The following is a 1,153,433-nucleotide window of genomic DNA, read 5'->3' as shown; positions in this document are numbered from 1 at the left end:
TTTGCCATAGCTGGGAAACCTCCCTGGTATAATGTAGTCACACTGGGGAAGGAGTATTCTGTTGCCCAACGAGTACAATCCACACACCTAGTCCTTACCTAATTCTCAGTAGACAGCAGGAGGGGAAGCAGCAGACTGGGTACAGGATGATGAGAAAAGTTACAGTTGTCTCCTATGACTCGAGAGGATCAGAATTTCTGTAGTGTCATAGTTCACATAGTGACTCCTGGGAAAGGGACAAAATATCAACATGACCCATTTACAGGGTAGTGTCCTGGGACACTAGGTGGTACAGTGGATAGAAGACCCAGCTTAGAGGCAGGAAGATCTGAGCTCAGATATGGCCACAGACACTCCCTAGCTATGTGAGCCTTGGCAAGTCACTGAACTCCTATTTGCCTCAGTTCCTCATCTGTAAAATGGGGATACGATGGAGAAGGAAATGGCAAACCACTGCAGTATCTTTGCCAAGGAAACCCCAAAGACAAAAGTCCATGGGGTCACATAGAGTCAGACATGACTAAACAGCAATACTCTGGAGTCAGGCAAGGGAGCAAAGATGGTCATGGTGCCATACTGGTAAAGGACCTGAAGTGTGGAAGGACTCTAGGGGAGGCAACACAGTTCCCCAGATTTGGAGTACCCTAGTTGTCCCACCCTTGTTATAGCTTTGTGTAATATCTGATATTTATCCTTCCAGGAATTCCTGAATGTCCAACTTTTCCATAAAACCCTCCCTGCCCAGCCCTTTTCTTAAATCTAAAAGCATTTTCATTTTGTACCATTATTCCAGTGCTTGGTTGTTTGCTCAAGTCCTGACTGTCATTGCTTATGAATGTCAATTTCTTCATCTGTAAAATGAGGAGCTTGGACCTTACGGTCTCTAAGGTCCCCTACATCTATGTTTCTATGATCTTGCATGTTTTTTAGTTGTATCATATGTATTCCCTGTTCTTTCCAGCTAAATTACAAATTTCTTTATTTCTTTAGGGAAAAGAAAACATTTTTAAATATCTGCATTCCAGGTGCTTAGCAGAGTGCCCTGGTCACTCTGTATTGGCTTCTCTCATGTGACAAGCTTGTGTGGAAGCAAGAATTTAGATTATAAAAGAATAATATCTACTTGCTCAAAATTGCTGGTGAAGGAAGAGTGCAGGAGACATAGAGTGTGTGTGCAAAGGAGAGAATGCAACTGACAGACACTGGAAAAAGTGGGCTAGTCTGCTCACTCAAACCCAGGAGTTCTGACTCTGCCTCTGGAGTTCTTTCAGTCAAAATGATACCAGAACCACAGAACCCAGGGGTCTGAAAGGGCTTACTAACATTTGCAGTTTCAATTAAGAACCACTAGGTGGTGCCCAAGTCCCACAGGGCACATCTTTTTCTTATTCTGAGAATTCTCACATTTTACTCTTTCCACAGTAATTAACATTTTAAGAGGAATCTTAAGCAAGAATTGTGAAGGGTGCTTTCTCCAGACCCTCAGGGGCTCTCCTCCCTAAATCCCTCGAGTTCACCCAGTATAAATCAACTTGAGCTTAATGCAGTTCAGTGGAAAGGACCTGGCTTTGATTCTTGACCTCTAGGACTCAGTTTCCTCATATGTAAAATGGAGAGAATTGGTCTCTAAGGTCCTTTCCAGTTTTAACTTTGATTCCCCATCCATTCATGCTCCCATCTCCATAAGAACATGCTCAGGAAACACCATGAAATATGTTCACTTGGATTAATAAAATTGCCATCATCATTTATAGAGAATCTTAAGGCTTGCAAAGTACCTTGCAAACATTTTCTCACTTTATTCTCACTGCAACCATGGGAAGTAGGTGCTATTATTATTCCCATTTGACAAATGGGGAAACTGAGGCAGGTATGGGTTAAAATGAGTTGCCCCCACAGAGCTAGTATCTGAGGTTAAATTTTAACCCAGCTCTTCCTGACTCGAGTCACTGTGCCACCCAGCCACCTCTCAATCAAACAGGTTGCTACTCTAGGTTTGAGGTACTTTGTGGATGAGGGTCAGTATCCATGGAAGCTCGAAAGCTCCCATCAATGTCTTTATTTTACCAGAGAATGCATCAGGAAGCAGCCCCGTGAGCTGGATCTAAGGTCAGAGGATCTGTGTTCAAATCTTGGCTCTGTCACTTATCAACTGTGTGACCTTGGGGCAAGTTACCTCCTCTCAAGCTTCAGTTTCCTCTTGTAAAAAATGAGGGAGTTGGAGAAGAGAGTTCCTAAGACTCTTTCCAACTCTCGACCTAAGGTCCTGTGATCCTATGGTTTCTCAAAGCAAAAGGTATTTCATCAAGCAAGCTGCTAGGTAATATAGTAGATAGAGCACCAGGCCTGGAGTTGGAAACACGAGTTCAAAATCAGCCTTAGACACTTACTAGCTATATGACCCTGGGCAAGTCACCTAACCCTGTTTGCCTCAGTTTCTCCATCTGTAAAATAAAGAGTTGAAAGAGATGATTCTAAGGTCCCTCCTAGTTCTGTGATTCCACAAGTTACCACACTATAGGCAAGGAAGGGAATCCTTATTTAAGTGAAAATACAGGAGGAGAGACACATGTAGCTGGGGCAGCCTGTACCTCGGACGCTGCAGCATCAATACTTGATGGGCATCATCAGGCAAGCAGCTTTCTCGGTTGAATTTGAGGGGGCAGGGTACTCTGTGCCCCTAAGCTCTATGCCACAGTTCTCTTTGCTAGACACCTCCACAGCTACTGGGCATCTCTACTGGGTCACTCCCTGTTACCATTTGCCCCAGCCTCTCCTTTCTCCTTCCTTCTTCCAGGAATAGCCCTTGACCATCTTCTCAAGAGAAATCTCCAAGAAGCCCAGGCAAGGGGACATAGACTAAGATCAAGTTGCCTTTTAAAATGATTTCTTTCCCTTTGTGGCTGCTCAGTCATGTCAGACTCCATGACCCCATCTGGAGTTTTCCTGGCAGATCCTGGAATGGTTTGCCATTTCCTTCTCCAGATCATTTCATAGATGAGGAAACAGAGGCATACAGAGTTAGGCAGCTTGCCCAGGATCACACAGCTTAGTAAGAATTGAGGCCAGATTTGAAATCAGGAAAATGAGTCTTCTTGATTTCAGACCCAGTGCTCTATCTAATGTGCCACCTTGCTTCCCCTTTTCTTTTTTTTTCCATTATTTTATTTGTTTTTAATTTTCTACAATCATTTCCATATATCTTAGATTCCCCTCCCACTTCTCTCCTCCCTCCCCACTCCCTCCCCAAGATGGCATGCAATCTTATATAGGTTCTACACATACATTCTTATTAAATACATTTTCACCTTAGTCATGTTGCATAGAATTAACATGAATGGGCTTGCTGCCCTTTTGCTTACTAGGTTGGAATCCCTGATCTCAGTCTCCTATTGGACTTGGGGTTAAAAATAATAATAATAGTGATGATGATGTTTAGTGTTAAGGTTTGCAAAGTGTTTTACATATATTATCTCATTTGATCTTGTCATCCCCTGCTACACCCCTGGTCATTAGCTTGAATCCTTTCAAATCTGTCTGAGCTCTACACTTAGCAAAATGGCAAAGGAGGTGGGGTAGAGCTAGCAAGCTAAGTTTCTTTTCAGCCCCCATAATGCACCCGGAGGACATGTAAATCAACTTGGGGCAAGATTCTCCAGGGCCAGATGGAGATGGCACCCTCTGCCTCAGTTTCTTTCTTCAACATTTCTGTGCTTATTAGGCAAACCAGTGAGTCTCAAAACTCATAAAAATGTTGCTGAATTTAGAAGCAAGACAGTTTGTTTCTAATTGTAGTAATGAGACCCTAAACAAATCCATTAGGAAAATAGGCTCTAGAGCTAGGAGGAATAAACCTTAGAATATCCAGTCAAACTCTCATTTTACAGAAGAGAGGTTTAGTGATTTTCCAAAGGTCACACAGATGGGAAATAGCAGATAGGAACCCAGTATTATGAACTCAGATCTTTTTGTTTCTAAATTCAGTGCTCTTCCCTCCTTTGAGAAATGAGAATTTTGAACTAAATGGACCCCAAGGTCCCTTCACCCCTAACATTCTATGGATCTCACAATATTTTCCAAACACGATGTGCATGTACTCTAATGTGACTGCACCTTCAAAATCTTCATCCACTTAGTTCATATTGACAGTGATATATTTCTGAGACTGGGAGAATGACATTTTTTTTGTACTTAATAGTATTTTGTTTTTTTCCAATTACATATTAAGATAGTTCTCAACATTCATTTTTATAAGATTTTGAGTTCCAAATTTTTCTCTCTCCTTCCCTTCCCTCCCCCTTCTCCAAGACAGCAAGCAATCTGGTATAGGCCATACCTATACAATCACGTTAAATATATTACCACAATCATCATGTTGTGAAAGAAGAATCGGAACACAAAGAAAATACACAAAACAACAAAAAACTTGAAAATAGTATCCCTTGATCTGCATTCAGGTGCCATAGTTCTTTCTCTGGATGTGGATAGCACTTTCCATCACAAGTCCTTTGGAATTGAGAATGACTGATTCTTAAAATGGTGAACCTCCAAGTTGCAAAAAAAGAGAAATTATGTTTCAAATCAGGGTTAGATTAGACAACCTCTAAGCTCCCTTTCAACTCTAGGCTTCCCTGATTTTATTAACTATCAAAGAGAAAGAAAGTTGGCCCTGTGGATGCCAGGTAAATACAAATATTTAACCAAAGATACCTTCTCCTAATTTCAGTCATTTTCTTTGACTGTTCCCCATGTCTAGAATATTGTCCCTCCTTATTTCTGCCTCCTGGCATGCCTGGCTTCCTTCTATACTCAGTTTAAATCCTACCTCCTCAAGAAGCCCTTTCCTGTCCCATCTCTCCCCAGTGCCTTCCCTCTGAAATTACTTTCCATTATCACTGTATATAACTTGTTAGTACATTTTTTGGCATGTTCTTTTGTCATTAGAATAAAAGCTTCTTGAGGACAGGAATGTATTTTTGCCTTTCTTTGTATCTCCAGGACTTAGTACAATTCCTGGCTGACCATTTATTAAATGCTTTATAAATGCTGACTATCTAACACAGTAGATAGAGCCCTCTTTTTGTGGGACACAGGTGCAGTGTATGGGTTTTCAAGTAGCACACATGGAGCAGATCCTACCAAATTGGAAATGCTTAACATGTAGACAGACCACAACTTCCCTATGCCTTCTGTACATGGTGTCTGAGAACCACTTTGGCAGAAGGATTCGTCACCCTCTGGCCAGCCCGGTGACATGAACACTTAACTAGGTTGGTCTTTGGACAGCAGAAATTAATATGTACCAGTGATGATCATATACACTGCTGTTGTCCAAGGACCAAAGTAGCTGAGTGTTCATGTCACCAGGCTGGCCAGAGAGTGATGAAGCCTTCTGCCAAAGCAGTTCTTAGACACCATCCACAGAAGGTTTGGGGCAGTTGTGATCTGTCATGGTGAAGGGAATATCCACACAGATTAAATTTTAAAACTTTGAAGTATTAAAGAAGATATAGGCTGAAAGTGGTAGCCTAGTCTGGATGCTGACTTGTTATTAAACAGTTCATAATGGGTATGTTGTACATTACTGTAAACTATAATATAGAGACTATCTATGTTAGTGTTTCTGTTCTCATCCCAAGAATTATATATAATTAACCAATAATTACATGTTTCATTAGGGAAAGTTAGCATATCAGGGAGGTGGTTGCTAAACCTGGGGCATCATGATAAAGCACATTTGTTTATTTATCTTTTCTGGAGAGCTAATTGTTGGGCTTGCTTTAAAACCATGGTTGTAGGTCTAGCCATCTGTCCTCAGGTTTTTGGAATGTAGTAAGGGAGTTAACCATGGGAACTTCAACAAAGTGATTCATTAAACAAAGCAAAAAGATAAGTGGTAGAAATATGTGCCTTATCGAGTCCATAATCATCCTAGGTCCCAGGATTTTTCCCTAAGGTCCCTTCTAATTCTGAATCTATGGTTTTTTTAAATGCAAAGGCCAGCTAGCTCTTGTGACTTCCAAAATGTTAACGAAGTTCTTAAAGTGTTCCTGCTTCCAGTCCACTCCTACCTTCAATCTACCTTCCCATAGTTGCCAAATGGATTTTCCTAAAACACACATTGACCATGTTATTCCTCTACTCAAAAATCTTCAGTCAATCTCTATATTATGACTAGGACAAAATACAAAATCCTCAGTCTTCACAATATGACTCACACTTACCTTTCTACTAGAGTCTTAACTTCCTATTGCTCTCCCTCAAGTTGGCTTCATTTCAGCTGAGCTGATCCACTGACAGTTCCCAATACACAACATTCCATCTTTTCACATCTTCCCTTGACCCCAATGTATTTCTTTGTTATTCTCTGAATCCCTAGTTTCCTATTGCAGCATCTCTGTCTGAGATGAGTTCTCTAGCTCCTATTTGAATGAGTAGATTGGGCCAACTATTAGGCCTCCTCTCAGGATATTAGGGGTAACTGAGGAGTCAGGGGAGGTTTTGTAATATTATCACTATTGTGCTCCTCACTGATTATCATTTAAGTTAATTAGCTTTTAGAAATAGGTAGTATAGAAAGGACAGTTGGTGCAAAACCATTCCCCCAGAAGTCTAGGGCACATTCTCTCATAAGTATATAGAGTCCAGAGGAAAGTGGATCAGAGCTTAGCTCATTTGGCAAAGGAGCTGGATACAAGGGCTTCTCTCTCTTCGCGACATCCTCCTGAAGTGGCCAAATCTCCCTGCCCACTGGTGCCCTTGCAGAATCCTGAGGCTGCCTATATTTAGAAGATTTAGTTTGTCCTTAAATGCCAGTGTAGTTCTAGGGACGTTGCTGCCATGAGAAGTCTAAATATTCTGACCTTTTGAAGGTTACAGGGTTTTCCTCTGGTCAAAGGAGAGGTGAGGGAAATAAAGATTTTCCTCCTTACCTCTACCCCAAGCATTTCCCTCCCCATGATGTGGACTTGCTATTGAAATTCCATCTTCCCAAATGGCCTGCTGTTTTATCCAAAGTCCCACAGGCTGTAACTGATTTTCTATAACCAATAATTAGATATTTCCCAGGTAGTTTTATCTGCTTTCATTAATTTATATCTAGTTTATACCTTCGACTAAATCAATAGAGGTGTCTGGTGATTGTTTACCTCTTTTTGGATGATGGAATGATTCAATAAAGAAGCATTTTCACCTGAGAAGGGTATCAGGCGTAGAACATCTGAGCAGCTTTGAGCTTGCTTTATCTGTACATACCATACAGGCCAAAAATGCAGATCAGGTTGGTAGCAGACACAGCGGATCTTGCCCTTGGCCTAGTTTGTTCTTTTGTCCATTTACCCATTCACCTACATGTGAGAATGGAAGAGACTTAAGAATTTTAAAACTGGAAGATCTGAATACCAGAAATGTTTGGAAATTGTTTGGCAAATAACCAATTGCATGGATGGCAGCTTAGCCTGCAGAGGTTTTTGTTTCTTCCCTACGTTGTATTGAAAACTGGGAAATGTATTAAATGCTCATCATAAACTAGTCTGAGGTTTTGGGCATAGGGATCCAGGCCCTAGAGTAGGGAGGGCACAAAGAAAAAACTAAGCCTAAGGTTATTAGCTGGTTGGGAACTGGGAGCACTCTGTTTCTTGTTCCAAAGAACTTGGCACCTGGGACTGAGAATCTACTGCTGGGGAGGTGTGAGAGGTCTGTCTCTGGAGCCAAGAATCTAGGGCCCTAGGGCAAAGGTTTTCTTTACTTTCTAAAAGAACTTGACAAAGCCTGAAAACTTTATGTAATCTGAAAGAACACCACAGCACTTGCCTTTCCTTTAAAGCAAGATCCAAAAATTTCCACTGAGCCAGAAACTCAAGTATTCATTGAGCTGAGCAGCACCCGGTGGAGACTACATATCCAGCTGAAGAGTGTTTGCCAAAGCAGCAACCAGTGGAGTGGCCTCTGGCAGAGGTGATGCATATGACTGAGCCCTATCAAGTGGAGACTGTGAATCTTGAAGACCCAGTGGAAGCAGTATGATGACATTACTAGCAGACATTAGCAGCCCTGTGGAGGAGTGAATTGCCTTCCAGGGATGTGCCCTTTCAACATTTTTTACTCAGGACCAACACCCTTCCACACATTTGTCCTGGCTCAAAGTGTTTCTTATGTCTGTGCCTCTATACATGTGCTCTATACATGCGTCCTCTCTTCCCATTAATATTGTGCATCCTGGGAGGGTGTATTGCCTCTGGTTTATGGGAGAAATGGTTTGTTCCTATTGATGAGGTTTAGGGGTGCTGGGGGCCCCAAAATGCCCACACGCCAGATCCTGCTCGAATGAATTCTACTCAAACCTTCTTAAAGCCAAAGAAAACAAAGTTTATTAAAGATTTGCCTTACTGGGTTGACTCTTAAGGAGCCTAAGCATTTGTAATGCTTATATTCACATGCAGGCCAGATAGAATCTCAGCTAGACAGAGTCTGAGCTGGATTGAATCTGAGTGCCTTCATAGAGGCAAGATGGAACTTAAATACAGAAAAGGACTATAGGAGGGATCTAGGAGTGGTCTGGTAGTCCAGGGTGATGGGAGGAGGGGTTTAGGGAGAGCCTTGAGTAGAAGTCCAAGGTCAAGTGTTGGAAACAGCTGGAGGCAATCAGGAGATATCAGACAATGGAGGGTCTGGGCCAGAAGCAGGTGTTGCCAGGGTCCCAGAGATGGTCTCCATAGATGAAATCCAGGAAAGATTCTGATAGGAGTGATTGGTAATAGGATCAAAGGGAGGAATATCAAAAGAATGCTAAATAGAAGATAGGGAGTATCTGGCCTGGGATCAATAGAAGGGGAATCCAAGGAGCCCCCTAAAGGCCAGACTTTCCGGGGGTCCTTGAGACTAATGGGACAAAAGCCTTCCCGATCCAAAGGGAAAAGATCTTTGCTTGGGCTTGTATCCCATCACTATGAAATATTTTATTGCTGCTTTTTTCACTGTACCTGAGTTCAAATCCTACCTCAGAAATTTATCAGCTGTGTGACCCTGGGCAAGTCCCTCAGATTCTGTTTCTTCACCTGTAAAATAGGGATAATAACAAGATTCCCCTCCCAGAGTTGTAAGGATAACATGAGATAGCATATATATAGGATTTTGCAAACCTTAAAGCAGGAAACAAATGCCAACTACTCTCAGACCATGTCTTTTAGCTGCTTCCTCAGTTTGATCCTGGCACTTACCCTTGCTCTGGTCCCCAGACCAGCAGCCAATGTCTTCTTTAGCCCACTTTGGCTTTGTGTGACCAACAACCACCTTCTGGCCCTTCACAATATTGTAACTTTCCAGTCAATCATTCACTACCTTTTCTCTACATCCACTGTGGGATCTTTCAGTTCACACTGTTCAAGGACCTCCCCACACCTTTTTGTTGCCTGAAAAAGCTACTGCCCAAGCAATCTCTGCAGTGTTTGGAATCCATTAAATGCACAATGGCTCCTCCCTTTACTATGCTTGTTGTTCAGTCATTTCAGTCATGTCCGACTTTGTGATCCATTTGGGGGGTTTTTTTGGCAAAGACACTGGAGTGGTTTGCCATTTCCTTTTTACAGACGAGGAAACCAAAGCAAACAGGGCTAAGTGACTTGCCCAAGGTCACACAGCTAGTGTGTGAGGCCAGATTTCAATCCTGGAAGATGAGTCTTCTAGATTCCAGGCTGGACAATCTATCCACTGTGCCACCCAGCTACCCTTACCATATTTTAGAGAGGTCATTGTTGGGAGGTAAAAGAGGAGGTTAGGGGATTGAACTGGAGTGAGAGATAGCCTTGGCAAATTTTACAGCCCAAGATAGGTCCTCTATCCAGCCCTAACTTTGAGCATGGCCAGTCAGTACACCTTAGGGACCCATCTGTTCATTCAACATTCATTCCAGGAGTGCTAGCAGCGTTTCCTGCATTACAGTATGTGAGAATTGGAAATATATGAAGCAAACTGACCTCACTATCACTCTCCCCTTCTCAAAAGCATGTAAATATCACCCACTTCCCTTTTGGGAAAAGAGGAATGCAATGGATCCTAGAGGGATCACTTCAGGGAGGGGCGATAGGAACAATTCTTGAGAACCACAGAACTGTGAAACAGTATTAAGCATATTCTCATACGCCTAGTAGTTATTTTTAAAATCCAAGATCAAATAGAAAAGCTAATATAAGAACACAACAACCTAGAACGTTTCTTCCAGGCCTCCTGGAAGGACGTGCACAATGCTTTTCCTCTTCTTAGACATCTGAAACCAAAAGAAGAAATACCACGGCTCTAGATGGTTTGTCACTCCCTTACCAGATCTCACAATGCAGCTGATTTCCTAACTTCACGAGGTCTCTACTGCCCAGTGGAGCCTTGTGAGGGAGTAAATAAATAAGTCAGGAGTTAGGACCCAGGGATACTTAGAGGACGTGACAGCTGCCTGGAAATCAATGAAATGTGCTTTAAGATGTACCAGACTGATGGGAGATAGGGTTTGAATTCCTTTTACCCATCTGCTCAGGTACAAGTGTTCCTCTTTTAACTGGGAATGATTATGTTTTCTATTCAAAATCCTTTCTAGAAAGGGAATTTATGGTTTGGGAAAAGGGAAAAAACTGTCCTCCAAAAACTGACAGGCATCATGGTGCTCCCAGATTTTTTTACAGTCCTTCTCGTCCTGGCTGTGAACGCCTCAGGTAAGGAAACTTGTTCACTTAAAAGCCGAGGGTGGAATGGTAGAATGGTTAAGAAGGAAGCAGGCAGCAACCTGCCGTGTATACTGGTAGAGACTTGGAATGTAGTTGGAATGACAGCTGTTAAGTGGGGATCCTCTTGCCAATGTCATGGAACTGAAATGTTCCTAAGATGTCATCAGCTGTTCCAGAATTCTGTGAACTTCTGTGGTACCCTGGGAAGTCTGGGATCATGATATTCTTTTAAATTGAGCTGGTAATTTGATGGGATAGTTTGTACTGGTAAAAAGTTGCTAAAAAGTAATTTTAAAATATTTTAAAAGAATGTTAAAAATAAATAATACATTTTCTAAAAAGCAGTTTTTAAAAGTTGCTAAAAGGGTTGATGACATTCAAAACCTGACTTGATATATTTGGTGCAGAAACCTATCTACTGACTATAACGGTTTCCATCTATGTAAGGAATGGAAGTAGATGTCTTATATCTATTTTTAGACCTGTGTAAACATCTGAAGTAGGTTTGGGTGCCATGTTACATGTGTACACATACATGCATGTGTCTGTAGATAAAGATGAAGTGATAGACCTGCAGTAAGGAACAGCTAGGTTTAAATACCCTCTCCTATTATTGTTATTACATATATGTGCACACATTTTTATTGAAAGCAGAGGAGCACTGGTGCAAAGGGTAAGGAATAAACAATAACAGAAAAGCAAGAAAGAAGGAAAAGGAGAAGAGAGAAAGAGAAGAGGCTAGCATTAACATTCTAACATTGTGAGTTTTAAAATTAATTCACTTTTTCTATTGCTTCAAACATCATCAAGTTTGGCAAACTTCTATATAATAGCCCTTCAAAATAAAAAAGTTGGTGGATTTTAAGGTAAATTTGCTATTTGCATTTCTGATAATTTTTCATCTAAACTCCTAAGTGTTTAACTTTTTTTATGTAACAACCAGATTCTTTTTTTTAAAGGAAAAATCATTTCCTGGCTAGCATTAGCAGAAAATACAAACCTTTGTACATCGATGCCTCTGTACAATAGGTATTACGTAAGAACATTAGAAATGGTTCATAGGCACATCTGAAGGCTGGGGAGTCATTGCTACTGACCTTAGCAAGCTAGGGAAATACCTTGATTATCCCTTTCCAGCATGAATTTTGTAAACCCTAAGGCACTATATGAATGTAATCCATTATGATTGGAGAAAGGACTGCCTTCTGAAATTAGTCCTCGAATTCATTCAAATCAACAAACCATTGATGTTTGAGGGGGCCATGTTGGGTATACAAAGATGAAAAATGGCACAGACCTTGCCCTCAGGTGCAATTTAGTAGGGGGTAACATTATCTATTATATGAACTAGAATGAAAAAATGAAAAAAAGCCAGAGGTAAGATCAGAGAGGCAGCAGACAGCTGGAGAAGAAATGATCTCCTTCAGAAAGGGGGACAAGGGAAGACCTTCCAGAAGGGATGGCATCTGAGGTAGTGTCTGACATCATTATGTACATGTAGTAATAAAAGTTTCAGAACCATATAGAATTGTGGGCATGGTGACACAGACCTGCAGAACCAGCTGTTAGGGAAACTGAGTCTGGTGGATCAACTGATCTCAGGAGTTCAAAGCCCAGTAGGGCTAGAGTCAATTGGGTGATCTCACTTAAGTCTTTCATCAAAATAGTGAGCCCCCAAGAGTGGGAGGTCCCTCTCACTAATTAATCCAAGTCAGAAAAATGAAATAGATCAAAGCTTCCACGCTGATCAGTAATAGGATAGACCACATGAGGGGCTGATGCCCTTTCAGCCTGGGTGAGATAAGGACACCCAAGTTTACAGACATACACACACACGCGCACTTGCACACGCACACACATACATACACACACACACACACACACACACACACACACACTGTAGGAACCTAGAACTGATCTAGCCCAATCAACCCTCTCCCATTTTACAGGTAAAGAAACTGAGGAGGGGAGATAGCTAAAGATAGACAAAGCATTTCTTAAGCACTTACTATGTATCAGTCCCTGTCTTAAGCTCCAGAGACACAAATATGAGCATGTAAATCAGTCAAGCTATTCAAATTGCTTATATTCTAATAGGAGAAGACTACACATAAAGAGGTCTTAGAAGGGGTGGAGGAAGGGCAGGTACAGTCAGGAAGTGACTGTCAGCAAAATAAGGTAAAAACTCACCAGTTGGGGGAGGGGGGGATGATTCCGGATAGAGTCCAAGGTGAAAGAAGAGTAGGTGAGGAGGTCAGGAGAAGGTGGAGGAGGTGGTCCAGTAGAGAAAGCATAGATTTAAAGTCAGAAGAGACCTTGGAATTCATCAAGAATAGGTCTTTCACTTTACTAGATAAGGAACTGAGTCACACTGAACTATTGTGATTTACCCAGTGTCAGTAGCTAGTAAGTCTCTGACGCAGATTTCAAATCCAGGTCTTCTTGACGCCACAAGGCTTGAGCTCTATCTACTATCACACCCTGTTGCTTAAAGCAGCTAGGATTACCAAAATCAAAACCAAAAGAAAAACCAGCCATAACCATCATGTCAGTCAGAAGCAGCTGGCTGCTTGGAGAAAACAGCAGCCAAGCTGGTTGAATCCCTGCTGGATAACAATCGTAGAGGCCCTGTTGCCCAGCATTGGCACACCCCTCAGGACCCACACTGCCCCACGGCATTCTGCCTCTTGATTCTACGTACTCAATAATTCCCTGATTCTGACTGTGCTGAGAGAAGAGCCCTGGTGTGCCCTGCTGAAAGGAGCAGGTATCTCAGTCCTAGGGCCTTCTCAGCCTGTGACCTCCCTAGAGGGACAAGAGAGCTGTTTCCTGGGGAAGGAGAGCTGCCTTCCTGGGAGTTTGCCAGGCTGGGCCTTGAGGGAATCAGCCAGTAGGTAAAAATGAGGCCCAGATATGGGGCAGGTGAGGAGAAGGAAGGGAGTGGTATATGGGGAGTGGAGACACAAAGGGATATCCCCAGTTCATCAAGAGATGCTTCATGGCTTTAATTCATAGCTAAATGTTCTATTTTCTGAATTTGTGTTGGACTGTCCAAAGCAAAGGCAGACTTTCTTGGTGGTGACTGCTTTACTCTAATTGTACTCTTAGGTCCCTCACTGTCCAATGCCTCTGGGTACCATAACTATTCCTTGACTGCTATCCATAGGATACCATCACCATGGTGTCCTCTCCCAGGGCCCATCTTCCCTCCAGGGCTTGTAGGGGCAACATCCAAGCTCCCTAAGGGATATGATCAGTCCCCTCTCCCATTTACTGAACCTGAATTGTCACTGCTGCCCTGCCTGGTTTCCCATTTCATTCAACTGATTTTGCTCCAGGTATAAGAATTCCTAGTTTCTAGCATGGGGGACCATGGCAGGGAGATGATAGGGAGACATTTAGGCAAAAAGATTCCCATGTTCATGGTGGTCATATTCTCTGAATCAAAAATGAAGGAAAATGGTTTGACAACTTTGACTAAAGTTTCCTCCAGTCAATCAAGCATTTTATTAAGCATCTATTTTGTGCCAGGCTATGGGAATCTCTAATGCCTCTTCATGGTTTAGAGCAGACCCTGTTCTCAAAGGCTATACCAGAAGGGCACAAGTTCTGGTAGATTCCATCAAGATGGAAAAGCTCCAAGTACATTCCCAGATACAGATTACCTGTCTGTCCCCTGAAGAATACTCTACTTAAGTTTAGAGAGATTCATTCCCAGAAGGTTGGCTACCAGTTAATGTCTTTTATCATGAGTCTCTCAAATCATACAATCCTCAATTAAGAGAATGGTTTCCAAACTATAGAGCAATACCTCCTTTTTTAACAAAAAAATTACTAGTCCCCCCAAAAACTTTTAGAAAAATAAAAATTTATAATTAAATTTAATCATTAAAAATGTTAAATGATTACCATAATCATTCTTTAGTTATTTTCATTTTTCAAAAAGTAATAGGATTAAAGAAACAAACGCCTTGTTGTAGCATTCTTACCAGCGTCCTTCAGGACACTGAGAAATACAGTACAAATTATGGTACTTTTAACTTGCACACAAAGACTGGTCGACTTCAAGTTTACACACTTCATATTCAAATGCAGTAATCACTATGACACAGCTCACTTGTGTCATGAGCCTGCACCTACTGACAAGTGGTGTGGCTGATCAAGTCTGAGTTAAGATTCAACATGTGCCAATTCATACTTGACCATGTTTTCACATACTTTAACTAAATGTATGATAGACATGTCTGATTGCTGTCTAAATAAAAATGCAAATTAGTTCGTGTGTGGGATAGATAGATATCTGATCTAGGATCGCACCCACTCCTCTCCCAGGGAAGCTATGATCGCCATATCTGTGGGAAGCAGGAGGCTAGACTATGCACTAGCTTCTTTTCTCACTTACCTCCAAAAAGGTATGTTGGATTAGAATTATACTTATCTACCATACTTTAAGTATTGAGAGTCTAGGGGTACAATACTTTGGGGCACAGAATAAACTCCACTTTCCCTGATCATCCTCAAAGCTTACTCTCACCACCAATACTTTCATGGGGTTACATAAAGGACCATCACAAATGGCTAGTAAATGTCTTTATTAAACCTGTTTCTTAAAGTAAACAGTATATAGAAAAATTGGTAAGGCTGTATGGATTCAAATAACCCAGAGTAAATGGGTTCCTTGACTGGGAGCAAGATAAGATGTCAGCTCAAACCAGGAAAGGGAACAATCTTAGATTTCACCATTAGGGAGCATAATTTTTATCAGTTTCAGAGGTTTAAGAACTAGAAGTCAAAGAACAATTGGGGAACTAGCTTCCTATATGTCTATAACTCTGTTAGCAGAGAATTAGCTCTATTCAGAGAATAGCAGCTCTATTTGAAAGTTAGCACAACTTCTCTCACAGCTACCTCCCTCAAAGTCCTCCAACAATATGAAAAAGTCCCCTCTCCTTCACTCAAGTACATGCTGTGGTTCAGTATCCTCTCACCCATTCAAGAGTCATTCCCTTACACATACACAGTGCACTACCCAACCTGAGTGGGCAGAAGTCTTGCATAATCACTGCCTTGCACCCACGGTCAATTGTAGATAATTCTCCATATTAGATTTGCTTTTCCTGACTTGATTAGACTTTTCTTAATTGAAAAGGGTAGATGGACTTACATAGGACATCTTTCCTAGTGGTAGAAAAGATACTCTCACCTGCAAGCTTACAGTTGGTCTCTGAGGAACAAAAAGTATTTGTAATTTAGGGGCAGCTAGGTGGTACAGTGAATAGGGTGTCAAGCCTGGAGTCAGGAAGATCTGAGTTCAAATCTGGCCTCAGACATTTAGCAGCTGTGTGACCCTGGGCAAGTCAGTTTGCCTCCATGAGAATAATGATAATAGCACCTAACTCCCAGGGTTGCTGTGAGGATCAGATGAAATAATCCTTGTAAAGCATTTAGCAGAGAACCTGCACATAGTCAGCTCCATATGAATATTAGCTATTATTATATGGCCTTGAAATACCTGGCCTTCTGATTAAGGTAGCATTGTATAGCAGAATGAACTTAGGGCTTGGGAGTAAGTCAAAGAGGATTGGTCACTGAGTCACTCACTCAGCGAACCTCAAAGGGAAAGATCAGTTCTGCTCTTGGTTTCTGTTTTCTCTTTTCTGAGCGTATGGAAACTCTGAAAACATTCTTAGACTCCCACAGTGGGGAGAGGATTTTGTTCTCCTTTGCCATCCATGACAGCTATGGTAGATTCTCAAACATAGCAATAAGCACATGTGCTACCTAGCTAACCATGAACCTGAGGGACTTTGGACCCCTGGTTGCCTCTTCTGTTTTATATTTCTTTCCCTGAACATAGGTGACCAAACAGTCATCCCGAGATGGACATTTTCAATTTTAACGGTGACCTCATAAATAAGAGAAGCCAGGCACTCTTGAGTCCTTCGGCTCCTGGATCCTAATTGGTAGAGGTAGTTTTTCAGCACCATATCCTTCTAGGGGAAAATGACCACTCCTAGGAGTATGGGCTTAAGCTATGGCTTGGCCTGCCAGAAGGCATAGACCTTGAGGGAGATGTTCAAACCATACAGAGCTGAGGTGAAGGGCAAATGACTTCAGCAGTCCCATAAAGTGTTTCCTATTTTAATGTTTTAAATATTGATCTTTTGAGAGAATGCAACGAGACTTGGGGATTATTACATGATGTCTTAAGTCTTTGTCAGTGTGTGCTTTTTAGTCTTTTGTGTTTGAAATATTTCTTTTTGGGGGAGACCATAGATATGAGGCAAACCTAAGTTTTAAGTGATTTTTCCTTTGGGCTCCAAAGTAGGGAAGGAAAGAGACAGAGGGTAAGAGAAAAGAACCTGGCCCCTCCGTTTCAGAGGTCAGGCTACCTCAGAACTGAACCCAGTCTGCGTGAGCTAGAGATCGAGGCGGGTGTTCCTTAGTGGAACAAGCTGGGTACCCTGTAGCTTCCTGAGCCCAGCACTGGTCTCCAGTGTAACAGAGTATAGTTAAGATTTAATCCCTGACCTCCTGTAATCCTCATGGAGCTGATAGTCTGGTAGCCTTTGTATGCTAGCTTTTGAGTGAGAGGATCTGGATTAAAATTCCATTTTGGTATTTACTCCCTGTGTGAACTTGGGTAAATTTCTTAACCTTCTTGGATCTATATCCTCTCCTCAGCCACAGAGACAATATACTATGCCTTCGAAGTCAGCATCACCTAAAGCTGAACTCTCTTCCAGGATCCTAAACTATGAAATTTTCCTCTTCATTATAGCATCTTGTCCTTGCTTCTCTGTCTCTGCTTTATTTCTCCCAAATCTGTTTTTCACCTTCACTTCAGTCTCTAGGTAAACTAGGCCATCTTTTGTTTAGTCCTTACTTAGCCCTCAGTCACTAAATGGATGTTGCCTCAGATAAACTGAGACTGAGAATGACCTTCATTTAGAAAGGCCAAGATCACCCACTGTAACCTTGGCCATTAATGGCAGTCCTTGTTTTGTCTTATCACTGGACTCTGCTGACCCTGGAGGACAGAGCAAGGCTGGTGACTTTGCATGGCTCTGCCTCACTTAAATATAAATTATGCTCAAGTCAAGACATCACCCTTATGATGTCATTGGTCCTCCCTGAGAATGAAGGAGGATCTATCTCCAGCCCTTCCACTCCTCTTTATCATTTCAGTCCATCACCCTGTACTGGTCTCCCTTTCCTCTCTTCACAGTTTAGACACCACAGTTGACCAGCTCAAGTACACCCTTTCCTCCTTATTGTTCATGTCTTTCCAAACCCGAATTCTGACTTGACACTATTTTACCCTCTTTAATGCTATTTGGTACTGCAGAATCCTACAGAGGAAATGTACTTACCCAAATGTTCTGGGTCCACCACAAATTTACATTATTTTAATTGGGCCCCCGACTGATACACAATGATTCTTTCATTCTTCCACAATAACTATCATATTCCCCACAGCAACTGTTTCAAATCTTCTCTCCCTCCTAGCAGAAGTCCTTACCTTTGGCTTTACTAGGAAAACAGGAAATTTGGCATGGGCTGCCTTTTCTCCACCCCTCAAAACCCCTTTGTACCTTCTCCCACTGTCTCCTCCTTTACTAGAGTCTCTTACAAAATGGTGTCCCAAGAGGCACTGGAAAGAATACTAACTGGGGAGTTAACCGAGCTAAATTCAAATGCTACCTCATGCTTACTATCTCTATCAGTTTGGACACTTCACTTAAGGTCCTTTAAGGTCACTTAAGACATCAGTTTCTTAACCTATAAAATGAAGAGTTGGACCAGATGACCTCCAAGCCCCCTTTCAGATCACCGATCCTTCTCTTTGTTGCTTATGTCCTCAATATCGTCCCCTATGCCTCTTCCAAGACCTCACCCATTTAACCATTCTTTTCTCTCTCTATTCTTTTATTCTCCTTCTGCACTGGCTTCTTCCTGGCTGCCTACACACATGCCCACTTCTCCCTAGACCTTAAGAAACCTTTGCACACACGACTAACTTTGATAGATTGGCTTTTCTTCACAATGCAAGGATCCAAGACAACTCCAAAGGACTCATGATGGAAGATGCCGTCCATATCCAGAAAGAGGACAATGGAGTCTGAATGCAGATCGAAGCGTACCATCTCACTCTTTTTTATTTGTTTCTTCTTTCTCGAATTTTCTCCCATTGGTTCTAATTCTTCTTTATAACACGACTAATGTGAAAATAGGTTCAATACGAATGTATATGTATAGCCTATAGTAAATTACACGCTGTCTTGGGGTGCCAGGGAGGGGAGAGATGGGGAGAAAATTTGGAACTCAAAATCTTCTGGAAGTGAATGTTGAAAACTAAAAATAAATAAATAAACAAACAAATAAATAAATAAACCCTTTGCTTAAAGCTGCCATCCCCCAGTGCTGTTGTCCTAGATCTCTTTTCCTTTTTATAGTCAAACTCCTAGGAGAAGAAAAAAACTCACACCATTGCTTCTGCTTCTTTCCTCCCACTGATTTCTCAGCTCTTACAGACTGAATTCTGGTCTCACCACTCAAATGGAACTCCTTTCATCAAGATTAACAGACATCCAAGCTGCCAGATCCAATGGCCTTTTTCTCGGTCCTCATCCTTCTGGATCTCGAAGCAGTGTTTGATACTGTTGAATATACTATTGTTATCTTTGTACTTTTCTGGGCCTCTGTGACACTGTTCTATCCTAGCTCCTGTTCTAGAGTCTGACTGCTCCTCCATGTTCCTTTTTCTCCCTCCCATTAACCATGGGAGTCCCTCAAGGCTCTCCTAGGCCTGCTTCTCTTTTTCTCTTGGTGAGATCATCAGCTTCCATAGGTTAATGATCATTTCTAAGCAAATAATGAAAAATAATAATAGCTAACATTTATATAGCACTTACTATGTGCCAGTCACTGTTCTACATGCTTTATAATTGTTATCTCATTGGATCTGCACCATAACCCTGGGAGGCAGGTGTTATTGTTATTCCCATTTTATGGATGAGGAAGCTGGGGCAGACTGAGGTTAAGTGACTTGCCCAAGATCATACCCCTAGTAAGTGTTTGAGGCCAGATTTGAACTCAGGTTTTCCTAGCACCAGGCTCACCTATATATCCAGCCCTAATCTCTTTCTGGAACTCTAGTCCTATATCACCTTCTTGATATCTCTACTTGGCTGTTTCCTAGACATCTCAGACTTAACATGGCCAAAATGGAATTATTCTCTCATGAACCCACTTGTCTTCAAACTTCTTTGCTTCTGTTGATGGCACTGTCAGTTTTGTAACTTTGAAGTCATCCTTGACTCTTCTTCTTACCTTATGGAATCAGTGGTTAAGTCTTTATAAATTCTACCTCCATAGCATCATCTTAGAGTACAATCTAGATCTAGCTATTATTATGAATAATAATTACATTTATAACAATAATATAATAAGTTATCCTCTCTTACATCTATCTCTTTATTCACATGGTCTTTCTCTTTGCTCAGGCCGCCTCATTGGGACCATCACAATGGCCTCCTACTTCTAGCCTCTTTCCTCTCCATTCCAGCCTTCACGTAGCTACCAAAAAATTCACTAGGATCAGGCCTAAACATGTTATTCCTCTATACAAACATCTTCAGTGGTTTCCTACTGTTACTAGAATAAACTATACGTTGGCATTTTAAAACCTTCACAACCTGGCTCCCACTTACCTTTCCAGACATTTCCTATTATCCCCCTTTACATGCTTTCCATTCCAGTCAAACTGTCCCGCCAGCTGTTGCCCATACACATCTCAGGGATCCCTGGCACTGCAATGGGCCTTCTAGAGTACCTTGAGCAGGAGTTTGGCACTGCCGATCTGTACCAAGCAAGCATTGGTCTTGCAGTCTGCCCAGTCTATACCTGGGGCAGTTCTAAGTCTTAGGGAAAGTCTATTCTGTCCTGAGTGACAGAGAGATGAGCTGTGTATCACTCTAGAAGGAACTGTGGATGAAGAGTCCAATGTGCTCCACCAGGATGAGGACTGCTTGTCCTATTGGAGGATGCTCTTTAAAAAGGTCATCTTAGAAGGGACATATGTAGATTTTAAAGAAAAGTTGACTATATTAAACACATTTAGATGGATTTCAAGAGAGATATATATCAAATCAAAGAGTCTGCTTTGTATGTGGAATAAATGGCTGATGCCAGAATAATGGACATGATCCAACAGGCCATCAATTCTGGGGAAGTTCTATCCTACAAAGAAGAGGTTCTTAACATTTTGTGTGTGCATCATGTACCCCTTTGGCAATCTGATGAAACCTGTGGACCCCTTCGCTGAGGCTTGTTTTTAAATGCATAAAATAAAACACACAGGACCACAAAGGAAATCAAATATATATTGAAATATGATTATTAAATGTTTTTAAAGTTCATGGACCCCCTGTTAAAAATCTCTACTCTAAAGCTTCTCTCAAAGAGTCAAAGCAAATGACAGTGATGAATGAAAGAGTTCAAGAAGTCAAACAAATAGAAAGGGTGAGAAAAGAGTTAAGCTTTGGTGGAGGCCCAGATGACCCAAAACCACTAATTCAAAGTGCACAAAAGGATCCAGGAAAAAGAAATGGGTGATTCTGGGGGGGCTTAAATGGAAGCAAAGTACTGTAATTCTTCAAAAATATAGAGAAAAAATCCAGCTATCAAGAAAAGAAAGAATAAATAGAATATGGTAGATGGAGGTCCTTTCATTTAATTGATACTGACCTGGTACATATCTGAATCAGAGGTAAAACCTTTTTAGGAAGAGGAAAGTGGTCTCTTCTGCCCCAGAAGAGACTAGATCAATGACTGATTAGTGAATAAATTATTTAGAACTTTCTCCAGACCATCTTTTGAATAAATTATTCAGAAATAACTCCAGAGAGTTATTTATTGTTCCTATGAAGTCTCCCTACTAGAAGGAAGGGTTTGGTTTTCAGAGAAAATATATTTCCATGAGTCTTACTCAAAGGGAACTCTACTGGAATTATTTAAATTTCTTGGTCCAGTTACCTTCAGGGGCCATTTCAGCATTCAGGGAAGACCAGAAACTTCCAAGAGAACTCACCTGACAGGTAATAATGCTGTTAATTAGGAAACTATCCACACTAGTGAAAGGGAATGAAATTCTCAAAGCAATTAGTGAATAACTTTGTTCTAAGAACTTCACTTGGTTTGTTTTCATTTATTTATAGCAAATGATATTTCTTTCTTTTTTTGCTTTTTAATTGGTTTTATATTTTGCACTATTTGGTGTCTGCAAGGATTTCAAGGATTTTTATGGAAAGTTAAATCTGTATGTAATCAACTAGTAAAATATTCCACTGCAAAAAAAAAAAGAAACAAAAACAAGAAACAAAATAAATCAAAAGAAACAAGACACCTTAAGGAATACTGAGCAATATATTATTTACATTTGATCAGTCCCTACAACATTGCCCTGATACACAGCATTTATTAGAATCTGCAACATGCCAGGCATTGTGTTAAGTGCTGGAGATACAAAGAAAGGCAAAAGACAATCCCTGCTCTCAGGGAGTTCAGTCCTGTGTCCTCAGCTCAGAGATAAGAGAGATGGCATGTGCTCCTAATTCCTGGGAGAACTTTTGTGGGAGACCTGAAATTGACAGAAAATAAAATGCAAGTGGAATACACATTGGAGTAACCCTAATATCCTCTTTTCCTGAGCTCCAAGACAAGATATTTCTAGAAGTTGAACAAAATAACCCAGTTTCCCCTAATTGTCTCTCTGAGTCCAGCAGGATGAAACTATTCAAATTATCCAGGACTATTTCCCACAGCATTCAGATTAGAAGGAGGAAAGGATGCCCAAAAACTACTCCAGTATTATTGCATGACAGGAAGAAAAAAATTGAAGCCTTCACTACATGCATATAATTAGAAAAGAAAGAGATTTGAACAAATCGATCAATGTGGAATTACAGTTTTTAAAGATTTCATTAATCAGGAATCTGTTTATTAAGAAGCTTCATCAGGACTGGCATACACATGCAGAGACATTTGCGCACACACACATACATTCATCCTTGTACAATTAGGTTACCATACTTATACAAAGAGTCAAACTTTGATGAGTCACAGAGAGGGCTGCCACTCGGAAGTTTATGTTTTGTATATGTGGAAATTCTCAAAAAATAAATAAAATAAAACAAAAAACACTGGATCTCTTTATAGTAAAAAATAATAATAAAAAAAATCTAATAGCCCCTTTACATCATTAAGCCCTCATAGTTTAAAATCCTCCAGCACGGGGTGGTCTTTGAATATTCTTATTGTCTTTGAGAAGGCAGCTAGAAGGCATTATGGATAGAGAGCCTGACTTGGAGTCAGGTAAGGCCAGAGTTTGAATCCTGCCTTAGACACATATAAGACTCAGAACAAATCATTTAATCTTTCTGACTAATAATATCAAGGATATTTATATAGCACTTTAAGGTTCACAGAGTACTTTAAAAATATTGTCTCCTGTGATCCTCACAGCAACTGTAGGAGGTAGGTACTACCTACCCCATTTTATAGATGAAGAAACTGAAGCAAACAGGGGTTAAATAACTTGCTCACAGTCACATAGCTAATAAATATCTGAAGCTAGATTTGAACCCACCAGGAAAGGGTCTTTACTTGAAACCCTTTTAACTGAGGAAGAGCTACCAAAGCTTGAGCTCAGCCTTTGAGCGGCCAGTCACCTCCACAGGTAGCATCAGAGGAAGTTTGGTTCACTACATAATTATTAATATGTCATTCATTTCACTCTCATCCACCATACTCCTTTTGCTTATAAAAGCTTTGAAAGCTAAACTCAGTACCATGCTTTATTAATTTTTCATTTTTCTTTGTTCTTATAGCCTCTCTAGGGTTCGGTTCCATAGCAGAAACTCAAGATGCCCTCCTGAGGAACTTATTCCAAGGGTACCAGAAATGGGTTCGCCCTGTATTGAATGCAAATGACACCATCAAAGTGCATTTTGGATTAAAAATATCTCAGCTAGTGGATGTGGTAAGTAACCAGGGATCCTCACAATCGATTCATTAACCTAGCTGTCTAATGAAGATCTAAAAAAATAATTGTAAGAGAAAAGCTCACTGGAATTCTTGAAGGAAAAAAATGAAAAGTCTTGTGGAAGTAAGATTGAGATGGGAGAACGCAGTTAAGAACTGTTGTTTGGGCATGGGAAATGTCATTGGAAATTACCTAATGAGGGTGTAATGAAAAGAGTCCTCAGGTTCAAACCTTGGCCAGTCTTGGACAGTCCCTTACTACTTGTGTAACGGTGGCCAAGTCACGTAAGTTCTCTGACCTACTCAGCTATAAAATGTGATGTTCACTCATCCGTAACATGATCTATAAGGTCCCTTCCAGCTCTAAATATAACTTAGCGCTAACTTGCACCAAATTCCTTGAAAGAATTGAAGAAGGAGGCAGAAAATAGAAGAGAGTAACTGAACAGTGGAATTGCCCAGATAACTGTTATTCTTTCTAGTGTGTCATTAATTCTGCTGTGTGAAGAACAGCTAGGTGATGCAGTGGATAGAGCACCAGTGCAGGAGTCAGGAAGACCTGAGTTCAAATCTCATCTCAGACACTTGACCATCACTAGCTGTGTGACCTTGGGCAAGTCACTTAACCCCAGTTGCCTCATTCTGGGTCATCTCCAGTCTTCCTGATGAATATCTTGTCACTGGATTCAGATGGCTCTGGAGGAGAAGTGAGGCTGGTGACCTGCACAGTCCTCCTCACTCAAAACAAAGTCAAGTGCAAGTCATGTCATTATTTCTCTGATGGCATGGTCTTCTTCGGCAATGAAGGATGAACACCCACATTTCAATTCTGCCGTGTTCAGTTAAAATCCCATCACAACACAGTTGCCTTATTTCCCCTGGTTTTGCTAAGGATGAGTTTAAAATGAAGGGCAGAGCAAGATAGGGAAAGAGACATTTTTATTTTTCCTGTTTTAAGGCAAATGATAAACAGAACACTAGCTATCATGAGGGCCCCAACTTAGCTAGAGTTATTGTTTTAGAGAGTAAGAGTTACTAATAGACCCCCATCTCATTCAATGAACGCACTAACCTATATCTTTCCCTTTCTCTATAAATATGAGGATCATATTTTCTGAACTCCAAATTGGGAAACAAGGTCTAACAAAGGATATTCCTTTTGCCAAACCTTGTTAAAAGCATACTTCCTTTCCTTGCAATTGGTGTTAACTCTGGGATGTATACTCATTGGGAATTTCTATAACAAATGCTTTTAAAATTTGGCAATCTGTCCAAATACTAAATCTTCACCTCTGTTATAAAGATATCTAGGAAAACTGATGATTCTTAATTTCCCAAATGCTTAAAATCCCCTCGCTTAGTTTTCCAAAATCCCATGTTCATCCTTTTACCATCTTGCTTGAGTATCTTCTGACTGCCTACTAGCTTACAGCCACTATACTGCTTTACCTCAAAGTTCTAAATCGCTGAATCTCAGAACTGGAAGAAACCTTAAATATCATCAAGTATAATCTTTATGTGAACAGAAATGTGCTCTATAACTTCCCTGACAAGAGGTCATCCATCTTTGGCTTGAAGATCTCTATCAAGGAAGAACTAAGAGCTATTCTACTTTTGGACAGATCTCATTGCCAGAATTTTTCCTTTTTGTTGTTCAGTCATTTCAATCATGTCCAATTCTTCATGACCCTATTTCTTGAAAAACATACTAGAATGGTCTGCCAGTTCATTCTCCAGCTCATTTTACAAAAGAGGAAACTGAGGCAAACAGGGTTATGTGACTTGCCTAGGGTCACATAGGCCAGATTTGAACTTGTCTTTCTGGCTGGGTGATCTATCCACTATACCATCTAGCTGCCCCTTATATTGAGCCTAAATTTACCTCTTTAACTGAATCTTCCTTATGTTGTCCCCAGTTCTACCTTCTGGAGCAAAGCAGAATAAGTCTAATACATGTGAAAACTCTTCAATTACTTGAGGACAGTTATCATATCTTCTTCCTCTTTAGATATTTTGCTCTCTAGACTAAACAGCCCTGATTCCTTCAGCTAATCCATGTGTAAGAAGGTGAAAAAGTCCCTTCAAATTCTGGTTGCCCTGATCTGGAATGCTCTGTTTAGCTCATTCCTGTTCTTCCTAACGCTTGCAAAAACAGACTTCCTCTTTCCTCCATCCATCCTGCTTCTTGAATCAACCAAGTGGCTACCTCTTAACTGGTACCAGTAAAGTACCTTCCTGGACATCAGCTTCAGGGGAACACTGACAGAGACAACTTTCCTATGTAAGAGTTGTTTGGTCTAGTAAACACTGGTCCATTTCAGTGAGTAATGGCTTTCCTGCACCATCTCAAACTCAAGCACCTTAGCAGTTGACAAATTGCTGAGAACGAATGAAATGCTTATTTCTGTGGAGTTCTCTAGATCCTTCCAAAGAGACCATTTAAATAGAGGGTGATCTTAGACAAATAGTGACCTCATGGAATGTTCTTTGTTTCAATTGACATGTTCTTTTCCTTGTCATTTCCTTAGGATGAAAAGAATCAGCTGATGACAACAAATGTATGGCTTAAACAGGTAATCTAAAAGTGAAAAGGTAACAATTCCATAGAAGAATTTATAAATACTGATATTTTTTAAGAGAAAAGAAGGAAGAAATGTTAATAAGGAGCCTTGAGGCCATCTGCCTTAAGTACTTGCCCCAGTCTTCAAATCTAAACGCTCAATTAATTTCAGTACAACTCTATAAGCATTTATTAAGTGCCTACTATGTGTAGAACACTGTGCTAGATACTGGGGGAAGGGAGGAGATATTCACCATTTAGACAGGACTCAGTCCTATCCTTATGGAACTTATAGATACAAACACAACACAGATGACAATAGTATAAACATTACCTGATAAAGGCATTATGCAGATGCAAAACAAAGGTTATTCCTGGAGACAGAAGGGATCAGGAAAGCTTCCTATAGCAGGTAGCCTTGGAATTAGGTTTAACAGGATAGGTAGGACTTAAACCAGAGAAGAGATCGCATCTCACAGTTAGGACAGAGAATAGTCAGAATTAAAATACAATTGAGGCTCTCAGAAAAGCATAGGATAATGATCTTATACTTGAAGTTCAATTCAATTTCATGCTTTACCCAATAATGAATGCATAGCTAAGGATAAGGTCTAGACCTGTGGTTTCACTGATTTAGGGAACTGGAAAGTGAGGAAACTCCATCTTCCAATGCACCGTGGCAGCTTCTCTACAAATTATAAATCATCTTAGATTTCCTATGTCTAATAGATAGAATATTTCTTGCTTTCTCAATGGGTGGGGAAGTGAGTGTAGGGAAGGAGAGAATTTGGAACTGAAAATAAAAAAATTTTAAAAGAGAAAAAATTAGTTATATGTAGTCTTAGGGAGTGGCTCAGATCATTGTGAAGTTAAGAGGCTTGACCAGCATCACACAAATATGAGTCAAACGCAGAATTTCCTGGCTTCCAGGTTGGTTTTCTATCCATGACATCATGCAGTCTCTCTATCCTCCCACGGCTCTTCTCTGAATAACTATCAAACCATAAAATATTTTTAAAATTAAAAATAAAATTTAAATATTTGAAATTAACATAAATTACTTCAAAAATTTAAAAAAGACCTGCTGATTCTCACTCCCTACAATCCCTGCTGCCAGTTTCTCTCTCTCTCTCTTTCTCTCTCTCTCTCTCTCTCTAATTAGAACACCTCCAAACTTATTTTTAGGGAAAAAATACATAAGCACAAAATAAATTTTATTCCACATACAAAATATCTATCACTTAAGTCTAATGAAATAAATCAGTCATTCTGGTCTTTTAATGCTCAACTATTTCTACTGACAGGCTACAGAGTGGCATGTACACTGTGGTATGCAGGATTTATAGTCAGAAGATGCAGGTTTGGATCTTAGTTCTACCACTCACTAGCTGTGTGATATTGGACAAACCCTTTCATTTCTCTGAACAGCATTGTTCTCATATGAAAAATAAGGAGGTTAACTAACTGATCTACAAGATCCCTTCTAACTCTGAATCCTATAATCAATCATTTGGTTAACCTGTTATAGACTTATAACTCCATTAGTTAGTGACGTAGCTGGAGAGACTGTTGTTCCCCCTTTCCATTTTTTAATGTTATTTTTCTAGGATTCTTGACTCAGATGAAATATATCCTATGATATATTTTTTTTAATCTGCCATATATAATTTATGGTATTATAATTATACATATATATAATCTATGTTATTATCAATGATTTTCAAAAGGTTGTGGAGAACTGGAGATATACCACAGGGTAGGAAAAAGGAAAATTTACAACCAATTTCCCAAAATGGAAGAGAACAGAGTCTGCAGTTCTAGGCCAAGTGAGCTTGACTTTGACTCATGGGAAAATTCTAGGACATACTATTGAAGGGAGAGTTAGTGAATCTCTAGAAAAGGAAACTGTGATTATGAAGAGCCAGCATGACTTTACTGAGAACAGGTTATTCTCAACTAACCTTATTTCCTATTTTGACAATTTATGTACAGATTAGTACCTCCCATTTCTGAGTTTGACATCACTGATTTAAATAAGATCTTTCACAGATGTTATCCCAATCTTCGACTATCATATGTTAGGTCCCAGGGTAGTATATTTGAGATTCAGTAGAAAAAAATAATTAAACGAAAGATGATTATTGTGTCTGCCATACAATTGATGTACAATTCAAAGAGCTATCTATCACATACACTAATCTGGTACAGACACTGGAAACGGAAAGTGAACTGGGATCAGCATTAAACAGGAGAAAGCTAGCAGGCTGGATTGTTGGGGAAATTGCCCAGAAACAGAGACTCATCTTTTTAGCATTGGCATGCATCCAATGATGATATTGACTATAAATATGAAATACCACATTCTCTGAAGAATTAAAATGGCAGGTCACCCAAAGGGCACCGGGAAAACCGATGATGAGCATAAGTAGGCTACAGCATATCCAACCAGTCAATCAACAAGCATTTATTAAGTACCAGTTTTGTTCCGGGCTTATTTACAGGTGCCATGGATAAATAAATGGAATAAAAATAAAATACATACAAAGTAAACATAACGATGACCAAGCTGCAGGAGGTATATGCCTCCATTACTCCTCTAGGGTCAAGCAGTACAAATCTAATCCTTCTCACAATCATTTAAACATCTAGAGCTAATAATCATGTCCTACCTTCACCTTCCTGCACTGCCTAAGTACAGTCCTAATTATCTTGTTTCACCTACACCCAATCAAGCACCAGTGATGATATTTCTATGGGGAAAGCTCATTCTAAATTTATTTTCCTATGGCAGCAGCAGTGGAGAAGAATTCAGAAAATACTGGACATGAGAGTTATTATATAGACTTGACTGATGGGAGAGATAGATGGTGGTGCAGTGGATAGAATATTGAGCCTGGAGTCAGGAGGATCTGAGTTCAAATCCAGCCTCAGACACTTACTAGTTGTGTGACCCTTGGCAAATCACTTAACTTCTCTTTGCCTCAGTTTCCTTCTATGTAAAATGGGGATAATATCACCCACCTCCCTGGTTGTTAGGAGGACCAAATGAGACAATAATTGTAAGGTTCAGTCCTTCTCTGTTTCAAGTCCCAGTGAAGACACTTACTATGTGATGTTGGCTGAGTTCCTTGATTCCTCTGGCTTTCAGTCTCTTGAGGTACTTAGAGTTTCTGGGTCTCCATTCTTTCATATCCAAAATGAAAGATTTTCAATAAACTATTTCTAAGGTCTCTTCCAAGTACTAACATTCTGTGAATGGGAATTCCCCCCAGGGACCTAAGACCCAGAATACAGACTCCAGGTAAGATTCTGTGATTCTGTGACTTTTGAGGTTGTTCAGTTATTTCAGTCGTGTCCAACACTTCATGATCCCATTTAGGGTTTTCTTGGCGGAAATGCTGGAATGATTTGCCATTTCCTTCTCCAGCTCATTTTACATATGAGGAAAATGAGGCAAGCAGGGTTAAATAACTTGCCCAGAGTCACACAACTAGTAAGTATCTGAGGCCAGATTTGAACTCAGGAAGATGAGTCTTTCTGATTCCAGCCCAGTGCTCTGTCTGCTGCTGTACCTAGTTATCCCTGATTCTGTGACTACATCACTATTAAAATGAAAAACAAAATACTACTACACCAAGACCCAGAATACAGCCTCCAGGTGAGATTCTGTGAATCTGTGACAACATCACTATTAAAAATTAAAATGAAATGCTATACCAAAGCTGATTTTCATACTGAAACTTATGACTTCCTTCATCCCGCTCTACTCTCACATGAAACAGAAATTCTACCCATCAGAAGTAGAGATGAGTTGCATGGCAGGTTCCACAATTCCAAAGCTTTGCTCTTTTCACCAAGTCTTCCACTATCTTTTTGTCTTTCCCTCCTATTGTCCTGAAGTATATTTAGACATTCTTCCGTCATCCCACCCACCAAAGATCTTCACTGATGCCTAGCAATTGTTAAAGCAGACTTCTATGGGGAGCTATTTTTATTTGTATTGATTTACTTTGCATATACTTTTTCCTCTTTCCTTTGCACTCTACAAAGTAATCAAAACCCATAAACCATAAATATATTATTAATAGTGACTCACTGAGTCAGCACTAGAAACTGCTTAATGCCCTGGGCCCCTGATTTCCCTACCCTCCACTCCAAGGTTAAAAGGAACTTAGTACAGGCAAACTCTTAGAAGCAAACAAGCAATTGAGCCCACTTTTCCTTCAGTGACAGAGAGCTGGCCCCTTTGCTGGGAACTATAGAACATATCAAAGAACTATAAATTATATCAAAGAGCCTTAGAGATCATTGAGGTCAAGCTTTTTTTTTTTTTATAAATGGAGGAAGTACGTAGACTAACATTTGTCATAGATAGAGAGCTGGAAATCACCCCAAAAGTCATTTAATCCAAGTCCTCCTCATTTTACTTTTACAACGATTAGCACACAGTAGGTACTTAATAAAGGGTTATTGATTGATTTGCAAATTAGGAAACTGGGACCCAATGGATTTAAGTACTGGCTGAGTTAACCCAGACCTGAAATATTTTTTGTTTAGTCCTTTTCAACTGTGCCTGACTTTTTGTAAAATAATTTTAAAAGATGTTTATTAAGTCATCCATCAAATGACAGACCCGAAAAGGGGTGGCTCATTCCCCTTGAGAGTCAAAAAAAGGAACAAGGAAACAGTAGCTAATTGGCCAGCAGAGAGGCTGTTTTCAGATAAGACATATGGCTTGCTTGAGATTTATAATGGATGGAAACTCCTTAACTTAATCTTCAGATCTGACCAGGTTTTTGCTCAGCACAACCTAGGTCCTGACTTAAGTGTTAAATCAGATCTGGATGCTCAGCTGTGCAGAGTTTGGTTCAAACAATAAAATAAAGTTTCCCCATATAATTCACCCAATGTCATACAGGTTTTGTTGTTGTTTAGTTATTTCAGTGGTGTCCAACTCTTCTGGACCCTCTTTGGGATTTTCTTGGACAAGATACTAGAGTGGTTTGCCATTTCCTTCTCCAGACCATTTTACAGACAAGAAAACCGAGGCAAATTGGGTTAAGTGACTTGCTTAGGGTCATATAGCTAGTAAGTGTTGAGGTTGAATTTGAACTCAGGATGGTGAGTCTTCCTGACTCCAGGCCCAGTGCTCTATCTGTAATAATCACTCACAAGTTTGAGTCATTATAGTCAATAAATGATAGTCATTATTGCTTTTATTTTGAGTTGGATGCCCTTCCCATTACTCCATGCTACCACTCAAGAAACTACCCTACGAACAACCTCTTGCCTTACAAAGTTTTTCTTTCAAGGGGACGAGGGTGAGTGAGAATAAAAAATTCATCTTCTGAGTCATCAAGCTTTACAGTTCAGTAGGTAATAGTAATTGTAGATGGTACCGAATGCATGACTCCTCTGTCCCTGTGAAAGTCTTCACAGATGTATCAGCAGTCTCAGGAGCTAAAAATGCCGAGTGGAGAAGAGTCCTCCAAGGTAAACAGATGTGTTCTAAGTATTATGCCAGTAATTCCTCCGATGCCTACAGCTTCCCAAACGTTCCCACCACAAGCTGCGACCACAGTGATGATGATGCATGATGATAGCCTAAGGCTGTAGACTATGTCACTTCTACATGTAACAGCTCATGTTAGTCTTACAGCAATTGAGTTAAGTGGGGTGGGTATTATTACTCTTATTACTTAAAGAGCAAGACTGGGGGAGGCAGGAAAGCAGTAGTTGTTGATAAGAGGACCAAGTGACTTGTGGTTTTAAAGATAGCTCGTGTGTGTGTGTGTGTGTGTGTGTGTGTGTGTGTGTGTGTGTGTGTGTGTGTGAGGGTGAGGGTGAGGGTGCTCGCCAGCGCCTTTATTCATTGTCAACACCTGGCCTTAACAAGGGGGCAGCTAGGTGATGCAGTGGATAGAGTTGTGGGCCTGGAGCTGGGAAGATCTGACTCAGACGCTTACTAACTTTGTGTCCCTGGGCAAGTCATTTAACCCCCTGCTTGCCTCAATTTCCTCTTCTGTAAAATAGTGATAATTATAGCACCCACCTCCCAGAGGATCAAATGAGATAATGATTGTTAAGTGCAAGTTTTATAGAACAAATCCTTTTATTAAGGGGATTTGTTCTTTGAAGTTTGGATTCAGTCAAAGGGCCACACTTGAGGGCCTAGAGGGTCATATGTGACCTTGAGGCCGCAGGTTCCCCATCCCAGGCCCTAGCATACAGGAAGCACTACATAAATGTTAGCTCTCAGGATGATGATTATTATCCACCTTCTAAAAAGAGAACCAGACATTCTTGTTCTGAGGCTAGCTGTTGGCAGCAAACAACAGCGGGGAGATTCTAGGATCCTAAAGTAGCCCTGATGACTTAGCAGTAGACTTGAGTGTGTTAATGGGAGGGCTTAGCACAGTGCCTGACACTTAGGTGCTTAATGTTAATTGCTTGATTGAAGGGAAGCAAGAAAGAGCTGAAACCTTATCGTGGCATATAAACACAACTCTGTGGAATCTGATTACCTGTGCCCTTCCCTGTGTTTGTGTGACTTTGTGATGTCTGTGTGTCTCAATGTACCCGATGATAAGGTAAACTGCTTAGGGGTCTTTGGCACATAATACACCATGGGTTTGGCAATTAAGACCGTGTCACAAAGTCCCAGACAGTTGCATCCTTGACTATACCTTAGGAGCCCTTCCTTTAGTCTTTCAGAATGTCTGTGTCAGAAGTCACAGAATGCTTGCATTCTGCGATCACAGGACCCTGGAAATTCTTTACAGAGGAGGGAACTGAAGTCAAGGAAGTTTTATGGACCTAGTCTAGGATCCCACAACTAATAAGTGAGGTCTACGCCAAGCCAGAAAGTAAAGTAAGTTCTAAAGTTGAGAAAAACAAAGATGATGAAGGGACAGACATATCCAGGACTAGAAGCCATTGGGTGTCTGGTGGGTTTCGTTGTTCTCATCTCCTTGGGCCAGGGCTGGGGAACCTGCTAGGGCTGTTACTTTTTTCATAAAATCAATTTAACTATCAATGCTGGGAATCCCATCCTTTGTCCTTGCCTCATGAGCATTTCTCCCCAATAGCATGCCCCTCTGTAACTGAGGTACCAACAGCTATGGTGTATCTGGGACTTTTGATACTGCTCTGGGCAGTAACAAGTCTCAGAGCCAATAAGCCAAAGTAATAAGAAAGAACTAGGGAAAACACCTGAACTCGGAAATAATTTTCCTTCCCCAGACCTAATCCCATTAAAGCTGGGAAACTGGGCCACTCATCATTATGGGTACTTGGCTATAGCACCCATCCTCCTGGTCTCAGTCAAGGACCTTGTACATTGTAGCAAAGCCTTCATAGGATTTAGTCAAAGGCTGCACTTGGGTCTCTACTGGAATTTTTGAGCTATCCCTGGGGAATCTGTGCAACCTCAGTACCATTGTAGCCAAGACTCTCTTTGGCCCCTTATCACCTTGTCCCATCTAAAGAAAATAAAGTTGGTTAGTTGTTTGTCAAGCTCAATATTTCAGGTCAGGGTTGTTTCTCCAATACCTGGGTTTTTTTGAAAATCAACTAAGTGTACAAAGAACATTTAATTCAACAAACATTTATTAGGGCTTATAGCTGGAGGTGGCTCTAAGACCTGTATTCTCTTAGTTCAGATCTGACATCAGGATGAAATGAGGTTCTCATGCATCACTAAACAGTTAATAAAAGGATAGATTTCTTTGCTCAGGCACAAGTATATGCAGTAAGGATACTGTGGTATTTTGTTTGTCTGGGTGCAATTGAATACAGAAACCCTTTCTACATATGGAAATGCATTTGCTTATTAGGGTAGGTGTCAGGTTGGTGAAGGACATGGTGACTCATGTAGTCTTCAGAAATCCACCAAATCAGAGATGCCTTGAGTGGGACTTTTTAATGCACTTAGGTGACCTAAAAGCTGTGTCAAGGGAGACAGGGACCAATGAAATCCCAGAGTTGCCTTTTAGAGAAAACTATTACAGGAAGCAGGAAACCTGAAACCCTGATCCTACCATACTTATTATACGCCCAAGGACCAGACAGGGCTGGTGCAAGTTTATCAGGCACAGTCTCTGCTCTCATGGATGATGGGAATCTGATGGGAAAATAAAGCACATATATTGTCTCTACAACTGGAAGGGACCTTTCAGAAGGCCATCTGTCTTTTTAAAGATGAAGAATTTGTGGCCCAGGGAGGCTCTATGAATTGTCCAGTGTAGGAGTTATACCCAAGGCCTCTGACTTTTAGGACCAAACCATAAAGGTCAGAAGATATCCCCAAAGTTTCCTGCTTTTGTTCAATGTGTTGGATTGGATTCATTTCTATTTTCAGTTGCTACCACCTTAATATGTCTCCTGATTCCTTCCTTTGGCTCCACCCCTTCTCCTTAACAATGAACAAGGGCCATTTGTGATTCTTATCCACACCAAAACTGATAGCTGAACTAACCCATCGGAGGATGGAATCATGGGATGAGGCCCAAAGGCTGTTTGGCTGATACTTACCTTAAAATTAAAGTGAAGCAAAATTAATTTTATTTTGAGGATTTTACAATGCAACTTCCCTCAGATAACCCTGGGTTACCCTATTAGATAACAAGACTTGGGAATCAATGAGAGAGGGGAGGGGGAAGACAGAGTCATTAATTCTGGCATCAGGAGATGGAGTTGAATCCCAGCTCCATCACTTAATATCTGTATGATCTTAGGTAAATAATTTCTAGTCTCTGGGCTCATCTTCGGTCCTCAGTTTCCTCATTTGAAAAATAAGAGTGTTGGACCAGGTGATATGTAAAGTCTCATCCATCTCTAAAGTGTTGATCTTGTGACTCTGATTTGATTCTCATCCACATTCGATTTGACTTTTAAACTGAATCATTTTAAAGGTTGCCTTATTTACAGTGAGAAAAATCCAATTTAGTAGGGTTTAAATGGAATATTGTTTCAAGTCATCATAACCTAACCAGGCAAAGGTTATTTTATGTAAATGTGCAAGGAAGGCAAATGAAGGAGGAGATGCTATAATGCATATTTGGAATCAAAGATTCTTTTTTTTCCTGTGGATTAGCTTTAATATTTGGTTCGACTGTCTGTACACCTCTTTCCCATGCTGTTTCCTATCACAGATGGTGTTAAACGACTCTAAGTTCATATTTGGAAAGGGCTTTGAGAATCTTGACTGGAACAGCCTGCACAAACATGGGAAGTTATTTCTAAGCTGCTGCTGGAAAGAGAGAAGGACAGGGAGGGGAGCCTGAGGTTCCAGGGCCACAGGAGATCAAGGGTCAGGGGAAGGAGGATATAGCCAACCATTTCCTGGGGCTTTGGAGAAAACAGGACCCTGGTGGGGGGTATGACTTTGAAGGCTCTTTACCACCATGGTGAGCAGGTTGTAGGGGCACAGCAGGGCTGCCACTATCAGTCCTTTGCACAGCATTACCAGGTGGGTTACTATAATGGCATCATAGCTTTAGAGCTAGGAGGGAACCTTAGAGGCCATCCAGGCTAAGCCCCATGTTTTGCAGAAGAGAAACTGAGGCAAGCAGCGGTTAAATGACTTGCCCAGAGTCACACCGTCTGAGGCAGGATTTGAAACCAAGGCTTGCTGACTCCAAATCCAGTACTCTGTGCTGGCCCAAACCCATCTTACCACGTTTTCTTCAAGGGTTTAAATGGGTGAAGACCTGGGCAGTTTCACTGATGCTTTTGCCTCTTCTCATAGATGTAAGCCCCCTCCTAAGTAAATGTTTGGCATTTTGAAGTGAGGATGGGGGTGGCAAACAAGTTCACAAAAGGAATCTTTCTGAATTCCTTTCATGTACAGATTGGACTAGATGACCTCAAATTCTCAAATGATTAAGAGATCAACTGATTCTGAATTCAAGATGGCAGACTGTGAAACTACCTCCTCATAAACAGCAGCACCAGCTTCTCCAGGATAATTTTCTGAAATCCAGATACTACACAGACCAATCCCTAAGATTTTTTCAGCAAAATATGAACTCATGGAAATCTACATATATTCCTTGGTACTCAGTTAAGCTTTACAAGGTTCACAAGCCAAGGGGCTTAGTGGTTGGGTCTATGCAATAAATTTAAAAAACAAAACAACAATGACAAAAACTCTGGATCAAAAAGGAGTCAGTGTAGAGTTTTCAGCTACCCTAATTACTGAATTAAATCAACTGCAAGGCTGATCTGATCAATTGTACAGGAACTGGTCATTAACACAATTTAAAATAAGACAAACAAAATGCTCATATGGCTGGCTGTAAACAAACATAGTTCTTTGCTCCTTCAGTGGCTAGTGCTATCTACTACATTCTGATCCCATGTGGACCCCAACAGAAAAACCCCATAAGGTGCCTAGAGCTGTGCTAATTTTATAACCTTGGTCATTCTGTATTGACTTCTTTAATCTTCCCCATAGGCTTTTGGCTCCCAGGAGTCAAGTGTTAAATTTTCATTGTGAGTATTTACACTTTGGAAATCAGCAAACATTTCAAATCAGGACTTGTTTTATTGTTCTGTTGATTGCCTAGATCTAAGAAAGTTGTGGAGAAAATGTTAATGCAAATTAAACTTAAATACGTATTGGGCATTTACCAACACACTCTTGTGTTGGCTATATTTGCCCAGGATTCAACTTAGATATTTAGAGTGTGGGACACAGAATCTTAAAGCAAGAAAATCCATTATGGAACATGGCCCAGAGATGTTATTTCCTGCCAAAAATCATGGGCTAAAGTATTTTTTGAGTCAAGGTCCCCTAAATCACTGAATCTTGGAAAGGAACTAGGAAGCCACCTGGTCAAACTCATACTTGTTTGAGGAAACCCATCCTCCATATCCTCAACAGTCCTCTGCTTGAAAACATCTAGTGAAATGGAGCCAACCCCATCCCAAGACAAAAATTTCCACTCTTGGATAATTCTAATGGCTTGGAATATTTCCTTATATTAAGTGTAAATCCACTATTCTGCAACTTCTACCCATTGTTATTAGTTTTACCTTCCGAAGACAAGCAAAAAAAAGTTGAAGTGCCCATCTCACTAGAGTCTATGTGACATTTCTTAGAAATACTTGGAAATCACTTTTATGCACCACACCCAACTATTTTCTTCTTCTCTTTTCTCTTGAACTCTGATTCAGATATGCCCCCAAAGGAGCGATAAGTAAGTAGTTGTGGTCAGTTGTCTTTACAGGGTTTCTACTGGGGCAGTTACCTTTAGTAGTCAACCAAAAGACATAATTAACTCAAAGCAAAGGCATTTACAAAGGGCCTTAGCCATCCAGTGTTCCTCCATAAACTTTTGACACATTTTCCCTCAAAAACATACATTACCAATGGGAAAAGTAGGCACAAACTTAGAGTACACTGGTTGTGAAGCACACAGGAAAGGAATACATATGGTCAAGGCAACATAAGCCTCTGTTACTACAGGACTTCCATGTCTCTTCCCTTCATTTGGCATCTTCACTCTATTTCCCTCTGGATGCAGCATAAAGGATGCATAGGTTGTTCAGTGGCTACCTGGTTCTCCTGCTCTCTTCAGCATGACTGGTTGGGCTAATTCTCTCTGGCTCTTTTGTCTGCTACTAAGGGTCTCATCCCTTGGAGCCAACCTCACAGATTTAATGACTTGTGTCTTCCCCCCCCCCCCACTCCCTCCCCTCCCTGCCTCTGGGATATAGTGCCTCCTACCGGATGTATACCTTTGCTCCTTGATGCCATGGTCAATAGGGGAAGACAAGTAAATGCCCTCTTCCCCTCCACTGTCTTCTGATAAAAGTGCAGGAGTTACACTACACAAACCTACTTCCTTCTTTGGCTGTTGCTCAACTATCTTTCAGAACTGGCAAACCATCAACAGTATGGCCAATCTTTGGCCAAATAATGGCAAGTTGTCCCTCTGATTCTATTAGGGAGAACTCTTTCACACTTTGTAAAGGAATGGCAAAGAATAGATATATCTTTCTATTTTGTTGAACACATTAATAATCCATCTTTCTCTTATCTCTTCTATAACTTCATCAACAGGGCTGAAGAGAACTTCTTTCTCTCATTCTACACACTTACTTATGAACGTGTCTTGTGTCTTTCTCTAGGTCACAAACTCCTTGAAGTTAGGGATGTTTCATTCTTCTTTGAGCAATGTGACTGAACATCATTGCTAGGTCATGTTCTACATCTAGTTGATGCTCAAAAAATATTTGTTGAATTGAATCCAACTATCCTATAAACCATCCTTGTACATTCTACCAAATGTTTTCTGAAATGTCACTTCCTTTAAGGAACTACTCAAGTAGAAATTAAATGAAAACTCTCATCATTCCAACTAGTCTACATTCCAACCATCTGTCCTTCAATTGTATAGCATACAACTTGAAATTATATGTCATGCTTACCTCCTCATTTTGGACTGGGATAGATATTTTACTGATTAAATCAGAAACAAAAGGGAGGGAGATATTATTCTGACCATAGTAAACACTGAAAATCAATGGGCTATGTAATAAGTGATTAAAGAGGTGTGAGTAAATGTTATATTTAAAATTTTTCTTCTGAGTTTCATTCCTCTAATATATATTATCTCCCTGAGGACTCAACTACAAAGACAAAACAAACAAAAACACTAAAATTTTTACCTAGGTAAAAATTGTTGGGTCAATGTTCCTGATTATGAATTAGATTTAGATATTTAGCAACTAAGTGCCAAAAGGGTCCATAGTAACTAGCAGAGTGAGAATTTCAAAGGGTCCTAAAAATCACCCACTGATCCCCAAATGGAAGATGCTTAACCATAGGTTTGGTTGTTGTTAGTCATTTTGCAGTCATGTTTTTGTGACCCCATGTGGAGTTTTCTTGGCAAAGATACTAGAACGTTTGTCATTTCCTTCTCCAGATGAGATCATCTTACAGATGAGAAAATTCAGGTAAACAGGGTTAAGTGACTTGCCCAGGGTCAAACAGTTAGTAAATGTCTGAGGGCAGATTTGAATTCAGGAGATGAATCTTTCTGACTCTAGACCTAGCCCTCTATCCACTGCAACACCTAGCTGCCCACTTGAAATAGTAATATGAGAGAAATATTTGAGATTTTTGCCCCCAGTAGGAACTAGCCCAGATCTAGATCAGAAAGATTGGATTTCCAGAGAGGATTTTCTTTCGTCTGACCATCAGAAAGGATGGGCTGGTCACATGGAAAGAGTGAAGAATAATTTATGGACAGTCTTTTTCCCACCTTGACATGGAAGAGTGAGATGTCAAGTGTATGCAAGGAAGACCTCCAGCATATCTAGGGGATTACTTGCAGTCGGTTAATGGAAGGATGTAGAAAAGTGAGGGCTATAGGACAGATAGGCATAGATAACTTTCAATCTGCATCATTAGAGAAAACATCCACATCAGTGAGATATTTGTACTAGAGTATTTTCACTGCTACAGAAAAGGGAGAGAAAATCCTTTCAGCAAAAGATCACAAAGAAGTATCCCACAGGCCTCGTCACTCCAAAGAAGCACAGAAAAATCTGCCATCTTAGCTGGTGCTAAAGAACTGTCAGTACACTGGGAAGCCTTTTCCCATAGTCATGCAAATTTTATGTCTACAATTACAAGCTCCTTAAGGGACTCCATCTACATAACTTTCTTTTTCCAAGATGGAGCACAGTGCCATGTAAATTTCAGAGCATAATATATATTAATCATGATGATGACTTGGCTGTATTGCCCTACTCAGTTAGTCTTCAGGTTTCATGAATATTTCACTATTTTGGCACGCAGCTGTATCATCCATTTGTTTACTCCTGACTCAATTATAAAGGCACATGTCACAATGATCCTGAAAGAATCACATGGAGCAGCTCTCTTTAACTCGGTATAATATCATTCTGCAAGAGACTAACATAATTGCTCACAGTCCAGACAATAGGCATAAATGCAGAGGAATTTAATTTTCAGGTCAGATTCCATGAGATTTTTTTTTTTTATCTAAAGCATTATTAAAATCCACATGCACTACAATTGTGATATCCATCAATCATCTACTCATGTTTTGCAATCTGGTCAAGCAAGCCATTGGGACTAGGGTTTTTGTCATGTTCTTCTTATAAATTTGCTGAACTCTAAGATCATAATTAATGAACTTATTTTATTATAATGAAATATATATGAATATATGGAAGATAACCAGATCTCAAGTATTACCTTGAAATCTAAATGGGAGTTTATGAGAAGACAGTCAGATGATGCCATAGGAGGAGAATCTTGATATATATTTATTTCTCTGTTACAGACTATGACATCATGGAAAATATTCATGACTGATGACTATCAAATGCTTTTCAGATTTGATGTTAAATGTCTCGGATACATGTTTGTCATTGGACTAACTAGAATTAATTTGGTTTGTTCTCCCCATCTTTATAATTAATTTTTAATGAGAAAACTGGCAAGAAGACTCATCTTGCTGGGATCAAATCCAGTCTCAGATACTTATTAGCTATGTGACCCTGGGCAAGTCACATTACCCTTTTTGCCTCAGTTTCCTCATTTGTAAAATGAACTGGAGAAGGAAATGGCAAACCATTCCAGTATCTCTGCCAAGAAAGCCCCAAATGGGGAAACAATGAGTCAAACACAAGTGAAAATGACTGAACAAAGAAAAACTCAGTTGCAGAAAGCTAACCATATGAAAATCGCTTGAAGCTACAACTAATTTTTTTAAAATCTGGACTTATGTTTTCACCAGCGTTTGGAAATCTTGATGTGGAAAATCTTTCCTCTGATACAGATCAGTTAGTTAGTATATCAACAAGCATTTATCATGTGCTTACTATGTTCTGGGCGCGGGGTTAAGCTCTACAGAGAACAAAAACGGTAAAAACAGTTCCAGACCTCAAGGGGTTTACATTCTCAGGAAGCTATTTGTAACTTACGGTCTTGTAACTGAGAGGTCCACAGTCCTTAACACATAAGTAAGTGCATAGGAGATTATGTGATATATACAACTTGTCACTGATCATAGTATGTATCAGAGGCAAGACTTTAATTCCATGCTGGTACCTTATTCCCTTTGCCTTATTACTTAGTTAAATATGACAAATACATTAGAAGTTATTATTAATAGTTAAATATAATAGTTTAAAGTAGTTACATAATTAACAGTTAAATATGACCATTTTAAAAGCATTGGAGGTTCAGGACAAGGATAGAGGCTTCTCAGTTTCCCTGGAGTTCAGACATGCTTCTCATCATGAAATAGCCCTCCTCCGTACCATGGGAGAGGAAAATAGGGTCTCTAGGGGAGAGATGGGCAATCAATAAGGACAAAATCCTAATTATTTTTTCACTGTCTCTCTGTAGGAATGGATAGACCACAAATTACGCTGGAACCCTGATGAATACGGTGGAATCAGCTCCATTAAAGTTCCATCCGAATCTCTTTGGCTTCCTGATATAGTTCTTTTTGAAAAGTAAGTATCCTAGAGGGAAATGAGCTAAGGAAATTAATTCTAATACTCTAGGGGAAAATTTGCTTTACTAAGAACTTAAAATGTAAAACACACAAACATATTTTTCAAGAGAAATGCAAATATAAGTATGCCCATATCCATTTTTCATAGTTTTCATAAGATTTAATAGTTTAAAAGTATACTCAGACTTTTTGGAATACCTTGCATAAGTATATACAGAATAAATAGAAACATATACAAATTAGTTAAATACAAGGTAGTTTGAGGGGGAGGGCACTAGCATTTGGAGGGATCAGGGCTTCCTGTAGAAGATGATGCTTGAGCTGTATTGTGGCAAATGAAAAACCCTGAGAGATAGAATTTGGGGGTAATTAATAGTCAATTTATTAATTAAGCTAGCCAGCAATCAATAAATTGATGGTCAGTGGTTTCTCTCTGTAACCAAAGATAAAAGACATGAAGAGACTGAAAGCTTTAAATAATTTTTGAAAGGGAATTCCCTTGACAACTGAAAATCAACCCATCAGGGTTGGTCATTTAATGAAGAAGTGGACCAGAAGTCTTTAGCTCCTCCTGCTGAGATTATGTATGTTTTAATCATGAGATGCAGTAGCTTCCAACAATCTGGAGAGGGGAATCCATTTCCATTCAGACACTTTGCTTGGTTTTCTCCTTCATGAGCTGGGTCACCCTAAACTTTAATGGACAGGATCTCTTCTCCTCAGGGTAAGAACTCAGCCAGACTGGATTCTGTTTACACTCTAAACAGAAGCAAGGTCCTCCTCTCAAGATTCAAGAGCATGTCCCTTGAGGACTAGAACAATTGCATCAATCAGTCATGTCCTTCAGAGATTGACTTTTTACAGGGTCTGGCCTGAAATGAGGAAATAAAAGAGAAAAGTCTAGATCCTAATTTAATAATTGGTTGTTAATATAACAGTAAAATCATAATTTCACTATCTTAAAAAAGAAGTGAGAGTTTCTATAAGGAAGATGGGAGGATTTAGAAATGGAGGGGACCCTAGAGATCTTATTATCCTTTGACTGACTCTAACCCCTTTATTTTATATGTAAGAGAAATGAAACCCAAAGAAATAAAATGACTTGCATAAGGTCACAAAGCATGTAATAGAGTCACATTCTCAATTATCCACATAAAGGAAAAAGAATAATTACACAGCTCTGATGATGTTGAAAGAAACAACCAATCATTCCACACATGACCAGTCTTCAGAGTGAAAGTAGCTGTCTCTCTTTCAGTGCTGATGGACGCTTCGAAGGCTCTCTAATGACCAAGGTCATAGTAAGACACAATGGAACCATTGTTTGGACACCTCCATCCAGTTACAAAAGTTCATGCACAATGGACGTGACATTTTTTCCATTTGACCGACAGAACTGTTCAATGAAGTTTGGTTCCTGGACCTATGATGGCACCATGGTTGACCTTGTTTTAATTGATGAAAATGTTGACAGGAACGACTTCTTTGATAACGGAGAATGGGAAATACTCTATGCCAAAGGCATGAAAGGAAACAGAAGGGAGGGTTTGTATTCTTACCCGTATATTACATATTCTTTCGTTCTGAGGCGCCTGCCTCTGTTCTATACCCTTTTCCTCATCATCCCCTGTCTTGGATTGTCTTTCCTGACGGTCCTTGTTTTTTATTTGCCTTCTGATGAAGGAGAAAAACTCTCACTCTCCACGTCGGTTCTGGTTTCCCTGACCGTTTTTCTCCTAGTGATTGAAGAAATCATCCCATCGTCTTCCAAGGTCATCCCTCTGATTGGGGAATATCTACTATTCATCATGATTTTTGTCACCCTGTCCATCATTGTCACGGTCTTTGTTATCAATGTTCACCATCGCTCTTCTTCCACTTACCACCCCATGGCCCCTTGGGTAAAAAGATTATTTCTCCAAAAGCTCCCAAAACTTCTCTGCATGAAAGGCCCCATTGATCGCTACCCCTTCCCAGATGTGGTGGAAAGCCAGCCAGGGGTTAAAGCAAAAATGCCAGCAAAGCAGAAGCAGAAGCAAATGAAAGATGGAGAAAAAGTACTGGTTGCCTTTTTGGAAAAGGCTGCTGAGTCCATTAGATACATCTCCAGGCATGTGAAAAAAGAGCATTTCATCAACGAGGTGAGTGAACTCAGAAAACGCAGAAGTCAGAGCCAGTCAGGAATATGATATTGATAATAAATAGCAATAATAATTAGTAATAATAATAGCTAGCATTTACATAATACTTACCATGTGCCAGACACTGTGCCAAGTGCTTTATAATTATTTTCTCATTTGAGCCTCAAAACAAGGAGGCAGATGCTATTATTATCTCCATTTTACAGTTAAAGAAACCAAGGCAGACAAAGATGAAGTGACTTGCCCAAAGTCACACAACTAGGAAGTGTCTGAGGCCAGGTTCAAACTGAGATCTTCTTGACTCCAGGCCTGGCACTGGTTTATCCACTGAACCATCTCTGTCTCTCTGTCTCTGTCTCTCTGTCTCTGTCTCTGTCTCTGCCTCTCTCTCTTCTCTCTCTCTCTCTCTCTCTCTCTCTCTCTCTCTCTCTCTCTCTCTCTCTCTCTCTCTCTCTCTCTCTCCTAATGGACAAGAAACAGCACGATAAGGTGGATAGAGCATGGGTCTTAAAGTCAGAGAGATGTAAAATTCTGACCTGAATGCTAGCTCAAACACTTTGCAACCGTGACCCTGGGCAGATCATTTATCTAGGCCTCAGTTTCCTCATTTGTAAAATGAAGATGTTGGACTTCATGGTCTCTAAGGTCCTTTCTAGCTCTAGAGCTAAGATCCTCTGAAGACCCTGAGATACAGAGAGAAATTCAGTGATTTACCCTATGTCACACAACCAGTAGCAGCTAATTAGAGCAGAGGTTAGAGCCCCAGGCCTGGAGTTAGGAGCACCTAAATTCATATTCGGCCTCAGACACTTACTAGTTGTGTGACCCTGGGCAAGTCACATCACCTTGTTTGCCTCAGTTTCCTTCTCTGTAAAATGAGCTGAAGAAGGAAATATGGCAAACATCTTTGCCAAGAAAACCTCAAAAGGGGTCACAGAGAGTTGAACATGACTGAAAAAAGACTGAACAGCAATGTCGCACAAGTACTGTAGGAAATGTTGGAACTGGAATTTAAACCCAGGTCACCCGATTCTGCATCCAGTCTTCACTATTTATATTACTCTACCTCATTTAATCAAAACGAAATTTTTATGGAATGACTAATACTGGTTATATTGGATCAGTGCCTCTGATTTTGCCAGTGTACACAACTCTCAGCATGGAAATTCCTTCCAGATGCACCCAAGCAGCTCCTCGGTAACTTAGAGTCTTAGAGAGCTGCCTAGGAGTAAGAGGCATGAAGTGATTTGCCTGAAGCTGCACTTGAACACAGATCTTCCTGGCTCCCAAGTCAGTCATTGAGTTTTATGCCATTTGTTGTTGTTCCATCATGTCTGACTCTTTGTGACCCCATTTTTTGGTTTTCTTGGCAAAGACATTGGAGTGGTTTTCCATTTCCTTCTCCAGCTCATTTTACAGATGAGAAAACTAAAGCAAACAGGGTTAAATGACTTTCCTAGGGTCACACAGCTAGTAAGTGTCTGAGACTGGATTTGAACTCAGGAGGAAGAATCAGGCCTGGATCTCTAACCACTGCAGTATTTCACAAGGGTTGTTGTTCAGAGGCTCAAATGAGGTCATATATGTAAAGCACTCTGCAAACCTTAAAGGGCCATAGCAGTGTCAATGAATTACTATTATTCTAGTTTTCTCTCTGTCTAAAATGGAATTTTTTTCTTAATTAAGTAAACCCTGGAAAAAATATAGGATCAAGGCAAGAATTTTCAGGCTAAAACTTCATAAAAACACTATGAGGAAAAGTGGAAAGGTCAAGGTACAAAGTACAAAGTACTGTTCGTTCTGATTAACCTCCATTCTGTTTTTAAGTAATCTAATTTTATATGTTAAGTTGGTTATCCAAAGCCCTGGTGGTTTCTCATTTTTCACAGGATGATGGGTTATTTCCTCAACAGGATTTAGAAATAAAAACTCAAAAAGAATCCAGGTTTTGAATTTTTTTCATTCTATTGACATTATTTTGTTAACATATTTGGAAGAGCTCTTCACTAAGGCAGGAGAGAAGTTCCAGCCGAAATTGACTGAGTTCCATAGGTCATAGCTGTTTAATGCAGAGTATTTTCAAAGACAAATCTAAAACCATAAAATCTGAATATTCAGTCAGAATATAAAGGCTTAAGTCAGCACAATACAGTATGTTGTTGTTCGATTGATCATTCAGTTGTGTCCAGTTCTATGTGACTCCCATGGACATTGGCAATGGCAAAGATATTGGAATAATTTGCCATTTCCTTTTCCAACAAGTCCCAATTTTACAGATGAGGAACCAGGAAAAATAGGAGTTAAGTGACTTGCCCAGGGTCATACACCTAGTAAGTGTCTGAGGCCAAATTTGAATTTGAATCTTCCTGACTCTAGGCCAAGGGCTGTATTCACTGCACCACTTAGCTGCCTCACAATATGGTATACTGAATATGAGGATATAAACTTACAAACCATGATGGGAAATCCCTCTACCAACACAGACCCATCTATAACTCACTTATAATCCATCTATAACTTAAGGTTTTAGAGTTACCCAAAACTCATAGAGGTTCTTCCTCACTCACTTCCTTCAAATCCCAGATAAAATCTCAATCTTCTACAAGAAACTTTTCCCAATCCTCCTTAATGCTAATGTCCTCCCTCTATGATTATCTCCAATTTATCTTGCACACAACTTGTTAGGATGTAGTTGTTTGCCTGTAATGCTTATTGACCGACTCCAAGTCCAAGACCCACTCCATGTTACTCTGCAGGTCATTGCAAAAAGAAACACTATAAATCTGAAACTTGCAATCACATATCCTTCAAATGAAGTCAGGGAAGCTATTCACTGTCTTCACTCTATTAAAATGTCATTTGTCTCTTTTGCAGGTTGTCCAGGACTGGAAGTTTGTGGCTCAAGTCCTTGACCGTATCTTCCTTTGGCTATTTTTGCTAGTATCGATAACAGGTTCCGTCCTGATATTCACTCCTGCTTTGCAGATGTGGCTAAACAGTTATCACTAAAAATCGCCTTCTGTGATGGTTTCTATAATGCCATAAGGATGAAGCTATCTCTTAGAATCCATATTTAATTAGCGTATATTCAGAAGCAAAATGAGCATGCTTATGGAAATGGCCCTGATCCTAAAAATGGTCCTGGCTCAGAATACATTCCTGCCCCAGGAGAGAAGCTTCCTGAATATGGGTTTACCAATAAATGATTTTATATCCCCATTGGAGGGAAGGATGCACAAAAAGGAGGAAGCTTCCTCAGGCTTCCAGTCAAAGCTGCAACGAAGGCCCAGTGGCCAGAGCTTTGGCCAAGAGTGGCAAGATTTAGAAGAAGTACTAATAGAGCTCTTAGTTTATCAGTAGCATAGAAACAACAGAGCTGAACATCTAGCTTGTAAGAAGAACTAATTAAAATAAGAAGCTACCAAATCACCAAACTTCTCCCCACAGTGGCTGCAACCTGGGTGAACTCTTTTCCAGGTCAGCCCTACCTTGTCTGCTTGCTCCTCCTCCAGCAGCAGTTGTCTTGTGGTCTTCTCTTATCGGTCACCTCCTACAGACTGAATTGAAGGATTTTCAGAGTAGATTTGATTCTGCTTGCCCCAGACACAAAAACATCTTTCTGCTTCCATTTTTAAGTTATTTATCTTATCCAGAGACAGTTTGGTCTTGGAGACAGGTTAGGAATACAGATGCCCAAAGAGTAGGCACCTGATGAAGCACCAGGGAGGATGAGGAGGCCTCAGGATCTAGGAGCAGGGCCATCTGCGTCCATTGGCTTTTCCTAGAGTAGTTTTGAGCAGGAAACAGTAACACAGTTGGGGGTTTGGGCTACGCTTCTCATTTCTCCAGCATCTGGTAGGGAAAATGATGTTCCTCTTTAGCAGGCAAAAAAGATGAATTGTGATTATACCACAATAAAATCATTTTTTAAACTACTCTGACTCAGAGGCAGCTTGGAGTAGCAAATAGAAAGCCAGGCTGGCAACCAGGAAGGCCTGGGTTCAAGTCCTGCCTCTGATACATACCAGTTATGTAATCCTGGATAAGTCACCTCTCCTTCTTCCACCTAACTCTCTAAGACTATATATTGCAGAGAAGGTGATAGATGATTTGCCTTGATAAAGAAAAGGTCCTTACCCTGATGATATATCATAGGTAAGATGAAAAAGAATCTCTCTGTCTCTCTCCATGTATATGTATATATACACAAATTACATATACATATGTATATACACACACACACATTTATATCTGTAGATCAACTTAGAGTTTGCAAAGCTCTTTTCTTACACCAAAGTAGTTTAGCAATGAGGAATTCTACAAACTTTTATTAGGTGCCAGGCACTGTGCTAAGCGCTGGAGATAGAAATAAGAAACAGAAGTCAGTGTCTGCCCTCAAGAAGCTTACAATTTAATGGTGGAAAACAACATACCAAGAAAAGCTGGAAAGGGAGGGGGATGCCCAGGAGTCCCAGGGAGAGACATCCTGTTCAGTGGAGTTGAAACCAGATAGAGCTGCAGATGGAGAGGGGAAGGGGCTGGAAGTCCCATTTCTGTCCTCTATAAAGGAAAGCTGTGGGAGGAGTTTAGTGCTCTACCCTCCAGCCCTCCAGTCAGGAAAATGCAACTCAAGGAAGTTAAGAGATTTTCTAGAAGTCCTACAAAGTTCTAAGTGATGGAGCTAGAACTTGACCCCAGGTCTCCCCACTCTAAATACAAACATACTAAAATATATACATCCAGATGAGTGGTGCCCTTCAAAGTAAATCCTTTAGTAAATCTATTCCAACAATACCATCATTCCCCAAAGTGTTCTTGGAGCTCATCTTTGGGAATTAGAAGAAATTCACCCTCATGATTTTGTAAAGCCACCTTGTATTTGACCCAACATGGTAGTCTCTAGGGTGATGCCTTCCTCCACTCCTCAACCTCTGCTCCCACTCACATTCATGAAACTTGGCCTTAAATGAGTTTTGATTGTTTTTCAAAATCAAATCCACCCTCCAATAATGATGATCTTCTATCACTGAGAAGATGCCAGAAAAACCTGAATTTGCTAAAGGAGCACAGATCTAGACCTAGAAAAGTCCACAGAGATCATCTGGTCTGACTCTTACATTTTATGGATGAGGAAATTAAGGCTTAAAGTCTCACTGCTGGGGAATTCCTCAATTCAGAGGTCCCAAGATCCAACTTGATCCATTTGGATTTGACACAGCCTTAGGGCAACATTACAGACTGCAAAAGAAGCCAGCCAGGTGAGACTACTCAGTCACTTTCCTTATTTGGGAGGCTGAGTAACAGGGACAAGATATTAGGTGATTGTGTTTAGGGGAGAGAATGTATTAACCTTGAGTTTGTAACTTGTTAAACCTCTCTTGGGAGTTGCCAGTGATCAGGTATATTCTGACAGGGATGATTCTTTATAATTAATCCCATCTGACCACCACAGTGAGGTCTGGAGGTCTGTTGTTAAATCCCATCAGAATGTCTGGGACAGCTCAGTGGTGCAGTGGATAGAGCACCAGTGCAGGAGTCAGGAGGACCTGAGTTCAAATCTCACCTCAAACACCTGACACTCACTAGCTGTGTGACCTTGGGCAAGTCACTTAAGCCCAATTTGCCTCATCTGGGTCATCTCCAGTCATCCTGATGACTATCTGGTCACTGGATTGAGATGACTCTGGAGGAAAAGTGAGACTAGTGACCTGCACAGCCCTCCCTCACTCAAAACAAAGTCAAGTGCAAGTCTCGTCATCATTTCTCTGATGGCATGGTCTTCTTCAGCAACGGAGGAACACACAAAAAAATCAGAATATCTAGTTCTCCAACATAGTGGGGACCCCCTTCAAGATATCATCTCTCATCCCAACTTATTCTGTTGTTGAAAAAAATACAGAATGAGGATCCGTCTATTTATATTACCCTCTAGCTCCCTTTCTTTAACCTCTAGTTACTTTTACTAGAGAGATATTTCTTCTAAACTCACAGCACATGAATTTTCTCCATTTTCTCTACAACACACAGGTAGAAAATGATAGAGGTGAGATTTGAACCCAGGCCTCTAAATCCAGTGCTCTTTCCATTGCACTATGAAAAGCTCTCAAAAGGAATTCCCACAGAAGTTTTAAAAATATTTGAGGGGGACTGGCACCTGCTAGAACATGCATCCAAAGGGAAGGTGATGTTATTTACTCAAATGTGTCTACATTCCAGTATCCCTAAAAAAGAATTAACTTCACTTATTAGTTATATAATAGATGTTAATATGATCTGTGAGTCTGTGGTTCTGGATAATTTTTCTCTTTTAATTTGCTTGTAAAAACAATTTAATTCAAGTTAATATTGATGCTCTCAAAGAGGCTTGGTTACCCATTACCTATGATATTAGCTTGAAAGCCCTGATCAGACAAAAGGATGGTGAAGATGATGCTGACTTAATCACACACAAAAAAAGATAGGCTCAGTACGGAGATTTAGATCTATGAAAAAAAGTTCGATGAAAGGTAACAAAAATCTTTCAAATACTAATAGAGACTCAAAACTTATATATAAAACTCACACATACACAAACTTTATCCTGGGTACCTGAGGAATCTAAGGAGGAATATCTATTTGTAGAGTTTTCTTCAGTTACTTTCATTTTTCTCGAAGATTTTTTATAAAACCTTGAATAAGCAAAATTACAATCCCTACATGATTTAGTAAATAGTCTTGGAGAGTTGCTGGGACTAAAAAAAATCATCATCCATAGCCAGTCTAGTGATAAGCCTCTCTGAATTGAGCTAGGCTGGTCCTTGGCAAGACAGACCTACACTCCTCTAGGCCTCTCTTGGAAGCCTTTCCAGCTGGGTAGGGCTGACAAAACTGGTATTCTCCTTTGAGAGCCTAAGGTCATCGACAAACCCTTTGGAAGACTTGAGTGAAGGAACTGATAAATACGTGGTATAGTAGACGATGCCAAGAGGACAGCTGCCCTACATGCAACCCTAAATGACTGCCAAGGTAATTTTTTCACATGCATTAATAGAGCTGAGGCTTTAGAAAACTTGATTTTGGTGTCTGTAAGACAGAGCTAATAGATCTGTCATCATTGAACACAAATATTAAAATTCAACTGTACCTAATGATTTGTGTTAGCTCCCATGTACATGTTTAAGTACATGTACCTGTACATGTGTTAGCTCCCATGCATGCATGTTAGCTTCCATGTTTGACTATGTGTACATTTGACCATATGTGTACTGTAAATTTAACATATTTAAAAACATGTAAGCTTGGATTCATTTATAAAAACAAAATTAAGGTGTGTTTATTACTCTGCATTAAAATAAAATGGGCTGTCTTAAATTTTTTTCTGAATTTTGTTATTTTGTCAAAAGGAGTTTTTTTACTTGATTTGTTCAAAGATAACATGGATGAGGGGCAGCTAGGTAATACATCGGATAAAGAACCCACCCTAAAGTCAAGCATGCGAACTCAGACACTTACTAGCTATGTGTGATCCTAGGCAAGTTATTTGACCTTGATTATCGGAATGTTAATAAGAATTAAAGATCTTCCCCACCCGTTAATAAGCCTCAGGTGGAGCCCATTAAGGGAAGCTTGATTAGGGGAGGCTTGTTTTATAGGAAGATCCACACCTTTTGTTAATTTCTAATGAGGCACTGGGTCAGGAGGGTCATGATGCCCTCCAGCTCTGAAAATATATATATATACTCTGAGAGGAGGTTTTGCTTTAGGTTTTACTCCTTGGATGAATGTTTGTGTGCCAGATGAGACTCTGGCTTGTTGTTAAGGAGTCCTCCCGCCCCAACCCCTTACCCCTGTTTGGAAAATCCAGGTGTTGGTGGTTCTCTCTGGTAACTATGTATGTATGTAATGGTCAGACAGCTGGATCTGTCTGTTGATCTGTGATGTATGTATTGTTTATGGTCAGACAGAAGTCCTGTCTGTTGGTCTTTATTTCTCTGCTTGTATTTTCTCTGTTGATATATGTGATTAAAGAAGATTGTTGACCCCTCAAAAGTTACTTTCCTTTTAAAAAAGCAGATCTAAGAATGTGTCGGGGTGCTTGCTGCCATAATTATACATACACACACGCACAAAGTACACACACACAAAAAAAAGATAATGTAGACCTTTCACCCCTGGGCTACCTAATTAACATCCATTCTTCATTTCCTGGGTTCCCATAGGGCAAAGATATAGAGGAGGCAGGAGGAAGTTATCCATGAACCAAACATCAGAACAAAGAAGTACAGCTTCCCCAGACCCTCTAGCATTTATATACACCCCAAGCTGTCCCATTAAGGTTTCTTTTTTTAATTCTAAACTGCCATTAATGTCCAGAACAGGAAAGAAGGCTGTAGAGAAGAATCAGGAAAGAAAAAATCAAAAGGAGAAACTGATCCCAGTGGTTTCCCTTCTCTAAATCCTCACAACTAAATTCCTCACTAAGGCCTTTAAATAGATAAATTTCCCAATGGCTACTTTTGAAAAGAATAATGAATCAAATTATCCTGAATATCTTTTGTTATCATGAGAAAAAAGAGTATTCAAACTTTCCTGGACAGACTTCATAAGACTAGAGTCATACAAACCATCACACCCTCAAACCCCTCATAAATTCTTATTAAAAAAAAAAAAAACCTCATAAAACTATTGTTAATTAAATGTTTTCGTGTTTTCTGTTAATAATTTTAGGCAAACTGCACATAGTCTGCAAAAGAGTTGTATTTACATTAAATAATGTGTTGGGATCCCTTACAGAATCAATTTGATAGCTTTCTTTATATGGTTAAGAGTGTAGAAACCTAGGATCTAGTCTTGGTTTGGCCACTAATTATTTGTGTGACCTTACATAAATGCATTAATACAGACTTAGGAAAATTCCAAGTAACAGTAGTTTAGTATAGGGGGAAAAAATACAGGGTACATGATGAGGCAGTAAAACAAGCCAGTTTTATTGAGTAGACATACTTTACAATGTGAAGAATAATCAGGTAGGATGTTGGAACCAGGTCAGACCTTCTGAGACCTAGGTGGAATTGGGCACCCCATTTAAGGTTCAAGAGGAAATAGGATACCCTTTCCCTTCAAACAAAGTGTGTTGGATTTTTATAGGATTTTTAGGTGTGCAGTAGATAGAGTGCCAGGTCTAAGGTCAGGAAGATTTCTCTTCCTGAGTTCAAATCTGGCCTCAGATACTTACTAGCTGTGTGACCCTGGGCAAGTCACTTAACCCTGTTTGCCTCAGTTTTCTCAACTGTAAAATGAGCCAGAGAAGACAATGACAAACCACTGTGGTGTCTATGCCAAGAAAACCCCAAAAGGGGTCATGAAGAGTCTGACATAACTAAAACGGGGAAGTGGGAGAAGTGCATGAGGAGCCTAGACCTAGAGACTGATGCTGATTTTTTATGTAGGTGGGTGAGGAGAGGGAACCTGATGGGTATTTAAAGACCAGTTGATATTCAACCTCTGCCACCCTCACCTCATACTCCTTACATACTTTCTACCCATACTACAGATCTTACAGTGACAGGGTAACCCAAGGGTCTTGAGTTTCCTTGGTGGCTTCTTCATTTAGAGGGTGGAGAGGCTCCTGGGGTCTTTACAGGAAGTCACCAAACCTCACTGGACCTCAGCCTCCCTTCTGTAAAATGCAGGAGTTGTACTAACTGATTGTTAATGTCTCTTCTGCCAGTAATGCCATACTTTTCTCATTTTAGAAGCATAGAGTTGTTACATCTTTGCTAGAAATCTAAGTTATTTGAGAATAAGGATTTTTTTGTTCATTGTATTTGTATCCCCAGTTCCTAGAACTGTTCCTGGCACGCAGTAAGTGTTTAATAAATGCTTTTTCCTTGAGTATTTTGACTCTCAACTGCCAGGACTGGTTCTTTTAAGAATTTCTTTTTAGTAAGTTCTCTTCTCCATTGACAAAGATCTCGCTCATTAAAGCTATTTCCTGCCCTGAATGCTGCCTTTCTTCTGTGTCCTTTAAAAAGTGTGTCTTTTCTTTTTTCCTTAAACTATTTCTCCTCCTAGATAGACATGGTGTCTCCTACTGAGCTACGTACAAAGAAGAATAACCCTCCCTTCCACTTCAGTCTCCCATCTCCTGCTGCATCTGACCTCTGAGGGAAGAGGAGTGGCACCCTGGTCTTGTCCTTCCCTTCCCAGTGACCCTCAATTCCTGTAGATCATCATCCAACTCCCATCCCCCACACCACCTGATTTCTCATTCGTATCCCCCCTAACTCTCCTACCCCTAAGTTTTACCCTAATTCTACCCAGCCCTTCCCCTGTGCCCTCTGGAATGCCTGTTCCATAAGCAACAAACTTTACTTCATCTTAAATCTCTTCCTCTCCCACTCCTAGTTTTACTGTAACCTTGTTCCCCTCTGATGACAAAGCCTCCCTGGCCACCCTTTCTAGTCCTGGTTGCACCTTTACTCATTCTCCTCAGCTCACTGCTCCAGGCAGGGGAGATGGAGCAGTCCTTGTTCCCTAGGGATACTTCCAGGTTTCCCCTCTTCATTCATTACTCAGTAACCTTTCTGCCTTTGAAGTACATGCTATTCTCACTCAATCAAAACCCTGCTACCACAGTTGTCTACAAAGTTCCCTTAGATCAATCCCCATCCTTCCTCAATGAATTCAGTATCTGGCCCATATGTTTTTCTCTCCATCCTGAGAAGATTAAAATCCATCCTTGTTTTCTTAGTGATGCTACTCACAAGGAATCGATTTTGTCCTGTAACTGCTTAAGTCATGACCCTTTGTCTCAGGACTTGGGTCAGAGATTCAGCTGGCCTTGAAAGAAGTAGATATTTGGTATTATATATTCAGTTCTGTATTTTATATTTTTTCTACTCTCTAAGTGATTTTACTCTGTAATAATTCTATTCCATGTAACAGACCTAATCCTTTTCTTTATCTCTAAGCAAAGCAGCTTAAAAGTTCCAGTAAATTTGTAGTTGCCAAATCCAATGTCCTTTTCTCAATCTTCTTTCTCCTTGATTTCTCTCCAGCCTTTGACACTGTTGATCACTTTCTCCTCTTTAACTCTCTCTTCCCTCCAGGTTTTTGGAACACCACTCTCTCCTGGTTCTCCTCCTACCTATCTGACCACTACTGCTCCGTCTCCTTTGCTTGATCCTCCTCCAGATCACATCTCTAACCATAGGTGTCCCTTAGAGATCCATCCTGGCTCTTCTCCCACTACTCCCACTAGCTCCATTGGATTTAATTATTATCTCTATGCTGATGACTCTCAAATCTACCTACCTTTCCTGCCCTCATTTCTCTGCTGAACTCCATTCTCACATTTCCAGCAGCCTTTTGAACATCTCAAACCGTATGTCTAGTAGCATCTTAAACTCAATGTATTCAAAATAGAATTCATCATTTTTACACTTAAATAGTCTCTTCCCCCACCTCCCCTGGGATCCTCCCAGTTCTTCAAATTCATAACCTAGGAGACATCCTGGATTTCTCACTATCTCTCCCCTCCCATATCTAAGCTGTTGCCAAGGCCATATGATTTCACTTTTGCAATATCTCTCGAATATACCCCCTTCTTTCCTCTGATAATGCCCCCATTCTAGTACGGGCCCTCATCACTTCATGCTTGGACTAGGGTAACAAACTGTTGGTGGGTCTGCCTGCCTCAAGACTCTCCCCACTCCAATCCATCCTCCATTCAGTCACTAAAGTGATTTTCCTAAAGCACAGATCTATCCATTCACACAAACACCGGCCCCCCTTTTCAATGAACTCCTGTCATTCCTTATTGCCTGAATGATCAAATACAAAATCCTCTGTCTGTGTTCAAATCCGCCTCCTACCTCTCCAATCTCCTCACACCTTACTGTCCAATAGGCACTCTTTGATCCAATGACACTAGTCTTCTGGCTGTTCTATGAACAAGATACTCCATCTCTTGGCTCTGGGCATTTTCTCTGGCTGTCCCCCATGCCTGGAATGCTCTTCTTCTTCAACTCCAAATACTTATCTCCCTGACTTCCTTTAGGTACTGAATAAAATCTTACCCTCTACAGGATGCCTTCCTCAACCTCTCTTAATTTCAGTGCCTTCCCTCTTTCAATTATTTCCTATTTATCCTGTACATAGCTTGTTTTGTACATATTTGTTTGCATGTTGTTCTCCTGCCTTAGACTGCAAACTCCTTGAGGGTACGAAATATCTTTTGCCTCTTTTTGTATTCCCAGTGTTTAGCACAGTGCCTGGTACATAGTAGGTATTTAATAAATGTTTATTGATTGACTGATTATTGCTGGGTAAGTAGCTTTTCTGCAAAGTGCTATGGTCCCCCAAGCAGTGAAAAGTGATTCTCTCTCAGGGACTGGTTCTTCCTTGACTCCTGGCTCCTGCCCTGACTGACTGTGGAGCTGGCAAGCTAACTTTTTCAGGATGACTCCAGCATGGTGAGTCTCCCGCCACACAACGGTCATTGCCTTTTTCAATTCAGTCAAGAAACTTCTATTTCACATCTTCATCTGGGGATGTATATACATACCTTTGCACTTAGTTTAGTACCTCATTATCGACCTCTGGCTTTCTGTAACTACATCCTGGGCTGGGAATGTTAGGACAAATTCAGGGATATGTTGGAACCAGCACAAGTTGGTTCCAGAATATGACTGTTAAATTTTTAGTGTGACAATTATACCTTGGAAATTGGAAACTATTACAAATCAGGGCTTGGTATAGTGTTTTGTTGATTGTCTAGATGAGAAGCAGATGGAGAAAATGTAAATAATGTAGATAAAACTTAAAAGTATGTCCTGCAAACATTTTCATACCCACCCACCTCCTCCACCCCTCATAGAACTGGTTATTAAACATTTACTATTAGACCAATTGCTCCTTGCTGCATTCTATGGACCAATTTCTAGGTTTTATCCTAGATTCAGTACATAATTTATCCCAATCTCTTTTACCTACCACACTCACATTTGGTGATTAGATTCAGAAAAAGCAGAAAAAGATAACCCTCTAAGATATTTAGCTTTTTAAAAATGTCTTCTAACAGATATGCTTATAGGAGAGCTGGAAAGAAATAAAGGTAGCCTAGAGCTCCTCTCACAGAAGGCAGCTAGGTGGCACAGTGGATAGAGCACCAGGCCTGGAATCAGACCTAAGAACAAATCTAGTCTCAGACACTCACTAGCTGTGTGACCCTGGGCAAGTCACTTAACCCTGTTTGCCTCAGTTTCCTCATCTGAAAAAGAGCTGGAGAAGGAAATGGCAAACCATGCTGGTATCTTTGCCAAGAAAACCCCAAAGTGGGGTCACAAAAAGTAGAAGACAACTGACAACAGCATGACCTCTCCCAGGAATGTAATTTATGACAGACTAAACTGAATTCCAAGGCAATATAAGTTGTGTTATTATAGGACTCTGGGCTCTAAGAGAAATAGATCACAGAACCACAGGATCAGCAGCTGGTAGGATCCTAGCTTCCTCTTTTGTAAAATAGGGATAATGTTACTTGCCCTCCATACCTCACAGAGTTATTGTGAGGAAAATACCTTATAAATCTTAAAGCACTGTGGAAATAAGATTTATCTATCTATGTACTGATTAAAAACACAGATGCGGACATAGATATAGACACAGATTGCATGCATGTTTACATTATCTCATATTGTATGTATGTGCCTTAGCGTCTGCATGTATCAGAGGCAAGGTGGGAATATTTCTCCAGATGTGGCTGAAAAAATCTCTGTTGTTCCAGAATACCAGGCAGAAAATCCAGGGTTTGAGGTCCCTGTAGCTTCCTTCTACTCCAGAAAAATATTTTAAAAGGTTATTGTTAGATTGAATTGAGATAGTCTGACATGGCTCCAGGAGGAGAAACTCTTCCTCCAGTTCCCTCCACATTTTTCTTGCTCCCAATACCTTGTCTCTGACCTCTTTCCTCACTGGTCTTCCTTCCAGTGTTATGGTACACACCTTTTCCGGTTTCTTACCTACTTTCCATCCATTTTTCTTTTAAGCTGTATTTCTCTTCTGAATCATCCTGGATTTTTCAGAATTATGCCTTGATCCCTGGGGAATCCACAGAATTATCTTCTTCATGAGAATGAAAGATATAATACAAATATGGAAGATGAATCATAATACACATAAATGCTTCCCACTACATTGGATCATTCAATAGCTTCTTTTAACCCAGGGGTAGCTAGGTGGTGCAGTGAATAGAGGGGTAGGCTTGGAATCAGGAAGACCTGAGTTCAAATCCAGCCTCAGATATTTACTGACTGAGTTACCCTGGGCAAGTCTCTTAACCTCAGTTAAATGGTTTGCCTCAGTTTCCTCATCTGTAAAATGAATTCTACCTCCCAGGGTTGTTGTGAAGGAAAAAGGAGATAATAATTGTGTAAGCTGCTTAGTATAGTGCCTGATATATAGTAAACATTATGTAAAAGTTAGCTATTATTATTTTATTAGGACAATATTATTATTATTAACCCAAAGTAGAAACTTTGGGGAACATGGTTCACTTTCTTTCAAAGAATAATACCTATGCAGTATGTCATGTCCTTTTTAAAATGTTTTATTCAATTTTTCTTCCGTCTTTATGAATTTCTAGTGGCTTATCTTCTTAGTAGTTAAGCATACGGACAGTCTTTCTCTTTTGGACTTTTTATCTTTCAGACTTTATCTTTCTTTCTTATTGAGGCAGTTAGGGTTAAGTGACTTACCCAAGGTCATACAACTAGTAAGTGTCAAGTGCCTGAGGCTGGACTTGAACTCAGATCCTCCTGACTCCAGGTTTGGTGCTCTATGTACTGTGACACTTAGCTTCCCCTTTCAGGCATTTTCTTATTTCCTTTCCTCTGCACTGTTTGGTCCTTGTTCCTTCCAGTGGTGGGGCATACATCTGTCCTCCAGGGGGAGTCCTCAACCTCATTGAGGTGAGGTGATATAGAGAGCCACCCAGAGTCAGTGACTCCAGCTAAGTTTCTAGTCTCCCTTCCCATGGGCCCAGAAAGAAGCCTTTTTTTAGCCAGTGTCATCTCTGCTGACTAATCTTCTGCACTCTCTTTCCTTCATACAGTTGGGTAGGATCCATATTTTCCCCATCTTCTGGGGTTTAGAGGATTCAGGCTGAGTCACTGCCATGAAGGGCAGATGATGGAGGAAGGCTCAGGTAAAGGCACTGCAAACCACCCCAAAACACAAAGGGAGGCTGCTTGCACTGGCTATACGTGTGAACTGGTTAATAGGAGTTTTATTTCTGATATCATTCCATAAGTGGGGGAGCCCTTAGGGTTGAATGCACAAACTAGAATGCTGTGTGTGCCTTGATCAGCCCCCATCAAGGCTTGGGGAGAATCTTTGTTTGCCTCAACTGTCCCTTATTGAGGCTTTACTTCCCTGAGCTCCTCATCTCCAAGAAAGGGATCCTCACAAGAAGTCAAGTAAATGACTCCATGTTCTCCCTCCTCTCTTCTGGGGGAGCTGCATTCACATGGTCAAATGGTGAGAAGTGAGGCACCCCCAAATGTTAGAGCTACAAGGGACCTTGGAGCCAACCTACTCCAACTCCTTTATATTTAAAAAGAAACTGAGACTCAAGGAAGCAGAGTATATCACCAGGAAAAGAATCCAGTTCCCCCAAGCCAAAATACAGAGGGTTGAGAAGTGAGACGAATGGAATTAGAGGCAATAAGTATAGCCAGCTTTTTCCAGGAATATGAGGAAGGAAGGAAGGAAGGAAGGAAGGAAGGAAGGAAGGAAGGAAGGAAGGAAGGAAGGAAGGAAGGAAGGAAGAGGGAAAGAGGGAGGGAGGGAGGAAGACAAATGTGATCTCATTTGATTCTTAAAACAATTCTGGAAGATAAGTGCTGTTATTATCTCCAATTTACATATGAGGAAACCAAGGCAGGCAGTGGGTTAAGTGACTTGCCCAGGATGACATAGCTAAGAGTCTGGGGCTGGATTTGAACTCAGGACTTCTTGAGTCCAGGCTCAGTATTCTTTCCATTGCACTGCCTTCCTGCCTAGACATAGATGTTTTATGCCTCCATTTCTACATCTGTAAAAGGAAAGGGTTGACTCAAATGATCTCTAAGGTGCCTCCCAGCACTAGAATAGATTGCATCGCATACATACATGGATAGACTCAGACATCTGCAAGCTAGTTATACCACAGTTCAGTCCCTTTCATTCAGTTTTACGGTAAAAGCATCTTCATCAAAGATCATTATGAAGCACAAAGTTGTGTAAGTGAAATGAATTATAGTGCAAGGTAGATTTTAGTGTGTGTGTGAAGTGGATTTTTATTATTATTTCTTAGAGTTCAATTTCCCAGGATCCACAGCCCTAACAATCTCTTCTTACCAGGTATTAGATAAGAGTTCCCACAATTATGGTTCAAAACATCTCCCCCATGCTTGCGCAGTTATATAATGATAAATAATATAAGCATCTACTGCAGCTGTGCAATGAGATACAGGGATGAGGTGATGTAAACTTGGGAGGCTATTGCTGGCAATATTCCTTCTTTGTCTATTACCCTATAAAGCAGGTAGGCACTGATCAGTGAGTGGGGGAGCCCTTAGGGTTGAATGCACAAACTAGAATGCTCTGTGTGCCTTGATCAGCTCCCATCAAGGCTTGGGGGGAATCTTTGTTTGCCTCAACTGGCCCTCATTGAGGATTGAGGGGATTTAGGAGATATGCACAAGAGTATCTGTCTCTACTGATCCCTTCTAGACGTAGGGGGTAGTTGCCCCCCCCCTCCCCTTCTTGCCCACGTCTGTGAGAAGGGTGACTAGGGATTTCTATAGGAGTTGTGCTCCCATTATTAGCAATTCTCTTCTGAGAAAACTAGACTAGAATAAAGTAAGATTATTAACCCCTTCTTAGTGTCTTTCCTGTCTGACAAGATCAAGAGTGAACCTGTGCTAGCAGCCCTCCTGTGTGCTGGGTTTATCTGTCTTATATACAGTCAGCACCATTACAGCAAGAGGGAAAATTTTATTAATATATACATACACATACATATATGTGTATGTGTGTATATATTTATATATAAACCAGTGGTTCACATCATAAGCTCCAGGACTTGTTCATCAGAGTGAGGACACCCAGAAGTGGCCCCAGGAATCTACTTTCCCAAAAAGGCACCAAGCCATAACTTCTTACAGAAGTGCTTTTATTCTAAAGACCAAATACACCAAGTAATTAGAAACTTCTAGGTGGAAATGCTACAAAACTCCTTTCTCTTGACTTATTCAAATGTTACTTCAGGGATATGCAGCACAACAGAATTGTTTCCCTGCACTTCCAGGATCAGGAGAACGTTCTAGCCACTCTACAAGCACAGTATCATACCTGGACTTGTCCCAGTGGGGCTTGCCTACCCACCTTTCTAACTCCAGAATCATAATTTTATATTGACTCTGGAAATTTCTGTACAGTGATGCTGACCAAACAACATCCCCTGTCTATAGAGACAAAGCCTGCCTAAAATGGATGGCATCGTTGGGATGGTCAATCATTAAGTATTTATTAGGCACCTACTATATGCCAAGGATGGAAATAACACAGGACTTGAGAGTTAGAAGTCCTGGGATTGAGTTCCGTCTCTGCCAACTACTATCACCTTTACTTTTCCATCTGCAAATAGGAGGTGCCTGTATCTCCTGCCTCACAAAGTGATTGTCAAGTGAAATAATGTACATGCAAAGGCTTTCTAATGGTAGGATGCCATATAGGAACTACTCCTCAAGCTGTTAGTGCTCCCTGCAAATTACCCTGTATGTATATATATACTGTATACATACACAATACTATATATGCTATACACACACAATACACATACATGTATGTAGGCATATATATGTGTGTGTATCTATCTACGTGTATTTGTATATATGTCTCCCTTAACAGAATATAAGCTCCTTGAGGGCGAGGACTATTTAATTTTTGTCTTTGTGTCCCCAGCACCTAGCAAAGTGCCTAGCATGTAATAGGTTAATTATTCCTCTTGCTGTCCCTCTTAGGGCCTAACACAGTGTTTCACCTAGACAGGTGTTCACTACAGATTCGTTAAAGGGGCAGCTAGGTGGCACAGTGAGTAGAGCAATAGCCCTGGGTTCGGATCTGACTTCAAAACCAGCCTTAGACACTTACTAGCTATATGACCTTGGGCAAGTCACTTAACCCCAACTGTCCTGCCCTCCCTTCTCCAAAAAATAATAATTATTATATATGCATATTTGTTGAATGAATGAATAATAAACTCAGAGAAGTCTATCCACCCCTAGGTTTTGTCTGTTAGTTTTACTATATACTACTAAGTTATCTGAACTATATTGTAAGGACATGCACAGAATGGACAATATTTCACAAATCTTATAATCTTCAGGAAGGGCAAGCAGGTAACTTCAACACCGGGTGGTATTACAACATTGACAGGCAGCAGTAGCCTGTTGGAGAACCCCGAAAGAACACAGCTTGATGGGACATGGTTCAGACACACCACTGGTCAAATCCAGTCCCTGAAGGAGAACAATGAGAAGTAGCAAGAGCCAATAGAGTGCAGACCGCAGCAGGTCAGAGTCCTGTACTTTGGCACCACAGCCACAAGGGAGTTTTGCTATGTCACAAAAGGACAGTCCCTTTCTTCAAGGTAATCCCTAATTAATGCAGGCGGGGGAGGAGGATGTGGAAGATGATATGTGCAATTTCAGGGCTTGGGGGATGGCCTCCTCTACTTTTCCTTGTGTGGAGTAATACTGACTGAATCTAGACTCTAAATTTCAGAAGGCAAAAGTAAAAGGAAAATAAAGCTAGAATTTTACTGTGTTCCCGGCAAGTGGTTGTAAAAATAACCCCGCTGTTCCAAATACACAGACGATTATAAACACCCAAAGAAACACTCGGTCTACTACCATGGCCACATATTTCCAGTCATCTTCCACCTGAAATTCAAACAAAGAAAAATGAGTTTTCTTTAAGAAAGACAACTTGGAGAATGTGATCTGTTTTATTGCCTTTCCTCAGTGGTCTTGTATGCGCAGGGGCTCCAGAATGACAGACTCTACTCCTGTTGAATATCTCATACTTAAACACTTCTTCTGACTAATAAAAAAATAAATAGTGATTATCAGAGTCCCTGATCTCTGAAACCAACATGGTCTAAGGGAAAAATGACATTTCCATAGCTGGCTTTTGATGCTGCTGGACTTGGAGAATCTATGTCAGCAGATTCATAACAGCCAATAGTTTTGAGTTTCTCTGTGCCCTAGCTCTTGGGTGATTTGACTATACTATCAGGTATGCACAACTTCCCCTGGAACAATACTTCTAGCAATCCCACAGACATAAAGGGAATGACATCTAGGCTTACCTACCTCCCGAAAATCTCGCTGTTTCATTGTAGAGAACTCCCTTCTCATTCCCTCCTCCAAGCACTATGCTGTTCTGCACATGGATACATACATGCACATATACACATATATGCCTGCACATATATACAGGCATATTTATAAATACATATGTGCATCTACATATATGCATAGGTACATACACACACATGTGCACATATACACATGTATAAATGTATGCATATATACATGTGCACAATATACATATGCATGTATATGTCTGTGTATATATATGTATATAAATATATGTACATGTATGGTGTATACACACATGTATACATGCATACACACATGTGTGTATGTATGTATATGCTGGTTGTAGGAAACCCCAGTGTAGGAGAGATTAGTACATTTCTGGAGGCTATTGATCCTAATTGCTGCCTTCTTGTTCTCATAGCTCAGTTGTACTGACTTTCTTGCTGTGTTAACAGTGATGCTTTAAGTAAGGAGTTCTATCAGCTATGAAAGTCTTGTATTTGCTACCCAACTCCAAAGAAATGATGATAGACAGAGTGAAAACTGAGGTATTGGGGATAAGGGACAGGGGGAAACAAATGACCGGTTCATGGATTTGTTTTGCTTGACTATGTTTATAATGAGTTGATTTTCTTTCTTCCTCAAAGGGCAGCTGGGGAGATTGCAGACCTGAAAATAAAATAAAATAGAATTTTTTTTAAAAAAGGAAGTCATGCATTTACCTCCTTTGTTTCATTTTGGTTCTTCATGTTTTCTGCTATAAATTGGACACTATCAATCACATCTTTGACTTCAGATGCATATTCCAAATGTTCTGTCATCCATTTTAAAGACTGATAACTTAATCTCTCCTTGCCAGTAGCTAACTCATTGGATTTGTTACAATGACAACATTCCTGTTCTTCAAATAACTTAGGATCTTCACATTCAGGAAATTTGATCTTCGCAGACTTCCTGGCAAATTCTTTAGACTTTTTATCAGAATGTTTCTCCTTTTGCTTTTCCAGAGGCCTCCTCATCATTAGGATTTTGGGTAACATCTGGAGGAAAACCGTTTTGACCCACTTGGGCATGGTGTGTGTTGTGGGAGTCCGATAGTGAATGTTTAGCACAAATACTGTCACTACAATGGACAGCGTCACAAAAATCATTGTGAACAACAGATATTCACCCACCAGAGGAATTACAAGGGAGGTAGAAGGTATAGTTTCTGTGATTACAAGCAAAAACACAGTCAGAGAGAGCAGAACTGAAATGCAAAGTGTCACCTTTTCTCCACAGTCAGACGGCAGGTAAAAGACTAAAACTGTCAGAAACGAAATGAAGAGACAAGGGATTATCAAGTTAATTGTGTAAAACATTGGTAGTCTCCTAATGTAAAAGGAATAGGTTATATCTGTGTAGATCTCTTCACAACAGTTATATTTTATATCATGCTTATAGCCAGAAGCATCAACTATCTCCCATTCGCTATTTTCCCAAAAATCATTCATGTCCACTTTTGAGCCAATGATTAAAAGGTCAATTTTTGCCTTGTCATATGTCCAGGAGCCAAACTTCAAGGAACAATTCTGATGATCAAAAGGGAAAAAGGTGATATCCATAGGACAAGAACTCTTGAAAATAGCTGGGGGGGACCAGCTTATCATGCCATCATATTTAAGAAGGGCTTTTGTCTTGCCTTCGACTTGAAAATCCCCAACAGCACTGAAAATGAAACCAGGCAACATTAACAATGAGGCTTTGTGGGACTAGATTGAAGACAGTATACAGAAGAACCTTTTGAAAGGGAAAGAGAACCGTAACTGTGCCTTACTTGTTATAGAGAACAATATCAGGCTTCCAAATTTTATCGGCAGGGACTCGAAGCAATTCAATTCCATCATATTCTGCTGGATTCCAACGCAATTTGTAATCATTCCAGACCTAAAATAGAAAATGGCCATTTTCATATCAGGTATTCCAGAACTTCTTTTCCAGCATTAAATTCACTTTTACTTCTTCCATGTCTAGGAGCATTAATACAAATAGGATTTATTTGGCTCTGGATGCTAATAGGTTTAGGAGATTTCTTGGAAGGAAAGTTCATCTCTATTACGCTGCCATGATCTGAATTGCCTGGGGGTATGATGAACAGGAATTTCCCTCAACATCCCTGACAGGTGATCATTCAACCTTTGGGCAACTAGGTGGTACAATGGATAGACTGCCGAGCCTGGAGTCAAGAAGACTCATCTCCATGAGTGCAAATTCAGCCTCGAAACACTTACTAGCTGTGTGACCCTGGACAAGTGACTTAAATCCTGCCTGCCTCACTTTCCTCATCTGTAATATATATATATATATGCACACATATATGCATCTCTCTCTCTCTCTCTCTCTCTCTCTCTCTCTCTCTCTCTCTCTCTCTATATATATATATATATATATATATATATATATATGTATATATGTCCTTTTCCAAGAAATCTAGGTAGAGTCTATATTTGAGAGTGACCTGTATTTAGGCCAAAGAAAAAGGTCAACCACATATGCTGTAGGTGTCTTGGACTATTCTCTTGAGGAGTAGGAGAGTAATAACAGATAAATAAATATGAAACATTTGTTGTTGTTCAGTCATTTCAGTCACTTCTGGCTCTTTATGATCCCATTTGGGATTTTCTTGGCAAAGATACTGCAGTGGTTTGTCATTTCCTTCTCCAGCTCATTTTTACAGATGAGGAAACTGAGGCAAACAGGGTTAAGTGACTTGCCCAGGGTCACACAGCTAGTAAGTGTCTGGGGTCAAATTTGAACTCAAGTCTTCCTGACTCCAGGCCTAGTCCTCTATCCACGGTACCACCTAGCAGCTCAAATATAAAATATACACAAAGTAATTTGGAGTGGGGAGAGAGGTCAGGGAAAGTGCTAACAACTGGAGGGATCAAGAAAAGACTCCTATAGGATGGGGTCCTAGAACTAGAGCTCACAGGGACTTTTAATACTTCACTTCTACAAGCATGGGACTTATTCATATTAAGCCAAAAATGGCCATATCTGTCATTTAGGATTTTGTTAAGGTGAAATTTTGGGTGGCAGAGTAATTTGTTGGTGTAGAAAGATGGGAACAGAGAGTGTTCATGGATTTCAAATAGTAGACATTACTAATACAGAGAGAGAAACAGAGAGATGAGCAACCCAGATACCTACATGGCGTAGCCACAGATTGGTTTCCATGATCTGATTAACTTCATCCTAGGGGAAAAAAAATTATAACCTCCATGTTATCACAAATGCCATTGAGCACAGATGCATGTTAGTATAAGAATTAGTACCCATACACAGTCAACCCTGGATTATCCATAATAAATAAAGGGAAGAGTCATGAACAAAATAGAAATAGTACAAAAACTATTCATATTGAGGTTTGGTATGCAGTCAGAGAAAAGACACATCCATGGTCAATCCTTCTTGGACTCCTTCCCATTAGCTTCCCTCTAAGTGTGGCCCTAGCCCCACTGGCTTTGAAAGGGAATATAATGGTACACTGGGCTCACACCCCAGACCTGTGGTGTTTTCCTTGATCAGCCCAACCCTGTCCAGAGGGTTCTCTTCCTTCTATGAATTTCTCTAATATTCATTGTCTCTCTATTGTACAGTAATTGGCACAGAGTAAGCATTTAACAAATGCTTTACCTACCTAATTACTTATTCGAGTTATGGAGAGGAGAGTGTTGGACAAGGTTGAAAATGGGCTCTAATTCCAGTTCTGCCATTTGGTAATCAGGTGATCTTGGAGCCAGATATTTAACTTAAAGCTGTCGTCAACCTTTCTGTATGTCAGTTTCATCATCTGTCACCTGCCCTGCCTACCTCACAAAGTTGTGGCAAGGATAAAAGGAGATATACTTTGGAAAATGTCAAGTATTATTTTAAAATCCATTATTATTATTATTATTTGTCATATACTGCCTTACATTAGCAACTGCTTCTTTATGTTCTATGTCTCAATTCCAAGGAGACAGTAAATTTCTTGAAGATAGGGACCCTGTCATATGTTACTTGGTATCCCCCATAGCACCTAGCACAATGGGTTGCAACAGTCAACATAGAATAAATGTTTGCTGAGTATTTGATTCAAGCCGTCAAGGTAGAAAAGGTTCTTCTTTCCATTGATGGCTTAGACTCAGAGTAGGAGTAAGCATCCTCCCCCACCCTCACAAAGAAAGGAACAAGTTGCTCCTGAAGGGGCCCAGATTTTTAAAAATTATTTAGAAAAAGTAACTAACTTTACTGGCAAAAGCTGGAAACTCCATACGCAAAATATGACGACTACTACTACTACTACTACTACTACTACTACTACTACTAACTGGGGGGCAGCTTGGTGGTACAACTAGACCTGGAGTCAGAAAGATTCATCTTCCTAAATTCAAATCTGGCCTCAGACACTTACTAACTGTGTGACCCTGGGCAAGTCACTTCACCTTGTTTGTCTCAGTTTCTTTATCTGTAAAATGAGCTTGAGAAAGAAATGGTAAACCACTCCAGTATCTTTGCCAAGAAAAGCTCAAATGGGGTCACAAAGAGTCAGACATGACTGGAAGTCAGAAACAACTATAATAACTAGCCTGTATATAGCGCTTGAAGGTTTTCATTTTATCTTCACTACAACCCTGGGAAGTATTTTTATTCCCATTTTTACACAAGAACACTAAAGCAGAAAACATTTAAACAAATGCCTTGCCCAGGGTCACAAAGCTCGTAAATGTCAGAGGCTGGATTTGAAGTCAGGTCTTCCTGACTCCACATCTCTCTCTCTACTGTACCTTCCAGTTTAAAAACCAATTCCTCTGAGGAATATATAATACTACCTGATATGAAAATTTGGTACTGAAACATCACAGATCATAGATTTAGAGCTGGAAGGAACCTTAGAGAAACTCTGGTCCAACTTGTTTGCCCTCTGTTTTAGAAGAGGATCAAGGATGTCATAGGGTGATGTCTTAATTCCTTCATGAATTGGGTTTAAGTGAGGTAGAGCTGCACAAAGGCATTAGCCTCACTCTCCCAGAGTCATCTAAGTCCAGTGGTATGACAACAGTCAAGATGATTGGCAGTGGCCCAGGATGGTGGATGAGCTTGGCATCTTCAACGCCTGAACCAGCTCTAAGTGCTCCACTGGGTCTTCTTCAGCCGCCTTCATGACCATTGAAACAAACTGTTCTCATCCACTCATTCCCCTAGGGCAAGACTCCACATGCTTGGGGTAGACATCCCCAACTTACTTAGTCCAGTTTACTCATTTATAGAGGAGAAGACCAAGACCCAGAGAAAAGTAAGTTAGCCATAGTCATGGCTGAGCCTGGGTCTGAATGCTATGTTTTATCTCTCAATCCAGCACTCTTTCCCCCATGCTACCCTGCCTGCAGCTAAAAAACCTCTGCCTTGTCTGTTGGGTCAAAGGTAATTGGTTCATGTCTATAGACATTGAGTTTGTTTTATTGCTTAATTTTTCTCTCTTGTAGGACACTGATTCTTTCCTGCCTTGTGTCATAGTTATTTGTGTAGAAAGAAGTCTTAAGCTCCCCCATAAAACTATCAGCTTTTAAAAGCGAAAACAAAAACCAAACACCACGACTGACTTACAGTGCTTTACACACTTAAAAAACGAATTTTGTTTTAATGGATGAGTCTGATTTGCTTTGTTAGGCTGGATGAGATCTCTGAAGCTAAATGATCTTTTATTCACTACCCTATCTATCTATCTATCTATCTATCTATCTATCTATCTATCTATCTATCTAAAATAACTAATACTTCCATAGGGTATCCCAAAAGGCTTAGTGTGGCTTGCCACACTTAGTGCACCTGCACTAAGACTTTTGGAACATCCTGTATCATGCTTTAAAGTTTACAAAGAACTTTGTATCTGAGTCTCACTACAACCCTATGAGGGAGACACTACAGGTGTGTGCTTGCTGAGTGACTGACCAAAACATTCTCAGAAGGGTTCCATAGGCTTCAACAGACTATCAAAGGACTCCAGGACACAAAAAGTTAACTCCTGCTAAGAATGTAATGATCCAAGACAATTCCAAAGGACTCATGAAGAAAAATAGTATCTTTCTCCAGAGAAAGAACTGATGGAATCTGAATGTAGATCTAAGAAACTATTTTTCAATTTATTTTTTGTGGATTATTCTTGATTTTGGGGTTTGGGGGTTGTTTGTTTTTTTGGTCTGTTTTCTTTCACAACATGACTAATATGGAAAAAAAGAACTGCTGAAGTAACATGATTGACTTTTAAACTAACATCATAAAACTTACATCTAAACAACTATTACCTTGTTCTAAGTAGTCACCTTGGAGAGCCTGCACATTTATTCCAGGGATTCTCTTATTGCTCAAAACAGGTTTGGAACATCTTTTTTGAAATTTTTCTCTGATCTTACAGGATTTTTCATTTTAATTTTTTCCATTGGAGCATTTTATTAAAAAAAAATATCTTAGGACTTTTCCACCTGTATTTTTGACTTGCTTCCTTATGGTCCATGATGCCAACTGAAGTTGTAAGCACAATGAACCCAAATTGAAAGGGTGATAGAAGATGATTCTGCCACTTTCACAGACCTTTCCATTGAATATCAATTCTGGGGCTGATTATACCACATTTGTTTAATCTGTCCATAAGTTGACAGAAATTTTTCCTGCTCTGTGATCAATGACCTCGGATTGATTCATCATCACAGTTAAGAACCAGGCACCTACTTTAGAACATAGCTTAGTGAGAACTGGTTATTTCCTTGCCTCTCTGAAAATGTGATGCTTTTTAAAGCCTCTGTCAAGACATTCATGTGCACCATAGCCGTGCTGCATCAAGATGCTGAAAAGAGCCTTGCAGATTTCTTTTTCTGTTTGTTTGTTTTTTTAATACACCCACATTTGACAGATTAATTCTTTAAAAGTGTATTTGCTCTTTGAAAATAGCCAACACTTATTCATAGTTAATCTGTTGAATAAAGTGGGTGATCACTTGGCATAAGACCATTTTAAATAAAAAAATCAGGTTTGGCTAAACATAAAAAATGAGACTGAGCCTATATTCTTGTGTGGCATACAGAATGGTTCTGAAGCCAATACCAAAAGAAGAAGTAATACTAGACATTTTTTGAAGCATGGTCGCATAAGATTATATACAGTTAGAGCTGGAAGGGACCTCCGTGGCCATCATTCCTGAGTGTTGTGAAATGCATTAAAATGTAATTGAGAAATAATTAACAAAATAAATAAAAATACAATAGAACACAAATGATGTTAACATGTAGTTTTCTACGTCAACACGACTTGGGGACCCTTATGTACAGTTTAGGGGCCCTGTTTCTGTTTGAGCGTGATACCACTGATCTAGTCCATCTCCCTTATCTTACAGATGAGGGACCTGAGGTCTTGAGAGGTACAGACAGTAGCCCACACTATGTCACAATTGACAGAAGTGGGGTTCAGACCCAGGTTTGTTGTTGTCCAGTTGGGTCCAACTCTTCATGACCCTATTTGGAGTTTTCTTGACAAACATACTAGAGTGGTTTGTCATTTCCTTCTCCAGATCATTTTACAGATAAGGAAACTAAGGCAAACAGGGTGAGGTGACTTACCCAGGGACACACAGCTAATAAGTATCTGAGGCTAGATTTGAACCCAGGTTACCTGACTCCAAATCTAGTACTCTCTCCACTGCACAATGCTGCCTTGTTAGAACAGTTGTACAAAGTCCCAAGGATAGTAATTCATATGCTCATCTAGTAGAAAATTAGTCTCATTACTGTTTGGCATAGTGCAATGAGCACTAGTCTTGGAATCTGGGTTTGAATCCGAATTCCACTATTTATAAGCTGTGTGATTGTAAGTCACTTTATTTCTTAAAAGCTCCATTTCTTCATCTGTAAAACAGGAATAATAATATTTGTAGTTCCCACCTCAAGGAAGGTTGTGAGGAAGGTGCTACCGTAAAGTTTTAACTACTGAAGAAAGGAGAGCAACTGTGGATAGTCACACCTCTTAAATAAATTGTGAATAAATTAATAATTAATTAAAAATTAAATAAATAAACAGTACTTTGAGCTTTTTAGTGATAAGAGGCTAGAATAAATTCAAATTCTAAACAAATGTTTCTTTTATTCAATGTCACTTACCACATTGGCCAACTGGGTAATTGCCACTTCAAAATACACTGTGACGGGATCAGACACATTTTCTACAGGTCTGATGAACTGGTTGTAACGAGAAAACAGCTTATGAAACAATCGTTCTTCTGACTCACATGTGGTACAACCTGCAGTGGCCCAAACAAAAGGAAATTTGGTATTTTACAGGCTTTCAAAGCAAAATGACCCCATGAGTAAACAGAAGACTCAGAGGTTCTTAGGAAATGGTGGCTAACTTAAGTGAGACATTGCATAAAATTTTTGTGGTTAAAATGCAAAGTTTTCCCAAGAGGCTTCTGAAACAACCTGCTTTTGCCTGAAGACTTCAGAGGTGGGAAGGGTGCATCTGCAGCAGCAGGATCTTTATGATCCCATCTTAAGAATGGTCACCATCTTGACATTGATTGACTGGAGTTTAAGTATGTTGAGTTCGGTTTTTCAATGTCTATATATCAGAATTTGTTAATTCAAAGGAAGCAGTATACAAATTTATCTCAAAATGTCTCTAATCTACAGAGATTTTTTTTAAATGATGGGCATTTTTTTCATAGTTAAAGTTTCTTGGCCACACCTTCTGCCCCTGTATGGGCTACTGTGCCAGGGCTAAAGTTTTACTATGGCAAGTTTTTCAATTGAATGGAAAATATCTTATAGAACCTTAGCGTTAGAAGGAACTTTTGGTTTTGTTAATTCACTTTCCCACTCAATGCAGAAATCCCCTCTTTGATAGCTCCTAAATGCTCAGCTACTGCTTAATGCTCAAGAACTCACAGAAAAATTCCCTTTTGTAAAATGCTACCAGGTTAGATCAATCAACGACAAGCCACAATTCCAGCAGACCAAAGACGAAATACATTACCCACCATCAGTCAGAGAGGTGATGGACCTATACTCTAAAGAAAAGAAACATTGCTAAACTATGATGTTATGTTAGGAAGATGTCAGTGAACCATTATTTAGGCTGCAGGAAAAAATTCTGTACTGGAAAAAATACACTGGACCTCAAAGTCAAAAGATATGGGTTAAGTTTCAGATCTGACATTTATTGACAGTGTTATCAGGGAAAAGTCATTTAATCCTTCTGAGTAATTTTTTTCATCTATAAAATAGGAATAATGATACCCATGCCACCTACCTTGTAGAATTCCTGTGAGGATCAAACATTTTTATCAGTGCAATAGGTATGTCTACATTCCTCCTCAGGCAAGGGACTTGTGGAGTTTGCTGATCAGGATCACAGTTGCTGTAGCCCTTAGTGGGATAACTGAGAAGTCTAGGGTCCAATATGTGTTATTTGTAAGTAACTGAGTTTTTTCTTCTTACATTCATGGAATATGGAAAGGTTTACCTTCAGCCTCAAAAGGGTTTCTTAGGGAAGGGCTGGGTCTACGGTCTATTTTACCTGTAAGTGATGTTTTCACTTTTGCCTAATCTGATTAAGTCCTTTACATATTTGTGATCTTGAGAAAGGTGACTCAATGAAGTATATAGTCAGGGACATAATGACTAGGAAGAGCCAATAGGATGAGGATCATAAGAGTTATGATATTTGATTAGAGGATCCAGACACAACCCCTAGGCTAATGACGTGCCTCCATTCCTCAATAAGTTTCTTTATTGTTGTTGCGGAGTTGTTTCAGTCGTCTAATGACCCCATTTGGGGTTTTCTTAGCAAAAATCCTAGAGTGGTTTTCCATTTCATTCTCCAGCTCATCTTACAGATGAAGAAACTGAAGAACATAGGGTGCAGTAACTTACCCAGGGTCACACAGCTATTAAGTATCTGAGTCCAGATTTAAACTCAGGTCCTCCTGACTCCTGCACTGGTGCTCTATCCATTGCACCACCTAGTTGCCCTTTCCTTTAGGTACTTAGATGCTATATGCCATCTGATGCACACATTTCATTATGTATGGTGCCTTTATGTAGAATGCAGTTTCCCTGCTTACCTCTTTTATGGCTATTATTACTAATACCTTTTCTTTTTTCTTTTTTTCCATTAGTAGCATGTCAAATGTTTAATAACCAGATTCAGTCAGGCATAGTCACATGGATAGTTTAGAGACATGAACTGAGTTCCAGTTGACCATAGCATTACATTTCATACCAATGAAACATTTTGATCAGAAGCTGGAAAATTCCAAGTTAGGTTCAAATAGTACATTTGACTGAAATGCCATTTTTAGGTAGTCCAGTTTCTAGCAAAATGTCAAATGAATGCCCTTAACCTTCACCAAAATGGAAAGTTGTTCTCCTGGCCACAGACTTAATGGAAATATTTCAGATTCTTATGATGTTCATTTTGAAAGTTCTTCATATCTGCTGTGTAGAAGGACTGGGTGTGCATTTGAAAAAAGTCACTTAAATGCAGAAAGTATCACTTAAACTTAGCAGAATGGAATTACTTTTTTCAGATCTTTTAGAATGCAATCCCTGTAGACATTCTATCCTTGTAAGAACTCATCTTCACCTTCTGTAAGAAAAACTCTCATCTAGTTATTTTAAATTGGTTGCAAAATACAATTATACATAAAGAACCCAAGCAAAGGGCTTCATCAAATGCATTAGAGCAGTAAATACTGTTTTCAATTAAATGTTAATCTATGGGATATTATCTCACTGTCCAAGACCTAAACACATTAATTTTAAAGAAATTTGCATTCATTTCTAATTTCACAAACTGATTCCAAAAATGTCTCCTTGGTGAAGATTTGTTTTTCCTTTACTATTTATAATGAATTAACTGAAGTTAGACTGTATGCCCTAACCTTTCTCTTTACTCTGACCCATAAAAATATGTTGGTGGTAAAAATTAAATGAATTAGCCCTATTTGAAATTTTCCCAACATAAATACAGATACTTAATAATGATTAATGGAATAGGATACTTTAAAATATAGCAGTATTAATATGATGTTTAAATTAAGATCAGCAATGTCTGTCTAAATATTGATACAGTCTCTTACCTATCTATCTACTAATACGTTTTCTGAGATCTTGATTGCTCTACCGCTGCTTTTTCTTTATTCATCTGAAGCATAATAAGTTGTACTAGAGCCCCTAATTTTAAATTGCATAAATCTTTATATTTTCAATGCATTTTTGTAAGTAAATATTTCTTATTGTGCTTTCTAGTCCACCCTATGCTTCTCTCCATTTCATGAACTGAGTTCATCCCATTCATTCACACTAATCATTAATAGCATATTTCCCACAATCTTATAGTACTTTTCCTCTCTGTGGCCCAATCCAGAAAAGACAAGAACAAGCTCAACACCACAAATCGATTCCTATGCCCCTCCTTTTTTTCCTCTAGTCAAGAGACTGATCTGTTTCTTAGACCTTATTTTTCTTTTGATCCGTGGATGGTGGAGATGGAGGTAAAACTAGCTTCTCAAAGGCTGTACCTGTGAAACAGAAGCTCCCTAAGGTTCTACAGTTCTAAGCCAGAAAGGCTTTGAGTTTGGACCGAATGATGCCATATGACTTTCATATCAGGATCAGCCTACCTGACCATGTTTGGAGAAGCTCCTCATCATCCTGGTCCCATCACAAGGTGACAAATATTTTGTCCAGAGTAATAATGAAGACCAACTACTACTAACTCACAGAGAAGTCACAATCTTTATTTGGTGGAATGAAGACCTTCAGTCACTAGATCATGGAACGCAGAAGAACTGAAACATGCTGGGCACATAGCAAGGAGAAAATAAAGATTTGTGGACTGACTGAATGACTGATGTGTAACATGGACAAGAGATATATATATATATATATATATATATATATATACACACATGTATATATGTAGATAGATATACATATATATGTTGATAGATAGATAGATACAATGTAATAAAGTCTTTTAATGATACTCTACTGTTTAGATTTTAAAATTCCAACACCCACTTTAGTGCCTTACCCAGAGTAGATGCTCATTAAATGTTTGCTGATGATTATGGTTTTAATGAAAGACTTGTGGCCTAAAAGGCTGAGGAGGTGAATGGAGGATTTTCTGTGAAATTCTTGTAAAGCATCCAAATGGACTAAAACCCCAGTGGGCTTGTGGGGCCAGGGACAAAGTTTAGCTTGGAATTTCACCTTGGTTTCCCATGTTTCTAACTGGAGCCTTCTCATCACTCAGGCCTCCCACTTCATCCATTTCTCTTACCCAGTCTGACTATCTGTGGCTTGAATTTTGGGATTGGGGGAAGGAATTAGGAGAGGGGAGGAGAAGATGGGGAAGAAAGGGAAGGGACAGGACTCAGATTTTCTAGTTGAGACACTATACACAGCTCACAAAAGTTCTAATGGCAAAGACTTCTATTATTTATGGAAAAGTCCTGCCCTTGGTTGTCTTCAGGCTGACTTCCTTTTAAAAAAACAAGCAGTTTAGCAAAGTCGTCCAATATTGTCATAAAGCAAAGAGAATGTCACAGTGATTTCACCCAAACCTTAAAATGTCATTTCTTGTTACAGTCAGCTTTGAATACAATTAATTTGGAGTTTTGCAAGGTTGATAAAAGATAGGAAATACAAGGAGTTTTATTACTTTTAAAAAACCCAAACCTCCATTTTTCTAAAAAGGGTTTTAAAAAGAACTTACATCAGTACTTATTTTGTGCAATTCTTTCAATAACTCATTTCTTGAGTCACTTTTTCAAAATGTATCATGCTTCTCAGTTACTTTCTTCATGATGAGGGTAGGGTATGTGGAATGGACCTACCATTTCATTGGTATGAGAAATTTCCAGTGAGGAAACTCCCTCTACCAATGCAGATCTGGTACTTGCTCTAAAATTTACTGAGTACTGGTACTGAGAGGTATAATTACTTGTGAATAGGTTAAGTACAGGTACTGAGAAGTTAAGTACCTCTTTTCCTCTTCCCCTCCCCTCCTTTACCTTCCTTTTCCCTCCTCTCTCCTCCCCTCCCTTCCTCTCCTCTTCCCTTCCCTTCTCTTCCCCTCATTTCCCCTCCCTTCTCTTCCTCTCACATTCCCCTCCTTTCTCCTTTCTTTTTTCCCTCTCTCCCCCTCCTTTCATTCTCTCCCTTCCTCTTCTCTCCCATCCCCTCCTTTCTCTCCTTCTCACCTCTTTTCCTTTCCTCTCCTCTCCTCTCCCTTCCTGACCTCTCCCCTCTTCCTCTCTCCCCTTTTCTCTCCTTCCCTCCCCTGTTTTCACCTCCTTTTCCCTCCCTCTCCTCTATGAAGAGGTTATGGGTTCCATAGTCACTCTATGGCAGAGGCATCAAACCCATTGAACCCAGAACTGACTCTGAGACTGGCTAATGGATGGAGTTCCATTACTCCACATGAAAGATTATATACAAAAGAATCAGTCAAATGGTCTTCTTAGCTCTTCTCTTGGCTTGGGATAATTAATTTTCAGTAATCTCCTTTAAGATATCCCTATGGAATGTAGTTTTTACACATAAGTTGTTATTCTATGAATTTACCATGTGATTTTGTATGTGTGTATGTGCAAATTAAGCAGCTCAAAAGGGACCTTTCCTTTAAGCAAGTAAAGTTTGTTGATAAAATGAGCAATAACCATTATCTAACCAACTGATAAACTGCTGGCTGTGAAGTGTCAGAAGTTTCCAAACAGAGAACGGATCTATTAACGCAGTTTCTCATTACTGTTATCACAAGTAATAATGAGGATGAAGTTTCCTAACTGGAAACTAGGAGAAAAGGGAAACTAGTAATTCCTTAGAGCAAGCACATCTTTTTCTCTACAACTCGCAAGAGGAAATCTCCATTGGTATAAAACAGACATTCTCCAACAAATCCAGCAGAATACGAAATGACAGCTGGACTCATTGTATCCTACTAATTTTCTTTCCTGATTTTTAACTTTAAAAAAGAACGTTTCACCTTCTAGGGGAGATATGAGCATAATGAAGGACCTCGGACACAGATGATTATCCACAAAACTGATTGAGAGACAACTGGATAATGGTTTTTAACAAGAACTCAAATTAAACCAGCAGCAAATACATCCCATGAGAAGCACAAATAGGAAACATCATTCCTAGCCTGTGGTTTCTAACTCCTGGAATTCACCATCCTCTTGGTGCTATACCCCCAGGAGATGAAGCTTTTTAAAGAAAGAAATAAAACTTAAAAAGTGATAGGCATACATTATGCATTACAATTTTCTCCAATTCTGTTCCCTACCGCTGACATTTGACTAATTAATAGAAACTTATACATATTAGGTAATAGATCCAACAATAGTAACTCTTTTTGCTTCAACTGTAACATATTACATCTTTAAATGCTTCACTCATCTATGTTTAAATAAAACAGCTAGAGATAGGAGAGATTAAATGCACTTGGTTGAAACCAGGGTCATGAAACAAAGCAGGTTAATTAGAACCTACCTTTAAAGAAAGATATGAATAAGTACAACCAGAGATACAGACCAGAGAGCAGGCACACCTGCCACGTATCCATCAGCATTATCAAAACACCCTCTGAATTATTTCTCTAGGTAAAGATCTATGTCCAAGGAATGTCAGACAGCTGCTTGTACCAAATCAGCCAACAGCCCTACTCCGTGCAGCCTCTAAATCTGCCTTCTGTGCAATAATAACATTTACAAAACATACACAGTTGTCTCTGATTTCAGAGAGCGAAGCTCTCAGTGAGGGTGGCATGAAAAAAAAGTGCATCAAACTGATGTCAGATGACTCATCATGTTTCCATTCACCCTGGCTCTCCTTCTAGTGCTTAGATGGGGAAGAAAGGAAATTAGAGCTACCAGAACAAAGCAGGCAAGGTTAGAGGAGGAAGCTGGCTATTAGCTCTGCTTGACAGAACTTTACATGGCCAAACTTTCATTTTCTGCATCATCTGGGGAGCTGATCAATCAATAAATATTTACTGACCACATACTGTATGTACAAGTCTGAAATCAGAAGTCCTAATTGGGTTTTTTTTTTTCACTTAAAACTTTCACAAGTAAGGAAGGTTTAACTAAAACTTAACAGGAAAGCTTCTGTTTTTCAACCTGCATTTTTGAAAGCCTTTCTCAAATGCTTTGGCAAATATAAATTCACCATTCCATTGGCGTGGGTAATCAGGCAACTACAACTTGGTTGATGGTCTCAAAGAATTCCACGATCAAATCATTCATCACTCCGTGACCAACCTGGTCATGAGCCTTTGCACATTAAGTTGTCTTTATAGGACAAACACAACCCAGTCCATTGCTGGGACCATGTTTGAAGCATTTCTATTCTTTCTACCTGTTAGAGTTTAGTCACCAAATAAAGTTGGGCATGGCATAACAGAGGCTGAAATGGCCCTTCCAATTCTAGAAGTCTATGATTCTGTGATTCAAGAACCCAGGGTCATCACACCATCATGAATGCTAGGAGAGGCCCAAAATTTAGAGCTGGAAGAGACATTAAAGTCTGGTTCAAAATCCTTATTTTATAGATCAGGACATGAGACCCAAAGACAGCAAAGTGTCTTGTCCTGTCCCTCATTGAAGAAGTACAACAAATATTGTTTAATTTTTCTTTGATGTTTCAAGGTCTTACTGTACCTCAAGGTCACCATTCTGAGGACAGAATATTAGAGCTCCTTATTCTAGGGATAATCTAGTCCAAATTACATATTGGGAAACTGAGATCCATGGAAGTGAAATGTCTTGTTCCATAATGCTTTACCCATTTATTAAAAGTTAATCAGCTCCCTTTCTCTTATCCTCAGCCCCACTAAATAGGCAGTTTTTTCATCTCTTGACCTGTTCAAAGTAGTGAGGCTAGTAAATAAATCTAGAACACTTAGAAATGGAGGTTGCTTATCTAAAGGTATCATTTTGTATAATATTGTTAACAATTATCCCTAAATTTAGGGAAATGGATGCAAATTTTATAAATTAATTTTACAACTACACTTTTTTGTACCTCAGAGTAAAAAAGTATATACCAAAGACAACCACATCTTAGCAGCATTTTCTGATTCCATCAGTTTCCTGTATTCCTAAATTTTTTTCTGATCCACAGTCTTGGTTTTTGTCTCAGGTAGTTACTTTGTTTACCATTTATTTGTTTATTGTTCATTCTTCCCGGGTAAGATCTGATGCCTTTCCATAATGAAAAATACCTCCCCCACTGGCATGCCTGGATGCCTGAAATTATCAGCATTCTCTCATTCCTTAAAGATTAAGGCAATGTGTTAGCAATCACATCTGCATGCTGCAAAGATTAGTTTTGCCTATTGATTACTTATTATCAAGTAGCATTGTCCTGAAAGAAAGGAATAGGAGATTTTCAAAATGAAATAGGCTGCCTTTGGAGAATGTGATACCCTGTAGCCTGAGGTCTTGAAAATGAAACAAATGACCATTAGACAGGGCTCTTGGATATTACTGGAGGGATCCTTGAATGGAATAGGAAACTGGACTTGCCTCTAAGGTTCTTTAAGGCTGAGTTCTGTGATCTCAAGTTTTACTTTGGAAGTCGAACTCCGTCTAGACCAGGGAGGGAGGGAGGAAATGCTTTTGGGGGAGGGCAGAGATAAACAGGGCATAAGGGGGCGGGGTAGGTATTTAGCCTGGAAGGTATGTGACCCTCTAACGAAGGGATAGAGGAAGGGAAGGAGTGCAGAGGGGCACTTCTTGCCTGCTGCCCATCCTCGTTAGGGCCAGCATTGGTCACTCATCTGCTCTCAACCTTTTAAAATATTCCATTCTAAAAAGATGATGAAGGCATGTGACACCTTGTGGATGGCACCAGGAAACGTTGTTTTGTTTAAACATTTTTAAGAGAGCAGGTTAGTGCCTTGACAATCATGCAGAGTCTGGATTTTCCTAAATTCAGAGATAATAACAAAAATAACTCACATTTCTCTAAGATGTGGTGATGGTTTATCATCTAGTTTTCACTGTTGAAACCATTTCTTAAATTAAGTTCAATCACATATCTGGTTCCCAGGAGAATATTTAGTTAGATTTTTCTTATTAGAAGAATGCTGAGTTATATTTAATTAGAAACTCCACCTGTTACATTCAGTTAATTTCTTTTCTGGAGGAAAAGTTAATTTTGAGTTAATATTCTTTTCCAGAGGAAAAGAATAAGACACATCAGAGCTATTATTGGCCAATTTGACACCTGGGACAAGCTGTCAGAAAGATAACCTCCAATTGCCTTTTTAAGAAAGAGTCCCTGGGACATCACAAGGCTGCTCCAGAGGAGGTTGCCAGCAGCTCAGGGTAGAAGGAGGGAACTGGGAGTGGCTTGGGAATCACCTCCTTTTATTAATTACTCTTGCTAACTAGGTGCCAAGCTATGTCTCAGAATGAGTATAAATGTTGCCAGCACCTTCTCAGCTTCAGGACCTTGGGACAGAGCCCTGGTCACGCCTACTCTATTTGCAGCTCCAGCTTCCATAAAACTGAGCTGTATCTTGTTATATAAGAATTGCTTTGGGTCATAATTACTTTTTTTTTTTAACAGGAACTCTTTTTCCTACATGAATGAACATTTTGGTGACCTTTCCGTAACTGTCAGTTCCCTTCAGCCTCAAAAGCAGAAGACTTTTTAGTTGTCCCTAAAGAAATGTAATGGAAATAACCTTGAAAACATGTATTATTTATAAATCAACTATGGAAAAAAAAAATCCCAACATCAATAATTTAATGACCCCATATGCTTAATTTTTTTAAAATAACTGCTTCCTTTAACCCTCACATGTTCAATGTCTCCCATCACTCATATTTCACACCTACCACATTTGACATTTCCCACACAGGAAAAACAAAACAGCAGTAGGTTAAATATGCAAATAAAATGCAAGGTGACATTTAATGAATAGCTAGCTAACCATGGCAGAAGCTCAGGTTGATTTTAAAGTGTAAACATAGAGAACAAGATGTTGCTGTTATATGTTGTTGTTACATGTTGTTACATGATGAAATATAAAGTCCACATCGTAGTGATATTATAGGAGATAGCAGAACTTATTGCTATAAAGGATTTTACAGATAAGAAAACTGAGGCCCAGAGAGAGAGGAGGAAACTTGCTCAAGGTTGTACAGTAAGTAGTAGGGTGATAATTGGAATCCAGGTCTCCAACTCCAATACTAATTCTCATTTCACCTTACCATGGCACCCAGTTCCATGGATATCATATACAACCAAGGTATAATCATTTACTAATTATTATGAGAGATAGTTAGGTGGTATAATGACTAGAATGTTGGACCTGAAGTTAGCAAGACATGAGTTGAAATCCAGCTTCAGGAATTTATTGGACATGTTGAGCCTGGGCAAGTCACTTAACTTTTGTCTGCCTTAGCTTCCCCACCCATAAAATAGGGATAATAATAGCAGCTACTTTGCAGGGTTGTTAGGAAGATAAAGATAAAGATATTTTAAAGCACTTTGCAGTGCTGTGTAACTGCTCCTGACCTGCTGAAAGGAAGCTCCTTGTCAGTGACCCTGTACAAGACATGGTAAGCTTCCTTGTACTGGGGGAAGAGCACAGATGTTGGCCAAATATTGTCGGTGATCCTGGGCTGCCGAGATGGGCAGGCATCAGGCCAGCTGGAAAGGGGCACTGGAAAAATGAGGTCTTGCCTAGAGGATCATATGATTTAAAGCTATAAAGAAATTTAGGGATCACATAATCCAAGAAAGATCTTACAAATAAGGAAATTTGTATGGGCTTAAGAAAATCAAGTATACGAGAGAATATGGCTAGAGAACAGGTCACCTGAAAAGTGAATTGGGGGTAAGTAGGTTGTGAAGTGAACACAACATCGGTCCTGGAGTCAGGAAAAGTTCAAGTCCAGCCTCAGACAATGACTGCTGTGTGATCCTGGGCAAGTCACTGAAACCCTGATTACCTGCGAGAGACAGAGAGAGACAGAGACAAAGACACAGAGAGAGACAGAGACAGAGACAAAGACACAGAGACACAGAGAAAGTGACAGAGACACACAGAGAGAGACAGAGACAGAGACAGAGAGAGAAAGAGACAGAGAGACACAGAGAGAGAGAGAGACAGAGACAGAGAGAGACACAGAGAGAGACAGAGACACAGAGAGACACAGAGACACACACACACAGAGACAGAGACAAAGAGAGAGAGATACAGAGAGAGACAGAGACACAGAGAGATAGAGACAGAGAAAGACACGGAGACACACAGAGAGAGACAAAGAGAGAGACAGAGACACAGAGAGAGAGACAGAGACACAGAGAGAGACAGAGACAGAGACAAAGAAACAGAGAGAGTGACAGAGACATACAGAGAGAGACAGAGAGAGACACACACAGAGAGACAAAGACACAGAGACACAGAGAGACAGAGACACAGAGAGAGACAGAGACAAAGACACAGAGACACAGAGAGAAAGACACAGAGACACAGAGAGACAGAGACACAGAGAGAGACAGAGACAGAGACAAAGAAACAGAGACACAGAGAGAGTGACGGAGACACACAGAGAGAGACAGACAGAAAGACAGAGAGACAGAGAGAGAGAGAAAGAGAGGGAGAGAGAAAGAAGAAGAAAAGGAAGAAAAGTGATCTGGGAGTTTTAGTTGATTTATAAGGTCAATATGAGTCAATAGTGTTACATGGCATTCCAGAAAGGTAAATCAAACTTGGGTCATATTATTAGAAATAGAAATAGAAGAATTAAAAGAAACAGAATTAGGAAGATATTCATCTAACTAAATTCTGCCCATAACTACAGTATCACCTCCAGAGAAGGTACTATATTTTAGAAGAAATATTGACAAACTAGAACATATGTAGAAGAGAAAAACCAAGATGGTGAAAGGATTGGAGACTATATCACATGAGACCATACCACATTTGTTGAAAAAATTAGGATGTTTAGCCAAAAGAAAATATTTAAGGGGACATGATGGCTGTCTTCAAATATTTTTAGGGTTATGGTTATGGTTTGGAAGAGGAATTCAATTTGTTTTTCTTGGTCTAGGAGGGCAGAAATAGGAGCAAGGGGTAGAAGCTACCTAAAAGAAGATTTTGGCTCAACGTAAGGAAAAACTTCCTAGTAAAGAAGTGACCAAGAAATGAAATCTACCTTGGAAAATATTAAGTCCTCTGTCACTTGAAGTCTGTAACAGAGACCAAATGGCTTTCTATTGAGGATGGTCTAGAGGGGTCATAGAATTATAGCTCTAAGTTGAAAGGACCTCAGAAATCATCTAAGCCTCTCATTTTAATAGATAAGGAACCTGCAGCTAAAGGAGATCATGACTTGTCTAAGGTGATCCTGGCAGTAGACATCAGAGATAGGGTTGCAAACCCATGAACTCTGATTCCATGGTCCTTTTCAATGGCACCAAGGGACAGCCAGGTGGCACCATAGTACATAGAGTATTGGGACCTGGAGTCAGGAAGATTCACCTTCCTGAATTCAAATATTCCTCAGACACTTACTAGCTGTGGCAAGTCACCTGGGCAAGTCACTCAACCTTGTTTGCCTCAGTTTCCTCATCTGTAAAATAAGATGGAGAAGAAAATGGCAAATCATTCCAGCATCTTTGCCAAGAAAACCCCCAATGGTGTCATGTAGAGGCAGACACAAATGAAACGACCAAAGAACAACATGCTGCCAAAACAGATGATCCCAGAGATCTCTTGCAACTTTTAATGTTCTATGATTCAATGACCAGAATGTAAATATATGTATATATGCATATACATACATATATATGTGTATATATATATATATATATATATATATATATATATATATATACACATATATATATGAACAGTCTATAAGCTTCAAGTTTCATTGTTCAATAAAGTGTCTCCTTTACGCAGGATTGTGGCATACATGACAGTATAGCCTACAGGGGAAGAGGAGATGGATGATTATATGTGAAGTAAAAATTTATTACTATCATGAGCTAAAACGGTGATAATCTCTGAAAAGAGATGCAAGAACAAATAAGGCCATAATCTCTGCCTGTCCTCATGAACTTTTAATCTAGTAGGGGAAATAAGATATGTACACAAGTAAATATTCTAGAAAATAGAGTATATGTTCATAAAAGAAAGAAAAAATGGACCATCCGTTAATGTGAAATTATCCATTCATTCTCTCTCCTTCTCCCTCTCTCCATCTCTCTCTCCCTCTCCATCTCTCTCTCCATCTCTGTCTCTCTGTCTCTCTGTCTCTCTCTCCCTTTCACTCTCTCTCTCCATCTCTCTCCTCTTTCTTCCCCTTTTCATCTCTCTCTCCCCTCTCCTTTTTCTCTCCATCTCTTTCCCTCTCTTTCTTCATCTCTCTTTTCCTCTCCCTCTCTTTCTCTCCCCATCTCTCCATTTCTTTCTCTATGTCTCTCTCTGTATCTCTCTTGCTTCTCTCCCCCTCTCTCTCCATCTCTCCATCTCTGTCTCATCTCTCTCTCTCTGTCTCCCTCTCTTTCCCTATCTCTCCATCTCTCTTTTTCTGAAATACTAGAACTTGAAGTTTGTTTATATAATGGCTCCCAAGAGCTTTAGAAAGAAAGTTCTAAGATCAGGTAGTGCATGATTTTGTGAACATCATGAAGTTAGACATTTCTGGGGCAGAGATGGCCCACAAAATTCTTGTGCCCCTGGCCAAAAGTGTTAGTTTAGATCTAGAATTCATTTTTGGCAGAAGACAACTTCTGCTCTTATTTAATCTTAGAAGTAAAATTTAAACCAAATAATCCATCTGAAGTCAGAGGGGAGTAAAAAAACAAATGACAGAAACAAAGGAGCTAGAAAGTATATAGTACCCATAGGGTACTGGCCTGGAGGTAAAGGTCAGAAGTCTAAGGTTTGCACCTATCCTCTCATTATATAAACCTGGCCAAGTTACTCCCCTTCTCTGGCCTCAGTTTCTTCATATGTAAGATAAAGGGATTGGTTCAAATGCAACCTCTGATGTTTATTTCCTGTGTGACCTTAGACAAGTCACCGCTTCCCGGTGCCTCAGTTTCCTCATTTGTAAAATGAAGACTCAGACTAGATATTTCTGAGGTTCCTTACAGTTCTAGATATATAATCCTATGATCCTGTGACCAGATGACCGCTGAAGACCTTTTCAAATCTGACATTTCAATAATAACAGCTGACATTTATATAGCACTTAAACTCTTGTAAAGCGGTTACATACATTGTCTCATTTCAATCTTATAACAACCCTGGTAGGTATGGACAATGGGTATTATTATCCCCATTTTCACAGATGATAATACTGAGACTTGGAAAGGGTCAAGTAACTTGTTGATGATCCCATAGTTAGCATTAGACCAGGAATTTTTAGCCCTGGGCTCTCTTGACTGCAAAACATTCAAATATACCACACTGCTATGAATACCAGAGAAACAGAAAATTTTTCAAAAAAATTTCTCAGAGCTAAAAGCAAGTGACAATCACCTCTAACTTGGATTGTTACAATAGCTAGCTAGCATTTATATAATTTATATATATATATATATATATATCTTTAAAATATGCAAAGTACTTTATAAATATCTCATTAAATTCTATTATTCTCCTCATTTTACAGATAAAGAAAACTGAGGCAAAGATGACTTGCCCAGGGTCACACAGTGAGTAAGCTGTGTGCTGCTGGATTTGAACTCAAGTCTTCCTGATACCAGGTTCAATAATCTATCTATTGCTCTACCTAACTAATCCAGCATTCATTCACATAGCTGTCAAATTAATCTTCCTAAAGCACATCAGGTAGGACCATGTGGGATACGACCACTAACTATCAGGGTCTTCTCCTTCTCTCACAACAAGGATGCAGCAGTGATAAGTATTCCCTAAAAGTAAACAAAGATATCTTCTAAACCATGATTGGCTCCTCTCTCCCGGATGATGCTTCCTGTTTATGTAAGGGGAGAAAAAGTTACACTTACTTGGAGTCAGGGCCTCTTCAACTTGGGGGATATTTAAAAACCTTGAGGTCACCTTATCCTGGACTGTTGACCTGACAAGTTTCCATATGTAAGAAGAGGAACAGAGGAAGGAGTGTGCTGGTAAATGATAAAAAAACAGGTGTTCCATGCATATTAAACACACTTTTAAGTTTAATCTGCACTATTTATATTTTCTCCATTCCTCTTTTTTAGGACTAGACCAGAGGTGTCAAATCTAGGGCCACTGGTATTGGCCTACAACTCTCTTGAGTGAAGCCTGCAATTGGAAAATGTTTAATAAAATAAATTAAAATCCAATAGAGCATAGATAATATGAATATGTTAGGTTTAAGTCAATATGTAGCTCATGAAAATTATATAGTTTAGTGGCCCCATTTCTATTTGAGTTTGACACCACTGATCTAGACAATCAACAAAATAATAAATTAAGTCCTAATTTGTAGTTTACCAGTTTCCAAGGTATACATGCTCATGCTGAAAATTTAACAATCAGCTCTCCAGAATTGGTTTAAGCTGTCTCCTTTACACTCTTGGAGGACCATGTCTATAGAAACTAAGTGCCTGGAGCAGCTAGGTAGTACAGTGGACAAAGTACCAGCCCTGGAGTCAGGAGGACCTGGGTTCATATTTGGCCTCAAAAACTTGACACTTAGTAGTGACCCTGGGCACTTAACCTTGACTACCTCAAAAAACAAAAAACAAAAAACCCCAGCACCACTGTATCCTTGCTATATATCCTGCTATGTTAGGTCAAAGTAAACCTTTATTTGTTAACGGTCCAATGCTTATGGTATCTCTACAACTGAACTTGATTAGATACTGGCATCTTAACATTATCAGTCCCTGTTTTACTCCTCATACCATCACTAGCTCTATCACCTATAAAATATATTAGGACCTTTCAGCTGCTTTTTATTCCATACAAGTTGTGTTACTAACTGTTCCCTGCTCTTGTCCTACATTCCCCCTCCTGTTCCATCTGCATATCCCCCCACTCCTGGAATGTACCCAGTCCTCATCTCAACTTGTTGAAATCTTGGGACACTAAATTAATTTTGTGTCTCGGGGAAAATGAAGTAGAACAGAAAGGGGAAGCAAGCAAGCAAGCAAACTGAACCCTCAAAAGGGAAGAGAACTGATCAACACAGGCAGGGGTGGAAATACAGCAGTCAATGGCTCTGAATACAAGAAGCAGGAGAGAGCTTCCTGCTTAGGTGAGAAGGCTGGAAGCCGGTCAGTTATTGAGGGCCCTTGCCTCTCAGCTCAGAGACCAGAGGAAGGAAGAAAGTCTCTAGCAGAGAAGCTGTCTCACTCTAACTGGATTCAGCCTGCCCCACAGTGGTTACATCCTCCATGACCAAGCCTTCAATAGTTCTGGAGAGGAAACAAGTCAGAAGCTGTCAAGGCTGAGAATAAGCTTATTCCTCTTAAGTTAACTCAACAAGCATTTATTAAGCTCCTACTATGTGCCAAACACTGTGCGAAGCGCTGGCGATACAAAGAAAGGCAAAAATTAATTCCTTTCCTAAAGGAGCTCACAGCCTTGCAAACAACTATGTACAAACAAGATACACATAGAATAAATTAAAGATTACAATAATATTAATAATTATATCAAGAATTTATATAGCACCTTAAAAACTGTCTCATTTTATGCTCATAACAACCATCAAATATAGGTGGTATTATTATCCCCATCTGACAGAGAAGGAAACTGAGACACACAAAGGTTAAGTAACTTGCCCCGAGTTAGATTAGCCAGGTAAGTCTGAAGTCACTTTTGAACTCAGGTCTCTCTAACTCTATGCCCAGTCACTGAGTCACCTAGGAGGAAGGCATTAAATTAAAGAAGATGGAGAAAAATGGTCTCTCTCATCAACCACCTCACCTTCCCCCAGATCTCTGCAAACTAATCTTAGTAGCCTACACATGTCATCTCCTAGAGTTTCTCTCCAAAACATCTGGTGCTGTGCTTTCTGGGAATTCCTGAGCCAGCTTACAAAAATAGCAAGAAAGTAGTTGAGCAGCTTGTGTGTCAACATCTGTTGCAGATGAAGAAATGGTATTTTTCTTTTTGAAAAAATATCTTTTTTATTTTTTCAGTTAACAAGGAGTAAAAGAAAAGGTCACTTCCCCACACTGAGCAAACTGAAAAGGAAAAGAAAGCCCTAAATACATTGTTTCAACAAAACAAATTTACATGCTAGTCACTACCCAAAAATGTATCATTGCTTTCTACATTTTAAGTTTTTCACCTCTCCATCAGAAGGTGAAAGGGGTATTTCGTCTCCACTCTTTTGGACTCATGGCTTACCACTGGATCTTTCAAAACTGTTTTTCTCTACAATGCTATTATTGTATAAATTGTTCTACTTCTGTTCACTTTGCTTTGCATTAGTTCACAGACGTCTTCTCAGTTTCCTCTGAAATTTTCCGTTTCATCATTTCTTGTGGTAAAATAGTTTTCCATTATATTCATATGCCACAATATAGTTTAGTCATTCCTATTTGATGTTAGTTTCCTATGAATATTTTTGTACCTATAGATCCTTTGGCTCTTTCTTTGATTTCTTTCATTTCTTTGAGTTATAAACCTAGTAGTGATATGGCTATGTCAAAGGGCATATACATAATTCAGCAATTTTCTGGGCATGGATCCAAATTGCTTTCCAGAACTACTAGACCCATTCATAGCTCCCCCAACAGTGCATTAATGTACTTATTTGCAGAATGGGGTAATTTTTAGAAACATCTTCATAAGACTGTCCAACACAAATCAATAAACACTTGAAGACAAAAGACAACACAGGGGAGAACAGTCCATGATGCCACAATAGAAAATGTGTCTCAAAATCATGAAAAGAAATAGAACAAAGGTTTGTAGACTACTCAAAATCATACCTGTACATCACAAACATTTTTGAGAAGAAAAGCAGAAGGTAAAAGTTGAGGCAAGTACCAAATCATATGGAAACAGCTGCTGTGTGATATAGTATCATTCAAATTATGAACTATAAAATATTGCTTTCAAAAGCCTTAAGAAGAGGGATTTTTGACCTTTTTTGTGTCATGGCCACCTTTGTCAGTCTGATAAAAAGCCTGTGGATAACTTCTCAGAATAATGTTTGTCGCCTATATTTACAACTGGAAGCAATATTAAATTTCAGTTAGTAAAAATAAAGATGTATTTTTCCCATTAAAGTTCACAGACCCCCGAAATGTGCACGTGGACTTTTGGGGGATCAAGGGCCCCTGGTTAAGAATATCCTGCTTTAGAATAGTCACACTGGCACCAGAGGAAAGAAAGGACCAGAGTGGGGAGAAACAGAAGGCAGAAGGAAATTGATTAGAAGGCTATTACAGTAGTCTAGGCAAGAGAGGCTTGAACTAGGTTTGGGCTTGTCATTTCTTAAATCATTTGATTTTGCCTTCTTAAAGGCAACAACAGGTTTTGTAAACTATTTAATTGTTTTTGTTGATAAGATGTTATTAAACTTATAATCTGAGTATCTAGCAGGCTATTAATTAGGAATGATGACTATCAAGATGCAACTGTATTCGAACTAAGACCATTGGATTGTTTTAGCTCATTCACCTCGAATTTGACTTAAACATGAAAACGAGGTCATCCTAGAAGATTTTACTCCAGACATGACTCTGATGCTGTTTTATTTTTGTTGCTCACCTTAGGTACTGCTCACTCACAAGCTTTCACTGCCATCTACATGCTGGATATTGTAATTTCACAGACCCACTTTATTCTCTCCTAGAATTGGGGATCGTCCAAGGATGGCTCAGTAGGGGGAGCTTTTTCAGCAAACAGCTAACTGTCCCAAGAAAAACCACACTGTTGAATCCTATCCTTATCCCAAGTATGAGGAGGCTTTAGAGGATTCCATTTTAAGAAACAAAAACTAAAATGGCCATTGTCATAAAACCATGAAGCCCTGGCCAAGTAGGTAGAGAGTTGGTCTTTGAGTCAGGAAGATCTGAATTCAAGAATTTTTCTGCCAAACTGCCAATGTGATCCCAGGCAAATAAGACGTACACTGTGGAAGTGTTGATCTGCCTGGAAAGAGTGAATATCTTCATAAATATCTGCCATGAATTACCAACTCTACCCTCTTCCTCCTTCCTCCCTCTCCCCCTGATGGTTCTCAATTAGTCTCAACTGCTTGGGACACTTCTGTCTTTTTCTTTGTAATGGTAAGTTAATAAACCTTAATTAACTGCCTTCTATGTGCAAGGCACTGTGCTAAACACTTGGAAATACAAAAAAAGGTAAAAGATAGTCCTTACCCAAAGGGAGCTCACAATCTAATGGGGAGATAAGAAGTAAACGAATATACACAAACAAGTCATATTCAAGATAAAATGGAAATAATTACTAATTAATGCACTAGAATTAAGAGAGTTTGGGAAAGGTTTCCTGCAGAAGGTGAGATTTTAGTTGGGACTTAAAGGAAGCAGTGGAGGTCATTAGTTGGAGAGGAGGAAGGAAAGCATTCCAAGCAGGGGGTATTAGAGAAAGTGCTCAGAGCCAAGAGATGGAGTTCATGGAGCAGCCGTGAGGCCAAAGTAACTAGGTTGAAGAGTACATTGAAGGAATAAAGGGTAAGGAGACTGGAATGATAGGAGGCTGCTAGGTTTTGAAGGGCTTTGAATGCCAAACAGAGCATTTTGCATTTGCTCCTGGAGGCAAAAAGAAGTCACTGGGGTTTGTTACATAGAGGGGTGACATGCTGAGACTTGTATTTTAGGAAAATCACTGTAATGGCTGAATGGAGTGAAGCAGGGAGACACTTGAGGCAGGCAGACCTGGCAACAACTTGGATATAGAGGGTGAGGTGGGGGGGCAGGGGGGTGTGAGAGATAGTGAGAAATCCTGGGTTATTCCTAGATTGTGAGTTTGGGGGACTGGGAGAATAGTGTTCTCTAAAATCATAGAGAAGTTTGGGGTGGGAGGATTTATGGAGAAATATAATGAATTCTATTTTGTACTGGTTGAGTTTAAGATGTCTACTGGATATCCAGTTCAATCTTTCAGAAAGGAATTGGAGATTCAAATTTGGAAGTCAGTAAAGAGAACAAGATAGGTAGCTTTGAGAGACATTAGCATAGAGAAGTCATGGGAGCTGACGAGATCATCAAGCGAAGTAATATAGAAGGAGAAGAGAAGAGGACCCAGGACAGAACCCTGTGGGATGCTTATGGTTAGAGAGCATGGTCAGGAGACTGAGAAGGAGCAGTCTGATAAGTAGGAGGAGAACCAGAAGAGATTGGCCTTCCAAAAACCTAGAGAAAAGAGACTATCAAAGAGGAGAGAGTGATCAATAGTGTCAAAGGATGCAGAGAGGTCGAGGAGAGTGAGGTTTGAAAAAAAGCCATAGGATTTGACAATTAAGAGATCACTGATAACTCTGGAGAGAGCAGTTCCAGTGGAATGATGAGGTTTGGTAGCTGGATTGCAAGGGGTTAAGAAGACAAGGGGAGGAGAGAAAATGGAGGCATCTACTGTAGATGGCCTTTTTGAAAAGTTTAGCCATAAAGGGCAGGAGAGATATAAGAAGATGGGGTAGGAACCAGTAGAGAAGGAGAGATTGAAATTAAGTGAGTGGGAATGACAGAGGGGGAAACCTGTTAGAGGAGACAGGATATATTGGGATTGCTTGTGCAGGTAGAGAAGTTAGCCTTAGGAGTATGGCTACTTCTTTATGTGAGAGGGAAGTGAAGGAGGAGATAGTGGGAAGGTATATGAGTGATGTGAGATGAGGAAGAGGGGAGATGAGAGAGCTCATGGAGAATGCATCAATTTTTCCTGTAAAATATGAGCCAAGGTTCTCAGCTGAGAGGGTAGGGAGAGAGGAAGGAGCCTTGGGAGGCTTAAAGAGGGATGAAAGGCTTGAAGAACTGCTGTGGAAAGTAGAGTTGATAAGTGTAGGATTGCTTAGCAGCAGTGAGGACCCAATTGAATTTATGTAACATAAATCTGCAGTGGTCCCAGTTAGAATCATTGTATGATTTTTCTCTGCTTTGATAAGTGAATTTCTTGTTTAACTTTCTTGACATCACTTACTTAAATTGAGTAGGTCATGATCAAACTGCAGAAATGATCAGTTTGCAAACTCTGGTTACACCTAGGGTGTTTACCGAATAGTATACTGTTTTCTCTCATATAGATATTCCCCTTCTGCTATTTATTCTTGGAAATATAAATCATTACCTTGCCTTTCTGCTTTCTATAAAATTCCCTTGTGCAACCTGTGTGTAACTGAAACCTATGCAACCCAAATCTCAAAGCTCATTGGTATGGGACTCAGTCCCTTGCACCTCCATGAAGGATGGGGCAGAGCTGTCAAGAATAGGAAAGTGGAAAGCACCAGGCTCTTTGAATCTCTTAGAAAAGTCTCTGGTTTCTTTGGCCACTTCTGGCTTCTAACTTTGAAAGAGAAGATGGACAATGTCAACCACACTCAAGGTCACTGAGGGGAAAATAAGACTTGGGAAGAAGCCAACCAGTCTCCATTATGTCCCTATCTCCAGCTTGTTACACTAATAAATTTAGGAACTTATCTTCTTTCGCTCTCTCTCCCTCTCTCTCTCTCCCAGTCCCCTCCCCCCTCGTCTCTCTCTCTTTCTGACTTTCTCTCTCTGTCTCTCTCTCTCACCCTATCTCTCTTTCTCCATACACACAAAATATTTATCTTCTCCCTGTTAGTGGAATTTTTTTAAAAAAATGTTTATTTTACTCGAAACTTAAAAAAATAAAACATTTTCATAACAGCAGAATAGAAAAAAGATGACTGTACACAAAACTGCAAATCTTATATATACAACTTGATATTCCTTTTAAATATATACTAAAGTTATCATGTAACTTTCTTATTTTTTCTTTCTTTTTCCTAAGGCCTACGTAGTTTTCATTTACTTCAGAAGGGAAAAAAATACAATTAGGATTTACATTTGCAAAAAAAAAAAAGAGATAAAATTTTACATTTCAAAGAAAAACTTGTAATATTTATAACAAACTTATGGAGAAGGAGGCTTACATGTCAAAAAGATAATTGAAAGAAAAAATTATGTCAGATAAACTGATCAATAAATACGGAGGGGAACAGTCTAGAATTTACAATTATCAAACGGTTATTATAAAGCTAAAACAGAAAATTTTTTATCCCTGACCAGTTTCCTAACTGGGTTAAAAGAACTGGAAGTCTCAGCTAAATTATACCATAGGGAAAATCTCAACTACCTATGTGATTTTCCTTATAACTAACATGGTCATGTTGGAGCCAAATAGAAAAGAGATTAAAAACTCTTGTGATTCTTTCTCCCTGTATGTGTGTGTATCATGCATGCATGTACGTATATATGTATGTATACATGTGTGTACATTTATATGCATACATATATATACATATATATCCTATATGTTTATCTGTGAATTTATTTATCTTTGAACATGGGTCTAGCTTTCCCCTAATAGAAAATAAACTCCTTGAGGGCAGAGATTGTCTAATTTCTGTTTTTTTATCTTTGGTGTCAAGCAAACTCCTTGATACATAGAAGGTGCTTAGTAGCATCCATTTTTGAAGGGGACTAATGGGTGATATGTTGACTCATGAGTGAATTGGATTTAAGTGAGGCAGAGCTGCACAAAGTCATCAGCCTCACTCTCTTCCTGAGTCATCGAAGTCTGATGGCAAGACAAAAGTCAGGATGGCTGATGATGGCCCAGGATGCAGTGGATGACCTTGGCATCTTTGATGTCTGACTAAGCTCTAAGCATGCCACAGTACCTGCTTGAGGTGCCTTCATGGCCTTTGGAACAAATTGTTCTCATTCACCCGTTCTGCCAGGGAAAGTCTTCATATGGTTGGGGTAGACATCTCCCCAACTCACCAATGGATTTGAGGCCTCTAGGTTACCCTCAACCTGGTTTAGCCCATCTGCCAAAATGAAAGGTGTGACCACTGCACATTGTACGGCTTTCTTGGAACCACAGGTGAGAGCCAAGGAGACACTAAAGGTGAATGAGCTTAATAAATATCTATGGATTGTTTCCTAGCATTATTAGTCCCAGCAGAAAACACCAGGCATTAAGCATCCTGATGTGTTTCCCTCCAACTCAGCCCCTTCTAGGGTATCACTCTATGTGTCAATTTCTGTAAGCTACTCCACAGTATTAAACTTTCTCTGTTTTTGAACACAATGTTTTGCCACCACAATAGAGAATTTAATTCAATAAGCATTTTTTCAGTACCTGCTATGCACAAGGCACTAGAGAAAAACAAGGCAAAAAATGTATGCAGCAAGTAGAAAGGTTAATGTTCTAAAGGAGTTTATGTTTTATTGAATTGCCTTTACTTTAATCAGTCAAAAACATATTTATTAAGCACTTACAACTACCAGGCATTTTAAGAATAAAAATGATCCCTCTCCTCAAGGAGCTCATAATTGAATGGGGGTGGTGGTGGTGGAGGACAACCAAGATACATACACAACAGAGAAAAGGATAGCTCAGATTTGCCTGAGGTGCTGAGAGGTTAAATGATCTGCCCAGAGTCACACAGCCTGTGTGGATCCAAGGGAAGACTTGACCTTGACTCTAAGGCCAGCTCTCTATCCACTCCACTAGGCTTCCGGAGTCATTTGAGCTTTTTGAGCAGGATTATAGTTCTACAGTCGGGAGGGACCTCTTTGAGGCCATCTCATACAACCTCCTCATTTTATATATCAGGAAGTGAGGCTTAGACAAATTAGTGACAAGGTCACACAGGTATTCAAAATCAGATTCTAGTGAGCTGCCCCTGAAGCAGCTCCATGGCTCAGTGGATGAAGCACTGGGCCAGGAGTGAAGAAGAATGGGTACAAATCTGGTCTCAGGTACTCACTAACTGTGCGACCCTGAACAAGTGATTTGGCCTCTATGTGCCTTAGTTTCCTTCAACTGTAAAATGGGGATAATTGCACTTACCTCCCATAGCTGTTGTAAGAACCAGATGAGATAATATTTGTAAAGTGCTTAACATAGTAGACACTTAATGCTTGTTTCCTACCTTCCTTCTGTTTGTCATGATGATGAACTCCCAAATCTGAAATATTTAGAAAGAAATTTATTAGGTCATTTGGTAGAGGAGAATGAGCTGGTACATTTTATAGACAAGAAAAACCAAAACCAAACTAAACATACACAGTTAAGTAATTTTATCAAGAGGGCATCTTGAAAAAAAGATAGATTGAGATGGATAGCAGCAAATATAAACATGTAACAAAAGCTTTTAGCCAAAGCCAAAACACAAGGGAACCTAAAACACAAACTTGGGTGGACCTCGGTGAGTGGGCCCAAACCAAAGGTGCTTTGAATGGATCCAGGACCCGAGGCAACCCCAAACTCCCTGTATCCCTCTCTGACATTCCTGAAGAGTTCCTGAGGATAGGATAGCATTCTAGATTCAAAAAAAAGTTACATAAAATTAGATTTTAAAAGTGTGAAAATAAATTTTCTGAATATCACAGGGCATTTTCCACACTTCCTCCCCTGACTCCCATGTATACTGTTACTAGATGAACTCCATGCATTCTGGATATCTGGTGCTATATACACAGTCAGCATCAGGACAAGCTTAAAAAAAAAGTCTACCTTCTAGCATTTGAACACAGTGTTAGGCATTTTCATTGCCTTCCCTGGTATAATAGCATCCTTGAAACAAGCTTTTTCTGTAGCTGGAGCTGAACTCAAGCCTGGGCATATCACCTTGCTTCTCTAACACATGGAGTAGAAGGACCTCAGGCAGGCTTCCTGGACCATTTCTTGATCCCCCTCCGCCTCCCAATAGCAACCCTAAATCATGGTCTCCTCTCTTTGCCCTACTGATGAGTTCCTTCCAGGGCTCTCCACTGGCGGTGGCATACACCTGCGTCATCTTCCCTAACTAGAAGGTAAGCTTTTTGAAGGCAGACACTATTTTTTTGCTTGTTTTTGTATCTCTAGTGCTTGGCACAACACCTAGAACACAGTAAGCACTTAAATACTCGTCTTCTAGTAAAGAAGTTTAGACAATGGAATAGGAGGGGGGGTGTAACACTGTGAATGAAGATGGCTTGCCAAACACTATTCAACAGTAAGATGGAGAGAAGAGGAGTTTTTAACCTGAGTCCCTCTTAGAAAGCACAGAAAGAATCTCACTCACCAGGAGTCTCCGAGGCTGGTGGCCAAACAAAGCAACTGCCAGTCTGACAAGAAAAGACATTGACTGGTCCTATTATGAGAGAAATCTCTCCTCTCTGAGTTCATGTGGTACATCTGTCTATAACTGCTCAACGGCTAAAGAAATATATTTACCACAAGGCAGAAATTATAGTGGTAAAAACCTTGTTTTTAATATTACGTTCAAGCATAGATTTTGACCTCAGAGAAAACAAGAAACCTGAACAACCCAGGATAGGATTCTATCAAGGCCTCTTATTGGCAAAATTGTGTCAGAGCGACAGAGAAATAATTATTTTACATATTGCAGCCTTATATATTTCTCTTAGGCCATAAAAGTTCAAGAAAAGACAGATTCGTAATCCCACGCTTCCTCCAATGTTATAAACGTTGAACAAATTTAGAGTCATAATCTCATAACTAACGGACGTAGTTAAATAGACTCTATAGAGGTAAACTAAATCAGGTTATAGGTTAAACTACATTTAGAGGGTTCACAAAGAGGCTGATTGAGGGAGATTTGCAAGTCACCATAGTTTTTCTATGGGATAGTTGAGATTTTCTCTGGCTTCTCATCCCATCTACAGCAGATAGCTTCACTTTCTGTCCTCCCATTATCTTCTTAATTTGACACAACTGATCTAGGTTTTCATCATGCCTAGATTTTCTGTGTGGAAGGAGAACAGCAGCATTTTAGAAATCTTGTGTGTGAATAAATGTCAACCTGGAAATTTGGTTAAAGGAGGCAAACAGGCTCGGTGATATGCTAATGCATATTGTTTATTCCCTTTGAGCTAGTCTAAGCTAGCAAACTTGTACAAGAAGCCAAAACCCAAGTTCTGACTGACTGATACAAGAATGACCAGAATTAAATCTGTTTTACGACTACCCCAGGATGTCTGTCTGTGTCCTTCAGACTTATGGTCCCCATATGTTTAACTGTACCGTGAGAAAGGGATTTTCTTAGTTGAATAAGTTATGAGTGAGATGAGGAGATTGTGAAGACTTTTCATAATAAAAATATGGGGAATATTGAACTTTCTAAATAAAATTTCCCTTCCAGAAGGCCTCTGTCCTTGGATACCTGAATTTCAGGTATCCAGGGCTTGTGGACGGTCAGTTGGTCCCCCCTCTTACCAGCTACTAGCTTTCTTTGTGAAAGTGCTGTGAACTGTAGCCAAAATTTGGAAGTCACTCAAATCTCCCCTTTATTTGTTGTACTGTTGCCACATCAACGCTACCAGTTCCTGCTTCTCCCCCTGCCCTCTTTTCTAAAGCCACATCAGCAGTTAAGTTAGATATTAGATGAAGCAATTGTGTTGGGATAGGTGAAGATTTCCCAGGGTTTGCCTAGTTTTTCCACGCTAAGATTTGTTGACCTGAAAACTTTATTAAGAAAAGGCAACAGGCTAATGCATACATTTTATGATTTAATTAATTAATTGATCAATTCCCTATTAAAGACAACGGTAACATAATGCATTATGGAGCCAGAAATGTTCTGGCTATCCAGTGCAGAAATCTTCTGACTTATATACATTTTGCCGTGAGAAAGGAACTCTCCTAGTTGAACAAATCATAAATTTAGAAAGACAAGACAATTAACAAAGTAATGTTGGTCAGGCCTTGGGATTCTAGCTGGGTAAACATATGTCTCGGTGATAAAGAAGGAAATCCCACCACTAGTAAGTGGCAGGCTTCCTGCCCTAAACAGATAACTGACATAGAAAAGGGTAAACAAAGTTCAATAGAAATTACGACCTAAGATATCTGTGTTTTCTTTACCATTAACATGCCATAACATAGTATATGTCTACAAATATTAAGATATGGAAAATGTCCCATTATTCAAGATAGTGTCTTAGGTTAAAGGTCTCTTAAGGAATGTTAAGTCAGCCTTGGCTGGCTTTGTTGACATAGGAAGAGGCACCCTCTGAGTTTGCTTCAGAGAGAACAAAGAGATTATTCTAAAATTTTATATTAAACATTATCATTCCCTCCTTTTGGTCAAAGGCAAGCCGAAGGCTTCGCCTGTAGACCAACAAAGATATGAAAAAAACCTCTAAATAACCAGTAGTGTGAGAGTTTACTCTTCATGCAAGTCTGGTCCAGGCTCTTGGGAAAGTTGTCTATGTCTTATGGCATCTTCTTCAGGCCTCTTCAAAATTGGAGGGCATGATCCACTCAGGAGCAGGAGCAATGGAGGTGACAGATGGATCCAAGAGTCTATACAGAAAACTTGACAGGATCTCCCAGAAAACATGGTTTGATAATTGAGATGAAACAATACAACATAGTTAACATGGCTAAAGACACTTAGCAATAGTTCAGTTTCCCAGCCATGCAGGGCTAGGTTCAAACAGCACAATGAAGTTTGTTTTTTTTTTTACAGTTCACAAATTGCATTTTTACATTGTCAGGTACAGATTAAAACTTAGATGGCTCACAATAGACTAGTTTTGAAAGGGAGATTTACATGTCACCAATATAAACAAGAAAATTAAACATGAACCACACAAATCAATACAATTATTATTTCATTAGTTCCTTGTATCCCAGTAATCCATTCTTAATTTTCATTTAAACAAAACTTTGAATCCCAGATTTCTCATGTAGTTATCTGATACCTAGATATCTTTTCCTTGACAATAGCTTTTATTCTTGGGACAGTTCAAAAAGAGAATTCTGCTTTTCTGGTTAATATCTAGAAGTTCCCAGATACTTCAGACAATATAAATTAGTACAATCACTTAAAATTTGTTCTCCACTTTTGAAATTTCAGAAAATTTCAGTTTATCTTATTTGCTGTTTCTGTTTTTACCTAAATCTTCTACCTGCAATAAGAATCTTTTAAAATGTGAGAGTTCAACCATAAAATGAACTCATCTGCCCTTTAAATTATTGGACAGGTACTTTAACAGAGAAGAAATAATTTACCACTATTTTATACAATCTTGTGCAAAAATCCAGATTTGAGATCTTATTATCAAAAGCATGATAAATTTTAGAAGCCAATCATATACTCCTGTATATAATTCTTAGAGGAATCAGTCTGATCCTGTTTCTTTTCCTCAAAATTTGCTCTTATTACTTGGTCTAATTATTTCCTCGATATTATCTCTATATTATATTTATTTTTATTTGGCCAGGAATGTAGGATAAAATTGTAAGCTATTCATGCCTGCATCCCATGTTAGTAACTCAGAGATTCTCCGATTTCCATTTATTATTTGATAGACTTAGTTGTACTTACAGAACTTCTTAATTACAAAGATTTGCTATAAAAGAAAAAGAGGGACAATATTAACAGAAGGAAAGGATCTCCTTAGTTCTGGTTGATTCCAGGAATAAGCCATTATCTGACATGTAATCATGAGGTTACAAGGTGCTGAAAGCAGGGCTTAGAGGTAATCAGGTGGGAGATTTCCTTTCTCAGAAAGGAAATAGCACATTTGGGAAATAAAGTTAGGAAGATCCTACCTAGGCTGTGTCCAAGGTCATCTTCAAAACCTTTCCAAGCATCCACCATTAGCCTGCAGCACATGTCAATTGGCTTTATGATAACTTAAACAAGTATTCCTGTAATCAGAGCTTCAAACAATAATAAATTGCAGTCCCAGTCTTATATAGCAAATATTGGCTGGTATCCCTCAGGTAAAATACTTCCTCACTCTTTAAATCACCTGAAACTGACACAAAAGTATCCAGAACAACTATCTAGGAGCAAGAGGGGTTTGCATAACCCATATTTATTCCCAAATCTTATCTACCTTTCATAGTTTCAATCAGAACTTAATTTATCTTTCCAAATCTCTCAATCCTATTCTTCCACTTGCTTTTACATTTTAACCATAAGACAAGATAGCTCATAAGTTATTACTTTTTACTAGCATAACTGTACTGGAATCTAACTGCAGCTTAAACAAAGCAAAGAGGTTAATAGCTAAATTTATAGTTTGATGGAATTATGTCTTTGTTTCTCAAGTTGTTATTCTTTCCTAATTATACTCACTCTGGAAGAATGAGATACTTCAGGAATTAAATCTTTTACATAATAAATTCAAACGCAAACCTTAACTCTGACTTAGGCCATAGAATGGCTACAAATTCAGATCAAAACAGCTTAATTTAACAGTATATTATTTTGAAGCTTTAGTAGGCCTTCTAAGAATCACACATGATTTTTCAAAACATTTTCTTCTAAAAGTATTTCCCTTTAAAAACAGTTTAAAATTTACTCTAATGTTCACTAAACTCTTATGAAGAAAACTAGTTGGAAACTCTTAAAATGCTTGATATCTCTTTTTTTTTTTCTTAAGCAAAAATAAACCTTTAAAACTGGAATTCATTAAAGCTGAGTTGTTACAAAAATGTTCTTAAGTAATATGAATTTCCAAAGTATTATAATAACTGAATCCTTAATTATTACAGTATTCTTAGATATGAGACTGACTCACAGAAAAACACTGTTGCTTTTAAAATCCTTTTAAACAATGGGAACATCTTAAGGTGAGTCTTAAGTAGTTTACATAAACTTCTGCATATGTTCTAATTTCAGATAAAAATAATATTAGATTTCCCAGCAAGATTACACAAAAGGCTCACATGTTTTGCTGGACACTTGTTATTGACCACAGAAATTTGCTATAGAAGGACAAAGCAGGGACATGTGACATACCAAATATGACAGGATAAAATATCCTTTACTCTGTTTGAATTCAGATAAGAGTGAAATTCTCCAATCATGCAGTATCTGTTTCACAGACAGATTCAGGAATAGGGAAACTGAGCCAGGGGGATCCCATCCTAGATTGAGTCTAGAATTGTCCCCTCGGTGTTTAGTCAGATGAGAAATATTCCTTGTGGCATGAGTCTCAGATACTGATTTAATGCAGACAACTACACCCAAATTCAAACTCAAAACCAAAAATAGTTATGGTCCCAAATGCCTTTTACCTTAAACAGCAAGTCTCACTAATTACAGCTTAGAGTCAGATAACAGTTATTTCCACTCTCGTGGAGTTACAATAAACAATAAAGATTTACCAGGACACACACACATAAGGGATTCCATTTAACATCTTTCCTTCTCAAATTTAAAACTTTACTGATGTAAAAGCCAATTATTAAAAATTCTCTCTATCTATTACAACTTCTGAGCAAGTAATATTCATTGTTTAGAATTTGCATTAACCAACAAAATTCCTTTACTAAGACTGATGATCTTACCCACAGGAATGGGAGGACTGTTCTCAATGAACAGAAGGAATTTAAATAAAGTTTTCACTCCATTGTGGGACTGTTCTGAATGGGCAGAGGGAATCTAAATAAAATTTTCACTCCATTCCCTCCTTTCCATACACAGGAATCACTTAACAATTTTAGGTTTCAGCATTCAAACAGTAATCCCAAATAACTTAGTTAACAATCCTAAAACTTCATAGAAGATAGCCAAATTGTTAAGCTTTAACTTTTTTTTTTTAACAGATAAAAGTGAAAATACCTGATTTTCTAAATGGCAATTACAAAACATTATAAGACAAAGTTAGCAGGACTGATAGAGTAACATAACTGGTGTTGCACAATTTTCCCAACATCTTTTAGTTTCAACAAAATTCAAATTAAAAGTTGCTTTGTCTAACACTATTTCTAGATTACAGTGGTCATTCAATTTTCACAATCTAAGAGAAATTCAGAAATACACTCCTAGAAATACAGTTTTAACACAACAATAACTGCAGATGGTATAACTTGCATTTCCAGAAATTATTGGTCTTATTACTTTTAGCAATTAAAACCACTTCAAAGTTAACAATTACATTAGAAAGATAATAATGTTGTATGTAACATATACCAGTCATTACGTTAAGCATTTTACAATCATTTTATCATTTTGATCCCATAACAAGCACAATTATTTTTACAAATCAGAAAAATGGGTCAAACAGAGATAAAATACTTTTTTGCAACTAGAACAAAGAAGTGAAGCTTACCAAGAGCAGAGAAACTGATATCCCAGTGGTGATTTTCACAGGCAGAGTGTAGAGAATGCTCGCTACAGGCCTGATTCATCCATCTCCCCCAACCCCCCACAGCAGCAGAATTTACTGAGCCCCTAAGGCAATATGCGGCTGCTGGGACAGGGTGGGCAGAATGCCTTACCTAGAAAGGTGGGCTACTCACAATCTTAGGAGTTTTTTCAAATGATCAGTTCCTCAAATGTTTCTGATTAATTTCACAACATACAAATCTGCTAAACTGATTTTACCTAAGATGATCTAACTTTCCATTGTAATTCCAGGTTGGCCAGACCAGAATGACAAGGAAAAGTCTGAAAGTTTTGTTTGTTAATTTATTTCCCTTGCTGCAGCCGCTGAAGTCCGGCTGCCTGCATTTAAATCTTACAAGATAACACACTCATTCACAGCACACATGATACAGACAGGGACATACACCAACAGACAAACTGACAACAGGACAAATACAAACGTAGCTCACAAAAAAAACAACCCAGAGAGAGAAGGCAATTAGAAGCTTGCTAAAAATCCCCATCATCAATTGGCTATTATCATTCTGAGGAAAGGATGTTGCAAGAATCCAAGGTCTGATAATAAAGGGGAATCCTGCAGCCTTTGCTCAGAGCACCCCTGTGGTCTTTGGAGGGGTGGGGAGCCTTGATGCCCCAAAGTTTCTGAGTATCTTAAAGAAACAGGCCCTATGGGAATAAGTTCAAGGCCTCTAGTTTTTAGGTGGATTGTAACTGTCCTCTTCAAGACCAGAGTCCTTAAAGGAAAGTGGGGAGGGGGAATGGGAAGGAGGGAGGCAACAGAGGCTTGAACAGAGGCTGCCTTTCTCAGGTCTAAGGTAGGGGAAGTCGAGGGGGAAAGATTGCATCTAGGTGCCATCGGTTTCCCCAGATCAGAGGCCTTCAAGGGGAGGGGGAGGGAAGAAAGGGGTGAAGAACAGGACGGAGGGAGTGAAGGGAAGGACAGACTGGAGCCCTTGAAGAAGAAAGGATTTTTGCCAGGACACGGCTAGGTGCTGAAGCAGCTCCCAGCCCTACAGGGAAGACGCTTCCTGTCTTTTGTTCTCACTCAGCCAAATCAGCAAGCCCAGGATGAAACGTTCTCACTGCTGGCTAGTTGTTTTGTTGGCCTTTCTTAATTTGGTTGTAAGATAAAGTAACTTTGACTGGTCCAAAAGAGCCCTGTGGTGGCCAATATCATTTAGGGCTATCTTTAGTTGATTGACACTAGTGCTAGTAATACCTGTGATCATCAGGTTGGTAACGGCTTGACACACAAGAAGCAGGGGTCTTGTCAGCCGGATTTCTACTTCTAGTTTTTGACTGACCCATAGCTAGCTTATTTCCGTACATCGATCTTCAGAGGAGACCTAATTAATACAGAGGCGTTTTCACGCAGAGTGGTCTCTGTCCTGCGGTTATCTTTAAAGGGAATTTTTGAGTCCTTTGGAAGCTGGGAATGGAAGGACTTACCCCGACCCCGTCAAGGCCCAGGACTCTAGGAAAAACAGTTCCTACTGGCACTGGAGTCCTGGCATTGGCGAGATGAGGCAACGTCCATCCGGTTCCTCAGTTCCAATCCACGTTTGGGCGCCATAACTGTTGACCTGAAAACTTTATTAAGAAAAGGCAACAGGCTAATGCATACATTTTATGATTTAATTAATTAATTGATCAATTCCCTATTAAAGACAACGGTAACATAATGCATTATGGAGCCAGAAATGTTCTGGCTATCCAGTGCAGAAATCTTCTGACTTATATACATTTTGCCGTGAGAAAGGAACTCTCCTAGTTGAACAAATCATAAATTTAGTAAGACAAGACAATTAACAAAGTAATGTTGGTCAGGCCTTGGGATTCTAGCTGGGTAAACATATGTCTCGGTGATAAAGAAGGAAATCCCACCACTAGTAAGTGGCAGGCTTCCTGCCCTAAACAGATAACTGACATAGGAAAGGGTAAACAAAGTTCAATAGAAATTACGACCTAAGATGTCTGTGTTTTCTTTACCATTAACATGCCATAACATAGTATATGTCTACAAATATTAAGATATGGAAAATGTCCCATTATTCAAGATAGTGTCTTAGGTTAAAGGTCTCTTAAGGAATGTTAAGTCAGCCTTGGCTGGCTTTGCTGACATAGGAAGAGGCACCCTCTGAGTTTGCTTCAGAGAGAACAAAGAAATTATTCTAAAATTTTATATTAAACATTATCAGATTGTAAGCCCATCTTCCAGCCAATGGAGAAGTGGGATAGTGGGGAGGTGGGATTCTCTGCGTTAGGGTATGTTGACCTGAAAACTTTGTTAAGAAAAGGCAACAGGCTAATGCATACATTTTATGATTTAATTAATTAATCAATCAATTCCCTATTAAAGAAAACGGTAACATAATGCATTATGGAGCCAGAAATGTTCTGGCTGGCCAGTGCAGAAATCTTCTGGCTTATATACATTATGCCGTGATGAGGAGACTCTCTTAACTAAGCAAATCATAAATTCAGTAAGACAAGACAATTAACAAAGCAATGTCAATCAAATGTTGGGATTCCAAGCTGGGTAAACATATGTCTCGGTGACAAGGAAGGAAGGAAATCCCACCACTAGCGAGTGGCAGGCTTCCTGCCCTAAACAGATAACTGACACAGGAAGGGGCAAACAATGTTCAATAGAAATTATGACCCAAGACGTCTATATTCTCTTTACCATTAATATGCCATAACATAGTATGTGTCTATAGATAATAAGATACAAAGGAAAGTCCCATTATTCAAGATATGTCATAGGTTAAAGGTCTCCAAGGAATGCAGAGTCAGCTTTGGCTGGCTTTTGCTGACATAGGAAGAGGCATTCTCTGAGTTTACTTCAGAGAGAACAAAGAGATTATTCCAAAATTTTATATTAAACATTATCAGGTATAAAAATTGTGCTTCAATTTCTGTAAGTTGCCTCCTTTCACCAGATTCCCAGACCTGGTGGAAGGATGTCCCTTTCTTGAGAATTGTAATAAATCTTTTTCTTTCTGTTCTTATTGAGAAGCCTCTTCATTTATTTAAGATTTTGAGTAAGGGTCTTTTTATCCCACACAGTTAGATAAGACAATTGACAAGGCAGAGTCAGTTGGAAATTATGATCCCAGGATATCTGGGTTTCCCATATATATATATATATATATATATATATATATATGTAAGAGATATATGTATGTATATCCTCTTAGCATATTTCCCCTATGTGATAAGAAGAATCCTTACCACTCTGGTTGCAGGTGTCCTGTCATAAACGGTCTTTGACCTTGCTGACACAGGAAAGGGCATTTTTAGAGCAAACCAAAGCAGTCAGATTGATTAGTTCAGGTTTGGGCCCTTATTCAAGTCAAAAATGATATTAAATGATCATCAGTAAGAATCATCATTCTTACCATAATGGGTTTATAAGGACCATCCACCACTTCACATAATTCTGATGAAGCAAGCTGAAAGTTTTCAACTTTTTTGCAATAAACTTGTGAGCATTGGGTCTGTTGAGGTTTGGGGTGCTAAGGATCCCAAAACACACACTGCGTACTGCTCGAATGAATTTGACACAAGCCTTCTTAAAGTCAAAGAAAAACAAAATTTATTAAAGATTCACCATGTTGGGTTTACTCTTAAGGAGCCTAAGCATTTCTAATGCTTGTTGCAAGAAGGCCAGATACCATCTCAACTACACAGAGTCAGAGCTGGATTGAATCTGAGCGCCCTCATGGAGGTAAGATGGAACTTATATACAGAAAGACTGAGAAAGATCTAGAGGTGGTCTTGATGAGACTGGGATAACTAGTGATGCGATCAATGGTGGGAGACAGCTGGAGGCAATTGGGAGATATTAGACAATGGAGGGCTTGGGTAGGAAGCAGGTAGGCAATACAGAGATAACAGACAATGGAGGGTCAGGCTAAGTTAAGGGCAACAGATTTGAGTATGAAAGGCCAGGTTAAGTGGGAAAATTCAAGGGGAGTTCAAGGAGGTTCCGAGAGACTGTACCCCTAATGTTTTCCTGCCTTTTCTCAATAACCTTCATATCGCACCTGGTTGTACTCCTCTGGACTCCATCAAGATCGTCCATCCCAAGTCAACTATGCTAAGCACACGGGGAGGGGGGGGTGAGAGGATTTGGGGTGTGGAGGGTGAAGGGTGGTGTTTTACAAAGAAAGACAAGAGAGTTCTTGTTTTCAAGGACCTCACTCACAGCCTAATTGAGACAATATGCAAACAACCATGCACAAAAAAATACATACAGGATAAATTGGAAAAAAAATCAACAGAGGAAACAGACTTCAGTTGGGGTATCATCCACCTCTTTTAGTCAGTTAATTTACTAAAAGCTCAATAGAAGTCTCCCTGGCTCTTTACTTTCAGAGCAGGTTTTCAACCCCAGGAGCCAACCTTCCTAGAACAAAGAACAGGATGCAGAAAGTCAATGCCCTTTTCTTCCCATCTTTTTTCTTGGTACAGGTTGAGCCCCCAGGGTAAGAGGCCTCACAAGGGCAAATCAATACTTAAATTTGCATCTCCGTAGGTTAAACAATAAACAGGGCCACCGTCTTAAAGCCCAATAACAACAAAATAACTTCTATGTTCAGGTGTTCAGGATTCCCCAGGTATTTAAGTTTCTCAGCTAAATAAATAAGTGGGTGAACACAAGGTAAAAAGGCAACTAGTTTCCAGGAAATAGTTCTTTTTCTCTGATAATGGTTCAGTCAATTCCTGGCCTTTTCATGTGCAGACAAGGCCACTCCTAAATCCAATTCAGATTTTTTCCCCCCAGATTCTTCTCAATTTTACATTACTCTTCAGAACACCTACGTAGCTCCCCAGGCTCATCCTTGAATCCTCACTCATCCTACATGTAAAATCTATTGTCAAATCTTGCTCTTCCTACCTCCTCAATCTACAGCATTTTCACTGGCTGTTCTCCATAACTGGAATCAACTCTACTTCTTGACTCTTGGCTTGTTCAAGCTGAAGTCCTACTTTCAGCAAGAAACCATTACTAGTTCTCCTTAATCTTGGTTCTAATGGGGTGCTCGGTACATGTGCTTGGACACCAATTCTAAAATCACATTTCTCTAGCCTCAAAACACTATCTCAGACAGTCTACCTCCAACTCAAGGACAGCCTGACCCAGCAGGAACCATTATCTCCTTTCCTACCACAGTAGCCACCTGCACCTATACATTTTATCACTTAGAGCCAGCTGCATAGCGGCTGAACTGGCTGTGTACTGGGTCATAACAACATTTACTACTCACTGACCAATCATAGGTATCCTATTCTTAGATGTATGTGTACTCTCCTTCCATTAATCTTGTCTAACAAGACATTGATGAGAGATGCCTGATTTTTCCTGGTCACCCCTGACTGTTGGTTGACTTAGTGACATTTCAGGCCTAAAATCACACCTCCACGGGCGGGGGTGGGGGGGGTGGGGGGGTGGGGGGGTGGGCAGGGCAGGGCTATTTCCTGATGAATTTTGGGTAAAATACCTGCGCAATAGATACTAAAAGTGCTTGTTCCTTTCAGAACTCACTCAAATCAAAGTCAACTGCAAGTCATGTCTTCATCTTGATGTCATGATCCTCTTTGAGAACTAAGGACAAACACAACCTGTGAGTGAGTAGCAGCTCTCATCCTCCTCCTCCTCCACATTCCACCCCCAAAAGCTACCGTTTTTCCTCTGGGTTTACTGGCTACATCTCTTGCTCAAAGAGCCAGCCTCAAACACAATTCACTCTGAAGCTCACAGACTGGACTACTCATCCCACCCGCCTAGCACAGAGTGAATGTAATTACTAAATGGTAATTGTTTCTCTTTTACCCAGGAACCCTGAGGGTCTTCTCCTCCAAGTTTGATTTTTTTTTTTTAAATGGGCCATCCCTTCAGCAACTACTTAAACTTGGAGGGAAAGTTGGGCCAATACACAGTTGGCAACAGTGAAGCAGAAAAGGAGTGGGCAGCTTTTAGAGATTTGATGTACAGCACTGCATTTGCTCATCTGGGTCAGAACACTCACAAACACCAAGACTGGTTTGATGAAAATGATGGGGAAAGTTAGAAGCTGCTAAATGAAAAACAACAACTCCACAGGATTTACCAACAGGATAGCTCTTCTTTCTCTAAGAAGGCAGCATTTAATTCCATCAAAAGCAAAGTACAAGCAAAGCTTAGAGAGAAGCAGGATTCCTGGCTCAATAAGAAGGCAGATGAGATTCAGTTTTATGCTGATAGTAACAATCCAAAGCATTTTTATGATTCCCTGAAAGCTATTTATGGACCAAAAACCTATTGGTGCATCACAACTACTCAGTGCTGATGGAGCCACATTGATTAGTGATAAGGACATGATCCTGGAGAGGTGGGCTGAACACTTCCATAGTGTTCTCAATAGAACATTATCAGTCAATGCTGAGGCCATTGATCATTTACCTCAGGTTGAAGTCAGTCCCTCCTTAGCTGAACTTCCAACTGAAGAAGAGGTTTTGAGGGCCATTAGGCTCCTTTCACGTGGCAAAGAACCTGGTGCTGATTCTATTCCAGCTGAGATTCACAAGGTAAGGGGACCATTGCTCATACAAAAACTGACTGAAATTTTCCAGGTTATATGGCAAGAGGAGGCTATCCCCTAGGAGTTCAAGGATGCTTCCATTGTCCATCTCTATAAAGGTAAAGGGAATAGATTGTTCTGTGACAATCACAGAGGGATCTCTCTCTTAGTCATTGCTTCGTCCTTAATAGGCTGATACTGCACTTGGAAGATGGTCATATACTTGAGAGCCAGTGTGGCTTCAGAAAGGGCTGAGGAACAGTTGATATGATGTTTGTTGCCTCACAACTCCAGGAGAAATGCCAGGAGCAGAACAGAGGTCTGTACACAATGCTTGCGGATCTGACCAAGGCCTTTGACACTGTTAGTCATGAGGGCTTATGGAAAATTATGTCAAAATTTGGTTGCCTGGAGAAGGTCATCAATATTGTCCATCAGTTTCATGAGGGCATATTTGCCCAGGTTCTAGATAATGGACAATGCTCTCATGCCTTCCTAGTCACCAGTGGAGTGAAACAGGGCTGTGTGCTTACTCCCATGCTTTTTTTCATGATGTTTTCAGCCATGTAATCAAATGTTTTCAATGAGGATGAACATAGCCTCAAGGTCAACTACTCTACTGATGGTAAGTTCTTCAATTTGAAAAGGTTACAAGCCAAGACCAAAGTGGAGGGAGTGTTGGTGCATGATTTTCTGTTTGCTGATGATTGTGCACTCAATGCAGCCTCTGAAGCTGAGATGCAACAAAGTATGGATCAATTCTCTGCTGCCTGTACTAATTTTGGTCTAATAATTAACACCAAGAAAACACAAGTGCTCCATCAACCACCACCACACCATCCATACATGGAACCACTGGTTACAACAAATGGAATAATTTTGAATGCTGTGGATAAGTTTGTTTACCTTGGTAGTGTACTTTCCAGGGATGTACACATTGACAGTGAGGTTGATGCACACATTGCCAGAGCTAGCTCAGTGTTTGGGAGACTCTGAAGAAAAGCTTGGGAGAGAAGAGGTATTAGACTCACTGCCAAACTGAAGGTGTACAGAGCTGTTGTGCTGACCTCATTGTTGTATGCTTGTGAAACATGGACAGTCTACCAGTGTCATGCCAGGAAACTGAATTGCTTCCATTTGAACTGTCTTAGGAAGATTCTGAGGATCACTTGGCAGGATAAGGTACCAGACACTGAAGTCCTTGCTTGAGCTGAACTGCCAAGTATTCAAACTATGCTTAAGAGAACACAACTCCAATAAGCTGGCCACATTGTTTGAATGCAAAATGTACACTTGCCAAAAAAACTATTTTATGGAGAACTCACATGGGGCAGGTGATCACATGGTGGTCAGAAGAAGTGATACAAGGACATTCTCAAGGTCTCTCTCAAGAACTTTGGATTTGATTGTGCAACATGGGAGACACTGGCACAGGACCACTCAGCATGGTGTGCCCACATCAGAAAGGGTGCTGTGCTGTTTGAGCAAAGGAGAATTGAGACAGCACAAAGTAAACGTAGGATGCACAAATTTGGAATATCCATTCCAAATATTCACACGGACTGTGCCCAACCTGTGGTAGAGCATTCTGAACTTGTATTGGTCTGATCAGCCATGGTCAGACACACTGAAATTTCACTTGATCATAGTGATGTCACTTTGGTCCTCTTTGAAGACAAAGGACAACGACCAACCAACTTAAAGAAACTTATTCATTGAATGGGTGTATCTCACTCAAAGTGAGAACGTTATAAGACCTTAGCCTGAAAGGGCCAGGGTCTCACATTGCATCCTGGGCCATCTCCAGTCGTCCTGATGAATATCAGGCCACTGGACCCAGACTGCTCAGGAGAAGAAAGTAAGGTTGGTGACCTTGCACAGCATCCCCTCAAATCAAAGTCAACTGCAAGTCATGTCATCATCTTGATGTCATGGTCCTTTTCAAGAACGAAAGACAAACACAACAACAACACAACAACTCCTTAACTCCCTAATCCCACCCCAGGACACCTAGTAAGCATACTTGGCACACATCTTACTATAGAATAATCTATATAAATTTTATAACTCCTTATACTTGTTGCAAGACCCTCCCTAAACCCCTTCTCCCATCACCCCAAACTACTAGACCACCCCCAGATCCCTCCCATAGTCTTTCTGTGTATAAGATCCTTCTTGTCTCCATGAAGGTACTCAGTTTCAATCTAGCTCAGACTCTATCTGGCCTGCTTCAAGCACCACAAGTGGTGAGATTTCTTAAACAGTCAACCCAATATGGCAAATCTTAAATAAACTTTGTTTTCCTTTGGCTGAAAGGTTTGGGTCAAATTCATTCAGGCAGGACCCAGGGTGTTGGTATTTTGTGGTCCCAAGCACCTCAGACCTCAACATTGTGGTTCCCTGACTTCAACAGTAGTGACATGAGTGGAGGTTGTGGTGAGAATATAGAAGTTTAGGAAGGAAGGTTGAAGCACTAACAGAGATGAAAGGATGGGGGTAACAAAATTGTTAATATGACAAAAATTGTTAATATCAAATGTACCATGGACTGCCACACCATTAAATGTTCCTTGTAATGTCAATTTCAATAATGTTCTTGCATTCCTACTCAAGATATTTACTCTTGATTAGGTTGAGCTAACCCATATCCTAGGTCCCCCAATCTAGAGATCTTACCCTGTGGAGGAACCTGGTTTAAGCTGCATCTAGGCCTTTGATGTCCCTGCCCCTTCTATTGAGATTTATGGCATGAAGGGCAAAACAGCCAGAATGATTTTCCTTGCCTAGACTACCAAGGGTCACTGGGGTCTCAGGATCATGCCTTGCTATCTCATATTGTCTCCTCTCCCTCTCCTAAAATTATAAAAATTTTTTCAGGGGTCTCTTTGGGTGGAAAAATCCACTGGACATCCCTGAGTGGCAGGTTTGCTGCCCTCTTATCTCAATTTAAGATGCTTTATTCCTCAACTCATGACTTTGATTTATTTTAGGAATTTCAAATGTGTGGATTATGGAAGTGAAACATTTGTAGGGCAGAATGAAAGTATGGATGCGAAGTTCATACAAGGGTATTGCTGCCTGCAACACTCCCCAGAAAACACTGAGCCAGATTAAAATATAATTGGAAAATATTTAACAGAACGTATAAAATGCAATTTTTATCCTCCTGGAAAAAACAAAGAGTATAGAGAAATTAATGTGAAATGTATAAAAAGTAATTTGGAGTATTGGAGCACTAACATGAGGAAATCTGGAAAGGCCTTTTGTAGGCTGCTAGGTTTGAGTTGAGCCTAGAAGAGACATAGGGATTTCAAGAGATGAAGGTGAAAAGGGGGGTGCATTCAGCAATAAGGGCATAGCTGTGAGACAGAATATCTTGCATGGAGAAAAGAGAACAGGCCAGGTTGACTAGAAAAGAACACATGAGGAGGGAGGGAGAACAGTCTGGCTGAAGCCAGCCAGCAAATGAATGTCAATAATTTGGAAAGCATTTCTATTTTATCCTACAGGATAAGCTACAGAAGTTTCTTAAGCGGGGAAATATCTTATCTGGGCTTTAGGAAGAACTATCAATTTGATATAAAGAGGTAACAAAGAACTAAGTAGTAAGTTCTAGTTACCAGATCAAGACAGACTGTTCTAGGGTTTTAAAAAAATTGGCAGAAGTGATTCCTGAGCTATGATACGGTCAGTGATCTTAGAAAGACTATCAACAGGAGAGGTGTTCCAGAACTGGAAAAAATGTCTCTCTAAAAAGGGAAGAGGGAGTAGTTTGTTAATCACATAGGCCAGTAAGCTCAGCAAAATTCTGCGGCACATGAGAGGGATGGTTAGTGAACAAAGCTATTAAGAAGGTCTTTTTCCCAGGCCAGTGCTTTTTCCCCTATGTAGTGTGAGCTGTTGTCTGCCTAGCCCTACAACATCCTCCCTCTTTGTGGCTGGGAAAGGTACTCTTGCTAGTCACTTCCTTGCCGGATGCAGCAGGCCCATCCTTCCACCACGAATGTATGTTCCACTCCCTTATGGAAAGTACAATTTCTCTTTTAGAGTTGGGGTAATTAGGCAAAAACAAAATAAACATCTCTCTTCTCCCCCCTCCCCATCCACACACAGTTCTAATTTTTCCTTTCCTCTTACAGTTGCAAATTCTAGTTGCCACAGGGAAATTGTTGGTATCAGTATGTATCAAACCTTGTTTTAGAGTTTAAAGGAAACTTGCAAGTCAGTAACCTCTTCTTGGACCCATTTCCTCATCTGTAACAGATTTAGAGGTTTAATGACAGGCTTAAGCTTATATAGCTAGCAGGTGACAGAGCTGCCAAATAAATTCAGATTTCCTGATGCATTTATAATACTTTTCCTATAATTAAGTTTCTTTAGGGCCTGGTACAAAGGCATTTCATAATGTTTTCTGTTCTAAAAATAAAGCACTATCAGAGGGTAATGGTGCTGCAATTCATCATATGTAGGAAATGACTAGTTGAATACTTGTAGTCAAATACTTTAAAACTTTTTTATTAAAATATTTAATTTGCTATTAAAGTAGTTTTGAGTATAAGCAAGTATTTCATTTGGTGAAATTTTTTCTTTTAAACAATGTTAAATATCAAGTCTGAAATTTGTCAGCAACAATTTGTTTTACCAACTAAAATACATTTATTCATCGAGTATCACTGATCCTGGCACAACTCTAATAGTGTTTGTTAATTACGAAATCTTGGCTTAAGAACTAAGACAGGAAGTATAAAATTTCAAGATGGTAGATTAATAAAATTAAGATTATCAGCAGGTTGTCATAGCTTTAAAAATATTCATGAGTCCTTCACATGAATAAAACCTTTCATGGTCAAATCCCATAGTCCTAGAAAAGGATATTTATTACTTAAGTGCAATTATTTTTGCTTTCTGTATAATCCATCTTCATTTCTTAAACCACTATGCAAGTTCTTTGGCATTTTTGTTTTCGCATGAACATTTAAAAATATTTAAACACAGCACTGTACACAATACTGACCTGAAATAATACAGTTAAACTAAAGGCAGGAACCTTCAAAGGTTGTTTACTTTCACAAGGCCCCTAGAAAAAGCTGAATGGGCAGTTGGCTTGGGTTTTGCCTTACAGATTCTGATACTACCATTTGGTGACATCTTTCCTTTAAAAATTCTGGAATGCCTTACAGATTTTTAAGTAAATCACTTTTCATGTGATTTATGTCAAAATGAGAATGGGGGCAAGGTGGATTTGGGAGGCTGAGGAATTCTTGTTATTAAAATATAAATATTCCCAGAAATGTAAACTATCAAACCAAATGAAGTCTCAACCTGGCTTCACCATCCTTGCATGACACCATAGAGAAAGGAATCACACATATACCTTGTTAAAAATTTTTTTTTACCACAATTTCCTTCTTCCATTAAATAAAAAGAACTGGCCAATCAGCTGACAATTTGTAAACATTATGCTTCCCTACTGTCAGGAGACAGGAAGTTAATTTTTAGTACATATAACATGAATTCAGTAAACAGCTAACATACTTCTCTAAATTGCATTACAGTAAAACCTCCTTAATTTAGACTTATCTGGAAGATGTTCACATAAAGCTTTGTATTGTAATATGAAAGGATCTACTAATGTAAGTGATATAAGATTATAGAGGGCAAGTGTAACTCAAATGAATCAAGAAATTTTATTATATTGCTTACCTGCAAATGATATCAATATAAATCAACTATATATATACATATATGTATATACACACACACATATATGTATATATATTCAAGGAGACACATCCAGTAGGCCATTTCTAGGATATAGGGCCCATGCAACAAAACAGAAATAGTATGTACTTGAAATTTTTAAGACTACATGTTTTGAGGCTGAGTCCTCCTGTCTCATCCAGATGAAAGGATAGTGTCCACTGACAAGCTGATCCACTTATTGATCGATAAGAGAACGTTACTTGTTCCTGACCTGAACCTGCCCACTCAAAGCAGACTGGTGGATCCCTCTTCTCCCAAAACTGGTACTGGACTTAGTGTGAACACCTGATTGGCTTTAGCCCTATTGCAGCGTATAACTCCCAGACTCAAGTGATCCACCTGAATCAGTGCCCTCTGGTAGCAGGGATCACAGGCATGTTCTACCACCATGGGTAATTGCATCTATTTTTAAAATATTCTGCAATTCATATTGGTCTCCTCAAATCACCTAAATTAATGAAATTTTGCTGTATGGTACTTTTACAGACTTTTTCAAACTAAAAGTCCTACTCTTTGACATAATACAACAAAGTTTACATCAACAATCTGCATTTTAAAAGTTAGGTATCTCAAATCAGAAACAATCAGCTGACTCCAAATTCATCCTATTTCAGAGGTTAACCTGGGATCCATGAACTCGTTTGGCTAGAAAATGTTTTTATAACTGTATGTCAATATAATTGGTTTCCTCTGTGATCCTATGTATTTTATTTCATGCATTTAAAAACATTCTGAGAAGGGGTATATAGGTTTCACCAGAGTGCCAAAGGAGTCCATTACACATTTAAAAAAAAAAAAGGTTCAGAATCCGTGCCATAAAGCATTAACAGATTTTAAAGGTAAGTAGGTGTTAATGGTTCAGTTCTCCCTAGATCAGTATTTATTTCTGATAAGGCAAGAGAGTTAAAAATAAAATGCTACATCACTATGCTTTTTATCTCTATAGTAAGTTGAATATTTAGTCCAATTAAAAGTGAAGTTTGAGAGAAAATACTGATTGAAAACAGTGACAGATTTTTGCATAGAAACAACCTCAGGTTGATGATGTAAAGATAGAGTAAATCATTTACCCATACATATTCCTTAACAAATGCTGAGGGAAAACATGAAAACAAAATAATGCTTAGCAATAGTTTTCACTTGATTGGCAGCACAGGGTCCAGGCATGGCTAGAGATAGCTTCCTAATTTCAATTCAAAACGAATGCTGGGCTGATAGCCATTAGTGAAGAATAAATGTAGTTCAAATAATTAATTTTTAATACTTCTATTTTTTTCAGTGATTCCTTAGAAAAATTAAGCCATCAAGAATCCAAGTCCAAAAGGCTAGGCCTGGGTAAATCACTCAGAACCTGCAATTCCCGTATTTTAACTGGGTAGTGTGGTAGAGTGCATAGATTTGACCTGCCTGTGTGATCCTGGATAAGTCATTTAACTTCTCAGTACTCTGGGCAACTAAGACTTTAAGTTATAGAGGCACCAAGGTGCATGGAGAGTTCCCTCAACTTCCAAGTTTCCTATACTAATGAATTCACAGCTCTAACCCCTATCTGATCCAACTCTACCGATAATAAGGTCATTATCCAATGTATTTGAAAATATTTTTATGTTAAACATGGAAGTCTAATGCTTAAACTTCTCCACGTGGGCGGTTGGTTTGGAACACATTTAGGTTTCAATACTGGCATATCTGGCATAAGGTAATCCTCTAGCTAGATAAAATGCAAGAGATTATTACTATAATTGACCTGTCAGAGAAGTGGGTAGCCCTGGGAAGGGATGATAAAGTTGAGGAGGGACTCTCAGATTTTTTACTTCATTGTGTCTCTTCTACACTTAGACAAGTGTAAGTCCTTCCCAAATAAAATGTAAGCTCTTTGAGGGGACTGCATTTTTGTTTTTAAATTGCCAGCACAGTGCTAGGTACATAGTAGGTACTTAATAAATACTTGCTGATTGATCTAGCTGCCCAGGAATGTATCTCCCACTCTTCTTATGGAATGGCCCCCTGTCTTGTTTCACCAGTCTTCTTTATGGGCAAATCTAAGCCAGAATCCAATTCTTAAAAGTTCTACTAAGAATCTTTGTGGTTAAACCATTAATAGAAAAGTCCATGAACTGTTAATGAGATTATTTTTAAAATCTATTTCCCATCACTTTTAGAAAATTTGATATAAAGAATTAAGCACTTATACTGAGAAAAACGTATGCTTTGTAAACCTTAAAGTGCTAGAAAAGAAAGTGAGTTGTTATTATTACTATTGTTATGATAAAGTAGGGAATTTAAAAAACTAATTTTTTTCTATCTGAAAGGAACCTAAGGGAATTTTACGTTATAGTCCATGAAGGTGGAATACTTACTGAAGTATGACATTACTTATCAGCTCTATTAATACATTATAAAATGTGCTCTGAGTTTTATACTCAGACCAAAAGGGATATGGAGAAATGAACCAAGAGTATGCCATGTATCTATCTTGTTATCATCCTTATCCATCCCTTCCTTGCCAAAAAATTTAAGTTTACTGTAAGTTTTTTTTTCCCATTGTAGAAATGTGTCATAATAGGAATAGGGTTGAGGGATGGAGAAGATAAGTAGAATCCTAAAAGAAATTCATTTTATGGTCGACAGAGCTAGAATGTATCTACTCTGTAAAGCAAAGGTTACCAACATTCAAAAATTCTTGAGTCATTACAATGAAAACATTTTAGGCAAAAGGATGCAGAGAAAGAACAGAATTAACTGTCAAATCTGAAAGCATTTTAATATTTTCCTTCCCAAAGATGAGTAAACCTTTGACACAAAAAAAACCCAGCCTGGCCAAGTGATGCAAAGAGATGAATAAACTGTCTAATTTTAAAATATGGTCAATTTATGCTGACAAGGTATGTTCCAAGATCTGACCCATACTTTCATCAGCAGTTCTTGCAATCAACAGATTACAATAATTTTTCATTTTAGACTTACATCATTTTTACCGCATGAAATTTTTTTCACTTCAGATTTTATACTATTTTTATAAATATCGAAAATAGAAAAAAACAAATACTCTATCTTAAAACAGTTTTTATAAACTTATGTCACTCTGAGGTTAGTCTGTAACTTTTAAAATTTGTCAAATTGTAAAAAAACTAAAATTACTATGGACAAAAAAAATTTACATTTTAACATTACACATCAATTTTATTGTTTTAAAGTCCTGAAGTGCCTTTACATAAGAAATTAAGAATGTTTACTTTTTCAAATGAACCTCCTGTTCATCTGATAACGCCCTGTAATCCTGCCCCATCAATGTGTGTGGATGTTTTCATGCTGGAACTTCTACTATTTCATAGTAGTCATTGGGCAGAATCACATAGCCCCTTCCAGATAATGCATCCTTTTCTTTCTGAAACTGGACGACCTCCTTGAGCTTTTCAAGCTGCCGTTCTTGTCTCCGGCACCGCTGCTGTGCAGTTTTGAGCTTCTTTCTAAGTTTTTCCACTTGCTCTTCAAGCTGCTGAATCCTTTTCCTTTGATGCACTGTATCTTCAACAGTATAGTTGTGGTCACAGAAAACTGCAAGATTATTAGGGGTGTGAAGAGGTGGCATCAATAATCCAAGGGCAGCATCAACTTGGGAAACAGGAGGCGTTAGAGGAGGAGGTGGGAGCTGTTCTTGTTGCTCCAGAAGGTCCTCATTCTAAAACAATAAGGCAAAATAATTCAGTCAATCCCAATAAAAGTGATCTCCATAACCAGCATGAATAACCAAAATGCCATTATGTGAAGCATAGTTAAAAGACTTTCAAAGAAAGTGAAGTTCTAAAAATTCTGACCTTGTTTTTATGTAAAGGGGAATATAAAGATTCTGGACAATCGTTTAAAAAGAAAAATATATTGAGACTGAGTTTTCAGATGATTAGCAGAAAACCAAAGTGTAGCATCATATTTGTTTAGGAGTACAGTAACCTTGGGGTAGGATACAAAACTAAGTATGAAACCATTTAAACCATTTAAAATTAATAAGACCTTTTTTAACTTAAAAAATCATTATCACCTTGTCTTGTGGTTCAGTAAAACAAAATATTGTGGGCACAGCATTCTCCTTCAGTAGCTTATTGTTGCACTCTCTCTTAAAGCAGTCTGGAGTAAAGTGTTCTGAACAAATACTGCTGTATTTGCTGGGTTTAAAGTTTTTTCTTCTAACGGCAGCCTCCCATTTTTTACAAAGATCAGGTCGTGTAAGAGGAAACCTACAAAAGAATAATTCAATTCTGTCATCTTGTTATGCCTGTGAAATTTTAAAAGGAATTCATAAAATTATTTTCCTTTAAATTTTGAAAGCTCCAAGATTTCGTCATTGAGGATACTTCCTGTCCACTAACAGAGATCACCAACATTTCATGCAGTTGAAAATGAGATGATCTAGTATGCATTTATGTAGGCCAGTCCTGGAACACATACATAATCCATTAATGAATGCCATAACTACCCCAGTTTATGCTCCACTGGCACAGTCTTCAAGTACTAGGAGTCAGTCACCAGTAAGCAAGAGAAAGCCAACAGGAGTAGGGTTTCAGGGAGGAAAAAAATAACTAGCTTTAATCACAAAGCCAAGAGTTATTACCTTAAAAAGTACATAGTCTAAATGCAGAATGTAACTTTGTATAGAGAATAGCTCCATTTATCTACGTTGGCTTTTAAAGGCTAGATTTTATTCTTTAATAGCATTTTAGAAGATTCACAAAGGAAAAACATCCAAAACACATTTGGCATAAGAACTGAATTAATTGCATTTGAATAAGTCATAGTTAAATTTCATTTCTGAAGGAATGTAATTGTCTTCTAGATGGTGAAAAGGTAAAAATTTGAAGTAAAGCACCTTTCAGAGAAAAAGAATTATTATTCAACAATCTCCTTTTTCTTTCTTTTTTTTTTTTTTAACAATCTCCTTTTTCTAAGGATTAAAAAAGTTCCCAACTCAGAAGCTAAACTTTCTCCAAAGAACTAAACATGTGGAATTTATATAGTGATAGAGCCTAACCAGTAAAACAACAATAACAAAAAAAAACCCCAATGAAGCAGGAAATCATCAGCAGTTTCATTTACCAAAATTGTAGTAAAAAATTAGTTTTTATAAAATTATTTTAAAATAACCCTTAGACATAATGTAAAACATTTAGTTTAATAAAAACTATAAACTCAGAAAAAGAACTGAAAACTTACATAAAAGGCAAGCATTTTAGGATATCACTGATTGTACTTAACTTCATAAGTAGATGCATAATGGCCAGCTACTACTCGCCATGCAGCAAATGATTTTCTGGTTCAGTCACATTCCACCCAGGACAATGAGCCATAGGAGCCAAAAAAAAAAAAAAAATGCAACAATATTCCCAAATTATGTTTTTTTAACACTCATTCCATATTACTCTCTAAATACTTATAGAACATATACTCGAGTGAAGAGAACTAGAAATAATTTCTATTTGGATTCCCGAGGCAGGGAAGAGACCTACAAATAAGAGTAAACGAGTTTCTTAGTAACTTTTTGGACAAGATTTACTCTAGTTAACTTTCAACATCCCTAATTAGCATCTAACCAGGACAACATTAGGACAAAACTGGGAGACATCTTATGGGAAAAAAAATTATGGCACTGAACATAAAATGACTGCCTGTGTATTACAGGTGCCTCTGACTATTCCAACGTCAGATAAAACAAATACTCTTTGGAGTAGAGAGGGATCTTAAAGGCTACCTCCTCATTTCCGACATGATGAAACTGCATCGAGGTAGTGATCTGCTGGAGATCATTACATTGTAAGGCATGACAAGAACCAATATAATGCTAAGTGACTATAAATTTTAAAATGGGGAAAAAACATCACGTGTTTTGCCTCCTAATTAATTCATTACCCACAAGAAGAGAATGAAGGCCTTTCAGAATTATTGTGACCATTTACTATGCTTCCAACAGGAGAGGAGTAGGAGAACTAGACCAAGCCAACATAACTCCTTCTCTCCTCCCTTCTTCTCTCCCTCTTCTCTCCTCCCTTCCTGGCCCAGCTGCCAGCAGGGCTCCTAAGAAGGTAGCTTTAAGTTTTCCTGTTTTTCTGAGGCCAGTCCAGTTTAGCTTCTATTTCCCCAACCAGAAAATCATTCTGAGAAAGTAGAAAGAAATTTAAACAGTCCTTTGAAGATGTATATGAATGGGTTGAAAAATATTTATTTACTCTTAGTTTATTTGCTTTGATTTTCAAATTTAAAAGTCTGGTTTTTTAAAACAGATTTTCCCACAAAAATCTAAAAGTTTATGTCTATGTGGAGGAAGATCTTGCTTTAGAAATTTATGTTGGTATTTAAAGGGTATCAGAGTTTTTTTGGACATTGATGTTATCACCGAAGCCTGAGATTAGACTTTATTCAGCTGGCAATTTGTTGACAATTTAATATTTGTCTAGATCAAAAATAAAATATGTAATGACAAATTAATTTCCTCATGGGTAAAATGAGGGGAGCTGAACTTGAGAGGCATTTTTGGTATAGTAGATAACTGCTGGACCTAGAGTTCAACCCAAAAATTAGGTTCAAAACCTGCCTCTGACACTAGCTATGTCATCATGGGTAAGTTACTGCGAATCTCAGTTTCCAGCAGTAAAATACAAAATACCTGTAGCCTCTCCTTCACAGGACTGTGTGAAGCTTAAATGAGATAATGCCCATGAGGACTTTAAAAAAATTTAATTGCTATGTAAATATATGCTATTATACAAGAAGATCTTAGATTATGAGCTGAAGTTCTTAGAGTTCATCTAGTCCAATCCTTCCATCTTAGAGAAAGGGACTGAAGGCCAGAGAGGTAAGTGATGTGCCCAGGATCACATCTCTGTGATGTATGGTATGTGATGAGGTACAGCCAAGCCAAGATTCACATCCAGGTCGTCTGCCAAATCCAACATTATTTCTATCACACCATGACCTTTAAAGTCTTTTCAATTCATCAAGTTTCATAATTTTATGATCTTTCCTAAGAAGAGAATGAAATCAATCTTGGAGATCATCTCTATTTTAATGATGAGGTCACTGAGGCCCAGAGAAATGACTGGTCCAAGACTGCATGCTAAAATATCAACATTGCCTGAATTTCTGGACTTCTATGCTTTGTTCATGGATGAGCCTCATTAGAACTTCCTTTTAGTATATTAGTAGTATGACATGTGAATTTGCACATAATTAGCATATCTCTACAACGATTGGCACTTGCCAGAATGGTAGAAATAGAGCTGAATGTGGAGTCAGAGGAAGCCCAGTCATTCTATCTACCACCTATGGGACTTCGGGTAAATCCCTTCCCCTTCTGGAGCCTCAGATGTCTTGTGTGCAAAATGAGGAGGTTGAACAGACTGAAAACTCTTGGTTAACAAGGTAACAGCTGACCTCTGTTTAATGCTTTCAATTCTCATGAGTGCTGCTGGACACCTGAACTCCTCCAACCCTTCAGAAAAGCAATATAGGTAATAAATAGCATCTCTATTTTACAGATGACAGAATAAAAAAAGGATTTGCTCACAGTCACACAGCCAGCAAGCATAAGTCTTCCTGCCTCCATCAGGCTGCCTCTCCTCAACCTGTTCTTTCAAACAGGATGCTGAAGTAACTCGGGACCCAATTCAAATCCAGCTTGGGACATGTCATGTCATGTCATGTTGGGACATGAGCCTAAATTTTAATATTTATCTCAACAGAATTAGTCAGGAAGATCTTGAGTATAAGTACTGCCTCACTTGTTGCCCTTTCAGTTTCCTCATCTGTAAAATAGAGATAATAGCCTGGTACGGTGATATATACTTGTAATTCTGGTTACCAAGGAGGTTCAGGATTTGGTGGTGAAGAGATGGAGTCCTGAACTGCGGAGATCTGAGCTCCACCAGGCTAAGATATCTGTATTGTTTGGCATTAATGTGGAGGGAAAGGGTAAAGGAGGAGATGGATGGAGGGTCCAAATTGTCTAAGAAGGAGAAATCATTTGGCTGGAAACAGAGGTCAAAGCTCCTGTGCTGATCAGTGTGGGACTTGCACTTCCAGCTTGGTTGAGAGTGAGAGACCCAGTCTTTAAAAATAAATAGATGGATAATTAAAATTGAAATAATAATAGGACCTACTTCCTAGGACTGTGATGAGGATCAAATGTGATAATATATGTAAAATGCTTTGCAAAACTTTTGGTGTCAGCTCCATATTACTCAGCTCCATACTAAACCAGTTATATGGTTTACTATAAAAATGTTTTGACTTCTGGTTTAATTACACTTAAAAATTTTAGTCAACTTTAAGAAATCACATAATCAAAAGGAAAAATCCATTTTATTAAACTATCAATAATGCTACTCAAAATATCAGTAATATTACATTGTACTCCTATCACAAAAGAAAAATCCTGAAAATGAAAAGTTTGTAAGAGTCCCCTGAAATTCTGCTAATGCTTATTTTCGTCTTTAAAGCGGTAACTATCAGTAAAAGCTTTAGCAAATCTGCTCTACTTTAATACCTGCCTCAAATTTCCAAGGAAAAACCATATTCTTTTCCCCACATGAAGCCCCAATGACTCCAATACCTCATTAAACCTTGCCTCTAAGCTTCTACAGAAGTGTTGGTACACATAAGTTTATGGTCTTAAAGTGTTTTACTGTTGTTTCACAAGTGTCAGTCATCTTTCTAAACAGATCTGAAAATCCTTGGAAGCTTATACTTCTGTCTCCTTCATAGTACTGAACACAGAGTAGGAACTCAACCAATGCATGTTGGATGGTTGATGTCATCACTTGAACTTTCTTACTAATGAAGTATCTAGTGTTTAATTGGCACATGTACTTGTACCCAGTCCATGTCAAACAGCAATTTTGCAAATTGGTGAATTTGGACAGTTAAAAGTCTATTTGGGCTGTCCTCACATGACAATGAAAACACTGGTTTTTTAGACACTAGCTAAAATACACATTTGGAAGGAAGGTATAGAGGATAGGACCCCCCTCTGAAATTCTTAAGTGTATATGGTGTTCTTTTAAAGTGAATTATAAAATGAGGAAGCTATTAGATTCTCAGATTTCTTCCAGTTTTAAATCTTCTAATTCTTTAATTTAGAATTCTCAGTTGATTTTTAATAGCAAAATGAAATACTTTTAACTTTTAAAAAATTATTTAACAATTTTATTTAAAATTTTGAGTTCCAAATTCTATCCTTCCCTCTCTGTCCCTGTCCCCTTCCCCCTCCCTGAGACAGTAAACAATCAGATATAGGCAATACATGTACAATTAATTATGGAAAACATTTCCCTATTAGTCATTTTGTACAAGAAGACTAGAGTATTAAAAAAAATGAAAGAAAGATAGTGAAAAACAGCATGCTTCATTCAGTCTATATTAAACAATATCTGTTCTTTCTCTGGTGGTGGATTGTATCCCTTAGTCTTTTGAGACTGTCTTGGATTACTGCATTGCTGAGAATAGCTAAGTCATTTACAATTCTTCCCTGAATAATATTGCTATTACTGTGTACACATCGTTCTCCTGGTTCTGTTCACTTCACTATGCATTGGTTCATTTGAATCTTTCTAAGGTTTTCTGAAATCACCCTGCTTTGCCATTTCTTATAGCACAAAAATATTCCATTGCAATCACATACTATAAGCTTGTTTAACCATTCCAGAATTGATGGCTATCCCCATTTGATTTCCAATTCTAAGCCACCACAAAAAGGGCTGCTATATTTTTATACAAATAGGTACTTTTCCCTTTTTGAGGGGATGTCTTTGAGATACAGACCTAGCAGTGATATTGCTGGATCAAAGGGTATGCACAGTTTTATAGCCCTTTGGACATAATTCCAAATTGCTCTCCAGAATGGCTGGATCAGTTCAAAACTCCACCAACAGTACATTAATGAGTGTCCCAGTTTTCCCATATCCCCTCCAATATCTAACATTTTCCTTTTATGTCATATTAGCCAATCTGACAGGTGTGAGGTAGTACCTCACAGTTGTTTTAATTTGCATTTCTCTAATCAATAATGATTTAGAACATTTTTTCATGTGACTACAGATAGCTTTTCAGTCCATTTTTTTTAAATGAAGGCTACCTAAAATGGTTTCAATCTATTTTTCAAGTTAAAATTTTATTAATGATTCTCAGAAAGTAGGCACACTTGGAAGGGACTTGAGGGGTCACTTAGTAAACTAGAATCCCTGCTAAAATGACTCCAACAAATGATTATTTAACCATTTAACCTTTTCTTGAAGGCCTCCAGCGATAAACTGAGATGATACATGTAAAGTTCAATATAAATGCTGATATTATCATTCTTAGGAACTCATTACTTCCCAAGATATCTAATGTATTTTTGGACAACTACTGTGCTAAGTGCCATGCAATTATCTCATTTGATCTTTACAGCAACCCAGGGAAGCAGGTGCTATTATTATCCCCAATTAATAGACAAGACAGAGGTTAAATAATTTGCCCAGAATCAAACAGCTAGTGTCTGAGGCCAAATTTGAACTAGGTCCTATTGGATTTCCAGGCCTGGAACTCTTCTCAACTTTGTCATCTAGAAATCTCTCTGGATTTACCCCTCCCCCTTTGCCCAACAACTGCTTCCAGTTCCGTCCAGCTGGGCCAATCAATAACAGCCCTAATTATCATTTCACAGGGTAGTCTTTTGAATTTTTTGAAGTCACCTGTGACAACACTTCTCTTCTCTAGAACTTACTGGTCAAATCAAATTTAATTTTCTGATATAGTGAGGATAAAATCTAAAAAAAAAATCTTAACCATTAGGGAAATGCCTTTCAAGGAAGCAAACTTTCCCAGGTATAAAGAGGGTAACAGTATTTCATTATCATTGGTTTCCTTTGTAATCCTCTGTATTTTATATATTTAAAAACATTCTAAAAAGGGGTCTTTAGGTTTCACCAGACTGTCATAGAGGTCTACTACACAAAAATGGTTCAGAATTAAGAAGATTTGATTTACAGGAAAGCACTCAGCATTACTGAGCAAAACACTGTCAGCCTCTGTACCTCTGGCTGCTGCTGAGTGATATTTTGTTATTTAGGGATCCCTGGTGGCTGCTCACTTTCCCTCTGTGTGGCCCCCCTCTCCCACCCCCCTCCTCTAATAACAACAGTTGAAATTTAGATAGTACTTAAGGTTTGCAAAGAAAATACATGATCTCATTTTAACCTCTCACAAAAGATTTTCTCTGCTTTAGTGGAGGGCACCACCATCCTCCCACTCAGGTCCACAAACCAAGCCATCCTCTATGCAAATCAGTCGCCAAGTCTCATCCTTTCTACCTCTACAACATCCTTCCCGTCAATCTCCTATCTATTCACAATACTACCACCCTAGTCTGGGGTCATCTCACCTACAAATTAGCCTCCTGGCCTCAAGTCTCGAACCATTCCCGCCCATTTACCTACCACGTCCCTAACTTCATGTCACCACCTTGTCAACTCATGTTTCTGCCAGGACCAAATATAAACTCCTCTGGCTTTTAAAACCTTTTACAACCTGCCCATAACCTATCTACCATTTCCAGCCTTACAAAACATCACTCCTCTTCCCACACTCTCTGATTCAAATAAACTGCTTTGTTACCGTTCCTTACACATGACAATCCCGTTTTCTTACTCAGAAGCCGTGCACTGGCAAATTCCTGGAATGCCCTTCATCTCCACCCCCTGGAATCCCTTGTTTCCTTCAACCTCGATCAGACCACAAGAAGCCTTTCTAGATCCCGGAAGCTGCAGATGTACATGCTGACTCCCCAATAGGATGGTGCCTCCTTCAGGGCAAGGGCTGTTTCATCTTGTGTATCTCCAAGACTTATCAAAGCACTAGAGTAGAGGTTTTAAAATGCCACACACATACGTATACGTGTATATATATATGTATATGAACATAAGGCGCACACACACACACAGAGAGACAGACAGCACAGACAGACATAGATACTGGGGGCAGGGGAGGTGAGAGGCACGGACAGCTAAACAAGCCCTTTTACAGAGGGGCATGCTGAGCCTCCGGCTTTACAGGGGTGTGGAGGCAGGAAGGAAACCAAGCTTTTCCACTCAAATTATAAGCCACGGGCTGAACACACGCGGGTCTTTCCAAGAAGCGCGCTGGGTCGCCGAGGTCACACACAGCTAACGATAAACATCTGTCACTGTATCCCCAGCGCTTTGCACGCAGTAGGCGCTCCATAAATGCTTGCCTCACCAACCACCCGCTGAGTCTAATAACAATAGTGAAATTACAACTGCTTTAGGTTCGCAAGGCCCTTGGCAAACCTCACATCGGATGCTCACGACACCCCCAATTCACAGATCAGGGGACCGAGGCAGACCGCGGCTCCCGGTGACTTGCCCACGGTCACACAGCTAGGAAGGGTCCTGCAGACTCCAGGCCCGGCGCTCTCCCAGCCTCATCTCTGCCGTCGCTTTCCGGTCCAGGGTCCAGCCTGGGCTCGTTCGGAATAGGCGGGGGGCCCCGGCCATTTCCCCGACTGCGGGCTCCGAGTCGTCGGGAAGCCCGAGGAGGAGGCCTCAGAGGCGCAGAGGCCTGGGTCGAGGCCCAAGGGGGCTCGTGGCCCCTAGGCCGACCTTCTCCGTGTCCTCGGAAGCTGCCACACGGGATCACGTCGGAGCTGTGGCCTCGAACGCGGGAGGCGGTCACCAAGGGCCGGAGGGTGCCGCCGCGGGCCGGAAGGGACACTGGCTGGGAACCCTTCTTCAAGGTTCGCGCGTCGCGCCTCCGGGAACCACGCCGGCCCCGCCCCGCCCCCTCGGTGGGCCCGCCCCCTCATAAGCGCACGCGCTCGTCCTGCTGCTGCCACCGCCGCCGCCGCGCTCCCGCCAGGACACGCGCCCGGCTCCGCCCCCTTGCCTGACCCTCCGCGCGCCCCCTCGCCCCCGGTGAGGCTAAGGTTCATCCCGTTCCCGTGCCGCTCTCCGGAAACTCACTTGTGAAAGGAAACGGGTTTATCCTTGTCGTAGCGGTTCCTGCAGCCATAGGCGGAGCAGGACTGCACCATCCTTCCGGCTTGGGGCCGTAGGGGCGGGCAGGAGCAGCTGCTGCCGCCGCCACCGCGCACCTGACTTAGACACTTCGCTGCCCTCTTTAGAGCCAGCCGACCGAAGCGGAGAAAGTTCGGCTCACTCCAGGACGCTTTTAATACGCCTGTATTGTTGTTTGCATTAGCAGGATCGCAGCCATCGCCCGTCTGCTCCCATCTCCAAGATGGCGGAGGCAGCTTCAACCTCACCTCTCGCGAGGAGCTGCGGGCGTCGGCTCTGATTGGCTTGTCGACCCGAGGTAACGTTCAGTTGGATGCGGGCAACAGGCGGAGTCCCGACACCTTCGCGCAGAGCTGATTCGACCGGCCCTTCCCTCCCCCTGGGAGGCCATGGGGGAATGGGGCGGAGCCTACGGAGTTGGCGGAATGGGGCGGAGCCTGCGAAGTTCGCGGCGGCGAAGCCCGAGTTTATTTCTGGAAGGCCGGGTTGAGGCTTGGCTTGAGGGGAGGGGCCCGTCGTGGGAGCGGGCGGGGGATTGAAAGTCACGAGGGGCGGAGCGAGGCGGGCGCAGGGGGCGGAGAAATCACAAGCCCCGCCTACAAGCCCTGTTTTCTTGGGAGAGGCAGCGCTTGGAGTCCTTGAAATCGATAGAGGTGTAGCAAGCGCTCGGCCCTCACCTTATGAAGGATAGGGAATGCCTTGATCGGCCTTTGGGCAAGGTTTTCCTAGAAGAATTCTGTAAAGACAGGGCTGGAAGGTGCTTAGAGGTCTCGCCCCGAGTCCTGCCTCTCGAGGAGGGGCGGGCCGAAACTGCTGCTCACAATATCGCGGATCGATTCATCGGCGATAGCTCCGCTTCTGGGGGGCGGGGAAGAGGGAGGCGACTAATAATTTGAACCAAGCTCTGTAGGTGCCTTTTTTAGAACAGTGGTTCCTAATTATTTTTTATGTCATGGGCCCTTTTAGTACTCTGGTGAAATAATAATAATTAAGAATTTGCAAAGTACTTGGCCAACATCTAACTTCATCCTCACAGCAACCCCGAGGGGTCGGTGGGTGCTATTAAATCTAACTAGATTTAAAACAGAAACCAAGCAGGTGTATGTCCCACACAGACACCCCTCCAGCTCTTCATCATCTCCAGGATTAGATACAAAATCCTCAACTTGGAATTGAAAGCTCTTTATGACATTCCTCTCCCTGGCCCCTACCCCATTTTTTCAGTCTTCTTACTTGACCTCCTCCTTGTTGCTTTTTTTTAAAAATAGAATGTTGGATTTTTTTCTCTGTTGCACGTAAAAACGTTAGCATTCTTTTTTATAATTTTTGAGTTCCAAATTCCATCCCTCCCTTCCTCACCCCCCCCTTCCTTCAGAAGGCAAGCAGTGTATGTATGTATAGATTAAACGTGTTCAGTCACGCAGAGTATTTTCATATTGCTGCTGTCCGTTGGAGAAGATAACTGCATATTTTCGTTGGCTGTCCTCCGTGCCTGGAATGCTCTCTCTCCTGGCTTCCTCCAAGTCCCACCAAAGATCCTTCTGTAGGAAGCTTTCTCCCATCCTCTTTAATTCTAGTGCCCTCCTCTCTATTATTTACAATTTATTCTGTATGTAACTTGTTTGAACATAGGTTGTTTTAATATTTCACAGTCTTTTACTTTTCTTTGTATTCTCAATAAATTACTAAAGTCTTAGGTAATTAGTAATTCGATAATTCACAAAGAGTAGGTTTTAATAAATGTTTATGAACTCTTTGTGTTCCCCATTTTGCAAATAAGGGAACTGAGGCAGACATTAAGTGACTTGTTCAGGGTCACACAGCTGGTGTCCAAGGTCTGACTTGAACTCACATCTTCCTGGCTCCACATCCAGTTTTCACTGTGCTACCTAGTTGCCTAACTGGACTTCTCAAAAAAGTGTTTTTAAATTAATAAAATGCATAGTATTACCAAAAAAACCAATTATTTTGAAATACTTATCCAAACATGTTTTTAAAAAGTTTATACACCTCCTTAAAAACTCTTACTTGAAATTTGCTAATCCTCAGACTTTACAGAGGGCATATGACTTTATCCCACTTCTTAATGATGTACTGCCTCATATATATTTCAAAATATTTATTAAACACTTTTTGTGTGCAGGGCTTCGTACCAGTCACAGGAGGAAAAGCTGAGATTACAATTTAAGGAGCAGCTAGGTGGCTCAGTGGATAGAGCACTGGCCTTGGTGTCAGGAGGACCTGAGTTCAAATCCAGAGCCTCAGACACTTACCAGCAGTGTGACCCTGGGCAAGTCACTTGACCCCAATTGCTTGCCTCCCTTCCCCCCCCCCCAAAAAGAGAATGCTAATATTAGAGAACATTAGCCTTAGAGAATGTTAACATTTCTCTTGGAAATTTTACTCTAAAGCCTCATCATTCATTATGTGGAAGTAACCCTAGGGTTTTTAATAGCATACCAATGGAGCACAGTTTTTGGCTGGGCCTGCTAAATTGGAAAGATTTAGAATAAACTCCAATACCTAGCATGTGATTGGAAGGGGATTGGTGCTATTGCAGCCCAAGACAGTGCTAAGTTTTGGAAGGGCTGTTATATGCATTGGTAGACTGAAGTACCCAGAGGGAGGAAATGATGGCCCTTCTGAAGTATTAAAAAATTAACATAAGGGAAAGGAAGTAATATTTAGGAAGGGGAGATAAACCATTTCTCTGAATGTAGAGTAAATGGAAGGATCTTTCAAAAGTGGTTCTAAGCAGCATTCTAACCCTTAACCAAACGAATTCACCAAGTATCTATGAAGCTTCTTCTCTGTGAAAGGTACTGGGCTAATTTTTGGAGAGTCAAAAATGACTTTCCCTTAAAAGACTTACCTGTTATACTGATGGATGTGTCAGCGTTCACAGAGAAGTCAGTCACAAAGGTAATTTGAGGAGAACATTAACAAATACAATTATGGAAGTGCAAGGCTTCACTCAAGGGGCACATTTAGTTAAGCCTTGGAAGAAGGGATTCTTAGATGTGGAGATATGATGGGAGTGAACTCAGGCATGGGTTTATGTCTTTGAATGCCCAGATTGGAGGAGAGGTTCCAGGAACTGCAGCCCTGTTTAATACGAATGTGGAGCTCAGGAAAGGAGTAACAAAATAAGGCTGGAAAGATAAGGCGGAAGAGTTTATATTTTATCTTAGAGGCAGGAGGGATTCTGGCAGCTGTGTCAATAGTCACTAAACATTTATTAAGGCCAACAATGTGCTCGACACTGCTTAGCAATGGGAATTCAAAGAAAGGCATGGAACAGTTTGCTTCCCTCAAGAAACTCAGTCTAATGGGGGAGGGGGGGGTGGGGAATGGGAAATGATCTCAGGAGATGTGAGTTGCAGAGTGGAATTCATTTTGCAGAATGATGAGTTTCTGGAGGTCAGGAAGTACTGGAGAGCACCGTTGGGAAACAATGAGGTGAATTCCCTGGATGCCCTTCTTCAAAGATGAAGGAGCTCTCCAGGGTCTGTCCTCCATCCTCTCCATGGGGAGGCATACCGGAGCCACAGGGTTATGGGGAAGTGTGAGTTTCAGAGTTGAATTCTTCTTGCAGAACGATGAGTTTCTGGAGATCATTCAGGACAGCAGCCAAGTGGGAAATGAAGGAGAGATGGCAGATAGGAATGGCTGGAAATAGGGAGTTACAAAGGGCTGAATTAGGGTGGTGACTGTGTGGAAAGAGGGGCATAGATTTTATGGAGGGTTAAAGGAGAAGACGTGGCAAACCAATGAATATGAATGACAAAACCTAAGATTAGGACATAGTTATCACCCACCTGTACTATTATAATACATAGGGACCCTTAACTTGGGGTCTATGAATTTATTTTTAAATATCATTGGATTTCCTTTGTGATCTTATATGGTTTACGTATTTAAAAACATTATTCTGCTAAGGGGTCCATAGACTTCACCAGATTGCCAAAAGGGGTTCATGATACCAAAAAGATTAAAAACCTCTGACCTATACCCTAGTGTCTTCCCATTTCAAATACAATGACTTACACTCACTTCTGAGTATTCTATGCTGGGGGAAGGTGATTTGTCTGGCAGCCTGGTGTGATAATTTGGTTACTGGCCTTGAAGCTGAAAGATCTGGATCTGAGTTCTGCCACTGCCACTTTTCTGTCCCAGTGATTCTGAGCAAGTTATGCTCCTTACATCTCTGTTGTATCCTCTGTAAAATGGGGGTGGGGCTAGTAATTCACAACAAGATTGTTATAAAGAAAGTGCTTTGTTAAATAAAGCACTCTAAAAATGTGAGCTATCATCATCATTGGCCTCTTGCTTAAAACCTGACTTGCCTCTTTCTGTTAATGGTCTCCATTTCTTGGTGTTTTAGGCTGTAAACCACAGTATTATTTTTTACTTCTCCCTTCCCTCTAACCCCCACATTCTCATTTTTCTCTTCTGTAAAATTAGATAAAAATAGCTTCTATCTCACAGAATTTTGAAGATAAATGAAATAATGTTATGTAAACAACTTTAAAAACCTTGAAATGCTATGTAGCTGATTTAGAATTTATGCTACCTGCTGTTTGTCCTTGTTCTCCAAGAGGACCATGACATCAAGGAGGAGACGCCATGATGTGCAAGTGAAATGGATTTAAGTGAGGGAGGGCTGTGCAAAGTCACCAGCCTCAATTCCTCCTCCAGAGGCATCAGGGTCCAGTGGCCAGATATGGATCAGCACAACTGGAGATGGCCCAGGATGCAGTGGGGGTCTTTGGCCTTTTCAAGCTAAGTTTAATAGGTCTCAATTTGACTTGAGCATCGTGCATTCAGTGATTAAAACTTAATAAAAAATGAGGCAAAGAATGGCCTCTTTAAAAAAAAAAAAAAAAAGGATCTGAGACGGGAAGACCCTCAAGGTTTTTCACCAAAACAGAAACGATTGTTATTTTCATTCATTTTGAGCCAATCAGGGCCCAAACTGAGACCAAGTAAGGTTTGGTCTAGGACTACAGTGATTTGGAGTTAAGGATGCTCTTTTATTAAGAGAAAAAAAAACAAAGCTTCAGAGAGTAAAACTTACATTCCCTTTGGGCAGAGCACTGGCAGGTAAGTGTATGATACCCTATGTGGAGGGAGAATAAAGAAAAGGAAGGAAGGAAAGGAGAGGAAGAGGAAAGCAAATAACCTGTGTTGCCCACCTGTCAGGGAGGTAATACCATGACATGCAAGTGAGTTTTTATGATATATGATAAGGATTTATGAAGGGGGTAGGGAATGGTAATACTAGTTTTACAGGCCTTACAAAATAGTTTCTTAAAAAGAACTAGTTGAGGGTAAGGGAGGGGGAGAATTTAGGACTCAAAATCTTATAAAAGTGAATGTTTTAAACTAAAAACAAATAAAAAGAACTAGTTGACATGGCATATTCCCAAATCAGATCAGAAGCATTAGCTCTTTCTGACATTTTTAAGAGTTCTATTTTTATAGAAAGTGCAACATTGGGTGGAAATGCTAATTTGGTTTATTAACTATAATGATATAAAACTGAGCTGTTCTTATTGATCAGAGCCAGCTAATTAATCAGTCATATAGAAAATTAGTGCTTGGACAAAGAATTCTTATTTTAGTATGGATATAAAAGGGCATTTTTAAATACTTGTTTTTAAAAGTAAAAATAATTTAAGATATCAGATGTCATGTTGCTTTCAAGTAATTACTGGTTCTCTTTTTTTCAATTTCATTTTTAAAAGATTCAATCTTATCTGTAGAACAGTTTGTAAGCTAAAACATCATCACTAGAGTGGGAGGGTGGTGCTTATTAATTAATATTGAGTATTCCCCAGAGAGACATATTATTCTGTCCTGGCTCTGCCTTTGTGGTAGACCAAGGTATAAGGATGGTGTTAGTCGAAGAATATATGCTTTGTTGACCTGTTTGGGAAAAAGGCTCAATTCTGATCACAAAAAAGGAACCAAAGGCAAGAAATGTAATAATTAGACTTTTCTTGAAAAGGCAATCTGATTATGACTAAATATCATAAAGGACTTAAAGTACCTACTTACGTAGTATTCTAGGGAGCAAAAAGATACATGCAAATAAGAACAGCGAACATTCAGAGCAGATAGTTTTCAGAAAATTCTGAGAAAATTTAAAAGTTAAACATGAATAAACAGAGTCAAAAGGGAAATTCATTTTCCTAGACAAGGAAGAAAAAGCACAAGTTAAATGGGCAAAGGCAAAAAGTCCTGTGTAAGAAAATCATGGTGTTATATGCTAATTGTCCAGTCTGCTAGTTTTATTAGTTGTGACAAATATGACAAATACAAATAAGAAATGAAAAAGCACTTAAGCTTTCACACATTTGAGTTTGGAGCCATGGCTAAGCATGAAAGTTGGCTTATTTTTCTTCAAAACTTACACATGACTTAGAGTCAGGAGGCCTGTAGTTTTCAAAGGGGGAGCAAATAAAATATAAAAGCCTATGAATGTAGAACCAATTAGTAAGAGATACCACACTCATTTTTCAATTTTTTTTGGCACATGGCAAAAATTAATATAGTAAATTATAGGTACAATGGGATGCTTAATACACATTAGTAATAAATGAAGCAGGAACAACAGTTACATCGAATACCATTTCATGGTACCATTCCACGCCTGTCTTAAAAATTTCTGAGCACATCCATTACAGAAGTAATAGCAGAACAAACATTTGAGATAGGCTGCTTTTATTTGAAAGAGCAAATTACTTGCACATAAATTCAAAGCTTAAACTCAAGTATTATTTCTCCATAACAACAACTGTGAGGTAGATTCCACATAGTAATAAGGGATTCAGGTTACTTTTGTGTTCTTGTTGCAGTGACGAAGATTCACCACTGAAAAGCCAGAAACTGTGGTGCTTGTGACATCTGACCAACGGACGGAGTCTGGGCAACCGTCTAGACTCCCCAGATAATTGATCAATTTACTATATACTCCTGGGGGCACTCTGTATAAATCACTTTGATTTGTGTGATTTTTTACCTTGGATCATGGGAGTTATAGCTGAATTCAAACACTGATTAAAAAGTGAAGTACTTTACTTGGTTTAAATACATTAAATTTAAAATCTCTTTATATCCATTGCCAGAATTGAATGCAATGAACTTAAGACGGTCCATAAATTTTAAAATGTCCTTTTTTAACTTGATGTGGTTTCAAATATTACAATTCTTAAAATGCTACAAATTGTGATAAAAAAATACCTTTATCCAGCATATTAAAATAAAATCAATGTTTATCAGAATTGTAATAGTGGGTAGTGTAGGTAGAACATACATACTGAAAATTTCCTTTTTCCACAGGATAATTCAATTTTGTACCCTAAGTAAGGTTTATCCTTGACTTGAAGGATTCCAGAATCCCTCAGTTGAGTAAATGTAGGTATAGCAAAAATTCTCATAGCTGCTATTCTTCCCTTTTATGATGAGTCACTGTAGGGATTAAGGTTTTATAAACAATAGTGAGAAAGTATCTAGTCCATTTTCTGCTTGAGATTCACACCTAAATTATCCCACAGAAATGAAGAAATATATCCAGAGATATATTCTGGTCTTTTGCTCCAAATGATAAATCCCCAAATCCTTCTTACCTAAATACAATATGGTATGTCACCTTTCATATCATTTTTGTATCTACTGTAGACATCAATAGCCAGTTATTGTCCTCCAGCACAGAAAAAGCTGAAATAAAGTCATCATTATTGACATTTTAGAGTCAGTACCAAGTTGATGTCTGTATCTGAATGAATTACAGATAAGATTTTCTGATTATTTCCCTCTTGATGCCAAGGACAGTATTACACACAGTAGGGGCTCAATAAATGTTTACCAGTAAGGTTAATAGTTTTCATTATCTATCATCACTGATAAATTAGGAACTAGCTGTCCCTTCATACTGTTACTGTGACAAAGCTCATTAAAAAACTATTCCAGGTTAAGTCAATTGAGGAATTTTAAGAGCACATGTCAACTTCCAGGAAAAGAAATATTTTTCTTACTCATTTTGCCATCCCACCAATGTGAAACACACCCCAGGCTTGAACTGAATTAGGCAGCAGGTTCTCTTCTGGTAATATTAATGTGTTGTTTATGACTCAGCTACAAGTTGTGTAGTCAATTCATGAGAGTTGGCTTTATTCCTGTTAGATTCACCCAACTACCATGATTTAGCCATTTTATTCAGCTTCCTTGATTCAGTTTTCCCCTTTTCAGATTTGTTATATGATTTTCCTTTGAAAAGATCAAGCTATTGATTTAAGTATTACAATTAAGTATTTTGGTTAAGAAGAAATGTATATCTTGTTCAGTCAACAAACATTTATTGAGTGCTTACTATCTGTAAGGCATTGCACTAGGCTATGAAATTTGGAATTTATTAAAAATTGTTTTATGTAAGCCAATGTGTGAACTAAATGAATTCTGTACAAAGTTAAAGTTCTTTTAGCTTCAGCTGATACACAGTTATGCTGGAATGGAAAAGCAAAATTGTGTTGCAAATGCACAAAATATAGTAAATGCTAAAAGATACTGACTTTTAAAGTTTTATGTAACATTTTACTATAACAAGAAAATTATCCATTATAATATTTATATTTCATATAGGAAGGTAGTAGATAAATTGAATATTTAATAATTACTTTCTATATAGCCAATTGGTTTAGTTTTGAGGGACAGGTAAAGTCAAGATATAAAAACATTCCTTTTCACTTAATCCCCCCCGTATAGTGACTTTTTCAGAAGATATTATTTTATATAGCTAGTTACTGAACAAATAAACATCGCTTACTTAGAAATCTAGCTTCAGTATTACAACCTCCAATGCACTGAAAGATACAGTTCCAGTTAGCAAAATTTCCTAGGATGTTTCTGAACCTGCAAAATGATAATTCAAGTGTTTTTTTATGGTTTCCTTGAATGGTTTTCCACTTAAGCTCAAGCAACATTCATTTATTTCATCTGTTTAGCCTTTGTGTTAGCACTTCTCGATACATGATGGAGATGTATATAAGCAATAAAAAGATGACAAAGAAATCATCTAGAAATCCTAGAATTCCAAACAAGGCTTCAGGAACAAAATCCAAGGGGGATATCAGATAGAAAAAAGCTCCCAGTAAACAAAGTAATATCCTGATGCGGAACATCCAGAAAAGACCCCCAACTGAAAACATTTCCCTGAATGCATGTCTCAGTAAAGTGGGCAGATCCATAATTCTTTCCACAATCTGGCAAGAGGGAAAAACAAACACATATTACATATGTGGTTTTCAATACATTATATTTCACAATATGAACTTCTCAGTCCCAGAATACTAATTCTACTACATCTATGAACTATTTCTTATAATTAACTAATCCTTATTTAATTACTGACTTCTTTTAAAGTAAATGCACTGTTAATACCACAAACATATGTTGCATATGTACATATCACACACATACATAAAAACTGCACATTAATACATCAAGGAGCTATAGTCTCATTGACATGGAACTCCTTCCCATCAATGCAGAATGCATTTAGTCTATTATATAATTTAGTGGATACAGAAAGTTGCCTAAGGTTCAGAAAGGTTAAACAGCCACCAAAAAGCAAGAGCAAAATCTGAACCTGGGTCTTCCTGATTCAAAGCCTAGGTCTCCACCACTCAGCCACAATGCCTCTCTGTCTCTCACTAATACAGCATTTGAAACAAAGGTCAACACACTTTGAAGATCAGTCAGAGTCAAGCTGCCTCTGAGTGGAGATAAGCCAAGTAAAACAATGTATTCATTACATGGCACTTTTGAGATGTAAACCTGTGAGAACCACTCTAAAAAGCAAAGAAAGCAGTACTTGTTTGAATTAGAGTTTAGATATTTTGCTTGCCCAGGTATTAGCTGTAAACTAATGACTAGTGGATTATCTGAATTTGAGCAGGACCTGTCTAATCACTTGACCATTGTCTGAAACGAAAGATTTTTAAGAACAGCTGGAAACATGAGTTAACAGGTTATTATGATCATCATCAAAAAAGCTGAAAAGCAACTTTGTCTTGTAAAAATAATTTGAAGTAGATGTATAAATTTTATAATTTTTATAAGTAAAATGCAAATCTTAAAATGACATTTAAAAACTGATAGGTTCCCAATTTTGAAAGATATTTTATATTTAATATAGCTTCCTGTATGTTTGAGTAATTTGGTGGTTAAGTAAACTCAGGATATTACCAAAGTATCTATTTTTACTTAATATTACTATAGATAATAACTTTTAATTTTCTAGCTAGACAATAAACAAATATTCCTAGCTATAGAGAATTATAGATTCCCCCCATTAGTGCTTACAATGTGCTAATTATAAGTTTTGTTATATATTGCTGTCAATAAATTTTCCTAAGATTTTTGCCAATCCATGAAATATATTAAAGTATCTACTTTCCTTCATCTATACTGCTTACTGTTCTCCCCTAATTGATGTGGCCCTTCTGGACGTGGCTAACTTGGACTCCCATCACCAACCCCTTCTCTTGCTCCCAGTTCTTCCCATCTTCTTGACCTTGCTTTATCAGTTATCCTCTTCCATGCATCTTTAATCTTTCTCCTTTCTTTCAGCTTACTTAGTTACTCCCTATTTAAAAAAAAAAAATTCTTCCTTTGACCTGGCTAGTCCCTCAAGCTATTATATACTATGTCTTCTGCCAAAATCCTCGAGCAGTCAATACTCACTGCCACACATGCTTCCTCCTAAATTCCTGACAAGATGGCTTCTGTTCCCCCTATTCTACTGGAATCGTTCACTCTAATATTATTTAATTTAATGATCAGTTAACCATTTTTATCCTCTGACTTTTCTGCTATAGGACACTACTGACCATCCTCATCCTCTTAATACCCTCTCCACCCTTGTCTTTTGTGATACAGAATTTTTGGTGTATATCCCTCTCATACTTTTCTCACCATTCCTATTTCTTTCCTACCCCTTAAACATGAGGGGCCTCTAAGGTGGTCCTTCTCCCTCTCCATACATACATACATCCTTTGTGATCCCATCAACTCGCAGAACTTCAGTCACTACCCCCATGGACATAACCTCCCCAAATCTCTGTCTTTACCCCCCTAAACTTTCCTTAAAACTATAGTACTCAATTTCTAACTGCCTTTTAGATACTGCCATCTACATGATACCCCATTGGCAACTCAAACTCAATATTTCTTACACTTAATTCATCATTCCCTTTTTCCCCAAACTTTGTTTCTCCCCTTAACTTCTCAATTAATGTTAATAATAATACCGTATGACCACTATCTGTCGGGCTTATAATCGTAGAGCTATTTGATCCTTTTCAGAGCTGCCCCATGTTTTTTACACTCCGGTTATCTAGTGGACTAACGTAGTAAACTTCTATTGGTTTTTCTGCCTCTGCTATATCCCCTCTACAATTCACACTTCATATGTCCTCTTCCTAACTCATTGCTTGGATGACGTAACTCTATTCTAAAGCTTCTTTAGCTCCCCACTGCATACTCAATAAGCCCATTCCCAGCATTCAGAGCTCTCCCTCCAGAATCTTGTTTCAACCTGATCATATACTACTCCCCTTCATGTATTTTATATTCCAGGTAAACCAGGCCACTCTCTGTTCTTGACTTAATTTTTCTTCCTTCCTTCAAGTCTTCCTGTATTCCTGGAATGAATTCTCTAGATCTTTAGCTACATTGCTAAAATTCCTTCCTTCAGGGTTCAACTTAATTGTTAATTCTTTTATGAAGCCTTCCTTTGCCCTCTTCCTCCTCAGTTGAAAATAATCTCTTTCCTTTCTCATATTTTTCACTGCACATTACTTCAACCTCTCAAAGGAGAGCAATGATTAGAATGCTGGACTTTGAGACAGCAAGACCTCTTTTGCCTCAGTTTCTTCATTTGTAAAATAGGCAAAATAATAGCTTCACAGGAGTTGTTTCAATTGATATAATATAGATAAAAGTACTTTGTAAGCTCTAAAGTATTATATGTAAGTCACTATTATCACAGCCTCCCTGGTATGATAATTATTTTTCAATATATCATCCTTTTCCTCAAATTGTATTGAAGTTTATAAACTTCTTGAGAACAGGATCTCTGTCACATCCACACATTTTGTATCCCTATCATGTAGCCTATCACTTTCTGCATAGTATATATACCACTTTGGACTTTATCTATGATAATTCTTCTGTTTTAAACATGTTAGCTTTTCAAGGGCTGTCCTGTTTGTTTTTAAAGACTAATAAAACACAGTGGTGGACAGTATTCAGTTCCTATCTTAGACACATTTTTATCCCTGTGACCCTGGACAAGTCATTGAAGCTATCTTCCTCAGTTTCCTCATCAGTAAAATGGAGATAATAACACCTTACCTCCCAGGTTTGTAGTGAGGATTAAATAAGATAATACTTGTAAAGTGCTCTGAAAATCTTAAAGCATTATATAAATGCCAGCTATTTTTAATGAGATATGGAATATTTTTGGATTAAAAATGGCTTAGAAAGTTCCAAAATCCCTTATACCAAGGAGAACATACCTAGTATCGCTAGACAAGGAGGCTCACACGTTGCCTTAACATGTAAAGGTCTGTGCCTCTCTCAATCCTACCTACATGCTTTCATTTGCATGACACCACTGAACAAAGTATGATCATGTATGATTTGTAAGAATGGATCTTGGTATATTCTGGATGCTTGCTTATTGGTAATAACACATTTTATGGTAAATTGTAAAAACTCTTTTAAGTCATTTATAAAACTTTTGAAGATACCAGACTAGCTGCAAAAATGAGAATATATTTTAATTCACCACAACATTTTCTCTGGGCAACTAAAATAAAATCATGAAAAAGTTTTGGAATAATTACAACAATGTATAAAAAATATAGCCTAAGAATGAGACTTCACCAAAGGACACTGTTGGGAGCATTATAGTTAAGTAGATTTAAGAGCAAAATTATTAAGTTCTAACTTATTCTCATTTTTTAGTACATCTGTGTGTTCATAATTCTCTATTTCCCTCAAGTCTGACTATTATAATTATGGTTCCTAGTCTCTATTTCCTTTACCATTACTCTCCAAACAAAACTTAAAAATTATATAGACTTTTAAAAAAAGTTTTAATATTATATTTGGGGGTTTGCTATTTTCTTTCAATTTTAATCCCTTCCACCCAACTTAAAAATTATTTTAATCAATTTTTTTATAAGAGAAACTTATTCCTTGGGAAAGCTCCTGGGTAAGGCTACTGAGTCAGTGACTGACAAGAGTAAAGGAAGAAGCAAAAGTCCAAGAGCTTGGTCAATACATACTGGTGGTGAGGCTTCCATGGTCAACGAACACTTGTTAAAATATTTTGTTTTGCAAAAATAAAGGATCAAAATGACCACTATTTTGCCACCTTGATGTTACATACCGATCTGGGTTGTCCTGAGAATCTTCGATTATAGTCATTAATATCTTGATGCAATTCTGAGACATCCTGAGCCTCATTATCTTCACCAAATATTGGTAAGAGTAAAGTAACCTGCATAAAACAAAGTCATTTTTATTACTCCTGGAACTCTTCAGGGAGATAAATGGTCAGTAACACTGTTAGTGTTCATGTGTACATGATGCCATTATTCATCAGAATAAGAAATGCTTAGTTTGAGTCCTGTTTATTTCTTTTAATGAAAGCAAAATTGGAAAAAAAAACCCTGTATAATAAAATAACAGTGCTCAATTATTTGTAACTATTTATATACCTACAATATAAATACTGAATATACCCACTCTCTAGTTCTAAATTTTTTTATGAGGAACTAATATAACAACTCTTTTTTGGCCTGGCGATATTGAGTGATGTAGGTATAACAGGAAAACATAAGATACAAAATGGCACAAAAGTGATTATTTTGAGGACTAAATAAATGAAGGTAATATCTGTATTATCTGGGATTTTGGTTTCCATTAAGACCTGCAAGTCACTAATACTTAAGTCATAGATCAGAACGTATTTGTAGTACAAAGTTGCCGTGTCTATTGTCATTTAAATCTATTAACATAATACCATTAACTCTGGATCATCCATGAGGGGACAGAGAGAGGCCTGCTAAAGACAATCTACCCCAATAAGTATTAACCAATATATTGTAGTTTCAAAGAAATTGTGATGGTTCCAGGACAACCTGCAAAAACTTGGAGTTGAAATCTCCAGGCAAGCCTTGGAGGGGAGAAGGGAGTCTTTTGCAGGCCTTTCAAGGTGAGCTGTTGACTATCTCATGTCAACTTGCAAGTGGGCCAAAAGGCAGCACAATATCCTGTTATCATTTTCCACCATGTCTGAAAGTCAGGTAAAGCAGGAGATAATAAAGGACAAAAGAAATGAAGAAAAAAGGAGTGGCAGACAGGATAAAGATAGAAGCAGAAATTTTGTTTCAAATAAAAAATAACAAACATGCTATTTAATAAATCAAGTGCCTTTTTGATGAGTATTTGTTAGGAAATTACTGACTAGAGGAAGCAAGTTTTCAGCCAACTGTACAGCATTTTGTTTTTGTCTGTTCCATGATAACCTTCAAAGAAGTGACAAAATATGGCACTTAACTGACATCAAGAGATGCTATAAATTAAATGTATAGTTCAGTCCACCACCCTGATAGAAAATGGCAGCCAACACTGCCATGTGGGGTTCTTACGTACAATTCAATAAAATTTGTCCTTGTTGGAAATTAATGATAACGCTGAGTGATGTCTATGGTTTACACTTAGTTTTTAAGCCCTTAAGAGATAAAAGCTTTAGCCAATAATATATAAACATTTTAACCTAATTTTATATAATTTTGATGAAGAGCCTTTGTTTCAACTTTAGCTTTTTGTTATTTCATGTCTTTCTTAGGAACTGAATGATTTTAATAAAATTTTGCAACTATCTGGCATGTATGGGGTGTTCCAGGAGGACCAGCACCTTTGGTGTGAGGCCTTGCCAAGATCTTTTCAGGGCTACCTTTGGTGTCCACCTGATTCACCCAACTCTCACCTGTGGCTCCAAGAAGCTGTAGCATGCACAGTGGCCACACCATACTGTCTTAGCAGATGGGCTAAACCAAGATGAAGGTAACTGACAGGCCTCAAACCTGTCGGTGAATTAGGGGATGTCTACCCCAAACGTATGAAGACTTTCTCCAGCAGAAAGGGTGGATGAGAACAATTTGTTTGAACAGTCATGAAGGTGAGTTAAGCAGGTGTTGTGGGGCACTAAGAGCTTGGTCAGATATCAAAAATGCCAAGGTCATCCACTGCATCCCAGGTCATCACCAGCCATCTTGATTTTTGCCCTACCACTGGACTTCAATGACTCAGGAAAGGATAAGAGAATGAGGCTGATGACTGTGTGCAGCTCGGCCTCACTTATCCAATTCACTCACAAGTCAAGACATCACCTGTGATGTCAACAGTCATCTTCAAAAACAAAGGACAAACAACAACTATATTAAGTCTAGTCTATGAAAAATCAGCTCAGCAAGTATGAGATGAGTGAAACATGGCTAGACAACAGTTCATATGAAAATCTCAGTAAGACATGGCAACTAAAACAGCGAACATGAACTTGAACTAGACATAAATAGAAGCACAGACAGTGTCTGCAACATCAAAGTGAAACATACCTCTTCTCTGCCAGGGACAGAATATATTTGCAGTCCTCAGTTCCAGAACCCAGAATTTAAGAAACACACTGACTGACAAGGTGGAAAATAACCACAGGGAGGTAACTAGGATAATAAAGGCCTTTTAGACTATGCCAACTAAGGATGAGCTGAAGGAAATGAGGAATTTTTATCTTGAAGAAGAGAAGACTTATGGGGAACATGAAGGATGTCTTCTATAATACTGAAAAGGATGTCATGTAAGAGTGAGATTAAATTTTTTTTGCTGGGTTCCAAAGAGTACAATGTTAGGATTAATGTATATAAACTACAGAAAACTTAGATGTAATGTAAGGAAAAACTTTCTTGCAATTAGATCTGTTTGAAAATTTAATGTGCTACCTTTGGAAGCAGTGAACTTCCTATATCTGGATTTCAACAGGGCCTAGATGACTACTTGTTAAGAGATATGGTACAAGAGATTTTTCCCCCCATCTCAGTAGTATTTTTTTCCCAATTACATGTAAAGATAGTTTTCAACATTCATTTTTGTAAAATTTTGAGTTCCAAATTTTTCTTCTTCTTCCTTCTCCCTCCCCAAGACCACAGACAGTCTGTTATAGGTTATACATGTAAAATCATGTTACACCTACTTCCACATTAGTCATGTTATGAAAGAACAATCAGAACTAAAGGGATAAACCACAAAAACAAACAAAAAAAGAGACAAAATAGTATGTTTTAATCTGCATTCAGACCCCATAGTTCTTTCTCTGGATGTGGTTAGCATTTTCCATCACGGGTCTTTTGGAATTGTCTTGGATCGTTGTATTGATAAGAAGAGCCAAGTCTATAACAGTTGAACATCAAACTATGTTGCTGTTACTGGGTACAATGTTTTTCTTGTTCTGCTCCCTTCACTCACCATCAGTTCGTGTAAATCTTTCCAGATTTTTCTGAAAGCATCCTGCTTGTCATTTCTTACAGCACAATAGTATTCCATTATATTCGTATATCACAACTTGTTCAGCCATTCCCCAACTGACAGGTATCCTCAATTTCCAATTCTTTGCCACCACAAAATGAGCTGCTATTAATACTGTTGTGCATGTAGGTCCTTTACCCTTTTTTAATGATCTCTGGGATACAGACATAGTAGTGCTATTGCTAGATCAAAGGGTATGCACAGTTTTATAGTCCTTTGGACACAGTTCCAAATTGCTCTCCAGAATGGTTGGATTAGTTCATAACTACCAACAATGAATTAGTGTTCCAATTTTCCCATATCTTCTCCAACATTTATCATTGTCCTTTTCTGTCACATTAGCCAAACTGATAGGTGTGAGGTGGTACCTCAGAGTTGTTTTAATTTGCATTTCTTTGTTCAATAGTGATTTAGAGCATTTTTTCATATGACTATATATAGCTTTAATTTCTTTATCTGAAAACTGCATGTTCATATCCTTTGACCATTTATCAATTGGGGAATGACTTGTACTCTTATAAATTTGACTTAGTTTCTCTATATATTTTAGAAATGAGGCCTTTATCAGAAACACTGGCTATAAAAATGTTTCCTAACTTTTTGCTTTCTTTCTAATCTTAGTTGCATTGGTGTGTTAGCACAAAACCTTTTTAATTTAATGTATTCAAAAATTATCCATTTTGCATTTCATAATGTTCTCTATCTGTTGTTTGGTCATAAATTCTTCCCTTCTCCATAGATCTGACATCTATGCTCTCCTAATTTGCTTATGGTATCACTCTTTATGTCTATATCACATACCCATTCCAACCTATGCCTATTTTCTGCCATACTGTTTTCCAGTTTTCCCAGCAGTTTTTTGTCAAATGACTTATCCCAGAAGCTGGAGTCTTTGGGGTTTATCAAACAGTAGATTACTATAGTCATTTACTACTGTGTTGTCTATACCTAACCTATTCCACTGATCCCCTACTTTATTTCTTAGCCAGCTACGAGAGATTCTTGCTCCAATACAGATAGCAGAGATTTCTCCATCAGAATCCATCTCCAATGAAGCTTCACTTTGGGTGAAGCTTCTCCTTCATTGCCTCTGCAATGTTTTCGGTAATCTCACCCCAAATCTGATGTTATTCAAATAGGCATATCTCCCTCAAGGGAATACTTGGCTTGGAAATGAAAAGATAAAAATATTACCTCTAGTTTCTACTGTATTAATTCTACAGTATAATTGATTTTATACTGTATTGGTTTTTATAACTGAGTATGCATCTGCCTAACATCATTTTTCCATGCCCTTGTGTTGAGCTCAGGAAATCTGCTTTCCCTCTGAGTTGGTTTAAAGTCTTATTATTATTATTACTATTTTTTTACTCATCCTTGCCCTGGGTGGGAAGAGCTTTATTTACAAAACAGGTCTGAAATAAGAACATAGAAATGAAGAAGAATCTTTGGAACTGTGAGGGCCCCAGGAACCAAATGCAGGGTCCTAAGTTAGGTAGAAAGATGAGCTAGATATCTACAAGGTTAAAACTTGAATTCTTTGTATTTCTTACTTCTGCCACAGCTGTCATGGGACTGAGCCTTCTGTTTCTTTTGCTTTTCTTGGCAACTACTTGTTCAACTACTGTGTCACTGAAGTCCTCCTCCACCTGAGTCTATAGCTCCCATATGTGTTCCAAGTATTTCTGGGTCACAGCCATGGGATCCAGCTCCAACTCCTCTGGGGCCAAGGCAACTTCCACCCCTTGAAGTTCAGGAATTGAACCCTTTTGTCTCATCACTGTAGACATGTCATAAATATGGGTGGAACTCATCATGGCACCTTCCACAGTGGCCATTCTCAGGCAGCGCAATAAACAGCTGGGGTATCTCACTACCATCCATAAGCCTCTTCAATATTTTTTCTTAGTTCAATCAGTTCAGGTGTCTCCATCCCTGCTGGGAGTGTCGAAAAGGCCTCTACAGCAATACTGAAGCCCATTTCATCACATTTAATCTTCATCACTCTCTTCCTCTTCCTTCTACTCCTCTTCCTCTGAGCATGGTAACCAATGGAACAGTTTTCAGGAATGGGAGCAGTCCAGAGATCTTCAGGTTGGGTAGGAAGGAGGATGTTCAATCGCTACATAGCAATCAGCTACAGGGAAGGAACTTTGTGGGAGTTTGGTACACTTGGCATCCCCAGTGAAATCCTCACTTCATCATACAAATCTCCTGGCTATTTCTCCTTCAAATGAGTCTCAAACTCTTTCCCTTCATAGTAAAGGTCCTTGTGAATTGTCAGCTTCAGCTTGGTCTGCCACTTGAAGAAGGCATCATGTACTTTCTGGTAGTCAATGTCAATCTTCCCCATCTTGAACTGAACCTTCTCTCACAATTCTGACTTCATGGTCTTCTGTTCTTCTTTCTCCTGAAGAGCATCTCCTAAATTCCTATTCATCTGATAAAAGCCCAGCAATTTAAAAAGTACCTTCTTGATCCCCTGCTGGCCCTGCAGGTATTTGTGCTTAAAGGACCAGTGGCATGACACTGGCATTGAGTTCCTCATGGCCTTCAGATGCACCAAAAGCTTGAAATCCTGGGCTGTCACATCATACATCTCTACCACATCTGGCCAAGCTGCCACTTGTTCAGCCACAGTAAAACAGTTCATCCTCTGCAATTTTTTCTTGCAGAATTTGGGAGCATTGAGTTTCTTCAGCTGCCCATCATCATTGTTGTCCTTGTCACTGTCTTTGCACTCTTTTTCAAAGTCTTTCTTTCTTGGGAGCTGCAGTTTTCTGCCTTGTCTGATGTCTAATTAATTGCCTAATGTGGCCAAACATGCTGCCAAAAATTATGCTAGCTTTTAAAATATTATATCACATCCTTGGCTCATTAATATGAATACTTTACTATTTATAAAGCATTTTCACTACATTACCTCATTAGGTATATATAAAAAGTAATCCTTGGTGTTATGGAACTCAAATGCTAGAATTTCTCTCTTACTTGCAGTTGTGGTAGCCCCCAGCACATGTTTATAGTGCTTTTCCTTTGTATCAATTTGTTTTGCATCCCATTCTTAAATATTTCATCACCACTCTGTCACATTTCTAAATTTTATTTCTAAAAATAAAAATTTTTCTTTGTTTATCTATTGTTTTCAGCTATTCAGACCCTCTGTCTCCTACTCACATTATAATCTTTTCATATCAGGTAGTCTGTGGCAAGTGTACATAAAAAGGAAATTTGCTTAAGCTTGATTAGAAACTTCTTTTTTGATAATGCAACAATGACTATGAATTTCTTTGTTGACTCCAAGGATAATTCAGTTATATTAAGATTATGTATTTGGTTTTGATTCTTGAATAAGAAGGCAAAATAAAAGCATTAGATACATTTTGTTCTGTTAATGATACAAAAAAATAACTGGTTAATTCAGCTACCAAAAATAAATGAATCTGAAAATTAAACTAACATTAAAAATATTTAATGGATTCAATACATTACCGTTTGTCTGCAGATTGGACAACTAATGGCCCCAAGCCATGAACCATATCGCCAATATGCAATAATGCAGGTACCTAGTAAAAGAAAACATGAATGACAGGTAGTTGGAAGTTCATTATTTGATGAGACAATTTCAACTTTGATACATCATTATATAATCAAGAGAGTTGTAGCAAGAAATTCTTGTGCCCTGGGCAAATTCAGGTGAAGCAGTAAAGCATGGGGGAAGGATCTATCCCATGTGGGTGGTCATACTAAGAGGAAGAAGCTTGGCCCATAAGTCATCCAGGGAGGATGTGGCAGTAAAAGAGAGTGACAACAAGGTAATGGGCATATGAGGTCATGTTCTGGTGATGGGCAAGGCAATGTAAGTAATCATTCACTGTATGGGATAGTCCAACTGTCTACTACTTGGAAGAAGAACACCTCTTAGATTTCAATATCTTTGAGAAAAGAACACTGTGGTACCATCCTGGTTCTAGATCTGATAACCAGTTTACTATATAAACACATAAATTATTACAGCCGAAAAATTTAGCAATTAATTAAAAGTTATTCTAGACATGGCTAATCAAATGAACATGCAAATTCATCAATAATTAACATTAAAACTTTTTAATTTAAATTACAGATTATGTTACATACTGGCTACAGATACCTCAACATTCATACTAGTTCCAGAAAAACACTACGATCAAGTAAAATGACATTACTAAGTGTATCAGTAAGGACCCTAGCATACACAGGAGGGCATACTGCGCAGGTTCTTAGGTCTGCTTTTCTAAAAGGAAACCAACTTTTGAGGGGTCAACAATCTTCTTTAATTACTTCACCAATAGAGAAAATACGAGTAGGCTTCCAACTCTCTGACCATAAACAATACATAGTTATCAGAGACAGAGGCACCAACATCTGGGTTTTCAAAGCTGGAGGGGTCCTTTGTGGGTGCTTGAAGTCTTATCTGGCACACAAACCTTCTAAAAAACAAGCCCCAAAGTAAAATCTCTCCTCAGAGTATATATACACTTTTCAGAGTTGGAGGGCACAATCCTGACCCAGTGCCTCAAAAGAAATTAACAAAAGGTACTGAGGCCTATTAATGGTTGAGGAAGATCTTTAACTCTTCTTTCCATCCACCATTAACTTTACACTAACATTACACCAGGGGAGAAATTAATTCTCTAAGCAATCAGCCAAATGATATTACAGGAGGTCACTGCAAAATTATTTTGGCTTCATTTAACCTTTATTAACAATATTATTGCAAAATGACAGTTGTTGGGGTAGTTTTATAAGGTTGAATATTTTGTGTAAATTAATTCAAATGTTTTATACCTAAGTAGAAAATATTATAATGAGAGAAATATAATTATAGATGTAATTACCATCTCTACACTGATGATTCTCAAATCTACCTATCCTGTCTCTGCTGACCTTCAGTTTCCTATCTCTAACTACTGGATATCTCAAACTGCACATCTAGTAGATAATCTTAAACCCAACATGTCTAAAATGGAACTAATTATCTTTTCCCCAAAACCCAACCTTCACCCCCATCCTTCCCTATTTCTGTAGAGGGCAGTACCATCCTGGTCTCCTTCAGGGTCACAACCTAGAAGTCATTTTGGACTCCTCATTGTCTGTCAACTCCCCTATCCAATCTATTCCCAAGGCCTGTCGATTTCACCTTTGTAGCATCTCTTGAATACTCCCTCTTACCTCCTCTGACACTGTCACCGTTGTAGTACATGTCTTCATCATCTCATGTCTGAACTACTGCAGTAGCCTATTAGTGGGTCTGCCTGCCTCAAAGTCTCTCCCCACTCCAATCCATTCTGCATTCTGGCACTAAAGTGATTTTTCTAAAGTGCAGGTCCCATCATGTCATCCCCCTACAATAAACTCCACTGGCTTCCTACTGCCTCCAGGATCAAATATAAAATGTTCTATTTGGTATTCAAAGCATTTCTTAACCTGGCTCCCTCCTACCTTTCCAGTCTTCTTACACCCCAACTAACATACTCTTTGATCTAGTGACACTGGTCTCTTGGCTGCACTTGAAAACAAAGCCAATCTTTTGCCTTTTCTTATAACATTAGCACTTAGCACAGAGCCAGGCAGACACTTAATAAATACTTGTTTTTTAAAAATATTTTTATTATATATCTTATTTTTTCCTAGTTACATGTAAAAAATTTTTTGCCATCCATTTAAAAAAATTTTGAGCTCCAAATACTCTCCCTTCCCATTTCTTGAGAAGGTAAGCAATCTGATATACATTATACATGTGCAGTCAACCGAAACATACATCCATATTAGCCATGTTGTAAAAGAAAACACAAACTAAAAAAAAAAAAACCAACTAAACAAGAAAATAATTCAAGTTTAAAAAAGTATTCTTCATTTTGCAATCAGTCTCCATCAGTTGTTTCTCTGGAGATGGATAGCATTTTTCATCCAAAGCCTTTCAGAATCGTCTTGGATCATCATATTGCTAAGATTAGCTAAATTATTCCGCTAATCACTGGGCAATATTGCTGCTGCTGTGTGCAATGTTCTCCTGCTTGTGTCACTTCAGTTTGCATCAGTTCATACAAGTGTTTCCTGAAAGCATCCCGCTCATCACTTCTTACAGCAGAACAGTATTCCATCACAATCATATACCACAACTTGTTCAACCATTCCCCAGTTGATGGAAATCCCCTCAATTTCCAATTCTTTGCTACCACAAAAAGCTGCTATCAGTATTTTTGTACTTTTTCCTTTGATTTCTTTAGGATACAGACCTAGTAATGGTATTGTTGGATGAAAGGATATGTACAATTATAGCCCTTTGGGCATAGTTCCAAATTGCTCTCCAGAACAGGTGGATCAGGTCACACTCTCCCAATAGAGCATTAATGTCCTAATTTTTTCGTATCCCCTTCAACATTATTATTTTCCTTTTCTGTCATATTAGCTAATCTGATAGGTGTAATAAATACTTGTTGAATTAACTAGAGCTCCTAATCTATAGGATGGTATATATTCTTCTCCCAAACTTTGTTCTCCCCAAATCCAGGATATATGTCAAACTATTTTCAGCTTCCCTCTCCTATATTACAGACTTCGAGAGGGTGGTACTATCTTCCCATGGTTCACATTCCAGCAAACAATTCCTTCATCAAAGTTAGAATTTCCCCATGATGTTTCCTTCCATCTCTTCCTGGATGAAACTATCACTGAGGTAAGTCAAGAATTTATTAATCATTTTGCTTTAGGCCAAGACAAAGTTCTTGGACATGTATGAGCAACTGAAATTCCTCAAGCCAAACTTCTGATCTCTTTTCCAAACTCCTCATCTAGTTCCTTCTGTATATATGGTCTATAGTGTACACAAATCAATTAATTAACAATCATTTATGAAGCAGTTACTATGTGTTGGAAATACAAAGACAAAATAATAAGACTGTCCTCAAGCAGATTTCATTTTACAGGGGTCGAGAATAAACAATTTTAAGTACATGCAAGCATTATAGTCAATTGCAGTCTAAAAAAAGGGAGAAAGAAATATTGATTTTTCTCTAGTGTGTGCCAAAAACCAGGATAGGAGAGGGAGGAGAACTTCTCCAGTCCTAGGAAATGAGGTTACACATGACTTAACTCATCTGTCCCAAGTCACACAACTACTAAGTGTAAAAGGCAGAATCTGACAACTCAAATCTTTCTATCTCCACAGATACTAAGGGCTTAATGTTAATCTCAGAGGATAAGCCGTATGTAGCACAGATGTTAGAGATACTCTTTAAGCCTAACCCCCTGACACTTGAATTGACAGAATGGGTCTCCAAAGGGGGACTGCTACATCTTCCCTCAGGGTGTGTGTATATGTAAGGAATATTTCTTTTCCATTTTTTAATGTTAATTTTTTTTAATCAGCAAAAATTTGACTTTTCTTTTTCCCATGCCACTCCCCCCAACAACAGAATGAAACATACAATCTCTATTAAAAATGTGTGTATATTTGTGTTTCTTTTTTTTTTTTTTAAATTGCGTCTCCCTCACCCACTCAGGCTGGAAGTATAGTGGCTATTTACAGGCCATGATCCTGATTCTGATGGACATAGAAGTTTTGACTTGTTCCACTTCTGACCTGGGCCAATTTGTCTCTCCTTAGGCAGTGTGGTGAGTCCTTGCTCCAGGAGCTAACTATATTGGTGCCAGACTTAATGTAAATCCCTGACTGGCTTTAGGCCTTACTGAAACTCTGAACTCTTGAGTTCAAGTCAAGCCTCAGTTTCCCCAGTAGCAGGGATTACAGGCATGTACCACTCACACTCAGCTAGAGAAAAGTTTCATTTGAGCAATGGGGTTCACCGCCAGATTTAAACCAGGGTTCAAGAAGTCCTGAAATCTGAGTGTCTGATCCCACTGAATTGGGTAACGTGATCTTGACTCTTAATTGCATTCTGTGCTTGATGATGTGGTTTGGTATTCTTGACCCTGTACTGCCTTGTAACACATTAACTTGTTATTTTTTAATCCAATGTGTAATTTCATATAATTATAAGAAGTTCTCTATAAGAAGTGAGAGGAAAGCAATGACTGCCCCTGGTTTTGGATTCATTAAGGCATTCTGACTCATTATTATTCTCAGATACTTTGGCAAGATTCATTTATAAAATTCCGATCATGTATTTTATTCTTTTTTTCCTTCAAAGAATATTTTAATCTAATAAAGCTATCTTTTAGGGTTTTTTTTTACCCTCAGTATCTTACCCAATGTTCCCTTTGCTCAGTTTCATTGCATTATATTTAAAATATATATATATATGCATGTGTGTGTGTGTGAGTGTGTGCGTGTGTGTGTGTGCGTGTGTGTGTGTGTGTGTGTGTGTGTGTGTGTGTGTGTGTGTGTGTGTGTAGTTCTTATCCACCTAGGAAATTCCTACTGTGGGAATTTGTTCCACCAACACAGATCCCCGTCAGCCTTGGTAGATAAGCCCTAGGAAATAGGCTAAGGATACATATGGCTTAACTCATCCATCCCAAGCCACACAACTACTAAGTGTAAAAGGCAGAATCTGAACTCAAGTCTTTCTGTCTCTAAACCCTAGTGTCCTTTGCTGCCATTATATAACTGAATAATAATCTAAGAATTTATCTTCTTCTTTGATACCACATAAATATTCAGAGAGATATTGTAGACACCATCTAAAAAAGAATCTATATGACTTCTCACTTCAAATACCTAACTACTAATATAGCAACATAGTGGCAATATTTTGTATAAATGGAAATATGCCACTTTTATTCTTCTCATCTGCTTAATCTTAATTTTGAGTATGATCTTAAAAAAAAGATCATATAATTTAAAGGCATTTTGAAATATTTATTTGCAAGGCTAGTGTAGATGAATCACAATCAATTAACCAATAAGTATATATTTTGTTCAAAGAAGATGAGATGAGACAAGCTGATAATCTAAATTATAAGTAAAGAAGAGAGAGAAGTGAAAGATGTTAGGAAGGCAGATCTGTCAAGACCTGACAACTGCCTGGATGTGGGGTCAGGAAAAATGAAAAGTGAAGGATGACACAGAGGTTGTGAATCTGTGATAGAAGGATGGGGGTGTTCTCAAAAAAAAAAAATAGGGAGTTATATAAAAAAAGGTGGTTTAAAGGGTAAGGATAATGAGTTTTGTTTTGGACAAACTGATTTTAACCTGCTTATGGGCCAGTCAGCTTGAAATATCCAACAGACAATTAGCAGTGTAGTGCAGAACTCAGGAAATAGATTAGGGCTGGAAATAAAAATCTAACGTTCAGTTCTGGATACTACAGTTTAGGAAGGAAAGGGATAAGCTGGAGAACAACCAGAGGAAGGCAATGAGAGTGTTAAGAATCACAAAGGATCATTTGAAGGAACTGGGGCTATATAGCCTACACAATGTAAGCTTCTTGAGGGCAGGGACTATTCTATTTTTGTCTTTTTATTCTCACCACCTAGCACAGTGCCTTGTATCTCTTAAGTGCTTAATAAATGCTTGTTGAATTGAAGTGAAAAGAGAAGATTCTTGAGAGACAAAATAATTGTCTTCAAATATTTGAAAGGCATATGTGAAAAATGAATTATTTATGTGGCCCCAGAGGACAGAACCAGCAAGTAGAACCTGCAAAAAAAAAATACTGGTTTAGGCTTGACTTCAGGAAAAAATTTCTTAACAATTAGAGCTATCCAAAAGTGAAATGAGAAGTAGTGGATTCCCTTTCAGTGGAGGTCTTCAAGCAAACACTGGATGGCCACTTATCTGATAAGTAGAGATAGGGACTCTATTCCAGTATGGGTTGGAGGAAATGACCACCGAGACTCCTCCCAATTTTGATAATCTGGGGCTTTTGACTTTAAAAAGCAAATACACAAGAACTGATCTGAGCAAAGGAAAATGCTATAGGGATAATGTAGAATGCTGGACTTGGAGGGTAGGGATGGGGATGATGATCCTATGATTATAGATTTAGAGCTAAAATGGACTGTGGAGGTCACACTCCTTCATCTTACGTGTTAGCTACCCAGTATTATGGCTGGGTATCAAATCGAAGTCCTCTGACTCCACAATCCATCAAGACACAATGGCTTCACCACAGTTAACTGACTGAAAGGCAATGAAAAGCTAAACCCTCCCTACCACACAAAAATGCTGTATAAGTGAGATATTTCTACAGTGCTCTGAGGGTAACCAAAAGTTAAGAATTATATGCAAACAAGCTTTTATTATCATCATTAATCTACGACTGTAGGTAAGTGTATATATTATATATGTATATAAATAGTATAATTATCTGAAATAATACTTTAGCTTTAATTAATAATTTTCTAAAGGGTTTAATATACTTTGACACATTTATCCTCACATCTCTGTGCTCTAAGCTGGAAGCAAGATAACCTCATATTACAGACAAGGTAGTGGAAATGATTTCATAGAAAACATATTGGGTTGGTAATCAAACATTAATAAATTGTAGGTGTCTACCAGATCTATTGTGACAGAAGATGTGTTTCTGTGTTTCAACTTTTCTTGTCCGTAAAGCAGAAAGGCCTTTCATTATTATATTAAGTATAAAATACATTAATGAAAAGTGCTTAAGTGCTGAGGGGTAGGTATTATTTAAATTCATAATTAGAGAAATAGTTATTTTCTACAGTCTGGTAAAAATGATTAATTCAGGTCATGTGAGCATCAAGTACTGTATTTCCTTACCTATTTTACATATTTTATTTTCTATATTTGGTCTTCTAGCTTTTACATTTGGTAGTAATACTCTAGGAGCAACCATTTTTCAGAAACACCTTTCTTACTAAAAGATGCCAAGTCAATAAGCATTTATTATGTGGTGCCTGTGTGCCACGAACTGTGTTAAGTGGCTGAGGATACAAAGAAAGGTGAAAAACAGTCCCTGCTTGCAAGGAGCTCACAGCAAACAGCTATGTATAACACACACACATACACACACACAAATGAAATGGGGGTAATCAATAGAGAGATGGTTCTACTAAGGAGGGGTATTGGCAAAAGCTTCTTGCAGAAAGTGAGATGTTAGATGAAATTTAAAAGAAGACAGGAAAGCCAAGAAAACTAGAAGGAAAAAGTGATGGGGAGACAATTCTAGGCAGGGGGATGGCCAGTGAAAATGCACAATTAAGAGACTAGGAGTGTCTTGTAGAAGGAACAAAAAGGAGGACAAGTGTCACTGAAGTGCAAAGTACCTGGAGGGGTGTAAGGTATAAGGTGAAACATAGGAAGGCTTTATGAAGGTTATAGAGGGCTTTAAAAGACAAAAAGAAGATTCTGGTTTTGATCCCATAAGAGATAGGAAGCCCTGGCGTTAACTGAATAGGGGAGAGGTAACCCATACTTTTGGAAGATCAATCTGATAGTTGATTGGAAGCTGGCTGGAGTGGGGAGAGACTGAGGCAGGGGAAGACCAATTAGCTGTCTACCTCAGTAGACTAGCAGTGAGATGAGGAGGGCCTGTACAAGGGTTGCAGTAGTGTCAGAGAAGAAGTGGGATACTTATCCTTTTACTTAGAGACCAAATAAAAGAAACCTAGTAGCAGGATAACATGGTCTTATACTATGACCAAAAAGAAGAGATATTTCTCATAGAACCTATTAGAATGTCTGGCTAAGTGACCCAACTGGGCTACATAAGAAGAGAAAAACTGAAGCCACCTTACAACTGAGTATAACGTCATTTCTCTGTCCCAAGGCTAATTTCAGGAGGAACAATGCATTTGCTGATCAAAACTAGCCACAGAAGCCTACTATTCTCAAACATTTATGTAGTAAAAAGACCCAACTAAAACTTGGAAATACATCAAAGAATCATAGCATAATGCCTCAAAACAAATTTGTGAACAGCAGAACCCACAAAAGAATGGGGTGAAAAATTTTTCAGCCCAAGACAACTCAGAAGGTCAGAAAGAAAAGTTTGTCATATCAGTGTGAGAGTGGAGCTCAGTTCAGCACAAGCTATGCCTGCACAGACTGCAGCCTAGCCAACAAGCAGCAGATCTGGGGGTTGGGGGGAACTGAATCAGCTACAGAAGCACTTTCCAGAATTTGCAGTCCATAGAGAGTAAGGAGTCTGACAACCAGTTAGAAGAAGATTACAGGTGTTCCTTTGCTGGCATTGAGTGCAGTACTCTGTTGCACTGCCCATACCTGGATCCAGTTTGGGTCACAGTATCAGGTCAAAGAGGAGCCTTGCATACAAGAGCTTGCAGCTGAAGAGGAGTGGGGGACCCTGGTCACAGGTCCACAATGGAAAAGAGTGCTTGTGGTTGCTCACAGATTGGAGTACAGGTCAGAAAGTGGTAAACACACCTCTCCTTAGATCATACTACCTTAAAAGAACTAAAAACTTACAGACCCCCCCAGAATTAGCTCTGAAAACAGCTGCACAAGGGGTGGAGTCAAGATGACAAAGTGAGAGGACGTACTCACCTAAGCTCTAAGACAAATTCCTTCAGACACCTCTAAAAAGAGAATCTGAACAAATTTTAGAATGGCAAAATCCACTAGGAGACAGAGTGTGGCAGATTTCCAGCTCAGGACAGATTGGAAGGTTGACAGAAAGGATCTGTTGCATGGGGCTGGAGGAGCACAAAGTACACAGGCTATATCAGTATGAACCCACCATAGCAAAGCCGAGCAGAAGGCGCCAGGCAGTCTGAAGCAGAAGCAGCAGAGTGGATTCTCAAACATATCAGCCGAGGACAGGAGTGCAGTGGAACTGAGTGAAAGAGAAGAGCAGGACCCCTGGTAACAGCAACATCTGCTCCTGAGACTATCAGCACACAGAGTAAATGTCTATAAATAATCACCTACTTGAACTTCCTGGAGCCAAGATGGTGAAGTGATTGGTAAGTGCTATCCCCTTGCCCTTGTTGACCTTGAAAAACCCAGAGAATATTTCCCCAGGAAAAATCCTGGAATAATAGGATCAGCCAAAAGGGTAAACAGTCTCTTAGCTTGAGAGGCCAGGAAAATCACAAAGTGGAGTCCTTCTTGCTGTGGCTAAAGGGGACCAGTGCAGGACCAGAGTTGTCCCAGACAGTCCCACCTCAACGAACCGGGAGAAGATCATGAGCCCTGGGGGGTGGGGGTGGGGTAGAGCCCGTAAGTGCCAACACCAGGGCACCACACGTGCCTTATCTCAGCCAGGAGAATCAGGAAGACATTAGCAGAGATGAGAGTTCTCCAACTGCTGAGCCTGCCTTACAGACAAGGAGAGGAGAACTTCTGTGGACAGAACACGCCTCCCCCACACTTTGTGCAGTGAGGTCCAGGGTAACTCCTGAGAAACTCAAACACTTCACCTGGCCTCTGCTTTAACACACCAGCCAGCTCAGCACCAGGTAAGCTGCAGCATTCTAGCTTCTAGCAGAAAAAACCAGAGGCCACAATACACAAAGCCTCAAGTTCTAAGCACAAGAACCATGGGACAGGGCCACTTGTGCCCCAGAAACAGAGATCCACTCTAAAAGCCAGGAAAAAGGCAATCATCATGAGCAGGAAGCAAACTAGGAAAGAAAAGGCCATAGAATCTTACTACAGGGACAGGAACCAAAAAACAAATACCAAAGAGGTCAGCATTGAGACTGTATTCCCATCTGAAACCTCAGAAGGGAATATGAACTGGTTTTAAACCCAAAGAGCATTCTTGGAAGAGCTCAAGAAGGATTTTAAAAGCCAAATTAGAGAGGTAGAATAAAAACTGGTCAATGACTTTAAAAATATGAAAAAAAAAATTCAAAGAGCATTTTAAAAAGAAATTTGGACAAATGGATAAAGAGATACAAAACCTAACTGGAACAACTGGACACATGGAAAAGGAGATGCAAAAGTTAGCTGAAGAAAACAATCTATTTAAAAATTAGAATTCGTCAAGTAGAAGCTAATGATTCTATGAGACATCAAGAATCAAACAGAATCTAAAGAATGAAAAAATAGAAGAAAATGTAAAATGTCTGATTGGGAAAACAACTGACCTAGAAAATAGATCCAGGAGAGGAAATCTAAGAATTATCGATCTACCGGAAAACCATGTTGAAAAAAGAGCCTGGGCAATATCTTCTGAGAAATCATCAAGGAAAACTGCCCTGAAGTCCTAGATCAAGAGGGCAAAATCGTCATCAAAAGAATCAACTGATCAACTCGTAAAAGAGATCCCAAGCTGAAAACACCAAGGAATATTGTTGCCAAATTCCAGAACTATCAAGTTAAAGAGAAAATACTGCAAGAAGCCAGAAAGAAACAATTCAAATATCAAGGAACTATAGTCAGGATCGCACAGAACCTTACAGCTTCTACATTAAAAGATCAGAGGGATTAGAATATGATATTCTATAAGGCAAACAAGCTTGGACTACAACCAAGGATCAATTACCCAGCAAAATTGAGCATAATATTTCAGACAAGGAGATGGACATTCAGTGAAATAAGGGCTTTCCAGACCTTCCTGATGAAGAGGCCAGAGCTCAATAGAAAATTTGATCTTCAAATACAAGTCTCAAGAGAGGCATAAAAAGGTAAACGCAGAAAAAAAACCAACTTGTTATTCAATATAGGCAAACTGTTTACATCTCTATAAGGGAAGATAATACTTGTTTATCTTGAGAATTATATATTTATTATGATATTTAAAAGGGACATACATAGATAGAGGGAATGGGTATAAATTAAATGATGTGATGATAAAAAATATGATTTAAGGGTGTGAAGGGATTGTAACAGGAGATGTGAAAAGGAGGAGGTAGAATAAGGTAAATCACATCACAGGAAGAGGCACAAAAACATATTACAGTAGTGGGAAAGAGGGAAGGGAGATGAGCACTGTTTGAGATTTACTCTCATCTGATTTGGTTCAAGGAGGGAACAACCACCTCAGTTAAGTATAAAAATCTAACTTGCCCTAGAGGAAGTAGGAGGGGAAAGGGGAAAGAAAAGGAGGGGAAGATAAAAGGGAGGGAAGAAGTAGTAAGGGAAAAGGGGAAATAAAGAGAAGGAGGCTAAAAGAAGGGAGGGAAGACTGAGGGAGGCAGTTGTCAAAAATTAAAACTCTATTGTGGAGGGGAAGGGAGAAGGAAGAACTAAAAGCATAAATGGGGAAAAACAGGATGGAGGGAAAAACACAGATAGTAATCATAACTGTGAATGTGAATGGGATGAACTCTCCCATAAAATGGAGGCAGATAGCAAAATGGATTAAAAACCATAATCCAACCATATGTTGTTTACAAGAAATACATTTGAAACAAGAGGATACACACAGGGTAAAGGTAAAGGGTTAGAGCAGAATATATTTTGATTCAACTGATGTAAAAAAGCAGAGGTAGCAATCCTAATCTCAGACAATGCAAAAGCATAAATAGATCTAAACAAAAGAGATAAGGAAGGAAACTATATCCTGCTAAAAGGCACTATAGACAATGAAGCAATATCATTACTAAACATATATGCTCCAAGTGGTAAAGCATCTAAATTCTTAAAGGAGAAGTTAAGAGAGTTACAGGAAGAAATAAGACAGCAAAATTATACCAGTGGGGGAAATCAAACTCCCTCTCTCTGAACTTAATAAATCTAACCTCAAAATAAACAAGAAAGAAGTTAAGGAGGTGAACAGAACTCTGGATAAGGTAGATATCATAGAACTCTGGAGAAAACTGGGGATGGAATGGTTTTTCCCCTTCACTTTAATTCTTCTATGCAACATGACTAATGTGAAAATGTGTTTAATAAGACTATATGTGTAGAACCTATGTAAGATTACATGCTATCTTGGGGAAGGAGGGGGAGAAAAATCTAAGACTTATGGAAGTGATTGTAGAAAACCGAAAACAAATAAATTTATAAAAAAAAAGAAAACAGCTGCACAAAAACCTGAAGTTTGGCACAGTGCCCCCTCCACCACAGAAGCAAAGCCCAACTTTAACGTATAAAGGTAAAAGTCAAGAAAGGCTAGAAAAATGAGCAAAAAAAGAACTTGACCATACAAAGTTACTATGGTGACAGGGAAGATCAAAATACAACCTTAAAAGAAGATAACAAAGTCAAAAGTGGTATATTCAAAGCCTCAAAGAAAAGTGTGAATTGATCTCAGGCCCAAAAAGAATTCCTGGGAGATCTCTGAAAGGATTTTAAAAATCAAGTAAGAGAGGTTGAAGAAAAATTGGGAAAAGAAATAGGAGTGATGCAAGAAAATTATGAAAAAAAAGTGTCAACAGCTTGGTAAGGGAGGCACAAAAAAATAGTAAAGAAAATAATATCTTTAAAAAACCAGAATAGAACAAATGGCAAAGAGGCACAAAAATCCACTAAAGAGAAGAACACCTAAAGAAGTAGAACTGACCAAATGGAAATGGAGGTACAAAAGCTCACTGAAGAAAATAATTCCTTAAAAATTAGGTGGAAGCTAATGACTTCATCAGATATCAAGAAACAATCAAACAAAATCAAAAGAATGAAAAAAAATGGAAGAAAATGTGAATCTCATTGGAAAAACAGGAGAGATAATTTAAGAATTACTGGAATACCTGCAAGTCATGATCAAAAAGGAGCCTAGATATCATCTTTTAAGAAATTATCAGGAAAACTGCCCAGATATTCTAGAACCAGAGGATAAAACAGAAATTGAAAGAATTCACTGATCACTTCCTAAAAGAGATCTCAAAATGAAAACTCCCAGGAATAGTATAGCCAAATTCCAGAGCTTCCAGGTCAAGCAGAAAATACTGCAAGTCAGAAAGAAATAATTCAAATATCATGGACCCACAGTGAGAATAATACAAAATCTACATTAAGGGTATATAGGGCTTGGAATATAATTTTATGGAGGATTAAAACCAAGAATCACCTACCCAGAAAAATTGAGTATAATTCTTCAGGGCAAAAAAAGGATATTTAATGAAACAGATGATGATAGATAGGGTGAAAGGAGAAAGGAAAAAAACAAGAGGAAAAAATAGGACGGAAGGAAATACACAGTAATCATAACTGTGAAAATATTTTTACAGCAAGTTTCTCTGATAAAGGGCTAATTTCTCAAATGTACAGAGAACTGAGTCAAATCAATAAAAATAAAGAGCCATTCCATAACTGATAAATGGTCACAGGACATGAACAGGCAGTTTTCAAGCAAAGTAATCAAAGCTATCTATAGTCACATGAAAAAATGCTCTAATTCACTACTGATTAGAGAAATGCAAATTTAAAAAGCCTCAGAGGCATCACCCCACACCTATAAGATTGGCTAATATGACAGAAAAAGAAAATGACAAATATTGGAGGAGATGTGGGAACATTAAGACATCTAAGTACTGATAACAGAGTTATGAATTGATTCAACCATTCTGGAGAACAGTTTGGAATTATGCCCAAAGGGCTATAAAACCATGCATACTCTTTGACCCAGCAACACCATTACTAGGTCTGTATTCCAAGAAGATAAAAAAACAAGAAGGAAAAGGACCTCTAAGTACAAAAATATTTATAGCAGCTCTGTTGGTGGTGGCAAAGAATTGGAAACTGAGAGGATGTGCAGCCCCTCCTTGGTGAATGGCTAAAAAGTTGTGGTATATGACTGTGATGTATCAGAAATGATGAGCAAGATGCTCTCAGAAAAACCTGGAAAGATTTACATGAACTGATGCAAAGTGAAATGAGAAGAACCAGGTGACCACTGGACGCAGTAACAGCAACATTCTACAATGATCAACTGTGAATGACTTAGCTATTCCTTTCCCTCTCCAGACTGATCCTTCCCTTGTAAAAAAAAACAAAAACAGTTAACTGAAAGCAGAAACAATAACTATTTCTGAAAACATACAACACTGTTCTGTTTCCTGACCCTCTACTATGAGGAAGCACTTTTCATTATCTCTCCTCCAAGTCCATCACTGGTTTTCCATTTACGCAGAGTTCAACTTCTTTTTAGTGATCTTTTCTCTTGTTGTAGTCATTGTGTATCTACGCCATATAATATTATTCTATTCCATTCATATGCCGTAGGTTTTTCAGCCCAATCAATGAGCACACAATTTTGTTTCCAGTTCTTTGCTATCACAGAATGTTGCTATGAGGGGGAGAGGAGCCAAGATGGCAGAGTAGAAAGATTCATATACGCTAGCTCCACACCCACAGCCCATAAAATATCTGTAAAAAAGAACTCCCAACAAATGCTGGAGCAGCAGAAGCCACAGAACAACAGAGTGGACAAGATTTCTGTTCCAGAGAGACGGGAAAACCTAACGCAAAAGGTCCATCGCACCCCGGACCCGGAGCAGAGCCCAGCCCTGCCTTGGCTGCATGGCACCGAGAGGAGCAGATCTGAGCACGCTTCAGGGACGGAAACTCCAGCGGCCATGCAGGTCCCTCCACCCATGGGCACCGGGGGTGAGTGAGACAGTCTTTTTGGCTGGCCTAGAGGGGAGCGGGGTGTCTCCATAACTCAGGCCCCCTTGGGAGGCAGCAGCAGAGGCAGCAGACTGGGGCTCCCAGAGCAAGCAAGAGCTCGGATCCATTGTTGAAGGTCTCCACATAAACCCCCTGAGGGAACTGAGCCCTGTGGCAGTCCTGCCCCTACCTGAGCAAATGAACTTAATCTCACACTGAATAGCAGCCCTGACCCCGCCAAAAGCCCTGAGGCTGGGAAGCAGCATTTGAATCTCATACCCCAAGTGCTGGCTGGGCGGATCTGGAGGCGAAGTGAGTGTGAAGAGAATACTCAGAAGTCAAGTCACCGGCTGGGAAAATGCCCAGAAAAGGGAAAAAAAATAAGACTATAGAAGGTTACTTTCTTGGTGAACAGTTATTTCCTCCCTTCCTTTCTGATGAGGAAGAACAATGCTTACCATCAGGGAAAGACGTAGAAATCAAGGCTTCTGTATCCCAGCCCACCCAATGGGCTCAGGCCATGGAAGAGCTCAAAAAGGATTTTGAAAATCAAGTTACAGAGGTGGAGGAAAAACTGGGAAGAGAAATGAGAGAGATGAAAGTAAAGCATGAAAAACAGGTCAACACCTTGCTAAAGGAGACCCAAAAAAATGCTGAAGAAAATAACACCCTGAAAAATAGGCTAACTCAATTGGCAAAAGAGGTTTAAAAAGCCAATGAGGAGAAGACTGCTTTAAAAAGCAGAATTAGCCAAATGGAAAAGGAGGTTCAAAAGCTCACTGAAGAAAATAGTTCTTTCAAAATTAGAATGGAACAGATCGAGGCTAATGACTTTATGAGAAGCCAAGAAATCACAAAACAAAACCAAAAGAATGAAAAAATGGAAGATAATGTGAAATATCTCATTGGAAAAACAACTGACCTGGAAAATAGATCCAGGAGAGACAATTTAAAAATTATGGGCCTACCTGAAAGCCATGATCAAAAAAAGAGCCTAGACATCATCTTTCATGAAATTATCAAGGAAAACTGCCCTGAGATTCTAGAACCAGAGGGCAAAATAAATATTGAAAGAATCCACTGATCACCTCCTGAAAGAGATCCAAAAAGAGAAACTCCTAGGAACATTGTGGCAAAATTCCAGAGTTCCCTGGTCAAGGAGAAAATATTACAAGCAGCTAGAAAGAAACCATTCAAGTATTGTGGAAATACAATCAGGATAACACAATATCTAGCAGCTTCTATATTAAGGGATCAAAGGGTGTGGAATATGATATTCTAGAAGTCAAAGGAACTAGGACTAAAACCAAGAACCACCCACCCAGCAAAACTGAGTATAATACTTCAGGGGAAAAAATGGTCTTTCAATGAAATAGAGGACTTTCAAGCATTCTTGATGAAAAGACCAGAGCTGAAAAGAAAATTTGACTTTCAAACACAAGAATGAAGAGAAGCATGAAAAGGTAAACAGCAAAGAGAAGTCACAAGGGACTTACTAAAGTTGAATTGTTTACATTCCTACATGGAAAGACAATATTTGTAACTCTTGAAACTTTTCAGTATCTGGGTAGTGGATGGGATTACACACACACGTACACGCACATGCACACGCACACACACACGCACACGCACACACACACAGAGACAGAGTGCACAGAATGAATTGAAGAGGATGGGATCATGTCTTAAAAAAATGAAATTAAGCAGTGAAAGAGAAATATATTGGGAGGAGAAAGGGAGAAATGGAATGGGGCAAATTATCTCTCATAAAAGAGGCAAGCAAAAGACTTTTTAGTGGGGGGAAAAGAGGGGAGGTGAGAAAAAACATGAAGTTTAATCTCATCACATTCCACTAAAGGAAGGAATAAAATACACACTCATTTTGGTATGAAAACCTATCTTACAATACAGGAAAGTGGGGGAGAAGGGGATAAGCAAGGTTGGGGGGATGATGGAAGGGAGGGCATTGGGAGGAGGGAGCAATTTGAGGTCAACAATCATGGGAGAGACAGGATCAAAAGAGAGAATAGAAGCAATGGGGGACAGGATAGGATGGAGGGAAATACAGTTAGTCTTATACAACACGACTATTATGGAAGTCATTTGCAAAACTACACAGATATGGCCTATATTGAATTGCTTGCTTTCCAAAGGAAAGGGGTGGGGAGGGAGGGATGAAGAGAAGTTGGAACTCAAAGTTTTAGAAACAACTGTCGAGTACTGTTCTTGCTACTAGGAAATAAGAAATACAGGTAAAGGGGTACAGAAAGTTATTTGGCCCTACAGGACAAAAAAGAAGATGGGGACAAGGGCAGAGAGGCATGACAGAAGAGAGAGCAGATTGGTGATAGGGGCAATTAGAATGCTTGATGTTTTGGGGGTGGGGGAGGGGACAAATGGGGAGAAAATTTGGAACCCAAAATTTTGTGAAAATGAATGTTAAAAGTTAAATAAATAAATTAAAATAAAAAGAAAATAAAAGAAAATAAAACAACAAAAAAAAGAATGTTGCTATGAATATTTAATATGTAGTAGACATTTGTTTTTGCCTATGATTTCCTTAGGATATATGCCCTGTAATGGAGTTATAAGTTAAAGGATATGGACAGTTTTGACTTTCCTTGAGTATTCTAAACTGAAATCAAGGATGACTGTCTCGATAAAATTTCACCAAGAATGTGCTTGTATAGGTGTGCTTGTGTTCCTATAGCATCTCCAACACTGACTACTTTTGTTTTTTGTCATCTTTGCCAATTTTCAGGGAATGAAGAAAAATTTGAGCCATTTCCATTTTCATCTCTTCTATTATTATTATAATTATAATATGGAACATATTTTCAAATAAATTAATCATTTGCAATTCTTTTGAAAACTGCTCATATCTTTTGACCACTTACCTGTTAGGAAAAGGCTGGGAAAGGTTATATATTTGTGTCAATTCCCTACATTTTTTGGATATCTGACTTTTATTCATGACATTTGATTTAAATATTTTCCTCTGTCTATAGTCTCTCTTCTTATTGTATCTTTATTCATTTTTACTCATGTAAAAAAAATTTTGGAAAGAGAAAAAATGGTGATGCTATAAATCAAGAATGCTGCAGAAACCACAATAAATCCAACAAATAAACAAATTTGAGAAGGACATTTTTCTATGGTGTTTAGCATTATGTAAGCTATCATTTCAATGAATCACTGAATATCCAAAGTGGAAGGGACCTGGAAGGCTATCAAGCCCCATTCAAATTTCTATAAGAATCTATAGAATCTCATGTGGAACAACAGGAAGTCATTTAGTTTTTGCTTACAGACCTTTTGTTAAGACTTGGAAAATCTTTAGCTTACTGAACAATGTCTTCTACTTTCAAAATAGCTCTAGAACATCTTTAGATCAAACAAAAATCTTGACAACTTCCACCCATTGTTTCTAGTTCTGTCCTCTGGTCCCAAGCAGAACAAATTTCAGAGCCCATTAAAATATGACTGTAATAAGCACCATTATTAAATAGGAAAAAGAAAAAAATGTTGAGATTACAAGCAGCTCTCCAGAAAAATATGTACACAGAACATACTTTTAAGTTTAATCTGCATTACTAACATTTTCTCATCACTTTCTTAAGTCTAGACTGAGGGTCTGCAAACAGTGAACCAAATCTAGCCAGCTGCCAGTTTTTGTACAACCTATGACTACAAATGATTTTTGCATTTTTAAATACAATAAAATTTTATTTAAATTCAAAATACATAGGTCAGATTTGACTAGGTGGCTATAGTTTGATGACTCCTCCTGTAGACAATCAACTAAACAATCAGTTAACGATAAAACAATCAACCGACAAAACAAGTAATTGGATTTTAGCTGATTTCCATGTGTAAAGTGGTCACACTGAAAATTTAATAATCAGCTTCCTTTACCCACTCAAACTAGCTCTAGCATACCCTTGAATGAAAAATAAGATAGAAAGGTTGTTCCTTCCAAGTGGCCTCATCCAAGACTTGTCAATTGTGAAAGCTATACTTGCTCATTAGGATCTTTTAGCCTTTCCTTCTTCTGTAATTCTAACAGCTTGCAGGTTTGTAGGAAGCTCTGACTTGTTCTCTTGGAAAGGTCCCAGGGATGCAAAGAACAAGAATATACTTAGAATAAGTGGTAGTATGTAGCCGAGGTTAAGTATGGGTTTCATTACAAATTTTTGGAATAGTTTTCCTTCTCTTGGCAAGATGCAAATTAGCAAAACAACAGTACATATGCAGTGAAAATTTAAGGTGTCAAGCACTAGAGCCTACAGTAATATCTGGTCTTTCCCTGGTTTATCAATGCACATACAAAAGATACTTAGAACAAAAATTTAGGAATCAGTGTAATTACGTGCATGCCTAAGTATCTAACAATAGTAATGTTTGTTGCTTACCACAAAAAAGATGCCCACAGTTTGTTTCAATAGGAAGAGAAGCCTGATGTAAACAGATTGGACAGGACATATCAGTGTAGAACTGCTGCCGAACAACAGCAGGTGCATCCTGCTGGGGAAAAAACACACCATTAAAGTTCTCCCCAAAGATTTTTATTCACTGCTATTTGTTTATTCAGAAACACTTAATCATAACTTCTTGGGTACAATAACTTTTGTCTATGTAGCTTTGGAAATATGGATCTGATGAAACTCCTAAACTATATCCTCCAGAGAATCATGTGATTTTAGAATAGAAGAATGTCTAACCCATATTGTACAAGAATCCCCGTTACAACATACCCAACATTCTCTGCTTAAAGATCTCTAATGAAAGGAAACCTACTCCTCTGGGGGCAGCTCATTTAACTTTTGGCCAGTTCTAACTATTAAGACATTTTTCTTAATATCAAGTCTAGATTTGTCTCTTTTTAACTTCAACTTGTTGCTCCTGGTTATTCACCAAGTCTAATCCCTCTTGCAGAGGAGGGCCTTTCAAATACTTGAAGACAGCTACAATGTTCCACCTGAGTTCCCTTCTCCAGAACATCCCCAAACCTCCAACCAGCCCTCTTATGTCAGAAACTCAAACTCCTTTGCCATTTTTAGTTACTTTCCTCTAGATGGCAACCTCTTCCACCCTTCCCTCCTAAAGAAGCTTGAAATAGTAAAATGAATGAATTCAGGATTATTTTTTTACTCACTCAAAATAAATCTTTAATCTCCTTGGTTATGTAACTATTTGGAGGCTATTCTAGCACTAACAGGAGGATGTTATAAATTTCTTTTCAGTTAGATCTTTAAATGTAAAAGTTTTATCACATTCTTTTCACAAGTGCTGAATGTCTAGTATATTATATTACATAGCAAGTCAAAGTTAAAATTTCCAATATTGAGTCATTTTTAGAATTAGAATAGCAGAGATCAAAAAAAACTCTTTAGCTTTAGGAACGTAAATATAATTCTTCCTTCACATAGTAAAAAGAGCTATAAATCACATGAAAATTTCTTATTTTTACTATTCTACTGTATATAGTATGTGTAGGATCTATAAGAACAAATGCAAGAATATCAGTACCAAAGACATCTACAATTAACAATCCACTTTGATGGTCAAAATGAATTTTGTACAACATCTAGAATAAAGCCAACAATTAAAATATTTGCTATTAAGGACTAGGTATCTGGACCAATGCATAATTTAATTGTAAACTGAACCAAATTTTAAACATATATACTAGTCAATCAGATTAATTCAGAATTGAATTTATACATACAGTTAATTATTAAAGTAAAATACCAAAACACTCTAGCCCAAACCAATGGGAGCCAGATGTTCTGGATTCTGTTCCTCACTCTATGGCTTATTTATTATTTGAATGACTTTGGGGAAATCACTAAACCTCTCTGGGACTTTCTCCTTATCTGCAAAAGGAGTAGGTTGGACTTGTCCTCTGAAGTCTCTCGTAGATGTGAACTAAGGATCCAATGATGAAGTATTTCATTTGACTCAAATTCCTATAGCCCCTTTGCCATCAGGATTATCTGGAATAAGATACTATCAGAGCTTTAATCTAGAGGGGGAGGGAGAATAGGGAAGAAGAAGGGATAGACTACAGATACAACATACCTCACATGGACATGTTTATTGCTTTCTTTCCTTGTTTCTTTTCCAAAACAGAATCATATGACCAAGAGTAGCTAGCCAAAACCTTTAACTCCACCTTCTAAACCTATGCTGAGGCAAAGTCTAGTGGCTATGGAAAGGCAAGGGGATGTGGATGTCTAGCATTTAACAATACCAGGAAGTCCTACTGGACTTGGAAGCTTTTGGGATGGCTAAATCACTTAAAATCTATTTCAGAAGCCTGAGCCCACAGTGATCCTCTCTAAACTAACTCCAGGGATTCTCAGACCAAATCAGATTCCAAGGGATACTCTAGACAAAGTACAACAACTGTAATTGGTCCAGACACCCTGATGTTATTCCTGACTAAACTAGACCCTTTTCTGCCCTTAAATTTCAGTATTCTCTTTTTAAAAATGTTTCTAGCAGGAAAGCACATTATATTCTTCTTTCAATTCTCTACAAAAAGCACCATAATTGTAGTTCTGTGAGATTCTGACTGATTTTATACCCTCTGGTTAGAATAAAAGAACACAACAACAAAAAGCTACTTTTTTCATGGAATTATTTTCTCTAGCTTTGCTTGGGTAAAGGAGGAAAATGTCCTAGCTCTATACCCTAATAAAACAAAAACCCTCCCACCATACGTCCCTTCTTATCATTCAAATGCTAAACATGTAGTGACAAGAAGAGCTGAATACTTAAGATGAAATTCTACCACACTTAAAGACTCATTAGAAAGTCATTATTTTACTTCACTTAACTAAATATCATGAAAGGTAAAAGTCTTATTTAAGCCAAAGCTAAAAAAAAAAAAAGCCAATGAAATACAAATGAATGAAAAAGCAATTTGCCCACTCTTGAAACCTATACCCTACAGAAAAGTTACAAGTTATGTGTATGCTTCCTTCAAGGTCCAAAAGAGTCTAACTTTTAAGGGATAAATTACTAGTTTAGTCATAGACTCTTTTGAGTCTGCAGCAGCCGTGATAACAGATCAGTCATTTCTGTACATTTGGACATTCATTCATTATCTCTTTACCCTCACTGGTATACTTGGACATTCATTACCTGATCTGTCTGAAGTTGTTCCCGAAGCACCCGCACTAGCTCTTGGTTATCAGGATGAATGTTTTGTTCTGCATTTCTATTGATAAGAATATAAACTTCCATTAGTACAAATTATGGCTAGAAGAATTAGTTTTTCTGTACTTAAATTTAATTGAGAACTGTGATGAAGCTGCAAAAATATAGAGAACTGTATTTGATTTCAGTCCAATTCTAAATTTAAGCAGGAAAGGATAGTTCAGCCTATTATTGTGATAAATCCTTGTATTTTCACATTCACTTCACTGACATATTTTTGGTGCAATTGGCCAACAACAAAACTTAGAATAGTGGGGATCTTCGTGCATAGTCAGAGAAAGCTTGATACAGCAATAGTCCTGAATAATATATATTAGAATTACTTCCTACTGTGAAATTTTCTCAGGATATAGGAATCATAATAAACATTTACATATTGTTATATATTTAAACACTTTTTCATATCCAATTTAACTGTTCTTCAGGTTCTCACCTATAGATAAAAGAGAAAAATTTAAATTATCTATTGCAGAAGAAGGAAAATAATCATGGACTATAACTATAATCACATTAACAAAAATGAAAGAAACTAAAGCTAAGAAATTACTAGTTTGAAGCCAGGAAAACAGAACCTGGGAGACTTCATTTAGTTTTTGGGTTAATTTTATAAGACCAGGGTCAGTTTTCTAAAATTAAATGTCTTTAGTGAAAAATCCACCAGATTTCATCATTACTTCATGTAAAAGGTACCTCTCCCTATAATATGTCCATACATAATAGTGGTCAAAACACAAAATCAGAATTCTGTCTGGAACAGGGACATCAGGCAATTATTCAGTTGCAGAAAAGGGAACCAAGGCAAAATGTTGGCATTCATTTGAAAAATAAACAAAAGACAGGCATAAAGTCAGAAATTCTAGAGGCTATTAAAAACACTTTATTATAAACTCAAGACAAATATGAGTTGAAAACACTTTGGTTCTCTTTTAAACCTTTGATTTTCTATTTAAATCTTTTTAGAGGCTGTCTATGATTGCTGCTTCCATTTACTTTCCTCACACTACCTTCTTAACTCAGCAGTCTCACTTCACAACTCATAATTCAATTGAAAGAGCTCTCTCCCAAGTTACCTTTTAATTGCTGAATCGAATGGTCTTTTCTTAATCCGCCTCCTTCTTGACCCCTGTAGTCTTTGACACTGTCAGTCTTACTCTCTCTAAATTTTCATGACACTGCTTTCTCCTAGTTCTCCTTCCTGATTGTTCCTTCTCTGTCTCCTTTGCTGGTTCTTCATCCAGATCCTTACCCTTAACTATGAGTGTCTTTCCTGGGCCTTCTTCTCTTCTTCCTCTTTGCTAATTCTCTTGGTAATCTCATCAGCTATCATGGCTTTAACTATCATCTCTAGACAGACAATTCTCAGATTTTTCCAGCCCTAACCCCTCTCCTAATTCTAGTCTCTCAACAATAGCCTATTGGACGTCTCAATCTGGATGTCCTGCCGGTGTCTTAAACTCAACATGGTCAAAACTGAACTCCTTGTCTTTCCCTCCTCACTCTCCACCCCTCTACCCCCCCGCCATGTCCCTCTTCCTAGCCTCTATTACTGAGGAGGGTACCATCATCTTCCCAGACACCCAAACTGGCATCCTACCTAGCTCGCATTCTCAATCCCTCATTCTCTCTCATCCATCATATGCAACAGTTGATGCTTTATTGATTCTATGTTTTTAAAACCTTTTGTATACATCCCTGCTTCTCACCTCTGACATTGTCACCACCCTGGTATAGTATTCATGACCTCAACACTGGAGTATTCCAAAAGCTAACTCTCTAACCCTCTCACCCTACCCCCAACTCAGCTGTCAAAGTGATATTCTAAAGCACAAATTTGACCATGTTACAGTGCCATGCCCTCTGAACTCCAGTGGCTTTTTATTGCCTCCAGGGTCCAGAAAGTCCTCAAATCTAGCCTCTTCCTGCCTTTCTAGTCTTCCTCTACCTTATCCCTTTCTCCCCTACTATGTGCTCTACACTGTGGCCTCCATGTTCCTCATACTAGACACTTCATTTCTAGACTCTGATGACTTTCTATCTCATCTCCTCTTTAAGTTTTAATCCCACCTTCTGCAAGAAGCCTTTTCTGATTTCTTAATTCTAGTGCCTTCCCTCTATAGATTGTCTCCAGTTTATCCTGTATGTATCATTTGTACACAATTGTTTGCATGCAGTCTCCCCTATTAGACTGTGATCTCCTTGAGATCAGGGGCTATTTTTTTGCCTTTTTTTGTGTATCCAGAACTTAGCACAGTGTCTGGCACACAGTAGATACTTAATAAGTCCTTGCTGACTTGACTAAAATAATTAAGTCTAGGAATGAGACAAATGTTGGATTAAGCTATGAATGTTATAAATTAGTGATACAGATACAAAATTGTACCTAGGTACCTGTTTTCTTAAAACCCTTATTCTATATCTTTTTAACAATGTTTGGTAAAACTGCTTAAGGTTTATCTGTTTTAATAAATAATTCTTTTTTAAGCACATATTTATTCTTAATTCATATAAAATGACATCTGTAGCAAAAGTTTTTATGTGGACCAAGAGGCATTGCTAAGTTACTGCAACTACCTAATATGCAGCTAGTTTATCAATATTGCGGGCAAAATACCAATTAGGAAAATAAGACTTGGGAACTTGAACATATAAAGTGACAACAAATGTTTTGATGGGCCATAGATCATAAACACTTGCAGGACTTTTATGCCTCCTATATTTTGCTTTATTTTTCAGTCTGTTGTTTCAGACTGTTGAGATAGTTTTGAATCTTGATTCTGCATTCTAAAATGTAGCTATCCATTATAGCTTTTACCATCTTCACATTTGAAAATGATGCCTCTTCTGTCAAGTAATAGATAAAAATGTTGATAACAAAGCTAACAGAGAGAGCTCATGAAGATGGATCTGCTACCCTTCATGGATACTTTCAAGGTGTAGATTGTTTAAGCAGTTATGAATTCCCCCAATGTTACTATCATCCAGCTCACGTTATATCCTTGTGGGTAAGAGAGACTAGTAGGTCAGGGAAATGCTGCAGTCTAGATGCCATATAAAAAAGAAAAAAATATTCATTTCCTTGTTGTTATTTATTTCTATATTTATTGTTCTCAATAAAAAAAATCTTTTTATTCATTCAGTCATTAAACAATTTTAAATGGCTCCTGTCTGTAGGCACTAAAAAAGATATAGAGTTGTAAAGTTTGAATAAGATTCTATTTTTCAAAACTACTTAATTTTTCTAATTATTTTTACTAAATTTTTCTTATTTGATTAAAGTTTAAATTTACCTTTACTCTTAACAAGAACTACCAAACAATGTAAGAAATAAAACCATACATTAGACCAAACTAAAGACATAGACATGTGTATGTGTGTGTATCTTTTAATAAAATAGTTTATCTGCTCCTGTACTGCTCTTCTGATCTTTTTCTGATATTACTTTTTCTATTATTATTTTTAAATACATTCTGTGTGCACATACTGTTGTGATTTTGCTTTCTTTGCTCATCACTTCATGTTTTCTCATACTTTGTGTTTAGTTCTGATCCCAGTTCACTGCCCACTTAACAGTGTCTGTCCAAGGTATGCATACTAGTGTGCCAAATCCACAGGTTGTCTATCCAACATATGTCATCGTAATTTCAACAGGTATTCTTCATCTACTTGGAGAGTTAAACTGAATTCTCAAGCGATTATGGACCACATTGAGGAGGTTTAGCAATGTCTTAGGTTTGATACAATCATCCACAAACACAGAATCTGAAAGATCTCACCAGTTACAGTAAATTCCTCTTCCATTTGGTTGGTGTTAGACTCTTCCACAAAGGTGGCAAAAGACTTTTTCCAAGAACACATCTCCCTCTTTTAGGCACTGATTATTAACAGTCAGAAAATTTAACTTTACTATTGTTTATATTTCAAAGAACTCTAGTAGGATTTTTGACATATGCATAGGAAATGTCTTGTCTAACAACTTGTAGCAACCCGTAGTGAATGGACATTATTCTTCCTATAAATTTCTATCAGATCTTTATGGATCATGGATGTCACATTTTTAAGCAGCTATATTTACCATAAAGATTTCCCCCCAGTTTGTTTTTCTTTCAGTTTTACGTATAAATTATTTTTGCTACACAAAACTCTTTATTCTTCAGCTGTAATTTTTTTTTTCATTTTTTCAAAAAAAATGGAAATCTTCCTCTTCTCCCCAACTGCAATAAAGATCATTCTTTTCCACAACGGTGGAGTATTCCACCACAGTGTGGCATATTGGAAAAATCATTAACAGGAGAGTCAGGAAACACCTGCATTCAAGTCCTAGCTCCAACGTTTACTAGCTATATGACCAAGGGCAAGTCATTTACTATCTCTGACACTCATTGTTCCTATTTGCACAATTAGGACAATGATGCTTACATTAACTGTGTTGGAAAATTGAGAAAAGCACTCTGTAAAACTTAAAAGTGTTACACAAATGTTATTTTTTAAAGTATTTCAATATCTTGGGTTTATTTAATGCTAATTTTGATTAATTTTGTACCACTGATCTAGTTTTCTTCTTATGAAGTAACTTTGATAATTAACATTTTATAGTATAATTTGAGATTTGAAAGGGGGCTTCATAAGTTTTACTTTTTTCTTGGATTCCCTTTTCAATTTTTTTTTGTTTACTCTTCCATATACTTTTTATTATTATTTTGTCTAACTTTAAGAAAGGGTCAATTGGCCTTTTGATTTTATAGGACCAAATCTACAAAATAATTTGAGAACTGGTATTTTTAGTATAGTGTCTCAGATGAGCAATATATATGGGATATCCCTCTATTAACTAAATAAATTTTTGTCAAAATTTTAAATTGTTTTCATAAAAGTTTGACTTTTATTTTAGTGGGTTAATGTCTTTGGGGAGATGAGATAGATCTAAGATTTTTTGTACATAGGGAACTCTCAGAGCAGTAATTCCCTCAAAATTCATTGCCTGAGGCAATAGGAGTCTAAGTGACTTGCTTATGTCCAACATAATTTATGCCAAATAGTGGATATATTGGGACATTATTACAAATGATACTTCTCTTTTTATCAGTTGTCTTAGTCTCCGTATGCAGTTAAAGCCACAAAAATAATCTTATCTTCCTCTATCTTGCTAATATTATTACCCTCAATTTTTTTATTGACAATTGTGTCATCTATCAATGAGATATCTTGCTGTCTTTATCATTATCTGTTTTATTTTTTTTAACCTAGCTACTATAAACAGGTTAAATATAGTACTAATGACAGAGAATAGTCCTGCTTCAGGCCAGTTTAGTGAGAATGGTTCCAATGTTTCCGTAATACACAAAATACCAAGAGGGAGGGAAGTACTTGAGGAGGGAAAGTATTTCTGTTCCTGATCTTTTTAAGTGCTGATACCAAAAATGTATATTGTACAACTCTTTTTTTTTGGTGGTAAAGAATTGGAAACTGAGAAGATGCATGATAATTGGGCAATGGCTGAAGAAGTTATGGTGTATGAACATAATGGAATATTATTGTGCTCTAAGAAATGATGGTGGATATGGTTTCAGAAAAATCCAGAAAGACTTGTATGAATTGATGTAAAGTGAAGTGAGCAGAACCAGCAGAACAATTTATACATACGGTAGCTCATTAATGGTCTGTAACTTCTTCTGACACTGGTTTGTTTTCTATTGTGTCAATCTGGTTATACTTTATTTTTATAGACAGTCACCCATTTCTACTATTCTTAAGTTATTTACATTCTCTGTGCGCTCTTCTTTCTCATTTTTGATTTTAGTAATTTGAGTCCTCTCTTTTCTTGAATAAACTTATCTGTTAATCAATAGTTGTTATGGTATATAGTAAGAATTTATGTGTTCTTATTACCTACGTTACCTCTAAGCATTATGTAATTTCCTTGTTGTTTAGTGCTATTATTGTTTTCTGGTTTAAATTCAATTTTGTCAGACATTACTGGAATTCCAGATTTTTTAGAATTACATATTTGTTAGAAACTACTACAATTCTGGATTCCCTGGAGAATATATAGCATTTATTCTTTTTTTGCCATTTGTCTCATCTTTAAAAATATACATTTATGAGTAAGAAAGATAAATTTTAGTTATCTCTTCAATGTAGATGTGTTTTCTATAAGCAACATATTAGTGGATTCTATTTTTTAATCCATACTCTTTTTTCTTTCTAAAGGTAAGTCCAATCCATTTAAAGATGTAATTGTCAAGTTTATTTATCTTCTGCTATTCTTAGAATTATTTTTTTGTCAGAAGACAATACAAACTTTCTTATTTCTATTTTTCCTTTAATTGCACCTAAAAAAATATTAAGTGATTTTCATGACTACATACACATAAGATTTCTGAAATTCTGCCCTTTTCAACAGCAGCTTTTTCTTTAAACTGTATCAGTCTCTCCCCTCGCTCACTAGTGTTCTCTTTTGCTCTGGGATCTTTTTAGTTATATTCCTTTTAATTCTTTTTATTATCCTGCTCTCTCCTTTTTTCAAAAGTGGGCCATGAGCCAATAAAATGTCTAAATTCACTCCAATTCGCTGGCTCTTAGCAGCTCAGGTAAGTGGTGGCAGGAGCCAGAGATGGGAAGAACAGAACCCTGGGAGAAAGGACACAATGAGTCCATTTAAGTTTAGAAGTTTTTTAAGAAGGAGGAAGGAATAAGCATTTGTATAGCAACTACCACTTGCAGGGTACTTTAAACTATTAAACACTTTACAAATATTAGTTCATTTGATCTTCCCAATAACTATGCAAGGTAGGTGCTATTATGATCCTCACTTTACAGTTGAGGAAAATGAGGCAAATTTAAGTTCAGTGACTTTTCCAAGGTCACATACCGACTAAGCATCTGAGGATGGATTTCAACTCAGATCTTCCTGACTCCAAGCCCAGCATTCTATCCACCGGCACCTGTTTATGAAAGACTTTATATCTGTAAAAGTTTTGTGGGTTAGCCAAAATTTGCCTTGAACTAGTTTTGGAAAACACAGGTCCAAGATAAATGTCTGAGTAAATGTTTCCTTTCTTGGCTATTATTAACTAGGTCACATTTTCCTAAAGTTACTGTTATGTCCATGTAACCAATCAGTGTTTCCTTATTAAAAAGATTTAGTAGTTCCCACTATTGTTTCCTCAACCTCCTAACAGAGTAAGAAAGGCAAATTAAGAATTTATCAGATAAGTCTACTTTTAGCAGAACGTGACTTCCAGAAGACATCTGGATAGCTAAAATCCCCCCATCACTATTTTGTCTTATACCCTGATAACCAATTTTATAATATCTTTAAGAAACCATCGTACAGATCCATCATCTAAGCAGTTTGCTGTGTATTCTTAGAATAGTGCTGTTTCTTTTCTTCCTTTTGCATTCTTTTCGAAATTCTCTGTCCTCCAGTCTGTGGATCATCATATACATATTCTTGAAATGCAGTAGTACCTTTAAACAATTCTATTAGCTTTGTTTGGTCCTATCATCTGAGATTCCCAAAGAGAGATTTCTATGACCTGAGTCTGTGCTTGTTCCTCTTCCCCAGTTCACTGGGCAGCAGAAAGGTGAAAGGGAAAGTTTGTGTTTGTGGGTGTGTCTCTCTCTTTTCCCATAGAATCCCATGTCCTAGACAGGGTAACCTTTTTTTTAATGTAGGAAAAATCTGAGAGGACATAGCCTTATAGAAACAGCCACAATTATCTTCTGGTATGACACATTTTCTAAGCTTCAACTCTATTCTGTGTTTGAGAACTCAGGAATCACAGTAAGTATTGTTCCTGAGTAAATTACAATCCTTAATCTCAATTTTCAATATGTTAGGATCATTTCTGTCTCCCTTAGTTTGTTCTCCTATGAAGTTATTTCAATAATATTTATACATTAGATGATGTGGCATGGAGGACAAAATGTTGGGTTAAGAGAAAGGAGGTCAGGGTTCAAATTCTGTCTCTGATAATTACGAGTTGTCTGATCCTAGGCAAGTCATTTAATCTCTATGTAAACTCCATAAGACCTATACTTAGATACTGCCCAGATTTACTCATTATTTTTGTAAGTTTTGAAAAAATTTTGTTAAGAAATAACCATAGCTTTAAAATTGACATTTCATTTAAAATAAGGTTGAATGTTTCAAATTATATATTAAGTAGCCCATAAGAAAAATATGCAGCAATATCAAGAATGTGAGTAAAGATGTGCCACCATTTTTTGACTGTGATTACTTGAATTTTACATTTGATATTAAGCATTACCAGAAGTTACAAACTTAAATGGCCCTTGAAAATGTGTATCAGTCAATCCTCCATAGTCTCACCTTAAAAGTATACATATATATATGTATATGTATATATTAGTGTAGCAATGTCTCACCTTAAAAGTATATATACCACTGTAGTAATGAAAGTGAAACTGATCACAACGGCCACAAGGACTTGGTCACTTACTCCTTCTATAACTGAATCATCCAGTTTCAAACTCTGAATTCCAGACTGATGTTTGTCCATTCCAGTTCTATATATTAAAAAAAGAAAAGCCACAGATTAAGGAATGCTCTAAAACTGAAATGAGTTAATTTTTAAAAAAATACATAAGCAGGATAACTGAGTTTTACTATTTTTTTTAATATAGCAATAGACTTGTAATTTATAACAAAAGCAGCAGTTAGTGTTTCAGTATGAACTTCTTCATGAATTCCTTAGAATTGACCAAAATTATCTTGTTAACAATCACACTCACTTCCGTGGAATTTAAGTGATTTATATTTTGGTTACTGCTCCTAACTATCATAAGGGAGGTTTGTTTTACTTGTCATCTTCTGATAAATGAGGAAAAAATATTGGCAAGTTGGTTCTAAATCACAATCACTCCTCCTTTATATGTGAAATGCTAGCTCTCAGTAGACAGGGTTTGTTCAACCACCCAGAGTACTTCAATAGAATCTGCCATTATTACTCTTTGAAGTAGAGGGCAATCTCTCTCTCTCATCTCCTCTCCCTCTCCCTCTCCTTCTCTTCGTGTGTGCGTGTGTGTGTGTGTGTATGTGTGTCCCTCCTACCGATATCCAAAATTCAAATATCTGACTCCCACTTAGTATTTCATTCTTTCACAATCTTGGGGGAGATGGGGAACACAGGAAAAGAGCACACTGCTTTGGAGCCAGAGCACCTGGGTTTAAATTTCAACTCTGATAATTACTGTCTATGTGACCATGGATAAATTACTGAGGTCCCTTCCAGATTCAGAGCTATAATTCCACAATTCAGAACTTCCTGCTCATACTAAAGTCACATGATCATTTAGTGCCCCAACACAGAAATTAGATGAACATAAAATACTGGCCTAGATAACAGACCAAAAGTGAAAAAAATGAGAATGAACATGCAAATCTTTGGTGGCTCTTCAAGATTCTACTTAGCCTTTTGATTACAATAGTATATCTATCCGCAGCAAATCAACTGGTGTCCATCAACAATCAGTGAATCAAGAATTCATTATACTACCACTTTTGTTCTCACTCTAATGACTTATTCAACAAATGGCAGCAGTCAAAAGTGGGGACTTGTAAAGCAAATCAAATAACGTTTTGTTATGCTGATTAACACTGTAAATATTCTTGTATTTTCTTATTGTTTCCCAGATTAGCACTAGTCCCTTAGGATAGGACCTTCTATACAGGAGGCTTTAAAATTTAATGAACTAATTAATGTGAAGATTTCTTGAGTTCTTAAAACATCTCAGACCTATATACTTACTTATCTTAATGAGGAAAGTTAAATGATGACAGACATTAACTGGTGGAAAGATTATATATTAAGTAGAAAGTCTTCAAGTGGCAGTCAAAGCATATGCTAGGCATGAACAGATTAAGTTGTCTTGGTGGGGCCCATTAGCACAGATAAATCAAATCCTGTTTGCTACCACAGTACTAAGTTCCAGGCACAGTCTGTCTCTGGTTTAGTCATAGAAGCAATGAAATCAGCTATTACCTTTTTTAGTCATTTAATTCATAGGAAGACAGTCTTATTTTCTGGAAAAATGATGATGAAACTGTTAACTTTTCCATTCTTTCACCTCATTGTTATCCTTAAGAATTTTCCACATGACAAATCTTAAAATACTTAAAAAGTTATCTTTCAACAACTATCATCCCTTACATTTTTATTTCAAATTACATCCTTCTGAATTCCTTTTTTTGGGGGGAGGGGCACACCTGCTTGTAAATCACCTCGCATAAAGAAGCCTGTTATTTTGAATATCTGTGATCAATCTCAGACTTTGTCTCTTCCTGCCATAACCAGTCTACTAAAAGCAGAATGTTAAAGAGAGGCTTAGAGAAATACAGCAGGAAGTAACCAACTGGCTGGAATATTCCTGTGTGGTAATCACTAAGGAAGCTAAGCTTGGTAAGTATTGGGAGAGAGCTCAAAAGAAAAATGAGACACTCTCAGGAAGAAAAGCAATGTGAGTACACTGGTGTGAGAAGGTGGCCATGAATCCAGAAAGATGGCTCCAATAGTGCTCCCCCTAGGCTATTAATAAGTCTTTATTTATGGATGTAAAAGAATAGGAAAAAACAGCTGGGCAAGAGGAAAGGATTATTTTACTCTATAATTATGACCTTTATTTGTTATACAAATTTTAAGAACGTACATATAGCTTGATGATGATCAGGAAAAAGAAATATATCCTTTGGGACACCTATGAGTAGGAAAACTCATTGGAAAGCTGCTAGTTCCACCTCAAAGCCAAGCCCATATAGTTTAGAACTCTTTGCAGGCCCTAGAGTAGGGAACCTTTCAACATATTATATTTATTTCTTTTCAAGAGAAAATATGGAGGACAGGAGAAGGCAAACATTATACACCCCTACCTCAGGAAAAGCTGTAATATTGAAATTCTGAGGTGCCTGGAGATCACTTAGATTAACAACATCAGAAAATGAACACTATAGGTAACCTATATGTAATTTCAAGTGGAAAAAAGAGAAAATTGTTAAAGTAGATTCCTAAGACAAGAGAACAGTTCTAGGAATAATAAAAGAAGAAAGTACAAGATGAACTAGAGGAAATGGAGTTTACAAAGTTAAACAACCAAAATAATGTTTCACATTCATAAGTGATCTTTTATTGAAAAAAAAAATTCTTCAATAATATCTTTACCAGGAAAATATGTCTGTTGAGGAACATGGGAACATAGATTTTCAGCTAAAGGAGACCTTAGAGATGACACGGCTGGATAGCCTTTCCATTTTACAAATGAGGAAACTGAAACTCAGAAAGGTTAATTGACTTACCCAAGGTTAGTTAGCAAATGGATCATGATTCTAAGTTCACTGCTCTTTCTACTAGTCAAGACAATAAACATTTATTAAGCACCTGCATATATGCTAAGCACTGTGCAAAGTGCTTCACATAAAAAGGCTAAATAAAGAAAGTCTCTGCTTTCAAGGAACTCATAGTCTAAGGTGGGGGGGACATAAGGTAAGCAACTATGTAAAGTCAAGATATATACAAGTATAAAGTAGAAAAATAAGGCAACAGCATTAAAGGGGGCAAAGAAAGTCAGAAGGTGAGACTTTAGCTGAGACCTGAAGGAAGCCCAGAAGTGGAGATGAGGAGAGAGAATTCCAGGTATGGAGGCAGCAAGCAAAAATACAACAACCTTGGAGATCGAGTGTTTAATGTGAGCAACAGCAGAGAGGGTAGTGTAGTTGGATTGCAGAGTACCTGGGGAGAATAAAGGGCAAGAAGACTGGAGGAGGAAGGGACTGGGTTACGAAGAGCTTTAAATGCCAGAGGATTTTATATTTGATCTTGAAAGTAATGGGTAGCTACTAGAGTTTATTGAATAAGGGGATCACATAGACTTTGGGAAGACCAATTTGACAGCTGAATGGAGGATGAAATGTTTGGAGAGAGATTTGAGGCAGGGAGTCCAACTAGTAGGCTGCTATAGTCCAAGTTTAAGCTGATGAGGGTCTGCATCAGGGTGGTAACAGTGTCAGAGGAGAGGAGGGGACATGCACAAGACAGGTATAAACTAGAACTGATAGAATTTGGCAAGTGATTAGATATGATGGGTAAGAGAGAGGAATCAAGAATGACACCCAGGATCATGTGCTTGGGTGCCTGAGAAAATAGCAGTGCTCTCCAATGGTAAAAGAAAAGTTAGGAAAATGCAAGGGTTTTTGAGAAAAGGTAACAAGTTCTGTTTTGGCCATACTGAGCTTAAGACATCTATGGGACAACAAGTTCAAGATGTTCAATACACAGCTAGAGATGTAAGAATGAAGGTTAGGAAAGAGAATAGCGTTGGATAAGTAAATCTGAGAATCATTACCATGCTTGACTATATAGAAGTTAGGCACCTTTACAAAAAGAAGTCCAAGACATTGCCAACAACAGGAAAATTACTCCCTGGTTTAAAAAAAAAAAAAAGACAGATGAATACTAAATAGATCAAAGGAAGTTTTCATTAGTTTTATACATAGCAATATTCTGATTCACTGGGAGCTAATGAAAGGTTTCAAATACTTATTATGAAACTACTGAAGAGGATACTTAAGAGAAATTGATCTAATCTCAACATATCAATTCAAAAGAAGAGTCAAATGAATTCAGAAGAAAACAACAGTAACAAAAGAGACCTTACAAAAGTTGTGGGTGGAGTGCAAAGCTAACTTCAACTTTATAGGAGCTGATGAAAATGCTATGTTTCCATCAAAATTCCTAAGGTCAGAGAGTACTAAACGTATCTGCTCCAAATGCGAAAATCCACATCCTCTACACTTTGGAGTCCCCAGTTTTGTTGGGAGGGAGGGTCTATTTATCATTTCTCAGTACTACAGGGGTAAAGGGAGAAGTGCGTCTTTGAGTGTGCTGATAGTGAACTCATATGATTAAAGAATTTAGAACGTGAGGAGACCTTGTAGACTACCTAGTCCAATTTCCTTATTAAGCAGTGAAGAAACTCCCAGATAGCCAGAAATTCTCTGATGTCTACAGAAAGGAAGAAATTTCCTCAGTCTTTGAGTAAGATTATTTATGGTTCTGCTGCCAAAGTTCCCTCTTCACAGGCATATAGAAAACTATAGATGGCATGGTAATGCCAATTGAAACATGCCAAGTGCCCAGTAGATAAGGGGTCAAAGGATATGAATAGGCAGTTTTGAAAAGAAAAAAAATAAAGGTATCAACAAACATAAAAAAGAATATTGGAAATCACTGATAAAAAATTAATACAAATTAAAAGAACTCAGGTTTCTTTTCACATCCAAATTGGCAAAAAGATGAAAATGGTCAATGCTAGATATACTGTGAGAACACAGATATAGTCATGCACTATTGGTGGGGCTATAAACTGGTCAAATTATTCTTATGGGAAACTATTTGGAAATATATTTTTTAAATCTCTTACCTATATTAGAAAAATATAAAATAAAAAAATATTTAAAAAACCCTCTTGATCAAGAGATACTACTAATAGACTTTTACCCCAAGGAGGTCAAAGACAGAAGCAGGGTCCTACATAGACAAACAATGTGTGTGTGTGTGTGTGTGTGTGTGTGTGTGTGTGTGTGTGTGTGTGTGTGTGTACACACATTTACAGCAGCAAAGAACTAGAAGGGGTGTAGGCATCCATCAAACATGAAATGACTGAATAACTTGAACATATTGAATGTAAGAGACAATTATTATGTCATGTGGAACAACTTATGTGAAGAATTCAGAGAACCCTGGAACCATTTGTATAAACTGATGAAGAACAAAATAAGGAGAACCAGGAGAATAATTTATACAATGATCACAAGAATATAAAGGAAAAACAATACTGGAAGTCTTTAGAACTTTGATCAATATAATGACTAATTATCACTTCAGGGAACTTCTAGCAAAGGATATCCCTTGCTTTTCATCAAGTAGGACTGGAATATAGGAGTGGGATGAAGGATATAATATTGGATTTGGGCAATATGTTGATTTTTGTGGGGGAGGGTTTTGGGGTGGGTTTAAATGTGTTTTATTCGAGACAACCTATAAGACTTTTTTTTTTCTTAAAAATGCCTCCACTCAAAATAAACTTAAAAAAATGAATAAACAATATTAGTCCAAGTTTTTCCAAGTCCTGGTGTTATATGAGAAGACAAAAAACAGCAGCCAGTTATGATGTCAAGGTAATCCAAAGTAATTAGCTGAATTTGTTAATATTTCTTCATGTGTAAAAGTCATCCTTAAAGAAGATCACGAATGGGGTGACCCCATCATTACATATATCCAACAAAGCCACCATGCCATATAGGTTCATGTTTTTACCTATGAAGAACAGATAGTTTTTAAAATTAGCAAGAATATGTTTGATTTGTTCTACAGCTCCTTTCGTAAAAGGTTTTACTGTATCTGGCTTCTGTTCTTCAAGTCTGCCTCTGATTGATTTCATGCAGTTTTCAATGTAATTTTTGTAGGACTCTTTTAGGAAGCTGGTTTCTTGCAGATGATGGTTCATTACTACGTCAATCCAGTGATTATAATGGCAACTGTTCCTTCACTCTCAAGACCTTTAGCAGAGGCATTTCCACTGATGACTGAATCATCAATGGTACCCTCTGTCCTACCAACCATCTTCCCTGACACCTGTTCACAGTTTCCCAGATCTTGTAAATGGTGTAGAACATCTCATAATGGCTAATGATGTCTTGGTAGCTGATCATGGCAGCAGAACGAGTAAGGAAGATTGGGGCCTACAGCTGGCTTAGTATGAGCATGATGAAGCCAAAGCAGTGCAGGTAGAAAGGTTATGTTGGTTTGTTGCTTAACTTTGTTTGCCCATGACAAGTCAGTTCATTTGGGTAGAGAGGGAACAGTCAAGAAATAACAGTCATGTTTTTTAAAAGACCAATAATAAAACATTTTTAAGTTACCTGAAGCCAATTCTGGAAAGGACTAAATATTTCAGATCAAGATGAAATGTATCAAACTATCTATGGCTGCCTATTGCCTCCAAAATTAAATATGAAATTCATTTGGCTTATAAGCTTTCCAAAATCTGGCCCCTTCCTACCTTTTTTACTCTTTTCACACCCATCCCTTGCCCCACCCCTAACACTAACCCTCTTTCCTCCCCCTCCCCCCAACCTGCTTAGTCTGGCCTCCTTACTATTCCTCAACTAAACACTACATCTCCAGACTGTGAGCACTCTTTTTTAAAACTCTGAGTTCCAAATTCTCTCCCTTCCTCCCTTTCCCACTCTCCCTCATTGAGAAGGCAAGCAATTTGATATAGATTATACATGCGGAGTCATGCAATATATATCCATAATAGCCATGCTGCAAAAGAAAACAGACAAAAAACTCAAGAAAAATAAAGTTTAAAAAAGTATGCTTCATTCTGTATTCAAACACCTTCAGTTCTTTCGCTGGGGATGGACAGCATTCTTCATCATAAGTCCTTCAGAGTTGTCTTACATAATTGTATTGCTGAGAACAGCTGAGTCAATCATCTTATAATATTGTTACTTTGTACACAGTACATTTCACATTGCATCAGTCCATGCAAGTCTTTCCAAGTTTTTCTGAGAGCATCCTGCTTGTCATTTCTTACAGTACAACAGTATTCCATCATAATCACATGCTATAACTTGTCCAGCCATTCCCCAATTGCTGGGCATCCCCTCAATTTCTAATTCTTTGCCCCTAGAAAAGAGCTGTTATAAGTATTTTTGTACATATAGATCCTTTTCCTTTCTGTTTTTTTTAATCTCTTTTGGGATTCAGATCTAGTAATGGTATTGCTAGGTCAAAGGGTATGCATGGTTTTATGCCCCTTTGGGCACAGTTCCAAATTGCTCTACACCACTAACAATGCATTAATGTCTCATTTTTCCCACATCACCTCCAGCATTTGTTTGTTATTTACTTTTTCTGTCCTATTAGCCAGTCTAAGAGGTATAATGTAGTACTTCAAAATTTTTAAATTTGCATTTCTCCAATCAATAGTGAGTTAGAGCATTTTTTCATATAGATAGATAGCTTTGATTTCTTCATCTGCAAGCTGATCCTATCTTTTGATCATTTATGAATTGGGGAATGGCTATTATTTTTAAAAATTTAACTCACTTCTCTATATTTGAGAAATTAGGCCTTTAACAGAGAAACTTAATTCAAAATTTTTTTCACAGTTACTATTGCTAACTACATTTCCCTCAATTCCAATCCCCCCACCCCGTTTACTCTTATTCTCTCTCTCCTTTTGCCCTTTTCCTCCTCCTTTTGCTCCACTAATCTGCCCTTCTTTCTATTACCCTACCCCTTCCTGTAGGGTAAGATGGATTTCTATACCCAATTGAGTGTGTATGTTATTCCCTCTTTGAGCCAATTCTGATGAAAGTAAGGTTCACTCACTCCTCCTCACCTCCCACCTCTTCCCCTCTTTTTTCTTGTCTCTTTTATGTGAGATAATTTACCCCATTCTCTCTCTCCCTTTCTCTTTCCCCTAGTACAATCCTTGCTCATCCCTTAATTTAATTTTTTAGATATCATACCTTCATATTCAACTCACACCTGTGCCTTGCAACTACTCTAATAATGGGAAAAGTCTTATGAGTTACAAAGATCATCTTCACAGGTAGGAATGTAAATAGTTTAAATTTATTAAGCCCCTTAAGATTTCCCTTTCCCATTTATCTTTTTATGCTTCTCAAGAGTCTTGTATTTGAACGTCAAATTTCCTGTTCAGCTCTGGTCTTTTCATTAAGAATGCTTGAAAGTCCTCTATCTCACTGAATGTCCATGTTTTCCCCTGAAGGATTAAAATAAGTTTTGCTGGGTAAGTGATTCTTGGTTATAATCTTAGCTCCTTTGCCCTCTGGAATATCACATTTCAAGCCCTCTGAGTCTTTAATGTAGAAGCTGTTAAATCTTATGTTATCCTGACTGTGGCTCCACCATACTTGAATTGTTTCTTTCTGGCTGCTTGCAATATTTTCTCCTTGACCTGAGAACCTGGAATTTGGCTATAATATTCCCAGCAATTTTCATTTTGGGATCTCTTTCAGGTGATGATTGGTGGATTTTTTCAGTTTCTATTTTACCCACAGGTTCTGGAATATCAGGGCAGTTTTCCTTGATAATTTCTTGACAGATGATATCTAGGCTCTTTTTTTGATCATGGCTTCCAGATAGTCCAATAGTTTTTAAACTATCTCTCCTGGATCCATTTTCCAGGTCAGTTTTTCTTTTTTTTTTTTTTACCAATGAGATATTTTACACTGTCTTCTATTGTTTCATTCTTTTGGTTTTATTTTATTGTTTCTTGATTTCTTATAAAGTCATTAGCTTCCATTTGCTGTATTCTAATTCTTAAGGAATTATTTTCTTGTGAGCTTTTAGACCTCCTTTTCCATTTGGCCAATTCTGCTTTTTAAGGCATTCTCCTCATTGGCTTTTTAGACCTCTTTTATCATTTGGCCTAGTCTATTTTTTAAGGTGTTACTTTCTTCAGTTATTTTTTGTGTCTTCTTTACCAAGCTCTTGACTCGTTTTTCATGATTTTCCTACATCATTCTCATTTCTCTTCCCAATTTTTCCTCTACCTCTCTCACTTGACTTTCAAAATTCTTTTTGAGCTCTTCTATGGTCTAGATCAATTCATATTTTGCTTGGAGACTTTGGATGTAGTAGCTTTGACTTTCCTGTTTTCTAAGTGTTTGGTTTGATCTTTGTTGTCACCATAATAACTTTCTATAGTCAGAGGTTTTTTCTATTGTTTGCTCATTTTCCCAGCCTATTACCTGACTTTTAACTCTTTGTGAAAATAGGTCTCTGTTTCGAGGGTGGAGGGCACACTGTCCCAAGCTTTAGGTGTTTTATGCAGCTGTTTTCAGAGATACTTCCAGAGACCAGTAAGCTTTTGCTTCTTCCAAGGTGGTATGATCTAAGGAGAGGTGTTTGCTGCTCTCTTGGCCTGTGCTCTGGTCTGTGAGGGACCACAGCACTCTTTTCTGCCTGGAATTGTGAGGAGGGTCCCACCTGCCCCCTCCACTGTGGCCACAAGTTCTGCTGTGCTAGTGCTTCTCCTCATCCTGGAACTGCCACCCAGGACTGCAACTTGGATCCGAGTGTGGGCAAAGCAACAGAGACCTGCCTCAATGCTAGCAAAAATACCCCTCATCTCCTTCTCACTGGTTGTTTGATGTCCTTACCACCTATGGACTGAGATCTCCAAACGCAGCCATTGCTGCTGTCACTGCTGATTCAATCACTCCCAAGGCCTGTGCTAAACTGTGCTCCGCTCTCACCCAGGTGCAATAGACCTTTCCTGCTGACTTTCTAAGTTGTCTTTGGCATCTGTGAGCTGAGAAGCCTGGAACCTGATACTGCTGCCAGTGATTTAGTCACCCCAAGGCTTGCTCTTAATTTGCTGGGGCCCGATCTGCACTGGTGCAACCTGTGCAGGACTGCACTCCTGTCTCATCCTAGTGCAAGAGACCTTTCCTGACAAACTTCCAAGTTGTCTTGGGCTGTAAATTTTTTTCACTCCATCTTTTTGTGGATTCTGCTGTTCTAGAATTTGTTTTGTCATTTTTAAAAGGTATTTGGAAGGGTTTGGGGTAGAGGTTTGGGGCAACACCCTACTTTTACTCCACCATCTTGGCTCTGCCACCCCAGACTTTGGATATTTTCACTGGCTGTCCTCTATACCTAGGACACTCTCCCTTCTCATCTCCACCTCTTGGCTTCCTTCAAGTCTCAGCTAAAGTTACGCTTCAAGAAGCCTTTTTTGATTCCCTTAATAATAGTGCATTAACTGATATATTTGTAAAGTATTTAGAGAAGTGCCTGGCACAGAGTACTTTGTTTAATGAATGCTTCTTCCCTTCCTCTTATCCCCTAATGCTTTCCCTCTTTTGATCACTTTCAGTTTATCTTGCTTATATCTCATTTGTACATAGTTGTTTATAAGCTGTTTCCCAGATTAGACTGTGAGCTCCCTGTGGGCAGGGATTGGTTTGTGCCTTTCTCAGTTTCTCTAGCTCTTAGCACAGTGCCTGGCAGAAGATGGAGCTTAATAAATGCTAAGTGACTGACCAAACTGATTACCCATAGTTGTTTCTACAATGACAGGAAGTCAATTTTATTTCTGGAAATGTAGCAATATTATGGGCACCTCAATTAATAAACAACCATTTCTCACACACTTACCATCCTAGTTACTGAGGATACGAAGACAAAAACAAAACTGTCCCTGTCCCCAAGGTGCTTATTGGGAAAAACAACATGTTTGTGTGTGTGTATATATATATATATATATATATATATATGAATAAACTACACACTTATGTGGGCAGGTAGGTGGCACAGTGGATAGAGTGCTAGCCCTGGAGTTGGGAGGATCTGAGTTCAAATATGACCTCAGACACTACTAGCTGTGTTACCCTGGGCAAATTACTTCACCCAGTTTGCCTCAATTTCCTCATCTATAATGAATTGGAGAGGGAAACAGCAAACCACTCTACTATCTTTGTCAAGAAGATCCCAAATGGGATCATAAAGAGTTGGACACAACTAAGTAACTAGACTACAACAAAAATACACTTATGTCCCAAAAGGCTTTACTAGCTTAAAATTGAGATAAGACTTTTGGGATACACGTATGTATAAAATGTATAAAAGTAAATACATTTGGCAGTGGTAAGACTAATATGGGAGAGGGATTGGATTTTTGTATAGCAGCTGGCATGAGGGGTAAGCTCTGAGGGAAGCCAGGGATTCTTAGGTGGAGGTGAGAAGGGAGAGAGGGTTCCAGGAATGGGGGACAGGCTGTCAGACAGAGAGGACAGGGAATGTTATGTTAGGAATAGTAAATAAGCCACTTTTACTTGAATGTAGAGGCCATGAAGGAGAGTAACATAAGAAATCTAAAAAGGAAAAGTCACAGAGTTCAAAATATCCAAATGGAAGTTGATAATGTAGGATTGGAATTTAGGAGAAAGATATGGGTTGGATATATAGGTCTGGAAATCATCTGAGACGATCATTCAAAGATGACTGCAGAGAGTAGACAAAGAAAAGCAGATGACCTAGGTAAGAGCCTTGGAATACTCCCCCATGGTTAGAGGCCAGGATTTGGAGGTTATTCCAGCAAAGAAAACTAAGAAGGTGTGGTCAGACAGGTAGAAAACCAAAAGAAAGTGGTCTGACAAAATCCAGAGAGGAGGGAATATCTAGGACAAAGAGGTGAACAACATCTAATGCTATTCTGACTTCAATAAAGGCTATTAGATCTGACAAGTGATCACTGTTAACTTTGGAGAAACTTACTATGGAGGGCTTACTATGTTCCTGGCACGAAGGTCAGAAGTTAGATTATAAGGGGTGGAGTAATGAATTTTTCTTTATTCTGTCTTTTTCCAATGACAAGGACAGAATGAAGACATTAGAGGAAAAAGGATTCAACTCCAGAAGCAAGACTACTTACCTGACAGCACAGTTAGGAATATGGATCAAATAGTGTAACTTTGCAAAGTTAAAAAATACCATTATTACTACTTATAAACATTTTCTGTAAAGAGGAAAATCTCATATTCACTAATGAATGTGATAGGGTGTGACTATATTTCTCTCTCCTCAGAAGCACAGTACTTGTTAAGTGGAACTGAATGGGTCATTGTATATAGCAAATCACATAAATACTTAAGTGATCTCCACATATTTACAACTTTAAGTCCTGGTTTCATACACATGCACAAGAAGACACAGAGAATTAGGACTATCTTAAGAGTTAAATACATAAAATCATTTACATTATAACAGGACAGGAATTCCCAATCTTTCTATGAAGGGTTAGGCTTCATTTCCTAAAACTTTGAAAATTTAGGACAGAAGAGGTGTTGACAGCTAAATACAAGAGTCACTGAAGATGCCGACTAAAAAAGAGAGTGGAGAATTACTCCGACAGTATATATTGCCTAGGAATAAGCAGAAGTGGATGGCTGCCAGAATTGTTCTTAACTCTGGGAATGCCAATGAACTGAGATTTATTGGGCAAGGGTTGGAGATCTACCAGTAGATCTTGATCAGCTAGTTGTGGGCTCCTGTATTACAAGTACTGCAAGTATTTTATGCAAGAGAAAGAGAAGAGGGAATTATTTGAGCTAACAGGTCAAACAATGTTGGGGGGAGGGAAAAAAAGAAGGATGCCATGAATCACTGTCTACCTTACTTTGGAAAAGCTTTATGGAGGACATATGGTCAAATTTAGATATATTCTATAAGAAACTCGGTGCAATTAATTAAATGACTGAGGTAACAGAGAAAAGTAAAAATTTACTCCAAAGATTTAGTGCATTGGAAGCTGAAGATATGGTATTAATATCAATTCTGAAATAGTTTACAAGAACCTAAGAAGGTTTTAATTCTCTACCTTTTTTTCCAGTAAGGTCTTATTTAGAAAGGAAGTTCTTTTTGCTTGGCTTATATACGCAACTAGATATGTAGTGCAGTGGACAGGGCACTGGGCCTGGAGTCAAGAAGACCAGAGTTCAAATCTAAGCTCAGAGGCTTATTGACTGTGTGACCCTGGGACAAAGTCATTTAACCCAGGTTTGTCTCAGTTCCTCTTCTGTAAAATGAGCTGGAAAAAGACATGGAAACCTCCAAATGGAGTGGGAAAGAATCATATGAGACTGAAAAAAAGATAAAACAACAAAGGCATACCTGAAATAAGAACAGTGCCTTTACTACCTAGTTGTAAGGAATTAATGAATGAATGAAAAGCATTTATTGAGCACTTACTAGGTGCACAGCACTTATGCTAACTGCCAGGGATACAGAGGCATTCTGTTCTCTCAAGACTTTGTATATATCTATGTCATGCTATGGTTTCCCAAAATGTAAACTAGGGATAACATCCCCTACCCTATCTACCTTACACAATTTCTGGAAGGATCATGATAAGAGATGTTAAGTACTTTGAGGGGAGCAAATGGTTCTAAAAATGCTCGACATTATTCCATATGTGGAGTCTTGTTAGAAAAATCTATCAAAAAAGATAAGTGAAAGTATGACCAAATCCAACACGATCTCATCCCTGCTTCACTGTCATTTCTTTTTAATAGAGGACTCCTCTAAGTACCAATAATGCTACAGCACCAAAGGGTTATGCTTCTGTTCTAGTGTTGCTAGGACAAAAGAGAAGCATTGAACTTTACCTCAGAATACAGTAGTGTTTACTTATCAGATAAACACAGTAAGGACCCACCTAACTGGTGAGGAGACAGTCCTGAAAACTACTGCCCAGATCTCCAGTTTTCTCTAAAGCCTTCTCATTTCACATAAGTTCCACATAGGTACCTCACGTAAGTTCAAAGGAAAAACTGGTGACTCATCCTCAAGTACAAGGAATTTTGTGAGCTACATGTCTTTACCAGGTATCAGTAATCATCCAGTGGGCCTTTAAATAAACTTCATTTCACTATTTGTAGGCAGATCCACAAAGAAACACTGAGAAGACAAGGAGATAGTAGTACTACATACTGTGGGTAAGAAATAAAGCTTTATAAAGGGGGACAGAAGATCAAGGCTATCTAAACCTGGCAAACTGAGTAAATGTATCGGTAGTACTTGATAAACAGGCCTGTAAAGTTTGCATAAGGCAAAGCACAAAGGAATTGTGTTGAGTCAAATTCAATCCCATTTATAAGCATTTATTCACTTGAACAACCTTGAAGAAGCAGCAGAAGGCCAAAGACTTATAGGAATGAATTAAGCAAAACTGGGAGAAATTTGTTTTGAACTAAGTTGAGAGACAGTGGAATTTACCACTATTGGCATTTTCTTCACTCCCAATAAGTAAATTCTCTCTTCCAAGGCACAAGAGCAATTATTCAATTTACAAATGCCTAAGGCACTAAGAGGTGAAATGCTTTGTCCAATTTCATACAGCCAGGAGGACCAGAAAAGGGGACTGAACCTACGTCTTCCCCAGTTCAGTCTACTAAAACCTCTTGTATGGTACATTACTAGAAGATAAATCGGTCAGCCAAGCATTTAGTAAGTACTTATCACGTGATAGACAATGTGCTAGTAAATGGGGATACAAAACCATAGGTCCCTACCCTCAAAAATCGCACATTTTAATGGGGAATACAACATGCAGATAATTACATATATACAAAATACCTACAGTGTAAACGGAAGATAATTTCAGAGGGAAGGCATTTGAGAGGTGGTAGAAGAGGGAAGGGACACGAAAAGCCGCCTGCAGAAACTGGCATTTAAAGGTGAATCTGGAAGGAAGTAGGAAAGCTAGAGGGCTGAGGGGAGGAGGAGGAGGACCATTTCAGACATTGGTGAGGGGCAGCCAGTGAAGAGGCCACTCTTTCAAGCTGACATGATACAATGGCCATAAAAAAAGTGATAGCAATTTTGTGACCTTCTAACAAGACCTTGGTAACATACCATAAAAAATACGCAACAATGTTTCTCTCCTTATTCCTCCTAGCTGCTGAGGATGATTAATAAAACGCAGCCAGGATGACCCTACTGGTCAATGGTCCAACTCATTCCTCCTCATCTAACGTTTTTTTATAAACTTCCATGTTCCGGGCCACCCTCTTGCAAGAAAGCTTCCCTTTCCCCAAGTAGGTTGTAGCCTTCCTTCTCTGCCTCCCCACACTTCACAACACACCTCGCCAGTCCTTCTCCTAAAACATCTGAATAAATGATACCGATTATTTGCAATCTCCCCTGAGGGCTCCACGAGCGCACGTCTCAAACCTGCAGAGTCCTTGTATGCTAAACTGATCTAAGATCTTGTCCAGCTTTACCACCCCCCCAAAAAAATGGGGGTGGGGAGGACAGAAAGGGAAGCCCTGAACTGACAGCAAAGCTACCTCGATGGGCCCAAAGGAATTCGTGCAGAGGTTTGGCTGGGGTGGGGGGGAGCGTTTACCGCCTAAGTAACAGTAACCATTTGTGACAACCACATCTTGCCTCTTCCTCCAGGAAGCCAAGGGGACTGGGAGAACTGACTGGCAGTAACACTGACGGTGGGAAGGACTGGGGAGCCCAATTCTCCAGACTGCGCGCCCGGAAAGGCGCTCCAGGCCTAAATACTCACCCACCACCGGAAGCGGCAGCCACCTGCCCACACCGCCTCCCAGTCCTGGAGGCCCCAGAGAATCAATGAAAAGGCCCAGGGAAGGGGCCGCCCGGACTACACACCCGGGAAGGCGCGCAGGGGCGCGGGGTCGGGGGCCCCATCACACACCTCGGGCGGCCAGTCCGTTGCAGGCCCAGCCCCGGGACGCGCAGCTGGTCCAGCCTCCAGTTATCTCTGCACGGCGCAGGCCCGGGGAAACCCCGCACCGTGTCCCGGGCCCGGAAGAGGTTCCGGGGCTACTACCACGCAGGCGGGCGTCCAGGCCCCTAAGGATATTGCGGAAGCCGAAGCCGGCGGACTAGCTCCCGATCGCCTCCGGGCTGCCCAGCAACGGGCGACTCCCTCCCACCAGCCCGGCTCCCCTCCCTCTCTCCAGCTCCCCCTGGAGGAGGAGGAGCAGAGAGCAAGAGAGAGCGGATCTGGGGCGGGGGCAGGACCCGGGAGGGAGTGGGACCAGGCGGGGGTGTGGCGGAGCCGGCTAAGGGGTACGTGGGAGGAGCCACAGATCCGTCGCCAGGGACGGAGGGGGAGCGTGGCCGACGCCGCGCGCTCCCTGCCGGCCGCCGGCGGGGCGGGAGCGCGCGCACCTTTCTCAACAGCTGACAAAGCAGAACGTCAATTTTAGTTGACTAAGAGAGGGATTATTTCCGGCGACTCGCCCCGCTACCCCTCCCCCAGAGATAGTCCCTGGTTCAAATTTTATTTATTTATATACTGAGGTTTCCCCATCACCGCTGGCGCAAGCGCAAATCCCGTGCGTCGGGGAAGGGAGAAGAAGGGGTGGGGTAGGGGTGAGTAGACAACCCCCCGTTCGCGCGTGCGCCGCGAGCACGCAGGAGGCGCCGGGTGTCAGGTCGCGCGCTTACGTCGTTGACGGCTCGGACGGACTGGCCGGCGAGGAATGTGATTGTGCGCAGTGGGGGCGGCAGCGGCCGCAGCCACAAGCTGGCTGGGGAGGAGGGATAGTCCGCCGGACTGCGGGCGTGGTCGGGAACGCCGAGAGCCGGCGCGCAGGCGGAGCGGGACGTGGGGAAAGAGCGGTGACGGGCCTGAGGCAGCTTCACAGGCCGGGGGGCAGTGTAGGTGGTGGGAGTGGGAAGGGGAGGCCGGCGTAGCGGCCCGGACTCTCCGGACACAGGCCGCGGCGGCGGCAGCGGTTTCCGGCTCGGCGGGGAGGGTGGTGCCGCCGCCTGAACCCCGGAGTGGAAGATGTTTAACGTGGAGTCCCTGGAGCGGGTGGAGCTGTGCGAGAGCCTCCTTACCTGGGTACGTGACCCCGGTAGCCGGACGTCCATCCCTTCTCCAGTGCTTTTCACATTCGGGTGGGGGTAAGGGGGGACTGAAGAAGGGGGAGCACCACGGGCGGTGACACCGTCACATCCGGGCGGGCGGGGGCCGCGTCGACACACGGGCCGGCCCCCCCATTTCTACCCCCACCGCACTCCCCCTCCCCGGGATGACTGGGAGATGGGGTGGGAGCCTTGGGACTACGTCCTGGCCAGCCTGAAGTTCAATCTAGCCCCATCTCCGACGTGGAAACAGGTTCCGTGGAGGCTAAAGATGGGGCGTGAACGATCCTTTAATTAAGGAGGTTGTTTGCTGCTTGTGAAAGGCTCTAGGGCTTCACCCTCTTGCTTACGCTGGCCCTGTATCCCCGTGAAGCCAAGAGAACTCTGTTCAAGGACGGCTTCCTGGTAGTAAGCGTAGTCTTTGTTTCAGCTGAAACCTTGCGATGCCAAGAAGGTGCTAGGGTGCTTTAAAAAGGCGCTGCGGTGGACAGGGTCCCCGGCCAGAAAGACTGGAGTTCAAACCTGGCCTGAGACCCTTACTAGCAGTGTAACTCTGGGCAAGTCACTTAATTCTGTTTTGTCTCGGTTTCCTCATATGTACAATGAGCTGGAGAAGGAAACGGCAAACCTTTTCGGTATCTTTGCCAAGAAAACCCCAAATGGGATCATGAAGAGTTGGACACCACTGAAACAAACGAACAACAAGGAATTTGCCCCTGTCTCTGGAATATCCACCTTGGGAGAAGAAGGGGACTTAACACTAAAAGGACCATGAGCAAAATCACACAGGAATAGATAGGTATAGGTATGTTTACGTTTACATATCTCATCCTAAACAAACTCAGGATCCCTGGACACAGTAGAGTCCTGAATTTGTTTAGGCTGGGATGAATACTTGAAGGCAGTTGAAACAGCATGCATTTTGAGCAGAAAGGAAGAGTTAAAGGCAAACGTGGATTAGTCAGAATATTTGGGAGTCTAAAGGAATCATAGAGCGTTTGGGAGCCAGGTAACTTTTAAATTGTTTTATGCTTGTTTGTGCTCAAGTTCTTAAGAACATAGACTGGTATGGTGTGCCTAGTGGAAATTTAAACTTCTTGCTGCTGTAAAGACAGTACATTGCTCCATTGTACTGTAATAAATAGGGAAACTGTAGTAGCGTGAAGATTTTCCTAAAAAATAACCTCATGACTCATGTATTTCAATATCTTATGAACTAAATCTTGGGGGGATGGAGGGGGAGGGAGACAGTTACCAACAGTAAAATCTTGATGTAATGCGATAGGTTGAAGTTACACCTATAGCTTCAACTAAACTCACTGTATTCGCATCGTATCCCTGCTGCTCACAGTACTGCTGGAAGAAAAGTTGAGACTGGTTTCACTACACATTTGTTACCATTCTCAACTGGCCCTTCATTGCTGTGCACCAGTATTGCGAAAAGCATTCTAATTGCACTTTCTTCAGCTATTGTTTTTCCATACCTGCTCTTCTCAAGCAGTCTACACCATCATGCTTTGCTTCCCCCTTGGCCCCAATCTTTCCCAGCAAAGAGCCTTGATTTGTCATCTATTAGGATTCCTCTCTCCTCTCTGGTTTTACGCAGAATTCATGTCAGCAGCTTGCCCCTTCAATTATCTCTTCTCCTCAATTTGTAGCCCATTCTTATCCACTGACTATGTCTTTGTTGCTTTCAAATATGGTTAGATCTCTCCCATCCTTAAATCTTGACTTGACCCCACCTTTCCTCTAAGCTGACATCTTATTGCTCTCTTTCTTTTCATAGCCATACTTCTAGGAAAAGCTGTCTATACTCATTATCTCCTCTTTCTCACTTTTCACTTGCTCCTTTGGGTCTCATCTCCATCAATGAACTGAAACTGCATCCTCTACAGTCATGAATGATTTTTTAAAAAGATTTTTGTTGGTACTTTTTGTGTTGACATACTGTATTCCTTTCCCTTCCTCCTTTAAAAGAGCTCTTCCTTATAACAACAAATACCAGTGGTCTCTTAATTGTTAAATTCCATAGCCTTTTCTCCCTCCTTATTCTTCTTGACTTCTCTGAAGTATCTGCCACTATTAACTTCCTTCATCTGAGTATTCTCCCTGAATGTTTGTGACCCTGATCCATCATAGTTCTTTTTCTACCTGTTAGTTAGAGTGATCCTTTGTGGGATCATCCTCTGTGTCTTGCATGCTAACCATAGCATGAACACCAGGCTTTTCCATGGGACCTCTTTATGTCTTTCTCTGCAGTGTTTTTTTTATCTCATCAGTTTCTATAACTCTTTGCTGATGACTCCCAAATCTACATACCCAGAGCTTTTGTCTTTCTTAAGCTCCATCAACAACTAACTGACTATGGGATGTCTTCACTTGGGCTGCCCACAAGCACCTCAAACTAAATATGCCTGAAACAGAACTCAGTATCTTGCCCTTGGACCTTATTCTTCTTTCCCTATTTATTTTTTTTCTCCTTCCCTATTTCTGCTGAAAATACTACCATTCCAGTCACCCTAATTTGCAGCTGAGGAGTCATCCTCTACTCTTCCTTCTCCTATTATTTACCATGGGTGGTGCAGTGGATAGAGCACCAGTGCAGGAGTCAGAAGGACCTGAGTTCAAATCTTACCTCAGACACTTGACACTTACTAGCAGTGTGACCTTGGGCAAATCACTTAACCCCAGTTGCCTCATCCTGGGTCATCTCCAGTCATCCTGATGAATATCTGGTCACTGGATTCAGATGGCTCTGGAGGAGAAGTGAGGCTGGTGACTTGCACAGCCCTCCCTCACTCAGAAACAAAGTCAAGTGCAAGTCATGTCATTATTTCTCTGATGGCATGGTCTTCTTTGGCAGCAAAGGACAAATACACACCATGATTCTCAATTCTTCATTATCTCTTGCTTTTCTGTACTCACATTACAGTCACTTTGTTTTTTTAAATTTATTTATTTTTAATTTTCAGAATTCACTTCCATAAATTTTTGAGTTCCATATTTTCCTCTCCAATCTCTCCCTCTCTCCCCCACATGACATGTAATTTGCTATAGGTTCTACATATACATTCTTATTGGACTTATTTTCACATTAGTCATGTTGTAAAGAAGAATTAGAACCAATGGGACAAACCATGAGAAAGAAGAAACAAACAAAAGAGACAGCAAATAATATGCTTCAATCTGCATTCAGACTTAATAGTTCTTTTTCTGCATGTGGATAGCATTTTCCATCATGAGTCTTTGGGAGTTGTCTTAGATCTTTGCATTGCTGAGAAGAGCTAAGTGTATCAAAGTTAGTCATTACACAGTGTGACTGTTATTATGTACAGTGTTCTTCTCGTTGTACTCACTTCACTCAGAATCAACTCATTCAAGTCCTTCCAGGTTTTTCTGAAGTATGCCTGCTCATCATTTCTTACAGAAGAGTACTGTTCCATTACGTTCATATACCACAACTTATTTGGCCCTTACCCAGCTGATGGGTATCCCCTCAATTTCTAATTCTTTGCCATCACAAAAAGAGCTGCAATAAATATTTTTGTACATGTAGGTCTTTTTCCCATTTGTATGATCTCTTTGGGATACAGACCTAGAAGTGGTATTGCTGGGTCAAAGGGTATGCACATTTTATAGCCCTTTGGGCATAGTTCCAAATTGTTTTCCGAAAGAGTTGGATCAGTTCACAACTCCAACGATTCATTTTTATGTTCCAATTTTTCCACATCTCCAGCATTTATTGTTTTCCTGTTTTGTCATGTTAGCCCATCTGATAGGTGCAGTGTGGTATCTCAGAGTTGTTTTGATTTGCATTTCTCTGTCAGTAGTGAGTTAGAGCATTTTTTATATGACTATAGATAGCTTTAATTTCTTCATCTGAAAACTGCCTGTTCATATTCTTTGACTGTCAATCAGGAAATTACTTGTATTCTTATAAATTTGACTCAGTTCTCTCTATATTTTAGAAATAATGCCTTTGTCAGAGACACTGATTGTAAAAATTCTTTCCTAGTTTTCTGCTTCCTTCCTAATCATGGTTGTTTCATTGACTGTGTACAAACTTTTCAATTGAATGTAATCAAAATCATCCATTTTGCATTTCATAATGTTTTCCACCTCTTGTCTGATAATAAGTTTCTTCCCTTCTTCATAGATCTGACAGGCAAACTGTTCCCTGCTCTTCTAGTTTGCTTATATATCAGCCTTTATATCTAAATTGTATATTTTGACTTTATTTTGGAATATGGTATAAGATGTTGGTCCATGCCTAGTTTCTGCCATACTATTTTACAGTTTTCGTGAGTTCTTTTCCCAGAAGCTGGAGTCTTTGGGTTTTTCAAACTGTAAATTGCTATAGTGATTGTCCGCTGTACCTTATGGACCCCAACCTATTCCACTGATCCACCATTCTATTTCTTAGCCAGTACCAAGTAGTTTTTGAGGATTGCTGTTTTATAAATGTTTAAGATCTGGTACAGTGAGGCCACCTTCTCTTGCATTTCTTTTGATATTCTGGATCTTTAGTTCTTCCAGATAAATTTTATTTTTCCTAACTCTGTAAAGCAATTTTTTGATTGTTTGCTTGATATGGCACTGAATAAATAATTTAATTTAGGTAGAATTGTTATTTTTATTATATTAGCTCAGCCTGCCTATGAGTAGCTGATGTTTTTCCAGCTATTTAGATCTGACTATATTTGTGTGAAAAGTGTTACAGTCATTTTGTATAAGCCTGCATTGTCTCTTTTCTGGACAATTGGCTTCCTTTTATCTGGTTTTTCTGCTATCAAATCCATTCTGACAAAATGATCTTAAAGCAGAGGTTTTACTGCTATTTCTTTGCTCAAGAAGCATAAGTGTTTCTTTATTGCCTTTATATCATTACCTCTTTAGAGTAGACGTCTTTAGCATTTAAAATCCTTATTAATCTGACTCTGGCCTAACTTTTCAGACTTAATAATCCCCTTCAGGCCCCACATGTTCTAGCTAAACTGTACTACTTGTTCTTCATGTCATTTTCCATTTCTCACTTTGATGCTAGTTGTTCATTGGATAGAGCGCTGGACCTAGAATCAGGAAGACCTGAGTTCAAATCCTGATTCAGACACTTGTGTCTGGACAGATCACTTAATCTGTCTTAACCTCAGTTTCCTCATTTGTGAAATGGAGCCAGTATTAGCACTTACCTCACAGAGTTGTTTTGAGGACTAGTTAACATAATATTTGCAAAGCACTTAGGAAAGTCCCTGACCTATAATAGCATTTAATAAATACTTGTTTCCTTCCTTCCTTGCACAGGATGCACACATCCCCTTCCCCCAATCCATGAATCCCATTCTCACTTCTGCCTCTTGGAAACCCTAGTTCCTACCAATGTTCAGCCCAAGTAACACCACCTCCAGGAGGACTTTTCTGTTTATCCTAATTGTTAGTGCTCCACTCCCTCCTATCACCAGGTATTTATTTTGTACTTATCTTCAAAATAATTATTTGTGAACATGTATCACACAAATGCAGTAACCTTTTTTGTGTCCTGTACTCCTTTGGCAGTCTGGTGAGGCTTATGAGCTACTTATCAGAATAATCTTTTTAAATGCACAAAACATATAAAATTACAAAAGAGACCAATTATATTGGACTACAGTTATCAAAATATTTTAAAAGCAAATTCATGGACTCTAGGTTAGAATGTAAGCTGCTTAAAAAGAGGAGTTGTCTCACTATTATATTTGTTTCCTAAGGAGCCTAGCACAGTGCCTAGCATATAGGTGCTTAATAAGTGCTTGTTGATTGAACACTAGAAGTATATGGTGATTCCACTGCACTATGTACAATTGGCAATTCTAAAAAGTATGATATTAAGAACAAGTGAAACATCTTGGTTTAAAAGGCCTATTTTGAGGGTAGTTGCAGAAGGCTAGTAAAAGAACGAATAAGATTTAAAGTTTGATAAGGTATATGAAAGCTAAAGGATACATTTGTATGGTATGTGGAAGTAGATTTGTCAGTGGTTTGGATACAAAGAGGGAAGGGAAAGGATTTGAGATTATTTGCTTCAGAAACTGAACAAATTGTACCTTTGTTGTGGTAGAAAAATGAGGAAGCAGATACAAAAGTCAGATGAGAATAGTGATCGTCTAATAGAAACAAATCCGCTTGATTTAGGTCATGTTCCTAGATAGGATTTAATGCAAGTGAGAAAACAGTAGTAAATAAGTGTAGAGGAGGAAATGCAAAGCACCAAGAAAAGTACTCCTAGGAGATACCAATTTGGAATAGAAAAATGAATAACTGCCATTTTCTGACAATGAAGGAACAGACTGAAAGGTAAAAGCAAATAGAATGGTCTAGAACAGGATTTCTCAAATTGATATAGCTAAAGAAAATGATAAGGCTTCAAGGATGTAGTGTGAAACCTGTAAATACTGATTCAGGGGCCCCTAGGGTTTGGGATATCCTTAAGATAAAGAAATTGTCAGCCAAGTTTTTGGTACAAAATAGAGGAATTTAAATCTTGTACTATACTTCTCTACTCACACAAGCATCACTTCTTGCCTGAATTGTTGTAATAGCCTCCTAATTGTTTTCCTTGCTTCAAGACACCTTCTTTTATCTCTTCTCTACATAGCCACTAAGGTGATTTTTCTAAATGGCAACCATTTTTTCCTTTCCCATCTTCCTCATAAACTCCCTATTGCCTCATATGTCAAACAGAATCCTTTGATCATCATTTAAAACTCTTCAGAACCTTGTCATTTCCTGTCTTCTCAGTCTTATGCCCCTCCATACATTCTACTGCCCAGTCATTCCGTCCTGCTTTCAGTTCCTTACGTATAGCATACAATCTGTATGCCTTTGTCCATCATTTTGGTGCCCACACCTAGATGCATTCCTTCTTCATTGCCTCCTTTTGAAGATTTAGCACAAGCATCACCTTCTACATACACACTTTCCTGATGCCTCTCATCAAAAGCTCTTTGCATTTATTTTGTACATACTTATACGTGTTTATTCTGGCTCCCCAGTAGAGTGTGAGTTTTCTAAAGGAAGGGACTGTTAACTTTGGTCTTTGTGTCTATACTCCTTAGCATAATTCCTGTCACATTATAGGCCCATTATTAATGCTCATTTGATTTTTAAAAAGTTTTTGTGTCATAAGCATTTTGATACATAATTTTCTATTTAATATTTTAGAGGAGAAAATCTTGTGAGTATTTGAAATATCAAAAATTCTTCAAATGACTTGGCATTTCACTAAGTAAATGTCCTGAAGTATGAGTAAAAGAATTAAAGAAGGTCAGAATAATCCATTTTCAGAGGTTCAGAGGATGTCGATTGAAAATATAGAGTATTTTTTGATGGTAATTGCAGAACTAAGCAAAAATTTCTATAGTAAGGAATATAAAAGATAAATATAGGCATATATCAGTGTAAAATTTTAGAGGAAGTGTTAGCACAGGCCTAGTCTGTCTAAGATTTGTTGTTCACTCATTTCAGTTGTGTCCAACTCTTCATGATTCTGTTTGGGATTTTCTTGGCAGAGATTCTGAAGTGATTTTCCATTTCCTTCTCCAGCTTATTTTACAGTTGAGGAAACTGAGGCAAACAGGGTTAAGTGACTTGTCCAGGGTCACACAACTAGAAAGTGTCTGAGTCCAGATTCATTCTCAGGGAGATGAGTTTTCGTAAGCCCAAGGTTCCATCCACTTTGCCACCTAGATGTCCTTGGGTAATACTTTAAAATGATCTTTCATGAAAGGTTTGACACTTCTTTTGAAATTGCCTTATATTCTCCTTCAGGAAAAATTACATTTTAAATATCTGGTGGTATAGATATTTTATGCTTGTATTTTTGTCAGGTTCTAGTTATTTACACTTTATAAAAGATGTACCTAGTTTTTCTAGTTAACTCTTAACTTTACTAAAAATTCATTCTACTAGTTAATCAACAGTTTTTGTATTGATTTGTGAGAAATAGAATCACAAAGTGTTAGAACTACCTCATATTGTAATCCAGGAAGCCCCAGATTAGGGAGGATAAGTAACTTGCTCAAAGCAAAGACTGGAAGGAACTAAGGTTTTCTTAAAAATTCAGTGTTTTTCTCACTAAACTTATAGGTCCTCAGTTACTAATGTTTAGTACCTGTTAAAAATATTCTCACTTATTACTCCCCTAACTTTATTTTTGCATTAATACTTTCTAGTGAGTTCAATATTGTGGGAATGAATAGTTTGGCTTATTTGGGTTACTATTTACCATCACTAAACCTCCCTGATCCCATACTCAGTGGCAGGTAATTTTTGAGTCTTTTGCAGTGCCTAAAAAATACAACTTTCTTGTGGTTTCTAATGAATTAGGAGAAATTAAGTAATTCTGTAATTTTTTCTTTACAGAACATAAATGATATAAAAGCACAGTGTTCACAAATAATAAAAGGGAATAGGTTCTTTCACAAAAATAATATCTTCACAATCCTGTGATCAAGACTTCGATAAAATTTGTTTTTGAGTATGAGAGTTTTTTGAGTTTCTTGGGGAGTTCTTGGGTATAGAAACTTAGTCTGACAATGCGGATTGGCACCTTTTCAGTAATTTATATCCTGCAAGATTTTCCTGGAGGTAGAGAAAGAGTAAGTGATGGTTTACCCATGTTCTCAGTGCTACTATGTCTCAGACATAGGACTTGAATTCTGATTCTAAGGCTGACTATTCCCTAAGCCTCATGAAAGACTAAAATAGTTAAATGGACACTGAATTTCAGAGAAGAAAGTCACCATAGTCCGTATAATCTCTCTTTCAACTTTTTTTGCCATGGTCCTTTGATAGTTCAAACCAGGGGTGGGGAACCTGCAGCCTCGAGGCCACATGTGGCCCTCTGGGTCCTCAAATGCAGCCAAGTTTTATGGAACAAATCCTTTTTATTAAGGGGATTTGTTCTGTAAAGTTTGGATTCAAAGGGTTGCCCGTTGACCTAGAGGGCCACATGTGGCCTCAAGACAGCAGGTTCCCCACTCCTGTCCAAACCGTTATTGCCATTAATGTTTCTTTAAAGTATTTCTAAATCCTGAGAATGTATCATTTGAATATTAAAATTCATGAGTAACTCAAGCAAACTAATCTGGATAGTCAAAGTAAATTGTAAAATAAGTCTGGGTTGTTGATTCAGAGGGTGGGGAGGAAGACTATAGAGTTGACATTTTCAAGCATAGACTGCTGAGCTTGTCCCATTTATTTGGATATTGCTTTTAAGCTCAAGAAGGCAAGGCAATAAGTGAGTGAAACTAATGGAATAAGAATCAAGTGTCATTATGAATGTTTCTTCTATTGGTCAAGATTAGAACATTTGTATTTTGTACCTGGTGATTGGTAGATTTGTAGTAAATAATAGTAAGACCTCATTTATCCAACATCCTTGTTTAGAACAAATTAGTTGTTCTAGTTCCGGCTTGTCAGATGTCATATCCTTTATCATTGAAATATCTCTCCCATCCATTTCTTGACTCAACCATTTGTCCCCAGTGCAAGGGCTGGTCTAGTGTTCGTTACTGTTCAAAAATATGATCTAAAAAGCAATAACAGTTCAAAAGATCTTCAGATTCTGGTCTTCTCTCTCCTTCCAGCTCATCCTTCACATCTCGGATACAGCATAGTTCTGATACTGTTGCTCCACTGAATAAATGTAAACTCCTTAGCCTGACATGCAAGAAAAAGTGGATTTGGAGTAGAGACCAGGACTCTGATCTGAGTTCTACTGTTTGTTATCTCTGAAACCTTAAGCAATTCGTGTACTCTCTTGGCTTCAGTATTTTCTGATATGTAAGAGGAGAGGATTAGATTCTCTAAATCTTCCAGCTTTTACATCTATGACCCTGTCTATGATCCTGCATAATTTGCCTTCATTCTCTTTGCCAGCCACATCTCACTTGCCTGTAATTTGTTGTAGTACAGTTATACTATTCAGTGGCCTCTGAACTCACTCTGTGCTTTAACTTCCATCACTTCCATTCCTGCATTCTGCTTATTGAAATCTTATAGAACCTTCTAGGTCCAGCTCAAATACTATCTCCTCCATGATGAGGATGATAGCTAACACGTAGCACTATATGCTAAGTGCTTTACAAATATTAACTCATTTGATCCTCAACATGGGAGGTTGATGCTATTATTATCCCCATTTTACAGTTGAGGAAATTGGGGCAGACAGAGGTTAAGTGACTTGCCTAAGGTCATACAGCTAGTAAGTGTCTTAGATGGGATTTAAACTCAGCTTTTCCTGACTCCAGACCCAGCACTCTATCCACTGCACCTTCTAGCTACCCCGATCTCGTGGCCAGAATAGATCTTCTTCTGAATTCTTAATACCATCTATATTTGACCCTCCAATGAAATCTCAGAATACCTATTTCTGTAATGCTGCCTCTTGCATGCTTATTTACCCTGTGTAAGGTCAGGAGCACTGTCTTATTTGTAGTTGGAGTTGGAATTAGATCTCTGTTCAAATGCTGCCCTAGACGCTAGCTTTGTGAAGAGTTATTTTAGTGAATCTCAGTTTCCTCATATGTAAAGTAAAAATGTAGCTTTACAAATAATACTTCACTTTAATTTACTTTCTAAATAATTTACTCTAACCCCCTCCTTTTGCAGGAAAGGAAAATGAAGCCCAGAAAGTTGAAATGATATGGTCAGAGTTATACAGCCAGTAGTGACAGAACCGGGATTGCAGCTGGTAGCTTCTCTCTCCAAGTCTGTGCTCTCAGCGTTATCACAGGCTCCATCCCAAAGCCACCATTACTATAAGTGCCTCTAAATTATTATGACAAGAGAAATTTCAGCTCTGCTGCTCAGAATCTTCATGTACAAGTTACTTAAATGCTTCTCTCAGAACTAATAACTTTCAGGTCCTTTCTGTCTGCGCATGATTTTCTCCTGCTTTGACATAGCAAGGTCCAAAGTCTCTCTGCCTTAGCTGATGGGGAGATAGAAGGAAGATGGGCCTATTAATGTTAGTTCTGCTTTGCATTTTATTTTTCTCCCAAAATTTTTGTTATGAACTTTGCAAACATATAAAGAGTACAAAAAGAGGATTGCCCATAAAACTGTGACTGTTTTGCATGTTACGTGTGTAAATATAGTTTATTTCTAAGTATATCTTAAAATTATTTTTCAAAATTTATTTCTCTAATAAAAATTTATTGTATCACATTGGAAAAAAAAAAAGAGAAACAAAACTCTTGTAACAAATATGCATAGTCAACCAGAGGTGATTACCTCTGATGAGGCCGATAGCATGCTTCCTTATCAGTCCACTGTAGTCATGGTTGTTCATTGCATTGATTAAAGTTCTGGAAGCCTTTTGGAGTTGTTTATCATTACTATGTTGTTGTTACTTCATAAATTATATTTGAACTTCTCACTTCACTCTGATTTTTTATGAGGTTTGTAAAAGTCTCTTAAAGTTTCTCTGAATCTCCAATTTTAACCTACGTGTTTGGTTGGTGTTTTTGGTTTTTGACTGGTGCTAACAAGGGAATCATATGAAAACTTAAGGTAATAGGTCTGTGATACAGTTTTGCTTTAATGTAATTTTCTGTGTTTTATAGATGAATTATATGAAATTCTGAGTCTTTCTTATCTAGTACATGGTATATAAGGATCATTTCTTATGACACGATATTTCATTATTTTCATATTCCATAATTTGTTCTGCCATTTTTCCATTTGATAAACATACATTATTTCCAGTTCTTTGCTGTAACAATTGGGGCTGCTATGAGTATTTTTGTACATATAGTTCCTTCTGCTCCATCTTTCATGTCTTGGGGATGTATGTTGGGTCAAAGGATATGCACAGTTTAGTAACTTTTGGAGTAACGTTCCAAATTGCATTTCATAATGGCTAAATCAGTTCAGAGCTCTACCAACAATTTTACCTGTTTTCCTACATCCTCAGTAACAATTCTTGTTTTCCTTTTTTGTCATCTTTGCCTTTCTGATGGGTGTCATTGTTTTAATTTGCATTCCTCTTATTATTAGTCATCAGGAACATTTTTCTACGTAATTGTTGATAGATTGAGAACTGTCTCTTTGACAATTTATCAGTGAAGAAAAGACTCTTGTTCTTATACATTTGAACCAATTTCCCTGTGTGTCTTAGAAATAGTAATAATAATAATTATATGGGACTTTAAAGCTTGCAGAGTGCTTTGCAAATATTCTCATTTGATTCCCACAGCTAAGTAAATACTTGAGGATGGATATCAGTCCTTTATCAGAGAAATCTGATGGAGAGATTTTTTTGCCTGGCTAACTGTTGCTGTTATAATTCCAACGGAATTGATTTTGTGTAACAACTTTCAATTTTATGCAACAATTTTCCATTTAAAATTTTTATTAAAGTTAAAATTCTAACTTTTATTAGGTCAAGAACTCATCTTGTATCCATACTTGTGAGAGATATATGATTTCTTTTAGTTTATGAAATGATCTTTAAAGGTGTGTCAGATATTTATTTAGAATTTATTGCAGCATTTACTGTTAAGATGTTTTTCTGCCAGACCTTGTTTAACAGTTTTAATTGAATAGAGTCTTTATGCCAGCAGTTGGTGCACTTGTGATTATTCAGCTACTATGTTCAGTTGCCTCTAAATCTTCAGTACCTAATTTGTTCTACCCATGACATTTTTTTAACCAAATGGTTTTGATTACTTCTTTGTAATGTAGCTTGAGATCTGGACCACTAGAGGCCCTTTTGCCTCTACCTTGAATTTAAAACTAATGAAATTTTTATCCTTGTTTTTGTCTTTGTTATTTAGACAAGAAATAATGTGTGTATCTCAATTGAAATCCAAGCTTTGACTGATAGCATTAGCCAACTAATTTTAACATTGGGTAAAAGTCTGACTCTGAAACTGACCTGAGGGGCTGTCACTCACTTACTTGCATTTCTGAAATAAATTTTATTTTTTATGGTGCTAATTTTATGTTGTTTTGAAATTTTTTATTTATTTTTTTAAGTTCAACAAACATTATTGGTTAGTTATTATCATTGATATGACCTACAATTAGGTCTTTATCTATAAAGCATAGAGTGTGTACCTTCAAAGCTAATTTTAATTTTAAACTAAAAATTTACTTTTTTATTAAAAAAAATTTTATTGATGTATTTTGTTTTTACATTACATTTACATATTACTTCCACTTTCTGAAAGTTCTTGTAACAAAATAAAACAATGAAGTAAAGCTAATAATACAGTGATCTCATCTGATGTGCAGACAACTCTCCACATCTGGAGCTCCCTCCCATGTCTCTATTTTTTTAAATTGTTAATTAATTTTTAATTTTCAACATTCACATCCTCAAGATATTGAGTTCCAAATTTTCTCCCCATCTCTCCCCTTTGCCCACCCCAAGACATTGTGCATTCTGATTACTCCTTCCCTTAATCTGCCCTCCCTTCTATCACATCCCTGCCTTCTCTTAACCCCATCCCTTCTATTTTCTTGTAGGGCAGGATAGATTTCTGTACTCCATTGCCTGTATGTCCTATTTCCCAGTTGCATGTAAAAACAATTTTTAACATTTGTTTTTAAAATTTTGAGTTCCAACTTCTCTCTCTTCTTTCCTCCCTATCCATCCCCATTGAGAAGGCAAGCAATTCCATATAGGTTATACATGTGTAGTCATGCAAAACACTTCCGTAACAGTCGTGTTATGAAAGACTAACTATATTTCCCTCCTTTCTATCCTGCTCCCCATTTATTCTATTCTCTCATTTGACCCTGTCCCTCCTCAAAAATGTTTACTTCTAATTGCCCCCTCCTCCCATTTGCCTCCCCTCTATCATCCTCACCCCTCTGCTTAACTCCTTCCCCCCTTCTTTTCTGTAGTGTAAGATAGATTTTTATACCAAATTGAGTGTTCACATTATTTCCTTCTTAAGCCATATCCGATGAGGGTAGAATTCACTCTTCTCACTTCTCCCCTCTTCCCCTCCATTGAAAAAGCTTTTTCTTGCCTTTTTTATGGGAGAAATAATTTACCCCATTCTATTTCTCCCTTTCTCCTCCCAGTATATTACTCTTACCCCTCAATTTTATTTTTTAAAAATATCATCCCTTCATATTCAACTCACTCTGTGCCCTCTATCATATATATATGTGTATATATATATATATATATATATATATATATATATATATATATATATATATATATATACATATATATATATATATAATCCCTCCAATTACCCTAATACTTAGAAAAGTCTCAAGAGTTATAAATATTATCTTTTCATGTAGGAATGTAAACAGTTCAACTTCAGCAAGTCCACTATGATTTCTTTTTCCTGTTTACCTTTTCATGCTTGTTTTGATTCTTGTGTTTAAAAGTCAGATTTTCTGTTCAGCTATGGTCTTTTCATCAAGAATGCTTGAAAGTCCTCTATTTCACTGAATGTTCAGTTTTTTCACTGAAGTATGATACTCACTTTTGCTGGGTAGATGATTCTTGGTTTTAATCCTAGCTCCTTTGACCTCTGGAAAATAATATTCCAAGCCCTCTGATCCCTTAATGTAAAAGCTGCTAGATCTTGTGTTATCCTGATTGTGTTTCCCCAATACTCGAATTGTTTCTTTCTGGCTGCTTGCAATATTTTCTCCTTGACCTGGGAGCTCTGGAATTTGGCTACCATATTGCTAAGAGTCTTTCTTTTGGGATCTCTTTTAGGAAGCAATTGGTGGATTCTTTCAGTATCTATCTTACTCTCTGGTTCTAGAATATCAGGGCAGTTTTCCTTGATAATTTCTTGAAAGATGATGTGTAGGCTGTCTTTTTAATCATGGCTTTCAGGTAGTCCAAAAACTTTTAAATTGTCTTTCTTAGATCTCTTTTCCAGGTCAGTTGTTTTTTCAGTGAGATATTTCACATTGTCTGCTATTTTTTCATTCCTTTGATTTTGTTTTATAATTTCTTAATTTCTCATAAAGTCATTAGTTTCCATCTGCTCTGTTCTAATCTTGAAGTGATTACTTTCTTCAGTGAGCTTTTGGACCTCCTTTTCCATCTGACCAGTTATGCATTTTAAGGCATTCTTCTCCTCATTGGCTTTTTGTGGGTTTCTTTTGCCATTTGAGTTAGTTTATTTATTAAGGTGTTATTTTCTTCAGTATTTTTGAGGTCCCCTTTAGCAAGCAGTTGACTCATCTTTCATGATTTTCTTGCATCACTTTCATTTCTCTTCCCAATTTTTCCTGTACTTCTCTTAATTTTCAAAATCCTTTTTGAGTTCTTCTGTGGCCTGAGACCAATTCATATTTTTCTTGGAGGCTTTGGATGTAGGAACTTTACCTTTGTTGCCTTCTGTGTGTATATTTTGGTCTTTCTTGTCACCAAAGTAAGACTCTATAGTCTGATTCTTTTTCCAGTTTTTGCTCCTTTTCCCAGCCACTTACTTGACTTTTGAGCTCTTTGTCAAGAAAGAGCTTTGCTTCCAGTGGGGGTGGGGGGGTGTACTGTCAGCCACTCAATCTCCCCCATAATCCTTGGGCCTAGAGCTCCAGAAATGGCAGCTGCCACTGCTCCTGCTGCTGTTGTGACTACCTCAGTCTGAACCCCCCCGCCTCCCCCCCCTCATTCTTGGGCTGGCGTAGGACCACTCTACTGTCTCACACAGGTCTGACAGGTTTTTTTCCACTGATCTTCCAATTTGTCCTTGATGTTGTGTGGGGTCGTGAAGTCTGGAAACTGCCACAGATGCCAGTGATTCAGTTCCCCCTAAGCCTGCTCAGGTCCCATCTGTGCTGGATTGTGCTTTGCTCCCAGCATGGTGCAATAGACACTTCCAGGCTGTCTTGGGCTGGAGATTTGCTTTACTTCATCATTCTCTGGGTTCTGCAGCTCCAGAATTTGTTTAGAGTCATTTTTTACAGGTATTTGGCTGGGTTTGAGGGGAGATCTGTAGCAAGTCCCTGCTTTTACTCTGCTACCTTGGCTCTGCCCCTAAAGAATTACTTCTTTTTTAAAACAATTATGTTGAATATAATTACAAAAATATTTAAGAATAAGTTCATGATGACAGTTTAAAAAAAGTGTTCTAGAATAACTGAGAATTATCCAGACTCTGTATTTAAATATATATTTAAGACATTTGAAAGGTTTCCCTCTTATGTTTTTTTCTTAATTTATTTGTTTTCAGTTTTCAACAATCACTTCCATAAGTTTTTAATTTTTCTTCCCCTCTCTCTCTCCCCTCCTTCACACAGCAGCATGCAATCTTATATGGGTTCTACACATACAGTCTTACTAAACACATTTTCACATTAGTCATGTTACATAGAAGAATTAAAATGAATGGGAGAAACCATAAGAAAAACCAAACCAAAACATAACAAAATAGAACCAAAGAGTTACTTTTAAGCAGTATTATTGTTTGATTGGTAAACAGTAAAATTATTTCTTTTCTTATTTGCAGATCCAGACATTTAATGTGGAGGCACCATGCCAGACTGTGGAAGATTTAACGAATGGGGTTGTGATGGCCCAGGTGCTTCAAAAGATGTAAGACCAAATTGTTTTTATGCATGTATAATAGAAGCTATTAAATATACATAATTATTCTAATAGTGAGCTTCTTAAAGATTCAAAAGGACTGACCTGATAATTTGCCTTGAATGTAGAATTAAACTGTAAGTAGCTATGGAGAAATTTGGTTTTACCTATGCTTACCAGATGGATAGAGTGGATAACTCCAAATTGCATTTCAGAAAGGCATGATTAAATTAATTTAGCTTCATTGCAGCTAAATTGTAGCATATTGTAGAGAAACAAAGCTATCTCTTGGTGTCTAGTAAACTGGACAGATTAACTTCATTGTTTTGAATAAGTGAATGACTAAATTTTAACTTGGTAATGATGAAAAATGCTTATACAAGAAATACTAAATATGTATCAACAAATGCATCTAACAATAAAGACTGTGATCTGTGCCTATCTTTTTTAAACTTTTAACCTAGTAATGTTTTTGTGTTTTGTTTTCTGATTTTTGATTTTTTTGGTTTTTTAATAAGAGAATTATGAAAACTTAGGTAATAAGTCTATGATATATTTTTAGTTTGATGATGTGTGTATGTTGGTGTTGTATTAAATTCTAAGGTCTTTTCCTTAAATTCATGAATAGTTTTGATTTATAAGCCCTTATACATAATTGGCACATCAGAGAGAAGTTTCTGCGTGTGTTAAATTCTGTTGTAAAATAAGGTTCTATGTTGAGTATTTAATAACCTTGGCTATAATTGATGGGATTGTTTGGATTTTATTTCCCTTTTAAAGCTTCAAAGTATAGCACCTTCACTCCTCCCAGGAAGCCATTCATGTGTTTTCTATCTCCTCAGCATTTCCCATGCACTTCTTCTTTGCGCTTACATTACCTCTAGTCACCTCTTACCTGCACAATTGTACTAGTCTCTTAAACAGTCTCTGTGCCTCAAGTTTCTGTCCTTTCCAAGTTATTCTCTACATAGCCCAACAGTGATTTTTCCAAAATACGGTTCTGACTTTGTCACCCCCTACTTAGTAAACTCCAGAAGGCTCCCTATTACTTCTAGGATCAAAACATTTCCCAGTGTAGTCTCTTCCTAAATGTTACTCCCCTCCATAAATGCTACATTTGAGCCATACTAGCCTGCCTGCTGTTCTTCACAGTCAACACTTTGTCTCTCATTATTGTGCCTTTGTATTGGCTATCTCCCATAAGTAGAATGCTGTTCTCACTTTTGTCTTTTAGAATTCTTGGTTTTCTTATAATTCAAGTACTACCTTACATGTGAAGCCTTTCTTGTTCTCTCCTGTCTTATAGCTTCTAGTATTCTCTGTCGCCCAAAACTGTCTTGTATTCATTTTACACAGAAGGGATTATTTGTATGGCACCTACTATGTGCCAGATACAGTGATAATTGCTGTTTACAAATATTTAATCTATACAAAAACTCTGTGAGACAGGTGCTTTTATTAATCCCATTTTACTGTTGAGGAAACAGTCAGTGTAGGTTATGTGTTTTACCCACGTTCATACAGCTAGTAGTCCCAGGTCAGATTTGAATTCAGGATTTCCTAATTCAAGACCCAATGGTCTATCTACTACACTACAGGTTTGTATGAGAGGGTGGGTCTGAATGTACTTATACATCTATGTATACATATAAACAAATTATAAGCACTTCATAAAGTGCTTGTTGACTAATTGAAACACTTGAAACTTTTGATGATTTTATTACTCAGGGTTAAACTTATTTAAAATTTTTTAATTATATATTTTTTATGAACAAAATTCTATTTTATCCTCTTTCTCCTTTCCCACTTCCAGCCCTGTAGGAGAATAAAAGAAAAACAAAATCCTTGTAGCAGATAAACATAATCAAATAGCAAATTCTCAAATTGACCACATCCAAAATATGTCTCATTCTTCACTGTGTCCATTATTTCCTGTCAGGAGGTAGATGAGATGTTTCCTTAGAGAACTTGTGAAATTTTGGTTGGGCATTTAAGCCTTTTAAAATTGTTTATCTTTATAATGTTGTCATTGAATACATTGTTCTTCAAGTTCTGCTCACTTCCCTCTGAATCAGTTCGTGTGTGTGTGTGTGTTACATATTATATAAGCTGTTTCAAGCTTCTTTGAAATTGTTTTTCTTGTCATTTCTTACAGTGGAATGATAATTCCATTACATTCATATACCATAGTTTATTCAGCCATTTCCCAGTTGATTAAAAAAAACCCTTCACTTTCTAGTTTTTTGCTATAATAACAAAGGGGACTGCTTTAAACAAAGTTTTATGCATAGTGATGCTTTTCCTCTTTGATTTCTTTGAGGTATAGGAATGGTATCACTGAGTCATAGGCTACGTATAATTTGGTAACTTTTGAAGTATAATTCCAAATTGCTTTCTAGAATCCTGATAAATCCTCAACTCCCTTGGTAATTCATTAATGTGCTTGTTTTTTCCCATCCCCAGAAACAATTGTTTTCCCTTTTTGTCATCTTTGCCAGACTGATGATTATGAGGTAGAACCTGAGATGAATGAAAAGCCTGAGAGACAGACTTTGTGGGTAATTTGTAATCAATTTATCAATTAGGCTAGCTAATAATAAACTAATAGCAATTTGTCTCAGTAATCAAAGATATGAAGAGACTGGAAGCCTTAATGTACTTCTAGAAAAGGGGGTGCCCTGGCAGATGAAAATCAACCCTGATTGGTGAACAGCTAATGAGGGGATGGTCTAAAAGTTTTCTGCTCTTTCTGCTGAGAATGTGTGATAAAACTCAGACCTCTCCAGCAATCTGAACAAAGGAATCCACTCTGCCCAGACGCTCTCTCGCTGGTTTTCTCCTTCGTGAGTTGCATCACCTTATACTCCGGTAGTTGAGTACAAGGGCATGAATTCATTACTTAGGGCAGAAATTCACATATATTAGATTCTGTTTACACTCCTAGTTGTGTGGGATTCTGCTCTAGATCTGAGTAGCATGTACCACTAGGATTAGAGCAGTCTCGTCTATCAGTAATGCCCTTCGGAGACTGTCTATAGGGGATGAGGAAATAAAAAGCCTGTATCTTAATAAATAATGGGTTATTAATATAAGAGAAAATAAACATTTCTCTCAAAACTCAGTTTTAATTTGTGTTTCTCTATTAACAATTTGGTGCATTTTTATTTGAATCTATTTCAATTTGATTTTTTAATTCAACAAGCACTTATTTAGTCCTTACCCTGAAATACACACTAAACTATAAAATTAGGGATATAGGGGTAAAACAAAAATTAATCTGTTCTCTCAAAGACTTTATTAGGGGGCAGTGGCTAGGTAAATGACATTTACAAAAACACAAAAATTTATAGAGGGAGAAAGTGCCTTTGTGGAGAGTGGGGAGTGATGGTCAAGAAAGGCCTCCTGGTGGAGATTAAGAGAAGGCAATGGCAGAAGTGAAGTGGGAGTGCTTTCTAGGTAGGTGGACAGCCTCTCCAAAGCTGCTATGGGTAAGAGAGAAAATGCTCCTTTGGGGTTTAGCAAATCAGCTAGTTTGAATAGAATGTAGAGTATAGGAAGAAGAACAAGCATGAAGTATGGAGAGGAAGGTTGAAATCAAACTGAACAATTTTAAATGCTAAACTGAGGAATAAACAGTAAAGAGGAATCCTTAAATTTCTTCACTTCACTGGTGATATGACCAAACCTGTGCTTCAGGAAAATTATTTTGACATGTTTAGAGGACAAATTGGAGAGAGAAGACATTGGAAGCAGGGAGAACAGTTGAAGGGCTTTCATAATAATCCAAGCAGGAAGTGACAGTGGCTTATATAAGAGTGTTGATAGTGTAAGTAGAGAGAAGGGAACAGATACAAAAAACAACATGGAGATAGAGTGGATGAGGTTGGGAAAACTGGTTATGGGGGCAATGAGGAAAAGTAAAGAATCAAAGATATTCAGGATTAAGAATGCAAGGGACTGGAAATACAGGGAGCGAGGTGGTTCACTGGATAAGCGCACTGGGCCATAAGTCAGGAAGACTAGAGTTCAAATGTGACCACAGACACTTAATGGTGGGTGAACCTTTGCAGGTTGGGGTAATAATAGCACCTACCTCTTGGGGTTGTTGTGAGGATCAGATAAGATTATTGTAAAGTGTTTACAGTGTCTGGTACGCTTAGTAAGCACTACATAAATGTTGGCTATTATTATTAACAGAAAAAAGACAAGTTTGAAATGAAGGACAAGTTTTGTGGGGAAGAAAAGAATTCTGTTTTTGGACACAAGTTTGAGGTGCTTATGGGCAATTCAGATAAAGATTCCCAGGGCATAGCTGGTGATTTGGTACTTGAGTTCCAGAAAGAGATTAGGATCCTAAATCTGGAACTGGAAGTGATCTTATAGGGTCATTTTGTTTAACTCCCTTATTTTACTGATGAGGGCATTGAAGCCCAGAGAGGTCAAGTGACTTTCTCAGTAAGGCAGTAAGTGGCGGGACCAGGGTTCAAACCCAGGCTGCACAGAGATAATGGAAAACAGTAGAAACTAAGGAGATCCCCAAGAGTGTAGATATAGAAAAGAACCCAGGATACAGTTTTGGTGGATACACAAGGCTAGGGATAGATAGGCATGAGTGGTGATGGTAGGTCAGGTGGTCTGTATTGAATAGGGCTTTTGTTAGCAGTCAGATTTGAGTGTGACATTTTAAAATATGAAGTTGAAAACGAAAACAGCAAAATAATAAGAATTATCCCACCTGTCTGACTCAATTTGTGTTTTGTCTGAGTTGTAAGTTTTAGTGGTTACTACTGGCTGATTGATGCATTTCCTGTAGTAAATATCTGACCTTGTTCTCCAACTCCATCAACTTTACAGGCTTCCTATTGCTTCTAGGGTCAGTTGTTGTTAACTCCTCTCTTTGTCTTTTCACACTCTATTCCCACCTTGACTTTCCAGCCTTCTTATATGTGACTCCCATCCCCACATTGTACATTATGACCAAATTGACTTTCTGCTCTTCAGACGTAACACCCCATTTTCAAGCCTTTGCTCCGACTTTTCCTCTTGTTTCGTGTACTGCAATCCTCACCTCTACCTTTTAGTATCCCGCATTCCTTTGAGATACACCTCAAACATTACCCTTTTACATGAAGCCTTTGCTAATTCCTTTCTTTTTCTTCCCAGCTCCTCCTTCTTCTCCCTTTCAAAATTACCCTGTGTTTATTTTGTGTATCTCCTGGATATATATATGTATATGTGTGTGTGTATACACACACACATGCACATAGACTTGTGAGTGTATTTTTTAAAATTCTGAATTTATATATACATATTTTGTGTGTATTGGTATGTATATGTATATACTTAGGACTCAAAATTCACCCTATGTCATTGAATGTGTCACTGAACTTATTTTGGAGGTGATTTTTATTCTAAGACTTATTCACAAATTATCTTTGAAATGTACTGCAGTATTTTGAGAGAAGAAACACGATTTTATAGACCATGTGATGGGTATACTTCTTTCTGAGACACCGCTTAACTTTTTTATGTCTGTAACTTCAAAAGAAGTAGTGGTGTACCCGGATTTTCCTGTGATTTAGTTGCTATGAGTTTAATGACTACTCAGCTTGCTTCACTTATATTGACTTAGTGCTTTTTAGATCCTGTGAGTTCCCTCTCACTGGAACTGCTCAAGACTAAGCCCCACAAATTCAGAAATTTGGGGGACAAGTTTTAAGGTCCTTCTAGAATTAGGCTTCCCTCCATTCTTTTCTCCCTTCTTTCCTCCCTCCTCTCCCTCACTTTTTCTCTCCCTCCTTCCCTCCCTTTCTTTCTTTGTCCCTTCCTCTCTCCTTTCCTCCCTCCTTTGGTTCCTCTTTCCCTCCGTTTTCTCTATCTTTTTCCCCCACTTCCTCTTTTTCTTTCCCAAAAACATTGCTGTAGTAATATTGAGTGTTTAGAAGCTTGAAATAAAAATAGAGGCACCAAACTGGTTATAAATTGAGTTTCCTTGAAGTATGGCCAGTTAGTTTAATCTGCTTGTCTTATTGTAAGTATAGGGCATGGAGTAATAATTATATATCATATAAAGATCTATGCATATGTTTAGACGTTTTTTAAAGGTTGTACTTCTCCAGTTAATGACAGACTCTAATGTGATCTCCCTCTCTAGCTGAATTGTGACTTTTCTACTTATATTTGAACCTCAACTGTAGATGAGTCTAATTCATTATTACCCAGAATATTCTAGCAGGTACACATGGTGTAGGGTTCTCTCTTTCCGATTCCTTCTCCCTTTCCCACACCCCCAACCAGTCTTGTAGCCCAGAAAGAGGAGGCACTACAAGAAACCTTTCTTCCCCCAGCCTTCTCTTGCTGTTTTGGCTAAATGTTACTATCTTTCTCACCCATATAGAAGGGAATCCAAAGTGCCTACTCAAATTTCAAAACTCATACCTACTTATCTTCTTCCTCCTTCTAAGTGGTGGTGGGGTAGGTTCCTTTATAGAATGGCATACCACTCAAACCATTTGTTTGAGTAGTCATCAGCTAGGATGCCACTATGCCCTTAGAGCTCTCAGACATTGCCATTTCACCTGCCAATATACCCTAAGGACCTCTTGAGCTTTGCTAATGACATTGATTTGCCCCTTAGAACTACCAGATCTTCCAGCTCTCCTGCAGCAAAATCATCCCATATGTGTTGCCTCCCTGAATTAGAATTCTGTTGAGCTTGTTATGGAACATTGGCTGGTGTTGCAGAAAGGTTGTTTCATTTGATCGTATGTAAATTTGCCAGCTTGAGCAGAAGTTAGAATGGTTTATGTTTAATCATGCTAAGGTCTCCACATGCTTGAATAAAGAATAAAACATCTGATTTGCCTTTATAACTAAAATGAGTTGACTATTCATAAAGCAGTGAAGAATAATTGTATTACTCTTAGGGTAAAGAATACTGGCCAAGTTTGGCATTATACTGGGGAAAAACAGAATTTCATACTTTGAAAAAAAATTCATCCTTTAATATTTTAAATACCAGAGTTGGACTAAGCTGTGTGAGCAGTTTCTGTTTAGAGCATTTTACCTATGAATAGGGGTATTTTTCTTTTCTCATTTATTTAGTGCTTCCTTTTTTCTGCCTTTAAAGCTTCTGGATACTATTTATTAGTTGACATTCTCCAGGCAAGTGTGTCTCTGTTTTAAAGAATAAATAGCATTATTTTTGACCAAACACCTTTCACTTTATATATTTCACACAAATTTCTGTTTAACAGGATAAAGTATTCAGGTACAGAACTGAATGAAAAGTTGATGAGTTGTATGGAGTAGTCATATGTAATATTCCATCTGTAATCTGTAATTCCATCTAACATAACTATTTAAGGTATGGGAAAAATGGCAAAGCTGTGTGGTCTTAGACCCAGGTCTGCACTCATGGGTCACAAATTAGCCTTAAATATGAACCCTCTCTCTCTTTTTTCATGGACATTGCCATGTGGCTTTGGTTGCATTAATCTGATTATTATAGCAGTCACAAGTTTATTTAAGTAATTTGAATTAAATGGTTGCTGCCTAATTGTTTAGACATCTGTTGTGTGCGTGTTAGAAATAGGAAAGATCACTTAGAAACCTCCTGTAACTCTAAAGCCAAAACCACGCTGTTTCTTGTTTGGTCCAAGTTTGTGACTTAAACAGAAATTAGATAATTTTAGTATTAATGTGGTTTAAACTTTACAAGAGTACTTAAGATTTGGTTTTTTTACATCTTTGCAAGATCATTTGTAAGCTTTGAATAATCCTAAACTTTTTATAAACATTAAAGTTCTAGTCAAACTTCCAAGGGAAAGATAAAACCTATACCCGTTGTTGGTCTAATTAAAAAAAGAGAGAATATGAGCTCTTTAAAAGAACAAGGACTACCTTTTCTATCTATATCTCCATTATTTTACATAGTATATGGCATATAGTAAATGCTTAATAAAATCCTTTCCTTAAAACTGCATTCATTTATGTACAGCTTACATGATATTTAGCCATGATAATGTTGACTAAATAGTCATTAGCCAAGGATACTCAGTTGGATTTTTGTTCTTCTTTACTTGAAATGTTTTCCATTAACTCATTTGCCAGAGCTGTCTCATCTTGCTTGCATGCCTTGAACTATAGCCATTGGCTCAAGGCCTTTTGAGCTAGTTTCATAGTTTATGAATATCTGTTAAATAGCCTTTTTTATGCAAAGGGCAATAGTTTGCCCTAGTGTTGCTCCTTTTGCTCTTGATAATGTGAAATTCAGAAAGATGGACTAGAAAAGGTCAGGTACAGATACTTTAAATAATGTATTCATGGCAGATATTGTCTTTGGTTTTGACTGAGTTTTGTTGTAGGTGCTTTATCTTCTACCCACAAAAAAAGTTGACTGTTTCCTTCTTTTTAATCAATGTTAGATTAGAGGTTAATGTCCTTTCCAGCCTTTAATGTAAGAAATTTCATTGGCCAAAAGGTTTCTCAGGAACAATATATATAGATAGAAGATGAAGAAATAGAGCAGGAAGACCACCAGAATTAAAAAAAAAGGAGACAAGAGGAAGAAAAGGGCAGGGAATAGGAAAGGCTGCTGCTACCAGCATTTTCCTCTTGATTATATTATCTCTTTCAGTTTTGTTCTTTTTCCACCTTATGTATCTATGCCGGTGGTTTTAATTATTGTTCACCTTTTTGTGAGGTAACTGAGTTAGTAAAGCACTTAGGGCACAAAGAAAGGCAAAATAAGGATCATTCACAGGCTAACAAGGGAGCATTGTGCAAAGAAGGTCCATGCATATACCAGATAAATTGGAAATAATCAGTAGAGTGAAAACATTAGAATTAAGAGTGATTAGCTAAGGCGTCCTGTAGAAGGTGGGATTTTAGCTGGAACTTGAAGGAAGCTAGGAGGCAGAGATGAAGAAGGGAACATTCTGTTAGTGAGTAACAGCCCAAGGAAATGGAGATGCAATGTCTTACTGAGAAACAGTAAGATCAGTGTGACTGGGTCAAAAAGTGTAAGAAAACTGGAAAAGTAGAAAGAGACCAGTCTATGAAGGATTTTAAAAGCCAAACATGGGATTTTATATTTGATCTTGGAGGTAATAGGGACCCACTGCAGTTTGCTGGGTGAGGGGTGGGGTGACGTGGTGAGACCTGTGCTTTAGATATAATCACTTTGACAGCTGAGTAAGGTGATGGACATGACTGGGGAGAGACTTGTGACAGGAAGACCAACCAGGAGGGGTATTGCAGTAGTCCAGGCTCAAGGTAATGAGAGCACTAAGATGCTATCAGTGTAAGAAGAGAATGGGATTGTTTTGAAATCTGTTGTGAAGGTAAAATTGCTAAGCCTTGGGAACAGATTGAATATGGAAATTGAGAGAGTCAGATGGTGTTGCTCTGGGCAGTACAGTGGAAAGAACGCTTATAGAATCAGAATATCAATCTCAGTTCAAATCTGAGCTCTAACACTTAAAGTGTGATTTTGGACAAATTACTTAATTTTTCTGAGATTTTGTTTCTGTAAAATGGGAGAAAATACTTGAAGCAAGTTGGCATAGTGAATAAAGAGCAGGTCTCTTAGCCAAAAAGACTTGGGTTTAAGCCCCTCCTCAGATATCATCCCCCACTGTCTTCTCTTTCATGCTGGCCTTGAATTGACCAACATGCTTCAAAGGCCAACACTTCTACATACTCCCTTGATCCCATTTATAGATGCTTATTTCCTTCCCCCTCTCCGTCTCCATTCTCTCCCATCTTCTCCAGCAAATTGCCTCTGGTATCCATACCACTGTCTCTCTTATCTTCCATTTCTCCGTCTTCTTCTTCCCAGCAATCTACAAACATGTTCATATCTCCTTCATCCTCTTAAAAAAACACCAAAACCCTCATTACCTCCTACCTTGCCTGCGAGCTATCATTTTCTGTTCCTCCTTTCCTTTGTGACTAATCTCCTTAAGAACATTATTCTACACTCATCATGTCTTCTTCCTCTCCTCTTACTGTCTTCTAAATTCTTTGGCATCTGTCTTCTGACCTCCTCATTTAACTGAAATTGCCCTATCCAAAGTTACCAGTGATCTCTTAATTGCCTCTTCTCAATCCCCAACCTTCTCAACCTCTCTTCAGATATTTGACACAGCTGATCACCTTCCCTGGGCTACTCTCTCTTGTCTATGGTTTCGTGAGTACTCACTCTGAGTTCTCCTATATGTTCCAGAACTCCTCCTCCTCTCCTTTGCTGATTTTTTCATCCGTATCACAGCCATTAACCATGGGCATTCATTCCATGCTGTGTCCTGGAGCCTCTTCTCTTTTTTTTCTGTATTGTCTCACTTGGTGAATTTGTTAGCTCCCACGGGTTCAATTATCTCTGCAGATGATTGCCATATCTACAAATCTTAGACCTAGCCTCTGCTGAGCTACAGTCATGTGTCTCCAGATGTCTACTGGACATCTCATCTGTTCGATGTTGAGTAGGCTTGTTGAGTCATTGCAGTCATTTTTGACTCTCTGTGACCCCATTTGGTGTTTTCCTGGCAGAAATACTGGAGTGGTTTGCTATTTCCTTCTCCAGCTGATTTTAAGATGAGAAACTGAGGCAAACAGGGTTAAATGACTTTCCCAGGGTCATACAGCTAGTAAGTGTCTGAGGTAAAATTTGAACTCAGGTCTTCTTCACTCCAGGCCCAGCACTCTATGCACTGTGCCACCAACTGCCCCTTGAGTAGGTGTAGGCATCTCAAATTCAGTGTGTCCAAAGTAGAACTCATTATCTTCTCCAAAGCCCTCTCCACTTCTGAATTCCCCTCTTACCCTGGAGGCCTCAACCATTCTCCCAGTCACCCAGGCTCTCAACCTTATCCTGCACTCCTCACTCATATTCAGTGCTTAGTATAATGCCTGGCACACAGTAGGTATTTAATACATGCTTTGACCAACCAACTTTTACTTAATTGTACTCAGTGTTGCCACTGAAATAGAAATTTTATCTCTACCTTCACACCATCTTTTATATATATCCCCTTCTTTCCATTCACACAGCTGCCACACTGGTATAGGCTGCCATCACTTAACACCTGAACTATTGACATAATCTCCTGGTTGGTCTTCCTGTCTCAAGTCCCTTCTCACACAGGTCTATCCCCTACTCAGTTACCCATGTTTTTCCTAAATCATAGGTTTAAAGCACTGTAGTAAATAAAGACTGGTTTTTAATTAAGTTTTAAGGTCACAAAGTTCTTTACATGAGAGTTCTCATTTTAATAGTAATAGCTAGTATTTATGTAGCTCTTTAAAGGTTTACCAAGAGCCTTACAAATATCTACTTTTGTCCTTACAACAACCCTGGGAGGTAGATGCTATTATTATTCCCATTTGCAGTTGAAGATACTGCAACCAACCGAGGTGAAGAGCTCACAGCTAGTATCTGAGGTCCAGAATGAACTCAGGGCTTCCTGACTCCACATCCTGGGCTCCATTCGTTGTACTACCTAACTGCTTATTTTAGTCTTATGACAACCCAGAGAAGTAGGCAAGATAGATATTATCCTCTTTTACAGCTGAGTAATTTGAGGCTTACATTGGAGAGGTGTAAGTGATCTCCCTAAGGACACACAGCTGGCAAGCAGGCAGAGTCTAACCTTGAACCTAAGTTTTTTCCAAATCCAGTTGTCCCTCCATTGTACCTACCACAGTTGTCACTATACTCAAAAGAATTATCATCTTGAGCTCTAGCTTCTTGGCATCTTAATGTGGTATAATTAAGGGTATATGTGACTTCCTGAAAATCATGAGTGTCATTTTAAAAAAAATAATAAAATTTTGGTTGAATGAATACTTCCATGTCCAGAATATAGAAATTGCACCTAACTTTCTGTTCTGTTTGTGGTCCCCTTAAATAAGTTAGGAATTAACTGCAAGGTGATCCAAAGTAGCCATCAGAAATTCACATGGTATATGTAAAATGCTTTGCAAATATTAATGCACTATATCAGTGCTAGGGATTTTTTTGTTGTTGGTTTTTATTCTGCACAAATTATATAGGTTTTTTTTTTCAGAACATAGGGAAATGTATGCTCAGCTATGTTTTTAAATAAAGTGTTAAAATTTCTCTATCTTGAATTTATAATTACATTGCTTTCTTAATTAAACAGGAGGAGAGACCATAGCTTTAAAAGTACTTCTGAATAAGTATGGTTAACAGTTCCTGGTAGGCAGGAAGCCATTTTAGTTAAGTATCAGCAGATGTGTCTTGGCCAGAGTCACAAAACTAGTTGATGTCTAAGGCTCCTCCTTGCTCCTTCAGCAGACATGTCCTAATTCTGTCCTCTATCCTGATGGACGTTATTTCTTCTGAGAGAAGCATGGTACAGTGGAGGGAGTGCTGAATTTGGAGGAAGTAGACATGGTCTCAAATCTAAACTCTTCATGACTTTGGGAAAATCACTTATCATCTCTGGACCCCATCCCCTCTTTTCTAAAATGAGGGGATTGATCCAGAATTGAATCTCTTAACAGCTCTAAATCTATAATCCTATGATAAATGAAAAATCTAGTCATGAGGATATTGTGGTTAGATAACTTGAAACAGATTTTACAAAAACAACTGATTTTTATGGAGCATATCAACTGGAAATCTTGTCAACTGGGAGTTCTGTGTCATACATTGGCAACCCAAGTGTTATCATCACATTTCCAAAATGGTTCATTCTTAAAAGGAAGATTAAAGTTATATTTAACACCTGATTTGTTTAGGATTTTTCAAATTACTCTCATACATAGGTTTTTTATTCATCTTTACAAAATCTTTTATCATAGGCAAACCATACATTATTGTGCTCATTTTATTCATGAAGCAGTTGATGTAAAGAGAATGGATAATTTGTCAAAAGCTGCTTAGCTGGATTTAAGGATTCTCTTGATTTCCAGTTATTTCCATTACTTTATTTTGTCTAACTACATGATATTTTATATCACTTTCTTTGAAAAGAAATAGTAATCTGAAAGTTAAATCATACATGTGTTTTGGCCAGAATATTTAAGTCAGAATAGATTTTTCTTTTTCTTTTTTTGAATTTAAAAACCATTTTATTCAGAATCCTTCTACCTGGAAAAGCACTATATAGAACATAGAATCTGCATATGCTCTAATAAACTTATCACTGTACATTATGTATCCTATACATACAATACAGCATTTCAACAATCCAGCTTAAATTAAGAATCAAGGCTTTGAGTGAGCTATGGGATACTGTAGTTAGTAGTGTCTGTTAATTATTCAGAACTCTGAGCATAGTGCATTATGCATTTAAATCAGCGTTCTGCTTAAAAATTAAAATTTTGATAGCAGTTATTTGTGTTGAGAAAAAGCTGCTAAATTTTAAATGTATCTTTGTGGGTAACATTTTCTTGGAAAGGAAAGTCTACACAAACATTCTTCTGTTTCTCTTCTAAATATTAATTTTGCTATTTCTAGTACAATTTAAAATGAAAATGTTTTTTGGGCACTAGTACAGTGTTCACACCAAGAATATTCTCAACATCGAAATGTTAATCAGTTATTTGTGCAGCTAACAATAGGGTCCAAAATATGAAGGAAATCAAACAATATCCAAGTTCTGTCAAAGTATTACCTATTTTTCGGGATGAAGATGTTCTGAACATGTAGAATGTGGAGAGCATTTTCCGTTAGGTATGATGACCTTCTCTGTGGGATATGCCATTGCTTAATAGCAGTCAGAGGAGTTTCTGGATCTGCTTTGTGTAGTATAAGGGAGAGATAAAATGAGCTAGTCAAGGTAGGCTAATTAGTTGGAGGGGTTTTTTGTACTTAGAGAAAAAAACAATGTTAAATTCTTCTCAAATATTTTATTATTGTCACACAGGCATTTTACTCCTGAAAATACCAATAATTGAAGCTTAAAGGGGAGAGGAAAAGTTTAAAGTAAACCAGTAATTTACCTAGTACTATGCTTTTTGCTAGGTGAGCTCTGGCTACGAATAGCACTTTGGAGTCACAGTTTAGGTGTCTGTTGCAGATAGATTTAAAAGAATCCATGTTTATCTATTTAGCTTCCATTTTAAAAAGATAGGTTTTATAGAAAAAAATTTGTCCCCCAGATCTAATACTCAGTATAAACACATCAAAGGGAAATCTCATGTATAATAATTTTGGATATTTTAATAATGATACTGTTACTGAAAATAAATTACCAAAAAATAAAAGTGGACATTTTTATTTGAGTATTAGAGATTCTGAAGTACTATTTGCTAGTTCTCTTACCATTTGTTGTTCTTAGTTTAATAATGAGGCCTTTTCAGAGTGTTCTATAGAATGCATGGTCACTGTCTGATAACTCATTACAGTTCTTTAGTAAATAAGTTGCTAAAATATTTTTATCTTTTTGTTTCCAAAATAATGGTTTGCTTACATTTTGTTCAAATTCAGTAAGCATTTATTAAGCACCTAATACATTCAAGGCATTGTGTTAAACTGGGCATACAAAAGCAAAACGAAGAAGTTTCTATCCTCAAAGGAGTTTATGTTTATGGCTCACTTAGCTAGGTCCTGATTGTTGCCAAATAGTAAATGGTTGTCAGAAAGTTCAGCTGAGACAGACAACATGGGAAGCTAGGTATTCCAACTAATTGACCACATGTAATAGGAATCAGTGAAAACACAAGACTCTCAATTTCTTTAAAGATTAATTTTCCTTAAAATTAATGTATGACTCTATGTATTTCTGAAGTATGAAATTCTAGTAAGTGATTTCTGTTGAGTGGTTAATCAGTCACTCATGCTTGAATGTTTCCCTGGTAATAACTCAAATTCATACAGTGCTTTAAGCTTACAAAGGGCATTGCCTATTTCAATTTACAGGCCATTTGGACCCCTAGCTGCTGTATATGCCATAAGCAGTGCTGGGAGCTGAAAGGCAATAAGTACAACTTAAATTTGGGTGACCTATTTCAAACCTGAAAAAATTAATCTGTATGTATTTCATTAATATTATCTATATTTAAACTTTTGTGTTTTCTACCTGAAATAATATATTTAAATTACACAGTTGTTAATTTCACACGCACACATGCCTTAATTTAGTGGCTATTTTATCAACACAAGTTGAAAAAGACTTATTTTCTTACAAAATTTTATCCCATCTTTATTGCAAACAAAGTACCTTAAATCCTGTGATCTTTACTCCTTTTCTATATAATGGGTCTAATAGCATACAAATTTTGTATACTTAAATATAGCAGTCTCTAAGGAAGGAACCTTAAGAGACCTCATTTTACAGAAAAGGAAACTGAGCCCCAGAGAGGCTGAATGATTTGCCCAAGGTCATAAAGGTAAGTGACTGATCTGACTCCAAACCCATTGTTCTTTTCCACTGTACCATAATGTTTTCCATTCCTACCTTAGTACAGTGCCTGCCCCGTAGTAGAATGCTTAATAAATACTTGTTGACTGACAACTTCACAAAATTGTCATAGGGATTAAATGAGATAATGTAGCTAAAGTGCTTTGCAAGTTTCAGCGTGCTATGTAAATGTCAGCTATTATTACCATTCACATAGTTTTCTAAGGAGAAAGAGTTTCTTTTTAGTTATATAATGATATAATTTAGTTATAAAAAGGTAGCATTTCTTTTTTAATGCTTGTTTCCTTTTCTGTATCTACAATATTCATATTTTATCTATTTATATACTGAATAATAATTTGTATTTATATAGCAGTTTACCATTATAAAGCACTTGACATATAATGCTGTCTTATTGGTCATCATAATACTTTAACCTCAGCTAAGTCACTGTACTTGTACGTGGGCATCAGCTCCCTCATAAATAAAATGGAAGATGTGGACTAATTGATTTCCTTGGTTTCACTGAACTCCAGTGTATTATGATTTTATAATTTTAAGTAAGTCCTACAGATGGCATGATCTCCATTTTACAGATGCAAGCATTGGCTTAGAAAAGTTAATTGACATACCTTCATACAGCTAGTAAGGCCTAGAGCTAGGACTAGAATCAGATCTTCTAACTTAAAGTCTTAGCTTATTCCATTTATATGCATCTAGATGATCTTAATTATGATAGTGAGAAACCTAAAGCTTGTAATATGGATATTATTTGTTGTTGAGGGAAACCAAGTTGTACATTACTCTGTACAGAAAAAAATATGGATTGACTGAAGTGCAATTGAAACTATAGGATATCTGGGTTTTGGTATATATATTTAAGGTTTAAAATTTGGCTTTGTGTTCTCTTAGATTTTAAGTCCCCAGAGAACAGGAGCTATATCTGTCTAGTTTGATTTATAAATTATTACTAACTACAGTGTTAATAAGTGATAGGTATTCATTAAAATGATATTTGAAAAGTATAAAATAATAGCATTATTGATCTTTTAGTTATTACAGGATGGCATTGTTTGAGGTATTAGCAGAGATTAATTTAACCTCAGTTTGCTTCACTTGTTTTTTCTTGATTGGTAATGTTTTCTTATAAAGAGAATATTTTAGTGGCCTTTAAACTTACTTAGAAGTTAGCATGATCTGGTGTTTGTACCCTATCCCTTTCCGGTTTAGTATATTTCCTTTTATAAGGACTGATTTGTTTATTTAAAAACATTACTCTGCCATTGTTTACCATCTGTTTTCGTTGTTTTGATAGAATTCATAATGTTTAAACTCCTAGCACTCAGGTTGGTCTTCTGAAGTATGTAGTTTCATGCATATGTTTACTTATGGACTTCTTTAATATAGCAGATTTTTTATGCTAAGTTGCTGCAATGCAGTGGGAGGATATTCAGTTTTCGTATTTACTTTGATCTTTAAATCTACTATTAGTAAACCAGCTTTTTCTTATTTGCAGAGATCCTGCATATTTTGATGAAAATTGGCTAAATAGAATCAAAACAGAAGTAGGAGACAATTGGAGATTAAAGGTATTTTCCTATTTTTCCATCTACAAATGTATCCTTTATTATTTGTCTGTCTCTGATACTTGGGTTTTTTAGTCTATTGCTGTTCTGTGAGCTCTTTGCATTTGGATATGGTAGAAAGGGCACTTACTAGATTTGGAAATCTGAGTTCTAATTCCAGCGCAGCCATTTACCACATACTGTATAAATTTGGGCAAATCACTCTCTGTTGATCTGCAAAATGAAGGGGTTAGACTAGGTAGTCTTTAAGACCCTTTTCAACTTTAAATCCTTTTCCTTTCTTTTCCCAAATTTTTTTCTTTTTTTCCCCCAATTACATGCACAAACAATTTTTATATTTGTTTCTTAAAATTTTGAGTTCCAAATTCTCTCCCTTTGTCCCCTTCCCCTTCACTGAGAAGGCAAGAAATCTTATATAGGTTATACATGTGCAGTCTTGCTAAAAATATTTTCATATTAATCATGTTGTGGAAGAAAACACAGGAAAAAAACATGAAACATAGAGAAAGTTTAATAAAAAAGAATGCTTTCATCTGCATTCAGACTTCCATCAGTTCTTTTCCTGGAGGTAGATAGCATTTTTTCTCATGAATCCTTTGGAATTATCTTAGATCAATGTATTGCTGACAATAAGTCAGTCACAGTTAATTATGGTACAGTATTGCTGTTAACGTGTACGGTGTTCTCCTGGTTCTGCTCGCTTCACTTTTCATCAGTTCATGTAAGTCTCCTCTCATTTTTCTGAAAGCATTCTTCTCATCATTACTTATAGCAGAGCTGTATCACTCCTTGAGAAATAAGTTTTAAGTTGTTATTTGTGGTAGAATTGCATAGTCATCTAAAACAGTGGTGTCAAACTCAAATAGAAATAGATCCCTGTGTAGCATGTTCACTTATAAAACCACAAATTAGCATTATGTGTGTTGTATTTTATTTTTATTTATATTTCCCAATTATATTTTAATCTGAATTTGCCACTCCCACTGCAGTTTGATATTTCTGATCTAAAAGACAGTCCATTTAGTATTAAACACAATTCATCTTTTCTTTTAAATATGAAGTGAGGAATTAACCTTGAACTTTGGTTAAAAATGTTGACATGAAAAGTCATAGAAGGGCACAAGATTCCCACAGAAATTTCCCCCAAAATCTAAAAAAGGGACCTCATAGAATAATGATAATTTGAAAAATGTAGAAAGAAATTAGAAGTAAATTTCATCAAGTCCAGAACTGCACAAAAAGATGACCAAAAGAATACAGAAACTGATGGTGGGATTGAAACAGAAAAAGTAGTTCAAGCAAACATCGGTGGTAAAGCCTAGGTGACAGGTTTTTACCAAGTAAAGCAGCTTAAACTCTAGTACCTGAGCCAGAAGCAAGCAGAGTTGGAGAGAAGAAGGAAGCTAGGGAGAACTCCTGGAAGTAGACCTGAGGCCAGTTGGCATTCTGAACAGGGGTATAATAAGCCAGACCCAAATCCAGTGCTGGCGTATTGAAATAGAAGTGAAGGATGGAACCTGCCCCAATAGAGAGTTGAGCCAAGGAAGTAGCCCAGCTATACAGTCTTCAGAGCACTGAAACCATAGCAGGAGGATAGGGGCAACTTAGCACCTGTGTGCCAGCAGAGATTTGTAAGAGGCCTCAAACTCATGTGATTTCCAGCATCTCATTGCACCTATTAATGACACAAGAGGATGGAACCAACTCCTGATTGAGGATCATGCAAAGAGGAAGAGAGAAGTCTGGACCCAAACCTGCATTGGTCTGTCAGGAAACTTCAGACAGAAACCAGCAGGTGAAGAAGATGGTGGGTACTAGCCACCATCCATCCAGATAGGCAGTAACGTAGACTACAGGGGCAAGTACACCAGTTAAGAACTACCTAGCCCATCCAGGAATGCCAAAGGTGATGAGTCCAAACACAAAATTCCAATCCAAGACCTGAGGCTGAAAATATGAGTAAGCAGAAGACACCAAATAATGACAAGACACAGGCATACCCCATTTTATTGTGCATTGCAGACATTGCTTTTTTTTTTTTTTTTAAACAAATTGAAGATTTGGGCCAACCCTATGTCAAGCAAGACTTTCTGCTCTATTTTTCCAACAGCTTGTGCTCACAACATATCGCTGTGTCACATTTTGGTAATTTTCGCAGTACTTCAAACTTTTTTGTTATTATATCTGTTACTGTGATCAGTGATCTTTTGTGTTACTATTATAATTGTTTTGGGGCCCCATGAACCATGCCCATGCCCATATGACAGTGAACTTAATAACTGTGTGTGTTCTGACTGCTCCACCAACCACCTGGTCCCATTTCTCTCCCTCTCCTTGAACCTCCCTCTACCCTGAGACATAACAATATTGAAATTAGACCAGTTACAATCTGCAGTAGCCTCTAAGTGTCTCTGTGAAAGTAAGAGTCAGTTCACGTGGCAAGATTCATTGTTGTCTTATGCTATGAATTGTCACAGCCTCCTCAACCTTCAGCAGCCACCACCCTGATCAGTCGTCAGCTGTCGTTACCCTTCACCAGCAAAAAAATTATGATTTCTTGAAGATTCAAGATGATAGTTAGCATTTTTTAGCAGTAGAGTATTTTTAAATTGTTGTAAGTTAAATTAAATATTTAAATTAAATACATTGACTTTTTTAGACATACTACTACTGCATATTTAATAGACGATAGTATAGTGTAAGCATAATTTTTATATGCACTGGGAAACCAAAAAAAAAAAGTCATGTAATTTGCTTTATTGTGGTGATCTGGAACTAAACCTTCAGTATGTCCAAGGTATACCTGTACTGTGGCATAAGGGAAATCTGAATGATAAATCCGGAAGAAAGGAGGAACCGTATAACATCCACAAAGTGAATAACTATTTGAGAAAAAATAATGGCTTGGTTACAGGGACTACCAGAGTGACTGGAAGGAATAAAGTCAAGAGATAAAAAGTGGAGTAAGATTGAGGGTGAAAAAATTGGAAGAAGAAATAGCTTAGAAAAGAAAGAAGACATTACCCTGGGAGTCCTTGAAAAATAGTATAGAGAAAACTCATGGACAGAGTGATCTTTCTACTCTGTAGCTGCATGGAGCTGGAAGTTTTGTTTGTTCTTTTAGTTTCATGAAAGGAAAGAAAAATGAGGGGCACAGGAATACTCTAGAAAATAAATTAGGAGAGAGAAGTTTATTTTGCCTAAGTGTTATGCTCAAGAAAAAAGCATATAAACATGGGGGAAAGGTTTCAGAAAGTATATAATATCCCTCTTAATTGAACTGGATGAAAGTTAAACACACACAGAGTTCACTATAGACATGCATTAAACCTAGCAAGGAAGTACTCATAGATAGGGAAAGGAGAGAATAGGGGGCATGAGAAGGGGAGTAGAATTGGAGTGAATAGTCTCAAACTAAACAAATGTAAACCTGGAAATTGATTATAGAGGAGAGGATTGAATTGAAAGTATGAGATGGTGGTCTGGGCCTGGTGAAGAAAGGTGGAACAGAGGAATTAGGAACATAACATTTCAGTTATAGATTACTAGTATTGATCAGATTCAATACTCGTCTTTATAGAAAGAAAAACAGAAGGAAAAGAGGAAAAAATCTGAGGGGCTGTGTTAGACAGAAGTGCATACAGTTATCAGTCATAGTAGTGAGCATGAACTCAAAGATGCTGAATGAATTAGGAAACAGAATCTAACCACATGTTGTTTACAAGAAACACTTGAAATGCAAGATTCACAAAATGAGTGACTGAAGCAGAATTTATTATACTTCAAAATAATTCAAGAAAGCAGGCATAGTTATATTGTCAGATAATGCAATTGTAAAATTATACATTATTAAAATTGATAAGCAGGAAAGCTATAATATGCTTACAGATAGAATACTACAAATATGTGTATACATACATATTTGTGTAATGAATGGCATAGCAGTTAGGTTTTTGATAGAAAAATTATTCAAATTGCAGAGAGAAATCACAAAACTCATAGTAGTTGGGGATCTCGATATACCCTATTCAGGCCTAGATAAATTAACAAAAAAATAAAGAAATTCAGGATCTACATAGAAATTTAGAAAGTTAGATATGATAGCCCTCTGCTGATTACTAAATAGAAATAAAAAACTATAGTTAATAATACATGATATGTGTATATATACACGTATGTATAGTATATCAGCCATGTACGGCTTTACAAAAATTTACTATGTGCTACACCATAAAATCCTCATACACAAATTCAGAGAAACAGAAATGTTTCAAATGTCTTTTTCTGACCACAATACAGTAAACGTTTAATGAAATAAAAAGCATGTGGAGACAGGATTGAAATTTAAATGGGACAATAAATCCAAAATATTGATGGTCAAAGAAAAATTGGAGAAACAATGCCTGATTTCACCAAAGAAAATGACAGCATTGAGCCATCATCCTAAACATTTTGGAATACAGCTAAAACATACTATGGAACTAACTTTATATCTGTAAATACTTTCATTAACTGAGCACAAATCCAGAAGACTTGTGATGACTCATGCTTCTCCAAAACCTCTTAGAGAAGTGATAGGAGTATTGATATAGATGCGTACATTTTCACATAAGACCAAAAGACCATGACATTGTTATAATAGACTATACTAATTTATTACAAAGGAGGTGTTTTATTTCAAGGGAGTATATGGGGAGGGGGGTAAATAAGAGGGATAATTATGTAAAAAAGAAAAGAATGTCAGTGAAACATTTCAAAAATAGAAGAGAGTAGATGGAAGATATACTTAAGCAGGTTAATGTTCATACTACCATGGTTAAATGTAATTTATGTTAAAATTACAATCTGTGTAATAAATTCAGAGTTTCATATATAATCCTCTTTCTGGACTTCGGATATAGAAATGATTTTGAACAACAGTTAATATTACATATTCATCTTTATGCCCTTTTTCTATTATTTTCTACTACTTAGTCTGTGCTAAAGCTTAGCCTTCAATTGATAGCTTTTGAGATTTGTTCTTTTCCTATATAACAGTGTCAACACATAAAGAAAATATATTTTTTGACACCATGAAGGTAAGAACCCAAAACATGATAGCTAGATTCCTAAAAATACCACTTTATCTCACTAAAATCATTGGTCATCCACAATGTCTTGAAATATAATTGGACTTAACAATTAAGTTGTACTTCTATTCAGCTATCTTCTCTCTTTCTTTGAACAGATAAGCAATTTGAAGAAAATTTTGAAAGGAATTCTGGATTACAACCATGAGGTAAGGGGGTTGGGGAATTTATTTTATTTGCCAACATAACTGCTAGACATGTTAAATTCCAAAGAGAGAAAAAAACAAGTAATAAGGAATCCTTAAAACAGTCTGAATGGTACAGGGCACTGTAACTAGGTATAAGGGAAAATAGGTGTGGGAAGGAAGGGGGTCAAAAAAATTGAGTTGAATTCTAGAACAACCTACCCCTTACAGCCAAGTCCAGATTCCGGTGTTGACATCTCATTTGAAGATTTAGTTTTGGTCTCTTCATTTTAATATAGATATATAAATGGGATTTTCTTTCCCCCTCTATTCAGATTTTAGGACAACAGATTAACGATTTTACACTTCCTGATGTTAATCTTATTGGGGAACACTCAGATGCTGCCGAGCTTGGAAGGATGCTTCAGCTCATTTTGGGATGTGCTGTGAACTGTGAGCAGAAACAAGGTAAACATTTTGGAAGTTACTATGTGTGATCATAAACATTTAAGAAAAACAGTAGTAGGAACACTCCGCCTTCTTCTGAAAAGTAGAGTGGAATGGCCAGTGTCTGAACAATTTCAGCTCCTCAGAGATCCAATAAACACAGCTAGTTTCCTTGTGTCTCATATAAAGGATTACTGTGGGCGAACAATGAAATGATGTGCCACCAACAAAACAAATAAAAAAAATGATGGCAAATTGTTGAACATACCACTGTTGTCAGTTTTCTGTAGTACTTATGTCAGGATGATAGATCTCAAATACTGATTACATATTTCCTATTTAAGATAATCAGCATGGTTCATTTTCCTAAAGTTATTCCTTGGCATATTTTATTTCTGCGATCAAGAGAGTTTGCTGAAATTAGGAGCAGTACAGGGAAGTTGCAGAAAAGCAAGTTTAATCATGATGCAGAAAGGAAAATTCCTACCAAGAGCTCTGTTCAAAATGCAGTGAGGTTTCCTTGGGATATAACAAGTTCCCTCATGTTAAAGGGCTTCCAGTCAAGGCAACATAAACACTTGAGCATATTGTTGAGGAAATTCTTTCTCAGGTATGGATTGTATATGTGGCTACTTCAGACTTTCCCAACTTAGAAGTGTTGTGATTCTTTAAAAAGCTTTATGAATCTTTTTAGGATTTGATCAAATTTTGTTAGTATTAATTTGCTTTTGGTACGTAAGGAAGTACAGATCTGAATGTTTAGTGCATTTCACTTCAGTGAATAGAGGAAAGTCAGTATTTGTTCATCCAGTCCATCTGAAAATGTGGAACAAATTGCTGTAACATAAGCTGCTATGATAGGTGTTCATCTGTCCCTACAAAAGCTGCTCCTACGTCCTGTGCCAGGAATAGAAACAAAGACTTTATCAGTAAGAATTGGCATGCCTTTAATTGCATACGCTAAAAACTTGCATACACATACATATTATGAGATGGAGAAAGTATTTCAACTGTTTCGTTCTGTTAACTGTGAAGGAGAAAGGCCTTAAAATTGTTGGACCTATCTTCCTTTTGTTGAATGGAAGCTTGAAGGGTGAGGGTGGTTACATAATACACCTTTATTGTTTGTTGATAAATCTAAATTATATTTAATAGGCAAAAAGTTCATTAAAATAAAAATGATAATTTATTTTTAAGGATAACAACTTTGTTTTAGTTAAAATTTTTACTTTTTTATAAGTAATAATTTATATCCTCTCTCCTATTTCCCTCTCATATACCCCCTTCTCTCCACTGGAAAAAAAAAAACCCAAAACCCTAGTAACAAATGTGCTTAGGTAGGCAAAACAAGTTTTCATATTTGCCATAGCTGAAAAAAAAATGTCTCTTTCAAATTCTGTCACCTATGCTCGGATGTGGGTGGCATGTTTCATTATTGATCCTCCATAATTGTGGTTGGTTCTATTGATCAAATTTTTTACAGATGCTGTATAAATAGTTCTTTCCAGAAGGTCTACTGAAGTATGCTGATATGTGATAGAACACACGTTAGCATCTACTGTGTGCATAGTACTTTGCTAGGCAGTGAGCAAGAGGTACAGAGCTTTTAGGGACTTTATAACCTGATAAAAGAAGATAAGAGCAGCACATGCAGGGTTTCGCATCAGCAGCTAAAGCTTAAAAGTGCCCTAAGACTTTTGAGGCACCCTGTATAAATATAATGCAATGAAAAGTGCATTAAAAGGTTACAAAATAAAGTTCTGTGAGGTCTAGGGGTGCCAAGTTGTTAAATGACCCCAAGGGGATCAGAGAAAGTTACTAGAAAATGACTTGGACTTCTAAGTGATGAATAGAGGAATTCATTCAACAGGAAAAGAATAGGGAAGAGAAGGTATATTATATGTGGGTATCAACCTAAGAAAAACATAGAAATAAGAACATAATGTATGAAACTGGGGTCTAGCTATTTGTCTAGTTTGGATAGAACATAAAGTAAATGGAAAGAAGTGATGTGAGCTAGGGTTGAAAAAGTAAGGTGTTGCCAGATTGTAGAGAGCCTTGAGTACCACACATGGTGACTTGTACTTTAATCAATAACCACTGTGGATTTTTGAGTAGAGTGATATGATCAGATCTGTGCATAAGATTAGTCTAACAGTGTGAGTAAAGGATGGATTCAAGGGCATAGTTAGGCCTTGAATGGGAGGAGTAGGGGTGGATTATTTCAGGAGTTGGAGGCATTGTTGACAAAAATACATATACAAAGTGTTTGGTGACTAATAATATTGGACAAAGCTGAAAAAGTAAGTTAAAACCAAATTGTGGGGGGCTTTGAATGCCCTTATTAAGTTCTTTGGCAGTCACTGGGAAAGTCAGCAGGTTGAATAGAATATAACCTTGAGACAGAAGCATTTTTGTTTTTTCATATATCCATAGTTCCTTCTGATTAGATGCTTAAATGTTTTCAGGTTTTGTTTTTTGTAATTAAGTGTAACAGTGGTAAGAATGGGGTGGAGAATGGATGGGCTAGATGCCAGGAGACAAGATTCTGTTAAAAATGATTTAAGCAGGCAAATATTAAATAGACTTGAAGCAAGGAAGTTGGTATGAAAGTAGAAGGGAAGAGTTAGAGAAATAGATCATGGAAATAGAAATGCCAAACATTGGCAACTTACTGAAGGTGAGGAGTAAGAAGGAAGAAAGAATAAATGATGTGTCTGACTTTAAAAGCCTAGAAAACACAAGAACAGTGAAGCCATCAACGGACATAGAAAAATTAGTGGGAAGGGGTAATTGTGGTATGCATGGGATCATTTCAGTTTCCACCACATGAAATTTTTGAGGTACTGATGCATATCTAGGTAAAAGTTTCCATCTCTCCCAGAACTGGAGCTCTGGGGCAGTTGTTAGAGGTAAAGATATAGATATGAGAGTTATGTGCTTAGAGGTGATCATTGAGTTCATGGGAATGGGTGAAAAAAGAGGGCCAACCAAATACAGAGTCTTGGGGAATCTCACATTTAAGAACTAGAGAAAAATAAGAAGGTAGGAAAACAGAGTTCTGGTGTCATGAAGGCTAAGGAAGGGAAGTAATAAAGAAGACAAAAGTTTGTCCCCATGTCAACTAGGCCAAAGAGGTCTAGGAGGTTAAATGAGGGCAAAAAATACTGGATTTAGAAACTATACAGTGGTCATTAGCAGATAGTGAAATCTTAGTGTCATTAAAATGATGGGAACAGAGTTAGTTATATTTGCAGGGTTAAGTAAGTAAGTACAGTCTCACTATGATTTACTTTGCTTCTGAAACTAGGTTAAAACAGATAAGCCTACTAACTTTTTTCTTCTGACTCAATATACTTTTTTAGTATTGCCTATGTTTTCTAGAATTCTAGTGACAAGAGAATTGGAATGATGAGAGACAAAGTGGCATAGTAAATCAAGGCCCAGCTTATTTCAGAGATCCTAATCTGCACTGGTAGAAAAAATATCCAAAATGGGAGTTCCTTCTGCAAATAAATTCACAAAGTCTTCACCTCCCTCTCGCTCTGCAAGAGTGGTGATGAATTTGATAGCCGTCAGCACTGGGGAACTGAAGGCATTTTGTTGCCATTGCTTTTAGGTCTTTTGTATTCAGTTTTGTCTTTACATATTTAAAAAATTTCTTGTTTGCTGCATCCTGATTTCTTTCATATTTGGTATTCTTCATCTGTGTTAATATTCTGTTCTAGTTTTGTTTAGCTGAATCATATTAGAAAATCAACACAAATTCTCTTTCTTCAAAGAAAATGCTCTTCTCTCACTGTATCTGTGCAACTAACATGTGTGGCTAAGTTCCTACTGCTTCTCAGAGGAATGATATTATGGATAAGTTTCTTAAGACTGAGGAAGTGGTTTTCTACTTCTCCCACTCACTAGATTCTGTCACCACAAAGAATTGATTACAATAATGAGAATATTTAACTCTAAAGGTTCTCTGAAAGATCTTCAAGCTCAGAAGGGTTATGCGGTGTTTGTCACTACAAGATTGAGATAGCCTTGATGAGTTCTTCCTTAATTCTTTTGATGGTTTGCAGAATTATAGATAGAATTATATAAGTATATTCTCATAGTGGGAGGAGCATCTTATATGCCTTTTTCCATGAAATAGAAGTTAAGTGATATATAAGTTTGGTGATGCTTACAATTAAAAAAAGCTACCAGACATCCTAAAAAGCTAAAGGAATGTTGAAAGTTTTATTGAATGCAGTATAGAAAACCTTATTTACTCGGAAGATATATGTGTGGAATTTAGCAAGAAAAAGAGTTCCCAAGACAAGCAAAATTTTAAGACTCTGCATTTTTTCAAAAGGTTCTGCATTTTCTTCTTCAGGAGAGATCTATTTAGGCTTCCATTCTGAGTTTATTAACTCTTAATTTAAACATTTAATAACCTTGGTTATCTGGTGCCTCATATCACAACAAATTAGAAGGAAGAGTGATAGGAATGATAATGACAGAAGTAACTGAATGGAGAACAGAAAAGCTGCTGTATTAAAGTTCAGTGATTGGTGATAGCAGTCGACTCAGGTTACCAAGTAAAGGTTAAGTCATGTTCCGTACAATTACTTTAAGCAGGCAAGTAAGTGTATATTTTATAATTTAGATTCACAATGTCAAGACTGGATGAGAATTTACAGGTTAAAAAACATCTAGTCTAGTCCGCACTTTTATAGATGAGGGAAGTGAGGTCCAAAAATATAATGTGATGTACCCCAAAATGACAAGCTAATCAGTAAGTAGCCAATTCAGGACCAGAACCCCAATACAAGGTATTTTCTCTTTTTCTATGCTACAAGTTTTGGCACTCATAAGATTCTACTTTAATTTTCTACTAAACAACTAGTAAATGTAGATTTTGACAGTAAAGTTTAAATACTTAGAAAAGTTTTCTGGAATAAAACATTTCCAGTACTTTAGTAAACTTATGATTGCATCAATATAGGTGTTTCCTACAGTGATGCAGATCACATTGAAACTCTCTCTGCCTATCTTGTTCTCAGTTTCTTAGCAGGGGTTCCACCTAGCATGCTACAGGCTTCCATTTAGGTTCCTTGACATTGGATTCCACGCAATGGATTTCCAGATGAGTATATCCAAACTTTGACTCTCTTTTGAATTGACCAGTTACCTCTTGGATGTCTTGAACTGGATGATGTGGGCATCTGAAACTTAACATGTCCAAAAGAAATAGAAACAGTCTTTATCATCAAGGAGCATACATTCTAATAGAAGAGACAACATGTAAATAATAAGGCACGTGCTAGGTACATATTTTGTAAATGGGAGGTTATCTCAAAAGAAAGGCACTAGCAGTTGGGGAACCAGGAGAGGCCTCTTATAGAAGGTGAGATTTGAACCAAGTCTTGAAGGAAGCCAAAAGGCTAAAGTGAGTAGGAAGGCATTCCGGGCATGTAGGATAACCAGCAAAAGTGTAGAGAATTAGGACACAGTGTCAGTTTTGAGAAATGCCCAGAAAGCCAGTGAATCATGAAATATGTGAATAGAAGTAAAATATTAAAAGACCCCCAAGCTAGGAAAGGGCTGGATCTTGAAGGACTTTAAAAGCCAAACAAAGTTTGATCCTAAAGGTAATCAGGAGCCACTGGAGTTTATTGAATTAAGGGTGACATAGACAAACTTGAACTTAAGGGAATCACTTTAGCAGCTAAAGAGAAGAGTAGAGAGAAATGCATGACAGGGAGAACAACCAGAAATCTATTGTACTGGTCCAGGATTAGAGCAGTGAAACTCTCTACTAGGTTAGTAACTATATGGCTAAGGGGAAGGGAATGCATGCAAAAAATATGAAGGTAGAAACAAGACTTGACAACATATTAGATATGCAGGTTGAGTTTGAATGAGAAATCACTGGTACCAAAATTGTGAGTTTAGGTTACTGGGAGGATGGTGGTGCCTTTGCTAGTAATACAAATGTCCAGAGGAGAGAAGAATTTGTGGGGAAGGAAGAGTTCTGCTTCTTTGGGTATCTTGAGTTTAAGATGTCTTTAGGACATGAAGCAGATGACATGTTGGCAGTTGGTGATATGTGATTGGATCTAGCTCAACCTTTTCTTCCTGTTTAATTCTAGATCCCACTCATTGTCTTTAAATAGTATTTGTCCCAGATACATGTACTGATGAATCAGTCACCTGTATGAGTTGTCTATCCATTGGCATAATTTTGACTCAAGACATTTTTCATTGACTTAGTTTAGATAGGCCAAAACTTAGACTGATTTAGAGAAGGCTTGGCCATGTATCCAACCAAGCAAATTGTCCTGAGGGGATTGTGAGGGATGTGGATGTAGGCTTCCCAATACATGGCACAGTCACCTTCTCTGAGTGATGGTCTGCTGATCAGCTTTCTCTTAACTTGTTGTTCTTGCAACTCTTTCTTATTGTTATATGAGATGACACTGCCTGTAATCCTTTGTCATCTTTTTCTGCAAGATTTTACAAAGCAGATTGTATTCTAAGCTGATTTTGTCTTTGATTGCCACATTTTTCTACTTGGCTGAGGGAAATGTTAGTTTCTTTTGTCTCTTTGGAATGATTAATTGGGTCAGTTAAACTTAGACAGAAAATTGTAACCTGTGTTTCAGTCTGGTTTTTTTTCTCATTTCTCATTTTTTTCTGCATTAGGTTATGTTGGTGTTTTCCTCAGTTGCACATGATCTCTTCATCTCAGTTTTGTTTCACAATGAGTTTTATACTGATTTTCATCTTTGTTCCAACGAGACAGTGGTCTGACTTTATTTACAGACAGATGATTCAGAAGTGACCCTTTCTCCCATGGGTGATCAATCATTTCCCATCTATTAGAATGTAACCACTTTAATTTTAAAATTAATGTTAATTGGTGCTTATTGTATCCAGCACTTTCTAACCGTTCTCAAGGAATTATTCTTGTTATATTCTTAAAGCCATTGTCCTCTCCTTAAAAGAACAAACTTTTTGAATATATATGTACGTATATATATCTACACACACATACACACATGTATTTACTGCTCTTTCTGCCCATCTTTGCCTTGAAGTCATTGGATGTTAAAGTTGGTGTTAATTAAATTTGGAGAGTCTTATAGAATTCTTCATACAATTTCTCTGCCTCCTTGTCTACTTTAATAGCTCTTGGTACACAGCCCATTTTTCATAGTGCTCTTTTTTACAAATACTTACCATTAGCGTTGCAATTCATGATGACCAAATGTTCCATGAAATGTTTTTCTTTTGAACATAGAATAAAATCTGTTCTGCCAACTCCCTTATTTGCCTCTCCAAGAAGAACCTGTGAACCATCTATCCATTAAGTTGCAACTTCTTTTGTTTTTTTGTTTTCATAAGTAGTGAGGATTTCAAGTTGGCTGAAATTCAGTTCTTCAGTAATATGCATACTTGATCACTGGACAAGGATCTCACATTTAGAGTATAAAAATTAAGTTAATATTTATAAACAGTCTAAAAAACTGAGTTCTTAGGCTCTGTACCTTTTCTGCTACTGCCACCATCACTTTAAGAAGGGGGTCTGAATAGGACTTTTTCTTTTTTCTTTCATGGCTTTCCTTGTCCAAAGGAATTCATCGCCAAGTAGCCAAGCCTAATGGCAAGGAGCCTGTCCATATTTAGCTAGGCTGGTCCTTGGAAATAATTTTTTTTGCCGGGCATGTCATCAAACCCACCCCAGTGGTAGAACGTGTCATAGTTTATTTTTGTAGGGAAAACCTTTAAGAACATGGGATCACTCTCATACCACAATGTGACATCTCACAATGAAGCCCTGGATTTACAAGTTTGTAAAATAAAATATGTTATATTAATGTAGTACTCATGGTCATTTTTTCATTTAGCATTTTACGGTGTTCGCGGGGAAGGGCCTTGACGTGGCAACACCGCTTATTAACTAACGCTTCCCCCTCTCACACCTTACTAACTTTCTACCCTCTCCACTCAAATGTCACTTTCTCCTCTCCTCTTATCCAGTACAGTATCATTACGTCCCCTAGTACATTGTCACCGTCATTGCTGCTTCTGTTTTTAGGGCTCTAGAGCATTATTCTTAATATGTCTACTGCATTTAGACTTGACATTTAATACTTTTGAATGTTGCTGTGTTTCAACAGTGATGAGGAACAGCTTCTTAGAAGTATTGAACTCTCAAAACCTAAGGACATTGTAGAATCTGGTCAACTCATGAAAAACAGGACTGTGTGTCTGTTGTCTGTATTCCTTTGTAAATTGTTTATGTTCGTTGGATTGGACCTTCATGTTTTTTATTAGAATGCTTTCATTATAAAGCATTTTATTAAACTAGAAGCTTTAACTCTAACCTGAAAGGCTACCACATCACATTGGATTAAAAGAATGACAGCTGGATTTTTTGTGGTTGTTTATCATTTAAGTTTTTGCAAAGGGCTACAATTAATGATGGCCCGCAGTGATTAGAATTTCACCCATTTGAAGATTATTTGAGTTGATTTTGCAGCTTGCATTAGTTATCTATCCCACTGTTTAACAGGCCTCATAATAGGAGGTTGTTTTATCTAGTTACCAACCTGTTTTCCACAATTTAAACTCATTTCTTTCACAGTTAAAGCCTCTAAGGCAGTAAACTATTATCTACTGTAATATCCATTCACATTATCTAAATGACCTTAAAACAGGCCTTGAGCTTAAATTTTCTTATTTCTTAAGAGAATTATGGGGAAACAACTTTGAAAACTAGGTTCTGTTTTCATTTCAGTTTTGCCACCAATACAGTCTTATTAAGCTCAAAATGTATGAAACTAGTCCCACAGCTTTTTCAGTAAATAGTCTTAAGGCTGCCATTATTGATAGTCAAGAAGTGATTCTTTATTGGTAATAGTAATCTTAGAATTGACAAATCTGTTTTCACTTGGAAACACTGAGCATACCAGTTTTAATTACATTTCTATGAAAATCCCACCCCCTAGAGGCCACTGTCTAAATAATATCAACCTTTTTGCTTTTGTCACTTAAATGACAGTTTTAAAATCTATAATAAGTTTCTTAGTTCTTTAACATTTTTTTTTAGGCTAAAGGAAATGAAAAATAATTGTGTGAAACCAAATACCTTTCATCTGCATACATTATTGTAGACCTAATTTTTAATAACATAACAGACACATATAAAACAGCATTTTCCATATTTAGGGAAATTGATATAGAGTCTGATCAATCCTGTTGTGAGTATTTTTTCCACATTGCCACATAAACCATTTCTCACTAAAAGCTGTCGATACGCTATGGCAGGAGCAGGGAACCTCCAGCCTTGAGGCCACATGTAACCCTCTAGGTCCTCAAGTGAGACCTTTTGACTGAGTCCAAGTTTTACAGAACACATGCTTTTATTAAAGGGCTTTGTTCTGTGAAGTTTGGAATCAGTCAAAGGGCTGCACTTGAGGACCTAGAAGGCCACATGTGGCCTCGAGCTTGCAGGTTTCTCACCCCTGCCATACACTGACTTTAGGTGGTGAGAAGAAGAAAATTATTTTGTAGTTTGAAAGAAATATGTGAAGTTTGGGGCTTACTTCATACTCATCCCAAGTGGGTATACATGAGAATTCCCCAAGAAGAACCTAAAGCAAAAAAAATGCTTGTCAACAGATCCATGAGGTAATAAATAGCCTTCAGTCTCTTGAGAGTTCTTAATTTGAACAGTGACATTTCAGAGCATTCTTCTTTTCAGAGTACATCCAGGCCATTATGGTGATGGAAGAGTCTGTTCAGCATGTTGTCATGACAGCCATTCAAGAGGTATGTATTGAACTTTTCACTTTTCATGTTTTTTGGACTTCAGCATGTATCATTTTAACTAGAATTGGATATAGAAATGTTCTAAAAGATGTGCTTTATTCTGAGTAATAGAAATGGAAATGAAATAATTAGGTTTGGTTACCCTGTTACTGTTAGAGAACATTTTTAATTATTCAAATTCAGTAAACATTTATCATGTACTTATAGGAGAGGTATTAGGCTAAGCTTTCAGGATACAAAGACAAAAATGACTGCCCCTACCTACCTTCAGGAAACTTAAATGTTATTGAATGCAGTATGCAAACAAGGAAATATAAGGTAATTTGAAGTATCTGAAAAGGTACTTTTGCTTCTTAGATGATTCTTAAAAATTGTTTTTCCTAGCTTGTTTTTGTTTCGGAAATTAAGGCCATCTTTTAAAAAAAAATAAAAATCTATGTCATTTAATTTGGCTGTTATATTGTACTTCCTTTCCTCTGTTTTGGACATAATAACTGAATTTAGTAGTTTTTAGCTTAATGAATTTCTTGTTTCATTGTAAGAATAAATTATGTTGATTAAAATTGTTTTTACAATTGGGGAAAATAAAATACTAAATAATTTTAAAAAAATAATAAATATATTGGATTGCTATAGTTAAAGCTTATACTAGAATATCCAGTTCTGGTATTTTAGACTGCCTCTGGATTTAAGTTACGTACCTGGACCTATCATGAAACGCATATATCATTAGACAAACAATAGTAAGTAGTAAAAGGTTTCTGTTTCTGTTTTTTTGTGTTCTAATCTTAATTATTATAGTGTTCAGTCACTTATGCTTGTAACAGAGCACCTAGAATGGTATATAGAATATACTTTTTACTTTTTGTTCTCTTTCTTAATGTTATTCCTCAAGTGAAATCTTTGTTATCTTTATTTCAGCTGATGAGCAAGGAGTCTCCAGTTTCTCTTGGAAATGATGCCTATGTTGACCTTGACCGCCAGGTACCTAACATTGGGTGTTGTTTTTTCAGTAATAATAGTTGCTAACGTAGACATTTTGTAAACTGTGAGACATGAAAGTCTTCCCTTTGATCTTTAAAAAACTTGTGAATTATTCTTCTAATTTTATAGATGAGAGATCTGTGTTTCAGAAAAGTGACATTTCAGGCTTCCTGAGTCCACATCAGCTAGTGACAAAGCCATGACCAGGTCCTCTGACCTCAGGTTCAGTCTCCTTTTATTGTGCTGTACTTGAGTGTTCAATCTTTTTCTTCTCTGACAAAAAGTTTACTTTGGGGGAGGGTAAGGATGTCTTTATATAATGGATCTGTAAAGTTCTTTAAATCTAGACAGTGTAGCTTCAAAATTAAGACTGAAGTATCTTTATTACAGTAAAGAAAAGCAATTCTTTACTGGATATTGTTTATCTAAATTTGAATATAGCCATCTGCTTCCCTGGTATAACCTACTTTAAAAATAGGTTAACTCTTCTTAACTTAGTCTAGAGTTAAAAGTTTTCACTTTGTATAATTTTGGTTCAAGTAATTCATCCCTTTATAATTTTCAGTACGTATCTACTTCACTTAGACAATTAGTATATACCTAAAAAGTTCTTTGAAAGCTTAAATCACATTTACCCATCAACTTTTACAGTTTCAATTGTGTTCAGGTTCATTTTACCTTGATTCTGAGTAACATTTTTGCCAACAGTTTAGTGGGGTTTTTTCCTCCTCATACTTCCCTCTTCACAGAGTAGTTAATCATCTCTCAAGACATATAGGCTGAACAACAGTAGCTATAATTTGAAAAAATACTATAATGATTCTCAGAGGGTTATAAAGAAATTTTTTTGGTAATTTTAATAATTATCTCATTTAACTGTTTTTACTTGGGTATTTTCAGAATATTTCACTTTATAGGTACTGCTTACCCTTTCCCATTCCACTTCCACATTTTATACCACCCCCAAGAAAAAAACTCGCAGTCATCTACAGAAAACCATGTGGTGCTATATTTGTGTAGGTTTTATCAGAAATTTCAGCAAGTTTATGTTTCTTTAGGGATCTGTTAAATGAAAACATTTTATTTTGGCTTTTATAATGTATGTAAAATGAAAATTAAAAGTAACATAGCATATTTTATTTGAAATATTTCATTTCACTAAATATGAAGTATTACTTCACACTCCTGAGTCTTTCCTTTCTAGCAAAGTATATGAGTCTTCTCTTTTTTGAAACCATCTGTAGCAGGCAATGAGGCCAGCCTAACCACTGGGATGTAAGTCCTTTATGTTGACATTTGGGGCTTTCTTGGTCTACCCATATCTTTCTATTATAAATGTCTCACGAAAAAGTCATTTTCCCATACTCTGAACTCGTTATTTTCTAACTTTTTCACTACATCAGAATGATATGGCAGTTCTTATTTCGTATTTAAGGTGTGACAAGTATGAATTCTAGGAATTTCATGAATGCCAGGCTTCATAATATGCATGCTGCAGCTTGTCTCCATTTGTAAATAAATCCAGAGTAATTAGTTTTCCAAGTTCTTTTGATAGTTTCCTTTTGCTATTCTGGAATGATTGGATTTGGGGCAAATAACAATGAAACTGTATGTAAAGAGAGAAATTAATAAATAGAAAAAAGGCAGAGTTCTAAGCAGCTAATTTTTGATTCTACTTAATCACTTTAACCTATTTTCCTTTATAATCTAAGTTAATTTTTCATTAATAAATGTGAAAAATATTTGAGGATCAACCTGGCTTTTAAAAGAGTAGGATAGATTTCCAAATGATTTAATTCAGATCTAGCAGTTTCAATATCATTCTAACTCCATCCCACCCCCAAACCTCAAAGAAACATGTGATAAGGGTTTGTTTGTAGAACATAAGCCTTGCCAAGAAAATATTGATACATCATTCTGTTATGCAGATACCAAGAACAAAACAACTTTAAAGTGAAGCTAATTCCAAATCACTTGATTTCCAAATGGCGACTATAATTTCTCTGGGGTATAAATAGGAGGGAAATACAAGGATTAAAGGAAGGAATTCATGTTTCTGAAATGATTTTGCAATATTCTAAATGAACAAAAAACTTTTTATCAGCTTCCAAAGAGCATGGTGATCACATCTCACTGAAGTTAATTTTTAAAGATGCTATGACTACAAGTGTATATATTTGAATATTTTCAGAATCTTATTTGGAAGATGTGTCAGATGCCATCCAGTCCAGTCTGTATCTGAACAAGAACTCTCACTATAAATGATTTGACAGTAGTCATGGTCATCTTAGCCTAGTCATCTCCTCTGCCCCCAGGAGCTCTTTTCTTTGGTCTTAAGGATTGTTGCTCTTTAGTGTGGTAAGAATATTTATAGGTGCTCATTAACATTCCTAATGAATTCTTATTTATTATTTCATTGTTTCCCCTTTTAGTTTTTTTAACTTTCTTTCATGTTTTTCCTTGTTTTGTGCAACATGTATTTTCGGGATTGCCTTATTTGATATTCATTGATGTTTTGAAGTTATTTTACCCATCTTTAAGACATTTTTGACAATCCTCTTTGGCATTGGCTTTTTGGTCCTGTAGGTAGATAGGTAGATTTTTTTTTTTTTTTAGTGTTGTTTTTGGATTGGGTTTTTTTGTTTTTAGCATTAGTTTTTGGCATCAACCTGCACAGTTGGGTTTTTGGTTTTTGTCTTCCCTGTCTTTTGTAGACTATAGGAGCAGATGCATCTCAGTGGCTTGAAGACATACACCTGTACAAAAGATATCTATAGCCAGTGACACCATCAAGAACATCGGATGTTCTTGAAACATCATCATGATTAGTTTGGATGTGAAATGTACAAAAGATACTCTTCAAACTATTGGGTTTGGTGGTGAGTTTGTGAAGCACAACTCTCTTGTCTCCCAAGTTCCTCAAAAAGTGAATCAAAAGTGCCTTCAGAGAATATCAAATAATATACTCAAGTATGATTACCGAAAGTCCTTTTCTGACATCAACTACTTAATTTCTGGTTATTCAGAATGAGTGTTGAAAAGTTTCTGGTTATTCAGAATGACAGTGTTGAAAACTACACTAAACACTGAGAAGACATTCATCATTTCCTATCAACTACCAAACCTGAAAACCTTGATTAACTGGCATAAGTAAGGTAGCTGTGAGCAGCTTATATGTTCAAGGATAGTCTCCCTAAGTATCCAAGAAGGTGCGCATCAATAGCCTACTGAAGTTCTCCCTGGAGTCAAGCTTTTGGGATTCCAGCTGAAAGAAGTTTGCAAAATCATGAAATATGTGTAATACTGTACCTTAGTAATTCAGATAACTTTGAAACGTCAGTTTTCTAATGACATCTCTCAGTAGCTCTAACAAAGTTTTATAATTCTTATTTTTAAAATGGAGGATATGAGAAGATAAAGAAGGGTGACATAGCGTAAGTCAGCAAAATGTCTGCTGAAAGAGAAATACCCTTGTAGAAGACCTGAGGAAAAGAAAAGTATGAACCCTACTGTAACAGATACCTTCTTTTTCAGTGGTTAAGAAGATTATTAAAGTCTTACATTTTAAAATGACAAAGAACTATTGAGTGATATAAACAATGCCATACCTAAGAATTAACTCAAAATAATTTCTTTAGTTAGAAATCTCACTTGAATGAGTCTGTTTAAGAATACATGATTACCCCTTTAGAGTATCTCTAAAGTGCTAAAATATTAACATTATTGCAAAGAACATTTTCCATGTTCCTTTCTACTCAGTTGAGATATAGAAACAAGGTTCTTACCAGGATTTTTGTTCATTGTGTATCATGATTACATGGCAAACCAATATTTATGGACATTCAAGAAAATTTGTTATTATTAGTTCATGAGAACCAGGCTTGTTACTCTTAAACTGAAATTAAAACTTGACAATTTATTGGGAAAATACTTTATCAGGGTTCACTGACTGCCATATAAATCAGGAGTTCACTAAATCGGACCACAAAAAGAGATTGCTGGACTATTTCTTTCACCTAAGAGAAAAGATGTTGAATCTGAAATGCATTTGGAAATGGTCTGTTAGCTGTTTGTGGGATAAGAAGAGTCTTATATGTGGGCATAAATCTAATTTTTGAAACTACCTAAATAAAGCTTCTGATTTACATATGATAGGAATAGTAACCTGATTTAAAGAAAAAAATTTTTTTCTATAATCTGCTTTCCACTATCATTGTTTACAAAAATAAAAGGAAATCTTTTTTTGGAAATTATCTTGATTATATTTTGTGCAAATTGCTTTAATGTGGTCACTTAAGCACCTCATTTTAGGGTAGTGATCCCCATACCTGGTTTACTAAGATTGTGTTCCCTGGTCATTTCAAGATGATTAGTAGAATTCCTCCCCTAAATCATCAAATTTTTTAAAAAATTTACTTAAATTACATATAATAAACTATTTAAAGGGAATTTTAAAATGTTATTTCTCTATGTAGACTATAATTCATTTTAACTGAAGGCTTGTGTTGTCACTCCTAAGAAAACTAGAGGATAACTGAACCAAAAGAGATTAGAAATCTTAAAAAAAACCCTAAAATGATGTTAAAAATCTAAGCTTTTGAAAAGTTACAGGGATAAGACTACTACTTCAGTTAACTACTTAGTATGTCCTTATAAAAAAGGGGGCTTGTTTAAGTCAGAGGGACAAATTGAGACTCTCACTATTACAGTTGTACTGTTTTGTATTTTTTTTCTTACATCTCATTTAAGTTTTCCTTTAAGGATTTAAATACTGTACCATTTGGTACATATATATTTAATATTAATGTTATTTATGTTAATTTAGAATATTGGTATCAATATATAATGTGTATTGATTATAATTCTAGTATTTGTAGTAATACTGGTATTAACTTAATATCATTATTCATTTTTATGGTGCCTTTTAGCAAAATAAAGTTTTCTTGTTTATCTCTTTTGATTAGGTCAGTTTTTGCTTTTGCTTTGTCTGAAATCATTATTGCTGCCCCTTGCCTTTTTTACTTCACCTGAAGTATAACAGATTCTACTCTAGCCCCTTAATTTCATTATGTATGTCCTTCAAGTGTATTTCTTACATACAGCATATTGTTGAATTCTGTTTTCTGACCCATTTGGCTGTTCTCTTCTGTGAGTGAGTTCATCTCATTTCCATCATTGCTCCATCCTGTTCTCTTCTATTTTTCCTTCTCTTTTTTTCCTGTTCTCTAAGAGTCTATTTTGCTTCTGTTCTCTCTTTTACACCTTCTTCCTCTTTCTCTTTCCTTTAATCTCTTTCCTTTCAGTTTGCCCAGCTCTTCCCTCCTTTAACCAGTTCCCATGAGAGTGAGGTTCAGGTGTTGCCTCTGCTCTCCCTACCATCTCTTGCACAAATTCTTCTTTACACACCTTATTTATGTGAGATTATTTCTTTCATTCTTCCTTTCCCTTCCCCTTTCTCACATGTTCCTCTTCCCTACTCTTTACATTCTTCTTTTGAGTTCATGAAAATATACCAGTCACTCCAAAGCCAGTCCAATTGAATTCCCTTTGTGACCCCTGATTATGATAGAGTTCTGTGGAGCTACATGCATCATCTACTCATGTAAGAATGTAAACAGTTTAACCTTGTTTGGTAACTTCTTATTTCTCATCATGTTGACCTTTTTATTTTTCTTGACTGCTATTTGTATATTAAATTTTCTAATCAGTTCTTGCCTTTTCATCAGGAATGCTTGCAAGTTCTCCATTTTGTTAAGGGTTAAGGCTCCATTTTTTCCTCTAGTAGTATTAAATTCTGTTTTGCTGTGTAGGTTATTCTTGGTTCTAAGCCTAAATCTTTTGCCTTTTGAAATACTGTGTTCCAGTCTCTCTACTCCTATATAGTAGTAGCTGCTAAATCTTGTGCTAGCATATCTCTCGCTACTTGGTACTTTGTTGGGGTCCCCTAGACCCCTAGACAGGAACCCCTGACCCCGACCCAAGGCTCTTGTCCGGCAAGAGGCCTTGATCTCGTGAGTAATGAAATGGGGCGGGAGACAAAGGTGGTGAAGACTCCGTTTTATTCATCTAAATCACATGCATAAATAGTCTAACCTACGTACATTCCTAAGCCTTACGTAGGACCTATCACCTATCACCTATCACCTTTCACATTGAACCTATCACCTATCACCTTTCCTTATATGGGTGTCTTCTCCACTGGACATCCAGAGCCAGGACAAAGAACTGCCACGTTGCAAACAAGGACGAGACCCTTCCTCCTGAATCCATCTAGTTCCACCCCTACTGACAAGCCCCTAGGTTATCTAGGCAGGCTCTCAGTGTGGCATCCTGAAATGGATAGGGGTTGGCTCTAACTCGTCCCGTTCCAGTACTTGAATTGTTCTGGCTCCTTGCTGAAGTTTTTCTTTAACCTGATGAGAGCTCTGAATTTTGGCAGTTATTTTTCTTGAAGTTTCAGGAGGTGACTGGTATATTCTTTCAATTTCTACTTTGCTTAAAATCTAGGCAGTTTCATTTAATGATTTTTTAAAAATTGTATCTTAAGTTCTTTTTTTGTTTATGGTTTTTAAGTAGTTCAGTAATTCTTAAATTATCTCTCCTTGATCTGTTTTCTAGGTCAGTTATTTTTCCTATGAAATACTTAACATTTTCATAAGTTTTTCTATTTTTCTCGACTTTATTATTCCAATTCTCTTTTCACATCATTCTTCCCTAGCTCATACTTCTTTTCCTATTTTTTCCCCATCTCATTTTTTAAATCATTTTTAGCCCTCAAAAAAAACCCAAAAAACTTGGTTTAACTTTTCTAGGCATTCTTGTCCAAGCTGCATTTTGTTCATAGATGTTCTTGTGTTTGTATCTTGTACCCTTTCAGCATAATAGCTCTTTATGATGGCATTCTCTTTTTGTTTACTAATTCTTCCGGCTTCCTTCTGGATTTTGGACTTCATGTTTGTGTTGGGCTCTGTGTCCTTTGGAGGGGGATGTTTGTCCTAATCTGCTTTCACTGCTCAGGTTGGGGGCCTACAAGCCTTTCATGCTCTCAAAGTGAGATGATCTGATGTGAGGTCTGTACTCTGTTCTGGCAAGTTCCTGACTCAGATTAGGGTCTTCCCACTTGTCCTTGTTTGGGAATTTGAGAAGATTGCTTTTGTACTTAGCCAGTATGAGCCTTCGAGGCAGCTCCACAGTTCAGTGACTAAACTACTGGCTGTCCTGCCGTGGCTATTTAACTAAAGGCTTCCAAGCTAGGCTAAATGATAGAACTGAGGGTTACCAGTCCTGAGAAACTCGTTCCTTTGTTACACCACTAGGACCTACACTTGTGACTCCTCCTCTCTGCCCTAGGTCTGTGACCAGGACTGGGTAGTGGTCAATAGAGCACCCATTCCTGTACCCATTATTTAAGGGACCTCTTTCTACCCTATTGCTTCTTGCCCTGGTGCCCTGCCTGTGCAGGCCCTCTGTCAGTTCCTGGGTGCTAGAAGTCTTGCTGCTTTTGCTGTTTGTACTCCTGGCCAGACCCCATACCCAGTGTCTGCAAACCTTGCTATCCTTCCCTGAGTCACCTTGGACTGGAAATTTTTCTTGGCTTTCCTTATGGGAATTTGGTCTAGTGCATTTTCTAGATCTTTGTCTAGGAGTTGTGCTGGGCAGAATAGGCTGAACTGCTTCCTCCCATTCTGCCTTTTCTTTTAGCAAAGGGTTTTGCAGTCTGTTGATAGCAATCTCTTTCAGTTGGTTGGCCCAGAGGACCTTCATTACAGAGTTCCATTACTATTTCAAGGTCACTGTCGGGAACTAAATCCATCTTTCTTGAGTGCTTTAGTTTATAAATGTAATATGTTAGCCATTTAGTTTTTGATACTATCATCTGGCTCATTTTATACTTGTTAGCCTTGTGCAAAGTATGGTATGTATGCCTTTGTGTACATGAGCTTTTGTGTTAATGTTTAATTCTTTTGGTTAGACAGTCTTTTTTAATTGGCAGCTAGTTGGCACAGTATATAAAGTGCTGGACTTGGAGTGATGAGGACCTCATTCTAAATATACCCTCAGACACTTAACTAGCTGTGTGACTTAGGTAAATCCCTTAATCTCTGTTTGTTTGATTTGCCTTGTTTGGGGGTGAGAATAGTACCTACTTCCCAGGGTTGCTGTGAATATAAAATATGATAATATTCCCAAACCTTAAAGCACTATATTAATAGTAGTTATTATTAATTAATTGAGCATTACATTGAATTACAAATGTGAGGTTCAGCCTTTTCTTTGAAAAATATTTATTTTAGGTTCTTGTCTAACCTTTTTTTTTTTCCACTTGTGAATTTTGCTTGTTACATTAGAGCTTACCTGATCATAAAGAAAAGTGATCCAGATAGCTCCATCAAAAGTGCAAGGAAACATCCCCAAGTCACCATCTAAAAGTGAGCTCCAGTTAATTGGCTTCTTTGAGTACTCTCCCAAATCAAAAAGCAATATAATATTCCCTTATGGTACTGAAACTCAGTCACATCTAATTTGGGCTCTTCTTCCCCAAATAGCCTTTTATGGGGGCTGAATTTTGTATTATACTATCTGTCTTCCTAAGACCCATCTTCCCCAAGCATTCAGCATTCTATCTCAGTTTAATGTTAGGAATTATGGAAACAGACAATTTTTATTCTTATATTGTATTACAAATTTGCCAGCATGACCACAAAAGAAAAAAACTGGAAAGCACTGGCACATATAGCTGATGAAAAATATAGGAACAAGAAACTTAGAGGCTTTGTTCTTATTTCTTAGCGCACAGCTGTTTCATGTCTTTTTCTTAGTTGTTGTTAAAGTTGTTTTCAGTGTTGTTTGATTCTTTGTGACCTCTTTTGGGGTTTTCTTGGCAAAGATACTGGGGGTTTGCCATTTCCTTTTCCAACTCATTTTATAAAGAAACTGAGCCAACAGGGTTCCATGACTTGCCCATGGTCACGTGGCTAGTAAGTTTCTAAGACTGGATTTTTTAACTCAGAAAGAGGAGTCTTTCTAACTTCAGGTCTGGCACTCTCTCCCCTGTACCATCAGTGGATATATCTTTATCTAGGGGAAAACAAATTCTTTCCCTATTTCATCAGAGATGTTGTTCTTGGGTTGGTTTTGCTAAATTACAAACACTTTTACTGATCCCAAGCTTCCCATGAAAGCAAAGACCCATCCTTTAATATTATTAACATTTTATTGGTGTAACTATAGGGAAGCAAGACATAAAATGCAACAGACTCCAAAGAATGAAAACTGTCTCACAGAAAGCAATGTTGAGTCCCATTGGGATTTGAAGGGGGTGACAATATATAACAAATGAGAATCTTCTAAGAGAAAAAGATTAAAGATTTATGTATTATAGACTTTTATGAAAGAAGTTTATGTAGAAAAAGTATGTAGCCAAGTTTTTCCTTCAGTTTCCTCAAAATGTCTGAAGAATCAAGAAGTGCCTCTAGCACCTTTGGTGAATTCCCTTTGGTAACCTCATGGGAGGGCAGGGACAGAGATGGAATGGATGAGCAGGCATAGGTGGGTGACCTACAAAGTTGGAGGAAACTCCTAGATCAGTATGATAACAGACCCGTTTAAATGAAAACCTTTTAAAAAGTTTCCTGATTGAAGGGACCTTAAGGATCCTCATTGCAATCCTCTCTTTTTATAGATGAGGAAACAGACCTCTAAAGGTGAGGAGACGTCAGCTATATGCAGACCAGTGTACTAGGTACTGGGTGAAACGGATGGTTTACAGAAGACAGAATCAGATTCTGTCTTTGTAGAATTTTCCATCTAGTGGGGGAATACAACACAGCTACCTGTGTTCTACAAGATATTGTGTGATAAGTATATTAAAGAGGCATAGAAGAAAGTTCTGTATTGTGAGATCTGAGGGTGAAAGACATTTAAGTGGAAAATAGAGTAATTTATTTAATTTATTCCCAACTTGGATAAAGATCCAGAGAAGAGTTGAAAGCATTATTAAATATTTTTTATGTACCAAGCACTCTGCTAAGCCCTGGGGATACAAAGAAAGGCAGAAGAGGTCCTTGTTCTTAAGGAGTTCACCTTCTGATTAGGGAAAGAAAATATAAAGAGGTATACAGAAGATCTAGTCAGTAGTCAGTGTTTTATTAAGTACTTTCTATGTGCCAAGCTCTGTGCTGAGGACACAGGTACAAATAAAGAATGACAGCTCCTGACCTCAAGGAACTTAACAGACTAATGGCAGGAAGACATTACACAAAAGGAGGCTGAGAAGTAGAGAGGAAATGCCTGGTGTACTGGCTCATTTATTAAGTATGTACTATGTTCCTGGCATTGTACTAATCATTTGGAGACATAATTGAAACATCCAGCAATCCCTATTCACAGGGTACTTCTAAGTATGTACTGAACAAATTCAAGAAAATAAATACAATGTGGCTAAATAAAAGACAGTCTGAGAAGGTGGGCACTAACAGTGAAGGGGATCAAAAATGACTTAACATCAAAGGCAATATTTGGACTGTGTCTTGAAGGGTGAAAGGAATTCTGTGAGACCTGAGGTAAGGAGCAAATAAGTTCTAGGTAATAGGGAACAGAGAAGACCATTGAGGCTAAAATTTACTTGGGGAGTGGGCAAAGAGGCAACTCAAAGGGGAAGGCACTCCCAGCCAGAGAAAGAGTAGGGCCACAGAGATTAAAACCAAGAAAATTAAGCAGAAGGGAGAGCATTTTGGCGTGAGAGATTTTATATGTCACAGGACTTTATATTTGATCTTTTAGGTTATAGAAGGCCCCTGAAGTTGATTAAATAGAGTGACATGATAAGACTTACACTTTAGGAGAATAATAGCTAAGTGAAGCATGAATGAAGGTGGGGAGAGACTTGAGACAAGGAAACCAGTTAGAAGACTAATGAAATAATCCGGGAGAGATGTCATTAGGTACTGAAGTAAGGAGTGTGTGAGTAGAGAGATGGGAGCCCACATCTAAGAGATGTTGTCAAGATAGAAATTTTTAAGATTAGACAATAAATTAATAAAAATAGAATTAGACAATTTCCAGAAGTCAACAATTTCTTCTGTTGAAAAAACAAAGCATGGGGCAGCTAGATGGTAAAGTAGATAGAGTACCAGCCCTGGATTCAGGAGGACTGAGTTAAAATTCAGCCTCAGACACTTACTGGCTACGAGACCCTGGGCAAGTTACTTGACCCCAATTGCCTGCCACACGTACAAAGAGAGAAACGCACAGAGAGGTTCTACTTTTGAGCTCTAAGAAATAATAACCACATTTTAAAAACAATTCTAGCAGCATTTAGCCAAGTTCTTAATCTTAAAGGATAATTATAGTAGCTAGCATTTTTAAAGCACTTTATATTATCTCATTTGATCCTCACTACATCTTTGTCAGACAAGTATTATCATTATCACCATTTTGTATATTAAAAACTACAGAACAAGATAAGTGACTTGTCCAGCTTCACAGAGTTAGTTAGTGACTGAGATAGAATTTAAAGTTCAGGTCTTACTGACTTGTTTTGAAAGGGCAGCATTAGTGATTTCAAGAAACTTGAGTGTTGTAGTCCTAATGCTTCCATTAGTTTGTTTATGATAGGTACCTAGTTTCATAAGATTAGGCCTTCTTCCTCATCTGTAAAATGGAGGGGTTGGAATTGGTGATCTCTAAGGGTGCATCTAGTTCTAATGTTCTTGGTTCTAAAGTCATTCACTCTTTGGATTGAGGGGGTAGGAGAGAGGAGTTTTATTTTTAACGTATAGAAGCTCATGGAATTCTGTTTTCACTTGACTGTGCCATTAATGATCCTGAAGATAAGTGATACTCATTGGAAATATTTTCTTTCTTTTTTATTTTGATTCCATGAGCTTACATTGGAGCAAGAAGTGTAAACATAATGATGATAGGACCCAGATTTTCCCAGTTGCAAGAATTATTTCAGTTCAGTAAACATTTAATAAGCACTTCTCTTTTTCAAAGTACTAGGGTACAACGATAAAAAGAAAACAAATGGTCCCAAGACTTCAGACAGTGTCTTGTTATCCCCTGTATCCTGATTTCGGGCTTAAAAATTAGGTTTAGAATCAAGTGATTTTTTTCATAACTTACTAATCACTTACTTTGGTTCCTAGGAAGAAAGTTTCTCATCCATGAAGTGTGAGTTCCAAGCTTTTAGCTACTTAGAACTTTCTTGAGTAGTTCATAAAGGTAGTCCTATAGTACACATTCATATGGTGCTTCATGGGAATAAAGTAAGTACCTTCTCATTTAATATTACAGCAACCCTTTGAGAAGGGTATTGAAAGTACTGTATCCATTTTACACATAAGACAGTAAGCTTAGAGAAGAGTGACTTGTTTAGAATCAGACTTGATTTCTGAATTGAAATTCTATGTTTTCAGTTATTCTAGATAAAAGCAATCTTTATGTGGTCAAGATTATCCTCACAAAGGAAATTTTTGGTGTTTGACTTAAAAGCAACTGTTTCTGAGGAATTCTGAGAACTGACTGGTTGTTACAAATCAAATCTATTTGAGGTGGTTTGTAAATAACTTTTGCCTGTAGAAATCTCTAGGTATTAGGCCAAAATTTATTTTTCTGACGGTTGTTTTTTTCCAGTTTTCCTTTAAAAAAAATCAGCATAGCAAAGACTCATGAGTTTGTTACCGTGGGAACTCCATGGCAGCCTTTTTCCTGCACAGGAATCTTAACAGTTTGCCTGAAGCTCATAGAGGTTAAGTGATTTGATATTTTTATTTAGCAAGATAAGTGTCAGAGCCAGGATCGAATTCACAACTTCCAACCCTTTATCCAGTATACCATATTGTCTCTCAATATCTTTGTAAAATGAGTTTAAAAATACCCAACGTTAACAAAGTATACCCAGCATTAGATTTTTAGGCAAAACATGGGCCGATTATTGAAGAGGGAGGGAAAACCTGTGCCTTTAGTGTTTTTCTAGTTATATTATAAAGGTCCCATTCTCACTCATATGTGTACAAATACCTTCAGTGTTTTATTGCTTTATCAGAAAAGGAAGGTGATTCTTTTGCTAATCACAGTCTCACCTCAAGATGTTCCAAGTTGGAGCTAGGGTCTGAAGTCTTTAATAAAGTTTAAACTTAATTCTTTGTTTAACATCCTTTGAAAACACTTAGCTCCTTTAGAATGGACAAGAAAAGTCAGAGGGCAGAGTAGTTGACTTAGGGAGAAGTAAAAAATAGCTAAGCTTTGCTTTTCTGTCTTCTCTTTGCCTTCTCCTTCCTACCCCCAGGTTTTCCTGTCTCCAATGTCATTTTCTTCGTCATTCTCAATGTTTCTTTAAGGAAAATATATGCACTGTAGACTTGATTTTATCGTGTGAATTTGAGCTATTTTTGATATTCCTACATTTTAGACAGTTTCTCATGTTTCGTTTGAAAGTTGGGTACATGGCCATGATTCCACAGATACTTGATTGGTTAGAATAAAATGCCTTTAGTATAATTTTATTTTTCTAGTTTTGACTTAGCTACAGTGTAAGTAAATATGAAGCATAATTCAGAAATGTCCTATTATGTTTTTACAGTCAGAATAAAAGCAAATTAAGATCTAAATGATTTTGATACAAAAAAAAGATTCATTTAGAAAGCTGCACTAAAATTAAGAGGGTCGAAAAAGTGAAAATTAATCCAAAATAAAACAATTAAACTTATAAACTCTTACTTTTGATTATTGCAAAAAATTGGCTTAATTTTAGAAATGGAAAGGAAAACATTTCTGATAGAGGGCCGTTTTGAATCCCACAGTTTACTGCATTTGATTCTGTCTCATAAATTTTTTTTTCACCTTTGTGTTTAACTAGTTGAAGAAAACTACAGAGGAACTGAATGAAGCTTTGGCAGCAAAAGAAGAGATTGCACAGAGGTGCCATGAATTAGACATGCAGGTAAGGAGTGCACTGGGTGCACCATCAACTTTTGTGAGAAGATCTTGGCAACACTTTAAATTAACCCTAATGAACATTGGGTAGAAGTTGCCGAAAGTTTGCTTTAGGTTGAGTGTTAGGAAAATCTTCCTAACAAGTAGAACTGTCTAGAAATAGATTGTGCTGTCTTAGAGGGTCATGAATTTTCCCTCTGTAGTGTTCACGCTGGAAGTCTTTAATCAAAACCTTAGGAACCACTTGTATATATTTGTAGAAGAGTTTCTCATTCAGGATTAGATTTGACCACATGACTTCTGAAGTCTTTTCTAACTTTGAGATTCTGTGATTGGCAGTCTTAGTCCTATATAATATGGTTTTTTCCTTTCCTTCCCTGGGATAAGACATTTCTGCTTCAGTGGAGTGAAATCCTCCCCACCTCTACTCTGCTTATTCAGTTATCCAATAAAAAGTTCTATGTTTAAGTATGCGGACTTGCTCATGATCATATATCAGATGTTCATATGGATAGAGTGCAGTCTCTTGCCTTCTCGCTGCGTGTGACTTATGTCCAAATCTTCCACAGGGTATTCACCCAGTACGTATACTAACTACTTGCACCTTTTTACATAGCTGTAAGGAGAGAGAAGGAGTGAGGGTGTGGGTGTGTGGTGTCCCACATTCTGCTTTTTCACTGAGGTTTAAAATAATAATAGCTACCATTTATGTAGTGCTTTAGATATATTATCTCACTAAGATGTTTGTGTTTGTAAATGAGGAAACTGAAACCTAGGAAGGCTAAATTGCCTGTGTTCACATGGCTAATACATTTTCTCAGACATGACTTGAACTCAGGTCTTCCTGGTTTCAAGTCTAGCACGCTGTCTACCAAGCCACATGCCTGCCAGTACATTAACTGAACTTCTCCATTAACATTGATCTTCAAAATTAACCTCAGCATTACTGGTAATTAATGCTACTGCAGTGATGAAATAGCTTCATAGGTGGCCTTCAGATAACCACATGGTACATATATATGTACATGCACGTATGTATATATGTATGTGTGTATATGTATATAGCCATATAGTTTATATAGCCATATAGAATGATATAATAGAAGATGTTTAATGGAAGACTTAGTGAAGATCCAGGTTGGACCTCATTAACAATAACTAGGTGTGAAACCATGGACAAATTATTTAACCTCTTGATTTCATTTTCCTTACCAAGGCAGCTAGCATATCTCCTCTTCTCTTAAATGTGTTCTTTTGGGTCAATGTTACTCGTTCATTCAGTCTATCTTTCTATGGCCTGTTCTTCAGTCTTCTTACCATACATGATAAGGATGCTGCATTTGAAACTTACATTTATCTTCTTTTTCACTTTCAATAGGTTGCAGCATTACAGGAAGAAAAAAGTAGTTTGCTTGCAGAAAATCAGATTTTAATGGAAAGATTAAACCAGTCTGATTCAATAGAAGATCCAAACAGTCCAGCTGGCCGAAGACATCTTCAGCTACAGACTCAATTAGAACAGCTCCAAGAGGAAACATTCAGGTAAAAAAAGGGAAGAGGCAGGGCTATTTATTTGACCAGACTCAGAGTTCTTGATAAGTTGTGTATGATAAATGGTATATATAGTACAGGACATGTTAATAGGGATTCAGAGGAGGAAGAGAACACATATGATAAGAAAAGGTACTGGACACAATTGTGGGCACTTCAGATTCAAATAAGGTCTCCCTAGTTTCCAATTCCTTCATTTGGTGTGAAATATCTTTCCATATGAGTTACTGTGTTGTAATTTAAATGTTAGCTCTAATGAGTGGTAAATGAAACTTTTATACAAGACTTACATGTCCAAAGGAGATTTATTTAAAACTATTATTCACAGGTATTTGGGGTTGGAGGTGGAATGCTATAGGTCTCCAAATATGAATGTGAACTGGGGTGCTAGTATAGCAGTTCACCAGACTGGGGTGATGTGGCAGTTCAAAAGATGACTTCCCAGCTTTCCCATTTTGTATAGCAGAAGGCTCATCTCTGATGGGTATTAGAGATGCTCCTTTCTTTTGGGTCATTCTAGAATGTAAATTAGTAGGGAAAAGGATTTAACCTGCAGGCTTCTCTTTCAGATCCACACTTGGGAATTGTTGAGTACGTTGATTTGTTAAGGGTGAATGAGTGTGAGAGGGGCATGTCCTTTGAGTCACTCAAGTTTAACTAATCACAGACACATTGGAGGGTCCTGTCTATGAAGCAAAGTGCCGGGAGGTTTTTTGGGTCCCTAAGAATACATTATCTTTGAGGTTATTATTGAGAAAAGAAAAGAGACCTTGTCTCTTGGTTTTAGAGGTAAAAGCAAAAAGTGAGGGAGGAGAACCAGCAGAATGATAGAGAATTATTCTCTCAAGTGAGGAATTATTAAGGCTTTATAGAGAGTTTTCCATGGGATTTTTAATATGAAATGCTAATTCATCTTAATGAGAAACTTCCAAAATACAAATACTTTAAGGAGATAAATACAACATTTATTAATACAGCTATCTATAAATGTATGTATTCAATAGCAAGCAGTATTTGTTCATTTATATTTCTCAGAGGAAGGAAGCATTTGCAGCCACATAATTCTAGAAAGCAAAATCATATCCTTATGCAATAATTAGAACAATGTAGAACTATAAGACCAAATGTTAATGAGCATTGTAGTAAAGTTATAATGGCCCTGACACAAGGATATCAGTATATAAAGTCTGTCATATGTGATATGTGTTCCAGTTGCCCTGGTTCACAATAGCGACATCCATCATAGTCCCATTAAAGAATGGGCTCTCTCCTTTCTTCCTTATACTTTAGGGAACTGTGTTAACATTTCACTTCAATTCCTAAAAGAACTTCTTATTCTTAGCAATCAGTACAACAATAAGCTCTTTTCCAGCCTTTTCTTCTTGCAGATTCTCTACCTTACTGTACACCCCAACCAAACTGAATTCATTTCAGTTCCAGAAATATTTATTAAACATGTATTTTATGTAAGACACTGTGTTGAACAATGAAGATTCAAAAATGATATTTCCTGGACTTATTTTACAATCTACAAAATTTGCAGTTTTTTAGTAGAGGTTGAAAGATAGGGTAAAATGGTATGTACACAAAAAAAATATGATTGAGAGGCAGCATAGTACATTGGGGAGAGCCCTGGCTTTTTAATCAAAGCACTCCTGTTTAAACATCAGTTCTGCTACTTACTGTGTGACTTTAGGTAAGACATTTAACCTCTCTGGGCCTCAATTTCCTCATCTTTGAAATGATAAGGTTGGACTAATTACCTAAGGTCTCATCTAAATCTCTTCAAATCAGTAAACATTTATTAAGCACAATATGTGTCAGGCACTGTGCTAAGCACTGGGGATACAAATCATAAGAAAAAAGACAACTCCTGCCTTCAAGAAAACTTAAAATCTAATGGCAGAAGAGGCACAAAAGGAATATGATGTTCTTGAGAGTTCAGACCAAGCACAGCTGCTAATAGAGATTGGAGAGTAATCTGGAAAAGGCTAGTTTGCAGTCATCATTAAAGGAGAGCTTTGGGAATTCAGTGCTCCACACTCTAGCCCTCTAGGCAGAGGAGAGGGACTAAGAGAATTGGGAAGGTGTTGAATATCTGAAGTTGAGTCTCTCAGCTAAATTTGTGAACCTCTAACTGTGATGGGGAAAGGAGTATTGTGGTAAAATAAGGATGTTGCTCATAAGCAAGCCAGTAGAATTTTTAAGTGAATACTAAAAACACAGATGTGTGTTTCTTTTAAGACATGCGCATGCACACACACACACACACACACACACACACACACACACACACACACACACACTCTTACACACTTACTGTCCCTTAAAAGAGTTTAATACCTTTTCTCTCCTTCCAGGAATAGTAATAGCTAGCCTCCTTTAATCTTAACCTTGTCAAATGAGCTAATCTACATTTTCAGAAATAAGATTTAGAGCTGTTTTATCAGCCTTGGAATCAACAGGACAGGAGTGACAAGGATTCAAAGGAATTGAGACAAAGGAAAATGTGACTTCCTGTTTTAACTGAAATAGAGGTCTGTTTCCATGGTGGTCTTATTCATTCCAAAACCCTCTTTCTCTGCACAGGAATGATACGGACTACATTTCACTCCTGACTTTATGATAATCTATAGATAGGTTGATGAAGTACTCATCCTCCTTAATGCATGGCTTATCCCTTCCTACCTTTATTCATACTCTTCCCTATACCTAGAATTTTCTACCTCTTCCCTCCAAGTCACTACCTCACCTACCCACTAGTATATTTCTGTGCCAGTCATTTCTGGACATCTTGTCAAATCCAAGTCAGATACTCCCTTCTTCACGAAGTTTTCCCAGAGAAACTTAGATTGTAGTGGCCTTTTCTAATTTACTTTCTTGGGGTTTTTTTTCAGCTCTCATTGCATTTTTACACTCTAGCTAACGATACTTTGTTTTAGTTTTAAAATTAATTGTATCTCCATACCCATGCTCTTTGAAGTCATAAACTAATTTTCGCGTGTTCCTCCCCACCCCCACTTCAGCACCTTTTTGCACAATTAAATGTTTAATATTTGTTGAGTTGAACTGAGGGAATAATAATGAAAAGACCTCAAACCTCATTTGAAGTATGGACCAGATTTGCTTATTACTTCTTTCTGTACTTTTTATAGATATATCTGTGCTCATTATAGATCCATACCCTGTCTCTATCCTTTATAGATTTTTACCTGTCTATGCCTTCTATCTGTACCTATCTCTGCCAAGACTTCTTGGCTATCTGTGTTGTAGCCAAATTGAGATTTCTGCATCTCCATGCCATAGTATTGTTAGGCCTCATCATGACAGGGGATGTGAGATAGTCTGTGAGACCTGTGTAAAACACCTAAGATTACCTTCCTCAGCCCTGGTTCCAGGGAGGCTCTCATTCTAAACCTACGATCTTTATCATATGTCCAGAACCCATCTTCCAAACCTAAGCTCAAATCCCAGCTCTTAATATTTATTAACTTCATGATCGTGGTCAAGCCACTTCTCTTCCCCACCCCCACCTCAGTTCCCCATTTGTAAGGTAGAAATAATGATTGTGTAATAATAATCTGTAAGGCTTCAGTGAGAAAAATTGTATGATATAAATAATAGTTGACAGCGCTTTAAAGTTTGCATAGGAACTTACATACATCATCTCAGAGGAAGTTTTCAGGGAGTTTCCTATCACTGTCTCATATCTTAAAATAGAATTAATAGTAAATTCTAGTATTATTTCAACTTTATTGCTTCTGTGGTATCTCAATAAAAATGTAAAATAATTTTTAAGTTAAAAATGATTTAAATAAAAAATAAAGATTTTTCTGTCTTGGATTTTTGTTGTAAAACAAATAAAGGTTTTATGCAGCCAAACACATAATAAATGGTAATTGCTGGTGATACAAATACAAGCAAAAAGAAGAAACAGCCCTTGCCCTCAAGGAGCTTACATTCTAAAAGGGGAAGACTGCACATAAAAAGGCACTGAAAAGCTGGAGGAGAAGACCTCAGTATGGGCTATGAGGGTCCTAGAGAATCACAGGCACACCCTGAAGGGAAATGGAACTGTTTGGGGCCCATCTACAAAATGGAAGTTCTGGGAAAAGACCAATGGGAGAAGCGCACTGTCATGACAGAGAGAGGTTATCAATACTAGAAGGCAGCTGAGCCATGGTGGCAAAGTCCAGAGAGTTAGAAGCATAGTCAGAAGGGGAAATGCCTTTTTTGGTACCTGAGAGACATCTGAAAGAACATATTTTTAAATACATTAAGAAAGCAAATACTTTCTTTTCACTTAATATTCACATTTTTTAACATTTTTTGTTAAAATGTTCTGTGCTTTATAAATATATGTTCTATTGAATCACCGGCGGGCACATGAATCCCACTCCCAGATTTCTCTTAAAGATGCATGTTACAGTAGTAATCTGATTTCAAAGTTCTGATTATATCACAGTTGTACCAAGACTAGACTCAGTAGTTAAAATATTCCTTTAACATCATGTAGCCTAAAGGCTACATCTTTGAAGGTAAAGCATTTTCTATACATTCTTCTCAAGGAAAATTTCTGTTTAAAATTAAATTCAAAGTTTTGAGGAAAATACTATTAAACATCTAATTTTTAAACATATGTATTCTGCCATTCAAGAGCAATAGTTTAGCTGATCTAAACCCCTTTTTTGCTCCATTAGCAACTCTTTTCAGATTTGCTGTTGAAGGTGTAAGAATTCCATATTTGACCATAGAGTAGGGAGAGATTTTTGAGGGAGAATTTTTTTCCCCTTCCTTCCTTTCCCCATGTAGGTGCTTGTAAATGTTAAATTGAATTGAGTTATAGTTTCATACTGTGGTCAAAGGAAATTTTGGGAAATTAATAGTGTTTATTTTATTTTATCTTGATTTCCAGACTAGAAGCAGCCAAAGATGATTATCGAATACGCTGTGAAGAATTGGACAAAGAAATCTCTGAACTCCGGCAACAGAATGAAGAACTAACCACTTTGGCGGATGAAGCTCAGTCTTTGAAAGATGAAATAGATGTTCTTAGGTAAGCAGCTTTTTTCAGTTCCATAAAAATTTAGAACCTTTTAGTCAGTTGGGATCTTAACCAACTACCAAGTCTTATCCATTGAGTTTGTAAGTGCCTACTTTGTGCTCATTACTGGGCAGCATTCTAGACTTGAACCTGGGCTAGGGAAATACAAAAGAAGTATTTGACACAATTAATTCCTTAGATCTGGTACAGGAGTGAAGAGACACACCTGAAATTGTTAGAGACTTATCCAGCGCAGTTTGGAATTAAACTTTGGTATGACAGCCAAGAAAAAGAAAGCTCATAAAACCTATACTGCAATGAAATGCATAACATCCAGGAATAAAGAGAAAATCAAATTGATTTTTATTCCATTTTGTAATTGGTTCTATTCTATATCACCCCCAGTATGTTGTAAAAGTATCTGGACTGTCATCACTGTGACTCTAAACGTGCAGATGGATACCACCAGTGAGTTTTCCATAGCAACAAGAGGGAAGGAGGGTTTGTTGCCAGTTCTGCATTCCTGACTTAGTTTTTTTAACTTAGTCCTTTAGTTTTTCCTCATCTGTGACACACTTCAGAGTTTGTAACCAATCATTGTTTTATGTTTCCTATTCTTTGTTTTCTTGTACTTCCTAAAACTATATGAAGGCTAATGAGCCCTACCTTGTGGCTTTTTGGCTGAATGAAGAGTCAAAAGACCTCTTTTATTGGGAATTGTTACCCTTACAAATAAATCAATGTGCCTGGAACTTTGTGCCTCAGTTTAATTTCAGAAACTAAAGGTGATAGTCCCCCTGCCCTCTACTCTGGTGTTATTAGTTCTGGAAATGTATCTTCCATTATCCATATTCTAGGAAGGCCATTGATAAGACATAGAGCAATCAGGAGAGGGCAGCCAGGATGATTGAAAGACTTGAGTCCATTCCATATGAGGACTGGTTGTAGTTGCTGAAGATGTTTAGCCTGGAGTAAAAAATACTTTGGGAGACTTGATAATTAGTTGTCTTAAGGTGTGTAGTCACATAAAAGAGTATGTTAGTAAGAGGGCAAAACTAGGAACAATACATGCAAGTTGTGAAAGGCACTTATTTATCCTCCATGTAGGCAGAACTTTCCTGACAGCTAGTGTGGTGTAAAACCTGGGTGGGCTACCTCAGGAGCTAACATGTTTCCCCTCTCTGAAGGGGAGGATTCCATGCAAAGGCTAGATAACCACTTATAGACTTGTTTTAGAGGGCATTCTTTTTCAGGTACAGATTGCCATTAGGTATATAGGGTGGTCACCGCAGCCTTTTCCAACACTGAAATTATGTAAACCGGGTTCTGGGTAGTTCAGATAAGGGAAAGAGTAATGTGAATCTGATTTTTAATTCCCAATTTCACCCAGGCATTCTTCTGATAAAGTGGCTAAACTTGAAGGCCAAATAGAATCATATAAGAAGAAATTAGAAGATCTTGGTGATTTGAGGCGACAGGTGAAACTCTTAGAGGAGAAGAACACAATGTACATGCAGAACACTGTAAGTCTAGAGGAGGAGTTAAGAAAAGCCAATGCAGCTCGCAGTCAGCTTGAAACGTACAAAAGACAGGTAAGAGATTTTTTTTAAATTGGTTTATTCATGTAGACAAATTTTGGTTTTTTTATCACACTGCCCATTTTTAAGACAATTCCTACTAAATTTAATTTTTTAAAGTGTACTGTATCCGAATTAATTTTGAAAGTCATCTCTAGAGCTGATTGGCAGACTCTATAGTAGATAGCTTTTTAAAAAAAATCTAGGGGGGGGCGGAGCCAAGATGGCAGAGTAGAAAGACGCATGTACACATAGCTCCGAACCCACAACCCATAGAACGGCTACAGGGAAGTAACTCACGGCAAATTCTGCACCCAGAGGCCACGGAACATTGGAGCGAGGGAGATTTCTGTTCCGGAGAGACCTGCAAACCTCTCACGGGGGGGAGTCCTTCGCGCTGCGGGTTGGGCGCTGGGACTGGGAGCTGAGTGCAGCCCTGCCGCGGCTGCGGCACTGAGAGGAAAAGATCCGAGCGGGCTTCAGGGACGGGATCTCCAGCAGCCACGCAGGTCCCTCCACCCACAGAGGGACCTGCAAACCTCTCGCAAAAGGTCCGTCGCGCTGCAGACGCGGAGCCCAGCCCAGACCTGCTGCGGCCGCGACCGAGAGAAACAGATCCGAGCAGGCTTCAGGGACAGGATCTCCAGCGGCCGCACAAGTCCCTCCACCCACAGGTGATGGGGTCGGTGAGAGAGTCTCTTTGGCGGTCGAGAGGGGAGTGGGGTGCCGCCATAATTCAGGCCCCCCCGGGAGGTAGAAGCTGAAAGGCGGCTGCAGACCTGGGCTCCCCAAGCTGGCCGGAGCCTGAATCCATTGTGGAAGGTCTGTGCATAAACCCCCTGAGGGAACTGAGCCTGAGAGGCAGCCCTGCCCCGACTGAAACTTAATCTCATACTGAATAGCAGCCCTGCCCCCGCCAAAAGCCCTAAGGCTGGAAGCAGCATTTGAATCTCAGACCCCAAATGCTGGCTGGGAGGATCAAGAGGCGAGGTGGGTGTGAGGAGAATATTCAGAGGTCAAGTCACTGGCTGGGAAAATGCCCAGAAAAGGGAAAAGAAATAAGACTATAGAAGGTTACTTTCTTGGTGAACAGGCATTTCCTCCCTTCCTTTCTGATGAGGAAGAACAATGCTTACCATCAGGCAAAGACACAGAAATCAAGGCTTCTGTGTCCTAGCCCACCCAATGGGCTCAGGCCATGGAAGAGCTCAAAAAGAATTTTGAAAATCAAGTTAGAGAGGTAGAGGAAAAGCTGGGAAGAGAAATGAGAGACATGAAGTCAAAGCATGAACAGCAGATCAGCTCCCTGCTAAAGGAGACCCAAAAAAGAAAATAACACCTTGAAGAAAATAACACCTTGAAAACTAGCCTAACTCAATTGGCAAAAGAGGTTCAAAAAGCCAATTAGGAGAAGAATGCTTTCAAAAGCAGAATTAGCCAAATGGAAAAGGAGATTCAAAAACTCACTGAAGAAAATAGTTCTTTCAAAATTAGAATGGCACAGATGGAGGCTAAGGACTTTGTGAGAAAGCAAGATATCACAATACAAAACCAAAAGAATGGAAAAATGGAAGATAATGTGAAATATCTCATTGGAGAAACAACTGACCTGGAAAATAGATCCAGGAGAGACGATTTAAAAATTTTGGGACTACCTGAAAGCCATGATCAAAAAAAGAGCCTAGACATCATCTTTCATGAAATTATCAAGGAAAACTGCCCTGAGATTCTAGAACCAGAGGGCAAAATAAATATTCAAGGAATCCACAGAACACCGCCTGAAAGAGATCCAAAAAGAGAAACTCCTAGGAACATTGTGGCCAAATTCCAGAGTTCCCAGGTCAAGGAGAAAATGTTGCAAGCAGCTAGAAAGAAACAATTCAAGTATTGTGGAAATACAATCAGGATAACACAAGATCTAGCAGCCTCTACATTAAGGGATCAAAGGGCGTGGAATAGGATATTCCAGAAGTCAAAGGAACTAGGACTAAAACCAAGAATCACCTACCCAGCAAAACTGAGTATAATACTTCAGGGGAAAAATTGGTCTTTCAATGAAATAGAGGATTTTCAAGCATTCTTGATGAAAAGACCAGAGCTGAAAAGAAAATTTGACTTTCAAACACAAGAATGAAGAGAAGCATGAAAAGGTAAACAGCAAAGAGAAGTCATAAGGGACTTACTAAAGTTGAACTGTTTACATTCCTACATGGAAAGACAATATTTGTAACTCTTGAAACATTTCACTATCTGGGTACTGGGTGGGATTACACACACACACATGCACACACGCACACATACATAGAGACAGAGTGAATTGAAGAGGATGAGATCATATCTTAAAAAAAAAAATGAAATCAAGCAATGAGAGAGAAATATATTGGGAGGAGAAAGGGAGAAATGGAATGGGGCAAATTATCTCTCATAAAAGAGGCAAGCAAAAGACTTATTAGTGGAGGGATAAAGAGGGGAGGTGAGAGAAAAACATGAAGTCTACTCTCATCACATTCCACTAAAGGAAAGAATAAAATGCACACTCATTTTGGTATGAAAACCTATCTCACAATACAGGAAAGTGGGGGATAAGGGGACAAGCAGGGTGGGGGGGATGATAGAAGGGAGGGCATGGGGAGGAGAATGCAATTCGAGGTCGACACTCATGGGGAGGGATAGGATCAAAAGAGAATAGAAGTAATGGGGGACAGGATAGGATGGAGGGAAATATAGTTAGTCCTATACAACACAACTATTATGGAAGTCATTTGCAAAACTACACAGATTTGGCCTATATTGAATTGCTTGCCTTCTAGGGTGTTGTTTAGGATAGAATTGAATCTGCCCAGTTAATTCTTAAACCCTGACCTCTTCTGTTACTTTGTTCTGTTTGGCTCTACATAGATTAAATCCATAAACTTCTTAAATTTTTCAGTTTCTTTATATATTCAAGTTTGAGACAACATGGTATGCTAATAGTGACAATTCTGTATATTATATTCTCTATAAGTTTGTATATGTCCTTGTTGTCTCACCCACTAGACTGTAGCTCCTTTTGAGCAGAACTTCTTTACTATATTCCATTTCTATCCCCAGCACCTAGCACAATTAGCAAGTACTCAGTGAACTATTGATTAATAGACATCTTTATAATGATTCAGTGTTCACAAAGCATTTACATACAATTCTCATTTGAGCCTCAATGTTATCCCCATTTTAGGAGATAGATTAGGAAATTGAGGCTCAGAGAATTTGAGCCTTTGGTCATCTTGCCATCTACCCCTGACTTCTTGCTGTCCACCCTGCTGTGGAGGCATGTATCACTGCAGCCTTTTCCCCTGCTTTCTCTATGTAAGCTAATCAAATGTTTAATACCATTGTTTCTGGAAAGGGAATATCAATTGATTTTCTGCCTTGTGGATCAGCATATCATGTTAATTTGCCCACGTGATTTGCCTGTGGTCACATAGCTGGTAAGTGTTGAAGGTGGATTTGATCTTCCTAACTCCGTGTGCAACACAACAGCAAGTTACTTAGTCTGTCTCAGCCTCATTTTCATCATCTTTAAAATAGTAATAATACTACCTAAATCACAGGGTATTTGTGAGGAAAGAGCTTTGTAAACCTCAAAAGCACTAAAAGATGTGAATCATTATTAAAAATATAATTAGACCTCCTAAAGGGTCTTTTAGAGAAAATAAATATGTTAAACCACATGCATTTGGTTTAAATTAAACTTTCTTTCTGTATGCATATATCACATATATAAAAAATATGTATATATATTTCTCTTTAGGGATTTCTAAAATAGAGAAAAACTAGTGATTTTTATTACTTGTTATTGTTAATAATTTCCTCTTTCTGTAACAGGTAGTAGAACTACAAAATAGATTATCTGAAGAATCCAAAAAAGCAGATAAATTAGATTTTGAATATAAACGGCTGAAAGAAAAAGTGGACAGTCTTCAAAAAGAAAAGGATGTAAGTATATATTCTTTTTTGTTTTTATTGCACTTATTGACTGTATGACCCTAGGCATGGCACTTCTCTAGGACTAACCTACCAAGTCATTGGTTGTGATCTTAATCTAAAGCAGCCATTCTCAAAGCATAGTCCAAGGACCTTTTAGAGTCCCAGAGACCAAGTAAGTAAGCTGTTTCCATGATAATACTAAGAAGTTAATTGCTTATTAAAATACTTCTCCCTTTTCCAACTACCTATCCATGTGAGTCTTGATTTTCTAAATATACTTAAGGCAAAACAATATTGTAAGAAATCGAATGCAGAAGAACATGCAAGAAACCAGCTATCTGTTAAACCCAGCAGTAAAGAAATTTGGAAAAAATATGTAAAACAGTACAACCCTCACTAATTTTTGTTTTGTTTTGGAAAATATCATTATTTTCCATAAAAATACGTTGTTTATGTTAATATTTAATAGATTTATTATTGATATTTTTAATGAATTCGTAAATATTTTAGAGTTTTACCGGTTTTAGTTTTTAATGAAGTATATATGAATAGGTATCACCCACCTGAACAAAAGATCTTTCAAGGTCCTCAGTAATTTTGTTTTATTTGGAAACAATCAGGGTTAAGTGACATTGCTAGTGAAAGTTTAAGAACTGTTCCAGAGAGTTCCCACTCTAGGAGTTCACCATTCATGTAATGAATGCAAAGTATTAAGCACTTAGGATGTGCAGTCACTGTGCTGAACCTTGGGACACAAATACAAAGTATGAAAAAGGTCCTGTCCTCAAGAAGCTCTCATTCTAATGGGGGAAGACAACAAGATACAGGCTCATGGTGGGATTTTTTTCAGGGACTCATGGGGATGACATATTCCATGGGAGAGTTAATTAACGATAGTCCCTTTCCAGAAGCATTGGCACTAGTTATTTGGTTACTGTGTGTAGGGAAAGAAATGGCAGGGCTATAGTTATTCACAGCTATGGGGTAGATGCCAAGATGGCCTGAGTGGAAGGCTTGAGAGGGTATGAACTAAAGCATATCTGGGGGCTGGCCTCGATATAGAAGGTAAGTAAGTTTGTACTCACATATTCCCCAGTCAGAAGTTTCAAATCAGAAACTGGAGCATGAATTCTGTATAACAGACAGGTCCAGGTCAGGGGAAATGGGGCAGTTGTAGCAGGACAGGTGACAAAAAAACCTAGGTGAATGGGTGGGTGGGATGTGAAATGAAGCATGATCTAGATATGGCTGGATGTGGAAGCCTGAGTGAATTTGTGCTCATTCAGTTCAGAACCACAACTATACCTACAATTCATTACTTATAAAAACCAAAATTAATAAAACATTGTATATAAACATTACTTAAATAAATAGTTTAAATGCCTTGATATTAGCAATACCAAAAGACCTATTATTGTGTCAACTTTGGAACTCCTACCCTGGGGCTGAGCAGTTGTAATTCCTATTTTCATCACAGGATGAAAATAGCCTAAGAATAAATGAAAAAACATTTCTTATACCATAGTAAGCTATGTGCTAAGCACTATCTATAGAAATACAAAAGCCAGAGAGTCCCTTCTCTCATAAAGCTTAACATAATAACAGGGAAAGAGAGCATATGTGGGTGTTTAGTGAGAGATGGATATTTTTACTTGAGAAGTGACAGGGGTGGAAGTGTAGTTTCTTGTGTTGGTAGAGGTACAACATGAATAAAGAAAATGATGAGTATTGATATATTTCAACATAGCATGATGCTTTGTGAAATTTACATTATAAAATTTATATTTCCTTAACTGAAATCTAGACAAACTATACTCTTTAATAAAGATGAACAAATCAAAGTAATTGAAAATTCCAGGTGAAGCTTTAACATTTTCCAAAAAATGTAATAAATCACACATCAAAAAAGTTTTTTTCTCATAATTACTAAATACTAGATTTACATCATGTAATAGAGCCTTCCTTGCTACTGAGTTATCATAAATTGCTAATGAAAACCATTTGAATTTTAGAGTTTGAAAGGACACTACAGATCATTCTATTTCAACCCCTAAATCCTAAATGGTCTTTTCAGTATTATGTTCTTTTCTTTTATTCCCTTTTCCCACCACATTATATGTTTCATACTCCTATTGAATATATAATACAAAATTGCTTATACTTCCCTACTCATCCCTTGCAATCTAACTTCGGTCTGTCCTAGCATTCTGTTGAAATTTCTGTCTCAGAAATTACCATTGACTCTCTGATTGCCAAATCCTGTGGTCCTTTGTCGTGTTGTGTCAGCCCCTTCATATCTTTGGTGCTGTAAGGTACTGATTCCTCATTCTTCCCTCTCCAGCCCCTTCTCTCTGCTTTAGATTCAGAACTACCACACACTCTTGAATTCTTAGTACACTATATTTTTACGCTTCTTTATCGTCTCTTTTTCTAATTCCTCATTTTCCCAAGTTCCTTGATAGAACCCATTCGGTCATGAGAAGTCCTCTTTCTCTCTCCTTACTTTTCCATTCTACACAGTGTCTTCTTCTTGGCTTCATCTACTGTTTTCATACAAATACAAATTTTCAAACCAGTCTGTTTCTCTATCCCTGACTTCTGAGTTCCATACCCATGTCTCTAGTTTCCAGAAATGTTTCCAGGACATTTCTACCTCAATGAATCCTTGCTATCTCAAGAGCAACATTCCCCAAACTAACCTTTCCCTTAAACCTGTTTCTGCTTTTGACTTTACTATATCTTGCCATTGGCACCAGTATTTATTCATTCCCCTAATCCAGTGCCCTCTATGGGTTTACCATGTCAGTTACACTTATACAGTGTATCTTGCCTATGTTTCCTTCTTTCTACTCTTGATGCCACTGCCCTGGAGGTCCCATTTAGGAACAATGGATAGAAATTGCAGAAAGGCAGATCTCGGTTAGATATAAGTAAAAGCTTTTTAACAGAATTGCCCAAAAGTATAATAAGCTGCCTCAGGAGGCTTTCAGGCACAGGATAGATAATTATTTGTCGATAATATTCAGGCAGAGGTTACACCAGATAACGTCAGAAATTCCTTCCAACACTAGAGGTAATGTGATTCTCTGTAAAACAAATTTTCATTCTCTTCCTATATTCTTGCAATGGGCATCTAGCATGTCTTCTTCCTTTGCTCTTGTCTTCCTCACGACCATGCTTTATCCTACTACTAATCTTTCGTATGCACAAATCTAATTATGTTGACTTTCACCCAAAAATCTTTAGTCAGTCCCTTTTGTTTAAGTAAAGTTCCATCTCATCTGCTCATTCAGATTCATTTTTAATATGGCATCACCCCATCTTCCCATTCGTATCTTAGTTCTTTAATCCAAGCAGACTGGACAACACTGCTACTAAACAGGTATCTGCAATATCACCTCTGTGCCTTTGCCTTCACTGTTCTGTTCACTTGGGCTATCATCCCCTCCCTCTTTACCTACTGAATTATTCTCCATCTTTTAAAGCCCAGCCTGAAGGCTACTAGCTCCTAAAAGCCTTCCCTTCATCCCTCTCACCACCTTTTCTCAATGACCTCCCTGTTCTGGCCCCATAGAGTAAATTGTTTTTCTGCTTCTCTACAGTAGTAATTTAATATTGTATGTTATAGTCATCTGTGTTTGTATCTTATCCACCTACTAAAGTTTAAGCTTTGTAAAAGCAGAAACCATGGTACAATAGGAAGAACATTGGCTCAGTTCTCTGAGCACCTCATTTCAAATTCTGTCTCAGTCATAGCAGTGAAATAAGGGCCTTGGCTAGATGATTTTTAAAGTTCCTCTTAGTTCTGAATCTGTGATCCTATAGGAATAAATGTTTGCTAATTTGTGGTTGTCCATTTAGAAGTTTGTTTCATTTTAAAAAGTGTTAGGAATCAGCTTTTAAATGGACTATGAAAAAGTGTTCATATTTAATAAAACGTACCCAAGTTCTCAGTAACTATTTTCCTGAATGTAATTTGGTAACGTAAATATTACATCAAACGTTAAAGTATGATATCTGTGAAAGCACATATAGTGGACCAGTAGAGCCAACTCTGATACCTGGGTTTAATTTTTCTTGTGCTTTGTTCTTGCAGAGATTAAGAACCGAACGGGATTCACTTAAAGAAACCATTGAAGAACTTAGATGTGTACAGGCCCAAGAAGGGCAGCTCACTACTCAAGGTAACAAAAAATGCCCTGAGTTCAAAGCAATGTAATTTATGTTCTATTCTTCCTATAACATACGTAATACAAGTATAAGCAAAGGTGTTTTCAGGAAGTTCTTTTTGAGCTAAAAATTTTATTGAAACATTTTTATTATAGAAAAATCTAAAGCAGTTCTTAGGTCTCCTTAGAAGTCTATAGATAAATTTCAGGAACCTCTGTGAAAGAAAATTTTACATAGAAAAAGAAAAATTACATATTTATTTTCAATAATATTGTATTACCTTTATAATCCTATGTATTTTATGCATATTAAAACATTTTTCTCAGAAGGATCTGTTCACCAGACTAGCAAAAGACTAGACATCCATGACTCAAAAAAGTCAAGAGGTCTTAATTTTTATTATTTAAGGAAGGTTTTTCCTCTAATAGGGGAAAAAATGGTAGTCCAGTCGAGAAAATACTAAGAGTTGTTGCACTATTTTACGCAAAACAAAGACTGGAAGGCTTAAGGTTAGAGCTCCTGAGCTATGAATATAGTTCCTGACTCTGGTTTTTAAAAATGTAGCCTAATACTCTTCTTATAGGAAACAAAAAATAGAATTATGAGGCCACATTTGTTAAGTGACTTCCTAAAAATTCTTTTCACCAATTGTTGACTGCTTATTGGGTCAGTGAAGTCAGTCTATTAGATCCTGAAACAACCTCTGAGGATGGACTTTCATCTCATTATATAAACACTTTATATAAACATTATATAAATTTCTTTATTAATAGATGTTTTTAACTTCATTTTACTAGGATGAGTTTTCTGCAAAGCATAAAAATATTATTTGATATATATTAATATACATAATATATATGATAAATAATAAAAAATAGAATTTTATTTTCATCATAATGGTAGAAAGAAATTAGGAAATATGATCAATAATTCATCAAGAGGAATATTCAAGTATTTGGTGTCTGTGGATTGTAAGCTTGTGGTGGTATATCTTTCCCTTCCATTCCCTCCTACGTACAACTTCCCTTCCTATAGTGTTTCACTTGACTGCTCTGCATCTCTAATTTTTCTTCTATTCCTGTTTCATTTTAGTCTACCGCAACCTTCTTGATTTTTACTATGTAGTTTTTTTTGTCTCTTCCCTTGACATCCCAAAGAGAGCTTATGCATGTGGGACAAATGCATACTATCTAGTTTTGAGGAAAAGGTTGAGAAATGCTTAGAATGTTTGCTTCGGTGCTCCTTTCAAAACCATTCTCCTCTCTGAAGAACTATAATTCCATCTATATCAAAACCTGGAACAATATCCTAATAGTTGATCTGTTTGGAAATATAAAAAGTAAATAAGTAAATGTTTTCCCACACTTTGATCTTCATATTTCATATTCAAAAGAGTTTTAACATCTTAAATACTACTAACTTTTATGAACAATAGGAGGCCGCAACTATTGCTTCCCAAATAACCTTTCTCATTCCTTCCACCAAAAAAAAATTTTTCTGATGAAAAAAACAGGCTTTTAGCTATGTACATGGAGAAGGCTTTTTTATCCAGGGAGAAGGATAGAAAACTTAAATATAGAGGAAAAAAAGATGACAATTTTATCCTAACTTCTCTGTTCCATCATGTGTGTTGTAAATAGGATTAATGCCTCTGGGAAGTCAAGAGTCTTCAGACAGTCTGGCAGCAGAGATTGTTACACCTGAAATAAAGTAAGTATACTATAATGCTTTGTAGCTACCCTATACAAACACATTCCATCTCCCATAACTGGAAAGGAACTTCCCTCACTATCCCTGATCCTTCCTAATTGTCAGCTTTCTCTCCCCTTGAGGTTGAACTTGAATACCAGCTCCTTCCCTGATACTCTCAATTAGAAGTTATTCCTTCTTCCTTGAATTTGATCCTTCAATTTGATTTCTCCTGAAAATTGATACTTTTTATAATCACCTTTATTTCCCAAAATATTGATCCACCCTTTAGAAAAAGAAAACAGCTCAGCAAAACTAGCTAGCACTTTTATGTTCCCATACCCATAGGTATTGCCTGACTTGTGGTCAGCACTTATTAAAAATTTATTGACCAACTTTATTGGACACATAAAATGTAGCAGTATTTTTCTTATTTCCAGTAATTCTGAAGTACAAAATTTTGCATTCATAGTTTCTGTTTCTTTAAAGTGAGGGAGATACATTTTCATATCTAATTGTTGAACATCTACTTTGTTTCCAGTTTTTCAGTACTACAAAAAGTACTGCCTCAAATACTTCAAGTATATACGATGCCTTCTGTTACTACTCGTAACCATAAGAAGTGGTGTAACTGAAAGGACTTTAGATTTGGAGTCAGAAGACCTCAGCCCAATTCCTCACTCTACTTCAAATACACTGTATAACTCTAGAAAATTCAGTTGAACTCTGTGGGCCTCAATTTCCCATCTTTAAAATAATGAGATTGCATTCATTGATATTGTTAGGAATCCTCTTAATTGAAAGGAATGGGGACTCTTGGGAGAGGTTTACTACCAGCAGAAATCCAGTGAATATGGGTCAGAGATAAAAGGCCAAATTGAAAACAAAGACATTTGTTAGCATGTGAAGGCAGACTGCTTTCTAATAGCAGCTTTAGCTTCCTAGGGTACACATTTGTTTTTTTATAATTTTTCAGGCTCACTTACAGTACCCAGCCAATCAGCAGTATTCTGTGGTAGTTCAGAATTGATAAAGTATTTCATTGACAAGGGAGGAGCAGAGAAAGGGGGAATCATTCAGAGGAGAAAAGGGGAGCTATTTGGAATCCGTCTGTAAGGAGTTTTATTATCAGAGTAAGAGAATAGCTTAACTCTGTTCAAGGGCAAAAGACAAGGGGAGAGGACCAAACACTTTTACAGTTGTTAAAGAAGTCCATTAGACAGAACTTCAGCATCTCTTATCCAAGGGCAGCAGATAGTTGTTCCAGCAGTGTCTTTGCATAGTCTGTTATTCCTCATTTAGCAAACAGTGGAAGACCTTCTGCTGTGAGGCAGGAGAGTGGGGGATCTTTACATTATTAGTCCATCAAGATGTTTTGAATTGATTGTGGTTCCTGCTTTCCCCCTGTACTATCGAAGGTCCCTTCCAGATCCATGTCTTTTGATCCAGTGACTTTATATCATAAGTTTGGGTACATATCTCTTCTTCCTATGAGCCCCTAAGCTCCTTGAAGGCAAAAACTGCCCTTCTTTATCCTTGGAGAGGCACTCTGTGGTGTATTAAATTGAAGAAAAAATCTTTTTTTCCCTCCTCCTCATTGCAAACATCTGTTTTACATCTTTCAGGTAATTGTTCTGCTTCCTAGGATAACAATAATAATAATAGTCGACATTTATATAGCACCCACTGTGTACCAGACACCATTCTAAGCACTTTACTAATATTCTCTCATTTGATCCTCACAGCAGCCCTTGGAGCTAGATGCTATGTGTCTTCTTGCCCAAGGTCATGCAGTCTATGAGTGTCTGAGGCTGAATTAGAATTCAGATCCTCCTGATTCTAGGGCTGGTGCTCCATCCATTCTCCCACTTAGCTTCTGCATAGCTCTATGATCATGGACAAATCATCTAAGTTTGCAGAATATATGTTCCCTCATATGTGAAGTAAGAGTGAATTATTTGAGGATGAATTGGTAGACAAATTTCCTTCTAGCTTTCTGTAAGTCTATCCTCTGAAAAATATTAAAACCTCTGTTTTCTGAGAGCTAATAATTTAGATTATTAATATTTGTTGTCTTTCCCACAAGTTTTGGAGAAGGGAGTAGGGAGCCTGTTACAAAGTGGTAAGCTCATTAAGAGGAAGGACCATGCCTTACATATCTTTGCATCCTTTGTACCATCTAGCGCAGTGCTTCTTTTCCCAGTCTTTCATACAGTAAAACAAAGTTTAATAAAAATTTGTTGAATGAGTAAATTATGTTAATATACCTAAGACCTTGGAGTCTAAATCTGAAAAGAAATAGGATACTTAAAGTTCATTACTTAGAAAAACTCAATCGATGGCATTGACCATGTTCAGATTATCTATTCTTAAAAATAAAAAGTTTTTAACACCTTGCTGTCTTAGCCAGTGACTTCAGTAATTATAATACAGAGACAGTTCAGTCCTTTTCTATTTACTTGAAGTGTAGTCTGTGCCTTGCATGTATGATTACATATTGATGTTTTTTTAACAGTCATATCATAAATACTTAACAATGCATTTCAATTTTTATTTTACCTATCCAGGGAGAAACTTATTCGTCTTCAGCATGAAAATAAGATGTTAAAACTTAATCAGGAGGGCTCTGACAATGAACAGATTGCATTGTTGCAGAGCTTGCTCGATGATGCAAACCTACGTAAGAATGAACTAGAGACAGAGAACAGGTAGGAGAAGAGTAATAGCATCAGCTGCCAGACTGATCTGTTATGCGAACTTAATTATTCTGAAATGGAGCAGTTAAGTTTGCAGTGGAGATGAAGCAAGATACTGTATTTCTTTTTTCCAGCCTGCCTTAAACTTTCCTACTAACGTTTTATAGACTCATCTTACTTTCATTCCTTTTCCAATCACATGTAAAACAGATTTTTTAATATTCCTTTTTCAAATTCTGAGTTCTAGATTCTCTATCTTACTCTCTCCCCTCACTCCTTAAAGAGAAGGTAAGCAGCTTTAATTTGATGTAGCTTCTCTACATGCACAGTACAGACTCATCTTAAGAAAGTACCTACTCACAGTTTTGTGGATTTATTCTGTATGCTTCCTTGTTAGTCATATCGAAACAGTGTCTAAATCATCTTCTTTCTCTGATTTTTATTCTTACTGATCAAATATCAGGGATGAAATCTTCTATGGCCATTGTCACTCTGACAGTTGTCAGATTGTTAGATCATGTTCCATTTTTTGCAGGCTAATTTGTCTTTATTCCTAATGATAGAAATGTCAGAATCTTCAATTTGCTATTTTCTTTTTTTTATTTCTTTAGTACTTTATTTTTCCCCAGTTACATATAAAAACAATTTTTAGCCTTCTTTTTTAAAGCTTTTGAGTTTCACCTAAATTAAATTACTTATTCAGTGCCATAACAGTCAAACTACCAAAAAAAATTTTATAGATATAGAAAAAATAAGAACAAAATTCATCTGGAAGAACAGAAAGTCTAAACATCCAGGGAATTAATGAAAAGAAATGGTAGGGAAGGTGGCCTAACTGTACCAGACCTTAAATTGTATTATAAAGCAGCAGTCATCAAAACTACTTGGTACTGGCTAAGAAATAAAATGGTGGATCAGTGGAATAGATTAGGTACACAAGACACAAGAGTCAGGGACTATAGTATCTACTATTTGATAAATCCAAAGACCCCAGCTTCTGGGATAAGAACTCTCTCTTTAAGAAAAACTGCTGGGAAAACTAGAAAATAGCAGAAACTAGGCATGGACCCATATGTTACACTCTATACCAAGATAAAGTCAAAATGGGTACGTGATTTATATATTAAGAATGATACTATAAACAAACTATGAGAGCAAGGAATAGTTTGCCTGGCAGATCTGTGGAGAAGGGAAGAACTTAAGACCAGACAAGAGGTAGAAAACATTATGAAATGCAGAATGGATGATTTTGATTACATTAAATTGAAAAGTTTTTGCACAGACAGAGCCAGTGCAACCAAGATCAGAAGGGAAGCAGAAAGCTGGGAAACAGTTTTTATAAACAGTGTCTTTGATAAAGGTCTCATTTCTAAAATATAGAGAGAACTGAGTTAAATTTATTAGAATACAAGTCATTCCCCAGTTGATAAATGGTCAAAGGATATGAACAGAGAGTTTTCAAAGAAAGAAATTAAAGCTATGTATAGTCATATGGAAAAATGCTATAAATCACTATTGATTAGAGAAATACAAATCAAAACAACTCTGGGGTACCACATTTACACCTGTTAGATTGGCTAACATGACAAAGCAGGAAAATGATAAATGTTGGAAAAGATGTGGGAAAATTGGTACACTAATGCATTGTTGGTGGAGTTGTGAACTAATCCAGCTATTCTGGAGAGCAGTTTGGAACTATGCGCAAAGGACTATAAAATTGTGCATATCCTTTGACCGAGCAATACCACTTCTTGGTCTGTATCCCAAAAAGGTCATAAAAATGGGAAAAGGATCTACATGTGCAAAAATATAATAGCAGCTTTTTGTGATGCCCAAGAATTAGAAATTGAGGGGATGCCCATCAATGAATGAACAAGTTGTGGTATATGGATATAATGAAATACTATTGTCCTATAAGGAATTATGAGCAGGCAGACTTGAAAATCCTCGCAAGACTTATATGAACTGATACTGAGTGAAGTGAACAGAACCAGGAGAACATTGTACATAGTAGCAGCCACCTTGTATAATAACTGACTTTGATAAACTTAGCTCTTCTCAGCAATGCAGGGATCTAAGACAACTCCAAAACACTCATGATGGAAAATGCTATCCACTTCCAGAGACAGAACTTTGGAGTCTGAGTGGAGATGGAAGCATACTCTTTGCTCTCCTTTTCTTTTGTTGTTTTGTTTCTTTCTTGTGGTTCTTCCCATTAGTTCTAATTCTTCTTTAAATCATGACTAATGTGAAAATATGTTTAATATGAATATATAAATACAGTCTATATTAGATTGCATACCATCTTGGGGAGAGAGGAGGAGAAGGAGGGGAGAACATTTAAAACTCAAAATCTTATGAAAGTGAATGTTGAAAACTAATAATTATTTTTAAAAACTTTTGAGTTCCACAATTTGCCATTTTCTCTTTTGGGCAGGGAAATGGTTGCAGAGGGATCAAATAGATTGCATTTGTGCTGTATAATATTTGTGACTAAATATTTCATATTTTCTAAGTTGTAACCCAGTATGCTTGAAAAATACAATTCCTTTTTACAGTAATTAGTTGACAAAGAGGTTATTTCGCTTAAAAATTTTTTAATTAAATTTAATTTCTTTCATATAACAGAAATCCATTTTCTCCTGTTACCAGCTCTTTCCTTCCCTCACTCCCCACTGAGAGAGAAAGGTTAATGAAAACCTTTGTAACAAATGTGCATAGTCACCAAACAAATTCCCACATTGACCATGTCCGAAAAATATATCTCAATCTGTACTCTGAGGATATCATTCTCTGTCAGGAAGCGTATTTCATCATGGGTCCTCAGGAGTCATGGTTAGTCATTGACTTGATCTGAGTTCTTTCAACATTTTTTTCAACATTGTTGTTATTTTATAAGTTCTGATTCTACTCACTTCATTCTATATTAGTTCATACAGGTCTTTACTATTTTCTCTGAAACTACTCCCTTCACATGAATCCTTTTCCTCTTTCTTTTGTTTCTTTGGGGTATAGATGTAGTCATGATGTCACTATATTAAAGTTAAGTAACTTTTGGGGTGTAGTGCTTTCCAGAATGGCTCCACATGTATATTCATATACCACAAACAGTATATTCATGCACCTAGTTTCCTACAGCACTTCCACATTTGTCATTTTCTTTTTTGTCAGTTTTGTCACTTATGTGGGTGTGAGGTGGAACCTCAGTTATTTTAATTTGTGTTTCTTTAATTATTAGTCACCTGAAGCTTCTTTTCATATTATTGATGAACTTCTTCCCTTAAGAATTGTCTGTTCATATCTTTTGACCATTTATCAGTTGGAAAATAGCTTATTCTTATAATTTTGAATAACTTTTCTATGTATCTTGGAAATGAGACCGTAGATAAATTTTGCTACAAGGTTTTTTTTCCCTCCATTTACCTGCCACCCTTCTATTTTTAGCAGCATTGATTTTATTTTTTGGTTCATATAATTAAAATTGTCTATTTTATTTTCTTTGATGCACTTTATCCTTTATCTTAAGCCTACTTTCAAAGAATGTTCAAATTCAGCTACTCATTGGACAATGGCTTTGTAAGTTTCAAACCTACATTTTTGAATTATTGTACTTTAAAGAAGCCTTGAATTGGAGGCAGTGAGGGGACGAGTTTGAACTGCTTTGTGACATATTTTATATGTGACCTGGGGCAGGTTGTTTCATCTCCACCTTTCTGGGCCTCCTATTTCCTCATATGCTAAATCAGAATAATTACATTTGCATTTTACTTGATAAGAGTTCTTGTGAGAAAAGCATTTTGTGAATCCTCTGTTGCTATCATTTGTGAACCATTTTTATGAGCTACAGTTTATCCCCACTAATAACATGAGGTTATTTTTGTATGCCTTCCTATTTTCTATACACAATATTGAGTCATAAAGGAAAAAGAAAGTATAAATTATCCTAAACCCGCAAAATAAAGTGTTTGTTTATTTCTAGACTGGTGAATCAAAGACTTCTAGAAGTACAGTCACAAGTTGAAGAATTGCAGAAATCTTTACAGGAACAAGGCTCAAAAGCAGAAGATGTAAGTATTCATAATACACACTTAGAATTTTTAGCAGTTGCACATTAATGAGAAAACTAAAAGTTTCATTTTGTTCATTTTGATATTATTTCCCATGACTCTCAAAAGAAATTAGAAATATTTCCTATTTTTAAAATTTCCTTGACAGTATCATAGGGACTCTTTCCTAGATTTACTCTGCCACAGTTTGGATTCTTAACATGAAAATGCAGTCCTTTCCCCAATCTCACCTTTCACAGTGTTTGCCTACAAGGAATGTGCTACATATTGATGGTATTTATCTATGCAAAATAATTTTTCTCTTTAATGGAAAAACTGCTATGAGTAACTTTGTGATTATGATTAAGATTTGTAACTTATCAGTAAGACTTAACAAATTCATTAACTTCTTCAGGCAAATATGCAAAGGGGGACTTGCTTGTTAGTTCACATTTCTGCAAAAAACTGGAAAAACGTAACTAGATTTTAATAATCTACTATTTTAACCTGCTGATCCTTTTCTTTGGTGGATCAGTTTGTTTTACTTTGAATTCTAGCTGTAGAGATAGAAAGGGTTTTTATCAGTCTTTTTACTTGCTTACAAAGACTGATCTTTTTGGATCACCTTTTGTAATAAATAGGACCATTTCTTAAATCCAGTTTTATCTGCTACTCAAGGACTTTGGAGATCCAGACTTAACTCAAGTCTCTCGGGCTTCAGGGTCCATTTTGATGCTAAGATGGCCATTCAAATCTACTTTGCTATAATACAAATAATTTATTTCACATAACCTCTGCCTTGTAAAGCCCTCTCATATTCCTGCAACAGTATCTTCTGAGATTTCTCAAAGCAAGGGATACACTGAGAAGACATTGACAACAAAATTCTTGTAATTGTTGTGTCTCTGAAAGCATAGAAATACCAACAAATTTTTCTTTTTTCTAAGTCCATTCATTCACTAAAAGCTCATTGGACCGCTGCCTTATTTAAAGTAATATAGAAGGTTTTGTCTCATTTGAATAATCCAATTCTCGATGCAGTATGTAACCCCAGTGTTCAACCTCATTGATTATAGCTATTAGAGGTAATTGAATGGAAGCAGAATCTGCTTTATACCTCCGGCTTAGTTTTCGTTATGACTCCTATCCACTTAGGGCATATATTTTAATCTTCATAGATGTGCCCTTTTCAATTACCAATCAGTGTTTCTCAGATATAGAGGACATTATTTAAAAGAAAAATTTTCTATAGTTTTCTAGTCAAATTTTATCATGCAGTTTCTAAAATTTTCATGTGTTCTTCTAATTTTGTCCGGGCCTATCTCCAGTCATCCTGATTTGTATCTTGCCGCTAGACCCAGATGGCTTGTGAGGAGAAAGTGAGGCTGGTGACCTTGCATAGCCTGCCTCACTTAAATCCAACTCACTTGCATGTCATGGCATCACTTCCTCTTCGAGAACAAAGGACAAACCACAACAGCAGTTTTGTACATCCGCCCTTTTCTCTTTATGTTATGAAAGAATATAGGCACATTGACTAGATTTTTTTTTTTAGTTTGCAAAGAAAAAGAAGTTACAAAAACACTTTGTGGGATTGTGGATCCCCTAACATGAAGAAGAAATGTTGTACATTTCAAACAAGTTATTGATAATTCAAGGAAATTTTAAAATCTCTTTGTAGATATTCTGGACAGTTATAGTCCTTCATCCACAGCTAGCTTCAGCTCTCTTAAACACAAAGCCATAGAAAGGAAAAATAAGTGCAGCTGTCTCCCTCCACCTTGTAGTTACTGTCTCACTGTCCTAAAAATTGCCAGAAGGTTTCCTGAACAGTTTTCCTTACAGTAATTTAGTTAGTGTTTGTTTTGCCATTTTTTGGTCTTAGTACTCTCTCAGTATTGATGTTGAGTAATTGCTCAGTAACACGGGGAGAAGAGTATCCTCTTTGATATTATCTTGATAAATAAGAAGAGTAATACTCTCATATAAAAAAAGTGTATGAAGGGGGTCCAAATTTTTAAAAAGAAGAAAAGTTTTTAGGGAAATAAATAATCTAAAACCCTACAATATCAAGCATAGAACAGGCTCATTCTGATCATATTACATGTATCTTTAACACTGTGAATACATCATTGGTTTTAGTCATGCTAAGAGTTCCAAAACTCGGAGAGATTTTGGGATTAATTATCTATTTTTAATCCTCCTTGGAATCCTAACCTGAAGAGATAATGCTAGAGATTGCTGTGACCAACAATTAAACTGACTACTTTGTTTCACTTTTAAAGCAGGAAACCAATGTGAAATGCTAAGTGCTATTTTATACCTTCTTTTGTGAATGATACTAAAGCATATCTGTACTAAAATCCTTCACTGAGGCCTCATCATAGTACAGAAGTGACCTCAGTTACCCAGTGGGTACATGAGCAAAATACAGTCTCTGACAGATTGTAAAAATTTCGACAACAGGCATTCTGCAGATTATGTATCTGTCATCAGAGGATCCATTCTGAGTTCTAAAAGGCTCATCACCACAGCATTAGATTCAGGTTAATGGCTTTTCATAGTCAAAAGGAATGGAAAGGTTGCTCTCTGAATTGATAAAAAATATAGACAAAAGAGAGAGAACTGGTGTACTACCAAATCATAGATCATAAAATGATACCTTCCTATGATGCCTAAAGAACATTATAAAGCCTAGAGAATAGTACTCTAAAAGATGAATTTTTGAAAATGAATTTTAAGAACTTAGTGAAAGTGAAAAGAAAATGAAATTAACCTAAGACTCTTTTCTGTTTCCTAATTTTGGATTCTTAGTGCCAAATGAAAGAAAATTTTGAATCACCTGAGCTGTTAAAATTGATCTTTTTGCTTATCAGTTGAAAAATACAGTTGTATTTATTTGAACATTTTTATTTTTTGTCATTGACCATATTGGACAATATCATCTGAATCACATTTATGTTTTGTCCACTGCTAGTTAAATCCACAGCCTTACACACATACACACCCCTTGCTACTTCCATTGCTGTCCTCGTCTTACCCAAAAACTAGAGGCTAGATAGACAAAGTGCTGTTCTTGCAAATTAGGGAACTTAATTGTAGATGTTGAGGTGTTTGGGGAAGGTAATGTACCTTTTAGAATTTCTACCTTTAATTATTTTTTCATACTGCATTCATATTGTCTTAAAACTTTTCATGCAGAAAAAGCCTATCAGATAGAATGTTTACTTTATTCTTAAATTTATTCTTAAACTATACTTTCAAGGAACTAAGGAAAGTAGTGCTAAATGAAATACAAGACACACAGTCTTTCCTTCTCAAGACTTGAATGTCTTTTTCTTCTTTTTCCTCACTAACATATAGTTGTTCCTCAGGAATATATAACACACATTGCTGCCTCCCAAATCGAAGTGATCCTCTGAGAAAGAGGAGCTGCTATTCTCTTATCAAAAACAGACTGTCCTTTCATGTGACCAGAAGTTTTAGAGTGGGCTGGTTTACATATTTTTTATTATTATTTTTATGTCATTTGTTTTTAGCATGGAAGCAGAAAAGCATTGTTATATCCAGTCACATGGATAATTTGAGCTAGCCACAGTGTATAAAACTACAGAGAACAAGACAGGATGAGGAGAACATAGAAGAAAGAAAAATGTACATTTCTGAAAAAAAAATTGCATATCTTTTCCTTCTATTCATGAGTTACTAAATCGTTCCTTCTCTTGGCTGCTGTGTTTGCTTCATACTAATATGTCCTCTCTGTCTCTTGGCATGGGTTTCTGCTCAAGGCTATTGTAAGTATGGCTTTCTATTTATTCCTATTTATTAGATACTATTCCCTACTTTTTGAGTTAGAAACATATGGATTAGAATGTAGATGGTTGAAAATGCATAATGATTATTCAGATATGACATAACCTTTTAGTTTATAATCTTTGCATTAGACACTATTATTTTCAAGTGTCAGTAAACATATGATCAAACCAGAGAAAGTCTGCTTTTGGTTCATGGTTTCTTAGTTCACTGACTATCTTAATTTTTTCCTTTCCTCCATTCTTAATTGATATGTCCAATTACAATAGATTTCAAAATGTTGGAGCTGTTTGTCTCCATCTTCACTTAGTATGTGTTTATAGAATACAGATTTTGTTAATAGGTTAGGCAGTATTAGGAAGGTATGTCTTTTGAAAAATACAAAGTTTTGAACTGATCAGTGTTGTCATACCACCAGTCTGCTGCTTTAGAAAGAGACCAGCTTTGTAGTTTCCTTTATTTTTGTTACAAGGTAGTGATATAGGATATTTTGCTCTACTGAAAATTTAATATTTTGGTTTTAGTACTTAAAGCAGATGTGAAAACTATCAAGTGAAAAGAATAAATGCCTTATTTGAAATACCCTGACTATATAGATTTTAACTTTGGACTGGCATTTCAGATAATTGTTATTAAGAAGAAAAAGTAAGAGTCAGAAGATCCTAATTTTCATTCTCTTCTTTGCCACAAATTAATGTAGTGTTGCATAAGCCCTTAAGACATTTTGCCTTAATACCTTTTCTTTTATACTAATTGAAATAAATTTTGAATATTAAACAACATATTTGAAGAGTATGATGAAGGTCTTTGGCTTTAAATAAAAGGATCTGTGCTAATTAAATGTAGTTGTTAATCTAGCCTTTCATTCTTATGTTTATCCCAAGTCTTGATATTTTGCTGTCATGGAAAACTTCCTCCAGACTTATTCTCAAAGATGCTTAAGGCAGCACTTGGAAATCTGAGTAATAACTTGCCTCCTTTAGATTCATATTTAACAGGAAAAAAGTTTGAAAAACATTGTTTTACTATAAAACCAAATAATTTTTGAAGTTGTTTTATTAGTTTGAATGAGTTTAATTATACAGTATGAAGTAACATACTATTTTCTATTTTTAGTCAGTTCTCCTGAAAAAGAAGCTTGAAGAACATTTGTAAGTATGGGATTGTTCCCTCTTCTTAATTGAAGTCTTTATAAGTGCCTTTGCATAACCACATTAGAGAACAGTAGCTGGGAGGGAGCAACGGGGGAATGGCAGGGAAACTTAGATTAGGAAAATGTAAAGCATACACCAAGAAAATGTGCTTTTTAAAATCTAAAAATTAAGAGTCTGTTTTATTTGATGTTTATTTTTTTGTTTGAAACAGGTCATTTTCATCAGGTTCATAGTTCAAGTTCTTGTGTTTCCAAAGAAAATTGATTAAGAGTTTGCTAGCTTTGCAATTATGTTTTATCATCCTATCTGTAGCTATATAATAGTGCAAGTTTTTTAGAAGTCCATTCTCAAACTGAATAAGAATGCAAGGAAGATTTGCAGCAATTTCCTTCATCTCTATTAGGGGTTCATAGTGTAAATCATAGACCCCTCTGGCAATCTGGGGAAACCTATGGCGTCCTTCTTAGACTCTTGTTTTTAAATGAATGCTTTTATGCATTTAACTACACAGGATCAAGCTATGAGATTACAAAGAAAAATAACTATGTTGAAGTGTAATTATCATGGGGGTTTTTTTAAGTTCACAGACCTTAGTTTATGAACTTCTACTTTAAAACATGTTTTAAAATGTTAGACATGAAAGGGATCTGGGAGATCACAACTCCATTTACAGATATGGAAACTGCATGTAAACTGAATTCCCAGTTTAGATCACTTTCATTAACACCAAACTATCACTGTAAATGGGGGGTTTTTTTTGCTACCTAAAGAAGAGAGTGAGAAAATGTTGCAACTATGTATTGTATTTCATTCGGAAAAAATTCTTAGGAATCTTTAAAATTAGCAAAAATAGCGTAAGGAGAATTTTGTTGTGTTTGAAAAGTATATATAATTCACCAGGAAAATATGCTTATGATGGTCAGTAGTGGAACATAGAGAAAAAAAAAAGTTGTGCTACTTTTATACTGAATTGAGAAGTATAGTGTCCAGTTCTAGGGTGCTGAGAGTCCAAGTGTACTCTTCCTTAGTCAAACCGAATATCTCAGACGTTATAATAAGTTCTGGGCTCCACATATTGGTTAGAACGTGAATACACTGAAGAATGTCTAAAGAAGAGTCCTCAGAATGTTAAAAGGGGTCCGAGGATCATTTAGTGTGAAAATTGTTCAAAACCATTTAGCTTAAAGAAAAGACTAAGGGGAAACATGGTTGCTGACTTCAGTTACTTATTTGAAGATCTACCATGTGGAAAGCTACATAGATGACTTGCTGTGTTTATTCATTTTGCTTTTCCTAGTTATATTTATTTCTATCAGTATTTTATATCAATGTTGACTTTGAAGATTTTGAAGTTTGATTTTTAAAAGGTTCTCATTCCTGGGCAATGAGCGGGGAATAGGAAAGATCACAGAATTTTCTTTTAGAAGCAGCTAGATGGTACAGTGGTACTGGACTTGTCTGGACTTGGGATCAGGAAGACCTGAGCTCAAACATAACCTCAGATACATACTAGCTGTGTGACCCTGAGCAAGTTACTTAACTTCATCGGCCTCAGTTTCCTTATGTATAAAATGAGGATAATAAAAATACTTGCCTCCCTAAAGTGTCATGAGTTTAAAATGAGATAATGTTCATAAAGTGCTTTCCAAACCTTAGAGTGCCATGTTGTTATTGTTGTTGGAATATTATAAAATAACTAGTAAATGGGCCTAGAAGAAGAAATTCTATCTTTCGTTTTTATTCATTTCCATTTTTTAGAAATGCTTCTTGCTCAAAGCATGCCTTCTGTAAGTTAGCTTCTATTCTAGGAAGATGTTCATTTGAGGTAGAAAAAGATAAAAAACAGTAACATTTGACACATGGTTTTACAATGTCTTATAATAACAGAGAGAAGCTACACGAAGCTAATAATGAGTTACAGAAGAAACGGGCCATTATTGAAGACCTTGAACCAAGATATAACAACAGCTGTGAGTTTTTCATAATGAACAGGGCTTTTTAAAAAGTACGTATTGTTAAACTCAGAGATCCCTGACAGTTTTACCTTCAGATTGAATTGACTGTTAAAAAAAAGATGGATTATAAACAGCATAGGTATGATGAAACCTAATTTAGACAGCAATCAACTGGAAATTTCAGATATTAATTATATAGGTTTCTATGTTTGATATGTTAGTGAAGAGCTTGTATTAATGTGTTCCCTTTCCCACATGTACTCGGATCAGGGATTTTTGAAAACTATCAACAAGGAAAATTTTTTGTATATTCAACATGTCTGTAGTTTAGCCTTAGAATCCAGACATATAACAATAAACCAGGCAATTCCCCAAACGTTTCCAAAGTTTTGAACATTTTCTATTGCTATGTAAAAGGCGGTGGTAAAGCTGAAAGTGATTTTCTCATTATTTTGTTTTATTTTGTGCAGCAATAAAAATTGAAGAATTACAAGAAGCTTTAAGGAAAAAAGAAGAAGAAATGAAGCAAATGGAAGAACGATATAAGAAGTACTTGGAAAAGGCCAAAAGCGTAGGTGTTTTCGTTTCCATTTTGTGCTCCACTCACCCATGTTAATGATGAGTCACTGAGAGTAACCAAAGGATTTAGAGACTTATCAGTCTTCCAATAACTGTAAACTTCAAGAATGATGCAAACCCGCTGTTCCGTATAGTGTTTGCAGCAGCCAGAGAAGCCACTAAGCAGTGAACCAAAAAATGAAAAGAATTGAGAAGACTCAGAGGCACTTTGAGAAGACCCTTTTCAGAAGCACAGTCCCCCTTTTCACTCTCCAGAAGGAGAGCATTCCATTCAGCCAGTGCCTGGTCAGCCTCGTAGGGCTGTAGGGGAAGGAGATGAGTGAAGAAGGGCAGGCAGCAAGAGGGATGTGGAGATCAGAAGCAGATACTGAAAGCTATGAGAAGCAGCAGTGGCAAACAGCCAGTTAGTTAGGAGAAAACTTGAGTGCTTGGTCAGATATATATCTCTGAAGCTTCTGAGGACCTCTTGAGATTCCTCTAACACATCAGCTCTAGGGTGGCTCTGCACACCAGATAAAAACCCCTATATCCCTCACCAGCTTCCCAGAGTACCACTGCTCCAGCTTTAGTGTCTTGTGGCATTTAATGAAAAACCAGATTCACTTATAGCCACATAGAAGGATGACACTGTTCATGAGTGCTGCCTTCAAGGTAGCAATGAGTTTGGCCCAGTAGTCTGAAAATTGTTCTCTGGTTCCTCTCTCTGCCTTTCGCCCACTAGAATGTTAGTTCTTCAAAATCCTGTTGGTTTTTTTTGGTCTTCATCCCTTTAATATTGATCAGAGTACCAATCTAATCCACAGTATTGTACAGCACTATAGCTTGTGTGTACCAGTTCTTGAAATGTGTTTCACATGCCATCAGCAAACTTGATGCAAGGTCATTTGAAACTCATAAGATGGAAGGAGCTGGTGTGCTATTGATGAAGAAACTAGAAATGTTTTTAATGCTGTGGAACGTAAAAAGACTCTCTGAAGAGTATTGGCAGCACAGGAGTGGGAGCAGAAAAGTGTGTAGTGGGAATCAACCACAAATTGAATTGAAGCCAGGGTATCAAGGAGGAAAAAGATAGAAATGCCTTAACATGGAGTAGTGAGAGGCAAGTGGAACAAGGGCACTCGACTAGGAGCATGATTAGGGATGGGGGGGTGTTGAAGGAAATGATGGCAAAGGTTAAAAAACTGTTCAGGAAAAATGATTATATGGGAAAGGTCAGACGAGATTGTATTCAGTGGGGAGTTTCAGTGTATGTGTATGTATAATAATACACAATTACTCTGTTCTGCTTAACTTGAGGGGGTTTTTTAATGGTTTTTTTGGTGAGCTTTTTTGTTCTTGTTTTTGGTTTTGCTTGCGTTGGCTGATAGTCTTGTTCCCACTTGGATGTTTCATACATGTCACTGGAAGTTAAAATTTGTCATTTAAAACGCATAATAGAAATGGGACATTTATGAATGATAATTAATCTTATGGCCCTCTCAGTAAGTAATGGAAGTAGGTTGATGATGAAATTAATAGAAGCTGAGTTGTTCTCGTAGCATTTTATACTGCCTTTATGCACTTGTAATTTGAGTCATTTGTCTGTATACATCTATTATTTCACCCTACTGAATTACTTAAAGATAGAGTCTGTGTCTTTATATCTCCCCTAGAAACCTAGCACCATGCATTGAGTATGTTGTAAGCCTTTAATAAATGCTTGTTGAGTAAATGTATTAGATATTTTGTTCAGGAGGTTGAGAAGCTATGAAGCTTGAATTACTGTGAATTGTTACATTTATGTGCTATTCAAATGTCAACTACTACATTCAGATTTTAATGAATAATTGTTAGGTTTATTAAAACTGCCTTTTCATAGTATACATAATTGTTTCTCATAATATTAGCTACCTATGTTTTATAATTCCTCACCTAGATATTTTCTACAACACTGTATTATAAACCTCGGCTTCTGTTATCATTTTTATAGGTTATCCGTACTTTAGATCCTAAGCAGAATCAAGGAGCAGCTCCAGAAATACAGGCTTTGAAAAACCAACTACAAGAACGGGATCGGATGTTCCATTCATTAGAGGTAGTTTCTATACTCTTCAGTTATTGTGTGTGTTTGGGGGCACTTTTTATTTAGGTATTACAGAAACATGGGCTTTAAGACCTAGAAGGAACCTTAGAGACCATGTAGTCCAGACCCCTAATTTTATAGATGAGAAACAGGCTACGTGGAGATGAAGCAGTTTACCTAAAGGGACACAGTAAGTGGGAGGGGCTAGTCTCTTACTCCTGTGTTTTCCAATCCACTGTACTCTCTGTCACACTGCAGTGTCCTCCCTATACAATTGCATCCTATGAATTTTGCACTGGTGTCAAACTCTTTAATACCTTTATTTTTTTTATTATTATTATTAGAAAGAATATGAGAAAACGAAGAGTCAAAGAGAGATGGAAGAAAAATTTATTGTTAGTGCCTGGTACAATATGGTAAGAAAAATAACGTTTCAAAAATAGATTTCCAGGTTCCAGTAATTTATATAACATCTACTACATTTACACTAGAAGTAACACTACCAATGGAATCTGAATGCAGTTGCTTTTTAGTAAGAAAACTCTGTCCTAACCCACACTAACAAAAGCTTGATGCTGACCTGGGGCTAAGAAGCAAATCTGTGAATAAATGATAGTTTTTTAATCCCATAAATAAATTTTTAAAAGAATAGCTTATTTATGATACTGTAGTGGAGACCAAGGTAGGATTTGAGAGGAAGTAAATACCATCAGTCTTGTGCCCTTTTTATTGAGCCATTTTGTAGTTAGGCTAGTTTTCTGTGTAAGATGGGAAGAAGAGGACTCTGTAATATGTTCTGATTTCTGCTTCACTGGTTCACTTTGTAGCAGTGATGCTCACATTTAGGGTTAGACTGGTAGTAGCAGGGCTATAAGATCAGCCCCTGATCCAACTTGTTCCATTGTCTGGGAAGTTTTTCAGTATCAGACCATTGGACAGAGATTTTTTCTGGGAGAGGTACTTTAAATTGGCCTCCATTGATATAGACAGTTTAAATCCACTTTGGAACAAAGTGCTGATCTGTAATTCTGGATACCTGATAACATTCCCTTTGTGAATGGATAGAGAATTTGGAGGGTGCTGGGCCTCCCTTCCTTGATTCTACCATTTCTTCCTAGCTTCTTTTCCTTTCTGCTTTCCCTTACACCTGACAACCATGTCCCCACTAAAGCCATTTATTCTTCCCTTTTCCTATCAGTGATCCAGTTAATGGCTATTGTACCAATACTCCCCTATCCTCTGATAAGGAGTAATGAATTCAGCCCATCAGAAAATAGCTACCTAAGGGAATTTCTTCTCCAAAAGAGAAAAGGAACAGGTCTTGCAAGAGAAGAGGGAAACAGTTTTCTCCTTGGTGTCTTTATGAACTCTTTCCATTCTTCTCCTTGTGCTTGTCAATTATTTCTTCTGTATTAGTTCTCTCTCCCTTTCCTTTCTTCCTGTTTTTAGTTTTTGGTAGTCTGAATGTAGCCAGTGGGCTCCATTTGTCGGAATATGCTTGTCTGTGATATAGGTGTGGTATTTATTGAAGCAAGAGATTTAATCAAATGTCCTTTCAGGTACTAACCTGTGATTCTAGAGTTAGCATCTTTAGAACCCACTACCTCCATTTTTGTAGTTATCATTGATACCCCTTTCCTTCTGGGAGGTTCAAGTAGACAACCCTTGTGGAATTATAATTGGGTCTTTGCCACACATTCCCAAAAGAAATCTCATTCCATTTATTGTTGCTGTTTGTTTCTGTCCTGCTTTTAACATTTCTTCTCTAAGGAATAGTATCAGAAATCAGCTCAAGCTTTTAATCACATCATTCTTATTTAGCCTCTCAGTGCATTTTTGTTGACCTGAATTTAGAATGAGAATGTCCTATTTTTCATCATCTGTGATTTCAGTGTTGGACTGTTGTAAGAATGATTTGATACTATCTCTCTGAATGGTGTTTTTTTATGTGGTGTTATACTTTGAGGTCTGATTTGTTATATTCTGGAGCAGTCATTTTTAACTCTCCATGGTGTGTAAAGACATGAATAAAAGTAGATTTACTCCATCTGTGTCTACACAAGGTCTCCATAAAAATCATCACTGAAGGAATGCATCTTAAAAAACTCAGTAGAAACATTCTTAAGACACTGGTTGAGTTAAAGTTAGTTGCAGGTGATAATGAAGAATTAGGGAGTAGGGGGAAAGAGAGACAATGAGCCTGGATCTTCCTTGCTCTCCAAGGCTTGGGAAGTATGGCTCTTCATGGGCCCAGTCCCACTAATGATTGGCACAAGAGTTTTGACATGTTCTACTTTTGACCTAAGCTACTTCACCCTTCCTTATGTAGTCTGATGGCCTCTGGCTCCTGGGGGTTCACTATTTAGGATCAGACTTGTGTACATCCCATTGGCTTATTAGCCTGTTGCAGCTTAGGATTCCAGGGCTCAAAAGATACATTGGCCATGGTCTCCCCAATATCAATGATTATGTACCACTATGCCTGGTCAAAATTCTTCAATGAACAGAAATGCTTAGTAAAAAAAAGATAAAAATGTAGTCCTTCCTCCTACTTAACCACCCAACTACCATGTCTTGTACAAATTGAGATATCCTACTAAGATATCTTCTGTATTGGATTATTTATCCAAAGAAAACAGAATCTGTTTTCAAATAAGTTGGTCTTTTCTGTGGCTGTTTTCATATTGTTGAAGTTGCCATTTGTCTTTCTTTCTACTTCTCATTTGTTTATTTTTTTACTTTTCCTAACTTCTTTTTCCTTACCTCCTACTTAGTTGTATCCAACTTGGTAGGATAAAGGAACATCAGCTGTTATCACTCCCATTCACTTTCTTTCCTGATCTGCTCATAGGCTTCTGCCATTGGTATTTTTTGCCTCTGAACTCAGAAGTTTCCTTTGAGATTGCTTCCCTTTGGTTATGTTATGGGTTCAGCAGTTTGACTCCCCATGAACTGAATATGGTCAAGATGATATGAACCCTTCTTCCTTCCAGGCTAGTTTAGCCCTCTTCTCACTTCTTAAAGAAATACCTTTTAACTTCTCAGTTGGACCCTCTGATATTGGGCTGTCAGGAACTTTCTTAATTTGTTTCAAAACACAAGCGTGCCAGAAGTGAGCAACAACAACATGGTGGTATGTATGGCCCTGTATGTGTTCTCCCAACTTCTAAAATATAAGCAGTTGTGTTTTCTTTTCTCATGATTTATAGACAGCTGGAGCAAATCAACTGTTACTAATTAATTACTCTTTCTTTTTCTTACAAGATCAATATGTCTAATTCTGAGGTGATTACATGATTGAATGTGGATAAAATATATTCTAATATATTCTGCCTTCATAATCTGTTGCTTGTTCCTTGCAGACTATAAAATTAAGCACTTTTTTCCAAAAGGAAGGTTTGCACCTAATTGTTGAGCTAAAATATCTGTTTATGCATTTTGAAATTTTAACTTTTAATATCAAATATTTACTATTTGTGATTCTGATAATAAGGCAAAGAAGCAGATTTGCATGAGGGACTTTAATGCTATGGTGCTCCATTAATTTTCATTAACATCTTTCCATTTTCTAGGGCATGACACTGCATAAAAAGGCAGCTGAAGATAGACTTGCTAGTACAAGTTCAGGGCAGTCGTTCCTGGCCAGGCAAAGGCAGGCAACAAGCGCAAGAAGGTCTTACCCTGGCCACGTCCAGCCAGCCACAGCAAGGTAGAGAAGCCTAGTCATTGTGGCCATTGGAAAAGTAACCGACCTCCCTTCAAAGCAAACTTCTGTTGCGCGTGACAACATTTCAGGAAATTCAGCCAGCTTATTTTCTGTCTCTGTATTGTGTTGATTCTCAGTTATTCTACATTTTAGGCATTTTTTCTATATCTGTAATGAATTAGTTTCTTCTGTTATTTCTTTCAGAGTCTTTTTTTTCTTCCTTTTAATGTGCCAAAATTTTTGAGATATCCAATAAAGAGTGTTGTATAACATTCTCTTTATTTGTATAAAAATGTCACCACTTGCCCAATGATGTAAGCTTTGTAACTACACTAAATTTCCTGTCAGTAATTTACGTAAAATTTATATTTTTCATTGTTCCTGTATGTTACCATGCTTTATAAAACTGTCTTTGTTTAAAGGGAAATAATCTTTTTATGATATATTAATCAGTTTTAAATTGTTTTCTGAAAGCTCCTCAAATAACAGGTATACTTTACTGCATAAAATGATTAAGAAATGTACTTTTTGCAAAGACTTGAATATATAAGCAGAGGTGCTAAAAATTCAAATCTTATCTGAAGCACCTGACTGAACTCTTCTTCAGAGGAAAATGAATTTTTCCTTTGATTTCCAGAATTTCTTGTTCTCTTACATTAAGCATTAATAGAAAAACAAAATAACTTTGACAACTGTCAGGTTTTTTTATTTTTAACTCATTTATTTCCTGGTATATTGTTTACTGGCAGAAGTGAATGCTTTGTTAGAAACTAAATCAAGAAATATGTTTTTATGGTTATTACATTTTGAGTTTAAATGAAGGCTTTTATTTAACTCTTAATCATAGAATATCTCAGTAACAGGTAACAGGTTCAAGCTCTAGGTATTTGGCTGTTGTTAATGTTGATGGTTTCACCTATCCTCACCAACTAAAAGGTTATTTTAATACATTTACAAGTAATCTTCTTTTTAAGCATTGTCATTGTTGAAGTTTCCCACATTTGTTTTATTGTTTTCCTTATCATTTCTTACTTAAACCTTTAATTTAGCACCTTAAGACAGGTGACTTCCTGTGTTTATATTCCGCTTTAGTTTCATCATTGTAAAGTTTTGTATAATTTGTGCATATAAAGTGACAACTCAATTTTTTCAGGCTAAGAATTTTTCTTAATACCATGTGAGTCTACTAAGTCTGGGGGTTTGGTTATTACATATCTTCCTTTTATGATTTGCCTCAAAGTGCTTACATTCATGACAAATAGATTGTAAGTAATAATTACCTACTTAAGGAATGATTGTAAATTAAGTGTTGACTGGAAAGCACTTTGAATAAGTGTATGAGGTGCTATATAAATGCTAAATGTCATTCATTTGGAAATTGTATGCCTTCGATCTGGTCTTCCTTGTTGAATTGTTCAATATCTTAATTGTGTAATTTCCTTATCATCCCCATTTTTTTCTTGTAGGATGGTCCACTTTTAAAGAGCACAATGTATGTAAAATTGGGGGTGGTTTTTAAATGAGTCTCCTAATATAATAACTTCTTTTAAAAGAGGCTATTCATGAATTGGCCATGTTTGGTGCCTGAATTTGGTTCAACATATCAAATATGAATAAGTATCTTTATGCCCATTTTACAGAGATAGAAACATTACTTCAGTGAACATTTATTAAGCACTTATGTGCAACAATTTACGCTTATTTTGAACTTAACTTAAAATACTAAATTTGGCTTCCAAACAAAAGACACTACGTTAATTAAGTTTGAAAAATACTTCTATAATTTTATTATCAAGATTTAAATTTAATTTGGATTTTCAAAAACGATATTCAGAATTTTGATTTCACTAGTTTTTGATATACAGCACACATGCAAATATTAAACAGTAAAAAAAAAAAAAAACCTTTAAACTCCAAAGGAAAGGAACAATTAGGTATTAGAATGTATAGAAAAATGACTCAGAAGTCCTGATTTTGTTATTAGTCTTGTACATTTTCCTTGTAAGTTTAAAAGTAAAGAAAGTTGCATTCTATAGTATGAAAATTATTGACGCTAATCACGCCTTTTCTGCCAGCTGTCACCTGAGCATCTATATTTGCAGTTAGATCATACATCAGCATGAAAATAGGAGGTGATGAGTACCACCGTAATATGCCCTGAGGAATTCCTGGAAGTCCATAGATTCAGGCTACTTAAAATGCATAACAAATGCATAATATGCATAATTATGCTTAAAAATGCATAATATTTTTATAGGAGTAGGATTTGGCAGGAGGTTTTTTGGGTTATAACTTACTCCCGTATCTTAACACAGAATTGGAAACTAAAGCTACTTTTGAAGACAAGGCCTTAGCAAGTCTAGTTAAGTGAAAGGAAAGGGAGGAACCTGTGAGTTATTTAATGAAATGATTAATAGTTTTGAATAGTAGAGTTAGGTTTTAATTGTAGTCTGCTATTATCTTTATGCAACCACTGTCAGCCCCAGGGACACACTTATAAATTGGGTTAAGAAGATGCCAATCTTATAGTGGAGGACTTAATTCATGCGTTTCCTTGGAGTCTTTTTCAAGCTGTTGTCTTTTATGGTCACATTTATAAAGCTGGCCTTCTTTTGAATTCTTGTTTCCATTTAGAGTGTTGTGTCTTGATACGTAGAAGAAATTGTAAAAAATTCTATTTTTTCATGACCTTTATAAGAAACAGGATCTAAATATGCTATATAGTATGTGTGACTGAGGGCCAAGAATAACATTTTTAGCTTTTCACTCTCTCAGCTTTCTTGTTCCTAACCACAAGTGTGGTGAGAGTCTTTGTCTATCTCCTCCTCTATAAAATAATGGCTAATAATAATGTCTCAGGATTGTGAAGTTTAGTTAGTTAAGTACAAGGAATTTTGAAGAAGTTAATAACTGTATACACTTAAATACTATTACAGGCAACTTTTTTCCTTGTTTCAGACTTTTTTATGTGTATTGTCTACCTGAACTTATAATTTGTTTCTGTGGAACTAATTATGGTATGAATAAAAATACAGTATTATTTTCTTTGGTTGGGGTGAGCTCTTAGTATAAGTGTATGGAATTTATTAGAACAGGTATCCACTTTTATGCAAAGGGCTGTTTTCATTCTGAGGAGAGGAGTAAGATGAAAAATAACAAAAGGTGTAAGAGTAGCATTTGAATGGCATTAAAGTATCATAGTGCAGACTGTCCTCCAGAGGATTTTATCCTTGCTCTCCAGGTTATTCAAGGTTCCAGATTTTTTTAAATGGATTATTTGTTATTTCCCTAGGGCCTAAGATATTAATTGATACCCTTTTAAAATTATTTTTTATTTCATTTAAGGGTAGGACATGTTCTACTGATGAATCACTGCACTGATTTTTAAAATAGCTTTTTGGCTAAATTCCAATAATAGTAAGATTAGGTGTCATCTTGAAAATCTGTTTAATGTACAGAAAGTACTTACACATTTAATCTTTCCAAGACAACAACAGTTCATTAGTCAAAAGTCAGTGGAAAGAAAAACTGAATTCTGGAGTCAGGGATCCTGGATTCAGATCCTGCCTCTGTTGCTATATAGCAATATGGTCTTACACCTATATAGATCTCAGTTTTCTCATCAGTTCTTAAGACCTCTTCTAGTTCTAAATTTATGACCCTGTTCTCAGGATAATAATGCCATTCTTACCATCTATTATTGTCTAGAATGTGAAACCTACTCTGGAACAGAAATCTTATTTTACAGATGTATAAATCTTACTCTAAAGTCTTTTTCTCCCTCTTACATACAATTGCTTTGTTTGAAATTTATTTGAAACTGAGTCAAAAACCAGTTACTAGAAATGAATAAACTAGTTTTACAGCTGTGTAGATAAAATATTTGTTATAAAATTGTGAGAAAGATACCAGATTTTACAGGCTTTGGGACACCTGCACTATAAGAGCATCTGTCTTTAGAGACTGTCATTGTAAAGATGGAGCAGTATGCATGTTAAAAGTAAATACATCTTGACATAAATTTAAGAGACTTATTAAACTAAAGGAAATAATGAAAAAGCAAAACCTTTACCATACTTTTTGTGTACTTTATGCGTTTTTCTTCATGAAAACATTAGCAGGCCAATTTAAAGTTTAGAGGAGAAACAGAATTTACCTTAAGAAAATACAAAGTTTCTGGGCTTTCTGTCCAATCAAAAGAATCTGATTTCTTGTTCATTCTCTTTAGCTTGCCAAAATGGCAGCTTATTTCATATTAGTTTCTTTTCCTTTTATTATATATAAAATTGGGTTTTATGAGTCATTCTTTGTAATGATAGTGATGACACTATTTTTACATCATGCAATTGGAGAACAATATTCTAAATGTGACTCCAATTTTTTATTTTCTATAAAGCATCTAAATAATAGTGTGTACATTCCTTTTATTGGGAATTTTCAAACAATATTAAGGGTAACATTCTGTTGAGGAAAAAAAATCCTTAGCCTCTTCTGTTTTGTAACAAATTGGTTTTTTGAACTTACCTAATACCACAGAAAGATAAAATTAAATACTGTGGTAAGGCAACATAAAAGTGACGTGTGTGTGTGTGTGAGAATTTTTAGTATGGTACCAGTATGGTGGCTTCAGTTTTGTTTTTTTTTTAATGACTGCATATGTCCTTAGAAATTATGTAATCGTTATTGATACCTCTTTACCCCTCCTAAAACCATTTGTTCATCCAGTGTTCATGCAGTGTTACCTTTGTGGAAATGAATAATTGTAAAATTGTTGCATGACACTGTCTTGAAATAGAAAACTACTTGGTTTTCTTGTGTTACAAGAAGATAAATTAAAAGTATCATTAGCTTCTCCAAGAAGCAAAGGCCAAGCAGGACTTGGCAATTGTATGAATTTTTGAAATGTTGAGAGCCAGAAATCCTACCTAACACCACTAGTCAGGTATAATTTGAGGCCACTTTTCTATATCTTTACCTGGGAGAATATGATATCAGGGACAAAATGTAGGAGAGAGGAACTTATTTGGATAATAAATAGGTAATGTCCAATAACAAGGAAGAATAAGATTTACACAAATTATGCTACTCAGATACATTCCCAAAGGTAAATAGTTCAATAAACACTTGTGCTTCTCTTGCACGTGGGAATTAGCTCTGTTAACATTTTCATGTGCTGTTCCTATCATTTCTTTTACTTAGAGATACAAACATTTAACCTTGTTAATAATAATAAACAGAAGCACTGTCTATGAATTTTTGAATTGTTCATTTCTTATTGTGGATGCTAACCAAAGATATTATGTCTACATTAATCATATGTCTTTTGGTGAGCAATTTGAAGGTGTGTTCTCTATAATTATTTGGATTGATAATACTCTTTCTAAAGTAATTTCTAAGTCTCTCCTTAGCTTATTACAGTCTGTAGTATGGTGAGAATGATTTGATTATTGAAAATTATGGCCAGATTGGTTCTCAGTTTCCTTAAAGCAACTACTCTCTGTTCCTGCCACTTCCTTCTTCCAGTTTTCAAAAGGACTTCCAGAGAACTATAGGTTTCTACAGGGTAATAACTTTAGGAGCACCTTAAAAGTAAATATGGTCATTTAGTTTTTCTGTTCTGTTATTTCCACACCCTACCCCAACACTGCTGTAGGTGTTAAGAGTTCTGAGGATTAAAATGAGTGAACTTAATAATATCAGAAGACCTCTAGCCTGTCTGCCTATTTGGGAGAAGATTAAAACTAGTCGGGTAATAGATAATAGTGAGAAGAAGGTTGTCTAACACATCAGTGGAAGCAGAGAAGAAACAGACAAAAGGTCAGGCAGATAGAGTGATTTTTTAAAATATATGAACACATACAAACATCCTATTTCTTTAGATCAGTCTTGGTCTTTCTGAGCTCTAAAAATTGGTGATGGTCATTGATGACTTCAGATTAGGAAGAGGTGCTAATTTAGAAATGCAAAGGGGGCGTTGGGGGAAATAGTCTTTAGTATATTTGTCATGTGCTGTGACACACTGTACATATGCTTTCAACATGTAATCTGCATGAGCATCCATAATAACAGAGGTGAGTGTGTCTTTAATGTCTTACCTACTGCTACTAATAATGATTTATGTGTTATTTATACTTTTCTTGAACACTCAGTGCACTTTACAAATACATCATTCATTCTCCCTGTATGTCTCCCCATGTATCCTTTCTGTCTCTTCCATGAGAATGATTTAGAGGTGTGGCCCAAATAGATGGCATTTTACCTTTTCCTAAATTGGTCAAATTCTAAGCCTACAGCAGAAAACATCTCTCTTTTCAGCCCAGTTAGACCTAATGGCACTTAGTTGGCTTTTTCATAGAGCACATTAATTTAGCAAAAGTGTTAAATTAAGTCCTTCTTAAACTTTGGGCTTAGTAGCCTTGTTTTTCTGACGTTATAGTCATATTGCTCAGTCATTCACTTGTTTCTCAGCTTTGAATGGTTGGATCATCAAGCTTTTGCATTTGCAGATCTACATAAGTTGACTTTGAGAGGAATCCTTCTTGAGAGAAGAATCTTGCAGAATAAAGTAAATCAATCATTGGCTGAACTCTAGAATTATCTTTTATATGCTCCCTGAAATTTAAGGTAAGTTCCTTTGAACTTCCACCACCACCACCACTCCCCGAAAAAAGTAAACAACAATGATTTGTAAAAGTCTCTTTTCTTCCTGAATTAATAGTTTTTTCTCCACCAAGGAAAAATGTTTGCCAAGAGCCAAACTCAGTCTATACTGAGTTGATTTTAGAACTTTCTTCATAGACTTTTAACACCAGGAGGTTTTGGATAGACTTCTTTGTCATCACAAATACCCAAATATAAAAAGGGAAGCAAAAGTTGAGGAGCTATGGGTTTTTAGGGTATTCTCATCCTGGAAGCCTCAAAATATATGCTGTTGATGGTGACCTTGGCTGTTGTGTTACTGTTTTCCTTGCCAAAGTTTTCAGCTCAGTCTGTTAAGGGAGTTTTATGTCGCCAGTCCCATCCTAGCCCACCCTCCCCCAATCACATTTCCAGTTTTATATTAGGAATCACTGAGAAGGTCAAAGTCATGTTATAATTAAATCAATGGAATATATATGCTCCATAGGGCATTACTACTGTTTCTAGTAACTGCCAAAGAAGAAGTCAGTTTACCAGTAAGAGTAACAGACAACACTTTCTTGGGCTTAATGTTTTCTTACTGTCTATTCTAGTTTGTCTACAGTATTGTTTCTTCTTCTTAAATGAGTGATCAGATAGAAGAGAGGCAGATAGTGGGGGAAAAGAAGTCTATATTTCTTTTCCTTCAACAGCTGTGCTATTTTATAATTCTGAATTGGACAATCTATTATTAGCCTCTTCAGAAAAGGAATTAAGACTTTTGGTATCAGCATCACTGAGTACAAACCTAGGAATTGCTCAGATGTTTCAGTGAATGAACAAAAATTTATATTTAAAAAAAAAATAAAAACCTTAATTGGGGCCAGATAGTGTTTTTGGTTCAAAGTCCCTTCTCTGTAGTTTTTAAACGTAGCATATTGTTGAACCTAGGTGGCATACAATTGTACTCCATTTTTGGTGTTCAGAGAAGTTCTAGAGAAATGTCATCCCAGAAGGAATGAGAGGCAGTCAACTTACTTTAGGCCATTTAGGACATTTTGTACCATAGTTTAAAAGAGCTGTTTCATTTTTTATTCCTGAAATTCCTATCCAGCCCTTTAAATCACAAAAAGAAACTCGCACCTTTTAAACTCATTTTTAATATGGTTGGGGTTTTTTAATTGTGTGACCTGTACCGAAATAATGTTTTCTTAGCACTTTATTTCTCAGTGAAGTAGAGCTTTATCCATTACATAAATATTGTGAGGTATTTTCATTTTTAATAGTGGTTAAATGTTATTTTTTATTTCCAGGATACAGTTATATAACTATAATACGATTTACTCACCAAGGACTATTGAATACAAAATCTGTTTTGAAGTTTGTCTTTAAAACATCACATACTGCTTTGTTTCTTAATGCATTACAGCATGATGAAACTTGCCACCTTTTCTCATTTATTCTTCAGCTGAGTTAGTGCCCCATCAGTTGTCTCCAGTCTCCAAACTGTCTAATGCCCCTCACCCCTAATGTAGTGAGATCCAAGCAAACTCTTCTTGTTTTTATTGGTAGTTTTTGTCTTTGTGATCTAACTTGAATTATTAACATCAAGCATACCATTGACTTTTATGTATGAATCAAGTAGTAACTCAGTCACTGGGATAATACATCTTTTACTGTTTTTGAAAAAATATGAATCCTGTTACTGAAGCATTTGTATACCCATAAGGATCTATGCTGATCTATTGTTAAGGATGTTTGGTGAAATTATGTATTACCAAATGCTTTTTTCCATTAATTTAGTTGCTGTTACTGCAGACCGTCCTGTTTAGTTGTCTTCATGTTTGTCTGTTCCTTTTTAAAGAAAACAAATTAGATAAACAACAGCTTTCCCATATAACTAAAATCCATGTAAGTCAAATCGGAACAGATTATCATGAAAATCTTAAAACGGAGTATTGGTGAATAGAGTACTTAGTAATTTTTTTTTCTTTGGTAATCCAATTCAACATCATGTTTTACTGCAAAAACTCATTTTTGGTTAAGGAAAATTTTCAGTTTGCTTAAAAAAAAGTAATTCAGCATAAATACAAAAAATTACTTCATATGCACAATCATTTGGGTTCTTTGTGTTTGGATTATTATAGTGGTATGTTTTCCTTAACAAGTCTTTTATTTAATGTTCAAATGCACTAAAATATTCCATTTTCTGTTAAGATGTCACATTTGCCAGTACAAAAGTACCACAATTCTTTGTACTATCAGGGGAGATTAATTTTCAAAACTATCTTTTAGTATTTTTAATATTTCAGCATCTACCAGATGTTTGTGCCACTTAAGATTTTGATTTTGGACATGTAATATTAAAATTCAAACATGAACTGATAATTTGCCTTAATCTACTTTTGCCTTTGGGTTGGGGGGAGATAATGAATAGTAAAAAAACAAAACAAAATTGAGTTAGAAAAGGCCTTTTTTTTTTTTTTTTTTTTTTTTTTTTTGCCATTTAGTGCTTAAAGCTTTTCAGATGATCTGAAAAATGACAGTACATTAGATTTGGGATTGTATTTTACTTACAATTCCAGTTCTGGTATAGCCTTATATTTATGTCTTAAATATTGTAGAATCTTCTGTGGATTGTTGTTTTTTGTAAAATGACAGTTTATACCCACCCTGCATTTTGCCACTTTCTCAGTGGACGTTGCTGGATATGTTGTTCTCATTTTCTGCTGGAAATAAAACTTGTGATGCTAGGATTTCATTCATGATGGAAAGTGATGGGTGTCATGATGTAGGGCTCTTCTTGATTATGGAGTAGTTATCTATATGTAGCTGAGTCTAAGCATTTTTCCAACATGCTAATTCTGGAACATTGCTGAGTATAGTCGAATTTGCCACTTTTATTTTCTGAGCAGGAACTTGTTTGAAAGTCTTCAGTAAAAATTTGACTAACGTACCACCACTCACTCCCCTTGCCCCAAAACTGTCCAGAAATCTATCAGAAAATGGATTTGTAATTTGTTGAAATACTGTATTGCTTTTTGTTTTCATTTTAGTCTTATAACTGCCAAATTGTTACGGTATTAAGGATATGTGTGTTTATATGTATGCATATAAAATATATGTATATGTATATGAAAATTAAAACAAGATTTGGTCAAACTATATTTTCCCATTGAATAATTAATGTTTTCAAGGCTGCAAAAAGTGTACAGTTGTGAAACAAGTTGTAAATAAAGACTTGTATAAAAATTCAATGTGGATTTTTTGTGTGTATGTGGTTAAACTATTAAGATGCAAGATGATTTTTTAAAGATGTTTTTCATTTAGTAAGCATCCATTTCATATAGTTTATATTTTTTATATGGTGCTTTATGGTTTACAAAACACCTCACAAAGCCCTTTTTATTAAGCAAGGGAGTGTAGTTCAAGTACTCTCATTTTATAGTAGGAAAAGCACTAAGAGGGAAAGTCACATAGTAACTATTCTAAACTGGGACTTAAACCAATGTCTTCTCCAAGTCCAGTGTTATTTTCATTACATCATATTGCCTTTACATATGGCATTATCAAAAGCATCATATAAATGAGCTGGGTTATGCTAATTAATGAAGCAACAAATATTTATCAAGGGCTTCCTATGCTCCAAGCATTGTGGGTACAAATAAAATAATCGGACAGTTTTCTGTCCTGGATTTTGGTGTGCTAGTAAATGATTAACAACCAGTTTCTGTGGGAGAGAGGGGGATGTAAGTATGACATGCTTTTAAATTTAATCTGCAGTATTAACATTTTCTTAATCACTTCCTTAAATCTAGACCAGGGAATCAATATCCAGCCACTACCCATTTTTGTTCAGCCAGTGAGTCAGTTTATATTTGTTGAATTTGAAAAGGTGAACACCATTCTTGTGAATGTAGTTTGCATAGTTTCCTGACCCCTGGTTTAGACAACTCTAACAACCTTATCCAGGTAAATACTAGAGATAGTATTCCAGTTTTATGGATGAGGAAAAAGGTTCAGAGACAAAGTAATTTGCCCATTGTTACACTAACTGTCAGGGGCAGAATTCTCACTCTGGTTTTCCTACCTCCCAAATCGGCATTCTATCCTCTAATTTATTCTCCCTCTATTTGTGAAGTGCTTAGCAAAAAGTTTGCCACAGAGTAGGCACTATATAAATGCTACTTCTTTGCCTTCCACTCTCATATCAAGTCCAAATTTTGCTGCTTGATCCAGTATACCACCTATAATCTGTCATCCCTAGCACAAACTCTTGCTTCCATAAAGCCAGCTGCTTAATATTCCATCAGCATACTAATGCTTGCTACATGCTTATTTTTACCTGGGTTCTTTACCTTGAGCCTTACTTTGCTCAATATCTGTATTTTGCCTACTTTTCCAAATCCCACCTTTTGGTTCCCATTTATCTCATACAAACTGATCTGACAAGCATTTATTACAGCATCTATTAGTATGCAAATCACTGGGAATGCAAAGACAAATTGAAAAACACCCTGTCTTCAGAGCTGTTGTCTACATCACACAGTTTAACATGAATTATATACTAGATTATATTGTTCTCAAGAAAGAACTATAATACAGTTAATATTAGGATTTTTTAAAATTAGTATTTGAAGGAAAATTAAATCAATGTCCCCTAGAAACCAACTCATCTTTGAAGATACATACATTAAAAGAAATTAAGGAAAATCTAAATATAAAAGAAATTAAGGAAAAACATAAGTAGCATAAATTGGAAAAGGAACAAGATGAAACAATAGGTGAAATAAATTGGAATCATCTATGGGTAATAAAATTATGGATTGACTAAGAAGCAGAAGGCAAAATGACTCATGCCTGTGGTGTCACAAGGCCTTCTTATGCTGTCCTCACCGCACACAGGGAGTGCCCTATCAACGTTAGGCATGTCAGATTGCGTTAGGGGAGTGGCATGCAAAAGTATGATAGGGAACACTGTGCCTAGAACACGTTTTAAAAGGCAATTCAAAAGTCCAGTGCTTCAACGCTGCAGGACAACTAGCGTCACTGCACCATTTCACTGTGTAAGGGGTCTGGAACTCTTGGATTATCAAGGTCATGATGCCCTCAGGAGAAATCTTTGAGAGGCCATACCCTTGCATGATTCACGAGATGGACCACCCTTATGCAATTACTGATCCTCACAGTTATCTTGAGCAAGAATAACAATAGCCAAGCACATAAGCATAAACAGACAGTATTTACAAAATTTCTTGCTTGAATAGAAGTAGAACATCTACATATACTCTGATCTAGCTGAGAATAAACGAGTGCATATCATCCTTGCTCCTGCCTCATTCATTCACGCCTGGAAGAAAGACCTCATGCAGGCATGAGATCTTTGGGAACTTAACATCACTGGGCCTGATTTCCCCCTGAAATCTCCACTGGAAGTGTTCCCCAAGTCCTCCCTAATCTGTTGAATGCAACTGACTGCTGGGCCTGCATTCTGGGCATTGCATTACTGGTCTCATAATGTTGGAGAGAACCTTAGAGGCCACTAAATCTAACTCTTTAGTTTTTTCAAATGAGGAAACTGAGGCTGATAAAGGTTAAATGACTTGCCCAAAGTCACAGAGCTAGTCATTCAAGCAGGATTTTGAACTCAGGCCTTCCCAACTCCAAGCCTAGTTCTCTTTCATTGTGACATCTAGATGTCTTTTTTGGACTTCTGTATCTTCAGAGCTGCCTGCAGACTCCATCTCAGCTCCAGATTGCTAGGATAAAGTACTGGAACCTCTCTCTGGAATAGCTCTTTAATCATAGCTGCTACAATGAGCTAACAAAAGCTAGGTAGGTTATGCTTCAGGCTAAGATTTAAGTCTTCATCATTATGTCTAAAAATCAAAGGGGCAGCTAGCTGGTGCAGTGGATAGAGCACCAGTGCAGGAGTCAAGAGGACCTGAGTTCAAATGTCACCTCAGACACTTGACACTCACTAGCTATGTGACCTTGGGCAAGTCACTTAACCCCAACTGCCTCACCCTGGGTCATCTCCAGTCATCCTCATGAATATCTGGTCACTGGATTCAGATGGCTTGGGAGGAGAAGTGAGGCTGGTGACCTGCACAGCCCTCCCTCACTCAAAACAAAGTCAAGTGCAAGTCATGTCATTATTTCTCTGATGGCATGATCTTCTTCGACAATGAAGGACGAACACACACAAAAATCAGAAATGGCAAAGACAAAAATAAAATAGTCCCTGCCCTGTCCCCCAGCCAACTTTTGTTCTATTTGGGGCAACAAGTGGATGTATAAGTTAATATAAAATACGTACAAAAAAAAGAATTTCCAAGGGATGGGAGAAAGATCCCAGTAACTAAGAAAAACAAGAAAGGGTTCCTAAAGAAAGTACGACCTAAGTAAGACTGGAAGGAAGCAGGGGTGGTGCATCCCAGGTATGAGGATCAAGCTATATAAAGACACAAAGCTGAGAGAAGGCATACCAAACAGGCCAGTTAGGCTGTCCGATAGTCATACCTATCTCCCTGAGGGTTAGACATTCCCAAGATCCTTTCTGGCCTAACATGCAAATGAATCTGAGCCAGAACAAAAGGTAAACTACACAGGTTCACCACTTAGCCCACATTTTTTACTTCATTATGCATATCTGTCAGCATCAAAACGGGTTGATTTGGTGCTCTATTTTGGTAGTGGAAAAACCTGAGCTGTCTTCCTATATATTCCCTGAATGATATAATTTCAGGTCACTTTGTGCATGTTAAGTCTTCACTGGAAACGTATTATGCAGCTTATGCTGATCTGGATTCCCAAAGGCCATGCCAAAGGAATGTAAGTTTGAGCAGGTTCTGCCCCATTGGAAAATCTTTGAATACAGCTACAGGCATAGAATGAATATTCTATCTGGGAACCAACCCTGCTAAGTATGGAGGAGTTTATTACCAATAGGCTGCCTACTAGATGATGACTTCAAGTATTCCATTCATGACAATCCCTTACAGCCCATGTACAGCTGGGCTATAATAAAATAGCCCATATTAAAATAATAAAATCATTACTCTAATGATTAAAGGCCTATATAGAGAATAAAAAATGAATTGCTCAATAATAATTAGGTCAAGGACTAAATTTCTTCTGTTTTCTTTTCCAGACAGTATGACCTTTGCACTAGAAGTGGCAGAACAAAAAATAGCTATCAGGGGGTTGATACCCAAGGTAAGTGTACTTTATTGAGAACATACATGAAGAACTGAGTCAAATCTATAAGAATACCAATCACTCCTAATCACAACCAATCACAACTAATAAATGGCCAAGGGATATGAATAGGCAGTTTTCAGAAGAAATCAGAACTATTATAGTCATATGAAAAATACTCTAAATCACTATTGATTAGAGAAATGCAAAGTAAAACAGCTCTGAGATATCACCTCACACCTATCAGATTGGCAAATATGACAGAAAAGGGAAATGACAAATGTTGGAGGGGATGTGTGGCACAGTGGATAGAGCACTGACCCTGGAATAAGGAAGGCCTGAGTTAAATCTGGCCTCAGACACTTGCTGTATGACGCTGGACAAGTCACTTAACGCTGTGTCATTTGTAAAATGATCTGGAAAAGGAAATGGCAAATCACTCCAGTATCTTTATCAAGAAAATCCCAAACAGAGTCATGAAAACTTAACTGAAATGACTAGGCATGATGGCTGGTAGGTCTGTGAATTGATTCAACCCTTCTGGAGAGCAATTTGGAACTATGCCCAGAGGGCTACAAAACTTTGCATACCATTTGACCCAGCAATACCACTACTAGGTCTGTATCCCAAAAAAGATTTTGAAAAAAAAGGACTTATATGTACAAAAATATTTATAGCAGCTGTTTTTGTGGTAGCAAAGAATTGGAAATTGAGGGGATGCCCATCAATTGGGGAATGGCTGAACAAGTTGTGGTATATGAATTTAATGGAATCCTATTGTTCTATAAGAAATGATGAGCAGGTGGACTACAGAAAAACCTGGAAAGACTTACATGAATTCATGCTGAGTAAAGTGAGCAGAACCAGGAGAACATTGTACACAGTAACAGCAACACTGTTGCAATGATCAACGTTGATAGACTTAGCTCTTTGCTGCAATGCAGTGACCTAAGACAATTCCAAAGGACTCGTGATAGAAAATGCTATCCTCATCCAGAAAAAGAACTATGGAGTCTGAATGCAAATGGAAGCATACTATTTTCTTTTTTTTCTTTCTTGTGCTTTTTCCCTTTTGTTCTGATTCTTCTTTCACAAAATGATAAATGTGGAAATATGTTTTATATGACTGTACATATATAACCTATCAGATTGCATGCTGTCTTGGGGAAAGTGAGAGAGAGAGGGAGAAAAAATTTTGCAACTCAAATTCTTGTAAAAGTAAACTATCTTTGCATGTAAGTGGGGAAAAAAATAAAATACTGTTAAGTATTAAGTGGGGGGAAATAAAATCTTTACTCTTAAAAAAATAAAATAAAATAACTGCAAACAATATAACAGAAAAAAAAAAAGAAATGATAAGCAAGATGGTTCATAAAAACCAGGGAAGACTTATATGAATTGATGCAAAGTGAAGGGTTGTTGTTGTTGTGTTTGTCCTTCATTCTTGAAAAGGACCATGACATCAAAATGATAACATGACTTGCAGTTGACTTTGATTTGAGGGAGGGCTGTGCAAGGTCACCACCCTCACTTTCTTCTCCTGAGCCATCTGGGTCCAGTGGCCTGCTATTCATCAGGAAGACTGGAGATGGTCCAGGATGCAATGTGAGACCCTGGCCCTTTCAGGCTAAGTCTTATTACCTTCTCACTTTGAGTGAGAAACACCCATTCAATAAATAGGATTCTTTAGGTTACTCAAGGGATGGCCCCTTTAATCAAAAAAGAAAAAAAATCAAATTGGAAAGGGAAGACCCTCAGGGTTCCTGGGTAAAAGAGGAACAATTGCTATTTACTTATTACATTCACTCCGTGCTAGGTGGGTGGGGACTTGTTGTCCAGTCTATAAGCTCCAGAGCGAATTGGGTTTAAGGCTTGATCTTTGAGCAAGAAATGTAGCCAGTAAACCCAAAGAAAAAAAAAGCAGCTTTTGGCCATGGAGTTGCCTGGGCAGAACATCAGAGGAGAGGAGGAGAGGAGAGAAACTGCTACTCAGTCACAGGTTGTGTTTGTCCTTCAGACCATGACATCAAGATGATGACATGACTTGCAGCTGACTTTGATTTGAGTAGGGGAGGGCTGTGCAAGGTTACCAATCTCGCTTTTTTCTTCTCACAAAGTGAAGGGAGCAGAATCAGAAAAACATTGTACCCAGTAACAGAAATACTGCACAATGATCAACTGTGAATAACATAGCTAATCACAGCACTACAAAAAATACAAGACAATTCCAAAGAACTTAAGATGAAAAGTGCTATCCAACTCCAGAGAAAGAAACAATGGAATCTGAAAGCAGACAGAATCATACTTTTTTTACTTTATTTTTCTTGATTTTTTTTGGGGGGGTCTGTGTTTTCTTTCACAGCATGGCTAGTATGGAAATATATTTCGCGTGACTGCATATATATAGCCTGTATCAAGTCACTTGCATTCTTGGGGAGGGGGAAAAAAGGGAAAGAGTTTGAACTCAAAATTTTAAAAGACATGTTAATTGCTTTTGTAGGTCATTGGGAAAAAAAATATAAGTATAAGGAACTGATTCAAATTTATAAGATTAAGAGCCATTCCTCAACTGATAAAAGGTCTAAGAATATAAACAAACAGTTCTTGAGGAAAGAAACCCAGATTGTCTATAACCATATGAAAAAATGCTCCAAATCACTGCTGAAAAATGCCAATTAAAGTAATTATGACAGTCTACCTTATACCCATTAGACTGACAAAGATGATAAAAAAAGAAAAATGAGAAATATTGAAGGTGCTGTGAGAAAACCATCATTTTAATAAACTATATGTTGACTTGAGAATGACTATAATCATTCTGAAAACAATTTAGAATTATACCCAAAAAGTTACTTAACAGTGCATCCCATTTGACCCAGCCATACCACTGTTAGATAGACCCCTACCCAAAAGAGATGAAAGAAATGGAAAAAGGCCCTATAAGTACAAAAATATTTATAGCAGCTCTTTTACTGGTAACAAAAAAACTAAAAATTAAAGGGAAGTTCATCAATTGGGGAATGGCTATATGTGTTGTGGTACATGAATATGATGTAATTACTCCTGTGTTATAAGAAATGGGGAAATAGATTATTTTAAAGATAAATGGAAATACTTATGAACTGATGCAGAATGAAATAAGCAGAACCAGTAGAGCAATTTGTGTAATAACAACACTATAAAAATAACAAAAAACCTTTAAAAGCTATAACTATGATTAATTTAATGACCACTGATGAAACATATTATTCACTTCCTCAAAGAGAGGTGACATATTTAGAATACAAAATATTCTACTTGAACTTCCAGGAGTCAAGATGGTGAAGTGATCAGTAAATGCTCCCCCCCTTCCCTGGTTGACCTTGAAAGACCCATAAAATATTTCCCCAGGAAAATTCCTGGAACAGTGGGATCAGCTGAAGGGGCAAACAGTCTCTTAGCCCACGAGGCTAGGAAAATCGCAAAGGGGGATCCCTCTTGCTGTAGCTGAAGGGGACCAGTGCAGGACCAGAGCTGTCCCAGGACAACCCACCTCAGCAAAGCAGGAAGAGATCCTGAGCTCCAGGGGTGTGGAACCCACAACCTCGAACACCAGGACCCCAGGTGTGCCTCAGCAACCCAGGGGAATCAGGGAGACACTAGTGCAGACAGGTTCACCAACCACTGAGCTTGCCCAGGCTCCAGCTCAGCAGAGGAGACTTCTTGTGGCCAGACGACCCCCTCCCCCACACTTAACACAGGTAGCTCCAGCATAACTCTGGGAAACCCAGAAAGACTTCACCTGGCCTCTGCTTTCTCACACCAACCAGCTGTGCACCAGGTAAGCTGTAGCATTTTAGCTTCTAGCTGAAAGAACCAGAGGCCACAATACACAAAGCCGCAAGTTCAAGGCACAAGAACTGTGGAACAGAGCCCCTTGTGCCCCATAAGCAGAGATCTACTTTAAAAGCCAGGAAAAGGGTGATCATCATGAGTAAGAAGCAAAGCAGAAAAGAAAAGACCATAGAATCTTTCTATGGGGACAAGGACCAAAACACGAATACCAAAGAGGACAGCATTGAGACTGTTCTCCCATCTGAAACTTCAGAAAGGAATATGAACTGGTCTGAAGTCCAAAGAGCATTTCTGGAAGAGCTGAAGAAGGATTTTAAAAGTCAAATTAGAGAAATAGAAGAAAAACTGGCCAGTGATTTTAAAAATACGAAAAAAGAAATCACAGAAGAATTTAAAAGGAAAATTGGACAAATGGAAAAGGAAGCACAAAACCTAACTGGAGAAAATAACTCCTTAAAAGGAATAATTCGACAGATGAGAAAGGAGATGCAAAAGCTAACTGAAGAAAACAATTTGATAAAAATTAGAATCAGGTAAGTAGAAGCTAATGACTCTATGAGATATCAAGAATCAGTCAAACAGAATCTAAAGAATGAAAAAATAGAAGAAAATGTAAAATATCTAATTGGAAAAACAACTGACCTGGAAAATAGATCCAGGAGAGAAAATCTAAGAATTATTGGTCTACCAGAAAGTCATGATGAAGAAAAGAGCCTGGACAATGTCTTCCAAGAAATCATCAAGGAAAACTGCCCAGAAGTCCTAGATCCAGAGGGTAAAAGTCATTGAATGAATCCACTGATCAACTCCTGAAAGGAATCCCAAACTAAAAATACCAAGGAATATCCTTGTCAAATTCCAAAACTATCAAATGAAGGAGAAAATACTGGAGGCAGTCAGAAAGAAACCATTCAAATGTCAAGGAGCTCCAGTCAGGACCACATAGGACGTTGCAGCTTCTACATCACATGATCAAAGGAATTGGAATATGGTAATCTGTAAGGAAAAGGAGTGGGATTACAACCAAGGATCAATTACCCAGCAAAGCTGAGCATAATATTTCAGGCAAGGAGATGGACATTCAATGAAAGAAGGGATTTCCAGACCTTCCTGATGAAAAGGCCAGAGCTCAATAGAAAATTCAATCTTCAAACACAAGTCTCAAGAGAGGCATGAAAAGGTAAACAGGGGGAAAAATGTTGTTATTCACTATGGGCAAACTGTTTACATCTCCATAATGGAAGATGATACTTGTTAATCTTGAGAATTGTATATTTATCATGATATATAAAAGGGATATACACAGATAGAAGGAGCGGGTATAAAATACATGATGTGATGATAAAAATGTGATTTAAGGGTACAAAGGGATAACCCCATCTCAGAAAAAGAAACTGAACTCCCTATATCAATGAACTCCCTAGGAAAAAAATCTCCAGGGCCAGATGGATTTACAAGTGAATTCTATCAAATATTTAAAGAATAGTTAATTCTAATACTTTTTGGGAAAACTGGGTAAGAAGGAATCCTACCAAATTCTTTTTATGATACAAATATGGTTCTGACACCTAAACCAGGAAGAGCCAAAACAGAGAAAAAAAATTATAGACCAATTTGTCTAATGAATATAGATGCAAAAATTTTAAATAGGATATTAGCAAAAAGAATATAACAACATCATGAGAATAACACATTATGATCGGGTAGGATTTATACCAGGGATGCAGGGCTGGTTCAATATTAGGAAAACTATCAGCATTATTGATCATATCAACAACAAACCTAACAGAAACCACATGATTATCTCAATAGATGCAGAAAAAGTGTTTGACAAAATACCACACCCATTCCTATTGAAAACATTGGAGAGCACAGGAATAAGTGTAACTTTCTATAAAATAATATGCAATATCTACCTAAAATCTTCAGCAAGTATTATATGAAATGGGGATAAGCTAGAAGCATTTCCAGTAAGATTGCTGGTGAAACCAGAATGTCCATTATCACCACCATTATTCAATATGATACTAGAAATGTTAGCTTTAGCAGTAAGAGAAGAAAAAGAAATTGAGAGAATCAGAATAGGCAAAGAAGAAATTAAGTTATCACTCTTTGCAGATGATATGATGATATACTTAGAGAATCCCAGAGAATCAAGTAAAAAACTATTTGAAATAATAAACAGCTTTGCAGGGTACAAACAGTTGCAGGTTACAAAATAAAACCCACACAAATCATCTACATTTCTATATATTACTAACAAAGTCCAACAGCAAGAGATAGAGAGATAAATCCCATTTAAAGCTATGATAGACACTATAAAATATCTGGGAGTCTACCTGCCAAAACAAACCCAGGTGACTATATGAACACAATTACAAAACACTTTTTGCACAAATAACGTCAGATCTAAGTAAGTGGAAAAACATCAATTGCTCCCGAGTAGGCCAAGCCAATATAACAAAAATGACAATTCTACCTAAATTAATTTACTTATTCAGTGCCATACCAATCAAACTACCAGATAATTATTTTCTAGAGCTAGAAAAAATAATATAAAAATTCATCTGGAAGAACAACAGGTCCAGAATATCAAGGGCACTAATGAAAAGAAATGCTAGAGAAGGTGGCCTAGCCCTACCAGATCTCAAATTGTATTATAAAGCAATTATCAAAACCACTTGGTACTAGCTAAGAAACAGAGGGGTAGACCAGTAGTATAGGTTAGGTACTCAAGACACAGTAGTCAATGAATACAGCAATCTACTGTTTGATAAACCCAAGGACCCCAGCTTCTGGAATAAGAATGTATTGTCTGACAAAAATTGCTGGGAAAACTGGATAACAGTGTGGTGGAAACTGGGCATAGAACAATCCCTGACACTGTATACGAGAATAAAGTTCAAATGCTTACACGATCGAGGTATAAAGATTGATACTATGAACAAAGTAGTGGAACAAGAAATAGTATATTTGTGAGATTTATGGAGAATGGAGAAATTTTTGACTAAACAAGAGATAGAAAACATTATAAAGTGCAACATGGATAATTTTGATTACATTAAATTGAAAAATTTTTGCACAAACAAACCCAATGCAACCAAGATTAGGAGGGAAGCAGAAAACTGGGAAAGAATTTTTTCAACTAGTGTCTGTGATAAAGGCCTCATTTCTAAAATACAGAGAGAACTGAGTCAAATGTACAATAATACAAATCATTCCCCAATAGTAAATGATCAAAGAATATGAACAGGCAGTTTTCAGAGGAAGAAATTAAAGCTATCTATAGTCATATGAAAAAAAGCTCTAAATCACTATTGATTAGAGAGATGCAAATCAAAACAACTCTGAGGTACCATATCACACCTATCAGATTGACTAACATGACAAAACAGGAAGATGATAAATGTTGGAGAAGATATGGGAGAGTTGGAACACTAATTCATTGTAGGTGGAGCTGTGAGCTGATCCAACTATTCTGGAGAGCAATTTGGAATTATGCCCAAAGGGCTACAAAAATGTGCATACACTTTGACCCAGCAATATCACTGCTAGGGATGTATCCTAAAGGGATCATAAAAATGGGAAAGGGTCCCACATGTACAAAAATATTTATAGCAGCTCTCTTTGTGGTGGCCAAGAACTGGAAATCGAGGGAATGCCTTTCAGTTGGGGAATGGCTGAACAAGATGTGGCATATGAATGAATTGGAATACTATTATGCTATAAGAAATGATGAACAGAAGACTTCAGAGAGGCCTGCAAAGACTTATATGATCTGATGCTGAGTGAAAGGGGCAGAACCAGGAGAACTTGGTACATAGCAACAACCACAGTGTGCAAGGAATTTTTCTGGTAGACTTAGTCCTTTACAGCAAGGCAACGACCTAAAAAATTCCCAATGGCCTTTTGAGGTAAAATGCCTTCCACATCCAAAGAAAGAATTATGGAATTTGATTGCAGAATGAAGCAGACCATTTTCTTTTGTGTTATGTTTTGTTTTGTTTTATGATTTCTCCCATTCATTTTAATTCTTCTATTCAACATGACCACGGTGAAATTGTGTTTAATAGGAATGTATGTGTAGAACCTATATAAGATTGCAAGCTGTCTCAGGGAGGGAGGGGGGAAGAAAGGGGAGGAAGGAAGAAAAAAATTAAGATATATGGAAGTGATTTTAGAACACTGAAAACAAATAAAATAATTGTTAAAAAAGAATGCAAAAAATTATATACTTTTGAATACAGCCAAACAAAGAATTTGCTTTGCTCAACTCTGCATCTTTGTCATAAGGAATTTTTAAAAATTGGTAGAAAACTATTTCTTTAAATAGAAACAAGATACTGTAGATATGGACTGTTAGGTCCACTTCTCAAAAAATATTAAGTTTTTATTGATGCCTTTTGTTTTTCATGTCACCACAGTTTCCACCATTTTCCTTTCCCTCCTTCTAGAGAGCCAACCCATATAGCAAATAATATTTTTTCAAGACAAGAAAGAAAAGAAAAAGAGGAAAAAATCACCATGACTCATCACTATATTGAAATTATATTCAGTATACAATACTTGTGACTTCCCACTTCTGCAAAGGTGTACTGTGAGAGTTTTTTCTCTTGTTCATTCTTTGTTTTCAAAGAAGATCAATGGGTGATGACTTTCTAGAGAATTGTATTTAAATGAGGCTGAGCTGCACAAAGGCATCAGTCTAACTCTCTCTTCCTGAGACACTGAAGTTCAATGACACGACAAAAGTCAGCACAACTAGAAGTGTTCCAGGATGCAGTGGATGACCTTGTCATCTTCAACGTCTGACCAAGCCCTAAGCAACCCACAATGCCTGCTTTGTTGTACATAGGAGCTTTCTTCTCTTCATTGATCACCTTAGGATATTAGCCTAGTAAAGAAATCTCTGGGTCAAAGTGTATGGACATTTTAATCACTTTATTCATATAATTCTAAATTTGCATTATTTTAAGATGAGGTGGATGTACTGTTAGTTTTGCTTAATTGTTTGTCAAAGGAGACCTCTTTTAAATTGAGGATAAAATGCAAATGTAAAATAAAAACAAAACATATAAATAAAACTTTTTTAAAAAAGAGGATAGAAGAAAGGGGCTAGGCTATGAAGAGCTTTAAATGCCAAACATAGGAATCTGTATTTGATCAAGAAGGTAACTAATCCACTGCAGCTCACTGAGTAGAGAGGTGAGGATAGCATCAAACCTACATTTTAGAAAAATCACTTGAGAATCTGAGTGGAAGATGAATTGAAATGGGGAAAAACTTGAGGCAAAGAGACCAAGAAGAAGTCTATTTTTGTATTCTAGGGGACAGGTGAAAAAGGCCAGAAAATAAGTAATGACATATGGGTGGAGATTGGGATTTAGAGATATTATGAAGGTAGAACAGGTACTCATATAAATATACACAAATCAAAAATGTTGAAACATATTGAAAAATATCACCTTAACCCTTATACGCTGATGATGAACTGGATTTAAGTGAGGCATCCTCTCTTCCTGAGTCATTGAAGTCCAGTGGATGATGGCGATGGCCCCAAGTGCAGTGGATGACCTTGGCATCCTTGATGTCTGACCAAACTCTAGGTGCCAAAGAACCTGCTCCAATTGTCTTCCACGCCACTGAACAACAATTCTCATCCACCCATTCCACTGGGGGAAGTCTTCACTGCTTGGGGCAGACATCCCCCTAACTCCTCAATGAGTCTGAGGCCTGCCCATTCCCCTCAAACTGGTCTGGCCCATCTTCAAAGAGGATTTACCAGGATTTACAGCTTCTTGGAGCCACAGATGAGATTTTGGTGGCGCAGCCCTGAAATACAGAGTGGGTTAAACCAACCCTCTTCCATTCAGAGAGGATTGAGATGTTCGCTGGGGCGGGAGAAGAAGGGAGGAGGCAAAGTCTTTTCTATTTTTGTGAAGAGTCTGGGAAAGCACTGAATTATTGTAGTTGAAGACTAAGACATTCTGGAATGTTAAGTCAAAACTGCATTTTGATTTTTGATATTCTCCTTATTCAAAGTTCTTTAAATGTTACCTCAAATTGTTTTGGGAGAGATGCCAGAAGTCATGGGGGTAGGTGGAGGTGGAGAAACTGTCAGGGGTTTGGGGTAGTTAGGGCTTGAAAACAAGAGGACTCATCCTCCTGAGACACTGTGTGACCCTGGCCAAGTCACTTGCCCCTGCTTGCCTCAGTCTCCCCATCTGTAAAATGTGCTGGAGAAGGAAGTGACAAGCCATGCCAAGAAAGCATTAAATGGGGTCGTGGAGACAGAGGCGACTCAACAACTCTCTAGGTTTAGGCTAGAAATACTTAGATTTAGAATGTTAATTAAATAAATTGTTCCCGGCAGATTTGTGCCTTCAATGCAAAGTATCTTTCTTAAAAAATTTTAAATGACTTATTATTTATTAATTATTTTTTCTTGGACAAAAGTAATCTTTTTGGGGGGAGGCCTCGTAGGTTTGGGGGTCAACGTTTGGAACGACACGAAGGATTCCAGGCGTTTTCCATTTAGTAGGAAGACACAGAGAGGGGAGAACGCAGCGCCTATGGTGCGGGCGGGGGGCAGGAGAGGGATGCCGGCGGCGTACATTAGAGTCTGAAGAAGGGCAGGCTGAGCCAGGGGCACCCACAGCACCGGCGGAGGAAGGGCTGCGGCCCCAAGGTCGGGAACCTCAAAGTGCATCTGCGCTTGCGCACTTGCAACTGCTCCCCTTCCGCGCCTTCCTTCCGCCTCCGCCCCGCCCCCCTGCCCCTCGGGCGGCTTGCCCCGGAGGTGGGTGGGAATTTGGCCCGACGAACGCGGCTGTGCTCCCCCGCGTCTCTATGGTTGGCGAGGCGACCGGAAGGGGAAGAAGGGAAGGAGGCGGATAGAGTAAGGAGCAGGGCTGCTACCGCCCCCCGGACCAGGCAAGATGGCGGCCGCCCCTGTGGCGGCGGAGGCCGATGTGGTCGCAGAGGGTTTGGCGGCCGGGGAGTCGGAGCAGCCCAGAGCAAAGCCCAAGACCCAGGCGGCTGCGGAGGCCGCTGCTGTGGAGGCCGCGGAGGCCGAGGAAGTGGAAGGCGACTCCTTCCCGGAGGACTACGGGCTGATGCGCCTCGACTCGCCCACCTACGTCCTGTACAGGTAGTAGTCCCCCTCCCGCGGCGGGACGAGCCCGCCTCCCCCCCTCCCCCCCGGCGTCTCGGGCTCGCTTCCCTCCGGGACGGCGGGGCTAGGCCGGGGCTCGCGGCCCCCTCGGGACCTCCCCTCGGTTCGGACCCCGCGCGTGTCTTCTCCGCTGCTCTCCGGCGCCTTTGGGCCGAGTCCCGCTGCCGGATCTCCCACCCCAGCCGCTCCCCTGCCTTGCTGCCTCCCAGCCCCGGGGATGGGCGCGCCTCCTCCGCCCTCTGTGGCCCCCCCCCCCGACTCCAGCCGCGCCATGCCGCAGGCCCCCATCCCTCCGGCACGCCACCGCCCCGCGGCCCCCAAGCCGGCTGCCCGCCGGGCCCTGCGGCTCGCTCGCTCTCTCGGGTTCTGGGGGAGTTAAAGGACTCTCCTGTTGACTCCTAACTCGGACCTTACTGGAACCCACCCATCCCTGGCGCGGGCACCACCTGGAGGTGTAAGGCGCGTCAGAGCCCGTCCAGCCTTGTTCTCTGGTCTTACAGAGTAGGAACCTGGCCCCGAGAGGGGAAGGAGTTACTCAGGCACGCGGGTAATTAAGGCCGAAGTGGGAGGGTAACTCGGAGCCTAAGAACCCGCGGGTCTCCAGCTCCACCACGACCTCTACTCCTTAGGTTGTAGTTAAAACTGTAAATTTTAGCATCCGTTGTGCCCCCGCTCAGGAAGGCTCGGTGCCACTTTTGGTGTTCTCATCGGCGTAGGGAGCTTGTGGCAGGAGCGCTTCATCCACCCAGTGCAGCAGTCAGACACAAGACGGGGCTGGGGTTGTGTTTGGGTCCTGGGTCTTCCTTAGGGAAAGGCCAGCTGTTCATTCTGGAAGCTTACAAGGCCTCTCCTGCCACTTAGATGTCATTTCTGTTTTCTTTAGAAACAGGTTCCAGGAGGTGAAATGAAACTCGGCCCTGACTCTTAAGGGGCAGTGGAGAGTCTGTCTCTCCCAAGTTTGATGCTTCCTGCACGCCCAGCTACTTTCTAGTTGAAAAGAACTCTGATTCTTCTGGTATGTTTATGGGTCTAAGTGGTGGAGAGAACTTGGGAACACCATTTATGTCCTCCGCTATTTTGGATAGGCCTCCTTTTTCCAGATGCTTGGACATTCTTTTCTACCTGCCTTCAATCTCTTTCCAGATCATAGAATAAGGCCTGCTTATATAAAGGAAACTTGTGTGTTTGAGTGGAAGGGTGGTAGAATAGAATTGCAAATTCTTTGAGAGCAGAAACAGTATATTGGACTAGTAGACATCCTGTGATTAAGAATTCACTACCTGCTGAGACAGTATATTCCACTTTTAAAAACTTTTCATTGTTAGCAAGTTAAGTTTTTCATTTTGACATCTATCTCCTTTTTGGATCTTATATTGACTAAGCCCATTTCTGGCCCACGGGTCCAAGCGGCACAAATTTAGTCCTCCCATTTTAAAAAAACAAAACAAGGCTACAGCACTGGGCCTGGAGTCACTCGGGTCTTGAGTTCAAGTCCAACCTCAGAGTCTTACTAGATAAGTCACTCTACCCTGTTTGCCTCAGTTTCCTCATCTGTAAAATGAGCTGAAGAAGGAAGTGGCAGACCACTGCAGTATCCTTGCCAAGAAAACCCCAAATGGTGTGAAGCACAACGGAAAAGAGTAAACAGCAACAACACTTTAAAAAATGTTTCTGTTGCCTTTTGTTTTAACACCACAGTGAATTTCTTCCCCCAGTGAATGTTGCCTTGTACAAAGACAAACAACTCACAGTGGTCTGTCTTTAGTGGCTGAGCATTTATTACTCTTTATTTCTCCACCTCCTGTCCAAAATAAAGGGAACATAGGTTGCTGAATTCAGTTTCACCTGGCAAAGAGAAGGAGAGTAGATTGCCTCATCTTCTTTGGGTAATTGTATTTAAATGATCTGAAAAGCAGATTGGGGGCAGGTAGGAAAGGGATCCCTACAGTGTCCTAGAGTGTGGGAAAAGGAGGCCTATCCAGAATAGCAGAGGACATAAATGATATTCACAACTTTCCTCCAACAGTTAGATCCCTAAATATACCAGAAAGATCAGACTAGTTTTCAACTAGAAAGTAGCTCCAAACTTGGGAGTCAGGAGAGGAGATATAGAATCCCTGTTCTGCTCTGGCATTTTTGCATGCATGTTATAAATAATTTAAAAATCTGTGGAAATGTTATTAAATAGGCACAAATTAAATGTTTTGTAACTGCCATAAAACTTTTATAATCTATGCCCCAGGAAGACTAAACTATGCTTTTTCTGGAAGTATTTCCGTTTTTTTGTTATTGTTCTTCCAGGCCCTAGATCTCACGTATTATACTAACTTAAGTTCTACTAATGTCTGTCTCCCCATTCAAATGAGATAATATTTATAAAGCGCTTGGCACAGTGCCTGGTGCATTCCCTCCCATTCCATTCCTGTCACTAATCCTTTTACATAATGGGCAAAATTTCAGGATTGACTGGGTGTCAGAAAGTTATAGTGTCATCACCATTGTGGATCAACATAAAAAGTTTGTGGTTACAGTTTAGCTGTATGTAAAGGTAAATTCGTGCTTATGGGATAGACAGTTCCCCCAAAGATAGTAGTAACCTTCTGTGGATAACATTAGCTAATATACAATAAGCTGTGTGGTATTGTGACTTTAAAATGTCACATTCCCAGTAAATTGTTATTCCAAAGAAGAAATGCTGACTCTGAAGTAGAACAGAATCTGAAGACAAGAGTCTTTTGAATTAGGGAAATCTGGTGACTTCTGATCTCAGACTGGTACATTTAGATTCATTTCTAAATTAGAAGCTTTGTGTACTTGTTGCAAAGACTTACTGTTCTATTCAAAGACCTTTCTGTGTAAAAAAGTTTTTATTTTGCGAAAGAAGATAATTATGAATCCTAATTGTATTTGTTAATACTGTAAAGATATAAGAATGAATAGTAGCAAAATGACTTGTTTTTTTGTTTTGTGGGATTTCATAGTTTTTATATTAAAGTGTCTATAAGATTTTTATTTGATAATACTATAAAGGCATAAGATGAATAGTAGCAAAATGACTTTTTTTGTTTTGTGGGATTTTATAGTTTTTATATTAAGGTATCTATAAGAGTTAATGTTTTATGAGAATAATATTTATAATTTTTTAATCTAATAAACACTGTAGTCCTTTTTCTTTCTCTTATCTGTCTGTCTTCAAGCACTGAAAAGAAAAATGTATATTTACAGGGACAGACCAGAATGGGCTGATATAGAGCCGGTGCCCCAGAATGATGGGCCAAATCCAGTGGTCCAGATAATTTATAGTGAAAAATGTAAGTTTATTTTTGTCTAGTGCATAAGGGAGAAAAGTTTATTGGGCAAGTTGCAGTTTCACAGTTTTTGTGGGCCAATTAGGTAGTCAAATGTTTTATAATAGCAAGATGTATGGATTGTTTTGCCATGTAAAAAAAGCTACATTGTCAAACAACATAATCATATCTATAGTTCATGTTATTCTTTACTATATGGACTGTGCAATTAAATATGTGAATCACTTTATCTTGCATTTGATCTAAATTTTTGTTTTGCACTCTTTAGTATTTCATTACTCCATTGTAACGTATGCTCACATACTTTTAATTAAATACAGGCTAGTATCATTTGAGGTATATACAAATGAGGGTGAATTTAAACCTACCATATTGATACTTAGATCATTTTCTTAATAACTGTTCCTATACTTTTTAAAGATTCAGAAGCCATCAACCTTTCTGATCTACCTTGGACAAATAATGATGAAATAATACTCTGAGCTAACCCTTATTTCACTATCCAAAGACAGATTTGAGTCCTTTATGAAATTTGAATCTGTGGTAACCACAGTAGAACCTTGTTAACCACTAGAAAGAGTATTATTTGTATTTGTCAGGTTTTTATTTGTCCATAAAACAAATATATGTGTGAGTATTTAAATAAGAGCTATTATATAAACTTAAAAGTAGGGAATGTGTACTATGAGATACAGCACAGGGTTTAGAAAAACAATGTGGATGGTATGATACTGACTTTAAATGGAAGGATGTTTATTTGTAATACTTTTGTATTAATTATTCTATTTCCAGTTAGAGATGTTTATGATTATTTCCGAGCTGTTCTGCAACGTGATGAAAGAAGTGAACGGGCTTTTAAATTAACTGGAGATGCTATTGAGCTAAATGCAGCTAATTATACTGTGTGGTAAGCAATCAATTATATTATTTTTATTTGTTTAAATGACTCATGCTCACTACATATGCCATAGTGGTGTAGTGGTAATTCTTTAACCCATAATCTCTGTACTTGGACAAGTCATTTAACTTCTTTAGTCCATGATTTCCTCATCTGTAAGATGAGACCATGGAATTAAGGCTTCTAAGGCCTCAGCTCTGAATGTCTGATCCTATGTGCATTCTCATAATTTGAAAAAACTACAAAACCCTATTACAACATTTAAAGATAGGAAGGGGTGTGTGGGTGTGTACACACACAAAATAAGAGCAATTTAAATAGAGGAAAGAGGACACCGGCAACTAGAGAGTCAGGAAAAGCTTCATGCAACTGAGCAGAGTTTTGAAGAAAGTAAGATATTCTAAGATACAGAAATGAAATGGTAGTTTCCAAACATGGGATATTCATTTCAGAGGCATGGAGATGGGAGATGGGTGTGAGGTCCTGTGCTATTTTGGCTATACCTTATAAAAGGTGCAAAGGAGAGGAATATGTAATATGGTGTCATATCTGCAGAAACAGTTTAACATTAATCTAATATCTAAGCATTTCTAGCTTAGACAGATAGCTCCCCCATAACCTTGGACATATCTCCCTAATTGTCTCCCAGGACAATTTAAGGTAACATATGAAAGAATCTTGAACAAGCAGAAAATCACAATATGTTGAGATACAGTTTCTCCTTGACCATTCCCCCCAGGATTGTGTAAGAGATGTCTTGCCTGTAAGCAGTATTTTAAACTTTTTTGAATGGAGAAGTAGACACTGTCCTTAAGTGTGCACAGTACTTCTGGAGATAGGAATGGCAAGGATGTAAACAAACTAGGCAAGAGATACTCTTGGTTAGAAGTTTAATTTCTTTCTTTAACCATTTTCTTAAGAAAAGCCTTTTGTTCTTGACCTAACCCATATGAAAAAGACAAGTATGGAAAGGTTTTTTTAAGCTAGAAAAATATTTGTTTGCGTTTCTAGAAGTTTTTCTTTTTTCTTTTTTTGTGTGTGTTTTTTTTTTAATTTAACTTTTAACATTCATTTTCACAAAGTTTTGGGTTACAAATTTTCTCCCCTTTTATCCCCTCCCCCCCCCCCAAACCCAAGCATTCTAATTGCCCCTGTGACCAATCTGCTCTCTCTTCTATCCTCCCTCTCTGCCCTTGTCTCCGTCTTCTCTTTTGTCCTGTAGGGCCAGATAGCTTTCTTTACCCCTTAACCTGTATTTCTTATTTCCTAGTGGTAAGAACATTACAGTTGATCCTAACACTTTGAGTTCCAACTTCTTTAGCTCTCTAGAAGTTTTTAATATACTTATACACTAGGAAGAGCATAAGCAAAATTATTTAAATCTTACTATCTAAACTTTTGCTTTATGTTGTTCTTAGAACTGCTAATAAGTAACACCTGGTCAAACTGAATGAATTTAGCGTTTCAGTCCAAAATTTTTTAAAACTGTTAACCTACCACTTTATATTGTTTATACAAAACATTTTGAGTAGTGAAGTTTTCGGTGATTTTTATTTCGGTTGCAGGCATTTTCGGAGAGTTCTCTTAAAGTCTCTACAAAAGAATTTAAGTGAGGAAATGAACTATATTACTGCAATAATTGAGGAACAGCCCAAAAACTACCAAGTCTGGTAAGATAAACAAACCTTTTGCTTTTTCCTTTGTATTGTAAAATTATTTTTCCATGCTTGTTTTAAGAGGTGGTCAACTTGAAATCAAAATACTTGTTTTCAAATTCTGGACCTGCTACTTATTAGCCATGGTCATCTCTCTTAGATTGGTCTTTTGTAAAATGAGGAAAATACTATGTATACTACATACCTCATAGTTTTTTATAAAAGAAAATGCTTTATAAACTGTGAAGTATTTTATGAGCCTAAACTATTCCTGTCATTTAATACTTTGAATAGATCTTAGATTTTCTTACTACAGTTAATTTCCTGTGCAGTTCAGCTTTGTAAGTAACTCTGTACATACAAGGTATATACTATGTAAATGGAAAGTAATCTCTGAGTGAAGGCGCTATTAACAGGGATACAAATATGATTCTTACCCATGTTCCTCCCACAGAGTACTCTATAAGGGGTATTCCACTAGGTAGACATTACATGGGTAATGTTACAAAGGATAATAGTCCATCTGTTACCTTTGTTCTCATTATATGACTGGTTCCCACCACCTAAATAAAACATTTCCTGTATGATGTATTTTATGCCACTACTTAAATACAGTAATAATAATAGTAGCTGATATTATGTAGCACTTTTAAGTTTGGAAAGCACTTTAACTACATTATTTCATTTATACATACATCTTCATTCTAAAGAAGAGGAATCTGAGGCTGAGGGGTGTAAGTGAATGCCTGTGGTCACATAATCTACTAAATATTAGAGGCAGGATTTAGATGTAGGTTCATTTTGATTCCAAATACAGGATTATTTCTAGCACACATCATTGTTGGTAATGTACTATACCCTACTTATAACCACTTTAAGTCTCCACTGCTTTTAAAGTCACCTGTAATTTTAATTCTTTGGAAGTTTTGGTGGACCATGATTCACAGCTGTGTAGCCTCCCCAGAAAATATTGTCATTAAAAACCTGCTTTTTTTTTTTTATATTGGGGAATCCCTTGGGATCGTTAAAAGTCCTGGGAACTTTCCTAATTCAGTCCAAATTTGAGTGTGTTTTTCCTGCTCAATTCTAGACACAACTCATCATTCATTTAATGTCACTCCAAGATAGATATTGACAGATTAACTCAGTGGACTGTCTGTCCATCCATCTACCTGCCTTATTCTGCGCAACAGCCATTCTTTATCTACTTGTTTCTTCCTAAATGAATTGCTAAAACAGTCTCTTTTTAGCATTCATGAATTTCATTGAGGAGGTCCAGTAATATTCTGGGGTTTGATGCAATTAACACAATATCATCCATAAACAGCAACATCTGGAGGACCTCAGTAACTATAAGGAATCCTTCTTCCATTTGGATTCTATGCAAGACATAACCCATGACAGGTGAACTAATTTGGTCGGCATATATCTCCCTGTATTATGTCTCCTTTGGTGTTGATAGAAGATCAACTGAACAAATTCAGTGGTTCTATCTGTCAAGGAATCTTATATTATTTTAACAATATGCATAGGAGACGCATTATTGGAGGAGAACTTTTAAGGCTACATTTTATTATACTGAGTCAAATGCTTTATTATAAATAAAGTATAAACACAATTTAGAGGCATTATGTCATAGTGAATAAAGAGGTAGACTGGGAGTATGGAAGACCTTAGTTCGGATGTTGCCTCTAACTGATACTAGATACGTGACCCTGGGCAAGGGAGTGGCCTCTCAGTGTACACCAGGTAACTAAGACTAGGTATTGAAGACCAGTCACTGATATGTATTGGTAGAAGGAGTTTCTTCACAGAGAGTTCCCTTTATCAATGAAATCACTGGTTTGAACCAGACAAGATCCTCACATTTTTATGAATAGATTGCTAGGATAATCTCTTTTGAGTAGATCCTGAAATTTCATTCAAGAATTCCTGTTTATGGTCTGGGGCTGGATATAGTCCTCAGAAACTGAGCTGTTTTTTGAATGACAGAAGTTGTGAACTGCTTTAGAAAATTGTACAGACCTTCCTGCTTCTTGTTTTGTATTTTCAGCAGTGATTCTTTTGATGTGTGTTTGTAGGTTATTCTCATTGTGGATTTATAGAGATAAAAAGGTAGGTGTATGAATTGGTATTTATTGATATTCCCTTGAATATATTTTTGGGTATTAATACCATCTATGACTTTTTTCAGTCATTCAGGATCTTATTTTCAGATACCTTGAAAATTAATCCTTCATTGTTTTCAAAACAATCACTTGCAGCACAGATTTTTTTTTTTCTTATGTGCCTTGGTCTTCCTGGCTTCACTTACAGTGCTGTTCATACTTCCTTATTAACATATTAGGCACTAAGATATTAAGAAACCACATGTGGTAGGTGAGTATGAAATGTCAGGAAGGTAAAAATAAGGAATCATGGAAGCACTAGCAGATTTGTTCCATTTTTGTTGTCTCATTTCCTCTGTAAATTCTCTTAGGATAATTCTGCTTAAGTAGGTCATACTCCAAATTTTCTGAAGATTTGTTTTCCTTATCATTGTATAGTGTAGTATAGTATAATATGTGTTCTGTATATATATATATATATATATATATATATAAGCTTGTATGTTTCCTGTTAGTTTTGTCTATGTGTATATACACAATGAACTTATATAGTATGATTATCAGATTACGTATTCTGTTGTACTAATTTTTAATCATTTAGCATATAAACATACTCTTCCTAGTATCATTAATTGATTCTGTGAAAATATAATTCATTTCCCTATTATGTTATGAGAGTGGTTCCATTGAACTATTATAACGGTGCAGCTGTTGCCAAGGAATTGGTTGCAGGTATAGGCATTGTTATGAAAACAACTCTGGTCAAGGTAGTCTTATGGAAAGGGTGCCTGTGTAATAATACACAATGTACATCATTTAATCTTTCTTTGATAACATCATTAGGCACTTTATAATCTTAGTGTTCTAAAGTCCGTAATCATGGCATCATTTGACAGAGAGAAGGACTGTAGGTTGATAAATGTTGCTATTGTATAAAATGCAAATAACTACCTTTACTACATATATACTTTCTATTTACTTGTATTTAAAAACATTTTTCATAAAGAAAAGTTTTTGTATTTTTGGCATAAATTTGCCTGGTGATTTCTTTTACCTTCAATTGAGTGACAGCTCACATTACAAAATATAATAACAAGCTAAAGTTTTCCTGCAACTAGCCGCTGTCACCATTTCTCATTTGAATTGCTGGCAGATACTGCAGTTTCCAGACTTCTCAACCCACAAACTCCAAAGACAGTTTTAAAGGTCAGTGGGAAAGGTCTCTCACCAGGCTGAGAGGAGAGCGTGGTCCATCCCCAGGGTGGCAGCAGAGACTGCTGAAGCAGAGGCTGCTTCTGGAGCCCTCCACTTAACAAAGAGCTCAGAAGTCAAGTAATTGGCTGGAAAAATGAGTAAATGGGGGAGAAAAGAAAGAGACTATAGATTTTTAGTTTCTGGGTGAAGTGGTATTTTCTTCCGTCATTGGTGTACAACCAAAAGAAGACACAAAGCCAAAGCTCCTGCATCCATAACCTCTCAGAAAAATATGAATTGGTCTCAGGCCATGGAAAATCTCAAAAAAGGTTTTAGAGAAGTAGAGGAAAAATTGGGAAGAGAAATGAGAAAGAAGCAAGAAAATTGTGCAAAAGGAGTCAACTGCTTGCTAAAGGAAATCCAAAAAAAATGCTGAAGAGAATAACACCTTTAAAATTAGATTAACCCAAATGACAAAAGAAGTCCAAAAAGCCAATGAGGAGAAGAATGCCTTAAAAAGCAGAATGGGCCAAATGAAAAAAGAGGTCCAGAAGATCACTGATGAAAATAATTCCTTGAAAATCAGAATGGAACAAATTGAAGCTAATGCCTTTATGAGGAATCAAGAAATTATAAAACAAAACTAAAAGAATGAAGAAGCAGAAGACAATGTGAAGTATCTCATTGGAAAAACAACTGACCTGGAAAATGGATCCAGGTGAGATAATTTTAAAATTATTGGACTACCTGAAAGCCATGAACAAAAAAAGAGCCTAGACATCATTTTTCAAGAAATTATCAAGGAAAACTGCCCTGATATTCTAAAACCAGAGGATAAAATAGAAATGGAAAGAATCTACTGATCACCTCCTGAAAAGAGATCCCAAAAGGAAAACTCCTAGAAGTATTGTAGCCAGGTTCCAAAGTTCCCAGGTCAAGGATAAAATAAGCAGCCAGAAAGAAACAATAGAAGTATTGTAGAAACACAAATCAAGATAACACAAGATTTAGCAGCTTTTACACTAAGGGATTGGAGGGCTTGGAATACGATATTCCAGAGGTCAAAGGAGATAGAATTAAAACCAAGAATCATCTATGCAGCAAAACAGTGTAATACTTCAGGGGGAATAAATAAAACTTAAATAGAGAAACTTCCAAGCATTCTTGTTTTAAAGACCAGAACTGAATAGAAAATTTGACTTTCAAGTACAAGAATCAAGAGAAGCATAAAAAGGTAAACAGGAAAGAGAAACCATAAGGGACTTGTTTACATTCCTACGTGGAAAGATGATATTTCTAACTCATGAGACCTTTCTCAATATTAGGATAGTTGGAAGGAATGTGTGCGTATGTGTGTATGTATGTATATGGGGGGGGCACAGAATGAGCTGAATATGAAGGGATGATATCTAAAAAAGAAAATTAAGTGTTGAGGGGAATGTACTAGGAGAAAGAGAAAGGAAGAGGTAGAATGTAGTAAAACATCTCACATAAAAGAGGCAAGAAAGAGCTTTCCCAATGGAGGGGAAGAAGGGAATAAGTGAGCCTTTCTTTCGTCAGATTTGGCTTCAGGAGGAAATAACATACATACTCAATTGGGTATGAAAGTTTATCTTACCCTATAGGAAAGCAGGGGGGAAGGGGATAAGAAAGAGGAGATAATAGAAGGGATGACAGACTGGGGAACAGGACATTCAGAAGCTTTGGAAGAGGGTATGTGTTCATCCTTCATTGCCGAAGAAGACCATGCCATCAGAGAAATAATGACATGACTTGCACTTGACTTTGTTTTGAATGAGGGAGGGCTGTGTAGGTCACCAACCTCACTTCTCCTCCAGAGCCATCTCAATCCAGTGACCAGATATTCATCAGGATAACTGGAGATAACCCAGGATGAGGCAGTTGGGGTTAAGTGACTTGTCCAAAGTCACACAACTAGTGAGTGTCAAGTGTCTGAGGTGAGATTTGAACTCAGGTCCTCTTGACTCCTGCACTGGTGCTCTATCCATTACACCACCTAGCTGCCCTGGTAGAGGGACAGGCCAAAGGAGAGAATAGAATAAATGGAGGGCAAGACAGGATAGAGGGAAGTACAGTTCATCTTTTACAATATGACTTATGAAGGTGTTTTGTGTGACTACACATATATGACCTTTATCGAATTGCTTGCCTTTTCAATGAGGTTAGATGGGTAGGGGGAAGGGAGAGAATGTGGAAATCAAAGCTTTAAAAATGAATGTTAAAAATTGTGTTTACATTCAGCTAGGAAATAAGATATATAGGCAATGGAGTATAGAAATCTAGCTTTCCCTGCAGGAAAATAAAAGGGAACAGGATAGGGGGAGGGCAGATTGGAAGAAAGAGTAATCAGAATACTCACTGACTTGGGGTGGAGGGTTGGGGTGGAGATGGGGAGAAAATAATGTTTGATCAGCCTAAAGCCAGCTATATTAATTGCAGTATGCTCTAGTCATTTGGCCCTGAAAGTTGGAATTAGTTTTTAATCAAATTTTCTTCAAGAGATAGCTCTCTGATACCATTATTGGGTTATAAATTCTGGAAAGGCAAGCAATTTGCCAAATTCTTAAGTTAATGATTCCTAACCAGACCAAGAGGCTTGTTGTCTTTGTTGAGAGTAGTGATGACTGCGGGAAATTGTTGGGATTTTTTTTTTTTTTACTTTAAGAAATCCATCATTACAGTTTCACCTTCTGTCATGAAGACTGGAACACTTGTCTAGGCCATTTCATGAGTTAAAGCAGAAAAAAGTTACCTACTGTCCATCTTTCTGAATGTGTATTATTATTATCATAAAGTACCTCATCAAAATCCATGTCAGTTTCTCATGGCAGCCTTTCTGCTTCATACTAGCTTATTAACTTTACTGAACACAAGAGAAAGTACAGAAATACGTCACAGTAGTCATAACAGTACTTTTTGTAGTAGCATGGAACTGGACTCATCAATTAGAGTGGTTGAACACACTGGTAGAGGAATATAATGGAATATTATTGTAGAGTAAAAAATGACAAATATAAAGAATTCAGAGAAACATGAAGAGCTTTGTAAGAACTCTTGTAAAATGAGGGGAGCAAAACCAGGAAAACAATGTACACAAAAATTTAAGTAAAATGGGCAATATGGTGGGGACAGTAAAATGCTTGCTAAATTCTGAATAATTATAATGACCAGTCTTGCTCTGGGGCAATAGGTGATGAAATGTACCTCTCCTTTCAACAGTGGTGGGAGCTTACAATTAAAAAATGCTAAATACTATTGGATGAGGTCATTGTGTATTGATTTTGCTTGACTTTTTCTTTATTACAAGGGAAAGTTTGCTGGGGAGGGAACATTTCGGGAAGTGACTATCTAGAAGTAATTCATAAGACACAGAAGGCATCTGTTCTAACTCTGAAAGAAAATGTTCTTTACTGAACTTCCCGCTACTCTACATGCTTACTTTGTCTAGTTACCATGAAACACTTCTGAAGAGGTTGATGATCTCTGTGGCTAAAGTGTTGCCAATAGTCATAAATTCCCTTCAGGCTTCTTACGCTGATATTTTCTTCATTTGTGTTACTTGACTCATAAATGGCATCTGTAATTAGTATCTGTCCCTAAGGTGATTTTAATAAGTTTTCTAATCTCCTTGAATTCAAGAACTATGATTTCTACTGAAGACTGTGCTATGTGTGCAACTGGGTTTTTAATTGTTGTATCAAGCTTGGTGACTTGTGCCTAGTAGGTATTTAAACAACGATCAATGAATTTACTTAATATTAAGCAACACTTGTCTCATTTGTTTGGGGCTTCAGGCATCACAGGCGAGTGTTGGTGGAGTGGCTGAAGGACCCATCTCAGGAACTTGATTTTATTGCTGATATTCTTAACCAAGATGCAAAGAACTACCATGCCTGGCAACATCGACAGTGGGTCATTCAGGTACTGTCTTCTCCATTGTTTATTATAACAATTTCAGCTCATGTTTATAGAGTTGTAAAATGCCTTGCCTATATTATTATAATAATGTAAAATCTAGAGTTTGCCTTGAAATAAACTTTAAAATTTAAATTTTATGCTTCTGAAATAAAAATACACTAAGTAATTTCCAAGTAGTTTGGGTCTTCTAAAGTGCTTGTTTAAGTTTTTTAAAGAAGAGGACCTTTAATATTGGTCAATTTTTATATTTTCCTTGGGAAATTATGCAAATAAAATAACTAAAGTTATCACAGTTCTGTAGCTTAAACTTGAATATGTTGATATTGTGTCCATTTGTTAGTGAATAATATATCCAAAAGTTATTAAACAAAGTAAAACTTGCTTTGAGAAAAAATTTTTTTAAATCTACACATAATTTAAATGTCATGGCCCTTTTCAGGTACAAAAGAACTCAGAAAAGGTCATGGAACAAGAAAGTGTCATTGAAACTTTTCTTAGGGGAAATATTTCACGTGACTGCCTAATAATGATTTCCCCAGTAGAGAGAACTTTACTTCAAATATAGCCAATTCATAGAATATAGTGTAAATTAAATATTTAGGCTCTTGGACATGTTCTTTAACATGAGCATAAATTTAGAGTAATTTTTCCCCCAGTGGCCATTTTTCCTATTTCTAAATTAAAATTTTATATTAAATAGAAAATAAAGAGCAGCAATATGTGCTCTGAAAAAAATTATGTAAGGTAGCATACAATGAAATTGGTATTTCTTATAAATTTTTCCCCATAAATGCTTACTTGTTTTAAGAAGTAAAAATTTGTTTTAAGAAAAGATCTTTCCTTTAAAATTCCAAACTTCCAAGTTGGATTAGAGTTGTCCATTATTACTTTAATAATCCTTTTCCAAAGGCATTTTAAGAGGGCTCAACAAATCCCCCAGTTTATCTCAGTGCCTTGCTTAAAACCATCTTTAAAAGTGCCAAGGGTAATAATGCCAAAGCCCTGTTGGAAGATTCTAAAACCTGAGAACTTGTGATTACATTTGTTGTTTTTGAATCTACTGTATTTGATCTAATTTGTACCTGGTTAATCATCACTTGAAAAAAAGGAATAACTTCAGATGTGATTGGTAAATAGTTGAAATAAAAAGAATAAACTTTTAAAAACCATATAAAACTGTCCACATAGAAAAATTTTAGTTTAATTGTTTGACCAGTGTTTGATGTTTGGTGTACCACGTTGAAGCTTTTCCTAAGAAACTATATTGTATGATCATTACTTTATGGGCATATAAAATGTAACTTTTCACTAAAATTAGTACTTCCTAATTGTAACCAGCAGAATTTATTTTGAAATGAACTTATATGAAACTGAAGTTATTACTTTACCAGTTTGCAAAATATTGAATCAAATAAAAATTCAGCCTTTTATTAGTTCTTACTTTCTTCAACCTCTCCATAGCATTTAACACTGTTAACTTCCTACTCCTTAAGATTCTGCTTCCTTTACTTGTAAGGAACCGTACTTTTCCTGGTTCTTCTGCAACCTTTGTGATTTCTACTTTCAGTCCCCTTCCCTATTTCCATAACAGCTCAGTGCCTCAAAACATAGTAAGTACTTAATAAGTGCTTAATGACTGACTCCTCCCCTTATCCTCTATATTTTCCCAGGCTCCTCAATCCACTTTTTTATTTAAAAATTTTTTTTATTCTAAACTTAAATACCAAAAAATATTTCCGTATATATAGCACCACACTTAATAGAGGATTGTGAATGGAACCGTAAGTCTCCCTTTCATACCACTTGCTTTTTTGAGAAAAATATGTAATAAATGTAAACATCATTTTCTAAACTATCCTGTTTGGCTGCTCTTTTCCTTTGAACTTCTTCCTTCTGTTTTCTTTGCATTTTGAAAAAAAAGTTTCCGTGATCTCTTTCTTCCTTTCTTTTGCATCATTGTTGCTACTTCTTCCCTTTCAGCTTATCTCCTTCCCCTCATTTAAAAGCCAAAAGAAAAAAACCTCTTTTAACAAATAAGCATGGTCAAGCAAAACAAATTCATATCAAGGCCATATATGTCTCTTTTTGTACCTTGAGTCTGTTGTCTCTCTGTCAGTAGATGAGTTACATGATTTGTCATAGGTCCCTCTGGGAGGCATGTTTGGTCACTGCATTGATCAGAATTTTTAAGTATTTTAGAGTTGTTTTTCTTCACAATATTGTTCTTTTAGATTGTACTACTGTTTCTGTTCACTTTGCATCAATGCATATTACCCAGGATTCTTTGAAATTTATTTGGTTATTTCTTATTGTTTCATAATATTCTGTTACCTCAGTGTACCCCAGTTTGTTCAGCCATTCCCAAATTGATGGGGACTCACTTAGATTCTAGTTTTTTTTGTCTGTTTTTTTTCTACTTTTTAATCTCCCCTTCAGAATCAAGAAGTTTATTTTGTAGCTCTTTCCTTCCAGGTATTCTTTCTCTTATCCACTCACCAAACCCACCTCCATCCCAGGCTTATAGCCCTGTTGAGTTTGATGTATTTCTACACCAAACTGTGGGTGTGTGTTCAACCCACCTTTGTTAATTTCAAGTTAAGAGTGAGGCTTATCTGAGTTCTACTGTTCCTCCCCCCATATTTATATAATCTTTACTTCTACCCCCTTCTTCCTCATTTCTGTACTAATGTATTTCTTTTACCTTCCCTTTTACTACCACTTTTAAAACATGCAGAATAGAACCACTTCACCCTCTCATCCTGTTTTACTTAACTCCCTTATATCTTTTAAAGATGTTATGTTTCTGAAGTGACTTTTATTTCTTCTTCCCCCCTTGAGAATTTTAGATTAGCCTGATTATACAGCCTCTTCCAAATACTCAGATAAATTCACTTTTCTAAGTTTCTCTGGATTTTTTTGTTTATATTTCAATGTTCCTACTCAGCTCTGATCTTTTCATTAGAAATTCTTGAAAGTTCTCTTTCAATAAGAAGCCTTTTTTCCCTGTAGGATTATTCTCAGCTTTGTAGAGTAAATTATTCTTGGTTGTAGTACTATATTCCAAAATTTCATATGGATTTAATAGAAGCTGCCAGGTCTTGTGTGATTCTAATTGACTTTGGTATTTGAACTGTTTCTTTCTGGATGTTTGCTGTATTTTTTTTCCTTAATATGGGGGTTTTGACATTCTTAGGACTTTTCATTTTGGGGTTTTGAGTTTCAGGAAATGATTACTATATTCTTTCCATCTTCACCTTGCACCTTGCTTTCTGGTTCCTATAATAGATCTGGGCAGTTGTTATTTATGATTTCTTGAAATATATTGTCCAAGCTTTTAAAAACAATGGTTTTCAGGAAATCCAGTGATTTTTATATTTGTTTTTCTTAACTTTTTTTAATATTAGAATTTCTTCACCTTTTTTCAGTGTTTTGATTTTGTTCTAATGTTTCTTGCTGACTTAAGAAGTCATTGATTTTTGTTATTGATTAATTGATTGAAGTCACTGATTCATCTAGTTTTCAGGGACTACTTTACTTAGGTGAGGTTTGTTACTACCTCTTCTAAGCTTCTTATTTTCCTATATGATTTTATGTTTTCCAAGTATAATCTGTGTCTCAGTTCAATTATTTACCTTTGAAATTTTGTAGATTCACTTTCTCTACTGTTGCCAATCTAGTTTACACCTTTACCTCATGGAAGATTCTGTGGATTATCACAGCAGCCATCTAGCCAGTTGCCCTTACTTATCTTTCTGCATTTTAATCTATTCATCCCTATACGCCATGCAGATTATACTAATTCCCTAGTCCTTACCTTTATATATTACTTGTTTCACCCAAGAATGTGCAGAGAGCCTATATTATCTGCTATATCAAGTCCACATTCCTTTACTTTAAGGCTTTCAAGGCTCTCCATAATCCAGTCCATTTTGCCTAACAAACATTTTATCCCATTATTTTCTTAACGAATCTTCCAACATAGTTTACACACAAATAACTAGAGCCATCTTTTCTACATACCTTCTATTTTTTTTTTTTTGAGGCAGTAGGGTTAAATGACTTGCCTAAGATTACATAGCTAGTAAGTGTTTGAGGCCAGATTTGAACTCCGGTTTTCCTGACTCAAAGGCCAATGCTCTATCCACTGTCCCACCTAGATTCCCCTTTAGTACTTGAGTTTCCCCACCTACTATCCCCTTTTCCAACTCTCCTACCCCCATCCAAGCCATTTTTCAATATCCAATTCAAGTGTCCATTCTTCTGTGTAAAGCTTTCTCCAGCTAACACTCCCCCATTTCTCTGTTCTCTGAATATATATTGCTTTAGACATCAAGGCAGCATATTATATTTGAAAGAGCACATTGGATCATAAAACCTGGGTTTGAGTGCAGCTTTGCCACTTGATAGCTATGTGACTTTGAGGAAGTTGCATAACTTTTCTAGGTGTGAGTTTTCTTATCTGTAAAATGGGAATGTTTGATCAACCTCACTTGGTTGTTGTAAAGCTCAAGTGAAATAACTTGTGAAAGTACTTTGTCAACTATATAAGCAACTGTTGTTTCTGTAATGATCTTACTTATATTTAAGGAGAAGGGGCAGTTCACAGTTAAGAGCAGCTTGCCCAGTTATAATTTATTGATGTTTAAAACAAAGGTTATAGCAAGGACGTAGGCCACTTTGGTCCGCTTTGTCTTCATTCAGGCCTGCTACAGCACATTTGAGTTCTGTCCATGACCTGATCAAATCTGCCAACACTGCTGACTGACCTGAATGGCTCCTGAACATTGGAGTTTAAGCTTTTACTCAAGCAAAGGAAACTAGAGCAATTTACAAACGCATCATTATAGGATAAGGAGACTTCTGGCACCTTTGATTACATCGGACCTAAGTAAGCTTATTAGATAAGGATTGCATACAGGAGTAGGTAATATTGCTTTGGTGCTCAATGGTTAGAAGTTTTTGCATTTGTTAGTTATTCTAGTTGTTTCTGACCGTGTTCTTTTTTCTTTCTCCTAGGGGAAGGATGCCTAGACTGACCAGACTATATCAATTATTATTACTTTTATAAAAGTACAGACCATACCATGCAGTTAGTTCTTAGTTCCACCTAATTATTAGTCTTATCTAACAAAATGAAGTCTTAGAAAGCAGGGGCTGTTTTGTTTTTTTTATTTCAATTTCAATTCACATAGTATTTATCATAATGCTGGGCACATAGTAGGAGATAAGTATATACCAGTAGATTGGCTGAAGTCAAAAGAATTATGTAATTGATTTATTCATGATTGCCCTATCCTGACAAATTTGTAAATTTTTGTTAGTAGAATTTGGCACTGAGGCTGAGGCACCCCTATTTTGCTTTCAGCCAGCTTCATTATTAATATGCTGCCCTTATCTGTTTCCTTTTGGCTCCCACCTAACAAGATTTTGATTTCAAGAAGAGCCTTTTAAAATAAAAACATTTATTATCTACTTCCTACTCCCTGTAAAGATGTGAGTTAGAAAGTATGGAGGCAGCTCTGCTCAAAGCTGAGACTAGGAAGGAATTATTAATCAGGGCAATAAATTGGGAAAGAAAAACTGTTCCTTTTGACATATTGATGTATTTGAATTTAGATCATTTTGGAGTTTTTTAAGAATCCCTGATTCTCAAAATAAAAGGTTATATGAGACCATCTCTGAGATTTCTTCCAGCTTTTTGTTCTTCATCATAATTAGGACAATCATAAATTAACTAAAGTTTATATTTATACAGTACAATTTATATTGAAGTAGCTAGACCTATTAATGATGAATTTTTTTCTTCCAAAAAAATTGTTTATTATCTCTTAGGGCTTATGATTTTTGAGTAATCTCAAATTTTAAAAATGCATATCAAATATACTTATCATAGATTTCCACATTTTTCTCTTTTTTTCTCTTTAGGAATTCAAGCTTTGGGATAACGAGCTGCAATATGTAGACCAACTTCTCAAAGAAGACGTGAGAAATAACTCTGTCTGGAACCAAAGACACTTTGTAATTTCTAACACTTCAGGCTACAATGATCCTGCTATCCTGGAGAGAGAAGTCCAGTTAGTATACTTCAAGAGTGACCAGTTACATTCGTAGTTCTTTAAAATTCTTTTGGTATCATTACCACAAGAGAACTCAGATTTTCCTAGTATCCTTTAGCTACTTTAAAGACTTATTTTAAAGGTCTACTAAATTCCTACTTTGATGCCTCCAGTGAAGGCAGTATGGTGGGGATAGAACATTGAATTTGGAGCAAAAAATCTGGATTCAGATCCTGCCTTGGAATACCAGGGACTTAGACTTTATCTTCTGTGAACTTCAGTTTTCTCATTTGGAAGATGGGGCTGATACAGTGTTACAGTGATGATCTAAGGAGATATAATGTATGTCAAGTACTTTATATATAGGAGCTCTTATCAGTAGAATATAAGCTCCTTGAGGTTGAGGACTGCCAGAGGATGAGATATCTAGGGTTAGAAAGGACTTCAGGCTATTCTAGTCCACTCCTTCATTTTATAGATGAGAGGAAATAACTTGCCCACGGTCCCACAGATAGCCAGTATCTGAGGTGGAGTTTGATCCTCTGACTTCAGAGACTATGATTTTTTTTCACCCTGTACCATACTGCTCCCTATATCTTTATCCTCAGCACCTAGTTTAGAGCATGAGCTTATGGATGGATTATTTGTTGATTGGAGTAGAAGCAACTATAAGTTCTCAAAGGCTATGTAGCACAAGTTCTGGCAGGTCATACTAAACTAGAAAAGATTTTAATACAACCTTGGTGCAAGATTATCTGCTTAAGGACCAGTCTAAGTCATGTCACCAGAACTCTCCTGGCTGTAACCATTCATTAAACCATCTGTGTAAGTCATGGAGAAATTACTCTCTTTACTGTTAGGGAAAGTGCTCACAAGCATGGAGTCAGAGCTTAGAAATTTTGAAGCAATCATCAAATTATATTTGACTTATGTGACCATTCCTCCCATGCACAAAAAAAATGTCAAAGCTAAGTACTAGTTTGATAAAAAGCACTTCGAAGTGGCAGAGTATTTTGTAGCTGAAAATGTACCAGTTTAGTGGTACATTTTATTTATACTTCTATAATGTATCCATGACTGTGGGTGTGATAGCACGCTCTTATCTTGGTTTTAGCTTTTCATTTTATACTTGATAGGTGTGCAGATGATCTTAATAAAGATTTTATAGAAATAAGAAAGTCAGAATATTGGTCAGTAGTTACTGTCATCCTAATGAAGGAAAGAAATATTTGTTAAACACTGTGTACTAAGCACTGTCAACACAAATAGAAAAAATGTTCTCAAGGAGCTCATATTCTGAAGAGGGAGACAACACACAGAGAAAGTTTCAGCCACAAACCAAATTTCCATCTCGTCCACACGGTACTCCTCAGCTTCAGCTAGGCTGAACTGCCTGTCCTGTGAGTGGCAGCCCATGGGGATGACTAGACCTTAAAAGAGCCACTTCCGTAGATGACCTCTAAGAGAGGTCTCAAAGAGAGAATTGACCTCTAAACAAAACTAGAGGTCTGGAGGATGCCATTCTCAGGACTCCTATGCTTATTTTCTTCTTGATGGCAATTGGTTAGCAATTATTGCATGTGATGATGAGAAAGTAGGGTCTTTTCCCCACAGTGGTTTCTCCTACCAGTGATAGCTATGGAGGCTGGCCTAGAGGTTAGTCTGGTGGTTTGGGAGTCACAGCTGTTTCCAAGACTCTTAGGTTCAGGATCCTGGGCTATCCATCAGGATCTGAGGAGATATGGCAGTCAAAGTGGAGGTAGTTTAACTTGCCACATGACACATGTTCTTTCCCTCTGGGTGCCCCTCGACTTTGGCTAGGCTGATTTGCCTGCCCTGTGAGTGGCAGTTAGTGGGAATGGCTGACCTTTTCTCTATAAGAATTACTTCCTTGGAAGGATGTTATGAAGCCTAGGCTTTAAGAAATAGGACTAGTGAGCTAGAGGTATTGCTTCAGGGCACTTATACTTTTCTGTCAGTTGGTAGAAGTTAGTCAGCAGCTGTTGCTGTTGGTGATGAGAAAAAAGGACTTGTTTCTGCACAATGATTTATCCCATCGTTATCTATAATTTCTTCAAATTATTTCTTATCTTCTCACCCTCTCCCTGGTATTTTGAGACTTCCTCAGCATTCTCAAAAATTACATTGCTACTATCACAGATTTCTTTTTGTATCCCTTGTCTGGTCCAGCTGCTATTTCAGTCTTTTTCTCCTTTAGTGCTATTTCCTCTTCCCCATGTAGTACATTAGAGACAGAGAGGTGTTTAAATTCCAGATACACTTGTTCCCCTTTCATCTCTTCAATTTCATTTTAAATTCTCTAAGGATTTGTCCTAATTGATCTCACACCATGCTTAGCTATATGGTTTTAAAGATGTTGCTTAACCTCTGTTTTTCTCTCCATTGTTTCTTGCTTTTTTATAATGTAGCAATAGTTTTATTCTCCGATCCACCTCTGTAAGGTTTTGCAAATGATCCATGTCTGGCGTATTTTTCCATTTGACCTAAAAATTATGTTTGATGACTGAATTAGTTTTGGGGGTCTTTAGGTCTCCTTGGGGTGATGATTATTTTATGTCTGTTAAAATTTTTGAATAACAGTATTACACAACTATATCTTTTCTTTGTCCCACTTAGCTGTTTTTGTCACTTGGCCAAGTTGGAGCTATAGTAAATGTGCTCTGTATCTTCTTACATTTATTTCTTCTAACGTGGTATTGATTTTCGGCTTTGCCCTAACAAGTGGATGAATAATCAGCATTCAGAATATAGTCCACCGATCGCTGATTCAGAAATGACTCTACAAATTAATGTTTCCTTTTGTTAAGTAAGATAGCCAATTTTCATTTCTTTGATGTTGTTCAGTTCTTTCTTCCATAGTTCCAATTTCCTTTGCAATTTTTGCCTGTAGCACTGATTCACAGTGCCTATGGCAGCTGTGAGTATGAATGTGATTCAATTCTGAATCACAGATATAACAGACTCTATACATGGAAGACAGAACCAAAACTAATTCAAACACCAGAAAGCCATATCCATCATAGCAACAAAGAAATCTATATACAGTAACAGTGCAGGGGGCAATATCATCCCCAAGCCTTCCCTCTTTTAGGCTTCCCACAAACCAGCTCCCTTAAACAAAATCACTGACAAGCTCTCCCACTCATGCTGGTTGCTGCCTGCTCTTTGCTAGCTCTGATAGTCTGACTCACTTTCTCCCAGCCTTGCTCCACCAGTTCAGCAAGCTCCTCCTTCCACATGAGACTTGGGCTTCCATGTAATTTAAGAAGGTCACATGGGCCTATTAATGGATGGGAACTATCTTCAAATTAAGCAAAAAGATACAAGCACTCAGTTCATTTATTAAAAACCCTTCTAAAAAAACTCTTGCTTCATCTCTTTTCAAAATTCTAGTTGAATCTGTGCCCAACCTGTTTTCCTTTGTAACTTTGCATGTGGATGTTTTGTTGTCATTTTATATCTTGAGTAGCTGTGACCACGATGTCTTTTAATGTTGTGATTCTTATTTGTTTATTCATCCTTCTAGACGACTTCCCAAGTTTGGACTTTGTATTAGGGCAAGACTCTTTACACTTCTAGAGGAAATGTCTAGTCTGGTCTTGTTGCTACTTTTTTAGGAGTATTAAATGTTATTCCCAGTTCTCAGAGACAACTCAGGCTGATGACCTGCAAGCTTTCAATGTTCTCAAAGTGGTATGATCTAGGGTAATCTAATCACTGCTACCTTGATCTGAACTCTGAAAATTCCTGACCTGGGTTTGGATCTGAGCAGCAGTTGACTGCTACTGGACTTGGTCTCTATCAGTCAGATAAACAGTTCTGCTGGTTCAGTGATAGAACTGTAAGTCTTCCATGAATTTGCTATTACTGCCCTGGATATTCCTCTGCAGGCTTCAGACTGACTTGGAAACTGGAACTGTGAGAGCCCTCCATTCCAGTCATGCAAGCCTCACCAGTGCTGCTGGCTTCTGAACTTTCTTCTTGATAGGTACACAGCCCAGAGAATTCTTGAGCATTCTTTATCCAAGAACACCACCTCTGAACACAAATACCTTTCTCATTTTACCCTGAATTTGTGACTCTGGTGATCTTTTCAGAACAGTCTGTCACTACCCACACAATCCTCTTCCCACCAGGTGGAAGCCCTCCTGTATAATAATTATGTATAGTCAAACAAAACAAATCAAGATGTTGGCTATGTCTGAGAATGTCTGCTTCCATACCTCTAGTAATTCACCTCTACCAAGAAATGGAAGATATGCATCATTGAAGTCATGATTAGTCTCTGCTTTGGTCATTAATGAGATCTTTCAGTTATTTCACCTCACATTATGATGGTCATCAAAATTGCTCAATTAAATAAACTCCCTTATAGGAAAAGTCTTTATCCTTAATGGCTGTATTGTAAAGCAGTCCTTTCTTATACCTGCATTAGTCTTTTGACAACAAAGTAGCCAGCATTATAGGTTTTTTATTTTACTTGTCAGTTCTTCTTACTTCATTCTACATCCATGTGTGCACAGACATCTTTCCATGTTTCTTGGAAACTGTCAGTTTTCTTTCCATTCTTAGTTAAGCTGGTCCTTAGGAAGCAGACCATCTCTGGGAACATACTCAGAACATTTCTAGAGTGATAGCCTTCCCTATGTTGGCATAGCTTTTAAGGAAGAATGCAGTTTGATTACCATGAGGAATCAAGGTAGAACTTTGGGGCATTTTTAATCAATGACTTTGTATTCCATAAAGCCATGTTATTCAGTTTCTTCTTAGTATGTAACATCAACAAAAGTATTTGTAAATTAATAATAATTTATAAATTATTTAGAGACAGCAAGGTGGTGCGGTGAATGGAGTATTGGATTTGGAGACAGGAAAACCTAGGTTCAAAGTCTGCCCGAAGCTTAACTTGCTTTGTGACCCTAGGCAAGACACACTTAACTTCTCAGGAGGGGACAGGGTTAAAGGACTTGCTCAGGGTCACACAACTAGTGAGTACCTGAGGCCAGATTTAAACTCAGGTTCTCTCTACTCTAGGGCAAGTGCTCTATCCACTGTACTACCTACTTGCCCCATTGGCTATTATTATTAATTAGTTTCACACCAACCTGGCTAATTTTAACATAGAACCATAGTTCTTCCTTCCTCTCCAATTAGGTGCTGTTACCAAAAATAACAAAGATTAGTTGGTGATAGCTTTCAGTCCAGGAGCAGAGAGCATAATTACTCCTTGTTTCTGTTGTAGTCTTCAAAGAGGGAACCTCCCCATGAGGGGAAATTCTGTTTTCAACTCTTCTTTATTGAGGGGGCTGTATTTCCTCCTCAGAGTTGGCGGAAAATATGAGGAAGAAAATCTATAAATAAACATTACTTAATGATGCTGATCACTAGAATTTATACCATAGTTTGATGACTGAATTTTAGGGAACTGCATTTTGTTGTGTCTAATTTTAGAGATTCCAAAGGTGTAGAGAGGAAGTGAGGGAGGGAGAGAGGGAGAGAGCAAGAGAGCGCGAGTGCACGCTAACCTTAACTAAAGCTAAGTTGTTTGCTTATTCCTATGGTTGTATGATCTTTTCTAAGTGTTCATGCCCCTTTCAATTTCTCTTGTCAGGTATACTCTAGAAATGATAAAAACAGCACCACATAATGAAAGTGCATGGAACTATTTAAAAGGGTAAGATGTTTTTGATTTGGGATTTTCATTTTTAATTTTAAGTACCCATTCATCATTAATGATGATAACCTCTTAGCTTTTTTTATATTCATATACATTTTGATGTTTGAGATGGAAAATGTCTTCTAAATCTGAATTTAAATATGGATTTAATTTTTAACTAGATCTCATACATGGTAAAATAGAACTATTTTTCATTCAATCAACAAACATTTATTAAGTTCTTATTATGCGTCAGGCACTGTGCTGAGCACTGAGGATACTGATACAAGCAAAGACAGCTTTTTTCCTCAAAGAGAACTTAACATTCTAATGGAGGGGAGACAACACATAAAAGAAGCTGTGAAGGATTGTTGTCCTGGGACAGGAGGAGCTCCCCAATGGGAGAAGGGGGCCTCTCTGAAAACTTCATGTTAACTTTCTTCCCCACCAGACTTCTTACAACTGCTAATAAGTAACACCTGGTCAAACTGAATGAATTTAACGTTTCAGTCCAAAATTTTTTAAAACTTAACCTACCACTTTTTTGACAGCTGATGAATAGATAATAAATACATAAAAACCGAAAAGATAGTAAAATGAACCCCCAATTGGAAGTGCCCTTAATGGGCTGTATTGTAACTCAGCTCTTTCTTATTCCTGCTTTAGCCTTATGACAACAAAGTAGCCAGTGTCATTGTTCTCTTTTCTTTTTATTTGTCGTTGCACATTAGAAATAATTTACCTGAGGTCATCCTTAGGTAACTAACAAAGCACAAAGATTTTACCTTGTCTTCTTTATAATTCTCAATGTGTTTTTTCTTTGTTTTAGGATTTTGCAGGATCGTGGCCTTTCCAAGTATCCCAATCTATTAGAGCAATTGTTAGATTTACAGCCAAGTCACAGTTCTCCCTACCTGATTGCCTTTCTTGTGGATATATATGAAGATATGCTAGAAAACCAATGTGACAACAAGGAAGATACACTGAATAAAGCATTAGAGGTGAGCTACTAGAACTTCTAGTCTATTCCAGGCAATCTGATTTCCATTCTGTATCACTCCTGATACTAAAGTCAGCAAAGTTCAACTAAGTTTATATCTTGTCCTTCATAGGAAGTCGGAACTCAGTTATATTTGGTTTGGGATAGCATTTTTCAAATTTCCTATCATATAGACATCTTCTAAAGCTGCCTTAGGCAGTGTTTTTGCCATCAAATCAATACCAGTGGCTTATGGTATTGTTCTGGTGCTCATCAGTTTCTTCTACCAAAGAGGAAAAAAATACTGGCATGTTAAAAATGTTAACAATGATAAAAGATTAAGAAACTGCCCTAAAATTAATTAGTAGGAGGACCTGTTACATATTGGCTTAGAGTAAATCACAGTGCAGTGGGGTTGGCTGTAAATGGAATTATATCTTAAAGTATTACTGTTTTTCATTTCTAGTTATGTGAAATTCTAGCTAAAGAAAAAGACACTATAAGAAAGGAATATTGGAGATATATTGGAAGATCCCTTCAAAACAAACACAGCACAGAAGGAAGTTTGCCAACAGATAAGCAGCAATAACAGCATTCAGAAGACACTAATGGAATAGTTTTATTTTTAAAAGAAACTTGGAGCAAGGAAGTGTGACATGGCTTAAAACCAGAGGGATCATTTCCTTCTACCTGTGTGGGTGTGTGACAACAAGTGCATTGCACAGGTATTGCTTCCTAACAAGCACTAAGCATAATAAGTACTCTTTGGGCACTCCTGCTATTCAGACTAACTCTAGAAGTATTAATTTGGCTGTCATTTTAAAGTAACATAGCTCCTTAAAATAACAATTCCCAAATGAATTGTTGAATAATGAATAATTCTATGTTTGTTTATTTTTTAAAGGCCCTAAACATTCTGTTCTTTTCACCTATTTCTTACCACTCAGCTCCTTCCTAAATAGTATATATGAATTCAGATTTGCAGCAGTAACAATTGCAGATAACTTGTATATTGTGGAGGTAACAGACTATAAGCAAGGAATACAATTGCTGCAATTCATTAGAGCTATTACAGAAGCTGCACTGGTAATATCTTGCTATCGCTTTAACTGACTAAATGACAAAATGATTTTGTAATAAAACTGTAGATACACCTAAAACAGTATGTAGTGGTGGTGTGGTATTTTATTTTCATAGCATTTAACTAGTTCCGTTCTGAGCTTAAATCATGTCATCTTATGAACCAGCTGCAAGGGAAGTCCCATTGGTCTGGGGGTAAAAAAAAAAAAAAGCACAGAACTGACAAATAGGACGTTAAGATAAAGTTGGCAGAATTTTCTGCCTCAGTAAAGTACAGATTGGCTCAAGTAAAAGTTTCCGTTTTGTTGAAGGAAAGAAAATTCAGGATGTGAAGATAAATAGTAATTGGTTTGGTATGGCTATTCTTTAGTAACAGATTATATACCTCAGGTTTTTAGTTGATGTGTGGATTTTTGTTTGTAACATTTTGCATCTTAATTTTTTAAAGTTATAAAACTTACCTAATTCCAAAAATCTCCAGATTTCAATACAAATTCAGTTTAACTATTGTTTTTAGAGTATTTCAACATTGGACTAGAATGACTTATGTTTCCAAGACTAAAGAACCTGGAGACAGAAATGTATACATAAAGAGGTAACACGTATCATTTTAATAGTTGTAAGTGTAGATGCCATAAAGAATTTATAAGAGTATTTGTTTAATAACTCTATAAGGTATAATGCTGTAATAGTGCCCTTTAGAGTAGAATGAAATTTTAAGACAGTCATCCATTGAATTTAAATTGGCAGACAATCTCCCTATCCCTTAATTTTTTTTATTATGAACATATAATAAAAACGTACACACGACAGAAAAAAGATTATACATTATGAAATTGTAACTATTGTGCACAGCTTGTTTTTTTATCTGTTCATTTAATAGAATAGTTACTCATACTACCCTGCTTTTCTGAGTCTTCTGTGCTTCTTCCCTCTCATTTTTATATATTTTTTAAACGTTTCATTGACACACTTTTCTTTTTCTTTTTTTGATAGTACTATCAGTTAACTATCTCCACAATAATCTCCCCACCAAAAAAAGTCTTTCCATATAAGAAATAAGTATAGTCAAACAAATTTAATTTACGCATTGATCACATCTGAAAATGTAAGTCTGATTCTGTACCTATGGTTCATCACCTCTCTCTCAAGAAGTAGGAATAAGCTCTATCAAGTCTTCTGGAGTCATAATAGATCATTATATTAATGATCAGAGTTCTTTAATCTTTCACAATTGTTGTCTTTTACAATTTTGTAGTCATCCTAGAAATTGTTCTCTTGCATCTATTCACTTTACTGTGCCTCAGTTTATACAGTCTTTCCAGGTTTCTCTGAAATCATCCCTTTCATAATTTAAAGTTTAATAATCTGTTCATCTACCATAATTTGTGCAGTCATTGTACACGTGATGGGAACCCACTTCGTTTTTAGTTGTTTACCACACCAAAAGGACTGCATTAGTGTTGACGTACTAGGTAGGACTCATTTGCTTACATACAGCTGCTTTGACTTCTTTGAAACTCTGAGCCATGTATACATACAGGTGGTTTTCATGAATCAAAGAATATGTGTAGTTTAAAAGTTTAGTCAGTTTGGAGAAATAGCTGTAAATTACTTCTCAGTGGTTAAACCAATGCATAGCACCAACCACAGAGTACTAGTGTTCATGTCCTCCCCAAGCTCTCCAACAGTTGTTATTTTCTGCTTCAGTGATCTTTGCCAATCTGACAGGTGTAAGGTAGAAACTCAGGGTTATTTTAATTTGCATTTCTTTTATTACTAATGATTTGGAGCATTTTTCATGTGGTAGTTCATAGCTTGTTACATTTAGTTGTTAACTGCTTTTGAGACCTTGCCTGTTCCTTTGGGAATGGCCCTTGTCCTTATGTATTTGTATGTGTGCTTCTGAGTTTCTGGACTTCCAACACTGCTTTAGCTACAGTGTCACTCTAGAACCTCCCTCAAGATCTGTGACTTTCTCACTCTGGAATATCATCCATCACTGCAGCCTTATTACCTTAGAACATCCATCTGCCGTGCCTTCTCTTTTGGTGAATTCCTCCAGGTTTTGAGGAGCAGTTCAGGCTGGCCACTTTCCTTTCCTGCTGTGCTTCTGACATTCTGAACTTCAGTACCATGCAACTGTATGGGTACTTCATCTCCCAACTCTCCCCCACCCCTTCCTTCCACCTCCTCCGTGCTTTTGAGCTCCCTTTTATTTGTTGTCTTCTCCCAAATCCCATTAGAATGTAAGCTGCTTGAGGTGTTTTGCTTGTATTTGTATCTCCTGTGCTTAGAACAATGCCTAGCACATAGTAAGCATTTCATAAATGCTTGTTGCCTACCTGCCAATTCCCTCTGTTGTCCCAACTTTATTAGAGAAACTTGTTACAAGAGTTTTTCTTAGTTAATTTCTTAATTAATTAGTACCCTTCTGATTCTAACTGCTTTTGTTTATGGAAAAATTTGCAATTTATGTAATCAAAATTATCCATGGTTATCTGCTGTGGTCTCCTCTGTCCTTCATTTGGTAAAGAATTCCTTTCCTATCCATAATTGTGAAATATTTCCCTTTCCCTTCTCCCAGTTTATGATAAGACCTTTTATTATCTAGGTTATATATCATTTAATATATGTGTGAAATGTTGACCTAAACCTAATTCCACCAGACTGTTTTCCAGTTTTCCCAACAGCTTTTTGATAGTGAACTCTTACCCTAGTAGTGTCCTTGTTTTTATTAACAGTTGTTTCTCTGTGTTGTCTGCCTAATCTGTACCACTGATTAACTTTCCCATTTTTTTAACCAAAACCAGATAGTTGTGATGATTACTACTTTATGACATAGATTAAGAGTTGATGCTACCAAGCTCCCCTCTGTCCAGCATTTTTTTTTTCCACTCAAAATTCTTTTTGTTCTTCCAGAAGAATTTGTTATTCTGTCTGGTTCTATAAAGTAACCTTTTTTGGTGTAGTTTGATTAGTATAACACTGAATCTATAAATAGATTTATGTAGTTTTGTCATTTTTATTACCTTGTTATGACATAACCACAATTAATTAATATCTCTTCATTTAATTTAAGTATTCTTATAAAGAGTATTTTATCCTTGTATTTATATAATTTCTCTGTGTGTCTGGGTAAATGCACACCGAAATATTTATACATTGTATGGTTATTTTGAATGGGACTTCTCTTCATCTTTTCATACAGAGTTTGGATGATAGTACACAGAAAGTTTGATTTGTGTGGGCTTGTTTTAATTAGTAATTTTCAGTTTAGATTCTCCAAACCACCATATTACCAGCAAAAAGGCAATGATTGTATTTGTTCTTTGCTAATGCTTATTCCTTCAATTTCTTTTTCTTATCTTATTACTATAGTTAGCATTTCAAGATGTTTGTCTTTCTAAAACAGTTTGTCTCCAGAGTTAATCCTCCTTCTTCAACTTAACCACTCTTTTCCCTTCTACCTCCAACCCCTGCACTAGGAACTACAATCAAATTAACACTCCTCCTGCTTCACTTGACTGCCCTTTTACTCTACTTGTGTGTCTTTTGTTTTTTCTTTCCCAACATTTAGCATAGTGCCTTGCCCATAAGTGCTTATTAAATGCATTTTCCATTCATTTTGGTTTGGTTTTTCATTGTAGTACTTCAACATATTCATTTTATTTCAGTTTAAATGGATTGCTTGTGTGTGATGCTAAAATCGTGTCTGGAGATACCAAGTCCCCATTCTCTCATGGAGACTTTACCAATGGAAGCCAGTGACAGTCTGATTGGATTTACAGAAATTACTTTGAAAACAGAATACCATCAGGAGCACATTTTTTTGACAATGAAGTCTACCCATTACTGTTCTACTAGTGTAGAAATTCTTTTATCTTTTTTCTATCACCAGAAATTTAATTTTCTGGAATAGCATTGAATTTCATCTACTTAGAGCTCTTCTGAATAATTGAATTATTGTAGTTTGGTCACCACCACCTCTGTAGGTTACCTGAGATCTTCATAGCATCAGAATTGTAGAGCTTAGAATGGTTCTTTGACATCTTTCATTTTACAGATGTGGAAACTGGAATCTAGTGGTAATTTATTCCAAGGCCAAATAGTACCATTCCATTCAAGAGCCATTTATTAGGTATGAGATGAAGATATGACTTCTATATAACCATGTCCCCTACCCTCATGAAAATTTAGTCTAATGGGGGATGGGCTACATTACATGTACATTATATGTATAGGGCAAAGCCAAATCCTATGTGTAAAGTCCCCCCATGAACTTATATCTTTTATTCCAATAAGCAGTTTTGCAGATTTGTACTTTTAGTTAGTTCAACTCTTAGCACAGCTGTTGGTGCATATTAGTGCTTACTTTTTATTCCTTTTTAGCTTTTTTGTAGCAAAACACCCATTTTTCAGACTCTCATGCCACTCATTTCTAAAAACAATAATGAGTGTTATGGAACTGTTCACGCTCTGATTTGGCTCAGAATCTGGGCATTTCCCTTCTTCTGTTCCCACCACCATCCTACCACCCCTCACCCATCCTCCAAATATAATGTTTGTGGTTTTTCCCAAACATATGCTAATTGGGTTCAGAACTGTGTTATTCATATATGCAACATTAAAAGATGTTTCATCATTGTCACTAAAATACTGAAATAACTATGAATAGGGCATGACCTCTTCAGACCTGTCATGTACACAATTTCACAGGTTAGCTGCCTTGATCGGGGTACCCAGCTCATAGTAGTGCTTAGTAGATGTTTACTGACTATCTAGTTGCAGAGGCCCTCCAACTCTGGATAGTGTAGTTTGTCAGTGTAAATCCATTACTGCTGTTTGAAGAGCACTTCAAAAAACTTATTTTTTTATAAAAAGATAACATGGCCAAAAGGCTAGATTATACCCACCGCTTCTATCTTTATATTTTTGTTACTTACCTGTAATATAGCTTTCTTCTCTCTCCCTCTATTAGGTCACTAGTTGTTCATTCAAGGTTTTTTTCCCTGTCTTCTCCAGTACACCGAGTTTCCTGACTAAACTCATCATTCCTAGGCTTTCTTTGTCATCTTCTCTCTCTGGCCACTTCTCTCTCCTCTTGTCAGTTCCTCTTTATCTTTAACTGATGCTTCAAAACTGTGGGTATCCTTGGGTATTCAGTGCATTGTCCACTCTTAATGCTTTCTTATTAAAGGAGCTCATCCTTTCTAGTAGCTTTCATTATTGCCTCATTGAGAGTAACTTTCAAATTTGTCTTTCCGATCGCACTCTTTCATGCAAGCCTCAGTCTCATATTGCCAACTGCCAGCAAATACTGGGCTTTTCCAAACTCAGACTTATAAAAAACTAAAATCATAGCCTCCACTTTTCACCCACCCAACCATGAAACCTAACATTTATTTTTTTTGTCTTGCCCTTTACATTCATCAGTCTTGTTCTTTCCATTCCTTTCCATTCTTTCTATTCCATCGTAGTCCAGGCCTTGAGTTTACTATTAGGTTGGTTTACCACAAAAACCTCCTCAATGGCTTCTTTGTTCCCATTTTGGCCCTTTCTCCTGTTTCTGAAGCACAGTAATCTGCCAGACTAAGCTTCATTAACTGTCTTCATTTTGTCACCCTGCTCAAATTTGTAAATGCTCCCTATTTACTACTTAAACTCCTAAACCTCGTTTTCAAAGAGCCAAACCTTTCCCACCCCCACCCAATTTTATTTCCCACCTATTTGCAATTTAATTTATATCGTCTGTTTTACCCAAAGCTACCCTCTGCTTTTGCTCTTAAAGGGAAAAAAAAAGTACACTTTTTTATTTCACCTTTCTTCTTCAATCAAACCCTCCAATTAGCCTGGTTTTTTTTTCTGCCTTTTCATCTGTATAACAGTATGATAGAGATGAGAATGTAGCCTCAACCTGACACTCTCCCAGAATTCAGCAATTAGTGATGTCTTTTCCATTTGGACTTCTGGGTTTGAAAGTTTCTTAGGAAAAAAAAGCCAGAATAAGCTGGGCTGACATTTAGGTGCTGGCTTTGCAGCTAATCCTGGCTATAGAGAGTGGGAACTGAAATCTAAGGCCTTCACTCTACCCCCACCTCCCAGCCAGGAATGGATGGAACATGTTGGTGACACTCTAGATCAAGAGTTTTTGGGACTTTTTAATATTCTGAAAACTATTTCAGTATAATTTTTTTTTTGGAGGGGGGAAAGGCAAGGCACTTGGGGTTAAGTAACTTGCGTGAGGTCAGACAGTAAGTGTCAAAGTGTCTGAAGCTACATTTGAACTCAGGTCCTCCTGATTCCAGGACCGGTGCTCTGTTTATTCACTGCTCCACCTATCAACCCCATCAGTATTATTTTAATGATCATCAAAACTGTTTGATACTGATTTAAGAAAATAGATCAATTAATTATAGTTTTCAAAAGACCTACCAGCTGTAACAATGACTCAACTGACAAAAACTCCTGAGAAAATTGGAAAGTTGTGGCTGAAGTTGGATTTAGATCAGTATCTCACAAGATACCAGTATATAGGCTCAAGGATATGAGATCTAGATATAAAAGGTCACATTATAGACAAATTAAAGGATCAAAGCATAAAACACATTTTGTAACTGTGGTTAGGCAAAGAATTTATGATAGAAGGGATAGATAAAATTACAGGAGATAACATGGATAGTTTTGATTATGTAAAATTGAAAGTTATTGCCCAAACAAAATTAATACAGTTAAAATTAGAATGGAAACAGTTAACTGGGGAAAAAATAATTGCAGTAAGTTTCTCTGTAAATGTTTGATAATTCATTATGTAAAAGGCTGAGCCTAATTTTTGAAAAAAAGTTAGTTCCCAAATGAAAAATGATCAGATGATGGTCAGTTCTCAAAGAAATCCAAACTGTCAACATTCACATAAAAAGTACTACAAATTACTAACAGAAAAATGTGAGGCAAAACACTGCAATTCTACCTCATACCTATTTGGTTGACAAAAAATGGTTGTTGAAGTGACTGTGGGAAATCAAGCATGTTAATACATTGGTAAAGCTATATATTAGTTATATTAGGAAAGCAATTTGGAACTGAAGTCACCAAATTGTACATACATTTTGACCCAACTGTACCTACAAACCTATACCACAAAAGAATCAAAGAAAGAAAAAAATAACTACATGTATTAATACCAGCTTTTTTTATATGTAGTAGCAAAGAACTGGAAGCTAAGGTATTATTTTGAAAAATCTATTAGGGTATTATTTGAATGTAATGGAATACTGTTATAAGAAATGACAAAAAGAATATTTTCAGAGAAACATAAAAAGACATAAATTGTTGCAGAGTGAATCTTATTGGTCCTCTGGAATTGTAATTAAATCATTGATTGTATTCTTCAGAGCTCTTAAGCCTTTCAGAGTTGTCCTTACAATGTTATTGTGAATTGTTTCCTTGACTCTGTTCACTTCATTTCTCTGAAAAGATCTTTTTTTTTCATTTCTTAGAAGACAGTACTATTCTATCATATTCACATGACATAATTTGTTAAGCAGAACAGAGACATGAGAACAATTTATACCAATAGCAACATTGTAAAAATGACCCTGAAAGACTTAAGAACTCTAATCAATGCAGTGACCATCCATGATTCTAGAGAGGAAGTATGCTGATCATAGACTCAAGATGCAGAATTAGACATGCATTTTTTTGAACATGGCCACAGTGGGAACGTGTTTTGCTTGACTATGCATATTTGTTATAAAGGTTTGTTCTTTTTCTCAATAAAGAGGATAGAGATAGAAGACTTCCTTCCCCTTCCTCCATCCAGGAGAAGAGAATAGAAACACACAAGGAATAACAGTGAAGTAGAACAGCTTTGAAATTTGATGCTGGAATTTATTGTTTTCTTAAAAAGAAAGCAAGTTGTTCATAGTGGACATTCAGTTTCATGTACAATCATCTCCTTTTGTACACTGTGTGTGGAAATGCTCATTTTGGGGGCGTTTAAGTCCAGAATCTTTGAAAAAAATTAAAAATATTGGTATGACCTGATACAGAGTGAAGTGTGCAGAACCCAGAGAAGAATTTATACAACATTATAAAGAAAAACAACTTTGAAAGACCTAGGAACTCTCATCAATGCAATTGACCAACCATGATTCCAGAGGACCAGTGATGAAACACGTTGCCCACCTCCTGACAGAGGTCATCTTAACATGCAGAATGAGACATATTTTCAGGCATGGCCAATGTAGAGATTTGTTTGCTTATTTGATACAAGGGTTTATAATTTTTATATATATATATAATTTTGGGGGGACTGGGAGAGTGGGAAATACATGAACATGCTTCTCTTACTTGGTATTGCTTAAGTTGAGAACTTTTTAAAAAGGAAGAAAAGAGCCAATGGAATGTTGTAGGAAAGGCAGTTTTGGACTGCCAGTTTTGCATCATGTTTTTGTCTTTCCTTGCCTCCCTAGCACTTATTAGGGAGCCTAGTAAATAATAAGCACTTAATAATGCTTGTTTGGGAGTGGCAGCTGTACCTTTTTCTGTAAGGATGCTTCTCCCTATGGTGTCAGAGACAGTGCTTTTATCTTTGATCCATGCGGATCTATGAAATAAACTATGAAAAAGGTAAAAAGGTGAGGAAGAACTTTTTTCTAGTTAGAATTGTTTTAGTGTAAAGAAACATTATAAAGAGAATCTTGCGTGCATTCTGGGGAAACTTGTCTGTAGTATCACTGAAGGGAGAGGAAAGCAAAAGGATTACCACAGCTCCCTTCTTGAGAGATCACATAGAGCTCTTGAGGAGAAACAAGGAGATTATTGAGAAGCTTTAATTATTGTTTTGGGTGAACTGCTTAGTGTGTGCAGAAGTGAAGTCATCTGTTGTTCGATTCAAGTTTTGAGGTAACAATGGCTTTGATTTTCTCCTATTTTATGTATGTGTGTAATACACCTTCTGATCAACTCTCCTAAAATAGCACTCCTCTTGTGACTTCAGTATCCAGAGGACGAGTGCTACATTGGCTTCTCTTAGTAACCCTGTAAGTGGCTATTCCCACCACTGTAGCTCATGAACCACCACTAGTCTGCTTCCAGTTAACAGTTAGCCAGTAGGCTTAGCTTTTAGCAAAAGCATTTACTAAGATGATAGATAAACAGTTGGTACAAAATATCGTTCCCAGAAGCCGGTGGCATACTGTCCCACCAGATATAGATAGTGTCCTTGAAAAGAGTGGTTTCCAACTTGAGTATATAGTCAAAGTAAGGAACATAATACATGTAGGATGCATACATACCAACACCTGATTCTAGAAGTCCTTTTCTGCATCCATAAAACCATCACTATTCTCTGGTATATGGTTCATATTCCTTGAAACTACCCATTCTCTCAAGTGACTGTCCCTTCATATCCAAATCTGTCTTTAGCCCTAGGCTGTATTCATTGTCTTCTGCTGGTATGTTAGCTCCAGTTACTTAACTGAGGGGGAGTAGGTGTATCTTTTTCTCTCCATCCCCTCTACTGTCATTTTTTTCCCTCCCTCTCTTGATATTTCCTCCTTGGGTTCTGGTTCTTACCTCACCTCTAGCTCCAACTTGTAACTGCCAAACTATTAAACTTCCTCTAGCTATTTAAAGCTCCCCAAAGACTGGCTAGCTATTTTGGTTAACCAGTCACTCTGTTCTCTTCGAGACCCAATCAGAGAGGTTCATGCCTCCTTAAAGATTGACAGGGTGTAGATTCATCTTTGTGACTGCATTATATGGAGTTGCAGAAAAATTCCTTAACTAACCTGTTTTACATTTTGTGATTATAGGAACTTCTGTGGTTACATTAATTGAATTGGGGAATACAGCTACCTCTTTTACATATGTATTATTTTTAATATTGATTTCATTATACTTTCAGTAACTTTAATAGTGACTCAGTCTTAGGAGATTAGGGGATTTAACATATGGATCAATATCACTACTATGTTTGGCACATAGTAGTTACTCAGTACTTGATAAGTTAGGAAAGGAGGTTTCTCTAGTTTATTTCATAAATAATGCTTATTGAAATGAGGTTGAAGTTTGAGCTGGCTTATTAATGATAAAGGTGGAAATGTTATTAATTAATAAAAATATACAATACTTCTGGATTATTTGAGTCATGGATAAGAAAAAATACAGAAGTGAGTCAAGTGGCAGACTGGGGGATGACCTACAAAACTGGTAAACCACGTAATTTTGTTTCACATGGGGAGGTTATCCTAAAATTTATAGATAACTCTGTGCATATGCATTAGACACAATACAGAGATAAGCACTTGAGGCAAAAATAAGCTAAACCTTGGAAAGGGGGATCTTCCTTAGCTGTGAAGTTTTTAGTCATTAGGAGTAACATCTAAGATCTGTGCCCCTTAAGGCTGTTCTTCTTGTTCTCTAAAAGGCAGAGAAATTGTCCCTGAGACTTTATTGCTCCAGAGGGTGGCCTTTGACATGACTTCTCAGTCACCTAAAGCATAAAAAGGTCATTCCTCCAGAGTTGATGCCTGTTAGACTTGATGGATCTCGCATTGCCAAACAAGCCAACACACTTCTGATCAGAGGCATTTCTGTATGGAAGGGGAGCTGTGTTTACCTGAACCAGTGCTGTATCTTTACTGAGTATCATTTCTAAGCTGTTGTTGAATAAACTATGCTTTTTTAAAGTGTTGGATGGTCTAAAAGTGTCTCTTTTCATTCCATTTTTAAGCCTAAACTATGGAACCAACCTGAGGTGGGTCTGGCTGAGAACAAAACCTTATAAAGTGACGTTATTTGACAGCATTTGCAACATTCTATCCTAAATCTACTGCCTTTCTGCTGAGGAGGAAGTGCAAACAAGAGTCAGGAAATATGGAAAAATACAAGTGAGCAGTCATAAGAGATTAAGAAGGTCTCTTATATTCTCTCTCTATATATATACACATTTCATAGATATATAATAGAGCTATATTCTAATATAGGAAGATACGTGTGTCCCCTCAGAACTCTTATAAGGTCATAGAAGCAGTCTAATTAGAGAGCCTGGAAGTGGTTTTGTTGTGTTTTGATGAGCTTAAAAGAAGAATGGAAAGGTAAGGGAAAAGGAAAACACTAAAAGAAGGGGGAAGGAAGAGAGAAGATGGGGAAAGTAATGTATGTGATAGCATGACCCCACTCCCTACCCCTATTACTCAAATTGACTGCTCAGAGGCATTTCAAAGTAAAAACAGAATATCTCCTTTATTCAGTTCTCCGGAGAAGTGGGCGGTCCCTTCACCAGTAAAGCTGGAGTCGGAGGTGCCTTACAGAAGCAGAATGGCGTCTTATATAGATCCTGATGCAGAAGTCCCCCTCTCACCGCTGATCATTATTCTCATTGGCTGAGAAGCAAGGTCTTACATTCTAGGCACGAAATCTAACCAATACATTTTGGAACCTGGTTCAAATTTCCCCGCTCTCCAGATGTTACAAAGCCCGGAAAATACGCCATCATATGCAAATTGGACATTGAAAACAGGCAGATAAAGCATTGAGGACTCATGCAAATTGGGCTTTGAGAACTTATGCAAATCATGCAGACCCAAGTGAGGACTGCAGACTGCTGTGTGCATATGCAAATTAGGTATTGAGTTAGCGAGCCATAGCCAATCATTGATCCTAATGCACTGTATAGCCTTATATGGAAATCACCTGACTGTAGAGGAATCGAAGCCTGGGCCTAAGTTCTCTTCTACTCTAAGGAGGAGTCTCATACCCCTAAGAAGTCTTCACTGAATCTGTTCCCATTCAGTAAGTTCACATAATTGGCATGCACAAAAAGAATACTATACAGATCAGGAGGCAGGAGTGGGGGGATTAAGTGATACTTGAACTCTTCACTCTAATCTGAACTGGTTTGAAGAGGGGGGATAAATCATATAATTGGGCATGGAAATAGATTTATTTAGCTCAACAGGGAAGCAAGGTGTGGGGGGGGAATAAAGAGTAGATTAAAGGAGGGATTTTGTTTTTCAATAGTGTCCAATCCTTCGTGACCCCATTTGGAGTTTTCATGGTAAAGATACTGAAATGGTTTATCATTTCTTTTGAAGGAAGCTAAGACAAAGTGATTTGCCCAAGGTCACACAGCTAGTAAGTGTGTGAGGCTGGATTTGAACTTGGGTCTTCCTGACTCCAGGCCCCGTGCTCTATCCACCTAGCAGCGGTAAAGTGGGGATTAGTCTTAAGCAAAATAATCTCTTAACGAAGGAGGGTATACCTCAAATATGAGTTTAAAGAAAAGAAAGGGTAAGAATCTTTGAATGTAGTATAGGGAAAATAGGAGAGGGGAAAATGCAGATTGGACCAAACCAGGAATACTGGTGCTGAGCACATTTCTCTCCTCTTTATAAAGAGAGAGCAAGCAGCAAAATAGAATAAGAAGTACAAGAGAAGAGGATGAAGAAAAACACTTAATAGTGATTATTGTGAATGTCAATGGGATGAACTCGCCCACAAAATAAAAGGAGAATATCAGGTTGTATTTGAATGTAGAATTCAACAGTATGTTTACAGAAAACGCACTTGAAACGAAAGATGCTTACAGAGTTAAAATAAGGGTCTTTAGCAAAATCTGATGTTTCACCTGAATTAAAGAAGACCAGTAGCAGTCATAATCTCAGACAAAGCAACAGCAAAATGACCTAATTAAAAGAAATAAACAAGGAAACTGCATTTTGCTGAAAGGTTCCATAGACTGAATTAATATCAATACTAAACATAGGCACATGGCATAACATCTAAATACTTAAAGGAAAAGTTAAGTAAATTATGGGGAGAAATAGTAAAACTGTAATATTGAGAGACCTCAATTACCCTCTTTCAAACCTAGATAAATCTGGTTGCCACCCCTCCAATAAAAAGCAACTGAATAAATTTTGGAAAATTTTGATTTGAATTTGATGAACCTCTGGAGATTATGGCATAGAAGGAAGGAAACAAGCACCTATTATTTGCTATGCACTGTGCTAAGCACCTTCCAAATATCTGATTCTCAAAACCACCCTGGGAGGCAAGTTCCATTATTGTCAAGTAACTTGACTGAGGTCATGCAACTAGTAAGTATCTGAGATCAGACTTGAACTGAGGTCTTCCTGGAAGACTACAGGCTCTGCATTCTACACACTGTTGCCACCTAATGGCCTAACAAAAATAGGATAGAAAAGATTCTATATTTTTTTCAGCTGTGGATGATACCTTTTAAAAGACTGACCACGTACTACGGCATAAAAACCTTAGAAGTGCAGAAAAAGAGTCATAATAAACACATCTTTTGCAGACCATCATGCAAATAACTCAATCCTAAAGAAGAGTTGGATTTTTAAATGCATTCATTTAAGATGATACCAACGAAACAGTAACTGCAGAATTTTGGGCAAGAACCCAAAGAAGCCCAATTTCTATCTTTAAACACTTTCACCAATAGAAAGTAAGAGATCAATGAAATTGGCATACATCTAAAACTGGAAAATCAAAGAAGAGCGTAACAAAATTTAAGTGGAAAAATATTAATATATCAAGCTAGAAGCTAATTTTTTTTTAAAAAGTTATTGGATAACAATAAAAAAAAGAAAAACCAAATTACTAGTGTCAAACATTTTTTATCATGAGTCCTTTGGAATTGTATTGTATTGATTAGAGTAGCTAAGTCTTTAACAGTTGATCATTGTTGTGCTATTGTTGCTGTGTACAATATTCTGCTTCTGCTCATTTCACTTTGCATCAATTCATGTCTCCCCAGTTTTTTTCTGAAACCATCCTGCTTGTTCATCATTTCTGATAGCATTCCATCACAATCATATACAACAATTTGTTTAGCCATTCCTGAATTGATGAGCATCCCCTCCATTTCCAATTCTTTGTTACCACAAAGAGAGCTGCTTTAAGTATTTTTGTACATATAGGTTCATTTCCTTTTTCTTTGATCTCTGGGATACAGACCTAGTAGTGGTGTTGTTGGGTCAATGGGCATGTAGTTTTATAGCCCGTTCTCTGGGTATAGTTCCAAGTTATTCTCCAGAATGACTAGGCCAGTTCACAACTCCAACCAACAATGCATTAGTATACCTATTTTTCCACATCCCTGCAAGCATTTGTCATTTTTCTTTTCTGTCATGTTAGAAAACTCACAATCTAAATAAAATGGATGGAGGCAGGGTCAAGCTGGAGTATCAGGAAGAAATAAAACCTAGTTCCTCCACAAAGATCTAGAAAACACACCAGACTAAATTATGATTGGGAAATCCAAGAAAAAGTCACAGCGAATCATTTTTCCAGCCCATGGCGGCTTAGGGAGACAGACAGGAGCATGCCATGTACAGAATATTACAGCACCAAGTGATTAAAAGAGATTGGGCAGCAGGGCAGAAATCACTGGAGCAGGAAGAGATCCAACATGCCAGAATTAGCAAAGAGTGCAGGAATAGATGAAATCTGACAAGTCTATTGCCCAGTACTTCATTTTGGGTCAAATGGAAGTGGGGGAATCTGCACATAGGAGTGGTGGAAAAAAGTTTACTAGTAGACCTTAGCTATATATAAGGAACAAGTTCAGAAACAAATACTTGATAATGTGGCTCAAATTCCAAGTGTAGAGTGTAAATTTGTTTCTACTCAGGGTAGCCCATAGTGGAAATACCAGTTTAGTCACTGAATCTTCAGTCTCCCAGCAGTCTAATGATAGCTGGGTCTAGTAGCAGTTTACTGAACCTTTGAACCAGGGACAAACCTACAGACCCAAACCTGAGTCAGAAATTTGCAGAGTTCAAACCAAGAGAGCAGCAATCAGACTTTGTCCTAGATCACATCCCTTTGGGGGCACTGAGAGCTTTCAGGCCCCCAGCTTGAGCTGTGAAAACAGAAGTGCACAAGAGGACAGAAGCTCAACTCAGACATTCCCCTAGGACTGCACAGAACCAGACACCAACAAAGTCCAAAGACTAGAAGTAGACTGGAAAAATGAATAAAGAGTCTCACTCAAAGCAGCTATTATGTGACAGAAAAGCTTAAGAGACAAACCTAGAAGAGAATGACTAAAACACCTATGAGCAAAACCTCAAAAAAAATAAAACTAAGACCTAAGTTCAATTGGAATTCATGGAAGTTAAAGCAAAAGTAAAAACAAAAAAGTTCAAAAATTTTTTTAAAAGCCAAATGAGAGTGATAAAGGAAACATTGGGAAAAGAACTAGGGCTATGGAAGAAAGATATCCTGAAAATTAAAATAAATTAAATAGAAGGTAGTCACTCTATGAGACTTTAAAAAAAATTTTTTTTAAACCTGAATAAAAAGTGAAGTAGTTCTTAGCAAAAACAACTGACATGGAAAACAGATTGAGAAGAAAAATTTGAGAGTCATTGGACTAGGCAATCAAGACCAAAAGAAGAGAATAGACATCATATTTTAAGAAATCTGAAAAGAGAACTGCCCAGATCTCTTAGACCAGAAGGCAAAGTAGAAATGGAAAGAATTTACTGGTGACCTCTTTAAAGAAACCCCAAAATGAAAACTCCTAGGAACATCATAACCAAAATCTGGAGCTTCCAGGTCAAACAAAAAATACTATAAGCAATCAGAAAAAAAAAAAAAGTTCAAGTACCAAAGAGCTATAGTCAGGATCACACATGACTTAGTAATCACCATCGTAAAAGAATGGAAAGTTTGGAAAATGACATTTTAGAAGAACAATCACAAAACAGTCTAATCCTTGAAAATGAATCTATAATGAAACAGAGGATTTGGAAGCATTCCTGATGAAAGCTCCAGGGCTGGGTAGAAATTATGACATACAAACAAAGGAGTGAAGAGGAACATGAAAAAGTAAACATGAATGAGTAATCATAAGGGACTAAACAAGGCTAAACTACTTATATTTTTATACTGGGAGAGAGCACCTCAGAACTCTATCATCAGCAGTCATAGAGGGAGTCTAATTAGAGAGCCTAGGAACAAGTCTCTTGTGTTTTGGTGATCTTAGAAAGGAATACACTGGGAGAGAGGGGAATGGAGAGAAAGAATGAGACAATTATCTCCTAGATGGGATGAACAAATAAGAGATCATATACTGAGGAGAGTAGAGAGAAGTGAGCAACACTTGATGAGTCTTATTCTCAGCTGGACTGATTAAATGAAGGAAGAATTCACATACACACAGTTAGGGTACAGAAATACATCTTGCCCAATAGGGAAAAGAAGGAGTAGGGTTAAGGGAAAGAGGGAAGGGCAGAATGAGGGAGGGGTTAGTCGGAAGCAAAACAAACTCTTAAAGAGGGAATGAGGAACCAAGAGAAGGAAAAGTATAACAGAATTGGATGGGGGTGGAGGATTTGCAATTACTAGTCATAACTGTGTATGTGAATGGGATGAACTCACCCATAAAACGGGAGGATGTCAAAACGGACTAGAAAGTAGAATTCAACAGTACATTGCTTATAAGACACAAACTTAAAAGAGAAAGATGCACACAGAATTAGGGCCTGGATCAGAATAGATCATGCTTCATAAGAAGTATAAAATAAAAAAGGCAGCGGTGACAATTATGATTTCAGGCAAAACAAAAACAGAGACCTAATTAAAAGAAGTAAATAAGGAGACTTACCAAAAGGCACCATAGATATTGAATTAATATCAATACTAATTACATATGCTCTGAATGGAATAGCATCTAAATTTTTTAAAGTTAAATGAGTTACAGGAGGAAATATCAAAATGATAATAGGGGACTTCAATTTGCCCCTCTCAGACCTAGATAAATTTAACCACGAAACAAACAAGAGAGAAGTTAAGGAGATGAATAGAATTTTAGAAAAGTTCTAAATGATAGACCTTTAGAGAATATTAAATGGGAATAGATAAGGGTACACCTATTTCTCAGTTTACATAGGGCATCTCACAAAAGCTGACCATGTGTTAAGGCATAAAAATCTCACAAATACAGAAAAGCAGAACTATTAAAGGCATTGTTTTCTGACCATAATTCAATAAAAATTGTATTTAGTAAAGGGCTTTTGAAGCATAGGTTAAAGAAATCAGAGCTATCAATAGCCATTTTTTAAAAAATACTCCACTAATAATTAGAAAAATGCAGATTAAAACAACATCTTACACCTGTTGATTGGCTAAGATGACAAAAAATGCAGACAGAATATGGGAAAATAAGTACATTAATGCATTTGGGGGCAGGTTAAGTGGCTGAGTGGATAGAATGGCAGGACTGAAGTCAGGAAAACTCATCTTCCTGAGTTCAAATCCAACCTCTAACAAAACTGAAACTACTGAATAGTGCACTCTTGGTGGAGATGTGAACTACTCTAACCATTCTGGAGAGCAATTTGGAATTATGACCCAAAAGCTGTTAAACTGTATATCCCCTTTGACCTAGCAATATCAGTATTACATCTTTACCCCAAGGAGATAAAATAAACAGGGACAGGGTCCATATATACAAAAATATTTATATTGGTTCATTTTCTGATGGCAAAGAATTAGAAACTGAGGGGATGTTCAAGTTATACGGGGAATAGCTGAACAAGTTATATGAATGTGATGGAATACCATTGTGCTATGAGAAATGATGAAGAGAGTGGTTTGAGAAAAAACTTGGGAAAACTTGTATGAATTGATGCAAAGTGAAATGAACGGAACCAGAACAATTTATGGCATACAAAAACAGCAATAATGTAAAAAATAGTCAGCTTTGAAAGACTTAGTAACTATGATCAAGACAATGATCAACCACAGTTCCAAAGGATTCATACTGAAACATGCTATCCATTTCCAGAAAGAACCGATGAACTAAGAATACAGATTCAAGCATATTTTCTTCTATTTCTTTTTCTTGTATTTTTTTTAGATATGGCTAATGTAGAAATGTGTTTCTCATTTCTATCTGTATTTGTAATGTGTTTGATTTTTCTTGCCTTCTCAGTGAATAAGAGAGAAATAAAATATTTGAAAATAAAAAATATATGAAATGGATATAAATTTACAAAAATATAAAGTGAGTGAAAATTTACAAAAATATCAAATACCCAAACAGAATGAAAAATAGAGAACTTAAATTACCTAGTTTCAGAAAAAAGAAATTGAACAGATCATATGTGAACTTTCAAAGAAAAAAGACTCTAATATTAGATGGATTTACAAGTGAATTTTATCAAACATTTAAAGACAAATTAATCCCCATATTAAATAAATGGTTTCCATAAATAGGGAAAGAAGTTCTACCACCAAATTCTTTCTGTGATATAAAAAACATGATATCTAAACTAGGGAGAGTCACAATAAAGAAAGAAAACCATAGTCTAATTCTCTAAAATATATTGACAACAAAACCAACAAAATGTCAGCAAAAATGCTATAGCAGTATGTTACAGTTTGGATTTATACCAGGAATGCAGGACTTGTTCCATATTAGGAGCATTATAAGCAAAATTGAATTATAAAACAGTATGATAAAAATAGATGCAGAAAAAGCTTTTGACAAAATACAACACCTACTCATGTTAAAAAGAAATACTAAATAAAAAGCATAGATCTTCAAAATAAGTAGTTCCTTTCTAAAAACCAAGAACCATGATGAAAAAAAGAGCCTGTACAATATCTTCCAAAAAATTATCAAGGAAAACTGCCCAGAAGACCTAGATCCAGAGGGCAAAATAGTCATCAAAAGAATCTACCATTCACCTCCTGAAAGGGATCCCAAACTAAAAACACCAAGGAATATCCTTGCCAAATTCCAGAACTATCAAGTGAAGGAGAAAATATTGCAGGCAATCAGAAAGAAACAATTCAAATATAGAGGAACTACAGGGAGGATCACACAGGACCTTGCAGCTTCTAGATTAAAAGATTGGAGGGATTGGAATATGATATTCTTTAAGACAAAGGAGCTGGGACTACAACCAAGGATCAATTACCCAGCAAAATTGAGTATAATATATCAGGTAAGGAGATGGACATTCCATGAAATAAGGGATTTCCAGACCTTCCTGATGAAAAGGCTAGAGTTCAATAGAAAATTTGATCTTCAAATGCAGGTCTCAAGAGAGGCATGAAAAGGTAAATGGGAAAAAAAAAAAACGTGTTCTTCAATATGGACAAACTGTTTACATCTCTATAAGGGAAGATGATTCTTGTTAATCTTGAGAATTGTATCTTTATCGTGATACATAAAAGGGATATACATAGATAGAGGGAGTGGGTATAAAGTAAATGATGTGATGATAATAATGTGATTTAAGGGTACAAAGGGATTGTAATGGGAGATGTGAAAAGGAAGAAGCAGAAAAGGGTAAATTATATCACAGGAAGAGGCACAAAAATATAGTAGAGGGAAAGAGACGAGGGAGATGAGCACTGTTTGAGATTTACTCTCATCTGATTTGGTTCAAGGAGGGAACAACAAACTCAGTTAAGTGCAGAAATCTATCTCTACAGGCAGTAGGAAGGGGAGCCTAAAAGGAAGGGAAGAAGTAGTGAGGGAAAAGGGGAGTAAAAGGGAGGGGAGCAGAAAGAAGAAAGACTGAGGGAGACAGGAGTCAAAAATTAAAACTCTATTGTGGAGGGGAAAGAAGAAGAGAGAACTAAAAGCACAAAAGGGGGGAAAGAGGATGGAGGGAAAGACACAGAGAGTAATCATAACTGTGAATGTGAATGGGATGAACTCTCCCATAAAACAGAGACTGGTAGGAGAATGGATAAAAACCATAATCCAACTATATGTTGTTTACAAGAAATACATTTGAAATGGGGGCATATACACAGGGTAAAGGTAAAAGGTTGGAGCAGAATATATTGTGCTTCAGCTGATGTAAAAAAAAAAGCAGGGATAGCAATCCTAATCTCAGACAAAGCAAAAGCAGAAATAGATCTAATCAAAAGAGACAAGGAAGGAAACTATATCCTGCTAAAAGGCACCATAGACAACAAAGCAATATCATTACTAAATATATATGCTCCAAGTGGTATAGCATCCAAAATCTTAGAGGAGAAGTGAAGGGAGTTACAGGAAGAAATAGACAGCAAAACTATACTAGTGGGGGACCTCAATCTCTCCCTCTCTGAACTTGATAAATCTAATCTCAAAATAAACAAGAAAGAAGTTAAGGAAGGGAATAAAACTCTGGATAAGGTAGGTATTATGTATTTCTGGATAAAACTGAATGGGGATAGAAAGGAATATACCTTTTTCTCAATGGGACATGGCACATATATGAAAACCAACCAAGAAGAAGCACCAAACCCATACCAGAGCACTGCAACTAGGACAGATGTCAACTGACAGCTTTGTAGCTCATTACCTAGTTCCAAGGCATAGATAAGGACAGACAGAAGAGGATCTCTGAAGGGCATTTTAGGGGAGTGGCATTACCAGTTAGGGAGGTCCTAGACTGTTTATAGAGAAAGAAGAAAGTTCAGAAGCCAATAGGAACAATAGCTATGTGGCTCAGGTTTCAGACCCAAAGCAGAGCCTCCCTTAAACATCCCCTGCAAGGGAGTAACCAAGGTAGAAATCCTAGACCAAAGGGGAGCTTATAATTCTGCCCCTCAGTACCAAGAGAGTTTTCCAACTGACAGAGATCGAGTCCAGTAGCAGTCTATTCTTACATACACCCAAACCCAGGCCAGGAATTTGCAAAGCTTAGACCAGGGGGGCAGCATTTAGAATTTTACACTGGATCAGATCTATTGGGGGGAGCACTGAAAGCTCACAGGTTCTAGTATTGTCCCTGAGATCCTAGAATAATAAAATTTGGTGATTGAGAAATCATTGGTAACTTTGGATACAGCAATTTCAGTTGAATGATGAGGTCAAAAGTCAAACTAAAGAGTTTAGAAGAGTAAGAGGAAAGGAAGTAGAGGCACTGGTGGGAGATATCTATCTCAAGGAGTTTAGCCAGGAAAGAGAGGAGAGATATAGGATGATGATGAGCAGGGATATCTTTCATGTGATGTTTTTTAGAATGGTGGAGATATGGGTGTGTTTTTAGGCATTAGGGAAGCAGCCAATAGGTAGAGAGTGCAGATAAGTGATAGAATGGAGTTAATAGGAAAATCTACTGGAGAAGGTACTACAGAATAGACTCACTTGTGCAAGTAGAGGGAGTTTGCCTTTTCACGTGAGACAGTGATAAGTGAAAGAGGAGGTGGTTGGAGAGGACTCAGTGATGAAAGATGAGGGAGTACTCAGTCAATGGCCTCAATTTTGTCAATGAAATATGAAACAAGGTTCTCAGCTGAGAGGCTAAGAGGAGAGGGAGTCATGGGAGATTTAAGAAGAGATGAAAGGGTTTGGAAAAGCTGCTGTAATGATTGGAATTAGTGAATTGAATTTGTTGTTATTTAGTTATTTCAGACTCTTGGTGACCTCATTTTGAGTTTTTCTTGGCAAAGACAATAGAGTGGTTTGTCACTTCCTTTTCCAGATGAGGAACTGAGATAAACAGGGTTAAGTGACTTGTCCAGGGTCACACAGCTAGTGTCCAAGGCCAGATTAGAACTCATGAAGAGTCTTCCTGATTCCAAGTCTAGTGCTCTATCCACCCCACCACCTCGCTGTCCCAGTGAATTGAATAGGGAGGTATAAATGGATTATGGTGCTACAATGAAGGCCCAGTTGAGATTAAGTTAAATAAATTTGTAGTGGACCCACTTAGCATAGTTTTGTGATTTTTCTCTATCTCCATTTAATATCATATGAACAGGAGTGAAGGCAGTGAATGGTGGGAGTAATCTAAGGTCGGGGTATGCAATGCATGATCAACAATCAGATAAGGGGACAAGGAACTAAAGAAGATAGTGTTGGGTTCAATTGTTCACAGGTGTCAAGAAGGGAAAGGGAGGAGAGTGTAGCCAGTTCAGGAGTGATAACCTGGTAAAGATTGATTGGTTGTTGTCCCTCGTCTTCAGAGGACTTTATCACCATGATAAAGTGAAATTTCAGTGTGTCCGACTGTGGCTAATAAGACCAATAGGAGCTCGGAATGCTCTACCACAGGTTGGGCACAGATAGTCTGCATGAATATTTGGAGTGGATACCCCGAATTTGTGCATCCTATGTTTCCTTTGTGCTGTCTCAATTCTGTTTTGCTCAAAGAGCAGCAGCACCCTTTCTGATGTGGGCACGCCATGCTGAGCGATCCTGTGCCAGTGTCTCCCATGTTGCACAGTCAAATCCAAAGTTCTTGAGACAGACCTTGAGAGTGTCTTTGTATCACTTCTTCTGACCACCATGTGATTGCCTGCCCCATGCGAGTTCTCCATAAAATAGCCTTTTTGGCAAGCGTACATTTGCATTTGAACAATGTGGCCAGCCCATCAGAGTTGCACTCTCTGAAGTATAGTTTGAATACCTGGCAGTTCAGCTTGAGGAAGGACTTCAGTGTCTGGTACCTTATCCTGCCAGGTGATCCTCAGAATCTTCCTAAGACAGTTCAAGTGGAAGCAATTCAGTTTCCTGGCATGGTGCTGGTAGACTGTCCACATTTCACACACATGTAGCAATGAGGTCAGCACAACAGTTCTGTAGATCTCCAGTTTTCTAGTCAGCGTTAAAGTGTATGAAAGAATAGGGTTAGGTGTTCTAAGGCAGAAGGAGAGACAGAATAATAAAAGATTATGATCAGATAAAGTAACTTCAGAGTTCACCAATATGAAAGTAGGATCTTGTTGGTAAGTAGTTCATTGCTGATAAAAGATCAAGGGTGTGACTATCTCTTGGTGTGGCTGAGGTAGAGTGGAGGAGTAGGTCATGGAAAATGAAAAATTAGATCCTTAAGGGAATATCAATATGTTTGTAAGATCCTCTCCTAAGAGCGCAGGCATTGGAGGAGAGGAGTTAAAGCAAAAAGGAGAATGTCCTAGAGGTCAGTAGATAATATGTATTGAGAATGTCAATTGGATGCTAAATGTAAATTGAATGAACCTCAAAGGAGAAGAGGCGACTGAGTAAAGGGTAGAGGGAGTAAAAGTAGTAAAGGTAGAGGGAGAGTCTGGAAATGATGATAGGGAGGAATATTTTCATTCTCTCCCTCACCATCAGTGAGGGGAGAGGGTGGGTAAGGCTGAGAATGCAACCAGGGCTGGAAAGGGGGGCCAGGGATGGCCAATCAGGAGAGAATCCATTTTCAGAGAGCAGAAGATTGAAGGAGGAAGAAAAGAAACAGTTTAAGATGAAAGCAACTTTGTTACTATCAATAAAGCACTTCAATCGGAATTGAGGTCTAGAAATGGGGTCAAATTCTGGCCTTGTTCCCCTTTCCATTTTCGTTACATACCGCAAGACCGCTAAAGGAGGACTGTAAGTAATACTTTGCTGCCGGGTCTCCTGTTAAAACCTAGGATGTCAAACAGCTGGTTTGGAGGCGGCCTACCCAGTACAGGACGGTAGAGGGACCTCGCGTTTTCAGTCCAAGCTCAAAGTGAGGTCACATGGAGGGGCGTTTCCGGGTAATCTGCGAAGGTGAGTGTCCGGAAACCCGGAGTTTCCGGAAGGTTGAGGGAGACTTCCAAGCGAGCTGGAATTCGGAGAGCGTTGGGGTGCCCCCGTAGCCAAAGAGCCGGGGCTTAAAGTCGGAAAGGGTGGACTTTTGGCGGAGAGGCGGAATCTCGGAGTGGGCGGCTCAGGTTGGGGCTGCGTGTCCAGCCGCGGCTGCAGCGGCACCGGGGCCAGCGGGGCAGCGGGGCAGCGGGGACAGCGGGGCAGCGGGGCAGCGGGGCAGCGGGGCCAGCGGGGCAGCGGGGGCAGCGGGGCAGCGGGGCCAGCGGGGCAGCGGGGGCAGCGGGGCAGCGGGGACAGCGGCGGCGGGGCCAGCGGGGACAGCGGGGCAGCGGGGCCAGCGGGGCCAGCGGGGCAGCGGGGCCAGCGGGGCAGCGGGGCAGCGGGGCCAGCGGGGCAGCGGGGCCAGCGGGGCCAGCGGGGACAGCGGGGCAGCGGGGCCAGCGGGGCAGCGGGGCAGCGGGGCCAGCGGGGCAGCGGGGCAGCGGGGCAGCGGGGCCAGCGGGGCAGCGGGGGCAGCGGGGCAGCGGGGCCAGCGGGGCAGCGGGGGCAGCGGGGCAGCGGGGACAGCGGCGGCGGGGCCAGCGGGGACAGCGGGGCAGCGGGGCAGCGGGGCCAGCGGGGCCAGCGGGGCAGCGGGGACAGCGGGGCAGCGGGGACAGCGGGGCAGCGGGGCAGCGGGGCCAGCGGGGCCAGCGGGGCCAGCGGGGCAGCGGGCCAGCGGGGACAGCGGCGGCCGCAGCAGCGCGGAGCCCAGCACCCGGCACTGGGCGCGGGCCCTGCGCGGGGATGGCTTGGCTGGCTCGCTTTGCCCCCGTACCTTAGGGCTCCGATTCCCTGGGGAGCAGCGCGGCGGCGAGGTCCAGACGCATTTGTGATGCTGCCGCGGGGGCGGGACAGGCTCTGTCCCTCCTGGTTCTTTCTACCTGCTTGGTGAAAACGCTTTGATCCGACATGACAGGTGAGCAGCGGGAGTGGGGAGGGGTTCTGGAGGAGATGGGCGAGCAGGGGAAGTCCTGGGAGTCAATCATCAGTCAATTCGTTATTTGTGAAGCGCTTGCCCGCTGTCAGGCGCAGTTCTAGGCTTAAGAGATACAAGGACGAAGACTGAAACATCCCCCATGGATTTTAAGGGGCAGAATCAAGCGCATCTAATATTGATATATTATCTATATATCTATTATACCTTTATTATATTTTATATTATCTATATATTATAGTATTTATTATGTCACTATTATCTTAGTATGCTAGTTTTATGCTTGTTTAATTTAATCAGCAAGCGTTAAGTGCCCTTTGTGCGCCCCTGTGCTAATCAGCTAATGATAACCAATAATAGCTTACATTTAGATACCTGCCAGGCTAATTATTTACAATAAATCTACAACTTACAATAAATTTACAATTATTATCTCATATGCATATATGCATGTGTGTATGTATAATTTGGGGTACCAATTGCTACATAATCACAAATAATTGCTATATAAATACGAATTGATTTGTGCCATGTATATGCATACACATATACACATGACACAAAGATAAACACACATATACATAGTTTAGTACTAGGTTGTGTGAGAGGGAAGGCACCAGCTGTTGAAGGGGGTATCAGGAGAGGCTGCATCCAGAACGTGTTGCCTGAGCTGAGGAAGAGAGGGATTCTGTGAGGGGGATACAAGGAAGAAATGTATCCCAGACTTGGAAGGTGGCCAGTGCAAAGGCATGGAGTTGGGAGATGGAGAGTTGTGTGTGAGAAACAGAGAGAATCAATCAATAAGCAAACATTAAGCGCCTACTATTTTACCAGTCACTAAGAGCTGAGCACTGCGCTGAGAGACTGGCCAGTTTAGCTGGTTTGCAGAGGGAGAGGGAGAGAGTAAATAGCTGGTGACCCTGGAAATCGAGGTTAGAGAAGTTTCTACTAAATGGTTTCGGGTTAGATTTGCTTAGGTGCCTTTGCACATAGATTCTAAATGAGAGACTTTATTTTTAAATAGGATTTTGTGGTCATAATCTCTTCAGGAAGCTGGTGAACCTTCCTCCTCTATATGTGGTTTCCTCTAATCAGTGTGTGAGCTCCTAGCTTTTCTATTTGTATCCCCTGCACTTGGCAAGTAGTAAGAGCTTAATAAACACTTTTTAAATTCATCCATTTCATCTTGTTAACAAATCACCCTTCTATAGTTTACACCCAGAGTATGCCAGAATATTTAAAATAAGGCTATAATATGGTGAGCACAATACAATTAACTTTTTTTTAAGTTTGGATGCTTTTTATTTTTAAGCAGTTTTATATTTTTTAATATATCCTCTTGCCCCTTCATCATGAGCCTTCCCTTGTAGCAAAGAAAAAGAAAACACAACAGGAACAGTTAAGCAAACCAAAATACATATTAACAACATCAGGTAATACACAGGGAGCATTCCACACCCAGAGTCCCCCACTTTCCCAAACAATAGGCTATATTTCTAAGTTTCTTATCAGTTTGTTTTATAAATAACAACATTATCTTAGTATGTTGTTTTTAATGCTTATGTAATTCAGTCAGCATTTACTAAGGGCCTATTATGTAGCCTTAAGCTAGCCATTTTATAAATAACTCATAGTAATAGCACACATATATGTGCCACGCACAGTACGAAGTTCTTTATAATTATCTCATTTGATCCTCACAACAACCCTGTGAGGTAAGCCCTATTATTATTCCCATTTTACAGATGGAAAAACTGAGGCAAAGAGATGTTAAATGACTTGCCCGGAGTCATACAGTGAGTAAAGTCTGAGTCTGGATTTGAACTTAGGTCTTCCTGACTCAAGGCCTGGGGCTCTACCCACTGTGCCACCTAAAAGACAAAAAAAACACATTGCCTGCCATCAAAAAGCTCTCATTTTTTTGAGGCTGAGACAGCTTATACGGCAATTATCACTGGTGTTTTTTGTTTGTAATAGTACTACATTTCCCCTTCTACCCCCAAATTAGATGACCTGTCCTTAAACTTTAGTGTAAATTGTCATTTAATGTTTTTTTTTCGAAATACTTGCCCTCTGCATCATGAATGAATAATAAATGTGTATGAATCATTAGATTTTTTTTCCCCCTCCAGTCCTACTGTCCATGGTTCTTAATCTAAAACTTATCTTTCAGGGTCAATAATTCCAAGGGTACTCCTGACCCTTTTCTCTGCTCAGTATCTCTTTCATCACAATGCTGAAGCATATATTTTTACTTCATTATTTTTCTTGCTTTTTTATCACAACATGGATAATGTGGAAATATAGGGTGTTTTGGGGGTATGGTTTCATATGTTTAATGGCAGAAAGCTCACAAAAAATCTCCATCATTTACCACCTCTCAAGGGTTGGGCTGTATCAGTGAGACACTCATTTAAAGGTTTGATGACCTTACCCACAAATAACCAACCCCCCAGGGGTTTGTGTTTTTTTCTTCTGAGTCTCATGTGACACCACTTTCCACTAAGTATCCAGAGAGTCTAGTGCTCTTTCCCCCTTAGCTCAAAAAAGCTACATTTGAATTTTATGAGTCTTTTAGTTTTTTTAAAAACTTGCTTAGAGGAAGCAGTTTTACTGCCTTATTCCTTCATCATCAATCATGCGTCTTGTGACTTCAAGGCCTTGGAGAAACCACAGGGTCTTGTCGAATCCTCTGACCACATTCATTGTTTACCAGTTGTATTCAAAGTACTGGGGAGATCCCATCTGAAAGAAGACACTGTTTCTGCAAAGAAGAACCCACAGTTATAAAGTGAAACTGACTCTACCTGAGGAAGAATTTAAACCTTCCTGGCACAGGCTCCTGGAACAGCATGTGCCAGATCCCAGAAGATGACCATGAAGAGGTTCTTTGGAGATGCTCATGAGCACAGGATTGCATGAATTCACCATTGCATAGGCTGTGTACCTTGAAGACTTGTGGCCTTTCTGGTCTTTGTGCGGTGTTGCCAGGAGGAACCCAAGTGTGCCTTTTGGGATGTGCTACTTGGCTATATTCTTCACTTAGCAAGAAGAGGATAAAAAAAAAATTCAACAACAAACCAACTATGTAAAGAGAGTGCAGAGAATTCAGCAGGTGGTGATAAGATGACTAACTACAGAGGGATTAAGCCAGGGTAGACATGCTTTTTTTTTTTCTTAAAAGTTTAAAACATTATTTAAAATACTGTTTGCAAAATGCTTTATCTGCTGACCTGGGACTCGTGAAGAAGGGTAGGAGTTCAAGGAGCTCTCCAGCTACTCCAGCAAGGCACGACTGCAGGATATATGACATCTTTCTCTCCCTTCCCTACTCTTCTTTCTTGAACACACCCAAGGGAAACTTGACTCACCCCAGGGGAAGCATAATCACTAGAAACAAGGTTCCAAGAGGTCTCTCAAGACTCTGGGCCGAGGGTGACCCCACCTATCTAGTCTCAACAAGAAGGCTTCACCATAGAAGGGTGGACTGGGCTTAAGTCCTGCCTGTAGATGGGGACCATCCTGATTGAGTGGGCTGAGAAGGACTGGTCATCATCCCCTGATCTCCAGCTCCTTTCATTAGCTAGCCTGATGTGGCAGAAGTGGTTTGTTGGAAGCTGTTAAGTGGGGAAGTTAGCTGGAGTAGAGTATGTTACTGTGAACTTGTAACTAAAGGGGCAGCAGACTTAGGTTACTGCTCTCCACCCCCATCTGAGATTTCCTAAGCCAAAGTCCACCGCTCACTTTCAAAATTAAGGGGGAAAAAAAGCAGAACAAAACTGAACCAAGGCAAATACACTTAGGAAAGATGTGGATGACCACAGAAAATGAAGCTAGGTGGCACAGTGGATGAAGTGCTGGACCTGAAGTCAGGAGGATTTTTCTTCCTGAGTTCAAATCTGGCCTCAGACACTTATTAGCTGTGGGACTCTGGGCAAGTCACTTAACCCTGTTTGCCTTAGTTCTTCATCTATAAAATGAGCTGGAGAAGGAAATGGCAAACCACTCCAGTGTCTTTGCCAAGAAAATTCCAAATGAGATAATGAAGAGTTGGACACAACTGAAAAGCAACTAAAGAACAAGAAAAACATGGGATCACTGGTACTTTTTTTGATTCACTGTTATTTTTAAATTTTTTATTTCATTTTTCAATTAGCAAGCATTTTTCTTCTCCCTAACATTCCGCTAATTTAAAAGAAAAGAAAAACTAAACCTTCATAAGCAAAACAAATTCTCACATTATATGTGACAAAGTTATATGCCTCATTCTATTTTGAATATTTTATCTCTGTGTCAGGAAGTGGTTAGGGATCATCAATGGCCCCCTGGAATGATATCATGGTCACTCATTTCATCAAAATTCTTAAGTTTTTACAATGCATTTACAACATTGTTTTTGTGGTATACATTTTTCTTCTGTTTATGTTCTCTTTGCTCTGCATCAGTTCATACAAGTCTTTCCAAGTTTCTCAGAACCCATCCCTTTCACCACTTCTAACATAACACTAATCTATTTTCTTCATATATTACAATATTACACTTTGTTTAGATATTCCCTGTTGATGGGTCCCCTCTTAGTTTCTAGTTCTTTGCTCTACAAAAGTTACTATAAATATTTTTCTCTATATGGGTTCTTTTCTTCTTTCTTTGGTCTTTTTACAGGGCATAGACCTAGTAATAGTATCACTGCTCAATGACTTTTGGGGCACAGTTCCAAATGATACGCTAATATTTTGGAAATTCAAGCTGGATGAAAATAGAAACAAGCCATGATACTTTGTCAGAATCCATAAAATCTTTCAAGTATCCAAAGAGAGTCTTCAGGGAAAATGTGCTCACTTACGTCCAGTAAACATGAGCTTTGTATGAAAGAGTAGTGATCCAGCAGGTCACAGCCCCTTTATCCAAATCTACTTGAAATAGGAGAATGGGGATTTCAGAACCCAAGGGACTGATGTTTGAGATTACTCCCCAGGAGCAAACATCTGTCATAGATGTGGGATAGACTTGGACAAATGAGCAAAGTGCCCAAATTCAGAAACCTGTGCTTGACTTGATAGAGATTACAGTTGCTTGCAAGGTGGCATGAAACTCTTTGGTTATTCTGTATTTACCAAATACTAGTTACCATAATGGGCATTTCCATATACAAAGAAGAGAAAAAAGGGGATTGCATTTGAAACTGATTTTCTTCTCCCAAGAGCCTGCCCCTTTTTTAAATCATGTAATAAATTCCTTATAGTTTCAAAACTGTCCTGTTTGTTTGTGTTTCCCTTGGAACTTCCATCTGTGCTGTTCTGTGAGTTTTTAAAAACATTCTCAGCAATCCAAACTGGCCTGCTTGCTATTCTCCTGGCTTTGGACATCATCACTAGCTGTCTCCCATGTCTAGTATCCTCTTTCTCTCCTCTCTGTCTCATGGCTTCCCTATAAGTCTTAGCTTAAGTTCCACTTTCTGCAAGAAGGCTTCATCAGTCCTCCTTAATCTTAACACCTTCCTTCTGTGATTATCTCCAATTTATCCTGTATGTGTCTTATTTAAAACTAATTGTGTGTCTGTGTTGTCTCCCTCATTAGACTGTGAGTTTCCTGAGAATAGGGACTGGGATTTTTTTGCTTTTTTCTTTTTTAGGTAGTGGGAGTTGCCTTTCTTTGTTTCTTTAGTGCTTGGCATAGTTCCAGGCCCATCTTAGGTATTTAATAAATGAGCAAAAAAATAAGCACTTACATATTAATGACTACTGTGTGCCAGGAACTATGCCAAATGCTTCTTACATAAATCTTTTCCCGTTATTTTTCAATCTCTTTGGAGTACATACTTAGTAATATTGCCACTGGGAGATTTTGGAGGCCTTACCAGATCAGTGACACATGGGGGTTAGAATGACCCTAACTTGTGACCAGGTTCATCTATGCACTGGGGAAGCCTTTCCCACGCTATGCTCAGGCTATTTGTTGGCAGAAGAAAGCATAGATTCCCCTGAAGACAATGACAGGGAACAAGTTAAGTATGTGTTGAAATGACTACTTTTGGATGGAATGTGCTAAGAAAAATTACAGGTTGTGATCTGGGGTGTGTACAGGTCATGTATGAATGAATGAATGCATGTACTCCATTTCCATACTGCTTATGGCTGACTTGATCATGCCCCCAGATGCTAGTTCCCTCTCTCCTGCCTGAATTACCTTGTCTGTAATAACTTAATATTTATTCTCTTTATATTAAATCTGTACACGTAGTTATGTGCATACTTGTCCCCTTCATAGAGTATAAGTTCCTTGCCAGTAGGGATTGTTTCATTTCTCATTTTTATATTCCAGAGCCCAGCACAATGCCTGGCACATCGTAGGTGTTTCACGAATGCTTCTTGGAACAGAATATTTTGCCTAGGAGGAGAAACATAACCCTAGTTTAGTAAGAGGATTCAGAAAAGGGCATTAATCCACTTGCACAAATATTCATTAAGTAGGTGTCCTATGTAGGGCACCGGGTAAGGTGCTGGAGATACAAAGATAATTGTTTACATTTCTATAGGATAAAAGGATCATTTTCTTGTTGAGTTGCTTCAGTCAAGTTGCTCTTTCTGACCCCATCTGGAGTTTTCTTGGCAAAGGTACTGGAGTGGTTTGCCATTTCCTTCTGCTGTTCATTTTACAGATGAGCAACCGAGGCAAACACGGTTAAGTGACTTGCCCAGGGTCACTCAGATAGGAAGTGTCTGAGGTCAGATTTGAACTCAGGAAGATGAGTCTTCCTGACTGTAGGCCCAAACTCTATCTGGTTGTACCACCTAGCTGCTCCTCAAAAAGGATCATAGAATCATTGATTTAGAGACCTTGTCAACCATTGAGACCAACTTCATTTTACAGATGAGGAAAGTGAGGCACGGAGAGTCCAGGGTCCAGTCTACTATCATATGTTGTCTCAGATTTAGAGCTGGAGGGGACCTGAGAAGGCTGGTCTTACTGCCTCATTTTAGAGATGAGGAGACCAAGGCCCATAGAGTCACTCAGGCAGTATATGGAAGGGGAAAGATTTGAATCCAGGTCCTTTGTCTTGAAATCTATCAATCTTTCCCTTGATAACATTGTTTTAAGGTTCACAAATTTCTCTCCTTATAATAACCCTGTAACAGAGTGCAAATATCATCATCCTTTTATAGGTGAGAAAATGGAGGCGCCAGCATTTGTCCTCAGTAACCCAGCTAAGTAGTGCCATTCCTGCAGAGGTCTTTGGATTCCAAGGTCAATGTTCTTTCTGCAAAATTACACTGTCTCTCAAAATTGAACCTGGCATTTCAACCTTCGAGGGGTTTGGCATCTAATATGAATATACATTCCTAGGAATATGCTTAGGATATAGCTTCAATTGCCACAGTGGGTACAAGCATGCAGAGCTCCAGTTCTTAGAGGTTGTCTCAGGACATTTATGTATACCAAGTACTGTGGTGAACAAGATGGGCACAATGTCTGGTACAGAGTAAACACTATACAAGTGTTAATTATTAATGTTATATTATTACTTGCCTGGTCACACAGCTAGAAAGTGACTGAAGTTACATTGGAATTCAGGTCTTCCTGACTCCAGATCTAGCACCCTTATCCACTGTGCCAGCTAGTTGCTTCTGTTATTTATAGCTTACTTTTCTTCTCAAGTATGTAATAAATTCAGTCTTTAGCATCCAAAAACATTCTACTTGTCTGTGCTTCTTTCCTCTGCATTAAAAAATAATGCCTCAGTGATATACTTTTTCCCTCCTCCCCTATCCTTATCCCCTCTTGCCCTCCCATACCTCCCTATTGGAAAAAAAGGCCCTTATAAACAGCATGCATATTCAAGCAAAACAAATTCCCACCTTATCTCTGTCCTAAAAGGACGATCTCATTCTGCATCATGAGCCGTCACCTCTTTGTCAAAAAAGGATTCTTCATCATAAACATTCTGGAATCGTGAATTGATCAGTGTTCTCAAGACTTCCAAAGTTTTTTTTTCTGTATGATGTCATTGTATAGATTGTCACCTTGATTCTGCTCACCTCCCTCTGCATCACATCCCAGCATCAGGTCTTCCTATGTTTTTCCGAAACCATCCATCTCATCATTTCTTATGACACAGTAATATTCTTGTACAGTTATTTGCCATTACCAACAAATTGTTTAGCTGTGATTTCCAGTTCTTTGCCAATACATGAAGAGCTGCTATAAGTGGTTTTATACATATGGGTCCTTTTTTCATAGAGTTCAAGTGAGAAACATTGGGAGTAATTTTTTCCCCTAGACTCTGAATTGCTAGGGTTGACTTTCCCTCAGGGAAAGTATATCCAGCCCCATTTCAGTGGAGTTGAGAGAAAAACAGGGAGGGCAGAGCCAAGATGGAGGAGTAGAAAGACGCATATACTCTAGCACTTCCCCCACAGCCCACAAAATACCTGTAAAAAATGACTCTCAACAAATTCTAGAGCAGCAGAAGCCACAGAACAAGAGAGTGAAAGAGGTTTCCAGCCAAAGGTAACCTGGAAGGCCAACAGGAAAGGTCTATCTCATGGGACACTGAGCTGAGCAGAGCCCAGCCCTGGCCACATGGCACTGGAAGGAACAGGACCTGAATAGACCTCCAGGGCAGAGTTCCCAGCAAGGAGGGTCCCAGATCCCTCAACCTGCAAGCCACAAAGAAAGCTCCAAAGGTTAGTGTGGGAGGGCTTTCCCAGCAGGGCAAGAGGGGAACAGGGTTCCTGATGGCAGCAACAGCAGCAGCAGGCTGCAGGCAGCTACAGTGGAAGCAAACTGGGTCCATTGTCCAGGTAGCTCAACTTAAAAACCTCTGGCAGTAGGGAGCAGCTGATGTAAACCTCAGCCCTGAGTGACTGCCTGCTCCCATCCAAAGCAACTCCCCTCCTCAGGAATCGAACAGCTGAGTCAAATCTCAGCCTTGAACATGATACTGGGGAGAAGAGGGACAATAGGACCACTCTCTTGACAAAGGATTCAGAAGTCAAGTAACTGGCTAGGAAAATATCCAAAAATGGGAAAAAAAATAAGACCATAGAAGGTTACTTTCTTGGTGAACAGATGTCTCCTCTCATCCTTCCTGATGAGGAAGAACAAGGCATACTGTCACAGGAAGTCAAGACCCCTACCTCCAGTGCCTCCAAAGTGAACTTAAACTGGCCTCAGGCAATAGAAGAGCTTGAAAAGTGACTTAACAGCTTGCTAAAGGAGAACCAAAAAAATGCTGAGGAAAATAACACCTTTAAAAAGAGGCTAACTCAATTGGAAAAAGAGGTCCAAAAAGCCAATGAGGAGAAGGAGGCTTTAAAAAGCAGAATTAGCCAAATTGAGGAGAAGGTTCAAAAGCTCACTGAACAAAATAGTTCTCTGAAAGAGAGAATTGAGTTCAGGGAAATGAATGACTATGAGATAGACCAAGTTGTTAAAATACAAAACCAAAAGTCTGAAAAAAGAGAAGATAATGTGAAACATCTCATTGGAAAAAAACTGACTTGGAAAATAGATCCAGGAGAGGCAATCTAAAAATTATGAGACTACCTGAAAGCCATGATCAAAAAAAGAGCCTAGACATTATCCTCCATGAGATTATCAAGGAAAACTGTCCTGATATTCTAGAACCAGAGGGCAAAATAAATATTGAAAGAATCCATCAATCATCTCCTGAAAGAGTCCTGAAGAGAGGAACTCCTAGGAATACTGTGGCCAAATTTCAGAGTTCCCAGATCAAGGAGAAAATACTGTAAGCAGCTAGAAAGAAACAATTCAAGTATTGTGGAAATACAATCAGGGTAACACTGGATCTGGCAACTTCAACATTAAGGGATCAAAGGGCTTGGAATAGGATATTCCAGAAGTCAAAGGAACTGGGATTAAAACCAAGAATCACCTACCCAGCAAAACTGAGTATAATACTTCAAGGGAAAAAGTGGTCATTCAATGATATAGAGGACTTTCAAGAATTCATGATGAAAAGACCAGAACTGAAGAGAAAATTTGACTTTCAAACACAAGAATCATGAGAAACATGAAAAGGTAAACAGGAAAGAGAAATCATAAGGGACTTAGTAAAGTTGAACTATTTACATTCCTACATGGAAAGATAATATTTGTAACTCTTGAGACTTTTCTCAGTATTTGTGTAGCTGGAGGGATTGTACACACCCACACCGCCCCCCCTCCCCCCCACACACATGGACAGAGAGAACAGGTTGTGTTGAATGAGAAGAGGTGATATCCACAAAAATAAAAATTAAAATTAAGGGGTGAGGGAGGAAAATACTGGGAAGAGAAAGGGAGAAATGGAATGGGGCAGGCTATAACTCATAAAAGAAATAAGAAAAATCTTGTTCAATGGAGAAGAAAAGGGAGAAAGGGAAAGGGGAAAAGTGAAGCTACTCTCTCCACATATAGCTTAAGGAGGGAATAACATGCTCACTAAATTTGATATGAAAATCTATCTTATACTACAGGAAAGTAGGGAAGGAGGTGACAAGTGGGGTGAGGGGAATGATAGAAGGGAGGGCAGATGGGAGAAGGGAGTAACTAGAAATAAACACTTTGGGGAAGGGACAAGGTCAAATGAGGGAATAAAAAATAAGGGGGAATAGAGTAGGATAGAGGGCCATATAGTTAGTATTACACAACATAATTATCATAGAAGTCTTTTGCAAAATGACACATAGTCTATATTGAATTGCTTGCCTTTTCAGTGGGGATGGGTAGGGAGGGAGGGAAGGAGAGAAGTTGGGATTCAAAGTATTAGAAACTAATGTTGAGAATTATTATTGCATATAATTGGGAACTAAGAAACACAGGTAATAGGGTATAGAAATCTATTTTGCCCTACAAGAAAACAGAGAAGATGGGGATAAGGGAAGGGTGGGGTGTGATAGAAGGGAAGGTACACTGAGGGAAGGGGGTAATCAGAATGCAAGGTATTAGAGGGTGGAGGAAGGGGAGAGATGGGGAGAAAAACTGGACACGTTACAAAGTGATGTAAAAGCAATTAGTATTAAAACAATTGACTTAATTACTGAGACTAAATCAGAGACATCTTTAGTTTGAAAAAAAAGACTTTTAGTCTAAGTTTCCTAGAGGCAGGTAACCTCAGGTAAAATTTGGCATTGATGGAAAAGTTAAGGTTTTAATGGTAAATTTGATTTTATGATTGTTATTTAATCAGGAACTAGAACATGTATAGAAAGGTATGTAAGCCACTTAAGATTTGCCTCAAAAGATGTTCCTTAGCCAAAGTGAAATTATAGTCATATCTGAAACCTGATTATTGGAACTTACTATTTTAGGATTCTATGGGACTATTAACTGACTGTTTTTCTGAGTCTAACTCCAGATACGGATAGCAAGAAAGGCGGTTTGAACCTCCAATCCATGATGCCAGTAAGCCTGTGAGATGCTGGTATGAACTGCAAAAGGTGATCTCATGGGAAGGGTGGGAGAGAGGCTGTTCAGCCTGGGCTGAGGTAGGATTCTCCTGACTCAGTTTCCCCACTGACACCTGGTAGACTTTAAGACTGACTGAATGCAAGTTGACAATCTACTCCTTCCTGGAATTGACATGAAATTGGGGAGATATTGTTTCCTTGCAATGTCCCTACTCTTAGTGGCAATTTCCTATAGTCAAAAGGTTTGTAAGCTTAATAACAGATCTATTACATTATAGATTGTTAGTAGGGGAACATCCGAGGTTAAGTCTAAAATTAAGCTATTAGGCTTAGGACTTTAGAACAACAACAAGTTAGGGCCCTTTAATTCTTAGTAATAGTGTGGAGACAATGAGGTCATGAGCTTGGGAAGTTAGCATACATAGTTATTATTTGTATCTCAGCTGGTTAAGGTTAAAAAAAAAAAATTTGTTTGTGGTCTACATTGTAAATGCTTTAAAAGAAGCATCACCTGACCAAAAGTTGGAATTGTTTTATGTGATATGAACTGTGTTAAAAATGAAAAAGAGGGGGGTGGAGCCAAGATGGCGGAGTAGAAAGACGCACATACACATAGCTCTGAACCCACAACCCATAGAATGGCTACAGGGAAGTAACTCACGGCGAATTCCGCACCCAGAGGCCACGGAACATTGGAGCGAGGGAGATTTCTGTTCTGGAGGGACCTGCAAACCTCTCGCGGGGGGGTCCTTCGCGCTGCGGACTGGGCGCCGGGACTGGGAGCTGAGTGCAGCCCTGCCGCGGCCGCGGCACCGAGAGGAAAAGATCCGAGCAGGCTTCACAGACAGGATCTCCAGCGGCCACGCGGGTCCCTCCACCCACAGAGGGATCTGCAAACCTCTCGCAAAAGGTCCGTCGCGCTGCAGACACAAAGCCCAGCCCAGACCTGCTGTGGCCACGGCTGCGGCACCGAGAGAAACAGATCCGAGCAGGCTTCAGGGACGGGATCTCCAGCGGCCGCACAAGTCCCTCCACCCACAGGTGACAGGGGTGGGTGAGAGAGTCTCTTTGGCGGGTCGAGAGGGGAGTGGGGTGCCCCCATAATTCAGGCCCCCCCCGGGAGGTAGAAGCTGAGAGGCGGCTGCAGACAGGGGCTCCCCAAGCGGGCAGGAGCCTGAATCCATTGCGGAAGGTCTGTGCATAAACCCCCTGAGGGCACTGAGCCTGAGAGGTGGCCCTGCCCCGACCTCAGCACCAGAACATAATCTCATACTGAATAGCAGCCCTGCCCCCGCCAAAAGCCCTGAGGCTGGAAGCAGCATTTGAATCTCAGACCACAAACACGGGCTGGGAGGATCAGGAGGTGAGGTGGGTGTGAGGAAAATATTCAGAGGTCAAGTCACTGGCTGGGAAAATGCCCAGAAAAGGGAAAAGAAATAAGACTATAGAAGGTTACTTTCTTGGGGAACAGGCATTTCCTCCCTTCCTTTCTGATGAGGAAGAACAATGCTTACCATCAGGCAAAGACACAGAAATCAAGGCTTCTGTGTCCCAGCCCACCCAATGGGCTCAGGCCATGGAAGAGCTCAAAAAGAATTTTGAAAATCAAGTTAGAGAGGTGGAGGAAAAGCTGGGAAGAGAAATGAGAGACATGAAGTCAAAGCATGAACAGCAGATCAGCTCCCTGCTAAGGGAGACCCAAAAAAATGTTGAAGAAATTAACACCTTGAAAACTAGCCTAACTCAATTGGCAAAAGAGGTTCAAAAAGCCAATGAGGAGAAGAATGCTTTCAAAAGCAGAATTAGCCAAATGGAAAAGGAGATTCAAAAGCTCACTGAAGAAAATAGTTCTTTCAAAATTAGAATGGCACAGATGGAGGCTAATGACTTTATGCAAAACCAAGAAATCACAGAACAAAGAGAGAAGAATGGAAAAATGGAAGATAATGTGAAATATCTCATTGGAAAAACAACAGACCTGGAAAATAGATCCAGGAGAGACAATTTAAAAATTATGGGACTACCTGAAAGCCATGATCAAAAGAAGAGCCTAGACATCATCTTTCATGAAATTATCAAGGAAAACTGCCCTGAGATTCTAGAACCAGAGGGCAAAATCAATATTCAAGGAATCCACAGAACACTGCCTGAAAGAGATCCAAAAAGAGAAACTCCTAGGAACATTGTGGCCAAATTCCAGAGTTCCCAGGTCAAGGAGAAAATACTGCAGGCAGCTAGAAAGAAACAATTCAAGTATTGTGGAAATACAATCAGGATAACACAAGATCTAGCAGCCTCTACATTAAGGGATCGAAGGGCATGGAACAGTATATTCCAGAAGTCAAAGGAACTAGGACTAAAACCAAGAATCACCTACCCAGCAAAACTGACTATAATACTTCAGGGGAAAAAATGGTCTTTCAATGAAATAGAGGATTTTCAAGTATTCTTGATGAAAAGACCAGAGCTGAAAAGAAAATTTGACTTTCAAACACAAGAATGAAGAGAACCATGAAAAGGTGAACAGCAAAGTGAAGTCATAAGGGACTTACTAAAGCTGAACTGTTTACATTCCTACATGGAAAGACAATATTTGTAACTCTTGAAACATTTCAGTATCTGGGTACTGGGTGGGATTACACATGCACACACGCTCACATACATAGAGACAGAGTGCACAGAGTGAATTGAATAGGATGGGATCATATCTTTAAAACAAAATGAAATCAAGCAGTGAGAGAGAAATATATTGGGAAGAGAAAGGGAGAAATTGAATGGGGCAAATTATCTCTCATAAAAGAGGCAATCAAAAGACTCATTAGTGGAGGGATAAAGAGGGGAGGTGAGAGAAAAACATGAAGTCTACTCTCATCACATTCCACTAAAGAAAAGAATAAAGTGCACACTCATTTTGGTAGGAAAACCTATCTCACAATACAGGAAAGTGGGGGATAAGGGGACAAGCAGGGTGGGGGGGATGATAGAAGGGAGGGCATGAGGAGGAGAGTGCAATTCGAGGTCGACACTCATGGGGAGGGATAGGATCAAAAGAGAATAGAAGTAATGGGGGACAGGATAGGATGGAGGGAAATATAGTTAGTCCTATACAACACAACTATTATGGAAGTCATTTGCAAAACTACACAGATATGGCCTATATTGAATTGCTTGCCTTCCAAAGGGAAGGGGTGGGGAGGGAGGGAGGAAGAGAAGTTGGAACCCAAAGTGTTAGGATCAACTGTCGAGTAATGTTCTTGCCACTAGGAAATAAGAAAAACAGGTAAAGGGGTATAGAAAGCTATCTGCCCCTACAGGACAAAAGAGAAGATGGAGACAAGGGCAGAGAGGGATGATAGAAGAGAGAGCAGATTGGTCATAGGGGCAATTAGAATGCTTGGTGTTTGGGGGGGAGGGGATAAAAGGGGAGAAAATTTGTAACCCAAAATTTTGTGAAAATGAATGTTAAAAGTTAAATAAATAAATTTAATAATAAAAATAAAAATAAAAAAAAATGAAAAAGAAAAAAGAAAAAAATATAAAAACAAAACAACAAAAAAAAGAAAAACAAGACTAATGTAAGGTTTCAGTCCCACCTGAGGATGGAGTTAGACTGAGTAATCTAATCAGACTTTAAGCAGAAATGAGAGATTGTGTGTGTGTGTGTGTCTGTCTGTCTGTCCGTCCATCCTCCACATACCCAAGTGCATGGCAACTACTGTCAGAGAGAAACACCTATAAAACACTCCTGTTTAGTCTAGAGGCTTCACTGAAATGGGAATTAGAGATGGAAGGGGCAGGTATGGATCATGGCTGGTATATGAAGCCAAGATGACATCCACAAATTGGACTAATATCAGCCTCCAATATCCTGTACAACTCTGTCAGGCATAGCCCCAGCCAGCAAGAGGGGGCCATGCAGTAGATTTGCCATCCCAGCTTTCAAGGGTATATGGTAATACCTGTGGAAGGCCACTGTGATTCACTTGTATAAAGATGGTGATTATCAAGGGAAGGCAGGTAGCAGCAGATGACCCATCTATTCTGGAGAGAAAATTTTGCAGGTGTCTGCCTGGAAGGTTGAGAAAGTAGAAGGGGTACATTATTAGCCTGTGTCACCTGGCCCATTTGTTGCCCTAGGCACCTCTAATAAAAGAATAACTGGATCTACTAGTCACAACAGAAGAATAGATTACTCTGAATTCTGTATGGGTTCCTACCTTACAGGTAAATTTGAGATCCATTTTTTCCATTGCTCTTGGGCAGTGAGGTGGACAAGAGGGCTGAACTTAGGAGTCAGAAGGACCTAAGTTCAAATCTAGTTTCAGAGGCTCAGTGATAATCACTTAAACTTCCTCAGCCTCAGTTTCTCCATCTGTTAAATAGATATTCATCACCTCAGGGGTCTGAGGGCCGATGAAATAACATAAGACATTTGACAAACCTTAAAGTAACTCTATCCATACTAACTCTTATAATGATTATTTGAATACAGAGCATGCTGTGGAAATTTAAAGCCCCTGAAGCAGTTTTTTTCAATCTCTACCCTCGTACAAAACTGATCACGCTACTACTTTTTGGTTCTTTTTTTTCTTTTAGGGAAGCATGGAAGATAACAGCATGGAAAAGAAACCACAGGGGAGTAAAAAAGGTCCTTCCCCAAGAGAAATTCCCATCCCCCCAGCTGCACTGCTACTGCTCGGGATGGTCCTTATGAACATCCTTCTCTATCTCTACCTTGATCATGTTTTTGTGTCTCCTCCACCCTACGGCATGGAGTCCCGCCAATGTCCCTTTGGTACCTTCCGTATGGGACAGATGAAAAATTGTTCTCCTTGGCTGTCTTGTGAATCCCTGAGAACAGGAGTCAGGAAGCTGAAGCGTGTTGGGGAAGGAGCTGTGAAAAGGGTGAGTTTCATTCTTAGGATGGGATTGTTATTTTAAAAATTCTACATAAGTTCCTTGGGGGTAGGGAACTGTTTGATTTTTGTTTGTGCATCCCCAGCACCCCTCACGATAGGGATGTGCCACACAGTAGGTGCTTACTAGACATTTATTGAATGAATTGCCCACCAAGGGAATGGTTAGCCTCACTTTGCCAGTGACCTGGGAATGAGGGGCAAACCCAGAAAAAGGAACTTTGGTGGAGGGTTCCTTGGAGCATCAAGAATTTCAATTAGTGGCAGCTAGTATCTACCAAAGGGAAGGCAGAGGCAGTTCTCAAGCTTCCTGTTCAATACCTAGATGAGTCTTTCTTCTGACTGGCATGACAGTACACCACTGGGACCTTCCCTGGCAATTCGGATTAGTGGATATTTTAATGAGGAGGTAGGCCAAGAGTTCTCAGCTCCTCTCCATCCTTGGGAGGGGCAAAGGCAGTGGGCTGGCCCTCAGATGTGGCTGGTCACTCCTCTCTCTGACCCTAAGCATTGTGTTGCTTACAGTCTTCTTCAGGAAAACAAAAGCTATCTCAATTAGCTTCTCAGTGGCATGTTCTTCCCTTTGTAGATGAAGTCAACCCAGACTTTAATGAAGGGGGCAAGGTGGTCAGTTATTTTTCAGTCAGGTCAGATTCTCTGTGACCCCATTTGGGGGTTTTCTTGGCAGAGATACTGGAATGGTTTGCCATTTCCTTCTCCAGATCATTTTACAGGTGAGGAAATTGAGGCAAACTGGGTCAAGTGACTTGCCCAGGATCGCACAGCTAGTAAGTGCCTGAGGTCAGATTTGAACTCAGAAAGATGAGGCTTCCTGACACTCCATCCATTTTAATCACCAAGTTTCATACTCTCTGGGGGAGTTTCTAACTCAAACTGGGTCCTGTTTATAAATTAAACAAAAACCAGGGTCTCATTTGGGTGGAGCCCGGCCTAAAAGATAAGGAGCAGGTGACTTGGTGGGTAGGAGTGATGACTTTACTGGATCAAACCCTTCAGAGACTACCTGGACTTTTGAGAAGTCGGGTCTTAACAAAATAGGAGGAAAAAGGATGGGTCACAAATTAAAAATTGGTTATTAGCATAATAGTATAATATTAATTTCTCTCAAAATGATGACCCTTGCCCAGAGTAGAAACACATTGTTTGTCTCTAGAGAGATATGGTGCCCAAAGTAGCAAAGCCAGGCTTCATCCAAAGCTCCAGAGATGTAGGTGTTAAAACTGGTTGTTGAACTTGCTTCGGGAAAATCAGATAAAAAATAATAATAAAGGTGCACTAGACTTTTCAGGGACTAGGGTTAAGAATCTTATAGTGAGGCGAGGTTACCATTTTTCCATTACATTTTTTTCAGATTTCTTTTTTTTCTTTTTTTAAGATGGGTGTGTTAGCACACACCTGTAACCCCTGCTTCTGAGGAGACTGAGGCCAGTGATTTTGGTAGATCTTGGGAGATTTGAGCTGCAATAGCCTGAGCCACTCTGGTACTCATGTTAAATTTGGGCTGATTTGTTAAGCTCCTGGACAAGATGGGGAGAGGGGTGGGTACCAGGCTGCCTAAGGAGGAACTGCAGTCATAGGAGAGACCCAGGCTTGACATGTGCAGGCCTTTTTCAGTTCAGTTATGACTCTTCATGACCCCATTTGGGATTTTCATGGCAAAGATACTGGAATGGTTTGTCGTTTCCTTCTCTAGCTCATTTGACAAATGAGGAAACAGGGTTAAATGACTTACCCAGAGTCACACATATAGTAAGTATTTGAGGCCACATTTGAACTCAGGTCCTCCTGACTGCAAGCCCAGCACTCTTTCCATTTTGCCAGTTAACTTCCCTAGAGTTTAAATAGAATAGGTTAAAGCCCTCATGCCAATCATTAGTGAGTTTGGTTCTGGGAATGACTACTATGCTTCCAGTTTAGGTGAAATAGGGAGGCTCATTCTCCAAAAAAAGTGTTTTTAATAGAAATTGAATTGATATCCTGTACTTGATAGACACTAGCAAATAGTAGTATTTCCATGTACTGTTTATATTAAAAAAAAAACAACCCTCCAACATTTATGATAAAATAAGTAAAAAACTTAATTAGATTTAATTTAACATTTTAAAATTGCATGTTGTATTGCAACATATGGCATTAGGAGTAGTAAATTCCATGACAGAATGATTTTTAAAAGATCCCTTGCTCTCAAGGTGCTTACATCCTTCAGTGGAGAAATGCAGAATTAAACACAAAACAATTAAGGGAGGTCTTAAGCACCAACAACTAGGAAAAGAGGACAGGATCAGGGAGAGAGGGAGAAGCAAAGAACATGAAAGAGGAAAAAAAGTGTAGAAAAATGAAAAAAGGTGAGAATTCTTTCCAAGACTGCCTCGGATTTCCCTGGAATAGGTTGCCTGTTTCTGGTCTAGGATGTCATTCCTGCCTGAACCCAGCCCCCAGAGGAAGATGCACCTGCACGGATACTCATGCAGATGTACCCAGGTGTCCATAGGTGTGGGCAGTGAGAAGGGATGACCCTAGGAAAGTCAAAAAAATGCCTTGTGGGTCTTCTCCACCCTAGGATTTTATGTGAATTTTTAGGGAGACCTTCTGATTTACAACCATTTCTTTTTTTCCTGATTGGGTTTTTAAAAATTTTGTTGAGGTTAACATACAGGTTTTTAAAACAATTATGTCATTTGGACTTTTATGATAATTGTTTACACAGCCTGTCTGTAAGCATTTATTAAACATCTGCTATCTGTCGAGCACTATACTAAGCACTGGGGATGCAAAGAAAGGCAAAAACAAGAGTCCTCGCTCCTCAAGAAGCTCACACATTTGAATGCTTATTTTTGTTAATGGTGACTAAGTTTAGAATAAAAACAGTGACGAGACCAAAAATAACCAAAGAACAGAGGGCCTTGGTAGCATTAAAGTGCCAGGGAAAAGAAAAAATCATTTATTTAAAGATACTACTACTACTACTACTACTACTGCTGCTGCTGCTGCTGCTGCTGCTACCACCAATACTAATAACATTAATAAAGTACATTATTATAGCTCCATGATTTCCAAAACACTTTTCCTCTTAAATCCCTTAGGAGTTAGAGCACCAGGCCTGGAATCCGGAAGACCTGAGTTCAAATCCAGCCTCAGACACTTACTTAGCTGTGTGACCATGAACAAGTCACTTAACCTCTATTTGCCTCAGTTTCCCTATCTGTAAAATAGGGATAATAATAATGACTACCTCCCAGGGTTGTTGTGAGGCTCAAATGAGATGACTGTAAAACTCTTAGCACAGTGATGGGCACATAGTAAGTGCTACATAAATGTTAGTTATCATTATTATTAAAAGAGAGGTAACTACCTCCCAGGATTGTCATAAGGATCAAATGGGACAGTAATTGTAAAGCACTTAGTACCTGGCACAAGGCAAATGTATACACGCATTATTGTTATTTTCTTTGTAGAGATGAGCAAATAGGTCCAGAGAAGTTCATCAGTTTGCCCAGGGTCACAGAGCTTGAAGGTATCAGCTGGGACTTGCTCCCAGCTGGTGTCAGTGATATTTTGGAGGGGGAGGGGTCCATGCTGCCTTGGTTCGGTACTGCTCAATGCCTGAAGCTGCCCCTTTAGCAAGGGCGGTGGTGGAAATACAACCGTAAACATTTAGAAAGGAAATCTACTTAATAGCTCCCTAAAGCATATTAAGTGCCTAGGAGTTTTGGGGTTTTTTTTTTTTGTATTTTGGGTTCTTTCCTAAGGAAATAGAAGATAGTGAAGTAGTCTTTAGATAAAAAGAAAAGCAAACTGAATAATACTTCCAATTAAAAATTCCTAAAATTATTTTAAAAGTTAAAATGGGTTTTTTTTCCTCTGAAGGTTCTTCCTCCTTGAATCCTAATTGAAGCAGAGTACCAGAGCTACAAAATTCAATACAAGTAGCACCTAAAAGTTGTGGGTGTTTTTGGTCTGGTCTTGTATAGTTCATATCTCTAACGACCTGCTGTTTATGGTAGATATGCCCCTCTGGCCAACCTGAGCCCCTGTACTTAAAGGCCTACATTGTGGTAGTGAAAGTTAATAGGAGGACTACGGCATGGTTTACTGGAGAACCAAGACTTAATTACAGCCTTCTGTGCCACACTTAGGAATTTATGAACAGCATTTCTGCATCCCATGGCCTACTCCGTACCCAGCGAGCGTGTCTCTCTGCTCATTAACGTAGACAAAATGTTCATTTGTTGCTTGGTTTCAGGTCTTTCTTTCCGAATGGAAGGAACAGAAAGTTGCTCTTTCCCAGCTCACCAAGCCAGAGATGAAAGAAGATTTCCTCCACGGTGTGAAGATGCTGAAATCATTGCAAAGCGAGTATGTGGTCTTGCTGATTGGCTACTGTGAAGATGATGGCACTGTTCTTACCGAATATCATCCCTTGGGTACTTTGAAGACCCTGGAAGAAACGTTAAACCTCCCTAAATATCAAAGCCTGAACACCTGGCATCACAGATTGAAACTGGCAATTAACTATGTAAATATCATTAACTATTTACACACTAGTCCCCTGGGTACGTTGGTGATGTGTGACTCAAATGACTTGGACAAAATGCTCTCTCAGTACTTGTTGACAAGCAGTTTTAATATTGTGGCAAATGACCTCGATGCCTTGCCTGTTGTCCACAAGAGCAACAGAACCCTGATCAAATGTGGCCACAGGGAACTTGTGGGAGAATTTGTAGCCCCTGAGCAACTGTGGCCTTATGGAGAGGAAACACCATTTGATGATGAACGTATGCCGCCATATGATGAAAAGACAGACATCTGGAAAATACCCGATGTCTCCAGTTTTCTTTTGGGGCATGTGGAAGGGAGTGACATTGTCAGATTCCATTTGTTTGAGATTCACCAGGCATGTAAGAAGACAAATCCAGAGGAAAGGCCTTCAGCCCAGGAGGTCCTAGACACTTACCAAAAGGTTTTAAATTCTCTTAGAGACACAGTCATGCCTGGGGTAAGAGAAATGTTGTGAAAATGAGACCAATCAGCGGTCCCTGATGATCTAATGGAAAAATACAAGCTACTTTTCTCAGTTCACATTTTTTGTCTTTCTTGTGGTTTTCTTCAGCTACATCCGGATGCAGCTTCAGTCATCTCTTTGTAACTGTTGAGCTAATAAATGTAAAATTTGGGGGTGGGGGGCGAGGGGGAGATATCTGTGTAGAAGACATGAAAAGGACACTGCATTTAGAGTCAGTGCTCCTGGTTTTGAATCCTGATTTATAATATTATTTGGGTAAGTCATGTTACATCTTCTGGACCTCAGATTCCTTATCTGTAAAATGAAGGGGTTGACCAAGATGACCTCTATAAGGTCTGTTTCCTGTTTTAAATCTATGATCTTTGGACCCTATTTTAAATCTGGGTTCCAATGCCTTTTTCAAATTGCCCTCCTGGGGGAAGGACAAGGGCCTTATCCTATACCTAAGAGGTAGACAACTAAAGGAAAGAGAATAGAGCAGCAAAGAGTCTTAAATAACCTGGTCTTGGCTGTAATAGAGTTTATAAAAATCATCCTAACTTAATTGCACACCTCATTGTGATGTGGAGATCTCTCTGGATTCTTAAATCAAGGCCACCAAATAGAATGTTCTGATTGGTCCTACAAAACCAGCAGGGCCTCACGGGTGGCTGTAGAAATGGATTCAATGTGTTTGTATACTTAAAGGACAAACTTAGCAAACATGTTCACTCCCATCCTAGAATGTTGGTTGCTAGGTGATGATTTGGGGAGGAAGGAAAAGGCAGGGCTGGGGAGGAGAGGCAGTGGTAACTCTTGAATGGATCAAGAGATAAAATGGTCTTCTCCCCCACCTGGCCCTCTTCCTTTTTCTTCTTTCAGAGAAAAGGAGGCAAAAGTTTCTGTGAATCACACAATTTTTATACCCTCTATTAATGTTTAAGTTATTCATTGGCATTCCCAGTGTATAATTGAAAAGAAAGATAGTTTGGAGCAAGAAGCAACCAATGGTGGACAGACAGCTCATGTGCTCCATTAGTATTCTTAGGGTGTTAAGGGAATAAGATGAAGACCCCAGCATACCCTGTATACCCCTCCCTATGGAGACTTTACGGAAGGACACGGACAGGAGCCATGTGAGATGGGCATCCATGGATGGATGGAGATCTGCATTGCTGGAGGGAGTATTCACATTGGAATTTTGGAGTACTCTATGTGATATCAGTTCAAAGACTTAACTGATATACTTCCACAGGAATGGAACCAAAGCCATTTTGATATTCTCACTCTTAAGTGAAACCAAGTATAGAGAACTAGCAGTTTTTCACCCTAAGCTTCAAGGTAATGACTGAAGATCTTTCATGGGACATCTGGGCACTTGTCCTTGCATTGTCGCCCAAAGATTGTAAATGAACAGGTCACTCCTGAGGTAATTTCCACTGACGCATCAGCATCTTTGCATAGGAGGAAATAGTTGTAGAAGTATAAGAACTGTTTACATGGAAGAGGGTTGCTTTTTTTATTGCCTAGATCAGAGGTTTCCAAACTTATTTAGCCTACTGCCCTCTTTAAAAAAAATTATTCAGTGTCCCCTTGGAAATCTACTTTCTTTAACCCTTTAATAATTTTTTGAAATTTACATCATTTCAACGAAATGTAAAATATTTTTTCAAAAAATGACATCTTAAATTTAATAATCTATTGTAAATTTGAAGTTTTTTTCCTGCATTGAAATTTTGATAATGCAATATTGTATCATGAAACTGTGTAGTATTGTATTGTAAGCAAGTCATCACATGCACATATTCATGCTGATGCATGCTGGACTTCCCTGCAATGCATGACATGCTCACCTGCCAACACTTGCTTGTTAAGACATGTCAGCAGATTTAATCATTGATTGGTTATAGCCTGCATTTTGGGTGTTTGTTTGGAAAATAATGTAATCACTACTTTTAACTCTGTTACACAACAGATGAAACATGTACAAATAGTTTTTCAAAATTTTCTTCTCTTTCCTTATGCTTCCACTGCCCCCTTATTTTTATTCAATGCCCCCCAATTGCACCCAAGGCTCTTACCAGCCCCCTGGATTGTTCTAGCACCTCCCAAGGGGCAGTATCACCCACTTTGGGAACCTATGGCCTATTTCATGAAAAGAATATTTTTCTCCAATACTTTCCTTTTAATGGTGATAAAGTTGGAGTCATTAAAGTGTGTTCTCTTGCTACTTGAGCTGATTTAATCAAGTCACAAAGAGCTCTTGTGCCTTTTCTCTCTCTATATCTATATATATATACATACATATATAGATAGATAGATGATATGTACATATATGTTACAATTTTTATATATTTGTTAAAAGGGCTATCATAACATCATCTTTTTTTGGTCAGCAAAACAGAACTATCACCAAAAACTGATAAGTTTTTCAAAGTAGGAGGGAATGGAAATATTTTTTAACACTAAATCCTGTAGAGATCTCAACAGTGCTGCTGCCCCCAAACCATACTTCTAAACCATTGCTCTTAGAACTGGGTTCTGAATGTCCCAAATGACCTGCTGTAACTAGTCAACAAGAATGACAAGTCAATGTTACTGTCTTATTTACCAGAAGAAATGGAGTGGTCCAGGTAATTTGACTAAATAAAATCTTTAAAGAATCCTTTTCCCATGGGTCCATCTTCCTCTTTTTCATTGGATGGGACAGTTATTCTCATACCTATTAATAATCATTAATCAAATAGTTTAAGCTGCCTTCCCAAGTTGGAGATCTGCAGAGTTGGAAATGCATTGATACAAATTTTGCTCTCCTGCATCAAGTCTGAAATGAATACTCAATTGTCTGTTACTTCATCTGTAAAATGAGGGCTTTGGACTCCATGACCTTTAAATTTCCTTCTAGCTCCAAATCTATGATCCTTTGACATTCACCTAAGATGATACTACCTCCTGATGTTCACCTAAGGCAAATGCCCAAATCCTGTGCAACGGATTGCCCAGGTCACAGTAGATATGAGGATGTGCCTGCCAAAAGTACTTAACATTACTGCCAGTCACTGTGCCCATTACACTTAGTTCTAGATGGAATCACCCTCAGGAGTCTCAATTTGATTTTACCAATGGGATGTAATTTAATGTATTTGTGCTGTAATTTTTCCCTGGTCATTTCTGTCACTAAAGTCAGTGCTTTCTGTTTCTTAACATTCAGACTTTTCTACTCAAGTAAAATTGTCAAGCTTCAAACTTGTGAGTTTTAAATATTACAAATAAAGGAAAGACTTTTTCCCCTTCTCACTCCTTCCTTCTCCCAAGACCTTTGTGTCCAAGTACCAACTTGTCTTTCAGTCTGTCTGCCAAGGCCACAGGCCAGGAAATCCAGGTGAATTGTTATAATCTTTTCAGCTGGTTTGAAATGATTTTTCAAAGAAATATTACCAATTAAATCATACGAGAAAGCTCATGCTTTTCTCAAAGCACAGAAGTAGAAATTCATGATTTCTTAGTGTTCAGTCTTCTGTCACACATAAATGTGATCTTAAGAAGAGAAAGATGATGTCTCAGTATGAAAGCTCTGTTGGGAAACTGAAATCCTGCCTCTTTCATTGCTGCACCAGGACTTTGATGCCTATAGTTCAGAGGTTATTGGGAATGGAGAAGCCACACATACAGTATGACACTTGGAGTGATTTGTGCTTTCCTCAGTCTGATCATTGATCCACCAATACATCTTTTCACCTTTCTTTGTCTTTGTTTCAAGGATAAATGAGGCTGGGAGCCAAGATGGCGGAGTGATCGGTAATTTCTATCTCCTGTTGTTGACCTTGATGAACCCAGAGAATATCTCCTCAAGAAAAACCCTGGAACAGTGGGAGCAGCAGAAGGCGTAAACAGTCTCTTAGCCCATGAGGCTAGGAAGATCGCTAAGGAGGGCCCCTCTTGCTGTGACTGAAGGGGATCACTGCAGGCCCAGAGCTGTCCCAGACAGCCCCACCTCAGCAAACCGGGAAAAGATCCTGAGCCCCAGGGGGTGAAGCCCACAACCACCAACACCAGGACCCCAGGCATGCCTCAGCACTCCAGGGGAATTGGGAAGACACTAGTGCAGATGGGATCACCAACCACTGAGCTTAACTAGGCTCTAGCTCAACAGAGGAGACTTCCTGTGACCAGACCACCCCTCCCCCACACTTAACACAGCTAGCTCCAGGGTAACTGGACCTCACCTGGCCTCTGCTTTCCAACACCAGCCAGCTCAACACCAGGTAAGCTGCAGCATTTTAGCTTCTAGCTGAAAGAACCAGAGGTCACAACATACAAAGTCTCAAGTTTTAGGTACAAAAACTGTGGGACAGAGCTTCCTGTGCCCCAGACACAGAGATCTACTTTAGAAACCAGGAAAAGGGTGATTATCATCAGTAAGAAGCAAAGCAGAAAAGAAAAGACCGTAGAATCTTTCTATGGGGACAAGGACCAAAACACAAATATAAGAACTGGTCTGAAGCACAAAGAGCCTTCTTGGAAGAGCTGAAGAAGGATTTTAAAAGCCAAATTAGAGAACTAGAAGAAAAACTGACCCATATGACAAATATGACCAATATGACAAAAAACTGACAAATATGAAAAAAATCACAGAAAAATTTAAAAGGACAATTGGACAAATGGAAAAGGAAGTACAAAACCTAACTGGAGAAAATAACTCCTTAAAAGGAACAATTGGACAGATAGAAAAGGAGATGCAAAAGTTAACTCAAGGATAAATGGGGGTAAATTTCATCCTAGTGATGAAGTTTAATTAATCTCATGATTAAATCTCTGATCTTAGCAGAACTGGCCCTCAAGTAATAGATGGACATGCATAGTCTCTGGCATCAGTCTCTACAGTCTTACCAGTTTTACAGAACCAAACAGAACTTATGCTCTGCCAGCATGATCTTCAAGAACACAGGGTTGTCTCCGTGCCACAGCTGACGACTTGAGTGATGGATTTTTCAACACTTTGAAAATTTTCATTATCTTCCATCAGTAATAGAGATGACTTGTGAGTTTCATAAGAGTGATTTTAAAGTAAGGGAGACTTCCTATTTCCACTCCAGTTTCTATAATACCTTTGGTAGGCAAATTGTAGAAATAGATTTCAATTCCTTAGAAGTCTATATGTTAATTTGAACTCAAGGAAATAATTCATTTCTATAAAGCAAATTTACCTAAAAGTGCTTATTTATAAAGTGTTTTGCAACCATGATGTCCTTTGAACCTCAATAATACTGAGGGGTAGCCAATATCTTCATTCTGCAGAAGAGCAATTTCTAAGAAATTAGGTGGTATGTCCTGGGTCACACAGCTAGGTGTAGGACCTCCCTCATAATGAAACAATGAAGTGGGCTACTATTAACCCCATTTCAAGATGGGAAAACTGAGTCTAAGAAATATTGAACAGCAATTTTCCTAGGGCTATATAATTCAGTGTCAGAATAGGAATTTGAATTCAGGTCTCTTGTTTTTAGATAGACTACTCTGCGCTGGACTATGTAGATGCAAGTCAGAATAGGCCAGATGGAAGAATTGCTTCCTAGTTAAGGTTTTGCATTTATATCACATGTATTTACCATCTTTTTGCTACCCAGAATTCAATATCTTAATTTTTTTCCCTCAGGGAAAAGGTATCTGTTACCTCTTATAACCACATGCTGTCAGGATTCTGCTGGCCAGATGATACTGATTTTTTACCATCCCCTTCAATTCCACAGTCTATATGATCATGTACAGTTCATTACCAAGAAAAAGACTGCAGCCCAGTTAGAAAAATAACTCAATACTCACTTTAAAAATTTATTTTTTCTTTTCCCTCATTTATTTATTTTATTTTCAGTTCTGAATTCTTTCCTTCCCTTCTCCTCCTTGTTACCCCGCAAGAAGACAAAATCCACTGCAAATATGCATAGTCATAAAAAACAAATTCCCACCTTAGCCAAGTCCAAAAAAAGAAAGGAAGGAAGAAAGAAAAAGAAAATATATTTCAATTTGCACTCCATTAGCTCTCCACCAGGAGGTAGATAGCATGTTTCATAATGTAGCTCTGTAGTCAGAGACATTTGGTGGGAGAACAGAGGGAAGAAATATCAGGTGTTTACAGGACATGTTGTTTGTGACTGAAGACGCCCCTGCCTGTCTCACTGAATCATCTTCACTCATGTGACCCGATGCATCACAGTCTAGAATGAATCACTAAATGTTAGAGCTGGAATAAATCTCAGAGAACATGTAGTCCAACCCTCTCAACTGAAAGCATTCTCTTCCAATCTCAGATTTTCCTCAAGCTCTTTGTCTGAACTTTCCCTTATTCGTGTCATACTCAGCCTTACATCCTACTTATAGGCTGCCTCATCAGTGTTAGTTGACTTTCCTATGGATTTTACAGGAATTCTAGTCATTATAGAAGATTCCACTACCCTGAATGATGTTACCAAGTTGTTGTTGCTATTTTTTCTGTTTTGGCCTTCCTGCCCCTCCACCCTGGCCCCGGTTTTGATGCTAGGTTAGGTTTATTAAGTGACAACATGGGTATTTACCATCAGAAGAAAAATGTATAACATTAAGCAATTAGTATTTTTCTATAAAGTTAATCAAGTGTTGTTAGAGGAATAATTTTTTTAATGAAATTTTTGGGGGTAATATTTTAAGTTTCAAACCATCTCCCTCCCTCCCCAACCCATGCTAGGGACAGTCACCATTTCACACACACACACATGCACACACACACACTATACATATATACACTCTATGTATACACATATATACATATACATACACACACGTGTGCATATATAGAAAGAATATGTGTGGGGTGTATGTATATACCCACACATATAGAAACCATGCTATGCATACATCTATTTACCGTTCTTTCTCTGGAGTTATATAGCATGTTCTTTCACAGGTCCTCTCTGGTTGATTTGAATATTTATAATACCGAGAATAGTTTAGTTATTCACAGATGTTCTTTGAACAAATTGTTGTTACAGTATCCAATGTTCCCTTGGTTCTGATCATTTCACTCTTCATTATTTCATGTGAGTCTTTCCAAGTTTTTCTAAAATTAACCTGCTCATCATTTCTTACAGCACAGTAATATTCCATCAGATGAATAATTTTTAAAGCAACACACATGTATTAAGTGCCTACTCTTTGCAGAGTATTGCCCTTGGTACTAGGCACTGAGGGAGAAGCAAAATTTAGAGAAGACACAGTCACTGCTTCTGTGATGTTTACATATAATTGGAAGAACTAAAATTTAGAGAAATCCTGCCAGAATCTTTTTGGGTCACAAGCCATTGATAATTGAAGCCCAAATCCATGACCAAATCGTATTTTTTAGAACTGTGAGTCTTGAGGTGTTCACAGTTGAATTCCTTTTTATACAGGAATAAAGTAGAGGCCCATGTGCGGTTAAGTGACTAGCCCAAAGAAGCGTCTAGGTGGCTCAGTGGGTAGAGTGCTGGGCCAGAAGTGAGTGGCCTGAATTAAAATCCAGCCTCAGACAATTACTAGCGGTGTAACCCTGGGCAAATCACTTAACCTTGGCTTGCCTTCATCCACTGGAGAAGGAAATGGCAAACTACTCCAGTATCTTTACAAAAAAAAAAACAACCCAAAACCAAAAAACCAAACCCATAGACAATAACTGGTGAGCTATGGTCCATGGATTCATGAAAAGTCAAATAAAACTGAACAAGACTAGCCCAACTATATCACACAACTATAAAGAGAAGCATTGGGGTTCTAATGCCAGTTCCAGCACCCTACTCACTGCATCACCTGCCTGCTGAGACAGCTCTTGAGTAGAGACAAGATTCAAACTCAGGTCTTCTTGACTCCAAGTTCAGCATTCTATCCATTGCACCATGTAGCTGGTACAGATATGCGTTGAACTAGATGACTCAGAAATCCCTTCCAACTTTGAGATTCCAATGGATATGGGAGGTAAGGGTGGTGAGGCAAACTTAAAGGATGACTCCAGACTGGGGGGGGATGGTATGCCATGAACAGAAATGGAGAAGTTAATAGGAGAAACAGGTTTAGATGGAAAAATGATGAGTTAAGTTTTAGACATATTAAATTGGAAGTACTGGCAGAATACCCATGTAGGGATGTATAGCAGGCAATTGAGGCTGAAGACTGAAATTCAGAGAAGGGCTATAGTTACATATTTGGGGGTCATCCTTTGAGAGGAGATATTGAATTCAAGGGAGAAAGTGAAATCACCGTGGTTGAACTGAACATACATTGAGAAATAGCTACACTAAAAAGCAGTAATCATCCAAAAGATTTGGTACTGGTTTAAAAGGAGAGATATTGATGACTACAGTAGATTAGTTCCACAACATAAAGAAACAAATGAACTTAACAGCCCAGTTAGTGTTCAATAAATCTAAAGACCTAAGCTACTGGGGTAAAGATCTACTATTTGATAAAAACTGGGAAGCAGTATGGAAGAAATTAGAAGTAGACCAACATCTCACATAATGTACCAAGATAAACTTCAAATGGATGCATGATTAGATATAAAAGATCACAATATAAACACATTATAGGAGCAAGGAATAAATTACCTTGGGGATAGGGGAAGAGTTCTTCCTAGGGAAGAGTTTATGACCAAATAAGGGATAGAGAAGATCACAGAACATAAAATGGAAAATTTCTTATTAGATAAAACTTAAAGGTTTTTCACGATCAAAATCAGTGCCACTAAAATTAGAAGAGAAACAGATAACTGGGGAAAATCTTTACAGAAAATTTCTCTAATAAAGGTCTCATTTCAAGATATATAAGGAACTGATTCAAATTTATAGGAAAACAAATCATTCCCCAGTTAATAGAGTCAAATGATAGGAACAGGAAGTTTTCAAAGAGAGAAAACCAAGCTATCAGCAGTCATATGAAAAAAATACTGCAGATCACTAATGGAGAAATACAAATTAGAGCAATTCTGAAGGTTTACTTATCAGACTGACAAAGATGTTAAAAAAGGAAAATGGTAAATGTCAGAAAGAGCTTTAGGAAAACATTAATGCACTATTGATAGAATTGTGAATTTGGGTCCAGAAACTCTGAAAAGCAATTGAAAACTGTTCCCAAAGAGTCACTAAATTGTACATACCTTTTGACCCATCAATGCCACTACTAGGTCAATATCCCAAAGAAATCAAATTAAGAGGAAAAAAGATTTACATGTATAAAAATATTCATAGCAGTTGTCTTTATGGTGGAAACTAAAGGGGTGCCCATCAATTGGGGAATGACTGAACAAATTATACTATATAAATGAAATAAAATGCTGTTGTGCTATAAGAAATTATGAAAGGGGCAATTTCTGAGACATTGTATGAAATGTATGAAGATCTATATGAACTGATGCAGCCCGAGGGGAGCAGAACCAGGAGAATAATTTATACAATAACAGCAACATTTAATTACATGTAAATACAATTTTTAACATTCATTTAAAAATTTTTTTGAGTTCCAAACTTTCTCCTTCTCTCCTTCCCCCTCTCCCTAAAAAGGTAAGAATTTTAGTTAGGTTACATATGTACTGTCATGTAAAACATTTTCATATTAATCATGTTGTGAAAAAAAGCAACAGATCAAAAGAAAGAAAAACATGAAAAAAGATAAAGTGCAAACAGATTGCTTTGATCTGCATTCAGAGTTCATCAGTTTTTTCTCTGACTATGGATAGCATTTTCCATCATGACTCCTTTGGAATTGTCTTGGATCATTGTATAGCTGAGAAGAACTAAGTTACTCATGGTTGATCACTTTACAGCGTTGCTGTTACTGTGTACAGTGTTCTCCTGGTTCAATAACAGCAACATTATAAAGAAGAACAACTTTAAGGGCATAATAACTCCAATCAATGCAATGACCACAATTCCGGAGGTGCATGCTAGCCATCTCTGATGAACTCAAGATGTTAAATGAGATATACATTTTTTGATGGAGCCAACATGGAAATGTGCTTTGTTTGACTGTGTGCATTTGTTACAAGAGTGATTTTTTCTCCTAATGTGGTGGAAAGGTGGGAAGGAGAGAAAATAAATGTTTGTTCATTGAAAAATTTTTTTACAGTTAGTTGTTTTTAATATAGAGCTGGATGGGACCTTAGAGGACCCATCTTTTTATTTGCAGGTGAGGAAACTTGAGTCCCCAAAACGTAAAATAGTTTTCTTCAAAGCTCAATTTAGACATCTTTTAAATAAGGACTTTGCGATTCTCACCCTCTCCTCCTTCACTTTCTGTGTCTTCCCCCAAACAATTATCTTGTGCTTATGTATTTGTGTCTATGTATATAGGTAGGTGTGTATGTGAATACACATCAGCTATATTCTGGTAGAATGTAAGTTTCTTGAGGACAGGGGCTTTTCTTTTTTAATTCCCAACATCTGGAACAGTACTTAGCGCATAGTGGGTACTTAATTGATTCTTACTGATAGATGGATTCTCCAAGGTCATAAAGGTATTGAGTGTTAGAGCCAGGATTTAAACCTAGCCTGTCTCATTTCCAATCAGTATTCTTTCTGCTTTACAGCCTTCCATTTCCCCCCTCCCTCCCTTCTTTTCATTGGTTGTCCCCTCTGCCCAGCGTGCTCTCTCTCCGCACTTAAGATACTGAGTTCTTCCTAGACTCTGTTCATTCCATCTACTTCTAGAGGTCTTTTCTGACCCCACTCTTCACTGCTAGCCTTCCCTAGGAGAAGTTTTTTGATTATTATTTCCTTTCTCTGGAATTCTTTCCCAGTTCCCCAGGAGTCTTCCTTTCCCAAGTTCTCTTATCACAGTCTTTCTAATTCTCCCTTCTGGTTAAGTTTTCCACATTCCTTTTCCAGACAAGAAGAACCATTCACTCTCATTCCTCAATCACCAGGACAACCTCACCGGCTTAGAGGCTGCCTGAACCAGAGACCATGGTTGACTCTTTAGTCTCCTGAGCTTTTTCCCTGGGGCATGAGCTCCTCCTGGTTGGAGGCTATCAACTGGCTTGCTATTTCAGTTAGGTGCCATCCATGCTTCATTTCATTTTCTACTCCCTGATCATCTTCTCATCAGCCTCCACTTCCACTCTAGGAATTCAATGATCATCTCTAAGCTGATGATTCCCAAATCTTTTTATCTAGTCCTAACCTCTCTCATGACTTCCAGTCACCCATCTCCATCTATATATTAGATGTCTCAAACTGCACATCCTGTAGACATCTTAACTCAACATGTCCAAAATTGAACCCCATTACTTTTTCTCCCAAGCCCTCCCCTTTTCCTTAGCTTCTATATTCTTATGCAGGGTACCACCATCCTCCCAGTCACCCAGTCTCATAACCTGTGTGTCATCTTCCACTCCTCTCTCTCACCTTACATATCCAGGAAGTTGCCAAGTCCTGTAGATTGTACCTTTGTAACATCTCTGTTAACTTTTCCTTCTCTCCCCTGATATTGCCACTACCCTGTTGCCGGCCCTCATCACCTCACTCCTGGTCTATTGCCATAACCTACTGGTTGCTCTTCTCATCTCAAGTCTCTCCACACTCTAGTTCATCTTTATCTCAGGTGTCAAATTGATCGTCCTAATTTCAAAGTCCAACCATGCAGCCCCTTGCCTCCCATTCAGTAAACTCCAGGGGCTCCCAATCATCTCCACAGACCAAAAAAATCCCTCAAGAATAATAAAGCAAACAAAATAGATTTCAACCTACATTCATATGCCATCAGTTCTTTTTCTGGAGGTAGATAGCATTTTTCATCATCAGTCCTTTGGAATTGTCTTGGTTCATTGTATTGCTGAGAATAGCTAAGTCATTCACATTTGATCATTGCACAATACTGCTTCCATTGTGTACAGTGTTCTCCTGGTTCTGCTTATTTCGCTTTGCATCAATTCATGTAAGTCTTTCCAGGTTTTTCTGAAAGCATCCTGTTCATCATTTCTTATAGCACAAGAGTATTCCATCACATTCATATACCACAACTTATTCAGCCATTCTCCAATTGTCTGCCACCACAAAAAAGCACTGCTATATTTTTATACTTATAGATCCTCTTCCTTTTTGTTTTTTATCTCTTTGGGATATGTATATAGTAAAAGTATTGCTGAGTCAAAGAGTATGCACAGTTTTATAGCCCTTTGGGTGTAGTTCCAAATTGCTCTCAAGAATGGTCCAACCAGTTCACCACTCCACTAACAAACAGTGCAGTAGCATCTCAATTTTTCCACATCCCCTCCAACACATGCCATTTTCCTTTTCTGTCACATGTCAATCTAATAGGTATGAGGTAGTACCTCAGAGTTGTTTTAATTTGCATTTCTCTAATCACTAGTGATTTAGAGCATTTTAAAAGTATAACTATAGCTTTGATTTCTTCTGAAAATTGCCTGTTCATGTCCTTTAATTATTTATCTAATTGGGAATGATTCATATTCTTATAAATTTGGCTCAGTTCTCTATACATTCAAGAAATGAAGCCTTTGTTAGAGAAACTTGCTGTAAAAATTTTGTTCCATTTCCTGCTTCCCTCCTGATCTTGGCTATATTCGTTTTGTTTATAAATGCTTCTTCATTCATTCATTGGTTCGCTTGTTAATTATTAATCACTTGGGGTAATACTGTCACAAAGACTTGGAATTGAAAGTCTGAAAAAACTCCCACTTGCTACCTGTGTGACCATGCGCAACTGGTTTCTCTTTCCCAGGTCCTCCCCATTTCCTCTTCTGTAACACTGGAGTGGAGGGGCTAGAATAAGCCTTATGAACCTTTGTAGCTTTAATGTTATGTTATTTGAGTGAGGGGCTGCCTTGAGCAGAAAGGAGAGAGAGAGAGAGAGAGAGAGAGAGAGAGAGAGAGAGAGAGTGAAGAGGGCACCTGGGGAGGAGAGTTCAGAAACATACGTACGTACACAGAATGAAACACATTAACTGTGTCATCATGGACGTCATTTCAGCTCCCATAAGACCCTTCCTTTCTTCACCTTTAAATGGGGCTAAAAATACTGTGCCCTAATACTTCCTTGTATGGTGGTTATGAGGAAAGTGCTTCGCAAATCTGAAATCACCATATAAATATATTATTATTATTATAAATGTGAAGTCCTACGCCTGCATTCCAAAAATAAGCTTTGCAGGATGATTGGGCATGGTTCCTATGGAAACAAGGTCTGAGTGTTTTAGTGGACTGCACACGCAACATGAAGGAACACTGTGACATGGCTGTTCCCAAAGCTAAAGACATCTAAGGCTTGATGAGTAATACAAAACTATGTTATCACAATCATTGTGGATAGAATATAGACTCCCTGAGGAAGAGGAGGGTGGGAATATGCATTTATATAGCACCTACTATGTATCAGGCAATGTACTAAGTGCTTTTTACAAACATCTCTTTGTAATATGTTCTTTTAATTTTTAAGCTAGTATTTTATTTAGGATTTTTGCATCCATATTCATTAATGAAATTGGTCTATGATTTTCTTTCTCTGTTTTTACTCTTCCTGGTTTAGGTATCAGTATCATATTTGCTTCATAAAAGGAGTTTGGTAGGATCCCTTGTTTGCCTATTAACCCAAATAAATTATTATTTTTTTTATTTAACTTTTAACATTTATTTTCACAAAATTTTGGGTTACAAATTTTCTCCCCTTTTATCCCCTCCCCCCCCAAACCCAAGCATTCTAGTTGCTCCTGTGATCAATCTGCTCTCTCCTCTATCCTCCCTCCCTGCCCTTGTCTCCATCTTCTCTTTTGTTCTGTAGGGCCAGATAGCTTTCTTAACCCCTTAACCTGTATTTCTTATTTCCCAGTGGTAAGAACATTACATTTGATCCTAACACTTTGAGTTCCAACTTCTTTAGCTCCCTCCCTCTCCACCCCTTCCCCTTGGAAGACAAGAGATTCAATATAGGCCAAATCTGTGTAGTTTTGCAAATGATTTCCATACTAGTTGTGTTGTATGGGACTAACTATATTTCCCTCCATCCTATCCTGTCCCCCATTACTTCTATTCTCTTAAGATCCTTTCCCTCCCCATGAGTGTTGGCCTCGGATTGCATTCTCCTCCCCATGCCCTCCCCTCCATCCTCCCCCCCACCCTGCTTGTGCCCCTGTCCCCCACTCTCCTGTATTATGAGATAGGTTTTCCTATCAAAATGAGTGTGCATTTTATTCTTTCCTTTTGTGGAATGTGATGAGAGTAGACCTCATGTTTTTCTCTTGCCTCCCCTCTTTATCCCTCCACTAATAAGTCTTTTGCTTGCCTCTTTTATGAGAGATAGTTTGCCCCACTCAACTTCTCCCTTTCTCCTCCCAATATTTCTCTCTCACTGCTTGATTTCATTTTTTTTTTTAAGATATGATCCCATCCTCTTCAAATCACTCTGTGCACTCTGTCTCTATGTATGTGTGCGTGTGTGCATGTGTGTGTATGTACTCCCACCCAGTACCCAGATACTGAAATGTTTCAAGAGTTACAAATATTGTCTTTCCATGTAGGAATGTAAACAGTTCAACTTTAGTAAGTCCCTTATGACTTCTCTTTGCTGTTCACCTTTTCATGGTTCTCTTCATTCTTGTGTTAGAAAGTCAAATTTTCTTTCCAGCTCTGGTCTTTTCATCAAGAAAATTTGAAAATCCTCTATTTCATTGAAAGACCATTTTTTCTCCTGAAGTATTATACTCAGTTTTGCTGGGTAGGTGATTCTTGGTTTTAGTCCTAGTTCCTTTGACTTCTGGAATATCCTATTCCATTCCCTTCGATCCCTTAATGTAGAGGGTGCTAGATCTTGTGTTATCTTGATTGTATTTCCACAATACTTGAATTGTTTCTTTCTAGCTGCTTGCAATATTTTCTCTTTCACCTGGGAATTCTGGAATTTGGCCACAATGTTCCTAGGAGTTTCTCTTTTTGGATCTCTTTCATGCGGTGTTCTGCGGATTCCTTGAATATTTATTTTGCCCTCTGGTTCTAGAATCTCAGGGCAGTTTTCCTTGATAATTTCATGGAAGATGATGTCTAGGCTCTTCTTTTGATCATGGTTTTCAGGTAGTCCCAGAATTTTTACATTGTCTCTCCTGATTCTATTTTCCAGGTCAGTTGTTTTTCCAATAAGATATTTCACATTATCTTCCATTTTTCGAATCTTCTCGCTCTGTTCTGTGATACCTGTCTTTCTCATAAAGTCCTTAGCGTCCATCTGTACCATTCCAGTTTTGAAAGATCTATTTTCTTCAGTGAGCTTTTGAATCTCCTTTTCCATTTGGCTAATTCTGCTTTTGAAAGCATTCTTCTCCTCATTGGCTTTTTGAACCTCTTTTGCCAATTGAGTTAGGCTAGTTTTCAAGGTGTTAATTTCTTCAACATTTTTTTGGTTCTCCTTTAGCAGGGAGCTGATCTGCTTTTCATGCTTCTCTTTCATCCCTCTCATTTCTCTTCCCAGTTTTTCCTCCACCTCTCTAACTTGATTTTCAAAATTCTTTTTGAGCTCTTCCATGGCCTGAGCCCATTGGGTGGGCTGGGGCACAGAATCCTTGATTTCTGTGTCTTTGCCTGATGGTAAGCATTGTTCTTCCTCATCAGAAAGGAAGGGAGGAAGTGTCTTTTCTCCGAGAAAGTACCCTTCAATAGTTTTATTTCTTTTCCCTTTTCTGGGCATTCTCCCCAGCCAGTGGCTTGACCTCTGAATATTCTCCTCACACCCACCTCACCTCCTGATCCTCCCAGCCAGCGTTCGGGGACTGAGATTCAAATGCTGCTTCCCGCCTTAGGGCTTTTGGTGGGGGCAGGGCTGCTATTCAGTGTGAGAATTAAGTTCAGATGGTCAGGTTGGGGCAGGGCCGCCTCTCAGGCACCGTTCCCTCGGGGGGTTTATGCACAGACCTTCCACAATGGATCCAGGCTCCCACCCGCTTGGGGAGCCCCTGTCTGCAGCCGCCTCTCAGCTTCTATCTCCCGGGGGGGCCTGAATCATGGGGGCACCCCACTCCCCTCTCGACCCGCCAAAGAGACTCTCTCACTGACCCTCGTCACCTGTGGGTGGGGGGGGCTTGTGCCGCCGCTGGAGATCCCGTCTCCGTAGCCCACTCGGATCTTTTCCTCACGGTGTCGCGGCCGCTGCAGGGCTGCACTCAGCTCTCAATCCCGGCGCCCAGTCCACAGCGCGAAGGACCCCCCGCGAGAGGTTTGCAGGTCTCTCCAGAACAGAAATCTCCCTCGCTCCAATATTCCGTGGCCTCTGGGTGCAGAATTCGCCATGAGTTACTCCCCTCTAGCCGTTCTGTGGGTTGTGGGTTCAGAGCTATGTGTATGTGCGTCTTTCTACTCCGCCATCTTGGCTCCGCCTCCAAATAAATTATTTAATATTGGAATTTGTTGATCTTTAAATGTTTGATAGAATTGACTTGTAAATTCATCTGGTCCTGATGCTTTTTTCTTAGGAAGCTCATTTATGATCTGTTCAATTTTTTCCCAAAATAGGTCTTTCTAGCTATTCTATTTCCTCTTCTACTAATCTAGGCAATTTATATTTTTGTAAATATTCTATTTCACTTAAATTGCTAAATTTATTAATATATAATTGGACAAAATAACTCATAACTGCTTTAGTTTAATCGTTGTTAGTGGTATATTCACCCTTTTCCTTTTTAATACTAGTGATTTGGTTTTCTTTTTTTTTTAAAAATGAAATTAACCAATGGTTTATCTATTTTATTGTTTTTTCATAAAACCAATTCCTAGTTTTCTTTATTAATTCAAAGGTTTTCTTATGCTCAATTTTATGAATCTCATTTTTAACTTTTTAGGATTTCTAATTTAGTGTTTAGTTGGAGTTTTTAGTTCTTTTTCTAGTTTTCTAAATTGAACATCCAATTCATTGGTCTGTTCTTTCTCTATTTTATTGATGTAAGCATGTAAAGATATAAATTTTCCTCTGGTCATTGTTTTTATTGTATCCCATAGGTTTTGACAGGTTGTCTCATTATTGTCATTCTCTTTAATGAAATGATTGTTTCTATCGTTTATTCTTTAACTTGCTCATTCTTTGTTTAATCTCCAATTAATTTTTAATCTAGGTTTCTGTGGTTTCTAATTAAATATAATTTTTATTGCATTGTGATCTGAAAGGGATACTTTTAATATTTCTGCTTTTTTCCTTTTAACTAATTTTTATGTACTAACACATGGTCAATCTTTGTAAATGTACCATGAACTGCTGAGAAAAGAGGAATATCCCTTTCTATTTCCATTCAATCTTGTCCAGATACCAACATATCTAGCTTATCTAAAATTCTATTCACTTCCTTGACTTTTTATTCATTTATTATTTTTGGTGAGATTGATCTAGCTCTGAGAGAAGTCCCTTCTATTATTAAAGTCCTCCACTATTAGAGTACTGATATCTATTTCCACCTGTAATTCATTTAACTCTTCTTTTAAAAACTTAGATGCTATAGTATTTGGTGCATATAGATTTAGTATTGCTATTGCTTTATTGTCTATTGTACCTTTTATCAAAATGTAGTTACCCTGTTAAACTCTTTTAATTAAATCCATTTTATTTTTAATTTTGAGATCATGATTGTTTCCCCTGCTTTTGCTTTGTTTTGCATCAGCTGAAGCATAGTAAATTTTATTTTAACTGTGTCTCTTATTTTTAAATGTTTCCTGTCAATAACACATTGTCTGATTCTGATTTTTAATCCATTTTGCTTTTTAATTCATTCTGTTTTATGGGTGAATCCATCCCGTTCACATTCAAAGTTATAATGACTATTTGTGAATTTCCCTCTATCTTATTTTTACTGTCTTCTCCTTCTCAGCTTCTCTGTTTACCCAATCCCAGTTACCTTATCTTTTCCCCTTACCCACCTATTCCTTATTCTACCCACCCCTGTAAGAGTCCCTCCCTTATCTTCTTCCGTCACCTTCCTAAATCTTAGTCTATAAACCCTTCTAAAAACCTGTCCCCCACTTTGTCCCCCCAGTTCTCTTGCTTTGCTACAAGTTCAGAAGACTTCTTCACCCCTCCAGATATACACAGTTTCCTCTTCAATCCAGATCCAATAAGAGTAAGGTTTCTCTGTATCAGTTCTTCCTTTCATGCTCCATATTTATAGGCTTCCTATAGAAAATGCAATTTTTGGCTAGGTCTTAAAAGAAACCAGGAAAGGTAGTTGGTAGAGATGAGGAGGGGGAGTGTTCCAGGCACGAGGGACAGCCAGCGAAAATGCCCAGAGCTGACAGAGTACGTTGTTCTTGGAAGAGCCAGGAGGCCAATGTCAGTGGATTGAAGAGTATATATCAGGTGTAAATAGGTGGGGACTAGATTATGAAGGGCTTTAAGTATCAAAAAGAGCATTTTGTATTTAATCCTGGAGGTGACAGGTAGCCATTGGAGTTTATTGGTTGGGGGTAAGAGGAGTATGACATACTCAGACCTGAGCTTTAGGAAAATCATTTTAATGGCTGAAAGCAGAATGGATTGGAGTGGGGAAAGACTTGAGGCAGGCAGATCCACCAACAGGTTATTTCAGTAGTCCAAGTATGAGGTGATGAGGGCCTGCACCAGAGTGAAGCAGCATCAGAAAAGGGAGCATATTAGAGAGATATTGCAAGGATGAAATTGATAGGCTTTGGCACCAGATTAGATATAGGGAGTGAGAGATAGTGGGAGATCAGGAGGACTCCTAGATTGGGAGCCTGAGGGACTGGGAGGATGATGTTACCCTTAACAGTAATAGGGAGGGTAGGAGGGGAGAAAGATAATGAGTTCCATTTTGGACATAATTGCGTTTAAGATGTCTACTGGATGTAACACTTTGAGATGTCTGAGAGGCAGCTGGAGATGCGATATTGCAGATCAGCAGAATTGGGGGCAGATTGCTATATCTGAGAATCATCAGCATAGGGACAGTCATTAAATGCATAGGAATAGAATGAGATCACTAAGTCCAGTAAGGAGAGAGGACCCAGAACAGAATCCTGAGTGACACTTGTCGTTTGAGGGCATGATCTGAAGGAGGATCCAGTACAGGAGACAGGTATGGTCTGATAGAGAGGAGGAAAACCAGGAAAGAGTGGTGTCCCAAAAACTTAGAGAGGAGAGAGTATCAGGGAGGATAAGTGGTCAGCAGTGTCCAAGTCTGCAGAGAGGCTGAGGAGAATGATGACAGAGAAAAGGTCACTGCATTTGGCAACTAAAAGATCATTGATCACAGCTGAAAAGTTTCCTTTCTTCCTTAAAATTTCCCAGAACAATGTCTCACAACTCCTATTTGTATTCTATTTCTCTACATACATACTACTGTTTTACCAAGAACCACCACTCCCACCTCCCAGAAAAAAAGCTGCTTGAGGACTGGCCTATGTCATGGTTGTGTCCCTAACATCTTATATTTGGAAGTATAATAGTTTACATTTCCATATTTAAGATTCACAAGATGCCTCAATATAGTGATATTCCATTAGATTTTGAGCTCCTTGAGGGCAATGATTGTCTTTTGCCTTTTTGACTCTCTAGCGTTGAGCATAGTGCCTGATAAATATAGTAGGTGCTTTATAAATGCTTATTGACTGACATTGAGTTCAAATATGGCCTCAGATTTTTTTTTAGCTATATAATCCTGGGTAAATCACAACCTCTGCTTGCGTAAATTTCATCTGTAAAATGGGGCTAATAATAGCACCTACTTCCCAGGGTTGCAATGAGGATACCTTATAACATTGTAATAATGTAACATGTCAGGATCCAAGACCACTTCTCTCTGCTTTTCAGAGCTAAGGCTCAGCAAGCAAGCTGTGCTTGGCATAACAACAATGCTTGGCAATGGATGAACTTTGCTGCAATTAAACCACAGAACAGAGGATCCCTGAGCTCCAGCAACCACCAACAGGTCCAGACGCGAATGTCTCTAGACCACCTTGCCTCACTGTTGTTACACTACACTATTTGATTCTTTATCTAGTCACAAATATGTAAATCAAGGTTTAGCCCCTCTGCCTCCTCTTCTAGAGGAGGCCTTGACACCAGTCTAATTTCTCTCCACTAATGGACCAAAAAAAGCATTTTGCTTTTAACCTGTGTAAGCTCTTTGGTATTTGGGGAGTAAATGGTGGTTGCAAAACCTCTGTGACTCTTTAATCATTTTTTACCAGAGTTGATAAAAGTGTTATGTAAATTTTAGTTATTAGCACTGATTGTCAGACCACCTCTGGGGCACTGTGTTCGAGTCCGAGAAATCATACATTTTAGGAAGGACGTTGACAAGATGAAGGGACTGGACACCATCCAAGATCTACTGAAGGAACTGAACATATTTACCCTTGAGAAGAGAAGACCTGAGAAGCAGATAACAGCTGTCTTCCATTATTTGAAGGGCTGTCAAGCAGAAGAGCTAGTAAGTTTCTGCCTGGACTTCATTCAGAGGGCAGAAGGTGGAGCAATGAGTTCTAGGAGAGGAAAACTTTAGCTCTTCCTAATACAGCTTAAGTAGGGAAAGTGGTGGATTCCCCTCATTGGAGGCGGTCAAGTGAAAGCTAGACGTGACCGTGTTGTGAAAGGAAGGGACAGGTGGAAAACGATCTCCTCTGCTCCCTCCATCCCTGGGATTCTGTGATTCTAAATGGTGCTTTGTCTTTGTTCAGTCGTGTGGGACTCTCCGTGAGCTCGTTCCTATGGGCAAAAATACCGGAGGGGTTTGCCATTTCCTTCTCCAGCTCATTTTACAGATGAGGAAACTGAAGCAAATAGGTGAAGTGACTTGTCCAAGGTGACTGTGTAAAGCCGGATTTGAACTCAGGAAGATGATTCTTCCTGACTCCTGGTCTGGTTCTCATGCACACAGACACACACAGACACACACAGACAGACACACACCACGCATATAAAGCACATATTCCAACACAGACACACACAGACAGACACACAGACACACACGCCACGCATATAAAGCACCTATCCCGATGCACGCCCTCGTGCTCCAGCAGACCGTAGGCCCCCTGGGGCCAGGCCCACTCTCGCCCTCCCCAGCAGCGCCCCTCCGCGGCGGGCCCGCGGGCTCTCTCGCTCGCCCCCGGGGGCTGGCAGCCTGCCCCAGCCTCCCTCCTCCTTCCTCCCGCCCTCCCCGCGCTCCGCCCCCGCCCTCCCGTTCCCCTGCAGCCCGTGACTCATGGCGGAGGCGGCTCCGACGACAGCAGCCCAGCGCAGGGAGGCGGGGGAGGAGACGGCGGCGGCGGCTGGGCCGGGGGGAGACGAGAGGGGCGGGCTCCGCGGCAGAGGCGAAGGCGGCTGCCGAGGCGAGCGGACGTGCGGCGAGCGGGCTCCGCGAGCACGAGCCGGAGCCGGAGCCGCAGCCGGAGCCGGAGCCGGAGCCGGAGCGGGTGCGGGAGGAAGGCGAGGCGGCGGGGCGGCGGCGTGTCGGGAGTCCCGGGCGGCGGCAGCGGCCACAGCGGCGGACGACGACATGGGCGGTGGGCCGTGGGGCGCGCGCAGGGCGCTGGCGGCCGCGCTCCTGGCCGCCTCGGTGCTCAGCGCCGCGCTGCTGGCCCGCGGAGAGCTCCCGGGCCCCGACACGCAGGAGCAGGAGCGGCAGCTGCAGCTGCAGGAGCAGCAGCCTCGGGGTGAGTGACCGCCGGGCCGGCGGCTCCGTGCACGCGCGCCCGCGAGCGCAGAGCCCGCGGCCAGACCCGTGCATCGTGCACGCTCAGCTCACACGCAGCACACACACCCGCAGCCCCACGCCAGATCCTTGCATCGTGCACGCTCAGCTCACACGCAGGACACACATCGCAGCCCCACGCCAGACCCATGCATCGTGCACGCTCAGCTCACACGCAGCACCCCACACCTTCCAGTCAGCACACACATCCGCAGCCCCACACCAGACCCATGCATCTGTGCACGCTCAGCTCACACGCAGGACACACATCGCAGCCCCACGCCAGATCCTTGCATCATGCACCCTCAGCTCACACGCAGGACACACATCGCAGCCCCACGCCAGACCCATGCATCTGTGCACGCTCAGCTCACACGCAGGACACACACAACATATCCATGTTTCCTATGCAACACATCTGTAGCCCCACGACAGCCACCTATGTGTGCACACAGTTCACACACAACATTCACGCAGAAAACATACCCCACGTCTCCCATCCACAAGTACATACGTATCTTCAGTCATACCATAGCATGAATCCTTGACACAGAATGCACAGCTCACACACGACACACACCATGCCCCCCTCACAACACACACTCAGCACTTAGGCACCTGCAGTTATGCCAGAATGCACTGATCACACATGACATTCAATGACACACAACATAGATACACCTTTTTAAAAAATTCATTTTTAAATTTTGAGTCCCAAATTTTTCTCCGTCCCTCCAACTCCTCCCCCAGCCATTGAGAAGGCAAAGAATATGATGCCCGTTATCCATGCAAAGTCATACAGAATATTCCTTATTAGCCACAGCAAACATATATACATCGAGATCATATGCCGTCCACAATGTGTGTGTACAAAAATGTACAGCTTACAGGATTTAGACAGCAGACATGCACTGCCTTCCCTCCTGGACCACACACACCTGCAGTCATACACTAGCTGCATGCGCACCTGCATGGACATACAACCAACACAGAACATTCAAACACATGGGAAAACACACATGCTCATACACACTTCCCCTCTTTTCTTTCTTTCCTCCTCCTCTCTTTCTCCTCCTTTCTCTTTTTCATCCATGGCTGTTTCTCCCCCTTTCCTGGCTTTTTTCTTTCTCCAGGCTGGACTTCGTGACTCTCTCCCTCCCCATCCCCAGTTCTCTTAAGGCGTTTGGATTTTGCTCTAGCTTTGCTCTCATCCCCATCCCACCCCACCCTACCCCTGTTCTCAATTATCTCCCCTTTTAAGCCCTGCTGAAAAGCAGGGTACTGAGTTTCCTTCTTTCTCTGGAGAAAAAAGCATGAACATTTGAAATCCTGTTAGATGACAGAACCTCGACCCCCCAAAAAAGCAAAAAACAAACAAAAATTCCCACAAATCCCATCCCCAAACAAAAAAATCATCCATACTAGATTAAAGAACAACAAATCCCTGCTTTCCTCTCTCTCTCTGCTTCTCATGTTGATTGTATGCTTGTCTCTCTAAATGCTTTGTGAATGTAAAAAACAGAATGGAATTTCCCAGATAATAATAAGGTAAGGTAGGTATCGTAGGTAAGGTATTGTAGATTCTCTTTCCATCCTCTCCCCCTCTATCCCCCCTCTTCAGGGTTGTTTATTATCACACAATTGTAATAATACTAGCCAGCATTTATATTATCTTTATTATGTCTTTTGATTGACAAATCAAAATTTTGTTTGTAAAATAGGTGCAGTTTATCCACAGAGGCTGAAAAAGGATAAGTGCCTGATCCATACTTGTATCCTAAAAGGCAGAATTCAGACTATCCAGGTTTTCCATACATTATCCTACAGATACCTAATTGCCTTAATGTTGGGAGGAATTGGAAGGGAACATTGCTTCCTCCTCCAGGCATCCTGTTTGTCCCCATGAGAAATCAATTGTTCCTTGTCCACCTGGTACATCCGCCCACCATCAGAATGGAGTGATGGTGACGCAGTAGAAAGGAGCTGAGAGATGAGAAGCTTTAAGAGTCAGATACCCCAGAGCTGACAAAAGCAGCAGGATTTCTAGGTGTTGCAAATTGTACTGTGATAATAACTGTATAGATTCTTGGAAGAAAAATTTGGAGAAGCACCAGATGCTTCTTGTATCCTATATTTTAAAAGAGATGAAGTTAAATGGGTAAATAGGGGGAGGGGAGGTCACTTGCATCTTGGGTTTCTGGTATTTAATAAAACTTCCATCATCACCATCGTCATTGCCAGGATTTATATATTGCTTACCACTTCACATTTACAACTTCCAGTTAATAATCTTACACTGAGTATTTCATTTGATCCTTACCACCATGGTAAGTAGTTGCAATTATCCCCACTTTACAGTTGAGGAAACTGAGGCAAGCAGGAATTAAATGACTTACCCAAAGGTCACAGAACAAATAATAATAGCTAACATTTATATAGTTCCAGGCACTTTACAGTTAGCGTCTTATTTAATCCTCACAATGACCCTGGGATTAGGTGCTATTATCATCCCCATTTTACAGCTGAGGAAACTGAGGCATACAGGTTAAGTAACTTGCTCAAGTCACACAGGTAATAATAATAGCTAACATATAATGCCAAGCACTGTGCTAAAACACTATACAATTACTATCCCATTTGATCCTCACAGCAACCCTGGGATATAGGTTCTATTATTATCACCCCCATTTTATAGATGGGGAAACTGAGGCAAATGGTGGTTAAGTGAGTTGCTTAGGGTCACGCAGCTAGAAAGAATCTGAGGCTGGAGTCGATCTCAGGTCTTCCTGATTCCAGGCTCAGTTCTGTATCCCCTGTACCATCTCCAGGGCTTTGGTTTTATCCACTATGATGGGGAATAGGAATTTCAGTAGTATATAAAGGCAACCCCTGGCTGAAGAAACTGATGCCACCAGGGCGAGTTGGCACCTTCTCATCAGCTTAATTAATACTATTAATTCAATTAATAAATAATAAAAACGATACAATAAATAAAAATAATCATTGATAAGAGCAATAAGAATTTAAGTAACTTGCTGAGGGTCACACAGCCAATATGTATGAGAGAGAGAATTTGAACCCAGGTCGTCCACACTGCTTTCCATTAGTGAAGAATAACTAAATATCCTGGGTGGTGACTTGGCAGTCTATATGATATTCATTCAGTCACAGAATTCCATATGAATGCTCTATGATAATACTGAATAATGGTGGAGAGCCACCTAAGTCCTTCTTGCCTTGAAATAGAAGACAACAAAACTGAATTTGGGTTCTGTCACCTTTCATCTGTGAGCCTCAGCCGCTCCAAATTATAGTTCCATACCCCTGGGACATTCATTAAAATTTGTTAAAAACTGCCCATAATAGCTGTTATTTTGGTATAAACTTAAAAAGGTTTTTGTTAAATATTTACCAATTGCATTACAATTTTTTTTAACATTCATTTTAAAAAATTGTTGAGCCCCCAATTCTTTCCTTCTGGCCCCTCCCCCACACCTTGAGAAGGCAAGCTCTATGACTTCTTATGTATGTGAAGCCATTTGGCATAAACTTTTACCATTTTCTCCAAAGTGCTTGCACGTGTTTTTAATTCCTTGCTTAGAAGAACCATCCAGTTCATCAAACAACAGAGTACAAAGTACATAGAACTTTTAATTGGATCTTTAATATCATAATCCAATCAATCAGTAATTATTTATTAAGTACTTACTAGATTCTAAGTACTGTGCTAAACCCTGGAGATGGGTTAGGGAGGGAAATAACACCTGCCCACAAAGGACTTACATTTTAATGAGGGAGATAAAACATACATAAATAGTTCCATATTAGATAGCCTGACCCTAACCCTAACCCTAACCCTAACCCCTAATCCCTAATCCCTAATCCCAACCCCAACCCCAACCCCAACCCCAACCCTAACAAGTGTTCTGCGCTTGGGCAAAAGGTTTGAAGCCCAGGTCTTTTTGTTTCCTAGACCATGCTTCTGTCTACTAAACCATGCTACCTCTCATCTTGTGTACAATAATTGGATTGACTTGCTTGAATGAATTTTGAGGCCCAGAGGGATCATTTGGTTTCACTAGTTCCATAGTGGCTCACTTACAGTTTTCCAGCATAATTCTTCAATTCTGGATTCTGGCAAAGACCATTCAAGACCACCATTTTTATTTCTTTATCACCTTTATTTATCATCATTTTACAATTTTATTTGAATGGGGGAAGTCATTGGCACTAGGCAGTGCCCACCCCTCAGTGTAGGCACTGATAAATGGGAAAATAACCCACTGGGTAGATAGGCCTTGGATAATACACAAATTATGTAATTGATAGTCTGCTGCATGCTGCTATTGTAAAGAGAGAATTGACCTAAAGTCAAGAGTGAATGAATGAATCCATGAGTGAAAATCAAATTATAATGCGTCATCTCCTTGTTGTGTATTGTCTTCCTCCATTAGAATGTCAGCTCTTTCAGGGCAGGGACTGAATTGCTTTTTATTTCTATTTGTATTCCCTGCCTGGCATATAGTGAGACTTAGTAAAATACATGTTGACTTGACAGTTTATCAAGCCCTGGAGAGATGGTACCCAAGCTAGATACTCCAGGCTTTCAAAGAACTTGCATTATCACTGGGGGAAGCCACCCACCGGTTGGCAGGGAAAGTGTTTTGGTTTGACAAGTCAGTTGGATGGCCAGAAGTTGGCTGGGGGCTATATGGCTGGATGGAAAGTGAAGCGTGGTCTGGGGCCAGCCTGATATGTAGCAGGCCAAGGCAGGAATTCCAAAGATTAGTGAACACAGTTTCCCAGCAAAATCTCTGGAAGCAATAATAATAGCTAGCATATATGTTGCTCCTTAAGGTCTGTTAAAGCACTTTTCACGTGTTATCTCATTTGATCCTGTATTTAAATCTTGTCTCCAAAACTCAACTGCCTGTCTTACAAGGGGCAAGTTATTTGGCCTGTAAAATGGGCATTATCACACTTCTGTAGTAACCAGTTCGTAGGGTTGTGGGAACCAGATCAAATGAAGAAGTATAGATGACTTTTCAGTAGTCTAATAAAATTATGTAAATGTCAGCAATTATTGCTTTATTACCAAGAAAATAGACTCAGAGAGAAAGGTGGAGGTAGGAAATTTTCTCTTTGAGCATGTGATGGTCAGCCAGATGCCACAGTGGGCAGAGCTCTGGTCCTAGAGTCAGAAGACCAGAGTTCAAATTTGGTTTCAGACACTTCATAACTCATATTGCTAGGTGGCTCAGTGAATGGAGCACAGGGCCTGGGGTCAAGAAGACTCATCTTTCTGAGTTGAAATCTGGCATTTGACACTTAAAACTATGTGATCCAGGGCAAGTCACTTAATCCTGTTTGCCTCAGTTTCCTTATCTATTAAATGAGTTGGAGAAGGAAATGGCAAACCACTCTAGTATCTTGGCCAAAAAAACCCTAAATGGGGTTACAAAGAGTTGGACATGACTGAAATGACTAAACAACAAGTTACTAGTTTGTGTGGCTCTAGGCAAGACACCCACTGCCTCAGTTTCCTCATTTGTAAAATGGGAATGATAATAGTGCCTATCTATCTCAGGGTAGATGAGATAAGTGCCTGGCACATAATAAGTGCTTTAAAAAAGTCTTGTTTCCTTCTTTCCACATTACCAGGGTATACCATAGAGATTTTTACTATTTTTTATAACAGATTCAATTTGTTTAACTTCTAAATATGCTTTTTTTTATTAACTTAACTTTACACAACAAAAGACCTCATCTTCAGAACCTTCCATAATTTAAAAATACTTTTAAACAAACAACAATAACAGTTTGTCAGTTACTTCATCTTCCCTTTCCCATCACTTTCATTGGCCATTCACATAAGGATGTGATTATATTTTTATGTAGTCTTGTATCCTGCTAGCACTGTTTGCTTTGCATTTTTAGCCTGCTGTATTTCTGTATATTCATCAAATTGGTAATTTTTAATGGGAATATAGTGATATGCTTCCCTTGTTTAGCCAGACCCTAGCTGTTGGATGAAGTTGTTTCCAATTCATCACTATTAATTTTATATATCATACGTGTGTGTGTGTATGTGTGTATATGTCTTTCTATAGTTAGTGGATTCTCCCCTCTTTTTAATTATGTTCCTGGGGTATATTTTCACTCGTGACTTTGTTGGGACAAAGGGCATCATCAGTGTTTTAACCTTATTTATGAAATGGCAGATAAGTCAGGTTCATTTTAGAAATCTTAGATGTGATTAATATGGTGGCCCAAGGCTGGGTCTTTTCAACCACAACTTTCAGTGACACCAGGCAAGATTTTCAGGGTAAATGATAAGTAGTGAGTACAAAGGTGTGTATATCTGTATACACACATATACTTAAATATAATATACACATATGAAGGATAGGTGGTGAGTGGAATGAGATGTATGTATATATCTGTACACAGGTTGTATATGTGTGTATTTTGAGGAATTGGCTAGAATACTAGATAAGAAAGGGTGGAAGTTGAGAAGGGACACTTACATAACTTACCTTACATGGTTGTTTTGATTTTAAAAGTGTTATGATCATCTCTATTTTGTAGATGAGTAAACTGAGACTCAGAATTTAAGTGAGTTGACCAAGCTCATACCACTATTAGTAATAGTTGACATTTATCTAGGGTTTTCAAGTTTGCAAAGCTCTTCTTTTGGCATATAATAACATCTCATTTGATCCTCAAAACAGTCCAGTGAGGTAACTGCTATTATTATCACTTTTATAAATAATAAACAGGCTGAGAGATTAGGTTTGCTTAGGGTTATATAGCTAGTCATTATTTAAGGTTGGATTCAAACCTAGGTCTTTCTGTTTCCAAGTCTAACACTCTATCCACCATGTTGCTTATTTAATAAGTATCAAAAGCAGGATTTGAACCCAGGTCTCCTGGCTCAAAGACCACTGGACTTTCCTTTATGCTTTGCTGTCTTTTTATTACTTTTGGCCCACCTACACACTAGTCATCATATCATTTGATTTTTTTTATCATCCTCCCTTCGACTCATTCTTTAACAGGGGAAAACAAAACCTAGCCCAAATAAATTTATGCCAAGAGAAAATACTTGAGGCATGGCAGAACCTTAGAATTTTGAGATGTGAAAAACCTTAGTAATTCATAAAATCACCAGTTTAGCTCAAATTTTGCATATCTCTAGAATGTGCTACACCCTTGTCTTTAACTGAAGACTTAGCTTTCAGCAAAGCAAGTATGAATGGAGGGCTAAACTGTTTCCCAGAGTGTATTATTAAATAGCTAGATCTGAGCATTTTGAAAAGGAAACGGGTGATCACCAAGAGCCAACATGGCTTCCTCAAGACCAAGACATATTAGACTAAACTCATTTCCTTTAGTGATGGAGTAATTAGGAGATTAGCCCAACTGGATTACAGCAGAGCACTTAACAGAAGTCTCCCATGCTCTCCTTGTGGGTGAGATAAAGAAATGTAGACCAAATGATAATGAAAGCTTACAATTCAGTACATTTAGAATTGTTAAATGGCTCGACCTAAAGAGTAGTTATTCATAGATCCATTATGCCAAGTTGGGGGAAGACTTTTAGTGGAGTGCCCCAGAGACCTGTCTTTGGTCCTGTGTTGTTGAATACTTTTATCAGTGACTTGGATGAAGGCATAGAAGACATTCTTACCAGATTTGCAGATGACACAGAGCTGAGAGAGTTAATGCACTGGACCACAGAGTCAAGACCCAAACAGATTTTCGTGGGTTCCAATGGTAGGCTGAATTTAATAAGGTAATATTTAACAGGGGAAAAGATAAAAGATAAAGCCTTAGCCTTCCTTCCAAAAATCAGAGTAACAAATATAAGACAGTGGAGTTTGTGGCTAGATGGTAGTTTGTATGAAAATGTAAAAGGACATTAATGGACTGCAAATTTAGTCTAAGTAGCTGGCCCTGGTAGCCAAAAAGGTAATGAGAGTCTTAAGCTATGTTAAGAGATACCTACATGGCTTTTGGAACAAAGAAGGTGATTTTCCCACTATGCTATGCCCTGGGCAGACCACATCAAGAGTATTATGTTCCTTTCTGGTCATCTAAGTTTTTCCTTTTTTAAAAAAATATTTGATATTTTCTATTTTTACATTACCTTCATTTCTGAATATGTTCCTTCCTGTGCTGGATGTCCCATTTCAAGAAGGATATTCACAAGCCAGATAGAGCCTAGAGGAGGTTCACCAGAGTGGTGCTGAGATTAGAGACTCCTCCAGTGGTAGGAAAAATAGAAGGAATTACAGATTTGGCCTTGAAGAAGTAAAGACTCAGAGGGAATATGAACAGGTGTCATGGGAAAGAACCTCACAGGACAAGATTGGGAGCAGTGGACATAACATATTGAGAATCAATTCAAGGAAAGACTTCCTAACATTTAGAATTATGGAAAAGAAAAGTTGGCTGCCTTAAGAGGGAGCTGGTTACCTATTACTAGAGGTCTTCAGGCAGAAGCTGGATGACCTCTGGTCAGGGATGTTGCAATGAAAGGGGTTCTTGGAAGTCTCAGAACCCAATCTCGTTGTCCAGTCCTGGGGGGCATTTGGCCTTATTCTTTCTGCGGCCCATAAGCTGGTCAAAAGACGATTGATGATAATTTTGAAGTTAGTTACTTAGTGACTCTTATTTGTTTATATGTGAAGTTTATAGGAGATTCTCAGCTCTCTGAACAGTTCAATGAGCATTAGAGGAAGAAGGCAGACCCTGCTATAATATCCTCTATAATGACACATTCTCATATGTGTGTTGGCCTTTAGGGCCTAAGAGGGGGTTGCTGGTTGATGGTGAAGAGTTCACAGTAGCTTTGTGTACGTGCACACACACACATGCACACGCACATGCACACGCGCACACGCACAGTATTACAGAGGAAATCATCCCATTATCCCTTTCAGTGGTCAGACCCTGCTTGGAACATCCCTCCCGCTCTGTAACTTATATAACTCGATGGCAAAGTGGGTAGAGTGCTGGGCCCGGATTCAGGAGGACCTGAGAGATGTAGGTATTTATTGCCTGTGTGACCTTGGGCAAGTCACTTAACCTCTTCTTCAGTTTCCTCATCTGTAAAATGGCCATAAACAGTAGCTTCCCCTTCCCAGGGTGGTTGTTGTAAGAAATAAGTGGAAGAGTGTCTTGCTATAAAGCAGCATAAAAGTATAAGCTGCTATTATGATTGTCCCCCTATCAAATTATTGATTGAAATGTTAGATGAGCCTCGTTCTTCGGACTCACTACTGTACTTGGCCTTTATTCCGAGTTCCCAAAAGAAGGTTGTTTGCCTAGACAACAAACTCCTTCTGCAGTTGTGTGGCTCCTTTAAGGAACTTCTTTGAACCTGTTTCCCCCCATGTAAAATGAGAGGAATTGCTTTCTGGTAGCAACAGTAAGTCTCCAGCATATGAAGGCAGGATAGGGAAGCTCTCCCTCTAGACCTTGAGTATGGCTTTGTACTTCCCTCTTTCTAGTTGCCCTGCGGATAGGGTGTTAGAGTTGGAGTCAGGTAGACCTGAGGTTAAATTGTACCTTTAGATACTAGCTGTGTGACGCTAGATAAGTCACTTAACAGCTCCTAGCCTCAATTTCCTCATCTGTAAAATGAGAATGATATTAGCACCTCCCAGGTTTTTTTGTAAGATTTACATGAGATCATATGTAAACATGCTAAGTGTTGTATAAAATGCTGGCTATTAATGTTATTATTTTCATGTTTATTCCAGTGGGGTAGCTAGCAACTGGAAATCAGAACTCAGCACTCCATAGTTCTCCGTATACAGTGGGTGGTCAGCGTTGACTGACTGGCTGTTTATGGAGGCATCTGTAACCATGAGGATTTGACACTTTGGTGAAGTGTATGTTTGTGAGCGTGAAATGCTCCTTTCATCCATGGGATTCAGAGCTGTCCTAGGTTAAGTGAAACCCTCTGTCCCCTGCACTCTCACCCCTACCCCACTCAGCCACAGGTCTTTGTTTTTCTTTCCCTTCCTGATCTCATCTGTTCCCATGTACCATTTGTCACTTCCCTCCAGGTGACTCTCAGATCTCTCCTTCTCTGTCCTATAAGAATAGAAAACTCTTTGTATCAGTCTTTGAATCTGACTGAGTTTCTGGTTAGCATAACTTAGGTTTTTAGTTAAGGATCTCTAAGTAACTTGTAGGAGCAGTCCCGTTTCTAGCCACACAGGTCTAGGTTCAAATAATGTAATAAGGTTTTCTAAATTTCCACAATTGAGTAAACTTTTTTCACAAGACAGAATTTGGAGTGAACCAAGGGTAGGGAACCTGTGACCTCAAGGCCACATCCTTGGTTGCAGCCTTTTGACTGAGTCCAAGTTTTACAGAACAAATCTTTTTATTAACGGAATTTGTTCCATGATATTTGAATTCAGTCAAAGGGTAACACTTTAAGGACCTAGTGATCACATGTGGTCTGGAGGCTAAAGGTTCCCCATCCCTGGACTAGATCCGTAGTTGAATAGAAAGGGAACTGAGCTAGGTTCAGAATTGAGTCCTAACATAGAGTCAGTGTGGTTCACTCAGTTCCCACAGTTAACCACTTGTTGTCCAACGCCACTCAGTTCCCTCATTATAAATCTGATTTCAGTCTTCCTTTCCAGGATTATGTTATATATTACTCAGCTTCCTGCTATCTGTAGTGGACTACAATCCTTTCATGGACCTCAACATTCCATCTTTCAGCAGCCTATTTCCCACACATCTTCCATGCCTAGAATGTTCTCCCTTCTCCTTTCAGCCTCTCAGAATACCCTGTCTTTCTTCATGGCACAGTTTGGGTCCTAACTCCTGCATGAAACCTTCCTTGATAGTCCCCTCCACCTCCCTTCCCCATTCTTCTTCTTCTTCTTCTCTCTCTCTGTAGATTATGCTTAATGATATGTGTGTGTGTAAGAGTGTAGATGTAAATATGTAGGATGTAAGCATTCTTAGGGCAGGAGTGATTTCTTTTAATCCATGTTACATAGGACTGTGCTTAATTTTATAGTAGGGGACATTAGTGTTAAGTTGAAGTATGTAGAGTACATATATAGTATATGAAGTATATAAAATCCAAAAGCCTGTGGCGAGGGAGGAAGTCTTGGAATGAATTTTGAAAACCACTAGTTTGGAGTCAACATTCGAATTTGTCTCTCTTTTCTGGAAGGATAGCTCTAATTTGCACTGATTTCTTTCCTTTTCCATCTTAATCGGGACCAGATAACAACAAAAGAAAGCTCCCAGAATTGAAGATGGACCAGGCATTATTAATTATCCACAATGAATTTCTCCATGGAGATTTGAATGTCTACTGGCTTTCTGACCATTGTTATCAAGTAAGCATGTTCCTAATTTACATCTTATTCTAGGCAAATGCATTCTAATTCCTAATGCCTCTTACATCCATATAACTCTTTTTCTAGTTTTTCTTTTTTTCTTTTTTTAAAGAAAGGCACCATGGTACTGTACAAAGAGATTTTGAGGTCAAGAAGACTTGGGTTCACATGTTGCCTTATAATTGAAAAGGAGGGTGCCTAGTAGCATCACGTTGTAAACTGTACTACAAAGCTGTAACTAGCAAAACAGTTTTAGAATGGGTTAGAAATAAAATGGTTGATCAGTGGAACAGATTAAGTACATAGTATATAGAGACAAAGGAGCACAGTAGCCTTGTTTTTGATAAACCCAAAGATGTGATTAGGAAAAAAACTCACCATTTGACAGAAACTATTTGGAAAACTGGAAAGTTATCTGGTAGAAACTAGGTATAGACCAGCGTTTTATACTATATACCAAGTTAAGCTCCAAGTAGGTACATGATTTAGACATAAAGGGTAACATCAGAAGGAAATTAGAGGGACATGGGAATTACCTGTCAAATTTATGGCAAGTGGAAGAAATTTATGACCAACTAAGGGATAGAGAGGTTCACAGAAGGTAAAACAATTTTGATTTTATAAAATTTAAAAGGTTTTGCACAAACAAAACCATGCAGGTAAAACTTAGGAAAGCAGGAAATTGGGGGAAAAAATCTTTGTAGCAAGTTTCTGTGATAAGGTCTGATTTCTAAGGTATATAGTAAACTGATTCAAATTCATAAGAATAAGAGCCATTCCTCGATTGATAAATGGTTAAAGCATATGAATAGACAAGTTTTCAGAGGAAGAAATCTAACCCATCAATAACCATCTAAAAAAATCTCTGAATCACAAATAATGAGAGAAATGCAAGTTAAAATAACTCTGAGGTTCTACCTCATGCTCATCAGATTGGCAAAATTGACAAAAAGGAAAAAATGACATGCTGGAGGGGCTCTGGGAAAATAAGGTATGCCAATGCACTGGTAATGGAGCTATGAACTGGTCAGCTTTCTGGAAAACAATTTGGAACCGTGGCTAAAAAGTTATTACACAGTGTACACCCTCTGATCCAGCAATACTGCTACTAAGTCTGTACCCCCAAAGAGGTCAAAGTAAAATTAAAGGGATACATATATACAAAAATATTTATGGCATTCCTTTTTGTGACAAAGAGTTGGAAATGGAGGAGGTCCCATAAGTCGGGAATAGCCAATGAATGTGATGGAATACTTTTGTTTTATAAAAAATGTTGAAGAGGAAGATTACAGAAAAACCTGGGAAGTGAACAGAAACAAGACAACAGTTTATACAATAACAAAAATTTTGTGAAGACAATTTTGAAATATGGCAACTTTTTTTAAAAATTTGTTTTATTTTCAGTTCCAAATTCTCTCCCTCCCCTGCCCATTTGGAAGGCAAAAGATACAATGCCCTTTTATAGATATGGTTGTACAAAACATATTTCCGCATCAGCCATGTTCTGAAGAAACAAACAAAACAGCAAGAAAAATAAAGAAAGGAAAAAAATACGCTTCGGTCTTCACTTTGAGATCATCAGCTTGCTATCTGGAGGTGGATAGTATGTAACATCATGAATCCTTTGGAACTGTGGTGGATCATTGTGTTAATCAGAGTAACGAAGCAAAAGACTCTCATCAACACAGTGACCCACCTTAATTCTGAAGGACTCACGATGAGATGTGCTACTTATCTCTAATAACTGACTGGCCCCTTCTCTGTTTCTCACACACAGCACTCCATGCCTTTGTGTGGGGAACTGTCCTCCATGTGTGGTAATGAACTCCCTCCTTACACAGCCTCATGTTGCCTCATCTTCAAGAAGCCTTTTCTTGTCTCCCCAAACGCTAGTGCCCTCCCTCCCAAACCACCTTCTATTTAACTAATTTGTGTGTGTTTATATATTTATACATGTGTGTTAAATATATTTTTCTATGTACTGATTACTTCCTTCATTAGCATGTAAGCTCTCTGTGAATAGGGATTGTTTAATTCCATGTACTTGCATCCTCATTGTGTACTCAGTGCCTGGCATATAGCAGATTCTTAATAAATATTCAATTTCTTAGTTGATAAGCATATTTTTATATGTGTATGTGTATATTTTGTGAATATTTTATGCATACTTATACATTTAAAGTGCATATAAACTCTTTGCGAGCAGGAATCTCTCATTTTTGTTCTTTGCGTCCTCAGCTCCTGGCAATTAATAAACGCTTGTTTGTTGATTGATAAATTGCTATATCCTAGTCAGTGATTATAATATTTAATACCATAAGGCCAAGCAGAGATCCAAGTTGACACTGAAACCTTAATTAATGACCATTCCTTGCCTGTGACCATTCAGCCACTTTTAAATCTTCTTAGAGTGTTCTCTAGTCCATCTCTATCACTTCTACAAGAATTTTATAAGATACTTCATCCAGTATGTTGCTAGACTCTAGGTAACGTAGCATTCCTTTCCATTACCAGTCTAGAAAAGAAAATAAAGTTAATGGGACACGACTGGATCTGCTCTTGATAAAGTCATGCTGGCTTTCTTAAAGATTGATTATTGCTTCCTTTTCTTGTATTCACTAGTCATGCCTTTGATGATGTGCTCTAGAAGTTTTTGGGGAATCAGAAGTCAAGTTCACTGGCCTACAAGTTTACAGACTCAGTCCTTTTAATCTTGGTCAGATCTGCCCTGCTCCAGTCTTTCAATACTTCTCAAGTTCTTCCCAGTCTTTCAGAGATCACTGATGATGGCTCAGCAGTCATATCTACCAGCTCTTTCCATTTCCAGGATGTAGTTTATCTGGGCCAGTTATTCAACTTGAACTTCTTTCCAAGGGCAGCAAGATTCTTTTTTACTGCTTCCTTACTAACCTGAGGCATTAACTCTCTAATAAACTGTTTTTTGTTTTTTTTTTTTTTTGGCACAGTTCTTTCTAGTCCAAAGGTCATTCTCTTTGTCAGAAGAAGGAAAATCGGAAAGGAGCAGCCCTGTGTTTTCTCTGTCATCATTTATTCATGTCCATCCCCAAGTATTGATCCTGCCTCTTTTTGACTCTTCCCTTTTCTCCAGTACAGCTAAAATAACAACCCCCCTGAAGCTATTATTATTCTATTATCCTGACCCTCCTTCAACATCCTTAGCTCTTTCTGATTTAGTAGTTTTGACACTTGTTTTGGAGCCATCCCATATAATATTCCCTCTCCATTACTGACCCTTGCTTCTAATCTTCTGTACTTGTCTTTTTTCTTTCTTTTTTTTTTTTTTGGTGGGGGGGAGGACGTAGAGTAGTGGTAGGGTATTTGGACCTGTGATTTCATTGGTGTAAGGAATGCCAGTGAAGCAGCTCCCTCTACCATTGTAAATGGGCAACTGTCTGCAATTTACAGCCTTAGAGAATTGCTTTGGGGGTGTTGAGAGGTGGCAACTTGTCCAGGGGTCACAAAGTCAGTATGATGAATGCAGAACTTGAATCCAGGTCTTTCTCACTCCTAGGTCAGCTAGCTTACTCTCTGGACTATGCTGTTCTACTTCTTGCCATAGATTGGTTGGAGAGTTGCTTTGTGTAACCCATTGGCCTCTTCAGAAAACCTCCTCATTTTCATTTGAATTTTTTTTGTGTGTTTTCAGAGCTTCATTTTTGAGAACTTTGCCTCTCCTGGGCTTATTCTTCCCCTATAAAGTTTTAGACTACAGGATCCCACGTGTTCTTTTTTCTTACATCCTATCAGATCTCTAACCCAACATCTAGGGTCTTCTCACTTTCTATTCCTTAGAATTTAAGCTAAAATGGGACTTCCTCCCAAGGTTCTCATCACTCATCACCCAGATCCGGAATAGAATTTCCTCCTTTTTTTGGTTCCTGTTCCTTTTGAAAGATAGCATTATCCCTAAGACAAGTCAAGAAATTAGCTACCCTGTTTTTCTTTAGTTGGTAATTGTAGTCTGCCATCACTGTTCCATCATGCGTCTTGTGAGTTTCACGCCGTAGTAGCAACAGTGACGTGGCTGTGGTCAGCTTGCTAGAATTTATGAAGAGCCGAGAACTGCTTCCGTTCTCCAAAAATCTCACCTGTCTTGCATTTCCTCATTATGTCTGTGTTGGCAATAATGTTGTTATCTGGTCATGTCTGACTCTTTGTGACTTCATTTGTGGTTTTCTTGGCAGAGATACTGGAGTGATTTGCCGTTTCCTGTTTTACCATTTTACAAATGAGGAAACTGAGGCAAAGAGGGTTAAGTGACTTGTCCAGGTCACAGCTAGTGAGTATCTGAGGCTGGATTTAAACTCAAGTCTTCCTGACTCCAGATCTGCTGCTTTGTCCATTGTGCTACCTACTTGCCCTGGAAATAATACTCTCATAGGTTATAAATATGGCTTCTGCTTTACCTAATGATGAGCTTCGCCCAAATTCTCCCTGCCCTGCTTCTTGAAGGTTCCTGAATTTCCTGTCAAGACTCTGATCTTCCTAATGTACTGTGTTGTATTTTCCCCTCTTGTCCCTAACCTTTTACTTACGTTGTTTATTTTGAATAAGGTAGGCTTTCCTAGAGCCATATTCTAGTCATGAACTTTACTCCTCAAAATCTCAGTGTTACTAATTAGTTTAAATTTTCCTCTTTGTGTTATAACCCTTGGTTTATCTTGTTTATTACCTATACTTTGTACATTGAAAAAAAAAGATGTGAGGCTTTGGGCTTTATTATTGTTCTTTTTTCCCCTTGGCCCTGTTCTCAGTGAATTTCTGAGTTTCTCACTTGGTATGTTTTTTTCCTATAGTTTGTCTACTTTCTATAGTATCTTACTTGGTGACAGTGAATAGCAGTTTTCTCTTTCCCTCTCTCCTCCTTTCAATTTTAAAGCTCTTTTCATTAAATTTGCAAAACTTCAGGCAAATAGATTCCTACTAGCACGTTAGATGTGCTCCATCTCTGGTCAGGACATTGTCATTCTTATATTTTAAGGCATGGTCTAGAAATTCAAATCCTGTTCTTAAACCCCATCTTCTTAACCAACTGTATGTTCACTGCCCAATTCTTCTGGAGCTCTGGCCTTTGGGAATAGGAATCATGAGAACAACACCTAAGGACTTCAGTTTTCCATTCTGAATTTTATGACCTTTACTAATGCATCCACATTCCTCGTGGCAGTATTGTTTGTACCCAAGTTAATCACCAGAAGTAGGCAGCATTTATCACATTTGATGAGAGATCTTTTATTACGTCTTGGATATGTGACCTGGGGAGCCAGCAGAAGCAGATTTCTGCTATTGTTATCAGGTCACCTCTTAGTGATGAGTCACTGTCTTTTCCTCCTCCTCTTCCTCTCTTCTTTCTGTGACCCTTAGTGTCGATCTTTGATTTCATAGCCTTGATTTACCTACATGTATTCACATCATCAGGCCCTGGGGAACAGGCATCCTCTTCAGAATGTCCATCATACTCCTCTTTGCTTTCATCCAAATTCCAAATCATATAATTTGCTTCTGGTAACTCTATAGTAAGGTCTTATTTCTGTATTTTTATCCTCAACTGCTTTTTTTTAAAAGTAAGAAATGAGATAGTACTATATTCAAAATGTATAAGTAACTATGGCTGGTGGTAGTTTAAGAGAATTCAGCAGATACTGTTCTCTATTGTAAACACTTAGATGAAAACAAGGCACAGTGGAAGAAATTCAAATCAGAGTCTTTTTTAGTTTGTTATTAAAGTTTTTTAAGAGAGACAATGTGTGTGACTAATATATATTTATATATGAATATATATATACACATATGATCAAAAGGTATGAAGAAACATTTCTCAGAAGAATTACAAAGTATTCAAAACCACAAGAATCAATACTCGAAATCAGTAATAATAAGAGAAATACAAATCAAAACAATCCTGAGGCTTCACTGTAAATTGGCAGAAATTGGAAATAGTCAGTGTTGGAGGGATTGTGATGTATACGCTAATTCATTGTTGGTGGATCTGTGAAGTAGTACAGTCATTTTGAAAAGTAATTTGGAATTATGCAAGTAAAGTGAATAAAATGTCCATATTCTTTGAATCAGAGACTCTATTACTGGGCCTGTACCCCGGGAAGCTATCAATAAGAAGAAACTTTCCATACATTCCAAAATATTTACAGCAGCACCTTTTGTGATAATTAAGAATTGAAAACAAAGTAGATGCCCATCAGTTGGGGAATGACTAAAAAAAAATTGTGGTACATAAATGTAATGGAATATTCCTGTGCTCTAAGAAATGTGTGGGATGAATACAGAGAAGCATGGAAAGGTCTCTGTGAACTGATGCAGAGTAAGGCAAACCAGGAAAACAGCATGCCCATTAATTACAACAATGTAATAGACAGAATGACGTGGCAAGAGTTTTCAAGTGAACGCAGCAAAATTTTAAAGATTCAGCCAGACTTGAATGAAGAGATAGGAGATGACAGCTGCCCCTCCCAACCCACCCCTTTGTGGAGGTGGGATCTCTGCAGGCATATTACACATATTGTCAGACTTTTTCAATGTATTGATCAACTGTTGAGCTGGGGTGTTTTTCCTCTCTAAAAAATACTATTTGTCACATGGGATGGATGACTACTCTGGGTGGGGGAGAAGGAGGGATACATGAGATAAGTCTGATGTAAGAAGACATCAATAAAAACTTATTTTTCAAAAGCCAGCAGACTTTAAAAATCCCCAACTCCCTTCCTTCTTGTGCTTCTATTTTTATAGTGCTTGTATCAGTTTCTGGTGTCCGTTCCAGTGAGTCCAAAACCTGGACACCCTAGCATTGCAGCTGTTGCAGTGAGCTCTCAGCACCCTGTCACCCTGCTTCTAAATGATACCTTGGAAAAGAAAGAGATTTGCCGGTCTGTACCTCCTTTGATGTTGACCTATCTAAAAAAAAATCTACATTTTCTCTCCACTCTCCTCATACCTTTTTCCTTTCCTTTCAAACGCATCTCCATATTGTTCTTGGTCTCCAGCAGTCATACCCCTCTGCAGTGAACATGTCTGTCAAATTCCAACTCAGTTTCTCACCTTCCTTTTTTTTTAATTGTTATTTTTCCCAATTCTTTGCAGGATACATTACGTTTTTGGAGAATTTGGAAACTATTCTCTCTGGGTCAAACCTCATTACGTCAGTATCAACCAGATGTCCTGTGACATGGTTGTCAATGAAAGTCCAGTCAACAGCAACCTTCGTATGTACCCATTTGTTGATTATGTAACAGCCTGAAAATGTTTTCAATTTGGGGTGCTTGGAAGGGGTAGTAGCACACAATACTTTTTGCATAATTTAAAACCCAGACTGTAGAGCTCACCTCATAGCGTTGTCTCTAACAACATAACGTGGTGGGTAGAGTATTGAACTTGGAGCGAGAAAAGCCTGGAATTGACTCTTCCCTCAAATACTGATTAGCTCTTTTACCCTGGGCAAATGACTTAATGCCTCTGAGCCTCAGTTTCCTCTTTTACAAACGAGGAATGACAGTATCGCTGATGCCTGGGCTTTTGTGAGCATCCAAGGATATAGGTTAAGTGCTTTGAAAATCTTAACACGCTCCATAAATGTCAGCTATTGTTGCTATTAAGGTTTTTTTGATTATGTAGATTTTTAGTGAAAAAAATGAGTAGAATAGTATTAGTTACCAAGCTTAGACATGAATAGTCCAAAAAAGTCAACGATAGAAATTTAGAAATAGGAGCATTGGACCAAAGATAAACCTTACCTTTAGGATTAGGATAAAGAGGCCTCCCCACATCTTTCATTCTCTGACAATTCTGGAGGTAGAATTTGTTATCCAAACCTATTTCTTAGTTTTGCTGCATTTCAAGTGTGTAAACTATGGAGCTGTGAAGCATTAATAAGTAGATTTCACCCTGTGAAAGTCACTTGTTTTCCTCCATTCCTTGTAGGAAATTTGGCATAGAAATGTGGGGTTCTCCCCCAGTAATATTTTATCTCACAGTTTTTCCAACGATGCTTTATGCCTCTTGTAAATGAAAAGTAATTTTATAGATTACAATGATGTCACTCTATAATGTTGACATTGTTTGTGATGGTATACTTCTTTTTCTTCACACAGCTATCTACATCTCATTCCTTATTTATATAGCAATCCTCATTTCCTCGTCCGTAGGAAATTTCTTTGTGAAGTAAGTAGAAATTATTGGGGGTGGGGTAAAGCAGAGACTTGGAGAAAGTGGGTCATGGCATAATTTTGTATATTTATAAAAGCTTATTTTCACTTCTTTATAACCCTTCTGTTCTACCATATGACAACTTCCTCTCAAAGTACCAAAAAAAAGCCCCCAAACCTCAACCCTCCAACAAACCTTGGTACCCAAAATTTAACCAATTATTTCCTAACAGAAGGCATTATACTATGTACACAAGTATAGTGGTCTCTGGAAATTTTAGGAGGTAGCTCCCAGACTTGAAAAAAAACCCAAAAAGCTTAAATACTTCATCTTTCTTCTATGGTGTGAAGCTTCCTTACACACATCTTTTCTGCTGCCACCATTCCACAGCTGGGTAGGATGGGAAAAGAGACTGGACCTTCCATATCTCAGGACATTATTCTTAGCTCTTTCCTAGTTAGTGTTAGGATAGGAAGTCTACTGGTTAGTACTTGGTGGATGGTGATTTTGACTTGTGTAAGATGGGTTGGGATTCTGGGAGAGATCAACAAGATCTTGAGAAAGGGTGAGAATAAGAGGAGTGGTTTTGAGAAAAAATGAGACAGGAAGGAAAGGGAAAGAGAAAGAGGGCTATTTCAGAACTTGAGATATTCTGCTTGGAATTTTAATAAGTACTATTTCTTCCAAGTTGAAAAGAAGCTTATTTTGCCTAAATTCCAGACAGAATTTTTATCTCACCAGGTCAGTACTGACCTTCTCTTGTCAGAACAGGAGGCCAGATTTGGTGTAACAGAAATCTAGTGACTCTTAGGTGCACTGAAGCCTTTAAATTCATTAGAATGTTAAATAGTCCAGGAATGCCATAAAGAAGAACAAATTCCTGTTCTACATAATGTAGAAGAATACCACTCTTTAGATGATTTTGTGGAGGAATAGGAGAAAATGGGAAAAAGTGAAGAGGAAGTTATCAAAAAAAGGCATACAGCTCTAGCTCCACTCTACACAGTAGACAGTTTCTGGACACTTTTCGGTAAATTACATTCTTATGTATCAAACACATTTGGGATTTGTTATTTTAAAAAGTTGTAGGTGTTTTTGTAAGGCAAGAATCATATCCTCATATATGTTTTGTTTTGATAAATGTAAAGTGCTTTGTGATCATAAGGTATAATACAGATGCAGTATTATTATCACTAAGTTCATGTTTTTTCATATTGCATTTGGTGTGCATGCAATTAAATATGACCCAAGAGAGTATGTAAAAGAGTCAAAGGAGAAATCCAGAAAAAAATTATACTAGAAATCCTAGCGTTATAGCATAATCCTTTCTTCAAGATAAAGTTTGCTTTTCCAATCTGCCATCAGGGAAGGTTAGGTCTCTCACGCATTATTCGTTTAGTGCGAGTGATGCTTTTTAAAGTCACAGCTGACCAACAGAAGGTTCCCTGCAAGTATAAGGCAGTGTTGAGTGGTAGAGAGAGTGCTGGAGTTATAGTCTGAGGGAAGGCCTTGGTTGCAATCCTGAAGCAGTCACTTAATAGTCACATAACTTTGGCAAATCACTTAACATCCCTAAACTTCATTTTCTTCATGGGAGAATTAGAGGCTTGACTAGACAACCTTGAAGGTACCTACCATTCTGATCTCTTTGTGGGAATGATCTTTTTGAACAGTAATTTGATTTTTGTGATTTGTGAGTAGGTGATAGGATAAACACTCCCTCTTCTATCATATCTTAGTGAAAATGATGAGCTTTTTATCAGGTAGTTCTCTTATGATTTGACTCTCAAACAGAATCAAGGAGAGGAAAAGCAAACCAGCAGAAGTAGGTAGTACATAGCAGTTTTGACAAGTCTTGGGAGATTCTGTTAGGTCTTAGATGTGTGACTTGGGATGACATCAGAACCCTCCACTGTTGTTATCAAGTAGATCTGTAGTAGCCCTGATTTCCTTCAGCAAGGAATCACCAGTTCTGCTCTCTCTTCTTCCTGTGACCATTTACTTTTGGAGAATAAGTGGGGAGTAGAAGTGGGGAGATGATTTGTGAAAGAAAACGCATTTGAAAATTTTTATAAAACACCAATGCTTATGGGAAGCCTGAGTTTCATTTTTTTTTTTTACAAGATTAAGTCATGTACTTTTGTGAAAGATTTATTCTTATCTCATTTTAAAGCAGAATTAATTTCAAATGCTGCCTTGTTATGTCTTAATATGAATTAATTTAACAAGGGAGTATCATTTTAAGGAAAATGGAGTATGCTCACAGGGAATATTCATTTATTTACAGACTTGATCCTGTTCGGAATTGGCTGTATAAAAAAATGAATCCCAGAGAAACTGACCGTCTCATTAATTCTGTGAGTAATTAGAATGTGCCAACTTTGAGTCTTTGCTGTCTTCTACAAGATTTAGAATTTTTCCCTCTCAAATGTAATAATCACTGCTTTTACTTTAGTAGTTCTTATTTGTGGCGTGGTTGCCTAATCTCCACCAGAGTTCCACTCTCATGTCTCATCATTGAGTGGAAGTGAGCCTATGTTTTCAACGTCTGTAATCAGAGTCTACCAAGTGGGGACAGTTTTAAGTCCAGGACAATGTATTTATCAGCTGAGAACCAGATTTAATCCACTCAAGAACTTTTTTTGGCTATAGCAACTCGAAGATGATGAGAGGTTGTGAAGTGGACATTTATATCAATCAGATAACAGGCCCTTGAAGGATGCTCTAAATGTTTGCCTACACTTCTTGTACTGACATAGAGCTCTTTTCAGCTCTGTTTGCAATGTGTTGGCTGACATTGGATGAAATGAGTTTATTTCAGACCTGTTCTTTGTGGCCATGTCTTTAATATGGCCCATGGACAAGCTTACAAAAAACACCAAAAAATCAAGTGGAGATAGAAACCGAGCCCAGAGATCAGGCAACACACAGATTTTTTCTTTTCTTTTCCTTCTGAAGGAGCTGGGATCTCCAACCAGAGCAGAGTCTTATAGCAGTGACCTGCAGGTTGAGGCGTGGAGGCTGACCCCTCCACTGCACCGCCTTCGCTCTCTAGACACATTCAGAGGGTAAGTGGACATTGCCTTAGAACTGTGTTCCTCATTAGTCTTGTAAACAGAATTTTGCAACCTTTAGGAACTCTTGAGTGCCATGGAAGACCTGATGTGATTGGTGGCCTTGTGTTTTGCTTCAGCTATCACCTTCTAAGTTACGTGCTTCCTAAATTTATCTCACTCTTCCTCTCTCCTGCCCTCTTCTCCTCTTCAGCCCCACCCTCCCAGTTTTATGTCCCTGCTAAACTTAATAAGCCACCTCTTATACTTTTATCCAAGTCATAGACCAAGATATTAAAAGCACAAATCCCTAGGGCATCCACTGGAGACTTCCTTACAAACTGACATCTAGCTATTAGTGACTCTTAGATCTCCCTAACTGTACTGTTGTCTAGCCCATCTTTCTTAATATTGTTCAGGAGAATGGTCTTGGATCCTGATACACTCTTCCCCCCCCCCCCCCACCTGACATTATTTGTCATTTCAGCCTATAGAATTTTATCTATCTCTGAAGATCCAGCTTGGCTACCACCTTCTCTATGAAATATTTCCAGATTCCCTTCCTCTAGATGTTATTTCTCCTTCCTTAAACATTTTATATTACTTAGTCTCTCTCTTTTATATTTGCCACAATCCAAGTGTTTGCAGTTGCAGTTGCTCATGTTCTTGTATCATCCCTCTATCCACCAAGATTCTAGTTAGGGCATCTAGTAGGCACAGTGGATAGAGCGGCCAGGCCTGGAGTCAGGAAGACTCAGCTTTCTGAGTTCAAATCTGGCTCAGATGCTTATTAGCTGCGTGACTCCTGGCAAGTCATTTAACCCTGTTTACCTCAGTTTCCTCATCTGTAAAATAAGATAGAGAAGGACATTGGCAAACCACTCCAGGATCTTTGCCAAGAAAACCCTAAATGGGATCACGAAGAATTGGACACAACGGAATAACAACAAAATTCTGTATCCCTGGTGCCTGGTCCAGTGCTTTGCATGTTATAAGTACTTAAAACGAGGTTGTTGTTGTTTTTAAATTAAAATTCAGTATCTTTCAGGACAACTCAGATACTTTATTCATTGTCTTTTATTATATCCATCTCCTTTTCCCCTTCTGCTTCATCATCCTTTAATCTGTGCTTTGTTTGGGAAAGGAAAGGGACTTGCCACAGGGATACGTTTAACTTTATAGTAAAAGTGAGTTATATGCTAAGAGTTCTTAAGAATGTCTCTTCAGAACACACCAAAGTCTAAATAACAAGCTTTTATTCTTAGAGGTACCATATGCTTTTCCCAGTGATATAGATGAACACCACTCTAAGTTCCCCCCTAATCCATTACAGGTTTTAAGCAATATGGGTGAAAGAAGGCTTTAAAATGACTCGTTCTAATTGGTAGAAATTGTCAGGCAATATAACTTCTTACCCATAAAACTCAGCTTGTATTAAGTCAGTTGGTCAGTCAGCAAGGGTCTACTCTGTGCCAGGCATCATGATGCTGGGGTGCTGGGGAGTTGTTAATATAAAACTTCTCTTTGCGGGGACAAAATGTTCACATGTTGTTAACTCTTCCACACTATCTTGATACATGCTCCTGCATTCTTTGTGTTTTCTTGGTTCTTTTAGGATTGCTCTCATCATCATGGTTTTCGTTAATTATGGAGGAGGAAAATACTGGTTCTTTAAACACGAAAGCTGGAATGGTAAAGTATTTGCTAAAGTTGGTGGGGTCTAGTTCAGTCAGCTTTTGAGAAATATGCAGAATGAAGTCTTCTGTCCTTGAAGGTGATGAAAGCAAAGTTCATGGCCTTTCTCCTCCATATTGTTTATCTCATAGATGACTGGTCCATTGAAGTCAGGTACTTTATGCCTCATCTAGCAGACGTCGGGCCTGTAAATAAGGTCCAACAATAGCAGGTGTTTCTTTGTAAAATGCCTCCTGAGGCTCTGCAGTAAAATGACAAGAATTTGGCCTTCTGTTGTCTTTGCCATATTCCGTGTCTGCCTTTGTTGTTACAAACCTTTTGCTCTCAACTATTGTGTCCTCACTTCCTCACTTCCAAGTTGCCGCCTTTATTGGGGTTTCTGGGAACGTTTTATGTGACCCTGAATAATTCTTGTGAAACCTAGCGTAGGAGTTCATTGAAAAATGGATTAAGACTCGCCCTCAGGACACTGCTTTAAAATGATGTTCTTCCCATTCAATGCTCTAATTCTGCATTTCTGGATCAATGCTTTTTCATAGTAGATGCTCACAATAAATGCTTTTGACTTATTGACTTCATAGGGCATAAAGAGAACAAACGATATTTTTTTCAGTAGAGTTTTCTTCAAAAAGTATAAAATGAAGCTTGCCCATTTCTCACATCCATGGAGGGTTTTTGGTTTGTGTAGTACCATGTGGGTCAAATGGTCATAGATCCAGAGTGGGAAGGGACTAGTTTGTCATCTGATCTGACATCTTTCCTTTTTGGATGAGTAAACTGATGCCCAGGTAGTAAGAAGACTCTGTGCCCATCTTCAGAATTAGAAAGGATGTTTATTCCACAGCCCCCTTTTTCTTATTGTTGTGTGTTGTTTTCCAGGTTTGACTGTGGCAGACCTTGTGTTTCCATGGTAAGTTGGCTGTGATTTTTTTTTCCATCGTCTACTCTAATATCTTAATCAATAGTTCCAAGAACATTTCCATCCAGAAACATTTCCATCTCCATTAGAGCTTTGTTCTAAGGTCATCCTTGGGGTTTGTGACATAGGCTTTTTGCTTCTAGAACTTGTGTGATAATCAATTTCTATGTTAGAGGAGACTATATTAATTATTGTGAAACTCCAGCGTATATTTATTAAGTTTTTTATGTGTAATTCTGTATGAGGGGCCACACAAAGAAATGAATGGTTCCTGTCTTTAGGGATCATTTTTCCCATTTATTGCTAGGACATTGTTGACCTCAGGAAAGAAGCCAAGGGAAGTAATGCCTTAGTCAAGATTCTCTAATAAGTTCATTTAGCTTTATGGGTTTTTGTTTGTTTGATGAAGTATCAAGGAAGTTCAGTTAGAAAAGATGTGGTTTAGATGTCTTTTAAAAGTTTTATTTTAAAAAAATTAGCAAGCATTTATTTTCTTTCCCTTCCACTTTACCCTCCCTTTGGAAAAAGACAAGAGAAAAACTTTGTAACCAACATCCATAGTAAAGTAAAACAAATCCCCTTGTTAGCTATGTCCAAGAATATAAGTCTCATTCTGCATCTTGAGTCCATAACTTCTCTGTTAGGGGTTGGGTTGTTGTTTCCTTGTGAGGCTTCTGGAGTTGTGACTGGTCATTGCATTGATCCAAGTTTCAGACAACCACTTTGCCTCAATTACCTCCCCTTTTCCTGGTTCAGGAGGTAGATTTCCCAAAGGTGAGAATACATACAAAAACCTTCCAGTTTTCTGTTTCTCTTTCAGAGAGTTTTAAGGGCAGATTATTTGGATTTCAATAACTTCCTATTCTATTTCCAACCTGCTCATCTAGTCAGTCCTTGGGGATTTCTGGCAGTCCTCACAAAGGTTCTTTTATAGCAGAACTTGAAGATAAGCTTTCCAGGAACATAAAAAGCCCCAACAGTGGCCCCACCTCTCTGTCACCTCTCATTAACCAATTCTTTTTCTTTTTTTTTAGGTTTGTGTTTATTATGGGCTCTTCCATTGCCCTCTCCCTGAGCTCCATGCTGCGGCGAGGATGTTCCAAATGGAAGCTGCTAGGGAAAATTCTGTGGAGGAGTCTTCTGCTCTGTGTGATGGGAATCCTGATTGTGAATCCTAATTATTGCCTTGGACCCTGTGAGTAATTGTTTCATTTCTCTTAAAAAATTGAATGCAAGTTGGAAGATGGAAATTAAATAGTAGCATGTAAAGGGAAGATATTAAATTAATTTCAAAAATATATATCAACATAATGAAGAGTGAATTAATAGGAATGCATTTACCTCCCAACATACTTTTTATTTTGGGAAAAGTTGCTTTTCTAAATAATCACAGAAAATCAGAGAAATGGAAATGAAGTTAGAGGGCTGTTAATTTTATGACCGAGATACAGAGAGATTAGGGGACTCTGTGGGGTCACACATCTGGATAGTGGCAGCATCAGCATTTCTACACACATATATGTAGACACACACTTATATGTGTGTGCCTACACATATAAGTATATATGCATATTTACATAGCGACACTTATATATACATGTGTATATACATGCACACATGCACATACACACATGAATAAAATTCAGAGAGAAAGAAAGAGAAAGAGCTAATTGCTAAGTGTGGAGATACAAAGGCAACAGTGAAGAAGCCCCTGTCCTCAAGGAGCGTGCTTTAGTGGAAGAGATAACATGTGCATAAGTAGGTACTTGCAAGGTTACTGAAGGTTCCAGGTTAGTGACTTAAGAGAATGGTGGTACATGAACAGAAATTGGAAAGCCAGGAGGAGAAGCGAGCTGTTGGGGGTTTTTGTTTTTTTGTGGAGTACTGGTTAGGCATTGGATTTTTAATTCATTTTTATACATTTTAAATTTCATTCAGTGGAGGCAGCACAATGTATTGAAAAGTGTAAATTTGGAGTCCCAGGACCTTCTGTCAAACCCCAACTTTGTTACTTCTGGAGAGCTGTTTTAATTCTTTGGACCTTGGTCTTCTCATGTTTAAAATGAGGGGTGTGGAGGTTTCTTTCTAGCTCTAAACCTATGAACCTAATTCAGCAAGTGTGTATTAATCATTTGCTTAATGTACAAGGTAATGCTGCTAAGGGTTGCAGAAGACAAAAATAAGTATAATACGCTGTTATCTTCAAGTGCTTAAAATTGAGCTGGGGAAATGTGACACGTGAATCACAGCAGTACAAGGCAGGATGTAAGCACCATGTGACTGGGACAGGCAGACGCTGTGGGAGTCGGTTGTTTCAGAGAGGGGGAGATCATTTCTACATAGCTGGTTATGACTTTACAGAGACTGTGGGATTTGAACCAGAATGAGTAGAAGAAAAAATACTAATAAGCACATACTATCTGCCAGACAGTGTACTAAGCATAGGGGTACTACAAGTACAAGAACTCCTGTTATTATATGGAAAGTCCTGTCCTTGGGGAGCTCCCATTCTAATAGGAAGGGATAATGTATTTCGCGGAGTATTTTGGTTTAGAGAGTTACAGAGATGGTGATTGGAGCCATGAGAGAGTAAGCTGACTCATCCTTTCTAGTAGCAGTGGCGGCGCTGATACGATTATGGTTCCACGACTCTCTAGGAATGGAGTATACCAGGGAGAGAGGATAAGGTGTTTAAGGGAAAGCAGACAAGCTTTCTGGTAGCAGTGGTTTCATTTAAGGATATGCTAGGTGGAAGAAAAGACTAGGACAGTTGAAGTAGATTATGAAGGGTTCTGAATGCCAATTTAGACTGTATCTCTTAAGCGATGAGGAATCATTCAAAGCTGTGCTTTCGAGGTAATGATGGGACATCCCAATGGAAGTAGTTGGCAATCCGATATTTGGAATTAGAGTTATGGGAATGGAACTTAACAGACGAGGTCGGGACTGGAGAGAAAGGTTTTGGACTTAAATCTAAAAGAGGTGGTGATTATTGAGTCTCTATCAAAAGATCCATGATCATCAATGCCCTTCACTGGGACTGGAAGACAAAGAAACTTTAAAGTAGATGGCCACAGAGAGGCTTAGGGCATAGGAGACATAGTGGATAGATCCCCAGAGTCAGGAGGACCTGAGTTCAAATGTGACCTCAGACCCGTATTAGCTATATGACCCTGGGCAAGTCACTTAACCCTTTTTTGCTTTAGTTTCCACATCTGTAAAATGAGCTAGAGAAGGAAATGGTAAATCACTCCAGTATCTTTGCCAAGAAAACCCCAAATGGGGTCATGGAGATTCAAATACTACTGAAATGACTAACACCAACAACAGGAGACTTAAGACCCAAGTCTCCTGATCCAGATACATCCCTGGTCTGATTTCAGATTCCGTAGTGACCAGAGTCTGGAAGACTCAGGCATGAGATGTGCATCCATCTGCAATTGCTTCTAAAGATCTGTTCAGACATAGGCTTTCTTTTGCAGAAAAGAATTATGGACCTTCTATGAAATGAGATATGTCAGCTAACACTCTGATTTGTATTTCCTCCAGTGTCCTGGGATAAGCTGCGTATCCCCGGGGTGCTTCAGCGCCTGGGATTGACCTACCTTGTGGTTGCAGTTTTGGAACTTCTCTTTGCCAAAGCTGTGCCTGAAAACAGTACTATGGTGAGACCCACTACTTTGAAAAAAGAATACTCTGGGATTCAGTTATGTCTTTTTAAAAAAATTTTCTAAAATTCCGTATTTAAATACCACCAATTAAAATGATCATGTCCAGACAGAAGAAAAAGAACTGAACATGAAAGTGCAAATCTTCCAAAGTACATTTTGCATTTTCTTTTAAGTAAATATTAAATTCAGTTAATAATTTATGTAAATATTAAATTCAGTTCTCCCAAATCCCCTTTGCTCAAATTGAAAGAAAGAAAACTAAGACCCCCACTTACCTTTTTAAAAAATAAGTCAGATGTGAATAGTCACACAGAACAAATCCTATATTGGCCATGTCCAAAAATTATTGTGTACCATGTTTCATGATTGGTCTTCTGGATTCATGGTTCATCATTTTGTTGATCAGAAGTCTTAAGTCTTTCAAGGTTGTTTGTCTTTACTGTGTTATTGTATAAGTTATTCTGGCTCTGTTCTTTTTTACTCTGCATAATTTCACAAAAGCCTTCCAAGTTTTGTGTGGAACTGTCCTTTTTGTCATTTTTTTAAGGTGAAATAATACTGCATTTTATAGCTAAACCAAAATTTGTTCAGCCATTCTCCATTTGATGGGACTTCCATCTTTTCCACTTAGTTTCTCATTCTTTAGCCCTCCAGAAAAGAGCTGCGACACACTTTTTTTTTTAAACATATGATCCTTTTTCTCATTTTTTGATCTCTTTGGGGTATAAGCCTGGTAGTGTTCTCACTGAGTTAAAGGGAGTGCAGTTTAATGACTTTGGATTTAGTTCTGGATTGCTTTCCAGAAGGTCCAGACTAATTCACAGCACGAGCAGTGTACTTAATGTGCCTGTTTGTCCACAGTTTCTCCAACAACTGTAATTTTTGTCATAAAAATGGTTCATTTCATCTTCTTTTTTCCTTTGTGTCCCTTATTTGATCATGAACTCTTCCCCTACCCATTGGTGTTTCATTCCCTTGCTCTTGTTGATGATACTCCCTTTTATATCTAGGTTAATGTATCCATTTGGAGCTTAACTTGTATGGTAGGAGACGTTGGTCTCCTCTAAACCCCATTTCTGCCAAACTGCTTTCTAGATTTCCCAGCACTTTGTGTCCAGTAATGAGTCTTTGTCCTAGAAGTAGGAGTCTTGGAGTTTTTCAAAACCTGTGCTGTTTGTTTTCCTAATCTGCTCCACTGATCGACTCTTCTAGTTTTTTTAACCAGTACCAAAAAGTTCTGATAATTACTGCCTTGCACTGCTAGGTCCCTTTCTGCCCCCTCCTTTTTTTTTAAATTTTTTTTTTTAACATTCTTTCCCTTGAAATTTTTGACCTTTTGTCCCTCTGGGCAAAATTTGTTATTTAACATCCCCATAAAGTAATATAAAGTAGCAATTGGTATGGCACTAAATAGATCGGTATTCTTGTCATTTTAATATATTGGTTTATCCCACCCAAGAGTAGTTAATATTTCTCTCACTCTCCAGGTCTCCGTTTCTGGAGAGAGTGTTTTGTGGTTGTCGTCATATAGCAGACCTGTGTTTTAAAGGACATTGGCAGCACCTTCTTGGTATTATCTCTCCTTATCACGTACCAACCTCTTGCTCAGTTGGCATATTTTTGTTAGCTTTTATCTAGTATTTTATTTTTCCCCAGTTACATGTGGAAACAATTTTTAACATTCGTTTTTATCTTCCTTCCTCCCTCCCTCCCCACTCCACTCACTGAGAAGGCAGGCAATTCATTATAGGTTATACATGTGTAGTCATGCAAAACATATCTGTAGTAGTCATGTTGTAAAAGGAAACAGACAGAAAAAGTCAAGAAAAGTAAAGCAAAAGAAGTACGCTTCAGTCTGCGTTCAGACTCTTCCAGTTCTTTCTCTGGGGATAGATAGCATTTTTCATACTAAGGCCTTCAGAACTATCTTGGATCATTGTGTTGCTGAGAAAAGCTAAGTCATTAAGGGGCCTGTTTTTTTAAAAAGATGATTTTATTGGTATATTTTATTTTTACATTGCCTATATTTCTCTCTGTACCCCTTTCCATTTCCCCTTCCTAGGTAGCCATCCCTTATAAAAATATTTTTTTTAAAAGGAAAAGGAAACAAGATTCAAGAAAATCCAGTAAAATATGGATGAAATCTGACAGTATGTACAATGTCTCCCTCCCACACCACACACACAAAAAAAGTATCTTTATATCTCTTCTTAGGCTCGGGTCCCCACCAACCTCATCTGACAGTTCAGGCTCTAAGAGCACAGACCTTCGTTCTTTGTAGACTTCATTGTTGGTGTAGAGGACTTGTGTCTATGACATTTCAGTGACTCTATTAAGTTAGTCCAAGTCCTGCCGAGAGGTTGAGCTGCTGCTTTTAAGGCATAGTCATTAATGTTCTTCCTGTGTATTCCTGTGGGCATTTCTACTTCCCTCTTTGCAAACGTTGGGTCAGAATGATCGCCTGTGTCTTCTGTCAAGGAGTGAGTTGTATGTGCAGAGGCTGGCCCATCACCAGCAGATTAACTACCAGGGGATGAAGTCTTTGACCAAGGCAGCCCATGGGGGCGCAGGGGCAAAGGAAAATCCAAGGTGGCCCTCAGGCTTGCGTAACCCTCTTTCTGTAGGGACAATGGCTAAGTGGTAGAAAAGGGGACAGACAGAATCTGCTAAGAATCATAGTTTTTCAGCTAAATGCTAATTTAACTGTTGGTCCTATATGTGTGACATCCCTTTCCAAGTGACCAAGAGGCTGACATACTTCTAGAGTATCTGGACCATATCAGCTAGCTGGGGGGTGATAGAGAGAGCTCTGCTCTAGGAGCCAGGCATATGAGCCTTCAAGTGCCTGTGCAGATACTGTGACTGTGGGCAAATCACTTAACCTTTCTCTCAGCCTCAGTTTCCTTATTTGTAAAATGGAGACAATGATACTGCCTACCTCGTGGTTGTTTTTAGGCTCCAGTAAGATAATAGTTGTAAAGTGTTTTGTAAACTCTGAGAAGCTATGTGAATGTGGTTATGTCAGTCACCATCATTAGTACAATTATAGTTTTGCCCTAAGTGAAACTTGAAGACATGAGGAAGTGGCTGCTGAATGGAAAGATGACTCAGGGTCTTCCTTAGAAAGGCTGAAAATTAAAGGGCAGGGATGCTGTCATCACGTGCTCTGCGTCAGCAGGAAGCCTCCTAAGATGCTCGGTTATCTGCCCTTGCCGTGCTCGTGATGAGTATAAGAAAAAAAGGCCACCCTAAGGATGATTACAGCTCCTATCTCAGTAGGCACTGAAGGGGGTGAAAAGATGAAGAACTTCTGTGATGAGCTGGTCCAAGATGAGCAAAGACAGGGAAAGGGGCAGAAGAACATCCTGCATCTTCAGGTTCCTCTCCTGAATAGTTGGAATAGCTTAATTTTCATTTAGCTTCTTGGACAGACCACCTCCCTCCGGAAAACTATTGCAATCCCAATTCTGGTGAAAATATTTGTTTTCTTTTGAGAGCTCTGATCATTAATTTAAAGCCAATCAGTCAGTCACCAGGCATTTATAAAGAGCTTACCATGTGGCAGGCATTTAAAGATGCTTTCCTTAATTTTTCCAGCCCCTCCTTCAGTGTAGGCAGATTCTTGTTAGCAGATGTAACCGTGCATCCCAGCTTTTCTCGGTTCATCTCATGGTGAACTTTTAATGTTTACAGTAATACGTAGTTAGTATTTATATAGCATTTTAAGGTTTGCAAAGTGCTGTAGAAAAGTCATTTGATCTTTGCCACAATCATGTATGATAGTTTCTGTTGTTATCCCCATTTTATGGATGGGGAAAGTAAGGCTGAGAAGGTTAGTGACTTACCTAGGGCCACACAGCTGGTAGAGTTGTAGGCAGGGCACCAAGTCCAGGGCTCTCTCTGTGCCCGTTCATGCTTTCAGACTGATTTTTAATGATTACCAGTCCTTCTCTTCTGCACACTTAGACAGCTGGTAACTGGATAGAGTGCTGGACTTGGAGTCAGGAAGCCCTGAGTTCATTCCAACTTCAGATGCTTCTTAACTATGTGACCTTGGGCAGTCCCCTTAACCTCAGTTTTCCCTTCTGAAAAATGAGGATAACAGTGGCACTTCCTTCCCGGGGTTGTTGTGAGGACAAGATGATATTTGTAAGGGGCTTTTGCAAACTACATAAATGCCAGTTGTTATTATAATCTTGTCAGCTACTTAGCTATTGTACCTTGGAATAAAGCTGAAAGTATCTCAGTGTACACTGAAATTATGTTACTCGGCAAACAGTTCGTGAGAGGCGTGGTGGTATCTAGAGTACCAGCCTTGGTTTCAGGACTTAGACACAACTCATTCAACCCTGTCAGTGACCCCAGACCATTAGAGTCTGCTTTAGTGGAGGGAGTTTCTGCACTGAGTATTCCCTTCACTGACGAAATCACAGGTCTGAAGCCCAGCCTCTGAGAGCCATCACTTTTCCATAGGAAATTGATCTGACCCAGTATGGGTTTGTTAGTTGTCGCAAGTAGCAGGCATAGTGGTGTTTATTCTGGATCTACCAGCTGCCTCCTACCCTCTCCCTCACCAAGGATGTTTCATAGGAATTTAATTGTAGTGGGGTTTTTTTGTATAATATATTCATTTTATTTATTTTTAATGCTCTACAATCACTACCATAAAACTTAGATTATTTTCCCCCTTACTTGTCCACCCTGCTTCCTCCCCAAGATGGCATGCAATTCTACATAGGATCTACACATACGTTCTATTGAATACATTTTCATTATAGTTATGCTGTGTTAGAAGAACTAAAATAAATGGGAGAAATCATATAACAAACCAAAACATAATACATACACACACACACACATACACACACACACACACACAAATGATCTGCTACATTCTGTGATCGAATTCCATAGTTCTTTCTCTGAATGTGGAAGGCATTTTGCCTTAGAAGACCATTGGGAATTTTTTTTTTTTATGTCCTTGCATTGCTATGAAGATCCAAGTCTACCAGAAAAAACTCTTGCACACTGTGGTCGTTGCTGTGCACAAAGTTCTCCTGGTTCTGCTCCTTTCGCTCAGCATCAGATCATATAAGTCCTTCCAGACCTCTGTGAAGTCTTCTTGTTCATCATTTCTTATGGCACAATAGTACTCCATTACATTCATATACCATAATTTATTCAGCCATTCCCCAATTGATGGGCATCCCCTTGACTTCCAGTTTTTGGCCACTACTACTTGTGGCGTTTTAATGGTTTAACTTATTTGTGTGGCTAAATATTTTGCAACTTGTAGCATAGCTTCATAAGTGCATTATTTACTTGTGTAATTCCATTTAGGAAATTGTAATTGTAAACTCTATGTGCTGGAAGCTAGAAGAAACAACACCGAGGGCTAGCTTGTTCTTGGAAATTATGGATGTTCCTTAATATTTTCATTGTCCTTCTTCATAAGAGAACCAACTTAGAACTCACAGGAATTCATCTCTCATTTTTCCTTCAGCGCCCCAAAATAGGGTCAGTGATTTGTAGAGCATTTGCCTAGAATGTTGTCTGAAGCTCATTTTTCCAGATGATCCTGTTTCCTTTTCTGCATTCACAATAGCAGAGGCCCTGTTCTTTTTTCCAGGATATCATCTCCTACTGGCCACAGTGGATTTTCATTCTGATGTTGGAAGCCATTTGGGTGTGTGTGACCTTCTTGTTACCAGTTCCTGGCTGCCCAACGTGAGTAAATACTTCCTTTACTTTTTGGAGATTTTAAAAAGGAGAGGCAGAGCTGCATAGTGGTTAGAGTCCTGGACTTGGGCTTGGGGGGAGACTTGAGTTTTTATCTTGCTTCTGATACTAGGTGACCCTGGGCAAATCACTTGTCTCTCTGGGCAATAACAATATTACTATTACTACTACTAGCAATGGTGGTGATGGTGAGGGTAGTAGTAGTACTAGTAGTAGTACTGGTAGTAGTAGTGGTGGTGGTGGCGGTGGTGGTGGTGGTGGTGGTGGTGAAGCTCAGAAGTGTTACCTCAAATGAGAAAACATTCAGGAAAGCCCTTCACATCCTTAAAGTGCACTATCAGTAGCAGTTATTGTCATTCCTGCCATGACATGATAGCAATTTTTCCCTGTGTCTTAGGACTTTCACTCTATCAGAGCTATTTTTGGTAAGAGAATCTTTCTTCCTCCAGCCCCACCATGTAAAAGGCCTAGAGAGGCACCTGCAGTGCGTCCTGAGGAATGTTTCAGCCCTTTTCCAGTTGCCATTTGGAACTGGGAATTGTCAGCTTTAGTAACAGTGTAGAAGTAATAGTAAAGACCTCCTTCACGAGGCCTTTCCTGATGCACCCTGTCTTCCCTCCTTCACTTGCTTTGAATTTATTCATCTTTAGACATGTTGTGCTTTCTGGGCAGATTCTCTTTCTGTTTTTATCTTTGGATCTCCGGTGCCTGGTACCCAGTAAGTGCTTAATAAATGCTCTTTGTTGAATTAATATAAAACTGATTCCTGAGCTCCTGTGATGGGAGAAAAGTTCAGTCCATTAACAAGCATTCATTTTACAAATGGGAAAACTGAGGCCAAGGCAGTTGAAGTGCCCTCCTGTGGGTGAGCGGTCTATAAGGCTTGTTTTCATACATAACTCCTTTCATTATGTAGTTTCATAAATTTATGAATTTATTTATTATGAATTGATCCCTTAGTTTCAAGCCTTTATGTAATATTTGTTATTTATTTTATGTATCTATTATTTGCTATTTTTCGGGAAGTTTCATAAAGTAAGAATTTGCTTTTGCAATCTCCAGGGGTTATCTTGGCCCTGGTGGTATTGGAGACTTGGGGAAATACCCAAATTGTACGGGAGGAGCTGCTGGCTACATCGATCGTTTGCTTCTGGGAGAAGACCACATCTACCAGCACCCATCTCCTAATGTGAGTGAATTAACCCATCCTTGAAGAAGGGAAGGGAAGGTGAAAAGGGGATTTGTTGAAAGCAACCTGCATCCAACGTGGGACGACTGAACTGAGGCTCATTTTAATTGTGGGCTATGCTTTGTCGCTTGTTGTTTCTGTTTATGTGAATTTTTAAAAACCATTGGATTATAAAGTGAGGCAGCAGTGGGTCAGATATAGAGCGTGGTAGGTCATGTTACTGGTAAATGTTCTCTGATCATTTCATCCTAATGTTAACAGCTAAGCTAAGCTGGCCTTAATAAGTCAGAGAGAGAGAGCATAGTGTCATGAAGATTGTACAGAGCTAAGCTTATGAACCTTAGGAATTTATTAGGTGAAGTAGCCATAGCACCGTCATAGTGCCATGTTTTCTTAGGCCTCTGTGTTAAAGTAAAGTAGGTTAACATTTACCTATGGTCTGTATACTCTCTGCTATCTTAGGTACACAGCAAGTTTCATCACTGGGTCTTTGGGGTCCTTCCTGAAGCTGTTTTATTGACACTTTGTTTAGGACCCCTGTGTCTAGCTAGGTTAAAGCACATCCCCTGGGGAGAGGCACTTTTAATCTTTGATTTTTTTAATATCACCTCAGTTTCCACATATGTCCCTGCCTCTGCCTCTACCAGAAGAGCCATCTCTTATAACAAAAATTAAGGAAAAAAAAAGAAATGGAGAAAAAAAGCAGGCCAATAATATCAACCATCTATTAGCTGTGACTGACAGTTTGTGGAGTTGCATTTTCTCATCTGTACTTGGAAGACACATTTTTGGTCATTGTATGTGAAGTGTTCATTTTAATTTTTTCATTCTTTCCATTTATTTTTTAAGCCTAGCTTATTCCTTTTGCGTCAATTTTTGTCTTTTTCTGCCTTTCTAGATTTAACCCAATCATCGTTTCTTATAACACCATAGCATTCCTTACATTCATGTACCGCTCTTTGTTGAGTCCCTCTTCAGTTGATGGGGCAGCTAGGGGGTGTAGTAGATAGAGTGCCAGCCTGGAGTCAGGAAGATCTGAGTTCAAATCTGGCCTCAAACACTTACTAGCTGTGTGACCCTGGGCAAGTCACTTAACCCTGTCTGCCTCAGTTTCCTCATCTGTAAAATGAGCCAGAGAAGGAAATGGCAAACCACTCCAATGACTTGCCAAGAGAATCCCAAATGGGGTCATGAAAAGTTGGGCATGACCAAACAACAACAATTGATATTCCCAACTTTATATTCATCTCTTTGCTACTGTGCAGAATGCTTCTGCAAATATTATACTGTACATGAATGGGGACTTTCTTTTTGCATTGACTTCCTTGCGGTATGTGCCTAGTGGTGGGCTCTCTGAGGAGGGATGCCTTCCTTGGATGTTAAGCATAATTCCAAATTGCCTTCCAGAATGGTTGGACTAATTTACAGCTTCACAAGCAGTATGTTAGCATACATGTCTTTTTCTTCCCCTCCAGCACTGATTTTTTTCCATCTTTTGTCATCTTTGCCCGTTTGCTGTTCATGAGGTGAATTCTCATAATTTTTCAGATTTACATTTTTTATTAGTGAATTGGAGTAATCTTTCATATGGTTATTAGCAGTTTGCATTTCTTTTGAGAACAGTGTGTTCATCCATCAGGGTTGTGACTCTTGGGCTTATATGTTAATTTCCTGTATGTGTGTTGTATATGTGTATATGTGCCTGCCTGCATCATTCACCTTCTTTCTGCCTTTCTTGTCTAGGTGCTCTACCATACTAAAGTGGCCTATGATCCAGAGGGAATCTTGGGAACTATCAACTCCATTGTGATGGCATTTTTAGGAGTGCAGGTAGGATTTTTCTTTAGAATGTTATTTTCTCCCAAAACAATGCACTCCAAGTGAACCAAAACAACAAAATAAACTTCAGGGAGCTTTTCCCCTCTAAGGATGCTTCATTTGTGTATTTTGAAAAGCCTTTTTAATATTTATTCTATGAATTGAAATGACGTTCCATTTTAGTGCTTCCTTTTTCAGGGTAGTGGGTGGGGTAGAGCGTGGTCTTTTGAGCTCATCAGTATAAGAAATTCCGAGGCTGGAAACTCCCTCTGCTAGTAGAGATCAGTAATTTACCTATAATTTATAGTCAGAATTATCTAGGCCATCAGGACTGTAAGTGACTTAACAGTAATGATAAATAACACTAATAGCATTTATATAGTGTTGTAAGGTTTACACAGGGCTTTAGAAATATTATCTCATTTTATCCTTACAACACCCCTGAGAGGTAGGTGCTGTGGTTATCTCTGTTTGACAGATTAGGAAACTGAGGCAGACAAGCAGTAAGGTGGCTTGTCTAGGGTCACAGAGATGTGAATGATGTGTCTGAAGCTGGATTTGAACTCAACTTCTCCTGACCTTAGGTGCAGATATTACTATCTGTTGCATTTTTAATTTTAATTTAATTAATTTTATTTTATTATTTTAATATTATTGAATTTTGCATACTCTTCATGGATAAAAAGTTGTCATAGACACAAAGGTAATTGATAATTTGATAATCTTTGATAATATCATTGATAATCTGGACAGATAATTTCCTACCCATTGGGTTTTGTTGATGACTGGATCAGGAGAAATTCATGTTACTAGACACGTTTCTGGGAGATCTCCTATGTACTTGACTTTTTCTTAGGGATCTCCTTTGCCCTCTAGCTATGGGTGTCCCTAAAGATTTGTCCTGGTCCCTCTTCTCTCTCTTTCTCCATTTTCCCCCTTGTTGACCTCTTCCACTTCCTGTGGGTTCAGTTACCAGCTCTACGAAGATGTCTCTGGACCTATGTAGCCACCTCCTAATGTCTTCGTTGAGTAACGTCCCTGCACTTCCAGCTGCCTGCTGGACATTGTCCATGGGTGTCTCACCATCACTTCATATCTGAAGTTGGACCTGTCTTCCCAATCTAAACCTGCCCTCTTTCAGTTGAAGACACCATGATCCTCCTCATCACCCAGCTTCAGTCATCTTTGTCTCCTCGTTCTCTCATCTCTACCGTCCCATGGTTATTATATCCCACTTTCCCAGCAGATTCTTTCCACTCTGCTTGCCTCCATCCTAAAGAACTCACTTCTTTAAAATTTCATTATTTCTTTCCTAGATGATTGTAGTAAGTTTTTCCCTCAGTTAACAAAGATTTATTTTCTCTAGGCGTACTGTTTTACACAGTATTGTATCCATATGTTTTATCTTCTTGTTTTAGGGAAATGTTTAATCTAGATAAGAGTTTTCAGCCTTTTTTATGTTTTATGAAAACCCATAGACCCCTTCTCAGAATCATGGTTTTCAGTGTATGAAACAAAACACCCAGGATTACAAGGGATACTAGTTATATTTGAAATACATTTCTTAAAATAGTGATAATCATAGCAGCTAGCATTTACATAGAACCTAGTTTGTACAGCACTTTACTTTAATTATTTAATTTTAACCTCACATAAAGCTAGGTTAAAGACAGGGGCTCTTATGCCCTTTTTTAGACTCCATCCTTGATTGGTGGTGGATATAGAGCAGATTGAGACATACTTTTCTTTTTTGATATGACCAAAGAGCAGTTTGTTTTGCTAGACTCCACTGTTTCAAGAAATTGTGGGAAATTACAGTTTTCCCTTCCACATTGTGACTTTCCCCATCGCAGTTTCAGTACATTGTGGGTTGGCATAAGAAGCTAAATGGGGATTTTGGGGGAGTTTTGTGGAAGCTACAGATGATACATGAAGGCCAGCAGATGATACAGAAAAAGTTTAGAAACTCAGATACATAAAGTATAGTGTATAATACCAAATATTACCAATATCAAATAATACCAATAAAAGAAAAAGAAAAAATTTAGATTTCTCTGATAGGGAGGACCAAACATTTTTACATGGATTTTTCAGGTCATGGGGGCAGTGTCCCTAATCCCCACAATGGGGAAGAGATAACTATATGTCAGTGCTGTCTTGGTCACTGTAGTGTGATGCAGTCAAAAAGAGACCCAGCTTGAGAATCAGAAGGCTTGGGTTCTTATAATTCTAGAGCTGGGGAGGATAATGCCAATCCCTGCCTGCCTCTCAGGGCTGTTCTGAGGGTCACAGGGGATCACATATGTGAGGGCATTCTGTTAAGTCTTAGAGCTTGATACGGTTGAACAGCATCATTAGTGATGGTTTCTTTTCTAGGCTGGAAAAATCCTCTTGTTTTACAAAGACCAGCACAAGCAGATCCTGCTTCGGTTCCTTCTGTGGAGTGCCATGTTGGTAAGTGATTGATTTGGGGCTTGTTTTCATCAATGCTTAAAAGGACCATGATTTAAGAATATCTTGAAGGACCAAGCTGTGTCTGTTGACCGATACTGTGTCCTTTTTTTAATTTGTGAGACAGAAAATAGAGGTAGGATGAAAATAAAATTAAAAATAAAATTTTTGCATCAATTAATGCACCTGGTCTTTGAGAATGGAATAGAAATGTGAAAATAATTAGGAAAATCATTAGTTAGAGGGTAGGGAAAGTCTGGCTTTTGATTTCATTAATAGTGAGTTGTCTGCTTCTGGAAGCTCCCTGCACTAATGTAGATTGGCAGCTCCTTTGTAATGTACAGTCTTGGGGAGTTGTGAAGTCCGCTGAGAGGTAAATGACTTGCTTGTTTTACCACAACCAGTATGTGTCTGGGGCAGGACTGGAACAAATTTTCTGACTTCAATGCCAGTTCATGGTTACAAGACTGCGCAGCCTCTTATTAATGAAATATATGTTAAGATGTGTGCACATAGAAAGCCTTGTGAAATATCTCCTAGTAACTGTCCACTACGCATCTAGTGCCCGCCAGGCTCCCTGTGTTACTTGTATTGTAGCGATAAGCAATCGTTGCTGAATTAGGTGGCCTGACTCAGATTTATAGAAAAACACTTCCTTTTTAATGAAAGAAGTTTTTTACTTCTTCACATTAGAGAGGCACAGGAATAAGAAAAGTGAGCTGTTGTGTTAAAGCCAGGGGCTGTTCGCCAATGTGGCGTTCTAGAATTGCATGTGCAAAGTGAATTTGTGGAAACACTGTTCCATCATTGTCCTGTTTGTCCACTGTGGGTGTGTGGATGTGGGAGGGCAGGCTTCCTGTCCTCTTCCATTTCTCTCACATAAATGTTGCTCACAGTGGTGAATCAGATATTGTCAACAGAATGACTTTAATTTTTAAATTAAATTTTATTTTCAAAAAAAGATCTATTTTCTTTTTCCCTCACTTCTCCTCTCCCCACATTGAGAAAGCAAGAAAAACAAAACTGTTACAAACATGAAGAGCCAAGAAAAACAAATCCCTGCGTTGGCCATATCTCCTTCCAAAATGTCTCCATCTGCGCTCAGAATCACCTCTGTCAGGGGCTGAGCATGAGTGCTCTGGAATTGTGTTTGGTTATTGTGTTGGTCAGTTTCCAAGTCTTTCTCCCCCTGGTTTATTATTTATTTATTTTTAAACTTTTTTTAATTTTTGAATTTTGAGTTCCAAATTCTCTCCCTCCAGGTGCTCCCCCACCCCCTGTAAAGGCAAACAATATGAGAGCTTCCAGGTCTTTTCAAGTTGTTTGTCCTAACAATGTGGTTATTGTATGAATTGTTCTCTTGGTCTCTCACTTCACTCTCCATCAGTTCATATGAGTCTTCTTAGGTTTCTCTGAAGTCCTCCCCACCCATCATCATTTCTTATAGCATAATAGTATTCCATCACATTCATATACCATAACTTGTTTAGAGTGACTTTAAAGTATTATTTTGTTATAAAGAGTTCAGTAATTACAGTAAGCATCTTAAAAGATATTTTTTTCTGTTGGAAACATATTGGACGTTTCCACAGTGTCTCTTTGGCTTGTAGTATAAATTTTATTTTCTCACATCAGATGTAAAACTTTGTCCTTTTTTTCCCCTTTTCTTACAGGGTGTTATTTCAGGTGTTTTGACCAAATTTTCTCAAAATGAAGGCTTCATCCCAGTAAATAAAAATCTCTGGTAAGTGGAAAGCAAAATATTGTTTTAATCCTTTTAATGGATTATACTGCAATATGCTGTAGTCTGTGGATGACTAAATGCCTTTCTCTTTTCTCCCCCTACCTGTGCAGGTCCCTCTCCTATGTGACAACCCTCAGCTTCTTTGCTTTCCTTCTACTCCTGTTTATGTATTTCTTGGTGGATGTGGCTAGACTGTGGTCTGGAGCTCCCTTCTTTTACCCAGGTCAGTCCAATTCATCCCAGAGCAAAGGTTTCCTGTGATGGTAGTTGCACAGCTTGAGGCCTATGGGACAATAACCACTCTGGGCATATTTCCATGAAGGGGGCAGGGAGGGATTAGCAGCAAAAAAGCCTGCTTAGAGGTGAACCTACTCTGTAAAACTAAGATTTGTTTGTGTATGGAAAGCTAACAAGGGTGTCTTTGTGGGAAGAGACTAGAAAAAGAGGTGTCTGTGACCAGTGACATATACTTGTAATCAATGAATCTAGAGTCAGAATAGCTCTAATGCTTTGTTCCTCCTGGAAGAGATCAGCCTTTTGATAATATATTTGGTTTGATTTCCAAGGTTTTGTGCAACAATAATACTTTTACCAGAAGGTTTTACCAGAGAACAAGGTAGTCCTAGGAGAGACAGTGTGGTGTTGTGGAGAAGGAGCCAGCATTGCAATCAGACCCAGCTTCTAATCCTGCCTCTAATACATGCCAGTTGGGTGGTCACAGGCAACTCACCTATCCCTGTATCCTGGTTGTTACTCCAAGTCTCTAAGATTTTAAGTTACAAATGAGTTGTTGATTTGCACAGGTGGAGGGATTTTTCAATACTGAGAGTTCCCACTCATTAATGAAGCCATGCGTTCCAAGCAGAAATAAAATAGGTCAGTGATTTGGCTTAAGTGCAGAGAGGGGTGGATGAAATAGTTTCAGGTGACCCTTCCAGTTCCATCAGTTTTTGGTTTCACTGTAGTGTAATTCTGTGTGTCCTAGTCCTGGCCCATGCTGGTTGTGTGACCCTGGGCAAGTCACTTAACCTGTTAGTTCTCCAAATACCTCTCTAGGAGTAAAAGATGCAGAGTAGGTATGAGTCTGCACTGGTAAAGGTGATTCTCCCAATGACAGTTCCCTCCACCAGTGAAATCACACATCTGGGTTCCCCCTCAATTACTCCGTTTTATCTCTATAAAACACATCATTCTAGTTTCTTTTTGAGGCTTCCTATGGGGGAAAGCATGTCTGCCAAATAATGCATAGTACCATCCATTTGAGGCATCCTGTATGGTATTATACGTCTCAGACAAGCAGAATGCTATTTCTAGCTCATGGTTCTGGAACAATGCATTGGAGCTGACAGCTTCTTTTTCAAATTTATTTTTAAGGGATGAACTCCATCCTGGTATATGTTGGGCATGAGGTCTTTGAGAACTACTTCCCTTTCCAGTGGAAGATGGAGGACTACCAGTCTCATAAGGAACACTTGACTCAGAACCTGGTTGCCACTTCCCTCTGGGTCATCATTGCTTACGTGCTCTACCGAAAGAGGATTTTCTGGAAAATCTGATGGTTGTGCCAATACATTTCAAGTGATTGTAGAGGGGCCCAGGGGAATCAGTGAAGCAAATAGATTGCCATCTGTATTAGTGAGAAAAGTGGATGGGCTTTGGAATGTCTGGGTTATGGGAACATGGAATCCTTATTTAATGTACGTAAATTAGATGCTACAGTCCTGTAAACTGGTTTAATCCCATACGTAACTCATCAGAAGCCCTGAGTTCTGTATATTTGTAACATGTGTTTGTAGTGTAACTGACCTTGGTGATTTTTTCCCCTTTATTCTGTGTAAATAGATGTGTTTAGGGGCAGCTAGGTGGCAGCGCAGTGGATAGAACACCTGCACTGGAGTTAGAAGGACTTGAGTTCAGATCCAGTATCAGATGTTTACTAGCTGTGTGACCCTGGGCAAGTCACTTAACCCCGATTGCCTCCAAAAAAAAAAAAATAGATGTGTTTGACAGTTTTAGTTCCAATCTGATGAGGTCTTATTGGAAAGGGAATTACTGTAGGCCTTTGGCTTTCAAGTTTGATAAAGAACAGTGGAAGACCTGATTCTTCTTATGTCATTTTCCTATAAAATTGACGTTTTAGAGCTTATATACTCCGCTTACAAAGAGCAGCCTTATTTCTCTTATTGAACCGTAAAGGTTATTGAATGTGTCTATGTGCTGATATGCTCTGCTTTCCTTAATAATCCCAGCTTTTTAGCTAAGTGTCATTCCTGCTAAGTGAGTTCCAAGAAAGCCTACCTTTCTAAGTGCCCTTTTCAGATCTGCTAGGCACTTGCTGTGAGACACACATTTCTGTTCTCTGATGCTTCTTAAAAAAAAACAAACAAAAATGCCTCCTTCTGTCAAGACTTTTCTGTCATTCCTACTTTTTTTTCTCTAAAGATACCATGTATTGAACTTCTTTTCTCACTAGTATTCTGTAGCTATCTAGAGTTTATCTATGGTTTTTCTGAAATTCTCAGTAAAGGTGTATTTTATTATGGAAAAATTCCAATTAAAATGTTTGAGCAGCATTTGTCAGACCATTCATTGTATAAGCCCCTTCCCTTATTACACCTTCACAGGGGAGATCTGTTCCTGCCCACTGTCACCAAGCTGACACAGGAGTGTTTCTCCATAATGGAATTGGGAAAACCTATAATAAGAATGAGTAGCTTCCATATGCTTCATTAGCACATGTGGGTGGGGAATTTGGGAGTTTGGTACTTGGTGGACCTGTGAGTTCATCCGTGTGTGTTCCATTCATTGACATACACTGCAACCCACCCACCCTTCTTTCCCTGTGAGTCTTATCCCCATTTTCTTTTTATTTGAAAGTGTTTTATTGGTGGCCTTTTTTTTTTGCATCCCTATTACTCCTTCTTGCTCCCTCTCCCCAAGTTTACCTTCCCTTTAATAAGCATAGCCAAGCAAAAGACATACAACACATTGGCCATATTTGCAAATGTTTGCTTTATACCCAGAGACCACCACCTCTCTTCTGAGAGGGATCCTTCACTATCAGTTTTCAGAAAATAAAATATTTCTAAGTATTTCGTAAATCTTTCCAAGGAGTGGAAGGTCTTCCTCCTTTTAATATCTTGGAGATACTTCTATGCCTTATTCAGGCTGTCTGTTATTTCTCATTCCTACTCCATGACGGGAATCCTCTCTCTTTCCAGTCATGTCTTCACCACCCTTCGCACCTGAAGCCCCTGGAAGCTTGCCGCAGCCTGTGCATGCCCACCTTTCTGCTTTCCACTGTCCTTTGGTTTGTCATTTTAATTCTCCTGAGACCTTGATGGGGCCCACGTCATATGATATCACTGGGAGATTACTGGTGTTGGAGAAATTTTAGACAAATAAAAAGATATGATGGCGCACCACCCAGTGATCATGAAACAAATACTGTCTCGTACAGTCTTAGGAATAAGCTCGTGCATCACCTTCAGTGTTAAGCAATTTCCAGTCCCTCCAGGGAGAGGAAATAAACATTTATAAACTGGTGACATGGGTGCTCTTATTCTCATTTTACAGTTGTGCACTGTGGGGCCACCATACTTCCACCTGGTTGTCAGTACAAGATGGCGGACTCTCAAAAAACTGGGCAGCCAGGCTGCAATCCACAAAACTCCCAGAACTAGAAAATGCACCAGACTGAATCTCGATGGGGAAACCCAGAAAAAGTCACAATGACTCCTTTGTTCAGCCCAGGTCAGCATGGGGAGACAGAGACGAGGTCTGGGGACTAGGTCAGGGCAAGAGTATGTCATGGGTGTGCACTCTAGCTCCCAGGGAGAGGCTGTGCATGGGGGCAAGGGGAGGTCCCAGACTCATTAGGATACCATAGGACCCATATGTGGCCACGGAGACGGGGAGAGATCCCAACTAGTAGCTTTGTTGCCCATTCCCCAGTCTTGGGTCACAGATTCACAATAGACCAAGAATGGGACGGTACCCCAAGAAAGAAGTCCAGATGTCAGCAGCAGCAGTGTAGTGGCTCACGTACACAAACCCCAGGAGCAGAAATGGATTTCAGTTCTAGCATCTAGCCAAGGCGGCCTGCAGAAAAACAACAAATGTGGAATCTCAGACCAAAGAGGAACCTGCACAGTTGTCAGTCCAAAACAGAGCTTCCTAGCTGGCTGATGGGGGCTGCGTCCAGCTGCATTCTCTTGTTGTTCTGATCGAAACCCAGGGCAAGAATACGCATAATTGGGAGGAGGGGAATGCAGCAATCAGACTTGGCCCTGGATTAGACAACTTTGGAAGCGCCAAAACTAGTAGGTCCTTACTTACCCTGTATCTGGCATCATGGAATAACATGACATACACCAGAAAGTAACAACACGACCACCCAGTGAATGATTCTATGAGACAACAAGAAATATTGAACTCGAAAGGCTAAAAAAAATTTAAAAAATGAAAAGTATCTCAGAGCAAAAACAACTGAACCGGAAAACAATGAAAAAAAAAAAAGAATCATTGGACTACCTGAATGCCATGATCAAAAAAATTTTTTAAAACCTAAATGTCATATTTCAAGAAATCCTAAACTACTCATGTCTCTTAGAATCAGAGGGCAAAATGGAAACAGAATTTGTTGGTTGCCTCCAGCAAAAACCCCCAAATGAAAACTCCCAGGAACGTTATAGCCAAAATCCAGAACTTCCTGGTTACAGAAAAAACACCACGAACAGCCAGAAAGTGAATTCAGGAACTGAGGAGCCACAGGCAGGATCACACACAATTTAGCAGTTGCTTCTATAAAGGAGAGGAGAACTTTGAATATATTCCCGAAGGCAAAGGATATGGGCTTACAGCCACGAATCATTTATCTAGCAAAACTGAGTATAATCCTGCCTTAATGAAAAAGGGGACTTCTAAGCCTTCCTGATGAAAAGATCCAGAGCTATTTCTTTAAGGTAGTTCAAACACAGGAAGCATAAAAAAGTAAAAATGAATGAATGATTATGAACTAAAGGATAAACTAATTACATTCTAATGTAGGGAAAGATCATACCCATGTCCCCTCTGATCTGTATCATCAGCGGGGTTCTAAAAAGGGAGTGTAATTAGATGAAGTCAAGGGGTGGTGCTTTTAATGTTTTGATGATCTTAAGAAAAATAATGAAAAGAGGAGGAAAAGTAATACACTGGAGGTGGGAGGGTGGAGAAGGGAAAGAAGGAAGGTTAGGGAAAATTATCTCATGACTAGGAGGCATAAGAAGACATGTATGTGTGTGTATATGTATATAGATATACACATATTTTATATATTGTATATAAATTATATATACCTTATTTACCTTTGAACTGGTAAAGGAAGGAAGAACACACAAGAGTTTGGTACAGAAATACATTTCATTCAATAGGGAAATGGGGTTGGGGGAAAGGAGGTGTAATTAGAAGGGCAGAAAATATTTATCGCTCTTTTGAGGCGGCGAAGAATGGGAATCTGAGGAAGTGTCTACGAGTTAGGGAACGAATGAACAAGTTATTGTAAATAATTGTAACAATACTATTGTGTCGTAAGGAATGAAGGGGATGGAAAGACTTGTATGATCTGACGCTGAGTGGAATGAGTAGAAGCAGAACAATTTATAGGGAAACAGCTTTGAAACAATTAGAAACTGACCAGTGTAATAACTAATCATGATTCCAGAGGATTAATGATGGAACATGTTACATCCTGATAGATAAAGGACTTAGAGTTCAAAGTGAGACAAGTATCTTTTCTTTTGGACATGGCCAACGTAGAACTTTGTTTTGACCGATTTCTTTTAAACAGGGTTTGTTTTTCTTTAGTTCTCCAGGTAGAGGGATGAGGAGTGGGGAGTGGGGAGGGAGAGAAGGAAGATCTTTGTTGATAGAAAAAAAATTTAAGAAGTCATGTGTAGACTCATTCATTCATTCACATGTTGTGTGACGTGGGTAGAATGTAGGCTTCTTGAGGACAGAGAATGTTTTTCATGTTATTTTTTGTATATGGTACAAAAGTACCTAAGTGCTTGTTGGATTGAGAATCTCAAATAAAATTTGAGAACCTACAAGTAAGACTAATAAGGAGTAACTTCTCTGATTAGGGTTAATTTCTTCCACAGAGCTTGTGTCCAATCTTTTGTAAGGTCATCTGCATCTGGACAGATCTATTCAGAAGTTTCTATCATCCTTGCAGCCCCTTCCTCTTCTTGTTCAATGACCTTGATGTGTCTATCCTATGATCGTTCACATTTTGTCTGGTTCAATGGTAGATCCATTAAAAAAAAATTAAATTTTGTTAATGTTAACTTATAAGAATTTATTTTCTCTCCTTCCTCTCCTAACTTAAAAAGAAAAACAGAACCTTGTAACAGCATATTGATAGTAGATAGCTGAAATGCCAAAAAATAATCTTTAGTGCCTGAAAATACTTATGATCAGAGTGGATATTTTTTTTAGTAGACAGTAGATGCACCATTTACATTTATCATTCAAATTAAACCACATATTATGGATGAAACAACATGCAAACACTTTTCTGATAGTGACAAAAGATCACGAATTCCATTCTAAACTGTGATACTTGCTGGATCCACTTCTGTTGTCATATATTTAGGTAAAATAGGTTTGGAATAGGTTTATAACTAATTTGTATTCTTTTTTTCAAAGGAGTTGATAGCTGCTGGGTGCTTCACTTTTCCAGCGGCTGCCTGTATCTGGTAACATTTTCTAATACAGTCATTCATAACTGTGCATAAGCCTTTAGGGAGAATAAAGCTCTACCTAGATAAGCTCAGCAGTTAGGGTCTTTCTTGATCATTATCTAGGAATTTCAAAATTGAATATGTAGCATTTTGTTTTAGTGGTAGATTTTATGTAGTAAAGCAGAAAATACTATGCTATGAATTTAGAAAAAGTCTTTTGACATCTATTTAATGCTTTTATGTTCATTCTTATGTTCAAACCTATATTTTTAGTATGTTTAACTGTGACTTCTAAAACTTACTTATCTACTCCTGTTCACCTGGTTAGTTTTAAAAACATCTACAAAAGACAATGGACTTAAGATGATTGCTGAATCTTGGCTCTGCTATTATATTGTGTGCCTATGGGAGGATTCTTTAACGTCTCGGGTCCCTTAGTTTCCTTAAGGCAGGTAGGTGGAGGGAGAGTACTGGAATCAGGAGGACACAAATTCAAATCTTGCCCTAGGCACCTAACTTGCTATTTGACCCTGGGCAAGTCACTTAACCTGATTCAGTTTCATTATCTATGAAATGAAACCAAAAATAGCCCCTGCCTCTAAGACCCATGTGTGTTGTGAGGATTAAATGAAATATTTATAAAGTACTTGGCAAATCTTAAAAGCACTATATAAAAATGCTGGCTACTATCTGTTATCTCGATGAGGTGATCTAAAGTTTTTCCCTTTAGGTGCTAAATCCTATGAGCCTATAAGCCAAAGCAAGGTTATTCCATAGATATGTAGGTGTCCACATGTAAAATCCAAAGAATATTGAGTGGTGATTTTTCTTATGTGCCAATTTTTTATACTTACTTGTGCTGCTGCTTCCTGAATCTCTATGAAAATGAACTGGAAACATTGCCTAGCCACCCCTCAGGGAAGGTAAATGAACTTTTGCAAGACACTTGCTTAAGAGAATTTTCCAATGTGACTGAAGCTGTAACTGTGAACTTAGTCATTACCACTTCACAGAGGTAGAGGTCACTCTAAAACCTGAAAAGATTAGGAGTAGATTTTGAACTAAGAGTAAAATTAACACCAACAATCCTTCTCACACCAGAAACTAGGGGATAGAATTTCCAACGCTGCTAAGTTCATAACTCTCTCCAAACATGTAAAATGGTTACATTAACTAATATGCAGTCAAAAAACCCATTTCAGTAGTAAGCAATTTCAGGTACAAATTCTCTAATATCTCAAACACACGTTGTTGTAAATTTTTAAATTAGGTAGAAAAGAATGGTTTGCTCAGTTGTAGATTTATAGAGTCTTTTCAACTCATTTTGTTAGTTCACCATAAGCTAACATTCTTTTAGTAATCAATTTCTGTTGGGCATTAGTTCCAGTAATTTCAAACTGTATTGCCTTTCCCCCTTCCAAGTTTAGTGAATTCTTTAGTTCACAGTTGGTAGAAATTCAAGATTTCGCATCACGTCACTAAATGCCAGACTTTTAAAAAACTCCTTGACTGGTGGACAGTGCCAAGACATTTTTTAAAAAATTGAATTCATCACTGGCATCGACTTCCTAGCTGAGCATTCCACATTAAGTCCTGTCACACCCTTTCAAGACAGCTTGCCGACATCCCATGCAGATGGTTTCCCACAACAGCACTATTATTTGATTGAACTCTGGCCAAAGTAGGTTCCATAAGAGGTGCTGCTTGCTACTTTCTGTGAGAAAGCATTTCTTTTCTGATTTCCCTGTCTTCAGCTAACCTTATATTTCCATCTTGCCATTCCTTAGAGCCTGGCTATACCGAATTATTTTTCATTCTTTCTTGGTACTAGCAGACCATCTCCTTGTCATCTGAGCTGGACACTGGACAGTTACAAAATCTTTATGTAACTCAATTAACTGTACGCATAATGAAAGAACATTGTAAATGGCATATCAAAGGTGGATTCCTAAAGTTTATGTATTAGCACTGTTAATTCTGGGTTAATTTTGTTTCCACAAGTTCAGGGCGGAAATTACAGAGCAGCAGCTGAAAACTGGTGTGTCCCCAGTAGTTGGGGTTATGTTGAAGGTTAGAAAGAGCCTGTATTGCTTTAAATTTTTATTATTTCAGTGTTTGTGTGTGATTTAAATGTGCTTCTATTGTGTGCACATGCACAATTATTAGAGCTTTCCTCTCCCCTTTTACCCTACTTCCCATTCATCCCAATTTGGTTTTTTGCTCTTAGCAAAAAAAAAAAAATAATAATCCCATTTTGTTGGCACAGAAATACAATCTTGTGATGTAGCACCACGCTTTGCAAACAGTAGGCACTTAATAAACGTTTGCTGAATTAGTTATAAAAGACACAGGGATGTTCTGTTTTCACAGCTATGGCTGAATGACTGACTCCATCCATGCCACCTGAGCAGTGTGACTGACTGGTCCATAGGTAAGCTGACTGTCAAAATATCTTTTCACTTCAGCAAATTGTGAAACAGCTAAACCCACTGGCCTCTGATGGACCTAGTCACTGAAGATGAATGGACTTGTTTTTCTGAGGCCTGACAAGTTTAGGATCAAAGCACATAGCTAATTACCTGGGGAAGGTGTTAGAAAAAGCTTTCATTCAGGTACCTACTATGTGCCAGGCACTGTGCTAAGCACTTTGTTATCTCATTTGATCCTCCTTCTACAGATGAGGAAACTGAGGCAAACAGAGGTTACGTAGTTTGCCCAGGGTTCCCAGCTGGTATGAGACTTGATTTGAACTCAGGTCTTCCCGACTCCAGCCCAGCGCACTACCCCTTGAGCCACAGGAGAGTATTTATCTAGAAAGAAGTGGTGGGATGAAACATGCTATGATTAAAAAAATTTTTTTTAACCATTTATATTTGTAATGCATTAATATAAGGCAGAGCATTAGAAACGAACATTTGAAAGTTAATTAACTAAAAGCCATCTTTCAGTTATTTCAGGCTTTTCCACTGCTCATAGCAAGTTATCTATAGTCGGATGATTGTACAGATTACACAAAGTATTTGGCAAGCGTTTTAAACTTCTACTCTGGATCACTGAAATCCTGACTGCTTTTCTGCATTATTCTTGTCACCTAAAACAAATATTTTGGGTTAATTTTTAGGCCACTGTGATAATAGGCTTACTTTCAAGGACAGTGATTTCTCAGAATATTTCTCCAGAAATCAAGTTCTTTCGTCGTGTCGCCTAAATTCTTACTCAGCTAGGCAGGCTGTACAAAGCGTAGCTTGAGGGAATCTTTACTCCTCTAAGTCTGTTTGGCAGAAACAAGAGACCTACTCTGTTGCATCTCAGGTGGTCCCACCACTGCTTGCCTCTGCCCTCTCTTGTACTTACTTCAGCTGGGGGAATAAGGGTCCTGGGAGTGGGCTGGGTGATGACTTCTTAGAATTAAAGCCCTTCAAAAGACAAAGTGAATTTCTTACATCCAACAATCTGAGAAATGCACTCACGCTGCCAGTGAGAACTTTGGCTTATGGAATATACTGTATTCCTTGGCATGATGCCTCAATATCATCTGTACCATGAAAATTCACTACCAAATCCAGTCATACATCAGATCATGGATGGTAGTGTTTGCAGAATTAGAAAGTTGCTGCTTTTAACAGGGATAACTGTAAAAGTGTGTGTCACCTTTGGAATGCTCATCTGAGGACTCAACCCAGTTGACTGGTGAGTGTGTGCATGCCTTAGGCCAGTATCTCTCCTGGCAGGTCTTGCTACCGGACCTGGTATCAGCTCCACGTCTCATCCAGGCCTTCTCTTGGACTCTCTCACCACCTGCCTTAGGAGTCCCCCTCCCCTTTCCTTTTCCCCTGTCCCTTCACTTCTCCAGAACAAAACACTCTTCTCTAGGTAGCACTCCCTTTTTTGGGTTGTTTTCTCTTCTTAGGATGTAATCTCCTTGAAGGGAGGGCCTCTCTCTTTTGAAAAGCATTTTTGTACCCAGCGCTTAGCACAGTGCCTGGTACATAAATACGTACTTAATAAATACTTGTTTGTTCACTCATAAAGTTTTTTAAGGATGGTTTTTATTTACAAAATGATTTCACTCTCCTTTTATAAAAGTTACAAAAAATTATATTTAAAAATATAAATACATTCTTAGACTTTTGTATTCCACATTAAAAGCAACTTGTTAGCATCTAGATGATTTCTTTTTAGAGTCATAAAGCCACACTGTTATTGATCACAACTTCTAGTAAAGAAAACTATGCTCATGGGGATCACTTCATCTAGGCCAGGGCCTGAAGCAGCAAGATTTTCTCATTAATGCAGAACCTATGGAGTACGACCATCAAATTCTCGCCACAGCGGGACACCTGGCGCTCCATCGCCAGGCGGAAATCTTCTTTTACACCTTTGGTGATACCCCTGGTTACTGTGTGATGCCTGAAGTTAGCAAAAGGAAGACAAAGAGAAAATGGGATTATCATCCGTGCCTGAAACCATATTAATCCTGAAGGATAGAGTCTAACACACAAATCTGCCTTCTATTTAAGAGGAAGCCAGTAAAAGAATAAAAAAAAAATTTTCTTAAAAAAATAACCCAAAACAATACAAAAATAAAATGCTACTCAAAATTTTAAGATAGATGGGAATCTTCAAATGTTATCTTCATTTTCCCCCTAAAAAAAGGCACAGGAACATCTGACTGTTTAAAATTTAGCTTTGTTTTTTCACTCCTTGTCTCCTGGAGCTGTTAAACCATTAGCTGTCTAAACAACTGAAACTCTTGAGTCCACAGGGGGAGATCCTCCTTGACTCTGCAAGGCCCTCGGTGTTCATCTGTGGGAGCTCAGTGAACACTGAGCCATCAGGTAAAGAAACCATCCAGACTTAGGTTCGTTTTGGAAAAGAAATGACAACTGGCAAAGAGGTCGGAGACTGGGCAAAAAACAGGCAACTCAAGCAGGGAGCATGGCAGGCTAGGTGACTCAGTGGCGTGGCAGCAGGTCTTACATTCTTTCACAAAACTGCCACAGACTTGGCACTAGTGAGATCTTGGGGGTGGAGATGGACAGGAAAGTCTGAGGTGGGGTAATGTTTTGGAAGGCCATCAAGAGCACATTCAAAAGACCCTTAACGAAGAAGAGAAAGAATAGAGGAAATCTAATAAAACGAATTCTTACCAATGAACAAAATAAATGAGCAGGAATCAACAGCTACAGGGGAAATGGGTCCTAACTTTATTAGTTCACTGATTTGTCACATTTAGAAAAATTCAAATAAGCCACTTTTATTCCATTATTATAAAACTGATATAGAACGGGATGAATCTATGCATTTGCCTAACTAAAAACTGAAAGGTGCTTATAAACTATTTCTACTCTATGACGTGAAGTAAAAATAACTTCAGCTATAACTGTACAGATGCCACAATCAAAAGTCACACGACAGCTGAAGCAGAAAGCTTTAAATTGCTAGCTTCAGGGAAGTGGTTTCATGGTAGGAAGTCTGTGCCACAATTTACATGAGACCCATGTCGTTATTAGTTCCACTGAGAAAATGTGTGGTTCCACTGAAGGTATTCTGAGTTAAGACTGGCAGCCAAGTTTGGTTAGGGTACAGTACTAAGATCAATCAAGAAAAGTTCTGTTCCAGTACCACAGACCAACTGCAGCCTGACTTTCAAATGTTAAAACTTTGAAAAAAAAATGTTGACTCTAAGCAGTGACAAAGCAAATGTAGGGGTGCTGTGAACAAAACCTATCCCTAATGCTAGAAAAGTCTCCAAGCAGGTAATGATAAATGCTATCGCATTCTATACTACTCAATACTTTAAATCAGGAATTGCCTATTCTAAAGAAATTATCAGTGGCTAGAAGAAAAATGCTGAAATCAAGCCTACTAAAGAAGTAGTGAATTTATATTTTGAAAACCTGGATTTGAATCCTCACTATGCTACACTGGGCAAGTCATTTAACCTTTATGACCTCAATTTCACTATCTTAAAAATAAGGGAGTTAGACCAGATGACCTGTAAGCTCCCTTCCAGCTCTGAATCCATGATCTCCATTTAATAAGGGACACAAAAACAAAAAAAAGAAAAAGAAAAGACTAAAATTGTAGCTAAAACAAAAGTGGTATTCTTACCTATGATAGGAAAGGGAACTTATTTTAAAAAGCTAACACCTTGGACCAGCACTTAAACTTAACGTACAATCTAATAACAGTTTCATATAACCTTCATTTCAGTTTTAATTTGGTGGTGAATATTAAATTGAACACACACACACTGTCAACTTATGGATAAAAATAAGAAATGTTACAATATTACAACCAGATGGTTTGCCGAGGAATGCAGAATAAATTAAAAGAAAAGCATGGATGAGGGCACTGGGTAACAGAGAGCTGAAAACCATGGGCAGTACAACATGTTGACGAAACAGCACACTATGAGCAGGTGTGTTTTTTCCCACTTGGTACCTGTCAGCAGTCTGTATGCTGGGCTGTAGTACAGGTATGAATTCCTGCTGCAGTAACCCCATGGGAGGGCTAGAAGGCCTTTAAAAAACAGCAAACAGCAGCATTCAAACACCCACACCGACTCACCCTGTACTGTAAAACACTCCAGAGAAAATACAAGAGAGAGCTGGAAGGAGACCATATGAGAGCTTTTTTTTTTTTTTTTAAAACCTACAACAAACACCTTAGTCCAGCTATGTGCTGAAGGGGAAAGAAGGGAAGAAGCCATCATCTACTTTCATGATGTCCCTGATGGTGTATTATCCAGGTCTTACGTAGAATTTGACTTGAACCGAGTCTCAAGATAGGCATGGTTTCCAAAGAGAGCAGTGAGGAAACTGAGCAAGATGAACTTGCAGTGGGAAAGGAACTATACATTTAAAAAGCTAATTTTTAAATCCTATCTATCCTCACTTTTTCTCACAAAAGTCCAGACATATACCCTGACAAATTCTCAAATACAATTATGCCAAGGTCTGGTTAGGAGATAATTCAGTGCTGAGTGATCACCTCATAGCACACACAGTACTCCACTGAAAGTAAAATATAAATACACCAATACTGCCTATTTCATTCTAGTCTAATCCAACTAAAAAAAAGTGAGACAGACATTTAATATAAAAAAACCTCTCATTAAATATGGAAGAACAACACCTTTAAGTCATGGATCCATGAACCCCAAGGGATCCATCTGTGAATCTAGATAGGGAAAAAAAAAATCACACCTCTATTTTCAATAGCCTGTAACTGAAAGGTAGCATTTCTTTCACTTATGAATGTAGATAACAAACATTCTGAGAAGGGGTTCACAGGCTTCACTAGATTGCCAAAAGGGGTTCCTTGACCAAAAAGGTTAAGAATCACTGGTCTAAGAATGAAAAGAATATCTCTTTCTGGCTCTAGGAACCATGCCATGTCCCTTTGGTACTTCTCATTTCATCAACTTTCATCCTTTTAGGATGTACCGCATCTGCAACAACTCTGACAACCCTACAGGCAGGGGAGGAATGAACAAAATGTCTAAAGCTGTTAGCTGCCACAAATGGCATATTATATATGCTACTCAGTCTATACTAACTTCCCTATGGCTTCTGAATGTAATGGAAGGAGCCGACTGTACACTGGATCAATCTATTTGCAGCCTGGATATTCTTATCCATTCTTAAGGCTGAAGGTTTTCTCATTTAGTTTAAAGTACCTGAGCAAGCTAGATGTTTTCTGTAGAGCGTGCTCATATTTCCACATCTTATTTCCCCGATTTTATAGAGAGAACCAACCTTAAACATAAGCTTCATAGTTTACTGCAGTTTTTTTTTTATCATCTTCTCAGTTCTTTTAATCACAGCTCCTCAATTAGTTCCACACTTTAAAATTATGATCATGTACCTTAATGGCTTACTACAAAAGGTGCAAGCTAGTATAAACAACTTTCCTCTATATCTGGAATATAATTTTGAAAGAATTTTATAACTCCAAGGAAGCCAGTGTCCGTTTTTATTCTGGTGGCTTTCTAGCTCCCCTACTGTCTCACCTGTTTGCCCTTCCACTACTGCAGGTTATGACTAGATATAGATTTTAGAAAGACTTTAAGAACTCTACAAAGTATATTAGGCCAGTCCCATTAAGCAAAATTCCCAGAAGTATTAGCCCAGTCCTCCCCAGTCCTGCCTCCAATTCTGGTAACTTGCTGTTTAACTCTTTTCAAGAGCTAAAACTAAGGCCCAGATGACAGGAGATGATGGTAGTTGCTCTTAAGATAAAGTATGGTGTCCTGGAAAGGATACTGGACCTAGCAACAGTAAATTTCTGGGTCTGAATCCCACTTTTGACATGTATTAGCTACGCGACCATGAGCAGGTATCTAACACCTTCTGAGTCTCACTTTTCTTCTATTAAAATAGAGATTAAAGATAGCAATCTCACAGGTCTGTGGCGAGGATTAAATGTGAACATGCACATACTACACTTTACAGATCTTCGAGTACTACATGAACATCAGCTATCCTGATTGTACTAGCAGGCTAGGAATAGGGATCCTTCCTTTGTCCTCATGACTCCCTTGTGGATCTAGCCTTTCTGGGCCTAACTTTGAGCCTTGCTTCTCCTTCTTTGCCTGGAGGATGTCTGCATTCTAGCACATCTCCCGTGTCATTCTTTGTTCAGCCTGAATAAATCACTTGGTGGGGACAACATTTTGGTCAGCTCCTGGCTACTCCTCACTGCATCTCCCGGCTCAGAGCATTTTCTCTGGTTGTCTCCCATCTCTGGAATGACTTCTTCTCATCTCTACCTCCTGGAATTCTTGGCTTCATTAAGCTCCCAGCTAAAACCTTATTTTCTGCAGGAAGCCTTTCCTGATCCCCTTCAATACTAGCACCTTCCCTTTGAGATTATATCCAATATCTCGTTTACCTCTTGTTTAGAACACAGTTGTCTGCATGGCATTTCCCCTATTAGACAGACTGTGAGGTCCTTGGGAACAGGGGCTGTCTTTTGACTTTGTGTACCTAGCATAAAAGTAGGCACTTAATAAATGCTTGTTGACTTGACAAGGTTAAAGCAAATAGTTAAAATGAGGTTTGGGCATTCATTTCAGGTCTTTCTTTTTAAAACAATCTATACCTCTGTCCCATTTCTAATGATAAACACTGTCTATATAAATGAAGTTTCTGTACAGATATTTGTTATTAACTAAACAAAGTCTGATTCTGCTAAATGACATCTCGACATCCATTTGTGTGTGCAGCACCATAATCTGGAAAGGAAATCACAATGAAAAACCACATTGGTGGTCTCCTATCTCCCAAATCAAAATAGTTTTTATTTGTAAACATATGTCATTGGGAGATGCTCTCCTGTCACTGAGAGGATCAGAAATCAATTGCAATGTCCATTTTACAATCTTAAAAAAAAAGCATAGGGAAAACACAAGTTTCTTACTAATATAAATTCTTTGTATCTTCAGTGTCTTTCTTTGCAAAGCTCTATCTCTCTCCTGTGGTCCCTAATAGGTGTGGGGAAGGGAGGGACAGATACTGCTGCAAAGTTTACCATTTTCCAAATTACTCAGTGAGCTTAGGGTTCCAGAGACAACATTCCTTTTCCACTCTCAATCTCTGAGAAATTAAGAATTGGAATCTAGGGCATAGGGGGTCCAGGAGGAAAGGAGAAAAAAGAGGGGAAAAATCTTGTCCTTCTGTTAACTGGGAACGCATTTATTCCATAGTGGAGAAGAAAAGACTCTTGACCAGAGCCAGGGATTTAATCCTTTTCAATCTGTATTAACTGAGGATTCATTTTCTTGAGGTGACCATAATACTGACCTTTGGAAAAAATGAAAACAAAAAATAGCAGAGAATGCATAATGCACAATTATTCCAACTAGAATAAGTACTGAGGTGCAGATGGAAAAAGTTCCATGAGTTATTCAATGATCCTAAGTGTCACTGACTTGGTTGTGGTGTATGTGGAGAAAAAAAAAAGAATCATACCCATTGGTAAATCCTCTTCACGTCAACAAACATTTATTAATTGGAGAGAATAAATTTCTAATAAAATTTTAGTTTTTCCATGAGGTACCAGGTTGAACTATTTATTCTGTGCCACATTAGAGCTAAGAGTACTTACTTAGCACCGTGCTTGGCACACAACAGGAACTTAATAAATTCTAGTTTAGCGAATAAAACTTTCAATTCAAGTGCAATTTGTAAATATGACACAGTTGTTCCTCTTTGGGAGCTTTTTCCTCTCACAAAGAGAAGCAAAAATGTTTTCCCATTTTAAAGAAATGACACTGAAGTGTGAATGGAGCTGGTGGCAAGAAGAGTCAAAAGACCTTGGTTTCAGTCCTGGTCTCTCTCCTTATTACCTGTCTGTGACCTTGAACAAATCTCTTTTTCTCATGGGCCATTTGTAAAACAAGAGGGATAGACTAGAGGACCACCAAGGGTCCTTCCAACACTAACTCTCACTCTGTAAACTTAAGAAAGGAAAAATAAAAGAAACTACAAATGAGACCTTTGCATAGTGAAAGCTCTCTCAAAAATGACAGAAGCAATACCATTAAAACAGTGAATATCATAATAGAAATATGGAAAAGGTTACTGTGAAGTCTGAATCCTTTCACAATATCTCCCCAAACTAATTCTGTTCACAGAAGCGGAGACTCAGGCCTGGACTTCTCTTTTTGGAAGATATCAGAAATATATTATTATAAACATATTTCCCACAAATACACACACACAAAATTCAAGCAAACGATCAAAAGCAGTCATTTGTTACACAAAACCTTACAGCAAGAAAAGTTGAATTTTAAAATGGCATTAACGTCACTTACTTGATTAGCATTCCTTGATTGGGTAGTAATTCCAAATGGATTTTTCCACCTTCCTGGGTCCTCAAATAGGCAAATTCCTCCAGCATGTCTATATCTGTAGGCCTAGGTTCAGGATTTACCACCAAACTTTGCACATGATACAAGCAATAATAAATTAGCTCTCTGAGTAGCTAATGAATAAAGAAATACTGCACCTTTGAGTTAGAAATGACAAGGCCAAAGCCCAAGGACACTGGAATAACCTATTTCTATACATGTAATAATCAAACAGTGTAATCACCCTATCTCTTTGATAGTAGACTAACCTTTTCCTAAAACCTCTCAAACAGAAGAATTTGCCTCCTACATCACTGAAAAAAGGCTGTTACATGTACTTTCTTCCCTCAACTCATATCTAAAAGATCAGTTATTCTCTTACCCTTTATACCAGTCTCTGAAGAGGTAGGGATTCTCGTGCTATCTACTTCCTGACAGAGAGGTAATAGAATCAGGGTACATGATTAAACGTACATTTTTCTGGATATGGCCAATGAAGAAATTTATTTTGCTTGACTATGCATATTTGTTACAAGGTTCTTTCTCTACCTCTCATGGGGATGGGGTGCATTGGAAGGACATAGAGAAAATGCATTTTTTACTGAAAAAATTAAAACTTAATAAAAAAAAAGATACAGTGCTTTTTACCAAGTCCATCCTTCCACTTCCTGCTGGAAGTCTGCACCATCAATTACTCTCTTTTTCTATCATCCTCTCTTTATCCATGGACTAGCTCCCTATCATCTAAAACCATATAGGTCTCTCCTACTCTTAAAGAAAATTTTCACTTGACCCTTGAAGTTGGGGCCAGATTGCACAGGGCTTTGAAAGCTAAACAGAGGAGTTTAAATTTGATCCTAGAGGCAAGAGGAAGTCAATGGTATTGAGCAGGGAAGTGCCAATGTCAGATCTATGTTTAAGCAAAAATTACTTTGTGTATAGGATAGACTGGAGTGGGGAGAGGCTTGAAAGGCAGGGAGAACAGTTAACAGGATATTGCAATAGTATAAGTGAGGTGATGAGGAGCTGACCTAGGGTGCTAGCAGTGTACGTGGAAGGAAAAGGTCTGATTTGAGAGACACTGTAGACTTAGAAATGGCTAGATTTGGCAACCGTCTGAATTCAAGAGAAAAGGAGAGTTGAGGATAATGTTGAAGTAATGAACTTGGGAGATTGCACCTTCAAAAGAAATAGAGAAATTTGGAAGAGGTGAGGGCTGGGGGGAAGTTAATGAATTGTTTTGTATGTGTTTAGTTTGACATGTGTCTGGGACAACTGGTTTGAGATGTCTGATGGGCAGCTGATAATGTGAAATTCAAGCTCAGGGGAGAGACAGGGGTTGGATATATAGATATGAATCATCTGCACAGAGATGATGATTAAACCAATGGGAACTGATGAAGTTACTAAGAGGGAGAAGAGGACCTGGGCAAAACTTTAGGAAGTAGCCTTCATTAAGGGGTGTGATCTGGACTTTGAGCCAGCAAAGGAAACTGAGAAGACATCCTCAAACAGTGTCACAAAAATCATCAGAGGAGAGAGTAACCAGGAAGACGGTGCTTGTTAACATTAAATGCTGCAAGCAGATGGATCTACTGAGGAAAGACCATCACATTTGGCAATTAAGAAATCACTGGTAGCTTTACAGAAAGTATGTCCAGCGCAGTGCCTAGCACATAAAAGAAGTTTAGTAAATGTTTGCTGCTTGAATAAACTTCAGTTTTAAAAAGCTCAAAAATAACAATGAACATGTAAAAAAATACAACAGCTGTTAAAGAAAGGAATGATGAGTAGCTTAAAAGCATCTTTTAGGGGATGGACACTCCATGTCAGGAATGGGTACCACAGGGTACAACAGTTAATCACATTCCAAGGGGCAGCCAATATCCTAGTAAATGACAAAACTGGCGTGTTGTGGCTAGATCAAAGAAGAGAACCACCCCGATTAAAAGTGGTTACTGTGAAGAGCACGGGCTGTCGGTAGCGCATGCACTCACAGACTGCACATCTCAGCATGTGAGTGAAGAGGACTGAAGCTTCTTATTAAAAGATGACCTTTGGATCACTGCTCTGACACCCTTCACTCCTTTCACATCCTATACTTTCTTGCTTTTGTGCACACTGTTCTTTAAGCCTTTAATGCTTTCCTTTTTATCTCTACCTATTAAGTTCCTATGCATCCTTTAAAACCCAGTTCAGCTGCCACTTCTGCCATGTAATGTAGCTTTCCTGATGCCCCATAAATAGTCTTTCCTTTCTTGATCATCTAACACCTCTTTTGTGCAATGATCACGTTCTGTTTGTATCACAGTTACACTAGTGTGTGCTTTTCTACACTGGACTGTACACCCCGGAGAAGCAGGAACCATGTTCTTATTTCTCTTTGTATCTTCCCTACTAATCCAACTGGCTACACTCTAAAAGAACAAGTTTCAGACCAGAAAACCACCAGTGCTGCCTAAACCAGAATAAAGTGTAACTGAGAAGTGTTTAACAACATTTATGTTAATTTGTGGTTTTCTAAGTCGATATGTGGCCTGCAAAGATAGGCTTCTAATTAAATTTGACACCACTGCTCTAGAGCAGCCTAATAAAAGTTGAAGATAAGACAATCTTTTTCAAATCTTTGTCCAATTTTCTCTATTCCTTAATGATGGTTTTCCTTAAATGGAACTGATGAGAATATGAGGTATAAAACAAATTTTTAAAAAATTTAGTGCTAAATAAAATACACAAAAGTCATTCTTGAAAAAGAATCTGAAAATTGGCAGAGTGGGCTCCTTAGTATGAAAAAAAGGATACTTGTAACATAGTTGAAAAAATTCTCATACTGGAAGTTGCCCTGCTGACAAATTTTATTGATAGCTTTCAAAAACAGGTTTTCTCCACGTGGCCACTCTTGCTGAAGCAACACGATTACATGACCCAATGCCATATCATCCCTGTTATCTGTGAAAGCTCTTAACTGAAAGACAACGATTTATACCAAGGGAAAAAAGGGGAAAAAATGCATATGAAAAGTAACTTTTAAAAAATGCCATCTTAATATACCATTTTTTCATACTGTAAACTCTATACCTATAGAGTATCTGGGAACAAAGCAATATACTCCCACTTACTGTATGTGTTGAACAGAATCCATTTCTTGTTGTATTCTGAGGCCATAACACTGTAACTTTCCATTCCCACAGAAAAACTCTCTAGAGGGCTCCCCTATCAAGACACTGAAGTGGAGGCCCTAGCTTGTTATACAAGGTCTCCAAAGATTGTGAAAGGGAGAAAAATCTACAAAATTCACTAAAAACAACCTATTCTAAAACAAATAGCACAATCTTACTCAATAATAATCAGTCTATTTCCTCTAAGAAAAAAAAGAACCAAAAACATGATTTATGTTGTTTCACCTCTAGTTCATCCATATAAACATAGTAGTATAGTAAAAATAGTACAGGGCCATGATCAACTGATGGCCGTCCACATATACTTTCTTTAAAAAAAAAAAAATCTACCTTTATATTGTAGAAATGTTTAGAAACTAGGCAGGAAGTTTCTGCTAAAAAGTCTGTTAAATCAACATTTATTAAGTGCCTATTAAGTTCTAGGCTCTGTGCTAAGGGCTTGTGATACAAAAAGAGGCAAAAGACAGTCTCTGACTTCAAGAAACTCACTATCTAGTGTGAAATAGATTCTATTTCTCAGTCTAAAGAAGCATGAAATTGTAATCTGAATGTTTGGATTGGTACCCTGTCCAGTCCCCTTCTCACCAAGAAGAGGAAAATGTGGTCCTGAAAAGTAAAGTGATTAGCTCAAACTGAGAAAGTGTCACCAGCAGCAGAACTGAGCAAGTAACAGAAATTTTGGCCCTGTTATTCACTACTTAGGCCAAGTTACTTATCCCTGACAGATCTGCTCCCTTACTTTAGAGATGAAGGATTCAGAATAGATGATCCCTAAAGTTTCTAACAGATACAGCACTCTGGGATCTAAGCAAATAATTATTGGGAAGGAACCCTCTCCTAGTCCCCAGCAAATTATGATGTGAAAAGCCCATCACTTGTTTCTAAATTTTTAAATTTCATTTTAAAAGTAATATGCAAAGATGGACACTTTTTTTGGAAATGGACAGTGTGGGGATTTGCTTTTCTTGACTATACACATCTGTAATAGGCTTTGTTTTTCTTGTTTTCTCAATAGGGAAGTGGAAAGTGAGAGGGAAAGAATGTAAAACTGAAAATACAATAAACTTAATTTAAAAAATATATTAATATACATGGAAAAAAGTTTCTTTGGAAGAAAATTATTTCTTCCTTACAGGAGAGCTCTTCTTTGTACATAACTGAATAAAATACATGTATTTGTTCTACTGGCTCAAAAAATAATTAAAATTTAACAAAAATATACAAAGTTATTTTAAATTAAGCAAGAATCCCAATTAATATCTTTAGGCTTACCTTAAAACAGGCTAACATTAAATGGAGACAATAAGGCATAATAGCCTTATTAGTACAAGGCAGAAGTTTCAAATCTGATCCTTTAAAAAAAATACATTTGTTAGCTTAAACAAAAGCAACTTTACAGATGAAATGTTTAAGATATTTTCAATCAAAAAGATGAGAGAAGTCATAATTTTAAGGACATACAGCTCTTGACTATCTATTGTAATAGGAGACTGATAACTGATCTGCAAGGACAATTCAAAAGCCAATCTTGGTTCCATCTAAGCCTTTTAATAGGGTTATAGTTTTAAATAAAAAAAATAATTTCTACAAGCAGCAAGATGCAGTTTTGTTTCCTTTTCTCCCCAATCCCCAATTCTGCTGGAATTGCTAATGGGCTACTTACATGGCACGCCGAAGTAGCAAGGATGAAGCAGCAATAAAAAAAGCTAGCCTAAGAGATGGCTGTGTTTTACATCCACGTTTTATCCAGCAGTATATCTCAATGTAAATAACATCTTCAAGTACTTTTAGAACATAAGAGACTTTTTTTGGCAGGGCTTTTTAAAAAAATAAATTTTTTATTAGTATTTTATGTTTCTTATATCACCATAGTATCTCAGGTATGTAACCTTGCCCCACCTCCTCTCAGAAAGCCATGTCATAAGACAAACTGCATTTTTTGGAGAGGAAAAAAGAATACAACTGATTAATATACTGAAGAAGTGCGGAAACATGCACAATGTGACATCTGCTGTCCTCCCACCTTCATGCAGAGTTAAGGTTGGGGATGTCCTCTCACATCTCTTTCTTTGAGTCCCACCTTCTCTGTATAATTTTGGTACCTTTATTTTTATTGAGTTTCGAGTGTGTCACTGTTCTTTCCACTTACACTGTTGCAGTTGCTGGTTCTGCTTACTTCAATTGTGCATCAGTTCATACAGATCTTTCCATGGTTCTCTATTTATCGCACATCATTTCTTACAGCGCAAGAATATATTCCATTACTTTCTTGCGCCACAATTTGTTTAGCCATTCCCCAATTGATGGGCATCTACTCTGTTTCCAGTACTTAGCTGTCACAAAAAGTGCTGCTAAAAATATTTTGGAGTATATGGGTACTTTTTTCCCCCTTTGAATCAATGGTATCCCTGGGGTATAAGCCCAGTATTGGAATCTGGAGCTTAAAGGGTATGGACTTTTTATTCACTTTATTTGCATAATTTCAAATTGCTTTCCAAAGTGGTTATACTATTTCATAGCTCTGCCAGTAATATATATTTTTTCCACAATTCCCCCAACATTGACTTCGCTACTTCTGTCATTTTTGCCAGTTTGCAGAATGTCAGGTAAAACCTCAGCGATGTTTTGATGTGCATTTCTTATAATTAGTGATTTGGCGCATTCTTTCTTACGGCTGAAACTACTTTGTGCTTCTTTTCAGAACTGTTTATTCATATCCTTTGAACATTTATCTACTAGGGAATGGCTATGAAATGTCATATATCTATATCTATTAATTGTTTATATATCTGGGATATCAAACTCTTATCAGAGAAATCTAATACAAAGATTATTTTCCATTTTGACCATTTCCCTTCTTATCCTAGATGCATCAATGTGTCTGTGTGGCTTTTCAGTTCAAGTTCCCTCTTCTGCTGTAAACACTATATTATGTTCCTTCCATTACTTTTTTTTAAGGACGTCACATTTTCAGTGGCTCGCTTCTCCTAACTTCTAACCCCCTCTTCTTGTCTGGTACCCTTTCCCCTTAGGGTTTTGCTTATTAGTTCCCTTTTCTCTCCTGATTTTATGTATATTTCTCCCCCCTCCCTTTTTCCTCTCAGTAGACTCCCCCTTCCACTCCTACCCTTTAGCTCATCCTATTTCCTCAGATTTTAAATTTCATTTTTTTGTACCCCTATCCAAAAAAGGATTTATCTCACTCTCTTCATTATCTATCTTCTCTGTTTATGCTAGACTCTCATTCTCTGACTTATATAATCTGACCAATATAATTATCTGATTTTTATAACTCACACAATCAAAATGTCCAAAATATCCATTTTAGCTTCTCCCCTTTAGGTGCTTTTGTCCCATGGATTCTTTTCTACTGTGCTTCATTCTCAGAACAATGCCAATTATTGCAGGTATCAGAGAGGATATGTGGGTAGGGTCTACCCCCCAACCCAGATGTATACCTTCTCATATTGGCCCTTTTTTCTACATTTGCTTAGAAACTTCCTTTCTGTGTCCACGCTCTCCCACTCCTCCAGGTGCCAGTTACTCCAAGGGATCCAACTCCCCTACTACCATGACAAGTAGACTTTTCAAACACCAAATTCCCCAGGTCTGACCCAGTGTAAGGTCTTCATTTCCCTTCCCTGAGCATCTTTCTCTTTTTGTCTTTTAAAACAGTATTTTATTTTTTCCACTTATGTGTAAAGACAATTCATTTTTAATAAAATTTTGAGTTCAAAATCTTCTCCCTCCTTCCCTATGATAATAAGCAATGTGATATAGCTCATATATGTGCAATCATAAAAAACCTATTTCTATATTAGTCATGTTGTGAAAGAAAAAACAGTATGTAAAACAATTAGTTTGCGAAAGGAAAAAACCGTGAAAAGAATAAAGTGAAAATAACATGCTTCTATCTGCATTTAGATTCCAAAGTTCTTTCTCTGGATGTGGAAAGTATTTTCCATCTTGAGTCTTTAGGAATTGTCTTGGGCTACTGTCTTGCTGAGAAGAGCTAAGTCTATCATAGTTGATCACTGCACAATGTTACTGTTACTGTGTACAATGTTGTCCTGGTTCTGCTCACTTCACTCAGCATCAGTTCATGTAAGTCTTTCCAGGTTTTTCTGAAACCTGCTTGCTCATCATTTCTTACTGCACAATAGTATTCCAATACATTCATACACCACAACTTGTTCAGCCACTCTCCAACTGATGGGCATTCTCTCAATTTCCAATTCTTTGCCACCACAAAAAGAACTGCCAAAAATATTTTTGTACATGTAGGCTCTTTTCCTCTTTTTATGATCTCTTTGGGAAACAGACCTACTTGGGGTATTGCTGGATCAAAGGGTATGAAGTTTGGTTGCCCTCTGGTATAGTTCCAAATAGCTCTCCAGAATGGTTGGATTGGTTCACAACTCCACCAACAGTGCATTAGTGACTGACCATCTCACTTCATTCATGGGAGCATTTATTAGTGGAACCTTTTCCAAAGTAAGATCTCCTTCCTTTCCCATCATTTCAATCTTTCCCCCCTCTTCTTCATCCAGTCCTTTGTAAGCTCTTTTCTTTCTTAGATCACAGAGGTCACCTTTCCTTCACTGGTAGCCCCCAAATTGGAGCTGGGACATCATTCACTCCTCTCTATCCCCTTGTTCTCCTTGCCCCCTTTATGTGCCCTCCCATGTTGAAATGTAGTTCTACAAAAAAAAAAAAAAAGCACTAATTCTCCTGTAGGCAGAGTGTCGACAGGTTCTGCCCATAATACTCCCTGTTCACCTCTTCACTGTTACCTCTACCGGATTTCTTTCCAACTTGTCTTTATCCCATTTTTTTAGATGATTTTTGTTGGTCTAGATGGCATAGAGGACTGAGTATCAGATATGCAAGCAGGAAGAAATGAATTCAAATCTAGCCTCAAAGATACTAGCTGTGTGTTCCTGGGAAAGTCACATAACTGCTTGGCTCAGTTTCCTCATATGGCAAATGGGAAATAATACTAATAATAACACCTACCTCACAGGGTTATTTTGAGGATAAAATGAAATAATATTTGTAAAGTGCTTTGCAAACCTATAAATGCTACCTATTATTATTTCAGCCATTAGTTAACAAGATGTTAGCCACCAGCTACTATATTATTAATAGCATAACATGGATTAGGTATAACCCTAGCTATCAGGGCCCTCGGACTTTAGGGGGAAATACTTAAGTCATATTCATTTAGTAGGCATTAGAAATATGTACACAGTATAGAAGCTCACTGGCATAAGTACTACATGTGTAAAACAGTTTTCCAAACACTATCCTTATATAGTGTTCAAAGGGATCACAAACTAAGAAGTGTCCATTTTTTGGGGGGGTCAGATTTGCGATTTCATTGGTGGTAGAAACTCCTAATGAGGAAATTCCTCAAGAATGGAGTTGTCAATGCAGGCTGGCAACATGGCTGCAATCTGTAATCTTAGAGTTGCCTCAAACAGAGAAATCAAGTGACGTGATGACGATCACACAGCTAGTAAATGTCAAAGGTGGAATCTGAAATCAAGTCTTTATGACGCTAAGAATGGTCCTTTAGCCACCATGCAATACTGTCTCTCTCTTATCAGAGAGATGTGGCATGATATACAGAGTCCAGAAAACCTGGGTTCAAATTTTACCTCTGACACACTGTGTCATCTGTGAGAGCCTGAGCAAGGTACTTAACCTCCAGATGCCTCTTAACTTCTCAGCACTTATCTACTCAGTCGCAAATGGGTTGTAAGCTATAAAAAAATTAAGACAATTTAAATACACAAAACTGTCAAGCTTTGCAGGACGAATAATAATTTTATTTTACTAGTAATTGTTAAAAAGTGTTTTTAATTCCCTTGAGACCTAAAATTAAACAAAAATAAAACCCAAACTTAATTTTCCAACTTTACCTTTTCTAAACTTGGATTTTACTTTAGAAGGTTCCTCATGAGTTTTTCCTCCATCTTGAAAGGGAAGTACCATGTAGCACATAAGATCCAGAATTTTTTCACATGTCAACTAAATAGAAGAAAAAAAAATGTTAAAATTGAACATGTGCATATTTACATAGATGTGTTATTGCATGTAACATGGTCACATGTAAATAAATACATGCATATATATTAATCTGAAGTTGTCCTAAAAAAATGACAAAGATTTTATGTCAGCAGTGCACAAAGCAAGAGAAACACGGCAAAAAATGTGTATCTGAATGTTTCTGGCCCCATTCCAGGACAGTGCATTCTCTTTATGGGAGTATCACATTGTTTATGAGGAAACTAAGACTACAATTAAATCAGTCTAGTTTTCCTGTTTGAGGGAACAACATCCACATTTCTAAGCAACAATGCCAAAACATCAAAATACATATAAGACAAGAGACCAACAAAAGTTTACTGACTACTTTATACGTAGGTAAGAATGTGGTATTCAAAGATACATGAATCAAAAAAACTCACATTTCTATAGCAATCTAATAAGATTTTTAAAGTACTTATCTCACAATGACTTAATGATGAAGGCATTTATTCATAGAAGACACACAAAATATGAGCTAGTGTGCAGCAGGAACCTTGAGCTCTAGGAGCTCAGCAAAGGAAAATCCAGTGCAGATTAAAATTGAAGAACAAAATTCCATGGAAGGGATGAGATATGACACAGCCTTTTGAAGGGCAGATAGGATTTAGACAGGAAAAGTATCTGGTTGGCCTCCCCACCTGAAGTGTCTCTCCCCACACCAGTCATACCCTCCACTTAGCTGTCAATTTTTTTTAAAGTGCAGGTCTGACTATGCCACCTCTCCTACTCAATGTATTCTCAAGGCTCCCTACCACATGCAGGATCAAATATAAAATCCCTGTTTGTCATTCAAAGTCCTTTACGATCTGGCCCACTCTTGCCTTTCCAGTTTTCTTTTATGTTACTTGTACCATCCCATCCCCCCATGCACTCAGTGATCCAGCAACACTGGCCTCTTCCTTCTCTCCTTCCTTCCCACTAAGTGGCAGAGGAAGGACTCAGATCTAGGCCCCATGATACAAAATCCAGGGCCATTTTCTCTATACAACGGTGCTTCCCTAATAACGACAATCACCTGATTCAATTCAACTCCAGGTTTTGCCAAACACCTATTATTATTGTTGTTGTTAATAAGGACAATAATAGTAATAATAATAGCTAATATTTATATAGTACTTCCTGTGCCAGGCATATGCTAATCGCTTTATAATGATTATCTCATTTGATCTTCACAATAAACCGGCATGGTACATGCCCATTTTACACATGAGGAAATTAAGGCAAAAAGAGGTAAAGTGATTTGACCAGGGTCACACAGCCAGTAAGTGTCTGAGGTTGCATCTGAACTCAGGTCTTCATTTCAGGCCACGTATTCTATCCACTTCAACACAAGCTGCCTATAGGCATATTAGAATACAGGGCTGTAAGTTGGATGGTTAAGACAGGAGTGAGAATGCCAGTTTTCATACTGGAATAATGGAAAAGAATACTGGATTTTGAATCAGAGCACTTGGGTTCAAATCTCCTCTCTGATCTATATGACTCTGAGAAAGTCATTTGACCTCTTCATCTATAAACTGAGGAGTTGGAACTAAATGTCCTCCAAGGTCTCTGTTCCTATGAATTTCATCTTGATCTTGCTAACAATATGAAATGATTGCTCCCTCTCTAATCCTTTACCCTTTAAGGGCTCTAGTCTTATCTGCTCAAGGCAGTGCTGTTCTTCATAGGCTGCTTTAGCCAACTGCAGTGATCTTTTTCTTATCATCAATTGTGACACATGACTTTCCATTTGAAAAGCATCTTACATGGATTTCTAATGGTTTTAAGTGGGGCATCCATGTCCCCCAACTAAGTTACAGGTTTCTTAAGGGTAAGGACCATATTGTCTTATACTTCTATGTTCCCTACTCAATCAACAAACATTTATTAAATACCTACTAAAGGCCAGACACTGTGTTAAGTGCAGGAGATATAAATACAAGACAAAAAAGAAAGTCTTTGCCTTCAAGGACAGTACAGGTTCATTACACACTTGGTTAACTGAATGGCATAATTAAAGAATCATTTTAGGAAGATTTAACCAAAGCAACTGAAAGGTATACCAGAAGCAAGAAAATTAAGTAGAAGAAGGTAAAGCAGTCACGAGGTTAAGGGAATCTGATATAGGTTGAACTTGGTGGGAATAGAAACAATGGGAGCAATTTGAAAGCCACTGTGAAGCAAGAATCCAAAAACTGATGGTGTATTAGATATTGGTAATGAAGGCAAGAACAGTCAAAGATGATTTCAACATTTGGGTCTAAAGGCCTAGAACTTTGTAAAAGATGAAGTTAACTAAATGAGAAAAGTAACATTGTCTAACAACGCAGAAGTGCCAGAAATGGTTAAATGCGTTTGTGACCATGTTCACCAAACACACAGTACTCACTCTGTATTCCCCAAGAGCAAAGTGACAAGTTGCTAACTGGATGAGTGCTCTCTGATGCTCCAGCGTTCCTTGTCCAGTAATCTGCTGTTGGGGATGTGATCCCTGAAGAGCGGCTAGGTGATGCAGGCTGGCTATTGCCTTTTTATACTGCCCCTTAAAAGTTACAAAAGGTGGAAACACTATTTATAGAAAGGGATAAAAACCTTATTTTGGAAAAAATTTCCAAGATACAAATCAAGATAGAAATAGCTGAGTAATTGCAAAGACTGGCTATGCTTCCATGTTCTGGTAAGTACCAAGACAATTCTGGAACAGAGTGAAACTGTGTTACTCAAAGCTACCCAGAGTTTATAGAATCTCACCTAAAAGGCATAGAAATGTTCTCTTCTAGACTCAGTGAGTCTTACAGTTTAATATAACCACATAACCTTTGGGAAATTGTAATTACCACTTCTAGCCTTTAGGGGTTATAAGCCAACAAAGAACCAATGTTCTGAGATCAAATACAATCTCCAAAATGAGTTTGTGCTAAAAGACATAAATGTAAGTTAGTCAGAGCAAATAAAATTGCTGTCACCGTCTTCTTTACAGCTGGTTATTCACACAGAGAAAGAGAAAATCAAAAGATTATTAAAACAATTTCTTCTTTTAAGTTATCATTCCTTAAACACTCACCTTTGCATTTCCCACTTTTTTCTCCTTTCTATTTAGATCATTTACTTTCCTTAATTTTTTCTGTAAGCAAGAGAACCTTTTATAAAATTAGTTAGAATGATCCAACTCCATATGAACTCCAGCTCTTTAAATTATTTAATTACTAAACACAATAAGCTTAACTGTCCTTCCTCCTTGCCCTTCTCATTACTGAAAGTAGAACATTCTTCTTTCATCGTTTTCTTTGATAATTTACTCTCCTTACTTTAAAAGGTTTGAGGCCACAAAGGTTATATACCTCAGTAGAAAAAGGTCTAGAAAGTCACTCTTCTACTTAAAAAAAAAAAACAAACCCAATTTTTTTTTTGACAGGTTTAGTACAGTTTGTTTTTTCCTCACAGTAGAAAGATTTATATATTACCATTAACATGAATTGAGAACTCCGTATCAATGGACCATACTTATCCTGTCTACAAATGGGCAAAATTTAAATGTACATGCAGACCATTTGAAAATATGAAAACCAAATTCTGCACTCATTAAAATACAATGGAAACAAGATTAGTACAAATGAAATTTAGCATATTTCATTTACCTGGTAGATAATCATGTCAGTGAGAAATATTCGTAGCCAAAGCCAGGTATCTGTTTTCCATGCTAAACATATTCTTGTAAATTCTATGGGAAACAAAAAGGCAAATTTACAGAAAAGAATATTATTATTTAACTTTGATTTCTGAGGCAACACCTAAAAGTTTGATTAGTCATATAGGAAAATAAAGCACAATACTAAACATTTTAATTTCTATTCACTTATCTTTCTAAATATGCTGTTGCTTTTACAAGACTGTCTTCATTCAGGAAAAATGATTATACACAAATGATCCCAAATTATCTTCCAAATTTAAAATTTATAGAACACTCTTTTTAAAGTTTTCTCCTCCCTCTCCAGTCCCCTCCCCAAGACAGCATGCAATCTGATATATGCTCCACATAGACATTCATATTAAACATTTTCATATTAGCTATATTGAAAAAAGAATTATAAGCAATGGAATGGATCATGAGAAAGAAGAAACAAAACATAACAAAACAAAAAAGAGGGAGAACAAATAGTATGCTATGATCTGTATTCAGATTCCGTAATTCTTTCCCTGGATGTGGATAACATTTTCCATCATGAACCTTTTGGGGTTATCGTAGAACCAAATCTATCAAAGTTAGTCATTGCACAATGTGGCTGTAACTATGTACAATGTTCTCCTGGTTGTGCTCTCTTCACTCAGCATCAGTTCACATAAATCTTTCTAGGTTTTTCTGAAGTCTGTCTAGAACATTTTTATAAGTCAAGTTACATTTACATGTTACTAAAATTTTAAGCATGTGAAGGAAGTTGTGGGAGAGAAAAAAATAAATGTCAATTAAAAATGTGTTCAAAAAATTTCAAAGGATGTGCTGGTTCAAAATTTCAGAATGGGGGGGTGGAGCCAAGATGGCGGAGTAACAACACGCACTTTCTAGAGCACTCCTGCCAAGCCCAGCTAAATACCCATAAAAAATGACTCTAAACAAATTCTGGAGCTGCAGAGCCCACAGAATGACAGAGTGAAGCAAAAGATAGCCTGGAAGGTTGCTGGGAAGTGTCTACTGTGCCACTCAGGGGGCAGGGTGCAGTCCAGTGTGGGCCGCAAGTACATGAAGGGACCTCAGCAGGCCTTGGGGAGACTGAATCTCTTGCACCTGTGGTGGTTTCCAGACTTCAGGAGCCCAAAACGAGGAGGACAAATTGGAAGGTCAGTGGAAAAAGCCTGTGGGGCCAGGGTGGGAGAGTGGGGTGGTCTGGCCCCAGCCCCAGGATAGCAGAGGGGGAAGGGGGCAGAGGAACCCACAGCAGCCACAGCAGCAGCAGAGACAGAGACAGTGACTGTTTTTGGAGCTCTATGCCAACAGACTGTGGGGGAATCAAGAGGCTGACAGTACATCCCCCACCCCCACTGGAAGCAGAGATCTACCTTGACAAAGAGCTCAAAAATCAAGTAAGTGGCTGGGGAAGTGAACAAAAACTGAAAGAAGAATCAGACTATAGAATCTTACTTTGGAGACAAGCAAGACCAAAACATGTAAACAGAAGACAACAAAGTCAAAGCTCCTCCATCCAAAGCTTCCAAGAAAAATATGCAATGGTCCCAGGCCATGGAAGAGCTCAAAGAGGATTCTGAAAATCAAGTAAGAGAAATAGAGCAAAAATTGGGAAGAGAAATGAGAAGAGAAAATCATGAAAAACGAGTCAACTGCTTGCTAAAGAAGACCCAAAAAATGGTGAATAAAATAACACTCAAAAATAGACTAACCCAAATGGTAAAAGAGGTCCAAAATGCCAGTGAAGAGAAGAATGCCTCAAAATGCAAAATTGGCCAGATGGAAAATGAGATCCAAAAGCTCACTGAAGAAAATAATTCCTTAAAGATTAGAATGGAGCAGATGGAAGTTAAAGACTTTATGAAAAATCAAGAAATTATAAAACAAAACCAAAGGAATGAAAAAACAGCAGACATTGTGAAATATCTCATTGGAAAAACTGACCTGGAAAATAGATCCAGGAGAGACAATTTAAAAGTTATGGGACTACCTGAAAGCCATGATCAAGAAAAGAGCCTAGACATCATCTTTCAAGAAATTATCAAAGAAAACTGCCCTGATATTCTAGAGCCAGAGGGCAAAATAAATATTGAAAGAATCCACAGATCACTTCCTGAAAGAGATCCAAAAAGAGAAACTCCTAGGAATATTGTAGCCAAATTCCAGAGTGTCCAGGTCAAGGAGAAAATATTGCAAGCAGCCAGAAAGAAACAATTCAAGTATTGTGGAAATACAATCAGGATAACGCAGGATCTAGCAGCTTCTACATTAAGGGATTAGAAGGCTTAGAATATGATATTCCAGAAGTCAAAGGAACTAGGATTAAAACCAAGAATCACCTACTCATCAAAAGTGAGCATAATACTTCAGGGGAAAAAATGGTCATTCAATGAAATAGAGGACTTTCAAGCATTCTTGATGAAAAGACTAGAGCTGAAAAGAAAATTTGGCTTTCAAACACAAGAATGAAGAGAAGCATGAAAAGGTAAACAGGAAAGAGAAATCATATGGGACTTATTAAAATTGAACTGTTTACATTCCTATATGGGAAGATAATATTTATAATCTTGAGACTTTTTTCAGTATCTGGGTAGTTGGAGGGATTATATATATACAGAGGGAGGGCAGAGGGTGAGCTGAATAGGAAGGGATGATATTTAAAAAAAATTAAGGGGTGAGAGAGGAATATATTGGGAAGGGAAAGGAAAAAATAGAACGGGGCAAATTATCTCTCACATAAAAAAGGCATGAAGAAACTTTTTCAGTGGAAGGGAAGAAAGGGGAGGTGAGAGGGAAAAGTGAACCTTATAACAAGCACACTCAATTCGTTATGAAACTCTACCTTACAGTACAGGAAAGTAAGGGAGAAGTGGATAAGTGGTGGTGGGGGTTGAGGGTGGGGAGATGATAGAAGGGAAGGCAAATGGGAGGAGGGTGTAATTAGAAGCAAATACTTTTCAGGAGGGATAAGTCAAAAGAGAGAATAGAATAAATGGAGGGCAGGATAGAATGGAGGGAAACATAGTTAGTCTTCCACAACATGACTTTTATGGAAGTCTTCTGCATAACTACACATGTATAACTTATACTGAATTGCTTGCCTTCTCAGTGGGGATGGGTGGGGAGGGAGGAAGGGAGAGAAGTTGGAACTCAAAGTTTTAGGAACAAATGTTAAAAACTGCTTTTACATGAAACTAGGAAATAAGATAAACAGGCAATGGGGTACAGAAATCTATCTTGTCCTCCAAAATAACAGAGGGGATGGGGATAAGAGAAGGGAGGGGTATGATAGAAGGGAAGGCAGATTAGGGGAAGAGGTAATCAGAATGCATGCTGTCTTGGGGTGGGTGGAGAGGAGAGATGGGGAGAAAATTTGGAACTCAAAGTCTTATGGAAATGAATGCTGAAAACTAAAAATAAAAAAATAAATAAGAATTAAAAAAAATTTCAGAATGGGCTAGCAATCTGATCACACATTTATACCAGCATTTTACCACTGCCACAGACAGCTATGTGAGCCAAAAGCCTAAGCAGCCAGTCCCCTGTTTATGAATGGGCCATATTACCAAAGTACGAAGGTGGGTTTTTTGGAAATCAGGACACCCACAGAATCAATATGATAAATGACGGCAGGCATCCTACAAAAGTCTACTTATCTTATACTGGACTAGTAACGCTACAGCAAAAAAATCCACCATTTACAATACTGTTTGTACAGGCAAATAAATAAATGAATAACTTTGAGAAAATGATGAAGTATATATTCATCCTGATAGAATAATCCCTGTCATTCTGTCTGCCTTTGGAGTTGTTCTGTGAAGTTGCTTTCATTGAGCTTATGAAATATGGGTTTATATTCTAACACTTTTATTTAGCTACAAAAAGTCTTTTTTGTCACTTGTCCAACAGTTCACTAAACATTAAAAATAAGAGAATAATAGCAGGAGTGACTTGTTCCTGGACCATTGTCAACTCCATGTAATAAGATAATGATGATGAAAACAAATATTAATAATAGTTGGCATTTATATAGCACTTGAAAGTCTGGAAAATAGGTATATTATCTCATTTGATTCTTGTGAGGTAGGGATTACAAGTGTTAGTCACCCCCACCTTATAGATGAAGACATTGAGGCCCAGAGTGGTTACAGGATTTGCCCATGATCACACAATGATAATGTGACAGATGCACCAGATCTTCAGCACCCTATTCGCTACACCATGCTTCCTTCTGAAACATGTTCCACAGTTCCAATCTGATATTCCAGGAATTCATCTACCTCTCACCCTAGCAATGGGGACAGTGACTGAAGCATGAAGAACAACCAAGGTGAGTTGGAGATTCTAACACAATGAAGCAAATTTTACCTCACAGATGCCAACTGACACTTGGTAGGATAAAATTCCTAACTAGAATATGGCTCTAGAGTATGCTTTATTGAAAAGAAAGAGCTTAAAAGAGGGGGTGGGGGAGAAGGAAATGGAGTAGCATTTCACATTAAGAAGATATATTTATGTGAGGAAATTCAGGAAAAATGGTAGGGAAGAGTGGGCATTAGGGTAAAGAAAGTTTGGGTAAAGATCCATGGAGGAAAAAACAGAAATGATATTATCTTCAGAATGCTGTCTTGGGCTACGAAGAAAGAAGGAGGAAATAGGTAAAAAAATTACATCAGTGGATTATAAGCCATGCCTGGAACATAGGCATGCTAAAGCAGTGATGGTGTGTTGTTATCATCGGGACTTCTGTTGGTGCTTTCTTTCAAAATCAAAGTAATAATTCCTTGGCCTGCTTAATGATAATTTCATTATTCAAAAGTGGTAAGCAACAAGCAGAAATGTTCTTTGGTACTTGGTTCTCACCACCAAGATAAAGTTGGTTGGTGAAGTAGAAACGACTGGACCTTTAGGGGAAGTGCTCATTCCATCTCAGAATCCATCAAAGAAAAGAAGAAAGATGGGCTGATTCTGACAAATACTCTAGATTTTAGAAGAACAAACATATCATAGCATTCAAATAAAAGAGGAACAAGATTATATGACTAGAAGTTTTATGGAGGAAGTTAACTCAGGATTTATGAGAAGTTCTCAAGTATGAAATTCTAAAAACAAACAGAGAATCAATTCTGAGGAGGAGGAAAAAGGGAAACTGTCTAAAATTACCAATAGTACACAGGAAACTCCTCTACCTACTTTGATGAAAAAAACCAAACAAACCAAAAACATGAGCCAAATGAACCAGAAAATACGAGCAAGGGCAGTTAATGGAAGATGAACACAAAAGTGTGATACTATAAAGAGTACTCTGCGATGGAGAATGTTGTAAGAATAATGTAATAAGAGGAAAAAACTCAGAAAGTGTTGAGCATGGCAAGAAATGCAAAAAATAAGAAAAAAGATAATTTTTAAGGGAAAATAAAATGATAGGAGGGAGACTGCAGAGGGGAGAAGACAATTATAAGCAATAGCTTTTATTTTGCTTGTCTACTCTGCCAAGGATCTTTGGAGTAGAATGCACAGAACAAATACAGGTAATGAAGAAACCTAAGAGAAGTAATGAAAGCCCCTAGCTGTCCTCAAAGAGTTCAAGTCACCATGTCCAAGACATAGAAAGAATCTGAGGATGTAACTGCTGAGTCACTACAGCAATGCCTGAAATGGGAAAGATACCAGGGGCTCAAAGTAAGTGAAATGACCTAATTTTCAAAAATAAGGAAGGTAAAATCTTCAAATTATGCATGAGTGTCCATGTCTTTGATTCCTGGCAAAATTCTAGACCATAATATTAGTAAAGAGACGGTAAACATCTATAAAACAAAGCAGGAATCACTAAGAAATAGCAAAGCAAATCATGCCAGATTAACTTCTTTTCCCTTTGAAAAAATGTCAGGGAATTTGCAAATCATGGAAATTCTATAACCTAGATTTCAGTAAAGTATTGAACAAAGTTTCTCATACTGTTCTTACTGTGGGCTGACAATAGGAAAGTAAAGAGGAATCTGTTTCTGGTTAAATAATCATACCAAAACAATAAATATAATTGGGTCAATATTATCTGGAAGTTGGCATCTAAATGAATCTGTCACTCACCCTGTAATAATTAACATTTTTATTAATAGCCTGAATTAAGGTATATCAAATTTATAAGTAATATAACACTGGAAAGGAAAACTAATGTGTTGTATGATAGGATCCACAAAAATGTCAACAACCCAGAGTTCTGGGCTGAATATAAGATGAAATTTAAAAGGAATAAATGTACAGCCCTGTACTTTGGTTCCAAAAATTAGCTTCATGAGTATAAGATGGGAGAAACATGGCTAGATAGCATCTGATCTGAAAATGATACAGGCATTTTGATGAACTGCAAGCTTCATAAGAATCAAATACAATAGAGCAATAGTGTACAGGAAAAAGTATGCAATAGTCCCACAGTATTCTTCTCTGATCAGGCTAAATCTGGAGTATTGTATTGAGTTCTAGGAGCAACATTTTAAAGAATTCACTGGTAAGCTGGGAAACACAGAGCAGGTAGCCAAGACAATGGAGGATATCCTTAGCTCTTATACAAAGATTGGATGAAGGATCTTGGACTATTCCATATGGAGGAGTTTAGTAAGGACACCAAGTAACAGCTGTGCCAGGGTGGCCAGTAGATGACTATCACTGGTTATACTATAATGTAAAAGAATGAACCATTATGCTTACAAGAAGTTGAGTAAAAATGATCACTGTCAGGAAATCCATGGTAAAGGAAGTTGTAAACAATGTTCAACTATTCCTCTTTTTACCACATATAAGTTCTTTCACTCCACCTTATTTTCATAAGTTGCTCCTCCTCCCCCTGCCCAAAATGGCAGGTCACAGTTACAGATACAGCTATTTTTAGGAAAAAATGTGGGTAAAGGGTAATGAAGCTAAAAGTATTATGCATTTATTCTATTGTATATTCAACCATATGTCTTGGAAGAGCCATCAGAGAATAAGAAAGAACAAAAGACCATAGCAAAGAGGGAAAAGAGTTGGAGGGGGAAGGATAAAAATACAAAAGTGTTTATGAACATTCTTGAAAATCCTCAGGTGTAGCCAAGGATTAGTGTTTCAAAACCACAAAGCAACATTAGCAATGGATGATTTCTTATCAAAAATAAAAAAGGCTTAAAATGGTGTGCTAGTGCCCACCATTTGTGCAGCCCCAACTAGGCACTGTTGAAATAACATACACAAGCCAGTACAAAGTGAGAATATTTCTTACCCTTGTCAAGGAAATCTAGGGAATAGAGCAGCTCCCAGCTATCACGTGCCAATTTGAAGCTTTCCAGGACTTCAATTGAATTGACAAGTTCTGCTTTATTAACTACAATGTGTCGACTTCTTCCTTTCCCTGAACATTCTTCATCATCAGAACTCTGCTTTAAAAAATATGAATAATGTGTTAAGTTCATAACTAACTTATCTATTTCACATCACCTTTCAAATAAATGTGTTGCTTCCATTTCTGGATATTGCATAGGTAACACATTATATATTAGAAACAGAAAAGATTAGATAAGAAGCTAATTTCAATTCCTTAAAGATTTATTAAGTTCTTTCTGTATGGTTTCATCATGTTTGATTTTGTGTCTCTAATGATAAAATCATGCTAGGGGAACAGGGGATAGGAGTAGAGAATAAGAGCTGTCTTCAAGTACTTAAAGGGTTATCACATGGAAGAGTACTTGAATTTGCTCTGCCTTGCCTCAGAGGGCAAAACTTGAGAGGGTTGAGGTAAGGAACAATTTCCTAACATAGAGAACTATCCAAAAGTTAAATAGGTTGCCTTAAAAGGTTCTCTCATCAGAGGTGATCAAGTAGAAGCCTTGCATAGAGGAGACTAATTTGAGACTGATAACAGATCTTCAAGAATACTGCAGCAGTGACTCCTGTTCAGGTGTGGGCAAAAACTAGGTTTGACATCCTTATGACTCAGACACAATACTACAGTAAACAAATAAGGATATAATAATATGAAAATATAGTAAAATAAAAAATATATAGGGAGTTCTCCACCTTCTAAAAATTAAGTTTTGAAAATTAAGCTTCTATAACAGTGAAAGATATTAACACATACCTTTCAGATCTAGAAAAATCTAACCAAAAGGTAAACAAGAAAGAAGTTAAAAAACTAAGTAGAAATTTGGAAAAATTAGATATGATGGATCTCTCACAACTACTGAATGGGAATAGAAAGGAATTTATTTACTGTCATGTGTGGTACTTAAAAAAATTGACCATATGTTAGGGCACAAAGACCTCTCCAAAAATAAGGTAAAGCAGAAATACTAAACATAACATTTATTGATCTCAGTGCAATATCTATCTATACATATATATATATGTATTCAATAAATGGTTTAAAAGAAAGGTTTAAAAAAAGTAATTAGAGACTAAAGAACTGGTGGGTCAAAGAACAAATTACAAAAATGATCAGAAAATTTCACTGAAGAAAAATGACAACAAAGAAACAATACAGCAAAACTTAAGGGATGCATCTAAAGTAATTCTTAGAGAAAAATGTGTAACTCTAAATGCTTTTATTAACAAAAGAAAGAAGAATAACAAGTAAGAAAATAAATGGGAGAATCAGATTTTTACAAAAAAAAAAAAAGGAAAACCAAGTGGCGCTTATCAAAACGAAAAAAAAAAACACACCATAATAGCTGAAGAGGAAATAAAAGAAATTATCAGAAAGTATTCTGCCCAATTATATATGTTGATAACTTAGAGAAAATGAGCATTTACAAAAATATAAAATATCCAGTTAGAAGAAACAAATTAACCCAGCATCAATAAATAAATACAACTGAACAAGCTATTTTATAAATGAACTCCCAAAAAGGAAAATAAATTCCAGGGTCAAATGGATTTCATAAGTAAATTCAACTAAATATTAAAAAACTGACTTACAATTAAAAAAGTAGAAACCCTTCCAATCTCTTACTATGACATAAAAATGATTTTGGTATCTAAACCAGGGAGAGAAAAAGCAGAGAAAGAAAACTTAAAGACCAATATTCCCTAAAGAAAACTGATGCAAATGTTTTAAATAAAATATAGCCAAGTAGCCTACCATAACATATTAGAAAAATCAGGTTGGGTGTATACCAAAAATGCAGAATAGGTTCAGCATAAGGAAGGCTATAAACATAATAAACCATGTTAATAGTATAAATAATAAAAAAATGATAATATCAATATGTGCTGAAAAAGTTTTTGTCAAAATTCAGTACTTATTTCTCTTAAGTACTCTAGAAAGCATAGGAATAAATGAAATTTCTTAAACATAGTAAATAATATCTATAAATTCAATAGCAAGAAGGACAACAACCAACCAACCAAAGAACTCCATCTGCTTAGTACAGCACCTTGCACACAGCAGGTGCTTAATACTTATCATTGAATGACTGACTTGCACAGGGCCACACAGACGGCCAAAGTCAGATCAGCTTGGATCAAGAGGCATTCTCACAAGACTTAAGGATTAGCCGTTCTACCTTGGTCTTCTCCTCTTGTGATTTTATGTGCCTTATGCATTGTAGTCATCTTCTAATGTGTGTACTGTTGTCAAGGACAGGAAATCAGAATATAAAAGTTTCTCATTAGCACTATTAACTGAGACTTTGACATAAAAGAAAGGAGCAGTGGTAGGGAAGAGAGGAGAACTCATGGCACTATGGGAAAGGTACGAGTGAAATGAAGGTGAGAAAGCCTAAGATATGGCTGCTTGTTATATCCTCAACCAACCCTGGATCAGCAAACTATTTGGTTCAGGGGGCCAAGAATGGCTTCTACATTTTAATATAATCTTTCATGCTAGTTAAAAATATAAAAACCATTCTTAGCTTGAAGGCTACACAAAATCAGGAAGGAGGTAGATTTGACCCTTGGGGTAATAGTTTGTCAACTCCTGGTATGTGGATAGAGAGCCAACTTCAGAGTCAGGAAGACTTATGTTCAAATCTGTCACATTTCTAACACACTGGCTGTGTGAATGTGGGCAAGTCATTTAACTCTGACTATAAATTATAGAACAGATATAGATCTGCATTTATAGAAGGAGCTTCCTTACAAAGAAACTACAGTTCTGGATTAAAAACAAAAATCAGTAAAGCGTGAACTTGGATCCATCTCTCATGCCATACAATGCAATAAATTCTGATGGATAAACAAATTAATAATTTTTAAGACACTAGAGTAAAACAGAACATATTTATCCAGTTATGGAGGGGAGATAATTCTTGATTATTAAAGAAATGTAGAATATTATCAGTGACAAGATGAATGTTGGAGTATATGCAAATTCTAAAACTAGTTAATATTTTATTGCATTTCATCGTGCAAAAGGAAAGAAAAAAATAACTGACTTTCAAAAATCTTACTCAAAATAGAGAAAGAACTGATACAAATTTATGCAGTCTGTCTCAACATTCTACTTGGTAAATAGTCAAAGGCAACAGATAGTATATCATCATATGTGAAAATCAAGCTTACTCTTAATGAAACGCAAATTAAAACTTTATCATTACACACTTATTAAACTGAGAAAAGTGGGCAAAGAAGTGTGGGTCCTCCAAGGATCTGTCCTGTTCTCTTTCTCTTTCCCTTCTATATTCTTTCCCTTGGTGATCTAAACAGCAACCATGGGTTCAATGATCACGTCAATGTTGATGATTCTTGGATCCATTTTATTCAGTTCTAATTTCTCTCCTGACCTGAAGTCATGCATCACAACTTCCTCCTAGACATCTCTAACTAGATAACCTGTAGGCACCTCAAATTCAACAGTTTCAAAACAGAACTCATCATTTTTCTTACAAAAGCCTTCTCCTTTCTTCCAAACTTCTCTATTATTATCAAGGAATCCTGAAGGAAGACAGGAAGCACCATATACTAGAAAAGTCAAACCACCAGCAATCACCACTACCACTTTGACTACCATCTCCTCTCAGATCCTGTTTGTTAAGAGACAACTCAGGACCCTAAACTCGAGTCTCTGGAATAGTACCGTTTCCAGTCCAGAGTCTACAGCCATCATAATTAGAAGCAACTCTTGGGAAGATGTAGCTTGGCAACTATCCTGTACATGCTATTGCAACATTTATTAAAGACCCAGAAAAGAAAGTTCTTGACATTAATGCCTTTAGCACTGTTCAATAGTTCATCATCAGAAACTGGTGGGACTTTATCAGTGGAAATGACATTAAACAAAAGACATTACCATCTGCTTTGCCACCCTGAGGATTATGGAACATTTTCTTCTTACTTGTAGATGAAACCTACCACATGTGATGTCTCCCCCTTTAGAATGTGCTGTCCCTGATGCTTTGGACATTTGTTATATCGTTGTTTAGTCTTGTCCAACTCTTCATGATTCTGTGGACCATACTGTCTGTTTTTTTTGTTTTTGACAAAGATATTAGAGTGGTTCACCATTTCCTTCTCTAGTGGATTAAGGCCAACAGAGGTCAGGTAATTTACCCCGGGTCACATTGCTATTAAATGTGAAGCTGGATGGGAACTCAGTTCTTCCTGACTCTAGGCCCAATGCTTTATCTACTGCAACACCTAACTGCCTCCTTTTGTACATAGTATTTAATAAGTGCTTCATTCATTCAAGGGCACCATCACTTTAATTTTGTGTCTTCCTTGATCTTTATTCACACTTACCTAAAACTCAATCTGTTGCCAAATTTTGTTGTTTCTACCTTCACATCTTTTTTATATGTCCCTTTCTCTTCATTTACAGCCATCACCCAAGGCTCTTATCACCTCATACTTGGACTCTTGCAATAGTTTTCTGGTTGGTCACCTTGCCTTAAGACTCTCCCCACTCAGTACATGCAACAAGAAGCTGCTCAAGCTATATTCCTGAAGGCTCAGGTCTGGCCATATCATTTCCCCTACTGAATAAAGTCCAGTGGCTCTCCTATTACTTGGCCCTTTATAACTTGGTCCCTTCTTCCCTTTCTAGTCTTAAACTCTTCTCCCTTCCATGTTTTCTATGTTCTGTGAGCAACTCCTCATACATGATATTTTATCTCCTGACTCCATGTCTTTTCATGGGTTGACCATATGTCTGGACTGCTCTCCCTTCCAGTCTCAGTTTCCTGGCTTTGTTCAAGACACAGCTCAAACCCTATCTTCTATAAGTGGCTTCTCCCTGTTCTCCATCTCCATGTTGGTGCCTCTTCTCTGAGATTAACTTCCATGCAGTGTGTGTGTTTGCATAATATGTACAATTTTTGCTATGTTGTTTCATTAAAATATAAATTCCTTGACAGCATGTATCATGTTTTACCTCTCTATGTATCTTCAGTGCTTTGCATAGTGCCTGTAATGCTGTTTTAAAAACGTTTGTGATAATCCAGTGTTAGAGTTTTGAGAAAATGGGTATGCTGAAGTTAATATAAACCTTCTTTTACTTGATGATTCTGCTCCAGGGAATTTACCTGAGGTAAATAATTCAAGAGGGGAAGAAAATAAATGTTTATTCATCTATAACTTGTATAAAGATATCCTTTTGGCAACATCATTGTGGGAAAAATACTTTTACAACTGGAAACCAAAGAAATGTACCTGAAACTCAAACAGGAAAGTTGCTTTTTCCTTCAAAGATCATAGAAGGGGATAAAGGTTACTTGACTTTGGAATAAAAATTAGACGGGATGGGAGAAAGGATAGGCAGTACAATACTTGGGAAAAGTCCTTTTAGGACTTTCAAATTACAAGGACATCAGCAAAGCCTATGTAAGTGCTAGTAAATCTGTACTAGACTAGGTGAACAACATGAAACATGACAGGTGGAGGAACTTGTTGACTGTATATAGATGAAGAATATGACTGGTAGTTTATTTTTGGTTTGTATTCTCTTTCAATGTACAATGAACAAAAATGAAGAAAATGGGGGCAAGAATACTGACAGAAATTAGGAGAAAGTATACACTCTTAAGGATCCTTCTTCCCCTTTTCTCTTTGGACAGTAGTAATAAAGAAGGAACCCAAAGTCTATCCTGTGGGTAATGAGATAGGACACCCTTGGGCTGGGAGAACAGAACTCCTAATTGTGTTACAGTCTTCTCAGATAACCCAGTGTTCCAAAAGAGCCTTCTAGTGTCAATGCCAACTCAAAAGGATGGTCTCTAATGATGGGAATTCAGGTACTCTAAAAAAGCCTTAGGGACAGATGAAATTAACCAGAATAGATGATTGTGTATCTTTATACATATGACATCATTCAGTATTCACAATAGCTCTGTGAACGAGAAAGTACAAATGTTACAATCTCCATTATACAGATGAGGAAACTAAGGCTTATATGAGAGGTTATATGACTTGCTCATGTTCACTGAGCTAGCAAGTGACAAAGGTGGGATTTGAACCCAGGTCTCTTTACTCCAAGTCCAATTCTTTTTTCCACCACATCAGGCTTCATCTTCAGAAAGCTAGACCTTGTGGCATCCTTCAAATCACTAAGGCAAAACCCAGGACAAGCTTTGCAATGCAACAAAAGACTAAAAAGGTATATAAACTATCTAATCAAGCCCTTCTAGCATCATCTAAGTTTGTTATTTTATATCAAAAGAAAAATTTCCAGTTGGTACCCATGACAATAACCTAGAATAATATAAACAGGTAACTCAAGCACCAAAGTGACTGATAGTGTTCATTTTGAATAAATGAAAAGGTTACCATGGTTTTTTCTCTTCCTTCTGCAAGTTTCCTCTTTTTATGTATGTGCTTGTTACGATCTATTTCTACATCACCATACACATTTGATACATCCTCAAGAAGAACCAATGGAACTTGACTGGGAGAATTAGGACCTATAAGTAAAAACAGAAGTATTCTTAAAAACTTTACCTAATTTGTAAAAAGTTTCTATGAGCACAACCCTCACTCTTTTCTGATTTTGCTAAGTTCTGCTGCAAGCATTCATTTATTTATTTTTCTTTACACACATTTAGAGACCTTTCAGTGATGGCACATTAATTTAAAAATAAAACTCCAGCATTAAAGCAAACCTGAACATATAAGTTAAGCCCTGATCCAAGAATGAGGTTTCAGTCATTCTTTCTATTAAAGTTGTTCCTAAAACCAATGTTCATCTTCACCACTCTCATCCTCACAATGAACATTGCTTTAGGACTATATCAAGTTCTCAGGACTAACTAACCTTGAAAGAGAGATGGCTGTATGCTACTGACATACTGGTAGGCGTTCTTAAAGAAGACCAGCATTGTAGAGTACACTATTTGATTTTTATACTTCGTGTGAGTTTCAGTGTCAAAATTATTCATGTATCTGCAAAGGTCTTTCATTCTATGCAAAATATCACCAAGGTTTCTGAAAGACAAAAGGTAAACAAATGTTCAACAAATGTTTATTAAACAGTCTACTATAAGCACTATGTTTACAAAAAGGACAGCAAAGGGGTAAGAACATGATGTCACCTGGTCTAAATATGCTTAATATGTTTTATAGCTGTTAACAACAAGACAGACTTGCTGAAGAATGTCTCAGATGTACATTTAACTGCAGTGAAAAAGCCTTTTGTAAACAAATACCCTCTAATTTTTATGCTGACCATACAACTTTGTTTAAAATAAGATACACCTCCATACAACAGGCTTTTCAAATCACACCATGTGTCGTCTCCTCTATTAAAGAATTGTGATCACTAAGTTAGCAGATCAGATACCAAATCCAAGAGTAAAGACCATTCCTTACCTTCTTCCTTTATCCATCTGCCATTCACATCTCATTCCTATGACAGATAAAATTTTAAACAATCTCTCCCAAGGGTCTACAATCTGGGATGATTTTTCAGTCAGGCCATCTATAATGTACTTCTGAGAGCTACGCTTGCTTGGGGACATGAGATCAGGTGTATCTTGGGCTCCTGAAAAGTAAAGGGGGAAATATCTGTATTTATCACTACTATGACTTACATTGCATTTTATGGACAGTAAGATTAGTTGGTTTTAAAAATGTCCCTCAGCCCACATGCCACACCCCTCCCATACACACATTTTGTAAGGTAAGCAGCAAGCATTACCTTCATTTGAAAGATTAGGACATGGAGGTCCCGAAGTCTTTGGTCCAGGGTCACACACTGGTATAGCTAGGAACAGAATTTTGAGCTGCATTCTATACAACTTCTGTGCACTAATGTTGTATGACAACAAATATTGTCCAGATCAAGGGAAGTAACAGTCCCACTGTATACGGCAATGATCAGGCAAATCTGCAATACTGTGTTCAGTTCTGAATGCCACATTTTATGAGGAATGGTTGAAGGAACTGGGAAAATTTAACCTGGAGAAGAGAACGCTTGGGGAGGGGAAGGTGCCTGAGTGACATAACAGTCATCACCACATGGCTACACAGGCCATCATGTAGAAGAGGAAGCAATTACTCTGTGTTGCTTAAGAGGGCAGAACTAAAGCTAACAAGCAAAGTTACAGGGAAGCAGGATTCAATTACAGTTAAGGAAAAACATTCTAACAATTAATTAGTTGTTAAAAAATTGCCTAATAAGGCAGCGAACCATCCCTGGAAATATTTATATGAAAAAACTAGAGCTTTGGAAGATACGGTGTCCATGCTGGTAAGGGATTGGACCAGATCTCATTGATAAATGAGATATCAACAAACAGCTCCTTTAAACTCTAAAGATTCCGTGAACCTTCTAAACTATTTTAATTTCTTATCTATGTTGTGAAACTTTTCCCTGCTTGTCTGCTGTTCCAAATGCTACCGTCTATCTATCCTTCAAGGTCAAGTTTAAGTTCCACCTCTTTCACAAATGCTTCTCTGATCTCTCATCATAGCACTCTTGTCTGTAAAACGTTTTGGCACTTAATTATACTGTTTTGTTAGTCGTTTCCTACATTATCTCTGTCACTGAATCTGCGTGACCACCTTATTTCCCTATTCCTCATAAGAATTAGAAATATGCTAAGTACACAGTATGTATTCCACCAGTACTGCTGCCCTGAATTTACCCGCTTCTTTAGTACTGGTCAGTCTTCAGAAAGCTTTCGATCTTGCCCTAACTGTTCAACTCCCATTTCCTTCATCCACTTTTTCCAAAATGACAAAATTATCCTTTGTGATCTAATAGGACCACTGGAGAAAAGACTAGATCAGACTGATCACAATCTGAAACGGCTTTGAAGAGAGCACATTTAGAATGATACGGAATAGCAATAAAATCCAAGTCAGTCCTCTGTGGCCACTCTTCCTATCACCCAAGTTTGCATCTTCAGAGTCATCCTTGATTCCTCACTGTCCCTAACTCTGTGTTTTCAATCAGTTACCAAATCTTGTCATTCCTAAGGCCACTATCATCTCAAATACTGCAAAACTGGTTTCCCTGCCTCAACTATTGAGAGGCAGAATGGTATAGTGGCAGTGGCTTTGGAATAAGGAAGACTTGAGTTCAAATCCTGCCGCAGACACTTATCAGTTGTGTAAGTCACTTACCTGGCCAAGTCACTTAACCTCCCAGTTTCTTCATCTGTAAAATGACAGGGTTGGACTTGATGGCCTCTATGGTCCTTTCCAGCACTAAGTCTACAAGCCTATCTTAGAAGATCTTTCCTGCACAGGCCATCTTGCACCCAGCTGCCAGTGATATTCCTTAAGCAGAGGTCTAACTATCACTCCCTTGCTGCTGAAGGTCTAGTAGCTCCCTGTTACCTTCAGGGCCAAAAACAAACTCCTCTGTTGGCCATCTGAAGCCCTGAACAAGTTGGCTCCATACTTCCCCAAATCTGATGGTTTCTTGCTGGGGCTCACCAGGCACACTCCATCTCCCACCTGTGTGCTTTTGTCCTGGCTGTTGCCCATGCCTAGAAAGAACACCCTCCTCACCTTTAGGATCTCTGATTCCCTTCAAAGTTCAAATGTCACCTCCTATTGACCCTGCCTTTGTCCTCCATATGCTAGTTTATCACTTTGGAATTATCTGATATATATTTATATGTACATGGCTCCTCTGATAGAACATAAGCTCCCAAAGGGCAGTGATGGTTTTGTTTTTATCTCTATATTCTCAATGTCTAGTACAGAGAAAGTGTTTAGTAAGTACTTGTTTACTGATGGGTCAAACAGGCAAGACAGGATGACTGGAAACATATATTGTGATTTGTGCCACCTTTCTCCCCCCACCAAAAAAGGGGAAAGCCCTCCACTATTTTTCGTTAAAAAGCAAAAAACAAACAAAAAAAATCTTTAAAACTTTTAAGCTTATTAGATATAACACATTAAATTTCTCAAAACACATTCTTCAATTTTTAACTTGACGATACCATTTCAGGCTAGTTTACTTACCTTGATGTTGATTTTCTGTCTGGGTAGACCTAGTGACATAATTAATATAAAATTCAGCTGCTTTGTTCAAATACTTATATAATAGGCTGGCAGGTAACCTAACATCAGGGTTATTAATTATTAGAGGAAGGACATCACAAACTGTTGAAAGAAAAAAAAATTGGTTGGTTTTTTTCCCCCACCAGAACACTAGCAAAATATAAATTCACTAGGAAATTTAGTAATCCAAGCTTCTTATTAAAGAAGAAAACTGTGGCAAACACTTTCCTGGGCAATACTAATTGGTATCCATAACATGGTCCTTCCTACCCACTGACCCTCTGGAAGTTTCTTGGCCTGAAATAAGGAAACTGTTCTTACCAAATAATTTTCTAAAGCAGTTGACAGGGGATTCTTGTTCATCAATATTTTCAGCTTCCAACAATGTTTCCCCAAGGCCAACCTATTTTAAAATGTAAATAAATGTAAATTCCAATGCAGACTGGAGTAAGGTTTGATACATTAAGAGTCTATAAAGGAAATAGAATAACATTTTGTCTTTATATACTTATATTATCTATTAAAAGATGAATTCTTTTTTTCTAAAGCAAGCATCCTCATTTTACATCTTATAGAAACAAAATAGGACAACCATGGCAAAGCCAGAAATAAAATCCCAAACAGATCATCAGAACATTCCGCTTCTATTATTTATTTCTATTATTTTAGGTGGGAAAACTGAGAAACTGGTACCATCATTACAGAAACTAATGGAAAGCAACAGACATGGAGCTTGAAGAGCATTACAACTGCATGGAATTACACAGATAAGGGAAACTCTCCTCTGTAGGGGACAAATAACGTACTAGCACTTGCTCTTATAGCCACAAAAGTCAATGCTAAAAAGCTCTGAAAGACAAGCTCTGAAGACACTGGGACAGATGGAATTCTTTTAAAATGATAAAGACCCCTGTGTATTTCTGATGCTCTCAGTATATGTTATAGGAACTTCAAGGTGAAGGGGTCCTTAAAAGTAACCTTGCCCACATCTATAAAGGTTACTCATTTTAACAAAGCACTGGACCATGGCAGTGGTGAAAGAAAGTAATATGCTGCAGAACAGGAAAAGCTAAAATCAAAGACATACTGGAGGGGGTAACTGGTCAGTCTGGTTAGCAAGTGAGAAAACAGGTCCAGGGAAAAAAAGAACTGACCTGCTAGAGTCAGAGAAGTTCTGGCAAAGTGAGACAGAAGGAAAGCAAGATGGCCAAAGGGGGACTGAGTCAGAAGCAAATTGGGGCTGTTAAAACATGATTAATTGCTAGCCCATTCTCAAAACACATCAAAATTAAAAATTTATACATTGTTTGGTCCTAAGGAATACAAAATCTGTATAGCCACTGCTTGCTGAGCACATACTATTATCACAGTTTAGTCACCATTTCCCTACCATGATAAGGCAAAGTTTAATGTCTTACAATCAACATGGCAAATTTCTAGGGATTCTCAGTTTAAAATCCAGACTATTACTATTTACAACACAGTTTTTATAGGTAAAAGTCAACAAAATATTTTAAATTACTTGGTTGGTTGTCAGTTTCACTTCCACTCTGATCTAAGAAAAACAAATATTACCAACAGAATGGGAACATTTATTAAGATACAACTATGTCAAATCTTCTCTTACCCCATGCTGTACAACTGTTTCTGGGAAACGCCTCAAAAGCAGAAGTAACATTTCTGCTCGTTCCAATGTATTAAAGCATTGTTCTGTGGCCTTTAGTAACATCTCACATTGTACTCGACCAGGAAGGGTTTCAAACAGACCTGCACAAAATAAAATTTTCTTTGTCTTATTTTTGGAAAATGAAAAGAGGTAGAAAGGCAAAAGAGTAGGACATGTTAATGTTCAGACCAGTCAACACAAAATGAATATCCTGTTGTGTTAATTTTTATTATTTCTTACCAACAGCAGCCTAACATAGAAATTCTGTATTGCTAAGGTCACAAGCACTGCTGTCCAAGTGATTTTCCTTAAGTGCAGGTCTGACCCTTCCCTCCCAAACTCCAGTGACTTCCTAACACATCTAAGATCAAACATAAAATCATCTGGCATTTAAAGCCTTGCATAACCTCCCTTCACCTTTCCAGTCTTCTCATCCTTTACATCTGCCTCACATTCTCTCAGAGACCAGAGACTCTGGCTTTCTTGTTCTTCTAGGAATGAGACGTCATCCTCCTGACCCCAGGTTTCTTCCCGGCCTGTTCCTCACACATCCTCCTTGTTTCTGTCTCCTGGTTTTCCCGGCTTCCTTCAAGCGGCAACTAAAATACTATCTTTTACAGGAAGTCTTTCCTATTCTTCTTAATTCTAGAGTCTTTCTTCTATTGATTACTTCTTATTTATCCAGTATATAGCTTATCTGCACATAACTGCTTGTTGTCTCCCCTCATGTGAGCTCCTTCAGGTTTTGTCCTTCTTTGTCTCTCTCGCACTTTGCAGAGTGCCTGGCACACAGTGGAGGAACAAGGTAGATTACCACATGTCACGTTTTTTTCATGAGGACCTAAAATCTTTCAGAGTTCTTTTACTGGACATCCATAGTTTTCTTTCCTCTAGGTGAAATGGATGAACAAAACAAAATAATCTAAATCTTTTTCCTCCACATTTCAACTACATGTACAAGAAATCTGGCAGTTTTTTCTATTCACTCCAAATGTGACATTTTTCAAAGAAAATTCTTAAGAAACTGTCTTTATTATTTCATCTCTGCAACCTTTATTTAGGAACAATGATAAATTCATTTCTCTCCAAGGATGCTAAGGGGCTTCAAGAAAATGCTCATGAGATTGCTTGACAACACCTAAACAAATTTAAATGCCAGGAGAAATGCCTATAGTTAGGAACAAGGGTCAAAAACATTAATTTTTATTGCTGAGAAAATTTGAGGTTCAGGACAGTTTATTTTGTTATATGCAGGATTGCCATGCTTTACCTCTTAAAAATTGAGTTTGTTTATCTTGGGAATCATTCCTTAATGCAGAAGTGATGACACTTATTTCTCTCCATACCACTGGTTGGTCTGGGAAATTCACAAACCTTTAAAAAAAACAGAACACACTTTAAAAATAAAGTATACATATACAGGATGTCCCCAAAGTCTCAAGCAGTTTTAGGTTTTAATAACTTGAGAAGTGCTACAAACATAAAAAAAAAAATTTGAAAGTTTAATTAGGTGTCTTTTAAACTTAGTTTTTTACGAATTTTGAATAATATATTTGTAATTTCAATAAGACAAGGCATGTTGTCATTATGCATATGACAGTTTCTGTATGATACTTTCTCAGACTGGTGGATCAGGAGAGGAGGTCCTTTTCTTGGCTATCCTGTTCACCTGATCTATTTCCATCAGACTTTTTATTGTGGGGTCATGTCAAAAACTGTCATGTATGCATTGTTCTTTGGATGATCTTAAGGCTAGAATGACAAATGTTATCTTTTCAGTCATTGGATAGCTGTTGCTGAAAAGCTTTTATGAAGTTCAAAAATTTACTAGAGCAATGTATAACTTAGTAAGAAACATATCAATGATTAAAATGTCACCTAATTAACCTTTCACATTATGTTTTTGCAAGTTTGTGACATACTTTTGAAGTTATTATAGCTTTAAACTGCATTAAGACTTTTGGGACATCCTCTATATTTTTATACATATATATGTATAAAGTATGTGTATATGCATACGTATGTGTGTATAAATATGTGCCTGTATATGTATAAATATGTGTGTATAAATACATAGATGTATATGTATAAATATATGTGTGTATAGACATACATATGCATACAAACACACACTTACTCTACCTCCAAAATACCTATAAAAACCATCAGGATTCAAAATGATTTTGATTAAAACAAAAACTACCACTTCTCTTTCTTCTATGTGAAGAAAGGTCTACTTTCTCAAAGTAGAACTACTGAGAAACGGAAACAGATTGGTAAGGAAAAATAAGGCTGCTTAAGAGAGAGCTGTGGAAGTCCAAGGCACATGAAATGCAGGACACTAAGTGTCTATGCATTACATTTATTCATTCAATAAGTATTTATTAAGTGCCAAAAGACAACACCAAAGAACTGCCTCAGTCTTGAAGGAGCTTCCATGCTAATAGGAACATGGGGAGGGGAGAACAGAAGAGAAAACACATGCCCAGCTAAATAGACAAAATGTTTTGGTCTAAACCTGTGACCTTAATTTGGTATCAAGTTCAGGTGATGAAGAAAGGCCCTCTGCCAATGCAGACCAACAACTTTCCTGCAATTTTAAGTCATAGAGAGTTGTCTAGGGCCCTGAGAGGCCCTGCCAGGGGGTCAGAGGTGAGATGTGAACCTGATTCTTCCTGACTGTGCGGCTGGCTCTATATACTCAGCTATTATGATGCTCCTCAATATGAAATATAAAGGGGATAGGTCATACACCTGTGATTTCATGTAACTCCCAGGTGAGGAAACTCACTCCACCAATGCATGTCTTATCTAAGAGAATTGAGGAGTTAAGTGACTTGCCCCTGGTCACAAGAGGCATGATGTAAACCAAGGCCTACCTGGCTTTGGGACTGGGTTTTTAACAACTCTATCATGCTGCCTCTATAAAACACACAACTAGGGAAAACAAGATAGGCATCCTGTAGAAGATAGTACTTGACCTGAGCCTTGAAGGAAACTTGGGATTTTAAGAGTCTAAAGTGAGAAGGGAATGATTTAAAGGCAGGTGGTGAAGCCTGAAAAAAGGCAAAGAGACTTCAGAGATGACCATCTTTTATACACATGTAAGCCAACGTCAAGAAACGTCACAGAGTGCATGAAGGGGAGTAATAATATGCAATAGCCCTGGAAAGGCAGGCTAAAGTCGGACTGTGAAGGGTTTTTAATGCTGTACACAGAGGGACTTATGTGTGGAAAGGATGGCCTGGAATGGATACTGAGTTTATGCTTAGTTTTTAAGAAATGTTACCTACACTGACAAATAAACAATAAACCCTACTGACCTGGGCAAGCTTGCAGATAATCCTTGCACTCCCAGGCCAATACCCAGATACAAAGCCTCATGTGGAAATTCAGTGAAGAAAATATGTTACTTACATGTCATACAGGAGTCTTCCAGCTGAAGCCGTCCGCTCTGCATTCCGTTCAATGATATACATCTCATACTGAAACAAAGACCACATTTGGCATTATTCACTGTTTCTGGGCCACCAACAGCTAAATTCTAACCTTGTTTGCTTCACTCCTAATCTGACTCTTAGTGTAAACTATCACCATCAGTTAACATTTACTGAGCATTCATGACATTTTAAGTCAACAAAACATAAATGCTGAGTGATTTTTTTTCCATAGTGATAATGGATTTAACAAAATACTACGTGTGGTGAAAAACAAGTAGAATGTATGGTGAGGTCAGCAGGCCTTTTAGCCCTTCCATTCACTGCAGGGGTTTAGCAATGTGTAATATTGTAAAAGTGGAAAACAGAGCAGAGACAGAAGTAGAAAGCAGGGTTCAATTTCCATTTAAAATGCCTGCTATAAGCTATGCATCAGAGATTCAAAGATAAAAATGAAAAATTCTATAGGGTGAAACAACATGCAAACTGATAAGCAGACACAATATCATACAGGCTTAGAATTGGAAAGGACCTCAGAGTTCATCTAATTCAATCTACTCGTTTTACAAATGAGGAAACTGAGGCCCAGAAATAACTTGTCCAAAGTTTTACAGGTAATCTGGGACAAAGCCAGAACCTAATAATTTGGGGAAAGAGAGAACACTAGTGCCTAAAATAGAAGAGTTCAGCTAGAGAAGACAACCAAAGAAAGGAGAGGATATGAAAAAGAAGTGCGTAAAGAGTCACAAGATGCCACTAGAAATTACTATGGATACTTCTGCTGTGATAATAATAACAATAATAAATAGATTTTATATAGGTCAGTGCTTTACAAAAATCATTGTTCACCACAAACCCAAAAGGAAGGTGCTATTATCCCCTTTTAATAATGACAATAATAACATAAAATAACCGGCATTTATATGATGCCTTAAAGTGTGCAAAGCACTTTGCAAAGACTACCTCACTTAATCCTTGAAGCACCCCCACAGAGAGGCACTATTGTTATTATTGTTCCTATTGTACAGATGAAGAAACTGAGGCTGAGAGAAGTCAAGTGATTTGCCCCAGGCCACAGGTGACTAGGGAGTGCCAGAAGCAGGACTTGAACTGAGATCCTCCTAATTCCAATGAGCCAGTGAGCTGCCTCCTAAGAACCCTGGCTCTAGAACTTGCCCTCGTGCTCTGCTTGGTTCTGGGCACAGCACACACACGTATATATTCTCTCTCCCTCTCTCTGCACACATACGCAAATACACACTTTCCATCTCTCTACAACTACACACAGGCATGTATGTGTGTATGCATACATGTATGTACACACTATAACACATTATATACACACACACTCTACATGCATTAAATACACGCCCAGTGTACACACACACACACATATATATTCTCTCCCTCTCTGCACACATACGCAAATACACACTTTCCATCTCTACAGAACTACACACAAGTGTGTATGTATACATGTGTATACATGCATGTACACACCCACTACAATACATTATATACACACAAGCTCTACACGCATTAAATATACGCCCAGTGTGTACACACGCACGCACACACGCACACCCCCACACCCCCATAAGCACACGGAGCGCTCCCCCCCCCCCCCCCCGGCGTGCGCACGCAGGGACACGCAGGGACAGCCCCACGGCCGCCCGGACACACGCGAGCGCGCGCCCCCCACACGCACGTCCGGTTCCCAAACCCAAGCACGCGCGCGCACGCCGGGCCCTGACCTGGATATTGAAGTCGGCCGGGTAGAGGCTGCGCGCGGTGATGAGCCAGGCCTTGGCCGCCCACAGGTCTTGCTGCACCAGTTCCCGGGCTCGCTGCACCAGGAACTCACAGTCCCCTAGGGACGACATGACACCGGAGCAAGCGAGTCCCTTGGACTCGCTGCCCGACCCTCCGACCCCGGGACCCGAACCCGTGGAAAGCCTACTGCGCATGTCCAGAGCCGCGCCATCGCCTCCGGACGCCGGCTCCATTTTTCCGGCTTTTATCAGCAGCTTTTTGGCCCTGCCCCAGGCCGCCCTTTCTTCGCCCTCGTTTTCCTGAGCGGTTCTATTTTAGCGACGGTCCCAGCCACCACTAAACTGTGGAGAAGTGGATTTAATCTCCCTGGTCCTTCCCAGCAAGCATGCGCAAAGGAAAGGAAGTCTATTGGTTCTTTCCTCCGGTCGGGTTGCCCCTCCAATCCCTCTCTTCTTTCTTTTGTTGTAAGCCCTTGAGGGGGAGGAGCGGCGATCCCGGAGTCCGGTCGCGAGAAGCTAGCTCCTGGGCCTGGGGCGGGGGAGGAGCGAGCGAAAAGAGCCTGCGCCGGCACGGTCCTACTGCGCATGCGTCGGGACAGGGGGCGGGGACTTGGCTTTTGGCGGTTGGCTTTTGAGAAAGGGGAGAGGCGGGGGCGGGGTGTGAAGGGCTGTCGCACCACGTGGGTGCCTTGGGCAGGAAAAGGAACGGGAAAGGGCGGTAGTCGGGACTTTTCTAGAAGGGGGATTTGGATCTGAGAATGTCACCCTTAGCCTGAAATACCCTTCCCAATGCATTTAAAATAGTAAGAGAGCGCAGGCATAGAGAGCACTTATCGTGATAGTAGTTCGAACACATAAGTTCTCCGAAGTGCTTTCCTTATACAACCTTTTAACCAATAACCTTAAAAGGTGACTTTTTTTTGTCCCCAATTGGGATTTTCGTCGTGTGAGAAAATGCCTCGCGTGGAAACTGCGTCCCCTGATGTAAATTGCACATTTCCCCTGGAATCTTGAGCCTCTGGAGAGTTTTCCAGGTCACTGAGGGGTCCGCAGTGAGTTTGAACTTGACCTCAGCTCTTCCTGACTCCAGGACCCTCTGGGTTAACGACGACCACTCTTCTTCCCCTTTTACAGATGAGAGGACAGACACTGCCAGGCTGTGACTTAGCTCAGCCTTGAACCATGTCCGAAGTGAAGACAAAGCCCCTCTCTCCAGGAACCGTCAGAAAAATAAGTGCCTCTGTGGAGTTAATATTGATATCGATTGTTGAGTTAATTTTGATGTTACTTGTATGAATAACCTCTAAATTTGTAACGCCTGAATTTGATGTCTTGTAGACATTTCGAGCTCAGTGAGTCCAAAGTTAGCGTGGTCTTTCCCATTAAACCTTCCCCTTTTCCAAACATCCCTGTTTCTTTGGAAGAAAAAGTCTTTCCAAAATAAATAAATAAATCACTCCAACATTCTTTTATCGTGTCAGGTTCTTAGTCTTATCATTGTCCTCTCCTTTTCACTACCCCTCACCCTATATATCAAATCAATTTGCAAATCTTGCCCTTTCCAACAGCATCGCTGTTCCCTTTTGACTCCTCTCCACTACCTTATCAGCTCTCCTTTAGATTATTGCAAAAGCTTCCTAATTAGTCTCCTCTTCTCATGTCTAACCATTCCAGTGCTTCTATGTAACTAGGCTTCATAAATACTTATTGGCCCACTAAACCTCTTCTCTGATGGTGGCTAGGTGACTGGATTTACCCTAGATTTTCTAGGACAATATTAGTAGAATATAAGGTTTTTCAGGGCATTCCAAGTTGATAAGGTTTCTAATAACTGAATAAGTACCTGAGTCCTTCCTCAAAAGACCAACCTAAACTAAGTCAGTAGCCTGGATTTGAACTCAGAACAATCAGTTATTTATTAAGTACCTACTCTATACCAGGCACTGTGGTAGGTGCTGGCAATACAAATAAAAAGAATGAAATTATCCCTAAAGAACTTATATCCTAATGAGTGAGACAAGTGCATATAAAAATACACACAGTATAAATATAAAGTTAATAAATAAAAACATATACTAAGTAGTTGGGGGGTCAGATTTTAAGAGACAGCATGGCATAACTGATTGAGTGGGCAGAGCCAGGAAGATCTGGGTTGCATCCCATCACTGATACATGCTAGCTTTGTTACCCTAGACAAGTTACTAACCCTTGAGTAATTCTCTTAGACAAAACGTATTAATGAATAGTTGTCATCCATGTTAGTAGAGAAACTTTTCTCATTTGACTGAGGAATCTATCTCTAGAGTTTAGAAATATGTTCTCATTTTCGATCTAGCTAGTACCTAGTAGCTAGTGGCCTCCTTTGCAATTGTACCTCACAATCAATGATCTCAAGTTGTTGTTCAGTCGTTTCTGTCATGTCCGACCACATTTGGGGTTTTCTTAGCAAAGATGCTGGAATGGTTTACCATTTTCTTCTCCAGCTCATTTTACAGATGACAAAACTGAAGCAAATAGGGTTAAATGACTTGTGTAGGGTCACACAGGTAGTAAGTGTCTGAAGTCAGATTTGAACTTACATCTTCCTGACTCCAGGACTGGTGCCCTATCCAGTATGCCACCTAGCAACACTGTACTTCATTTACAGTTAAGTCATATATGGTAAGTGACAGAAAACAAACTTGAACCTAACTTCAAATATACTACTCTTAACTAGAGCAATTCACTTTACCTCTTTGAGCCTCAGTTTCCTCATATCCAAAATGGACATAATATCCATAGGGTCAACCTCATAAAGTTGTTATCTTGCTTAAAAGGTATCTTTGATTTAAGTTGGAGGGACATTAGAGTTCATGATGTGCATAGAGCACTTTGTAAGGCTGTGTAGGGATGAAGACAACCTGGGAATTCAGTATTATAGGGAACTCCTGGTGAAGAAACTTTCTCTAGCAGTGGAGGGTGATCCTTTTCACACAATTTGTAGCATTGTGTTAATGACATTTCCCCCATAACTACTTAAAAACATAATGCCTTGTATTTGTTTAGTGTTTATAGTTTTCAAAGTGCTAATAATACGTACACTATTTCACTTGATCCTTATAACAACTTTTTAAGAAGGTAGCATAATTATTGTTATTCCCATTTTATGATTAAACAGACTGAGATAAAATGATCTGGGGTCACAAAGCCATTAGGTAGTAGGCCCAATATCTGAATTTAGATCTTCTGACTTAATAAGATGCTTGAGCTATGCCTTCATGGGAATACAGAAATAAGAGGCAGACATGAAGAAGTGCATTACAGATATGGGAGACAGCCAATATAAAGACAGGGAGACAGGAGATGGAGTTCTGTGTGTCAGGAGCAGAGAAGCCCAATGGACTAGACCATAGGATGTGGGAAGAGGAGTAATATTCAACGAGACTGGAAAGATAGGTTGGGACCAGTTGTGAAAGATGTTCAAAGCCTGAAAAAGAAGTTTCTGGTTTATCATAGAAGTAATAGGGAGCCCTTGTAGTTTATTGAATAGAAAAGTGTCTTGGTCAGATCTGTGCTTAAGGAAAATCACTTTGCAAACTATGGATAAGATTTGGAAGTGGTGAGAGACTTGAGGCAGAGAGACCAATTAGAAAGCCTTTGCGATAGTCCAGGCAAGAAGTGATGAGAGCCTGAACTGTGGGTCCCATGCAAGAGATGTTGTGGAGGTAAAAGCTCCAAGATTTGAATCTGATTGAATATTTGTCGTGGGGGAGAATGATGAGTTGAGGATAATGCTAAGACTATAAATCTCGATGCCTAGAAGAATGCACCTGAAGTGCCTTCAACATAGATGAGTGGGTTTGAGAGGAAGGATATGTTCTGTTTTTGAACATGGTGAAATGTCTCTAGGACATGCAGTTTGAAATGTCCCTTAGGTAGCTGGTGATGTAGGACTGAAGCTCAAGATAATCTGTAAATCATTTGCATAGAAATGATAATTAAACCCATGGGACTTCATGAGATCACCAAGAGAATGTAGAGAAGACAGTAGGACCCGGCACAGTCTTGGGGAACACTGATAACAATGGATTGTTATCTGGATGATGAGCCAATAAAAAGATACTGAGTAGTCATCTAAGTTGAGAAGAGAGCCAGGAGAAAGCAGTGTCATGAAAACCCAGAGAGGAGACAATGTATCAAATGTAGCAGAAGTTAAGAAGGACAAAGACTGAGAAAAGGACATTAGGTTTGACAATTAAGAGCTTTTTCTGTATAAGAAAGGGAGGAGAAATATAGGAAGATAATGAAGGAGTAGTGGGGTCTAGGGAAAGTTTGAAGGATAGGGGAGATATATTTGAAAGTGGTGGGAATTGAGATTTGATTAGAGATTAGAGATCATTAAAGGGACAATCTACTGGAGAAGAATGAAGATAATGGAATCAAAGGCACATGTGAAGGAACTGGCCTCTGCAATGAGAAGTGCCATGTCATTTTCAGACATGGAGGAAAGAAGGAGAGAGTGGGGCATGGTGTCAGAGGGTTTTGAATTGAACAGGTCAGAAGAGGGAGTTTGCATCAAATGGCCTCAATTTTCTTGGTAAAATTAGAGACAAGGTCCTCATTTGAGAGGGTGGAGAGAAGAGGATTTGTAGAAGTTTGTGGAAAGAAGAGAAGGTCTGGAATAGCTTCCATGGAGAGGAAGATAATCAATTAGGGAGGGATAAAAGAACTTACTTTCTACAGAGAGGGCCCTGTTGAGGTTAAATAGATTCATAGTGGACCCAGTCAGCTCAATCGTATGATTTTCCCCAGCTCAGAAAAGCATCAAATGATAGGAGAGAAGGAGACAGACAGTAGGAATAATCTGAGGTCAGAGTTTAGCAAGAGATGAAGAGTCCAGTGATTTGAGATTAGAGGATAGTGTGAATTTAAATTGGTTAATTATACTGTAGAGATGGGGAAGAGAGGACAATGAAGTCAGGACAGCAGTAAATATGAGAAAATGTTGAAGCATATGGGAATTGGAGGTTGCAGTAGAAAGGTGAGGAATAGGTGTAGGTGTAGGAGGGGTGAACTCCCTATGGGGAGAGAATAATGATAGAAGGCTATGGTCATAGAGGAGTGTTAGCACTTTTGATCAAAGAAATGGAATACTTCTGGGTAACTGTGAGATCTCTGACTCATACTGAATGGAGAAATGGGAGTTGGGATTTAAAGAGATTGAGAAACTGATAGGTTAAGGTGGTTAGGGAGCATCACCCTATAAAGTATCCTAGCATAAAGGACTGGGATTAAGAAGGAGAGGGAGATGAGTTAGGTACTTAACTTGAGAAAGATGATCTGGAGGGTGGGGGGGAATGGTACACAACAACCACAGTGATGAAACATGCTCTTTCCTACCATAGTCATTCAGGCAAACATTTATAAAGGATTTACTGTGTTCCAGTCTCATGATCACTTCTATGAGAGTGGAGTAAACAACACTGACTCCATCTTGTGACTCAGTTCTGGAGCTAGCTCAGTTTCCTTTCTGCTCAATTATGGGTCTAGTCCAATTTCTGTTTTGTGAGAAAATTCTGCTCAATTATTGGAATTGTAAAAAAACTTTATTGCATTTTTTGAACTTAGCCCTACATGGCTGGGAAGGTGGACCACCTCTGCTGCTACTTAGAGACCCTTAACTAAGGACCTAGGTTATATCGACCAGAAACCCAGTCAGATCCAAAGATTGATGTACGGAGTTTTGTTTTTTTTTTTTTTTTCACAATTATACATCTCAACTAACCCAAATGTCTTATCTGAAAAGTGACTCTGTACTGGTCAGTCAGCTACTGTTTCCATGTTCCTTTGATTAAATATGGACACCTAGAGGGGAGTGGCAAACCTCTTTTTTGATTTTAGGGAATTGCCCCTGTTCTCCCCCCATCCTGATTTGGAAAGCTCCTAATCTTTCCTCCAATTAGAAATAAGATTACCTAATCTTGTATCCTGGTTTATATCCTATTGATTGTTTTCTTTTTAATGCACAAAAATCTGTCTCCCCCTGTATTTGGGGTCCAGTGCCAACCTGAGGAAATCTTGGTCCCAATTTATTGTGCAATTGGCATGCATTGCTTAGTAAATCTATGTGCTCAGAAGCTCAAATCTTTGTTTCCTCAGTTATTTCACTTGTGGTTGTGATTTGTCCTTCATTCTAGAAGAGGATCATGACATCAAGGAGATGATGACATGACTTGAAATTCAATTGGATTTGAGTGAAGGAGGTCTGTGCAGGGTCACCAGTCTCACTTTCTCCTCCAGAGCTATCTGGATCCAGTGACCAGATATCGATCAGAATGACTGGAGATGGCTCAGGGTGCAGTGGAAGACCTGAGCCCTTTTTAGCTTAGGTCTTTTCAACTTCTCACTTTGAGTGAGGCAAGGCCCACTGAGTCAAGGGATGGCCACTTTCATAAAAAAAAAAAAAAAATCAAACTGAGAGGGGAAGACCCTCAGGCTTGCTGGCCAAAAGAGAAAAAGTTACTATTGACATTCACTTTGAGCCAGGAGGGTCCAAATAATAACCATTAAATGGTTCTTGGGCAGGTACCTATTGTCTAATCCATGAAATCCAGAGTGAATTGTATTTAAGGCTCCATCTTTGAGAACGAAATCTAGCCAGTAACCTCCTGACCCAAGCCCTAAATGCGCCTCTGACTTCAACCCTAAATGCCTCCGACTATTTCACTTACCTGCTTTCTACTACCATCTGTTGGGTTTCTCAGGTCCCTCTGCTATTCTCTGATACCATGTGCAGGGGTGTAGTAGCTATTAAGCCTGGTAAGGTGGGTACTAAAGCTCTATTAGTACCTAGCCCAGGATTATAAAGCAAGCAACTAATTAAATGAGCTCCCTGAAGCCTTTAGACCAAGATTAAATTCACTCTTTTGATTGCCTTTCTTCTTGTGTCAGTTTGAAGTCCCTGGCCTAAGTCAGCTATCTGATTTAGGCTCTAAACATTTCTTTTAACACCTGTTAAATCCTGATTTTCCATCTGAGTTCCCAAACTTATTTCAGGAACTTGTCTCAACAAAATCTCACAGTAGCTGTGGGAAGAGTGGGGCAATGTGGCCCTACTCATTTCCCATAATGTTCTTGAATTGGCATGCAAATAGACTTAGGAACCAGAAAAGAAGGTCTGGGTAAGCCCACAGAGCTATTAATCTTAACGCTATTCCATATTTCTGTCTTTGCTGTACATGTAACTTCCAATAACAGACTGTTTTGCCTTTGTTTAATATTCTGATCAACTCTATACTTATGATGATTATCAGTGTTGGGCACATTGTAGGGGCTCAGTAAATACTTGCTAATTGACTTCAGAGGTTTTTGAATACTTCTAATATCAGGGTAAATAAACGACTTTCTTCAAAGGACTCCCACTTAACAGGGGAATGTAAGGAAAGTTGGAGTAGATTATCGATCATAGATTTGGGGATATATTTTCCTCACTCTACCAAGTCTTTCTTCTTTTTCCGTTATTTCTGTCTACATATCTTTTGGGCTTATTAAAGATTTAGTGTGTTAATTCATTGCTATGATTATTTGGAGGTGGTACATAGTATTGAAATTGATTTTGAGGCATTAGGGAAAATAAGTGACATCCCCATTCAACAGAACTCTCTTTGTCTTTCAAATTATAGGACTATTTACCTCTGACACATTGTATTACATATTATTAAATATTTTAATACTTTAAGCAAGTTGATGACAAAGTAGTTAAGAAAACTTGAATTAAATCATATCTACATATACCCTTTATCTTTTGGTCTTTTCTGTTTCCTTGGGGTTTTACCAGGAGTCATTCAATTATTTTCATCATCAAATATTTGTTAATTATCTACCATGTGCAAAGTGAGGAAGGGATTTTGCTCTCCTCTATTTTTCCTTCTCTAGCACCCCCACCATTGGCTAGAGCATCTTGTAGTGGCAATATTTGCCCAATAGGTGGCACAATATCCAGTAAGAAACAGTTAAATGAATTTTTCTGGTTGTCCTGCAGGACAGCAGCAGCAGAGATGAGTGAGTGGAGGGTGCCCAGGGGTAGCCCAAGGCTAGAGGCCCCTGCCCTCCAAGGCTGCCCCACTGCACCCTCCCCCATCTGGCCCATCTGCACCACACCCTCAGGGGATATGTCTTGAGTAGAGCCCTCCATTCCCCATGTTCCCAGGAGGATGATAGATCTACAAGGTAGCCCTGGAACAGTTAGAGTGTGTCATTTCTGTAATGGGTCTAACCTCTGGCAAGAGAAGGGCCAATGGAGGAGCCCACAAGCCTTGGGCCAGAGGCAGGTCCCCATCACCTTCTCAACTTGGAACTCAGAACTGATAATGTTGGCACCAGACCCCACAGGACAACGGCTGCTGCCCAGCTGGAACCTGACCTGTCCCTGATGTCCCCATGATGACAATTTCAAAGTACATAATGCTGGACTGTACTTCACCTCCCAGTTTCACTAGGGAAATTGAAGTAACTGGCTGATCCCCAAGGAATCCAGAGAACAGAGATTTCTTTTTTTAACCAGGGCCTTCTTTCCTGATTAACCTTTTCCAGATGTTCCCAGAATGGTTGATCATAATCCCTGAATCTCCCCCATTTTCCCTTTGCAGGTGAGAACAGAGAGTTCAGCCTCCTCGATCCTACCCCATATTATGGGAGACACACATACACACACACACACACACACACACACACGACAGAGACTTGGACTCATTTGCAGCCTTGGTTGTCAGTTTCTTGCCATCCCCCTCCTTTTTCCTTTCAAGCAGGAAATGGGTGAAAGGCTGCAAAGACAAAGACTTCCCATCCTTAATGAGGCCAGCACAGAGAGGAGGACTTGGGTCCTCCCTCTATATCCCTGCCTTGCCCTTGATATCTGCTTTACCTTAGGTATTCTTTGGTTTGGTGCTCACACATACTGATGTTCACACAGAGTGTGTCATCTCTGGAATGGACCCAGCCTCAGACAAGAGGAAGGCCAGTGGAGGAGGCCATAAACCCTGGGCCAGAGGCAGGGCCCAGTTAGCTCAACTAGGAACTCAGGCTTAATAGTGTTGGCACGAGGCCCTACAGGACAATGACCTCTGCCCAGCTAGACTCTGAGTCATCCTCTGAAGGCCTCATAATGCCAGCTTCAAAGTAGCTGAAGGCTGGATTGTTCCAAGTTCCCCCTAATACCAAGCACCTGAAGTGATTCTTCAAATCCAAGGCAGGAGTCCTGGCCCTAATCTAGGCTGATATCCTTGGACTACTCCTACAGAGCCTGAATGGACTTTGACCAGGGCTTTCCCTAAGCAGCTCTCCCCAGATCTCTGCAGTCTCCATGATCTCTGTTTGAAAACAGTAAAGAATCTTGACATTTCTTTCACCTTCTTTCTACCAGAGTTTGAGGGTAGTTCTCATGACCAGCAAGGGCCATGGCTGTTGTCCAGTGGGACTCTGAGCTCAACTGGAATCACCATGCTGTCTTCTTCAAAGTCAAGGGTTTTCTGGGACCACAGATATGCTCCTCAGCCACAAGGATGAGCACAGAAGGCAACGTGGCCTGCTTCCTTGAAAGAGCAAGAAACCAAACCCCTCCTCACATATCTCCTCTATCCACAGGGGTGTAGGGTGTGTTCAGGGAGGACTAGTACCTTTGGTGCAATGGCTGCCAATCCCTTTTCGGGGCTCTTTCCACCTTTGGTGTTCACCTGTTCCACCTATCTCTCACCTGTGGCTCCAAGAAGCTGCAGCATGTGCAGCAGCCACACCCTGGTAAACCATTTCGGTAGAGGGGCCAAACCAGGTTGAGGGTAACCAAGGGTTCTCAAACCCATTGGTGAGTTAGGGGGGTGTCTTCCCCAAGCATGCGAAGACTTCATCTGGTGGAATGGGCAAATGAGAACAATTTATTCCATTGGCCATGAAGGTAGATAAAGCAGGTGATGTAGAGCACTTAGAGCTTCGTTAGACAGCAAAGATGCCAAGGTCATCCACTGCATCCTGAGCCATCACCAGCTGTCTTGACTCTGTCCTGTCACTGGACTATGATGACTCTGGAGGAGAGAGTGAGGCTGATGACTTCATGCAACTCTGCCTCACTTAAATCCAATTTATGCATGAATCAAAAGACATCACCCATACCGCTTCACTGTTATGCCTCAAAGTCCTGTGGCAACAGGCAAGTGATGGAGCAGCAGGTGCAGATACACTGGGAGCTGTAGTCACAACCCTGCACACAGGCAGCCTTGGCCATAGGGTCGCTCCTCACTGGAAGCAGCAGTGGGACTCGGCAGCTCCCTGGGTGTCTGAGCAGCCTTTTAAGGATCAAACTGCTCACCTCCTGATGTGAGGAAGGGGGCTAGAAAAAGTGCCCTAAACATTGTCTGCTTACCCTACCCTGGCCTGATTACCGTGGCAGGAGGGGAATTCCACTATGCAGTTGAAACACAAAAAAATTTACAAAATGTACAAAAACATCTGCAAAGATGATTCCACTCACCATCTGCACATGGAACATGCGCACACTAATTGACAACACAAAATCCAGTAGACCTGAAAGAAGAACTCTTGTTGCAAGAGAACTCAGCAGTTATCACATCCAAATTGCAGCCCTGAGTGAAACAAAGTTGCAAATGAAGGTCAGCTTACTGAAGTAGGAACTGGATTTTTCTGGAGTGGGTGCAGTGAAGGGAAGTGCCGTGAAGCTGGTGTGGGTTTTGCAATCAAAACTAATCTAATCAGCAACGTGGTATGCCTGCCAAAAGGAGTGAATGGCAGGCTCATGACAATGTGATACAAGTGCAAGCAAAGCTGAGAGAGATGCAGGATTCCTGGCTCAGTAAGAAGGCACTCTTGATCACAGCCAAATCCCACTCTTTTGGTTCTGACCTGTGGTCACCCCAGTCCCATTAAGCTCCTCTTTGGACTCCTCCTCAAGACCCTCCCTAAACCCTTCCTTGCATTACCCTAGATTAGTAGACAACCCCCAGATCCCTCCCACAGTCTTTCTGTATAATAAGATCCTTCTTGTCTCCATGAAGGTGCTCAGATTCTATCTAGCTTAGATTCAAAATAGCTCATATTCTATCTGGTCCACTTGTCAATATAAGTGGCACAAAGTCACATATGGTGAGGCTTCTTAAGAGTCAACTCAATATGGCTAATTTTTAATAAACTTTGTTTTACTTTTGCTGAAAGAAGGTTGGGTCATGTTCATTCAGGCTGGGCCTGGGGTGTTGGTATTTTGGGTTCCTATGTACACCAAATCTTAACAGTTCCAGCTGTAGATTTTGCTCCTAAACAGGATGCCCAGAATTACAGAAAGCTATTGAGGACCAACAGTGCCCTTGACAACCTTTGAAGGTTAAGACCTTTAGGCAGGGGTCTAAAGGGCCTTTCCCAAGATCTGTACATACATTAAGTCTCAGTTGTTCTTACCTGAGACTTCCTTTCTGGCCACTCTCATTAAGAGTCCATGTTACAGGCACTGGAAACAAAGGGCAAGACTTTAGATAAGCCTAAGATCCTATAGTCTCAACTAGGAGGTACTTCTCAGGGTTGTCTAGCCCCGCAATTCTTAAGCTGTGGGTGGAGAACCCATATGGGGTCGCTAGAAATATTTGGCAACAGCAAATGGTTTCTAAATGTGCAATGACCAAAAATTAATTAAAAACCAAATGAATAATGAATAAAAAAGAAGTAGATGAATGGAAATTCCAGGTGTTGAGGTCAGGGAACCATAAGTTGAGGTCAGGGAACCATAATGTTGAGGTTTGGGGTGCACAGGACACCAAAATACCAACACACTGGGTCCTGTTCAAATGAATTCGACTCAAGCCTTCTTTAAACCAAAGAAAAACAAAGTTTATTAAAGATTCGCCATATTGAGTTGACTCTTAAGGAGCCTAAGCATTTGTAATGTTTTTGTCAACAAGTGGGCCAGATAGAATCTCAGCTAGACAGAATCAGAGCTGGATTAAATCTGAGCACCTTCATAGAGGCCAGAAGGAATTTATATACAGAAAGACTGTAGGAGGGATCTTTTGATTCATGGGTAAATTGGATTTAAGTGAGGCAGAGTTGCAAGTAGTCATCAGTCTCATTCTCTCCTCCAGAGTCATCATAGTCCAGTGGCAGGACAGAGTCAAGACAGCTGGCGATGGCTCAGGATGCAGTGAATGACCTTGGCAACTTTGGTGTCTAACCAAACTCTAAGTACTCCACGTTGCCTGCTTCAGCTGCCTTCATGGCCATTGGAACAAATTGTTCTCATCTGCCCATTCCACCAGAGGAAGTCTTCACACACATGGAGTAGACATTCCCCCTAACTCAACAATGGGTTTGAGAACCCTTGGTTACCCTCAACCTGGTTTAGCCTGTCTGCCAAAACAGTTTACTGTGGAGTGGCCATTGTACATGCTACAGCTTTTTGGAGCCACAAGTGAGAGTTGGGTGGACTCCAGTGGTGGAAAGAGCCCTGAAAAGGGCTCAGCAGCCATCATACCAAAGGTACTGGTCCTCCCTGAACATACCTTATACCTAGTGAGGATGAACATGGCATCAAGGTCAACTACTGTACTGATGGTAAGTTCTTCAATTTGAAAAAGCTATAAGCCAAGACCAAAATGGAGGGAGTATTGGTGCATGATTTTCTATTTGCAGATGATTGTGCACTCAGTGCAGCCTCTGAAGCTGAGATGCCACAAAGTATGGATCAGTTTTCTGCTGCCTGTACTAATTTTGGCCTAATAACTAACACCAAGAAAACACAGGTGCTCCAATCAGTCACCACCACACCATCTAAGGGGCAGCTAGGTGGTACACTGGATAGAGCACCCGTTTAGGAGTCAGGAGGACCTAAGTTCAAATCTCACCTCAGACACTTGACACTCACTAGCTGTGTGACCTTGGGCAAGTCTCTTAACCCCAATTGCCTCATCATGGGTTATCTCCAGTCATCCTGATAAATATCTGGTCACTGGATTCAGATGGTTCTGGAGAAGTGAGGCTGGTGACCTTGCACAGCCCTCCCTCACTCAAAACAAAGTGAAGTGCAAGTCATGTCATTATTTTTCTGATGGCATGGTCTTCTTCAGCAACGAAGGATGAATACAACCACACCATCCATATGTGGAACCATTGATTGCAACAAACAGAGAAGTTTTGAATGCTGTGGATAAATTCACCTCCCTTAGTAGTGTACTTTTCAGGAATGTACACAGTGACAATGAGGTTGATGCACACATCGCCAGAGCTAGCTCAGTGTTTGGGAGGCTCTGAAGAAAAATTTGGGATAGAAGAGGTGTTAGACTGCAAGTCTACAGAGTCATTGTGCTGACCTCACTGTTGTATGCCTGTGAAACATAGACAGTCTACCAGTGCCATGCCAGGAAACTGAATAGTTTCCATTTGAACTGTCTTAGGAAAATTCTGAGGATCATCTGGCAGGATAAGTTACCAGACACTGAAGTCCTTGCTTGAACTGAATTGCCAAGCATTCAAACTATGCTTCAAAGAGCACAACTCTGTCCAAATGCAAAATGTATGCTTGCCAAAAAGACTATTTTATGAAGAATTTGCATGGGGCAGGAGATCACATGGTGGCCAGAAGAAACCATACAAGGACACTCTCAAGGTCTCTCTCAAGAACTTTGGTTTTGATTGTACAACATAGGAGACACTGGCACAGGACTGCTCAGTATGGTGTGCCCACATCAGGAAGGGTGCTGTGCTCTATGAGCAAAGCAGAATTGAGACAGCACAAAGTAAAAATAGGATGAGCAAATTTGGAGTATCTACCCCAAATAGTCACATGTATTATGTTTACCCAACCTGTGGTAGAGCATTTTGAACTTGTATTGGTCTGATCAGCCACAGCTGGATGCACTGAAACTTCACTTTGTCATGGTGATGTCATTTTGGTGCTCTTCCGGAAAGAAGGAGAACAACCAACCAACCAGGAGGAATCTGGAGGGGTGTGGTTGTTTAGTAGTCTGAGAGGAGGGGTCTAAGGAAGATCTTGAAGGGACTTGGGTAACTAGTGATGTAGTCAAGGGTGGGAAACAGCTACAGGCAATTTGGAGGCAACAGAAATGGAGGGCCTGGCTAGGTTAAGGGTAATAGGTTTGGGTATGAAAAGCCAGATTAAGTGGAAAGATTCAAGGAGAGTTCAAGGAGATTCCCAGAGTCTGTACCTTATCACAGGCAGGCAACAATTTTGTGGAGTGTGAACTCTGAATTGAAGAGAGCTAGGGCTGACCATTAGGAGTTAAATGGCCAAGAAGAATAAGCCCAGGGAACCTAATTGAGTGGCCTCCCAGCAAAGACATTACATGTGGGGGAGTAGCATGAAAAGAGAAAGGACACTGGGGTCTATCAATGCCAGAGGTGTGAATTGCCTAAGCCACATGTGTTCTCTGAGTGTGTCTTGTCTCTCTATCAGTGTATTCCAAGTGTATGTCCACTGATCACATTCACGCTGTGTATACTTGTGGGATAATATGTCCAAGCTTATAGGAAGAATATTTTGTTACTGTGGTTCTTTGGAAACCATTACAATAAATGTCTTTGCTTTGAGTTGTTATATCTACTGGCTGACTGTTAAAGATTAGCACCTCCGTTTGGGTCGGTGAACAAGTTTTAAAAGTGCTGACCTAGAGAGTACTTTGAAATGGGGATGATGACCTTCTTGGAGACCCAACCTACAAGCATGACTTGGTGGGGAGAGAAGGTAACCCAGAATGGGTACTATGTTGTATTGTTGAGTTTTGTTTAACTTATTTTTTTCTGTTACAAAGGGAAGAGGAATAGGAAAGGAATAAGTATTTATAATGCACCTACATATGTACAGCACCATGCTAAGCACTTATATATATTATTTATTACCTTATTTGGTCCTCTCAACAAACCTTGCTACTATTATCCCCATTTTATAGTTGAGGAAACTAAGGCAAACAGAGGTAGGTGACTTTTCCAGGTGGAGACAGTATCTGAAACTGGATTTGAACTTGAGTCTTCCTGACTTTAGGTTCAGTGCTCTATCTACTGTATCATCAGCTGCCTCTGGAAGGGAATGGAGTGGAGGGGAGGGTTCCCTCCAGGTCTTGGAATAGTCACAGAAAACCAAGAATTTAATTGCAAATTGTTAATGAAATGTTAAACTGACTGTAGAGAAGAGCCTACACCCTAATCCTTTTATAATGTATGAACATCTTTTGGTTCGCTGAGCAAACAAATTAACCACACCTCTGAGGGCTTTAAGTAGCTAAGTACAGCAAAAATTTCAGAGATTTCAGAGTTCAAAAGTGAAAGACAGTGAAAACCAGGAGCTACCTGTAGAGGAAAACCCTCCAGGGGTTTGGGTGTATGAAGGAAATTTCTCTCTCTTCTTCCCTTACAATGCCCATTTAGGTTTAAAGGGGAGCTACTGGATCAGGAGGATATACGATATTTAGTGAGGAACACAGAGACACACACTCCAGACAGACACATATACAAAGAGATAGTCATCTAAAGAAAAAAGCAGCTTCAAGAAGACTGACCCCTAGTAATCAAGTAGAACTGCAGAGAGGAGCTGAGAACCTAGCATGAGAATTCTACAAGGAGAGAAAAGACCTTCACCCCCTACTTTATGAGTAATTGTGTGTTGTCTTTGCCCTATGTGTGCCTCACTGCCATTTTACTCTTAAGTTTGAGCCAACTCTTCTGCTGGATTCTATGTTTACTTGTGAGACAGCACACTGCTGGTTTGTGGAGGGAATGTTTTGTAACTACTGGTCTTGATATGCCATATGAGTGCCTTTGCTAAGAGCTGATTTAAGTTGGCTAGTTGATTATGGGAAGCACAGTGATGGGGCCCTTGTGAGCTATAGTGTTGCTGTCACTGACCCTACAGAGTTACCTCCAAAACACAAGGTTATAGACCTCTCTGGGCACCTAAACTGAAAACCTCCTGGTGGAATTTAGGGAATAGCCCAGAAATGGTGCTCCTGAAGGAGTTTAGTAGGATCTCTTTTTTTCCCCCAGAGGATACTCTTTTGTTTTTAACTGCCAAAGAAGTATATAGTCTAAGCTCATTACTTTTCTTCAGTTATTTCATTGATTCATTGATTGATCCAGTAAGCATTTTACTGAATGGTGGTGTTAAACATAGCATTGTCCTAGGAATTATGGGGAATACAAAGAAAGTACAAGTATACTCTTTAGAAAAAGTATTAATTGTTAACATTCTTTCCTTTTTAGATTTTGAGCTCCAAATTCTCTGCTTCTCTTTCACACGTCTCACACCTACTGAGAAGATAAGCAATATGATGTCAATTATACATGTGAAATCATGAAAACCATATATCCATATTAGCCATATTTCCAAAAAACCTCAAGGAAAATAAAGAAATTGAGAAAATTATACTTCAATTTGCAATCAAAGTTCATCAGTCATGTCTATGGAGGTAGGTAGCATTTTTTCACAATAAGCCCTTTGGAATTATCCTGGATATTCATCAGAATAGTCAAGTCTTTCACAGTTGCTTATTATGACAACATTGCTGATAATATGCAAAATGATCCTCTGGTTTTTCTCAGTTCACTTTGAATCAGTTTACGTAGGTTTTGCCATATTTTTTTCTGAACCTACCCCCCTAAGTAATATCTTAGAGCACAAAAGTATTCCATCACAATCATATGCCACAATTTGTTCAGTCATTTCTCAATTGATGAGCGTTCCCCAATTTCCAATTTTTTACTATCAGCAGTTAATTAGTGTACCTATTTTCTCACATTTCCTCCAGCAACTGTCATTTCTGATAGGTGTGAGGTGGTACTCAGACTCAACTCAACTCAGAGTTATTTTAATTTGCCTTTTTCTAATCAATAATGATTTAAAACATTTTTTAATATGACCATACATAGCTTTGATTTCTTCTTCTGAAAACCATCTGTTTGTATGCTTTGACCATTTACCAATTGGGGAATGGCTCTTATTTTTATAAATTTGATTCAGTTCTATATATTTGAGAAATGAGGCCTTAATCAGAGAAACTTGCTATGAAAAATTTTGATCTATTTCATTGTCAATGGTACCTTTTAGCAAAATATGATTTCCCTGGTCATCCTTTATAATTAGGTCCATTTTTGCTTTTGCTTTGTCTGAGAACATGATTGGTACCCCTACCTTATTTCAGTTCAGCTGAAGCATATTTGATTTTTCTCCAGTCCCCCTTTTTAGCTGTATATGTGTATGTGTCTTTCTGTTTTAAATGTGTTTCTTATAAATAGCATATTGTTGAATTCTGGTTTCTAATACATTCTGCTCTCTGTTTCCATTTTATGGGTGAGTTCATCCCATTTACATTCACAGTAATGATTACTGTGTATTTCTCTCCATCCTATTTTCTTCTTTTATCTTTCTTTCTTTTTATCCTGTCCCTCCTTTTGGCTCCTGCCTCTCTTAATTTGTCCTCCCTTTTACCACCCTCCCCCTTCTCTTATCCTTTTTCCTTCCTGTTTCCCTATTGAGTAAATTAAAATTTTATACACAAATGAGTGTGTGTGCATGTGTGTATGTATATATGTATGTATGTATGTATGTATATGTATATATTTCCCATTTTGAACTAATTCTGATGAGAGTTATATTCAAGCATTGCCCACCTCCTCCATATTCACCTTCACTGTAAGAGTGCTTACTTGCACCTCTTTTATGTGAGAAAAATTTCCCCATTTTACCTCTTGCTTCCCTCTTCTCCCAGTTCCTCCCTCTTTCTACCCCCTTCATTTTTTTTGGAGATCATTTCCACATAATAAATTCACACTTATGCCCTGTGACTATGTAAACTTTTAACAGCCCTAATAATGATGAAGGAGTTATATGTTATCATCTTCCCATATAGAAATGTAAACAGTTTAACTTGAGTCCCTTATGATCACTCTTTCATATTTACCTTTTTATGTTTCCTTGAGTCTTGTGTTTGAATGTCACATTTTCTATTTGGTTTTGTTTTTTTAATCAGGAATGGTTGGAACGGTGTTTCATTAAATATACATTTTTCCCCTGAAGAATTACACACAGTTTTGCTGGGTAGGTTATTCTTGATTATAATCCTAGCTCCTTTGCCTTCTGGAATCTCCTATTTCAGTCTTTCCAATGCTTTAATGATAAAGTGGCTAAATCTTATTATCCTGACTATGGATACATGGTATTTGAATTGTTTCTTTCTGGCTGCTTGCAATATTTTGTCCTTAACCTACGAACTCTGAAATTTGGCTATAATATTCCTGGGAGTTTTCATTTTGAGATTTATTTCAGGAGGTGATTAGTGGATTCTTTCAATTTCTATTTTACCCCCTAATCCTAGGATATTAAGGCATTTTTCTTGTTAATTTCTTGAAATATGATGTAGTTCAATATGAGGTAATCCAATACTTCTTAAATTATCTCTTCTCTATCTATTTTCTAGGTCAGTTGTTTTTTCCAGTGAGATATTCACCTTTTCTTCTATTTTTTCATTCTTTTAACTTTTCTTCTTTCTTGTTGTCTCATGGGTACATTAGCTTTCCCTTGCCCAATTTTAACTTTTAAGGAATTACTTTCTTCAGTGAGATTTTGTACCTCTTTTTCTGTTTAGCCAATTCTGCTTTTTCAGGAGGGTTTTTTTGTGTTTCTTCAGTGATTTTTTTGTGCCAATTTTTACCTTTAGACCAATTCTGTTTTTTAAGATGTTTTTTTCTTCAGTATTTTTTGTGCCTCTTTTACCACCTGTTAATTCTCTTTTCTTATTTTTATTTCATCAGTCTCATTTCTTTTTCAAATTTTTCTTCTACCACTCATCACTTTCTTTAATTCTTCTAGGAATTTTTGCTGGGCTTGGCTCCAATTAGTGTTTTTCCTTTGAGTCTTCGTTTATATCTGTTTTCATGTTATCTTTCTCTGAGTTTATGTTTTGGTCTTCCCTGTAACCCTAGTAGCTTTTTATGGTCAAATTACATTTTCAGGTGGAGCTGCGAGTGCATCCAACCATTCTGGAGAGCAATTTGGAACTATGCCCAAAGGGCTACAAAAATGTGCATACCCTTTGACCCAGCAATATCGCTACTAGGACTATATCCCCAAGAGATCATAAAAATGGGAAAGGGTCCCACATGTAAAAAAATATTTATAGCAGCACTCTATGTAGTTGCCAAAAACTGGAAGTCAAGGGGATGTCCATCAATTGGGGAATGGCTGAATAAATTATGGTATATGAATGTAATGGAGTACTATTGTGCCATAAGAAATGATGAACAAGAAGACTTCAGAGAGGCCTGGAAGGACTTATATGACCTGATGCTGAGTGAAAGGAGCAGAACCAGGAGAACTTTGTGCACAGCAACGACCACAGTGTGTGAGAGTTTTTTCTGGTAGACTTGGAATTTTGTAATAACGCAAAAACTTCTTATAAAAAAAAAAAATCCCAAAGGTGGTTCTCAAGGCAAAATGCCTTCCACACTCAGAGAAAGTAATATGGAAGTCACTCACAAAATGTAGCAGATCATGTTTATGTATGTGTATGTGTTTGTGTATCATGTTCTGATTTGTTATACGATTTCTTTCATTTATTTTAGTCTGACTACATAGCATGACTATAGTGAAAATATACTCAATAGGAAAGTATATGTAGAATCTATACAGAATTGTATGCAGTCGTGGGGAGGGAGGGGGGTAGTGGGGGGTAGGTGGGGGGGGATAAAATCTCAATTGTATGGCAGTGATTGTTAAACATTAAAAAATAATAAAAAAAAAAGAAAAAAAATTACATTTTCATTGTTTGCTTTTTTTCTACCCTGTTTCTTGACTTTTAATTTTTCTAAAGTAGGGCTCTGCTCACTTGGGGTTAAGGAAGGACTATCCCAAGCTTTAGGCTTTTTTTTTTTTTTTTGTGCTGCTGTTTTCAGAGCTAGTTCTTGGAGTCTATGAGTTTTTGATACCTCTAAGGTAATGTGATTTTGGGAGAGGTATATTCACTACTCTCCTGGTTTGTTCTTTAATCTTTACCCAGGAAGAGACCCTGGAACTGCAACCTAGTTCTGCATATGGGCAATAAAGTTGCTAATCAGTGCTAGCTGTACCAACTACCAGTAAAGAGCACCCTATAATCTCTCTCTGGCCAGTTGTCCAGCCCCCTTAGTCCCTAGCCCTTTGTGGACTTAGAGCTACTGAAGCCACTGTAGCTGCTGTGACCACTCCATGTGTGTATGTGCCTCTGCCCCAATATCCCAGACTTCTCCTGCCTTAAAACAAAAAGTGTTTCACTCTCACCTTTGTTGACTCTACTGCTCTAAAATTTGAGTTGAGGTGTTATTTTAAAATTATTTTGAAGAGGAATGTTGAGAGAGTTCACCTGGGTTGCTGTCTCTAATCCATCATCTTGGCTCTGCCTCAAAATATGCTCTTTATTATCAAAAAGCTTATGTTAAATCATCAGGCACAGATGACTTAAAACTATCTTGACATTTTATTTGAATGAAAAGTAATCTTACTCTTATCTCTAACTATGTTATAAACTTACAGATGACCTTGGTGGAATTTGTATAATTCTTTATGATTGACTTAAAAAAAAATCTATAGTAAGTGTCCCATCCAGAAATAGAATGATTTCATATTTTTATTCGGGAGATAGATGATTTACTTGGAAATTGCAAATTAATAAATTTAGGCTTGATTTTGTGAAAAAGCCTCCTAACAGTTAGAGAAGTCTAAAAATGATATAGGTTTTCTCAAGAAGTAATGGGTTTTCCTTTTTTAGAGGTTTTCATGCAGAGGCTTGCTGGATGACTACTTGTTAGATATGTTATAATGAGGATTTCTTTTGTGTGTCAGTTGGCCTATATGGCTGCTGAAGTCCCTTATATCAACCAAATTCTGTTTTTGTATAAGTAAAAATTCTCCACTTATTTGCTCTTGGTAGACTCTACTTTATGCAAGGTTGCTGAGAGTTGAATAACTTTTAAAAAAATTTATCTCACAAAGCCATATTCTTTATAGCTTGAATTATTAGAAATCTTAGCACTTCCTATTGAAGATTTTGGCACCAAAAAGGTTTTTTCCCTCTATGACTGGTTACTGAGTAAGACATGTCTGCCTGGGGCCCCATTTGATTTCAGCCAAAGAGATTTTTGGTTTGTTGCAACATCTTTAATATGACTATGTTAAAGGAATAATTTGTGCAGTACTGTTTAGCTTTTTTATATTATTCTACTTTAGTTTGGTTAGTTTTTTATCCTTATGTCCATTGATATTATTTTAATGAACCACTTTAGGGAGATTAATTATATCTTTTGTACATCTGCTTTCCCATTTCAAAATTTTCTTTCTGGTAACAGTAATGGAAAATAATAGAAAACAGTTCAAACAGCTGCTTTAGTTACCAAGACGACAAAATGAAGAAATAACTGCTACTTGAATTTTTTTCTCTTTTTTCTGAACTATCTTCCAAATATAGCAATATCCATCCTAAAAGCTGTTTTACTACTCATATACCAATTTGATAAAAGTTAAAAGTCATATATTTACTAAACTTTATTTTTTGTGAAAAAAAGCTATATGTTCTGATATTCTGAGAAATTATTAGCTTAAATTCAGTTATTTGTAATCAAATTAAGGAAAAAGTATGGACGATGGAGTAAAGGCAGGAATTCACCTGAACTTTCCCAAATTCTCCTCCAAAAAAACCTTTAAGATAACGCCTCATATCAAATTCTGGAGTGGCAGAACCAACCAAAGTTTGGGGTGAAACAATTTTCCAGCTCAAAACAGCCTAGAAAGTTAGTAGTCTGTGTCACTAGAATGGTGGTCAGGTCTGGGACACAGTGCAGTCAGTGCAGGCTGCACTCTGCCAAGCCAGCATCAGGCCTTGGAGATGGCTGCATCAGTGATGGCAGCAGCTTTGAGAGCTCTCAGCCCACAGACAATAAGGAGGTCAGAAAGAGAATACAGGGGACCCTTTGCTAGTGCTAGGTACAGGATCCTGTTGCATTGCCCATGCACAGTTCTGGTTTGCAGTCTCAGGGCAAGGAGGAGCACTACCAGCACACTAGTGTTTGTGGCCACAGGAGAGCTAGTGCTCTGGTCACAGTTCCAGGGCAGAGAAGAGTGCTAATGGTCCCTCATGGACCAAAATACAGCCCAGGAGAGCAGTGACCACACATTTCCTTAGATCATACCACTTTGAAAGAACCAAAAACTTACTGAAAAAAACAGCACAAAAACTTGAAACTTGGAACAGTGCCCCCTTCATCCCAGGAGTAGAGAACAACATTAATATAAAGTTAAAAGTAAAAAAAAAATAGCCTGGAAAATGAGCAAATAAGAAAAAAAGAACCTCACCATAGTATGGTGACAGGGAAGATCAAGACACAAACTCAGAAAAAGACAACAAAGTCAGATGACCTACATTCAAACCCTCAAAGAAAAATGTGAGTTGGATACAAACTCAAAAAGAATTTCTAGATGAACTCAAAGGGCTTTAAAAATTGAGTAAGAGAGGTAAAGGAAAAATTGGGAAAAAGAAATGAGAGTGGTGCAAGAAAATGATGAAAAGGGACTCAACAGCATGGTAAAAAGAGACACAAAAAATGCTGAAAAATATAATACCTTAAAAACCAGAAAGGCCAAATGGAAAAAGAGGTACAAAAGCTTTCTAAAGAAAATAATTTTTAAAAAATTCACATTAGACAAGTGGAAGCTAATAACTCCATGAGATAAAACAAAGTCAAAAGAATGAAAAAAAGTGAAGAAAATGTGAAATATCTCATTGGAAAAAACAACTGATCTGGAAAACAGATTGAGGAGAGATAATTTAAGAATCATTGGACTAACTGAAAGCCATGCTCAAAAACAGTCTAGAAATCATAAGAAATTATCGAGAAAAACTGCGCTAACATGCCAGAACCCACAGATCACCTCCTGAAAGAGATCTCAAAATGAAAACTCCTAAGAATATTATAGCCAAATTTCAGAGCTCCCAGGTCAAGGAGAAAATATTACAAGCAGTCACAAAGAAATAACTTAAGTATCATGTATTCACAGTCAGGATAATAAGACTTAACAGCTTCTATATTAAAGGATTGGGGAGCTAGAAATATGATCTTCCAGAAGGCAAAGGGACTGGTGTTACAACTAAGACTAATTTACCCAGCAAAATTGAATTCTTCAGGGAAAAAGTGGATATTTAATGAAATAGAAGACATTCAAGCATTCCTGATGAAAAGACCACAACTGAATAGAAAATTTTGACTGTCAAATACAAGTCTCAAAAGAAACTTAAAAAGGTAAACATGAAAGAGAAATTATAAGGGATTCAATAAGGTTACACAATATATATTTCCATATAGAAGATGATATTTGTAACTCCTAAGAACTTTATTATTCATATGGCAGTCAGAAGGAATATAAATACATAGCAAGTATGGGTGTGAGTTGATTGTAATGGGATGATATCAAAAAAATAAAATGAAGGGGGGACAAAGAAGGATGCACTGGGAGAAGAGGAAAAAGAGAGGGTAGAATGGGGAGAACTATCTCATAAAAAACTGAAAAAGGAAGAGCTTTTACAATGGAAGCAAAGATGGGGGTGGATTTGAATCTTACTTTAATCAGGAATTGGCTCAAAGAGGGAATCAAATACACACTCAGGTGGGTATAGGAATCTATCTTACTCTACAGGGAAGTAGGAAGGGAAGGGGAGAAGAGAAGAGTGGAGGCTGATATAAGGAAGAGCAGATTAAGGGAGGCAGTGGTCAGAAGCAAAGCAGACTTCAGAGGAGGAACATGATAAAAATGGAGAGAAAGAGAGAGAAGTATAAATGGGGGGAAGAGGGAAATACACAATAATCATAACTGTGAATGTGAACGGGATGAACTCACCCATAAAATGGAAATGAATAGCAAAATGGATTAAAAACCAGAATATGACAATATGTTGCTTGCAAGAAACTCATTTGAAACAGAGAGACACACACAGAGTTAAAATAAGGGCCTGATGCAGAATCTATTATGCTTCAACTAATGTTAACAAAAAAGCAGGGGTAGTAATCATGATCTCAGACAAAGCAAAAGCAAAAATAGATGTAATTAAAAGAGATAAGCAGGGAAACTACATTGTGCTAAATTGTACTGTAGACAGTGAAATAATATCAATACTAAATATATATGTAGCAAATGATAGAGAATCCAAATTCTTAAAGGAAAAGTTAAATGATTTATAGGAGGAAACAGTAAAAGCATACTAATGGAAGGCCTCAACTTTTTCTTCTCAGAACCAGATAAATCTAACCAAAAAATAAGCAAGAAAGAAGTTAAGGAGGTAAGTAGAATTTTAGAACAGGTAGATATGATAGCCCTCTGGAGAAAACTTAATGGCAATAAAAAGGAGTATATCTTTTTTTTTTTATCTGAACATAGAACCTTCAAAAATATTTATCATGTATTAGGGCATAAAAACCTCACAACCAAATGCAGAAAACCAGAAATACTAAATGCATTCTTTTCAGTTTATAATGTAATAAAAATTATATTCAATAAAGGGCATAGAAACATAGATTAAAAATTAATTGGAAACTAAACTAAAAAATGAGTTGGTCAAAGAGCCAATCATAAAAACTATCAATAATTTCATTAAAAAGAATGGCAACAAAGAGACAACATGCCAAAAGTTATGGTATGAAGTCAAAGCAGTAGTTAGGGAAAAATTTAGATCTCTAAATGCTTATATCAATAAAACAGAGGAAAAAGCAGATCAATGAATTGGTTATGCAATTAAAAAAACTAGAACAAATTAAATATCCCCAATTAAGCAGAAAATTGGAAATCCTAAAAACCAATATAGAAATTAATAAAATTGAAACTGAGAAAACATTAAACTAATAAATAAAACTATAAGCTGACTTTATAAACAAAAACCAATAAAATAAATAAACCATAGGTTAATTTGATTTAAAAAAAGAAAGAACAAAACCAAATTACCAGTATCAAAAAATGAAAAGAGTAGATTTACCACCAATGAAGAAGAAATTAAAGTAATTAACAGTAGCTGTTTTGCCCAATTATATGCCAATGAATCTAACAATGTAAGTGACATGGATGAATACTTACAAAAATATAAATTGCTCAGATTAACAGAAGATGAGGGTGAAGGAAGGTGGCCTAGTAGTACTAGATCTCAAACTATATTACAAAGCAGTAACAATCATAACAGTCTGGTATTGCCTAAGAAATAGAGTAGTCAATCAGTAGAATAGACTAGGTACATAATGCACCGTAGTAAATGATCAGAGTAATCTAGTTTTTGATAAATGCAAAGTTCCAAGCTTTTTCGACAAGAACTCACTGTTTGACAAAAATTCCCGGGAAAACTGCAAAGTAGTTTGGCAGAAACTAGACATAGACCAACATCTCACACTGAATACCTAAATGAGATCAAAATAGGTACATGATTTAGATAGGATGATACCATAAGCAAATTATGGAGAAGGGAAAATTTATCACCAAACAACAGATGGAGAACATTATGGGATGTACAATGAATAATTTTGATTACATTAAATTAAAGAGGTTTTACATAAACAAAACCAATGCAGCCAAGATTGTAAGGAAAGCAGAAAACGGGAAAATTCTTTACAACAAGTTTCTCTGATAAGGACATAGTTTTTCAAATTTATAGAGAACTGTGTCAAATTTGCAAGTCATTCCCCAATTGATAAATGACCAAAGTATATGAAGAGGCTATTTTCAGAAAAAGATATCAAAGCTATCTAAAGTTATATAAAAAAATGCTCTAAATTACCATTAATTAGAAAAATTCAAATTAAAACAACTCTGAGGTACCACTTCATACCTATCAGATTGGTTAATATAACAGAAAAGGAAAATGAAAACTGTTGTGGAGGAAGTGGGAAAACTGGGACACTAATATCCTATTGGTGTTGTTGAACTGGAGAGCAATTTGGAATTATGCCCAAAGGGACACAGCAATACCACTACAAGGTCTGTATGCCAAAGAGATCAGAGAAAAGAGGAAAGTACATATATGTACAAAAATATTTATGGTAACCTTTTTTTGGTGGCAAAGAATTGGAAATTGGGGGGATGTCCATTGATTGGGGACTGACTGAACAAATTTAGGTATATAATTGTGGTAGAATACAATTATGCTATAAGAAATGACAGGCTGAATGCTTTCAGAAAAACTTGGGAAAATTTACATGAACTGATGCAATGTGAAGCAAGCAGAACCAGGAGAGCATTATACACAGTCACAGCAGTATTGTATAATGATCAATTGTAAATGACTTAGCTATTCTCAGCAATACCAAGACAATTCTGAAGGACTTATGGTGAAAAATGCAATTCACTTTCAGAGAAAAACTGAATACAGATCAAAACATACTTTTTAAAAACTTCCTTTATTCTTTTTTTGGGGTCTCTTTTCTTTTGCAACATGGCTAATATGGAAATATGTTTTGCGTTACTACACATTTATAATCTATATCAAAATGCTTGTCTTCTCAAGGGGAGGGTAGAAGGGGGAGAGGGAGAAAATTAATCTTAAAAAATGAATATTAAGAATAGTTTTTACATGTAATTGGGAAAAAAATTGAAAAATTAAAAAAGGAAAAGATACAAAGGTCAATCATAACATTTGGTGAGAGGTCAATCATAAAATCTGGTGATTTATATATTTTGATTTTTTTTATATGAATAGTGTACCTAGGAATTGACATATGTATTTTTACATATGTGTGTGTGTGTGTATATATATATATATATATATATATATATATATATATATATATATATATATATATATATATATATATATATATACACATACATACATACATTCCTTATAGGCACTTTGACAATTATTATCTTATTTGATTGTCACAATAATCCTGCTAAGTAAGTACCATTATCCCCATTTTACAGATGGAGAAACTGAGGCAAATAGAGGTTAAGTGACTTACCCAGGATGAATCACACAGATAGTAAGTGTATGAGGCTGGATTCGAACTCAGATCTTTCTGATCTTTCCATTGTGCCACCTTACTGCTCATATTCTTTTAGAACTTTATTCTGAACTTAGCAGCCAATAAAATGTGCTTTTCTAAACAAGTAATAGAACAGAAAAAAAAAGATTGTACATAAAATTGCATATCTCTGTTATGTAGTTTTTCTTTTAAATGTGTAATGAATAGAACATGACTTTCAAAACTGTCTATGACAGGTTGTCTGTGACTCTCTGACTTTCCTTTTGTTCTCTTCTGTACATTTAAAAAGTGTTTCAGTGACCCCGTTTTCTTCCTTTTCAGGTTCCTTATGCCAAACCTCTCCTTTTGCTTCCTCTTTCCCTCTCACTGAAAAAAGAAGACAGAAAGAAGAAGTTGTTTTGAACAAATACACACAGTTAAACAAAATTCCCCATTGTCCAAAAAATTTGTAACATGCATATACTCAATTCAGAAAAGAAATTGCCATTTTAGTTAGATATGTATATTATAATAAAAAATTTAGTGCATTAAAAAAAGTATAATTCTTTGGTGGTAGTAAGAACATGCAAAATAGTGCAAGATTTATAAAATCTTGAGCAAGATTTTAGGGCTGTTTACAGTTTTGCAGTTCTAAGTTATTTACATTGCCAAAACAAAGTACTGGTCAAAGTATTTTTAAAATGGGTACAAAATTGATTTAATAGGTTTAGATAAAGTATCCTATACAGCTGTCCATCTGTCTGTCCTGTTCTTGCTCCTCCTGGAATAGCACCTTCCTGATAATACTTCAAAAACCATGCTCTAGTCCCTGGGGCAATTCATTTTGTTTTGGAGCTCCCCCCTTCCCTCCCCCCCCCCTTTCCCCCCTTCCCTCTCCCACTCTAGGGCTGAGCTGTCTAGGTTGAAGAAGAGAGTACAAATTCAACAAACAAATCATATGTAGTGGACACCAGACCATGCCATGCTTCACATCCTATCTAGCATTTCACTTAAGTTGTCTTGCCAAATGCCCCACTGTTGCATATGTGCTTTCTCATTATTTCCTTCCTCCCAGTTTTCCACCTTTTTATCTGAGCATGGTAATTAAATTCATATTACTCTAAATTCTAGAAAGAGCAGGTCAAGAAGAGGCCCTATGGTTCAACACTCTAACCCTGTGACTCCCCAGAAAAAAGCTCCCCTCTCTGGCCACTATTCCCTTATATTGGTTATTTGCCACTATTAGAATGTAAATTCTTAAGGGTAGGGACTGTCTCACTTTTGCATTTGTGTTTCTGGAACTTAGCCTAGCATCTGGCACATAACGCTTAATATTTTTCCAATATTTAGAAATATGGAATTCAAGTTCCATTAAAAATGTAAAAAACTTTAAATTTGATTATCTAAGATACTAGTTCCTTTACATTGTGCCACCTTACTGCTCATATTCTTTTAGAACTTTATTCTGAACTTAGCAGCCAATAAAATGTGCTTTTCTAAACAAGTAATAGAACAGAAAAAAAAAGATTGTACATAAAATTGCATATCTCTGTTATGTAGTTTTTCTACTATTAATTTAATATGCATTTATTGAGCATCTACCATGGGCAAGGCAAAATGTGTTATGTTGCTGTATACACAAAGTTGTATGAAATAGGTGCCCTATTCTCTAGGCATTTACAGTGTAGTAAAGAAGATGACTTATTCAGAAATAGTGACAATACAAAGTAAAATGTAATAAGTACATCACAGAAATAGAAAGATGTGAGAGTTTGGAGAATGAATGGATGACTTTCAGGAAAAAATAACATTTGAACTGGACCTTGCAGATTTCAGCATAAAGATATTTGCAGAAAGACATTCTTGGCCTTTCTGGGAAAGGCAGAATGTAATCATATCTGGCCAAGTCACCAATGGAGAAAAGTATGCAGGACCAATTCAAATACCTTGCCCATGGTGGGTGCTAAATAAATGTCTGTTAAATTAATAGTACAATGTCAATCCGAGATAGCTTGGTTTGGCTGGAACAGAATGTTAAGCAAAAGGGCAGTAATGTAAGATGTTTGGTCAGGTTAGTTCAGATTATAAAGGAAGGAAGAAACAAATAAAAGAAACATGCATTTATAAAGTGCCTAGTATATACCGAGCACTGTGCTAAACTCTTACAAATATTTTCTCATTTGATCCTCACAGTAACCCTGGGGCAGCTAGGTGGTGCAGTGGATAGAGCACCAGTGCAGGAGTCAGGAGGACCTGAGTTCAAATCTCACCTCAGACACTTGACACTCACTAGCTATGTGACCTTGGGCAAGTCACTTAACCTCAATCGCCTCATCCTGGGCCATCTCCAGTCATCCTGATGAATATCTGGTCACTGGATTCAGATGGCTCTGGAGGAGAAGTGAGGCAGGTGACCTGCACAGCCCTCCCTCACTCAAAACAAAGTCAAATGCAAGTCATGTCATTTCTCTGATGGCATGGTCTTCTTCTGCAACGAAGGACAAACACACAACTCTGGGAGGCAGATGTTACTAGACGTAGGTGCCATTATTTATTTTACAGTTGAGGAAACCAAGACACACAGAAATTAAGATACTTTCTCAAAGTTGTAAGTATCTGATGCAGAATTTGAATTCAGATCTTCTGACTCCAGGTCCAGAACTCTATTTACTGGGTTGATAGGCCACCTGGTTGCCTAGGTGCCTTGCCCATCACAAGTGCTCAATAAGTATTTGATAAAGGAATAGTACAATGTCATTCCAAAGTTCACAATTTTAGATAAATTAAATCTTTAAATATTTTAATAGAAGCTGAATTTCATATTTCTAATTTTTGTTTATTGAATGAATAAAAAGACACATGTTAAGCACTTTAGACCAGTCACTGAGCTAAAAACAGGGAACACAAATCCAAATGAGAGTCTGCTTTTTTGGAGGACTTGAATGCTAAGAAGTTTGAATCTCTCTAACTTTAATGTCAAAATTAGTTCAGAGTGAAGTCATTTAAAGAAATAGCATGTTAGCATGACATCTGATGAAATAATCATTTAATGAAGTAGCATGGTTTTTCCCACCCACCTGTGACACAGTCTTATATATACACAAAGCATCAGTGAGAAGAATAGACACATGTAAGTAAGACTTGTGTCCAGTCATAGAAGAGAAACTCCTAGCTGTGACATTGCAGGACAGATGATGTCTCATCCCTCTTCTTCCTGGGCTGCTCTTCAATAGGGATGCTACCCTCCTTGATTTATAAAGCCTGTATTGGTCAAGTAGGTTCTCTAGAATGCTGGATATGTCACTGCCTATCTAACTCATTTGAAATCCTTATTGGTCTCTTCCTCAGGAAGAAAAACAAAACAAAACATGTGCTGTCATTTCTCATCAGAAGAAAACCCTTGGCCTAGGGACAGAAAAAAGATTCTTGTTTCCTCAGAATCTTGACTACTGAGTTCTCTTCTTTTTTCAGCAGGAGATTCTCCCTCCTAGGCAAGTTTCTTAGACCAAAGAACTGGGTGGTTATAACTATCCAATAGCCTCAGATTTAATCTTTTCCTTGGATTCCTCGTCCAAATCTAGTATTTGAGTGTCTGTCAGAGAGCAAGTTTATGGTAATCATTCTAGATGGTTCCCAATTTTCAGTGTCTGAAAACTGGATAATGATTATTTGCCCAACAACTATCAAATGACTCTTTTTCCAGTGCTTCTTTTGTTCTCTCAGGCAGATAAATAGTAGAGAAAAAGCATAGAGGAAAGCTGAGATCAGGAAGAAGATTATTATTTCTGACACTTGTCAAATCACCTTCTTGGCATTTTTGTATACAGACGTGGTCATTTAAAGTCTGAAAGGGGCTTTGCCTCCCACTATCATCCTGTAGCTCTCCTTTGCACTGCCAAGTGTCTGGCTGGTGAGTCAAGGAACTTTAAGTGTCTAGTGTGCTAAACTCTAGAGATACAAAGAAAGGCAAAAAATAAAACAGTCCTAGTTTTCAAGGAGTTCACAGTTTAATGAGAGAGACAACATGCAAACAATTTTGGTGCAAACAAGATTTATGGAGGATAAGTTAGGGATAATTAACATAGGGAAGGCAATGGTATTAAGAGGAACTGGAAAAGCCTTCTTTTTTTCAATACTTTAGCTGGAATTTGAAGGAAACCAGGGAGATCAGGATATAGAGATGAAGAGTTGGAGCATTCCAGGCATGGGGGAAAGAAAGTGTGTGAAAATGCCTGAGTCAAGATATGGAATATCTTACACAAGAATCATCAAAGAGATCAATCTTGCCAGATAACAGAATTCATGTGGAGGACTAATGTGTTAGAAGTCTGGAAAGATAGAAGTGGGTTAGATTATAAAAAGTTTTGGAAACCAGAGGAATTTATATTTGATCCTTGAGGTTATAGGGAGCCATTACAATTTATTGAATGGGGGTGGTGGTGGTGACATGATCAGACCTGCATTTAGTAAAATCAATTTGACAGTTAAGTGGAGAATAAATGATGGAACTCATTATCTTGACCCCTAAATTTTATTCTCCTAATTTTCCCATTTTTGTTAAGAAGACCACTTTCTCCCCAAATGTCAAAGAATTTTATATTTAATCTTGGAGGTGATATGGAACCCCTATAGTTTATTAAATGGTATGTGTATTTATGTGGTGTGTGTGTGTGTGTGTGTGTGTGTGTGTGTGTGTGTGTGTGTGTGCGTGTGTGTGTGTGTGGCATAGCCAGACCCATGCTTAGGATCTAAAGTAATAGTAGACTGAAAGGAAGATTGTAAATGAGGTCCTGCAGGTGAGAAGGTGTTATGGATGTTGATGATGACAAGGACTGGGAAGTGTTAACAAATGGTCAGTTTTGACTTCAAATGAGAGGAGATTATTGTGTGATGGTGACACTGTAAGTGGTGAGAAATAGTACCAATCCCATATGTTGACCCTATGAGTTGTGGGAAGTGGGAATAAAGAGCAACCTGTGTTGATGGCAATTTTTTAAGGGAAGTAGTATTATCACCAGAGGAAAACAAGCTCCTTTGATTCCAAATTCATTGCTCTTTACATGATAACAAACTCTTCTATCCCTATTTTTTTTTGCATGTTACAGTGATGATATTTATAGTCCTATAAATTTATAAATTCTTATTCAATGAAGCAGATTTTTTTAGCACAGATATTGGAGCAATCATTGACATCAAGTATCAAAAAGCACATTAATTAAGAAACTTTTGAAGTATTATTTTAATGTTTGATAACCTACTTTGATTTCAAAAGTATGTTTTAAAATAGATCTTAAAAATCTTCATTTTATATTGACCATTTTATTTTCAATGAAGTGCTGCTATTAAGATTCCCTGTTACAGTGTTGCATGAATAATAGACACTCAATAAACCTTTGTTGACTTATGTGGGGCTTCAGTTTTATTAACAAAGCTGTCTTTATAAGGCTTACAGAAATTATTAATGACAGAAGTTGACCTCTTACATTTTTTCTTCCTGACTCTTCCTGAAAAGTTGTTTTGTGATGAAATCCTCCTTTATTCATATGAAAAACAGTCCCTGTAGTCCATTAGTCATCCACTTCTTGAGTTCTTAAATATTTCTTTTAAAATATTCCTCAAATGTTGCTATACAGTGGTTTTTAAAAGAATGTCATAAAGAGTCCGGTAAAAAGGGTTTTCCAAAGATCTGAATACTATCAATTGTATTATGTGTAGTTAGATCTATCAATCAATCAATAAACATTTATTAAGTGCCTATTATTTCCAGGCACAGTGCTAAAGCTGGGGACACAAAAAGAAAGGCAAAAGACAGTCCCTGCCCTCAAGGAGCTCACAATATATGATGGAGACAATTTTGTAAACAAATATATTCATACCAGCTACATACAGGATAAATAGGAAATAATTAACAGAGAGAAGGCTTTAAGAGGGGCTAGGGAAGCCTTCCTGTAAAAGATGGAAATTTAGTTGGGACTTAAATGAAGTCAGTAGGAAGAGTTGAGGAGGGAGAGTGTTTCAGGTATGACTGTTAACTGGAGAAAATACCTGGAGCTGAGAGATGAAGTGTTTTGTTTATGGAAATGGTAGGAAGTCAGTGTCACTGGATTGAAGAGTTCCTGTTTGGAGTAAGATATAAAAAGACTGGAAAGGTAAGGAGTGGGGAAGAGGGTAGGTTAGGAAGGGCTTTGAATGTCAAACAAATGCTTTTGTATTCAGTCCTGGAGGTGATAGGTAGTTATTGGAGTTAATTGAGTGGATGGGTCACACGACTGGACTGTGCTTTAGGAAAATCATTTTAGTGGCTAAATGGAGGATGAATTGCAGTGGGGAGAGGTTTGATGGAGGCAGATCCACCAGCAGGCTATTGCAGTAGTCCAGGAATGAGTTGATAAGGATCTGCCCCAGAGTGTTGGCAATGTCAAGGCATATTTGACAGATATTGCAAAGGTGAAATTGATAGGCCTTGGCAACACTTTGCGTATGAGTGGGGGGTGGTGGTGGTGAAAGATAGTGACTAATCCAGGATGACCTTCAGGTTGTGAGCCTGAGGAACTGGGAGGATGCTGCTGCCCTCTACCATAATAGAGAAGGTAGGCTATGAGGAGGATGTAGGGAAAAAGATAATGAGGTTAGTTTTGAACATGTTGAGTTTAAGACATCTACTGGACGTCCAGTTTAAGATGTTTGAAAGGCAGTTGGAGATGAGAAATTAGAGCTCAGCAGAGAAGGTTGAGGAAGATAGGTTGACTTGAGAATCATCAGTATAGAGATAGTAATTAAATTCATGAGAGTTGATGAGATCACCAAGTGAAGAAGAAGAAGAAGGAGAGAAGAGGGCCCAGGACAGAACACTGAAGGACACCTACACTTAAAAAGCATGATGTGAATGAGGATCTAGCAAAAGAAACTGAGAAGGAGCAGTCAGGTAGGTAGGAAGAAAGTCAGTAAAGATCAGTGTTTCAAAAACCTAGAGAAAAGAAAGTCAAAGAGGAGAGAGTGATCAACACTGTCAAAGGCTGAAGAGATGTTCCAAAGAATGAAGCGTGAGAAAAGGCTATTGGATTTGACAACTAAAATATCATTAGTAACTTTGAAAAGAACTTGATGGAATGATAGGATTAGAAGCTGGATTTCAAGGGGAGAAGAAAAAAGTGAAAGAAGAAAAAGCAGAAGCACTTATTTGATGGCCTTTTTAAAAAATAAAAAAAGAAATGTAGTTACAAAGAACAGAAGAAATGATAGCAGGATGGAAAGATCAAGTATTATATTTTCAAGATAGAGGAGTTACGTTTGTAGGTATTGGGGAATGAGCCAGTAGACAGAGAAAGATTGAAAATAAGTGAGAGAGTGGGGATGACAGTGGAACAAATGGGGAAAAAGAAAGAGAATGTAGATTCTTACTTTCTCAATGGAAAAGTATTTTCTTATGTCATTGGTGACTAGGAAGATCAAAAAGGCAGCCTGAAGAAGATAACAAAGTCAAAATTCCTGTATCCAAAGCCTCCAAGAAAAATATGAATTGGTCTCAGGCCATGGAAGAGCTCAAAAGGATTTTGAAAATCAAGTAAGAGAAGTAGAGCAAAAATTGGGAAGAGAAATGAGTGATTCAAGAAAACCATGAAAAATGAGTTAAGAGCTTGCTAAAGGAAACCCCCCAAAAATTCTAAAGAAAATATCATCTTTAAAATTAGACTAAGCCAAATGACAAAAGAGGTACCAAAAGCCAATGAGGAGAAGAATGCCTTAAAAAGCATAATGGACTAAATGGAAAAAAGAGGTCCAAAAGTTCACTGAAGAAAATAATTTTTTAAAAATTAGAATGGAGCAAATGGAAATTACTGACTTTATGAGAAATCAAGAAATTATAAAACAAAACTAAAAGAATGAAACAATAGAAGACAATGTGGAGTATTTCCTTGAGAAAACAACTGACATGGAAAATGGAGCCAGGAGAGATAATTTAAAAATTATTGGACTACCTGAAAATCATGATAAAAAAAATGAGCCTTGGCATCATTTTTCAAGAAATTATCAAGAAAAACTGCCCTGACATTCTAGAACCAGAGGCTAAATTAGAAATGGAAAGAATCCACTAATCATTTCCTGAAAGAGATCCCAAAAGGAAAATTCCTAGGAATATTGTAGCCAAATTCCATAGTTCCCAGACCAGGAAGAAAATATTACAAGCAGCCAGAAAGAAATGATTCAAGTAGTATGGAAGCACAGTCAGGATAACACAGGATTTAGCAGCTTCTACACAAAAGGATCAAACATCTTGGAATGTGGTATTCCAGAGGTCAGAAGAGATAGGATTAAACAAAGAATCACCTACCCAGCAAAGCTGAGTATAATGCTCCAGGGGAAAAAATGAAACTTCAATGAAACAGAGGACTTCCAAGCATTCTTGTTGAAAAGACTAGAACTGAATAGAAAATTTGACTTTCAAATACAAGACTCAAGAGAAGCATGAGAAGATAAACAGGAAAGAGAAACCATAAGAGACTTATGAAAGTTGAACTGTTTACATGATATTTGTAACCCATGAGACCTTTCTCAGTATTAGGACAGTTGGAGGGAATATACATATACATATACATATACATATATATATATATATATATATATATATATATATATATATAGAGAGAGAGAGAGAGAGAGAGAGAGAGAGAGAGAGAGAGAGAGACAGAGAGAGAGAGAGAGAGAGACAGAGAGAGACACAGAGAGAGAGAGAGACAGAGAGAGAGAGAGAGACAGAGGGTACAGGGTGAGCTGAATATGAAGGGATGATATCTAAAAAAATTAAGGGTTCAGAGGAATGTACTAGGAGAAAGAGAAAGGGAGAGGTAGAATGTAGTTAATATCTTACATATAAGAGGCAAGAAAGAGGTTTTACAATGGAGGGGAAGAAGGGGAAGGTGAGAAAGAATAAGTGAGCCTTCCTTTTGTTAGATTTGGCTTCAGGAGGGAATAACATACACACTCAATTAGGTATGGAAATTTATCTTACCCTACAGGAAAGCAGGAGGGAAGAGGATAAGAGAGTGGGGATAATAGATGGGATGGCAGATTTGGGGAAGGATTAATCAGAAGCAAATACTTTGATAGAGGGACAGGTCAAAGGAGATGAACAAATGGAGGGCAGAACAGGATAGAGGGAAATATAGTTAGTCTTTCACAACATGACTGTTATGGAGATCTTTTGCATGACCACACGTTTAACCTATATTGAATTGCTTGCCTTCTCAATGAGGGTGGGTGGGGAGGGGGGACGGGAAAGAATGTGGAACTCAAATCATTAAAAATGAATGTTAGAGATTGTTTTTACATGCAACTAAGAAACAAGATATATATAGGCAATGGGGTAAATCTATCTTAACCTACAGGAAAATAGAAGGGAAAGGGATTAGAGCAGGGAGGGTGATAGAAAGAACAGATTAGAGGAAAGGGCAATCAGAATACACACTGTCCTGGGGTCGGGGTGGGGGGAGATGGGGAAAAATTTGAAATTCAAAATTTTGTGGAAGTGTATGTTGAAAATTGAAAATAAATAAATTTATTAAAAAAACAAAAAATAAATAAGAAATAAACAAGAAAAAAATAATGTATTTTCACATGGATATATTCAGGAATTGTTGTTAGTTTAGCTATACAACTTTATTTCACACTTCCTAGTTTGTTGTATTTCCAAGGAGACATGTGATCTAGAATTGTAAGAAGTCTTGCTTTGTACAGAACAAGCTATGGTATTAACTAGTATCTGCATTCTTATTCTCTGTGGTTTGTAGTTGCTGGCTCTTAAATCTTTATGCTTGGGATATATATGTATGTATATATATATATACATATACACACACACACATACATACATACATATATTTATACATACATACATATATGCACACACACACATACACACACATACATATATTTATACATACATACATATATACATACATATATGCACACACACACATACACACACACACACACACACACATATGGAAAGGATCAAATATTAGCAGGTTTCCTTGTCTGACAGGGATACTCCTTACTTTAATCACAAAGTTATTTCTACAGTATTAAGTGTTCTGCTGTGCATGTCCCCTAAGGGAAGGCTACTAGGGGTCAGCTGTGAGACATCCATCTGTGCCAGTACAAGGTAATTCTTATTACCAGCCTAATTTTGGAGCATGATGTGGAGAATCTTCTGTTCAAAGAGAATCTACCATTCTTTTGACCACAAGTCTTCTATCTTTTATTGTGACTATCCCTTAAGGGAAAAGGAAGAAGAAAGTCAGGGAGAAGACTGCCCTCTCCTGTTGCATCCTTTTTCTGCTTATTCTCCATCCTTCAGAGACGTCATGAAATGGAGTCTTCCATGTGAATAGCTGACCATGTGCCATCCATCTCATACTGCATTTGTGTCCAACCTGCTCTCCAACTTCTTCTGGGAAGAGAAGTTGTGCCATCCACTCATGGATGAACATCCTGGTCATGCCCTTCACATCCCAGAGATTCTGAACCTCTGTAGGTCATATTCAAGCCCCATTCATCATCCCCAGCCCCAACAATAGGAGTCCCACAGGGTTCTGTTCTGGGCCCTTTTTTCTTCTCCTATACTACTTTACTTGGTGATCTTATCACCTCTCATGGATTTAATTGCCATCTTTATAATGTTGATTCTCCAATCTACCTGTCCTGCCTCAGTCTCTCTGCTGACTTCCAATCTTATGTCTTCAACTGCCTTTCAGACATCTTAAACTGGATATCCCATAGACATTTTAAAATCAATATGTCCAAAACTGAACTCACTATTTTTTCCCCTAAATTCTTCCTCCTCCTAACTTCTTATTACTGTCCCTTAAGCTCACAATTTAGAAGTTATCCTAGAATCTTTATTATCTTTGACCCCACCTCTCTTCCCACCTAAATATGTTGCCAAGCCTTGTCTATTTCATCTTTGCAACATCTCTCCAAAGAAATATGTACAATCAAGCTATATAGATGCAAGGACAAATAAAAAATAATTGAAAGAAAGGAGGCATTAGAATTAAGAGGGGTGGGAAAGACTTCCTATAGAAGATAGGGATTTTAGTTGGGACCTAAAAGAAGCCAAAGAAGGTGGTAGGCAGAAGTGAGATGAGGAGGAAGAGCATACCAGGCATGGGGAACAACCAGAAAAAATGCCCATGATCAAGAGATGGAGCACCTTTTTTTGTGTAACAGGAAGGAGGTCAGTGAGCAACAGTCCAAGCCTGAGATCATTAGGGCCTGCATCAGAATGGTGGCAGTGTCAGAGAAAAGAAGGGAGTGTACCAGAGAGATGTTGCAGAGGTAAAACTGATAAGCCTTGGCAGCAGTTTGGATGGGGGTGGGGTGAGTGATAGTGAGAAATTCAGGATGACTCCTAGGTTGTGAGCTGAGGGATAGTTAATAGATACTTAATAGTTCATGGACATGTAATTTACTATTTCAGTCTCAGTTTCCTCATTTTAGCACATACAGCATAGAGCACAGTGCCTTGCACATAGTGGATACTTAATAAATGCTAATTGACTGACTGACTCATCTTTGGAATAGGGGTGGGAGCAGGAGGGATGATGTATAGAGCAGAAAAGATTTCTATTCATCAATTTATGTAATCAAACTCTATCGATTATCAATAATACAGACATCAAACCACCTAGGAACAAACCACCAACCTGACTCTTAAAGGTCTTGTTAAATGTGTCTCCTACTGGTACTCATAACAAAGTTCGTTCACTGCTCAGACAGAGTCTGTGTGTGGACCTCCAAGGCGGCATTTTGGCAAATATCTGTCAATCAGCACTTCTCTTGAGTAAGCATGGGATGCTTACATCTCTAAGTTCAGGGAACACAAACATCTGTTCTAGTTGCAACCTGGTAGCAGGCTGTTAGCTAGAACCCCTAGTTGGTTTTCATGATTCTGGTTAAGGGTATTTACAAATTACCTCTAAATTCTGATTGGTAATAGATTACCTAAACTTGTGATGAAAGGAAACTATCAAAAACAGCTTTAGCTTTCTAAATTTCATTAGCAAATGTTTATCAGGTGTTTACCAGATTTGAGGGACACAGGTCATTAGTAGCTGTTTACAAGACTGGGAACGCAAATGCCATTGCCAGACTATATCACTCAAATGCTTATCTTATTACAGAAAATAGCTTAAGCTCACAAAATGGAGCTTTAAAGCAAAAGGGAATTTCTCATTCTAATTCAACTATAGGTATTAAATACCATATTAAATTGTGGTGAAAACACTTTATGCCTTATACATTTGTGTGTGTGAGTGCGTGCATGTGTATACACGTGTATGTGAAAGAGACAGAGACAGAGAGAGACAGTTCTGGTTATAAAACTTTTAGGTTTCTTCCCTTACAAACTGGGAGATTTGAACCTAAGTAACTGATTAGGGATTGGCAGAATAGGAAAGAGAAGAAGTGAAATATAAATAATATGAATAACCAGAAATGAAAAGAATTTCAGTTCACAATTTCTCATAACATCATCAAATTAGGAGCATTCAAAGCAGTCAGTTTGATTAAAGGAATGACACAATTAACAAATATTGAAAGAAATACAACTTGGTTATGCTATGACTTTGAGATAAAATTATAAAATGATATACTGAATTTGAATAATATGATTGTAAGAAGGAAGGAAGAGGTATATGATTTTTCATACCAAGGTTGCCTCACTCCGCCATGGCAGAAAGAAAAGGCCCACATGAGCCCCAGCTTGGGGTTTGCCAACTTCCTACTTCATCTAAGCACATTAACAACTCATGCTTTAATATGTTAAGCTCCGTGTTTTCATTAGTGTGCAAACTTCTTCCACTGAGGCTGACTGCATCCCCTCCAGAGCTTGATAGATGATATTTCAGAAATGTTGAAATTGGAAAACTGACTCACCTTGAAGCCAAACTGGGAATGAGACTGAATTTAGCCAGGTTAGTCTTCTGACAGCAGATATACAATGTATCACAAACCCATACTCAAAGCCTTTACAGTTTAATCCAGTAACACTACTATTGGGTATATAATAATAGCTACCATTTATATAGTATTCTGAGATTTACAAAACACTTTACATCTCTCTCTCTCTCTTTTTTTTTTGGTGAGAGTTAAGTGATTTGCCCAGGGTCACAGCTAATAAGTGTCCAATATCTGAGGCTGGATTTGAACTCAGGTCCTCTTGACTCCATGGCAGTGCTCTATATATTGTGCTACCTATGTATATTTTATTTGATCTTTCAAGTAGGTCAAAATTATAAAGGGACTCATGAAATCTGGAACAGCCTTCAAGAATCTGAAGTCAGCAAGAGACATTTTCCAGTGGATATAGTTTTTTTAATTAAAAACTTTTCTTGACATATTTTGTTTTCACATCACTATCATTTCTAAAGAAGTCTTTTCCCCTTTCTTTTGTAACAAAGAATAAAAAAGAGCAAAATATCCCCAACCAATTAGTTCATCAAAGCTAATCCATCAACAGTCAATAGTATATGTAATGTTGCACATCAACAGCTCCCCCACCTCTACATAAAAGAGAGGTTGATATATTTTTTTCATCTCTTTTTTAGGTCTAATTTTGGTTATAATTACAGTATTCAACTTTTTTAAATTTTCATTTCCATTATTGTAATCATTATTTGTATTGTTTTCTGGGTGTTTCTTACTTCACTTTGTATCAATTCATATATCTTCCCATACTTCTCGGCACTAATTATATTCATTGTTTGTTATGCATAGTAATATTTCATTACATCCAGATATCATGATTTGTTTGTTGTTGTTCAGTCATTTTAGTCATGTCTGACTGTGTGACCTCATTTGAGGTTTTCTTGGTAAAGATACTAGAGTGGTTTGTCATTTTCTTCTCCAGCTTATTTTACAGATGAGGAAACTGAGACAAACAGGGTTAAGTGACTTGCCCAGGGTCACACAGCTAGTAAGTGCCTGAGGCTAGACTTGAACTCAAGTCTTACTGACTCCTTACCTAGCTGCTCCCTAACAATTTGTTTAGCCATTTTCCAGTCAGTGGACATCTACTGTTTCCAGTTCTTTGCTACTACAAATACTTTGGCTACTATGAATATTTTGGTGTATATGATGCCTTTCTTTCCATCTTTGACCTTCTTGAGGAATATGACTAACAATAGAATCCCTATGTCAAAGGAATATTTTAGTTGCTTCCTAAGCATAATTCCAAATTGCTGTCCAGAACAAGCAGACCAATTGGTAGCTCCATCAATGGTGTATTAGTGTTCCTGTCTTGCTGTAACTCCATTAACATGGACTATTCCCACCTTTTATCATCTTCACTAATTTTCTGAGTGTGATGTAAAACCTCAGAATTGTCTTCAAATGCATTTCTATTATTATTAGTGATTTGCAGCAATCTTCCATATGGTTGTTAATAGTTTAGAATTCTTTTGAGAAAAGTTGAACACAATTTTCAAAGGAATTACAAACTACAAATGATCATATAAAAGCATTCCAAATATCCAACAATAAGACAAATGTGAATTAAGATAACTGAAATTTCACTCATAGCCATCAAATTGACAAAGATGATAAAAGATGAAAATAGTGTTGGAGAGGCTATGGGAAGACAGAGACTCCAATGTTGGTAGAGTTGTGTACTAAAAAACAATTTGGAATCTAGATATTCTGGAAAATTACTAGGAATAATGAAAGAAAAGTGAAAAAGTGAATAATTAATTATACCCTTGGTTCAATGATCCTATTTTTGGTTGTATAGTAACAGCATTTATATAATACTTTTAGTTTTACATAGCACATTACACATATTATCTGATTTGATTACTCCAGGAGGTCAAAGTCAGAAAGAAAGTATCAAATAGTGTAAAAATAGTCTTAGCATCAGTTTTTGTGGTGGCAAATAAGTGGAAACCAAATGGATACCCATTGGTTGTTGAAGGGCTGAATAAATTACAATGTATGAGTGAAACACTATTTTTATGGAGTAAAAAAAAAATAAATAAAATATAGGACTTCTTTTTGAGTTAGACAACCAGCTCACACTTATAGATTGGATCACCTTGGGGGATGACCTCAAATTCAAGGTACTGTTTATGTTTTTGCTCCTAAAACTTTAATTTATGAACACCCACTAGTATGTTTACATTTAATATTCAGCTAGTAGGTATAATCAGCTCAATGCAAAGACATTTATTGAAATAGCATTATAAGAATGATTAGTTACAAAATACCACCCCACTCCCCCAATAAATCTGGGAAGTATTCTACACATAATGTCAGTGGAAGGAGTGGGCACATAGGTAAAGAGTACAGTAATAGAGAGGCACACATGTAGGGAACACACCTAGTACCAAGCAACTCACACCACTGATGCTGTAGGATATTTTAAAATAATTAATTTATTTATTTGTTTTCAGTTTTCAACAATCACTTCCATAAGTCTTAAATTTTCTCCCCCTCTCTCCCTGAGATGGCATGCAATCTTATATGGGTTCTAGACATACATTCTTATTAAACACATTTTCACATTAGTCATGTTTCATAGAAGAATTAAAAAGAATGGGAGAAGCTATAAAACAAAACAAAACAAAACATAATACAAAAGAAAATGATCTTCTTCATTCTGCAGTCCAGTTTCATAGTTCTTTCTCTGGACATAGAAGGCGTTTTGTCTCAAAAGTTTGTTGGGAATATTTTAGGTCCTTGCATTGCTATGAAGTACTAAGTCTACCAGAAAAATTCCTCTCACACTGTGGTTGTTGCTGTGTACAAAGTTCTCCTGGTTCTGCTCCTTTCACTCAGTATTAGTTCATATAAGTCCTTCCAGGCCTCTCTGAAGTCTTCCTGTTCATCATTTCTTACATTACATTAGTATTCCATTACATTCATATACCACAACTTGTTCAGCCATTCCCTAATTGATGGGCATCCCCTTGATTTCCAGTTTTTGGCCACCAGAAAGAGAGCTACTATAAATATTTTTGTACATGTGGGACCTTTTTCCATTTTTATGATCCCTTAGGGATACATCTCTAGAAGTGATATTGCTGGGTCAAAGGGTATGCACATTTTTGTAGCCCTTTAGGCATAGTTCCAAATTGCTCTCCAGAATGGTTGAATCAGCTCACAGTTCCACTAACAATGAATTAGTGTTCCAAATCTCCCACATCTTCTCCAACATTTATTATCTTCCTGTTTTGTCATGTTAGCCAATCTGATAGGTAAGATGTGGTACCTCAGAGCTGTTTTGATTTGATGCTGTAGGATCTTGATGTTCTTTCCCTTCTTCTGATATCCTCCTTCTGCTTCCGTTAATATATTACCAGTTGAACAGCCCACTTAGCTGAGCTCTCTTGGCTTGTTATCCTCTATAGAGTGAATACCAATGACCAACTCTATTCTCTTTTCAACTCACAGAGTTCATATTGCTAAAAGTCGGCTCCTACTTTGACTTACTCTCTAGAGAATATGCCAGTAGGAGAGCGATTGATTCTTTGGTCAGCCAATGGATTACTGTCATGTAATTCTGTGGAAAAACTTCGTAACTCTTAAAGTTAGAAAAGTAGACACTTCTTTAAACTTGGTTTAAGATATTAGTATCTCATTGTCTCTGTCATCTACCTTTTTCCTTTTGTGATTTCATCAGCTAGACTGGGGAGGAGGGCTATCAATTGATTAGAGGTAATCTAGTTAACCCCCCTCCACCATTACACGAAGAATTAAGAGAAACATGGGAAATTTTGTATGAGTGAATGGAGAATGAAGTAAGCAAAACCAAGAGAAGAACAAATGCAGCTACAATAATGTAAATAAAGGAGAAAGAGGCCTGACTCTGTAGTCCAGATCCTTGGATTCAAATGCTACCTCTGACACTCTCTGTATGGTCTTAGACAAGAGATTTAACTAACTCTTGGGTCTCAGTATCTGTAAAATGTGGATTTATACTGAGATCCCTTTCCATTTTAAATCTATAATCCTATGAACTCAGAATAATTATGGCTAATTTTAGTTCCAGAGAAAAGATAATGAAACAAATTTCCCTCCTCTTAGCAGACAGATGGGAGCTGAGTGTTGAATACACTGTCAGACAAGTTCACATTGTTAATTATTTTTGTTTAATTATTTTGGTTACATGGCAGAGTTCAGTTTTAGGAATGGAGATATATGGAAATAATTGTAACATAAAAACAAATGGAATTAATATAAAGCCAGTTTTTTAAAAAAACAAATTCACTTCTACATCAATAACAACTAGTAGTTTGCTTTAATATCCTGTTTTAAGGGTTAAAATCATTTTTCCGATAACAATTCTATGTGATAAATTATTACTTCTTATTATTTACATTTTACAGATGAAGAAACTGGGGTTTAAAGTGACTTGCCTTTGTTTGATCATGTATAGTAGTTAATGTTGGAGAAGGGATACAAACTAAGTTCCTAACTCCAAGTCCAAGATTTTTTTCTACTAGGGCAGTGAATTTCAGGGGAAAATAGGTGGCTCAGTGGGTAGAGCACTGGGCTTGGAATCAGGAAAACTCATCTTCTGGAATTAAAATCTGGCCTCAGACATTAATCAGCTGTGCATTCCCAGGCAAGTCACTTAACCTTGTCTGTAAAATGAGCTGTAGAAGGAAATGGCAAGCCACTCCAGTATCTTTGCCAAGAAAACCCCAGATGGGGTCACACAGTCTAACATGACTGAAAATAATTGAACAACAAAAGTGACCATCAGTCTTTTCTGGTCTTGAGATTCCTTTACACACTTTTTAAAAAATAAATTTTAATTAAGTAATTAATTTTTAGTTTTCAACATTCATTTACATAAGATTTTGAGTTCCAAATTTTCTCCCTATCTCTCCCCTCCCATACCCCAAAACACCATGCATTCTGATAGCCCCTTCCCCCAATCTGCCCTCCCTTCCATCATACCCTTCCCTTCCCTTATCCCCATCTTCTCTCTTTTCTTGTAGGGCAAGATAGATTTCTATACCCCATTACCTGTATTTCTTATTTCCCAGTTGAATGCAAAAACAATTCTCAACATTTGTTCCTAAATCTTTGAGTTCCAACTTCTCTCCCTTCCTTTCTCCCTACCCATCCCCACTGAGAAGGCAAGCAATTCAACAATTATATATGTGTAGTTTTGTAAAAGACTTCCATAATAGTCATGTTGTGAAAGACTAACTATATTTCCCTCCATCCTATCTTGCCCACATCTGTTCTATTCTCTTTTTTGACCTCGTCCTTCCCCTAAAGTGTTTACTTCTAATTACTCCCTCCTCTCATTTGCCCTCCCTTCCATCATCCCCCTCGTACCCCACATATTCTTTTCTCCCCTACTTTCAGGTAGTGTAAGATAAATTATCATAACAAATTGAGAGTGCATTTTATTCCCTCTTTAAGCCAAATGTGATGAGAGTAAGGTTCACTTTTTCCTTCTCACCTTCCCTTTATTCGCCTACATTGAAAAATCTTTTTCTTGCCTCTTTTATGAGAGATAATTTGTCCCATTCCATGTGTTTCTCCCTTCTTCTCTCAATGTATTCCTCTCTCATCCCTTAATTTTATTTTTTTAGATATCATCCCTTCCTATTCAACTCATCCTGTGGCCTCTGTCTATATGTGTGTGTGTGTGTGTGTGTGTGTGTGTGTGTGTGTGTAATCTTTCCAACTATCCAATACTGAGAAAAGTTTCAAGAGTTACAAATATTATGTTTCCATATAGGAATGTAAACAGTTCAACTTTAGTAAGTCCCTTATGATTTCTCTTTCTTGTTTACCTTTTCATGTTTCTCTTGATTCTTGTGTTTGAAAGTCAGATTTTCTATTCAGCTCTAGTCTTTTCATCAAGAATGTTTGAAAAGTCCTCTATTTCATTGAATGACTATTTTTCCCCTGAAATATTTTACGCAGTTTTGCTGGGTAGGTGATTCCTGGTTTTAATCCTAGTTCCTTTGACTTCTGGAACATCCTATTGCAGGCCCTTTGATTCCTTAATGTAGAAGCTGCTAGATCTTGTGTTATCCTAATTGTATTTCCACAATACTTGAATTGTTTCTTTTTGGTTGCTTGCAATATTTTCTCCTTGACCTGGGAACTCTGGAATTTGACTACAATATTCCTAGGAGTTTTTCTTTTTGGATCCCTTTCAGGAGGTGATAGGTAGATTCTTTCAATATTTATTTTACCTTCTGGTTCTAGAACATCAGGGCAGTTTTCCTGGATAATTTCATGAAAGATGATATTTAGGGTCTTTTTTTGATCATGGCTTTCAGGTAGTCCCATAATTTTTAAATTGTTCCTTCTGGATCTATTTTCCAGGTCAGTTGTTTTTCCAATGAGACATTTCACATTGTCTTCCATTTTTTCATTCTTTTGGTTTTGTTTTGTAATTTCTTGGTTTATCATAGAGTCATTAGCTTCCATCTGTTCCATTCTAATTTTTAAAGAAGTATTTTCTTCAGTGAGCTTTTGGACCTCCTTTTCCATTTGGCTAATTCTGCTTTTTAAAGCATTATCCTCATTGACTTTTTGGACCTCTTTTTCCATTTGAGTTAGTCTATTTTAAAAGGTGTTATTTTCTTCACCATTTTTTTGGATCTCTTTTAGCAGGCTGTTGAGTCACTTTTCATGATTTTCTTGCATTGCTCTCATTTCTCTTCCCAATTTTTCCTCTACCTCTCTTACTTGATTTTCAAAATTCTTTTTGAGTTCTTCCATGACCTGGGACCCTTGCATACTTATTTTGGAGGTTTTGGATGCAGAAGCCTTGACTTTTATATCCTCATCTGAAAGGATAGGAGAGAATACCTGTTCACCAAGAAAGTAATCTTCTATAGTCTTATTTTTTTCCCCTTTTTTTCCTGGCCAGTTACTTGACTTTTGAGTCCTTTGTTAAGAGGAGGGTATACTCTAGGGACCTGTAAGTTTTCAGTTCCTCCAAGGTGGCACAATCAAGGGAAAGGAGTAAAACTACTCTCCTGGCCTGTGCTCTGGTCTGGGAGCAACCACAAGCTTTTCTGCCCAGGGTCTGCAAGTAGAATTCCCTCTCCCCAATCGCCTCCACCTCCACCATGCCAGCACTCCTCTTCACCCTAGATCAGCCACTCAATTACCCTAGGGTCTTTAGGCCAAGGGCTACAAAAATGGACTCAGCTGCCACCTGGGGCCAGGGCTAGACTGCATTCCATTCTCACTCAGGTGAAAGAGCTTTCTCACTGACCTTTGAATCTGTCTTTGGCATTTGTGCATTGAGTAATGTGGGAACCATAGCTGCTCCCTGTGAGTCCTCCCCTGAGGCCTATTCTGGTTCTATCCCTGCCCTGCCGTGTGGCCAAGGCTTGGCTGGGTACTGTGGGCTGTGTTCTGCTCTGTGCCTGGTGCAATAGACCTTTCTTGTTGGCCTTCCAGGCTGCCTTGGACTGGAAATCTCTTTCACTCTGTCATTTTGTGGCTTCTGTTGCCTAGAATTTGTTTAGAATCATTTTTTACAGGTATTTTATGGGCTTTGGAGGGAGAGCTTTCACAGGTCCATTCTTCTACTCCACCATCTTAGCTCACCCTACCCCCCCCCCCCCAGACTCCTTTACAATCTTAAATATTACTGAGGACCCCAAAGAGCTTTAGTTTATGTGAATTATGTCTCTTTACTCTATTAGAAATTAAAACTAATAAATTTAAAAATATATGTTTACTAATTCATCTAGAAATAACAACAATAAACTCATTACTACATGTTAACATATTTTAAAGAAAAACAAGCATTTTTCCAAAACCAAAAAAATATAGTGAGAAAGGTAGCATTATTTTATATATTTTTTGCAAAGTTCTTTGACATCTAACAACAGGAGATAGCTGGATTTTCATAAATGCTGCTGCATTCATTCTGTTGTAATATATTATTTTAGTTGAAGACTATGAAGAAATTCATCCTTACACAGATATATCATTGGAAAATGGAGGAATATTTTAATAGGCAAATAATGTATACTAATATTATGAAAATATTTTTGAACTCTCAACCCCCGTGAAAGGATCTCATACATACTTTGAGAAACCACTGCACTACACCATTTATGAGATACCATCCCTACAGTGAAGACAGTCATAGTAATTATGATGACAGCAGGTCTAGCAGGAATGTACCTGATCAGGTCAGATAGGAGAATTTTTATCTCTTTGAATTTATGAAGGAAGGAATAAAAAATTCCCTACTGAGATTCTTCAGGTAACATATATTGAATATGTTTCTACTTTGTCAAAAGTTTTTTTTTAATTTCACAACTTCCTGATATGCCAGCAGTCATAAAACTGAGTTGTTAAAAATAAAAATTCTGTACATTGAGATTTCTGTGTGTAGTAAAATGCATATAGTGAGTAGTCAGTATTTGCTGAGCCCTGTATCAGATATTAGCTTAGTTGATACCAAGGAACAATCTAAATTTAATCACATTATCTTCTCCTAACACCCCCACCCATCTCTATTTTCATAGTAAAATGGTGATAACAGATGGAAACACACAGAAATAGCTTCCTTGTCAGGGAATATGAGGTCACAGCCCCCAGATCTGCTGAGTGGATTATTGGGTTTCACTTATTTCTGCACTAATGTTCTTTCCCATTATTGTTTGTAAGTCAGAGTGAACTGTACTTTGAATAAAACAATGAAGCTGTATTGTGATAATTAGATTTGGAAGGAGATGGAAAGCTATTCAGCTTTTACCATTCTACCCTGTTTCTCATCTTTTTCCTGTTCCTACTACAGGCAGGACTTAGATAGAATAACTTGATTCATAGACTGATTCAAAACACCAGACCAACCAGAAATGTCCTCTCTTTTTCTCTTTAACCTTTTATGATTCTGGTTAGTGGCTTCAGGAGAGGTAGAGAAAGTAGAAAAGTGTTTAAGTTTTAAAATGGGACAAGGCCTATTCTCCTGGTGTAGTAGCAAGAAGATAGGACCTTGGTTCAAATTCTAGCTATGCTATTTTTACCTGTGGGGCCTTAGTCAAGTCATTTAAGCCTCCTTGGACCTTTATTTCCTCTTCTGATAAATGGGAATAGGGGTGGGGCTAAGGTTTGATATCTAAAGTTACTGCAGAGGTGTCAAACAGGATGCCAGGGGGCCACATGCCTGGGATATTCCTGAATGTGCTCCAAACCAGATTAAAATGTAATTGGGAAATATTTAACAAAGTAAGATGTAATAAAGCAGTTTACATGACATTTTAAAACTACATTAATATGCAGCTCAGATGTAATACTTACAGGTTAGTGGTCTCCATTTCTGTTTGAGTTTGACATCCCTGACTTATAGCTCTAAATTTATGCTCCTACACTATTTTCATCCTGGATCTCTCTTCCCTTTTACAGCTAGACATCTAGAAAAAGCCCTTTTACACAAGTTGCCTCAATTTTCTTACCTCCCACCTACTTCTTAGATTCTTGCATTCTGGCTTTTCCACTTACCACTCCTTTACTTAAACTGTTTTCTCTTGGGTCACTAACCATTTTTTTCTTGTGAAATTTAATATCCTTATCTTAATCTTCATCTCTGCAGCTTTTGACACTTAGATTACCTCCTCCTAGATGCTCTCTCTGCCCTGGATTCTCCTAATGCTCCTATGTCATTGTTTTCTTTTTCCCTATTGGGAATTCTTAACTTCTCAATTTCCTTCCTTTCCAGGTTAGTTTTGTCCTTGGCTATCTCTTCTCTTTCTACACATTCTCACTTAGCAACTTCACCAACCCTATGTATTCAACTATCATCTCTTTGCAACTGACTCCTATATCTCCCTATTTCATCTTTATCTCTCTCCAGGGATCTAGTTCCATATCTCCAACTGTCTGCTTGACATTTCTACCAGGATCATAGGATTATACCTTTAGAACTGTAAATTTGAGGTCATCAAATCCAACTCTCTCTGTTTTCAGATGAGGAAACTGACACTCAGAGATTTTAAGTGACTTATATAGGTTCATGTGGCTACTAGGTGTCTGAGTCAGGATTGGAACCCAGTTCTTCCTCTTTCTAAGCCCAATGCCATAATGACACCATGCTTCCCAAAGACTTCTCAAACTCAACATTTCCAAAACAGAACCCTTTTCCTTTCTAAGCCTATCCTTATTCTTATCTATCCTACTTTTGTTTAGGGCACCACCCAAGCTCAAACCCAGAAATTATTTTTAACTGTTCCTTCTGTCTTACTTCCAGTATTCAATCAGTGACTGTCTTATAAATTCTACCTCCTTGACTCTTTGCAAATTTTTAAGTGCCATATAAATGCTATTACTATTGTTGTTAATAATAATTACAAGTGAGAAGGTTGTACTAGATGACCTCCAAGTACTCTTCTAGCTCTAAATCTATAATCTTGTTAATGAATGAAAATGGCTTGATGAGTTATGCTTAGGATCTAACGATGGGATATATAGCCCTATTATTTTGAACTCGATTTGGCTATTAAAAGTTTGACAAAGGTAGGAGTCAGACTTAAAATATCTTTGTATCTCATCCAACACCTAGCATAATATCTTGCACAATGGGTCCTTATTAAAGGGTTGCTTGTTGAGTGAATGAATGAAATAAATGAAACACTTGAAGGTATGAAGGGTGGTCCTTCACTCTCTCCCAGCATATTGAGTGAAATGGTATGAATTTAGGAACCCAGAATACTATGTCATAGTATAATATACTTCTTTCATTTATTTGCCCCCAAAAGGCAGAAAATGGCATTCATCGGGGGAAAGCAGCTTGAGATAGTTCAAAGAACATAAGAGAAAACTGACCCTCATACAAATATAATATGAGAACCTGGCATATGAACTGATGGAAGGTGGAGGTGGTTACAAGGCATTGCTGGCTGTCGGTTCATTTACATATTGTTTTCAGGTGTTTGAAGGATACAGCTGAAACTATAAATAAATATAGTTCTTTATATATATTTTTAGATATGTATTTTATATATATATATAGTTGCTATTGATAAAAATAAATTACAGAATTATTTGGAGACATGGGAAAACTTTATATTGTTTGTGTTGTGACTGCTCAAACTGTGGCTTTTGGGTTATTTCCAACCTGAGTTACAGATGGGTTACTCATGAGGAAGTCCTGATTTGAGGCATTAGAAGCTATATAAAAAAGATGATAAGAAGTTAGCTGTCTGAAGCGGGATGCTGATAGCCAACATTGCTTTTTATTTCTTGAAAGAAGTAAAGCAAAGAAGAATCAGAAGGTGATAGCAATTGCTTTGGATGGTGTCAGATGAGTCCAATAGACTTTGCAGAAGGTTCTGCAGCTGCTGGAATCTGACTGGAAGAAAGCACTATACTCTTCACATGTTAATGTTTAGAAAGCTGACAGCTTAGTGTTTCTTAGTGTCATCTACTGCCTGAGAGAGGGGAAACTTCTCAGGGCCTATGGTCCTTTACTGACCTCCATGGCTTGTGAGGAATTGGCAGAGGAATAAGCACAGCTTTTGTATCTGCTTTGCTGTGAACTGTGCTGATTGGAGAAGATGTGTTACTTTGCTGAGAGACAATTACGGAAAACAGAAACTTCTGCTATTTGAAGAAGAATGGGAAAAAGGCATGTTGCCCTATTGTTATCTGCAGTTCTAGGGAGGGGAAGCACCAGGGATTCATTGTTCTTTACTGTCTTCTATGCCTTAAAAAGAAGAAACCTCTCATAGCTCCTAGAGAACAAATCTGATTCCATTGACAAATTCAAGACTTAAGAGAACTGCTTCTTTGCTGAGAATATAATGCTGCAGCATTACCGTAAGAGCTGCTTTGGTGCCCAGAGAATAGCAGAGAAGGAACTTTGCTCATCAGGAAAGCAGAGAGACTCAGAAAAGGAACTAGTGATGGGGTGCAGACTGGTTCCTTACGAGACCATTGATACCCAGGCAAGCAGTCCACAGTTGTGAGGCATATAGATTCCCTATTCATGTGCCTCACTTCCAAGTTTCTGTGTGTACCCTGTCTTCCCCACAGATATATTTTTAAAATTATTTTAGTTGTTTTCAGTGTTCTACAATCACTTCCATATATCTTAGATTTTTTTCCCCACCCTCCTCCTCTTTCCCCCTTCCCTGTCCACTCTCTCCTTGAGATGGCATGCAATCTTATATAAGTTCTACATATACATTCCTATTAAATACATTTTCACCTTAGTCAAGCTGAATAGAAGAATTGAAATGAATGAGAGAAACCATAAAACAAAACATAATGCAAGAGAAAATGGTCTGCTTCATTCTGCAACCCAATTCCATAGTTCTTTCACTGGATGTGGAACCCACAGATATATAGTTCATTGGTGGGAGCATGTGTTACAGGTTTATGGATAGATTGATGTATTTTGATTATTCCTGCATAATTTCTGAGTATATGATTATTTCTGCTTTTACCTTCTGTTGGTTTAACGATATGATTATTCTTTTGTCTTTTGTTTAGTAAATATTTTGTTTTTAAAAGCCACTGGTATCATTGTGACTGATTGATGAATAGTAGTAGGAGTGTTTACATTCCCCCACAGCCAACGGTTACTCCTAGAACTCTACAACTGTATGGTAGCCATATGGCTGTCTCTTTGGAGAATCACCTCAACCTGCCCAAATAGGTGCAAATATGTTGAGTGAACCAGTCCATGGGGAAGGGAGAGAGAGTGAGAGTGTATGAGGGTTGGGGGAAGAGAAAACAAAGAGCCTGGGAAGAGTTGGGGTTGGTGCCACACTCAGGCTACAAGAAAATCATGAATTTAAGTACTGGAGGGACTGTTTGAAATAATTTAGTTCAATCTCCTCATTTTATGGATGAAGAACATGAGGCCCGGAGGGGTTAAATAACTTTTCTAAGATTACACAGAATTTGAACCCAGACCTTCTGACTCCACATCCAACATTCTTACTACTCTAAAGATTATTTAAATTTGATACTCTAGGTCTTGAATAAAAAAAGAAGATAATAAAACTGTGCCTTTCAAAACTTGAAGGTTCTTCCTGATCATTTTTTAAGAAAAATATGGTATGGGATTTTATTCTTTCAGATGCAAAGGATAAATTATATCTTTTGAAAATGTAACAAGAAATTATAAACATTCCAGTGAGGAGAATCTAAAAGGTAAGACTGGGAATGGATGGTGTTATCTTTATCTGGCTAGATTTTTCAAAATCCTAACTCTTAAAAAATAGTTTGACTGAAGTTAATTTCCATGTGTAAGTAGCAATTAAGATTGGGTCAAAGTTTCATTTTGCTAGTTCCTATCTTTGAAATCCGGAGGGATAGAGAAGTAAGAAATTCATGTAGGATACCAGTATCAAAAAGTCTCTATCTATTAAAGCTGATTCGTTCTGAATTTATTGTGTATCTGGACTTCATCTCTGACTCTCTCTCATTCCTCTCTGACTTCTTCTATGCAAATATCGCATTCAATCTTGTATTATAGTAATTTGTATCTATGCCTCATCCCCCTACTAAGTAGGCATTTTATCATTTTTCATCTTTGCATGCACACTGCCTTGTATTTTGTAATGATTATACTTTACTGTCTGCATATTTCATACATATGATCCTAGATCTTCACAACAAATCTGTTAGGTATTTAGAACAGTTATTATCATCCCCAGTTATATAGATAAGAAAACAAACTCATAATGGCTTGCCTATGGTCACTATTCTACTAAGTGGCAGCTCACTCATGGTCATATATCCAGTAAGTGGCAGAACTGATATTTGAATTTTAATTTACCAATTTTAATTCAGTACAATCTCTACTATATCAAGCTGTAGCCAGTTAATAAATGTTTGTTCAATTTTCACTGTCATTATGTCTCAAATTTTCTCTGAATAGGTTGATGGCAGGGTTGGGTGACTGTTACAAGAGGGGCCAAGCAAATTCTTATCCTAACAAGAACAGCTGCTGTGCTTAAGAGGCAGAAAGTTGTGTCTTCTCCCTCTCCACAAGGAGGTCCCTCTGCCCTGGGCTCATAGATAAAGTGACAGGGCTCAATCTTGAGGGAGATTGACCACCTGAGATAATGGGTAGATTCTTTTCTCATATTCTGTGACTTATTACATCCCTATCTTGGAGCCTGATGGAAAAAAATACCTATAGCTTATGTTTGACTCAAAACTAGGGTCTTTGCAAAGGAGTAGAAAAGTACTCAACATACAGAATGATTCTGATATGGGACAGTTATTTATTTCTTCCACACAAAAAAAATTCTTAATATGAGACACACAAGGATACACTGAGAGACATTTGGAAATATAACTACTGTTACACCTCCCTAGGAGGTTGAGACTTAAGACCACCATCAAAACATACAGTATTTTATTAGCATTGCTGAATAGGCATTTGATATTTCATCTTTGCTTTGCACTATCCAAAAACTCTTTCCAGGTAGATGTCTTTTGGCAAGCCATGTCAGAGAGCTGAGTTCCTTCCACTGATGGCAGTGTCATCACCAGTGCAGAAATCCCCCTGCCATCTAATTAGACTCAGCAACTCCTGACCTTTCAGACTCACAATAATAAATTTGTTCCATGCCTAGATTCATCCATCTTGAGATTGGCATCCAGAACTGCCTAAGAAGCCAGGGGCCCTAACACCCAGAGTCAGCTTGACTAGCTACATTCCTGCTTCAACAATCATGGTGGCAGTTGCCATTTCTTCTGGGTGTATGGGTAGAGACGGTAGCCATATTCTTTCCTTAACTCATTTAGGGATAGACTCTACCAGACCTGACATGATCTATACAGGAAGAGAAGAAAGTGACTAAAAAGGTGAGTCAATTCTTTTTAAAGATCTGTTGGGTCAATAACTTTCTTCTCAGAAGACATTAAGAGGATTGCTTTATCATTTCAAGTGCTTGACTCCTCCAGTACCGAGTCACACATGGTTGGTCAGGAGATAGGGTAGCTCTGTCTATGCTCTCTGAACAACAACCACACAGGTTTGGCTTAATTATGGGAGGTGGGACAGAGGAAGGATGAAAGATACTTGTAGGAACTCAGGAGAAAGGTTTACAGTAATATCTCCCTATGCAGAATGGTAAACGATACATGCTACCCTATTTGCTGTTCACTAATTTCAGCTGTGTGCCACTCTTCATGATTTCATTTGGGGTTTTCTTGCCAAAGATATTGGAGTGGTTTTCTTTCTAGCTCATTTGATAGAAGAGAAAACTGAGGCAAACAGGGTTAAGTGACTTGCCCAGAGACACACTGCTAGTAAGTGTCTCAGGCCAGATTTGAATTCAGGAAGATGAGTTCACTCTATCTACTGCACTCCTAGGATGCCATTACTACCCTATACCATTGGGTAATTTGTGTGGTCTTAATATTAGTGGCCAGAATTATGTTAGGAGTTGAAAGTTTACCCCAACAAGAATGGCAAACAAGCCTGGAGGCATCCTTTGTTTCGAAGAAATAAAATAATTAAAAAAAAAAAAGATGAGTTTGAGCTTGACTGAGAGGTTCTTTTCATGTTGGCTGGCTGCAGCTATAGGTAAATAGCTGCAAATACTTCCTGAAGCCTCAGTTCAGCAGAAAAGTCTTCATGGATGTTAGCAGCAGGTGATAGCGAAGCATCTGAACAGCACTACTCAGTGGTGAAACAGTAAATGGTAGTAGCAACTCAGCAGAGAAACAGCAGATGGCGGCAAGACAGAGGAAGTATCACAACAGATGACTGGTATCCCTAAAGGAAAGCAGCTAATGGTTGCTTTAGGCAAAGGCCTGTCAGTTGAAACAAAATTCTAGTGTTAGTAGATTAAAGGCGTTCCCTCTCCTGGTGGCAAGGGAATTGGTAGGAGAGTATGCACCTATGGGCTTGGGAGTGATAGGAATTTTTCCTTGCTATTTACATTGCTACTCAGCTAAATTAAATTTTTAAAGATTTGAATTAAATTCAATTAATAAAAAATTAACACATTAATAAATTTCAGCTCCTTTCCTTTGGTAAAAAGGGAAGCATCAGATAAAGGGTTGTTAGCTGTGATTCTAAATAGATACTGACCTGAAAAGGACTTTGAGCCTAGGTATAACTTTTAGAGTACTATTCTAAGAGGAGGGGTAGATAATTTAAAATTTACATATATATAGGTGTGTGTGTAAAATGCTGTGTCAGTATAGAAAATTTCTCTGGTTTTCTGGCCCTATTATTCTTTCTTGTGACAGGTTTCTCCACCCTATATATATCATTTACCTTCTCCTTTTTCTAGTATCTCCTATACGTGGAATCTTCTATATTCCAGTCTTCCTTGCCCAAGGGTACATCCCTGGTGTTCCCAGTCTGATGTGACATCAAAGTTAGGAATCCAATCAGGTATATGCTGGATGAAACCGGGCTGCTCCCTCTAAAAGACCCAGCCCCCTTTTTTCATCTACAAGCTGTCTTGATGCCTGAGGTATATTCCCCTCAGGAGACCCACCAATTGCACCAAGATAGTTGGCAAAAGCTTGTTATAACCATGTACTAAATCTAGGCAAGAATCCCTCCCAGGACCATTATAATCTTCTTTCTCCACCTAGGGCTCTGGTGGCATCTCTATTTGAATCCTTTCCTGTCCTTTCTCAGTCCCATTTCTGAGGTATCAGGTGCTGTTCTAGTTTGAGGGATGTGTTACTATCTCAGCATCCTACCTTTTGCTCTTCCTCTGGGCTCCCAACCGAGGATATCTCCAATTAAGCTGTATAGTCTTCCTTTAAATGTACCAAATGAAGACCTGTTACTTTGAGCATTGGATAGCAGGTCTGATTCTTCTATGCAATCCCTCTGAATCGCCAAACTATTAACAAGCACTAATTTCTTGGAAACTACTAGACAAGGTGTTAAAGGGGATTCGAATATATGTGAGATAGAATCCCAGCCTTCAAAGAAACTACAGGGTAATATAAATGTGTGAATTATTATAATACACACTAGAGTATGGTAGATACCAAAGAAAATACAAATCTTTATCACCTCTCACCCACACTACTTACTGCACTAGCCTTCTAGTGATCTAGATCTCTGTGCCTCTAGGCTTTTTCCTTTCTAATCAATCCTACATATCACAGCCAAGAGATTTTTTTTTTGTTTTTAGTATTATAGTCTTTGTGCTGTCTGAAGGTTTGGAGGCTTGCTTGCTTGAAAATGAAAGGGAGTGCAACATAATAAAGATGACAATATTACTGAAATTACTTATTCAGCACCGTACCAAACAAACTGCCAAAGGATTACTTTACAGAGTTAGAAAAGTAGTCATGAAATACATCTGGAGGAACAAAAGGTCAAGAATCTCAAGAGAAATAATGAAAAAAGTGGGAAGGAAGCAGCAGGACCCAGCACTACCAAATCTCACAATGTACCACAAAACAGTGATGATCAAAATCACTTGGTGCTGGTTAAAAAAATAGACTCGTCTATGAAACAGAAGTTCATGACACTGAAGTCAACCAGCACATAGTAGCTTAGTGCTTGATAAAAATCTAAGATCCCATGTCCTAGGATATGGGCTTACTATTTGATAGTAACTCTGAAAAGCTAGAGTCAAAAGTTAGGTGCAAACCAACATTTCATACCATATGCCAAGATAACCTCCAAATGAATATATTACTTAGATATAAAAGGTCACATTATAAATTAGAAGAGTAAGAAAATTCCTTTTCCCAGCAGAGATAAGAGAAGAATTCACAAGCAAACAAAGAATAGAGATGACCATAGAAAATAAAATGGACAATTTTGATTACCTACGTAACCCTCAATCCTACCCAAGCTGGATGGAGGAGGCTTAGGCCTGGGCTGTTTGCTGGGTATAGAAGGAAATGCAATTCCTAATTGGTGGCAGAGGCGCCAGTGGCAAAGTAGATAGAGTTGGGTCTGCATTTAAGAACATTTGAGTTCAAATCCAGCTTTACTAGCTGTGTGACTAAGTCACTTCACTTGTGTTTGCCACAGTTCCCTTAACTGTACAATGGGGTTAATAACAGCTACCTTGAAGGTTTGTTGTGAAGATCAAATGAGATAATACTCACAAAAAGTGTTTTTCACAGTCCCTGTGATATGGTAGGAGTTATGTTATACTTATTTCCTTTCTCCTTTCCCCCTGAGAGAGATAATGCAGACATGATGCTTGCAGAAGGGGCTGAGTTGGTCTGAGAACTGCTTGAGAAAGAGACAATATTGTTCCACACACATACTTTAGGAGAGGCACATAAAAAAGAGGCTTTGGAAACTGCTAACATGTAGAAGAAGCTGGGTCCTTGCATGTTCCTGATTTTCAGTGTACCTCCCTAAAGACCCTAGGGCACTAGTCTCTTGAATGAAATCAGGGTCTTTTTCTTAGTTTGCGTAGAGATCTCATCCCACTCCCAGTGAAGACTTCATTTACTCCTGTGCATTTTCTGGTACATTCTAATCTGTAGAATTTATCCAATTTCTCTTTGCTGTTTTGCTTGGATAAATGGGCTTATTCAGTATTTGCTATTTGTGATGGTCTTTTATATAAACAGCATTGGGTGGGAAGGAGTTAGTATAAGCTAAGATCTGGAAACAAGGGAAGCAACCTTTATTTTGCGAACCAGGCTCTCCCTTAGTGAGTCAGTATTTGAGGAGGCAGCTAGATGTAAACATAGCCATGTAGAGTGGACATGATGTCACTGTCAGTCCCTCATTAAATACCTACTGTTCAAGGGTATATAAACTGTGAGCCTTGCCTGCCATGTCTTTGCTCTAAGAGAGATGCCAAATGACCATCCTTTTGTTAATAACATGCTGGTCTTATTAATAAAATGATTAAATTATCCAGAAACTATGTCTCTGTAGAACCCTTTTCAATAATCACACAGTCTTCCTGGGAGATATGTAGGACAAATTCCATGCCACCCATAGGGCACATTTAGGCAACCCATAGAACATGCACGTATCTTATATTAATACTCATAAAATTTACCAATAAAATTAAAGTTTCTGCATAAATGAAATCAATGCAGTTAAATCTGGTCATAAATATAATAAAAATTTATGAAGTTCCTACTATGTGCCAGGAACCATGCTAAATACTTGCAACAAATATCTTATTTGATCTTCACAGTCAACCTGCAAAGTAACTGCTATCAACTCCATTTACAGCTGAGGAAACTGAGGCAAACAATTAGGCAATAAATTAGAAGGGAAACAGGTAACAGAAAAACTTTGCAGAAAGTTTTTTTGATAAAGGATTCATACCAAAGAAATATAAGGTACTGATTCGAATTTATAAGAACAAGAGTCATTTCCAAATGAAATGGACATGGTCAGAAAATGTGAACAAGTCATTTTTCAAAGTTAGAAATCAAAATTTTTAATAAACATATGAAAATATTCTTCATACCATTAATAACTAAAAAATGCAAATTAAAACAATCCTTACAATTAATAGAGGTACTGTAGGAAAATAGGCATAGTAATGTACCATTGGTGGAACAATGAATTGGTCCAATTATTCTGGAAGGTAATTTAGAACTCTGCTGCCAAAATCATCCAACTCTTCATACCCAGAGATACCACTACTAGGTCTATACCCCAAAGGATCAAAAAAAGATGAAAAGGACTCATATATAAAAAAACACTTGGAGGGCAAAGGATTGAAAGTTCAAGGGGATGACCATTAGTTTGTGGAATGGCTGAACAAATCATGGCATATTAATGTAATAGAATATTTTTGTGCTGTAGGACATTATGAAAGGGATGCTTTATGAGAAATCTGGGAAAACTTATAGTAATTTATGCAGAACAAACCAAGCAGAACTAGGAGGATAATTTTTAAAATAATAACATTGTAAAGGCACACAGTTTTGAAAGACTTGAGAATTCTCATCAGTACAATTAATCTTGATTCCAGGGACCTGATGATGATGTATCCTGACCTTTTACCAGAGGTATGTGGACTCAAGATGCAAAATATTTTTGGACATGGCTTATGCGGGGATTTGGTTTGACTTTTTATATTTATTGTTCTTTTAATTTTTTCTCAATTTGAGGAGATGTAGGGAGAGAGAAGCTAGTGATAGAGTTGGAAAAAAAAAGAAAAGAGAGCCATTGAAACAAGTTTCTAAAATGCACAGAAGGAATGGTAGAAGAAATCAGAGACAAAGAGGACAGCTTTGAAAGTAGTATGCTGAATTTATCATATACATGAAAAGTTAGTTTTAAATAAGAAAGATTTGTCATTTCATATACAACCCTCCCTTCCTTTGTTCTGGAGGTGCTTGTTTTAGTTATTTGTTTATTTCAGAATTTTTAAAATGGGGAAAAAATGAAAAGGAGGGATACCTACTCCCTCCTCTGGCCCTTGGAATGTGCGTATTGCCAACTGAGTTCAGACATTCCCTTCTCCTCTCACTGGACATGACTCACTCTCCAGTCACTCCACCCTTACAGAGAGATTTTCTTAGCACATGCCTGGCCAAGGGGAAACAAAGAAGAAGGAGGCATCAGTTACTCCAGCAAATGTCCCTTCAGTTGTGGGGAAGTTATGGTTGGTAGCAGCTAAGCCATGAACTTGAATCCTGGCCACTTGGTCAGCTACCCAGAATCCCCCAGATTCTAATCCTGCGGTCCCCAAACTGTGAGCAGCCCAAAGCCAAAATGAATTCACAGGGGTGCTGGAGGATATTTTATATTTTTGAGGAAAACACAATACTCAACACATATTGGTGACTCTGATACTAACTTAAGGTAATTTATAGTTCCAGGTTTAGATAGTACTACATTCCTTTCAATGATGTGCTGGAGTGTTTGAAGTAAGTTTTTGTTTACTTGTACTTTTGGCTACACCAGTAACTTCTAGAAGTCTCATGTCGGTGAAACTGGGCTTTAGGTAGTTACTGTGATGAAAAGCAAACACCAAGTGACTTTCAGTGTGGAATGGGAAAAGAGGGAGGTGATATCCATCCTGATTCCAAGGTTTTGGAAGCCCAGCAAGTGTACACAAGACATTAGTAAGTAACTATAATTATTTAGAATGAAACAAAAATGCTATCTTTTCTTTCAATTTATGCGTATTATTTTTTCAAACAGTAACTAAGTTGTTAGGAGATAAATATTTATTAAGTTGTTGGGACCTAATTACTTAATAAATAGAACTGTTAGGTATTTACTTTGGCTGATGGGTACCTTGAAAAAGGGGCAGTTAGATGGCTTAATGGATAGAGTGCTGGGCTTGGAGTCAGGAAGACTCATCCTTTATGAGTGCAAATCTGGCCTCAGACATTTACTAGCTATGTTACCCTGGGCAAGTCATTTAACCCTATTTGCCTCAGTTTCCTTATCTGTATCTTTGCCAGAAAAGCCCCAAATGGGGTCACAAAGAGTCAGATACAATTGAAAAAATTACTGAATAACAATAAACCTTAAAAAAGGAAGATACTAAGGATCCCTGGGAGCAAGAAAGTTTGGGAATTGTTCTAATTCCCTGTCTAGACCTTGTTTCATCTCTGCTCTGACACTCTTCTCCTACCTTAGTGTTTTGGGTGCCCTTTCCTTATGATGGTAAGCCAAGGTGGTCACTTCTAGCTCCCAGGACTTCAATTTCCAGAATCTAATTTCTCCATGTTAGAGAGATATCACTGGTTACAGTATTTTGGAACTGGAAGGTACTCAGCAATTATCTAGACCAACCCTTATCTAAGCAGACATCCCCTCTAAAACATTCCGAGTGGTCATCCAATCTCTCTTTGAAGACCTCCAGTGATAAAGAATTCACTGTGTCCTAAGGCTCCTAATACACAAGTCTGATAACTTTCTTTTGTAGAAAAAATAATTTTTAGTGACTCCCCATTATCTACAAATAAAGTTAATACTTCTTAGCCTGGCATTTGAGGTGTCTCCAAAAATCTGTCTGCAATTTCTTTTTCTTTTTTTTTATCAAAAAAATTATTTATTAATGTCTTTTGCTTTTATACCACAGTTATTTCCTCTTAATCCCTTCTTTCGCATTGAAATTTATGGAACAGTGATTGCTCTGGCACCCATTAATGGTGTTCCCTTAATTTTAGGGGTCTCCTACAACACAGTTCCATTTAACCACTTAACAGTCAGATTATCTTTTACAAAGGGCTATTTACTTCAGAGGAATACAGTAGCAAGAAATAAAACCATTCAAACATTACCCTACTCTCTAGCACCTGTAGGGCATAATCTTCATCTATACCACCTCAGTCTGTGGGGATAAAGGGAGTATTGTTCACAGTTTAGCTCAATTCCTACATAGTATAGTTGCACCAAGTTCCAAGTCCAAAGTCCTTCTTGGGCTCAAGTCCCAAGAACCTTGGCTCCACAGAGCTTTCTTGCTGGGTCTGGAGACTCTATTACTATTTCTAGAACTGGAAAGGACAAACAAACAGACCAAAACCCCAAGCCTATTTCTCAGGGCCTAGGGGGCTAAAAGCTCTTTCCTCTCACCCAGCTCAGTTCATGGCACCTGTACTAGGGGTGAACAGGACCTTCATCTTTTTTAGATGTTGGCAGGATGTGGTATGGGGAGGAGGAGGAGAAGGAGAGAGAGAGAGACAGACAGAGAAAGACAGAGAGAAAGATACAGAGAGGGAGGTAGGGGTAGAGAGAGAGACAGAGAGAGAGAGAGAGAGAGAGAGACAGAGACAGAGACAGAGACAGAGACAGAGACAGATTGAAGGAGGTAAGGAGGAAGGGAGAGAGAGAGAGAGACTGTCCCAGTTTGGTAGTTTTAATCATATAACCTGCTCCATTTATGCAGTGAATAGAAAGAGGTTGTTCTCAATTATGTGGTAGGGTAATACAAAATGTCTTCTCTAAGAAGCAGGTCCCTTGCTGTAATAAATTAACCAATCAACAAACATCTATTAAATGCCTACTCTGTGTCAAGCATTGTGCTGATGTTAAGCATACAAATACAAAAGTGTGATGGATCATACCCTCAAAGACCTTGCATTCTACTAGGGAGATTCAATATGTTCATAGATGTGGTAAAGCAACTAGACTAAGAAAATGTCCTTCCAGTTCTTTCTTACTAAAAGTTTGGTCTCAGGCCCTTGGGCAAACTCTGATATAGATGTTACTATGACATGCTGAATGGATTCCATACAAACAATTGCTATTATTCTCAGGTGACCCTGTTGCCCTACAAGTAGAATAGAAATTTAAACCCTGAGTTGATATATGTTACTGAAATGCTACAGGAGTGACAGATGTCTGATACAGAAAAGTGAGGATGATTGCTAGAAAGCTTCAAATGTTCTGAATTTTGAGGTTTCAAATGTTAAAAATGGATAACATTTCTTTTATGGCACATGATTGCTTAAGGTCACTGGATTGCTTCTTTGGGGGCATATCAAATTCTTAATTAAAATTCAAATGGAATTCTAGCCAACACTATAACTAGCAATTCTTGCTCCTGGGGCAAGCATCTATTTTAATATAATTGGCTTCTTTCTCTAATGTGGAGTATTTCATTTTATTCATTGAAAAGCATTATTCTGAGAAAGGGTTCAGGGCTTCACCCGATTGCCAAAGGGTCCATGACACATTAAAAAAAGCTAAAAGCTTCTACTCTATATAAATGTTAGTTTTCATTTTTAATGATGAATTCTGGAATATTAGATTTTTCTGATTCCCTGGTATCTGATGAATGGAAAGAATATCTTATGAAGAAGCTTAGTTCTAAGTCTGAAGTATTTTCATTGACTGAGTGGGATGCATGGTGTACCCCTGGTCTCTGAAGATCATTCATCTCTGTAATTGCTGATCATTTCAAGGACATTCTTGAAGAATTGTCCTCTCTGAGATGGAAGACCTAAGATATCATCTGAAATAACTGTTAACACAAGACTTTATTACTGTCTCATAGAACTTATAAGAGTAGTATGAAAGGAGACTAGGAAAATTAGAATGTGTAGGGAGGACTGAACTGTGTAACCCTGGGCAAATCACTTAACCTCCATCTTCCTCAGTTTCCTTTGTTGTGAAATGAGGGCAAAAAATAGCACTGCCTCTATTTGTGGTGAGGATCAAATGAGATACTTGTAAAGTGCTTAGCATAATGCCTGGCATGTAGTAGGTGCTTAATAAATGCTTGTTTCCTTTCTTCCTTCCAGAACACCAAATAAGTAAATTGTGGTGAATTCAGGACTGCTCACCTGGCAGTCTGTGGTTCTTAGTAGTAGGCCTGTGCAGTGAGTACTAATAGATTCTCATGGTAGAGAGAGATAAGAGAAAGACTACTTTCATTTGCCTAGGAGGGCACATGGTATGTCTAAAGCACCAGATATTTCTGAGTAGGTCATGGGAAAAATGGTGGGTGATGAACCCTATTTATAGGTATTGATCTACATGTATGGGCAGCTAGCTGGCACAATGGATAGACTGCTAGGCCTGAAATCAGGAAGAGCTGAGTTCAATGACCTCAGACACTTCCTAGCTGTGTGACCCTGGGTAAGTCACAACCCTGTCTGCTTCAATTTCCTCATCTGTAAAATGAGCTGGAAAAGGAAATGGCAAACCACTCCAGTATCTTTGCCCAGAAAACCCCAAATGGGGTTACAAAGTATCAGAAACGAATGAAAATGATTTAACAATAAAACTATATGAATACAAAGATGCCACAACATGAGAAAAAGGTTAACTGTAGGTGGTAGGTTAGAACTGCCCATCTAAAGCCAGCACTGTTACATATCAGTTTTGCCAAATATCTGCTAAATCATGTGTTACATAGTATCTCAGCAGGGAGTAAATTCTGATTCTGAGAAAAGGATGGCATTTAGCTTCTGGCCACATGTAAAGAACTGCAGTGATCTGAAACACTTCCTAGAATTTAGTGGTTATCAAAGATGTCATCACAAAATTAGTCAATGGTCTCATTCACGGATGTCTGCTTAGGAGGAATTTTTGAAAGGATAGAAGTAGTTTAGAAATGGTACTTCAATAACAGGAGCACTTAGAGGCAGCCATCACTGTAATGAAAGTTGTGGTGTGGGCTTCAAGGGACTAAATACTTTCTTCCAATTAGATATTTTACATTTTCTTCTGTCTTTTCATTCTTTAGATTCAGTTAGACTGATTCTTGATGTCTCATAGATTCATTAGCTTCTACTTGCCAAATTCTATTTTTTTATCAAATTATTTTTTCAGTTAACTTTTTCATCTCCTTTTCTATCTGTCCAAGTGTTCCTTTTAAGGAGTTATTTTCTCCAGTTAGTTTTTGTACTTCCTTTTCCAATTGTCTAATTGTCCTTTTAAATTCTTCTGTGATTTCTTTTTTCATATTTTTAGGATCATTGGTCAGTTTTTCTTCTATTTCTCTAATTTGGGTTTTAAAATTCTTTCTGAGCTCTTTCAAGAAGGCACTTTGTGCTTCAGACCAATCATATTCCCTTCTGAAGTTTCAGATGGGAGTACAGTTTCAATGCTGGCCTCTTTAGTATTTGTGTTTTTGTCCTTGTCCCCACAGAAAGATTCTATGGTCTTTTCTTTTCTGCTTTGCTTTTTACTCATGATAATCACCCTTTTCCTGGCTTTTAAAGTAGATCTCTGTGTTTGGGGCACAGGAAGCTCTGTCCCACAGTTCTTGTGCCTAAAACTGGAGGCTTTGTGTGTTGTGGTCTCTGGTTCTTTCATCTAGAAGCTAAAATGCTACAGCTTACCTGGTGCTGAGCTGGCCAGTGTTGGAAAGCAGAGGCCAGGTGAGGTCTTTTTGGTTTTCCCCACATTTACCCTGGAGCTAGCTCGTTAAGTGTGGGGGAGGGATGGTCTGGTCACAGGAAGTCTCCTCTGCTGAGCTAGAGCATAGACAAGCTCAGTGGTTGGTGATCCCATTTGTGCTAGTGTCTTCCTGATTCCCCTGGGGTGCTGAGGCACGCCTGAGGTCCTAGTGTTGTTGGCAGTTGCTTGCTTTACCCCCCGGGGCTCAGGATCTTCTCCTGGTTTGTTGAGGTGGGACTGTCTAGGACAGCTCTGATCCTGCACTGGTCCCCTTCAACCAGAGCAAGAGAAACCCTCCTTAGGGATCTTTCTAGCCTCATGGGCTAAGAATCTGTTCATCCTTTCTGCTGCTCCCACTGTTCCAGGGTTTTTCCTGAGGAGATATTCTCTGGGCTTGTCAAGGTCAACAGGAGGAGGGAGATAGCAATTACCAATCATTCCACCATCTTGGCTCCTGAAACTGGAAAAAGCTAATTACTTTCTTTATACATATACTGTTGTTGGATTTTGCTGATCTGATCATAAGGAGATGATGGGGAGACAAGAAATTTGCTGTAATGGAAGAAATACCAGTAGAAGATTCTCTCTTTGTATACCTCTTCTTATTTTCACCTGTATTTTGGTTATTTCATTTTTTTTTCAGTCATGTCTGTCTCTTCATGGCTCCTTTTGGGATTTTCTTGGGAAAGATACTGGAGTGGTTTGCCATTTTCTTCTTTGGCTTATTTTACAGATGAGGAAACCTGGACAAACAGTGTTAAGTGACTTGCCCAGGGTAACACGACTAAGAAGTATCTGAGGCAGTATTTGAACTTAGGTGTTTCTGGTTCCTGGCCTGAAGTTGCCTCCACTGAATCCCCTAACTGCTCCCTTGAGGGATTTTGGTACCTCATGGCAACTTGTATAGCTGACTATGATAAGAATCAAAAGGATTACTAGAGAGGAATTCATATTTTTATATACTATTCTGGAAAACCCCTAGGTGAGGTAAAAACAGTGGAGAGAAGTATATTGACTGTCCCTGACATATGAACAAGAAAAGTCATTTATCCTAATCCTGATAGGAAAGTCTCAGAGATAACTCCTTGAATGGAAGCAGGCAGCTCTAGCTCCCTCTACCCCAAGCTCCAGCAAAAACCTCAAAAAAACCCAAATAATGATCAAGAAATCCAGTGACAGGGCAGCTAGCTGGCCCAGTAGAGAAAGTAGGAAAACTCATCTTCATGAGTTCAAATCTGGCTTCAGACACTTGTGTGACACTGGACAAGTCATTTAACCCAGTCTGCCTCAGTGAGCTGGAGAAGGAAGTGGCTCAACTACAACCCCAAAGTTATTTCATCTACCTCATCACTACATAAAAATCTCAATCCAGAAGCCCATGGACAATAAGAAAGAAAGACCAGCAGAAAGGATGATGCAAAAACAGACAAACAAGACAGAAGCCTCCCAGTGAGACCAGAGAGACCTTTATCCTGCAAAGCTTTGTATCTGCATTTGGATCAAGAGGGCTCCCATGAAAAAGCCCTGAGGTGGTCAGGAACTTATATAGCATGGATCTTAGAAGTGACCAACAATGCTTAGCAGAACTGTGATCAGGACATGCCAGGAGCAGGGGCTTCCTGGTCCATAGCACACTGTATGGAGATACTAAAGAAAAGACAAGATTCAATACTTTCAATTGCAAAAAGTTTCATGGGAACTTAAAACCTACCAGTGTTCTTAGTGTAGACACACCCTAGGAGGTGAAGATCAGAGTAAGAAACCAGATCATCCAGGTCTGGTTCAATCAATGCCATCTGCCCCACCTAAAATTTCAGTCGAGGGTAGAGACTGGCCCTGGCACAAAGCTCCAGTTGGAGATATGAGTAAGTAGAAGAATGTATGGATCACCATAAAGAATTATTATAGCTCCAGAGATACTCTAAAATTAAACCTAGAAGATGAAAGTAACACAAAGATGTGGAAGAAAAAACACCTTACTTTTTGGGTACAAGCTTGACAGCGACAAATTTTATTATTCAAATTAATCTGTTAAACATTTCTACTTAGAGAAATGAGTAAAAGAGAAAATCCAAAGGGGAGGAAATCCATCCTGACTTTGAAAATCTCCCTCTATTGAGTCATTTTGGAGTTACAATTTGTAGTATTTTCAAAGACAAACTGCTGTGATAAGTTAGTTATAGAGCTCAGGTGTAAGTTAAGGTAACAGGCGGACTCCTCAAACAGTGGTACAAGTTTTGGGACAATCTGGAACATCATTTTCCCTAATATCATTTAATCCTTCTTCAACAGCTTCCTTTAAGAATTCTCTTTTCCACCTGATCAAAGATAACCTCAAGAGATACTTCTATTAACTGAATTAATCAAAAACTTCTTCCTTCTCTAAGTCTGATTGTTACCCTAATCACTCCAGGGAGAAGTCTTTTCAGAGCTGATTAGGCTTCTCTCTTTATAAACTGTCTAGACCTTTCATAAGAATGGAGGAAAACAATTTCAGGGCAGATTATTATTTTCATAGACAATTGATTACATACTGATAAGGTTTTCTTTATTCACATAAATCTGGAAAAGACTTTTAACTAAAGAATTATCTTAATATTATTTTGAAATATGTAGCCTAATGGAACAGAGGATAGGGGTTGGGAGGGATTCAGTATGCTTTCATGATGGAAGAAATGGGTTTTCCACAAAAACTTCCTGGATACTTGGGGAAAAAATCGAGCCAAATGAGGAATCAAGAGAAACCTAGAAAGATTATCTTCAAAAGCTTCAAAGGATGTTGAAATAATTAAATAAGAAAAACAGAGGATCTGGGGATGGATTGGTTCTATTTTGTGGGTTTGAAAAAGAAGACAAGGGAGGGTATAAATAATACATTAGTGGAGAAAGGAAGAAGAGTGCAGAACTTACTATTTCTCATAACTTAGTTGCACAAGAAGAATATGAAAATATGGAAGAAGAGGTAGGGGAAGAAAACATCAGATGAATGCCATTCTTATCTGAATCTGACAAAGGAGAGTTGAATGTAATCTGCACTTAGAAACACACAGAGTCTGGTGTAGAAATATATCAAAACAGAAAAGATGTAAGGAGAAGGAGAGAAGGGGTCAAAGGGAGGGTAATATTGAGGAAGGAATAGGTACAAACAAAGCAAATTTCTACTTCAGAAAGTATTTCCTAAAGTGGGGATTGAGACAAAAAAAGAGAAGCAAACAAATGGAAACTAAGTGTTTACTCAATTGGGGAATGGTTAAACAAATTATGGTATCTCAAGGTAATGGGAAATTGTTGAGCTGTAACAAATAATGAAAGGGTTGAAGAAACTTGGGAAGATTTTTATGAACTGATGTGAAGTGAAGGTGTTAGAGAAGCAGTTCAAGGATGCCCTCCTTCCTTCTAAGTTTTCCCCTGGGGATTTGTATTTTTCTCCATAAGTAGTGCAGGAATCCATGTGAAGACCTGCTTTCTATTGGCTATAAGGGGTCAAGAACGAAAGCATAACACTTGGGAAATAGTAGGCATGTAATATTTATTGATTGATTAATTGGGTTTTTCTGTTATGTTTTATGAGTATGTTTCAACTAAATGCTTTCTTATATTACGCATGACTCTAGCCTGATGCCAGCTTCTGTTGGTAGAAGAGTGGTACTCTCCTCTAAGTGATGAATATTCTTATACCTGGTCATACCCTTCATAGCCCAGTGACTCTGAATTCCTAAAAATGATCATTCCTATAAACTCCTCACCTCACCACCTGATTTCTCATTCTCATCTCTCTCAATTCTCCCATCCCTAAATTTCAACCTTATTCTGACGAGCTCTTGTGCTGTACCTTCTGGAATGGCTATGCCACAGACAATAAACTTCCCTTCATTTTAAATCTTTTCCTTTCCCACTCCTTCTATGTACTAACTATTATTGAAACCTATCTCCCCACAGATGACACAGTCTCCTTGGCCACCTTTTCCAGTACTGACTATACTTTCATTCATTCCCCTTAGCTCAAGCTTAGATCAAGATGGGAGAGTTGAAATACTCCTTGTTCCTCATTGCTTCCAGTTTCTCTTCCTATCCTACCTCCCCTTACCTCCCCCTTCCTCCATCACTCAGTAATCACTCCTCCTGAGTTTCATGCTATTTCTTTTTACCATCTAATCAAAATCCTACTGGTTGTTGTCTGCAGAGCCCCGTACTCAGCCAAGCCTCAGCCTTGGATCACTCCCAATATTCATTCCTTTATTCATGCTGTTGAACAAAGGTGGAAACAATCGTGTAATCATTTTGACTTGTTCCACTACCAATTTTATGTTGCACAACCTCAGCTGGGCCCTAGCTGCTGCTAGGTAATCCTTCTATACCTCCCTTGTCAATTCCCTCATTCACTCTCCATACACAGTGACTCTTCCAAACTTCTCATGCCTCCTCAAACTTCCTGTGGCTTCTTCTCCTGCCCCACTTCAGCTGAGAACCTTGCCTCATGTTTTACAGAAAAAATTAAGGCCATCACCATGAACTCCCTCTTCTCTCCTTTTCCTTGTCTCCTATCACTCAGATGCCTTCTACCAAAATCTCTTTCACTCCTATCTCACAGGAAGAAATGGCCTTACTTTTTACTAAGGCTTACCCCTCTATTTGTTTAAGAGATCTCATTTCACCATTTCTCCTCCAAAAGATTGCCCCGGCTGTCATCTCCACTCTCACTTATTTTCAATCTCTCATTGTCTACTGGTTCATTCCCTATTACCCAAAAGCATACTCATGTCTCCCTCATCCTGAAAAAACCCTTAGTTAATCCTTCCATCCCCACTGTTGTCTTATATCTTTTCTACCTTTTGTAGTTAAATTCCTCAAAAAGGCCTTCTAAAAGAGGTGCCTTTACTTTCTTTCCTTTACCTCTCTCCTTAACCCCTCACAATTTTGCTAATGTCCTTATCATTCCACCAAAACTTTTCTCTCCAAAATTACTAATGGTATCTTAGTTGCCAAACCCAGTGGCCTTTTCTCAGTCCTCATCCTTGACTTTTCTGCATCCTTGGACACTTGATCACTCTCTTCTTGATTGTCTCTTCTTTCTAAGTTTTCAGGATACTCTCTCCTGGTTCTTCTCCTACATAACTGCTCTTTTTCTGTCTCCTGTGCTGGATCCTCCTCCATAGGTGCCCCTCAGGGTTCTCTCCTGGGCCATCTTTTCTACTCCCTCTATACTACTTCACTTGGTGATCTCATCCACTCCCATGGATTTATTACCATCTTTAAGCTGATGATTCTCCGATCTGTCTGACCTGCCCCAATATTTCTGCTGATCTCTAATCTTTGTTATCCAACTGCTTTCAGACATCTCAAACTGGATGTCTGGTAGATAGCTTAAACTCAATATGTCTAAAATGGAACTCATCCCATGCCCCCATCCTCTCTTGCTCCTACTTTCCCTATTACTATAGAAGGAAACCCCATCCTCCCAGTCTTTCAAGATTACAACTTAAGGAGTCATCCTGGACTCCTCACTATCTCTCACCCCCCATATCTAAATCATTGCCAAGGCCTGTTGATTTTACCTTTTGCAGCATTTGAATATACCATTCTGTACTATGACACTACCACTGGTGCAGGCCCTCATCACCTTGCACCTGGATTACTGCAATAGCCTGTTGGTGGGTCTGCCTGCCTCAGGTGTCTCCCCACTCCAGTCTGTTCTCTGTTCGGTCATTAAAGTGATTTCCCTAAAGTACAGTTTGATCATGTCACACCCCATTCCCCACCCCTAACTCCAGGGGCTCCCTCTTGCCTCTACGGTTAAATACAAAATGCCCTTCTTCACATTTAAAACCCTTCATAACCTGTTCCCCTCCTACCTTTCTAGTCTTCTTATATTTTACTCTCTACCATCTACTTTTTGATCCAGTGACACTGGCCTCTTGGCTGGTCCACGAACAAGACACTGGGCATTTTCTCTGGTTGTCTTCATGCCTGGAATGTTTTTCTTTCTTTGCTCTACCTAGTGACTTGCATGACTTCCTTTAAATCCCAACTAAAACCCCACCTTCTACAGGAACTCTTTCTCAACTCTTAGTGCTAGTGTCTTCCTTCTGTTCACTGTTTCCAGTTTATCCCATCTATACCTTGCTTTGTTTTTTGCATATTTGTTTGCATGTTCTCTCCCTCATGAGATTGTGAACTCCTTGAGGTCAGGGACTGTCTTTTGCCTCTTTTTGTATCTCAGGGCTTAGCTTAATACCTGGTACATAAGTAGGTACTTAATAAATACATATTGATTGATTCATTAATTGCTTTATTATTTGATTTTTGAGAATTTGCTTGGTCAGTGACCAAGGATACCTTGAGGTTAGAATCTATTTCCTTTCCCTCACATGGAGCTAAAGAGCAGAATGAGGACCACAGGGTAGAGACAATCCTCTCTATATAAGCAGACCCTGTTATAAACAGTTGCTATTCTCAATGGCTTGGAAGCTATTTTGTACCAGGAAAATGATGGCTGCCAGAAATCTATTGCATTTGCTATACATGAACTCACAAACAAGATATGATAGCCTTTTGGTATACAGCATTCTAAAGCCCCAAAATAATCTGTTACTTAAAAACTTAGAGTTTAGTTATACAGAGCACAGTTCCAGGTATGGAAAAATAACAACCCACTGACTTATGTTGTAATGAATGTTAAGTTGGATACCACCAGCCAGAGAGGGAGAGTTCCTCTAGGCAGGCAGTTAGGGTGCCCAGTGGATAAAGCACTTGACCTGGAGTTAGGAAGACCTGAGTTCAAATATGGCTTCAGACACTTACTAGCTTTGTGACCTTGGGTAAGTTACTTAACCTCAGTTTATCTCAGTTTCCTCATCTGTAAAACAGGCACCTACGTCTCTGGGTTGTTGTGTGGATCAAATGAGATAATATTTGTAAAAATATTTAGCACATTGCCTAGTACATAATAGGAGCTTAATAAATGCCTGCTTTACCTTAATAATACCCCAATAAATACCTTCTTTCCTAGTTCTAATTTAGACCAAGAGAAAACACCATGGAACTAGATACCCATTCCAATGCAATTGTAGACAATGGTGACTAGGATAATTCCTTTATAGATGGAAAAGCCAGAGAGATACTGAAGCCAGTTTCTACTAGCTAAAACCAATTGTTAAATTTTCAGTATGAGTATTTGCATTTCAGAAATTAACAAACTACAAATCAGGAATTGATTTACTATTTTATTGTGTGTCTATATGTAAGAAAGTGATGGAGAAAATGTTGATAATATGGATTGATTTTAAAAGTATGTTCTGTGTACTTTTTGGAAAGCTGGTTGTTAAAATTTTACCATCACACCCCTAGATGAAAGTAATGTGTGACTCAAAGGAAGTGTAACTTTTGACATATAAAAGTGAAGCTGAAAGCCTAAGACCTCCCAGAAAGTGTTCCGTCAATGGAAATAAGTTATAATAACTCTGAACTCATTATCAATTTTTATGTTGATGGAATAGAGATAATTAATGTGGTTATTTGCAAGTTGGTGCCATAGGAGCTGTAGTATTGGCCCAAAGGAAGGGACATGACATCAAAGTGATTTGGTCTAGCTCAGCTGATGCCAAACTATTGTTACAGGAGTAGTAGAAGTTATAATTTTTTTAATATAGTAACATATTGAATAGCAAGGGAGCCCCTAGAAGTTATGAGGCAAATAGTTATGAAATCCCTTCATGATGATTTTGGACATCCAGATCAAAAGAAGGCTCTAGAGCTGATTTGGACCAGAATCTAAGGATCTAAAATGACACATGTAAGCATGAGACTTGTTCTATGAGACCATAAGATTTAATGTTGGAAAGGATCTGAAGAACAGGTAGTCCAACTCCCTCATTCTATCACTGAAGAAACTAAGACCCAGAGAAGTGGAGTGATGTCTTCAAGGTCCCAGAGGTAGTGGTACCATGATTCAAGCTTACGCCTTCTAACTCCAAATCTAATGTTCATGAAGTGAGTAGACTGGCCAACTCTCTTCCTCAGTAGTATTTCCAGAAACGTATTGTTAATTCAAGCATCTTACCAGCAGAGAATAATCAACAACTGTCTTTGTAGCTGGTTGACTTTGATTCAGTGTCCTGGAGGTGGAGTGGGCGAGGGCAGGGCTGGGTCAGAAGAACATGAGCAATGAATAGTAATGAATAGTCACTTTGCCTTATAAACACAAGCCAACTCATCCTGAAATGAGGAGTTTCAAGGAGGCCAGATTGTGTAGGGTCTTAGTAGATGACTTGCCTTCCAGGATTCACTGTGAGTTTTTGAACAAGCTGTTCAGAGAAATATTTAATCTGTCAAGAATTAGGAAACCTGGAACCACTCCTTCTTTCTCAGCAGCCCTAAGGGAACCCCAGTCAGAACACTTCAGTCACATCCTCTTAAATATACTGGAGAAATACACTTAGGCTAGAGTTGGAGGTTCAACAGAAATGATGTACAATAGTACTGGCCCATAATGTCACCAGGGAAGATGCTGCAGGATTTGCCCTCAACTTGTTGAGGTGTGGAGGAGAATTTTGGAATGGATACCTGTTGACTTGTGCTTTGTAACATCAGAGAACAGAGAAAGCTAAAAGACTCACATCATGGCAAAACAGGAATAACAGAGTACAGGGAAATGAGGACTGGTTCTGGAGTCACAGGTTCAAACCCTGCCTCTGCCATTTACTACTTGTATGAATTTGGGCAAGTCACTTAACCTTTCTGGGTTTCAGTTTCCTTATTTGTAACGTGAGGAGAGGGACAGCTAGGTGTGGCAGCGGATAAAGCACTGGGCCTGGTGTCAGGAAGAGTTCAAGTCTAGCCTCAGACATTTAGTAGCTATGTGACCCTGGGCAAGTCACTTGTTTCAGTTTCCTCATCTGTTAAATGAGCTGGAGAAGCAAATGACACTCCAGTGTCTTTGCTAAGAAAACCCCAAATGTGGTCACAAAGTTAGACATGATGGGAATGATCAAACAATAATACAAATATATGTATGTATATCTGCGAGCTGTAAAAGCACAAAGCAAAGTGCTTTGTAAAATCTGATCATTATTAGTGAGGATAATAAAGGGGGTGGTGTTTGAATTGTGTTTTAAAAGATGGATAGGAATTCAACAGGTGAAAGGTGGCATTGTAGGCACAGGAAACATGTGCTAACGTAGGGATGGAAAAGCTAGGGAATTATTTTGAGGATAGAGAGTAATTGAATTAAACTGGAGCAAAGAAGATCCAGAGAGGAGTATTTTTAGATAATGCTGGAAAGGTAAAGTAATGCCAGATTATTCAAGAAATAGTGTGCCAGGCAAAAGAATTTGAATATGGAGCCATTAAAGATTTCTGAGCAGAATGACATGATCCTCTCATGAGTTTATAGTCTAATTTCTACTATATTTATTTTGTACATCCTAATAGACCTTGGTCCTTGATACTTGGGTTTAGGTTTTATTTATCTCTCTCTACCTCACCGAGAACAGTGCCCTGCTCATGGTAGGGGCTTAATAAATATTTATGGAATATTGTTGAGTGGGGGTTTAGAAATCACTGGGAAAGTGCCCACTTCTTTCCTGGAGTAATTTAATCTGGTTGGAGGTAATCTATTCTTAGGTTATTTATTATTTTTAATGGTCTTACATGTGTATATCTAGGATTTAGAAAAATCGGGAAGGTTCATACAATAGAAATGCATCTATATATACGTATATATTTTTAAAATGTAAGAAAACCTTTTTTCCCCCAAAGCAGTATCTGTGACTCAGAACAGGAGTCATGTGAAAGTGTTCAAAAAGTCCTTTATCAGTGAGAGAGCCAAATTCTTTCTTTCTCTATCCAATCAAGATAAAAGCCGTATCTGAAGGAAAGTACTGTTTATAGATCCTGTGACTGGTACTCTTCCAAGATGCTGTTAAAAAACTAGGAAAGTATCCACTCTGTGAGCCAGAAAATTGCAATAAGAATAGGTTCTCTATCTAGATATATATAGACTCTTATTTATGATTCTGGAGTTCTGTTTGCTGAATTAATAAAGAATACAGGATTTACATGGTTTTATTTGAATATAAGACATAAGTATGTTGCAAAGACTGACGTAAATGTCTGAAGAAGGGCACACACTAATTTGTCTTCTTTATCTTTCTAATGTTGAATCTAACCATTGGTTTGAACTAGTTCCTGCCTTCATTAGTGCCATTAATGCCTGTTTGTAAATGGTAACTTGTTTGAATTTCCCACAAATATGTTTGATTTTTCACACTTCTTCTCTTCTATAACTAGAACACAAATGTCTTCAATATTTTTTCATGCTTATGTATAATCACACCATAGGACCTTACCTAAGATGACTGATAATTATCTTTCACAGTATAATTATAGACATAATTTTTCTCTGCTATGGATGTTAGCATATACATATAATCATAATTAAAAGATAGTATTTACACAGAGCTTTTAAGGTTTACAAAGTGCTTTATAAATATCTCATTTTATCCTCACAACAGTCTTTGGAGGTAGGTGCTATTATTATTTCAATTTTTATAGATGAGAAAACTGAGACAGAGGTTAGGTAACTTGCCAACCATCATATAGCTAATAACTGTCTGAGATAGATTTAAACTCAGGTCCTCTTGACTCCAAGTCTAGTGTTTTCTCCAATTCTCTACTTAGCTGCCAATGGTCTGTAATTTTCTTAGTTATGAGTTCCTTCCTTCAATGTATATATCACCTGTTTAGAACTTAATAGATAAGACTTAACAGAATTGCCTGAAGTTTATACAAATTACTTAAGTTTTTCTCTCTCTCTCTGTCTCTCCACAGATATATGTAGTAATATACTGCATATAGAATAATAGACATTTGAAATATGTATGTATATATATATACATACATCTACAAATATATACACACATACACATAAATACATATCTATATAGCTATCTCATATGTAGGATGGAAGTGTCATTATGTGGCTGAAGGGAGGCAGAATAGATATAGCTCTTATGTCTCTTCTCTAAGGGACACTAATTCCTGCCAGGAGAGGAAGAAGGAGATGGAGGGCAGAGGCTGATCATTCTGGTCTCTTCAGAAAGAGGAGGTACTGGGCTAGAATTATATCTATCTTCTTCCTTAAATATTATTAGCCTAGGAGACAGAATTTTCAAATTCAGGCTAAACTTTTGATTACTCTTTATCATTGGAAAAGTAAAACCAAGGTTTTATATCTTGACTCCTTTCCTACAAAATAGCAGCTTTACAGTGAGCACACACAGGAAGTAGCAAAGAAATTCATTTATGCAAGTTGAAAGCAAGATGGAAATCAGAGCAAGTATGCATGGGAGAATATATACTAGACAATATAGAGTGAAGGAGCTAACTATGAGAGAGAGTAAGAGAGAGAGAGAGAGAGAAAGAATAAGAGAGAGAGAGAGAGAGAGAGAGAGAGAGAGAGAGAGAGAGACAGAGAGACAGAGAGAGAGAGACAGAGAGAAAGAGAGAGAGACAGAGAGACAGAGAGAGAAAGAGAGAGAGAGAATAAGAGAGAGAGAGAGGGAAGGAGGGAGAGAGAGAAAGAAATAGAGAGAGAGTCCCAGATTTCACTGAAGGGGGAAACCTTCTAGTGTAATAAGATGGGAAAAGGGTTAGGTTAGAGACTGCCAATTCATCTTATGTCACATTCTTCCCAATCTTATTCTCCCTTCAGCAATCTGAAGTGGGTTAGGTATTGTCCTTCTTCTTGCTCAAAGATGGAAGCCAGCAATAACCAAAGGGACTGTGGAACCCAAAAAACTTCTCCCTCTCTCCCATTCTTTCCACTCTACCTCATACCTCACACAGGTAAAGGTGGTACTCTCCACCAATGAGGAGAAAGTCCCATACCAATGGGCTCTGGGACTTGGGTTACATGTTACACATATGTTGCTATCTCTGTTTCACACACACACACACACACACACACACACACACACACACACGGTCTTGTCTAGCTATTCTCATCTTCTCTTCTTCCATTTCCTTTGGTTCTCTAACCACTTCATATGCACATCATGAGCTGAGTCCAGCTAGGACAATTCTTCTGCCACTGATGACAAAAATAATTTGTTTTTAGAAATATTGGTACATTTTACCATTTTTTTCTCCATATTCATAGTCCTCCTTCAAGTTCTGTCTCAGTTGAGTTTCACACCAAGTTTTCTGCAGACTTGTTTTTCCCTCAATTGTTTTTCTCTTTTTTTAGGAAGAAAGGAAATCAGCATTTATGAAGTTCCTGCTATGTGCCAGACACTGTGCTAAGCACTTTACAAATATATTTCATGTGAATCTCACAGCAACCCTGGGAGGGAGATGCTATTATTATCACGATTTTTATAGTGGATACTGGGGCAAAGTGACTTGCCCAGAGTTACACTGCTAGTAAGTGTCTAAGGCTGGACTTGAGGTTTTCCTGAGTCCAGGCACAGTTTTACATCTACTGCTGCCTCACAGTGATTTCCTTAGACATGAGAACCTCCTAGATATAAGAACTGCTCATGACTTTCTATCCTCCTCCTATGTTCTAAACTGATATCCCCTTTGGCTACCATATCTCTGTATGGCAAAGGGATGAAGTTTTTTTGTAGAGTTCTTTGGCCTCTAAGTTGTGACCATTGCTTTATGTCAAACTTCTACTTTGCTTGCAAGTCTTTTATTACTCTTCCCAGTTTTTCCTCCACCTCTCTATCATGATTTTGAAAATTGTTTGGGCTCTTTAAGACCTTTTCCCAGAACTGATCCCATTGAGTGGGCTGGGATGTAGAAGCACTGACTTCCGTGTCTTCCCCTGATGGTGAGCACCGCTCTTCCTCATCAGAAGGGAGGGGAGGAGAAACCTGCTCACCAAGGAAGTAACCCTCAATAGTCTTGGTTTTTTTCCCTTTTCTGGGCATTTTCCCAGCCAGTGACTTGAGCTCTGAATATTCTCCTCACACCCACCTCGCCTCCTGATCCTCCCAGCCAGCACTTGGGGTCTGAGATTCAAATGCTGCTCCCCAGCCTCAGTGCTTTGGGCGGGGGCAGGGCTGCTATTCAGTGTGAGATTAAGTTCAGGTGCTCAGGTGGGGGCAGGGCCGCCTCATGGGCTCAGTTCCCTCAGGGGGTTTATGAGGAGACCTTCAACAATGGATCCAGGCTCCTGCCTGCTTGGGGAGCCCCGGTCTGCTCCCGCATCCGCTGTTGCCTTCCAAGGGGGCCTGAGTATGGGGGCACCCCACTCCCCTCTTGACCCACCAAAGAGACCTTCTCACCGACCCCCATCACCTGTGGGTGGAGGGACCCGCGTGGCCGCAGGAGATCCTGTCCCTGAAGTCTGCTCGGATCTGTTCCTCTCGTTGCTGGGGCCGGTGCAGGGCTGGGCTGGGCTCTGCCCCCGCAGAGCGACGGACCTTTTGCAAGAGGTTTGCAGGTCCCTCTGGAACAGAAATCTTATCCGCTCCACTATTATGTGGCTTCTCCTGCTCCCGAATTTATTGGCGGCTCTTTACTATGGATATTTCATGGGCTGTGGGTTCGGAGCTAGCGTATTTGTGTGTTTCTACTCCGCCATCTTGGCTCCGCCCCACCATGTCAAACTTCTATAGAAAATGGTCATAAGACTATACCGCTATCTTTTCCTTTTTCTTCCTTTATTCACCAGCAGCAGCTTGTCATGTGGACAGCTGTTTGTCACTCCATTATTTTTTTTTCATCTTTATCTTTGTTACTTCCCAGACATGTCCATAGTATGCTGCTGGTGCTATGAACTTCACCTCCTACTGGAGGTCCTCTCCCTGAGATCATGGACACTGACTGGTGAGTATTCACCTTAGCAGTCCTGGAAAAGCCCATCAAGCCACCTCCCAGGTACTTCAGTGCTATGCAGCCTATATTCCAGTTGCTGTCTCCCATTAGAATTTGGGTTCCCACCCAACATACCCAAAACGGTCCACAATGCTAGTTACCAATCATCTCAATGTCAGGCTGCTCTGCACATATCTTTTCCTCCTTTTCAACTCTACCATTTATGGAAAGCATGGAAAGTCAGTCACAATTCCAATCATTTCCTCTGACTTCCCTGAGCAAAACACACTTCTCTGATCTTCACTCCCCTAAAAATGTTTTTCCTATAAGAATGCAAGCTCAATGGCAGACACTGGCTTGTTTGCTTGCACTTGTTTCCTACCTCTTAGCACTGTGCCTGGAATGTAGTAGGCACTATATAAATGCATCTTCCCTTTCCCCCTTATTTTATATCATTTGGTACTTGTTATGTCCAGTACCTTCTTGATCTCTTCATAAAGAAAAAAATATATGATATATAGACATCAGTCTCTTAAATAATCTTTAACCTTTTAAATTTCTTAATTCTTAATTACATTTTTCACTGCCCTATCATATCTTTGTGTTAAGATCAATAGGTATTAAAGTACATATTGACAGTGTGAAGAATCTTTTTTTCCTTATATAAAGCAAAAATCTTTGTAATCCCTTTTAAGTTGACTAGAAGGTATAGAATATATAAGATACTACTGTGTTTTGCAATTATTAGTTATATGAAAAGCATCTGACTTAGAGCAAAATGTGTCCTAAAGTGTCAACCATGAAATGTTAAGATAATGGAAGATTTCCTGGTAGATTTAATCACAGAGATAGCTACTAAACACAGTATAAAACAAGGAGATATGTGTTTCCTAGAGGTTTTTACCACCATCATGGGAAGGTCCAAATAAAAGAGGGATTCCCTACAGAAGATGATGCAGAGGCTTCTGTTTGCATTTGACATTGTGTTACTTATGTCAATTTCCACAATGCTACAGAGACTCTTCAATGATATCCATATGCCAAGTTAGAAGAGCTTAGCTTAGCAATTTACTCAAGATAAATCAAATGGATGAAGAATGTTTGTCTTGTTTATGACATTCAGTTGGAAGGACAACTCATAGAAGTGGTTCATCAGGAAATCAAAAGATATTGCATATGGACAATGATCTGGGTCTAAATTTGAATAGGAGAAAGAGACTGAACTCAATTGCATAGGATAAATTGTATAGTGTTTTCAACGGTCTCAGCTGCTCCCTAAAAGAAAAGCCCATTTAAAAAATACCAGTGTTCTTCTGGGGATGCTTTATGATTGTGAAACGTGGAATACTATAACCCTTGAAGAATCAGTTATAGGTAAGCCAAGAGACAATGGTGAGATTCACTGTGAGAATAAACATGCTGTCATATAGTACCAGTAATGATTGGTGTGAAAAAAGTGGAGTGTAAAATATCCCCTAGAAAATGGATGATTGGAAAAACGAGGAGGGGAGAATGATAGATCGTTAGTCTATGTGCTATACTATTACAAACAGAATGTTCAAAAATCTAGAAGACAGTCTTTAGCATATTGGGAAACCTTTGGAAGATTTCTAAAAGGGTATGTACAAGAATCACATTGGGTGAGATGGTGAGAAGGGGCTATGATGTGCGATTGAAGAGAGTTTCCACATTGCTGAACTTATGGATATATTTCAGTCCTGAAATAATGTATCCTTCAGTACTTAATTATATGTGATTTTATATTATATATATGAATGATATATAATTATCAATTTATTAAGGGTAGGCACCAAGAAATATGGTATAGGTGGGTCTCATTTAGACATGCATATGTGCATATATGTATACATATGTGTGTATGGACATGTCTGTACTCAAATATACATGTACACATGAGCATCTACATGTGTATGTATACATAGTGTTCACACATGCACAAATGTATATATAAGTGTGTGTGTGTGTGTGTGTGTGTGTGTGGTATAGGAGCCAAAGTTTGTCATTTAGGTGGTTCTCATCTAGACGTTCTCATTTAAAATAAAAATCTAAGAAAAATGAAAGAACTAAAATCCACACTATTAAGGGTCTATAAATAAATGTTTAGAATTTAGGCAACCAGAAACATGAATTCAACATCTTAATGCAAGGAAACAAAACTGACTTCATAATTATTACTGATATGATAAATTAATAATAGGGAGTCTGATTGGCTGTACCTTATTCTAAAGATAAAGGAGAGGTGAAAGGAAGTAAATGGGAGTGGAGTGGTATTGTTTTTATTTTTTAATGAAAAAGATATGCTTTGTCTCCCATTATATCTTTGGGGGAAAGTTTATGCACAGTTTAATAGCTTTGGAGGCATATTTCTAAGCTGTGTCTCACAGAATGGTTGGTCTCATTCATGGTTCTGCCATCAGTGCTGATATATCTGTCTTTCACCCCTCCAGCATTTGTCATTTTCTTTTTTGTGTACTTTGCTAATCTGATGAGGTGTGAGGTAGGACAGAGTTGTTTTAATGTGAATTTCTCTAAATATTTGTGATTTAGAGCAGAAGTGTCAAACTTACACCAAGCATATAAATCTGATGCTCCATAACCAAACTAAAATGTAATTGAGAAATGCTCAACAAGATACGTGCAACACAACACAGATAATATTAATTTCTGGTTTTCTAAATCAATATGCAACCTGTAAGGTTCATTTTCTATTTGGGTTTGACACCACTGATTTAGAGTTGTTTTTTAAATTTGGCTGTTTTTGGTTTGAATTTCTTCCTCTGAAAACCACCTATTCATACCCTTTGACCATTTATTAATTGAGGAATATCTCTAATTCTTTTCAATTTGAATTAGTTCTGTATATATCTTAAAAATCAGACCTTTGTCAGAGAAACTTGCTGTATTTTCCCCATTTGCCTGTTTCTGTTATAATTTTATAATTTTAGCTGCATTAGCTGAACGATTTAAAATTTTATGGAACCAAAAGTTTCCATTTTACTTTCTGTGACCCTCTCTATCTCTTATTTGGTCATGAACTCTTTCCTATCCATATATCTGACAGGTAATTTCTTCCTTGCTTCTCTAATTTGTTTATGATGTCACCTTTTATGCCTAAGTCACGTACCCATTTGGAACCTGTCTCGGCATACAGAATAAGATTGTTGGTTTATGCCTAGTTTCTCCCAGATTCTTTCCAGTTTTCCCAAAGTTTTTTTAAATGGTGAATTCTTACCCCCATAGCTAGGATGTTTAATTGATCAAACAATAGGCTACTGTGCTTATTTGCTTCTTTATTATATACCAAAAGTTCTCCATGGATGAATTTCTTTATTTCTCACTAACTACCAACTTATTTTAATGACTTTGAATTGTTTCAGTCATGTTATGACCCATTTGGGTTCTTTTGGCAAAGATATTGGAGTGCTTTGCCATGTCCTTTCCAGCTCATTTTACAGAAGAGGAAACTAAGGTAGACAGGATTAAATGACTTACCCAGTGTCACACAGATCAATAATTTGAATTTATGAAGATGTCTTCCTAACTCCAGTCCAGGCATAGCACCATCTAAGCAGTCTTTTCATAAGTACCAATATGCCTAAAAGACTATTTTATAGAGAATTCACACAAGGCAGGCACTCACATGGTCATCAGAAGAAGCGATACAAGGACACTCTCAAGATTCCTTTGAAGAACTTTGAAACTGATTGCATGAAGTGGGAGACACAGGCACAGGACCTCCCAGCATGGCGTGCCCTCATCAAAAAGGTGCTGTGCTCTATGAGCAAAGCAGAATTGAAGTAGCCCAAAAGAAAGATATGCACACATTTAGAGAATCCACTCCAAATGTTCACATGGACTATTTGTGCCAGACCTGGGGTAGAGCATTCTGAGTTCATATTAGTCTGATCAGCCATGGTGGGAAACCCTGTAACTTGACTCTAATATAGTGATGTAATTTCTGTCCTCTTCGAGAGAAGGACCACAAGCAGGCAAGCAAGCAAGCAAGCAACCAGCCTACTAACTGATATGTAGTATAGTTTGAGATCTAGCACTGCCAGGTTCCGTTCCTATATTTTCCCCCTTGAATTCTCTTAATATTCTTGACTTTTTGTTCCTATATATAAATTCATTATTATTTTTTTGTAGTTCTATAGAATAATCCTTTAGTAATTTGATTAGTATATTGTTAGATAAATAAATTTAGTGTTGTCATTTTTATTACATTGACTTGGTCTACCTATGAGTGATCAATATTTCTAAAATAATTTAAATCTACTTTTATTTATGCAAAGAGTGTTTTGTAATTGTGTTCAGGTAGTTCCTTCATGTCTTCTGGCAGGAAGACTCCCAAGCATTTTATAGTTTATGTAGTCATTTTAAAGTCTATCTCTTTGTACTAGACTTCGTTGATGAATTACGTGGGTTTATTTTCGATCCTTCAACTTGGCTGAAGTTTTTTTAATTGTTTGAATTAGTTTTATTAGCTGAATTTCTAGGATATCCTAAGTAAGCCATCATATCATCTGAAAAAGCAGTAATTTTGTGTCTTCTTTGCCTATTCACATTCCTTCAATTTATTTTTATCATCTTCTTGCTATAGCTAGCAATTCTAGCACCATATTGAATAATAATGGTAATAAAGGAATACGTACCTCAGTTAATCACATGATAAACATTAATTAAGCACCAACTGTACCAGGCATTACGCTAAGCTCTGGGGATACAAAAGAGATAATGTAGTCCCATTCCTCAGAGAGCTTGCGATCTAATAGGGGAGCAACATGCAAACAAATGTGTACAAAGGAAACTAGAAACAGAATAAATAGGAGATAATTAACAGAGAGAAGGCCCTAGAATTTAGAGGGGATGGGGAAGGCTTCCTGTAGAGGATAGTATTTCAGTTGGGATTTAAAGGAAGCCAGGAGGTCAGTAGTCAGAGCAGAGGAGGAAGAGCATTTCAGGCATGGAGAAAATGCCCAGAGCTAAGAAATATTTTGCTCATGGACCAGCTAGTTGGCTAGTGTCACTGGATCAAAGAGTACCTGTCTGTCAGAAGACTTTAAAGGAGGGGGTTAGGTTATAAAAAATTCTGAATGCCAAACAGAGCATTTTGCATTTGCTCTGGGAGGCAACAAGAAGACATTGAAATTTATTGAATGGGGTGGGGAAGGAGGATAACTTAATCAGATCTGCACTTTATGTTGAATGGAGCATGGATATGTTATCCTGATTTTACTGGAAAGACCTTCAGTTTATCTCTATTACAGACAATGCTGCCTTTTGCATTTAGCCGGATAATACTTATCATTTTAAGGAAAAATATATTGTCCTAAGCTTTATATTGTTTTTAACTGGAATGGGTGTTATGTCTTATGAACAACTTAAAAAAAAAATCTGTTAATACAATTATATGATTTTTGTTGTTCTGTTATTAATATGGTCAATTATGTTTATAATTTTTTAAGTATTGAATCAATTATGCATTCCTAATATAGATCTAGCCTAGTTATAGTATATAATTTTTGTGATATATTGCTGTAGTCTTTTTACTAATTTTTTATTTAAAAATTTTCCAGTAATATATTTTAGGGATATTGGTCTATATTTTTCTTTCTATATTTTGACTGTTCTCAATTTAGGTGTCAAGACCATATTAACAAAGAAGACATGGAAAAAATTTGGTAAAACCCTCTTTATCCTATTTCTTCAAATAGTTTATGTACTATGGGAATTTTTTATTTCACTTGAAGTATAAAAGATTTTGCTCCAGCCTTTATGACTATGTGTAAATCTTTCTACTTCATTATGTTTCTTGTAAACAATATGTTATTGGATTCTGGTTTTTAATCCATTCTGCTATCTTCTTCCATTTTATGAGTGAATTCATCTCATTTACATTCATAGTTATGATTGCTGATCGTGTATTTCCTTCCATCCTATTCTCTCAAACTTTTCCATCTCTTTCTTTATTTATCACCCTTTCTTTAAGAGTTTGTTTTGCTTAAGGTTAATCTCTCCCTTGATCTACCCTCACTCTTATTACCCACTTCCCTTCACCTCTTTCTCTTGTTTTCCTTTTGAATGAAAAGTATTTCTGTCTCTAACTTTATACCTGTGTATTCTTTCCTCCTTTGACCAGTTGATATGGGAAGGAGGTTCAAATGTCACTGTAATCCCCCTTTTGTTTGTATAGACTTCTACTTGCTAGGAAATTAACCCTAGAGGAAATTCTCTAGACAGTCAGATGTACGGTGGGGCTATGGGATGGTCAGAGAAAGATGTTGATGAGAGGTGGCACTAGGTTAGTAAGACAGTCAGGTTGTCCTTCCTGTGTAAAGCATTGAGTTCAAGTCATGATATCACTTGGAGGAATGGGTACATATCCTAGTTCTGACAATAATGCTGTCTTGTGAGATAGTGTGGCATAGTAGAGAGTGTACTTATCCTGGAGTCAGGAAGACCTGAGTTCAAATTAAATTTCTGATACTAATAGAGCAGTAAGTCACTTAATTTTTTAGGCTTTTGTTTCCTCTTCTGTAAAATTAAGGGTGGGGGTGGCATGACTTAACGATCTCTAAGGTCCCTTCCAACTCTAACTCCATGATCCTATGAAGGGAACAAGTCTATGCAAATAGGCATGAGTCAGCCTGTGGGTATCATTTGCTTCTATCATACATACCCACCCACACACCCCTTCTCTTTCACTCTGACTTCTGCATCTGGCTTCAGAAGTGGAAGTGAGCCTCCTCTCATCCCTGGAGGGATATTTCCTACTCTCTCAAGTGTGTCCACTGCTTCCTCTCCCAGCAGTAACTGAAGGATTCTGTAGATGGTCACCATGGTGACTGATCTTTTCGATACCCTGTGTACTAGCTGACCAAATTATGTAAGAGAATTTTTCCCATCCTTCCTTTCTCTTCCCCTATCCAGTGTATTTCCATTCTTCTTTTAAGATCATCAAACATAACAGAATCACTCCCAGGCCCTCTGTCTAATTAGATTCTCTCTATGAGTCCTCATGATAATAGAGTTCTGAGGGGAGAAATGTATCATCTCCCCAGTTTATTCTTGTTTAGTCCCTTATGCTCATTCACATTTCTCTTTTTATGTTTTCCTTGACCTCTGTGTTTGCACCTTAAAGTTTGTATTCAACTATGGTCTTTTCATCAGGAAGGCTTAGAAATCCTCTGTTTCATTAATGGTCCTTATTTTTCCCCCCTTTAGCTTTATATTCAATTTTGCTGGGTAAGTCGTTCTTGGTTATAAGCCTATATATCCTTTTTTATTAAAATATTATATTCTAAGCTCTCCTCCCTGATACTAGTGGCTGCTAAATTTGATGTGATGCTGATTGTAGCTTCTTACTTGAGCTGCTTCATTCTGGCTGCTTACAGTATACATTTTTCTTTGACCTGGAAGCTTTGGATTTTGGTTATAATATTTCTGGGAATCTTTATTTTGAGGTTTCTTTCAGGAGGTAACTAATGGATTCTTTTCATTTTTACTTTGTTTTCTGGGTCTAAGAAATATGGGTAGTTTTATAATTTCTTGAAATATGTATGATGTGTAGGATCTTTTTGGGTCATAGCTTTCAGCCAGTCCAATGATTCTTTTCTCCTAAATCTTTTTTTCAGGGCAGTTGCTTTTGCTATGAGATATGTTATATTCTCTTCTATTTTTTCAGTCTTTTGACTTTGTTTTAATATTTCTTGTTTTCTCATTGAGTCATTATTTTCTATTTGGTCAATTTTAATTTTCAGAAAGTTTTTTCCTTGGGTAAAATTTTGTACATCTTGTTTCAAGCTGTTATTTCTTTTTCCAAACCTTTTTATTCCATAGCTCTCATATTGTTTCCCATTTTTTCCTTTAATGTTCCATTTTGTTTTAAAAATCCTTTGAAAGCTTTTTTCTTTTTCTTCCAGACTCTTACTTGATCTCTTCCAGGAATTTTAGTTGAACTTCTGTTCAAGCTGTGTTTTTCTTTGAAGCTCTGCTTATTTGTTGTTGTTCAGTGGTGTCCAACTCTTCATGGCTCCATTTGGGATTTTCTTGGCATAGATAATGGAATGGTTTGTCATTTCCTTCTACAGCTCATTTTGAGGCAAAGAGTATTAAGTGATTTGCCCAGGATCACATAGCTAGTAAGTGTCTGAGGTGGGATATGAATTCAGGTCTTCCTGATTCCAGGCTTTAGAGTTCTATCCACTGCGCCATTTAGCTGCCCTTAAAAAACAAATGAGAAAAAAACTCAGCATGGTGTGATGGATATAACATTGGATAATTTGTTTTTCAGTCATGTCCGAATTTTTATGACCCCATTTGGTGTTTTCTTGGCAAAGATACTGCCGTGGTTTGCCATTTCTGTCTCTAGCTCATTTTACAGGTGAGGGAACCAAGGCAAACAGGGTTAAGTGACCTGCCCAGGGTCACATAGCTAGTAAGTGTCTGAGGCCAGACTTGAACTCAGGGAGATGAGTCCTCCTTACCCTAGGTCCAACACTCTAGCCAATGCACTGTCCTGCTTGCCTACATCTGTTTTGAAGTCATTCTGTTCTGGGTTTGTGTATTGAGGGTCCCGGTCATTATAACAAGTGACTTGCCCAAGGTCACACAGCTTGTGACTGTCAAGTGTCTGAGGTGAGATTTGAACTTAGTTCCTCCTGACTCCTGCACTGGTGCTCTATCCACTGCACCACCAGTGATCTGCACAGCCCTCCCTCACTCAAAACAAAAAGTCATGTCATTACTTCTCTGATGGCATGGTCTTCTTTGGCAATGAAGGACGAACACACATTATAATAACTCTTTATGGTGGGATTATTTTTTGTTTGCTAATTTTTGTAGCCTATATCCTAATTTGAGACTTGATGTTAGTACCAGGCTCTGTGTACATCTAGGGACAATATATAACTTGGTCTTCTGCCCTCTTGGATCTTTTTGCTGTTTTCTTGGAGTGTGCATTGTTATTTTATTCCTGTATTTCATTGACAGCTCAGGCTGAAGACCTGTGAGCCTTCAGAGATCCCAAAGTCTGATACAGGGCAAAGTCTGTTCATTCCTTCCTGCTTTGAGCTTTGCAAGTTCTTAACCTCTGTTTGGGTCTGTACAACACTCCTGAGTTTATCCTTGTTTGAAAGCTCCAGTCAATTGCTGCAGGACTCAGCTATCATCAACCGTATGGAAAGTTCTGCAGGTTCAGAATGTTCCCTTGGGTCTGGGATTCATGCCCTGGTTTTTTTGCAACAGGTTTCAGATTAGGTTAGAGACTGGAACTGAGACCCTGCCCCACTCTTGGGGCCCATACCACATAGCTATTATTTGCTTCTGCTCTTGGTCTTTTCTCTGGACACAGTCTAGGGCCCTCAACTGCCTTTCACCCTGAAAAGTCACCTCTAGGCACAGGTGCCCCTCTTAGTCAGCTTTTCATTTGTGATCTGAAACTGGGTAGTGAGCTACCTGTATAATACACTGTGTCCACGTGCCCCTGGCCAGATCCTCTCCCCAGTATCTACAGACCTCTCTGTCTTTCACCCCATGCTGACCTGAGCTGGAAATATAAATCACTGTGATTTTTTTTCTCCAGAATTTCCTCATTAGCCCTTGGTCCAGCACATTTTATACTTCTTTGTGTGGGAATTGTGTCTGGGAATTAAGCTATTCTTTTTCCTGCGCCTCCATCACCTTGGCTTTGCTTCTCTTGGTAGCACTGTTTTTTAAAAAATCTTCTTTCAATTGGTATTTTTGTTTTTATATCACTTTCATTTAAAAATATATCCCCCTCCTACCCAGTGAATTATTCATTGTAACAAAGATTAAAAAAAGAGAAAAGCAGTTCAGCAAAATGAACTCACATATTAACTGGACAGTTTATGTAATGCACCACACCCACAGACCTCCACCTCTGCAAGGGGGAGAAGCAGGAATGCATTTTCTCTGGGACTAAGCTTGGTTATTATAATTACAAAGAATTCATTTTGTTGTTGTTGTTCTTTCCATTTATATTATTGTACTCATTTGTAAAATGTGAGCCAGATTACGCAATCTTTGAAGTTCCTTGTCCTTCTATAATTCTAATGAGAAACTGTGGATTAGTGAACTGAGTGCTAGACTTGGAGACCAGAAGAACTGGGTTCAGATTTTACCTCTGTCATTTTCTACATGATGTTAGGCAAGCCAATTAACATGTCTCAGTCTCAATGTCTTCATCTCCAACATGGAAATGATAACATCTTTAGCTCTTACCTCATTTGATGACTGAGTACTAAATCAGATAATGTATGTAAAATGTTGGGCAAATCTCAAAGGCTACGTGTCAGTTGTTATTGTTATTGTCTCCTCTAGCAGCTTTTGACTACGTTCCAGGTTGCTGAAGTTGCTGGGGTTCTGATCCCTGGATAAGAGGGAATTTGTGCTTAATGGTAATGTATATGGAACATCAAGTAAAACATGAAGCTGTTAGCACTTGTTGCTACTTTGTATTCCATAGATGTTCAAATTATACATGGCATGAGTTGTTTAAATTGCTTTAAGGGGCTGAGCACTTTGTTTTTTTGCCACTTTTCTTTGGAACTTCCTATGACTTAAAACCAAAAACAAAATACTTCTTAGGCTCAGAGTTGAGAACTTTTAAGGGTCCCAAGGAAGTTGATTACACTGAGCATACCTTTTATGACTTCAAAACTATCAGGTTACAAAAATAAGTTGATCCACCAAAGAATGTTAGCTGAAAGATAGAACCAGTATGAGGAACTTTAACTTCTCATTGGAGCAAGTCCACAAACGGTTGGCTTCCAATTGTGATTCCAGTGCTTTGAGGGTATGCAGACCTTGATCATGTGGTATTTTGGGTACAAATGAGCATATCTCTCTGTGATCTTACTATTTCTACTAAGATTTGCAAGCATAGGTAAGAAGAAGTGAGTATGGAAGGACAAAACTGACTCGACTATTCTACTGTACATCCCAATCCCCATATTTTCCACTATCTCTTGAAGTGCTGGAGAATGAATGGCATGTGAACTACCTATTGCCCAGCTTTGTTTTTTAGAGGAGCTTTTCTTTTCTCCATGTAGTAAGTCCCCAAAAGCTAGTTTCCATCTGTGAGTTCAGTGCTCCTAAGGTATGTGAACTTTGGTCACCAGGTATTTTGTGTATACTTCACAAAGTGTCATTCCAGTTCATTCAATGGCTTTATAAAACATCTAAATTAATCAAGGACTTTTTCATACTTAGTCCAAAGCCTGTGATTGAATGATTCCATAGAGAAACATCTTTAAGGCATCAGGGTTCAGCATTTTGACACTTTAAGTAGGTTGGGGTTATATGACTTAACCTAGTTCTGCCCTTTCACAAAATCCTCTAAGTATCAACATCAATCAAAAGAATGGGAAAACATGCTCCCTAAAGAGATTATGGAGAATGTCCTCTTCAGAGTTCAGAGGAGTCCTTAGAGATGACAAGAACATCCAGATGCCTCTTCTTTTTTTTAATTGTAAAGGACATCTGTTAAGTGCACCAAACCTCAGAAGATTGTGTGTCTGCTCAAACACAGCCCTTCAAAAGAGATGGGGCTAACAATCCATCAAGAGAAAACCAAGTGGATGAAGAATGCCTACTCCCTAGATAGTGACATGTAGTTGGATGGGTAGCTCATTGGATTAGAGCTATACATTTATCTTGGGCCCAGAATTCAGCGTGGGCTCAACAATCTAGATTGTGTTTAGGAGATTACACAATGCTCTCAGGGATCCCAAGCTGCTTGCTGACATAAAAATTCATCTTTATAACAGCAGTGTTTTGTTTTATGAATGTGGACCATTGGTCTCTAAAAATCTAAATGGCAGGTAAACCAAAGGTTATTGGAGGCATGCAGGGTGAATATGAGCAGGTTTCAGTAATACTGGCTTTCTTATAAGAAGTATGTAAGAATACGATTGTAAAAGTACAGAATGTTAAAAAACTCTAGATCAGGGGTTCCTATTTTTTTTTTTGTGTATTATGCACCTCTTTGAAAGTCTTTGAACTCTCTTCTCAAATAATGTTTTTAAATCATAAAATAAAATAAGATTACAAAAAAAACTAATTACACTGAAATACAATTATGTATTATGTGTCTAAGCATATGCCTATCAATCTATAAGGAAAGGAAATACCAAGCATTTATTAAGTGCCCACTATGTGCTAGGTAATGCTATAAGCTCTTTACAAATATTCTCTCATTTGATTCTCACAATAATCCTGATTGTTATCTGCATTATTTTTTACAGTTGAGGAAACTGAGATAAACAGAATTTTGTGTTGTTTTTTTTAAAGTGATTTACCGTAACTGAAGCCTAATTTGAACTCAGATCTTCCTGATTCCTGGTCCCGTGCTCTATCTACTATACTGCCTTGCAAAAAAATTCATGGACCCCAGGTTAAAAACTCTTGCTTTAGAAAAAGGCCTCCAATATTTTGGGGGGATTTTCTTTGGAGGATTTGTGGGAAGACATAGACAAGAATTAGACAAGATGAGAAACCCATGGATGGGTTGTGACCTACACTGGTAAGACCATGAATCCATCAATGTTCAATTATATAGCAGCAGATAAATCTAAATTTTATAACATAAATTTATAACATTCCACTAATGGAACTTTTAAAAAGTTTCTTCAAGAGCATCAATATAATCAGTATAAACTTTAAAGGTGTCACATTTACCTTATTGAGTAAAGGTCTGCTTTGTGATCACTGCCATATGAAAATTTTAAATGATAATTTTTGGAACATGGTAATTCTGGATACTTCTTCAGGCTTTTCTGGATCTTGCAAATTAATACTCTAGTGCACCTGTGATCTAATTAATGTGAGTATTCCCTCCAATGATGCAGATTATGGAAACATCTGTAACTGCTGTGTATTTAAATCTATGCTCTGTGTCCTCTTGTGAGTTTGACTGACACAGAACCAAGAAACATTTAACAAGTTTCTTCACCACCCATCACCCTCCATCAGTCACCCTCCATCCTGAGAAAAGGCCAGCATGAATTGTATCTATTACGGTAGGTGGTGCAGTGGACGTTGAGTCTGGAGTCAGGAAAGTTCACATTCAGCCTCAGACTTACTAGCTGTATGACCCTGGGCAAATTACTTTGTCTCTCTTTGCCTCAGTTTCCTCAACTGTAAAATGGTTATGATAATAATACCTACCTGTACCATAGAAGGTGCTATATAAATACTGATTCCTTTCCTTCTTAACTACCCCTCCCTCTGTGAGGGTCCTAAGCTTTTATGCACAGTACCTCATATCTAAAGTCTAGATTTCATCAGTCCTAGTATCCCAAATAAGCCCACTTTCTACACTTTTTTTTAACCTTTTGCCCTAACCTAAGTCTTTAGACTTCTTACGAGAACTTGTTGAAACTTGAATTTGAGGTTTTCCTCACTGGTAGGTTTCAGGGGTTAAGAAGATGCTGACCTCCAGTGCCATATCAACTGTAACTTTTCTCATCACTAGAGGTATGAACGACTTTAGAACCCTTGGATATTATATTCCACACAGCCATCTTCCACTTTTTTGGAGGAATACATATACCTTACTTTCTGATGAAATCTGTGGCCAGTATCAGCAAGTGGGGGAGGAGGGAGGTGTTTCTCAGTGGTTAGGGACTCAGCTTACGACTTCATTGTTATAGGCAAATACCTAGTGAGGAAACTATCCCAATACAGGTCTGCATCTTCTCTAGAGTTTTAAAGAGCTGACTAGAGCATTTGCCCAGGATCACAAGGCCGGCAAATATCCAAGCCATGACTAGAACTGAGATCTTCCTGGCTTTAAGGCAACCTTTCCATTCAATACTGCAAGCTGCCTCTGGTTATTTACATGACTGTAGAATGTTTGAACAGGAGGACCCCTAGTTTTACAAATGGGGAAACAGAACAGGGTGCCAGAACAATAAACTGTGACTGTGATTCAGTTGACTCTCAACCTTGAGCTTCCTCTACTACACCCCAGAACACAGTTGATGGAGAACTGGAGGGAATTTTTCTGTAAAACAAAGTGGGTTACAAACACATTTGAGAAACATTACATTTCAGGCTATTCGTCTTGGGACAAGCTCCAAAAAACCTGAATCCCAAACCAACTTTTCCAAAAAACCTGTTCCTGAACCCCAACACTTACCCCCAACCCCGTACGACCATTTCCCACATGGAAATTTTCACTGAGCACTGTTAACTGTGGAGACACCTTAAGTCAGGTTGTCCACTCTCGGCCACACCCGCCGGGCGCACAGTGTACAATACTTATGTGGGACAAGGCTGGGAAAACTTTCCCGTCCTCGGCTCTCAAATCACAGAGACCCCAAGTGCAGAGGAGCGGAGCCGGGGAACCCCGAGGCATCGCTCCAGCCAGCTCTTTCAAGGTAGCAGAGAGGAGAGACGTGCCAGGGAAGATTTCGGGGGTCATCCCACGCTGCCAGATTCCCAAAGCCTTATCTCTGAGCCTTCTGCACCATCCGCGCGCCCTTCCCAGACCTGCAGCTTCCAAATTTTCGACTCCTCCCCCCTGACACCCAGTATCTTAGCGTGTCCACGGCTTCCTGGGGTCCCGTCTGTCTGCTCCTAAAGCGCTTTATGCCAGTGCTGGCGGGTGGAGTTCAGGGCTCGAACTTCTGTGCCACGGGGCTCTGTGCTACTGCCTCCCTGCCCCCCCTTCCCCCCGTCCCCTAGGCTTTCGCTGCGCTGCTGCTGCTGGAGCTGGGAGGTGGAGCCGAGCCGCGGAGGCAGGGAAAGTTCAGGCAGCAGCGAGAACAGCAGGAGCAGCCGCCGCCGCCGCTGCCGCCGCCCGAGCCTGGGGAAGCAGCGGGAGGAGATGCGGCCATGTGGTCAGTACCAGCCCCCGGCGTGTGCCAGTGTCCGGGGGTCAGTGCACGTTGGGGGTTGCGGAGGAGCTGCGCTAAGGAAAGGGACCAGGGGGCTCCTGCCCCTTCGGGGCATTCCCTTGGCGCTTCGCTCTGCTCTCCCCACCCCCTCCACCCAGTGCAGCCCCTTGGCGGATAGTGCCGCGCCTGGCTTCCCTCCAGCCTTGCGCTGAGCTGTCTGCCCTCCGAGGCGGGCTCGGGGACCAGGGCTGGGGGCTGCTCGCTGTCCCAGGGGACGTGCATCCCTCAGGTGGAGGGTCTGGGGGACGCGGAGGAGGGACAGGACAGCGCTTAGGAGGTGGGGATGGAGGGTGGGGAGCCACTGACAGGGCCAGAGAAGGTTCAGTTGGGTGTACTAATCCATCCGGTGGCCTTTTCCTGTTTAATTGGTGTACTAAAGACCAAGGGCAGCACAGCTGTGCTGAAAAGTAACCACCACACTTTGCCTTTCGAGGTAGGTGGTGCGGGTGGGGGGCACAGCGTGCCTACCTACCCCATACATTCTCCATCGCCTCGTCTGTCCTGAGCCCCGGAGCCGACACGTACCAGGGCGCCCTGGAAATGCGCGTGGGGGGTCACTGCTATCTGGGGGGATGCCCAGAGGAAGTGTTTTTTTGTACACCGAGTGAAAAGAAGCATTTCTCTTGGCATTGTCTCGTATGAAAGGGCGGTGGAAACCTGTTCCGAAGTTGTTTATTGCCAAAAGTGCCTTCCTGCACCTGCACCCCGCGCATCGATTTTGAACTTAGGCTTTTATCGACATGCACAAAAGGAAGAATGATGTACAAGTTTTTAACTGTGCAGTATATGCCAAAACATGAAGCCCTGACAGATATTCTGAAATAATGCTGGAGCTGGTTTCCCAAACTCTGCTTCTTCTCCAGGTTCAAAAGCGCTGCAAAATCAATGTTGCACGTCTGACGCCTGTTAATTTAGGTATAAGGAGAGTTCTGAGACGGAACTCACTGGTCAGGTTATATGCTATGAATTCCAAGCTCATGCTGCTTGTCTTTTAAAGTTAGTGCGTGTGTGTGTATTCCTGATGAACAAAGTGCTATACTTGTAACAACATGTATTAATATCCTTTGTATGGGGATTTCTAGTTGCAGATTGGAGATTGTGCAGACTAGCATCCTTGAAGATGAAAAGAAGAGGGAAGTTTAAGGCTAAGCCTAAGAAGTGACTGTGTAGGATTTCTACCATTCGATGTTTGTCTTGCTGCCACAGCTTAAATTCCTGGAAAGCAAGGGCTATATGCCTTGTGTACCACTGACTGTACTTAATGATTACAAAAAAGTTCTCCTTCCATTGAGATATTACTGTATACACAGCAAAAAATACATTGTTAAAATGTTTTAATAATCTCATTAAATTTTAAAAAAAGTTTCAACATGGAAATTTGTAAGCAATTTACAGTATTCACAGCAGAATGAGACTATTTTGGCCTAAGAATTTATCTTTTGCTTTAGAATTCCTAAAACTCTGGCATCCAGTTGTTTTTTTTAAAGAGTTCCTTAATTTTTATTTACTCTTCTCAGAGTAGCTCTTCTCTGTGCTGGTTGGGGTATGTTGCTTATTGGATAAAGCAATTTCAGTCTGGTGGCTTTGAGATTCTATGATACATTCTATTTCTTAATTTTTCCCAACTTTGTTTTAATATTTGTTTAAAAGAAACATTTGACAATGTCCAGCTAATGTCCTGATATTTCTTATATAAAAGCTCTTTAGGATTCTAAATGACAGGCCCACTATATATTAAGAGATTAGCTAAGATTCTATGATAAAATTACATATTGATTCTGTTTTATATGGAAACAATCCTATAAAATACATGAAATAAAAGTTGAAACAGTAACTTCACCACTAGGGGACCTCTCTGTATAATCTTAATATCCTCAGCAGTCAGTTACAAAAAGCTAACCTTTCAGGTAGCAAAGGAATTTAGCTCACTCTATTAGCCTGATAGAGATGATTGTATTTTTCATACCTAAATTTCAAACAAACACCTGCTTGTTTGAAAAACACTATTAAAGACAAAAAATAAGCTAAATAGTCTTTAATGGCTAATTCTTTGTTCTTTTGAAATAATTTTAGAATTAAGGGAACAAAATCTTTGGAAAATGTATGTTTATTTCAAGTAATATTTATTTAGAATAATCATTTTGATTCAAGTATGATAAAATTCTCTTGGCATCTCTCTGTTGTGATCCCTTCTCCCTCTTCCCTCAATCCCAGTTTCAGAATTGTGAAAGAGACTGCATTTCGTGGGGCAATATTTGTGATAGTAGCAAAGAGGAAACATATATGACAGCTGATATTTTAAAGACACTTAAGCTGCCAGAAGTTCCTGTTCTTTTCTCATTTTTAAGTGGTACTAGGCAAATCATATTGTTGTAACATGAAGTTCTGACTTAAGAAAAAGTGATTTCCTAATACACATGACTAAAAGGCATTCTTCTTGTTTGGGAGTTCTTGTTTAAAACTGAAGTCTAATTTGAATACAGTTCCAGTCAGATTTTAGCATATTTATTGGAGTAATAAAATGCAAGTCTAGTTGTGTTTTTCTTTGTAGGATATGATTTGCTGCATGGTAGACAGTTAACCCTGAGGATGTATGTAAGGATACAGGTCTCAAAATATTACTGCCTTCAAACAAATATAGAAAAGAATATTATATTTTCAAACTATTCAGCTAAACTTAATTAATATGCTAAACTAAACAATCTGTAATGTACAACAAAGAACATTTGGAAGAGTTAAGGATCACTGAAGGCCCTCAGTCTTAAAATTGTCAATAACATTAGCTCTAGCTTCCTTGCCTTCATATAGTAGGAGCACGGCTCTGTGAATTCAGAAAATTATGGGCCATGTAAACCTGATTGCTTGACAGAGGATTCTTAAGCAGTGTGGAACACTGGAGTTAAGAGTCAGAGGCCCCAGAGTTCACATTTTAGCACTGCTAATTTATGGTCTTTTCACCTGGGGCAAATCACTTTATCTTCTTTGGGTCTCAGTCTCCACATTTGTAAAATGAAGGAGTTGGACTAGATGATCCCTAATGCCCTTTCCAATTTGAAATCTGATTTTTATGTAATCTGATGTCTACTGTTTTCCTATTCAGAATAGTGTAGGAATATTAGGAGATAGGATAGGGAGAATAATTTTGCAATAATGAAGGAAGTGATCATTTTTGTTGTCATTTGCCTCACATTCTCAGATGAACAGTTATTTTTTTGACCCTGAAAATATTATGACTTCATCTGTATCAAAAACACAGATGTCTTCTTTCCATATTAATGTTTTTCAAGCATTCAGTGAAGGGAAATACTGCTCTCTCCCTCCTCCTAGACCTAGATGGAGGCAGAATCAAGGCCTGAGTCATATGCACAAGACTTTTTGTAAAACTGGAGAATTTGGTTCCAGGAAGATCCCTTTAGTTGACTAAAATTATAGCTGACGGAATAAGGGAACACTGAGGAGGCATATGTTGGACTGAATAGGAACTGGTTATAAGGATTGATCAAGTTAATGATGAAATTATTAAAAAAAATCCTTTTACTATGTGTAGATTATTTTCTGTTGGTGTTTATATCCAGTAGCCAAAGGCACTAAGAAGCACAGTATTACTTGGTTGTCCTGGGTTCATGTCTTTTCTTTCTTGCCACAATAATATTTTTAGGTGACTAAGGAAAAGGGAACTAGTATTTTGTGGGATTGAGAGTAGGGAGGAAGAAGAGGTGATACTTTTTCCCATTAAGGTCCTATATATGTCATGTATAAGCATGTATATAAACACATATCATGTATAAACAAGGTATACATTTATATATACATATGCATGTGTGTGTATATATGTATGTGTGCACACACACATATATTGCATTCTGTGTAGCAGTATTTGTGATACTAGCAAACAGGTGACACATATAACAGCTGATACTTTTAAGACACTTAAACTGCTAGAAGTTCCTGGCCTTTTCTCATTTTTAAATGATGCTAGGCAATGTACAGATGAAATCATGCTGTTTTAACATGAAGTCTCACCTTTTAAAACGATGATTTTCTAATTTTAAATTATTGAAATATATTGTTGATATATTAATATAGGTACGTAATATATGTATTTACACACACACAGGACAATTAGGTGGCGCGGTGAATAGAACACAAAGACTGGCATCAGAAACTCATCTTTATGAGTTAAAATCTGGCCTCAGACACTTACTAGGTGTATGACCCTGGACAGGTTACTTATCCTCATTTACCTCAGTTTCCTCATCCATAAAAGTAACTGGAGGACAGGACAAACCACTCCAGTATTTTGCCAAGAAAAACCCCAAATGGCATCACAATGAGTTGGATGCAACTGAAAAACAACTAAACAACAATGATACACAGACATACATACAGATACATACTTGTAATAGCAATACAAATTGTACCAGCAGTAGAAAAATTCACATGCTGTGTTGGTAGAAATTAATTAGTGAAATGGTGGTCCCTAGCCCTAAAGCACTTTTCAAATATATATCTATGTCTGTCAACTATGGAGTGGTTAGAAACTTAGAAAGGTGGTGATATACGTATATCTATCTGTCTATCTATATCTGTATCTATCTGCATATGCATCTTCATAATGGGCTAGGTTATTCTAGCAAGCAGTATGCTATTCAGGAGAGTCAAAGGATTTGAAAAGCAGTATGGGTTGTTGGATGAAGCACAGACTGGGAATCAGGAAGATCTGGGTTTGAATTTTGACTCTGATAGTTTGAAGCTACGTGACCCTTGGAAATCACTACTCAGTCTCAATTTGAACATGGGTAAAATGAAGGGATTGGACTTAATGACTTCTATGATCTCTTTCAATTCTAGGTCTACAATCCTATGATTTAAGTTAACTTAGTGCCATGATAATGTGTGAGACAAAAATCTATTTTTAAAGGATGTTTGTAGTAATTTCTATTATAAGTTTGTTTTTTCACCTCCTTGTAAATATTGAGAGGGAATTCTTAAAAATAGTTTGAATTCTAAGGGTAAAGAAAAAGGATAGAATTTTCTTTAGATTGCTGCATGTATATCCGTTTCTGAGCTTGATGGGGCAAGATAACAAATTAATCTTTTCAGTGTGGTTTCTCCAGCACATTTTTATTTATAGGTTTGAATATGTAGCTTTTTCCAGGCTATCAAAACTCAATGAAGTACAAGTTATGTCTGTGCACCATTCAACTTCTTATCAAGGCACTTTGTGGCATATTATAAACTGAATATGTGAATCAAATGTATTCTGTAGGTTGCAGAATATTAGGATGTGGTACAAGTCACCATCAGCCATTCTTTCATTCATTTGGCAGGAATTTATTGAAATATTGTGTACAAAGTACTGCTACAGACCTCATAGGGTATGCCCATGTGTACGATTCCTGACTTCAGAGATTTTATAATCTCATTAGTGAAAGGAGAATAAAACAAAATAAACAAATAGTCATACTAGAGAGAGCAGTAGGAAAGATTTGTGAATGGAGAGAGAGTTTATCTGGGAGATGGTGGAATCAGGGAAAGCTTCTTAGAAGAAGTAACTCCTAAGGTGAGGTGTTGAAAAAAGAGAAAAGATTTCAGTGGGTGGAAACGTGCCAGATAGCTCTAGGCCCAGGGATGTTTATATGCATGCATAAATACAACTAAGTGTCTCATAAGTGTCTGAAGGGCATATATGTTGTACAGTGAATAAAATGCTGGCCTGGAGCCAGGGAGACTCATCTTCCTGAGTTCAAATCTGGCTCTAGATGCTTACTAGATGTCATTTAACCCTCTTTGCTTTAGTTTCCTTATCTGTACAATGGGCTGGAGTTGGAAATGGTAAACAACCCTGTTATCTTTGCCATAAAAACCCCAAAAGTGGGGTCAGAAGAGTAGATTCAGAAGTACAGTGAGAAACCTCCTACCCCCTTATCTTCTTAATTTGTGACTTGTCATTATTCTTTTGCTTCTTAGTTTCTTGACCAGGAGTTTTGCTTTTTCTTTTAAAGGTTGAATACACTAAGAATCAATGTTGAATAAAATAAATTATTGGTTTCAAAGCCCATCTCTCCCCCACAAATCCTGCTATGGTTTAAGGTAGTGCTACAAGATGGCTAGTCTACTATTTTATAGGAGATTATATTTAATTTATCATACATTCAACTATATACCATTGGGAGAGGGGAATTTTAGTCCACCAGTGTCTTATTCTAAAATTGTATTTAGAGTACAGGTCATGGGGCTTTGTTATAAGTGAAACAGCATACAAGGACACACTTCTGGTACTTTGATTATAGGAAGCAGTTCATATGAACGGTGTTATTACGTTACTAGGTTCAGGAAAAATAACTCATTATGAAATATTCCTGACAATCAAGAAGCAGATGAGGTGATTTAGTTATATTTTCTATTATGGCCTGTATGTTGAAGCACTGGGATTTAATGGCTAGAGTGTTGTGCTTGGAATCAGTCATATCTGGGTTCAAATCTGGTATCTGATATTACCTCTGTGGCCCTGGGCAAGTCAAGTCATTTCATCTGGATATATATCAAGCTACTCCTCAGGACTTATTTACCAAATCAGTAAAACTGGTTGCAGTTTGGAGTTCCCATGCCTGGAGTTTTCCATGCTGACTAAATTACAAGTCCTCCAGGAACCATGAAAACCAGCCATTCCATGCATTGACAGATGGTGCCTGGGCAAAGGCAGAGAAAATTTTAAATTGAAGTTTAAAAAACCATGATAACAGTGACAAAAATGATGTTCATAAATAGTAATTTACTATACTTAAAAAGCAAATTTTATTGACAGTAGGTTAAAAACAATGAAATTAATTTTGAAAATCTATTAAGATTAAAAAAACCTGAGTGTGTTAGTAAGAACAAGGAGAGTATAACTTGACGTATAGACTACGTGGGTACATGAAGGTCTTGGAAAGATTAGTAGAAGTATGTATTTTGAGGGGCTTACTTGATAAGAGAGAATGAGTGTAACATGATGGATTTGGTCTGGTCTTTTTTGACTTTTCATGATTCTACTTTGGTAGAGGTGATGTCATCATGTATCTAGTTTTAAATCCTCCTCCCCCTCCATCTCGTGGACATTCACCTTGATTTTATCAAACGTATTCCCCCTAGACCTTATGATCTGAGGTCGCCACAGTGACCAGAGGTGTCCTTTTAGATAATTAATTCCTCAGCTGCCCTGGATAGGCTGTGGGCTGAATCTGATAAGATGAAACTTAAGAGGTAAAAGGTAAAATCTCACACATGGGTTCAAAAAATCAACTTCACAAGTTCCTGCTGGGGAAGCATGATTAGCAGTGTGTCTAAAAAAGATCACAAGGACTCAGTGTGAATCAGCAGTGTGACCGATGAGACCTCGGGCTGTTTGAAGAGAGGCCTGCCTTTCTGGTTTTCTCAGAGTTGGTAGTCGCTCTGTATTCTGTGCTGGTCAGACCATATCTGGAGTACTGTGTTTAGTTCTGGATGCCATAGTCTAAGAAGGACATTGATGAATTGGAGAGGGTCAGACAGGATGCTGAAGGGCTTTGAGACCATGGCATATGAGGATCAGTTTAAGGAACCAGGGATTGTTTATCCTGGAGAAGAGAAGATGCTGAGACTCTGGGGTCATGATAGGTATGTTCTAGCATCTTAAAAGGTTGTCATGTGGAAAAGAGATTAGACTTGTTCTTTCCAGCCTCAAGAGGTAGAACCAGGAGCAATGGGGTGGAAATCATAATTTCTTTAATTTAATTCATTTAATTTAATAACTAAATTAATTTAATTTGATTGGATGTCAAGAACAATTTCCTAGTGATTAGAGCTATGCAAAAGTGGAGTGGGCTATCTGGAGAAGTGGTAGGCGCTCTCTTATTGGATGTCTTCAAGCAAAGGCTGGATGACTCCTTGTCTGATAAAGGAGTTCCTTTTTGGGCATGTGTTGAACAATACGCCTCTGAAGTCCTTCTCAGCTCTAGAATTCTGTGATTCTATGATTCTCTCAACTTACTGAAAAGAAAGGATGTGAGCTTTCCTTTTCTGAAGTTCTCTTTTTTAAAAAAATTAAATTTCATTTAAAATATTAACAAAATTCAATTTTTTCTCTTCCCCAACACTGAAAAAAAAAGAAAAAAATTCTTATAGCGTATGCATAGTCAAACAATGGAATGGAATAAGCATTTATTAAGTGCCACTATGTGCTTAGCACAACAAATATTATCTCATTTGATCCTTACAACAACCCTATGAGGTAGGAAATACTATTATTCCTATTTTACAGTTGAGGAAACTGAGGCAGACTGTGGATAAATGACTTGTCTAGGGTCATGCAACTAAGAAATATGTAAGGTTGGATTTGAACTCAGGTCTTCCTAACTCTAGGTCCAGTGCTCTGTTCCCCATGCCCCCTAGCAGCCTAAGCAAAACAAATTCCTGCTTTGGTTGCGTCCAAATAATATGAATAGCATTCCATTCCCTGAGTTTATCACCTCTCTATTAGGAGAAGAGGAGCATGTGAAGTGCTTTTTAAATCTATTTAATCACCCTGGCTTTTAAGATCACTTTTGCTGATTCCCAGTTCTTTATTATAGGGCAACATCACTTTTGTGCATAGCTGGCTGCATTGTGTACACTTGTAGTTTTTCTACGTATACTGAGAGAAAAGACACTTGCTGCACGGAGTCAGCCTGGGTAGTCCTATACACACTCTTTGCCTTGACTTGGCTTCTCCTGGATGTCCTTCCCTTTTTCTCCTTTTTTAAAAATTAAACTTATTGTCCACTGATTCCTGGGCTTGAAAGACAGACAGGAAGCAGCTGAGCACTGTGTTTGAGGAAAGTTTTTGTGTCTCTTCCTCAGATGGTTATGTAGACAAGTTGCTACAGAAGAAGACATGTTTAATAGTGTGAACACAAAGTACATGGTAAAGGAATTCTGGAATCCTAATCACAATTCCAGGATCTTAATTATAGTTGCTGGGTTCATTCACACTGTGGCCATGGGCAAATTCCCAGTATGTAAAGGAGGGCTTTAATAATTGAGATTCAGAGGGGCATTCAGATGTGAAGAGATGAGACTTGCAGGGTCTGATAAATGATTCATCAGTCCAGATGACGTTGAGAAGCCAAGATGTGACACAGAACTGGTTAGTTTGTTGGCTCTGGTTATCTGGTTCCAGTCTTTGGATCCAGTGCCCTCTTTTGCATACTAACTAGAGCTAAGGATTTCTTAAGCAAAGCCTGGAAGTTGCATATTTAAGGGAAATTTATCCAGATATGTGAAACTGATTTTCTGCCTTCTTCACTAGAACTCCCTTATGGGATGTGACTGCTTCTTACTAACAGTGACCTTAGGTAGTGGAGAAGCTGTCCATTCCTGGCTTATCTTATGACAAGGGGCATTATGCTTCATGCTGTGTGCCATCTTGAGAACAGGAGGAGGAGGAGGAGCAGGTTACATGCTTTCACTCTCCTCTGGTTTGCACTTGAACCTGAACTCCCAGAATAAATCTTTTATATCCACCATCAGCCTCATTAACCAGTAGAGAGAGTGGCTGATAAGATTATCTACAAATCCTTTGCTGCCTTATTATCAGGGCTGGACTTTCTTTCCCACCACCTATGAGAAGAGCAATTTTCTTGGTCGCTTGTGGGGTGGCCACAGAGATGTCTTTTTGTTCTGAAAAGATCAGTTGGTCTGACAGGATGAGAAGAAGCTGCTGCTGAGGCCATGCATGGGTTCCATGAACAAACGTTAGTTTCACTTGTGTGGGTAAGTGATATGGGCAGTGGATGTTGGATTCTGGGAGAATGAGCAGTTCTCATTCCCTCTCTTCTTGATCTGGCCTGGGACAACTTGAGAGGATTCTTTCCTGGTCTCCTTGACTGCTAGAGTCCCTTCTCCCCTCCTCATTACCATGTATCTGCTATGTATAGATTTTGTATCTGTTTGTCTATGTGTTGTTTTTCCCCTATAGAATGCCCTTTGAGGACAGGATCTGTTTCATTTTTGTGTTTGAATCTCTAGCACTTAGTATGGTGGTTAGCCCACAGTTGGCTTGTTTGCTTAATGAGAGAATGTAGCATTTTCTAGCTGTTATCTCCTCTTCACCCTTCCCAGCTTTTTCTTCTCTTTAAAGAACAGGGAACCATTGCTGTATACAGAAGCACTGAATAGTTCCAGATAGACTTATCTGAGGATAATCTACTTAGTGTCTATCTAGTAGCACCAAGAGCTTTTGAAATGGCAAATAATCTATTGAGATGATTACAAACATGTTCCCTGTGGGCCCGTAGTCCCTTAATTTAAGGACTCCTCTTGTTCATTAGTTGGTACTGAGACTAATGAAGAATATATTGGCTATCAGGGATGAATGAACAGAGAAGCAGTAGAATCTCAGAGCCAAGAGACGTTAAGGCTTATTTTTTACAGTTGGTCTAGAGAGGATGTGACTTGCTTAGGGTCACATACCTAGAGCACAGATGGGATTAGAGATTTCAGGTTTCTTAACTCCCAAGGCTCTGGATTCAGAGTCAAAGGGTATGGATCTGAGCTCTAACTCTTGACAATTATCCATGATCCTAGCATTTTCCTTAGGGAAAGTAAGCTATCTGAGGAAGATTTGGGAGAGGGAGGTTTTAAATATTACCAAGGCAGAATGCCACAGATTGTCTGCTGCTGATTTCCATGTTTTGTCACATTTAAATCATGTTAGAAATAGCTAATTGATGGTAATAGTCTTTGAGAATGGAGTACACATTCTGTGGTTACCTCCAGAGCATACAGTTATTATTTCCATTTTACTATTGAGGAAAATGAGGCTAGGAGAAGTTAAAGGACATGTGCAAGGTGTGAGAAGCTAGCAAGTGGTAGAAATTGGACTCAAACTCCCAGCTTCTCTCTCTTAGTCTAGTGTAATGACCACTAAACCAGACTGCAAGTAGCAGGGGTTCCAAAAATTTTTGTGAGAAGAAGCTACATTTCTCCTATGTAAGAGAGAAACTGTGAATATAGAATCTATAAGACTCAGTAACTTATTTGTTACAAGGAATGAAAGAGAATGAGCAACTGAGAATGACTCTGAGGTTTTGAACTGGCATGAGTTTGACTAGGCAGAGATGACTGGAAGGATGGTGATGCCTTGGAAAGAAATAGGAAAGTTTGGAAGAAGGATGCATTTTGGGGAAAGGTGATGAATTATATTTTAGAAATGTTATGTTTATCCAATAGGAACAACCAATTGGAAATGTCCAGTAGGCAGATAGCATTGTTGAGCTCTGGAAAGAGACTAAGGCTAGATCTAGGAGTCACCTGCAAAAGGATGAAGATTGAATTGACGTGGTTATCAAGAGAAAAAATGTGGAGAGAAAAGCACCTAGGACTCTAGGCCCTGGGGCTAAACCCAGAATTAGTGGTCATGATATGGGTGATGATCCAACCAAGGAAACTGAGAGGGAGAGATCAGACAGGAGGAGAACCAAGAGAACAGTGTCAGTAAAAACCCAGAAAAAAGAAATTATCCACGGAGGCAACTGTGGTAAATGCTTCAGAGACCTCAAGAATGATGAGGATTGAGGAAAGGTTGTTAGGTTTGTTTGATCATAGATAACTTTGGAGAGGGAAATTTCAGTAAAATGATGGAGTTAGAAACCAGTTTGAAAGGTCTGAGAATGAATTAAGTGGAAAGAAATTGGAGGCAGTGAGTGTACATAGCTTGTTCTAAGAATTAGCAAATGGGAGGTGAGGTATAGGATGATAGCGTGAGGGACTAGTGGCTTTTAGAAAGTTTTTGTTTTTGAAGATGAGGGAGACTTGGGAGCTTTGATAGGCAATGTAGAGAATGAATCAATTGAGTGGGAGAGATCAAAGTGGGGATGATTATCGGACAGTCAGCTGGGGGAAATGGGAGAGGAGGAGATCAAGGGTCCATGTAAAAGAGTTGGCCTGATTGAGAGCAACCTTCTCTTCATCAGAGACTTCTTCTCTCTTTTGTAGTTCTGCCAGTTTTGCAGGTCTACTAATTTATGTCATTCAGCAGAAGTCACATTTTCATTCAATTAAAGAAGCCTTGTTTACTATGTGCCCGGCACCATGCTAGGTGCTGAGGATACAAGGCAGAATGAAATAGTACCTGCCCTCAAGGAGCTTGCTCACATTCTTCTGGGACTGGGGTTAGAGAAGCTGGTTGATTGTTGTCCTTCATTCTCAAAGAGGATCAAAATGACATCACTCTGGGGTAATGTGAGGAGTAATAGGTACATAATAAATAGATAAAGCATTTATTAAGCATTCACTGTGTGCCAGGTGTTGCACAAAGCTCCGGAGATGCAAATAGTAGCAAGGAAGACAGTTCCTGATTCAAAGGAGCTTATACTGGAATGAGCCAGCGTAAAGGGGAGCAGGAAAAGAAGGATAGAGTAGGGTTAGGGCTATTTCTTAGTTTGTGGAATGAGGGAAACCTGGCAGCATGGTTTGCAGCTAGTGATTGGGAATTGAGGGAAATGAGCCTGGTTTTGGGCTCATCTACATGAGAGCCCAGAATGGTTCTTGGGATGGAAAGCCAAGGTTTTTACAAGGGGAGGAGGTTGGGATGATGGAGTAAGGGTGACATGATTGAGATCTAGTAGATGGGAAATGAGATGAATATTTACATTATATTACATTACATGTATAATAATGGGCAGGGGCAGAGAACCCTGACCCCTTGGGGGGGGGTCAGGAAAAGGCTCTATGTGGGGTAGTATCTGAGGTAACCTTTGAAGGAAGCCAAGTATTCTACTAGGCAGAAGTGATGTGGAAGAACATTTCAGGTGCAAGGCACAGCCTGTACAAAGATATTGAGGTAAGAAATGGAATATATTGTACATCGAACAGAAAGTAGGTTTGGATAGTGACGCAGAGTGTGTGAAAGAAAATAACATACAGTCAGTGTGGAAAGGTAGGCTGGAGCCAGATTCTGAAAAGCTTTAAATGCCAGGCAATGAAGTTTGTATTTTTTTCTAATGGATGCTTGACAGAGGAGTGACATGGTCAGATCTGTGGTTTAGGAATATGTGGGTGATGAATTAAAGAAGAGAGAACCTGGAGGCAAGGAGACAATTTTCTTTTGGTAATGTTGCTATTAAACAGAAAATAAACACCTTCAAATAAAAATACTCTAGTAAACGTCTATGTAATTTATATTTCGCAATGTTTATTTTAGAAATATATTCCAATCCAATTTTTAGTTTTCTCTCCCCCATGACTCCCACACAAATCCTTTGGCAGCTGAAAGGATTTTATAGAACAAGCAAAGTTTTCAACAGGTTAAATGTTCTTTTCATAATTAAAAAAGAGATGACTTTTTGCCCCCTTCCTGAAATAATTAGGAGGTAGATGTCAAACACGGTTGTCCAGTGTACTCTAGGCAAGGAATGGAGTATATCTGAAGAGCTCCAGGAAGAATGTAAGATTCTAGAGATTTGCTTCTCTCAAGAGTGTGCTTTCAGTGGAGGGGAAGGGAAAGGAGAGGAACAACTTTCATTCAACCACCGAGTCACATACCACAGAAGACTTCTAGTGAAGATGCCTGTTAAAGGAAGGAGATAAATCCAGGTAGAGTGATAGTAAATAATAATACTTATGAACTCGACACAAAAGTTTGGAGCATAGGTAATAAATAGAATGAAAAAGAGATTTTAATGCAAGAAGGCAATTATGACTTCACAATTATATCTGAGATATGGTAGGATGTTATCCATATCAGAAGTATAAAAATGGAAAGAAGGTGTGGGAAGTAAGGAAGTTCTATTGTCCACATTCCTAGGTGATTAGGGTTGTGACCTAACATGGACAGGTTAGAGGTCAGAAACTAATGTGCAGGACCAAGGAGCTGTGTGAGGAAGGGCCTGTCACAGAGGAGAACATGAAGTCACATGGCCAGGGGACATTGTCGTGGGAGATCCAAAGTTCAGACAACAGTATAAGAAGCCCCATCTTCAACGTGTTATAGTGTTCCTGTAACCTTACTGGGGAGGCTACCTGTATTAATAAAAGCTTTTCTGATTTCACAACAGGTATTATAGTGCTTTGTTTAAGGTGAGCATGTTTCTCACTGTTGGGGGCTTGTTAGACTGGCTTACTTCTATCAGAAGGTTATTCAGAAGGAACACATTGGTTAAAAAGGGGTTGGGGAGTCTATGTATGTCAAAAATTCTTTGGTGAAAATCTTTGAAACAGATGGAGGATGAACCAGTTGTGGAGGTCATTTTGAGTAAAGCATATTGGGAGAGGGAAACAGGATAAATATGATGGTGGGTGTCTGTAAGGATTAGTGATCATGTGTTTAGAAGGTGACACATGATAACTTTATTTAAAAATCAGCTATTATTGGTTTTGTTACTAAGAAGCTGTATTGGGCATGGCCTTAAATATATCCTACACTTTGGGCATTTGGATTTCAAAGACCTCACAAAAATGATAGGTAAGATTCTAGAGGTAACTGTCTAAGAGTATGATGTGACTGCACAGGGAATTCATTTGCAGATTCATATTTTTAGAAGATGTGTATGAAGATGAAAACAACAAGCAGGTAACTGAGGATGAATACAAAAGAGTGATGAAATTCTGTCAGAACAGTGGCAGAGCTACTAAATCCCAGAATAAGCTGTGACTTTTAATAAGTCTAAGGAAAACAGAAAAAGCTCTTTATAAATATGTTGGAGGGCAAGAGGACCAAGACCTACTTAAATATATGGGATGATGATGATGATTACGATGATGATGGAGAAAAGGAACAACTCCTCAACTTATGGTTTGCTTCTTTCTTTACTTAAAAAGGATGGTCAAATTGAGAAGTATAGAATAAAAATGGTTAATAGAATTGATATCCAAATTAAAGGACACTTAGCATCTATCAATGGGTTCATTACCATATGAGAGCTACCATGAACTAGATCCTAGAGTACTGGAAATATGTGGAGGTGATTGGGAAGTGCTATCAGACTGGGAAAGGACAAACCAGAAATGTTATCCTGATTTTCAGAGAGGGAAAGAAGCTAGATTCAAGTAGAAATGTGGTACAGTAGAAAGAAGGTTGCATTTGGAGTCAGCTAACTTAGGTTCAAGAGCAGCTACATGGGGCCATAGTGCACAGAGCACTAGGCTTGGAATCAGGAAGACTCATCTTTATGAGTTCAAAGCCAGTCTCAGACACTTGCTAGCTGTGTGAACCTGGGTGAATCAGTCCTGTTTACCTCAGCTCCTCATCTGTAAAATGAACTGGAGAAGGAAATAGCAAACCACTTGTAATGTTAATATAAGGTTAATGGTGGGTGGGGGGAAGAGTTAAAGATCTTCTGTGCCCATTAATAGGACTCAGATAAGTTTTGTTAATTTTCTAAAGAGGCACTGGGTCACAAGGGTTATGCTCTCCAGCCCTGAAAAGAGTATATATATCTATATATCTATATCTATAGATATATATGTGTGTGTGTGTACATATATATATGTACACACGCATACATATACATATTATACATATACATATATACATATACACTGAGGTGAAGTTTTACTATAGGGCTTGTTTTTTGGAAAAAGTTGAGTGTGCCAATGAGACTCTGGGTAGCCGCTAAGGAGCCCCTTCCCTACCTCCTGCCCTACTTTGAAAACTCAGATGTTGGTGCTTTTCCCTCTGACAAAGATGTATCTACTGTCTATGGTCAGACAATTGGAAGCCCTGTCTGTTGGTCTTTATTTCTCTATATTTTCCCTGAAGTTCAGGGTGCTGATTTTTTCCCTGGACTAAGTGAATGATATGCGTTCTTGATTAAAGTAGATTGTTGACCCGTCAAAATTGCCTTTCCTTTTAGAAAAGCAGATCTAAGAACCTGTACAGCAGGCCCTCCTGTGTATGCCGGGGTCCTTGCTATTATACCACTCCAGGGTATCTTTGCCAAGAAACTCCAAATGGGGTCATAAAGTGTCAGACATGACTGAAATGACAGAACCAAAACAATAATTTTGGTCTAAATTCCAGTTCTGTCACTTATCAACTGTATGACCTTGTACAAATCATTTTTCTCCTCAGGGTCTCACTATCTTTATTTTTGAAGTGAGGGGAGTTGGACTTAGATAACGTGTAATCTCTTCTACCTAGAAAAATCAGTTTCTTCCAGTTTAGTGAACATAACTTCAACCCCTAACAAAATTCTAGGATTTATTATTAAAAACGTGGTTTGTAATAACTTAGGAAGTCAGTCAGTAAATATTTATTATTTACCTACTGTGTGCCAGGTGCTGTGCTAAGTGCTGGGATTACAAAGAAAGGCAAAAGACAGTCCCTGCTCTCAAGGAGCTCATAGTCTGTTGGAGTAGGTAGACAACATGCAAAACAACTGTGTACAAATAAGGTATATAAAGGATCAGTTGGAGATAATCAGCAAAGAAGAGAAGTGATGATCACAGTAAACCATCATGAATTTATCAAGAAAACATCATGCCTGGCTAACCACATTTCCTTTTTCTGACAGGATTAATAGATCAGTAGATTGGATAAGGCTGTAGATTGGTTTACATAGCTTCTGGTAAGCCTTTTGCCAGAGTACCTCAAGATTACCCTTGTGGACCATCCGATGGAGAAATGTAGTGAATAATAATATGGTTAGATGGTTTTAGGATAATAATAGCAATATTATTATTCTTGTATATTCTTATATGTAACAGTAGTATAATTTAATAATGATAATTCATGTAGGGCTTTAAGGTTTGCAGAGTGCTTTGCATATAAATTTCACTGGGACCCAAAGAGTGGTGATTAATAGCTCAGTAGCAACTCAGATGGAGAGATCTAAGGATTCCATCTTTGCTTCCATTTCTTCACCATTTAATTTAATCTAGGTGAACATACGTACATCAAATTTGCAGATGATACAAAGCTGGGAGAAATAGTTAATATAGTAGACAGAATCTGGATGCAAAATGGTTCCAATGTGCAGATCCAAGGGCCAAATCTAATAAAATAAAATTTCATAATAAATATATAGTCCTATATTTGGGGTTAAAAAAATGCTGCATAAGTAGGGAGGGAGGGAGATCCCTGAATACTGTTCTTGTGAAAAAAAAAAACCCAGTCTTCAATTTTAGAAGGATACAAGTTTATTGTAAATCAGTAATATGCAGCAGCCATAAAAGCCAATATGATCTTAATTCAACATAGTGTCCAGAGTGAAGAGGTTATAGGCCTGCTTTGATTAGACCACATCAGTCATGTTGTGTTAAGTTCTGGGCACCATGTTTTATTTTTTTAAAATAAATAAATACATAAATTTAAAATTAATTAAAGTTTTCAACATTCATTTCCACAAAATTTTAAGTTCCAAATTTTTCCCCCATCTCTTCCCTTCCCCCACCCCAAAACGCCTTGCATTCTGATTTCCCCTTCCACCAATGTACCCTCCCTTCTAACATTCGTCCCTTCCCTTAACCCCATCTTCTCTCTTGTCCTGTATGGCAAGATAAATTTCTATGCCCCATTACCTGTATTTCTTATTTCCCAGTTGTATGCAAAAACAATTCTCAATATTTGTTCCTAAAACTTTGGATTCCAACTTCTCTTCCTTCCTTCCTCCCCACCCATCCCCACTGAGAAGGCAAGCATTTCAATGTAGGCTATATATGCATAGTTTTGCAAATGATTTCCATAATAGTCATGTTGTATAAGACTAACTATATTTCTCTCCATCCTATCCTGCCCCCCATTTCTTCTATTCTCTCTTTTGACCTTGTTCCTCCCCAAGAGTGTTGACTTCTAATTGTTCCCTCCTCTCATTTGCCCTCCCTTCCATCATCCCCTTCCACCCTGCTGCTCCCCTTCTCCCCTACTTTCCTGTAGTGTAAGATAGGTTTTCATACTAAATTGAGTGTGCATGTTATTCCTCCATTGAGTCAAATGTGATGAGAGTAAGCTTCACTTTTTCCCTCTCACCTTTCCCCTCTCACCTTGCCACTTTTCCCCTCCATTGGAAAAGTCTTTTCTTGCCTCTTCCATGAGAGATAATTTGCCCCAATGTATTTCTCCCTTTCTCCTCCCAATAGAGTCTTCTCTTACCCTTTAATTTTATTTTTTTAGATCTGATCCCTTCCTATTCAACTCACCCTGTGTGCTCTGTCTCTCTTTCTCTCTCTCTATATGTGTATGTGTGTGTGCGTGTGTGTGTCTGTAATCCAACTACCCAGATACTGAGAAAAGTTTCAAGAGTTACAAATATTATCTTTCCATGTAGGAATGCAAACAGTTCAACTTTAGTAAGTCCCTTGTGATTTCTCTTTCTTGTTTACCTTTCCATAATTCTCTTGTTTCTTGTATTTGAAAGTCAAATTTTCTTTTCAGCTCTGGTGTTTTCCTCAAGAATGCTTGAAAGCCCTCTATTTCATTGAATGACCATTTTTTCCCCTGAAGTATTATGCTCACTTTTGCTGGGTAGGTGATTCTTGGTTTTAATCCTAGTACCTTTGACTTCTGGAATATCCTATTCCACGCCCTTTGATCCCTTAATGTAAAAGCTGCTAGATCTTGTGTTATCCTGATAGTATTTTCACAATACTTGAATTGTTTCTTTCTAGCTGCTTGCAATATTTTCTCCTTGACCTGGGAACTGTGGAATTTGACTACAATATTCCTAGGAGTTTCTCTTTTTGGATCTCTTTCAGGAGGTGATTGGTGGATTCTTTCAATATTTATTTTGCCCTCTGGCTCTAGAGTATCAGGGCAGTTTTCCTTGATAATTTCATGAAAAATGATGTCTAGGCTCTTTTTTTGATCATGACTTTAAGGTAGTCCCATAATTTTAAAATTGTCTCTCCTGGATCTATTTTCCAGGTCAGCTGTTTTTCCGATGAGATATTTCACATTATCTTCCATTTTTTCATTCTTTTGATTTTGTTTTGTAATTTTTTGGTTTCTCATAAAGTCATTAGCTTCCATCTCTTCCATTCTAATTTTTAAAGAACTATTTTCTTCAGTGAGCTTTTGAACCTCCTTTTCCATTTGGCTAATTCTGCTTTTTAAAGCCTTCTTCGCCTCATTGGCTTTTTGGACCTCTTTTTCCAATTGAGTTAGCCTATTTTTAAAGGTGTTTTTTCTTCAGCATTTTTTTTGGGTCTCCTTTAGCAAGCTGTTGAGTTGCTTTTCATAATTTTCTTGCATTGCTCTCATTTTTCTTCCCAATTTTTCCTCTACCTCTCTTACTTGATTTTCCAAATCCTTTTTGAGCTCTTCCATGGCCTGGGACCATTGCATATTTAATTTGGAGGTTTTGGATGCAGAAGCCTTGACTTTTATGTCTTTCCCTGATGGTAAACATTGTTCTTCCTCATCTGAAAGGATGGGAGAGAATACCTGTTCATCAAGAAGGTAACCTTCTATAATCTTATTTTTTTCCCTTTCTTGGGCATTTTCCTAACCAGTTACTTGACTTTTGGGTCCTTTGTCAAGCGTAGGGTATATTTTGGGGACATGTAAGATCTCAGTTCCTCCAGGGTGGCACAATCAAGGGAGAGGAGTTTACTCCCTGGCCTGGCTCTTGTCTGAGATTTAGATCAGCTGCTCAATTCTTCCAAGGGCTTTAGGCAGGGGCTGGGCCACCACTGAGGGCTGAGATGCAGATCAACTGCTCAGTTTCCCCAGGGGCTTTATGCTGAGTTGCTTCAACCCTGGACCCTGGCAGGCCCTGCTTCTCCCAGCGCCACATGGCCAAGGCTGGGCTGAGCACTGCTCTGTGTCTGGTGCGAAAGACCTTTCCCACTGGCCTTCCAGGTCACCCTGGGCTGGAAATCCCCTCCACTCCATCATTCTGTGACTTCTGCTGCTTTTGATCCACTCGGCTTCTAATGCCTGCCCCCTCTTCACAGATAACTTGCATATTCTTTCACCATGTTTTAGAAAGGATGTTGACAAGTTAGATGGAACATGTCAGTGGAGAACTAGACTACTATGGCTTATATGAATTAACTGAAGAAACTGATATTTTACTTAGATGGGGAAGACTAGTTGGGTTGGGGGAAGGCAGTGTACATTAATTATTTGAAGAGTGCACATGGAAAAGGGATTAGACCTATTTTGTTTGGCCATAGAAGGAGCAATGAGGTAGTAATTGTAGAGAGACAGATTTTGGCTAGGAGAAACTGCCTAATAATCAGAACTGTCTGAAAAGTAAGGTGGACGTCCTTGAGACATGATAGTGAAGATTCTCCTCACTGGAGATCACTGAGATGGGGGTGGTTGATTTCTCTCTCAAGGATCTTGTGGGACACTTTTCCCTGGGACATGAATTGGACTAGATGACAGAATTCTATCCAATGGCAAGATTCTGTGATTTTAAGTAGATGGTGAGATTTAGGTATAAGTAAAAATATGAAGAGATGGCTCTGAGAAAAAGCTGGGAAAGTGGGTTTGAGCTAAGATTTTTTTTTTTGAAAAAATGAAATATGTAGTCTGCTGAAACAAAGGGACATGACTAAATCATTGGCTGAGTTTCTGTAGTAAGATTGGGAATGCTGAAAAGTGTGGTTGATGTTCATTGTTGCAAAAAATAATTTTTTTAAGCTTTTCCTGGTTATACCTTTCCCATAACATCTGTCTCTATTTAATATGCAGTGCTTCTTATCAGACCTGATTTGTGTACATTGATCACACCATTATACTTGTTAAATATTAAAGCCCTTTCTCCTCCTGTGAAGTCTAATTAGGCAATGCATTCAGAGGAATAGTAGTCTGGCCATTGCCTGGCACATACCTCACTCCCCCCAGCTCATTTATCTTGTGCTTCTTTCTTTGCCATGTGCCACCATGCCAAATATAGAACATGAAAGTTTGATGAACAGCTCAGCTGCTCTCGGACAATTGAGAGGAATCTTGCTGCAGAGGTTCTGAAACCTTCTTAAGATGCTGAATGTGAAGAAACGTATTACCTATAGATTGGCATTTTTCACAATCAGGGCATTATACTGCTGTGTCCAGTAAGTTTTTTAATCAATCTGACTTCAGTGAATTAAAGTATCTTAAAATGTTCCTTAAAAGGCAAAATATAATCCACCAAACTACATTTTTCTTAAAAAAATTCTGAGTTTGACAAACCAGCAAACATGAGCAATTCCATATGTAAAGAAGACCATAAAAAGGATGTGAAACTATGAATCACTACCTTGTACCATTTGGTTCTTTTTCCTTTTAAGTATACAGAAAATTTGGTGTGATATTAGGAGTATTTTCACTGTTTGTAAACATCATATGCTTTACTACTTGCAATGAAGAAAGGCATTTTTAGATGATTACAAGTAGACTATCATCTCCAAATCCATGCTTTGCATTATTCAGAAAATGTTGGCCTGGATAAATTTCATTTATTTTAACATTTTTATTTTTATATTTTGTTTTTTCCTCACCTTTATTTTCAAATATATCTATTTCTCCTCTCTTCCTCAGAGAAATTTCCCTTGTGACAAAGTGTAAAAAAGGACAAAATATAGGGGGAAGAAACAGTTCAACAAAACTAACTTATCACTGAGTCTAATAGTAAATTCATTGTTCCATACCAATTGTCTCCAAATTCTGTGAAGAGGAGAGAAGCTCACATTTTCTTCTTTTGTCATTAGAGCTACAACTCTTAATCATAAGTACATAGTGCTCAGTTTTTTCTAAAAGTATGTTAAATTTTTTTGTTACATTTTAAGTTTGCAACTCTCCCTCTCTCCCTCCCCACCCCCATATGGCCCCATAGAGGCCATCATTTGACACTTATCTATCTGTTCATCACTCTCTCCCTCTCTCTCTTTCTCTCTCTCTCTCTCTCTCTTTCTCTCTCTCTTAAAACAACCTATTGGTAAAACCATACTATGCATACTTCTGTTTATCAGTTCTTTCTCTGTAGGTGAATAGCATCTCCCTTCATAGTTCCTTTAGAGTTGATTTGATTATTTATAATGCTCAGAATAGTTTTGTCATTCACAGTTATCTTTCGAACATGTAACATTCTCTTGATTCTGCTTATTTCACTCTTCATTATTTCATGTAAGTCTTTACGTGTTTTTCTGAGATCATTAAGCTCATCATTTCTTACAGAATAGTAGTATTCCATCACAATCATATTCTACAACTTGTCTAGCCATTCCCCAGGTAATGAGCATCCCCTTAATTTCCTGTTCTTTGTCACCACAAAGAGAGCTGCTATAAATAGAATATATGGGTTCTTTTCCTTTTTTCATAATCAGTTTGGGAAACAGACTGAATAATAGTATTTCTGGGTCAAAGGATATATACCCCAGTTTTATAGCTCTTTGGGCATAATTCCATATTATTTTCCAAAGTGGTTGGATTAGTTCACCTTTCCACCAATAGTGTATTAGTGTCTCAATTTTTCTATATCCCTCCCAACTTTTGTCATTTTCACCTTCTATCATTTTAGCTAATCCAGTAGGTATAAAATGAGATCTCAAAGTTGTTTTGATTTGTATTTCTCTAATAAATAATGATTTAGATAATTTTTTCATACATATATGATTTCTTCATTGGAAAAAACTGCCTGTTCATATCCTTTGACCATTTGTCAGTTGGGGAATCAATCAAATTCTCACCTATATATGTGAAATATAAGACCTTTATCAGAGAAACTCTATAAATTTGACCCCCCCCCCCCATTTCCTGCTTTCCTTCTAATTTTGACTACATTGGTTTTATTTGTACAAAATCTGTTAAATTTGATGCAATCAAATTTATCCCTTTTATATTTCACAAAACTCTCTCTTTTTTATTCACAAATTCTTCTATCCATAAATCTGACAGGTAATATGTTCCATATTCTTCTAATTTACTTATGATATCTGCTTTTACATCTAGGTCATGGATCTATTTTAACCTTATCTTGGCAAATGGTGTAAGATCTAAGGGTCTATACACAATTTCTGCCAGACTGCTTTCCAGTTTTCCCAACCATTTTTACCAAATAGTGAATTCTAATCTCAAAAGTTTAAATCTTTATGTTTGTCAAACACAAGGTTACTATAATTATTTTCTACCACGTATTGTATGTTCCATTGATGTACCTTTCTGTTTCCTAGTCTGTACCAGATAGTTTTGATAATTACTGTTTTATGATATAGTTTGAAATTTGGTACTGCTAAGCCTTCTTCCTTTACATTTTTCTTTCTTTTTCATCTTTACATTTTTTTTTGCTAATTCTTTTGATATTCTTTTTTTTCTGTTATTTAAATTAATTGATTTGTTTTCAGTTTTCTACAATCACTTCCTTAAGTCTTAGATTTTCTTCCCTTCCTTCACCCCCTCTTTTGATATTCTTGACCTTTTGTTTTTCCAAATGAATTTTGTTATTTTTTTTAGATCAATAGAATAATTTTTTTTGGTAATGTAATTGAGAAAGCATTGAATAAGTAGATTTGTTTAGGTGGAATTGGCATTTTTATTATGTTGACTCTGCCAACCCACAAACAATTGACATTTCTCCAGTTATTTAAATCTGATTTTATTTGTGTAAAAAGGGTATTATTATTATGTTCATGTAGTTTCTGGATTCATTGGCAGGTATATTCGCAGGTATTTTATGCTGCCTATAGTTATTTTAAATGGAGTATCTCTTACTATCTCTTCTTTAAGGTTTTTGTTGGTGATGTATAGAAATGCTGATGATTTATGTGGGTTTGTATCCTGCAGATTTGTTAAAATTATTAATTGTTTCAACTAGCATTTTAGCTCTAGGATTTTCCAGTTATATTATCATATTGTCTGTAAAAAGATGCAGTTTTATTACCCTTTTTCCCATACTGATTCCTTCAATATCTTTCTCTTCTCATTGTTATTGTTAGTATTTCCAAAACAGTATTGAATACTATTGGTGATCATGGGTCTTCTTGTTTCATTCCTAATTTCATTGGGAAGGTTTCTAGTTGATCTTTACAAATAATGCTTGCTGATGGTTTTAGGTAAATGATTCTTATCACTTTAAGGAAAAATCCATTTATACCTATACTTTCTTCCTATTTTTTCCAGTTGCATGTAAAGATAGTTTCCAACATTCACTTTTATAAGATTTTGAGCTCCTGTTTTTTTTTCTTCCCTGTACCTCACCTCCTCCCTCCCCAAGATGGAAGCAATCTGATATAGGCTTTACATGTGCAATCATATTAAACATATTGCCACATTAATCATGTTATGAAAGAAGAATCAGAACAAAAGAGAAAAATTACAAGAAAGGACAAAGAAAAAAACAATAAAGAGAAAATAGTATGCTTTGATCTGCATTCAGACTCCATAGTTCTTTCTCTGGATGTGGATAGCTTTTGTATGTCTTTTGTCTTTTGGAGTCCTTTGGAATTGTCTTGGATTATTCTATTGCTGAGAAGAGTTGTCTATCAAAGTTGATCTTTGTACTATGTTGTTACTGTGTACAATTATTCTCCTAGTTCTGCTCATTTCACTCAGCATCAGTTCATGTAAGTCTTTCCAGGTTTTTCTGACGTCTATTCATCATTTTTTATAGCACGATAGCATTCCCTTCCATTCATATACCACTTGTTCAATCATTCGCCAATTGATGGACATGTCCACAATTTTCAATTCTTTGCTACCACAAAAGAGCTGCTATAAATATTTTTGTTCATGTGGGTTTTCTTCCATTTTTGATGATCTCTTTGAGATACAGATTGCTGGATCAAAATATACCTATGCCCTCAAATGTTTTTAATAGCACTGACTTGTATTTTGTCAAAAGCTTTTTCTGCATCTATTGATATAATCATGTAATATTTTTGTTATTTTTGTTATTGATATAATCACATGTTAATATCTTCCCATATGTTAAACCATTCCTGCATTTCTGGTATAAATCCTGCTTTGTCACATGTGTAATCTTTGTGATATATTGTAGTCTCCTGGCTAGTATTTTATTTAGGAGTTTTACATCCATATTCGTTAGTGAAATTGTTCTATAATTTTCTTTCTCTGTTTTTGTTTTTCCTGGGTTAGGTATCAGCACCATATTTGTTTCCTAAAAGGACTTTGGTAGGACTCATTCTTTGCCTATGCTTCCAAATGATTTATTTAACATTGGTATCAGTTGAACTTTAAATATTTGGTAGAATTCACTTGAAAATCCTTCTTGTCCTGAGTTTTTTTCATGGGAAGCTCATTTATGGCTTGTTCAACTTTTTCTTCTTTGGAAGGAGGAAGGCAAGGCAATTGGGGTTAAATGACAAGGTCACACAGCTAGTAAGTGTCAAGTATCTGAGGTCACATTTGAACTCAGGTCCTCCCCAATCCAGGACCAGTGCTCTATTCACTGCATTATCTGATAATTTCATGGAAGATGATGTCTAGGCTCTTCTTTTGATCATGGCTTTCAGGTAGTCCCAAAATTTTTAAATTGTCTCTCCTGAATCTATTTTCCAGGTCAGTTGTTTTTCCAATGAGATATTTCACATTATCTTCCATTTTTCCATTCTTCTCTCTTTGTTCTGTGATATCATGCTTTCTCACAAAGTCCTTAGCCTCCATCTGTGCCATTCCAGTTTTGAAAGAACTATTTTCTTCAGTGAGCTTTTGAATCTCCTTTTCCATTTGGCTAATTCTGCTTTTGAAAGCATTCTTCTCCTCATTGGCTTTTTGAGCCTCTTTTGCCAATTGAGTTAGGCTAGTTTTCAAGGTGTTAATTTCTTCAACATTTTTTTGGGTCTCCTTTAGCAGGGAGCTGATCTGCTTTTCATGCTTTTCTTTCATCCCTCTCATTTCTCTTCCCAGTTTTTCATCCACCTCTCTAACTTGATTTTCAAAATTCTTTTTGAGCTCTTCCATGGCCTGAGCCCATTGGGTGGGCTGGGACACAGAAACCTTGATTTCTGTGTCTTTGCCTGATGGTAAGCATTGTTCTTCCTCATCAGAAAGGAAGGGAGGAAATGCCTGTTCTCCAAGAAAGTAGCCTTCAATAGTCTTATTTTTTTTCCCTTTTCTGGGCATTTTCCCAGCCAGTGACTTGACCTCTGAATATTCTCCTCACACCCACATCACCTCCTGGTCCTCCCAGCCAGCGTTTGGGGTCTGAGATTCAAATGCTGCTTCCTGCCTTAGGGCTTTGGTGGGGGCAGGGCTGCTATTCAGTGTGAGAATTAAGTTCAGGTGGTCAGGTTGGGGCAGGGCCGCCTCTCAGGCTCAGTTCCCTCAGGGGGTTTATGCACAGACCTTCCACAATGGATTCAGGCTCCCGCCCGCTTGGGGAGCCCCTGTCTGCAGCCGCCTCTCAGCTTCTACCTCCCGGGGGGGCCCGAATCATGGGGGCACCCCACTCCCCTCTCGACCCGCCAAAGAGACTCTCTCACCGACCCCCGTCACCTGTGGGCGGAGGGACTTGTGCGGCCACTGGAGATCCCGTCCCTGAAGCCTGCTCGGGTCTGTTTCTCTTGGAGCCGTGGCCGCAGCAGGTCTGGGCTGGGCTCCGCGTCTGCAGCGCGACGGATTTTGCGAGAGGTTCGCAGGTCCCTCTGTGGGTGGAGGGACCCGCGTGGCTGCTGGAGATCCCGACCCCGAAGCCCGCTCAGATCTTTTCCTCTCGGTGCGGCGGCCGCGGCAGGGCTGCCCTCAGCTCCCAGTCCTGGCGCCCAGTCCACAGTGCGAAGGACCCCCCGTGAGAGGTTTGCAGGTCCCTCTGGAACAGAAATCTCCCTTGCTCCAATATTCCGTGGCCTCTGGGTGCAGAATTCGCCGTGAGTTACTCCCCTGTAGCCGTTCTGTGGGTTGTGGGTTCGGAGCTATGTGTATGTGTGTCTTTCTACTCCGCCATCTTGGCTTCGCCCCCCCTCACTGCATTATCTGGCTGCCTCCTCCTGACCTCTGGAAGGCTACAATAAAGTTTAGATGTGTTTCTCTATAGCTATAGATATATACATAGACATATACACACATATATAGACATATACTTCCCCAAACATATTCTGCTCCTGATCTTTGTTTCTATGTTTGTGCATATCTCTTGTTTCCTATCTCCCCTGACTCCTCTACTTTATTTCTACCTTGCCCTCCTACTTGCCTCCCCCCCTTCAAAGATCCGTCCTCTATCCTCCCATTTCTATAAATCTAAACACCCTTCTCTATGCCTTCTTTTACCTGGTCCCTCATTCTTCCCTCTAAAGATACCTCCTTTGTCCTCTCCCCCATCCCTATGCCCCTATTGTTTTATTTCTTCTGAATTTAGAAGACTTTATACTCTTCTAAATATATATGTATTGTTCCCTCTTAAACCCTTTCCAGATGAAAGTAGGTTACCAGAACTACCAGTCCTCCCCAGCTCATTTATATAAAATAATTACTCTTTTTAGCTGTCCCTAAATGATTTTACTTTTAAAATTCATATCATAGTCAGGTTTGCCCCAATCTTTTTTATAAGCTACCCAATTATTAATAAGAATCTTAGACATACATTTTACATATATAAAAGGGTAAACAGTCTGTCCTTATGAATCCCTTATAATCAGTCTCTGGTATTTACCTTATATTTCTCTTGGTTCTTGTATGTCAAATCTCCTATTAAATTCAGGATTTTTTTTTTTAACAGAATAGTGAAAGTCTGAGAGTTTATCAAATATCCATTTTTAAAAAAATTCAGGATAATACTTAACTTTGCAGGGTATGATATTTTCAGTTGAAGTCTCAGTTCTTTTGCTCTTTGATATATTGTGTTCCAAGACCCACAGTCCTTTAACATCTTTGCTTCTAGGTCTTGTGTAATTTTACTTGTGATACCATCATATTTAAATTGTTTTAATCTTAAAACTTTTAATATTTTGTCCTTGAGCTAGGGGTTTCAGAATTTGACCATGACAGCCCTATGAGTTTTCTTCACAGGATCTCTTTTAGGTGGTGATCCATGGATTTTTTTCTGTTTCTACTTCCACCCCTTGTTCTAATGCTTCAGGACAATTTTCTTTATTTATTGTATTATTGTATCAAGATTCTTTTTTTTTGATTATAACTTTCAGTTAGTCTGATTATTTTTATAATTTCTCTTCTTGATCTGTTCTCTAAATTTGTTGTTTGTCTTATGTTTCTCTTTCTCTTCTGTTTTTCATTATTTATATTTTGTTTAATTATTTCTTGGTCTCTTATAATTTAACTGACTTCACTTTGCCGAATTCTAATTTTCAAGGTGTCATTTTCTTCCGTAAGATTCTGGATTTCCTTTTCTAACCAATTGACTTTCATTTCACAAACTTCTTGTTTTTCTTGGACTCTTCTTCTTTTTTTTTTTTTTTTAAGTTTTCCTCCATGTCTGTCATTTGTTTTTTAAAGTCTCTTTGAAAATCACCTCTAAATTCTTTTTGGGCAGGTGAATATTTGACTTTACTCTTTGAGGGTTTCTTTACTTCAATATCCTCCACTAAACATGAACCCCAGTCATCTCTATTCCCATAATAGCTTTCTATAGTTGGACTCTTTCTCCTTTGTCAGTGCATTTTCTGTGGTAATAGCTTAATTTTTGTAATCACCTCTAGTCCTGGGGTATGGGAAATGGTGCCTCTTGCCCCGGATCTTCAGTTCTCCCCTCTAGCCTGGAATCAAAGCCAAACCTCCAACCTCTAGTAAGTGCCCACAGCCAGAAAGGCTTTCTGCCTCACTGCTTCTGCACTGACCAGGTGTGTGCTGGTTTCTTCTTGTCCTGCTGCTCCTTACAGCACAGCTGGGTCTGGTCTTCCTTATCAGCAGAGGTTCCCTTCATCTTCCTGGGCTCAAATGCCCAACTCCCCTCACTGTGGAGTTGGGGTGGGGGTAAAAGTTCCTGTGACTGGGGCCAAGGCAGCCTCTCTAACCAACTAGCGCCTGGGCTTGCTGCTTATTGTTGAAAAGGAACCAAGCCTGCGGATGTTTATATTCTTTACCTGAAGGAAAATGGTCCTGGGATTTTTCTTTCACCTGCTCCAGTTGTCCCAGGAAGAGCATGGTTGTGCCTCTATTCTTTATCTCCACCCACTGTTTGTTCCCCCTAAGGTGCTATTTTAACTCTTTTGTAGGGAAAAATTTTGAGGGTTTGGAATTTTCTGACCTCTTCCACCATCTTTCTAGAATCCTCTCCTTTTTCTAAAATAGGTTTATTTAGATATTCTCTTTCCTCTCTGTTAATCTTGGCAGTTTATATTTTTATAAGCATTCTTCCATTTCACTTGAATTTTAAGTTAATTGGCATATAATTGGGTGAAATAACTCCTCATAATTGCTTGATTTCATCTTCATTAGTAGCATATTCACCCTTTTCATTTTTGATGCCAGTGATTTGGTTTTCTTCTCTCTTTTGAAAAATCACATTAACCCATGGTTTATCTATTTGTTGTTTGTTTTATAAAACCAACTCCTAGTTTTATTTACTAATTCAATACTTTTCTTACATTCAGTTTTGTTAATCTCATCTTTAATTTTTAGAATTTCCAATTCGTGTTTAATCAGGGATTTTAAAATTTGCTCTTTTTCTAGTTTTTAAAAATTGCATTGATCTGTTCTTTCTCTGTTTTATGGACGTAAACATTTGGAGATTTTTCCTCTGATTACTGCTTTTACAGCATCCCATAATGCTGTTTCATTGTCATTCTCTTTAGTAAAATTATTTATTGTTTCTGTGACATTCTCATTCTTTAGGATTAGATAAATTATTCTCTAATTTTTAATCTGCTTCCATGGCTCCTTATTAAATATAATTTTCATCACATTACTATCTGATAAGTATATTTTTTTCTGTTTTTTTTTTGCATCAGTTTTGCTTTTGTTTTTCTTCCATTTATGTACTAGTCATCATGCATATTGGTTTCTTGTTTCTGCTTATTTCTATTTGCATCAGTTCATATGTCTTCCTGTGCTTTTTATGTTTCCCATTTCTTAAGGCATAACGGTATGTCCGTTATATTCACTGAGTGGAATAGGTTTAGTGAAGACTTCTCAGATTGTAATTCTTCTCCCAGGGGTGAGGTAAGACCGAGAGGCTCAAGGTTACAATATTTTTAGAGTGGAATAATTCCATATAAGGATATAAAACTATGTAGTACATTAGGGTGTTAATGATTGGATAAAACTTACATAATTCTTCAATGTCTTCATTTCAAAAGGGATTGGTTAGATTTCGTGTCTAGAATGTAAGATCATATTCTCAGCTAATGAGAATAATGGTCAGTGGCGGGGAAGGAACTTGCATTAGGGTCTATATAAATCACTGCCTTTTCTTTGTCTTCGGCTTTGTCCTGCTCCAGGTGAACTGGTACAGGAATTGCCCGATTCTCGAGAATCTAGTAAATAAATCTTTCTGTCATCACTTTGAGAGGCCTTTGAGTAATTAATTTAAGCAGGGATCTGAGCCATCCCACACATCACCTACCATATTCTCTCCCCTCACTTCCCCCACTCCCCATTCTTTACCACTTCAGAAAGCTCTCCTAAAAGAATTTTGGTTTAGGTGGGACTTTCTTTCTATCTTTGACTTCCTTGAAGGGTATGTCTGACGCTGTGATCTCTAGATTAGAGTATGGACACTTTAATTACTTTCTTCACGTCTCTAAATTGGTATCTGATATACTGTTGCCCCAACAGCATATTGGTTTACCTACCTTTCTACAACCCTTTTGCTTCTGACTTCCCATCTTGAGTTAATCTTTGCCTACTAATTTGATGTGTGCTAAAACCTCAGAGTTATTTTGGATTGCATCTTCCTTTTTACTAGTGACTTGAACAGTCTTTCATATATTATTTATAGTTTGCAGTTTTTCTGAAGACTTTGTTCATATCCTTGGGCCACTTATGTACTGGGGAATGGTTCTTAGTCTCATATATTTGTCTTAATTCTCTTATAGAAGTTTCATTAAAAGTCCTTTCTCTTTATTTCTGTGCTACATAGCACATTTTATAAGGGATATCGAGAGTCATTGTGCTATCATGGAAAAGCATTGATTTGGAAATTAGAAGACTTGAATTCAAATCCCAACTCTCAAGCTTGTGTGACTCTGAGCTAATCAAGGAATCTTTCATTGGCTCCTTTTCTTCATCATCTGTCTCGTTTAATTAAATTCCACACTTATTAAGGGCTTATTATATGCCTTATACTGCATCAGATGCTTAGTGTTACAAAGACAAAAATGATAGAGGACTCAAGGAATTTATATTCTGTTGAGAGACAGCAAGCGTATAGAAGATTAAATACAAAATAGATGTAACCGATTTCAGGGATTCTGCATAGAGGCATAAGACAATCAATTGTCATGTTCCTCATTATGAAGTAGAAAGTGGGGGTTGGGGAGAGACATGAGGAGGGAAATGCTATATCCTTCCCAACTCTGAGATTCTACAATTTTAGCATTCTAGTATTTCCACACTAGACTTAAGACTAGAAACTTAAAAAAAATTAGCTTTACTAACTTGTCAAGTATTACTTTGAAACATAGCAATCATAAGCATTACCCCATTTCTTAGTTTCCTACAGTTTTACCCTCAAGTTTTATCATTCAAAATTTCCCCTAAAACAAGAACAATAGCTACAAACACTTAATTCCCAGCAGAATTGTTTTGTATACTCATTTCCATTTCCCATGTAAGGAGAGTACAAGTACAGAATGTTGATATAGAGACCCAACCCTTTTCCCCACTCAAAGACCTTCTGCTTCTGGATATAAGCACAGGCATTGGTTCTTTGAAGATAAGAGTAGAGAAATAAACAAAAAATTGGGTTCCTACTTTCTCTTCTCCGTTATGATCATGGAGGACTGTATTCACACATACCCACAGAGGGTGGATCAGGATATGACAGGGTTGTAAAAAAAAATGAGGCTTTTTGATCCTCTTGGATGGAAAGAATTGGTGTTTTATTATCATTAGAGAAAAAAAGCTTTTAAGCCTATATTTTAAGTAATACACATTAGGCTGACAGGTTTTTTCCTCTCAGTGATATCTGGGCTTTGTGGGGGCTATGTTGTCTGTTTGGTAGAAAAATGCCTTTTAACCCTGATAATGGCAAACATCAAGAATGTTGCTTTCTGTTTATGCTTTATGGAGAGTGAGCTTCTCACTTTTTAAAAGGGAGAACATTTGGTCCTTTTGCCTCTGGGTTTTGAGGAGAGGTTAAATGCAGTCAAAAAATCAAAATGTCCTGTAATTCTGAATTAAAATATGGTCACATAAAATCTTTGTGCTAGAATTTTAGACCAAAGATCATGAAATGGAATCTCATTTTACAGAGTAGAAAGTTGAGGTCCAGACTGAGAAAGAGACATGTCCAAAGTAATATGGCTCTGCCATTAATTTGCTGGGACCAGAACCTAGTTGTCTTGACTTTTGACCCAGTGTTCTTTTCACTGCGGCTATCATGCTTGTATCTTTCAATATAATAGGGTATCTAGGAAGATTTTGATCATTATTTGATCATTAACACCTTTTTGTATAATTTGTGGTTAGAGCATATCTTGGTCTGAATGAAATGTTGAACATGAGTTATTAGTCCAAAAGACTGGACAATATCTTTTGGCAAGGTAGGGATAAAATAAGTGTAATCTGGGCCTCTGGGGAGACAGGAGAAAATAAGATATGGCAATGTAAAGATGTCCAGTTTTATTATATATTGTGTCACCTTTGTTAATTCTTTTCTTTTCAAAACTTTTTCTTTTTTCAAACAATTCAATATATACAGAAAAAGAAGAAAGAAGCTTATATAAGAAACTGTGAAGTGTTAACATAATAATTCCTGGCAAATGGTGCTTAATTAGTGCTTTGCTTTCTTGTTTGCTTCCTTCCGTACACACTCAGCTGAACACAAAAAGAAGATTGTTTTTGAAGTGGTGAATCTTCGTTTCATACCATTTGCAAAACTATTTATAAATATATATATACACATATATGTATGTATGTATGTGTATATACATATACACATATGTATATATATGTATATATGATAAATTCTACCCATTATTGGGAAAGTTGTTGGGCCTTTCCATGCCCAGGCAACTGAATCAGCTGATAAAGTGCAGATTTGCTGATTTGTTTTGGTATAGGGTGTTTCCTAGTCCGGAATTCTTTATGCCAGTGAAATTACAGGTCTGCTTCAGAAAGACTGGTCCGCTATGACCTACTCTTGATAAAGCCATGTTGTATTTTTGTAATTGCCACTTCTTTTTCTAGATGTTTACAAAAGAGCTCTAATAATATGTTCTAGAAATTTCCTCCAAAATAAAGATCAAGTTCTTAGGCCTGTAGTTTAAACTGTTTCTATCTTCTTCCTGTCTTTAAAAATCAGGATAATATTAGTCCTGCTCCAGTTCTGTAGTTCCTCTTGCTGTATGGTCGGTCTTTCAGCTGTCATTGACAGTATCTTAGTAATCACAAGTAATCACCATTTTTGAATCCTTTCAGTAAATGAGTTAACAACTAGGTGGCTCAGTGGATAGAATTCTGGGCCTTGAGTCAGGAAGATCTGAGTTCAAATCCAGCCTCAGACACTTACTAGCTATGGGACCTTGGGTAAGTCACTTAACCTGTTTGCCTAAGTTTCCTCAACTGTAAAATAAAGGTAATGGAAGCTACTTTGCAGGGTAGTTATGAAGATCATTTGATATTTGTAGCGTGCTCAGTACAGTGCCTGACACATAGTAGGTGCTGTAGGAATGCTAGCTATTATTATTGCTGTTATTATAACAATAATAACATTATTATTCATAATAAGATTTATTAATATTTATTATTAATAAATTAATATTTATAATAATAATTATTAAGGTCACTAGGGCCAGGTGATCTGAATTTTTCAAAAATACCTATGTATTCTTTACCTTGATTATTAATCAGGAAGACCAAAACAGTTATGAAGTTGGTTTTCCTCCTAGTTCCACTCAAAAGGTCTGAGTGTTAGTACCCCAAGCTTGCCAAGGATGGAATGGAAGTTCTCTCTTGCGCCTGTCTCTCTACACAGCCTTTTCATCCTGGGCTGATTTTGCTCTAGTCCATTCTCAGGCTCAGGCTGTTACTGTGGACTGGACTTGAGCCACAAAGAAGAGATTGATCGGATAGGCCTCCCCTTTATATTTCTTGTTTTCTCACATACCATTGCCAAAAATTTGGGAGTAGTGTTAGTTGGTAACTGGTAAAGTGATTCTTTACCAGTTACCTAACAGTACTTCTCAGAAATTGTAACGTTTCCAGTCTGTTTATTTCTCCCAATGCCATCAATTCTTTTTTTTTTTTTTTGTACATCTATATGTGTGTGTGTGATTGACCATGATAACTATGGACAAAATTTAGTCCTTGCCTTATAGTAACAGGAAGAAAAATTAGAGTTTTCACATCAGTAACTCAACAGCCAAAAAGATCTCTGAGAATTTCAGATTTCCAAACACAAGAGAAATATGTTCAATATGCTTCATGGGTGTTATTTCATTTAACAGGAAGATGAGACATTTTAGTGTATTTGTTTAGATGGAAATTAAATTGTAATGTAATTAAGTGACCCTTACTAAGTACTTTGGCTTAAAAGCTCTGGAAGATTCTATATGATGATTTCTTTGGGTGGTAAGTGACAAGGTTGTATCCTGCTTGAGTTTTATCTGTCATATCCATGGCTGCAACTTTATGATTTTGAAATGAAAGATGATGAAGCTCAGGTGTACTGAACAGGATGTTGATATACATTTATAAATGGAGATTGCAGCTTTTTGAAGAGGAAAATGATGAAATCTCCTTTACACTATAAAAGAACATTGTGTTAAAGATTCATTGCTGTTGTAGGTGATTGAAACTTGAGAGTATTTGAGTCTAGTGGGTATGGAATTGTGCAGGTGTGTTTTTGAAATAGTAAGTGACCCCATCACAAAGGTCAAAGATGACGTTGACAAAACACTCTTTTTGAAGTGATTATAAAAGGACTTATTAAAAATTATTGCTGTGGATTTATTTTCAGCTAGTAACTTATTTGAGGATGTTCTGCATCTCTAGAGCTTTGTTCAGTAATACAAAGAAAATAGAAACATGGTAGCTTTCAGACTGACATTGTTCTTTTTTATCCTCTGCCTTCTTCGATTCTCTCACACCTGTCCCCTTCTCAACCAATGACATTGTTAATTTTCAGAACTAAGGCAATGATCCCTGAGGTGTCCCGCCATGTCAAGCACTCTCCTATTATGTCCAACACAAAGACCTTCCTGGAAAACATGTTTGTTAAGCCAGGAGCTCTTTTCAGTATGCAGGTGCACCCTTTCTTAAAAACATAAAAAAAACCAAAAAAATTCCCCAACGTGTGACAGTACAAAATAAATTATAAAGTTATTGTTTAAAATGATTTTTCCTTTTGTGAAATAGGTTCATTATAGTAGTGAGGTTCTCTTGTTCCATTAAAATGTGATTTAATTGCAAAACTTGATTGGATATACAACTTCCCAGGAATACATCTATTACAAAAAGTAAAATACACCTGTGTTGAAATCAGAATGCTAGAGGGGAAACTCAAGGATCTAGTCTCTACCCCTCTCATTGTGCAGATTAGGAAAGTACTGCCCAGAGAAGGTAAGTGACTGGTTTCAAGTCACACACAGCTAGCTAATGGCAAGGCTGAGATTAGAATCTAGGTCTCACAACCCAAGGTCTCTTTCCACTGAATGTGCAACCTTTTTTATTACTAATGACCATATATGGGATTTAAGGTTGTAATGAACCTGAGAGGTCATGTGGTCCAATCCCTTAATTTTACAGATTAGGAAACTGAGGCCAAGAGGATTAGTTGAGGTCACATAGCCATTAAGTTGAAGAGGCCAGATTTGAACCTGGGTCCAATGAGTTTTTTTTTCCACTAGCTGTTCAGAAATTTGATTTTTGGTTTTTTTTTTTCTTCTAATTTTAGGATTCTAGAGGCCTTGAGATTTAAGTGAATTATCAACTGAGGGTGAGTCTGGATTTGCTTTCATATTTTTTCTCTCTCTCTCTCTTTCTTATCTCCTTTTCCCTGCCCTTCCTCCCCCCATAATCTACTTCTTGCTTGAGCAATCATAGTTCATTTCATTACAGGTTTAATGCCAGGTGGTAAGTTTGTCATGTTAAACAGGTATTTCTTTATGGAAATAATGATAGGATGTTTCTATCCACTCCTTTATCTTTGAAAATTTGATTCCTCCTCCCCCACATGTGCTAATTGCTCAAAGAAAGAAAAAGGAGAGCAATCACATTTTTTAAAAATTCCAATAAACTTTGGTTTTGGAAGCAAAATATTTGGAACACATTGATTCCTAAAAATGAAATTAATTTGATTGTGAACACAGATTGCTTCAGAGACTCAAGAGGCCAAATGTTAAGCAATTACCTAATTCTCTTTCCTTAGAACACTCAGAATTAATTGTAAGAAGGGTTTTGAAAAGTGATAACTTTAATGTAATAGTCTTGTGTACCGTCAAGGTGTTATAGAGATCTACACTCTAAGCATATGTATAATTGAAATACCAAAGGAAGGTTTTTTTTAAACAATGTTTGGTAAGTTATTTGATTTAAACAGTTTAATTTATTTTCCAAATTATTAGCCATGGTAACAATTTAAAGGTGTCTCTTGATGCAAAATAATAGAGAATGTAAACAAATTAGCTACTGGTTGATCAAGAATTAAGGCTTACAGAGAATTTAATTTGTTCTTTTTTTGAGTATAATGTTTTAGCATAATATGTTTCATTTCTATATCAAAATGACATCAAAACTTATTCCTGGGTTTAGAGGGCATCACCATTGTGACAGAGAAGAACCTTTCCCTTATTAAATTTCTAGTACTCTAGGGGTGGCCTCTCCAGAATTCTCTTTTATGCTACCACAGCTCATCTCGTGCCAAACCTCAATCCTGGAATGCTCCCCCATCCGCCTTCTCTGCTCCTAATCACAAAACACTGAATCTAGCTTGAGGAAGTCTCACAAACATGCTCACTGGGTACATTCCAAATTCATGTTATCCCCCTAAACTGAGCCCTTTTTGCAGTAAGGTGGTTCTTTTGTTTGTCTCTAGCAGATTCCCTATCTCACTCTCCACAGAAACAATTTCAAACCTTTTCTCCTCAACTCTCCTACACCTCCTCTAAGTCACTCCCTTTCAGCTGAGGACCTTCCTTCTTATTTTAAAATAATTCTATTCAGTGTGAGCTGCTTCTTCATCCCACAACCCTTTGATATCATCCAACACACTCTCCTCCTTTGTTCTGAGTTTCTGACAATCTCCTTGTGATGGACAATCCTACGTATGCCCTGGATCCCACTTCTCTTTTTTTCTCGTTCTTTCTCTCCCTTTATCCCCATCCTCCCCCCTTTCTCTTACATATCTACTATTTCCTTTCCTACTGCCTTCAAATATGCCCATCTCTCTCATCCTTAAAAAAGAACAACACACTTTACTAGACCCTACCATCCCTCAAGCTACATTCTTTATTTTTCCTTCCCTTTTCAGCCAAACTCCAGAAAAAGCTACCCATCCAGTCTTTAGCCTTTTGCAGTCTGGTTTCTGACCTCATCACTTATAACTGAAATGGCTTTCTTCAAACTTACCATTGATTTTAATTGACAAATATAATTGTTCCCCCCACCGCAGTCCTAATCCTCCTCAAATAATCTGCTGCATTTGTCACTTTTGACTCTGCTCTGGTCCTGAATACATTCTCTCTTTATTCCTCTCCTGCCTATCTGACCGTTCCTTCTCGATTTCCTTTGCTGGGTCATCATCCAGAATGCTCCTCCTAATTATGGATGTTCCCCAAGGTTCTATCCCAGGTCTTCTCTTCTCCTTCTGTACACTCACTTGTCAACCTCGTTAGGTCTCATAATTCTACTATCTATGTAGATGACTCCTATATCCATCACATCCATCCCCAGTTTTTCTCTTGAACTTCAATCCCACATCAGTGCCTATTGGACATTTTGAACTGAATGTTTCAGAGACATCTTCAACCCAATATGTCTAAAACTGAACTTATCACCTCCATGCACACACTATCTCTCAATTCCCTCTTCTAAAGGCATCTAGTGGTCACAGTGGGTAAGTGCTGGACTTGGTGCCAGGAAGACCGGATGTTTACTAGCTGTGTCATCCTGGGCAAATCATTTAACCTCTCAGTCTCAGTTTCCTAATCTGTAAAATGGAGATAATGATAGCATTTAATTCATAGGGTTGTTGTGGGGAATCAGATATGATAACATATGTAAAAAATGCTTTGTAGACCTGAAGGTACTGTATCAATGCTAGCTTTTATTCCAAGTTTCCTTGTTCCTATTGAAGGCTCCACCATCTTTCCAGTTGCCCAGTTTATAACCTCAGCATCACCCTCAGCTTTTCACTTTTCCTCATCCCACATATCTATTCAGTTATCAAATCTCTAACGTGCTGGTTGGGAGAAGAACCAGCCCTACCTGGGTTGGGAGAAGGATGCGTGTAAACCACAAAGCTAATGTGCCTTTAGTGCACCATGGTCCAATAGTATCAAAGCCTGAGTCTGCACTACAGTTGTTGTTGAGTCGTTTTTCAGTTGTGTCTGACTCTTTGTGACTCCATTTAGGGTTTTCTTCTCAGAGACACCAGAGTGGTTTGTCCTTTCTTTCTCTAGTTCATTTTACAGATGAGGAAACTGAGGCAAACAGGGTTAAATGACTTACCTAGAGTCACACAACTAATAAATGTCTGAGGCTGGCTTTGAATTCAGGTCTTCCTGACTCTATGCCTGGCACTCTATCCACTGTGACACCTAGCTGCCCTGTATACTAAAGTAGGAAGTCAAAATAAGAAGGAATTCTGGGAACCTATTTGTGTGCTTCAGATTGATTCTCCAAAGCTTTGGGTCTAAGTTGCCTGCTTTGTCACTTTCTCAGCCCTCTTATAGTGCTAATATTTTCTCCTCACTTAGTAGTATTTTATTATTTTCCAATTACATGGAAAGACAGTTTTAACATTCACTTTTATAAGATTTTGAGTTCTAAATTTTTGTCCTTCCCTCCCTCCCCTCCCCAAGACAGCAAACAATCTGATATAGGTTATACATGTGCAATCATATTAATCATATTTCCACATTAGTCATGTTGTGAAAGAAAAATTAGAACAAAAGGAAAAAATCATGAGAAAGAAAAAAACCAAAACATTGTGAAAATATTATGTTTCTATCTGCATTCAGACTCCATAAATAGTGCTTTCTCTGGATGTAGATAGCATTTTCTATCACCAGTCTTTTGGAACTGTCTTGGATCAGTGTATTCTAAGTCTATCAGAGCTGATCATTGCTAGGACTGATATTTTAGTGCTCTAACGGACTTGGTCTTGCCAAGTCTCTTCCTGACCCAGCTGCTGCTGTCAGGCCATGTGCTCATGCAGTCATTATAATACCACTGTCCTATGCCCATCTAAAACCCATCCATCCTTCAAGGCCCAGGTTCCCCGCTTGTGACCCTGGGTTCTGATTAGTGAACATATATATGTCTTTTCTAGACCTTATCAGGCTTACCACACCCACTTCCTGGTCGTCTCCATGCCATGCTGGCTCTATACATCCCCTTCCTCTTCCCAACCTCCCAGCACGTAGTTTTGAAACCCTAGTCCTGAGAACAGTAATTGAATCAAATAATGCTACTATTCCTGTTAAGGACATTCCTGTCAATTTCCCCGACTCCAGTCATCATTCATTCTCACAACTTCCCTATTTGAACGTGAGTTCCTTGGGGACAGGGACTGTTATGCTTGCTTATATTTGTACTGCCAGCACTCAACACAGTATCTGACACATTGAGTCCTTACTAAATGCTTTTTAATTAATTCATGGTGGTGTATTAGAATAGATTTCTGGACTTAGAGTGAGGATGATCTCTTCTAGCCTTGTGACCCTGGGCAAGTCACTTAACTTTTCTCAGCCTTGGTTTCCTCATGGTCAAAATGAGGAGGTTGGATTCAGTGAGCTCTAAGGTTCTTTTCAGCTCCAAGTCCATGATCTTCCTTAATCATTACCCTGGCTTGAAGTGACCTTGTCTCCTCTGGACTCACTGTCAACCCTAGTCATCTGACATTTCTCTTTTATTGGGCAATTTTGATAGTTATTTTTCTGTGTTCAGTTTCCCCAACTAGAACATAATATCCTTGAAATCTTAGACCATGCCTTCTACTTCTCTGTATCCCTGTTAACCTTAGTCTCGTTCTTTGACATGGCACAGCTTAAGGGATTTTCTCTATATGTTTTTGTTGCCTGATGGAGGTGTATGAGTATTGATTGATAGGCAACAGTCACTTGTAAGTGCTAAATGTTACTGAAGCTTTTCTAATTGCATATTGATTATACTACCCCAAACTAGCTTATGTTAGATTTTTGATGTTGTGGAAAGGGCACTGGAGTGGAAGTCAGTGGATGCTGGGTTTAAATCCTGACTATTTATAATCTGTGTGACCTTGAGCAATTCACTCCACAGCTTTATGCCTCAGTTTCCTTATTTGTAAAATGAAGGGGCCGGACTAGATAATTTCTAAATTCCTTCCGTCTCCAATTCTATAATCCCATGATTTGGGGATGTTATCTGGCCGGCTTTGTATTATGGTGTAGAATTGTTCATCTGTATCTTGACTGTTGGTGACCTCTGTTTTGTGTATTATTTACTGTTACTTCTTTTTAAAATATATTTGTTTCGTACCTAATAATAGAAAAGATTTATATATATTATTATATTATTATTATATATTTATATATTGCTTACTATGTGCCTGGTGTTATGCTAAGCGCTTTACAATTATTATCCCATTGTATCCTTACAATAATCCTGTAAGGTAGAGATGCTATTATCCTCATTTTAGAGATGAGGAAATGGAGGCTGACAAAAGTGCCAGTGTTCTTATTTCCTTTTTTTGTATACGTAGGAATTGGGCAGCTGTCAGTGCTGCTTAGCAGCTGACAACCTTCTGGAAATTTATATACAATCATATGTAAATAAATAAAAATCAGGTATGGGAGGCACCTTCTTAATTGTGGTGGTTGTTTCATTCTGGAAGAAGACAAATGCCATTAGAAGGATGATGTCTTGACTTGTAAGTGAATCGTATTTAAGTGAGGCAGGGTTGTGCAAAGACGTCAGCCTCACTATTTCCTCCAGAGTCATAGAAGTCCAGTGGCAAGACAGTAGTCAGGCTGGCAATGGCCCCAGATGCAGTGAATGACCTAAATTAAGATCACGCTCAGGCCTCAGTTTGTCTGAGGCAAAGCCTGTGCAATGACTAAAGTCCAGGTAAGAATTTGTGTTATTTAACCTTGAATGAGTAATAACGTAGACATGGTTTGATTTATTATACACTGAAAAACCTCCAACAAGCTCATAAGGGTTAGGGTTACTTTTAGTATTTTTAAAAAAATTTCTACAGATGCTCATTTTTCTTCTTAGCAAAAGTAGTTTATTTTAGTAAATATTTAATAGTGTCCATTATGTCAAATTAAACTGATGATATAATAATATTGGTGGGGAATTTATGGACTTTGGAGTAATAAAAAAATAAAAAAATAAAATTTAATTGTGAGAGGGCTTGGATAGGTTGTGAATGAGACCATAGCACAGAGGCCATCTAGTCCAACTTTTCATTTTTACAGATGAGGAAACTAAGGTCAAGTAAGGTCAAGGAGATTAAGAGTCTTGTGAAAGATCACAGAGATAGTATGAATAAGAGGTGAGATTTGAACCCAAACTCTGACTCTAGCACCAGTATCCTTTCCATTGATGCATGGAAGTATAATCATGTATTTTTTTTAAAGGGCGTAGGGTTGGGAGGCTTTGGCACAAAAGACATGATCTTAGTAAAACTACAACTCTCTGAAAATAAAGATCATTTGCCTGAGGACAGATTTTACTTTATTTGAAACTCTTTTTTACTTCATCTTCTTGAGAGACACGGGCTGATGGAGGGTGACAGGTTTTTCTAGAGTTAAGGAAAGGGTTAATTCCTCTTTGCTGGGTAATGAAACACCTAAAAACATTCCAGAAATTCAGGTAGAAATTGTATGAAAGCACTAAGTTTGTGAAATGAAGTAACAGGGTGCCTTTATGTGCTCCTGTGGTATGCCTGTATCCCATTGCATGAATAGCACTTTATTCGGGGGTTGCAGACATAAATCATGGGGCCAACTGAGGAATGAGCATGTTCCTTCTGAAATCATTGAGTGTGTGTGTGTGCGTGCGTGTGTGTGTGTGTGTGTGTGTGTGTGTGTGTGTGTGTGTGTGTGTGCTGGGAAAAGAGAGGGTTGTAGGCTGAGTCCAGGTGTGTGTTCATAGCTTAAAACAACTTTATTCAACTAAGATTTTAAAAAGTGACCAAGTCCACAGAAAATTGAAATTCAAGAGTACAGGATGAAGTCTTATCCTCCATTTTACACTAAGAAGAGCTTTAAAATGTCTCTGACATTTCCAAGCAGCATAGACCATTTTGTAATTGCTGAGACACACAAAAAGATGGATGTTATCAGAGTAACAACTGATATTTTATCCCTCCCCCAGCTCCCCATGCCTGGAATACACTCCTCTCTTACCTCTGCCTTTTGGAATCCATTTGTCATCGTTGTTTAGTCACGTCCAACTCTTCATGATCCTATTTGGAATTTTCTTGGCAAAGATAATGGGGTGGTGTGCTGTTTCCTTCTCCAGTTCATCTTACAGACCAGGAAACTGAGGCAAACGGTTAAGTGACTTGCCCAGTGTCACACAGCTAGTAAGTGCTGAGGTTGGATTTGAACTTAGGTCTTCTTGACTCCAGGCTTGGTGCTCTATCTACCAAGCTGTCTAGTTGCCCCCATACTTTCCTTTTAAGCTTAGCTCAAGAACTACTTTCTATGTAAGCTCAAAAACCACTTTCTTGATTGTTTCAATTGCTAGTATCTCCCTCCACAAATTACCTTGCATTTAATATATATGCTTTCATGTGCTTATATGGGTAGGTATTGTCTTCCTTATAGAATGCAAGCCCCCTGAGGAGAGGAACTCTTTCATTTTTGCCTATGTTACCCCAGGGCCTGACACACACAAATAGTGAAAAATAACTGACTGAATTTGTGTATATACACACATACATGTAAATGTATATTTATATGTGTGTATATATATGCATATATATATGATAAATTCAAGATAATCTCAGAGGGAAGGCACTACTTTAAGGCAGAATAGAAAGGCTTATTGCAGAAGGTGGAATTTGAGCTGAGACTTCAAGGAAGTCAGGAAACTGAGATGAAATGAGAGAGAATTCCAGATAGGAGTGACAGCTAGTGAAAATACATCAAGTCAGAAGATGGGGTATCTTTGTATGAGGAACAGCAAGAAGGTTGGGGTCACTGGATTAGAGAGAGAGAGAGAGTGTCTGTGGTGGATGGGTGAATTAAGTCAATAAACATTTATTGAGAACCAACTAATTGTTCTAACCACTGTGCTAAGTACTGGGGATTCAAAAAAAAAAAGGCAGAAGACACTCCCTTTCCTCAAGGAGTTCACAGTCCAACGAAAGAGACAACATGCAAAGAAAAATTGTACAAACAAAATATATACAAGCCAGGTTGGAGATGAAAGACATTAAGGTAGATCAGGAAATGCTGAATGTGGCATTTTAGCTGGTACCTGAAGAAAGCCAGGAGACAGAGATGAGGAGTAAGAAAAGTCCAGGTATGGGGGACAGCCAGGGAAAATGCAACAGGAGAAAAAGTGTCATGTTTGAGGAATGTTGTTGTCTGTCCTTTGTTTTTGAAGACGTGCTCATGAATTGGATTTAAATGAGTCAGAGTTGTACCAAGTTGTCAGCCTCACTTTCTTCTAGTCATCAAAATCCAGTGGCAAGACAAAAGTCAAGATAACCAGTGATGGCCACTGGTTACCTATATGATTTCATTTCCAATTTATATTTCTCATCTTTTAAAAAATATTTTTTTATTTCACTAAATATTTCTCAATTACTTATAAAATTTTTTTAATGTTAAAAATATTTGGTTCCAAATTCTCTTGCTCCCTCCTGCCCCTCCCCTATCCCTTGAGAAGGCATGCAATATGATATTGATTAGATATGTGAAGTCATGCAAAACATATTTCCATTTTAGCCATGTTGCAAAGAAAACACAAGAAAGCAAAAAAAAAATATGCTTCAATCAACACTCAGAAGTCATCAGTTCTCTCTCTGGAGGCGGATAGCATGGGTCTTTTGGAATTATCTCAGATCTTTGTCTTGATCAGAGTAGCTAAGTCTTTCACAGTTGATCACAAAATTTCTCATCTTTTAAATAGAAAGTTTCTATCAGTTGCTCTCTGATGCCCCTTCTACCTCTATGATGCTTCTGTGGTTCTGGGAGTAGTGTTTTCTAGCCTTAAAGGGTTTGCCATACAAGGAGGGATCTGACTCCATTAGGGCATATATCACTGTTTCTTTTGAAGGCATGGAAAATCAAGTTCATGACTAAAACAGAAGAGGGCCAGGAGAGGCCCACTGCCCATAGGAAGAATGAATTTTGGGAGCCTCATACCTCACAGTCTGTGATGGCTCTTCCAATTAACCTTGGCTCATAGCTTAGCTCCAGTGTAACTAGACCACTCACATTCAAGGACTGGATCCATTTTCAGAGATATACACATAAATATGCATATGTGTATGTATACATATACACACACATACACATGCACACACACACATCCTTTATGGGGAGAGTAGAGCCTGCTGATAATTGGGTGCATAAGGCTCCCTACTTGTCTGGGGAGAGTGATACTCTCTCTTCCCTTCCCTGTAACCTTTGAAATTTTGTTCAGTTGTTTTAGTTGTGTCTGACTCTTCATGACCCCATTTGGGGTTTTCTTGGCAAAGATACTGGAGTAGTTTGTCATTTTCTTCTTCAGTTCATTTTACAGATGAGGAAACTGAGACAAATGGGGTCAAGTGCCTTCCCCAGGATCTCACAGGTAGCAAGTGTCTAAGAATGGATTTGAACTCAGGAATGAGTTTATACTTTCTATTTTGCATTTAATTTTCTATGTACATGTCCAGAGAATATACGGAAAGGGACTATTTCATGTTTTGTCTGTGTGTTCCTGGTACTGAGCTCAGTTTCTGGTGCACTGTAAGTAATTAATGATTGTTGAATGCATAAGTGAATGAATACTTCACTATAACCACCTTCTCTCTCAGCTCTCTTTGGCTCATCACTGAGTGTTGAAAGACCAGTTTTAAGAAAGCTTTGTTTCTGGAAGACTAAGATGCAAATATCTAAGAGAGACTGACAGTGAGAAGCTGACAGAGAAGTTTGAGCCAACAAAGTAAATAATGGCACAATTTTACCATCTCTGTATGTGGAAAAACTCTGACCTTTCAACTATCAGTATTTGGGATGAAGAATAGGATTATGGGTCAGGATTCTATTTCAAGCCAGCTGTGCTTCCACTTGAATTTGAGTTGTGGTTCATTTATAAATTGTAATTTAGCCATTTGTTTTTGGAAGTATTTAAAAAAAAATGATGTCCCCATACATGTTATTAAATAGCAAAAGTGTATTATTAAGCCTAATTATACGCTTCTCAAAAGAGGTAATTTTTCCACACAGAAAATCAGACTTGCAGCAAAGGAGGAGTTAACTGTGTGTGTCCCTTTGTCCCTCAAGAGTTCGAAATGAAAAAAACAAACCCCTGATCTAAAAATGGCCCCACCTTCCTCCGTTTTCTCCAATCCACTTACATCCTCTTGGGCTGGAAGGCTGAAGTTAGAGCCTTGTTCAAAATCCCTTCATTGCTTATACCTGCTCAACTGAGAGCCAACAAAATGTACTTAAGGTTTGAAGTGAACAATTCCTTGGCTTGAGAACTCTGCTCAGTATTTGACAGCATCAAAATGACCAGAGATTTTCAGGGGCTTAAACTAATATTACTTCTTTGCCTTCAGCCAGTGCCTTTTCAACTTTAGTGGGAGGTCTGAGTCTTTTAGTAGCAAGTCAAAAATTATATCCACTTAATGTTGGGAGCATTAGGATATGAAAAGCAATTTCGTCCAGAGGCCCAGTGACTCCCTAGAAATTGGCTTCCAGACCTCTCTGCTTTTTGTATTCCCTTGGTCTTTCAAGTGGGAAAAAAAGAATGTGGAGAAATAAGTGCTCCTTTTAAACCAGTTTGAAATTTAAGCAAAAACTCTCACAATGAATTTAAAGTCAACTAATTGCTCGTTTGTTTTGTGCCTCTAACAAAGCTAATGATCAAGTAGACTCAGCTCAATTCTTTAGTTGGGAAAGGGCCAAAGAGGTGGGGAAACAGCAGGAGGTCTTAATCTTTACTTCATCAGGTCCTGAATCTCTTCATTAGGTGCACCTGGTAATTTTTTTTTATAGCTGTTAATTTTCTTTTGAAATTAATACGCTGGGAAATGCATTTAACGATCCAGAAAAAATATTGACTTTATGGAAAGGAGAAGCTGTAGTAAGTTAGCAGCTATTAATTTGCATATGCAATCGACTTCATTAGGCATAAATGTGTTTTCAGTGGAGTAAATTGTAGCTTCTGAGAATATTTGATACTTGCTTAAATGTGTGATGTGATTAGAGGGTATTGGAGCTGTCCACTTAAATTTTTTACTTATCCAGTAGCAAATGTGGAACTTTGCTGACTCATTACAAAGTCAGGCTTTTTAGCTCACACTTTTGTTTATGTAGGTAATGACTTTTATAGCAAAAGAGAGTGTTGACTAATCATTTTTTGAGTTTAGTGTTGTACTTGACTCCAACACCCTATTACCTGTGTTACCTTGAGGAAATTTCAGTACTTTACTTCCCTGGGCCTCAGTAGCCTCATCTGCAAAACCAGGGTTTAGAATATATGGCCCCTTAGCTCCCTTTTAGCTTTAAAGCTTGTGGTCTGATAAATCCTGTCCCTTCCTTCCATATTGGGCTGAATATTGGTCTCTTCCAATTATAGGGCACACCTCTCAAATGAGATTTAGGAAAATCCAGTTTATAAACATGGCACACAGGTCAGTAGCCAAAAGTTCTCCCTGGAGTAGATATACTGAGTAGGATGAAAGGAAAAGAGCAAAGGAAGGAATTTAATATTGGGTGGTGGAAGGAACCCAACAGAGAGAGCCAAGTAATTGGAAGAGTCAAGACCTTGGCTGAGCTAATATGAGAAGACATAATCAGGATCTCTTTTAAGGTAGTAGAAATTTCTAAGTAAGTTGACATGGAGAGAGTCACTTCTTCAAAAAGATTGTTAGAGCTGACAGGGAACTTAGAGGTCATTTGGTCTGACCCCTTCACTTTTTTTGGGAGGCAATTGGGGTTAAATGACTTGTCTAAGGTCACACAGCTAGTAAATATCTAAGGCAGGATTTGAACTCAGGTCCTCCTGACTCCAGAGTTGTTACTCTATCCACCACACCAGTCAGCTGTCCCTGAGCCTTTTACTTTGCAGATGAGGTAACTGAGGTCCATAGGAAATAAGTGACTTGAGTATGGTTGCCATATAGGTAGTAAGTAACAGAACTGGGATTTGAATCCAGGTCTCATGACTGCCATCCTGTGCTTTTTCTGCCTCAGCAAATTTTCCCTTATGTTTAGTTTCTTCATCTGTAAAATGTGGATAATAATACTTGTACCATTTTATAGGATCATTACAAGAGAAGGGCTTTGCAAATTGCAGAGTCCCAAAGTAATGTGAACAATGAATTAAATCCATAGTTTGGGAAGCAATGAATGGGTCTCTACTGGTTGGGAAGAGAAAGGGTGACTGGTTGCTGAGAACTGTTGGTTCATACTTTAAAGGCAGAATGAAAACACTGAAGTTTGTCTAAAGGAAGGGGATTAGTACAGCAAAAGCATGTCTTTTAAAGCATCTATCTGGGTCTGTTTAGTATGGAGAAGACCCGAGAAGGCACAAGATGGTTGTCTTCAGATATCAGCATGTTCCTTCCCAGATACCACTTCCAGACCTCCCCTCTACCACCTGCTCACACCCTCAGGGACTTTGGTATTTATGTGGATGAGCAGCGATTTCAGTCCATCAATCTGTTTACCTTATTGTGCCCTGACTTAGGATGTCAAGCCCATTTAGGGAAGAGAATGCTTTCATTTTTCTTTATATCTCCAACTATTAGTGCAACATTTGGCAGGTAACAAATACTTAATAATCAGTCAGTCAACAAATATTTATTAAATGACTACTGTGTGTTAAGCTCTGTGACAGTCTCTGCCCTCAAGAATCTTATAATCTAATGGGGGAAGATGACATATAAAAGGAAACTAAAAAGGAAGGGAGGTGGAGAAGGGAGTGCATGCAGCCTGGTGAGAAAAGAAGATGTAGCCAGCCTGAGGCTTTCCTTTAAAGGGAGGCTTTGGAATTCATGACTCTACCCTTCAATTGGAGAAAAAGAGGGTTCTGATGAGGTACAGGTACCAAAGCTTGCTTCTATCTTGCATATTATAATATAATTGTGGTATATTATATTATTACATAATTATTATGTAATGTCTTATATTCTGTCTTATATTCTTATATATATTCTGTCTTATGTTCTTATCCTGATGAGATTTCCTAATGATAAGGGTTCTGGGGGCATTATAGAAAAGTCCAGAGAAATTCATGTACAGCTAAGGGGCACAGATGATAGAGTACTAGGCTTGAAGTCAGAAAGTTTCATCTTTTTGAGTTTCAATTTAACCTCAGGCGCTTCCCAGCTGTATGATCCCAAGCAAGTCACTTAACTCTGTTTGCCTCAGTTTCCTCATCTGTAAAATGAGCTGGAGAAGGAACTGGCAAACCACTCCAGTATCTTTGCTAAGAAAACCCCAAATGGGGTCATGAAGAGTTGAACATGAAGAATTGAACCATAACAAAGAAATCCAAAGGATTTCTGGTAGAAAAATGCTTATTTTTTGATTGATTGAATTAATTTTCCTGACTTCTAGCCTACTTTCTCTGGGCCACTAATAAGGGTGTTCATATCCTATATCTCACTATTCTAAAATTGTTTATGTCTCCTAAGAACTGGAGCTCTGAAATTCCCCTCTCTGATGACACCCTCTTCTTTTTCCGTATCTCCTACTGTGTCTCATTCATCCTAAAGGTCTTTTCATCATCACTTTAATATCTAGTCCCTCTATCACCACTGATGTAGTCTCACTTTCTTCCCTTCGTACTTTTAACCCTGTGGTTAACTAGTTCAAGAAGATGCCATCCTCCACCTTTGAATCCAATACCTCCTTGAAAAAGGCTAATCCCTCTTTCACATGACAACCCTTTAAATACTTGAAAACATCCATCAGAGCCCTCCTGAGCCTTTCTTTCTCCAGGCTAAACATCTTAGTTCTTTGAAACATCATCTACTACTGTTGTTCCTTTACCGGGTGGGATCCCAAATTTGATGATGTGTTTATGGGGTTCTTGTTAGCTTTAAGATTCTATGATCCTTTTGTAGGGCAGTGATTTTTAAATTTTATGCCCACTAGTTCTCCCTTCATCAAAAAAAAGTGTCATAGGATTTCAGTGCTTTTGAAAAGTGAAGTGAGAATAATATATATTTTTTAAGGCAGAAAAACATGATTGCTGGAACTGGGGAAGGACAGTTGAGGAGGAAGTGGTGTGCAACTCAACTCTGGTGCAGTTTTCCAGTAGAGAGTGGAGAAGGAAATATGTTCTAGGGAAATATCTGGTAATCCTTGGAAGAATGGCATGAACATATATTCAATTGTTGTTGAACATACACACATTTTTATTGCATTTGTTTTTAAATATTGACAGTGGTACTCTATCATAATCTGTGCCACTTAGCTGAACATGGATTTCTTTGGACTCTTCTGTCATGCCCCCAGGGCCCTTATCATTGGAAAATGTCGTCAGGATAGGAATGCAAGACAGAATACATAATATTATATAATAATGTGATATATCATAATTATAATATGCTAGATAGAATCAAGCTTTGGTACTCGTACCAATTTAAACAACTAAAGTGGGTATTTTGTTTTTTAAGTTTTCACTTTCCTTCTAACAGGCAGGACAAACAGAAATCCATTATTTCCTGCCATGTAATTCACAAAATTTGGCCTACTTTATTTCATAGGCAAAGAGAATGCATTTACAATATGTTTGCAATTGGAAAAGTTTTCTTCTTCTTTCGGCCCTCCCTCCTTCATCCCCTTCCCATTTTTCGTTTTGCTCTCTTTCTCCCAAAAGCTGAATGTTATCCCTTGTGGGAAAGGTCACTGATAATAAATTTCAGGATAAAAATATGAAGTTTAAAACTTTCCCCTCAACCATTGCTTCTATGATTATTCTGTGCACGTTATTGGCCCTGGCTTTGCAAAAGTACTATGAATTACTCTTTAAAGACTTACAGGAACCTAGAGTTATATTGCACCCTGGCTTGAAAGATATACATTAAGGACAGAAAATGGATAAGTAAGGTTAGATTAAAAAAATAACATGGTAATTTACTAGAAGAGTCCTGAGGGAATCATAAGACACATAAATGGGGCTTACTGCTTGAGATCACTCAGGGTCAGCAGGCTGAAGTACTCACAGGATTCAGAACTGGAAGAGGTCTTAGAGATAATATCTAGTTGAATCTCTCATTTTACAAATGAGAGGAGGGAAAAAAGCAAGCATTATTAAGAGCCTACTGTGTGCTAAATGCTTTACAACTACTATCTCATTTAACCCTCACAAACTCCCTGGGAAGTAGTTGCTGCTATTATCTCTACTTTACGTTTGGGGAAACTGAGGCAGATATATATTAAGTGACTTGCCTAGGGTCCCACAGCTAGTAAGTGTCTAAGGCTGAATTTGAACTCAGGTCTTCCTGACTCCATGCCTAGGGAACCATCCATTTCTATATCTACCTGGGTTAAGGGATTTGTCCAATATTACACTACTAGTAAGTGGTAGAGTCGTAATTTGAATCCAGGTCCATTGACTCAAAGTACAGCACTCCATTCATGCTACTAAGCAGCCTTGCAAATTCATTTCTTTTTTGAAAGATGAAGTTAAAAGATTAATAATAAATTCAGAGCTGTGTTAAAAAGCAATTAGAATGTTAAATAGACAATCTTAAGCCATTGAATATTGCTTCTTTTCACTTATATTAGGAAAAATGGTGAAATTCTAGAATGCTACAGCAAAGGCTAGCTAGAGCATAGTGATGACAGTCAGGATTTTTGCTTAGTTAGCAGAAGGATGAAATGCTGATTTCTGACAAACTTGTTATCTTTAAGCTGACCTTTAAGTTTTCTTACTGTTTCTTTTAATTAATTACTTTTAAATACTTTAAATTGTTTTTTAAATTAATTACTTTTAATTAATGAGAGAAAGCATGAGGTGTAGAAAGTCAGTTGGTTGGCAAATTAGCATTTTTAAAACACTTACTATGTGCCAGGCACTCTGATAAGTCCTGGGGATTCAAAGAAAGGTTAAAATACAAAGCCTTGGATTTGAGTCAGGAGTCTAGGCTTTAATCCTGGCTTTAATACTTAGGGGCAAATCATTTTGCCACCCTGGACCTCAGTTTCCTCATTTGTAAAATGGGAATAATAATAATTTATTTCCTTACCTTGTTCTAGAGAAAACACGTTCTAGAAGATAAGGTGCTTTGTAAACATGTTTACAGACAATTTTATTGCATTGGGAGAGAGACTATTCAATAAGGAGGTGAATTCTACAACTTTGCTGAATTGACTTCTAGCCTGTAATAATTTTTTTCTTTGCTTTAAAGTTTAGATTATGCCTTTTAACATCACCCTTATTCTGAATGTTTGCCCCCTCCCAGCTAGTGACATTATATGCAATATTCCATACCCACAGTCCCCCTCTTTGTCATGGAGTAAGTAAGGTATTTTTTCTCAAGCATGGTCATTATAATGTGTTCAGTTTAATTTTTTTCTTTAATTGTTGTAGTCATTATGTATATTGAGTTCTTTGCTCTTCTATATCCTGTTTTACTTCATGTAAATCTTCTTACAATTCTCAGAATTCTTTAAATTTATATCTTAAAATTATTTTATTGGCATCTTTTGTTTTTCTGTTTCCTGTAGTTTACTACAAATTCTTCCGCTTCCCCCACAAAGAGAACTATCCCTTATAAATAATCAAAAAGGAGAAAACTATTACCAAAATATTGAAAAAGTCTGACAGTACACATAATATTCCACATCCATTGGCCCCTCTGACCTCTACAAAGAACCCTGGTGCTTGGTTTCTCATAGCTCTTCTTTGGGGTCAAGTCTAAGTGATTATAATTTCACAGCATTATTTTGTTATTATTGTTCTGTCTATTTACATTGCCTTAGATACAATGTATATTGTTCTCCTGGTTCTGATTATTTCACTCTGCTTCAGTTTGTAGGAGTCTTCTCATGCTTTTCTGTATTTATCTTCTCTATTGTTTTGAATGGTTCAGTGATAGTCTATTATACATTCATGTACACAACTTGTTTAGCCATTTCCCAATTGAGGGTACCCATTTTATTTCTAATTCTATGCTACCACAAAAGTACTGCCTAGCTTGTAATTATTTCTTGACACTTGATTTACAGAACTCTATTTGTTCCCTGAATATATTCATCTCCATAACTTTCTAATCATATATTTTTACATGGAAATAATTAGAATTAATTTATAGGAAGTTTTTTTTTTAAGATCCTAAATGCTTAAATTTTCTGGTATTTTCTAAGGTTAAATTGGCTTCATGTTGACTTTCTTCTGGAGATATTTCTCAAGTGGGGAAAATTAAGCTTCCAAAGAGTAAATATTTCTGTGTCTAGTCTTATCTCCTTTCAGGGATACAGGAGGAGGACATGAATAATCAAAATATTTTATATTTACTCTCAGAGTTATAGTGTTATTTCTTCTTACTCTTTCCTTGAAGGTAGGTGGTAGAAGTCACATTATTATCCCTGTTTTAGATGTGATGTGGCTTGCATATCACACACAGTAAGTGGCAGAGCTCCAGGTCTTCTAAAACCTTGTAAAGTATGACTCAATTATCACCTCTTCAGAGAGTAACCTTCTCTGATCTTCTTGGTTGCTGATGACTTTCCTTCTTAGACTTCATGTAGCACAATGTATTTAGCGTGTGATATTGTGGATTATAGGGGCAGCTAGGTGGCACAGAAGATGGAGTGCCAGGCTTGGAGTCAGAAACACTTCCTAACAATGTGACCCTGGGAAAGTCACTTAGCCCTGTTTGCCTCAGTTTCCTCATCTGTAAAATGAACTGGAGAAGGAAGTGGCAAACCACTCTGATATCTTTGCCAAGAAAACCTCAAATGGGCTCACAAAGAGTCTGACACTACTGAAAATGGTTCAACAACAACATCGTGGATAATGCCTATTTGTCAATGTGTTGACTCTTCCTCTGAGAGGGCAATATCCTTCAGGGCAAGGATTATATCTCATCTGAATTTTCTGTCTCCAAACACTTAGAACAGCATTTTGGACACAGTACATGCTTGACAAATATTTCTTATTATTTGCTCTTTTCTGCATGTTAAGGATGGAGAATCTGATTCCCAGAGAAGTTGAGACTTTCCCAGATTCACAAATTAAATGACAGTGTTTGACAAGATTAGTTTACCTCATCCAGAAACCTTTCCCCTTTACCTTGTTATCCCTTTTTTCACCTTTTGTCTTCTTCTGTTTCTTTCTCTCTTCCCTTTTTCACGTGGCCTCAAAGCATATTTTTAGTGTTGTATTCATTGGATGCAGTTTTATGTTTTCTGATCTAAATTTACAAAGGTGAGTTGAATACTTTATATTTTTCTAGCATCCTTCCCCCAAATTACTGCTTTTTATTTTTGTGTGACCTTTAATTGATTTTTTTCGTGTGAATATAGGTGTATACTTCTTAGTACATACACACACACACACACATACACACACGGAACTCAAACTATCAAGGTTTGTCACCTCTGATTCAGCTGACGTGAAGAACTAGGTGAATGCATTCTCCTTTGGCTATTTTTACCTGGTATATATTGTTGCTACAGATTGGACAGCTTCTGAAGGAAATCCAGCAGTGAGCACTTTGTTAAGGATATTTTCCTTGGGTTGCTTAGTCAATTATCAGAGCTTTCAATTGTGTAGAATTATGCAGAGCATTTTGTCATAGACACGGAGATCCCACTACCTAGAATCTTGAAGCCAGCCAACCCAGAATTTCGTGGTTTCATCACTTGTTATGAATATTGTGGCTACAGCTTATCATCTCAAACCTTGGCCAGCCTCCATCTGCATTTCTCTAGAGCTATCTTTGTAGATTTATAGGCTTAAATAACCTAGATTTTAGACCTTCCCAAATCACTCTCTGTGAGTATGTATGGCAAACCAAGACAATCAAATATCTCTTGTTTTTCAGAAGATTGTGTCTTAGGTAAGGACTGACCACTGATTCACTGACACAGCAATGGGAGAAAAGGAGATGGCTTTGCCAGTTGAAAAGAACAGAAGTTTTGAGACATTTCTAATCATTCCATTATCAGTTCTCCTATGTCCTAAGGGGGTAGGACTCTCATTCTCATGCATCTCTCAGACTCTAAGGTGCCTTTTTTGGACTTATTTTCCCTTGATAAAAATTTAGGGTGTTGGAGCACATTCTCAACTCTCTCAGTTACTTTCCCCCTCTAATTAGAATAAAAATCTTTGTTTATAGAGGCCTCAGAACTTTTCCATTTTCTATCAGTGACTCTGCTTGCTTGGTTTCGTTTTCATGGAATACTATGCCTCCATGCCAGGTACCTGCTGGTAGCTTTCCCCACCTTCTTTTTGTGTATTGTCTTATTCTATTAGATTGTAGATTCCTTGAAGGCAGAGACTATCTTTTTCTGACTTGTGTCCCTAACACTTAGCAAAAAGTGCCTGACATATAGTAGGTGCTTAATAAAAGCTTATTGAATTGATCAATGGCCTCCATTTGGAGGCATCCAGTGAGGGAGAGGCCACTGGTTTTCTCCTTGGCATCAGTTTACTCTGATCTCGATTCCTTGATCCTATTCACTGGAAAAACTTGTACCCTTCAGGTCTCCCTCCTCCATTCCCCCGAGTCCCATTTCCTCAGTATGACTTGTTTTCCAGCATGCTATTTCCTCCTTGCTGGTTGTAGGGATTTCCTGTCCTTCGCCCTGGTCCCCACCATTCTACCTTTATGGATGAGAGGATCAGGAACTGAAAGGGACTTTAGCAATCATTTATTCAACTCATATTTTTGCATATGAGAAAGTTTGTCATTGGGTCAAAAGGCATTCTTTTGTTTTCACTCTGTATTGTCTGGTATATATTCTCTTATGTATACTCTCTCTGATTTTTGTTATGCCATTGATTTGGATAAATGAGTTTCTTTGCTACCTGCAAAAATAACAAATAAAAAACCCCAACTTTTCTTTACAGATTCAGCCACTGTGGCTCTTGCTGCCTCTGCCTGCAGTTGAATAACAGTAGCTGACTTCCTTTCAGGAAGGGTTGCTTCCTCTTGAGGGTTTCAGGGAAACTCTGCTCCTGATAACAGCAAAGCAGACTCAGCCTGTTGATCTGGTAAACAGACTGTGTGTGTGTGTGTGTGTGTGTGTGTGTGTGTGTGTGTGTGTGTGTGTGTGTGTGTGTGTGTGTGTGTGTGTGTGTGTGGGTGGGTGTGGGTGTGGGTGTGGGTGTGGGTGTGGGTGGGTGTGGGTGTGTATAGGGTGGGGGGCAGTGATTCCTTGGGTCTGCCAGTGAGGGCTGTGACACTATTCTCAAAAATATTCTTTTTCATTCATGTTAAGCACTTGTGCTACGTTTGGAAAATATACTATTTCACCTGCTTTTAGTCCACAATATGACAGAGCCTTCAAGATGCTGTTCAAAGCCGTTTTCCAGTCTGTGCTTTACAGAAAGTGATGGTTTCTGTATCACAGTCAGTCAGTCATCTAACATTTATACAGTGCCTGCTATTTGCCTGGAACTCTATTAAATACTAAAGATTCAAAGAAAGGCCAAAAAAAATAGTCTCTGTTCTCAAGGAGCTCACGGGCTGATGGGGGAGACAACATGCAAAAAAATTTGTACAAACAATATAAATATGAAATAAATTGGGGGATTGTCTCAGATTAAAGAGGACTGAGAAACTGGTTTCTTGCAGAAGGTGGGATTTTAGTTAACACTTGAAGGAAGCCAAGAAAGCCAAGAGGTTACTATAGCATATCTTACTATATAGTATACATTATATACTACATTATATAAACTGCTGATGGCATTCCAAACCTCTTCTTCAGTTGGAATTTCAGCTAGGGAGGGATTGACTTCAATCTGAGGTAAATGGTCAATGACTTCAGCGTTGATTGATGATGATCTGTTGAGAACACTGTGGAAGTGTTGTGCTCATCTGTCTAGGATCGTGTCCTGATCACTAATCAATGTGGCTCCAGCAGCACTGAGTAGTTGAGATACATCATAAGTTTTTGGCCCATAAGTAGCCATAATAATTTTATGTATATAAAATTTCATATTGAATTTTATTTTGGACCGGGTTTTACTGGTATCAATCAATCAATATTTATTAAGCACCTGTTATGTGCCAAGCACTGTGTTAATTGTTGACATAGGAAACTCCAAATGAGGAAACTGCCTTTACCTGTGCCTAGTGTCACACTGACACTATCCATATAAAAACTGACACTTGAACCTGGATCTTTCTGACTCTAAGGCTAGTTCTGTATCCCATTACACCCTAAAGTGGAGGGAAAACTCTCCTTGGCTATACTCATGCCTGGAATGCTCTACTACCTCATAATTCCTGCTGTCAAAGAGCTCATGGTCTAATTGGGGAGACAACATGCAAAAGTTTTTTATAAAGTTGCACAGCCTACACACTTCATTCTCTCATGGCATCTGGTCCCTTTGTCCCTCACTATTGATCTCCTGCCCTCTGGCTTCACTTTTTTCCATACTCTATCTACTTCATTAATAAGTCATCAGTCACCTCACCTTCTTTTTGCCTCCAGGATCAAATACAAATTTTTCTGTTTGCAATTCAAAGCCCTTTCCCTTCTGGTCTGGCTCCAGCTAACCTTCCCAGACTTAATACAAATTATTCCTCCTCACTCAGGCTACCATCCATCTAAAGTGTCTTACTTGCTGTCCCTAACATATGCTATTTCGTGTCTCATCTTTTTGCCTTTGTGGAGGATCCCATGCTTAGAATGCACTTCCTCTTTACCCTCTGAGAGTCTAGAATTTCCTTCATAGCTCAGTTCAAGGGCAGTCTTGTACGTGAAGCCTTTACTGGTTCTCTCACCTTGTATTTCCTTCTTTCCTGCCCCAGTAGAATATAAACTCCTTGAAGGCATGGGCTGTCTTCTTCTCCTCCTCCTCCTCCTTCTCCTCCTCCTCCTTCTTCTTCTTCTTCCACAGCTTTCACCTCCTTCTCCTTCTCTTTCTTATCTCTGGGGCCTAGCACACTGGCTGTCATGTGGTTGATCAGTTGATGGACATCTGTCCTGCAGTTTCCACATTGCTGATTCTGAACTCTGGATCACTACTAACCAGTTTATGCCTTTAGCCTTGCTCATAGAATGTCAAAAATCACTGCAAGAAGTCTTAAAATGGAACTGATTTTATCAGTTATAAATTTATTGTACATTATAACCTCAGCTGGGTTCTCATTGCTGTCTGGAAATCCTACTCTATTTAACCTTCCTAACTTCTCACCTCGATTTTCACAGTGAGTGTTACAGATCTCTCCCTCCTGCAGCTCCCAGCTTCATTCACCCTAATAACCCTTAGGGTAGATGACAACCTCTTATTCCACTGAGCACACTGAGGCCTGGGCTGACAGGAGTTTCTTGTTTTTCTTCTCTAACACCATTCTCATCTCCTAGTGTTATTACCTGTTCTCTTCTTTCCTGCCCCAACAGAGCGGTGTCCACGTAGACCTTAGAGTATAAGCTCCTTGAGAACAGACACTGTTTCTTTTCTTTTTTTGACTTTGTATTCCATGTGCCTAGAACAGTGTCTCATGAGCATAGAAAATTAACAAATGCTTGTTGATTTATTCTTTTATCGCTTTCTCCCCAATTTTTTTGTCTTTTGTTAATGAAGAATAGTGATTCAGCATCAAAGACGGAGGGATGCTTAGGTAAATAGAAATAATCCTGGGAGAGAGATAAATGATGATCCATTAGTTTCATGTTAGAGATAAAGAGGATCATAGCCACAGAGGTTAAGATGTTTTTCCTACACTTAAAAGTCACAAATAGTGCTGAGATAAGAAATCAGTTAGTAAGCATTTATTAAGGGCCTGCTATGTGCCAGGCACTGTGCTAAATGCTAGACAGAAACAAAGGCAAAAGACCATCCTTGCCCTCAAGGACCTGACTGTGTAATGGGGGAGACTGCAAGTGGACAACTATACACAAACAAGATATGTAGAGTATAAATTGGAGGTAATCTCTACCAAACCCCTGAAGCCCAGCACTAGCAGCTGGGAGATCAGTTTCATAGTCTCTACAATGTAACTGATATGACTTATTGTAGATTTTTGGGTTTCTGGCTCCTTTGGAGAAAAAGACACCTACTTCATGTGTTTAAAGGTGGTTGAGACTCCACACCCAGGGAATAAAGTCCCAGTAAATTATTCCAGCTGTCATCCAAGAGGCTAAGAAAATGATATGTTAGAATTGTGTCTGAGATTTCAGTAGGGTAGACAAATCCAGAAGACAGAGCAGCAACCTCAAAGGAAAGATTAAATCATCACAGACTTAAGTCAGCCAAAAACAAAGAAGGAACAATGCATAGTATGTGGTGATTGAGTTTATCTCATGTGAACAATAACGATAATTATAGCTAACCAACATATAGTGCTTACTGTGGGCCAGGCACTATGCTAAATATTTTACAATTATTTTATTTGATCTTCACAAACAACCCCAGAAGGTAGGTGCTATTATCATCCCCATTCTAAAAGTGAAGGAACTGAGGCAGACATAGGTTTGGCGACTTGCCTAGGGTCTCACAGCTAGTTATGTGTCTAAGGCTGAATTTGAACTTGGTCTTTCTAACTCCAGGCCCAGTACCCTATCCACTGAGTGACCTGGCTACCCATGTTCATGCTAAATCTTTTATATTTTTGTCTTTTTTTTTGTGGCAGCATTATCCTATTCATATTTATTCCTTGTCTGGGGGTCCAGACACAAGTCATCTCTTCTCTGGGCCACACTTTCCTAAAAATAGCCCATGAAATGGAAATGACAATGAATGCCACCCTGTGAGGATCAAGTCAGATAATAACATTTAGATAAATAAAGTACACCACATAAATTCAAATGATCTTTTGGTTCCCATGAGGTCATAATATTTCCTTGACATTCAGCTTCAGTGTGTTGAGATGCTGAAGGGCACAAAGCATATTTTGAATTTAATTTGACTGGTCTGAGCTTGAGGAGTCTAAATGTTTGATTGGAGGGCAGGTACCCTACACACATATCAGACATCTGACTCCTGTTGGGTTGATTGGCCATTCAGTAATGTTCTGACTAAACTGTGTGCATGTTAATTGGATTAGGAAAAGGATCCCCACATACTAAATTTGTCATTTTCCAAAGTCCTCAGTGGCATTAATTCTAGGCTGTTGCTTGCCTATTCATGATGCATCAGAAGAGAAAATGCCAAACTCAGCTGTAGCAGGAACAGAAGCAACTTTCTCAGTCCTTCCTTGCTTCCTTCTTTGCTTCCTTCCTCCCTCCCCTCTTCCTTCCTCCCTCCCCTTTTCCTTCTTCCTTTTCTTTCTTTCTTTCCTTCTTTCTTTCTTTCTTCCTTTTTTTCTTTCTTTCTTTCTTTCTTTCCTTCTTTCCTTCTTTCTTTCTTTCTTTCCTTCTTTCCTTCTTTCCTTCTTTCTTTCTTTCTTTCTTTCTTTCTTTCTTTCTTTCTTTCTTTCTTTCTTTCTTTCTTTCTTTCTTTCTTTCTTTCTTTCTTTCTTTCTTCCTTCCTTCCTTCCTTCCTTCCTTCCTTCCTTCCTTCCTTCCTTTCTCTCTCTCTCTCTCTCTCTCTCTCCTTTTTTCCTTCCTTCCTTCCATAAGTCTTAAGCTTTCATACATACATATACACACATATATACATTTGCTGGTGATATGCAACCTTTAAAGTCTTTAAAAATTTATATCCCGAGTCTTCCAGTTCATTTTTCATTTTATTAAGAAGAAACTATAAATAAAACTTAACAATGCCATCATTTTTCATTAGCTCTAATGGCTTTATGACAAGATGGAAGCTCAAGTAGTGTGTTTGATTTTTTTTTCTTTTTTTCTCTGAATGCTGCCTGCCCAGAACATCTAAACATATTACAGAGTCCTCTGCACTGAAATGGGTGAGGGGGAGAGGAAAGCTTTCAACTCATGTTCTTTTTCTTTTAATGATATATGAAGTCATGTAAAACATCAATAACTTTGGGAGACTGTTCCTAAATAGGCAAGTTTCTTTGTCTTGCTGTAGAAGATCTATGAGGTTGTTTTTTCTTCTGGTAACAAGATTTCCCAAGAAAATAATCTTGTGAATACTATAAAATACTGTTTTTATTTCATTAGAAATAATCCTCAACTTGAGCAAAAAAACTTGTAGTAGAACCTGTTGAGCACCTAGGTGGCACCAAGAAAAACCCCCAACAGGGTCATGAAGAGTCAGCCATGACTGAAATCACCTTATTAGGTTGGTGTTCTGTAGTCCTCAGCTCAGTGATTATCAGAGTTGGCAGGGAGCTCAGGAGCCATCTCATCGAACCTGGACTTGATGAGATTCCTGTGGCAAATGGTCATCCCCTCTCTGCTGTAGACTCCAGTGAAGGAGAGACCACTACCTCCCGAGTTTAGCCATCCTACTTTTGGGTTACTCTGTTAGGAAGAGTTTGCTTGTATTAAGCCTACATTTACTTTGCTCTAGTCTTTCCTAGTCTAAAAATCACTTTCCTTGGCAGAGAAAATTGAGGCAAAATTAAAAGCTGTGTACTTTCTTCTCTTTTGTTGGTTATAGTGGCTCCATCCATTCATTCACATGCCCCATATATTTTTCCAGGGAGGGAGGCAGTCTTGAGGGAATAAGCTGTAGACCTAAATAATGACCACAATTATAATAATGTTATAATAACTGACATTTGTATAGCACTTCAAGGTTCATGAAGGGCATTATGAACCTAATTTTAGTTGATTTTCACAACAACTCTCTGAAGTAGACAGCACAGGTATGATTATCCCCCTTTTACAAATAAAGAGACTTGAACTCTTAGGCCTCACTTTCCTCATCTGTAAAATAGGAACAATAAAAACTAGTTTCTACCTTAAAGAATTTTTGTTAGGATCAAATAAGATAATGGATGTAAAGTGCTTTGCCAACCAGAAAGCTTCAAATAAACACGAACCATCATTATTATTATTGGACAGCAAGGTGGCACAGTATTTAGAATGCTGGGCTTCAGTCAAGAAGTCTCATCTTTGTGAATTCAAATCTGGCTTCAGACACTTAACTAGCTGTGTGACCTTGGGCAAGTCACTTAACCCTGTTTGCCTCTGTTTCTTCATCTGTAAAATGAGCTGGAGAAGAAAATGGCAAACCACTCCAGTATATTTGTCAAAGATAGTTCAAATTCAGCCTTAGACAATTAACTAGCTGTGAGACTCTAGGCAAGTTACTAAACCTTTGTCTGCCTCATTTCCTTCATCTGTTTCTTCTTAATAAAATGAAAAATGAACTGGAAGTCTCTGAATATAAATTTTTAAAGACTTTAAAGGTCCTATATTGCCAGCAAATGTATATATGTGTATGTATGAAAGCATGACCCAAATTTCAGTCATGAAGAGTCAGACACAACCGAAATGACTAAATAACAAAATAATAAATTTTATTGTTATTTTTTGAGGATTTAGGATTGTACATGTTTTATGCAGTATGATATAGGATTCATGATTTTATTTGATTGTCACAAAAATCTCATGAAAGGAGAGCTTAGTTATTATTGACCCCATTTTACAGATGAGGAAACTAACAAGGGTTAAACACAAGGTTTAAACACAAGGGTTTTACAACAAGGGTTAAACAACTTGTCTACAGTCCCACAGCTAGTAAATGTCAGAGGTAAGAGTCAGACATAGATCTCTCATAAGTCTGAATTCAGCTCTCTTTTCCTTATCCTAGGCTGCTGCTCAATTCAAATTTGTTTCTAGGGATCTCTTCCTACACATTTTCTTTAGTGAAAAGTGGAAAGGACTGTATAATACACATTAGAGCAGTTGATCGCCACCAGCAGTTTACTTAACATTTAAGGAAGCCCTGTGCTGGTTCCTATGCTAAAATACTTCATGATGACTAGCTGAATGTTTCCAGGAGCTGTAGTGTAGCATGTAATATGTATAAATGTATTTCTTGTCTACCCAGGAAAGTAATTGCATTTGCTGTTCCTGGCTCTACCCCTAAGTCATCAACACCACACAACCTTCTTTATGCAGTTGCATCTGGTTGGGATTTTTTCATTTGAAAGACTAAAATAAAGGAGTTGAGTTTTCTTAGAGCATTCTCAGTAACTCTGGGATTTCTCCTGGAATGAAGCATTCTCGTTCATTGTCATTTGGAGGCAAAGTTTCTTCCCTCTCCTCAAAAAAGGAAAAGGTGGTGGTGGTGGGGTCACTAAATAATAAAGCTCCCTAGTGTTGTACTTATACCATCTTAGGTATGTAGCTGCCAAGAGTCCCATCTTTTTCCTGGAACACAGTCTCCTGATTTGGCTTCCTGGACTGAGTGAAATAGAAAGTTATGGAAGTATCAGATGAATTGGGGACCTTCTCCATTAACCAGTCCCACTAGCCTGAGCCCTGTACTGGCTTTCGCCTGAGTAACTTAGCTTGACATTGAGGATGTAGTATGCTACCTCTTTGTGTCCTACCCCCTCCCCCATGCCTTGTCATTTGCCAGTGCTTGCTTCCTACTGGCTTTGAGGTGCCCCTGAATTCTGGAAGCCTGTGTCAGCAAAGTGCAGGCTTTGGCAGACCCTGCCAAACTGGAAAGGCTTTGAGGACAGGCCTGGTGATGGACTGCGGGTCTGTAGTCCAAAACTTTCTGAGCTTTGAGTGGAAAGGCTCATCTCTGGGAGTCTGAGTCCCAGGTGATTGTGACTGTTCTTACACCAAAGAAAAGTTCTGTGTAAGGAAACAGTTTCATATTCTCCTGGATAGTTGGCAGAAATTCTACGTCATTGAGTTGGGGACGTGAATTCTGTATAATTCAATTCAACCAACCCTCGTTAAATACCTACCATGTGCAAGGCATTGAGCTAACTGTTGGGGATACATAGACGAAAGTGAAAAGCAGTTTCTACTCTCCAGGAGAGAATATTCAGCATGTAACAGATAAGTACATGAAAGGTTATTTGAGGAGGGAGAGAACGCTAATAACTAGAGGGGGAATCAATCAGTTGATTAGCATTTATTAAATGCCTACTATGTGCTAGCTAGGTAGAGTGATGGATAGAGTGCCAGATTCTTCTTTCAAATCTGGCCTCAGACATGGACTAGCTGTGACTTTGGGCAAGTCACTTAACCCTGTTTACCTCAATTTCCTCACATGTAAAATGAGCTGGAGAAGGAAATGGCAAACTACTCTAGTATCTTTGCCAAGAAAACCCCAAATGAGGTAGCAGAGAATCTAACACGAATGAAATGACTAAACAGTTACTACCACCAACAATAACAGCATTCCAGGCACTGTGTAAGTTCTGTCATACAAAGAAGAGCAAAAGACAGATCCTTCTCTTTGGGAGATCTCAGTCTAATGAGGGAGCTTCCCCTAGAAGTGACTATGAATGAATGAAAAAGCATTTCTTAAGTGCTTACCACATGCCAAACACTGTGCTATAAGGGGGCAAGGGGATAAAATACAAAAGCAAAGGCAGTCTCTGCCTTGAAGTAGCGTACATTATAATGGGAGAGAGGGACACATTGGTTCAGAAAGTTACTGGGATGGTAAATGGGTCTGTTGGGGAGCAGATCGATGTACCCCTGTAGAAGCAATGGCAAAGTTGTTTGGATTGTGGTTCTAGGAGGGAAGGTGGTAGAAGTGGATGGGGGGGGAGGGGGCGTGGTGCTGGGAGAAGGTACTTGCTCAGCAGCGTCTAATGGTGAGACTTTCCAGAAGATGGTCAGGGTGGGGCAATCACTAATCTGGGCATAGGCAAGGATTGCCCACAATGAAAGTTCTGGAAATGAAGGATTTTAAGAGGTAGAAGTGAGAAGAGGAGCACATACCAATAGTAAGAGATGGCCCCAGGACATGGAAATCAGATGTGAATGCCAAGTTTGAGGAATAGCTACTGGGAAACATCTAAGAGTACTGTGGATTGTGTGATGGGGAATGATATGAAATAAGCTAGAAAAGGGAGATGAGAATTCATGGAAGGCTTTAAATACCACACTAAAGAGCTTCTATTTGATTCTAGAGTCAATAAAGAGCTCCTGAAGATATGACAGATGCTTTCTCTGGTCCCTGTTCACCTAAGTTACTTTCTTAAAGGAAAGACCTTGCATGATACAGTGGATAGAATCTTGGACTTGGAGTCAGAGAATTTTGCCACTGTCAGTAGGACCTTGGGCAAGTAACTGTATGTGTGTGGATCTCATTTTACTCACTTGGACAATGAGGGAAATGGATCTGATGGCCATTGACATACCTTCTACTATAAACCTATGATTTCGAGATTGTATATTTTTCCTTTCTTTCCATTTTTCTTTGGCATTTAGGGGGACTGGAGCTTCTCATCCTCTGTGATTCTTGACTGGTGTTTTCCCATTCATTCTCTGTAGAAGATCTACATAATTCCCATAAAATGCTTGCTAGGAAAGCCTATGCAATATGTGGAGTGTGATACAGTTTGCATTTCAGTGGGAAGAGAAGGAGAGAGCCGGTTTCCACACTTTGGACTCCCATTGTTCTTCTGGAAGACAAGTTGCAAAATGATCCTTTTCTTTTTCCTTTAAGAATTGATTATGGAAGGCTTCATGTTTTTCTTTTTTTCCTCAGCCAATATTGGGATACACATATTGGAAAATGACCAGATACAATTTCAAAGGAACATTTGACTTTTAGTTTGTGGTATGGTGTCTGCTTAATATTTAAAAAGACAAATTATTTCACAGAGCCTGGAAAAACAATTGACACCATCACAAAATAAAACCTGGTGATGACCAGCCGTTGAACTCTTTAGTCATAGCTCAAGCATGGGACGAGCGGTTTTTAAGTGAAATCGGTCTCACTTCTTTCCACTGGCTTAATGATGTAAAATGTTGCCTTTTGGGCACACATTGTCCTATTTCCATGGACTAGAATGAGAGCCAATAAAACCTAAGCCAGAATCTACCACCCTTCATTTCTGATACTTTCTCTTCTTACAAATAGCGGTGGGGGACTAGGGTTAGGAATAAGTAGAATGGAGGGCTTTGTGACTTTATTTTAGGGAGCTGGGACAGTATTTTTCCCTCATTTTCCAGAAAAGATGATCTGATTTGATGCTCCAAATTCCAGTTAAATTTAGTTGCCTTAAGCCAAATATAGTGGCTTTGTCCCTTATTAAAAATACTCCTGATATAGGTAATATTAAATTTTGTCATTCATTGACAATTCAATGTGAATGAATTTATAAGAAGCTTTTTTTAGGAAAAATATTTACTGATGATTTTTTTTAAAGCACCACATTAGTTCCAGATATACTCTCATCAAAATCTTCCTTGTAACAAAGAAAAACAGATAAATTAACTATCAGATTAACTTTTGTGTTAAACCTCTCCTCCTCTCATTCCCCCCCCCCCCCAAGGGAAAGATAGTATGTTTTACTGTCAATTGTAGGCCTTGTCAAAAAAGCAGAATTTGGTAATAGGCAGAGAAAGGAAAGGCCTTGATGTTGGTCACCTGAGGTAGCAAGGAAATGTTAAGTTTTTAGTGACAGTCTGAAATGAAAGACGTTTGAATGAAGGTGTATTGCTTGGCTTAGGAAGACATATGGAGTACTGAAGATTACAGATTTGACCTTTAAGATTATGAAGCTGTTTTCCATATTTGAGAGAGAGAGAGAGAGAGAGAGAGAGAGAGAGAGAGAGAGAGAGAGAGAGAGAGAGAGAGAGAGAGAGGGAGGGAGGAAGGGAGGGAGGGAGGGAGGGAGGGAGAATAACTTATCTTTTCTTTGAAGCAGATGCTAAAAAAAAATTGATATCTTTTGTCTTTTTTCATCAGAATTTCTCTCAATTTTTCTCCTTTTCCTCTTCCAGAGAGTCATTCCATATAACAATACTTTTTAAAATTAAAAAAAATATTTTTTCCAACTACATGTAAAAACAATTTTTAGCATTCTTTTAAAAATTTGAGTTCCAATTTCTCACCTTTCCTCTCTCCCCTACTCCCTTATTGAGAAGGTAAGCAGTTTAATAAACAACATTTTTAAAGGGAAAAAATAGCAAAGAAGAGGAAGAGAAAAAATAGCAAATGGATTAAATTATCTTAAAATATATTCAGTGTACCACAGAAAATTAAAAACCTGACAAAAATAGATGTCCTGTAGACATGGGTTGAAAAAAATTTAAAACTTCTTTTCCAGCTAAATGTTAACTTTATTGAGATGATGAGTGTAAGGAGCATTCTTCAGAGGCTTAGATCAGAATCATCACTGCTGCCTTTTCTTTTGGCATGACCCTCCTGATAGAGAAGCTTTACTGAAATACCAACCAACATTTGCCAAGCTTTACCTGTGTGCAGAATGCTTAGAGAGGCACTGAAGTCACTTCATGGGGCTAGTAGTTTAGTGGGCAAGGGGAAGGGTAGAAATAGTACATATTCCAGGAACTCATGGTTATAAGACGAAAGAATATATGAAGAACCCTATCTATTAGCTATGGGATCCTAGACAAGTCACTTAATGGCTCACTTTCCTCATCTGTAAAATGAGCTGGAGAAGGAAATGGCAAAACACTCCAGTATCTTTGCCAAGAAAACCCCAAATGAGGTCACGAAGAGTCAGATAAAAATGATACGACTGAATAACAAAAGCAATTACTCCAAACCTCATACTTTAGAGTTTTTCACACACTACTGGTGGCTGGGCAGTGATTCAGGAAGGCAGATTGTTTGTGGGAGAAAGACTGTGACATCACTGGATGGTGTTAAAAAAGACCACATTTTCTCTCCCTAAGTCAGCAAATATAAGATCTGGGACTCTCTTTAAAAGTGCCACCATTTTAAATGAGAGAAACTAACCCAGGGAAGAGTTGAACAAGTAGGAAGGTCACAGCTAACAATGGTGAGGATGATGCAACCTCTTCCCCAATGTAGGTGTTGGCCAGATTTTTTTGGGGGGTGGGAATAGATATAGTCTCTAATCAATAGTGATTTAGAGCACTTCCCCCCCCCCCCCCCCATATTGCTAATTTGGACTTAGATTTCTTCCTCTGAAAACTGCTAATTCATATTCTTTGACTCTTTATCTATTGTGGAATGGCTCTTATTCTTATAAATTTGACTCAGTGCCCTGTATATTTTTTAAAATGAAATATTCATCAGAGAAACTGGCTGCAAACATTTTCCCCCCCAAGTTTCCTGATTTCCTTTTAACTTTGGCTGCATTTGTTTTGTTTGTGCAAAATCTTTTACATTTTATGAGATTAAAATTATCCTGTGAGCTTGGTCACAAACACTTCCTTTACCCGTAGAATTGACAGATAATTTCTTCCAAGCTCCACTAATTTACTTATGATGTCATCCTTTATGTATAAATCCTGAAGTTGTTTTCATCTTCTCTTGGTTTACAGTGTGGAATGTTGATTTCTGCCTACTTTCCGTCAGACTACTTTCTAGTTTTCTCAACAGTTTTTGTCAAATACTTAGATGTCACCTCAACAACTGGGATCTTTGGGTTTATCAAACTCCAGGTTGTTATGCTCACTGACTTCTGTTTATTGTGTTCCTAAACTATTTCACTGAACAGCTATTTCTTACCCTGCACAAAATTTTTGTGATAATTACAGCCGTATAGTATAGTTTGATGACTAGTCCTGCTAGTCCTGCCTTTCCTTCTCATTTTTTTCATTGATTCCCTTGATATTCTTTACCTTTAATTTTTCCAGATGAATTTTGCTATGATTTTTTCTAGCTCTGTAAAGTAATTTTTTGGTAACTTGACTGAGATGGCACTGAATAAGTAAATTAATTTAGCTCTTTAACATTTGTTATATTGATTCAACTTATGAACAATGATTATTTCACCTGATATTTAGATTCCTTATTTGTGTGAAGATTATTTTACAGTTGTGTTTATATAATTCTGGAGTGTCTTGGTAGGTAGACTCGCAAATATTTTATACTGTCTGTGGTTATTTTAAATGGGAGTTTCTCTTTCTATCTCTTCTTTTTGTTGTTTTTTTCTTGTAACATACAAAAGTGCTGATGATTTGTATGGATTTATTTTTTATCCTGCAACTTTGCTAAAGTTGTTAGTTGTTTTGATAAGTTTTTTAGCTGACTTTCTAGGGTTCACTTAGTAAGCTTTCCTGTCATTTTCAAAAAGTGATGTTCTTCTTCATTGCTTATTTCTTCTTTTTCTTCTAGAATTTCTAGTATAGTATTGAATAGTAATGGTATCAGTGGACATTCTTGCTTCATTCATGATCTTTTTAGAAATGCAGCTGGTTTATAACTATCATAGATAATATTTACTCTTAGTTTTAGATTGATACTACTCATCATTTTAAGGAATGTTCCATTTGTTCCCCCTGTGCTTGCTAATGTTTTTTTTTTTTAAACAGTAATGGATATTGCATTTTGTCAACAAGTTTTTTTTTGACATCTATTAAAATAATCCTGATTTCTTTTTGTTTTTGTTAATATGGTCAATTATGCTTATAGTTTTCCTAATATTGAACAAGCCCTGCATTCCTAGTCTGGTAATAATGTAGGATCTTTGTGATATATTGCTGCAATCTCCTTGTTACTATTTTATTTAAAATTTTTGTTTCAGTATTCATTAGGGAAATTGGTCTATAGTTTTCTTTCTTTGTTTTGACTTTCCCTAGTCTAAGTAGCAGTATTATATTGGTATCATAGACAAAATTTGACAGAAATCCTGTATCTATTTTAAAAAATAGTTTATATAATATTGGAATTAATTGTTCTTTTCAATATTTGGTAGAATTCATTTGTTGAATCTATCTAGTCCTAGAATTTTTTCAAAGAGAGTTTGTTTATGACTTGTTTAATTTCTTTTTCTGAGATATAATTTGTTCTGTAGACTTTGACTATATATATATATATATAAATGTAGATATTAATCTATTTCACTTAGATTGTCAGTTTTATTGGAATGTAGTTGAGCAAAATGACTCCTAATAATAATTTTTATTTCATTTTCATTTGTTATGAATTCACTATTTTGGTTTTCTCCTTGCTTTTAAAAAAATCAAATTAGCTAATGGCTTATTATTGTATTTGTTTTTTTCTTTAACTAGCTCCTAGTTTTATTTGTTACTTTAATTTTTTTTCCTACTTTTCAATTTTGTTAATCTCTCCTTTGATTTTCATTATTTCTATTTTGATATTTAATTAGGGTTTTAAAATTTGTTCGTTTTCTATTTTTTTTGGTTTCATACTGAGTTCATCAGTCTGTTTTTTCTCTCTTTTATTGGTGTATATTTTTGGAGATATAAATTTTCTTTTAAGTACTATTTTGGTTGTATCTCACAAATTTTGGAATGTTTTCTCTTTATTGTCATATTTAATGAAATTCTTGGTTGTTTTTATGATTTGTTCTTTGATATCCTCATTCTTTAGGATTAAGTTAGTTTCCAAGTGATTTTTGATCTATGCTTCAAAGATCCTTTGTTGAATGTAATTCTTACTGCATTATGATCAGAAAAAGATGTATTTAATATTTCTACTTTTTTTTCTCATTTGTTTGTGAGGTTTTTATGACATAATACATGGTCAGTTTTTGTGAAGATCACAGTCAAGAAACTGGTATGCTACTTGCTATTCCCATTCAGTTTTTTCTAGAGACCTATCAGATCTTACTTTTCTAAAATTCTTTTCATCTACTTAACTTCTTTCTTGTTTATCTTATTTTAGATTTAGCTAGCTTTGAGAGGGATAAATTGAGTTCCTTCACTAACATAGTTTTACTGTATTTCCTCCTGTAACTCATTTAACTTTTCCTTTAAGAGTGTATACTATACCTTTTAGTGCAAATATATCCAGTATTGATATTTACTTACTGTCTAAAGGTGTTTTGTTGATTGTTCCTCCTGACTCCAGGGCTGGTGCTCTATCCACTGAGGCATCCAGCTGCCCTCTATGGTACCTTTTAGTAATATAGAGTTTCCCTGGTTATCTCTTTCACTTAGGTTTATTTTTGCTTTTGTCTGAGATTATGATTGCTACCTCTGCTTTTCCCCCCTTCAGCTGAAGCATAATAGATTTTGTTCCAACCCTTTATTTTAACTCTCTGTGTGTCTTTCCAATTCAAGTGTGTTTCTTATAAACAACATTTTGTTGGATTCTAATTTCTTATCCATTCTGCTATCCTTTAATGTTTTTATCAATTATGATTGTTAACTGTGTATTTTCTTCCATAATATCTTCTACTTATCTTTCTTTTTTTTTGCCTTGTCTCCTCTTTAAGAGTCTGTTTTGCTTATGACCATGACACCCTAAATCTACTCTCCTTATTTTCACTGCGCCCCCCCCCCCCCCTGCCACTCCCCTGTCCCTGCCTCCTCCTTTCTCTTGATCCCTTTCCCTCCTATTTCTCTGTTAGGTAGGATGAATTTCTGTACGCAGCAGCACAAATGATGTGTATTCTTCCCTACCTGAACTAATTTAGGTGTGAATGGTATTTAAATCTTGCCCACTTCCCTTTCGCTGTCCTTTCCATTATATAAACTCTTTCTTGCATGTCCCATTTATGTGAGATAATTTCCCCCATTCTTCCTGTCCCTTTCCCCTTCTCCCAGTGAATTTCACTTTCCTACTCTTCAGTTCTTTCTGCCTTGGTGCTTCCTGCCCTGTCTGATCTGAGCTCAGCTCCCTTTCTGTTTCTGTGTGTTGGAATGCTCTCCATTCCTGTGTATGTCTATGTGTATGCATCTGCATGCCACACTCTTGACCAGCCCCCGCCCCAGTGTGTACAAACCTTTCTTTCAGAGCTGCCCTAGGCTGGGAAAAATGACTCATTCTGACTTTTTCTTGTTTTTTTCTATCAGAATTTGCTCTGGTGCATTTTCTACCTTATTGTGGAGGAGGTGCTAGGTGAGATAGGCAAAAATGCTTCCTCTTACTCTGCCATCATGACTCTTTCCACTTCCTTTTTCTTATATAGTTAATTACCAATTAATTGATTCTACTCCTTCCTTCCTCCCTCCCCTGCCCCCTATCTTTTCCTTTCTTCTTTGTTCTCAATTTTACCACCCTAATTAATGTAGGCCATAACTGTAACCCATTTTGAATATTTCAATATTCTTGCAGATATTCCTGCTTGTCCTGTCTCCGTGCTCCAATCCATTATTTATATTTCTGCCAAACCAGTCTTCCTTATGTATAGATCTGGTTATACCACTCTTTTGCTCAAAAATTTTCTGTGGCTTCCCATTACCTCTCAAGTAAAGTTCATTCTTCTCTGTCATTCAAGATCCTCTACAATCTGGTACCTTCCATCTTTCTTCAGCACTATCTAATATTCCTCTTCTTTATGCATTCTTCATTCTAGCCAAACTAGACTATTCTCTGCCTCCCAAACATATCATAGGTTTTCTTTCCTGTATGACTTTGCTCACCCTGTTCCCGCAATGTCCTCCTGGCCCTTTTTTTGCTTAGTGAATTTCAGCCTGTCCTTTAAATCCCATCCTCCATGATTCCTACTCAACCTTTCACCTCCTCCATGATACTTTCTTTAATCTCCTAATTAATGACTTTTCCTCTCAGACTTCTCATAATCTCTTTTTGAGGGTTAGTTTACTGTTGTACCTGATGTTTAATCTTGTGTGTTAAATTTGTGTTTGTGTTTGCTACAGAAGTCCCGTAACTTATTAGCTGTATAACTCTGCCTGAGTCCCTTAACTTCTCTGAGCTCATCTGTCAAAATTTCCTCATCTGTCAGATGGGGATAATCCCTCTATTATCTATCTCACAGGTGTGTGTGAAGATCAAATGAAATAATGTATATACATACAGTGCTTTGTAAACATTTAAGTGCTATGTAAGTACTAATAGTAATGACTGATGGGATCATTGATGGTGGAGCTATATGTTTAGATTTGTATCCCTAAAATAATGTAGCACAGTGCCTTCTCTCAGTAATCTATCAAAAGTTGTTGTTTATGTGACAGTGATTCTCACCTCTATAGAAAGGTCAAGGAATGTGATACCATTATCCTATTGTACTCTGCAGTACAATTTTCTTCGACCTTTTACCCCACTCACAATGACTCCTTATAAAAAGTCAAAGGCGTAAGCTCATGCAAATCTAACAACTAGAAAAAGCCTTAGAGGTCATCAATTCTAATCCCTACTTAAGCGGAGATCTCCTCTACAGAACCCCTAACAAAGTATTATTTATCAGCCTCTTGAAAATGTATGGTGATGAGGACCGCACTCTCTAAGAAGCAATACATCTAGTGTGAACAGCTCTAAATGTTACGAAGTTTTTCTTCATATTGAGCTTATCTCTGCTTCTCTATAACTTTCCAGCCAATTGATCCTAATTGCTCTAGTCTAGAGCCAAGGAAAACTACTCTAATCCCTCTTTGCCATGACTTTTCTTCAAATACTTCAATTGCTACTATGTCTACAATGCCTGACACATAGTAGGCACTTAATAAATAAGATAAGAAATAAAAATTAAATAAGTAAAAATAAATGTTTACTGACTATTATTGACTGTGTTCCTCCTGAGTTCTCTCTTCTCAGAGCTGGAAACAACCCTACTGGCCACTTTAATTTTAAGGATCAAGCATGAAGTTTAAATAATTTGTCTAATGTTGCACAAGTCATAAGAGGTCAACCAGGATTTGAACCCAGGTTTCACTCTGTGATGTGCTGCTTCTCTAGGCTAAACATTCCAAATTCTTTCAATAAATTCTCATATGGAGTCACCTCAAAGTCCCTCCTAATCTCGCTTACTGCTACCCACTCCAGATGTTCAATAGCATTCCTAAAAGGCATGCCCAGAACTGAACATGAGCCCCTTAAAGTGGTCTCTCTAGGGTGCATTCTGATGGAACCAGGCCCTTCCTTACTCTGAACCTGTGCTTTTATGAAGGCAACATTCTACACAGAATTTGCATTTGTTTTTTTGTCTGCCATGTCACATTGGGCATCCATTGATTCACTGGCATTTTTCAGACACATGACAGTCACACATGCCCTTGTCCCCTTTAGGTTACCTGAGTGTAACTTTTCCCTTTCTGGCTGCCATGGAAGGTAGTGTGGAAGGTTTAGTAGTTGAAAAAGTACAGCAATTTTTGCTCCCTGACTTAGAGATATACTAAGAATGTTGTATTTATTGACATAGCCACTTTTCCCCCTCTGAGAGGGGTAAGGAAAATGGAGGTTTTTGGAGTTTCATTTCGGTAGTTTCATGGCTTAAGCAGCATAATAGTTTCTGACACAGAAGAAATCATTGAGGACATTTCAGGAAATACTCAGATTGGCTGTGGTAATACTCATCATCATTTGCAACTGAGCGGAGTGATAAAATTCCATTTATAATGATTCTCTGTGCTAGGTCTTATTAAAAGAACTTAAGCATTTAGAAAATTTCTCCTGGAATATATTGTCCCATAACAATGCAATAATATGAGGGAATCTTATTGTGATCACATTGATATATGTGCACCTAAAATTAATATCAGTAATATTTAGAAATAAGCAATGTCTTTTAAATGAGCCTCATTTCCTTTTCAAAGCGACACTTAACTAGTTGAATGAAGGGTGAGATGTGAACTGTACATTAACTTTCAGAGGAGGTTTTCCATTTGAAGGAGGAGGAAAGCAGGTGCATGTTTAAATCAGTACATGTGTAAATTGGTGCTCAAAAATTCTTTTTGATGAGGAAATTTAACCCTGCTTCATTAGGATACCTAATTGGACAGTATATGAACGTTCTTTGTTGCCTTGCATCTCAGAACGAGATAACTCCTTTGTTCACACTGAGTGGGCAAAGGGCAGCAATAGCTTAACATATATTTTTGTTTCCTTGGAAGAATGACCTTCACCTAAGAGATCTCTTGGCATGGTGAAACATATATATCCTATATCCTTTTGATAGAACCTCAGGTCTTCAGTGAAAGCTCTTTGTCTTTATTTTTCAGCATCCAGTCCAATGCTTTGCACACAGTAGATTACTAACAAATTTTTAAAAGTCAAATTGAGTATTTTCTCAAGTCTTCAGCACTGTGTAGTAGAAAAAGCAATGGAATTAGAGATAGGAGACACCTGGGTTGAAATACCACCTTTTAGGGCTTACTAGCTTTGTGACTGAGGACAAGGTACCCTATCTGTCTACGATGCATTTTCCTCACAAACGAATGACTGAAAAAGCAGTTATTAAATGCTGAGCATATGCTGAAGCACTATCTCTATTAAGGGCAGGAGATACAAAGAGAAAAGTAAAACTTTCTCTCCTCTCAAGTGGTACACATCCCAACTGATGACAGGACCATAGGATTATAAATCATGGGCTTATAGATTAGGTGATGGAAGGTACCTTAGGGGTTCATCAAATCCAATTCCCTCATTTTACAAAGGAGGAAACTGAGGCTGAGAGATTGAGTGACTTGCCTAGGATCAAACAAGTATTTAATATCTGATGCAGGATTCAAAACCAGGTCTTTTTGACTTAAGGTCCATCACTCTTCCCTACTCTTTGGTACATATAGGAAGGATCCATCTATAAATCACAGGGTTACTATTAAGGCTCAAATAAAATTTCATATATGTATGAGTATGTTCACATATATACATACAGATGTATGTCCATCAATGCATATGTGTACATACACACATATGTCTGTATTTTTTGTGTGCCCACGTATATGGTTTCATGAACAGTGACATCACCGATTATTGCTGTGTAACTCTTCTTTTGAGGAGTCAGTGATAGTATTCCTCATACATGTGAGCGCCTGTGTGATGCCTTTATTATACTGTGGGGTATGGGATGTCACTGCTTCTTCAGAACACCCAAATTTACTCCTGTTGAAATCTCTTCACAGCTATCATTAATATTTGCTTCTGGAACAAGTGCTTCTTCTCTCACTACTCTGTCATGGTTTTACATGTGCCAGTCTCCTGATAAAAGTTTTGGTTATACTCAGAATATTTTTCTACCTAGTTGCCTTTCTGAACAATTTCTTCTATTTGGAGGCTCACCAGATAGAATGGTGAGTTCAGATCCTGTCACAGACAGTTAGTAGATATGTGACTCTAAGCAAATCATTTAGCCTCCATCTGCAAGATAATATCAGTTACCTCCCAGAATTATTGTGAGGATCAAATGAGATAATAGTTGTAATTGACACAGTGCTTAATAGGCAGTAGGTGCTTAATAAATGCTTGTTTCCTCTCTCCCTTCTTTCCTTCATTTGTTCCTTCTGTCCTCCATCCCTTCCTTCATTCCTTCTTTCCTTTTTTTTTGGCCTAGAAAATAGTCATTCTCTTCCATCCCAGAAATTAGAGAGGCATTCTGAAATCCCTTTTACATTTCTCTGTCAGGGAGAGCAGTTTCCCTTTCTTGTCCTTGTGATTTGTAAGTGCAACAGGCACATAGAACAACATAGAATAACATAGTTAAGTCACTGGAACATTTCTTTCTGTGTCTGCTTCTACTGGAGTGGCAGAGCTATTTGAGCCTTATGGGTCTTTGTGTCTTACTTAGGAATCATCCTGGTAAATTGCCATTGCATGCTGCCTGTCTGGAGGTAGACCTTGGGTGGTTTAATAGTCAGTCAGAGTCTGTCTCTATATTTGGGGATGGGGTAAGGTAAGTTGTAGGTTTTGAAGAGATTATCAAATATAGCCTTAGCAAAGTTGCCTAGAGTAACAATATATCCCCAGGAGAAATGTAGTAATTATCTGTTCCTGTCATCCTCATCCTCATCCTCATCCTCATGTTCTTAGAATATCTAAGATGTTATAAGTATTCTAGGGACAGAGATCAGGCTCAGTGATCTTTCATGATTCTGTGGAAGAATGTGTCAGTTTTGCTTCCCCAAGTGCCACATCCCACATGGATGACAGAGAGCTTGGTTATAATAATGGCATCATTAATAGTGGTAGCCATTTCTACTGAGTACTTGACATTCAGTCCAACACCCATGGCCAATGTAGTCTACAATGGCCGCAAAAGCATTGAACCTGATGTCATATGATCATGGAATTGAGGGGGTGCTTGTTTGCTAGTGCTTGGACCCCAGTTTTAAAAAAATCACATTTCTTCCTAACCTCAAAATACTGTCCCTGACAGTTTTCTCCCCAGCTCAAGGTCACTATGCCTAGCAGTAACTCATGAATGGGCCCCAGTAAGACAAAGTACCTTTCTCGACATTACTCATAAGCAGGTCCCAGCAAAATAAACTATCTTTCCCCATCGCAAGAACAAGCTGACCTCTGAAGAAATTCTCTTGCAAAAACAAGACTATCTTGTAACCACAGAGTTATCATGTATTGATTTCCAGAGTTATCATATTAAAACCAGAGGTCAAGCTATAGACATCAATTCTCAAAGCTATCTTGCTACAGACATAACAAGACCAAAAATACACCCCTGAAAAACCCCTTCCCCTGGTTTCCAGTAGTAAATGATGCCTGTAACCAAGGTTGTAGGTTATTACCTTATTAGCATGTCTGGCACATAATCCACTATTTTTCTTGCATAAGCTTTAGCATCATTCCTGTTAAATTGCAAGTTCCTTAAAGAATGCAAGTTCCTTAAGGAGCTTTGCCCACTGTAATAGTGTAACAATACACCTTTGCAAACTTGACTTAAAGAATGCTTGAGTCTGTGAATTCATTCTAGATGACCCTGTCCACTACTCCAGTCTTTGGGGGGGGGTGTGTGTCTCTGAAGCCCCTCTCAAATTGATCAAAATCACAGAATTTGAGTGTTAGAAGGATCTTCAGTGGTTAGCTAGTTTAATTCATATATGAAATAATCTTCATTCTCACATACTTTATTCTGCCCCCTGCCAACCTGACTCGAAAAGCTTGTATATAACATTTTGAGAAATCACAATTGAAAATTGCCTATGAATTATAGTACAAAATAAAAATAGAATCCATTGGTCACCTTCTAAAAGAAACTTCAAAAAGAGCATTTATAGGAATGTTATAGTGAAAACCAAGAGCTTGTAGGTGAAGACAAAATAATGCAAGCATCAGAAAGAATGCTCAAGTACCAAGGAGCCACATTAGGATCACACAAAACTTGGCAACTACCATTGAACTTGGAACATGATATTCCAAAAAGCAAAAGAAAGTCTACAACCAAAATAACCTAGCGATGCTGAATATAATCATATAGGAGAAAAAATTCATTTTTAATCAAGTAGGAGACTTCCAAGCTTTACTGGTTAAAAGATCCAAGCTAAATAGAAACCCTGAAATGGAAACACACACACACACACACACACACACACACACACACACATACATACATACATACAAATACATTAAAGTAATTCAAAGAGATTATTCAAGGGTGAAATATTTGCATTCTAACAATTGGAGAAGAAACAATTGTCTCCTCAGAACTATAATGTCATCAAAGATCATAGAGGGAATTAAATAAGACAAAGGTCTTGGGAGTACTTTTATTATATCTTGATGAGAGAAGAAAGAAAAAGGAGGAAAAAGGAACATATTAGAGAAGAAAAGGTGGAACTTACTGTCTCACATAATCTGGTGTTCAAGAAGATAGTATAAATAAGGTTGAAGGAGTAGGAGGGGAGTGATCATCATTGAAACTCCAATTTCATAAACTATACAAAGGAGGGTAGAACACACACATACACCCACATACATATTAAGAATGTAGTGTAGAAGTACTTTCAACTCAACTAGGAAATAGGAGGAATCTAGAAGTTAGAAATAAGAAGGTCAGTTTCAGGAAGAGAACAGTCATTAGCAAAACAAGTTTCAACTTCAGTGGGTGAATGTGAAGTGGGGTTTAAAAGGAAAGGAAAGGAAGGGAAGAGGGAAGAAAAGGAAGAAAAAGAAAGGTAAGAACCTGTCGTGGAAGATAGAAGAGAAGATGGAAAGGGGAGGAGAAACCAATATTATCAAATCTAGATCACTAAGGCTGAGCGCACTCCTTATCATACTTGTCTTGCTAAAGGGAGAAGTGGAGGAAAGAAAGAGAAATGTGTAAGAGAATAGGATGGAGTGAAACACACAATTTTGTATTTGCCTCTCCCCCCCATCACTAAATTGTGTATTCCCTTTGATCTAGTGATCCCTTTGCTATACCTATCCTCCAAAGAGATCCTGGAAAGAGAAAATGGGCCCATAGATAAAATAATATTTGTAGCAGAATTTTGGTAGTGACAGAACTGGAATCTAAGGGGATGCCCATTATTTGGGGAGTGATTGAATAAATTATTGTGCATTAATGCAATGTAACAGAAGGGGCAGCTTGGTGGCACGGTAGATAGAGTGCTGACTGGAGCCGGAAAGGCTTATCTTCCTGAGTTCAAACCTAGTCTCAGACACTTACTAATTATGTGACTGTGGCCAAGTCACTTAATCTTGCTTGCCTCAGTTTCCTCATCTGTAAAATGAGCTGGAGAAAAGATATAGTAAACTAAAATCTTTGCCAAGATAATCCCAAATGGGGTCATGAAGAGTCGGACACTATTGAAAAACAACATAACATCAACAATGTAATAGAATATTATTGTGCTATAAGAAATGACATATAAGAAGTGAAAACTGATATTAACTGCTGCATATAGGAATGGATAGTATCAGTAGACCAGTACTGTAAAGAAAAAGAGGCTTGAAAGATTTAAGAACTCTCACTAATTCAATGACCATCCATGATTTCAGACAACATACTTGCCACCACCCTTCTGATGGTGAGGCGATGCACTCTTAGTGCAGAAGGAGATATAAATGTTATTTTTGGCTGTAGCCAATGTGATAATTTGTCTTATGTGACTATGCATATTTGTCACTGTGGCTTTGTTATTCTTGTCTTTCATTTTGGAGTGAGGCTGTTGGAGTGTTCTGTTTTCCTGCAAAGTCAGCAGTTATAATATTGCTTAGCTTTTATCCTTTCTCCTGTATTTTCCTTTATAGATAATTTCTCTGTGCCTTTAGTATTTTAATTTTCAGTGGCCCTTCCACTTGTAGAGATGTACTTTGTGCTATAATTATATTACCTTTTAAGGTAGTCTATTTTGGGGAATTCCCAAGCTCTCCCTCATTGATTTTCATATATGTATTTTAACGTGTTATCAGACTTCTAGATCCTTAACTATGTACAGATCTTTCTTAGAATTTGATGTGTATGTAATCTGCATTTCCAGTCACTAACGGGTAAAATGATACTGATTGGTAGCCTATTTTTCACATTCTTTGTCACTGAGCAGTCGATGTGTGGTCATATGTTTTCTTTTCTTTTTTGTGGTCAACTTGGGCAAATCCCTTAATGTCTTGGTACCATGGTTCTCCTATTTGTGTAGCAGAGTATAGTGATACTGACCCACTTCTGTCATTGCTGTGAAAATTAAAATCAAATCTCTTTGTAACCAAAAACCCTCACATGCATGTAGAAAGCTAAGAAGTATAAAAATTATCACTATCTCTGGGAATATATATTAATAGAAAAATAAAGTCAGATTAAAAAATGCTTCATGGGAGAATTTATCTGAAGCAGAAAGAAATTGAGGAGATAGGCTTTATGTCATGTAGTTTTGGCCAAGTTTCTTCACCTCTCTGGACCTTGTTCTCTTGTAAAATTAAAGGATTGGAGGAGACAATCTCCAAGGTTCTGTCCTGCTCTAAAATCTTACAGTCTTTGACCTGAAGTTCATCAGTGTGGGAGTTTACTGCTGTAAGAGAAAAGATCATTTATTTGACTCTTAGAAAATGTCCTGATTCTAGTGCTCTGAAAATTGAAATCAAGATACCATCAGGAGGTGGGGTGGACCTCAACATCTTGTTTTGTTTTGTTCTTGTCTTTGAGGTTACTAAGATCTGAACTTTTTAGCTCAGTACCTTGAAATGAATAAAGACTCAGTTGGAAAGCATAAGTGCATATGATCATATATGTCCCAGTCTGGTGACCTTTATTTGGGTGAGGAGAAGGTTTGTGGAAGGCAAACTGGCAGTAATCAACTGATTCCTACCACCTAATGTTTTGTTCTCACATTCTGATTTTAGTCTCTTGTGCAACTCTCTCTAGCATCCTGGTTGTCTCCTCAGAATAATTTACTGACTGACCTTTTAAATCTTGACTTTGTCACTCCTATCCTTTTTTGGGGGCTGTTCATAGGTCACTTGTTAATCTGTCCTATACCTCTGCCACTCTCATTCCCTCCCCCATAACCAGTAATCAAGACATAACAAGAGAGCTGCCAAGCGAAAAAAAATAGATTAGTACTTTTCATCCTGGAAAGATACAAGATCAAAGTCAATAGAACAAGGCCAGGGTGAACTTGGACTTATTCACCAAATACAGGTCAGAATGAAGATACGAAAACATTCCTTGACTTTTGAAAAAAAAAACCCCATAAATTTTAGACAAGTAAGAGAAATTCAATTTAGCAAGCATCTATTATACTCCTACTACAGAACAGGCACTATGGACACAATAACAAAAAAGTCTCCTCACTCAAAGAACTTAGATTTTATTGGCAGGAAGAAAACAACAGGTATACAGATAAGTGAAATTTAAAGATATATGCCCACATACATATCTAATATATTAAATATAATAACATTTACATAGAACTAATGTGTTTTATTTCACTTCATTTAAGTTCACAAAATGCTTAACTTATGTTAACTCATTTGATCCCCACAACAACTCTAGGAGGTGGATAGTCTTATTGTTCCAATTTTACAGATAAGGAAACTGAGACAGAGGTTGTGTCTTTCTTATTCATGGTTACACAGTTAGGGAGTGTCTGAGGCAGGATTTGAACTTGTCTTCTTCACTACAATTTCAGTGCTCTATCCACTGTTCCACCTGATTGCCTGTATGTGTATATGTATGTGTATGTGTATGTATGTACACATTTACACAGAATTAATACAAAAGGATTTTGGGATGGGAGGGAAACAACTGGATGAATTAAAACGTTTTAGAGGAGATGGAATGTGAATTGATCCTTCAAGAATATTAAAGATTTCAAGAGATTTAGGTGAAGAAAGAAAGCATTTTAGTCATGAGAGACAAGTTTGTGTGCAGGCATATAAGTGGAAGCTGGAATTTTATGCATGAGGATCAGCAAAGTGGGCTAGTTTGACCACCATGTGGAATGTATGGGGAGGAGCTAGGTGTGAACATCCTGGAAAGATAGGCTAGAGGCAGATTGTAAAGGGCTTTAAAAGTCAGATGGAGGAATTTGTAGTTTACCTGAAAGGTCAGAGGGAGCCACAGAAGCTTCTTGAATAGGAGAATGATTATAGGTAGACTGGTGCTTAATGAAGCTTTGTGGAGGATAATATGGAGAAGGATAAGGCCAGATCCAGGGAGATTATTTCAATAGTTGAGGTAAGAGTCAATGAGAACCTGAGTTAATCAGTCCATGAACATTTATTAAGTACTTACTGTGTTCCAGTCACTTGTGCTAAGTACTTGGAATACAAAAAAAGGCAAAAGATAGTCCTTGCTTTCAGGGAGCTCACATGCCCCCCTACCTCCCTCCTCTCTAACAGATGGAAGAAGAGGCCTCAGGGAGAGGAAGTACTAAGAAAGTATGAGTTTCAGGGTTGATTGTGATCTTGATAAGGTTCCAGAGAATATGATGAAATGCTAAGGAGTGCTGAGCAACAGAATATTTGTAAATATTTGTAAAAAGCCCTAGAGAATCCTTATCTTTTAAAGTAAAGCAATTGATAAATCATTTTATAAAAATCGTATTCTAATTTACTTTTAAGTTTTACATATTTGCATATTAGTATGTTGGAAATATTTAAGCCTGAATGTTGAGAGTTATTAAAAAAATGAATAAAGATGCTTGCATGCCTGACGGTTATTACCATTCCAGATTTAATGTCCCCAGAAGTGGTGGCTGATCCCATTTGCTGAGTGAAAGATATCTGGTTGGGATTAAGAGGAGAAGGAGTGAGACCATCTTTTTTCAAATGGGTTGCCCCTAAACCCATTTAACACAATGGTTGTTTACAATTCACTCCTCACAGATAAAGCTGAGTATGATTGGGATTGAGGGGAAGCTAGGAAGCACAGTGGACAGTGTCAGGCCTGGAGTAACTAAGACCTGAATTCTAATCCAGTCTCAGACACTTACTAACTGTATGACCCTGGGCAAGTCATCTCATCCTGTCTGCCTCAGTTTTGTTATCTATAAAATGAGCTGGAGAAGGAAATGGTAAATCTCTTTGTTAAGAAAATCCTAAATGTGGTCCTGAAGAGTTGGACACGACTGAAATGACTGAACAACTACAAAAGTAGTTGGAATTAAGTTGTGTCTTTGCTACACAGCCTTTGTTTGCTACAGTAGTGATGTTTTATTTTGAAATCTCTATCTCACCTACCATATAATTTAAAATTCCACATTCTGCTATTAAGCAGAATAATTTTTGTTTGTTTTTCAGAACTGCTGACCACAAAACCAGTTCAGCCTGTATAAATAGCTACCTGAAGCAAGTTTGAGTGAGTATTGAGATATTTTGGAGGAAAGAAATCTTTTGTTTCATCATTGGGCCTAGAGGAGAAGGGAGTCTAAACAATTAAGTTTAGCTTTTGCCATCTTTGATAAATAGGATTCTACTTTGGAATTTTTTAAGTTTTAAAGATAATTCAGTATAATTCAACAAACTTGTTAAACCTATGTAGCCAGGTAGCAGAGCAGAGAGAGTGGTGGACCTGGAATAAGGAAGACTTGAGTTCAGATTCTGCTGCAGATATTCCCTAGCTGTGTGACCCTGGGTAAATCACTTCATCTCTCTGTATTTCATTTTCCCAGGCAGTAAAGTGTGGGGGTTGGGACTTGATGACTTCGAAGGTTATCAGCTTGAAATCTGTGACCCTAAGTGCTTCCTGCTTTATGGAAGACCAGGTATTGGGGATACAAAAAATGAAATATCCTTTTTCCTCAAGAAGTTTTAATTTTCTGAGGAGGGAGATGCCATAAGTGTGCAAATAAATAAATATAAAGTAAATTTAAAAGGACTAGAGCTAGGGACCAGACTAGAGATGGGGAAGCTGCAGCCTCGAGGCCACATGTGGCCTTCTAGGTCCTTGGGTATGGCCTTTTGACTGAGCACAAGTTTTATAGAACAAATCCTTTTGTTAAGAGGATCTGTTCTGTGAAGTTTGGATTTAGTCAAAGGGTTGCATTTGAGGACCTAGAGGGCCACATGTGACCTTGAGGCTTCAGGCACCCCACCTTTGGATAGACAAAGGTGGAGACTGAGAGTAGAGAGAAGTGGAGAGAGATTACGGAAGAGAGAGAGGTTATGGATGCAGTCCACAAGGCATCCCTGCTAGTTGAATTTGAAAGGAGAGTTTGAATTTTGAAATCCAAATATGCAAACCTGGATTATTGGAAGGACTTTAGTAGCTTCAATATGGATAAGGAAATTTTGGGAATGGGGTGGAAATATAATGAGTTCCATTTTGGATATGTTGAGTTTGAGATATATGGAAGTCTTCTAGTGGAGGTTATATAACCACTTGTTGGGCTTAAAGAAGATTCTATCTCAGATATGGAAGGAGAGAGATTCAGACCAGATATATGGATCTGGGGGAGATGTGCATGCAGAGGACTCTATGAGATTGGAAAGGATGCTAAGTGCCTTTTATGTACCAGGTGTTGTGCTGTTTACTGGAACATCACATAGTGAAACTGAAGCTTTAATACTTTGGTCTCATAATGAGAAGATAGGACTCACTGGAAATGACCCTGATGTTGGGAAAGATTGAAGGCAAAAAGGGATATCAGAAGATGAGATGGATAGTATGATGGAAATAATGAACATGAACTTGGATGGACTTCAAGAGATAGTGGAGCATGGAAGGATCTGATGTGCTATGGTCCATGGGGTCATGAAGAGTTGGATATGATTGAATAATAACAACATTGTTCTAAGCCTTTTACAAAAATTATCTTATTTGATTCTTAGAACACCCCTGGGAGGTGAATGTTATCATTATTCCCATTTTACAAATGAAGAAATGGAGGCAGACAGAGGTTTAGTGAGGTTAAATGACCAGGGTCACATAGCTCGTAGGTTGGATTTGAGTCTTCCTGACCCCAGACCCAATGTTGTGTCATGTAATTGCCTCAGACTGGGGAATAAGATGGCAAATGCTTTATTTCTGTTCTTGGTTGAATTCACAAGGGTTAAGATCAAGATTAGGAAGGACATTTTGCAGTCAGAGGAGCTGGATTCAGTGACCCAGGTCTTCTTGCTATTTCCTACCTGCATGACCTTTGGCAAGTCACTGACCCTCTTTGGGCCTCAGTTTCCTCAGTCAGTCAAGTATATATTAAGCACCATTTATTTGCCAGGCTGCTGTGCTACACGAGTCCTGGGGATGCAAGTATAAAGAATGAAACAATCGTTTATAATATGAAAAGGTTGTTCAAGATGGTATGCAGAACAGTGGTATCAAACTCAGGATGCATATTGACTTTGAAAACCACAGATTAACATTCTCTATGTTACATTGTATTTTTATTTATTTTGTCGAACATTTCCTGGTTACATATTAACCTGGTTCTGCCACCTCTGCCCTGAAGTCTCTTCCCTTCCAATTCTAGATCTGTGAAATTTTGGGCCTATTCTAGAAGTGGCTGTGACCTAGCAGCAGACAGATACTTTGTTTAGTTTCTTAGCATGGAAAGTGAATGGTGGCATCGCTGATAGTGACAAAACAAAAAGGCTTCACAGTTCCTCTGTTTCTCATGGTGCATAGTAATTAATGAAACAACAGGGTGTCATAAAAATCTTAGTGAGTTTTTCAGCCTTAACAGAATAAAATTACACTAAGACCTTTGGGATATTCTGTATTTGAGCAGCCATGACCAACAGGAACCAAATGGGTGAAATGGATGAAGCAGAGTAAATGTGGCTTATTTCTGACATGTTTACTACACATTCTTCAGTGTCCAATTAACAGCTTGTTTTTGGATGCATGGAACCAGCTGCAATGCTTTCCTGCCAGGATTCAGCCTGAGTCTTCTTGTAAGAAAAGAGAAAAATGAATTCTATGCCCCAAAGGGACTGATTCCCAAAATTCATTACTAGTGCTTAGCTATTAATTAGGATCATAGGACAATAGGTTATAGAGCTGGAAGGGACTTTAGTGGTCAGCTGGTCTAATATCCTCATTTTATAGATGAGGAAACACCCAGAGAGATGACTGCTCTCTTCTGATACTGCCACCACCCTGATCTATGCCATTATCACCTCACATATGGATTAGGGCAACAGCCTTCTGTTTGCTCTCCTTGCCTCTAGTCTTTCCTCAATTCAACCCATCCTCCACTCAGCTGCCAATATGATCTTCCCATGGCTAATGTGGAAATTTGTTTTGCATGTCTATGCGTATTTGCAATGGTTTTTACTTTTCTTGACTTCTCAGTGGGTGGGTGAGGAAAAGAATTTGGAACTGAAAAGAATGTAAAATTGAATCATTGTGATCTTCCTGAATCATCATATCATTCCCTTGTTCAATAAATTCCAATGGCTCCTTATTACCTCCAGTCTGCAATATACAATCTTCTCTTTGACTTTTAAAGTTCTTTGTAACATGCCCTCTTGCTACCTTCTCAGTCTTCTTACATCTTGCTTTCTTCCAATAATTCTGTGTTTCAGTGATACTGGCCTCCTGGCTGCTTTCTGAGTAGACATTCCGTGCTCTGACTCTGAGTTTTGCCCTGGCTGTCCTCCATCCCTGGGATGTTCTATCTCCTCATCTCTGCCTCCTGGCTTCCTTGGTTTTCTTCAAGTGTCAGCCAAAGCCTTGCCTCTTCTCAAAGCTTTACCTACTCCTCCTTAATCTTAATGCCTTTCCTTTGAAGTTACTCCCTCTCCCCAGATTCATCCTGCATGTCATCCTTGCTGTTTAGTTGTGTCTGACTCTTTGTGACCCCATGGACCATAGTACGCCAGGCCCTTCTATCCCCCACTGTCTCTCAAAGTCTTTCCAAGTTCATATTCATTGTTTCCACTATTTATCCACCTCATCTTCTGCTGTCCCTTTTCCTTTTTGCCTTCAGTCTTTCCCAACATCAGAGCTTTTTCCAATGAGCGTCCTCTTCTCATTTTCCTATGTAAATAGTTGTTTGCATGTGGCTCCCCTATTATCCCATGAGCCCCTCAAGAGCAGTAGCTGTTTTTTTTTTTGTTTTGCCTTTGCATGTGTAGCACTTAGCACAGTGCCTGGCATATACTAACACATTAAACTACTTATTAAACTGTATGTTTAATAAATACTAGCTGACTATTCAGTGACCTTTCTGGTCCCTTCCACTCTAAATCTACTATCATATGATCCTATGTAGAAAAAAAAATGTGCTCTTCTTGGTCTCACTTCTTGGTCTCAGAAGAAGCCAGAGAGTGAAAGTGGCATTTAGATTTTAGGCTGACATAAGGTAGACTTTTGTAGCAACTAAAGATGTCCCAAAGTGGAATGGGTTTCCTCATCACAGGAAGTCCTCAAGAAGATGCTAGATGATGTTTGTTGGGGGATGTTGTAGAGAGGACTCTTTCTCAGTTATGGGTTATACTAGATGACTTCTGAGATTCTCTACTTAGATAACCTTTGAAAACCATTCCAGCTGGGACATTCTATGATCATATACTTCCTCTGTACCTGAAATGCTCTAGTAACTATAGTTAAAGAAAGACAAATTGGAAGCAGAAAGATTCCTGAGGTGTAACTAAAGTGTTTAGAGGGATAGGGATGCCACAATATGGAGACAGAATAAAAAGAATGGCATTTTCCATTAGGATAGGAGAAGGCTGAGAGAGAGCAGCTGAGTGGCGCAGTAGATAGAACTCCAGGCCTGGAGTCAGGAAGACTCATTTTTGTGAGTTCACATCTGACCTCAGACATTTACTAACTGTGCCACCCTGGGCAAGTCATTTCACCCTGTTTGCCATCATGACTCATACCCTACTAGCCTGTAAAATGAGCTGGAAAAGGAAATGGCAAGTCACTCCATTATCTTTGCTAAGAAAATCCTAAATGGGGTCATGAAGACTCAAAATGACTCAATAACAACAAACATTCATATAACTCTTTAAATTTTGCCAAGCTCTTTACGTATCTATTACCTTCTTTGATCCTCACAATAAACCTGAGAGATAAGTGTTATTCTTATCACCCCTTTACTGATGAGGAAACAAATTGAGAAAGGTTAAATACTTGCCCATAGTCACATAATTAGCAAATATCCAAGACAAAATTTGGATTCAGAACTTAACTTTAAGCCCAGAACTCTATTGAATTGTATGCCTCTGTCTGCCTTTTTCACTAAGTACCCAAATATTAGAATCTGGAGTCACCTTCTGATACCTGAATGAGGTAAGTATGGGTCATCTCCATAAGTTCAATTTCATATATTAATATTCAACTTTTTGTGTCTTATCATCATATAAAGAAAGATCTTGCTGCTGCTGCTGCTTTTGTCCATTATTCTCATGACATCAGGGAGGTTATGCTGTGACATGCAAGTGACTTGGATTTAAGTGAAGAAGGGCTATGCAAAGTCTCTAGCCTCACTTTCTCCTCCAGAACTATCTGGGTCCAGTGGCAGGATATAGATCAGGATGACTGGAGATGGCCCTGGATGCAGTGGGGGACCTTGGCCTTTTCAAGCTAAGGTCTTTAATAGATCTCACTTTGACTGAGGCAGTATCCATTCAGTGATTAAACCTTAATAAGAAATCAAAGAAAGATCTACAACACACTATAACTGACAGATACTCTTGCACTTACTGTTTTCTCTTTTTTTGCAATAGCTAGACCATTGCAGCTTGACCCATCAAGTTTCCTACCTTCTGACCCGCTGTTTATGGTCCTCTGGGATCTAATATTTTAGTTGGGTTGCCCATCTATTGTCTTTTATCCTTGTTACATGATGTGCTCAGAGTCTCTTCTAATGATAGGCTGACCTCAATACATCTATTGCCTCTACAGAGTTTCTATTTAGTCATGTGCTCCCACAGAAAGGTTTTACACAGTGGGAAATAAACCTAATCAGAGAATCACACAGTTTCAAAGTTTGAAGAGACCTTAGAGGTCACCTGGTCTATCCTATACCTGAAAAAGAATCCCTACTTCAGCACATGACAAGAGGTGATCCAGCTTTTCTTTGGAGACTGCTGTGAGGGGGGAATCTGCTACCTCCTGGGACAGCCCGTTCTATTTTTAGGTAGTTCTAATTGTGAGGGAGTTTTTTCTTACAGCAACCCTCAATGTGCCTTCGTGTTGCTTCTACCCATTGCACCTAATTCTGCTTTTAGAGACCAAACAGAGCAAATGTGGGCTTTCTTCCACAAGACAAGTACTTAAAGGTTACTGTCATTCTCCTCCCTCTCCCTCACCCCATGTTCTCTAGGTTAAACATTTATTTCCTTATCTTCATATGGCATGAACTTGACTTCTTTCACCATTCTGGTTGTCTTCCTTTGGATGTTCCTAACTTGAAGGACACCTTCTCCTTTCTAGCTCCTTCCCATTCTATTCCATTATTTATGATGCTGGTGGTATGATCTTCTTAACACACTGCTCAGAACATGGGACTTTCATCCTCTAAAGCCTTTGGTGGCTCCCCACCGCCTCAGCTCTTAAGGCAAGGCTTTTTCTTCAGTTTCAGCTGCTCTTGGAGCCACATCTCACGTTATATCCCGTTCCACGCTCGGAGCTCTAGCCACACTAGTAATTATTCTTTCATTTCTTCCTGCCTTCCCTTTCCCAAATGCCTTGGCTCACATTGTCCATTATGACTCACCCCCTCCCAGCCTGTCAAAGTCCTTTCCTTTAAGTACAAGTTCAAGATCCATCCCCTCTCATAAGTCTTCCCTGATTCTTCCAAGTAGAAGTGATTAAATAATAGGATGTGTGCAAATTGCTTTGTAGACCTTCATGTGCTATATAAAGTATCAAGATTATCTTTGAATCTTTCCTAGCCTTTTTTTTTCCTTTCCTCTACCCTGATTGTATTCTGATTTCTGCTTTTGAGTATCTTATTTTTGATGTTTGACCATCTTGTTTTCTTAGACTGTTAAGCTGTTACAGGGCAGGGACTATGTATTCCTTCCCCCTTAATGACAGTGCCTTACCTGTGTTGATCATTTCCAATTAATTCTGTCTGTATCTTGTTTGTCTGTAGTTATTTTTCATCTTGTCTCCCTCATTAGCCTGTAAGCTTCCTGAGAGCAGAGACTATCTCTTACTTTTCTTCATATCCCCAGCACTTGGAATAGGGCCTGGCACATAATAGGTGCTCTATAAATGCTTATTCTCCCTCCCTCTTAATAACTCACAGGGATGATATTCAAGTGCTCTGAGATATTTAAAGTTGTTGAGGATAAGCAGTACTGAAGACTTCAGAGAGCATGAGCATGGCAGTTATGGAAGATCGAATTGTTCGTGAATCTGGAATGCCATATCTGGAGGACTGATATTATTGTCTTGTTTGTAGAAGGGACTGTGTTATGTTTGTGGAGGAAAACAATTTCAAGACCAAATCTGGAAAGGGACCTTAGAGGTCATCTAGTTTAATTTCTTTTTTTCTGTTGAAGATATTGAGGCCTAGGTATGTTAAGTGACTTGTTTAAGGTCACACAGATAGTAAGCGTCAAGCAATTCCTGCAAGTATATCTTTTCACTTGGTTCTTAGTATTTGTTCAATTGTATCGTTGATGTAGTTTTGAGGTAATGAGACCTTAAAAATGCCTCTTTCTGGACTGGAGAGTGCCATTTATGTGTGAAATAATTTCCTTAAGCTTTCCTCTTAATGTCATGACCCCTCCTTCCCTCCATTTGGTTGTTGGTGGTTGTTCTTTGTTCTTGAAGAGGACCAAAATGACATCAGTATGTTGCGATCAAGTTAGAGTGTGTTGCACTATAGTTGATCAGACCAACATGAACCCTCTCCTTCATTTAAATCCTGTTTCAATGCCTCATTGTGGTGTGGTGGTGCTTCTGGATTCTTGAAGGCTACACCTTTGGCACTCTGGAAGCCCTATATCAATCTGGAAAGATTTATGGCTGGATGGTGGACAACATTTGTCTTTGTCTAAGGACCTAGTGATATTCAAGGTTGTCTGTCATTTGAATGTGATCTGTCATGCTAGAAAGAATTCTTACATCATTGAAATGATGGATCTTCTGAAATGTTAAAGTAAGAAGTGGCATGTCCACATATATCAGTACCCATCCATTTTTTTTCTGACCTTCCCAATTTTCAGTCTTTGCTAGAGCCAGCAACTTCTAGGCAAGGACCAGAGATTTCTACCTGAGCTGGCCAAGAACTGTAGAGGAGAGCCTGGATCATGCAGCAGATGCTGAACGTGATGATCTCCTTGAGGAATTCTCAAGATCATAGGAGTGAGTATTTGGAAGTAAAAGGGAACTTAGGGGCCATAGAGGCCAGTTTCCTCATTTAGCAGGTAAGAAAACTGGTAGCCAGAGAGGTTGTTACTTTCCCAAGATCGTCCACATAAGTAATTGAAGAGTTGAACTGTGAATCCAGGGCCTCTGGCAATGCTGCTTTTCTTGACTTTATGCTGTGAGGTGGACAGAAAATTTTGGTCTGTTAGCAGTGTGTATGTTACAGTCTTTCTGGAAAGGTTTGTACTGGTTGCCTTGAAAGGGGGACTAAACTATTAAAGACTGTGGGAGTGTTATTTCTTCCTATTTCAAGGAGACAAGAGGCTATCTTGGAATTGTAACTTGAGGGCAGAGTTTTTTGTGATAGTAGCAGTTTTAAATGTGGAGAAATACACAAAAGGAGAGTTGGAGAGAGTGGTGGCAGGAGCCCCAACAATAGCAGATGATGGAGGATCACTTCCAGGAGATTGTATGCCTTAGAGTGGCAAGGAGCCTCTTCTTTTCTCTAGATCACTACCTCAGCTTATTGGAAGAGTCCAGGAGGAAGTGGCTACCTTTTGGCCTCATGCAGTGGGCAGCATGGTTCATTTTTTATGTATTTCTTTGTTATTATAAATTTTGCTTACTGATTATTTGCATATTTTAAACCATGGTTTACTAGATTAAGATAAGATATTGCCCAGTTAGGTGATACAAGGTATAGAGTGCTGCACCTCTATCTGAGAATATCTGAGTTTGAATTCTGCCTTAGATACCTCCTGAATGACCCTGAGAAAGTCACTTAACCTCTCTCAGATTCAGTCTTCTCACCTGTAAAATGGGGACAATATTATCACTTAGAGAGATCAAATGAGATAATATGTATGAAGTGTTTTACAACTCTTAAATTACTAAATATAAATACTAGTTATTAGTTTTAATTGAGTCTTGTGTTGATATTTTTGCTACATAGAATGCAGTATGTTAGGGAGGGACCTGTGGATGATTGATTACACTAAATTCAATTGGCTGAGAAACCACTTTCCCATTTGACAATCAAAAAATTCCTGGGGTGGGTGGGTGGGGGTAAGGTTCAGAGAATTTTATCAACTTTCTTTGCAATTTGTATTTACAACATTTTTAGTTTTGTAGAAAGAAGAAAGTCACATGGAATTGAGACCTTTACCATAGATTAAAACCCTCAGTAACTTTGTACCTGGGACTTTTGGGTTTTTCTTTATGCCCCTACATTTCCAGGTAAGAGATGAAGAGTGGAATAGAGAATTTAAGAGAAGGTCATGACATGAGCTAGCCCCCAATGAGTGAATATAGATGTGATAAACTCCACCACCCCCACTGAGTGGAGTAAAAAGTGCTTCTTATCCTCCACTATGTCCTCTTTTGGGAATTATTTGCTTAGTAGGAATATATGTTCTTTTGGTTTAAAATTTTTTTTGGTTTAAAATTTTTTTAGTAGTCTAAGGCTAAAGAGATATGGTCTTCCCCACCCTACTTCTATTAGATTGTGAATTTCTAGAGGGCAGGGATGATTTTTGCCCCTCTTTGTAACCCCAGTTCTTAGTATAGTTCCTAGCATGTGTTTAGTACATACTTATTGATTTCTCTCTGTAATTAATCTTTGTGAATCCGAACTTATATAAGATTTGAAAATAGATGCTTCTGTGTGAGACTTGTGAAATGAGATCCAGACTGGTGTACCTGTTCCATGAAAAGGAATGACATTCAACCCCACATGAATCTATTAACCAAGTTCTGATTTAGAGGCTAACAAGATTCAATAATAGGTTAAATTGGGCACATGGATTGAATTCAGCCCATGTTCAGAACATTTATTCTTTAGATAAGAAAAAAGGGATAAGAACAATGACATCTATGCCAATATCTGGCAGGCAGAGCCATGGGGCAGCAATACTTCTGCCCTGAATAGGGATGTCCAGAGGAAAAAAGAACTTAGCACACTTGTAGGAAATTAGAGAACATGTGAGAATTGCAGGGAGTTTAACTAGACATCCAGAAGCAGGGAGATGTAGGTGATAAACAGAGTGTTTCTTAATTGGAGAAGGCAGAATTTGGCCTGTGTTATTTGGCATGTGGTTGAGACAGAGTCCTAGGTTAGATCTTTTTTTTGGTATTAATTTTTTGTACTTCTCAGGATTTTCAGTCAGTTCAGCCAAACACTGAGGAAGGAGGTGGGAGGTAGAAGCAAGATAGGGGTGAGATGTCTGTGTTATGCTGGGAGAGAGGGCTTGGGGAATTCCACTAGTATTATATTTTTAAATAGCAGTGAGGCAGAGTCTCTGGCTATACAAGTTAGGCGATAACAATGGTGCTGAAGAAAATTATCTTCCTAGTCCAACTCCTTGGAGGATAAGCAGCCTTTAAAAACAAAATTAATTTAAAAAATTCTGAACTTAAACTCCAGAAAGAAAGAACATCTCTCTATATAACAGAACAGAAAACATTATTATGTGTAGCTTAGTTTTCAAAAAAGTATGAAATAAATTCAGCATATTAGTTTCAAAGCTGACCTGCTTGTCCATGTTTCTTTTTCTTCTCTTTTCTGCATTTAAAAAATACTTCAGTGATCTTATTCTCAATCTCTCTCTCTTTTTTTGCCATACTATCGTTAACTCCTTCTTCCCCATCATTGTCCCTCCATAAATGAAGAAAAGACACAATGTTTTTTAACAGAGAAGCATAGCCAATCAAAACAAAGCCACACATTTCCATGTAAAAAAAAATGTATATTTCATTCTGTACATTGAGTACATCACTACTTTGAAAGGAAGGGGCAGCTAGGTGGTGCAGTTGATAGAGGAGGAGTCAGGAGGACCTGAGTTCAAATGTCACCTCAGACACTTGACACTAGTTGTGTGACCTTGGGCAAGTCATTTAACCCCAATTGCCTCATCCTGGGTCATCTCCAGTCATCCTGATGAGTATCTGGTCACTGGATTCAGATGGCTCCAGAGAAGAAGTGAGGCTGGTGACCTGCACAGCCCTCCCTCACTCAAAACAAAGTCAAGTGCAAGTCATGTCATCATTTCTCTGATGGCATGGTCTTCTTTGGCAATGAAGGATGAACATACTTTGTAAGGAACTGGGTAGCATGTTTCATCAGCCATTCTTTGGAATCATGGTTCTGCACTGATCAGAGTTCTCATGCCCAATTTAAAAAACAATAATGTTACATTGTTGCTGTATAGATTGTTTTACTGGTTCTGCATACTTTATCATTAATATAAATCTTCCCAAGTTTCTCCAGAACTGTCCCTTTCACATTTCTTATGGTGTAATAATATTCTGTTACATTCATGTACCACAGTTTGTTCAACCTTTCCCCAGTTGATGGGAATCCCCTTTAGCTTTACATTACTACAAAAGAACTTCTATAAATATTTTTTTTGTACATTTGAGTCCTTTTCAATTTTTTTATCTTTGTGGTGTATGTCTAGTATTGGCATTGCTGGGTCAAAAGGGAACAATTTAATGCCTTTTGAGGCATCATTCCAAATTGTTTTGCAGGATGACTGGACCAATTTACAGTTCTACCAACAATGCATTAGAGGATCTCCTTTTATGTCACCTAGAAGCAGCCTTCTTAAAGCTTTATTTTTCTCTCAAGTCAGTAACCACAACAGAAGAGCTTTGATGCTTTCTTACATTTCCCTTTCCTTAAATCTATCAGTTTTGGGGAGACATTACTACTATCCATTGTGTCACCATTTGTTTTGTCTAGGCAACACTTTGCAGGTATCAGAAGCTCAAACTTTTCTCTCTTTGGGTGTTTGAGCCCGGTGTATACTTTTAGTGCCCAGAAGCTGGTCAGGAATTGATTTAGGAAAGACTTCCTTGTGTAAACTCTACACAAGGGCAAAAACTGGTTTATTTGGAATTCACTTCTGCCCACTATGACAAAACTTGGCAAGCATCCTCCTAGAGGAACCAGTTTCATCAGTATTGTAAAATTGCCCTGAAAACTGATAGCATTGAGCAGTGATAATTTTTAAAAGTACCAACAATCATTCTTTGACTTCTTTGAGAACTTTGTTTCCACAGACCATGTTTGGCTTTCTAATGCAGTCTCTAACTTAACAATGACAAAAGCATCCTTCTGAAACGCGCGTGCGCACGCACACACACACACACACACACACACACACACACACACACACACCCCCTTCCATCGATTGTATTAGCCTTTTCTATGATGCTTAGACAAAAGATAGGTGCATTCATATTATTTAGCACAGAATCACCGGTAGAGATAAATACTTAAAAATTCCTATTGGAACAAGAAAACGTCATTATCATCTGAATGCCACTCTCCATAGTGTATTGGTCTGTGTCATATTTATATATGAAAAGACAAACACCTCCTTAAGTGGTAGTACCTATCAGAAGAGAAATTGTATCAGCCATTGGCCTCTAATAATAATAATAGTAGTAGTAGGAGTAGTTACTATGTGGTATTTTAAGGTTTACAAAGCAATATATGTGTATATCTATATTATCTCATTTCATCTTTCGAACATCCCTATGAGGTAGATGCAATTATTATACCCATTTTACAGGTGAGGAAAAAGATGTAGAGAGGTTGACTGACTTGTCCAGGTCACCATTTCTGAGGTCGGATTCCAACTCAGGTCTTCAGGTCTAGTGCTCTATATACTAGGGTAGGATATTTCCATCTTCTCTAGAAAGACTTTTTTTAGCGGTGAAATTTGCTAAGCTTCATTTTTTAAAATAAAGCCTCTAGCAGCATAGAGTTCACTTATTTTTGTATCTTTTGCACTTTAAAAATTGTGGTTGTTTGGGAATTCTAGCTATTTCGCAGCTGGATTTTGTTTTTACTAGTTTTCTCTTTTTATAAAAAGTGACTTGCTGCCTTTAAAAGGTTGATGAAATAAGATTATATTTACGCTGATGAGTGAGATGGTTGGACCACAAGAAATACTTCCTCTTAGAGTGGTGTTTTTTGAAATATTTGAAACAGTTGTGAAAGATTCTTATTTCAACAAGGCAAGAAGAATATTGTTTGTTTAGTAATTAAGATAATTAGATAGCTTTGTAATTTGTGGCTACTTGATATGCCACCCTCAAATTTTATTTATATAGCTTTTTTATAAAGAAAACATGTATTTTGGAAAGAAAAAAGTGGCAAACTAAGCTGAACATTATATAATTAAATGGCAAAGCTTGGTCCCAAAGAAGAGATGAGAAAACTTATTTTTCGTTTCTTTCTGTAGAGGAAGGGGGAGTAAGGGTGCAGAACATTGCATATACTCTGACACTTGATTGATGTGTTGATTACTATTGCTGAACTGCTTTTTTCTTTCATTTTTCTTTTTTTAATTTAAAATTTTTATATTTTTGTCCTTAGCTTGACAAACATTAACAAACATGAGCATTTCAATACATACAGAAGTTCAGAAAAACCTGGTTTCAAAGTTGTTCTGATTCTCTGTGTCTCTTTATGAACATCCTTCAACAAAAAACTTCTAACGGAGAAAATGTAAAACAAATATCCTGGGTATTATACTAACTCAATTGAGTGTTCAGATTCACTAGATGAAATGAAAAAAATTGTATATGGCCTCTGTCTAAAAAAAGAAATAAAAGATTAACCAATGATTTTCTGTAATTCTTTAGCTTGTTAAGTATTTCATTGAAGTAATATTTTGATTTGCTCTAGTCTCAGTTTTTGGAGATCAATTTCTGATTTTGATTTTTCTCATATGACTTGGCACATGTGTGAATTATAGTGTGCAGGGCATGTGTGCACATGCATACAATTTGAAAGAAATGATTATTAGTCATGCTTCTTGCCACCAAGGATACCCAATATTGAAACAATGACTAATATTACCTTTAGAATTTAGGATATGGGAGAGATAATATTATGGATATTTAAAATATGAGTTGAGTGTGTATTTACTGACTCTGTGAATGCTATGAATAATAGGTATTTTGTGTATCCTTGAGGTTTTCTTAGTTGAATTTTGCATGATTTCCAGCCTCCCTATGTATATTAACTCCTTTTGGTCAGCTTCCTTCTATATATATGCTTCTTCTCCTTTTTCCCCTCCTCCTTCTCCCTCTCATTATTGTTTTGTATGTAGAGGACATGGTGCTCAAGGGAAGTCCACAGGAATTAATTTCTTGGGATGCTTAGGGCTCTTAGAGCATCACTCATTGGCAGAAATTTCCAGGATTCCATTTCTTAAGGAAATGTATGCCTGGATTCAGAGTAGCTGTGTCATAAGCAACAACTGTTGATGGGAAGTTTTCTAAGAGATAACAGAATGACTGCAGAGGTTGGCACTGTCAGTGGACAAGAAGGGTTGTGGTCAGAGTGAAGAGAAGGAAAGAGAGCCACATGGAATGTAACATCTCTGAATGTCCCTGAACCCAGGAAACCCAGCAGAATCCTGAATCTCAGGGGTACCCAAGATCATAAAAGACTTCAACAGATCACTGTTAGCCAAAAAGAAGAGAGAATGAGAGATGGTGCCACAGTGCCACAGTGAGGGCACCAAAACCCCAACTTTTCCCTGCTAGACACATGAATTACAGGATTGATTGCCTTGCTTCCCCAAAATGCTTTGGGATTAGTAGTGAGGGTTAGATTATATCCCTTAGGGACCACGTAGAAGATTTACTAATTTGTTTGTGAGGTAGAAAATCATTCTATTGTTTGATTTTCCCCTTGTTATCTCCTTTGCTGTCTCATTAAATACCTTGTCCAGCATTTCTCTCCCTTATTGCGTTTCCACGTTCAGTTGTTTTAAGAAAACTTTGCATTTGAGAAATGTTTTCTTCAAAATCTGAAACTTTCTAATAATTGACTTCTAGACCAGGTTGTTAAATGATACCAGCCTCTATTTTTGATTAGGTCTTTGGTCAAGCCCTTGATTTATAGTTTGCCTCATACAGGTTATATAATTGCAAGATCCAGATTAGGACCGCCTTCCTTGGTCATGAAAATCAAAGCTCAGTGCTAAGTTCACAGGATATTACCATGCTGGAAGGGTCTTTCGGGACTAGGCTTTTCTGATTTCCACTGTTTGTTTTTTATTTGGAGGAACAGCTGGAAGATATTATTTCCAGTGAACACTATTGATTCAGTGACCAACGTTTGTATTGTACCTTTCAACCTAGAGATCCTGAAGCCTTTGGCATATAGTCAGTGGGAGTATTTTCACTAACTTTTTAACAAGGCTTCTTTTTGTCGCAAAGATGTATAGACCCTTTAGGCTACTTTTCGGATAGGAAATGGAGAGTTACATTCACTGGAACAGTAGGTAGAAATTGTCATTGTTGACAAGTAGAATGGAATGGCCCAAATTGGAATTTGGCCAAAATGTTGTGATTCATGATGTCCTTTAACTGGAATTTTATTAAAGGTCACAAGTGTTTCAGGATTCTGGTTTAAAAAATAGTTACCATACAGGTGAAAGAAACCCCTCAATCCTCCCCCTTCTGCCCCCCTCCCCATTCTAACTTATGTAAAACCTGAGTGAAGCCCTTTGATTTTATGTTTCTGTGTTTATTTATTGTTTTCTGTTCAAGTAAATATTTTACGGATATGGCTTTTATTGGGATCAGTAGAGTATCCACCTTTTTATGTGCTGTCTTCCCCCATGAGAATGTAATAGTAATAATATTTAGCATTTTTTATAGTGCTTGAAGGTTTATAGAGCACTTTACAAATATTATCTCATTTTATCCTCACAACCACCCTGGAAGGCATGTGCTCTTGTTATCCCATTTTACCTGTGAGGAAACAGAAAGAAAGAGGTTAAGTGACTCACCCAGAGTCACACAGGCTCACGTATGTTTGAGACTTCATTTGAACTTTGATCTTCCCGACTCCAGATTCACCGTTCTGTCCACTGTACCACCTCACTGCCTCTTTGAGGGTAGACACTGTCTTGTATTTTTGCTTGGATTTCTTATCTCCAGCACTTAGCATGATGCTTGGGACATAGCAAGAGCTTAATAAATTCTGATGGATGACAATATTATTTAGAATATATATATGCATATATATACACACACACACACATATATATATACACATATGACATATACCTATAGTAAACCCATAGCATTACCTTGTGAAGAATTTAGAATCTGTGATTATTTTGAACAAGTTTTCATTTAATTGTTGCTGTTCAGTCATTTTCAGCCATGTCTGACTCTCCATGATCCCATTTGAGGTTTTCTTGGCAAAGATACTGGAGTGGCTTGATGTTTCCTTCTCTAGCTCATTTTATAGATGAAGACACTGAGTCAAACAGGATTAAGTGACTTGTCCAGGGTCACAACGTTAATAAGCCTCTGAGGCCACATTTGAACTCAGGTCTTCCTGACTCCAGGCCCAGCGTTCTATTCACTGCACCATAATTTTTAGTCATGCTTTTTATAAGTAATGTGAACAAGATTGTAAAATAAATAACTTCTACTCTTGTAACTTTTTACAGTTTTCAAAGCTCTCTTACACATTTTAATCCTTATTATCATTGTAATCCCAGGAGGTAGGATTATCTCCATAGTATTGTTGAGGAAACCAGGGATTTGCCCAAGGTGGACGCAGATAGTAAATGGTGGTCCTAAAACCTATTTCTTAATGATCACAGTAATGAAAATGAAAAGGACAGTAAGATTAAGATAATAATTGTAACAATTAGTGGTGGCCTCAGAGAAGAGAAGAAGAAACACTTGCCTCTTTTTTTTTGCTATAAAAATACGAACCTATAGATGAAGAATGTTTCATTCCCTGTAGGATAAGGTCACTCTGTCAGCTGGCTAATTTACCTAACTCTTTCTTTCTTTGTTACAAGGAAGGACTCATTTGATATTGGTGATAGGTCCTATTTGGAAATGATTATTATATAAAAGATATCAAGTAAAACATATCTTTAAGAAATAAAATAAAACCTAGGTCTTTAGCTTCTTAATCCAGTGATCTTTTCCCTCAGTGAAAATGACTAACATTTATCAAATGTTCTTCCTGTGTCCTCTACGCTCTAAAGTCAATTATGCCAATCTCCTTTCCAAGAGCCTATGCAATTGTGCTTCCCACTAGAAAATAGATCAAGTCCAAATTCAGCCTGGCTCTTCATCATTTGGCTCCGTGTTATGAATGCCTTGGAGCAGGGAATTTAACATTGGTACTTTGCTCCTTTAGAGTTCCTAAGAGTTTGTGTAGGCTGCAGTCATTATTAAGGTGGAGTTAATAACATGGTTTTACTGTAATAAAGGACTGTGCTGATGAAGGCCAGCTTATCTTTTGCCTGTTTTTATTGGTATTTCATGGAATACCTCACTCCATGTTTACCTCCATTGTTCCTTTTTTTTTACTGACTTTGCTCAAGTGCATTCCTCTTCTCTGTCTCCTGTGCCCTGCCTATTTCAGACTTTCTCTATATTGCTTTCAATTCCTATCTGAAACCTTATCTTACCTACCCCGTGCCATTGTGATATTTTCTTTGGGCTTTCTTAGCACTTGGGTCTGTTCCATTCTTTTACACATTTTCTAATGTACTTTCATACATCTATACTACCAGAATCAGTGATTCTATCAGCATGGGTGCTTTCTTTGTGCCTTATTAGATGCTTTTGTGAGTTGCTGTGACTGAAAAAGAAAAAAACAACCCAACCATTACTTGTGGCCCACCTTCCAGTGATGAAGGTTTTTTTGAACTTAGCTAAGTTGTTCCTTGAATGACCAGCACATAGCTTATTGTGTAACTTGCCTTTTTGGTTTCATACATTGTACAAGAGCTTGTAAGCTGGGAACTGCTGCAGGTAAATGAAATAGGACTTAGTCTTTTTACACTGCACTTTGTAATCCATAGATCAGAGATTTAGAAGTAGAAGGAAATTTAGAAAGCTAGAGAGTCCAAACTCTTCACTTGCAGATGCGGAAACTGAGACTGAGAGATGTTAAAATGACTTGCTCAGGGTCACAGAATTAGGAAACATCTAAGCAGAATTTGAACTCAGGTCTTCTTGACTCCAAGCCCAGTGATCTATCTTTTGGATTGCCTGGAGGCCTGTTGGTTACTGATTGTGTTCTGCTATATCTGTCCTGACTTGTCCATTAAGTTGTAAATTGTGTATGGGCATGAGAATAAGAGATCATATTGTTTTGTGTTTTTTATAGTACTGGGTATACTAGAGATGCTCCATAACAATTTGTTGAGTCATAGAATCATAAGGTTCCAAAATATGAGAGATTCTCTCATTCAAACAGAGATAACTTAGATGGTACAGTGGATGGTAGACTGCTGGATCTGGGGTGGGGAAGACCTGAGTTCAAACCCTGCCTCAGATACTTACTGTAACTGTGTGATACTGGGCAAGTCACTTAAGCTACCTCTGTCAGCTGTCATCTGTTAAGTGGGAATAGGGATAGCATCTATCTTACCAAGATATTGTGAGGTTCAAATGGCTTAGTGCTGTGCCTGGCATGTGGTACAGTGTTTAAATGCTTGTCTCCTTTTTTTCCTGACCACCTCATTTTACATGTGAGGAAACTAGGGCCCATAGAGATTCAATGGCTCTTTTGAGGTCACACAAACACAAACAGTAAATTTCAGAGCCGGGATTGGAATCCATGTGTCTTTTCATTATGTTGTTGTTCTTAGATTGTTTCAGTAGCGTCCAACTTTCTTTGTGTCCCCTTTTGGGGTTTTCTTGGCAAAGATACTGGAGTGTTTTGCTGTTTCTTTCTCCAGCTCATTTTACAAATGAGGAAACTGAGGCAAACAGGGTTAAGTGACTTGCTCAGGGTCACACAGCTAGTAAGTGTCTGAGCCCAAATGAGTCTTCCTGATTCCAGTGCTCTATCCACTGTGCCACCTAGTTGTCCCTTTTCGCTATACCTTGATGCTATTTTTGATTGTTAGGAAAAATTTGATCACTTTAAAATCATTTATACATAAGTAATTAATTTGCCAATTATATCTCTGAATAGTTCCTTGAAGCAGATCCCCTAAAGAGATCTTCATTAGCGTAGCAGTTACTAAATATACTTGAAAGCACTGTAGTTGCAGCATGTTTTCCCTTTATATGCACTTCATATCACCCACAGTTTTAAGGTGGAAATGCAAAGTTTTTCCCTCCATAATTTCCCAGTGACAACAATGGCAAAGTGACTTCTAAAGGCAGTGAGACTGTCGTCGTTGAAATTGGGAGCTTGGTGTCTTAGTGATTTGTGTAACGAAGTAGGGTCAAAGATTTAGACCTAGAAGAAACTTGGTGATGATACAGTATAGTTCTCTCATTTTACAGAGGAGGAAGATGAGTCCCAGAGGGCAACACAGTTATTAAACAGCAAAGATTGGATTTGAGCCCAGGTCCTCAGACTCCAATCCGGGGGTTCTTTTCCATTCTGTTACGCCATTGCTGTTGGTAGTGTGGATCCATAAATATTGTTCAGAGGGGTTGTTATTTACTGTGGCTGCTGTTTTGAAGCAAATAAATAAAATCATTGCCTCCTGGGGATTCAGTTATGATGATGTATTTTTGCAACAGCAGGCACTGTTTTGCTAGTTATGCTGATATAGTCTAAATGGATGGTAATTGTATATTTGAAAGGGCTTTTCTGCATTTCTCTTGCTTGTTAGGGAAACACTGAAATCAGAAGGGTATGATACTGGATTGTATTTGTTATTCAGGGATCGTCTTGAACATGGAGATCCTCATCACCAGAAAGTTGACCATGGAGGTGATGACATTTTTGCCCTTTAGCAACTCATGAAACTAGCTGTAGAGGTCTTGTGGCAATGGAAGAGGGACACCTATCAGTGAAATCATGGGTCTTTAGAAATATTGAAGTAAGAATTGGTATATTTTACATATTACTATGGAAGTTCCCTCACCCCCATCTTAACTTCTAGCTTTTGCTGAAACTCTGAGATTCTGGGTATAGGCCAGAGATTTCTGCTTGAGTAGACCAACACTGGTGGAGGAGGAATTGGGAGTTCCAGTAGCTCTGCTGGATTTCTTGTTGGATCTCCTACTTTTACATTGTCATTGAGTTTTGTTCAGTTATTAATATCTGTGGTTATCTTAAGGTTTTCTTTTAACTGAAATATCTCCTTTTTAAAAAATGTTTTCTTTTTTTATTTTTATAAAAGGATTTTAATAGCCTGGGATGAATAGATAGCAGGAATGTTTGTTTCTCCTTGTTTTTGGTGCTACTTAGGAAGAATCTTGTTTTTCTTCTCTTCTAAATGATTAACAATAAAATCTGAAACTGTTGATTTGCCTCTGACAGAAGTCTGTGCTAATTAAGTAGGAATTTAAATAGCCCTAACACACAGGAGCTTTTAATGTGTGGTCTGTGGATAGATTTCAGAAGGTCTGTGAACTTGGATAGGAAAAAACTGCAACTTTATTTTCACTGATCTCTAACTGAAAATAAGCATTTCTTTCAATTATGAATTTAGAAAATGTTCTGAGAAGGCATCATCAGGTTCCTGACATATTAAATAATTAAGAAACCCTAAAACCTATTCCGCAATGATTTCAGATACAGTTTCACTCCTGTTTACCAATCAGTGCCTTTTGAATTTTTGATTAACTGAGAGACGTTAAGTATGAGTCTTCATGTAGGTCCTACCCTTCCAGTGAGGAAATTAGGCTCCTGGCTTTGGTGAATGTCAGAGCATCATCACAGAATTCTCCCCTTTTCACCCTTGTTGTTATCATCACTCTCTTCCCCAAATGCATGTGTAGCTCTTTCAGTGAAGCATACGAGTCATAAAGAGTCCTTATTAAAATAAATGCTAAGGGGTGTGTGTGGGGATGAATATTCAGTAAACATGATGATAAAAACTGTATTTCTTGTCTTCATTTAAAGACTATCCACCTATTTAGAGTTTTATTCTTAACAATTAGACTGATCAGTAAAGTTTTACTTTATAAAAATAAATTGTAGTACAATCCATAATACTGCTAGTATTTATGACTTTGCTGGTATGGGTGCCACCCTTACTCATGTACATTTTAACCCTCTATGAATTAACAGATGTTAGGTTTTTTGAGAGCTGTTATGGTCAAAGCATTCATCACCTTTTGACCAACCCAGGGGTAAACGTCTCCATCCTTAACTGTGTTTGTCTTTGGAGGATATGCACAAAGTCTATGACCTGACCTAAGATAGCCTTCAAGAATCATTTTTATGAAAAAAAGTTGAGAGATAAAGGGAACAGAGGGAATGAAGACTGGTGGGGAGACTGAAGTGGAGAGGGATGAGCAGAGAGTGGGAAACTGAGAGACAGAGAGAAAGACATATGGGAGAGGGCATGAATCTGTAAACTCAGTTTATGTTTGTTTTTGGTTAAGGATGACTTTACTTGTGTTCAATTCAATTCAATAAACATTACATACCTACTTATGCCAGGTGCTGTGCTAAGCATTGGTGATACAGATAGAAGCAAAGACAATCCTTACTCCCAAGGAACTTATGAGTCTGATGCCACAAATACATATATAAATAACAGACTAAATACAAGATGGGTAGGAAATAATTAAAAGAGAGAAGGCAGTGGAATGAAGAGGTGTTAGAGAAAGCTTACTGTAGGAGTTGGGATTTTCGTTGCCAGGAGGTCAGTAGTGGGAATGGAAGAGGGAAAACATTCCAGACCTGGGGGATAGCCAGAGAAAATGCCCAGAGCCAAGAGATGGAGTGTTCGTGGAACAGCCAGGAGGCCAGTGTCACTGGACAGTGTCACATTAAGGAGAAAGGTAGCAGAAGACTGGAAAGGTAGGAGGGGGCTAGGTTATGAAGAACTTTGAATGCCAAACAGAGCATTTTGTATTTGCTCCTGGAGGCAATAGGGAGCCACTAGAGTTTATAGAATAGGTGGGTGACATGATCAGAGCTGAATTTTGAAAAGTTAAGTTAGTGCCTGAACGGAAGATAGATGGAAGCAGGGAGAGGCTTGAGGCTGCTCCTTAGAAAAAGTTTATAAATGTAACAAAGGCAATGTGGGTACGTTTGGTAGGCAATTCCTAAAGCCTTTGCAGTATGCTCATGCAAAACATAAACTGTGGCACTGGAGAAAAAAAATGTCTATCATATTTTAGTTTACTTCAATGACTTGCATCTTAAATGTTTCATGATAATCTCTTGATTGGGTGATACGGTGTGTTGCCTTAATTTCCTTAGGCATCTCTCATGCAGAAAGACTTTTCCCCAAGTGCCTTATTATGTTTTTGCTGCCAGCAAAGCTCATCATATCGGTTTTCTTTATGATCTAGATGCATTGTTTTCTTCTGAAAAGTTTTAAATGTGAACTCCTGAATTAACCAAGATCCAAACCTACATTGTATGTGTAGCTTGTAATATTAGTAATTCCCCACCCCCCAGCAATCCCTTAACAGGTATAAAGTCCTTCCAATCTAATTTACCTTTAGTAAGCTTAGTCAGTAATTGAAATGAAGTCTATTTTCTAGTTTGCTTTCCAGAAGAGTCACTGGAGCCTATGGTAGGAATTGTGCCTTTCTTTGATTCCTATGGGTTCTATGCTTTTAATCTGTCCAGCTATTGAAAAATCAGTCTTTTCTTGACTATTTCAATGAATTAGAAGAGGAGAGCTAGAGACACAGTCCAAGAGATCTACAGAGACCCCACTTTTTTTCCTTCTTCTTATGATCATCAGTAAATATTTGTTGAATGTTGAGATTGTTCTCTGCAGTCCAGGTCATAGCAAAATGCTTCCAGAAATGCCATCTATTGTTGGTCTCTTGGGGCTGTGTGGAGTATCATGCATGGTGGTGTGTGAGTCCAGACCAGTCCTTTATCAAGTAACTGGCAGCTGCTTTAAGGGATTTACTCTGGCTATTTCATTCAGAGGTCCCATAGAAATTAGCCTGTGAGCTTGGGGTTGGGGAAGGTGGGGAGGGCAAAGCTACTTTGTTGTACTCCATGGCAGACTCCTCAGGTTGAGGGGAGTTTATGCATGAGGTCTGTTTATTTTTCCCCTCTTCCCCCCAAACTGTTCTTTATTTCTATATACAATTTCTATATAGAATTAATGCAGACATCTAGATAGTGTTGTAGGTAGGAATTCTCGGTCTGGAGTCAGCAAGACTTGAGTTCAAATTCCACCTGAGACCTCAAACACTTATTAGCTGGGCAAGTCACTTAACCTCTATTTTCCTTAGTTTCCTCATTTACAAAATGTGGATAATAATAGCGCCTACCTTCCTGGGTTGTTGTGAGGATTAAATGAGATAATACATGTAAAACACTTTGCAAACCTTAAAATACTTTATAAATATGCTAATCATTATAGTAACTGGCTGAAAACTCTAAATGCCAAAGAGTAATAACATATCCAATTTGGTGCTAAATCAGTTATTTAATAGTCATCTGAAAAGCTGTTATATTTGCCTGCCCTAATTTGCACTTCTTTCACGCCTGGGTTGATTATTGCTCCTATTTCCACTGTACTTAATGTAATTATAGGTTCTTGGTAATATTGCTCATGATTTCCAATATCTCTTTGCACCAGCTCATTATTTCTCTGGGAATTGAAATGGAATTCATTGGTTAGTTGGAAATAATTGTCCTTCACCTCTTCATTGACTCTTGGGACCTTACTTGCTCTCCTACCAATTTCTGGTGCTCAGAGCCTTACCAGAAACAAACAAACTAAATTTTTCAGAGTGTCAGTAAGTGTTTTGTCCAGTTACCATTAAGATGGGATGAACCTATTTTTAGGTAGACCTATTTTTTTTATATATCCCCTTTATCTTCCTGGTGTTTTCTTTTATTGAATAATATTGATCTTGTCTTCATTAATTCCTGTAGTTCTTTAGATTCGGCACCTATTTTAAAATGTTGTTCAATATCCCAGTCCTGATAGAGTTGTTGATTTCTCACACCTAATTTAATTTTATCTCTTATTTTTCTTTTGCTCTATTTATAAGACCTATTCATTTTTCCCATTATGCGCTTAAGGATTTCCCCTTTTCTTCTGGTATTTTATTCAGGACTTGTACTGGTAGGATACTTTAATTCCTTCTTTTTCATCTTTGTTTTTGTTCTAGGCTATACTGACAGCTGAAGTCTGGAGTGATCAGGGCGGAGTCCAAACAGCTGGTGCTATCCTTGGGAGACCTAGTATAGTTTTCCAAACCTTTTAGTCTTATCATAGTCACAGTTGCTGCTATTGTATCCTTCTCACCCCATTATAGCTACTTTCTGTTGCTGCCACCTACTTTTCTTGACATGTACGCCTTTAGGGGCAGCTAAGTGCTGCAGTAGATAAACCGCCAGGTCTGGAGTCAGGAAGACCTGAGTTCAAATCCAGCCTCAGCCAGATGCACTTACTAGCTGTGTGACTTTGGGCAAGTTACTTAACTCTGCTTCAGTTTTCTCATCTATAAAATGAGCTGGAGAAGGAAATGACAAACTCCTCCAGTATCTTTGCTAAGAAAACCCCCAAAAGAGTCATGAATAGTCAGATGTAACTGAAAAATGACTAAATAACAGAACTATCTGCTTTATAGATAGAGGGCTGGGACTTCATAGCAGAGAGGTGGGAGGCTATTACAGCAGAATGTTGTTTGTGTTGTCAGATATGGTCAATGTATGGATTCTTTTCTTTATTGTTACAATAATGTCACCAGGGAAGGTTCATTCATGGCAGTAGGGTTTTCTCCTTAGAAATGAACAAGATGTAAAAACAAAAGGCATCAGTAAAGTGTATTTTTTAAAAAGGTCGAGGTAGTTCTTTGTGGGAAGTTAAATTATCAGCCTTTTGTAACTTGCATTGCCTTTCACTGAGATTGAATCCTTTGTGTCTTAATTATAGTGTGTCTCAGGCCAACCTCCACACTTCTGTCTTAATTTATTCTTCTGTTGCATCATTTTCCCTAGAGTTATTCATTTCCTCAAATTTGGTTCATTAAGCATCTCAATACATTGTCCGCTCTGTTCTTCACTGCAACAAACTGAAGTTTGTATGTACCCTGGTTGCTGCACTCCTGTCTCACTGCAGAGACTGTCAAGTTATGGTATAGGATGCAGCAATCCTTTTTGCCTTGAGGTTCAAGTAATGGTCAACCAAGTCAGAGTTATTGACTTTCCTTTTTCCAGGTTTAAATTAAATCTGTAGCCCTTGAGAGTTTTAGAGAGGTAAGTTTTTTTGTTTTGAAATTTTTATTGATATATTTTTTCCAATGAGATATTTCACATTATCTTCCATTTTTTCATTCTTTTGGTTTTGTTTTGTGATTTCTTGGTTTCTCATAAAGTCATTAGCCTCCATCTGTTCCATTCTAATTTTGAAAGAACTATTTTCTTCAGTGAGCTTTTGAATCTCCTTTTCCATTTGGCTAATTCTGCTTTTGAAAGCATTCTTCTCCTCATTGGCTTTTTGAACCTCTTTTGCCAATTGAGTTAGGCTAGTTTTCAAGGTGTTATTTTCTTCAACATTTTTTTGGGTCTCCTTTAGCAGGGAGCTGATTTGCTGTTCATGCTTTGACTTCATGTCTCTCATTTCTCTTCCCAGCTTTTCCTCCACCTCTCTAACTTGATTTTCAAAATTCTTTTTGAGCTCTTCCATGGCCTGAGCCCATTGAGTGGGCTGAGACACAGAAGCCTTGATTTCTGTGTCTTTGCCTGATGGTAAGCATTGTTCTTCCTCATCAGAAAGGAAGGGAGGAAATGCCTGTTCACCAAGAAAGTAACCTTCTATAGTCTTATTTCTTTTCCCTTTTCTGGGCATTTTCCCAGCCAGTGACTTGACCTCTGAATATTTTCCTCACACCCACCTCACCTCCTGATCCTCCCAGCCAGTGTTTGGGGTCTGAGATTCAAATGCTGCTTCCAGCCTCAGGGCTTTGGGCGGGGGCAGGGCTGCTATTCAGTGTGAGATTAAATTCAGATGCTCAGGTGAGGGCAGGGCTGCCTCTCAGGCTCAGTTCCCTCAGGGAGTTTATGCACAGACCTTCAACAATGGATCCAGGCTCCTGCCTGCTTGGGGAGCCCTGGTCTGCCGCTGCCCCTCAGCTTCTGTCTCCCGAGGGGGCCCGAGCCATGGGGGCACCCCACTCCCCCCTCGACCCGCCAAAGGGACTCTCTCACAGACCCCCGTCACCTGTGGGTGGAGGTACTTGTGCGGCCGCTGGAGATCCCGTCCCTGAAGCCCGCTCAGATCTTTTCCTCTCTGTGCTGCGGCCGGGCTGTACTCAGCTCCCAGTCCCGGCGCCAAGTCCGCAGCACGAAGGACCTTTTAGGAGAGGTTTGCAGGTCTCTCCGGAACAGAAATCTCCCTCGCTCCAATGTTCTGTGGCCTCTGGGTGCAGAATTCGCCGTGAGTTACTTCTTTGTAGTTGTTCTATGGGTTGTGGGTTCGGAGCTATGTGTATGTGCGTCTTTCTACTATGCCATCTTGGCTCCGCCCCCCGATATATTTTTTTTTTAAAATCTCATTTCCAAATATAGCCTTCTTTCTCCTTACCTTGAGAGCTATCCCTTATCAAAGAATCAAAAAAAAGAGGAAAAACAAATAGCATGGCAGAATTCCCCAAGACATCCACCAAGTTTGACAGCACATGCACTGTTCCACTTTCCTAATCCTAGTGCAAAGAAAGGAAAGGGGTACATTTTCTCCTGTCTTCTTTGGGGACACATTTGATCTTTTTAATCACACAGAATTCCTTTTTATTTTTGATCCATTCTTTTTATATTCTTGTAGTCATGAAGTCCCTGCTTGTGCTTAACTTTTCCTTGCATCAATAAATGTGTCTTCCCATACTTCCCTGTATTCTTAGAGTGCAGTAATATTGCATTATGTTCCTGTAGGAGTGTGCTGGAGTAAGCTCTCACCGGCTTGGAGAACTGATTGTTAAATTTTCACTGTGAGCATTTATACTTCAGAAATCCACAATAATTACAAATCAGAGCTTGGTTTTTATTGTTTTGTTGATTGTCTGGATTTAAAGAAGTGTTAACAATGCAGATTAAATTTAAAAGTCTGTGTGCAAATTCCCCTCCTCCCCATATCTTAGGTGTAAAACAATCATGCTCCCGTGTTGCTCTGTAAACATTTGTAGATCAAAACAGGAGTATAGTAGAAGGCTCCCGGAGTAGAGTCATCCCCAAATTGGAGACGTGGTGCCTGGAGGCTGCTGCTATTGATGAACAGCTACAGTAACAAAGATGACAACAAATAATAATAATTGGCATTTAAACAGTAAAGCCATTATTTCGTTTGAGCCTCATAACACTTTGCTGTTATATATTGTACTTTGTTTACATATTACATTTACATATATATCTATATACACATATATTTACATATTATACTGTTATAGAAAATGCTTCTATAAATATTTTGGTATCTATGGGAACTTTTCCTTCCTTCCTGTCTCCCTCCCTTACTTCCTTTCTCCGCATTGTAATGTGTTCTAGGAGTGGGATTTCTGAGTCAAAAGGTATGAACAATTTAATCCCTTCTTTAGCATAAAGTAAAATTGCTTCTCAGAATGGTTGGACTAATTTATAGTTCCAACAGCAATATAAATTAGGGTGTCTACTTTTCCACAACTCTTCCAATATTAACTATTCCTAACTTTTGTCATCTTTGCTGATTTGCTCTTTGTGAAGTAAAATAGAGATAGCATGGAGCATGTTATCTTGTGAAATGCTCTGGTCTTAGAATCAAGAGATCAGTGTTTAAGTCCTGATATAATTCTGTCAATTCTGTTTTGAACTTTGTTTTTAAGTATAGCTGTGTATTAAGAATTGGCCCCATCAGTTTTAATACCTAATTTTTATGAATCAGATAATCGAGCCAAGCTGGTGGCCCAACATATGCTGAGTTGCCTTCCTTTAAGTGATGTTACTGGAGGGACTTGACCCATAAGGCTTTCCCTTTATTAGCCTTGCAGAGGCATCTGAAATTAATAGCATGAATGACTCCTGAGGAGACTCATTTTAACTGTAGTATTTTGCCCCTAACTAGAGTGCCAACACAGTAGCCAAGACTACTTTATCCGATTAATTACTGTCTTTTGTCACTGACTAGGGATCAGAGTCCTGATAGGACTAATTGAACAACCCAGGTAAGATGAAAGATGAGGTTTCCCCTGGTTCAAAATGTCAGAGTCTACCAGGGATGGGGAGCCTGTGGCTTGAGACCACATGTGGCCTTCTGGGTCCTTGGTTGTGGCCTTTTGACTGAATCCACGTTTTACAGAACAGATCCTTTTATTAAAGGATTTTTTTCTGTGAAGTTTGGATTTAGTTAAAGGGTCACACTTGAGGACCTAGAGGACCACATGTGGCTACACTTCTGGTAGATAGCTGGGAGGGAGGTGAAATATCATCTTGCAGTGATTATTATGTATGGATTAGTGGCCTCCATTTCTATTTGTACTCGACATCACTGATCCACACAGATGTCACTGAACAATGGGTACTGATGAAACCAAGAGAGTTTGATTACTTTAGACTGTCTGTGGGGGTGCAGTGAAAAGACACTCACTGATTTTTACCATTAGAAGTCATGGGTTCCAATCCTGCCTTGTTGTTATTAGCTATTTGCTTCTGGGAAAATCACTTAGCCTCTGTGCTTGAGCCTGTTTACCCATCAGTCGCACTAAAGCACTCCCTAGATGGGAGTTGTTATTGACTTCATTCCATCAGTGTGGTTACTCTTTCCAGTCTCACAGATCTCTTCTTGCTTTACAAGGCACTCAGTTAAGTGGTGGTAGCCAAAAATCCATCATCCTCTGGCCAGTGTTCTAGGGATGAGCTTCTCTCAACTTAGGGGTTCAGTCTCAAATAGAACAGACACATTTGTTCCACAGTTAGTCTGTATTCAAAAGCTTTCCAGCTTTGTGGGAGCAGCGAGAGCATGAGATCCCTCTGGTTTAACATTGAGGAACTCAAGGCCATTTCAGGGGAGAGAGGATTTGGAAGAGACCTTAGAGCCCAATGCCTCATTTTACAAATAAGGAAACTGATATCTAGGAAGGTTAAGCAATTTTTCCAACATCATACAAGTGCTGGTATTTGAATCCTGGTTCCCTGTCATGATGAAGCATCAGAGAATGGCTTTGGTGTTGGTGAGTCAAGTTAACCTGAATCATTTCATGAGGGTGAGCTAGCTACATATACCTGGCAATTGACAGAACTGAATTTCTGCAAATGAAGGTTTAGAATGGCCTGGTTATAGGGGACTAACTAAGATGCCTCCAGTCCTCGAAGCCTTCTTAATTAGCCCTTTAAAAAGGGTTACAGTTATTTGTGGGTCATGGTGACCTGGTTTTAATCTGAAGGAAAAGGTTTGTGTGATTTATTTTTATTATTTTCATTGGTTATTTGTTTAAATGCTTTGTGTTCCACACATCTTATTTCTAATGATTTGCTTCCTGGATACTGGAAAATATGACTGCTCAGCTGTTGAAACCAAGCAGCTGGATAATTTGAGATGGAAGATAATAAAAAAATAAATCTTAAAAGATTCAGAAGCTATGCTTTTTGAAAAAAAAAGCTGTAATTTGCTAGAGATTTCATAAGGGTTAAAAAATTGTGGAATTATTCAGGATCAGTGTAAGGTCCTGCTGAGTCTGGTTAATAGGATTTACAGTAGGCAAGTCAGGCAAAGACCAAATTTTATGGATAAACTTCTGAAGCAAAGTTGCAGGAAATTTTAATTAGATTTGACTGTGACTGATTGACTGCTGAGAAGTGCTCCAGCATCTCAATGTGACATTCTATGAGAGTCTGCTTGGAATGAATATTGTTCCTGTTTTAATACACTGGGAGATTGATTTGGAGACTCCATCTCCTGATACATTTGCTTTCTTAGTGTTTACATTAGACTGTGAGTTCTTTGAGGACAGGAATTGTCTTTCATCTTACTTTGTATCTTTGGCACTTAGTACAGTTCCTGTTGCGTAGTAGGTGCTTAATACATGGTTGTTGACTGAGTAGGTGTTGATCATGTTATCCAAGCAAATGAAAATATGGCCATAGCAGCAAGGGAATGTTTCTGAGTGTCTTCCTATCTAGTGAGCTAGTGAACTTTGACTCTATCCAAAAGATTCTCTGGAGAATTTTTTTATCTAAGAAAAACATTGATTAAGGAAACTGTGAAGAAAGTAAACAACAACAAAAAAGAATTAACAAATATTTGTACGTTCTCAGATCATTATCCAACATTTTTGTGTGCTAGACCATGAGTTTTTCATTTTGATGTCTAACTAGACTGTGAAATTCATTGTCATTTTCTCTGTTACTATAAAGTGTAGAATTGGAAGGGACTGTAGACGTCTAGTCCAGGATTTCTTCAATCTTTTGTGTGTCATAGACCCCTCTGATAGACAATTTGGTAAATTCTATGAACCTTTTCTCAGAATAAAATTTTTAAATGCATAAAATTAAATACATAGAATTACAAAGAGAACCAATTATATTGAAATAAAGTTATCAAAAGTTCACAGACTCTACCCCCCAATTAAAAATCTCTAATCTCATCCAATCCCCTCTTTTATATAGGTTAGAAAACTGAAGCTGGAGAGGGGATATGACAAATTGAAGGTCACAGACTCTAATCAGCAGGTGTAGGATTAAGAGAAGTTATAGAATCATAGAATCTCAAGTTTTCTTTATGGTGATATCAGATATGATCGGTACCTTTATACTTTGATGAACCCGTGATCAGGTTCAATGTGGATACTCTCCATACTGCTGTTGTTTCTACCTATTGTAACCCAAATCTTCTCCCTCTAGTCCAATCTGTGTGATTTTTATTCATGTTCTTCTATTGTTTCTTCATGAAGTTCTACTCAACATGCCTGGAGACCTTTTTGTGGGCTTTGAAAGTTTTGTGGATAATAATAAAGACAATAACAGCTAACATTTAAATCATCCTTTAAGGTTTGCAAAACACCGCATAGATTGTTTTATTTAGTCCCCACAATGGCCCTTTAAGGTAGATGCTACCATTATCTCCATTTTAGTGAGGGTTAGGGATAGGGAATGGACCCATGATTTCATTGGTACAGAGAATTCTCTGGTGAAGAGTCTCCTTGCACTAATGTCATATGATAACTATAATAAGATTAAGAAATACTAGCAATATTTATTGTTAATGTTCATCTTCTCTGCAACATACAGTTTTAGAGACTTTCCTAGGGCACTAAGAAGTTGGATAACTTGCCCAGAATCACACAGACAATGTGTTTTAGATACAAGACTTGAACCCAGGACTTTGTGGGTTGGAGGTGGCCTCTCTAGACATTTTGCCATACTGCCTATCATTTTACGATGAGAGAAACTGAGGCTAAAGAGACTTACCCAGGGTCACATAACTAGTAAGTATCAAATCTTCCTGGTACCCAAGTCTAGTACTCTCCCAAATATGCCACTTAGTTGTAGCACTGGGACTGTCCATCTGCTTGTCCCTTGCTCTTCCTAGAGGCTCTCCACCTCTTCTGGTTATCTATATCCTCATGGATATATTTTTATCACATTCATCACTTGCAAGTTATTGTTACCAGTATGCTACTACCTACTTAGATACATCATAGATCTCTCCATTTCCTTTGAGTTACCTGTAATTGTGGATCTTTTTAGGCCATAATGTTCATAAATCACAGTGTATACCATAATAGGGAGAATTTTGGTGTTTAAAAATAGACTTTGGTAGCAGGGGGCAGTTTGAAATCATTGAAAGCACTATATAATTCCCCATGTGCAATTCAACTTTTTCTCTTCTTTGTAAGATGACAGATTTAGAACTGCAAGAGATTTTACAGTCATGTAGTTCGACCTTCTCATTTTATAGATAAGGAACTTGGTTCACAGAGGTAAAGGGACTTGTCTGGGGTCATAAATATAGTATATAGCAGAGCCAGGGTTGGAACTCAAGTCTTCCTGGCTCATTGTTGATCATATTGGACAATATGCACCAATAGGCTAGCTCAGTGGACTGCTTAATACATTAGATTATTTTTCCATTGGGTGATTTTTCCTTAACGTTCATATGTAGCTTGCAGACTTTATTGGTTTGATTTCACTCCCCCCCTCCAAGGATTTTAGATTGAAACAATATTATTATGTTTACTAGTTTGAATAACTGACTTTTCTGTATTGGTACATGTCCTTGAAATGTGCATATATGGTTTTTATTGATAGGGAAATAACTGCAGAATTTTATGAGGACAAATGGAGATTGGAAGAGGACATAAACAATAAAATTGTTAATAAATTTTTAATCATAGTTTTGATTATATGGAATATTTAGGGATATGTATACAAACCCCTATATATTTGTGTATGTATAGGATATATGGATGTGTGTATCCCTAAAACTGTCTTCTGACACTTCCTTCATAAGATTGGTTTTCTTACTATTCTTCATATGTGACAATCTTTCAGTATGCTTTGGCTTTGGCTGGCCTGATGCCTGGATTATTTCTTTCCTTACCCCTACTTCTTAGATTCCTTAGTTTCCTTCAAGGTACCTTTCTTATTCCCCAGATGTTAGTGCTTCCCTCCCGCATTATCTTATACATAGTTTATATGTAAAATCCCCTTTGATTCCCCAATCTGCCTTCCCATTAGTAGGGAGGTGATCCCCAGAAAGTATTTGATTATTTCTCTCTTCAAGGATCTAGGGGTAATTCTTTAGAGGTTGGGATTCTAGAACTACCCCTCACAGTCCACCATTGGAGTGCTATCCAATCAGTCAGCTAGACTTGGCTTTTCCTAAAGTAGTATAGTAACAGTTGATACAAAACATCCCTCTTATCCCTTAAAAAAGTCTGGGGCATGTTTTCCAGGAGTACACGCAGGTCCTTGGGAGAGTGAGCTTTAATTGTAGAGTATAAGGATGATGAGGGACAAGTGTAGAGAACATATGTGGTAAAGCATTTTATATTCAAGACATGCTTTTGTAAAAAAAAAAAAAAAAGATTTTTTTTTAACCAAAATTTTCCAGATATTTGCTGGTGATGATAATATTTATATGAATAGTCCTTTGACTACAGGCTTAGAAATTGTTAACAATGCAATGGATAGCAAAATTAGGAGAAAAAAAGAATTCCCTACAGAAATTGAGAAGCTAAATTCCTGTCAACTAAGTGTTTTTCCTAGACTATGCTATGAACGTTTTGTCTGTCATTTTCATTGTAACTTTTTAAAGTCAAGGTCAAGGTCCAGGGTTGTGCCCTCCTCCTACTCTCCTTTTTTCCACATAAAGCCTATGGTTGTTGATTGTTCTTGGTTAGGGTCATTTGGAAATGAGATGTCATTTAAGTAGAATGTTTTCATTTCTAGATTAAAGTGCCTCTTTTATTTTGTAGTTTTAAAGGGGCCAGGAAAACACATATTCATTGTAGTTTTCCCCCCTCAGTTCAGTACCCTTAAGAGGAGGGGAGGATTTTTTAGAAGCTGCATCATGCAGTCGCACCTCTTTATTGGTAGGCAATAAAAGGACAGCTGAACGTAGGCATAAATAGTACTATTAAAAGCTTTTGGAAAAAAAGACTTTGGGGACATTATAGCATGTAGTATTTTTAACTGACCTTGGAATTTGTATAAACTTTTGTATAATATTTAATATCAGAACGTAGTCCTGGAAAAGTGATAATTCCTTGGCTTTATAAAATCTTTTCAAGAGCTTAAATTTTTTTTCCCCAGTGGTGAGTGATAAATTGATATCTGTGCTAATTTGGAAGAGTAACCAATTAAAAATACTCACCTTTATTCTTGCTCTGTGTAACTACTTAAATTGCTAATTCTTTTCTTGTTCATTTAGATTTATCACTATTATATTATCTTTGAAGTTGTTTCTTTTTTCCCCTCTCTCCATAGTCCTCCCACTTTTTAGCTCCTCTAATGTTGTATTTTTCCATCCATGTTCTCTTCTAACTTAAGCTTTTTTCCTGCTATTCTATTTTTCTTGTCATTTTGGGAGAATCCATTTGGAGATGTTGAGGATTAGGGTGATTAATTGAGATCCTGGAATTTATTAGTGCAGGAAAGTTGTGTCAGGAGAGCTAGTTATAGACTTAAGTTGTCTCATAGGACAAGTAGGTTTTGATCAGGTGAGAAAGCCTCTTTTTGGTGATTACACAAGACTCTGCTTTCTTTTCAGACCCATTTATTCACTACAGTCTACCTATAGTTGAATTTCTTTCTTTTCAGTTAGGCAAAGAGACATAAAGTCTCTCTTTAGAACTCTCCATTGTACCTGATTTTTCATACCTCATATTTCCTGGTCTTGAGCATTTTTTGCTGTGAAACTAGAATATATATATCAAATATAATATCTTGGAATTAATACAGGATTTATGACTTGTCAGTAATTGAATGAATTTTTTAACCAATGATTTTTAAATTTTCAACCATTTTACAGAATACATTCATTTTGAAGAGTATATTTGGTGATTTGAGAAAAGATTTCCTTTTGCTTTGAGAATGTCAGAACAACTTCACTCCAGGGAGCTATCCAGGGTACTTGATTACTCCTTCCTTCAAGCTCTCAATAACCCATAGGATCAAAGTCATCTATTTCTGTAGCACTAACTTCCTCTGCATCCATTAAAGTTCATTTTCACCAAACTTGCTACCATATCCAGACCTGTACTTCACCTGATTGTCTAATAGTCAAAGTTGTATCCTGCCCAGTACAATGGTTTACAGCTTTCTAACAATAGCACAAGAAGTGTGACACCCAAGGAATTACACAGGCCTTCCTTCTTTCCTTCCTTTTTTCCTTCTTTCTTTCCTTTCCTTCATTTTTCTCTCTCCCTTCCTTCTTTTTTTCTACTCTCCCTCTTTCCCTCTCTTTGTCCTTCCTTTCCACCTGTCCCTCTCTCCTTCCTTCCCTCATTCTCTCACATCTCTTTCTCTTACTTCCTTGTCTTTCTCTTTTTATCCCTCTCTTTTTCTTCACTTTTCTCTATTTTCCTTTTTCTCTGTAAAAAGAAACACACATATACATCCAAATGAACACTGACTTTTAAAGCAGCCATCTTGTCAGTCTATACAGTAACTTCGACATTTTTTTAAAACTCATAATCTTATTGGAGTTCCTTTTTTAGTTGCCTTTAGAATCAGTTTTTCAGCTGCACATAAAAACATGCTTTCATTGTGTGTGTGTGTGTGTGTGTGTGTGTGTGTATGTGTATAAGTATCCACACTTATGATTTCATCAATGTTGAGAGGTTCTGGTGAGGAAACTCCCTCTCTGAATGCCAACAGGCTACTGTTCTGCAGATTATATAGTCTTAGAGAGTCTCTGGGAGACTTTGAGAAGTTCAGTAACTTGCAGTTGTGTCAGAGGCATGCCTTGAATCTGTCTTCCTGACTTTGAAGCAAGATTTCCAGTCATTCTGCCTTTCTATAGTCATATATGACTTATTTTTAGTTGTTTAATAAGATACAGTCTCTGTAGATGAAGATTTATGAAATTTTTGAATGTTTTAGAAACTTTGCTTATACACTAAACACATTGGACAGAGGAATTACAAAAGGGTTTTTAGTTGAAGAACTCAGTTTCTTGGTACCTTCTTAAATAGTGCAGAAAAGAGAATGTTTATCAGCTGTTTATAGTCATTTAGTTCAGGGTACAATTACGATATAAGGCCTTAAGGCCTCAACTTTTTTTTTTACACCAAAAAGACAGTAACAGTGCTTAGAAGGGTTTAAAGTATACATACATTTCTTCCCTATAAATTTTGCCTTAAAGCTCTTTTTTTTTTCAGCATTTCTTGTTTTGAATCAGAAAATGTTTCTATTCACCTAAAAGTGACTTGGCTAAGAGGACACTGGCTAAAAGGTCAACGAAGAATAGGTCAATGAGGAATCAGTCATTCTAGTGACACGCAATGTTTTCATCTCAACAATATCCACACACATCCCAGTATATTTTAGTGACTGTGGGAGTTTCCTAGAGGGCTAACATAAATCCTCACTGGGTGATGATTCCTACAGTGTGTCCTCATTAAAGTGGGTAAGGAGAATTGGGTGGTAATGTGTTGATTAGGTCTCGCCGACTCCAGGTGATGGTGTAGTGGCAAGTTCACAAATGAAGCAGCTCATTTTAGGTTCAAGTTGTTTCTCATGATCAGAGAGTAACTTTAGAATTTAATTCTCATTATTTAATGAAGTCTTCAGAGATCATAACCCATACTTTCTGATTATGGTTAGATACTTATTGGTCTTAATTTTTAAAAATATAATTAAAAAATTTAAACATATATCCTCTGCTCTTCCTAGACACTGCATACAAACTCTATCTAGGGTACGTATGATGAGGAGCAGGCCCACTGACCATGCAGTATTAGATCTAATTTACATGCAGTCACATTAACAGTATTATGCATCACTTCCTATATGTGCGTGAGACTAGAGAATTGTTGATAGAACATTAAGGTTTGAATGTCTTATTTTAAATTCATAGCCTTTGGGAGTGGGAAATTGGGACAAAACAGAAGGAAAGATAAGGTTTTAAGCATTATCATAAACTGGGAAGAAAAACCATAAAAGAAAACAAAGCTACAAACTGCATATGGTAAATAAAAAGGATAATTGCTGCCATTATTAAATATCAAAAAAACCAAAAAAGGATGCTGGTGCAAAAGGCTTTTTGTTAAACAGAGGCCAGTAGAATGATGGTGTATCAGCTAAGAAATGCCTAGAGCAAAACGAGGAGGAAAAAGTTGAAAAATATTAAAGTGAAAATAAAGAACCCCATACAGGTTATTGCTTTATGTAAAAAGGAAAGATGCATTTGAAAAATAGTACCCTCAGTAGCATTCTAATCTTTATTCACCATCATGGAAAGGGCACTGGTTTTGATCACAGAGGCTTTGAGTGCAAATCCCACCTGTGTTACATGCTATGTAACCGTGGGCAAAAATCACTTACCCTCTCTAGGTCAGTTCCATCATCCTGAAACCTATAGGGCTGGCCTGGGTGACTCCTAGGTTGAAATCCTAAGAAATAATACTTGAGTATGTCAGGGATCTGTGATTTCGTGTGTGTGTGTGTGTGTGTGTGTGTGTGTGTGTGTGTGTGTGTGTGCGCGCGAGTGTGAATATTGCAGCCATTCTGTGGCTTAGTAGATGGACTTTGAGAATTGCTCTAGCCAACAGATCCATCACCCAGTGATAAGCCTCCCAAACTTAGCTAGACTGGTGATCTAAGTTGGACAACACACATTGTTTGTCAGGGGACCTGCACGCAAAGCTTTTCCAACTGATGAGGCTATGTCAGTATCATCCCCAAGTTGTGATGAGGCATCAAAGTAGGACTTTAATAGATATGAAATAAATAAAGCATAAAATACAGTGAGGTAGGAATAGTAAAGAATCTTTAGAAAACAAGAACAATTTTAAGTTAATTGTGTACAGAATTGCAGAGAAATAAGAATGACTATCTTTTATTTGAGTAACTAATGATATATATTTGTATTATTGCTAGACAGTACTGGCACATGTTGAGATTAGCTTCCTATTGGTTACGTTTACCCAAGAGGCATCTGATGCATGCCAATAACCACAGAGGAAGATCGTTGTGTCCTTCCACTCAAGGTTGGGACTAGGGACAAAGCCACAACACATTATTCACCTGAACACCCCATGACAGAGTTCTGGGACAAATAAAAAAATCATGATCAAGTGATTGACAGCTGGCTATCTTAGTCAGAAATTTAATCAGTTGCCAGTGTCATAGATCAAAGTATAGGTCTATTGGAAGCTAATCAGGCAGACATGCAAGGTAACCAGGGCATAATTGAGAATTGAGTACTGAAGTTCAAAGCAGTATCATTTGGTGGGGAGGAGGAATGGAAGCCAAACAAGATCTGGAGCAAGAGTTAATGAAGCAAATGGGTATAGAGAATAGTGGCTGCCTAGAAGACTGAGTTCATCAGTACTTCTTCCAAAATACCATCTTTTATGATGGTGGTGGGATGCTGAACAGACCTGCCTCTTCTGATTGATGCTGAGAAGCTTTGGCAATGGAGAAGGCTTGGATTTAGAATCAAAAGAACTAGTTCTATTCTGAATGTATGTTCTGAACCTTCCTTAGCTGTTCTGTAGAATAGGAATACCATTCATTGTATGCTATACCTTATAGGGCTATTGTGAGGATTACAGCATTATGTAAGCTACTAAGTACTCCATGAATGTGAACTATTATTATTGTGAATATTATTATAGGTAGCTTGAACACCGAGTTAATTGCAAGTTTATAAAAACAAGTTAGATAAACTTCCTAATAAAACCTGTGAATTTAGTCATAGGGAAGAAGAACTTCAATGTGAAATAGGCTTCTTTTTTTTTTACACAGGAATAGAAAAAATTCTGATGAGAAGCAAGGCAGAAATGATTAGAACATGGTGAGAATGGAATGTGAGGTTTCTTTTTAACTGTTCCATTCTGAATCCTTCTGATTGGTGTCACTTTATAATCTCCAACTTTAGTACCTCCAATTTACCACCTCCAAAACAGGTAACTTCCTGTTTTGCCTTTCCCTGTGCATCTGAGGAATCAATGGAGAATGGGGAGAAAAGGAGATGATAAGGTCATGGGATCATAGGGGCAGAGAAGAAAAGTGAAATGGTGGTGGAAGGGGAAGGAACTAGGATAGGAGTAAGGAGGGGGAGAGAATAGTAGGATTTCTTATATTGTAAGATTTTTTTTTTTTTTTTTTACAAATCATTGAAAGGCAGTTTCAGAACAAAATGTCCATTTTAGACGTCAGAACTTCCAAGGAAAACTGTACCTCTTGAGATCAACTTTTTTTCTAGATAGCTTCTTTTTGTTGTTAAGGTCACCATAGAAATTTTCCTGCCTTCTGGGGAGGAAGTATATTCCCTAGAGAGGCAACTGTGTGATGCAGTGGATAGAGCTCCAGGCCTGAAGTTAGGAGGATGTTCAAATTTGACCTCAGTCACTTAATAGCTGCGTGCCACTGGGCAAATCACTTAACCTTGTTTGTCTCAATTTTCTCATCTGTAAAAGGAGCTAGAGAAGGAAATGGCAAACCACTCCAGTGTCTTTGCCAAGAAAACCCCAAAATGGGGTCACAAAAAATCAGATACTACTCAAATAACTGAACAACAACAATGCTATCTAGCACTTTGGTGAAGAGATAGGATAGGAAAATACAAAAATATTCCAAGGATCATGAATATGAATGGGTTTAGCTGCTCTGGGATTTGATCTGAGTGGCATAAATAAATGTAACATATCCACATTTTCTGAACCTGCTCCTGACTAGTCAAGAAAGTGTGGATGAATTATGGAAACCACCCAGTGCCAATAATTAAATTATCCCTTTGCTATGAGCTTAAAATCAAGTGCTCATATTAGGCTAGGATCTATCTCTAAAGAAGGTGCCAAGAATTTATTAGTGTTAGTAGTAGATTATACAGCATTTATTAGTATTTATAATAGGTAGTGGATTAAACCCTATTTAATTTCATTGGTAAGTAGTAATTCTTTCTATTTAGCATAGGAGAATGTGTTTCTAGTTCTTTATTTCTAGTTTGTTAATCAAAGGATGTTGAGATTAGCTCATTCTCCTTCACTTATGGCTTGTCATTAGTTAGACATCTTTCAATTTTATCTGTACCTCTCCTTTGCCCCAATTACATTCAACTTTGTAGTATACTTATGTGTGTATCTGCCCTATTTCCCCAGTAGACTATAAATTCTTTAAGGGAAGGACATATCTTTAAATTTTTAAAAGAGTTATCTTGAAGCTTCCCATAAGGTCCTATATGTATTGTGTGTGTATGTGTGTGTGTTCGTCCTTTGTTGCTGAAGAAGACCATGCTACCAGAGAAATAATGACATGACTTGCACTTGACTTTGTTTTGAGTGAGGGAGGGCTGTGCAAGGTCACCAGCCTCTTTTCTTCTCCAGAGCCACCTGAATCCAGTGACCAGATATTCATCAGGATGACTGGAGATGACCCAGGATGAGGCAATTGAGGTTGTGACTTGCCCAATCACTCAGCTAGTGAGTGTCAAGTGTCTGAGGTGAAATTTGAACTCAGGTCCTCTTGACTCCTGCACTGGTGCCCTATCCACTGCACCACCTAGCTGCCCTCCTGCATGTATTAAATATTTAACAAATGTTCGTTGAATTGAACCTCAGCCTATGCTGACATGTTAATGTCAATGTTTGGTCTTTATTTGCATAAATGCCCTTTTAAATGATAGAAAACTGGCAAGGAAAGAAACCACTCTGTACCTTTAGAACATGCCTTTTTTATTCTTTATAAATTTAAAACGTTCCTTATAGTGTACTAGATTGAAGGTTAAAATTATTAATGGAAATAAAAGAAAAGGCAAAACAGTATTGAGAAAGCTATGTAACAAAATGGTATATGAGATGGATTGGTCTATCTTCTACACTGTGTAATGATGATAGAGCCATAGAATTTTCTTTTTTAATGTTACCATCATCCTCCCAGCTACTTGTACTCCCAGTCTCATCAATCTTTGATTCTGTCCTTTATTCCCTTATTACTCACATCTGGTTAATTGCCAAGACTTATAGATTTTACATCTACAATATCATTTGTGCTCATTTTCTTGTTTCTAATCCACTGCTACCCACTTAATCCAAGTCCTCTTTTCCTTTTTTCCTTAATATAGTGGTGGTGGTCTGGCTCATTGTGTAATGCCTCCTACATTTCACACAGATCTGTTGATGTCTTCTGATTCTCTTGGTTGGTTTACTCTTCCAAGCTGCTCTCACACTGACGGGTTCCTAGAAAATCACCTCATGGTGATGTGCCAACTCTCTAAGGTCTTAGGAATAACCATGTTGAGAAAAAGCAGACTTTTCCCACTTACCACTGTAGTTATTAGCCTACAATTTCTATCTATATAACCAGTCACTCACACTAATGATACTTTAGATATTAAACATGACCAGTTACTTAGAAATAAGGCAAAACAAATATTAATAATATCAGGAGTAGTCTTACATTAAATCAAGTGCATACATAACAAAGCACATAACCATTTACACATAAACCTGGGACATGCTTTCCTACCAATGTACTGACAATCTGTGGGGGAGAGTGGGTGTGCACACACAGGAACCTGACAGGAAAGCATATGAGAGTGGGTAACCCATGTTCTTGTGGGTAATTCACAACTCTAGAAAGAGCAAGTTTCCATGCTGTTGGCTAATTCATGAACATTTTTACCATATGAAACCACTCTAATTGTTTGTCCTTACAGCTGGGTAAATCCTCCTCTCTTCTATACTCAGAAGTAACATTTATGGACCCTTTTTACTTATAGTGATGTTTAAAAGAGTGTTTGGAAAATACTGCCTTTAAATTTGAACAAAAGTTCCCTTTAAGCCACATACCTAAGAAGCTCAAGAGGTTGACACTGGCTAAGACAAACAAGCTTGGCTAGTTCTTATTAGATAGAAAAGCACCAGCAGTGTCTGTCTTTTCCCTTTCTGCTTTTCCATTTCAAAATAATGGGAGAATAGGGCAGCATACACTTCTAGGGGCTGCACCTCTGTTAAACTTTAGGACTGAGACAAAGAGAGGGGTTAAAGCTCATAGATCTTTTTTGAATAATTCCATAGCCAGTCAGAGAACCATCTCTTTACCATGTGGTTAGCTGACCAGAACTAGTTATGGAAGATATATGCATGTTCTGTTCTCTTCAAGGCCTTGAACTTCCATACATATTTTCAGTGGATTGACTTCCATTCTACATTATCAAGACACTCCCCAAAGCAGGAAGCAGCATTTCTACAGAGCAGGATACAATTAGGGGCAGTCTGTGCACGAACCATACCCCCATTGTATTTTAAAAATCATATTTCGGTCTTTAATTGTCTGTATGATTTTACATTTTTTAGTTTTACTTTCTACTTGTAAAACAACTGTATGCAAATAAACTGAGAGACCATAATACTCTACAGCTCTAGGTTCTTGATATTGCCCTCTAGCCATTATGTATCCTTGAAACTGTTTCTTCATACTCATATTTTTCTAGTTTTTTAATAAACAAAAAAGTTCTTTCTTTATCTCCTTAAACCAAGTATATATATCTGGAAGCCTAAGTGAGTACCTGCAAAGACCCAAGGTCTCCCAGTGTATCCTGGGCCATCTCCAGTCATCCTGAGGAATATCTGGTCACTGGATTCAGATGGCTCTGGAGGAGAAGTGAGGCTGGTGACCTGCACAGCCCCTCCTCACTCAAAACAAAGTCAAGTACAAGTCATGTCATCATTTCTCTGATGGCATGGTCTTCTTCGGTAAGAAAGGACAAACACGAAACCAAGTGTCAAACTTGCAGCCTCCCAAAAAACTCTTTAGTTAGACCAGATTAGTTAGGAATCAGATTAAAATGTAATTGGGAAAAGTTTGATAAATTAGATTAAAAAATACAATATAACATAGATAATGGTAATTTGTGGTTTTCTAAGTCAATATGCAAGCCCCAGGGATCTGTTTCTATTTGAGTGTGATACCATTGGTTTAAACCAATAGCCTATTTACATTCAAGTGAGGCATCATATTCCATCTTGTACAAAGTGATTTGAGTCATTTTATTTATTCCACAGTTTATTTTCTCCCCAAAACTAATAAAATCCTACCTGAAAACTCTGTTTAGTCACACACACACACACACACACACACACACACACACACTTTAACCTCTTTTTATTAAACCAGAGTCCTTTTCCTACTTCTTTCAGACTTTACAATGTTCACCTATAGTAATGGAAATATCTCATATCCTTCAACAGTTGATTTAAATCTTTTCCTGTGGAGCAAAGTACTTTTCCTCCCATTTTCAACTCTCCATTATTCCCTATGAAAAAGTCTTTAAAGATATGGTACATTACGCTGGATTATTGTAATAGTCTTCTAATTTATACTTATAATACTTTCCTCACAACAGCCCTATGGGACAAGTAGTTTAATAGATGAGGAATCTAAAGCTTAGAGAAATGAACTAACTTGCCTAAGGTCATCCTAATAGAATAGATATAGGAAATGAATCCAGATCTCTTAGTCGTAAGCTTAGGGTTCTTTCCAACATATCTCAATTTTCCTTTTTATTTTTTCAAAGTTTTTAAAAAATTCCAGAACCTAACACAGTCTATACCTCTTGTGTTGTGTTTTTTTGTTTTTGGTGGCAGAGGGAATGAGAAAGAGTTGGACATAGGATTTCATTACTGCAGGAGACTTGTGGTATGGAAACTCTTTCTACTGATTCAGATCAAAAACTTGTCTCTAACTTAGTCTTGGAGAGTTATCCCAGGTACTGAGAAGTTCAATGTCTTGTCCATGGTCACACAATTAATATGTGTTGGAAGCAATATTTAATCCCAAGTCTTTTGATTCCAAAGATTGCCTTATCTACCAAACCACGCTCTCCCTCAGTCTTACAATTAATAAATATTTGATTGAATTTAATTGAATTGGAAGGGATCTTAGATATTGTCTCATTTCCAAAGGAAAAAACAGAGACCCAGAGGAGCTGAGACTTTAATTCAAGGTCATACAGTTGTCATTATATATTGCTAAGAATGTTTATTGGTTATTGTGTTCTCTTGCCTTCTTTTGTCTGCAAAAAACTAGTTACTTATATTTTTCACGCATGCCAGACTTTTAAGATCTCATCGTCTACAGTTTTTAGGGTCACCGTGTCCCTAGTTCTTCACTGGAATCACTAGGTTCAATTGTGAGGTTTGTGAAGGCCTGAGTATGGTAATGTATACAGAATCATAAAAGAGCTCAGCTGTTGGCATGCTAGCAGACTAGAATTAGTGAAACACTTATTCAGATCCTAAAAGATGTAGACTATTAGCCAGAAAACTAGCTCATTTGTGGTGTTATATAGTCAGTGGTTAGGAACAGAAGTAATAGAATTTGTATCATTCAAAATTCAATGATGATAGAAACCACAAAGAAATTTTTGAAATGTTACATTTATTTCTGGCAGACTCATTTTTAGTCTTTCTCATAAACGATCTACCATTTGGTTTGGAAAAGTTTGCTGGCCCAGATGCCACTCAGCTATGGAACACTTCCAAGGAGGACTGCCTTGACTAGGCCTGCATATAGTTGAGGTGAAGGCACTTGTTTTATTTGGTTTGATCTCACTTGTCAAGAATAAGAGCAGAAAATGACATGTTTAAATGGGAAAGATTCTTGTCCATTGTTTTATAAGGTGCTGGTCTATCTTTGGATTACATTACATTCCACCTGAAAAAAGCCATCCTCGGATAACCACTAAAAAGAAGTTCACTGAGCTTAGGAAGAATGTAAAATGTAATACCTTCACTTTGCTCAGGAATCTTTTTGTATTTTATTACTTGAGTCTTTATAAAGTTAAGAAGCATATATACCATTACATAAAGGTATCGGTGTGAAATTCTGCTGTGAACTAAGCATAGTAAGAAAAAATACCTTTTTATTTGAAAATTCAAGCCACAGCAGATATAAAAATACACAACAAAAAAAGCTTTTATCCAATTATTCTATTTCTGTAGTTGGTATGAAAGCTACTAAACACACACACACACACACACACACACACACACACACACAAACATACATCTGGATAAACCTTTACAGACAAAAAAGGTAGCCACTCCCCACCACCAACTGAATCTTTAACGTTTCAGAAACAGTGAAAAGCAATTTGAAGCTACATAATACTTATATAAATTATTATATAAGTATAAAAATACTTATATAAATTAAATAAGAACTTTATAAAATAAAGTTAGAGCCACCATTGTTAAGGATAACAAGCCTTAAACCTGCTTTCTATAGTCAACTGAAAAGAATTTTCCTTTCTCTTGAATGTTCTTTTGAATGTTTGATTAAGGGACACAAATCCATCGAGAATGTTTACCCTGGTTTTAAAGCATGGCTTGCTCTGAGTACTAGTTGCTAGCATCCTTCCTTATCCACTGAGCCACAAGCTGCCAGATGAGACTGGACTTCTGGAAAATTGTAGATCTATTTGATTTACTGAATGAATGCAATCCATTCAGATTCATCTTTTTTGCCTTTGAGGTTTGGATTGTTTACTTTTCAAATTCTACAGCATGGGAGCGTGGAGCTATTTCTTCATACTTTTGCTAGACTGTCCTGGTTTGTGTCATGGGGTGGGGCCAGGAACTATAGTAACCTTATTCACATCCTGCCTTAGGGTAGAACTGAATAGGAAAATATTCTATAGCTGGCTTTTTTTTTTTTTTAAATGGGGAGGCAGAGGCTTCTGCTGCTGGAGGAGGAGACTGGCATACTTATATCCTTACTGGCTGTCTTTCATGTTGCTCAAGTCCCCTTCTGGCTCTATGCCTAGGTTGAACCTGGGTCATTTGTTTCTGGTCAGTGAAATTTTTAGGTATTTTTTTCTTACTATGCTTAGTTCACAGAAGAATTTCATACTTTATCAAATTGTATATATGCTTATTAACTTTATAATGAGTCAAATAATAAAACACAAAAAGATTCCTGAGTGAAGAAAAGATATTACATTTTACATTCTTCCTAAGTTAGCTAAATGAATTCCTCCTTAGCTGTTATCCAAGAATGACTTTTTTAAAAAATGTGGTTCACTCAATCACCTTTGTTGTTCAATGATAAAATGCAATGATTATGACTAACCCCTTATCCCTTCTCATTCTTTTTATGTTATTTCTTCCTTCTTTTATCTCCCTAGGGATATGATGAGAAAGAAAATAATAGCAATGATGATGATAATGATGGTGGCCATTCATATAGTGCTTTAAGGTTTATAAAGTGTTTTGCAAAATTATCTTATTTGAGCCATCCAACAACTATTCCTATTTTACAGATTAGCAAATTGAAGTTTGTAGAAATTAAGTGACCTAGGGTTACACAGCTAACTAATGTCTGGGTTGGGATTCAAACCCAGACCTTCTTGACTTGAATTCTAACACTCTTAAGTGTGGCACTTAAATGCAGTGCTGTCCTATCTTTAGGAACTGAATTTTATTTAAACACAGGAAAAGGTATTGAGGAAAGCTGTAGTTACTAGCAAGCCAGGCAGTAGTGGTTAAAACTCAATTCTATTTTATAAAGGTTTATAAAGTGCCTATTATTTCAAGGTGCTGTGTTAGGTGTCAGAAATATAAAGAGAAAAACAAAATGGTACTTACCCTCCAGGAAATACTATATGTTTTCAAATAAATAAAAACTATATTCCAAGTGATAGGGGAGTCATTTCAAGAGAGAGAAAGAGAGTATTAATTTACTGGAAGAATCAGAAAAGATATAGTGTTGGAGGTAGAAAATGAGATGTGTTTTGAGGGAATGTAGGTATTCTGCAAAGTGGAAGAGAATAGGGAATGCCTTACAGATAAGGGAGAACACCTGTTCAAAGGTAGAGAGATAGCAGATGGAATGTTGTGTATGAGGCACAGCTGTTACCACTGAGATAGAGAATATGCAAAGAGTAGTGATAGAAAATATGATGGGAAGGGTATGCGGGAGTAAGATAATGGAGGGCTTTAGGGATCAGGGACAAAACATCTGTATTTTAGGAATATCAATTTGATGACCTTATAGAAGATGGATTGGAGAGGTAAGAGCCCTGAAGATAGGAGGACCAATCCAGAGTCTATTGCAATGTTCTAGGGGAGAGGTGAAGGGCACCTGAAGTAAGGTGGTGCCCACATATGTGGCAGAAGAGGACAGATATGAGAAGCGTTATGGAGGTAAAATTCATAATACTTGGCAACTGATTGGATATGAGGAATAAGAAAGGGAAGTCTAGAGAATAACCCAAGTTGGGGAATTTGAGGTAATAGTACTCACTCAATAGCCTTTAGGGAAGTTTGGAGGAGGGATTTTTTTTTTTTGAGGGGGGAAATTAATGAGTTCTGGTTTTGACATGCTGAGTTTAAAATATCTGTGAGACATTCAGGTAGAGAGATACCCAGTAGGTAATGCAGAATTTCAGTTCAAGAGAGAGCTGAGAGTTGGAGAAATCAATATGGTAGCTATCAGTGTAGGGATAATCTCAAATGAGAGTATCAAAGACAGAAACTTGGGGAATTCTCACATTTAGTGGGCAGGAGGAGGAGGAGGATGATCCAGCAAAGGAGACTGTGAGATCTGTTTAGACAGGATAATAAGATAATAGTTTTAGAGCTTTTAGGAACCTTAGTGGTCATCTATTCCAATTCCCTCATTTTTCAGATTGAGAAACTGAGGTCTAGAGAAATATAATAACTTGTTAGAATTCACATAGGTAATAAGGGGGCAAAACTGGGATTCAGGTTCAGATTATCTGGTTCCAAATCCAGTGTTCTTCTCATTCCACATTGCTGCCTCCTTGGTGGGTGAGCCAAGAAAGAAAAGTCATGGAAGCCAATGGAGGAAAGAGTATCTAGAAGGAGGGGACTGCTGAGATATGCAGTAGAGTGAGAACGGAGAAAAGTTCACAAGATTTGTCATTTAAGAGATTGCTGATAACATTGGAGAGAGCAGTTTGTCATGTGTTGTGACAAGAAATTATTAGAGAAGATTAAGAAGTGAGCGGTAGGTGAGGAAATGAGTGAAGAAAGGTCTTTCTAGTTTGGCTGAAAAGGGATCAGAGATAGAGGGTAACTGCTTGAGGGAATGGCATGATCCAGTGAAGTTTTTTTTATGAATGAAAGAGACTTGGCATCTTGGTATGAGATGGGGAAGGAGTCAGTAGGTCAGGAAAGAATGAAAAATAGGAAATGACTGAAAGGTGGGGCAGACTCCTAGAGAGGCTGGGAAGGCATAGGATTCAAAGAATACACAGAAGTAAGGAGAAAACTCAAGCTTCCTCAGATACTGGAGCAAAGGAGAAGAGAATAGGGGGTGTTGCGGAAGGACTTTGAGGTACAAAGTGAGGTAGAAGGAACTCACTGTGGAAGGTTCTAGTTGTTTTGTTTTTAGTAAAGCGAGAGGTGAGATACACTGAGAGAGAAAAGGGGTTGCTATAGGGTTTCTGAGGAGTGATTGAGAAACTTTGGAATAACCACTGCAAATAGTGTGCTGGAGAGTTAATAAGAGAAGAATAAAAAATTTCTATGAAGAAGTAACGGCTGAGATGAGATAATAAAAAATTGCAGCGAACCCAGTTGACTTGTGCTCTTTCTTCCTTCCAGCACATGCCTCTCCCTTCTTCCTTTTCTCTGAGATGTGGTATCTGTTTGGTGACCTCTTCACATTGTGGCGCAATGGATAGATTGCAGAACCTGGAGGCAGAGGACCAGGAATTTAAATCTTATCTCTGCATGAACTAAGATAAATCATCTAACTTATCTGGGCTTCAGTTTTCTAATAACTCCTTATGTGTTATCTTTCCCCATTAGAATGTAAGGTCCTTGAGGCAGGGGCTGTCTTGCTGCTTATCTAGGTGGCATATTGACTGGAGTCCTGGACTTGTAGTCAGCCAGGTCTGAGTTAAAATCATTCTTCAGAAACTTATTAGCTTTGTTACCCTGAACAAGTCACCTAACATCTCTCAGCACGATGTGAGCACTTAATATTTGCTCTCTCTCCTTCTTTCTCTCCATCCCTCTGTATACCTACCTACCTACCTACCTACCTACCTACCTACCTACCTACGTATTTACCTACCTATCTACCTACCTACCTACCTATCTATCTATCTATCTATCTATCTATCTATCTATCTATCTATCTATCATCTATCCATCTATCCCACCTTTAAATCTATGATCCTGTGAAGAGCGGCTGTCACCCTAATTAATTGGGCAGCTAGATGATACAGTGGATAGAGCACTGGGCTTGGAAACAGGAAGACTCATCTTCCTGAGTTCAAATCTGGCCTTGGACACTTTCTAGCTGTGTGACCCTGGGCATGTTTGCCTCAGTTCCTCTGTAAAATGAGTTGGAGAAGGAAATGGCAAACCACTCCAGTATCTTTGGTGAGAAATCCCCAAATGGAGTCACGAAGAGTTGGACGTGTCTGAAACAACTCAACAACAAAGACCCTAATTAAATAGCCTGTTGCAATTTAAATAACCCTAGTCATAGTCCATTGTCAAAAAAGTTTCATGAAAATTGTCACCTGGGTTTTCCCACAGATCCCTGTGACATCTCTGTATTAGAGAGGGTAGCCAATGGCATCCTTGTAATTAAATTAGCATTGGTGAGTACCATCATGTGCCTTTCTCTGTACTCAGTGACTCCTTTTCCATTTCTCTGTCAGACTGTAGGCAGCCATTGATTGTTCAGGGCTGAATAATGCCTTTTTGCCCTGGATTATGAGGAAGCAGCATATGTCTGCTCATGTTCCTTGTCCATTTTGTAATTCCTTTTTCATTCCTAAAAAGGCAGAGGTAATTGAGACCATTAACAATGGAAAGGAGATGTGTGCCTGACTGCTTTGGGCATTAGACGTGGGATCACAGTATCAGAGGCCAGAGACTTAGAAGTGCTAATTTTTCAATGCAATTAAACTCACTGTTGAGTGACTGCCATGCGCTAGGCTAAACTAGCTAATGATAACATATGGGCTAGGGCATTCTAGGTTTCAGGATGATTAGGCAGAATTTATTAGGCACTGAATTTGCATATAATGCAGTGCCATTCCATGTAATACCTAGGATGCATATCAAGAAAACAGACTGGCCTGAGTGTTCTAAGACTGATAACAGATGAGCCAACTGAGAACATATCTATGTTACACAGTAAAAGCTCTAAAGAAATAGGGAGAATTATATAATAGTAGAATTCTCTATATAGATAAATCAATCTGGGGAGCTAATAACATATTTAAACTGAACTGTATGGCTCACCGAATTCTCTTAGAGGCAGCTGGTGGCACAATGGAGAGAGCACTGGTCCTGCAATCAGGAAGACCAGAGTTCAAATCTAGCCTCAGATACTTTATAGCTGTGTGATCCTGAGCAAACCTCTTAAACTCTGTTTGCCTCAGTTTCCTCAACTGTAAAATATAGATAATATAGTAATTACTTGTCAAGGTTGTTATAAAGATCAAATGATATAAAAATTATCCTTTAGCCTCCCCAACCCTCCCCTTCCTTTCACTACCCTTCCCTTCCTTTTCTCTCCTTTACCCTTCCCTCTCCTTCTCTCTCCTTTTCCTCTCCTCACAACTCTATGAGGAATGTATTGTTAAATCATATTAGCCTCATTTTTTCAGTAGGTGAAGAAATTTTGGGAGGCTAAGGGACAACTCATAAAAATTAGACCAAGTATTCAAATCCAAGCTTCTCAGTTCAAAGTCTAGTCATTTTCCTTCTGTACCATTTGCTCTCCTCAATATGTGAGAGTAAATAAATTCAACTTCAGTTCGACAAGCATTTTTCCAATTTATTAATTTATTTATTTTTAGTTTTCAACGTTCACTTCCATTAAGTTTTAAATTTTCTCTCCCTCTTTCCCTTTTTCCTCCCCAAGATGGCATGCAATCTGAAATGTGCTCTACACATACATTCCTATTAAGTACATTTTCACATTAGTCATGTTGCATAGAAGAATTATAATGAATGAGAGAAACTATGAGAAAGAAAATACTCTGCCTCTCTCTGTATTCTGACTCTACAGTTCTTTCTCTGGATGTGGATGGCATTTGCCATCATGAGTCCTTTGGAATTGTTTTAGGTCCTTGCATTGCTGAGAAGTCTACCAAAATCACACATCACACACTGTGGCTGTTACCATGTATAATGTTCTCCTGGTTCTGCTCACTTCACTCAGCGTCAGTTCATATAAGTCTTTCCAGGTTTTTCTGCAGTATGCTTGTTCATCATTTCTTATAGCACAATAGTGTTCCAATACATTCATATACCACAATTTCAAAAAGCATTTTAAAGTACTTATTATGTTCTAGGCACTGTTTTAAGCCCTGGAGAGACAAAGGAAGGTAAAAAAAAAAAATCAGTCCCTGCTGTCATAGTCTAGTGGAGGAGACAACATGTAAACAACTATGTATGTACAAGATATATACAGGATAAATTGACAGTGATCTCAGATGGAGGGCACTAAGATTTAAGACAGAAATTAAATGGTCTGTACCCTCAAGGAGCATATATTCTATTGGGGGAAGTATAGTATTTTCACAGGCAAGTAAAATAGTGTATGTGTGTGTGTGTGTGTGTGTGTGTGTGTGTGTGTGTGTGTGTGTGCACGCTCATATACACACAAAATAAATAAAGAATAATTGGGGGAATAGCAGTAATAACTGGGGAATCAAGAAAGGCCCTTTGTAGGAGGTAGAGCTTGAGCTGAGCCTGAAAGATACCTAGGGGATCCACATAAAGGCGAACATTGGAGGCTGGAGAGAGATAGCCTGTACAAACATGTGGAAATGTAGGATATGGGATTTCATGTGTGAAGTACTGTAAGTAGGTCATTTCTCTTCAGACATCAAGTGGGTAATATGAAAATCATCCCGATAAGATAATTTGGAGTCAGACTATGAAAGACTTTTAAAAAATAATTGATTTTTAAAAACATTACTTACATTTCCCTATATATCCACCACTGTAACACCTCCCATAAAATCATCCCTTGGAACAAAAATAAAAAAAGAGGAACAAAATCTGTAAAACTAGCCAACACATTGGAAAAGACTGACATCTATAGTATTCCAAACCCATAGTCCTCCTGCCTTTGCAAAGAAGAGAGGAAGGTGTCTTTCTCCTACCTCTTCTTTGGGGCCTGGCTTCATCATTATAATATTTCACAGCATTTCCATTTCAGGTTCTATATTTTTGTTCTTTCCATTTACATTGTTGTCATCATGGATATTGTTTTCTAGTTTCAAGTTTATTTCACTTTACCTCATCTTCCCATACGCCTTTGTACTTAATATTCATCGTTTCTTACAGTACGGTAATATTCCATTACATTCATAAATCACAGTTTGTTTATCCTTTATACAATTTATGAACATCTACTTTGTTTGCAGTTCTTTGCTACAAGGTAGAAGCTATAAATATTTTGTATATGAGGCCTTTCATTTTATCGTTGACCTGCTTGAGGTGTATGTCTAGCACTGGATTCTCTGGGTCGAAGAGTATTGGCATTTTAGTCACTTTCTTCACATAATTCCAAATTGCCTTCAGAGTAGCTGGACCAATTCTCAACTCCACCAGTGCTGCATCAGTGTGCCTATCTTTCCCCCCAAACTTTAACGATGACCAGTTACCTTTTTGTGTTATTTTTGCTCATTTGCTGGTGGTGAGGTGAAATCTCTTTGTTTTTCATTTCTCTTGTTATTAGTGATTGATAGTATTTTTTATTATGATTGTTAATAACTTGCAATTTTTATGAGCGCTATTTGTTCATATTCTTTAGAGGCAACATGTTGTGATGGATGCAGTGTTGGATTTGGAGTAAGGAAGAGTTTGGTCTGAATCATTGCTCATATACTACCATTTCTGTTAACCTAATCTAGTCGCTTAAATCCCTCTGAGCCTTAGTTTCCTCATCTATAAACTGGGGCTAATGATAGTACTTATTTCCCAAGATTTAAGGATCAAAATGAGATGATATATGTAAAGTTCTAGATAAATGTTAACTTATTTTTATTATTATGCCACTTATCTTTTGGAGATGGAAAAAGAACTTATTAACACATTGTTACTCAAATTGGCAATTTTATTTATTTAAAATCATCAAGACAGTTTTATATATATATATATATATATATATATATATACAGTTATTTAATTTATTTATTATTAAAACGGTAATTAACTATAGTTACTGTAATTATTTATCACTTATCCTTTGGCGATATGAAGGACTTTAGATGCCAAACAGGAATTTGTACTTTCTTTTAAAGATAATAGAGAAGTACTGAAGGTTCTTCTTTTTTTGAAGGCATTCAGTATCACACAGCTAGTAACTATCTGAGGTCAGATTTGAATTCAGGCACTTCTGACTTCACGGCCAGTACTCTATCCATTGGGTCATCTAGCTGTCCGGCATTGAAAATTCTTGAACAGAGGAATAACAAGGTACTTTTGGAATATTTGGCAGCTGTTTGGAGCTGACTGAAGGCAGACCAACTAGAAGGCTGTTGTCCCAATGAAAGGCAATGAAGGACTGAACCAGAATAGTGGGCCATGTGAGGGGAAAGAAGGGAAGAGATATGTGAGATATTGTGGAAATAGTAACCACAAATCTTGGCAATGGTCTAGATATGACTGGATATGGGGGCAAGGGTGAAGAGTTGAAGGTGATTCCTAGGCTGCAATTTTGATTAGCTGGATCCCTGACAGTGCTCTCAACAGAATCAATGAAGTTAAGAAAAGACGATTTCTGATGATAAAGGATGAGTTTCATTTGGAACGTGTTCATTCTGAGATACCCGTGGGATATCTAGGCGGAAATGTCCATCAGGCATCTGAAGATGGAGGTACAGAAGAGAGAAGATATGTTGATTTGGAAAGCATTTACATTGAGGTGCTATCTGAACCCTTGGGAGTCTGATGGCCTCAATAAAGAAAGGCTATGCAGACAGCGAAAAGACAGGGGGATTAGCAGAGTCCTTTTGCAGTGAATAAGGAGGAAGTTGTGAGGATACCATCCTCCCCCCCAATTTTATGTAATTATGAAGTCTCTGCCTCACTAAGCTATTGTGATAGTCCGTTAACATACCATGAAAAATCTCCCCAGAATAATTCCTTATTCACTCAAAATCTGAAAATATGGTGATGAAAATTCATGAGAAAGTTTATTCTTGCAACATTTCAAGTCCCCTTTTGGCTGCATTTATTTTTTTTCTGCTGGTGTTCCTCTTCCTTTCTCTTTTTGTGGAAGAAAGAGGGTTTTATGGATTCTAAAGGGGTCACACTTGCATTATTTAGTTGCTCTTTTTTTTTTTTTTAACACTCCTTCAAAGGGTCACAGAGTTCATCCACTTTAAAAAGAAAAAGATGTGCTTTTGTGGAAAGCAGCTTCTACTTTAAAAGATCTACAGGAATGAATATAAATGGAAACTAACAGTTGTAGCCTTAAGGTTCTGAGTACTCCTGATCCTTCTCAGAACTTAAAGACCAGTGAAGTTTGATGAACCGTTGGCTGGCAGATGTTCATGCAACCTTTGGAGCAAGCCTCAAGTTATTTCTTTAAGGATTTAGAAAGTGAAGATGGAAGTCACTGTTTCAGTTCTGTCCATTAGAGTGGGGATGGTAGGAAGGGACTTCTCCACTTCTTGTATAGGGAGAAGGTGGGGTCTGGAGGTTTTAGATAGATGCAGGTTATTGAAAATCTTATCCTGTATGGAGAGGAGAGTAGGGGAAATGGCTCAGTGACTTGGATCAAATGTCCAGTGCTTTCATTCTGCCAGCCAACAACTCATCAAAATTCAATAATGTTGAATAAAAATAAGGGGGTGCTGGAAGCATAAAGAAAGAAGAGAAACAAACTTAAAAAAAACATTTATACATGTTTCATCTGTTGTGTGGTAGAGTTAAAGTCTTAGGGATTATATTAATTTCCAAATAGACACCAAAAAGGCAAGATATAACCGATCAGTGGTCAAGTTTGCCAACAGGTCTTTAATCCTGTAACTGTTATCTGTATTCCTTCCATGTGTAGTCTGATCTTTTCACCCCAGGAGAAAGAAGCTAAAGGGATCTACAAAATTGTTCTCCACACTCCAAATTGTTAGGGAAAATGAAGTATTCCTAAAGAAAGAGAAATGAGCCATCAGTTGGGGAAAAAGTGATCCGAGGTGGAAGAGGGGAGAAGAACTTTGCTAAGATGTTGGAAAGTAGAAGAGGATTACATAGGGGAGGAAGGGCAGGAAAAAGTTAGACTAAGGTTGATTTGGGGGGGGGGGGGTCGGGTCTTCCTGAAGACAATTTAGCTAGATGCTCAGAGGCAGAAGAAGCCAATTTTCACTCAAAGAGTGATATGGTAGAGCTGCAGATGTTATTAGGTGAGAGATCATCTAGCAATGGTCAGAAGAAGGAGGGAAGAGCCATAGTAGATGATGGTTTCTCAGGGTTACTGAAGACACTTTATCAAGCTGCTGGCAACCACACAGAGGTTTGTGGTCTTCCTAGAGCATTGTCCGGGATGTGACATATCAGTGTATTTAAGACATTGCAGAGAGCTTCTCAAGAATTATCAAAATGGAAGACAACTACTTATTATTTATATGAGGACAAATGGTACTATGAGAAGGAATCTAAAAATATTTCCAGTGACTCTAAAGTTGAGGGCAAGAAAGTAAAGGCCAAGAAATGCATGTTGTGCTTTCCATACTGTTGCCCATTGAAGGACAGGGGTCCAGAGTTGGGAAGCAAACTGGTGTTTAAAAAGGTGATATCTGAGAAGAGGATTTGTATTTCTGGAGCGTAATTTAAAATATAAGAGTGAAAGATTCCCGATTGAAGATGCAACATACCTCAGGCTGAATTTGTTTCGTTTGACTAAAAATTCATTATCTGTGTTACAGGAGGTCTCCAATGGAGTTCTCTTGGGATTTCTCTGTTCTTGGCCCTTTGGTGTTTAACTAGGTAGTGGATGGACTCTTAGACTAAGAGTCATGAAGGCAGAATGCTGCCTTGGAAAATTAATAGCTGTATGACCCTGGGCAAGTCACTTAACCTTTGTTTGCCTCAGTATTTTTGTCCATAGCTTGGGGTAATAATAGCACCTATGTCATAGGATTGTTGTAAAGAACAAACGATGTGTATATTCTCTCTCTCTATCTCTGTCTTTCTCCATCTCTGTCTGTCTCTGTCTCTTTCTCTTCCCCTCCCTGAATAGTGTTTTATAAACCTTAAAACACTATATAATTGTTGGTTATTATTTTTTTAATCAGTGACTTGAATAAAGGCATAGATGACTTACTAATCAAATTTACAGATGACTTAAAAGTCAAAGAGATAGAGAACATGTTGGTTGATAGAGAATCCAAAAAAGATCTTGATAGGTTACCAAGGGTAACCAGGTAACCAGGATTTGTTCTGTGAAGTTTGGATTCAGTCAGAGGGCCACATGTGGCCTCAATGCTGTAGGTACCCCACCCCTGGTAGGCCATTTAGCTGAATCTAATAAGATGAAATTAAATAGGAATAAATGTAAATTCCTGCATTTGGGCACCTTACAAGTAAAAGATGGAAGAGGAGTGGTTAGACAGAAGTCCTTCTTAGAAACCTTCAGCTGCATATGAATCAGTAGTGTCAGGTGGTAATCAAAAAAGTTTCTGTGATCTTCAGCTTCATTAAGAGAGTCATAGCTTCCCAGAATACCGAGGTGGTAGAGTAGGGCTTCCCTAACTTTTAGCTATGCAGGAGAAAACCAAAAAACCTTTGTGGGTCACTAAGGTGACTCTTTCAAAGTTTTATTGACTAAAGACTTGTATTGGGAAATATTAGAAATTTGTGTGTATTCTGGTTGGTTTAATGTTGTAATTGCTGAATACATGTCTAAGAGATTAGTGGATAGAGCAGAGAATCCCAGACTTATTTGGCCTACAGCCCCCCTTCAAAAAAATTACTCAGCACCCCTTGCAAATTTACTTTCTTTAATCCTTTAACATTTTATTTTGAAATTTGAGTCATTAAAAAAAATAATTTTTAAAAAATGGCACAGCTTAAATTTAATAATTTATTATAAATTTGTGATTTTTTTCCCCTTGCATCGAAATTTTGATGATGCCATATCATGTAACCATATAGTTTTGTATTTTAAACAAATCATTACATGCATATATTCCTGCTGATGCATGCTGGACTTTCTGTTAATGCGGGACACACTTGCCTGCCAACACTTGCTTTTTAAGACCTGTTGTTGGACTTGACCACTGATAGGTTATAACTTGCATTTTGTGTGTTTATTTGGAAAATAATGTAATCATTGTGACTTTAGCTCTGTTACACGACAAATGAAACACATACAAATAGTTTTTCAAAATTTTCTTCCCTTCTCTTATCATCCTTCCATCACCCCCTTATTTTTATTAAATGACCCTCAATTGTACCTAAACCTACTACTGCCCCCATGGTTTGTTCCAGTGCCCCCCAGTCGGTGATATCACCCATTTTGGGAAACTCTCCATTAGAGTTTTACATGCACAAAAAAGAGTTCTAGGGTTAATTGATGCTGAGTTCTACATATTACTTTGGGTCATTCTTTTTGGGTTCTTGGTTTTAACGTGGCAGGATTGGACTGAGACCAATTACCCTTCACCTGTGGGTGAAGGGGAACATAATTTTATATAATATGAAAAGGATTGAGAGAAGGTATCTTTTTCTTTCCTTTCACAACTCTTCATTCTTTATGACTCCCTGTCTCCCTCCCTTTATTTTAATGTACTCCTGTTTTTCCACCACTCGCCCTTCTCACCTGACCAAAGTGTGGCACTGAAATACATGTATTTTTCATTATTTGTGTATTTATTAATTAGAGTTTTATTTTTCCTTTTAATAATTAATTTTAATTCATTCTTCTTCTGCAACACATTAGACCTGTAGATTGCTTGAATAGCAAAGCAGTTCTAACCTTGCATGCCTTTTAAATGACTACTGTAAGAGGAGTTGCTTTTTATTTTTTTATGCCCCAACGATTTTTCCCCCTTGAGATAATGATTCTTGATATAAAAATGATTCTCTATTCCTGCTCAAGCCCAGTGGAATTTTTGAATCCATTCAATTAGGTAGAAATTTTAAAGTTTTTGTTCTTTTATTTTTTTTTTAAACAAGTGGGCAGTGAACATCTAAGTCTGTAACAGCTAAAGTATTACCAAACATAAAAAAGTGGTTATGGTGAAAGTAATGCATTTGCAAGAGAAGATGGAGTATTTGGGCCGAGCACATTTTTGTCACATTTGACATCATCCAAGCCTCTATTAACTATTATTGTTACTTTATCTGGGAAGGGGAGGATTAGAATTACTATTCAAGTGTGATTAAAAGCTTAATTTTTTTTTTTATCTATCACAATGTCAGCCATCCTCTGGATCCTATGCAGTTAGTACAAGGGCTGGGAGGACCAAGAAATTTGGCAGCAGACTGGGTAGAATTTAGCCAGAGGGAGATTTATATAACACAGAGAAAATTAACTTTATATAGCCTGTATCCCTACATGTTGGGGGAGTGAAGTGGTGCAGTGGTTATAGTGTAGGGCTTGAAATCAGGGGGATCTGAGTTCAAATATGACCTCAGAAACTTACTGTGTGACCCTGGACAAGTCAATTAACCTTGTTTGCCTCAGTTTCCTCATCTGTCAAATGAGCTGGAGAAGAAAATGGCAAACTACTTTAATGGTTTAAATGGTTTTAAATCTAGCCTCAGACACTTACTGTGTGACCTTGAGTAAGTCACTTAATCTTTCTGTACCTCAGTTTCCATAAGTGTAAAATGAGGATAATGATAGCACCTGATTTCCATGTTATTGTGAGGATCAAATGAGTTGGGAAAGCACTTAGCAAAAGTGCCTGGCACATAGTAAGTAATATATAGATTCTTTCTTCCTCCTTCCCTCTCTCTTTCTCTTTCAACCTTCCTTCTTTCTTTCATTTGTTCCTTCATTCCTTTGTTCCTTCCTTCCTGATCCAATGATTTTGATTGCAAATAGCAAACAACGTGCAAGGTAGAATGAGGAAAAGTAAGTAGAATTCCATTTTTTTATTTTTTATTTTTGTTTCAGTTTTCAACATCCATAAAATTTTGAGTTCCATATTTTCTCCCCAACTTTCCCCTACCCTTACCCCAAAACGCTTTGCATTCTGATTGTCCCTTCCACCAATGTGCCCTCCCTTCTAACGTCCCTCCCTTCCCTTATTCCCATCTTCTCTCTTGTCCTATAGGGCAAGATAAATTTCTATACCCCATTACCTATATTTCTTCTTTCCCAGTTGTATGCAAAAACAGTTCTCAACATTTGTTCCTAAAACTTTGAGTTCCAAGTTCTCCTCCTTCCTTCCTCCCCACCCATCCCCACTGAGAAGGCAAACAATTCAATACAGGCTATATATGTGTAGTTTTGCAAATGACTTCCATAATAGTCATGTTGTGTAAGACTAACTATATTTCCTCCATCCTTTCCTGATCCCCATTTCTTCTATTCTCTCTTTTGGCCTTGTCTCTCCCCAAGAGTGTTTACTTCTAATTGCTCCCTTCTCCCATTTGCCCTCCCTTCCATCATCCCCCTTACCCTGCTTCTCCCCTTCTCCCCTACGTTCCTGTAGTGTAAGGTAGGTTTTCATATCAAATTGAGTGTGCATGTTATTCCTTCCTTGAGCCAAATGTGGTGAGGGTAAGCTTCACTTTTTCCCCCTTACCTCCCCGCTTTTCCCCTCCATTGGAAAAGCTTTTTCTTGCCTCTTCTATAAGTGATAATTTGTTCCTTTCCATTTCTCCCTTTCTTTTCCCAATATATTTATCTCTCACCCTTAATTTTATTTTTTTTCGATATGATCCCTGCCTATTCAACTCTCCCTGTGGTCTGTCTGTCTGTCTGTCTCTCTCCATATATATATATATATATATATATATATATATATATATATATGTGTGTGTGTGTGTGTGTGTGTGTGTGCGTGTGTGTGTCTGTATGTATGTATGTATGTATGTATGTATAATCCAACTACCCAAATACTGAGAAAAGTTACAAATATTATCTTTCCATGTAGGAATGCAAACAGTTCAACTTTAGTAAGTCCCTTGTGATTTCTCTTTCTTGTTTACCTTTCCATAATTCTCTTGTTTCTTGTATTTGAAAGTCAAATTTTCTTTTCAGCTCTGGTGTTTTCCTCAAGAATGCTTGAAACTCTTCTATTTCATTGAATGACCATTTTTCCCCCTGAAGTATTATACTCACTTTTGCAGGGTAGGTGATTCTTGGTTTTAATCCTAGTTCCTTTGACTTCTGGAATATCCTATTCCACTCCCTTTGATCCCTTAATGTAAAAGCTGCTAGATCTTGTGTTATCCTGATTGTATTTCCACAATACTTGAATTGTTTCTTTCTAGCTCCTTGCAATATTTTCTCCTTCACCTGGGAACTGTGGAATTTGGCTACAATATGCCTAGGAATTTCTCTTTTTGGATCTCTTTCAGGAGGTGATTGGTGGATTCTTTCAATATTTATTTTGCCCTCTGGCTCTAGAATATCAGGGCAGTTTTCCTTGATAATTTCATGAAAGATGATGTCTAGGCTCTTTTTTTGATCATGACTTTAAGGTAGTCCCATGATTTTTAAATTGTCTCTCCTGGATCTATTTTCCAGGTCAGCTGTTTTTCCAATGAGATATTTCACATTATCTTCCATTTTTTCATTCTTTTGATTTTGTTTTGTAATTTTTTGGTTTCTCATAAAGTCATTAGCTTCCATCTCTTCCATTCTAATTTTTAAAGCACTATTTTCTTCAGTGAGCTTTTGGACCTCCTTTTCCATTTGGCTAATTCTGCTTTTTAAAGCCTTCTTCTCCTCATTGGCTTTTTGGACCTCTTTTTCCAATTGAGTTAGCCTATTTTTAAAGGTGTTATTTTCTTCAACATTTTTTGGGTCTCTTTTAGCAAACTGTTGAGTTGTTTTTCATGATTTTCTTGCATTTTCTTGCCCTCATTTGTCTTCCCAATTTTTCCTCCACCTCTCTTACTTGATTTTCAAAATCCTCTTTGAGCTCTTCCATGGCTTGGGAACATTGCATATTTATTTTGGAGGTTTCAGATGCAGAAGTCTTGACTTTTATGTCTTCTCCTGATGTCAAACATTGTTCTTCTTCATCTGAAAAGATGGGCGAGAATACCTGTTTACCAAGAAAGTAACTTTCCATAGTCTTATTTTTTTCCCTTTTTTTTGGGCATTTTCCCAGCCAGTTACTTGACTTTTGGGTCCTTTGTCAAGAGTAGGGTATACTTTGGGGACCTGTAAGTTCTCAATTCATCCAGGGTGGTACAATCAAGGGAGAAGAGTTTACTCCTCTGGGACCTCCAGCTCCTCCATGCCCCAGGACTGTGCTCAGGGCTGAGGTTCAGATCAGCTCCTTGATTCCCCCAGGGGCTTTAAGCTGAGCCCCTCCAACAATGGACTCTGGGTGCTGCCGCAGCCACTACAGCTGCCCGCCCACCGCTGCTGCTGCCTGTGCTGCCTGGAGCCAGGGCTTGGGGAGGACCCTGCTCCCTTCTTGCTCTGGTTGAAAAAGCCCTCTCACTGACCTTTGATGCCTGTGGGTCAAGGGATCTGTGAACCCCCACTGCTGCCAAGTTCCATCTGCAAAGCCTGCTCTGGTCCTGCTCCTCCTGGTGCTGCGTGGGTTGGCTGGGCTCCGCTCTGCCCACATCCATTGTGACAGATCTTTCCTGTCGGCCTTCCAGGTTATCCTGGATTGGAAATCTCCTTCACTCCATTGTTTTGTGGCTTCTGCTGCTCTAGAATTTGTTGAGAGTCTTTCTTTATAGGTATTTTATGTGCTGTGAGGAAAGAGCTAGAGTATGTGTATTTTTCTATTCTGCCATCTTGGCCAGTAAGTAGAATGCTAGATTCTTAGAACTAGAGAAATAGTAATGATCATTTGGTTTAATATTCTCTTTTTACAGATGAAGAAATTGAGATACGGAAGGTTTGAGTAAATTATCCAATGTCACATCACTAGCCAGTTTCAGAGTTGACCCTAATGTTCTTTTCATCAAACCAAATTGTTTCATGGGTCACTTGAAATAATTTGGGGCCCAGGGAATACCCAGGGGATAATTTGTGAAATCATGTTTTTCTAGTATTCCCATAACCTGTGATTTTGTTAGCTCTGGTTGTGAGGAGTCCCTTCATCAATGTAGATCTCAATCTATTATTTACTTGTTAAGTCCTAGGGAGTTGTCTCAGAGGTTAAGTGTCTTGCCCAGGGTTACACAGATAATATCTGAGGCTGGATTTGAATTCAAGTCTTACTGACTCCAAGTCCTACATTCTATTCACTAAGCCATGCTGTTTTACATTATAGACTTTAATAGGTGCTTGTTGACTTGATGGATCTCTGTGTAAAATTGAACTGTACAAAAAAACCCACTGAAAATCATCCTTTCTAGAACTTTCTTTTTGAAAATTAATTTTTAGCTTTCAATATTCACTTTTATAAGGTTTTGTGTTCTAAAATTTTCCCCTCTCCCTCTAATTCCCCCTCTTCAAGATGGCATGCAATATAATATAGACTATACATGTATGATTATATTAAACATATTTCCATGTTACTCATGTTGTAAAAAAGAATCAGAAAAAAGGGAAAAACCACAAAAAGGAGAACACAAAAAAGAACAAAAAAAGAGAGAGAAAATATAATGTTTTAATCTGCATTCAGACTCCATAGTTCTTTCTCTGGATGTGCATAGCATTTTCCATCATAAGTCTTTTGGAATTGTCTTAGATCATTGGATTGCTCAGAAGAGTTAAGTCTAACAAAGTTGGTCATTGTACAGTGTTGCTGTTACTATGTATAATGTTCTCCTGGCTCTGCTCACTTCACTCAGCATCAGTTCATGTAAGTCTTTCCAGGTTTTTCTGAAGTTTGCCTGCTCATCATTTCTTATAGCACAAGAGTATTCCATTACATTCATATACCACAACCTGTTCAACCATTCCCCAGTTGATGGTCATCTTCTTGATTTCCAATAGAATTGTTTCTTGTGAGGAGTTAAGTTATAAGAGTTCTGAGGAAACCTCTTGGTATCGTTATCTCCTTATGATTCCCACTGGTTATGAAGATGCATCCTAGGTAGACCAATTTATGACTTGGTCTTCTTGCTGTCTGTCTCTGCTCAATTTAGCACCTTGGACAGTTATACTTCTTTCAGTCAGTGTTTATGAGATGTCCACCCTTTTCAGGGTCCTGCCTTAGTCATGGAGAGATGAAACAAAATATAATATCGCTTCTCAAAGAGCTTGCAATATGATAGAGGTTTAAAATATGTACACAAATGCTATAATACAAGTCACAATGTGATTAGTGCATAAGAAAGATCCCAGTGAGGAATAAGAAATTAAAAGAGGTCACTGCTATTTATAGGGAATATGAAAGTCTTCATGTAGCAGGTGGTACCTGAAAGAGGTCTTAAAGAAAGAGAAGGATTTCAGCAGTTAGTTGTGTGGCAGGCCACTGTTCTAAGTACAGGGGGATTCAGGTAGAAATGCAGAGGTAAAAAGAACAGAATGGGATTTCAGAAAGACTTCTTTGTGATAAATGTGACCAGCGGATAATCATATAATTAGTCCAACACAGCCAGACGTAGACAGTTCCTTCAAGGCTCAGCTCATGTGATACCTCTTCTGCTTAGTTTTTTCTGGTACCTTAATTATCAGTATTTTCTCCCTCCTCAAATCATCTTTTAAACATTTCTTGCTTTCCCCCCTCACATTTATATTATTTTTAATTTATGGAATAAAACAAGCATTTCCACAACATAGTATAACACGAAAGATGATTGCACATGAAGCCACAAATCTATTATGTACAACTTGCTATTTCTTTTAAATATATTATAACATTATTCTATAAATTTTTCTTTCTTTTTCTTTATCCTTTTTCTTCTCTCCATCTCCCATCCTAGAGATGGCTACCGTTAGACACAAATAAGTATATATATGTGACATTATTCTAGACATACTTCTATTTATGTTATTTTTCTGGATGCAGACAGCATTTTCTTTATATGTCCTTTATAGTTAATTTGGATGTTTGTCATAGTCAAAATGACTTATTTGCTCAAAGTTGTTCTTATAAAAATGTTGCTATTACTGTGTACAATGTTCTCTCGATTCTGTTCATTTTATTCTCCATTATTTTGTGCAAGTCTATCTATGTTTTCTAAGATGATCAAGCCCATCATTTCTTATGGCACAGTAGTATTCCATTACGATCATCTAGCCATTCCTTAGTTGGGCATTCAATTCTTTGCCAATTTCCAATTCTTTGCCACCACAAAGAGAGCTGCTATAAGTATTTTGGCACATACAGGTTCTTTTCCTTTTGTCCTAATCATCTTTGAAAATAGACAGATCTTTTTCATAGGTTGTATCTCCCCGTACAATGTACTTCTTCCGGAAGGTAAGGTCAAATTTTCATTTCTTTTCTTTTTTCTTAAAAATTTTTTAACCAGATTTTAAAAAATCAAAATTGCTTAACCCAATGGCTTACACAGAGTGGGTTTCTGATAAATGCTTGTGGATCTGAACAGAGAAAAATGTGATTTTAATAGACTCTCTATGTAATTCATCCTCATTATTACCCTCCACTCACCTCCAAATCCAAACAGTTGTTTCTTACAACAGTGTTACTTCCCAAACATCTCCTGTATCTAACAGTTTCTCTCTACTTCTGCAGCTGCCACCATGGTCCAGCCTCTCGGTAACTATTACCTTTGTTCTCCAATATCCTGCTGCTTAGTTGAGTTGCTTCTAGTCCAGAGGATCCCAAACTTATTTGGCCTTCTAAAAAAACTACCCAATGCCTCCCTGGAAATCTGCTTTCTTTAACCCTTTAACAGTTTTTTTTCTTTGAAATTGGTGCCATTTCAAAAAACACATTTTAAAAATGACATCTTAAATTTAATCATTTATTGTAAATTTGTGGATTTTTCCTGCATTGAAATTTTGATGATGATGCAATATTGCATCATGTAACCATATAGTATCAAATTGTAAATAAGTCATTACTCATACATATTCTTGCTGATGCATGCTGGACTCTTTGATAATGTACGGCACATTTGTCTGCCCACACTTGCTTGTTAAGACCTATTGGTGGACTTGACCACTGATTGGTTATATCTTGCATTTTGTGTGCTTATTTGACAAATAATATAATCCCTAAGAGTTTAACTCTGCCACACAACAGATGAAAGATGTACAAATGATTTTTTAAAGTGTTCTTCTCTTCTTTCCTTATGCTTCCACTGCCCCCTTATTTTTATTCAACACCCCCCAATTGCACTGGAGGCTACTACTGTCCCCTACTACTGGATTGTTCTAGTGCCCTCCAGTTGGCAGTGTTGCTCACTTTGGGAACTTAGACTAATCTAGTTTCTCCCATCTCCAATTCATCCTCCACACAGCTGTCAAAATAATGTATCTAAGGCATTGGCCTTAATGTGTTACTTTCCTATTAAAAACCTTCAATAGCTCCCTATTCCTCTGAGGATAAAATATCCAGTCTATTATAACCTGGCATTAAGGATCTTGACCATTTGTCTCCTACGTACTTTTCCTGACTTATTTTATACTCTTCTTTGCTACCTTTATGTCCCTGTGAAACTAGATGACTAGCTTCTTTTGAACTACTTCCTGAAGCAGTTAGATGGTGCAGTGAATATAGTGCTGGAATTAGAGAGAGGGAGATCTGAGTTCAAATCCAGCCTCAAACATATTAGCTGCACGGCCACAGGTGAATCACTGAGGCTTTCTGTGCCTCAGATTCTTCAGATCTTGATCCTTGAGATCCCTCAAATCCCCAGTTGTAAAATGAGGTTCATAATAGTATCTCCCTCTGACTGGGTTATGGTAAATATTGAATGAAATAATATTTGTAAAGTGTGTAGCACAGTGCCTGGCATGTAGGAGGGACTTAATAAGTGTTTTTGCATCTCCCCAAGTCAATATTCTGTATCCTTATGTTGTTTAGTTGTTCTCAGTTGTGTCCAACTCTTTATGATGCCATTTGGGCTTTTCTTGGCAAAGATACTGGAATGGTTTGCCATTTCCTTCTCCAGCTCTTTTTATAGATGAGGAAACTGAAGCAAACAGGGTTAGGTGACTTGCCCAGGGTCACACAGCTAATAAGTATCTGAGATTGGATTTGAGCTCCAGTCTTCCTGACTCTAGGCTCAGCACTCTATTTAGTGAACCACCTAGCTGATCCTTCCTTTGTGCATTTGCATAAGCCATCCTTCATACATGGAATACATTCTCCACCCCCTCACCTCTGCATCTTAAAATCTGTCTTTGTTTAAGGCTTAGCTCTGCATTCACCTCCTCCTGAAGTTTTCCTGACCCCCTAGGAGTGAGAGCACCCCTCCCTCTCACCACTTACTTTTCCTCTGCTCCCTGAATTTGTACACAGACTGTTTGGCCCCATTTGTCCCAGTAAAATGCAAGCTTCTTCAAGTCAGGCCAGGGACTGTTTTGGTTACATCTTTGTATCCTCAGCACCTTCAGAATACTTTGCACATAGTCGATGCTTAAAAAATAAAAGATTGTTGAAATTGAATTGCTTTCCTACAAAAGTCTGTTGGTAAAGTATTTGTCCATTACTGCCTTTCCGTTTTATTTGGTCCTTGATTTTTCTGTTGTCTTGGTAATTTATGTCTGATGTACCTTGTTGTAACAACTTTAGACTGGGAGTGAGACCCGTGTTCTAATCCCTGCTTTGTGACCTTGTACAGATCTTTCAGAGATTAAGCATGGTGTAAATGAAATAACGCCAGACTAGGCATCAGGAGACCTCGGTTCAGATCTAGACTCTAACATTAACTGTGTGACCCTAGATAAGTCACCTGACTTCTGAGCCTCAGTTTTCTTGTTTGAAATATGGGAATAGGATTACTTTAAGTACCCTACCTCACAGGACTGTTAAGCAGAAAGTGTTTAGGAAACCTTAAATTATTACAGATTATTCTGTATTATTATTATTATTATCACAGATAATTAAGGACAATGAAAGCTCCTTGATGACTTTTTTTATTCCCAGTATCTAGTCCAGTGACTTGCCAACACTAATTCCCTATAGGTCTGTGATCTCATTGGCGTAAGCATTCCCTCCAGTGATGCAGATCTCAAGCCATCCAATCTGGAGGCGGCCTTGCCCATATTTGGTGCTTAATAAGTATTTGTTGAATTAATTTGAACTTATTAAATTATTATTATTCCCTCCTCTACCATATGAGTGAGATTAGATGACCTCTAAGATTTCTTCCAACTTTTATCCCAAGCCTTTTTTAGTATTATTTTTAGAAAATTCCTGACATTATGTGGTTTTGTAACTATTTGCTTCTTTATTTATAGCATAGTCTAGTCACATTGGAGAGAAAAGGCCAGTGTCCATGATCAAGGACTCTGTCATTTGCTTGCACGCCTTTATTTGTGTATGCAACATTTGCATTTCTATACATGACACTGAACACCATACCACTTAATTTAGTTGAGTTTACATAGGACATTTCACCACTTATGTTTGTGCCCTTTCAGAAAGTCAAAGAAATTGATGTCATGGCCAGCAGGTCCTGTATACTTCCTTGTGTGTGGGCATATGGTCTAACAGAGAAACTCCCGAGTCTGAATCTTTCCTTTTCTTCAAATTCTGCATTTTTCCTTCTCTGGAAGGAAAATGTTCTTGCTAGCAGAGAACAAACTGGTTCCTGTAAACTGTACAATCTTACACATGGGTCCCAGTTTAAGAATATTGGCTAGACCCAAAGGGAAACTGAGCAGACTGATGAACCAGAGCTCTGTATCCCAGACATGCTATAGACAGGTAAAATATGAATATTCTTTGTCAGGGACCACTCTTCTCTGTAGGTTAAGGGTTGGTGGTTTGCTGGTTATTATTGTGGGCTGGTTTTTGTTTGTTTGGTTTTGTAGTAGGTAGAGGAAAGTGAGGTTATGAGAGAGAGAGAGAGAGAGAGAGAGAGAGAGAGAGAGAGAGAGAGAGAGAGAGAGAGAGTTATGATCTTGGAGCCAGGGAGGAGAGAACTAGGGGTGAGAGAAGTAGATTGTAGGGAGACGTGGTGAAAGAGGAGTCAGTTAACAAAAATTACAGGTTTTAAGGAGGAAAGACCTTGGGTAGTAAAATTTTGTAGTCTGTTTAAAAAGTTGCTGTGGATCAGTGAGCCTGAACCACAGAATGATTATTTGCATTAAAAATGAATATTTACCTTGAAAGATTCAATGCAGTGTTTCTGAATAAGCTTTATGCATTTATTAGATGTAATTTGCAAAATTTGAGCAGATCCATGAATTAAAAAAACCCATCTCTTTTGTAAAGCACAGTATGCATAATGATTTTGTAAGGGTTTTCTTTCTTTCTTTCTCTTTGTTTCTTTCTTTTTCTCTTTCTTTTTCTTTTCTTTCTTTCTTTTCTCTTTCTTTTCTTTCTCTAGGAGCTGAGAGATTTCTCTTTTTCTACTGTAGACTGGTTCTGTTCCTCATTGTGTCTGATAGTGTGGAGAGTTCTTGACACTTTGCTGTTCATCTCCTGACCTAATTCTTTAAAGTTTGATGGGTTCTTCTCATTTCTTTTCTCTCCTGTGCTTTCTTTGATAGAGTTAGGGTCAGATCTGTTGAATATTTCCTGGAAATTCTTTGGTGATTAAGAAATAGGCACTCAGTAATGGTTATTGTTGAATTAAGTCTGTTTTTCTCTTTTTGTCTCTGCTGCATGCAATTTTCTCTTTCCTTAGGCTGTTCTATTTGTTGTTTGGAAATTTCTGTGTGGTATTTTAGGTTGTTGGTAAATGCTTCTGAGAACTGGCTGCCAATTAAACACTTGAAAGACTAGGAATATTGATTGTGTTGATCAGTGCAAGAATTTTTAAAAATAATTTTGCTCTAATTTGCTGATTTCTCCCATTTGTGCATGTACATTTTAAATACAAATGACTGTAAGCAGGTATTATAATTTTACTTCAAAATACAAATTTTCCTTCTACTGTTTCTGGCATGTGTAAATGCAGTGTAAGTTGATGCAGGTTGATCCTTTGATGTATGCTTAAATTCTGGTCCTTCTGTTAAAAAATTAGCTATTGGGGCTTCTCTTATTTCTTCTGACTTTATTAGTTTGCACAGAATCACATGGTGTTTTCTAATATTTCAGGAGTTTTGTCATTTTGGATATTTTTGAGCTACTACTTGGACTTGGGGAAATAATTTCCCCCCTCCTCCCTGAACCTCATTTTCTTTATTTATATAATGAAGACTGAGTGATTTTTAAGGACTCTTTTAACTCTAAAAGTCTGATTTTTTTCCTTCTGAATGAAGTCTGATAGACTTGTTTCTTCCCCATACTGGAAGCTATGTTGCCACATCAGCATCACCAAGGATGCCACACCTTCGCCTGGCAGGGAAACCCTTAGATCTAGCAGTTCAGAGTACTGAATGAATGATCTTTTTCAACCTTATCCTTGACTATGATGAAAATGTTGCTGTTAGTCAGTCAATAAGCATTTATTATGGGCTTACTATGTGCCGGACACTGTGCTAAGCTCTGGGGATGCATAGGAAGGCAAAAGATACTTCCTGTTCTCAAAAACCTCACAGTCTAATACAGAAGAGAATAAAAAAGCAACTTTGTATAAACAAGGTGTATCCAGGATAAAATTGAGGTTAAACAACAAAAGGAAGGTACTAACATTGGTGGTTGGTGGTGGTTGTTGTCCTTCATTCTCAAAAAGGACCAAAATGACATCACTGTGCTAGAGTCAAATTTCAATGTGTCTGACTGTGGTTGATCAGACCAATAAGCTCAGAATGCTACAAATAGTCCATGTGAACATTTGGGGTGGATTCTCTAAATTTGCGCATCCTGCATTTTTTTGAACTGTTTCAATTCTGCTTTGCTCATAGAGCATAGCACTTTCTCTCATGTGGGCACACTGTGCTGAATGGTCCTGTGCTAGTGTCTCCCATGTCACACAACCAATTTCAAAGTTCTTAAGAGAGCTTGAGCATATCCTTGTATGGCTTCTTCTGACCACCATGTGTGAGTTCTCCATAAAATAGTCTTTTTGGCAAGCATATGTTTTGCATTCAAACAATGTGACCAGCCCATCAGAGTTAGGCTCTTTGAAGGAGAGTTTGAATGCTTGGCAATCCAGGTCGAGAAAGACCTCAGTTTCTGGTACCTTATCCTGCCAGATGATCTTCGGAATCTTCTCAAAACAATTCAAATGGAAATGATTCAGTTTCCTGGCATGGTGCTGGTATACCGTCCAGGTTTCACAGGCACACAACGATGAGGTCAGCACAATGGCTCTGTAAACTGTCAGTCTGGTAGTCCAGGAGGAAGAGGTGACAAAGGAAATTAGGTGCAGAGAAATCCTATTACAATTCAGTTAAAGATACTTCCTGATACTCTCCTGGTGGATTTTTAAACTCTGGAGCTAAAAAGTTGGAAAGAGATATTTGGGAGGCTTTCCTTAGATTCTTTTATCTGACAACCTTTGCAAAATTTGTTTTATATCTCAAAAGACATAAGCCCCAATTTGGTTTCCTAGGTGAGCAACAAGTAATCATAGAGATGGATAGGTTGCTGATTGCTTCTTCTGGAGAAATAGAAATTTAGGTCTATGCCTGAAGTGGAAAGTTATTTGGGGTTTTCCCTGCTTTATCACAGTGTTGTGGTGCTATGAATAATGTAAAGTGCCCAACTTCCTGTTAACTTAAAGGTAACTTAGAAACCTCTTAAACTTAAAAAAAAAAAAAACTTAAAGGGGGAGGTCTGACAAATTTGATCTTTTTAACAAATGGATAGACTGGATCTTTTTTAACTATGTGATTTAGGGAAAGTCACTTGGCCACTTTGGGTCTTAGTTTCTTCATTCTTTTAAAACAAGAAGCCTGGACTAGGTCATCTCAAAGGTCCTCTTTAGCTCTAAATGGGGAGATCCCATAAAAGAATCAATAGCACAGTTAGATGGCCCCTAGCTCATTGAAAGAGTAAACAACTGTACCAGAAATATTGATTAATGGATCATTGTCAATCTAAAAAACAGTCTTTAATGATTTGCTGTAGTCAGTCCTTGACCCTGTCCTGTATAGTGTTTTTTATCAATGACTTGGAAGATGATATAAAATGATTTTCTTTTATCATTTGTGCCAACTTGGACTGAATCAGCACTATGCTAGACAACAGACATATCTTGAACAGCTTGCCATGATGGGCAGAATGAACAAGATGCAAAGTCATAGGAAGAAGTGTAAGAATCAGTTCGTTGGTTCAACAGTAAACTGAATAACTAAAGCATTGAAGATCCCTAGCTTAACAGCAGTTCACTTGGGAAACAGGGGTTTTAGGTGATTACAAAGTCATTGTTACTCCATGCTAGGTCATGAATGTCAAAAAGAGAACATCACATTGAGCTACATTAATGGAATGATGGTATCGAAAACAAGGAAGATGATTCACTCCTGAAAGAGAGCTGATGGACCCAAGACGCAAGATAAGATACACTTTTTTGAATGTGGTCAATATGGAAATTTGTTTTATTTGTGCATATTTGTTGTGATGGTTTTTTTTTTCCCATTTTGGAATAGGAGGAGGTAGGAGAGGGTTTAGGTAGATTTGTCCCCAAAAAAAGCAAAAGAAAAGAAAGAAAAGTCATTGAAGGAATTTTTAAAAAAATGCACAGAAGAGAACAGAAGGAGGGCCAGAAGGAATCACAGACAAATACGGCAGGTTTGAAAGTTACATGTCAACTTTATTATGTACTTAAAAAGAAAAGCAAGCTGTACGTAAGAGAGATTTGCAGTTTCATGTACAATCCTCTTTTTCTGTCCTGTTATGTTTATGGAAATATTCTTTTTACTTGGTGTTTATAAAGTTTGGAGTCAAGAAAGAATTTACAAAATGCCCTGATTTATAGGTAAGAAATTTCTGGCTATGAAATACTTTTTTTTCAGAAAAAAAGTGTAAAATATATTTTTATATTTAAATTCTTCACCTGATTACCTGTTCACGACTGAAGTTTTATTTTTTTGGTGTTAATTACTTCTTTTTGTTTTCTAATATATATGCAATGAAGAAAACAATGCCGTTTTAGAAAATGCTTGTCAATATATTTTTGACATTAGAATTCTTTTCTGCAATAAACAAAGGGAGTGAAGACTCTCACTGTACTTTGTGTTGGTCCATACCACATTTAGAATACTCCATTTAAAGGGGGACAGTCACATTATGGAGCATATTTAGAGGAAGGCAGCCTGAATGGTGAAATGACTCAGGAACAAGGTAATATATGGAATAATTGGAGGAACTGGGCATTTTAGTCTGGAGGAGGAGAGAGTTAGAGGAGTTCTGAAAACTGCATTCAAGCATTTGCAGGATTCTGATGTGGAAGGGGGCACTAAATGGGGCACCAGAACTAGAAACACTTAATGGAAGCTAAAAGAAGAGAGTGGGATGTAATTTTACATACGTACATAACATGGTGCTCTTTAGTGGAACAGTAGCCAATACACATAGTTATTGGGTGTGTTATAAGATATATGACATAGTCCCGTGCATTCATCATCCTGAATGCTGAGAATTTCTTTAGGGGCTCCTGAGTAACCTCATACTTAGAGAGCTTTATATCTTTCACACTGAAAGTTAGAAGGAGTGAGGACTACAGGTTCTAGTTATAGCGAAGCAATTTGCGGAGAGTCTGTGTAGGGTCAGGGGCTGCTAGGTGACACAGTGAATAGAGTGCTGAGTCTGGAGTCAGGAAGTTCTGAATTAAAATCCTGCCATAGACACTTGCTAGCTGTGTGACCCTGGATAAGTCACCTAATCTTGTTTTCTTCAGTTTCCTCATCTGTAAAATAAGCCAGAGAAGGAAGTGGCAAACCATTCCAGTATTTTTGCCCAGAAAACCCCAAAAGGGGTCATGAAGAGTTGGACATGAAAATGACCAGACAACAATGGGAAGAAAAATGAACTCTCTAAAGACAGAATGAACCCTCTTGTGAAGTAGTGAGTGTCCCATCACTGGAGGTGTTCAAACAGAGAATGGGCCCTTTTGAGATGTTATAGTGTCTAGCGTGGTTTGGGGGTTGGATAAAAAGCCTTTTCATTTCTTGAGACTCTGATTCCAGGAGAAGCACGCTTCCCTCTGAAAGGCTTAGTTGTAGGTTAGTTATGATTCTTCCTGTTCCATCTGAAGCGTGGACTTCTGGCTGCCTGCTCCACCTAGGGAAGCACAAATATACACGCTCTCTGTGGTATTCCATTCCTCACAGAATTTAAATCTGGAACACTCCAGCAACAGCCAAGCAGTTACCAAAAGAGTGTGCTGAGAATCCTATGTCTACAAGAGCTATTAAAAATGGATGTGGCCTCTGTAGAAATGTTAAATGAGGAATTATGAAGAAACATGGAACCAAACAGCTGACCTTTGTGGATAAGGGAGTTGTGGCTCTTCAATGATTTTTGACATTTGTAGAACTAAATCTGAAGTTATTTTTGAATGGATGTATTAATTAGGCTTTACCTCTAGATAGGCAACATTGTACAGCAGAAAAGAGAAGTGATTATTATTTTTTTGTTATGTGGATAAATTCATCATTCTTTTATCATTTTAGTCTGTCCATCTGTAAAATGGATCCATTAGATTCATTCATAGTATGATGGAAAGAGTCCTGGAACTGGGTCCCTTTTTGAGCTCTGTTCCTGGTTGGCTGTGTGCCTAGGGAGGCAGCTGGATTAGATCACTTATATTGGAGAGACAGTTAATTGCAATCTGTGCTTCTCACAAAAGGAAAATGCTGAGTTCTTTTATTTGTTTGGTAAATTGAACAGAATGTGCAATTTTCTAAGTGGGCAAAATATTATTGATCACAGTTCACTCATAAATTATAAATATTACTAATTTTTCCCTTTGGTAGGTGATTTCTAATGGCTTTTAAATGTGGTTAATGGCAGGCCTGTTTGTGCAACCCTCTCAATGCAGAATCACAACAATAGCTCACCTTTATAGAACTTTAAAGAGCTCATAAATATATAATAAACACAGCTCACAATTTAATAATAATTATTATTATAGCTAGCATTTGTATAATATTTTAAGGTTTGTGAAGCACTTTTCAAATGTTATTTCTGCACAACAATCCTGGAACTGTTTTACAGTTGAAAAATCTGAAGTAGAGGTTAAATGACCTAGTAAGCATCTGAGTTAAGAATTTAACTCAGGTTTTCCTGAATCTAGGTCCAACACTCTATCCACTGCACATTCTGCTTGCTTCTTAAAAAAAAGCTTTTCTCACTTCACTCTCTAGACTAAGTAGTGTACATAGTTGTATCCCCATCTTGCATATGAGGAAACTGAGGCTCAGACATGCCTTGTCCAAATTCCCAGAACTAGGAAGTGATAGAACCTGGACCTTGAAGGCAGGTCTTCTTGTCTCAGTCCTAGTGTTATTTTTTTTCAGTCCAAGGACTCCCTTTCTTTCAAGGTAGTATAGGTCAGAAGTCACTAGAAGAATTTACTAGCTTTTTGAAAGCCCCTAATTCACTATTTGAGAACCCTCTGCAAGGTCAGCTCCTTAGATTAGAGGGACCAGGTGGATTCCAGTGTAGCAGCTCCCTCTCCCACCCCTTCCCACTCCATGCTTCTTTAATTACATTCAACAGCATGTCAGTAAATACAAATGTGCCTAATATGTGAGGAGACCTATGCTTCAGTGCTGGGGGAGATATCATCTAATGAAGATATGGTCCCTACTTTCATAGAGGGAGATATAACTCATACACAGATATTTTATGTTGTTGTTTTTCAGTTCTGTCTGACTCTTCATGACCCCATTTGGTTTTTGGGGTTTTTTTGGCAAAGATACTGGAATGGTTTGCTGTTTCCTTCTCTAGCTCCTTTTACAGATGAGGAAATCGAGGCAAACAGGGTTACATGACTTGCCCAGGGTCACATAGGTAGTGAATGTCTGAGGTCATATTTGAATTCAGGAAGATGAGTCTCCCTGACTCCAGACCCAGCACTCTCTCCAACTGCACCGCCTACCTGCTCCATCAGATATTTTATATCATACAATTATAACGAATAGTAATAATTCACATTTATATACGGCTGTAAGGTTACAAAGTCTCCCTTCCCTCCCCCTTCCTCTCCAACCACCTTCTAAGGTCCATAGTGCAAGTCTGTTAGACAGTGAGCTCCTTGGGACCAGGGACTGTCTTTTGTCTTTCTTTGTATCCCCGTCCTTGGCACAGTGCCTGGTACGTAGTGGCTGCTTAATAAGTACTTATTGCCTGACTTACAGCAAGTATTATCATCTTCATCTTAGGTGATGAAGCTGAAGTGTAGAGAGTCTAAGTGAGAATCCAGGTTACAGATCTAGTATTGCTGATGCCATCTACAACGCTTTTCCCGCAACATCTATTCATCTGCCTCTATTGATTATATAATGAATATATCAGCAAAGAAAGTGCTATGTGAGGCCCAAGGTAGAAAGGGTATTGCTGGTTTAGGGACTCAGAGAGGATTTGCTTGAGAAGATGGCATTTGAGGTAGGTTTTAAAGGTTGGATAGGAATTCAAGAGGCTTGGAGGACAAGGGGGGACATTCCAGGCATAGGGGAAGGCATGAGACAAAACACAGACGTGGCAGAATTGTAGGGCATGTTGAGGAGGCAGAACATGTGTCCAATGGCTCCTTTCCCATTCTGACTTCCTGCGCGACACAGGATACAAATCTGACTTGTCTTACTCTATTTCAGTGCACCACTCAGGGGACAATACTATGTGGATGTCTCAGTTTTTGGAACCATGAAGTACTGTACTGATTGTTTTTATTTTTAGGTTTCATCAGTTTTTTTATTATAAATTTTTATTTATTTATTTTTAATGATTTAAAAACATTTTTGAGTTCTAAATTCTCTCCTTCCCTCTCTCTTTCCCTCCCTCCTTCCCCACTCCCCCACCTCACTGAGAAGGCAAGCAATAGGATATCCATTATACATGTGAAATCGTGGAAAATGTATTTACATATTAGCCATGTCACAAAAAAGCAAGAAAAATTAAAAAGTGAGAAAATTATACTTCAGTTTGTCCTTGGAATTCTTCAGTTCTCTCTCTGTAGGCAGATAGCAATTTTCTTCATGAGTCCTAAATTGTCTTGGATATTGTATTAATAAGAATAGCTGTCACAGTTGGTCATCATTATAATTTTGCTGTTACTGTGTACAGTGATCTATTGGTTGTGCTTACTTCACTTTACATCAGTTCACATAAGTCTTCCCAGGTTTTTCTGAAATCATCTTTTTTGTCTTTTCTTATAGTACAATAGTGTTTCATCACAATCATACCATATCTTGATCAACCGTTCCCCAACTGATGGGCATCCCTTCAGTTTACAATTCTTTGCCACCACAAAAAAAGTCACTATCAATATTTTTTGTATGTATAGGTCCCTTTATTCCCCAGTGTCTTTGGGATACTGAACAAGCAGTAGTATTGCTGGGTCAAAGGGGGTGTGCATAGTTTTAAAGCCCTTTGGGCATAGTTTCCAAGTTGTTTTCCAGAATGGTTGGATCATTTCACAACTCAACCAACAGTTCATTAGTGTACCTGCTTTCCCCTTATTCCCCCCAGAGTTTATCTTTACTAATAGGTATGTGGTGGCACCTCAGAGTTACTTTAATTTCCCTTTTGTTAGTTGATAGATTTTGAGCATTTTTTTCACATGACTATAGATTGCTTTGATTTCTTCTTCTGAAAACTGCCTGTGCATATACTTTGATCATTTATCAATTGGGGAATGGCTCTTATTTTTGTAAATTTGACTCAGTTCTATACTCAGTATATATCTGAGAAATGAGGTCTTTATCAGAGAAAACTTGCTTTAAAACTTTTTTGATATTACTTCATTGTCTATGGTGCCTTTTAGCAAAATGTAGTTTCCCTGTTTATCTTTTATAATTAGGTTTGTTTTTGCTTTGACTTTGTCTGAAGTCATAATTGTTTCTCTCTCTCTTTTTTTTCACTTTGGCTGCAGCACTAGATTCTGCTCCAGCCTCTTAATTTAACTGTATGTGTCTTTCTGTTTCAAGGGCGTGTCCTGTAAACAATATATTGTTGGATTCTCGTTTCTAATTCATTCTGCTATCTACTTCCATTTTATGAGTTCATCCCATTCACATTCACAGTTATGATTATTAACTGTGTATTTCCCTCATTCTGTTTTCTTCTATTTATCCTTCTCTTTCTTTTTACCCTGTCCCTATTAAAAAGTATTTTTTACTTCTGACCCCTACCTTCCTTACTCCTACCCTTTCTCTTATTCTATTCCTTGTTGGGTAAGATAGATTTATATACCCAACTAAGTACATGTGTGTGTGTCTATATCCATCTATCTATAGATAGATGGATATAGACACATGCACACACACACACACACACACACACACATATATATAGGCACACATATCTATATATCTATATATCTGCATTCTTCCCTCTTTGAACTAATGCTGATTGAGAGTGAGGTTCAAGCATTGAGTGCCAACCCCTCCTTATTTTTCTTCCACTGTAAAAACTCTTCCTTGAGTGCCTCTTTTATGTGACATAATTTCCCCCATTTTTCTTTTCTATTTCCCTTCTCCCAGTGCATCTCTCTTTTTTAGCTTTTCATTTTTTTGAGATTATCCCAACATAATTGACTCATACTCAAGCCCTTTGTCTATGTATACTCGATCTAACTGTCATAATAATGATACAGTTCTTAAGAGTTACAAGTATCATTTCCCTGTAGGAATGTAAACAGTTTAATTTTATTGAATATCATATGATTTCTTTTTCCTTTTACCTTTTTTATGCTTGAGTCTTATATATAAAAGCAAAATTTTCTATTCATCTCTAGTCTTTTCATCAGGAGTGCTTAAAAGTCCCCTATTTCATTAGACATTCATTTTTTTTTCTCCTGAAGGATTATGCTTAGTTTTGCTGCGTAGGTGATTCTTGGTTGTAATCCTAGCTCTTTTGCCTTTTGGAATAACATATTTCAAGCCCTCCACTCCTTTAATATGGAAGCTGCTAAATCTTGTGTGGTTTTGATGTGATTCTGTGATACTTGAATTGATCCTTTCCAGCTGCTTGCAATATTTTCTCCTTGGCCTGGGAACTCTGTAATTTGACCATAATATTCCTGGGAGTTTGTACTTTTGGGATCTCTTTCAGAAGGTGGTTGGTGGATTCTTTCAATTTCTATTTTACATTATGATTCTAGGATATCAGAGAAGTTTTCCTGTGTGATTTCTTGAAATATGATGTCTGGGCTCTTTTTTTTAATTGTGGCTTTCAGATAGTCCAGTAATTCTCAAATTCTCTCTCCTTAATCTATTTTCTAGGTCAGTCATTTTTCAGTGAGATATGTCACTTTTTCTTCTATATATTCATTCTTTTGACTTTTTTTTATTGCTTTTTGATTTCTCATGAGGTTATTAGCTTCCATTTTTCAGTGACCTTTTGTACCTCTTTTTCCATTTGGCCATTTTTCCTTTTTAAAAATTTTGTCAAGAGTTCTTTTCTTCATTTAATTTTTGGACCTCCTTTTCTATTTGACCTATTTTCATCTGTCTTCTCCTCAACAGAGGTGCAGAGTAGACCCCAGCTGAACATTTCTTCCCCCCACCCCCCAACAGTAGATGAAGGACCATGCAAGTGGAATAAGCAATAATATATGAAAGGAGTAGTGTGGTTGTGTGGGAGACAAGCCGTCCCCTGTGGGAAGATGAGATCAAATCCATCTTTTCATCATTGGATTGATTGAACCCAAGTTTTTGAGGGGTCACAGCATTGTTCCCTGAAGGTGCAGCACTCCTGCATTAGAGGCTGCTCTCCTAGAAGAAGGAAGTCATTGTGATGTCCTTCTGGCTTCTTTTAGTGCCTTGTATTATGGTTCTATTAGTGCCAAGAAGTTTTTGGAGCTGATGGGAATGTGTAAAGGTTACAAAGGTGGTGAGGATTTCTCACACTCAGAAGTCTAGATTATATTACTTCTGATGTCAATACATTTTGAGCTTGTAGGTCTCAGTTGTGAAATAAATGTGGTACAAGGAAGTTTTTTGTATTCCTTAGTGACAGCTAGGTGGTACAGTGGATAGAGTCTCAGAGTTAGGAAGACTCATGTTTGTCAGTTCACATCGCACCTCAGTCACTTAACCCTGTTTGACTCAGTTTCTTCATCTGTAAAATGGCCTGGAGAAGCAAAGGGAAGTATTTTTTTTTACCGAGAAAACCCCAAATGGGGTCATGAAGAATTGGATATGACTAAAATGACTGAACAACAAAACAAAAAAATTAAGACAAGCAATGAGGATAAAATCCCATTCATTTATTCAGAATTTATGTCTCAAGATTTAGTATTAAAAACCAAGTGAAGCTATCTAGTGCACACAGAATGACCCATGATTTTAGGACGTGAGATAAGAAACTGAACTGTGAGTTCTTTTAAAGTCTTGCTACACAAGCCCTGAAGAGTGATAGACTTAAATCTAAGTGTTCATTCCAACTGCTAAGTGTGATTCCAGTTAAAGCAGGCTTTAATAGCCAGGGAAAAGCAGGCAGGAGGGGAAAGAGGGAGAAGAAAGTAGACAGGCAATAGAGTGCTGAATATGAAGTATCTGGCTGCATTAATGTGGTGCTTTATGTTGTCCATAGAGAGGAAGACAAAATAATCTAAATTGGGGACAGATGTGTGCAGATAGAGCCTTTGAAGTCAGGTTTGAATCCCGGACTTGCCAATGGCTACCAGTATGCCCTTGAATAAGTCACTAATCTTTTAGATCCTCATTTTCTTCATCTGAAAAAATGATCTTGTGATATTTAGTAGGAGTCCAGACTCTCAAAGTTATTTATGTAATTATTCTTCCTGTTGTATTCATTTGAGTGTGCCCTGAAACAAATGTGTAAACTTCAGCTTGTGTGTGAAAGTGAAGAATTCTAATACCTTCATGATATTCTTATAATAATTCAATCAATAAATATTTATTAAGCATCTACTATATGTCTGGCACTGCTAAGAGCTACCATGTTACTTTTAGATATAGACCACCTTAAGAAGTTGACCCAACGGAAAGACAATGAAACGAATTGCTAGATTTTCTGGGTTCAGTATTTGTCCTGATTCTGGTCCCGTTGATGCTTGTATGCTGTTCTTTCTTTACTGCATTATCTACTTATGAAATGGAAATAATAAAACTTGCCTTTTCCTACATCACAAAGATAAGAAGAAGAAGAATCTTTAAAGCCTATTGGAAGGAAGTCAGCATGTTTGTCCTATGTATTGGACTGAAAATTATGAAGACTCATATTCAAATGCTGAGGTAGTTTACTGATTGTGTAACACTGGATGGCCCACTTAATCTCTCTCACCCTCAGTTTCTTTATCTGCCAAACTGGGATGATAATAGCTCCTACCTCAGAGGTTTACTGTGAGGATCAGCTCAGAGAATGTATGTAAAAGGCTTCTCAATAATAATTATCCTTATATTCACTTGAGAAGGAGCATTATTAACATTCCTTCAGTATGAAGATTGTAACCACAATGTTTTTGGCTATCTTCTGGCCATAAAAAGCTGCAGTAAGGATCAGATGTTTCTGTGCCAATGTGGTTGAAATCTCTGGCTATATGCGTCAATTTATTCGACAAATATCCATTCAACAGACATTAATTGGAACACCTACCCTGCATGAGGGAGGGATTGGATTCAGCAATGAAGGACATGGGTGGATTAGCAGGTCATGGTCCCTTCTTTTGGGATTGTATTAGTGAAGAACTATGTTGTTGTAAGCAATCTAGTAGATACCACCACACAGTAGGTCTGCACCCATCCTGTTCTCACCCTCCCCTTCTACCTCTTAATAAAAGTTTTAATGGGAAAACTGCTGTTTAAGGAGCCCGTAGCCAGACTCCCCGAATGGCTTCAGTTTCAGCACCATCCCTCTGAGAGATTGCCTCTTGAAAGCAGTACAACTGCTGTCTAAGAGCAGTGACTCCAGCCATCCCCGGGAGCCGATGCTGAGAGCATATTGAAAAGCTGTCTTCAGCCCGGCCCTGCTGGCTCCAACAACCCAGTTCACTGTTTCTGCAGCACAGTGGGGTCTTTGATGCACCAGAAAGAGCTGCTTTTTTTTTCTTCCTCTAACACCACTGGTTCATTCTGAAGCTGGTAGATTCCTTCTTTCCCTCAGGGAGAACTTATGTGAGGATTTTCTATGTTTTAGCATCTTATTCCGTGAAACCATTTATAATTGTTTGCTGTTCAGCAAACAGTGGAGCTGAACATAATCCTTTCATAGCAGGTCAGTGTCTTCACTCCCCACTGAAGTGTTGCTTCAGAGAGCACCGTACCCTCCCAGGGCAAAGCACGTTAGGGAGGGCGGACAGCTGCGGCCCCTCAAACACTTTTTCAATTCCCTTTTTTGCATAGAAAAAGTATATTTTTATCCTTCTTTGCTTTTATGAATTCTTAAACGTAATATTCAGTATCTTGCTCATGTTTCGTTACTAATCTACTGCTCTTCAGTGATTAAAACAGAAAGGGGAAAAGGTGATTCAGTGAGTCTTGTCCCAGAACTAACCTCTATTTCTCTCTCTTTCTCTCTCTCTCTCTCTCTCTCTCTCTCTCTCTCTCTCTCTCTCTCTCTCTCTCTCTCTCTCTCTCTCTCTCTCTCCCTCTCTCCCTCTCCCTCTCCCTCTCCCTCTCTTTCTCTCTCCCTCTTTCTTCCTCCCTCCTTCCCTTTCCTTTCTCCCTCTCTTGGTAAATAATTATATTTTAACTCAAAACTTTTACTTCTCCATTTGTTTTTAGTCTTGCCATGTCGTTTGAAAAGTCTTGCCTGAATTTTGGAGATGCAAATGTATAGCAATCATTTCCCCATTTGTTTCTGTATTTTAGATTTCAAGGGGAACAACTCAGATGCTTTTAACCTAGAAGAGGAATGATGCTGTTCCATCCTGATGACATTTTTCCTATTCTGAGGTAAGTAAAGTTATCCATTATTGATTTCTTTAGAAGTAAATATGGGAAGCATGCAGATTACTTTTACTGATAGTATTTAATAGTAGATTTATATATGTGTGCGCACACATATATAGGATGAAATTTCATTTTATATTTATTCTTATCAATTTTATTTTGATCAATAATAAATGATTATTTCAAAGTGCAAATAATTTTTTTAGAGTAGCAAAGTCATTTGGTAACAGCCTTTTTCTCCACTTAGTATGGAGAAAATAAGCATTTACTTACTATGTGTACGTTGAATTTTATGATCTTTTCTAGAATTTACCACTTCTTCTGGATTTCTGTTAACTCTTAAGAACCTATTTAAAAATTTTATTCAGTGAAAGAAGAAGAACATTTCCCTTTGGAATTCTGGGGGAAAAGGTTAGGCTTTCTAAAATGTTCCATCTTTAGGAGAATGAGGAAATGCAGCTTCATTTATGTTAGGAAAGGATTATATAAGGGCAAAGGCTTGGAGAACCAAACCACTCTCCTCTTAATATTGCTTAGTAATGAGGCAGATGGCATAGTGGGTGCACTTCTTTAGAGCTCTTTAAGAATTCACTCTACCTTTAGTGTGGTTCATTTTCTTGGTTTGAGTTTTGGGACATCCCTGGTAACATTGGTCTTGAGCTGTTCCCATCACCAGCCATCATCAGGGGACCAATTCTTTGTTCTGATATTGCAGTATATTTACTCTGCTATGTTATTATTATTTTTTAACTGTGAAGACTCAATTAAGTTTGCAGAATCCAAAAATGGGAAATGAGAAACTGGATATCTAGCTCTCTTCTTCCAATTCTGCTTCAGCATATAAATGCCTCTTCTTTTTTTCTTCTGGTTTCCTCTTCAAACAACGGAACAGAGATGAAAATAGATAAGCTCAGTCCACATACCTTTCAGGAAGTACCTTATTTCCATTTTAACAAATCCCTCTAGAGATTTAGTGCATGATTTTACATTTTTCCTTGTCCTTTTTATCATTTAGAGCAAGATGAAAGAGCATTTTCTAAAAGCATTTATTATTATTATTATTCATTCATGAAATATCTCACAATTCATACTTAGAATGCAATGAAGTGTGTACTTCTAACAGGGATACATTTGAATCATTAATCATGGAAAGATAACTCAGATAAAAGTCACTTCTGCAAATAATTGTAACTGATTATGATTGCCCGTGAATTCTTTTCTAAGTAATAGTATAGAGGTAAAAAGCAGGTAAGAAGGGTTTGGTGTCAGCCTGGGGGTGGATGTAATCATGTTTGGTGGGTTTGGGTCTGGGCTAGGTTAATGAGTGAGAAAGTGTTTTGGAGGATAAGAGAAAGATAATTCTCCTTAGATGACCTTAAATTGAATGCAATTACTAAAAAATTGAAATAATATTCATATTTATTCCTGTAACTCTTATGTGGCATGGAATCTATGCTCTCTTCCTGGTGGGTACTCTCTCCTGGCATAGATGTCAGCTCCTCTCCACCTCCTTTTGTATGCTTCTTGTTCATGTCTTTATATCCTCCAGAGAGGTTCATTTTTAAACATTCTTATGGTCCTTTAAAATCTGTTGGATCTTTGTGTGGTGGGAAAGAAATAATGCTCATTTGGACCAGACTTGAAATCTCATTGGTATTGTGAACTCCCAGTGTGGGACATCATTCAAACAATGCAGATCTGCATCTATTCTATAAATTATAGATGTCTAGGACACTGAGAGGTTAGTGACTTGCTCAGTCACATAGCCAGTATGCAGTAAGGTAAGGCTTAAACCAGGTACTTCATGAAACCAAAAGCGGCATTCTGTCTACTTACCTACCCTAATTCAGAGACTGTCAAGTCCACCCATCTTTCCCAGTTTACAAATAAAGAAACTAAGGGCTATGAAGGTTAAATGACTTGCCTAAGGTCACAGTTAGTTAGTGTCAACAGGTAAGATCTATCCCTAGGTCTTCTGGTTCTAGAGTCTATTTTACCATAGTTATTGTTAAGCAAAAGTCATGACTTCACACGATATGGGTAGTCGCTTGATTTATTACAAGTGAAAGGCGCATGCATGTGAGAACTCCAAGGAGCCCCCTTTACAGATCATACCTTGGATATTTATGGGGTATGACAAAAAGGTTTTAAAGTACTATGCAAATGTAAACTCTTGTTTAGTAATACGTCACAATTCATGGTCCATTGGCATTTCATAAATATTAATATTTATTTATTATTATTATGGCACTAATAGAAAGTAACCTATAACAGATACTTGATGGGAAATGTGCAGCCAGCGCAGATATAGATCTATTGATATACACAGCAGGCTGTGTTATGATTTAATAAATGTGTTATTTAGGGCAGCTAAGTGATACAGTGGATGGAGTACCTATAGACAGATAGACTCTTCTTCCTGAGTTCAAATCTAGCCGCAAACACTTACTAGATGTGTGACCCTGAGCAAATCACTTACCCCTGTATAGCTGAGTTTCTCCATCTGCAAAATGAGCTGGAGAAGGAAATGGCAAACCACTCCAGTATTTTTGCCAAGAAAACTCCATAAGGGGTCGTAAAGGGTCAGACATAACTGAAATGATTAAACAACAAAATATGTGTTATATAACAAAAATGGATGTCCTCCTTCACTATGGTAAGATGTTAGTCGAAGTGGAACATGAAAGGTCATAAAAATTATCCTTTCATTGCATTTGCTATATCTGTATTATGACAGTCTTTATAGTTTAGAGTCTCTCATTTTAAGTGGATTTTAGAAAAGGGAATATGATACAAGAATGAAAAATAATTGTCTTTCTCTAACATCTACAATTTCAATTAAAAAATGTTTATTGACAGCTAGGTGTAGTGTAGTAAAAAAGGGGGATGGTTTGATTAGGTTGGATTTGGGCTAGACTTAAATCTAAAAATCATTAAGTTCCTATGAGCAAGGCATTTGTGCTAGGTGTTGAGGAAGGTATATAAGACCTAGTTCCTGCCCTCAAGGAGAGTACTATCTAGCAGGAAAGATAGCATATATGCAAATGATTCTAATGGAAAGTAGAATTTGAGTTTTCCATGACTGCACACATATAACCCATATCAGATTGCTTTAAGTCTTGGGTGGGTGGGGAAGAAAGGGATAGAATTTGCAACTCAAAACTTAAAAAAACAAATGTTAAAAAATTATTTTTATATGTAATTGGGGGAAATATTTTTTAAAAAAGAAAGTAAAATTTGGTTACTCTATAAGAGTAAAGTGCTATAAGAATTAAGAAGAAGGAAAGGTCATTTTTAGCTTGGGTTGGGAGATCAGGGAAAGCTTCGTGGAGGAGATGGCATTTGAGGATGGCCTTGAAAGATGGGTAGGGTAAATTTCAGGTACAAGAAAGGAGGATAGATCTCTAGAATTTAACAATGTTGTTAATCATTGGAATAAGTAATTTAGGGAGTCAATAAATATGCTTCTAGAGATTTCCTTAACAATTTTATATATATTACATAATATTATATTATTATATAGTATTTTATTACACATAATAATATATATACTACATAATAATATTACACATAATATTACCTATAAGTCAATACTGACTTAGTCTTTGAGATCCTTTGTATCTCTTGAATTTCATGAAGTTTGAATGTCGTTGGATACCAAATATCATAAAATGGTAACACGGCAACTTTACAATCTGTTTTCTCTTGGCTTAATGGAAAACTAAGCCAGGTGGGTCCTTTTTTACTTTAAAAAATCCCTTCCCATTTAAAAAAGGGGATCTAGAGTCCTTTTACTTTACTGGTATTGTTCAGTTGTACATTTCAGTAATGTACATTTCAGTAATGACCCCATGTGGGGTTTTCTTGCAAAGATATTCCTGGAATGGTTTGCTATTTCCTTCTTCAGCTCATTTTACAGTTGAAGAAACTGAGACAAACAGGCTTAAATGACTTGCCTGTGTACTTAGGGAGTTTTAACTTTGGTCATTCTAGAATTTCTGTGGCTGCTCCTGAATCGCACGGAATTTGTTTTTCTGTAGATTTATATTATCCTAGGGAGTAGTCAGGAACTTAATATTGTATGCCATATATCTGGTAATTCAGTAGTCCTTGGTCCAATTTTAAATTATTCCTTTTGATTGATGTATAATTTGGTTTATAAAATTACCTTTTCCCTTTCTTCCTTGTTTTGCGTCATTGTTTTAGCTTTTTACATTTTCTTTGTCTTCTTGATTCATAACTGGAAACTGATCAAAATGACTTGTACATAAATACTTCAGTTTGCTATATATACCTTAGGTTGTCTCTGGGAGTGCCTATTGTCCTTCATCTTTTCAGGCATAATTTCTTTTCATTTACACAAAATATTGGAGAAGGCTCAGTTCTCATTGTGTGTTAAATTATTAATGTCCTAGGTAACGTCCCAGTAATGCAATCTCACAGTTGCACGGCCATTTTCCTGCTGTCCGTTCGTCTGTGGCCACATCTGTTGAGAATGGAAATTTTAGTCTGTATTGAAAAGTTTCTGATCTTACTTTTTGAAGGGAGAGGGCTGATTGATTTATTTGAAGATCTTTCAGATAGTTGAAAATTTTCAAGAGGATTAAAAAAAAATCTAGTCCCTCATCTCCCCAAATCGTGAAGTTGACTCTTCTTTAAAGGTCAGTTTTATCTTGAAATTACATTGGGAAGAAAAATATGGAGTCAATGCAGTGGAATGTATTTATTTCAGGAGTAAAGGGGAAGAAGAAAGCAGAGTACAGTGAGAATGATTTAGGTCCTGTTCAAAGACCATAGATAAAATCTTAGGACATAAAATTGGAGAGATGTATACATCTATCAACAAGCTACCTTTCTTCATTTTTTAAGGATTTAGAAAAAAATTTAAAGATAGAAAAGGATACAAATACAGTAGCTTCTTTGTTATGTATTGAGATTTGATGGAACCCTCCTTCCATCCCTCCATCACTGGATTTGGATTCAGAAGGTTTGAGTTCAAATTCTAATGCTCCCATTGACTATGCTATCTCTGTGACATTTCTCTCTGGGTCTTAGTTGGGCTAGGACTAGATGTTCTCTGAGTTCCCTTCTAGCTTTAGATCCTATATTTGACCTTATACATAACTGGGTGGCACAGTGGATAGAGCGGCAGGTCTAGAGTCAGGAAGACTATCTTCTTGACTTCAAATTTGGCCTCAGACACTTCCTGGAGCTGTGTGACCCTGGGCCAGTCACTTATCCCTATTTGCCTTAGCTTCCTCATCTGCAAAATGAGCTGCAGAAGGACATGGCAAACCACTCCAGGATCTTTTGCCAAGAAAACCCCATAAAGAGTCAGACATGGTTGAGATGACTGAATAACAACAAAAATAAATATAATAATTACACATCAGGTGCTAATATTTATCCTCATCTTACAGATCAAGAAACTGAAGCAGACAGAAGTGACTTGCCTGGGTAGCAAGTGTCTGAGACTGGATTTGAACTCAGATATTCCTGATTTTACATCCCCTGTTTCATCCACTGCTCTACCTCACTGATATTCTCCTTACATGGAATATTTTTACTCCTTTTCATGTTTTTCAGTCTCATACTCACCCAGTTTAAGCCCCTCCATGTCCAGCAAGCCTTCATCTGTTCCCAGTTTTAGTTTCATTTATAACCAATGCCACATGATTTGGAAATTGTTTTCAGGTTGTCATTTAATGCATGCCAGGTTTGTTTTCCCAACTGGACTGTAAGCCATTTGAGGGCAGGAGGCATCTCTCTCCTCTCTCTCTCTCTGTCTCTCTCTCTCATTCTCTCTCTCTCTCACATATACATACACATACACTCACATACACACTCACACAGTCACACACATATACACACACTCACATGCACTCACACACACTCACGTACACACACACACATACACACACCTACACACATACTGACACACACACATTTTGATAGCCCCACAAAGGCCTCCTTGAGTACTTCACCATGGGGTGAACATGACAATTTCTTTAAGTTTATGATGGGAAGCACAAGCTGTGGCCCATTGTGCCAGACTCTACAGTTATCACTTCCACATCTCGACTTTCCCCATCATGGTTTTGATAGAATGTGGGTTGACATAAGAAATTAAATAGGAATTTTGGGGAAGTTTTTGTGGAAGCTGCAGATGACGTAAGAAGATCAGGAGGGAACATGGAAAGTTTAGAAACTCAGGACATAAAATATATGTATAGTACTGTATAATATCAACATAATTTATCTTTTAATACTATAATAATTCAGACTTTTTCTGTGGTACTAAGTAAAGATGAAAAAATTTTTACTTGAATTTTCCAGATTGCAGGGGGGCTGAACCCCTAACCCCAGTGATGTGGAAGGGATAACTGCACTTCAAGCCTCTTCTCAAGGGATCAGCCAAGCTACTTAATTCAGAGAGGCTTTTACTAGGTTGGCTACAGGGTGATAAATTTTGCCTCCAACAAGGACCAGGTTTTTTACCTTTGTATTTCTAGCACTTAGCATGAGTTGTGTACATAGTAAAAGTTTATTAAATGCTTGTTGACTGACTGACTATTCTCATAGAGACTCTGTATTCCTTATTGTCTCTATTTATCAGGGAGGAAACCTGAGGCACCAGAAGTCACTGACATCTAAATTCTGGAAAGATGGAATTAGAAATCCAGTCCAGTGGTACTTTTACTGCACCATATTTTAGGCTCTGTATTACTGGAGCTCTCAGCTGCTTTTGTTTGTTAAAATTTCTTTCATGATACTAAGGACTGTTGAAAAATTTGGGCAAAGATAAAAGTTTAGGTGGGACAGCTAGATGGTACAGACTTGGTGCCAAGAAGACTCCTCTTCCCTAGTTCAAATCTGGTCTTGGACACTTACTAGTTGTGTGACCCTGGGCAAGTCACTTAGCCCTGTTTGCCTCAGTTTCCTCATCTGTAAAGTGAGCTGGAGAAGGAAATGCCAGATACTGCCACTCCAGTATCTTTGCCAAGAAAATCTCAAGTGAAGTCATGAAGAATTGGACATGACTGAAAAATAACTCAACAACAATTTTGTACCCATTTTACCAGCCTGAGTTACCACCTAGGTTTACTGTCATCATGGTATATGTGCTCTGTTAAGATTTTAAAAATCCTTTTTAATTTTCAATTTTTATCAGTCTAATTTAAGAAAATTAATAAATATTATAGAGAGAAGATATTCAATATTGGTTTTTTGATCCTAAGATTTCCTTTCCAACATTGTTTTTGTATTTATTGTTAAACTCTTATTCAGAATGAACAACTTCCTTGATTTTCTTCTTCAGAGATATTAATTCTTAGCTGAGACTATTTATATGAAACTTCCTTAAAATTAATTTCGAAATTTAGAAGCAGAAAGATCTGGCCTCTCACACGTGGTGGAAAGCATGACTGATTTTAGTATCTGGATTTGGTGATTTACAAGGAGCTAGATGGTTCCATCAACCCAAGAATGTCTTCTCGTCTTGTTTCCAATCACTAGCTGGTACCCTGGTGTCCTAAGAGAATGTAGTTTCAAAGCACTCATTTTATACACAGGGAGGGGCTTTAACTGCCTACATAACATCTTTTCAAAGGGAAATTCAAATGGAATTTATGTTGAGTAACTTCCAGAACATATGAGATGATGATGGCAAAGCAATGAACTGATAAAGCAGTTGGAAGTTTGAGGTAAGAGAAGTGATAGAAACTGGACAAAAGAAAGGGGGACTGAGGGTATGTAGATCTGAGCCATGGCAGTGTGTCTGGCTCAGATTTCACTACCGTTTTAGTGAAACTGCTCTCTCAAAAGGACACCTTTGACCTCCTAATCCCCAAATCCAATGACTTTCCTTCTTGATTCTCTTTTCTCCTTCTGAACTCTGTGACACCTCACAGTCCTGGTTTTTCCTCTTACCTCACTGATTAGTACTTCTCTCTTTTCTCTGTTTCTTCCTCTTCATTCTCTTCTCTTTCTTTTCTCACCCTCCCTCCCTTATTTGGTCCTTTTCTCTTCTCTCTCACTAAATTCTCTCTCTTAGTGATCTTATTCATACTCTGGGTATTACCAATTTTCTTTTTTTAACGTTGCCTAAAGACCAGGTATTTCATGTATTTCAGACTACATGGCTACCACCAAGTGTTACTGTCTATCTGTTAATAACCTGCCCTCATGACAGGCAAAGCTCCAGGCATTAAGTAGGTTTCTGAGTGCTGGCCTCACACACAAATGCAAATCTTTAAAGTGACAGTAGATTGTATTGTGAAATTTTAAAAAATGGATAAATGTATAAAATTTAATAATTTATTCTAAATTATTAAAACTCCACATATATTCATATTTTTAATTAATTTTTAATGTGTTTTTATGTTTTTAAAATTGTGGAGCTTATATCAAATTACATACTGTCTTGGAGTTGGGGGAGGGCAGAAATGGAGAGAAAATCTGAAACAAAATCTTAAGGAAGTGAATTTTGAAAACTAAAACTAAATAAATAAATAGCATTGTAAATATGGGACCAATGTATCTGGTAATGGTTGTGAATTCTGAGAACACGAGTTTTTGACTTATCTCCAAAATATTTTTATTCATTTTGAAATATATGTTGTGTACATATATATGCATGTTGTCCCTTGTTAGATTGTAAATGCCATGACAGCAGGGACTATTGCACGTCTGTCTCTTTATCCCCAGAGCTCGGTTCAGTGGCTTGTAGGCAGTTAGTGCTTAATAACTGCTTGATGATCAATTGATGTCTTAGTACAAATGTATTGTAGAAGAATATGACTTACAAAATTGCTTCTCTTCTCCTGGAATTTTTATGGCTTCCAGGGCGTTTTTTTCTTACTAAGCAATATGACGTGAGATTCAGACTATGGGTGACAAGAGAAGGAATCATAATTCAGTAAGAGAAGTGAAGCAGTGTAAAATGATGACAAGAGCCCTAGATTCAGAATCCAAAGAATCGGGGGTCAAATTCCAGCTTCCTAACTTGGTGACCTTGGACCACTCCTCTCTGCACTGGAGGATCTCTAAGGTCTTTCCTGCAACGAAACCTCTAATCCCATGATACTGAAGTGAAGTGAAACAAGAAAAAAAACAAAAACAAAAAATATTGAGATTGTGGAAACTTGCATTCGGAGGGATTTGGGTGGAAGCATTTAAGCTTACCACTTACCCTCCCCCCAAGTAACAAGGGCCAAGGAGAAGAACAAAGGGATGAATCAGACCCACCGTAGATTTATAGTACCAATATTTGTAGCAAAGTAAAAATAAAACCTTCGTATGTAGCCCTAAATAGCACGTGCCTCTCTTTAGATGTGAGTTACAGCAGAAAGTCAATGGGAACCAATGCCGTTTTGGAGAGCTGAGTTCAGGCTGACCGATTTTGTTCATATGTTTTTCCATTTGTCCATTGCTCCTTAATCTGCCCCATTGTGGGCAGATGGCCGATGACCATCCCTCGCTGGGTTTTATTGCGTTGCTGATAACCATAGATTGTTTTAAGTTACTTAACTTTTGTTTTAGAGGTTAGAATATAAGGCTGTAAACACTGGAACTCCTACCATACTCCCCTGTTTGGCAAAGGAAACTGGAAAGTTCTTTTTGTAGGAATTTGAGATTTCCATCTATTCTCTTTCATGCTGCTGTAATTTCCCAGAAACCTGACAAGGGCACATGAGCCCTCTTTGGTCCCTGAACAAGTCATAGGGGAATCTGAAATCTTGAGCAAACGTCACTTCAGCAGAGGGGAAAAAAGAATGCATTAGCTTTTTTTTTAAAGAAACAAAAAATGTATATTCAATAAATTTTTAAATATTATTAATGGAGTCTCCTCCAAAAATCTTTAGAAATTAAATATTAAAATGAAGAATGGGACATCAGCTAGAGAGAAGATGGTTACTAGATAAGCAATGAGCTGTAGAAGACAGAGCCTTGAAATTCGTCAGGAGAAGCCTAGCTTTGTGAGCATGGGTCAGTTACTTACTCTTTCTATGTGTCAGGTTCCTTATCTGTGAAATGGGGACCTGTAATATTTATGCCACAGAGCTGTTAGGGCATCAGATAAAGTAATATATATATGCATATACATATATATATGTGTATATATAAACTGCTTTGCAAACATTAAGTGATATATTAATGCTAACACCAATGGGTATTATTAAGGCCTCATTTTCTTTTTCTCATACAATATGAAATATTTCCCTTAACTGATGACTTCGGATTGTAGAACATTCTGTCTAGTCTTGTTTTTTCCTGGATCTGTTGGATTTCCTCCTATCCCCCTACTTTATGAAGAAAGGTTTTAAAAAATTCACTTTCTGGTTACCAAACATTCTCATTTCTGCACTTACATCCTTGAATTTATTTTCCTCTCTACTGTATTTTATTTCCGTGAGGTAGGAACCTGATTCTCTGTTGTGACTCTGACCTTTTTCCTCTCCTGTTATTACTTTAGTTTTTTTAACAGTTCCGGGTTACAACTGAAATGGAAATTTTTCTTTTACACGATGTAACAAAACTACCTAAGGAATTCTAAAATAGTCTCCCTGGCTTTGTCTTTGGTCCTTTTTACTGCTCTCTAGGAACTAGAGGGGAAATTCTCCCATGTGGGTCTCAAGTTTGGGATTGTAGCCCAGTTCCACTTTCCTTTAAAACACTCCACTGCCCTTTTTATGGATCACTATATGCTTAATTGTTAAAGGCACAAAACTGCATTACTCTAGAAGGAGGAAATCTTAGGGTACAAACTATAGAGGTTCCAAGACTCAAGTGGACAGCATCCGTTTGGGAGTTCTCTCCAGTCATGCAGATTGCAGCCCTCTACACATGCCCACTTGGTGAGAATAATCCATATCTCCTCAAAGATTTGTTGCAGGAGGGCCGCTGAGCCTGCTTAGAGGTCTTCCTTACTTCCTTCTGATATATCCTCATCATAAACAGTGCCTTATGACTGGTAAAATGTTTGCTTTGAAAAGATGTGTTGTTGCTTTCATGGAATGCTTGAGGGCTAGTAAAAGTTCTTTGTAATTTCCTGAAAGCAATCTAGAATACTCTCCCCATCTTTGTCAACTCTAGACCTAGCCATCTGTCCCAGATATATAGGTATCTATCTCTATCTCTGTCTCTATCTCTATATATCCATTTTTCTCTCTCTTTCTCTTTATGTTTTTATGTATCTATTTACGTTTTCATATAGTGTTAGACAAACTCTATGAGGTGGGCAAGCCTATGTTGAAACCTGAGCAATAGACATTCATCATCTATTTAGTCTTTCCTGTGTGGATGGACAGGGCAAACTCTTTTCAGTAATTCCTTCCAGGAGGCTCTGCAATTGTCAACGAACTTGATGCAATCAGCATAGTATCACTGCTCACAGGGACATTTGGGGAACATCACTATTCACTGGGGATCCTTCCTCATCTTGGACTCTATACTGTAACTCCTCCTCCATAATAGTGGTGAATACTTTGGGAAAGAACTATGTGTCCTGTTTTATATCTCTCCTGAGGTTGATTATTTGAGGATCATTGATCTGGTTTTACAGTCATTTCTGTTATAACTCAAAACATTTGTTCTTAAAAATTACTGGACTATGCAAAATCACACAATAAGAACCACAGGACTTATGAGGAAAATGAAGTCAGGGGCACAGTACTCAAAAACTTCATCGATGACATATTAAGAAAGATAGGAACAAAAAATAGGATAGTTTTATACACGTTAAATGATTAACAAATATATAAATAGTATAGGAATTGGTGGCAGTGTCCAAGCCTTGGGCTTTTGCTTGACTTGTGTCTAGGTTCCCAAAGTAAAATCATGGCTGGTGAGAAGGTCATCTTAGTGGTCCAAACTGGGGTGTAGGGGTGGGTAGTGGCAACCAGCCCTTTTCAGTCCACAGCTCTTTCTGCACCAGAAGATACATAATAAATATAACTACCTTGGAAAAGACCTGAAATTTGCTAGTAGAAATGGATATTGGAAGATTTGCAGCTTATGAATTGTTATGGAACGGTACAGCTTTCTGTGTACTTTTTTCTGGACAAGATTATGCATAAGCAAACAAAATTCTTGTTATACTCCAATCATTTCCTAATATGTCACTCATATTGGGACAAATTCACATTTTCAAAATAAACCAGTTACAGAAGAACTGACTATTTTTGTTGTTATATCTTCTGAAGAATCTTAAATAGTTGATATTTATTGACCTGGTAGTCAACTTGTTGCAAAAAATCTTTAAGGCAGTGCTTTATTCTACTGAGTGATATGCTTTTTCATCATCAACAACAAATAAATGCAATGGAATCTTTCATTATGGACATTTTTAAGTCAATTGTGAAATAGTAAAGATGTGGTCCACTGTTAAATTACATTTGCAAAAGTCACTGTTTCCAACCGATATCCTATTTGCCCATGGATGGATTCACTGTATATAGATGATCCTCAAAGATCTTGTAATGGTAGGAGAGTAGACATATAGGTAGATCATTGTTTATGTTTTCTTGGTCGCCTTTTTTTTGGTAATCAATAATTTCTGTTTTTCTATGTCTTTGCTATCTTACCTACCTTTAGATGCCTTTTAAATAAGTCCTTCAGAATGCCCAGAACTGTATCTGTAGCCTCTGCCATGAATCTCCTTTAGATATATTTGATTCAGTCTAGCTGCTTTTCCTGTCTTTGTTCTCTTTGGTGCCATTTCTATTTCTACTATAAGTACTTCAGACATTGTAATGCTATGGTCCAAGTGTACTTATTCGACTATCCTTGATGGAAAAAATTTTTTTGCAAATAACTATTTTTTTTTCCTATTTTTTCTACTGTTCCTTATCCTTTTCCTCCTTTTTTTCTTGAAAGCCTTTGGGATGACTTTGCTTAATTGGATAACTTGTCAAGTTTTCTTTAGACTGGTTTTGCCCTTCACTGCTTCTGCTTTATGGGACCATACTGTGTATCATCCAGTTCTGACAGATTTTGCAGAGTTTATATTTTAATCTAATATTGTCTTCGGTAGCCTCTGCTCTCAATTTGGCAAGTAAGTTAAATGTTTGTTGACCAAGATATTTTTTGGTTTCCTTGTTGTGGTAGCTGATTTATATTGGTTTAATTTCTAAGTAAAATAATTAAAATTGGTGCTGACATTATTTTTTGTTCACATTTAAAAAATTTTTTTAATAGTTTGATGCAGGGTTGTTTTCTTAACTGTGCATCATATCTTTTTCTTCTTGCTATACTTCTTGATTGTTAAATATCCTGATATTAGTTGCTTAGGAATAACTAGCATCTTCATAATAAAGCTTTTTCCTACAGGTTAAATATAGTCAGTTTCATTTTTTTGTGGTATATCTTAGTCTGCACTATGTCTGAATTATACTAATTCTTTTTTTTTAAATAAAGTGTTCATAATATAAAGAGGCATGAGGCCTCTATCTAATCTACAAGTTTTAAACCTTGCTCATTTCTTTCTCCTGAACCATACATTCCCATATGTTTCTCCTTATCCTCACCTTTTTTGATTTGGATTTGATTTGGAGGATTTGATCAAGTTCTTCATAGGATTTCTCTATTACTTTGTCCTCAGCAAACTGGTGTTAGTAGGTTATGTTCATGGAAAATAATGTTCATCATTAGGGAGATTGCATCAACTTTGGTACTAATACTTGAACAGTACCCTCTATAGACTCAGCCCCTCTGAGTGAAAGACTGGATAGTGGAGAAAATAACTCCTCTCAAAACTTTCATTTAAAAAGGGTAAAAAAACCTCACAGCCCAACTGTTTCCCACAAACTCTACTCCTGGATTTGACTCTAACATTATCATGCTCCCTGGCTAGATACCTCCTCTTTTTCCTTCCTCCTTCCTATTTTTAGCTTCCCTTTGTGTGTTGTTTTTCTCGTTAGATTACAAGTTCCTTGAAGACAGAGATTGTTTTTCTTTTTCATATTTATATTACTGGTGCTTAGCATAGTGCCTGGCACATCATAGGCATTTAATAAATACTTATTGTATGGTGTTCTTTTTGCAAATACTTACCATTTGTACTGTAATACATTGTGACCAATTATCTCACAAAATAATATTTCTTGCAATTTTAAAATTATAGCTGTATTACACAGCTAATTAGATCAGGTGACCTTGTGGAATCCATATGATTCTCTGTCTCTTCTCTAGGCTGGCCTCTAACAGTGAACCTTGCAGATACTCAACTTTGCTGGTGTTGTGCTGCAGTTTGTTCAGGTTCAGGTGAAAAGTCCTTGGTATTACCAGGTCCCCACATTAGATTCTTGCTTCCCAGGAATCTATTCTATCATCTCTTTATATATATATATATATATATATATATATATATATATATATATATATATATATATATATATATATATATATATATATATATATATATATATATACACACACACACACACACACACACACATGCATGCACACACACACATACACACATGCATATACACACATATATGTGTGTGTGCATGCATGTGTGTGTGTGTATGTGTGTGTGTGTATACTCTTTCCCCTACACCCTCTTTGCCACGAGTTAGTTTCACCAAAGGTTTTTTTGCTTTCTACACTCATATTTCATGATTCTTTCTTTCCCTTGTTTCTTTCCAACTCATTCTTAAATTAATATTTTCTGAATCTTGTCTTCTTGGATTTTTCTGGTAGCACTCTTATCCAACATATATTATTTAAATAAAATGAGATTATTTCATCTTGGATTTTCTCTGAAGAAGCAGTTTCTTTCCTCATCCACGTTCCCCCAAATCTTCCCTTTTCCTCCAAGCCAGGGACATGCTACTCATATATGCTTCCTGGTTTTTATCCTTTTGTTTATCAGTCAATTTCAGGTACTTCATGAAATTAACATTCTGAAGGCCTACTTTTACATTAATATGCTTAACATAACTTTTAGTATGTTGTAGTAATTCCTAATTTTTTCTCACTGTGATCCTTAGTTGAACATAAAATTATAGACCTTAGAATTGGAAGAGAACTTAGGGATTGAGTCCAACCCCCTCATTCTTTTTTTTAAAAAATAGTTTATTTGCCCCTCCCAATTACATGAAAAAAACAATTTTTAGCATTCTTTTTTTTAATTTTAAATTTTGAATTTCAATTTCTATCCCTTACTCTCTTCTTTCCTCCTTCCCTGAGATGGTAAGCAATTTTATAGGGCAGCTAGGTGGTACAGTGGATAGAGCACCAGTGCAGGAGTCAGGAGGACCTGAGTTCAAATCTCACCTCAGACACTTGACACGCACTAACTGTGTGACCTTGGGCAAGTCACTTAACCCCAACTGCCTCATCCTGGGTCATCTCCAGTCATCCTGATGAATATCTGGTCACTGGATTCAGATGGCTCTGGAGGAGAAGTGATGCTGGTGACCTGCACAGCCCTCCCTCACTCAAAACAAAGTCAAGTGCAAGTCATGTCATCATTTCTCTGATGGTATGGTCTTCTTTGGCAATGAAGGATGAGCACACACAAAACAATCTTATATAGGTTATACATGTACAATCATGTAAGACATTTCCATGTTAGTCATTTTGTGCAAGAGACTCGAATGAACCAACTAAAGAAAGAAAAAAAGAGAAAAATAGTGTGTTTCAGTCTCTATTCAGACAATTTCAGTTTTTTCCCTGGAGGTGGATAACATTTTTCACTATGAGTCCTTTGGATTGTTTTAGAGCATTATATTGATCAGAGTAGCTAAGCCTTTTTATTACAATATTTCTGTCACTGTGCACAATGTTCTCTTGGTTCTGATCACTTCATTTTGCATTAGTTCATATAAGTCTTCCTTGGTTTTTCTGAAATCATTTTGCTCATCATATCTTATGATCATTATCCCAATGATATTCGATTGCAATCATATACCACAGCCTGTTCAGTTATTTCTGTTGATGGACATCTTCTCAATTTCCAATTCCTTGACACCACCAAAAAAACGACTATAAATATTTTTGTACATATTGGTCCTTTTTCCTTTGATCTCTTTGGGATACAGACCAAGTATTATTGGGACAAAGGGTATGCAGAGTTTCATAGCCCCTTGGGCAGAGTTCAAAATTATTTCCAGAACTCCACCAACAGTACATTAGTGTCCCAATCTTTCCAAATCCCCTCCAGCATTTATCATTTTCCTTTTTTATTTTTGTCATATTAGCCAATCCAATAGGTGTGAGGTGGTACCTCAGCAACTCCCTCATTTTTAAATGAGATTCCTGAGGCCAAAGAGATTGTGTCTTGTTCAAGGTCATATAAGGAGGAAGAGGTGAGACTTAAATCTTAGCTGCCTGACTCCAAATCACTTATTTTCTACTATTCCAAATATATAGTTTTGTGCCCCAAATGATCTGGAAAAGGAAACATCTAAGCGTTTTTTTCAAACAAAAAATTCTGAAATTTGCATATAAGAAAGTTAATTTTAATTCCTTGGATGTAAAGCTCATTCAATAAAATTTCAGTTAAGTCATTAATTAGAACCAGCCCCAAGTCATATCACAGAAGCTTTAGGTGAGAAAGGAGTTGTGGCTGAGCAAAAATCAACTCCAGTATTCTTGACATGTGGCCGTCAGCTGGACGAGCAGTAGTCATTGCTCTCTCTGTCATGGAAGAGCCTAGGAAGAAAGTGAAAATGGCCCTGCTGCAGATCTGCAGGTTAGTAGACTTCTGCTTTGGGGCATTATTGATGATAATAGCAGTTTCAGGAGCCGCTATCCTTGCGCTGTTTTGATTGGGATCTATTCTACAACCAGCCGTTATCAGCTGCAGACATCCCTTAACCCTCCTTGCCCAACCCCACTCCCCACCTCCCCAAGGAATTGCCTTGTCACCTACCTCAATCTATGTTTCACTTTAAGATAAATCCTTTATCTCCATTTTATGAATCTTTGGCAGCTGTAATCTTAATATTAACCCAAGGTCACAGGCTAATGATCTACAGAGGCATACAGATGACGCAGAGTATGGCATGCTATGCTTGGACTTGTACCTTTATGCCTGAATCCTGCCTAAGACAATTACTAGCTGTGTGACCCTTGGCAAGTCACTTTACCTCACACAGCCTCAGTTTTCTTGTCTGTAAAAATGGTGATGATGATAGCTCCTACCCTGGGGATTGTTGTGAGGATCAAATGAGATAGCACATGTGAAAAGCTGTGTAAACCTTAAAGCACTCTATAAGAGCTATCTGTTATTACAGAGAAAAGGCTCACAATTATAATAGATGATTAAATTTTGGAGAAAAATGCTTTAGTTAAAATTATATTTGGTAACATGTTGGAAAGGCCATTTAGGGTTTCTGGTCTAGTATGCAGAAACAATTTTATTCTATTTGTTGACATTACCATATAGTAATATACTACATGCTGCTTACCAACGAAGGTTCAAATAGTATTTTAACTTGTTTTGCTTACTTAGAAAAGCCTTGAATTCATTCACTTTCTTTGGTTTGCTTCAGTTATCATTCCTTACCCAGGCTGTCTACTTGCTTTCAGGCTGACTAATTGCTTGTAAAATATTTTAGTATCATCCACTTCAGGGCTTGGAAGCAAGCTGTAAAATCTAAGCCATAAGTCATTTCCAAACCAGGGTTGTAATATGGTTTCTGTCCCTGTTTAAAGGGTATGATTTCAAACCATGTGTTAAATATGTAAACTGATAACAATCTTAACCAAGCTATAGCTATTCTATAGTCTGGTTCTAGCAGAAACTCAAACAACTAGTTGCTGGATAGGGAATTCATTTTTCTTGAACAGGTCATTAAGTATTAGGAGAAAAGGAGCTTATGGGTCTAGAGGGAGTACCAGAACCTGGATGCTCTAAATTGGCAGATCTTGGCAGGTATTCTGTTGTTTTCTATCAGAGATAATGGAGGAGTGACTATGGAGCAGCCAACTTTGTTGTTTTTTTCCTTACCTGTTCCCATAGAAGACAGTAAAGGTTAGTAGTTCACCCAAGAAACAGAAAAAATCTATAGCAGGCCACCTGGTAGGTCTTATCCTCTTGTTTTCTCACCAAATGAATTTTATTCAGAGAATGACATTTAGTCTATAAAGTTCTCTAGATTACGCACAATATAGTGACTTCCAATCCTTCAAGAATGTAGCATGGCCTATGCATATATTATTAGGCATGCTCAGCATCTAAATGAGCTGAGGCTGATGAGGGAAACTAACAAAAGTAAAAGGGGGCTAAAATTTAGATTAGGGGAAGAGGAGGATTAGAGAAGGGCCGACCGCTTGGGATTGTTGGGACTGTGATTATTGGTAACAGAGAAACAGAACTGCTCATTTCTTATTTTGCTTCTGTTTTCTTGTCAAAGAGAATGATCTTTGAACTGGAGAGGAAAAAATAGTTATTACATAGTTATTGGGGAATTTGATGCCCAAGATAAATAAGGTGGTCAGAAGAGATCGCTGAGATTTCCCTTGATGAGTGCAAATAATTGGCCCAGATAAATTACATTCTCATATACCAACAGAACTGACAGATGCAGTTGCTGAAATGTTGTCAGTGATCTTTGAAAGATGGTGGAACTCAAAAGAAGAATTGCAGACTATTAACAACCCTATGAAAGATTGCTCCAAATTATTAATAATAACACAAATGGAATCTGAAGTTTCATCTCACATCTAGCAAATTGGCAAAAATGACAAAAGATGGAGAGAGTCAGTATTGGTGGAGCTGTAACTGAAGAAAATTGGAATTATTCCAAAAAAGAAACTAAATTTTTCATACCCTTTGACCTGGAGAATTCACCAGTAGGCATATACTCCCAAGAAGTCAAAGACAGAAAGAAAGGTCTCTTATGCAGCAAAATATTTGTAGCAACACTTTTTATGGTATCAAAGGATCGTAAGCAAAGTAAATACCTGTCATGCCAGACAAATTATAGTATATGCATACGATGGAATGTGGCTTTGAAAGAAACAGAGTCTAGGAGAATTCAGAGGAGCCTGGGAAGATCTGTATTAACTGGTGTAGAGTGAAGTAAGCATAACCAAGAAAATATCATTTATCCATGTCTGTCTGTCTGTCTGTCTGTCTGTCTGTCTATCTATCTATCTATCTATCTATCTATCTATCTATCTATCTCTCTATCTCTATATATGTGACTAAAGCTAAATGTTATATATATATAAATGTTAATGATCAAGCTTGGGGCCAGAATTGAGAAAATGTGCCTCCCTGCCATTTTTGTAGATATGCATAGGTGGTACAGAAGATAGAGGGCTGGGCCTGGAGTTAGGAAGACTCATCCTCCTCAATTACAATCTGTGTGACCCTGGGCAAATCACTTAACCCTGCTTGCTTGTTTCCTTATCTGTAAAGTAAGCAAACCATTTCATTATTTGTCCAAGAAAATCCCACATGGGCTCACAAAAGTCAGACACAACTGAAACAACTGAACAACAACAAAAATAGAAATGGAATATTGTATATTATACTCACAGTCACTGTTAATATGTTAGTTGGTTTAACTGAGCTACTTTTAAAAATTTCTTTTTTTTTCCTTTTGTTTTAAACAAAGGATAGCTTGCTTTATCAGAGAGGATTGAAGGATGTACTGGGAAAGGCAGGCGGTATAAAAGATCAAAGTACATTAATATAATATTATTGAAGAAGAAAGACTGTGGAGAGCTCAAGAGGTATTACAGGTTTGGAGAAAAGCAGATGTTTTGATTTTCAAAAAAGGAAAGAGACTTGAGTCTATAAACTGTAGAGGTGTGATTATGACTTCCATTCCTGACAATGAATGTGTTCCCAAGGGTATGGTTATTAAACATCTAGCAAAGGAAATGATGATTCCAAAGAGCCAACACGATTTTGTCAAGAACCAGTCATAGTAGACTAACTTTATTTAGAGATTTGACACGGGAATGCTGTGGATTTACTTTAGTAGGATTTTAGCAAAGCGTTTTTCAGTCTTTTATGCTGTTGTAGTGAATCAGTATGATCCTGTGGATAGAAATTCTCCAGAGGAAGTCAGCCTAGGAGGATTGAAATTCTGAAGAAGACACAAAGAGAAGTGAGAAGGGGAAGGGGGAGGGTCTAAAGATAGTGATGTGGTTGTTCAGGGTACTCACCACTAACTTGGATTTTTCAAAATCATTTACAGAAGATGGAAGGAAGGGCAGGTAACTGGAAGAATACTAGGTGTGCAATGGTCTTGTCAGAGTAGCGTCAGGAGATCTCCTACTCAGAATGAGCTGAGGCTGGCAAGGAATGCAGAAGATGCCCAAAAGAGGTGTTCGTGAAAGCTAGATTGAGAGAGTGAAGCAGATTAAAGAGAGAATCCATAGGCTGATTGGGGCAGATGGAAGGATGTTCAGAGTGTATGGAAAGAAGACAGAATAGTACTGCTGCTACTCTCCTTATATTTTGCTTCTGTCTTTGCCAAGGAGAATGATCTTTAGATGAAAAGGATAGGTCAGAAATAACTTACAAGGAATTAAAGCCCAGTCTCAAGTCAGGAGACAATAAGAGGGCACCTAGTAAACCTTGATGAATTCATGGCATCAGGTCCATTTGATCTGTGCCCCACGATAGTGAAGGAACTGCTGCACATGGTGACTGAGTCACCATCAATGATCTTTGTGAAATTGTGGAGAATTTGAGAGCTGCTGCAGGCCTAGAGAAGGGCAAATGTCTTGGTTTTTGAAAAAGGGAAGAGAATGCAGTCTACAGACTTTTTAAGCCATTAAGTAGACTTCAATACATGGCAAACTCCTAGACTGATTTAATTAAGGGAGTGGTTCATCAGCACCTAGAGAGGAAAGGAAGGACAGTGACCACAAAGATGCAGAATTACTTTATTGAGAACAGACTAACCTCATTACTCTTTTTTGACAGTGTTATTAGAGTGGTAGATGAAGGGAACACTGTAGCCATAGATTACCTGGCCAAATCACTTAACCTCCAAAGGCCTCAGTTTCCTCAGTGATAAAATGAGAAAACTGGACTAGTTAATCTCCATCTTTGAATCTATGATCTTGTGATCTTACCTGTTTTAGCAAAGCATTTTATAAAGGTTGTGTGTGTGTGTGTGTGTGTGTGTGTGTGTGTGTGTGTGTGTGTGTTATCCTAGTGAACAAGACGGAGGGGAGAGAAGAATAAGCATTAAGTACCTACTACGTGCCAGACACTGTGCTTAGTGCCTCATAAAATTATCTCATTTTATCCTTACAATAATCCTGTGAGGTAGGTGCTATTATTATCCCCATTTTACAGTTGAGGAAACTGAGGCAGACAAAGGTCAAATGACTTTCTGAGGCTGGATTTGAACTCTAACACTCCATCTCCTGTTCCCCCTGACTTCTTTGGTGATGGAGAATGATAGGCTTAACAATAGTTATTTGTTCTGGGAGCTCCGTGAATAGCTAGATCTAGAATCTCTATAATGTTTTGCTATGAACTTGGATGGAAAGGTTTCTAAGTGAGTAGTCCAGGAGAGCTATAAATCCATTCTATGCTATTTAACACTTTTACCAGCGACTCAGATAAATATGGAAATGGTATAATTCTCCAATTTATAGATGACTTAAAGTGAGGCAGAAAAGCTAACATTGAGTTGTATCTCAGCATAAGAATGGAAAGATCTCACTAGGCCATAACTAATTAAATTTTAATATTGATAAATATAAAATCTCATACTGACTTAACTTCCCATGAATAATATTCTTGTTCTTCAGTAGTGTCTTACTTTTTGTGACCTCATTTTCTATTTTTTGTTGTTGTTATTGTTTTTGCAAAGATATTGGTGGTTTGCCATTTCCTTTTCCAGTTCATTGTAGAGATGAAGAAACTGAAGCATGACTTGCCCAGGGTCACATAGCTAATAAATGTTTTAGGTTGGATTTGAACTCAGGGAAATGAGTCCTCCTGACTCTAGGTCTGCCACTCTGTCTACCGTATCACCTAGCTGCCCCAGGTAATAGTATATCTAGAATTTATACAATGCTTTAACATTTGCAGAACTCTTTTACAGACATTATCACACTTGATCTTCACTACCCTGTAAGGGAGCTACTATTCTCATTCTCCCTGTTACAGATGATCACTGGATGAAGAGAATGAATGTAAATGAGGACAGAGCCTGGGGTCATACATATTGTAGCTGTCTGAGGCAAGATTTGAACTTGTTTTCCAGATTCTAAGTCTAGCACTCTGTCTACTGCACCACCTATCCCCCTTTAGGATGGTGGACACATGGATAAATGGAACTCTGAAAAAGATCTGAGTATATTAATAGAACACGAGCTCAATATTTGTGAACGGTGTCATATGATGGCGAAAAACGCCAATAGATTATTAGTCTGCACGGAGTGGCATCCTGTTGAGGAATGAGCTGCTGAATTCTGACCTGATAAGACCACATTGGAGTACTGAGTTTAATTCTAGGTGTTGTAGAAAAGATGTTGATAAACTGGGGGGTGAAACATGACGAAGGGCATTGAGATTGTGTCATATGAGAATCAATGGAAGGAACTGAGTCTGTTTAGCCTAGAGACAGAGGACTTAGAGAGGGGGAGAATGTTGGTGTTCTTCAGTTCTTTGAAGGCCTTTTTGGTGAAAGGAGGAATTACATTTGGTCTGCCTGCTCTGGAGGATAGAACTAGGAGCAATGGATGAAAGTTGAATAGGGGCACGTTTATACTTTGAATTAGAGCTATGTAAAAGTAAGATGGGATGCCTAGGGTGGCAGTGTTCTCTGTAACTAGGTTGTTTTTGGGCCTTTATTCATGAAGAGGACGGAAGACATCAGCAGGGTGATATCTTGACTTGCAAGTGAATTGGATTCAAGTGAGGGAGGGCTGTGCAAAGTCCTTAGCCTCACTCTTTCTCCAGGGTTGTCTGAGTCCAGTAGCAAAAAAAAGGTCAGGATGACTGGAGATGACCCCAGATGCAATACTGGCTGAAGGGAAACAATTGCTATTTACACTCACTCTGAGCTATCAAAACCCAAACAATGACCAAGTGAGGATTGGATGGGACCTATTATTGTTCAGTCAGTGAGGGCCAGGGTGATCTGGGTTTAAGACCTGGTCAAGTAGTTCCCTTTGGATCCTAATGGGTTTTGTCAATGTCTGGTTTTCCAGAGTTCTATTTCAAGAAATCATAAATGAAAATACATGGGACAAAAGAGTTAATTGTTCCAATTAAAAAAAAAAAAACCAATAGAATAAGTAAGTAGGGAAGAGAAAAAAAATCTAGCCTATAAACCCCAAGATATCTTGTGAAGTTTCAGCTATCAAAATGTATATTCTTTTGGGCATAGCACCCACATGTAAGGTTATGATTCCCCATGGGGACAGGAGGGAGAAGAGGGAGGGAGGAAATAAGGGAGGGAAGGAGGGAGGGAAAGAAGGAAGGAAGGAAGGAAGGAAAGAAAGAAAGAAGGAAGGAAGGAGCACTGCCCAACTGGAACTGGCCAGTTGGGTCCCCAGTGAGGCAGCTACTACAACTCGCATACTGTTGCTTGTCTTTTGTCCTCAAAGAGGGCCAATGACATCAGGAGGGTGATGTCTTGGCTTGCAAATGAATTGGACTTGCAAAAGTTAGATGACCAGAGTCACAGAAATCAGATTTGGAAAGGACCTCAATGGCTATGTAGTGTAACCCATACATGAACAAGATTCTGCTCCAAGACACATCCTTCAAGTGGTAACATGGTATTTACTTGAAGCTTTTGTTTCCCCTCCGGTAAGGGGAAATTCACTATCTCCCAATGCTGCCTGTTCCATCTTTGGATAAATGAAATTATTAGAAAATGTTTTTCTTACTCCAAACTTAAATTTGTCCATTTGCAAAACTTCCACTTCAGAACTTCTGAGTTCTGCCTTCTAGGACCTAGCAGAATAGGTTTACTCTTTCATCTTCAGTGCTGTTTTTTAAATACTTGAAGATGGCAGTCATGTCCCCTGTAAGCCTTCTCTTCTCCAAGTTTAATTTACCCAGTGACTTCAGTCAATCTATGTAGAGCATGAACTCAAGGATCTCACCATCATTATTGCCCTCTTCTAGGTGTTCTCCAGTGTATATCAATGGCTAATTTAAAATATGATGAAGTGAACTGAACATTGATCATCTGATCAGGGCAGGGTAAAGCAGATCTATTGATTCCCTAGGCCTGTGTACTGCTCTTTGTGAGCAGCCTAAGATCCCATTAGTTTTCTTAGATGCCATATCATCCTGTTGAATCATATGAAGCTATTTGGCCACTCAACTTCATAGATCATTTTCAGTTGAAATGCCATCTAGCTATCTCTTCCATCTTGTCTTTGTGAAGTTGATTTTTTGAACCCCCACATAAAATTGGTTTTCTCAGTTGCTGACAGTATGAACTTTTTCTGTCTTGTGAAATGGGAATGATAATGACTACCTTAGGAGGCTTTTGTGATCATCAAATGAGATAATGTATATGAAGTCCTTTGTAACTGAATGCTACACTAACATTAGGTATTATTAATAATACTGATTATGACAATAAATGTTTATTTTTGCCTGCCTAAAAAATTGAGTAAGTGTGAATTCTGAGATGTTTGCTATGCATAGCTGTCATTAGCACTTCAAAAAAGTGCTAAAGTGGTTATAGAAGGTATTTGTTTTGTCTGAAAGTTGTTCAAAGTTGTTAGAGTCTTTTGGAGTGTAAAAGGTGAGGTTGAGGGAAAGGAAAGGAATTAAGGTATGGGTAGTGGCTGTTAAACCCTGAGTTCCCTGGAATTGGGGAAATCTTTGTGGAAGCTATAAGATTATGAATACCTGAAAAGAAGATTGCCACCCCTTCATTATGAATTGTGCTGACTCAAAAACCTTCAACATCTGGGACCAAACTTTTGGTGTTGATCTTCTGAAATATAGCCCTTGAATGGTAGGCAGTCCCAGACAGAGCCTTTGCAGTTTGGAACCAGCCAGGGCTTCTGTTCTACAGACAAAGGTCTTTAAGACTGCTTCTATTTAAACAGAAAAATGGAAGCACAAAGAACTTCAGAGATGTTTTCAGATCTTTTCAGCAAATGAGGGGAGTCTGGGAATAAGAGTTCTAGTCTCTTGATTCCCAGACTAGGACTTTCTCCATTAATAATAAGAACTAACATTTATATAAAACTTACTCTGTGAAGGCACTCTGCTAAGCACTTTACAATGATCTCATTTAATCCTCACAACAGTTCTGAGAAGTAAGTGCCATTATTACCAGCATTTTACAGATGGAGGCAGGAAGAGGTTAATTAACTTAGCCAGGGTCACACAGCTAGTAAATGTCTGAGGCTGGATTTGAGCTTGGATCTCCCAGAATCCTGGCCAGTACTCTGTCCACACTGAGCCACTTGGTTTTAGCATTTAAACGTGAGGAAATTGTCAAGGCTTTCCTCATGAATCTTAATCTCCTAATATAATAGAAGGAGACTAGGGAATAGTGGAGAGAGGATCAGATGTATAGTCAGCAAGAATTGGGCTCACATCTTACCTTTGACACATAAGAGCTTTATGATCATGAGCAAACTATTTAATTTCTCATGTCTTTGAGACTATAATATAAATGAGTTGCCTGTCTGCATATGGGTAAGGAGTGTCCACATTTGGAGGTCTTTACAACCAGTGAATTTTACAAATTTAGGCCAGACTACAAAACATAAAATGTGTGAGCCAGAAGGGTTTCAGGGACCATTTAGCCCATCTCTATGCAGAAATCCCATCTATATTGTTCCTGACAGGTATCCATCATGAGGCCTCAGAAGCACAGCTTAGAAAGATGAGATGACATAGTTTGGCCACTTCACAACAGTGTGACCTTGAGCAAGTCACTCTTCAATTTTCTGAGCTTCATTTTGCTCAGCAGGGATAAAAATCCCTTTTTTACTTACCTCACAGGTTTGTTGTAAACAATTGTGGGGGGTAGTGGAACAAGCTCTGGACCTGTAGTCAAAAGACTTGAGTTGGTTGGAATCCTTGCTCCAAACTTGGTAGGTATGTGACACTTGATCTACCTCTCTGCCTCTCATTTTCTTCATCTGCAAAGTGGAGATGAGAATCTTTGCACTGCCTACTTAGTATTGTTGTGAGAAAAGAATTTTGGGAAACTTGAGGTACTCTAAAAGATGGGAACTATTGAATGTAATAATCTAAATGAAAGCTAAATCAGTTAACAATCAGTTAAAAAGTTCTGTACTGAATAAGGTATTAGTCAGCGTAAAACTTTAGTGATTGATTAACTATCTCCCATTCACACTGTCTATATTTTGTACTAACATAGATCTTTGCATGTTCTCTCCACCACTGGAATGTGAACTCCTTGAGGGCAGAGACTGTTTTTGCCTTTCTTTATATCCCCATTTCTGAGCACAGAATCTGGCAAATAGTAAGCACTTGGTAAATAAAATGTTGATTGATTGACTATGATCGTTGGCACATAGATGACAGATACTTAGGGCTGTCTTTATAATAGCATTCATGCCCTCCCATTCCTACCCTATGTGTTTTTAAATCTCCTATCATCCCAAGCCTGTTGGCTTTTCTGCTATGACCACACTTTTCTTCAAGTAAGCCCTTAAATACATCTGGTGGGTAATTATTGCACCAGATCATGCCACCTCCCCAGTGATTACATAATTAAGTGTTATTTCTGATTAGTTTGCCAGCTAATATCTACCACAATTGCTTAAGCCTCACCTTTTTCCCCCTAAGGCTGCAGTGGGTGTAATATTGTGCTGCTGCTTTCGATGCTGGACATGTTTCCTTAATGGAATTGGGCCTCTGTTGAAAGAAATCTGATTTGAGGGTGTTGGCTAAGAGACCTTCAGCCTTCAAGAAACCTTCCTGGCTGTGGCTCTGGGCTGTCGTCTGGCCAAGTTGTGCTGCAGGCTTAGACTAGTATGGAGCTAGGAAGTCAGGGGAGGGGAAGAACAGTGCTGAACTATTGGATTACTCAACTGCCCAAGGAGAGTTCTAGCTGAAGTTAGTCTTACTTTGGGAGTAAATATGATTTCAGTTATGGGAAGATTTATTTGAAAACTGGCATGAGGATATCCCCTTTACATTACATTTTGAAGCTCCATGTTTTGTTTTCTCTGTGTGTTTTTTTTTTTTGTTGTTGTTGCTATAAGATGGCTAGTCAGAAAAGAAATAACCCCAGGAAGACTCCCTGGGGTCCTTTCTCTAAGGCAGATAAGCCCTGTCATGTTGTGGAAAAGTCACTGGACTTGAAGTCAGAAGATCTTGGTTTGATTCCTGACTCTGTCATGAATTGGTTATGTGAATTTGTGCAACTCAGCTCACCTCCTGGGGTCTCTCTTTTGTAAAATGACAAGGTTGGACTATATGACCTTTAAGATTGCTTCCAGCTCAAAAACTCCTTTGCCTAGTAGATTCATGGGCTAGTGCTTTAATAAATTAATATTGGGAAGATTAGAGGAGATGTGGCATTGCTAGGATCTGTCATAATGAAGACAGAAAAGAAGCCCCAAGTGAAAACTGAGGAGAACATCAAACTTGGCCACAGAAAGCTCTCTTGTATTGGGGAGATTGTGACAAAGCGGGTGGGAGACATTTACCATGGATAAATGTCTGCTCGGATGTAAGACAATTAGCTTCTGATCATCCTTTTGGACGCTTTGGTGAGCTACTTGCTCAGTGTTTCATTTCTGGTCTTTCTCTCTCTTTTCTGCACATGTTCTCACTTGCCTTGGTGTGAAGATGGCAATAATTATATGATCATTTGACTGAACAGAACAGAACAGCCTTCCTCATGTTAACTGGTCTGAGTAGAAGTTCTTTGTCCACTTTTCTTTTTTCTCATAGGTGCTCTGGCATGGTTCATCGTGGTTTGTGTACTGGTGGGTTAGATGACCCACAGATTGTGTCCCTGATGCCACATACGTTTTTAAAATTGGTGTAAGAGAACCTGAAAAGTATGTGTTTGCTATTGACGTTTGAGTATCGGATTACATAAAGCTGCTGCCTGTGTGGTTTGAAACTATTTCCTTTTACCATATCCTCTGGGTGAAATTCACAAAGATGAGTATACGGGAAAATGACAAGTCGGGCTGTCCAGCCCTCTATTTGTCTTGCCTGGGTACCTTTAGAGTTGACTTCTTGTCTTTGATACATTTAAAATAATCAAATAATGGCATTCGTTATACCTAATACCTAGCCACTTGAGGACTTGGTGACATTGGTTTGGATTTTAAAATGATACAGACAAAGACAGAATAGTAAGAGGGAGGGGTAAACTCGGCCCAGCTCTCTCCTGCTGCTATTCCAGTAAAGATCAAGGAAAACCACTAAAATGAGTGGTGAAAGGGAAATCTGAAGAGGACTCATGGGAGGTCCTTTTTCTAGCTTCAATTAGCAGAGGAGATAGTTGAAGACCTACAGGGCCTTGGAGAAGACCTAGCCAAAGAGGCTCAGAATATGGATAGAGCTGGAAAGTGCAGCTGTGAACCAGGCACCCCTGAATAGGGGCAGGCTTGTAATTGTGGTACTCAAGCTTGGGCAACTGGGTGGCACAGTGGATAGAACACCAGGCTTGGAGTCAGGAAAACCTGAGTTCAAATCCTGCCTCAGGTGCTTACTAGCTGTGTGACCCTGGACAAGTCATTTAATCTTGTTTACCTCAGTTTCCTCATCTGTCAAATGAGTAGAATAACAAAATGGTGAGCCATTCCAGTATTTTTGCTAAAAAAAAAAAGCCGGATGGAGTCATGAAGAGTCAGAAATGACTGAACAAAAACTCAAGCTTGCGAGATGTTTACTCTGTTCAGGACATGGAGTGTAGAACAGAACTGCTGTCACTGTGACCCTAACTGAGATTTCAGATCTAGAGCAGAGTCTGAGACCGGAGACTGAATACAAGGGAAGAGAGCACAGACCAGGGGTGAGCTTACAATTCTGTCCCTCTGAACTCACAGTAGGGTTTGGGGTTTGCAATGGAATATCCAGGGATAGCCAAAGTTCTATCACTCTAAGCCCATAGAATCTTCTGTCTAGCTGGAGCTCCAACCAGAAGCCAGCATGCAGGTGGGCCTTCCAAATTCCAGAGTGGTGTTGGGAGCCTGTCTAACTCAGACCACACCCTAGGTCAGAGTGATTAGGAAGCAGAAAGTGTGCTGTTCTTGACCTGAGGCTGAGGTTCTTTAAAAATATAATTCTCACCGAATGAGGTGCCAGTATTTCATCTAGAACTATGCAAGGCTGGACCCTGACATAACATTCCAATTCGGGAAATGAATCTGGAAAAATGAGTAAACAATGGAGACACTAATGGCAAAGAAATACTATGGAGCCAAGGATGACCATGACACAAATCCAGAAAAAGGGCATGACTCCATAGCATCTGTAGTCAAAGCCTGAGACAAAAATATAGTCATGAGATCAGCTAGAATTCCTTGAACAAATGAAGCAAAAGTTAAAATAAAGATAAAAATGAAATGAGAGTTCCCAAAGAAAGATTTGATAGGAAAACTACTAGCTTAATACAAGTATAAAACCTTATCCAAGTAGTAGAATCCCTAAAAATCAGAATTGACTGAATAGAAGTTAACGACTCCGTGAAGCAAAGAGAAATACTAGAACAAAGTCAAAGGACTAGAAAAATAGAAGAACACATTAGGTATATCATATTAAAAAGTACTGACTTGGAAAGCAGGTCAAGGAGAAAAAGATTTTCAAGAAGAAAAAATAATCTAAGAATAACTAGATTACCAGAAATCTATGATGAAAAATATAACCAGGGCACAATATTTCAAGAAATCATGAATTAAAACTACCCAGACTAATTAGCATCAAGGCAAATTCACTAGTTATTCTTGTAAGAAATCTCCAAAATAAAATCATTTATAGCCAGTATTCAGAATTTCCAGATAATAGATTACCATAAACATACAAAAGGAAAGTGTTAAAGAATCATATACAAGTTTTGACATTTACTACTCTAAATAAAAGAAAAACTTGGTGTACAATTATCATATAAGGCAAAAGATAAAGGCTTATAACCAATAATACTTTGGTTGGAAAGATTTAATATAACTCTACAGGAGGAAAATGGATTTTTAATCAAATAGAGGACTTTCAAGCATTCCTGATGAAAAGACCAGAGCTGAGTAGAAATTTTGAAATGTAAACAAAAGAAGAGAGACATAAAGAAGCAAAGAATTGGAAACATAGTAAGTATCCATCAATTGGGAAATGGCTGAACAAATTATGATAGATAAATTTAATGGAATATCACTGCATTGTAAGGAATCATAAAAGGGTGGTTCTAGAGAAATATGGGAAGACTTGTATGAACTGATGCAGAATGAAGTGAGCAGAACCAGGAGAACATTATAGTATCAACTATATTGGAAAGACAACTTTAAAAGACTTAAGAATTCTGGTAAGTGCAATGACAATCACCACTCAAGAGAACTGGTAATGTGGAAACACTGTCTACTTCTTGACAGAATGGTAATAAACTCAAGGGGGCAGAATTAAACATGAATTTGTTGATGTGGCAGCTATGTGAATCCTTTTTTCTTTGCTTGAATGTGTTTGTTATAAGATGTGCACAAGCGTGCGTGTGTGTGTGTGTGTGCGCGCGCTTGTGTGTGTTTAGATTTGGGGAGAATTTGGAAAGGAGAAGAACTAGTAATAAGATTGTTAAAATTAAAAGAAAGAAGATAGGAACTTGGAAACATTTTTAAAAGTGCATTGAAAAAAACTGAAGGACTTCAAGAAGAAATAACCAAGCAGCACAGTTTTGAAAATTACATTGAATTTGTAGTATATTTTTTAAAGAAGCTGTAAGAAATAGAGATATGTGTTTACACATATTCTTTCATTTCTGTTCTGCTCTGTAAGTGGAAATTTCCTTTTCTAGGGAGGTGTTTGCTAAATTCAGAATAAATAAAATAAAATAAATTAGATGATATAAAAACTCCCTGGAAGGAGCCGAATACCTTTGAGCATGATAGAACTAACATTATGTGCATGAGTATTATCTTAAAGTAACCCTTTAGTCTAAGCTTTCTGCATGAATCAGAAACCAAGATGTTTTTCTTTGTTGCGAATATATATTTTTTCACTGCAGTTTAAGATTCTCAAATAAAAAAAATACCTTGGGCTTGCATGGTTTTAGTAAGAAGATTATTAATTGGCTCCTGTTGAGTAGCTGTGAGGCTAACATGAATTAGAGAGTCCCAGGTCACATTGCCCAGGGAGGAACTACAATTATACCAAACTCCCAGGTTTAAAGATGTACTGTGGATTCCTTATTTAGGTGTTATTAAAGCCATTGTTAGCCTTTCAGTCGAATACTTTCTTTGTTGGAAAGATCTTAATTGAGTCACAGTGACATAGCAATCTGTTCTGGTTGCCTCCCCTCCTTTTACCTTAGGTTAAATATCATTCAAACAAAACAAAAGATGTAAAAATGCCTCAGGAGAAAAGGATTGCCTATGAATTTTTGGTGGTAGAATTGTACCGTTTTGATCTGAGCCCTTATCTAGTGACTTGTCATGGCAAATGGCCAGTGGTTTTTGGCAGGATCTAGAAATCTCCCTTAATCCACTTGCTCAGTAGCTGTGATCTCAGAGGAAATTGTTACTTACTAGTTGAGTATGTCAATGCAGATCTTGGGTCCCAAATTGTTTTCCCATTTTGTTCAGGGTTGTGGTCCACAGATTGAGATATTTGCAAGAGTTGTGAGTGAGACTGCCTTATAAGTTAGCAAGGGCTCTCAAGACTTCCTAAAAACAACTAGTACCATGAGTCATGGCATTGCAACTTGCCTTGACAACTTACACAAACATGGATCAATATGGGAACCCCAGTAAGGATGAGCTTGGGAATGTTTGGAAGTCCATGTTTTGGGGGACAGAGGGAGTCAGGTCAAATGAAGATTCTGCTCTTTATATGATCAAGGCTGGTCTAATACCATTAAATTCCATCAATTTGTGTTGAGATAATTATAGCCCCAGGATGGAGCTTCCCATGTCAGCTTTCATAGGCAGCATGATGGTGTGGTGGAGAAAACACTTCACTTGGAAAGAACTGGTCTTGAATCTTTCCTTTGATACTCTCAGCCTCAGTTTCCTCAACTTAAAAATGAATATAATGAAATATATAAGAATACATATGCTACCTGCAATACCTATTTCCTAGTGTTGTTGGGAGGGTCAGCTGAGATGATGAAGGTGGAGTGCTTTTCAAACTTTAAAGCTCTACATAATGTCAACTATGATTATTTCTGTCTTATATTTGGTTCTGCATCTATTACAAGCCTAAAGATCCTGGAGGGATTAGGTTAATTTTAGCTCCCCCCATCTCCCAAAGTTTCAGGATACTTTTGGGAACTTAGGAGAAGAGGACAAATAGCTATTAAGTGTCTATTAGGTGCCAGGAACAGTGTTTAAAATAAATAAATAAATAAATAAAGCAATCAAATCAAATCAAATGAACAGTGTTGATTTTCTCAATTTAGGGTAGTTCTAGGGAGCCCCAGAAGATGTTCTATAGAAAGCTTAGGAACTGGAGTCCAAGGTCCTGGGTTCTAATCTTGACAGCTACTTTTACTACCTGCGTGGTCAATAGCTGGTCACTTTTCCTCATTGGGTCTCAATTTCATTATCTATAAAAGGAAGGGGTTAGACTTACTTGAAGATCCATTCTAACTCTAAATTCTGAGCTCCAACCTCTTTGATCTTACTGAGCAGGGATGAGAGCCTTTGGACCAGATTTTTATCTATGGGACTATTGACAATAAAAGCCAATCCTTCTGAAGTCCAGACCAGACCACTGTGGCATAAACCCAGGGGCTCTAGTCAGAACAGTAACACCAATCAAGTCTCAGCTCTGGATCAGTCAGTAGAATCTTGGGGGCAGATAGCCTAAAACTGTCCATTCCCAGACTGGTGTTACACTGGGTTAAACTCTACAGACCATCAGCTCAAGGGAACTATGCAGATAGGAAACTCAAGTAAAACAAAGGTCAGGGAGCCCTTGGATGCAGAACAGATCAGCCAATAGAAAACAAGAGAATCCAGACTAAGGCCAGAGCAAGGTGGGAGGAGATCTTGAGTTCATTTAAACAGTCAGCAACCAAGAATTGGAGGCAATGAAAGAAAGTTTGTTAAATATGAGGCAACAAAATCAGCAACCAAGAAATCTTCAGGAACTAACGGTGAGGCAGAAAGGTAGGCAAGATGGCACCATCAACAAGGAACAGAGACTGTGTGACTCAACCGCAGCAGACTTCTGTAAGAGCCAAACCCTGGTAAACCTGACTGAAATGTCTACAGGTGATTATTTGAAGAGTACTGCTTTCCCTCCTCAAGCTACCTAATGTTACACTTATTGTACCTTACCCCTAGCAAAATGTAAGGTCCTGCAATGAAGGGATGGCTTCTTTGTTCCTTTCCTTTGTATTCCCAGCAGCTAGCACAGTGCCTTGTACACCGTATGTACATAAGTGTTGGATTGAATTACTGAATGTGAGGAGGAAGGATTGGAGGTTACATGGTGCTCTGTTATCTAGGCTCAGTTATCATAATTCAGTGTCCACTCTCTCAATGCATGACTTCTATCAAAGAAGTCTTTTCAAAGAGTGTGTGGCTAAAGGAATATTGAGAAGGAGGTGGAACTGTCCTTCAAAGAAGCATTGATTTCTTGTGTTACAGTGGTAAGTGGACTTTGCTGGGTCCACATTCTCTTCACTCTAGATCAGAGGATCACAGATTAAGGCCCAAAAGGGACTTTAAAAGTAATTTAGTCCAACTTTCCTTGCCTTTTTAAATTAAAATTTTATTTTAAACTTTTATTTTCAATTAATGAATATTTATTTTTTCTCTTTTTCACCCCACAAACAAATAAAATATGCAAACCAACCACAAAAAAACAAACCATAAAAACTTGTGACATATAGGCCTAATTCAAGTAAAGATTTCCTCATTGGTTGTTTCCAAAAATACAAGTCTAATTCTGCCTCTTGCTTCTTTCTCAGGAGATGGGTATTGTATTTTACCATTTGGGTCCTGGTATTATGGTTGTTTCTTGTATTGGTTAGAGTTCTGTAAGTGTCTCCATGTTGTTTGTCTTTACAATATCGTTGTAATATGCTTTGTTTTCATGGTTCTGCTCACTTTACTCCACATCAGGTCATAAAACTCTTCCCAGATTTCTCTGTAACCATCTTTTTCACTATTTCTTACAGCACAATAGCATTCTATTGCATTCATATATTGTAATTTCCTCAGCCATTTTCCCTTAGTTTCCAGTCATTTGTCACAGCAAAAATTGCTGCTATAAATATTTTTGCATATATGGGACCTTCTCTTTCTCTGATGTCTTTGGTTTATAGATCTAAGAGTGGTATTGCTGGGTCAAAGGGTATGCACAGTTTAGTGATTTTTTTGTACATAGTTCCAAATTGCTTTCTAGAATGGCTGGGCTAATTCACAATTCCACTAATAGTACATTAATACACTTGGTTTTCTTTTAACAGCCTTTCCATCATTTTATCATTTTCCTTTTTTCATCACCATTGCCAGTCTGATGAGTGTGAGTGGAGCCTCAGAATTGCTTTAATTTACATTTCTCTAGTAATTAGTGATTTGGATAATTTTTTCCATGTGGCCATTCGTAGTTTGGATTTCTACCATTACAAACTGCTTTGTTTTTCTAGCAAAAGCAAAAGAATGGTAAAAGAGTATTCATGTACATTGTGGGGGTTCAATATTGATATGTGGATTATACTTGTAGAATCCTAGAATGTTGAAGCCAGGTTAGTCTAGTTCTTTCATTTATAGTGTGTGTTACATTATAATGTGTGTGTGTGTGTCTGTGTGTGTGTGTGTGTGTGTGTGTGTGTAGCATTTCTGAATTTGTGACTGCCAATAAAGAAAACTAGTAACAATGTAGATCTACCATTATCCTGCATGTTATTTTCTTAGAGGGTTGCTCTGCATATTTCACAACTTGCCCATGATGGCAGCCAGTATGTGGCAGAAGTAGACTTGAGCTCCTATGACCACCCTCTATATATCCACTATACTATGCTGCCTTATATCATATAGATAAGAAACATGATTAAAGTCAATCTCACCACACTGAAGAATTCACATTCTTTCATTTTTGAAAACCAGGATGACATTTGCTTATGTCTAGTCCTTCAGCATGTTTGTTATTTTTCGTGGCTTTTCAGAAATTATGAACAGAGGCTCAACAATTACATCAACAAATCCTTTCAGCACCCTGGGGTGTTGTTTATTTGGATATCTGAACATGGTTATTTTTCTTACCCTTTCCTCATTTATCTTGTGTTTCAGTTCCTTTGTTGTTAATTAATCATTCAGTGACGTTCAACTCTTTGTGACCCTGTGGACTGTACTGTGTATGGAGCTTTTTTGGCAAAGATACTGGAGGTAGTTTGCCATTTCCTTCTCCAGTGGATTAGGGTGAACAGAGGTTAAGTGACTTGCCTAAGGTCACACAGCTGGTTAAGTGTCTGAGAAAGGATTTGAACTCAGGTCTTCCTGATTCCAGACTCAGTGCTCTATCTGCTGAGCCACCTTCCTTGCTGACAATCTTTGTTCTGAATCAGAAGATTATTCTCATTGGCAGAAAAAAAAAAATGAGAAGCAAATAGAAGTTAAATAGTTCTGTCTTCTTTCTGTCATCCATTTTTACCATCTATCCTTCCCAAACAGTAGTCCTTTTCCTTCTTTTATGTTCTTGCCTTTCTAAAAGAGTCTAAAAAAATCCTATTTTTTGTGTTTCTTTTGTATCTGGATTACTGAAGGAGAATATGAAATAAACCAGCTTTCCATTTCCTGCGTCTTGTAATAAAAACTAAACTCTCAGGTGATAATAGCATTGGGAATAGCTATATGACTTATTCTAGGAACCCTGTCTACATCACTGTTAAATTGTGAGACAAGACTAAATGATCTGTGTACTGATGAAATGGACAAATCCTAAAAGCTTGTTTTCCTGTTCATTTCCTCCTCTGCAACCATGTTCCTCTCTTCATTTCTCTCTCCAGATGCTGGGCTGCATGCATCTTTGCATTCTGAATCCCCAGCACAATTTTTTCTATTATTATTTTTTAAAATAACTTTTAGCCAGTCTTCTAGACAAAGCACATGCATGTCTGATTACTGGCTGTTAACTCAAACCAGCCGAGAATAAAAAAATTTAAAAACCAACTTAAATGATATTTTTTCTTTCTTTTCCCCCCTCTTCTTCCACCAGTGGTTTTGTTGTGTATTGTGGCAAAAATAAAACATAAAAAGAGGATGAACTGTGTAATGCTACTTGTGACTATCGCTGATAGCCTCCTGTTACCCAACTGTTTTACATGCAAATTGGCAGCTTCGTCTCTGGAAAGGTAGTAGGCTAATTCCTGCTCAATTAAGTGAGTAGGAATGTTTTAAATTGTTACTCCAGGAAGCAGCACATTCCTACGCAAGTGTCAGTTTGACTCTAACTTTATCCGGTATATCAACTTGCAGAAGCTCATTTGCCTGGCTTGTTGAGGATTAGTTACTCACATGGCTCTGGACTGCCTGAGTGACATGCAACTGTTCTTCTAGCTGGTTGTTTGTATGTCATACAGTTCCTTTTAATTAACAGGCTGAACTTTGTTTTTTTCATTTCTTCCTCCCTCCCTCCCTCCCTCCCTTCCTTCCTCCCTTCCTCCCTTCCTCCCTCCCTTCCTTCCTCCCTTCCTCCCTCCCTTCCTTCCTTCCTCCCTTCCTTCGTCCCTTCCTCCCTTCCTCCCTCCCTTCCTCCCTTCCTCCCTCCCTTCCTCCCTTCCTCCCTCCCTCCCTTCCTTCCTTCCTCCCTCCCTTCCTTCCTTCCTTCCTTCCTTCCTTCCTTCCTTCCTTCCTTCCTTCCTTCCTTCCTTCCTTCCTTCCTTCCTTCCTTTTTTCCTTCTTGCATAGACTTGCTTTAAAGTCTTATTTATTCCAGTTTTTTTTCCTGATTTATGGATGACTTTTCTCATACTAAAATTTCATCAGTGAAGATTCTTAAGAAAGAGTCAGTTATTTGTATGAATGTAAAAGCTTTTGTTGTCCAGGAGGGATGAGAATGTATTGGAGGGAAGAAAATTGATGCCTCGGGTGGGAAGTATGAAGAGCTGATAGAGGAAAAAGTTGAAAAGTTAAGTAGGAATATTTTTACTCAAGGACTCCTTTGTTGAGATGCCTCTTTGTGGTCTGAGGGTAAGCCTGGACTCCCAAGGGACATGGTAGCGGAGTGTGTGCTTGGGTATGTCTTGTCACTGTATAAAGTCATTGAGCCCAGCTCACATTTGGTTTGGAGAGGCTGTCACAAGAGGAGAAGCAGGATGCAGCCATAGCTGATGATCAGTAAGCTGCAGCATCGGTGTAATGAGTTGCAGCGTTTGGCTTGGAGTCAGGAAGACCTAAGTTTGAATCCTGCCTAAGGTACTTAGTAACTATGTGATCCTGAATAAGTCAATTAATTTCTCAGGCCTCAGTTTCTTCATTTGTAAAATGAGGGGTTGGACTAGATGGTCTTTAAGATCCTTTGCAGCTCTGAATATATGATTCTGTGATCTAAGGTATAGAAAGTATTCTGATCTATAGTATTAGAAGGGAGTAACCAACTCTTAAAAAGCTAGGTGGAAGCTAATTGACACAGTGTAGAGAACTGGACCTATCATCAGGAAGACCCTAGTTCCAATCCAGACTCAGATGCTTACTAGTTGTGTGGTCTTTGGCAAGCCACTTAATCTGTCTGCCTCAGTTTCCTCATCTGTGAAATGTGGCTAATAATGGCACCTACCTCACAGGGATATTGTAAGAATTAAATGTGAATATCTGCAAAGCACTTTGTAAGCTTTAAAGCGCTATATAAATGCTATTATTACAAATAATAATGTAATCACAGATCTCTGAAGTATAAAAAAGCATGACTGTTTTTCAGTTGGGTAGAGATTGAAATAGTTTTATTTTTTTCTAGGACATTGGTAGGTTTTGCTTTGTAAAAAATGGAAACTACTTGATACTATCTAATTTGATATTGTTGTTCAGTTGTTTCAGACATGTCCAACTCTTCGTGACTCCATGTGGGGATTTCTCACCAAAGATACTGGAGTGGTTTGCCATTTCCTTCCCCAACTCATTTTGCAGATAAAACACGAAACTGAGGCACACAGGGTTAAGTGACTTGCTCATGGTCACAGAGCTAGTCTTCCTCTCTGCAGACCTGGCACTCTCTCTACTTCATCACCTAAGTGCCATATCTAACTTTATACATTCCCTCAAAAGATGAAATGAAAATGTAACTAATGACAAGTAGGGTCTCTTGATGTACTTTCAAGCCTTTGTCAATTTGAATTCAAAGGCTTTGGTTGATTAGATTGGATTGGCCACCTCACAAGGTTGTGGCAAGTCTTTGGCAAACTTTATGGCTACTTACTTTAATCCCTCTAATTATAAATACCACATTTATCTCAATATGGGATCACCTTAATTATAAGCTATAGACCTAAAATGTGATCTTTTTAAAGGGAAAAAATGACAAATTTCTATTACAGCCCCAAATGATAACACCAACAATAGGATGTTTAAGGAATGTTTAAATGTTGAAAGAATATAACTTAACCATCGTTAAAAAAAAGATTAGACAGGATAGTTTAAATCATCCTGAAATTTAAAAACAACTAACTTTAAATCTTCCTCACACAAACACCTTTAATGACAATGTTATTAGATTAAATTAAAATTTATTCATGTACCCATGGTTCAGTTATTTAGTATTCATTGAGAACCCAGTGTGTGTCAAAGTTTGGTTTGGTTAAAGAGTAAGAGGCACATAAGTAAAAGGAACAGCAATTTGGAATTAGAGGACCTGGGATCAGATCCTCAGCTTGGTACTTAATACTTATAAGGACCCTTGAGTAAGTAACTTCATTTCTCTGTTTTTTCAGTTTTCTCATCTGTAGGTAGGATATAAGTGCCCATGTAAGGCATATATATCCATATAAGTGATATGGATGCAGTATGGATAGATACCTTTGGAACCAAGGGCATGAGAAAATTTATGGCTAGGTATTCACTTCTTCCTTCATGGATTTCCAAGAAAGGTATTAGACTAGTTTTATAACTATCCTGTCACTCCCAAGTATTGGTAGTCCAGGGGCCCAATAAGTTCAGAACAAAAGCCACTTTCCTGGTCATTCTTGTTAGATCACAGAGAGATCAAATCTCATCTCAAACCAAGAGAGACAGTGTATCTTACCCAAGTCAGTCAGTCAATAAGTATTTGTTAAGCACCTACTATGTGCCCATAACTGTGCTAAGCACTGGGGATACAAAGAAAAACAAAAGACAGTCAGTCTCTCTTCTCAAGCAGCACACAGTTTAATGGAGGAGACAACATGAAAACAGCTATATACAAATAAGCTATATGCAGGATAAATTGGAGATAATCAATATAAGGAAGCCAATAGCATTAAGGGGGTTGGAAAAGGCTGATAGAAAACAGAAAATGAGATTTTAGCTGGGACTTGATGGAAGCCAGAAGAAGGTAGAGATGAAGAGGGGGAATATTCCAGGTATGGGGAATAGTCAATGAAAATGAACAGAGTTGGAGTGTCTTATGCACCGAATAAGAAGGAAGCTAGTGTCACTGGATCCCAGAGTGCCCAAGGTGTAAGAAGGGTGAAGAGGTAGGAGGATGGCAGGTTGTGAAGGACTTTGAAAGCCCCAAAAGATTTTATATCTCCCTGAAGTCTCTAGGGAGAAAAGCAGGGAGGAAAGCTGGACCTCAAGAACTTATTGAAGACTGTATCTCAGTGGCTTTCAGAATCTCTCCACATGTCTCTGTCAAAGTCTCTGGAACCACACTGTGCAACATAGAATCAGGATACCTTAGAAACTCTTCCAAAGAAAGAAGGAACATGATGGGGAAAAAAACCACCTGCCTCCTCTAAACAACCTCTCAGAGGATAATTATCAGGTATCCCTTTTGTCAGACTTGACTCTTACAAAACCATTTTTTTCTTGGAGCAATAGCACACTTTCCTGAACTGAAAGTGTTTCTCTTTCTATGGAGAGCCCTCAACCTTCTTCCCTCCCCCTATCACTCATAATTAATTATTATCTATTTATGAAGGTCTTTTTTTACATAGCATCTTCCTATTATCCTCTTTGTGCTTGCTCTCTTATAGTCAATGATGCCATTACTGACCTACTGTCAGCAAGATGGACACTTTGCTTTTTGCATTACTGGCAAAGGGTCAAACTAAGCCTTCCATACTTGGTCACTGTTAATTAACACTGGGAGGGTTGAAATTCAAAATTGCTGGAGGCCCCATATGTTGTTGTACTGTTATTATTCTGAGCTGTGTGCTAGCTCATCATCTTTGTATTTCTATAATGTCATTCTTTTGATAAGCTGGACCAGCTAGCTTTCCTCTATTCCATGGCTGCAGACAGCACGCTTAGCTCCACACTGTTGCCATTGGCCACAGGGGTGACCAGGTGCAGTTATTGGAAGAGATTATCAGAAACCCCATCCTCACTTGAATTAGACTCAAAGAGAAAATTATAGCTAGATGACCTCTAAGGCTCTTTCCACTTTTCAAGTTGTATGGGATATTTTACAATTAATATTTCTATGAGGGATAACACCTTTTCATCTGCCTTTGCAAATTCTCATGGTTAAGGACTCAGTTAATAGGCTGTGGCAGCAACCAGAGTTGGTGAAATTATTAATCCTATTCATAGATAAGTGGGGTTTGTGTTTGTGGGTTGTGTTTAGTGCTTAACAAATTAGTGCTTGTTACAGATGCCACACATAGGAACATTAATGTGAAGACAGAGAAGGGAATAGACAGGCTGGCTTAAATGCCCTGGACTTGAAGACAGGGCAACCAGACAGTCTGTTGTGACATTCTGATGGGAGTGTCACGAAAGGTTGTAGTTCCTCTTGAGAATCTTAACCTCAACTTTCGTAAGAAAAGTGGAAGCTGAGGACATCATTGAGCTGTTCATAGGGATTATGCTTTGATTGTCTGCCTACTAATAGCAACTTTCACCTCTGTCTGCATTCAATGCACATTGATATCCTTGCAGATAGAAGGGGCTTTGAGGGAGACTGCTATATACTTTGACTTTTCAGAGAGGATGAAGAAAAGTTTTTAGGTCAGAAGAAATGATCTAAGAGGCAAACTGGACACTGAAAGGTTTTGAGCCAGAAGGGGATTGAAAGCTAAGACTGAGAGGTCAGCAAATGAAAGTACATGGAAGGACAACGGAGCAGATGAAAAATAAGAAACTCTCAACCACTGGAGCTTTGCAATAGGTAGGACATTTTTTTTCAAAGAGAATGAATTTAGACTTTCTGAAGAAGCAACATCTTGTCTTCTGTGAAACAAAGGTAGAGATCTGTAGATACCTGTAGGCTTAAATGATCCTATTTTGAACATCAGAGAAGGGATGTATCATTGTGGCCAAGGAGTGACATGAATGTGACATGTCCAGTCAGATCATCTGTTTTCCTTGGTTGTGTACCTTACATAGAATGTGATGGCAAGCTTCCTCCCAGCTCACATGGTTCATAGTTGTTCAGTTGTTTTTCAGTTATGTCCAACTCTTTGAGACCCCATTTGGGGTTTTCTTGGTAAAGTTACTGGAGTGGTTTGCTGGTTCTTTCTCTAGCTCATTTTACAGATGAGGAAATTGAGGCAAACTAGGTTAAGTAACTTGCCCAGGTTAAGTGAGTGTCTGAGGCCAGATTTGAACTCAGCAAGGTGAGTCTTCCTGACTCCAAAACTGTCACTCTGTCCCCTGAGTGAGCACGAATACAGTCAGAAGGATATCTCTAGGGACTCTGAAGTCTCAGGAAGTAAATGAAAAGAATAATGATGGAAGAAATCAAGACTTTTATTTAAACCTAAGCATAAAGAGCACTGAAATAAACTCACTAGTGGGAGAAGGGGCCAGCCTGGCAGAACGATGGATATTCCAAGGGGAAAATGCTTGAGGCGCTAAGGAATCATATATTTTAGGTTAGAAAAGATCTTATATATAATCTAGTCTAAATTGCTTATTTTGCAGATGAGGAAAGTATGGCCTAGGATATGCAGTAACAACAACTGACTTTAAACTTAGGTTTTCTGTCTCCAAATTTAGTGTTCTTTCCCATTTCCCCTGCTATTTTGTAACCCTTTATTTCATGTTCTCCCAGCATCACTTGAAGTAGACACATTGTGATTTGATCACCAACCTTGACTGTTTTTGAAATATAAAATGTGTGGAGTTGCAACTACTCTTAATACGAAGGAACTAAAGTGGGAAAATTTTCTTTAAATCATGAATCTAAAGAGACTGAGAGTCTGGACATTTTCTCCCCTCTCTTAAAAGCACCAGTAAAGTGCCCATTTATTTTCATTGAAATTGACTTTTGGAGGACCTTTCCCATAAGCGATGTCACTAATGATCTATCTACCTTACTGTTGATTTTAAAGTGGATTGAAGGTAAACAAGGAGAATTATTTCTATTTGACTGTACAATATAAATTTAGGTTAGAAGGCACATGTTTCTGGAAATACAGAACATTTTTCCCCTACAATGTTTAAAGTACTATAGTGTAACTGGTTATGTATGCAGCAATGCTAAGTTGTCTGGGACAGGTGTGTGTGGGAAGAGTGCACAGAATGCTGATTGATTTCATTCACTTTATTACTTGTATGTTTCATAGGGGCAAGGCAAAGCTGGCTGGACTGGTAAATTTTGGTATTTATTTGCATGGTAGTTCTACAAATGTTAACACATCCTTCTATGTTGATGAGAAAAAAATCCATAAATGAGTCATTTAACCTTTTTGAGGTTCAGTTCCCCCTCTCTGTAAATGGGGGAGAAATAATCACCATGGTCTCTACTTCTCAGGGTTATTGTGAAGTTTAAATTCAATATGAGATGTAGCTTGGTGTAGTGAATAGAGAGATGACTCCACAGTCAGGAGGATTTGGGTTCAAGTCCCATATACATTCTGTATGACCCTGGGTTAGGACACTTAACATCTCAGTGTCCTTGGCAACTTTCTAAGACTATAAATTGCACATTTGTTGGCCGGCGTTAGTAGAGGGCGTTCCCTACGTTGGGAAATCACTAGACCTATCCCATCTCTCCAAAAAGTAAACATCACTTATCATTATTGTTGTTATATGGGAATGCCAGCATATTTTTAAGTAACAAGACTTGGCCAAATTTATAATCCTAAATCTCTTCTGATCCTAAAATTTGACTCAACGAATAGTAGACCTTTCCATCATATCTATACCGCTCAGATTAGCACCTTCATTGAAAGATTGATTATGATCTGCCATTTATCTCTATACATGAAAGAGAATGTTTTGTTGTAAGTTGCTTCTCTCTGTGTTGAGTCAAATGGAATTTTAAAATATGTGTATGTGTATTTGTGTGTGTTTGTGTATGAACTTAAAGGGTCATGGTTATTCTGTTGTATACGTATGTGCATTGTTTCCTTATCACAGTGCTATTCTGTCCTGTGACCCTCTAATCACAAATATCACAAAATACATAAAATAGGGAAATGTGTGCTCACAAAAGATATTTTCCACTGTGATGGAGGAGATACAGCAGAGTATCATTCTTTGTGTATGCTTTGTATATCAACTTCAATAAACATGACTAGCCTGTAGCCTACAAGTCTGAAAGCAAGTTGAATGAGCACAGGGAAAAGCAGTTGAAGTCTGTCAGTCCCTTGCCCCTGGCAGATTCTGACAGCTGCTCGACGGACCTGGAATAGGATTTGTTCAAGTGATCCCCATGGACACATTGAATATCCAGATTTAGGAATGCCATGAAATTACACATATTTTAATGTTGGAATTTTTCTTCCTTCTTCTCTGTTGTGTTTTTTCCCTTTTGTCATTAACATGGGAGAGTTGCAGTTATGTATGTATGCATATGTATGTATATATGTGTGTAGCATGTGTGCATATGTATGTATGCGTATATATATGTATGTATGTATATACATTCACACCGCTTCAGAGAGCATAACTCTGATGAGCTGACTCTCTTGTTTGAAGGCAATACATACACTAGCCAAAAAGACTGTTTTATGGAGAACTCACACAGAGCTAGCGTTCACATGGTGGTCAGAAGAAGTGATATAAGGTCTCATTTAAGAACTTTGGGATTGATTGTGTGTCATGGGAGACACTGGCACAGGACTGATCAGCATGGCATGCCCACATCAGAGAAGGTGCTGTGCACTATGAGCAAAGCAGAATTGAAACACCTCAAAGGAAATGCAGGATCCGCAAGTTTAGAGTATCCACCCCAAATGTTCACAGAGACTATTTGTGCCCAACTTGTGGTGTTCTGAGCTCATTTTGGTCTGATCAGCCATAGTTGGACACGCTGAAACTTGACTCTAGCATAGTGATGTCATTTTAGTCCTTTTCGAGAATGAAAGACAACAACTACCACCATACATGTATGAGTATATATAAGTGTATATATATAATATATATATTTATGTACATATGCATATATGTGAATACATACATATATGCATGCATATATTATAGATAGTTAGATATGCTATTTAGCCTAAAATTTGCAAGTTTCATTAAGTTTTATTTATGGCCTTCGGGTTTGCAAAGTTTTAGTTAGCTTCACTCCAAGCCTAAGGAAGAGGAAAATAATTTTTCTTTGAAAATCTCAGTTTTAGACTGGTTACTTAGAGAGGGATATTCCGTTTGTGAAACGGAAGGTTATTGGGTAAGATTTTATATATATATATATATGTAACTTCTTATACATTTTCAGTGATCTCTATTCTTCTCTTCTTTGGGTTGATTATTTACTGTGGTACTTGGGTATATCTTAGACTTCTCCTGTGTGATTATTGTCCATGATTCCCTAGAAATCTCCCATCAATATGTGTTTGCTGAAGGCCAGTGTAGTGAAGGCTTTCTTTAGTATCTTGGGGTAGCAGTGTACCACCTCATTCTTGTTATGTCATTGGCTCCCTCTTTGTCCCAGTCCCATATGCCCTTGATCACGTCTTTTATGCTGGGTCTGATTTGCAGGGCATCTTTGATAACATGCTGGTTACCTTACTGGCAACATCTTAGTTAGTCAAGACTTGTTTAATCAGTAGATTTCAGTTCATCCCTAGAGGAAACCTTTAGAACCACTGACTCATGGGAGGCAATTTTTGCTATAGTGACAAGAGCACTGGATTTGGTACAAGAAGACCAGGATTCAAATCTTAGGTCTGCTACTTTCTACTTGTATGACCTTCCTATTCTGTAAAATGAGGAAGTTGAACTAGATCATTTCTAAATTCCTTTTTTTTTCAGATCTTAATCCTATGAGTCCTTTGAATCATTAATTATAACTACGTTAACTCTTCTTTATTTCCAATATTAAACATTTATCAAGTATCTAATAACTCAGTACCTTGGGTAAGCAGTAAATGTTTTTTGGATAAATGAATAAATGATCCAACCCATAGAGGTTCTGAAACCTCTGATTTTGCAAGTGATATTACTAGACACTCACAGTGAAAAAGGAGGATTGCCACTGTGGGTGGTGATATTTAGCATGACTATTTCCAGTTTATCTGGTATGTAGCTTGTTTGCACTTAGTTGTTTGCCACCTGCTGTCCCCATTAAACTGTGAGCACCTTGAGAGCAGGGACTCTTTTGCCTTTCTTGTACAGTGCTGGTATGTGGTAGGCACTTAATACCTGTTTATTTACTAACTACTAACATTTATATTTTCATAACTTGGGCAAGGCAGGGTGCTATATTGGAAGGAACACTAGATGTGAGTTTAGGAGAGACCAGAAGATCTGGATTTGAGTATCTGTCCTACCATTTACTAACACCTCATAGAGATGTCATGAGGATTGAATGAGATGATGTAAGATGTTTTGTCAGCTGAAATGGTGATAATGATAATAACAATAAACTTTTATATAATGCTTACTATGTGCCAGGTATTGTGTTTAGCACTTTACAAGTATCTCATTTGATAGTATTGTAACCACATGGTTCTTGCTTTGAGGGGGTAAGGGAACTGGACCTCTGATCTCATCCGTGTAGGAAACTAAATGAAGGATCTTTTTGCATGCAGATCAACACCTCTGCCAATGACGTTTTTAGACAGTTGCTAAGGGACATTGAGAATTGACTTGACCAGGGTGGCAGAACCAATATGTGTTAGAGGTGGGGCTTTTACCAGGATGCATCTCACATGGGAAGGCAATTCTTAGAGATAGTTCTGTTCCACAAATGGCAGCATACTTGAATCTGGCAGTGGCTGGAGCCACATGTGGTCCATGGGGCTGACTATATAGCTTTTCCCACACTGAGGGAGTAAGTGAGTGAAATCATTCAGGATATTCTGTTACAGGTGATGGGACAGAATTCACAATGCAAGCAAGTAATCAGAAATGTAAGTCTTAGGACTGGAAGAACCAGGTACAGGCAATGTCTGAAGTCGAAATCAGATCTGAGTGCCAGAATTGATAGTTGGGGAGTTGAGCAGGTCAGGGATAATAACAATGACCAGAGAGGAAAGCTAGGTGTATGACCTGATCCAGTGGAGATGAAGCCTGGGTTTTAGAAATCAGTGAATGAGAACAAAGGTGTTGTACTAAAAACAAGAAAAACTCCATCTTGCTTCACTCAATGTTGTGTTGGTATATGTGATTTTTAAAAAATAGCCAAGGCTTGAGGACTGCCTTTCATTTTACTTTGAATTCCCTTTCCCCAGAGAATTCCTGCTGCCACTGTTGAGATCATTAATCTCCATAGTAACTGTGGACTCTCTATATACAATGGCATACAAATTGTATTGTGTTGTGGAAAGAATGCTAGATAACTTGGTAACTGGTTTGGATTTAGGATTAAGACCTCTTCCTAGCTATGTGACTATGAATAAGTCAATTCATCCCTGAGATTTAGTTACTTCGCTGGAAAATGAGGCTTATAATTCTGCTAGCTCATTCACAGGCTAGGGGGCTCATCAGTTTTAAAGAACTCTGATGGAATGCCATAAAGCTCTGTTGTTGGCCCTGTTTCTATTCAACATTTTCATCAATGGCTTGACTATAGGCATGGCTTGTATTCCTCTATGCCAGGCCTAGAGGCCTGAGGGCTACCCGAGTCTTACCTTACCTATCACAGGTCTTCGGCTGGCCAAACCGGATAAACGTATGAGAGAAGAGACTTTCTGGAGTCGAACAAGGGTTAGGCTTTATTCAGGGTCCTGGTTACATGTGCAGGGGGAACTCTTCCTTAGGAGAGAGAGAGAAATCTCCCAAGGAGGCAAAGATCTTACAGTAAGAGAATGAAAGCAGAAGTGGAAGTGGGGAGAGAGGGGGGAGGGAAGAGCGAAGAGAGGAAAAGGGGCCTTCTGTCCTGTAAGGGCCCCTCAGCGCTAAGAGCGCCTTCAGGCTTCCCTGACCCTACTTAAGCTCTCCGGCCACGTAGTTTGCACCTGAATACTGTGCCTGTTAGATAACAATAGGTGTGCCCAGATCTGGGCCAGTCTTGAGGGCGGGGATGCTCTCTCCCATCACGTTTCTCACGGGAAGAGGCGGAAATACACGAGATCTCACTCCTCAATTCCCTGCTGTTTCCTGGGGGGCCTCATGAGAACTCTAAGGTTTAGAAGCTCTCACCTTTACCCGCCCAAGACTGTCCACATGGAACTGAGCTTACACCCCCAACACCTCTATTCTGAGCCCTCTTCTTTTCCCTCTTTATACTCTGTGTCTAGATCATTCCATCAATTCCCATTCTGTTATAATTACTATAGAGATGCCTCACAGATCTATATCTATCTAGTCTATCTCTCTCCTGAAATACATTATCTACTGATTATTAAAGACTTCCAACTAGACAGCCAGTATGCATCTCAAATTCAACATGTAGCAAGCAGAACTCATTTTTTCCCAAAACCTTCTTCACTCTAAGCTGTCCATTAATATTCTGCTTCCCTGTTTCAGTTGAGGGTATCACCATCTTTCCAATGACCCAGGTTCACAACTGCAGAGTCATCCTCCATTTTTTTACTCTCATTTGTCTCTCACAGTCAATCAACCACTAAGTCTTGTTGATTTTGCTTCTAGAATTTCTGTGTCATCCAGCCCTTTCTCTCCTATGACTGCCACCTTATTTCAGGATCTCATTATCTCTCACTCTGACTTTTGAAATAGTTTCATAATTGTCCTCTCTACCTTAATTCTCTTCTCTCTCTCATCCACCACATAGCTGCCAAATTGATACTCCTGAAGCACAGGTCTGAACAAATCTCTTCCCTGCTCAAGAGACTTCAGTGGCTTCCTGTTGCCCTTAGGATAAAAGACAAACTTCTCTGTTTGTCTAACACTCTTCATACCCTGGCTCCAGTCTACTTGTCCGACCTTATTATATATTCTTTTTCTTCATGCACCCAGTGGCCCAGTCAAACTGGTTTTCTTGCTGTTCTTAGGTGCTCTCTCATCCCATTTCTGTGACTCTGCACAGGCTCCCCTCCATTCCTTGAGTGCCCCCTGTCCCTCATGTGTGCATCATGAATCCCTCGCTGCCTTCAAAGTTCAGCTCGAGTGCCACTCCTTCCAGGAAGCTGATCCTGATTCTTCAGTTGCTAGTGTCCCCTTCCCTTCCACCAGGAATTTACTTTGCATGTTTTGTGTGTTTACTTCACTTCATACACTTCATTTTTCTCAATGCAATCTTAACTTTCTGAAGGCAGAGACTATTTTGGTTTTGGCTTAGTTCCTGATATAGATTAATTGGTGATATAGTTCCTGATATAGATGATTAGTTGCTTAATAAACACCTGTTGAATTCTATCAAATTATTAAACATGGAATGATGGGAAGCTGGGAGGGATATCAGAATCATGAGATGATAGAGTTGGGATCCAAAAGAATCTTTAAAGGCCTTAATGAGATGAAATGTAGTGGTCATAAATGGAAAATTCTATATTTGAGTCAAAAAATAAACTGCATGAAGACAGCATTGGGGAAACTTAGATGACTGTATAAAAATTACAGATATTGAGTTCAGTGGTATCATATGGAAGTCCAAAAGCTAATATGACCTCACCCTATGGCAACGTGAGCATTGTTCAGAATAGCAGTCTGGCTCACTGCATTGGTTACCAGTCCTTTGTACTATTAGTAACCAGTAACCTCCTTCTCCATAACCTCTATACATTGGTTAACCCTTCTATTTTTTCAGTGAATGTTTATTACATATAGTTTATTGTATTCAGGACCAAGCATTATATTTTAAAGAGCTCTGGGGACATTTAGAAAGGAGGGAACTTAGAATTATATTATACAAGGTTGATTTGAAGGAATGGGGGATATTGTAACTAGAGAAGCAAGGACTTGAAAGGTACCTGATATCTGACTTGAAACATTTGGAGTATTATTATGTGGAAGAGAGATTTGGTGTATTTTGCTTCTCAGAAGGCAGAACTTAAAGCAATAGGTGGAAGATGCAAAGAAATAGATTTTGGCTCTGTGGAAGGAGGAACTTTCCATTAGTTGGAACAATCCAAAAATGGAATGGGGTCCCTTAAGAGGCTAGACTTGCAGGGGTGGGCAGCCATACTTGAGGACCTAGAGGGCCATATGTGGCCTTGAGGCCACAGATTCCCTACCTCTGAAGAGTGTTCCTTGGCATTGGAGGTTTTAAAACAAAGACTGCAGGTTTATTTGTTACTACTGTAAATGGCATTTTAGCCATTTACAACTACAAATTAGATGATCGAGCCCTTGAAGTTCCCATTAACCCTGAAGTTATTAGACTCTGAGATTTAGAATATTAAACTTTTCTAAGAATGCATATAAAATGAGGCACAAGCACTGTTTATGGAGAATATTGTGGAGATATAATTATGTGGCTGCAGTCTTTGAAAATATTATTCTTGATGTTTACTGAGTCATACCATTACTGAAGAGTAATTAAGGCTTGTGGGCTTTCATTAAAATTTATTGTATTTAAAATTAAATTCACTAACAGTAATCAGAGAAACTCATCTGTCTTTATGGCTGTCATTGTGGTGAACTCTCATTAAGCTGACTGTAATGATAATAATATTCCCCTTTCCAGGCCTCAGTTTCCTGATATGTAAAATGACAGAGCTGGACTAGATGAGCTTTAAGATCATTTTCTGCTCTGTCCTTGCATTTACGACCCCATATGGGTTTCAAAAAGGGTTCAATTATGCTATTTCTTTTAATGTTCACATCAGTTCTGTGAATTACTCAGGGCGAGTATTATTCTCCTCATTGTACAGATAAGGAAACTGAGGCCAGGGCGATAAACTGGTGTTCCCAAAGTCATACAGTGAGTTAGTGTAAATCTTAATTATAGCTCAAGTCCCCAAACTATTAAATCCTTTTTCATTTTTTTCCTATAGCTCATAACTTCAATTTTCATTGTTTAAAATTATTTTTTTTCAATTAAAGAAAATCTACTCTTTCCGCTTTTCACTCCTTCCCCAACCATCATTGAAAAAAAGAGGAAGAAAAACATAACCTTTGTAACAAGTATTCATAGTCAAACAAAACAAATTCCAGTTTTGGCCATGTCCAAAAATTCATGTCTGTATCTGAGACCATCACCTCTGCTGCAAGGTGGATAGCACTGAATAACCCTTTAACTATATTATATTGCCCCCAGAGATGCCCCATGGCATAATGGATGGAGAGAGTTGCCCTTTGAGTCAGGTGATGCTTCTGGTAGTTACTAACTATGTGACCTTAGTTAAGGCACTTAACTTTTCAATGTCCTCAGCAACTCTCCAAGACTGTACATTTCAGACAAGGTGCTAACCGACTTTGGTAGAGGAAATTTCCTTTCCTTGGAGTTCTTTTACATCAATGAAATGACAAAAGCCTCGTCCCTATCTTTGTATTGCCTCCGTAAGTCAAAAAGACTTTTTACTAACGAGTCCAATAAATTCTTAGCTGTTAAAGTATTTTATATGTATGGTATAATATTATGAAATATTGGCCTTCTGGAAAAATTACGATGATTGCTCATATTAACCGTAGCACCTCAAGATTTATTTTTTAAGAGCCTCACTTATTTTGCTTATTTATGCCTATTTATCTATTAGTTCATTCTGCTTGAAAGCAAATCCGCTGTGTTTCATCAGAATATTTCTGCTATTCTAATAAATCATCCAGGACTCTTTTCTGCCCTTAACTTTATTTTTTAAGGAGCACAGCAGAATTCTGATTTAACAGAATGCATCGCTACATAGGAAGTGAGCAGCATAACTCAGTTGTGAAAGAGAAGCATTACTCCACAGTTGGAAGACCTCACTGCTGAGCTCGCTGGCTCTCCTGACAATTACTTACTTAAACAGGCCTCTGGCTGCTCTTTTCAGTGGTGTATGGGTGAAATGTGAAATATCCAACCCAGTGAAATAGGGAAAATTCACAGAGTGATTATGTAGAAAGAATAGTAGACAAGTAGCCAGAAAACCTACTTTTTAGTCCCAAGTCTGCTGCTTCAAATGGTAGAGTCCTAGATTTGTAAAGGACCTTAGAGGCCACCTTATACAGCCTTTTCCTATTAGCATCTACTCTGGGCAAGATATTTGACTAGGTGTTGGAATATAAAAATTAAAAATTATACAGTCTCTGCTCTCAGGCATGAAATCTCTCCATGACTGACTAACCATGGCTAGGTAATTTCATTCCTCGGAGCCTCAGTTTCCTTATCTTCAGAATCCTGTTCTGTTTGAGGGCAGTGGAAAATATTTTGCTAATCTCTTTAAGTATGAGTTCATAAAATCATGAATTTAGAGCTGGAAAGGACCTTAGAGGCTATCTAATCCAACCCCTGAATTTTATAGTTGAAAAAACTGAACCCCAGAGAGGTCAGATAACTTGAATGTAGATCCTGTGATTCCAGATTCGCTCTGTATAAGACTACTTTTCAGTTTATTGCAATGGCAGCCCTCTTCCCAACACCATCAAATGGCATTGTTGGAAAGGGAAGATTCCTTTTTGGTTTTGGTTTTGTCTTTGTATTCTTAGCATACAGCACAGTGCCTTGCACCTAATACGTGTTTAACAACTGCTTGCTTGTTGGATTGTGAGAATCATCAAAGAGCTCTATGTGGAAGCTCTTGAAAACTGTCAAGCACTATAAAAATGTTAGTTGTAAATTTTTTATTGTAAGGGGTGGCTCTCTGGGACAGGGGAAAGAAGATGGATAAAGGGGAAAGTCTAGGAAATGTAAAAACAAAATATATCTTGAAAATTACATGTGTTTCTATTCTATTTAAGAGGAGAAGGGGAGTTTATTAGAGACTCCTAACATTACTAAACAGCAATTGATTAGTTTCTTAAAAGGGAAAAACAGGAAAGTATTTATTATAAGAAGAAACGTTTGCATCTACCATGAGATTGCAAAGTTATGATAGGTTAAAACATATGAGAATGTCACATTTGCAGGAGAATAAGGGTAGAGGTTTTATATAGTGGGGATAATAATGTCTGCTCAGAGTAATTCACAAGGTTGTGAGAAGCAGATGAATCAGTAGAGGCAGGGGAGGTAGTGTGGTGCAATGGAAAGAATATTCATTTGGAATTAGAGGGACCCAGCCTTGATACTCAGGACTTGAGTAACCTGGGGCAAGTCACTTAACTCACTAGGGCCTTTGTTCTTCATCTGTAATAGGAGGGAGTAGGAGGAAATTGCCTCTAAGTTTCCTTTCAACTCTGAACCTACAATAGCTTGAGAGTAAGCAAACACGCTTTAAAACCTGTATATTTACGTGAATATAAAGTCCTTGTAGAGAACCTGGTAAACTTTAAGTCTCTGTTTATTTTTTTTTAATTAAATTTATTTATTTAACTTTTACCATTCATTTTCACGAAATTTTGGGTTACAAATTTTCTCCCCTTTTATCCCCTCCCCCCCCCCAAACACCAAGCATTCTAATTGCCCCTATGACCAATCTGCTCTCTCTTCTATCATCCCTCTCTGCCCTTGTCTCTGTCTTCTCTTTCGTCCTGTAGGGCCAGATAGCTTTCTATACCCCTTTACCTGTGTTTCTTATTTCCTAGTGGCAAGAACATTACTTGACAGTTGATCCTAACACTTTGAGTTCCAACTTCTTTACCTCCCTCCCTCTCCACCCCTTCCCTTTGGAAGGCAAGCAATTCAATATAGGCCAAATCTGTGTAGTTTTGCAAATGACTTCCATAATAGTTGTGTTGTATAGGACTAACTATATTTCCCTCCATCCTATCCTGTCCCCCATTACTTCTATTCTCTTTTGATCCTATCCCTCCCCATGAGTGTCGACCTCAAATTGCACTCTCCTCCCCATGCCCTCCCTTCTATCATCCCCCCCACCCTGCTTATCCCCTTATCCCCCACTTTCCTGTATTGTGAGATAGGTTTTCCTACCAAAATGAGTGTGCATTTTATTCTTTCCTTTAGTGGAATGTGATGAGAGTAGACTTCATGTTTTTCTCTCACCTCCCCTCTTTATCCCTCCACTAATGAGTCTTTTGCTTGCCTCTTTTATGAGAGATAATTTGCCCCATTCCATTTCTCCCTTTCTCCTCCCAATATATTTCTCTCTCACTGCTTGATTTCATTTTTTTTTAAGATATGATCCCATCCTCTTCAATTCACTCTGTGCACTCTGTCTCTATGTATGTGTGCATGTGTGCATGTGTGTGTGTGTGATCCCACCCAGTACCCAGATAGTGAAATGTTTCAAGAGTTACAAATATTGTCTTTCCATGTAGGAATGTAAACAGTTCAACTTTAGTAAGTCCCTTATGACTTCTCTTTGCTGTTCACCTTTTCATGGTTCTCTTCATTCTTGTGTTTGAAAGTCAAATTTTCTTTTCAGCTCTGGTCTTTTCATCAAGAATGCTTGAAAATCCTCTATTTCATTGAAAGACCAAATTTTCCCCTGAAGTATTATACTCAGTTTTGCTGGGTAGGTGATTCTTGGTTTTAGTCCTAGTTCCTTTGACTTCTAGAATAGCCTATTCCATGCCCTTCGATCCCTTAATGTAGAGGCTGCTAGATCTTGTGTTATCCTGATTGTATTTCCACAATACTTGAATTGTTTCTTTCTAGCTGCTTGCAATATTTTCTCCTTGACCTGGGAACTCTGGAATTTGGCCACAATGTTCCTAGGAGTTTCTCTTTTTGGATCTCTTTCAGGTGGTGTTCTGTGGATTCCTTGAATATTTATTTTGCCCTCTGGTTCTAGAATCTCAGGGCAGTTTTCCTTGATAATTTCATGGAAGATGATGTCTAGGCTCTTCTTTTGATCATGGCTTTCAGGTAGTCCCATAATTTTTAAATTGTCTCTCTTGGATCTATTTCCAGGTCAGTTGTTTTTCCAATAAGATATTTCACATTATCTTCCATTTTTCCATTCTTCTGGCTTTGTTCTGTGATTTCTTGCTTTCTCATAAAGTCCTTAGCCTCCATCTGTGCCATTCTAATTTTGAAAGAACTATTTTCTTCAGTGAGCTTTTGAATCTCCTTTTGCATTTGGCTAATTCTGCTTTTGAAAGCATTCTTCTCCTCGTTGGCTTTTTGAACCTCTTTTGCCAATTGAGTTAGGCTAGTTTTCAAGTTGTTATTTTCTTCAACATTTTTTTTGGGTCTCCTTTAGCAGGGAGCTGATCTGCTGTTCATGCTTTGACTTCATGTCTCTCATTTCTCTTCCCAGTTTTTCCTCCACCTCTCTAACTTGATTTTCAAAATTCTTTTTGAGCTCTTCCATGGCCTGAGCCCATTGGGTGGGCTGGGACACAGAATCCTTGATTTCTGTGTCTTTGCCTGATGGTAAGCATTGTTCTTCCTCATCAGAAAGGAAGGGAGGAAATGCCTGTTCACCAAGAAAGTAACCTTCTATAGTCTTATTTCTTTTCCCTTTTCTGGGCGTTTTCCCAGCCAGTGACTTGACCTCTGAATATTCTCCTCACACCCACCTCACCTCCTGATCCTCCCAGCCAGCGTTTGGGGTCTGAGATTCAAATGCTGCTTCCAGCCTCAGGGCTTTTGGTGGGGGCAGGGCTGCTATTCAGTGTGAGATTAAGTTCAGATGCTCAGGTTGGGGCAGGGCCGCCTCTCAGGCTCAGTTCCCTCAGGGAGTTTATGCACAGACCTTCAACAACGGATCCAGGCTCCTGCCTGATTGGGGAGCCCCGGTCTGCCGCCCCTCAGCTTCTGCCTCCCGAGGGGGCCCGAGCCATGGGGCACCCCACTCCCCCCTCAACCCGCCAAAGAGACTCTCTCACCGACCCCCGTCACCTGTGGGTGGAGGGACTTGTGCCGCCGCTGGAGATCCCGTCCCTGAAGACCGCTCAGATCTTTTCCTCTTGGTACCGCGGCTGCGGCAGGGCTGTACTCAGCTCCCAGTCCCGGCGCCCAGTCTGCAGCGCGAAGGACCTTTTGTGAGAGGTTTGCAGGTCTCTCCGGAACAGAAATCTCCCTCGCTCCAATGTTCTGTGGCCTCTGGGTGCAGAATTCGCCGTGAGTTACTTCTTTGTAGTTGTTCTATGGGTTGTGGGTTCGGAGCTATGTGTATGTGCGTCTTTCTACTCCGCCATCTTGGCTCCGCCCCTAAGTCTCTCTTTAAATGTGAGCTACTATGACTTTCATCAAGTTCAATCTTTGAACTTACCATAGGAAAAAAGTTTTGTAACTAACCTGCCAAAATTATGGAGGAAAAAAAACCTAACCATAGTGATGAGTTTATCGAGAGTTATGAAGAGGCAGTGGCAAAAAAGGAGGAGTGGATTATCACAATTTGGGGGATGATAAAGAGGCACATAAATGTGTGTGTGTGTGTGTGTGTATGTGTGTGTGTGTGTGCACGATCAAGGGAAAGCAAATGAAAATATAAGAGTTTTGAGATTGTAAGACATCATTATGAAACATCTGTAGAAAATTGAGAGGAGTAGATTTAGAAAAGACAAATATGAAATAATTTAAAAATTTAAAAAGCTTATAGAGACCAAATTACATAACGACAATAACAATGATGGTGATTTACATTTTTGTAAATGTTACATAAATGTAACAAAGCTCCCTTTTTAAGCAACACTATGAGTTACAGTGCTAGTATATAAGCTCTATTTAATTCCATTATGTTCCATAAGAGATATGCAACTGAGGGAGGTTAAGTAACATGTTCAGGTTAGTAAGGATCAGAGTCTGAATGTGAATCGAGGTCTTCTGGCTTCAAGACTAGGGATATTATTCTGATGCAAGGTGTTGTGGCCATGTTAAGAGCTCTTTGGTCATTTTCCTGCCATCTATTGTGCTCTCACCCCTTCCTCCAAAGATGAAGTAGTTCTTGCTCTGGGATTCTGGCCTTCTGATTCTGATGATTGTTCATCATGTGTAGCCCAAGACCCACCATGTTCCTGTCTGTCTTCCTGCCTTACAGCTGTGTTTTTCTCTCCCACTTTTCCTTCTGTCCCCTTTTGACCTGTAGCTCAGAGATCAATAATCAAATCAATACTACCATTCCTGGAAAAGGACCATCAGTCAATTGCCCTATGACTCCACTCATCATCCCTATATATTCTTATACCAAATCACTCTTTCCTGATCACTACTTCTCTATGTGTCTTTTAGAATGTAAGCTCTTTGTTTTTTTTTCTCTACTGCTTTCAAACATATCCAAGTCTTCTTTATCTTTAAAAAACAACAACCCTTCATTAGACCCTATAGGCTCCTCAAACGGTAATCCTTGATCTCTTTTTACTTTCTCACTCAGACTCCTAGAAAGAGCCATCTCTATGCATTGACTTTGCTTCTCCTTTCACTCACTCCTCCATCCTTTGCATCTGGCTTGCAGTCTCATCATTCCACTGAAACTGCTCTTGCTAAAGTTACTAATGATCTTTTCATTGCCATTTCCAATGGAATATATTGCCCCTTCACCAATGCATCTTGGAATTCCTCCCTTCCTTCTAGACTCAGTTACCTCAAGCACCATCTTCCAGATGAAGCTCATCGTAATCCTCCCAACTTCTAGTGCCTTACCTTCCTACCTTATGCTTTTGTGTTTTTTCTTTATGTACTTATTATACCAGTACTTCCATATGTATGTTGTCTCCACAAATAGAACATAATCACCTCAAGAGGAAGGAGTAATTGATTTTTTATTATTTGCTTCCCCAGAGCCTTGCATAGTGCCTGGTACATAGTAGGCATTTAATAAATGAATGTTGCTTGACGTCTAGAACAACTTAATATTGGTATTTTCTGAAGTCAGATTTACCTTGAGAATAAGTGATATATTAATATAATATTATAATACGTTGAAATTAGTAATAATAAACTGTAATATAGTCTAAATGTTTGGACCAAAGAAATTAATGTTCTGATGGATCCATAATTTCATGGGTGTGTCTGCTTTCTGTCCTGATATTATGATCCCTATACACATTTTCATCTTGTTTTGCTTTTGCTCTTGAAAAGCAAGAACCAAGCATAGTACTCAATGCACAGTAGGCATTTAATAAGTGATTGTTGAATAGAATGGATTGTCTTTCTATAAATTCTTCAGAGGGCACCTATTCTGTATACTTAAAGTCTTTCTCTACTTGTTTTTATGTCTAGCAGTTATCTTTGTATTTCTTAGAATCTCTATTTGTTGCCTCTCGTTGTTTGATGGCTGGCTCACCCTTTTTCTAATCTTATATGTCCTTGACAGTGTGTTTTAGACCATGTCTCCCAAAGGAGTCGTTGCTGGTATCATGCTGCAAAGTACTTGATACCACCATGTGTCTTTGTATTGCCTCTGAGTTGCTTGTTATTTTGATTCTTTGGGGACCATACTGATCCATGATTTGCAACCATATGTGTGTGTGTGTGTGTGTGTATCTCATATATATGTATATATCAGTTGGAGGATATTGATATTAAAGGGATTGACTTTTGTAAAAGTGAGCAGTTTGGACTTATTGAAAATGCAGCATACTCTCCCAAGTTAGCCGATCTCATCCTCAGCAATTCTCGTCCCACCTCATTTATCCCTCTGTGGTGCCTATTCAAGATATCCATACTTTTATACTTAGATTAGCTACTACACTGATGGGAAATTATTTATCTTGAAAAGGCTATAAGCCAAGACAGAAGCAGAAGCAGAGCTGGTGCATGATTTTCTGTTTGCCGTTGGTTGTGCACTCAGTGCAGCCTCTGAGGCTGAGACCCAACAAAGTATGGATCAATTCTCTGCTACTTGTGCTAATTTTTGCCTAACAAATTAACACCAAGAAAACATAGGTTGTCCACTAGCCAGCACCACATCATCCATACATGGAACAGTCAATTACAGTGAATGTAGAAATAGTGAATGCTGTGAATAAGTTCATTTACCTTGGTGGTATAATTTCCAGGGATGTACACATATATGATGAGGTTGATGCATGCATTGCCAGAGCTAGCTCAGTGTTTGGGAGACTCAGAAAGAAAGTATGGGAGAGAAGAGGTATTAGGGTGCCTATTTTCAAACTGAATTGTCTACAGAGCCTTTGTGCTGACCTCATTGTTGTGTGCCTGTGAAACATGGACAGTCTACCAGTTCCATGCCAGAAAACTGAATTGCTTCCATATGAACTGTCTTAGAAAGATTCTGAAGATCACCTGACAAGATAAGGTACTGGACAGTGATGTTTTTTCTTGAAGTAAACTGCCAAGCATTCAAACTCTACTGCAGAGAGTGCAACTGATGAGCTGGCCATGCTGTTTGGATGCCAAGCATATGTTTGCCTAAAAGACTATGTTATGGAGAACTCCCAAAAGGCAAGTGCTTACATGGAAGTCAGAAAAAGTGATGCACAGACATTCTCAAGGTCTCTCTGAAGAACTTTGGAATCAATTGAGTGTCATGGGAGATACTGGCACAGGACTGCCCAGCGTGGTGTGCCTGCATCAAAGAAGGCTCTCTGAGTGAAGCAGAATGTCAGTAGCTCAAAAGAAATGTGAAATGCACAAATTTAGAGGGATCTCCACTCCAAATGTTCATGTGGATTTTTCTACCTGAACTGTGGTAGAGCCTTCCAGTCTTGTAGTGGTCCGATCAGCCACAGTTGGACACGCTGTAACTTGAATCCAACAAAGTTGTGTTATTTTAGTTCTCTTTGAGAACAAAGAACAAAACAACTAACCAACTATACATATATATATATATATATATATATATATATATATATATACATATATATGTATATATATACACACACACGTATATATGTATATACACACATACACATACACATACACATATATACGTATATATACACACATATATATGTGTTCATGTGTGCATAGAATATGTAAATATGTATATGTATTCAAGCATATATTTATTTATAGACATATTGAAAGACAAATCAGGGCTGCCCATTAAACTTTATGTCACAAGCTGGACAATATCTATTTTTGTCCTTGTCATTTTTCTCATATGAATGGGTAGACAATTTCTTTTGCATTGCTATGGGTTTTAAGGTGGAGGCATAGTTATTTACTAGGTTGCGATGCAATTAGTCTTATTTCATCTTTGAAGAAATTTGGAAATCCTTGTAATTGATAAAGGTCTTTCTTACGTTGGACTTTGCAACACTTCTGAATACCTTGGATGTTACTACATCTCCCTGTTTTTACTTCAATTGATATCACTATCCAGAGAATCTTGCATAAGAAATACTTTGTTGAATGGAACCTTCAAAACTGCATTTTATTCTACTGTGTCCAGTGCTTTAAGAAATCAATTAACAGGAGACCCTGTGGAAGCAGGGGCTTATATTCTCTATGCCTCTTAATTGTTTGGTCATAAAGATATTTTCGATCATAGAAAATCATCCACAGAAGCCTTCCTATTCCTTTTTGACTATTCATCAAGAATATCTTTGATGTGTTTATCATAACTATAACTCATATTTATATAGGTTGTCAAAGCACTGAGAAGTTGTAACATGAGTGTTATTATAACCATCCAGCAATTCAGAAAACTGAGAGATTATGACCTACCCATGAACAAGTAAGTGTTGGATGTGTGAGTCAAAGCCAACTCTATTTAAGTCCATGACTTTATGACCTTTTCCCATTCTTTTGGAAGCTTCTCCTTTCAGAGAGAGCCTAAAAATCAATCTTTAAGTGTCTTTAAGATGTATCTTATCCAACATAGATTTCTTCTGCATGTATTTATGTATTTGATTAGGTTGATCTGTTCTTTCCAAATTCATCTTTTTAAATGCCAGTTCTTCACATAGTACACTGTGTCCTGATGTGGTAGAATGAAATTTGAATGGTTCTGCAGTAACTCCTAATTTCAGTATCCTTCTTACAGACTGGCTTAATTTAGAAAATCTTATTAAGTTTTTCATAAAATAAAAATAACCGGTATTTGTATAGCAGTTTAGGGTTTTCAAGGGGCTTTGCATATGTTAAATAATTTGATCCTCACAGCAACCCTGTGAGAGTCACCATTATTATCATTATCTCCATTTTACTGATGAGGAAACTGAGGTTGAAAGGTTAATTAACTTGTCCAGGGTCACACAGCTAGCAAGTCTTGGAGGCAGGATTTGAACTCAGATTTTCCCGACTCCAAGTCCAGCACTATCCACTGCACCACCTTGTTGCCTCTAGTATAATTTATGTGTTAACTTCATTCTCATCAGTGATGTTTGTAATATAAACTGTATCCTTCTTGTTGGTATTTTTGTTTACACGTATTCTTAGTGTTGAAAGGGAAGATGGCCAGTTACCTAATATCCCATGATGTGTTTCTTCTTCCTTCTGAATGGGAAAAAGGGAAGGGAATAAGCATTTATATAGTACCAACTATGTGTTAGGGCACTGTCCTAAGTGCTTTACAAATGTCATCTCTTTTGATCCTCACAACAACCCTGCAAAGTAGGTGCTGTTATTATCCTCATTTTACACTTGAGGAAACTGAGGCAAGCAGAGGTTAAGTGACCTAAGGGTCACAGAACTAGCAAGTGTCTGAGGTTAGATCTGAGCTCTGATCTTCCTGACTCCAGGCCCAATGCTCTATCCACTATACTACCTGGCTGCCCAAGGGTGCATGGTGAAACATTTTTAACAGTTCTTTTCATCTCTCTGAGGAAAACCTGTGGACTTTTCATTCATCGGCGGCTTCTTTATAAGAAGATATAACCAGAAGAGTTTTCATTTTTGACAAAACTGTCAGTCTAGAGATAGATTATTTCTCCCATTGGAGGAAATCATGGGTCCCTGGACAAAAATTTAATACTGACTACTGACAGTGAAATTAATATTTCTAGATGGTCTAAGAAGGGTGACTCAGCATTTTCTTTACCTCCTTTGTCACTCTTTTTCTATCTGAGAGTACAAGACTGATGGCCCTTTGGCATGTTCATATTTCCACGTTTCACCTTGGGAAAATCATTAGTCATTCTCTGGCCAGCCTTCTGGTAATTAACTTCTCCCTCTTTATTAACAATAGATGTATAGCTTATCGTTCAGCCTGGTGGGTGAACCTTTCCAGCTTGGTAAAGCCAAGCAGAACTTCTGTTTCAAGAACCTAGTGTTACCTCCATGCTAAAATGAGGTGCCAGAGTGAGACTTTTATGGGGGCTAAAGTAATTATTCAGAAAAAATTAATTGGTTGATGCTAGCTTGCAATAAATAAAAAGCACCCATATAGAACAGTCCCAGTAATGCTGAGTTTTTATTGTAGCAGATCATTAGCTTTTCTAGCAAATGATTCTTGGTCAGCATTCTCAGCTGCTCCAGGGATAGTGGCACTAAATATTGACATGGCTTCCTGCCCTGAATTGGTACCAAAAGGCAGATCCATTGGTTTGGATTTATAACATTAACCTTTGTTTTTTTTTCCTTTAAAGGAAAGAAAAGAAGAAAAAGCATTAGGTGCATCAAAATAACATTAGAAGTAAAGAGTTCATTTCCATTTGGTGTATTCTTGGGTAATTTTGTCCACACTTAGTATTGCATCTATGCCGCTATTGTGGTTCATCTTTGGGAAATGACATGAAACACCTTCCAGATGGCTGTGATTAAAATGGAACTCCAGTGGCAAACAGAGATGGGAATTTTACTCATTAGATTTCTTCTCGGTTGCTTTGTTACTAGGGGGATGAACATGCAGAGCTGCTTTATTCCCAAAGATAAGACAGTAGAAATGTGCTTTAGCAGGCTAAATGCAGGTTTTTTCCCCTCACAAAGCAGGCTGGGAAAATTCTTGTGATGCTAGGTCACCAGGCAAAGTAGGCCAATTCCTCTGCTTCAAGTGCATATGAGTACCCCTCACTTGATGTTGTTCAAGTGACTCTATTTTTAAATCTTCTTTGAAATCAGAAGGTGATCAGCAAACATTTATTAAGTACCTACTATTTACCAACCAACCATTGAAGTAGGCTATGGTGGGTGGGAAAAGAGATACAGTTTAGTTGATACATTTTTCTTGCCTTTAGAAAGCTTATATTCCAATTGAGGGTGGGGTGGGAATAAGAAACCAAGTCAAGTCTACAAGCTCCAATTATGATCCAGACATTGTGCTAAGCAGAAAGGCAAGAAAAAAAAATCCCTGCTCTCAAGGAACTCACTGTCTAATGAGGGAGAGAAAATGCAAGCAACGATGTACAAACAAGATAAATTGGAGATAATTTCAGAGGGAAGGCATTAAGATTAAGGACTTGGTGGGCTGATGTAAGTAATTGTACATAAACATGTAAATAATACAAATGGCCTTTAATTGGATGTTTTCTATTTTACTACTGGCTAGTATTGCAGCAAGACATTGCTATGGAACTCCTCTCTATCCTTCGGAGACCAACTCAAGTACCTTCTTTTCTAGCAGATGTTCCTTCATCGTCTTGGTTGACATAGAGCAGTGCACAGTTAGCGCATAGTAGGTGATTAATAAATATTTGTTGAAGTTCAAAAAGAAGTTGTTAATGATCTCCCTCTGAGTTTCTAAAGCACTCTTTTATAATCCACTGATACATTTGTTACATATGTATTTGTCTTTTAAAGCCCTTCATAACCTGACCCATTCCTACCTTCCCAGTGTTCTTACACTTTACTCTCTCCTACCCTCCCACACACCCCGAGATCCAGGGACACTGGTGTCCTAGCTATTTTACTCATGGGCACTCCATTTCTCCATTCTGGGTATTTTTCCTGGTTGCTCCCCCCCCCCCCCAACTCCACCCGCATGCCTGAAATTCTCTCCCTCCTCTTCTCCTCCCTTCAGGTACCAGATAAGGTGCCTCCTTCCGGAAGCTATATCCAGTTCACCTTAATGTTGCTGCATTGTCCTCTGAGATCATCTGCTCTTATAATGTTGTCTATGTGCTGCTTATTTATATGTGGTCACCCCCATTAGTGTAAGCTTCTTGAAGGCAGGGGTAACTTTTCCCTTTCTATCCCCAAGTGGTTAGCACAGCACTTAGCACTTACTAGGCACTTAATAAAGGTTTGTTGACTGACTGATTTCTCACACTCACTCAGAGGACAGAGCACTTTAGGTAAATGTGTGAAACCTAGAAATCTTGGAAAGTTGTATTATGAAATAGAATAATTTTCTTTGCCAATTTCCTTCTTTGTGTAGCCTTCCTTTACCAATTCAGACCAGAGTAATTTCTCCCTCCCATGGTTTCATAATGATTTTTCTCTTTACTAACCAGTCATTCTTCAGATCTGTAATGTTAGTTATCATTTAATGTCTGTGTGCCATCTTCCCATCTCTTGTTTGAATGAACCATATCTTATACTTCTTTTGTATTCATTTCAGTGCCTTAACATACCTTGCACACAGGCTGAATTCATTTAAGTATTTTTTTGAGGTTTTTTTCTTAGTATTATTTATTTCTCAAAGTCCTGATCATTGCCTTCCTCTCCAATCAATCAAAATAAAACTCTCTCTACAACAGGAACCAGATTAAAATTTAATTGGAAAGAAAATAAATAAAAATAAAAAACCAGCAAAGATAATGTTAATCTGTGGTTTTCAAAGTCATTACAGGCCCATAAGGATCCATTTCTATTTGAGTTGGACACCACTGGTATCGTGGATAGAGAAGCTAGCCTTGGAGCCAGGAAGGTGTGGATTCAAATCCTACCTGTAACACATCTGGGCAAATCTCTCAGTTCTCTAGGCAGCTCTCTAAGACTGAGTTGCAGAGAAGGTGTTGACCTGCACTGGTAGAGGGAATTTCTTCACCTTGGACTTTTCTGGACCAATAAAGTCATAGGTCCGGTCCTAATCTCCTATACTATCAGCACAGTGTCTTGTACAAGTAAGAACTTACTTAGTAAAGGTGAGTTGTTATCCAATCTCATCCATTCCATGAAGCCAAACTCTCAGAGCCACTTTCTCCTTGGAATTCCCCTACCTTTTATTATCTGTACTGACCCTCTGGTATCTGGTCATACATTAATGTACTACATTTTGTTTTGTATTGCTTTTTTGACTCGTATTATTTAACTTTTTTTTGCTCCATCTAAATTGTAAGATCCTCAAGGGCAGGGGAGTCTTTCTCATAGCAGCACAATAGACATTTGCTGATTTTCTTTAGTTTCATTGGAATGAGATATGTTGGAGTCCCACTAGAATATCACAGCTACAAATTCAGTCTAGCAGGCGTTCTTTTGGATACTATCACATTATCAGCAAGAAGGGCAAAGATGGTGATGGATGTAATGCTCGGTGGCTAGATTTTCAGCACATCCTGGCCATGGACCTGAATACCCAGCCACTCATCACCATCACTCTCCACTGTGCTCTTGATTACCATCTTTCTGTTTGCCCCTTGATCAGTTCTGCAAAGAAGGGCCAAGACCTGACCAGTAGGTGACTGGGCGCTCATGAAGCTAAGTGGGGGAAATAAAAGCTATCCGGTCCTCTGTTTAATCTTAAGGTACAAGGTAGAGAAGTGAGAAAGGTAAAGAGAGTTGGGCTAAGGACCCTGCACAGAATATAGAGACCCTAGAGTTGGCTCTGTATTGTGCTTTTTTCCCTACTCCTCATATGGATAGAAAGTGATCAAGGTAGGTTTTGAACCCAGGCGTTCAGCACATAAGATATAATAATCACGAATATTAAGAAAACTTGCAGTATGATTTTCAAATGCCAAAGGGCATCCTCAAGGGGAGGACAAGACTTTGAGGACCACCAGATATATAACTTTGCTGTCTCATCACTGGCCAGTTCTCCTGGTATCTGCATGATCCTAACCACATGTTCATTTTCTCCGTCACTCATGGGACATCTCTTCCCATTTCCTTAAGATTTTTCTTTTTAAAAAATCTTTGATAACTATATTTCAATGTAGTTAGTTTTCTTTGTAATTCTGTGTATTTTATGTGTTTAAAGTCATTATTCTGAGAAGGGATCCATAGGCTTCATTAGAATGTTTAGGGGGCACCCAATGACCCCAGGGGTCCATGTCACAAAAATGGTTAAGGACTCATGTCCTAGGCATTTTCTTGAGCTGAGGGACACAGCTGAGAACTAGAGAGAACTTAGACATGAGGATCAGCCCTCGGACCTCCCCTTCCTGCTGTGTTTGTGCTTACCTGGTACTTCACTGCCACTGCAGAATGACTTTGGCAAGTCTAATGATACTAGGAGCTAATTGACACCCCTGTGGCTTGGGATCACCAGGTAGCCAGTGCCTGCAAACTGTTCATTCCCTTGCCCTCTTAGTGCCAGCCTCAAATGCTTCTCCTGACTGCCTGCTACCGCCAGTTCTAATCTCTTCTTAGCATACAGAGATTTCCCTATATAACTCTCATTTCATAATAGAAGGAGAGTTCTCTCACAAGTCACATTACACAATAAAACCTCATTGTGTCATACCTCACTAATCTAAAATTTGCTGAGTAAATGTCCAAAATAAGTGACATAATCAAAGATCTCTAAGTTTATGATTATGGTATATCATTAAGAGAAATAGGTCTGTTGTGAATTAATTTTTTCATTGAATTACCTCCTATTACTTATGAATATCCATTTATCATTCACCATCTACTGTGGGATATGTTATAAACTAATTAAATGACATTTCTTTTAAAATATTATGTAATTCACCAGGGCTTACAGAACTTCTTTACTCATTCCCCAATCTCTACTCCAACTTTGTTCCAAATAACATCATAAAATGGGCTCTAGATTTTTTTAATCACATAAAGAGAACTTTTAAAAAATTATCATAAAGGAGATCTTAATTTTGCAAAGTGCCATTTTAAAGTATATCATTCTGTGCTGAGTGTAGCTGTGTTTGATGTCCTATAGATACTTGTAGAGCATACTTCACCTAGGCTGTCTTCTTGTCATGTAGCCCTGCATTTACTGCTGCTGGAATGCCTTCCAAACCTGACCTCCAGACATAGCACTCTGGAGGACTTACACTCCTCAGCTTTGGAACTCATTCCCTGGAGCTGAGCTCTCCTGGTTAGCAAGTACATGAGCTCATGTAGCCTATGATATAGCTGGCCCCAGTCTCCCATTTACACTTGCCCCAGCCATCTTCCTGGCAAGACACTGCATACATATACTCCCCTAGTCTGCCCTCCCCTTGCTACATCTTTTTCTTCCCCCCAGCAATCAGGGTTAAGTGACTTGCCCAGGGTCACACAGCTAGTAAATATCTGAGGTGGGATTTGAACTCAGGTCCTCCTGACTTGAGGGCCAGTGCTATATCCACTGTGCCACCTAGCTGCCCCTCTATATTTTATTCTGAGAACAGTATCAAATCAATACTGCCAATATTTCTGGAAAGAGCATTCACCTTGTCTGTTCTATAGCTCTGCTCACTATCACTGTATTTCCCACACTGAAATACCCTTTCTTAGCCACCACTACCCTTGTATGTGTTAGAATGCACACTCCTTGAGAGTAGGAACAGTCTCTCATTTGTATTTGAGTCCAGTGCTTACATGGTACCTTGCACATTTTAAGCCTGAAATGATTTTTATCATTCATTCATTCATTTATATGTATACACAATTGTCTCTGTTCAACTGATCAAGAAGAAGATAAGTTTTGAATTTCACTGAAAATCTTAAGAACAAATAAGCAAATGTAAAACATCCACTTAAACTGATTTTGGTAAATATTAGAAATGATCTTCCTCATTCAGTCTTATTTTCCCCATCTGAAGCACCACATATTTATGAGACACCTAATCCTGTCCGGAGGTGTAGTATCATAGGCTTGAGTCAATATCAAGAAGTCTTCTGATTCAGGTTCTTGCCTCCACAAGGAGAACCATTGAATAGACTTCATAGAGAGTAAGTTCTTACAGCCTCCTCCTGTTATCACAGTTTAAATCTGTATTCCCTTGTTTGTTCCAAGTGGAAATGCAGAGAAAGGAATAAGTACTCATATAGCATCTACTCTGTGTAAGGCACTCTGCTTAGTGCTTTACAAAGATCATCTCATTTGATCCTCACAACAACCTGAGAGATAGGTGCTGATTATTATCCCCATTTTACAATTGAGTAAACTGAGGTAAGCAGCAGGTAAGTGATTTGCCCAAGGTGGCACACTTGGTAAATATCCAAAGCTAGATTTGAACTCAAGTCCTCCTGACTCCAGATTGAGTGCTGTATCTGCTCTGTCTCCATAGTCCATGCCTCCTCCACAGCTGCCTCTTACCATCCTCTCTTTACTTTTAACAATCTTTTATGTTCTTGACTACCATTCTTTTTATTCATCAGACTTGCTCATAAGATCTCATCTTATATTTTTAGCTATATCCCTTGAGACTTTATCATCTTTGACTTCTTAACATTATTATTTCTTGGAGCATAGAACAGGATAGAGTACTCTTATGACACATAGACTGACAGAGTTTGAAGGAAATTTAAAAGTCATCTAATCTAACTCCTTCATTTTAATACTAATACCCATGTAAAATTTTTATTATAATTTTACTCAAAATCAAATTTACTTTGAAATAAAAATTTTCACCCTATCTATATTTCTTTACCGTATAAATGTTTTTTTAAAATGTAGTGTCAGTTAACACAAGTTGGTCCTTTAAATATTCTTAAATTCTGATCCTTCTAGTATTTTAAGGATGAGGAAACTGGTACCTTAGTTGACAACAATAATGATTACCGATGTTTATGTAACAATGTAAGGTTTGCAGAGTGTTCTAATATACTTTTAAAGGTTTGCTTTACATTGGTGATCTCTTTTTATTCTCACAAAAATCCTGGGAGGTAGGTGCTATTATTATCTTCATTTTGTAAGTGAGGAAACTGAGGCAGACAGCTTGCCTGGGCTCAGTGTCTGAGGTCAAATTTGAACTTGTACCTTCCTGATTCTAGGCCCTGCATTCTTTCCACTATGGGGAAACTGAGACTCATAGAGGTTAAATCCGTTGCTCAGCCTATTAAGTGACTGAAGTAGGTAGAATTTGAACCCAAGTCTTCCTGACTCCAAGTCCCATGCTCTATTTGCTATGTCATGCTGGGATGATATATTGCCAAAGAGCTCACTGTGATTATATGAAAATGTGCTTTGTAAAATATCAAGGTGCCAAACATTGATGAGTTAGTCAATTACTTATAAAACAAACAAACAAACCAAAAATCTGTGGTTGCATTAGTGTCGAGGGCTCTTCCTGCTGGTGTAGATTTCAGTTTCTACACTGACTTTTTAAGCTGCCTGGGCCAAACTTTTCATCCCCTGATGTCCAAGTTTATGGTTATGGTTATCCTTTGCATTTTGCAATTTTGATCTTCAGACTCTGGCCAGACTGCATCATGGGAACTTTATTCTTTAAAACAAAATTACATTCCATAAAATGACTTTTCAAAGATTTAACTAGAAAGAGCCATCACCATTAGTTTATAAAAATTGCTCATAAAAATGATGAATTTATAGTTTGGCATGAGTTATAGTTTGGGATTGATAGGTTAAGTTGTTGGGTTGAGACTTGACATTGAGATATATGGATATTAAACTTTACATATAGACATGTAGTAACTTAATGTATCCTGGAAGATTCAAAGGAAGTTGGTCTGTTGGAGAAGACCCAATGGAACTTTGAAAGTTGCCTGAACTGACTCTTCCCTGTTGGTAAAATCCAGTTTTAATGAAAATGCAAATGGCCTCATCTTGTTTCAATGATTAATCTCTGGCTAATGGTGGGAGATATTATTCAAATGTACTACTACTTTGGCATTTTAGATGCCTTCTTGTTGGAGTCATATCCCAGCTTTGGAAATGTGAGTTTTTATTGTCATTCTAGGAAGAATACCCTTTCTCTGCACTCAGAAGTGGTCCTGAAGGCTCCACTTCTCTTTATTTATGCTTCTTGAAGGTGAAAGGTATCTTTTCTACCATCTCAGTCCTCAATTATATTTGATTTAAAAATGCCTTTATTAAGTGTATCATGCACTTAAACCGGTGCACAGGCAGTCCTGTTCGCAACAGTAAGAGAAAAAGTGAGACAGTTCTGGAAAAAATGTGGGACCTGGTCTTAACCATCTTGCTCAGAACCAGCCATGGCCTGCCCACACCATACAAGAATATGGGAGGGAAAAGTCAGACCCAAGTACAACCTGCCAATCTAAAAACCAAAATTATGTTACTTTCTACAAATGTTCTTTCCTGATTCCTGTTGTTTATCTACTAGGCCAGCCTTGCCTCAACCCAAAAACTTTTTAAAAAATCTCCGCACCTGTTTTAATCCTCTGGTAGACTGTTAGCTTCTTGAGATCAGTGACAATTTTTTTTAATCTTTGTTGTTGTTGTGTTTGTCCTTCACTTTTGAAGAGGACCATGACATCAAGGAAATGATGACATGACTTCCAGTTGACTTGGATTTGAGTGAAGGAGGGTTGTGCGAAGTTGCCAGCCTTACTTTGTCCTCCAGAGCCACCTGGGTCCAGTAGTTATTGATATTCATCAGGACAACTGGAGATGGCCCAGGATGCAATGGGAGACCCTGGCCCTTTTAGACTAAGACCTTTTCAGGTTATCTGGAGACATAGTAGGTGCTTTATAAAAAGCTTATTGCATTGGGTTGGTCTGGCTCATTTAAGTTTGGTAAGTTGACTCTCGTGCCCTACTTTGAACCATCACTTTCTTTTTCTTATTATAAAACTTAGTCTCTGTGTAGTGTGAAATTCTCAACCTCAGTGACAAGGGAGTAGTCCCTGCTCTGATCCAGACATGTCCCAAAAGTGTAAGAATGTACCTACTTGCTAACATTGGTCTAACCATGATAGTAACAGAGGGAAATCCTAAAGGATGGGCAGGCTTCTTCTATGTTTTCCTGGTAGCTTCTTTTGGAAAACTTTGTAACAAATAAATATCCTGAGTCGAGCAAAACCAGTTTTGACATTGACCATGTCTAAAAATTGGAATGAAGTACTTATATATATAGTTTTCAGATCAGGTCAGTGAAGATGGGGCCTGCTGAAAGGCAGAGAGTTTGCTAGACTATTTAGCTGTCAGAAGTTTATTGATTTATTCCTGGAGGTCTTCCAGCCTGGCTATTACTGGGTTGGGTTTCAGATCATTCTAGGAGGACACTGAAAAACAAGACAAATAAATAAATAATTGGGTGAAGTTCTTTTGGAATAGTTTCCCTAGAATTTCAACTAGCAGGATGGTCAAACAGCATCAGAGCTGCTCATCCAGAGTAAAAATCACTTTCCTTAAGGTGGAGGTTCTTATACACATTTATGTATAGTCTAATGCCCTCTTCTCTTCTCTTCTCTTCTCTTCTCTTCTCTTCTCTTCTCTTCTCTTCTCTTCTCTTCTCTTCTCTTCTCTTCTCTTCTCTTCTCTTCTCTTCTCTTCTCCTCTCCTCTCCTCTCCTCTCCTCTCCTCTCCTCTCCTCTCCTCTCCTCTCCTCTCCTCTCCTCTCCTCTCCTCTCCTCTCCTCTCCTCTCCTCTCCTCTCCTCTCCTCCCCTCCCCTCCCCTCCCCTCCCCTCCTCTCTCCTCTTCTCTTCTCTTCAATGGGTTCTTAATCTGAAGTTCACAAACATTAAAAAATGTCATCTGTATTTCAATATCATTGGTTTCCTTTTGCATCCCAAGTGTTTTATATATTTAGAATTATTCTAAGAAGGGGTGTCGAGGGTTTGTTGGAGAGGTCTACCTTCTCAGGATCTAATGAGATAATATTTGTAAAGTGCTTAGCACAGTGTCTGGTATATAGTAAGTGTTTAATAAATGCTTGTTTCCTTTCGTTCCTCTTCCCATGACAAAAAAAGATTAAAAACTCCTCTCCTAGGGAATAAAAAGTTTGACTTTCCTTTTTCAAATTGAGTCCTAAAGGATTTTTATTAGTACTGTTGGGAAACTTTTTCAAGATTCTTTTCTATCACTATGAAATCAAAAGAAATTTTGACATTAATATTTCATTTTTATCTGAATATCTGTGCTTAATGTCGGTTTTACTTATAAAAAGTGCCCTGGGTTGATTTGCTCCCATTTGTCCTTTAAATTGTACTTAAAAGGAGAAGAGGAGGGGGTAGTATTAAATGCTATTTTACTGAAGATGGAACTGGAGGAAAAAATTGTCCTTGTTTCCAAAGTAGACGCATAGATTCTGGTTGTCCCTCTCCATGCTTTATCTTTTACTGCCCCCTCAGGCAGGGAATACTCCATCATTCATTCAGCTCAATCAAAATCAAGAGTTTGACCAGAGTGGCCTTGGGCCACCAAAGCAGCCTTTTGTCGTAAATTTCATGTCAGGCTAAACAATCCAGATGAAGTCACAGTCATCTCCCTAATGGAAAAATAATCAAATTAGCAGCAGAGGGGTGGGCTTTGGCTTAGGCGCTAGCAAAAGGAACTTACTTATTTTTCTTGGAACTGAAAACCAATGAGACTGTATGTATGGTTGGCACTGTGATCTTTCCAAGTGGATAAAAAGAACAGTTGGGAAGAAATACTTACCCAAGAAATGCTACTTTCTTGTTTGAGGCATGCATTTTGTATTCTCTTATTGTAAACAGTTTGCAAAAATGGGCTGAGCCTTAAGTGATAACTGCAGGGAGATGACAGCCAGGTTGTTTCTGTAGGAGAAGGGAGCATTAGAAAGCAGTAGAAGACTATTTTCTTTGAAAGGTTCTGCAACCCAGTCTATTCTGTTTGAGGGTTTCCCCCACTTTGATAAAGAACTTTGGAGCCTAAGATGAAAAAATGCTTCTTTATGCAAGAAGCTTTTATTTCCAAAATCAAAATGGATCAGGAGCAGTTTGTCTTTCATTTTTTCATAGGAGATTGGAATTCAGAGGGATTGGCTTCATGCTGTTAGGAGTACAACTCCAGACTCTCCTACCTTTGTGAGAGCCTTCCCCATGCTTTATTGTAGTAGTTTTGTCTGGGGGCAAGGCTTCTGGGAAGACATTAAACTTTATTGATGTCGGATAAAACCAACTCAGGTCTATAGGAAATCAAGTTTGAAATTAAGAGAACTTCTTAGGTTTTTTATAGCATATCTGGAAGCTAAGAAAGATAATAATCATAAACTCATTTGGAAACACTCATTTAGATACATACATACATGTATATATGTATGTATGCATATATGTAGCCAAGCTTAATGGAACCAGAATTCAATTCAGTTCAGTTTAATAAGCATTCTTAAGTATCTGTGTTGAACATCTATAACTAGCTATAATAACTATATATAAACATATAATTCTGACAACTATACACTGTATATACATATACATGCACATACATATACACATATACATACATGTATAGACAGATGTCTATATCTATATATTTTTCTCTCTCTCTTTAATGAAAAACATGCTGGATTTGGATTCAAAAGACCTAGGTTTTTATCTCAGCTCTACCCTTTATAATCTATAAATTACTTTGCCTCCTTGAAATTCACAGTTTTGCTGGGTAGGTGATCCTTGGCTATAGTCTTAGCTCTTTTGCCCTCTGGAATATTATATTCCATGTCCTATGATTCTTTAATGTGGAAGCTGATAAATCTTCTGTTATCCTGACGGTGGCTCTGTGATACTTGAATTGTTTCTTTCTGACTATTTACAATATTTTCTCCTTGCCCTGGGAATTCTGAAATTTGGCTATAATATTCCTGGGCGTTTTCTTTTTGGGATCTCTTTCAGGAAGTAGTTGGTGGATTCTTTCAAGTTTCAATCCATCCTTTTGTGAGTTCTGCCACTTCAGAATTTGCTTTGAAGCATTATGTAAAGTTGTTCACAAGTGTTTTTGGGAAAGCTCAGGCAAATCCTTGCCTTTTCTCTGACACCTTGGCTCTACACCTTATCTACCTACCTACCTGTCTGTCTGTCTATCTATCTATTTGTATATCTATATATCTACATTATTTAATTTAGAAATGAACTTATCTTTCTCCTGAAAATTACATTTGACAAAAATGAAAAGGCTTAAAGATATAATATGCCTCAGATTTTTAGGAACTCCTAATAGGAAGGTCTGGAGACAAATAAGAGTGGAGAAGGGCTATCAATTTAACTTCTGAATGAACAGCACTGATATCTTCTGTTCCTCCATATACTTCCATAAAACACTCCCATAGAACTTAATCAACTTCTCTGTCTTTCTCAGTCCATTAGGATTTCACAAAGTAGTTTTCAGAAACTAAAGGAGATAAAGGGAGGGAAGGGCCACCATCCCTTGTGGAGAAGAGAAAAATAGGCTGAGAGAGCTGGGACCTGCATGACTGTCTGAAATCTCAATAACTGTGCCTATCATGAGAGTGTTTGGTGATGTCTTGTCACTGACACAGCATACTTCTTCCCAGTAGCAAATGATCTACCTTCTCGTTAAATCTTTAGTGATACAGCTCCAGTCTAACTGGCAGCCTTTTCTTGAATTGAAAGGTTTTTCCTTCAGGGCTAACTAGGAGTCTTTGGTGAACAGTAACATTAAGTATATGCTTTTTCTCAGACTTCCCTTCTTCTTTCTCTGGGACTGAGAAAGAAAAGCCACGTCCGAAGCAAGTGACTCATAGAACAGCTTTCAGAGAGAAATTTCTTGTTGGTTCAGAGCTTTTCCTCACACTGTGCTTCACTTCCATCCCAACAGGCTAGAAAGTTTCTGGAGCTTCAGGGATCTTTTCCAAAAGACATCTCCATACAAAGGTCTCTTATTCTTGTCTGTCAATGTTTCTCATTTCCTTGCTGATTGTTGTTTTTCACTACAGACTTTTTTAGTTAAATCTAACAAGATCCAAATAAACATGCCCGGAGTGATACTTTCCATAATCCTCAAGGCATTATGGCTCTGTAGACAGAGAGTCTTGGAGTAGGATAATGTGGATTCAGTTCACACATATTGACTGTGTGACCCTGGCCAGATCACTTAATCTCTCATTGCTCTAGTCAGTACTCTATGACTGTAATTTATAGAACAGTTTGCCAGTCTGTGTTGGAGGAGATCCCAATACCAATGGAATTATAAGACTGGGCCAAGGTGAAATGTGTGGTTGTAATGGGGTATCCCTTGCTTCAAGTTCCCTCTCTTGTGAAATAGAAAGAGATAAGTTTTTCTTCCATTCAGGATTTTCTCCCGATATTAGCCAGTTGTATGACTTTGGTTAAATGTTTTACTTACTTCCTTCAGTATTTTTCCCAAAGATGTTAAATTCTTCCTCTTAAACACTGAAAGAATCAGAAGGTGAATTTTTAACTGAGTCATCCAGGCAACATTCGTACCACACATTGTTCTGATCAGGGGTTCTTAGCTAGTTTTTGTGTCATGGACCCCTTTATATTTTGGCAAAGCTTATGGACTCTTCAGGAAGATGTATTTTAAAAAAATCATTATTGAAGGAAATGATCTCAGTTAGAGATTAGTAATAATAAAATGTAGCTTTTTTCCTACTCAAGTCCAAGGACCCCCTGAAATCCAGCACAGACCCCTTGTGGATTTATTAACCCCAGGTTAAGAACTCCTAGTCGAGGTTATGGAAATCAAGGCTTTTACCAAGTTGACTCAACTAGCATTTTTCAAGCTCCCATCATGGGCAAGGTTCTGTGCTAGCCTTAGAATATAAAGACAAAATACAAATGATAATGTAATAATATAAAGAATATATTGTTTATAGGCAAAAATCAAACTTTGTAAACTTTAGTCTTTGCAAACTTCAGGATGTTCAACTTATAGATATTCATGGTAACACAGACTTTTAGACGTGGGAAGGTTTTGAGAAGTCATATAGCTCCACCCATTTTTTAATTAAGGGAAGGAAATGTTTCACCTCAAATTATTTATTTGCTCAAGTTCACATAGCTATCTAATGGCAGAGCTGGAATCGCAACCCAGGTTTCCCTGATTCCCAATCCAGTGTTCTTGACCACACTGCCTCATTTCATAGAGTTATAGCTGCTGAGAATTGGGCTTAAGGGATCATCAAGTCCTGTTTTCCACTATCTAGTGTCTTCAGACATTTATCATATGAGATAATTTACAGTTCCTCCCTCCCATAGTCCTGCTTTCCCTCCCTGGACTCTGCAGTTTTAGTTTCTCTTCTAAAACATTAGAGTTATTCCTTCCACATTATAACCTTCCCCATCAGGGTTTTGATATATCACAAGTTGACATAAGAAATTAAATGAGAATTTTGGGGAGAGTTTTGTGAAAGCTGCACATGACACATGAAGGACACAGACCATATGACCAAGTTCTTACTCCAGATTTTACAATGAAGCACTGTGAATACCCCATAAAAGAAAAGGAAAAAAAATCAAATTTTTTCTCTGGCATGAAGGGAGGACCAAAAAACAGTTACGTGGATTTTCCTGATCACAGGGGCACCATGTCCCTAACCCCCAAGATGTGGAAAGAATAACTGTTACTAATTCATTACTAATGAGAAGATACTGTAGATATCATCTTCCAAGGACAGTGCAGTGAGACTTATAATCCCTTTGATTTAGATGCAATAGTTCTGGTGAATCGAGCCTAATGTTGGAATCTAATCCCATACAATTTAACAAGTATGTATTAAGTGCCTGCCAGGCATTGTGCTGGGCCCTGGGGATTTAAAAACAGCAACAACAGCAATTACAACAATAATTCCCATCCTCAAAAAGTTTGCATTCTGATAGAGCAGAAGTTCTTAACCTTGAGTCTAGACACTTAAAAAATACATACATACATACATACATATGTGTGTGTGTATAATTTGTTTCCATTGTACTCCTATGTATTTTTAATACATTTAAAAAATTTTTTTGAGAAAGAGTCCATGACCCAGAAAAAGTCAAGGATCCCTATCCTAGGGGAATGCACCATGCAGCAAATAAGCATGCATACCAGTGTTCTAAAATTGTTAGCTCAGGTTTAACTTTTTTTTACAGCTTCCTCCAGGAGGAAGAGAGCACTAATAACTAGGGAATCAGGAAGTGTTTCCTGTTGGAGATAGCGCATGATTGGAGCCTTGGAGGAAGCTGGGTTTTCTAAGAGGTAGAGACAAGGACAGTGTTCGCTCGAGGTGTGTGAGAAAGTCTGTGCAATCTCAGATGAAGTTCGGCAACAATTAAGTAGACTAAATACGGAGCACAGATGATAGCTTGGGGGAGGGGAGCTGGTTGGGTGACAAAAGGCCTCATGTCCAAAGTGGTGTTTAAGCTGAATTTTGAAGGAAACTATGGCTTACAGAAGATGGAGATGGGGGAGGGAGAGCGTTGCAGACAGGAAACAGCAGTGCAGAAGCACAGAGATGCCAGCGGGGATATCAGGCTTGTCACTATGATGAAGAAGACCAGTATGGCTGGAACATAGAATGTGGGAAAGGGAGTAATATGGAACAAGGCTGGACAAACAGGTTGGGTCCAGGTGGGAAGAGTGTAGATGCCAAATAATAGGATTTCAGCTTTTATCTTGGATATAATGGGGGATTGGGGTAGGGGCTGGAGTTTGTTGAGCAGCGGACTGACATGGTCAGAGCTGTGTTTTAGGAAGAGAACATTGGAGCTGTGTGAAGGATGGATTAAAGAGTGGAGAAGCTCAAGGCAGAGAGACCAGTTAAGAAACTTTGGCAATCATTCAGGCCAGAGATGATGAGGGCTTGAACTAGGGAATGGTGTCTGCCTGGGAGGATTATGAGACGGACCGTGGACATATGTGACAAGATTTGACAGCTGAATGAATGTGTGGCATGAGTGAGAGTCAAGATGACGACCCAGAGTTGCAAACCTGGGTGAGTAGTGGTACCTACAATAGAAACTAGCAAATCCAGAAAGAGAGAGGGTTTGGAAAAAAATATAACAAATTCTATTTTGGATGTGTTGAATTTGTGATGCCTGTAGTTCAGAATGTTCAGTAGACATTTTGTAATGTGAGTGTGGAGCTCAGGAAAAAACTAGACCTTAATATATACAACTGGGAGTCATCTGCAGAGAAATGATAATTGAATCTGAGAGTGTATGAGGTCATCAAGTAAGAGAAAAGAGAAAGTAGAGAAATGAGAAGCAGGTCCAGGACAGAGCCTTGGGAGACATCTACAATTAGTGGATTTCACATGGATTGTGATGCAGCAAAAATAATTGTAGAGTGATCAGATAGGTAGTAGTAGGAGGAGGAGAGAGCAGTGTCATGGAAACCTAGAGAAGAAAGTTCATCTTGGAAGAGAGGGTGGTCAGCATGTGATGCAGCAAAGTGAGGAAGGATACAGATAGAGAAAAGACCAGGTTCAATTCAGTGATAATGTTAGAAGCCAAAAATCAGAGGGTGTAGAAGAACAAGTGGACATAACAAGTGTAGATAGTGTTTTTAAGGAGTTTGGTTAAGAAAGGGAAGAGAGAAAAAGGATGTACCACTACCAAGAATATTTTAGCTTAGTGAGGTTTTTTATGGGTGGGGGAGGCTTGAGCATGTTTATAGACATCAGAGAAGGAACCAATAAATATGGGGAGACTGAAGATTAGTAGGAGAGGGGGTGAGAGTGGAGGTAGTGTTCTGGAGAAAAGAGGAAGGGTTTGGATCAAGTTTACATGTAGAGAGGTTGTCCTTGATAAAGAAAGGGGTTACCTCTTCATCAGAGACTGGAGCAAAGGAGAAAATAACCAGTAATGATGTCAAGGGATTGTGAGATGAGAAAAGAGAATATAAGTGAGTTTATGGTGATTTGACTTGCTTTTCTTTTCTTTTTTTTTTTTTAATTATTAAATTTATTTATTTAACTTTTAACATTCATTTTCACAAAATTTTGGGTTACAAATTTTCTCCCCTTTTATCCCCTCCCCCCCCAAACACCAAGCATTCTAATTGCCCCTATGACCAATCTGCTCTCTCTTCTATCATCCCTCTCTGCCCTTGTCTCCATCTTCTCTTTTGTCCTGTAGGGGCAGATAGCTTTCTATACCCCTTTACCTGATTTTCTTATTTCCTAGTGGCAAGAACATTACTCGACAGTTGATCCTAACACTTTGAGTTCCAACTTCTCTTCCTCCCTCCCTCCCCACCCCTTCCCTTTGGAAGGCAAGCAATTCAATATAGGCCATATCTGTGTAGTTTTGCAAATGACTTCCATAATAGTTGTGTTGTATAGGACTAACTATATTTCCCTCCATCCTATCCTGTCCCCCATTACTTCTATTCTCTTTTGATCCTATCCCTCCCCATGAGTGTCGACCTCAAATTGCACTCTCCTCCTCATGCCCTCCCTTCTATCATCCCCCCCACCCTGCTTGTCCCCTTATCCCCCACTTTCCTGTATTGTGAGATAGGTTTTCCTACCAAAATGAGTGTGCACTTTATTCTTTTCTTTAGTGGAATGTGATGAGAGTAGACTTCATGTTTTTCTCTCACCTCTCCTCTTTATCCCTCCACTAATGAGTCTTTTGATTGCCTCTTTTATGAGAGATAATTTGCCCCATTCAATTTCTCCCTTTCTCTTCCCAATATATTTCTCTCTCACTGCTTGATTTCATTTTGTTTTAAAGATATGATCCCATCCTATTCAATTCACTCTGTGCACTCTGTCTCTATGTATGTGAGCGTGTGTGCATGTGTAATCCCACCCAGTACCCAGATAGTGAAATGTTTCAAGAGTTACAAATATTGTCTTTCCATGTAGGAATGTAAACAGTTCAGCTTTAGTAAGTCCCTTATGACTTCACTTTGCTGTTCACCTTTTCATGGTTCTCTTCATTCTTGTGTTTGAAAGTCAAATTTTCTTTTCAGCTCTGGTCTTTTCATCAAGAATACTTGAAAATCCTCTATTTCATTGAAAGACCAATTTTTCCCCTGAAGTATTATAGTCAGTTTTGCTGGGTAGGTGATTCTTGGTTTTAGTCCTAGTTCCTTTGACTTCTGGAATATACTGTTCCATGCCCTTCGATCCCTTAATGTAGAGGCTGCTAGATCTTGTGTTATCCTGATTGTATTTCCACAATACTTGAATTGTTTCTTTCTAGCTGCCTGCAGTATTTTCTCCTTGACCTGGGAACTCTGGAATTTGGCCACAATGTTCCTAGGAGTTTCTCTTTTTGGATCTCTTTCATGCAGTGTTCTGTGGATTCCTTGAATATTTATTTTGCCCTCTGGTTCTAGAATCTCAGGGCAGTTTTCCTTGATAATTTCATGAAAGATGATGTCTAGGCTCTTCTTTTGATCATGGCTTTCAGGTAGTCCCATAATTTTTAAATTGTCTCTCCTGGATCTATTTTCCAGGTCTGTTGTTTTTCCAATGAGATATTTCACATTATCTTCCATTTTTCCATTCTTCTCTCTTTGTTCTGTGATTTCTTGGTTTTGCATAAAGTCATTAGCCTCCATCTGTGCCATTCTAATTTTGAAAGAACTATTTTCTTCAGTGAGCTTTTGAATCTCCTTTTCCATTTGGCTAATTCTGCTTTTGAAAGCATTCTTCTCCTCATTGGCTTTTTGAACCTCTTTTGCCAATTGAGTTAGGCTAGTTTTCAAGGTGTTAATTTCTTCAACATTTTTTTGGGTCTCCCTTAGCAGGGAGCTGATCTGCTGTTCATGCTTTGACTTCATGTCTCTCATTTCTCTTCCCAGCTTTTCCTCCACCTCTCTAACTTGATTTTCAAAATTCTTTTTGAGCTCTTCCATGGCCTGAGCCCATTGGGTGGGCTGGGACACAGAATCCTTGATTTCTGTGTCTTTGCCTGATGGTAAGCATTGTTCTTCCTCATCAGAAAGGAAGGGAGGAAATGCCTGTTCGCCAAGAAAGTAACCTTCTATAGTCTTATTTCTTTTCCCTTTTCTGGGCATTTTCCCAGCCAGTGACTTGACCTCTGAATATTTTCCTCACACCCACCTCACCTCCTGATCCTCCCAGCCCATGTTTGTGGTCTGAGATTCAAATGCTGCTTCCAGCCTCAGGGCTTTTGGCGGGGGCAGGGCTGCTATTCAGTATGAGATTATGTTCTGGTGCTGAGGTCGGGGCAGGGCCACCTCTCAGGCTCAGTTCCCTCAGGGGGTTTATGCACAGACCTTCCGCAATGGATTCAGGCTCCCGCCCGCTTGGGGAGCCCCTGTCTGCAGCCGCCTCTCAGCTTCTACCTCCCGGGGGGGGGGCCTGAATTATGGGGGCACCCCACTCCCCTCTCGACCCGCCAAAGAGACTCTCTCACCCACCCCTGTCACCTGTGGGTGGAGGGACTTGTGCGGCCGCTGGAGATCCCGTCCCTGAAGCCTGCTCGGATCTGTTTCTCTCGGTGCCGCAGCCGTGGCCGCAGCAGGTCTGGGCTGGGCTTTGTGTCTGCAGTGCGAAGGACCTTTTGCGAGAGGTTTGCAGATCCCTCTGTGGGTGGAGGGACCCTCGTGGCCGCTGGAGATCCTGTCTGTGAAGCCTGCTCGGATCTTTTCCTCTCGGTGCCGCTGCCGCGGCAGGGCTGCACTCAGCTCCCAGTCCCGGCGCCCAGTCCGCAGCGCGAAGGACCCCCTGTGAAAGGTTTGCAGGTCTCTCTGGAACAGAAATCTCCCTCGCTCCAATGTTCCGTGGCCTCTGGGTGCGGAATTCGCCGTGAGTTACTTCCCTGTAGCCATTCTATGGGTTGTGGGTTCAGAGCTATGTGTATGTGCGTCTTTCTACTCCGCCATCTTGGCTCCGCCCCCTTGACTTGCTTTTCTTGGTAAAGGGTGAGACTGGATCCTCAGCTGAGAGGATGGGGGAAAAGGTAGCATGCGAGGCTTGAGGAGAAAAGAGACTGTTTGGGACAGTTGCTGTGATGGTGGAACATAGACTCAATTAGGAGTAAAAACATTACCTTGCTACAGTGAGGACCAAGTTGAGATCAGATAACAAAACATAATAGATTTGTCAAGCAGCATGTCCACTGGAGTGGAGGAAATGGAAAGTGGAAGTAATTCAGGATTGGAGTTTCATGAGGCATAAGTGGGAATAGGCCAAGGAAACGAGGGAGTTAAGAATAGAGGAAAGTATAGAGTTGAACTAATTCACTAAAGGCTCAAGATTGGGAAGGTAGGGGAGCGTAACCAAAGTAGGGGCGAATCCTTGAGAAAGTATTGAGCAGTGGAAGGATTAGAGGTCATCATGAGGAAGAAATGTAGGTTCAGCTAGGAGTAAGTCATAGGGAGAAATGGAATCATGGGAGACTATGATTGGATTAAAGAACTTCATTGTTCTTATCAAGAAAGTAGAACTACTGTGGGTGACAGCAAAATCAAATATATGATCCTCTTTTAAATAGGTGAGGTGGAATGGAGGAGTAAGTAATTGGAGTTGAGTAGATTGAGAAACTGGGAGGTTATTGTGTTTGAGAAAACATCAACATGTATGTTCAAGTACCCGGACATGAGGGCAGGTGTTGGGTTATAGAGAAAGACAATGAGCCAGCTTCTAAACTCATTGAGAAATTAAGGAAAATGGCCTGGGGACCAATAGATAAGATCCACCAGAGTTTTTATTGGGTCATAAATTTGAATAGATTGAACATCAAAGGAAGAGAAGTTGTTTGAGTAATAAATAGTGGTAGAGAGAGAGTCTATAGTGACAGTGGAAAAAGGAGTCTTACAACTCTCCCTCAGCAACCAGTGAATTCAGGGGTACCAAAAAGGATGGCCAGGATGCAGTATGGTCCAAGGGATCCAGGTCTCTGTGAATGCTATAATATAAATGGAACATGAAAGAAAGATGGATTATAAATTCTTTAGATTGTAAATTCCTTGAGGGCAGAGACTGTCGCCTCTTTTTGTATCCTCAACACTGAGCACCAGTACCTGGCACATAGTAGGCAGTTAATAAATATTTATTGATTGAAGAAGAGGTATAAAATGAAAAGAAGAAAAGGAATCTCAGAAGACACAAAGATGGGTAGATTTGGAGTGAGATGTGGGTAGAGTAGGGTTGAGGTGGATGAGACAGAGAATGTATAGAAAGAATTGAGGAGGGGATGGTTTACTCTTAACTTCCTTTTAGTATTACTGAAATTGGGAGAGTCAAAGGTGGTGGTGGGTTTGCTATCCATTGTGGAATGATTTCAGGCCAAATATTAATATATTGAACTAGCTCCCATGATGAATTATTCCAGATCATGGCACCATTTTGTAGTCTCAGCAAGGTTTGTCACTCATTCCCAGCTGGTCTTCTCTTGACCCTTCATTGGATTGATCCAGGTGTTTCTTACAGGGCTCCACTTTGCACAATGGTTTGGTATTAGTAATACTTAAGTCGTTAGTAATAATAGACACTGCTGGGGGCAGCCTGGTTGTTGCAGCTTTGAGATCTTCAATTCCTAAGGGAGGGTTGTTTCTTCTGAGTGTCTGCTGCACTTCTGTCACAGGCACTATGTCCATGGTCTGTGATTAGGTTGCTGCTCCATGTAACCTTTTTTTCTCGCAAATCCTCCTCTCCCCGCAATGAACAAGCATGCATTTTCTCTTTCTTTTCCTTTTCCCCTCCCCAACTACAAAAGAAAAAGAAAAAACATCTTTGTAACAAATATACTGAAGCCAAACAAATTTCCTCATTGTCCATGTCCCAGAACGTAGGTCTTATTTTGCATTTTGAGTCCATTATCTTTCTGTAAGGAGGTGGAGAGTTTTCTTCATCATTAGTTCCCTGGGATCAAAGAGTTGATCATTGCAATGATCAGAGTTTTTAAATGTTACAAAGTAGTTTATAGTTATGGTATTGTTGTTATTGTGCGAATTGTTTTGGTCCTACTCACTTCATTCTGAATCTTTTTATACAAGTCTTCCCAGGTGTTTCTGAAACCATCCCTGGAATGACTGAACACATTTAGTTATATGAATTTTTTCATATGAATTCCAAGAAAAACCCCCACTTTTACCTGACCTGTCTATCCCTACTATATCTCGCCTTCCTTTTGTGCCTGAACACCTCAAGAAGACTGTTTACGATAGGTGTCTCCATTTGCGTTCCTCTTGCTCCTTAACCCCGTAGTCTGGCCTCTGACTTCATCAAACAACTGAAACTGCATAGCTTCCAATGATAACTTAATTGCTGAGTCTAATAGTCTTTTCTCAATCCTCATTCTTGACTTCTCTGGAGACTTTGACACTGTGGATCCTTCCCATTGATGCTCTCTTCTCTCTAGATTTTTGTGATGTTCTCTCCTGGTTCTCTTTCTACCTGTCTGACTGCTCCTGCTCTGTCTCACCCTAAAAAGGATGTGTTCTGTGAAGTTTGGATTCAGTCAAAGGGCCATACTTGAGGACCTAAAGGGGCACATGTGACCTTGGGCCACAGTTTTTCCACCCCTGGTCTATACTAACTAATTTGATGATCTCGTCAGCTACCATGGTTTCAATTACCAACTCTGTCAATCTTTCAGATTGATTTTGTCTGGCCCTAACCTCTGTCCTGACTTCTAGTCTCATATCTCCAGTTGCCTATTAGACATCTCAAATTGGATGTCCTGTAGACATTTTAAACTCAACATGTCCCAAAGTGAACTCATGTTTTCACCAAAACTGTCCCATATTCCTAACTTCCCTCCCATCCTCTCAGTCACCCAAGCTCAAAACGTAGCTATCATCCTTACTCTCTCTCACCTATCACATCCAATCAGTTGTCAAATCTGTTTTTTTCTTCTACACCTTCATAAAATCTCTCATACTCCTTTGTCTCCTCTGACGCTGCAAGCACCTTGGTGCAAGCCCTTATCACCTAATAATAATAATATTTATTACATTTATATGGCATTATGTACCAGGCATTTTGAAATTATTGTCTCATTCGATCTTCACAACAACTCTGGGAGGCAGGTGTTGTTGTTGTTATTGCCCTTTTACATTTTACTAGAATATCACAATGGTGTTCTGGTTGATTTCTGCTTCAAGTGTCTTCTCGCTCCAATCCATTCTTCACTCAATTGATTTTCCTAAACTCCCTTATTTAATAAACTCCAGTGGCTCCCTTAATACTTCCAAGATCAATCCTGTGTTTGGCTTTTAAAACCTTTCATAGTTCCTTCCTACCATAGTTCCTAAGAAGACCCAGTCTTCTTACATCTTACTCCCATTTCTCCCTTCACCTTTTCCCTCACCCTCCACTCTGCAAGCCAGTGACACTGGTGTCTTCATAGGTCCTCAAACACAATGCTCTATTTCCCAACTCCAAGTTTGCTATGTCCTGTGCCTGCCAAATTCTCTTTCTTTATCTCTTTCTCCTGCTTTTGCAGCTGTTGTCAAGTCTCAAATAGTCTCACCTTCTGCAAGAAGCCTTTCCCAGTCCTTAATCTTGATACGTTCCTTCTGAGATTATGGCCACCCCTTCCCTGCCATTTTTTTCTGTATATATCATATTTTATATATAATTGTTTGCTTATTATCTCCCTCATTTTAAATTGTGATTTCCCTGAGAGTAGAAACTGTTTTTTGCTTTTCTTTGTTTCCTCAACACTTCTGTGCTTGGCACATAGTAAGTGCTTAATGAATATCAGTATACTGTTAACTAAAGTCAATTATTCTGGTACTTCCCCAGTTTGTGATGACAGCTTGGCCACCATTTACTTCTTTGCTTCATATCAGTTAGGATCACCAAAAAATAGACATCTTAAAGAGGATAATTCAATATAATATTTAATAATAATTAAAGATGGTACTTTATCCTTGGCTAGTCACAATTTATTACTGGGTTCCTGAGTTGACAAATCATTTCTGCTTATACTTATGCATCAATTTAGGGATAAAAAATACACTTAAATTCTTTATTTGGTGATGAAATTCATTCTTGATTTTCCTGGGAATCAAGTGTTTCGAAATTGACATGAGATTATCTTCTTTGCTGTCAGACTCTGTTCTAAAGCAGATCAGCAATTTCAGATTTACCTACTAATAATATAGTCTGCAGCATCCCTATTTTCCTGTAGGTAGCCTAATGCTACGTTAACCATATTTTTTTTCTCCAGGATGCTTTTTTGGTGGCTTCTGTATTGCTTAGAAACGGAACAAAATTGTTGCTGGCAAAGTGTCAAGCAGTAGGGAGTTTTCTGGGCCTCTGGGATTAGGGCTGGGCCTGCTTTGATTCACCATCTTCATTAAGGGTCTGGTGAAGGAGGACATGATGTGTTAATGAAGTGTGCTGAAGATTGAAAGCTGGGGACGGTTGTGAACAACTGGGAGAACAGAGCAAATTTTAGGAGAAAAGACATCAGATTCCTGAATAGATGAAGTTATGGATAGAAAAGTGTATGCCAAGCTTCTGTGAAGATGTTCAGTGCCAACAGTGTCAATGACACCTATCTCCAAGGGGGGTGGTGATGATAAAATGAAATATTTGTAAAGCACTTTGTAAACCTTATTTTTTTTTTATTTAACTTTTAACATTTATTTTTACAAAATTTTGGGTTACAAATTTTCTCCCCTTTTATCCCCTCCCCCCCTCAAGCCCAAGCATTCTAATTGCCCCTGTGACCAATCTGCTCTCTCCTCTATCCTTCCTCCCTGCCCTTGTCTCCATCTTCTCTTTTGTCCTGTAGGGCCAGATAGCTTTCTTGACCCCTTAACCTGTATTTCTTATTTCCCAGTGGTAAGAACATTACATTTGATCCTAACACTTTGAGTTCCAACTTCTTTAGCTCCCTCCCTCCCCACCCCTTCCCTTTGGAAGGCAAGCAATTCAATATAGGCCAAATCTGTGTAGTTTTGCAAATGATTTCCATACTAGTTGTGTTGTATAGGACTAATTATATTTCCCTCCATCCTATCCTGACCCCCATTACTTTTATTCTCTTATGATCCTTCCCCTCCCCATGAGTGTCGACCTCGGATTGCATTCTCCTCCCCATGCCCTCCCCTCCATCCTCCCCCCCACCCTGCTTGTGCCCCTGTCCCCCACTCTCCTGTATTATGAGATAGGTTTTCCTATCAAAATGAGTGTGCATTTTATTCTTTCCTTTAGTGGAATGTGATGAGAGTAGACCTCATGTTTTTCTCTTGCCTCCCCTCTTTATCCCTCCACTAATAAGTCTTTTGCTTGCCTCTTTTATGAGAGATAATTTGCCCCATAGAACTTCTCCCTTTCTCCTCCCAATATTTCTCTCTTACTGCTTGATTTCATTTTTTTTTTTAAGATATGATCCCATCCTCTTCAATTCACTCTGTGCACTCTGTCTCTATGTATGTGTGCGTGTGTGCATGTGTGTGTGTGTGTACTCCCACCCAGTACCCAGATACTGAAATGTTTCAAGAGTTACAAATATTGTCTTTCCATGTAGGAATGTAAACAGTTCAACTTTAGTAAGTCCCTTATGACTTCTCTTTGCTGTTCACCTTTTCATGGTTCTCTTCATTCTTGTGTTAGAAAGTCAAATTTTCTTTTCAGCTCTGGTCTTTTCATCAAGAAAATTTGAAAATCCTCTATTTCATTGAAAGACCATTTTTTCTCCTGAAGTATTATACTCAGTTTTGCTGGGTAGGTGATTCTTGGTTTTAGTCCTAGTTCCTTTGACTTCTGGAATATCCTATTCCATGCCCTTCGATCCCTTAATGTAGAGGGTGCTAGATCTTGTGTTATCCTGATTGTATTTCCACAATACTTGAATTGTTTCTTTCTAGCTGCTTGCAATATTTTCTCTTTCACCTGGGAGTTCTGGAATTTGGCCACAATGCTCCTAGGAGTTTCTCTTTTTGGATCTCTTTCATGCGGTGTTCTGCGGATTCCTTGAATATTTATTTTGCCCTCTGGTTCTAGAATCTCAGGGCAGTTTTCCTTGATAATTTCATGGAAGATGATGTCTAGGCTCTTCTTTTGATCATGGTTTTCAGGTAGTCCCAGAATTTTTACATTGTCTCTCCTGATTCTATTTTCCAGGTCAGTTGTTTTTCCAATAAGATATTTCACATTATCTTCCATTTTTCGAATCTTCACGCTATGTTCTGTGATATCTGTCTTTCTCATAAAGTCCTTAGCCTCCATCTGTACCATTCCAGTTTTGAAAGATCTATTTTCTTCAGTGAGCTTTTGAATCTCCTTTTCCATTTGGCTAATTCTGCTTTTGAAAGCATTCTTCTCCTCATTGGCCTTTTGAACCTCTTTTGCCAATTGAGTTAGGCTAGTTTTCAAGGTATTAATTTCTTCAACATTTTTTTGGTTCTCCTTTAGCAGGGAGCTGATCTGCTTTTCATGCTTCTCTTTCATCCCTCTCATTTCTCTTCCCAGTTTTTCCTCCACCTCTCTAACTTGATTTTCAAAATTCTTTTTGAGCTCTTCCATGGCCTGAGCCCATTGGGTGGGCTGGGGCACAGAATCCTTGATTTCTGTGTCTTTGCCTGATGGTAAGCATTGTTCTTCCTCGTCAGAAAGGAAGGGAGGAAGTGTCTTTTCTCCAAGAAAGTACCCTTCAATAGTTTTATTTCTTTTCCCTTTTCTGGGCATTCTCCCCAGCCAGTGGCTTGACCTCTGAATATTCTCCTCACACCCACCTCACCTCCTGGTCCTCCCAGCCAGCGTTTGGGGACTGAGATTCAAATGCTGCTTCCCGCCTTAGGGCTTTTGGTGGGGGCAGGGCTGCTATTCATTGTGAGAATTAAGTTCAGATGATCAGGTTGGGGCAGGGCCGCCTTTCAGGCTCAGTTCCCTTAGGGGGTTTATGCACAGACCTTCCACAATGGATCCAGGCTCCCGCCCGCTTGGGGAGCCCCTGTCTGCAGCCGCCTCTCAGCTTCTATCTCCCAGGGGGGCCCGAGCCATGGGGGCACCCCACTGCCCTCTCGACCCGCCAAAGAGACTCTCTCACTGACCCTCGTCACCTGTGGTTTGTGCCGCCGCTGGAGATCCCGTCCCTAAAGCCTGCTCGGATCTTTTCCTCACGGTGTCGCGGCCGCTGCAGGGCTGCACTCATCTCCCAGTTCTGGCGCCCAGTCCACAGTGCGAAGGACCCCCCGCGAGAGGTTTGCAGGTCTCTCCGGAACAGAAATCTCCCTCGCTCCAATATTCCATGGCCTCTGGGTGCAGAATTCACCGTGGGTTGGTCCCCTCTAGTCGTTCTGTGGGTTGTAGGTTTGGAGCTATGTGTATGTGCGTCTTTCTACTCCGCCATCTTGGCTCCGCCCCTGTAAACCTTAAATAGCTACACAAATGCAAGTTCTTCTTCCCCTCCTCCTTTTCCTCCTCCTTCTCCATCTCCTTCTTCTTCTTCTCCTTCTTCTGTAGATCTGAAACAAAGACAGACTTTTTTTTTGCACTTTAAGGTTATTTTCAGGTTCTTGCAAACTCTGGGGATAACTGAAGTAAGTCTTCTCTCTCTGTGGTTTGGCTTGTGGATGGCTATGGAGCACCTGTACTTTCTCTTTAATAATAGTTTTCTAAAAATTGTATCCTTCCTCCGTCCGCATTATTAAGTGCTCATGGTCGTGTGTGTGTGTGTGTGTGTGTGTGTGTGTGTGTGTGTGTGTGTGTGTGTTTCCCAGCGATTTCCGGTGTTTCTCCCTAAATAGGTCTTTGTTTATTATATTAGTGTTGCTTTCTCTGCTTAAAAATAAGACCTTTCCCTCCACAACTTAATTATCCCATTACTGTGAGATCCAGAGTAATTCTTGATGATTTAGCACTTGTAGCAAGAGACTTGTATGTATCCTCTAGAACTGTTCCAGTTATTTTCTTTCTAGGTGATAAGGGGTCCAAAACTTTTTGAAAAATTGGGGAAATTAAAAAGAAGCTTCTCTTCACAGGGGTTCTCTCTGACAAGAATTAAAGGGTTTATCTTTTTTTTTTTTTTTTTGGACCTGTGATGTCCTCATTGTAGGAAACTTCTGGTGTGGAAAGTCCCTTCACCCTTGCAGATCAACAGCTCATTTGTGGTCATCTGGTGTTAGCAAGTTACCTAGATTTCCTGAGATAGATGTCCAGTGACTCATCCATGGGTCACATAGCTGCTATCTGTTAGAAGTAGTTCTTGATCACGTCTCCCTTACTGTGAAACTGGCCCTTTATCCACTATGACAGGCTGCCTCTCATGGCCAGTACTGTCATTGCTCTCTTCTTGCTAATTGCAACGCTATTTCTTTTTCCATTCTCTGAAATTGCAGTTCTGAGACTTTATAATGAAAGAGATTAATTAAGGAAAGATTATGGTATAGGGATACCCTATAACACAAACCATTTGTCAAATCAGCAGATATTTATAGTGTCTCTTATGCCCAAAGCACTGTGAGGTATGATATAAAAGAAGAAAGAGGCCTTTCACTTAAGTTGTTCAGAGTCTAGATGGAGAGGCAAGACACAAATATGTGAAAAGTGAAATAAAATTTAAATAAATAATTCCAGGTACCTTGTAGATAATCACAAGGGAACATATGATTATCAAATGAATTGCATATGCTTGAATTATTATAAGACTTTAGAAGAGTGAGTGATCCCTTTAGATTATGGTTATCAGTGTGATGTGGCATATTGAGAAGCAAATTCAAACTTAGACTGCTTTATGTCAAGTGTAATGCCTTATCCATGGTAGGTACTTAATAAATCCTTGTTTATTTCAATTGAATTAATAGAAGAGAGAGGGAGTATAACACAGTGGATAGTAGACCAGGCTAGGAGTCAGTAAGGCTTGAGATCGATATTGCATCTTATACATTATAGCTATGACACTAAAATGCATGGGATTACAACAGAAACCAATTATATTGAAACATGGTTACAAAAATACCTTTTAAAAATTCTTGGACTGCAGGTTCAGGATCTCTTCTCTGAGACTGTAAGTTACAAATGAGTTGCTGATCTGCATTAAGGAAGGGAATTTCTACAAGAAAAGTATCTTATATAGATTAAATCACACAATCATATGTTTTTGAAAATTTTTTAGAATGAGGGATGTGATAGCCCTGCTTTACCTTGTGTCCTACTCAGAATACATCTAGGTTACGATGTCGTTTTTCTTGTGGCACATTTTAGGAATGTGTAGCTACCATGCTTATTAGATATGCAGATGACATAAAGTTGAAGACATCCACTAATTCAGCAGAGGACAGAAGTCAGTATCCAAGAACATCTTGACAGGTTAGAGCATTGGGCTAAATCTAATTATTTAAAATTTAAGAAGGATAAATGGACAGAGGTGCCATGCTATAATGAATAGAGAGAGCTGCTCTCAGAGTTAGGAAGACTTGGGGTCCAGTACCTCCTTTGACAAATACTAGTTGTGACCTTAGGAGAGATTGAGGAACTAGTAAGTTGGGGTGGTTAAAGAATCATTAACATATTAAACTCTTCTGGTTTAAAGGGAAGGATTTAAGAAGGAAAGGAAGACAATGAGTTGAGTACTGAACTTGAGAAAGTTGACCTAGGAGCTGGTTGACAACATCTACCCATGAACTGTGTGAAACATGCCATTTGCTTCCAATAAGAGTCATTCAGTCAACAAACACTTCTTAATGGTTACTATTTTCCAGGGCTTGCCTAGAAGAAGCTAAATGGTGCAGTAGATGGAACGCTAGACCTGGAGTGAGGAAGTTCAAATTTTACCTCAGACACATATTAACTGTGTGACCCTGGGCAAGGTCCTTACCTCTGCCTCAGTTCCCTTATCTGTAAAATAGAGACAATAATAGCACTTACATCGCAGGGTTGATGTGAGGATCAAATAAGATAATATTTGAAAAGTACTTTATGGATCTTAGTGCTATACAAATGCTAGCTATTATGAATCTTCCAGTGCCCCAGGCAATTCTCTTAATTGCAGAGCAGGTATTGATCTGTGTCTGTAAAGAGAGAGTCTTACACCAATGAAATTGCAGCTTTGATCAAAAATAAAAACAAAAGAATGTATAAAGTCTTACAGTTGGATTAAGAAAGCCTGTTCCCCAATTACAATGGGAAGGAGGCATCATTAGAGAGCAGTTTGTCTGGAAAAGATCTGAGGGGTTTTAGTGGACTGCAAGCTCAATGTAAGTCAGCAGAATGATGGGCAGCCAGAAAAGATAATGGGATCTGGAGCTGCAGTAGGAGGGACATAGCTTCTGGGAGTAAGGAAAGGATTGGTGCAATGTAGTCTTCCCAGGTCAGATCACATCTGAAGTTTAACTTCAGTTCCCAGTATCGTATTGGGGAAATGATGGATAAACTGGAGAGCATCCAGTGGAGGGTAACCAAATGGTGCCTGGCCTTGAGTTCATGTCCTATCATATCCTAAGAGGATCTGTTGAAGAAAGTGAGGAAGAATCTTTTCTGGAGACGAGGAGACTCATGGGAGCATGAGAAGGTATCTTCAAGTGTTTGAAAGGCTATTTTGCAGAAGGTGGGGTGGTGTTTAGAATTGCTCTGTTTGGACCCAATGAATAAAATCAGGAGCAGTGGTAGGGGAGTGGGAGGGGGACAGAGGAGGAAAATAGGTTTGCGAAGAGGAAAATCCTAGTCTTAATGTCAGGAAAAACTTTCTAATAATTAGAAATATCTGTTAGTTCAGCGGAATGCTCTAAGAGGTGATTAGTTCACCATGATTAGAAGTCTTGAGGCAGAAGTGATATGATCACATGTTGAATATGTAGTTGAGGGGATTCTCTTTCTGGTATGGCTTGGCTTAGACTAGTACCAGGCTAGCTACCAATTCTAAAATTCTGTTTTACTCTCCAACTTTTCCTCGATTAATAAGTATGTGTTGGCTTCCTTGCTATGTACACAGCTGACACTGGGCATTCAGAGAAGCAAGAGACATGGTCCCTGCCCTCAAGGACCTTATGGTCTAGTGAGATTGAGCTAATACAAAAACCAGCCCAATATTTTTAGAAAGTCAAGCAATAATAAAATAATTGAGAGTTAAATAATAAAATAATTCTAAGAATGAATATCAGTATAGTTAGAGTTCAGAGACAGGAAGAATTGTTGTGGTCTGGTTCAGTCTCTGAGGTTTTGTGGAGGAGTTAAAGTATACGCTGGACCATGAAGGATGAGTCAGATTTAAATAAGCATAGTGGTTGTGAAAGGAAATTCCAGACATGGGAAAGACAAATGAGTAAAGGTGTAGAGGTAAATAGACCTGTCTGTTTGGAGTGGAGATTATGTATCACTAGGAAACAATGGGAAATGTATAGAGTGAGACCAAATAATGGAGGAGTTTGAAGGCCAAGAGGAGAGAGATGTCTTATGGGACTAGATATGGCAGGCTCGGAAGATACCTGGAGTAGATCCTTGAAAAGACTTGAGGAGGTCAGGGTTTTGGGCATCTGTATAACAATATATGGTGATATAGAGATGAAGTGACTTGCCTTGCTTCACTCATCCAATTACTTTCTGAGGTCAGATTTGAACTCAGGTCCAGTAGATCAGTAAATACTACAGGTATATACTGTATATGTTTCTCTCTAGCCTCTGAAATAGAAAACACGAAGATTCTTGAATTGGAAAGTAAGGCAATATGTCTTTCTGCTTCCTACTTCTATCTTTAAATGGCAAAGAATTAAAATGTTATTTTTGCTCCTATTATAAGAAATACAAAACAAGGTTTTACTCAGCAGCTATTAATCTCCTGCCTATTAGTACAGCCCTTAGAGCATTGTCCATATGCATTTTTTATGGCTATGGCTATTAGTAGGTATTTTATTGAACCAGACTTGTAGGTGCACAGCCTAAACAAAAGACTGCATAGTTTCATCTGTCTCTTCTGATGAAACTTCTATGGCTAATAAGGGGATTCAGAGATTCCTCAAGGCAGTTTCATTTATCAGTTCTAGTTAGCCTTCATCCAGTTTCTTTCTGCCTGCATTGGAATGGCCATTTTAAACCACTAAGCCTTATTGCCACATCAGATTTGTAACATGGCTTAAGGAGCATTCTTTTGGATAAAGAGCCATTATTGTCTTTGAAATGATGCAGGGCAATTTTCCATTGGGTTTCTTGCCATCATATGGAAAGCTGGAAACCTTCACTAACACTTACCACAAAATTAAAACAGGGAGAGAGGGTTTGTCTTAAATGGCTAATGTTCTCGTTTAGATTTTCCCAGTGGAGCGGACATCTTGGGAAAACTGCACAGAGCTGGTGATTGTGGTAGTAGAGGCATTTTAATCTATTAAGAAGATGATAGCTTTCCCCTTTTGTCTTTCAAGGAATAATTTTATGAGTTTTTAATTTTTTTTCCCTCCCTGGTCCCTACTTGAACTCACAGCCATCTCCTCACACATCCCACAGGCCACCACGTGTATTTTGGCAGGTCCCTAGTGGTTGAAGACAGCTACCACAGCTTTTCTTTGGCAAGGGCCACAGTACAGTAGGTGAAAAATGCATTGTCAGAATCACTTTTTTCCCCAAACCTTTGGATCATAGATAGGCTGACTCCCCGAATGACTTGTGGAGGCGGGGGAAGGGGAGAGAAGTCTATCTAATGCAAGGTTTTTTTTAAATGTGTTCATTATTATTTGATTAATTTCTCTACATTTTTCATGCCTCTTTAAATTGTCATTTCCTGTGCATTTTATATATGCGCGAGATGGTTTATGTCACTTGGGAGTTTTCCATTTCTGATTCAATTTTCTCTTCCTTCTGCCTTTAGCCCTGCCAAGAAATACTTCTTCATGCATTTCGATTCATCTTCTCTGGCCTCTGCTTAATGAGTTTTGCAGGGTCATCATCAGAGCATTTTCCCACTTGTGTGCTGCCTTTTACTGGAGAACGCAGGGATCGATGCTTGATCAGCTCCCCTGGAAGTTGCTTCTTTAATGACAACCAATTACTTCTCTCTTGCAGAGTTTAATATTATGACCAACTGTGAGTTCACTGATGACGAGTATTTTTTTTTCCACTACTTCCTACCTGCTTCTTAGGAGTGGGTAAGTGCCAACTCAATTTAATTTGGCAAATATTTTTTAAGTGCCTACTGTGCAGAATTCTTTGTCTCTAGCATAGTATAGTGGAAAGAGTATAAGAAGTGGAATTACAAGACGTGGTTCAAATCTAAATTATGACACATACTAGCTCTATGACAGTAGGCAAGTCATTTAATCTCCATAAGCCTCAGTTTCCTGATCTGTCAAATGGGGATAATAATAATTGTTTTATATGCTTAAAAGATCGTTAAGTGACCTGTCCAGGGTCACATAGGTGGCTAAGCATCTGAGGCTGGATTTAAGGTCTTCCTGACTTCAAGCCTAGTCACTGTTCATTTAGCTGTCTAAGGAAACCATAAGCACACTGAGGTTCAATTAGGTTAAATCACACAGATAGTTAAGGACGTACAAGTAGTAAGTAGCATAGCAAGGATTTGGACCCAGGTCTTCTCACTTCAAATATGATTTCACCCTTCTATTATTTGTTTACACAATAAAAATATGAAATGTTATTCCTAGGCAATGGGGAAATTAAAGGCTTGAAAAAAGCCCTTTTCTTCTTTTAACTTATAGTCAAGTTAGTGAGTAAAGACATAAACCAGATAGGACATGATGGACGTATCAAAGAAATGCCAAATAAAATGCTCTGTAAGGTCCATGGGGGAAGGCATCATTAGTACAGTGCCTAGGGCACAGTAGGCACTTAAATGCTTGTTGACTTGACTTGCTGTATAGAATCTTCATGGAGAGTTGCTTAATTGTGTCTGACTCTTTGTGATCCCTTTTGGAGTTTTCTTGGCAAAGATACTGGAGTGGTTTGTCATTTCCTCCAGCTCATTTTACAGGTGAGGAAACTGAGGAAAACAGGATGAAGTGACTTGCCCCAGGGTCACACAGCTAATCAATGTCTGAGACTGGATTTGAACTCAAGAAGAGGAATCTTTTTGACTCTAGGTTCTAGTGCTCTGTGCACTGTGGCACCAGCTAGCTGCCCTTTCATGGTGAGAGTAAGATGGAATTGGGCTTTAAAGGATGAGTGGGAATTAAGTAAGTGATGATGGTGAATTAGCATATTCTAGCCATAGAGAGCAGCGTGGACAAAGGCACGGGGATAAAAAATCACAAGGTGTGTGGGATATTTAACCTGGATAAGAGAAGTCTTGAAACACTGGAATGAATTTTATATGGAAGGAGACTTGTTCTGCTTGGCTTCAAAGGGTGGGACTAGGATCAATGGGTGGAAGTTGTAGAAAAGCAAATTTTTCTTGACATAAGGAAAAATTTAAGAAAAATTAGAGCTGTCCTAAAATAGAATTTGAGGTCTATCACCTTTTGTTGTATTGAATATGCTGGAGGAAAATACAGTGAAGTAAAGAAAGTGTACCTTAAGTTATCTGCAGGCTAGTGAATGCTTTGGCAACCTGATTAATATTTTTAAAACACATCTGGAAAGTGTTTTTCCCTACTTCTTTGAACATTAGCACCTCTTTTCCTAATATTTTGTTGTTGAGTTATTCCAATCATGTGTGAGTCTTTATGACCCTATTTGGGATTTTCATGGCAGAGATACTGCAGTAGCTTGCCATTTCCTTCTTCAGCTCATTTTACAGATAAGGAAACTGAGGCAGACAGGACTAAATGACTTGCCCAGGCAGGCTCACACAGCCATTAAGTGTCCGAGGCCAGATTTGAACTCAGGAAGATAAGTTTTCCAGGTCTGGCATTCTATGCACTGTACTGCCTAGCTGCCCATTTCCCTAACATGGCTATAATAAATATCTACTTGCCCTGCTGGAATGTTGTGTTTATGATGTAGTCCTGTCTGTGTGACCGTGTGAGTGCTTTGGGCTCTCTGGATGGAGTCTAAAGTTTTTTAGGAGTTGTTATCATTTCTATCTCCCAGGAAACAGGGACTTTACCAAGAAAACACTCACTTGGGATCTCTGAGAATACTGGATTTTGCCAGAATTCCTGACTCTCAGCTAAACTGGGTGTTCTTCAGGTTGTGCAAAGTAACCTTGCCCAGGAAGGGATAGGGGTGGGAGATAGAAGAGAATACAGCTGTGTTCTCAGTATTGCTGTGCTGGAAGAGATGATTTCACAGGTGCAGGGTTACATGTAAACAAAAGAGTCCCTCTAGCCCCTTTTGGTGCATCTGTTTTCCTCCCCATCGTCTCCTCTCCTCCCTCTTTTTAAAACAAAAGAATGTGTATCAGTTGAAAAGTATAAATAGCTTTAGTTTTTGAATATGCCTCTTTTCATGCTCAGATTTGTATGGGAGCAGAGGGGTGACATATCATCTGGAATCCCAAATGCTTGCTTGAGTAATTGTCCAACATCTGAATCATGGTGTGATTTATAAATGTTGTCCAAGTTGTGGATATATTCTGTTATAGATTATAAAGAATTAAATGTACAAGTATGGGAAGGAAACAGGCTTGGATCTGAGGTCTTACCATGACTCTTCCTAGAGAATTAACTCTTTCTTGCAACTGATTCAGACAAAAGACTTTGCACTTGGTCCTAAGTTTTATTTTTAGTATTTTCTATGCTTCATTGATGTCTAAACCCTAGCTTAAGACATCCTCTGACCTTGCTAGTCCTTGAGTCTTTTAGACAGCCTATGGCCAGAGATCTGACCCAAAAGATGTCTAATTAATCTTCCTCCTTTTTATATTGGTGCTTTAAGGAAAAGTCTGATAATTATCAACAGTCAACTGTTTTTGAGCCATCTTGAGTGTTTCTTTACATGGGAAAAGAGGATATCTATTTAAAAATAATATATCAGGGTAAATATGCATAAAAGATTCTGTGCAGTGCAGACTGAATGGTACTTAAACTTTTAAGTTACTCTCCATAGCTACAGCTCCCCAAGCCTAGTTTGGCCTTCTTTATAATTGATGGCTTTGGTATGATAAAATAGACCCAAGCCAAAGTCATCAGCGAAACAGCTACTAACAGCAGCACATTCTCAAGATCAGCAGATCTCTGTGCCAGAAGGAAACAAGTAAGTTGTGTCTCAATTTCTGAAACTAGGATTTAGAGATCAAGCAAGGTTTGGTTGAAAGCAAATGAACTGGCCTACTGGATTCTTTCTGAGAATGAGCTGAGAGTCCAGGAATTTGGACAAACATATCCAGGAGCAGAGGATAAGATTCTTTCCTTCCTTCCTTCCTTCCTCTCTCTCTTTCTTCCTTCCTTCCTTCTTTTCTTTTGTATTTTTATCTATATTGTTAAACGTTTCCCAATGACATGCGAGCTTTTTTAACAATCATTTTGAGTTTTAAATTCTTTCCCTCTCTCCCACTCCTCCCCCCTCCTTTAGAAGGCAAGTAATTTGATTTTAATTATCCATGTGAAGTCGTGCAAAACATATTTCCATATTAGCCATGTTGCAAAAGAAAACACAAACATAGCTAGACACACATCAGCTCAACTTAAAGATCTGTACCTTCTGACTGAAAGAGCCAGAAGCTACAACACTCAGCCAACATCATGAATTGGAAAAAGCAGACGAAAAGTGAAAAAACCATAGAATCTTTCTATGGGGATAAGGACCAAAACACAAACACCAAAGAAGTCAGAGCTGAGACTGTACTTCCAGCTGAAACCTCAGATGGGACTATGAATTTCTCGCAAGCACAACTAGATTACCTGGAACATCTGAAGAAGAATATAAAAGAAAAACTGGCCAATGATTTTAAAATTATAAAAAAAGAATTCACTGATGAGAACATCACTCTGTAAAGGAAAATTGAACTAATGGAAAAGGAAGTTCAAAAATTAACTGGAGAGAATAATTCCCTAAAAGGAAGAGTTAATCAAACGGAAAAGGAAACCCAAAACCTAATTGGGAAAATTGATCAGATGGAAAAGGAAACCCAAAACCTAACTGGGAAAATTGGTCGAATGGAAAAAGAAGTACAAAAATTAAATGGAGAAAAATAGCTCCTTAAAGGGAAAAATTGGTCAGATGGAAAAGGAGATGCAAAAGCTAACTGAAGAAAACACTACGATGAAGATTAGAATTGGGCAAGTAGAAACTAATGACTCAATGAGGCAACAAGAATCAGTCAAACAAAATCTAAAGAATGAAAAGATAGAAGAAAATGTAAAATATTTAATTGGAAAAACAACTGACCTAGAAAATAGATCCAGGAGAGAAAATTTAAGAATTATTGGCCTGCCAGAAACCCACGATGAAGAAAAGAGTCTGGACAATATCTTCCAGGAAATCATCAAGGAAAACTGCCCAGAAGTACTAGACTCAGAGGGCAAAATAGTCATCGAAAGAATCCACCATTCCCCTCCCGAAAGGGATCCCAAACTCAAAACCCCAAGAAATATCGTTGCCAAATTCCAGAGCTATCAAGTGAAGGAGAAAATACTACAAGCAGCCAGAAAGAAACAATTCAAATATCAAGGACACACAGTCAGGATCACACAGGACCTTGCAGCTTCTACATTAAAAGATCGAAAGAATTGGAACCCAATATTCCGTAAGGCAAAGGAGTTGGGACTTCAACCAAGGATCAACTACCCAGCAAAGTTCAGCATAACATTTCAGGCAAGGAGAAAGTCATTCAACGAAATAAGGGATTTCCAGAGCTTCCTGACCAAAACACCAGAACTCAATAGACAATTTGATCTTCAAATGCAGGTCTCCAGAGAATCATAAAAAGGTAAACAGAGGGGAAAAAACAAAAACAAAAACTTGCTACTCAATTAGGGCAAACTGTTTACCTCCCTATAAGGGAAGATGATACCTGTTAATCTTGAGAACTGTGCAGCTATTATGATAAAAGGGATATATGTAGAGGGAACGGGCATAAAGTAAATGATGTCATGTCAAAAATATGATTTAAGTATGAGAAGGGATTGTAATAGGAGGTGTGAAAAGGGGGAAGCAGAAAATGGCAAATTATATCACAGGAAGAAGTACAAAACTATAGTAGAGGGAAGGAGGGGAGGGAGATGAGCATTTTTTGAGAGGTACTCTCATCTGATTTGTTCAAAGGAGGGAACAATAATCTTAAGTAGATAATCCTAACTAGCTCTATAGGTAGTAGGAGGGGAAGGGGGAAGAAAGGGGAGGGTGGTTAAAAGGGAGGAAAGAAGCAATAAGAGTAAAGGGGAGTAAAAGAGAGGGGGGCTAAAAGAAGGAGGGGAAGGCTGCAGGAGGAGGGGGAGAAAAGTAAATACTATTGAGGAGGGGAAGGGAGACGGGAGAGCTAAAAGCACAAATGGTGGGAAAGAGGATGGAGGGAAATACACAGATTGTAATCATAATTGTGAATGTGAATGGAATGAACTCTCCCATAAAACGGAGACGGATAGCAGAATGGATTAAAAGCCATAATCCAACAATATGCTGCTTACAAGAAACACATTTGAAACGGGGGGATACACATAGGATAAAGGTCAAAGGATGGAGCAGAATATATTGTGCTTCAGCTCATGTAAGAAAGGCAGGAGTAGCAATCCTAATCTCAGACAAAGCAAAAGCAGAAATAGATCTAATCAAAAGGGATAAGGATGGAAACTATATCCTGCTAAAAGGCACCATAGACAATGAAGCAATATCATTACTAAACATGTATGATCCAAGTGGTATAGCATCCACATTCTTAGAGGAGAGGTTGGGGGAGCTGAAGGAAGAAATTGATAGCAAAACTATACTAGTGGGGGACCTCAACCTCCCCCTCTCTGAACTCGATAAATCCAACCTCAAAATAAACAAGAAAGAGGTTAAGGAGGTAAATAAAACTCTGGATAAGGTAGATATGATAGATCTTTGGAGAAAATTAAATGGGAATAGAAAGGAATATACCTTTTTCTCAGCGGTACATGGAACATTTACAAAAATTGACCATGTACTAGGACATAAAAATCTCACAATCCAGTGCAGAAAGGTAGAGATAATCAATGCATCCTTTTCAGATCATAATGCATTAAAAATTACATGTAATAAAAGGCCATGGAAAGAGAAACCAAAAATCAGTTGGAAACTAAATAATCTAATTCTAAAGAAGGGTTGGGTTAAAGAAGAAATCATAGAAACAATCAACAATTTCATTCAAGAGAATGACAATAGTGAGACAACATACCAAAACTTATGGGATACTGCAAAAGCAGTTATTAGGGGAAGTTTTATATCTTTGAATGCTTACATAAATAAAATAGAGAAAGAGGAGATCAATGACTTAGGCTTGCAGTTGAAAAAGCTAGAAAAAGAACAAATTGAAAATATATCATGAGCACAGCAATATAAGATGATCAAATGTCCCATGAAATTGTGCTCCATACCTCCTTTGGTCAATAAAAACAACAGTTGCAAAAAAAAAAAAAAAAAAAAGAAAACACAAACATAAAACAATAAACACAAAGGAAGTAAAATCAAGTATGCTTCAGTCTGCCTTCAGAGTTCATCAGTTCTCTCTCTCTGGAGGTGGGTAGCATTTTTCATTGTGGGTCCTTCAGTATTGTCTTGGATCATTGCTTTGATCAGAGTAGCTAAGTCTTTCATGATTGATCATCCTTACAATATTGTTTTTAGTATGTAGAGTGATCTGCTCACTTCACTTTACATCAGTTCGTATGAGTCTTCCTAGGTTGCTCTGAAGCCAGAAGGACACTTTCTGTGGCACATACTGATTAATCCTATTCATGAAGAAGAAAACTAAAATGTACACAAAAAAGGATACCTAAAGCTTTTTTATTTTTGAGATTCTAATGGTCAGATGTGTCATTTTCTTGCCCATCCCTGATTATTTCTTAATGAAAAATAGCTCACATTTCCTACATCATATATACATATTCACTCAAATGATTTCTTCTTCTACATCAGGGCAGCTAGGTGGTGCAGTGGATAAAGCACCAGTGCAGGAGTCAGGAGGACCTGAGTTCAAATCTCACCTCAGACACTTGACACTCACTAGCTGTGTGATCTTGGGCAAGTCACTTAACCCCAACTGCCTCATCCTGGGTCATCTCCAGTCATCCTGATGAATATCTGGTCACTGGATTCAGATGGCTCTGGAGGGGAAGTGAGGCTGGTGACCTGCACAGCCCTCCCTCACTCAAAACAAAGTCAAGTGCAAGTCACGTCATCATTTCCCTGATGGCATGGTTTTCTTTGGCAATGAAGGATGAACACACACACACTCTTCTACATCATCTTCCACATCAGACCTCTCTTCTCCACTCACATTGCTACCCACCTTGTTCATCATTCAGGCCCTCTTTGCTTATCGTGTAGTCGATTGCCATAACCTCCTCATTTGTCTGCCTGACTCAAATTTCTCCAGTTTTTATCCATTCTTCACAAGCTGCCAAGTTGACTTTCCTGAATGACAAATCTGACCATGTTACTTTATTCCTTATGAAACTTTAGTTACTCCCTATTACTTCTAGGATCAAATGCAAACTTCCCTGTTTGGTATTTAAAGTCTTTCATAACCTATGTGAACAGAGACAGAGACAGAAAAGGATGGGGCATGGGGGAAATTTAGCTTGAAGGAGAGATTTAGTTGAACATGATAGTGGTCTTTAAAGGATCTTACGTGGAAGGACGGATAAGACCCTTTTGTTCCCCAGATGCCTACCTCCCTTTCCAGCTTTCTTTCATATTACTCTCCTCGGTGCACACTGTGGTCCAGTCAAACTGACTTTCATGTTGCTCTTTACATATACCATTCTGTCTCCGTGTCTTAGTACTGGATGTTTCTTATCCTTGGAATAGACGTCATCTTCATCTCTGTCTCTCAAAATTCCTAGTTTCTTTTATAGCTCAACTGAAGTACTCCCTTCTCCATGAGGCCTTCTGTGTTCTCCTCTTCCCCAACCCAGCCCTGGTGCTTCCCCCTCCCGTCACTTTGCATCTATTTTGTAAATATTTGTATATGTATCTTTGTCTCTTCCAGATAGACTGTGAGTTCCTTAAGGACAGATTATGTCTATTTTCATCTTTGTACCTTCAGTGCCTTGCAAAGAATGCAGTATATAGTAGGTGCTTAATACATCCTAACTGATTAATTCACTAAAACACTTCTGAGTTTGTAAAGCACTGTTTTTACTACAAACTGTCTGAGATAGATAGGGAAAGTTTTATTATAGCGTTTTAGAGATGAGGTACAGAAAGTTTAAGTGAATTTCTCATGAACATACAGGCAGCATATGCCAGAACAGCAATATGCCATAACAGAAAGATCACTCCATCTAGAGTCAAGGAAAATGAGTTCAAATCTTGGCTCTGAGGTTTACTGCCTGTGAGATCCTGGAGAGGTCATTTCCCCTCTTCCAGGTCTAAATCCGTGATTCTTTTTTTTGTGGGGGGGGGCGGAGCAGGGTGAGGTGGTAGTGACTAAATAAGTTCCCTTTTCTGAGGTCCCTTTCCCTCTCCATCTACCATCTTCATGGCTTTGTGCTGGTTGTCCTCCATGCTTGAGATGCTCTCTTTTCTTCCTCTGTCTCAGAAAATATACTGCTTCATTACTCAATTCTTTCATGTGAAATAAACCTTCAGGTTCCTCTAGCTGCTAGGGTCCTCTCTAAGTGACCTTTGTTATTGTTTTTATTTGTTCTATATGCATTTATATGTATATGTATGTATATATATGTGTGTGTGTGTATGTGTGTGTGTGTGTGTGTGTGTATACATGTTATCTTCTCCATAGAATTTAAGACCCTTGCTGGGAGTATGGGTACTTCCCTGTGATCCCTGCTACAAGAGGATGCTGAAGCTGGTAGATTGCTTGAACCTGGGAATTCTGAACTGTGATAAGGCTAAGCTAATTCAGTTTTTGCACTAACTTTGGGTCATGCATATGGTGAACCCCAGAAATCACGATTGGGTGGGAGAGCACCATGCTGCCTAAGAAGGGTTGAATCAGCCTAGATTGGAATGGAGCCAATCAAAACTTCTCTGTGAATCAGCCGGGGCATCAGGACCATAAATAGTCACTGTACTGCCAGTCTGGGCAAGAGAGGGAGACCACGTCCCAGGAAAGAAAAAAGGAAATGTAGTCATGTGTGTGTTTGTGCTCCCAGAACGTTATTGTAGGTGCTTATTAAAGGCTTGCTTCCTTGATTGTTCCCATGAATCCTAGCATGGGAACTTTCACATCCATGTCTTTGGACTCTTAGGTTCAGTGCTCCTTCTCTTACATTATGCTATCCTTCATTCATATTGACTTATTGTTAGTATCATATAGTTTTGTTGGTTAATGGAAAGACACCATTGCAATGAGTGAGCATAAAACAGAAATTCAGAACTATCCCCTAAGACATGAACAATGGCAGCTGGTGTCCAAGGTGACTTCCCCCATTGTTGGGCTCAGGAAAAGAGAATGTGTTGGTGGTAACAACTCATCAAGATAATTCTAAAATAAAAATATACTTGAGGCCAATATTCATAAAGTGACCAAAGCAATGGGACCATTTTCTTTGTGGAGAAGGGAAGAGACAGTGCACTTTACCATGTCTTGTAAACTACCTGAAAAAAAACTGTAGAAAATTAAATATATTTGATGCTCTGGGTCTGCATAAGCTCATTTTCTATTCTGTGGTGCATTTGTCAATAGGGAAATTGCACAACTCTCTGTGGAGAGTAACATGTCAGAGTAGTTCAGCTGAATATTATTTATTAATGAGAACATTTGCAGAAAATTCCGAGCTCACAAAAGGAACCTCAGGCCAGGAAAAGCAGGAGAATTTACATGGTTGAGTCAAAAAAGCCTCACACTGCCTTTAACTTTAAAAAACAAGAGAAGTTTGAGTAGAGATTGGATAAAACTTAAACTGTCTGTGGTGCATTTTACTTTAGGGGGGCAGAAGGAAGCTTGAGGTTGGACACAGAAAAAAATGTAGATTGTAGATACTATGGAAATGGAAAGGATACTGGTCTAGGAACCAGACAATTTCCCCCTTCCCCCTAACTTAGAGAAACTCTGTGGTGTAGGGAAGGGGTTCTTCACTTTAGTATTCTGGTGAAGGCTTTGGACCCTTCTCTGAGGCAGCTAGGTAGTGCAGTGAATAGAATGCTGCACTTGAGAGGCAGGAAGAACTGAGTTCAAATCCTTTCTCAGACACTTACATAGATCTTGGGCAAGTCATTTAACCTCCATCTGTCTGTATTTCAGGTGTAAAATGGGGAAAACAATAGCACCTACTTCAAAGAGTTATTGAGAAGATTAAATTAAATAATATATAAAATGCTTTGCAAGCTGCAAAGTGTTATATAGAAGTGCTATTCTCAGAATAATATTTCAATTACATTTTTTGATTAAAATTTTTTTCAATCAGCAAAAATCCATCTTCTCTCCCTCCCATGCTTACCCCTCAGTTGAGAAAGAAAAGAAAAGAAAACCCTTCTTACAAATATGTATGTGAAACAAAATGAATTTCCATATTGGACACATGAAAAAAAAGAAATACGTTTCATTTTGTTCTGAGTCCTTCACCTCTCTCTAAGGAGGTAGGTAACGTGTTTCATCATGAGGCTTCTGGAATCATAGTTGGTCATTATGTTGATCAGATTTCCTAAGTCTTTCAAAGTTGTTTGTCTTTGTAATATCATCATTGTATAAATTGTTCTCCTGGTTCAGTTCATTTCACTCAATCAATTCACCCAAGTTTTTCCAGGTTTCTCTGACACTATCTCCTTCATCATTTCTTATAGCTTAATAATATTCTACCACATTTACATACCATTACTTATTCAGCCATACACAACTTACTCAGCCAATTGATGGGCACCTTGGCCAATTCTTTGCCACTGCAAAAATAGCTATAAATATTTTCGTACAGCCTTAGTTGGAGTTTGCTTTGTTTTGGACCAATTTCTCCCTCAATCTACCTGTCCTCTAATTCCCTCTTTTCCTTTCTCTCCTTTGCCTCATGTTTGCCTTGAGTAAAATGTATTTCTGTACCTGCGTGTGGGTATGTGTTTATTCTTCTCTCTTTTGACCATTTGAGATGAGACTGAGATTTACATGGCAACATCTTCTGCCACTTCATCTTCCTTGAATGTATAGATTTCTACTTGCATACTCAGATTGTGAGATAATTTCCCTAACCTTCTCCTTTCCACTTCCCCTAATGTTTTTCTTTTCCCCTCCCTTTCCATTATTCCATTAAGATCAATAAGACAACAGAACCATTCCTCTCTACTATACCATAGGATCTCTAGTTAACCTCTTTCTCATACCTTTGATGATGATAGAATCCAGAAGATATACATATATCATCTCTCTATATTTGAATGTAAGCAGTTTATTCTTGTTAAACCTTCATGATTATTCATCCATCTTTACCTTTTTATGTTTCTCTTGACTCCTGTATTAGAACTTGTAAGTTTCTTTGCATCTCCGGTCTTTTCATCAGGAATGTTGGGAAGTTCTTATTTCATTAAAGGTCCATTCCTCCCCACCCCCTCCTTGCTCAAAATCACATTTTAAATGCATAAAATAAAATAGAGGGTTACGAAGGATATCAATTATTTTGAAATTGCTGTAAAAATACATGTTTTAAATAGACAAGTTAATGGAACCAAGTTAAGAACTCCAACTAGATGATTTCTAAGATCCCAAGGAAAGAGGAAGCCAGTATAATGGAAAGAATACCAGATTTGTTATCAAAAGATCTGGTTCTGAATCTAGAATCTTCCACTTCCTATCTACATGACCCTAGGCAGTCACTTTACTTCTTGTACGTACCAGTTTTATTCTTTGTAAAATGAGGTAGTTGAACATAGACAATCTCTAAAACAGGAGTTCTTAACTTTTTTTGTGTTATAGACCTCATTTGGCAGTCTAAGTCTACATATTCCTTCTCAGAAGATTGTTTTTAAATGCATAAAGTAAAATGCACAGGATTAAAAAGGAAACCAGTTATATCGAGATAGTTATTAGATAAATTTTTAAAATAATTTTGTGTCAAAATTTTAAAAAGTGAATGTTAAAAATTGTTTTTACATATAGTTTGAAAAAATAAAATATTATTTAAAAAGCCAAAACAATATCTTGGACCCAGAATTAAGAACCCTTACTGTGGTAGAAAGAGCCCTAAATCTGGAGTTTTTGAGTCCTGACTGCTATTTACTGAACAAGTCACATTACTTCATTGTACCTCAGTTTTCTCTGCAAATGCAAATCTTTGCAAAATGAGGAGCCTAATGTAGATAATCTCTAAGGCCTCTTTCAGCCTGAAATTCTGTTATTTTATCATTCTCTGTATGTCTTCTAACTTAATGTCACTACCTCAGTTTACCACATAGTCACAAAGGGAATTACCCTGTATATGTCATGGAGGTACCATATTGGGAAAAACAAGATTGCCCATATAAAAGTGCTTTATACTCTCAAGGGATGAGCCTTGATACAATATATCATTAAATAGATAATAAATTACATTATATCATTATAAATAAATTGTAAAATAAATTATTTTGTTGATAATGATAACTTTCGTTACAACCACCCTGTAGGTGGTCCAAGTCAGAATTGTAGTCAGGAAATAGGATAAGAAAAATGAAATGATTCGTCCATAGTCATACAATTAGGAAAGGTCAGAGCTAGGACTAAAACCTAGATCTTGGATGACTGGTTTTGTATTGACTTAGCTGTGACCATATTACATCTCCCCTCCTTTCCAACAATAGAATGTAAGCCCCTTATGGTCAAGGACTATTTTTCATTTTCTTAGTTATACCCTTTACATATGGCATGTGCTAAAAAAAAAAATGCTTGTGGTGAATGTTTGACCCATGGTCCAGCACATTTCGCAAAGCAATATGCTACCTCAGACATATTATGAAATATTTATTTGCAGGTTGTCCCTAAAGTCAGGCACAGTGAGGCGTAAAGAGATTTGTGAGTTGGAGAGGCAAGACATTTACATACAAGAACTAGCAAACAGAATGAGGCAATGACATATCAGTGCTAGGAAAAATGTTATGAACAATAAAGTCTCTGGGAGTTCAAAAAAGAAATAGATCATAATTAATTAGGGGGATCACAAAATCCGTGAATATTAGACTTGAGCAAGACCTTAGAAATTATCCAGTCAAAACCTCCCAAAGAAATCCCTGATAACAACATTACTCTCTGCTTGAATATTTCCAGTGCCAGGGAACTTAATACATCATAAATACAACCAGTTCTGTTGTTGGATGGCTTGAACTTATTGAGAAGTTGTCTTATTGAACCAAAATTTGCTTCCTTGGCCATTTGTCTTAGTTCTGACCTGGACCAAACAGAATAAGTCTAATTCTTCTACTATTTAAAAGACAATGTTTATAACTCTCTGAGGTCTTCTCTTCTCCAGGTTAGAGAGTCCCAGTATGTTTAATTGCTCAGTTCTGTTGAGTAAGCATAATCCAGCTAGCTGATACGATGCACAGTGTTTGACTTGGAGTCAGGAAGAACTGGTTTTGAATCTTGTCTCAGATACTTGCTAGCTGTGTGGTCCCTGGGCAAGTAATCTGACCCTGTTTGCCTCAATTTTCTTATATATAAAGTGGGGATAATAATAGCATCTGCCTTCCAGAGTTATTGTAAGGATCAAATGAGATAATATTTTATAAAGTGCTTTGCAAACATTAATGTGATATATAAATATCATTATCTGTTCTAGCTAATCTTAGCAAGTCACAATTCCATTAGATTGTTAGCTCCTTGAGGACAGAGACTGTGTTTTGGCTTTTTTTTTTTTTGTATCCCTGGTGCTTACTACAGTGTCTGACATATAGTTGTTATTTCATTAATGTCTATTGACTGGCAGACTGGTCAGTCTGCAGCAGTATTATTATCTCTATAATAGAATACACGCAAGGGTAGTTAATAGTTGCCTACTTAGGAGAGGCATTGTGTTGCAATAGGAAGAGGGTGAAGAGTTGGATTTCAACATCTCTCTAAGCTTCAGTTTCCTGATCTGTAAAATGAAGTCGGATTAGATGACCTTCCAGGTCTCTTGCAGCTTTAAATCTGTGGTCCTGTGATTCACAGGTGAGACATTCACAGATTGGGAACATTTTTCTAAGGTCTTGTCTTGCTAGATTTCTGACATTTCTCCTCCCCCATCATTTTCAACCATCACCACACACATCTAGTTTTTTCTCCCCTTAAAATGGCTCCTTGACAATTGGTTGAGTTGTACAGCAACGATCTTACTCCAGCTTATTCAATTTAAGTGAGGTCTTAGTTTCAGAAACCCAGGAGAATGTTTCAGTAGGAGGATTAAACAGCCCCTGGGTCTAAGCACAAATGTCAATGCGCCCTTTTGGTTTCAAATTAACAATGTATGTTGGTGAAGAAACTCCTCAAAGAAACTCATCCACATGGAAGATATTATGTGGAACTATGATGAGTAAATATTAGGCTAAGTTGAGAGCTTCAGGATTTCTTTGCTGGGTAGGTCTAGAATTTTTAGCATTTTTAGTAATGGGCAATGACAAGTCAGGTAGTCTATACACAGTCTTATTTTGCTTTATAGAACACATGTGTTCCAGAAAAGTTGGGTGATGTTTGAAGCTTTTCAAAGTCACATAATTTCCCCCACTCACTTATATGATTTCAGAACTGCTTTGCCTTGATTTCTGACTGACATTCAGTTGGCTGTGCTTCTTGGCAGCTAACTTTAATTTCCATGCTCTACCATGATCAATTATTTTTTAATATAATTTTCAAGTTGAAGGGAACTTGAGAATTCAACTGCTCTAATCTCCAATCTAAGTAATAAAGTTACCTGTGGAGGTTACAGAGTGAAAGCCCAGGTCTCTATTAGATTTTGTCTGTTTTATAGTTGAGTAGGTGGCACAGTGATTACAGTACTGGCCCCTGGGTCAGAAAGATTCATCTTCTTGAGTTCAAATCCAGTCTCAGACACTTCCTAGCTATGTGGCCCTGGACACATCTTAACTCTATTTGCCTCAGTTTCCTAATTTATAAAATGAACTGAAGAAGGAAATGGCAAATCACTTGAGTATCTTTGCCAAGAAAACCCCAAATAGGATCATAAAGAGTCAGGCATTACTGAAACAACTGAGCAAGAACTTTGAAAAGTACTTTCACATTTCTGTAAAGAAAGTTAGATTTATTTCTTTTTTATTCACATAAACAGTGCTATGGATTTATGTCTTCGGCTGGATGCAATAAAATTGGTCTTATATTTAATGTCTGGTTAACCTTAGTACTTGCTTGGGAATTGAGGTTCCTTTACTCCTTTATTGAAGAGACCTCAAGATGATCTTAATTATGAAATTCCAGGGAAAACTCTGGGTGGGGAAAATGAGGCAAATTCTGATTTCCCAGGGGAAACTTGAATTTGGGGTATAAGCCAAAGAGAATGATTTGTAAGAAATCCCCAAAGTTAATCTGTCATTACTTTACCAATCATTGAGGGCAGTTATTACCTTGATAACTTGTCTAGAAAGGGGGTGCTGGTATTGAGGGGACCTGTATGTAAGCTTTCTTCTACTATATCCTCTCTGTTGCCCCTCTGGTTGCTACTGGTAGAGGGATGTCCCAATGGAAGCAATAAAATCATGTGAAAATCTCAGGCATGAGCTTGTGGTCAGTTGATGTCTCGGCAAGAGAGGACCATCCTCTGCAGCAGTATTTGGATTTAGGTATCTGGTGAACTTGCCTCTCTAGCAAGCATGCTGTTGTCTGCAGTGAGGACATTTTCTTTCATTGTCAATTACCATATCCTTAACCTGAGTCTTAAGCCCAAGTGGTCGAATGTTTGATAATGATTTATTTTTCTTTTCCTCTCTTATTAAAGCCAGCCAGTATCTCTGAGCCAGAAGAGTTAGAAATAAAGATACTTAGAGTTCAAGGAAACAACATTAGGCTTTTGTTTGCAAAAAGAATTGTTTCAGAAAAGTTTTCTTTGTATAGACTTTTCTTGAAAAAAAAAGTTTTTATTGGTATCTTTTGTTTTTAGTAACCTAGATTTCCCCTTATATTTCTGTCTCTACCTTTCCAGAGAACTCATGCTTTATGACAGAATTTTCAAACTGAAAAAAGAAAAATGAGGTTTTTGTTGTTCAGTTGTGACCAACTCTTTGTGACTCCATTTGGGGTTTTCTTGGCAAAGATACTGCAGTGGTTTGCCATTTCCTTTTCCAGCTCATTGTACAGAAGAAGAAACTGAGGTAAACAGGTTAAGTGACAGCTAGTATATCTGAGACCAGATTTGAACTCATGAGGATGAGTCTTCCTGATTTCAAGTCCATTGCTCCATCTACTGTGTACCACCTAAAGAAGAGGAAGAACAAAGAGGAATAAAAGTACAGCAAAACCAATCAATACAGCAAAAAAAATCTGAGATTATATGCAGTGTTCCACACTTCTGGACCCCTCTCCCCACCATTGCACCCTCATCTCTACAATCTCTGAAAAGAAGGAAGGACAGATATCATCTCACATTAGGATCAAGGTCGTTCTTTGTACCTTGTTGTCGTTCGGTCATTTTTCAGTCATGTTGTACTCTGTGACCCCATTTGGGATTTTCTTGTCAAAGATACTAGAGTGGTTGGCCATTTCCTTCTCTAACTCATTTTACAGATGAGGAAACTGAGGCAAATAAGATTAAGTGATTTCCCGTGGTCTAGGAAGTGTCTAAGGCCAGATTTGAACTCAGGAAGGTTCGTCTTCCTCAATCCAAGCCCAGTGCTCTATCCACTGCACCACCTAGCTGCCTATTCTTTGTAATTAAAAATAGACTTTTAATAGAGACAAGTAAGTGTTTATTAAAAGCTAAAAATTCTCCTCTACTTTTACCATCTATCCATAGGATAACTGCATTTATGGGAAGCATTAGATCCATTAGATAATATGTGTGTATATAGATACAAGTCTATATAAGTACAATATATATGCATGTATATTTTATATACATACACATGCCCCATCTCCTTCGTGGAAAGAACTAATATTTTTTAAAAAAGAAATAAGCTTGACAAAGCTCATGCATCTTTCCCTTGCTCTGGGGCATTTGAGGGAGAAGGCTGAATGCTAATGAAAGAGAATAGTCAATAAATTGAATTTTAGTTATTGTGAATTTTAGAAAAGGTGTTTTCCGTGTCCATGTTACTGTTGGGAAGTGGGCTTTCTTTTTGAAATGACCTTCTGCTATTTTAGCAGCAATAAGCATTCTATTTTCAAACCAGCATGCATCACAATGTGTAAATGGGACTGGGCGCCTGGGTTCAGCAGGGACCTGAGTTGGATACAGCTTTTTGGAGGAGTGTGGCGCACACTGGCTATTTGCCTTGCTGCCGTGAAATTCCTAGCCTCCAGTGTGGCCGTTTTCAGCAATGGTTTTGGATTCATATGCAATGATGAAAAGGATGATTGGATTCCTACCCAATCATTCTCCTCTTTGCCATTTAGGGGGAGGCCTATCATGCCAGTCCCTGGTAGCTTTGAGCCAAAGGGTGTTTGTATGTCAAGATAATGAAGAACAGTGGACAGAAGCAGTTCACAGGGCTCAGCTCACCATAGATGTCTTGAAGCATTATTTCAGGAAGCAGCTTTTTTTTTTTCCTTCCAGTTAATTTTTTGGGGAATATATCCGAAGCCCTGATTCATCTCATTTCTAGCTGCAGCAAAACTGCAGTTTTAAAGCATCTCAGGAGACATTTGAGTTTCCCTGTACAGCACTTACTCCTATCCTTTGAATAGTTTTTGAGGAAGTACGGGTCAGAAGTTAACTGGCCAGTGCACAGGCCCCCTTCTCAGTGTATGTTATTCATGTTTATGTACAGGAAAGCTTGCTGGTTGGGTCACTTCCTTGGCTGAAACATCGGAGAAATAGAAAGCTGGTGATTTAGAAATCCAAACCTCTGCTGGCACTTTGGAGCTCCAATGGAGGGATCTACCTGGTGAGTAGAAAATGAAAGGGTCACTTGGGGATATGTGGGAGCTCTTGGGTGTTTCCTAAAAGTTGTTTGCTTTTCCTAGCAAGAGGCCATTGGTCTGAATTCTTTTGCTTCAAGAAATGATAGAGGATGTGAGGAAACTAGAAGGAATGTCAGGTGGTGGTCGGGATAAAGTGGCATTTGCTCTGCAGTTTATTGCCTTGGAGACTGGTCCCGGGGTACTGAGTGGTTAAGAGATTTGTCCAGGGCTGTCCAGCCTGCATACGTCCCAGCAGGACTTGAACCAGATTCTTGTACCTCTTCCTTCTTCCTGCGTCAATTTCCTTATCCTTCCATAAAATGGAATAACCATAGAGGTTAAAGGATTAAAAACAGCTAAAAGGAGACAATGAAGGAGAAAACTTTTTTTTCTTTTTCTGAGTACTGTGAGTGTTGGAGATGATCAGAGCTGGGAGGCAATGCCTCTGAAATAATAACATTCAGAAAAATAACTAGCGTTTATAAAAAGTTTGCAAGGCACTTAGTAAATATCTCCTTGGATCCTCACCACAACCCTGGGAGGGAGGTGCTGTTATTAATCCATTTTATAGATGAGGAACCAGAGGCTAAGTAACTTGTTTGGAATCACACAGCTAGTAAGAATCTGAGGCTGGATTTGAACTCAGATTTTCCTACCTCCAGATCCAACTAGTTATCTCTAGACACAGGCTATTGTGTTGTACAAGTCCCCTGTTTCCACAATCTGTCCTTCTACCAAGTTATTTGTCTGGGCCTTGAAGGCTTTTCCAGCTTTAAGAGTTCCTAATTAAAATACACTTTGGGAGGGTTTGGGGTTTTAGGTCATAGGCTAAAGTGATTGACTGTTCTGACCCTTCCAGGCTTTGCCTTCATTTCTGGATACTAGAGTTTTCTGTGGGGAATGTTAGTTTGGCAATTTAAGCTTTCTTTAGGTATGGAAAAATTATGAAACGTGGATGTTTTCCTCTTTCATGGGCAAATATGTTTTGATGAAAAATGCTCTTGAGTGTTTTATAAAAAGAAACATAATTATTCAGAATAATAAAACAGGAATTAGCCAAATTTACTTTTAAATTGTCCTAAGTGGGGCCCTGACATGACTAATCCAGAGGCAATAACTCAGTAGACTGTTGGTTATTAGATAAAAGGAGTGTTGGGGCAGCTAGGTGGCACAGTGGATAGATAAATCACCTGCCCCAGAGTCAGGAGGACCTAAGTTCAAATTTGGTCTCAGATACTTACTAGCTATGTGACCCCGGGCAATCACTTAACCTGACTGCTTCCAAAAACAAAACAAACAAAAAACCCAACATCATTATAGATTAAATAGAACACTAAGTTTGAGTCAGGAGAGACCTGGGTTCGAATCCTGACTTGATACCTCATAACTGTATGACCCTAGGTTTGTCTGAGTTTGCTCATATGTAATATGGCGACAATAACACTTGCGCTAACTACCTTCGACAACCTTTAAAGCACCCTAAAATGTGGATTGTTGAATTGTTACTAGACAATACCTTTAAAAAACTACTGTTAACAGGGATTATTAACAGTAGAGGATTCCTAGGGGCTACATGGATACCTGAGTCCAGGAAACAAGTTGGTGGTTTGGAAAACACAATGGGAAGATTCTGTAAAGAAAATGGAAGGCAAGAGGAAGTCTTGGAAGAACAGGAGCAGAGCTCAAAGTACCTGAGACATGAACTCAGAGCCCTGTGCCTTGATTTACCTATATTTAAACATTTTGGGATGTACACTACAATGCACTTTTGTATTGTATGTTGAGAGTTGGGAAGGCACACAAATATAAAACATCACAATAAATACTGTGTGTGTGTGTGTGTGTGTGTGTGTGTGTGTGTGTAAGAATTCAGTGCAAAGAATGCGCTAGATCGTTCAATTGTGCTATATCTTCAAATCTAAATCTTTGATTAAATCTGCTTGGTTAGTGATTAGAATGCTGGACCTGGAGTCAAAAAGACCTGAGTTCAAATTCTCCCTCAGACACTAACTGTACAACCTTGTGAGTCTCAGTTTCCTCATCTGTAAAATGGGAATGATAATAGAGCTTACCTGGCTGAGTTGCTTTGAAGACCAAATGAGGTAGCATTATGGAAACTGCTTTTTAAGCCTTAAAGTTCTGTATCATTGCTAGCTCTTTCTCCTGTTCCACAGGATACCTCTGTCCTTTTCATGTTTTTGATCCTGTTTTTGATAACACTGAAGCAGTTAAAATGGGGCATTATCCATCAACACTACTTTGCTGCTTACTAGGGGCAAAAATGACCTGATCAACTTATGTGAATCCACTTGGTCTATTTCCTTCAGAGCAGATAGTCTGTTTGGCTCTTTCCTGTCATCTGCATTAGCCCCCTGTTCTGTGTCTCCATGAACCTTGAGCTAATGTATTATACTGGTGACCCAATGTGAGAAAAGTGTTTTTGTCATCAAGCTCTAGGTTTTGACTTGATGACTTTCTAGCTTGACCCCCTCCTCCCTCCCCTGAACTGAATGCTCCAAAGCTCGGTTCAGTCTGTAAACGAGGCTATTTACCTCTTAGGGTCCACATTGGGATTAAAAAGACTTCACAGAAAGGTTGATGAGTCATTCAGTGCTGAAAGGAACAGGTTCTTTGATTTAGTATGCTTAATGGAAAGCCCCAAAGGGAAGGCAGAGCTAGCTAGTTTATCTGGAGGGACCCAAGGAGCAGGAGTCCAGGACCTCAATGTGAGGGCAGACATTGGAGCACCTTGCTGGGGCCAGGATGGGTATTTTCAAACTAGGGCAGCCCACTGACCTACCTTATACCAGGACATGAGTGATACCCCAAAGCAGGATTAAGAAGGGGCAGGGAAGGAAGACCAAGGATGTCACCCAGTAGCTTTGAGCACCATGGTCTTCAGGGTATGACAAGAAGAGGGAGTCCTTGAAGGCATAAAACTCTGAAGTTCCATAGACATTTAAACACAATAAGTCCAAAAGTAAATTCATTACATTTACCCCCAAACCCTTGCCTCTTCCTACCTTTCCAATTTCTGTTGAGGACACCATCAATCTTCTAATCCTCCAAGTTTGCAACTTAGGTGTCACCCCTTAGCCCTTATATCCAATCTCTTGCCAAGTCTTGTTGATTCTACCTTCACAACATCTCTTGTGTTGTTCCCTTCTCTCTTCAGACACTGCCACCACCCAGGGCAAGCCCTCATTTCACCCCTGGACTGTTGCAGTAGCTGGCTGGTGGGTCTCCCTGCTTCAAGTCTCTCCCCACTTCAATCCATCCTCCACTCAATTGTCAAAGTGATCTTCTTAAAGTACAGGTCTGACAATGTCACCTTCCCTCCTCCTTCCCTACCCCCCATTCCCTATGCAATAAAATCCTGGGGCTTCCTATTGCTTTGAGGATCAAATATAAAGCCTTCTTTTTGGCTTTCAAAGCCTTTCATAATCTGACCCCTTCCTACTGTCTAGTCTTCTTATACCTTACTTTACTCCAAATACTTTATGAGCCAGTGAGACTGGCATTCTTACTGTTCACTGCATAGGATGCTCCATCTCCCTGGCATTTTCCTTGACTTGTTTCTCATTCCTGGAGCTCTCTCCCTTCTCATCTCTCCCTCCTGGCTTTCTCAGCTTCCTTCAAGTCTCAAGTTAAAGCCTCACTTTTTGCAAATAGTTTTTCCAGTTCCACCTTAATGCTGGTGCCCTTTCTTTGATATTATCTCCAATTGATATATTTTAAATGTAAAATGTACATATTATAGATAACATGTAAATTTTATAAAATTTTATTTATATATAAATTTTATGTAACATGTCTTTTATATAATTTATATATTTTCTATGTAATCTATGCTATATATATATATTTGTACTGTACATATCTGTTTACATATTGATTCTTCTATTAGATCATAAGCTCTTTGAGGACAGGAACTATTTGTTTTTCTTTCTTTCTTTGCATCCCCAGAGTGTAACACTATACCTGCTTTTTGGGTTTGATTTGACTACATATCTTGTTTATACATAGTTTGCACACTCTCTTGCCTACTAGAAAGTGAGGATCTGAAGGGAAAGGGCTATTTTTGCCTTCGTTTGTATCCTCAGGCCTTTACTCAGTCCCATCGTAAATGCTTGATAAATATCGATTGATTGATTGTTGATTGATCGGGTACTTGCTTCAGGACCACTCAGCTAAAGGGGAGAGGTCCTCATGACAGTTCTTAGGTGTTTTACTGGAAGGAGGAAGAGGAAGGGTCCTGCTCAGCTGCTCTCCCCTGTGAGGTCAGATGGGAAACGAAAAGTTTCTGGCTTAGAATAGATGACAAATATAGGACATTTCAGAGAACTGGCAGAGCTTAGAGGAAGGGATGCCAGGTGAGAAGGGGCAGAATGGCTAAGAAGTAACCGGTCTATCGGATACAGAAAGACAAGCTGGATACACCTCTTTTTTCCCTGGACCGTACTGAGACCTTCCTCAGTACAGAAGGTGCCTCTAACCTCCAGGACCAAACGTAAGCCATTGTTTGGCACTCGAGTCTCTTCACAGTCTGGCTGCAGCCTACCTTCCCATGGCTGCCCTTCAAGGACCCAGACCCTCTACCGTTCCTCTCACATCTCTTGTCTCTGTGCCTCAGCATGGTGGTCACCATCTTCTCCTCCCATGCCTGGAAGGCATTTCCTCCTTACCTCTTCTCATAGAGGACCTGACTTCTTTCAGAGTTCTGCTCAAATGCCAACCCCTTCCATGCTTCCTCTGGCTGCTGGTGCCTTCATCCTGAGATCGCCGTGTTTTTACATTGTATGTACTTTGCATATACTTACATAGGCAATAATATTCATCACCATAATAATAATCGTTTCTATGGTACTTTATGGTTTGCAAAGCCCTTTACGACTATTGTATTATTTTGTCCTCAAAACCCTGGGATGTAAATGCTTTTCTTGTCCCCATTTCACAGATGAGGAAACTGAAGCAGATGGAGGTTAGGTGTGGTGACTTTTACATCTTGTTTGCACAAAGTTCTTTGCAGAATAGCTTACCTGTAAGAATTGAGATCTTGCAAGGTTACAAGGCAATTAGGTAGAGCAGGTGTGGATAAAGTGGATAGAATGATGGGTCTTAAATTCAAATCAAACTTCAAACACTATGTATGTAAGTGGGCAAGCTGCTTAAAGCTCTGTCTGCCTCAGTTTCCCCAACTGTAAAATGGGGATAATGACAGCACTTCTCTGAGGATTGAATGAGATAATGCCTGTAAAATGCTTAGCCCCATTCCTGACACATAGTAGACAGTTAATAAATGTTTGTTCCCTTTCAGTTTCTCATCCATGGTGATACGACTAGTAAGTATCCAAGGCAGTATTTGAACTCAGATCATCCAGGCCTGCACTCTATCCTCTGCGCACCTAACGGCCTATAAGTCCATAGTGTTTCCTCTGATAGAATGTACTCTTCTTGAAGGCAGTAAATGTTTAGGTCTCTTCTTTGTGTCCTCTACCTAGAACATCTCCTAGTACTTTTTAAATTATTATTATTTTATTTGTTTTCAGTGTTCTACAGTCACTTCCATATAGCTTAGATTTTTCCCCCTCCCTCCCCCTCCCTCCTCCTCCCTTCCCCTTCTTCTCCCCTCCTTCCCTGAGACAGCATACAATCTTATATAGGTTCTACACATATATTCTTATTAAATACATTTTCACCTTAGTCTTGTTGCACAGAAGAATTAAAATGAATGAGAGAAATCATAAAACAAACCAAAACGTAATACAAAAGAAAATGGTCTGCTTCATTCTGTGATTGAATTCCATAGTTCTTTCTCTGGATGTAGAAGGCATTTTGCCTTAAGAGACCACTGGGAATTTTTTAAGTCCTTACATTGCAATGAAGTTTTAAGTCTACCAGAAAAAATCCTCACACACTGTGGTTGTTGCTGTGTACGAAGTTCTCCTGGTTCTGCTCCTTTTGCTCAACATCAGTTCATATAAATCTTTCCAGGCCTCTCTGAAGTCTTCCTGTTCATCATTTCTTATAGCACAATAGTATTCCATTACATTCATGTGCAACAATTTATTCAGCCATTCCCCAATTGATGGGCATCCCCTTGATTTCCAGTTTTTGGCCACCACAAAGAGTGCTGCTATAAATATTTTTGTACACGTAAGTACCTATTTTTATGATCTCTTGGGGATAGAGACCTAGTAGCGATATTGCTGGGTCAAAGGGTACGAACATTTTTGTAGCCCTTTGGGCATAGTTCTAAACTGCTTTCCAGAATGGTTGGATCAGCTCACAGCTCCACCAATAATGAATTAGTGTTCCAACTCTCCCACATCTTCTCCAACATTTATCATTCTGTTTTGTCATGTTAGCCAATCTGATAGGTGTGGTGTGGTACCTCAGAGTTGTTTTGATTTGCATCTCCCTAATCAATAGTGATTTAGAGCATTTTTTCATATGACTATAGATAGCTTTAATTTCTTCCTTTGAAAACTGCTTGTTCATATCCTTTGACCATCTATCCATCTCTTAGTACCTTAGAAGCGCATAGCAACTAGAGGGAAAAATAACACAGTTAGATAACCTTTCACTTGGTCTTAGTAGCCTGTGCACACATCCAGGGGACTGGGCCTCTCTCTCCCTCTTAGCTGTCCTTATGTCTGACACAGCTCCTTCTTTTGCTTTTGCCCCCAAATCAGCTGTCATCTGCCTGAGCAGGAGGCTGCCAGTTCTCGGTCTCTAGTCAGTAGGTTCAATTTAGAAAAGTATTGAAGACATAGGTTTTCAACGTGATGTTGGTGAACTTAAAAAAAGCAACAACTGTATTTCAGTATAATTGGTTGCCTTTGTACTCTGATGTATTTTATTTTATGCATTGAAAAATCATTATTCTGGGAAGGGGTCCATAGGCTTCATCAGACTGGGCCAATGCACACAAAAAGTGAAGGACCCTCTGTCCAAGCCCTTTGAAAATCCACTTCCTTAGCCCTTATCTCTAGGATTAGTGTTTTGCAAACCATCTTTCTTCTACCCCCAATAAGCTTGCCATTGGGCTGGTATGGGAAGGAGCCCCATCTTGCCCCCTTGGGGAGAAAGAGCCTCAATTCTTTCTCATAACATCTCCTTCCACTGAGAGGAGACCTTCTACCTGAATTGCCCTCTTTCCTTCTTTTTCTGGGATATATGTGAAGCTTTTACCTTCCAGAAACTCTCCCTGTCATCTGTTATGAGTGGGCTGAAGTGATTCCCCACCACTTACTCTTACATTCCGCAGGGACCACAAACTTCCTTTTTTAAAATATATATTTTGACAAATATATTTCAGCATCATTGTTTTCCTGTGTAATTCCAGGTATTTTATTTTATGTACCTAAAAATAACCCAGCCTCTTCCTACCTTTCCAGGTTTCTTACGCCTTTCCAGGTACTCTTAGATCCAGTGGCACTGGGCTCCCGACTGTTCCTCAGACAAGACATTCTGTCTCATAGTTCTGGGCATTTTCTCTGGCTGTCTGCCATGCCTGGAATACCCTCCTTTCTCATCTCCTGGCTTCCTTCAAATTCCTACTAAAATCCCACCTCCTATAGGAAGTTTTTCTCAACCATTCTTAATTCTGGTACCTACTCTCTTTTAATTATTTTCTATTTATCCAACTTGTTTGTGTATGCTTGCTATTTCCTCCATTAGTCTGTGAACTTCCTGAGGGAAGGGACTGTCTTTTGCCCTTTTTGCTTCCCCAGTGCTTAGCACATTAAGTGACTGGCACATAGTAGGCTCTTAATAAATGTTTAGGGATTGAATGATTGATTGATCTAGCTCACAAGTTCTTTACCTCTTTTGCATAGTGTGGCGAAGCTTGTGGACTCCTCCTCAGAATCATGTTTGCTACCTACATCCAAAATTGAAGGAAAGGACTAATTTTATTTAAAGGTTAGTGAAAATAAAGGTGTAATTTTTTTTCCCACCCAAGTTCCCTAAAGTCTATGATCAGCAGCTAGGTGGAGCAGATGTGGATAGAATAGACCTACCGCTAGACCCAGAATTCAAATCAAGCCCCAGACACTTGCCAGCTATAAGTGGGCAAGTGGCTTAACGTCTGTCTGCCTCAGTTTCCTCATCTGTAAAATGGGGCTATTAATAGCACCTCCCTCCCAAGTTTGTTATGAAGATCAAATGAGATAATATTAGTAAAGTACTTATAGCACAGTGCTTGGAACATCAGCAGGCACATTGGTTAATATCAAGAACCACTGCTTTATACTTTACTAGGTGCGTTTCTTAACCCCAGGTTAGAAATTCTAGTCATGCATGTGACCCAAACTCTTTTGTGGAAAAAAATGGTCAAACTCTCCCCTGTGGGCATAGATAGATGGAGAGACATTGAGAGAGGGAGCACTTATTATAGGCCAGGTATGGGCAAGTGCCGGGAGAGTTTGACCATTTTTTTTCCACAAAAGAGTTTGGGTCACATGCATGACTAGAATTTCTAACCTGGGAGTTAAGAAACGCACTAGTAAAGTATAAAGCCCAGCTTGGCTTCTTGATATTAAATGTCGTTACAACAATAATAATACTTAGCATTAGTATGGACCAGGCACTATGCTGAGCATTTATCTCATTTGATCCTCGCAACAACCCTGGGAGGAAGGTGTTATTTTTATCCTCATTTCACAGACAAGGAAACTGAGGCAAACAGGTTAAGTGACTTGCCCAGGGTCAAACAGCTAGTATAAGTGTCTGAGGCTGGATTTGAACTCAGGAAGATGAGTCTTCCTGACTCCAGGCTTAGTGCTTGGTGCGCTATGGTGCCATCTAGCTGCTCCTTGTTCACTTGACTTTGAAATCAATCTTGGACAGCTTTCTAGAGCATAGGTTTCTCAATAAGTTTTTTTAAGTACTTATGATGTATAGTGCATAATAGCAAACATTCTACAAGGGGAACACCTGGTACCACAGCTTCTCTTCTGACTTTTATAGTGGTGGCATATGCCAGCACTGTTGGCTTCTGTTTCTAATTACTTCCCCAGGCATCCTTTGAGTGAAAAAGTAAGCATAGTTGTTCTCTCCACCCTTCCGCCCCTAAGAGCCAGTTTATTTTGTCATCAATCCAAACATACATTGAACAAAGTTAAGCCATCAAACAAATATGGGTTAAATATTGAGGTCAAAATAGATTTCTTTGCAGAGGTCATATCTAGTAACACCTTGAATATCAGTTAATATGTCAATAGAGCAAGGATTTCTTAGACCAAGAGTTCTTAACCTGGTTTCTCTCAAAACTTAAAAAAATTTTATTTGTAATTTTATAACTGGTTTCCTTTACAATCATGTGTTTTTTAAAATTTGAAAACCTTCCAAGAAGAGGCCCATAGGTTTCACCAGGCTGCCAGAGGGGTCCATGACACCAAAAAGCTTAAGAACCCAAGTCTATATCACTGTCTCAACTCAAGAACAACATGTATCTTACAGAATGTAAGAGTCCCAGTGGGGGCTGGAGGCAGAGCTGTGAAAGACAATGGAGGAAAATAGCAAGATGGGTGAAGAGAGAGACATGGTAGGGCATCAAAAACAATGCCAGATACTTTACCAAGTTGCTTATAGACTCTCCCTCTAAGCCATTCTATTCCTTCTCACTTTTAAGATCTGGCAGCATGGTTCAGTGGAATGAGCATCAGATTCAGAGCCAGAGACTGATCATCTTCCAGATCCCAGCTTTGCTACTTACTCCTATATGACCTTGCTAAGTCATTTAACGTCTCCTGGCCTCAGTTTGATAAGACGAGAGACCTGGACTCAGTTATCATCATCACTAACATTTCTATAGCCCTTTAAAGTTTGCAAAAAGCTTTGATCTCGTTTGATCTTCACAACAATTCTGAGAGGTGGGTGCTATTGTTATCTCCATTTTACTGTTGAGGAAACTGAGGCAGGCAGTGATTAAGTGACCTTCCCAGGGTCACATAGCCAGATTTAAATTTAAGTCTTTTTGATGCCAAGTCCTGCATTTTATTCACTGCACCTCCTAGCTCTCTAACTATCTTTACAAGTCTAAATAGATAATCTTATGATCTGGTATAACAATAAAGACTCATCAATGTCAAGGCTATGACAATGGTTGGTTGTTTGTGTTCCCCCAAATTCCATGGCTTGTGGCAAAATCCCATTACAAAAGAAAGGTTCTGTTTTCATGTTCAAGGAGCTGAGTCCCACCCCACCCCCACCCCCTAAAAACCCAATGCCTCCTTGATCTGGTTATAACAAATAATCTTATAGGAGAATTATTTCTAGAGTTCTATGCCTCATGGCTATGTAGTCATGGCTTTCTAAAAGGACTTATTTATATGCTTCATTATCAAATCAGAGAACCACGAAATATTACAATTGGAAAGGAGCCATAGAGATCATGTGGTCCAAACACTTAAAACTTCACTTCATGAAAAAATTGAGACCCAGAAACATGAAACAACTCACTTAAGGCCACATTGATAGCTGGTATCAAGAATTTCGATGAGCCATAACTGAACTGAGCTATGACTAGACTTCCTTTGTCCTGATGACAGGTCAGTTACCCTCTCATTCCTTATACTCTCCTACAGCCAAAGCACAGTTTGGTGAACTTTGAACAGAAATGTCTTGCATTTTACCAGCCTTTTCTGGTTAGGTTTTCACATGATTAAGTCATGGTGGTAGGGTGCTGAATGACAAGAATATGGAACCATCTCAATTGCCACCAGCCACAAGGTTTGGCCACAAGAAAAAACTTGTGTGCCTCAGAGCAACCACAGAGACTGGGGGCAGCCAACCACTTCCCACACCTGCTGTCTCACCACAAGGAACCACCCTTCCACCCAGGAGCAGCAACTGTAAAACCCAGTGCAAATTGCCTTCCATGGTAGTTATCAGGCATGATTATTCTCTATCCCTGCCAGAAACTGTTTTTGGACTTGTTTCTCTGAGCAAGACAGAGCTAGGGAGCTCATCTGGGGATCTAAGGTACTGTAGAGCTTATCTGGGTTCCATTTTCTTTAGTGATTGTGTGTGATTCTTTGTGGTCCTGGGCATGACTCTAGAGCAGGTAGAGGTTCCCTTCATGGCCCCCAAACATCAGTGTTCCCTCACAATGATCTTTTTGTCTTTATGCCTCTGTATAATATGGGTAGGATTCAGAGGCAGATCCTCAGTGGGTCAAGCCATCAGGTTCAGTAGCCTCTAGTGAGGGTTGTCTGAGAATGTGTTTATTAGACTCCTTTTGTGTTTGCCAATAGAGGGAGCAGTCAGAGGAAGATAAAATACTCTTACCTGAGCAGAGGGAGGTTAGAGGTGGGCAGAATACACCAGCCATTGTCTTTTTGCAAGGGACAGAGTAGATAGTGCAGGACATGGGCACTGACCCCTTCAAAGAAAAGGAGGAGGAGGAACCATGACTTCTAACTCTTGGTGTGGTGACAGCATCTGATTAGCCAGCAGGGGAACACCATTGTGTGTGCCATCTTTGACATAGCTGCCATATACTTGTACTAAGACAAAACAAGATACAAAAATGACCCAGAAACTTTAAGGAAGAATATTATATTCTCTTATAATAATCTCTTACAATATCCAGTTTGTATATTTTGTAAATTTCAACCAGTATTAGTCCATTTGTGCTCCTAACATCTCTTGAGTTACAGAATGCAAGGACATATAGCTTCATTTTGCAGTTAAGGAAACTGAGGGCCAGTGAGGCTAGGTGATTTTTACCAATGTTGCCCTGTGAATCAGTGTCAAAGCCAAGACTGACCTTGGGTTTTGACTTTAATCCTAATATTTTTTCACAGAATCACAAGATTAGTTGGAAGAGACCATAGTGCCCATACCCAAAAGGAAACATTCCCAACTGTAACATAGCAGCAAGTGATTGGTCATTCAGCTTCTGCTGCAGTGATGGGAACTGAAACTCCTGAGTCCCTTCCACTATTGGAGAGCTCTAATTGTTAGGAAGCCTGAATGTACCATTTCCACCCAATTCTCTTGGTTCTTCTCATTAGAGCCAAAAAACCCCACAACAGTCCTTAAAATACTTGAAGCTATCATCTCCCCTGAATCTTCTTTTCTTTAAGGCTAATCTACATACCTTCATGATCTTGAGGTCCTTTACCATATGGGTCATCACTTTCTACATTCTCTTGCCTTATTGTCTTTTCTAGACTATGCCTTCAGAGCTCAATACTATGTTCTGAATGTGATCCGACGAACAGAATACAGAGGTACTGTCACCTCCTTATTGCTGTGTAAGCAATCAATCAACCAATCAGCCAATATTTATAAAATACCTACTGTGTGCTAGACATTGTGCCAGGAGTTTGAAGCTCTGTTTCCCTTAATGCTATCTGAGATCTCATTAGCTTTTCTGACTGCTGTATCAAATGGTGGTCCTTTTACCCTCCAGATCTATTTCAGAAAATCTGTCATCTAACCATATATCCCTCATATTGTACACATGAAGTTGATTTTCTAAGCTTAAGCTTACAACTTTACATTTGTCCATATTAAATTTCATCTTGTTATATTCAGCTCAGTGCTCTAGCCTGCGAAATTCTTTTTGGGTCCTGACTGTCAACCAGTTTCTTAACTCTCTTTCTCAACTTTGTGTCATCAGCAAATTTAATGAGCACGTTTCTACTGGGTTCTGCTATCTCTCCAACCCTATTGCCAGAATTTTCATCATTACTGCATATTTCTTCCACTAGGACAGATCATAACCCCTCTCCATTTCATGAGTTCCATTGGTCTCCAAATTCATCACCTGTTGACCAGTCTTTGAGTCATAAGTCTCTTAGCACTTAAACTATTTTTTTCACATTGCCTTTACTTGAAGCTTCTCTAATTTGATTGTGTTCAGGTCCTCAGAAACACAAGGTACAGCTGAGGAAGGAAGAGATATGCTGAACCCATTGACCCATAGCAGTGCTGATCCATCTGAGTAATAGGATGAGCGTGAATGCCTAGCCTAAAAGAATACTATCTGGAGAAAGACAAACTGACATTTTCATAATACCTACACAAATACCTCCGCGGTATATTCTTTCCGACCCAACAGTTAGCACCAAATCTGGCACACAGTAGGAACTTAATAAATGCTTGTTGATTGATTACTTGCCACCTTTTCAAGCCATAGGTCTCAGCTTGGAGTACTTTCCCTGCTTCAGTGAACATTGACTTGACTAGGCATGACCTCTGATTTATAACTTGGACCACACCCCTTTCCCACTATTTGGTCTATACCTTCAGGCCCCAGTACTTGTTCTTAACTAACAACACATATTGGGTCCTTGGTGCTGCCTTATTCCATGGCCCTCCCTTCCTTGTTCTGCTGCATCTGTCTTGGCATAGCTTCAAACTCTGCCATCTGTCACTGCTTGCTCCTAATGGCTAAGGCCTTTGACAACCTCACGTTATCTTCACATCACAATGAGATAGTAGAGCTCACATTTAGGGGAGCCTATCCGAATTGCCACTAGGATTTAGAACAGATGTTCTTAACCTGGGGTCTGTGAACTTAGATTTCTTTTTTGTTACTATATTTCTGTATAATTGGTTTTCTTTGTAATTCTATGAATGTTTATTTTATATATTTAAAATATTTGTAGAAGAGGGCCACAGTTTTCACCAGACTGCCAAAGGGATCCACAACACATAGAAGATTACAAACTTTTGAGTTAGAAGGTCCACATTTGTGGCTGCTTAGGTTGCCTAAATGAGTGATGGAATGAAAAGCATTCATTAAGCATTTACTATGTACCAGATACTGAGGTTGAAAATATGTGATGGCAAGATAGTCCATGTCCTTAAGAAGCTTCTACTTTAATGAGGGAAATCACATAGTAGTGGAAATTAGGGTTTAGGCATGTAAAGGGAAGGGAGTTATGATCTGTAAAGTGACAAAAAGTGGAACAATCAAGCAGTCTATTAACCCTTTCCAGAGTCAGTGGCATAGATATGATTACTATTCTTAGTGTAAAGCCTGGGGTGGGGTGGGGTGCCCAGTGTGCATAAGTTCCTTGGGAGAGGAGACCATGGTGGCTTAGCTCCTCCTGTGTCTGGGGATCTGGTGTGAAGAGTGGAGGGGCCCAGGTGAGTGGCAGGTTGACCACCTTCTTCACCAACAAACAAATCAAAGTCTGAAGGCTTTACTACTCACATAATCTTTTCCTTGGAATAATTTTTGATATCATAATTTGGTCCTGGCTCCACATTTAACATCTGTCTTACCTCCTGCCCTCCTGGCATTCAACCCCTCCTTTTGGTTCTCTGCACCCTGCTCATTAATACGATTTCTCTTCCAGTTCCTTATCCTGCCCCTGAGTTCTTGCTTCCGTTCTGATGTGCTGATTGAATCCTAGGTGTGCAGAGTCGTTTTTTGCAACATGAGGGCTGTAAGACAGGTCGGCACCTCTGCATGAGGCCCATTTTACAATGTTTAAAGAAGTTTTAAGATTGGTCTTTTCTGTTGAAACACTGACCTTCACTTATGCAGCAAATTTCTATACTGCTCATTTTATCTGAAAAGAGAATTCTGTTTTCTCTTTTCTCTCCCTACTCTCCTCCCTGAGTAAATCAAATGGACAAGTGCTACACATAGTATAGGTTGACACAGGACAAAAATGTTCTGGGTGACTTATACCTTTGACCTACTCTTGTCATTTCTTTGTCTTACATTTACAACCTAGAAACTCCTATGCACAATCTCCCCATCTACCCCTGTGAAGTGCTATTTCTTCACTAGAAATTCCTTGGCTTGTCCAGTATCATTCAGTTTTCATGAATCCTTTCATTGACCCACTGTTCTTTCTGCAGTCTTTGTCACATGACTTTCATATGACCTAGTCCAGAGACATTATCTCACTGACCAGTTGGGTAGAGACTAGGCCAGTTGTTGGCCTAGGAGAACTTTGGTTTGACCCATTGTGATGCATAACAGTCACAGAGGTATCTGATTTTTTTTCTGGGCTTACAAAAAAAAAAAAAGAATGGGAATCCCTGGGTGTTTTGCTGGAGTACATTTCCTAGGATTACAAACTCAAAACTTTCTCCATGGACAAGAGAAGAGACGTAAGGTCATTTGGCCTGGACGTTTTTCAGTAAAGTTGTCTTGAAACAGATGTGTTTGAGCATCTGGCACCCATCCAGATGCATCTAATATTGCCTAGATAGTCTCTTGATAATTGTGGTAGTTGACCCACCCTTGTACACAGCTTCAAAATACCGTTCTGGTGTAAATATGTGCATCATTCTGGCTAAGTTGAATGAGTACTGCCCACAATGGCTCCTCCTGTGCCTTCTTTTCCCTCCTATCTTAATGGACCAAGAGGATATCATAGACACTTATGGCAAATACACTAGAAGTTCACTTAGAATAGTTCTCTTCAAGACTGAAAAGAAAAGGAAAAGAAGACAGAAAGAGGTCTGGGGTTCACTATTTGGATCCTAGGAAAAATAACTTTGTGCTGATTTCTGTGGCTTTTTAATATAGTTTCCTGATCCTAAATCTCCCATTTCTGCTTTAGAACATGGAAACTAGTTAAGATGACTCCGGGCCATACTGTGGGTAATAACTGGGGATTGGAAGGGATGAGGACCCTGTCCACATATGAGGCAGGTGGAATCTGGAGCCTACACAAAGCTGTCTGGGTTAAGCAAAGACATGATTCCATTCTAGAAATGGTATTTGTCTGAACTTAGATTTGAAACCAAGAGGATATTCCATAGGAAAAAGATGAGGTGGATAAGAAGCACCAATAATCATCTAGGAAAAAGTTTACATCTTTATTTTTACTAATATTTAACTGAAATTTAGTATTTCTTCAATTATAAATTTAAAAATAACAAACATTATTCTGATGAAAAGTCTGTTGTCTTTATCAGAATGCCAAAGCTTGAAAGTGGGGGAGCTAGGGTTCGTGACACAAAGTTAAGAATCCTTGAGCTAATTGATGGAGTAGATCACAAGATCTACAGTTATCTACCCAAGAGAGGTATGAATTGGAATTGGAACTGGAAGATGTGGTCTGCTGTGAAGGAAAGTGCTTTGTAAACCTTAAAAACAAACTGTGAATGTAATCTTGTGAGAGGACAGAGTGTAGAAAAGATAATGGCGAAAAATACGCATTATAAGACTTTTTGGTATCACCAGTGACTGACTATTTGATGTTTATCCATAGGACTTTGCAGTCTTTTCCTTTGTGGCTGATGCATTTGATATCTACCCTTTTTAGCTAATTTTCTACCTCCTTTCCTTAATTTTTTTTTGTTTAGCTACAGGCATGGCCATATAGGTAGTATTACTTCATTGCTATCTAAGCAAGTGCTAATATCTGGTTATTGTTCAGCTGTTTTTAGTTATATGTAGCTCTTCGTGACCCCATTTGGGATTTTCTTGGCAAAGATACTGGAGAGGTTTGCCATTTCCTTCTCTAGCTCATTTTATAGGTGAGGAAACTGAGACAAACAGGGTTGTGACTTGCCCAGGGTCACATAGCTACTAATTGTCTGGGGCCGGATTTGAACTCATGACGATGAGTCTTCCTGACTCCAGACCTGGTACTCTATCTAGTGTGCCTCCTAACATATGGACCTGAGTTCAAATTCTGCCTCGGACACTGTATGTCAATATGGACCTGAGTTCAAATTCTGCCTTGGACGCTGTGTGTCTGTGTGACCTCAGGCAAGTCACTTAACTTCTGTCCTTCAACTTCTCTGTCTACAAAATTGGGATAATATAACATCCACCTCACAAGGTTGTTGTGAGGATCCAATTCATCAACATATGTGAAGCACTTTGCAGACATTGAGGTGCTGTGTAAGTGTTGTTATGTTTATATTAGTACTGCTATTGTTATCATTATATTACTTTATAACTGAGAAGGATCTTGTAATACCCAAGAAATATATACTGATTTAATGTAAGACCTCATATTGAGCCTCAGAGTTAAGATTAGTTTTGTCTGAGACTCAGAGAAATCTTTCCCTTATCCTAAGGGAAAGCAACAGTTGATTGAGAATCATAGGCATGAAATGAAGCAATCCTGGGATATCCCGTCCAGCCTGTGGTGTGTTCACCATCATGGCCATGAAGGCAAACTCTCCCTTGTGCACATCACTGCTGACTTCAGCTTCTTAGAATTCCCACGGAAACAAAGCTCAATAGTTGTCTCTGGTCTTCTGTTTGCCAAAGCCCCATGACCTCCATAGACTAAAGGACTGAGACAATTGACAATAGTGAAAATGGAAAAAAAAAATGGAAGTGCCTTTATATGTATGTTTATAGCTTGAGATCTTAAAGGGGGAATTCAATGGAGGAGGAAGGGAGTTCCGAATAAAGCTACGTGTTTGAATGAGCATATAGTGGTACCTTTATCCAGTTTTGAGGGCCAGCATAGAAACCTTTGAATAAGAATTCTAGCAAGATACTTCTTTTGCCTACTTTGTCCCCACCCTCCCGCCCCCAAAGGTGTGTTTATTTAAGCCACTGAAATATAACTTCAGTTTATGGCTATTAGCACAACTAATCCTTTGAGGGGAGGTTAGCCTGTGACACTGGAATCAAAGAGCTCATTGTGTGGGACCTGAAATGAAACATACTTGTATAGCCATGTGAGGTACGAGGGTCACCACTTCCTGACCTAACTAGACATGACTTATTCTCTTTTTCCCTCCTCCCATCAGTTCTTTTGGCCAGTCCCCAGAAGGTGGAGATGCTGTGTTGAATTTATTACTACCTCTAGAAAAACGTTGCCTTCATTGGCCATAGAACCTGTCACAACCATGTTTTCAGGGGCAATGGCTGCAGTCATGTCATTGCTCTCTTTAGCAACTCGGTGCCTACAAGGCACATGGGCAGCACTCCCCCTGCCCCTCCTCTTACTTCTCTTTCTTTGGCCCTAGATGGAAATCTCCTGGCAGGCCACATCTCCTGGCTGGAAGCTCCCATGGTCTAACCCTAAATGTACTCACTATGATGAAGCAGATTGAAATGCCCACCCTCTCCTGCTTCCGCTGTTGAAGTCCTCCTATTCAGGAGGGCAGGTTAGTCAGTGTCTCAGCATTGTGGGTGGTTTGGGATGGGTGGTGGGCTTATGAAGTGTTCATGGGACTGAATTTACTCTGCTGGCTATGGCTCATTTCCTCTAGAAGCTTGAATTATTAAATGAGATGGTGAGCAACATGCGTTTTCAGATAGACCTGCGACCTCATCAATTCAGATAGACCTGTGACCTCTATTACATATGGCATTCCTGCCCATCCTAAGCAACCCTAGTTCATGTTCTCTCATAAGTTCATCCAAAGGGGGTCCGCTGAACATGCTGCAGGATTTCCCTATTTTCTCTTGACGTTGGGAAGGCTTCCCAGGGAAGCCTTCTAGCCATGCGATGAGTTCACCCTCTCTTCTTATCATATAATTACTTGATGACATCTTTTTCTCCTATTCTTTTGAGTTCCCACTGGTTTTCTGTTGCAGCTGGTTTATACTCACCATATGCCTCTCCATTAACTTCGGTGTGATGTTTGTTTTTTATTCTTTAGAAATAGTGGTATTTCATGTCTAATTGCCATAGAACACTGGTATAATGGTCTATTTTTTTTAAGTGGGCCTTTGCCTTCTTTCATGGGGAACTTGGGATCCTTAAAGGAGTTTGTGATTTCCCAACAGTAACCCAGACTACTTTTCTCAGCCTGTACAAGTCCTCACTCAACTCATGATCCATATATATATATACACACACACACACACACACACACACACACACACACACACATATGTGCACACATACACACACATACACAAACATATGCATTGGACAAGCTCAATAGGGTCATCCATTCAAATGCCCATTGACATGTGAGTAATAGACATTTTCCATCCACTTGGTCTTCCTTGTTTGGATAGATAGGTCATACATTTTTGAGTGATTATATACCTTTTCTAGAGGGCTCTGTAGTGTTCTGGTGCATGATATAGTCAACAAGTTATCTTCTACCAATGAGCTTCTGTAGTATCTCAGCATCTACTGGGAGTCCCACTTCAACCTGGAATCTTCATTGGCTCTCTTCTATCACAATAGCTAATACCTTTGGTGAGCATGTATCTGCCTTTATTATATGCCTCACTTGATGTTTGTGATGAAAGGGGTCTGTTTTGTTCCATCAGATAAAAATGCTTTCTTGAGTTAAGCAGGGTGGCACATACCTATAATCCCCACAACTTGGTAGGCAGAAATTGGTGGATCACTTGAGCTCAGGAATGCTGAGCTGCAGTGTGCTAAGCCAATTGGATGTCTGCAGTAAGTCCAGCTACAGTTTGGTAAACCTTCAGGAGAAAGAAGTCATTGAGGATGCCTAAGAAGGGGTGAACTGGACCCAGTTGGAGACAGAGCAGATCAAAGTTCCACTGCCAATCAGTGGTGGGGTTGGACCTGTGAGTAGCTGCTATACTTCTAGCCTGGATGAGATAGGGAGACCCAGTTTTACACACAAAAAAATGGTTTTTGGTAACCAAAAAACAATAAACAAAATTGCATCTTTTATTCTCTACACCTTTCAATTTATTTTTAAATGATAAAGATCATTTATTGTTCAGTATTGCTTATGAAACCTACTTGTTCATTCCCTACTAATTTCCTCATCAATGGATTTTCATAAAGATTTTGTGTCACTGAGAGTGAGCTTATAGATCATTCGTTAGGTCACCTTCTTTTAGTGCTACCTCCCAAGTGTGATGGGAAGACTGTTTTTAATGGAGAACTTTTACTCATCTTTTCCATTTTCTTCCATTAATTGTCTTCCTTACATTTTTATCCTTGAATGCTCTTATGATGGTTTACTTAGTTTTATATCTTGCCCTATTTTAAAAAAACAACAAACCCCAAAATTTGTTTTACCTTTCATGGCTTATCTCTGTTTTTTAAAGGACCCTGCTTATGATTTGTACATGAGCTTTCTTTGTAAGGTCATTCAAATAAGTTTTCATTTGAATCTTGGGTTTTTTTGGAAGCCGTTTCCTTCCCTTTGGAAGGTCAGATTTTGCTGACTGAGGCATTTTCTGAGCTCTTTTTTGTTGTTGTTGAAACAATTAATTTATATTAATTACACTTCCGGATAAAGTTATAGCCAGTATTAAGTAGTTTCTGTTGTCCGTTTCCCACTTTTGGTTGTTAATTGATTATTTAAATACTTAAGGGTTATGTTGATTCAGCTTTATAACATTATTTCATTCTTTTTTAAAGCTAATTCTGAATTTAACTATAATAAATTGATGATCTGTTCAGAGAGTTGACTAAGAGCTAACTCCTACATCAGAAGCAAGTCTTTCCTAGCTGTTAAAGTGTAATGTATTTTGTTCTTTTGGGAAATTATTTAGGGTTTTGCATACCAGTTCTTTTTTGAAGAAAGTGTTTGTGATCATCTCTAAGTATTTGGCCTTGTTCATTTGTTTTCCTGAACCGTGCTTTTTCATATATTTTGTCCCAGTCTTGACTTGCTCCCAGACCTATACCATGCATTTAAATCACGGAATATCAGGTTCAATCTACAATCAGTGTAGATTGATTTAATTTGGACGGCCTTCTCAAGTTTTTCATTGGATTCCTCTACCATTTTGTCCCCAACAACTGATGTTGTTACATAAGCTACTATTTTTTCATGGTGATTATTTTTTTGCAAATATTTGTCAATGAGATGCCCCATAAAATTGTACCTCCTGGGCACTTTCTAGCATATGACAAAACCATTCCCCAAATTATTTTCTTTTCCTAAGGACTAACTGTGAACCCATCTTCAAATTGAATACAACTTTCTTCTTTTTAACATTATATATCCAATGTGTATATGGTGCCAGCAGATGCTGACCGCTTTTATGTTTTTCCTTCAATTTTCAAATCCTGGCTAATTTCTACTTCATCTGTTTTCTCCTGGTTTGGCATGCTCTATAGCTCACCATAAAGTAGGACAGTAATTGAAAACAGAATGCTATACCTCATGGACCAAGTGGATCTGGCCCATCTTGGGAACACTTATGTCTTTCTCATATTTGTGGGAAGGTATCTAGTCTAGTTTGGGGAAAGCTTCCTATATATGATGGGACTTGTTGTTCAGTCACTTCAGTTGTGTCTGACTCTTCATGACCCCATATGGAGTTTTCTTGGCAAAGGTACTGGAGTGGTCTGCCCTTTCTTTTTCCAGCTCATTTTATAGATGAGGAACTGAGGCAAACAGAGTTAATTGACTTTCCCAGTGTCACACAGTTAGTAAATGTCTGAGACTGGATTTGAACTCAGGAAGATGAGTCTTCCTTACTCCAGGGCCAACACTCTATTCACTTCCCTGATGGGACTTAAGTAGTTGAATTAAAAAGACACTCTCTATGAAGCAAGTTAGACTATATCAACATGAGGTTCTTTGATAGGAAGGTACTGCTGTTTTCCTATTCCCTACCTCTGTGACTTCAGAAGGCAAAATTTACTTCTCAAGACAATTAGACAAATTCCTAAGGACTATCTTGTGTGGTCTGATCTAACTTGATGTGATGGCAAAATTTACTTCTCAAGACAATTAGACAAATTCCTAAGGACTATCTTGTGTGGTCTGATCTAACTTGATGTGATCTGTCTTGTGGATAGAAGACAATGAGAACCTATATTAAGCATCTCTCCTCTCCGCAAATAAAATTGCTTTATGTGGATCTGAGCATATGTGGGTGGAATAGTGACTGCATGCTATATCTGAGTAAGCCACCAGATGGTACTCTAAGCCCTGAGCTATCAGCTTAAGTAACTATGTATGGCAAGCAGAATATAGCACTTTTAAGTCCCCAGGACCTTTTCATTCATTCCATGTATACAGAGATGGGTTCTACTTGGTCTCCAATCTTTTCCCATTTCAGTGCTTTCCTGGATTGTTATGTAAAGGTATGATTAATCTCATCACAATTATCTTTTTCTTTTTCTTTTTTTTGCAGTACTCTCTATCCCATGGAATCACATTTTTTCCATCCTTTTTTTTTTTTTTTTAATGTGACCCAGGCAGACTATTCACTTTACTTATAGGTTAAAATTTATATATTCAAGCAAATTTAAAGTAACAAAGTACTGCTCCAAGAACTACTGGGAAAACTGGAAAGCAATTTGGCAGAAAATTAGATTTTGACCAACATCTTATACCATATATCAAAATAAATTCAAAATGAAAAGACAGCCTGATTATAAAAAAGTCACACCATTAAAAAAAATATAGTAGATAATAAAATGTGGTATCTTTAACAACAGTGTCTAGGGGAGCCTTATTAACCAGTCAAGGGATAAAGGAGACTGTACAATGTGATCGACGAGATAATTCTGACTACATAAATTTTAAAAAGCTTTTGCATGAATAAAATAAATGAAGACAAAATTAGAAAGAATTCAGTGGGAAAATATTTGCATCATGTATCCCTGAAAAAAATTTTGATATTCAGAATATAAAGGGCATTGTCACAAATAAATAGCCACCAAGAGCTATTCCCTAATTGGTAAGCGATCAAAGGATATAATTGGTTTCCAAAGTAAGAACTGCAAATTGCTAATAAGCAAATAAACTGTAAGATTTTAACTCACACCATGCAAATTGGAATACTAAATGTTGGTAGGGCTGTAGAAAGATAAGCATTATTGATATGTTGTGAAGTAGTCTAACCATTCTGAGTTCTAGTTTTCAATAATTCAGGGAAAGGGACTAAATTGTCCACATTCTTGGATCCATTGATCCACCTACTAGATAAATTCTCTAAGGAAGCCAAGAATAGAAATAACATTCTAATATATACCTAAACATTCATTCTTTGAACCAGAAACAAAGTAGGTGCCCTTTAATTGGGGAAGGGTGATGCAACTAGAGTATGAGACTGTAATGGAATATTCACGGGTAATAAAAAATGATGTGTTTGTGAAATTTGGAGAAATGTGGGAAAAGTTTCAAACTGACCTAGAGAAAAAGAAATGTGAAGAGCAAGATACGCAGTGACAGTTATTGAAAAATCACTGCAGGTCCCAGAGAACAGAGAATGCAGAGAATGAAACATCTCTCCCATCTCATCAGGGTCTTCTTACAGGTGAGGGGTTACTAGGATACAATATTATGTACATTGTCAGATACAGTTATTGTATCAAATATTTGCTTAATTGTTTTCTGTTGTCACAAAGAGAAGTTAGTGAAAATGATTGTTCTGTAAAGACAAGAGGTATCAATAAAACAAAAAATTCAAATTATTGATAGTGGCCCTACATAATATCTCCCCATCTTCTGTGTATTACCTCACCCACTTCCTCTTATAGCCCCAAAGACATGTTACCCCAAACCCAGTAAAGCCAAATTGCTTTCCAGTTTTCCCAGTAGTTCTTGGAGCAGTACTTTGTTACTTTAAATTTGCTTGAATATATAAATTTTAACCTATAAGTAAAGTGAATAGTCTGCCTGGGTCACATTAAAAAAAAAAAAAAAAGGATGGAAAAAATGTGATTCCATGGGATAGAGAGTACTGCAAAAAAAAGAAAAAGAAAAAGATAATTGTGATGAGATTAATCATACCTTTACATAACAATCCAGGAAAGCACTGAAATGGGAAAAGACTGGAGACCAAGTAGAACCCATCTCTGTATACATGGAATGAATGAAAAGGTCCTGGGACTTAAAAGTGCTATATTCTGCTTACCATACATAGTTACTTAGTAATTTATTTTATTCTTTCAGCTCACACAATGCTTGCTGTACATACTCTACTGCCTCCCTAGGGTTTTCTTTTCAAATTCACAGCCCTCAGTAGGGCAAGCTGCCTTGCAGTCAGTATCTTTGTGGGCTGGCCATTCTTGAGTCTATGGACAGACAGACAAATAGATGTATTGATTGATAGATTAAGATAAAGCATTTATTAACTGCTTATTGTATGCCAGGCACTGTAGTAAGTGCTGGGGATATAAGTATAAGGCAGAAAAGACAGTGCCTGTTGTCATGAAACTTATAGTATAATAGAGAAAGAAAATGCAGAAAAGGAAGTTGAAAAACAGGAGTGGAAAAAGAGAAAGACAAAGTACGACTTTCCTATGCAAAATTCCTACTACACCCTACAACCCTCTGACTGTGGGACCTTTTTGTTAGACCTTGCTGCTTTTCAGTTTCTGAAATTTTGTGTTTTTTTGGGTGCCCAGTGATTTGAGCACTGCAGAGAATACCCGTATCACTTATACAATTAGAGGCTGTCAAAGTGAGTGTTATACCAGCATCCCTGGGGCACATCCTCTTGGTCTGTGGTTTCTGGGAGTAGCAAAGTTTCAGTGCTAGAATGTCACATTAAGTTCCATCAGACTTTTCACATGGACTTCCGGGAATTGCTTTCAATTCAAACGATCTAATTCAATTAGTCATTGAATTAGTCATTTCTAGACTGTTACCGTGGTGCCCTGGATAAGCAAAATTGGAGCTGGGGTCAGGAAGACCCAAAACACTAGTTGTGTGACCCAGGACAAGGCATTTAGCTTTCAATGCCTCAGTTTCCTCATCTGTAAAATGAGAATAATAAACACTCACCTCCCAGTGTTATTTTGAAGGTAAAAAGAGATATTTGTAAAATGTTTTGCAAACCTTCAAGTGCCATATAAATGCTAGCTACTGTTTTTATTATTATAGTTAAATCTGACCTCAGATTCTTACTAGTTGTGTGACCTTGGGCAAGTCACTAATCCTCTATTTTTCCTTTGTTTCCTCAGTGGTAAAATGGGGATAATAATAGCTTCTCCCTCCCAGAATTGTGAGGATCAAATAAGATCATGCTTGTAAAGTGCTTAGCACAGTACCTGGCACTTAGTAAACATTAAGTAAATGCTTGTTTCCCTCTATCATTGTTATTGTTCATTATTATTATTTTGGAATATGTTATTAATATTTTGGGAAATTATTATTAGCATTAATTTATATTAATATTACAGCTCTTTTGGAAATGGGGCATGCAATTTATATGACATTGCAGTATGTTCTGGCTTGTCTTGGGGAGAAGTCTTGAGGCACTTTCTTCTCTTGTTATTTCAGAGCATTTGCACTGTCACAATGATTGTGAAGCTACTGGCCATGGACGCTACTTTCTGTGGCATGTAGAGATACAATGCTTTAATGACAAGAATGGATCTCAACATGTAGCATCAGGATGCAGTTATCTTATTTATTCTTCACCACAGAAGTAGTCACTACAGAAATTATAACATCCATTTTATAGATCAGGAAGCTAAGGTTGAGAGAGCTTTGGGGACTCATCCAAGGTCACACAGCTGGTGAGAGATGGGATTGAAACTGAAGCCTTTCTGACTCTAAATTCCACATTCTCACAATTCTGAGCTCTCTTTTTCACATGCTTTAGAATCAAGCTTCACTTGTGGGTCACGGGAAAGAGGGAAGAGAGTTTTTAATAATGTAATGGGGTTTTAATAGTGTATGAGGATCTAAAAAATTTAGGTCTGGAGAGACCCAGTAAAGCCAAAATGATTGAAACAAGTTAAGGAGTCACTACAGCTTTTCTATCCTCTCAGGCAGTGGTGGGGAGGGGATGCAGAGAAGGATAGAATGAGTAGAAAATACTATTACTTCAATTCCAAAGGATAGGACCTCTGAATCATAGTCTCCTCCCTTCCCCACAGGGTTGAGAGGCTTATTTGTTTTTTACCAGGTCCTAGTTACTCTTCTCCTATCCGCCCAACCAGGACTTGATGGAGATATTCTGGGCTTCATATGCTTTTTCTCAGTCTTTTAACTGTAACACAGTGCCACTGTGATCATGGAAGGCTATATTTTTACTGCCATCTCTAATATATAATATTGTTGTGTAATTACACAGTGCTTCCCATCTGAAAATAGGAAAGCATTTGATAAACATTAACTCATTAATTCAAGTAACACCCTTGCAGGAAGAAGTAGCAGGTTGCAGATCTGGCACTGCTATGTACCTCTGGAGTAATTCAGCTATACCGAGGACTCTGAGCAATATATGGCAATGCTGATGAAAGTGACAGACATCAGCTACTAAGATGGTTTTAGCTCACTATATTGTGGGGCTGGTACAGTTAGACTGTGGGATATTTCACCCATTTGGAACATTTTTCCTTAACCCTAAGCTGAAAAGGTTGGGTAGTCTAGGGTTTAGAAAAGATTCTGCTCTCCTCTCTTCTTTTTAATTAAGTCTCTTGATTCAGATCTGAACCTACTTTGTCCTATACTCAGTGGCCATAGACCTGGAGAAATCCTTCTCTTTCTCAAATAAGATAATATTTGCAAAGCACTTAGACCACAGCCTGACGCATAGTAGGCACTTAATAAATGCTTGTCCTCATGCCCACCCTTCCCTTTCTCCCTTCATTGCTGATGAAATTGAAGACTACTACCTGATTACAAAGTGAGAGGAACCTCACGGCTAGGCCAAAGAAGATAAATTTGATAAGGGAGGTCTAGAGTCATTAAAAGAACAATTTAAGACGGAAAATCTACAGGGGGATGTTTGCTATCTGTGTTTATTGTCATGAGCACCTCTCCCTGTGGTAAGATAGGAAAATGTGTGGACCTTTCTGCAGGTCCTAGATAATGCTTTTAAAAATTCCTTCTTATCCAGAGGTTTGTTTTGTTCTCTTTGCCCATCCTAAACAATTGAAGAAAAATTACCCTGAATCTAACATGAGTCAATTTTTAAAAGCCTTTTGATAGTTGAATTAGATTTGGAGAGATGATGTATATAGACTATTAAAAAGTGACATACTTTACATGTGAAGATCTGTGACTGTAAGAGCAGAGCTGGGGGAAAGCCCCTAGTGTCAGAACAAGGGGAGATCAGCATTTTTGGGGGGAACTCTGGTCAGGGAGAGCAGCCTGGAGGAATCTAGAATTGGAAAGGGAAGGATCATAGAGTATCTTGGTCTCTTTGTCAATCTGAAGACCTTGATAGAAGAAGAGATGCAAAATAGAGGCAGTCACTATAATCTACCCAGGGGAAATTTGTTTGAGATAGCCCAACCAGTAGTAGGGGAATAGCTGGGTGGTACAGTGTCAAGCCTTCCTGAGTTCAAATCCGACTTCAGACACTTCCTAGCTGTGTGACCCTGGGCAAGTCACTTAACCCTATTTAACTCAGTTTCCTCTTCTGTAAAATGAGCTGGAGAAGGAAAAGGCAAAGTACTCCAGGATCTTTGCTATGAAAACCCCAATTAGGGTCATGAGTCAGACACAATTGAAACAACTTAACAACAACAAACCAATAGTTAGGGGAGGTAGGTAGTAAGAGTGTTCAGGGGCCAGAGCATCAAGATTTCTAGATGGAATATGAGGGAGCATATATTTTGAAACTCAATGGATTAATATTTTATGGAGCCAGAGAAATAATTGTCTTTCTCTGTGCTTATCATCTGTGAGTCAGAGTGGGAAAGAGGACTTTCTCGGGTCAAAGGCCAATGAGTATAAGGACAAGGGAAGCCTGGACTTGCAATCTAAGAAAATTAGGAAGATTGTAGGTGAGTGGTATCTGTTTTACACCCGCTGTTTCCAAACCTTTAGCTAAGGTTTGGAAAATCATATTCCAGAAGACTGAAATGCCAGACAGCTTCAACAGATCAATTCCACAACTTTTTAAGTTAGAGCTAGTGCAATGTCTAAGAATAAGACCCGTCTAAAGGCGCTCAGGCAAAATGCAAGAAGGAACCGATGTGAGGAAGAGCCAGTGCTCTGTCTGGCATGGAGGAACAGAGCCCTCTTGAGACCTTTTAAAGCTTTTGCTCTCCATATCACGCCCACTAACCCCGAGTGTCCCCCAAAGCTTTAACCTGTGTCTTCTTTGCACTCTCTATCATCTCATTTAGGTGATCTCAGCTCCCATGGATTTATCATCCTTATGCAGATAATTCCAAGGTACACACACACACACACACACACACACACACACATATGTATGTATGTATGTATGTATGTATGCATTCCAAGATGCACATATATATTCCAAGATAAATATATGCCTATATATGTGTATACCTAAGTATGTGTACATATATATGTATATGTAGTGTGTGTGTGTGCGTGTGTGTGTGTGTGTGTGGAGAGAGAGAGAGAGAGAGAGAGAGAGAGAGAGAGAGAGAGAGAGAGAGAGAGAGAGAGAGAGAGAGAGAGAGATCTTTATACATCTATGTTTAGACCTAGTCTCCCACCTAAGCTGTAGTCATTTGTCACCATCTGCTTCTTGGATATCTCAAACTGGATATCCTGTAGGCATCTCAAATTCAACATGTTTAAAACAGAACTTATTATCTTCCTCCCTATTCCTTCCCCTTTCTAACTTTCTCTATTCCTTTTGAGGTCATCACTCTCCTTCCAGTAACCCAAGTGCACAGTCTTGGTGTAATCCTTGACTTCTCTTCTCAGTTACCTCACATATCCAGTCCAAAGCCACATTTTGTCACTTGTGCCTTTGCAGCATCTCTCTTCTGTCCTCTTTTCTCCCCTCACTTAGCCACAAATCCTCATTCAGGCCCTCATCACCTCTAACTTGGACTACTGCAGTAGCCTTCTGGTTGGTCTCCGTGCCCCAAATCTCTCTCCATTCTAATCCATCTCCCACACTGTCACCAAGGTAATTTTGCTAAAGTATATTTCCAACTATGACATACCCTCCTTATTATCCTATCCTGCTCAATGAGCCACGATGGCTCCTTTGTTTGTCATTTAAAGCTCCTCGTTATCTGGCTTTTTCTTCTCTTTCCAATTCTATCCTTTACTCCTTTCCAGCTAAGTTGGCCTACTTTCTTTTCCTCTAATGTGAAACCTCATTTCCCATCTCCATGCCTTGTCACTGTCTGCCTGAAGTGCCCAGAATGCTGCTTCATGTCTGCCTCTTAGCTTCTGCAGTCTTTTGAAAGTCTCAGATCAAGCTTTTCCTTCTTCAGAAATCTATTCTTCCTCTACTGTATATATCTTGTCTGCAATTTACTTATTACCTAGTTATTTATTTGATGTCTTCCCCGTTAAAATATGAACTACTTGAGGGCAAGAACTGTTTTTCCTTTTCTTTGTATCCTCTGTGCTTAGCATGATGTCCAGCATACAGTAAATGCTTAATAAATGCTGACTGATTGACTAACTAAACTTCTTTTATAATTTATTTTATCCATGTTCCCCATAGTATCCAGAGGTGTATAACTTTAATGAAACCTAAAGAAAGGTCATGCGTCATTGTCAGGGAGGAGGTGAAGAAAGAAGAGAAAATGTCTCTATTCTCTCCTGAACCTGAGTTGAGTGACAGGGATTCCAGGAAGCAGCAGAGAGGCGGTCTTATCAAAAGACCCAGGGTACCAGCAAGTCAACTCCCAGGGCTTTCTTGCAGGCACAAGTATGGTGGCCTCCCCTGCCAGCATGTTATCAATTACCAAGAACCTCATGGCATTACAGAAGGAATCCTAATTTTATGGGTCTGCAGTTTCCACAATTTGGGAATAAATTATATTTAAGGTTGTTTTTTAGTTTTGTTTTCCTTTGTGATTTTCTATTGTCTTTAGCTATAACTTATTTAAATCAAAGTGGAAACATAACCCAATAACATTTCCTCACTGGTAATTTAATACGTTGATATAATGAGTTCATCTGAGAGACTTCATTAAAAACAGTGAGATGCCTGGGTACCAAATCTGAGCTGTTTTTAATCACAGAATTATAGTAATTAGATGAAACCCAAGATTTCCCTACAGCAGAAAAAGCTCCCAGGGTTAAATATGCCCTTTCAGCTTAGTCTCCTAATAACTGTGTATTGTTCTAAATTATAGTTGATAGAGTCCTTAAGCCAAGGAAAAGTTTGGAGAGAATTTTAAGTGTCACATTTAAAAAAAAAAAAGGAAACAAGCTACTTGAAATACTGAACTGTCTGTGTAGGAGGCACATCTCTTAAGTAATAGGAAGTAGATCTGCCGTGGGGAACCAGAGCATGTGGTGTGTTGAAGGTACAGAAAAATGTACTGGAGGCTGTCATATAATGAAGCTTTCTAGAGAGTGAAGAAGGATTTACTTGGAGATTCTTAGTATACATGAATGACAGTCATGATCACAAACATCATTATGAACATGTCATGCCAGACTAGCCTCATTTCCTTTTCTATCAAGATAATTGTCAATATTCTGTAAACAGATATAACTGGATTTCAGTCAAGTGTCTGCCACGTCTTTCATGTAATCCTTGTGGACATGATGGAGAAATATGATCTAAATGATAATATAGTTAGGTAGATTTGAAACAAAGTGAATAAATGGAGCCAATGAGTAGTCCTTAATGGGTGATATCAAGTCAGATGCAGGTTTCTGCTATAGCGCCCTTGGGATTTTTCCTTAGTGCTGGACTGGCCACCATCTTCATGAGAGACTTAAAGAAATAGGTGGCATGCTTATCAAAGTTATGGATGCCATGAAGCCATGTCAATAATAATATTCAATATTACATATTGACTCAGTCAATGTTACATAGTTCAATATTACATATTGTAATAGTTACATATTGCTTACATAATATATACTATTCCAATTAGTTACATATATAATATACAATATTATATATTATAATAGTTCAGTATTACATATTGAATAATAGTCATAATCCAAAATAATCCAGACAGTCTAGAATTTATTAACATAAAGTTTAATGAAGTATAATAGATGAGTCTTACATTTAGGTTAAAAATATCAACATCATAAATCCATGATGGAAGAGGCACGGTTAAACCTCTTTGGAAGTCTTTAAGTGAAATTTAAATGACTACTTATTAGGAATATAATAGAGAAGATATTCTCATTCAAAAATGGATTAAACTTGATAGTCTCTTTTCTTGGAGATTCTGCTTTGTCCTGGGGCTTGATTTAGTCAATACAATACTGTCCATGAATAGGAACATCCTGAGGACTTTCTCATTCACAGAAAATCCTTCCTAGATTTGGACTCTGCTGTGTCTTTTCCATAATAGCAGCAAATACCTCTGTTAAGTTTACATATTTTCACTTTATGTCACACCTGACGTTTCTCACCAGTGGTTATTGAGCACGGTTACATGTAAATGTAGTAATTCCTCTATTCCTTATAGAGAAAAGTTCATTAAAATGACTTTTTGCAAATCTTTTTCAGTTTCCTTCTGTTTCATCTTCCTCTAGTTTTCATCTCTGAAAACCCATAGGGTGATTTTGCTATTATTTTTAGATTGTCAACAAACTGTAGTTTGGTTGTTGGTCTTCTAACTGTCAGAATATTTTCCAAAGACCAGTGGTGGGTATATTGGTAGGGGAGCTGATTCTTGTCAATCCCAACATTCTTAGCATAAACAAAACCAGAACAATTCAAGAAGTTGCAAGAGAATGGAAGAAGGGCTCACAGGTACTCCTTAGAGATACAAAGAAATGAATTGGAATAATTTTATCATTTTCTATCTCAGAAGTTAAAAAAAGCAATATTTTATGGGGACATTTGGTCATCATTTAGTGCAGTTCTAGTGAGAAGCATTTATTTACCACCATGAAAATTAAAACATCTTACTCACCAGCTTTGATTACTGAGGACAAAGTTGAAGAGAAATCCTAAGAACTTGCTGTTTCACCAAATTAAATCAATATATACTCTGCTACTTGGTGACTTTAGTGCGAAGGTGGGATTAGGTAAAGGTAGGGAGAAATACATAGGAACATATGAATCAGGAAAAAATTAATGAGGTCGATGATTTGTAGATTACATAGAAAACTCATGCTTCTGTCATGAATATTTTCTTTTAAAAAATTAGTAGGTGTTAGATATGGAGAGCAGCAAATAATAGCCTGAAGAATGAAATAGATTGTATTTTAGCAGATTAGAAAAGATTTGTTATTGTAGCAAGGATCCCTGAGTTGGTCTGTGTATAGTCAATCTGTACTAAAATCAGAATTTGTAAAGGATGAAAAGAAAGCATAATGATGAGAAAAAATATTGAGTGCAATTAAAATGATTGAACTTTTAATTGTTTAAGCAAGTTGCTGAAAATAAAAAACAGGATTTGTACAACAGAACTGACATTGACCACAATAAGAATTTTATTGTATTTAAGCATTGTAAATTAATTTTCACAAGGAGACCAAAAGAGCTCCAAAAGTGCCTGAATCAGAAAATGTTTGGCTTATTTTCTGAATAGAAAGAGATGACTGCCAAAAGTTGTATTAAAATATAAACTTTTCCACAAAATCTTATAATGAAGGATGATGGATAATTATGAATCATACCCTCTCAAAAAGCAGAGAGAAACAGAGGAAGTTAAAACTAGTTTGAAGAAAGTTTGTCAACATATCCAGCTACATGTGACACATTCATAAAATATCAACAAAAATGATACACCCAATGAATGTATTCTGTAGAATCTTGGTGTGTCAGTGTAAAGAGGGCCTGTGGAATAGTGATGCTAACATTATTTTCCCTTATGAAGTAATAAGTTTAAAATTATGCTCAACTTATCCACTATGTACAACAGTTTTTCCATATTAAAATGTGCTTAATTTCCTAATTTTGTTCCAAAATTTCTCTGTGCTGCCTCCTTATTGCAGGGGATTCCATGCTGCCAAACTGGTTTCATGGCCAATTTATTTGGGAAGAACTGTAAATATGTTTTTATACATTATTGTGCATGTGAAAGTGTCCCCATTCTTTCTCCACCACCAGGCAAAAAGGAAATAACATTCTTTCTTTGGGGTCTTTTCTTTTTATAGTAAACATTTTTTTCTCTTTGGGAAGGTGAGCGAAAAAAACAGAGTGAGGAAGAAGAGGAGACCCACACATGGGGAGAATGTAAAAGAGAGATGGGTGTTAGTAATAGTGGGGAACAAAATGAATGAGAGGCAGTAGAAAGATGACAGGATGAAGAAGAGATTAGTTTGTAGAATGAGTTGGATTTAAAATAAATTTGGAAGTGAGGTGCAGAGCATATATTTAAGAAAATATCTGTTTTAGTGAGAGGCTCTGTGATATGCCAGTGTATCTGTAATGAGCAGCTGGAACACAGAGCTCCTGCAGGAAGCCTGGAGCTGAGCTCTGCTTGGGTTTTTCTTAGCCTGTGACAGGATGGTTGGGGTTTTTTTTTCTTTCCATTTTCCTCCTCTCAGAATTTTCTCACCCCCTCCTGCCAATCACCTCCACTTGATTACCATGCTCCAAAAGAAATCTTCTCTTCCATTGTCAGAAAGCAGAGTTAGGTTGGCCAGATCTGTTTCTCTCACCCTCTCAAAATAAAGGAATTTAAATATATCATTGTCCATCCTTCATACTCCACCTTCTTACCAGTCTAAGACTTGGACTTGAATGCACCGTTCCTTATTCTGTCTCCACCCTCCCTTCCTTACCTCATCAGAATATTTGGGAATGATTCAGAGCTCACTTTTAGCTGCTGCCTAGCATGAGAGAAAACACTGTTATAGATTGTTATGGGATAGTAAATTTCCTGTTACTTGGAGGTGTTTGAACAAAGACTGGACAATCATGCATTAGGGGTGTTGTGGAGTAAATTCCTGTCCAGGTATGGGTTGGACTTAAATAATCTTGAGGTCTCTTCTAGTTATGAAATTCTATGATCATATATATCTGGACTAATTAGGGGCATATAAGTGTGAAACTAAGGAATCTGATTGGGATTTTGGCCTATTGTTTTTCCTGTTAGCCTTTCTGGATTTTGGCAGAGTCCTGGAAGGACCTTTAGAAGGCTGCAATATTGCAAGAATGGATAGTTCTGCTAAGTAACTTTGGTCTTTCTCATTTGTCTCTTTCCAGGTCTTCCTTCGTCATCTGCACTACGCTGAAAAGGCTATGATGAGAGAGAATGTAAGGACCAGGAGATGTTGCTCAGCTAATTGCCTCAGCCTCACAGCCCAGCCAGAGCAAAAGTGGAAAGGGTCTGTCTTGCTGAGCCTGAAGGGAAGAAATTAAATGATTTATGGGAGATGGATGAAAGTAGCTCATGCATCTCCAGATACGTGTTCTCTATGATCTAGCCCAGGGGAATCCTCCTGTGGGGACCCTGGCATTCTGGGATGCCCCAAGGCGGGGGTTGCTTGTGTTGAACGCATGGCAGGTCCTTGAATGACGATGTTGCGCCGGGGACTGCTTGCCTGGATTTCTCGGGTGGTTCTTCTGCTTCTGTTTCTGTGCTGTGCTGTCTCCGTCCTCTACATGCTGGCCTGTACCCCGAAAGGCGATGAAGAACAAATGGCCTTGCCCAGGGCAAATAGCCCCACAGGGAAAGCAGGCTACCAGGCTGTTCTTCAGGAGCAGGAAGAACAACATCGCAGCTACATCAGCAGCCTGAAGAAACAAATTGCTCAGCTGAAGGATGAGCTTCAGGAAAGGAGTGAGCAGCTGAAGAATGCCCAGTACCGCTCCAGTGACTCAGGGGCACGTCCTGAGAAAACCCAGGCCAACCTTCTGGAGTTCCTCCACTCCCAGGTAGATAAGGCTGAGGTGCACGCCGGTGTGAAGCTGGCAACGGAGTATGCGGCCGTTCCTTTCGACAGCTTCACCTTGCAAAAGGTCTATCAGCTGGAGATGGGCCTCACCCGCCACCCAGAGGAGAAGCCTGTGAGAAAGGATAAGAGGGATGAGTTAGTCGAAGCTATTGAGTTGGCCCTTGAGACTCTGAACCACCCTGAGGAGGAGAGCAACCCAAATCACCGCCCTTATGCAGCTTCTGATTTTATTGAAGGTTGGTCTGGTTTTTTGCGAATGGGGAGTTGGGGGAGTGGGTGCAGGAGGGAAGGTGGTTTGCCATCCAAGCAGGTGGGAACTGTGGAAAGTTGGCAAGAGCAGCTTGTGGACGTAGCTTGTAGAAAGTGTTATGTGAGATTCACCAAAGGTACAGTCTGGTTTTTATTTTTCATCAACATCTGTTTGCGCTTAACTTTCTCTTGGAGACCAGTCATCTAGTTGACAGTTTAATTGTTTCTTGGCAGGAAGAGGCAAAACTTGGTTTAGTTGTTGTTATTTTTTAAATAACTAAACAAAAAACTAACGCAAGTATCTACCAGGATGGACAGACAATTGTGATTTTGTCTCCTTTCGTAGATAATCCTCCTAGGGACTAGATCTTATTTTGGTTAAATTATGTCCATGTGCTGAGTTATCATATCAGAGTTTCATAGGGGCCTGGCCAATAGAATCCCATCTTTAGCATATGTTGGAGGATCCATTGGCCAGGTCCTTGTTACAGTAGAAATTTATGATGGAAACTGCTCAGTTGGTTCTTCTGTAACCACAAAAGTTTGTTTTGTTCCTGAGGGTGGTGAGTGAAAGAGAAAAGCAGCCTCCCATGCTCACCTAGAAAGCTCTATCAGTCAATCAGTAAGCATTTATTAAGCACCTACTCTGTGCCAAGCATTGTGGATACAAAAAGAAGCAAAAGATAGTCTTTGGTCCCAAGAAGCTTGCAGTCTAATAGGGGAGAAAAACTGAAAACAAACATATGGCATCTATGTCTCATTAGGCTTCTAATTGTTTCTAGTTCAAAACCATCCAAACATCAGAAGAGAATTTGAAGTCATCTAGTTGGTCCGCTTGACTCCTGGCAAAACTCCATTCAGGTGGCCCCATAAGGACAGTTACGAATGACCCACTACCCCCTTAGGTTATGTATTTTGGTATCACTAATCTGAAGGCCCAGAGGCTGTTTCTTATATCTAACTGAAATTGTCCTGTCACAATATCCTCTTTAGAAGCAGAACAGCTGCTTTTCATCAAAATCTAAATTACATGCTTTCACATGGGTGAGAATGTTGTATTGTTCACTCATTCATCAAATATAACAAGTACCTGCTGTGTACACAATTAATTACTCAGTGGGGTTCATCAAAATGTTGAGTCACAAATGGGAATGACTTCAGGGTTGTCACCCAGGTGAGACATCTATGAGCAAACGATACGTGAGTAATTTCATTATTATTTCCTCATGAAAAGGTTGCACTTCAGAGGTATTTTTGATGAAGATTAGACTATTTAGATAATTTGTAATCTGTTTCATCCCTCCATAAGGGAATTAGGTTGTTTTGATGGCTACATTAGCCAGCAGTATTCTACAAAACTCTATACCAAAGGTTCTTAACCTTGAACTTCTTTTGCTTTTTAAATATTTTGTTTATTATATATTTAAACGGTTTAAATATAACTGATTTCCTTTGTAATCTTAAATATTTTAATTTGTACAGTTAAAAACATTATTCTGAGAAGGAGGTCCATATGCCTCACTAGACTGGCAAAGGAAAGAGAGGAGCTAACATTTATTAACATCCACTATATGCCAGGCAGGGTGCTATGTGCTTTACAGATGTTCTATTGCTTGATCCTCACAACAGCCCTAGAAGGTGGATGCTATTATCATTCCCATTTGACAGTTGAGGAAACTGAGGCAAACAGAATTGTCTGGGGTCTTTCTTACTCCAAGCCCAGCACTCTATCTACTGCATCACGTAGCTATCTCAAAAGAGTCTATGGCCTTAGAAAGTTCAAGAACCCCTACTGCATGGGGACAATTTTAAGTTGGGATAGTCTGACTCATATTCTCAGAAAATTCTGAATGAAAGCTGTGAGCCTCAGGGCTTGCTGGCACAGTGCTATCTAGTTGGGGATTCATCAGGGAGAGGAGAACTCACCAAGCACTTATTGGAAGATATTTTAAGTGGGAAGAATTAAAACCTTAGAATGAATGGGGGAGTCATGATGTAGTGGAGAGAATACTAGATGAAGTGCTAGGGTGCTTTGGTTTGATTTTAAGGGCACAAGGACCATCCTCCTGGTCCCCCAATAAAGACATGCTCTCTAACTTCCTTCCAAGCCTGAAAATCCTTTAGTAGGGACCAAAACTAAAAGTTACATGGGACAGCTGGGTAGTGTAGTGGAAAGAATGCTGGATCTGCAGTAAGGAAGACTCGTCTTAGACACTTCCTACCTGTATGACCCTAGGCAAGTCACTTAACCCTGTTTGTTTCAGTTTCCTCATCTTGTAAAGTGAGCTGGATAAGGAAATGACAAACCACTCCATTGTCTTTGCCAAGGAAACCCCAAATGGGGTCACTGAAAAACAACTGAACAATTACAAAATTCAGGTACCATGGTAAGGTAGTACACTGACAGGCCTATTAACTGAGGTATGAGTGACAGATGTTAGAGATGGGTTTCCTGAGACCAGACTTTGATAGAGGAAGAAGGGAGAAGAGAACTGTAGATCTCTGAGCACTAAAGACAGATCAGGAAGCAGGTGGGTGGCACCAACATAGAGAGGAGAGAGAATTTTGGAAAACAGAAGACAAACTTCAGACTTCACAATTTTGGCCATGGTATGCAACACTTGGGCAACCTTCAGTTTTGTTTTGTTTTGTTTTTTACTACTAAAGTAACCACACTTTCAGGAAAAGAGAAAGGGATGGAAATGGGGTTGAAGAGCTAAAAACTTGTGTTCTGTGGCCACTCTTTGTAACCCTAATGCTCACCACGGTGCCTGGCACATAGTAATTGCTTAATAAATGTTGATTGATAAAAGTCAGTGGCCTTAGAACATCTGCTAGTTTCTACTATGGTGAACAGAAGGATATTCCTAGAGAGAGTATAACCACTTTGAGGGCAGAGAGACTTTTCTATTGCTTTGTATTTCCCATGCTACCTAAAATGGTGCTGTGAGTGCCAATTAAATTAATGATTGGAAACACCATTTTCACCAAAACATTCTACAGGAGAAATTCTGTAGGCTTTAAGGTTGACAGAGTTCCTTACAAACAACAATTCTGTGAGAGATCAAGTTCAGGCAACTGGGACTGCATTTCCAAAGTTCATTTTTAAGTTAGTTGTTGGGGTATCTAGGTGGCACAGTGGATAGAGAACCAGACTGAAGTCAGGAAGACTCATCTTCATGAGTTCAAATCTGGCCTCAGACACTTACTAGCCATGTGATCCTGGACAAGCCACTTAACCCTGTTTGCCTCAATTTCTTCATCTGTAAAATGAGCTGGAGAAGCAACTGGCAAAACACTGAAATGACTGAACAATATCTCAAGGCTTATTTTCCTATAGAAGAAATGTTAAAAGAGGTGACAAGGTTCTCAGGTGAGTCCACAGTAACTAGTCTAAACCATAGTGAGGCTATGATGTGGTACTGAAATGAGAAGAAAGGCTTGGGGGATGGGGAGGTATATTTATTGCTGAGGTTGCTTTAGTTCCTTCCTCCTCCCCAAGGTACAGTCCAAACAGAGTACTGAAAATTGAAACCACTTTTCTTTTTAATGTAGGCTCTGTCTCATGGACACATTGATTACCCTGCCCACTTACATCGCCCTGCAGATCAGTCACGTCTCTCCTCTCCTCCCCATCCTAATCATACGTGATCCAGCATTTTTTAAAATGCAGAATTCTTGTGGTTTCACTCAGAACATAGTGAATTCTGTTCAGGTTTGCCAAATTTGGAAGTCAATTATAAACTAACCTACCTGTACTGCAACTGAGAAAAGCACGGCATACACACAACCACAGTTCCTTTAGTCTGGGTCCTGTGAATAAAGGAAATAAGTACGTGAATCAGAGAAATGGCATTGTTTTCTTTTGATCTCATTTTTAAAAGTTATATTTCTCTTCTTTGATTTTTTTTAAAGTAGAAGTAATATTGGGAGACAGAAAGGGATAATAGGAACCCAGGGTTATGAGTCACAGGCCCTGGGTTTAGGTCCAAGCTCTCACATGTAGTACCTTTGGGATGCAAGGTGCTACAACTTAGCCTCTCTGAGCACAGCATAAAAATGAGTTTATGTAGTAGTAGTAACAGTAGCAGTAGTAGTAGTATCAGCAACTGCAGCAATAATAGTAGTAGCAGTAATAGTAGCAGTAGTAGTATTAATAGTAGTAGTAGTAGTAGTGTATCAGCAACAGCAACAGTAACAGCAATAGCATTAGTAGTAGGAGTAGGAGTAGTAGCAGCAGCAGAAGCAGCAGCAGTAGTAGTAATGGTGGTGGTGATGGTACTGGTAGAACTGGTAGAAATAGAGCGGATTTGGTACTGGACTTGTCAGGAAACCTGGATTTTAATCCTTACTTCAACCCTTATGGGGGATTTTTCAGGCCTTTTCTTCTCTTTAAGCTTTCCACATGACCCTCTCCTCCTACCCTCTCAGCTGAGGAACTTGACTTATACTTCACTTTAAAAAACTCAGGTCATTCCCCAAGAAGCCCCATTCTTCTTGTCTTCTCATCTCACATTATTCAGCCATCTTCTCCCATTATCTCCTCTTTTACTCCAGCCTTAGATAGTGCCTCCTTGCCAAGACAAGCTTCTTGACTTACACCATTGATCCTTTGCTTTCCATCTTTTCTAGAAAATTGTCCCACTGTCATCCCCGTTCTCTAGCTAATCTTCAATATTTTCTTATCTGGTGCTTTCTTCCCTGCTGCCTACAAACATGCCCATCTGTATCCTAACCTTAAAGAGCCCTCATTTGATTATGACTATTTCTGAGCCAAACACCTTCAGGAAACTTCCTATAATAGGTGCCTCTACTTCATTTCCCTCCCACCCCTTTCTCTTATAAACCCTCTGCAATCTGGCTTCTGGCCTTATTGTTCAACTGAATCTGTCCTCTGCAATGTCACCAATAATCTAATTGCCAACTGTAATGTCCTTTACCTCCATCCTTATCCTTCCTCTCGTCTGGTACATTTGACACTGTCAATCACCTCTTTCTAGATTCTATTTTCTTTTGTCTTTCTATTGTTTTTTATCTTTTTATTGTCTTTTAGGACACTCTTTTCTCCTCATTCTCCTATACGTTTGATCATTCCTTCTTAGTCTCTTTGGCTGGTTCTTCATCTGTGTCATACCCTCCCATCATGGCTATTCCTCCAGGCTTTGACCTGGACTCTCTCTTCTTTTTTATTCATAATGTCTCACTTGGTGATGGCATCATCTTCTGTGTGTTCATTTATCATCTCTATCCAGTTGATTTCAAGATCTATAGTTACACCTGACATCAGAGACTTTTCAGAGGTCACATTTTGGTCAGGGAAGAAGGGAGAAGAGAACAGTAGGTCACTGAGCACCTAGAACAGATCAGAGAGCAGAGGAGGAGCATTAGCATGCAGAGGAAAGAGAATTTTAAAGAATAGAAGATAAATTTTAATAACATCACAATTTTGGCTGTGGTCCGCAATGCCCAGGCAACCTTTACTGTGGAAGCTTCTATTTAAAATAGCTCATGTTTTGTTTCATTTCATTTTTCCCACTAGAGTAACCACAGTTTCAGGAATAGATTAACAGAAAGGCAAGGGCTGAAAACCATCCCTCTTTGCATCCTCTCTTCTGAACTAAAGTCATGTGTTAGCATTTACCTTTTGGACATCTCAAACCAAGTATCCCATAGACAACTCAAATTCAACATATTCAGAACAAAACTCATTCTATTTTCCCTAGATCCTCCCCTCAGTTTTTTAAAAAAATATTTATTTAGCATTTTATTTTTCCCCAATTACATGTAAAAACAATTTTCAGCATTCATTTAAAATGTTTTACTCACTGGCTTCTTTCAAGACTCAATTCAAATCTTATGTTCTGTAGGAAGCCTTTCCTATACTCGCAAGTGCTAATACCTTTCCCCCTCTCAGATTACTTTCCATCTACTCTGTAAATACCTTGTTAGTACTTAGTGGTTGCCTGTATGTCTCCCATAGAAGAATGTAAACCCCTTGAAGACAAGAGCTGTTTCTCCTTGTCTTTGTGTACTCTGTGCTTAATATAGTGTCTATACAATGGAAGCTTTTAATCAGAACTTGTTGATTGAGTGACTTACAAAGTCAACAGCATTCAAACCCAGGTCTCTCCATTCTGAGTCACTGTTTTCCATTCTTTCTGCCTTGCCGTGCTGCCACTATAATAAATGTTTCTGGGAAGAGGTCCTGGATAACTGTTCAATTAGTCACTTTCACTTATGCGAAATGACTTGCACATTTGTGAGGCCAACAATTATATCCCTGTGAGATTTTCCCATACCTCCTATGTCGGTGCCAACTGAGGCTTGTTAGCCTTGCATGGGTGAGGTGGTCTTGAGTAGCAGATGGCTCCCAGAGACCCTGGAAGGAAGCAAGCATCTTTTCCTACTGCTCCATATAGTGCCCTCTAGCCTCTTCTTCTCTGGTAAACTGGTTCTTTTCCTTGGCTTTTTGGGCCCACATATCCCTTCCTGTACCATACTGATGGCATTGAGACTTGGACTTGGTAAAGAAACTACTCAGTTTCCTGAGTACCTTTCACTTAGTACCACACTCTTCCCATCTCCACTGCAGTTGAACTTCCTGGTCAGACTGTTGCTTGTATTTGAAGCATCCTGTCTCACTCTGACTCCCAGCCCCAGCCAAAAGCAGGAGCCAGAGTAAATAATGACAGGAAGAAAGATATTTTCAACCTAAAATCAATTTGGAATTTGGAGCAGTGAACTTGTAAATGTCTGAATAATGGCAATAATTACAAGGAACAAAGACTTATCTATTATAAGGAGGATGTTGACCATCTTTTGTTATGTCCTTAGGGTCAGCCAATCAGGAAACAAGCATGTACTAGGCACCTCCTCTGTCCCAGGTACTGTGCTAGGTCCAGGAAGAATACAAAGAAAGGAAAAAACAATGACTGCCATTAGCAAGTTCACATTTCTAACTGGAGACTCAACATATTAATAACTAGGTACATGCAATACAGTATTATATATATACATATGTGTGTATGTATATATCCACAGGGTGGATGGAAATAATCTTAGGCAAGGTGTTAGAAGCAAAGGAGACCAAGAAAGGCCTGAAGAAAATGGCACTTGAAAAGAGTCAAGGAAACTCTGGTATAGGTGAGGGGAAAGAGCATTCCAGTTAGGAGGCATGGTCAGTGCAAAGGTGCAGAGATGGTGAATAGTCATATTCAAGGAACAGCAAATAGGTCAGTGTAGCTTCATCATGGATTTCATGGAGGAGAATAAAGTGTAAGAAGACCAGAAAGGTAAAAATGGGCTAGGTTATGAGGAGCCAATGAGAAGAGTTTGTAGTTAGACAAATAAAGCATTGATTAAGTACTTGCTATGTGCCAGACACTGTGTGTGTCATACATATACATATATGTATACATATTTGTATATTTCACCAGATATTTGATTCTGAAGGTAATAGGGAGTCGTTGGTGTTTTTTGAGAAAGGGGGTGACACTGTCAGATCTAACAAAAGGAAATTGAACTGTAGCAGGAAAGAATTAGGTTGGCATGTTAAATTCAGGAAGACTCTTCTTATTAATAGAGTGGTGGCAGAAGCTCGGTCCTTTGAGATTTTAAAGAACAGGTTATACATTTAATAGTCTTGGGGGGCTTAGACACAGGCTTTCATGGAGTCCCCTTCATCCTTTAGAATTTTTCTTTCTTTTCACATAAGGCTCTCAAGTGTTTACGAGGAATTTATTTCTGTCAAATTCCAGCTAAAATCGTACCTTCTCTAGGAAGCCTTTCCCAGTTCTCTGTCATTCTTATGTTTTCCCTCTCTTGATTATCTCCACTTATTCTGTATATGTTGTTTGAACATATTTGCTTGCATGTTGCCTGCCCATTAGATGGTGATCTTCTTAAGTCCTCCTCTTGAGGGCAGGGTAGGCACTGTCTGACTCTTTCACAAATCCATAAATCCTAAACCAACTTCTGCGGAGATATTACAAAAATAATTTAAAAGACTGGAAAGCAAATACTCTATTAATACACCTTTTACATGTTCTAACCTCTACCAGGTATACTTAGGGAATAGGAATTTTAATAATAGGGAAGAAAGAATGTTGTAGAGCTGAAAAAACTTGGTAGTGAATGGAAGTGGGTAAGCTTGAATAAGGACTTGGAAATGCTGCTGTAGGGGGCGTTGTTAAGCATGAAGATGCTGAGATGTGGGAGATGGGTATAGAAGGAGATGGGATGGCATGCTAGAGCCCTATTTAGATATATAGGTAACAAGCATTTATTAATCACCTATTGCATACCAGACACTGAAGTAAATGATATGGATATGAATACAATCATAAAGAAAGACGGTCCCTGCCCTTAAAAAACTTATAGTCCAATGGAGGAAGACACTTCACAGAAGGGAGCTGAAGAGCAGGTTTTGGGAGATGGGGGTTTACTGGTGTGAAGAGTTGGTGCTGAACTTTGGAAAGTTAGGAGCACAGCTGGGAGGGGAATAAAGGTTGCTTTGCCAAGGCCCCTCTCCAAAGTGAAGGACCTGGAAGACATTTACAAAGGGGAGAAGAGGTCTGACATGGCAGATGTCCTGTTCAGTGAGGAGCCCCCAGGAAGGGTGAGACTGCAGCAGAGGCATGGTGTGAAAGTCTTAAGGCCAGGCGCATACCTGGGGGGAGGGTCTTATAGTATAAAGTTATACTGGTTTTGCCAATTGAGTACCACAAGGATCAATTAACTCGACTTGTAAGCATAGCACCATTATTTCAGTAAGAAAGTTCTCCATGTAATTATCAAAACCATGCCAGATGGCCTGGAGACAAGGCTATCCTGAACCAAGAGCTAGGCCCATAATGTAAAGCAACTTGGGAAGTGCACAGACCAAAAATTATGGGAGCAAGGAGAGAGGGAAGGAAGCAGTTCATTTGGAAAGGAGGTGCATAGTAACCACATGTCTTGAGATTAAATCCATGAGTCCAGGTTGTTTGACCATATGGAAGGTCATGGACAAGGTGATGAAATAAATGGACTGAACTCATATTCAAAGGTGCCTTGCAGGGGGCACAGGCAGGCAGAAGAGCACAGACAGGGGCAGAGTTAAATGGGCAGATGTGGGTCAAGGTTCTGATTTAAGACAGATACATAGTGAGACGAGCCTATCGATTCCATGATCCTCCTCTTTTCCCCAAAAAATAGCTTTAATTTTTTTCATGTTCTTAGTTTGTCTCATCAGTTACCGATCATTCTGAGCACCAGCACTCTCAACCCTCCCAACACAGCTTGCTTTAGCATTCATTCTATCATATTTCCTCTATCTTTTGGACTCTTTGGTTCATCTAAGTCTATGTTAAGTTTTTTGACCACCTTGTCCTCTTGGATTCTTTCTGTTCTATTGGTTTTAAAAACATGGCGCTCTCTTGATTCTCCTTCTACCTCTCCAATCCCTTCTTCTCATGCTCTTTTTTTTATTTCGTCATGCTTTTGATGCCTTCTAACTGTGAGTATACTCCAAGATATTAGGATTCTTCTATTTTCTTTCTATCTCTAATCTTTCCTTTGAATTTTAGGACTGTACTTCTAACTGCTTGTTGGTTATTTCAAACTGTAGATATCTTTTATACATCTCAAACTCAATATACCTAAAACAAAATTCATCGTCTTTCTCTCAGAATCCACCCCTCTTCCAAATTTCCCTACATCTATGAAGGGCGCCATCCATCTTCTTTATTGTCTATCATTATCCTATATTGCCCCACATATCTAATCATTTGCCAAATCTCCCTATATAACATTTCTGAGTGCATCTTCTCTCAGTTGACATAGCTACTACCTTGGTGCAGAACCTCCTCATCATCTCTCACCTGGACTATTTTTTTCTTTTGCTCATCAGAGCTTGTTTAGCATGGTACCCAGTATGTTGGTTATTGTTGTTGTTCAGTTGTGTCATGACTCTTCCTGATCCCATTTGGGGTTTTCTTGGCAAAGATACTGAAATGGTTTGCCATTTCCTTTTCCAGCTTATTCCTGAGGCAAACAGGATTAAGTCACTTGCTCAGGGTCATACAACTAGTGAATGTCTGAGGCCAGATTTGAACTCATAATGCTCCATCCACTGTACCATGGTGGCAATGGCCTCTTAAGATCTCCATGTCCCTTTCTATTTTAATAATAAATATCTCAACATAATTATCAAAACTGTGCCAAGGTTTTGGGGACAAGGCTATCCTGAACCAAGAGCTAGGCCCATAAAATAAAGCAGCTTGGAATTTTCCTAAATTGCAAATCTGATCATAAATGTCTCCCTATTGCTTCAAGCATCAAATGAAAACTCCTCTTATTGACATTTAAAAACCATCACAACCTGGATCCAATCTCCCTTTCCAGTCCTATTATTATATATTGATGTATTCTGTGGACAAGCCAAACTGGTCTTCTCTATATTCCTCACAAAAGATTCTCACTTTTGTGTCGTTGAAATGCTTGCTCCTTCTACCTGGAGATCACTCTCTCCTCATCTCCACATCATAGAATAATGATAGCTAATATTCATGCAGGGTTTTAAGGTTTGCAAAACACTTTCAACCTATTATCTCATTCATTCCTCACAGTAGCCATGTGAGACTCTATTAGCTCAAATTTACAGATGAGAAAATTTAGGTTCACAGAGTTTAAATGACTTGCCTCAGATTACATATCTAGTAAAGGTTGAAGTCAGGCTCTGAATGCAGATCATTCTGACTCCAAGGCCAGCACTCTTTCCTCTGCCACTATAGAATTTCGTGTTTTGTTCACAACCCTGCTCAGGTGCCACTTTTGATATGAAACCTTTCCTGATTATCCACAGCTACCATTGCCCCTCCCAATAAACTTTTTTTTTGTTTAATTGTATTTATTTTGTATTTTTTTTGCATACAAATTATGTACATGTTGTCTCTCCAATTGGAATGTAAGCTTCTTGAGGAACAGGGATTATTTAATTTTTGTTGTTTGATTCCCTAGCTCAGTGTGTTGGAGAACTTCTTTTTGTACCCCTGACATTTAGCATGGTGCCTACCACATAAGTAGACATTTAATGAATGCTTATTGATTGATATTAGGAGCTTAATAAATGCTAATTAGTTAATTGATTGTGATTCTCTTGATCTTTTTCCAAATACTACATTTCCCCCTTTAGTTTTAAGATGTAATGTCATTGGTCCTCTTCAGGAATGAAGGATGAACACATCTCTAAGTATACCTCTTCAGTCAGTGATACTTGAACTCTGCCCTTTTGTGCTAGGATCAGTACCTCGTCTTGCTTGTCACCCATCTTTTGTGCATTTGTCCATAGACATTTTGAAGCCATAGATTCTGTCTCTATTACTATTTTTCCTGTATTGCAGCTATTCTGTAGGATGTCTGGCTCATAGATTTGCATAGGTTGTTCTTCTTGCATCACCTTCCTTTTCATTTTATTGCTTTTTTGAATAGATTTGCAAGACTTCAGGAAAATGCCTTTTTGTCAGCTCTAGTTGGATATATTTTATCCTTAGCCAAGGATCCCTACTATTTTCTATCCCTAGTCAAGTATCCCTATTGATATATTCTGTCCTTAACCATCATTCTTGTATTTCCAGTAGGGGGTCCAGAAATCCTAATTCCATTCATAAACATCAGATTCTTAATCAGCTATTGTATTTCCAAGATCTTCTAGCTATAAGCCCACCATACTTTTCTCTACATCAGATGACATTTATTCCTTCTAAGGTCATTTACTCCTTTCTAAGAAAAACAAAAATGAGAAATTTGCAGTAGTTTAATGGAGACTGAGACTTTACTTCATTTAGTCCCATTGCAGGGTGAGCAGCACAGCAGAGTGGGGTTTGGAGTCAGAAGACATACATTAGAATCCTTGCTGTGTTACTTACTGTCTCTATGATGATCTTGAGCAAATTACTTAACCCCTCCAGGTTTCAATGTTTTCATGTAAGAAGAGATGACCTCTAAGGTCCTTGCTATCTCTAAATCTACGAGCCTTTGCTCCTATGAGGTAAAGGGAAAAGAAAGTGAGTGTAAAGCTTATGGCAGAAGGAAAGGGGTCTGCCATTGAGTTAGAAAGAGGTTAGAAAACAATCTCATAGATAGCCTTGCTTTCTTTCCTGCTCACCCACTACTTCTGAACACTTACAAAACAAAGAACAAAATACAAAATCTTGGCCTAATCCTGACTGGGTTCCTCCTTGTTTTACATGCTGTTTTTTTTTTTAATTGTAATCATCTGTTGTCTTTAAGATAGAGCCAAACATCTCATCTGTTTCTGCCTCTCCCTCTGATTTCTTTTTCTTCTTTCTTGAAAGGGGAGGAGAACAAAACATCTCTATTTAGCAGAGTCCTGGCACACAATAGGTGTTTAATAAATGCTTGTTTACTTGACTTCTTGGATTCCATTGTTGCTACTGCTGCTGTTACTGTTAATAGCATTGACATATTTGTAAGTCAGTGTGAATAATGTTGTTCTGATCCTGTTTTCTTCACTCTGTGCTACTTCTATTTGCTTTCCCATCTTTATTTGTAAATTTGTCATTTCTTCTTGTATTTGTGCAGTGGATAGATCCATTTTCTTCACCTATTCCTTAATTATTGGGAATATGCATGTCTTTAGTTTTTCATGAATAATCTTGCTTTAAATATTCTGGTATTAAGATGGCCTTTTTTTTCTTGCCAATATTTTCCTTAGTGTAGAGTTCTAGAACTGGAAATACAGTGTCAAATTGGGGTTATGAACAGTTTTTTAAGCTTTTTGTTATATAATCATAGCATTATATAATATATAACATATTATTATGTAATATAATAATATATAATATTGCTTTTTAAAAAGATCGCATAGCCATAGCAGCCATCTAATGGTTTGCCTGTTTCTCTAGTCTGTTTAATCATTACTAATTTTTCCTTGAAAAAAAAAAGATAAACACAAAGGAGGTAAAAGGGAGGCCAGTGGTGGAGAATCAAGATGATTTTCACTCATTTGAAAGAAGTCTAGGAAAAGTTCCTTCTCATGTACATGGCTCTTGATACTACCATGTCCCCCCTGCTCCTCAGGATAAGTAGCCTCATGGCTATTTCTGTCATTAGAGTAAGTGTAGTTATTGATAACCATTAAAGTAACTCCTTTTACACAGAGACTTTGTCTTCATTATCATGAGTGTTAATGACCACAGTTGTCAGAAATTTGGGTTCTGTCTTTCTTCAAATAGTCACATAACTTATATTCTTGTATTTTCAAAAGACCTGAAACTTTTCTTAGGGACCTTATAAAACATCACATATATATATTGTGTGTATATATGCATACATATATACATGTATACACATACATATATGTATGTTTACATATAATATATATAAGCTCTTCTGGAGCTTATAATAACATTACACACAATACATATATATGAATATTTAAACATCCTCTGTACATACATGTATGGTGTATGTGTGTCTATATGTCTTCAGAGTATCCCTATATAATAAAAAGGGTCTAAGAATGAGGTGAGGCAGCCAGACGATACAGTAGGTTGAGTGCCAAGCCTAATGTCAGGAAGACTCATCTTCCTGAGTTCAGATTTGGCCCTAGATTCTTACTAGCTGTTTGACCCTGGGCAAGTCACTTAACTCTGTTTGCCGCATCTGTAAAATGAGCTGAATAAGGAAATGCAAATGACTCCAACATCTTTGCCAAGAAAACTCCAAATGGGGTCATGAAGAGTCAGGCTGGAAACAACTGAACAGCAGCAAAGAAAGGGAAGGAGAACAAAACATCTCTATTTAGCAGAGTCCTGGCACACAACAGGTGTTTAATAAATGCTTGTTTACTTGACTTCTTTAGAGCTTTCCCTGTCAATAGCACATCAGCTTTTCTTTCCTTCCTCTGCCGCTTATCCAAATCTGTTTCACAGTCATTTTACTAAAAATGGTGTGTGAATAAGAGCAAACTTTCATAAGTCTCTGTGTGTATTTATGATGCCCAGATTAGTAGTATACCATATGCTTTTTAAAGAAACATTCAAAGTCGTTTGAAAGAGCAGATGAGGATTTACATCTTGGGCTTTGTTCTCCAAAATATTGCTGACTTCTATCCTTGAATCCTGGAGGTAAAGATACTTTGAATGAGGTGGGATATGAAGAGAGCTTTTTGTCTATGAAGTCAGCAGCCTTCTTTATATCCATAATGGTAGCTGGTCATTCCCCCAACTTGAAACAATGCCGTTGTCTCTGTAATGCTTGAGTTACTGCAGGGAGGCAGACCTAGGTTCAATCCCAAATGGCTGGAAAAACATGTGCATTGTTTCTCCTGCCTAGCTGGTACTTCTGGGCCATTTGTGGCTGCCACCCACTCATGACCCTGTGTCAACACAGTCTTAATCATTCAGCCTTATGATCCAGCCTCCTCTGGCTCTTAACTGGCTAAGAAGAGTCCTAAAATGAATGAAATGGAAAGATTTACTATGTCATCAAATTCTCCCTGTATCTTAAAGGCTCAGAAAGATAAATCTGTAGAGAGGTGGAAAATAGGCTGCCATAAATAAAGTCAAAGTGGTGTTTGTATGCATTTATACTAGCCCAAAGATCTAGATACACACACACACATATGTATCCCCATGAATATGGAGTTTAAATGAATATAAATACATATATTCCATATATTCCCATATATATCTATAAGAATGTATATATACAAAGGACATATATTCTTTAGGAAATAAATCTTAACTTAAAATTATGCAAATATGACTATTTATGATTTTCTTCTGTATGTTTAACTGGTGTCAATGCTTTGATGGTGGACTTCATCATTAATATAGATGCCCATGCATACACATGTGGACCATTATTCTTTACAATGATAATTCAGCTTTATGCTTATTGGAAGTTGAATTGAACTTTCTGCTTAAACAAACATTTATAGAATGCTTTGGGGTTTGCAAAGTGCTTCATATATGTTATCTCATTAGATTCCATTTCTGGGGCAGGATTGGCACTCAGGGCTTTTGGAGTGTAATCCAACACTCTATTCACTGCTCATCTGTTAAACACTTGGATGGTATCATTTTTCCTCCCCACGTTCCTATCCCTTTCCCTTCCCAGCTGAGCTGATGGACAGGTCAGGTTTATCTCAACTATTTTCTTCCTCCACGCAAAGGGAATATCTCTAGTCTTCCCATTTGGGAACATGGATGAGTTGGTATTTGCAACAATGGAGGAGTGCCTATCCCACTGAAGCAATTGTTATTTTACAACATTTTATTTTATAATTAAAAATGCTGGGATTTTTTCCCCTCTAAATAGGAGAATTTGGCCCGAGGTCATATTCTGCCACTAGTTAGTTTTGGGACAAATCACTTATGCTCATTAGGAATCTGTTTACTCATTTACAAATGAGGGGGTTGGACTAGGTTATCTATCACTTAGGTCTCTTTGTGGTATAAAATTTGGGAATTCTAGTATGTCTCTTTATAAAAGTTTGACCCAGAGATGGCTGCACTCTGTAACGTAGACCACAGAGTTTTCCAGTACAGTGTAAATGTGAGTTTTCATACTCATATATGGCTACAGTTTTTAGAATAAGGTTTGTCCAAATCACTTAATATATCACTCTAGCACTGTCCCAGGAGAAGTTATATGAGAATGCTGAGAAGGGAGTGAGGTAAAGAGGAAGGAGAGAGAAGAGAGAAGAAAAAGGTAAGGAGGAGAAAGAGGGAAAGAGAGACAGAGAGACAAAGAGACAGAAGAAAGAAAGAAAGAAAAGAAGGAGAACGTGAAAGAAAAGGAGGAGAGAGAGGAGAGGAAAAAAGGGAGGGGGAGGGTGAAGGGAAGAGACAGAGATCAGATAGGAGGATGTCAATATATAGTCACCCTTATACTTTTTTTAAACTCAGTGTCCTGTAATGGTCTTTAACAATGATATGAGAAAGGGTGTTTACATTGGCATGAGAGAAATGGGCATTTGTATGCCAAGAACCCTTATAGTTGTCAAAATAAAGTACCCATACTCCTTAGCTAGCCATCTGGAAGCAAATGCATTTGCTGGATATGTGGCATCTAAGCTTCCTTTTTTTTTTTTTTTTTTTGCCTCACTGTTGGTGTATAGTTGAATCCTATCAAGAACCCTAAGTATTTTTCTTCTTCAGAGTTTGGCCCAGTAAGAGGCAGCATGTGGTAGTGAAAAGACTGCTCACCAGGGGGTTAATAGAACTGAATTTCAATCCTGACTCCAACACTTTAGCTATTTTTACCTTCCTGGGTTTCAACTTCTCCTCCATAAGTTGGAGATAACTCCTATTTGAGAAGATTGTTATGAGGAAAGCTCTTTGTATAATACAAAATTAATAAATCATCAATAAGCATTGATTATGTCTGACTTCCATTTGTCAGAGTCTTTAGTTCTCTGTTAAGGTGCCAGCCCAAGCAAGCCTCCACCATGAGCTACTGAGGCCTCTCCTCTAACAGTCCCTTCTTCCACCAGCAGTATCAAGGCAGCAGTCTCAGTTCCTTTATGAGGCTTCCTAGTGCTGCCTAGTGCAGCAGCACAAACTGCTGCCCGACTCAACCATCTGGGGATGGAAAACAATAGAACCCTCCCTAACTCTCTGCCCTGGTAAAGACAGTGAAAAGGATCCAGACTTTTGTATATGATAATTAGTTACTGCTTGAGTGGATGGGATTTGGGGGCCTTTTAAGGTGTTGGTCTAGGTAAAGTGACTTGAATATTTCAAAACAGGTGTGATTTCACCCATTGTATGTGCTTCCTACATCAATGCAGACCATAGATCAAGATCTATGGATCAAGGTTCATAAGTTTAGAGTTGGAAGGGACCCTAGTGGCTGTCTATTCCAAATGCCTTTTTTGTAAGTGAAAAAACTGGTCCAGAAAGGATAAATAAAATTTGTGTGATTATACTAGTACTTTGAAGGTATCTCCAGTATAGGACTTTGACTGATCCTCTCCCCACTCCCAGTTACTAATGCTCCATCCGTCCCCCAACACACACACACCAATTTTTGTTCTTCTGTCATTTCAGTCCTGTCCTACCCTTTGTGACTTCATTTGGGGTTTTCTTGGCAAAGATACTGGATTGGTTTGCCATTTTCTTCTCCAGCTCATTTTACAAATGAGGAAATTGAAGCAAACAGGGTTAAGTGACTTGCCCAGGGTCACACAGCTAGTAAGTGGCTGAGGACAGATTTGAACTCTGGAAGATGAGTCTTTCTGACTCCAGGCTTAGCACTCTATACACTATGGAGTCACCTATCTGCCCTGGGAGAAATATCAGAAAATGATAAATTTAGAACTGGAAGATATCTTATAAGTGATCTAGTCTTACATCCTTATTTTACAAATGAGGAAACTGAAGCCTATGGAGATTCAGTGACTTGCCTACGGTTTCAGAGGTAGTAAATGTCAGACTAAATTTGAACCCAGGACCAGGACTCAGTAGACTGGAAATTTATGCTTAATTAAAGCGCAAACTTTCTAATAATTACAGCTGACTAGAAGCAAAACGGGATATGCCCTCACATACTAGGTTCCCTTCAATGGATGTTTTCAACCAAAGACTGAATGATTCAGATCGTGAACTTTCAGGAGTTGTTCTCAGAAGCCTCCCCATCCCCTCCAGTTCTGTGATTCTGTTAATGCCGTTAGAGGTAAATTGTTCACAGAGCAGACTTGTGTGTTTACTAATTCTTTGTACTCTTTTAGCTTTATGTCTCCTCTTCAAGAAACTTTTGGGGGTAAAAATCTCGGAGAATGTGTTCACTTCATCCTCTGGTCTCTGTTTCATCTGATTATTGGACATAAATAGTATAATTAGTACAAGAAAACCACTGCACAGTCCACAACTGCTAACTTGGCAAACAGACACATGCTTTGCTCCATGCCCAGAAACCAAATGCTTTTTGGCGCGATCTTACTATCACCAGTCCATGATGGGCAGTATTGAAGAGAGGGCTCTGGGTTATGACAGATAAAATACTGTTCCACCAGGTTGGGAACAGATGTGTTTATTGACAGCAGACCCAAGATGTTTAAAAAATGGGCCAGAAAAGAAAAAAAGAAACCTACTAGGTAAATACTTCCCAGTAGTTTTCAGAGGAATATGATTTCCAGGTGGGTTTCTATAGTTCTTATGCCTACCTTTTGATCACCTCTGAGACATGCCTTTGGCTAAAAGGGATGTAAGGTATTCATTTATTTTGAGCCTTGCATAAGAACTACTTTGAATAACACCATTTAGGATTAATTATGGCAAGTAGAGAACTGACATTAATTTAATGATTCCTTGAAGCTAATCTTGTATTAATACATAGTGCAGGAACAAAGTTAAAAGAACTAAAAGTAAAAGTAATTTTAGTCTGTTTGCAAAAGCCAAAAAAATGGAAAAAGAAAAGAGGGAAAGAAAATCAACAATAGGGAATGTCATTTTCCTGATGAAATTTGATAAAAAGTGTTAATAAAATAAAGTTGAATTTTGCCACTGATGTAGGTTTGGTTTTTTTTTTTTTTTTGTATTAGCGGTTACATAGATTGTCATTAACATACCTGCTGGTAGGAACACTGGCCTATAGATTCCAGAGGAAGGTAACAATCTTGAAGATTCAAGCGAAATATTTTTGAGGGTAGCTTTGTGTAGGGAAAATGGCAGAAGACATAGCTATGAAGTAGAGTACTTTGCTAGACAGGTACAGAGCTTACAAAGCAATTGGTGAAAAAACCAGTGACAGGTTTTTGGAGTTTATGTTCAGTTGCATTTGCCTCCCCCCATCTTTAGAATGAGATAATAAACAAGCCACGTCCCACTGGTGACCAATCATTTCACCTGCAATACACAGGCAAACCAGGAACTGGAAATTTTCTACAAATACTAAAATGCTATGAGAGATTTTCTCTGTGTTTGGATTCTTTGCCCAGGTATCTACTCTGACCAAAGCAGTGATTTGGAGAGCAGGCTACCCTAGAAAGTATTGACTTTGGCAAGTATCAAGAAGTGTAGAATGACTTTCCTAAGGAAACCTGCAGCCCAAACCTTTGAATCATGCTTTATTGAATTTGTGAGGAAGCCTGAGCAGAAATCTTAGTGGAGTCAAAATGTGTCATTTCCAGTGCATATACACAATGCCACCAGGAATGATGCCAGTGACTTTATGCTATGTTTATTGATCCTTGGGCTAGAGCAATACCTATCTGTTGACTTGTGCTTCGGAATCAGAAGATAGAGAGAATGTAGAGTTCATCTCTTGGCTGGAAACCACATTCTACTGGATTTTCTTTGATGGAATAAGGGTAATGGATAGTCATAATTTTATTGGTAATTCAGACTTTTCTTTAGTAGTATTAGGAGGGCATCTCTTCCTCTTTTCCTCCTCAAAGAATGAGTAATCTTCTCCACACTTCATGGAGAACCAAAGGATGGGAAGCTTAAGTGCATCCTGAAACTTGCAGCACATAAGTCAAGACTGTTGTCTGGAGCATTCCCTGGTTGATGGTTTCCTTGGATTTTGTGTTTTGTTGTGGAAGATTTGGTCAATATTGTGGACAGATAAGTGGTCTAATAGGTAAGGATGCTCCTTTTGGATTGATAGATTGTCAGTTTGCTATTATGAATGCATGCTTCTGTTTCTGTTAATCACTTTGAAGGGAATTTTCAGTAGACCCACAAATTGATGTCTCTGATCTCCATAGTAGGTGGACACTTTTGTCTTGGGAAATCAGATTTCCCACCCCGCCATGTGAACATTGATTTGTGTTTTTCTGGTAGAGGGTGGGGTTAATGCCAATTAGGATCTATAATCTCCTCAGTGGAGTATTGGTGAGGGAAACAATTTAATCCAGAGTTATTGCTGGGCTTTTTGTACTCAGGTTGTTTTAATTTATGCTTTAACAACAATCATTTCCCAGGCATGCCTAAAGGAGTGTAGTCTAGTGCAATGATTCCTAGTAATTTTTTGGGGGGGGGATTTCATTAGCCCCTTTCATCAACAACAAAAAAATGTGTCACGGTCCCTCAGGGTATTTTAATAATAATATTCTTTTAGATTTATTTAATAAGTGCTTTTTCAGGGCTGCTCATCCACCTTTGGTGTCCACCTTTCACCCAACTCTCACCTGTGGCTCCAAGAAACTCTAGCATGCACAGTTGCCACAGTATAGTAAAACCATCTTGGCAGATGGGCCAAACCTGGTTGAGGATAATCAACAGGCCTCAAACCTGTCAGTGAGTTAGAGGAATGTCTACCCCAAGCATGTGAAGGTTCTCCCCAGCAGAATAGGCAGATGAGAACAATTTGTTCCATTGGCCGTGAAGTCAACTGAAGTAGGTACTGTGGAGCATTTAGAGGCTGGTCAGCCATTAGAGATGCCAAGGTCATCTACTGCATCCTGAGCCATCACCAGCCATTTTGACTGTTGTCCTACTGCAAGACTTCTGTGACTCGGGAAGAGTGATGACTTTACCCAACTCTGCTTCACTTAAATCCAATTCACCCACAAGTCAAGACATCACCTCATGTTATTATTGATCCCCTTTGAAAATGAATGACAAATAACCAATAACTGCAATGATAACTTCTGCCACCTAAAACTTCAAATTCAAATTTATATTATATAATTATAACACAGATAAGTTACCCATGATTATGAAAATTCTAAATATAAAATTATAAAACTCTAATTATAAAATAATTATGAATATTTTATGTGGTGCATTCTGTAAGAATTAAAAGTAATCCAGCAAGATCTCGTAAGACTTGCTGTTACTGGAAAGACTTCATGTTCAATTGATTCTGTGGATTTTGTTAAATGTAAGTAACATTTTAACGAAATGGGTTCCAACGTGGAAAATGTTTAATATAATATAATGATTATATTGAAGCTTAATTTTGGTGTTGGATTTTTATATTTGAACAAAGGCTTGCAATATTTGGCTCAACATCAGATGGACATAGTCTTAAATCTTATTATGTATAGAATTTTTTCTGCATTTTGATTTAAAACAAGAATAAAGTGAACATGCTTGCTCACACAAATATGCAGTAGAAAATGTTAGGAGAATTTTACAAGTTTTCTTGCTGAGAGGTGAAAAATTAAATTTTTTTTAGCTATCTAATTAAATGATGAATATGAATAACGTTACAATATAAATAGTCTACTGGCTAATGATGTGTTGTACCAAATGATCAATATATTAAAAATGTAGTTGCATATATTACTTCACTTTTAACAATGTGTGTGTTTACATGTTATGTTTTTTGTTTATTTATATTTGGGGCAGAGAGAGAGAGAGAGAGAATGAATACATTAACATTTGTAAGGAAAGAATCTTTTCAGATATGACTTTTTCTTCCACCACTGGCACACCAATTAGCTATACTCTCACAGAAACTCTACTTAATTACTGACCAACATTGCCAGTCAGTTCATTTGAAAGTACTCCAGTTAGAAGAACAGTAATATAAGCAGAAGATAAGTTTAATTCAGAAAATAGTACTGTGATGAGAGGCAGTATTGGGTTTGTTTCTGACAAATGGTTGTAATTTTCCCTGATCGTTTCAAGTTGGCTTATAATGCCTAGCTATCATGGTTTTCAAATAGCTTGACATTTGTACTGCAAGAATGAAAATGTTTATAGCATCCTGATCACATGATTACTCAATTGATGAGGTACAATTACAGGGTAGCAAAGGGGAATGAGGAAGCTATTTTAGTGTACTATACAGAAAGCAAATGAGGACATACACATGCATCTGACCATCCACTGGGAATCAGTTTGTATGTGAATGCTGAACCCTTTTGATGGTTTGGAAACAATTTGATGACAGGTGGAGAAACTGTAAGAACATATTGCACTTAGTCAGAAGTGGTTAGAGTTTGATGTAATCGTTGCATGAACACCAAAATCATTGGGCACATGATTGTTACAATTTTGAGTTACTGTGAAAACAAGCCAATAATGCTTCAAGCATGCACAGACTTGTTGTCATAGAGAAAAATATATTTGTAATATGATTGGGCAATTATTTACTGTTTAAGGTGCCAATAAAGGATTTTTGGAGCAAAGTCCATCATAACCAACTCCCAAAGGATTCATGAATCATTAAATGGAAACCACTAGGCTGGAGGGACAATATAATGTAGAGGAAAATTCAAAATATACCTCTTATGCACTGATAATATATACCTAAATTCAAAATATACCTTTTATGCAGTGATAATAACAATAGCTAATATTTGTATTATATGTATGTACTATCTATATATGTACTATCTATCTTACAAGGTTTCAAGGAAAATGCTTTGTAAATCTTAAATCAGTATAGAATTGGTACTGTATTTGTTGCAGAATTCACCATCCATTCACTATAACACTCCTTAGTTTCTGGCTTCTTGATTTTTGCTCACCTCTTGTCCAGTCTTCTGCCTATGTCCTTAGATCTTGATGGTTCCTGGCTCTCCTTTACACAGTGTCTTGATGTGTTTCAAAAAGAAATATGGCTACCACTCAGGGAATTTACCTATTTCTTTCACCTCAGTCTGTTTGTGTGAAATCCCTGCAGAAATTTGTTTGCTGGCACCCCTCCCTCAAGGAAATTCAGCCAAGAGTTCTATTTAGCCTGTCCAGGCATGATATGCAGAGAGAAATTTTCCTCCTTATCTTTTACCTTGAAGGGCTTTTTTGGCTTCTCAAAGTATGGCTAGAAAGAGAGATAGTGCTCTCATCTTTTCAAGAGAAAACCAATATTTCTGCTCAGCTAGTGCTTGAGAATAATAATGATGTTGTGACTCAAAGGGCTTTTGGTTTACACTGGTTGGGAAAGGGAATTAAGAATATGAAAAAGCAGCACTAATGAATCAACGACAACTTAAAGGTCTGTAGTAGAATGCCTTGGGGCTCTCTGTCCTTGGTCCTGTTTTATCTAGCCATTAAAAATCAGCAATGACTTGGTTAAGTATATAGATGGCATACTTGTCAAATTCATGGAGGATATGGCTCTGAAGGTAATAGCCATTATAATGGATGACAGAATCAGGACCCAAGAAATCTCAACAGATTAGAATGATGGGTTGAATCTAATGTGATAAAATTTAATAGGCGTAAATTCAATGTTATACACCTGGATTTAAAACATTCATCTTTCTAATTACAAGGACAGGTGACATATTATGTACAACCATCAATATGAAACAGACCTGAGGTTTTCTTTAGTTATAAGCATCATATGTCACAAATGTGATATGACAGTCCCTAAAGCTAAAGCATTCTTATATTGCATTAAACAAAGCATGATGGTGATAACAGCTACTTACTAATATATAATGTTTTAATATTTATATAGCAGCTTACTCACAACAACATTAGTTTTCAAGAAAAGAAACTTAATAATTCCAATGAGTCCTGTCCTAGTCAGATCAGGTCTCTAGTATCATGTTTAATTCTGGGTAATGCTTTTTTTCTTTTCCCCCAACTCCATTTATCTATTTATGATTATAAAATTCATTGGCATACAATATACTTTACAATTTTTTATACCTTCAAAATGCTTATAATGAGCCTCTTTTGCTGCAGTCATTTGTTTTACACAATTTAGTTACTAAATTTGCAAGATTTGATACATATTTTAAAGTTTTTTTAATCATGAAACCATATTTTGATTATATTGGATGTTGTTTACTTTTGAAAAATAGTCCATTTTTCCAGCTCATAGTTGTTGTTTTTTTTAATTTTATTTTTTTGTTCAGTTTCAAACTCCCTCCTTCCCTAACCACCCATTGAGATGGCAAGAAATATGGTACCCATTATGCATATGAAGTCATGCAAAAAATAAAGAAAGGAAAAATATGCTTTAGTCGGCATTCTGAGTCCATCAGTTCACTATCTGGAGACGGATGGCATTTTTCATCATGAATATTTTGAAGTTCTGGTGAATCTTTGTTTTGATGTGAGTTACTAAGTCTTTCACAGTTTATAGTATTGCTATTACAGTGTACATTATTCTCCTTATTTTACTTTGTATTAGTTCATATAAGTCTTCCCAAGTTCTTCTGAAACTATCCCCTCCATCATTTCTTACAACACAATAGTTTTCTATCACAGTCATATACCATAACTTGTTCAGTCATTCCACAATTGATGGGCATCAGCTCAGTTTCCAATTCATTACCACCACAAAAAAAAAACATTTTGTATGTATGGGTCCTTTTCCTTTTCCTTTGTTCTCCTTTAGGTATAGACTATTAGTAGTATTGTTGGGTCAAAGTGCATGCACAGTTTTCATAGCCCTTTGGGCATATCTCTGAATTGTTTGCCAGACTAGTTCACAGCTCTATCAACAGTGAACCCATTTGTACCACATTCTCTCCAACCTTTGTCGTTTTTCTTTTCTATCATCTTAGTTAATCTGATGGGTATAAGTTGGTACCTCCAAATTATTTTAATTTGTATTTCTGTAATTAGGTGACACATTTTAGTAAAGATATCGAAAAACTGTACTGTCATTAGAGGAGTATAGACCAGAATGGTAATAGGAATGAAAACCATGAAGTATAAGTATCACTTGGAAGGAACTTGTGATGTCTGTTTAGCCTGAAGAAGATAAAACTTGGAGGGTGGAACCATCTTCAGGAATGTGTCTTGTTTGACTGCAGAGGCCAGAATTAGGATCAATATGTATACTTTGTGGAGAGATGCATTTCAGATTGAAATAAGGAAAAACTTTGTAGATATTTGAGAGTTCTACATGTAACCTGGGCTGCCTCATAAAGTAGTGGGCTCCCTATCAGGGGAGTTAATCAGAGAAAGGCTCATTGACAATTTTCAGCTAGAATGTCAGATTTGGAGTCAGGAAGACCTGTGTTGAATAATGCTTCTGATACTAGCTGTGTGATCCTAGACCGGTCACTTAAACTTTCTTAACCTCAGTTTCCTGGTCTGTAGTCAAGTCAAGCCAAGCCAAGCCAACAAGCATTTATGAAATACTTACTATGTCTTAGTGCAAAGTGCTGGAAATACTGATAAAAGTAAATAGAAAGTTAGTCCCTGCTCCTCAGAAGCTTATATTCTAAAGGAGGATGAAACGCATAAAAGGAAGCTGAAAAGGAATGAAGGGTGTAGGAGCATGGAAGAGAAAGAAGCCCACGGAAACAGGAAGAAATGCAGAAGCAGAAACTGGAGAGGAATGAAGGAGTAAATATGGCTGATCTGGCTGCTTTCTTAAAATCTATTAAAGGAGAATAGTAATGGCATTTACCTTATGTTGTTGTGAACATCAAATGAGATACTATACATAAAGTGCTTAGTAAGTCTTAAAGTACTTAGTGATGATGGTGATGTCAGTGTTATTAAGGTAATTTCTACTCCCATGTGGGTTGATCTCTGAGGTCCTTTTCAACTCTGGGTTTCAAATTTTTTCAATACACTGGCATGTGGCTCATAGTTCTTCTGAGTCTACTTACTTGAGTTCTTTGAAGATAACTAAGCTTTCTATGACTATTAGCACTATCTTAGGTTTCAATTCCCCATTAACTGTTTTTGCAATCATTTCCTTTCATAGAGGAAACAGGCACAAAATAGGAATCGTATAATTCTGCCTTCTTTTCATTGTCCATTATCACTGTCCACCCACCCTAATTCAAGTTAGGAAATTTTTAAACTCTTTACTTTGGGAAGACACATGTTTGAGGTTGGCATAGATACAAAATCTATTTAAGTCATAGTCCTTGATCTTATGGAGCATATTGTTTAATAATTCAAAAATTTATCTATTAATTAATTAATCAGTAATTAATAATTAATCTAGTAGTTATTAATAATCTATCTGCATGGCCTTGAATTCATTGCTGCTGCTCTGCTGTGGTTGTGTTGGAGGGTGGAATATAAGACATGAATGGAAAAATTATTTGTCTTTGAAGAAGTGTGGCCTGGTGGAATCCTGGCATCGGAAAGGCTCTTGGGAATGAGACAGAACATACATGCCTTAGCCTGTACTGTGAATATTGCTAGATGAATCTCTCAGATTGAGTACTAGGGTTGAAAAACAACTTAGCACCTTAGATGTGATCTATCATGACAGCAATGGTGGTAGCTGTGAGAGTTGTTTCTGACCCTCTTGCAGAAGACCCAAACCAACTCCAGAATGTTCAAGGGCAAGGCTTAATCATGAATATTTTAGTCACAGGATCATAAATTTAGAGTTGGAAGGGACTTCACAGGTCAACTAATTCAACCTCTTTGTTTTCCAGATGAGGAAACTGAGAACCATAGACCTTAGGAGATTTGCCCTATGACACACATGAAGTAGGTTATAGAGATGAGATTTGAACTTGGGTCCTTTGCCTTCAAATCCATTGCTCTTTCCATTATATCATGCTTCCTATTTATAACTTCTAAGGATTATCCATAATAGTTGGTACTTCTTATGATATTTTCATTTAGGAGCGTTGTAGATCAAAATTACTTTGTGAATTCAATTAATGAAGATGTATTAAACATCTACTAAATGCCAGGCATGGTGCTAAGTGCTGATGATACAAAGAAAGGCATAAGATAATCCCTGCCCTCAAGGAGCTCACAATCTAACGTGAGAGACAACGTGCAAATGGTCATGTACAAATGAGCTATACACAGGATAAACTGGAGATAATCCTAGAAGAAAGGCATGTAGATTAAGGAAGACCTGGAAAAGCTTTTCAAAGAATGTGGAACTTTAGCTGAACCATGAAGGAAGCCAGAGACCAGGAAGTAGAAATGAGGAGGGAGAGAGTTCCGGGCTTGGGGGATAGCCAGGGAAAATGCCAGGATGAAAAAGTTAATTTAAAATTTTGGTTTTATCTTATGAACCCTCCTCCCCCCCAAAAGAAGAGATTGACTTTATATTCTCAGCTATCAAAGCTGCTCCAGCAGCCAGATATTCATATTAAAAAAAAAATCAACATATCCTGTTCTTCTTACAGGGATATACAGAACAGAAAAGGATAAAGGCACTTTGTACGAGCTCACATTCAAAGGGGACCAAAAACATGAATTCAAACGACTTGTCTTATTCCGACCATTTGGCCCCATCATGAAAGTAAAAAATGAAAAACTCAACATGGCCAACACACTTATCAACGTTATCGTGCCCCTGGCAAAGAGGGTGGACAAGTTCCGACAGTTCATGCAGAACTTCAGGTTGGTTGGTTTCTATGTGTTTATCTTTCTCAACAGGATATACATTAGGAAGTTGATGTCATTTCCCCCTCCCCACTCCTGTACAAAGGTTTCTTTCTCTCTGTGTCCAAGTCTGTTTTCTTCATACAAAGCATAACTTGTATGTACCATCCCTCAAGCAAAGTTGTAATTTCCTAGGAAGTATTTTTGTACCTTCAGCAATAGAAGTGGGGAGGAACCTGCTGGTGTTCTGATGTCTTGAGCCTACTCTGTTTGCCACTTTTTGAAAGAGTGGAGGCAATGTGTCAGGAACACTTTCCAGACAGCCCACCTAATTTTTTTAAATAGGGACCACCATATTCTCTTGAGCAGTGTGCCAAGTTTTCAGCAAGCAGAGGGGTGTGGTGCAAGATGGATTGGGAAGCAACCAAACGAGAACTGGATTTGCAAAGAAGAACCTTCTCACCTTATTTCTTGTGTCGAAGACTGAGTCCCCCTCCATTTACTGACCCCAGCCATAATATGAGCAAGATTTGATCAAATCAATATTTCTTCCCTATTATTATCCATGTCCACACAGTGGTTGAGCTTGTGAATAAATAAAGATTCTATTTGATCTGTGGTGTACTTCATTAACCAAGAAAATTATGCTGTGTATTTAGACTTTGGGTCTAAATGGGTCCATAAACTAGTTAGTGCAGTGGACAGAGCACTGGACTAGGAACCAGGAAGACTCATCTTCCTGAGTTCAAATCTGGCCCCAGACCCTTGCTAGCTGTGTGACCCTGAGTAAGTCACTTGATCCCATTTGCCTCAGTTTCCTCATTTGTAAAATGGACTGGAGAAGGAAATTGTAAACCACTTTAGTATCTTCATTAAGAAAACCCCCAGTGGGGTCACAGAGAGTCAAACATGACTGAACAACAAAAATTTAGACTTTATTTTCAAGAGACTGGTAATATGTATAAGACACAAACTCTTTAACAAACCCATATGTATATATACACACCCCTAAGACTGGCTATGGTTAGCATCATTTACCTTGTTTTAAAGTTGGTATTATGAGTCTTCCACACATCAAATCCTAGAACCATCTGATATTTACTGTATTATTTATATAAAATAAATTTAGTCATTTTCAGACTAGATGGCTGTGAACTTCTATGCTGACATATATTAAAGTTCTCTCAAATTAACCTGATCATTCTAAGTCCTGCTGGGCTTGTAGATCTACTCTATTGGAGGAAGTAGCACTTTCTCTTCAGAACTCCAAGGAATTAAAGTATTGGACTAGATTATCTTTAAAGTTCTACCTCAATTAACACCATGAAAGAGCAGCAGTTGTTTGTACTTCCCCTAGCTAAGGAACAAGACTTTTCTGTTTTTCCAAGATTTTAACATTAGTTCTGCCCTTGATACCATTAAGATCAGGATTGCAGAATCTTAGCAATGGAAGAAACCCTAAATGTCATCCTGTTAAGACTTGCCCAAATGTTCTATAACATTTTTGCTGGCTGGTCATCTAGACTTTGGTTGAATACCTTCAGTAGGAGGCAATTTCCTATCTCACTTGGTAGCATTTTCTTTGCTGGTCAATTCTAGTTAGAAAGAGCTTTTAATTTTGAGACCAGGTCTGCCTTTTTGTGATTAACTTTTCAGTCGTCATATGCTTTTCCCCAGAGGAACCCAAGGGTTTCTCTCTATATAGCATCATGGAAAGAGCACTGACCTGGAAGTCATAAAACCCAGGTTCAAGGCCAGTGTTTGTGCTCACTAACCTGATAATCTTGGCCATATCACTCAGTCTGTCTTGTCCTTGGCTTCCCCAGCTGTAAAATGGAAGCAGTAATCCTTGTGCTTCCTGCTCTGTAAGGTTGTTCTAAGATAAGCACCTTGTAAGTTGTAAGACATTCTATCCATGTAAGATTTTTTTTAATCATTTCTTTTCTGCATACAATTCCAAGAAATAGACAGCTATCAAGTTTCTCCTTAGTCTCCAGTTTTCCAGGTGACATCCTCCTTCATTGTGTTTTTGGTTCTCCACAGGCCACAGTTTACAGATCTTTCAAAATTGCTTGCAGTTTGGTCTTCTGCCATAATATAATCTGGAATAACAATGAAGCATTGAGCCATGAACCAATAAGGATGAGCCATCATAAGATTGGCTTTAGTACCTGGAATTTCCCATTTGTGTGGCTTTCTTCAGTTTTCTTTACCTGTTCATATTCATCCTTAGGTTAATATCCCCCAAACTTCTGTCCCTGACCCTCTTGATTAACTCATCGCTAATACCCCTTCTTTTTGGCAATCTCATTTTCTTTCATGTCTTTAGTTTTTATGCATACTTCAGTATTTGTTTACTTCTATAAAATGGGAATGATAATAATAATAGTACCTTCCGCACAAGGTTGATATAAGAATTCAATGAGCTAACATATGTAAAATATTTTGCAAAGCTTCAAGCACTGTATAAATGTTAATTAGTATCATTTATTTTTATTGTCATAATGCTATTATACTAATAGTACATCATAGTTATAATACTCCTAATGCTATTAAATATCATATTACTATTATTGTTTATTAATACAACAATCACTGGAGTGTTCTGTAGTGCATCTTGGGCTCCCAAGTACTGACAGTGGTTTTCTGTGCTGTTCTTCTGTGGTTAGAGGCTAGTACTGGATGATCTCTCTCTCCCACTTCCCCCGCCTCTCTTTTGCATTGCTTTGTTTTTCCTTTGTGACTTCTATTTAGAATGGCATCCTTCCAGATAGCCTTTACCTTGTAAATGACTGAACCCATGGTTGGCAGTCAGAACTGGATCTGTTTGCTTCCCCTGAGACTTGAGTGTGCCTTTTCACATCTCTAGTAATAAATCAAATTCTCTGGGTTTGGAAGTTGAAAGTAACCTGGAAGATCAAAGGCAGACATGTGGTTCTGAAAACCAAGCCAAGTAATGGAAACACTGGGATTGGTTGCTTAATACTTAGGCTCTAGGAAGCTTTTCAAGAGAGGCTGAGTCCTCATTTACATGATTTAGGTTACCTGGGTTCCTATAGGTACCCATCATGAGGCATATAAGTAATAACCACAGGGACATTTGAGTGGAACAGTGTTGACAAGTAGAGTAGATCCAGCCTGAGTTAAATGCTATTTTAAATCTCTTTTCTCCATTCATCTCTACCCTCTTTCTCAACATGTGACCTCATCTGCTCCTTTGTTGTGAACTGTCTCATCTCCCCATCTCTGTTTTGGAAAACCTCTCTATGTCTTTATTCCTCTAGTCCCAGAGGATGGGATTGCAATCCTTTCCAAGGCTAATCCATCCATTTAGACTTGAGCCCATCTCCTCTGTTGTCCTTGAGGACACTGCTTCATCCATCATTCTGCTTTCATATCCCTGATCTCACTCTTTCTGTCTACTCTCCCCCCCTACACTCACATCTCCCCAATCCTAAATAAAGCTTTTCTTGGACCTGACCCTTTTCCAATCTCGTTACCTTCGTTATTAAAGTGATTAAAATAGTCGTCTACACTGATTGCCTCTGACTCTTCATCATTCATTTACTTTAAACCTCTAACACTCTGAATTCCATTCCCAGTGACCTATTCAAACTGCCTTCTTTAAAATTAGCAGTATTAAAAAAGTGAATGCTGAAAACTAAAAACAAATGAATAAAATTTAAAAATCTAGTTGGCAGCATCTTTTTCTCCACTTATTAGTATTTTCCCCAATTGCATGTAAAGATAGTTTTCAACATTCATTTTTATGAGATTTCAAGTTCCAAAATTTTCCTTCCCTCGTTCCTCTCCCTCTCCCCAAGACAACAAGGTTATGGATGTACAATCATGTTAAGCATATTTCCACGTTAGTCATGTTGTGAAAGAAGAGTCAGAACAAAAGGGAAAAACCACAAGAAAGAAGAAACAAAAATAGAGAAAATATGATGCTTCAATCTGTATTCAAATTCCATAGTTCTTTCTCTAGATATGGATAGTATTTTGCATCAAGAATCTTTTGGAAGTGTCTTAGATTGTTGTATTTCTGAGAAGAGCTAAGTCTGCCATAGTGGTGCATTGCACAGTGTTGCTGTTACTGTGTACAATGTTCTCTTGGTTCTGCAGTAACTCCTTAATTGCTAGTTTCAATGACCTTTTCTTGGTGAGCATCGTCCTCCTTTCTGCCACATCTGACATTACTGACCACCCTCTTCTTTCTTGACATTCTCTCCTTAGACCTCCTGACATTACAATATCATCTGGTTCTCCTCTTACTTGTCTTACTATGTCCTCTCAGTCTTCTTTGCCTATTCATGTTCTTCCTGCCCCCCAGGATGTTAATATCCTCCAAGCATCTGTCCTGAACTCTTTTATTTACCTTCTTTCTCTACACGTTTTCTCAGACCATTCTCATTTTCTTCTACATCTTTAATTTCTACCTCTTTGCATACTTTGATGGCTTAGTGTACATTTCAGGGTGGTGTCGATTATGGTTCATCCATATCTACTTATCCTGCAGGAGGAGCTCCTGTCTATTTCCTCCTGTCAGTCCTTCACAACAGCCTAACCAGCATAGTTTTCTTGATGTTATTGGGCTTCCAATGTAGTATATAAGTTGTTTATTGGTTATTGTTTGCTCTTGCTACATTGTTGTCTTCTCCCTCTACCTTCATTTTTTGGTTATATATCAGTTTGAAAATATCTTTTACCCTGCTTCCTGTGCTACTCATGTTGCCTATGAATCTTTTATTTACATTAAATTTTATATTTTTCTATTAGCAAAAATCTCCCATACTCACCCCACCCACAGTTGAGAACAAAAGAAAATATCTCTGATATATGTATGTGTATATATATCTGTGTTTGTGTGTGTGTGTGTATATATATGTATATATGTATGTATAGAGAGGAAGGAAGGGAGGGAGGGAGGGAGGGAGGGAGGGAGGAAGGAAGGAAGGAAGGAAGGAAGAAAGAAAGAAAGAAAGAAAGGAAGGAAGGAAGGAAGGAAGGAAGGAAGGAAGGAAGGAAGGAAGGAAGGAAGTAAAAGAAAATTCATGGCCATATATCTTTCTTTTGCCTTTTGAATGAACCACAATTTTGATTCTTCAGAGGCTATGGAATTCTATGATTTGTAGCCCTGTCACATCACCAGAAGAATGCTGATGTTAAAAAGTTACTATTTGCTTCAGAGAGAATCTTAGTCGTTCAACAAGCATTTATTAAACAGCCAGTATGTGCTGGGTACTGTGTTAAGCATCAGGATTCAAAGAATGGCAAGAATACCAAATCAAAACAAAACAAAAAACAAACCCAAGCCTTCCTCTCAAGGAGGTCGTAGTGGAATGGGAAGAGACAGCACGCTAAGAATAGTATTCATACATACACACACACACACATACACACACATGCATATGTGGAATCACAGGTACCCACTGGAACCCAGCCAAGTTTAATCTTCCATCTGGCTGTCTATACACACATATGTTATATACATGTGTATACAGTTTCTCATGTCTGAAATTTCCTTCTTCCTTATCTCTTAGTGCCATTCCTTTGAGTCTATCACTCTCTCTCTCTCTCTCTCTCTCTCTCTATATATATATATATATGTATAGAGAGATAGATATAGATAGATAGATCATTATATAGATATCACATATATAGTAAGATATCTGCCTATACATATATATTGGGGATAGGCTCTCAAGGACAGCATTAAGATTAAAGAGGATGGGAATAGGCTTTTTTTTTTCAGGAGGTGGAACTTTAGCTGACTTGAAAGCAGCCAGGGAAGCTGGGAAGCAGTGACAAGGAGGGAGGAAGTTTCAGGCATGAGGAACAGCTAGGGAAAATGCACAGAGGCTTGTGATGGAGGGTCATGTGTGAATGACAACAAGGGAGTCAGAGGCATTGAATTGCAGAGTATATGGAGGGGAATTAGCTGTGAGAAGCCTAGAAAAGTCAGAAAGAGCCAGGTTATGAAGGGTTTTAAAAGCCAGAGGATTTTATATATGATCCTGGGGGTTAATAGGGAGTCATGGGAGTTTATTAAAGGGAATGACATGATCAGACCTGCACTCTAGGAAAATCATTGGTAGGTCAGGGAAAGATAGATTGGTGTGGGGAGAAATTTGTGGCAGGTAGACCTACCAGCAGGCTATTGCAGTAGTCTAGGCATGAGGTGATGAGGGCACCAGAATGGTAGCAGTGTCAGAGGAGAGAAGGGGGGCATATATTAGAGATGTGACCAAGGTAGAAATGACAGATGTTAGCAGCAAATTGGATAATATGGTATATAAGAGGAAGTGAAGACTTGAAGATGACATCGAAGATGATTATTCCACTGCACAGTTTCCCAAATGCAATCTAGTCTCCCTCTCCTTTCAATTCTGGAACCACTTTATTTTTTATCTTTAGCATTGGACCAGTTTATAGGCATTAATGGACCTACTCAATGGGCTTTTCAGCAAACCACTTGAAATCTAGACAACAGATATTCTTCATATATTTAGTTAATACTCTCTGGATGATTAGGCTGAATTCTTTCAACTGGTTAGAGATCTCATTTAAGCATCAATAATTTCTTTACTTGCTATAATGATACAGGATAAGGATTGCCTTTTTTAAACAGGTAGAGCACTTAACAAGGGGAAAGTCTATTCTGGATCATTAACAAAGAAAAACTGATTGCTTGTATGTAATTGGTGGAAATATTGGGGGTAAGTGATCACTACATCTTAGGATTTGTGGTAGAAGATAGAAAAGCCAGGCATGATCTGACATGTAGCCTAGATGTGGGGAGATCAGCCTTCAAAGGGTTAAGAGAGGGAATAGGTAAGATCTTATGAACCAAAATCCTGTAGAAGGATTAGATGCTCTTGAAGAAGGATGAGAAGGATGGGAAACTCTCAAGAATAAAATTCTGAAGATCTAAAGAGAAAAAATACAGATAGGGAGGAAGAGAGGGAGTTGTGTAAATTGAGCAATATAAATTTTCGGGGAGCTCATTAACCAATTTAGGTTTACCAAAAGATAAGTAAAGAAGATTGGAGCAATATCAGGTAACCTATTTTGCATACAAATGCATGGCATAGACCTGTAAGAAAGTGCTGAAACTCTGAATGGGCAAGAAAGACTAAGAATAACAGAAAAGAGGGGTGTGTGTGTGTGTGTGTGTGTGTGTGTGTGTGTGTGTGTGTGTGTGTGTGTGTGTGTGTGTGTGTGTGTGTGTGTTAAACTTTAGGAAAAGAAGATAAAAAAGGGATAGGACTGCTGCTTGAGAAAAGAGATGATGAGAGAAGGCAGAACTGTTCAACTCCTTCTTTGTTATACATTTCCTGCCAAGGAGAGTGATCTTTGGACCGGAAGAAAGGGAATCAGAATGACCATTAGGAAGTTAGTTCTCAGTGAGGCACCTGGGTACTTCAGGGGATAAAGCACTGTTTCTGGAGTACCTGAGTTCAGATTTAGCCATAGACACTTTACTAGCTATGTGACCCTGGGGCAAGTCACTTAACTCAACTTGCCTCGGTTTCCTCATCTGTAAAATGACCTGGAGAAGGAAATGGCAAACAACTCCAGCATCTTTGCCCAGAAAACCCCAAATGGGATCACAGAAAGTTAACGATGACTGGAGAACAACTGAACAACAAACAACAAGGAAGCTGGAAGCCAGATTGTAAAGGGAATCACTTAGAGGAGAGGAAGAAGAAGCAAAAAGTATAGGTGATTTCTCAAGGGATTTGCCTGAAAGAGGGAGGAGAAATATAGGAAAATAGACTGAATGATAGGGTCTAGAAGAGATATTTAAGGCTAGGGCATGTTTGAGGGCAGTAGAGAAGCAATGAGGAGGAGATTGAAGATTAGAAAGGGGATGATTGAGGATGCAGACTGCTGGAGAAAATGAGAGTGAGTGTCTTCAAGTGCATATGGAGAGAGGCTGGTCTTGACAAAGAGAAGGGATGCTTCTTTGTCAAAGACAGGGGTGGGGATGGAGACAGACAGATAGGGGACACAGAGAGAGACACAGACAGACAGACTGGGGGGGGAGAGAATGTTAAAGGTTTTTAAATGAAGAGAATCAGAGAAGAGGGATCTTACATAAAATTGCTTCAAATTTCTCAGTGGAGTAAGCAGCAATGGTCAGTTTGGAAGGGGGGAAAAGGACTGCATTGTTGTTGTGAAGGTCCTGTAGAGACTGGTTAACATGAGTTTGTAATGTACCAGTCAGCATGGTTGTGAGACTTCCTGGAGTTGTATTTAGCTTCTGATGAGTAGGAGTGGGGGAGGCAGATGGAGGATACAATCCAGGGATAACATTTGGTAAAAGTAGAATGGTGATAGGCCAAGAGGTCAATAGATTCAGAATTGACTTGAAACGTAGAATTGAATTGGCTAATTTGGGGTCTAAGGTTGGAGCAGGAGCAAAGTAAAATTAGGGTAGGAGTAATGCTGTGAGACTGTATTGAAGAGTGAAAGAATTGGAGGTGTTGATGAGGACAAATAAAAGGCTTAGGAGAAGTGGTGGAACAATGGAAGGTTATGTTCAGATTGAGTAATGCCAGGAAGATTGTAGATAAAAAATAGGTAGGGAAAGTGGGGTAAAGGAGACGTCAGACAAAGAGATCTGGGAAAGTCTGATATGGCTGGGAACACTAGCTGTGGGGGTTATAGTTGGTGTCTTTTGTCCTTCATCTCAGAAAGGACCATGACATCAGGAAGATGCCATGACATGCAAGTGAATTGGATTTAAGTGAGGGAAGGCTGTTCAAAGTCATCAGCCTCACTTTTTTCTCCAGAGTCATCTGGGTCCAGTGGTCAGATATAGATCAGGACAACTGGAGATGGCCCATATATTTAGTAAATATTAGAAAGAGGCTTTATGGAAGATCAGTTTCTTTGACAACAAGGTAGGAGATGGATTTTGTCTCATGGCTTGTTTTCATTTCTCTTAAGATAAAGTCAATTCAGAGGAGTTCATCATTTCATTTTTTAGCAGCCTTTGAGACAAAAAAGGTAGGGCAACCATTTAGTTGTCTAGTGTCCAAATCATATACAATTTCAGAAGTTAAGTTAGCCTGCAGATACCACTATACATTTGAAATTTCATCATATATGTGTCTTGACTTCATGGGTTGGCCCAAGATTCGATATTACCAATCCCTTCTTGGCTGCTTCTTTGGAAAATCCTATGTGTTAGATTAATTTCACTTTTATATTTTGCAAATCTAATATGTGTGCTTTTTCCCCCCTTGGAGCCAAAGTTTTTTTGCCTGGTAAAATGCTACAGAGTATAATAGTAATTTTTTAAGTAGCTGCTGTGAAGTATACAGAGAGGGAAGCTGTATGACAACACTAAAAGAAGGCATGCAGAGATTTGTGTGCATGTGTGACTTGTAGGACCTGACTTTGAGAGTGGAGACATAATCCTGGAATTGGCTTTGTCATGTGGCAAGGGGGAGAATATTTGCATTTTAATTTTTTATAGCTTCACTTTTCTGCTGTCCTTTAAGTTGATAAATACCATCATTTAAAACATCCAGAAAACTAAATTAATCACAGAGCACTAAGTCCCTATCTCAGTCATATAGTATATATACAATTTTGCTTAAGAGCTAAGACCCAGGAATAACTAACTTGGTCTCTATCTGACTTGTGTAACGGTAATTACTAAAAAGACATCACCAAAGTACATTAATCGCAGTACTTACTTTTTTCAGAATTCTGTAAAAAAATCATCATTTCAGTTCTTAAGAAAAGCAGCCAGATTTAAGTAGAAACATTATATCAGAGTTTTAAAAAGATAAATTAGCATACAGCTCATTAAAACATGGTACCTCCAAAAAAGAACCCTTGTCACTTTATTGATACCCATCAGCTCAATTGAATCATGGCTGGGGTCATGGGTCTGGTTCCTGTGCAAGCCAGTTGCTTTTCACTTTATTCTGTGGCTACAAACTATATCTCTAACCTCATTCTGCTAATGTTTTCTGTTGATAAATCAGAGCAGCACAAATTCATTACTACTACTAGAAAATAAAATAAACTGAGTCTGCTTATGGTAGAATGGTAGCATTATTCAGATTTGTATTGTATACACGTGTGTGTGTGCATTTTATTTATACATAAGATATGGTGTTGTTTCTGTATTATTAAATTATGTATGTATGTGTACATATATACACACAGAATATACATGTGACAGTGAAAATGTATAGAATACAATCATATATACACATATATGTAGAGAGAGAGAGAGAGCAAAAGAGAGAGAAAGAGAGAGAGAGAGAAAGTGGGGGAGCTGGGACAGGCGATGTGTTATAGTGGGTAGACTTGGAATCAGGAAGACCTGAGTTCACATCACATCTCTCAAACTAACTTTATGACCATAGGCCAGTTACTTATCCCCTCTGAGCCTCAGACAATTCTCTAGGGCTTATCCGCTAAGTTTAAAGATGTGCTGTGATTTATATTGGTGCCTCACTAACAAAATCATAGATCTTTGACATATTGACATTATAAACCTTTTGGGGGAATGTAAGGTGAGTTAAAGATCTTCCCTGCCCACTAATAGGACTCAGGTGGAGCTCATTAAGGGAAGCTTGATTAGGGGAGCCTTGTTTTGTAGGAAGGCCCACACCTTTTGTTAATTTCTAATGAGACACTGGGTCGCCAAGGGTCTTGATGCCCTCCAGCTCTGAAAAGTGTATATATACTCTGAGGTCAGGTTTTGCTTTGGAAGCTTATTCTTTGGAAGAAGGTTCATGTGCCAGATGAGACTGGGTAGCTGTCAAGGAGCCCCCCACCTCTATCCCACCCTTTGAAAACCCAGGTGTTGGTGCTTCTCTCTCTGGTAACTGTGTGTGTATGTAATAGTCAGACAATTGGAGTTGACTATTGATCTGTGATGTATGTATTGCTTATGATCAGACAGTTAGAAACCCTGTCTGTTGGTATTTATTTCCTCTGTATTTTCTCTGTTGGTATATATGATAAAAGAAGATTGTTGACCCCTCAAAAGTTGCTTTCCTTTCAAGGAGGTACTCAGGCACGTAAAGCATCAGACCTAGTTTTGGTTTCCACTGAGGGAATGTAGAGAAACACAAGGGAAAGCTTGAGAAAAGTCACAGTGATTAAATAGATGCAAATCAGGTCTAGGAAAATTTTGAAGCATTTGTCTTTAATCAATCTCTGAATCTGAGGGTTGGAAAGGACCTTGGGGACTGTGTAGTCTAAATGGTTCCTGGACAAGAGTCCTCTCTGCCTCACACTTGTCAGAGGGCAGCCCTGTCTGGTGGCTGTCCTTCATTCTTGAAAAGGACCAAAATGACATCACTATGTTAGAGTCAAGTTACCGTCCATCCCACTGTAGCTGATCAGACCCTGCAAGGCAGCCTATGACTCTCTTGAATACCTGTGATTGTCACAAGGTTTTTTCCATTACATTAAGCCTCGAACAGCTTCTTTCTGCCTTCTAACGACTGCTCTTAGTTCTGGGAGATACGTTGAACAAATCTAATTCTTCTTCCAGGTGATTTCCCTTCCATTACTTGGGAAAAGGCTATCATTCTCGCTGCTCAAGTCTTCCCTTCTCTAAGCTAAACATCCCCACTTCCTTTGACTACAACCTCCCATGGCATGGAGTCAAGCCCCTTAACATCCTGATTACCTCCCTTGGGGCATAGTCCAACTTGTCAATGACAGTCCTGAAATGTGATAACCAGAACTAAATGTGATGTCCAGATGTGGTTTGACCAAGATAAAGTATAACAGTGTTTGTACTGGAACATTGCTTGACTTCAAGACAAGATTTCCTAAAGTTGCTGCTAATCAGAGTGGGAAAATAGGAGGTAGGCACATAGAGAGACAATCAATCTTGCCAAGAAGCTTATACAAAATGCCAAATGCATGTTGTAGATGCTAAAGGATGGCACCTGTCTCCAGAATCGTTTTTTGCCTTTGTTTTCATCCTCACATAGTCACAGGGACCACCTCCCAGAACACAAAGTTCCCCAACCCTTGTCAGTTACTCCATTGGGGTGATTTTCTCTTCCCTTCATTTTCTTTGGCCGCTTCCTTTGTCATTTACAGCATTCCACATTTTGGTTTCCGGTCACAAAGCAAGTATATTTCCCAGCCAAAGAGACATCATCCTGAGGGCTTTCCCATTTAGCAATCTGTGATAGGATTAATCATTTGCCTCTGTTATTTCCTGCCTCTTTGTTTCCCCTCCTCTCAGGAGCCTTTTCCTCTTAGGTGGGAGGTGTTTATTTTCTCTCTTCTCAGTATCACATTGATCCAAAACCCATTCTAACCTTGTGCTACCCTGGGTTATTTTTCTGCTTTCTTCAGTTGTCCCTGAAGACATTTCACTCCCGAAGTCAATCTCACTCTTCCTTTTTGGTTGTTTTGCTACGTATCACCTGCTTGAAGACAGGTTTTAGGCTTATTTTGTAAAGAAGAATGAGATGGATGTGGATGAGAGGATATGGAGAAATTCAAAGTGAGGCAGGAGAAAAACAACGATTAAAAAAATGCAAAACAGGTTTTGTGAAGAAAATTTTAAAGTGTTTAATCTATCTCAGAGTTAATGTATTCCTATCTTGTACTGTCTGAAATTAAGGGACCACTCAGGGGTCATCTACCAGTACTGGTCAGTACAGCTTTTCCATGCTTCATTCTCAACTGGGGCAGAGGGCAGGGTTCACCTCTCCTTAGGCAACTCAGTGTACCCCAACCCTAAGGAGCTCACCATATGCCTGCTTTCCTTAGTGCAGACACTCAAATGATGCAGTCACCCTAACTCAGAATTCCCAGTCTCAAGAGATCTACCAGCCTCCACTTCCCTGGTCCCTAGACCAGATGTTTACTTCCTATTGTATCAAATCATTAGGTGGTGATAGAAGAAAAGAACTTCAGAATGTTAAAATACGTATTTCTCTGAGTCCACACCAGAATCACTTGTCTCTTAGGGACTTAAGTGGGATCTTTAGCCTCAGGGGGAAATTCTTTGTCATGATACCTTTCATTTTTCCCAGGGCATTCTAGCTGTGCTTGATTTTTCTTTTACCCCTTCTAGTTAAAAGTAAGCAGACGCCGTTATGTGGATGTTCTTTTCCCCAGCCCCTCATCATTATTCTGCTTCTCTAATTTCCCCTCCTGACTCCTTTCTCATTCCTCTTGGGGCATGCATCATATCTTTGTACAAAACAAAGAGAAACCTTTCATTTGAATATTATATGCCTCACTGAAAAAACAAAACAAAACTCAGAAAATTCTTAAGCTCCTACCCTTCTGGTTGAGTAGGTGAACTAAAAAAAAAAACCCACAACATTTTTGTCTTTTTTTATTGATACTTTTTGTTTCTCACCACTTTCATTTCTGAATACAATCCTTCTCAATCCAGCAAGCCATTCCTCTCATCAATTAATCATCAAGCATTTATTAAATGCTACCACCTACTATGTGTCCAGCACTGTCCTAGGTGCTAGAGATAAGAAGACAAAAATACAACAGCCCACATCTTCAGGGGGTTCAATATAACCAGCCAACTCACTGAGCATGGTTGATGATATGTTCAGTTCTCCACATCCATAAGTAGTCACCACATCTGCAAAGAAGGTAATTGCTAATTAAATTACACAGGGCCCAATTCTTGATTTTTTTTTTTTTTGGTTCTTTCCATTAACATTGTGGTAGTTAATGTGTTTATTGTTTTCTTGGTTCTGCTTACTTCACTCAACAGCAGTTTATATAAATCTTAACATACTTCTATGAGTCATAGGCATCTTTTATTAATACATGGTAATATTCAATTATATTTCTGCTTCATGATCTATTCCAGTGTTTTGTTTAGCTGTCTCCCACTTGATGGGAAGGTACTTTGTTTCCACTTATTTGCATCCAGCAGATGCTTCTTTTTTTTTTTTTACATGGAAATTAGTTTTAGGAAGACTGCTCTCAAATATTCTATGTAGAGCAGAGGGATGCTAATGCTATCAATGCTGTCTCAGAAGATAAGAGACTTGATAGCTATTTAAATTACATGATTACATTGACTTTCCATCTTGTCAAGATGAATGCCTTAGGGAATAGGAAGAAGACTAGACTGGGCTTCCAAGAAACTTGGATTTCATGCCCTGATGACTTAGAAACTTAAAATGGTTCCCTTGGATCATTTCTTCATTTCTAAACAAGGCAGTGTTAGAATAATGCTATGTCAAACACTGGACATTCTGCTTACTTCCTATTGTTTCCTATCATTAGATGGTGATAGAGGAAAAGTAACTTCCACCTACTATAATGTTTACTTCTCAGAGTGCTTTCTAGATCACTAGTCTCTTATAGACTTAAATCTTTAGCCTCAGAAGGAAATTCTTTGTCATGATGCCTTTCATCTTTCCCAAGGCATCCTAGCTGTGCCTGATTTTTCCTTTACCCCTTCTAGTTGGATTAAGTAGATTTAGGAAGCCTGGGTTCTTATCTAGTCTGTCATCACATGTAATCTTCTAGAGGATTTTTCCTTCCTCTGGGCCTCAGTTTCCTCCTCTGTCACATGAGGGAGCTGAAGATTGTTTTATTGGAGATGATTCTAAGCTTACTTCCAGTTTCAACATTCAATGATTTTATGATGGTAACTTAACTCTTGGGTAGGGGTGGAGGACAGTAAGGATGTGAAGACTGCTATAGATTAATAGCAGTGCTCAGTTACCATGAAATGCTTTTGGACTCTTAGGAGGAAAAATATAAATGTATTCACTTGTTTTCTAACCAGATACGCATTTTAATTATCACTGTGCCCTGAACTGAGGGGAGGGAAAGTATCATTTGCCAAAGGGGGAAAAAAAATGTTCCAAAAGCCAAAGTAGTTTTGTTACCCAGATATCCTGTTTTTTAGGGGTCATGATGGAAAAGGGACAAAGTAAAGTTTATCTAACAGATGAGAAGCATAAATGTGGACGTGAAAAACTTCCGAAAAAGACATTTTAGGAAACTGGAGTTTAGAATCACTTGAAAAAAGACTCAGGACTTTCACTGTACTTTGATGAAAGTTTAATATGAGAAAATGAAAGAAAAGGAATTGATTAAGCACTTACTATGCTCCACACAAATCTGCTAAGAGCTGGGGGGATGATGACAAAATGGTCAAATGGTCCTGTCCCTGACCTGGAGGAGCTTGGGAGAGACAGCACATATAGGGAAGTGCTAGCTAGGGAAGGAAGTTCCTGGCAGATAATAGTGCTGATTTGATTAATGTTCCCAGGTGAAGAGGTGGAAAGCTGGTGAGGGGGAGGAGGATGGGACAGACAGAGGACTCTTGGTGTAGTAGAGCAGATGATTTCAACAATATGACAATATAATTGGCTACTAGGAGGAGAGAGTGCAGGTATGGAAGACCTGAGTTCAAATGTGGCCTCATAAACTTACATTCACTGTCTTTGTGACCATGGATAGATCACTCAACCTCTGTTAGCCTCAGTTTCCTCAACTGTAAAGTGGAGGTAATAATAGTACTTACCTTGAAGGGTCATTGTGAGGATCAAATGAGATGCTATTTGTAAAGCACTTAGTACAGAGTCTGGAAGACTTAGTAGGTACTTAATAAATACTCATTCCCACCCCTTTCCTTCCCCATTAATAGAAACATAATCCATAGAATGGGGGTGGTGATGCCTCTGCCCTCTTCTCCCTTGGACAGACTGTATCTGGAATGTGGTGTCAGGATGCCATATTTTAGGGAAGACTACTGACATCCCAGAGCACATATGCAGTCTATGACCAGGATGATGAGGGGACTTGGAACAATATCACATGAAGACCTGTTGAAGGAATTGGGCATATTTAGCTAGAAGATGAAAAGACTTGAGGAAGGCCTAGTTGCTGTCTTTAAATCATTATTGTCACCTGGTTTATGCATGATTTGCTTGAGTTTCAAGGACAAAATGAAAGCCAACAAGTGTAAATTACACTCAAAAGTGTGTGTTGGGGGAGGACCTTCCTAGAGTGGTCAGAGTACCTGTTTATGAGTCAGGAATACCTTGATTCAACTCTCACCTTTGACAGAAACTGGCTGTATGATCCTGAGCAAATCCAGTCTATTCTTAGTGTCCCCAGACAAATCTGGAAGACTGTGAGCTTCGGAACATTTGAACACCTACATTTGTTGAGGGAGTTTTTTCACCAAGGAATTCTTTGCCTCCAATGAAATTATGGACAGTGATGGAGAATAATAAAGGAGATCTTTACAAAAATAGAACTTCCCAGGAAAGTGATGATTTCCCTTTCACTGGAGATCTCCAAGCAGAGGCAGGGAAGCTATTTTTGGGGGATGTTATTGGGGGGATTCCTGTTCAGTTACAGGTTGGACTCGATGCACTATGAGGTCTCTCCCAGCTCTGACACTGTGTCATGGTGATGCTAGAATTAAGTGAGTGTTTGATTACTGTACAGAAATGATGCTAGGTGCACATCTAGAGGAAGCCAAGCTACCAGTCTCCAGGAAGAGAAGTTAATGGTTTGGGGACAGATGGCACTTTTTGTGATTACAAGAATCCCTAGATTTCCCCTCCTCCGCTCACTGGCACTATCCCCCCACCTTTCAAAGTAAAATGGAGCCCAGTGAGAGCAGCAGGCAGGAAGCTTCCCTGATGTCTTTTGAAGACAGTCTGATGATATTTTTATTGATCTCTTTTGCTTTCCTATCACCAAAATTTCCCTTTGTTCTTTGAGAGGGTCATCCCATCCCTTGTAACAGAACATTTTCAACAATGTTTTAATTTTAGGTATTGCATCTATAACTAACCATAGTCATGGTTTACCCAGAACTCCTCCTGTAAGTGAACCTTATAGTTATTCCTACTTCAGAAGAATCTTTTGGGGAACCCACATCCTATCAGGGAACACCAAAGGGATGGAAGAGTCTCAGTAGCTTATTTCCTGAAATTGGGAAATGCTTTGAAAACATTAAAAAAGTCAGCATGAAACAGAGCAGAGACATTGCTGAAAAAGTGAGATTCCCATTATTTAGTCACAACAGGGGACCCTCCCCTGGATCTGGTGATGGATTTTTTTCCTGCTGGCAGACGTAATTTAAAAGCCCAGTTCCCCCTATACTTCTCTTTGTATGCGTGTTCTTTTCTGTCCCAGCAAAGGAAGTTAAAACATTACCTGGCAAGTTCATCAAAGCACCCTTTTATCTAAAGGAAATGGTATTGTTAGTAGGTAAAGATTTAGGCAGGAGCATCTGCAGCTAGGAACTCTCAAGTTTTGAAGGGCCTTTTCAGGAGAATAATTCCCTCCACCGTTCCCATTCTACTTCCTAAAGACATTCTGATTATCCCTGGGTTCCTTCTAGACTGTTCTCTGTGTCATTCTCTGAAAACTCCTTTTGCCTTCTGATCTGTATGCCTTGGCCCTTGGTTTTACCTTGGTCCTCCTTTCCTCCTTTCCGCATCCCACCAAATCCTTCAGTGGGCTTGCTTAGACCTCACTTTCATGATGACTCTCCTCTCACTCCCATCAAGTGTTTTCTGATGGGAATAATGAAAATGAATAATAACATATCCCCTGACTGACCAGCATTTCCTACCAGTAACCATTCCTTTGAGATGAAGGCGTTGTCTCTGGAAGGATTCTGCTCAAACAGACATTACCTGGCAGGTGTCCGATGTTATGCATCACTGCAACAGATTCTTTTGTCCAATTTTGCGGCTATAATCTCCCAGTGAGTAGCATTGCCAGGGAATAAGTTTATCTGAGACTAAAGTTTGATTGGGTTGGAGGAGGGCCAGAAAAATTGAAAGCTTAGGACATTGAAGGGAGGGAAGAAAGAGGCACCCAGGGGGTGGAAGGCCTGTAGAGCAAGTCACTCAGTATCTGTCAGGGGTGCTGGACAAGGAGCTGATCGAGGAGATGGGACAAACCTTAAGCTTCATGGTTTCACCTGGGTCAGACTCTGCTGGGAGAAGTGTACAAGGGAACAGTTACTGTTCCTCTCTGGGACAGTATTCTTAGGTCACTGGCACTAAGCTGCCCCTGGAATGTCAGGAGTCTGAGTTGATAAAAATAAAAGCAAACACTTCAGCCTACAGGTAGAGGAACAGCTCCTTGAGGGTCCCAGACTAGTCTTCCCAGCTGCCATGTTTTGCACATAAAGGGCATCTAGTTTGGCTCCTCCACTAACTCAGGCAAGCTGCATAATCTCTGTCTCTCAGGTTCTTCCTCCCTAAAATGAAAGTTAAAACTTCTCTCCATTATAGAGTTGTGAAAAAAAATGAGGAGGATAGCACTGGAATAGGGCATGGAACTTGGAACCTGAAGATCCAGATTTGAATTCTCCTCCCCACCCCATACTTCTCATCTGAGTGACCTTGGCCAATTCACTTAAATTCCCTCAGCCTCAGTTTCTCCATTTTGAAAGTGGGAATAACACTTAAAGCATCTATAAATGGCTCATAGAGGAATTTAAAAGAGATAGCCAATGTAGAAAAAAAGTAAAATACATTAATACACAGTTATTTTAAGTGGCTTGAGGAGAGAATCAAATGAGATAGTAGATGTGAAATAGCTGACATTTTATACCACTTTGAGGTTTGTAAATCTCTATATTTGAAGTTACCTCTTTTGTGGTGACTAAGAATTGGAAATTGAGGGGATGTCCATCAATTGAGGGATGGCTAAACAAACTGTGGTATATGGTTATGATGAAATATTATTGTGTTATAAGAAATGGCAAGCAAGATTATTTCAGAAAAACCTGGAAAGACTCATATGAACTGATACAATGTGAAGTGAGCAGAACCAGGAGAACATTGTACATGGTAGCAGCACTACTATACGATGAAGAATTGTGAATGATTAGCTGTTCTCAGCAAGACAGTCCCAAAGGACTCATAATGAAGCATCTGTCCACCTCCAGAGAAAGAACTGATGTTGTCTGAATACAGACTAAAGGATGCTATTTTTCTTTTCCTTCCTTCCTTCCTTCCTTCCTTCCTTCCTTCCTTCCTTCCTTCCTTCCTTCCTATCTTTCTGTCTTGTACAACATGACTAATATGGAAATGTTTTACATGATTGCACATGTTTAAATTATATTGGATTGCTTACTACCATCTCAGGGAGGGAGGGATAGAATTTGGAAGGCATCTTCTAGCTAAATATGCTCAGTTCCTTCAACAGGTCTTCATGTGATATTGTTCCAAGTCCCCTCATCATCCTGGTCATAGACTCCATGTGTGCTCTGGGTTGTCAATATCCTTCCTTAAAATAGGGCATCCTGACACCATATTCCAGATATAGCCTATGCAAGGGAGAGGAGGGCAGAGGCATCACCACCCCCATTGTATAGATTGTTTCTATTAATGGGGAAGTAAAGGGTATAATATAAATATTATATGTATATTTTTATATTGCCCGAATTCATAAGGTTCTACTCTGACATTAATGGTGGTATGACATACTACTTGCTACATCTGAGATCCCATTTGCTTCCTCTGAGGTATACATTATAATGCCAAGTCCCTTCAGGAAAACAAAATGCTTAGCATTGCCCACTGCTGAGTCCTGGCTTCCTCTAAGGCCCAGCTGAAGTCTTACTTCTTCAAGAATCCTTTTCCTTAATTCCAGTTCCTTCCTTCAGTTGATTATTTCCTATATATCCTGTAGATGATTTCTTTGTATATATTTATTTGTGTTTTGTCTTCACCATTAAATTGTGAATTCCCCAAGGGCAGGGGTTGTCTTTTTGCCTTTCTTTGTATCCCCAGCACTTAGCATAGTGCCTAGCACATAGTAGGAGTTTAATAATTGCATATTGGCAATCTGCTCTGGAAAGAAACCTCCAATCTTCTATGGGGCTGACTTGTGCTTGGTCTTCCAGGGAGATGTGCATCCAACAGGATGGGAGAATCCACCTCACTGTGGTTTACTTTGGGAAGGAACAAATGAGTGAAGTCAAAGGAATATTGGAGAACACTTCCAAGTGAGTATTGCATGAGAACTGCGCTCTCCAAACTACAGGCTGCATTGTGATTTGACTTTCCTTCCCAGTGTGGGGAAGAGTGTGATTTAGCCTGGTTGGCAGCTTGAGGGGAGGAGGGAGGGGAAAGGAGGGAAGATTCTATCTCATTCTTCCCCCTGAGATCACCCTGCCTGACACCAGTCCTAATTGTGTTGAGTTGACACATTTGACAGATGTGATCAACTCCCTGGAGCAGCTGGGTTGGGAAGCTTAGGTTTCTTTGGGCTTCTGCATGACTGAATATAATCATTCTTTTTTAGCACTAAAGATTTTAGAGGTTTGCATGTGCAGAGTGGGAATTACAAAGAACATAGCTCTGTAATTAGTTCTGTCTCAGTTACAGCTAGGGAAGTGAAGAGGGAGGCACCCAGTCAGATTCCCCTCCTCTTAGCAAAGGGACACAGCCCCTCGATGTTCACTCATTATGCATTTCGAGAGACAAAAGAGAAACCAAAGGGGGTCAGCTGAGGATCCCAACTGAAATCTACTGAGCATGATGGAAAGCTTTTAAACAAGGGCTTTATTCTCATGGATTGTTGTGATTTTATGTAGTAGCCGACAGATCAGCCATCAGAAAAGGGAACTTGAATGGGTGTGTTAGGTTGTTGTTCATTTGTGTCTAACTCTTTATGACCCCTTTTGAGGTTTTCTTGACAAAGGTACTGGAGTGGTTTGCCATTTCCTTCTACAGCTCATTTTAATGATGAGGAAACTGAGGCAAACAGAGTTAAGTGACTTGTCCAGGGTCACATAGCTAGGAAGTGTTTGAGGCTGTATCTGAACTCAGGTCTTCCTGACTCTAGACCTGGGCAATCTATCCACTGCACCACCAAGCTGCCTGGTATATTATGCCATAAATAATCATAGTTCATGAGTTTTAGTTGTATTACGATCAGAGATCTAGAGCTGGAAGAAAATGTAGAAACCAGCTAGTCCAACCCTCCAATTTTACAGATAAACACTGAGTGACCTACTTAATGTCATACGGGTAATAAGCTAAGAAGTCAAAGCAGGTCCTCCAAGTCCACAGTCAGAACTCTTTCCGTTTCTCTAAGGAATTTTAAATCACTGAGGTGTGGTGAGTATCTTAAGTGGTATTGGTTCTGGAAGGAAGGAGCATTTATTAAATACCTCCTCTGTACCAAGTACTTAAAAATATTATTTTATTTGATCCTTACAACAACCATGGGAGGTAGGCATTGTTATAATCTGCATTTTAAAGTTGAGGAAACTAAGGACAATGGAGGTTAAGGGAATTAATTGTCCAGGGTCATGCAACTAATAAACATCCAAGGCTAGATTTGAACTCACATTTTCCTGACCCCAGAGCTAGTGCACTGCATCACTTAGCTGCCTCTGGTAGATCAAGGGTATGCTGTGGTTACAGTCCATCTAGACTACTGTTCTTCACAGTCTGGTGCCCAACATCATTGCTCAACTGGAATAACTCTCTTCAGTTGCCAGTGTTCTCTTAATTGTCGAATCTAATGACCCTTTTTCAATCCCCATCCTTCTAGACTTCTGATGTTGTTAACTGCTTTGCACTCCTAAATACCTTTGTGTTCTCCTCATACCTGTCTAGCCATTACTTCTCCATCTCTTTTCTGGATCATCATCCATATCACGTCCCCTAATAGTAAATGAAGTCTCGATCACTTCTCTTAAACTGTGGAGCCCAGAACTAAACCCAGTCCTCCAGATGAGGTATGACAAGGACCTCATCTCCTCATTCTGAACCTCTCTTAATGCAGCCCAACATTCCATTAAGCTCTTTTGACTGTCTTTTCACACTGCTTACATCGCTCAAAATCAAGTCTCCTGTCTCCTAGTTGAGTGCTCCATTAAAAACTCTCTCTAAAGGGAATGCTGTAGGTATCACTGTCTATTGGGCTTATTTCTAGACAAGGGTAAATTGCAAGAGAACTACCAGACAAATCTTGGGCAACTACCCCATTTCCACAGCAGGTCCTAAGGCTTGTGGAGGATGAGTCTTCCTAGGTACTTGCTGCGCTGATTCCCAGGCCTGCCTCGTAGCAGAAAGTAGAATGAGGATATAAGTGTAGCCACTGAGAAGGAACAAAGAGTAGCAGAAATCAATGAGGCATAAATGGTCTGTGTGGGCCTCATTGATTTTTTCCCACTGCTCTCTGAATTGTTAGGCTGGTCACCATTGGTCTCTTCATTTACTTTACTTCCTTTCTTTGCTCTCTCTGTGAATCTGCTGGCTGTCCAGCCTCTGTGATGCTGCTTTCAGAAGCATTTCATAGCACAGTTTGTTAGCTGGTGGTCACCTTTTAACTTAGAAAAAACAAAATGGGCACTCCCACAGTGGAGCGCACAGTATCTGAAGGAAGCAGCCTAATGTGGTGAACGCTATGTTGGGAGCTAGAAGATTCCGCCATGCAACATACTACTTTTGTTTCCCTTGGTTACTGTGGGCACCTATATGCATTTTTACCTTCTCGGAATCTCAATTTCTTCATCTGTTTAATATTAGTATTAGGCTAGGTTACTGCTAAAATCTCTTCCAACTCTAAAAATCTTATAATCTTAAATGGTTTCTAATGCTCTGAAATATTTGGGATGGCCTTTTGTCTAAACTAGTAGGAAAGACGTGATCAATATGATGTTTTATGAGCTAGTTGCAGATAAACTTCACAGACAACAGCTGTATTTATTTAAATCATGCACTTTTCCCATGACTTCATTTCTTTTTTATAAGTCTTAGTTCTATCTCACCTCTGTCTTAATGTGAAAGTGCTACCAAGGGCCAAACTAGAACTTAGGATTTGTTGTGAGTGGGGAGAGCCATGCAAGTCAGCGGGGGGAAAATGAAGAAGAAATAACTGTTTTCTCTGAGGGTCTTCCTCAGCAACTTTCTCCCCAAGTAGTATGAGTTCTCCATAAAGGTAGCCAAATCAAAATCATAGGCCAGAGGCCACCTTCGGTATCCTCTCTGCCCCTTCCTCTCCGCGCCGCCCTCCTTCCCCCCCCCCCCCCCCAGCTTCATTTTTCTGATTCTGGTGCTGAGAACAATCATTTAATTAACTGTCATTCTTGGAAAGGACGTTAATTAGGCTGACCTAATTGGCCTGCTCATTCATTTGCACTGACTCTAGTCATCTTTCCATCTGACTTTTCTGTTCTTGGTGGCTGTATCTCCCTTATATATAGATACACACACACACAAACACACACACAAACACACACACACACGCACGCACTCACGCACACACACACACACACGCACACAAGAGTGTGCGTGTGTGTGTGTGTATTGCCCTCCCCTATATAAATGGAAGTTCCTTAAAAGCAGGGCTCTCTCCTTCTTTTTCTTCCTTCCTTCTTTCCTTCTTTCTTTCCTTCTTTCTTTCCTTCTTTCTTTCCTTCTTCCTTTCTTTCTTTCTTTCTATCTTTCTTTCTTTCTTTCTTCCTTCCTTTCTTTCTTTCTTTTTCTTCCTTCCTTCCTTCCTTCCTTCCTTTCTTCCTTCCTTCCTTCCTTCCTTCCTTTCCTTCTTTCTTTCCTTCTTTCTTTCTTTCTTTCCCAGGCTCTGTTACTGATCCTGAATGTTAGATTGTTTGATGACATTTCAGCTTACATTTCTGTCGTGCTTTGAACTTTATAAAGCACTTTCCTAGTGATAGCTCCGGTTAGCCAAATAGCAAACGTATTAATTGGTCCATTTACAGATGAGCAAACTGAGGCCCAGAGAAGTAAAATGACTTATCCATGGTCACACAGCTAATAAGTCAATTAAACATAGGTCTTCTAAGTCCAAGGCTTATTCTGCTATACTATCTGGAGTCTTAACATGTGTTCTAGCAAGTGAAGTACTTGCAATGCCAGGTCCACAAAAGCCTACAGGTATAAATATTGAAGATAGATATATTAATCCAGAGGCAGCAGGGTGGATAGATAGTTGTTTTTGTATAAGGAAGACCTGTGTTTGTCTCCTACCTTTGATGTTTATATGCTGTGTGACCCTGGACAAGTCACTTATTTTCCATATGCTTAGTTTCCTTCTTTGTAAAAATAAGATGCTATTACCTCCACCTTACAGGGTGGTTTTATAAAATTAAATGGGATACTCTTTGTAAAATGCTTTGCAAACTTTAAAATGTCATAAAATGTTAAATCATATATTTAAAACTAAATATGCCCTTCTTTCTCTTTGAGGAAGTTCAACTTCAATAATGTAAAATTCCAACTGACAAACTTGAAAGTGCCAGGTCTGGAGTTAGGAAAACTTGAATTCAAATCCAGCCTCAGACACTTTACTGCTGGTGTGACCCTGGGCAAGTCACCTTCATCCTGAGTAGAATTTCCTATCCTTGTAAAATAGGGATAATAACAGCATCTATGGCCCAGCGATAAAATGAGAGGGTGTTTGTAAAGCATTTTGCTATCTTTAAAGCAATATATAAGTGCTAGTTATTATTATTGTTATCACAGTCATTATTATCCAGAGAAAAGCCACCAGGATTGTGAGGAAGAGCTTGAAACCATACCATAGAAGGATCAGCTGAAGGGACTGAGGCTTTTAGCCTGGAGAGGAGGCTCAGGGGAAGCTCAGAGTGCTCAGATCTGATTGGCGTCGGAGTTGTTCTACTTTACCCTAGGGACAAAACTAGGAGCAATGAATGGAACCTCCCAAGAAGAAGATTTTGAATTCCTGAATCAAGGCAAGAACTTCTCAGAAATGAGTTATCTAGCGGTGGTAGAGAGTTCATTGGCTGTTTCCAAAAGCTGAATAACCACCTGTCAGATCACCCTGAAAGCCACTGAGTCGTCAGTTAGGTTTGGTGTAGAACTAAGTCATCATCACTTTGCAGACCCTGTAATAAATACAAATTAAATCACCCTTTAACCCCATATATTCTAAATTCAGTGCAACTCATGTTTCTTTACTTCTTAGAAATAAAGAGGCTGGACAGGAGCTCAGCTGCCCTAGCCACTGGGCTAGAATCGTAGTGATTCTTCCCTTCTTTATTAACCTTTCCCCAGTCTCTCCCAAATCTACATAATTCCACAGAACCTTTCCAAAGAGGGGTGGGGGAAAAGATGAACATAATCTGTCCAGGAAAGTGTTTTGCAAATAGTAAAATGGTGTTGAAATGCGAGGTAATCTTAGCCTTTTAAATTAATGTTAAATTAAAGCTTATTTTATTTTAATGAAGATCTCCCTCCTCTCCCTCCTACATCTCCTTGCCTTTTGACAATTCTTTAAAACTAGCTATGGAGCTGTAGAGCAAGAGTTCTTATTCTGGGGTCTGTGTAGGATTATGGCTAGATTTTAGGGGTTCCATGAGTGTGGGTGAGAAAAATCCAGCCTTATTTTCTTTTGAAAAAAATCTTTTTTTTAAAAATAAAATTAAAATTAAAAAAATCAACAATATACCTTCTCTCCCCTTCCTGAGAAGACCAAGGTCTCCCACTGCATCTTGGGCCATCTCCAGTTGCCTTGATATATATCTGGCCACTGGACCCAGATGGCTCCAGAGGAGAAAGTGAACCTGGTGACTTTGCATAGATCTTCTTCTCTTAAATCCAATTCACTTTCAAGTCATATCGTCTTCCTCTTTGAGAACAAAGGACAAGTCACGACCACAACTGAGCATGCAAGAAAGACAAAATCTCTGTTAGAAATATGTACAGTCAAGCAAAACAAATTTTCGTATTGGCTATGTCCAAAAAAATTATTTTCTCAGTCTGTGCTGTGAGTCTATCACCTCCCTATTGGAAGGTGGGTAACAATAAGTTTATTCAAAAGGGTCAGGCTATTTGTGTATGTTTTTTATATACTGTTCATATAGTTGGGTGCCTGGGTGGTGCAGTGGATAGAGTGTTAGGTCTGAAGGCGAGCAAGTCTCTTTACCCTGTTTGTCTCAGTTTCCTCATGTAAATACTAAATAGTAATTATTTCTCTTTTTACCCCGGAACCATGAGGGTCTTCCCCTCCCAGTTTGATTTTTTTTTTTATTAAAGGGGCCATCCCTTCATAAAGAAGCCTATTTATTGAATGAGTGTATCTCACTCAAAGTGAGAATATGATAAGACCTTAGCCTGAAAGGGCCAGGGTCTCCCATTGCATCCTGGACCATCCCCAGTTGTCCTGATGAATATCAGGCCACTGAACCCAAATGGCTCAGGAGAAGAAGGTGAGGTTGGTGACCTTGCATAGCCCTTCCTCACTCAAATAAACTGCAAGTCATGTCATCATCTTGATGTCATGGGCCTCTTTGAAAACAAAGGACAAACACAACAACAACAACCTCATCTCTAAAATGATCTGGAAAAGAAAATGGCAAACCCCTCCAGTATCTTTGTCAAGGAAACCCTGAATGGGGTCACAAAGAGTTAGACACAACTGAAATGACTCAAGAACAACGACAACATTGTGTGTTGTCTCCACTGATAGAATACAAGGTCTTTGAGGGAAGTGCCTAGCACATAGTAGTAACTTTAAAAATGCTATTTGATTGATTGATTGATTGCCTCAGAGAGTGGTCAGGAAATTCCTAGTGAGCTTCTACTTTCTGGTTTCTGTGCTGACTGCCAGCTGAATGTTGCTGCATCAGGTAGGCAGAGCTGTCTTTCATATAGAAATCTCTGGGGCAATGGTGACTAGTGCTGCTGTGCCATTGATGGGCCAGTGGTACTTCGGTTAAATTATTTTGTCATGTATGGACATTAAGATGAAAAATAAAGACTTGGCTCCTGGATGGGAAGTATATCAACTTGAAGACAACTGAATAGCTGGTTATAACTGACTTTATAGTATTTGATAAAGTCCAAGTATTGTGCAATCCATTATTTAACACCTAAATTACTTCTCCCCTAAACCAACAAATAACATATTCCTTTTTTTCCCATAAATATTCCATATTCGTTCCCCTCTGAAATTTTCCCTGATAAAAAGGAACTTAGTCCTGGCATACTACAAAGCCCTCCCATCTCTTAGTTTAATTATCTTAAAACTCCATTTGGATCATTTTAGTTTCCTGGTTATTAGGTTTCCAACCACAACACCTAATTTACTATTGATTTTTTCCTCTACAACATATCTAGCATATAAATTCCTTTTTCATCACGATTCTCCAATTCATCCTCCTCACAGCTGTCAAAATAATCCTCCCAAAAGCACTGGTCTGACCATGTCACACTCTCTCTCAAGGACCTTCAGTGGCTCGCTATTGCCTCCAGAATAAAATACAAATTCTTCAGCTTGGCATTCAAAGCTCTTCACAATATAATTCTGGTCTGTATACATTTTCATAGTTATCTCATGCCTTCTGTATTTCAACTGAACTGAATGACTCACAGTTTTCCAGAATTGATGTTCTATCTCCTGCCTTTACCTAGAACTCCCCCCCTTGCCTGGAAAGCATTTCTTTCATACCTCTATCCCTTACAATACCAAGCTTCCTTCAGAACTCAGCTCATGTACCAACTCCTATCGGAAGCCTGTCCTGATTCCCTTAACTCTTAGTGTTCTCTCTTTCCTCAAATTTCATATGTACACACACATGTATATGTGTGTATATATATTCATATATATTCACATATACATTTATCTATTTACATATATTCCCTCAGCAAAATGTAAGCTCCTCGAAGACAGGGTCTGTTTTTTGTGTTGTCATATTCTTGGCACTTAGCATCATTTTGTGCACATAGTAGGCCCTTAATAAATGTTTATTTAGCTTAGTTTGGATTCAGTGGCTTCCCTCTGCTTACTGGATCAAATCTAGATTCCTTAGTGCATATTCAAGATTCTATACAATCTGGCTACAAATTCTAACTTGAAAATGTCAGGCTCAACCTCATCTCCATTTACTTCAATTTTTAAAAATTATTGAGTGCCTACCATGTGCAAAGTTGTGTCCCAGACACTGAGGAGAATACAAAGATGGATAAAACACACAAACAAATTGCAAAGAAGTACAATGTGAATTAACATAGAGGAAGAAGATTAGCCTGCTGGACTAGGGGATATCTCTCTAATCTTCTATATCAGAGATTCTGAGCTTGGCATCCATAGACCCTTCCCTCAACCCCATGGATCTGTGGGTAGATTTCAGGGGGTCTGTGAATTTGGGTTGGAAAAAAATTACATCTTTATTCTCACTGAACTCTAATTGAAACTTAGCATTTCCTTCAATTACTCTGAGAAGAGGTAGATAGGCTGCAATAGACTTCCATAGGCATCCATGGCACAAAAGAAAGCTTAAGAACTCATGTCTTATATGCTGCTTCAACAACAACTTAAGTGGAGTACTCACTTTGGGGAGCATATTTAAAGAAAGGCCTGCTCTTGCATTGTTGCTAAACCTATTTTCACTCCCAGGTCCCAGAATGCTCTACTCTCTGCTTGGTTACATGATACTCATTTTTAAAGTTCTCCCTCTTTGAGGGAACCTTTCCTGTGTACCCCAACTGACAGCAAACTGTCCCACCTTTATACGCCCATAATACTCACTGTCTAAACCACTTATTTAGTGGTATATATGATGCCATTTTGGTGGTATATATGATGCCACTCTGAAGCTCATACATTGGAGGACACTAGGCCGCTGCCTAAGGTCTGGCTTCTGGACCCTTCTGGCTTAAGAGTGATTATCAATAGTAACTGTTGCTGTTTCCCTCCCAGCCTGATGTCATTTTTTTTCTATACGTCACTAATGGGGCCATCCCCTGGCTACTTCTTAAAGTGAGTTATTCACTGAATAGGTGTTACCTCACCCTAAGTGAGTTCCTGAATGTGCGTGTGTTCGTCCTTCATTGATGAAGAAGACCATGCCATCAGAGAAATAATGACATGACTTGCACTTGACTTTGTTTTGAATGAGAGAGGGCTGTGCAAGGTCACCAGCCTCACTTCTCCTCCAGAGCCATCTGAATCCAGTGACCAGATATTCATCAGGATGACTGGAGATGACCCAGGATGAGGCAATTGGGGTTAAGTGACTTGCCTAAGGTCACACAGCTAGTGAGTATCAAGTGTCTGAGGTGAGATTTGAACTCAGGTCCTCCTGACTCCTGCACTGGTGCTCTGTCCACTGCACCACCTAGCTGCCCCTGAGTTCCTGAATAGACCTTGGCCTAAAGAGGCCAAGGTCTCCTATTGCATCCTGGGTCATCTCCAGCTATACTGATGAATATCTGGTCACTGGATTCAGATGACTGCGGAGGACAAGTGAGACTGGTGACCTTGCATAGCCCTCCCTCGCTCAAAACCAAGTTAAGTACAAGTCATGTCATCATTTCTCTGATGGCATGGTCTTCTTTGGCAACAACAGATGAACACAACAACATATAACATTACATTATATCATATTATATCATATCATATTATCAGTAGATGACCGTTTATAGAGTACTAGGCCTGGAATCATCTTCCTGAGTTCAAATCCAGTCTCAAACACTTACAGGTATGACTCTGAGTCAGCCACTTCACACTTTTTGCCTCAGTTTCCTCATCTGTAAAATGAGCTGGAGAAGGAAATGGCAAACCTCTCCAGTATCTTTGCCAAAAAAATCCTAAACGTGGTCACAAAAAGTCAGATGTGACTGAAAAATGGCTAAACCACAACATATGTATATATGTGTGTCTGTGTCTATGTAGATTATGTACATATATACACACATAAACACATACTATATACACATGTTATATGTATTATTCACATATACAATTACTACCTTGTGCTGTTGTTTTATTTTTGTGTGTGTTTGACCTTTAGACTACATGATCTCTAGAATTCCTTCTAGTTCTCCTCTTCCACAGATCCTCAACTGCTGTATTTTTCCTGGATATAACTGGATATAAGCAGTTAAAATCGAATGAGCTCTAAGCTTTATGTCTCCCCACCCATCCTTACTCTGTGCCTAGAGTAGTGCCTGCACATATGTAAGATGGAATTCATGTTTGCTGAATTAAACCTCTTTGGAAGAAAAACCAAACCAAACCCAAGTATTTCATACACTGAAAAAGAATTGTTTATTGTACCGTCCCCTGGAAAAAAGCACCACTTGTGGGCTACACTTGGGTTTTATACACCACAAATACAGAGGTTGGCTTATCTTCAGATCAGTGTGTTTGACTGGGGCAGTATCTGTGTACACCCTGGGCTGAGGTGTAGTTGGCTCACTAGTGGTTTTTACTAGTAATTTACTAGCAGTTGGTGCTCGGTGGATGCTCATTGATGGCAATGCTAATGCTTGTGAATGCTCTATGCATGGGTGTGAGTAGTTCCTTGGTTATACTGTTTGTTGGCATGCTTATGTAATGCTCTTTGTCTCTTATGTGAGGTGGCAGATGGATGGAGCCCAGGACCTGGAGTCAGGAAGACCTGAGTTCAGATCCAACCTCAGATACTTCCTAGCTGTGTTACTCTGGACAAGTTACTTAACTTCTGCCTGCCTCAATTTTCTCATCTGTAAAATGGGGATAATAGTAGCACCCACCTTTTAGGGTTGTTATGATGATGAAATCAGCTAAAAATAAAATTCATAAAGTGCTTTGAACATCTTAAAAGTGCTTCCTAAATGCTAGCTGTTATTATTCTAATGTCTTTCTCTCTTCCCGCTGTCAGTCCTTTGTGGAAAGTGCAGACTGTTAGCTCTGTGTATCATGACTTTTCTCTATACAGAAATGTAAGTGTTAATTGATTGTGAGTTTTGAACTTGAACCTCCTGATGTTAGTATCATTTAGAAAGTGCTAAACTGTGGGATATTTTTGCAGTCAAACTATTCCAGCTAACTGAAAAGTTTTTGAGTTAAGTGTACACAGGAGATCTGTTTTTGTGGCTGAGGGGGCCATGCCATTCACTTTCTTCCTCCCCAAGTGTTTATTCTAATTAATTCAGGAGAACTTTATGTTTCAGTACATTATTACAGGCAATAACTCAAATTAGCTTCCCTGTATCTGATTCTGATTTCCTAAGAGTTCATGCCATGAGATCACAGGTAGAACCCAGACTTGGGACATAGGTGTGATATTTTTTCTGAAGCATGTTGCAAATGAAGATTTCTTCTTAGAATAATATTAGTATAATGTTATTCAGCTATTTCAGTCATGTCCAACTCTGTGACCCTTTTTGGGGCAAGATATTGGAGTGGTTTGCCACTTTACAGCTCATTTTACAGAGGAGGAAACTGAGGTAGACAGGGTTAAGTGACTTGCCCACAGTCATGCATGCAGTTACTAAGTGTATGAGACCAGATTTGAACTTGGGAAGATGAGTCTTCCTGACTCCAGACCTGGTACTCTATCCACTGAGCCCCTAAGCTACCCTTAATGATGGTATTAGAAGAAACAAACAAACAAAAAAAAGGGAGTCTATGAGATTAACAATCAGTTAATTGCATTCACTACATTAATAATTTGTCTTTGTCCAGACCTGAATTTTAAAAAACCATCATTTTCTAAGCTCTGATCTATGTACCTATGAGACACACACAAGAAAGAGGGTACTGCCAGTGGTGGTGAGGAATTATGCTGCCCGGGGGAGCAAGGTTTTCATTGTTGGCACCTTCTGGGTCGCACTATTCATCATTACTCCATGCTTTTTTTGAAGTGCTTTGGTTAACATGTATCATAGGAAGTTCCCATTTGTATATCCAAGAGCAAAACTAGCAGAAACGTTTACTTCAGGAATATTACATTTGCAAAGGGGTCCCCCTGCCCCCTTTTAGCCGAGGAAAAGATAAAGTCAAATAGATTGATAGTGTGATGGGGATCTTATCTGAGATAAGGCTTAGGAAACATGAGACAGTTCATCTTTTTCGAGGCAAGTGAGAACTCATAGGACACACTGACCACTTGTATAGCACAGAACCTTTCATACAGGAAAGTAGAACTCGGGCTAATACCATGGATATCCCAAGGTTACGGGCCTTGCTGCTACCTAACCTTGACTGTTTTTAGAGAAAGGGGCTACGATTCTTTTGTGTCTGCATCGTTGACTTAGAGATAATTTAATGCAAGAGAAACACTGCAAGACTTGAAGTTAGAAAACCTAGAATTTGAATTCTGATTCTGATACTTCCTCCACTTTGAGTCTCATTTTCTTCATCTGTAAAATGGAGCTGATAATCCTTGAACTACCTCCACCCTTCTAAGGGTTGTTGTGAAAACGCTGAAATCTATAAAAAATTTATATGAATATAAGCTGTTATTAGCACCAAATTAAAACTATTATCTGGATACTGGATACAGTAGTTGCGTTTTGAATGGATCCCCTCCTGCTTCTTTGGGGATAGAATGGGCACATCTTTTTAGGCTTTCTCTTCATCATCAAAATAATTATCATCATCACCCATGCCCAAAATACTTATTAAGTGCCTAATGGTGTGGGATAATTACTGCATATAGAATTAGGATCGTTACAGGCAATAACCCTAATTAACTTCCCCACGCCTGATTTTCATTCCTAATGGTTCATATCCTGTGATCACAGGTGGAACCAGGAAATAGGACATACCCTCCCAAATAGTGATTCCTAACACAGTTTTTTAGTGTCTTTAGTGTTCTCAAAAGGAAAGTTTTGAAGTTCTCAGACTGGGTCTAGAGTTAGGAAGACCTGTGTTCCAATCCAGTCTCGGATGGCTGCTAGTTATGTGATTCTGGGCGAGTTGCTTAACTGCTATCTGCCTCCATTTCCACAACTGTAAAATGGTAATAATAATAGCGCCTACCTCCCAGGGTTGTTGTGAAGATCAAATGAGATGTTTGTGTTTAGCACCAAATCTGGCACACAGTAAATGCTATATAAATGTTAGCTAACATGATTATTATTATTAACTTTAATCATAATTTGCCTTAATTTAAAGAAAATGTCAAGCCTTAAATCAAGTGATATCTCCTCTGTCTTTTGTATTCTGACGAGTCCTACTGGGAGTTCATAGTTGGCAGGTTCATCAGAGATTGCCTTGCGTAATCCATGCTTTGCAACATCCCAGATAACATCAGCTGCCATCTGCTTCATGAGGTCTTTCCTGAACTCAACAGCTCAAACTGATCTCCCTTTTCAACTTTCTCATAGCATTTGGTCCAGACCTCTCTCCATATTTCTGGCATTCTGCTACCTATCATTATTATTTGTGGCCATGTGCCATCTCCTCAATCTTAGTTGAAAGGAGAGAAAGCTTGTCTTCACTCCCCTACCTCACCCCACTTCAGTTTGTATGCTCTTTTAAAGGAGGGTCTGTGTCATGTAGCACCTCGTATATCCAACACAAAGCCCGCTGTCCTGAGTGTAGCAGGTGCTGAATAAACGTTTGCTGAACTGAATTTGAACTCCTATACAATTACGATTCTCATTTTTCTCACCATTTGGATGCAGATAGAAACACTCCTAACACATGTCACTGTCATTCTTTTCTATTCATATTCTGTGGATTTGTGTGTAGGTGGGTTAAAAGCATCCTTTTTTTGTAACTGAATAAGAATATTGGGATATAAGCATAATAACTATGGTGTCACTGAAAGTGTCTTTGGCACAGTTCCAAAAGCAAAGAGAATGACAGGAATACCATTTTATCCTGTTCCCACATCATTTTAATTCCCTATTTAATAAAATTAGAGTTAGGGTTATTAAGCAAGGTTCCTGTTAATGATGATTAATGATTAGTATTATTACTCTATTATCAACCTCTTGTTTGATGGAGTTCAAACAGAAATGACCCTGGGGCAAGTTGTTTTCTTTTTATTATTCTTTTATTTTTAATGTTCTACACAGTATTTCTCAGGTGGACCAAATATCTCCTTTTTGTGGGTGAAGGTATTAGGGTGTTACCTCATCCTTTGTAGGGTCATTGAAAGCATCCTTAGCACAATTTTAGGAGCAAACAGGGTAACAGGGATGGTGTAAACTGTATACTGAGGTTCCAATTCATCATCATCATCATCAGGCATTTATTAAACACCTGTCATGTACCAGGCACTGTGCTAAGTTCTAGGGATATGAAGAAAGGCAAAAGCGTGGTCCCTGATCTCAAGGATCTCACGTTCTAATTGCAGACAACATGGAAGCAGCTACTTACATACAACTCTTATACAGTTTAAATGGGAGATTATCACTGAGAGAAGGCACTAGTGGGGGTGGGGGGCAGGGTTGGGCAGATTGGAAAAGGCTTCTGATAAAAGGTAAGATTCTGGCTAAGGCATAAAGTAAGCCAGGCAGAGGTGAGGGGATAACCAATAAAGGCACGGAGCCAGATGATGGAGTGTTGTTTTCTAGGAAGAGCAAAAATAATATTGTGTTTCTGAAATATTACAATTTGAGGAAGGTATTAAAGTATAACAAGATTGGAAATATAGGAAGGGGCCAGAGTCTGAAGGCTTAAAATCCAAGGAAAGGATTTTATACTTGATTTTGGAGGTAATAAGGAACCACTGGAATTTATTGAGTAGGGGGTAACAGGTGACAGGGTCAACCCTATCCTTTAGGAAGATTCCTTTGGCAGTTGAGGGTGGCATGGCCTGGAGTGGGGAAGGACTTAAGTCAGGGAATCCAACCAGCAGGCTATTGCAGCAGTCTAGGAATGAGGTGATGAGGACTTGCACCAGAGTGATGGCTGTAAAGAAGACCAAGGATATATATGTGAGAGATGTTGTGAAGGTAAAATAACAAGGCTCAGTAACAGATTAGCTATATGGAATGAGTGTTAGTGAGGAGCTGAGGATGCCGAAGCCTGAGTGTCTGAGAAAATGGTGGTGCCCTAGTCAATAATTGGGAGAATTGGTAAGAAAGAAAGTTTGATGGGGAAATCTAATGAGTTCTGTTTTGTACTTTTTGAGTTTAAGATGCCTATGAGACCATTAGTTTGAAATGACATGAGAGACTAGAGATCAAGAAAGAAGTTAGGGTTTGATAAATAAATCTAAGCATCATCTGCATGGAGATGATGATCGAACCCATGGTAACTGAGGAATTCACTAAGCAAGATTGTATGTGTGTGTGTGCATGTGTGTGTGTGTGTGTGTGTGTGTTTGTCCTTCATTGCCAAAGAAGACCATGCCATCAGAGAAATGATGACATGACTTGCACTTGACTTTGTTTTGAGTGAGGGAGGGCTGTGCAGGTCACCACCCTCACTTCTCCTTCAGAGCCATCTGAATGCAGTAACCAGATATTCATCAGGATGACGGGAGATGACCCAGGGTGAGGCAATTGGGGTTAAGTGACTTGCCCAAGGTCACACAGCTAGTGAGTATCAAGTGTCTGAGGTGAGATTTGAACTCAGGTCCTCTTGACTCCTGCACTGGTGCTCTATCCACTGCACCCCCTAGCTGCCGCAAGCAAGATAGTATAGAAAGAGAAAAGAGGGGAGACAAGTATGAGTTCATGTAGGAAGAAGGGATATGACAGAGATCTTTTCCATTAGTCAGGAAACCAGCAGAAGTCTCTTGACTTACCGAAAACCTGGGAGTCTGGGCCTTTACCATCCCACCTGTGTTTGCCAGGGCTGCTGCCAGGTCACTGGTCTCCAGCTGTAAGCGTGATTGTTGAAGGATAATTCTTTGTTTTAATTACACAGTGTAGGAATTTTTTTAAGATAAATTTTGACATTCATTTTTAAAATGTTGAGTTTCAGATTCAGAAGTTTCTTTTAATTAAACAGCAATTTAGAAGAATCTATAATTCTCTAACAATCACAGAAGGCACAGGTTGGGTAAAAGAAGAAATAGTCTGGGATGGATTTTCTCCCTCTCTTGCCAAATACCTGTTTTGGATGCTCACCACCTGCCTCCTTTCTTTCCCTGGTAGCCAGGAGCCCTTCCTCACCCTTATAATTATGCCAAAAAAGACCAACCCCAGTTGTGCCAGCTCTGGAATAGCAGGTGGGACAGAAGGAAGGTACTTGCCTCTGAAGAGGATATCAATTACCCCTTCATTGATCAGGTGCCCCCAAAGTACAACTTTGTTCATTTGGCAGGGGAAAAGTATAAGTGAGTTAAGTCATTGTGTTACAAGGTCCCCTTAATCAAAACTGTATCCAAAGCACCAGAAACATCCCCAAAAGCATTATTACAATGATATGAAACAAATTCCCAACATGCACAGTGAATGATTTAGAATAGCCAGTAACTAAATGCCTGTAAATGCACTATTGTCAAAATGAGAATTTTCATCCAGATGGGAAGAGACTACGTCCTACTCATTTTTGTTTCCTTAGTGTCAGGAACTGTGCTAAATGCTGGGAATCCAAATATAAGCAGAAAGAAGGACAGTCTCTATTCTCAGAGAACTTGAGGAAGGTGAAGGGGAGATGACAAGGGCTTAGGATAGGAGAGCTCTGGTGGGGGTGGGGAGGACAAGGAGGGTCCCAGCATTGAGGCTTAGTGGAGAAAGAGCCCTGAAGAGTCAGGATTGGAGCCCAGAGGGGAATGTTGGAATGAATGTGGCTTAATCTTTCCTTAAAAATGGAGGTTCTGGTTTGCTAAATGAAAAAACAAAAAACAATGAAAGTAAAGTAAAGACTGAGCTGCTCAAATAAGTCACTTTTCCTTGAGCTCTCCATACAGTTTTTTGCCACTGCTGCCAACCAGAATACTTTCCCTCATCCAATATTTGCCTATCAAAATCCTACCTGTCCTACAAGACTCAGCCCAAATGCTGCATCTTCCATAAAGCCTTCCCTGATGACCAGCTAGCTGAAAGTGATCTCTTCAGTCACTGAAATACCACAATTTCTTGTTAGTGTCATAATGGAAAAGGCAAGAGATTTGATAGACGGCAGACAAAGTTTGAGTCCCACCTTTACCATTTAGTTTTGTGTCAATGTAAAGTTATTTCCCCTCTCTGAAACTCAATTTCCTTATCTGTAAAATGGAGGAAAGAGTTAAAGACCTCTCAGATTTGGAAAAGGTTCCTCCAACGTCCTTTAGTCCAACCTATATCTGAATAGGAATACCTTTAAAAAAAAACCTGGTCAAGTGATCTCAAAGCTTCTACTTAAACACCTCTGGGCCAGGTGGGGAGCTCAAAGCTTAACATTCCACTTTTGGATGGTGTCTATTTTCCTTATATTGTGTCAAAACTGGCCTGATGTCTTTCCTTCCCTTCCCTTGCCTTCCCTCCCTCCTATCTTCCCCTCCTTTCCTTCCCCTCCCCCCCTTCCCCTCCTTTTCCCTGTTGGACAACACTAAGCCCCTGCCTAAAGGCTGTTTTCTGGACCCTCCTGGCTTAAGAGTAATAATCAATAGTAAGTGTTGCTGTTTCACTCCTAGCCTGATGTACCTATTTTTCTTTGCCTCATTAAAGGGGCCATCTCCAGACTACTTCTTAAAAAGGCCTATTCACTGAGTGGGTGTTGCCTCTTAGCCTAAAGGGGCCAAGGTCTTTCATTGCATCCTGGATCTTCTCCAGTCATCCTGATGAATATCTGGTCACTGGATTCAGATGGCTCTGGGGGAGAAGTAAGGCTGGTGACCTGCACAGCCCTCACTCAAAGTCAAATGCAAGTCATGTCATAATTTCTCTGGTGGCGTGGTCTTTTTTAACCACAAAGGATGAACACATACACACAAGCAAGAGACCTATTTAGGGAATTTCAAGATCATGTTATCTTAATCTCCTTGATATGTTCATGACAATAACCAATATTGATATTAATAAGAGGCTTTCACCCTGCCTCCAGAAACTTTTGTTACAAGATCACAGCTGATTGGCTATTCTTTTTGCCTTTCATTATTCAGGAGTTAGGAAGAGCTTGGTTTAAGTCCCATTTCTCACAAAATAGCTGTATAATCAAAGATAAACCTCTCAGTGTCCCTGGTAATTCTATAAGTCTATAGAATTAAAAGAAGTTTCTGATCTGTTTCTTTGGAGGGAGTTTCCATTACTAGGGAATTTTTTTTCCCCTTGATGAATTCATGAGTCCAGACCAAAAAATAAAAAACCTCAAATAAATGATATTAGCCTTTTTGACTGCTATGTCATATCACTCACTTGTCACAGTAAATTTATAGTTCATTAAAAAGAAAACCAGAACTTTTTCACATAAAAGTTATGTATTGTAGTTGAAAGATGTGGGTTCATATGCCTGTTCTTCTTTTTATATGTTTGACATTGGTTAGATCACCTAACCTCTTTTAGCTTCAATTTCCTTATCTATAAAATGAGGGTATTGGTCCATGTGGACCCCTAAAGTTCCCTCCTATTAAAAAACTATGATGGTCTGATCATATCTCTCTTATCCTATTGTAGTACCTTGTTTTTTAATCTAAGCATAGGACTTTATATTTATCCCAGTTAAACTTCATCTTATTAGATTTAGCCCATTATAACTTGTCAATATGTTATTGATACTGATTCTGTCATTCTGGATGTTACTTATCCCTTATATCTCCAGCAAAATAGATGAACATACCATCTATGCTTTGATCTGTTATTGATAACAACCTCAAATAGAGAAGGGCCTTAGGAATTCCCCTCTACTATCCCTGGAAGTGTTCATTCAGTCTCCATTTGAATATCTTTTTAGTTTCTGTGGACAAAAACAATCACCAAGTGATGACTTTCTCTAAGTTTAGTGAGATTTAGGCATCTAACCTGTTACTGCAGTAATGCTCAGAGCAGGGCCTGCCAGGGTTTGCAGTTTCCTGACAGACTTCAAGCCCCTGGGGGCAGTCACCTTTGCACCATTATAAGGCATCAGAACAGACCTTTAGAAAAAAATGTCACAAATTGAACAGAGGAATCAACTACAGGGTCTAATGAGGCTACAAATGTGACCAATCTCTTCTTGGGGTACTTCACCCTCCAAGGCTAGCTCAAAGCCAGCTCTGATGCTCTGTCCTACAGGAAGCCATCTGATGCTTCCATTGACCCATGTCTTGTATCTTCTACTATAATCGTTGGGGTGCTTTTCTAATTCCTTCTAGATTATAAACTTAATGAGAAAACAGATTGCTCATTTGTATCTCTCTCTAACCTTTCTGGACTACCCACTAACCCCTACTGCCTGCCACCTATCAGAGTGAGTTATATAAAATCATTATTCAATAAGGTTGATTTTTTTTAATATTAAGTAAAACTGAGCAGGGCCATTCTTCATTAATCTGTCTGATCATACAGTAAGTTTTGAATCCACCAGCTGTACTGCTGTGTTTATCTTGTCCACATGGATATCATGAAAGATATTTCAAACGTCTTGATGAAACCCAAGAAAATATATCTATGTATTGCCTTGATCTGTTAGTTTAGTAAAAATGTAAAAAATGTAAAAAAAAAAATGTAAAAAAAATGAAGTTAATCTGTTATCTGCTATTTCTGATGAAACCATTGCTGATTTTTAGTGATGACAACTTCCCATTCAAATGATTGCTCTAATAACATATTCTGGAGTATTTCTAGGAATCAAGTCAAGCTCACCAACATGCAGGCCTGCTCTAAGGGGCTTATTTAATGAGAAAGACCAAGGCTGGCATGCATATATGGACCATAAGATAAAGTGTGCAAATGAGGGCTGAGTGTTTTAGGGGTAGCAAGGCAGTGTATATAATTGGTCTAGGGATAAGAAAAGAGTAACCATGCTAGTGGGAAGTAGGGGCTGGGATGGAGGATGGTGGTGGTGGTTAAATATTGAAGCCTAAAAGAATAAGGAGAAACATCAGAAGTTCTGAGCTTTGAGAATTCAAGTGGACACTTCCATGGAGTGTTATGGAGGGGAGATACTAAAGATTTAGTTTGGGGCTGTTTACCAGTCTCTTCCTAGGAGATACCATACTGGAGGTCGGAACTGCAGTATTTCTTTTATCTCCCTTCTGACTAAGAAGACCATGATAAATGAGCTTAATTTCCTTGCCCAGAGACATAGTGGGGTTAGGATGTTTATCTCTGTTATCCACCATCCCTTTCCATACTAAATCAACGCCTCCTAAACTCCAGTGTGGTTTTATGGAAAAAACATTGAATGCAGAGTTATAAGACCTGGGTTTGTTCCTGCCTCTTCCACTTGTGTGACCTTAGACAGAATACTCTCAAGGCCTCAGTTTCCTCATTTGCAAAACAGGATTGCTCTATAGAGGACCTCAAAGATCCTACCCAGCTTTAAATCTCATGATCTTAACTAAAGCACAGGCCTGACCATCCTATTCTCCGTCTCAATAAGTTATAGTGGCTTCTTTCAGTTCTAGTATCAAACGTAAATCCGTTACCTAGCATTTAAAGCCCTTCACAACCTGTCCCCAATTGACTTTTCAGGTCTTATTATATATACAGTCCTCCCCTTCTTGCTTCCTACTGTCCAGTCAAACTGGTCTTTTACATTTCTCTTCTGTAACCCTCCATTTCACCCTTTTCTCCTGTGTACTGTCTGTCCCCCATGTCTAGAATGGGGGGCTTCCTCTATCCTCCCATGGGTCTCTTGGAACTTTTAGTCTACTTTAAGATTCATCTCAGGCAGAACCTTCTACATTACATTTTTTCTTATTCCCTTTAGTTGCTAGTGGCTTCCCCAGCAAATTCACCTTGTATCCATTTTGTATATACGTATATGTGTCTCTCTCTGCTATACAGAGGATTATCTCCTTGAGGGCAAGGACTATTACTTTTGCACCCCCGTTGATGCTATGTGCCTGGCACGTAGCATGTCCTAGTAAATACTTGTTGAATGATTGATTACTCCTGCATTGTGGGTCTCATCAGCACTCTCTTGTAGAGATTGATTTGTTTCTGCCAAAGATAGAATTATCTTCCCAGTTCTGTCTCCTTCAAGTTTTTTTTTTTCCCATCTATGACCACAGAGAGAGTGTTGAGTTTGATGGTATTGAGCTTGGATGGTGAATTCTAGTTAGCTAAGGCCTATATTCCATCCTCTCTGATGCTCTGAGTATGTCCATTTGCTCTGGTTCTTGACAGGAGAGCAAGACATATTTCTTTTCTAACTCGATTTTAGAAGCTGCTGTGGCTACATTGACTCAGAATGGCCCAGGCCTGAACCTCCCGTGGCTACTCTCCTTTAGCCTCAGCCTACTCACAAATACACTTTTGTCATCCATCCCTAACACATACTAAGCCCTGACTTGTATGCTGTATCTATCATCCACATATGTGTGTCTGCCTTAGTCTCGTTATCTTATTAAATAAAAATGGGCTGTAAAGAAATGAAACAAACAAAAAAGAAGCTTACTGAGTTCGCCATTCCTATAGAGTTCAGCTAACAATGCTAGGAACTTCAGTCATTAAACGAAAATCATCATTGAACTCAGGAGCTAAAAGAGACCTAGAGATCATCTCATCTAAATTACAGCCCTACAGCAGGGTTCTTTACCAGGATCCACAAATCCTCTCAAAGTCTATGGATGGCTTGGATAAGAAAAAAAGTCACACTTTTATTTTCACTAGCCTCTAACTGAATTGTAACATTTCCTTCAATTATTTAAAAACATGATTCTGAGAAGGGAGCCCATAGTCTTCTCCAGCTTGTCAGATGAATCCATGAAAACAAACAAGCAAAAAGGTTAAGCGCCTCTTAACTGCTCTACAGAAATCCATTTTAACACTGATGGTAACATTGATGAAAATAGCAAAATTGGGGAAGGAACTCCCACCTTTCCCCACTCCCCCCTTATTTTCCTTCACTGCTAGAGATAGGGAAAGATGATGAGTCCAAATTGTAGAAATATTGAATTTGAACTGACAAAGTAAATGAGCTTCCAGGACATAGTAGAAATATCCTATAGGATTTCTTTCCGTGTGTGTGTGTGTGTGTGTGTGTGTGTGTGTGTGTGTGTGTGTGTGTGTGTGTATGAGAGGGGGGGGCGGAGGGAGGGAGAGAATGGGCATTCCGCCTACCCTAAGGATCATTTGATTTTTAAAAATTAAAAGTATTTTACCATGAAACGACAGGCAGAGTTTTATGAAACTTTCCTATGGAACATACTGTCAGGATAAACAGTAAGACTTCAGTTCTTTTCTAATGAACAGGGAAGAAGGTGATGCACATCTCTGAATGAACACTGAGACTAAATCATTTTTGCAATTTTTTTGATGACCTACATACAATACTATTAACTTTATTTAGAATTTAAGGGACCTTTATTATACCTAACTAAAAAGTAAGTCAAATCCTACCATCTCCCTTTCTTCTCAGGAAAAAAAAACATTAATTTTTAATACCAATATTTAAAAGTGGTGAGTGAACTGAAATTCTTCATAGACTTTCAGTTCTCTCTATAGGCAAAACTTAGCAGTGGCTAGCTCTTATACCAGGCATGGTGAAGGTTTATGACAATGCCTTGGGTACAATATTGGCTCCCATCTGGGTTTAAAAGAGAAAATTGCAGTTATTCAGGATAATTATATGAAGGGCTATATTAATATATATATATATATATTGTAAAAAACTTCCTGATTTTTGGGGAGAAATCTTTACTAGAATAAACCTTGTTGGACAGCAAGATCCTTTGTCAGTTTTGCAAGTTTTAGAAAGTCATCATCTTCCCTCTAAAAATGACTCCCTGCAATGAAGAGTCTCCATCCTCTAGATCTATTTCAGAAGAGAAGGCAATTAAAAGTCAACATTCAAAGGAGCAGAATTTGAAGGAGTTTTCTTAGTCAGTAAATTAAATATGTGTGAATTGCTCTGACAAGCATTTAGGGTTTTATATTCAGATTCACAGAAATAAACAATCAGACACAGAAGATAATGCTGTCCCTATATTATGACAAATCCTAATTCCCTGCAGTTTGCTCCATTGGTTATCAGTATAAATACCTCGATATTTTGAGACCTTCCAAAATTTGGCATGATATTTTTCCCACCTCGTTTTTTTTTTTTCTGATGATATGTTTATGGTTGTTATCTATGTCAAACCATCATGTAAATGCTTTTTGTCCATTCGTCATTTGGGGTGTCTGATGGATGCCCCCAACAGACTATATGGCTTATTAATTGAGTTATATTTTGTGTTGGAAAAATAAGAAGTGACCAAGCAGCAGAAGTAGGATACAGCCAATGGTGTGCTGGTAATACTTAATAGTCTCTTCTCCAAACATGTACAACATACTTTTAAGTTTAATCTGTTTTAATAAATCACTTTATTAATTCTAGACTATTAACAAAACAATATATCAAGCCTCATTTGTGGTATCTGTCAATTTTTGAGGTATAAATGCCCACACTGAAAATTTTAACATTGATTCCAGGTTGACCTAACTCCATCCTACTCCTTGGAATCAAGAAGACATGAATTAAAAGTCACATATTAACTAAGTGATCTAAACAAATTACTTAACCTCTCACTTTCTCAGTCAACTTGCTAAAATTATAAACTGCAGAAGCTAGCAGTCTAAGTTAGCAGAGGGAGTTTCCTCATGTCAATGGAAGTCAAGTTTTACAAGAGCCTTTGACACCATCATTATATTTACGTTACCTGTTGTTATTGTTCAGTTGTTTTAGTCATGTCCAACTCTTCATGACCCCATTTTGGGGTTTTCTTGGGCAAGAGACTGGAGTGGTTTGCCATTTCCTTCTCCAGCTCATTTTACAGCTGAGGAACCTGACGCAAACAGAATTAAGTGACTTTCCCAGCGTCACACAGCTAGCAAGCATCCAAGGCCAGATTTGAACTCATGAAGATAAGTTTTCCTGATTCCAAGCCCATTGCTCTATTCACGGTACTACCTAACTGTACTGACTAATATATTGACTTAGTTTGGCACTCTTGGCTTTTTAGTGTCTTACAAAATTACAAAATAGTCCCAGATGTAGTGAGAATACTAGAATATTTGATGTCCACATGGGGAAATGCTCTCTATTTGAAACATACCACCGACACAATCATGTTAAGAACAATTGATATAAAATATGCCATTTTTCAGGGATAGTTTAAGTAGACCATTGTGGTTCTAATGGACCTTCTCGGAGTTTGGCTGAAAGATTCCATTTGACTTACTCTTTACTCAAATTCCCTTCCTTCTAACCTGGTTCTCTGCTTTATTGCTGACACGTAGGGCATGGCCAAGTTTCCTCAACCAATATGAATACACTTCCCGTGTAACATTAATCCAATTCACTTGGTGTCTTTCGGCGATGACTAAATTGATACTTAGTCTAAAGTTTTTGACTGATTGAGATGTGTTCTCAGCAGGTTAAGGCATGCATCAAGGTGCATCATTTGATCACTGCAAGTGGAGTGGCATAATTAATCAACCACTTGGTGACCACTCTCTTTTCCCTCACCCCCACAACTTTTTTGACTTATACTACAGGTAACGATTCATGACTGTTCCTTCCTCTGAATGCACATATTGTCTATACCACTTATTACACAGGTATACGAATAAGTCATTTAAACTGGTTGAGCCTTAATTTCTTTATCCCTAAAATGAAGAGTTTGGAGTGTATAGTCTCTATGGTTTCTTCCATTTTTAACATTCTGTGTTCTGAGAATCTATGTTTTGTCAGATTATGTCTCAAATTAACCTTTGAATTATATTTTAGCTTGTAGTGTTTTTATGCTTTACCTTACAAGAGACAGATTTTTTTCTTTTACAAACCAGACAGATTTTACTTTTCTTTAGGGAAGGAGGTGTATGCCTTAATACAACTTTGTGTCTCTCCACCTCCTTCCCCCTTCCTGCCTGTCCACTCACAGCATTGAGCACAATGTCTTACACCCAAGTGGCACTCATTATACTGTTTTTGTTTCTCTGAGCTCATGAATTTTACTTTTTTTTTTTTAGGAGGGGAAGGCAAGCCAATTGGGGTTAAGTGACTTGCCCAAGGTCACATAGCTAGTAAGCGTCAAGTGTCTGAGGCCAGATTTGAACTCAAATCCTCCTGACTCCAGAGCCAGTGCTCTGTTCACTGCACCACCTAGCTGCTCCAGAGTTTCTGCATTTTAGAAAACTACTCTGCCCCCATCTCATGAGTGGTTTGGGGCAGGGATGGGAAGGTGTACATAGGGCTGACAGGAGGGTGGCAAAAATATTTAGGAACAATATTTATTGCATGATATTTGTCACAGGGTATCCTTGCTATTTGAGACAGCTTCTACTGAAAATTAGTTTAGGGTATAGACAGTAACTTTGCATTTATATTTGGGGTCCCTTAAGGTGTTTTGTTGTCTTTGGGTAAGTGAGGTTGCTGGTGATCAATACCACAAGCTCAGCAAGAGCTACTTTGCCTTAATCTGAAATGGTTGATTTTTTTCTCCAAAAATAACATTGGTCCGGGGATGTCAGCATGCTATGGTCAATGCAGGGCAAATGCCAGAAGAGTAAGAGAGAAATTGACGTGTGAAATAAACTGAGCACAATACTTTTAAACTAAAAGAACTTTTTAGAGAGTTTGCAGTCATTTGAGGGATGCATGGGTTGGCTTAGGGCTCCCAGACTTAGTCAGGAAACATAACATTAAGTTCCAGTAGATTAACACTGAATGACACTGTTCCTTGCCATCTCCTCCCCAAGACACACAAAATGCCATTTTCTGGGAGTTTTACTGTTTACCCCGGAAGTCTGACAATTGAATGGAGTTTTTTTCATTCTCAAGCCATTTTTTGTGTTCATACAGGGCTGCCAACTTCAGAAATTATACATTCATTCAGCTGAGTGGTGAGTTCTCAAGAGGCAAGGGACTTGATGTGGGTGCCCGAGTTTGGAAAGGAAGCAACGTCCTCCTCTTTTTCTGTGATGTCGACATCTACTTTACCTCGGAATTCCTCAACACATGTAGACTGAACACACAGCCAGGTATGGCTTCCCAGGTTGATTGTCCTCTTGTAGCAGGGATCCTATAGAAGCATAGTCCATTGAATATGTATGGGAATGAGCCTGTAGGGATTATTCCATGGTCCATAATGAAATGAAATGAAACTGAACTGAGGTCCCCAGACCCTTTTAGTGATACATGTAGCTCAAAGTGGAACTTGTGCTCTGGGATGATGAAGCAGAACCTCATTGGTCCCTTTGTCCTTATGACAGCAGGAGCAGCAGCATGTAGCAGAGATAATATAATAATAACATTTATATAACCTTTACTATGTGTCAGGCACCATAAGTACTTTATTTGTTTTTCCTAAGGGAGGAATGCTTTGCTTGCATGTTCCATTTTCAGAGGGTTCACAGGAGATATAATAAGTTGGTACTGTGAAAGCAACCAAAGGAAAGGAGGCAAGCTTCTTGTACTTGTCATTAAAGGTCAAGGGTCACATTTTCTTCTTGGATGCTGGGGCCCAGGCCACAGTTGGTGTTGGAAGTAGAGTCTATCTGGACACCACCTCTCAGGTAGCTTATATTAGGGGTCCAGTGAGTAAAGGATGTTCTGGGTTTTGGATCAGGCATCTGGAAAGGGGTAATCAGGGAAGAAGGCCCTGGTCAAAATCTCTAGTCTCAGGATTCCTTGAGGATCATCCAAGGAGGCTGCCCTAGGATGGGCTTGGTATAGATGCCTCAGTATAGACACTCCCATTTCCCAAATGGGAATGTCTATACTGAGTGAAACTGGGGGGGTGAGGCACAGTCTAGCATTATGTACTTTGAAACTGGCATCATGGGACATCAGGAGACAGTTCAGGTTCTAGATGGGCAGCAGGCCTTGTCCTGTAGGCCCCCATGCCAACTCTATGCTTACCACCAGGAAAAAAGGCCCTGGTCAAAATCTGTTCAAGTTTATGTAGAACTGGTCCAATGATGCCAGCCCAAATTGGGGCCAGGACTCCTGCCCTAGATTGGAAGAGTCATTTTAGGTTCCTGATGTTAGAGGGGACTTGGAACAATCCAGGGTTCAGCTACTTTGAAACTGGCATCATGGGAATATCAGGGGACAGTTCAGGTTCTAGATGGGCAACAGGCCTTGTCCTGTAGGGCCCCATGCCAACCCCATGCTTACAATCAGCCATCCTGGGGGCAGCAGGCATCTGGAAAGGGCTAACCAGGAAAGAAAGCCCTGGTCAAAGTCTCTCAGCCAAAGAGGTTGTCCCAAACTGGACTTCATACAGATGTCCCAGATGCCTTCAGGTACTTCCATTTCCCTAGGGAAACTGGGAGTGAGGCACAGTCTAGCACTATGTACTTTGAAGCTGCCATCTTGGGAACCTCAGGGGACAGTTCATGTTCTAGCTGGACAGCAGTCATTGTCCTGTAGGGTCCAGTGCTGACACCATCAGCTCCAATTTGAGAAGGTGATGGGGCCTGCCTCTGGTCCGGGGCTTTGTGGCCTCCTCCACTGGCCCTCCCCTTGTCACAGGCTGGGCCCATTGCAGAGATAACACACTCTGTGTTGGGGTGCTGCTGCTGGTGGAGACCCAGCAGGGAGTCTGGAGGAGGGTGCTCTGGGCCCTGGCTATTGTTGTCGGGGAAGAGGTCCTTTCCCCTAGGGGCTGCAAGTGCAGCCCAGAGGAGAACATTCAGAGGAATGAGCTTGTACTAAGTACTTTACAATTATCCCATTTGATCCTTACAACAACCCTGGGAGGTAAGTACTGTTATTATCCCATTTTGTAAATGAGGAAACTGAGGCAAAGAGATTAAGTTACTTGGCCAGAATCACATAGCTAAGTAAGTGTCTAAGGCTACATTTGAACTCAGGTCTTTCTGACTCCAGGCCCTTCTAGCTGACCACTGACCAACAAGGGCTTCCCAATATTAGAACTTCTGGCCACTTTAATGGACCTGAATACATGAAACAAACCACATAAAAATTCCTTCCAATAGTATTAGAAATTTGTTTTCTTTATGTTTTCCTATCTTCAGGTCATGCTTCAAGGAAACTGTTAATCTACATGGATCAAATCCTTTAAAATTAAACTTAAAACAAACTTCTTGCAATAATTTGTCCCTTATAAAAAAGAGTAACACTGGCTTGATGACCAATCTAACCTAACCTAACACTAGCCCTGAAATCTCAGCATCCCAAAGTGCTTGACAAACAAAGGAGAAAGCTAGCAGTAGGAAGTTATTGCGTTTTTTAATCAAATGGACGGCTCTTTCAGCTTAACAGCCAGTCTTCTTTGACAATGCCCAATTCCAATTACAAGGACCAATAAGGCTGACTTCTTCATCCCAGAGCCCAAGTCCTTCCAGGCTGAGCCACCTGTGATGCCAGAATAGACAGAGGAGCTGAACTCAATTCCATGCATGCTCCTTGGACTGGCCCCCATCATCTAATGTACAAGGCCGCTTGTGAATTTAAGAAATGTTTGTTTTCTGATTTGTAGGGAAAAAGGTGTTTTATCCAGTCCTTTTCAGTCAGTACAATCCTGGAATAATTTATGGTCACCATGATTCAGTTCCACCCTTAGAACAACAACTGGTGAGTAATTTATCCTTCTAAGTATACATGTAATGGTCCATTTGAAGAATGATTTGGATTCATAGGATACTTGACCACGTACAGATGGGTTGACTTGTTTCCTTTTCTCAGTTTTTATTGACTTAAATGTCTTTCTGTATCTTAAGGTTTTGCTTCTTCTAAGTGGTTACAGAACTTGAAAGAAGAAAATAATTAAAAACTCTCCCCCAAACTCTTATATGAATCCTTCATGTATTACTTCATCAAATCATGTTTTTATTCTCTCTGTTTTCTCATCTGTTACATGGGGATAATAACGTTTGTACTCCCTACTTCTCAGAACTGATGTAAGAAAATTGCTTTGTAAATTGGGAAAAGCTAAAGAATTGTAAACAACTCACATTACTATTTCACTATTACCATTATTATCAGGGAAGGAATTCCTGCAGAAGATGAATTTTGAAGGATATGTTATGTATAGATTAATGATTCTCTGCCAACCATGTTGGCACAGCCCTGCCATCCCTACTACTGGGGAGGCTGAGGCTGATAGATCTTTTGGGTTGAGTTCTGAGCGGCAGCGAGCTGAGCTGGTTGAGAGTTTGTACTAAATTTGTCATTAATATGGTGAGCCTTCAGAAGTAGGCGAGGGTGAGATTAGCAGCTGTTCTTTTCTTCATTATGTTTATCATATGATATTACATATTTGTGTATGTGTTATATCTCCTGTGCCAGACTTAGGTCAAGGACTGTGAGATTTGTTGTTACTCAGTTGTTTTCAGTTATGTAGACTCTTCTTGACTCCATTGGGGTTTTTCTTGGCAGAGATACTGGGATTCCTTCTTCACCTCATTTTCAGATGAGGAACTGAGGGTTAAGTGACTTACCTGGGGTCACACAGCTAGTATGTGTCAGAGGCCATATTTAAACTCACAAAGAGTGTCAGGCTCTCCACACTCTCCACTGTGCCATCTTGCTGGCCAGTAATATAATTAGGAGGATTCAGAGTAGATGAATGGACTGTGAGTTATGGGCCATATATCTCTTTTATCTCTGCCAGCACTCAGCATGGTGCTGTACACATAGTGAATACTTTCATCAGTGGTTGAGTTAATGAATTGTGATCATTTGTTTTAACTAAGATCTCCTTAGTTTATTGCTGTTTTGATGTCTGTCTATATAAGCTAAAATGCATGATTTTCCCAAGAGTGTGCGTATATGTGTGTGCAGATAAGCATTTGAATCTCCTAGGTCTTGTATTTCTTAGCAAAAAATTAGGCCATATCATTCTAGTCTCGTGACTGTTATGATCATGTTCTAGGGAGTAAGTCTTGAGCTAATGAACAGTTATGTTTCACAGTAGCTGTACAAATTGTTGTTGTGTTTGTCCTTCATTGCCAAAGAAGACTATGCCATCAGAGAAATGATGACATGATTTGCACTTGACTTTGTTTTGAGTGAGGGAGGGCTGTGCAGGTCACCAGCCTGATTTCTCCTCCAGAGTCATCTGAATCCAGTGACTTGATATTCCTTAGGGTGACTGGAGATGACCCAGGATGTACTGGGAGACCTTGGCCTCTTAGGCCAAGGTCTATGAAGGTACTCATTTAGGGAGAGGTAAGGCTCATTCATTGAATAAGCCTGCTTAAAAAGCATCCAGGGCAGGCTCTTTCTTACCTTCTCAAGCCTACTTCCCTAAACATGCTTTGACATCCAGTGACAGTAGTTTCCTTGCTGTTCCTTGCACCATACACTTTATTCCCAACTTGTTGCATTTTCACTCACTCTTTTTCTGTGCCTGGAATCCTCTCTAGCTCCAACTCCAGAACTTCCATCACACATTCTACAAGGAGCCTTTTCCATCTCTCTTAATTTGAGTGTCTTCCCTCAGTTGAACCTGTGTATATTTTGTTTATCCCTAATTGTTTGCATGTTGTCATCCCCGTTAGACTGGGAATTCTCAAGGTCAGGGATTACCTTTTGCCCTTGAATCCCCAATGCTTAGCACAGTACCTGATTCATAGCTGGCATTGGAAGTATAGGAAAAAATAGAGAACAATTCTAATTCATCCAGGTCTATGAGAAGAAAAGTAAATATACCCTGTGGCCCTGCCTTTAAATTATTGCAAAAGCCAATGTGTCATGTTTACAACCCTCATACCTATTCTTATCATATGTCCTTGTATGAATGGGTCTAGAGCCATTTGAAGATTATCTCAAGACAAAACCTAAATGGCTGAGCTATAGCTATGGACAGGATGACAATTTACATTCAAAAGTGGGAATATTTGCAAGGAAAATAGAACTGTCATCAGAGACCCTGAGTTCACGTTTTAGTTCTGCTGCAAAGGATCTTTGCAATGTTGGACAAGTCCCAAACCCCTTGAACCATCCGTCAAATAAAGGCTTTGAATTAAATGGCTTCTAAAGTCCTAGGTCATAGGACCCTATGAAGGATGAGGCTAGTGAATATCATCACCTAGTCAAACAAGTTTCATCACAGAGTCAAAGGTCGTCCAAGGTGATTATTAGGCACTGGTGCATAGAGTTAGAGTGAGAAGGAAGGTTAGAGATCATTGATGGGGCATCATGGGTAAAATGAATGCAGACTTGAAGAATTAGAGGAGAAAGATCTAACTATGTAATATTTTTAGGTCTTGTTGCCTGGTCTCATTTTGCATTATCTATCTTTGGGCTCAGTATTTGATGAATGACTGCCAATAGCTAGTTTCTGATATTCTATCTAATGCCCAACCCAAAAGATTCCCATTACCTAACTGAAGCATCTCTTCTTTATTTTTTATTATTAAGGTTATTTCAGCACTTAACACAGTGCCCATCAAATAGTAGGTGCTTCACAAATGCTTGTTGTTAGTTTGTTGACTTACTTAAAAGAATCCATAATTCCTTGTGTGATTTCACTTATTTCTCTCTAAGGAAGAGGAAAAAAAATAAACCTGTTTTTATCAGTTTACAGGCAATGACATGAAGATGATACCTTTCTAACTGCTTGAGTTTTTTGTTCATCCTTGTAGCTTGACTTCAACCTTTTCCCTGATAAATTATCCATTTATAATGTTTTCTATAAAGTACTGTGTACTCAGTGGTAGTAAAAAGCAAGCATGCTGAGGTAGAAAGACACTCAATTTGGAACCTGACGTTCTAGGTTCAAACCCTGATGCTACCATTTAGTTCCTAGATGACCTTGATCAAGTCACCCAATCATTTTCAGTTTCCCTTTCCTCATCTATTAAATGAGGTGACTTAGCTATACAAATAGAACTTAAATGAATACATGTGCTTGTTGTTCCTCTTTAGCTTGGTTTGGTAAGAGAATAACTTTCCATACCTGACAGGGAAGAACAGTTGGACAATTCACCGAGTTTTTTACTTGACAAGTTTAATTGACAAGCGTTTAACTAATAGATTTTGCAGAGTTACAGAACTTTATAAATGACAAACAGGCCCTTCACAAGTATTTTAACCACTGTTAATGTCTTCCTTTGATACCTCATCATGGCATGGAGTTTTTTTTAATATTTTATTTTTTTCCAATTATATGTAAAAATATCCTTTTTTTATATATATAATTTTGAGTTCCAAATTCTCTCCCACTCTCCTTTCCCTCCTTCCTCATTGAGGAAACAAGTAATTTGACATAGGTTGTAGATATACAGTCATGCAAAACATTTTCATATTGGTCATATTGTGAAAGAAAACACAATAAATTTTTTTTAAGTTTAAAAAAAGTATGATTTAATCTTTGTTCAAATTCCATTACTTCTTTCTCTGGAGACAGATAGCATTTTTCATCACAGACCCTTCAGAATTGTCTGGGATCATTGTTTTGCTAAGCATAGCTAAGTCATTCATAGCTGACTATGTATTACTATGGCTGTGTACAATGTTCTCCTGGTTCTGCTCCCTTTACTTTGTATCAGTTCGTGTAAATCTTTCCAGGTTTTTCTGAAAGCCTCCTGCTCATTTCTTATAGCACAACAGTATTCCATCACAGTCATGTACCACAACTTGTTCAGCCATTCTCCAGCTGATGAGCGTCCCCTCCATTTCCAATTCTTTGCATGGCATGGAGTTTTAAAAGGTTGTGCTAGGTAAGAAATAATTCCACAGGATTTTTTGAGTATAGGAGCAGTCATAGAAAATAAGCATTTATTAAGCACCTAGTAGGGTACTGGGCATTGGGCTTGATGCTTTACAAATATATCACTTGATCCTCACAAAACCCCTGCAAGATAGGTGCTATTGTTGTCTCTATTTTATCGCTGAGAAAAGTGAGGCAGATAGACATTAAGTCACTTGCTTAGGTTCACACAACTAGTCAGTGTCTAAGGCCACACTTGAACTCAGGGTTTCTTGACTCTAGACCCAACTGTCTCTCCACTGCATAACCTAGTGGCCTCTAGTCATAGATTGTGGACTTGTTATCTGCGAACTAAGCTCAGTGTCTCATCACCAAGTTAGCTACAGGTTAAAGAAGTTCCTGGTATCAGAAACTCAAGAAGACAGTCTCTTGGGCTGTAGAGGGTTTACAATCCGCTTTAGCGGATCGAATACCCACACCAATGAAATCACAGTCCCTTAAAGTGTTGGAAAAATTTATCTGAGCCCAGGCAATCATTTCAAATGGAAACACCCCTAATCCCAGAAATATTTCTGATTTAAAATAACATTTCAACTTTGAAATTTAATTTAAAATATCAGCATATTTAATAGATTTACTAATTTTTTTCCTTGTACTGAACTTAGATGTTATTCAGTTATATCTATATATGCATATGCTGTTAAAATTAATTATCTCAAATAGAAAACAAATCTCAAGCACAGACTTCCAAGGATGTAATGATTTAATAGTTGCAGTCGACAGTAATTAATGACAAAAGAGTGATTTGCAGAGCTTATTTTTATAATAGAAATGAAGCATGAGATTTACAGGATTAGGAAAATATAATAAAAAACAGGGAATAGGCCAATTTGCAAATTTGGCTGCTGGGATGTTGGGGGCGTAATGGGGAATTTCTAGAGTAGGACAACTAGTAAATCTGATATTCCGTTGGATTAGGGCCAGGGTCTCTCAACCTGTCTGTCAAAGTGAGATTGTCTCAGAAATCTCTGTCCTGCATTTGTAGCATTTTGTAATGAGAAAGATTGCTTTTTAAAGGGCCTATAGTGTGGACTTAATTTCAGGGAGTTTAGGAAAGGTAGAATTAAGACTGAGAAGGATGAACATGTGGTTTGCAGTGAGTAAGTTAGCAGTCACTCCACCCGCCACCCCGCTCCCATCCTCCTGCTGCCAGAAAAGGAAACTCAATCTTAGAAGATTACACTGTTCAATTTATACATAACCTCTAGCTCAAGAGAAAGAGGGGAACTTATCCACTAAGACTGAAAAGAGGAACTTAACCTTTAATCAGTCCCCCTTTCTCAGGCTGCCAGAAAGGGAAACTTAGCCTTTAAAAAAAGTCCTACAATTCTATCGTTATTTTATTCCTACAAAAATATATCTTCCTCCAAATTATCTACTACTAAATGATAAACTCATCAATCTGATCTATTTACTAAATCTATAGGTAACCTAGATTTAAGGGAATATCTTGTTAGTTTGGCTTTGTTCTTAAGGTTGGCTTTTCCTAAAGAAGGAGATTTAGTCCTACAATCAAAGTAAAAATAAATCAGAATAATCAATACTAACTGATTTAAAGGTCATATCTTTTCAACATATAGGTAGACACATGCACATATACATATATATGTGCCTATATCCATATATTTATGTATGTGCATATGTATATGAAAAGTCCCTGATTCTAGCCCTCCTTCTTGGTTGTTGACCCACGAAGGAGGATATTCACTTCCTGGTTCCTGGTATCCTTGGAAGGTCAATGAGCATTTTCTAGTGAGGGCTTTCAGAGTTCTTAACTGGTCATCTTTTGTCATATTTTGACTATGTCAAGTGATTTTTTATGCACCATGGTTGATGTCAGTTCTGTCACTGGCTGAGAATTTTGAATGATGGCAGACAACATTGAGAACAATATTACAGGCACAACCAAAAGTAATACTTCGCTTTAAAACAAAGCTCAAATAACTGTTTCTTTCATTACTGAACAGAGCAAAAACTTAAAGACCTAAGATCTACCAGGCTCTTTTCTTTCCCATCCTCCTTAGTATGCCATTGGGATGATCATAGAAGGGAGCTGTTCTGGTGGCTCAGTCCTTCTTACGTTATTGAAGTTCCAAGTACTAACAGTAATAGCTAACATTTATGTAGCATTTTGAGGTTTGCAAAAAGCTTTATAAATATTATCTCGTTTTAACCTCACAACAACCCTGGGAAGTGGGTTCTATTATTATCCTCCTTTTACAGATGAGGAAATGAAGGCAGAGAGCAATTAGGTGACTTGCCCAGGATCATACAACTAGCAAGTATCTGAAGTCAGATTTGTTCTCAGGTTTTCCTGACTCCAGGTCCAGTACTCTCTTTATTGTACCCACTCACAAACTCAGAGAATATCCTCTCTCTATTTTTATTTTAAGTTCTAAGTAATTACATATGATGAACTGTCTATACAGAAACAGAATTAGTCTTCTTATGCTTAAGGCCAAAGGACAAAGCTAGGAGCAGTGGATGAAAAGAAAAAAAGAGAAGGATTTAGGCTCAGTATCTGGCAGAACTTTCTAGTGACTGGAGGTCTTTAAGCAAAATTTGACTGCCACTGGTAGCAAGTTATAGATTAGAGGAGATAGCCTTTTAAGTCCCTTTAACATGGAGGTTTTGTAATTCAGTGGTGTTCCTTTACATTTGCAACCTAGGGATCATGGAGAGAGAGAGAGAGAGAGAGAGAGAGAGAGAGAGAGAGAGAGAGAGAGAGAGAGAGAGAGAGAGAGAGAGAGAGAGAGAGAGAGAGAGAGAGAGACTAAAAGATGGATGAATAGATAGATAAATAGATGATAATGAATGAGATAGAATATTAGTTAGGTATTTACCCAAGAGCAAGCCTTGACATCATTTCAGACTATTGCAGACCGTTTACCTCTGCCTTTTAGAATCCTTAGCATTTGCCAAGCTTAGTTCATATGCTATCTCCTTATGGAAAGACTTTCAATATCTACTTCTTCTTGCTCAAATGCATGCACTTATCTGTTTATATATTGTTTTTTCCCACTAAACTATAAGCTCCCTGCGGGTAGGGACTATTTCTCATTTTTTCTTTTGTATCCCCAGCACCTAGCACTGTGCCTTGTACCTTGCACATGATAAGCACATAATAAATGCTTGTTGGATTGTGTTGGATGGCAAAAATAGAGCTGCTCTTCCTATCACGATTCTACGCTGCTTAGATTGGGTAGTGTTGCTGTATCCCCAACAATGGAAAGGGAGGGAGGGAGGGAGGAAGGAAGGAAGGAAGGAAAGAGGGAAGGAAGGAGGGAAGGAAGGAAGGAAGAAAGGAAGGAGAAATAGCTTCAACTTATCTTTGTCTTTTATTCTGTGTCCTTGGCCAATTAGGGGCAATTAACCCTATATGTCTGACACATGTTTCCGTCTCTCCATTCTCAGTGCTTCTGAATTGTAGCAACCTTGTGTTTTGTCCTTTGTTTTCAAAGAAGAACATGACATTAAGAAGAGGATAATATGACTTGCAGTTAACTGATTTAAGTGAGGGAGGGCTGTGCAAGGTCACCAGCCTCATTTGCTCCTTCAGGGCCATCTGGGTCCAGTGGCCAGATCTTAATCAGGTACACTGGAGATGGCCCAAGATGCAATAGGAGACCTTGGCCCTTTTAAGTTAAGGTCTTTACAGGTTCTCACTTTGAGTGAGTCAACACCCATTCAGTGAATAGGCCTCTTTAAGAAGTGTCAAGGAATGGCCTCTTTAATTAAAAAAAATCAAACTGGAAAGGGAAGACCCTCAGGGAGGCTGCCTCAAACAGAAACAGTTACTATTGAATCAGGAGGGTCCAAAATATAGCCATTAAGTGGTGCTTGGGCAGGGACCTATTGTTGTCCAATCTAAGAGCACCAGAGTGAAATGAGGGAAGGAAGAAAGGAAGAAAATAAGGAAGGGAGGAAGGAAGAGAGAGAGAGAGAAAGAGAGAGAGGAAGGGAGGAAGGGGAAGGAAGAAATCTAGCCAGTAAACCCCAAGTTAACTGTGCAGCTATCAGCCATCAAAATTTACCTTCCTTTGGAGAGGAAAGGGAGGGGGAGAGGATGAGCTGAGTTATCCAACTAGCTGGGTCCCCATCCAGGCAGATCAGACTACTCACAGGTTGTGTTTGTCCTTCATTTTCAAAAAGAACCACGACATCACTCTATAGCAACCTTATTCTTCACCTAAATCCCCCGAACTCTACCAGCCCTGTTTCCATTTGGCTTATCTTCATTATTACTGACAAAATTGACTTTCCTGCCTAAGTATTTATTATGCTATCCATCTCCCTCGAGCCCTCTATGGGGTCCCCTTGGTATGATAGATTAAATCCATGACAATTCCTAGGTGATTCACAGCTCATCACCAGGTGCCCCAGATTACATCCATGTCCCATGTAACATCCTCCTCAGACTGCTCCCTTTGTGAATGCTCAGAAATCTCCTTTTACTCTTAGCCTACTGTCTCTGTATTTTTCCTTATATTTGCATTATTTACCTTCTGTCATTCCATCAAGTAAGTGATTCTTCTAACAAGTCCATCGCTGAAATAGCTTGTAAAATCTCATCTCCCCCATGAAGTCTGTATAGACTAATCTGACCTGACAACATTGTTCTACTCTGTTCAGTCAGGACAGAGAATTCTAGATTCCTTTACCAGTATTTATCCAAGAAAACACATACCCTTGCCACTCATCACCAAAGGCATTTATCCCCCAATTGTACCTTAGTGTTAATTCTGGACTTCGTATATATTGTTAAGCTCATATGAATGTGTCTGCTTGAATGTTGTTGGTCCTTAGTTGTGAGAACCCAGAGGACAGATGCTTTCATTTTGCTCTAAAAGCTTATTGGGAAACATGAAAGAATATGTGTGATCATTTAGATTAGGCTAAATTGAAAAAAATGGGGGAGATAACATCTGGACCCATCCTTGAACATATTATTCAAAAGAAAGATTGTGAGATCCTTGGAGGCAGAGACTCTTTTTTTTTTCTCCCTTTCTTTGTGTCCTTAGCACTTAGCACAGTGTCTGGCATATAGTAGATGATTAGTAAATGCTTGTGTACTTGAAACACACCATTCTGTGATATAGCAAAACTTTTCCTATACTTTATAGGGCAAACAGTGGTCATCACCATCTTTTGCAGTTTAGCCAGGTAAGAAATAATACAATGTGGAAAGATGGAATGAAAATGCAAAAATACTAAACACATCCTTTATTGACAACAATGCAATAACAAAATTATATTTAAGAAAAGGCCTTTCAAGAAAGAATTAAAAATTAATTGGAAAGGACAGAGCCAAGGTGGCAAAGTAAAGGCAGGGACTTGCCTGAGCTCTCTTAATTTCCCTCCAAACAAGTTTAATGCCTCACAAGAAATTCTGGAGCAGCAGAACCAACAAAAGGATGGAGTGAAACAATTTTCCAGCCCAACATAACTTAGAAGGTCATGAAAATTCATGCGAAAGGAAAAATTTGGGAGTCACAATCCAGGAATCAGAATCAGGAAGTTGAAATCAATGAGTCAAAATGTCATGTGTTGGGAGTCCAAATTTAGGAGTCAAACTCCAATAAGTCAGAATATCAAAAACTGAGAGTCAAAAATCCAAGGTGTCAGATTCAAGAGTCACAATATCAAACTTCAGGAGTCAAAATTTGGGTGTCAAAATGTCAAAATTTAGGAAACAAAATCTGAGAGTCAAATTTCAGGAGTCATGTCAGAATCAGGGAGTCAAAATCAATGAGCCAAAAAGTTATGATTTGGAGGTCAAAATTCAAGAGTTGAAATCTTATGAGTCAGAATCTCAAAATTTGAGAGTCAAAATATCAGAATTTGGGAACAAAAATCCAAAAGTTAAAATTTTGGAGTTTAATGGTCAGATATGGAAGCCAAAATTCAAGATTCAAAATTTGGGAGTCAAAACAGAATGAATCAAAATGTCAAAATTCAGAAGTCAAAATTTGAGAGCCAAAATTCAGGGGTCAGTATTTGGGAGTCAAAATTTGAGAGCCAAAATGTCAAAATTTGAGACTCAGGCAGAGCCAAGATAACAAAGTAGAGTTAGCACCACAGCTAAGCTCTCTCAGTGTTCCCCTCCAAACAACTTTGAAATAACATCTCAAATCAAATTCCACAGCAGCATTGCTAAACATCATCAAGGTGTGTCTTTTTCCAGCCCAGTACAACTTAGCATGTCAGAAGGAGAGGTCTGTGACAGAGGGGTAAGGGCTGGCCCAGAGCACACATGGGAGTAACATCAACTATAGGGCTTGGAGGCAGCAGAGACAGCTGAAAGCTCCCAGCCCAGAGATGGTAAGGGGATTGGAAAACTGATCAGAAAGATATTATAGGGGACCTCTGTGCTGGCACTGGGTGCAGTACTGGGCACTATTTGGCAACGCCATTGTTTATGCTCAATTCTCAGTTGCAGTTCCAGGGCAGAGAGTTGTACTTTTGGTTACAAGGGAGCAGGAATCTGGGATACAGTTGTTGGGTGGAGAGGAGCACTAGGAGAGCAGTGACCGCACCTCTCTCTAGATTACATTACTTTGGAAGCACCAAAAACAAATTACATACCCCACCCCCCATGAACTAGCTATAAAAACTGCAGCAGGAAAGAGCCTGAAGCTTGGTAAAATGACTTCCCTTCCTCAGGTGAACAAAGTAAAACTAAAATTCAGAGTGGAGGAATAGGTAGGAAAAATGAGCAAACAATATAAAAGAATCTGACCTTAAAAAGCGACTATGGTGACAGGTAAGATCAAGACACTCACAAAAAGGCAATAAAGTTAAAACAGCCATAATCAAAGCCTTAAAAAATATAGAGTAGACAGAAGCCCAAAAAGAATTCCTAGAAGAGCTAAAGAAAGAGCAAAAAGTTATTTTAAAAATCAGAGGAGTAGAAGAAAAATTAGGAAAAGAAATAAAAACAATGCAAGAAAATTATAAAAAAGAGAATTAATAACTCAGTAAAAGAGGCACAAAAAATACTGAAGAATAACACCTTAAAAACAGAACTGACTTAATGAAAAAGAGGCACAGAAGTTCACTGAAGAAAATAATTCCTTAAAAATTATAATTGTGCAAGTGGAAGCTAATGACTCCATGAGACATCAAGAAACAATAAAACAAAGTCAAAAGAATAAAAAAATAGAAGAAAATGAAATATATGATCAGAAAAACAACTAACCTTAGAAAATAGATGAAGGAGAAATAATTTAAGAATTATTGGACTACCTGAAAGTTATGATTAGAAAAAAAGGAGCCTTTATGTCATATTTCAAGAAATTATAAAGGAAACTTGTCCCAATAACCAAAGGGTTAAAAAATAAATTAAAAGAATGCACTTATCATTTCCTGAAAGAGATCCCAAAATGAAACTTCTAGGAATATCTTAGCCAAATTCCAGATTCCAGGCCAAGGAGAAAATGCTTTAAGCATCCTGAAAGAAACCATTCAAATACTGTGGAGCAATTATCAGGATCCCAGAAGATTTAGCAGCTACCACACTAAAGAAGTGGAAGGCTTAGAGTATGATATTTAGAAGACAAAGAGGTAGGATTACAACCAAAAATAAAACTACCCATCAAAATTTAGTGTAATCCTTCAAAGGAAAAATGCTATTTAATGAAATGGAGGACTTTCAAATATTCCCAATGAAAAGAACAGTTGAAGAGAAAAATGTGACATTCAAACACAAATCTCAAGAGAAGCGTAAAAAGGTAAACATGAAAGTAAAACCATAAGGGACTTAAGGTTTAACTATTTACTTTCCTACAAGGGAAGATGATACACATGACTCCTAAAAACTTTTTCATTGTGAGAGCATTTAGAAGAAATCTACATTAATAGAAAGCACAGATATGAGTCCTTTATGTTGGAATGAGCTAGAAAAAAGTGCAGGAGTAATGAAGAAGAATTCATTGGGAGAAGGGGGAAGGGAGAGAAAGAATGGGGAAAATTATCTCACATAAAAGAGGAATGGAAGGAAGAGCTTTTACAGTGAAGGGGAAGTGGGTGAGGGGAGATAGGCAAGTCTTATTGAGATTGGTTCAAAAAGGGAAGAAAATATATACATATACACACACACACACACACACACACACACACACACACACAAACACAAACACACACACATGCACACTCTGTTGGGAATAGAAATCTGTCTTACCCAACAAAGAAACAGGAAGGGAAAGGACAGTAAAAAGGGGAGGGGGTATAAAAAGAAGGGCATATTAAGAGAAGCAGTGATTAGAAGTAAAATAAACTTTTGAGGAAGGATGGGGTAAAAACAGAGAGAATAAACAGAAGAAAATAGAATGGAAGGAAATACACAGTAATCATAGCTGTGAATGTGAAAGTCATGAACTCACATAAAATGGAAGCAGATTAGCAGGATGGATTAAAAAACAGAATCTGGCATTATGTTGTTTACAAGAAACACACTTGAAATAGAAAAACATGTAGAGTTAAAATAAGGAGCTGGAGTAGAATCTATTATGCTTCAGCTAAAGTAAAAAAGGTAGGGGTAGTGATCATGATCTCAGACAAAGTCAAAGCAAAAATAGAACCAATTAAGAGAGAATATGGGAAACTGTATTTTGCTAAAAGGTACCAAAGACAATGAAGTAATATCAGTACTAAACATATATGTACCAAGTGGTATAGCATCCTAATTCTTAAAGAAGAAGTTAAATAAGTTACAGGAGGAAATATACAATAAAACTATATGAGTGGGGCACCTCAGTTTTCACCTCCCAGAAATAGATAAATCTAACCATAAAATAAATAAGGAAGAAGTTAAGGAGATGTATAGAATTTTAGAAAAGTTAGATATGACAGGCCTCTAGAGAAAATTGAATGGGAATGGAAAGGAATATTTCTTTTTCTCATCTGCCTTATAGAACATTCTCAGGATGAGTTGGCAGGGATGGTGAATGATCATCATCAACGCAGAGAAGATACACATTAATGAATTCATTGATCTGTTGGGTTTTTTCAGGGAAAAAGGCACTATAATTATTTCAAGGTTTCCTCTTCCTCCATTGTGATCATATCATGTTAAATTGGGGTCCAAGTGGGATAACCTTAAACTCTAAATAGGAAAGTAGGTGCTGCTTCTACCTCAAGCAGAGTTGCTAAGGAGTAACATTTTACATTGTCATCTCTAGCCTCTTTGGTCTGGCTCATGGCCCATAGTCCTTTAGGAAACAGCGTTTTAAGAGGCATCATGATTTATTGGATAGAGTACTGGACTTTAAATCTTCACTGAGGCACTAATGGCAAATCATTTAAACCTCTCTCAATCTCAGTTTCTTCATCTGCAAAATGGGGATAACAATAGCCCTTACCTCACAGGATTGTTATGAAGATCAAATGAGATAGTGCACGCAGCATTTTCCAAACCTTAAAGCTCTATTATAAATGTTAGCTGTTCTTATCCACAGCTGAAATTTTTAAATTCACCTCCATTCTGCCCTTGCCCCAAACCAGACAATTCTGCCATGTGAAAAAGTGCCTCCATTTTTAGAAGCCATCTTTGCCATTATGAATAATAAGGATAATAATAACTAGCCTTTACATAGTCTTTATGTATGTTATCAAGTAGATGCCATTATTATCCCCATTTAACAGATGAGGAAACTAAGGCAGATAGAGGGTGGTTTTTTTTTTGGTTTTTTTTTTTTTTTTTTTAGTAATTTGTTCAGGGTCACACAGCTGGTAAGTATCTGAGGGTGGATTTGAACTTGCGTCTTCCTGACTCCAAGACCAGTGCTCTATCTACTGCACCATCTAGCTGTCTTCCTACCCCTACAGAGGTATTTATTAAATATTTGTTGGCCTGCCATAGGTCCTCCTCTTTTCTCTCTCTATGCCACTTCACTTGGTGATCTCATCAGCTCCCATGGATTTAATTACCATCTCTATGCTGATGATTCTCAGATCTATCTACCTTTTCTGCCCCAAAGCTCTCTGCTGACCTCTAATATGCCTTTCAGGCATATTAAACTGAATGCCCAGTAAACATCTTAAACTCAATGTGTCCAGAACAGAAATCATTATCTTTCCCTCTAAACCCTGTCCTCCAGCTGCTTTCCCTATTACTGGAGAGGGCAGCACCATCCTCTCCAGTCCCTCAGGCTCATCAGCTAGGAGTCATTCTGGAGTCCTCACTGTCTCTCACCACCCCCATCCCCCATATCCAATCTATTGCCAAAGACTATCCATTTCACCTTTGAAACATCTCTTGAATACTCCCCCTTCTCTCCTCCGACACAGCCACCACCCTGGTTCAGGCCCTCATCACCTCATGCCTTGATTAAGCTGATGGGTCTGCCTCCCTCAAGTCTGTCCCCAGTCACTCCTCTATCCAGCTGCTAAAGTGATTTTCCTAAAACATAGGTCTGATCAGCTCCCCTCCTTCTAAATAAACTTTGTGGCTCCCATTTGCCTCCAAGAGTCAATACAAAATGGTCCATTTGGCATACAAAGCTTTCATAACCTAGCCTCATCCTATCTCTCCATTCTCCTTACACCTTACTCTCCAAAATGTGCTTTTCGATCCACTGACACCAGCCTCCTGGCTGTTCTACCAACAAGACATTCTACTTTTCAACTCCAGGCATTTTCTCTGACTGCCTAGGTTTTTCCTTCTGCACTCTGACTACTGGCTTCCTTTAAGTGCCAGCTAAAATTCCACCTGTTACTAGAAGCCTTCCCAAACCCTCTTAATTCCAATGCTTTCTGTCTTCTATTTATTTCCTGTTTATCCTGTGCACGGCTTGCTTTGTCTATATTTGTTTGTATGTTCTGTCTCCCATAAGATTGTAAGCTCCTTGAGGACAGGGACTGTCTTTTGCCTTTTTTTTTTCCATCCCTAGAGCTTAACACAGGGCCTGGCACATAATAGGTACTTAATAAATCTTGACTGATTGTTCCCTTGTGAAGGGGGCCTGAATCATTTTATGATTCAGCAAATGTAGGAGGACTCAAGTATATCTCCTCACATCATGAAACAGTTTCGGGACAACAGGACCCCAACTACATGACACAAGTCAATAAAGAAGTGACATTTCGTAGCTTACAAGAAGCCCAGAAAAAGAAATTTAATCAGTTGTTGTCATAGCTCAGACTTCTGATCATCAACTAGAACATGTCTAGCATATAGCTCCTAAGTGCAGTTCATCTTTCAGTCTGACTTATCATATTTTAAGCTCCAAAATATTCAAGACTAGGTGATTATATTTCATGCTGCCTCTTTTTTTTTAAACCAGGGAATTGCCTGGGCAGGTGGACAGAACATTAAGCTAAGAGTAGGAACTGAATGGTTTTTCATTCCTCAGTACAGCCAGGTACATACCAGGAACTCCAAAATGGCATCTCTTTAGGACTTCCTGTACTTAAGAATTTTTCTAGTTGGTGTTAATTTGATTTTCCTGCCACGTTGGAGATGTTGTATAACAATTCTTTGTTCCAAAGTCAAATGACATCATCCTGGAGACTGGCCACTGGAGACAAATTTTGCCAACAAAGTCTTTCTTTTCTGAAGGTCTAACTTCTCCCTTAACCAAAATTAAAACACAATAATAGCACAGGATGCAACTTGGTGTGTAAATAACATTCACATCTGGTTCTAGATCATCCTGAGGGATGAGATATAGTACGTTAGGGAAGAAAGAACAAAAACTAATGTAAGCAAGCAGCCCTGCATCACAGGAGCATCTCATCACATATTGAGAGCTAGAAGAGATCACAGAGATCTTTGAGTCTCACCTCCATCATTTTACAGATAAAGAATTGTGACCCATAGACATGGAGTGACCCCTTAGGCCTCTTGTCAAGGCAGTGCGAAAATAAAACAGAGCTTGGCTGCTTCTGCAGAATGCTGAAGGGCATTCCCTCATATCACAAAATAGAGCTGGACAAAGCCAGGCGGTCACCCTGCTAACAGATGCTCTGCTTCTTGTTGGATGGCCTCTGCCGACTGCATATTGGCACAATGCAGATGCTGTTGGAACAGCCTAGCAAGAAAATAGTTTTGAGATGAATAGGCTCCATCTGTATTTGGGACTCAGACTTAGGACACTCTTTTCTTAAACGAACAACGTGGGGGAACTGCTCTTCTGCTCCCCAACCCCTGCTCCTTCTGGTGGACACTACTGGTGGGTCACGCTGCAGGGAACTTCCTTGTCTCTGAGTTGTTCTCCAGCCCTTCCCTTGGTTTCATAAGCCCCTCCCTGGCCTCTTGCCATGCTCTTTCACTAGCTGTTGAGTCTGAGGTAAAGATAGTTTTTCTACTAGGCTGTTTAGTTGCTCCTAAATTTGATCTCTGTCTCTCTCTCTCTTCTCTTTCTCCCCCCTCTTCTCTGTCTCTCCTCTTCTTTCCTCTCCTTTCCTCTTCTCTCTCCCCCCTCTTCTCTCTTTGTCTTTGTCTCTGTATTTCTCTGTCTCTCTGTTTTTCTCTTGTCCATACCTTCAGTTCAATCAAATGAAATAACTTGTAAAGTGTACCCTATATATAAAGTATACACTGTATAAATGCTAGCTATTATTCAGTAATTATGCAAGCTACTCTGCTAGATTCTGGATGTATAAAAGTGAAGAAGAAAAATAGCCTCTGTCCTCAAGGAACTTAACTAGGGGATGCAAAGTATATAAACCTATAGAGTAAATAAACACAAGACAATTTGAGGAGGAAGAGAACACTGACAACTGGGAAGACCAAGGAAGGCTTCCTATAGGAGGCACCATTTAAGCTGAACTTGGGTGGAAGCTACAGAGTCTATGAAGTAAAGATGTGTAGGAAGGGACAGCCTATGCAAAGGCATGGCAGTGGGAGATTGAACACTGGTTTCAGGGAACAACACATAGGCTAGTGTAGCTGGATTGTAGAGTTCATAAAATTCATAAAGGCTGGAGTCAGTCTGTGAAGTGTTTTAAATGCAGAAAAACTAGAGGCAATAGGGAACCACAGAAGAATCTTGACTTTAGCTTTTGTAGCTGATGGTTCCAAAAGTTACACAGCACCGTTTCAGCTGGGGCAATTTTACTGTATCCTTAACAGAAAGGTAGAGAATTTGCCCTTATTTCTGATTCAAGGGCATGGGCAGATTGTCCATGGTAAGATGGGTACCATATTTAGTGTACTGCTCTCATAGGTCTGTGAATTCTCACTTATTTTTGTTTCAACCAAACCTTCCCACCCCCATTCAAAGCACTGTGCTCCCCTTTCAGGTTATAAAAAAGGAAACTGGATTTTGGAGAGACTTTGGATTTGGAATGACTTGTCAGTACCGGTCAGACTTCATCAATATAGGTAAGAAAATCTGTCTTTGTGAATCCCGCTTCTGCACTGCCACCCAGAGGTTGGTATTATACTTTATTGTACGTGGAGGTGAATGGAAGGAATGTGGTCAGAATTCATGCAGATCGAAAGCCTTGTTTGTCCCAATGCTGACTAGGTATTTTCCTGAAAATGGGGGCTCAGCGGGAAGAAAACACAAACCAAAAAGGGAAGCTTTAGGAAAAACAAAAACAATTTCATGCTTCCAGTTTATGTATGCTGCCCCTTTGGGGTTTCAAACCATAACTGACAGTATGTCTCTTGCATACAAAGGTGCTGCTACTAATTCTGCATTGCCTGGGCTGACTTCAGCAGCAGGTTGCAGGTTGGATTTGCTCTGGTCTCCTATTACCTTTCCCCACCAGTCTTTTCGCTCCCCTCCCAACAAACACCCAAACTCAGCTACCTTGCCGATCAAGATTATATCTCCAAGCATGCAGAGCTTTAGAGCTATGGAAGACATGAGATGGAATGGATTTTAGACTCCATATAAAAATCTATTCACTTTAAAAAAGAAAACTGATTCCCAGAAAGGAGAAAATTAATTTCTCAAAATCATACAGTAAGTTACCTGCAGAACTCAGACTTTAGTTCAATTTAATAATCTTTCCATTGTATTGAGCTATAGTTATCCATCTTAGAATTGAATAGAAAGAAGATATGATGGTCATTTATGGAGCCATTAACATTCCAGAAGTACCGTGTGTGTCTAACACTTTTTAGAAGCAAGTAATTATTTAGTAGTGTAAATTCCAATTTACATGCTTATTCAGCTTGAATTTACATTTCAAGTCAGTAGGCATTTATCATTTCTCTATTTTTTTTTCAAAGGAATGGCATAACTATAGTTGATGAAAGTGATGGGCACATCAAGGAAGGAAGATGTTTCTATTTATTTTCTGCAACATTCACATCCTAGTCTCTGTCTTACAATTCTGTAACTAAATTTTCTTTGCAAGGGCTCTGTTTGTCCTTTCTTCCTTTAGTTCATTAAGTGTTGTGTCACAAGTTTGTTATGTATATGCATATATACATGCACATACATACACATATATGTGTATATATACATATATGCATATGTATGTGTATATATATTTTTTCTCAGTATATGAAGGAAGGGTAGAGAGGAGAAAATTTGGAACAGAAAATTAAAATTGAATTTTAAAAATTATAAAGTTTAACCCAGACTTCTGAAGAAACAGTGGCAAAAAGCACATGGGGAAAGTACTTTGTACTTGGTTTATAACCTATAGCACTGGACTGGGAGTCAGGAGACCTTATTTCATATTTTAATTCTGGTAGTTGCTAACTGTGTGTCTTTGGACAAGGCATGTAAGGATGCTGCTGATCTTATTTCTCTATCTCATGGCTGCTGTGAAGAAAGAGCTATGTTAAGTGCTAAGTAATGATAATAATAAGTCATTTTTGTATAGTCCTTTAAATTTTATAAAAATAAGCACAACTTCCTAAAATACTAAACCATTTTCTGTGCCCTGAGGAGGAAGAGGATGGCAATGGCTAAACCAGAAAATTCGAGCCAGGGTTATAAATGTCCAGCAGGGACTTTTAGTGCCCTGAGACAGCTATGGTAGCGACAAAGGTCTAGCAACTGGGCTCTAGTAATAACGCTGATTGGGCAAACACAGAGGCCACCATGATGAAACTGCTGCTATTTATCTAAGAAAAAGACAAGACTTATCAAACATAAACATATTAACCACAAGGTGGTAGGTGAAGATGTTAAGAGATGTACCAGCATACTGAAATCTCTGCTGAATGCAAAGAATATCTTAAAACCAATGAACACTTATACAGTATCAGTTTTGATGTGTTTTCAGAATTATGAAATAGAAATCTTTCAGGAAGATTTGTAAAGTTCTATAGAGGGAAAAGGGACTGAGACAAAAGCCAGTGCATCTAATACTGGTAACACATTTGGAAAGTATCCTAAAAATAAATCTGTATAATACCAATGAAACAGGACCCATCACCTTAAGGCAGCCACAGAAAGGTTAACGTTTACCAAAGAAGATGAAGAAGATTGATAGACATTCTCAGAGCACATTGGTCAGAAACCTACAAAATATGCTTTGCAACAAGCAGATATCACTTTACTGAGCAATAGTAAATTCTGATGACTAGTACCACCAATGGATTTGTTGAATGTAATTGGAAGTAATCTACCTCTGATAGAGCCTATAAAATAACTAACAGCCCAGAATAGAGTCTAAAGTTGCTCCATGAGAGACGTGAGCATGTTTGTGTACTTAATGCAGCGCCTGGCACATAGTAAGCATTTGTAAGTGTTTCCTCCCTCCCTCCCTCCCTCCCTCCCTTCCTTCCTTCCTTCCTTCCTTCCTTCCTTCCTTCCTTCCTTCCTTCCTTCCATCCATCCATCCATCCCAATAGCAAATGAAAGCCACATAGTGTTTTAACATGAGCATTTTGTTCTGGAGGATTCAAGATGTAAAGATGTTGCTACAACTTTCTTAACAGGAGTTTGAAACCATGGCATCATCAAGCATGGGAGGCAGCATAGTAAAGGGGAAAGAGCACTGGTTTTGGAGTCCTTTAGTGCCTGGGTGACCTTGGGCAAGTCATTTAACTTCTCTGGGCCTCAGTTTCCTCATCTGTAAAATGAGGGAGGAAAGTTCATCTTTGTCACCTCTGAGATCCCTTCTAGTTTTAATTCTTGGAACCGCTACAGTTCTCAGTGTCTTCCTCTATAAAATGAAAAGGTTAGACTAGGTGAACTCCAAGGTTGCTTCTAGCTCTAAATTTTTGCCTTTAGCTCTTCAAAGCAGCCAAGTGAATGATTGCGATGCTGACTTGTCCTTTAAAACTGTAACCTTAATTTGTCTAACAAGTAGAAAGTAACAGGTGTTCTTCAGAATTCTAGAAGATACAGACAACAGATTCTAAAATAAGTGAAAATGTATATGAGCACTTCTTAGAAATGTCTCTTTTCCATAATGACAAACTTGTATCCATGCCCATGGGGAATATACACAGGTACAGATAACATGATTTCCTGTGTGTTTCCTTTATGGCAGGTGGGTTTGACCTGGACATCAAAGGCTGGGGAGGAGAAGACGTGCACCTCTACCGTAAATACCTGCACAGCAACCTCATTGTGGTTCGGACTCCTGTGCGGGGGCTTTTCCACCTTTGGCATGAGAAGCAGTGTGTGGATGAGCTCACCCCTGAACAGTATAAGATGTGCATGCAATCCAAGGCCATGAATGAGGCATCACATGGGCAGCTGGGGATGCTTGTCTTCAGGCACGAGATCGAGGCTCATCTGCGCAAACAGAAACAGAAGACGAGCAGCCAAAAGACATGACATCCTTTAGGAGGCATTTTTTTTTCTTCTCTTGGAGATTTATGGAAACAGTCACTGTTGCCCCGGAGGAGGCTTTAGTGAAAGATTAGGGGAAAAAAAATCTCATAGATCCGGGGTTAAGGGGCAATGATTATGACCTCCCTCTGCCTGCACAAAGCTTAATAAGCCTCCATTAAGTGCCCCAACTCACTTGGCAATGTCTGACAAAGGCAGAGAAGATTGTGAGGTCCAAAGCAGATGAGTGCAGAAGATTGTTCCGATTGCTTACTGTGTGTCAATTTCAGTAAGATGGGAGCTGTTTTCTGAGCACCTTGAGACATTTAACGTATGAAGGCTGGTGCCTTTAACTTAGACTGAGAGGCACTCACATTTATTTCTAAGAGAAGGAACATCTCAGTTCAGACTCTAAGACTCTCAAAAGCTGCGAGATCTAAAGGTTGGGGGGAGGGGGGAAAGTATGACATTTTAAACTTTTGTGCATTCACTAATCAAAACCAAAATGAACCAAAAATTAAAAGCCATACATATATATTTTATCACTTTCTTCTAAGATTAACCAGAATTAATCTGTCCATCTGTTTGGTAGTAGTTCTTAACGGTCTCCATTTGTTTATTTTAAAGTGCACTTTTTTTTTTGCTAGTGATTTACATTCTGCTTATTTAAATGTCAATTTGCAAGCCTTACTGAGAGAGAGCACAATTTCCTGTACATTTTTATGGTTGTTTTTTTCTGAAGACATTTTTAGATACATTATGTGAATATTCAGAAGTTCATAGCATACAACTCAAGAACTACATGAAAGCAGATGCCGAAGGATAGATGCAACCCGTCAGGCAGACACTGAACTCAAAAACAGTTTAGTAATGAGAAATGCACAGCTTGGGGCTATTGATAAGCAAGAAGCATACTGATACAGCTATCTGGAGAATACTCCTGAAAGAAAGAAACTGAACACTGGAAAGGAAGAAAAAGATTTTTCACCTTGATAGAAAGGGGGAAAAATCTGTTGATCAAGGTTGGTGATTTCTTGATACATTCTAAACTCTTTGTACACATTTCTCCTCAGGAAAACTGGGGACCACTTCAAATAAACCAAAGCAAGCTGTGTGAACCAAACAATCTCTTTTCAAAGCAGGGTGCTCTTCCTGGCTTCTGGCCTTCTTGAGTTAAAGTGCAAAAATATATATTTTTGTGAACAATGGATGGATTTGTTTCACGGAATGGAGTCAATTCTTGTACATCTTCTCATCCCAGTCCCTCTGGACACAGGTTAAAGAGCCCTTTTCTCATCAGCAGTTGTTCCCCTTGTTTACTGGGACACTTCTGGAAATCATGTCTTTTAACTGTTTCAAATTGTTGTTTTAACATAGCAGTTTTGTGTGAATTCTACATCTCATTTTAAATTGGTTGATTCATTAGCCAACAACAGATGCATGGACCAAGTTACTGATTTGTTTCCCTGCCTTCTGTTTGCCCACCATGAACTCATGGCAGAAAAACTTCATGTTCATTCAAGCTGGTGTTGTGTAAATCATGAATTGTAATGGTCTGTACCAGTAGTTTGTAACAAGTTAAATAAAAACACAATACATGAATGTTAATGGCATTGGACAGCTAATAAAAGAAGACTTGCATTATGCTTTGTGGTCGGAATGTTATGATTTGGGTCTCCCTTTTGTTGGAGGGGAGCATGAGTTGAACTTTGTTGATTGAGAAAGAAACTTTATATTGGCTTTAAAAGTATTCTTCACCATAAACTTCAGTATTGACATTCCCCATCAGTAGGCTGTATTTGTAGGCTTAGTTTTCCAGCAGTTTGGATGGGTTCATCATGGTCTCATATTTTCTCTCGGATTCCCTTATCACTCAGAGAACAACTGACCAAGGATTATAGTTCCTTTTCAGAGGACAGAACCAGACTCTCTGATCCACATGAGGATGGAATCCATGGCCTTGACCTTGGTGTGCTCTCTCTGGCAAACTACACTAGTCATTCATTTAGCAATGGTCCACAAGATACCCCAAACATATTCTGATGGCTTATGTACAACAGTATACAAGAAGTTAGAAAGGGTAATGGGAAAGGTGGTAACCCTAATAATTTACATTGAGAAAAACATTTGACTTTTAAATATTCAACAGAAGAATAGATCCCATCAAAGTGTAAGCATAGCAACCACTCAAGAAAGCTCTCTAGTTCATGGAGGCCCATGAGAGGAGAAGACCTTACAGGACACATGGCAAAGGTATTTCTTGGAGTGGTCAGGCCAGGGTGAATGGGAGTAGAACTCTTTTGCAAAATTAGGGTGAAGGGATAAGAATTTAATGTAGGTTTGTAATTTGATATTCTAGATAAGTGGTCAAATCACATCATGAGTACTGTGTTCACTTTTGGGCATCATGATTTTTTGTTATTTTGTTGTTTCAGTTGTGTCTGACTCTCTGTGACCCCATTTGGGGTTTTCTTGGCAAAGATGCTGGAATAGTTTGACATTTCCTTCTCCAGCTCATTTTACAGTTGAGGAAACTGAGGCAAATAGGGTTAAATGACTTGCCCAGGGTCACAAAGCTAGTATCAGAGGTCAAATTTGAACTCAGGTCTTCCTGACTCCAGGTCCAGTGCTCTATCCACTGTGCCATTTGGCTGCCCCACCATATTTTAGGAATGTCATTGATAATCTGAAGCACATCCAAAGGAGACAACCACGATGGTAGAGGTCTTTGAGTATATAACAAACAGATAAGGACCAGTTGAAGGAATTGAGAATGTTTTGCCTAGAAAAGAGATGACTTTGGAGGAACATAAGATTGTAATCTTCATGTATTTGACAGGTATTATGGATTAAACTTTCTTCTGTTTGGCCCTAAAGGGCAGAACCAGGAACTACCCCTACTGAACAAGGTATTTTTCCATTATTGGGGAAGCTAGGTAGTCCAGTGGATAGAGTGCCAGGCCTGGAGTCAGGAAGACTCCTCTTCCTGAGTTCAAATCTGGCCTCAGATACTGACTGTCTGTGTGACCCTGGGCAAATCACTTAACCCTGTTTGCCTCAGTATCCTCATCTGTAAAATGAGTTGGAGAAGGATATGGCAAACCATTCTAGTATCTTTGCCAAGAAAACCCCAGATGGGATCACAAAGAGCTGGACATGACTGAAACAACTAAATAACAAAGATCCTTTCCAAGATTATATGATTCTGTTCCTGCAAGAGAAATGAGTCTCTTGGGCACTCCACTGGTAGTACGAGCCTAACAGCTATTTCTCCTACTTGTTCTCTTAGAAGGGGAATGATGACTACTTCCTCACACCTGTGTGTGCTATTCAGACCCAATTACCACCTGTAGGTTCCTAACTCCATATGGCCTGTGGCGGGGCATGTTTTCTTCCTTCTACTACTAAGGAACATCTATTTCAAAGTAGTAGGGGAGAATCAAGGTCAATAGCTTATAACATTTAATAATAACTCTACACCTAGTCTGATTTAAAAATTAATAACTGAAGTCATGTAGACACAAGATAGAATTCAGAGATGTTACTAAGAACATATAAATTTGAACTAAAGTTTCATAATCATTTTGGCTATGACCAAAAAAGAGGGGAAAACTATTTTTTATTGTGAACATAATGAAAAATATAGGGAAAATCGTTTATATTCATTGCCTCAACTTCCTGTCCTCTTGCTTCACAGTGCTTGACAATGTAACTTCTGACTTCATCCATCAACTGAAAGTGTTTTCTCCAAAGTTATCAGTGATCTGTTATGGCCTTCCCTCAAGCCTCAGTGTTCTTGGTCATGTTCCTGGTTTGCTTAGTGAATTGGTCCAACTCTACTGTCCTCTACTCTCAAATCCCTCGATCCCTTGGCCTAGAGACACTCAAGACTTGCCAAATCCCAGTCTTGGATTACTCCCACCATCTTCCTCTACCCATTCATGTAACACTGAACAGAGCTGCTAAGGAAGTTATGTACCCATGACGGCTTAATCCCTTACAAATTTACATTTTCTAGTCTCAGTTATCCCTTACTCTGTAAGGCAGTCCTTCTATTCCTCCCTAACTTAATCTTTATCCCATTTAACACAGAGCATCCAAACCTTTGCTTTTGGCCTCATATACTACAACACCTCCCTACCACTACCCTCATATCAGAGGATCTTGCCTTATCCATTAGAATGTGAGCTACTTAGGGGCAGAGACTGTTTGTATCTTTTTTCGCCTTCCTAGCATTTAGCACCAAATCTAGTACATGGTAAGCAGTTAAATAAATGTGTTCAGTTTTTTATGGATTGATACTTTATGAAGAAAATCAGTCATTTGCTTCTCCCATTCTTCTTAACTTAAAACCTCTTAATAATATCGCTCACCTCAAGGCTAACCCCTCTACCTGTCCCTTTGACCTCATCCCTTCTACTTTTCTCCAGAAGATTGCCTCCACTAACATTCTCTGTCTCTAACCTTCAATTTCGTCTTATTTATCCAATTCTTTTCTGCTGCCTACAAACATATTTATCTCTATAACTCTTGTGGGGAAAAATCCTACAATTCCTATAAGCTATGACCTATGTGGCTCCTTCTTTCTCCTCCAAACTCTTTGAAAAAGCTTTATCTATACTTGTTGCTTGCATTTTTTTTTTTTTTGCCTCATCACCCAGCTGAAACTGCCCTTTCCCAGGTTAACAGTGATCCTTTATTGACGGATCTAAAGGGCTCTTCTTTGTCTTCCTTTTTCTTGACCTCTCCTCAGCATTTGGTGCCATTAACCACCCTTTGGTCTGAATCTTCTGCCCTCTCTGGCCTCATTCTACCTTTTCATCCTTCTAACGTATTACTCCCATCTACATACTCTTTTGCCCAGTGAAACGGGCCTTCATCCCGTTCCTCCCACACAACATTCCATCTTCCAACTTGGTGTTTTTGCCTTGGTTGTTACCCATGCCTTACATGTTTTCCTTCCTCACTGCTTATACCCACTCTTTAAATATTTAATTTCCTTCAATACTCAGTTCAAACACTACCCACTCACCTGAGACATTTCTTGGTCCTCTCAGCTTCTAGCACCTTCCCCACTAAAGTTGCATCCTAGCTGCTTTGTATATGATTTATATGCATGTACATATGTATGTTGTCTTTTCCATTGAAATGTAAATTCCATGAGGGTAGAAGGTATAGTTTTGTCATTGTATCCCTAATGTTTAGCATATATGTTGTTATTCAGTCCTTTAGTCATGTCCAACTCTTTGTGCACACCAGGCCCTTCTGTCCTTCACTATCTCTCAAAGTAGGTACAAGCTTGTATTTGTTGCTTCCATGACACTATCCATCTCATCCTCTGCCATCTTCTTTTCCTTTTGCCTTCAATATTTTCCAGTATCAGGATGTTTTCCAATGGGTCCTGTCTTCTTATTATGTGGCTAAAATATTTAAGCTTCAGCTTCAGTATTTGACCTTCCAATGAATAGCCAGAATTAATTCTTCACGTATTGTCTGTTTTGATCTCCTGGATGTCCAAGGAGCTCTCAGTCATCTTTTCTAGCACCACAAGTTGAGAGCATAGATTCTGCGGCACTCAGCTTTCCTTATAGTCCAATTCTCACAACCATACTTTGCTACTGGAAAAACTTTAGCTTCTCGATTGAGTGAAACCATTATTGTACAGTTTATAGGCATTATTGTCAAACTAAAAAAAAAAGTTGTAATAATCTTAGAAGAAAGATATTCACAAAAGTACACTGCGTCATTACAAGTGCTGCTCCCTAAACTGGCTCCCCTTCTTGATGTTCAACTTTGATTTCAGCATCTTAGGATGCTTAACAAAGTAGCTCCTAAGCAAGGCTAGGGAGTCCAATAGGGCAGCTCACTGGGCAGGTGGGCTCCATACTCCAATAGTGAACAATACCTGAAGACAACTTAGAAAAACTAACCGAAAGAAGTTCTGGGCAGCCTGTATTGTGCCTTGGGGATAACCAGGAAGCCCCAGAAGAATGATACTGGAAATAACCCCAAAGCAAAGTGGAATGCAGCTTTCAGGGCTTGAGGGTAGCAAGGTGGCACAGTGAATGGATTGCTGGGCCTGTTTGCCTCAGTTTCCTCATCTGTAAAATGATCTAGAAAAGGAAATGGAAAAACACTCCAGTATCTTTGTCAAGAAAACCCCAAATGGGGTCACAAAAATATCTTCATACTAATGAGCCACTTTCCCTAACTCCTGCTAGCACACATCCTAAAATCAGTTCTAATACTAAACTAAGCTCAATGTAATCAGGAATCTGGCTATAAAAAAAAAAGCACAGACAGTGTATTCCAAAACTGCATATAACATTTGGGGGATTCTCTTCTATTGGATGGTGTCTATACCCTTCCCTATAGGCAGCTGGGTGGTACAGTGGATAGAGCTCTAGACCTGATGTCAGAAAGACCCAAGTTCAAATCCAGCCGCCAGTCACTCATTTGCTATATAAGTCTGGACAAATCATCTACTGTCTCAGTTTTCTCAACTGTAAAATGGAGTTAAAAAGACCTACCTCCCAAGATTGTTGGGAGGATCAAATGAGATAATATTTGTAAAGCATTTAGAATAGTGTCTGGCACATAGCCGGTGTTTAACAAATGCAAAGGGCAGCCAGGTGGCACAGTGGATAGAGTGCTGGGCTTGGAAGCAGGAAGATTCATCTTCCTGAGTCCAAATCTGGCCTCAGACACATATTAGCCACGTGACCCTGGGTAAGTCACTTAACCCTGTTTGCCTCCCTGTTTTCCTCATCTGTAAAATGAGCTGGAGAAGGAAATGGTGAACCACTCCAGTATCTTTGCCAAGAAAATTCCAAATGAGGTTACAAAGAGTGGGACAGGACTGAACAACAACAAATAAATGCTTGTTCCCGTTCTTCTCTCCCATTGACCTCCCTTTTCCAATTCAAAAAATATTTATCAAATGCCTGCTATATATAAGGCCTTATATTAGTGGCTGGGAGTACAGGGTAAAAAATTAAATAATCCCTGCCCAGAGAATTATACATATATTTGATTTTATCTCTCAGGCCAGTTCTTTCACATAAGTCATTACTGGCCATACTTCCATTCACTATTGCCTGGAACCTTCCTTAAATGACCATGTCTTGACTAAACTGTGTCCCTGCCATATCCCCTCTGTGCACAGTAAATGCCTTCAGAGCTGGGATCATTGCAGCTTTGTCCTTGCATCCCAAGCAACAGAGGTCCCTGAATTTAGGAGCCACCAAAGTTTTGATTCCCTGGAGACTGTGATGTTCCATGACTCATTGTCTACATTAATGCCAATGAGAGCTTTATGTGCCCAGGGGGCAAGTTGGGATTATTCAAAGTGCTAAATAATAGGAAAAAGCTGATCAGCTTCTCTCTTCCTCCTACTCAAACCCAGGCCCAGCTCACTGGGAATGCCCTTTTATGTTTTAGCCCAAATGGAACTACTCCCTCCTGCTTCCATAACTTATACAATCCATCCCCTATACCTGGGGTGGACTCCCCCAGTATCTCTACATGATTATACCTTACCTTCCTTCAAGGCTCAAGTGCTACCTCTGAATCCTTTCCTGATCTCTCAACTAGCAGTAAATATCCCTTGTACCAAGGGCCACAGAGATGCAGTGACTTCTCCAGGGACCCACAGGTAGTTAAGTGACAGCTAGGTCTTCTGATTGTAAACCTGGCATTCTCCTGTACACTTACCATAATCAGTTCAGTTGTTTCAGTCATGTCCGACTCTTTGTTACCCCATTTTGGGGGATTTCTTGGGAAAGATACTGGAGTAGTTTGCCATTTCCTACTCCAGCTCATTTTACAGATGAGAAGCTGAGGCAAGCAGGGTTAAATGACCTGGCAGGGGTCACACAGTTACTAAGTGCCTGAGGCTAGATTTGAACTCAGGAAGATGAATCTTTCTGACTCCAGACCCAGTGCTCTATGCACTGTGTCTCCTAGCTGCACTTTACTATATTCTAGATTAAGGATGCAGAACCTGCAGCCTTGAGGCCACATGTGGCCCTCTAGGTCCTCAAGTGCAGTCTTTTGACCCTATCCAAACTTCACAGAACAAATTCCCTTAATAAAAGAATTTACTCTGTAAAATTTGAACTCTGTCAAAAGGCCACATCCAAGGATCTAGAAAGCCACATTAGGCCACCAGGCTATAGGTTCTCCACCCCTGTTCTAGGTACAGCTTTTTATGTGTATGTGCCTTCCAATCTATACTACGTGACAAGCTCCCCAGGACAGAGAATGTGACATCCATCTGTGTATCATTCACAATGCCTTGAACCTAGTAACAATTTAATACATATGTGTTGAATTTAAGTGTACTACTCTAATAAGACAGTAATCAGGGAGTTTACTTTTGCTTTAAGTATTCCTGGAAGAAAATTTGGTATTAATCTGATTTTAAAATAGTTTCCTTTATGAACTACAAGAAAGGGTAATCTGATGATTGCTTTTGGGAAACAAATGAGGTTGCCTTGGGAGCCAGCGCTAGAAAGGGACCGTGAATGAGAGGTCATCTAGTTGAACCCCTTTGTCTTAGGGATGAAGGATTGTCACGGAAAAGTAAAGTGACTTACCTATGGTCACGTTGATGGGATCTGAGCTGAAGTTTTCTGACACCAGTCCCCTGTCTTTCTACTACATCATGCTTCCTCCACAATAAAAGTCAGGAAATCAGACGGGTTGGATCATTTTGGGGTCCCCTATGTGACAAAGGAAACTGTAATTGCTCTAAGCTCCTTCAAAGCGTGATTGATAAGCCTGAGGGTAATAGTTTGGCCTCTTCTCCTTTTCCCTGCTAACTGAATTAACACACACACACAACAAAAAACCCCAAAACTCCCATTTGTCAGGGTTTACCCACATGTCTCCATAGATACCTATAAAGTTTACAGTAATTTCATAGACTTGTTCTCCTCTAATCATCACAATGACACTGTGAGATAGGTGGGGCTGTTAGTACTGCCCTTGGTTGTTTCTGCAGATGAGGAAGGTCACAGATAGCAAATATTAAAGCCAGGACCTTGTGCATAAATATGGAAATAAGACCACCGCCAAGAAATCATTTCTGGTGCCCTGAAGGCTAGAGATTACAAGAGTAACCAAGAGAATTCTCCTTCTGCTGGACGATCCCCGCTCTGATAGTCTTGACAAGGCTATATTCTCCCATGGATTCCCCTTTGCTTCTTGGTTGTGGTAGGACCAGGTGTTCACAGTTAAACTGTCTGTAGCAGGCTCACTTCTACTGGGCTGACTAAGTTATTTTAACTTTGAAAAGGAAGTAATGCTGAAAAAAAACCAGTTGGAAATCTACTATAAGTCTAATGAAAAGTCAAGTCACTTGATTCATCCGCATAGGTAGTCTCCTAGAGTGATCTTTGGCCCACCTACTCTAAGGGTGCAGCCTAGGCCATTTCTTCACTATTACCTGTCACCTTAGGGTTGTCTAATTAGCATATCCTAACTGGAACTTCCTCATTATCAACCAACAACTCCTAGTCCTTTGTTAGTGAGACTGATCTGGTCTTGGCTATACCTAACTTCCTATATTAAGGGAAAGAGGGGAATGCAAAAGTCTGATGCCACTTTCCTCCTGAGGGTGATACATCCCATAGGTGTCTCTTTCCCTGCCTGAGCTGTCTCTGAATATATTCTGAATATTATTCTGAATCTATATTCTGAATAAGCCTGCCTACTTGACCAGATTCCTGCCCTCACAATTCTTCCTACTTCCTAAGCACCTAATGGTGATTCCCCTGGACATACCCAAACCCTGGCACCGTTAGACAATTTTCCTTCCCACTTTGACCTCCCAAGCCACTGCAGTATGGGGCTTTAGTCATCCCCTCTTTGGTAGCTCATGGAAATGAATGGATAGTGAACAATTCAATATTAAGCAATGACATCTTCTATAACAGCCCCAAAATTACACACCAGTCGTATTACCTCCTTTTGGATTATTGCAGAACCCAGTTCTCATGTTTTCTTCCATAGCTTGAAACAGAAAATGTTGTACTTTATACGAGGTGAGTTCAAAGAATCATAGATTTTTCTCCCCATAACTTAGACTCTCTCCCTCATCACCTATCAATATGGTGGTCAGAAGAAGCAGTATAGAGACACTCTCAAGGTATCTCTGAAGAACTTTAGTACTGACTGTGAGTAATGGGAAAGTCTGGCACACGACCATTTAGCATGATGTGCTCACAAAAAAGAAGGTGCTGTGCTCCATGAGCAAAGCAGAATCGCAAAAGCACAAAGGAAAAATGAACTGCACAAATCCAGAGCCACTCCCATTTGAAATGTTCTGACAGATGTCAAAATATTAGGAGACACCCTGCTTTCCAAAGCTAAGGCCCAGTAAGCAGGCTGTGCCGTGAGCTTGGCATAACAACAATCCTTTGTGCTCACCTTCTGGACGATCTGAGCCACAGCAAAATCCCAGAATTGTTTCATGTTTTCACTGTATTGCTTTGACCAGCACCAGGTGTTCTTTGAGTTCTGACAAGCACCTGCAGTATCCATGTTCTGGTCATGAATCCTTTCTGTGAATCAAACCTGTGAAATTGTTGCTGTCGTGTCTCACTGAATAGCTATGGGTATAAATACTGAGATCTCCCCATGCTGCCCCGGGTTCCCCCACTAGGGGCTGGCCCCTGGCATGTGTGTCCTTGCTTTCAAGCCATTTCCTTCACTTTGAAAATAATTAGAGTCTGTTAGATTCCTGACTGTCCTGTCTTTAGCATGCTCTGTTCAGCTCTGATCATCCACAGGTTAGAGTCTGTTTCCGTTCAGTTGACATTAATTGGTAGCAGAAGTGGAACTGGACATGGAGCCTGGTCATTGGACTCTCTAGTACCAGTGGGAATAGACTTGACACCACTGGAGATTTATTTCTCCAGAGTCCAACACCACCTTGTCTGAGGAGTCCTCTGCTCTTGTCCCTGCTCCAATCCTCCAAGTTCTCACTTTGGTCAAGCTTGCCATTCTTGGTGAGGAAAACTCCAGGGCCCCTCTGGACCCCAGTTCATCCCGGATCGCTGTGGTAAGAATATCTTTCCTTAAACTGCACACCTCTGTAAAGTTGTAACTCATGTCTCATTTCTTAACCTGCATGCCTTGGTAACTGTGCCTCTGTAAAATTAGAATTGTAACTGTATGTTTTGTTAGAATTCCCTGTGTCTGTTTGTATCTGTCTTGTCAGTTTGTGTTTGTGACTTTGTAAAATGTCAAATGTCTGTGTTGTGTTTGCTTTGTGAGCTAGATCCTGTTACTTTGAAAGATTTAAAATGCAGCCAACCAGAAAAACTTCAAAGGGCTGTAGCCAGAGTTTAAAGCACTGGGAAAGATTAAGGAACTTTCATAGTTGAAGCAATTATCCTAGGAAGCAGGACTAACTCTCACTTTAGACTTTCTCTGAGATATTAGGTTATAAGAAAAGAGACCCCTTGAAGACACTTTGCCCCCCTATCACGTCAGCTTTGGTTATGTTGGAATTATAGAAATAAAGATATATAATCAAAATTGTAGAACTCCGGAAAACATCTTGATGCAGAGGAAGGAGCTTGGAGAGTAACCATTTTAAGATTGCAGAGAACTCCTGGGATTTGGGATAATTCCAGGAACTCACTCCTTTCTGAAATAGTAAGTTTTGGGGTACCACTCTGTAGAATTTCTTTAAAGGAAAAATAGACATTAGATTTTTATAAAAGTTCTAAAAGTAAATGGCAAGATTAACAACTTCATCGTTCTAGGGCAGTGAGGAAAGGCAGCTAGTTTGGAAGTCATCCCAGAGTGAAGAAAGAAAAAATAGGTCAATGGTTTGCACCTTAGAGCAACTTCTTGTTAACCCTTACTTAACATTTGTAACCATGGAAGCAGAAAAGCTTGTTCAAACCAAAGAGACCCCTGTCATTCCCTCATTCTCCTTGTTAACTCCTCTCATCCCAGGTCAGATTCACAAATGCAGATGTTGAAAAAACGTGCTAGAAAAATATAGGGAAACTTGAAATACATTCCTGTTACAGAAATTTGTTAGTGGTGTAATCAAGCAAGTTATATTTCTCTGTTTGCTCCAGTTTCCTGATGTGTAAAGAGAAAATAGTAATGGTGCCCAACTCCCAAAGCTCTTGTGAAGATCTGAATGATACCATGATTATAAAATGCTTAACATGATGATTGACATTTGCTAAGCACTGCATTATTATCATTTCTTTTATTGAATGTAATTGTTCCATATCTGATAACTCTAGAGTGGGTTTAAAATGCCAAAGGTAATAAGATTAATCACTTTTACATGTGATAATTTGAAAATGCAATTAACTGAACTGATGTCATCTGAAGTTGTTTCATGTTTTAAATACATGATACTGTTTATGCAATTATTGTATTTCTAAATTCTCTTATATGATGAAATTTGAGAGACCATCATAACAGAAATGCTGTTAGATAAAACAGTTTATTAATCTGGATGCTGGTACACATGAACTGAGCTTTTAAGAGGATGTGATTTACAAATAAGTATTTGAAAACTGTTACATATTTAATGAAGTATATTTTGTTATAAAGCAGATAATGTATAATAATAAATTTTCATTTGGAATTGTTGGCTATTATGAAAGTATATAGGGTAGTTTAAAGATGTAGCTTTAATATATTAATGATGAATCAACTATTAGGTATTTGCTGTATGTCTGAAGCCCCCAAATATGGGTAGTTTTTCTTTTACTTTCTTTTTTTTTTTTGAGGCAGTTTGGATTAAGTGACTTGCCCAAGGTCACACCTAATCACACATCTGAATTTGAACTCAAATCCTCCTTACTCCAGAGCTGACATTGTACTACCTAGATGCCGCAAATAGGAGTAGTTTTAATTTATAAATAAAGGATAAATGAAATGTTAACTGTTAAGGAAACATCAGGAAAGATATTCAAACCCTAAGTTATGGTTAGTAAAATTTTGCTACTTAAGATAAAAATTCTTGGGACTGTAGTTTACTATTGTTTTGAGTTTTAAATACTGGGATAGTTTTCTGAACTGTTGAGAAGCCAGTAGTAGAAAATGGCATGTGTTATATGTAGTCTGGGAACTTCTAAAGATGGATATCTGTGTCTGGAAAAGGTTTTGGGAACAACCTTGGCATAGACTAGGTAGGATCCTCCTGACTCTATTTCCCCATTGTGCTATTTTCTTTCTGAAAAAGAAATTGTTTTTATCACCCTGTGACTATATAATTGCTGTCAGATATGAGTCATGCCTAATCTCAAACAGAGCTAAGGGAGTTCCCCCCCCACATTATGATATATGGCATTGTGATAAGTATGACTCTTTTTCCTTTTATAGCAAATTTCTATAATCAAGGAGTTTTGTGAGTACAATATTAAATAATCATTTAATTAAATAAATAATGTTAGATAATAAATTGATACTGGAACATCTCTGAGTTACTATAGTGGGATGCAAGTATGTACATCTTACCATTTTTACTTATATTTGTAGCCAGTTTATAGGGATGATGTCCCCCTAAAAGGGACATGATTAAACAAAGTAATAAGACAAAGATATAAAGTAAAAATTTTCTAAATAAATGGATAGTAAATTTTGAGAAAGCAACAGAATTAAATTGTTTTCTCTAAGAACTATATACATGTGTATATGATTGGCTTCCAAATTTGTCTGTCGTGGAAATTCAGTGTTTGAATATGTTTTAGTAACAAGTTCTCAAAATTAGATTTAGGTTTTACCTATAAATTATGTTGATAATGGAAAGGAAAATGAAGTTATTTTCTAATTATTAAAGTATCTGTTATACAGTTTTAAAAGGCAGAATAGCTCATTTTATGGATGGACGCTCATGAATTTTTAAAAATACTCTTATCAAATATAGGATTTAGGTAATGAGAGAAATAGCAAATGGAAAATAAGCTGAAATTCTCTGAAGTTTCAAAATTGGAAAACCAAATTTAAATTCTATTACTAGCAGAATTATCTAGGAACCTCTAGATTTGGAACCAGAGAAGCTGATCCCCTTTTAGAGCTGTCCTGAGAATAAGCATAATGTCCAAGAAAAGATATCTAGGGACCAGATGACTACATGAGACAAATGTGCTGGTTAAATGGATATTGAGAATGGATCACTAGAATTCAAGAAGACTTGATTTTAGTTATGTTGAAATTTTCTTGATTACCTTTGTAATATGTAAATCTCCCTTCTCAGAAGCTTAAGCAGTTTGATCTGGTATAATGTAATTTTACAATTAGAGGAATTATGAGAAAAACTTTATTACATTATTTGAACTTAGCCCTGTGTGGCTGGGAAACTGAGTCATCTCTGTTCTGTTTAGAGATCCTTAACCAAGGACCTATGTTATGCTGGCCAGAAATTCAAACCCAAAGATTCATACAAGGATTTTTTTCACAATTGTCAACCCATATGGCCCCTACGAGGTCCTTCTGACTACTCCCACAGTTGTCAAACTTGTGAGTATGGACTCCTAGATCATCTGAAGAAAGCTCCTGCTTCTAACTGGACAGCAGAACCCTCCAGGGACTTCAAAGTTTGTCTAGTATGGGCCCAGAACCAGGTGACATCCAGATGAGACAATTGTCCCAAGATTTTGGACGAAGGCTGAGTATACTGACCTAGTTTTTTCTCCTCTTCCCTTTTGTTGCATGCCCAACCACCAAGGCCCTGATTCAAGCATGTGTTGACATTTTCTCCCTCTACATTCTTGGCTCCCCTCATTTTGCTACTTGTAACCAAACAACGGCTAGCAATGATACCTGGGACACACTTCTCCAATAGGTCCCCTCAAGGAACTGACCCCTGGGGTGCTTGCCCTGGCCCAGCTGGTCCCTTGTGGCATCTTGGCTTATACCTGCCTCTCCTTTATTGACCAGAAAGGTAGATCCTTTCCCTTTGACCAAAAGGGGGAAATGTCAAGATATTAGGAAGCTGTGCCCTGAGCTTGGCATAACAGCCATCCTTTGTGCTCACTCTCTGGATCCCAGAATTGTTTCATATAATTACTGTACTGCTTTGACCAGCACCAGGTGTTCTCTGAGATCTGACAAGCACCCACTGTATCCATGTTCTGGTCATGAAGTCCTTCTATGAATCAAACTTGGCACATTGTTGTTCTCACCCCCTCACTGTCAGGGCTACAGCTCCATAGGCAGCTGTGGGTGTAAGTATGGAGATCTCCCCACACTGTCTCTGGTTCCCCCACTAGGGTTGGGATTCCAGCATGTGTCCTTGTTTGCAAGCCATTTCCCTCACTTTGAAATTAAATTTCTGTTTGATTGCTGACTCTCCTATCTCTAGCCTGCTCTGTTTGACTTTGGCCATTCACAGGTTAGAGGCCAGTTCAGTATGGTTGACACGGACAACGTGTATCCAACCTGTGGTGGTGACTTACACACTGTATTGCTCAGCTGAAGACACTTGACTCCAACATTGTGATGTCATCGATCTTCTTCAAAAATGAAGGACAAACAACACTACTTTCATGGGATCCATCAGGTCTCAGATAAAATTTCACCTAATTCAAGCTTTTCCCAGTCCTTCATCTCACTGCCTTCCCTATGAGACTACCCTCAGTTTATCCTGTTTATATCTTGTTTATACACAGTTGACTGTATGTTATCTTCCCCAGCAGACTGGGAGCTCCATCAGAGGAGGGGTCCCCCATCTTAGCACAGTGCCTGGCACAAAGCAGATGCTTAATAAATGCTTATTCACTCAACTTGGAAAGTACTTTAGAGATCATGAAGTCCAATCCTTCTCATTTTACTGATGAGGAAACTGTGTTTGAAAGAAGCTAAATGATTTACTCAGTGTCAAATAGCTAGAAGTGCCTGAGAAAGGATTTGAAGCCAAGTATGAAGTCAGGAAGACTCTTCTTCTTGAGTTCAAATCTGACCTCAGACACTTACTAGCTGTGTGACCCTGAGCAAGTCACTTAACCCCTGTTTGCCTCAGTTTCCTCATCTGTAAAATGACCTGGAGAAGGAAATGGCAAATCACTCTCTCATCTCTGCCAAGAAAACCTCTCAAGAGCTCATGAAGAGTCAGATACAACTGAAAGAACTGAACAGCTGTCCCCTGTACCACATTACTTCTCAAGATCAGTCTTATTTTTTAAAAAATCACATCATTTCTAAGAATTTCTAGGTGATACTATTAACACTAAGACTGCTGGAAAGGACCACAGGACTCATTGAAATTGAATGATCCTTTCATTTTCAAATTGAGGAAATTTAAACTACCAACTTCACAGTGGCTGCTTTCAGGTGGTTTCTTTTTGTAGATGCAGGGCTACTGTAGACTTTGCCAGGAGAAGCATCTTTAGAACTGAATAGAAAGCTAATTAGAATATGGGTCATAGGATTTAGAGCTAGAAAAGATCCCAAAGACCATGTTGCCTTATCCCTTTAACTTCCAAATGAGAAAAGTGAGGCTCAGATTGATTAAATCACTTGGTTAAGTGTTCACACAGGAAAGCAAATCACAGAGCCATGGTTAGAGGATCAAGATCTTTTGGTTCCAAACCTAGGGCTCTTTCTCTTACCTCATGCGTTTCACAGATGCACAGACATTTAATATGTAATGTGTGTGTGTCACACACTCAAAATGTTCCAAACATTCCTTCTAAAGAATAGTGTGGCAAGGTGGAAAATATCCTAAATTTAGAGCTGGAAGATCTAGGTTCCAACTCCAGCTCTGCTATTTATATCAGACTTTGGGTAAAATCTTCATTTCTATGGTCCCCAATTTCCTCCATCTGAAAATGAAAGGATTGAATTAAATGAGTCTTGAAGTCCCTTCCAGTCATTCTAGTGCTACTAGTATCACCTACAAAGTCTTAGAAATGATGTGATTGCTTTTATAAACAAGTCTATATAATCTATGATGGACTGCGAAAAGGTCCTCTGGGGAGGGGAATTAACCCTGTTTTAAAATGTCAAGTTGCTAAATGAAAGGTGCATTTCATTTTCATCATAGGTTCGTGGCTTGGAACTTACATGGGACCTCTGAGGTTACCTGCTGTAACCCCTTCAACTTATAGATGAGGGAAAGGTAAGCCTGGATTATGGCCTAGAAAATTCCTAGAGAAATAAAGTGACTTTTAAGGACTTCATTAAGCTTTCTGTCCAGTGAAGAAGTCTGGGAAATTTCAAATCCCCTGAGTCACTGTAAAAGTAAGGCCTGAATAAAGGGTGCAAGCCCCTGCTCCCCTAAAGATTTGAATATGAATTCCATAGGATTTCCCCCAGATCCAGGTTCCCTCACTCCCTTCTCTCAATGCATGACCCTGCTTGACCAAGATAAGAACCCCAAGAAAACCCACTGGGCTTTATAATTTTGGGCCCCTACTTCCAGTTGGAGCCCTCCAATTCCATCTTCTCTGATTGCCCATTGTTATCAAGAGGATTTCCCCTCAATGATGCTGGTTTGCATGACTTTGAGTCTGCTGACTCTTCTAGGGTTTTGTACTTCCTTGAACTGTACCTCAAGATCTTGAACATTATTCAACTTGTATTACACTTGCCCAAGATCACTTGTTCATTCACTCAATAAACGTTTTTTAGCACCTACATCATGCCAGGCACTTTGCTAGGCACTGGAATGGCAGAGCCAGGATTTGAACTCATCGTCTATGACTTGGACACTTCTCTATGAGCTCCTCCAAAACAAGGATTGTTTGACTCTTGGTATTTTTTCTCCCCAGTGCTCAGTACCTAGTAGGCACTTAATAAATGCTTGCTTGCTTGGTTTTAGTACTGGATGTCTGTAGAAGTTCAACTTGGCTATCTTTTATTTAAGCTTCTCTGTCTGATTTGCTTTGAAAAATTTTTTAAAAAGGTGGTCTGAATTCCCAGGGTTAACGGTACCCTACCTCAAATCCACATTAGGCCCTTTCAGACACTAAAGAGTGAAAAATAATTTATAAAGATTTTACTTTATCCCAGACTCTGTGCTACATTCTAGGGATTCAAAATACAGAAAGCATACCTGTCGTAGCTCCTGCCCTCAAGGCACTTCCATTCTAATAGTTGATAACGAAAATAGGAGAAAGGTGTTTTGGTCAGAGAAGTCAAAGGAGTAATGAATGACTTCTCATAGGATCATTGTCTGGCATGTCCTTTTTAGGACAGTCATAATCAGTCAGTCAACTAGCATTTATTAAACACCTACTATGTACCAGGCACTACTTTTACAAATTTCACAAATACAAATATTACAAATATCTCATTTGATCCTTACAACAACCCTGGGAGGCAGATGCTACTATTATTCTCATTTTGCTGTTAAGTGACTTGCTCAGGGCTACACAGCTAGGAAGCATCTAAGACGAGAGCTGAACTGGGATCTTCCTGACTCCCGGTCCAGTACTCTATCCACTGAACCACCTAGCTTCCTTATTGCTGCCTCTCCATTAAGAGGTATTATATATGACAGATCCTTTTTACTTCTTAGCAATTCATCACAGTAGCTATACAATAGATGGTAGTATATCATCCTTTTTATAGAGGATGAAATTGAATTCTGCAGAAGTTCAGATGACCAAGACCAAAGTCAGAGGATGGCAAAATAAGGATCAGGACTTTAGAAAAATTAATGAAAGCCCTAAATATCTCAGGATACAGCTCTCACTGAGGCTCAGCATCTGTCCTTATCCATTGATCAAAAGAATTAATCTCTGATGTTCTGTCAAAGAGTGAGCAACCTGAATCAGATTTTGGTGGTATTTAAGTACTCCTAAGCATCTGCCCTCCTTTCTTATCTCTCCTCCTCATAGAATCTTAGACTTTTGGATCTAGAAAGAGCCTTATGGATCATCAAGTCCCAGCCCTGTCATTTTGTAGATATGAAAAATGAAGACTCACAGAGGGTCAGTGGCAGTTGGGACTAGAACTCAATTCTGGAATCCCATCCCAGTGTCCTAGGGATACTATGGCATCCTTATTCTTGTTTCCGCTTTTACTCTCCATACTTTTTTTCCCCTTTCTCCTTTTCCTTTTTCTCTTTTTGGACTTAATGATGACATTCTTGGCCCTTCCAGTGTCACTCAAGGCTAAAGGAACCATTCATGACTGTTTTCAGGTCTGTAGGATTAGCAGGATTAGAAGGGAAGAGAAGCCAAGCCTGGAGAATCTGGTTAGATAAAGGCCTTCAGAGAGTCTGGCCAGTAAGATAGGAATGCAAGTGGCTTAAATTCAGATGGACTTCCACTTGTCCCTCCCACAGTTACTTGGGTTTTTGAAGGGTTTCTTATTTTTTTTAAGGCTTTCTCATTCAGAAACTCTGATACACACACATATATATGTGTATGTATGTGTATGTATGTATGTGTGTATATATACATATATATGTATATGTGTGTGTGTGTGTATACATAGTCCCTTAAATTTAAAATCCTTTGGTTTTCATGATCAAGTTCTCTTGTTTTAAAGATTCTGTCCTCACTGGTTGGTCGCTGAGGCCATTTGGTGAGAAATACTCCTTTTATACCTCTTCTCCCCTTTGCCCCCAAGAGAGCACTTCTGGGAGTTTAAAAAAAATGCAAAAGAGAAGAAGAACATTTTTTCACTCACACCAAAGGAAATTGAGTTCTCATTGGGAAAGGGAACATATAGTCTGAAGATAGGGATTTTTATGCCAATGCTATATGCCTTGGTTTATGCCACCACCTGAGTTCAAGCCCTTATCACCTCTCTCTTGGGTTGGTATAATAGCCCCTAAATGGGGCTTCTGGTCTCTTCTCTTTCCCATCCATCTTCTACAGCAGCCAAAAGTAGAATACTCAAGATAGGTATCTGACCATACACATATCTTTCTTTTCCTAGGCTTGGATTTATCAGTGATACCTTTGACTCTCTTAGCATCTTAAAGAAATTATTCTTGACTGTTTTCAGGTCTGTGGAATTAGCAAGGGAGTGGAAGATGGGTGAGGCCAAGCCTGGAGAATCTGGTTAGATAATGTATTCTAGAAGGTCTGACCTGCAAGATAGGAATGCAAGTGACCAAAGTCCAGGTGGAGACAGGAATTTTAGGATGGGGGAAGGTGGAGGTGGAGTATTAGCATAAGCAGGTATAAGTAAACAGGCCAGGTTAGGGTTTAGGGAAATTAGGAAGTAAGGACAAGGAATCTGGGGTAGGAGCCTGAAGATTAAGGGGAGGGCAGGGGCACTTCAGACTTGGATAGCAGGGCCACAGGCCAGGCTTAGAAAGGCTGGCAAGAGAAGTCAAGAATCTAGGCCTAAAGTATGTGAGCAACCGGAGTCAGAAAGCAGACCCAGCTTTTTCTGAACAGTCATGATAATCCCAATGGCAGAATAACCTTAGCCCTGAGCCACCTTCTCCTGAGGGAAGGGTTTTTATGTGCTCTAGCCCAGAAAAGAGGTCAGAGGGTAAACAGGATTGAGGCACAAAAGCATAATTCACTGGAGGAGAAGGGGTTGGGGGTGCAGAGCCAGGTCAGTGACTGTCAGAACCCAGGGGATTTCAGAGATCAAGTTAATCTCATTTCAAGACAGAGAAAGAGAGGCTTGAATAAATGAATTGAAAAGCAAATTCAGTCGACCCCTGAGCACATGTATTTCCCCAAAAGGGTGAAGCCCATGGGGTGGGCTGATATCCATCCCTCAGATTTCACATGAAGTCCCCACATTCTGATGCCATGCATAAGGACATTGCTTTGCCAGATGGGGTTTTGTGTCCTTTTTAGAACTTCTAAGATTGTGCTTTTCTTTCACGGGCAGCACTAAGAGAGTCCCAGTGGTAACACAGAGCCTCCTTTTCTGGGCTTGGATGGGTTCTGCTTATCTCTACTACAGTGGGTCAAGGGGTCAATTTATACTTATGTCATCCATCTCGCTCCTTACAGACTCTCTTTTTAAAAAAATGGAAACCTATGGTTGCCCAAGGGCATCACTTCAATGTGCCTCCATTTTACTTGTGACTTCCAGATAAAGTCACTGCTTGTCCACAGTGATTCAGGCTTGTTTCTCTCTCTCTCAGGAGACCTAAACTTTTCCATAAATTACTACTAGAAGTAGAGGTTGCCAGATTTCCTTTTATACCAAAAAGGCATAACTTGATAGCAATAAAATAAAGGGAAGTAATGGGGAAGATGAGTTCATTTGTATACAAAAGGGCCACTGAGGCAGAATCATCATCTCCTCCTGGGCTCAGACCTCCCCTAAAGAGAAGGGAAATTTTTCAACAAATTTTTGGGAATACAGACTTTGGGCCAGTCCCACTTCAGGAGGTAGGTCAGAAGAAATGCAGTTTCCAGGGGCTACTTTTCTAAGATATGCTCACCAGTTCTTGACCACTGGGGGTTGGGGAGGGGGGAGAGGATGGGAAGGAGAAGAGCAGCCCTTGCTTCCCAGTATTGTGAGCTTGTGGATTGTGGAAGAAGGGGGAGGGAAGCCAGCAGCCAGAGGTTTGATATGCTGCTTCATCTTTCTGCCTTCCTCTCTTAGGAATGGGTAACAGAAATGAGAATACTTTAAAGTGCCTACTATGTGTCAGGCACTGTGTGCTAAAGTACTTTACAAATATTATCTCAACTGATCCTTACAACAACCCTGGGAGGGTGTCTATCCACTGCACCACTTAGCTACCTCTGGTTGCTCATTCTGCCTCCTCACTGCCAGAATTCCACCCCACCTCCCCACACACACCGTACCAGAGATCCAAGTCTAAACAGGTCTAAACTGAGGAACTCCAGCACAGCATGTGCTTTAGCCTCGTTTCCATAGTGACACTCACAAGAGAGATGCTACACATAATTTCTGAACACACTGGACTCATGTAGGAGGTCTTAGGAATTTGGAAGAGTTGAAACTGGGGCAAGGATGTAGCCTGCCTTGGTTTGAAATACCTTAGATCTCCTTATTCTCCATATTCTTTATCCCTCCAAGGCAATTTCAGTCCTTTTTTCGAAACTTATGGACTTGAAATAGCTGTCAATAAAAAAAAATACTTCTTCATGATGATATTTACATGTGTGTATTTTATTTATGCATACGTTGATATGAAATGCTTATGTAAAATCTATACACACACCTTAATTATGTCACAAATGAATCTCTAGAAAGATTCCACATGCACGCTACGTTTTTTATCCCATAATTCATTTGGTTCTTCTGTTTACCAAACTGTGTCTCATACATGGGTAAACTGAGGCCTAGAGAGGTGAATAGTTAAAACAGGGTTGGTTAGCAGAAGAATCAAGATTAGAATCCAGGTCCTGTACAAGATTCTTTTGCTTCCTCCCCTCCAAGTATTTTTGTCTATTGCTGTACACAAAGAGCCCTAGATTGCCTTGTGATGAAGTCCAAACAATCCTTACCATGTCAATGGATGTTGGGCAAGTGTCGCATCCTTCCCAACTCTCAGATCATTCTTCCGAATAGCAGTGGCTACCAGAGCGCAGAATACTAAGTACCAACTTATGCTAATTCAGTTCAGGTCATGGTGCATTTCTCACGCCATTTCATAGCTTACTGGCTCTCATTAGCAGTACTACCTTTCCTTATGATCACACAAATCTCCTTGGAAAGATCTCTGGGAGAAGGTATTGCTGTCCTATTTTATGAAAATACAATTACTGCCTTTCATTAATAATTGTACGGAGGTTATTGATTTACTTATATTCTTCCATTAATAGAAATAGGACCATAGAACGTTAGAGCTAGAAGTGGTCTTCAAGGTCATCCAGACCTATCCCTCATTTTAAAGATGAGGACACTGAAGCACAGAGAAGATAAAAAAACTGTCTTGGTGCCACTAAGCTAAACAGTGGCTCTCAGTCCATGATACCACACAACCGTGTGTATTATTGTATTCAGGAATAGGAGCTGAGAAAATTATGCAATAGTTTAAATTCTTTTAAAAATATATGGAATGGAATGATTCGGGAGAAGCTACACAATGAATTATATATAATCAAATACTTTCTCCACTAAAAATAAATACCTAAAGTTATCTTCCCAAATTGTGTTATATCCAGCTAAAAATAGTATTATGCTAGGTGGTGCAGTGAATTGAGCACCAGCCCTGGAGTCAGGATGGCAAATCCACCCTTGGAAACATGACATTTACCAGCTGTGTGACCTTGGGCAAGTCACAACCCCAATTGCCCTGCCTCCCCCCCGCCCCGCCAAATGTTTTTTAAAAAAGTAATACCCAACTGGTAACTCCATGAATGACAGGCCATTTGATTGGTACAAAGAGGCTCTTTGAAAAGAATGCTGGTAAGTGGGGGCCTAGCTTCCATGATCTCTACTGTTTCTCCAAATCTATAATTCTGATTCTGAGGTAGCTATCAGTTATCAATTGTTAATGAAGGAATTATTTTAAGTGTCACAAAGGGAAGGCATTGATAAGCATCCAGAGGAGGGCATCTTGGATGATGAAAGGGCCTGGAATCTGGGCCATAGAGAGACTGGTTCAAAGACCTGAAGATGTTCAGCTTAGAGACTTAGGGGAGACATGCTGGCCCTCTTAAGGTATCTGAAAGGCCATCAAGTGGAAATAAAAATAGATTTTGCTTTGCTTAGTCTTGGATAGGGACAGAACTTGGAGGAGTAGCTGAAAATGGCAAAAAAAAATCAGATCTAGGTTTGATGAAGGAGGAAAATACTAAAAACAAGACATCCACAAAAGTGGAATGGGCAACTTTAAAGATGATGATTAATAGCTAACATAGCATGTGCTATGTGCCTGGCTCTGGGCTAAATGCTTTACAATTATCTCACTTGATGCTTGTGACAGCCCCAGGAAGTAGGTGTGACTGTTATCCCTACTGAATATATGAGGAAACGGAGGCAAACAGGTTAGGTAACTTGCCCAAGATCATACAGCTAATAAATGTGCAAGCCTGGATTTGAACACAGGTGTTCCTAACTCCATACCCAGAATTCTAGCCACTACATCACTTGGTTGCCTCTCTAGGTAATGAGTTTTTCCTCACTGGAGATCTTCAAAGCAAAGGTTGGATGATGACTCACTGACTCAGATGTAGTGGGGATTCTTGTTGCATTGTGGGTTGAGCTAAATAGTCTCTGAGCGCCTTTCCTGCTCTGGGAAAGCCTCCTCTCCAGTTAAGATCCAGTCTGCCCAGGGTCACTGGTAATGGAGGCTAACCTGGCAAGGGGTCACCACTGGCCATAGGAAGGGAGAGAACGAGAGGTTTGTCTCCCTGAGTGTTTATGTACATACACGCATACACACACCCACAAATATAAATGTATGTGTGTGTGTGTGTGTGCGCGTATATATAATTGTTTTATGAAGCTAAACAGAAATCACCCTTTTTAACAGAAAGGTGGATTCATGAATAGTGAATGTGACTTGTGTTAGGATAAAAGAATCATTCATATTCATGCACAAACTTATTATTCTATACTATGTGCCATATATATAAATATGCATACACACATACATGTGCATATATACACATATGCATACAATATACACATGCATATATACATATGCATATATATATACATATACATACACACACACTACACATGTTAAGGCATTATGCTTTTCAAAAAGCTTTCCCTCCAGTTATCTCATTTGATCCTTACAGAAACCCTGTGAGGTAGACAGAGCAGGTGTTTGTTTTTATTTCCATTTTGAAGACGGGAAAGCTGAGGCTCAGAGACTGTAAGTGATTTGCTTAAAATTCATGCAAATGCGCTTTCCAACATTCAGTTTAAATTTTTGACTTTTGAAATTTTTCCATTCTTCTTTCCTGCATGATTCCAGAGAGTATAATAAGTGAAAGGAACTTTCACCGCACCTCCTCCTTCCCCTCCCTCTCCCCCTTTTTTGGTCAGGACCTGTGATTTCAATTGGCTAGGAAACCTCTGATATGAAAACTCTCTCTGGGGATACACAGGGACATCTCATCTGGTCTTAGAGTTGCCTGGGCACTGAGAGGCTGGCTCACTTGTTCATGGCCACAGAGTTTGCATGCATCAGAGACAAGATATGAACCCAGACTTTTCTGATTATAAATCCAGCCTGCCATCCATAGTACTACATTGCCTGCCTTTATTATAATTTTTAAAAATCAATTCGAGTTCTAATAAGCAACAGTGTAGACCCCTGAAGCCTTTAGAACTCATGCAAAGAAGAGTTACGTCATGTAATCACTTTGGTTTTAGAAAGAGATCGTACTTCCCCCAAGGCTTTAATTTGTCTATGCTTTCCTTCATGTGGTCCAGTAAAGCTGCTCTCTCAAGGTCTAGCTGCTTTGCTGAACTTGAGAAATCATCTGGATTCCCTTTGAGAATATGAATAATAGAAAAGGACATTCCCATTGACATCAGCCTTCAGAGTTTGAGCTGAACAGAAATTCTTCTAGCAATATCAGGGTCATTGCTGCAGTGAAGCAATATCACGTTCTGAGCTTTAGCAGTATTCCTTCTGAGAAAGGCTCAGCTTCAGGATGCAGGACAAAAGCTGATTGGTGATGTCACTCAAAGAGGTCCAGGTAGTCGGGTGGATGCTCCTGCTGACCACAGGGGTAGAGCAGCAGCTCTTTCCCCAAGGAGGTGATGGGCTCTTCCTGTAAACAGAAGCACAATATTCAGCACACACACACACACACACACACACACACACACACACACACATACACATGCATGCACATGCATATCCCTGCACCCTGGACTGAAAACCAACCATCTGAATGATAACACTGTGAGCAGGGCATTCATGGGGCATGCACAAAGTGATGTCCCCAGAAGGATTTCAGTTGCCATTTGTTCCACAATTATCTTAGGTTTTAAGGATTTCTCATATTTTTAAAGGCTTTTCTCTTCCAGAAATGTATCTACCTATCCATATACACATATAACATAGTTTTAAATATATTATATACACACATATATACATAATACACACATGTATGTGTATGTGTTTGTATGTGTGAGATAGATAGTCCCTTGAATAGACAATCTCTCCACTTTCATGCTCAAGCTCTCTCTCTTTTTAAAGACTGTTCTCAGTCTCTACTCTATTTCTATTTGGTAGAAGACCACTCCTTTTATGCTTCCTCTGACCTTTGCCCCAGTGGGGTATTCCTGGAGAGTTAAAAAAAAAAGTCAGAACAGAGGAAGAATATTCTTCTATTCATACCTGCCAAATGCAGGATACTCAGAATATGTCTCTGACCATGTCATTCCTCTTCTCAAAACTCTTCTTCATATTGCACCGCAAGGCCTCTGAAACCCTTCCCAATCTGGCTCCCATCTACCTTTCCAGTCTTATTTCTCATCAAGTATCTTTCACACACTCTCCATTCTAATCAAACTGGCCTCTCAGTGTTTCCCAGGTAAGACATTCCATCACCCACCCACATGCCTCTGCCCTTTGCTGTTTCCCAGTCTGGGGAGGGATGATGATGCTGCTTTCATCCTCGTTTCTGCTTCTAGGCCCCCTTTGTGGTTGTTCAATCATTTAATCTTATTCTTCATGACTCCATTTGGAGTTTTCTTGGCAAAGATCCTGGACTGGTTTGCTCATTTTACAGATGAGGAAACTGAGGTAAACAGAGTTAACTGGCTTGCCCAGGGTCACACAGCTAGTAAGTGTCTGAGGCCAGATTTGGACTTAAGAAAATGAGTGTCCCTTACCTCAGGCCTGGCACTCCATCTACTACACCATCTGGATGCCCTTCCAAACCTCTCACTCCCCTCCCCCTGCCCAGCTTCCTTCAAAGCAGAGGTCAGATGCCTCCTCCTCCATGAAGTCTTTGCTGAGAATCTCAGCGATTAGAGCTCTCTGCCTAGGGGAAATGACTTGCTTTGAACATAACTGATATCTCTGTTCATGTGGTACCCTCTCTGTCTCCTTGTGAGCATGAACAATTTCACCCTTATCTTTATATTTCCGTAACCTAATGCATCACCTTGCACACAGTTAGGTGTTTAATAAATGTCCATTGGATTGTCTTGAATGATTATTTTGAAAGGAAATGAATATATAAAGGTTTACCCTGTGATATGCCACCAAATCTGCCAGGGTAGAATGCTGCAGTTGGTCCACCCCCAGGAAGCTGTAGGAGTCCGTGGAGGCATCGATTAGGAAGTGTTTAGCTCCATCCTTTGAGAGATAAGACAGAGCATAGCCTTTTATCTTTTCACTCACTCGAATCAGAAAACTTCCAGGGACTTCTGTACTCAAGAGTTCATTTGCTTTCTTTAGAGTAAGAATTCCTGTAGAAGAAGGAAAAACAAAACAAAACAGATACCTCAGACTAAGGGAAAAAAACACCAAAATTCATCCCCAATCCTGTGAACAGAATAGGTCAGGTGAGTTTCAGACAAAAACCAAGTCAACTTTAATTCCTCCTCTCCTCCTTTTTATTAGTCCTTATTTCTCATCATTAAAATAAACCTAAAATCATTATCTCATTAGTATTATATATTGTGATCACTGGGCAGTAATGACATTTCTTTTCCTATCTATGAGCTTTACTTTTTTAAAATTTCATTTTCTTAAAAAAAAACAAAACACACATCAAAACAGCTCTTTGAATGTCCCAAACACCACATAAGGTGAGCATGTTTATATACAAAGAGAGAAAGAAAATTGATCACACATGCTGTGAATCTATTCCATGAAAAGATTGCTTGTTCCTCCAAGGATACAACAAATTCAACATGTTATTTTCTAAGCTGCTCTTGCTTGCCTTTTTTTTTTGAATGAAAAGCAGTTTCTAAGCAAATATACTATATAAAGGAGAAATGTGAAATGGTCAGCCTGTACAAGAGAATAAGCTACAATTTATATTTGAATAATACAGGAGTTTGTTTTGCCTGATTAGAAACACACACACATGTAGATGGATAGATAGGCAGATGGATAGGGAGAAAGACAGTTGGATAGACATATTTGCAAAGGGTTTTATTTTTCTTGCCTTCTCAATAGGTGAGGGAAAATGGGGGAGGGAGAGATTTTGGAAATAATATAAATAATTGAAAATAAAATAGAATTTTAAAAAGTGCTTTTTGATTGCTTGCTTGAATACAGTAATAGCAAATCATCATCCTTGTCCATCAGTTTCTTGAAATGAGAACTGGGCAACCCTCTCATTTTAGGGATGAGGAAATCAAAACCTAGAGATACTTAGTGACTTGTTCACCATTAGTAGGCAAGAATTTGACCTGGTGACAAGGCCAAACCTAGCATCAAGATAGATTAACAATCCCACTGCATTTTCTACTACTACTCATGACCTCCCAGTATCTTATGACTCTTGGAAGTCATAAAACTTGATTTTCTCTTTTTGTAATTCAGATCTCTGACTACTTCTGATCAGCCTTCTCCCTAGTGAACAAGGTTTCATTCTGGCTTCTTCCCATTTGCTAATTCCTATCATCCTTCTATAGATTTAATCCATACACAGACACTGCAGTAAAAGCCCAAGGACAAGGCGGCCTAAGGCACTGAATTACTCAAGGTTCCAATTTGTTTGGAAAGTGCACATTTCCATTTCTAGCACAAATAAACTCTTCTTTCATCCTATACATACCATACATAGCACCCTGTTGGCATTCTAAGCTGATTTCTTAGACCACTGTTAATATTTTTCAAAGTAATCACCACCCCTGGTAAAATAGTCCCCCACTTTTAACTGGGAATTGAACTTCAGTGATCAAGGAGTCCCTGTAGAGAAAGGTTGTTAGATGTAAAACAGAAAAGCAAACTCCATTTCTTTTCTTTTTTAAAAAATTTGTTTATTTTTAGTTTTCAACATTCATTTCCACAAGATTTTGAGTTCCAAATTTTCTCCCCATCTCTCCCCTCCACCCACCCCAAGATACCATGTATTCTGATTACCTCTTCCCCTAATCTGCCCTCCCTTCTATCACAACCCTCCCTTCCCTTATTCCCTTCTCCTCTATTTTCTCATGGGCAAAATATATTTCTCACCCCATTACATGTATTTCTTATTTCCTAGTTGCGTGTAAAAACAATTTTCAACATTTGTTTTTAAAATTTTGAGTTACAACTTCTCTCCCTTCCTCCCTCACCACCCATCCCCACTGAGAAGGCAAGCAATTCAGTATAGGTTATATATGTGTAATTATGCAAAAGACTTCCATAAAAGTCATGTTGTGAAAGACTACCAATATTTCTCTCCATCCTATCCTGCCCATTTATTCTATTCTCTTTTGACCTTGTCCCTCCCCAAAAGTGTTTACTTCTAATTACCCCCTCCTTCCATTTGCCCTCCCTTCTATCATCCTCTTCCCATCCCAGTTATACCCTTTCCCCTGCTTTCCTGTAGTGTAAGATGAATTTTCATACCAAATTGAATGAGTGTGTTATTCCTTCCTTAAGCCAAATGTGATGAGAATGAGCTTCACTTTTTCCCCTCTCACCTCTTCCTTTTTCCCCTCCATTGAAAAAGCTCTTTCTTGCCTGTTTTATGAGAGATAATTTGCCCCATTCCATTTCTTCCTTTCTCCTCCCAATATATTCCTCTCTCACCACTTAATTTCATTTTTTTAGACATCATGCCTTCCTATTCAACTCATACTGTGCTCTCTGTCTATATGTATATATTCCTTCCAATTACCCAAATACTGAGAAAAGTCTCAAGAGGTACAACCATGATCTTTCCATGTAGGAATATAAACAGTTCAACTTTAGTAAGTCCTTTATGATTTCTCTTTCCTGTTTACCTTTTCATAATTCTCTTGATTCTTGTGTTTGAAAGTCAGATTTTCTATTTAGCTCTGGTTGCTTCAACAAGAATGCTTGAAAGGCCTCTATTTCATTGAATGACCATTTTTTCCCTTGAAGTATTATACTCAGTTTTGCTGGGTAGGTGATTCTTAGTTTTAATCCTAGTTCCTTTGACTTTTGGAATATCATATTCCAAGCCCTTTGATCCCTTAATGTAGAAGCTGCTAGATCTTGTATTATCCTGATTGTATTTCCACAATACTCAAATTATTTCTTTCTGGCTTCTTGCAATATTTTCTCCTTGACCAGGGAATTCTGGAATTTGACTACAATATTCCTAGGAGTTTTTCTTTTGAATCTCTTTCAGGTGATCAGTGGATTCTTTCAATATTTATTTTACCCTCTGGTTCTAGAATATCAGGAGAATTTTCCTTGATAATTTCATGAAAGATGATGTCTAGGCTCTTTTTTTGATCATGGCTTTCAGGTAGTCTCATAATTTTAAAATTGTCTCTCCTGGATCTATTTTCTAGGTCAGAGGTTTTTCCAATGAGATATTTCATATTGTCTGCTATTTTTTCATTCTTTTGTTTTGTTTTATAATTTCTTGATTTTTCATAAAGTCATTATCTTCCATCTGCTTAAGTCTAATCTTTAAGGAATTGTTTTCTTCAGTGAGTTTTTGGATCTCCTTTTCCATCTGACCAATTCTCCTTTTTAGGGCATTCTTTTCCTCATTGACTTTTTGTATCTCTTTTGCCATTTGAGTTTGTCTATTTTTTAAAGTGTTATTTTCTTCAGAATTTTTTCTGGGTCTCCTTTAGAAAGCAGTTGAGTTGGTTTTCATGATTTTCTTACATCACTCTCATTTCTCTTCCCAAATTTTGCTCTATTTCTCTTACTTGATTTTCAAAATCCTTTTTGAGCTTTTCCATGGCCTGAGACCAATTCATATTCTTCGTGGAGGTTTTGGATGGAGGAGTTTTGACTTTGTTTTCTTCTGTTTACATGCTTTGGTCTTCCTTGTCACCAAAGTAAGATTCTATAGTCTGATTCTTTTTCTGTTTTTTGCTCATCTACCCAGCCATTTACTTGACTTTTGAGCTCTGTGTCAAGGTAGTTCTCTGCTTCCAGTGGGGGTGGGAGGGTGTACTGTCAGTCACTTGATCCCCCCATAATCTGTGAGCCTAGAGCTCCAGAAACAATGGCTGTAGATGCCCCTGCTGCTACTGTGGCTGCCACTGGTTCTGCTACCCTGGGGCTGGGGCCAGACCACTCCACTCTCCTGCACTGATCCCACAGGCTTTTCCCACTGACCTTCCAAGTTATCCTCAGCATTTTGGGGTCAGGAAGTCTGGAAACCACCACAGGTGAGAGATTCAATCTACCCAAGGCCTGATCGGGTCCTTTCTTTGCTGGTGTGACCTACAACCGGGCTCGACAGACACTTCCCATTAATCTTCTGAGCTGTTTTGGGCTGGAGATTTGCTTCACTATGTCATTCTGCGAGTTTGGCAGTTCCAGAATTTGTTTAGAGCCATTTTTTATAGGTATTTGGCTGGGCTTGGCGGGAGTGCTCTCTCCATTTCTTTTCTTGCCAATAGACCCTTAATTACAAAAGAAGAAAAGGACCTGCTTCTATTCCCGGATTCCCACCATCAAATTGAACACATTTATTATCTTTCATGAAGTCTGGGCATTTAGAAATCAAATGGAGCCCAATTCTGTCATTTTGTTAGTCACAGATACTATTCTGTATTCAAGATAACTTTTACTTTCTTTTTTTTTCAGGAATAACAGGGATGAATAATAGATTATGGGTCAATTTCCCAAATTTCTGTGAGGTACACATATTGTCAGTGAATAAGTAAGGCTACTGCTGGGGAGAGAAGAATACAGACATGTGGGAGAGCGATTGGGGACGATCTTTTCATATCCACCTTAGAAGGATACCTTAGTCAAAGGATCATGACAATAGAGCAGGAAGGGATGTTGGGGGCCACCTGGTTCAAATCCTTCATTCTGCAGGTGAAGAACTGAAGTGCAGAGAGATTATCTTTACACAGTAACAGAGCTGGAGTATGTACCCAGGTCCTTCAACTCCTAATCCAGTACTCTACTTGGAGTATCATACTCCCAATGTAAGGCAGCCAGGTGGCACAGTGAATAGAATGCTAGGCCTGGAGTCAGGAAGACCTAAGTTCAAACTTGACTTCAGTCACTTGCTAGCTATATGACCCCAGGTAAGTCAGTTCATCTCTAAAGTTTTGCCTCAGTTTCCTCTAAAGTAAAATTGGAATTATAATGGCACCTATGTCCCAGGGTTGTTGTGAGGCTCAAATAAGATATTTGTAAAGCACGGCGCTTGGCCTATAGTAGGCACTTAATCAGTGCTTATTCTTCAGAGAAGAAGAATGTTTGAAATGGGGATGAAGAATCATGAGCAATTATTTTCTCTTACAGCCAAGAAAAATCCATAGAGTGACAAAAGGCATTAGATGTTGCCTCCTTCCTTCTTCTTGGTGTTTCCACTGTAGTCAACAAGCATTTATTAAGTGTCTACTAGATGCTAAGCATTGGGATACAAACAGAAAGAAGGGAGGAAAGTCCCTGTCCTCAAGGAGCTTACTTTAGAGGAGAAAGACAACATATGAAAGGGATGAAAAGAGAGGAGTAAAGGAAGAAATATGGCTGGCTTGGGCACTTCCATAAACCAGGAGAAACTAACCAAATGGGAAGAGGCGGCTGCAGGGGCACAATGATCTCCCAGGATGCACTGGCTGCAGGAGTACAGGGACAGGAGCAGATCTCTTGCACAGGCCTAGTGCTTTAAACCTAACAGTTATCCTTCCACAGCATGACTTTCCCCATCTCAGTTTCAATATATGATGGGTCTTCATAAGAAATCAAATGGAAATTTTTGGGGAGTTTTGTAGAAGCTGCAGAAATGTGAAGGCCAGAAAATGACTCAAAGTCTATGAACAAATACTTAATCCAGTTTTTACAATAAGCTATCATAAACACCCCATAAAGAAAAAATCAGATTTTTTTCCTCTGGTATGAGGGGAGGGTCGAAAGTTTTTACACAGATTTTCCAGATCACAGGGGTGAGGTGATGTGGAAGGGATAACTGTAGATACTTTGCACAAACAAATAGATGCTCTGCTCTTGGATGGAGTCTAAACTCCTTGGCTTGGCATTCAAGGCCTTGCAGTCTAACCTTATCTCAAAATACTCCCCTCTAGTGCTTTCAGTATGAAGCCAAATCAGACTCCTTGGTGCATCCCAGGCACAACCTAGGCTTTTCTGCCTCATTCTTGGATCACTTTATCTTGTCCCTTACTGAATTCCACTCCATCTTTAAAAGCCACACTCAAATGCCACTGCATTCTTTAGCTCTTACCTTTACCCTGCTGTATTCTCCATGCCCCTCCCCAACCCCAAACCTCAGTAAATAATAATGTTTTCTTATTGGAAAGAAGAAAGAAAACAAGCCTTTTATAAAGCAACTACTGTGTGCCAAGGACTATACTAAGTGCTTTACAAATATAATCCTGTTTGGTCTTCACAACAAGTCCAGTAGGGAAAGTTATTATTATTAGAGTTATAGTTTATAGGGTAACTGTTATTATTATTCCCCATTTTACAGTTGAGGAAACTGAGGAATGGAGAGATCTGCAACTGACTTGCCCTAGGTCACATAGGCAACAAGTGTCAGGGGTAGAGATTTGAACAAGGAATGTCTTGCCATGTTGGACCCATGAAATTTGTTTACTGGATTGATTTGGCAAATGGTGGCAGGGTAGTCCTGCTGCATCAATCAGAATCCCAAGGTGAACTGTCTCTACCTTGCTTTTCTTCTTTTCTTTAGACAGGAGACATTTAGGTATGTGATACCCCTAGCAGTCTTATCTCCCTTCTTTTCCTTTTCTCTGAAGCTGGATGTAAACTTCTTATATTAACCTTTTCTTTTCTTTTTTGGTATTATAAAGTATTTAACATACCTGATCCCACTAAGATATTGCAAAGGGCAAGAAGGTCTAGAAATAGGAAACAGAGATTCCATTTAACAGCTCAAAATCTGAAAAAGGCAAGAGATTAAGCCTGGGATTCTGTGAAACTTTAGGAAATTATCATCTATGCATGGAAGTATATAGGCTGCCTAGAGCCTACAGTAAAAAGTAACTTATTATTAATAACAGCAATTTTAAAAAAAAGAGCAAGCTCACATTTCTAGAACATTTAACTCTTCTAAATCCATTTTCAACTATTCTATTAGGCAAGAAGCATAATTATTATTATCCCTTTATAGATGAGAATTCTGAGGCCTACAGAGACTAAGAAATCTGCCTATAGCCGAGGACTCAAACCCAGATATTCTGACACCTAAGCGGGGGCTCTTTCAAACACAACATAGCAGAGAGAATGTAGGTGGATAAAAAGCAAAAATCTGTAGAAGAGAAAGACTCCTGCACATAAAACCTGAAATTCCTCATTATTTCTATGGATGAAACAGAGAGTCCTATTTGACAATTATTCTTTTCAATCCTAAAATGAAAATCATAATGGAAAATAATAGCCAAAGCTGAGTGGAAGGTCGAAGTCTCCTCAGAAACAGGTCATGTAGTTATTTACAGAGCTTCTTAAACTGTGGGTTATGAGTGGAAAGTTTAAGAAGCCTCATGTAGATACGCTTAGATTATAATACATGATGACCACCTAAACAGTACATCTGTCATCCGGCACTGTAAAGCCCCTTTCCATATTTGGATCACAATGAAATCATTTTATGGTGAATTGCCAATCACGGTTTGATGGTAGGGGCAGTGATTCCAAAAAATTTAAAACTGTGAGGCTTTGGATGATATGATGTCTACAAGTACATCCCTTTTAAGTAAATCTGACATCTAAAACTGCATCCATGCACACATGCACTCAGACACATTTAAACAGTTATATTGGGGCTGCTATAAAAAATGCTTGCACATATGGGTCTTTTCCCTCTTTCTTTGACTGCTTTGGTATACAGACCTAGTAGGAGTACCACAGAGTCAAAGGATAGGAACACTTTAGGGATATTTTATTTGGAAGTGGGGGTATGGGGAAGAGGGAGAGGAGAAGGGAGAAAAGTTTAACAGGAAATTAGTTTTAAAACTTCCAAATTTTATTTAAATTTTGAAAGATATGTATGTGTGTCTATGCACACATGGAGGCCTATTTTTTACTTTATGAAAAGGATGCCTAGGGGGTAGAGCCAAGATGGCAGAGTAGCAGCACAGACTTTCTAGAGCTCTCCCCACACTCAGCCAAATACCTGTAAAAAAATGACTCTAAACAATTCTAGAGCTGCTGAACACACAAAATGACAGAGTAAAGCAAATGTCCAGTCCAAGATAGTCTGGAAGGTCATTGGGAAGTGTCTATCATGCCACGCTATGAGCAGAGTACAGTCCCGCATGGGTCATACCACCACAGAGGGAACCTGAGCAGGTCTTGGGGGGACTGAATCTCTTATACTTGTGGTGGTTTCCAGACTTCATGACCCCAAAACACTAAGGACAAATTGGAAGGTCAGTGGAAAAACCCTGTGAGACCTGTGTGAGAGAGTAGAGGGATCAGGCCCCAGCCCCAGGGCGATGAATGGGGTAGAGGAGCCTGCTGAGGAGGAGCCCAGCAGCAGCAGCAGGGGCAGCAGCAGTGGCAGTGACTGTTTCTGGAGCTCTAGACCTACAGATTGTGGAGGAATCAAACGGCTGACAGTACACCCCCCCCACCCCCACTGGAAGCACAGAACTACCCTGACAAAGAGCTCAAAAGTCAAGTAAATAGCTTGCAAAATGATGACAAACCAGAAAAAGAATCAGACTATACAATCTTACTTTGATGAAAAGGAAGGCCAAAGTATACAGACCAAAGATAACAAAGTCAAAGTTTCTACATCCAAAGCCTCCAAGAAAAATATTAATTGGTCTCAGGCCATGGAAGAGCTCAAAAAGGATTTTGAAAATCAAGTAAGAGTAGAACAAAAATTGGGAAGAGAAATGGAAGTGATGCAAGAAAATCATGAAAAATGAGTCAACTGCTTGCTAAAGGAGACCCCCAAAAAATGCTGAAGAAAATAACACTTTAAAAAAAATAAACAAACTGAAATGGCAAAAGAGATCCACAAAAGCCAATGAGGAAAAGAATGCCCTAAAAAGGAGAACTAGCCAGATGGAAAAGCTCACTAAAGAAAATAATTCCTTAAAGATTAGAATTAAGCAGATGGGAGATAATGACTTTATGAAAAATCAAGAAATTATAAAACAAAACCAAAGGAATGAAAAAATAGAAGATAATGTGAAATATCTCATTGAAAAAACCACTGACCTGGAAAATAGATCCAGGAGAGATAATTTAAAAATCATGAAATCCATGATCAATAAAAGACCTTAGACATAATCTTTCAAGAAATTACCAAGGAAAACTGTCCTAATATTGTAGAACCAGAGGGTAAAATAAATATTGAAAGAATCCACTGATCACCTCCTGAAAGAGATACCAGAAGGAAAACTCCTAGGAATATTGTAGTCAAATTCCAGAGTTCAAAGCCCAAGGAGAAAATATTGCAAGCAGCCAGAAAGAAACAATTTGAGTATTGTAGAAATACAATCAGGATAACACAAGATCTAGCAGCTGCTACATTAAGGGATCAAAGAGCTTGGAATATGATATTCCATTAGTCAAAGGAGCTAGGATTAAAACTAAGAATCACCTACCCAGCAAAACTGAGTATAATACTTCAAGGGAAAAATTGGTCATTCAGTGAAATAGAGGTCTTTCAAGCATTCTTCTTGAAACAACCAGAGCTGAAAAGAAAATTTGACTTTCAAACAAAAGAATCAAGAGAAGCATGAAAAGTTAAACAGGAAAGAGAAATCACAAGGGACTTACTAAAGTTGAACTATTTATGATCCTACATGGAAAGATCACATTTGTAACTCAAGACTTTTCTCAATATTAGGATAGTTGGAGGGATTATATACATATAGACAGAGGGCACAGTGTGAGTTGAATAGGTAGTGATGATATCTAAAAAAATAAAATTAAGGGATGAGAGAGGAATATATTGGGAGGAGAAAGGGAAAAATAGAATGGGCTAAATTATCTCACATAAAAGACAAGAAAGTTTTTTCAATGGAGGGGCAAAGGGGGAAGGTAAGAGGGAAAGAGTTAACCTTACTCTCATCGTATTTGCCTTATGGAGGGAATAACATGCATACTCAATTTGGTATGAAAATCTGTCTTACACTACAGGAAAGAAGGGGAGGAGAGGATAAGCAGAGGGAATGATAGAAGGGAGGGCAAATGGGAGGAGGGAGTAATTAGAAGTAAACACTTTTGAGGAAGGATAGGGTCAAAAGAGAGAACAGAATAAATGGGGGAGGCAGGGTAGGATGGAGAGAAATATAGTCTTTCATAATATGACTGTTATGGAAGTGTTTTGCATAACTACACATGTATAACCTATATTGAACAGCTTACCTTCTCAGTGGGGATGGGTGGGAAGGAGGAAGGGAGAGAAGTTATAGCTCAAAATTTAAAAATGAATGTTAAAAATTGTTTTTACATGCAACTGGGAAATAAGACATATAAGCAAGGAGAGACAGAAATCTATCCTGCCCTACAAGAAAATAGAGGGGATGGGAATGAGGGAAGGGAGGGGCGTGATAGAAGGGAGGGCAGATTGGAGAACGTGATAATCAGAATGCACACCACCTTGGGGTGGGTGGAGGGGAGAGATGGGGAGAAAATTTGGAACTCAAAATCTTGTGGAAGTGTCTGTTGAAAACTAAAAATAAATAAATAAATTTTTTTAAAGGGATGCCTTTATAGAGGTGAGTGCCAGTATATTTAAAGTATAATTTGCTTTACAACAAACCGCATACACAGCTTTTCATAAATATGCCTCCTATAAAAACTTGAATTATATCTGCATGTAAATGGGGCTTCCAAAAACTAAGTAAAAATCTAGGCTAGAAATTATTCATTTGCAGAGTTAGAGAAATTCTTGGTAATATTCATCACCAAGCAGATTCTTCATGTGCAGACTTTGGAACCCTGCCCCCCTCAGAAAGTTATCTGAGTTTTACTCCTGAAAATGGAACAGGCAGTAATAATATTCTACTCTTCAACTTCATACCTATCTCCTTCAGAAACACCTACAGTCTTTACATGGGAATGGGAAAGGGAGAAGGAAAAGATAATTCCTTCATTTGTCCTGTTTGAAAACGATTGGGTCTTCAAGACTACAGTCTGTCTTTAACAGTTACTCATTAATTTTTAAATAAATTTTATTGAAACCTTTTGTTTTTCTGTCCCCTACATTTCCCAATGTATCTTTTTCCTAGCCTCGACCAGACAATCATCCCTTATAATAATGAATTTTTAAAGGGGGCGGGGTCAGAAGAGATCACCAAAACTGTGCCCGGTCATTGTAATTTCACAGCTTTCAGGTTTGACTGCTCTGTTGATGATCTTTTCATTTACATTGTGGCAAGGTGTACAGTATATTGTTCCCTGGCACTGTTTACTTTATATCAGTTCATACAAGACTTACTATGTTTCTTTGTTTTTATTCTGTTCCTTATTTATTATAACACAGCAAAATTCTATTACATTCCTGTACAACTCGTTTAGTCATTTCCCAGTCAGTAGGCATCTACTTTGTTCCTAGTTCTTTGCTACTACAACAAGAGCTACTCTCTTTAATTTAATTTTAATTTTTATTAAATTTATTAAATTTAATTTAATATTTAATTTTGGTGTGTATGGAACCTTTATTTTGTTGCTGACTTCTCAGGGTGTATGTCTAGCAGTTTAATCTTATGGTAAAGAATATGTACATTTTAATTACTTTCTTCCCGTAATTCCAAATTGCTTTTCAATAGACCAATTAGCAGCCCCAAGAGTAATGCATTAGAATGCTCATCTTTTCTATACTGACTTTTCTCATATTTCATTATTTTTGACATTTTTTGTGAGTGACATGAAAACTCAGAGATAAGTCACTATTATGAAGCAGTTTACGGTTCACAAAATACTTTCTTCACAACAATTTAGTGAGATAGGTAGTACAAGTATCATTTCTCCCATTTTACACATGATAAAACTGAGGCAGTAAGTGAATAAACCAGACTTACTCAAGAAGTAAATATCAGAACTGGGATTAGAACTCAGGACTTGCCTGACTCTGAGCCCAGCATCCTTTCCATTACCTCTTGTCATTCTACTAAAAGTTGAAGTTAGGTAGAGGAGAGGGAGAAAACAAAGTACCAGAGATGAAGATACGGTGATGATACAGGTGAGGAATGCCTTGCAGGAGAGCATGTTGGGTAGATAGAAATTAGAGCAAGGTCAAGGTTGCTTTGATACAATAACTGGGTAAAAGTTAGTGGGGTACTCAGCATCTCCATATGGTGGTGAACAGCAGCTGTGTCAGGCAATAGGAGACCTTTGTGTTCCCCTCTCCCCTTCAGACTCTTGTGAAGTCCAAGCATCCCTGGAACCTCTTCAGACTATGTTGGGACTGCTATTGGTTTATAAGACTTAATCTGGAATGCAGCTGACACAAAGACATTGTATGGGGAGATGCAGCTGTGGAGACACTGCTTTGGCAGCAAGAGGGAGCAACCAAAATGAAAGTTTCCTTGAAAGGGCTCAGAATCTCTAAGGAAGCCCTAATAGCGAAGCTAAATGACAGTAACGGCCACTTGGGAGGCATCAGGACATAAGAGAAGTAAGTCTGGGTTACTGAGCAGGTTGGGTGAAATGTTCTTTGACTACAGCTTTGAGCCCTGTTCTATTAGTAAGAGTGTGGATTACAAGACTTATAGATACTTAAAGCTGGAAGACGCTTTCAAAAGGATTCCCTAGAGTCAGTTATAGGACGTTGTGCTAATGAGCTACACCTAAGTCCAAAGTTCTTTTCCAAAAGATACCTCTAGGGAGTCATGATCTCTAGTTGAGTAACACTCCTTATGGGTTAGACTAGATGGCTGCTAAGTTCCCTTCCAATGCTCAGTTTCTGTGAGTCCCAAGGGCAAGATATAGATTACCCTTTTCTCTGAAATATGAAGTTCAATTCCCCTCTCCCTTCCCCCTCACTTTCCTTTTCCCTTTCTCCCTCTCTCTCCGACCAATGGTATATTTCAGCACATGGAGGCTCAGGTAGGAATTATCTAATTATGCACACCAGCTTTTACATAGGTATTATTTGAGAAAGTATTGGCATAGATGTGATTATGAAATTATCAAAGTATCAAAGTCTTCTTTTAATCTTTATCCTTTTTTCCCTAGTTTGGAGTTGATTTTGACTTTACTCTTAGCAGTTAATGTCCTTAACTGCACACAGAAAGGTTGATTCTGAAATTACTCCCACATCAGTTAACAGATGTTTCCTGCCAGACAGAATCTGTTTGGATTTTTTTTGGGGGGGTAGGAAGGGAGGGAGAGGGAACAGGTAACTGTTTGGTGCTCAACGTATCCAGTATATTCTGACTCATTATCAAGATATTAATGATACACAGGAATCCTGCCATGACATCACCTCCTGATGTCATGGTCCTCTTCAAGAATGAAGGACAACCAACAACAACCCTATTTTCTCATATATTTTTCATATCTTGTAATGTTCCCCTTTACAATGAAGTCACAGGTGATTGAGAAATATTGTCTTGGTTTGGAAGATCCTGTCAAATTTTTCATAGAGTTTCTTGTGACAGATGGTGCTTCCACTCATCACAAGGATGGTGAGGGGAGATTAGCAAGTGTCCCCACAAACTGATGCTCCTTTCTCTCTTTTGGGAATATGATGGAACAAACTCTACCAACTCCTCCATTCAGCTCTCTGAACTTTTGGGCTCTCCTCCCATTTAGCTACAATATCTTAATATCGTCTAGTTTAATTCAGTAATGAGAATATCTGTCTCCTCTCTTAGGCAAGTCAGTTAAAGTTTCTCATCTGAAAAATGGGGATGATCATAGCCCCTACTCTCCAGGGTTGTTGTGAAGCTAAAATGAAATAACATTTGTAAAGTGCTGTGCAAACCTTAAAACGTCATATAAATGCTCATTATTATTATCATCTTCCTCTTCTAATTCATTTTGTCCACTGCTACCAGATTAATCTTTCTAATCCGTAGCTCTGATCTGTCTCTTATTTAAAAGACCGCGGATGCCTAAAGTTCACATCCCTTATACTGGCATTCAAAGGCTTCCACACTCAGCCTTCAAGCTGCCTTCACAGTCTTATTGCTTAGTGCGCACACATCCCAGGCTCCCGCCAAATTAAACTCCTTGCTCTTTTCCAAGTGCCACCCAGGTTTTCTCACATCTGTGTTCCCCTTGCCTGGAGTGCCCTCCTCCTCATCCTATGCAGTAATTCTGCCCATTGTTCAGGAATACCTTCACGAAGATCAGCAAGTGTAAAGCAACCTATCCCTCCTTTCAAACGCTTCTTAGGCCACTCATTAGAATCTACTTCACTTTATTTCCTGTACTTACAGAACATAAAATCATTGAAGGCAAGGTTTATTTTTCAAAAATTTAACATTCCATCCCCCAGCACTTAAAAGAATCTTGCACAGAACAAAAGCTCAATAATTTTTTTTGCTGGATAAATGAGCAAATAAATACAATTAGCTTGAAAATGAAATGTGAATATTATCTTCCCAAAGAGTATTCCTTCCTCATCCAGGGAACTTTGAGGAAAAAAGGGAACACACATCCATTAGTGTTCTTTTGTGTAGAAGTAGATTCTAAACAGCCCTTGCCCTCTCTCTTGGGCCATAGCTAGAAGAGCTTAATTAAGGGTTTCCTTGGTGTTTCCCTTCCTTGAAGAGAAGGTCTTATCCCTTTTGTTCTCTCCCAATCCCTTCTCACTTCTTCTAAAGGAAGGGAACTCAATGCTGTCTGGTTTGGGGAGCAAGAAATCAGTGAAAAAACTGTAAAGGAAAGAAGGCAAGCTGGATGACAAAAATAGTAGATTTCATTTTTGTCATTTGTGTAAATAAACACGTAGAAGCAGCCATCATATGTATAATGCACTGTTGGGAGCCACTGGAAGAAACATAAAGCTAAATGAAATGATGATTGCTCTTGAGGAGACAAGGAGGGAGTACAAGGGGGGGGGCACATGGATGAACAAACCATAAATCAGAATACAAGAACATAAAGGGAGTATAAGGACTTACAAGATCAGAGAAGAGAGAAATCTCTTTCACTGAGGAAGTGACATTAGATCTGGATCTAAAAGGATGGATGAGGTCAACAGGTGGAGACTGGCAAGGAAGTGAGGTCATCCTATGTAATAAGCAATGTGGACAAAGGGGCTACTGGTTGCAAACTTGGGGCAGTCTCAGGCGATGGTGAGTAATTTGGCTTTGCTAGAGTATGGTGTAGATAAAAGGGAATGGGGTGAAGCAAATAAAGGTAGAATGGAGCCAGACTGCAGAAGGCTTCAAATACCCAACTAAAGATTTTGGAGTTTATTCAGCAGGCACTGAGGGTCCACGGGAGGTCCTCAGGGAGATGAGCAACATAATTATATCTGGGCCCTACCAAGTCCAATATGGCAGCGATGTGTGGGATGAAACATAAGATTCTCCAAGTTTCGCATGGTGTTTCGAAACAAAGCATTTTTGTATTTGATCCTGAAGTTAATAGAGAACTACTAGAGTTTACTGAGTGTGTGTGTGTGTGTGTGTGTGTGTGTGTGTGTATGTGTGTGTGTGTGTATGACATGGTCAAATCTAAACTTTAGGAAAATCACTTTGCCAGTTGACTGGACATGGATTCGAGTGGAGAGAGATTTGAGGCAGAGAGATCAATGAAAAGACTATTGTAAAATATTCTAGGCCAGAGGTAATGAGCATGGGCACCAGGGTAATGGTTGTGTAAATAGAGGAGACATAGATGGATACATATAAAAGATGCTACAAAGGTAGGAAGAACAAAATTTGGATATGTGGGATGAGTGAGTTGATGAGGATGCTACAAAGGTTACCAACTGAGTCTGGATGATGGTGGCATTCTTGACCAGGGGTGTCAAACTCAAATAGAAAGGAGAACCACTAATCTATACATAAGGGTCACTTTGGACCACATGTTGACTTCGTTTTAAGGTTTGATGTTATCTGTGTTTTACTGTATTTTTATTAAATATTTCTTAATTAGTTTAATCTTCTTTGGGCAACATGACAGTAATAGAGGAGCTGGAAAGTGGATAAGGTTTGAGGGAAAAGAGTTTGCTGTGTCCACAGGTCATATACTATGAGATGTTCAAAAGGCAGTTTGGGGACTGGAGCTCAGGAAAGAGATTAGAGCTGTCACAGTAGATCTAGGAATCATCTGCACAGAGATAATAATGGAAGCTATGAGTGGTGATGAGATTCCCTACTCCCCATCCCCAGCACTTAAAACAGTATCTTGCACAGAGAGGGAGTTCAATAGAGGGAGTTCAACTGGCTAAACAAATGAGTGATTGAAAAAAAATATGAGTGTTATTTTTGCAAGGACCTCTCTTTCTTCATCTGGGGAACTTTGAGAAAAAGGGAAACACATTTGTTAGTGCTCTCTTGGGTATGGAGGAAGAGGAGAAGAGGGCCCAGGACAGAGGCCTGGGAGGAAATGGGAGAATGGGGGTGGGGCAGGACACAGAAGGTACAGTATTCACGCTGAATAGATTCCTGGCATCTGACAGGGCACCACAGGGTGGCCTAACTTCCACCAAGCCAATTTCTTTGTTACACACCTTGGAACCACCAACGATTTTCACTACGTGCTACTGTAATTCTACTTTCTGAACATAATAATAACTGACATTTATATCGTACCTTCAGATTCACAACATATATATCTTAAGATTCACATACATTATCTTATTTGAACATCACAACAATCCTTTGAGGTGGACAGATATTAATGGACCCATTTCACAGGCAAACTGTAGCAACTGAGGCTGAGAAAGTTTAAGTGGTCAACTGCCCATGGTCATACAGCTAATAAGTGTCCAAATTCAAGTCTTCTCAACTCTAGTTCTAATATTTCATCGATTAAGATATTAAATAAGTATCATATACTTAAATGAATGTATTATAAATGAAGCGGAATTTATATGTCCATCTGAAAATTCAGGCAGAAAAGGCTTTGAAAACTAAACATGAAATCACAATATTAGTGATATAGAAGGAAAAACGTTAGGCCCAAGATTCAGAAGACCTGGATGCAAACTTTGATTCCAGGATTTATTTACTTGCTATGTGATCTAGGACCACTCACATCACCTTTCTGAACTTCCTCCTCAGCACCTGTAAAATGAATGAGTCAGTCAGTCCAAGGACAAGATTTCATTATTTGTATCTGCGAATTTGGTGCTGGGAATTGCAGGAAAAAAAGTTAAACAGGCCACACCCTTGAGGAATTCACATTTCCTCTTGGGGGGGTGTGCCTGTACGTACAGGTATCTATACAAAATAGGTGCGAGCTGATTTTGTATTCTCTACCCACAAGGTTTTTGTGAAGAAATGCGCTCTGAGATCTCTAGAAATGTATTGTGGTTGTGGTTACTGACACTGTTCTTACTGGTTTCATGAAAATGGAGAGTTGAAGGATTTTCAGACTGGCAATACTGCTTTCTTCCGGGAGGGATGATGGATTCTCCCCAGTATTTTGAAGGTTGTACAGGCCGGAGGTGTCCAGTCCAGAGCTTAAAGTGTTTAAGAGCTTTTACCTCTGACTTGGGCTAATTCCTAGGTTTAAGGAAAATTAGGCAGTTATTCCAAGTCTTCCTTAAAACTAATTGTGTGTGTGTGTGTGTGTGTATGTGTGTGTGTATATATATATATACACACACACATACACACACACCCATGTGTGCATACAACACACATTTACACATGACATGTGTATACATATAATATTTGTATGCATATCCATACATGTGTGTTTTGTATGTAAATATGTATATGTGTGAATGTCTATTTATATAAAGTTTGAAAGCTATTATTTTTGACTTGGATTAATTCATAGGTTAATGAAAATTAAGGTAGCTTTCAAAGTATCTGAAGACTAGCTACTGTTTGACATATGTGTGTGTAAAATACGTATATATACAACATATATCATGTATATGCATATTATATGATTGTATATATGTACATACATATACACAGATATATTTGTGCATGTGTATAAGTTTAAGAGTTATTACTTCTGACCTAGGTTAATTCATTGGTTAAGGAAAATGAGAGAGGCACTCACTCTGTGCATCTTCCTTAAGATCAGCCCTAGTATGTATATGTTTCACATATCTCTATGTGTGTATATACATATATATCCATAACCATATGCTGTGTGGGACCTAAACATGGGGCTGGGAACTGCCAGGGTAGCAAGCGTGGGAGGAGGGAAGGGAACTATGAATCCACAAAGAAAACGACCCTTAGGGAACTCAGGTTTCAGAGAATAATTGCTTTCACAGAAACTAATAGGATTTACCCCTGAAGAGAATGAACAACTTAAGGGATATGCCCAAACCAGAAGCAATCAATAGAGCTTAGGAGTGGAATATGCCAGATACCCCTTAAATGTAAAAAGTCTGTTCTAAGCAGCTAGGAAAATAAAATACAGATCCTAATGCATTCGGACAAGGACAAGCTCAATTCCCTGCTAAGACAGTAACCAAGGTCCTTGGAGAAAAGAAGAGGATGGCATCATTTTGTAATTGGTTTAAATTCATGTTAATAAAATGCCTGTCACATCTCTAGAAGTGTCCTCATGAAGTACATAACACACACAGGGAGGAAGTGCCAGAAGAGTTAGGCTTTAGTTCCTGCTCCAAGAAGTTGTATGATCTTGGGCAAGTTACTGAGCCTCTCCAAGCCTCAGTTTCTGGTTCTGTCTAATGGGGGAGGAAATATCTGCATCCCGAAGTCATAGGGTTGTTATGACAATGAAATGAGATAATCTATGTTAAATGCTTTGTTAACAACATATAACATAAAATGCTACATGCCAGGTGTTATGATGCCAGTGGTGATAATATGATAATAGTTGATGATGATGATTGTTTAAAGACTAATTTATACCTTAACAGAGAAGAATAATAAGAACAATCAATTAATGAAGAATCTCCTTACAATTCAATAGACAGTTATTTGCCAGTTTGAGTAATAATTCATCTGTTCATTAAAAAGTTGGCTGAACCTAGGTCCCTAATTAAGAAATGTAAGCTATTAACGTATTGGTGGAAAATCAAACACACTCTCGTTTTCTCATCATGAGTGATAGCTTTCAAAAAGGCAGAACAATCCTCCTTAAAACAAAGAACAAGCCTTCCCAGAGAGGTAAACAGGGCTTTAATGAATGTATTTGCTAATTGTAATTATACAACTATGTGACAGGCACAATTTTCATGCCCTTAGGTCTAGACTGCTCTGTGATCAACTGCCCTTGATTGTTCCATGTACATATGTACATGTCCCCAGATAACATAGGCATTCCTCACCGGCAGGAACTATGTCTTTTACTTCCTGTGGCTTTTTCCTGATCTTCTCTCTGCCTTCTTCCATGGCATATGTATTACACAGAAGCACAAGGTGAACCCATTTTGAATGAATAAACAGATGGACCAACACATGTGGGTTCTCTTTGAACTTCATCATAATAAGGGTTTCATTTTTTATTTTGTGATACTTTTCCCCATGAAATCTAAAAGCATGTTAGTCTATGTAATTAGTCATATATAGAAATAGAGCTGGCACACCCATCTTCAAGTGGGTTAAAAGAGGTCAAAATAGATAACCTGATTTTGTTATAACAGCAGAAGGCAAATTGAGTCACTCTACTAGGCATGAAGATACCTGACATTCATTAGTAGATATGCACATGAATGTCAGAGCATATAAGCATATTCATATTTCTTTTTATCTTATAAACTATTGTCCAGATATTAGGAGACACCCTGTTTTCCAAAGTTAAGGCCTGGCAAGCAGGCGGTGCCCTAAGCTTGGCATAACAACAATCCTTTCTGGATGATCTCAGACACAGCAAAATCCCAGAATTGTTCCATATAATTACTGTATTTCTTGGACCAGCACCAGGTGTTCTCTGAGCTCAGACAATGAAGCCCTGCTGAATCAAACTTGTCTGATTGTGACTGTTCCTCCTCATTGTCAGGGCTACAGATCATTGTGTAGCCATTGGCATGAATATTGAGATTTTCCCACACTAAAGTATGTCCTCCAACTAGAGGCAGGGCCCCAGCATGTGTCTAATTTGCCTCCTTGCTTGCAAGCAGTTTCCTTCCTTTGAAATTAAAATTCTGTTTGATTCCTGACTCTCGGTCTCTAGCCTGCTCTGTTTGGCTCTGGCCACCCACAGATTAGAGGCCAGTTCAATCCAGTTGACATTATCAAAAATTATTATGGTTAAACAAGTAAGTAACTAGATACAATAATGGAATGAGGTGAAAAGATTCTAAAAAGAAATACAGATTGGGAAAGGAGGGGTTTTTTACTAGTTGACGAAAATATTTGCTCTTCTCCAATCTTGTGGCTCCTCTCCAGTCGCGTGTTTTCCACAGTCCTTCAAGTACTATGGATAGCATCTCAACAAGTAACTACACCTGTCAGTTCTCTCAATAGTCAAGGCTGTAGTTCATCCAGGTGAGGTGACTTGAATTAATCAAAGACAAAATGATACTCTTTTACAATCTCTTTACCTACTTGGGGTGTCAACTTCATGTTAAACTTTTTTTTTCTTCTATGTTTTCCAAAGCAAAGGTCATTTTTCTTGACAGAGAACATGAAAAAACAAAATAAGAAATGAGTCTCTACCTTCTCTCTGTAGTCACTTAACATCATCTCATTTACCCCAAGTAAAAGTCCTATCTCTTCCAATTCAGCCCCCTCCCCCAAAAGTAAACAAATAAGGAAACAGAGATCCTCTGTCAGTCTTAACTTCCCTCACCAGCCTCAACGCATTCTGAACTTCAGCCCCCCTGCCCCGATTTTTACATGACTGGGCTACACTCTTCTGGTGGTCCTCTGTGCAGTCCTGTCTCTATTTTGTACATTTCTTCTAAAAAATATCATTTGGTTGGTGAGTTACATGTCAGTGAGCATCCATATCAGTCTCCTTAGACAAATCCCATTCTTCTCTTGATTGGAATTGTTTTGTATTTGACTTCAATGTTGGGAAACTGATAACTGGAATGACAGGGGTGCCCTCAACAAAAAATAAGAAGTTAGGAAGAGGAAAGGGGCTTGGGAGAAAAAAAATAATGAGTTTTGTCTTGGATTAAGTTTGAGGTGCCTAGGGGAAAGGCATTAGAGATATCCCACATGCAGTTAGGGATGGAGGACTGAAGTTCAGGAGACTGGGGAAAGGGATTATTTTTGTAGTGGTGATAGGTGACTCCAGTGGAAGAAAGAAAAGGCAGAAACAAAAATAGAAGGGGTCCTACAACAGAGCCTAGGGTACAACACCCTGGCATTGCAGGTAAAAGAAAGAAGAGATCTAGCAAAAGAGATTGAGGAGAAGAAAGCATACAGGTATATATCAAGATGGAAGACGCCTCAGAGTCCACTGAATCCAACCCCTTAGTTTGCATATGAAGAAGTGGAAGCATAGAGAGTTTCAGTGACTTGTCCAGAGTCTCATAATATCTAATACAGGATTTAAATTCATATCATCCTGACTCCAAGTCCAGTGCCATATTCATTATACCATGCTACACAGAGCAGTATCATAAAATTTCTTGTTGTTATCTATCCTTTGTTCTTGAAGAGGAACATGACAACAGGAAGATGATGCCATGACTTGCAAATGAATTGGATTTAAGTGAGACAGGGCTGGGTAGTCACCAGCCTCACTCCCTCCTCTGGAGTCATCTGGGTCCAGTGGCAAGATATAGATCAGGATGACTGGAGATGGCCCCCATCACAAAAGTACTAGGAAGAGGAATGATGAGAAGTAAAGGGGTTGTCAACAATATCAAATCCTGAAGAGAGTTCAAAAGGGAATAAGAAAAGGCCATTAAGAAGTCATCCTGAGTAATCTTGGAGAAGGCAGTTTGAGGTGAGAGATGAGAACAGAAGTCATAATGTGATAAGTTGTAAATTGAGAAGAGAGTATGAGGTGAGAAAGTAGAAGCAGTGAAGACAGCTTTCTAAAAGAAATCTGGTTGTGAAAGGGAAGAAATACAGACCAATAGCATGAGGAGATATATTAGGCTAAAGTGAAGGTTTTATAATGATGGGAGGCAGGATTTATTTGGAAGATGTTGGATATGGTTGGAAGCTGGAGGAAAAGAGCCATTGTATAAGGAGAGACACAGTGTTAAAGGAGCAACTCTGATCAATGCAGCAACCAAGCATAATTGCAGGAAAATGATGGAAAATGTTTCCTATGTCCTGGGAGAGTGGTGAGAGACTCAGGGTACAGAAAGGCGTATTTTTGGACATGGATGGTCCATGCAGGAATTTGAGTTTTTTCACTATGTATATTTGTTACAAGGGTTTTGGGTTTTCTTTTCTTTTTTTTATTGGGGGAGCTGGAAGAACAAATGCTTGTCAATTGAAAAAAAATTTAAAAGAATGTAAGAGTTTAAAAGAAAAAAGGAGAGAGAGGGAGAGACAAAGACAGAGACAGAGAGAGGAAGAGGAGAAAACTTCCAGAGGAGATAGGAAAAGATGGGGTTTAGGATACAAGTTAAGTAGGTTGATATTTGTAAGAACAAAGTGGTCCACTCTTCCCTTTAAGACTAGAGCAAAGGAGGAAAGAATGGGAAAATGATATTGTGGTGATCTGAAATCTAGCATTGGGGAATAGCATAGAAGAAGCTTGCGATGTGATGACCTTACTTTATTAAGTGAAGAATACTTGATAAAATCCTCGGTTGGGAGTGAGGAGGCACTGTGAGTGGCATGAGGAGAGAAGATTTGGAACAGACACTCTGCAGGATGGGATACAGGCTCAATCATGGACAAATAAAAGAACTGGTGTATAGCAGTAGGGGCTCCGGTGAGATTACATAACATGTATTTGAAGCAGACACAGCACAATAATGTGACTTTTGGTTTCTCCACCCTCATGATTCATCAGGGTGTGTGTCTGTCCTTTGTTGCCTAAGAAGACCATGCCAGCAGAGAAATGATGACATGATTTATACTTGACTTTGTTTTGAGTGAGGGAGGGCTGTGCAGGTCACCAGCCTCACTTCTCCTCCAGAGCCATCTGAATCCAGTGACCAGATATTCATTAGGATGACTGGAGATGACCCAGAATGAGGCAATTGGGGTTAAGTGACTTGCCCAAGGTCACAGAGCTAGTGAATGTCAAGTGTCTGAGGTGAGATTTGAACTCAGGTCCTTCTGACTCCTGTACTGGTGCTCTGTCCACTGCACCACCTAACTGCACTGATTCATCAGGATATTTTCAGGAGCAAAGAAGAAATATAGTAGGAGGAATCCATGGATAGGGTTTAAAGGGATGGGTAGCAATAGACAGAAGGCTAAGGGACTCGAGGGCAGAAGACAGGGTAAAGCTGAATCGCTTAATGAAAGGTTCAAGCAAGACTAGAGCAGGGATAATGGACTAGGAAAACAGGAAGAAGTGGGAAAGTTAGTGCCTAAGACAATGACTTGCACACAGGAGGTGACAGGAAAAGGGGAGAGGGGACCTGTTTTAGGTATAGATAACACCAACATGAGGAAACTGCCTCTACCCATGCAGGTTGGCACTTTCTCTGCAACTTAAAGAAAGTTGCCTAGAGAACTAAGAAAGTAAAGGATTTGCCCAGGATTCCACTGTGTCAGAAGCAGAACCTGAACCCAAGTCCTCCTAGCTTTGCCAACTTTCTATCCAGTACTCCACACTGCCTGTCACTCAGCACAAAGGAGATGGTTAAAAAATAAAAGCTTGCTGCTTGATCAATTAATTGACTAGGCTTCGATGGGGATGGATTAAATGGTTTAGAAAGAGCCAAAGACTGAGAGAGATGGACAGATGAGATTACGGTCAGATAGAGGAACATAAGAATAACAGTGATATATATGTGGTCTCCACCTAACAGTTTAATGCTCAACTGTTCTTTGATTGCATCATGTGTGAAGCACACGCTTCCCTTTCCCAACACAGCGCAAGCCCCTGGAAGGCAGAATTCATAGGTTTAGAGCCAGAATTAACCCGAATGGTCATTTCCTCCTGTCCCATCATTGTACAGAGAAGTCTAGAGAGAGAAAATGACCTTCCCAAGGTCACACAAGTAGTGAGCAGCAGAGACTTGCTTCAAACCCAGTTCTTCTCAATACAAACCCTGTATTCTTTCTCCTGCACCAAACAGCTTTACAGTAGCTCACAAGATCTGCAAAGTGCATGCAAAAATGGATGTTATATGACTAGGGGATAGCTGTAGACTAGGTATCACTCAAGCACCTAGCACCTAAGTGCAGGAATGGATAGAGCGCTCATCCTGGATTCAGAAGACTTGAGTTCAAATCCAACTTCTGACACTTCCTAGCTGTGTGACTCCAGGCAAGTTACTTAACTGCCGTTTGCCTCAGTTTCCTCATCTGTAAAACATGGATAACAACATCTATCTCCCAGGTTGTTGGGAAGATAAAATGAGATAATTGTAAAGCACTTAGCACGGTGCCTGGTACACAGTAAGCATTATATAAATATTAGCTATTATCATGATTAAAGAGTATCCACTAAGAAAAGGAGGGTCTGAGACCTGCATTGGTGGAGGGAACCTCCACACCAATGAATCCTAGATCCATGTTGTACTGATAAAGTTATCTGGGTACTATGAGGAAGGATATGTGTGTGTGTTATATGTATATATACGCATACACATACAAACACTATACATATGTATGTATAAAACACTTTCTTTGGGTCTACAACAATTATTGTTCTGATAGATTTCTGAGCCCCAATTAGGGAATCAAAGGATCATAGTTGTAGAAATAGAAATAGAAATAGTCCTTTCTGTACATATGAGGAGTCTGGAGTGTAGGGAAATTAAGGGACTTTTGGAATGTCACATGGGTAGCAAGTATAAGAGGTAGAATTTGAAACTGGGTCCTCCAACTCAAAAGTTGATGCTCTTTCCAAGGTACCATACTGTCTACTACTAAGTCAATGACCCATTTATTTTAAGTCATATTTGATACAAAAATATCTAGTATAATAACAACTAGCATTGTTCATTCAAATTTGTTGAAACAGGATTTGATCTATAATGAGATTTCTCTGCCTATGGAAATATTGAATAAAGGACATGAGTTGCTCTGCAGTTAACGACTGGTAAAAGATAATACAGATTGAGATAGAAGAGGAGACTTCTTGTTTGTGTTTAAAAATGAATGCAGAAATGATGTGTCAATAAATTTTTCTTTGTAAATCTTTTTATTCTATTTTGTGGAATTTAACATCCCCTTTGATCACATCTTATAATTCTAGTAGAGTGCTGAGAACTAAGATGGTTTCCTGTTTTTTCTTTTTATCCTTAGCACAGTACATGGCACATGGTGGTATCAGAATATGCTAGGTGAATTGAACTAAGCCCTTTTGGGTACACTAAAGAACCTTGTCTGATTCCATGGAAAGAGCAGCCATTGAATAAATACAATAAGATAGGTTAAGCTCTTTACCCTTTTAAAACTCCGACAATGTACAGCCACAAGTAGGCAAAAGTGAAAAGAAAACCTACCAGTCTATTAATATGCCATTTTCATTCAAATTTTAGGACATAGTTAAATTTTGCCATTAGAAATTGCTGCTTAAGAACCAGGAGAACGTTGTGCCCAGCAATGACCACAGTGTGCAAGAGTTTTTTTCTGGTAGACTAGGAACTTTGTAGCAATGTAAGGACTTAAAAAAATTCCCAATGGTCTTCTAAGGCAAAATGCCTTTCACATCCAGAGAAAGAACTATGGAATTCAATTGCAGAATGTAGCAGATCATATTTTCTTTTTGTATAGTACGTTTTGTTTTGTTATATGATTTCTCCCATTCATTTTAATTCTTCTGCATAGTGAAAATGTATTTCATAGGAATGTATGTGTAGAACCCATATAAAATTGTATGCCATCTCAGGCACGGAGTGGGGAGGGAGGGGAAAAAAATCTAAGTTATATGACAGTGATTGTAGAACACTGAAAATAAATAAAATTAATAATAATAAAAAAGAAATTGCTGCTTAATTAGGAGAAAAGGAAAAAATGTGAAAAGGGATTATTTGAGATAAGAAAAAGATAATTTAAGTAATAACTTATAAAAGGGTAATTCACAGAGTGAAGGACAGAGAAAGAAAGATGATAAATCAATATGGAAGGCCACCAGCTAAGATTTCACAGAACTGATGAAAAAACAATTGTGTTGCAAAGAGAATAAATGTAAGTGCTAAAAGTAGAATGAATTATTTAGATGTGATCCATCTTTTCTTCTCTGTGGAAACCTGTGAAATCTGATTAACTCACTCAAACTGAAGATAATGATTTATGGTACAGAGCTCTTTTTTTGCTGTCAACATGAGTATGATAAATGTTTGAGTAAACAACAAGGACACTATTACAATGATACATCGATGCAACATCTGTACATAAAATGCAAGAATTGTGGACCGATTTTTTCTGATTTTTTTTTTTTTTTTAGACCAGAGCAGCAAAAATTTTAAGTAGTATTTTGTAAGTTTCCACTTGGCTTCTGGCTTATTCATACTCTCACAGCTGCCCATTGCTGATTCAAACAGAACTGAGGATTAAAATGTATTTTTCAGGTCAGTCAAAACTCTGGAAACATGGAATCAGAATGTCAGAGTTGGAAGGGGCCTCTGAGGGCATCTAGTCCAATCCTAACTGAAGCATGGCTTCCTTCTATGACATCTATGACAAATGCCCACCCAGCTGCCAAGTTCATTGGTATTTATTAAAAAATTCATTGGTTATTTAAAAAACAACCAACCAATCAAACTATAATGCTATTTGGAAACGTAATCAGGGATGACCATAAACAACCTAGATACCAGGCTTCTTCCTATAAGAATTCATCCCAAGATCAGAGTTTCAATCCCCAATACCTAACATGCTCCTACAAAGGAAAGAAAAATCGAATCAATATGTGACCTGTGACCTACTGGCAATTTACTGTGTTAGTTATTAGAAGCTGCCTTCTGCTACACACACAGGGGCATCACTCTCACTGCTTCTACTTCCTCTCCTCTCAGTTCTCAGCCTTTTTTCATCTGTCTTCTGACTTCATCCTTCAACTACTTTCTCTAGGTAGTGCAGCAGAGAGGTAGTTGTTGTTATTACTTCTGTTTTACCAATGAAGCAACATTAAGTGACATGTCCAGGGCTATGCAACCAGTTAGTGTGTGATGCAGGATTAAAATTCAGGTCTTTCTGACTTCCAACCCAGGGAACAAGGCTCATAGTTGCTCTGTTTCCAACGTGGAGAATCCTGCCCTGGGCAACCTGATCCTTCCTAACATATATAGTGTTTGGTTTAAAAAAACATAAAAGATCTCCCCTTCTGGGAATGGCACCTCGGGCTTCAATTTTTGCTCAAACTAATAACCTCAGCTTTAACTCACTTTAGATATAAAACTTCAATTGTATTTTTTTAAACTACATGCCTACTGTTGCATGTGTGACAAATAGGTTAACTGGGTGCACAGCTGGTCAAGTAACAAGCTTGTCTTAGAAAAATAATATCCAGGCCAAGCAGACTGGCTATCATTGTCTCTGAAACCCAAAATGGTGAGAAGAGTAGGGAGTGAAGCCTGAGCTGAGCTGGCAGAGTTGGCGCTGACTTGAAGTTTTTCAGATTGCACCCAGTAATTGTGTTTGAGGTGATAACTTTCTTGGCAAGCCTGTGGGCTGAGCCCCTATCACTGGTTGCAACCTCAACTACCCTGAAGAACCCAGAGTCTAGCAATCATAGAAATGGACAAAATCTGAGAAATCATAAAGTCTAACCCTTTCCAGGTGAGAAAACTCAGACTCGGGGAGGGGAAGTGATCTGCCAAGAGGTATAAAAATGGTTTATGTCAGATCCAGGATGAGAATGCTTGCCTTGTGGATTCCAGCCTGGCATTGTTTCCACTACCCCAATTCTTCCGAGGTGGATCTTTCTCCTATGGGACTGCTTGGGAAAAGCAATGTGAGTGTATCTCTACATGCAGCCAGAGATAATTTGTTTGGACTGTCAAATTAACCCTGTATGTGCAGGGCTCATAAAATTATTCACTGCTTATTAACAAATTTCATGAGCTGATGAATTGGTCCCTAGGAAACAAGGAATTCAAAGAAATCCAGACTAATTTTTGAATGGATAATTATTTTCAAAATCTCTTGGTCATGTCAAAGAGAACACTTCTCGTAACAATAGTCTTTGTGGATTCAGGTTTCTTCCACTGGTAATGGGGGCCACATTGAAGAGATTTCAGTACTCACCATGGAACCATGGCGCAATTGTGTCTGAGTCTTTCTCGAAGCCAGCTCTCAGTGGGATCTGCTCCTCTTTAAACCAGGTGATGATGTTTTCTTGGGCTGAGTGGGACACAGATCTCTTCACTCCCTGATTTCTGTCATTTGCAAAGGATTAATATTTTCAGTTAGATTTAATATGATAGATAAAGCTAGTATCCTCTAAAGGGATACAATATGCATTTAAAAGCCCAAGCTATCCCAGGACCCAGTACCAGGGGATTTTTTTTTGTACTATGCCCCATGGCCAGAAAATTGATTCTGCATCTTTCCAGCCATCCTGACAAATGCACCTGACAAAAATGTCATGCAAATTTAAGTGAGCCATGGGTATGACCAACTACTGTGTTTACTTTAATTCATTTTTAATATTATCTGGGAGCTTCATTAACTCCCAATTAAAATCTGAGATATTAAGTATTAATATGTGGAGACTGCCTCTAGCACAAGTTTCCTGGAGAGAACCTATTTGTAAGCAAAGCATTCAAATCAAATTAAATCAGTTCCTGCTTCAACCTTTTCATCCTTTGGTTTTCCTTTTTCCCCTCTGCTTCCACTAGTCTCTCTGGCTCACTTCCCTTCTCTCTCTTCTCTACTTTGAAGGTTTTAGTTCAGTTAAAAGATATCTTCAAAAATGAGGGCGTTTGAAGATTTATACAAAAGGGACAAAGCAGGTATTGAATTAAATGTTGGTAGCAAAGCCTCCCTAAAGTTCCTCAAACACGACACTCCATCACTCTTCCATTATTTGCCTCTGCCTGGTTGACTCCCATGCCTTGAAGGCTCTGCCCCCTCATCTCTCTCTTGCTTCCTTCAAGGTCCAACTCAAAGCCCACCTTCTGCAGAAAGCCTTTCCTTATCCTCCCAACTGCTAATGCCTTCCCATCCAAGATTACATTCTGGCTACTCTGCATGTATCTCGTGCATACCTAGTTAGTTATTCTTCATTCAAATGTGTGCTCTTTGAAGACAGAGATTGTTCTTTGTCTCTCTTTATATTAGAAATGCTTAGCAGGGTACCTGGCACGCAGCAAGTTCTTAGTAAATACTTGATGACAACCTGATTAGGACAAAGGTCAATCTCACTCCATTCTCTGCTTTTCCCTTAAGCATATTTTCCACATCCTTGCACTAAATGACGCCTTACTGGAGATACCATGTCCCTTGTACCCTGTCTTCAATGGAAGCCTCTCCTGAAGCAGTCAACTTAGTCTTTGTTCCTCACTGTTACTTCTAGACAATTTTTATGCTGCCATCTTTTGTTGTGCCCCTTCTTGTGAATTCCATGGTATCTGATGCCAACCTCTCTTTCTTTCTTCCTTATTAAATTCATCTATCACTCCCTAAGACATCCCCCTATTGTTTTAATGACTTCAGACCCAACCTCATGATCTGCCCCTCCAACTCTGATGAGTCAATATCCATGTTGATGATATTCCCAACACCTTGACCTGTTGCTTGACCTCACCAGCTTCCTCATATCCACTCCATTTAAGCACCCATAGGCATATTCATACCTTGGATCCTGCCATTACTGTCAATTGCTTATCTCTGAGATTTTAAATTGTAAAATACCATTCCCTGATCACAACATCCTATCCACCCACCTTTCCCTCCTTCAAAATTCTACTAAGATTGGTGTTTTTCATCCTTATCATGACCTCCACTTCTCTACTCAACTTATTCTTTCAGTTCAATCAGGTCCCTCTTACTTTACTTGAATTGGTCACTGGAAAATAAGAAATCCAGGCTCATCTTTGAATAGCAACTGTTTGCTATCTCCACTTCTACTCTGAGATTGTCAAGTAAAATAATATAATGGTGCTAACTGGATCCAGTAAAAACTAATACTATATAACTATGTGGGCTCTCAGTGCTGCTTGGAAATCCTTTCATTCCTATCAATTTGTGTATATTTTTCATTCCCTGTAGTGACCATTGCAAATCTAATTTTTTTCCCACAAGCCCCCAACATCATGCCAATGACCTAAACTCAAAATAACAGAATCAAAGTTGGAAGGGATCTGAAAAACCATTTTATAAAACCTGTATATGACCAAGAATCTCTTCAATAATATCCCCATTAAGAAACTATCTCCTCTTTATTTCAAAAACCTCTACTGAGAGGGAATTTCTACTTGGGAAGATCAAGGTCACCCATTACAAACTCTTGCTACTTCTTTAATTTCCACATTCAAATTTCTCTTTATATCTTTTATTTCCCTTATTTCTCAGAGGAGGAAGTCTGTTCTTTCCAAGGTGAGCAAGATGGAGGTTTTAACACCCTCAAATACCTTTCCTTGACGCTCTTACCCATTGAGCTACTAGGCTACTTCTGTTTCCTTTGACCAGCAAACTTAAAAAAATAGTGTACTACTCATTCCTTCTATCTCCTGACTATCACTTACCACTGTATTACTTATAAGTGGATCCTTCTCTTACCACTCTAATGAAACCACTGTTTTTATGTTACCTTCTAAACCCTAAATCCAAAGATCCTTTATCAGATCTTCACATTCCTTGACCTTTGCAGTCTGACCTTGTTAATTACTCTCTTCTTAAAGGAAAGAAGGAAACAATTTATTAAGCACCTGTTATGTGCCTAGCAATGTGCTGAGCGCTTGGGAAAAAATTACATAATTTGCTCTTCCAACAACCCAGGGAGGTAGGTGCTGAGGAGACTGAGGCAGACAGATTTTAAATGACTTGTCCAGGGTCACACAGCTAGTAAATATCTGAAGCTCAAATTTGACCCCAGGCCTTCCTGACTCTACCCACTGAGCCACATTCCTCTTGAAATACTCTCCTTCTTAGTAATATGCCACTCTCCTGATTTTCCTACCTCTTTACATTCCTCTTATCTCGCTTAATGTCTTCTCATCCTATTTCTACCCTCAGTCCAAATCCTTAGCCCCCTGGAAATTGTCTGTTCTTCTCTCTGTATGCTCTTTATCTTAGTGATTTCATCTAAGCCTCCCATAACCTTAACTCCTCCAAGACCACGTAGTCTGACCCATACCTGAATAAGAATCTACTCTTCTATGTCCATAACAAATCGCCAAACAGCCTTTGCTTTTAAACTTCCAGTGAGGGGGACCTCAATATCTCTCCAGGAAGCCCATTCCATTTTGGGACAACTCTTAATTGTTAGGAAGTTGGGGATATTTTTAAAAATAGATTTAAATCTGTCTCTTTGCAACTTCTAACTTTTGTTAAATTTCCTACACTCTGGGGGGCAAGCAAATAAGCTTAATCACTCTTCCAATTAGCTCTTTGACTTCAAAAAGACAGAAATAATGTTCCCTTCCCCTTTCCCAAAGTCTCCTCTCCTCTAAGCTACCTTAGTGTGACCATTTAACCAGTCCTCACATGGAATGATCTCCAGTGCTTTCACCATCCTGCCCATCCTCCTCTTGATACACTTGTCAATGCCCTCCCTAAAATCTGTAGCTCAAAATGAACATGCTATTCGATGCTCTCTGATCAGGAGATTTTAAGGATGGTCCATGAGTTTTCTTGGATGAAATATAAGATTTCACCATAGGGAGCTCCTGGTGAGGATCTTCCTTTACCAGTGTAGTATGGCACCTGGGAGACTAAACCTCTGAATACATTATTATAGAAAATCCCAGGTGAGGAAACCCCTTTTACAAATGCAGGCTGATACGTTTTCTGCAACTTACAGTGGCAGAAAGTTGCCTTGGGGCACAGAGAGTTTAAGTGACGAGTCCAGAGTCACATAATCAGTATGTGTCAAGGGTAGCTCTTCCTAACTCTGAGGTCAGCTCTTTACTCACAATACTTCTCACTGCTTTGCTATGTTTGGTGAAAAAACAGAAGTGACCAACAATGATAATCTGCATTGGAGACCATAATTTAGACCAAATTAGATAATACACAGAAGTCTTACAGAATGAAGAGATTTGACCCATCCTTTGAAATTTTCTATTGTAAGTAATAAAAGGCATTTTCCTATAGCAATATAATCTATAGACCATAAAGATGCCAGATTTATACCCTGAAATTAGTGAATATATTGCATTTAACGTGGTGATGAATTGCATAGACTACAGCAGAGAATACAAGTGAATGTGGGTGCCGGATATTCTTAAGAGCCTTGATTATCACTAGTGTTTAAAAGGCGTCCCTCAAAAAATCATTACAGATCAATCAACTCCAAATTACTATGGATACTAATGGAATTGAAATTTGCAAGTACTGAATTTATTTTCCTAGACATAATATTAACTATCTTTTAGTCCAATTTTTTAGAGCCCCAAGTGCTTTGTTGGAAAGAAAGCTACTATATATGACAAAATTTTCATTGTAGCACTCTGTGTAATATCAAAAAAACTGAATATAAGATGAATGTCTGTCAATTTGGAAATAGTTTAAAAAGGGGCAGAGTCAAGATGATGGATTAGAGACAGCAATCCAGCTGAATTCTATCAACATTGCTTTCCAAGAAACTTTAAAATAATGCCTCAAATCCAATTTTGGAGTGACAGAGCCAACAACAGTTTAGAATGAGATCTTTCTAACCTAAGAAAACTTAAGAGGTCAGGAGGAGTTGTATGTAACACTGGGGTGGAGGTCCACCTGAGGCAGAGGCAGCAGCAGCTTTGGAAGCTTTCATCCCAGAGAAAGTAAGGAAGTATGTGTGTGTGCACGTGCATGCGTGTGTGTGTGTGTGTGTGTGTGTGTGTGTGTGTGTGTGTGTGTAAGGTCAGACAACTGGTCTGAAAGGGATCTAAAAGAGACTCTTTGCTGGCATTGGGTACAGCTGGCACTGATTGGCAATTCTGTTGCCCATATGCACTTCTGATTCCACATCCAGGCAGAGAGCTGCACTGGTGGTCAGTCATAAGGGAAGAGGAGCCTAGGTCATGATTAAACTAGGATCCTAGACATCACATTTCAAGAAATTATCAGTAAAATTGCCCCAATATCTTAGCTCCACCAATTGCCTCCTAAAAGAGATCCTCAAATGAAAACTCCCAGGAATATTATAGTCAAATTCCAGAGCTTCCAGGTCAAAGAGAAAATACTTTAAGCAGTCAGAAAGAACAATTCAAATGTCATGAAGTCATAGTCAAGATCACTCAAGATTTAGCAGCTTCCAGTAACAGAAGCGAAGGTCTTGGAATATGATATTCCAGAAGGCAAAAGAGCTTGGATTACAACCAAGAATAACTTACCCAGCAAAACTGAAACAAGGTAGGGGGGAAATTGATATTCAAGGAGAAAACAAATATTTCATTGAATAGAGGACTTTCAAGTATTTCTGATGAAAAGATCAGAGCTGAACAGAAAATCTGACATTCAAACACAAGACTCAAGAGAAATATGAAAAGGTAAGGGAATCAATAAAGTTAAACTGTTTATAGTTTTATATGGAAATATGATATATTTAATTCCTAAGAATTTTATTATTTCTGGGATAATTTACATGGACAGAGAGCATGGATATGAGTTAATCATGTTATGATTTTAAAAAATTGAAGGGGTAAGAAAGAAGGTTGCATTGGGAGAAGAGGGAAGGGAGAGGTAGAATGAGGGAAATTTTTTCACATAAAAGAGGCTCAAAAGGAAAATGTGCAAAATTTTTATAGTTGAGGGGAAAGTGGGGGATGGCAGCAAAGAATTGGAAATTGGAGGAATGTCCATCAGTTGTGGAATAGCTAAACAAGTTGTGGCATATGATTATGATAACAAGGAAGAGGTTTCAGAAAAAAACATGATATATGAACTATACAAAGTAAAGAGAAGGTGAATAGGGAAGAACTAGGAGATCATTATGCACAGTATTAGCAATGTTGCAACGATGATCAGTTGTAAAAGACTTTTTACTCCAATAAATACATCCAATCTATGACATACATTAATTGACAATTCCAGAGGACTCAAGATGAAAAAATGCTACTAACCTCCAGAGAGAGAACTGATGAACTCTGAGGGTAAACTGAAGTATAATTTTCTTACTTTTCTTACTTTCTTTATTTTTCTTACTTTACAAAATATGGCTATTATGGAATATGTTTTTATGGTCTCATATGTATAACTGATATGATTTTTTGCCTTCTCAATGGGTAGGGGAGGGAGGGAGAAAATTTGAAATTCAAGATTCAAAAAGAAAAGAATGTAATAAACATTTTTTTAAAAAAAGAAATGGCTAAAAACTATCATTTATTAATGTAACCTTACTGCACCATAATGAATTACAGACATGTGGAATTCATATGAGAATATACGTATGAAAGTTTCTGAAAGACTTTTATGGAAGCTAAATTTTTTTTCATTCCATACCACTACAGTGACATCTATTTCAAATACTGCCCTTCAATTTTTGTGAATTAGTCTTATTTTCAGGTGATTGTGAGCAATTCTTCTGACCATGATAATGGGATAATTCTGGTACTATTTATTTACTGAACTCTTAAAGGTACTTTAAAATCTGTGTTTGAATGGGAATTTGTCACCTGTTAGTTTAGGAAAGATCATGAGCTTCTGGTGCCTACATGCTGTTGTAAACACATGACACTCTATTTCCCGCCTCCATCTCTTTGCACTTCCATGCCTGGAATTCTCTTACTCCTCACCTCCAGCTTTTAGAATCCCTGATTGCTTTCAAGATTCAGCTCAATGCCATCATCTGCCAAAGGTCTCTCCCAGCCCCTTCAACTACTTAGCACCTTCACCTATATGATAACCTCCCTTCTACCCTATTATTTCTTATATATACATCTATCTATCTATCTATCTATCTATCTATCTATCTATCTATCTATCTATCTATCTATCTATCTATACACCTATCCATCTATCCATCCATCCATCCATCCATCCATCCATCCATCCATCCATCCATCCATCCATCCATCTATCTATATGTTTCTTCCTTCCATTAGAATGTAAGCTTCTCTAGTGCTCAACCCAGTATCTGTGGCACACAGTAGGTGCTTAATAAATGATTGTCACTTGCTTGACTGATGAACTAAGGAAGGAAGTAAGCAGAATCTAGAAAACAGTCTACACAAAGACTAGTTACATAAGCGATAACCACCAAGAGGCAGTGAAAATCTGATGGGCTGAAATGAACAATCCCAGTACCACAGAAAAGATTAGGAAACTCACCTCATTCTTCTCAGCAGAGAGGTGGGGTACTAAAGATATGGAAGGACAGAGATGCTGTTGCACAGAGCTGCTGGAGAGGTTGACTTTGCTTAAATATTTTCCTTTGTTATAAGGAAGACTTCCATCAGAAATATTTAAGGGGACATGACTGTGGTGTAAAAACAAAGGGCAATAATAAAACTTTTAAAAAATGAATAAAAATATTGACACTGCAGAGGAAAGAGCGATTTAGGGCTGGAGAACCTGGGTTAAAAAATCTGGCTCTGACATTCGCTATCTGTGTGACCTTGAACAAGTCATTTGACATCTCCTTTGCCTCAGTTTCTTCAAGTATAAAATGGAGGGGTTGAACTAGATGGCCTTCAGAGTATCTCTAATCCTGAATGTAAAATAAAACAAAAGACACCATCCTTGCTGTTCTCAATATATACTATACCAAGGTCTTGAAGTAACTTTGGAAATAGATAGATTCCAAAATATGTTTCTCTGTCTTCCCAGTATGGTCTGGATTAAAGGTCATGTGTAGACACTTGGACCAATTAAGCGAAAAATCTACATTGGAGGCAGGAAAGTGTCCTCCATGGCACCCCAGTAATGTTCAAAATGTTCTTTTCTTGCTGGGCATTATATTCACAGGGAAGCAGAAGATATCCTGGTCACTAATTTCCCCAGGGCATGAAAAGAAAATGACATTTCGCCAACTGCAGTCCTCTCGTGAAATGAAGCAATTTGAAAATTGTGGTTAGAGCTTAGGTGTCAATCCCTGAGCTCCGTGTTCCAAGATGGGGCTCATTGCTGACCTTGTCTCGAATCTCCAACCGCCTAGTAAACAGCTCAGTCTGGATGTCTCATCACTGTCCTCCCAACCTCTCAGGCTCATGACCTAAGGGCCATCTTTGGTTCCTCACTTACTCACCCCACTCATCCAAAATCTGTTGCCAAGGCTTATGGGTTTTACCTTTGCAGCATCTCTCAAATATGCCCCATTCTCTCCTCAAATACTGCCATCACTCTAGCACAGGACCTTATCACCTTGCACTTAGCCTACTGGTTGGTCTGCCTGTCTCTCCCCATTCCACTGCATCCTCCACTTTGCTCTCAAAGTAAGCTAAGTGTGTAGGTCACCTCCCTACTCAAGTGTCACCTCCACGATCAAATATTAAGTTCTTTTGCATTTGAAGCCCTTTAGAGCCTGTCTCCTCCCACCTTTACAATCTTCTTACACCCCATATCCCATGTACTCTTCAATTCTGGGACACTGTTCTCTTTGATGTCCCTTAAACAAGACACTCCCTCTTCTGACCATAGACATTTTCTCTGGCTGTCTCCATGTCTGGCATGCTCTCCCTTCTCATCTTTCCCTCCGGGCTTCCCTGGCTTTCTTCAAATCTCAGCCAAAATCCCACCTTATACAAAAAGCCTTTCCCAAACCCTTTGAATTCTAGTACCTTCCCTCCATTGATTATTTTCTATTTATCCCATCCTTAGCTGTTTGCATGTTGTCTCCTCCATTAGATTATGAACTCCTCAAGGGCAGGAATTAGTTTTTGCTTCTTTTTTGTATCCCACCACACTACCTGGCGCATAGTAGGTGCTTACTGACTGGACCTTTTCAAGAGCAGAAGCAGAAATATATAAATGCCACATTCATTCTCTTCCATTGTTATAGAATTCCTCTGTATTTTTTTAAATAAGGAGAAGAATGTTTAATAATCACAAAGAGTGAAACTTTCTTTATGTCTTCTCTTAATTTTTATAGATGAAGTAACTACTTCAGAAACCCAAAGTGACTCGCACAGTGAATCAGGGGTAGAGCCAGGATGAGAAGCTTTGCACGGTGCCTGGGACATAGCAGGAGCTAATGTTTATTGATTGATTGATAGAGCTGAGGCAACTCTCTAGACTCCAGTACTCTTTTCATCACGTTTCCCAGATCTTTTATTTCTTACTACTCTTTTCTGCTCTCACTCAAGCTACAATGGGAAACACTAAAATAATACCAGTAATCAGGAGAAAAAAATCTTTTCTAGCCAAAAAACAAGAGGGATAGGAAATTTCTACCATGATGACACTGTCATTTTCCACCAGACGCTGGTCAAAGCAAGTTATAATTTTCCCTATCTCCCTCTAAACTTTTCTAGCATCACAGAAAAGGATGTCATAATTGTCAAGAGGAGAATTTCCAAATCATTAACTGCGCGATATCTGTGGAGAGAAACTGCCATCCACTTTTTATTTCATATCAGCTGTAAACAGAGGCAGCCTGGCATCACTAGCACTTATGTAACACTTAAAGGTCTATGACATATTTACAAATATTATCTCATCTGGTCCTCACAACAACCCTGGGAGATAAGTGCTGTTACTACCTTCATTTTACAAATGAGGAGGCAGAAGCAGACAGCGATTACATGACTAGCCCAGGGTCATACAACTAGAAGCAGGGCTTAGATTCAGGTCTTCTTGACTTCAAGTTTTCCACAGCACCATGCCACCTAGGTGATAGTAACACTAAGACTGAGACTCAGGAGATCTGATATCAATTCCTACCACTACCACTGAGTAGCTGTGTGACTTTAAGTAAAGTCACAGTCTCTCTGAACCTCAGTTTCCGTATCTGAGCTGGAGTACAGTTGCATGAGGATTAAATGAAGGAATTGGGAATGTCTAGATTTCAGGAGACTGAGGGGGAGGGGGAGAGTAGGCAGGGCAGATATCATAGCTATCTTCAAGTATTCGGAAGGCTGTCCTTTAGAAAAGGGTTAGATTTGTTCCACCCCCACTCAGAGGCCAGATCTGAGGGAACAAGAGGTAAAAGCTGTCAAGACAGGTTTGTTATCAGAAAAGACTTTCTATCAATCAAAGCCATCCAAACGTGGAATGGGTTGCTTCAAAAGGGAGTCGGTTCCCTCTTGGGGGTCTGCAAGCATAGGCTGGACTGACTACTTGGATAGGTATGTCTCAGTATGGATTCGTTTTGGGAATGGATTGGCCTACATGAAGGCTGAGGTCCCTTCCAATTCTCAGATTCTGTGATTCTATAAAATGAGGGAGGGAGACTAAGTAATTTGAATTTCTATTGTGTTTATTTTTGCCTCTTTGCCTTGACTTATGAGGGGTCAGTATGGTAGAAATAGCACTAGGTTTGGAATGAGGAAAGCTGTGTGACCACAGGAAACTTTCTGAACCTCATCTGTAAAATGGGAATGATAATACTTGTGCTACTTCTCTCAAAGGGTTGTCATGAAGAAAGTGACTTTTCAAAAATAAGTTTTGATGTACTATAGAAAATACACTATTAGAGTATGAAAATCAGAGATCAATTTGCTTTTTCCATGAAAAGCCACTGATGAACAGTGAAATGGAGAACTTCTTATCTCCAATTCTGTTCTCCTTTTACTTCTTAGGTGAAGTAGCTCCTCTACTGCCCTTTGATGGGAGGTATTAATGACCAGGAGGTAAAAAGGGAGAGAACCCTCTCTGCCTCAGGGGTATATACCAACCCCAGGTTAATCATCACCATATTAGAAGCAATCACCAAGGTTACTCAAGGAGGTGGCACTAGAGGCTAGACTGAATTTCACTTTCTAAGTTTGATCTTAGGCAGTGCTTTCATTTTTAAAAAGGCAGTATGGCATAATGGGTAGAGTCACTCTCGGAGTCAGGACAACTCAGTTTTATGTCCCAGCTCTGACACATACTAGCTTCCTGACATGGGGCAAAGTGACCCTCAGTGCCCCAGACAGATCTTTATGACTGTGAGTTGCAAAGTTGTTGATGATCAGCTTGATAGAGGGAGTTTCTTTGCTGGAACTTCCCTGCACCTAGCAAAGACACATTTATTGTACTAGCAGCTGACCGCCCTTGCCTTCTTCATGGGAAAGACGCAACTGGTCCTTGAATCTGTCTCCTAATTTGGGTACTTGTGTGACTTCTGGCCTACCTGTGAGGTTTTCTGGGCGGTCCTGCTGGGTTGAGCAGTTGAGGTTTTGGTGGAAGAGGAGGCCTTTTGGGTTTCTGTACAACACCTTGGGAGCTTTGGGTTCCATCACTGCCCCTCCCTTTCTGTGCAGCCAGGGATAACCGCTTGTAGTCGTCCCTAGCTTGTTTCGCAATAGATCGCCTCCTCTCATCAGCCGCTTTGGACCTCCGCACTAGGAAAACAAAGAGGAGAAAGAGCCTTCATCCATCCACAAAGAGACTACTCACTGGGGTGGCTCTGTGGCATGATGAGTGCATGAGTCCTTAGGATAAAGAAATGTCACCCAATGAATGGTGTCTCTAGGGAGACAAAGCCTCCCGCTTAAAATACCTCTGAAAACATAGGCAGCCAAGGGGCAGCTAGATGGTGCAGTAGATAGAGCTGTGTGACCCTGGGCAAGTCACTTAACCACAATTGTCTCCCCCCAAATAAAAATACCAAAAAAAAGTGGTAGCCAGGATTCCTTCCTGATGTACAGTCTGCCTAGCTCCTGCTGCAAGGAGACTCATGTGTAGGATCTTGTGGTTTCTGGGGGAGTTTTCTAGGTAGTGGAGCTGGCAGAGTTAAGAGTTATGAGTCACCACTGATGGAATTATTCCACGTAATTGTTACCCTAGAATTTTAAAAGGAGCAGGTAATTGTCTCATCCCTCATAAAAAATGTTTGGGATGCAATATAGCACTGAGTCACTGGCAAGTAGGAGGCAGCAGGGAACCTCTGAGGAGCTGATGATCAGGGCAGGGTGAAGCTGTTCCAGTCTTACCCATTACATCTCTCCCCACGCTCAGTGAGGCAGCTAAGCTGGTCCATTTGCTGCTTCTCACACAGGCTACTCCATCTCCCATTCTCATACCCAGAATCCTCTCCCTCTGCACCTCCAGCTCTTAGAATCCCTGGTTTCCTTTAAGACTCAGCTCATCCCTCATCCTTTGTAGAAGGCTTTTCCCAGTTAACCTCCCTATCTAAGATTACCTTCCCTCTACTCTGTATGCATCTTTTATTATATAACTGTTTATTTAGATGCTGTTTTCCCACTAGATTGCAAACTCCTTGAGAGCAGCATCTGTGTGACTTTTGCCTTTCTTTGAATCCCAAGGACTTAGCACAATGCCTGGCATATTGTAAGTGCCTAATAAATGCTTACTTCTCTGATTAAGTTCCTATGTGCAAAAGCATCCCAACATAGAAAAATAATTCTCCTTTTCAAAGTGGACTGATTTATACAAAGAAATCCTGAGGATACTTTAGTCCTCTGCTTTTATAAAATATAATTCTAGGGAGCAGAGCTAGTAGTTCTGGAACCCTACACTCATAGGGAAAAGGTTAAAGAGGGAACAATACATACATATATATGTAGAAGGGTATAAAAACTTTCTAAATTCAGAAAGAAATAAAATGCTAAAGGGATGGGGGGGAGGGATTTTTAGAGAGAACCCTACTCACTTCAGATCTGGGTTAAAGAAAGGAAAATATATACATTTAGAAGGGAATTAAAGCCTTCTAAATATATAAAAAAAATAAGAGAGTGAGGGAATAGTTTAAGGGGAGTACAGAAGGGCATCTAGATTCATGGGAATGGGAAGGCGGGGGAGAAGATAAAGAAGGAATTTTAGGAGGGGGTAGATTAAGTAACAGGAAGGCAAGGTAGTGGGTAGAAGTAAAGTAGAAGAGTCAGGAGGGATAGGAAATAAGAGATATGAACAAAATAAGGATCAGGAGTGGAATTTGTTAGGAGAAAAACAGTGGCAATCATGATCTCAGGCAAAGTTAAAGCTAAAACAGAGTTAATCAAAAGAGAAAAATAGGAATACTACACTATATGTCAGCCATATTAATCAATACTATTTCAGACTATTTAAAATAAGTAGACAGTATAAGGTTGGATAATTGCTGTGGTATAGGAAATGAGTTGGTAGACTTAGAAAAACATGGAGAGACTTAGACTTATTAAGGAATGTTATCCACCCTCAGAGAAGCAGGACAAACAGGTATAATATGGTCTTACACAGATACATATGAATGTATATGTCCATATACGAGTACGATTACAGATATCTAAGCATGTGTATGTATATGTAAGTGTATGTGTATATGCGTATATGATATATGTTTGCATGCATAGGTCTATATACACATACACATATACATATACACACCCCTAGAGATATATACACAAATATATATGTACACATATATATGAATATATATATGTATGCATATACATATATATACATATATCCACACTTAATTGTAGTTTTCTTGGGGCAAGGGAAGAGGAAGAAGGAAAAAAGAACAAAGTGCACAGCAGAGAATAAAATAAAACTTACAAGGAAGCAAAGAAAACATGGACAACTGACACAATGTATAGTTTTTATTGTACAGGTTTTCTTGAAATGGACATTTATTGCTGTATATTCTGAATCCTCCCTTACGTTCTGCTGTGCACATGGCAATGTTTTTTTCTTTTCTTATTTTGTATTTAAGTTTTAGTTTTAAGTCTGTAATGTTTCTTTTTCTTTTCTTATTGTGCCTTTAAGTTTAAAGTAAGTTAATAAAAATAGATAATTCTTTGTAACATCTTATAATACCCTAATTTACCTACTGAAAAATTTATTTAATTATAATATAAGGTTTAAGAACTTTATAAAATTGAGTACATTTGTCAAATCCCTGTTTCACCAATGGAGGTCATAGGGATGTCCAATTATGTAACCATCCTGGGATTTCACCGTATAGGATAAATGGGCCATTGTTTGGATCTTGAAATATAATATCAGTTCTATCATCAATGAGTTGTGTTACAAGAAGCTATGTAAAAGATATCACAAAAGGGATGTAAGAATGGAAAAAGGGTGAGAGGTGAGTCATGCATATATCAAGAGAGAGGAATGATAGATGCATGCTATACTGATTCTTGATCACAGCCCTGGTAGGAAACTAGGAAGGGCCCCAATATGCGGGGTGTATTTTCTCTAAACTTTCCTCTCACCCTGAGGATTTATGGGAGGACATGGGAGGGTAATATGGATGGGATGTACCTCCTAGCACCAAATGAAAACCCCACATTGATGCAATTACAGATATATTAAAGTACTTAAAATACTAAGATTTTCATTAATCTTGATGTGATGGAATTCAAATAATATTTGGGACTTTCTATTTTATAAATGCTTCAATTGCCACCTTTATCCTTGGCTGAGGAACTATGAAAGAATAATCTGGTAGTATGACTTCAGTTGTCTGAGTCCAGGCTGGCGTTAGAAAGAACTGAGAACAAATTTCATATCAAATCTTAATTCTTTCAGAGTTTAGGTGTCTGCATTGGCCTTGTTTGCATTTCATTGTGGACCAACAAGCACACTCTACTCCAGGGTCCAGTTCTTTATAATCATCAATTAGAAAACACTGCACTAAAGTTTCATCCATCAGTCAGTCAGTCTGCTTCTATTATGTGCCAGTTACTGTGTTAAGTGCTGGAAATACAAAGAAAGGCAAAATCCACAGCTCCTGTCCTCAAGGAACTTAACTGTCTATTGTATAAGACAACATGTAGACAAACAGCTACCTAACGTATACACACAGAGTAGAAGGAAAGTATGTATGGAAGGCTCTGCAACTGGAGGGACTGGGGAAAGGTCTCTTACAAAAGGCGGAATTTGAGTTGAGTCTTGAAGGAAGCCATATCTCTTTAAAATCACCCCATTAAATTATAATATGCTTCCTGTCTCCTTCCTACTCATTGTTTAAGGTTCAAGGATTTTAATGAATTAATTGGCAAAGAAAAGATAACTATATACTTACAAGACTCCTGCCACTCACGATCTTCCTTGTTTGACTTCTGGGTTTCTTTCCAATTCTTATAAATCTGTCTTGTTCTCTCTTCTATTTGCTTCAACTCATCATCTTGTTTTTCCCTCATTGTTTCTTTCTTCTGCTTAAAAAAAAATATGCTTCACATATTCAATCTTGGTGACTGATTCAAATACCTTAGATTCTACATCGAAAAGACAAAAACACTACATCACAAGGGGAATGTTTCTTTTCAGTTTTTCATGAAATAATGGTTGGAAGCATGAACATGAATTCCGATTTCAATTTAATTCTGGCTTAAACGGGGTACTTTTGATTAAAGATTTCTGGAACTCAAAACTATCTCATAAAAGCAAAGGAAGCTAAATAGATGATAAAATTAATAATAATTTGCTCTCTGCAATGCAAGAATTATCTCATAATTACTTGGCTAACAGCCAATGTAGTGTGGATAGCATATGAATACTGCTGCAGACAGGGTCATAGTTAAAATAGGATTATTTGACAAACTAGCAACAGATGTCATCAATGGTCAAATAGATTCTAATTGATTCTTCATGTGCTCTAGAAATTTCTTTAAAGTACTCTCATTCTGTCTTACTTTGCTTAGTGAATTATAAATAACACAAAATGATCTTCACAAATAAAGAATAAATGAGATATGGTTTTGACTAAGGTGTTGGCTTTAAAGAAATGCAATGTTTAGTCATTTTAATTCCTCTAGGAAATGGATTTTCAGTACCATTTTCAATCATTTATCTTTTTGTTTCCTACATATATAACAAGTGCCTTCTTTTTTAAGAATGCCATATCAATCCATTTAAAGTAATGGATTAAGGACAAGTGCTGTAAGCCAGGAACAGGAACCGAGGTGAAGGCTGGCAATAATCAGTGGATGAAAGAAATAGCCCAGATCGGGGGAGTACACAGGACCCAGCAGTCAAGATGGAGAAATAAGACTGTGACGAGGACACAGAAAGAAGACAGGAATCACACGTGAAACCAAGAGTCAAGATGGAACAGGTGGCTAAAGCAAACAGAACAGCAAAAACAGTCATAACGCACCCAGACACTGGGACAATGTCTGTTTCAGAGAGAAAGCTTTTTACTTTTTTCTTGTTGGGGCAGGAAGCAGTTACTGGGTCTGCAGGGCATGACCATCTCAGAATTGGAGGCTCAGCCTGCTGTAGCACACTACCTAGCCACAACTGGCAGAGCCTGAGAGAGAGTGCTATGAATTACTTTAAGAAAGGAATTCTGCCCTTGAATAGACTATTTACCTATTATAATCAGTAGGGCATGCATGTTTAGTTGTGATTCCAGTGACAATGTGTGCCAATCCATTCATTTCCTCTTGGAAGATGGTGGCAATGAAGGGTGCAGTGTGTGGCCAGCTGAATAGTGCAACATTAATGAAAACATACATGGGGTGAAGTCATGTTGGCCTTTGCTAACACTTGCTTAAACCAAATGAGCTAAAAGGTGCTTAAGGAAGTCCATACTTAACATTCATTGCTTGAAGGAGTGTATGTGAGCTGTAAGTAAAAGGAGCTGAGAGGGAAAATCTGAGTTTAAATTCTAAAACAAGGTTTGAGTAACAAATGGTAAGTCTATTGAATAAGCTTGCTTAAGCACCGCTAAGAATCAGAAAACAGAACATATGGTTCCCACTGCATCTCTAATTCTTACCCTTTCCCAGTCCTGTATCCACATGCTAGCATAAGGGTTCATTTTTTTTTTTCCAAGAACCATCCTGCTGTAGGATAGGGATTATGAGTGAGAGTGTTTAATATGCTGTTAGATGTCTTTAATGGAGGATACTTATTTTATATGATGAGCGATGCATGTTGGTATAAATATTTGCTACCAAATACAATTTAATTTAAGATGGATATGTTGATATTCTATCAAACTCTATTGTAATGCTGATTATACATATCATATGGAGCCCATAAAACTGCCCATTTCTAAATTTTAACTTCTTCACAGAACATTTGCAGCATCCCAAAGTTAGATCTACCCTGAGTGATGACGTAGACTTCAACACAAAGGTGAATCAATGAACTCAATGAAACAGAACTTCCTCCACTGTGTAATCACAACCCAACCACACCTTCTCATCCCCTGGGATTCTAACCCATATCCTTCCAGAGATCCTCTTAATCAATATGCCAGAGATCTTTCTCCAGCTCTTTGGGGTTTTTTTTTTCCTTTTGCTTAAGTTTTATTGATTTTTAAAAAAATTTTTTAAGCCCAGTCATTTCCACATATAGCCTCTCCACCTTTCCCCATTAGTCCTCCCTTGTAAAAAAGAAAAACATTTAAGTAAAACCAGCTAGTACAATGATTTATATGCTTCATCTGAAAACATAGTATCTCACCTCTCTTAGGCTTTAATTATTTGTTCTTTGGAAATGAGATTTGGTCAAACAATTACTTAGTTTGGCTTCTTTTAATTTATATTATATTATAGTCCTTGTGTATAGCTCTTTCCTGGTTCTGCAAACTTTACTCTTCATTGTTATTTACATCTTTCCACGTTAAAAAATTATTGATTATATTCACATATCACAAATTGTTCAGTCCTTCCTTAATCAATAGGCACCCCGTTTATTTGCATTTTTAACCACAAAAAACTAGGGCTACGGGTAGTTGTTACATCTTTGTTCGAATCTTTGTTTCTGTCTTTGACTTTCTCATGGTACATGCCCCATACCAACTCAAAGCAATAAGTGGTTTAAGGATTTTTCTCACATAATTCCAAATTTTTCCCCCCAAATGGTCTAATAAAATCACAGTTTCACTAACAGTGCATTAGTATGGCTATCTTTTGACATTTCCTCCAACAATGACTTTTTCTCTTTTTATTATCTTTAACCAACTTCATGAGTGTGTGATAAAACTTTAATTTGCATTTCTCTTAGTAGTGATTTGGAGGATGATTTTAAACTTTTTAAAAAAATAGTTTATAGTTCTTCTTTTGAAAACTGTTCACACCATTTGACCCCTTATCTATTGTTGGGTATTGGCTGCTGTTCATTCATATCTACATTTATTCCTATATCTTTATGTATGTGTATATATATATATATATATATATATATATATATATATATATATATATATATATATATATATATATATATACACATATCTATGTAAATTACAAAAATAAATAAATTACCCTTTAATAAGTGTCTGGTAAGTGTCTACTATGTTCCAGAAACTGTGCTAGATACTGGGTATGCAAATACAATAAAAAAACAGAACAATCCCTACTCCTTTCTTTTTTATGCCACTTATTTTTTGAACTATTCCAACTACCCCAAATTGAAATCTTCTTTGTAATAAAGAAAAATACTTTAGCAAATATATTTGCTATAGTGATCATATCTAATGCATACAGCATTCTGCCCTCGTAGACCTCCCACCTAACTCCTATGAGGACGGAGCTGTTTCATTCTCTTCTTTAGGGCTAGCCCTGACTTTTCAGTTTCTCAGGGTCTGGGTTCCTTTTCATTTACATTTTTGTGGTCATTGTGTATCTGCTTATTCATTATTTCTTGTTGAAAAATAAAATTAGATTACATTTACATGTCATAGATTGTTCAGCAAGTTCCTATTTTGAAGGGCACCCTCTTTGCTTCTAACTCTTTGCTAATCACAAAAAGTACTGCAATGAATAGTCTCATGTGCGTATGTGTGTGCAAGTGTGGAAGTATACATATACACACAAGTATTTTCTTCTGTGTTTTTTCCCTGTATGGGGTATAGCCCCAGGTTAGAAAGAGTTTAATAGGGGGTTTTTGGTGGGGTCTTTTCGGCATAATTATAAAACGAGATCCAGAATGGCAGATCTACTTGAGCTAGCCAACATTATGATAATGGGCCTGTCTTTCCGTAGCCTCTCCAGCCCTGGCTGCTCCTATTTTTGGTCATCTTTACCAAGTTGCAGGGTGTGAGGTGGAATCTCATTTGTGCCTCTTTTATGATTAGTGTTTTGGAACATGTTTTCACATAGTCATTTTTACTTTACAATTCTTTTGAAAACTGTTCATACCCTTTGACTACGTATCTGTTGACTCTTGGCTTAGGCATTTATGCTAATTCTCTATATGATTTAGAAATCACTTCTTTCAATGATATTGAATACAAAATTTTCCTACTTCAAAGTTGTTTTATTTTTCTTATTCTAGCATCACTGATTTTGTTCATGCAAATGTTTTTTAATTTTATCATCTGAAATGGTCTACTTTTGTCTTTGGTGATCTCCTCTATTCCTTATTTGACTAAGATATAACCCCACTAAAAACAGTTGTGAAACTTACTCTTTTTCAGTCTTCTCTAAATTTTTTAATTATGTGATCTTCCATATTTAAGCAATAAATTTATTTAAAGGTTATTGTGATAATGTTGCAAGATGCTGGTCTAAATCTAATTTTTGTTAAACTGTTTTCCAATTTGCCCAGTCATTCATGTTCTTGGATTTATTGAAGGATGGTCTACTACATCAGATTGGTTCTAGGTCTTGCTTTTCTAGTCTAGTCTACTCACTGACCTAATTTTCTATTTTTTAACCAGTAGGAAATAGTTTTGATGATTACTACTTTATAATACAGTTTGATGTCTGGAAATGCTATTTCCCCCTAATTCCTACTTTGATTTTCTTTATGTCCCTTAAGATTCTATTCTCTTGTTCCTCCAAATGAATTTTATAATTATTTTGCTAGATTTATACATTATTTCTTTGATAGTTTGATTGTTGCAGTATTAAATCTATATATCATAGAAACACAGAATTTGAGAGCTGAAAGGAATGTGGGTGGTCATGTAACCCAATCTAATATGAACAGAATTCCCAGCTATAACATAACTTGACAAATGGGCATTTGGGGTCTACTTGAAAGTCACTACAGAGGAAGAAGTCACCTCTTCTTGAGAATAGTTTTAATTTTTAGAATGTCTTCACTGACATCCATCCTAAATGTGCCTAACCAGAGCAATAAGCAACTCTTCAATTGCTAAAGCCTTTATTTAAGCAGTCGTCTGTAGTTACATTTTCTGAGTTGGTCTTTGTGTTTTAACTCTTGGCTATTTTATGTAATCTACTTATTTTGAAAGCAATTTCTGTTATAAGAATCTCCTCCTGATTTCTGTTAATACTGTAGAGAAATTCTGATGCTTTTTATGGATTTACTTTGTATTGAGATATTTCATTGAAACTACCGATCATGTTAATAAATTTCTCTGCTGCTCTGAGTTTTTCTATGTAAATAATCACACCACCTGCAAATTGGAATTCATTGGTCTCCTCTTTGCTGATGCCTATGCATATAATTCCTCACTCCATGTATCACTAGAATAGTCATCTTTTGCACAACCTCGTCAGCATCCTTGCTGCCATCCATGTACTTTGTCCAATTCTGCTCATTACCTCCTGTTTCAAAATCATGATCAAATGAACTTTGTCATTGTTCCTGGATAAAGAATGTCCGTCTGTGCCCCTGGGTCCTACTCATTATCTCCATAACTTTTAGAACCAAAATGGTCCTTTATGGTCATCATTTCCTAGTGCATGTTCACTCTTCCTATGAGAATATAAGTTTCTCAAGGGTAGGGACTATTTTTTCTCATATTTGCATTCCCAGTACTTATGTTAGTATGTGGCACATGTTAAACACTTAATAATAAATACCTTTTCATTCATTCATTTTCTCTTTGCTTTTTGTTATACCAAGCATTTTTACAGTTTTATCAGGTCTAAAAACTAAGGGAGAATCCTTGCTTTACTTTTATTTAAACTAGGGAAGTTCCAGTATTTCTGTACGGCAAAAAAATAATGTTAATTCTTGGCCACACACACACACACACACACACACACACACACACACACACTTTTGGTGATGTTAAAGGTTCCTTCCATGCCTATGATTTAGAGGGTTTTTCATGTGAATGAGTGCTATATTTTGTGGAAGGCTCTTTTCTGCATTGCTGATAGAATCACACGGGTTTTTAATATAATGAATTATATATTTTTTCATTATGTTGAATCATATTCACATCCCTAGTATTGTTGTTGTGGTGTTTTTGTCCTTCATTTTCGAAGAAGACCTTGACATCAAAGAAATGATGACATGACTTGTACTTATTGTGAGTGAGGGAGGGCTGTGCAAGGTCACCAGCCTCACTTTCTCCTCCTGAGCCATCTGGATCCAGTGACCAGATATTCATCCAACTTGGATATATTGATTTTTTAGTATATACTGTTCATTTTCTTAGTCTTTTAAAACATCAGTTCTTAGTTTTGTTTGACAATTGTATAGTATTTTTTCTCCCAATTTTGTTGATGTCTCCCTTATTTTGAAATTTTCTTCATTTGTCCTTGGGGCTGGGAGTTGTTCCTTTTCAATTTTTAAAAACTTCTCAGTCAGCTCATTAATCCTCTCTTTTTCTTGTAAATATATGCTTTTAAGGATACAGATTTTCCTTTAAGGACTACTTTAGTAGTTTTGGCATGATGTTTCATTGTTAATTTTCTCTAATATATTTATTGCTTCTATGATTATTTTCTTTGCCCAATCATTATTTAGGCTGTCATCCCTTAGTCTCCATTTAGATTTATACCCTTTGCTCATATTTCCTTTATTGATTTTATTATATCATAGCCTATAAAGGATATGTTTATTATTTCTATTTTGGAATGATTCTTTAAGATTTCTTTATGCCCTAGTGCAAAACTAATTTTTAAATGTAACGTGGTACTCAAGAATATATATATTTCTCAATATTTTCTTTCAAAAATTGCCATCAGTCTTTAACGATGACAACAATTTACTCAACTCTGTTTCCTTTCTATTTATCTTTCTTTTGGATTTATCCAGCTCCTATAATTAACTGTGTTATTATTGGTCTTTTTGCAGATCAGATAGCCTTTCCTTTTAGAATTAGATGTTATGTCATTTGGTAATATATAATAGTGTTTTTACAGCACTCTAAGAGTTTGCAATATGCTTTAAATATATTATTTCATTTGATTGTCACAACTGCCATTGTGATACCTGTCATTTTCTCCATTAGAAGCAGCTAGTTGTTGCAGCTGATAGAGCACTGGACCTGGAGTAGGAAAGACCTAAGTTCAAATCTAACGCTCACTGGGCAAGGATTTGCCTTAATTTCTTCAACTGCAAAATGGGTAATAATAGCACTTATCTTGAATGGTTGTTGTGAGGATAAAATGAGATGACATTTATAAAGCACTTAGCACAGTGTCTGGCACATGGTAGGCATTATATAAATGCTTATTTTCTTCCCTTCCCCATTTTGCAATTAAAGAAAATGAGCCTTAGGTTCAGTGGCTTGCCTAGGGTCAACTAGCTGGCAATTGTCCAAGGTAAGATCCAAACTTCCATCTGACTCTTAATCTAGTGTTCTATCTCCTATACCTCTGAGCTAGTATGTACATTTGACAATGACATTGTGGCAAGGGCTACATTACCTTTAAGCATAATGTAGTTTAAAGTCTCTCTCTCAATATTAACAACTTTTATCATTACATTATTTGAAATCATGATGGCAAACTTTTGTTTTCTGAGAGTCTCTTAAAGCATCAAACCTATTGTTCTAATTCCTCATTTTCACTCTGTGTATGTCTCTATATATTAAATGGGTTTCTTCCATGTGGCAGTTATAGGATTTTGTTTTGTAAGGTTGAATGTTGCTTTTGGGAACCATTTTTAGATTTTGCCTTTAGCTTTAATTTCACCCAAGACAAATGTATGGATATGCAAAAATTACTTTAGATAAAAGTATTAATCATTTCCCCTTGATTTAAGACTTTTCAGGGTTTTCTTACCTGTTGAAATCCATAGCTCTTCATACGATTGATGGAATCTGCCAACATCTGCTGAATATTTCTTGATGAACCGGAGGGTGACTAAGGATTTAATGATCCAGATTTGCTATTATTATTTTGTTTGGTGCTCCAATTTCAAAAGAGACAGGTAGGGGATTATTAGCAAAAGCTCAGCAATCATGGGAGGTAGAGGGTGCAGTATAATATTGTGGAAAGAGAACTGTACCTGGGGTCAGAAAACCTGTGTTCCAACCCAAACTCTGTTACTTCCTAATAGTGGAACTTAGGGTGAGTCACAGTGTTAGGCTACTCTTTAGAACCTATGAACAGCACTCAGAATTAAAAGATCATAGATCTAGAGTTTGATGGGACCTCAGAAATCACCTAGTCCAATCCTCTCATTTTACAGAGGAGGAAACTGAGATTCAGGGAAGTTAAATAAGTTACTTAATGTTATAAAAGTAGTAAATGGCAAAGACAGGATTTGAACCCAGTTCCTGTGACTCTTAAGCCAGTGCTCTTTCCACTCGCCAGAGTTCCCTTAAAAGGTATGAAATGGGTATTTGGATTGTACTGAGAATTAATTATGATCATAAGCCCCCCAAAATTACAGAAACTTTAGTATTAAGACAGGGTTAGGGGAACCTCAGGCTCCACTGGACACAGAAGAGATTTTCAATAGAAATATATCAAAGCAATTCCCAAGATCACAAGCAGCAGGCCAGTGATGCTTTAAGTTGCTAGATAAGGTTGACGTCCAGACAAATGGTGTGTGTGAGTGCGTGTGCATGTGCGTGTGTGATATCTCAAAGGGCAAATGATAAACTATATGCAGTAATTGTCTTCCCTTTCTGGTTATAATGAAGCTTAATTTTAAGGGCCATATAGATCAGGGGTTTTTAACCTTTTCTATGTCTTGGACCCCGCCTTGGCCATCTGATGAAATGTAAGGATCCCTTGTCAGAGGAATGGTTCTAAATGCATACAAATTACAAAGTAAAGAAAATATGTTGAAATACAGTTAATTTTTTTTAAAATAATGGATCCCTTAGGGTCTGTGGACCTCAGGTTAAGAGCCCCTGATATAAATAAACAATACACACTGATTGGCTATACTGATCTTTGCAAAGAGATATACTCTCTCATAGGAAAACAGATCAGACTAGGACTGAGAAAAACTATATGATGAGGGATGAGGGAGAAAAGGTTGTGGAGATAACTACATATGCCTGAGGAAAGGGCTAATGGTAAAGGGAGTCCTACAATGATCAATAAGATTGAATTGTGCTTAGGGCATATGCTGCTCTCCCTCAGTGGGCCTTATACTCAGTTTTTCTATTAACAGACAAGGTTTACGTTGTTGATATAACTTCCTCATCATCTGAGGACAACAAACAGCCATGAGGGCCATTCAGTGTTTCCTATAATAAACTTGAGGCTTTGCTTCAAAGATATATATATATATGTATGTATATGTATATATAGAGAGATATATAGATATATATACACATACACATATATATCTTTTTTTCAGTTTAGAAAAAGCTTCAGGGGTTTACCCTTTCTCTTTATTGCTAAAATATCTAATTAACCACCTGGAAGTCTGTCCCTACATTCCCCCAGCTCCATACTGCTGAGACCTCCGAATTCCTTCTATGTCTGCTGTCCCTGAATTAGCCCATTCTGCCACCTTTCTGACCCTTATATTGATAAAATAGGATCTGTTTCAAGTTCTAAGCAATGCTCTATGTATATTTTTGATCTGGACCTGGGATTTTCTTCTCCCTGTAGGGAAATTCCCATATGGCAACTTTTTCCACCAATGCCCACCAGCAACTTGTCATTAATTTTAAGTCTCGGAGTCACTGAGAGTTTAGGTGATTGGCCACCTGGGTCAAAATCCTGCCTACAGTTCTTACTGGCAGAGTGATTTTGAGTCACAGCCTCTCTAAGCCTCGGTTTTCTCACATGTAAATTGTACATAATGGCACTTATGGCATAGGCTTGTTCAAATCAAGATGAGGCCATAAATGTAAAGTGCTTGGCAAAATTTAAAGTACTATTATTTAACTGTCAGCTTTTTAGTATTCCTTCTGATTCCAAGGTTGGCTCTCTACCTACCTTGTCATGCTATATAAAGTCTTAATTTATAATAAATCTGTTACTTTAAACACCTTTTAAAATGTGTCATTGGCCTAAAGTAACAAACAAATATTAAACCAAACCACAATGGTTTTTTTAATTATTGAGATTTTTATGGAAGGCATGTGCACATATAGAATAGTTAGACTATATATATGTGTGTGTATGTGCGTATAAATATGTGTGTATATATATATATATATACACATATGTGTAGTATATATAGTATAATGCGTATATATAGACACACATACATAAATATTATAATGTACTGCATATAAATAATATAATGTAGAATATATAAATACTATACTTAAGGTATTTATACTATATAATATAATAAATGTAAGTACAATAAAATTATAACTATATATATGTGCCATACATTACATAGAGAGAATAGTATAATAATATTATAGTATTCTCTCCCTCTAATCTCCCTAAATAAAGTATTTCAATGGTTCTTTCAAGGGGTTTATGATCTCGTTATTACGGTTTCTTCCTCTTACAGAACAGATCACAATCTATCATGCCTTTTCATTCCATAAAATTCTTGCCAAGGAGGATTTAATATAACCAGCCTCTGGTAATTACTACAGTGTGACCTTAGTTTACCCTTAGTTTTTCTCATCTATAAAATAAGGAGGTTGTATAAATGGGCTTTGAGGTCCCTCCCAGTTGTAGATTTATAATACTATAATCCACAGATCATGCACGGAGGATCTCCCCAAAGCGGCCTTCCTATAGGCCTTTCGTTTTGGGAAGGTATTGTTCCATGTAGCACTCTGGATGTCAGTTCTTTCATCATCCTTTATTCTCACTACATCACTGGCCCACCCCCATTTCCATTCATTCTACTGCAACCGAGGGAGACCTTTTATGCCGCTTCACATACACAAGTAATCACTGGTAACATGCTCCAGCCTGCTTACAGCCATCCTTTAAAATACTCCATGATTATGTAATGAACTGAAGTTTTATTTTGAGTTAAAACATAGTTCCACAGAGAATTTTAAAAAGATACCACAGTTGGATTAATGAGCTTTCAGAGGTAAAGATGTGATTTATTTTGATGTTACCTTGCACATTAACAGAACAGACACTGAACCCCCATGCTGTCTCTATACATCACTATAGATACGCTTTCAAACCATATTCCTATTTATGAAATGAAGGGCAAAGAGGACAAGAATGGAGCGGTTTTTTTTAGTATTGCCTTGTAATTCTGTCCTAGTTGCTATATTACAATAGACGCTGCTGCTGATTCTCCTGGTTTCAAAATCTTGAGCTAAAAAGGCCTTCAAGATAATAAGGGCTTACACAGAAAGATTTAAAGTTTGCAAAGGGTTTTACATACATTATCTCATTTGATATTCTTTCAATTTCTCATTTTTATAAATAAGAGGAAAATAGGAGTCAGAGAAAAGAGAAGTATCGGACTCAAGGTCACGCAGCAAGTATGAGTGCCATGATCAGAATCCAGGTCTCCTGATTTCCTTTCTAGGGCTGCCATTTCTAAGGGCAAAGAGTTCATACAAACTTGTTAGTTTCCATTAATAAAGAGATATGCTTTTTAAAAAATTTTTCAAAATTAAAAAAATGTTAGTTTCCATGAATAAAGAGAAAGACTGTGGAACCATCATGGAAAAGTCATCTAAAACTAACTACAAATGTAAAAAATCAGCCCAAATTTGGAAGCTAATAGCACCAAGAGCAGACAGGTTGGCTAAAAATGCCATGGCTACAAATAAAGGAAGGATCAGAGATTTCCTCAGTAAGGCAATACAAATGGGAGACATTCCTCCTACCCCCTCAAGCTGGAAATCATCGGTTACTTAGCCAGTCAGTCCTAGGCACAGAGAAATGAAGAGATAGGCTAGTGGCCACCAAGTTAGCAAGTGTCAGAGGTGGAATTTAAACCACGTCTTCATGACATGGGTTACCGACCATGCCGGGCCTCTACCAACTAGTTGTAGGAATCTATATGCTCCCAGTTGTGGGGAACTTGTGGCCTCGAAGTCACATGTGGCCTTCTAGGTCCTTGAGTGTGGCCTTTTGACTGAGTCCAAGTTTTATAGAACAAATCCTTTTATTAAAGAGATTTATTCTGTGAAGTCTGGTTTCAGTCAAAGGGCCACACTTGAGGACCGTGGCTTTGAGGCCCCGCTAGACCATGCTGCTGGTACTATGCCAGATTGCTTTAGTCAATTTCTATGACTTTAATCTGTGCTGATTGGTATAATAATAACAATAGTAACAGTTACAACAACTGGGTTTTTTTACTGGGTTTTTTTTCCTGGACCTATGAGGTCCTTTTTAGCTGGACCTCATTTCATTTGCAAAGAGGACTCATGGTGAGGAAAACTATCTGCCAATGTAGATCAGCAACTGTTTAGGGACTTAGTCTTATATTCCTGTAAAAATTTAATGAGTGTTAAACTTACAAATGTGACAGGCTCAAACATATTTAAGAAACTGGGCTGTAAAAAGATGCAGTTAATATTATATGCTAAAAGAATTATCTCTCCCCTGTGGACTCTTTGTCATGTGAGATGGATTGGTCTCATTATATTCATTTTTAAAACTGGTTTGAGAAACACTTCATCTCTGACTTCTAAATTATCCATTAAATTAATGCCCACTAATTTTTCATTCCATGATTTTTCAGAATGACTTTTACCGGTCACACAAATGCAGTGATGCCACATGTCTGACAGCTCCTTTTCTGGGTGTCTTGAATTCCGGGCTTCCAATGTTACATGGCCGTTGCTGTATCTTTGCTATTCAGCTCCCTAAAGCCATTGCTGATGTAGGGGTGGGTGGGCAGGCACAAGAGGAAGTTAGGTTGACTACCTGAGAGCAAGTCCTGTTATGTCTTTGTCTCCCCAGGGTCTTGCTCAAATAGGCCCTTAATAAGTGCTTGTATAATAGTGTATGCCCAGCACATAGGATCACAGAGCTAGCATTGGAAGGGACCTCAAAGGCTATGTAGTCAAACCTAATTTTATAGATGAGGAAACTGAGGAACAGGGAGGTTAAGAGATTTGCCCCTGGCCACATGAATAGTGGGTTTAATAAATGTGGTTGATTGAGTGATTGACTGAAATGAACTGATACGCATCAGGGATTATTTGTTTTAAATAACGTGACCTCAGGTAAGTCACTTTTTCCCTTTGTGTTTCATTTAGTTTCCTCAACTACAATTTGTGGAGGTTAGACTATATAATCTAATGTCTATTCCAGCTGTAATATCTCTGATCTTATTAAATGTAGTTATAACAATGTTGGCATGCTAAATAAGAGAGGTCTGGTGAAGCCTGAGCACATAAAAACTTATTCTTCAGCTATTCCTGCATGCATGAAAACCAATTTTAGCTTGCGTGTTTGTTTTGTCCTGTTTCTTCAAAGGATGGATTCTGGCAAAATGTTTTTCCTCTCATTCTGCATGAAGCTAAGTAACAGGTCTCACTCAATTTTTCACTTTCCAATTGGTTCTCATGCCTTTCTTGGAGAATTAATCTCACAGCTGGATATATAGGAACAGCTTATCTGAAAATGGGCTTTGTGATTAATTTTTTAAATCTACCTAACATTTGTTTTAACTGAAAGCTATAGACTCATACTGTCTTTCCTGATTCCCCTCCTCCCTTCCCTGCAACTAGGACCCTCTCCAGCACATCAGCTTGTATCGAATACCTTGTGTTCATGTTGCATATACTCATCATACACTTACATATGTCCATGGACTAATGAATGAATAACTCACTTTAGAACACTTTGGGATCATATACCTGCCTGGTGATGCTGGGCAAGATACTTAATAATAATAGCTAACATTTACATGGATCTCCTTCGTGGTGCAGTGGATAGAGTGCTGCTCCTGGAGTCAGTAAGACTCCATCTTTGTGAGTTCAAATCCAGGTTCAGCTGCTTCCTAGTGGTGTGACCTTGGGCAAGTCCCTCAACTCGGTTTACCTCAGATTTCTCATCTGTCAAAAGAGTTAGAAAAGGAAGTGGCAAACCACACCAGTATCTTTGCCAAGAAAACCCCAAATGGGATGGTAGTCCAACGTTGGACTAAACAGAAAAAAAAGATTACACAGCACCTATTATGTTCCAGATGCTCTGTAAGCACTTTACAAACATTATCTGATTTGATCCTCACAACAACTCTAGGAAGCAGGTACTATTATTATCCTCATTTTACAGAAACTGAGGCACACAGAGGTTAAGTGACTTGCCCAGGGACACACAGCTCGGAAGCATCTGAGGTCGGTTTTGAACTCAGGTCTTCCTGACTCTAAGTCTGGCACTCTATCTACAGTACCACCTAGTTGCCCTAACTAATTTCTACTTACTGCTAATTATTAAGAATTTATAGTTTATTTGGAGCAGGGCCCCATGAGCTGTTTCTCCTAGGGGATGCTTATTTAAGTAAAAGGACAGTCTTGAACAATTGGAATCAATGCTAGAAATGATACCGCTGGTAAAAAATAAAATAAAACAAAACAAAAACAAAAAAACAGCCTAGTCCATAAGCTTCTTTGAGATGACAAACTCCTTGGGGATGCGGAGTTCTCTTCTTTGTCTTTTGAATAAGGCAACCTCAGGCAAGTCACTTCCTGCCTTTGGGATTCACTCAGTTTCCTCATCTCCAAAATGGAGAGGTTGGACTCTAAATGTCCCTTCTAAGGGATTTAAGTTTTAGGGATGTTAGATTTAAGATCTAACAGTTTATGATTTTACCTTTCCTTCTACTCCTAACCCCAGTGATAACCATGTTCACAGTGCACACAGTGCACAGTTCACACATGTGCACACATATGTGTGCGCACAAACACATACACACACACATGCTTAATATTTACTGACTACACCAGACACAGCTCTGAGGACACCATCAGATGTTCACAGTACTAGTAGTTAACTGGTAAAAGCATGGTGACTAATGATGTAACATTGCACTGAATGGGTTTAGGTGTCCATATACTTCTGTCCTTGCAGTAGCCTTCTCTATATGTGCACTCCTAAAATCCCTTTATTTAGCTAAAAACAAGACATTTCCCAGTTGAAAAGCTGAAGCGTAGAAAAGTGCCTCTAGTCATCCCAAAGGCAATTTGCAAGCAAGTTATTTCTTTCTAACATCTGACATTCTTAAATATCAAAAGTTTTTACAGTGAACTCTCAGTAAAACATAACCTGGGGTCAAATAATCCTTTTTTTTAGCAGAATGATTAAATGACAAATGACTACAAAGGCTTTAGCTATTATTTTTTGAAAACTATCTGAGTTTAACAAACACCAAATAAAATGTGTATTTCCATATACATAGCAACCCTTCCCTCCCCCCCCCCCCAAAGGATTGCAGATAAAACTAGGAAATTCTCTTATGGATATCTTTTTTTAGATAGATAATAAATTCAACATGTAACTTTCAAGGCTGTCCTATTTGTCTGTGATTTTTTTCTGGCCTTCTAAAGGATTTATTTTTAAAAACAAGCAAAACAATTTCAAGGGCATGGCCAAAAGCCCAGTATATACCACTTTGCTAAAGAGTTGTGAGGAAATCACTTTATTAACCTTAAAATGCGACATAGATGTCATTCATCCCAATCTTCTACACCTTTTATGGCTACGGTACTATAGGATGGTAACTGACTTTCAGGATCGCTACTCTTAATAAATAAGTTATAAAATACTTTTTGAAACACAGGATCCTATGATTTATAGCAGGAAGGGGCCTTAGAAGACATTTCATCTAACCTCTCATTTTACAAATAAGGAAACTGAGGTCCACAAAGGTTAATGAAAGATTAAGTTACATTCAACATATTTTAAATTTTAAACAAATTTTATTCCAATTCTCTAAAAATTGGTAATTAATTTATAGTAGGAAACTATGTATTCAGTTAGCCAAAATATTAGCTATAACACCCAATCTTCCTACCAGTTTGAATGGAAGGGAGTTTACTGTGACAAATAAAAAACTGCATTTTGCACCATGTCCACATTTAAAATAAGGGGAGAAATTGATTATTGTAGGTCTTGCTTCAAGAGTTGAATGAGACTGTATTTTGATAAAGTTACAGAGAATCTTGGTGCAAATAAGGCAAAGACAGTAATTTTCCTGAGGCTACAGATTAGTGGGATGGAACAATTGGAAAGCGCGGTTTACTGCTGACAAAAAGAGTATTAACTCTGCACAGATAAAGATTTTTTGTGGAGAAGTAAATGAGGACAATGGGTACCCTCAGGCAGCTTTTCCCCTTTTCTTCCATTTCTTGTATATGATTTCTGGCAGTCTACACAAGGCACTTATCAGCAGGCACTAATTTAAAATTAACAGTAAATCCATAGATGGCATGTATTTAGATAGTGCATTTTTTTTTTTTGAAACAAGTTTTCCTTTTGTGCCTACATTTGTTAAGTGTGTGGTATTTTAAAACTGCCTGGCACACCAGCTTATCGGCTTTGCTACTGCATTCCTCTGCACCGGACACCAAATGGAAAGGGTAAGAGGAAAATAAACAGTAGATGTGTCTAAGGTGTTTGGAGATAGGGGATTTTCAGAAAGTGAAGAAAGCACAGGAGCAGAAGTCAATCTCACATCTACAGTCACTACGTCGTGAGTGATAAGTAGAGATATGTGGGCTCAAGAGAAAAATAAGAGCAAAAAGCAAGCCAAAGAACCTCATAAAATTTTAGAGATAATATTTGGGTGCTTTTGAACATGTAAGTACTATTATAGACACAAATATCAGCAGAGCCTGCAAATGACATACAGCATGCAAATGAGATATTATGAGTTGTGTAAATCACTGTTGATAAAAAAAGCAGCTGATAAAAAAGCAATTATCTAAAAAACCCAAAAAACTACTTCAAACCCCCTACACATCCCTCAGTGCATGTACCAACTTCACTAAAATATGTTTCAGACTCTTTAAGAGCAGCCATCAGGGGCTATATGTATTATTTCTACTGAATCAGCACTCCCGTAGCATAGGAAACATAGCTGCCAAATAAATACTTATCTAAGTGATGACTGTTGTGGTTTGTCCTTTGTTTTCACAGAGGACCAATGACATCACGGGGTGATGTCTTCACTTGTGCATGAACTGGATTTACGTGAGGCAGAGTTGCACAAAGTTGTCAGCCTCACTGTCTCTTCCAGAGTCTTGGAAGTCTAGCGGCAAGGCGAAAGTCAGGATGATTGAGATACAGTGGGTGACCTTGGCATCTCCAATGTCTGACCAAGCTCTGCTTCACCTGCCTTCATGGCCATTAGAACCAAGTGACCATTTTGCGGGGGGAAGTATTCACATGCTTGGGGCAGACATCTCTCTAATTCACCAATGAGTCTGAGACCCCTGGATCTCAACCTGGTTTACTATATATATACATACATACATATATACATATGTATATATACACACACATACATACACACTATATATATATACTATATATGTATATACATATATATACACACACATACACATATAACTCTCTGTGACATAGACCCCTGCATTCATACTCTCACATCCAGACTGAGGGTCTACTTTTTCCCAAGAGCTGACTTGACCAATGTAGAAACAACTTGAGTTTCATGACTTTACCAATTAGATCTTTACATCTATCATACCTTGGTCAGTACAGTGCTCCACATGATTAGCATTGGAACCCAAGGCCCACTTCTTATTCAACTATCTTTACAAGTAGGAATCACCCACCTACATCTGCTCCTAAACTTTTCTCCCCACACCCAAACAGAATCAGTTCCAACTCAAATGTCCTTCCTTCTTTGCACTCACCCCCTTAGTCTTTTTTTGTTTGTTTTTTTTACTTGCTTTTGCGAGGCATTTGGCACTAAGTGACTTGCCCAGGGTCAATCATACAACTAGTAAGTGTCAAGTATTTGAGGTCAGATTTGAACTCAGGTCCTCCAGGATGCTCCAGGACTGGGGCTCTATCCACTGCATCACCTAGCTGCCCTTTTCATAAAGTACCATTTTCCAAAAACCACAATTATGGCATTATGTAACATTCTACTATATGAACTATCTCAAATAAATATTTTATCTAATGGAAGGAACTTATCTTAATGGCTTAGAGTCAGGGGAATGAGATTCAAGTCTTAGCTCACCTTGTGTGTTCATCCTTCATCGCTGAAGACCATGCCATCAGAGAAATAATGACAAGACTTGCACTTGATTTTGTTTTGAGGGAGGGAGGGCTGTGCAGGTCATCAGCCTCACTTCTCCAGAGCCATCTGAATCCAGTGACCAGATATTCATCAGGATGACTGGAGATGACCCAGGATGAGGCAACTGGGGTTAAGTGACTTGCCCAAGGTCACACAGCTAGTGAGTGTCAAGTGTCTGAGGTGAGATTTGAACTCAGGTCCTTCTGACTCCTGCATTGGTGCTCTATCCACTGCACCACCTAGCCACCCCCTTAGCTCACCTATTTGCTACTTGGATAAGGCACTTGGGACTTCACTTTCTCATCTGTAAAATGGAGGGGGTGCCTGATGGTCCATTTAAGCTCAAGACCCCATGATCCTATGACCCTCTGGTGACCATGCACTCCACTGACTGAGGCTCTGTGGCTTGATAAACAGTATTATAATTCCTTCTCTGTTCTTATCTGTTTGGGGAAGTAGTTGTCTTAGTTGTCTTACTCTTGTCACTGATTCCCCTCCCCACCCACACACGCACCTACACACTGATACACACAGAAATGATACTGAAATAAGTCTATTCAAAAAACAACTGGGCTTCTTTCTGGTGTGAATTAGGAATACATTCCTACTTCACTCAAACCTCATATTTTTCAATCACCTGTCAGAAATGTTCTTATCTTTACACACAGCATCCCTTCTCAGGATTTTAAGACAGGATCTAGAGACCATCCTCTGTCTCTATACACTCTCTACTTGGACAATCTCATTCACTCTCAAGGCTTCAATTATCACCCTCTTTTGTAGATGATTACATTTCTATCTGCAGTCCAGTTAGTAAAGATTCACTAGCTCTGGAATTATATCTCTGTCTGGATGCCCCATTGACACCTTTGGAAGGAAACTTTTAAATAATATAGTGCTACCCTCTCCATTTTACAGATGAACCAACTAAGTCAAAGAGAATTTTAGTGACTTGCAAATCACACAGGTAGGAAGTGGCAAAGCTAGGAACAGAATCCTGGTCTTCTATCTCCAAATTGAACTCTTCCCACTCCAGTGCCTTGCCTCTCCAAAGTCTGATCTGACAGAGTTGGATTCTGTTGTGCCTTCTGAAATAGTAGAGGGATGAAAGGAAGCTATAGTGCTTTTGTTCAGCACATAACCACTGATGCAAAGCTCTAAGAAGCCATCTTTCTTTCCTCAACAAATAAAGTCAGGAGCATTGCTTGAGGTTGGGGGATGGGGTAGAGGTGGGGAGGGAGGGGACAGGTGGAGTAGAGATAAATCTCCTTAAGTATCTTGGAGATTTATGATATCACCCTGTATGTCTAAATCATTTTTTAAAAAAGGATCTTAGAGGTTTTTTTCTCATTCCCTCTCTCTCCTTTCTCCTCTCTCAATCTCCCTCTCCTCTCCTGTCTCTTTCTGTGTCTCTCTGTCACTCTCTCTCCCCTTTCTCTTTCTCTCTCACTCTTTCTCTTTCCCCTTCCCCCCATCTCTCTATCCTTCCCTCCCTTCTGCTTCCTATCTCTTTCCCCATACACTCACCCTGGTTATGAACCATAAAATCTATGTAGTTAACCCAACAGGAAGTCAAGTATATTAGTAGTTTATCATTTTCTTCACAAAAACATGCATGTATTTGGCATATCCTTCAACAATTCAATTCAACAAGCACTCATTAAGTACCTACTATGTACAAGACACTAGGAAGACTAGTGGGAAGTAGGGACATAAAAACACACATGCACACATGTTCTACTAGGTGTGGAGGCAACAGGTACACAAATAGGAAAATGCAAGATGTCAGTGAAGTAAATGTAGATTAATTGGGGGGTGTACAACAAACTGGGGGGAACATCAAAAGCCAAGTGGCACTCCAGGTGAACCCTGAAGGTGAAAGCTATCAGTTCAAAGAAGTAGAGGCAAGGAATGGGAGCGAGAAATGGAATGTCCTGTAAGGATGGAATATAGCATGCATGAGTTCGAGTAATGTTAATCCAGACTAGAAAAACAGAATCATAGACATTACAGCTGAAAGGGAGCTTAGCAACCATATCTATCCTATATCTGAAAGGAATCCCCACTACAAAATGGTCGATAAATGATTATCTCGACTCATTGCTGGTTAGGTCCACTAGGTGAGGGGTCTTAAAAGCCAAACAGTAGAATTTATATTTCATCCCAGGGACAATAAGGGAGCCACTGGAGCGTCAATCAATTACGTCATGCTTCTAATCAGCATCCCTGAGATTTCCCCCACCAAAACACCCCTTCCTGGGTACTTAATGTGCTGTCTTCCCCCATGAGAATGTAAGATTCTTAAGAGCAGAGATTCTCTCGCTTTTTTTTAATCTGCAGTCCCAGTACTTAGCACAATGGCTGTCACATAGGAAATATTTAATAAATGCTTATTCATTCATTCATTCACTATTGTGCTGGGGAATGACTGGGTCAGACATACTTTAAAAATATCAATTTGGCAACTGTGTGGAGCAGTGACGTCAAACTCAAATAGAAATAGAACCACCAAACTGTACATAAGGATCCCTGCTGTTTTTGCCATATGAAAACCATACATTAGCATTATCTTTGTTCTATTGTAATTTTATTTTGTTAAACATTTATTTAAGATTTGCATTTTAATCTGGTTCAGACCCATGTAGGAATGTTACAGACCTCAGGCTGCACGTGTTTGGTATCTCTGATGTGGAGGATGCATTGGTAAAAAGAAACCCTGGAAATAGGAAGGTTAATTAAGAGACTATTATAATAGTTTAGGCAAAAAGCAATTCAGGCCTGAAGTAGGGTGGTTGTTGCATGAGTGGAGAGAAAGAGACAGAGGCAAGAGATGTCATGTAAGTAGAAATGATAAGACGTGGCAACTGATCAGATATATTGCGTAAAGGCAGAATTAAGATTGATTCTAAGGTTGGGAATCCTCCCTCAATCTCCCAGTTCTTAGGAGGGAGGTAGTGCTCTTGATCACAAAAAGCAAACTAGAACCTAGAGAGCCTTTTTTTCTTGTGCCTTTACCAGTTCTCTGTAGATGACTCCCAAATCTACATATGCTGCCCTCTTCAATCTTCTGAGTTCTAGACCTATATCACTTATTGACTTCTGGACATCTCTACTCGGACGTCTCACTGGACTTAACTTGGCTTTATATCATTTGAGCAGAATGTAAGCCAAGTCATCTACTCCATTCCCTCCATGCCCCAGAAAACCCAGACTACAACAAAGCCAAACCTTTAGCTACTACTATGCAAGGGAAGAACGGGAATCCAAACTGGAGTTAATAATAATAACTACTGACATTTACACAGTGATTTAGTTTGTAGATTCCTTTACATCATTCCCTCCCGTGAGCCTCACTATACTCTATAAGGTAAGCACAAAAAGGTTCATTATCCCAATTTTGTCAGCAATGAAACTGAGACTCACAGTCGGACAAAGTGACCTGCCCTCAGTCATGGAGCCATGAAGCGTCAGAAGCAAGATGTGAGTCCAGACTCTCCTGACCCCAAATCGAGCTGTCTCTCCACTCTCATGTTGCCCACTCATAGATCTGTACAACAGAGAATGAGGGACAGGATCTGTGCTTTCACTGGTATGGGGAAGTCCCAGGCATAGACATTCCTGTCCCCATGCAGGCTGGCACTTTTCTGAGACTTGTAGTCTCAAGAAATTTTCCTGAAGTGACACCAGTATGGGTCAGAGGTCAGACTTGAATCCAAGACTGGATCAGATTGGAGGCCAGCACTCCATCCACTTAGCCATGCTGCATGTCGTAGAATATCAATTCCTTATCCTTTCTGAGAAATAGTTTGTTCTTAGCAACTCAGCCCCAACTCTTTCCTTCATAAAGTCAACCAGTTACTTTCAAAAGGTCCACACTAATGACACTAACGTATTTGGCAACTTTATATTTGCTGCATGAAGCAAAGAAGACAGAGAGGAAGACCTCAGCTGGGAATCTGTTTACTGTAGGTTTAAAAAAAAACAAACCACTTTGGATTTGTCACTTAAAAGCACATATGAAACCGTCAAGAAACACAACTGGAATTAGGGCCAGAAGAGTTAGGTGATTCTATTTTGCAAAACTAAGTAAACTTATGAAGTTTCCATTAGGAAAAGTCCATTTGAAATACTGTCTTTTTCTTTGCTTTTATCAGCAGGTTTGCATTCATGTAACAGATCTCTAAACAGGCAATGTCAGACCTTCTCCCAGCATCTCCCACCCGCCTCCTGAAACATATCACCTCAGGAGAGGTCTGAGGGCAGTTCTAGTCCCATTTGTTTAGGAAGATATGAAAGGGAAGAAGTTGCAAGCTGAGGGCTCTTTATCTGCCAGCTCCAAGGCTTTTTTTAGATTTTAAATCCCAGATGTTTGTGTTCTAAATTTTTTATCTACACATTAGTGCTGTGTGGTCCACCATGAAGGCCACTTTTTCCCCTCAAAATAAATGTATAATCCTTCGGAGATAAACATCTAAGAATCAACAGATAAAATTTTATTCAAGGCCCTTTCACAGACAAGGACAAAGTCTGCCAAGTGATAAATGAGGGCCCAGCCCCATGTACTGCTGGTGACCAGAAAAGCACAATGAAGCTAACCTTTGAAATTAAAATACAGGCTGCCATTTCTCTCATCTATATTGGAGATCAGCCTTCTTTTTGCCTGTCCTGTATTTCTCTCCAGAGGACAGAATCACAAGCCCCACTTTCAGTGTTTGGGGATCTTCATTCTGTTCCCAGGAAAAGTCCAGCTTTGTTTGGCTTTTAAAGCCCTTCCCCACCTGGACCTGCCTTTCCAGTCTTCTCACATGTTCTTGCCCTCCAGGTACTCTAATCCAGTGAGACACTGGGTGTTTTTGCTACTCCTTTCCATCAAGATATTCCATCTCCCAACTTGAGACGTTTTCACTGGCAGTCTCGCATGTCTGGAATGTGCTCCTTCCTCATTTCTGCAAGAAGTGCCTTCTTCTTGAGGTTATCTCCAATTTACATATACACACATATAATATATACCTGTGTATATGCGTACACATATGTACATATGTATGTATATACACATATATGTGAGGGGAAAGAGACACACATAGAGAGACAGAGAAGGAGATGGAAAAGTGATAGAAGGACAGAGAGAGAGAGAAAGAGAAAGAGAGAGAGAGAGAGAGAGAGAGAGAGAGGGAGGGAGAGAGAGAGAGATTGTACATAGTTGCTTGCATGTTGTTCCCCCCACTGGACTGTGAGTTTTTTCAGAACAGGGATTGTTTTTAACTCTTCTTCAGTGTCTTCAGGGTCTAGCACAGTGTGTAACAGTGATTGGATCCCGTGCAAATAGCCACAGGTAGTGTTTTTTCTACTCTCTCCCCAGGGGGAAACACTCTTCTCTGAGGATTAGGGGTCCTCTTTAGATTTTTCTTTCTTTCAGTGATAGCCAATACTCCAATTTCAAAAGATAACAAATAGACTCTAATGGAAATCATCCCCTCCACGCAGAGAAAGATGGTCTAGAATCAAATACTCATGGTATTTCTAATTTGAGCAACAATATCCTCCTTAAACAATGAGCAGGTAGGTACATACTCTGTTGAGAGTTTTCCAAAAAAAACCATCAACATACCTTGAAGCAGTAAATCTGAGAGTCATTGTGGCAGAGTGAATAAAGAGTTGGTCTCAGAGTCAGGGAGACCTGGGTTCAATCTCATTTCTGAGGCTTGAAGACATAATAGCTTTTTGTCTCTGGACAAGTCACTCTAATTCTTGGTACCCAAAACAACTCTCTAAGACTGTAAATTGAAGTGGACATGCTGACCCGCATTGGAAGAGGAAGTTTTCTCATAAGGAAGTAAACTGGTCCTCATGGCTGAAGTAAGGATTACCCAAACATTATAAGAAATACCGATCAACTCAAAGAGAGGCCTTCAGCATGTCAGGTAGAGTCTCTTTGGAGGATTCATGGAAGTATGTTAGTGGAAAGAGTACCCACACAGAGGAAATGCTAGTACTAGCCCATGTCTGATGCTCACTGCCTGCATGACCTTAGGCAAATCACATAACCTTTCTGGGTCTCAGTTTCCTCATCTGTAAAAAGGGGGAGGGGTGAACTAGATGGCTTCTGAGGTCCCCTTCAGTTCTAGAGATCTATGGTTCTAGGATCCTATGTCTAGATAGCATATAGCTCATAGGTTCTGTTTAGCACTCTTTGACATACTAAGTATTGCCAAAATTCTCCTCTGTGTTACTGATATGCATCTTGAATGACTACATATCTACTAAATTATTTAAGCATGAGTTACAGAATCTCAGAGTTGGATGTAAATTCTGAGGCCATAAAAGTTCAATTTATATGTGAGTAGAAATCCCCTCTTCATGGTCAGGCTGTTCACTAACATTTATTAAGCATCTACTATGTGCTAGGCTCTGCACTAAGGGGAAAGTAGGGGAAAGGAGTAAGCATTTCTATAGCACCTACTGTGCACAGGCAGTGTGCTAAACACTTTACAAATATTACTGTATTTAATCCTTACAAGAAATTTCCAAGGTGGGTGCTATTATTATTCACATTTACAGCAGAGGAAACTGAGGCAGAAAGACACTAAGTGATGTTCCCAGGATCACAGACCTAGTAAGTGTCTGAGGCTGGATTTGGTCAAGTATACCATGTTCTCGCTTTTCCCCCCACTTTGAATTATTTCATAATACACACACATATGTGATGAGATGATCAAAGAGAACAGAATTTGATCAATGAAAATCACTTCTTACTTTTTGTATGTGTACCTTTTATCAGAAGTAGTTTCAAATTTATATTTAAATATTTTTGTTACTGTCCCAGGCCACTCTGGAAGTCTGGGGACCTAGAAAAGGTTTCACCAAAGAATGAGATGGTTCAGCAGTGCACAAAGCATATTGGAGCTCAGGTCCAAGGCATAAATGAAATGACCGAGAGTAGAAACACGATGGGGCAGTAACAACCAGGTGAGATACAACCAGAGAAGATGCTGGACCCTCAGGTGGGATGGCTGTCAGCCCATGGCCAGTGACAGTGGCTGTGGCTGCCCCAGGCTTGACATACCAAGCTTAACCAGCTCTCTGTCACTCCTCTTAATTGATGCATGAAACAGTTGTGTTCCTATCTTCACATAAGGGCAACTCATTAAAAAAGATGAGGGCTCTAGGTTTATAGGAAGGGGAAGAAGGTTCTTGCTGAGATGTCTTATTGGCTCCCTATCTTTGATGTCATAGTCAGAGGGATGCTAGGGATTGGTCTGTTACTCTGTGACTATAAAAGCCCAAGGTGCATAAGTTTCTTGAATGGGATATAGAAGTCTTCAGCAAAATCCAAGGTGAGAGTGACAACCAGAAGGAAGGTATGGATCCCGAGCAGAGGAAGATTGCTGCAAACAGTTACTATGGGTTCAAAGAAATCAAGAAAAGAGAGAACATGGTTTTTTGAGTATCAATTACATAAGGTTAAATTTCTAATGAAAATTTATTTTTAAAATGTATAACTAAAAAAAATAATTTCACTAGGTAAGACCTTGTCTTGGACCATTACAAATGTCAATGATGGGCTAGTCAAAAGAGATCTCATTACAAATATCATATACAAGGCAAAAAAAAGGAAGTATATCATTGAAGAAAATCCCCAAATTACAGTATTTAGACCAGGGATGGGGAATCTGCAGTAGGTTCCCAATCCCTAGTTTAGACAGATGGTCCAACTCTGCAATGTAAGCAGAAATTTGCCTGCCAGCCTATTGATTCTTAGGGTGAATTTAAATCTCTAAAAGACCAATGGTCCTGATGAAAAATGTGCTTTCAATAATCTCACAAGTCCATTGAATGGTTTAATTAGTCTATGGTCCCCTGATCAGTCCAGGACAAAGTACAGCAGAACTGACACTTCCACTGTTCTGGAAATGATACATCTCTTCATGTAGCCTCTAATGATATTAGGGCTTTTTTTTCTCTGCAGGGTAATACTGTTGAATTAGTGTGAACTTGCAGTCTGCTAAAACTTCCAGATTCTGGCACAAGAAGCTAGCTGGACAGTTCCTCCATCCTCTATTTATGAAGTTGGTTTTAAAAACTCAAATATATAACTCTACATTCACCCCTATTGCTTTTCATATTATTAGACTTGTCCCATTGCTTTATCACATTTAGATCTTTTGGTATCCTGACTTTGTCATCCTATATGTTAACTGTCCCTACTGGCTTTATGTCATCAGCCAAAGTGGTAAGCATACCTTCCATGACTCCATTTAAATCAGAAATAAAAATGTTTATGACTCCACCAGACACCTCCTTCCAAACCAATACAGACCCATTAAAAATCCTGAATACAGGTTTTTCCACAACTCATCATAATAAATAAGCTTGTTAAATGCAATAAGAATAACTCAGAGACTTCATTTATTCATTCAACAAATAGTAATTTGGTATTTACTACAAATAAGACACAGACACTGAGGAGGCAAAGAGGAAATACAGTTATCCCTTCTACATCATGACTTTCCCCATCATAGTTTCAATATATCCCAAGTTGGCATAAGAAGTTAAATGGGAATTTGGGGGGAATTTTGCAGAAATGACAGACTACAAGTCAAGGTCAGCAGATGACACAGAAAAAGTTTAGAAAGTCAGAAATGGATAAAACATATGTATAGTTATTGTGTAACATCAACATATTTTATCTTTTGGTACTGTAAACACCCCCATAGAAGAAAATGAAAAAATTCAGACTTCTTCTCTGGCACAAAAGAAGGAACAAAAAATTTCATGCAGACTTTCCAAATTGCAGAGTACTACTCCCATAACCCTTGAAATATGGAAGGGATAACTGTATTCCTGAGTCCCTATCTCTAAAGAACCTACATTCTATTTGGGGAAGGAGAAGAGTCTTATTTTTATATTACTAATTTAAGTATCAGAGTTCATTACATTCTCCAGATTTCCATAGGATGAAATTCATTACGTTATAACCTATTTGTGAACATCTGTCCAATGTATCCTGCTCAGATTTTGGAAAATAATTTGTAGAGCTCCATTCTAAAGACTTTAACACCTACCAAATGTACAACCAGCTGGGGCATCTCTTCTGGATTTCAGTCACAAAATGTTAAATCTATTTGGCTGTCCTGCTGTTCTCAAACTTGACATGTCTAAAGTCAATGTGATCATCTCCTCCCAAATGAGCTCCCTCTCCTAACTAGCAAGTTCTGTTAATGGTACATTCCTCCCTGTTCCCCAGGTTCAGAATCTCAACAGTTATCTCTGGCTCCTCTGCCTCCCTCGAGCCCTATATCCTTATACGTTATGGATAGCACCCAAAGTTTGAAAAACTAAAACAGGAATGCTTTCAGCTCAATGTTATTAATAATGGTTTAAATAAAATAAAGTGACAGCATGTTACTATTAGTCAGAATACTGGTTCAACTTTACACTGTCCTCGTCTCTTGAGTCCCTTACCCCCTTATCATATTGACGATCTTACCCTGCCAAGCCTCAGCCTTGGATCATTCCCACCATCTCCTGCCTTCCTTCCTTTATCTGCTGTTGAACAAAGCTAGAGAAAATAATGAAACCACGCTGACTGGATCTACTACTACAAAGGTATATTACATAACAGAGCCCTTATCTAGCAAAGCAATACTTTTATACCTCCCGAATTAACTCACTACCCCAGGCATCACAGAAATTTGTCCAAACCCTTCCAGCTCTCTTCAAACCTCTCATGGCTCCCCTATCCTGACCCTCCCAGCTGAGAACTTTGCCTCATATTTTACTGAGAAAAAAAATTGATACCATTTGTTGAAAGCTCTATCTTCTCCTTTTCATCTCACATCATCCAGACGTTTTCTGTCACTATCCTTCACTTCTTTCACCTTCTCCAGCAGATTGCTCCTTTTATCACCACCACTCTCTATTTTCAGTCTCTCCCTATTTATTGGCTGCTTCCCTACTGCTTACAAACATGAACATGTCTCCTGCAGCCTCAAAAAACCCTCACTTGATCTGCCCATCTCTGTTGGCTGATGTCCCACATCTTTCCTTTTTATGGCTAAATTCCCCGAGAAGACCATTTACAACAGATAACTCTGCTTTCTTTCCTCTACCCTCTTAATTCTCTGCAATCTGACTTCCAACCTCATCCATTATCCAATGCCAATCACTTTCTCTAGTTACCAATGATCCCTTAATTGCCAAATCTAATGGTCTTTTCTCAATCTTCCTTCTTCTTGATATCTCTACAGGCTGACATTGTCAATGACCCTCTTCTCTTTGATATTCTCTTTTTTCTAGACTTTTATGACACTACTCATTCCTGGTTCTCTTTCTACCTATCCTGCTCCTTCTCAATTGCTTTTGCCGAATCTTCATTCAGGTCATACCCAAACCTGTGAGCATAACATTCCTCCAGAACTCTGGCCTGAGCCTTCTTCTCATCTCCTCTCTTTTCCTTTCCTCTCTTCTTCTCTTCTTACTTTATCCTATTTCATTTGATGATCTCATCAGCTCCCATAAATTCCACTTCTAATCTGATGATTCTCAAATCTACTTATCTACCTCTATTTTCTCTCCTGACCTCCAGTCTCAGATCTTCCACTTACCTACTGGACATATCAAACTGAATGCTCAAAGACATCTTAAACTCAACACGTCCATAACTGCCCTCACTCCAAACCATGCCTTTTCCCTAAATTCCCTCTTAATGTTGTGGATACTGCCATCCTCCCAGTCACCTAGGCTTACAACCTAGGCATCATCCTGGACCCTCACTCTCTCTCTTTCTCACTATCCCATCCTCCATCCAATCTATTGTCAAGGCTTAGCCATTTTACCTTCGTAACATCTCTTAAATACTCTGCCTTCTCTTCTCTCACACTGCCACCATTCCAGGGCAGGCCCTCATTATCTCACATCTGAACCAATGAAATAACCTGCTAGTAGGTCTGCCCACCATGAGACTCTCCCTACTTCTATCCATCCTCTACTAAGCTGCCAAAGCTACCACTTTCATCACAAAATGACAAACCTGCCGCTAAGCTTCATAAAGCACAGATCTAACCATGTCACTCCCCCTCTCCACCTCACACACACACACACACACACACACACACACACACACTCAACAAACTGCAGTAGCTCCCTATAAATTCCAGGATCAAATAGAAAATCCTCTGTTTGGTATTTAAAGCCCTTTCTATCCCTGCCCATCCCAACACACATATGCACACTCCTTTCCCTTGTTCTTATACTTTGCACACCCTACATACTCTATGATCCAGTTGCACTGGCCTCATTGCTATTCCTTGAACAAGACTCTTCATCTCCTGAATCTAGGCATTTTCCCTGGCTGTCCCTCACACTTGGAATATTCTTCCTCATCACCTCCACCTCCTGCTTCTCTGACTTCCTTCAAATGCCCACTATAATCCTACCTTCTGCAGGAAGTCTTTCCCAATCCCCTTTAATTCTAGTGCCCTCCCTCTGTTGATTATTTCCCATTTATCCTGTATATTATTTGTTTATACACAGTTGTTACTACGTTGTCTCCACTAGACTACAAGCTCCCTGAGAAAAGCAACTGTCTTTTGCCTTTCTTTGTATCCCTACACTTGGTATGGTGTCTGGCACATAGGTAGACATTTAATATTTATTGATTAACTGACTGATTATTCCTATGTAAATACAGAAGTAATAAAAATTTTGATGGCTATTTAAGTAGTCTCAAAAATATTCTCCCAGTCTACCCTGGAGACCAGAGTGGGTTGTCATAAGGAAATAAATTTACCCTTGTTTTCTATATGATTTAATCAGCTACTGCCTCCTCACTCCCACCTTCCATCAGGCAAAGGAGAGGAAGTAATCCTGCCCCTCCTCCTTCTTCCACATGCGATCAATCATCAACAAACATGTATTAAGTGCCTACCATGTGCTAGGCACTGTGCTAAGTGCTAGCAATACAAAAAGAGGCAAAAGACAAACCCTGTCCTCAAGGAGTTTATAATCTAAAGGGAAAGACAACATGTAAACAAACATGTACAAAGCAAGCTATAAACAGTTTTGTATATATACAAAGTGAGGTTACAGAGGAAAGAATTAAGGAAGGGAAGACACTGGAATTAAGAGGAATTGAGGAAGGCTTCCTATAGAAGGTGGGATTTTAGTTGGGAATTAAAGGAAGCCTTCTAGGTCAGCAGTCTCCCAGAGTGATGATCTTCAAGTCTGCTCTCAATTCCTTAAAATGCTGGTTTTTACTCACATAAAAACACTGTAGTGGGAGGGAGAGGGGTACCTCAATGTGTTATCCTCAAATTACGATGACGTTTATGTATGATAGAAGTAGGGCACAAGAGCTGGAAGGGTTCTACATTTTTTAAAAGTCTCCGATTACTATTTTCCTCTCTCCCTAAAATTCACTTGCATGCATTTATCTTCTGCTTTTTTAAAAAAAAATCTGACAGTTTAATAGAATTCTATCAAATGGACATTTTTCTGATGGGTGCAGTGATAGGTATTATGTATATTTAACTTTCAGTTTTATTCCTTTATTCTCCTGTTGAAAATTTTGGTTTGTATACGCAATCCTGCAGCCCATGTAAGCATAGGGAATGCCATACACACTTTGTGCTGCTGACAACATTCATTATTTCCCACCCACCCAAACACATCTCTTTTCCAAACTTTCCTATTTCTGTAGAAAGTATCACCATCATTGACCTACACAGCTAGCTTCCCCCTTAGTTCTGGCCCTCATTATCTCTCTCTGAGGTTATTGCATTGGTATTGTTGAGTCATGTGACCCTGTCAGGGGTTTTCTTGACAAAGATACTGGAGGGGTTTTCCATTTCCTTCTCCAGCTTATTTTACAAATGAGGAAACTGAGGCAAATAAGGTGAAGTGACTTGCCCAGAGTCACACAGTTACTAAACGTCTGAGGTCAGATTTGAACTCAGGTCCTCTGGACTCCAGGACTGGCACGCCATCCACTGCACTGCCTAGCTGCCCTGAGATTATTGTAACAACCTCCTAACTGGTCTCCCTGTTATAGTCTCTCCCTACTCTAGCTCATATTTCATATCCTGATTTTCCTTAAGTACACATCTAACCATGTGACTTCCCTTCTCAATCAACTCCAGTGGTTTTCTCTTGCCTCTAAAATCAAACATAAACTTCTCTGTGTAGGTTATAAAGCCCCTCATAAATTTAACCTGAAATATTTTCCCAGTACCATTGCACATCATTCCCCTTCCTGCACTCAGAGATCCAACCAAACTGGTTGTCCCTTTATTCCTAAGACAAAACCTTCTGTCTCTTACCTCTTTTCCCCTTACCTGGAACGCGCTCCCTCCTTACTTCTGCCTCAAAGTATCCCTCTCTTCTTTCAAGACAATGCTTGAGCACCACCTTCTGTATGAAGTCTTTTGCAATCCTCTCCACTGCTAGAGCCCTCCCTCTCAAATGATCTTATGTTTAAGGGCTGGGTATTTATTTGTATTTATTCTCATTATATTAATCAGACATACTTTTGTTGTTCACTTGTTTTCAATCATGTCTGACTCTTCACGACTCTTTCTTGGCAAGGATATTGGAAAGGTTTGCTATTTCCTTCTCCAGCTCATTTTACAGATGAGGAAACTGAGGCAAACAGGGTTAAGTGACTTGCCCAGGGTCACACTGCTAGTAAGCATCTGAGGCTAGATTTACATCTTCCTGACGCTAGGCTGGCACTCTGTCCACTGCACCACCTAACTGCATCTGTATACACATACAAATGTCCTTTTTGTCTTTTTCCTTAAAATGAATGCACACTTTTGGTAATTAGGGATGATGTCATTCATTTTATTTAAATCCCCGGTACTTGGTACAGTACCTGGCACATAATAGGTGCTTAATAACTGCTTAGTGATTGTTTAATTGATTTTTAAGAGACCTAGGGCAGTCAGGAGGGAAACTAGATTTTGGAGGGAAAATGGTAAATTCAGCTTTCAACACAAGATCATAGACCCATAACTGTAAAGAACTTTAGTGAACAGCTTGTCCAACTCCCTCATTCTATAGATAAGAAAATAGACCAGAATAACACATAGCAGAATTAGGGCTCAAACCCAGGTCCTTTGACTACACATCAACCTTTTTTCCATTACAACATGCTTGAGGACTGTTGATTTTTAGGGCTTTGGTCATTGAGAGTCAGAAAAATGGGTTTCTGGAGACCATCTTCTTACACTACTCCCTGCTGGCCACGTACTCACTAACTCAGTGACACTGGCCTCCTGGCCACTTTTTGCAGATGATATTCCATCTCCTGAATCCAGGTGTTTTCACAGGCTATCCCCCCATATCTGGAATTCTCTCCCTCCTCATCTCCATCTCCTGGCTTCTCTAACTTTCTTTAGGTTCCAGCTGGATTTCTACCTTTTGCAAGATGCCTTTCCCAATCCTCCTTAATGCTAGTGCTTTCCCTCCACTATTATCTCCACTTTTCCCTGTTAATATCTTATTCATACATGTTTGCTTGGATGTTGTCTCCCTGCACTAGGCTGCGAGCTCTTTGAAAGCAAGGACTGGATTTTTTTTTAATTTTGACTTTTGCCTTTCTTGATATCCCCATTGCTTAGAATAGTGTCTGAGACATAGTAGATGCTTAATAAATGCTTGCTGATTTGATTTGACAGAGAAGTGCTATGTACCACTCTATGCAGCAATCATTTGATCCTCAGTATATTTAGATTCTTGGTAAGATGAGGAACTTTATAATGAAGTTTTGTCACATTTCCTAAATATATAATCCAAGAATCAAATAGCATTTTGGTTCTGAAGCTTCTTAAATATGTGAAATGCAAAACAAAATGCCAGAGCTGGAAGAGAACACAGAGATAATCTAGCTCAGCCCTTTGAAATAATTTATTAAAGATCATCTAGACCTGAGGTGTTAAACATGGGGCTGCGTGTGGACCACAAATCCTATCTGATTTTAATGTGTTAATGTATCAAGAGTAAAAAAAAGAAAGAAAGAAAGAAACATGCAAACGTATTCTAAGTCAACGTGTGTCTTTCTGGGATCCTTATGCACAGTTTAATGGCCCCCATTTCTAGGTGAGTTTGACCCCACAGCCTTAGCCCATCTGGCATGGTAAGAACTAGAACACAGGTGTTAGGTTGTCTGGTATTTCCCAACATATTCTCCTTCCGAAACAGAACCCTAGAGGTAAACTCAGTCGCCTGTGATTCAGATAAGCTGTGCAAAATCTGATCTACCTTTTATCATTGTTTGGTCTGCACTAGTACATGCCGGAGGAGGAGGGTTGGCACTAAAAACTTTCCATAAGCATATATGTCTGTGCATGTATGTATGTATGTATATATATATAGTGTATGTATATATGTGTTGTGTATACATACACATACATGCACACATTTGCCTTAGTATCTATGTGGATGAAAGTAGCCTCCAAGTAAGCCCAGTGGTGAGTGCAAAGGGCTTTCTCAGTCTCTGTAATCAGCCAGTCTCACATTCTTCTTTCCAGTCAAGTCATTCCCAAAACATACAGGCATAGGCTCTGGCCCTCAGACCCACATGGATGGATCCTTTCAGTTCACAGGAAAAACTGACATTGGCTGCCAGCACTGATTGTACCTTTCCTCACCCTCTGTTCTCATGCCAAATGCACAATCAAAACACACAGCAGCTACTTGCTCTCTTTCTCTCTCTCTCTCTCTCTCTCTGTCTCTCTCTCTCTCTCTCTCTCTCTGTGTGTCTCTCTCTCTCTCTGTCTCTCTTTCTCTCTCTGCTGCTGCTGAATTCAGAGCACCCAAGCTCACCTCTAGCCACCTCTAACTCTGGGTGTGTCTCCCTCCTATCCCCTTCTGTCTCCATCTCTGTCTCTGTCTGTCTGTCTTTCTCTCTGTCTCTCTCTAGTACTCTATCCTTAAATACACCTTCATGGAACTATAACCAAATTTTCCCCTATATTGACAAGTGATGGTGAAGAAACTTTTCCATTCAAAAGGCAACCACTACATTTGCCCTACCAACCAGTAGCATTTCAGGCTCTTGACAACCATCTTCTTCGCAGTGTCCAAAAGCCTCACTCCTTCTCCTCTTTCTTCTTTCTGAGGAGGATGGAGGATGAGGAGGCAGGTGTGTGTGGCAATACTGTTTCTCCATAAACCCTAGAGAAGAAACTTTCTGGTTCTTGCAAAGATTCTTGTTGCTGAGAAAGCTGATCGATCATCTGCTGCTTTATTGTCTTCTGCTAGATTGCTAGGGCTTTAGATTAAAAAGTTCTTATGGTTTGTCTCAGTGCTTTCCTTTCCAGAATTCAATTGTTGTTCGATTGTTTTTCAGTCATGTTTGACTCTTTGTGACCCCATTTGGGATTTTCTTGGCAGAGATACTGGAGTGATTTGCCATGTCCTCTTCCAGCTTATTTTACAGATAAGGAAACTGAGGTAAACAAGGTTAAGTGACTTGCCCAGGGTCACACAGCTAGTTATGTCTGAGGCTAGATTTGAACTCAGCAAAATGAGTTTTTCTGACTCCAGGCCCAGAACTCTATCCACTGCACCACTCTGCTGTTCATTTACTAGGTCATTCACTCTAACCTTACTTTCAAAGGTGTTGAGAACCAGTTCAATCACTCCTTCTATCTTGTCTTGACTATGTTTGTATACCTGGGATGGAATCTTGAATTTATAAGTCTTGCCCACTAGATTTTTCTTCTTCCTTCTTTTCTGTCCTTCCCTCCCTTCCTTCTTTTCTTCCTTCCTCTTTCTTTCTTTCTGTTCTCAAAGACCAAGCCTTAAGTGTAATTCACTTTGAATCTCATAGATTGACAACAATAGGTCCCTGCCACAGCATCACTTAGTGGCTACATTTTGGACCCTCCTAGCTCACAATGAATATCAACAGTAACTATTTCTCTTTTGGTCAGCAACCCTGAGGGTCTTCCCTTCCCAGTTTGATTTTTTAAATAAAAGGGCCATTCCTCAATTCACTTCTTAAAGAGGGCTGAATGGGCACTGCATCACTCAAAGTGAGAACTTGAAAATATATTAGCTTAAAAGCATCACAGTCCCCCTGGGCCATCTCCAGTCATCCTGATTGATATGTGGCCACTGGACCCAGATGGCTTCAGAGGAGAAAATGAGGCTGGTGACTGCACAAACCTCCCTCACTTCAATCTAATTCACCTACAAGTCATGGCATCATCTTCCTAATGTCATGGTCCTCTTCGAAAACTAAGGACAAACCACACAATCTCAAAGTAATGTAAACTTCTTGAGGACAGGGACTATCTTGCTTGTGCTATTGTTTTTATACCCAATGCTTGACACAGTACCTAACACGGTGATTGTTTAATAAATGTGCTCACCTTTTCTGTTCACTTCTCTCTTTATCTCTCTCTGTCTGTCTCTCTCTGCCTCTGTCTGTCTCCCTCTGTGTGTGTCTCTCTCTCTCGTCTATGCCTACCCATGGGCTCACCTTTCCCACTCTAAACGTGGGACCAGCAACTCTTTCTCTCAGGCCACATCCAAATCACACTCTGTATCCATTGCCTTTCCCTCATCCCCACAGCACTCAGGCTAGCTTCCAGATACTTCAAAACCCCACACATCAGTTTTCTGGCTACTTAATGCTTTAATGCCCTTGAGAACTGTAATCCAGAGCTCTTCCAAAGCCAGGATGTGGAGAGATAAGGAATAAAGCCTCACAGCTTCCAAAGTTCTGAGAGAAATTATTATTTTCTATTAATAACCCATAATTAAATTAGGAGCAAGACTTTTTCTCTTTCTGAAGGACATGGCTGACTGATGAGAGTGCCCAAGGGGAATTTGCTGCTCCATCTTGGGCCAGACCCCACCTATCTAGGAGACCTTACTTCTGTTTAGAGTATAAACAGAATCCAGTCTAGGTGAGTCCTTGCCCAGAGAAAATAAACCCCTGTCCTTGTAACACTCCATTAGTATTTAGGGTGACTCAGCTCATGAAGGAAAAAACCAACCAGAGTGCTCTGGGTGGAGATGAATTCCCCTGTCTGGATTCCTGGAGGCAACTGAGTCTTATGATCAAGTCCCATTCTCAGCAGGAAGAACTGAAGACTCCTAGCCTACCTCCTCATTAAATGTTCAGCAATCAGGGTTGATCTTCACTTGCTAGGGGCATCCCCTTTTACAAAGGTATTAAAGCATTCAGCGTCTCTACAGGAAGATCTTTGGTTATTGAGACAAACCATGGACCATCAATTTATTGCTTATTAGACAGCCTAATTAGTAAATTATTAATTACCCAGAAACTCTATGTCTCAGGTTTTCATTCCTTACAGTGCCTATTAGTAGCTCAGGTGCTATGTCACTCCACTTTGCACATCTTGGGACATTGGGTCCTCAGTGCCACTCTGACTATTTTCCCCCCTGCAATAATACTATTAATGCTACTGTTCTGTCCTTCAAACCAGACCACCAGAGGCCATGTTTGGGAGGAGCTAAGCCATGGGTCTTTGTGCTCTGTGGGGTCTGCATTCTCATCTCAACTTCAAAATAAAGGAATCCCAAATTTATTCTTGAGTTTGCCTTGTGGAACTTAGAAGCCTTAGTAAATATCACACATGAAAAATAGATGTCCATATCTGTTTTCAGTAAGCAGCAAAAAAGTCCAATTTAAAAGATTAAATGAAATTAGGAGCCCTTACAATCATGTCCTACATAATAATGATAATGACAACAACTTTATATTGTGCTTCTAAGGTCTGCAAAGCATTCTATGTGGTCAAACTCTGGCCTTGTTAGAATCTTGTGTGCTCTAAAGGTCTTCTTCTTTTTTGTGGTCTGGATCTGTGTGGGGTTTTTTTTGGCAAAATGAATTGCCCCTGAGAAGACAGCTGGGTTAACTTTTCTGCAACTTCGGGTGTCACAGACTTGATGGGGCTCTGAGAGGATGTCACTTGCCCAGCATCACAGTCAGTATATTCCAGGGTGGGACCTGAACCCTCATCTTCCACACTCTGAGGCCAGCTCTCTATCCAGTATGCCTCGATTCTTTTGTTCCACCTTCCTGAATTCTGTCATTTTTAGCATTCACAGAATGGAAAGACTCACCTGGATTTTCTCTTCTGGTGTTGAAGCTTTCCTAGTTTCTGCCCCTGACTCCTCATTGTCTATTCTTTTAGAGGCATTGGGGACCTCCCAATTTCCCAATGCTTTTGAATCAGAATGCAGCAATTGAGGCATAGAACTCTTGGAGGATTCTTTTGCTTGAGTTTTTCTGAAAAGAAACAATACAGGAATTATCTTTTTTTTTTTAAACTGCCTTTCAACCTTCTGGGCTATTCAAAATGGGATGTCCACTTTTGAATGAAGTGAATGCCTGGCAAGTCTAAAGTATAGCTTAGCAACCCTTCACTCATGCAAAAAAGGCAGTTTTCCTTAATAAGATAAATGACTCCTTTGGAAGTAAGAGACCAGTTATTTTTATAAGAGTCAAAGAAGTTGTTCATAGCATTGCCAACCTTCTGAGACTGAGCTGGAGTCTCCCCAAATCTGCTCCATTATCTTTCCTTTTGCAAAATTCTTGGTTGGGTATAGGGTTATTGGCAGAGTGAATCACAACACCAACAGGAAGCAGGACGAAGGTGAAAGAAAAGATGGAGGTCAACATCTTGCAGCCAACAGAGGCCATGTTGTATTCTGAACATCAGAGTAGCCCCTGCTTCTGGCCAGTTTTCCACATGAATTCACTTTCACTATGTATTCTTGGACTGAGACTCCTGGAGGCCAATAACTCTAAAGGTGTAGCAGGCCTATGGACCAGAGTTCACTGAATGCTGGATATACTATTTGCATTCTGCTTCATTTTTATGGGCTTGCTCTTGAAATAAACCCACTGTTGTATCTCTATGAAACCACATAGGCGATCTCTATGTGCACAAGGACTGAAAAACCTCTAAATGTTAACAGCGCTCTACTGGAACCAGCTAGCGCTCATTCTGGTGCTTTGCAGTTGCTAGAATTAAGAGACACTTCTCTAAAAACCACTTTGACAAAGACCTGCTCAGGGTTTTTCATCTCTTTCCCCTGCCTCCACCTTCAGATGACAGCAAAAAGCTCTCTTTCATCTGCTCTGAAACTCTGTCCACCTCTTACTGAGGAAGCACCTGAGAGGCAGCTTCCTCCTCTCCCTCGGGTTGGGGAATCCCATACCTGAGCTCTTCGGCTTCTTTCTCTGCTTGCTGCCGCATCCGTTCAGCAATTATTTCATCACAGATGACGTCGTAAGGTTTATCTAGCTGGTGTTCCCCCATTACCCATACCCAGACTTCTTTATCTGCTCCAAGCTTCCAACTTACAGTTTTCCTGTTCTCTGCAAAAACAAATTACAAAAACCCACAAAAATCAAACGAAAATAATAACTAAAGCAACGCTAGATTAGTAGATATATCTACTGGATAATAAAGAGTAAATAGATCTACTTAAAGTAGAAGATGTATTCAACTGTATATAGCTATTCCCAGCTACTATAACATCTAGGCTCTTTAAAAGGGATGGAAGGTTAGATAAGACAAAGCAGACCTTTTATTTTTTGTTGTTTCCAACTTGTTCAGTATAAAATGTGCTATTAGAAAAATAGAGAGAGACAGAATAGGTAGAATGGACAGGAAAAAAGAAAGTTGGATGATAATAATAATAGTTAACATTTATACATCACTTACCATGTGCCAGGTACTATGCTAAGTGAATAATAATGACTAACGTTTATAGAGTGCTTACTATGTGCCAGCTTAACAAATGTTGCCTCACTATGGTCCTCATGACAACCCTGGAAGTAGGTGTGATTATTATCCCCATTTTGTAGATGAGGAAAGTGAGACAAACAGGGTGAAGTGACTTGCCCAGGGACACACAGCTAGCATCTGGGACAGGATCTGAACTCAGAAAGATGAGTCTTCCTGCCTCGGCACTCTGTGCACTATGGTGCCAGCCTCTAAAAGATGATGATAAACAGATGATAGATTATGCATTCATCAAACATTATGTTCCAGGTACATTATTACCTGGAAATATTATATATTATATATCATTATATGTTATATAATATTATATATCATATATATAATATTATATATTATTACTTGAATATAATATTAAATATTAGGGGATGGATATGTTCACATCTGTTTATAAAATAGTTTGTGGGTTTCCTTCATATTGATATTCTCGTTTTATAGGTGGTAAAGTTTATGCATGACGAACTCAAACATCTTGAACAAGATGACATAATTGATCTGAAATAAGAATTAGCAACCCTTTCAGTATCAAGGGCACAGAATCACTTTTCCTGAACATGTTCTCCCACGCATCATTATCTGCTCTCTGGGGCTACTTATTTGGGGCAGCTAATAGAGCTAATAGATCTACTGGAGCAGTAGATAGAGTGCTGGACCTGGAGTCATGAAGACTCACATTCCTGAGTTCAAATTCAGCTTCAGACACTTTACAAGCTGTGTGATGTGGGGCAAGTCACTTTACCCTATCTGCCTCAGTTTCCTCATCTGTAAAATGGATCTAAGTTTAGCACATACCCCCAAGGTTGTTGCAAGGATCAAGTAAGAGACTGTTTGTAAAGGTCTTTGCAATCTTAAAGTGCTATATAGAGTATTCCAAAAATCTAACTCCCAGAAAGACTTTTGGGGCACCATGTATAAAATATTGGTTATTATTATTGCTACTGTGATGGAAATTAACTGGCATAGATAGAACCAAAGCCATTACCTTGGCATTATTACTACCACATTCTTACCAGCTGATCTAGCTAGTCTTGACCCAGATTCCTGAGATCTTAAAGAAAGGTTCAAACCACAGGGAGCCTTGAAGTTGTGGGCAGCCGGTACCTATAGACACAAGCTAGGTTTCATGTTATTCTATGGGCCAGAAATCAGCACTTCAAAGGTTCAAAATTCACACCAGGCTCTGGCATTCAGTACATTAAGTCAGAGAAGTATCCCAGGTGAAGGGTCCTCATGTAACTTTGTCCACAGAGACATCTGAGCTCCTTCAAACTCTTTTGGAAAGAGGTTCCTAAAACTAAGAATTGTTTTTTTTGTGCAACAGACACCTGGTGCCTTGTAATGAACCTCTAAAGATAGGCACTCAGAGAAAAAAGATCTAAAAGAAAACCAAATCACATTCTCTTCTGTAAACAAGAGTCTTTGTTATATTATCATCCAGGAAGGAATTTGCTGCTGAGGACTTCATGAAAGGCAAAAGGGACTGAAAGGAAAAAAAAAAAAAGCAAAAATAACAAAGATATCTGAATTCTTGTATATAATCTAATGAAGATGATAAACTTCTCTGTCAACACTAGCACACTTCTGTTACTGTTTCAAGAATCTCCAAAGGATTGATAGATCCTAGAAAGCCACTGTATCAAATAAACCTCTCTGGGATGTTCATTCTTTCCACAACTAATAAAATGCTAACATTTGTCTCTCACCAACTCATTCTTCACCTAAAGATCTCTAAAATCATTTAACCCTGCTTGCCTCAGTTTCCTCATCTGTAAAAAGAGCTGGGGAGGGAAATGGCAAACCGTTCCAGTCTCATTGCCAAGAAAACCCCAAATGGGGTCACGATGACTGAACAACTATAAATCATTTAAATTTTTTCTCTTTTTTATTTACCACAAAAGAGCAGCAGAGAATAAATAAAAGATAAACATGCAAATGTGGCACTCAGTAAAATTGGAATTTCCTCTGTTCAGAATGCACTGCCAATGCATGTAAGCCAATGTTTCCCAAAGGGAAGTCCCCTTTGAGATTCCTAGTGTCTGCGGCAGGGCAGACAAATTCCAGCAGTAGAAGCTGTAGTTGTACAACGAGAGAGGAAATGGATGCATGGGAGAAGATGGAGGATGAAGGAAGGGGAAAATGGGGAAAAGTTCAGAATGGTGAGGGTACCTGAAGGGCCATGCCAAAAATGCCTGTGAGTATATGAGGAGCCAGAAAGTCTGACGTAAAACATGAAATGCAGACCGATGCTAAACAGTGAAGTGGTGAATAATACTAATAATTATGATGTTGTAGGGATCAAATGAGTCAAAATATATAAAGTATTTTTCAAAACCTAAGGCTCTGCACAAAATGTTCATAACAATAACAAATATTGTTTTAAAAAACTATTAAATAGTATTTTAAAACTATAAAAGTTTAAAACTTCACTAAGACTTTTAGGACATCCCGTATATAATTCAAATATAAAAACCAAACACAACATAATAATCATTGACATGTAATTAACAGTGATTAATGTGTAATTATTGAATGTATAGGCTAAAATATGATAACTTATATTTATTTAGTACCTTGAGATTTGCAAAGTTCTTTAAGTATCTCATTTAAGCCCCATAACAACCCTCTGACGTAGGAACTCTAGGAATCATTGTCTCCATTTTACAGATGAAGATACTGAGGCCCAGAAAGTTTAAGTGATTTGCCTGTAGTTAAACAGCCAGTAAATATCTGAGGCAGCATTTGAACCCACATCTTCTTCATTCCAAGTCTAGTACTACATTCACTCCACTTCTTTGGCATCTGACAACTGCTTTTTATCTCTCTTTCTATCTAGTTCCTCTCATGGCTCAGTACCAGTATTTTTTTTTTTAATCTCAATCTCTCACTCTACCTCTTTCCTATATATCTCTAAGGACCTAAAAATGCCAGCTCTGCTGTTCACTATGGGTGTGACCTTGGCCTCAGTTTCCTCACCTGCAAAATGAGAGGGTTGGACTAGATGCCTCTAACATCCCTTTTGGCTCTAACTCTACAATCCTATGTATCTAAATTTAGATCGACCTTGCATACACAATACTCTTCCCCATTAATTGACTGCTCATGTCCAATCGAGTTCTCCGATGGGGGCCAAAGAGCAACACCAGAAAGAATGGAAGGACATGAAACGGGACATTAATAATTACATAGCCAACGGCTAAGGCTGAGAACTAATTGTAGTTACAACTGAGCATGAACACAGACATTGAGACATGGGAGCGATCGTATCAGACTCCATAGGGGAGATAAGAGCCACTACAGACAGCAGCCACATTTCTATCCCTGTAGTGAACCTCATTAAGGTCAACTTGCAAAGAGAGGTGCTCATTACAGAACACTCTGCAAACAGTGACCCAGCATATGTTGACACTAACTAGGACTTTGGGGTTTGGCTTCTAGCTCCAACTTAGGTATCACAAGCAATTATCAAACAGTAGACACAAGGATTAATAATAATAACAGCAATAATTAGCATTTATGAAGCACTTAAAAGTTTTCAAAGTGTCTTACAAACGTTATCTCATTTGATTCTTACAGCCACACTGGGTGGTAGGTGCTATTATTATCCCCATTTTTACAGATGAGGAAACTGAGGCAGGCAAAGGTTAAGTCACTTGACCAGGGTCAAGCAACTACTAAGTTGTTTGAGAAATGATTTAAACTCAGATCTTGCCTCCAGGTCCTGGACTCTATCTACTGTTCCACCCAGAAGTCCTACAGCTAGCCAGGGTGGGGTACATATTTGATTACACAACAATCTTCGACTAATTCCTTCGTCACTTTTTCCCCCTCCTGACCCAGGCCTATGGATATAAAAAGATACTACTTGCTTTCAGACTTTTGAAAATTTGGGGATTGCTATTGCAACTGCCCTCTCCCAAAAAAGCCATTAAATAAATGGGTCAGTTTCTCCTGAGGAGAAACTGAGGCAAAGACAGAAGTCTATACTATTCTTTTGTACAGCCTTGCCTCTCACATTGGTGGCACACAGCCCACTTTCAACCCCACATGTAACCTGAATCTGAGAAAAGTTCACAGATCCAAGATGAGATAATGTCTGTAAAGCTCTTTGCAAATTTGAAAGCACCAAGTAAAGGTTAACTCTTGTGATTAGCTGGAAAAGGTATTTTAATAAGCAAATAACATCTTAGTGTTATTATGAAAATGCTTTTGATCTCACTGGTCCCCTGAGGCATACTGACAGTATTCTAACCATATGACCATGGCAACCAAGTTTCTTTATGCCTCTGTTTCCCCAAGTGTCAGTATCCATGTGTGTACCCATGCCCACAGAGTTTTACAAATGAGTGAGGAAAGGTCAGCAAAATACTAAATCCCTGGAAAGAAAGAAATGTTCTAAAGCAGCCATTCTCTAAGTGAGGCTCATGGTCCACTGGGGGTCCCTGAGATCTTTTCAGAGGGCTTGACTAAATAAAAAAAATTCATAATAATACTAAAATATTATTTGCCTCTTAAAATATTCCTCTCTTTTGTAATTAACAACAGTACGTCTGATTTATGCAGTGCTTTAAGATTTTCGATGAGCTTTACAAATATTGTCTCATTTTATCCTTACAACAATCTTATTAGATATTGTTATTATCCCCATTTTAGAAAAGAGGAAACTGAGGTGTGCAGAGGTTCAACAACTTGCCCATGGTCACACAACTACTAAGTGGTTAAGGGAGGATTCTAACTTCAGTCTCTCTGGCTCCAGGTCCAGCACTTATTCACTGCATCATCTAGCTGCCTCAACCACATATCTGTGAATCTGGATTTTCTTCATATACTTCAACCAAAACAGCATATCATAACAGAATGAACCCAGAAACAGATATGAGAATCTAGCAGTCTTCTATTAAGCCAGATAGATTTGTACAAATATGTAAAACAATGATGTCTGTCTCACTATATTTCATAGTTATTTAAATATATATTTCTAGATCTTAACATTTGATAGGCTCTATTATTACTTTTAATCAGTTAGACAAATATTTTAACTATTTTTCAATTTTATTGGGACACTAATGCACTGTTGGTAGTTATGAACTGATCTAACCATTCAGGAGCGAAATTTAGAATTACGCCCAAAGGACTATAAAACTGTGTAATCAGCAATACCACTACTAGGTCTATATCCCAAAGACATTTTTATAGCATTTTATTTTTTCCAATTATACGTAAAGACAATTTTTTAGCATTCATTTTTACAAGATTTTGAGTTCCAAATTTTTCTCCCCTCTCCTTTCTTTCTCTTCCCCAAATGGTAAGTAATCTCATATAAGTTATATGTGTGCAATCATGTAAAACATATTTCCATGTTAGTCATAGTTATGAAAGAAAAACAGACCAAAAGGAAAAAAATTATGAAAAAATAAAGTGAAAATATTATGCTTTGATCTGCATTCATACTCTATCACTTCTTTATCTTGATGTGGAAGCATTTTCCATCATGAGTCTTTGGTAATAGTCTTGGATGATTGTATTTCTGAGAAGAGCTAAGTCATTTATAGTTGATCATCACACAATGTTGTTGTTACTGTGTACAATGTTTTCCTGGTTCTACACATTTCACTTTGTATCAGTTCATATATGTCTTTGTAGGTTTCCTGAAATCTGCCTGCTTATCATTTCTTATTGCACAATAGTATCCATTATATTCATATACCACAACTTGTTCAGCCATTCCTCACCTGAAGGCCATCAGAGGATTTCCAATATTTTGCCACCACAAAAAGAGTTGCTATAAATGTTTGTGCACATGCAGTTCTCTTTCCCTTTTTTATTATCTCTTTGAGATACAGACTTATTAATCCCAAAGAGATTTTTTAAAAGTGGGGGAAAAGACCTATTTGTAAAAAAAAAAAAAAATGTTTACAGCAGCTCTTTTTGTGGTAGTGAAGAACTGGAAATTAAGGGAATGCCCATCAATTGAGGGATGGCTAAGCAAACTTTGGCTTATGACTGTAATGGAAAACCATTGTGCTATAAGAAATGTCAAGCAGGATGATTTCAGAAAAACCTGGAAAGACTTGCATGAACTGAAGCAAACTGAAGTGAGTAAAACCAGAAGAACATTACACACTGTGTGTAATAGCCACACTGTGTGGTGATCAACTGCAAATGACTTAACTATTCTTACCAATACAATGATTCAAAACAATTACAGAAGATTCATGACAAAAAAATGCAATCCATGTCCAGAGAAAGAATGGATGAAGTCTGAATGCAGATCTCAGAATACAGTTTTTCACTTTATTTTTTCATTTTTTGTCTGTGTTTTCTTTCACAGCATGACTAATATGGAAATACATTCTGCAGGACTGCACATATATAATCTATATAAAATTGCTTATTGTTCAGGGAGGGACAGAGGGAGAGAATTTGGAACTCAAATTTTTAAAAAATGTTAAAAATTGTTTTTACATTCAATTGAGAAAAGATAAAATATTATTAAAATTTGTTTTCAACTTTAACTTCTAATATGGTAAATATTGATAAATATAATCCACATTAAAATGTTTGTGAGGCCCTTAATAATTTTTAAAAGTATAAAAGGGTACCAAATTATTTTTGAGAGTATAGGGCTCTTGAGACCAATAAGTTTGAGAACTATACCACTAACGAAACAGAAGGAACAATTTTACAAAATAAAATGTTTTACAAAGCATTGGCTTTACTGAAACTTCAATTACCTGTCAGACACAGTTCTAAGAAAATAATCTTTACTGTTCAGCTAAGGCTTAACAATCTGACAAATAAAGCTACAATAGAATCTGGGGCCACACTTACCAAAGGTGACCAGATGGGACCAACTTTGGTGTATACCACTTTGCTATTAAATTAAGTGTCTGTAAACGTGAAAAAATTCTCAAGCACCAGTGACTAGACTCACTTAGCCAGAATGCTAAGTATGTAGGAACCAGCTTGGAGTCATCTGAAGCCTGCTCTGGAAGAGCTGATTGTGAAATTTTCAGTGGGAGCATTTATACCTAAGGAAGTGACAAATGTTACAAATCACTTAACTTGTCAACTTAAGACAATTATGGAGAAAATAGCAATAATGCAGATTAAACTTAAAAGTGTGTCTTATGCTTTGGAGAACCAGTTACAAAACATTTGTGACCCTCCATCACTAATCTCATGGCCCAGATCTGAGGGATTACATCGCACAGGAAGTACACATTTCAGATTACCTGAAATGTTTGTTTTTGTCTTTTACCAGTCACTTCTAGGTAACAGCAAATTTCAATGAAAGCTCTTAATCAAGTTGATTTGGATGTATAAATATCTTAAAGGCAAAGGCTGTTTTTACTTTTTCTTTGTATTTCTAGCACTTAGTACAGTAAGTGCACAATAAATGCTTGCTCAATGGAAAAGAATGTAGGCGGAGCCAAGATGGCGAAGTAGAAAGACGCACATACACATAGCTCCGAACCCACAAACCACAGAACGGCAGAGGGGACCAACCCAGGGCGAATTCTGCACCCAGAGACCATGGAATATTGGAGCGAGGGAGATTTCTGTTCTGGAGAGACCTGCAAACCTCTCGCGGGGGGTCCTTCGTGCCGTGGACTGGGCGCCGGGACGGGGAGCAGAGAGCAGCCCTGCCGGGGCCACGACACCGTGAGGAAAAGATCCGAGAGGGCTACGGGGACGGGATCTCTAGCGGCCACGCGGGTCCCCCCACCCACAGAGAGACCTGCAAACCTCTCGCAAAAGGTCCGTCGCGCTGCAGACGCGGTGCCCAGCCCGGACCTGCGGCGGCAGCGGCGGCCGTGGCTCCGAGAGGTACAGATCCGAGAAGGCTCCAGAGACGGGATCTCCAGCGGCAGCACAAGCCCCCCCACCAACAGGTGACTGATGGGGGTAGGTGAGAGAGTCTCTTTGGTGGGTTGAGAGGGGAGTGGGGTGCTCCCATGGCTCGGGCCCCCCCAGGAGATGGAAGCTGAGAGGCGGCTGCAGACAGGGGCTCCCCAAAATAGGTGGGAGCCTGGATCCATTGTGGAAGGTCTGTCCAAGCCAGAGAGGCGGCCCTGCCCCTGACCTCAGCACCTGAACTTAATTTAACACTGAATAGCAGCCCTGCCCCCGCCAAAAGCCCTAAGGCGGGAAGCAGCATTTGAATCTCAGTCCCCAAACGCTGGCTGGGAGGACCAGGAGGTGAGGTGGGTGTGAGGAGAACATTCAGAGGTCAGGCCACTGGTTGGAGAAAATGCCAAGAAAAGGGAAAAGAAATAAAACTATTGAAGGGTACTTTATCGGAGAAAAGACACTTCCTCCCTTCCTTTCTGATGGGGAGGAACAATGCTTGCCATCAGGCAAAGACACAGAAATCGAGGATTCTGTGTCCCAGCCCACCCAATGGGCTCAGGCCATGGAAGAGCTCAAAAAGAATTTTGAAAATCAAGTTAGAGAGGTGGAGGAAAGACTGGGAAGGGAAATGAGAGGGATGAGGGAGAAGCATGAAAAACAGATCAGCTCCCTGCTAAAGGAGAACCAAAAAAATCCTGAAGAAATTGGCACCTTGAGAACTAGCCTAACTCAGCTGGCAAGGGAGGTTCAAGGGGCCAATGAGGAGAAGAATGCTTTCAAAAGCAGAATTAACCAAATGGAAAAGGAGATTCAAAAGCTCACTGAAGAAAATAGATCTTTCAAATCTGGAATGGTACGGATGGACGCTAAGGACTTTATGAGAAAGACAGATATCTCAGAACATACCGCGCAGATTCGAAAAATGGAAGATAATGTGAAATATCTTATTGGAAAAACAACTGACCTGGAAAATAGAATCAGGAGAGACAATGTAAAAATTCTGGGACTACCTGAAAACCATGATCAAAAGAAGAGCCTAGACATCATCTTCCATGAAATTATCAAGGAAAACTGCCCTGAGATTCTAGAACCAGAAGGCAAAATAAATATTCAAGGAATCCGCAGAACACCGCACGAAAGAGATCCAAAAAGAGAAACTCCTAGGAGCATTGTGGCCAAAATCCAGAATTCCCAGGTGAAAGAGAAAATATTGCAAGCAGCTAGAAAGAAACAATTCAAGTATTGTGGAAATACAATTAGGATAGCACAAGATCTGGCACCCTCTACATTGAGGGATAGAAGGGAATGGAATAGGATATTCCAGAAGTCAAAGGAACTAGGACTGAAGCCAAGAATCACCTACCCAGTAAAACTGAGTATAATACTTCAGGGGAAAAAAATGGTCTTTCAATGAAATAGAGGACTTTCAAATTTTCCTGATGAAAAGACCAGAGCTGGAAAGAAAATTTGACTTTCTAACACAAGAATGAAGAAGAACCATGAAAAGGTGAACAGCAAAGAGAAGTCATAAGGGACTTACTAAAGTTGAACTGTTTACATTCCTACATGGAAAGACAATATTTGTAACTCTTGAAACATTTCAGTATCTGGGTACTGGGTGGGAGTACACACACACACACATGCACACACGCACACATACATAGAGACAGAGTGCACAGAGTGAATTGAAGAGGATGGGATCATATCTTAAAAAAAAAAATGAAATCAAGCAGTGAGAGAGAAATATTGGGAGGAGAAAGGGAGAAGTTATATGGGGCAAACTATCTCTCATAAAAGAGGCAAGCAAAAGACTTATTAGTGGTGGGATAAAGAGGGGAGGCAAGAGAAAAACATGAGGTCTACTCTCATCACATTCCATTAAAGGAAAGAATATAATGCACACTCATTTTGATAGGAAAACCTATCTCATAATACAGGAGAGTGGGGGACAGCGGCACAAGCAGGGTGGGGGGGAGGATAGAGGGGAGGGCATGGGGAGGAGAATGCAATCCGAGGTCAACACTCATGGGGAGGGAAAGGACCATAAGAAAATAGAAGTAATGGGGGACAGGATAGGATGGAGGGAAATATAGTTAGTCCTATACAACACAACTAGTATGGAAATCATTTACAAAACTAAACAGATATGGCCTATATTGAACTGCCTGTCTTCCAAGGGGAAGGGGTGGAGAGGGAGGGAGCTAAAGAAGTTGGAACTCAAAGTGTTAGGACCAAATGTAATGTTCTTACCACTGGGTAACAAGAAATACAGGTTAAGGGGTCAAGAAAGCTATCTGGCCCTACAGGACAAAAGAGAAGATGGAGACAAGGGCAGGGAGGGAGGATAGAGGAGAGAGCAGATAGGTCACAGGGGCAATTAGAAAGCTTGGGTCTGGGGGGGGAGGGGATAAAAGGGGAGAAAATTTGTAACCCAAAATTGTGTGAAAATAAATGTTAAAAGTTAAATAAAAAAAAAAAGAGAAAGAAAAGAATGTAAAGAGCACTGGACCTAAAGTCAAAGGAGCTGGGATCAAATTCTAGCCCTTCCATTTAACATCGTTGTGACATTTCACAAGTACCAGCCCTTCTGAGTTTCAGTGACCTCAGTGAATAATTGGCAAGTTGGACGAGATGACCTCTATAGCGCTTTAAGGTTTATGAAGCATTTTGGATATTATCTCATTCTACTGTAGGAATCAAAACAAGATCACTAATTAAAGCTGACTTTTCCCAATCTGTCAATGAATCCAGATAAATTTAGGCTGAAGGGAAGAAAAGTAAAAGGGAAATTATTCTGATGAATGAAGTCAATTATAGGGAAATTTTTAAAAGAATGATCACTTTCAGTGCATACAATATCTTGAAATCAATCCACTAAGACCTTGCTGTGGCTGAGCAGTTGTGCTCTGGGGAGTCGGATTAGCTGAGTGCCTTTCCCTTTGTATCTGTGTTTTCCCCTCTGTGTCTCTCCTGTGTCCCTGAGGAGAGTTTTGTGCATGTAAGCAGCTAGAGATCGTCAAGTATGGCACATGTATGTTGTTTAGTAGTTTTAGTTTGACTCTTCATGACCCCATCTGAGCGTTTCGTTTTGTTTTTTTGGTTTTTTTCAAGGACATTAGAGTGGTTCACCATTTTCTTATCCAGCTCATTTTACAGATAAGAAAACTAAGGAAAACAGGCTCAAGTGTCACACAGCTAGAAAGTATCTGAAGAGGGATTTGAACTCAGGTATTCCTGACTCCAGATCTACTGTATCCACTGTGCCATCTAGCTGCCCCAGGTACAGCATATATCAAAGGGTTACACTTGACACTTGTCTCCTTCTGAGATCCTGGTCTCTCAGGTACTTTTTTTTCTCCTGTAAGTCATAAGATCCTCTCAGTCAAAAGTTGTGGGGCCCTGATAAAGAAAGTATCCAGGCTTGCCTTTAACTAGAGAAGGCACTTTATGATTACCACCATTTATGGTGTTTGTGTCCTTAACAAATTTTGTTATCTTAAGTAGGTTAAACATTCCCTCTGAAACCATGTTTTAACCACTAATTTGAAAATCAAGAGTACAAAAGTAAATTTTATCTCACTACCAGGAAATGAAGCCTAGTAGAGAGAATTGAGTGACGGAGCTCAAGTGAGGAAACTGGGGTTCAAATCCTACCTCAGATACTCAGTTGTGTGACCACCAGAAAATCATCTTAACTCCTCTGTTTTTCAGGCAACCCTAAACTGTATGATAGTGAAATGACTTCTAATCAGGTTATAATCTGTTTCATTGTACTCTAATGAAATAAAGGGTCCTTGACATAGTGAGTAGTTGAATTACTGGGAATTTTAAGTTGGTGAAACAAGAAGTGATGAGGCTTTGCTATATATTGTTTTAATTAGATTTTACTCCCTGCCATGCATTATATGTTTGTTATTTAAAAAGAGTTCAAGTAAAAAAGCCTTCTTCAAATAGAAGTCATCATTTATCTCTAGCATCCTTCAATATAGTTAAATTTAAAATTTTTTAAGGAATGTAATAGCCATCAACAAAAATAATCTTACAAAGTAATAAAATTTTACATAAAATCCTTAGCATTTATCAAAGCAGAGACAAATTAACAAGTATACCATGGATTATCTCTAATCCAAATCTGTTTTTTCTCCCTTTCTGAGTATCTATGTATAATTACATATATATAAAATATGTACTCTCCAACATATATGTATGTGTATGTGTATATAGATATACATATATATATCTATATACATACACACACACACACACACACACGCAAAAAGAGAGTTCAATTTGGTTCATTGTTTAGCCATTTTTCAGTCATTTCTGACTTTGTGACCCCTTTTGGGGTTTTCTTGGCAAAGATACTGCAGTGGTTTGCCATTTTTTTCTGTGGCTCATTTCACAGACGAGAAACTGAGGCAAACAGGATTAAGTAACTTTCCCAGGGTCACACAGCTAGAGACCATATTTGAACTCAGGTCTTCCTGCCTCCAGGTCTGGCTCTCTATCTACTGTGCCACCTACTTGCCCTAAATTTGGTTTAAAACACTTTGATTCTAAACCTTGCTCTTCCACTTACTAAAACTAAGTGGCACAGGCTGGAGCAATATATCAGGGGTCAGGATAGACCTGAGTTCAAATCTGGCCTCAGACACTTATTAGCTGTGTAACCCTGGGCAGGTACCTTCTTCAGGTTACCTTCTCTTTGCCCAGTTCCCTCATCTGTAAATGGGGATAATAATGATACCTAACTCCAGAGCTATTGTGAGGATAAAGTGAGATAATACTTACAAAGTGCTTTGTAGAACTTAACGCACTACATAACTGCTAGCTATTATTATTACTTTGTGATCTTAGGCAAGTCATTTCATATCTTTGGGCCTCAGTTTCCTGTTTCTGTAAATTTTGAGGACAGTGATGTATAATTTCTAGATGACTTTTTAGGTTTCTTCCAGTTCTAAATCTATGATCCTATTATCTTGTTATTATATATGTATAGATATGTACATTTGCATATATATACATTTTTTACTTGGAATCAATGTGAATACAGATCTTGTTTTCATAATCTCCTTTTGCAACATTTTTTATATATCCTTCCATAGTCTTTCATATTTTTCAAATATATCCTTTTTTTATTAGGACAGCATATACATACATATATATATATTAATATATAAATGGGTCTAAAATTGTGATTTCAAATTATCATACATCTGCAATGTAGAATGGATACCCTAGAGATTCCCTCTCATTTTATAAATGAGAAAACTGAGGCAAACATGGTTAAGTGATTTGTTCAGGGTCACACAGCTAGAAAATGTCTGAGGCCAGATTTGAACTCATTAAGATGGACCTTCCTGACTCCAGACACAGTGCTCAATCCACTATGTCCTATTCCAGCCCTCTCATTATATAGACAAGGAAACTAAGGCCCAGAGAAGGTGGCACAGTTAGTAAATGGAAGAACAAAGATATGAACGTAGGTCTTCTGATTCAAAACTCCAAAGCTGAAGCTATAGGTCAAGAGCTAGGAGCACCCCCACACACACACGTGCACACCATCAAGTCCATCACAGATGGGAAAGTTGAGACAAAGAGGCTAATCGAAGTTACCAGTTCACATTGCTAGTTAATATCTAAGGTGGGATTGGAACCCTCATCCTCCAGTATACAAGGACATCACTCTACCTATTATACCACCACTGCTCCTCTCTGTCTTTCTAATATAGTTTGTTAGCCAAGGACATTACATGACTTGGCCAAAGTCATAAAAAGAGTACTAATTAGAGGTGAAATTTAACCATCAGCCTCTTCAGACTTTTCTCCAATGTACCACACTTTCCATGAGGAAACTTCCTCTACTAATACTGATAGGCAACTTTCCTGCAACTTTTTAGTCTTCTGCAGGCACAGAAAAGTTAACTGATTTGGCCAGTCACAAAGTCAGTATCTGTCAGTGGCAGAACTTAAACCCAGGCATTCTACTTTATGAGGCTGACCACCATACCATGTTGCTAAATTAATACACCATGACTTATTCATACACTTTCCAAACGCTGTAGATATAGTACATTTCCAAGTTTTTGCTGTTTTTATTATAAAAAAGTAGCTATGAATATTTTTGTATATTTTGCTGTTCAGTTGTATATCCTATTCTCCATGACCCCATTTGGGGTTTTCTTGGCACAGTACTGGAGTGGTTTGCCATTTCCTTCTTCATCTCATTTTACAGATTAAGAAACTGAGGCAAATAGGGTTAGGTAACTTGCTCAGGGTCACACAGCTAATAAGTGTCTGAGGCTAGATTCAAATTTATGAAGATGAGTCTTCTTGACTCCAAGCCCAGTGCTTTATCCATTGCACTACCTAGCTGCCCCCATTTTTTTGTACATAGAGATGCTTTTTGCTTTTAAATGATATTTTTAGGATAAAATATTATCCCTGGAATCACTGAATCAAAGAATAAAATCAGTGTTTTGAAAAATTTTATTATAGAATATTGCTCTCCAAAAAGGATCCTCCAGTTGAAAGTCTAACCAAAAATATATTTGAGGACTGATTTTTTCAAAACCATGTTAATATTTAATTTTATTGTCTTTTGCTATTTTTGTCATTCTACTAGGTATTGAATGCAATCCTAAGTTTGCTTTGGTTGGTATTTCTCTAATTATGAAGGAATTTGTAGTGTAATTATGAGTAATTTGTATTTCCTCCATCAAAAATGATCCAGTTATGTCCTTTGAGACATGCCACTGGGAAGTTTTACTTTTATGGAGCTATACATATACACACACAGCCATCCATCCATATATGTGTATCTGTGTCAGTATATATACACATGTACATATGCACACACACACACATATATATATATACATATATATATATATCCTTCATAAATCTTGCAAATATTTCCCCCCCCAATTTCAGCTCTTTAAATTTTAGGGGTATAGCTTACTATCGTAGAACAATATTTCATCTTTGTATGAGCAAACCCATCCATTTTGTGTTAAATAATTTCATCCATTTTTTCGGATTTGTAAATATGTTCTTCCTCTCCATAGTAGAAAAAAAAGGTTTTTTTCACCTAGTTTTAATTATTGCAGGTATCACTGACCCAATTAGTTATTGTGCCACATAATATTGGTAGGTATGGATCCAGAGTCATTTTTCACCATCCAGCTATTCAATTTTCCCAACAACTTCTATTAAATCATAATTGCATTCTCCTTTATTTCTAAGCATGGATTTATCAACAACTAACTTCTTATATGAAGTGATATGGCCTCCATAAATGAATGCTTGGCTTCAGGTACCACCTTATAAATGGCTGTGTCACCCTGAGCAAGCAACCTCTCTCTCTCCCCAGGAAGTTCTCTAAGCCTCTAAATGGCTAAGGAGGGGCCAAGTAGTATGAATGGGGGGAATTTCCCAATGCGGACTTCCGTATACAATTAAACATCTTATTTGCACTGGGTTCTCTATTCTTTTCTATCTTTTTTCTAGTCTTCTCAAACTTTTTAAAAGCTCACATTTATAAAATGATAACTAACACTTGCATAGTGTTTACTATGTGACAGGTGAAGTGAAAAGCACTTTCACAATTATTATCTCACTCGATCCTCACAACAACCCTGAGAGGTAGGTACTAGCATTGTCCTCATTTCACAGTTGAGGAAACTGAGGTTAATGTCATTCAGCCAATAAATACTGGATTTGAACTCAAGTCTCCCTGACTCTAGGGCTGGAGCTCTGTCCACTGGACCATCTAGGTGTCCCACTTGGCAAGCACTTTGAGGTTTACAAAGTGCAGATAGTGAAATAGTATTACTATTATTCATTATTATTATTCCCATTTTATATATAAAAGCATGAAACTTGGAGCAGTTAAGTACCTTGCTCTACATCATACAGTTATTAATCATGACAGCCTGGAAGGGAATGTAGCTATCCTTACTCCAAAGACCGTGTGTGCCTTTTTTACCATACTACACTGCCTTGAAATCTGGAGGGGTCACTTACTGTTCCCTGGTTTTCTTTTCCATAGTTCTTTATATCTTGCTCAACTACTTTTCTATATTAATTTTACTACGGTCTAATCCAATCCTATGAAATAGTCCATTGATATTTGGGCTATTATTACACTGAACCTATAAATTAGCTTGGGAAGTATTGATACTTTTACTAGATTTTCTGGACCTAACCATGACCAAGGCACATCGTTCTCCTTTTGCAGTTCTTCTTTGATTTCTATCCTTATTGTTTTAGGAATAGCTCTTGCGTGACTTCGCAAATTACTATATTTATAAATACTTGAAATATTTTATTGCTATTATAAAGTTATTTTTCTCTGGAATGGTTTTCTTTGATTCTTGTTTGTGGCTAATAGCGCTGCAGATTATATTTGTGGGTTTATCTCATATCTTGCTACCTTACTCAACTCAGCAAATTTGCTAAAATTTAAAGCTTTGGCACTGAAATCTGTGATCTGGAAAATTCACTTGTGCAGAAAAAACTGATTTCCTCATACACGAGTCTTCTAGGTGCTACTGAGAGACAGCATGATGTCATGGATAGAGTGCTGACTTCAGAGGCGGATTCAAGTCCTGCCTTTCATATATACTGACTATATAAACTACATTAAAAAAAGTTAAATTACTTAACCCCCAGTACCTCCATGTAACTCTCTAAGACTATAAGTTACAAAGCAGGGGGTTAGTAAAGGAAGTGTTTCACTGGGAATTCCCAACACCAATGACATCACAAATCTGATTAAAAAAAAACAAACAAATAACAAAAGTTCCAGACATTACTACATGAAAAAAAAAGTATTGGCTTCCTCAAATCCATTAGTATCTCATTCATTTACAGAACTTTAAAAAAAAACTTCTCTGGATGTTTTAGTTTTTCCAGTCTTCAAAAATAAAAGGAAACAATTTTGAAAACTACTTTAGGGAAAAACATCATAAGAATGGAACACTGAATTTTTTTTTCTGTTCTTTGAGTGGGTAGAACAATCAGTAAGTCAGTCAATAAAACATTTAACTAAGTGCCTACTAGGTACTGTGCTAAATGCTGAGGATACAAAGAATGGCAAAAGCCAGTCCCTGATCTGAACGAGCTCGTGGATTAATGAAGGAGACAAGCATGCTAAAAACAGAATAAATTAGAAATAATCGGTAGAAGAAAGGCACTGGAAATAAGGAGAACTGAGAAAGGCTTCGTGTAGAACAGCCAAGCGAAATTTGTAACTGCCATTCTCAAGTTCTAGGTGACCTTATCAGTTTTCTTTTTTTTTTTTTACTAAGTTATTTAATGAAACAAAACCAGTCAAATCAATGAGTTGCATTCACCATGCTATATACACTGCGCAAGATACGGCACAGCCTCTGAACATTAGAAGTTAATCTTAAGACAATATAATTATATTTTTGTTATATGAAACGCCATATAAATGTGAATTAAGGTTTATAAAGCACCTTCCTTACAGTTCAGTAAATAGTTATTAAGTGCCTACTATGTGATAGGCACTAAGTTATGAGCCGGGGATACAAAAAGAAGTAAATGACAATCCCTGCCCTCAAGGAACTTACAATCTAATGGGGGAGGGAGAGAACAGCATACCAACATTCATCAGTGTATATCTATCTATCTATACACATACACACAGAGAAAACAAGCTATTTACAGAATAAATAGAAAATAATTAGAAGAGGAAAAGCAGCAGAATGAAGGGGATTGGTTGAGGAAGGCTTTCCGTGCACTAGTACAATTCACAAAAATGTTGCCCATGATTTTTGTTCTGTTATCTAATAATACAGGTATCAATAACATGGTAGTAAGAAGAAGGTGGCAACTCTGTGTCATTTTAAAAGTTTTCAATAGGGCCATGCCTTAGGCAAAGCTAGAGTTCTAACTCGTGTTCAGAAGCTTACCCTGTTTGGTGGCCAGCTGGGACTCAAAACCTCTCCAATTTAGAAGGACTTTGGTAAAGCTTGAAATCCACAGAGATGGTGTGGTTTAGTGAAAAGGAAGACAAAGAAGGAGTCTAGATTCAAATCCTAACTCAACTACTCCATGTGCAACCTCAGACAAGTCATTTAACCCCCTTAAGACCCTGGTTTTCTCATCTGTAACTAGATTACCTTTGAGGTCCCTTCTAGATCTGAATCTATGATCAAATGACCCAGTTACCTGAAGTTCCCCTCAATTCACAGAGGAAATAGATCAGGTGAATTAATTAATGGGGAAGTCTCAGTGACTTAATGGATACCAACATTTACCCCAAAAACCTCAGGGAAAGGTTATGTGTTAAGACAAATTCTTCCTTTGGAGCTCTAAGATCTAAGAAATTGTAGCATTTCAAGGAGCAGAAGAGAGAGATATTTAGCAATATCTTCTCTATTCCCACTTTGCCTGGAACATCCCACAAGCTCCAGAGTATTTAGATCTATGAATAAAGTCGTTTCAAGTATCATTTGCTCAAAGGTGAATAACTATCATAAGTGCTATTTTTGTGTACATGTATGTATATGTATGTATGTGAATGTAAAAGACTAGTTGAAAAATTACTCTATTAAAGACCAGTTCACATCATGTAATTTGTAACCCAACTGGAAATAGCTCCTGGAATGCCTAGGACGTGTTCCTGTCTTGTCTCAAATTTAAAAACAAGTCAAGTGCACTTCCCCACGGAAGCGCTCATAGAAGAGACTGCCTCCCAACCAGGAGAGCTAGGAGTGAGCTTACCTTTTTTGGGACCGGATCTCCCCAGGGATCCTGCCTCTTTTTTTTCCAAAGCGGTTTCTCTCTCTTTCCACCTGCGGATCTGCTCCTCCCTCATCTTGAAGAACAGGATTTGCTTTTGCTCTTCGTTGAGCTCAGCCAGCAGTTCAGGATCAATGTACATGTCTGACAGTATCTGCTTCAGCATGATGGCAGCTCCCGGACACCCCTATCCTTGCGGCAGAGTCTTTGGGAATGGCCTCCAGGCTTGGTCTCTTCCTAAGCAGGTATTTGTGGAACGCCCCAGAGCTTGCGCATGAGACAGATAGACATACACACTGGGGCACCAGCAATGCAGGGATGCCCTGAGTCAGGGAAGCTGGTCTCTGCAGCTACGCACCATCCACTTGCTCAATGTTTCTGTCATTCGACCTGCAAAACCCAGCCAAAAAGAAGGCAGGCCACTTAAACCCTATTATTCCAGTTTATGGAAGTCACACCAACAGGTTTGGAAAGAAAATAAGGCTTGGGGGACTACAAGGAAGAGAAAGCTGAGGCAAATTGGGAGGGTTAGTGTTACCTTTATCCTTCTGATTTCCAGAGATACTGTATCAAAGAAACTCACTCCATACCAGGTGATCCCAGGAAAACATTTAAAAAAAATTTAAACAGAGGTGTGGCTAATTCCTCACTGAGTAAACATTCAAGAGCCAAACCAGTCAAGTATTTGGCTGACTCATAAAGAAAAAAGTTAGAGGAAGAAAGTAAAACGAGCTAAGTTCCAAATGACTTATTTTAAAAAAAACAACTAAATGTTGTATGATTCCATTAAAGCACATATCTTTCAAGTTATTCCCAAGGTTGATCTCTTAATCCTTACAGAGGAAAGAATAAAAATTGAAGTGTAAGAAGCAATTTTTATTCCTCAGGAGTGATACCAAATAACAAATATGTTAATATTTTATTTATAGAAGGAATGGTTTAATTTCCACACTGATCCACTGAGGAGATGAAAACCGCAAGTGTTAGGGGAAATATTTCCATTCTTTTTTATTTTCAAAAGATTTGGCAGTTTTGGCAATTACAAGTTCAATTCATGCTGAGTCACTCTTTCACACCTATTTACACAATTAGTCATCCAGAGTTCAGAGTTACTATAAGTTAATGAGGAGACATGATGGTGAGCCTTTTTAAAAGTTTACACCTTTGATTATCATTTTAGGGGAATGCCTCCAAACATCCTATTTCTCTAGGGTTTTTTTTTTTACTTTTTAAATTAAGTTTTTCTAATGTTTTATTTTGTCATCACCTTCATTTCTTCCTCTCTCCTCCCAGTTCTTTACAAAGTCATCCCTTATAATAAAGAATTTAGAAAGCAAAATAGGAAAAAAATCAGCAACGTCAGTTATTATATTGGAAAAAGTCCATCACATGCAGTGTTCCATACCAAAACTCACTGACCTTTGCAGGGGAGGGGGAAGGGATGCAATCTTTTCATTTCTCTTCTCTGTGGCTAAGTTCAATCACTATAGTTTTACAACATTCTGATGTCTCCATTTTGTTGTTTTTCTTTTTTATTTACGTTGTTAAAGACACCATGTATATTGCTTCTATGACTTTACTTCAACTTTGTGTCTGTTTATATGTCTTTCCATGCTCCTCTGTGTTAACGTGTTTGTTACTTCTTAAGGCAGAGTAAAATTCCATTAAATTCACATGCCACAATTTATTTAGCTAGTCTTCAAATGATGGGCATCTGGTTTGTTGCAGTTCTTTGCTATCACAAAAAAAAATTATATAAATATATATATATGTATATATGTATATATGGATATGGATATATGAAGCCTTAAAAAAAAATTACTCCTCGGGGGTATGTGGCCAGCAGTGAAATAGTTGGGTCAAAAGGTATAAACATTTTAGTCACTTTTTTTGTATGATTCCAAACTGCTTTCCAGAATGGTATACAAATCTGCAGTTCCACTGGCAATGTATCAGTATGCCTCTCTTTCCACAATCTTTCTGACACTATCCACATCTTCAGTCATCTTTGCCAGTTTGCTGGGTGAGAGGTGTTATGTTATTTGGATTTATATTCTCTTATTAGTTATTTGGAACATTCTCTCATATGTCTGTTAGATGTTTGTTGTCCGCAATTCGTCCTTAGAGTTCTTTGACCACTTGTCTATAAGCGATTCCTGGAACTTTCTTATCAAGTTTAACAAGCTTGTATAAGCCATATTGGATGCCAAAGTTCCCCGTGTCTTGCTACAGCATTTTCTGTTTTAAAATTTTTTTGATACTTTTTTTAATATCAAAGTCACTTCCTAATGACTTTCCATCTCCCAAAATATTCTTTTTGTAACGAAGAAATATAATTAATCAAAACAAATCAAGCTGTTGACCATGCATGTCTAACAACATATGACTCATCTACCACCTATAGTCTATCACTTCTCAGCAGAGAGGATGGGAGGCAAGCTTTACCAGGATTCCTCTCAAGCCACAACTGATGCTATCAGAGTCCTGCTGTCCTTCAGCCTAGTAAACATTTATTCTTGAGAACTGACAGGATATAGGGGAGCCCCTCCTCAAGATATACTTTCCAGGTTATATGCAATATAGAAAAATTTGAATTTAGAAAAAAATCAATAAGAGAACGGTAGGCATGAATTGCTAAGGATAGGAACTGAGACTGTGATTTCATTAAGTGCATAGAGAATTTCTGAGTTGGAAAACTCCCTTTCTCAATGCAGGCCAGCAGCCTTCACAATCTTAAGAGATTTGCCTTTAACCATGAGAGGTTAAGTGATTACTCAAAATAACACTGCTGATAACAATGAGAGTCAGGACTTGAATGTAGTCTTTCTAACTTCAAGGTCCACTCTCTGCCCATTAGCCCACACTGCCTCTCTATTTGAGCTAGAATTGCTTGCTTTGCTGCCAAGTCCTTGAAATGATGAGTTCCCTTAGTCTATGTCCCCCAAAATATATCACACCCCTCCCCCAAAAAGGTCCAACAACTTTGGCAGCTTTTCAGAAATACTCAGGTTCCCTGAAGTGAGTCACACCTGTACAATACACGAGGACGTTTTCATTCATTACAAAGATGCCAGGATTTGAAGCTGTAAGGGACCTCAGAGACTAGTTAGTCCAACTCCAACCTTTCACAGATGAGGAAACTGAGACCCAGAGATAGCAGGTGACTTGTCCAAAGTTACAAAGCTAAAATTACTTAACAGAACCAATATCGCAATCCATGTTCTCTGACTTCTAGGCAGACTTGAATGACACTGAAGTCCAGGCCTTTTAGTTCTTGTTTACAGCGTTCTCACAGGAAAGCATGGGGAAAGATGGAAGGTTTCAAAATATACTGCTGATTACTATAATACCAGCAGCAACATTATTAATAATAATATATACAAATTTTAAAATTTACAGAAGTCCTTTATATACAATGGGTATCCCAAAAGTCTTAAGCTGAAGCCTTTGAGGGAACTTTGTATTATATTACTTGAGTCTCATAATATTCTCTTCGAGGTTGGTTCTCCAGGTATTTTTATTTCTATTTTACAGATGAGGAAACTGAAGGTCAGAGTGGTTCAATGATTTGCCTATAGTCAAATCCCTATTTAAATATGAGAGAAAGGATGGGGAACCTAGGTCTTCCTTATTCTAAATACAGCATCCTATTACACTATGTTACTCCTCCAATTTATGGTGGGGGCAGGAAGCTGAGGGGGAATAGCAACTGTTTTAAGTTATGGTAATAATACTTGATATTTCTAGGGTTCTTTATATTTTTTTAAACTATCACATATATTATCTTATTTGTGTCTCTATCAGATAAAGTATATTATCCTTATATTTAAATGGAGAAAATGGATACAAAGAAGTTAAATGGAAAAGTCATGCAGTATGGTCACTTAAAGCTAGGGCTATAATGAACACGTTTTGACTTTTCAGTCTATAACTGCTCTCTGCTAAGCCATCCAGTTTCACCTTCTGCAAGAAGCCTTGCCTAACCCTCCCAATCCCCCTTAATGCTACTGCCTTTCCTCACTTGATTATCTCTAGCTTATTCTGCATATATTTTGTATTTACATAATTATCTACATCTTGTCTCCTTCATTGGACTGTGAGTTCCTCGGGAGCAAGGATTTTGTGGGGAGTTTTTGTATCCCCAAGGCTTAGCATCGTGCCTTAGGTACTTGGTAAATGCTTATTGACTGACTGCAGCTTCAATCCTTATGTTGGGTGTATGTATTCTTTGCTTTATCTTGTCGGTCAAACTATAAGCCATAATCATGCAACTTGAATTTTACTATTAGAATTATCAGCAGCTAGTTAGCGCAGCACATAGAGTACTAGTCCTGGAGTCAAGAAGGCCCGAGTTCAAATCTTCTTCAAGAAACTTACTAGATGTGTGACCCTGAGCAAATCACGGAATCTCTGTCAGCCTCAGTTTCCTCATTTGTAAAATGAAAATAATAATAACACTTACCTTCCAGGATCAAATGAGATAATATTGTAAAGTGTTTTGCAAAACTTAAAACAATATATAAAATTAGTCATCATCATCAACATCGCATCATCCCACTGGCCAGGCAACATGGTAAATTGGAAAGAAAGCTGGATTTGGAATCAGTGGGCCTGGGTTTGAATCTTACCTCTGCTGCTACCTAGCTGTGTGACCTCAAGCAAGTCATTCAATTTCTACAAGCCTCAGTTTCTCCACTGTAAAGTTAGGCAGTTGGATTCTGTGACCTCTAAGATTCTTTAAAGCTCTAAATGTATGATCCTATAAGTACCTTGTGCTAGAAATGTGTAGAGACAACCAGTGAAAATTTCAGCTGGACATCCATACTTAACTGCTTCACCCCACATGTATAAATACGGTCACTTATTACAGTCACATATCTGTGACTTTTCCTCTCTAATTTCCACAGCCTTTTCCTCTCTAATTCTACAGATTTCTAAATTCCCTTGTACCAGTTTCAATTATCTTTTACTTTACTCATTCATTTGTTCACTCATTCATTTAACATTTTTTAACCTTGGTACTGAAAGAGATTGAAAGATAATTAAGATTGGGATTCTATTTCTTACATCAACTCCTTCCTTTCAAATTTTATCTATCTAAATAATTTTCCTTTTAGGTTTTTCTTTAGGAGGGAAGGTAGGTCTTGAGCCTCTGATTTTTTCTATGTAGGGAACTCTTTTGTGTGAATGCAGATATCTTTTAAAAATACTCTAATATTAATACCATGGGCTTACACATTTCTCCCAGGGATCTCAAAAGACACATTTGTTCTCATAACTGTCTTATGAATGATGTACATTATACAAATGATTCACTAAATGACCCTAGATAAATTATTTGAATTCTTTGTGTCTTAATTTCTCCACTTATTAATAAAATATAATCTCTATCTTTTCCATAAGACATGAGAAAACTATAAGATGTTTAAAATAGTTTCACACGCTAGCTGTGTGACCTTTGACACATCACTTAACAGAACATTTCAGGTCCTGTTTCCTCAAAGGTCAAATGAAGGTATTTATTAAGTACCTCCTGTGATAAGCATTGTGGGAGGTAGGCTCTGGAAATCTGAAAAGGTAGCATGGAGTAAGACAAAGAATACTGCCTCTGATTCCACCTACCCTCATGACCTCAAACAGAACAATCATAAAAATTTTTAAAATACTTAAAAAATATCACTAGCTATGTCCACAGATAAGCCATTTAACAAACTCTTTCAAGGTTTTAGGCAGCATGGAGTGGATAGAGTGCTGGGCCTGGAAGCAGGAAGACATTGTTCTGAGTTCAAATCCAACCTCCAACATTTATTAGCTGTTTGACCTTGAGCAAGTCACTTAACCTAATTTGACTCAGTTTCCTCATCTATAAAATGAGCTGAAGAAGGAAATGGCAAACCATGCCAGTATCTTCACCAAGAAAATTCTAAATAGGGTCAGAGTCAGATAAGACTGAAGAACTACTGTACAACAACAACAACAAAATTCAAGGTTTCATTTTTCCTCCTCTGTAAAATGACCTGGTCAAACTCAGGTGAAATGGAATGATTTCCAAGTCCCCTTCCTGCTCTAAAATTCTGGGATACTATGAAATAGGTAGAGAATGACATTTAATTTATGTAGTATATACCAAATATTTAAGATGAGGAGAGAAGCTTAAAAGTAAGGAAACAGACCTGTGATTAACAAGGGTTTTTCCCCACTGATTTCCTGATCCACTGAAGTACTCTGCCAAGGCTTCCAGTAAGGGGTGGAAGGTGACCCTGGGCCCTAGAATGCCACAGTCATGTACCTTAAGCTTTGGCAGATCATAACAAGATAGAAATACTTCAAATACAGTCAACAGAGGCCGTTGTGTCTGCAGCCTAACCATCCTAAACCCCTGACCTTGCTAATTCATAAAGAAAGTAGATTACCCACACTCAGACACTCTCAGGACTTTTCAAGGGTTAGGGTCAATTCATAGACCAGGCACCAAATCAAATTAATTCAAATCCTTCTCTCCCCCCTTTTCTCTCTCTTTCAGGATTTTAAATTTCTGTTATTCTGCATTTGACAGATACCCACAAACATTTCCACAGGCAAGAAATAAGGATTGTACCTGAAACTGCATGTCTATTACATACAACTTATTTGCTTCCTTCTTTCCCCAAGCAACTCTTTCCTCTTTTTTTTTCTTTTTGGTGTTGTTTTTAAAAAATGTATTTTATTTTTAATTTATGGAATAAAACAAGAATTTCCACAACACGGGACAATAAAAAAGATGATTGCACATGAAACTACAAATATACTATATACCACTTGCTGTTCCTTTCAAATATACAACAAAATTCATATTAAATGCGTTTGTTTCCCTTTTTTCCCCCTCCATGGCTACCATTAGACACAAATAGGTGTATGTATGTGTATATCTATATGTATATAATATATATACACACATATATACATACATGGATACACACATACATAATTATTTTATACATGTTTCTATTTATCAGTTCTTTCTCTGGATGCAGATACGCCTTTCTTCATATGTGCTTTATAACACACCCCTTTGTAATACAAGTTTTCACGTGTAACACTGAGACCTACTTGACTGTTGTGAGGAAAGTACAAACTTTAAATGGAGGCAGCCCAGCTTATGGATGGGCAGCCATCCAAGGACTTGGGAGGACCTGGGTTCAGATCCCCCCTCGGACATATACTGGCTGCCTCCAGGTAAGACCTATATAACCTCTCAGAGCAATCCTCTAGAGCAAGTGGCCTCTTCCCCAGCGTACCTGGCCGGTGACCTCCCCGCCAGCTCTCGGGGTTAGGAAAGGCCTCAAGCTGCCTGCCTGGGGCCACCGGCTTTGCTGGGCATTCTGTCCACAACACTAGCTACCAAGGGACTTGGCTCCAGGCCTGAGGACACCGCCCACGACCCAGCCGGCCCAGTCAGCCAGCCGCCCATCAACAAGCACAAGTTCTCCCCCCTAGGCCGCCCACGCTGGGCTGCTGAGCACACTCGGTGCCAAAGCACTGGGGCACAGCAAAGGGCTGGCTCTTGAAGGAGTGCTTCAAGCTTGTGGAGCTTGGAGACCTCTCTAAAAGTGATCCAAAAGGCACCAGGAAAAGTGCCCGAAGCGCAGGCGTTAAAGGATTTAGAGATGGAAAAGATCTTTACAGATTATCTAGTCCTAAATCTCATTTTACAGATCAGGCAACTGAGGTCCTTCAGAGAGAAAAAGGGACTTGGTCAACTTCACACAAGTGAAAAATTGACTTATCAACCGGTAGAATTCGAACCCATAACCCAGCTTCCCAGGGCTGCAAATCCACCATGCCGCTAGTATGGAGCAGGGCTCCGTAAGTGTGCTTTTGGCCGCCTAGGGGGTGGGGTAAGAGGCTGTTGAGATCTTGTGCCCAAAAAGTGAATGAATGTGAGTGTGCGCGTTCCCGTGAGCCACAGGCGTATACAGGTGCGCCTCTGGGAGCCCGGGTGCGAGTCCGGATGCCTGGCCCCAGGGGGGTGTCCAGGCTGCTTCTCTCCGCCACAGCCCAGTGATTTTCTGACTCCACAGGTTCTTTCCCGGTTGTCCCGGGAACAGTTGCGCCAGCTTGAAGCAGCGCTGGCTCCTGGCACATGAGCATGCACACACACACACACGCACGCACGAGCACTGACCCAGGCTTGGTCACGCAGCGCCACCCTTGTAGGCTGGATCCCCGGAATGCTTCAGAAGTCCCCTCCAACCTTCGCCTCCCGGCTTCCACTCCACCTCCGGCAGGCGCTACCCGGCACTCCCCGCCTCCTCTCCCCGCCATCCATCAGGACCTGTGGCTCACAAAGCCTGCCTGCCCGCGGCGGCGGACACCAGACACCAAATACCAGACATCGGACACCTGTGCGCCAGCCCCATCCTGCCCCCAGCCTTCCCCACACACCTGAGCTACTCCTAGTGCCAGCGCCTGGGGGAGGGGAGGAAGGGGATGGAACCGGGGGTGGAGGTGCAGAAGAGGGGGAGGGGTGGTTAGCGCTTGATCCAGACTTGTCCCATCCACACTGCCCTCTCACCTCGCCTCACCTCACCAGGTCCTGCCTGGATCTCTGCCAAAGGCAGGAAACTAAGCCCGCTTCCTGTCCTCAGCCTCAAGTCCTAGGCAGCCTTTTCTTCCGACTTCATGCCCCCTCCCCCAGCCACAAGCACAGAACTTTTCGTTTCACTCCCAAGAACACTCCATTGCGTGCCACCCCACGGCAGCTTTCCCCGGGTTACTTCACTCTCCTCTCCAGTCCCCTCTAACTCTCTCCACCCCCGGCTCCACCTGTAATCCCGAACTCACCTGCACAGGGCGACCCAAGCACCTCTGTCTTTCAGTTTGGGCTGTCAGAGGAATGACGAATTTGGGAGAGGGGGAGAGACCGGTGCCGGCGGCAGCAGAATTTGGCAGGAACGATGTTATTAAAGTCCGAAAGCTGAAGGAGCAAAACCCTGTCCCTGCGTGCGCCTCCCCGGACGGGTCCCACACACCCAGATGACTTGGAGCTCGCAGCCCCACCCCTGCCTCTTGCAAAGTCCCAAACTGCTCGCGCAGGCACCAGGCGCCTCTGCGCTGCTGAGCCCCAAGTATCTGACTGCATGGACGCTGACTCCAAAGGGGCAACCCCGGGGATTTGGGTCTGAAAGGAGCAAGGAGAACCTTTCCCTTGCTTCCAAAACTAGCAATTTAAGGGAGGTCCTCTCACAGTCACTCCTTTACGACTCTCTGATGTGGTTACTTCCCTTACTATTTTTCAGTACCTAAGACACTTATTTTTATCTGGGGTAGTCCTTCATCCATTCCAGACCTCCATGAAAGTTAGGAACAGTGGTGCAGAGGATAGAGTTCGGGACTTGGGAGGCAGGAAGACAGTTCAAATTCTGTTCCAGATATGTGGCTCTAAACAAGTCGCTTAACCTCTCTCAGTCTCAGTTTCCTCTCTTGTAAAATGGGGGTGATAGCACCTGCTTCAGTGAGTGGTTGTGAAGATCAAATACACTTTGCAAACTTTACAGCTTAACGTCTAAGTGCTGTTAAGGGTAGTGGCTGAAACAGGACCTTTCTGAGCTTTGACTCATTCAGAAGGCATTTAAAATCAGGTCACTCTCTTCAG

At 38.5% G+C, this 1,153,433-nt stretch overlaps 11 protein-coding genes, 1 long non-coding RNA gene and 3 pseudogenes across 68 annotated transcripts; 7 read left to right on the top strand and 8 right to left on the bottom strand.

The window, feature by feature from the left end:
• The first annotated feature begins 10,645 nt into the window (after window positions 1–10,645).
• CHRNB3 (cholinergic receptor nicotinic beta 3 subunit) lies at window positions 10,646–46,970 on the top strand. Its single transcript, XM_072632083.1, has 6 exons — window positions 10,646–10,700; window positions 23,603–23,754; window positions 26,285–26,329; window positions 41,708–41,817; window positions 43,078–43,960; window positions 46,835–46,970. The coding sequence occupies exons 1-6, from the start codon at window positions 10,646–10,648 to the stop codon at window positions 46,967–46,969; spliced, it is 1,380 nt and encodes a 459-aa protein (XP_072488184.1). The 3' UTR covers window position 46,970.
• A 14,099-nt stretch (window positions 46,971–61,069) lies between these two features.
• On the bottom strand, window positions 61,070–78,819 carry CHRNA6 (cholinergic receptor nicotinic alpha 6 subunit). The gene is made up of 6 exons (XM_072635049.1): window positions 77,940–78,819; window positions 71,541–71,680; window positions 66,559–66,603; window positions 65,186–65,295; window positions 64,092–65,076; window positions 61,070–62,928 (listed from the first exon to the last, which is right to left on the bottom strand). The coding sequence occupies exons 1-6, from the start codon at window positions 78,016–78,018 to the stop codon at window positions 62,797–62,799; spliced, it is 1,491 nt and encodes a 496-aa protein (XP_072491150.1). The 5' UTR covers window positions 78,019–78,819; the 3' UTR covers window positions 61,070–62,796.
• Window positions 69,817–70,214, bottom strand: LOC140529845 (small ribosomal subunit protein uS8-like; annotated as a pseudogene).
• Window positions 78,820–117,797: 38,978 nt separating the features above from the next.
• THAP1 (THAP domain containing 1) lies at window positions 117,798–131,238 on the bottom strand. 3 transcript variants are annotated; one of them, XM_072635047.1, is made up of 4 exons: window positions 128,064–131,238; window positions 120,268–120,364; window positions 119,099–119,294; window positions 117,798–118,741 (listed from the first exon to the last, which is right to left on the bottom strand). In XM_072635047.1, the coding sequence occupies exons 2-4, from the start codon at window positions 120,324–120,326 to the stop codon at window positions 118,367–118,369; spliced, it is 630 nt and encodes a 209-aa protein (XP_072491148.1). In that variant the 5' UTR covers window positions 120,327–120,364; window positions 128,064–131,238; the 3' UTR covers window positions 117,798–118,366. The 3 variants fall into 3 exon arrangements, with proteins under 3 accessions (XP_072491148.1, XP_072491147.1, XP_072491149.1); XM_072635046.1 differs by lacking the exon at window positions 120,268–120,364; XM_072635048.1 differs by lacking the exons at window positions 120,268–120,364; window positions 128,064–131,238 and adding an exon at window positions 127,397–127,874.
• Window positions 131,239–134,826: 3,588 nt separating this feature from the next.
• RNF170 (ring finger protein 170) lies at window positions 134,827–195,934 on the bottom strand. 6 transcript variants are annotated; one of them, XM_072635042.1, is made up of 7 exons: window positions 195,861–195,934; window positions 178,813–178,953; window positions 170,350–170,425; window positions 167,613–167,724; window positions 148,266–148,339; window positions 141,577–141,687; window positions 134,827–137,380 (listed from the first exon to the last, which is right to left on the bottom strand). In XM_072635042.1, exons 2-7 carry the CDS (start codon window positions 178,944–178,946, stop codon window positions 137,111–137,113), a joined length of 777 nt encoding a protein of 258 aa, XP_072491143.1. In that variant the 5' UTR covers window positions 178,947–178,953; window positions 195,861–195,934; the 3' UTR covers window positions 134,827–137,110. The 6 variants fall into 6 exon arrangements, with proteins under 6 accessions (XP_072491143.1, XP_072491144.1, XP_072491145.1 ...); XM_072635043.1 differs by lacking the exon at window positions 195,861–195,934 and adding an exon at window positions 194,557–195,119 and having other exon boundaries at window positions 167,613–167,721; XM_072635044.1 differs by lacking the exon at window positions 195,861–195,934 and adding an exon at window positions 194,707–195,119 and having other exon boundaries at window positions 167,613–167,721.
• LOC140529840 (splicing factor 3B subunit 2 pseudogene) lies at window positions 141,694–147,651 on the bottom strand (annotated as a pseudogene).
• LOC140520778 (translationally-controlled tumor protein-like) lies at window positions 178,960–185,510 on the bottom strand (annotated as a pseudogene).
• HOOK3 (hook microtubule tethering protein 3) lies at window positions 195,448–307,715 on the top strand. 6 transcript variants are annotated; one of them, XM_072635034.1, is made up of 23 exons: window positions 195,448–195,864; window positions 212,363–212,448; window positions 229,327–229,399; window positions 234,624–234,674; window positions 234,986–235,118; window positions 244,843–244,910; window positions 245,832–245,894; window positions 259,756–259,839; window positions 261,211–261,374; window positions 266,299–266,439; window positions 267,818–268,019; window positions 271,869–271,979; window positions 276,067–276,154; window positions 277,781–277,850; window positions 280,397–280,537; window positions 284,505–284,592; window positions 289,501–289,535; window positions 291,426–291,508; window positions 291,964–292,064; window positions 294,042–294,146; window positions 294,479–294,550; window positions 297,707–297,843; window positions 304,347–307,715. In XM_072635034.1, exons 1-23 carry the CDS (start codon window positions 195,808–195,810, stop codon window positions 304,354–304,356), a joined length of 2,163 nt encoding a protein of 720 aa, XP_072491135.1. In that variant the 5' UTR covers window positions 195,448–195,807; the 3' UTR covers window positions 304,357–307,715. The 6 variants fall into 6 exon arrangements, with proteins under 6 accessions (XP_072491135.1, XP_072491138.1, XP_072491137.1 ...); XM_072635037.1 differs by lacking the exon at window positions 304,347–307,715 and adding an exon at window positions 297,180–297,267 and having other exon boundaries at window positions 297,707–297,801; XM_072635036.1 differs by lacking the exon at window positions 304,347–307,715 and adding an exon at window positions 297,128–297,267 and having other exon boundaries at window positions 297,707–297,801.
• A 14,653-nt stretch (window positions 307,716–322,368) lies between these two features.
• FNTA (farnesyltransferase, CAAX box, subunit alpha) lies at window positions 322,369–349,640 on the top strand. Of its 2 annotated transcripts, none has more exons than XM_072635032.1 (9): window positions 322,369–322,642; window positions 325,892–325,977; window positions 326,767–326,881; window positions 328,438–328,542; window positions 335,645–335,771; window positions 341,694–341,842; window positions 347,457–347,519; window positions 348,331–348,502; window positions 348,947–349,640. In XM_072635032.1, the coding sequence occupies exons 1-9, from the start codon at window positions 322,431–322,433 to the stop codon at window positions 349,067–349,069; spliced, it is 1,152 nt and encodes a 383-aa protein (XP_072491133.1). In that variant the 5' UTR covers window positions 322,369–322,430; the 3' UTR covers window positions 349,070–349,640. The 2 variants fall into 2 exon arrangements, with proteins under 2 accessions (XP_072491133.1, XP_072491134.1); XM_072635033.1 differs by having other exon boundaries at window positions 322,419–322,642; window positions 325,864–325,977.
• A 23,379-nt stretch (window positions 349,641–373,019) lies between these two features.
• On the top strand, window positions 373,020–398,103 carry POMK (protein O-mannose kinase). 9 transcript variants are annotated; one of them, XM_072635028.1, is made up of 5 exons: window positions 373,076–373,233; window positions 373,954–374,066; window positions 385,444–385,525; window positions 390,092–390,400; window positions 394,676–398,103. In XM_072635028.1, the coding sequence occupies exons 4-5, from the start codon at window positions 390,098–390,100 to the stop codon at window positions 395,444–395,446; spliced, it is 1,074 nt and encodes a 357-aa protein (XP_072491129.1). In that variant the 5' UTR covers window positions 373,076–373,233; window positions 373,954–374,066; window positions 385,444–385,525; window positions 390,092–390,097; the 3' UTR covers window positions 395,447–398,103. The 9 variants fall into 9 exon arrangements, with proteins under 9 accessions (XP_072491132.1, XP_072491129.1, XP_072491127.1 ...); XM_072635026.1 differs by having other exon boundaries at window positions 385,397–385,509; XM_072635025.1 differs by lacking the exon at window positions 373,076–373,233 and having other exon boundaries at window positions 373,821–374,066; window positions 385,444–385,509.
• Window positions 398,104–416,600: 18,497 nt separating this feature from the next.
• Window positions 416,601–462,787, top strand: HGSNAT (heparan-alpha-glucosaminide N-acetyltransferase). Of its 2 annotated transcripts, none has more exons than XM_072635022.1 (18): window positions 416,601–417,090; window positions 428,391–428,506; window positions 435,272–435,408; window positions 435,623–435,744; window positions 436,630–436,699; window positions 438,972–439,041; window positions 439,643–439,752; window positions 441,353–441,429; window positions 442,312–442,342; window positions 443,386–443,546; window positions 445,901–446,016; window positions 451,652–451,749; window positions 452,824–452,950; window positions 454,694–454,780; window positions 457,145–457,222; window positions 458,893–458,963; window positions 459,074–459,186; window positions 462,540–462,787. In XM_072635022.1, the coding sequence occupies exons 1-18, from the start codon at window positions 416,640–416,642 to the stop codon at window positions 462,644–462,646; spliced, it is 2,142 nt and encodes a 713-aa protein (XP_072491123.1). In that variant the 5' UTR covers window positions 416,601–416,639; the 3' UTR covers window positions 462,647–462,787. The 2 variants fall into 2 exon arrangements, with proteins under 2 accessions (XP_072491123.1, XP_072491122.1); XM_072635021.1 differs by lacking the exon at window positions 462,540–462,787 and adding an exon at window positions 460,338–461,536.
• A 6,976-nt stretch (window positions 462,788–469,763) lies between these two features.
• On the bottom strand, window positions 469,764–514,300 carry INTS10 (integrator complex subunit 10). 7 transcript variants are annotated; one of them, XM_072635020.1, is made up of 18 exons: window positions 513,752–514,300; window positions 511,978–512,045; window positions 509,831–509,934; window positions 508,522–508,661; window positions 507,216–507,297; window positions 506,856–506,996; window positions 504,249–504,420; window positions 503,695–503,864; window positions 503,211–503,344; window positions 496,738–496,891; window positions 489,439–489,521; window positions 488,190–488,342; window positions 485,650–485,758; window positions 480,998–481,077; window positions 479,349–479,511; window positions 476,511–476,604; window positions 472,136–472,213; window positions 469,764–470,098 (listed from the first exon to the last, which is right to left on the bottom strand). In XM_072635020.1, exons 1-18 carry the CDS (start codon window positions 514,001–514,003, stop codon window positions 469,942–469,944), a joined length of 2,334 nt encoding a protein of 777 aa, XP_072491121.1. In that variant the 5' UTR covers window positions 514,004–514,300; the 3' UTR covers window positions 469,764–469,941. The 7 variants fall into 7 exon arrangements, with proteins under 7 accessions (XP_072491121.1, XP_072491115.1, XP_072491116.1 ...); XM_072635014.1 differs by lacking the exon at window positions 472,136–472,213 and adding an exon at window positions 504,577–504,642 and having other exon boundaries at window positions 496,738–496,894; window positions 513,752–514,257; XM_072635015.1 differs by lacking the exon at window positions 472,136–472,213 and adding an exon at window positions 504,577–504,642 and having other exon boundaries at window positions 513,752–514,257.
• Window positions 514,301–607,642: 93,342 nt separating this feature from the next.
• Window positions 607,643–1,017,637, top strand: CSGALNACT1 (chondroitin sulfate N-acetylgalactosaminyltransferase 1). Of its 19 annotated transcripts, none has more exons than XM_072634990.1 (15): window positions 607,767–608,206; window positions 644,152–644,193; window positions 663,663–663,806; window positions 691,092–691,149; window positions 772,667–772,750; window positions 866,940–867,022; window positions 884,787–884,903; window positions 892,761–892,845; window positions 918,755–919,682; window positions 946,676–946,892; window positions 966,751–966,852; window positions 992,424–992,602; window positions 995,068–995,162; window positions 1,012,546–1,012,627; window positions 1,015,708–1,017,637. In XM_072634990.1, the coding sequence occupies exons 9-15, from the start codon at window positions 919,064–919,066 to the stop codon at window positions 1,015,995–1,015,997; spliced, it is 1,584 nt and encodes a 527-aa protein (XP_072491091.1). In that variant the 5' UTR covers window positions 607,767–608,206; window positions 644,152–644,193; window positions 663,663–663,806; window positions 691,092–691,149; window positions 772,667–772,750; window positions 866,940–867,022; window positions 884,787–884,903; window positions 892,761–892,845; window positions 918,755–919,063; the 3' UTR covers window positions 1,015,998–1,017,637. The 19 variants fall into 19 exon arrangements, with proteins under 19 accessions (XP_072491092.1, XP_072491100.1, XP_072491102.1 ...); XM_072634994.1 differs by lacking the exon at window positions 892,761–892,845 and adding an exon at window positions 888,095–888,235; XM_072634991.1 differs by lacking the exons at window positions 607,767–608,206; window positions 892,761–892,845 and adding an exon at window positions 607,643–607,744.
• An 8,945-nt stretch (window positions 1,017,638–1,026,582) lies between these two features.
• LOC140520769 (uncharacterized) lies at window positions 1,026,583–1,033,798 on the top strand. Of its 3 annotated transcripts, XR_011972638.1 has the most exons (5): window positions 1,026,583–1,027,056; window positions 1,030,355–1,031,197; window positions 1,031,365–1,031,532; window positions 1,033,015–1,033,089; window positions 1,033,602–1,033,798. It is a non-coding gene; the product is annotated as an uncharacterized lncRNA (long non-coding RNA). The 3 variants fall into 3 exon arrangements; XR_011972636.1 differs by having other exon boundaries at window positions 1,026,584–1,027,056; window positions 1,030,355–1,031,532; XR_011972637.1 differs by lacking the exon at window positions 1,026,583–1,027,056 and adding an exon at window positions 1,027,063–1,027,655 and having other exon boundaries at window positions 1,030,355–1,031,532.
• A 4,216-nt stretch (window positions 1,033,799–1,038,014) lies between these two features.
• On the bottom strand, window positions 1,038,015–1,152,975 carry SH2D4A (SH2 domain containing 4A). 9 transcript variants are annotated; one of them, XR_011972635.1, is made up of 11 exons: window positions 1,152,623–1,152,961; window positions 1,143,782–1,144,189; window positions 1,124,592–1,124,751; window positions 1,123,491–1,123,656; window positions 1,094,048–1,094,128; window positions 1,086,187–1,086,316; window positions 1,082,347–1,082,557; window positions 1,078,404–1,078,551; window positions 1,071,237–1,071,367; window positions 1,043,032–1,043,252; window positions 1,038,015–1,041,601 (listed from the first exon to the last, which is right to left on the bottom strand). XR_011972635.1 is itself a non-coding variant. In XM_072635008.1 (11 exons), exons 3-11 carry the CDS (start codon window positions 1,143,963–1,143,965, stop codon window positions 1,041,509–1,041,511), a joined length of 1,380 nt encoding a protein of 459 aa, XP_072491109.1. In that variant the 5' UTR covers window positions 1,143,966–1,144,189; window positions 1,151,964–1,152,133; window positions 1,152,623–1,152,919; the 3' UTR covers window positions 1,038,015–1,041,508. The 9 variants fall into 9 exon arrangements, 7 of the variants coding, with proteins under 7 accessions (XP_072491109.1, XP_072491108.1, XP_072491112.1 ...); XM_072635008.1 differs by lacking the exon at window positions 1,078,404–1,078,551 and adding an exon at window positions 1,151,964–1,152,133 and having other exon boundaries at window positions 1,086,187–1,086,319; window positions 1,152,623–1,152,919; XM_072635007.1 differs by lacking the exon at window positions 1,078,404–1,078,551 and having other exon boundaries at window positions 1,086,187–1,086,319; window positions 1,152,623–1,152,919.
• Between the last annotated feature and the right edge of the window lie 458 nt (window positions 1,152,976–1,153,433).

This window comes from Notamacropus eugenii, chromosome 1, assembly GCF_028372415.1.
Source record: "Notamacropus eugenii isolate mMacEug1 chromosome 1, mMacEug1.pri_v2, whole genome shotgun sequence".
Classification (NCBI taxonomy): domain Eukaryota; kingdom Metazoa; phylum Chordata; class Mammalia; order Diprotodontia; family Macropodidae; genus Notamacropus; species Notamacropus eugenii.
This window is presented reverse-complemented; position numbering and strand designations above follow the sequence as displayed.

Bases quoted from the DNA above. Each gene is read 5' to 3' on its own strand.
- HOOK3 (XM_072635034.1), top strand. From the start codon at position 195,808: ATGTTTAACGTGGAGTCCCTGGAGCGGGTGGAGCTGTGCGAGAGCCTC. The intron at 212,449-229,326 runs GTAAGACCAAAT...TCTTATTTGCAG, and splicing joins GCCCAGGTGCTTCAAAAGAT to AGATCCTGCATATTTTGATG. The intron at 244,911-245,831 runs GTATGTATTGAA...TCTTTATTTCAG, and splicing joins TCATGACAGCCATTCAAGAG to CTGATGAGCAAGGAGTCTCC.
- SH2D4A (XM_072635008.1), bottom strand. From the start codon at position 1,143,965: ATGCTGAAGCAGATACTGTCAGACATGTACATTGATCCTGAACTGCTG. The intron at 1,123,657-1,124,591 runs GTATGGGATTCC...GTTTCTTTTCAG, and splicing joins AAAGAAGCCGAAGAGCTCAG to AAAAACTCAAGCAAAAGAAT. The intron at 1,043,253-1,071,236 runs GTGAGTACTGAA...CTTCTTCTACAG, and splicing joins AATTGCGCCATGGTTCCATG to GAATTCTTACTCTAAAGAAA.
- CSGALNACT1 (XM_072635001.1), top strand. From the start codon at position 919,064: ATGACGATGTTGCGCCGGGGACTGCTTGCCTGGATTTCTCGGGTGGTT. The intron at 966,853-992,423 runs GTGAGTATTGCA...GTGTTCATACAG, and splicing joins ATATTGGAGAACACTTCCAA to GGCTGCCAACTTCAGAAATT. The intron at 1,012,628-1,015,707 runs GTAAGAAAATCT...CCTTTATGGCAG, and splicing joins GTCAGACTTCATCAATATAG to GTGGGTTTGACCTGGACATC.
- CHRNB3 (XM_072632083.1), top strand. From the start codon at position 10,646: ATGGTGCTCCCAGATTTTTTTACAGTCCTTCTCGTCCTGGCTGTGAAC. The intron at 10,701-23,602 runs GTAAGGAAACTT...TTGTTCTTATAG, and splicing joins CCTGGCTGTGAACGCCTCAG to CCTCTCTAGGGTTCGGTTCC. The intron at 43,961-46,834 runs GTGAGTGAACTC...TCTCTTTTGCAG, and splicing joins AAGAGCATTTCATCAACGAG to GTTGTCCAGGACTGGAAGTT.
- HGSNAT (XM_072635021.1), top strand. From the start codon at position 416,640: ATGGCGGAGGCGGCTCCGACGACAGCAGCCCAGCGCAGGGAGGCGGGG. The intron at 436,700-438,971 runs GTAAGTAGAAAT...ATTTATTTACAG, and splicing joins GTAGGAAATTTCTTTGTGAA to ACTTGATCCTGTTCGGAATT. The intron at 446,017-451,651 runs GTGAGACCCACT...TCTTTTTTCCAG, and splicing joins TGCCTGAAAACAGTACTATG to GATATCATCTCCTACTGGCC.
- FNTA (XM_072635032.1), top strand. From the start codon at position 322,431: ATGGCGGCCGCCCCTGTGGCGGCGGAGGCCGATGTGGTCGCAGAGGGT. The intron at 341,843-347,456 runs GTTAGTATACTT...TTCTCTTGTCAG, and splicing joins ATCCTGGAGAGAGAAGTCCA to GTATACTCTAGAAATGATAA. The intron at 347,520-348,330 runs GTAAGATGTTTT...TCTTTGTTTTAG, and splicing joins GCATGGAACTATTTAAAAGG to GATTTTGCAGGATCGTGGCC.
- RNF170 (XM_072635042.1), bottom strand. From the start codon at position 178,946: ATGGACAAACATCAGTCTGGAATTCAGAGTTTGAAACTGGATGATTCA. The intron at 167,725-170,349 runs GTAATGAATGTC...TTTTTTCCCCAG, and splicing joins AACAACTTCAGACAGATCAG to CAGGATGCACCTGCTGTTGT. The intron at 137,381-141,576 runs GTATGTAACATC...CCCTCTTGCCAG, and splicing joins TCTCAGGACAACCCAGATCG to ATTGTGGAAAGAATTATGGA.
- POMK (XM_072635023.1), top strand. From the start codon at position 386,054: ATGAAAAAGAGGGGGGTGGAGCCAAGATGGCGGAGTAGAAAGACGCAC. The intron at 386,537-390,091 runs GTGACAGGGGTG...TTTTTCTTTTAG, and splicing joins ACAAGTCCCTCCACCCACAG to GGAAGCATGGAAGATAACAG. The intron at 390,401-394,675 runs GTGAGTTTCATT...GCTTGGTTTCAG, and splicing joins GGGAAGGAGCTGTGAAAAGG to GTCTTTCTTTCCGAATGGAA.
- THAP1 (XM_072635046.1), bottom strand. From the start codon at position 128,134: ATGGTGCAGTCCTGCTCCGCCTATGGCTGCAGGAACCGCTACGACAAG. The intron at 119,295-128,063 runs GTGAGTTTCCGG...ATTCTTTTGTAG, and splicing joins AAACCCGTTTCCTTTCACAA to GTTTCCTCTTACACGACCTG. The intron at 118,742-119,098 runs GTGATAATGATT...TTATTGTTTTAG, and splicing joins TTACTGAACCACAAGACAAG to AATGAGGACCTTCTGGAGCA.
- INTS10 (XM_072635018.1), bottom strand. From the start codon at position 514,003: ATGGAGCCGGCGTCCGGAGGCGATGGCGCGGCTCTGGACATGCGCAGT. The intron at 512,046-513,751 runs GTCAGGGCCCGG...TCTTTGTTTCAG, and splicing joins CGGCCGACTTCAATATCCAG to TATGAGATGTATATCATTGA. The intron at 489,522-496,737 runs GTAAGAAATATT...TGTTTCCCATAG, and splicing joins CCTAGATTTCCTTGACAAGG to AATTTACAAGAATATGTTTA.
- CHRNA6 (XM_072635049.1), bottom strand. From the start codon at position 78,018: ATGCTGATGGATACGTGGCAGGTGTGCCTGCTCTCTGGTCTGTATCTC. The intron at 65,296-66,558 runs GTAGGTATCTGG...TTTCTATTTTAG, and splicing joins CCAATCTGTGGCTACGCCAT to GTCTGGAATGATTACAAATT. The intron at 62,929-64,091 runs GTAAATGCATGA...TTTGAATTTCAG, and splicing joins ACCAAAATGAAACAAAGGAG to GTGGAAGATGACTGGAAATA.